This window comes from Anabrus simplex, chromosome 5 (assembly GCF_040414725.1).
Source record: "Anabrus simplex isolate iqAnaSimp1 chromosome 5, ASM4041472v1, whole genome shotgun sequence".
NCBI classification, from domain to species: domain Eukaryota; kingdom Metazoa; phylum Arthropoda; class Insecta; order Orthoptera; family Tettigoniidae; genus Anabrus; species Anabrus simplex.
This window is the reverse complement of record NC_090269.1, coordinates 116,663,721-117,610,451: the sequence shown is the minus strand read 5'-3', so window position 1 is coordinate 117,610,451 and position 946,731 is coordinate 116,663,721. Positions and strand designations below refer to the sequence as shown.

The window sequence follows — 946,731 nt, the reverse complement described above, 5'->3', positions numbered from 1 at the left end:
ATGATTAAGAAAAGGATTGTAATTTTCTTAGGAATACCGTACATAAAGAATATATTCTCATACTTTATTATATTTTATTTACCTAAAATTCGTAGCTCATATCCCTAGGATGTTTTCAACATGGAGTTGCTTGCCTGAAGTACTAGAACTGTGGATTTTTCAACATTAATAATGAAAACTGAAACTACGGATTCACGACCAAAACATGGCATTATTAGGATAACTCATATCTTATTTTCTTTATTCATAGCTTGCTGAAGATATTGATTTCATAGTTACACTCCTTATTTCCTATCCAACTAAAAGAAAATATACATCATACCGAAAACTGGGATAAAGTCACAGAGTAAAGATACAGTAAAGTGTTTTGTTCTATCGCGCATGTATCATGTGACTTGTGATTGTCACATCTAGCATGAGAATGGACTTTGAGGGACAGTAGCGGTGACTGGGAATTATAAGTGAGGGGGGGGGGGGCACACAAACATTTGTAGACAACAAAAGGTACCCGGGTTCTTGGGATATAGTTGGGAGGAGGGGGTAAACACCAACATTTAAAAAAAATAGCTACACAGTTGAAGATTTTTATGTTCTCTGTGCGAATTTCTATATAGATGTGACGGTTGACGGTCTACCAACTTAAGTGCGGTAATAATAGTTTTTTGACATATTGATTCAATATTCATTTAGTACTTGACTATGAAAGTAAGAGACTGCCAGACTGACGAATGCGTGCGACAAGCGTGTAAATCATATCTGTGTCCATGACGTTGGCAAAAATATACCCCTACTCCGTGTTGCCAGATCTATAATTAAAAAGTAGGTAGATTGTACATAAAAATTTCGGGAGTTTTAATACAAATTTCGGTAACTTCTTGAGCAATGAAATGTTATTTTATAACTAAATTAAAGAATCCAATAGTCATGTGAAGTTGGTATGAGAAAAATATAAAATTTCACTCACCCGTACTCTCAGGCCACTCAATTCTTCTTCTCTTTCTCCCCACTCTTCCTGTAGATATAGTTACTCATCAGGCGTAGACATTTTGAAGTCGTAGCAGGATACAGATATATATGCAGGTCGGGGATTTCCGTTAAAATGGTGCTGTGAAGCGTGAGTTTTGAGTTCAGTAAAAGGGGAGAGATTACGCAACTCGAGCCAAAAATGAATGTGAGGAAGTACCCAACGAGTGCTGTTATTAATAAAACGTCACGTAGTGAGACGAGGGAAGAGTTTTTCGGCACACGTATATTATGTACCATTAATCATTGTTATTTATTTTCCTTAAATTTGGATTAGAAGATATTTCGGTCCGCCTCTGTGATGTAGTGGTTAGTGTGATTAGTTGCCACCCCCGGAGGCCCGAGTTCGATTCCCGGCTATGCCATGGAATTTGAAAAGTGGTACGAGGGCTGGAACGGGGTCCACTCAGCCTCGGGAGATCAAATGAGTAGAGATGGTTTCGATTCCCACCTCAGCCATCCTGGATATGGTTTTCCGTGGTTTCCCACTTCTCCTCCAGGCAAATGCCGGGATGGTACCTTACTTAAGGCCATGGTCGCTTCCTTCCCTCTTTCTTGTCTATCCCTTCCAATCTTCCCATCCCCCAACACGGCCCCTGTTCAGCGCAGCAGGTGAGGCCGTCTGGGCGAGGTACTGGTCATTCTTCCCAGTTGTATACCCCGACCCAATGTCTTACGCTCCAGGACACTACTTTTGAGGCGGTAGAGGAGGGACCCCTCGCTGAGCCCGAGGGAAAAACCAACCCTGGAGGGTAAACAGATTAAGAAAGAAAGATATTTCAGGAGATTTTTTTGTTTTTTCTGGTTTTCTAGTGTGTTGCGAAAACATCGGGAGATCTGAAATTTCGGGAGACCTGGTAACATTACCCCTGCTACCCTTCGGTGCAACATATGCTATACAACGCTGCGCGGGCCTGCACCACTTGCTGTGGCGCTGTACAAATTGGTTAGCCGTGGCAAACGACATTTTGTGCGTATTTCCTAATAGTATTTTAATAATTAAAGTAATTAAAGGAAAGAATTGGCTGAAAAGATAACAGAGTTTGTAGAAATTGATTTTTTTAAAATACACTGCTGTTTGTAGAAAGTGAAACACTCAGAAGCAATGGTCTGAAACACGCCACAATCAGAGGACGTGTAGAACAGTGGCACCATAATAAGTGTTTTAAATTGCAGAGAAATGGCGTGCACGTAGGCCCAGCAGTGCCCTTCTGTGCGTGACCGGCCAGGGCAGTGTTACGCAACGTTCAGTCAGTGCGGAGCCGTCATACGAGATGGAAACGTGTACCTAAGTGCCACTATGCCTCGCCGACATCACAGGAGGGAATATCAGCATGTGAGTGCGTTCGAACGGGGCAGAATCACAGGGCTCCGGGAGATGGGTCTGTCGTTCCGTGACATTGCGGCTCGTACAGGGTACGCTCTTCAACAGTAAGGCGTATGTGGAACCAGTGGGGAGAAGAGGGCCGTACACAGCGCCGACAGGGTACTGGCCGACACAGTGTGAACACAGCGCGAGATGACCGCCATCTTGTCCGCTTGGCTGTAACGGACAGAACAGCTTCGTCCTCGGTGTTGGCTCGACGTTGGAGCACTGCAGCGGGTGTGGGGATGTCCGCATCGACGGTTCGACGCCGTCTTCTGAGGGCCGGACTGGTGGCACGCATGCCATTGCGCCGCATTCCATTGACCAGCAACCACCAACGCCGTAGACTGCAATGGGCACGTGAACACCGACACTGGCGTGCTGTGTGGCAAAATGTAGTGTTTTCGGACGAGTCCCGCTTCAACTTGTCCTACAATGATGGCCGCATACACGTTAGATGCCGCCGTGGTGAACGCCATCGGGCAGACTGTATTGTTGAGCGGCATAGTGGACAAATGCCAAGTGTGATGGTTTGGGGCGCAATTGCCTATAACATGCGATCTCGCCTCCTACGTTTGAGGACAATTTGAACAGCTACCGCTACATCAAGGAGGTTTTACAGCCCGAGGCACTGCCCCTCCTGCAGGCCGTCCCAGACGCTATATTCCAGCTTCCCTGCCCTACCCGTTTGCCGTATATGTCACCCATTGGACATGTCTGGGATATGGTCGGTCGGCACCTTGTTCGTTCAGGTCCTCCTGCAGCCACTGTTGATTATTTATGGATGCGCCTACAAACCGCGCGGCAGAGTATTCCCCAGTAGCATATTCAGGCGCTCTTTGATTCCATGCCACGACGTCTAGCGGCTCTGATTGCAGCGCGTGGTTGCGCTACGCCGTATTGAATTTCCACGGTCGCCGTGCATGTACAGTTCTGTAATTGTAATAACTTATGTCTTGTTAGTCCCTAATATGTGGAATAAATTGCATTGTGATCACAGCTCTCGGTCGTGGTGCTTCACTTTCTACAAACAGAAGTGTAATTAATACCTTCAGGTGGCTACAATGGAATTAAAATTTACTTTTTCTCCACAAAGTAGACTGCCCCGTCCCCTCCTAATCGCCGACATTGTTGGGGGACAATGAAGGATAATCTTATCACTTGTGGATTTTATTTCCCTTGTAGCTTTGAAGTTTCTATCCGACTTCCCTTGGTCAATTTCTTGTTCTCTCCGACCCTGGTCCCTGAATTTCTTGGTGTTTGGCAGCGAAGTCGGCTTTGTGAGTGGTTTTTTTTTTTTTTTTTTTTTTTTTTTTTTTTTTTTTTTTTTTTTTTTTTTGCGAGCGGTAACACTTTGTTATTTCTCGTCGCTTGTTGGTAAGTTGCTGTGTGGTCTGTGATATATCTGGTTTAAGTACTGTTTGTCGATTACGATGGCTGTTACCCCGCCTCCGGGAGGCGGGGATTCGTCCTCCTCGTGCGCTTCGACCACCTCCTCGGAGGTATCTAGTCTGCCTAATAAGTCTAAGATTACCTTGTTAGCTGATTATGACTCACCCGAGTTTACTCCCGAGATGTTAGCCTTGCTGCTTGTTCAGGGCCAAGTACCCGTTAACTTGGCGGCAAAGTATCTACCGTGGCACCCGTTCAATAAGGGAAAGTCTCCGAAATAATTCTGAAAAAGCGAACGGAGAAAACCACGGAAAAACCCGTCACTACTCAGAATCAGTACGAGGTGCTCTCCATTCTACCTACTTGCGGGTCCACGGACCCTTCTGCATACGTTCCGACCCGGTCGGAAGTCCGTAAAGAGACTGAGGTTCGGCCCTCCGGGAGCGTCACTCCATCTGAAATTTTAGCCCAGGCTGCTTCACAGCCCTTACCATCATCTCCTGAGGCAACTCAGCCTGCAGCTGCGAGTGGCGCCGCCCCCCGGGACCGGGGGGGGAAGCGAGGCCATGGACACTGATACCACTCAGGGTCCGAGTTCGAGTCCCCCGAAGAAGGTCTCCATTCCTCCGATAGTTGTCGCTGATAAATCGAAGTATCAGCGGCACTATAAGTACCTGAGAATAAAGTGCACTGGCGATATAAGGGTCATCAATACCAGGGATGCCCTCAAGTTCCACGCAGCTAACGAACAGGATTACCTTACCATCAAACAATATTTCAGAGTTTCTATACTCACCAGATGCCGAGTCAGAGACTCTTAAAGGTCATCATTCGAAATATTGTTTCTACAGTTGACGTGGAATGGATTAAGGAGGACCTCATGGCTCTGGGTTATGAGCCACAGGATATATTTCAGTTCACACGAACTGACAGTATATCTAAAAAGCGAGTACCTCTGAATGTCATGAGTGTCACCCTCCCGAACAGTGATTTCTCGAAAACTATCTACGACGTAAAATACCTGTGCGGGTCCAGAGTGACAATTGAGGCCTATAGGGGTCGTGAGGGCCCAACTCAGTGCTATCTTTGCCAGAGATGGGGTCACACGGCCAACTATTGCTCCATGCTTTTAAGGTGTGTAAAGTGTGGAGAAAACCACGTAGCCGCTGCTTGTCCACTAGCACCGGCCAAGTGTGTTAATTGTAAGGGCACCCACCCGACCTCCTGGCGAGGATGCGACACATTCCGCAATATTTTGGAGGCCAAGGTGGCCAATGAGTACCTGAAAAATCAGAAAAAGACCAGGACTCTGCCCCCCTCCCGAGAAGTAGACCCCAACTTCTCCTTCGCCCAAGCGATCGGAGGTGCTCCCGCACCCCTCCCAGCATCGAATCCTGAGCCAGTTGGCATGGCATCTCCCACATCCGCTCTGTCGGGTATGAGAGATATCATAGACCTCTTGTCCGACTCGTTGGCTGAACGGTCAGCGTACTGGCCTTCGGTTCAGAGGGTCCCAGGTTCGATTCCCGGCCGGGTCGGGGAATTTAACCTTAATTGGTTAATTCCAATGGCACGGGGGCTGGCTGTATGTGTTGTCTTCATCATCATTTCATCCTCATCACGACGCGCAGGTCACCTATGGGTGTCAAATATAAAGACCTGCACTTGGCGAGCCGAACCCGTCCTGGGATATCCCGGCACTAAAAGCCATACGACATTTCATTTTTTCATAGACCTCTTGAGACAAATTAATTTCTCTAGGCTTCTGCCTATTTTAAAAGAGATCACTGTTCAGCTCCGATAATGTCAGAATACGATTGATAAGGTTGGAGTTCGGATAAATGCTGCTATGCAGTATTTTACAGAACCTTAATCTGTTTCTTTCGGCCTGACAATGGACCTTACCGCCTGTGCGTGGAATTGTCAGGGACTTTCTAGTCAGAAATACGAACTTGAGTCGTTTATTTCTTACTAGAAAATCGATATCCTGCTACTGGGAGAGACGTGGCTTGAACAACATAAGTCCTTCAAAATTAAGAACTTTACGATTTATCGTAAGGATAGAGCCGACAGAGAAGGCGGGGGTGTGGCCGTTCTGATTAAGTCAAAGCTTACTCACCAAGTCATCGACCCCCTCTCTCTAGGCGTTATTGAGTCTCTCGGTATCGAGATTAGACACCAACAATATCATTATCGTCTTCTTGCGGCATATTTACCCCCCAGTGATCCGCTTAATACTACGGAAATTGATATTTTATTAAACAATCCGTCGTCCGTCCCAACCATGTAGCAGGAGACCTCAATTCAAAGCACACTGATTGGAACTCCAATAACATATGAGAGATAATGACCTCGGTGTCTAAGCTCCGACTGAGCCCACCATTTACCCAGTAAATGGTCGACCCGACGTCATAGACATTACGGTATCAAAATTTTATAACAGACCCATTGATTGTAGTTCATAATGAGTAGATAAAAGTGGACAGCTCGGCCGCCGCCGCCTCCACAGGCCCTCCGCAGAGGCCTCCGCCGCATTGACCTCTGGCAAGGTTATGACCACGTGCTCTTGTTTGTAAACAAAGCCATGTGTTTTTTTGACAGCTGTCAAGCTGAGAGTCACGTGCTTTTTTGACAGCTGTCAGCGGCCATCCTTCCTCAACAAAGCATAGTGCGGCCTTCTTTACGGCACTAAACCTCATACCTTAACCACGTGCTCCTCATTGACTGTGCTGGCTAAGTCTGCATGCTTAACCTCACATCCGCCATCTTGGAGGGGCTTTACTTTTTACGCGTAAGAGAGCAAGCCTAACCACACGGAGGGGTCTAACCTCAGTTTTACGGCCAGATGCCCTTCCTGACGCCTAAGAGGGCGAGCTTAACCTCACAGGCGCTATCTTAGACGGGCCTAACCTCAGTTTTACGGCCGGATTCCCTTCCCGATGCCAATTGCACAAATAGCTGCTATACACAGCTCCTTATGAGACGGCTTAAGGGCGCTTGCGTAAAATGGCTGCTGCTCTCATCAGACGGCAAAGGGCGCTTGCGCAAGATGGCAGCTATATATAGGCTCTTATGAGACACCCCAGGGACGGTTGCGCAAGATGGCGACTATTTAATTGTACAAGAAGGCGACTATACATAGCTTAATTTGAGACGGCCTAGGGTTCACGTCACAGGATGTAACTTGCAAAATTATACGTAGAGGTTAATTTTATAGCATACACCTCGGCGGTGTAGCAAAAAATGCTGACGGATAATGAACTTTGACCGATACGCTGGTATATAAGCAGACGAGCAATTCTTTCCTCTCTCTTACTTTCAACTAAGCTGCGTTCATGCGAAGTTAAACAATTTGTGTGTTTAATATCTGCTGTCTACAAAAAGAAATATTGCAGCTTGATTTCCTACATAAATCTGAAAAGGTAAGTTTGATTCTTTAAATGTATATATTATTATTATTATTATTATTATTATTATTATTATTATTATTATTATTATTATTATTATTATTATTATTATATATTTTTCATTTAGTCACAAACATATTCGAGCGTTGCTGCCCGTATCCACAACGCAGGAAGGACTAGGGAGGTGTTTTGCAGAAAGGGAGTTGTTATCTGTCTACTCTATCATCGGTCTGCTAAAAATCTTGCGGCTTGATTTTCAATATTAAAAGTAGGTTTGATTTTAAAAAAAACATTATTACTATGATTATTATTACACTGACTGACAGAGCAAATGCAACACCAAGAAGGAGTGGTCAGAACTTTATGCCAATTGCAGGGTAGACTGACGTCACTGAGGTATGCTCATGATGTGAAATGCGCCGCTGTGCTGCGCACGTAGCGAACGATAAATGGGACACGGCGTTGGCGAATGGCCCACTTCGTACCGTGATTTCTCAGCCGACAGTCATTGTAGAACGTGTTGTCGTGTGCCACAGGACACGTGTATAGCTAAGAATGCCAGGCCGCCGTCAACGGAGGCATTTCCAGCAGACAGACGACTTTACGAGGGGTATGGTGATCGGGCTGAGAAGGGCAGGTTGGTCGCTTCGTCAAATCGCAGCCGATACCCATAGGGATGTGTCCACGGTGCAGCGCCTGTGGCGAAGATGGTTGGCGCAGGGACATGTGGCACGTGCGAGGGGTCCAGGCGCAGCCCGAGTGACGTCAGCACGCGAGGATCAGCGCATCCGCCGCCAAGCGGTGGCAGCCCCGCACGCCACGTCAACCGCCATTCTTCAGCATGTGCAAGACACCCTGGCTGTTCCAATATCGACCAGAACAATTTCCCGTCGATCGGTTGAAGGAGGCCTGCACTCCCGGCGTCCGCTCAGAAGACTACCATTGACTCCACAGCATAGACGTGCACGCCTGGCATGGTGCCGGGCTAGAGCGACTTGGATGAGGGAATGGCGGAACGTCGTGTTCTCCGATGAGTCACGCTTCTGTTCTGTCAGTGATAGTCACCGCAGACGAGTGTGGCGTCGGCGTGGAGAAAGGTCAAATCCGGCAGTAACTCTGGAGCGCCCTACCGCTAGACAACGCGGCATCATGGTTTGGGGCGCTATTGCGTATGATTCCACGTCACCTCTAGTGCGTATTCAAGGCACGTTAAATGCCCACCGCTACGTGCAGCATGTGCTGCGGCCGGTGGCACTCCCGTACCTTCAGGGGCTGCCCAATGCTCTGTTTCAGCAGGATAATGCCCGCCCACACACTGCTCGCATCTCCCAACAGGCTCCACGAGGTGTACAGATGCTTCCGTGGCCAGCGTACTCTCCGGATCTCTCACCAATCGAACACGTGTGGGATCTCATTGGACGCCGTTTGCAAACTCTGCCCCAGCCTCGTACGGACGACCAACTGTGGCAAATGGTTGACAGAGAATGGAGAACCATCCCTCAGGACACCATCCGCACTCTTATTGACTCTGTACCTCGACGTGTTTCTGCGTGCATCGCCGCTCGCGGTGGTCCTACATCCTACTGAGTCGATGCCGTGCGCATTGTGTAACCTGCATATCGGTTTGAAATAAACATCAATTATTCGTCCGTGCCGTCTCTGTTTTTCCCCCAACTTTCATCCCTTTCGAACCACTCCTTCTTGGTGTTGCATTTGCTCTGTCAGTCAGTGTATTATTATTATTATTATAATTATATGATTTTATATTTCTTTTCAGTTATTATCTTCAGCCGTATCCACAACACACTCAGAAAGGACTAGGGAGGTGGTGCTGTGCCCGCAACACACAGAAAGGACTAGGGAGGTGGTCCACATCTCAGAGGGAGTTGTTATTTGCGGGCTAGGGCATTCGGGCTTACATCCGGTATCGACATGCAAGCAGAATGTTCACATTCTTTTACTAAATGCAGTCTAATACTCACGTATTAGAGAATACATGTAAGTATACGATTAAAGTGTATAATTAATATTGTCGGGGATGCTATAACATATCTAAGACCTTGAGCAACGGCCGTTGGTTGCGCGGTGGGTGATGTAGCTATCAGCTTGTATCGGGTTTTCGTGGTTTCTCATTTTCGCACAAGGAAAATGCTGCGGCTGTGCCTTAATAAAGATCTCGATCTCTTCTACCGCGCGTAGCTATCAGCTTGTAGCGGGTTCGAACCGCACTCTGAAGATGCGTTTCCGTGGTTTCTCATTTTCGCATCAGGCAAATGCAGCGGCAGTACCTTAATTATCTCGATCGCTTCTACTGCGCGTAGCTATCACCTTGTAGCGGGTTCGAACCTCACTGTGAAGATGCGTCTCCGTGGTTTCTCATTTTCGCACCAGGCAAATGATGTATGTTGTATCTTACCGTTGCTGTAATCATATTTTTATAATGTAATGCAGCGTTATGTGTTAATGCCAGTGCAACACCGAGCGAATTGGATAAGCGGTTAGGGCATGTGTATTCAAAGGTAAGTGCATATATATATATTGTCTAATATAATCTACGATTTAAAAAATGTGATCTGTGATCATAGTATTATATTTTATGCTGTGTGCCTTTGTTAAAATTCTAGACAGAGTCGGGAATCGAACCCGGGACTTCTGTGACTAAACACCGTCATGCAACCGAATTTTTTTTATTGCACACGACTGTAGTTGTTGTAAACAGCTGGCGGTTGCATGCTGTAATGCTTTTTATCGTGTAGTCAAAAGAGATCCCTTATCTTAGGCACACGACCCTATCATTTTACTATAGTGTTCGATTCTAGTCATGTGAACATTATAGTAGGCAATGAAATATGCTTTTTATTGTGTAGTCAAAAGAGATAGATCCCTTATCTTAGGCACACGACCCTATCTGTTTACTATAGTGTTCGATTCTAGTCATGTAAACATTACAGTAGGCCATGAAATGACTCTAGTATTTAAATCTATATTCATAAAATGTTTCAATAAGACATTTAGTGTTCTAAACACAAAACACCTGTTGTAAGTGTCAACTAAAAGGCATCCAGTCGATACAGTCCTACTATGAGTTAGTTCGTGAGGCTGAGGGTTAGAAGTAAATCCTTCGAGGTTACATCCATCGACTTTTAATAATTAATTTCTTCAAAGGTAAGTGTATGAATATATATTTTTTTCTTCAATGTGTTCTATGATCGTACCTAGCATTTGCATGCCAACATCGCTAATTATTTTTTGAATGGGATTATAACTTTAAACTGTGGGGTTGGCGACGTGTTATTAGTCTCCGGATCGTAAGATATTCGGTTCAAACTGTAATTTTAATGGTAGTAGTGGTGGTGGTGGTGGTAATTGTTGTTTTATGAGAAATGTGACGTTTCATTCTGTATTTTGTAGATCGATTTTAAACATTCAGTGTTCTAAGCACCTGTTGTAAGTGTCCACTAAAAGGCCACCAGTCGGTACCGTCCTACTATGAGGCTGGGGCATATAGCTTGTGCGCGCTAATCATATCGATAGTAGTAGTGGTGATTATTGTTTTGGGAGGAAGTACATCTATGCGCACGCACTTCATGCTGATCTATGCATCCCTCCAACCGCTCAACGTAGGTATAAATACAACTGCAAATTGCAGTTTTACTCACTTGCCTCGTAAGAGGCGCCCGTGCCCTGGCATCTTAGCCGGAGCAATATATTTTGTAGAAGACTCATCGCTACGGTGGTAGAGCTCTAGGGAGAGAGAGAGAGAGAGAGAGCGCACATCTCTCACTCACCCATCCCCTATTTTTGGTAAGGGGAGCTGGTAAAAGAGGACTACCTCTCTACCCTCTCCCCCGAATTCAATAAAGCATAAAAAAATTCTCTGAGGTTAGCCGTGCACTCTTGCGCGTTTCAGCTTGCGGTTAACTCCTGTCTATGGGGTTAGCCTTGCTCACTTTTTCAAATTAAGCGCTGCTAGGTGGCAGCAGTGAGGTTTGGTCATGTTAAGATGGCAACACTGAGGTTAGCGACATTCACATGTTTAAAATCCGCGCCTACGTGGTTAGGATCTGTAAGCTGTCAAAAGCACGTGGATTTTAAATTGCCCGCCACCTCGTGCATAAGGTGGCAGCAGTGAGGTTTAGCCCGGTCAAGATGGTAGCACTGCTCCGTTGTCCTTAAAAGTGAGGTTAGGGTCCGTCAAGATGACAGCTGTCACCTTGACAGCTGTTAAAAGGCACGTGGCTTTGTTTACAAACAATGTAACGTCACAGTCACGTGGTCATGTCGGCATGAGGTCAATGACCTTGACCGGCGTCAATGACCCCGGATGTAACCTGACACCCGTGGGAAAATGCTGACGCAGCTTCCATTGTGTTTGAGTCCCACATATCCTCTACTGATTTCAAATGGACTCCATAGCGATTGACCTGTCTAAAGCATTTAATAGGGTGGATCATGAGAGACAACTGGGAAAAATGAGTGCAAAATTGGACTAGACAAAATAGTGACTGAATGGGTTGCTACATTTCTAGTAAACAGATCTCAGATATCTCAGATAATTAGAGTAGGCGAAGCTTTATCTGTCCCTGTAATAATTAAGAGGAGAATTCCCCAAAGCGGTATTATTAGACCTTTATGTTTTCTTTATCAATGATATGTGTGAAGTAGTGGAATCAGAGATAAGGCTTTTTGCAGGTGATGTTATTCTGTATAGAGTAAAAAATCAGTTATAAGATTGTGAGCAAATGCAAAATAACCTCGATAATGTTGTGAGATGGACAGTAGGCAATGGAATGAGATAAACGGGGTTAAAATTCAGGTTGTGTGTTTCAAAAATAGGAAAAGTTCTCTCAGTTTTAATTACTGCGTTGATGGAGTGGGGGTTCCTTTTGGGAATCATTGTAAGACTCTAGGTGTTAATATAAGGAAAGATCTTCATTGGGGTAAACACGTAAATATGATTGTAAATAAAGGGTACAAATCTCTGCACATGGTTATGAGCGTATTTACGAGTTGTAGTAAGGATGTAAGGGAGAGGGCATATATGATTCTGGTAAGACCCCAACTAAAGTAAGGTTCCAGTATATGGGACGCTCACCAGTATAATTTGATTCAGCAACTGGAAAATATCCAAAGAAAAGCAGCTCGATTTGTTCTGGGTGATTTCCGACAAAAGACTAGCGTTACAAAAATATTGCAAAGTTTGGGCTGGGAAGAATTAGGAGAAAGGAGACAGCTCCTCGACTAAACGGTATGTTCTGAGCTGTCAGTGGAGAGATGGCGTGGGATGACATCAGTAGACGAATTAATTTGAGTGGTGTCTTTAAAAGTAGGAAATATCACAATATGAAGATAAAGCTGGAATTCAAGAGGTTAAATTGGGGCAAATATTCGTTTATATGAAGGGGAATTAGGGACTGGAATTACTTACCAAGGGGGATGTTCAATAAATTTCCATTTTCTTTGAAATAATTTAAGAAAAGTCTAAGAGAACATCAAATCGGAGTTTGCCAGCTGGGTGACTGCCTTAAATGCAGATCAGTAGTGATTGATTGAACCTAATACCGTTGGGGTCGGAGAAGAACAAGAATAGACCAAGGGAGGTCGGACAGAAAAGATGAAAGTGAGGATCTACTACATGTAAGTGGCAGCAATCCCAGACTCACATAGGGAAAGCGTTGTTGCCAACTCACCCTCCCTAGCTGAGAGTCCTTGGTCCTCGTTTTATTCGCCTCTTACGATCGGCAGGGGATACCGTGGATGTATTCTACCACCTCCACAGAAGTTTGCAGACTGAACATTGAATGGCATAACAGTCTATAGACTGGAGATCTGAATAATAATAATAATAATAATAATAATAATAATAATAATAATAATAATAATAATAATAATAATAATCCATTACTAACCGCTTCGTGGCGCTTCTCCTTCTTTTGCCGATTCATTCATTCATTCATTCATTCATTCATTCATTCATTCATTCATCCTTCGAAGAGTCGGATCTCTTGAATATTTCCTATCATCAATATTAAGACAGGATTGTTGCTCAGTTTTGCTTCTTCTTCTTCTTACAACAATATTCACCACTTTCCCTTATATTTCCGGCGCTTTCAGTAAATGATCAGCGTAGTGGCCTTCGGCTCAGAGGACCTCGGAATTGATTCTCAGCTTAGTCGGTGATTTTAGCCGCGTTTAGTTAATTGCTCTAGCTCCGAGGTTGAGTGTTTGTGAATGTCGTAATATACACATTTATGTTACTACCAACCGCCACATGCACTCGCAATAGTGCATGCATCCGTCCACATAGGGTTGGGAAAGTAAGAGCTTCCGGTCGTCAAGTTTGGCTTAATCCGTATTTAGTACCAATTCCAGATAATTGCGAAAGAGTCCCCGAGAGAAGAACACTTGCCTTTAAATCAATTATTATCATCTAATTACCCCTTAGTTATGTGAAGGGCCAATATGCTACGAGGGGGGAGCAAATACAAACGGGATTTTATGTTTTACTTAAATTCATTTATTGAAAAACACAAGGCAATTACAATTTATTTTTCCACATAGTTCCTTACTGTGGAAATGCATTTGTTCCAGCGTATGGGCAGCTTTTCGATGCCCTCATCGTAAAAAGAACAGGGTCGTGTCACCAGCCAGCTGTGTACAAAGTCTTCCACACTCTCGTCGTCTTAAATCGTTGCCTTCCTGGAGCTTCTTTAAGCGGTCCGAACAAATGGAAATCGCAGGGCGTGAAGTCCGGGCTGTGTAGGCCAGTGCATTTCCTGTAGCTTGGAGACAGAGCTGCAGTATGGGAGGATGACCTGTCGAATCGGTTGGTCTCATCTTTTACGGCGATATGCAACCCTCGCCTTGTTCAACACCTCGCAGCAGTAGTAAACAGTATTCACTGTGCGTCGCCCATGCAGAAAAAAAATCAATCAGCAATAATGTCTACAACCGCACGAATGTTTTTGTCTGTAATGCACGTCTCCTTCGTTAACTTTTTATGCCAGGCAAACACACGCATCAGTAGTAGGGCTGGGCAGCTTCTAAAACAACTTGTCAGCATTTTTGTGCTGAGTCAGCACCCGAGGTTATTGACCCTGGACAAGGTCATTGACCCCATGACGTCATGACCACCTGACCGTGACGTCACGAGCACGTGGTCTTATTTGTAAACAAAAGCACGTGGTGGTGACAGCTGTCTTTTTGACAGACCCTAATCTCTTATTTTTGAGCACGTGGGCGTGGCTAACCTCACTGATGTCATCTTGACAGGTCCTAACCTTACTTTTTGTGAAGAAGTGAACGTGGCTAAACTTACTGCTGCCATCTTGACAGGTCCTAACCTCGTACGCTTTTTTGGCGCGGATTTTGAATAAGTGCGCATGGCTAACCTTATTGCTGTCATCTTGACAGGTCCTAACTACGTGCTTTTGGTCAGGTGTGAGGCGCGGATTTTGAATAAGTGAGGGAGGTTATCCTTCCATCCCATTATCTTGACGGACTTAACCGCGTGCTGAGGTGTACAAGAGTGCAAGGCAAACTTCAGAGAGATTTTTTTGCTTTGTTGAATTCGGGGGAGAGGGTAGAGAGGTAGTCCTCTTTTCCCAGCTCCCTTTACCAAAAATAGGGGATGGGTGAGTGAGAGATGTGCTCTCTCTCTCTCTCTCTCTCCCTAGAGGACCACCGCCATGGCGATGAGTCCTCTACCAAAAATATTGCTCCGGCTAAGATGCCAGGAGCAAGGCCGCCTCTGTCGAGGCGACCGAGTGTAACTGCTTTTTTGTGTGAGCGTAGAAATGGAGAGTCCCAGGGCGAAAACTATGCCCTTTTACTCATCTGTGTCCAAGGAATAGCCGATGAGTCGCAAAATCGCAATCATGCACTGGCGGGGGAGAAAGCGATCTGTCTTGTAGGCATTAGGCCTGCAAGTCAGCGGAGAAAACCCCCTCTTCGCTACGTAATTTGGAAACTAATAAATGTTATGTTAGCGGGGGTGAAGAAGAAGCCTTCTTAACAAACGGCGCTTTTCAGGGTGTAATTTCTAGGCATTTAATGAGAGGGTGGTATTATAATTTGGAAAAGGCCGAAATTGTTTCTTTATGGAAGGTCATAAAGAAGCCAAGGGCCACGATACTTGTAGAGAGTATTCGGCTTCTTGGTCCTTATGGCCCGTTTTAATAACGCGATGCCCTGATCTGTAGACTGGGCTTGGAGTATTCTAGTCTTGGTCATCTTGGTGATCTTATTTTTCTGAGTTCTAATAGTCGGAATACGGACTTCTGTGCGTATCTTTCTATTAGATCTCAGAATGGGGCGCTTGTCATTTTTCTCAATACTTTATTTTGGAAAATTTCTAATTTTGAAAGTGGAGTCTTGGGAACATAGCTCCAGGCCTCGCACCCGTAGAGCAGTATGGGCCTGATACATGCTAAATAGAGCTTTCTCTTGATGGAATTTGAGATGTATCTATTATAAAGCAGAGGTTTCTGATTTGCCACACGTGCCCACGCTCGTTGCAGGGCCTGTTCTATGTTCCCTCTCCAGATAAGACTTCTGTCCATTGTTAGGCCGAGATAATTGATTTTATTGGTCCAGGTCAGGGGGGTATCGTTTAAATGAAGATGACCAAGACTAGGCCTTCGTCTAGAAAAAATAATTGCTTGGGTCTTGCCGGCATTTTTTTAATTCTTTTCCGAAGGCAGCACTTCCCGAACAGAGAGATCCAAGATTGCAGTGCGGAGATGGTATCTCTGTTTCTCCTTCCAGAGGCATAAACAGCTATATCATCAGCGTACTGCTGGATTTCTACTCCCTGCCACTGTGGTAGATCATTTACATATAGTGCGTAGAGTATGGGGGAGATTTTTCCACCCTGAGGGATTCCGGCTCGGAGCCTCCGAGGGGTGGATTTTTCTCCGTCTACTGTTACATAGAATTTCCTATGTGTTAAATAGGAAGTAATAATTTTGATAAGGTAATTTGGAATTGCATTCAAGTCCAAAAGTTTGGCAATTAAATTTTCGTGCCAGACGGTGTCAAAAGCCTTTTCTACGTCGAAAAATACCGCTGGCACGCTACGCCGTAAGTTAAATGATCTACAGACATACTGTACGAGGCGTAGCGCCGCTAGTGGGGCACTGCGCTTCGACCGGAACCCAAATTGTTCTGGTCTCAGTATGTTGTGGGCGTTCAGGCAAACGTTTAGGCGGTTGAGAATAAGTCTCTCGAGTATCTTGGAGATGTGAGATAATAGGGTTATAGGTCTGTAATTTTGAGGGAACAATCTATCCTTCCCCGGTTTAGGAATAACGACCACACGGCCCGTCTTCCAAACCTTGGGGAAGTATCCCTGTTTTAACCAAGCCGAAAAGGTGGTAGCCAAAAATAAAACTGCTCTAAAAGGCAGCGATTTAATTTCCTTGTTGCTAACCCTATCATCTCCGGGAGACTTTTTCTCATTTAGATCCTTTATGACCCTGCGGACCTCTGCAGGCGTGACGTCAGATATGTCATTGTCAGGCGTCCATTGTTGTATCAAAGATGAGACCTTTCTGTGTACCTCAAGGGTCCGTAGTTCGTTATCGTCGTCGTCATCGTCAGAAAGATCGTGGAGTACACTTTGGCTTTCAATTGTGTCGGCGAAGGCCTCAGCTTTATCGTAAGGGGAGAACGCTAATCCGTGGCGGCCATGAATTGCGCGCCTGGGGGGGGGAATTCAGAGAACGAGTAACCCGCCAAAACTCGTGATCTGATTCATTTTCAGTGAGGTTATGGCAGAATTCCTCCCACCTTTCCACCTTACGTTCGAGCAATCGTTTGCGGACTTCTTGAGCGAGTTCGCGGTATTCCGCTCTGTCCGCTGGGTCCCGAAATCTTTGCCATCTTTTGCGGTATGCATTTTTAATTTTGATTAAATCTTTAATAATTTTAGGAGTTGAGTCTCCTTGGCTGTCCACGCAACCTCGCGCGTTAATATTATTATTATTATTATTATTATTATTATTATTATTATTATTATTATTATTCTTTCTTCGTTATGCCCATTCATAGAGCGCGTTTGAACTTGTTAGTTGGTTTGATGGTTTGTGCCTTCTTATCCTCCCCAAATCTCTTCATGAATGCACTGTGTTGCATCTTGCGTTCTGTCGACCACTTCCTACCAGTTGTCTTTTTTTGTTTCTCCCTAAATTTATGATTGGCTACTTTTATTCTAAAAGCTCCACGTTTTTCCATGATGTTGTCTGTGATATTTATTTCTTGGAGGTCCGCCTTAGTTTCTTCTAGCCATTTTATTTTGACCTTCTTTGAGTTGATTACTTGGAATAATCTTTTAGTTAGTCTGTCGCTGTTCATTCTGTAGATATGTCCTTTTCCGTACGGCATCAGTAAACCTGTCGGTGAAGGAGTAGAGGTCCGCTGTTCTCCTCTTAATCCACATTCCATTTTCTCTCGTATGACCATAAATTTTCCTGAGAATTTTCCGCTCCTACTTTTCAATTTCTGTAATTTTAGAGTGACCACCTAAGCATATGGTTTCTGAGGCATATAAAGCTTCGGGCAACACAACTGTCTTGTAGTGTCGTAATTTTGCATTACGCGATATGACTCTTTTGTTGTAGTAATTCCACGTCAGTCTGTATGCCTTATGTAGTTTGGTGTTTCTTTCTACATTGGCACTACTGTCTAATCCTGATGGTAGTATAATTTCTCCAAGGTATTTGAAGGAGGGCACCTGTGAAATTGTGCCGTTTTCCATCTCTAGCGGAGTTCTTTTGCTATTTTGACATAGATTTTCCATGTACTTGGTTTTCTCGTAGGATATCTGGAGGCCTGCCTTTGATGCTATATTGTGTAGTCTCTGTATGGCATACCTTGTTTCATCCTTGGTCTTAGTAATGATTGCGAGATCATCAGCAAATGCTAAACATTTCACATTGACCTTGCTTCCCAAATTTCCGATGTTCACACCCTTGATATCCTTTTCCCACTCTCTAATAACTTTGTCTAGAACTAAGTTAAACAGAATAGGGGAGATGCTGTCACCTTGACGAACGCCCGTACATATTTCAAAAGGCTCAGAGATTTCTCCAAGGAATTATTATTATTATTATTATTATTATTATTATTATTATTATTATTATTATTATTATTATTATTATTATTATTAATTTGGGGGTTATGGCTTATTGTATTCCCGCCATGTTGTGTGGGCGTACGATTGCCATTGTTGCCCCTAGCGTTATTTACTGAATTTCGAGCAGCATTCAGGATGTATTTACGGGCGTTTTGCATCTTATTAGTAAGATGCTTCACGGCCCGGTCAATATCATCCCGGCTGTTAATGTCGAAAGGTTTTAAATTTTTATTGACATGCCAAGTAAACTTATTGTAATCTAAAGATGAGTTCAACAATGGTGAAGATGGCTCAGATAACCTAACCCAAGTAAGATGAAAAAGAATGGGGTCATGGTCCGAATTTAATTCTCTAGGTACTGTAAAATCAATAGCATAATTATACAATTTTAACACTGCAACATCAATGACCTCAGGGCGCGAACCATTACTGGGATGGATAGTTGGTTCGGTTGGGGCAAAGACCCCGATGTCATTGTCCCTCATGTATTGTTGTAGCGGTCTTCCCTTAAAATTTGTCACTCGTGAATTCCAATCTGGATGCTTGGCATTTAAGTCACCAATGATGAAAGAGGAGACTTTGGACGGGTTATTTAATAATAAATCTAATTCCGCTGTATGTAGCGGAGCCTTGTGAGGTGAATAGGCCGCAAAAATGCGATAGTGATAATTTTCATGTCTAACCTCAATACCGAGGGACTCAATAACACCATGAGGAAGGATGTCAATAACGTTGTGCGTAAGTTTAGACTTAATAAGCACCGCCACGCCCCCGTGCTCATCGTGCAGTCTGTCCTTACGATAGATAGTAACATTTTTAATTTTGAAGGGCGTATGTGGTTTTAACCAAGTCTCTCCTAACAGCATTATATCAATATTGTGGTCAAAAATAAAAGCTTCAAGCTCATATTTCTCACCAACAACACTCTGACAGTTCCAAGCACAGATTGTTAAGTCCATGACAGAACAGAATGAACCTTAAAATTAGGGCTCAGAGAAATACTGCATAGCAGCATTAATCAAAACCATAATCTTGTCCATTGTTGTCGGACATGATCTTAATTTTGTCGCTGTGTCTTTTACAATTGGTATCAATTTAGTAAAATTAATTTGCCTGCAGACGTCTACGATATCTTTTAGTCCAGAAAGGTCGGACATAAAAGATGCCGCCGATTGAGGGGCAGGGTCTACTGAAGGCGCGCTAGATGCGCCGGGGGCGAGGGTGGGGGCTCCTCCTGACGCTTGAGCGTAAGAGAAGTTGGGGTCTACTTGTCTTGTATGAGGGAGAGTCTTGTTTTTCTTGGCTTTCAAGACTTCTCTAGCCGTTTTCTGTTCCATAATGGAGAGATACATGGAACAGCCTCTCCAGGAGGCTGGATGGCTTTCGCCGCAGTTAACACATTTAGCTGGTGCATTGTCCTGAAGAGGACACGCAGCAGCCATGTGATTTTCGCCGCATTTAACGCACCTTACAGGCATCTTGCAATAATTAGCTGTGTGACCCCATCTCTGGCATATATAGCACTGAGATGGGCCCTCACAGCCCTTAAATGCCTCTATCTTAACCTTAGAACCACATAAATAATGGACGGAGTAGATAGTTTTGGAGTACTCCGTGTTCGGGAGGGTAAGGCTCATGACATTAAGTGGGATTAATTTCTTAGTCGTGGCGTCACAACGGGTGTACTGGTGGAGGTCCTAAGGTTCGTACCCCATTTCCATGAGCTCTTCCTGAGCCCAGTCTACTCCTACTGTTATAATAATGTTTCTGATTATTACTTTGAGGAGCCTGTTGCCGGGGAGCTGATGTGTATAGTAGCTAGCGTTAGACTCCTCAAAGTATTGTTTAATAAGATTATAGTCTTCCGTATTTTCCGCATGAAATTTCAGGGCATCGCGGGTGTTAATGACCCTGATTTCACCAGTGCATCGGGAAGGTAATGGGGGGAAAATCACCGCTAGAATGGGGGAGTCGCTAACACATGAAAACGGTTTTCAGTGGTGACATGTTTGTGCGCTACCCTAGTCGTCTTACGGAGACGCATTTTAGGTACTGTTTTTCTCTTGCCTTTCACCAAGGTGTGCCATGGCGGAAGGGAAGGAAAGTTGGCAATGACAGAGGAGATGTTACCCGTGTTAACAAGCTCGGTTAACAGTTTTTGGTTAATATCAGGGAGCACAGTTATTGAACTAGTATCCATGCAAGCGGAAAGGTTATCCGGAGACCCAGGAGAACACTGGGAGGTATCACTAATACATGCAGGGGTGTCCCCGCCTCCCGGCGGGGTGGAAGCCATCTCTACAAGTTTTACAAGGCACTCAAACAGGCAAACCCCAAAACACAGAACAAAAACCCAGTAAGACAAAAAGCATGTACTACACAGCACTAAACATACAATCACTAAGGGCGTAAACGCCGCACACTGAGAAAGGATACCAAAATCTACTACTAAGTTCCCGCTCGTCATGCAACAATGTCACAACACAACAATGGAAGATGGGATGGGATCCAGGCACGTCCTCTCTCTCTGCAGATAAGATAAGGAATGTAGTGTGTAAAAAAAGAGTGTAACTGCGATAGCATCTGTATTTATACCATCGTTGAGTGGGTGGGATTGCGCAGATCCGCGAGCAGTGGGAAGTGTAATGCGCGCGCATCGACAGGCGATTGTTGCGCACTCTGGTAAAAGAAAATATAAAATTACCTCGAAATTTTTCGATTGTCGATGCATGCGTATCGTCAGGCGATTGTTGCGCACTCTGGTAAAAGAAAATATACAATTATCTCGAAATTTTTCGATTGTCGATGCGTGCGTATCGACTGGCGATAGTTGCGCTCACTGGTAAAAGAGAATGTAAGCTCATCTCGTAATTTTTTCGAATAACGATGCGCGTGCACCCTGACGGGACTTAGCCACATACAGGCGCGGAATTTTGAAAAAAAAAAAAAAACGTTCCTAACTTCACTGCTGTCATCTTGTCGGACTTATCCACGTGCAGGCGCAGAATTTTTGGAAAAGAGAACGACTGGAGGCCTAACTACACAGAACCTGGTTTTACGCCTAGATGCCCTTCCCGACACCATCTTAGAGGGGCGTAGGGACCGTAGTTTATGGCTAGCTGCCCTTCTCTACAGCCGCTTGGAGGGGTCTAAGGATCCTAGTTTTAAGGCTGGCTGCCCTTCCCGACCCCAACTTAGAGAGGCCTAACCTCTGAGGATCCTAGTTTTATGGCTAGCATTTTGAAAAGAGAGAGCGACTGGGGGCCTAACCTAGTTTTTCAGTCAGATGGCCTTCCAGACTCTATCATGGAGGGGCATAACTTCAAAGGATCCTAGTGTTATTGCTAGATGCCCTTCCCGACACCATTTTGGAGGCTTTATGTGTCCATCCGACAGACAAATAACTATGATAGTAGTATGCGTTAGGCCGGTTCAGAAACATGGCGTCAGCATTTTTCTGCTGAGTCAGCACCCGATGTCATTGACCCCATGACGTCATGACCACGTGACCGTGATATCACATTGTTTGTAAACAAACCCCCGTGCTTGGCCACGTGCATTTTGACAGCTGTCATCTTGACGGCCCCTAACCTCACTTTTTCGGACAAGTGAACATCGCTACCCTCACTGCTACCGCCTTGACAGGGCCTAACCTCGTTGTTGCCACCTTATGCAAGTAGGGGCGCGGAATTTAAAATTCACTTGTTTTTTATAGCTGTCAAGTTGACAGTTCCTAACCACGTGGGCGTGGAATTTAATCACTTGAACGTTGCTAACCTCACTGCTGGCACCTTGACAGGGCCAAACTTTACTGCTGCCACCTTAAACACGTGGTGGCGCGGTATTTAAAATCCACGTGCTTTTGACAACTGTCAAGATGACTTGTCCTAACCACTTGCATTTGTTGAACAAGTGAACGCAGCTAACCTCACTGCTGCTATCTTGACAGGGCCTAACCTCATTGTTGCCACCTTAAGCACGTGGGGATGCGCAATTTAAAATCCACGTGCTTTTTGACAGGTATTAAGATGACAGGTCCTAAACACGTGCACTTGTTTTGAACGTGGCTAACCTCACTGCTGCCATCTTGACAGGGGCCAAACCTCACTGCTGGAACCTTAACCATCTAGGAGCGCGGAATTTAAATTATCTTGACGGAACTTAGCCACGCTGCGGAATTTTTGAAAAGCTGAACGATCGCTAACGGGACATACCCAGGGGGTCTAACCTTAGAGTTATAAGGCAAGCTGCCTTTCTCGACATGGTCCCTTCCCGACATCACTTTGAAGAGAGGATTATAGTTTAAAGCAAGCTGCCCTTCTCGACAAGGTCCCTTCGCTGACACCATTTTGGATAGAGGATTATAGTTTTAAAGCAAACTGCCCTTCTCGACATGACCCTTCCCGACACTTTTTTGGAGAGAGGATGGAGGGGTATAATATTATTGGGCTATAGTTTTATAGAAAGATGCCCTTCTCGACACTATTTCCCTCCTCCTCTTCTCGACAGAGTAACGCTACGGAGATCAGCTTAATCCCTCCTCCTCCTCCTCCTTACAGAGGTTAGCTCAATCCCTCCTCCTTACAGTTTTACGAACAGATGCCCTTCTCCTCGGAGGAAGCCTAACTACACCGATGCTAAGGGTTTACGTCTCTATCCGACAAGTGACTTTCCTTCCTAAACAAGACAAACATGTTGTTAATCGGAGGAAGCGTTAAACTACACCGTTGCTAAGGCTTTATGTCTCCATCCGACGAGTGACCACCCCTCCTGAACAAGATAAAACATGCTGTTACAGAGGACTGGAAATGATGTGGCCTCTAGTAAGAACATCAATTTTGTGTGTGTTTAGAACGTAGTCTGTTGTTATCTTACAGTAAAGAGTGGAATAATCAGCATACATTACTATCGTGTTCTAAACAGAAAAACGTACCTTGATAGGAGGAGGGCGCGCGGGGAGAAATTGACACGCAGGCAGATGATGGTTGCATGGAATAAAACTACCTCTCTCTCCCATATAACCTCAACTTTTTTAATGATGCAAACAGAATAGATAATTATGATTCAAACTTTTACCTTCCTCTGTTTAGCATTAGAATAATACATGCATTACATGGATTTCGAACCCTGTTCACTCAGTCTATCGTCAGAATAAAAACTCTAATACATGGATTATCACTGGATTAATGCAAGAATAAGAATACCTCACTCCTTATTTTGAATGCTGTCTACACAGTTACCGTAGAAGAATTACATACATAGAATAAAACACCGAAACTCTCTGATGTGTAAGATAACAACAGTCTGTAACAACCGCACTACTTCATTAATGATATACGCACACACCACTCTCTATCGTAAAACTGAACACACACACAAAAGTACGAAATTGATGGTAGGACAAGAAAATGCTGTGAGGTAGGCCCTTACACACATCACTACGCGCAAACTATGAACAGCGTCCTCTCGCCGCGGAGAGGATTTTTACACACACACACACAGAGAGAGAGAGAGAGAGAGAGAGAGAGAGAGAGACAGAATGATGTATACTTACGCCGAATGAGTTCAACGGCGCTGGCTTTCTTGATGATGATACTTAATATCCGCTATCGCAAGACAATACGATCTCTGCTGTCATCATAGTAAATACTAAGCAAGTGTTGCGACTGTATCTTCTGTCGATCTCAATATAACACAACAGCCTATATTTACCATCTTCTAACGAATATTGTTACAAGACAATCCCTGTTCTGACTGGAAATCGAAACGTGAATACTATCTTACTTAGTTGTGCAACCACAACGCTGTAATCATTGACATGAGGGCAACTCCAAGTCTTAAGAGGCAAACGCGTAGTCAGCGGAACGGTAGACTTGCAGTATTAATAGAGGATAGATGTACAGTTGTACTTCCTCTTAAAACAATAATCACCACTACTACCATTGATGCGATAAGCGCGCACAAGCTATATGTCAAGAAATACGATGATTATTTTTACTACTGCAGATAAATTCGAATAATGAACGACAGGCGTGAGGATACAGATCAATTTATTAGATTGTGTCGAATAAGAGTACATGTTTCGCTACTGCAGTGTAATGAATATCTATTATCGCTAAAGTTCAGAGCCCCTTTTAGTCGACTCTTACAACAAGTGTTTAGTGTTTAGAACACTGAATGTTTGATTGCAACATTTAAAAGCTTATATAGTTGAACACTAGAGACATTTAATTGCTTGCTGTAATGTTCACATCACTAAAATTGAACTCTGAAGTAAAGGGAAAAACAACCTCACTCCTTGTTCGTCTCTTCTGTAATGTCTACACCATAAAACGTAAATGAATGTGATTTAACTATATTAAAAGAATGATCGAAACACACACTCTTCTCGTCAGAAATCGAATACTAGGCACATACACAGTACTTTGATGTCAAGCAAATGTACACATTAAATAATACTTTCTCATAATTAATCTGATTTCTGTTATACGTTCCTCGAAATACTAGGCATGAAATAGGAAACTGAATGACACATAAAGCGACACTTACTTACATTGATTGCTTTTATATCGATATGTAATTCCGTTGAGATACAGTCTAATATTCCTTAATTTTACAAGAGACTATACGATTTCAAATAAACACGCTAAAGCTGGCTACACTGCATGGTAGCAGCAGTACAGCACACACGCAAAAAATACGCAGTTGATTGTAGAACAAGCAAATGCTGTGAGCTAACCCCTTACACACGCATTCATCCACTACGCGCACACGTGTTTTAAGTTCTCTGCACACACACTTGATTTACAGATATATCAATTACATTTTTCAATATTTAATTTTGATTACCTGAGATACTTACATGTGCAAAAGAGGGATTAATATATATATTTGATGTGTGATCTCTGCGTAAAGCGTTAGAAAAATGAACGAGGTGACGTGATCGATTCTGCTTGCAGCCCATCACCGGATGTGATTTGTCAGCTTTACTCTGACCTTGACGAGGAACATGCAATGCACACTTGTCATACCTAGAGTATCGATTCCATACAGTGTTACCTCGAATAACAATAATGATAATGATAATAATAAAAACACTATGCACCCTCTGAGCAGCAGTCGCCGGGGAAGGGCCCTGGCCTACTAAGTGACCGCTGCTCTGTACAACAAGGAGGCTGTACCCTCTATATTGTAACCTTCGGAGCCTTCGCCTACCAAGCGACCGCTGCTCAGCCTGAAGGCCTGCTGATTTTTCGGTCGCAGGAGAACTGGTGACAACAAAATATCCACCTCTATATTGTAACCTACAGGGCCTTGGCCTACCAAGCGACCGCTGCTCAATCCGACCGTGCCTACCAAGTGACCACTGCTCAGCGTGTAGGCCTGCACGAACCAGTCCTTTGCCGGGGAAGGGCCTTGGCCTACCAAGTGACCACTGCTCAGCCCGAATGCCTGCACGAACTAGCACTTAGATAAAAAAATCGGTATCCTTACCGGGGGGAATCGAAGCCGGGTTACCGGGGTAAAGAGCGCAGGCATCGAGCCTACCAAAACGATCAATTGTCGAAATCAGGTCGAAAGTTTTAAATTATCCATGAATGCCTAATGCCTAATGTATTAAAACTGGGTGTTCACCTGCTCATGTGCTCCTGTGTGCCCACCGCAAATGCTTGAGTGTAATATACTGTACTTAGGTATTTAAATTATCCGCGGATAACCATCTTGTGGATGCGGAGAACCATTCGCGGATGCGGATGAAGGAAGTGCGGATGCGGATATTATTTTGTATATTCAGGCAGGGCGCTATTGATAGAGCAGCTGAGACTCTTTGCTTGAGGTTGTATCTGCTTCTGCTCTCTGCAATGTGTGAACTAATAGTAGCAGAGAATTGACTCTAAGACTGCTTCGTAATTACGGTTGTTTAGTTTCCATCGTATTTATTAAATTCTCAGTGCTACTTTATCCGGAAAGATTTATGATTCGATGTATACTAAACAAAAACTTACAACATGTACTTTTATTTGAAAATTCGGGTTATCGGATAAACTGGGTGCTCCATCTGAATTGATACTGGATTTATAATGCTTGAGAAAAGCACGTTTTGTAGGAAACACAAATCAAAATTAGGCTATAGGTTTATAGGAATAAATGTACATCTTTAGGTTCACACAAGAACGCAGAAAAAGGGTAAAGATGCATTTTTATTGTTCCGGAGATGTCCGTGGAGCAGAAAGAGGTGAAAGAAGGTGCAGGTGTTGAATGGGTCTAACTACGATACCAGAAATTGAGTTAAAACTTTAAAAGGTTATATTTCTTTTCCAAAAACAAACTTAACAATCTTTTTCACTGAGTGAACATAACATGACAGGTACAAATAGCAATCTTGAAACAAGACTAGGATAATCCAAGATTAGTAAATTTTACAGATTCTGGGCTTCAAGCCTCTAGTTTACAAATTTACGATTTCAAAGTGGCATAATTTAGGCAAGGGCAGAAATCCCTCAATTCAGGAGCACTTTGCTCCAACAAATTTACAGTCTTCCAGAGGCACTCCTCAATATTACAGTACACTTAGAAAAGAGCTTACGGGCTCTCCAACATTCATCCAATTTTAGCCGCCCGATTAAGGCAACATTACAAAACCTTACACTCTCTGGCCTCTCTAGGCACAATTTACAATTGAAATTACTTTTACAGGGGTATTTATTAACCAACCTACTGGGCCTTCATGGAAAAAGAACAGGTTACTGGCCCAAACACAAAATGAATGGAAGCGTACACTTGCACTCCTAGATAATGAAGAACAAAATCATAACGGGTTTCTTGGCCCAGAGATACAGGGGCTAATCCCAAGCTACTGAGGTGACACGAGTAAAGGATACTTTAATGCATTACGGAAAGGTAGAAAAACAGTTACAAAGTCGTAATCACCTCAACCCAAGTCGAAGGGGAACTCGAGAGGGTAACGCACTCTCTATCTCCGATTTACAGTTTTAAGAACTTATGAAATTTTACATGAAAAGAAAGCAGTTTACATAGAACGGTTACATAGTTAGAAATTTGGACCTTCCCCTCGTGTAAGTCGGCGGAGGTGGCTACTGAGAGATAAAACTGATGGCCATTACCTGGGCTGATGAACTGCCTGGCGAAGAATGAGGCGCCCCGTCTCCTGTCTTAACACACACTGATAGAAATTCAGAGATCAAAATGACAAGGTAGCCAGAGCAGCCGCAGTTTTTATAGACGAAGGGAAGGTTCGAGCGGATTCTGGACTAATCCGGACACCCCTCCTCAACATTATTGGTTAATTCAAATATTACACCCAAAAAGGAAGATTAAGCCTGTGATAGGCTGAAAATTAAGTACAGAAAATTAGTGATTGGTCACATTCAAAACTGCGGAGTGAGAGAGAAGTGTTGCAAATCTTAATATATATAAACAAATGAAAGTTGATTTACTTGAGAAAACCTATAAACACAAAATTTATTTCCATACAAACTTCTGTTACCTTGCACCGGAGTGCATAACCATAGTTTTTGGTAGTGACATCTATGGAGAAATGTCTAAACTTCTTGAAGTAAACGAACACAAACCAAATAAATCCAGTCAGTTTAGGCAACTTCACAATAACACAATTATATAATACTTCTGTAGTGACTCTTCTGATTAAAGTTCCAACTTCATGTAGTAGCAGTTTCACATTTTTTGGATAGATAGAGTTCATTAAGGCGCTTCTTTTGAATGCGCGGAGTTGAGGTGTACCTCGCGGTACATTTATATTTGTACATACAAAATGAAGCAGAAATATGTAAAATACTACAAGGGAAAGTTGTGAAAGGTGCTGCTGCAAATAAAACTTATGGACAGTAACATTGATTTTCCCTCAAAAAATATCATAAGCGTACACCGTGATATACAATTAGGATGTTTCAATACATCGTAAAAGTGGTCTAATAATATCAGTCCATACAAAGAAATAAGCCCTTGATATAAAATTTTCCTCAGGCAGATTATACAAAACGTTCCATATACCATATGTTTTATGTTATCTACACCAACTGTGAGAATACAATAAACATGACGATACCTTTTATGAGTAACGGTGACATTGGAAAATGCTTAAGCTTTTCATATGTTATTTTCTCTTCCGCCTAATTATTACCGAATATTTTATCCAACTCGTACGCTCAAATCAAATCAAAATAACTTTATTTGCAAATGAGGTGTCTATCTCGATGGCAAATGATACACAAAAATACATTATTATCAAGCACAAACTTGTAAATTAAAAGAGAAGACTTTTTCCTAAAATACAATATTGTATAACTTACACTAACGATTTTTCTATTAATCACACAGCGCACCCTTAATCAATTTATATTATTTACATAATTCTACTCATAATATCTTCTGTACTTACAAACAGAATCAACTCATATACAGTATGTGCAATTACTTCAAAGAATAGTATACAACTGTTATAAGATTAAAAGTGGCATTGCCTTTTTAAACCCGTTTTTGTATGAAGCAAGATGCCGACCTACTGCGTCTTAACCTGAGCCCCTTTTGCCACCGCTTTTCAGAGTTCCTGAAGGGCCGTCACAGCTTGCCGTAGTGGTCGCAGGGCTATCGAAGTCCCCACTGTACTTCACCCCTACAGGCAATCCCCTACTTCGGCTGTTGAATCTCCATAGACCAGGAGAGGGAATTAATTTATCCACAAAAAATCTTATTTACAATAACCTGCGCAGGTCGAATGCCCTCTAACGTTCTGTTTCATTTCCTTGTTGCTGTTTATTCTTTTCTTGAATATCTGTACAGATTTTGTAAAAATGATCAAACACCCACTCTTTTAAACCGTTCCACTCCTTAACGCCCTTCCCGATGAATGAAAATTTACCCCAGTCGCTTCTGCTAAAATCCCTTCTAATTTTATACTTGTGGTCAGCCCTGCCGTTGTAATCATTTTCGAGCTGAAGCCTGTCACGGATTTCCGCCCATGCTTCCTTTCCTGAATAGGCTCTACATAATCCTGTAAGTCTAATTTTCTCCCTTCTCTTAAAGTTTCCCACCCAAGTTTCTCTAATATTTCTGATACACTACCCCTTCTCTTGAAATCCCCTGTTACAAATCTTGCTGCTTTCCTCCGCACGCCATCTATATCTTTTATTAGGTATTACCGGTGAGGATCCCAAACACTGTTTGCATATTCCAATAATGGACGAACCATACTTACGTAACTTTTTCTTTTAATTCTTAGTTGCATCCTTAAAGTAGCCTCATTATCACATGTAACGATCTGTATGCTTTTCAAACAATGTCATCAACATGACCCTTCCAGTGAAAATTACTTTCAAATCTCACACCTACACTAAGTATTTTCACTTGTCATCTTTTGGGACAATTATTTCATCCCAAGTATAATTAAATTCAGTTTTTAACCTCCTGTTTATAAATGTTGTAACAGTTGAATTGCCTCCATTAACCTTCATATTATTCTTTTCAATCCATTGCTGGATACGGGCAATGTCCCTTTGTAATTCCGAACAGTACTCAATGTTCTTTATTTCCCTATAAACAATTATGTCGTCTGCTTACTATCCTATTTTTGATATATTTTTCCCTAAATCGTTTGCGTATATTAAGAAAAGTAATGGAGCGATTATACTACTTTGCGCAATTCCTTTTAAAACTTCTCTTCGTGTGATGCATGGTTTCCTTTTTGACTTTCTGAACTCTTGAATTTAGAAATGCTCTTATCCAACGTACAGGTACAACCCTTGTATCCAATGCTATTCCCTCCAGTTTCTTTAATAATATTCCATGCTCCACTCTGTCAAATGCTTTGGAAATATCTATGGATATGCAATCCAACTCACCTCTTGAATCGAACTGATCTGATAAGTCCTGCTGAAATCCCACCAGTTGTGCCGCACAAGAAAATTTCTTTCTAAATCCATACTGGCTCCTTATGAACCAATTTTTATCTTCAGATACTACTCTGACGTACTTTGCTATCATACTATCATACTACACTGGTCAGGCTGATTGGACTGTAGTTCTCAGGTTTCCTATTATAACCCTTTCGTTTATAACTTGATATCAATAGATTACTTCCATTCTTTTGATCAAAGAGAATTTTTAAATAAATGAACGACCCGATTGTCTTTAATATCACCCCAGTAATTTGATCACTTCCTACTGTTTATTTTTGCTGATACAGCTGGATTTCTTTGAAAATATCCTCATTTGTAAATGAGAAGCTTCTTGTTTCGTCATTTGTCTCTCCCTCACCAACTTCTGTTTCGGATTCAACTCCTGATAGTCCGACCCGTTGGATGAATGGTCAGCGTACTGGCCTTCGGTTCAGAGGGTCCCGGGTTCGATTCCCGGCCGGGTCGGGGATTTTAACCTCCATTGGTTAATTCCAATGGCCCGGGGCTGGGTGTTTGTGCTGTCCCCAACATCCCTGCAACTCACACACCACACATAACACAATCCTCCACCACAATAACACGCAGTTACCTACACATGGCAGATGCCGTCCACCCTCATCGGAGGGTCTGCCTTACAAGGGCTGCACTCGGCTAGTAATAGCCACAAGAAATTCAATTTTTAACTCCTGATACACTTCTACTGAATCAATGAATTCCTTACTAAATATAATTGCTTTCTTAATATCTGTTAAAGAGTGTTCACACCCTTCTCCCAACATTGTGGGAATATGGATTCCTTTTCCCTTTGGATTCCTAATGTATGAATACAGTTTTGTCCATTTTTCTTTGTGGTTATTACCCTCATGAAGTATGCCATTCATATAATTTTCTTTTGCTTCCTTTTCACTCAATTAAAATCCCTCATTAGATGTTTTCTAGTTTCTCTACTTTCTTTGACTTTCGTATATACTATTCTACATTTTCTTTTTAATTTTCTTATTTCCCTTGTATAACAAATAGGTTCTGATGTCATTTTACCCTTGTTAACAGGAAAAAATCTCTTCTCTCCTTTTCAAATAATTCCTTTAAATTTTTTCCAAAGTATAACCACATTACTCCCTTCACTTATCCAACAACTGAACTATGATTTAAGGCAAGTACCGAATTCATCGCCTTTAATGTTTCTGTACATTTTATGTCTCGTGTGACCATCTTATAAAGCCTTTTTAGTACCAGCCCTACAACCATTATTACAGCCTTATGGTCACCTATTCCTTCACTTACCTCAGTTTTATTAAAAATTACCCATGGTTTAACCAAGAATACATTTAGTAAGTTTTTGAGATGAATTGGTGCTTGTACTACTTGTGTAAATCCTTCGTCCAAAATTAACTTATTTGCCAGTTTCTGTTTATGGGCTTCACTTACAGCTCCATTCCATTCAACTTCAGCAAGATTAGATCTTCCCCAATTATTACTATAACATGATTATTGTTTTAGGAGTATAATCTATTATTTTCTCATATATTTTCATGTTTCGTTCCTCTCTTCCAGGCATATATGTTCCTATAATTCCCACCTCGTTCATATTGCAACAAACTAACGTTATCCCTAGTATTTCATCCCTTTCATCGGTAAACCATTCATGTGAGCAATAAGTCTCCTTCACCAGAATAAGCAACCCCTTCCCATTTTATCTCCTCGGTCTCTACGATGGACTATATACCCTTCTCGAAACACCTCTCTATTACCCACTCCATCTCTCAACCATGACTCCACTCCTATCACCACATCAATTCCATAAGATTCCATCAATGTACCGAATGTTAATTGCTTATGTACTACACTTTGACAGTTTATCAAGAGCAGCCTCAGACCACCCTTCCTCCGTAAAACTTGACTGTTGCAATTGGGTAATTCGGAATTCCCTACTTTCATGAGTTTCATTTCCTAGTTGATTGAGCCAGGTTGAAGTACAGTACAGCTGGCTCCTTCTACTAGTTTTCCTGGTCGGTATTATAACTCTTGTTAATCGATTGTACTGGTAATATGATATACTACTGTATATCTTACAGTATTAAACAGATTGTGTACATAGTACAATTAATATAGGCTACTTGTTGAGTACATTTATAATTATTATATCAGTTGTTATCAATAAAAATTTAGGTGTTGACATGGGAAAAATATTATTGTAAGATCCATGTGCGGTATTAAATCGTGTAGGGTCTGGAAACTGTTGATGTTCCAGGTGATAACTTTAAATAAAAAATGAGTATATGACAATCGCTACGAAGTAGAACGCGGTAAACAAGTTAAATTCGCTAACAAATGGAACGCGATAGAAGTTCACATCGTCGGCTATTGTCGTCATTCCAATAGTTTGGTTGAATGCCATCAGATGGCGCGTACGAACCACACCTTTAGCGCTTACACGGCCTTTTCAGAAATCGTGAGGAGCAGAACCACCGCCCACTTGATGCGTCGCTCACGCTAGATCCTTACAAGATGTGGAGCGAATGATCAACATGGTCGTGAGTTGGACCCGTAGGCGCCACTGCTTTATGCTGGGCCATGACCACGAACATTAAATAGACTGGCAGCGCTATATCTCGTAGTATTGGTGCTAGTGAACCCGGAAACTTGCCGCCGCCGACATCTTACGCCACTACAGATCCACTGTAAACATATGATAATATGTTATGTGCAGTTTTGGTTTATGTTCCTTTTATGCACATTTCCCTTTTATTTTCTGCAAACTATTGTGTGGCAGAATGGTGAATTTCTGCTTAATTTAGTGTTCGGATGTGGTTCTTCCTATTCACCAAGAAAGAAGAACGAAGGAACAGGAGTTTCAATTCACCGGTAAGTGGGTCACATGTGCTCGTGTACACTTGTTGTCTAGTTAATAATTGTATTAAATCTACTATTAAAGATGCTTAATTATGTAGAAGACATAGACAACCTCCTTCCGATGTATTGAGGCTACTCCAACCACTACTCTTATACCTTCATATCTTCCACACAATATAAATAACATTTGTTTGAGCGCCAGTTGCTTTTTTAAGAAAAACAACAAAATTCGGTAGAGCATACCTCTTATATCAATTATCTCAAGGCGTGAGGTGATAAACTCACATATCTGGCAATATACAGGGATATGGATCAGGACAATATTAAATTACTGTTGCATTTCCACAATTGAGGATTGTACATGGAGCTGGAATCACTTATTATAATTAAAATAAAACTGAGTTTATGACTATAATTTACGTCACAATGAACAATCATTGACGTCTTTTAATTTAACAAAAAGTATATATATAGTGAGATTTGCGGTACTAATAAAAGGAAAATTTAATCTAAACAAAAAAAAAGCTATTGGTATGAACTTGAAGTGAGATGTGATATCACCGCTGATTACATTCTTCTTCATGTTATGAATGCATAACATGTCTGATGCTTTAATTACCTGATGTCTGCATACACCGCTGTTGAACTTGAAATTCTTGGGAAAACCTATGAGCTGAAGTCGGGAGCCGTCTGCTGTTATCTTCTTATATAACAAGGAGTTGGCCTACATACCATGTACGCGTATAGGGAGCTCCAATGTAATTACGTCCACTCAATATATTATAAGTAATTGACAATATTATTGAAACATCTTGTGAAGTCCATCCTCACAAGAAGATGATGTTTCTTTATCAGCATAGTACCCGTCTCTGCTCGGATACAACCACCACTTGTAGACCTCCTCGATTATTACAAGACCTCTTGAAAACACAACTCTTAGCTCTGACCATCACTCTAAGACCACTTCTTCCATTTGATACATCTGACTGTTACATATGATCTGAATGATATGATCTGAATACCTCTCACCACCGTTGCATCGACTTTTATAACCTCGCGATGACGACTCATCTCCCTACTCTCTGTTCATCCCTTCCACTTCAACATACAGTAGCTGGCGAATACTGACACTTGGTCGCAATCACGTGCCCACGCACTGATGTCATCAGTCAAGTGTTGTCTAAGCGTGCCCAAGCGGATTGCAGATGACTAAGTTTCATGCGTCACCGGGAATTCTACTTGCACACAACATTCTCAGTTAAACATAGCCTCGATTGCAAAATACTATGCCAGCTCATCTAGCCAGAGTTACAAGCCATAGCATGACTATATGAAACCAACAAATCTCACTTACTACAATACAGAATAATTACAAACAAATTTCACTTAACCTATGATTAAATACAATAATATACGTGATACCTAATTATTACAGTCTAAGTGATGAGAAACAGAATATAAAATCTAATGAATCGGGTTAATAATAATAATAATAATAATAATAAATACTGAATGGAATCTGTAACCCTGTTGTACGGTTACAGTATATTTGTTGTCGTTAGCCACCAAGTGATGGAGTGCGGAATAATAATAATAATAATAATAATAATAATAATAATAATAATAATAATATGAAAACCTACAACCTGTTTTCCAGCCATTGACCGAGTCAGGGATGAAATAAATGAATCATATATAGGCTATTAGTACGATGGGGTCACCATTCCCAAAGTGATTCAGGAATGACTGATAGATGCTATGAAATGAGAATGGAGAGTGTTGCTGGAATGAAAGATGACATGGAAAACCGGAGTACCCGGAGAAAAACCTGTCCCGCCTCCACTTTGTCGAGCACAAAACTCACATGGAGTTCCGGGATTTGAACCACGGTATCTAGTGGGGAGAGCCCGACGCACTGTCGTCTGAGCCACGGAGGCTCTAATAATAATAATAATAATAATAATAATAATAATAATAATAATAATAATAATAATAATAATAATAATAATAATAATAATAATAATAATAATAATAATAATAATAATAATAATAATTGTTACGGAGTTGTCCGTATTAGGTAGAGGTGAAATAAGGTGCTGGGATGAACAGGTCTCAAGCTATGAAATTAAAGTTAATTTAAAATTTAACAAGGTTATATTTTCTTTGCAAAATCAAGAAATAACAAGAATGGCAGGTACAGAGTAGCAAAACAACTATTCGAGAATGTACAATTACAAAGTTACAGGATTTGGGCTCCGAGAGCCAGACACACAATTCTTGAACAATGAGCCCAACTTTCCTTCTATACAAGGTTCAACAAAGGGGCAGAAAACCCCAATCATGCCTAGGAGCACTTGCTCCCCTTTACACAGTAAAGCCTCCTCGAGGCACGCAAAACAAATTTTTATTTTGGAAAGAGCAACCCGCTCTCACAGTTCTAGCCTATCAAAGGCCACACCAAATTCCACCTTCAAGCTGTCCTCCAAGGACATAGACACAGGGGTACAAATACCCAACCTACTGAGGCCTATTAAGTGAAGAAACAGAAATATTACATGGCCTCGACAACACCAACTTGAGGGGAGGCACAACTGCACTCCTAATATATTTTACTAAAACCTACTTGGCACTAGGCCGCTTATGCAAGGGCTAATCCCATACTAAAGAGGTGACTTATATAAGAAAATGATTTACATTACATTAGAAGGGAAGAAACGGTTGTGAAAATAAGTTCACCTCAAAGCAATATGAGTGGGAGCTCGAGAGTGTTAAGCACTCTCTATCCAAATTTGTAGTTTAAAAAGATAGAATAGATACCAAGTGTTTTTACATTTTAGGGGAAAGTTACATGGTAAAACGCTTCGGACCTGCCCCGAGAGTTAAAATGCTGAGCTAGCAAGAAAAGAAGTTATTAAACGGCCATTACCTGGTGGTTGAACTGCTGCCCGAAGAAAGAGGCGCTACCCGCCCCCTGCTACATAATTTACACACTGATAGCTGTTACTGAAGTGGCGCGGAGACCCGAAAATCAGCAGTTTATATACTCTCGCGGAAAGTTCGAGGCGTTTCAAGAATGAGAACACCCTCCCACAAGAATTTTATTGGCTAACCAAGAAAACCCCTATACAAGATGAAGAAGAAACACATTATTGGTGGAAAATTAATTACAGAAATTTATGATTGGCCAGTTTCAAAACTGGCAGAAAGAAAGGGTTAATATTGCCAACTTAAACAATAACTGAAAGAAATTTAACAAAGAACAAACTTATGAATTCAAAATTTATCCAAGAAAACAGTTCTTTCACTTCGTACTAGGGTGCACCATTGTAGTTCGTCAGTAGTGTCCTCTAGAAGAGAATGTTCACACTTCTTACTACACAACAAAAATACATCGAAAATGACACTGTTCAGAACACTTCAAAATTTACAAGTAATGACATCTTCTGAAAAACTTGAGAATTAGCGCTGTAGTTAAAGTTCAGGCTTCCTCCAGTAGGAGAGTTTCAACTGGCGCAAATTTTAAATTAGCGGCGCGGAGGTGTACCGCCCGGTACAATAATAATAATAATAATAATAATAATAATAATAATAATAATAATAATAATAATAATAATAATAATAATAATAATAATAATAATAATAATAATAATAATAATAATAATAATAATAATTGTTACCGTGTTTTAGCGGTAGGTAGAGGTGAAAGAAGGTGCGGGCGTGAACGGGTCTCAAACTACGGAATCAAAGTTAATGTAAAATTTAACAAGGTTATATTTTCTTTTTAAAATGAAGAAATAACAAGCATTGCAGGTACAGAGTAGCAAGTCAACAAAATGTAGGTACAATATTTACTGGATTTGGGCTCAGCGCCCTTACTTCACAATTCGTGGGCAATCAGCCCAACCTTACTTCAAAATAAGTTTTACCAGAGGGGCAGAAAACCCCATTCATGTTCAGGAGCACTAGCTCCAAATTACACTGAAAAGCCTCCACGAGGCATGCAACACACAATTTTCGAAAAAGAGCCACTCGCTCTCAACCTTAAGCCTCTCAAAGGCCACACCAAACTCCACCTTCAAGTTGTCCTCTCAGGACATAGACACAGGGGTAACATACCCAACCTACTGAGGTCAATTAAATGAAAAAGGGTAATTACAATGACCTCTAAAGAAACAATTTGAGAGGAGGCGAACTGCACTCCTAATGTATTTGTTTCAAAACCTAATTTGGCTCTAGGCCACTGATGCAAGGGCTAATCCCATACTACGGAGGAGACTTTAGAAAAGAAACAAATTTACATAACGTTAAGGAAGAATAGGTTGAGAAAATAAGTTCACCTCAAAACAATATGAGTGGGAGCTCGAGAGGGTTAAGCACTCTCTATCCCGATATGTAGTTTAAAAGATAGAATAGATACAAGTTTCTTTACATTTTAAGGAAGGTTACATAATGGAAAAACTTCGGACCCGCCCCGAGAGTTAAACTGCTGAGCAAGCAAGAAAAGAAGTAATTAATCGGCCATTACCTGGTTGTTGACCGCTGCCGGAGAAAGAGGCGCTTCCCGCCCCTTGCTATGTACTTTACACACCGAAAGATGGAACAGAAGTGGCCCGGAGACCCTAAAATCAGCAGTTTATATACTCTCGCGGAAGGTTCGAGGCGTTTTAGGGAAGAAAACACCCGCCCACAATCACTTTATTGGGTAGGATACAGCAACATATTCAAGTTGGGGGAAGATACATCCGATAGGTCAGAAATTAATAAAAGAAATTCGGGATTGGCTAAATACAAAACAAGGGGAAGGAGAGGGGTATACAGCCAACTTAAACAATAACAGAAAGAAATTTAACAAGAAACAAACTTTTGAAATAAAAATTTCTCCAAAAAATAGTTCTTTCACTCCGCACTAGGGTGCACTATTGTTGATCTTCAGTAGTGTCCTCTAGAAGAGAAAGTTCACACTTCTTACTACAAACAAAACAAAAATACGTCGAAAATGACACAGTTCAAAACTCTAAAATTTCCAGGTAGTGACATCTTCTGAGAAACTTGAAAATTAATACCGTCAATAAAGTTCAGGCTTCCTCCAGCAGAGGAGTTTCAACTGGCGCACATTTTAAATTAGCGGCGTGGAGGTGTACCGCCCGGTACAATAATAATAATAATAATAATAATAATAATAATAATAATAATAATAATAATAATAATAATAATAATAATAATAATAATAATAATATGTTGTAAATATTTGTAGATATCTGCATAGTTTCGTAATCCAGAGGGGAACTTCTTGCTTAGGCCGAGTCAGCGCATTATGTTATCGGCACAAGCCGAGCCTTCCTAAATGGATGAGATAATAATAATAATAATAATAATAATAATAATAATAATAATAATAATAATAATAATAGTAATAATAATAACTCCATAGACCGGCAGACACTTTTCAAAGTACTCGAAGAATTTGAAGTATACTGGAAAACAAGAGAATTGATCAAACAAACATTAACTGACACTACTTCCAAAGTTAAATTCTTAGGAAAAATACCTGAGCCTTTTGACGTCAACACAGGGGTTTGACAAGGAGATAGACTGTCACCTCTCTTGTTCAATTTTGTTCTAGAAAAAGTAATCAGAACCTGGGAAAAAGAAGCTAAAGGAATAACTCTTGGTAGACAACTAAAAAAGAATTCACGTGCGATATCTATCTTTGGCAGACGATAGGCATAGAATTTCAAGGATAATTTAATAAATACTACATATTCAATACTTGGAATATTTGAATACTTGCCAAGTATTGAATAGGACTTTCCAAGTATTGAATAGGTGGTTTTTATTAAATTATCCTTGAAAACGTATGTCTAACGTCATCTTCAAATACAGAACAATAATGAGAGTTGTTACTTGTAATTTTGCAGACGACCTGGCAATTCTTTCTAATAATAGATAATAAGCAATTAACTCACTCGAAAACCTACATGAACTTGCAGCCAAAACATGACTTCAAATATCATATGACAAACCCAGTACGTGGAAGGAGCATCTCGGTTTCTAGATGAGCAAGCCATGATGACTAAATTTGGATAAATTTCCCAAGTAAGTAAATTCAAATACCTTGGAGAAATCATTCAACTTTCTGGATTAAATCGTGAAGCAAATAAGGAGAGAATTACTAAATTACAGAAAGCATATCGAATCAGTTGAAACACATATAACAAAAAATCAATATCTCGAAAAAAACTAAGACATTATAATACGGTATTAAGACTTGAAGCATTATACGCATGGAAACATTAATCATTGGGGGTAGATCACTCATAAAAGATATAGAAAGGTAAGAAAGAAAAATTGTGCGGAAAATTTTCGGCCCAGTCTGCACAGAGGTAGCATGGATGAAAAGGAAATCTCACGAAATTTATTACCATCCTGAAAAATATCGGACACTATTAGAAAAAGGAGGTTGACAATCTATGGTCACATTCTCAGAATGAACAATGAGAGACTGGCCCAAAAATTCTAAATCTTATCCTCACACTGAAAGTCAAGGACAAGTTGCTAAATGAAATAGAATCAGATATTCAGGAAATAAACATCAATCAGGAAACTGTGAAGAACCGGTCTGTTTTCAGAACACTGATTAACAACCATTGTTTCGCCGAGCCGAAAGCTAGAAGTAATAAAACCTGGACAGAAGAACTTAAGAAGAATTTCAGTGAGAGGATGAAGAGAATTTGGGAAGAGAAGAAGGTACATTCATCAGCTAAATAAGTTCAAGCGTGCTCCTCAGTTGGGCATAACGCTGTAATAATAATAATAATAATAATAATAATAATAATAATAATAATAATAATAATAATAATAATAATAATAATAATAATAATAATTTCTTGGAAATATTTGTAGACATCTTTATAGTTTTATAATCAAGAGGTGGACTCCTTGCTTAGGCCGAGTCAGCGAATTACAGTATGTTACCGGCAAAAGCCGAGTCTTCCTAAATGGATATGCTAATAATAATAATAATAATAATAATAATAATAATAATAATAATAATAATAATAATAATAATAATAATAATAATAATAATAATAATAATAATAATAATAATAATAATGTTACTGTAACACTTGGTTATAGGTTGAACTTTTGTTTTGGTTATATTAGCAATTAAGTAATAGTGGTCTTGGTCTCTTCTGTTATTTAAGGACATGTTGTAAGGATGTCAAAATTTCTGTTAATATTAGAGTGGAAGGATTAGTTATTATTTATTTATTTAGCGTATGATGCTTCATTTGACAATCGTTTAAAATGTTTTTACATATAAGTTTTATTAGAAAAATATAAACATATTTAAATGCATGGATATAGACTATTTACAGACTAACTAGGAGGTAAACACACACACACATACACACACAACTGCAGGTTCTGAAATTTCATCACAAGCTGATGTCAAGTCCTTCCAGCAAAGTGAGTGCCGTAGGGGTTACTTGATGTAGCTCCTCCATAGGTCCAGTGAATGCTCGAAGAGGACATTCTTTCACGATGTGGCTGATGGTTTGCACTTCAGCAACACAGTTGCAGGCAGGAGACTCCAACCACCGCCATTGGTGTAGTGCAGAAGCAGTTCTTCCAACACCGCAGCGTATCCTATTTAATCTAGTCCAGAAGGTACGTGGGAGGTTGAACCCAGGAGGTTTTGCTGTTGGGTCATCAATGTTGATTAGACCATGTGGGTGTAATCTGGCCCAATCTTGCTTCCATGCTTCGTCAGGTCTAAAATGTATGTCAGTTAGTTCCCTGGCCGTCTTTCAGGCAGGTTTCCGGGATTTCAGTCTCGCAACGACGTTTTCTTCTGCATCCTGGTGGATGGGAGGTGAGCTGTTCATCATCACCTTAGTCCATAATCTGACAAGAGCATTTTGTCGTCTGATGTGGGGAGTTTGAATGTGGCTCAGTACGGGTAACCACTGTACAGGAGTAGAGTGCAGGGTGCCATTATTCTCATTGTATGGCGCAGCTGGACATCGAGCAGACGTGTATGGGAACTATTCAGCCATGCAGCAGAACAGTATACAACTGAAGAATATACTAGTGCTAAAGCAGTTGTTCGTAGTGAATTCGCATCTGTACCCCATGATGTTCCAGCTAGTCTACCCAGAAGGTTTTTACGACTTTTCAGTTTAGCTGCCAGTTTCCGAAGGTGATGGCGGTAGGTTAGGGATCTATCTAAAGTTACACCGAGGCTTTTGGGGGTAGCATTGCACCGCAGTGTGTGATTTCTGAACCTGATTATCGGTTGGTAGTTTGCATTTCTGTTACTGAGGTGAAACGTAGCTACTTCTGTCTTTAGAGGGCTAGGTGTCAATCGCCACTTTGTGAAATAACCGTCCATCTTCTCAAGATCCTGGGTTGCGACTTCTTCAGCTTCACTGAAGTCTGCTCTTTGTATGGTGAGGTTGATGTCACCTGCATAGATGAACTTGCGAGATGTGGTTTCTGGAAGGTCGTGTATGTAAAAGTTGAAAAGAATTGGAGACAGGACTGAACCCTGTGGCAAACCATTGTTGAGTTTGTGGAAACGACTGCGGACATGTTCTGCATGAACCTGGAAAAATCTATTTCCAGCATATTTTTTATTAGAGTGAAGGCATGGTATTGCTCTGCTAAGTTTCAGGAGGAGGCCTTCTTTCCAGACCGTGTCATAGGCGGCGGTAAGATCAAGGAACACAAGAGACACTTTTCTTCTTCCTCTCGAATCCATTTTCTATAAAAGAAGTCAGAGCAAGCAACTGATCGCTGCAGTCACGGCCATGACGAAAACCAGCTTGTTCAATCGGAATGAGGCATTCAATAGTAGGAGCTATCCTGTTAAGAATCAATCTTTCCAGAAGCTTGTAAGTTACGCTTATTAGGGCTATTGGTCCGTAGCTTTGGGGTAATTTGGGATCCTTGCCTGGTTTCAAGATAGCGATAATTTTAGTTTTCTTAAACAACGGAGGCAGTCGCCCAGACTGCATAACATTCCTAAAGAAATAGGCAAGCCAGCGCTTGGTTGCAGGACCACAGTTCTTTAAAAGTTCAGGGAATATGCCATCAAGTCCGGCAGCTTTACCACTACGAAGGGAGTCGAGACCATTTTGTATCTCTTCTGAGGAAAACGGACTTGAATATTGGTCATTTGGTTGGATTTCTTGTTTTCTCTGCCTTAGTTCCGACTTAACTTGCTTTAATTTCTTATTCCCCTGAGCCCGTGATACAGAGACCAGGTGATTTGCTATGGTTTCCACATTAATGGAGGTCTGCATCCTCAGTGGTGTGGAAGTTGGATCTAGTTTACGGATGAGTGACCACGCTTTTCTACTAGAGTGTGTGAAGTTGAGATCTTGTACTGCTGTTATCCATTTCTCTCTTCTAGCATTATCTAGAGATTAGAAGTTCAGTTGCTTTCTCCTGACTGTTTTCTTCTAAGTATTCAGCAAACAAGCGACTTGTTTCCTCGTTCCAACCAGGTATGTAATCCTACCGATAGCCACGAGGAATGGTTCTTTTGCAGCTGATTTTATTAGCCCAACAAACCTCCAGTAATTTTCTGGCGTTGGAGCTATCCACTTAATGTTGGCATCTGTGCGCAAAGCATATCCAGTCAGCTTTCTGGAAGTTCCATCTAGGTATGGGTACAGACGTAATAACAGGGATCTGAAGACCAACACTATAGATGATGGGTCTATGTTGACTCCGAGGGAAATTGTTCAGTACCTGTCTGTGTATTGAGGTAGTTGTCATAAGGTTATGGGAGGCAAAACAGAGATCTGGCGAATAGTCTTTTTTCCAACGACCAGAGTGGAAAGTTCCTGTGTCCTTGGCATCGTACACTATCTTAAGATTGCTTGCATCCATCCATTCAAATAGCCTATCTCCATTTTCATCGCACTCATCGTATCCCCACAGCGTGTGGTGGCTGTTGAAGTATCCAAGAATGATGCTGTTTTCTGGAGATACCAACATTCTGTGCTCTGGGCAGCTGACGCTAGGTGGCTTATATACGTTAGTAATAACGACATTATCTACCTTTATAGATGAGGAGGAGAATGCTTGCATAAATTGATGGGTGTTAGTTTTATTATCACAGAATATTATTCATTCATTTCAATTAATTCCAACGGTCCTACAGGCTCATACATAGGAACTGTACAGGACATTACATACTGGCGGGCACTTTCATATCTCAAATGATAATTTGTGTACATAAGATTATTAGTAAATGGTTAAGCATATGAACACAAAAAATATATAAACTATGTACATCATCAATGTGAGGATTACAGAAAATTATTACTGATTGTATTTACCTTTAATAAAATAAAAAGTTGCAGCGGTAAAAGAATAGGTTACAGAGTATTTACATTTACATAATATAAAAGTTGGAGAGGTACAAGGATAGATTACAGATTATTTACCTTCACATAACATAAGAGTTGCAGAGGTACAAGAATAGATTACAGAGTATTTTCATTTTCATAACATAACAGTTGCTGGGGTACAGGAATAGATTACAGAGTATTTACATTTTCATAACATAAGAGTTATTTCCTCACGATTTGTGGTAAAGATGTTAGTCAATTCTCCACAATGTGGTACTTTTCAATCAATCAATCAATCAATCAATCAATCAATCAATCAATCAATCAATCAATCAATCAATCAATCAATCAATCAATCAATCAATCAATCAATCAATCAATCACTAATGATCTGCATTTAGGCCAGTCGCCCATGTGGCAGATTCCCTATCTGTTGTTTTCCAAGATTTCTTAAATTATTCCAAAGAAATTGGACATTTATTGAACATCTCCCTTGATGTTATTCGAATCCCTAACTCCCCTTCCTATAAAATAATATTTGCCCCAAACTGTCCTCTTGAATTCGAACTTTATCTTCATGTTGTGATCTTTCCTACTTTTAAAGACACCGCTCAAACTTATTCGTCTACTGATGTCCTCCCACGCCATCTCTCAACTGACAGCTCGGAACATACCACTCAATCGAGCAGCTCGCCTCCTTTCTCCCAAGTCTTCCCAGCCCAAATTTTGCAACATTCTTGTAACGCTACTCTTTTGTCGGAAATTACCCATAACAAATCGAGCTGACTTTCTTTGGATATTTTTCAGTACTTGAATCAATTAATCCACGCGAGGGTCCCAAACACTGGAACCATCCTCTATTTGGGATCTTACCAGAGACTTATATGCCCTCTCTTTTACATCCTTACTACAACCCCTAAATACCCTCATAACCATGTGTAATCTGTACCCTTTATTTACAATCATATTTATGTGATTACCCCAATGAAGATCTTTCCTTATATTAACACCTAGATACTTACAATGATCCCCAAAATGAACTTTCACCCCATCAATGCAGTAATTAAAACTGAGAGGACTTTTTCGATTTTTGAAACACACAACCTGACTTTTAACCCCGTTCATCATCATACCATTGCCTACTCTCCATCTCACAACATTATCGAGCTCATTTTGCAGTTGCTCACAATCTTGTAACTTATTTATTACTCTGTACAGAACAACATCATCTGCAAAAATCCTTACCTCTGAATTCACTTTTTTACACTTAAAGGTCCAATAATACTGCCTTGAGGAATTCCCCTCTTAATTGTTATAGGGACAGATAAAGCTTCGCGACTCTAATTTTCCGAGGTCTACTTTCTAGAAACGTAGGCACCCATTCAGTCACTCTTTTGTAAAGTCCAATTGCACTCATTTTTGCCAGTAGTCTACCATGATCTACCCTAACAAATGCCTTAGATAGGTCAATCGCGATACAGCACAATTGACCTCCTGAGTCCAGGATATCTGCTATATCTTGCTGGAATCCTACAAGTTGAGCTTCAGTGGAATAACCTTTCCTAAACCCAAACTGCCTTCTTTCAAACCAGTTACTAATTTCGCAAACATGTCTTATGTAAACAGGAAGAATGCTTACCCAAAGCTTACATGCAATGCATGTCAAACTGACTGGCCTGTAATTTTCAGCTTTATGTCTATCACCCTTTTCTTTATACACAGGGGCTACAATAGCATCTCTACATTCATCTTGTATAGCTCCTTCATGCAAACAATAATCAAATAAGTACTTCAGATATGGTACTATGTCCCAACCCTTTGTCTTTATCTCCGAAACTTAATCAATTCCAGCTGCTTTTATAGTTTTCAACTTTTGTATCTTACTGTAAATATCATTGTTCCCATAGGTAAATTTATTACTTCTTTAGTGTTAGTCACCTCCTCTACCTGGACATTATCCTTGGAACCAACAATCTTTACATACTGCTGACTGAATACTTCTGCCTTTTGAAGATCCTCGCATACACACTCCCCTTGTTCATTAAAGATTCCTGGAACCTGTTTCTGCCTTAAAGTACCTATTCATACTCATCCATTTTCACTAAAAATTTTATGGCCGCCAATTATGCTCGCCAGCCTGTTATCCTTAGCTGACTTCTTTGCTAGAATCAATTTCCTATAAGTTCCTTCAATTTATCCCTACTTCCTCAGCCATTTTTAACTCTATTTCTTTCCAACCTGCACCTCCTTTTAGTCTCTTTACTTCTCTGTTATAATATAGTGGATCTTTACCATTGCTTACCACCTCTAAAGGTACAAACCTATTTTCACATTCCTCTACAACTTTAAGGAAGCAGCTTATCCATTCATTACTTTGATGAATATGGGTAATTCCTACAAAAGATGTTGTTCATGTGTGATAGCTTACTCAGACGTATTTGAGAGAGAATACATGTAATGGTTTAAGCTCAGTCATGAAAGGGAACATACCTAATGAAGCCACAGCTTATTTGTAGGAAGTAAACTTATTTTCAAGTTTAAGTTCACGTGCTTTAGACCTAAGCCCAATGGACGCGCCTGTTTATAGGCTTACTAACATGATTTCATCACTGTTCTTGAAAATACTTGTGAATCATGCTGTTAGAGATTTGAATGGAAACCGATCCGACGATAGACCAGTTTAAGGGGATGGCGGTGTTTAAGCATTTGTAAATTGATATACCGATATTTCCTTTTTTTCAGTAAAATCAAGGAGCTAATAGGTCTAACTAATCAGTTTTATTGTTATTATTTCGATGTGCTTTTAATTATTTTAATTGTCTCCAGTCCAATATTCCCGTTTCGACTGCTATTTTACATTAATGCATCGTGAAAATATAGTGACGTAAGATGGCGGCGGCCGCCCACTTCCGGCTTCAGAATTCTGCTGCTCATTGACAGTCTAAATCTATATTTCTGTGTCCAAGACCAAGTATAATCTATCAAACCTTGATGCAGAATCCAACATGGCGCTGACATTGGGCCCACTGTCTGCTGTGGGATGCAGCTGGGCATTAATTCCAAATAATATAACTAACGGCGATAACATTATAATCTTCGTAAAGAACAATTTGTATATGAAATATAAATCATGTGTCCAGAGTTAGAAAACGCGAAATGGTTTAAAATAATATACCAAAATCGAAACAAATATTCGACCAACTTACGAACCTTACACAAGTACACTTGACAATGACAAAATGTAAGTAATTAATATTCGTTGGTAAAACAACAACTGCACAACGCATTACAAGGAAATTCATCCATAACAATGGCATGACATATCATATTCAGTAAATAAGATATTTAGTAAGCAAAACTACTTTATATATGCACATGATTCTCTAACATAACCCTACAACCCATGCACTTGAAAATGACAAAAAATTAACATAAATATGTTGGTAAAACACAACGACGCACGCACAACACACTACAAGAAAACCACCCTTAAGACTGAAATAGCATACGTACTCAGTAAATAAGAAATTAAACAACCTAGACAACTGTACTTTAAATATGCACATGACACATTAACATAACCTTAAAGCCAGTACACTTGAAAATGATAAAATTAAACCAACATTCGTTCGTAAATCACATCAATGCACAGCATATTGCAGGAAAGACACAAATTACACAGGACAATGTAACAATATAAATCAAAATTAAAAACATTCACCAGCCTAGTCCTCCTTGAAATATAGGCTAGAATAAAATATGTATTTATAAGAAAATCACAATTATTAATAAAATAATTGCTAACACCTTAAACAACTTTTTAATCATCGTTTCCAACTTCCCATTGCACTGACACTCATCATTAAGGTTACATATTGTAACCGCCCCCTACCAAAAAGTGGCTCCGGCGAGAAATTTACAGGGCGTTACTGGGAAAATAAATAGGCGCATATCTTAAATTAATTTAGCGACATACAGGGTAGGAGAAACGGGACATACATAACTATAATTAGAACACATTCGTATAGAATTTTAATTAATGCAAAAAGTTTATTAAATCCTGATAACCTTGGGGATGACGCATAAATACACAAATGAAGTACATTATTTATTGACATTTGTTGTGGATCATTTATGGACTTGTAATCTTGTATGATAGATCCGAGTATTATTTATCGCGAAGCGATATGTTATGACGCAGCGTGAACGGAAACATTTACCATAAATAATGAAGCTATCTCACATTACTGACAAATGACATTGACAATCATGCAACGGGCTGAGTAATCCCTATTTTAAACGTACATAATTATTTCTCAACGAAATACCATAAAAGAAATTATACCATTGCGGGTCAAACACCCGGGTTTGAACCGACCCTCACTGGAATATAATTCGCCATGCCGTTGGGACATGGCCATCGCCGACGCTAATCACAGTCTCAACATATTACTTACAACAACATAAAGAATCACACATTATGTGCAATAAACTCGTGAGGCACACATTCTTCATTCCAGCACTGTGGAATACCAATGGCTACGCAGAGGACTGAACTGAAGACCCCAGAGGTGAACATGTGGCACTGAAAACCCTAGCTAAATTATACTCAAATAATAATAATAATAATAATAATAATAATAATAATAATAATCTAACAAATATTAGTACCAATTTCCGTGTCATTTATTATCGAATACATTATTCTGGCGTGGTGAATATTTCTAGCTCTTAGCCTTTCCATTCAGGCCTGGCTTCACAGCAAAAGCTCCCTCTCTTAGAGGCGAGACACACACAAAAATGAACTCATTTGGCGCACGGTCAAGTGTTTCCACACTCACATCGGGTGGTCATTAGCCTTGGCCTTCACGGGCATAACAAATAAGAAACGTCAATTCAACACATATGTTTCTCATGGCCAACCCATGACTTCAAATATACCTATCTCACATCACGGCACCGATCTTATAATACTAACATTTGCATTATTATTATTATTATTATTATTATTATTATTATTATTATTATTATTATTATTATTATTATTGATTTCGGCTATCCACTGACTTCCTTACGTGATTTACCCGGTAATTAAATTATATTAAACCATCACACGAAAACTTCCTCATAATTAGAACGTAATTAAATAATCAAACGATAATTAACTCATATTCAAACCCTCATTAATTCAAGGTTAACACATAATTAATTTATAATTAAATTGGCACACGGTAATCAACTCACAATTAAATATTCACATGCTAATTAACTCATAATCACACCTTAATTAAAATGTCACACGGTAATCAAATCTTCATTAAATATTCACAAGCTAATTATCTCGTATTTATACCATAATTAAATTGTCACACAGTGCTTAAATCATAATTAAATATTCGCACGCTAATTAAATCATATTTGTACAATAATTAATTTGTCACACGGTACTTAAATCATAATTAAATCGTATATAAACTGATCAAAACAACCCATCTTAAATTGAAACACTCCCTAGCTAAATATTTCATTGGAGGTATGAGGGGTATCAGTCCTATAGATATCTCTCGTAACTCTGGCACCTCACGTAGCTTAATTATATTATTTACCACTCATTAAATTATCAATACTGGGTGAACTACAACCTACCTTAAATTATCAGTTCCTGAATCTACTAAACTACTGGTCACCTGACTCATTAACTGACTACAAATTTCCCAAAATGAAGTAAATAAGTAAATCGTCTATCGAATGCAAATCTCTCAGACTATAGTTTTCCCTATTTACAACTAAATCACTCGGGGCTGTTATTAATTAAATAAAACAAGAAATAAAAACTACGTGCTCATCTCTGGCACTTCTACATTAAAATAAAATTACATCCCTAATATTATAGCCTCAGCTTATGCTAAATAATTCCCGCCCCTTCTAATCATGCCATTTGAATATGAATAATACTCATCTCTATCATCTGACGACATCTTGGTCAGCTAGGGCGGTCCTTGTCGGGATTTACTGCTGACCCATTGGCACCAAGACGATCACTGGTAGCTGAATTGAGCACCTTCATACACCACCGGACTGAGCTAGGATCGAACCTGCCAACTTGGGGTCAGAAGGCCAGCGCCTTAACCATGTGAGCCACTCAGCCCAAGTACACCCGAAATGATTATGTTAGCCCAATGAATGGCCCTGGTTATTCTAACATAATGTTGACATATGGCATAGCTTCACTTCACAATGTTGTAACCTTAGTAATGAAACGTTCAGACACTAAATATATAATAGGTTTTTACCCATTAAAGGACATGAATGCAAAAACTCCATTAACTCTAAACATTGATATTTAACCACATGGACGAGCTTCAGTTCGGTGTAGTCTACTTGACAACAGGTAACCACAGCAAGGTTCGAAAGGTGTTGGTAGTGTAAAACACTGCGTGACAAAACCAGCTAATCTCTCCAAGTCAATATTTCTTCTGTGTAACAGTATACAGATTGCTCCATCTGTCACACTTATAAGTTTTGTTACACTCCAAAATCCAGCCTAACATTTTCGCGGGCAAGCACAAATTATTGTAAAATACACTTGAATCTAAATCACTCGACACTTTGAAGCACATATACACTGACGGAATATCACAATATCTATTATATTCTATCTAAATTCATATTTTTCGAGGAACACGAATAGGTTTAATGTTTGGAATCAAAGAAAAATCTTCCCTAACCTCGGACTTATTCCCAAAATGATATTTGCTCACTACAGTTTTCTCATCGATTTCAAAATACTCACGATGTATATTCCTAATTCATTTCTTTCTTAATGTTTTATTCCGCAGAAAACTTACGAATAGCTGTATGAGAGACGTTGCCATCGTTAGACTTAAACCTGTTTCACAACACGATCAAAACAAACACATTCTCGCTTTGCTGCGTATAATCACAGATACTGTCCGGCTCGTTGGCTGAACGGTCAGCGTACTGGCCTTCGGTTCAGAGGGTCCCGGGTTCGATTCCCAGCTGAGTCGGGTATTTTAACCTTAATTAGTTAATTCCTACGGCACGGGGGCTGGGTGTATGTGTTGTCTTCATCATCATTTCATCCCTATCATGGCGCGCACGCCTACGGGCATCAAATACAGAGACCTGCACCTGGCGAGCGGAACCCGTCTTGGGATATCCCGGCACTAAAAGCCATACGACATTTCATGACAGATACTAAGTGTCCACTAACTTATATAAATACACTCGCACACTTACATTCTACATCAAACCAACATTTATCGACATATTTAATGAAAATACATCGACTACATGCGATAACAACAAACCTAAACAAACCCACATTTCCAACAAGACCGGCTACTCGATTTGCCATTTTGAACGTTCGAGAGTAGCATTAATGTCTGAAGACTGGAGTCGGTCTTGGTCTCTTGTTATTCTTTATAATTTAATGGGCTTCGCTAATAGCGGTTTAATCAGTCACTGGCCATGGAATGGTCACCAAATTTAGGAGGAAGCGAAAACACAAGGGATAAAGTTAGGCATAGAGGATAATAAATTCACCACAAATATACAACGCAGAGGAATTTCACAAGGACACAATGTACAAAGCTTCACGCCGCGCCGGAGCGATCCTTCTCGGCGACTTTCTACCACATGACCGGATCAACATACAAAAGAAATACAAGGGGAAATGATTAAATGAAAGTGTTGGTTTCGGAAAGGAAGTTAGATAGAGCCACCGCCGTACTAGGCGTGGGATTTATTATCCAACATGATAGTAGAGTGGGTAAGGCGAATTGTTGCCTAAAAAGCGGCCGCAACCATTTTGTTCTGCTTGCTTCGAGCAACGGACATTGAAACAAAATATTGTTAATTGTACCGACCGAAGTATGAGGTATACATAGGTTAGACTCTACCAATTTCAAGCGATATAACTGATCAGGATTGCACATGTGATTGAGACGCAACGAATAATACTAGTAATATGACGTCGAGAATAATAATGTTTAAACCACGGAGATTTAGGTATAATCGAAAGGAGCGTAAACAAACTTTGACCCCTCCTACTCGAGGGGTGACTCCAATCATCTTGCCGTAGTTGTCTGATCGTATCTCTACAACTGCTCCAAAAATCAGTAATGGGTAATGCCAAATGGTATGCTACACCCTGTCCTTTAGCCGCCACATTTACCAAGGCATCGGCCTGTTCATTCCCTTTAATATTAGAATTCCAAGAAATCCAAAGTAACGTAAACGTTACCCGTAATTGATGAATATCAAAACACATTTTTCGAAGATTTTGAATGTACCATTTTTTTTCTGAAACTGCGATTGTTTAAAGCTTGGAGGACACTGAGGGAATCAGATGCATTGTAGGCACTGGTGAGTTGAGAATACTTGATGCATGGTAAGGCTTGTCAGATCGCAAAAGCCTCCGCCATAAAAATGGATGTCTCTGACAGGAGTATACATTGTTTAGAAATGTTGAGATCTCGTGAAAAAACAGCAGCCCCTACACCTGGAGGATTATTATGTTTGGACCCATCGGTATACAAGATTGGGGAAAGGTAATGAACATCCTGTAACAGTGCTACTTGTACGTATTTATTAGAACTGGTTCCATATAATTGACCGAAGAATTTAGAACCACCGAATGAGGGAAGGATAATTTGCGGACGTAGTAATTTGCTTGAAAGTTAAGATAATTAGATGTGGAAGGGGTACCTATGATAGAATTTCGAAGTGAAAAATGGAATTATATGCCCAGGCAAGTGCTGTGTAGCGGCATAGGGGAGTATGTCGTTCCTGATAATAGCGTACGAGTAAGGATAATTTTGGAAGGAAGGGGTAGGAGGTAATCGAGAGAGTCCTGAGAATAAATTTGGAAGGATAATTTTGGAAGGAAGGGGTAGGAGGTAATCGAGAGAGTCCTGAGAATAAATTTGGAAGCAAGCAATTTTCTCCTTAAATATAATGGTAGTTCCGCAGCCTCAACCAAAGTCGCGTTATTGGGAGAAGATTTCAGAGCCCCGATACAGAGTTTAATAAATATTACCTGAATCGCGTCCAATTTAGAAAGCTTGTTATTAGCCGCCGTATCACTGAAGCCTGTGCCATAATCAAAAGTCGAACGAATGTTGTTTTGATATAAAAGGATGATTGTACACGGATTGGATGCCCAAGACCACTTCATTAAGACAGAATATAATATTTTTTCGGCAGAGATCTCTCTGGAAGTTATTTAATGTGAGAGTGCCATAATAATTACCTCTATTGGTAAGTACCTAAATATTTAGTTGACGGAACAATCGGTATCAAAGAAACCTTGAAAAGGACAGGCGGATGATCAGTACGATATGACCAATAGAAAATTACCGCCTTACATTTTTCGTAGGCAACTCCTAATCGATGATCTTGAAGTCAAGTAGCCAAATCCAGGAGAGTCGTATGTAAAGAAGTGCAGATTTCTTCAACAGACGAGAGACTTAGATAGATAACCAGGTCATCACCAAATTACAACATACGAGCCCTGCGTGTTGTGACTTTCTCAAGGGACATCGATTTTAGTGTAAATCAAATAGGACTGAGAATATCGTCTTGAGGGAGAACCTGAGACGATTATTTTAATTGAAGTGTTATGTTAGAAATCATGTTCAACAGAAGGTTAACAAATAGGGTCGGGAAGTTATAAAGGAGCAATTTTTGAAGTAACACGTGGATCTCAACGTTGTGGTGGTGGTGATCATTGTTTTAAGAGGAAGTACAACTAGGCAACCATCCTCTATATAACACTAATCAGAGAAAAAGAATGGAAGGGATCCGACACTTCGAAAAATGAAGGCATCGGCCAAAGGAAGACAAGAGCCACGAAGGGCGTGAAAATGAAAGACTCCCTAGGCCTCCATACATAATACAGTCGGGGTCGGAAAAGAACAAGAATTGACCAAGGGAGGTCGGATAGGATAGATGAAAGTGAGGAGCGTGGCACAAGTGGAAGCAATGCCAGGACTCAGCTAAGCGCCCCGTGGTGGTTGCCAATTCACGCTTCAAAGTTCAGTGCTCTTGGGGCCTCTATTAGTCGCCCCTTACGACCGGAAGGTGGGTGTTTTTCTACCGCCCCCATACACAGTGGCATGTCAATTTTGTCATAAGCCCCACACCGTTCAAAAATATAGCCATCAAGGGTTCTTTCCGACAGCTTGCGTGAGTAATATCAGTTAGCATTATGTTAATAGCATCTGTGGAAGCCAGGAGGAATGAAAATTGGTATTTGGGAAGTAAATTGGAAATTTAGAAATATAATATTGTAGTATTGTAAGGACCAGTTTAGTCACTCAATTATAATTTTTTGCAAATTTTTCGTAGGCATTGTCCAAGGTAAATGATATACAGTATCATTCCGACTGGGGGTTGCGGTACATGGCGTCTGGATGGCCAGATTTAATTCATGGATATCAACGGGACTAAAGAGAGAAGAACATTTATTTGAGGCAGGAGGGATATGGGAACTATAATGAGGGGAGATAATATCCGGGGTGAGCTGATGAAAGAAAAGCATTATAACCTCCATATTTTAGTCTACTATAGATGGTGTGCGAAGGAAATATTTTAATAGGCGTGCAATCGCTCTCCATATGTGCTTTGACGGCGATTGTGTATTGAGGGAGGAAATAAAAGATTTCCAAGCCTAGCGGAGTTTGTCGTTAAATTTATTTTCAATTTGGGCGACAAGTACTTTGTAATGTAAATATACTTGGAAAGTTCCCAAATGTCGGAAGGAGCAAAGTGCTGCTTTCCCGTGTGAAATTAAATTGACCCACTCAATATCCCACCAGATAGATTTGGTACTAATTATTGGCGGTTTAGGATGATATAGATCTAAATAATGAGTACCGGTAATTAGGGAAGTAAATGTATTATAGGGCATATGTTGACAGTCAATACCAGATAACGTGTCCACCAAAAACCGTTGAAATTGGATTGTATAAGTGTAGCATTCTCCTACCCACTTTGACCGGATGCATATCTGCTTGATGACAGTCAGTAAGGACAATGAGAATGGGGAAATGATCACTCGAATGAGTGTCCTTTACTACCTCCCATTCAACTCTGTGTGCCATTTCACTGTTACACATTGTTAAATCAACTTCACGGTCACCCGAGTGGTAGAACCGTCATTTAAGATGCGTAAATTATACATTGCTGCTACTTTAGCTATTTTATTTCCTTTAGGACAAGATATTTCGCATCCCCAGCTATGATGGTGACAAATTAAATCGCCTCTGATGATAAAAGGGCGGTAGGTTGTGATAAAAGATGTTCCCAATTAGCATATGAGCCTTGAATTTTCGGTTGAGATTAGAGAGAAATAACATTGATATTTGCAACAGAAATAGCAACCATTTGTTTACCCGGAATTCTGTATTGCAAAGATGTAGAATGGAACAGTAGTTGGCTGGATACTAAAATACAAGCCCCATCATAGCCATAGTTATCATGTCGAATACAAATATAGTTTGGAATATGAAATTGTTTGGCTGGGGCCAGTCAAGATTCGCTGAGCAAAATTATGTGTGGTTTATAGGAATCAATAAGTAAAAATAGTTCCTGTCTTTTACTTTAACCACTATGTGCATTCCAACTGTAGAATGATCGTGATTTTGGAACAAACAGTGCTAAAGAGTAGAGCAGTTGTATGACTTCCTCCTGCATAGTTAGAAGCATTTCGAATCATCCTCCGCTGTCCGAATATAGACAGACAGTTTATTGGAAATAGCGTCAAATGTTGCATTGAAAAGGTGAGATACCGAGAAGCGTTCTCTTAAAGTGCTATCATCTTTATCAACATTGATAGGAAGAACCGGTGTTCGAGTCCTAGATACGTAAGGCATGGGAGTAGGTCCACTCCTGGAGGAAGGCATGTGAAGAATATCACGAATTCTGGTGGAAGATCGTGTTTAGGCGGTGACGATTGTACAACCGCAGTAAGTTTCCCTTTCCTTGGCGTGGGAGAGTGTGGAACTTGAGAAGTAGATCGCGGAAGGGGGGATTGTTATGGGGACATGAGAGGGAAGAATCTATTTTCGACTGGGGCAAAGAAGGACTGTGATGTTGAAGTATTAAATTCCATTAAAAGTTTTTCCTTTAACTGTTGTAATTTATGCTCGAGGCAATGTTGGGACCCCACTTGATGTTTCCCAGAACAGTTTAATAATTTCGTCGGGAATCAGTACACTCTTGTTCTCGTAAAATTGTACGCGATTGGCATATCGAGGGCTTGTTATTCCTCGTATGACTATAACGTTGACATTTTCGGCATATTCTGGATTGAAAAGCAAAGGGTTCAACCTGCGATCGAACCCCGTAGAGAGATACATATTGAGACATTGTCTGACTGCGGAATGTAAACTTAATTACTCCAACCTTATAAATAGAAGCAGAAGGAATAAAAGCTCTAAGTTGCTTTTCCTGTAAAATGCGATTTGACAGGAAAAGATTAGCCTTGGTTTGGGAGTGAAATCCAATTTGAATCCTATTTTTGCCTCTAAGAGAGATTAATACCAACAAATTTCCTTTCATAAAATCTTTTGCCGAGGGCCATTGGATGAATACTACCCAATTTGTTACTGTCGGCAAGGGATTCTACAAAGACGATATTATGAGGGCCGGTATGGTGTGGATCGTATAACTTGGCTTCCGGTTGAAAAGTAGAAGGGCTGTTGTCGTTAGATGGAACAGGATTATGGTCAGATAATAAGGTATCAGGAAGTACCTTAGTTTCCTCCATGGCTCTGTCAACTAAAACCGTCTCCTTCTCCACATTATTACCCCCACTCAGTTCCGTCATTAGGCCAGGAGTGTTGGAGAAAGTCAACACATAAACCAGCTACGTTTCTCTCTCACCACTCCCAAAGGTACAGAGAAAGAAAAATACACAACCCCAATCCAAACACGAATTAAACAACGCGCACAGAAATCCGCTAGCACCTCGGTACACAACGTCCACACTCCACCGGCGGGAACTAGCACGAACCAAGGATCATGTAAGAGAACTGTCTTGGCCTTTTCATAGGCGATTATCAGGGCCTTCTTCTTCTACTTCAAATTTTCTCGCTCGGATAAGGCGTGTAAGGAGCGTAGCGAGGGATCCAGTCGGCCGTGCGTGAAGCACCGCCGTCTCGATTCTCCGATAATGCCTGCTCTAAGGGAGGCTTTTTGCGAATAGGATACGACAAAATATCTCCGCTAGATGGCAGGCATAGACGCACAAAATTCTCAATGCATAATAATAATAATAATAATAATAATAATAATAATAATAATAATAATAATAATAATAATAATAATAATAATAATAATAATAATAATAATAATAATAATAATAATAATAATAATCGTATGGCCTCAGCTACCGTGTGCAGACATTTCAAGTTGACGCCATCTGGCTGTCTGCTCGTCAATTTCGACGTTCCGTTTTACTCTAGGCCCACTAGATTGCAGACGGAGTAAACCGAAACTCTCTTGGGCGTCTATGGCTGAGATTTAATGAATTTTGTCGGGTAAACACCAAGTGTGTCACCAGAGATCTTTTACATGCCGACATCGAACGACATGGAGTGTCGAACGGACTTTTTTCCGCCCTTCAAAAATCCGACTACCTCTGCATTATTATGACGACCGCCTACAAAACACTATGGAGTATAGTATTATGTTCACTGAAGTTCGTAAATTACATCAATAATATTAAATATCGGTAAATTACCTGTATGAAGTCGCAGTTGGTCACTTTATGTCACAATTTAAATATTTTCCTGGACGAAGGCTTGGAGTGATACACCTGGCGGTTAACATTTTGTGTTCTTGCCAAAACAATATTAGTTAATAGTGGTCTTAAGAACTTGGTTTTGATATTCTTTGACTTCACACTGTAACAGAACACATTCTGAAAGGGAAGAAGTAGCAAGTCCTCGTATTACGCTCGTAAGTTTCAAGGACTTCCGACAGTAGGGTCCAGCAGGTGCTACAAACTCCTTTTGATGCTTCACCAGAGCAGGGTCGGTAGATGCAGACTGGGTCTCGGCCCACAAGTGGCTACGGCTGGTCAGTGGTCCAACAGCTCTGCACTCTGATTGGCCAACCAAGCAAAGGAGTGACCACGGCTCTAAAGTGGCTCTACGCATCTGCATTCGGGAGAGGGGACAGCGCTGGACCTCACGGCAGGTCCCAACCGTTGGCTGTTCTGAGAATGGTTTTCCGTGGTTTTCCATTCTCCTATACTAAGGCGAATGCCGAGACAGTTCCTAGTATAGGCCACGGCCGTCAACCCCCTCACCTTCTCCGAGCATCTCCTTCATCGTAACAAATCTCCCGGCCTGGGAAACGGCGTCACCCTCTAAGAGGCCCGCCTCATCGATGTCCTCCTCTGTCCTGATTAATGATCAGTTCCATTTATTGGTGTCGAAGCTCTAGGTAGGGAGATGTTCTTGACGGAAATGTCACACCCCATCCTCTTTTGAACAATACGACCCAAGTACCTGCGAATCAGAGTTTGATTTTCTGTTTCTAGATTTATTGGGGCATTGTCATTTGAATATGTGAGGTTGGCCAAAATGTCTAAACATGAAGGTTTTTTTTGTGATTGTTCATCACAATTCTTATCGCAGGGTATCCACTAACCTCCACGGCTTTAATCACTTTCTGAAATAAGGTGTGGTGTAAAGGTGACAGAGGCGAGAGTAATCCGAAGATATCAAACTACTTCCTTTATTAGGACTTTGCCTAGATATAGCCAAAGGGCGAATTGGCCGCGCGGTTAGGGGCGCGCAGCTGTGAGCTTGCATCCGGGAGATAGTGGGTTCGAACCCCGCTGTCGGCAGCCGTGAAGATGGTTTTCCGTGGTTTCCCATTTTCACACGAGGCAAATGCTGGGGCTCTACCTTAATTAAGGCCACGGCCGATTCCTTCCCATTCCTAAGCCTTTCTTATCCCATCGTCGCCATAATACCTATTTGTATTGGTGCGACGTAAAGCAAATAGCAATAAAAGAAGATATAGCCGACTGCCACTTTTCTCTTCATTCCCCTCTAGACGGTATTTTATGGAATTGTATTTCTTCGGGCTGCGAACCACCTTGACGAGATTTGCAAAATTGTACACAGCATTCCAGGAAAAACATCTGGCGTTTCAGTTCTACAAAAAAAAAAAAAAAAAAAAAAAAAAAAAAAAAAAAAAAAAAAAAAAAACCGACTTGCACACACGAAAGATAACAAGTAGGTACACTTTAAAATAACTTTGAAAATATCTATAAGCGCAATATGTTTAATTTATTTCACAGTTCTATACAAAATATCACTTGTACAAACGGAAGTGGACAGGCACGTTTACTCGTACGAAATAACTGACACTGACCGCGAAGATTGTGCGTCTACTACTGCACTCTTACGATGACTTTGAAAAATATTGGTATTCGCGTCTTCCTGTGTTAAACAAGTGGCATAGAGTACGCACAAATACAGTTGTTTTGGTAGGCAGTACAGGAGGATCGAGACGGCGGTGGCGCGAAGCGATGGAGTTCGTTCCAAATCCGCCAGGCCGTTAGCGACAATGGCGCTAATCACGAGTAGGGTCTTGTTTGTGTTCCTGCAATTTTTTTTGGTTTTTCTCCAATTGCAATTTGTCGTCAGTGTCACGTCGGAAACACCTGCTCAGTATCCCTCTGCTAATGATGGTCGAGGTATTGTAGCCGAAACATACTTGCAATCTTCACCCCGAAACGACGAGTATACTGCACTGCATGTTTATATCACATTGCTTTCCCATTTATTTTCTTAATAAACCAGCTTGGCCAACTGTCCCAGAAGATTTCAGCGTTTCTTTTCACAAGTAGTCTTGATATTTTGTGTGATTAACGGGATTAACGTAATGGTTACCAATGTCAAATGACGATTTTCTGGATACGGTGTAATGTTTGGTTCCACTGCTGTGCTGCATATGCCGTTCTTAAATCTCGGTAACTTGCCCTACTATTCCACCCGCCAGAACCCGCGCGCGGTCTTTTTGACCGCACAGATTTTATGAGCGATGTTAATAAAATTATTGGTGTTCTCGGCATATGAAACGTGAACATGATGCACACCTAGTTTTGGTTTTACGATTCTTTCTGTCACAAAAGGCATAGAGCCCAGTGTCTATTTGATTTATTGGTAGCTGACGTCGGTTCTCTTCTTCAAGACCCAAAATGCTGCGCAAACGGACCTTTATATCACGAGCAGTGAATCGTGTATAGTAATTCCTGCGCAACATCATTGAGAGGTCCTTCACATAGTTCCAGCGAGTTACGCCAATTCCATTTGGTCTAAAAATAATGAAACTGTTGATTGCTCAAAAGCATGTAAGGGGCCATTGATTACTGATTCTAGAAACAGAGTATTCAGATTGCATCTTGTCAGCAACGTCGACGCCCCGTTTTGACGGTTATAAAAAGTAAGCATCTCAGGTTTGTAGGCTTCTCCTGAATCTGGGTCAATCTTATCATCTTCATGCATCATATAAAGGAGAAGTACATTTCTGCCCTTTTTAGGAACGTATGAGAGGAGTGTTTGTTCCCCTCGATATGTAAACAGGCTAGTACCTTCTTTACGAGGCTTGGTTTGGACAGAGACTGTGTAGTTTATTTTTCTTAATTGTCCCAACCATTGTAAGTTTGTGATTATTGAGTAGTGATTCGGCTAGTGGTACTGAGGTATACCAATTGTCCATAGTAATGTTGCATCCAGATCCAGAAACTGGCTGAACTAGGCGCTCAACTACGCTTTTGCCATTGTTAACATCCTTACAAAGCCCTTCGGGTTGTTTACCTTTGTATACTTCAATCTTATATGTGTAAAATGTCGTGGTATCTGGCAAGGAAAATACCTTCATACGGTACCATATATTTCTGGCTTATTTGCAATATATTGCCCGAAGGAACAACGACTGTGAAAGCCTTCTAACATCTCATCAGTTGTATGAGATATTCGCTAAGTGAATAACAATTCATGCATCTACATATAAAATCCTCAAAAAACATCCTTATGTGTCTTAGCTTATCAACTTTAATCCTATCACTTCGATCATTTATATTATCAAATCTGAGTCCACATAAGATAAACTGAAATCTTATTCTGGACATAGTAAGGCGAAAAGCTTCAACACCAATCCCATCTTTAGCCCCACAGGTCCCTCAGATTCAAATGTCTTGATTTATGTACACCTGCCAAATGCAGAAAACCATTCACAGCCTTTTTTTCTACAGTGTTTGTGTTAGCAGCATCACGTGGTCGGTCATAGGCCACCTTTTTTTCAAACCATAAATTGGTGTATATTACAATTTCCTAACATACCTCGTTAGGAAAACAGCTGCCAGGCTTCTAAGGAAGACGGGACATATCCTGCCTCTCTTATAGCACCTGGTGAATGAAGATGGTTTTAATATATTCTGCTTTCTTGTACGATCTGTTTTATGTATTACACGATCATTCCACCTTGTTTTATTGTCCTTACCAATCAGATATGGTGCTGGATCAGACGCTGTGGAAGGCATATCTATTTCATGTTCAGATTCATCAGACTTCTTGGTTTCTGTATTATGTGCACTTTCATTCACTGAATCATTCCCTGATGGAAATGAAATGAAATGGTGTATGGCTTTTCGTGCCGGGAGTGTCCGAGGACATGTTCGGCTCGCCAGATGCAGGTCTTTTGATTTGACTCCCGTAGGTGGCCTGCGCGTTGTGATGAGGATGAAATGATGATGAAGACGACACATACACCCAGTCCCCGTGTCAGCGAAATTAACGATAGATGGTTAAAATTCCCGACCCTGCCGGGAATCGAACCGGGGACCCCTGTGGCCAAAGGCCAGCATGCTAACCATTTAGCCATGGAGCCGGACTCCCTGATGGATACTCATCATCAGAAATCCAGGTATCATCAAATGTCACACAATCAGAATTGTCATCATCAAACAAATAGCGTCTAGCAGTAATATGTTCTCATTGAAGAACGCGGTCCAACTATTCTTCTTTTTCTACACTCCGGAGAAGTTGATCAGTTCTTGTTCCTTAGGATTCATGTCTTCTATAAGGATAAATAACACGATCTTTGGAATTAAGCATTCACACTGATATGCACACAGCACAAACAAAGGAACAAAGCAAAACACATTTACTCGCGCATGGAAGAAAACATCACAACTTCTGTCGAGTTCAAAATTTGCTCATCAAGACAATTTAAATAAATTGTTGCTACAGCAGTGTTACCAACAGTCCAACAAAGGATAAGAGGAGCAAGAGCATAGCCAGATTTAAGCTTGTTGCAAGTTACGGAGAAGAGTCCTCGAGCGTTAAGAAGAAGAAGAATATTATTATTCCGTTTTTATTTCGGCATGAGTTCTGCAATACGTATTAGAAAAGAAGGATGAATGGGAAATGAAATAGCTGAAATTCAGTTTTGCCTACTGTATTCATAATTATAAAATAAGCTTGCTGTAGGCTTAGTTTATAATGAAAGTTTATATGTGTAGACCACTGTCATAGTCTTTTATCAGGACTTACGAATGGCAGTTCAGAACTTGGATGTGGCCATTCTTTACCAGCATTGTCTTAACTCCGTAGCGTAGTTATTAGCACTATTAGCTACCTTCCTACTGGGCAAGAAGGCCGTACAATTAGGAGCGTGCAGCTATCAGCTCGTTCTGGGAGATAATGGGTTCGAATCCCACTGTCGGCAGCCCTGAAGATGGTTTTCTATAGTTTCCCATTTTCACACCAGGCAAATGCTGGGGCTGTACCTTAATTAGGGCTACGGCCACTTCCTTCCCATTCCTAGGCCTTTCCTGTCCCTTCATCGCCATAAGACCTATCTGTGTCGGTGCGATGTAAAGGAAAAAAAAGCTACCGTCCTTAGTGGCGCAGGTTCAATTCCCAGTACTTTCAGATATTTATGTGGCAGGAGGACTAGTACATGGTTAAATAGATGTATGCAACTCATCTCCATTGAGGGTCTATCTGAAAAGAGCCATCACAGAGCACATAGCACAGGGATGAGAACATGAGTTAGCTTCACTTTGTTTTTGCCCTTCAGAGATTTTTCATGATAGGTCTTTCACAAACTTTTCATTGAGTTTTCAGATTTAGTTGGCCTGTGAAGAGAAGAATGATAAGGTCACTATCTCTTGTATCAACAGCTTCTCAGCTTTTCAGTTGTTTTCATGAGGCTTAGTCAATCCCTTTTAAGACACTTGTACAGTGTGAAATTGGGGTTCTTGATGATGATGATGATGATGATGATGATGATGATGATGCAGAAGTTGTTAAATATACCGAACAAAAAGAAACACCTATAAGCAGAAATAATCAGGGAATAACATCTAGGAGTATTTTAAAATCAGAGTCAGCTACTGTGTTACAGCTGCAGTTACACCTGCTTAATTATATTGTAAACATGATGGTACAGTACCTATTTACACATAATTTCAGTGGTTGATTATTTATTTAATTATTATATGTGAAGTATAGAAGATAAACCTGTAATTCTTCAGACCGAATAGAGAAAAAGGAATGAACTCACATGTAAAATAAAGAAAAGTGAGAATGAAAAAAGAAAATAGCAACAAGAGTTATTGAATAGAGATGGGAAATTGAACTTGATGCAATGATTTATAAACATATTAAAAATTATTTAAAATAGTATTATGCTTAAATCTGCCATGTCAGTACACTTTCTGTTAATGCAACTATTTATTCATCAAACATGTTTTGAGAACAATAAACATTTTCTTCATCAGCGATCATCAAGCATAATACTATTTTAACTTAAATAGTTTTTAATTAGTTTAGACAAGTTAATACAGGTATAAATTACAGTGCCTGTTATGGTCAAGTTTATCAACAATGATGTAGGCCTATGTTAAAAATGGAGAGAAGTCTTAAAATACAATCATTTGCAGAAAAAATTGCTTGCCTTGAAGGAGCCATCACAGAGGACAAGTGGGTAGGGTCTACAGGCACAATACATGATAGTAGAAAGAAAACATCAAAATATGGTACCACACCAAGCATTTCAGGGCAACAAATACTTACATGACACACTTAGTACGGTGTTGGACCATGCATAGCATGGAGACAGGCAGCGATGCAGTCGAGCATGGAGTCATGCAGACGTTGGATGTTATCCCACAGCTGGCGATACTGACCCGTACAAATCTGCCGTTGTTGCCATCCAATCAGGTCTTGACTGTATGTGACCTTGCTGGCCAAGGAAGCATGTTGACATCACGATGGCAGGGCAAAGATACCTGTGCTGTGTGACACCAGGCATTATCGTGTTTGAAAATGGGGTTGTCAAGTTACACCAGGAAGGGAAGCACACACAGTTGCAGAATTTTCTGGACATACCGCTGCACCATCAGGTTTCCATTAGTGTGCCACTCTAGAATGAAGCGTGGATCACAGTACTGGCCAGAACGTCTCCAGACATTAATTGTGTGTCCATACAGAACTATGATTTGTTGCTGAACACCACTTGTCAGAAATCCACAAGCTGCCATGCTGCCCATTCCTAACAGAATTTCAAACATGCTTAGTGATGTTCACGTCGCAAGGGATTCTGCGATGACAGATTGTGTTCTGCTACCTGCCTGGATATGGTACTGGTTGACACAAGCATATCCCCAGCTACCAGGGCATGTCTCTGGATGATGCGTGTGAATTGCTTACAGCCTGTCGCTCGATGAAACGATCCTCCCTTCTGATGGTCTGTCAGGATTGACCTGAACCTTCTCAACGAATGTGTGTACTCTCACATTCCCACTGCATCCAACATCAATGCGCAAAGTAGTCAAAATGGTTCAAGAGGCGAGCAATGTGCTGATATGTCCAACCTGCCTCCCTTAGTCTATCTCAAACTCACCTAGTGGTCAGCACCTTGTTGAATGTGCCATCGGGCATGCTGTATGTTCAGTCAAATTAGCTGTATGGCTCATACTGCTCCTAAGGCCTTACTCAGTGTCTTGCATCTGTGAGTGAGGGAGTGACATGTGGATGCCCTCTAGTAGCACGTCCACACAAGCAATCAGCATTAAATGCAAATGGGACACTTGTCAGCCTATGACAATACTGTGAGAGAACCTTTGCATATGGCACACTTGAAAAAAAAAAAAAAAAATTTGCAAATGTAATGTTACTGAAATCCTCATCATATACTTTGGAGTGACTTCTTATGGTTGTAAAAGTTTAAATTTCCACTTTGTACATTTGTACTGTAGTTTAAAATCTCTGCTAGAGCATGAAGTTTACCTTCAGTACCTGTTGTTATTTCATACAATTTCATACATAAGTATCTGTAATTCCATTCCTTTCTTTGCCATACAAAAGCAACATAGAACTGGTCAAACTATATATTTTCTAATATTGATATTGATAACTGGTTGAATAAAGAAGATTTATTTATACACATCAAAGGAGGTGACGGTATGTACTGCTTGTTAGTAGGATGGTTGCCTAGTTGTACTTCGTCTTAAAACAATAATCACCACCACCACCACCTAACTCACAACAAAAAGTTCTCATTTTGATATTTTGGCCAGATGCAAATAATAAACATAGTAAATTTGTTTTTAGTCAAGGAAATTTTATATTAGTTAATAATAATAATAATAATAATAATAATAATAATAATAATAATAATAATAATAATAATAATAATAATAATTTACCTCAAGTTAAATTCATGGGTGAACTCAGACCATTTGAGATAAAAACAGGTCTGAGACAATGGGACTGCCTTTTTCACCACTGGTGTTTAATTGTATCCTGGAAAACGTCATCCGAGATTGGAGATCAAGAATGACCAAAAGGGAACAACAGGATGGGATAAAGATAGGATGTGGAAAAGGTGCAGTCATAGTTGACTGCCTAGCCTTTGCGGATGACGCAGTACTCCTAACTGACAATCTACACTCAAGTAGAGGAATTACAAAATGTGGCCACCAAAACTGGTTTAAGAATATCTTTTGAAAAGACTGCATATATGAAAGGTTTGCTGCAAAAACGGAGTGGTTCCATTTTTGTACAGTTGCAGAAAACAACAAAAAACCTCCCCAAAACTACAAATGTTGACTAAACGTTTTTTTTTTCTACAGCACATAGTACCTATGTAGACCTTTTATTTCAGCAAAATACTAATTTACCACTATATAAATGTATTTGTTATAATAGAAAACAACTTTTGGAGCTGCTCCCATTTTGCACTAAAAAGAGTGAAATCTGTGAAAATATGCACTGAATACAAATGTAGCATACCGGTACTTTATTGTCATAATACAATAAAAGTAATCATTCTATAAACCCCAAGTGGGGGATGATGACCATTATTATTTAGAGTCTAGGCCCCTAAGGCAAAAAACATCATTATCGTCATCACCCCAACTTGCTGGTCTCACATGTTATTTCTTCACTCACACTCACATATTGTCACTTTCGGATGTTGTGTCATTTGTGCTTTCTACCGAAGTAAGCGCCCTGTAGACAGGAAGTTCATCTGGCGATACATATTTGTTCACCAATGTAAGGACATGGTTAAGTTTTGCAGGAACTATTGGCAGAGGTACGTTTAGCAAGTAGTCTGTCTGTCTGATAGGTTTTGTGGACTTCAATTAAAGCACTCCTGTTTACATCTCTGAAAAATGTGGACCCCTACCTCTGTCAGTCAGCCGGTCTTGCATTACTTTCTTCTGGAAGGATTATGGTCGCATTCAACATTGTGGTAAGAGGCATTATCGAGTACAATTACGGAATTGTGATGTAAATTGGGAATTCATGTCTCTTTCAGGTAGTTTTCATAGTTCCTATAGTTCATCTCATCATGGTAATTGGCATTTTTTGTGGTTTAGATTTGAAAGTCAGCAAAGCAATTGGTGTAGGCCCTAAACTCTTCATTGGAACCATCGTATACCACTTTTAATCTTTGTCCTTTTGAGATAAGAGATTTCAGTTCATGTGCCGAGCCATCACTCCACAAGTTTATATTTTTGTGTGTGAGCTGTGCAGATAGGTTTCATCTGTATAGACATTAGGCCTACCCTTGCTTCAGTAACGTCTGACATTCTTTATGTATTGTATACGTAAGAACCTAATGTTATTCTTTGAACTGTGGTGCTTAGTATACTTATTTCACCTTTAAAGTTTATGTCTTCAACCAGTTTTTTGTGGATCTTTTCCATTGTTGATCTCATGGTGTTGGTTGTGTGAAAGTTGTGAATTGTATGCCTAACCACACACTTATCAAAGTCATCTAAGTCACACTTCTTAACTGATTTTGGCCGTCTTTTCCTGTTGTGTGTGTTTTATAATTTTTTAAATCATTTATTAATTACAGTAGAAGTCCTAAGAAACAAAACCGACAAAATCAAGAAACTCACAGACAAACAAACCAGACTGCAAATCAGAATCAACAAACAGACAATAGGAAGGGTGATTTCGGATGAAAAAAGAAGGATAAGATCAGAGAGAATAAAGAAGTACTGGGCTGACAGGAAACTGAAAACTTCTTTGTATAAAGTTGGCTAGAGTGGTTCAATGAAGCCCATAAAATGTAAATAATAATAATAATAATAATAATAATAATAATAATAATAATAATAATAATAATAATAATCCTGGAGCGTTTGGAAGCACAAGTCGAACATCAAATAGGTGAATACCAAAGAGGGTTCAGAAAAGGTCGCTCAACAGCTGAACAGATCCAAAATCTCAAAACGATCATCAGATATTGTACACTATGGTCCAAGCAGTATGTGTCTGTCTTTGTGGACTTTAAGAAAGCGTACGACTCCATTGACCGGGAAGTCCTGCTAAACATCTTAAATGAATTTGGAGTTGATTTGAAACTGCTGGCATTAATTAGAGCCACCCTGACTGATACAAAATCCAAGGTGAAGTTCCACGGATGTCTCTCGCATTCCTTTGACATCAAAATAGGAGTCCGACAAGGTGATGGGCTATCCCCGATACTCTTCAACTGTGTTCTTGAAAAGATCATCAGAACCTGGCGGGTGAGATTACAGGAAACCAACTACAGTCCATTGAGAATAGGAACCAAATCCAAGGGGATCGCAACAGACTGCTTAGCATTTGCCGATAATATTGCTGTTCTCTCAAAGGACATAGAAACCGCTAGAGCTCAAGTTGAAATTTTAAAGGAAATTGCCGAACAAACTGGTTTGCAGATATCGTTTGAGAAAACAGAAGTAATGACTAACATCAAAGAGGCTCCACCAAAACTCCATACAAAATACGGGGACATCAGCCAAGTAGACAAATTCAAATACCTGGGTGAGATCGTCATGAAAAATGGACTGGACAAAAAAGCACTTCAGGAGCGAGTACGTAAACTGGAAATAGCCTACCAAACATCCCGCACAATCTACAACAAAAAATGCCTTTCCCAAAACACCAAGATACGTCACTATGAAACAGTTCTGAAGCCAGTAGTTCTATATGCAGCCGAAACCCTGTCTCTAAATGCCAACAAAGGACTCCCTGAAAAACTGGAGAAAAGAGAACGCAAAAATTGTGAGAGGAATCTTGGGATCAAAGTACAAAAATGGAATCCATCAAAAGAGATCCAACAAGGAAGTCTCCAGCAAAATAGAGAAAATTACCGACACAATCAGAAAAAGACGGGCACAATTTTACGGTCATCTGAAAAGAATGGACGGAAGAAAGTTAACTAAAGAAATCTTTCACTTTTTTGATTCAAACCCCAAAACCACAATTCCCTGGTTTAGAAATACCAAAGAAGACCTGCAAATGCTACATATCTCAGCTGAAGACGCCCTTAACAGAGATCTCTTCCGCAAGAAAATATTGACGAACGGGCTAAACCGAGACGAGCAACCGAAGAGAAGGCACGGTGCCCCTTGGACAGAGGAGCGTAAGCAGGCCCACTCACAAAGAATGAGGGAAATTTGGGCTCTAAAGAAGGCCAAGTTCAGTGTCAAATGCAACAAGACTTAACGTGGTCCTTGATGGCCCCAGCGAATTATATATATATATATATATATATATATATATATATAATAATAATAATAATAATTCATCGCCATAAGACCTATCTGTGTCGGTGCGACGTAAAGCCCCTAGCAAAAAAAAAAAAAAGGAATAAAATAATAATAATAACAACAACAACAATAATAATAATAACAACAACAACAACATGTTCCATTAGAGAAAGTAATATTACATGCTCGTATATACATAATGACAGTACTAATTAATACCTTATATACAATTATTTCCATATGACTTTTGTCAACAATTTGCATGACAATAACTACATGCTTGTATATACATAATGGCAGTACTAATTAATACCTTATATACAATTATTTACATATGACTTTTGTCAATATTATGCTTAACTGCTATCTCGTTGCAAGATATCAAAATTTATTTTGTTTATGAATTTATAAAAATCCTTTAGGTGTTCCTCCACGAGTTCATATTTCTCCACTGACCAGTGGCCCACTGACTTTATAACACTTCTGCAAAATTCATCTCTCTTAAGAGTTGAGTAGTTGAGAGAGAGAATATATATATGTGTGTGTGTGTGAATTATTCTACTTCTCCACTGTCAATGCTCTTTGCTTGTTGTTTTATGACGTTCCTTACAGACTTCTTGGACACACCAGTGACTTCGGCCACTTTCTTTTGAATATCTTTTAGGTAACAAGAGGCCTGTTTCGTATTTCATGGAATTGTACATGTTACAAATAACTTCTCTAGTCTGGCTCCCCAGTGTTTTAGCCGTTCCTAATTTACACTCGGGACATTGATAGGCATATAACTTAAACTACAGAATAATTATGACTTTTGCTTATCAAACACACATTCTATTGTGTTAAACACTTTCACATAACTGTTTTCTGCTTGACACTGTTGTCTACGCACTGGACAAGCCTGTGTGTGGCCGGCTGGCTGGCAGTGTGAGTCAGTAAGAGAGAACAAAATGTAGTTTGTGTATAATCTGTAGAATGGCAAACTCATTTTAAGACTGCTCTACATATATGAAATTTCTTTGTTTCTTACTCAAGTTAAAAATCCTGATCATTATATATAGTTGTATTTTTCAGGGTTTGGTAGACACTTTCAGTGGCTTGATTTAGAAAAGGGACTGGAAGTAGCAAAAACCACTAGAAAGCCATTGATGTTGATAATCCATAAGTCATGGTGTGATTCATGTAAAGGTAAATTAACAGCATTGTCATGGATTAGTAAATACGTGATTCATTTCTGATTTTAATTTCTAATATTTACTCTGTTTTCCCATTCTGTTTAGCTCTCAAACCAAAATTTTCTGCATCCGATGAGATACGCACTTTGAGTACACATTTTATAATGGTAAATGCAGGAGACAAAGAAGACCCGAAAGAGAAGAAATATGCTCCTGATGGGGAATACATTCCAAGGATATTGTTTTTAAGTAAGTTGAATTTAAAATAAGTCTTTGATATATTTGATCATTTTTCATGACTTTTTGGTTCTTACACTCTTGACATACAATCAGATGTTATACAAGGTGTGGTGACATTATTTTTCAAAGAAGCACAATATTATTGAAAAATATTTCCTTTTCTTTGGATTTATCACATCTTAAATTACTTCTCCACATAAACACCATTATTATTAAGGCTCTTGCCATAATTGGGCACCTATTTTTGTATACCTTTGTCATAGAATGATGTTGCTTGTGATGAAAGCCACCCAAAGCAGAGAGAATGATGAAATTGTGTACTATTTGTCCTCACAAACTTTTGCTTCAACCGCACACACCGAATCATCTCTGACAACAGATGGTTGCCTGCTCCGTGGGACGTCATGCACATGTTGACGACCTTCGTTGAACATTCAACCCTATTTTCTTACCTTTCCATCAGTTATTATACTTTCACCATACACCTCACATATTTGATGACGAATATCAGCTGGTTGAATGTTTAATGCTTGAATTGAAATGAAGTACAGACTGTATCTCACAGCTGATGGGGGTGATCTGTTGTCATGAACATTTTAAATACTCTGTAAAAGATGGTCACATTATGTGAATGTCTTCAACATTACATGTGCATGTCAACAAATGAAGGATTCAAAAGCTACAAAATTCTTGTTGGGACCTGTCTAATCATCAGTACATCAGTATGTATAAGACATTTTGAACTTAATCTATACTGCCCAGAAAGCAGCTCAGAAAGTACATCTCCTATGGAGTAAAGGCCATGCTGGTATAACAATGAATGAGATAGCAGACCAGCTAGAAAGGAGCCACAACATGTGAACTCCGCCTTTACAAACAGTTATCATATTCTGATTTCCTACCCACAATCAAATAACAGATGTACATGGAATGGTCTGAGTACTGGAAAATATCTCAGCTTACAAGAGGAAAGTGCTATGCTAAAATTCAGCCCACCATACCAACTTAAATCTGCCCAGAAGACCCTGGAGAAATAGCCGACTTGAACCACATCATACTGTCATGTAAGAAGTACTCCCAAAAACAGAACTATCTGTACTCTTAGTGAAGTTAAATACCCCACTGCCAACTTCAGTTGTCATCCTGTTATCAAACCTAACTCCACAATTATGCGCTGTAATTTGCCAGTATTTATCAGACTGTAGTATTAATTTATAAGTTACTAGCTAAATCCGGCCACGCCCCGCTGTGGCTCAGTCTGATTTAAAATTAATGGGTAAGTGAACATGAGATAAATTGCACTTTTGAAGATCCAAATTAAATTATTGCTGTAATGTAACATTTTTTGCAATGACTCAGTAATATGCCTTCTGATTCCAGTAGAGATTAGGCAGCGTGCATTCAATTGGTCATTTTCATCTCAGATGATGAAATAGATGCTGAGAAATTTATGATTATTCCTGGGAAAAGGAAGCAAAGACTAGTGATCTGTGGTAAATTTGTCCCTGAATTTTAAATGTCGGCATAAAATGCTCTGCTATAACGTTAGTGCCGAAAGAAGTCATCTGAAAACAGGAATTATAATTTCATATGTTTTTGAGGAAATGTTTTGAATCATCAGTAATTCCTTTTAGTAAACTTTTCAGTGGTTCTTTTTGCTGCCCAGGTTGAGGTAGCTTCACTTTCCGCTCGCGCAGCACATTTATGGGGATTCTCCTTTAAATTTCATTGCTGTGCAGTGCGGACAAACTTTGTCCATTTTTCCGATTTGGTCGAATTTACATGAGGTATTGTACTGAATATCTAGTTGGTATTCTACCCCACCTGTGTCCAAGTCGGAGTGAAGATAATCCCGGTAGCATGACAGGAAGAAATTTATTTCAGCAATAATCTATTTATTTATCGTAGGTTCCGAGAAAGATTGCCTTCCAGTCCTCTATGTATCGCTCAATAAATCATATTCCTGTCGATGGACGTCTCCATTCGACATTCAGTAGCAATGAACCTCAACGCAAATGAATATGTAACCTTAACTCTACATATCTTATCCTATCCTATGTAAATAATAAATCCAACTTATCATTTATACTAATTTATTAGCATGCTAATCTGAAGAAAAGTTAAACAAATACTCATAAATACGAGAAAAGAACAATAGGCTTCTATACAAAGTAAAAAAAAAAAAAAAAGAATTTCTAGTGATCACTTGTGATATCATCTTTCTTATTTACACTATTTCTCACTGGCAATGACTCACAATTGAAATGGGATTTTCAGTAAGATATTAACTTATCCATCCAATACTGAACTTCATGACATTCAATTATATCATGTTGTAACATCTAAATCACGATTCAACTCCTCTGTCGGGAAAAATGAAGTTTTAACGATATGAATGAGATGCCCTACTGAAAAAATATAATTCATTTAGTTGGGTTAATTTTCATCTAACCTCATTCATATTTGATCGTCCTGACATCCCTACACAAAACCTTCATCTTTATTATCTTTATTATATGGGAATTTTCACAATTGGAGCCCTATCATGTCCAATTTTATCTCAAGGACCTTTATTATTTCACATATAGTATCTGGGTTTCTTCTAATGACTTTGTTTTACTTGTGAGATTCGAGATATTTGATAAATATCCTTAACATGGCCAAAACTTGTTGCCATACCTTCAAAATGTTGTTAGAAATGAAATAGTCATATATTTCTCCTATATATTAAAATTCATCAGTGATATTAGCAAATATAAACAAGCTAAATCTACCTTTCATTAATCATCAACTAGCATAGTAAACAAATGTATGTGCCAAACAGTCATGTATTATTCCACAGTCAATCATAGTCTAACCTCATTACATATTCCGCCGTGCCATCCATTTGAGTTAGCTCAATATTTCAATCTACAGATCGTTTGGGAAAGAAAGACCCTAAATACGTCGATTACTCTTATTACAGATTCTTACATCTTCACCATTATGTATGCAGAGGTTGATAACTACTAATAATTTGTCACTATGGTTTCAAATTGACATATTTATTTATTTATTTATTTATTTATTTATTTATTTATTTATTTATTTATTTACCAGCTGATGTACCCGTGCTTCGCTACGGGATTCTCAGAAAGACTGACTTCTTGGTGGTTTTCCTAACTGAATTCAACGTAGGTCATCACAAAAATGTCAGTAGGAATGTAGCGATTGAAAGCAACGTTATCATATAAAATACTCGATCAAATGAAAAACCACACACTTTCTCACTTTCAGCGAACAGTACTACGGTGCCGATCTAAGAGTCCAAAGTTCCAGAGCTGGAATAACCAGGTCGCAGACCGCCGTGAATACTCCTCTGTCATTATTCCGTTAAATATGCACACTACTAATTCCAATCAGTGCCTCAAAGTAGCTCGAATACTATGATGAACCAGTGTGTTACATACCAGATATATCAGAAAATGTATGAACCAGAGGAATGGCATGCTAAAGAAGAAAGTTATCTTACTCCCCAGCTACTTCCCGCCAATATACAGGCAGGCTGTTACAGTCGATACGACCAGCCGAGTTGCCCGTGTGGTTAGGGGCGTGCAGCTGTGAGCTTGCGTCCGGGGATAGTGGATTCGAACCCCACTGTCGGCAACCCTGAAGATGGTATTCCGTGGTTTCCCATTTTCACACCAGTCTCACCAGGCTGTACCTTAAAGCCAAGGCCGCTTTCTTCACACCACTATTCATTTCCTATCCCATCGTTGCCATAAGGCCTACATGTGTCGGTGCGACGTCAAGCAAATTAAAAAAACCTCGGTACGCTGCAGTAATCCTATCTATCGGGGATGAAAGGAAGCAGAAGACAAAAAGACATCACAACAAAACAATGGTCAATGTAATGTTATTGTTGGTAAAGTTCATGAGCTTTCTATATTGCAGGCCTTCATATTAGTTTTCTTTCGACTCTATGATATTAGGGTGTCCTACAAAATTATTTATATCGTAGACTGCAGTTTCCTTATTCTCAGATTTTACATATCGATTTTCACTAAATTCTGTTTATCCATTTTCTCGTGACTCGGCGCTGATATGGACTTAGTAACAAAAATCCAAATTCATGAATATCTCTGATTAGATGCGGTGCGGTAACAATGTATAAGATATAAGTGATCGGAAATTGAATAACTTCTTACATAACTATTACTAACTTACGACATAACTAAAATTATGTTAGTTATGTAGTATTTATCGATACAACCACTAATAACATAAATAACTTATTTGAGAATTACATTTCAGGCCTTCCCTTAAACTACCATTTCAGTCAACGTGAATAAAATAATTTGTAGCCTAGATTGCAGTGGTTCGTCACCCGACATTACATACCGATTTTCATTAAATTCTCTTCAGCCGTTTTCTATTGATGCGTGTACAGACATACAGACAGACAGACAGAAATTACGGAAAAGTAAAAAATGCATTTTCTTGTTACTGTGGACATGACAGATACAGAAATATCATTCATTTCAAATTCTGAGCAATGCACAGGCAAAACACTTATTTTATATATAGATTACATTTCAGGCCTTCCCCTAAACTACCATTTCACTCAGTGCGAATAACATTATTGATAGCCTAGATTATAGTGACCTATTCCCCGACTTTGCATAATAATTTTCGTGAAGATACGACCACTCATAAAATAAATATTTGACAATTAAATTTTAGGCCTTCCCCTAAACTACCATTTTTCTCAGCGTGTATAGCCTATATTGTAGCGACTTATTTCCCATCTTTGTCTAGCAATTTTCATTAAGACACGACCACTAATAACATAAATATTTGAGAATTAAATTTCAGGCCTTCCCCTAAACTACCATTTCACTCAGCGTGATTAAAATAATTTATAGCCTAGAATGTAGCGGTTCATCACCCGACTTTACATTCCGATTTTCATTAAATTCTGTTCAGCCGTTTTCTCGTGATGCTGTACGTACAGACAGACAGACAGACAGACAGACAGACAGACAGACAGACAGACAGACAGACAGACAGACAGACAGACAGACAGACAGACAGACAGACAGACAGACAGACAGACAGACAGACAGACAGAAATTACGGAAAAGTAAAAAATACATTTTCTTGTTACTGTGGACATGACCGATACAGAAATACCATTCTTTTCAAATTCTGAGCAATGTACAGACAAAACTCTTTATTTTATATATATAGATTTATTTATTTATTTATTTATTATCCATGAAAACGCCCTACTTTGTCTAGCATATTAGGGCTGTAGGTTATAATCAGCTGGTCTCTTACTAATACACTCTTCTCAACATGAGCCTAACCTTATAATAGTTATTCAATACGATCCTCTATCGATGTATATCACACAACTTCGTAATATCTTCTTCTTACATATAACCTCTCAAAATATTAACATTTAAATCTCAATATTTCCACTAATACATAATTCAAATCTATCTCTTCTCATCATTCTTCTAATTTCATTATTCTTCCTTATAACCTCTCATTTGTTATCATAATAATCTCCGTCGACGATATTACGTCTGCAATACTCGTATGATTCAGGTAGGATCCATCTCTTCGTTTTAATTCTTATAGGCGTGGTCATGTTTGTCAATATAATTGCCTCCTAGAGCTCATCTACGTCTCATATAACATGCATTCTCCCCAATACTTTCTGAATCATAACTGAATAGCCTTTCCAAGTAGATTGATATCATATATCAATATGTAATACACTCACTAAAAGCATTAACATAACCATATCACTTCACATGTCAGTATACATATCAATTAAAATAAATAATATTCATGGTTTTTATGACCAAGATCTGCTATTGATGGTTAGAATTTGGCACATAGAATAAATCTGACTGAGAATTTTGTTGAAATAAAATATTTATACCTAACAATATAAATACCTTTAAACAAGAAACTTATCTCATATCTCGTCACTCCTCTGGAACTGCCGCTTTCTTCTCAGATGTTACATGTGCTCCATGCAGTTACCACCTCTCTGGACGTCATCTCTGGTCCCAGTGCATTGATGCTGCTATGCTTTGTTATGGCATCCTACGTAATCTTCTCCCTCAGCTTAAGCGGACTCCATGGTGTTACAGTTGTTCATGAAAGTAGGAATCAACATTGGATTGGCAGAATACATATTTAAATTGCTCATTTAGCCTCTTAATATCATTATTGATGCTACTTGAAATTGCGTATCTATAACTATCTGGATACAGCTTCTTATTAGTAAATATATCTTTCCAGGCTAATATGGATTTCAATTGCTAATCCAATTTCTCTTCTTTGTACTATATTGCCTGAAGTACGGAATTTTGCCCTCTCGCTTCTTCTCTGCAGCGGTCTAAGTATCTCCTCTCGCCGGTATTTAAACTTGAAAATATTGGATCTTTTTTGTGTTTTAATTTCTGTTCCTATGCTATATAGCCCGCAATTCTTCTTCAATCTTATATTTAAATTGTTCTTTCGATCTGCAGTGATGACAGATTCAGCCTTCCTTCTTCTCTAATGTTTTACGTAATGTAATTTTTTTCTCCCAGTAAAGAATGAATTAGGTTTCAATTATTTTTTAGAACAATATCTGTTCCATCTCAACGTACTTATACATAGCCCTTGCAACTCCATGCCTTCTAAATTTAAGTTGATCTGAGTTTCAGTGACATTTTTCATATATTTATTCTGCCTGAAGTTGCCGTGCACCATTTTTGTCTGTCCCTTTCTCCTTCGTATTTGCATCTGGACTGTAACGTAATTGTACAGCATGAAAAATCAGTTCAGTGATATGAAGCTCGATCATTCAGATATTGCAACTGCATACGTCTTCGCTGTTGATCTAATTGTTCTTTAGATTATATTGCTGCACTACTTCTTCTCGATTCAACTCGTAAGACTTCAAGTTTTTCTTCCCTCTGATCTGTATATTTTTCTGCTCGCCTTTGAGAAGTTCTGACTCTAACACGTTCATTGTCGTCTAAATGTTCTTGATGAGTGCAGTTGGATATCCATTGTCGTTCTTTGATTGTGTGTTCGAACATGGGCCATGTGGGGATCAACACTATATCATCTATTGATATCCGGTACTTAATCTGCTCCAACATCTTCAGTGAAGATGTGTCAGCTACAGATTGAAACAGTTTGCACATTAGTTCCAGTAATGATAGCAGCATACAACATATCTCACATCATTATGACCTTCATTATCAAGAGTTGGAAGGTGTAGTTGCTCACGTGGCACTACCTTTTATACTGCTAAGAGGTTTACATTTCCAAAACATCTCATGTGCTTTGTTCAGTAGAAGAAGAAAGTCTGAAAGATGGACAGTGAAGTTGGGTCTCTTTGTGCTCAAATACAGAGGAACATGCTGTGTTGCTCTAGGAACTCTTTACACTCTGGGATCCTGTTGTATAATCATGCAGTTGTTTCTCTGTAATTGTGGCCATTTCTCCATAGTTCTTGGTCTCTTGAATAAAAAAACCCACCTGAACTACCATATGTCAGACAGATGGCCTGAATTTATTAAACACATAGTATTTGCCCTTCTTCCTTTTTTTTTTTTTACAGTTTGTTTTACATTGCACTGATACAGATAGGTCTTATGGTGATGATGGGATAGGAGTGGGAAGGAAGCGGCCATGACTTTAATTAAGGTAGGGCCTACAGCCCCAAGCATTTGCTTGGTGTGAAAAAGGGAAGTCATGGAAAACCATATTTAGGGCTGCCGACAGTGGGGTTCAAACCCGCTATCTCCCGAATGCAAGCTCACAGGTGCTGCGACCCTAACCACATGGCCAACTCTCTCAGTATTTGCCAATACTAATTTAAAGAAGATATTTACTGCATTATTTATGGAATTCCACCTGCTGCTGAGGAAAAGATACACTCCTGTACTAACACATCTTACAAGAAGCAAATCCCTTGGTGGACCGATGAAAATGCACCAACCATGTAAGGAAGTCAACAAGAATGTTTGTCTATCGAATAGTTGAATGCTTCGGTGAAACTGATAACATGTCTGACTACCCTTGTTTGGCTGTCTGAGGTATGCTAAGACACCATTGCTCATCAGCGCCATAAAATGAAGAATTTTCCAAAATCCTGTGCATATCTGTAGGTATTGGCAAGAGTAATGAACATTTCAATATGGACAACATCCTGGGTGCTAAGAAGTAAGCTTGATCTGAAAACACTTTGTCACAGCACTGACCACTTCCTAGTAACAAAGTTGAAGAAACAGTGACTGGTCAAATGCTGAGCACAACTTAAGTGGTATGTGCAGAATTGTCATTAGAAAATTCTCTTGACTAATGGGAAGGTATAGAGAGCTCAGCATCCGGCATCATTTATGGTTTGATGGGCAGATATTTTATGATGGATGATGGTTTTGACATTCTCTTTTGTGAGATAGGTGTCAAAACATTCATTAATATCAAAACGCAGAGTTATGTTCTATTGTAAAGCCCTTAAATAAAACTTTGTTCATGGGATAGAGTTGGAGTTTTCAACATTACTTAGCTCCAGCACACCAGGCCAAGACCACTCAAGAGTGGTTGCAAACAAACGTTCCTGATCTCATTTCTGTTGCTAATCGGTCATCTGGCAGTCTAGATCTCAATCCTTTGGTCAGTGCTTGAGGAAATGATCTGTAAGAAGAGACAGTGCAAGCCTTAGTCAAGTTGCCGGTTATTCCCTGTGCCGTGTCTGGGCGAGTGGGTGATGCAATAGTCACCTGACCCATGCAGCTCACCCAATGGTGTCATGGTCTTAGCGATAAGCTTCCATATGATTGCTTTTTATACAGCAGTAATTTATTGGTTTATTATGTTTCATGGCTTCTGAATTAAGGGTTAAGCAGTGTATTTTCATGTGCTGTAAATTTTTAAATATAAATTTGCATAAAAATTTTGAAGATTCATAAAGCTTAATTGTAGAGAGTGAACTGGAATTTCAGCATACGCTACAACACTTGTGTACAGGCTGAGGGAAAGCATTTTCAACACGTAACTGTAATGGGGTTTTATTGGTTTTCAATCTGAATCCGTTCATTCATTTCCTTTGAGTGTACGGGAATGGTGTGATAGTGCTCTCATTTACTGATACGTGGCATGTAAGAAAGATAACAACCTTATGGAACTTGCCTTGTACTAATACTGGCAGCCTAAAAGACTGCTGCAGCCAATTTTTTCATCAACATTGTGTGTTATGCAGTTGATGCATGGCGAAGAAGATTATAAAGTCCCATGTTTGAGAAAAGGTGTCATTTTGTAATAGTAAATGTAAAGTTCTTAATATAAATACAGTACCGGTACATGTTCTTATCAAAAAAGCTACTTTTCCTTCCATTTTATACTCTGTATATTATTGTTATAACATGTAACGTAGAGTGACCAGATTTTCGAAACAAACAATCAAGCAAACAAATGGAGGAATTTTAACTTTTTATTGACTCAAGAAAAGGAACAAAAATGGGACACATGTGATTAAATTTCAACAATACTCAATCAGAATGTAGCATATATCTGAATAAGTTACTTCCTACTTGAAATATACAGTAGAACAAAAACAAATTATTTTAACCCTGGAACAGTCATGTTGCAGCATTCTTTGCCACAGTGGTGAATTTCTTGAACTGCAGGGTCTCTATTTGCCGGAAGTGCTGAACACGGCATGTATTCCTAGACAGGCATAACTCCACTGGGACAGACTACTGGCGCCTTGGTTCCTTCTTGTCAGTCAGTTGATACTGTGTCCTGAAGAGGGAAGGTACTCGTCTGCACCACTCCATCGCGTGACTGGCAAAGTAAGTATTCACAAAAGCCGGGCTGAGTGGCTCAGACGGTTAAGGCGCTGGCCTTCTAACCCCAACTTGGCAGGTTCGATCCTGGCTCAGTCCGGTGGTATTTGAAGGTGCTCAAATACGACAGCCTCGTGTCGGTAGATTTACTGGCACGTAAAAGAACTCCTGCGGGACTAAATTCCGGCACCTCGGCGTCTCCAAAGACCTTAAAAAGTAGTTAGTGGGACGTAAAACAAATAACATTATTATTATTAGTATTTACAAAATAAAATTTTCCTTTATTGGAATGGAAAATAGTATTTTGTTCCTATTCAATCTATGTGTGTTAGGTCATCAGCCCAGAGGCTGGTTGGATCCTCAGATAGCACCACCAAAGGCTATGCAGTTATAGGGAAACTGCAAAAACCAATGGCAGAGCCCAGATGAGGCATATCAGGCAAGACGAGGAGTGAGGTAGTTTGCCATTGCTTTCCTCACTGGGCCAGAACATGGCACTGCAGCACGACTGACCCTATGAGCAACACCTTTCATAAAACACAGACACTATTTGTGGTCCGAATGTCATTACTCAGCACCACCCATACCCCAGCAACTTCCATATTATCACAGCCATGGATGAGACTGGGACTTCAGTGGAAGCTACATTTTGCTCTTGTGTCGGTGCGACGTAAAGCCCCTAGCAAAAAAAAACAACATTTTGCTCTGGCCTGTGCCGAGATGGATACAAAAGTACTGCATCCATCAAGAAATGGCAACAGGCAGATTCAATCTATATAAATATAAAAAGGAATGTTTCTTTTTGTTTGTTTGTCTCGAGTAGACTCAAAAACTACTGGAGTGATTTTGCTGAAAATTTCATAATTTGTTCTTTATATTCCTGAGAGGGTTTGAATGAAATCCAATAGATAGGTTTTTTTATGATGAGTAATTTTATATAATTACTGTCATTTAATTACAAAGCTGCATCAAGATTGGATTGATCTTGATGGACAGATTGTTGCTAGTCTACAGCAACTTACTCTGTATCATGATAATCCAGTAAGAAATGCTGTATATAGGAGGATGAGAACTGCTGGCATGTTTTGTGAACTACCTTTCCACATCTCCTCCTCAACCATTGGAGCATTTTCAACCAAACTTGGTACACTTATGATTTATTATCTGGAGACAAAACACTGTAGGGGTAAGCCACCCATAGCATCCCTAGGTGTGGGAGTGGGAAGGGGGTGACATATAAAAATAATCGAAAATAGTGTTGATTCCATAGTTTTTGTGGTTGCTGAGATGAACAGTGACAGTCTGGATTCCGTTTAAGTCCAAGTTCAGCCTCCATTGGCATGGGGGTTGAGAAGGGGTGAACAAGAAAATGTCCAAAGTGACCGATATTTATGTTGAGTCTACAGTTTTTAGGGTCCCTAGCCTAATTGGTGGCAGTCCCAATGACAGTTGGCATGTGGGGTGAGAAGAAAATGTCAAAAAATGACCAAGATTATGGATGTTCCAGCATAGCTCTCAACCAAACGTGGTACAAATATGACTTCTTGTTGTTTGAGTCATTAGTCCATAGACTGGTTTGATGCTGCTCTCCTAGCCACCGTATCCTGTGCTAACCATTTTCATTTCTACATAACTGCTGCATCCTACATCTGCTCTAATCTGCTTGTCATATCCATACCTTGGTGTACCCCCACCGTTCTTACCACCTACACTTCCCTCAAAAACTAACTGCACAAGTTCTTGCATGTCTTAAGATGCGTCCTATCATTCTAGCACTTCTTCTCGTCAAATTTAGCCACAACGATCTCCTTTCACCAATTCAGTTCATTATCCCTTCATTCGTGATTCGATCTATCCATCTCACCCTCAGTATTCTTCTGTATCATCACATTTCAAAAGCTTCTATTCTCTTTCTTTCTGAGCGAGTTATCGTCCATGTTTCACTTCCATACAATGCCATGCCTCAAACGAAAGTCTCCAAATACATTTTTCTAATTCCTATATCAATATTCGAAGTGAGCAAATTTCTTTTCTTAAGAAAGTCCTTCCTTGCATGTGCTAGCCTGCATTTTATGTCCTCCTTACTTCTGCCATCGTTAGTTATTTTACCACCCAAGTAACAATATTCATCTACTTCCTTTAAGACTTCATCTTCTAATCTAATATTTCTTGCATCACCTGACTTCGTACGACTGCACTCCATTACTTTTGTTTTGGACTTATATATTTTCATCTTGTACTCCTCATCCAAGACCCTGTCCATACCATTCAGCAACTTCTCCAGATCTTCTCCAGTCTCAAATAAAATAACAATATCATCGGCAAATCTCAGGGTTTTGATTTCCCCTCCTTGGATTGTGATTCCCTTTCCGAATTCCTCTTTGATTTCCTTTACTGCCTGTTCTTTATAAACATTGAAAACGAGAGGGTAGGGGGGGCAACTGCAGCCTTGCCTCACACCTTTCTGGATTGCTGCTTCTTTTTCATAGCCATCGATTCTTATCACTGCAGACTGATTTCTATATAGATTGTAGATAATTCTTCTTTCTCGGTACCTGATCCCGATCACCTTCAGAATCTCAAATAGCTTGGTCCAATCAACATTATCAAATGCCTTTTCTAGATCTATGAACGCCATGTATGTGGGCTTGACCTTAATTCGATCCTCTAAGATCAGATGTAAAGTCAGGATTGCTTCACGTGTTCCCACATTTCTTCTGAAGCCAAATTGATCTTGTCCCAACTCAGTTTCAACTTATCTTTCCATTCTTCTGTAAATAATACGTGTTAAAAGTTTGCAGGCATGAGATCCTAAACTAATGGTGTGGTAGTTTTCACACTTGTCAACACCGGCTTTTTTGGGAATAGGTATAACAACATTCTGACGAAAATCGGATGGCACTTCTCCTGTCTCATACATCTTTCACACTAAAGGGAATAACTTCACCATGCTGGTTTCTCCTAAAGCAGTCAGCAATTCAGAGGGAATGTCATCAGTGCCAGGTGCTTTGCTCCTATTTAGGTCTCTCAAAGCTCTGTCGAATTCTGACCTCAAAACTGGGTCACCCATTTCATCAGCATCAACAGCCTCTTCTTGTTCCAGAACCATATCATCTACATCCTTACCTTGATACAACTGTTGGATATGTTCCTGCCATCTTTCTGCCTTGTCTTCTTTCCCTCGATGTGGTTTTCCATCTGAGCTCTTAATATTCATACACCTAGTTTCCCTTTCTCCAAAGGTTCCCTTGATTTTCCTGTATGCAGCATCTACCTTTCCTAGGACCATATAACTTTCAAGATCCTTGCACTTCTCCTTCAGCCATTCTTCCTTAGCTACCCTGCACTTCCTATCCACTTCATTCTTTAATTGCCTGTATTCTTTTCTGCCCTCTTCATTTTTTGCATTCTTGTAAGGTCTAGTATCTCTTGAGTTATCCATTGATCCTTAGTTAATCTTTTCTTTTTTCCTAACATCTCTTCAGCAGCCCTACTGACTTCTTCATGACTGTCCATTCTTCCTTTACTGTGTTTCGTTCAGTCTTTCCATTTAGTCCGTATGCAACATGTTCCTTGAAACAATCCTTCACTCTCTTTTCTTCAACTTGTCTAGATCCACCGGGCAAGTTGGCCATGCGGTTAAGGGCGTGCGGTTGTGCGCTTGCATCCAGGAGATAGTGGGTTCGAATCGCACTGTCTTCAGCCCTGAAGATGGTTTTCCGTGGTTTCCCATTTTCACACCAGGCAAATGCTGGGGCTGTACCTTAATTAAGGCCGTGGCCGCTTCCTTCCCACTCCTAGGCCTTTCCTATCCCATCCTTACCATAAGACCTATCTGTGTCTGTGCAACGTAAAGCCACTAGCAAAAAAAAAATGTCTAGATCCCATCTACCTGGATTCCTTCCCTTCCTCAATTTCTTCAACTTCTGATGGCATTTCATGACCAACAAGTTGTGATCAGAGTCTTCGTCTGCTCCTGGGAAAGTTTTGCAATCCAACACCTGGTTTCTGAATCTCTGCCTAATCATAATGAAGTATATTTGATACCTTCCAGTGTCTCCAGGTTTTGTCCATGTGTACAGCTGTCGATTGTGGTGTTTGAACCAAGTATTAGCAAGGACTAAATTGTGATTGATGCAGAATTCAACCAGCGACTTCCTCTTCTGTTCGTTAGTCCCAATCCAAATTCTCCTACTGCATTACCTTCTCTTCCTTTGCCTACCACTGCATTCCAGTCTTCCATCACAATTAGATTCTCGCCACCTTTTATATATTGTATTAAATCTTCTCTCTCTTCATATTGTACCGGTTACGACCTGTACATAAGTATTTTTTGAGCATAAGTTACGTTTATTTACCACGCGTAATGTTTCAAGCGCATCTGGTTTGTTTCCCAGCAGCGAGGACCAGCTAGCGAAGTGTACAACGACTATGAGCTGTGACGTAGCCACAGGGGCTAGCTAGGCCGCCCGCTCGTCTCAACACGTGTTACCAGCTTTGACTGGTATTTTCTGGATTCCACGTCACTTGTTCTAGTGAGTTGGATGGAGAAAATTTGGAAATTTCTATAATAATTGTGCTAGCGAGTCGAGCGATATGTCATCTTGTTTGGGATCACCTAAACGTCCCAATGCTCGAGTTTCAAGCAAATCCATCGAGGGATTCGGGAGATATTCAATCAAACCGTATTATGACGTAGACATCCTGGATTGAATAAAAAGGGGACCTACTGTAGCCTATTCACACAGTCTCAGCTGAGTAGTCAGCGAGTACACTCTTGCTGCTACTATCATCGTGGAACTCTGTCATTATACAAGTGTGGGAAGACGATTCTTCCAAGTTTTATAAAGTGGACTCGTAAGACTTCGAGTGTGGTAGAAATTTTTCTAAGTCTTCGTAATTGAACTTGGAATATTTACAAGTGTTCATTGAAGGGACTTGTATTATTTACGTGTCATCGAAGTTGGAATTTTTCTAAGTGTTAACTAAATGGACTTGTATTATTTCCATGGGTTCGAGACCCGAATTCTTCTAAGTGTTCACTGAACATTATTTATGTGTCTTCGAAGTTGGAATTTTTCTAAGTGTTAACTGAAGGGACTTGTGTTATTTACGCGTCTTCGAAGCTGGAATTTTCTAAGTGTTCACTGAATGGACTTGTGTTATTTACATATCTTCGAAGTTGGAATTTTTCTAAGTGTTCACTGAACGGACTTATATTATTTACACGTAAACGAGATTGGAACTTTTCTAAGTGTTCGTAAAATGGACTTGTGTTTTTTACGTGGAATATTTACAACTGTTGAGGAACTCATTCTTCTAATAGACAGTAATTGATTAACATTGCCAGTGATGAACTTTAACTTTCCAACGGCTTTGAACAAAGTTAGGATTTCACTTGCATTTACTCAAAGACTTGTACATTTGCCAGTGTTGGTTTAAAAGACTTATAAATTTCGTCAGTGAATTTATTTATGTGAATGGACTTGTGTTTTCGTCAGTGGTCACTCAAAGACTTTATGAATTTCACCAGTGAATAACTTTAAATATATTCAGACTTCCAAGTGAATGGACTTGTGTTTTTTCGTTCGAGTTTAGGCAAAGACTTGCACCTTCGCCAGTAATGAACTTTGAGTTTAACTATAATTTCACAAGAAGGGACTTGTATTTTTCGTTGCCAAACGTTATTTAGAGATGAAGATTTTCCTAGTGATGAACTCTAAAATTAGTAATACCGCTCATATAATTTTAGGAGTGTTGGAAGTCTTGATGTACAATTATCAAGATCTCTGCTTATAAGTTGATCATCCAAGGTGTTCATGGACTCAGTGCTACTAGTGACCTTGGGAACATCAATCCTCTCAGTCTCATTGGGCTGAGGTAGAACGTGACTATCTACAACATCGCCTGGATCATCGGGGTTCAACCCGGGCCTCAGAGTTCGAGACATCTCTACTTGCCGTCAATCCAGACAGTCCAGCTGCCTCTGTCTGGAGTATCTGGAGTCCCTGGAATCCCTGGAGTCTTCTGGAACGTGCTTCAACCAGCTTGGCTTGGCGAGCTGGAGAACCCAAGCCATACTATTGGAATACGAGGAAGACAGTCCATTTCTACTTAGAGGTGATGTGCAAACTCATGACTTATTTGAATAAACTCTTATACAATCAGAGTCAAAGTTTTCTGTAGATAGGACCCTACCTCCTGTACCGAGCCCTAGCTACAATTAATCCAGTTTTTCACCCTGAGATTTCTATTTCATGCTCCTATCAAATTTAATCTGAGAGTCGGGCTCTTTTACTGGTACAGAGAGGGGGTAGTATACTTGGCACCCTACACGTAGGGGCTCGATAGCTAGGTCAACAGTGCTATCAATTAAGAGACAATTATAACACCCTGGACGCGGTGTTCTTTCTTTCTTTATTTATTTGCAAAGTGAAATTTATGCCCTGGACGTGGCAAATTATTTGTGTTTTATGTGTTCTGTGTCATATGGTTGATTTCTATGTGCTGATATATGATGAACTCAGTGCTTTTGAACTTTAAAGCCACTGATATTTCAGTTTATATTTGAAATTTTCTAAGTGTCACATATTGAAATATTTTCATTACTCTCAACATGGAAAATATATTAGCAGCAATTGAAGCCCTTAGGCTTAATATGAATGAAGTTAACGCCAATTTAGAGACTAGGCTTACTGCAACATGTGCTAGCTTAGAGCCACGCCTCACTGAAACTAATACTAATCTTTCTAGCTTGGCTGAGGCTAACGTTCAAACTAATGCTAATCTTTCTAATGTAGACCAGCGTTTAAGTAACTTAGCCCAGGCAAATGTTGAATCAAATACCAACCTAGATAGGCGATTAGCTGAATCAAATGCTAAGCTAAATAATCTGGCAGAGTCAAATACCAACCTAGATTGGCGATTAGCTGAAGCAAACACCGAAACTAAAGCCACTCTTGCCAACCTAGATAAGCGAGTGACGGAATCTAACACCGAAACTAAAGCCACTCTTGCCAACCTAGACAGGCGGTTAGTTGAAGCTGTCGCCAGATTAGATAAGCGTCTACATGACGTGGTTCAATCCCAATTTACGGAAATGAACACAAAATTAGAATCTCGTTTTGAGTAGGCAAGTGTTCGAATAGAAGAAAGGTTCACCGAGATTCATTCCCAATTTACTCGCAATATCGAAGACATTAAAACCACTATTAAAGACCAAGACTTAGAAGCTGTTAAGGAAGATTTAAAGAAGGTTGCTCCTTCCGTTCAACAACTTTCACAGGGCATTGAGGAATTCAAGGCCGAATTTCAGGAGTCTCATGGTCAGCTTTCGCAAATGCAGGCCAAAATTGTTTCCGTCCAGGATACCTTAAGGGAGACAGTTAAGAATGACATTTCCAGAGTTGGAAACGAAGTTGCTCTATTAAAATTTAAACAGGGCGAGTTTGACAAACGATTCACTCAGCAAGCAGATAATACGATCACACAAATTAGTCGTATTTGCAAAGATGTGGGCGAACTTAAAACCGAATTGAAGAACGATGTCAAACAAGTCGAAGGAGTAGTCCAACTCCAATTAGGAGATGTCAAAAGTAATCTCGAACAATTAGCTACTAAGGTCGTTAGTCTTGAATCTCGAGATACTTCCAGACCTATCTCTAGTTCGATAGAAGGAGTCGAAGGAACATCGTACCAGACGACTATTGTCAAAATCCAAGTGGAAAAACCTCCTAAATTTTCCGGTAAAGAAGACTTTACTGCTAAGGAATTTCTGATTAATGTAGCAGAATATTTTCAAGAACATAAGACTGGCGAAGATAGAAAGCTAAGGACAGTTGCCCGACTACTAGAAGGCAAAGCCCTTTCTTGGTTATCTGTATTCATGTCCAATTTCAAGGCATATTCTGATTTTGAGAAGGCGTTAATTGATCGCTTTTGGAATGCAGAAACGCAACACCTTATCAAACTTCAACTGTACTCGAGAAGGTATAATACCTCCATCAATACTTCTCGATACGCAGATTTTCTACTATCCCAGTTGAAGAAAATGCAATACTTAGATCCTCCTTTGCCTGAGAAGGAACTTATTCAGGTTATTACTTTGCAATACCCTTCTCACGTCCAAGAAATTTTAGTAGCTGCTAACATCCAAAACTTGGATCAATTCGATGCTGTATTGCGACGTCTGGATACTGCCCATGCACAGGGTACTTTAAAACCGAGCAAGAATAAAGACATAGCTGCTCACCCAGTGCAGGTTAATGCTTCTGAGCAACCACGTCAGAGTCCAGAACGAATGGATAACAAGGAAGAGAGAGATACTCAATCATCACCTCCGCGGTATAGAGGGTATAGAAAACGCCCATACCGTAGCCAGATGCCATACCCAACCAAACCTACTTGGTTGAAACAAGAAAGAAAGCAAGAGAGTAGAGACTCAAATAATCCGGACTTACACAAACGATGGAAGGAAACACAGGACTACCTCCATCAGTTGAAACAAGAGAGTCATCAACCTGGAGCGACTTCTCTTGAATATCAAGAATATAATAAGAGAAACAACACCTTTGGACAAAGTCCAGAATCCACGGGTGCTGTTACCAAAAAAAAAAAACTTAAATTTTTCCAAAACAAGATTGCCTGAAAATGAGGAGGTCGGGTCATTTCACGTCGATATAATAAATTATTGGCACATCGATGATGATTTACTGTTTGAGAACAAGTCACCTATTCGTCAACAAGTCCAACGAGGTTTACCTATAATTAATATTACCATTGGGGGAGTCCAAGTATCATCATTGGTGGACTCGGGAGCGCAAGTGTCCCTGATTGCTGACAAACTGGTAACATTGATTAAGGATAAATGTGATCTTCTGATTTTGCCAGTTGCACAAGTGAAGATCAAGGGCATTATTCCTGACCGGAATATTAAGTGCAAGCAACAAGTTTTCCTTGAGTTTACCATTAATGAGGAAGTGTGTGAACATGTCTTTTTGATAGTTTCGCCTATGAAATTCAACCTTATCTTGGGTTCAGACTTTTTGTCTAAGTATAAGGCTACTATTGACTACTCTGCCAACACCATCTATGTAGGATTGGGTCTGTAGAGTTGCAGCTGGTGGATGGTGAAGACTTTAGGCTTCAAGGGATTGATTTACCCTATACCCAAGTCAATGGTGTGATTGGCGAAACCGCCCCAGTCGACCAGGTATTGAGAAAAGAGGGTGATCCCGAGGAAGAAGAGGGACCCGTGTCAGAAGAAGAAGGAGATCCCGATGAAGAGGGACCCATTGAGGAAATTTTACATGACAAAGGGCCCGATTTTCTCACTTATATCTCCAGTGTAACTGAAGCGCCAGATCACCACCCTGACATAGCAGCGGCAGAGGAAGAAATCTATCAGGCTTATTCGGACGTTTTTGACGAAAAGCCCGGAGAAATTAAGAATTTTCAGCACCACTTCAACGTCAAGGATACTTCGCCTTATAAGCGAAAACCATATCCAGTGCCCGAGAAGTACATGGAAGAAACCAGGACACTGATTCGCCAGATGGAGGCTGATGGAATTATTTCCAAGTGCGTCACGCCTTATATCAATCTGCTCACCATAGTAAGGAAACCCGATTGTAAGCTTCGTTTGTGTTTGGACGCTCGTGCCTTAAATGACCGACTGATCCTTGAGTATGACCACCCTCCTCCGCTTAAAGGTGTCATTAAGCGATTTTTTGGAAAGAAGTATTTTTCAGGCATGGATATGACATCATCCTACTTTCATGTTGTACTGGATGAACATAGCCGGCTCTTCACTGGATTTATCTTCGACAATATTACCTATGTCTTCAACTGGCTGCCCTTTAGCATTAAGAACTCGGGAGCCGTTCTAATAAGAGTATTGGAAAACCAGTTGTCTGATGAAGTGAAAGCCATCGCCACTATTTATGTCGACGATATCTTGATAGCATCTGATACATGGGAGCAGCATTTGGAAGATGTACACACTGTACTTAAGGAGTTAAGGGAAAAGAACTTTAAAATTAATTTGAAGAAGAGTCAATTTTTCAAGACGGAAGTTCTTTTTCTTTTTTTTTTTTTTTTTTGCTAGGGGCTTTACGTCGCTCCGACACAGATAGGTCTTATGGCGACGATGGGATAGGAAATGACTAGGAGTTGGAAGGAAGCGGCCGTGGCCTTAATTAAGGTACAGCCCCAGCATTTGCCTGGTGTGAAAATGGGAAACCACGGAAAACCATTTTCAGGGCTGCCGATAGTGGGATTCGAACCTACTATCTCCCGGATGCAAGCTCACAGCCGCGCGCCTCTACGCGCACGGCCAACTCGCCCGGTAGTTCTTTTTCTTGGGCATGTGATTAGCGGAGAGGGCATCCGCCCAAATCCTGCTAAAATTCAATGTATTACAGATTTTCCTAGACCTTGCAGGATTAAGCAAGTGCGGCAATTCCTGGGACTTTGCCAATTCTTTTCACAACATTGCCCTCAGTACACTGAAACTGTAGCACCTCTCCAGGAATTATTGAAGAAAAACAGTCGCTGGAAGTGGACTACTGAATGTGAGCAGTCTTTCATTGCTACTAAAAGGATGCTCAAAAATTATGTGCAGCTCTGCTATCCTAACTACGAATGGCCCTTCCATATTGAATGTGACGCCAGTAAGATAGGAATTGGAGCCGTTCTCTATCAAGTCGACCCTAATAGGCCCGATGTCAAGTTGTTCATTTCATTTGTGAGTCGTAAGCTTAGGGCTCATGAAAAGGCATACACCATTACGGAGCTAGAAGCCCTAGCGATTGTGTACTCACTTTTGTATTGGAAAAAGGTTGTCTTTGGATTTCCAATCATGGTTTACACTGACCACAAGGCACTTACCTTCATTCTGTCTTCCGACCTTACGAGTGAACGAGTCACCAGATGGGCATTATTCATCCAACAATTCAATGTCTCTATTGTGCATCGATCTGGAAAGAACAACATATTAGCCGACGCTCTCAGTCGGAATCCTTCCGATGCAGCTGTAGCTTGTCGAATTTCAATCACTAATAGTGACGAAGAAGAATTTCTGAGAAAACTTCGATATCTAGCCCAAGCCCAGCGGAGAGACCACAGGCTAAGAGAGATAATTCGCTTCTATGAAGGTTCAATTCCGCAACATGATCCAGACTATGCTCGGATTGAGCAGGCAGCTCAATCTTTTTCTTGGGATAACAACCTACTCTACAAGTCCATTAATACAGCCAAGACTGCTAAAAGGATTTATGCCCCAGCTAAACTTCGGGAAGCCATCATCTGGCATTGCCACATCATCACTGGATATGCTGGAGTAGACAAAGTGGCTAGTGTGATTAAGGAGAGGTTTATCTGGGAATACCTCCGTAATGACATCAGAATGACCATAAAAACCTGTGACTTGTGCCAACGGATTAAACCAAATAATTACCTTATGAGGGAATGTCCAAGGCCTATCATTCTGGAGAAGCCACGGGAGGTGATGGCGCTCGATCTGTACGGCCCACTTCCAAAGGCGACCAGGGGTAACAAGCACGTCTTAGTTATTGTTGATGTATTTTCAAAATTCACCATGTTGTTACCTATCCAGAAGGCTAACACTGGAAACATTTTAAGGAGACTCCGCAGGAATGTCTTTCCTGAGATGGGGAAGCCTACATTTTTGCTAACTGACCATGGAAGCCAGTTCACGTCTGCAGAATTTCAGACGGCGATAGAAGAGTTGGAGATTCACCGTATAATGAATTCCATTCGTCATCCCGAAGCCAACCCTGCTGAGCGATTGATGAGAGAAATTGCCAGATTCTGTCGAGTCTACTGCCAACAGGAACATTGGAGATGGATTGAAGTACTTCCAGTGATGCAGAAAATAGTCAATTCCACCGTCCATGAATCCACTGGGGATATTCCGATGTTGGTGCATCATGGGCATATTCCTCATCGCCCTTGGGATGCTATTCTTCCTGCTCCGCCTGATGCAGCCATCGGTCAAGAAGCAAGAATTGCAAAGGCACTGGGAAAATTGAGATACGCTGCAGATATCAGACAGCGGAGAAATAGAAACCGAAAGTTCAGACCACCCTTGCAAGTGGGAGACAAGGTGTTGATTCGCAAACCTGCGACGTCTCGTCCAGAATTGAGGATCTATGCTAAATTTTGTCCCTTATACTTTGGACCTTTCAGGATTTCTAAATCTTTGGACAACGGTGCTTATGAGATCACAAGATTAGATGGCAACCTTGAAGGCATTTACAATGCTTCTAATCTCAAAAAATACTTTGAATAAGGTTCATTGAAGAAAATCCTCATCGTATTTTCTTTTCCCTGAGAGGGAGGGATATGTACCGGTTACGACCTGTACATAAGTATTTTTTGAGCATAAGTTACGTTTATTTACCACGCGTAATGTTTCGAGCGCATCTGGTTTGTTTCCCAGCAGCGAGGACCAGCTAGTGAAGTGTACGACGACTGTGAGCTGTGACGTAGCCACAGGGGCTAGCTAGGCCGCCCGCTCGTCTCAACACGTGTTACCAGCCTTGACTGGTATTTTCTGGATTCCACGTCACTTGTTCTAGTGAGTTGGATGGAGAAAATTTGGAAATTTCTATAATAATTGTGCTAGCGAGTCGAGCGATATGTCATCTTGTTTGGGATCACCTAAACGTCCCAATGCTCGAGTTTCAAGCAAATCCATCGAGGGATTCGGGAGATATTCAATCGAACCGTATTATGACGTAGACATCCCGGATTGAATAAAAAGGGGACCTACTGTAGCCTATTCACACAGTCTCAGCTGAGTAGTCAGCGAGTACACTCTTGCTGCTACTATCATCGTGGAACTCTGTCATTATACAAGTGTGGGAAGACGATTCTTCCAAGTTTTATAAAGTGGACTCATAAGACTTCGAGTGTGGTAGAAATTTTTCTAAGTCTTCGTAATTGAACTTGGAATATTTACAAGTGTTCATTGAAGGGACTTGTATTATTTACGTGTCATCGAAGTTGGAATTTTTCTAAGTGTTAACTAAATGGACTTGTATTATTTCCATGGGTTCGAGACCCGAATTCTTCTAAGTGTTCACTGAACATTATTTACGTGTCTTCGAAGTTGGAATTTTTCTAAGTGTTAACTGAAGGGACTTGTATTATTTACGCGTCTTCGAAGCTGGAATTTTCTAAGTGTTCACTGAATGGACTTGTGTTATTTACATATCTTCGAAGTTGGAATTTTTCTAAGTGTTCACTGAACGGACTTATATTATTTACACGTAAACGAAATTGGAACTTTTCTAAGTGTTCGTAAAATGGACTTGTGTTTTTTACGTGGAATATTTACAACTGTTGAGGAACTCATTCTTCTAATAGACAGTAATTGATTAACATTGCCAGTGATGAACTTTAACTTTCCAACGGCTTTGAACAAAGTTAGGATTTCACTTGCATTTACTCAAAGACTTGTACATTTGCCAGTGTTGGTTTAAAAGACTTATAAATTTCGTCAGTGAATTTATTTATGTGAATGGACTTGTGTTTTCGTCAGTGGTCACTCAAAGACTTTATGAATTTCACCAGTGAATAACTTTAAATATATTCAGACTTCTAAGTGAATGGACTTGTGTTTTTTCGTTCGAGTTTAGGCAAAGACTTGCACCTTCGCCAGTAATGAACTTTGAGTTTAACTATAATTTCACAAGAAGGGACTTGTATTTTTCGTTGCCAAACGTTATTTAGAGACGAAGATTTTCCTAGTGATGAACTCTAAAATTAGTAATACCGCTCATATAATTTTAGGAGTGTTGGAAGTCTTGATGTACAATTATCAAGATCTCTGCTTATAAGTTGATCATCCAAGGTGTTCATGGACTCAGTGCTACTAGTGACCTTGGGAACATCAATCCTCTCAGTCTCATTGGGCTGAGGTAGAACGTGACTATCTACAACATCGCCTGGATCATCGGGGTTCAACCCGGGCCTCAGAGTTCGAGACATCTCTACTTGCCGTCAATCCAGACAGTCCAGCTGCCTCTGTCTGGAGTATCTGGAGTCCCTGGAATCCCTGGAGTCTTCTGGAACGTGCTTCAACCAGCTTGGCTTGGCGAGCTGGAGAACCCAAGCCATACTATTGGAATACGAGGAAGACAGTCCATTTCTACTTAGAGGTGATGTGCAAACTCATGACTTATTTGAATAAACTCTTATACAATCAGAGTCAAAGTTTTCTGTAGATAGGACCCTACCTCCTGTACCGAGCCCTAGCTACAATTAATCCAGTTTTTCACCCTGAGATTTCTATTTCATGCTCCTATCAAATTTAATCTGAGAGTCGGGCTCTTTTACTGGTACAATATATTGTTTTGATTTCCTCATCATCCGCTGAACTAGTAGGCGTATAGACCTGCACTATTGTAGTGGGCATTGGTTTGGTGTCTATCTTGACAACAATAATCCTAATACCAATATAAATGGTCCATTATTGGACATTATAAATTTTCCAGCTAACTCGTTCCTGGTTGCCAGCGTTTTGCCCCAGTGTGCTAAGTTGGGCTTATTAGTTGGTAAATAGCACACCCACCAAGACGCATGGCTAGTGGATACTGTGGAGGCCACTGCGTAAGCCACCCGATGCCACTGGCAGTGCCAATGCACTATGAGAGACTTTTTCTCATTACCAAAAATTGATGCCTGCCTGGCCATCAGATGATATAGATGTTGATTCCCGCAATGTGCAAAACACTATAGGTCTGTATTCCATGTGCGAATTTCATTACCTGTGTGGAATGCCGCGAGTCTACGCTACTTTTGATTAGTACCACAACATGACAGATACCATGGTTCTACTTTCCTAGTGATTGTGAGGGCCCGATGACTTGGATTTTGGACCCCTTTAGACTAAAGGCATAATCTATTGTTTCACGTCAGTTTCTGTGATTGTGAGACATTGCGGGTCGGATCCACTGATAATTTTAAATTCACCGAGCTCGATAGCTGCAGTCGCTTAAGTGCGGCCAGTATCCAGTATTCGGGAGATAGTAGGTTCGAACCCCACTGTCGGCAGCCCTGAAAATGGTTTTCCGTGGTTTCCCATTTGCACACCAGGCTGTACCTTAATTAAGGCCACGGCCGCTTCCTTCCCACTCCCAGCCCTTCCCTGTCCCATTGTCGCCATAAGACCTATCTGTGTCGGCGCGACGTCAAGCAACTAGCAAAAAAAAAAAAATAAAATTTAAATTCATATCCATCCATTCATTCTTTGTCCTCATGTTTTGAATTCTGGTCAGTGGGGGATTTTGGACTTTTAATTTATCATTCCATTTCATCTCATTTCGTACCGTTAGGGGCCGATGACCTAGATGTTAGGCCCCTTTAAACAACAAGCATCATTATCATCATCTTAAGTTTAGTCCCCATCAGTTACAACACGAAATTTCACTGTGTGGTAAAAACCTGATGCCTTGTACCTCAATAAAATTGCGTGGCATTCACATCTGCAGCAATTTAAAATGGAATAAACATGTTGAGGAAATAAGGTGTAAAGCATACAGAGTCCTGGGATTCATCCGCAGATCTCTACTGGGAGCCAGGAAGAAAGCCGTTCAGACAGCCTATCTGTCATTAGTACGGCCAATACTGTTGTACGGGCTTCCTTCCTGGCACCCTACTACAGTGGAGAACATGACGAAACTAGAGAGAGTTCAACGCCGAGCAGAACGACTAATTACTCAACACGGTCATTTAAATACAGCCAGGTCACTGCCCTCCATAACATCCCTCTGTAAACAAATAGATATTACTTTCCTGAGAAAATCCCTCGCAGGTAACATTCATATAAACCCTTTCAACCGCTTACAGCTGAACTATCGTTCCGCTCAAAGAGGTCGAGGTGTGTCCCTTTTCCCTCCATTTGCAAGAACAGCATCATATCAAAGTGGCTTCTTTAGTCGTTCTGCTCGGTTGTGGAATGAACTCCCACCGCAGATAAAAGAACTACCTGCAGAAAATTTCTGTAAAGACGTAAAACGGATGTATATATAACGAAACCCTCTGTACAAAACATAATTTATCTACTGTGAGAATGTTCAGTATGAGTGGGAGGATGGATGAAAGTTATGGGGTCCCGAGTGATTGAGACGGTAAATGTGTATGAGTGAGCCGGCCTAGCTAAAATATATGTGGGGTTTCTAGAGAGAGAGAGAGAGAGAGAGAGAGAGAGAGAGAGAGAGAGACTCTGTGTGTGTGTGTGTGTGTGTGTGTGTGTGTGTGTGTGTGTGCGCGCGCGCGCGTGTGCGTGTGTGTGTGTGTGTCGAATGACTTGAATGTTGAACAGGTCTTGTGAGTATTACTGTATGTAAATATGCCTATGTAAATATTTTAACTGTATATAAGAACATCATGTAGAATGTAATTGTATATTTGTATATTATAATTTTAAGTGGTGATGGAGGCACTTTTGTGTATATGGGGCTATGCCCTTTCTCCATTCACCATCCCTAAATTGTAACTACAATTAGTGGAAAATAAATAATAATAATAATAATAATAATAGCATGGAGGTTGAGAAAAGATGAAAAAATATTTCTAAAATGGTCAAGATTATGGATGTATGTGTGTATGTTCCAGCATAGCTCTTAACCAAACTTAGTACACACATGAATCACTAAGAGAAATACTGTAGGTATAAGACACCACTAGTGTAGGGGGGCAAAAATATAAAAATAATTGAAAACAACCAATATTAATGCATAATCCATAGTTTTCAGGGTTGCAGAAGTGAACAGTGATACTCTGGTTGTTGTTTAAGTTCAAGTTCGGCATGAAGGGTGATAAGGGGTGAAAAGAGGGAATGTTGAAAGTGACCAAGATTATGGATGTATGTGTGTATGTTCCAGCATAGCTCTCAACCAAACTTAACACACACATGACTTACTTTCTGGAAAAAGGACTGTGGGGATAAGACACCACTAGCACCCCTAGGGGAGGGTTTGATATGTAAAAATTAGCAAAAAACCCCACAAAACAATAATAGTGTTGAATCCATGACTTTTGGGGTTGCTGAGATGAATTGTGATGCCGTTTAAGTCCAAGTTCAGGCATGGGGGTTGAGAAGGAGGGATGAACAAGAAAATGTCCAAAATGACTGATATTTGTGTTGAGACCACAGTTTTCAGGGTCCCTAGCCTAATTGGTGACAGTCTCAGTGACAGTTGGAATTGTGTAAATCATATTTATAGCGCAAGGCGTTAATACATACAGTTATAACTTCCTTTTATCAAGATCAGCTACTTCCCTGACAATCTGGGCTGCCACAATGAAATAGTTTAATGCAAAATTATAATCTCAAACTAAAATGAACAATTAAACACATAACAATAACTCTACATTTACAAAATAGTTTTTAAACTATCAGTCAGTGTCACAGTAAAGAAATCTACAAAAAATCACTCCAAAAGTCAATGCAAATCCTAAAATTAAACATTCAAAGAAAGTGTCCAAATAGAGCCAGGTTCAACAGCTAGCTGAATATAATTTCAATTAAAATTGAATATACAAAAAACAGTACATATTTCAGTCTATAATGTAGACCTCCTTCAGCTATAAGATGATGTTCATGTATGCATGTTACTGTGGTGATTTGCATTAAAAATCTTGAAAAATCCTCATAAAAACTGAGCATAAAAAACATATCTTACATTCTTTATAAACTGAGTGTCAAACTTAAAAAATATGTTAGTATTCTACTTCTGATATGTTCAGTGTTGTTGGATATCTATTAAAAACAATGATGAACATAGAATGTGTGAAAGTAAGGTCTGCTTACATTTTATTACAGTAAAATGATATAGAGAAATTTATATTCTTCATGTGAACTCTTGAGATAAGTTGATAACATACATTACTGAAGGAGCTTAAAATTCTCTATATTAAAATAGTTGCGTTTTTAGTGTTAACAGTATACAAAAAGAAAATGTCAATAAGTGTAAATGCATTGTTTTCCAATGTAAAATCTGTAAAGAAAGAAGAATATGTTTTAGTTGTTGAGGATGAACAAAAGGTAAATTAAAAATGACTACTCACTCCTTTTTAACATGACTTTAATCTAGTTAATGTTGCGTGGCATGTATTGTGTTATGTGTTCTGAAAAGAAAAAAAAAAGTATTTCTGTTTTATTCATTATTTTTTCAGAAAGTTTGTTAGTTCATTCCGAGATTTCATTTAAATTAAGATTAGGATTATATCTTTGGTCTATGTATGTATGAGTATAGTACATCGTACATCCCTTGTTGTTGGATGTCTATTAAAAACATGATGCATGTATTTCTGTCTTCCAATTTGTACTCTGTATATTGTTTTTATATCATGCAACGTTCAACCATATGTTCATTTGTAGTTGACATTTTTTTTTTTTTAGCATTTACATGCTCTTGATAATGCATATGAAAACTTCCCGTTTGACCAATGTAACAGGAGTTGCAATTTGTACATTTTATCTAGTTGACTGGCCCTTTGTATGACCCTTAATAAAGTGCAGGGACAGACTCTTAAATCAACTGTTAAATGTTCATAAAATTATTGAAGAGGGCAGACAAAACAATATGACTATAACAGGCATATAAAGACAAATTATCTGACCTGTTTATAATGAATGCTGCGGAGCAGCACGGGTCCACTAGTAAGAAATAAAAAATCATAATAGACGTAGGCGAGCTTGCTGTTTTAATGATTCTAAATCATGTGATCATAAGCCACGGGACCAAAAGTTTTACCTGGAATCTGAACCAAAAGATGTTAAATGTCCGTTTTGAAAATCTTGCAGGCTCTTTCTTTTGGGAGAAGGTAGGTTCGAGGCTCACATTGGCCCTCCTAAAAATGGTTCCCCATTTTCACAACAGGTACATTAATTAAGGCTATGGCCACTACCGTACAGACCACCTCCCTTCCCTTCGTCGACCAAATCTGCAGTTGTTAGTGCAGTGATAGGCATGTAGAAAATCAGTGGTCACTTTGGTAAGTAGTCAGCATGCCAGGAATAAGCTGTCCGTCCCTAGAAACAACAAATACCATAGGTCTGTCTCAAGGGAAGGGCGAGTAGGGAGATGCTACGATGTGTCATGGGTAGCCCTTCTTATGTAGCTATTATATGATGAGTGGGGCAACGTTTTGAAAATCTGTTGAGGGATTAAGGCAGCCTCACAACAGATATTTTCTAAAACTCAAGTTTATTTGTGATTATAAAATTAAATTGACACTGGTTTAGATACGAATTGGTTGCCTTCTGGTGTAGTGGTCAGGGTTGCAGTAGTGGCTTGATGCCCCATCAGTCACGGTGCTTGCTTTGCTTCAAACCAATTTAGCAGTCTTGGCATAAAAACAGTCCATCATCGGCCATGTGCTTGTAACCACGTATATTCCAGAGTACGTATTTTCTCTCAAACTGCGTAACCAGAATAATGGAGGACAGTTAATTGTGATGTCAGCTTGCTATGTTTCTTAGGTTGGGGTGGTATTTTTTCTGTCGTTCAATGTGCTTACTGCTAGGGTGTGGGGCTAGGATGATTTGCGTGCGCATTCTCTCTTCCTCATCTTTTCAAAGTCAAGTTGTTGGTGTTCTTAACAGAAGGGAGTAACACTTGCCATTTATGGTGAAGCAGTGACAGGCCTACACATTGTAATTTCATTTTGTAATGCCATATTGTGTGTCCTTGTTGCTATGTAAATTGTACATTCATTACAGTTCACAGTGGTTACTTGTATATTATCATATCATCCTAGACACTGATGCTCTCTCTCTCCCTCTCTCTCTGTTTTTTCTTTTACATTTCTGTAAATTTAAATTTTTCATTTTTTCATGAGACCCTTGGTGGGAGGGGAGGGAATATCCCCCATTTCGTCCCTGTGGATCTACCACCCTGGTAATGAACTAAGTACCTCTAGGCCTAGAATAGAGAAAGTGAAATCTGTCTGCAGATGAACAAGGGCAGAGCATCTCCAGCATTAGGAACTTAGACACAAGTATTATCTGCACACTTTTTAGCGATAGATTTGTGTATGGGTTTGGAGAGTAAGGAGGGAGCTCTTCCGGTTCCGTTAGTACTGCCAGCAGAATGGAAATGAAATCTGAATTGAATCGATAATATGATCGATCGATATGAATTTTCTAAATCTTTGTTATTTTAAGCCAACAACTGTGTCACACACACGTTGTATAACATTATATAACATTTCTCGATGCGAATCTTATTCCTACAGTGAATTCTATAGTTTGGCTTTGCTGTGTAAATAACAACAGTACTAGTACGTAAAGTGTATGCCAGACGTCGCACATCGATGCATAGTTTGTGTTTCAAAGATTGCCAGTACGAATCTCGAAGATTGCTGAGGTCGACCGCATCAGCACTAGGGTGTAAATCTATCGCTAAAAAGGGCGCAGATAGTACATGGATATGATTAGTGAAAGGTTCCAAACAATAGGCAGTAGGCAGGTTCAGGATATAGTAAAAAGGTGGCATACAGGGTTAGTGAGTACTGTAGAATATCTTACAATTGGTATTATTGGTTCTAAAGGTTATATTGAAATTCTGTTTTTTAAATGAATTAGTGACGGATTTCATTCTGTTGATCAAGATTTAATAATACTACACAGAGCACAAAAATGCAGTTTAGTCAATATCTATGAGAATATTCATATACTGTATACTTACACCAAAGGTATAATCCTAATCTTAATTTAAATGAAATCTCTGAACAACTAACATAGGTACTTTTTGAGAAATAAAACAGAAATGCTTTTTTTCTCAGATTACAAAACACATTATAGGTGATTTCTCTTTTAACCCTGCCCCTTCCTCCCCTCAATGACAACGGATTCACTAAGCAGTCAGTCAGCCTTTGTCAAAGCAGATACATGCTATGCAACATTAAGTAAAGTCGTGTCAACAATTACAACTACAACAACTAATGTTTAACTAGTTGTACTTCCTCTTAAAATAAAAATCACTACCTCCACCACAATCAACAACCCATTCATTTTCTTTTTTCCTTTATAGATTTTACTTAGGAAAAACAATACATTCACACTAATTTGATTTTTCTTTTTTGTGTTGCTATGACACTAAAAGTGCAACTAATTTAGGACAGAGATTTTTGACCTCCTTCAGTGATTGATGCTATCATTTTTATGTCATTTTAACTGTAATAAAAAAATAAGTGGACCTTGCTTTCACAGATTCCACGTTCATCTTTAAGAGTGTTTTTAATACACAAACAACAACATGGAACATACCAGAATTAGAATATTAACAAAGTTTTTAAGTTTGCCAGTGTTTACAAAGAATTATAAAAATGTTTTTTTAACTTAGGTTTTTATGAGGATTTTTCAAGATTTTTATTGCACATCACCATAGTAACATGCATAGATCTTATAGCTGAAGGAGTCTATATTATAGACCAAAACATGTACTATATTTTATATATCAATTTTAATTAGAGTTGAAATTATCTTGTATTGAATAGGTGGAACAAGATACTATTTTGCAATAAAGGAAAAACTTTTTTGTATGAATTCTAATAAGTCAATATGGAACAAAAACATGAAATTCATAAATTGTAAGGTGAAGTGAATAAAAACTTCAGGAACTTGAATTTTTCAGGCAAACATGAATTATGAAGGAAGAATCAGAGTCAGTGATATTGAAAACTTTGAGTGTATTTTTCAAGACATTTTGGCGGAGTGCTCTGAGAAAGAGGAGCCAGCCGTCTTTGAAGAAGAATCTCTGAAAATGACATCATTACTAAAGAAGTGGAATGGAATGAGACAACACTTCTAGTGATTCCGAGCAGTTCAACGAGAAATGCGATGAATTCTGAATTCAGATTTTTATTTATTGGAAAGGACAATGAAACATCATTTGCTAGCCATCCTATAGCACCAACCAGTAGGACAAGGTCAGGAAAAAAAAAAAAAATCCTGGACCTAGCAGAGCTGTAAGGGATGCTAAAAGTCACCTGGAGGTATTTCATAGGTTCATTTTTCTGGACATGATTATAAAATTGTGTTTTACCGAGGGAGTGGGACTGCAAGGAAACAACTCTAGTGGAAATCAAAGCTGTGTTAGACACATTTTTTTTTTTTACTAGCTATATAGAAAGGCAACTACACAAATGTTCTTAAGTTGTGGAGTGCTCATGGTACAGGGATGAATATTTTGGGGGCTGTATCCATTAACAGTCATTTTTTTATTTTTACTTCGAGCTCTCAGATTTGATTATTTTACTACTAGACCTGAGCTATAAGGGAATTTTATGATGAGTTCATTTTGACCTGTAAAAACAAGCACCACCCAGGAGAATTTGTAACCGTCGATGAAATGCTGCATCCTTTTCGAGGAAGATGCAGCTTTTTCCAATACATACCTCAGAAGCCTGTCAAATATGGCATGAAGTTGTACTATCCACGAAACTTTTAGTGATACTTCGGCTCCCTTGTGCTGAATCGGTAGACCTAGGTTATCTTCGAGATTCGTATTGGCAGCCTCTTGACACCAAAAATATGCATCAATTATGCATCGCCAAGAGACATCTGGCGGTATAATTGCAACACTTTAAATAGGGTTGTTATTTACACAACAAAGTCAAAATATAGGTTAAGCTTGAATATGAGTGATGAAAATCAAAGTACATCACAGGAACAACCTAGAACTCCTACACGGAAATGGCAGTTTAGAAAAATTCATATCAATCGATCATACTATTGATTTAATTCAGATTTCATTTCTATTCAGTTGGCAGTATTACTGGAACCGTTGTAGCTTCCTCCTTAATCCTCACCCCCGTAATATAAAGTGTCACTTAAAAATTCATGGATAGTGTGCATTATGTGACAGCGGCACATTTTACACTCACAATTTTGAAATTTATTGCAGAAAAACTCTTCAGAGACCATTTCACAGATCAGATTCACCCATAAAAGAGCTTTGTACAACCAATAGTTCATTCCTAAAGAGATGTCTCTGTTGATAATTATGTCACCAGTTTTCCCATCATGGAATATCTCGTACAAGTGTGTTTCACACTACTGGGAGTTCTAAAGAGAAATAAAAGAGAAATTCCTCCAGAATTTCTAAGTACATAGGATCATGAGGTGGATCATCACTCTTTGGATGTGGAGAAAATATCACCCTTGTATTCTATGTGGCAAAAAAGAACAAGTCCATTTTCATGGTGTTTAGTATGCATGATATCACTGCTGTGGATCTCAGTAGAGGCAAGCCTGAAATGATTTTAGACTACAGTGGAACAAAGGAAATTAGAAAAGTGCCTTATGTACAACAACCAGTGTAATTAGACATTGGTCAATGTCCCTGTCGTTTTGGAATTTGGATATAGCAGGTGTCAACACGACCGTTATACTCCAATCCAACAATTCTAAACGAGGAGAGAATAGGAGACCATTTCCAAAAACACTGGCATTCAAGCTGATGGAACAACAGCTGAGAAACAGAGCAAGTTGAAGGAAAAAGAAAAAAAAAGAAAAAGGCCCTTCTTTGCCATCGGAGCCGAAGAGAAGATGGGCGAAGAAAAGAAAGATGAATAAGAGTTCCTATGTTTCAAATAAATTTTCAGCATTTCTGTTCTATATTTGTGTTCTTCATTCCTTTATATTATTAGTACATATATACTTTCTGACTTCATTTATTTCTTTGAGTTCTGAATCTCTTTGTTTCATTTTATGTCTGATGTGCAGTGCCCAGATGCCATGTATATTTTACAAATTATACTTGTGATGTTAATGTATGATTCCTTTTTGTAGACATAATTCATATTATCCAACACCTATTGATTTTCCATGTAGGCTATATTATTTCCTTTATAATGGAAGATCTATATTTGTTAATTTAATGAACTAATGAATAAATATTAATTTCTATGTATGTTAAATATTCTTTCTTCAACTGCAAGGGCAGTGCAACAGAATTTTGCTCTGCAGCCCAAAATGCCACACTCAACTCCCCCTGTCCTAGCAAGAGGCATGACTGCTCCAGGGTTAACATTTTTTAACAGTGTTTTAGAAATGATTTCTTTTAAAATATAGGAACAAAGTGTATTACAAACTGTGAACATTGATATATTTTTCTTATATCATGAAGAACACTCTTACTGTCAACTGACTACCCTTGCATAGGCCATTATGGCCATTTTTGGTGTGCTAAAACACCACAGATCATCTGTGCTGTGAAGTAAAGAATTGACCAAAATCCTGTGTGAAAACTTAGGCCCGGTTTCTTCAACGCTATGTTAAATTTTGCTTAACAAATGTTAACTAACAATTGTTATTAATTTAACACTTCGTTTAAAAGTACCCTGTTTCATGAACATATTTCCAACATTTGTTACGAAACAATTGTTAAAGACAAATTAACACATTTCCGTAAGATTTCTGAACGCGTTTGGCAGTGAGCAAATTTTGTTTCTTTACATATAGCGCTCCTAGTGGCGTGTTGAAATAGTATTTTGTCACACAGACACATGGTTGACATTATTATAGGTTATGGTTAGCGGAGACCACTAAGAAGTAAACATGTCAAATAAGAGGCAACAGCAGCGTTAATATGATGAATGCGAGACAAATGTTATAGTTTTAATTTAAAATTATGCGAGTGTGCAAAAAAAAAAATGAAATAACGGACTGTTATATCACAACATTCTATATAGACTATTCTTGTAGGAGTGCAATCTAAGGTTCCTACATCACCGGGAAAATGTGATAATTGATATGTTTTGAATGATTTTCGGGTATTCTTTTATTGCGGGGAAAATAATGTAGTGCCTTGTTAATGTTGCAATGGCAGCAAGAATTCTTTGTAGAATCCTACACACTCTTTTCTTGCCCTCGTGAACATAGTCGTCTACAATTAGGCCTTTTTTTCTTAAAATAAATACTATTTGTTCGGTACGTCGACCTATGAAGATCTTTTGCCCCTACAATTAGGCCTACATGGAAAGTGTCTCGAGGTCAGATGTCATTACAAACCTCCACTTCGGACGAAGGCGAGCAAATTTTACTTAAACATGTCAGGTCCGCAACCTAATAACTTCTGAAAAATTGATGAATCCCCGATTCCAATGCAAGGCGTATATACTTCGGAGTTGTGGCATAGTGGTCATCGTACTTGTCTGCGAGCGTCGTAGACGTGAGTTCGAGTCTCGTTTCAGGGAACGTTATTTAAAATTTGGAACAAAAATATTACGCAAATTGCAGTACCGGTACACTTTGTTTTCTACCTGAAATTAATATAGGTCTAAACGTTCTCACAGTTACTGCTGGATCTCTTTCTCTGTATATATATTAATGTCTTCTTAATCTGTTTATCCTCCAGGGTCGGTTTTTCCTCGGACTCAGCGAGGGATCCCACCTCTACCGCCTCAAGGGCAGTGTCCTGGAACTTCAGACTTTGGGTCGGGGGATACAATTGGGGAGAATGATCAGTACCCCCCTAGGCGGCCTCACCTGCTATACTGAATAGGGGCCTTGTGGAGGGATGGAAAGAAGATTGGTTGGGACAGGGAAGGAAGCGGCCGTGGCCTCAAGTTAGGTACCATCCCGGCATTTGCCTGGAGGAGAAGTGGGAACCCACGGAGAACCACTTCAAGGATGGCTGAGGTGGGAATCGAACCCTCCTCTACTCAGTTGACCTCCCGAGGCTGAGTGGACCCCGTTCCAGCCCTCATACCACATTTCAAATTTTGTGGCAGAGCCAGGAATTGAACACGGACTTCCGGGGGTGGCAGCTAATCACGCTAACCACTACACCACAGAGGTGAACTATATTAATTTGAGGTAGGAAATAAAGTTCCACTGCAATTTGATCATTACTTTTATTCGCATTTTTACCTTCACATTCCCTGAAATAATTAATTACATTTGTATTTTTTTTAAAAAGAAACATAACGCGGGACTCGAAGTCTCTTCGTCGTGGTTCGTAGACAAGTACGATGACCACTCGGCCACTGCTACTCTTGACTAGAGCGCAACTTTTCGAGTATATACGCGGTGCTTTACAATCGGGAATTCGTAATTTTTTTGGAAATTACTAGGTTGCGGACCTAACAAGTTCAAGTTAAATGTTTTTGCATTTTAGTGTTCTATCCCTTCCACATGGTCCGAAGCGGATCCTGCCTCATGACATTTGTCCTCATTTATTTCGAAAACGAAACTGTACGGTATTGACCGAAACCCTTCTACACGAGTTACTGTTGAGTGTCCCCCAACAGGTACATTAAGCTAGTTGAAATCGATTGGACGCAGGGTCTGACCCATCCTTGTAAAATCTATAAGCAACTGCTGCACTGGAGAGATTGGTAAGTTGCAATCTGTTGGAAACTCTAACCTATATCGTCTAGGACCTTGTTCATTATGGCTTCGGTAATTAGAAATCTTTCTTCTGACAACTCTAAAAAGGTCGTTATTTCTTAGTATGGGTCGTCCTTTACCTTCTTCAGTTTATAAATAGTCCTCATACAGCAGTAAAGCTTCGAACTTACGTCTTCTACATGTCTCCATTTTGAAATTTTAGCAACTGTTAAGAGGTTTAACACAGGGGTGCTGCTAGGTTAATTTAACACAAGACACAAGATTTAACAATTGTTAGAGTTAACAATTCTTGATGAGACGACCATTTTGTTAAATTGTGTGTTAAGTCTCCTTAACAGCAGTGTTAACACTTAACATTCGTTGAAGAAACCGGGCCTTAAGGTATTGGCAGTGGACTTGATCACAGAACTGCACTACAATTTATGATTGCAATCATTCACATATTTATCTGAAGAAACTATTTCCTCCAAAAGTTTTTGATCTTTAGTGATACACTCATGAAATTATAGTCATGTAATATTCTGAAATTGGTCTTGATCATTACCCTTGCCTTAACAGTCTCGGTGATAAACGGTTTTCATCTGTCCACAAAAACTTATCAGTGAAAAACTTCTTTCCACTGATGCACTGGTTTCTAGAATTGCCACAACAAGCCCAACAACCAGCATTATGTTTTTGTATTGGATGTCTTTTTCCTGCAGCACTTTAAATACATCACATTTGATTCACTTCATCGTTCGGGTCTTTCCATTCTTTCATCTTGTTATTCACAGTATTATTGGGTCAGTGCATAAGTGTGTGCGGTTCTTATATTTTATTTTACTGTCACTGACATACACTGTAACTCACAATCACTCAGTGATGTATTCACCTTCACTCTCTATGACCTTCTGCCAACATTGAGGTAGCAGTTGAATGCCTTGCCTGTAGAACTGTTTTGGTTTTGACTGGAAGAAATGTGGTAGTTATTGGTTAAGAGAAGCTTCGTCAGGAAACACTTGCCCCTGAATATGGTTAGAAAGAGAGTGGAAAAGATGGAAATCTGAGGGGGCAAAGGTCAGGGCAATATGGAGGATGAGGTTCCCAGCTAAGTTCAGCAATCACACCTTTGGTCAGTTGCGCTCTGTGCGGACAAGCGTTATCATGGAGCAATGAGACTGGTTGTCTTTGTCTTTTGTTGTCAATAGCAACGGCAAGCCGTCTTAGCTGGTCACTATACACAGCAGAGATAATCGTTGCATTTTTCGGAAGAAGTTCATGGTGAAGAATACCATCTTTGTTCTACCAAACACACAACATGATTTTCTGTGGATGGGCACTATCCTTGGCATGGGGAGTTATTCGGAACAAATATTTCAAGTTTCCAGTGGGAATCAACATCTTTATCACCCAGGAAGAAGGAAAAACAAGCCGTGGATGACAGAAGAAATCCTGAAGCTGATGGACCAGAGAAGGTCTTTTAGAAACAAAGTTCCTGTAGAGTACAAAAGTTTGCAGAATTTAATATGACAAAGAATAAGGAATGCAAAAGAACAACAACTCTCTGAGGAAAGCAACGAAATAGAATTAATGAATTCAAAACATGATTTTTGCAACATGTACAAGAAAGTGAAACAAGTAACTGGTGCATATAACAGGAAGGGTAGTGGAGTCCTCCTTAATAAAAATGGTGACATCTTAGCGAGCGTAGAAGAGAAACTGAAGGAATGGATGAAATATGTACAAAATTTCTTCTTGGATCGCAGAAATGTGGATCATGGTGCTTGGGCAGACGATGGTGTGGATATTATATGTGCAGAAGTAGAATATGCCATAAGAACAGCGAAGAATGGGATGTATGCCGAGATACTGAAACTCCTTGAGAAAGAAAAATCCCTTTCATTGTTAGTTGACCTATTCAGTAGTATTTATCGCAGTGGAACCATTCCTCGAGACTGGCTCAAGTCGACTTTTGTAATATTGCCTAAGAGAGGCAATGCAAAATTCTGCAATGAATATAGAACAATTAGTTTGATGAGCCACGTTCTGAAAGTATTCCTAAAAATCTTGCATGCGAGAATTTATCATAAATGTGAGGAGAATATCGGAACCTCGCAGTTTGGCTTCAGAAATGATTTTGGTACTAGAGAGGCATTATTCAGTCTGCAGGTATTAGTCCAACGGTGCCGAGATGTCAATGTCGATGCTTTTGCTTGTTTCATCGATTACGAAAAGGCCTTCGATACAGTTCGCCACGATGAACTTATGAACATTCTTCGAGAATTAGGACTTGATGGACGAGACATTCCTATTATTGGTAATCTCTACTGGAACCAGTGTGCTGGCATAAGAGTTGATGGTCGTGTCGCGGAAGAAGTCTCAATAATGAAAGGAGTTTGCCAAGGCTGTATTCTTTCCCCCATGCTTTTCAGCATCTATTCAGAAAAGATTTTTCGAGATGCTCTTTACGGAAAGACTCAAGGAATTGTGGTTAATGGTTTCATCATAAATAACATCAGATACGCCGATGACACTGTGCTACTTGCAACCAATCTCCAGGATCTACAGGAACTACTTAATGCTGTCACTGAAGTCAGCAGCGCAATGGGCTTGAAGCTTAATGTAAAGAAGACCAAGTGGATGGTTATAAGTAGGAAAGAAGATGGCATTCGAGGTAATCTCACAACAGCGAAGGAACAGATTGCGAGAGTGGCAACATTTAAATACCTGGAATGTCACATCAATGATGACTGGGACCTTACTCACGAGATCCGATGCAGAATTGAGCAGGCCAGAACTTCTTTTCAGAGACTTAGAAAACTTTTGACAAGCCGTGACCTTTCCATTTCACTATGGACACGACTACTCCGGTGCTACGTTTTCAGCATTCTGTTATACGGCATTGAGGCATGGACACTAACTGAGACCATGTGCAAGAGGTTGCAAGCATTTGAAATGTAGACGTACCGAAGGATGCTGAAGATACCTTGGACAGCTAAAATGACCAATATAGACGTTTTGCACCGTATGAACAAAGAACCAGGAATTCTCACTACCATCAAGAGAAGAAAGCTAGAATACTTTGGTCATATGATGCGGAACTCTAAATACCACCTTCTGCAAGTAATACTCCAAGGGAAAATTAATGGAAAACGTGTCCGAGGAGAAGTAGGACATCATGGCTTGGCAACTTGAGCCAGTGGTTTGGGGTGACAAAACTTACAAAACAGCTATGAACAAACAACAGATCATGCTACCGATCACCAACGTTCTGCGAGGACATGGCACATGAAGAAGATCACCCAGGAACATTTTGGTGATCCAAGTGTTATGGTGTGGAGGCATAATGTTGTATTGGCGTACCGACCTTCAAATCTTTGAATGGAGTACACTCACCGGTCAACATTATTGTGACAGTGTACTCTTTCCCCATGTGTGTCTTTTCAGGGGTGCATTCGGCCCTGACTTCATTTTTATGGAAGACAATGAATGACCGCATCGAACAGCACAGGTGGAGGAGCTCTTGGAACGAGAGGATATTCGGCGAATGGACTGGCCTGCCCGTCCCCCCAACTTAAATCCCATCACGCACATGTGGGACATGTTGGGCAGACGTATTGCAGCATGTCCACATATACCAACGACCATCCAGCAGTTGTCAACCACGCTGGTGGAAGAATGAAATGCCCTACCACAAGAGCTCCTTACCAATCTTGTAGCCAGCATTGGAACATGTTGCAGAACATGTATTGCTGTCCGTGGTGACCACACCCCCTTTTAAGAACCATGTCCCTTCGTATGTAATGTCTCTGTATGAAAGTGTCATTTTCCAACAAAAAGGTAGCGTTACAAGAATGTTGGGAAGTTTGAGCTGGGAAGACTTGGGAGAAAGGAGACGATCTGCTCGACTGATTGGTATGTACAGTGTTAAAATTACAAGTATTTATTTATACACCCACCTATTCAATACATAAATTTTTTTATGATTAGGATTTAATCCTTGTTACAAATTCTGTCTTTGGGACATGTTTTGCCTGTTTTTCAGGCATCATCAGCTATCATAGTGCCTCAAGGTTAAATCAGGATCCTGACTGTAATCTTTATATGTTATTTGTAATTTATAAATTGCAGTCTTAGAACTAATTTACAAGTTTTCATTTTGTAATTAAAAACAGTTATATTATACAGTATATAAGGCAAACATTGTGAGTGGGAAATTACACATTCTGAGCACTTTAAACAAAATTATTACAATAATTTTTTTATAACAATATAGTGAAAATATTTTAAATAGAATGTTTAAACATCAAGGATGACGTTCCAACTTGGAGATATTTGAATAAAATAATATTTTAGCATGGAACACATTAAAGCTTCTATTGAGAAAATCTGGTTAAAAGCCTCCTGTTCTAATGAGAATATATAGCCGTAGAGGTCATTTAAGTTGTCTTCATCGCTAAGAAATGCGTAATTTTTATATATTTAAGTGTTTGTAGCTGAAATCCACGAGAGATTTCTTTGATTATAAATTAACATTAATCATCGATACCACACCCGGGAAACTGGAGATGGTTGAGGATGATGATGATGATTAATCATCAACATAATTATTATGTCGTCACTGTTATTATTTTCTCATCAAAGTCGTAGGAATATAAGATGATTGATAGTAAGACTGGTTGACATCCTAGATTTCAAAGCTGAATAAGTTGTCAGATAGTGCGTTGGTCAAAAGGGGACATTCAAATTTTGATGTTAGATGTTGACTAAGTGCAGCAATCAGATGCCAATGCATGTTGATATGTCCCCTTGTCTGTTGTTAGGATGTCTGGCAGTGTTTACTACAACAGAACGACTTATTGCTGCTGCGCTTCTGCTTCTTGAGGCACTATGATGGCTGATGATGCCTGATGTCCCAAAGACAGAATTTGTAACAAGGATTAAATCTTAATCATAAAGAATTTTATGTATTGAATAGGTGGGTGTATAAATAAATACTTGTAATTTTAACATTGTATATTGAATTTCAGTACGGGTTCATAATGAAAATGATTGCTTGCAAAGTGGTATGTTCCGAGCTGTCAGTGGAGAGAGGGCGTGGAATGACATTAGTAGATGAATAAGTTTGAGTGGTGTCGTTAAAATTAGGAAAGATCAAAATATGAAGATAAAAGTTGGAATTCAAGAGAACAGATTGGGGCAAATATTCTTTTATAGGAAGGGGAGTTCGGGATTGGAATAACTTACCAAGGGAGATGTTCAATAAATTCCCAATTTCTTTGAAATCATTTAAGAAAAGGCTAGGAAAACAACAGATGGGAAATAGCCACTTGGGCGACTGCCCTAAATGCAGATCAGCAGTGATTGATTGACTGATCATTTCTGTTCATCTCGTCGCATATTCCTTTCTGTTGCCTACCATAACATACTGTAGCAGTTCTTCCTATGTGTGATTCAAGTTTCATTGAGCTATGTTGCTTGGTAGTGACACACATGCAAAAGTTACTTTTGTCCTTAATCCATTCACGTCATATGACGAGCTGTGGCCGTGCGCGGTATTTTGGTGCATGAATCTAATGATGAGCTCAGCTCACATTGCTGTACTATCAAACATTAGAGAAGGTCCACCTATCCTTCGATACCATTAGCTTAATATAGTGTCCTATATAACTGGTACTAGTTTCAACCCCATATACATTGGGTCATCTTTAGCCATGATCCAATTGGAAAACATATGCTCACATACACCCAATAATAAAGAAAACAATCTGGTATGTCTCAATTTAAAATCCAAGTCTAAAACCTTGATGAAGTCCGACATCACATCCAAAATAGAAACCAAATGACACATCAAAACTGCTGCGGCTGGCGTCGAACTACATCGTCGCTCCTACAGCAACCAAATGTTCCTGAGTTGATCTGGGAGTTGGCATTCCCCGTCTGTATAGTCAAGCCACTTAATTTATAAATTATGTCTTGTTGAATAGTAATAATTATGTAGCTTGAAGGGGAACGTTCATAAGTTGAATAAGTATACCTTTTCATCAGATGTAGTGATCTATTGTTTAATTTGGTTTGAAGTGCTGTAGTGACTCGCTTATCTATGTATATTAGATTCCCTTTTCAATATAAGTTCTCACAATACATCCTGTAATGAACTAGAGACATGTACTGTTGGTAAACAATGCTGTCTGTATTTCTGTGTGACACTGGGCTTGTTGAATAACAGTTTATTTTCATCGGTATTCGTTGTGCAGTAGAACCGGTTTTGCAGTAATGATGATGAGAGATTGAAAGCACTTGTAGACATTGTTTTAGATGGTGATTATGGCAATAATGATGTTTTGGAAAATGAATCTGAGTTGGAGGATAGTGATCACAACATTGAAAGTTGCTGAAGTGAGCAGAATATTAAAGAAAGTGAGAGTGAAAGTGCCACGCCAGGTTCTTCCAAATCCGCGTGGCCGTGACACTAAAGAACTGTAGTGATTGGAAATTGGAGAAAAAAGAGAATAATCCTGGTTATCCATTTTGTGGATACAGTGGTGTTTCAGAAATACTTATGAAAAAATTGCGATTTTTTTTTTTTTGAGTACACAGATCTGCTCTTTTTGAAATTATTTCAAATGAAACATTTGTACCACAGCCAGGAGTCACTCAAGGAGTGAAGAATGGGTAAGTGATAACCTTCAGTAGCATGAATGCGAAATGTGAGTGAATTATCTGCATTAGTTTTTATTTTATGCATGTTTTTGTGACGGGTATGCTCAAACTACAGGCGGGCAAATTAAATCTGATTCCACAGTCAACAATGAGGCCATTTGTTGTGACTTGAATGGGTTGTTTTGCACAGCAGTGTATTTTGTTCAGAGTTACCTATTTCAATGTTAACTGGCTATGAATTAGCACTTGTGTGTACAACATTGTGAGCAGTGATGGGGAAAGTACAAAATAAAAGTAATTGATCTTAATTACAGTTGCCTGAGAAAATATTTACTCAATTACAATTAAGTTACTAATTACTTTTTAAAAAGTGAAAAAAAGAAGAATGAAAATCCACAACCTGTTTCCAGTCATTCGACCAGGTCAGGAATGGAATGAATGAAGCCCCATCTAGCGGCAAGGATAGGAATTGTGCCGGCTGCCGAAGCCTGTCGCACTCCTCTGGGGCAATGATGACAAATGAAATGATCAGGGGCGAAGCGTCAGGGGAGACAGGGTAGACAGCGTGTACCCTTAATATTTTGTGAAAGAAATATTGTCTAGTTAATTCAATTACTTTTTAGAACATTAATTATTTCCTGATTCGTGACATTATTGTATTCCCCGCTTTTCTTATTTTCGTTTCACTTCGGCAATGCTAATGCTCGCGTTAGTTACACGAAGCACGTAGGCGAAAGTAGACACTGTCCATTCTGTGTATTTTCCCTTCGATTTTCAAAGCTTTCAGATAGAGCAACACTAACGCTATCCGTAGGTGCTGACTGTGGAACTATGACTTTCCTATAGTGAGATGTCTCCGCCCAGTAGACAGACTTACCAGCGTCTCTTCTTGCTCTCATTGGCTAGTATTTGGATCTCTCTTATATAGGTGCTCTTATTGGCTACCATCTTAGACATGCTTTTAATGTTATTAATTTGAATTTACTTTATTATAAGACACGTCTAAAAATAAATTAATAATATTTAAATACGAAGTATAGTAAACTTACACCTAATAAATGAATGACAGCATCAAAACCCTTCAAGTACATGCATTTTCTTGCCCGCCAATATTAGTTGCGGTATTATAACCCCAACAACTATTGGCTTCCAGTCTTAATAAGGTACTCCAGAGTACGCATACGGAAAACATTGCTTAACTTGATGCTGTATATTCCGTTAAAGTCAGTTTCTAGTGAACGCGCTATGAGTGCATTGAAACGAATTAAAACGTACCTATTTAAGGAATTGGATGACCAACCAGAGACTGTCTAACTTGGGAACTCTAGCTACTACAGAGAAGAAATATCTGTGGAATCTTAGCAAGACGCCTGACTTCAAGACGAGAGTAATAGACATATTTGCCGAAATGAAGGAAAGGCAGATGAAACTCATTTACAAGAATATTGTTTAAGGTGACTTGTACGAACAACTATTTATTTCTTATTTCTCTTATTAAATCTATATACCGGTAACAATGAAATATATTGCTATTTTTATTCTAAAAGTATGTTGTTATTTGACAACTCCCGCGGCCTATTTCGTCTGTATTTAAAAATGAAGCAAGTGCACGTAGGGTTATAGGTTGTTATAGGGTTTGTCTTATTTTCAGAGTCATTAATATAATACTGAATACAGATGTATGCGTCGAAAACAAAATTCCATATAATAATATGATTAAAACAGTTTAAATAAAAGAAATCTCTGTCTGCCCCCTTACTTAGTTCATGCTTCGCCACTGGAAATGATATTGGAGAGTGTTGCTGGAATGAAAGATGACAGGGAAAACCAGAGTACCCGGAGACATACCTGTCCCACCTCCGCTTTGTCCAGCACAAATCTCACATGGAGTGACCGGGATTTGAGCCACGCAACCCAGACGTGAGAGGCCGGTGAGCTGCCACCTGAGCCACAGAGGCCTTTTTAAAAAGTAATCAATAAAATTACAATTACTTCACAGAACACAAGTCTTTAGGGAATCACTCACATTTTGTCACATGATACCAAAGTTTGCAAGGAAAAATACATCACTCCATTTTGCGTTATTTAGCATAGACATTAAGTAGCTATCTTCACTAGGTGAGATTAATCAGTCTTTCAGAATTATTCCTTCCAAGCAAAATTTGCATGTCATTTTCATGTTTGCATTATTTTCAGGATACTAATTCAGAATATTTATTCAAATAGGGGAATGGAAATTCCTTAACTCCTTCACCGTCACATGTTTATTCTGGCTCCATTCTTGACCACATAACCCTTGTTGGTGGGGGCAGTAGAATAACATCTATGGTATCCCTTGCCTGTCGCTAGAGCCGACTGAAAGGGAGACCAAGGGCTCTCAACTCGGGAGAGTGGGTTGGTGACCATGGTTCCGCTAGGTAAGTCTGGCATTGCTTCCACTTAACTTGTGTCAGTGTCCTCGGTCAACTACTGTTCTCTTCTGTCCCCAATGATATTAGGTTTTCAAGGTCTAGGGAGTCTTTCATTTTCACTCCCTTTGTGGCCCTTTCCTTTCTTTTGCTGATAATTTTACTTTTCGAAGCATCGGACTGCATCCATTTTCCTTCTGATTAGTGTTAGTAGAGGATGGTTGCCCAGTTGTACTTCCTCTTTAAAACAATATTCACCACCACCACCACCACCACCACCACCACCACCACCACCTCGACCATGCAGTACACGATTATCTAAATCGCAACCAGTAACCATCACAACCTATCAGTAAATGAACGAGTGCATGACGTATCCTGAAATTGTACACTTGGCGCGACGCCTTGCAAGTGCTGGGGCTCCAAAGTTGCTAAGCTCTCGATACAATGTATATTAATTACTGGAATATAACGATTACTAAAATGTAACGATTGCAATTTTATTTCAAGAAGTAAATTATGAGCAAAAATTACATTTTGTGAATTTATTTATTTATTTATTTATCATATGATGAATGTATGTACACATATATATAGTTTCAGGATAAATGTGTGTAGTCACAAGTCCGTACAATACTACAACTCTAGGTCTAGTATTTTGACCCAATCAACTACTTCATCCAATGTGCGGTGAATGTCCATTAGCATTCCTTTGAAAGCTCGAATTGGGCAGTCAGCAACAATGTGGTGGATTGACTGAAAAGAGGCACCACAATCATAATCTGCAGAGCTAGTCCAACCCCATTTGCATAATAACAAGTAAAAATTACTAAAAATGTAATCGTTACAAGTAATTCAGTTACTTGTACTCTGATTGTAGGCAATGTGAGCAGCACAGCCAGTACCAATAATGTTGTTCTTAAACACTTTAATGAGTCTTGAAAGCACTTTGTTGGAACCTGCTCTTTTATATCCCCCGAATTTGGTGTTACAGTTATCTTTTCAGTCAACTGGTGTTTGTGCAAAACTATCCAAAATATGATCTGTGAACAGTTTGATGGTTTCTTCTGTTATATTTTAAAATTTAGTTACTTTGATCCAAATGCTTTTATCGTAAATTAAGTACCTAATAAGCACTGGTATCAACTTCAATCCCTATGGTTAGATGTGTCCACTATAACTGACAAGAATTTAGCTTCTTTCAATACGATCAACAAAAGGTCAGAAACAGCTAAAACACCACAGACCAACAGACATGAGTACCTAACCACTTTTCTTTGCTCTGTACCAAAACTTCCGTCATAATAGTGTAGAAAGTTGATATCTAAATTGTATACGGAACCCATTGTACAATCCAAAATTGATTTGTATCACCTGTATGAGAAGCAAGAAAAGAATCCCATTATCACAAAAAATATTTGATGTCACACTAGCAGAAGAGGGCACTAGCATTTACAAGCCAAAGGATGAATGCGATGTTTGCTTTTCTCACATACCCGAGTTTGAATACATGCAACACATCCAGCAGAAAGACCTGGCTTGAGAAGAAAAGTCCAAGGACAAACAGATAGCTACTGAAGGGAAGGCTCATGTACTAAACATGGACTTACAAGTCATTGTGTTCCTCTTTAAATGTCAGTGCTCTATATTTCAAAATCAAATTGACGGTTCATAATTTTACAGTTTATATCCTAGGTACTCACCATGCTACTTACTACTGGTTCAATGAAATTGCAGCAAACTTGAAGGCTTCAGTATTAGCATTATTTATTGTCAGTTATGTAACAGAGGTACTTCAAAAGGACAATGAAAACTTCCTTTAATAATTTTCTCTGATGGATGTTTCTATCAAAATCGGAATACCATTCTGTCCAAAGGACTCCTAAAATTAGCGATGGAGATTTAAGAATGAAATTACGCGTAAGTTTTTCATGGAAAGTCACACACAGAGGAAGAGTGACTCTCTTGATGGTACCATAAAAAAAATTATTCAAAAACAGATCATCTCTCCTTCCAAGTCAGTATGCGATGGCAACAAAAGAACCTCAGATTGAACCTTTCCCTTATTCAGTTAAGGAAGGTGATCATAAATATTTTAAGGACTACACCCACAAAAACCTGCAAGTATATGACTCAGTTCACCCAGGCAGATCACCAAATGACCCTGTAGTTTGCTGATTTACGAACTCTGAAGACCACACCTGATGGACATATTGAGTACAAGCTGTCGTTTGAGGAGGATTTTCGGCCACTTCCACGAAGATCATGTCCTCCTGTCATTGTTGGATTTGAGGCTCTTCAGTTGTTTGAGAAGCCCCTTGAAATAACATTGATGAAATATCAGCACCTTCAGCAACTGATTTGCCATACCTTTAAGTTCCTGGAAAGAATGATTCTGAACATAATTTCTACTAACATTGATGAAAAATGTATTCTTCCTAAAACTAGTCCTTTGATCTCTTTCTAATTATGTATGTCTACTCCTTAGTCCTGTTTTCCTGGTACGGGGTCGGGGATGAAATGAGATAACATCATATAGCATGTAAATGTCATTTACAGGAAGATTAGCATGAGCAACAAGGAAAATATTTCTTATTTTAACCAGTTATTCACCAAGGAAACTTGGAAGATTGTATACAGAAATAATAAACTGATGAGGCTTTCAGTGAGGTTTTAGGTTTGTTGAGCTGCTATCATGAGATGGCAATACCAGTTAAATGGTAAAGAATTATGAAAATGGGTGGGAATTAGAAATTCAAGTAGACAGAAGATTTTTAGACAAATGCATCAATGGGAGTATCACCTCATCTGAATTGAAGGATTATTATAAGAAATATAAGTAAATATACATTTATGCAGTGAAGTTCTGAAGGCTGCAAAAGATTGCATAAGGAGAATTTACTAAAAAGATCTAAAAAACAGTCTAAATGTTTATGGATCATTATAAAAATGGAGAAAGGTATCCTAGAGCTAACAAAAAGGAATATTTCTCTTACCAAAGTGGGAAAGGAAGTCAGTGATACAGAAGTAGTTGTAGAAATCTTCAGTAACTATTTTCAAGAAGCAGTTTTGAGTTTAACAGAAAATTTTCAAACATTATTCATATGAACAAAATGTGAATACAGTTCATAGGAATGTATCACCCATGTGTCTTACTCCTGCAACTGAGCAGGATGTAGAGAAAGTAATAAAACAAATGGGTACCGGTAATAAGAAATCTGGTTAAAATGGTTATTCATATTACCTCATTAAATGTTCTTACATTATATAATCAAGCCTCTGTGTTATTTGATTAACTATCCACCTGCCAGTTTCCTGAGAAATTCAAGATAACTAAAGTTGTTCTGATACATATAAAGGGTACTGAAGAAGATGCTAGGATTATAGACTAGTCTCCCTCCTGTCTGTACTCTCCAAAGTACTGGAAAGAATTATGTTTGATATGTTACTATAGTTCTTAGTGAAACATAATAAATTAGCTGGTTGCCAAAATGGCTTTCGTAAAATTAAATCTCCTACCACAGCATTCATTAACTTTATTGAATGACTATACAATACTCTGGTTGGGAAGGATACATACTTACGTATTTTCTTAGACTTAATGAAAGCTTTATTTATAGTTGATCATTTGTAAGGGATAGAATACAGATCATTGAGATATCGTGTACTGATATGAGCAAAAATGAAATAGAGAATGTGTATAATTTGCAAGGAGTGCAATTAAATTTGACAGATGATATTGCTGTTTTTGTAGCTGATGAATGTGCTGCCGAGGCAGTAAAGGCAGGCAATAGTGAGTTATATACTGAGCTGGTCTGAAGGTAACAAGTTAATCTTAAGTTAGCAAAAATCTTCTGTTACTGGATTTCACCATAAGAGTAATCAAAATATAGAATTTTGTCCAATATCATTTGGAGAGACCATAGTTGAGTACTCATCAGCAATAAAGCTCCTTGGCTTGTGGATTGATGAATCATTAACCTTGGAAAAACGTACAGAGTTGATAGGGAAAAATACTTAGTAGAATTTATTTCATGATAATGTCTTTGAAAAATAGTTTTAATTTGATGATGATGAGGCTTGTTGTTTAAAGGTCATCGGCCCTAGTTTTAATTGTGAGGCTTGTTGAATCATGCATTTTGCTTATGTTCATCCTTGATAGCCTGTTGTATTATTTATTGAGGGAGTTCATGAAGTGAAAAAAGTCATCTTTAAGTTACAAAACAAAATAATTAGAGGAATGGCCAGTGTTAGCAGAAGTACAAGCTGCAAAAAATATTTTAAACTCTTTTCTTTATTTTACCATTGCCTAGCCTTTATATCTTCCAAACACTTGAATATATGAAAGAGAATGTAACCAGTTTCACCATCAACTCAGATGTACATTGGTATAATAATAGAAATAGACACAGTCTGTACATAAAACCACTAAGAATCAAGTTTTATGAATTAACTGGGAGTTATGTAGGAGTGCATTTGTTTAATAAATTGCCAGACATAAAGTGTATAAAACTATTTTCAAAATTTAAGAAAATTATTCAAATTATTCAAAATTGTTTGTAACCATTGTTTTTATTCTATTGAAGAATACTTAGCCCTTGAAAATCACTAGATTGTGTATTTCTGCTTTATTGTTTATCACTGTAAATATGATATGTCCCACATCGCTATACGATCAGTTGGATGAAATACAACATTATGTTTATGCAGCTGGATGCCCTTCATGATATCAATGTAGGTTGAGGAGCTAATGAAGATAAAATGAATGGTGAATTAAATTGGGTAAAGAGGTGGAAGAAATTGGCTGTTACCTATGAAGTAGAACGGGGAAGCCACAGAAAACCAGTCTCAGGACAGCTGACGGTAGGGTTCGAACCCACTCATCTCCTGAATGCAGAGCTTAGCTTCATAGCCGTAGTACGTAAACATGCGCGGCCACTTCACTCTGTCTCTTTTCAGTTAACTTACCCATTAAAATAATCTTTCTAAACATACTAAAGCTATTTTACCAAGCTTAATACGAGGTATATTGATCACGTGCTTGTAATGAAAAATCCGTAATATTACAAATTGCAGAGAGCATGTAACACTTTTTGAAGTACAGGTACATGTGGCAAGCTTGTTTCCATCATACGGTCATGACGTTCACAGTAGATGTTGCTGTATCTTAACTGTCAGACATGGATAAAAACTCTGCTTGAGCATCTTCAACTCGTACAGTATTTTACAACTCTTTCTGAAATCCAATTCTTTCTAATAATAATATATTGGCTTTACGTCCCACTTACTACTTTTACCGATTTCAGAGACTTTGCTTTCTCTATCTTTTTTTTTTTCTTTCTTTTTGCTTTACGTTGCACTGACACAGATAGGTCTTATGGCGACGATGGGACAGGAAAGGGCTAGGAGTGGGAAGGAAGCGGCCGTGGCCTTAATTAAGGTACAGCCCCGGCATTTGCCTGGTGTGAAAATGGGAAACCAAGGAAAACCATCTTCAGGGCTGCCGACAGTGGGGTTCGAACCTACTATCTCCCGAATACTGGATACTGGTCGCACTTAAGCGACTGCAGCTATCGAGCTCGGTAAATTCTCTATCTTAAGTACATGTTCTTGTGATTCCGCTCATGTCTCTCTTTCTCTTTCTTGAATAACGACATCTTAATATTAAAATACAATGTTCGATTTAATATTAAAATACAGTATTTGATTTAATTTAAAATAGTCCACCTATTCAATACATATGTTATATCTTAAGCTTAGGACTTATGCATTCAAATATTTTAATATTATATAGAAATTCAATACGGATCAATAATGAAATTTATTATTTGTAAATTTATGACATCTTGATGATATTTTTCTTCTCTTCTCCACTGTAGGTTAAAAACGGATAAATTTGGGACCAATATGATATTTTCTTCTCTGTGTATAATATTAATTATATCTAATTTGCTGCTCTCCATGTATTTATGAATACCTATGCCGGTTCGATTGGGCCGACAACAGCTGGTTGTTAGGTAATAAGAAATGGAACTCTTATACTAACTGCACACCTTCAAACATGGAAATATTGAACCATATTATCTCAAGAGACTCTTTGGTAAAATGATGATGTAACAATGTCACTTAATTCGGTCGGCAATGCAGCATTGAATACTTACAACATGACGCAATATGTGACATTGCTCATCAGCCCAATCGGGTTGGCGCATGATTTTATGTAGTATTGACTAGGGTGAAATTGAAAATTCAAATGAATTACGTGATATTACAATGTATTTCAGTAGAAAACTATACAAGAATCATTTATGTGTATTTAAATATGAAAATTGAAAATGAACATTCCATTCATTGTTCCAGTATTCTTCTGGTGATAATGAAGTCTTTCTGTATTTACATTATACTCATAAATAACAGCACAGGTGTTTCTAACTTGGAAGGAAATGTGATAAAATCAAGGAAATGTCTTTAGGAAATCACTGACGAAGGATTTTGAAACAAGGTTAAGTAGGGCCTATCAGTACAATGTTCACAATCTGATGGATTCTTCTTTTGTTCTTCCCTTCTACAGTAAAGACGTCAGCTTCATTCAAGTAATGATGTCCTGTCACTTTGACAGGCATAATGACTTCTTCCTGTACCCCCATGAAGTCATGAGCAGTGCTTTCTCTGAAAGTGGTTATGGATATTACATGACCTTTACCTTGACAGTTGTGCGCCCCTGTGTATTGTTGCGGCCACCAAATTAGGCGGGTGACGAAAACTGCGCTGTCGTCAGATATGGGAACGGCGAAGTGACACATGGTCGAGATAATACAGATGTTGATTCCCAAAGGGAATTTAAAATATTTGTCCCGAATGAGTAAATTTATAATAGCAATATAATGGTCCGTTATTGGACATTACAAATTTTCCAGCTAACTCATTCTTGGTTGCCTGCGTTTCGCCCTCGTGTGCTAAGTTTGGCTCATGAGTTGGGACTTAGCACACCACCCAAGACGCAAGGCTAGTGCATACCGTGGAGGCCACTGCATAGGCTACTTGAAGCCACCAGCAGTGCCAATGCACTATGAGAGCTATGTCTCATTTCCAAAATTTGATGCCTGCCTGGCCATCAGATAATACAGATGTTGATTCCCAATGGGAATTTAAAATATTTGTCCCGAATGAGTAAATTTATAATAGCAATATAATGGTCCGTTATTGGACATTACAAATTTTCCAGCTAACTCATTCTTGGTTGCCTGCGTTTCGCCCTCGTGTGCTAAGTTTGGCTCATCAGTTGGGACTTAGCACACCACCCAAGACGCAAGGCTAGTGCATACCGTGGAGGCCACTGCATAGGCTACTTGAAGCCACCAGCAATGCCAATGCACTATGAGAGCTATGTCTCATTTCCAAAATTTGATGCCTGCCTGGCCATCAGATAATACAGATGTTGATTCCCAAAGGGAATTTAAAATATTTGTCCCGAATGAGTAAATTTATAATAGCAATATAATGGTCCGTTATTGGACATTACAAATTTTCCAGCTAACTCATTCTTGGTTGCCTGCGTTTCGCCCTCGTGTGCTAAGTTTGGCTCATCAGTTGGGACTTAGCACACCACCCAAGACGCAAGGCTGGTGCATACCGTGGAGGCCACTGCATAGGCTACTTGAAGCCACCAGCAGTGCCAATGCACTATGAGAGCTATGTCTCATTTCCAAAATTTGATGCCTGCCTGGCCATCAGATAATACAGATGTTGATTCCCAAAGGGAATTTAAAATATTTGTCCCGAATGAGTAAATGTCCAATAACGGACCATTATATTGGTATTATAAATTTACTCGAGTAAATGTCAAATGACAAGATTAAGTATTTTGCACAAGCACACGTCGAATATTAATAGCTCGTCTACACAGTCACACTTAACTTGGTTCTTAAGACGTTTTTATTCCATAGGAATTCACTAATTCTCGCTAAATTCTGGCAAAACGGGCGTTGACTTGAACTGGAAATTACTTCTCCACGTGGTCCGATAACGTAGTGTCCCACACAGCAGCACAGCGAAGAATATTCAGGGTAAGAGAGCGATTTACTCGAAACAAGGCCTTTTTATCTTATCAGCCTGGGAGGTGTGATCTTCAACGAGAACGGTAATTGGCTGATAGTCTCATTTAATTGGCTCAGACTATTCCAGATGTGAGTTGCGCGCGTGCGGCGGTAGTCACGTGGTTTGCTCTGACCTTGGCACAGTCCAGGCCGTGTATCACCCCTCTGAACGACGAAAAAAACTCGTTCTTGGCTCGCCACTACTCCCCAAATGACATGCTGCAGTTCCAAGCAGACAATAAAACTTTTACTTTCCACTTGTTGAAAATATTTACAATATCGCCAATTTTAACGGGGACAATACAGAGAGAGCTGCATGTCCTAAGAAGTTAGTTGCAGCTGTAGTTTCCCGTTGCTTTCAGTCGTGTAGGAGTATCAACACAGCTAAGCCATGTATTATTACAAGGCCATATCAGTCAGTCATCTAGACCCTTGCAACTTTCAAAAGTCTGCTACCCCCCACCTTTCGATGAACCATTCATTAGTCTGATCTTTCGACAGATACCCATCCGATATGGGTGCACGTGCGGCTCGGTTATCTACTTTATTGGGACGCACAAGCCTCCCCACCGTGGCATTGTCAAATGGTTTGCATACATAAGAAAACATAAAAGTCCAATAAAACTACCCTGCGGGACCCCCTAATTTTTGTCAGCATTCTCTCATGGTCTACCATATCTAAAGCATTGTATAAGTCAATAGCGATACAGTCCATTTGACCTCCTGAATCTAAAATATTTGCTATATCTTGTTGGAATTGTACAAGTTGAGCCTTAGTAGAATAAACTTTCCAAAATCTGAACTGCCTTGTATCGAACCAGTTAGTACGAGACATGTTTTTTCTAAGTAAGTACTGTTTTGATGTAGAAAAAAATGTAATGCAATTTTTTAAACGATTCTTTCTTTTTTTACATGTAAGCCTGCACCTTAAACTACTTCTCAATGTAAATTCCAAGCATATGAAGGTACTGGTCATATCGTGAAGCCAACTTCTGAATTCCATCCGCATAGTAATGTGCCACCTGATGTGCCAGACACTGCCGTGCGGTCCTTTTGAGGTCATCTTCGTTGTGGCATTGACTTCCTAAATGCTCTTTCAGGCGCAGGAACAAGTGGTAGTCACTAGACACTAGGTCACGACTATAGGGGGATGATCAATTGTCCCCAATCAAATGTAGCGATGAGGTCTCGGGTTCGATTAGCCGTGTGAGATCGCACATTGTCATGAAGCAAATGAATCCCCCCTTATGAGCATGACAAGCTGTTTGTTTTGGATTGCGTGAGCACAACTTCCAATAATCTAAGCATCCTGACAATTTCATAGAGAACACTCTTTGAAATTTCAGGCAACTCATAACTTAATGATAAAATCTTAAAGCATCTGTTTTCTCGAACATTTGCATCAACTTTTTACACCAAGCTGCCTAGCCTGTCTTTTCAATCCCAGCTTATTTTCTTTTGACTAACGGTCCCCCACTACGCTTCTCGTCGTGGACATTAGTACGGCCTTCTTTAAATGCTCTAACCCATTTTTTTTAGCATTCCTTTGCTCATAGTGTGTTCTCCATATAATTCACCAATCTGCCAATGAATTTCAACAGCTCTCATGCCTTTTCCATTAAAAATGCAATCGCAGCGCATACTTCACACTCGGCAGGACCCTTAATTGTCAGAGGTGTTTTCAATACGCACAAACAAATGTAAATACAAGCAAATGCTTCTGTAATGGCATTTGTGGCTAGCCTACAGATATAAGTACTGAGCGCGCATGCTCTGAACGACGATCGAAGCACTGCAGTGGCCATATTTAAAACCGGTACTTATTTTAAAAACATGCTTAATAACTTCATAAATGTGTCTAATATAATCAGAAAGAATGCTTTCCGTGAGGTTTCATGCAACACATATCAAGCTGCCTGGCCTCTAATTTCAATCCTGACTTATTTTCTAGCTTTTATATCTTTTTGTAAATAACTCTATTATCATAGGTACATTTTTGTTCTTCCCTATTATTTGTAACCTCCTCTACCTGGATATTTTCCTTATATCCAAATATCTTTACATACTGCTCAGTGAATACTTCTGCCTTCTGTAAGTTCTCACATATAGATTCCCCTTGTACATTAATGCTCCCTGGAATGTCCTTCCTGGAACCTGTTTCTGCCTTATAATACCTATACATATCCTTCCATTTTTCCCTGAAATTCATTTGACTGAGAATTATGTTTGCCATCATGTTATTCATAGCTGACTTTTTTCTAAATTCAATTTCCTAGTAAATTCCTTCAATCCCTCTTTATTTTCACACCTGTTCCTTACTCTATTTCTTTCTAACCCGGACATCTTTGTAAATCTCTTTATTTCTCTGTTGTAAGAAATTGGGTCTTTTGAAACTCTTACCACCATTAAAGGTACATACCTGTTTTCACACACAATTGCTTTAAACCACTGATCATAATTACTTTTTAAAAACTCCCCAATCCCTCTCTTATCAACCATATGGTATTACCTAATAGTCCTAGTTGTGCTTCATTTTCTCTATAGAGCTCATCTGGTTTTATTAGCAGCACGTTTAGATTATTTTCCCCTCTACATGATAGTGTCACTTGCTGATTCAGCTATCCTTCCAAAATTAATTTGCCATTTGTTGGTCATTTTTTGTCTTTTGCATTACCTTCCCAGTTAATATTTGGTAAACTGAGATCACTCGCTACAATAATGTTCTTTTGGTGTCATTCCTCACCTAGCTGAGTATCATATCAAATAATTCTGCGTCAGCACCAAAGGAGAAGGAGATTGCAGGCTAAGGGCTCTATTCAGGATCAGAATTCAGGACAGGTGTCTGTGCGAAATCGGTACGAGTCACTCCAGGTAGAACAACAGAGGGAAGATGAGGGACAGGGAACTGTTGCTGAGATGTGTGGAAATAGGAGGAAGGGAAAAGGTAGGAAAGGGAAATGTAGAGTAGAGGATAGGAAAAGACAGGTGGAACAGGGTCTTGGGGAGGAAGAAGTAGCTTCTGCAGCTATCAAGAAAGATAGGGCTGACCAGGAGGGGAGGGGATCAAATGAGGTGGGTAGGGTTGAGGCTCTGGTCATGGGGGATTCCATCGTTAGACACGTGGGGAAAGTGTGTGGAGGAAAGGGAACCAGGGTAGAATGTTATCCAGGAATTAGGTTGAGGCAGATGTTGAGGAAAGTAGAAGAGAGGGAGGAGGGGAAGGAGAAGGTGGTAGTGTTTCACGTTAGTACCAACAACGTAAGGCAAGCTGATACAAGTACCAACATAGTTGGAGATGTGTGGGATCTGGTAAATGCAGCACGGGTGAAGTTTAAGAAAGTGGAGATTGTTATTAGTGGAATATTATGTAGGAGGGATACTGACTGGAGGGTGATTGGGGATTTAAATGAGACTATGGAGTGGGTATGTGGGAAACTGGGAGTGAAATTTCTAGATCCTAATGAGTGGGTAGGAGAAAGGGATCTGCGCTCTGATGGCCTTCACTTAAACCGCAGTGGTACGTATAAGTTAGGAAATTTGTTTGGAAGGGTAATAGGGAGGTACATTCAGGGAAACGGGGTGGCCTAGGGAGCGGTGATAAGGGAACAGGGAACTGGAAATCAAGTAGGGATGACATAAAATTGTTAGTGTTGAACTGTAGAAGTATTGTAAAGAAAGGAATAGAATGAAGTAATTTAATAGATATATATTTACCAGATATTGTAATAGGAGTTGAATCATGGCTGAGAAATGATATAATGGATGCAGAAATTTTCTCATGGCACTGGAGTGTGTATCGTAGAGATAGGATAGGAATGGTAGGAGGGAGAGTATTCATTCTGGTGAAAGAAGAATTTGTAAGCTACGAGAAAGTTAAAGATGAGACACATGAAATTCTAGGTGTAAGGCTCATTTCTAAAGATAATAGGCAACTTGATATATTTGGAGCGTACAGACTGGGAAAGGGTAGCACTGACGCGGATTCGGAATTATTTGATAGGATAGTCGGCTATGTGGGAAATGACATGGAAAGAAATGTGATTGTAGCGGGAGATCTGAATTTGCCAGATGTCAATTGGGAAGGAAATGCGAATGACAGGAAGCATGACCAACAAATGGCAAATAAGTTAATATGGGAAGGACAGCTGATTCAGAAAGTGATGGAACCAACCAGAGGGAAAAATATCCTGGATGTGGTGCTGATAAAACCAGATGAGCTCTATAGGGAAACTGAAGTAATAGATGGTATTAGTGATCATGAAGCTGTTTTTGTCGTAGTTAAAAGTAAATGTGATAGAAGGGAAGGTATTAAAAGTAGGACTATTAGGCAGTACCATATGGCTGATAAAGCAGGCATGAGGCAGTTTCTAAAAAGTAACTATGATCGGTGGAAAATGGTAAATAAAAATGTAAACAGACTCTGGGATGGTTTTAAAGAAATTGTTGAGGAATGCGAAAACAGGTTTGTACCTTTAAGGGTGGTAAGGAATGGTAAAGACCCACCTTATTATAATAGAGAAATAGAGACACTAAGAAGGAGGTGCAGACTGGAAAGAAATAGAGTTAGAAATGGCTGTGGAAGTAAGGAGAAATTGAAGGAACTTACTAGAAAATTGAATCTAGCAAAGAAGGCAGCTAAGGATAACATGATGGCAAGCATTATTGGCAGTCATACACATTTTAGTGAAAAATGGAAGGGTATGTATAGGTATTTTAAGGCAGAAACAGGTTCCAAGAAGGACATTCCAGGAATAATTAATGAACAAGGGGAATGTGTATGTGAGGATCATCAAAAGGCAGAAGTATTCAGTCAGCAGTATGTAAAGATTGTTGGTTACAAGGATAATGTCCAGATAGAGGAGGAGACTAAGGCTAAAGAAGTATTAAAATTTACATATGATAACAATGACATTTACAATATGATACAAAAGTTGAAAACTTTGAAAAGCGGCTGGAATTGATCAGATTTCTGGGGATATACTAAAGACAATGGGTTGGGATATAGTACCATATCTGAAGTACTTATTTGATTATTGTTTGGTCGGAGGAGCTATACCAGATGAATGGAGAGTTGCTATAGTAGCCCCTGTGTATAAAGTAAAGGGTGATAGACATAAAGCTGAAAATTACAAGCCAGTAAGTTTGACGTGCATTGTATGTAAGCTTTGGGAAGGCATTCTTTCTGATTATATTAGACATGTTTGTGAAATTAATAACTGGTTCGATAGAAGGCAATTCGGTTTTAGGAAAGGTTATTCCACTGAAGCTCAACTCGTAGGATTCCAGCAAGATATAGCAGATATCTTGGATTCTGGAGGTCAAATGGACTGTATCGCAATTGACCTGTCTAAAGCATTTGATAGGGTGGATCATGGGAGACTACTGGCAAAAATGAGTGCAATTGGACTAGACAAAAGAGTGACTGAATGGGTTGCTATATTTCTAGAAAATAGATCTCAGAGAATTAGAGTAGGTGAAGCTTTATCTGACCCTGTAATAATTAAGAGGGGAATTCCTCAAGGCAGTATTATCGGACCTTTATGTTTTCTTATATATATAAATGATATGAGTAAAGGAGTGGCATCAGAGGTAAGGCTTTTTGCGGATGATGTTATTCTCTATGGAGTGATAAATAAGTTACAAGATTGTGAGCAACTGCAACGTGACCGCGAAAATGTTGTGAGATGGACAGCAGGCAATGGTATGTTGATAAACGGGGTTGAAAGTCAGGTTGTGAGTTTCACAAATAGGAAAAGTCCTCTCAGTTTTAATTACTGCGTTGATGGGGTGAAAGTTCCTTTTGGGGATCATTGTAAGTATCTAGGTGTTAATTTAAGGAAAGATCTTCATTGGGGTAATCACATAAATGGGATTGTAAAAAAAGGGTACAGATCTCTGCACATGGTTATGAGGGTGTTTAGGGGTTGTAGTAAGGATGTAAAGGAGAGGGCATATAAGTCTCTGGTAAGACCCCAACTAGAGTATGGTTCCAGTGTATGGAACCCTCACCAGGATTACCTGATTCAAGAACTGGAAAAAAAATCCAAAGAAAAGCAGCTCGATTTGTTCTGGGTGATTTCCGACGAAAGAGTAGCGTTACAAAAATGTTGCAAAGTTTGGGTTGGGAAGAATTGGGAGAAAGAAGAAGAGCTGCTCGACTAAGTGGTATGTTCCGAGCTGTCAGCGGAGAGATGGCGTGGAATGACATTAGTAGACGAATAAGTTTGAGTGGCGTTTATAAAAGTAGGGAAGATCACAATATGAAGATAAAGTTGGAATTCAAGAGGACAAACTGGGGCAAATATTCATTTATAGGAAGGGGAGATAGGGATTGGAATAACTTACCATTGGAGATGTTCAATAAATTTCCAATTTCTTTGAAATCATTTAGGAAAAGGCTAGGAAAACTACAGATAGGGAATCTGCCACCTGGGCAAATGCCCTAAATGCAGATCAGTATTGATTGATATTGATATTGATTGAACCACCATTTCCAGGTCTGTATACCCCCAAAACACTGAGTTGCCTATTACCTTTACAGATGAGCTTTACACTTTGAATTTCATGTTTTTCGTCCTTAACATTTTTGTAGCTTACAAATATCTCTTTCACCAGTATGAAGTCTCCCCCTCCTAGTGTACCCACCCATTAAGATCTACAAATCTCACTTCCAATTTCCCCCTTACCCACTCCATAGTCTCAGACAAATCACCAGTCATGCTTTAAATAGTATCCCACTGGTAACAATTTCTGCTCCTGTATTGTCATAAACAGATCCCATACATCTCCAACTGCCTATTCCTATTCTTGCTTGTCTAATGTTGATGGTACCAACATGGAAAATTTTACCTTCTTCTTACCCTCCTCCTTCCCTTCTACTTTCCTCCACACAGTGTCCCTACATGCCTAGCAATAGAGTTGCCCATGACCAGAGCCTCAATTCCACCCACCTCACTACAACTCTTTCTTTCCTGATCTCCCATAATTTCCTTGACAGCTACAGAACCTACTTCCTCCACCCTTCTCTCCCTCTCATCACTTTGTTCTACCACACTCTTCCTATCTTCTCCTCTACATTTCCACTTCCTATCATTCCCTTTTTTCTTGCTTGCCCTTTCCTGTTCCCCCATCTTCCCTGAACATCAAAGCTCTAATCAAATAGCTCCTGCCTTATATTATAGGTTGGTAGCAACAGATCTTACAGACTAATTCAATCAGATTGGTTGCCATTGGCTGTAGTAACTGAAACAAGAATAAAATCTTGATTGGTATCTTAGGGAAATTTTTGAGTCAAGATTCTCCAATGACAGTAAAGAAAATTACACTAGTATTTCCTGTAGTAGGCCACTTCTATATGCCTCCAGACTGGATTTTTGGGCGAATGGAGGCTGATATAAAGAAGCATACAGCATTGCTAAATGACAAAGATTATCTGAAGATTTTTGAATCTTGGGCAACTGTCATTCATTTGGGAGATCAGACATGTCCAGTGCTAGACTGAAAGAGTGCTGTTTCAAAAGTGATTAAAGAACCTGCTCAATGGCATTTTAAGTTGCAGCCTGCAAATATGGTTATCAAGAAAACAAAGCAAGGAAATTGTATTGTTCAGGATGAAATGAATTGCAACAGTGATTTCAGACAGGCAAAAAGTATTTTGAAATGTGGAACATGGTATATAAGTATTGTTCCTAATATCCTGGAGAAATTTATACCCATAAGAATACAAACATTTGCCAATCTAAACACATTATTTTCAAAACATTTTGAAGAAAATTGGAAGCAAAATGACAAACTGGACTTTAAAAAAAACCTGTTTGAATAACAGAAAACCTTATATGAGGCAGATGATGATGTGGAAACTGATGTGGGGGACTTCACTGAAGAACATGAGGGACTGGTATTGTGAGATGTGGAACAATTTTTGTGGAACTCATTGTGACAAAAGTGTAAAACATAGGCTATTTGAAGAAACCTGTTATATTAGTTTTTTCCAGCAATACAGCTAAAAATACAGAATCTTTTTGCAAATGCAAGAACCAAGTGAAATTTAATTTTATGTTCTAATCTGTACAATAATTTGAGTTGACTACTGTAAAAGTATTAATATAATTACATTTTGATTAAAGAATGTGTTGTTTTCCATTTCCTAGTGCTCATAACTTGCTAATGAGAACTATTGCAAAAATCATTATCTCCATGATACTGTTGCAAATCATGTTATGTTCTAACTATTTTATTTAAAGTCTCTGAACGTATGAGCCTGAGATTTGTTAGCATTTGGTGACACACAGGTCTTGGTAATAGATTCATCATCCTAATAGAGGTGCTCACACTGAGATTTTTGTCACGTGGGCACACAGCGTATAAAGTGGGCAAGCGAGTGGGTGAACGATCAGTGTATGTGCTTCAGCGACAGGACCATTGACGTCACCGGCCGTCAAGGCCATTGAACGGTTAACATTCATTTGAGTATCGAGGTAATAGTGTTATTATATTTTTTTATATCTGATGGCCATAAATCCAGGTAATTTTCAATATAGCTTACACTTACTGAGCAAATGTCATGGGATAGCAGAGCACTGATGTGCAGGTGTGTTGTGCCCCGATATGAACCCTATCGAGCATATCTGGGATGTCCTGGACGCAGGTCATGGATCCTGCACCCACGAACAAACCAACATTGGCGGTCGCTCTGCAAATGATTTGGTATCAACTGCGTCTAGAGGACTACCAGGGACTTGTCGTGTATAGGAGACCTTGTGAGCAGTGGCTGTGCATGTGACAGGTGTAACATGGAACGTCGTCGTGAGCTAACACCATTTGAACGGGGTATGGTGTTCGGTGCCCGATGGATGGGATGTGGTGCGGGAATTCGGCTTCACACGATCAACCGTGTCCTGGGTGTATCGTGAATGGTTGAATGCAGGTGTCACCGTCCACAACAGACGAATGACCGGCCGTCCAGCGACCCTCGATAACCGTGACCCGCGATATCTGAGACGGACTGCCAATAGTGACAGACGGACAACCGTGCAACAAATCACGGCTCAATTCAACACAGGCCTTGCTAGATACGTCTCCCAGTAGACAATCCATAGGAACATGGGTTCTATGGGGTATGGGAGCCAGCGCCGCACACGGGTGCCACTGTTAACCCAACGTCATCAGGTACAACGACGCGCATTTGTCTCCAGTCACCAGGGATGGACACTGGAACAATTGCGTAACGTGATATGGTCGGACGAATCACGATTTCAACTGCACCATGCCGATGGGAGGCATCATGTATGGCGCAGACCACATGAAGCAATGGATCCCGCCTGCCTCGAAGGTGTGATCCAGGGCGCTGGTGTCTCTGTTATGGTCTGGGGTGCATTTTCCTGGTATGGAATGGGCTCTAGTTGTTCTGGAAGAGACTTTGAATGGTACGCGGTATGTTGAACTGCTCGAAGACCCTCTTCACCCATTTTTGGCCTTCCAGCGCCCAGCGCTCCCACGTCACCCTGGAATGGTTCCAGGAACATGCAGCGGAGGTCTGACAACTGTCATGGCCACCCAGGAGCCCCGATATGAACCCTATCGAGCATATCTGGGATGTCCTGGAATGCAGGCTCCGTGCCATGGACCCTGCACCCACGAACAGACCAACATTGGCGGTCGCTCTGCAAACTATTTGGTGTCAGCTGTGTCCAGAGGACTACCAAGGACTTGTCGACTCACTTCCACGGCGTCTCACTGCAGTTCGCAGGGCCAGAGGAAGCCCCACACGCTATTAGGTGACTATCCCACGACATTTGCTAAGTCAGTGTATGTTGTTTGAAATTAGTTATTTCTGTTCTGTTTTCATATATTGACCAGATACAATAAAGAGTTTACTGGTACTTCAAAAGTAATTTTGTACTCTACACAATGAATTACATTTTTCAATATTTATTTTAAGAGAGGTACGATGTATGAGATAGGAGAAGTCCCATCCAATTTTCGGCAGAATGTTGTTATACCTATTCCCAAGAAAGCCGGTGCTGACAGGTGTGAAAACTACCGCACTATTAGTTTAGTATCTCATGCCTGCAAAATTTTAACGTGTATTATTTACAGAAGAATGGAAAAACAAGTTGAAGCTGAGTTGGGGGAAGATCAATTTGGCTTCAGAAGAAATGTAGGAACACGTGAAGCAATCCTGACTTTACGTCTGATCTTAGAGGATCGAATCAAGAAGGACAAGCCCACGTACATGGCATTCGTAGATCTAGAAAAGGCATTCGATAATGTTGATTGGACCAGGCTATTTATGATTCTGAAGATGATAGGGATCAGATACCAAGAACGAAGAATTATCTACAACCTGTATAAAAATCAGTCTGCAGTGATAAGAATCGAGGGCTTTGAAAAAGAAGCAGCAATCCAGAAAGGAGTGAGGCAAGGCTGCAGTTTGTCCCCTCTCCTTTTCAATGTTTACATAGAACAGGCAGTAAAGGAAATCAAAGAGAAATTTGGAAAGGGAATCACAGTCCAAGGAGAGGAAATCAAAACCTTGAGATTTGCCGATGATATTGTTATTTTATCTGAGACTACAGAAGATCTCGAGAAGTTGCTGAATGGTATGGATGAAGTCTTAGGTAAGGAGTACAAGATGAAAATAAATAAGTCCAAAACAAAAGTAATGGAGTGCAGTCGAACGAAGGCAGGTGATGTAGGAAATATCAGATTAGGAAACGAAGTCTTAAAGGAAGTAGATGAATATTTTTACTTGGGTAGTAAAATAACCAACGATGGCAGAAGTAAGGAGGACATAAAATGCAGACTAGCACAAGCAAGGAAGAGCTTTCTTAAGAAAAGAAATTTGCTCACTTCAAACATTGATATTGGAATTAGAAAGATGTTTTTGAAGACTTTCGTGTGGAGCGTGGCATTGTATGGAAGTGAAACATGGACGATAACTAGCTCAGAAAGAAAGAGAATAGAAGCTTTTGAAATGTGGTGTTGCAGAAGAATGCTGAAGGTGAGATGGATAGATCGAATCACGAATGAAGAGATACTGAATCGAATTGGTGAGAGGAGATCGATTTGGCTACATTTGACGAGAAGAAGAGATAGAATGATAGGACACATCTTAAGACACCCAGGACTTGTTCAGTTGGTTTTTGAAGGAAGTGTAGGTGGCAAGAACGGTAGGGGTAGACCAAGGTATGAATATGACAAACAGATTAGAGCAGATGTAGGATGCAATAGTTACGTAGAAATGAAAAGGTTAGCACAGGATAGGGTGGCATGGAGGGCTGCATCAAACCAGTCTATGGACTGATGACTCAACAACAACAACACATGCGTTAGAAACATTCCTGATACCATATAATGAGTAGAGTGGCTTCTTGTTGTTTGAGTTTAAATGATTGATAAACTTGCCAACAATCCAATCATGTTTACCGGGAATAAAATGAGTTAGATTATTTATTTGTAGACATACTGTATATCTATTTGTTATTATATTTATAGTGTTGTACTTGGATAGTAAATACCTCTGTCTTTACAAGTGCTGAAACTCACTCGCTATCATCAATAGATGTCTGTTGATAAGGTTTAATAATATATTCAGAAACTCAGTGAACAGGAAAAGTCATGTAATATTACAACACTGTACAAAATCAAGCATTAAACTTGTTGAAGTACAGGTATGTAAATATATTACATTTTACTGAATGAATAACAGGAATTTTACTTTTCTTAGTGGAAATGCTGTCATTTCCATCCAAAAAATAGTAAATCAAAGCTTGCACTCTTCAGCCCCATATATTTGTACATTATAACTTAAAACTTGTAATGTGTTTGTTTTCTATAAATGTGTAAGTATAGGAAAAAAACCATGTGTGTTAGTATTGAAAGCAGTCTAAATTAAATCCGAATATTTTTAAAAGGTAATTTCTTCTTGCGATTATAGTGTATTTTCTAAATACTGTACTCCAGTCAACATTTCGTTGAGTAGTGTGAGGAAAGTTTTGTACTATAAATGGGTAGGGAAGGGTCCATCTATTCAATACCATTGAATAGGTATTGAATTGGTATTGAATAGGTGGACCCTTCTCTACCCTTTGATAGTGATCAGTTGTCAATACAGACCATAATGAAACTCATAACTTACGAGAGCTTTGTAGTAACAGTCAAACGTCACTGCTCCTGTCCTGTGCCGAGTGTGTTTCCTCTCTAGCTTGACTGTGTTGTATGCTTGTTATGTAAGCTACCCACATTTCAGACATGCAAGCTCAGCTGTACTTGGCTAGCCTCAACTGACCGTATAAACCCATATAAACAAATGACAGTTTTTCCTGATTTCTGAAAATTCTGTTGTCATTGACAAAATGAGTTTTGCAACTGGACGCTTCATATGTTACCTGTTAAAAGCATTTAGTTGCCTTCTGTATCAATAAATTTGTATTTGTGATTCAGCTGGCTATAAGACAAAAGTGGTAAATATAAAAGAAAAAGAAAAAAATCCTTTGGCTATATCAGCCCCATGGAGCCATTGTGTATCAGCCCAAAGATCTACAGATTACAAGCTGCCGTATGGTCACTACAATAAATCCTCTTGGCTGTTATTCTTGATGGATTATTATTATTATTATTATTTGTTCTTATTTGTGGATGAGGTTTTTATATGTATTTCTTGTAATTTCTATTTCAGTAGCCAAGACGACAAATTTTTTCTATAGCGAGCTAACCTAATTTTAGGTGAAGAATTCTATGTTGCTGCAATAAATAAGTGATGTGTACCTAGTAACACAATATTAATATTAACACGTTGAGTGCCAAGCGACCCCATTTGGGTACGTGAGAGTAGTCAAGTTTTTGAACTTCACGTCCCCATATGGAATCGTATGTTCGTTCTAAATCGAGAACCCATTTGGGTGCGCAGTTAGTTTGTGTTTTGAAGCTGTATAAAGTCTCTTCCTGCCATTTCCTGGTTGTCTATTTAAGTATGTGCATAGTCCACCTTCCATTCCTCAATTCCTGTTTTGGCGCGACCCCATATGGGTACGTCAAGAGTGTTTTGTAGGGTGACAAAGTCATTGTCTATCTCGCGCATGGATTGTTTATCTATGTGTGCAGTGGTGTGAGTTTCCTTTTCTTTTTTAAGTCGTTACGAGTAATTCGAGCACTAAAAAACTTAGTGTAGATAGTCTGGATGATATATCAAACAAATCGGACAATGAAATGAAAATGAAATGTCGTATGGCTTTTAGTGCCGGGATATCCCAGACGGGTTCGGCCGTGGGCGACCTGCACGTCGTGATGAGGATGAAATGATGATGAAGACAACACATACACCCAGCCCCCGTGCCGTTGGAATTAACCAATTAAGGTTAAAATCCCTGACCCGGCCGGGAATCGAACCCGGGACCCTCTGAACCGAAGGCCAGTACGCTGACCGTTCAGCCAACGAAGTCGGACAATGATGTAGACGAAGTATATAGTTACAGTGATTTTGAACCCAGTACAGAGCAAATAGCGATCTTGCACGTTCATCCACATTGATGAATTACAGTCTTCAGCATACACTTCCCCACTGTACTCTGGGTTTCCAAGCCAGTTGTTGCAACAATTATGACCGTCTTCAACGATGTAGTCACTGGTTTCCCATGTTGCACAATCATCGCTGCTAGTTCTCTTACTCAAATTAAGTTATACAAACAAAAATTACATACTTATTCAATATTCCATAACTACTAATTCTTCTTATAACATTATTCTGTTACATATTAATTGACCAAATTCACATGATTTTCACTACTTTGTATAACTACATTTTATACCTAAAATCGGCGATCATACTTTTTTACGGCTCCAGTATGAACAAGCTAACATATCTCTCATAATCAACAACAGCATATAACACGTCCCTGCAAAGGAAAAGGTAAGTATAACCGAGCGTCGGGACAGTAACTACTGTATAAGCGCGACCCCATATGGGGGCGCGTGTAGGTGTACAATTCGTAATGACCAATACGACGCCATATGGGGTCGCAATATTTTACCTAATATACATAATAAGTTAACCTAATATATCATAAATACATCCTCATTTCAGCGATCATTTGTTTGGTTAAGCCTGTGAAACATTTTGGCACGAGGGAGTAATTCGATGTTATTAGCTCACGGCACTAGACGGCAGTCCTATGAAATTCGGTCTGGCCCTCAACGTGTTAAGACTGTTGCATGTGTGAATCTAAAACGTAACTTGTCTGCAACAGTTCATTATAAAAACTTTATACGTGTATCTTCCTCCTTTTTGTTTAATTGTGACTGATTCAGTTTTAACTAAAAAAGCAATCCTACCTTGCTCCAGATTACTCCAAAACCTTATATTGTATGTTGTGTGGTGGGTGTGATATGATTTAATTTGATGCCAATTATATAATCATGTGGTTATTCTAAATACATTGATCTACTTTGACAGGCCCCGATGGTGATGTTAAGACAGAATTCTACAATGAATCTGGAAATCCATCTTATAAGTACTTCTATTCAGATACTTGGAGTATAATTGCAACCATGAAGAAAGTGGCTGTGTCATATAAACGGAAAATTAGTAAAGAAATTAAAGAAAGTAAAGAAAAATCGGAACTGTGATACCTTCTGTAACAGAGGTGAATTTCTTCTGTTCAGTAATTGCTATTTGTCACATCTAGTCTTCTTCGAAATTGTACAGAGTTATTTAACCTGTGATGTAACTAAACACATTTGAAAAAATAGAGGAAGAGGAATGACAAACTAATAGCCAGTGAGGATGTTTTTAACAGGAAAATTCACTCTTTCATATAATTTTTTAAAAACATTTTGACCTTTATGGCACTTTATTATATTACCAAAAATTGTAACATGCAAAATACAGTACTGTATAACATTCAATAATTGTACAAACAATCATCATATTTAAAATTTTACTGAAATCTCAACAAATATACGGTACACTTCATTTCATGTCTCATACCCAACGTTATTGTATTTATCGATTTATCTAATCACATAAAACTGCAGTCTCACATGTCAGAAAGGTAATGAGACGATTACTTGAGTGACTGAAACTTAGAAGCACGTGGATTGGAAGATTCAGGTTTTATATGTTCTATAATAAAATATTTTGACTGAGAATAAAGCAACAGGTAACAGGATTTCAATATTTTAGTCAATCCAAATTCAATTTTTATACCATGATAATTTTGGCAGTGAATGATTTAGGGTGGTGTGAATGGGAGAAAATATGTATGGATGCTGTTGGAAACAGAATCTATTTTATCGTCTGACTTGGTATATAACACAAAAGAACTGTGGCAATTTTTAATAATTTTTGTTTGTTTGTCTACTTCGGTAAATGAGAACATTTCATAATGATGCAATTATTTTTACTGTATAGTATGTTAAGAAAAAGTGATAGTGTGATCATACTGCTCATTTGCAGTTATACTTTATCCATTAGATCTTTGAAAACGTTATTTTTTGCCTGTTGAGGCACACTGATATTGATTCGGTATACGTCCTGAGAATGTTCTTCAACTTCTACACTCCTCGGAGCTGTGCAGTGTTGGCTGTCCATTAATTATTGTTTATTTATTTGTTTATTTTATTTATTTTTATTATGCTTTGTTTTGGCACCAATGTCATTCTTGTAAACTGAAAGACTTCTTAAATTGCTGGCTTTGAATTCTAATACATATAAGATGTTAACACAGCTTTTCATTTTCATAGAAAATGTGACCTTGTACAAGTGATGTGTCTTCCATAGATTTACCCACAGTTTCTTGTAAGAATGTTTGTTGGAAAATAATTTACAGACAGCCACTCCTGAAGGTTATGGTTTAGCAAGGCACATTGTGCATCTAGACATCGATCTGGAAGGAAGTCTCACTGCTGAGTCTGGCAGACACACCACCACGCCCAGATTTGCGTCCCAGCTTGCTCATATCACACTCTGCTTCACTTAGCTCATGAGAATGTGAATCAGAAAACCGAGAAGGTGGATTGATTCTGTCGTTGAAGCTGAAAGAAAGTACCAGTATTTATTTAGTATATTAAGTTTGTGAAGTATAGAAACAGAAAGATGATTTATGACTACAAATAACCACCATTAGCTTCCCGAGTATATGGGTTGCCAACAGTGGACAAAGGAAGATTTTCTTTTTAATAAATGTTGAAAGCTGTTACAGAACTCAACAAAAATGCAGCAGTATATTTGTTAAATTAATATTATTTATCAGATTCTCATCAGTATGAGGTTCACTGGGAGTACAGCACAATACTGGTTTTAGTGAATTCAGTTGTTCTGAACTTTCAGCTATATTGAAAAAAACTCATTGGTCCCAATCAGTGTACATTAAATTGTACCTAACAGCAAACTTTATGTAGTCTTTGTTGATTACTTGAAGGCTTTTGATTAGTCAACAGAACTATACTTATGAACAAGTTAGAAACACTAACAGGTAGAACAAGAACAACGGCTCTTATATCGAATATATTAGCAGAAAACTACATACAAGTCTACGGCGGAGTTGGAAATTCAAGCTGAATAATGCAAATGAATGGTGTACTTCAAGGTAATCCCCTGAGCCCCACCCTATTTAATGTGCTCACATACAATGTTCATGAGGGAGTTCGAGAAACAGCAAAGGCAAAGCGGATGATATGCCAATAGCTTCAGAGCAGACAAATGACTTGCAAAAGGCAGTAGACATATTGAGTGACTGGGTTCAGAAAAACTAAGTTACAATCTATGAGGACAGGACGGAAATGATAATTTTTCAAAACAATGGAAGGCCAGCAGTTTCCAACCAAGTGAGCTACAACAACAAGGAACTGAAAATAGTCAACAATTTCAAATATCTAGACATTACCCTACAGGTTACAGGAAGAAGCTTTAGGCTACACATAGAAAAGACAAAATCTGGATTTCTCAAAAGAGCCCTTGGTGTATCGAAGGCAACCAGCTTGCAAGAGAAACGTTCCTAATAGAGGATCTATGGATAACTCTACTACTACCGACTACGGAAAGTTACAACAAGGTGCTCCAAGATCTAAAGAATAAAAAGCGGGATATACCATGGAATTCTACATAACAAGTGCGATGCTGGACAGAAGATGGATGCAATCTCTGTGTGAAATGAGGCAAGTCATGACCAGGCTTGCAGTTCATGGTTTCCACCACAAGATTTGCTCCCAAAAAGTGTTTCATGACCCAAATGAAAATTGCGTGTGTGAACCATGTAACATATATGTGGAACTTGCTACATAAACACGTGCTCAAACTGAACCAGGTCAATAGTGGAATATAGCAAGGAGTGACTTGACTGCTCAGTACAAGGAAATATGCTGTATTACTATGTAGGCCAAATTCTAAAAGGAATATGACATATATGTATCATTATGGCCATTCGGCTACAATAAATTCTTTATTAAATTGTACACTAAATTTTTTAAAATAGTGAACCCTTGACTTTTGCTACTTCTAAGGAAGATCATCATTGTAACAGCAACAGTTTTTTTCTTAGCAGATTTCCTTGTATAAATTTGACAACTTGAAGATCTCTTTTTTTATTTTTTTAATATATAGCTCTTCTAAGAATATATGGAGTCAGCAGCGGAATGTCCAAGTTACTAAACTCCTTCGACTGGAAGAGCGAATGTGCTTGCCAACGGCGGCCAAAAGTAAGCTGAAGTTTGTTTTAGCAAGGCACATTAGGCATTTAGATGCTGTGCATCTGGCTGTTAAGTTCAATTAAAATTGAGCATCAAATGTCAGATGTCTTCTTTGAAAGATAAGGCATATATTATCGGTGACATCAAGCATGGACTTTCTCAAGCAAACATGGGTCGGAAGTATAGCTTGAATAATACTGTGAGAAAAGTTGTTAGAAACAGGGACAAAATTCTGAGTGCCTTGGATATAAACAAACCTCAAACAAACAAACAAACAAACAAACAAACAACTGTTTTTTACGGTTGATTGAGACTTACATTGACCAAGCGCTGCTGAAATAGTTCACTATTCAGAGATCTGCTGGGGTTGCTCTAAGCAAGAGAGTGCTGAGGAACAAAGCTGAGCAGCTATCTCAAGTTGCCCAGTGAGGCGCAAGAATTCATGGTTCGAAGAGGTTGCTGGACAGATGAGAGAACAGATACGATATTATGGTTGGGAGGATAAGTGAATAAGTGAAATTGGTGGATCCAGAAATGACAGTGGAATGGTTGACGTCGGAGTGGCCAAAATTTTCCTCCGGCTACTGATCTGATGAGTGATGAAGGTAGACTATTCCATGGACAGAATACATAAGTTCAAAGTGGAAAAAGAATGTGGGTGATAAATTGTCAAATGCTGGATAATGCTGTGGATATGTGCCAACATGACAGGGTCAGAGAGAATGTGGGTGATAAATTGTCAAATGCTGGATAATGCTGTGGATATGTGTCAACATGACAGGGTCAGAGAAAAGAAAACCGCTGATAATTGGGAATTTTAAGAACCCGAGGTGTTTTGAAATCTTAGCCACGCATGATGTGGTTACTCTTCTACCAGTAGTTACATACTATCCACTTCATATCCATATCGACTATAAGATCCAATTAATTGAAGGAACAAGAATCCACCTGATCGATACTTTCACTTTTATTTAGCCTTAGGCTATTTCAATAGACATTGAATTAAAAGTTCAGAACATGTTTCGAATGCCTTGCATTCATTATCAGCTGCTTACATTTGGCAAAAGTAAAATTAGCTAAAAACAGTCTCACAATTTTACTTTTGCCAAATGTAAGCAGCTGATGATGAATGCAACGCATTCGAAACATGTTCTGAACTTTTAATTCAATGTCTATTGAAATAGCCTAAGGCTAAAAAAAAATTAAAAGTATCGATCAGGTGGATTCTTGTTCCTTCAATTAATTGGAGCTTCTACCAGTAGTCGTAACTTGTTTGTGTAATGACAAGTTGAATCATCCAGTGTTCTCAAAAATTATTATTTAATGGGCAGGAAGAGCTAACATGTCCTATTCTATTGTTGAAAGTAGTTCGATGATCGTTTTATAGATATCAGTAGTTTCCAGATTGGTGCCCAATACTGTATGGTAATATTTCTGTTTGTAATGGCTCCATGCTTCAAGGGTTACCATTGTAAAATAGAACCTCATTGAAAATTGTATTTCTGTACTGTAAATTTAAGAATGTTTGCATAACTATATGTACAGCCTGTAGTGCTTTTCTTATTATAAGTGGACAATTTGTCATAAGACATATTGAAATAATGTAAGGATAATGTAGAGTATTACAGGACAATAGCATCATATTATTGTTTCTTAGTGCCAGAATTACTCTAATTGCAATATACAGTAGTTCAAAAAAGTCTAATAAAACAATGAATTATGGTTTCAATCATGAAATATAAATCAAAACGGGCTCGACTAGTTAACCCACTTACCGCAAATGCATACGTGCATATTGGGCAAGATGAGTTACTTTCTCACTTGTATCAAGGTACTGGGCGTGATGAATTAACTCATTTTCAGTCAAAATACTGTTCGGAGCTCATGTGTTCGCTAGCATGAAGTTAAGCAGAGAGTGGGGAAGAATGCTCTTTCCTCCCCACAGATTAGCTGCCATTACCATAGCAACCACCTTACTACTAGGCAGCAGAAAATATCAGCCCGCTCTTCAGACATTGTCTGAGTGGCTTTCTTTGTGTTTATCAGTTCGTATGTGCACTCTTATTAAGTTGTTATTATCACTCAGTCTGGTGGGTTTTTCCATGGAGCTCTCTTTGATGGTGTATACATCTTTATGACTCAGTGGATACATTTTCTGCCTCCATTACGTCTACTGTTTGCAAGAAGTGGAAAATAATTCATAGCGGAGCTAGGCAAATAATAGGGAACATTATTAAGTAGTGTAACCAAGAAACTAGAGAAAATAAAAACAGCATCATTAGCTAAGTCATCCTGTTTGATTTTTAAACCATAATAACATTAATCATAGTCATCATATTCATGATCTATGGACTCAGTAACTTGGTGAAAACCTTTGAATTTTGCGCTATCAATCATCCTTGATAATTGTCCTGTATTTGAAAACATCAGTGACTTGGTTCCAGTTTTCAAATTAGTGTTTTATGCACTCTGAATGTTATGGCACAATATTTTTAGAAAGACATATACCACTAAGCTTCAGTTAAACTTGCTGACACTGCATTTCCAGTGTTCACATTCCTCAGCCTGGCAATAAGTGAGCTCCGAAAAGTATTACCAGTTCAGTACTAAAGCCTGGACGACATCATCCATTTTTTTTAAAGATTTTTGAGAGGGGGATCGAGAGCCAATAACAAAGCAATGAAAAATTCTGCTTCTGGTAGACAGTTGGTGTTCCTCGAATGCTTCTTTCACTGTCAGGACACTTTCTTTAGTCTCTCCATCTTCACTTTTGTTTCTTCCCAAATGTAACTGCCTCTAACAGCTTCAATGATGGCTTTATCTGAAGGGATTTTATTCATTAGAATTTCACTGTCCACATCAATGAAATCATACATTTCAACAAAATTACCACCGATATGCTGGAGAGACAGTGAAAGAAGCTGTTCTAAGATTTCTAGAATGTATAAACAATGCAGAATCTAGTGTAAGTAAAACACAAACTCTAGAGAAAGATCTGCAAGAAAATATTCATCACAACTGTATGCTGCAAGCATCCACCTGTAATTGACTGCTGCATTTTAGTGCCAAGTAAGGTACTGTTCAGTGCCTTGGTGTCCACCTGAGACTTGTTCTCTCATAAAAATGTTGCTTTGGTGACATCAGCCATACGAATGAAATGTAAGGTTTTTTAAAATTGATTCTGTTTGTATTTTGTTTTGTTTGAGTAATAAATAATTGAAAAGACTGATTCTATTTTAGATATTTTATTGTTTCTTCCCCCTGTTCCAATAAAAATTTAGTTAAGAGATGGCATTTTGATTGTTGTAGTGAACTTCAGATATAGTGAATCAAATACAGTATCTGAGTTCTTAGGAGTTCATTATAACTGTAGTTGACTAAGTAAAAATTCCAAATGATGTTTTCTTTTAAAAGGAGGTTTTTCTTGACTTACTGTTCCATTTTTGCTACAATGATTGTGTGGTAAGATCCCATTTTGGATCTTACATTTTTTGAGGAATTTTAAGAACTTATGAAGTTAAAGTGAACCAGTCCTTTAAGAAAACTGTAACTAGGACACATTTACAGTGCTTTAGTCATGTTGGACTAATGGAAGGAGGAAGAATCTTAAAACAATGGTTGCCAACTGATAAAAGATCTACTAGTAAACCTAAGAAGAGATGGCTGGAACTAGTGAGAGAAGGTGTAACTTTTAGAGAGGTCAGTTGGAATACATGGGAAAACTGAAATGGACTGCAGCTGGGAAATTGGGATGAAAGAATAATTATGATGATTTGCAAATATCCTAGTCTTGCAAGCAGAAGAAAATATACCTTCACAAATACATACGGTAATAAAGTGAAAATCTAAATTATGAAGCTGAATTATGTCTAAACACTAAAACAATTTACAATAAAATATTATATAAAATATTTTAAGAGCAACCTTATATGGTGATTCCTATGCAACAGAATGGTACATTTTACTGTAAATTGTTTTAGTGCTTAGACATTATAATTTAACTTCATAATTTAGATTTTCACTTTATTATATATTTGTGAAGGTATACTACTTCTGCTTGCAAGACTAAGATATCTGCAGATCATCTATTCTGGCCAATAACTGTTGAAATAGAGGATGGTCGGATACAACATGAACCGGGTATATGTGCGTAAGAGGTTTGGTCATACTGATAAATAATTTGCGAAAGTCACTTGGTATCATACGTTGTCATAATTTTATCAGCTGCTGAAGTTAGCCAATCAAATCACTCCATAGGTGAATTCAAATGGGATTTGCGAGGCAGTGTTGCTAAATCTGCATGCGGCTGCTTAAGATCGGCTTCAGAGCACCAATCACAGGAAAAACAAATCGCCAGGGCAGGGGTTTGAACACGGACCTCCGAGCTGACAGAATGGCGCCATAGCAAGTACGTTATGGTGACATGACTCAAACCCACAGTGTGTTTCTGTTTGACGCTGATTCCTTGGTATGACTCTCAAGCCGGTCTTAAGCCATGTGCAGATTCAGTAACACCATCTCGCACTGCCCATTTTAATTCGCCCGTGAAGCGATCTGATTGCCTAACTTTAGCAGCTGATAAAATGACAACAGCACGAGATACGGAATTATTTTTTCAAGTTATTTATCAGTATGACCAACCCTCTAATGGTCAGATACATGGTTCACACATGATTCACATTGTTTCTGACCACTCTGTAGGCCTATAAGTTTAGATATCTCGTGCTTTGTCCTATTCTTGCTAGATAGGAAAGGTTTTCATGTTCTTTCACATTCTACTTCTTAAAATAACTCAGCAGAAAACATTTTTCAATATTTACATATTAATGATATATATGCAGCAGTTTTACTGCTTTTTATGAAGAAAAAAAGTTGATTAATAATAGCAGAACTCTTACAAAAACTATGAAGGAAGCATGTGTTACCTATTGTTTACTATGGTTGCAAAGGGTGAAAAAAATTTCTGGTGCATAAGAATTATTAAATTTTTCAATCTTTACAGTCCTTAGTGTGTGAGCTTGATCATTTCATAGTCAACAGAATGATATTACAAAGACAATGCTGAATTACCCATCATATTAGAAAATGTATGTTCTAAGATTTTATGTAAGATACTATGAAAAATATAGTTCAGCAATCTCTTGAATCGTAGAAGATATCCTTTTCTTCTTGTAGTACCATGTCCTCGTTGGATGTCTGTTGTCATGAGGGCAATCTACTTCTTGTTCTCAGCAACTTGGAAAAGAGTGGGGGTGCTGACCCCTTACCATTCTTATAGATTCCATAGCCAAGATATTCTCCTTGTTCCCCTACTTCTCCTTCCTTCAATTTTACCTTGTAAGATAAGCTCAAGTACTCAAGTTTCTTCTTTTTTATATTGTGCATGACCTCTAGCTCTTTGTTCAGAGCGTTGGAGTACTTCAGTGTTACATATTCTGTCAACCCATGATATTCTGAGGAGGCGTCGGTAGCACCACATCTCAAAGGACTGAAGATTTTTGGTGGTGTTCTCTGTTAGGGTCCAAGTCTTGGCATCATAAAGTAAGACAGAAAATACATAACACTAAAATAAACGGAGATGGAGATTGATCTTAAAGCCCCTGTTACAGAGAAGTTAGCTCATTCATTCTCTTGAATGCAGTCCTTACCTGTTCAATCCAAGACCTAATTTCAACAGCATTGTTCCAGCTGTGATCAAATACACTGCTGAGATACTTAAAGCATTAGACTTGCTCCAGTGATGTGCCAGCTATTGTCAAGTTAACAGGTTGAATGACATATTTGCTTATGACCATTACTTTGGTCTTTTTCGTGTTTAAACTCAGAGCTGCTGCAACACTGTGTTCAACCACACAGTTTAGTAATGTCTGCAGATCTTCAGCACTTGTTGCAGGCAGAACAGTATCATCTGCATATCACAGATTATTTATTGCGATAGCTGGTGACTTAAATATAAGGAGGCAATTCTGACTTCCTTCAAATGGAAACATCATGTCTTTAACAAAAATAATTTTAATGTTGATAATGAATATTGAACTTTCACAACCGCATTGTACTCGAGATAGGCTTTCAACATGTTAGGTCATGTTCAGTGCATTTGGTACATACAAATGAGATGTTAACTTCGGAACAAAAATGGCCAACCGGACACTAGTGGGATCCAAACCCACAACCTGTCTGCCAGACACTAGTGGGATCCAAACCCACAACCTGTCTGTCTGACAGATGCAAAATCGGATGGTTGGCCATTTTTGTTTTGTATTTAACATATCTTCGGTATGTACTAAATGTACCAAAGACAACCTAATAAATTGAAAGTCCATTTCAGGTTTAATGTTGATAATTTTCAGTCCATTAGAAATGGTCTTCATTGTTGAACATCCCTTCGTTTGAGGCCATTAACTGTAATGTTTGCTGCAAATGTACATTTTTTCCTTTTTCTTTTTTTGACACTACACATTAATCAACCCTAGAACTGCAGAGTGTCTGCCTGTCAGTACAGTCATCTTTGTGACAGGTGGTCAGGAAATTAGGAATACTGTAGTTCATAAGAAACTCAGTAGATGGTTATGCAGCGTTATTTGCAAAATACGCTCGTTATGGCATATACTTTGAACAATCAACTGTCTACACGACACTTATTAAATTGTGTGAACTATCCACACAAGTGACATTTTGTGGATTAAGCATCTTACTGTTGGACCCCGCTTTATTGCTAATGTGCCGATATTGTCATTGATAATTTTGCCATTATCTATTTGGAACTGGAATTCTACACCATTTGGAATATGGGATGACTAAAACCTTGTATCTGGTAAACTTGGGTTAATTAATGCATGACCGTTCTGAACTGTTAGAATATTGGTCATCTATTCTATCTAAACCTGGCAATTGTGACTTTTCGTCACGTTTTCTGTTTGTGTAGTGCATATACAAGGTATCATTACAAGGTGTACAGATACATGGACCTCCGTGCCATCTATGAGTGTGCTTAGCAACTTCTCTGTGTGTTTCGGCGGTCTCTGCCAGAGCATGTAGCAGTGTTGTGACTGTGTCGTGTCATGTGGCCGAGTGTGAAGTGTATCTTTTGGCTGTTGGACTCGCTTATGACTGGATGCGATGGCCATGTCTAACAGCGGCGCTGCTACTAAAATTATTATGGCTGAACCGCTTGAGATCGGATAATTAAGGAGGGTATACCTCGCCTAGCGAGGAAGACTAATGTGGTGTATAGGATGTTAAGTACCTTTGTGTTTAATATGTTAGTTTTTTTTAATATTCTTATTTGTGAGTGTATTAGTAATTAGGTATAACACGAGTAGGTTACCTGAGCATAATTGATCACCATGTAGGTACGCCGTTGGTTTCATTACTGTGTATATAACTTTCTTGGTGTGATTTACTGTATTCTATAAGTGTTTTTACTGTAAGTGAAATTAGGCCACTGTTTGGTGATGGCATTCATACTTGAAGTATGTAGTGTGTAACTGCGAAGTGCATTGTCTGCTCCAGGTAACCGTCAAAATTCGTTCTTGCTTTTTCTAAATTTTGTGTTTTCCTTTGGTTTATTCTTATGTCTGGTGTATCTGCATGTGTTTTCCCTGAGTTTTTACGTGTGCTGCTTCTATTTGTAAAATTCATATTCATATTGTGGTGCTTATTGTGGTGCACATTATCATCTTTTCTCTGATGTTGTGATTCTCATATTATTGTTTGGTGCTTTGTTTTGTGTGTTTCGGCCTCCTGTTACTCGTGTTTCTGACCTAATTACTACGTTTGTACTGAACTCCACCCCTGTTTTAAACTATATTATTATTATTATTATTATTATTATTATTATTATTATTATTATTATTATTATTATTATTATTTGCATATTTCATAGATTATTATTCAATTGATACATATAATTAGGGAATAGGATTGTATATTTCTGCATTACTGCGGGTGGTTTTATTTGATTATTACCTTATGATATGGGGATACCCACATTTATTTCAAAGATGTAATTTCTTAACAATGTATAGTTTGGAGTTTTAATTGAGGGTTTTGGGCACCCCCAATGTGGAGCGATTGTAGCTTTGGCCTTATCTACTCTTCATATTGTTGTTGCTTATCTTATCTTATCGTCGTGTGGCAGTTACGCAACTGAAATTGGGCATTATTGTTTCGCGGAGATTTGCGTCCACTGGTGTGTGCCTCTGTGAATATTATGAGCAATTGTTTTGCGGTATTGAGGCGAGATCGTGTGTTTGCTTTCTTGTGATGTGTGTCCTGCCTCATTACATTATGTTCGGGTCGTGTTTTTGTTAATTACCACATCTACTATGTGGAGTGATTTAATTCATAAATTATTAGTGTTGATATTATTTTAATTTCTTTGCGATATGTGTTTTCATATTGGTCGGTTGTTGTGTGGAGTTCCTTTATTTTCATGCATTGTTTGATTTACGTTATGTGGATTTTTCGGGGAATGATCCTTCCACTAGGGTGTGTCGGAAGCCTTCTATTAAATAATTTGTTGTTAATTTTATTAAAATTTTAAGTTTGTTTGCGAACACTTAGTAGTAACTTGTTAAGTTTTTTGTCTGGTGCACCAGGATTTTCTTTTAAAAATGAGGAAACTATTTTATTTTAAAGAATAATAATTATATTTATATCTAGATTATTTATTTTACCCAATTTTCATGGATGCCATTTAGATTTTCATTCCTTCTAGTTCATTTTATTTATCGGGGTCTAAAGATTTCTTGTTGGGTAATATGTAAAAATGAAGTTTCTTTCAAGTATATATTTATTTTAAAATTTTAATGTTGGTATCATTTGAGCGATGTCCATCGCAGTTCCTTGTGATCCCCTCCTCTAATCTCATTCAATGGGTAAGGTCCTGCACTCTTCCTTGTTTCCTTGCTTCCTTATTTACATTTTGAGGTGTTATTTATTGTTTTGCTTCCTTTGCTCCTTTGTTTTTATTTTGACCTGGTACGCACTTCTCTATGACGTTCTCTTCAGAACGTCATTCACCCATCATTATTAGGGGGTGTTAAAGTTGTGTATTTTCCATTTTAATGACAGTTTTATATTTCCTTTGAAGATTTGTATAAATCTCTGGTAGCATTTGTTTCAAATACATCACCATCATCATAAGCATCATCATTATCACCATCGGTTCCTTCTGCAGGAAGCACACAGGAAAGCAAGAGCTTCCACCAATAACTCCTGTTCGAAGCAGCATTCTTGTACTGTCCCACCTGATGTTGACTAATCATAGATATTCTTTGAACATTTGGCACCATGTTTTGCATGGTCTGCCCGGCTTCTGCCTACCTCCTGGTGGCTTCCATTGCATAGCATTCTTCAAGTATTGGCTGTCTAGTAAGCAAAGAATATAACCTGCTAGATGCATTTGATATTCTGCCACAATATCTTGTAATTTCCTGAACCCACTCTGTCTCAAAAATGTCCTCATTGGTGACTCTGTCACATCAAGCAACACCCAAAATATTGTGTAAACAATGTTGGTGGTACACACTGAGCTTCTGTGCTCTCCGAGATGTAATTTTCCATGTTTCACTTGTGTAAATTGCTATCGGCATGAAAAGCAAAGCCATCTCCATATAGGCCATGAAGGCCCTTGGAAGGGTGGAAGGTAAAGGCTTTCATTATCCGTAATCTCGGCATTTGGTGAGACAGGGAAGGGCTAGGATTGGGAAGGAAACGGCCGTGGCCTTAATTAAGGACTCCCCCACCCGCCCCGCCCTATGGCACTACAGCCCTGAAGGGCCTTGGCCTACCAAGTGACCGCTGCTCAGCCTGAAGCCCTGCAGATTATGAGGTGTCATGTGGTCAGCACGACGGATCCTCTCGGCCGTTATTCTTGGCTTTCTAGACCGGAGCTGCCATCTCACCATCAGATAGCTCCTCAATTGTAATCAGGTAGGCTGAGTGGACCTCGAACCAGGCCTCAGATGCAGGTAAAACTTCCTGAGACCTGGCCGGGAATCAAACCCGGGGCTTCCGGGTAGGAGGCAGGCACTCTACCCCTACACTGCGGGACCAACAAATAATATAACATAGTGTAATATAATGTAGGACATCATAAAACTACCGGTATATATTGGAAGCAACAAATATATGGAAATAAGCAATATTTAATGCATGTTATTCTCACACATTATGAAGAAAACCAATCCTACCTTTACTGTAAAACATTGTTCATATTTTAGAGATATACTGATTTTTTTTTTTGTGAAATATCTGTTGTGAAATGTAGTCATAAATCTCAGAACAGTTTAAATGTCTCCTAGTTATTTAACTTATGATATTTGAAGCTATTTCTTTTCAGTTTTAACTTAGTTAATTTATAACTGTTAGGTTCTTCAGTTTTTGGAACTGATTTATAAATTACCTGAAAAAAAGAAAACATATGAATGATCGAAAAAAGAAAACATATGAATGATCCGGGGAAGAAACCCAAGTAAATCAACTTTTTGTCGTAATTGAGTTAACGGTGATATACTGCGCATCCGACCAAGCTTAATTCAGTTTACTACATTTTGGACTTCAGTAATTTTGTAACTTTTTATTTGTTTATCTAGTAACATTTTGAAATTAAAATTTTATTTTTCTGAGTTCTGAAGGAAGTTGACTTACCTGTTTTTTCCCCTGAACCTTCATATGATAACAGAATTAAACCTGAAAAAGAAACGACTTAATTATTAATTAATTCAGGTATAATTCTGTTATCATATGGGTTTTTTCTGGAAGTTTATAAATTAGTTTCTACAGACTGAAGAACCTAACAGTTCACGAGCGAGACATCGAGAAGTGCGGACGTGTGAGTGAGCTGAGATGCACAATATGGGAGTAACGCTGCAGCAATACAGGCTAAGAATTGGAAGATGGCATGGTGCAAGGCGGTGTTGGAAGGAAGGTGGAGCTGCGAGAGGAAGAGAAATTAGTGGTTACAAAGGACTGTTGGAAATTATGTTGTGTGCGACGGTTATTGCGACGCTGCTGGTGGTAGGAGGTATAGAAAAGAACCCGGGTCCAAACCAGGGTCCGTTCGGTTGGGAGGAGATTGAAGAGATCAAGAGAGTGGTGAAGGAAGCGAGCAAAGGAGAAGAAATAAAGGAAATGATGCAGGAACACCAGGCAACCCAAATGAAGGAGATGAAGGACTTAAACATTTTTATAAAAGAAGAAATTGGAGGTGTAAATGACAAGTTGTTTTTTTTTTTTTTTTTTTTTTTTTCTTTACGTCGCACTGACACTGATAGGTCTTATGGCGACGATGGGATAGGAAAGGCCTGGGAGTTGGAAGGAAGCGGCCGTGGCCTTAATTATGGTACAGCCCCGGCATTTGCCTGGTGTGAAAATGGGAAACCACGGAAAACCATCTTCAAGGCTGCCGACAGTGGGACTTGAACCCACTATCTCCCGATTACTGTATACTGGCCGCACTTAAGCGACTGCAGCTATCGAGCTCGGTAAATGACAAGTTAGCAGAGATAGAAGATGAGGTAGGGAGCTTGAAAAAGAAGGTGGTGGTACTGGAAGAGGAATTAACAGCAATGAAGAGAGAAGTGAGGTTAGCAAGGAACGAATCAGCAAGGAAAAATGTGTTTGTGTATGGTGTACCTGAGGAAGGAACAGAATCAAAAGTGGAATTAGTATTAACAGTGGTGGACATAGTTTCGAACAAAATGAAGATAAACTTCTCTGAAGTTGATATAGATGATATATATAGAGTGGGAAGGAACAAGGGACATAGGCTGGTGAAGTTAAGATTAATATCAACCCTGATGGCTGATATAATTCTGAGGAATGCTGGAAATTTGAAAGGATCGAACATTTATTTGAAGGCTGAGATAGAGAAAGAAGACAGGATGCGGTTGGATGTCTATAAACGACATATATGGCGTGCTAGAGCGCAGGGATTGCGAGTCAAGATAGTGGGAAGGTGTCTGGTAACTTCAGGCAGAAATTGGTCACGATCGTGGACACAGGAGGAACTGCTGAGAATGGAAAAATGTGAGGAGGAAATGAGTTGCAGAAATCGAGAGCAGGGCGACATCAGCACGGAGAAGGAAGAGAGAAGACGGGACTGCAGTGTCAGCGGGCAGGTAGCGGAGATAGCAGAGACCTTGGTGAGTCAGAACAACCCAGGAAGGAGTGAATCAACAAGTAGGACACTAGACCGAAGTGAAGTGGATATAGGTAGTGAAGAGGTGATGGGAAGGGAAAGGAGTCAGGGTAGTGACTCAACCTCCCCGAATAAGAGAAATGCAGAAAGAAACCTGGAGAGAAAGCAGACGTTGAATAAGGCGAGATCGTTAAGTTTAAAAGATCTATGGGGTGGGAAAAAAGGCTCTGGCACGGAAAAGGGGAAGGACGGGGGGGAGAAGAAAGAGAGGGATGGGGTGGAGCCAAAAGGAAGAATCACGAGAAGTAAGGGGGGAAGTGGCAAAATGCAGAAGTATAGGGAGGGAAGGGAAGGAAATAAATAACTAGATATGGTGATAGGGGTACTGAATATTGAGGGGTTGATGGGGAAGTTAGGGAATAAGGAAATTGTGGATTTAGTGAAAGATTTTGAGATTATTGCTCTAGTAGAGACGTGGTTAGGAAAGGGGGTTAAAATGACATGGGACGGTTGTAGAGTAGTTAACGTGTTAAGGAAAAAAATAGGGAAGAGGGGCCGGAACCCAGGGGGCATAGTAGTTTTAATAAGAAATGAGATAGCTGAATGGGTGGAGACGTTACAGACTAGGGTAGAAGGGGTAGTGTGGTTGAGAGTAAAAATGGGGAAGGGGGCAGCGGAAGCAATTTGTCTGACACTGCTTTATAACCATCCGAGCGATTCAGTTTATGCAAATAAACATTTTTTCGATGAACTGATTGAAGAAATAAACACAATTAAAGGGATGTATGTAGAAGATGGGATGATTTTACTGGGGGTTTGGAATGCGAGAGTGAGCAATAGGGTGCCGGTGTACGGAAAAGAAGTAAAAGTAGACGGGGAACTGCAAAGAAAGAGTAAGGATAGTGTAAATAGTTATGGAGAAAGGTTATTAGAGTTATGTGCTATAGAACATTTATTTATTTTAAATGGGTGGATGAAGGGGGATAGTGTGGGAGATTTGACATATATTACAACAAATGGAGGGAGTGTAGTGGATATAGGAATAAGCTCAGAGATAGCGCTAAGGAGAATAATAAGTTTTGAGGTGTTAGAATGTGGATTAACGGAACATATGCCTATCAAAATAAAAATGAGAACTTTGGTTGCTGACGAGAAGGGAAAGATGGAGGAAAGTAGGGAGAGATATAGGAATGGAGGATGGAAGTATGTATGGGATGATAATGCTAAAGAGAAATTGAGACGCATTTGAAAGAGGAGGGAGATATATTAAGGGTAGGAATTGAAAGGGCGGCAGAAGGGAATGATATGGATAACGTGCTAAAATTAATAGAACACCCTGTATGGAGGGTGGGGAAGAAAGTGAGGAGAAGGGTAGAGGGAAAAAAGAATAAAATGAATGGATGGTTTGATGAAGACTGCAAGAAAAAACGCGAAGTTGTAATGAGAGCCCTACCGGAGTTTAGGAAGGATGGTGTGCAAGAAAAAAGGAAGGAATATTGTAAATTGAGAAGGGAATATAAGGAGGTATTGAATGAGAAGAAAAGAGGATGGCAGGAGGCGGAAGCTGAAAAAATAAATATATATTGTAGAGAGAAGAAATTTGAGAGGATTTGGGAGTCAGTAAACAAGATCAGAAGAACGAAACCGGTAGGGAAGGGGGATAAAATAGGAGAAAATGAGTGGGTTAGGCATTTTAAAAGGCTTTTAGAAGGGGAGAGGAAATTGGGTAGAGAAATAGACAAGTCACATATAGGAAGGGAATTGGAAGTAGTCATTACAATATTGGATGGGGAGATAACAAGGCAAGAGGTAATTACAGTATTAAAAAATGCTAGACCCAAGGCTGCAGGAGGTGTGAATGGTATTTCCAATAGTGTATGGAAGGAGGTTGGGGCAAATTAACCGATGTTGAGAGGGATTGTGAAATTCTTTAATAGGTTGCTGGAAACGGGGAAATTTCCTAGAGAATGGGGGAAGGGGATATTATGCCCTATTTATAAAAAATAAAGGAGCTAGTAGCGATCCTAACAACTATAGAGGAATTACACTCCTAGACTCGTTGTCGAAGGTGTACACAGGGGTTTTGGCGAATAGGATAACAAATTGGGCGGAACAGTACGGCAGGATATCTGAGTTTCAAAATGGATTTCGGAAAGGAAGGAATACAGTCGATAATGTTTGGATTCTGGACACTTTGATTACAAAGTATGTGAGGATAGCAGGGCGTAAATTATTTATAGCAGCGATCGACTTAGAAAAAGCCTTCGATACGATCAGTAGGGAGGCGCTATTTTTGAGATTAAGGGAGGTAGGAATGTCGAAGAAAATGAGGATGGCAATAGAAACGATTTATGAGGAAGTGTTTGTGATGATTAAATTGCAGGATGGAAGGTTGAGTAAGTGTTTTGAATCAAATTGGGGTGAGACAGGGGTGTAAGCTATCCCCAATATTATTTATATTATTTATAAATAATATTTTAGAGGGGCATGGTCGAGACGCATGGCAATGCCCTTGGATAGGGAAAATGGAGGTTCCGGGGTTGCTATTCACGGATGACTTATTGATTTTGGCTTTGACGGCAAGTGGGTTGCAAAAAGGGTTGGACAAGGTAGTTGAGTATACTAGAAAATGGTCTCTCAGAGTAAATGTAAGAAAGACTCAGATAATGGTGTGTAGGAAAAGGGGTGAGAGAAAGAATAAGGAAGTTTGGAGGCTAGATCAGGAAGAAATTAGACCAGGGGGAAAAATTGAGTACCTAGGTGTAATAATTAGTAAGAATGCTTCTTGGAAAAATCAGTGTAAGAGGGCAAAATTTAAAGGAAGAGGAGCGCTTGCGGCAGTAGGGGTATTAGAAAAAAAATTTCCAGACGTTAAATACAAAATTCAGAAAACGGTGTTTAAATGGGCAAAATGCTATTTGGGGTTGAAGTATGAGGAATGGAGGAGGGCAGGGGTGAACTAAACCAGGTGGTGGCAAAATTTAGTAAGATCATGATGGACCTCCCAAATTATACAGCCAATGCAGGTGCCGATTAGTCTGTAAAGAATCGATAGAGGTTGAAATAGCTAAGAGGGTGTTCAAGTACTGGATTCGATTGGAGGAAGGGAAGGGTGGGGCATTAGTACAAGAAATGTTTAGTTTTCAGAAAGGTATGATGAATGAAGCTTACTGGGTGAATAAGTGCAAAAAATGGTTACAAAAGATTGGATTGAGGGTATATGGAGAGGTCTGGGGGGGGGGGGGGTGGTAGGAATAAATGGGTATGGGAAAGGATAAAGGGAAGACTACTAGATATTGAAAGACAGAGATTAATAGGGGAATGTAGAGAGAGAGTCTCTTCATCAGTATTAAATAAATTGGTGGAAGTAATAAACCCGAAAACGGAGTTTGAAGGTAGAAGGGATAGGAGAGGTTTGTATTGGTGGCTATTGGGTGTTCCGAGGAATAGGGGATGGGTAGGGAGTGAGAATAGGGATGGATGTGTGTTATGTGGAGAGAAGTGGGAGGACCTGCATATTTTTAATCAATGCCGAGCTTTGGCGGAGATGCAGATCAAACTACTAAGTAAGAAGGAGCTGGATATGGTAGGGGAAAGCTATAAGATGACATCTTGGTTATGTAGAGAGTGGGAGAAAGGAACGAATATAGCGAAATTCTTAAATGTGGCCAGAGCTATATTTATAAAGAAATTGAGGGAGTAACAGGGGTTGTGCAGATAATGTGGTGCTTGCCGAGGGAGGAAGAGGGTAGGCATTCTGCTCAGAGGAATGGATATCAGCTCTGAGCAGAAGTGGGAAGGGTATCATGGTAACCATGATATCAGAAGAGGGGGCTGTAGTGTTAGGGGAAAGGGGGAGAGCACTTTGCCCTGTGGAAAGGTGATCCGCCTGGGGCAAATTGTTGGAAAGTAGATAGAGAAGTAGTAGGATGGGAGGAGGTGATTGATTAATGACTTGAGGAATATGAGAGTAGATGTGTTCATGAGAAGAGTTGGTAACAAGGGAAAGCCTGAGAAAATTAGGTAAGAGTTGATAAAAGGGGAGGTTGAGTAGGCTTGAGGGTAGTGTAAATTGAAGAAGCTGGTATATAGTTTAAGTTTATCATGGATAGATGAAATGAAGCTTAGGTGCAAGGAAAAAAAAAATATATATATATATATAGTGAGATGACTGAGTGAACTAATGGACTTGGAATGGAGCACTGTCTGTTTGTGTGTAAATGAAGAGTGAAAAGAAAAATGGATTGTTTAAGTGTATATGTGGGAGGAGGGGGTATAAAGGTGTATGTAATAGAATTGAGATAGATTAAGTGGGACTGTAGTTAAGGAGAAAATGTTGGCAGTATGGAAATTATGAAAGTAGGTCATATGAAAAAAAAAAAATTTAAATGGTGTAGATGCCTTGAGGAGGGGTGTAAAACTGAGGGATTCTTGATGTTTAATGTACTAAGTTTAATAGGATGGAAGAAATGAGATAAGTCTAACAGTCTGACATAAGTGTGGTCCTGTAGATTGAGAAGACTGAGTGAACTAATGGACTTGGAATGGAAACTGTTTGTGTGTAAAAAAAAAAAAAAAAAAGTGAAATTGTTTTAAGTGCGATGTTGAGGGATGTAATATGGTTGTTAGTTGATGTTTAAGTCTTAAGCTTAATAAGGTGAGATGTAGTGGACGAGAATAGTGCGAGAAAGGAGAAGGTGACGTATCAAAGGGAGAGGGAGGGGATGGGCCTTGACCCACCCCAAAGAAGTTAGGCTGGAGCACATCTGCACGGGAAGAAAAAGGAGAGGGAAGATAGAGAGCTGACAATGAACATAGTAGGTGTGACGTACATAGCGGAAGTGTGTGCCAAGCCATGTGTTGGGTCTGGTTTCCGCCAAGCTGGCTTGTCACACATGGTAGGGAGGGAATACATTATCAGCAAGTGTAGGTGAGATAGGAGATCAGTTCTCACGTGGCGAGGCTGGTGGCTGCGATCAACAGGTTGGTGGGCATGTATTCCATACCAGGGCTGACGCAGCGACCAGTCTACTAACAATTCTTTTTTTTAGATGGTAGGTGGGAATAGGGGAATAGGGTAGTTTGTAGTCCGGTGCTTCCTGCATGTATGCTGGCTATCCGCGTACGTGTGGGAGGGCACTGAGTAGATGTAGAGGTAGATAATTTAGTTAAGTAGTTTTAAGAGAGATTGTTTGTTTGTTCTGTGTTTCGCTCTGCCTTCATTACCTGTAAGCCGATGGTGTTTACTAGGGTGGGTAATAAAGATATGTATGTATGTATGTATGTATGTATGTATGTATGTATGTATGTAACCTAACAGTTATTAAAATAAAAAGTTGTTTAACGTTGCAGTAACGCATCAAAGGTTTTTGGCAGTGCGAGGATAGGAAAAGATTAAGGTTGAGAAGGTAGCGGCCATGGCCTAAATTAAGGTACAGTACCAGCAGTGTTGTGACATGAAAACGGGAAACCATGGAGAATCTTTAGCGCTGCCACTGGTGGGATTTAAACCCACTTAAATGTTTGAAGTTATATTTAACTACAGCGTCTACCAATAATATGTCCACTGAGTGGAAATTAATGAAAAATTTCCACTCTACATCTGTATTATGTGCAAGAATAGCGAAAAAAATATTCTGCCATTTTCACCAACTCAGAATGGCTAATTTCATACTTGTGAGTACTAAAATCTCACCCACTTATCATTAGATGACACTGTGTCATTGTTTTGATCAAGAAATTCATTTAAATTACACAGCTGGTCACAACATTGACACCTCCAACTACAATAACCACATGGAAATCTTTATTTCGCTTTTAAAAACATTTGTTCATGTGGTCAATCTACTTGAAAATGTAATCTTTCTTTCATGACAGGAAAATAGATTTTTTAAACCACTGAATGTTTTCAAAACTTACCTGAAGGTAGTTCCTTCCGTGTGGCTGGAGTATCCACTGCTACTGCGGACTTGTCTCTTCCCCAAGACTTGACTCTTACTTTTAGACTTTCTAGAAGGGTATGGTTTTCTTGCACCTGATGGTGAAGTTTCTGATGAGGAGCTGGACTCTTCCACACCACTCTTTCCAACTTCTAAAGAATATTACCACATTATAAAAGCATAAAAATCAGGCACTTCATATCAAACAAAATATTAGTATGGCCAAACTAAAATATATATCTTTTCTGAACATTATATTTCATGCTTGTTTCTACCCTATTGGGATCCTCTTCAGTGAAAAAAAAAAAAAAAAGATAAAGGATTTATCAAGCTCTTTTCTATGTTACAGCACTTATTTTAACCTAGCTCATTTTGGTGCAAGTAAGACTTATGAAAAAAGCTTTAATCGATACATACACAATAAGAGTTTTGTCTGTACATTACTCAGAATTTAAAAAAAGAATGGTATTTCTGTATCAGTTGTGTCCACAGTAACAAGAAAAATTCACTTTCTAACTTCCTGTCCTGTCTGTCTGTATGTACAAGCATCATGAGAAAATGGCTGAAGAGAATTTAATGAAAACTGGTATGTAAAGTTGGGGAATGAGGCACTACAATCTAGGCTGTAAATAATTTTATTCACACTGAGTGAAATAGTAGTTTAGGGGAAGATGTATTTTTTTTTTTTTTGCTACTGGCTTTACGTGGCACCGACACAAATAGGTCTTATGGCAACGATGGGAGAGGAAAGGCCTAGGAGTTGGAAGGAAGCAGCTGTGGCCTTAATTAAGGTTAATTAAGCATTTGCCTGATGTGAAAATAGGAAATCACGGGAAACCATTTTCAGGGCTGCCGACAGTGGGATTCGAACCCACTATCTCCTGGATGCAAGCTCACAGCCGTGCGCCCCTAACCGCACGGCCAACTCGCCCGGTGGGTGTAAAATTTAATTCGCAAATATCGATGTTATTAACAGTCTTATCGATAAATACTAGATAACTAGAGTTACACAGAATTACATTTCCGATCATTTATGTCTAGTACATTTTTGCCGTACCGCCTATGATAACAGAGATATTCATGAATTTCGATTTTTGTTGCCGAGTCCATATCAATGCTGAGCCACGAAAAAATGGGTGAATATAATTTAATGAAAATCTGTATGTAAAGTCAGGGAATAAGGCACTACACTCTAAGCTATAAATAATTGTTTTCATGCCAGATAAAATGGTAGTTTAGAGGAAGGCGCCTAAAATTTTGTTTTTAATACCTATGTTATTGGTATTATTGAAAAGTACTACATAACAAAAGTTACGGAGAATGCAACTTCCAATCATTTTTGTCTTGCATAGTTTTACTGTACTGACTATGACAGTAGAATTTATTAATTTAGACTTTTGTTGCTTAGTCCATATTGATTAGGAAAATTGTTAAGATAATTATAAAAAAAAGAGAAAAATCATAAAGGAACAATCATGTGAAGAATAGCCAAGAGGGAGTAATGACAGAAGAAACGACTCCCTTTACATTATATGCCCTAATATCACAGAGTCGGAAGAAAACTAAATGTGAAGGCCTACAACATTGAAAGCTCGTAAAACTGATCAACAACAACATTACATTGACCATTGTTTGTTGTGATTTGTCCCTTCTGCTGCCACTCATCTCCGATAGGCGGGGTTATGCTGTGTTCCGAGTAAAATAGCATGCCTGAATATTGGTGGAAAGCAGCTGGGGAGCTAGATAACTTTGCACATGCTACATGATTGACCCGTCCGCAACAGGTACTACAGCATGTCTGTTGTAAATTTGGTGTATAATCATTGATTATGAATAATAATAGCAATAATAATAATAATAATAATAATAATAATAATAATCGTGATATCTCATAGACTGTATGGTACAATGGTAAAAGTAAGGCCTCCAATTCTTTTCTCAAACATCTTAATTTTATAGCATATTCAACATTTTCCTGTACTTTTCATAAACATTCTATCAATATTCTACATATTCTATGCACTTACAGTTAATTCGTACACCTGTGTTGACGAACAGTGTATAGAATTGAGTCAGCTGCTGTACGATACTTGTTGGGGCTAGAGTAATAGGACTGATGGTATTACAAAACAATACATTCCTTTATTTTTATAATACATCTAAGATTTGAACAGTAGGTGTATACAATCTCTAGTATTAAAGACATAATGTCAAGAAACACTAACAGCTATCGTGTCATAAGTATTCAAACAGACACGAAAGCATTCTGTAAACAGGGTTGTAAGGGCAGTTCCTATATGGCGGAAACTTGTCCGACAAGCTGTTGTTCAGTCTGAGGCCGACTGCAGCTGTGTATGTGTGATTGTAAAGTGGTGACAGTATGAATCGTTATGGAAAAGAAACCAGTCAAGCGGAGTGCAAGCTTGTTATTAGACTCCACAATCAGTGCAAATCTTTAGGCGAGATCTCAGTGCTTGTCGCAAGTCCCCGATGGGCAGTGCCGTCTGTAATAGATCGGTATTGTGCTAACTATGCAAAACATGCCAAGAAGTGGACGTCCAGACAAACTGACTGCCAGAGACAAGCATAAAGTGGTGGGTCTGATTAAGAAATATACAAAATTAAGGGCTCCAATGATAGTGGCAGGGCTATCTAATCAAGGTATTGCAGTATGTGAAAGCACAGTGCGCTGTGCATTTAAACATAAAGGGTACCGTGGTTGAGTTGTTCGCAAGAAGTTTTTTGTTTTTGAAGCGAATCAGAAGAAATGCCTTGCTTTTGCAAAACAGTACATTATGGGGTAGTTATGTTTGCCAATTCTCCTACCTCAACCCTTTGGACTAGCCAATGAACTCTGTCCTTATTCAATTTTAGTGGTCTATCTTGCCACATTTGTATCGACTTGTGTGTATTGAGGTACCGTGTCTGGACGGTGCTACTACCTAGCAACTAGCGCTTGAATTTCTGGTGGCTGTGCACTGCTTTTGTCTCAGCCAATCAACGCACAGCTTGTATGCTGCCTGGAGTTCGCTCCCTAGCTGGCTCCGAGTTGAGCCGCGATGGAGGAGAGACGTTTTGTGTGGATTCTCAGCGCGATGGCTTGGGTCAGACACATAGACCCAGGCAGGCCCCGATTTCAAGTAGTTAGCGCCCTGGGCAAACAATCTTTAGCTGCCCCACCCCCTACCCGCTTGCTTTTCTGTTACTCTAAAAAATAATTGTTTACAAATTAAAGATTACAGTTAAAAGATTATGAGTTTTAAAACAATGTCAAAGGAAACATTATGTAACTAACACTACTTGAGTTAGAATCATGAAACTTCGCACACTGATTTAAACTACATTGTTCTTAGCTATAAACATTAATCAGTTAATTTACATAAAATGATTTGAAAAAAAAATCCATACAGAATACTTTCCAAGTTGACTGTGAATACAATGACCAATCTCTTAAAACAACGTCTCCATTAGGAAGAGTTCTTTTAAACATGTTTTGAGACAATGTTCTTTCACCATCATCGTAAGTTCGCAGATATTACAAAAAATCCACCATTATGTTTTTGTTTTGGACAATGTTTAATAATATTCTCAACAACTGTATTTAACTTGACATTCCAAGTAGCAGGATCATCTATAGAAGATGAATTAGTTAAGGTTACCTCAGGTTGTGATTGTGAAATAGTTCCAAATGGCTGCTGGACAACTTCAGGCTGATCGTTCAATCTAATACTAACATAGGGCTGTTCAGACTGCATACCTAGGCCTTGTAAATCTTTCTTTCTTTCTTTCTTAATCTGCTTACCCTCCAGGGTTGGTTTTCGCTCAGACTCTGCGAGTGATCCCACCTCTACCGCCTCAAGGGCAGTGTCCTGGAGCTTCAGACCCTGGGTCGGGGGATACAACTGGAGAGGATGACCAGTACTTTGCCCAGGCGGCCTCACCTCCTATGCTGAACAGGGGCCTTGCGGGTGTTGGGAAAATTGAAAGGGATGGACAAGGAAGGGGGAAGAAAGCAGCCGTGGCCTTAAATATGTACCATCCCGGCATTTGCCTGGAGGAGAAGTGGGGAAACCACGGAAAACCACTTCCAGGATGGCTGAGGTGGGAATCGAACCCACCTCTACTCAATTGACCTCCCGAGGCTGAGTGGACCCCGTTTCAGCCCTCGTAGCACTTTTCAAATTTCGTGGCAGAGCCGGGAATCGAACCCGGGCCACCAGGGGTGGCAGCTAATCACACTAACCACTACACCACAGAGGCGGAACCTTGTAAATCTTCTTGTGTAAAGTTAAATGGGGCCGATGACAGAGTCGAAGGTTTTCTTCAGTCATCTTGGCATTCCGATTCCGAGGTTGGAGTTGAACGAGTTAAATTAAGGAACTTTTCCATTTTAGGCACTTTCTTAAATAGTTCAAGTTCGTCACTCTGCTCTTTAGCAGCGCGTTTTTTGTATTCAGCACCACTTAACTTTTTACTCTTGGTTAAATACTGAAAAACATGTAAGAATTACACGAGACAATGAGTTGTCTAGGTGAGGTTATTTGGTTTATGGTGAGCGGATGTAAACAACAATACGCATACGAACCGTCACAAGCCAATGACAGACAGGGCTGTCTAGACTAACAGGGTTTCCAAGCCACCAATTACAACTGCCCACCCAGCACCCGTGCGAGTTACATAATTCCTTTCTTATTGTTTGCAGTTATTCATTTTTCTTCATAAAATTGAAAAACATAGATTAAATTCCGGTTTTAAATTTAGAATAGTTTAAATTGTGTATATAGGTTAATAAAATAATTGAAATAATTTGTGGAAAGTAAGAGTAATTTGAGTGTAATGAATTGAAAACATAACAAGTGATAAGCTTTAACAGCTTCATTTCAAGTAATACTAATCCCGTATTGACTATAATCAATTAGTGAATATTCAAGATAAACTTAAATGTTATAACTAAATGGTCTGCCTATTTAATACAATATATAATTTATTATATTTAGTACATGTTTCGTCCCCTAAGGGACATCATTAGCTAATAATAAACTAACATTAATATATCAGAAATACAAAATAGATATTATTAAAATTGGAAAGACACATTAAAATATTGATGTATGTTTACGACATTTAAAATACCAGTACTTGTTTTAAAGCAGATGCACACTTACCTCGGTAGAAGTGATGAGTCCTTCTCCGCACATCGGGGTCAATAATGAGTAAGTAATACGATTTTATTACATTATATTCATTTCATCTTCCATTTCATGTTACTTACACTTAGTTTTTCATTTTATTTCAGATAAAATTATATCCATTACTACAAAGAACTTTACCACTACGGCCCCGAGTTGACTTTAAATTCTGAAGCATTCAATATGTTATACTATCTAAGGAATGCATATCAAAGTTTTAACAAATCTTTCATCAAGAGATACAAATCAAGTGTGCTATTTACAACAATTGATCATTTGATTTTATAAAGCAAAACTGGTATTTTCCAAGAATATCATCATGAATAAAATGGACAATTTAACTGTTTTATCTATCATATGACTTACAATTTTAACAAAATTTCGAAGATCTTATTTTAAATGTCGTAAACATACATCAATATTTTAATGTGTCTTTCCAATTTTAATAATATCTATTTTGTAATTCTGATATATTAATGTTAGTTTATTATTAGCTGATGATGTCCCTTAGGGGATGAAACATGTACTAAATATAATAAATTATATATTGTATTAAATAGGCAGACCACTTAGTTATAATATTTAAGTTTATCTTGAATATTCACGAATTAATTTAAGACGTAATTCACGCAGGCCATAATTACTCGATCCGCCGGCTGTCGCCCCTCAAAAACTAGCACCCTGGGCAAATGCCCAGTCAGCCCATTTGTAAATCGGGGCCTGGACCCAGGTTGAATCTCATCCTTTTACGGACATTGTGGCCCACTACGATCATGGTGTTGTCCTCCCAAGGGCTCTCAACCTGGAAACACGAATTGGTGACCTCGGAGCCTCATAGCTCAGTCTGACTTAGCTTCAACTTGCTTATACTTTCCTGTCTGACCTTCCTTGATCAACTCTTGTTTTCTTCTGACTCTAATGATATGTAGTCTTTCATGACTTTCATGTCCCTTCCCTTTCTCTTGTGGATATGTTCATTCTTCAAAGGGTTTGATCCTCTTCCATTTTCACTTCTGATCAGAGTTGGATGATGGTTGAGTTATACATTACCTTAAAATAAAAATAAAAATCAAAACACATACAGCCCCCCCCCCCTTCTGCATCTACCCTCTTTTTCTCTCTCTGGGATGACTCGGATCAAATGGATGGGGTAGAAATCTAGGCAAATATTTTAGTTACACGTAATAAATTTCATATTAGAGCCCGTATTGTCAAAAAGTATCAACTTGTGAATATTTAAATTTATAATTCCACCTTTACAATACTGTAATTTGTCTTTATTGAAAAGACTACAGTAGACTATATTCATGATACATGTTTCACCCTCTTATGGGACATCTCCAGTCACACATACAAACATTGGAAATAAGGTGAGGACATATTCAAAATGGTTGATGAAAAGTCTTTAAATCGTGTGACGCGCCGCGTTGGCGTCTTGTCAATCTTGAATCTTAAAATGGTGCAGGATAAACATGATATGAACCATGAAGTCTAGTTAAAACACGTTTTAATCAGTAGTCTTTTCAATAAAGACAATTACAGTATTGTAAAGGTGGAGTTAAATTTTCACCACTTTTAAATATTTTAGTTGTATGCTATTTTTGAAATGCCCTTCTTAGGTCAGCCTTCTTGGTCACCAAGTTTGGAATCTGAAAGAACTGAAACTCTTATGTTTAGTTGAATACCACTAGAATGATTCAAAAACAGAAGAAGTCATCTTAATAACCAGAGGAATTTGAAGGTGGGATTGAGTGATATATATAGTTATATGGCGATTAACAGTAGCTTTCTCTCAGCTTTATGATTAAAATTGTTTCTGCAATATAGCTACGCTACAAAGGGCAAAAATTCAAAATGGTAAATGCTCAGTTAAGAAAGCTAACAGGAGTGAAATATATATTGTACAAGTCCAGGAACAGTTGGAGAACAGTGACCTACTGTATATGAACATGTGGAGAGAACACATAAAAGAAAGACATAGGTCCAAAATTTTTGGCTGCACCCTTTGGCAGTGGAGGATAGAATAATTATGGTAGTGATCACTGCTGACAAGTAGATGCCATGTGAGGTAAAGGGATTGGAGAGACAGACAGACAAGAGAAGGGCTGGATGTTTCCCTAGACCTGAGCTCTATGTGATGTCCAACTTTGGAATCTCTAATGGCAAGACATGGGAAGTTGGGGTAAATGTATGAGGACTTTAACTGTGAAACAATGATCAAATATGTTGGTGCTGGGTGTGAATGAGGAAAGGAAGTTCCATATTAGAGGTTTTGCAGTATTATGGTGGCCATGTATTTGTTTGGCTATAGTGTTGTAATTGTAAGGTATGAATTTCATTATGATCTGTATTAACAAACATTCACAATATTGTAAGAGTTGAACAAAATTCATATTTGATGTGAGTTATATTTACATTAAATACATTATGGGATCAGTTTAGACCCTTTAAGGGTCATCCTTAGCTATTAAAACTAAAATTGACAATTTATATAGTTCGAATATAACACCTCTATGCTTAAAATGAACTGTGAGAAGTGGTGACCAGTAGAGAATATTATGAAGATGGCAATAATCATCCTCATGTCACCGACTGGAAAGTTGGAAGAGGTGACTGATTTCATGCAGAAGGAGAATATAGCTATGACGTGATTGAGTGAGGTTAAATGGAGATAGAAAGGAAAGAAGAAGTTGAGAAAAGGAATCCACTCTTTACAGGAGTCAAGGACATAAGGCAAAGAATGGATTGGGGTTAATAACCAACAAGATCTTCTATGAATGCATAGATAAAGTGGACTACATAAGTTATAGAATAATAAAGATACACTTAAGGACAGAGAATGGGGTAAAGGATTTCATCCAAGCATATGCACTCTGGACTGGATACAAAGAAGGAAAATATGGACAAATTCCTGGAGACACTGGAGAGAGAAATAAAGGATGTGGAAGTTACTGTCATGGGAAACTTATATGCAATAGTGGGTTGCAACAGGAAAGGAATTGAAGAAATAAGTAGACTTTATGGATATGGAAAGAAGAATGAAGATGTTGAGAAGTTGGTAGATTTTTGTGTGAGAAATGGGTTAAGTGTGGGCAACACATGGTTCAAGAAGAAGAATAGTAATAAAGATTATAAGATATAGATAGGGAAATGGAAGGACAAAGACAGTAATTGGATGCTTCTTGGTAGAAAGAGTTAACTGTAGACAGTTGTTAGATGTAACAATCTTGTCAGAAGTAGCATTTGATGGATACCACAGAGTAGTAAGCAAAAATGAAAATAGGAAAAATAGTGTGAATGAAACAAATAAGAGAGAAGAAAATAAAAGTATGGAAATTAAAAGATAAGGAATTTAAAGAAAACTTCCAAAATAAATTGAAACAATACATATTCAGAACTGAGGTGGAGAGTGTGGAAATGGAATGGGACATGTTCAAGAAGGCGATGTGCAGAAAGTGCTTCTGGCAGAATAGCTGAAACAGTGAAAGATAAAGAGACCCCTTGGTGGAATAAGAAGGTAAAGGAAGCAGTGAACAGAAGGAAGTATTTCAAGTACAGAATAGAGGTAAAATATAAGTATAAGGAAATGAAAGTATGTTGCAAGAAATTAGTAAGTGAAGAAAAGCTGGGAAGGATATACGAGGTATGTCTTTTAAGTAAGGGCTGATTTTTTAATAACTCTGTAGTTAGCGCACACGCCACAACAAGTATGCATGCTACCTCCCAACATCCTTTGAGAACAGTTGGAGCTGTGTAGCTAACCTGTACACTGAACTGTGTATCTTTAAAGTGCTTAAGATTATTGAATCATCTGCCGCATGTGAGATATGGTCTGTAATAAGTTTTTGAGTGCAAGAAACATGTCAGCTGCAGACATTCATCGTCAGCTTTGTGAGTTATATGGTGATAATGCAATGAGCGAAGGTAAAGTGCGAAAATGGGTAAGAGTTCAAAAGTGGCCATGCAAATATGCATGAATGCTCAGGTTGACCACCTGTGATCACAGAAGATTTGGTGACTGCAATTGACACAAAAATTCATGAGTCCAGAAGATTCACGATAATCACTCTCTCAATGGATTTTCCTCAAACTCCAACGTGCAGTTCAGAACAAAAGACGCGACATGTTGACAAAGGGAATTGTGCTCCTTCACGATAATGCAAGTCCTCGCACTGCTTTCCAGACTTGGGAATTGATTGACTCTTTCAGGTGGGATGTTTTGGATCTTGCTCTGAGCAATTTCCACATTTTTTGGCAGCTGAAACGGCATCTTCGTGGGAAGCTCTTTAATGACGATGAAGAAGTGAAAACAGACGTGAACTCTTGGCTGTCAGAGCAGCCGGCAGACTTCTTTGAAGAGGGATTTCAAAACTTCATTCTAAGGTATGACAAGTGCCTGAGTAAACAAGGCAACTATGTAAAAAAAAAATAAAGAAACCTAAAAATAAATGTGGTTTGAAGATAAAATGTTGGTTATTTTTATAAAAATGGTACTTAATTAAAAAACAGCCTTCGTATACAAGAGTTGGAAGAGGATGTGTATAATGGTAAAAGAATGCTATATAGACTTTCAAGAAGGAAGAGTCTATACAAAGTAGGTGAAAGAGAAAAAATGAATAATGCAACCAGAGGAGATAAGGAAGATCAGAAGGATAACTTTGACAAACTAACAAATGTGAGAAGGGACGTAGATGAAATGATAGAGGTAGAGTGTAAGGAGACAGAATAAGGGAGTGAAATCACAATGGAAAAGGTGGAAACTGTTGTCAAATGAATGACAGTGAGAAAAGCAGCAGGATTGATGAATTGTGTGTGTGTGGAAATGGTAAAAGCAACAGGACCCATTGGTCTACAATGCTGGGAAAGTACAGTATTTGGAAAGAAAAATTGGTACCAAATGACTGGAGTAAAGGAGTAATAATCCTATATTTAAGAAGAGGGACAAGAATATATGTAATGGTTATCAAGTAATCTCGTACATATCTCAGGTAGCAAAAATATTTGAAAGGATACTAGAAAAGAGATTGAGAAGAAAGGTGGAAGGATAATTACAAGAAGAGCAACATGGCTTTCAAAATTGAAGAACCCAGTTAGGCAGTTTATGGAAAAACATTGGGAATACAGAAGATATATGGTGATGGCCTGATAACATTAAAAAAAAAAAAAAAAAAAAGGCATGAGGCCTCCTGACACTCAACCATAGGCATTAACTATTGAAAGTTAAAATCCTTGAACCGAGGACCCCTTGGATCAGAGGCCAGCATGCTAACCATTTAGCCATGGAGCCAGATTATTAATCAGTGATCATGCTTGAACATAACCCATGCTAAATATGCTAAATATTTTGTCTTAAATTTCAGCTTCCAACACGATTCTGTACATTATGGTCTATGTACAGAAGGTACATAAGTTTATAATACTGAGGATAGAATGAGATTAGGTCGTATTCTTAAAATAGTAATCACCACCATCACCAGACACCGTGGACAGTTCATGTCATAATGACTCAAATGGTATGTTCAATTTAAGGTAATAATTTATGATATCATAATCTTGAATTAAATAAAGATTAAAGTGAACAAATTATCTTTAATAAATGCTACTTTTTTCCATGTATTTCTGCAACGAATAAATTTGCATTTCTTTTACTTAATTCCCCATTTAAAACAAATATCATAATGATTTAATCAGTATGAGGGATGATACTTCTAATTTCTTATCATTGTGCCTTACTTTGTAGTAATAATTTGCTTATATCAGTTGGTTTCATGAAATGTTCTTCAAAATTGTGTTTTGGACATTTATCTTCCATAATTACACTTACCAAGTAGTTTACATTTCAGCTGGTTACTTAAAAATAGTTTCTTTCTAATTTCTTTCTCCTGGTTAATTTTAGGCAACACAGATGAAAGTAATCACTAAATAAAATGCAGTTAATAATATTTTGAGTTTAGAAGAGCTTTATGGATGTTTCTGTAATTGAAGGAAGTACATTTATACTAGAGTTTAGTAAGTCTGACTGTCAATATACTCACCACGTGCCATCCTGTGACGGAATGAGACAAGCTCCTGGCTCGCAGCAACTTGTCCTCCTGGGATTTCTCCCTCAGAATCACTGCCCAGTGTATCGTACTCTGAAATAGGCAGGTGCAGAGTTAAAATCTTCTTAACCTCCGAGTCAGTGCTTCCCAGGTTGTCCGACTCTGAAACAGCATCGAGTCGGCATCAGCAATAATTCTGCTCTTTATTATTTTTTAAAGCCATGACGATGCTTTAAAAGAAAATTTTTGAAATATTTTTCTTATAAATTCCAAATTAATTAGTTGAGCCTTTGTACCTGGAGAAGCTTTGATGGCATTTCATTGAAATATATTTTCATCAAGCAGTACAAAAATAATATATAGATTAAGATAATCTGAGACAAGTAAAATTTAGTGCAGTAAAGAAACAAGCTCAGAAATTCATCACATAAATCTATGCTAGAAGCAGTGACTATATTGTGTGCATATGCAAAGGATGCTAATAATTTCTTGCATATTCACACAATGGTGCATTCATTCCAAGATCAAATCAGTGAAAATGTAACAAGCATCCATACAGTATACTGAACATAAAATGAGATAATAATAATAATAATAATAATAATAATAATAATAATAATAATAATAATAATATGAATATGAATATGAATAATACGAATAATAATAATAATTTAACAAAAACAAATAATAAAAACTGTGAACAGACGACTGTTTTTCAAGAATAATTTTAATGTTTATACAGAAACTTTATACATATTTCATTTCTGCTTCTGATCAATTGTGACAAGACCTTTTATTTAAATTGAGAATCTTCCTACTCTAAGTAGAACTCAGGACTTTCAAGATTCCATCTTGACTAAAATAATTAGTTGTTGTTCTAATTGTGACTGTCATATTTACAGAGAAACTCTATATGTGGTTCGACCTCTGTATAATCTTTCTTCTTCTTCTTCTTCTTCTTCTTCTTCTTCTTTTATGACCACATAGGATCACTTTAGTCAGTCCGTCGTTCAGGTCTCTTTGAAGGGATTGTTCGGGCTTTGCAGTCCTCCCAGTACTTCTTCAGACGCTCCGATCTTCGTGCCCTTTCCTCAGTTGAAAATGTGCGTGTTGTTGGTTTGTTTTGTGTAAGGGTAAAGCGGAGGTTTGTATTCTTGAGTTTTGTATTCAATTTTATCTTATTTTTGGTGTCTTCTGTTGTAAGGCCTATTTCCTTCAGATCCTCTCTTACTTCTCTGATCCATTTACATCCTGTTGTGGTATTTTTTGAGACGAGATTGTGTTGTACTAGTTGTTTCAGAAGTCTCGAGTCCTGCATCCTCATGATATGTCCAAAGAATCCCAGTCTCCTCTTACGCATAGTATCTGTAATGGGTTCTAGCTCTTTGTACACGACTTTGTTAGGTATTAACCGCCACTGTCCATCTTTCTGATATTTTTTGTTGATACAGGTTCTTCCAATCCTCCTTTCAATTTTCTGAAGTCTGTCAGTCTTTGATTGTTTATTCAGGTAAAAGAGTGTTTCTGCTGCATATGTAGCTTCCGGTTTTATAACTGTGTTGTAGTGTTTTATTTTTGTATTTATTGATAGACATTTCTTTTTGTAGATATCCCATGTTAATTTTTGTGCTTTAGCTAATCTATTTGTTCTTACTTGGATTGAGATTTTTTCATTTAAGTTATGTGTTATTACTTCTCCAAGATATTTAAACTGAGTTACTATTTTGATTTTATTACCATTTATGGTGACTTCTTTTAGCTGTGTTGGTTTTTGGGGCATAATTTCTGTTTTTTCAAATGATATTTTGAGGCCAATTTTATTTGCAATGTTTTGAAGTTCTGATATCTGGGTTTTTGCTTCTTTTATGTCCACTGCTAGTAATGCTAAATCGTCAGCAAAACCCAGGCAATTTGTTTTGATTTTTCGGCCAATCTTTATTTTGGGGGGACATTTTCTAAACCATTCCCTCATTACCATTTCTAGAGCACAGTTAAATAATAGTGGTGAGAGCCCATCTCCCTGCCGTAGTCCAGTTTTAATTTCAAATGTCTCTGATGTTTCACCCCTAAACTTCACTTTTGACTTGGTATTGGTGAGAGTCAATTTTATCATGTTTATTAATTTGGGGTGTAGTCCAAGGTGTCTTAAAATTTTAAACAGAGATTCTCTATGGATGCAATCATAAGCTTTCTTGAAATCTACAAATGTTATCACCATATCTCTGTTTCTTCTCCTGTTATAGTCCATTATCAACTTAAGACTCATGATCTGATCAGGACAGCTCCTCCAGGGTCTGAAACCTCCTTGATATTCTCCTAGTTCTTTCTCAAGTTGTAAACTTATCCTATTAAGGATGATTATTGAAAATATTTTGTATGTTATGTCTAGGAGAGAGATTCCCCTGTAGTTATTAGGGTCGGTTTTGTCCCCTTTTTTGTGCAGAGGATGAATGAGGGCTGTTGTCCAGTGTTCTGGTAGTTCTTCTTTAATCCAGATAGAGACAAGTTGTTGATGGAGGGCAACTTTTGCTGAGGTTCCTGCATATTTCCAGATTTCCGCAAAGGTCTGATCTTCTCCTGGCGCTTTGTAGTTTTTTAATTTATTCAGAGCTTGGTAGACTTCCTTTATTGTGGGGGGATTGATGTTTTCTGGTGATGTTTTTATCGGGGTGTTTGTGTCCAAATGAAGAAGTTCTGTAGGTTCCTCACAATTTAAAAGCTTGTTGAAATGTTTAGCCAGAATTTCTGCATTGTCTTTATTGTTATGGGCCAGCTTACCATCTTCATCCTTCATCAGTAGGGTCGGGGGTTCATATTTTTGGAGCTGCTTTCTGAAGGTTTTGTAGTAGTCCCTTGATTTAGTTTTACTGAACTGTTCTTCAATTAACTGCAGGGTGTCCTTATGATGTTGTCTTTTTATTCTTCTTAAGACTTGGGTAGTTTCTTTTCTCTGTTTTACTAGCTTTTGATAGGATATTTCTGTCTTTTGGGACTGATGTAATAGCCATGCCTGATGTCTTTTCTCCACTGTTTCATCACATTCACTGTTCCAACATTGGTGTTTTTTACGTGGTTTAATTGGAGCTAGGTCTTCTGCAGTTTGTTTAAGGTTGTGTACTAAGTCTTCAAGTTTGTCTGTGATTTTTATTTTTTCAGTTGCTTTCTGGTAATTTTTGTTGTTGATTAGCTGGGTAGGATCTATTTTTCTTTTAGTTTTAAGGGCTTGCTTTTGTTGTCTCCTCTGGGGAGTGAGTTTAATTTTAATTTTAACTACGTAGTGATCTGAACCTGTGTCTATTCCTCGGAGGACTTTGACGTTATAGATCTCTTTGTGGTGGTATTTGTCCATGCAGACGTGGTCCAGTTGCCATTCTCCTTTAGTGTAGTCAGGGTGTTTCCATGTTTTGAGTTTTTGAGGTTTCCTCTTAAAACATGTAGATTTTGAGATTAAATTATGGTTTCTACACAGGTCAACTAGTCTCTCTCCATTTTTATTTGTTTTCTTGTGTGCTGGCCATTTTCCGATGATGTCACGGTATTTTCTTTCTCTGCCTAGTTGAGCGTTGAAGTCGCCTATTAATAATTTTATATGGTGTTTGGGGATGTTATCTATGGTCTGGTCCAATAGGTCCCAAAATTCTCCTGTTTCCTCCTGGTCTTTTGAGGAGTTGTTTTTATCATTAGTGGGAGCATGGGCATTTATTATAGTATAGATTTTATTAGATGCCTTTAAGGTGAGCGTTGAGAGTCGTGGAGACTGCGATCTGAATTCTTGAACTGAGTTTATTATTTTAAGGCTGACCAAAAATCCTGTTCCAAATTGTGGGACATTCTTCATCACTCTCTTCCCGGGTATACCTTTATAAAGTCTGTACCCTTGAGATTCCAAGGCATCCTGGTCAGTGTTTCTAATTTCCTGTAATCCCATGATAAGAATTTTGTGTTGGTCCATTATGTCAGTGATCACTTTTAGTTTACCGGTTTGCATGAGTGAGTTTATGTTGTGTGTAGAGAAGTATGTTATCAGCTTTGGTTTGATTCTTGATTTTGTCTCATTCGTGTATGTAGTACTGGGGTATTTCCGTGCCTCCGACTTCACGGTATCTTTCAGGTGGCAGCCCACCGTATCCGAATGCTGCCTTCTCTGAACTCTTGGTTCAGCCGGTGGAGTATTCCTTAAAAGACCTTCCATGGTTGACTGTCAAGGTGTCACCTGTGTGGGACTAGGTCCCGAATTACAACTCTGGATGTGATCCAGTGAGGTGATAATGAGGCCGCTCCTCTGGAGTACAGACGCCTTGTGCAGCCGCCCCTAACCTGGAGAACAGACGCTGCATAATGGATTCCAGTGGCATTTCCTCCACTGTGGGGACCATCACCCCACCCAAAGGGGCTCATTCGCCCGAAGCCGTTGGCCCCCTTAGGGAGTCAGGTTATTTCCCGCCGCCCAACACTCGGCGTTGGCAATTTTACAGCTGGGTGCCAGACCAGCAAACCCTCCTCCTTTCTCATTCCGGACTTGGGACCGGACAATCTTTCATTTATGACAAGACTTTTTATTTATTTGAGAATCTTACAGTTCTAAGTCAAACTCAATACTTTCAAAGTTCTAACTTGAGTGAGTAAGTGTCGTTCTAACCGTGACTTCAATATTTTGAAATTGTGATTATTTGAAGTTTTATTCTCCAGATACTTTTAGGGGCATCATAAGTCCCATATTAAGAGTATTTATATGTGCATTAATTTAATGATGATATGTATATGTATGAGTGATCTGAATGCCCAAGTTGGTAAAGAAAGACTAGGCTGTGAACAAATCGTTGGCCCCCATGGCTATGGTAACAGAAACTCTGAAGGAGAGAACTTGATTGATTTCTGTGTGTGAAACAACTTAACCATACAGAACACATGGTATCAAAAGGGGGACAGTCATAAAATAACAAGATACAGCTGGGGTGGAAAGCTCAAGACTATGATCGACTTCATCATCACTGATAGAAAAGCGGGTCAGTATGTTACAGATGTTAAAGTCATAACAGCGAGTGCCTAGATAGCAACCATCGGCTACTAATCGCTGACCTAAAAGATGTCCATGTGACCAAAATTAAACAAAAGAAAATGCCAAAGAGTAAGACATTGCTGTTGAAGGACACAGAGAAGAAAGGAAACGATGAAGCAAGGGTAACAGCCAAATTACCCAAAACTGAGAAAGGGGGAATAGAAGAAGAATGGTCCTTATTCAAAGAAACCCTTGTAAAAGAAGCCACGGAAATTTGTGGAAAAACAAGTGCCACATCAAAAGAGAAGGAAACACCTTGGTGGAATGACTGAGTGAAAACAGCAGTAAAAGATAGAAATAAACTGAAAAGAAAATTAGACCTCGAAAAACAGAAAACAGATGATGGACGAAATTAATTCGAAATCAAACATCTAGCACAGGGATACTGAAAAAAAGAAACTGGCTCTAAAATGACTGATCCAGGAAGAAAAGGAAAAGTGCTGGGATGACTGTACTACAAGGATAGAGGAAGACTGTCAAGGAAGTAGGGAACTACTATACAAAATAGTAAACAGTAAAAGAAATGAATATATAAATATCCTTGCACTGAAAACAGATGATGGTAGCTTAATATGAACAGAGGAAGGGATCAGGGATGAAATGAAGAAGTACTTCAACATGCTGTTAAATGGAGATGGGGGCAACACCACCACCATTTAATCAACTCCATTGGAATGTTGTCTGATCGAGATGACATTCTGGGTTTCAGTTTATGAAGAGCCTCACATCGTCCAACAGTCATCAATATTTCTTGTGGTCTTGGTGATTAGAACGGACCCTCATATGTAATGGACAACAAGGAAATTCTTCAGGCACCCTTCTACAAGGATACTTACCACCTTGAGGTGATCGAGGTTGCTACCATCCTTCTTTGTGATGCTCTGGAAAGGATTCAGTTTACCACAGAAGAGCATCTCAGACATCGTGATGGTTGTCATACGTGGATAGTAATAGTGGGAGTAGTAAGGGCCAACCTTACTCCCAGTGAAGCCGGCTTTGATGTGGGTCTGATAATTATGTTCTGAAGTTGAACGAGATATCTATTGTGAAGTTTATCAATTGCTAAATGTCTGCCACTGTAGTGTAATGGTTAGCACTATTAGCTGCCATCCTCGGTGGCCCAGGTTCGATTCCTGGTACTGCCAGAAATTTAAGACTGGCAGAAGGTCTGGTGTGTGGTTAAAATGGTACATGCAGCTCACCTCCAATGGGTGTGTGCCTGACAAGAGCTGCACCGCTTCGGGTCTAGGACACGAAATGCTAAATTTTTAAAATTATGTAACAGCTTCGAATATTTAAAAAAAAAAAAAGGAGGTTTGTCCATTTTGCTTCTTCAGAAGTTATTTCTAAGGTGTCTCATTTCACACAATAAAACACTGAAATACTGTCTATATAGGTTCTACTTTTGTTCACTGTTTTACATTATCTAACATCTTACAGCCTGTAGTCATTAAAAATCAACAACAACAAAGATTTTTAGTACCGTATTCGGTAAAACAAATGACACTGAAATGCTATAATTGCATTGGTACAATGTGTGTTCAAAATATGTACCATCAAGAGTATAACTATTTTTGAAGATTATTGCACATGTTGATGAACAAAGGTTGTTGTAAGGACACAAAAAATTACATTATCTTCTCACATATTTCAGGAATATTTGTAGGTTGTCATCTGCGTTGAAAACTGATTCTTTCAACATGCCCCAAATGTAGGCATCTGGGGCCATGAGATTTGGGGAGCGGGAAGGGTACGAGAATGGAGTTCCATGAGAAACGAGTCAGTCTCCAAAGTGTTGTTGCAGAAGAGTAAGCGACGCCCCAACGGTGTTGCATTTTCAATGAAAGAAGGGCCCAATATTCCATGACTGGACATGGCGCACCAAATTGTAACACATATACTGTTTAGTGGTTTCTGTATAATGACACCACGACATTCAAACTCTAAAAATAATAGTTGTTTGTTGGTTGATGTAGCTATCAAGATGAATATAGCTTTAATCTGAAAACCATACATTTTAGAAGAAATCTGGATCCTCATGCACCATGGGCAAGGTCTGGCTGTAATACTGTAATCCGGCTTGCCCGTCCTTTCCTCTTACATGCTGAGCAATCAGAATGTGTTATGCTAATCCGCTGAATACACCTATTGCTCAAACCAAGTTTCAGCGATGTTCGTTGTAAACTACAAATTGGGAATTGTAACATGTGTTGAAGAAGTCATTCACGATTCTTGTTTGTGGTGAGAGTTCTTTGGCGCCCTGTTGTGCCCTTTCATTGACATAAGACTGATCCCATATAATGGAACTTGTCAATGACAGTTAACATTGTTCTGTTATTTAGTGTCTCCTTATTATATTGCTCTTCATGCTATTCTTTAATGTGAAGCAAACTCTGCACATTCTGCCGTGCCACTCTGTATAACAGGTTAAAATGTTCCACAATAAACACCTTGTCCTCTGTTGTGAGAACCATATTGCAAAGATCAAAACTCACTGAATTCACAATACGCCAAGCTATTGTGGTTACAGTGTTGCCAGATTGCCACTCTACAACATCCTTTTTCTGCCGGATATACTCGCAGGACGAACTTTTGTGAGAGATTTTTTTTATTGCTGGCATATGAGGAGTCGCGCTGCGACACCCGAGTGTGCGAATTTCTGTTCACCTGTATAATAGAAAATTTAAATATGTTATTATTATCTTATATTCAACAATAATAGTTACCTACAAATAGTTCATTTTAGTAATTGAACATTTACTGCTGTTGGAATTATTATTTACAGAATGTCTCAGCTGTTGATGTAGAGTATACTGTACGTATGTCAAGCTCTTGTTCCGTTTCTCTACAGGGTTGGGTATGAAGTGAAGTGAACCTTTGTAGCAAGTTTTTATGACTGGGTGCCATTCCTGATGTCAACCTCATCAGAGGAGTTAATGAGATGAAATGAATGATGTGAAATGACGTGATATATATGACAGTAGGAAGGGGGAGGGTCCCCCATTTGACGGACGAATCACCATCAACAGCATTATATGCCCTCACTACATATGAGCACTGCAGAGAGGTTTGGAATTTAATCCAGGCTTTTGGCATGCAATCTAGTGATTAGAAATTGTATACCCCCACCTCCCCCTACCCTGCCGCCAACATTCTGATGGTGAAATTTTCTTGACCAACGGGACTCGAACCGGCTGGCCACAGTGTCAGACATTTATAGACTTCATGCCTTAACAATTATGGTCACCAGGCAGGCTGTTAAGGTATACTGTATTTATCTAAACTAGCATTCAAAACCATACCGGCACCACAGTTTATGGGTAGCATGCCTGCCTCTTACTTGGAGGCCCTGGGTTTGATTTCAGGGTAGATCAGACATTTTACATGGATCTGAGGACTTGTTTGAGGTCCACTCAACTAATGTGATTACAATTGAGGAGCTATCTGAAAGTGAGATGGCGGCTCCGGCCTAGTAAGCCAAGAATAACAGTCAAGGGGATTCATCACACTGACCTCGTGTAATCTGAAGGCCCTCAGGCTGAGCACTGGTTGCGTGACAGACTAACACCTGTCAGGGTTATAGTACCATGGGGTTTAGTTTTTTTCCCCATAAAAAGCAGGCCACTATTTTTCAGTCTCAATCAAAACCACTCTGTTAATTTCAGGAAAAACAAAGGCTATATACTAGGACACATTTTAATAAGTTTGACTAAAACTTTATTTGCTGTTCCATATTCCTCTCTAGGCAAATTTGTTATGCATAGCTAAAATAAATATGCAATCTATTATTTAAAAAAAAACCCCTCTTATTTCACATTCTTTTAAAGGTATGTATGATTTTTACGTGTGTATAATATAATGTAATTGTCAGGTATAACATTTCAAATGAGAACAGATAAAGCAAATAAGAGGTACTTGTAGTTTTACATGGTTAATGAAAATGTGATCAGAGCCATGACCTATATTTTTACACGGAATTGGTCACAAATTTTCATTTTGCGTTTGCTGGGATTCAAACTGCAGCCACCTTAGTGAGAAACCTGTGAGGCTATCACGTGGTTATCATGTTAAAGAATAGATTTGCAATGATTTATTCAACATGACAATCATGGTGCTTAGCTAATTAGTAGGAGTGTTTCCAAAGAAATTTTACATCATTACTTATGATATAAATTGTTGCCCCGTAAACTGTTCTACTTTAGGTATATATTAACAGGGGCCTGTAAGATTTTGTGAGGGAATGCTCTATTATTAATATCTCAGATTTCATGTATGTTAACAAATTAAGAGAGACAGTACCTTGGCTTTCAGAGTGAGGATCACGTAACCTCCCTCCTTTTCTTCTTACTTTGGTGTATTCAGGTTCTTTCTGTTGAAACAAGAAAGAATACTCTTAATTTATACATTCAATACACAGGAGTAAATGAATCAAACTCATTCTAATACAGTATTTGATTGACCAAATGGCTTGTACAACACTCTTATCTCTTTCTATGATGGTTCAGAGCTTTAAGGGGATTTGGATGTGAACATCATAGAAAATGATCCAATATTTGCTTAAGTTCATGGTAGTCCTACTACTGAAGTTTAGAATGCACAAGGTTATAATTATTATCATAATTTCACTATACATTTAAAAGTATTTTAAACCCATAAAAGTTGTGCTTTCCCAAAAAAATTATTGTTGTAATTTTTTTTAAAATGAGTTTTTGTAACATTCAATAAATGTTGTCACTTCAAGGGTTGAAGATAGAGAGCTGAAATTTTGTACAAAACCCTTAGGCAGACATTAGATTAATGCAGACTATTTTTATGGTTATAGGTGAAGTACTTCCCATGTTTAATTAGGATCAACCACTGAAAATTTTCAAATTTCTTTTTTGTAAATAAAAAAATTCACACTTTAGAATTCTCACACACTAGAAATACAATAATGGTCTACTTTGAAGACCAGATTATGTTGAACATGTATGAAAAATTTTGTTCCAGTAAAATTACTGGTTTTTGAGATACATGTTCAATAAATTTCCAATTTCTTTGAAATCATTTAGGAAAAGGCTAGGAAAACAACAGATAGGGAATCTGCCACCTGGGCGACTGCCCTAAATGCAGATCAGTATTGATTGATTGATTGATTGATTGATTGATTGATTGATTGAAAAAGTGACAAAATTTATTGAATGTTACAAAAAATCATTAACAAATTTTTAATTAAGGGATTTTTTGGAAAAGCAAAACTTTTATGGGTTTAAAATACTCTTAAAGGTTTTATGGGTTTAAAATACTCTTAAAGGTTTAGTGACATTATCATAATAATTATAACCCTGTGCATTTTAAACCTCAGTAGCAGGAGTACAAGGAAGTGCAGCTGAACCAAACGGAGTGGCTACGCATGTGAACATGCTACAGCTATGGAGCCAAGCTTTGCATCTGGCATCAGGAAATAGGATTTAGGAGTAAACAAACATACAAGGAAGTGCAATTAAAGGGGTTTTCATTAGGAAGAGGTGAAGAATAAGTACCTTCTGTAGTGTAATGTTAGTATTCACCTGTGCTGTTTCACAAACTAGAATAACTTTTAAGGCCTGACAATTGTGAAGGAAGAAAGTGAAAACTCACTCCACTCAGTGGATTCTGAGTGAAGTATAGAAGTTGTAGAGCACAACTGTTATACTCAGGGATCCATATGAAATGTACATTTTTGTCACACCATTGCTCCGATGGTAGATTTTATTTAACATACTCTGATCAGACTTATTTTCGTTTAAGTGAGATGAACAAATGTGAGAAGCATTCCTAGATGTACCGTATAGGGCATCTGAATCGCAATTCCTGTCATCAACTGAACAATTGCCCTTGGCATCTTCTAAGATTTTTTCTGGTGTAACTCTGTGATATGCAAGACAAACGCATTGCTGTATTACTGCCTATTCTCGCCATCAGGGGTGTACACAGAGGGGTATTTGGGGGCAATATCCCTGCTGAAATCTGATTGGTGATCCCCTCCCCATCCCCATCCCCATCCCCATCCCCATCCCCATCCCCATCCCCCTCTCCCCTGTGGGCAGTCCTGGAGCAAGCTGCTACATAAGGCATCCCCCATCCCCCACCAAATTATTTTCTGGGTATGCCCCTGGTTGCGATCATCCTAATTATTATCAGTAAGCAAGGATGGAAACAACACATCACTTGAGAAAAATGACGTGGACGTACCTATCACATACAACACAGATCAGAAGCTAGTCAACGAAACACAACCATACTGCTGATGAGCAATTTATATCACACTCATAAGGAAAAACTAACTAGATATTGATTGTACACAGCACAAGCAACCTTCAACTGGTGCCAGACTGTGACTGTTACAACCTTAGCAGTATGAGCGGAACCTGATGTCGTCACTCCTGTGATACCAGCCGCACAGATGTTTTTCCTGTTGTCAGCCTAATGAGTTCGTGCTGCGTCTTGAACCAATAACATACGCTGACATAGAGGTCAAAGAAAGCATATCTCATACTTGAAGGAGGTGTTGGCATAAAACACCGGAAATATACCATTGTTAGAATTTTTCTAGCAGCGCAAGCGATCACGGGTTAAAAACAGCATATCTTTGGTTATACTGCATGGATTCTGTTGGTGTTTATTTTAGTCAACATTGGAACTATGGAAGTTTAGTTCTATGTAGTATCCAAGTGGTATTGACATATTCCATTTATTAGTTTGACAGATATAATGGCCTTCTACATCGTCCAACTTCACCATATTTTTTTCTTGTGCGGTTATGTTAAATATCAAATTTAACATAATTGGTCAAGAGCAGTGATATTTCCATACTCCATGCATTAATTTCACAGATATTATGGTCTCTTATATCATCCAACCTTCCACTACCAGATTTTTTCTTGTAGGGTTCTGTTAAAAATAAAATTTAATATAATCAGCCTGGAACAGTTAATGATTTGAAGAAGAGTATTGTCGCCAAAATCAATAATATTGACCCAGAGGTACTGCAGCAAACTGCCGAAAGCATGCAATGACAAGTACGTATGTGTCTACTGACATAGGGAAATAATTTTCAGCATCTACTGTGAGGGTAAGCAATTCTCCCACAGGTACTGTATATTTAGAAACTTATTGCATATTTGCAGCGATCACCAAACAGAAATGAGACAATATTAAAAGCCAACTGTTTTATTTGAATCACACTGTATAAACTATATGTTTTTCAGTTCAGAATGGTACTATAAACTATGATATATACAGGGTGTATCAGAATTACACCGACAAAAAAATTAGGGATGCTCTGCCTGTTATGTTAAGAACGATGGTGCAATTGGATTGGCAGAGAAAATTTTTCTTTTCAAGAAAATTAGGTTACTCTGTTACTTCTGGGTGCACGATTCAAATTGACCAACTTGCCATATTTGCTATGCCAGAGCACAAGATGGTGCCGTGCTACAGGGAAGAGAAGGGGAGGGAGGTGAAGTGGTGTGTACGATTGAGACAGAGATAATGCTCCGCGCGTATGCACAAGTTTCCTTGTTCGACTCACACAGGATTGTACTTGTCTCCTACAGATAATATCCAAAGTTTGTTTATTAAACAGAAGTAACTTCACACACAGTACAAGAACATAATGCAATTAAGAGACACTTGTCAGTCAATGAACGCAACAGATCAATTCCCCTCTCGCCTGTTGGTTGCAGTATTTAACATGCTCCAAGATGCAACGCTGCCACCCCACGTTTGTATATTCCTTCACTTACGACATTGTAAATGGAATGAAATGCTGAACGAAGAAAACGATACACCCAATGGTTTGATTACAGTAGAGGTTCAATGTTGCCCTCTCCTAGTTTGATGCACAGCTCACAACAGTGTAGTAGTGACCTTTGGACTCTGTTCAGGATGTGTAGTGTGTTGTGAACAACCTGGAAAGCTGCCTGTGTTCTTGGTACAAGTTCATCTTCTCTTTCTATGGGGTTTGCACAGTAGTCAGTTTGTGCAGAACAAAATGTACACTGCCTATGGGGCTGGGAAATGAATGAATGAATGATAAACTTGTCCATTCACATTGAGCATTATCTCTGTCTTCCTTTTCCCACTTCCCCTCCCTTCCCTTCCCTCCTCTGATGCACAGCAACAGGCAGCGGCTGGCTCTCTGGCATAGCAAACATGGCAAGTCCATCAATTTGAATTACACACCCTGAAGTAACAAAAGTAACCTCATTTTCTCAAAAAGAAAAAAAATTCTCCGCCAATCCAATTGCACCATTATTCTTAACATAACACGAAGAGCATCCCTGACTTTTGTCGGTGTAGTTATGATACATTCTGTATGTTGAGTATTCCTCAACAGCGCTACCATCATCTGTCATAGATCGCCTGGGCACCACTGAAGAAGTGTACAGGATAAATAAAGACTGAGGTAGTTTTCTGTTGCTTTCCTCACTCCACTGGAAGTTTCTATTATGTATCAGTTCACCAAGCCCATTTAAATGTAGGTACCAACTGACCCTATGGTTGACATTTTCACACCCTTTAAAACAGGGACTGGCTGCATAAAGAACAGCATTATTAGCATCATTCATTCCCCTAACACTTTCGTATTGTCAAAGCCAAGAGTGAGATTGAGAAAGGAGAATGAAAGTAACAAATTTGTTCAAGCCCATACCAGAAGATGTAGCACACTATAAACACTAAGTATATGACATATGTACACTGAGTCACCAAAAGCCATGGGAAGACACTGAATGTGATGGTAATAACAAGTTGCTCCTCTGCAAGCCTTTCAAAACGGCAGTAATGTGGCAAAATATTGACTGTAAGGTGTTGGAATCGTTCTTGAGGAACCTGGACCCACGCACTGCTACCCACAATTGGTCTTGTGTAGTTGGTGCAGGGTTCATGGTGTGTACACCAGCATCGATAGCATCCCATAAATGCTCAATTGGATTAAGATCGGGGAATCTGGAGGGCCAATCCATGGTCGTAACTTCACTGGAGTGCTCCTCCAACCACCTGCTTGCCACCACAGAGCGGTGACATGGCACATTGTCCTGTTGATGGTTATGAATTTCATGTTTTTGGTCCGTATTGAACAATATATAAGTAATAATAATAATAACTTAAATGTTTCCACCTTTTCAATACAATATATTCACAAAATTACAAAATTATACGGTACTAGTTTCGACCCATCTAGGGGTCATCATCAGCCGTATTGGAGCAAAGATCATTTGTGGCGAAATCCTAAGACAATATTATTTTATATTATTTTATTATTATTATTATTATTATTATTATTATTTATTATTATTTTATATTATTATCTTAGGATTTCGCCACAAATGATCTTTGCTCCAATACGGCTGATGATGACCCCTAGATGGGTCGAAACTAGTACCGTATAATTTTGTAATTTTGTGAATATATTGTATTGAAAAGGTGGAAACATTTAAGTTATTATTATTATTACATTGTCCTGTTGAAACTTGGCATCTCCGTCAGGGTACTCTAGGGCCAGAAATGGATACAGATGGTCTACAAGAATGTCCACATAATGTGCAACTGTCACCGCTAACTGCAGCCAGACAATGGGGCCTAATTGCGACCATAAGAACTTTGCCCAGACCAGAACAGCCATCTCCTGCCTGGACACAACCTTGATGACACGCTGGATCCATAGCTTCATGGGGCATATGCCACACTCTCAAGTGCCCATCAGTTCGATACAACTAGAACTGGGATTCATCTGACCATACCATATGCTGCCACTGTTCCATGGTCCATTGCCAATGTTCTTGGGCCCATGCACGTTGTTGAGTTCTTTGTTGAGGTGTCAGCAAAGGGACACAAGTTGGTTGTTGGCTGGTGAAGCCTATGCAGTGCAGTTGCTTCCTTACAATCCTGGTGGAATGGGTTCCTGACTCCCAGCATTCAACTGGGCGGTGATCTGACTCACAGCAGCCCATCGAGCACCCAGTATGGTGTTGTGGAGGCGACGTGATGTCTGTTTCTTAACGCCTGTGGTCTTCCCATGCGGCAGTTTACGCGGGTGGTAACATTCTCTCTGCGATATTAAAGATCCACCCTTGACACTGTTGACCTCAGAAACCCAAATTTGCATGTAATCTCCACAATGCTATGATCCATGTGTCGTGCGCCAACGATCATCCCACGTTCAAAATTGGTTAACTCGGGATGTGTTGTCATCTTCACGACACTCATGTCTGTGACAGACTACTCAGTTATGCCGCAGTTTGTCGCAATGCTCAGGGCTCATACACGGCACATTTTCTAATGGGACGCCCCTTCCCGTTACTTTGGCCACTCAGTATATACTGTATATACATAATTTGCTACAAAATAAGGCTCCTACTGTAATTCTCACTTAAAAAATGTATGTAAATATAAACATATAACATACAGCAAAAGTTTTGCAAAAATAAATAATTTAAAGAAATTAAGGTTTTTTTAATATAGGGAACTGTTCTCATGTATAGTCTCCTTAGGTATTCCTTCAATTTTGTGAATAAAATGATACCTACATTTATATGTGTATATATGGCATGTTAATGATTTTTGGCAGAAATTATATTATTGGAATCTGCAATGCCTCTAATATGGCCCTACCACTATAGGATAAATGACCACCAGTTTGAGGGTTAAGACATTAACCGCTCTTGAATCTTTGAATAAAAGTAAAAAATCAGCAAGAATTATAACAACAAAGTTTAGAAATGAAGACTCTTACAGTACTAAAAATCTGTTCTCCTCCTCCAAAATGGAAAACAATTTAAAAGCTTTTCACATTTAGTTTTGTTCTATTTACTTACTACTTACATGTCTAAATTTGTAGCTGTCTGCTGCTCCTGAGAGTTTTGGATCATGATAAACGAAAGATCCTCGAACAGAATGATAAGGTCCACTGTACACATTCCCACTATATGTACTCTCACTGTAAGGAGGTTTAGACAACTGGAACGTTGCATATGGACAGATATCTTCAATATAATCTGAAACAGTCATATGATTGCTAGATAGCAGAAATTTTAATAATTAATGGGTGGAATGGATAATACTGAAGTAAAAGAAAGTGCATAATTTTTGTGTAGTATTAACCTCCAAACATGGTACATTTGGAGAGGAAAAAAAATGATTAAATCCTAAATGCTGTTCTTATGATATAGTAATTTGAAAAATACATGACATTCATTACCAAAATTAACAATCAAATTTAAAGAATATGGTCATAATACTTCCTGCTTATCAATGTTTAAAATTTTTAAAGTGTACAATGATATTTAACAAATATGGTTATGTATTACATAAAATCAAAATTAATTAAGTAGTCTCAAAATATCTCTGTAAACATATAGAAAACATCTCTGGGTTGTTCTTATATGCAAAAATATAGGGGTCTGTTCTCATTTGTATCTCTGTTAAATTTTAGCAGTAGGTCTACTTATTTTAAGCACCTCTATTCAGTAGGCCTACATTTATTATTCGAAAATTTTCAGGTTACATTAGGTTTAGCATATTACTTTGCAATAGTATTTTATGCTAGGCTTAGCTTGTTAAGCCATCAACAACATAGAATGAATAGATGATGAAATAACAGCTACTGGCAAGAAACATGCACTCAGATACCAGTTTCAACTGATGTTACAATGATTTATTTGTAACGCATACATGAAGATTTAAAGACTTCTGTAATGATGTTCATTGTATTGATTGTTAAGTCTTCTGTGTGTGTGTGTGTGTGTGTGTGTGTGTGTGTGTGTGTGTGTGTGTGTGTGTGTGTGTGTGTGTGTGTGTGTGTGTGTGTGTGTGTGTGTGTGTGTGTGTGTGTGTGTGTGTGTGTGTGTGTGTGTGTGTGTGTGTGTGTGTGTGTGTGTGTGTGTGTGTGTGTGTGTGTGTGTGTGTGTGTGTGTGTGTGTGTGTGTGTGTGTGTGTGTGTGTGTGTGTGTGTGTGTGTGTGTGTGTGTGTGTGTGTGTGTGTGTGTGTGTGTGTGTGTGTGTGTGTGTGTGTGTGTGTGTGTGTGTGTGTGTGTGTGTGTGTGTGTGTGTGTGTGTGTGTGTGTGTGTGTGTGTGTGTGTGTGTGTGTGTGTGTGTGTGTGTGTGTGTGTGTGTGTGTGTGTGTGTGTGTGTGTGTGTGTGTGTGTGTTTTTTTCATACTGGTCTTGAGTATTAAAGGTATTAGCCCTGATATGGAGAAATCTCAGACTTGCATTAATGTTTATATTTTATATCTTGTAAGAGACTGGCAAGTGCAAATTTTGTGTTTTGTTAGAGTAATGGTACTCTATGTGCTCCCTGTACCATGTTCTGAAATTTTGGCCAGTTTATTCCATGTCAAATTTAAGGCAAGCATTTAATTTTAGTTTGTAAACTCCAGTTTTATATTTCTAGATGCTGGATGTTGTTTCTGGTTTGAATTCCGCTACGAGTTCTGTTCCTGTTTTATTTGTTTTTTGTTTATTTGTTTGTTCTGAATGCTTCCTAATCTTGAGAATATTTTCTTAGTGCTTATTCATAAAATTTTCGAGGGATAATGCTATGTTCCAACCTGTCCATTGTTTTATGTATTAAAGCATGAATATTAATCTGGTCTTAACAACATTTTTATTAAAAATATACAAGTTTTCTTCATACTTTTATAATCATTATGGAAGATATTGGTTATAATATCATAAAGTACTTTTTAGGAAATTTGACAAGGTTTCTAATGTAAGCTCGAGATTTTGAAGCTATGGACATAACTTAATAACTATGTCTAATTAAGGTGGTTATTGGAAGAGATACAAGTACAGTAATGGTAAATAAGGTACCTTACCTGCAGAGTCTGTTTTGTAGCTGGAGGAGTCAATATCGAGGGACTGCTGTCCACTCCCAACTCGCACAGCCAGGTACTGCTGGTCCCTGTTTTGTTGGTTCTGCATTTGTGCTACAGATGGAGACTCTCCCATTTGCTCACTTTGGTTCTGTAATTCTTGAATAAACAAACAAGTTTGGTTCAAAATATTGAGCAAGCTTGTAATTTTACATGACTGTCAATATTGTGATTATAGCCATCAAAATATTGAGTCAGTATTTTTAATTAAAGTAAAAGAAAGTAATAAGTGAACATATCTGTGTATCGAGTGCTTCAGGTACATAGGCTACTCTGCAGTATGTTGGGTTGCTGTACCTAGCAGGCGAGAAAATCGCAATATACAAGGTGAGTCTAAAAAATTTGGTGATGATACCATAATACACACAAAAAAAGAAAAGAAAAACACAAACAAGGTACCTTTAGTTGCCTTCCATGTCCTCTCCATTGGCCTCAGTACACTTTTGGCAGCATGTATACGGCTGCTGGAAACTGACAGTGAAGGCATCTTTTGGAATCAAGCAAAGCACTGATGTCACATGTCTTTGGGTGTCTGGTATGTCAGCACAATGTGTTCCCTTCAAGAATTCCCTTGAGGCAGGGAAACAAAAAGAAGCCTGCAGGTGCCAGATTCAGAGCGTAAGAGTTTCCTGTCCATCCCAAAAGCATTTGAACCAGTCATAAACACATTTTCTGTTCACAGCTTCTGTTACGTACACTTGCACCAACATCGCATGTGTCTCCTTCACCATCAAGTATGCATTGCTCCATTGTGCTTTGACACAAGTTTTCACATGCACTACATTTGACTGGCAGCAGAAGGTACAGCCCCAGCATTTTGCCTGGTGTGATAATGGGAAACCACGGAAAACCATCTTCAGGTTACCAACAGAGGGATTCAAACCCACTATCTCCCAAATACAAGCTCACAGCTGCGTGCCTCTAGTTGCATGTCCAACTTGCTTGGTGATCTGTACATCTTGGGGCAGTACTTTTGCAAATGGAGATAGCAGTTCAATCTGATTAAAACCGAAGTAATATGCTTCCACCTTAACAGTAAGATGCTCCATTATGAATCAAATATTAATTTTAAATTAAGTGCCTAGCCTACAACAACATCTGAAATACTTAAGAATTACCCTCATTAGAACACTGTCCTTTCGCATTTCCCCCTGTGGGTGGGGGCGGTAGAATAACACTCATGGTATCCCCTGCCTGTCGTATGAGGTGACTAAAAGGGGTCCTATGGGCTCTGAACTTTGGAACGTGGATTGGCGACCACGGGGCCCTTAGCTGAGTCCTGGCATTGCTTCCACTTACTTGTGCCAGGCTCCTCTCTTTTATCTATCCTATCCGACCTCCCTTGGTCAATCCTTGTTCTCTTCTGACCCGACGGTATTACGTATTGAGGCCTAGGGAGTCTTTCATTTTCATGCCCTTCATGGCCCTTGTCTTCCTTTGGCCGATACCTTCATTTTTCGAACTGCTGGACCCCATCCATTTTTTTCTCTCTGATTAGTGTTATATATAGGATGGTTGCCTAATTGTACTTCCTCTTAAAACAATAATCACTACCACCACCACCACCACCACCACCTTTAGCATTCAGAAAATTGCAGCCAAACTGCAATCAGGAATAACATCATTCAAAAGTTGTGTGATACTACTTAGGGTTAAGATGTGGCACATAAAACTCTATCAATAATGACTGAAGTTAAGAAATAGAAATGGAACCATTTCTAAAATTTTAGTTTTGTTTGTCTCATGATTGTCATTCCTTCTGTTATAATATTCTTTATAGCTGGAAATGCAGATTCTAATTATGTGACACTATAATGGTTTTTATATTAATTATAAATATTTCTTTTAATTTATTAGGTTTAATTTTTAAGAAATGAATAAAATTATATATTGAAATATTTGTTCTTTAATAACTTGTTAATGTCAGTATCATATAACAATCAAAGTTCAGAAATAAGGTTTGACCCAGCAACTGACACTAAAATGTAATGAATTAAAAATTATAAAGAAAAATCAGAAAGCAATTACTGAGAGCTACTTTAGCACAGTATTGGATAAAAACTAAATTTTCTATGCCCCAACAAAGAAAAAAAAGAAAATTATTACACAAGCACACAAAAAAGTTATGCATTACCTGCTAAACAAAAGTTCTAAAGCATTCTGTACAATGTTGAAGTGGTACTGTGGGCCGATGACCTTAGATGATGGCCCCTTTAAACAACAAGCATCATCGAAGTGGTACTTAAAAAGTAATGCATCTTCCAGTTTATTGATAACAGACAATAAACAAATCACTTTGACTGTAAGCTGACAGAAACACAAATAACTTTTCTTGAGGTAAGCCCATTGTGTAGCAACCTCATTTAATACAGAGTAACATGTTCCCTTGCATGAATGCAAGCCTGTACCCTATGTGGCATGCTGTGCGTGAGTTCATTTAACCAATGATGGTCTGAGTTATCCCATACTTCAGTGGCAATCCTGCATAACTCCCATCGATTTCGTGGTGGGGCAGGACATGTTCACGCAGCTTTTTTCAATCAATCCCAAGCATGTTCCCCTGGATTCATATTGGGGGAACATGAAGGCCAATCTAGTAGGGCAATACCAGCATGATTGATGAAATCATTGACGATGGATGTGGGATACACTTGAATTCTTCCTTGAAATGCTGATGAAATGATTAAACGATGGGTTGGAGAATTTTATCCCTGTATCAAGGAGCGTTGAGTCTGCCCTGGATGGACAACAATAGCATCCATCAACCCTCCCACACACACACAAACACGATGCCACCTCAGAACATCACTGATCCGTCTCCTTGCTGTACTCGATGGTGTGCAGCATTACCAGGTGCCCTTCACACACATTGTCAATGGTCATCGGGTATCAGACATATGCGGCATTCATTTGTGAAGAGAACTTTGCACCAATTTACCATAGTCCAGTCTTGGTGATTTTATTCCCATCTGTACTGTTCAGCATGGTGTCTGAGTTTAAGGGCTGGGCCTCTCTATGACTGTCTAGAATACAGAGATGCATTGTGAAGTCTGTTTTGTACAGTTTGGTTGGACACGTGCCTCCCAGTGGCCCCCACCAACCGTAATCATGGTGGCAGTGTGATTGGGGTTCCTGCTAGAAGTCGCAGGTACTGGTCATCTACCGCAGTTGTTGCCCTAGGGTGACCAGTACGGGGCAAGTCATGAATACTACCTAAGTTTTGGAAATGATTTCAGGGCCGTACCACATCATCCTGGCTCACTGCTATTCGCCTTGCAACATCTCTTGTTGACAGTCCTTGTTGACATAAAGCAACAATCTGTTCTGTGATCAGACATTGATATCCATCATCTTGCCATCGCAGAACATCCAAACACTGATTACAAAAACCCTACAGTACTCTGTTGTCTGAACGACGGTACACACGTAACTGCCTTACCGATTTTCAATAAAATGGGTATGCTTGTAATAGATGGGGCTATTCGCAAATTTGTTTACATGTTTATATAGTTCAAAGGACAAGGTATTTTGCATCATATCAACGTAGGTCGAGGAGGAATGTGTTCATGACATACACAGTCATGCATAACTTTTTATGATGTGTCTATTTGCTTCTATAAACTTTCAACTTTGCCAGGTATTTGGTATTATTCCTAAACATATGCCTCTTTGTTGCATGTATTCTCTTATGGAATTTTGGATTAAAATTCATTATTACAAACAGTTATTTTGGTTTTCAATTGCAATTACTGAGAAGTGTTCTGGCTAACTACTTACTTTTCTTTCTGATGAAGAGGACTACTCCTGCAAGCCCCAACAGAAATATTAATGATACTACAATTGGGGTGATGACCATGAAATTGGAGTAAAAAGGCACTTCTCGCTGATGAACAACAGGTGGAGCAACTTCAGGAATTACTGTAGCTGCAACAAATAATAGAAAAAAAGAAGTTAGTTTAAGATAAATGACATATGAGATGAAATGTTGATGGTGTTTCATGCTGGAATAATTAGAAAGTGTAAATTTTAACAAATTCAGTGAAAATGTGATTGCTCTTGACTTAACCTAATTCCTCTTTGGTTAGGTCCATTAACCAATAATGGTTGACTTCTGGTTAGTGTTATATAGAGGACAGTTGCCTAGTTGTACTTAAAATATTAATTACCACCACCACTACTACTATTACTACTACTATAATGAGGGTCTGTTTGATGCTCAGTAGCTGTCTACTGAGAGATCTATTGAGCAAGGAATGAATTACTATGAAGTCACTTAGATGATACACCAATTCTCTCAGCCAGAATTTGATAAACCTTCAAAATGGTTTTAAAGGATTCTCACAGTGTTTTTTAATTTTTTTAAATTTTTACAACTTGCTTTATGTCGCACCAACACAGATAGTTCTTATGGTGATGATGGGATAGAAAAGGCCTAGGAGTGGGGAAGAATCAGCCGTAGCCTTAATTAAAGTACAGCCCGGTGTGAAAATGGGAAACCACGGAAAACCATCTTCAAGGCTGCCGACAGTAGGGGTCGAACCCACTATCTCCCGGATACGAGCTCACAGCTATGCGCCCTTAACCACACGGTCAACTCCCCTCATCACAGTGTTTTGGTGCCTGATATGACCAAGCAAGCTTTATTTGTCCAGTTGTTAGTTTGCCTAATAATGAAAGATAAGTAGTCCTCCTCCTCTCTTTCATTTTCAGATAAAAGATTAAAAGTTGACTAGTAAATGACACAGATACAGAACCAATTATACAGTTAGCACTAAATTATGCTTCACAGGAAGTTCAAAATCAGGAAAGGAGATATTGCAAATAGCAGATCTAAGAAACTTAAGCCAGTCTTGATATCTCAGGTCATATTTAACACATTCACTTCCACATCCGACCATGGTTGGATTAGGTTTCATGTGTATAAAATACCATATCTGATCTTGGTCAGATTTTAATTTGTGCCAACTTTTTATGTTCAAATGTATGTTAGATGACACAGTAGGTCAGTGTGCCGGTAGATAGTGGGCAAATGAACATTTTACTACAGCTTGGGATAAGTTGCCGCATTGTGGGATGTATGTTCTAAATAAACACATGCCAGTCCTGAGATGTCTGAAGTGCATGGTTAGAATTCAAGTGGCGCTGAGTGATATAATGAATTCATGGCAAGTAAAACATCGTAGTAGCTACTACTACTACTACTACTACTACCACTACTAATACCACTACTACTACTAAAATGTTTTCATTTCTCTGCTGAAGGGGGAAGCGGGCCTCTTAGATGGTGATGCCATCTCTCAGGCCGGGAGATTTGTTGCAGTGAAGGAGATGTTCGGAGGTGAGGAGGTTGGCAGTCGTGGCCTATACGAGGAACTGTCCTAGCATTCTCCTTAGTGCAGGAGAATGGAAAACTACGGAAAACCATTCTCAGGACAGCCGACGGTGGGGCCCAGCCGTGAGGTCCAGCTCTTTCCCTTCTCCCGAATACAGAAGCGTAGAGCTGTGGCCACCCCTCCTCTGCTTGGTTGGCCGGTTGCAGAACAGAGATGTTGGACCACGGACCAGCTGTGGCCACTTGTGGGCTGAGACCCACTCTGCATTCACCGACTCGTACTAGATTATTCTTTATTCTTTATTCAAATAGTTATTTCATTCCTGCCCGGTAAGGGGCAGGCGGGCCACCAGCTAAACATGTAGCTCTTTGGCCGGTGAGTGAGTACATAAAAGTAGAATTTTGAAACACATACATAGAAGTATGTCTCGTACATACTGAAAACAAAACATAATCAAATACAGATTGAAGCAGAGAAAAAAAAAAAAAAAAACAAAAAAAAACAAGTATATAACAAGGAAATATTATGTGATTTCTTCCATGTCAGTCTATTTTTCATTGATTTCGATTGGCACACAAAGTATAAACGCACAACACATCGTACTGAGAGAGAAATGTCTTCAGTTCATCTTGACGTACGATACGAAAAACACTATGGTGGAAGCAGAAAGAAATGGACGTACACTAGTGGAACAATGAGGACGCGAAAAACACAGAATGATTGAAAATGAACACGGATAGAGATGACACTGGTAGTGTCGTAAAGCACTCAGACACAGATATTGGAGGCCGGTACCACTGCCGCGAGGAGCATCGTAATATCCAGTAAAAGAAAAATTAGAATAAAAAGGCAGTGGGACAGGGGGGGAAGTTACGTGATAGGGGTGGGGAAAAGGTAAGAGATAGCAGGAGAGCGGTCATTATTAAGGATAGCGGTGGCAAGAGGAGAAAGGTTGAGGGCTTCTTTAATCGCAGAGTGATTGATGGCTAGGGCAGATTGTAAGTATTTGAGACGAAGATCATGGACATGAGTAAGGATGGTGGGGAAAGAATAAAGAGGTTGGAAGTCAGCAGAAGGGGTGTCAAAGGGGAGATGGTATGCAATACGCATAGCATGTCTGTCAAGTTTAAGCAAGGTCACGTATTGTTGTCTGTCAGCTGTGAGCCAGGTCAAGGAACTGTATGTTACGACAGGGCGAATAAAAGATTTATAAACTGTGAGGATTTGGGAAGGACGGAGGCCCCACGTTTTACCAGTGAGAATACGAAGGGCTCGGAAGCGTTGAAGGGCACGTTTGTATACTTGTGTTAAATGATGTTTCCAATGAAGGTTGTTCTGGAATTGAATACCAAGGTAAATTAGGGTATTAGTTTCTGTTAGTGGAGTATTATACAACGTTAAAAGAACTCGGTGACGGGGTCTAGTGAGGCGGGATTTTTTCCGAAATACAATAAATTGGGTCTTGGTGGGATTAACAGCAATATGCCAGGCGTCGAACCAGGATTCTAGAACGGAGAGGTAGGTCTGTAAATAACGGGTAAGAGTAACAGTAGTAGGTGTAAGTGCAAGGATAGCCAGATCATCGGCATATTGATAGAGTCTTAAAGGGGGGTCGGGATGTGGGATATCATAAGTATATAAAATATATAAAAGTGGGGAAAGTGGGGAACCTTGGGCTACGCCCGCAGTCATACGAAAGGAATAGGAACGGGTACCACGGATGAGGATCTGTGCTGATCGATGTTGAAGATAGTTGAAAATAAATCGAATGATAGTGATAGGAATGGGAAGATGGCGTAACTTAAAAAGCAACCCAGCATGCCAGACTGAATCAAAAGCCTTATTCACATCGAGGCAAACTAAAGCGGCAGTTTTACGGGGGCGAAGATAGGCATTGAGAGAAGAGGATATGTGAAAGAGGTGATCGTGAGTGGAATGATGGGATCGAAAACCGGCTTGAGAGGATGGAATAAGACCTAGAGAGTCGAGATAGGAGGAAAGTCTCCTACTCAGAATCCCTTCTAGGATCTTGCTGAGGACAGGGAGTAAGGAGATTGGGCGATAAGACCGAATGTCAGATGGGAGTTTATGGGGTTTTAGGAATAGGAGAAGATTGGCGTTACCCCAATGATCGGGGTACGCGCCTGTATAAAGAATGTAGGTGTAAATAATGCTAAGAAGATAAAAAAGAATAGGAGGGGCTTCTTGAATATGACGATATGAGATGGTATCGGAGCCAGGGGAGGTGTTTTTCCGATGTTTCAGGAAAAGCCGGATATCAGTGGGTGTAATGGGAGCATTTAATGGATGAGTATAATCAACATGAGAAAAATGGAGGAATGAAGGTTGAAGTTCAGGGAGGTTAGGATCAGAGTAAGCAATGATGGTAGGTTCATGAGGATGATGGAAATTAGGGGCGTGGGAGGGGGAAAACACAGTTTGATAATAGTCAGCGAAAAGATTAGCCTTGTCTTGGTCAGTTTGTGGATGAGTGGGGGGATGTGTAATAGGGTAGCGAGGAAGAGGGTTGGTAGTTTTGGTTAGTTTTCGAAAAGTCGTCCAAAAACGTCGAGGGTCGTGATAATCAGCTAGCTCAGTACACTTGTCCATCCACATTTTACGTTTAATAGCTTTAATATATGAGCGCGCGTGGCGTAAAGTTCGGCGGTGTTGTTGGAGCGTAGTAGGGTCCTTGGTTCGAGTATATGCAGTAAAGTAGTCATGAGCTAGCTGCAATAAGCGGAGAGCTGTGGGGGGTATAGGAGGTTTAGAGGGGTGGTAGGAGTGACGAGGAATATGAAGAGAATCTGCGGTAAGGATAGCTCGCTCTATTTTAGAAATTAGGGCGAATAGAGTGGGAATATTAGTAGGCGGTACAGCATCACTGAGTAAGTTAGTGAGAGTAGTGCGATAAGTATTCCAATTAGTGTGATTGAAACGACGAGTAGGGGGAGGGCGAGGAGGGGGTAAGGTCTGACGGGGAAGAACACCAGGAAAGGTGAGAAGGGCTGGGGCGTGATCGCTACCTATAGAAACGAGCTGCTGGATGGTGATAGATGTGGCAAGGGAGGGAGAAAGAAGGAGGACATCAGGGGTGGAATTATTGGCGGGGAGGGTGTGGAAAGGAAAATGGAAGCGCATGCCCCGGAGAGACGTACATAAATTAGTGAACTCGGAGATTTGAGTAGGGGTATATGAAGTAACATTAAGGTCTGCAACTATAATATATTCAGAAAATGTAGCGTCTATGTATTTAATAAAATCAGAGGGAATGAAAGGTTTAGACGGTATGTAGATAGTAGCTACCGTAATGGTTTTCTGAGGAGTAATTACTTCGAGTATTAGATATTCAGAGAAATTAGTAGGGAAGTGAAAGTAGTGCTGAATAACAGTAAAATCCCGTCTGACGCCGATAGCCACGCCACCACGGCCTTGAGTCGGACGATCAGCGCGATAGAAAGTAAACCGGGGAAATTGAGGCATTTGAGCCGGCGTCAGAAATGTCTCATTCAGAACAAAAATATCCGGGGCATACAATGAAAGGGAGGTGTCCAGCAGCGGCCGATTGGACTTAAGAGATCTTATGTTGGCATAGTAAAGCTTCAATACGCTAACGCATAAAGTGAACAGTACTTAGGGGAAAAAATGCAAAATGCATTTTATTCCCCGAGTACGCCACGTCGACATGAGTGTTCAAAACCAATCGAGCCGCTAGCTGGATCTGATTGAGGATGTGTGGGCGATGGAAGGGGAGGACGTTCTGTAACACCATCGTAATAAAACGAATGATGTTCTCAGAACTCGGAGGGAGGAGGAAGGAGGAAGAGGCAGGGGTAGGTAGGTCTTGAGATTGAACAGGGACAACGGTTTCAGGATGATCAGGTTCAGGAGCAGGTTTGGAACGACATTTATAACTGAAAGCAGGATGATTTTGATTACAATTAACACATTTTGGATTCGACTTATTGGGACAAGCATGAGTAGGATGCTCCTCACGTGAACAGATGGCACATACCTCCGGATGAACACATGGTGTCCCTGGGGCGTGGTCGAACCTCTGGCACGTCCCGCAGCGGATCTTCTGAGGTGGCGATGTTCTGGAGGGTTCCACCCGATGGCGCCGGGCGTAGATCATGGCGCCGTCACGGAGCAGGGCGTCGAGCGTCGAGACGTCGCGTGATAGAATGCGAACCAAGGAAGTGGGTCCTTGAGCGTTCCGAATACGGATGACTCGGTAGATGTGGTGACCCTCGAGTTGGAGTTGAGCAGCCACCTCATCGTCGGTGTAGTCTCGGTCGACTCCATAAGCAACCACAGATAGAATTGTTGCTGGTCGGGTGGGCGGTGCAGGACGTTGTGTTGGACGCTGTGTGGTGACATTAGTGGCCCGTGCATGTGTCCCCAGTTGATGAGCTCCGATGTTATTCATGAAGTGATGGTAAAATGGTTGGCAGGTTTTAAGATTATAACCATCTCTCGACCGTTGGATTTCAAGTTTATAATCCTGAAGATTGGGCGTAAATTTTGCAATTAGTTGATAGATGCACCTGACGTTGGCCTTGGTGATGTCCAGATTTGTAAGCTTTATCAGATAGAAAGGCGGTTGAACAGTTGGCTGGAGCGTTGGAGTAACAATACTGCGCTGGCGAATATTAGGTGGTATTGCTGGGTTTTGCGCCGCCTGAGCATAACTACGTACATGTGCAGGCATGTACGTTGCAGGTTGGTCCAACAGGTTGGGCAGTTGGTGGGCGGTCGATGGTCCAGGGCCCAGCAAATGAATCCCAAGGTCCGTTCCAGAAGATTCCAGACGAGCATGAGATCCCGGTGAGGTTTCGACAGAGCCTGGAGAACGTTGTATCAGGGATTGTGTCGGACAAATTCTTTTCCTTTCTCCATCAGGACTTCCAGAACCAGATTCCGATAAACGACGAGGTTGTTTGGTTTGAGTAGTTTCCATGTCCTTTGGTGGCGACCTGGGTGAACGTGATCGCGTTGGTGATGGCGGCGGTGAAGGAGTCATCGCGTAACTTCCAGAAACTTCTTGATATGTAGACGTAAGACTGTCGACGTGTAGAGATTCCGGTCCGATCATATACTGTAGACTGAGGTGTCGTACTAGATCATTTTGTGAAGGTATGTATAAATTTTTAGGGTTTATAGTGTAGGAGTGATACTAAGTAAAAGCGTGTGTTACATGTTACATAGTGAGTCAGGGTGGCACCTAAAAATTGTTGGACTGCATGATTAAATACTCACGGAAGGAGCTGAGAATGAATGTGTTAAGTAACTACTCCACAGATGAGCAAGTAATTTCATCTTCTAGCATAGGATTGAAAAGCTGTATCATTCAGGAGTGTGTGGTTTTCATCCTTGCTCTGAAAGTGACCATCCTTGAGTAAGCCAGACTTCCCTCTACCATTCACTCAGCTTCATTTCAAGTTCTGGAACACTTATTCTAACAATAGATCTGATCACAGACACAGACTATCAGGTAGTTACTAAATCTAGCATACCTATATTAGGTTCTTTTAACTGAAAATACACTCAACAAATCAACTAAATGTAGAGTAGAGATTAATTAACTGTTAGAAAAATGCAACCATTGTGAGAATTTCTGCATTCTCTGGTTTTAGCTGTCTCCCATGGTTGCTCACCACCACACTATAATGTGAGATGAAGTGCTCGGCATCCACTTTGGTATAGGGTACCACACAGCTTGTAAAGTAGTCATTGTAAATTTGCAAAAGTCCTCTTTCAAGGAGCACAAAAGACTGCAGATGTTCAATGGAAAGTCATGCGGGCTAATTGAAGCTGCATATAACAATTTTCTTAGTTCCTTCTCTGCATCATCTGTACTTAGGAACTTGTTGCATGATTTTTTAGGGGGTGAACAGGTTTCCAAGGGCTTCAAAAATAGCCTTTGAAGGGTAACCTACCATCAACTGAGTTTCATCAAACACTTCTGCACTATTGTTTTTAAAGTGTTCACAGTTTTGGCTCTGTGAACTGCTGATATTTCATTGAGGTGAGGACTAAGCTCAGGGGAAAAAACTTCCCTAGCCAGCAGATGCAGAATGTTCTGCAATACTCTGAGCTTAGAATACAGAGTATGAGCCATAGGGTAGCTATTACCTTCTAATGACATACTGTAATTACATCCATGATCCAGTTATAGTTGTCTGCCACAAACTGAGCTTGAGCTCTTGTGACAGCTAGCTCTCTGCTACTCATATTATTAAAAAATGCAACACCATTGTTCTCTTCACTCATATTTTCCATAAATTCAACAATGTCATTCAGATGTTCATGCATGTAGAGCGCAGACTCAAACAAAGTGTTCCACCTCATCTGTACAGGCATTGGAAACAATTTGATCTTCCCTGCATTGCTGTTGTATCTCTTGCAAAGAAATTCAAGATACATGTGTTTCTTTCATCTAGTATTAGGAAAGATATGTTGGTTTTTGCAACTGTTGACTTAAGTTCATTGAAATTACATTGCCAGATATGGCCTACAAAATTAACTTAGTAAGCCCGATATTGCACATTTGACCAAGGCTATCACCAACAAGCTCCTTTAAGGTACTTGGCACATGCAGCCATATAATGAGCTGAATCAGTAACTATCCCCAAAACATTGTCATATGGAACTTTTTCAGGGTGTTCACAACACTTCGTAAGCATATGGCACGTCTGGCTTTATCGAGCACCACACTGACAGCCTGGCTGTTCCTTGCTTCCAAAATGTGAAATAACACATTAAAAACACAGTTCCCTGATGTCCATAGTTTTGTCACAAAGAACAAAATGTTATTTTATCTGTACAATAGGAATGTAATGCTCCTGATTGTGGTTGGTGGATGGCAAGTCTCTACTACCTTTTATGTATTTGGATAACCACTCCCACACCTTAGGTTGTCTAACTTCTCAACACAATCCTAACACTCAAGAAAGTCTGAGCAGTGTTGATAATAAATTCATTTTCATATTCGTTTGCCTTTTTCACCTATGTGAGTGATTCTCCCATGGATAACTACCACTTTAATGATTCCTTCTGTTTGCTGCACTTGAAATTATCACTAGCAATGTGTTTCTTTTTTTTTTTTTCTTCTTTCTTTATGTCGCACTGACACAGATAGGTCTTATGGCGATGATGGGATAGGAAAGGCCTAGGAATGGGAAGGAAGCGGCTGTGGCCTTAATTAAAGTAAAGCCCCAGCATTTGCCTGGTGTGAAAATGGGAAACCATGGAAAACCATCTTCAGGGCTGCCAACAGTGGGGCTCGAACCCACTATCTCCCAGATGCAAGCTCACAGCTGCGCACCCCTAACCACACGGCCAACTTGCCTGGTGCCCGGTAGCAATGTGTTTCATTATTATGTCCCATCTTTCAAACTCCAACATTTTGTCACAAAATTTACACATCAATATTCTTATATCATTCATGTAAAACCTCTCTGAACTGAATTCACTTGCCTGTGAATTTACTGTAACACCAGTCTTAAGCATTGCACCTAATCATGGTTTTTCTTTTTGCTTACAATTTAAACACACCAATCACTGAACCTGAGAGTTCTTAAACTTAAAAGAAATACCAGAAAAATGGAGGACAGCAACCATGAAAATTCTTTACAAAGGAAAAGGATCGTTTGACAACCCAAATTCCTACAGAGGAATTGTGCTGGAGGATGTCCTTTTTGTATCATCAACAAAAGGCTTAATATACTAATTGATCCTTATCTACCAGACTCCCAATTTGGTTTTAGGAAACAGAGGAGCACAATACAGGCCGTGAAACTTCTAATGCAGGATATAGAAGAAGCATTGCGACATCCTAAGGGAAAGTACTATGCAGTATTCGTAGATTACAGATAAGCCTTTGACCTAGTGAATAGAAGAAAGCTAATGGAAAAGTTGAGAGATGTTATAGGGGAAAGCCACCCACTCACTCTGATAATACAAAACATCATGAGATACAATTTATGTCGCACTGACACAGTGAAATTTTAAAATGAGTGTTTCTATATCTCAAAACTTTAAAAGTTTACAGATGTAAAAATTAGTAACATCAACAGGGCCGATAACCTGCGATGTTAGGCCCCTTAAAACAACAAGCATCACAAGCAGTAACAACGATATAAGATCAAGGAAAATAAGGCAAACTAATGGTGTCATGCAGGGCGATCCTATCAGTCCTACTTTGTTTAATATACTAACGGTAGATGTCAAATCAATTATAAATGATAATTCGAAGGCTACTTTGATCATGTATGCAGATGACATGATGATTGGATCATCAAACAAAGAAGAAGTGCAAACAGCAATAGCTGAACTAGAGAAATGGTCTGAGGTGAATCATCTTAATATACAGTAAATAGAAAACTGTCCAAATGGTATTCAGAAAAGGAGGGAAACAAGCAGCAAAAGACAATATAATGTTAGAAGGCGTACCGCTTCAAGTTGTTAAGAAATACAAGTACTTAGGAATCACCATGCAACTGACAGGAAGTTCCTTCAGAATATATATTCAGGAAAAATCCACAGCACCATCAGAGTCACTTATAAAATCTATATATATAAAATAACTTGTCCTGACTGACTGACTGACTGACTGACTGATTCATCATCGCTGAGCCAAAACTACTGGACATAAAGAAATGAAATTTTGGGGATATATTCATGTTAAGATGTAGGTGCTCGCTAAGAGAGGGTTTTTAGATGTTCCGTCGCTAAGGGGGTGAAAAAGGGGGTGAAATTTTAAAATGAGTGTTTCTATATCTCAAAACTTTAAAAGTTTACAGATGTAAAAATTAGTATTTAGAATCTTCTTTAAAAATAAGGAAACACATATTCTTTTGTTTTCAGAAAATTCCAATAGGAGGGGTGAAAAAGGGGTCGAATGCCTTTAATCAGGATTCCGGCACTTATATCTCAGAAACTGAAGATATTACAGACCTGAAAATTTGTACTTTTGATCGCTTTTAAAAATAAAGTAACACATATTTTTTTTGTCTTTGGAAAATCCAATTAATGGGAGGGTGAAAAGGGGGGTGAATTTTTAAAATGAGTGCATCTATATCTCAAAACTTTTAAAGTTTACAGATCTAAACATTGGTATTTAGAATCATTAAAAATAAAGGAGCACATTAATTTTTTCTTTTCAGAAAATCCCAATAGGAGGGGTGAAAAGGGGTGAAAAATGGGTTGAATGCCTTTAATGAGGATACTTATATCTCAGAAACTGAAAATATTACAGACCTGAAAATTGATGTTTGGGGTCTCCTTTAAAAATAAAGAAACAAGTATTTTTTTGTTTTTGGAAAATCCAATTAATGGGGGGGGGGGGTGAATTTTTAAAATGAGTGTATCTGTATCTCAAAACCTTTGAAGATTATAGATGTAAAAATTGGAATTTAGAATCTCCTTTTAAAATAAAGAAACACGTATTTTTTTGTTTTCAGAAAATCCCAATAGGAAGGGTGGAAAAGGGTGAAAAAAGGGTTGAATACCTTTAATGAGGCTACTTATATTTCAGAACCTGAAGATATTACAGACCTGAAAATTGGTATTTGGGATCTACTTTAGAAATAAAGAAACAGGTATTTTTTCGTTTTTGGAAAATCCGAATAATGGGGGGTGAAAAGGGGGATGAATTTTTAAAATAAGTGCATCTACATCTTAAAACTTTACAGATGTAAAAATTGGTATTTAGAATCTCCTTTAAAAATAAAAGAACTTTTTTTGTTTTTGTTTTCTGTAAATCCCAATAGGACGTGTGTAAAAGTGTGAATAATGGGTTGAATGCCTTTAGAGGATACATATATCTCAGAAACTGAAGATATTACAGAACTGAAAATTTGTATATGGAATCTCCTTTAAAAAAGAAACACGAATTTTTTGTTTTTGGAAAATCCAATTAATGATGGTTAAACAGGAGTGACAAATTGGGGTGAATTTTTTGAAATACTATATCTGCAGAATATCTGAGAAAGGTAAAATGTTACAGATGTAAAAAGTGGGTATTTGGAATCTCCTGTAAATGTAAAGAAACATAGGTGATTTGTTTTGGGAAACTCCACTTAAGAGGAACTAAAAAGGGGTGAAATTTTAAAATGAGAATTTCTACAGTATCATCATCATCGTCATCGGTTTGCCCTTCCAGCGAGCCGGGTAGGGTGTTTGAAAACGAGCGTCTTCCAAAGTTGCCTATTGAAAAACATTTCGTTGTCCAAGACAGATTCCCAATTCCATCCTCTTCTCTCCACGTCTTCCCTCAGTTGGTCCATCCATCTTCTTCTTGGTCTTCCAGCTGGTCTTCTACCTGTTATTCTCTTTTCCAAATAAGCACATGGTAACCTTGTGCTATTCATTTGTTTAACATGTCCAAACCATTTAAGTCTAGATGACCTAAGTCTTTCCTCCATCGATTCATTTAGACCTAGGTTAGATCGGATCTCATCATTTTTCACATGATCAAGTCGGGTCTTTTGGAGGGCAGTTCTAAGAAATTTCATTTCACAGGCTTGAATCCTACTATAATCCTTTGATGTTAGTGTGCAGGTTTCCAGAGAATATGTAAGGATAGGAATGAAATATGACTTGTACAGGGTCATTTTTGTTCTTTGTGGGACTTTCTGATCCCATAGTAGGTGTCTAACGATGCTGTAAAAGTTAGAGCCTTTGGTTACTCTGTTTGTTATTTCTCTCTCAGCTCTGTTATTACTAGCTATTATGCTTCCTAAATAACTGAATTGGTGTACTACTTCAACTTGGTGGTCCTGTATTTTTATGTTGCATTCTGTATAATGTCTGCTGATTTTTAATGCTACTGTTTTTGATGGGTTCAATTTCATTCCATAGTCATCAAACTTCTTACACCATGCATTCAGATTATTTTGCACTCCCTCCTCTGTTTCATCCCATATTGCCACATCGTCTGCAAACACCAGAGCCTGAAGATCTTTATTACCTTTTCCTTTTAGTTCCTTTAAAATGGTATCCATAACTGCTATGAATAGAAGTGGTGACAAGGCACTTCCCTGTTGTACTCCTTTGGTTGTATTGAACCATTCAGAGTGACCATCTCCAATTCTGACACAACTTTTACAATTACTATATAGCATTTGGATCTTCCTAATAAGGTACTCTGGTACACCAAGTTTTCTAAGACTTTTCCAAATAGTTGATCTAGGAACATTATCATACGCCTTTTCAAGGTCCATAAACACAATAATTAGGTCTTTTCCTCTTTCCCAGTGTTTCTCTGCCAACATCCTCAAAGCAAATATCAGATCTGTTGTGCTTCTTCCAGTCCTAAAACCATGTTGTTCCTCTTCTAAGATAGGCTCTAGTGTATCCCTTACTCTGGCTTCAATGATCTTCTCCATAATTTTAAGGCCGTGTGATAGGAGGGTAATGCCTCTGTAATTTTCACTTTTCCTTCTACTCCCTTTCTTAAAGATAGGAACTATCACCCCTTTTGTCCAATCTTCAGGTATTTCATTATCCTTCCATATTGTTCTGAGAACTCTATACAGCCACTGTATTCCAGGTGGACCAGCAGCTTTAATCATGTCAGCTGTAATTTCATCAGCTCCTGCTGACTTACCACTTCTCATCCTGTGGAGAGCTTGCTCTACTTCTGTCCATGTAATTAGGATATCTTCCTCTATTGTTTTCTGTCCTACATCCTCAACAGAGATCTCTTTAGGGCCATTTAGGAGCTTGTCAAAATACTGCCCCATTGTATCCGTGATATCTTTCATATTGCGAACTATATTCCCATCTGCTGTCTCCAGGGCTGTAATTGCTTCTTTATCTGATCTTTTACTTTTAACTATTCCATATATCATTTTCATATTCCCTTTACTGTCTTCTTCCAGTTTAGTTGTAAATTCTTTCCAACTTTTCTCTTTTTCTTCCCGTACAATTCTCTTGACTTCCAACTTTCTGTATCTATATTCCTTTGCTATCTCTTCCAATTTATTGTTGTCTATTTGGTCACTGTTGATTCTTCTGTCAGACTTAGCCACATCAAGAAGTTTTTTGGCTTTATTCCTTTTCATTATGGCTTCTTTCACTTTATCATTCCACCAAGATGTTCTTTTCTCTCTCACTCTTCTGCTTGTTCTTCCACATATTTTATCTGCACTACCAACCAGACTTTCCTTAAAATCATTCCATTCTTCATTACCTTTCTTTGTGTCTGTTATTGGTATTTTAGCTCTGATTTCCTCTTGAAACTGCTGTTTGACTTCCACATCTTTCAATTTCCAGTCTTTAATTCGAGGTTTTTTCTTCTTGTCTACTTTAATAATAGGTTTGGTGACTTTTAGGTCTGCAATGAGGAGTCTATGGTCACTATCAAGGCTCTCACTAGGTATCACTTTTACATCATGCACCTTTTCTCCACTTGACCTATCTGTGATGATAAGGTCTATCACTGATCTATACTGACCGTCCCAACTGTATCTCGTTATCTTGTGGCTATCCCGTTTCTGAAACCACGAGTTCTTCACCAGAAGTTGGTTTCGTGTACATAGATCAAGCAGAAGTTCACCCTCCTCATTTCTATTACCAAATCCATATGGACCAATAATGCCTTCATAACCTGACCTATCAGTTCCTACCTGGGCATTAAAATCCCCAATTATCATTATGTTCTCTTCATCAATGATGTCCTCTAGTTTTTCTAGGAAGCTTGCTTTTTGGTCATCGCTACAACCCTGCTGGGGAGCATAAACTTGGATTACAGTTTGAGTTTCTCCATTTAGGTATATTTTAGCTTTGATTAATCTCTCATTGATGAAGGAGACATCTGTTACACTATCGATGTCTTTATGGAGTATAAAACCAACTCCATTCCTCGCCACTGCAGGATTACCACTCCAGTATAATTTATATCCGTCCTCTAACATTCTTGTGTTGCAACCTTTCCATTTGGTTTCACTCAGCCCTAGGATGTGAATATGTCTACGGTTCATTAAATCCGTGATTTCGTTGCATTTTCCTGTTAGAGTCATAACGTTTAAGGTTCCAATCCGAAGCTTGTTTCTATGATCGGGTCTTCTCGTGCATCTTGAATGAACATCGGACATGACGTCGTCATTAGTTCCAAGAGTACTTGAAGTATTGTCGACATTCAGAATATGTTTCTTTCCGAGGCTCGTTTTCATTTTGAAAGCAACTGCATTGTACTCCTGTACTGACTTGCTAGGCCTAACGTACTAGAGGATTTTCTTTCAGGGTGGTCTCCCTTAGCCTTTGGCAGTCCCCTGCCTCACTGCAAGGCAGCAGCTGATGAATTTATGTGTTATTTCCCACACAAAGGTCACATCTTATCCAATCTTCTAAGGGAAGACTCCTCTGCTCGCAGCTATTGGTTTTCCCTTAGTTTGCCTGGTTTGGTATCGGCCGCCAGACCCTCGGCCAGACAGTCGCAGGTAGTACCGTCTACTGTCGCATACGATAGCAGAATATATTCTGACCTGACACCAACTATCCCAAAAAGCAAGGATGCCTCTTCCGCCAGTTCCGCCGTACCAATGATCTTCATCTCCGCCTTCACTGCCGTTGAGGTCTTCACCCGTAACCCTGAGCTGGGACCCTTCCAGATGGTACACACCGGGTCAGTGTGCTCTGGGACTCACATAGGCAGGGGCGCCACTCCCTGGGTAGGGCTGCCTCCGCAGAGGGTCCCTACCTGCTACCTTAAGAATTTCTACAGTATATCTCAAAAAACTCAACATTACAGAAGTAAAAAATGGTATTTTTTATCTCTATTAAAAATAAAGGAACGTGTATTTTTAGTTTTTTGAAAATACAACTTGGGTGGAGGGGGGGGGGTAAAAGTGACTAAAAATGGTGTTGAATTCTTTTAATTAGGCTACTGATATCTCAAAAATGAAGATGTTATAGACATGAAATTTGATATTTGGAATCTGCTTTTAAAGTAAAGAAACACGTATTCTCGGAAAATCCTATGAGGACGGGGGTGGGTGAAAGAATTGAAAAATTGACTTAATTGTATGAGAATACATACATCTAATAAAAACTAAAGTTGTTACAGACGTGAAAATTGGTATTTGGATCTCCTTTAAAAACAAAGGAAAACGAGTTTTGGGGGAAACCATCTTGTTGGGCGGGAGTGAAAAGGAGCTGAATTCCTTTCATGAGGACACATAAATCAAAAACTGAAGAAGTTAGATTCATGATAATTGGTATTTAGAAGATCCTTTACTATTAAAAAACACGTTTTTTTCCGGAAAATTCACTTAGGGAGGGTGGGAGGGGGAGGAGTGTGAAAGGAAGTGAAAGAAAGTGAATTATTTTTATGGGGATATATATATCTCAAAACTGGAGGTAACAGACGTGAACATTGGTGTTTGGAATCTCCTTTAAAACATAAAGAAACACGCCTTCTTTTAATTTCTGATGGGGTGGTGTAAATAAACTTAACGGCGGTGGGGTGTAAAAGGAGGTGAGACCAATTGATTTTACTGTTCATAATGTACTTATAAGGAGCCTCCATTGCTCAGGCGGCAGCGCGCCAGCCTCTCACAGCTGGGTTCCATGGTTCAAATCCCGGTCACTCCATGTGACATTCGTGCCGGACAAAATGGAGGCGGGACAGGTTTTTCTCCGTTTACTCCGATTTTCCCAGTCATCATTCATTCCAGCGACACTGTCCAATATTTCATTTGTTAGTCATTCATCGACCATTGCCCCAGAGGAGTGCTTCGGCAGCTGGCACAATTCCTATTGTCGCCACTAGATGGGGCTTTATTCATTCCATTCCTGACCCTGTCGAATGACTGGAAACAGGCTGTAGATTTACGATGTACTTATTCTGATCATAAACAGATCATTTTTAATCTTTCCTGGGTTCGTTTTCAACAGCCATCTTTTCCTTTGGAGAACGTTCTTAGATTACAGTAGATTCTCCTGGCATATAAATAAAAATTTAAACACATTTGAAATAAACGATAGGAATGAGATTGACCATAAAATTGTTCACCTCTATAATAAGGTCAATAATGCACAGAAGTATGTCATTCGTATCGCCAGAAATCTCGCACACTTGCCTACACGCGACAATGATGCTGGTCACATTGTCAACAATGACAATGGCAGCAGATGTAATTTACCGCCAAGTAGCAGTCTTGCATCTTGCTGTGGGGTCCAGAACATCTAATAATAATAATAATAATAATAATAATAATAATAATAATAATAATAATATTAATATTAATAAGAATAATAATAATAATGTTCTGGACCGTTGTCAAATGTGTGGACCACGCTGGAAACGGGTCCTGGACGGGTAATGACTAAGAATGCAGTCTGTCGGCGGGTTCAGTACCGCCAAGGCACCCAAGAAGGCACCACGCCGGATCTCGTCAAGGATTTGATCCATATTAAAAATGCTTATAAGAAAAGATGGCAAAGATTTAGGGACCCAACTGACCGGCTGGAATATCTGGACCTACCCTGGGAAGTACGAAATCGATTGCTGGAAAGAAAGATTGAAAAATGGGAGGAAACTTGCTGTAATCTATTAGAAAATGAATCAGATCGCGAAGTTTGGCGGATTCTTGTAGAAAACGAGTTGGATCGCGAATTTCGGCAGATTATATACCTAAAACAATAAGCATTCAATTATAAATTTCAGTATAATACCATTGCGAAGCACGGGTATCTTGCTAGTATGAAATATAACTCAGCTGTCAACTGATATGGCGATGGAACTCTTTCACAGTGCAATAGAGCCAATAGTCACCTATGGTATTGAAATAATATGGGAAAAGCTGTCATTTAGTGACTTAACAGAAATTGAGAAGGTGAAGGCATATTTCATGAAGAGAGTCATGGGAGTGAGCAAGGCATCCCCTTCTAGGCTAGTTTATGTTCTTATGAGGGAAACCTTCTTCATAGAAGACATACGATTAAAACACTCTTCACCAGCTACTAGATCAAGCTAGAAGCTTCAACGACAGAGAGAGGCGAAGAGAGAAGAGATAGAAGAGGAGTTCTACAGTGCAAGCGCTGTATGTGTCAGAAACTGGACTAAAGAAGGTCAAGAGCAAAGGCATGTTGTTACCAGGCTAGCCATACATGGCTTTCACCATTGTATTTGCAGGAATACCATCTTTCATAAACCAAACAATGAGTGCGTTTGCTCCCTCTGTGATCAAAAGTGCAGTTTATATCATATAATGGAATGTCTGAAAAGGGTGAAATCAATTAGCGAATGTAGTAGGGAATACTCTAAAGTTATAAACTGAGAATATAAAAAATTGCTAATTTGTAAATGTTTTTACTATGTTAAGTAATGCTCTTTCGAGCGCACCTTAATAAATTATTAAAAGAACAATGTTGTCTGAGTAGTAGTGGCGAATGCTGCAGAGTGCATAACTTGGTTCAAGCGCAGGTAGCGTTACCATCGTAAGTATACTAAAAATTGTAACACATCAAAATAAATGTTGTAGATTTATTTAAGTTATTTAAGTTGCTTCGGGGATTTAACCCTTTGGATGCCGACCCATAAAAGGTCATCACATGCATAGAATGCCAAGCATGTTTCAATGGATTTTGCATCACTGTATAACAATATTAATAAACATCTCAATTTAAAAGATATGGAGGTAAAATTTGGTACGTGAGCTTGATATACTCCAAAGAATATAAACATGTGACTTGCATTTCAAAAAACAAAATTTCGTGGAATGCTGTGCACAAAAATATAATTTTTTTTATTGAAGAAAGGAAAAACATAATTTGAAATTAATTAGCACATTTTACACTAAATTCAAAGTGACTAAGTGAAGATATTTAATCTTTACTCTTATCTGGGATAATATATACCAATTTATATTGTTAATGTAGGTGTACCTTCCAATTTATAAACTAATTTCCAAAAACGTTGAACATGTGGAGAGAAAGACACCAGCAGTGTAACCTGTCAACGAGTGGATATTTTATGAATTTTGGGAGAATAATAGTAATCATTTAAGAGAAACGTGTCTAGTAGCAGTATTTGTTACTACAGAACAGTTCAGAAGATAAGAACAACATACAAAATCAACTGATAGTGTCAGGAATGAAAGTGTAAAGAACAGATTAAAAAATTATATGGGTGGAGCATCAGGTTGAGGTAATTGTTTTGGCCCTGGAATTTCATAAAAATGGTGGGGATGAACAACATTACTTTCAGGGAATGTGCCTTCAGTCCAAGAATCATCTAATTCATTGTCATTTTCTTTAGCACTGTCACTGTCATTTTCATTAGCACTGTCACTACGAATCCTTGACATTGCATGAAATGTTGTAAGTCCATTAGCCAATGGCACAGCTCCATCATTCTCTGAAGACCCAGAAACATCATAATCATCACTTTCACTAAAATTAGAGTCACTTACATTTTCAAAGCAACCCAAAAGTTCCTCAATTTCTTCTCCTGAAATAAGCCTATGTGACAACATGCCTTGTTGTGATAAATGTACTATTTACAACTTTACTACGACCTAAGTAAATTGCTAAGTAACTATAACTTCAGTACAAATAATAATAAACTTAATATATTACAATAAATAACTCAAATGCGTCAATTAGAAGGTAAAATTGTTGAAGAAAAATCACAACACATGGACATAAACAAACAAGGAGGCTGCCATATTGGATCATAGACGTCAAGGGCTCACATATCATACACTCACTAGCAAAAATGAAGCTAGGCCTATGTCAGTGACATATAATGACATAAGAAGGAATTACAAACATTCTACTTTCTTTCTACTTGATTTGTGGCACAATCTAGCGCCCTACTGCGTAACTACACCACTTATAATAGGGTGCCAATTGAATCGGCATCCTGGCATTTTTCGTACAGAATGTAAGTGCCGATGCATCAGCATCTTGACACTATAAGAGTTAAAACTCTGCTAAATACCAATGCAAACAAGAAAATATTATAAAGGTTATAGCTGAAAAAATATTTTAACGAGGTTGTATCTGGAGATATAACCGCTATATTGGGAACACTGCTACATTGTACAGTGCAAAGAATGCACACCAAAACATGGTCGGTAGATGCAGAGTAGGTTTCGCCCCTTGGGTTTCGTTCCTTAAGAGGCCATGGCTTGCCTGTGGTCCAACAGCTCTGTACTCTGACCGGCCAATCGAGCAGAGGAAAGTTGGCCACGGTTCTACCGTGACTCTATGCCTCTGCTTTCGGGAGATGGGCCTGGGGCACAGTGCCGGACTTCATGCCTGGCCCCACCTGTCGACTGTCCTGAGAATGGTTTTCCATCATTTTCCATTCTCCTGCACTAAGGCAAATGCTGGGACACATTTCCTTCACCATAACAAATCTCCCGGCCTGAGAGATGGCGTCGCCATCTAAGAGGCCCGCCTCCCCCTTCAGGGCAGGAATGAAAACGTTTGGTAGTAATAGTAGTACCAAAACATACTGGTGCCGTTAAGCAGGCTGCGTTTACAAACTATCACATGTCTGGCAGAGTGTGTTGGTGTGATAGAAATATATTTTTCCTGAGTCAAACACAAAATTGGCATAAAAATCACAATTAAACACTATGAAATGGATAAAATTATACTTGTGTAATATCATGACCAGTGAGAGATTCAGCTGCCTCAGCAACATTCTTCTTCTTTTTGAACCATGGAATATCAGTCCATTATATCCCTTATTATACTAGCAGAAATGTTATAATAAATGTAAACATTAAAAGAACCTCCAATTAATACATGAACAGTAGAGACTACTAAAAACCAATGAAAAACTCTATTCCTTCCACAGCTTTACTGACATTTACACTTACCTCCCTCTGCAGTGAGTGTTGTGAAATTATAATAAGCCACTGTCGATCCAGCATTGTTGTGTGCCGTGACTCTTAAGTGGTATTTAGATGCTGGTGTGAGGTCTACAATGCTATACACTCTTTCTGTTGGCTGCACATTGTTGGAGACTAGCGACCAGTCATATGAGCGCTGGGCATCACGATACTCGATAATAAAATAGAGAATTCCACAGCCGCCATCACCCCATGAGTCCAACCACAGTGTTACTACCGTAGAGTTTACTGTCAGAAACTGGGACTGCTTGGGTTTCACTGGAACTGAACATACATCAGTGGTTACTCATTTGCTGGAGCAATTTTAATTTTATTGTCAATTCAATTTGAAAACCGCAGAGTTTTAAATAATTATAAACATAATGTTGAGAAGGAACAAGCTACCCATTACTGAATTATTTTGTAAAATATTTGTCTACTGAAATAAGATCATAGTGAACATTAAACATCTGTTGATCTAGTCTTTCTGACAATCTAACATGAAAACAAGAAAAGAAAACTTAACTGCCAGAGAAAAATGAGGGCAGGTCATATGGCAAGCTGTGACCTCAATTAGACCTTAACTCTAATGTAACCTGGGAGTCAAGAAGGAGTGTCGACCAGCCCCAAGCAAAATGACAACTGCCATATGGGGAGAAACTAGATGCAGACACCCTAGCACAGAGGGCATAATAGAAAATAGCATAAGATACTGAAGTTATCTGTTAATGATGGGGGCAGGGTAACCATTAATTATAGTTTTAGGAATACAATTCAAAATATTCATCTTTTACTTGAACACAAGACTTTAATCTTCCTGGCCATGCATAGATCATGTCACGCACGATGTTCATGGGGTAATTGGCTACAGCGGTCTTCAAGGCTATTTTTAGGCTGTCAATATTAGAATGTCTTTTCTTGAAGACCATTTCCTCAAGCACTGGCCACAGTTTGTAATCCCAAGGATTGAGATCTGAACTCAATTAAACATCTATTGATCTAGTCTTTCTGATCTGTTCTGACCTTTGGCCTGTTCTGTTGAAAACTTAGATTCCAAACAAGGTATGATTTAAGACCTTTATCACAGAAGCTCCATGTTTTGATTCAGTTTAGTGGATGTTTTGACACCTTTCTCTCAGAAGTGAATGTCCAAAATGCCACTGCAAGGATCTCCCCACCAAACCATTGACTTTTGGAGCTACCTGACGAGCTGTGACTATCTGGGTTACAGACACAACAGTTTTGACGGTTAAAGCACTCTTCAATTGTGAAAACCTTCTCATCAGTAAACAGAACATTCCTATTAGCATGTACCATATCAGTAGGAGTTGGCAGGTAGTCATGAAGCTGACCAACTAGCTAGGGAATACATCATACTGAGTAAAAATGAAAATGATAAACATCTTTAACTGTAAAATGAAGTGTCAAGAAACACCTCAAAGAACAAATCAAAAGTAATAAGGAGACTAGAAAAAGAAAAGGTATAGATTTGTATAAAAATGAGAATATGAGTCCTGTAAATTTTTTTTTTTTTTACAAGTTGTTTTACATCGCACCGACACAGATAGGTCTTATGGCGATGATGGGGCAGGAAAGGGCTAGGAGTGGGAAGGAAGCAGACATGGCCTTAATTAAGGTACAGCCCTTGTCTGCTGTGAAAATGGGAAACCATGGAAAACCATCTTCAGGTCTGCCGACAGTGGGGTTCGAATCCACTTTCTCCCAAATACTGGATACTGGCCGCATTTAAGCGACTGCAGATATCGATCTTGGTACCTGTCAAACAATGGTCATGCCAACCTTGTCACTGATTTATATGTATGCTGTCGTATTACGATAAGGAAAAATTAGTTTCAAATTTACTATAGAAAACTTAGGACAAATAATAAAATTTAGAATAATTTTTAATTTGGCATTGATTTTTAGAAGGATGTTAGTTTCAAATTTTCAGAGGTACAAATGAAAATAATGTCTCATTAAAAGAAGCATTTAACAAAGTGTAGGCAAGAAGATAACATTTTATGTGTGGAGTAACATGGATAATATCTTCAAAATCTGCAAGAATACTAAGTAGGTTAAAAGTGATATCCTAATTTGGTGCACTTACAAGATTCAAAAAATCTTGGAATGCCAGAATATCATATCTGTGTTACATGAGTTTATTTTACCTGTGCCTTTGGTGTAAGCATTGGCAATATCACAGGGCAATCCAGTTCCAATTTTGTTATATGCAGTGATGTACAATTGATATCGGGTACCACACCACAGGTTATGAAGCATATGGGAGTCTGCCTTGGCCTCAATCTGAAGCTCTTCCCAGTCACCATGGTCTCTTTTGTAGTTGATTACATAACCTGTAGAAAGTAATGCATTACATTTTAATTAGGTATCAAACTAATGGTCATATGACAGATGAAATTGTGTATTTATTTATGAATAATAATAATAATAATACATAATTAAAAAGTGCATGCACAAATACAGGGCAAACAATAACTCGGCATTGATTGATTTTCAGTTATTAGAAACAAGCAATCTGCTGGTTGGATGTGCAAAAAAGGTATGTGGTACAACGTCAGGAAATGTGAAAGACACTGGTGGAATGATAAGGTAAAGATTAAAGTGAAGGAAGAGAAAATGGCATGGAAAGCATGGAAAACATCTAACACTGAAGAAAGTAGAAGAAAATATGTGGAGGCAAAGAATTTGACCAAGAAAGTAGTGGAGGAAGAAAAGAGGAAAAGCTGGGCCTTATGCATATAGAAATTGAGAGATGATATGCAGTGCCACAAGAAATTATTGTATGGTATCTTAAGAAACAAAAAGAGAGATCAAGTAAACCCCAGATTATTGAATGATAAAAGCGACATAATATTAAGAAAGCCAGAAGAAATAAGAAATAGATGGAGAGAGTATTTTCAGAAGTTGCTGAACATGAGAACTGATGACAATTATTCAATGGACGACCAGGAAAGGCAATTAGTTGATAAATAAATGGATAAAGAAATTACAATGAATGAAATTGAAATGGCAGTAAGAAAGTAAAGAATGGAAAAACTGCTGGAATAGATGAAATTTCAGTGGAGATGATAAAGGCAGCTGGAGCTGTAGGCCTGCAGTGGACAATATCAAGTTCTCAGGAGTATCTGGGAGAATAAGGAGGTCCCTGAGGATTGGCAAAAAGGGAATAATCATCCCAATTTTCAAGAAAGGCGATAAAAAGTATTGAAGAACTACAGGGAAATTACTCTGATATCCCATGTTGTTAAGATAATGGAGAGGATACTGGAAAGTAGGATAAGGTTGAGAGTTGAAAATCAGATACAGGAAAATCAGTTTGGTTTCAAAAGTGGAAGGTCAACAATAGAGCCCATTTTCATTATGAGACAAGTAATGGAAACGCAATGGGGGTATGGGAATGATATGGTGATGACATTCATTGACATTGAAAAGGCATGACAATGTCCCCAGGACTAAAGTTTGGGACAGTCTGGTCCAAAAAGGAATTGGACAGGGATTAATAAAAATGATCATGGCAATGTACAAGGAATGTTGTAGTTGCATCCAAACACAAGTTGGCAGGACAAGTTGCTGCAAAATCATTAGTGGGCTGAGACAGGGAAGCGTTCTATTGCCAATCCTGTTTACAGTAGTAATGGATGACAGCAAAAGCAACATATGGAGGATGAGAAATAAACATCATGTTATTTGCAGATGATATCGTGATTTAGGGAGAAGAGGACAGTTGGATGTGGTGAATGGGAAGATCGAAGAATGTGGATTGAAAATAAGTGTAGAAAAGAGTAAATTTCTTGTTATGACTAGAGAGGAGAAAAAAGAGAAAGGTCAGATTAGACTTGCAGACAAGCCCCTGGAAGTAGTGGAGATGTTCAAATACCTGGGGAGTGAATTAATGGTGAATGCTCACCTGGATGCTGAGATTAGTAAGAGGATTCAAGCTGGAAGCTGTTTCTATCATAGTGTAAGAAACATGTTACGGGACAAAGATGTGCCATTGGAAGCAAAAGAAACTATGTACAGGATGTATTATGTACCAGAACAACTTACGGAGCAGAAACTTGGACAATGACAAAGAAAGATGAGAGTCGAATACAGGCAGCCGAAATGAAGTTCTTGAGGAGTATGATACAGAAGAGTAGAAGAGACAAAATGAGGAATAAGAAAATTCGGGAAGAAATTGGAGTGGTAAAAATGAATGATAGAATAGCCGACTAAGATGGTTTGGGCACATAAAGCGAATGAGTGATGAAAGAATGCCATGGATGGAAATGTGATGGAAATGAAAATGCAAGGAAGGATAGGCCATGGATAACCACGAATGAGATGTAAGGACACAATCCAACACAATATTATAGAAAGGACTGGGACACAGTGTTGGAGGAGGAGTAGTGGAAAGACCAAAGAAAGTGGAAAGGAAGGATATTTGACACTATCCAGCTACAGCTGGATAAAGGGGAATGATGATGAGAAACAAGGAATCAAACCTGTTTCATGGAAAAATAAAGTGGGCTCTTGGAAAAAATGTTTTTGGTGATTTCTTTAACTGAAATACACAAGTTCTTGTAGGTTTTCTTAATACAGTAAGTGATCCCATTTCAAATGTCTTTATTCCATTCCATCTTTCCATTTTTAAAGTAATTTACATGATTATTTTGATTTTTTGTTGTTTTATCATTTCTTAGATCTTTAAGCTGAAATGCATGCAAATCAAATCCTCCTCTAAGCACATATCAAACCATACTGACTGAAAAATGCTCCTAATACCCCAAGTTATGTCGCAACCATGTGATGTTTCATTCAAAATATGTCACTCAGCATGGTCTTTCTGATGCTCAATTCTGGTGCTAATTGACAACAGAGGGAGTACTTGTAGTAGATTTCTTTAAGTCATCCATTAGGTAGTAAGTATAAAATGCCCTTGACAACACGCGGAGTGACATGTTGGTTGAGGTATTTTTTGTAGTATCAACATGCAGTTGACTCCTCTTCATTTGGATATAAATGCTAGGATGTTCCCTCTAAGTGATATGCACCGTTTTCACGTGAACTATGAAGAAAATGGACGAGGGTTACCAATGCGTGGTTGATGTCAGTTAAGGAAGCTAGACAAAGAACATCAAATCATATCAGACTATGCACTGTCAACATTGGGACAATGACAGGCCAAAGCCTAGAAGTGACCACCTATTTGAAGCAGTGGAATGTAGATGTATTCAAGGAAACAGACAGGTAGGTGCAAAATAAAGAGATATTGGAGAAGCTACAAGCTAATCTATTATGGTAAGGAAAGTGCAAATGGTGTAAGTTTGATAGTAATACGCATCAGCAACTGCCTAATGCTACTAGAGGTCAGTTTGGGGAGCAGTTTAATTCAAGTTGTGACATGCTATGCCCCACAGACGAGCTGTTTTGATGATGAGAAAGATCAATTTTGGAATGACCTCAAATCACACATCCAAGCCGTTGATGATAGTGAAATTCTTTTCATTGTGGCGTTCTTAATGGTCATGTTGGTGACATGGACATAATGGCAAGGGGTGGATTTGAATAAAATCATTGAGGATATGGATATGGTTGCTGAAACAATGATGATATTTGAATCCTATAATTTGCTGAAGCATGGGATCTTCTGTGACAAGCACTTTTTTTTTGTTTTGTTTAGAAAGGCAGAATTCATGCCTTATCACTATATGTATGTTCAGTCTTCAGCCCTAAGGCTGGTTGGATCCTCAACAGCTCAGCCATCAGCTGTCGTAGATGGCCTAGGCACCACTGGAGAGGCGTACTAGGGAAATTAGGAGTGATGTAGTTTCCCGTTGCTTTCCTCACTGAGCCAGAAGTTGCTATTGCATATCAGTCTGCCAAGCCCACTGAAATGCATGCACCAACCAACTCTATGAGCAACATTTTCACACCATTCATAGCAGGGACTGGCTGCACAAGGAATGACATTACTAGCATCGCTCATACCTCAGTCACTTTCATATTGTCTAAGACAGAGACAGATCAATGAAAGTAACAAAATTGCTCTAGCCCATACCAGAAGACATAGTGCACTGTAAACACTAGGTCCTGCTAGCAAAGGCATTAGAGACGGGAATTTGCCTATTTGCCTATTTTATTCCTGTGGTCAGAAACATACGCTTTTGAGCCATAAATCTGTTTTGGTGTCATTTTAGCTATATTTTGTTGGTTTTATTGTGCTTATAAATGCCTATTTCAGGAGTGTGTGCCTATTTGGAGTATAATTGCCTATTTGATGCCTTTTAACTGTATTTTTTAAAAGCCGATTTTCTTCCAGCGCATTATATTATAGCTAGTGCGCTCGACAGAATCATCTTCTCTTTTCTCAATATCTTTTTACTCCACGAACAAAAATGGGAATTCTCAGAAGTCACCAGAAATTGTTCTAGGGAAATTTCCATCAGGAGAAACAAGGAATAATTTGACCTCGAAGCCTTCAACCCCTCCAACCTCCTAAGACATATGCGAGAACCAGTTAGCGTCGAACTGTTGCACAACCCATATGCCCTGTACCTCCCTTTCGATGCGAACTGTTGTACGTGTACGCTTTACTTTCAGAACGTGTTGTGATTTATTGTGAAGTGGAAGAAGAAGAAGAAGAAGAAAAAGAAGAAGTGTGTTTGCGGCAATACCCAAAGAAAAATCGTGGAAGTCCTACTGGCTGAAGCAGTGGATCACAGGGGATCCCAATTTCACTACGGATGGAAGGGTAGTCTGTCAAGAAGCTAGCTGTAAGGAGGTAAGTTCGTTTGTTCCTTATCTTTTTTGTGATTGAGAACTATGATCGCATTTCATTGTAGCATATAATAGGCTTATTAATTTACGTATTGTGGCAAATTGTTTTGTTGCAATGATGTATTAGTCGTGAACTTTCAATAATTTATATTGCTAAAATGTAAATAATCATTAAATTACTGAACGAGGAGTTAGAATGCCGGTGTTCTCTTGTCACAGAATGGATGAAAATTGAATAGGTATTTTGAACTATGATTCATTTCCTGTGAAAGAGATTTACAACTGAAATGCAATTTTTAAAACTCCCTTTAAAAATCGTGAATTCTATTGTACTTCAGCTACAGTAAGCCTTCGCGAAACACAGGTTGCAGATCCAATGTAGCCCAGCTAGGACTATGCCACAGCGTGTTTTACAAGGTTGCCAAGACTATCTTTACACGACCGGGCCAGCGAAAATATCGTTGGTCTGGATTGGTGAGGTCGGGGGGGGAGCAAAGAGAGTCTGAGGGGCGTAAGCTCCCTGGTTAACAAGCCTCTAGAATCCCCTCTAGAGTCTTGTTAAATTGTGACAAAAATAATTTTTTTTTGCTAGTGGGTTTACGTCGCACCAACACAGACAGGTCTTATGGCGACGATGGGATAGGAAAGGGCTAGGAGTGGGAAGGAAGCAGCCGTGGCCTTAATTAAGGTACAGCCCCAGCATTTGCCTGGTGTGAAAATGGGAAACCACGGAAAACCATCTTCATGGCTGCCGACAGTGGGATTCGAACCCACTATCTCCTAGATGCAAGCTTACAGCCGTGCGCCCCTAACCGCATGGCCAACTCACTCGGTAAAATAAGGTTTATCGGGCGAGTTGGCCGTGCGCGTAGAGGCGCGCGGCTGTGAGCTTGCATCCAGGAGATCGTGGGTTCGAGCCCCACTGTCGGCAGCCCTGAAAATGGTTTTCCGTGGTTTCCCATTTTCACACCAGGCAAATGCTGGGGCTGTACCTTAATTAAGGCCACGGCCGCTTCCTTCCAACTCCTAGGCCTTTCCCATCCCATCATCGCCATAAGACCTATCTGTGTCGGTGCGACGTAAAGCAAGTAGCAAAAAAAAAATAAGGTTATGGGCGCATGTTACGACAATTTCAAATTACGCGGTTTTTAATTTTCAACAAGGTGTGGCGGCCTTGTGGGCACACATTATGCAGGATCTATTACAAGCAACAGGAAATAGTCTTCATGACAGCTGACCAGGCTGACCAAAGCCGGCGAATAGAAACAAATAAAATGTTCACAAATCTGAGATTTATAGTGCCTCTGTTTTCATTCTTCTAAAGTAAGATAGGGCCAGCTTGGTGAGTCCTTGGCAAGCATAAAGAATGGATCTCTCTTCTACGCTACTCCAGTATCGCTTCAAGTCTTTTTTATTATATTTTTCACCCGGTGAACTCGACACGATACTGCCAAATTATAACTGAAAATCCTTGAGGACATATTTCCATGTAAATTACTAATTACCTTGTTCCTACTTTAAAGTTCTGTACTTCTAGAAACATCATCTCTAATATTTTTTTAATGAAACAAATGCATTATATGCTAAGCATTATTGTCAATTAGCCCAACTGTAGAAATTTAAGAAATTGGGACAATGCAATTTATGTCAATTTTATTATTTTTCATATCAAATGTGAGAAAAATGCCTCATATTTCAACTTATAAATACTGCGATGCATCTGATACGAGTATAAAAATCTGTATAAACGCAGCCTTTCTACCAGTCCACTTGGGGCAGCGACCAACAACCATTTTCTTCAGACCTAAGCACTGCAGTGTTGGGAGATAATATGCCTCCGCATAAACTGGAGCATCTTCAAATTTCAACAAGCTGCTGGGAGAATTCACCAAGTTGGAGAAGAGTGGCATGCCCCTGGTGGAGTCATTTAGGATTCTGGAAGAAGACAGTGGAAGTTTTGACCGAGCCTCTAGGAAGGCAGCGGCTGTCAGTGAAATAAAACCAGATGAAGGGACTTCATTGAAGTTTTGTCCAATCACTTCATGTGATGTTGAGAGATCTTTCTCTCAGTACAAAAACATTATGCATGAGAGGAGAACAAGATTGTTACCGGAAAACATTGAAACGTTGCTTGTAAATTCCTTTTATAGCAATTGAGTGTGTTATTAAATTATAAGTAATATTTCATGCCTATTTTGTTGCCTATTTTACACGTTAATGCCTATTTAAATGCCTATTTTGTCTAATTTAAGAGCCTATATGCCTGCCTATTTTAACTTTTTAGTGCCTATAATTCTCATCTCTACTTATCACTTACTATAGTGGAAGCAAATGTCCAAAATTGACTACTGGATGATGAGATGAAGAGACCTTGTGATGGTCAAGGATACGAAAGTGGTCCCATATGACAGTGTTGCTCCTCAACATTGACTACTTACACTAAATGCCTCAGTCTGTATAGATTATGTATCTGCGAGGTCCAGCATGAAGACTGAACACATTAAATGGTGGGGACTAGTAGAACATCAGGCTACCATCAAAGCAGCATTGAAATCATCAGTTTCAATTTTTTCAATGTCATCCTTAGACAACAGCTAGAACACACTGTTTGAATCCATCAAGACATGTGCCATATCCACCCTAGGTGTCACCAAACCAAATCCACACCTTAGTGACAAGCAGAACTGGTGGTGGAATGATGATGTGCACCAAGCAACCAGGGAGGAAAAGGCTGCTTATAAGACTTGGCATCAAACATGCAGCATAGACGATTTAGAAAGGATATAGTTGCCGAAACAATGATGACATTTGAATCCTAGAATTTGCTGAAGCATGGGCTCTTCTGTAATAAAGACCTTTTTTTCTGAAAAGCAGAATTCACACCTTATCACTTACTATAGTGGAAGCAAATGTCCAATGGCTCTTAAATCCATGGCAAAATGATCTGTACCAACTGCAAAAGCAGCACAATACAACGTCATCTATGACATGACCAGCTGTATAAGCCTGGTAGTACGAATAGAATCCACTTATTTGCCTGTGCTCATGATCATCCCGGACAAGATCTAGGTCTGTTATCAATGTCAAAGACACAAAAGGGATATGACATACTACGTCACTGGAAGGAGTATTTCGAGGATACATATAACAAGGAGTTTCCTCATTCACCTCTACCTACAGCTGATCCAATTCACGGTCCATTGCTCACTATCACTACAGAAGAAGTGTCCACTGCCATCAACAAAATAAAGTCTGGGAAAGTCCCAAGTGAAGATGATTTCTGGGCCGAAGTATAGAATCTTCTTGAAGAACAAGATGTAGTATGGCTTTCTAACTTCTTTAACAAGATTATTAGGGAAGATACAGTACCCAAAGCCTGACAGACCAGTATCACAATTCCAATTTGGAAAGGAGAAGGAGATATACATGATCTCTCAAATTATAGGCCAATCTGCCTCTTGTTCCATACTATGAAAACATTTTAACGTGTTTTCGTTGCGAGATTACGAACCATCATCACTGTGGCTTTGTTAAAAACAGTGAAACAAAAAAACGCCATCCATGCACTTTTTCTATTGATGAAAATGAAAAATGCCATGGTTAGTTGTTAGTACTGCCTTGTCAATACAACAACTAACTGTGGCAATTTGGATGACCTTAGTCAATTGAAGACCAAAAATGGTCAAATTTATTGATATTGATAGAAAGACACCATGAGAAAAGGAAGGCAGTTCACTTGGCCTTTCTTGATTTGAAAAGGCGTTTGATAGGGTACTACATGATCTCATTTGGCTGGCAATAAGACTACACAATGTACCTGAAGTCTATGTCAACCAGGTGAAACTTCTGTACAGAAAGTCCCAAAGTTCTGTATGGTGTGCAGCAGGAATGTCTGGTACCTTCCAAATCAATGTTGGTGTGAATCAAGGATCAGCCCTGGCTCCATTGCTCTTCTCTTCATACTCTGCATGAATACCATCATAAATGACATCCACACAAGGTATCTGTGGACGTTATTAAATGCTGACTACGTCATGCTAGCTAACAAGACATGTAAGGGCCTCAAACAGCAAGTACAAAGGTGGATGATGCATCTCTAAGAATTTGGGATGAAATTAATTTGGGAGTACCTGGAATGCAGTAACCAAACTGATGGCATGATCTCTATGTGTGAGGTTCAATTTAATAAAGTAACTCAATTCAATACCTAGAGTCATGCATCACCTCAGACTGTTGTACGATTCCTGATATTAAGGCAAGAGTCAGTGTCGCATGGATGAAATGGCACCAGATTACTGGAGTCCTGTGGAATAAGAAAATTCCATTGCATCTAAAATCTACCACACAGTGATCAGATCGGTGGCCCTTTATGGATCTGAATGCTGGCCTACAACATCGAAGCACAAACAGGCACTTCATGCAATGGAAATGAAGATGCTGTGGTGGTCCAATGGCTTGACTCAACTAGACCATATCAGGAATGATGCTGTGCGGAAGAAGTTCACAGTTGCCCAAATCACAGAGAAAATGCATGAATCACGCCTGAAATAGAATGAGCATGTACTCCGTAGCAGTGAAATCTCAGTTGCAAAGACTGTCCTTCAACTGAACGTGGAGGGTTGCCAACCTCGAGGGCGACCTCAAATGTGCTGGCTAGACCGGGTAAGAGATGACATGCAGCTCACCAAACTCAGCCCCTGGGATGCTATAGATCGACTGAAGTGGACAAAGTATTGCAAGATGCAGACCCCACATAAGTGTGAAAATGCAAAGAAGATGAGGATATAACATTTTAGGTGCAGCAAATCTATTTGCTCTTTTTCCTGAAATATAGCCATCCATTTCTGATAATCATACTGAAGGGAACACAAAATTACATGACATAATTGGAAGCACCAATGAAGCCACCAAGGAATCAATTACTAAGATGTTTGCTCTGTCTTGCAGCATTGTCAATCATAACAGGTATGATATGACTAAGAATTTATTAACTTGTGTACTTAAAAACTTTACCGATGCTTGAAGCAATGAAGCACAATAATCAAGGAGAGTATTTAGTTCTTAAGATGACTGTCAAAGAACAACAGTCCTATGCCAAGTAGTTATAGCGTTATCAATGAGGTTGTAAATTCTCCACTTTGCAGAGATTGCTTTATCTGAGAGAAACACATTTTGCTCTTAACTGTCCTTTTTACCTTGCTTCTGTTTCTCATATTTAAACTTAGGGATAAAAAAACCAGCTGTTATATATCTAATAACAGAGACCACCCATGTCTTAACAGATAAACAATGCCGTTAAGATCAGGCTTGAATAGCAATTTACCAAATTTTCCACTTGGACCTGGTCGTATTAAAATTGACATCAGATGTGAAGGGAGACAAATTTTATTTTTTCAAACTATTGCAATTTATAGATTAAATATGTTGTGGATATGTACTGTTTTATAGTTCTTAATAGTTATATAGTTTTAAATCTGTCTGAAAATGTATTAAATCTAAAAGTCTAATGGTCTAATGGTAATTTTATCTATTATATGTATGAATTATTTCAAACTTGAAATATACTGACCAAGAACAGGACTTCAAAATGTTTGTAAATTTATAGTGAAAATATATTCAATATTACACCTTTTATAAAAAGATTCAATATAGAAGAAAGCTTAATAACTTCTGAAAAGCTCATTTTAACTACCTACCAACTTAAATTCTTTAATTTCCCTCAAACCAAAATTTTGTGTTTTTATGGTATTATTATATATTTCTGCAGAACATTAAGTGCTAATGCAAATAAAGTTTTAAATCTGTCTGAAAATGTATTAAATCTAAAAGTCTAGTGGTCTAATGGTAATTTTATCTATTATATGTATGAATTATTTCAAACTTGAAATATACTGACCAAGAATAGGACTTCCTCCATGATGTTTATCTGACCACTGGAGGTGGAGGCTATCTGCATATGAAGCAACAACACTGAGATTTGGAGGATCTGGGGGAACTGAAAAGAAAGCATTAAATACATTTCTTAGGTAAATACCGTTATGTCTGTAAGTTATTACTGTAAAAATTTGACCTACAGCAAGTGCAATTTAGTTTGTGTTCTCTTCCTGTATGTATTCCTGAAATTCCCCCCCATTTTGTACTTCTCTCTCTTCTTTAGTATTCATGCTGATGTTTTCCTATTGTACCCTTTCCTGATCAAGAATAGTGTGGATAACTACCCTCTTGTTATTTCTTTTCTTTTTTTACTACTTGTTTAACATCGCACTAACACATCGAAGGTTTTTGGCGACGGAAGAATGGGAAAGGACTAGGATTGGGAAGTTAGTGGCCATGGTATTAATTAAGGTACAAACCCAGCATTTGGCTGGTGTGAAAATAGTGTAGTTTTGAAAGCAAAAACAAGATTTTAATGGGCAAGAAGAAATAGACTAGAAAGAATTGAGTTTGATGAGGACATAGCCCAAATGTGAAAGAACAGTTATTCTTTTCTCCCTTTCTGTTACTCCCACTACCTGTTAGATTGCCCTGTCCCTTTTATAACTATTTACAACTTTTCCTTCCTTGATGTATAATATATTATTTTACATTACAGTACATTTACATTAAACATTATATTACATTACATTAAACATTATACAAGCCCTGAGTAACCAAGACATATTATCCAAGAGTAAACTGCAGGTAAAATATACTACTTTTCTTGCAATTCATAAAAGCTGTCATAAAAGTGCTATGCTACTCTGAGTGCATAAAAAGAATAAATGGTAAAGTTTTGTTTGATGATTGTGCATGTATTTGCTTGTATGTAATAACAGTGACTGATATGGTGTCACAAATGGCTAATTAAGAAATAATATATATTCATGAATATGTAAGTCACTTCTCAACAATAAACAAAAGAATTTCAAAAGTAAAATTGTGCCATAATAACTGGCAAAATTGTTCATGTCTGCAAATGCTATTCACAGTGACAACATGAATCCATATCATCTGCGTTTTCAGGTATCAAAGACTATGCTGGACTATATTATGTTTCATATTGAGGTTGCATGTTAGGTATTTTATAACTTGCTGATAAGCAGACATAACTTTAATTTATATACCTGGAAAAATACCAAAATAAGGCTATATTTACCTTTGACTTGAACACTGTAAACAATTTCATCTCGACCATGCACATTTTCCACACTACAGGTGTAGTTCCCTTCATCACTGTGTTGTATTTCCCGGATAAGAAGAGATCCATCTTTATTTATCTGAAATTTTGAACATATATTTCTCCACCATATTCAATAAACATGACTATCATTAATAAAGCAATAGTTCCATGATAAATATAAGAAAGGATCAAAATAAATGTCTTAGTAAAGAAGGGAAATAAAATACACTGGAAGAAAATGCAATCCCAGCAGCAAAAAGAAGTTGTGCTAGATAAATGAAATTTGGGAGGCATATCTGCACATCTGAACGGTGGCGACTACTCAAATTTTGTGCTCAGTTGCTGGAGAATGGTGCTAGTTCCGTTACTATGACTTTGCAAAGCAAGTTTGCTTTAAACACACGCTGTACACTTCATGAGTGTAAGTCATTGTCTGGTGTTGACATTGTGAGGTAGGTGCGAGTCGGACATGCCTTTATGGAGACGAGTAAGGCAGTATCAGCAGCTTACCGAGCTTGAACAGGGCTGTGAGAAAGTGGATGTTCTTTCTGAGAAATTACAGGAAAACTTGGCAGGGATGTATCCACAGTACATCGGTGTTGGCAACAATGGTCACAGGAAGGCACTGTCTCAAAAATACCGGGTCCAGCCGTACACGGGCCACTATGGAGAGGGAAGACCCACTGTATTCACCGCACGGCTGTGGTGAATCGTACTGCATCTGTAACTACTAGAGTTTCAATTGGCACCAATGACAGAGTGAACTGTAAAACATCTATTACTTGAGGGGCAGCTTCGAGCCAGATGTCCTGTAGCGTTCATGGCACTAACTCTGAATCACTGTCATCTGCAACTTCATTCGTGTTAAGCTAGACACTGGAGGACAGAGCAGAGATCTGTTGTGTTCTTAGATGAGAGTCATTTCTGTCTTGGTGCCAGTGATGGCCATAGGAGGCCAGGTGACCACTTGGAACCAAGATGTCTGCGGCATCAACACACTGGATCTACACCAGGAGTTATGGTCTGGGGAGTGATTTCCTTTGACAGCAGGAGCACTCTCGTTGTTATCCCAAGAAACCTTGATAGCTGATTGTTGGGACAGTGACTTTCTTATGTGTTTATTTATAAAATTATTCTTGTTGTATTTGTAATAGTATTTGAAGTAGTTCTCAGATGTCCTGCTACAGAGGCACCTGTTGGAACCTTTAACAGTAAGATGGAAAAGTGACATTTGTAATTGGCTTGGCAACAATAATCGATTGTAGCTTTGAACGTGAGCTGTTATGACTCGCTTATGTCACGGGGAGCGACGATCGCCATGCACTATTGTGTTTGGGAAACATGTGATTTAAATATAACTAATAAATTAGTATTAGTTATCTTCCATGTATGTCTTATATCATGAGTTAGCAAAGAGATGTTTTTCTTTCATCAAACAAACATTGGTGATTGAACTGATTGTGCTACCATTCATTCGCATTATTCAAGGGGGCGTTTTCCAACAGGATAACGCTCATCCTCATACCACTGCTGTCACTCAATGTGTTCTACAGATTGTCAACCTGTTGCCTTGGCCTGCAAGATCACCAGATCTTTTGTCCATTGAGCTTGTATAGGACATTATGGTACGATAAATCTAGCATCATTCATTACCAGCATTAACCATTGCTGATTTAACCGACCAAGTGCAACAGGCATGGAACTCCATCCATCAAAATGACATATGGCACCTGTACAACACAATGCATGCACGTTTGCATGCTTATGTTCAAAATCGAGGCAACTACAGTGGTTATTAATATACCACCATATCACATGTCTTCTTACAAATACTTGAATCTGGGCCCTAGAAACTTTATTAAAAAAAAAAAAAATGTTACCTAGACAATTGCTTAGCCTAAAGTAGATTCCTCTAAATTAATATCTTCTTGGTGATGGGATTTCATTTTCTGCCAGTGTAGATTCACTCCATATCAGGTACAATAATATAATACATATACTGTATGCAACATTTACAGGTAGTTCTGTGAAGAACTGAAAAGTCTACCTAAAATTATTGAAGGAAAAAAATATCTGTTCTAATGTATTAGAAAACTCTAAATACAATATTGCATAATGGCAAATTACACATTTAATATAAATTCCTCCAAATTTAGAAAGACTAGAAATGTATATTTAAATGGCAGGTTTAAAGCAAGCTTCCTTTACAGTTTTAAAGATTTTGAAATTAGATATTTACAAAAGTAAATTGTTATTCAGTTAATCAGTGCAAATTTTGCATTGGACAACTGACTAAAATTTCAAATTACAATTTCCAGACTATATAATAGAGCGCTTAAGCAAAATGTAATTTTCAAACTACTCATCAGGCATAGGACACAAACACAAAGACATAAACTCCAACATGGAAATTCTCCAAATTAACGTCAAAGCATATAATTTTGATGATAACTCACCCTCTCTCAATAAAGCACAACATTCTCAATAAACAGCACTATCATTCTCAATAAATAGATACAATTAATATCCAATACAATATATCACTATATACACACATGTCTCTTTAACTAGGGAGGAAGGCAGATAATCCTGTAGTTTTTTACTTTTGCATATAATCACCTCCATCATCTCTCTAAACTAATCACAAAACATGAAGTGTTTTTATCCCAGGAGTCAGTTCCTGATTGTTGGATTATTTACAGCAGAAAGAGCTTCAATGAGAGTAGGGTTATGAAATTGGTGTAAATTTATCATTATTACATAATGGACATGAAATGCCCGCCTGGTGGCCATGATCGTTAAGGCGTTGAAGTCTACATGATCTGACGTTATGGTTAGCTGGTTCAAGTTCCGTTGGTTAAAAGAATTTTCATCATCAGAATGTTGGCTGGCAGGGAGGAGGCCTGGATTAAATTCCCAAGTTCTCTGCAGTGCTCATATGGAGTGAGAGCTTATAATGCTGTTGATGGTGATTCATCTATCGGATGGGGACATTAAGCCTTGAGCAGACCCCTTGGTGCTATTCGACAGGAGTAGGCCATGTAGCAGCACAGAGTTTCAGCCTCTCCCTTCCTGCTATCATACATCACTTCATTCATTTCATCTCATTAACTCCTCTGATAAGATTGACGACAGAAGGGGCATCCGGACATAAAAACCCGCCACGACAAGTTCATCTCATCTCATACCCAACCCCTTAGAGAAATGGGACAAGGGTTGAGCAAACAAACATAAGGGACAAGAACATATAATAAACTGCTATTTTTAAATATATGAACACCATGAAGAAGCTGTGAAAAGTGTCCGAGTTTAAGAAGTCAAGTTCATTTTGAAGTACTGGTGAAATGAATCTATTCTCGTCAGTCCAAAATGTTATCATGTGTCATAACATGAAGGATAATCAGATAAGTACATTGTGGTTTTATTTGAAACTCTCAGTGCTTGTTCATCAATAGTCTGACAAAGATGTTAAGGATGCCACATCAACATGTAAGATAACCATTGAATCAACTTCGTGAGTTAAAAAAGAGGCCACACTGTTTGCATGGGAGAGTGTAAGGTATTGTTTTGGGAAATTATGTGGGTGATGGTGCACAGTATTTCTGATGTACACTGAGTTTGCAAAGACTGGTTTGAAGAGAGAAGGGGCTGCCTGGCCGAGGCAGTAAAGGCGTGCTCGGTTTGCCCGGAAGGATGTGGGTTCGAATCCCCGTCAGGAAGTCGTAAAATTTAAGAAACGAGACTTCCAATTCCGGAGGTGCATATGGCCCTGAGGTTCACTCAGCCTGCACCAAAAATGAGTACCAGGTTAATTCCTGGAGGCAAGGACGGCCGGGCGTAGAGCTAACCACTCTGCCCCATTACATGCTGCAGTTAACAATGGTGGAAGCCTCTACCTTCCACTCCTCCAAGGGCCTTCACAGCCAGTACGGAGGTGTCTTTGTCTTTGTTTTTTGGTTTGAAGAGAGAACATTCTGGATATCTGTTAGGCCTAGTTGCAAGTGCTATAGAAAATTCTCATTTTGTAAGGATGTCTGCGACTGCTTCATCTGCTATGTTAGTACAGTATTTGTAAACAGTAAATGTTATCCCACATCTCCTGCAACTGCCTGTCACCATTTTATTACAGTATCATTTATGTGCTTTTCACAGTGCCAGCAAACCTACCAATACAAGGCCAACATATTTCAGCACTTCAAATACTATTGTACTTGGCTGGGCTTGAATTTGCCAACTTCAGTTCAGAAATTTAAGAAACGAGATTTCCACTTCCGGAGGTGCATGTGGTCCTGAGGTTCTCTCAGCCTACTCATTCTACTGTCGGATCTACTCAGCCGGGCAACCATACTTCTATAGCAGTGAGAAGGCTGGTAGTGGTGACAGTATCAGCTTTCCTCATAGTGATGTTAAGACTTGCTCAGTGTGACTCAGAGCAGCCATTCTTCTGTTGTCTCGTGGCGAGTGAGAACAGCTTGGGGAATGTTTACATGGCATTCTCTGAGACCACTCACCCATTTGGAAGGCATTCTTACCCAATTGGTTTATGAATCCATCCTTGCAGCTCATGTACACCATCTTATCTAGTGTAGATGGGATCTTCCACCAGACAATGCATCAAGTCACAGAGATAAACACGTCTGACAGTGGTTGAAAGAGTAAGTACTTTCTTGAACCCCTAATTCCCCGGACTTGAATCCATTTGAGCATGTGTGGGAATAATTCAGTCATCATATTAATCTATGAATCCACCACCATGCACCCTACAGAAGTCGTTGGATACATTGCAGACAGCATGGCTCCAGATACTAGTGACAACCTGATCGTGTCACTCCCAGTCCTTCTACTGTACATGATGGTTACTCAGGAAATTAGCAGGTGGTGTTAATAATGTGAATTGATTGTGTATTTCTGAAGCAAACTACAAGAACCTTGGTAATCGATACCTGCTGAAGGTGCAGGGAATCAAATCACATCTCTCATTGGTTGGCCAGAGGTGTGCCCAGCTTATCTGCCTCCCAATGGCATATCACTCCCCACTCTGCGGCACAGTAACAAGGACAGAATTTCGCTCACTTTATCAGTGTGACATGAGATAACAATTAAAATGAAGAAAATAAGAATTAAGAAAATAAGCCCATACATTATGACAGGAGATATTGAAAATGTTCTCCTCCTGCATCCCCACATTTTTGGCATCATCTTAGGAAACTCAGATTCACATTCATAAGTTTGTCTTCTGTAATCGAGGCTATTTTAATATTTTCGTAGCCCGCCTTGCTGAGCTTTTTGAAACCCCGGATCCTTGTCCAAGTCGTCTTAGGGATTTCGTAGTCATATGTTCTAATCTTTCTGTGATTTCATTTACTTTTTCCTCATTAAGTACAAGTTTTTTAACACTTCACTTCTTATTGAGTAAAGAACAAGTTCCTCTCAATCTGTTTATGAGTTTCCGCAGTCTCTCTATATGGAGGGCGTACACGTGGAAATTGTATTACAAATCACCTAATGACTTCCTTGCAAGACTTTGTTTCCACATAATTATCATACCTAAATACCCTTTCCTTTGCCATGTACATGTGTGGAGAATTATATCCAGAACTTCACAACTCGAGAACAGTTGGAGCGACAAATCAACAGTTAATACACGTTTTAAGCACGGAGCCAAACTGCGAAGTGCGGGCATTCCTGTGCTGCCGCTGCGCTGTGTAACGGGAAGTGATGAGTCAATGGGAGGCAGATAAGCTGGGTGCCTGCCGGCCAACCGATCAGAGAAACTCACTGTATTTTTGTAAGATTAATTCTTCTTAGCCTCTAGCGACCATGTGTATCATATATGATAGATCAGGTGCTTTATTTTTTTTCTGGCTGAGACAATTAGAGTAACTTGCGTTGACCTGTTGTATCATATTTGATACATTCTGCGTTTATCATTTTCTTGTTGTTTTCTGCCGAAAGGTATATGTGGCAGCACCATGTAAATGTCAAAACTCTGTTTAGTGCTGGATGTATCACATATTATGCATATCAAAAATTACCCCCACCACCAAAAAAAAAAAAATCACAAAATACTGCGTTTGCAGGTATGTCATGTTTTGCTCTTTGAGATCAAACTGAACAAAAAACAAACAATATTACAATAATGTCTAAATCTTGCCCCAAGCAGAAGGCCCCGAAGGCCTCATAGCAAACATTGCTACCCCACAAAAAAGTATGTCTGTAGATTTGTAATATTTTGTTCCCCAAGAGTCCATTAAGCAAAAAAACCTTTTTTAAAACGTCTAAATTTGACCCTGGGTCTCTACAGGATAGAAGCTAAAGCTTTCTCTTAAAATGTATAATCAAATGCATGTCTAGAAATCTGTCATGTGGAATTTAATAATGGAATAATACTCAGTTATTAGAAAAGTTTATTCTTGAAATTTTAAATAAAATAAAAAAACTGAATATCAGCACAATAGAATTTCATCACTATCATGTACAATTCTGGTATGTGCACCATTGCTTTAAATTTGTAGTGTGATGGTACCTGTTTTCTTCCATTTGTCTCCATAATTTTGTCATGAAGTCTCCATGTGGCTTGAGGGGCTGGAACACCAACTCTTCTACAAGGTAGAGTTATGTCTTGTTTCCATGGAGTGATAATTTCACGGCTGAATGATACTATTCTTGCTGGAACTGAAACCAAATATACTACATCTAAATGTTAACAGTTTAATCCTGTCATTATAATAAACATCAATATTAGAATAGTAAGAAACTTAATCTAAAGCAATATGGTAACTTAATTGGTTTACATATTGAATTAGAATATCCCAGACTGAATGGTCAGCACAAAGGCCTTCAGTTCAGAGAGTCTTGGATTCAATCTCCAGCCAGGAGATTTGGTTAACCCTTTCACTTTGGTCCTAGCAGTCGGGAGGGAGCTGTGGCGCGCACCCGGTGGACTGCTGTAGCAGTCAAGCTGGAGCGGTGCCTCATAGTCAGTCGACTGCTGTTTTTTTAACACGAATGCGAGGAGACTAACAGATACTTTTCTCAGAAAGTGGCTGCAGGTCGAGTTCTGCATTAAAAATTAAATACATTTAACTTCTTCCTGTTCTCTCCTCACATCGCGTGCCGTATGCGGACTCGAGAGCGGAGCGAGACAAGTATCCGGTACAGCGGGCTCGGTGAACCACTCGCTGCTCGTGTGTCCAGAAGGTCACGCCACCATACTCACTATGCCAGAGTGAAAGGGTTAATTCTTGATATAAAACTGTATAAGACTAAAATAAGCATTGATATCATTCTGAGGATCTGTTCTTGTATATACAGTAGAAGTCCGCTATAGCGAGAATACATAACAGTGAAGAATTGACTGGCTTTAGCGGACTGTCGTTATATCTGAATTTTTTTAAAAGTCTGGAAAACCCCTATGCACATTAAAATCAGTATGAAACGGCAATCAGTTTGTTCAAAACTTGTGTATTCATGGATGATACCCACACTATGGCTTACTTGTTTGTTATTTTTCAAAATCCGATACTACGTGAAAGTGTATGTTTAATTTCATCCAAGACGACCCTGAATGCAATATGACCCCCACTTTATCTTTAAAAATAAATATTCATAAATTCATATGATTTTACAAAGTACTTTTTAAGCCTAATTTAATAAACTCATATGAATGCCTTTCTTATACAGTACGCATTTTTAGACTATCTTTATCTTCGCACCAACGCCGAACACTGGCTTTAGTTATGCCACAACTTCATAATTATTCTTTATTTCTGCGGGTGCAATAACCATTAACTTAAAACTGGCATCATATTATCGAAGAGAACCCGCTGAAAATTTGCTGGCAATATCTATTCCATGTGTATCTACAATACGATGATCAGTCAGGAAAATATTCTTGCTGTCTATAAAACTGTTACTTTTACTCAGCGTCAGCTACAACCGGCCACTACACGCACGTCTCGCTTGCCGCTTGGCAGCTAGCAATGTTATAGGCCTATTCGTGGGCGTTGTAGGTCAACAAACGAGTTTACTGCACCGTGGTATGGTCATTCCGCCCTTGCGTTTTTCGAGCATATACCTCACAATTTCATCTTCGACTTCGTTAAAGCGTCCTTGTTGTGGGCCACTGAATACATTTTTTGTATAGTACGCATTTTTAGCTATCTTTGTCTTCACACTAACGCAGAATATTGGCTTTAGTTGGGCCTGTATTTTCTTGCGGCTGCACAATTATTCTACATTTCTGAGTGTTTAATAAACATTAACTGAAATTTGGCATCATAATATCAACGAGAACCTGTTGAAAATTTGCCGGCAATACCCGTTCAACGTATCTTTTACAATACGGTGATCCATCACGAAAATATCCCTGCTGCCTATGAAACTTAATTTTACTAAGCGTCAGGTACAGTAGATGCATTATAACTTTACCACTGAGCCGTGGCCTTTCTAAGAATTCAAAAGCTCGCATGTTTTGATGCCATTCTGCAGATTTCAGGAACGTTTTTGTAAAGGCTAATACAGTAGAACGTCATTCTTTTTTCACTATTTCCCAAGATCCAGTGACATTACAGAGAGGCACTGTACAACCGGTTGCCATGGGTAGCGATGTATAATAAAGAGGCAGTCATTTATTTTCAGCAAGTTTTGTGTGTGAGTACGCACGAGGGTGAAAGGAAGCAGTGTGGTTACCGAGGTAGTTGCCTGTAGTGTTCATTACTGTTAGGCTACGAATGCAAGACGACCCTTGATTTTTGTTTTCACATACCAAGCTCGATAGCTGCAGTCGCTTAAGTGTGGCCAGTATCCAGTATTCGGGAGATAGTGGGTTCGAATCCCACTGTCGACAGCCCTGAAGATGGTTTTCTGTGGTTTCCCATTTTCACACCAGGCAAATGCTGGAGCTGTACTTTAATTAAGGCCACGGCCACTTCCTTCCCACTTCTAGCCTTCTCCCGTCCCATCATCGCCATAAGACCTATCTGTGTCGGTGCAACGTAAAAAAAAAAAAAATCACTTGAGATTTTGAGAAATAAATATTGTCTTGGATTTGGAGAAATACGTTATCACTCCAGAGGCTTCTGTGGCAAACACTTCAGTTTTCTTCTTCAAACGACATCAGCTAACATAACCATATATGTATCATGAAAACATTTTGAATGCATGAAGAGAAATGATAACCTCATAACTGTATGAAATTTTCAAGTTCCCAACATACACTACCACTGTTACTGAACTCTTTCATCATTACCTTGAATTTGGTATATTAAAATCCCTGCGTACAGACAACAGGTAGTTCAAGATTTCCTGATGCAATTCAGTTCAACTAAAAGACTTAGATCACAATATCTGGTTTGCTGAAGGTGGAATATAAAGATAACACAAGTGAAAGTGACAACTTCTGTTGGGTTTTATTTTTAGGAGAATTCCTTCAAAGCCTATGTCACTACCCTTAATCTTGAGCTCTGTTCGGGAATGATTCACTGCAACTATAACAACACCTCCCCTTCCCTTGTGATCCTGCCTGTATACTTGATACCTGTTATCGCACAACTCTCTATCGTAAAGTCTGTTATCTATCCATGTCTCAGTAAACATTACGACAGCATAATTATTTGATAGTATGAACAGTGTAAGCAACTTAGTTCTAAGACTGCATACATTCTGATAATCAGCTGTGATAATATTATTGTCGCTAGCCATTGTTTACAACTGATTTATATCCTCAGTATAATATATGACAATTTTCTGTGGTCCCTGGGCATTTCTAAGCTTTATCATACCAGTGGTAACAGACCCACAAGAACTGACACTGTTTTCCTTTTCTTACCACTCATACCTCAGCTAGAAGCTTTCTTTCAGATGCCAGACTCTCGTTCACATAGTTGGTGTCATCTCCAGGTAATCCCAGATGCTTCATAGAGAGATTCCTCTTGATTCTCTACTTATCCATGAATCGTTCCTTATCAAGATGATGAGCGAACTTAACAATGATACCGCTGTGAGACTGATTCATTGACTTCAGCAGTTGGTGACAGGTATCAATCATATCATCAGAAATGCTTAGATCAAGTGCCCTTCGAATCTGTTTAATTGTTGTCAGGACATCTTCATTTGGACTCTGTGGCACTCCAAATACACTGACTGACAGAGCAAATGCAACACCAAGAAGGAGTGGTCAGAACTTTATGCCAATTGCAGGGTAGACTGACGTCACTGAGGTATGCTCATGATGTGAAATGCGCCGCTGTGCTGCGCACGTAGCGAACGATAAATGGGACACGGCGTTGGCGAATGGCCCACTTCGTACCGTGATTTCTCAGCCGACAGTCATTGTAGAACGTGTTGTCGTGTGCCACAGGACACGTGTATAGCTAAGAATGCCAGGCCACCGTCAACGGAGGCATTTCCAGCAGACAGACGACTTTACGAGGGGTATGGTGATCGGGCTGAGAAGGGCAGGTTGGTCGCTTCGTCAAATCGCAGCCGATACCCATAGGGATGTGTCCACGGTGCAGCGCCTGTGGCGAAGATGGTTGGCGCAGGGACATGTGGCACGTGCGAGGGGTCCAGGCGCAGCCCGAGTGACGTCAGCACGCGAGGATCGGTGCATCCGCCGCCAAGCGGTGGCAGCCCCGCACGCCACGTCAACCGCCATTCTTCAGCATGTGCAAGACACCCTGGCTGTTCCAATATCGACGAGAACAATTTCCCGTCGATTGGTTGAAGGAGGCCTGCACTCCCGGCGTCCGCTCAGAAGACTACCATTGACTCCACAGCATAGACGTGCACGCCTGGCATGGTGCCGGGCTAGAGCGACTTGGATGAGGGAATGGCGGAACGTCGTGTTCTCCGATGAGTCACGCTTCTGTTCTGTCAGTGATAGTCACCGCACACGAGTGTGGCGTCGGCGTGGAGAAAGGTCAAATCCGGCAGTAACTGTGGAGCGCCCTACTGCTAGACAGCGCGGCATCATGGTTTGGGGCGCTATTGCGTATGATTCCACGTCACCTCTAGTGCGTATTCAAGGCACGTTAAATGCCCACCGCTACGTGCAGCATGTGCTGCGGCCGGTGGCACTCCCGTGCCTTCAGGGGCTGCCCAATGCTCTGTTTCAGCAGGATAATGCCCGCCCACACACTGCTCGCATCTCCCAACAGGCTCTACGAGGTGTACAGATGCTTCCGTGGCCAGCGTACTCTCCGGATCTCTCACCAATCGAACACGTGTGGGATCTCATTGGACGCCGTTTGCAAACTCTACCCCAGCCTCGTACGGACGACCAACTGTGGCAAATGGTTGACAGAGAATGGAGAACCATCCCTCAGGACACCATCCGCACTCTTATTGACTCTGTACCTCGACGTGTTTCTGCGTGCATCGCCGCTCGCGGTGGTCCTACATCCTACTGAGTCGATGCCGTGCGCATTGTGTAACCTGCATATCGGTTTGAAATAAACATCAATTATTCATCCGTGCTGTCTCTGTTTTTTCCCCAACTTTCATCCCTTTCGAACCACTCCTTCTTGGTGTTGCATTTGCTCTGTCAGTCAGTGTATTTCCAGCGTATTTTGTCCAGAGTATTGTTCTATTTCTGTGGTGCTGTGCTGAGCCATTAAGAAAATGTTTTTCTGCCTCAATGAATCACTGTCATTTGAACAATGCTCGATAATTTCTTGTGATTTAAATAATATAGAAGCATTTACATCAAGCTTATCATGGCAGGTATTTAAAGAATTGATGATTTCATGTTGCTCACATTTTAACTGTTTGATTCCTTTAGTTCAAGTAATAAATATATTGCTTTACATTGCACTGACACAGATAGGTCTTATGGAGATGATGGGATAGGAAAGGGTTAGGAGTGGGAAGGCCTCAATTAAGGTACAGCCCCAGCATTTGCCTGGTGCAAATATGGGAAACCATGGAAAACCATCTTCAGGGTTGCCAACAGTAGGGTTCGAACCCACTATCGCCCGAATTCAAGCTGATAGCTATGTGACCCAAACAACAACGTGGCCACTTGCTTGATGATGATGATGATGATTAGCACTGTCAAATTTGCTCTTACCTTTTGTTGAAGGAGAAATGGTAACAACACGTGTACTTTCGCCCTCTCCTACTGCAGTTGAAGCTGTTACCCAGAACTGGTAAGTAGCACTTTCTTGGAGTCGGACAGTCTCATGAACTTCACTTAGAGGACTCAGGATACGTTTGTGTGTGCCCTCCTGTAAACAGACTCTACTAATATTGAAAAAGTAAATGTTTTGTTGTGTGGTAGTGATTTTGATGACAAATGCATGCTTCTTGAAACATCATTATGTCTTATGAAAAATCACAATGATATAACTCATACTATTTTCACAAATTATAACCAGCTTTATTTTAATCTTTTTGAAACCTGGTATTAACTTTTTAAGAACATTAATACTTACTTCCTTTCCATCTTCAATGATGCCCATGTAGAAAGTGTAACCTGTTATTTGACCGTTCCTATGTTGTGGTGGGAGCCATGAAACCAGAATTTTGTTTGCTGAACTGATGACTGCTTTTATATCAGCAGGAGCTGAAGGCACTGTCAAAATAAAATTCAGTTCAAGGAATTTTTATTACCAGACTGTACAACATAAAATGTTTTATAATATATGTAGTGAGTGTTAGGGATTGAAGTGCAAATATTTTGCAATATGGTAAAGAAAAATCCATTTAACATGTTAACCTTTCCATTTAGAAGTTTTATTCTTTCCAGTTTTTTCATAAACATATCTCATATTTTAAGACTTAACATTTTTTTTAGATGAGTTTAGTTGAACTACCTGTTAGGATAAGGCTACCAGGCATCCCTGTTTCTTGGGAACAGTCTCCAAATTTATACTTTTGTCCCCAGTTACCAAAACGGGAGTAATTTGAAACACAATTTTTTAAAAAATTATTGTCATTCTGATCCAGAGATGATTATTGTGGACAGTATAATAAAGGATTTGTGACAGCAAATGACTGACAAAACTGTTTGTATTTGATGTATGACTTCCTTTGACTGTAAAAGAATTGTACTTATGGAGCTTCTAAAATGTTTGACATTTCTGAAACAGAGGTCAGTGTTGTCAGTGTCTTGTTTTTGTTGTAGCTTGTTAGGTATGGAACCTTGTGCAGCATGAGTGTGTTGGTGTTCTGTACTAAATAAGACAGAGCAGTGTTTGTTCACATTTCAGAGAGAAAATTGTCCCATATATTCAGCTGTAGAAACTTAGTGAGTTCTGTTTCTGTTTTCTAGGGAATAATGCTTTTGTTAAGAGGATTTCCTCAGCTATGTGAACTCCTCAGTGATCAAGCACATCCTAATACGGTCAAATCCATGTTGATTGTTACAACAATCTTTCCAATAACATGCCAGGAATTTGCAATGAAGTTTCAAAACATTTTGTTTCAGTCTTGTAGCACAGTAATGTAAGTTATTATAGCAAAGCCATCTCCATGCAGGCTATGAAGACCCTTGGAGGTGTGTAAGGTAAAGGCTTCCACTATTAATAAGTGGCATATAGCTCTCTGCCCAGCCACTTTTGTCCCCAGCACTTAACTTGGTCCTCATTTTTAGATGCAGGCTGAGTGAACCTCATGGCCATGTGCACTTTCAGAAGTGGAAATTTTGTTTCTTAAAATTTTCAACTTCCTGACAGGAAATCAAACCCTCATCTTTCTGGGTGAATGGACCATGCCTTTACCACCTCAGATAGACAGCCCCTCATTTAAATTATTATAGAAGTAAAATTATAACAATAGTGAATAGTGAAAAAAAAAAATTGTACTGGGAATGTAATGATTATACTGTGTAACTGACATGTGATGCCCAGATTTCAAATGAAAGATCTGGTAACCTTATGTTAGGTGAGACCACTCAAATGTCTTGAAAACACTCAAACTAAATTGCAGCTAGTTGAGTACATTGAGAGGTTACTGACCTATGTTTTGCTCAGCAGTGTGACCTTAACTGCTGGGGAAGGGAAGGGAGGGAATAATTTTATGACAGTGAGGATGCTGCTATGCATAGAGCAAGACATACAAGGCACAATTGTTGGGTAACAGCCAGTGAACATGAAGTTATGATTTGATGTTGTATGTAAGCAGTTGGATAACCTAGTATTGGATGGTTATAGACCTAGAAACAGCACAGTAACAAACTTGACATTTATAGCAGCATTTACAGATATTGGATTAGCTGATACTCATCTCATATATGAAGCATCTGAGGAATCTTCAAACGGGGCAAGAGAAATTAATATGCAAGAATCTTGGTTCAATGCATTTTCAATGGGGGATGTTCACTTCCATACACTAAAGGATCTGAGCTACTGAGTCTTGTCTTCCTTGGCTCAAAAGTCATGGATCACATCATAGTATTACAGAACTGTGGTGACAGGATGAAATTTTATGCCTTGTTGAAGACAAAAATCTTGGCTCAATCTCTGAAATGTAACAGAACATTGCGCAGACATTTATTGTACTCATACCAAATGGTCCAGCATGTTCAGGAAGTAGATTACCTACAAATAGCTTACAAAAATGTAAAAATAATGTAGAATTTCCATATCAGATATTGGTTGAAGATTATGCCACTTTAATTTTCTCAATTTATAAACATGGGTAGAAGTAATAATAAATAATAATGTTATTGGCTTTACGTTCTGCTAACCACTTTTATGGTTTTAGGAGATGCTGAGGTACCAGAATTTAGTCCCACAGGAGTTCTTTTACATGCCAGTGAATCTGCCGACATGAGGCTGATGTATTGGAACACCTTCAAATACCACCGGACCGAGCTAGGATTGAACCTGCCAAGTTGGGGTGGGAAGGCCAGCACCTCAACCATCTGAGCCACTCAGCCTGACTATGTAGAAGCAATCCCTCATGGTACTGCTCATAGTTTTCAACAAGTCTTTGGTACCGATATGGGAACTCTGAACATAAACTGCTAAACCATTGTAGTGTCTCTGTCCCAGCTGTAACATCATCGCATTCTAAACCTAGTATGCAGCAAGACAGGTACTATTATTGTGGCATAGCTGCATGTACCCAAAATAGACTGAACCTGAAAAATGGCTTATTTTTATACCCACCAAAATAACATGCAAAGATTGCAAAAATGTGTGATAATAGTTTATCACAGCATCCTCTTTTAAAATATAATAAATCAGTTATGAAACAAGTGATAAACTTACCATCCTCTTCAGTACGACAGAAAATAGGGGGACTTTTAGCTCCATCTCCACTAGCAGTGAAGGCTAACACTGAGATACTATAATTTGTATACTTGTATAAACCAGGAATGGTGGTTTTAAAGGAAGTGGTTACTTTTGTTTCTTGATCATTTGATTCTGAAATGAAAAATGTATAAATAAACAGCACACGAATTACATATCAAACTGTGAGAAACAAACAAGAAAATCCATTTTAGTCTTATGAATGAAACAAATAAATAACTAATTGACATTTATCTTAAGATCTATGTTTAATATGCTATTATTCATATCTTGATATCGATTGAAAAAGAATGTTTTGGCTTGTTGCTAATTTGAACTAAATGGAACCATAATTAATTATGTACGCTGTATATATTATATATATATATATATATAGAGAGAGAGTGTGTGTGTGTGTGTGTGTGTGTGTGCGTGCGTGCGTGCGCGTGTGCGCGCGTGTGTGTGTGTGTGTGTGTGTGTGTGTGTCAAAGTGTGGTAACATAGTGGGAACCCACCTTCAATAAGTGGAAATCAAAATTCGGATTAGATTAAATCACCTGCCACTGCAGAACTGGTATGTCTAGATGGTGCTGCAAAGAAACTTGTTAGAAAAGAAGAATGAGAAAATTTCTCAGAATCACTGGGAGAAAATTTATGGTCCTACTTCGAAGTAGATACCTGAAAAATGAGTGGAGCAGGGGAGCTTAGTGACCTAGAATGTGGAACGGTTATTGACTGTCACATTAGTAAGCAACCAATCAGAGCCATTTCTGCCCTTCTCCGGTTGCCCAAGTCAACTGTCAGGGATATGATCGTGAAGTGGAAGCCACAAAATAAAATCATGACTGGGTAGGCCATGTGTGTTGACCAACACGGACCGTCTAGCTTTGAAAAAATGTTGTACAGTATGTGAAAATCACATGACATCCACAGTGCCACTAATTGTGCAGCTAACATCATGACTGCTCTAGGAGATGTGAGGACTGGATTTCAACGCTCAGGAATCTGCACACAAATTGCATATTTTGTTGGGGAACATTATGTGTTGCCACTGGTCCGTGGATGGCTACAAATATATTATTTGGAGTTATGAATCAAGCTATGCCATGTATCAGGTCAGATACTTCTTCCTGATTCACATATTGCTCACACTTAACCCATTTCTCACACAAAAATCCACCAGCTTCTCTACGTCTTCATTTTTCTTTTCATATCCAAAAGGTCTTTTTTTTTTGTTTTTTTTGTTGCATTCTGCAATTGCATTTAAGTCTCCCATGACAGTCACTTCCATATCCATTATTTCTCTCTCCAGTGTCTCTTAGGAATTTGTCCATAACTTCCTTTTAGCATCCAGTCTGGGGTGTATACACATGGATGAAATCCTTTACTCAATTCTCTGTCCTTAACTGTATCTTTATTATCCTATTACTTACATACTCATCTAACATCCCCACTCCATTCTTTGCCTAATGTCCTCCACTCCACTCCTTTCCACTTAACCTTACTCAATCCCATCATAGCTATATTCTCTTTGTCCATGAGATCAATCACCTGTTCTGACTTTCCAGTCAGTGACATGAGGTTGATTATTGCCACTTTCATAATGATCTCTATTGGTCACCCACTTTTCATGGCTCCCCAGAATAAGAACTGCGTATTACTTCTGAGGAACACCCTAGACTTTTATGAGGCTAATTTAAAAGTGTCATTTTCATTTTAGGCTATTATTAAAATGGAGTCATCACTCCAAACAACATTTTAGAACTACTGCCAGCAGGTAATCAGCCCGCTCCTAACATGAGATGCCTTTTTCAATTGCCCTAACCTAGGGTCAGATACTACTCAATGGGTTCCAGGGTCATTTCCTAAACTCACTCACATGAAGCTGTTGATCACCTTGGGGGATTGGGTTGTTTACTGCTGCTCAACACTCGGCATAGAGATTTTGGCTGTACATTCTAATCATTACCGGAACTGGCCAGATGAACTTAGATATAAATCAACAACACTGTTCTACAAAGGTTCTGTTTCTAATTCAAAAGGATTTTATATTGCTAAATTCAAATATGAAATCAGAATTGCCCTATAAGGGATAGTTTTCCATTAAAGAGAATATATATATATCATATGTGGTCTCATTTTTTCCAGCAAATATGGTACTTTTATAAAAAGAAAATTAAATAGTTGCCAACATTAACTTTCCTATTTCTGATTCTCCTTCAGATGTTGATGTTATTGTTCAGATAGTGTGGCATGTTTACCTCAAAAGCACAGTGAAAATGCAACGATTTCTACCAATTTAAAATTTACTTATTTGGCTTCTTCTTTTCTATTGTATTTCTATTTTATATGGTTGTATATCTGACAAAGAAAAGCGAGCCTGGGTATGTTTCAAGCAAGTAACACAAAACATCCTTGGAAGTAGAAGGGACCCAACATATAAACACTTTGTGAAAGACATGATCAGAGCTCATGGAGATTTAGGATGCAATATGTCCCTGAAAGTACGTTTCATAGACTCGCATCTAGACTTCTTTCCAGAGAGTTGTAGTGATGTATCAGATGAACATGGGGAAAGATTTCATACAGACATTGCTACCATGAAGAAATGGTATGAAGGGAAATGAATGCCCACAGAGTTAGTTGATTATTGCTAGATTATACACTGACTGACAGAGCAAATGCAACACCAAGAAGGAGTGGTCAGAACTTTATGCCAATTGCAGGGTAGACTGACGTCACTGAGGTATGCTCATGATGTGAAATGCGCCGCTGTGCTGCGCACGTAGCGAACGATAAATGGGACACGGCGTTGGCGAATGGCCCACTTCGTACCGTGATTTCTCAGCCGACAGTCACTGTAGAACATGTTGTCATGTGCCACAGGACACGTGTATAGCTAAGAATGCCAGGCCGCCGTCAACGGAGGCATTTCCAGCAGACAGACGACTTTACGAGGGGTATGGTGATCGGGCTGAGAAGGGCAGGTTGGTCGCTTCGTCAAATCGCAGCCGATACCCATAGGGATGTGTCCACGCTGCAGCGCCTGTGGCGAAGATGGTTGGCGCAGGGACATGTGGCACGTGCGAGGGGTCCAGGCGCAGCCCAAGTGACGTCAGCACGTGAGGATCGGCGCATCCGCCGCCAAGCGGTGGCAGCCCCGCACGCCACGTCAACCGCCATTCTTCAGCGTGTGCAAGACACCCTGGCTGTTCCAATATCGACCAGAACAATTTCCTGTCGATTGGTTGAAGGAGGCCTGCACTCCCGGCGTCCGCTCAGAAGACTACCATTGACTCCACAGCATAGACGTGCACGCCTGGCATGGTGCCGGGCTAGAGCGACTTGGATGAGGGAATGGCGGAACGTCGTGTTCTCCGATGAGTCACGCTTCTGTTCTGTCAGTGATAGTCACCGCACACGAGTGTGGCGTCAGCGTGGAGAAAGGTCAAATCCGGCAGTAACTGTGGAGCGCCCTACCGCTAGACAGCGCGGCATCATGGTTTGGGGCGCTATTGCATATGATTCCACGTCACCTCTAGTGCATATTCAAGGCACATTAAATGCCCACTGCTACGTGCAGCACGTGCTGCGGCCGGTGGCACTCCCGTACCTTCAGGGGGTGCCCAATGCTCTGTTTCAGCAGGATAATGCCCGCCCACACACTGCTCGCATCTCCCAACAGGCTCTACGAGGTGTACAGATGCTTCCGTGGCCAGCGTACTCTCTGGATCTCTCACCAATCGAACACGTGTGGGATCTCATTGGACGCCGTTTGCAAACTCTGCCCCAGCCTCGTACAGACGACCCCCTGTGGCAAATGGTTGACAGAGAATGGAGAACCATCCCTCAGGACACCATCCGCACTCTTATTGACTCTGTACCTCGACGTGTTTCTGCGTGCATCGCCGCTCGCGGTGGTCCTACATCCTACTGAGTCGATGCCGTGCGCATTGTGTAACCTGCATATCGGTTTGAAATAAACATCAATTATTCATCCGTGCCGTCTCTGTTTTTTCCCCAACTTTCATCCCTTTCGAACCACTCCCCCTTGGTGTTGCATTGTCACTGTCAGTCAGTGTAATTCAGGACAAGAAGGATGTTCAATACAAAAGGAAGAAATAAGACATGAAAATTTTTGGTGGCAAATTTCTGTCGCATATTTTCCATTTTTTATAAACATTTATAAACATTCCTGAGATTGACTGTTAAAAAGTGAGAACAATATGTGAGCACTTCAACTATCACCTTCTGTTACTCTCCTAATGTTCATGTTTGTTTGTCCAACCCTTGTCCCGTTTCTCTACGAGGTCGGATATGAGACGAGATGAATTTGTCGTGGTGGGTTTTTAAGACCATTGCCCTTTCTGACATCATCCTCATCAGAGGAGATGAAATGAATGACGTGATATATGATAGTAGGGAGAGGGTTAAACCCAGTGCCAGCACATTGCCTACTCCTGTCGAATAGCACCAAGGGGTCTGTTCAAGGCTTAACGTCCCCATCCGATGGACAAATCACCATCAACAGCATCATATGCCCTCACTCCATATTAGCTCTGCAGAGAGGTTTCTAATCTAGTGATTAGAAATTGTATACCACCACCTCCCCTACCCTGCTGGCCAACATTCTGATGGTAAAATTTTTTTCGACCAGCGGGACTCGAACCAGCTAACCACAGTGTCAGACCATTTAGACTTCAGCACCTTAATGATCACGGCCACCACGCAGGCAACTCTCATAATGTTTATAGGCCCTCTTTTTTTTTTTTTTTTTTTTTGCTATGGGCTTTACGTCGCACCGACACAGATAGGTCTTATGGCGACGATGGGATAGGAAAGGCCTAGGAGTTGGAAGGAAGCGGCCGTGGCCTTAATTAAGGTACAGCCCCAGCATTTGCCTGGTGTGAAAATGGGAAACCACGGAAAACCATTTTCAGGGCTGCCGATAGTGGGATTCGAACCTACTATCTCCCGGATGCAAGCTCTCAGCCGCGCGCCTCTACACGCACGGCCAACTCGCCCGGTTATAGGCCCTCTTAATTGAATTCCTGTCCATATGTCTATGACTAAATTAAAGCTAAGTTATATATATAAGGATATGAAAATATTGAAAGAAATTAAAAATCAGATTACTCCTAAACTATCCTCGATGTTTGAAAACTAAAACCAGATTTGAATTCAGCATTAAAATGTCTATAAGAATCACAGATATCTCCTCCAGAAATAGGGCAATTTTATTTTTTAGAACAGTGTAATTTCTACTTGCAGAATCAAACACAAATTAGAAGGGCATCTCAGCATATCTCATCATCCAAGAGTACAATTTAGATTTAACGGGTAAAGAGCCATAAGAAAGAAATCACATGATGAAACTGAAGTTTTTAATGTGCAGTGAAGAATAAATGAGGAAATCTCACAAATATATTTTACCTATGGTACTGTACTCTCTTTCATTAACTAAGAAGTGTCATAGGCTTATTCAGAAGAATTAGAGATGATTATTTTAGGTAGACGTCTTGAGTGTTAGTATATTAGCTTTTTATATTGAAATTACATAAATAAGAAAGTAGATACAATATAAGAAACATTAGCGGTGGGGGGGCGAGGAGGGCAGTCCCCCCCACTTTGTGGAAAAACATTACGTTTTTATTCCATTTTAGCCGGTTGAAACAAGGAATTATAGGAATTATTAAAAAAAAGCAATTTGCATAAGCCTGTTGTCTATCAGCTAATTCTTTCCTTTATTTTAATTAATTATTAACAAAATTATTAGCGATAATACGCACAAAATGTCGCTCGTCGCGGCTAACCAATTTGTATAGCATCACAGCAAGTAGTGCAGATTTTGTATGTCCTGTGAGGAAGGGTACATCAGTATTTTTTTTTGCCAAGGTCATGGACACACGTCAGTCTGGCAGTCTCTTTAGTGTCTGTTAGTTTCTCAGTGTATAGTTAAATACTATATGATTTTTAATGTTATAATCACGCCGTATTTCTATTTAATTGTAATATCTGTGTAATATTGTTCCTTTGGTGAAATTTATTGTATATTGAATCAAAATCTCAGAAATCTATTATTACAGCACTTAAGTTGGTGAATTGTCAACCTTTGCCTCTCTGTCAAACTTTGCTAAGAGAGCATCAAAAATTTACCATTTTGAAGCTTTTTTTTCTTTCAGTTTTCACGTACACAAACCCGGGTACTTTTTGTTTTCTGTACATTTTTTGCGCCCCCCCCCCACTTCCAATTTCCAATCACCGCCACTGATAAAAAAGAAATAACACTTATCGTATAACCTGGTTATAGATATAGAAAGTACTGTACTTACATTTCACTTAACTTTCATATTAGATTATTATTAGCTTGACAAAAATGAAAATCATTTAACTTATTGGACACATTGAGACTGAGGGAGAAAAGGTAGTTAAAAACATACATGTATCCTAGTACAGGGAGGAAGGGATATAATTTACTTGCAGAAAAAGAGTTATGTAAGATACATATAAACTTACTCCTTTCTATAGAATCTCAAGAATTATTCACACACTTAGTAACTAGACTAAATTATACTGTGCTTCATTTATACATTTTGATAATATAATTTTTATAATAACAATTATAACAGTTCTGAGTGCTGCTTTCATGCCAAAAAGTGGTATTTTGCTCTTATTACAGGATCAAACATCTTTTGTGGTGTATAATGAAAAGCTGAAATATGTTCCTAGTTTCCCTTTGTATACAATTTTCTTTTTAGTGTAATACATACACACACTTATGTTGACATCAAATGTCTGGCCATGTATCCTGCTACAGTAATGGATTAAGAATGTACAGCCGGCAACTCAATGCTGAGTGTCGGGCAGTGGTAAATAATCTGACTCCCTAAAGGGGCCAACAGCTTCAGGTGGATAAGCTATCATACATCAAGCCCTATGGCAAAGTGGGAGGAGGAGGAGGAACTTATTACCATTGTGGTTCCCAACAGACTACTGGTGGCAGTTCATTGTAGTTCTGGTGTTCTAAAATCACATGTCTCATGCTTCATGTGCCATGATGAATGGCTCTAGAATCATAGTGTTTGGGTCACTTCCTGGCAAGCTGCGATCCACCTTAAACAAAATCGTGCTAATGGCAACATCTCCTGACACCTCCTTTAGAAGTCCAATGTTGGTGGGATAAGGATGGTGGCAGCAGGTTTTGGGTGAAAGTGAAAGCTACTAGTCTGGACCTGCAAGCTGGTAGCAGCTATGTCATGGCCGCCTTCTTAAGACCTGTGACTACTCAGGGATCCAGTCCTGTGACTGGGCAGGCCTATTTAGGATAACCACTGTTGAATCATCTCCAGTCAGTCTGAGAAGATAGCTTCTGAATCTCAAAAGTGGGTTTCATTCCTCCAGAGGCACTATTGATATGATCTGTGCAAGACAACTACAAGACAAGTGCAAACAAAAATGCCTCCACTTTTAGTGCCCAGAAAACCAATGGGGATGGTTTTAAGACAGTTTGATTGTCCTGAAGACTTTCTTGGACCAATATAAGCACTCCATGATGATAGATGATCTGCCAGAATGAAACATCAGAAGAATTTCCAATCCCTTATGGGCTTAAACAAGGTTGTGTACTTGTACCAACACTCTTTGTCCTGTACCTGGCAGCCATGATGTATGAAACATCAACTGTAAATAACACAGATATGAGCATACATTCAATAGAGGACTATTTATTCAAACGAGCCTCCGATCAGAAAGTCTCACCCATGTAATTGAACTACAATAAGCAGATAACAGTGCTTCACAAGCTCATACACCTGATGGGCAGCAACTGTAAATGCATATGCATAATTTGGCCTGACCATCAAAATTTCAAAAACAAAGGTACACGCATAGCCAGCTTCTGGGACTGTCTTCCCAAATTTCAATATTTCCATTTTCCATATACCTCTGGAACAAACAGATCACCTCTTCTATCTAGGAAGTATTCATTCAACCAACTGCTCATCAGAGAAAGAACAGAATTCATGCTGCCCTTGTAGCTTTAGGACGTCTCACACATTGGGTCTTTGCGAATAAAGATCTAAGAATATACATCAAATTTATGGTGTTTCGAGTAGTTGTCATCTCCACCTTGCTCTATGGATGTTATATCTGGACTCATCACCGTGATATCAAGAAACCAACAGAAGCTCAGAACCAATATGAACATCAAATGGGATGTCTACATACTGAGCACAACAGTTCTTGAGAGGGCAAAGGTGAACAGTATAGAGGCTATCATTGTTGGTCACTGACTCAGATGGATAGGGCATATTCAGCATGAGGGATGAGAAACTTCCTCGACAAACCCTGAACAGTGAACTTAGCACACATAAGAGACCTTATGGTGTCCCTCTGAAGTGCTATAAGGATCAACTCAAGAAGACCTTGAGGCACACAGACATTGATCTGTGTACTTAGTGTACCTTAGCAGAAGATCATACTCACTGGTGCACAACCACTTCAGCCTCTATTGCACAATTTGAACATGGACATTGAAGACAGGAAGAAGGAAAACATCAGAGGCCAAGCCACATCATCCACCTTCCGTAAAATGGTTGCTTGTTTCATGCCAGGGTTGGTCTGCTAAGCCATCAAAGACATCTGCATAGAGCATACAGATAATGAAAGAATTGCAAGAGAGATATGAATAATCGGATACGAATATCAGCCAGTGATGACATGTTGACTTCATATGTGTGACTCGTTGGATGAACGGTCACCACAGTGGTTTAGAGGGTCCTGGGTTCGATTCCTGGCTGGGTCGCAGATTTTGACTGCATATTTTTAATTCCTCTAGGTTGGGGCTGAGTGTTTCCAGTAGTCTTTGTTTATCCAGCTTTCTCCTAATCCTATACTTCCCACATCAAGACTGAAGATCTGTAAAGGTGGCCCCTCAATGAGTACTGAAGCCCACCCCCCTGATGAAACTGGGAAGCAGATATGAGCTTGTTGGGGGCTGAGAAGAAATGGATATAGAAGAACTGGGACTGATGAGGAGTTAAACATGGCTGTATATTAAGATGTGGAGATTGTCCTTGTTCTTTTGTGGGTTTTTCCCCCCTATTTTTCTTTCCACATTTACCTGTCATTGTGTTTTGTCCCATTGTGTATTCCTTTGAATGTTCCTATCTTTATACAATTTGATTTGCACTTAATATCATTAGTTTAAATTTTGCTACAGAAAGGTAATTTATAATAATTAATTCAAATGGAAAGTAATACCGGTACTTAAAATGTTTAGATATATCTTATTAACACCTCTGCTAAATGTGTATGTTCCCTAAAGTGATGTATCTTGGAGTTCTTGTTGTTCTAACAGAACAGATGTAAAGAATAGTAATTTTACCCACCATACCATTCCTCAGCTGGTTGGTGTGAAACCTTGTAGCCTTGGATTATTCCATTCCGTCCTTCAAGAGGTGGTGGCTCCCATGTCACTTGTAAGCTCTGAGAAGTTAGGGCTGTGCACTGGACATTTTCAGGCGGAAGACTAGGCACTTAAGGAAAGAAGAAAAGTCTCTTAATATGAGCACTGCATAAACAAACAACAGAAGAAATGTTTTTATTTTCTGTATGATATAAGTGCTAAAATACACACCAGAGTTATTAGACATAAAAAATATTGGCACACTATTTATAAATTTTAAAGTAGACTGGTTATGTGAACATTACTTTTCAGAGGTGCATCTTGGAAGTCTTTGAGGGTTCCCCAATTTTAAAGCCTTTACCTCCTCCAAAAGTCCCTTGAAATGATCTTAGTAAGACATCCAATCTTTATACTTACCTGGAATATTATTAACTAGCAAATGTACCCGTGTCTCAGTACGGTATTCTACATTGTATACGGATATCGAAGTTAAGTTCTATACACACAGTGAATAAGATTTTTTAAATTGCATGTCTCTTAGCGTTATCTGAGAAACAGTATGGGGAGGTTGTTTCCTATGTAATGTACGAGTTGCAAAGTTGTAATGATAACGTCAGGCTCACTTGCCTATGGTCATTCACAATCAAGTTGGGAAGTTTCCATTATAATGGCAGGCCCCCTTGCCTACTGCCAGTCACAATCAATTTGGGGAGATTTTGTTACAATGGCAGGCCCCCTTTCCTACTTCCAGACACATTCCAGTTGAGTTTTCATTATAATGGTAGACATCTTCCCTACTGCCAGTCAAAATTGAGTTGTGCTGTAATCATTATAATGAAAGGCCCCTTTTTCTAATGCCAGTCAGCTTACTGCTAACCACACTCAAGTTGGTGAGTTTTGATTATAATAGCAGGCCACTTTTTCTAACGCCAGTCACAATTTAAATGGATAAATTTGTTTATACGGCAGGCTCACTTGCCTACAGACAGACACAATTGGGTAGGTGAGTTTTGAACAAAATTGTATGCTACCTTGCCTTCTGCCAGTCAAATTGAGAAGGGAATTATTTATTACAATGGTAGGCCCTCCTTACTAATGCCAGATACATAGGAGTTGGAGAAGGTCCCCATTCCTACTGCCAGTCAAAGTCGATGTGTGGAGAATTGATTACAACTGCAGACTGATGGTCACAATCGATATGTAAAGGATTATTTATAATGGCAGACACCCCTTTCTAGATCGCTATAAATCGACTTCAGTGAACATATATGAAACTATATGCACATTTACAATACTGCAGAACTTAATCTGTAAATGAAGTGCTGTTTAACGATGTGTCATATCGACAAATGGATTGCAGCGTAAGATGCCACTTTTAGCAATCTACATGGTTAATCCTATGACATTTTCTCGTATCTCATCTATTTATGGGTTAGATTGAGTTAGAAATGTTGAATAGAGCATAATTTGGGTGCAGTTTTCACACACTGCATTACTATTTTGATACTTAAATGACAGCTAGAAACATAGCATTTGGCACACATATTGCTACAGGGCGGTCCAATGTTCATGCCGAATTTGATTATTCTATCTTTACTATAAGTGTGTCAAACTATGAAATATACATGTCAAAAGTACAGAATGTACGTACAATCAAGAAATACAGGCAAATCTAACGTATAAGGGATAGAGATAAGACAAAAAGCCATAGGGCAAAAGTTGAAGACCTCTCAAAATTGAACTGAGATTGTGCCATCTGTTTTGTGATACAACTTACCGTTTAGCCACCAAATACCTGTACCTCGAAATGAAGGTCTGCACTGTCTTTAAAATTACCTCCATATTTAAATATTTTTTGGGGGATAAAAAGTGAAAAATTTGAACAACTTGACATTTTTCCATTGGTTACAGACTAAACGCTACAATTTTGCCAAATTTCAATTTTCTATCTTGTCTGGCAGATTGTGTTGCCATCTTGATTTGGGGAATGGGGGTAAATATGAGGACTTCCGGGAAACTTTTAAGCCCACAATACCTGTATTTTATCACTTTGGATAAATATATCGACTGCATTCTTATGCGGAGCCCAAAATTTGAAACCCCCCAGCGTGCTCCCCTCAGGGAATGTTGAGAAATTTTTATTTTTTTAGGTATCCTGAGGTCATCAGGTTCTCTGCTACCAAGTTTCAAGTTTCTAAGATGCTTGGAACTGTTCCATTAATTCAAGTCTGTTTTCATTTTTATACCTTTATATATATACAAAGTATAGATCGCTCCAGACCGACTTGCATTTATTAATATAGATTATTACTCTTATATTGTTGAACTGTTACAGTATTAATCATTTGACTGTCACGTAAAGTTTACAAACAAAATTAATTTCCTCTTGCCCTTTCTGGCCTAATTGTCAATGTGGAAACTGATTCTTCAACAAGTATGATACAAAATTAATTTTAGAACTATGTTGTTTTTGCCATATAGTTAGAGGCATTATTTTTTCGCATTAATTTTTGAACTATTTCACGAAAAGGATACTAATTTTCGCGTTATTTTGCGAAATAGATATTGCAATATCGCTTTAATTTCACATTAATGGAATTCTAAAATTAATCATTAAAGGTTTCATTACAATCACTGATCGTTGATGGTGGAGGTTTAATTGATAGACTGTACATGCCTGGTACATACTTTTGAAGCCATTTCCGGACTGCAGGGTCCTTCTCCAGCGGGATGTTGGCTTTGAGTAGCATCTCTGTTGTTTTGTGAATAAATTCTATTTTTTCACTCTTAGCTTTCTTTTCCATATCTAATGAGAGTTCTATTGTTGCCTTCTGTTTCACTGTTGGAGTGCTAAATTTACGTTTTGAATGTTCCTTACTTTTAAAACAATGTTTTGAGACAGTATCTTTTTTCTCTCACTCGATACGAACATTACAACATTTACACATTAATATATTGCTTTCCCAAATGTATAAACCTTAACTCGCAAACTGTTTAGCTCTGCTGTGCACCGTTACACTTGTCGAGCGACCCATCTTCGCTACTGTCTGTTATCACCTTCTTAATTTTTACCTGACCACGAAGCCGGATACACCAGTCCCGGTGCAAAAGATGACTTCGCTTGGTTGATCAGAGTGTAGACCCCCACTCCTCGATTTACAGCAATAGCGCTGTCTCTCTCTTTCCCCCTGCCTGTCTCGCTCTCTTCACCTATCTCCCTCTTCGTCACTTGCTCCGTAGTGCTCCAAATCCAAGCCAAGTTGAGCCGAGCTTAGCCGAGCAGCCCAGAGACGAAGCATTCGTCCGAGCCAAGTGGGACCGATGCACTGTGCACAGGAATTCTGCGCCTCAGTTTGCACATGTGAGATTATGGGCATTTGAGAGGCCTTGTACCAGTCAATTGTGCTGCTTGTAGACATCATTAGGGATTCCAGGATTGCACAATGCCGCGAGGAGACAGGCTGGGGTGGGATTACCAGCCACCACAAGAACATTCCAAACATTTTGTTTGGCAAGAAGCCTGGAGCCAACCCCTTTTCTCTGATGCCATGTCTTAAAGATTTTCCAGAACATTAATGATAACATATTTCTTTCCTGTTGATGAATCTTTGTTCACTCTTCCTTTTCTTTTCTTACATCTTGGAATGAAATGTCAAGTTCATTATTCACTACAGATTTCGCTGTAATATCGTGCTTATCGTGAAATAATTTAATTTCGCTTTTAAATGGCCTTATCGCTTTAATTCGCGAACATAATATCCATATTTTCTTAACCAGAAACATATGATTCGTAAAGATATCGCAAAACCGCTTCAACATATTTTTTGTCATGTTTATAGTTAATGCAAAAAATTCATGCCCCTACATATAGTAGATAACAGTTATTATGTTTTACTTGTACTTACCATCCTCTAAGGTTCTGACAGTAATTGGCTCTGAGGAAGGGCCTGCTCCCCGACTGTTGTATGCTTGGACTACCACAGAGTATGTTGTATAACGTGCCAGCCCCTGAAGCGTCGCTTCACCTCCATATTGTGTCCCTACCTCAACCGTCTTGAAGTTGTAATTATCTGTTGGTGTAGATGGTGATGGGGACAATGCATTATGTGACAGCTGTTCCTGATATCCTACATAATAGCCCAGAAGGTTGCCATTCCACTGTTCTCTTGGTGGAGGTTCCCATGTGACAAAAAGTTCAGTAGAGCTTCTAGCTTCAGCCCTTACATCCTGTGGCGCACCACTTGGAACTGAAAGAACAGAGGAGGAATATCTCACACTATTTCAACCCTTACAACTTTTATGGAAAATTCTGTATAAGTTAATAGTTTACAAATAATACAATATAATGGAAATACCTAGTTTTTAAATTGTAATTTATTCCTTATTTATGACTGCATATTCATTGAGTTGAAACTGCTAGATTCACCTTCGACTTGATCCTAAATACAACTGCTAACTATCTAGGCATGTCTCTCCTTTTGCACATTATAGTTAGCTACAAATTTTTAAAATTGTAGAAGTTAATTGCAGCTTGTCTTATTAAGACAAAAGGAAATCACTTAATATGGAAAAGAATGCTTTTTACTTATTAGAAGAATAGATTAACACTTTTCAGTCAATATTTAGGAAAAGGAAACCTGTGGACATTAGTAAAATTTATAATGTTATACTGTATAGGAAACAAACTTCTAACCAGCTGCTATTGGCTCAACATGTCAACATGATTCTGTTTTGACACTGTTGTGCCCTTGCACCATACAGGTTGTAGATAAAATTGATTTCTATTCAAGGAGGTATTCATAGAATAAGATGACAGAAAACTCGTATGAATGAGCTGGCAGGATTATACATAAGTTATAGTTTACTGTATGCTTTGAATCCCAAGTATGGATACCTTGTCAGCGCCATACTTAGTGAGACTTTCTTGTCACTCACTGAAATAAAACAAACTGGAATGCAGAGTTATGGAGTCACTTTACCCTAACCTACTACATCTGTAAGTATTTTAACATCACTGAAAGAAGAGCTGTGATAGCTTGTTGACCAAATGGAGAAAGAAGAGATGTGGAAAGAATCTGAATTCAATGTTTTTGTTGATATAGAAATTCACATAATAGAAAAAATTGAGAAGTATGGCATGAAAATCAGTACAGAGAAAAGCAAGATTATGGTGATGTCAAAAGGCAAGCAAAAGGCACTGTGAATATTGGAAGTCAGAGTCTGGAAATTGTGGACAGCTTTAAATACCTAGGAAGTGAATTAATGCAAAATGCTAGGGTGGACGTGGAGATTACCAGAAGGGTACAGCAGAGTAATGCATTCTAACAAAGTATAAGAACACTTGTTTGGAGCAACAAAGTATCAAGGAAAAGTAAAGAGATGATGTAAAAAGTGTACTATGTACCCATACTGACTTATGCAGCTGAGACTTGGACTTGGACTAGCAGGTAAGAGAGTAGAATTCAATCCAGTGAGATGAAATTCCTAAGAAGTATGATAGGGAAGACAGAGTGAGAAATGAAGATGTTAGGAAGGAAGTTGGGATAGGAAAGCTAAATAAGAGAGTTGAAAAGAATAAAGTAAGGTGGTTTGGACATGTAAAGATGATGGAGGAGAATAGAATTCCAAGACAGATGATGGAGGCAAAGTGCGAGGGCAAGAGAGGAAGAGGAAGACCTAGAACAAGGTGGATTGAATCAGTGAAGAGCAGCATAAGAAGATCAAATTTAGACTGGACACGGAAGAAGAATGGTGGAAGGAAAGACGAAGATGAAGAAGTGTCATAAATACCCAAACCAGCAGGAGCTGGATAAGGGGAAATGATGATGATGATGATGATGATGATATTTCAATTAAATGAATGATGCAGTGCATTACTTACCTTCCTCCTGTGTTGTCACTTGTATGACTTCACTAGGCTCACTCATACCAAGTCTGTTTTCAGCCATAATCCTCAGGTGATATGAATTTGCAGGGCTAAGGTTCTGTACTGTTGCTGTTGTTTGTGTCCCAGGAACTGAGATCTTTGAAGGTTGAACTTGCCATACATCTAGTGGGAGAAGCAATAGCATCAATCATTTGAATGAAGATAACGCATCAGAGAACAGGACACTGAAATGGATGCTTACCTGAAACTAGTTTGTACTGAATTATATAGCCAGTTATGGGACTGTTTCCTGCATATGGCTGTGTCCACGAGATCTGAAGGGAGCGACTTTGCTGGTCATTTACTCGAATGTTCTTGGGTGCTTCAGGAACCTCTAAAACAGAAGTATGTGTCAATCTAAATAAATATCCAACAATTTTCAATGAAACTTGGCTCTAAAGCTGAGTTTTTATGATCAGTAAAATTGTACATACATACATATACTTGGGGACAAAACACGGTGACCTCACCTCACACCAGTACTCTCTCGCAGCAGCCCAGTGCCTGTTAGTAGCTTATAGGATTTACTATGTCTACTGTAACAGGAGTTGCCAAATGGTCTACCTCATGAGCACCAAAAGAGCCACCAGAGACAAAATAAAACATTTTTATGGACTTCATTATTTGTCATTTCGATGTAAACCGAGTTATTTATATAATATTACGGTATTATTATATCACTGTTAATAATGCTAAAATGATCACTACACTGCACTCGACATGAAGAAAGAGAGTGTGGAAGAAAGTGGTTTGGCAACCTCTTCACAGCAAACAACGATTCTTTAGAACTTGTTAAATCAGCAGGGTGCAGGGTGTGACTAACAACTGGCTTCCAGAAACTGAGGCTATCATGTTTTATCCTCTACTTCTCTTACTCTCCATGACAGACTATATTATTCTCCTAGGTAATCTACCCTCTTCCATTAGCCTCATATGACCCCACCACCAAAGCTGGTTTATGTGTAGAGCTTCATCAGTTGAGTTCATTCCTAACTTAGCCTTTATCTCTTCATTCCATGTACCTTTCTGCCAATGTTCCCATCTGTTTGAACCAGCGATCATTCTTGCTACTTTCATGTCTGTTACTTCTAACTTATGAATAAGATATCCTAAGTCCACCTAGCTTTCACTCATGTACAGCAAAGTTAGTCTCAAAACAGACAGGTGTAAAGAGAGTTTCATCCGGGAGCTGACTTCTTTCTTACAGAATACTGTTAAGTGCAACTGTGAGCTCAATGCATTAGCTTTGCTACATCTTGATTCAATCTCACTTACTGCTAAGAATACACATAATCAGTACTTGAAATGACCCACCTATTTCAGTTTTGTACTCCTAATCTGACATTCAGTTCTTAGGTTTCTTCCAATTGATATTATGTTAGTCTTGGAAAGGCTAATACTTACTACTCGTATTTTCAAGTAGGCTTCCAAAATGTTATTGGCTTTCAGCTCTCTGCCATTAGGATCAAGTTGTTGGCATAGACCCAATGGCTTATTACATTTCCACCTAACTGAATCCCTCCCTGCCACTTTGAATCTTTAGATGATCCATGTAAACTATGAACAACAGAGGTTCAACCTTGTCTAAACCCCATACGTACCTCGAACCAAGAACTCATCCTACCATCAATTCTCACTGCAGCAGAATTTTCAAAATAAATGCCTTTGATTGCTTTTAATAATCTACCCTTAATCCCATAATTCCCCAGTATGGTTAACACTTTTTCGCTCGGTACTCCATCATATGTCTTCTCTAGATCTACGAAAGATAAACCTAACTGTTTATTCCTCTCGTAGCATTTTTCAATTACCTGGCACATAATGAAAATCTGATCCTGACAGCCTCTCTGTGGTCTGAAACCACACTGGTTTTCATCCAACTTGCTCTCAACCACTGATTGCACCCTCTGTTTCAAAATGCCAATGAACACCTTTCCTGGTATACTGATCAACCTTGATAGTCGTTGCAATCCTTCCTGTTTCCTTGCATATAGATAGGTGCAATTACTGCTTATATTCAGTCAGAAGCTACCTCACTAACATTCCATGTTAATCTTATTACTCTATGAAGCCATTTCATCCCTGCTTTCCCACTATATTTTAGCATTTCTTGCCTTATTTGATCTATTCCTGCTGTTTCATGACAATGAGTTTATTTACCATCCTTTCCACTTCCACAAGTGTAATTTCACTAACATCATTGCCCTCTTGCCTATGAGCTCAGCTTTTTGTGATGTCAACAAAATAAATTCTTTTTATGTTGAGATTTTCAAAATATTCCTTCCAGCTGACGGTAAGTTCACCTGATTTATCCAAAACACTATTCAATTCCTTTTTTTCCCCTCCATTTCTAAAAAAATCTTTATTTCTGTTCAGAAAGGTTTCTCTGCTGCTTGACCTCTTCCAGGTTATTACCAAAATCTTACTATGGCTGCTTCTTGGATTAAAGAATTAACTGTTTTGCTCTGTTTCTTTCATCTATGTTCAGTTCCCTGTCTGCATCAGTCTAGGTTTGGAGCCATTTCTGATTATGTCCTCCTCTTACGTTTACAAGCTCCCATCACTTCATCGTTCCACTAAGATATTTGCTTTTTCCCCATCTTTACACGCACTTGTTCCTAGGCATTCTCTTGCTGTTTCTACTGCAGCATCCCTGTATGTCACACATGCCCTCCCTATATCCTTAACCTGCTTATTTTCTGTTGTTGGGAACTTTTCACTAATCATATTTGTGTACACCTGTCCATTTTCCTTGTTCTGGATATTCTCTACCCTTATTTGTCTGCAGACAGATTTCACTTTCTCCGTTCTAGATCTGGAGATACTTAGTTCACTACAGATCAGATAGTAGTTTGTATTATTGAAAAATCCATGGAAAACTTGCACATTCCTAACAGATTTTCTGAATTCGAAGTTGGGTATGATATAGTCTGTTATGGATCAGATGCCCCTACCCTCCCACGTGTAGCAGTGAATAGACTTATGCTTGAAGAATATATTCATAACTGCTAATCCCATACTAGCGCAGAAGTCCAGTAAATGCTTCCTATTCTTATTAGCTTCCATATCTTGCCCGCATTTATCCATCACTTTTCCAAATCCTTCAGTTCTAATTCCAACTCTCGCACTGATATCATCTGCACTATTCTATCCTTGCTGTTGACCACAACTATGATTTCATTCATTGCTTCATAAAACTTGTCAACTCCATCTTCACCTGCACCTCATATGGTATATATACTGAGACAATTCTAGTTCTAATTCCTCCAACTATTAAATCTACTCATATGATTTGCTTGTTTATGTGTCTAATAGAAACTATGTTACATTCAATACTATTCCTATACCTACACTGCTCTTCTCTTTTTAACACTTGTTAAGAACACTTTATAGTCTCCTATCTCTTCCTCGTTATCTCCCCTTACCCAAATATCATTAACGCTTAACACATCTAGATGCTTCCTCTTTGTTGTGTAAGCCAGTTCCACTTTCTTTCTTCCATAAGCCCCAATAATATTGATTGCTCCCCACCAAATTTCATTTCTTTCACAGAGTTGTTTCCGAGGAGTTACTTGGCTGTTGATGGGAGTAGGACTCTGTTACTTTCATAGATCTGAGGCTTGCTTAAAATATTCTGTGCGTGCTTGGTATAAGTTCTGCGAATCAGGATACTACCCTACTTACACAGTCCCAGTGAGAATCTCTCCTCTAACAGATTAGCGACTACTGGTGCATTGTCTGAACACAAGGATGGCCATGGCTCATAATATCTCCAAGTTGCCCAATCCTATTCCATAGCAACTGGTATCCCTACTCTCAGGACCACTTACTAGACCACTCAGCTGTTGCTCATGGTTCATTAACTAGAATGTGACTACAATACCCACACCATGAACCATAATAATAGTGAAATGTTGATATATTTATTTTTTCTCTCTATATAATGAATTTTCACATATTTCAATTTGTCTTCCCTGACTGTAGCTAGTGATCAGTTTCAGTCTATTTTACTAAAGAAAATAATTGACAAATTTCCAGCTGGTCATCACCAGAACTGATATAAGACTCCTTGAATTATCACTGAAAAATAATTATTCTTGCGTGTGATTTGTATTCACGTAAATACAGTCAAAATATTACCCTATTCTGATGCTTCTAAAAGTCTGACAGATCAATCATACTATCTTTTAACATTACTGTACTATATATATATATATGTTTAACTCGTGTTGATCTGATTCCGGTCAAGAGCTGGATTAGAGAATGATACTTATTTAGTGCTTGAATGTTCAGCAGCCACAACTTTTGCTCACCACTGGTGCAAGACTGGACTATCTTCTTCAGCAATGCCATAGTTTCTTTTTTTTTTGTTTGCTAGTTGCTTTACGTCGCACCGACACAGATAGGTCTTATGGCGATGATGGGACAGGAAAGGGCTAGGAGTGGGAAGGAAGTGGCCATGGCCTTAATTAAGGTACATTTGCTGGTGTGAAAATGGGAAACCATGGAAAACCATTTTCAGGGCTGCCGACAGTGGGATTCGAACCTACTATCTCCCAAATACTGGATACTGGCTGCACTTAAGCGACTGCAGCTATCGAGCTCAGTGCCATAGTTTCTAAAGACCCTGAAGTCGCACCTGTGACAGCACCCATTGTTACAACAAGATACCACAAAGGGAAAGGCAGACACCTAGCCGATTATGAGGTTGTCATGTTATTGTATGTCAACTTGCAATTGTGCATGAGTTGCTATTTCTATTTCCTTCTTTTGTGCACAGATATTTGTGATTCAGGTGCTTGTAAATTTTTTATGTATAACATAAGTGGGGAAGAGATTCTTATCTTTTAAAACTTCCACTAGGCTATGTAGTTCTACTTGACATACAATGTTCTTTGGAGTACTCTAACAAGTGAAATGAAATAGAGCTCAAGTTCGTGCTTACTGATTTTATAATCCTCCTCCTTATCAAGCTCTTGCCGTGTCGAGGCATTTATGCCACTTCTCCACCTTCCTCTCTCCTTCTGCCATTCCTCTTCCATCATTTTGTCCTAGTCCAAGTTTCTTCTTCTTGCACTCCTCTCTATTGAATCAAACCACCTTTCTCTAGATCTCCCTCTCATTCTCTTTCCCTTGAACTTCATCAATCACTATCAATACTGATCTGCATGTAGGGCAGTCACCCAGGTGGCAGATTCCCTACCTGTTGTTTTCCTAGCCTTTTCTTAAATGATTTCAAAGAAATTGGAAATTTATTGAACATCTCCCTTGGTATGTTATTTCAATCCCTAATGCCCCTTCCTATAAATGAATATTTGCCTCAGTTTGTCCTCTTGAATTCCAACTTTATCTTCATATTGTGATCTTTCCTATTCTTAAAGACACCACTCAAACTTATTCGTCTACTAATATTATAAAATATCTAATTCCCTCCATGGGAATTTAGAATTACCATTTGGAATTGCTAGGCGGGCATTAATTCCATTGTGGAGTGTTATCTCCCGTATGCAGTTATCAGACTGTGCCACATAAGAGGCTTCTGATAAGTTCACCTGTATATTCCCCAGCATAAGTGGGTAGGGTCTGACACATCCCACTCTGACGAGTCTAGTGTCAGGCCTAAGACGAAATGCTGGTTAATAGAGCAAACGCCTGAAAAGCCATACATCTAATTTTTGATATGCTCTATTGGTGAAAAATATCTAATTCCCTCCATGGGAATTTAGAATTACCATTACTAATATTATTCCAAGCCACCTCTCCACTGACAGCTCGGAACATACCCCTCGTCTCCTTTCTCCCAAGTCTTCCCAGCTCAAATTATGTAGTTTTGTAATGCTACTCTTTTGTCGGGAATCACCCAGAACAAATCGAGCTGCTTTTCTTTGGATTTTTTCCAGTTCTTGAATTAAGTAATTCTGGTGAGGGTCCCATACACTGGAACCATACTCCATTTGGGGTCATACCAGGGACTTATGTGCCCTCTCCTTTAAATCCTTACTACAACCCCTAAATACCCTCATAACGATGTGCAGAGATCTGTACCCTTTATTTACAATCATATTTATGTGATCACCCCAGTGAGAACTTTCCTGATATCGAGACCTAGGTACTTCCCCAAAGGGAACTTTCACCCCATCAGTGCAGTAATTAAAACTGAGAGGACTTTTCCTACTTGTAAAATTCAAAACCTGTTGTATTGTCGAGAAGAACCAGTATTCTCTCTACACGTTTCATTGTTGTTTCTCAGTTAAATTTTCTTGTGTAGATCGATCTTTAAGTTATGGAGAAATGTGGGAGTTATAGGGCTGGGTTTAAACTCAAAGTGATAAAATATGTAGAAGAACATGGTAACAGAACTGCTGGTCGAGAATTTAGTGTGACTGAATTTAATGTTCGCTACTGGCGTAAACAGAAAGCTGCACTAGAAACAGTCAATTGAACACATAAGGCATTCAAAGGGCTGAAAACTGGAAAGTTTCCTGTTTACGTCGCACCGATACAGATAGGTCTTATGGAGATGATGGGGCAGGAAAGGTCTAGGAGTGGGAAGGAAGTGGCCGTGGCCTTAATTAAGGTACAGCCCCAGCATTTGCCTGGTGTGAAAATGGGAAACCACGGAAAAACATCTTCAGGGTTGCAGACAGTGGGGTTCGAACCTACTATCTCCCGAATACTGGATACTGGCCGCACTTAAGTGACTGCAGCTATTGAGCTCGGTAGCTGGAAGATAAGTTGTTTCATTATGTTACAGAGTTGTGAAATGATGGCTTTAGTATCTCACGCAAGATGCTACATTTCAAAGTGCGTGAACTAGCGATTAAAGGAGGAATCAGGTGTTCAGATCTGAAAGTGAGATGGGTATCGCAAATGCGTTGGACACAGGTCAGGATGATGCAGTATGGGATGGTGACCAGAATGATGCACATCAGAATAGCCCGGAGATTGAAGGCAGTGACAATGAATAGGGTAAGTATGCCAGTTATCTTGTGTCGAAGGCCTAGTGCAAATTTTATGTTTTTTTCAGGTATACAATCATTTGCACACAAATCCCCGCATATATCACGCACTGAAAATGTTATTTTTGGTCAAAAAAGTGCAAGTTATATGTGAGAAAATACGGTAATTTGTAGCAAACTTTACAGTTATGATCAATCATTTATTGAAAGGAACTGAGTTAGTAGTTTAAATGATCCTTTTATGATTTTGTTTTTAGGCCACTGATAAAGAATGGGAATAAATGTTGGATGTGCTTGAGATATCTTATGCATAAAATGAAGGCAATACATATGAAAATAGTCAATATAAACAAGTACCATAGAGGTATTTGTAATGAAGAGATAAACACTAAATGAACATGTTAGATCAAGTTGGAAACATGAACTTGGTTTTGTGGTGTGGTCATATGAGGCAATTAAAAGAGGATAAGTCAGCTAAGATAGGAGACAAATGGACTTGGTCATAGAGGGTAAAATAAAGGAAGGGAGAGATACATGACTGGTTATAACCTATATTTAAGAATTTTAAAGTGAGTGAGAAGCAGCAGAGACTACAGTTCTAGATGAAAACAAAGGATTATTCTGTTTACTACGGTTTGAATACTAATTATTGAAATATATAATAACCTATAATGTAATGTATGTAATTATGTTAAATACTGTAAGAATATCCATCCCTCTGTCTTCTTGTCTGTTTTACTGAGTTGATTGGTACCATACATGAGATGCACTTACCTTGCACAATGAGCTGGATAGTCATTTCACTTTCTCCAAATGCATTACTTGCAAGACAAGAAAATATCCCTGTATCATGACGATAAGTATGTGAAATTCCTAATTCAGATACCATGCCATCATCTAGAAGTTGTTCTCGAATAGTAAACCTACCGACAAAAATAATCAAAACAGTTTTATTTTTTGAAACATATGTCTTAAGTTGTCTAAAACAATTTGGTAATTGAAATAATGTTTACTGAGCATATTGGAAAGGAGCACATCATAATTTACAAAGGTAAGGTAAGATGATGATGATGATGATGATGATGATAATGATACTCTATTATTCCAAAGATGAATTCTTAGGATGTCAACACAGGGGTTCGACAAGGAGATGGACTGTCACCTCTCTTGTTCAATCGTGTTCTAGAAAAAGTAATCAGAACATGGAAAAAAAATTAAAGGAATAACTCTTGGTAGACAACTGAAAAACAGAATTCATATGCAGTGTCTAGCTTTTGCAGATGACTGGCAATTTTTTCTAATAATAGGCAAGAAGCAATCCACTCCCTCAAAAACCTACATGAAATTGCAGCCAAAACAGGACTTCAAATATCATATTTAAAAACCCAGTACATGGAAGGAGCCTCTTGGTTTCTAGATGGGCAAGCTGTGATGACTAAATTTGGACAAATTGCCCAAGTAAATAAATTCAAACACCTTGGAGAAATCATTCAACTTTCTGGATTAAATCATGAAGCAAATAAGGAGAGAATTACTAAATTACAGAAAGCATATCGAATCACTTGGAGCACATATAACAAAAAAATCATTATCTCGGAAAACAAAACTAAGACATTATAATACAGTAATAAAATCTGAAGCATTATATGCATCAGAAAGCTTAATCATTGGCAGTAGATCACTCATAAAAGATATAGAAAAGCACGAAAGAAATATTTTACGGAAAATTTTTGGCCCAGTCTGCACAAAAGGAGTATGGATGAAAAGGAAACCTCATGAAATTTATTGCCATACTGAAAAATTCTCATACACTATCAGGAAAAGGAGGCCGAAATTCTATGGTCACATTCTCAGAATGAACAATGATAGACTGACCAAAAGAATTCTAAGTCTTGCCCTCACACTGAAAGTCAAGAGCAACTGGCTAAATGAAATAGAATCAGATCTTCAAGAAATCAGCATCAACCAGGAAACTGCAAAGAACCGATCTGCTTTGAGAACACTGATTAATAACCATTGTTTCGTGGAGCCAAAAGCTAGAACTAATAAAATCTGGACAGAAGAACGTAAGAAGAATTTCAGTGAAAGGATGAAGAGATTTCGGGAAGAGAAGAAGGCAAAATCATCAGCTAAATGAGTTCAAGCGTGCTCCTCAGTTGGGCATAACGATGTGGAAAAAAAAAAAAATTAATAATAATAATAATGATACTCTATTAATGGAAAAATCATTTTACAGCACACAAGAAAAAACATGGTGTCAAAATTTCCTTTGGGAATATCAAATGTTCATAAATATGTCTTTTAATGAATGGAACTCAAATTTATAATGAATTTATTTGTATCTAGTGAAAATTTTTTAGAGAGACATCTGTATGGAATATGGAGTTGACAAGTGTAGAATTTAGTGCATCGCATGGGGGAAACTGACTCAGGCTCTATGAAACTACCAAGAACGAAATAATAAGTTGAGTATGATAAGATGAGGCCTCTTTGATAAAAGTGCCTTCCACATGTCTATCAGTCATGGTCATCTTTCAATACTTCACATCACAGCCTGCACAGTTGCTAGGTAACATTGCATCACACATTTTGTATCGCTAGTTTTAGACGACTCCCAGCCATAAGACATAATTACATCATAAACACAAGTTAAGAGAAAAGGAAAGAATCAGTGGAGTATAAGAAAAAGAAAAAATGAACAAATATGAGGTTATAGTACAAGTAAGCATAGGAAAGTAGTAATAGTTTATGGAGATTATGTAAGTAATTTCTCAAATATGACAGCAAGTGGTTAAATACATCAATATCCACTTTTGTTGGGTCCAAATGTTTCAACATGTTCTAAATGAATAAATGAATGAATATATTAGATCTCTTAACCCTAGAAAAGTAGCGCTCGCCTCTGCGACGAATATGTGATACACTTAAGCTCCCCCAATTCTCCCTTTTATTCTATCCCCACTTAGTTTGGCAGTGCCTAGTGCAATGTTTAGCCTCCTTCCTACTAGCTGGCAGACTGGATAGAAAGTTGAGGTAAGTATTGTTTAGGATCAGTTTCTAAGACCGTAGTTGTTGCTGATACGAAGTGCTACATATAAACGTTTACTACTTCTTTTGTTTCCAAGATGAACTGCTACCAATGATCACTGTACAATGTACATTAATGACATAAAGTAGAATAATTCACTTACTAGTTATGTGGAAATATATGCAGGGACTCTGTATCTATATTTTTAGGTTTACCGTGTATGGTCAATGGTCTGAAATGGATGGGGATCTCATGGAAGAAGACATCCAGAATATTCTCGTTGAACCTTCCGATGATGGAGGAGAAATCGACTATGTTGAACAAGATGATGATTTTGAAGAAGATGATAGTGACTTAGATCTGGACTTTATACCTGATGGACAGTAGTTTGGTACAGAGGAAGATGAAAATGAAATGGTGTATGGTTTTATAGTGTCGGGAGTGTTAGAGGACAAGTTCAGATCACCAGATGCAGGTTTTGTGATTTGACGCCCGTAGGCGACCTGCAAGTTTTGATGAGGATGAAATGATGATGAAGACGACACATACACCCAACCCCGCGCCAGCAGAATTAACCAATTGTAGTTAAAATCCCAACCCTACCGAGAATCGAACCTGGGACCCTTGCAACCAAAGGCCAGCCACGGAGCCGGCCACAGAGGAACATGAAGATGACATCAATATTTAAAAATTTTCTTTTTTTGCTATTTGCTTTACATCGCACCGGCACAGATAGGTCTTATGGTGACGGTGGGACAGGAAAGGGCTGGGAGTGAGAAGGAATTGGCCATGACCTTAATTAAGTTACAACCCTGGCATTTGCCTGGTGTGAAAATGGGGAAACCATGGAAAGCCATCTTCAGGGCTGCTGACAGTGGGGTTAGAACCCACTATCTCCTGAATGCTGGATACTGGCCGCACTTAAGCGACTGCAGCTATCGAGCTCGGTCAACATCATTATCACCAACATTAGAACTGAATAGTGTGTCATGTACTATTATTCATTGTCTGTTATAAAATGTTCCGTGTAAATATTATATTGCTCCTCCGCTTCTACTCGTGTGTCTCGCTAAATCTGAGATGTACTTTTAATTATAATTTAGTCATATCAAATGAAAAAATAAAACATATAATTGATATTACCATTACAGTATGGACTTTAACAATTATTTAAACCCTCTTAAATTGACAATGAAAATTAACAATTCATAAAAACTAGCAAAAGTGTATGAGTTGTCGCCCCGATGAAACGCTACCAATAACAACATTGCGAGTAGTGCTACCGTTCTAGAGTTAAGATTAAATCCAAATATTTTTCCTACAGTTTGTGCTATTAATTAAAATTGTTCAACCTTCTAATCATCACTATTCAAAATATTTGAAAACATCCTGTAATGAAAAATACAGGCTATAATAATAAGGTACAGTCAAACTTTCAGGACACATCGCACACAGAAGAAGAAAATATGGGTCCAGAAATGCTTTATTTCCATGTTAAAACTCATTTTCTACAACTCTACATAGTGCATTAATCATGGGAAACATCTCTGAACTACTTTGTATAGAGCTTTGATGCTAATAATTTTAAATAATGCCATGTTATTAAAACAAATACCTTTGGTCCATATCTTCTGCAACTCTCTTGCCAGCAACCTTCCACATGATCTCAATTGGAGTGTCTCCCAGAGCTGTACATTGTAAATGAGCTTGCTCTCCTTTCTGTACTTGCATTTGCTTTGATTTTTGTGGAAAATGAGCAGGAGCTGAAACCAAAGAATTGCTGTATAAATTTTTTTAACACCAAATGCAGTATTCAGGTCAAATCTCTCTTCATTTCATTCAGATTTGAATGCAGTTTTAATGCACAGCATTTATGCATCCATTTCTTACATCTACATGGATGGACAGCAATGGAAAATATATTATTTTATTGTAAATAATTGCAATTTTAAAGAATTCTACAAACGCTTACAATTTTCAGTATAACTGAAAAATGTGGTCGCTCTTGGGACTCAAAATCAAATTCCTTGTTCTCTAGATAGGGGCTTTAACTATTTCTGTTAGGATGGTTAATGCACAGGAGTACTGCATTATGTTGAATTGACTCTCTATACAACATTTTCTGGGCAAGGTCGGAAATACTCTGAACCCATTGCATGATACCAAAACACTAACTGTCATGCTATCCACTGACTAAAATTTCAAAAAATAGACTTGACTTTAGGGTAGCAGTGACTGCCATGATGATAAGAGTACTGCAGGATAATTCCTTTAGGATAATTGACAGGGAATACAAGAGGGTTCCCACTCTGTATTCCTTAAGTTCAGTTAAGTTCTTTAGAATGGTTTGAAAGATTACATAGAAATTACATTATGAAGGAATAATGGACTCAGAATAATTCAGTCCATCTCCATAATACTATTATTTTTGAACTTCAACAAGCTTAAAGAGAACAGTTAACAACACCAATTTAAAGAGCTAGAGATTGGGGTTCAGATGTGAAAGGTGGTTTCATTTCCAGTTCTATTACCACAGACATCCGGCTCCATGGCTAGATGGTTAGCATACTGGGCTTTGGTCCACTGGGTTCACAGTTTGATTCCTGGCCAGGCAGGGGATTTTAACCTTCATTGGTTAATTCCGATGGCTTGGGGCTGAGTGTTTATGCTGTCTTCATCACTGAAAATCATCATAGGTAGGGTCCCATCCTCATAGACATGCAGGTCGCCTACACGGTGTCAACTTGGAAGACCTTCACCAGGCCTCTTCGGAGGCCACACGTCATTCATTCATTCATTCATTCAACTTCACTAATCGGCCAACTAGGGACCACGATAAGCCTCACTTTACAATCTGGCATTTGTTCATTTTTCGCTTGATCCACATCGTCTTCATTAGCTCACTGTGTTTAGCACGACGTTCTTCTGTCCATTTAGCACCAGTTGCCTGTTTCTCATCCCGGAAAGTCCCAAAAGTCTTGATGGCTGCTCTGAAAAGATTTCGGTCTTGTGCATTTTCTGCTTGTAGGCCCAGTTCTTTAAGATCTTTCTTGACATTAACGTCCCATGGCATTGCCGTGTTTGGTTTTGAGTCAAATATACTGAAAATACATTTTGTCCATCGAGAGTCGATCATCCGTCGTATATGACCGTAGAAGCGAACTCTGCCTTTACGCATTGTATCCGTGATCTTCTCTATCTTAAAGTATACTTCTTGCCTGGATTTTCTAAAGTAGATGCCATTTTTGTAGTTTGGGCCAAGTATGGTGTGCAGGATCTTTCTTTCTTTCTTCTCTAAATCCGCAAGCAAACATTTCTCAAATAGGATAAGGCATTCAGATGCATACAGCGATACTGGTTTGATGACAGTGTTGTAGTGACATATTTTTGTGTTCAGGGTAAAGCACTTTTTGTTGTATATGTTGCGGGTGGTTTGGAAAGTGACTTCCATTTTCTTGATTTTGGTGCTATGACCTCTTTGACAAGTCCATTTAGCTGAATCCATTCCCCAAGGTATTTAAATTTACTAACACAGTTTATCATTCCATATTTGGTGTTTAATTGTGCCATATCATCTTTGATATTTGACATTACTTCTGTCTTTTGAAAGGAAATTTGTAAACCTGTTTGTTCTGTTACTTCCTTCAACACATTGATTTGTTCTGTTGCACTTTCAAAATTTTCTGTCATAAGGGCTATATAATCAGCGAACGCTAAGCAATCTATTTCCACTCCATTTTACTTTGCCCCAATCCTTACAGGTTTGTAAAGGTTTCTTTCTTTCAACGTCTTTTGCCACTCTTGTATTACCTGCTCAAGTACGCAGTTGAACAAAAGAGGTGACAGCCCATCTCCCTGTCGAAAGCCTGTCTTGATCTCAAAGGGTTCAGAGAGACATCCTTGGAATTTTACTTTAGATTTGGTATTAGTTAGTGTTGCCCTTATTATCGTCAGCAGTTTCTCATTGACTCCCATTTCTGCAAGGATGTTAAGCAACACATCACGGTCGGTGGAGTCGTATGCTGTTCTGAAGTCTACAAATGTAGATACATAGGTTCGACCTCTCAGCATGTGGTATCTTATTATGGTTTTTAGGTTAAGTATTTGTTCTGCACTTGATCGGCCTTTTCGGAAACCTGCTTGGTATTCCCCGAGTTTGTGTTCAACTTGCTGTTCTAGTCTTTCAAGGATTGATAGTGACAGGATCTTGTAGGCTACTGACAGAAGAGAAATTCCACGGTAATTGTTCACATCTCTTTTATTTCCTTTCTTGTGTAAGGGATGGATCAAGGCTAGCTTCCAGTCCTCTGGTAGTTGTTCTTTTTCCCATATATCTACAATGGTTTGGTGTAGGATGCCAATTGCTTCTTCCGGGGCATGTTTTCACAGTTCCACAATCATGGGGTCTTCACCAGGAGCCTTGTTATTTTTCAGTCTCTTTATGTGGTGTTTGATTTTATCACGATTTGGCACACGTTATTATTATTATTATTATTATTATTATTATTATTATTATTATTATTATTATTATTATTATTATTACTACTTCTACTACCATAGATAAAGGTAAATGTAAGGGTGTATCCTGCCCGAAGGGAGGTTCGAACCTCCGCAGAGGTGTACCTGAGCTGGAGTTTACATATGTTAGGGTGGGCATTTCTTTTCCGCTCCTCCATTCCCTTACACCCCACCAACAGCGCGTGGCAACCCATCCAAATCTTGACCATATTGAATGTTGCTTAACTTCAGAGATCTCACAGGATCTGGTGTTTCAACATGGCTACGGCCTTTGGCACCATAGATAAAGGCTGCATTTAAAGAACCTACCCTCCTAAGCTATTTGATTAGGAACTCATGCTCATAAATACATTATATCATCTCAAGGCTGTATATAAAAATAAACTTTTACTTAACGTAACATCTTTTGCTTGTGTAGGGTTCAGAGAATACAGTATTAGTATTATTTGCCATTCAGATAAAATACAGTTCAAGCTGGCCTGTATGGTAAGTAATCAGAGGAGGAAAGGTCTACAGTAGAAATTCTGGCTGCATATGACGTGCAATGCCCCCTCAGGATTGTATATTTGTAAATATGGACTCATAATCAGAACTTAATCCAGGCTTTCTTCCTATCCCTCTCACACTAATGGCACATAGTGCTGTCCTGTTTCCGGGTTGGTTATATGCAATGGTGCCATTTCTCAACTCATGATACACTTTGACCTTTTCAGAGTCCGGTTCCATGGCTAAATGGTTAGCGTGCTGGCCTTTGGCCTCAGGGGTCCCGGGTTCGATTCCCGGCAGGGTCGGGAATTTTAACCATCATTGGTTAATTTCCCTGGCACGGTGGCTGGGTGTATGAGTTGTCTTCATCATCATTTCATCCGCATCATGATGCGCAGGTCGCCTACGGGAGTCAAATCGAAAGACCTGCACCTGGTGAGCCGAACCCGTCCTGGGATCTCCTGGTACTAAAAAAAAGCCATACACCATTTCATTTTACCTTTTCAGACATACTGCCACCCTTGGCCCAAACACCTATAATCATCTCTTAGTATCTTCAATAATTTGTCCCTTTTGCTCATAACAGCAATGAATTATATGTGTACAGGCAGCCCATTGCGCACTTTATACACCGTATTTATCACGCCAGCTCAGGACACATAACATATTCAGGGGTGATGTGCTTTTGATGTCAAATAGAGGAGGTAGTCTTAATAATGTGACTGAACTGGTTATATGCACTTACACTATATAGGCCAAGGTTGAAAATCGGTTCAAACAGGATTTACAAGAAAAGTAGCAGAAGTAAAGAGTCAGTTGACTGAAAGATACAGAATACAATATGGCAAACCTTAGTCTCATTTTGTGCCTAAAATCATGTTTATCTCTTGCAAAAGTCAAGGTGTAATTCTGTAAGTTTAGTGTTTATATATATATTCTTACAACAAAAGAAACTAAAATAGTTGTTCATGCATTTTTATCTTTTTGATCTTACTGGTCTTTTTTTTTTTAAATTTTTTTTTTTTACATTCAGGGGACTCATGGTTGTACTATAAACTGTTTGCAGATTTGATGGTACTTACCATTTACTTTGAGAAAAACAACTTTGCTGACTCCAGTTCCAACTTCATTCTTTGCCTCACAGAGGTAATATCCTTCACTATCTTTGCTTATGTGTAGGAATGACAGAGAACCATTTCTATAGAAATTAACATTTGGCTCATAAAGAAACTCCTTGTATTCTCCAGGATGTGTTCCTTGTAAACAAAGAGATCAGCCTATTTACTGACAAGTAAATAACATTTCTACTCTAAAATAAAAACAAAATACCCCATGATCAACATTTTCTTGTGAACTTACAAACAGTACTTAAAATCATCATGCTTAACGTTGAATGACTGAATCATAAAGTATAAAGGGGAGAAAATGCACTAAGGATAGCTGCCCTAAAACTAAGGAAACCACAAAGGTTCAGCCTACAGATTAATCTGTAAGGACAATAAGATTAAAATTAATTAATTTTCATTGGAATTTTTAAAATGGTGCAATATTAATTAGTTTTGGGCAGCTACCACCCATTGGATTCTATTTGTTCAAATTACTTTGAGTTATACAGATAACTTTGTATAATTTGGAGTGAATCTCTTATAATTGCAGTTGAGATATCTTGCAGAACATTAATATGGAATAAAAACCTTCTGAAAATGTTCACAGAGAAATTTGTGATTGTTCCACTTCACATATTATGTTTTGTTACTGAGTAGAGTAGAAACTGAATGCTTGGAGTTACAAGTTCAAAGATATGATGAGAAAAATGAGAGTTACTGGTAACTGGCAAGAAACAAGATTATAGATCTTCTTGCTGATGATGATGCTTGTTGTTTTAAGGGGCCTAACATCGAAGGTCATCGGCCCTATAGATCTTCTTGAAGGAAACCAGATTGTAATCCAATTTCAAATATGAAAAGCATTTTATTTTCTAAAACAAATAAGAAACTTTCCATGGTATTGTAAAATTCATCAGAGAACAATATTAACAATACTGACAGGAAGAGAAACATCGGCGTTCTTATTGGTCCAACAATAAGGTTTGAGAGTAACAGTTCACAGGCCAAAGAAGTTGATTCTGAAAAGAAGGGACACTACGAATCCTGCTTTAAGTACTTTGAAGAAAAGTATCACATACCCACCAGTTGCTGAGAAGCGACTGGGTTACTCTTCGGTGCATAAGGATCTGTCACAAAATTTTTAGTTAATTTCTTCCTTTGTGTTGGTATTCCTGTTTCATTTCTGAAAGATATTTGTTTAGATGTTTTATGTGATTCATTGTCAATGGCAAATCATCATTTGTTTAGTATGTGTAAAGAAAAATATTCCCTTATTGGAAATAGCTGTACAACACGGGAATTTCAAATTTCAAAAATATATAAGCTCATTTTATCTTATTTAATAGTGCAAAAATTATTATCTGTTTGATGCTGTTACCATACAGTACCCCTTGTTCTAGGGAAGCTATCCCTTGTGGATTCTCTAATACACATATGCCTAATCTTACCAACAATTTGGAAACATGTAACCTCTTAGACAAGGATTACAGTTAAATTTTAGCAGCAGAAATGAATTACTACTGGTTTTATGTTGCACCGACTTAGATAGGTCTTATGGTGACTATGGGATAGGACAGGGCTAGGAATGGGAAGTAAGTGACTATGACCTTAATTAAGGCATGTGCAAAAAGGGGAAACCATAGAAAACCATCTTCAGAGCTGTTGAAAGTGGGAAAACCCACCCTGTATTGAATACAAGTTCACAGTTACATGACCCAAACTGTACAGCTAACTCTCTCAGTAGAGGAAATTAAAAACAGTGAAACTGAAGAGCAGCAGAAAAAATAAATACAGTATTTGATTTTTGTAGAGAAATACAGACTTTTAGTGCCATGTTTTCTGATATGAATAAATTACACTAGACCAGGGGTCTTCAAATGTTGGACCCTGGTCTGGATCTGGATACTGATGCCTTTCTTCCCAGGCAATTGGTGCAGAGTTGTTAAGGTGAGCAATGAATAGGGATTTATATGAAAATTCTTCTTAATCTGTTTACCCTCCAGGGTTGGCTTTTCCCTCAGACTCAGTGAGGAATCCCACCTCTACACATCAAAGGCAGTGTCCTGCAGCATGAGACATTGGGTCGGGGGATAAAACTGGGGAGGAGGACCGCCCAGACTGCCTCACCTGCTATGCCGAACAGGGGCCTTGTGGGGATGGGAAGATCAGAAGGGATAGACAAGAAAGAAGGAAGGAAGTGGCTGCAGCCTTAATTTAGGTACCATCCCAGCATTTTCCTGGAAACAACAGTAAACCACTTTGAGGATGACTGAGGAAGGAATCAAATCCTCCTCTACTCATTTGACCTCCCGAGGCTGAGTGGACCCCATTCCGGCCCTCATACCACTTTTCAAATTTTGTGGCAGAGCCGGGAATCAAATACAGGCCTCTGGGGGTGGAAGCTAATCACACTAACCACTACACCACAGAGGCAGACTTATATGAAAATTATAAATGAAAAAAAAAGTTTAAAAATGAAATGGCGTATGGCTTTTAGTGCTGGGAGTATCCGAGGACAAGTTTGACTTGCCAGGTGCAGTCTTTTGAACTGACGCTTGTAGATGAGCTGCGTGTGATGATGAGGATGGAATGATGATGAAGATGACACATACACCCAGCCCCTGTGGCAGCAGAATTAACCAATTATGGTTAAAATTCCCTACCCTGCCGGGAATCGAGTCCGGGACCCCTGTGACCAAAAGCCAGCATGCTAACCATTTAGGCATATAGCCGGACAAGATTATAAATGCTATAATGATAGCAATTGTTTGTGGACTTCATTCTAGAAAATGGAGTTAGAAAATCGTAATGATGATGATCATCATCATCATCATGCCACCAAACTGTTCTTCTTTGGTTTTAGCACAAAGTGCACACAAGTAATTGAATGCCACCTTCCTACTGAACCCTCAACCAATTAGTATAAGGATTTCTACTTTTCTATTAATTGTTTGGATATTCCCCAAGTAAGTTTCACTTCCACTTTGCTGTCGTCTCTGCTTTTATTTTTTATATCAGTGTTGGGGTTCTGCATCTTTTATTTCTAACAAAATAAGTTGTCTATCACTATCACCAGGAAACACTTATCCATTTAACCACTGCTAGACTAGTTATTACATCAATAAGTGATTTGGTTGATAGCAATATGCTTATGTTGCCCCTCCTTCCCCCCATACCTTTCTTGGAATGAGCTGATAACTGAATTCAAAGTTATCTGGGAAGACCAGGCTCCAGTCACTAATTATATAAAATATGCAGAAGTTGGCTGGTTGGCCTCAACTGGAGCTCCTAACTATGACAAATTTGTCATTTTTGCTTTGAAGGAGGATTAAGGGTTCTTCAAGGTATTGCATTATTAGGGTAGGTCAAGAGAAGAATATGTGAAAATCATTCTCATGTCCAATGTAGTTTTCACATTTTTGCAAATTACATTGAAAGTTTGTAACTTTTTAGAAGCCTAGTAGCTAAATTTGACAAATTCAACCAAGAGAAGCAAGAGTAGGATCCAAACAACTGAAATGAGATTCCTGAGAAGCATCATACAAAAAACCAGCTGAGACAGGGTGCACAATAAAGTAATGAGACAGAGAGTCAGTGTGGGAGGTTGCACTCTCTCACATTGTCCTTCCAGTCTCTAGCCCTCTTCTCTCTTGTATGTTTGCTTTAGCATTCCTTCTTCTGGCATTTTTGTCATGTGCTCAAACCACTTCAGCTTCTCTGAACCTGTCCTGGTCTGAAATCTCCCAACACCAACTCTTGTCTTTTCACTTCAGTGCATAGTCTGCCTTGTCTGGTTTTCCCTGTGATGTTTTTTGGGGACCTCATTTCAGTTGCTTGGATCCTAATCTTGCTTCTCTCAGTAAATGTTTAGGCTGCTGAAGTATATCAGTGTTAGGATAAAATATTCCCTGTAGGGAACCTCCGTGCATTTCATCAGCACGACTTTGTCCTATACAACTAGTCTCTCACCCTGGTAGAGCTTTCAGATGATATACAAAGGTTGGAACTTAAATAGTGTCACCTATTTATTTACAACAGATACAAAAAGAGTTGCATATTAGCAACTATTACTGTACTTCAATATAGTCACCAGCGTTGTGTATAACCCATTGCCAGTGATGTGGAAATCGTAGTATACCTTTAGCAGAGCTTGTTCTGTTGATGGCGTGAATGGAGCTGTCTACTGCCTCTCAAAGAATCTCTGCAACATTCTGAAGCGAATGTCACAAAGTGGTTCCTTCATCTTCAGAATCAAATTGAAGTATGGTGGATGGTACAATACTTCCCGACCGGGCGAGTTGGCCGTGCCCGTAGAGGCGCGTGGCTGTGAGCTTGCATCCGGGAGATAGTAGGTTCGAATCCCACTATCGGCAGCCCTGAAGATGGTTTTCCGTGGTTTCCCATTTTCACACCGGGCAAATGCTGGGGCTGTACCTTAATTAAGGCCACGGCCGCTTCCTTCCAACTCCTAGGCCTTTCCCATCCCATCGTCGCCATAAGACCTATCTGTGTCGGTGCGACGTAAAGCCCCTAGCAAAAAAAAACAAACAATACTTCCCAGTCCCATCGACCGAACAAATCAACCACAGCTTGCGCTGTATGTGCCCGAGCATTGAAATGCTAAATGATGGGTGGATTCTGCAGAAAGTGTTGCTTCTTCTTTCTCAAAGGTGGTCGCAGGTGGTGCTCCAAAAACGAACAGTAATACTGTGCACTGATGGTCTGCCATGGAGGAATGTAATGCGTTACGATAACACCATCACAGTCGTACACGAGGATCACCATAACTTTACTGTACTGGGCCTCTGCCAAACTTTTGACTTTCGTGGTGACCCATAATGATGCCATTTGTTCAATTGGCATTTCAGTTTTGGCTCGTATGATTTGGTCCATGTCTCATCCAGGGTTATGATACGGCGTAAGAAAGTCTCTCCTTTGCGCTCATAGCACTCCAAGTGCATCTTAGCAGCTTTGTAATGCAACCATTTGTGCATTTCCGTCAAATCATGCAGAACCCATCATGTTGCAATTTTTCGCATGCCCAGGCATTCCTTCAGGATGTGAAGCACAGTCATATGCACTAATCCGGTTTCTTGGGGGAGCTCACAAATCGTCTGGTTTCAATCACTGTTCAGTAACGCGGCAAGAGTATGTACCTCTTCTTCACTGACGCTTGTAGGAGGACCTGCTCGATGAATGTCCGCCACAGTTTGCCGACCATCGTTGAAGGCTTTTACCCAATGTGCCACTGTTCTGTAAGGCAATACAGATTCCCTGCAAGCCTCTTGAAGACCTTGATGACACTGTCGTGCTGTACGACCTCTGGCACATTCGATCTTGATGTGCGCACGCAGGTGATGTGGGAAGGGTGAGTCCATTTGCTCTGTGGTAAGGTAGGTATGTCACCAACGTGTGCTATCAGCGACATATTAGATTCCATTGCATAGCGTCTCCACAGCAGTGTTGCCACTATTTAAGTTCCAACCCTTGTATTTATCCCTTGGCCAAATTTTTCATCTTCAGACAATATTCAATGCTGCTAAGATTAATTAGAAAGAAAAAAGCTATACAGTACCAATTTGTATAATGAATTGATATTTTCTGTTTTCAATCACCTTTGTAAAATTCCTGCACATATTGTATACAGGATGTGTCATAACTATACCGACAAGAAAAATCAGGGATAGTTATGTTAAGAATGATGATGCTATCGGATCGGTGGAGAACATTTTTTTCTCGAGAAAATGAGGTTATTTTGTTACTTCCAGGCGCATGATTGAAGTTGATGAACTTGCCGTAATTGATATGCCAGAGAACCAGCCGTTGCCTGTTGCTGTGCATTAGAGGAGGGAAGGGAAGGGAGGGGAAGTGGGAAGTCTCTGTCTCCATCATACACCCCACTTCCCATCCTTCCCCTTCTCTTTCCTGAAGCACAGCAGCAGCTTGTGCTCTTGCATAGCAAATACAGAGAGTTTGTCAATTTGAATCGCACACCTTGAAGTAACAATGTAACCTCATTTTAAATTAAGAACTAGTGTTAGGTTTAATGGTACACCCAATCAATACACTTTACTAGTGAAAACTAATTAAAAAATATATTAACATACTTTGGAACATGTTTCATCTCATGTGAGACTTTTTCAGCCATAACGTCTCATAGCAGATTACAATGTTCATTGTTGCTGTCTAATGATTTAAAAATGGAAGAACCCATGTCCTTTAATAACTGTTTGAGAATACACTAAATATAAAATATACACATTATTTGCATAAAATTGTCCATCACTTCTTGCAAAAAAAAATTTTTCTTCAATGTTAAAATTTGATTAGCTGCCATGTCATATTTTCAAGAAATATCATTCAAATTTTAACACTGAAGATTAGACATTTTTTTTGCAAGAAGTGATGGAAGATTTTATGTAAATAATGTGTATATTTTATATTTATTGTATTTTCCAACAGTTCTTAAAGGACATGGGTTCTTCCATTTTCAAATCATTAGACAGCAACAATGAGCATTGTAATCTGCTACGAGACGTTATGACTGAAGAAGTCTCAGATGAGGTGAAACATGATCCAAAGTATGATTAATATATTTTTATATTAAATAGTTTTCACTTGTAAAGTGAAGTGTATTGACTGGGTGGACCATTAAACCTAACACTGTATCAATACGGATCTATATGATGAAGTTTGTAAATTGTAACCTCATTTTCTCAGAAAGAAAAATTTTCTCCGCCAATCTGATTGCACCATAGTTCTTAACATAACACGGAAAGCATCCCTGATTTTTTTGTCGGTATTAGTAGTATGCCTCTTCAGTGATGCCTAGGCCATCCATGACAGCTGATGGCAGAGCTATTGAGGATCCAGTCAGCCTTAGGGCTGAAGACTGAACATACATACACGTACACAGTTCTAATACATCTAATACATACCCATTATTACCATGGAGGATGTTCTTTTGCATCAGAAAAAAAGGGCTCATCAGCGTGGAACTTAATGTCATTCTTGGTCATATTTTCTTATAATTATATTATGTCAGAGCTGTGTGAATAACCATTCAACCATACAGAAATAGGTTACTTTTATTATAATAACCATGATCATTATAACTACCAGTACCATTGTTAAATTAATCATTTGGTTATTTGGTTTGTTAATCTTGGATAAGATAAAAGAGAAAAGTAATGTACCAACTGCTTTCCTCCAGGTGATGCTGGGGGCTGGATACCCATCAGCTTGACAATGTAATGTCACGTCCTTTCCAGAAGCTACACTGGCATCAGATGGCTCTACTGTCCACCGTGGAGGTACTGGAAAGTTCAAAATTCCATTAAAAATGTTGATTCACCACTCATGCACACTACTAACATGAATATGCTTTATACCAATAAATTCCAAACATTCTGTTGATGAAATCTACAATTTCCCATTCTAAGAGCCTTATACTAGGGAAAAATACATGATAAAGGTAACTGAGCTGAATTGCAATTACCTGAGAAATATTTTACTCACTTACAATTACAAATTACAGTTTAATAATAATAATAATAATAATAATAATAATAATAATAATAATAATAATAATAATAATAATAATAATGCTTTTTTATTATAATTTGTTGATTTAAATCCCATATGTCATTAATTGGTATGATCATGAAGCTGAGACTAGCATACTTTGGCCACGTTATGCAATCAGATGCATTGGAGAAAGCAATTATGCTAGGAATGATCAGCAGTACAAGAAGACCAGGCCACCAGAGGACTCGTTGGTTAGACACCATTAAAACAGACGCCATCCTCACCCTGGAATAATTAAAAAAGGCAGTGTGGAACAGGACAACTTGGAGAGCACTAATTCATAGAATTGCTGATGATTGGATTTGAGTGAACGGATGGCATCATCATCATCATCATCATCATCATCATGCTTTTGAGTACAGAGTGAGTGTACTATTGATTTTTGTGTTATTTCTACTTTCTACTCTAGGGGTGTTTTCTTAATGTATGATATATATCTAAGCTGGGCTATGAGGTCCAGATGGTAGAATGCTGACCAAGTTGGTGGGTTTTACCTGTCTCAGTCTGGTGGTATTTAAAGGTACTTAAATATGTCGGCCTCAGGTCGGTAGATTTATTAGCACGTAAAGAACTTTTGCAGGACTAAATTTTGATACCTCTGCAATTAATGGGATGGAAAACCAATAGGATTATTATTATATAAAAGTAAGATTGATTTAGGCACCATTTTCTTCCAAGTTCATATTTCTCAGAAAGTAGAAAAATATAAACAGTGTAACTGACAGAATGAAATAGTTTTATGGGATGTATTTGTTCCTACCAGGCTAGACTACTGTACAAGTTGTTAAAGTGATTAAGCATAATACTATTATTTAGGTTTTGATATTGAATAGCACTTGCTAACTCATTATGAGGAGAATTACAAAATATGATTACCTATGATACTTGCCATTGACAGAAAGTGGCACAGTGACACTGTCTGAGCCTGCTACATTCTGGGCCACACAAGTATAGTTTCCACTATGAGTGGACTTGATCCGCTCTATGACGAGAGAAGTTGAATATTCATCTAGTCGCCGTGTTGTGATTCCATAACTTGCAGGTGGTATTGGCTGCCCATTACGTTCCCAACGGAATGTCACTGGCAGGTCACCTTCAATTATCTGACAAGATATCCCAGCTCTCATTCCCTCTTGTAGCAAATTTGTCATAGCTTGAATAGGTAATATTCTGGGTGGAACTGAAAAAAGCACGTGAATTCTTTAGATTAAGACATTTCAAATTAGCTGCTTAGTTTATACAGAAGGAATTATACATAAAGAGCATATATATTGACTAAGCCTATAAGGTTACAGTTTTTCTTCTTTCTTATTCTTTTTGTCAGTTTTTAATATTGGATAAGTAAGGTGGAATTTTGTATAATACTACTACAGTCAATTAAGTTTGTGGACTGGTGCCTTCAGTTAGGCAACACAGTGTACACCTATGTATGTACTATAGTCAATATGTTTGTGGACTGGCGCTAACTGTTCAAGGATCACAGTCTTTTAACTTGCCTTATCACATCATTTTTCCCGTCGTAATGATCCGGGTGATTTTGACTTGATCATCTCAGAGGTTTCGCTAGCGGATTTCCCTAATTTTTGGCAGAACTTGAAATTTGCCCACTGCTCAAACTACCACATTCTCAAGTTCTGACACTGATGTTCAACTACCCTTCACATCAGAGACCACAGTTCTCCTTATACTGTATGCACGCAACTGCCCCTTGCTGAGACTAGCAAAGAACTGTCACCGTAATATCCTGTGGTGCAAACTCTCTGCTATAATGCACCATTGTGACGCTAGATGGCCAGTCCACGAACTTAATGACTCTGCTACTATTCGCGCACCTTTTACTGATAGATGGGCACCCTTGTGCTGAATCGGTCGACCTTGGTTATCTTCGAGATTCGTATTGGCAATCTTTGAAACACAAACTATGAATTGCTTATGCATCGCTGTGCAACATCTGGCATACACTTTATGTACTAGTACTGTTGTTGTTTACACAGCAAAGCCAAACTATAGAATTCATGCTAGGAACAAGATTTGCATCGAGAAATGTTATATAATGTGTGTGTGACAAAGTTGTTGGCTTAAGATAATAAAGGTTTAGAAAATTCATATCGATCGATCATATTATCGATGCAATTCAGATTTCAATTCCACGCAGTCGACAGTATTACCGGAACCGGGAGAGCTCCCTCCTTACTCCTCACCCCCAGACAAAAATCTATCACTAAAAGGTGTGCAAATAGCACATATATTATTAGATCAGCAGACATTGTTTGTGCAGTGAAATGGAATTTTGCATAGATTCATTGTTTGTTGACTGATGTGTTTTAAGCAAGTACACTATAGACAATACTGGAGACTTCCATATTCTCCCATACTAAACTGAGAGTGGCGCAACTGGCAGCCCGACCTTAAACATCTGGCGGCAAGATAGAAAACTACAAAAGTTGCATGTTAAAATTGATAGAAATAATGAAAATAAATAATTATTTTTGCTTTGTTCTACCCTCTTGGAGGCAGCCCTACCGAGGGAGTGGCGCTCCTGCCTATATGAGTCCCAGAACACACTGACCCGGTGTGCAGCATCTGGTAAGGGTCCCTTGCCAGGGTTACGGTGAAGGCCTCAACGGCAGCTACGGTAGAGAAGATAGCCTTCAGTACAACATAGATGGCGGAAGAGGCAACCTAATTGTCCAGGGCTAAATGGACATCTCCTGTTGGAGGGCAGCAGCTCCAACAGTACCATGTAATAGCACATGAAGAACGACTCTGGTACTATATTGGATGTGAGAAGCGCAGCTGTAACAGCCTCCACGGTTCTCACACTGTGGCACAGAAAGGAAACGCAAGTCCTACTGAGCTATCTTCCCAAATCTTCAATATGATTATGGTTAAAGTTACTAAAAAAACAGCCCTCAGTCCGGGACACCCCTTAAGTGGGGAGAGGGTGCTAAGAATCCTCCCGAGATCAAGTAGTGATAAGTTTCTAATTTATAACAAAAGAATAAGAATCGCCACATGGAATGTGCGAAGTCTATATATGGCTGGGAAACTTGCAAACGTTGAATCAGAAATACAACGCTTGGAAATCTAGATTTTGGGCCTTAGTGAAGTTCGATGGCCTGGGTCAGGAACACAACAAACTAATCATGGAGTTCTGTATTACTCTGATGATAACGATCCTCAAGATGAATATGGAGTGACTGTGCTCCTCTCATCTGATCTGGTGAAGTCTGTCATCAATTACATTTCGTTTGGAGAGCGTGTCATGTTTCTTAAACTGCAAACTTCCCATCGTCCCATGAATATTATCCAGGCTTATGCTCCAGCCGGCGATAAGGAAGATGAATTAGTCGCAGAATTCTATTCCATTCTAGAGGAGGCAATGTACCTTACAAAGAAAGGGGATGTAACTCTTGTCCTTGGTGATTTCAATGCTAAGATAGGTCTCGGTGCAGAGGATGAAATTGTTTGACAATATGGCCTTGGTGAGAGAAATACCAGAGGTGATCGTCTAGTTCAGTTTTGTTCAGAACAACAGTTCTCTGTTATTAATACCTTTTTCAAACTACATCCCTGGCACAACTTCATTCTCATCAAAAGTCATCTGAAAAGGTACGTGAAAGATGTCAAAACCTACCCTGGGGCGGATGTTAACAGCAACCATAATTCCGTCATCATGGACTTAACATTTCATCGTTTTGTCAAGAACATGCACTCTGACAGAGCTAAGCGCATCAATACAAAGAGCCTTGACAACCACGTATTTCGAGCTCAAACAACCTTGAAGCTCAAAGAATGTATAAGAACAATAAACAACTTGGAAACAGAGGATATTGAATCACAGTGGACTACACTAAAGAACATACTCACTGATACTCAAGAGAATGACATAGGACATTCAAACAGTAAAAAAGAACAGCAATGGATGACAGAAGATATTCTACAGCTTATGGACCAAAGACAGAAAGTGAAAAATGTAAGAACTAAACAGCACAGTGAGGAGGTAGTTTAGGGAAGCAAAAGAACTATGGCTTGTGGAGAGTTGCAAAGAAATAGAACTTCTCCAAGAGAAACATGACTTGTTTAATCTCCACAAGAAGATCAAGGAACTTGTAGGGAAATATCACAGGCCATGTAAAGCTATACTGAGGGATGCCAATGACACCATTTTGGTAGGAGTTGAAGACAAGTTGAAGTGTTGGAAAAAATATGTTGAAAACCTATTTAGCGATGTAAGGCCAGACAAACCATCTTTAATCGGCAAAGGCAGTGAAACAAGTCCAAATATAACCCAAGAGGAAGTACTGTATGCATTCAAACTCCATAAGAGTGGAAAAGCTGTAGGTCCAGACAAGATTCATGCAGAAACTCTCAAACTCATTGCTGAAGGTCATGGCAGAGGACTAGAGCTGCTAACTACATTATTCAATGCAATATATAAATCTGGTAAAATTCCATCTGACTAGCTAAGATCTACTTTTGTCACCATACCTAAAAAGGCTAGTGCATCACATTGTGATGATTATCATATGATCAGTCTAATGTTCCATGTGCTAAAGGTATTTCTGCGCATCATCCACACTCGAATCTACCTCAAATGCGAATGCCAAGTTGGTCATACTCAGTTTGGCTTTAGGAATGGATTGGGTACTCGCAAGGCTCTTTTTTCCTTGGATGTTTTGACCCAGAGATGCCTAGATATGAATGTAGATGTACACGCTTGCTCCATCAACTACCAAAAAGCTTTCAATTGCGTATCTCATGCAAAACTTGTTGAGATTTTAAAGTCTACTGGTGTAGATGTTGGTGATCTTCATATCATTACCCATTTGTACTGGAATCAAATGGTAGAGGTCAAAATAGAAGGAACTACTATTGAGGACATAGCTATACAAAGAGGTGTCCACCAGGGATGTGTCTTGTCCCCACTCCTTTTCAACATCTACTCTAAAGCTGTGTTCAGAGAGGCTATGGAAGATGTTAATCTAGGTATCAAGATCAATGGCTATGTCATTACAGTAATAACATCCAATTTGCTGATGACACAATTGTGTTAGCCAGCAACCCTAGTGATTTTCAATTTATGATAAATAACATTTTGAGGACCAGTGAAACCTATGGTTTATCCTTGAATATTAACAAGATCAAGCTGATTGTATTCTCGAAAACACCAAAACAGGCCTCCCTTTACATCAACAACAACATCGTCCAATAAGTATCTTCCACCAAAAATCCTGGAACTCTAGTGAACCACCATTGTGATTCAAAATGTGAAATCTTATCCAGGATTGGACAGTGCTTCAAACATCTCTTAGGAATAAGTTAACAGGCCAACAACACTTAAAGATTTTCACATACGTAAGATACCTCAACATTAATTACATCGCACAACATTTTTGACTGTCACCCATTCAACTAATAATACCAACATCCCATACTCCGGCAACTGAAACACCCGTTAAAACTTCAAAATAATAGTCAAATGGGAAGACATTAACGACACTTCAACTGCCCTCATTCAAGCCATTATTTCAACTGTTTCAACATAGGCTCAATGTGAATTAAATATCAACTGTTATTTACATGCATTAGGCACTCCGTCTCGTAGAGAGTGTCTAACGGAATTGAATAGCCCATGGATACTTCAGTGAACTAACTTGTTTGGGTCTAAAATATAATTATGCAACTTAGACATCTAGGTTGAACTACAACGTAAAGCAACGTGTTTCACATGAGCTGAGCAAAAACCATATACAAACTTTCCACATCTTGATGTTAATTTCATTAGACCTCATCATGAACATAATAGTATAATCAAATTTAAGTGAAATTAGCACAAATTTGGAATGCTTTTCCACATCATTTCACATGTAAAATACATGTACAGTATTTTGTAATTGTATTATATTTTGCATTCGTTCTCAATATTTGTATATAAATTTTAAACTGTCTTCGAACTTCGGCATCGAAAGATTTTAGACTATCACTATTGTCATTTATTACACATATGACAGCCTTTGTTTAAGTGAAAATTCACAAGCATGTTCACCAGTGCAATATATTTTTAATCAATTTGATATTTTGTTAATAATAAGATATTGTAAAGTATTTTAATGTATTCACTCATGCAACACGTTTTACAATTTTCCAACCAGACTTCTGGTTGAACTTTGAGGTATTGAAATGACTGATGATGTCCCACAAAAGGGGCAAAACATGTCTCAACTATTTTAATGATGTTTAACTAACAAGTTAACATCTTGCACTGTACTGAATAAGTTGAAGTTTAAATTAATTTCTTACATTTATTATTAAGTGGTATGTTCCGAGCTGTCAGTGGAGAGATGGCATGGAATGACATTAGTAGATGGATAAGTCTGAATGGTGTCTTTAAAAGTAGGAAAGATCACAATATGAAGATAAAGTTGGAATTCAAGAGGACAAATTGGGGCAAATATTCATTTATAGGAAGGGGAGTTAGGAACTGGAACAACTTACCAAGGGAGATGTTCAATAAATATACAATTTTTTTTAAATCATTTAAGAAAAGGCTAAGAAAAGAACAGATAGGGAATTTGCCACCTGAGCGATTGCCCTAAATGCAGATCAGTAGTTATTGATTGATTGATTGTGATCCTATACATAGAACCTCCACTTTTGTGCCACTGTAATTTTATTTAAACCTATTATTAACACAAATTTCAAACCTGGAAATAAAATATCATTGTATCTTCCTGGAGTAAGTTAAGAGAAATCTTCATGGTAATCATGAGGATCCTTAGATTTATGAAGAGTCTAATATTCAAATGAATATTATGATTATTATATTATGATTTAGCATGGTGTCCGGCTCCATAGCTAAATGGTTAGCATGCTGGCCTTTGGTCACAGGGGTCCCAGATCCGAATCGTGGCAGGGTCGGGAATTTTAACCATAATTGGTTTCCCATGGCACGGGGGCTGGGTGTATGTGTCGTCTTCATTATAATTTCATCCTCATCATGAGGCGCAGGTCGCCTAAGGATGTCAAATCAAAAGACCTGCACCCGGCAAGCCGAATTCCTCAGACACATCCCGGCACTAAGAAACCATACACCATTTTATTATTGTTTAACATGGTCTATAAGAAGGTGGTATTATTCAATAGTTACCTTATTGAATAGTTACTATGGTCCATCACCATGGTTTATTTTGTAGCATCCTCAATGGATGAGGTTAAAGTATACATACTTTGTACATAATCAACAAGAGCTGATTGTGCTCAATGCCAAATCTGTGGATGAAGATCTTAATAGCTTTGAAATATAATAAAATAATGCTGCTATAAAGACCTACCACCTAATTCTGGAGTAATTATGAGCAATAATGGAATTCTTGCTAGTGGTTTTCTATTCTATTGTTTTATGTCATCAATGTGGCTTAATTTAGGTATTTTATGTAATGTTTCTAATGTGAATAAATGCCTGATCTGGGTTTAAGTCCTGCTACAGTAACTGAGTAAGATCCGTTCAACCAGTAACTCAATGCTGAGTGGCAGGTGGCTCCCTGCAGGCTTCGCTGACTCTTGCTAAATGAGCCCCTGAAGGAGGGTAATGGGCCTATAGCAGAGGAAATGTTGCTGAAATCCTAATAAAGGTAGCATCTGTACTCCAATGGAGCAGCTATAACAGTGTTTGTTCTCCATGTCAGGAGTGGCCTAATTTTCTCACTGGTAGTAGTTCTAAAATTCTTGGGAACAGGCAGGTGATAAGCTGGCTGTAAAATCAAAGTCATATCCTAGTGGAATGCTGTCTCAGCGAATAGTTCTAAAGGTTAGTGCATCATCCGGAAGGGGCATGTGATGGGTGAGACCGGGTCAATGCGAAAAGTATGCAAGGGTTACCATTGCTAAATGAGCTAGTGCCAATGTTTCATATTGTGTCACTCAACATAGACAGTATTAATAACTAGCAAAATCACTCAGAATGAGGTGCATTGGTATCTACACGTGGAATGACCAATGGTGTGCACTTTATTGTATCAGTGAAGTTTGAAGGCTCTGTTTCCGAAGTACAGTGATATGAGGACCATCTGATGAAGATTGTCTACCTGATTCAAGAAGCATGATTCATATCTAATCACATACTACAGCAGCACAAATGAACCATGCATAGACTACATTCTTGTCGGGCGTTGCAATCTAATAAGACATACTGGATACATGAAATGTGCCTTATGAAACAATTGCAACCCATACCAACCGTTATCTGCAAGCTTTGTATAAAGCCACCAGAAACTATTCAAGTTGGCACAGGACCAGCAAGAATCAGATGGTGGTGCTTTAACTAGAAGAAAACCCCTGTCTGTTTGTTCACATGAAGAGCACACATATCAGATACCATCCATCCCCTTCATCTAAATTCAGTTTCACTATTATTCATTATTGCAGATACACTGAAATTTGGTTGAAGGTCTCCCAGTTTACGATACAAATGGTGATGTGCATAAGAAAGGTTTGAGGAAGGGATTACTTTTTATTACTGCGCTTATGTGATAGTGGACCACAAATTGAAGGTATGGACGGAGAATTGGCAATTGCCAGATAAGAATGCCGTTTGTTGCATACATATGAAAGGAAAGCATGAGACTGATCTAAATTTGTTGGTACAACCTTCAGTGTTTTTCTTTCTGAGGATAAGAATAAGTGTTTTACCAATAGCAACAATTAGTGGGGGTGAGTGGGGGCAGTTGCTCCCGACTTTGTGGAGAAAACACTACTTTTTATTCCATTTTAGCTGGCTGAAACTAGGAATTACACGAACAATTAAAAAAAGCAATTTGTACAAGCTTTGTTGTCTTATCAGCTAATTTTTTTGTTTATTTTCTTTAATTATTAACAAAATGATTAGCAGAAATTGGCACAAAATATTGTTTCTTGTGGCTAACTGATTTGTATAGTGCCACAGCAAGTAATGGAGACTTTGCATGTGCTGTGAGGAAGGGTAGCAGGGGTGTATTTTTTGCCACAGTAATGGACACTGAGGTATAATTCATCCGCTTGCCGTGCACATTTATCAGTCTGGCAGTCTCTTTGGTGTCTGTTAGTTTCTTAGTGTGTAGTAAAATACTTAATGTTTAATTGTATAATCACACCGTACTTCTATTTAATTGTAATACATTTGTAATATTGTTCCTTTGGTGAAACTCTTGTTGTATAGTATGGAATAAAAAATAAAAAACCTATTACTACACTTCAGTTGGTAAACTGTCAACCTTTACCTCACTGTCAAAATTCACTCAAAGAGCACTAAAATCTTACCACTTTGCAGTTTATTTTTTATTTTTTCTTCAGTTCTGATGCATATCCCACAAACCCAGGTACTTTTTGTTATTTTGTACATTTTCCCATATATCTATATATATAAAATAACTTGTCCTGACTGACTGACTGACTGACTGACTGACTGACTGACTGACTGACTGACTGACTGACTGATTCATCATCGCCGAGCCAAAACTACTGGACATAAAGAAATGAAATTTAGGGGATATATTCATATTAAGATGTAGGTGCTCGCTAAGAGAGGATTTTTGGATATTCCATTGCTAAGGGGGTGAAAAGGGGGGTGAAATTTTAAAATGAGTGTATCTATATCTCAAAACTTTAAAAGTTTACGGAAGTAAAAATTGGCATTCAGAATCTTCTTTAAAAATAAGGAAACATATATTTTTTGTTTTCAGAAAATCCCAATAGGAGGGGTGAAAAAGGGTGAAAAGGGGGTTGAATGCCTTTAATCAGGATACCAATACTTATATCTCAGAAAGTGAAGATATTACAGACCTGAAAATTGGTATTTTTGATCTCAATGCACAAATCGGCAGGGAACGAGAATACAGAAGCATCATTGGGTGCTTTTCAGCACACAAGAAGACTAATGCCAATGGACATCACCTAATCAACATATATAGAATGGCTAACCTCCAAATAATGTCCACACACTTTAAGAAACCTCCGTGGAAAATGACCACTTGGAAATCACCAATTAACTACATAGGTGAATACCAGATTGATCATGTAGCCATCACAAGAAAATACTCTCCTAAAATCATGAATGTGCGAGTTTGCAAGGGTTACGTAGAGTCCGACCACCATCTTTCACAAATCAAAGTCCGCTTCAGACCTAACCGGAAAAGTTATCAGAAACCTAAAATACCATGCATTGATCCAGAATACTTAAAAGATCACACACAGGAATTCATGGAATCAATGCAGACTAACACAGAAACATGGGACACCCTTCTTGCAACCATTCAAGACTCAGCGAAGAAACTTGGCCAACCTCCACAAAAACGTAAACACAGGTGGTGGACTGCCGATTGCGATAGAGCTCTGGAATCCCGCATGCAAGCCTGGAAGAATTGGCATAGTCACCAAACACCAGAAAATTGGAGTAACTTCATAGAAATACAGAAGCGAACAGCCAAAACTATTAAACGAGTTAAACGTACCTACCACCTCAATAGATTGTCGGAAATCGATTACGATTTCAAAAGGAACAACACTCGAAATTTCTATAGAACTTTTAGAGAAGAACTGACTAACTACAAACCCACTAGTATTTGTTTTCGTCGCATCGATGGAACACTTGAGCCGAATACAAAAGCCAACTGTGACATTTTAAAGCAGTACTTTGAGGCGTTACATAACTGTGAACCTCCTGCCGAAAAACTGCAATTCAGCATATCCACCCCAAACCATGACTCACCAACACATGACGAGATACAGAATATTGTATTAAATCTGAAAAACAACAAAGCACCAGGGGAAGATGGTGTAACTGCCAAGATGCTCAGGATCGGAGGTGAGGTCATTATTGACCGTTTACCAGCCATCATTGCGGATATATGGGAGAGCGAAATCATACCTGCAGAGTGGACAGCTGCTTTGATTCATCCTCTACACAAAAAGGGTGACAAGACAGATCCGAACAATTACCGAGGTATCTATCTCCTCTCAATTGCTTGCAAAGTATTCTCTCGTGCTCTCCGTACCAGATTAGAACAACAGATAGAATGGAAGATTGGAGAATACCAGGCGGGCTTCAGACCTCACCGATCGTGTGCAGAACAGATCTGGAACCTCAAGATGATTCTCCAACATCGCCAATCAATTCGAACAGTGGCCACTTTTGTTGACTTTAAAGAAGCTTACGACTCGATTGACCGTGACACCCTATTAGATGTACTTCATGAATATGGTGCTGACAACAAAACGAAGTTAATCCAACAGACTTTAACTAACACAACTTCTAAAGTGAAATTCATGGGCGAAATCTCCGAATCATTTGAGATAAGAACAGGCGTGAGGCAGGGTGATGGATTATCTCCACTGCTGTTCAATCTTGTACTAGATAAGATCATTAGAACATGGGAGAAAGAAGTACACGGGATAAATATGGGAACGAGAGATAAGCAAATCCATATTAAGTGTCTTGCCTTTGCTGATGACCTAGCAATAATCACCCGCACTCCCGAGGAAGCCAGAACCGCTCTTGAGAATCTGCATGAGATTGCTATTAAGACTGGCCTCCAAATATCATATGAGAAAACACAATACATGGACTCCAAGAACACCAGTGTGGAATCACTTGGGACCAAATATGGCAATATCACACGAGTTACACATTTCAAGTACTTAGGTGAAATTATCGGAAGCACTGGTAATGACAGGAACCCGTGCCGAAAAATTACGTAAAGCCTACACAGTCACCTGAAATATCTACAATAAGAAATCCCTTTCCATCCAAGCCAAGCTGCGTCACTACCATACAGTAGTTCTTCCTGAAGCACTCTACGCGATTGAAACATCAACACTGACCATCAATATCAATGGCATCGAGAAAATGGAATGGCAAATACTTAGGAAAATATTTGGACCAAAGTTCCAAGATGGAATATGGATGCGAAAAAGCTCGGAAGAACTCTACTCGCTGACCGAACAATCGCCCAGAAAAGACGTATGCAATTCTACGGACATCTAGCACGAATGGACGACTCGCGACTGACCAAGAAAATCTTCCTCATTATCAGCGGAACCCGACAAAATAAAGTACGGTGGCTTGCTGACACCCAAAAAGATCTCGTAGAAGTCGGCGTTGACCCACTGACAACTACACGGGCTACATTTAGACACAAAATTAACGTGCACAGCTTTGCAGCCAGACAATGTACAAGAAACTTGAAACTCCAGGAGGCATGGACTCAAGAAAGACGACAGACTCACAATGCGAGGATGAAGAAGTTTTGGGAGGATAAGAGAAACAAGAAGAAGAATGCTAACTAATGGTTCTACGTGCTCCTTAGAGGGCCTAACGCATGTATATATATATATATATAAAGAATCACGTATATTTTTGTTTTTGGAAAATCCAGTTAATGGAAGGGTGAAAAGGAGGTGAATTTTTAAAATGAGTGCATCTATATCTCAGAACTTTTAAAGTTTACAGATGTAAAAATTGGTATTTAGAATATTCATTAAAAATAAAGAAATACATATTTTTTTGTTTTCGGAAAATCCCAATAGGAGGGGTGAAAAGGGGTGAAAAATAGGTTGAATGCCTTTAATGAGGATACTTATATCTCAGAAACTGAAGATATTACAGACCTGAAAATTGGTATTTGGGATCTACTTTAAAAATAAAGAAACATGTATTTTTTGTTTTTTGAATATCCAGTTAATGGAGGGGTGAAAAGGGGGGTGAATTTTTAAAATGAGTATCTTTATCTCAGAACTTTTAAAGTTTATAGATGTAAAAATTTGTATTTAGAATGTCCTTGAAAAATAAAGAAACACAAATTTTTTTGTTTTCGAAAAATCCCAAGTGGGGTGAATTTTTAAAATGAGTGTGTCTACATCTTAAAACTTTAAAAGTTTACAGATGTAAAAACAGGTATTTAGAATCTCCTTTAAAAATAAAGGAACACGTATTTTTTTGTTTTCTCTAAATCCCAATAGGAAGGGTGTAAAAGGATGAATAATGGGTTGAATGCCTTTAATAAGGTTACAGATATCTCAGAAACTGAAGATATTACAGAACTGAAAATTTGTATATGGGATCTCCTTTAAAAATAAAAAAAACACGTATTTTTTTGTTTTTAGAAAATCCAATTAATGGCGGTTAAGCAGGAGTGACAAATTGGGGTGAATTATTTGAAAGACTATATCTATAGAATATCTGAGAATCGTAAAATGTTATAGACATAAAAAGTGGGTATTTGGAATCTCCTGTAAATATAAAGAAACATAGGTGATTTGTTTTTGAAAACTCCAGTTAGGGGGAAGTAAAAAGGGGTGAAATTTCAAAATGAGAATTTCTACAGTAGGCCTATATCTAAAAAAAACAAAAAAACATAAGTTACAGAAGTGAAAAATGGTATTTTTATCTCTATTAAAAATAAAGAGACGTATATTTTTAGTTTTCGGAAATACCACTTGGGTGGAGGGGTGGGTAAAAGTGACTGAAAATGGTGTTGAATTATTTTAATTAGGCTACTGATATCTCAAAATTGAAGATGTTTCAGACGTGAAATTTGATATTTAGAATCTGCTTTAAAAGTAAAAACAGATGTATTCTCAGATGCGGGGCAGGTTTCTCTCCGGATACTCCGGTTTTCCTTGTCATCATTCATTCCAGCAACACTGTCCAATATTTCATTTCATTTGTCATTCATCGATCATTGCCCCAGAGGAGTACTTCGGCAGCCGGCATAATCCCTAATGTCGCCGCTAGATGGGGTTTTATTCATTCCATTCCTGACCCTGTCGAATGACTGGAAACAATGACAACGGGAGCAGATGTAATTTACCGCCAAGTAGCGGTCTTGCATCTTACTGTGGGGTCCAGAATATCTAATAAATAATAATAATAATAATAATAATAATAATAATAATAATAATAATAATAATAATAATAATAATAATAATATTAATAATAATGTTCTGGACCGTCGTCAAATGTGCGGACCGCACTGGACACGGGTCCTGGACGGGTAATGACTAAGAATTCAGTCCGGCCGCGGGTTCAGTATAGCCAAGGCACCCAAGACGACACCACGCCGGATCTCCTGAAGGATTTGATCCATATTAAAAATGCTTATAGGAAAAGATGACAAAGATTTAGGGACCCAACTGACCGGGTGGAATACCTGGACCTAGCCCGGGAAGTATGAAATCGATTGCTGGAAAGAAAGATTGAAAAATGGGAGGAAACTTGCCGTAATCTATTAGAAAACGAGTCAGATCGCGAATTTTGGCGGATTCTCTCAGAAAACAAGTCACATCACGAATATCGGTGGATTTTATATAAAACAATAAGTATTCAATTATAAATTTCAGAATAATACCGTAGTGAAGCACGGGTATCTTGCTAGTCTCTCTCTCTCTCTCTCTCTCTCGCTCTCTCTCTTAAATTCCTAATCATAGCTGCTGTGTTTTTAATCAGCAACAGCTTGGAAGTAGATCCTATCTGTGAAGTGTGGCTGAAAGGAGGTTGACTAAGCTTAAAATTAAAGTTGTTAGCCAATAGAAATGGTATTTGCAATGATTTTGAGAGTTTGGAATGGAGTGAACCTAACATCAAGTGACAGCACTGGAAAGAGAAGTGGGTTACTCTAGGGCCAACATAGAGGTGGTTAGCCATGGTTTATTCCCTTCAACTCCAGGCAAATGGTTGTCTACTCCAGATCACAGCATATGCCCAAATCATTGAAATGGCCATGTCACATTTTTTCTCAACTGGCGCAATGCAGATGTCAGGTTAATCCTAACATATAAGCCACAGCCACTTCTCTGCCCAATACTGGCTTGAATTCATTATATTAAGGCAGAACTAACACCTACTAGGCATATAGGCTGTTGACCATAATGTCCCAAATTACTCTCCCACCACCACCACCACCAACAACAAGACAATCCTTATCTATGTATATTAAAAAATAATAATTATTGTGATATGGTACTACAGGTACAAGCTCCATTCCATCCTCTTCCCAGGAGGCTCAAACAATAAAAACTATTTGTAATAACCAAGGTGCATGGCTTCCACTCACTCTTGCCAGCCAACTCCTGTCAGTTTTCCAGTGTAACCTCTCCTGGTCAACTCTTTTTGATTTTCAGCTTCAGTTGTACCGTATTAGATTTGAGAGGTTTAATGACTATTTCATTTTCTTCTGTTTCAGTGGACTGTCCCTTTATTGCAAATATATTCATTTCCAAGGGAATGTTGTTGGTTTGGACTTTAGACAACGACAACTACAGAAGATTTCAACCCTACTGAATGATGATGATGACAACCACTGTCTCTAGAATTCTCTTGTCTATATGTACAAAGTTGATCAATTGGAAAGTGAACATGTCCAATATTTCTCACCTAAAACTTGTACTTCAACATCTCTTCTTGCTGTATGTTTCTGCCTATTTTGAGCCTGACAAGTATAAGTTCCAGCATCAGCTTCCCTTTGAGCATGTTCAATGAGAAGCGTGCCATTGGGGTACACACGCTGCCTGCGATTCATGGGAAGAACCATTCCATCTGAAATAGAATACCTAAGTATGAAAATGAAACTTTTCTTATGAAGATAACAAAGAATAACACTTTTCATTGATCACACTCATAAACTGAGATTGATTTACCTCTTTCCCAAATTATAGATTCAATGGGATATCCAGCAACAGGGCACTTGATGACTAGATCACTGCCAGCAACTGCTGTTATTTTTGGCATTATTCGAATATAAGGCAGTCCTGAAATGGCAGGAACAATGAACATGTAAATTAAAGAGCTCACATAAACACAAATAAAATTGGACTCTAATTATAAAATGTAAGTTTGAACAAACTGAACAGAACGTTGAGACTAGAGGACTTATATATCTAAATATTGGTTACTAGGCATAGTGTAAAGTGTAAATGTTCTTATAAAAAAAATTCAGGCTAATTATCTAAAACATAGTACATAAAAGGATTGCTGGGTTATAGAATGTCAACACCAGATACAGCAAAACCTGCCTAAACTGGAACCTCCCATATGCCAGAAACTGGAAACATGTAAAAACAGAAAATACATTTTAGAATGGAAGAATTTCTTGTGTTAAATAATACTTAAAACAGAAGACTACCCAACATGGAAATGGAACTATTTACTGATACCATTTGTGTAAATAACCTGATGAAAACAAAACCATTAAAACGTAACTGCTACTAAAGAGTACCGAATCATTTTTAATTTTGTAACGGAGATAGCAAACAAGCACACTGGGCGTACTTGTACTTATGGGAACAAGTACTGGTAGCCCCTCAGTTACTGCCTTCTTCAAGGACCCTGGAAGATTCCATAGTATTTTTGGTAGAGTATTTTCTCTCTTGTGCTACAGAAGATTATGAAAGGTTTCCACCTCTAGAGGACTGTAAATACTGCTACTGGTAGTGTACCGTTAATCCTTCCATCCCTGGAGATGGCAGTAATGAAGAGGTAAGGAAGAAAACTTGCTAATGATGTGACAATTTCTTGTTATGAGGAAATGACTAATTAGCAGAGGGAAAAAGTAAGGCAAATTGAACATAATTGAATTAGCGAGATAAAAATTTGTCATAAATAATAATTTGTCTTTCGATTTTTCACCTATTTTCTCTATTTACATGAAAGTATTTACCATAGACATTTATTCTTGCGCTGTGGGAAACTTGAGACACAGAGTTCTTGGCAGTACAAGTATATTCTCCTCCATCTTCTTCATTTAGTGAGGAAATATTCACATGGCTGATAACGTCATCATGGATTGTGACATACTGCCCCACTAAAAATCTGAAAATAACAAGAGATAATTGGGTCTTGCTTCTCTGATTGGACTACATTTTACTTGAAGAGTTTGCCTTCTCGTGCAATATTATTATTATTATTATTATTATTATTATTATTATTATTATTATTATTATTATTATTAATCAATAAATTAACAACAACAACAACAACAACAACAACAACAACAATAATAATAATAATAATAATAATAATAATAATAATAATAATAATAATAATAATAACAATAATAATAATAATAACTCCTGGCCTAGGGTGAGTGGCTTGGACAGTTCAGGTACTGGATTTTTGAGCCCAAGTTGGCATATTTGATCCTGGTTCAGTCTGGTGTTATTTGAAAGTGCTCAAATACATCAGCCTCATGTTGGTAGATTTATCAGCACATAATATAACTACTTTGGGGCAAGATTCCAACACTTTGGCATCTCCATAAACCATAAAAGTAGTTAGTGGGATGTAAAAGCAATTACATTCGACTCTCGATTAACCGGGATAATGTAGGTTAAGGCTTCCTGGATAAGTAAAATAGCGGTTAACCCACAAAAAGTTAAAAATAGAACAGGCGTACTGAAATTACAGTTAAAATTATAATAAATGATCCTATTGTGTTGTTTCTATTAACTTACCCAATATGTTGCAGTAAAAATAGCACTTAGTACAATTAATAAACTGCGAAGTAAACAGCACAGGCAAAGAAAAATATTCAGACTACCTAACTTAACTGTTTCTAAAAATAATCGGTCATGGTTTTCTGCTTTTGTACCAAGAAACACTTTTTCTTTATTTTGCTTCTCAAGTTTCTCAAAACAAGTTTTTAGGTGATGTGAGCATCATCCTGGTAATATTATCCCAACCCTTTGTAATTCTGTATTACTGTAACTCCTATCACTTGTGCATTTTTAGTGTTTTTGTTATCGCAGTTAAGCCGTAACGTGGTTGATCCGATTACAGTAAATCGAGAGTTGAGTGTATTAATACAATGTTATTAATATCTTTCTGGCCTTTTTCTCCAGCTACCTTTGTTGCTCAGTTATCATACCCCCATAAGCATAATAAATTATGTTCTTCTAGACTCTTTTCCCATTCCCTTCCTGACCCTATGTGGATGGATGTATTCACTATTGTGTGTTTCTGTTGTGGTTGGTGGTATAGTGTATTGTATGTTGATGAAGAAAAGTCCTCAAGCCAGAGGAATTAACCATATAAGGTAAAAATCCTCAACCCAACTGGGAATTGAATCTGGGGCTCTCTGAACTGAGGGCCAGTATGCTGACCATTCAGCCAAGTAGCGGAATAATAATAATAATAATAATAATAATAATAATAATAATAATAATAATAATAATAATAATAATAATAATAATAATAATTCAGTATGATAAAGTTGCAACAATCCTGCTACAGTGCATTGACATCAAAGTACAGCCCTGTGGTATAGGGCGTTGCATACTGGCACGTGCCTCTTACCCAGATTCTTGGTTCTTCCAAAAAAATTTATCGTGGACTGTCAGCTAGAATATAATTCATTCAGCTTCATGAAATGAACTGAGAAGCTGTCTGATACAAGCAGCAGTGGATCTGGTCAAGAAAGCTGAGCAATACTGGTATGGCTGAAGATGTAGTCGTGTTAAACATGCGACCCTGTGCTATGAGTTATCTCATAGTATAGCAATTGACTAGGAAGGCCAAGGCTTTTATTAGGGCTGCATGTATCTTAGGTAAGGTTTAGTGAAAAACATGTTTTTTAAGCTACACCAGGATTATAAATCATTAGTTGTAAATTTACCAAATAATTTTATCATCTTCAGAGAAGTAGATTTTTAGTCCAAACACCTAACACGCTGGCAACCTCTCTACCTTACCTGTGAAGTGGAATGATGTACTTTAAAGGAGAAAGCCTCAAATAATGGAATGAAAGGAAATTAAATAAATTGTACCATAGTTACTAGAAGTTCAAAGTGCTATAAGATAGAAAATACTTGAATTAGACTTGTATTCCTAGACCTATATGAAGCTGTTGCTCTGAATAATACATATGGAAAACAAACAGAAAATTGATTTTACTTGACATATGCTACTCTTTGGCATGAAAGAAATATCCCTCCTTTCATGAACAATGCTTTAAACCCCATCTAGTCAGTAGTGTAGTGTAGTGTAGTGGCAGCTCGTGGCTCTGAAAATTAGGTGAAGAGCTAGTGGAAAAAAATAAATTTACATGCGCTTGTCTTGAGCTCACCTATTCCAACATTGCTTTTATTGCAAAAAAGAAAAAAAGGCCAACAAAACAATTTCTGCAAAGTTAGAGAGGAGCAGAACCATGGGAATTCCTTAAACCACAACCATTTGGAATTAAGACTGCAGTATTTATCTTGAAAGTTTCACTTTTTTGTACTGCATATTTGTAGAGTTTCAGTACAAAACGAACGAACGAACGAACGAACGAACGAACGAACGAACGAACGAACGAACGAACGAACGAACGAACGAACGAACGAACGAACGAACGAACGAACGAACGAACGAACGAACGAACGAACGAACGAACGAACGAACGAACGAACGAACGAACGAACGAACGAACGAACGAACGAACGAACGAACGAACGAACGAACGAACGAACGAACGAACGAACGAACGAACGAACGAACGAACGAACGAACGAACGAACGAACGAACGAACGAACGAACGAACGAACGAACGAACGAACGAACGAACGAACGAACGAACGAACGAACGAACGAACGAACGAACGAACGAACGAACGAACGAACGAACGAACGAACGAACGAACGAACGAACGAACGAACGAACGAACGAACGAACGAACGAACGAACGAACGAACGAACGAACGAACGAACGAACGAACGAACGAACGAACGAACGAACGAACGAACGAACGAACGAACGAACGAACGAACGAACGAACGAACGAACGAACGAACGAACGAACGAACGAACGAACGAACGAACGAACGAACGAACGAACGAACGAACGAACGAACGAACGAACGAACGAACGAACGAACGAACGAACGAACGAACGAACGAACGAACGAACGAACGAACGAACGAACGAACGAACGAACGAACGAACGAACGAACGAACGAACGAACGAACGAACGAACGAACGAACGAACGAACGAACGAACGAACGAACGAACGAACGAACGAACGAACGAACGAACGAACGAACGAACGAACGAACGAACGAACGAACGAACGAACGAACGAACGAACGAACGAACGAACGAACGAACGAACGAACGAACGAACGAACGAACGAACGAACGAACGAACGAACGAACGAACGAACGAACGAACGAACGAACGAACGAACGAACGAACGAACGAACGAACGAACGAACGAACGAACGAACGAACGAACGAACGAACGAACGAACGAACGAACGAACGAACGAACGAACGAACGAACGAACGAACGAACGAACGAACGAACGAACGAACGAACGAACGAACGAACGAACGAACGAACGAACGAACGAACGAACGAACGAACGAACGAACGAACGAACGAACGAACGAACGAACGAACGAACGAACGAACGAACGAACGAACGAACGAACGAACGAACGAACGAACGAACGAACGAACGAACGAACGAACGATAGGGGGGCAAGGGGGGCGATTTCTCCCCTCCCTGAATTCTAAAACGGTTGATGTTCAATTGTTTTATATCATACCAGATTATTTCATAAACTGAACTTACTGACAGACATCTAGCATTTGTTATAACTGGAAATTTCTGTAAACAATTTAATGTTGCTGACATTAGGCCTATATTGGTTTTTATATTCAAGAAAATTGTTAATGTGCCCATCCTGGAAAAGATCCTGCGGGCGGCCATGGTGACATCGTCCCTAGAGGTTGAGCACCATGAGAGGAAGACTACTTCACTTCTCTGGTTGCAGTGGTCAAAATCACACAGTGCTCATTGCCAGAACAGTAAGAGTCAGGCGCTATCCAAAAATACATTTCTATTAAAACAAACATACTTGATAAGGAAATAAATTTTTAAAATGTTCTACTTCTGGCAAAAATAATTGGTGAAGTGGTGAAGTGCCACATCACCTACTACCCCTTGATAGCTGCCCCTGGTAGAGAGATTTGTCTGCTTTTAAATAAATCTGCAGCATTCACCTTCAGTAAGAGCAGATCATCCTGCTGCACAGATAAAGCGGAAATGTAGTCATCACATCAGGAGTTTGGACTGAAAATTTACTTCTCTGCAACCCGAATTACCAAGTTATATGTATCTGAAGCATTCTGTTCATAACGTAGGGATCATTGTACATTTAAATAAGGTATTGCGACTTCTTGTGTTGTTGGAGACAGAGAATTTTTTTTTTTAAAGAATATAAGCAAAAATAAAATGTTAATAGAAAACAAACAGTTATTAAAATACTGAGGCAAGTTACAAGTATGGCATTAGGCGTCAGGTAATTTTTAAGAAAATTTTCTGTCTCGTGTCAGTTTCCTACCTGGAATTATCAGGTACAGGGAAGCCATCTAGTGTCCATACAAACTGAGGAGGAGGGTTACCAGTAGCTACACATTTGAGAGAAACAGCTGGACCTGGCTGAAGAGTTTGTTCTGTGAACCAATACAGCAACTCAGGACTGGCATCTGCGAAGTCAAGAGAGCAAAACACTCAAATAGAGCAGGCACTCTTAGAGAAAAATTTATGCTACTAGAAAAATCGGAAATGGTCATGCATAACCTATATTAATTCAGTAATAAGTCACAGAGTTTATAGATAGGTTGGATGAAAGGATCAAATATAGTAAGTTAATTAACTAAAAAGTATAAACTTCCTGTAACCATAACATTACTTCCAACATTAACTCTTGTAACACTTTCAGTACAACAGTTTATTAGTATTGAAAGTGTTTTGAGAGACTACAGCTTAATAATAAGAAAGATTAGCAGATTGGAAATTTCAATTATTCTGAGCTTTACCATGGTGCACTACATAACGAGGCTTATAGTTGTGTCTCAACAGCGCACTAACCTCCAGCATCTTGGAAAGGTATGGCATTCTGTCAAGCCCACTGTTACACTGAGGCAAAACACTGGTAATTTCATGATTGAAAAAAGAGTAGAGAGTTTGAAATATTTTAACATTGCAATCAATGAAATTAAATCATGGTTTCCTTCTGGGAACTTAATTTGTGATGCAATATTCATTAAACTTATTTTGTATTATGCTAGTGACTGACAGTATCAAGAGGTTTTATAAGTGTATGCAGAATAGGAAGTTCACTCTCATTCAGGCATGTCTTGTCTGATATCAAAACAAAATATCAAAAAAGACATCTGTACATCAAATGTCTGTGGAAACTCATATTGCTGTTGGTAACAGTAAACCATTTCAAAGGACTTGTTAGCTATGAAATTAATGGTGACAGAACTAGTTTATGTAGTAAATTTTGAATACTGATTCTGTACTACTGTATTTGTAATGGCATGATAGGTTAAGATTTTAATTTTTAATCTGCAATAGTTATTGAGTTAGCTTCAGATAGTAGATACAGTTTACCTGAGTTACTTTCTTATCGCCTGTTCTGACCCTCACACCTTGTGTAGGGTTGCTATATGTGATTACAGTCATGTGCGGCTTTCAGGACCTCTAAAAGTTGTGGATGTTATTAAAATTGAAAATAAATACAAGACATTATAAAAAATCACCACACATTCATGTACATGTCTGTACATGTCTGTTGAATGTGTCCATTTTGTAAACGAGTCCATTGTCAAGCTATTGTATTACTTATAACATCTTAAAACTGATTGCATCATTGTTTGTGATTTAGGTGTTATTTAAATTTGAATTTGATTGAAAACTACTCTTTCTACTGTGACACGTAAAAGTAAGGGTGGTGTGGTGGTTTGGTTTTATAGGAAAGTTTTAACTTTGGTAATAAATAGCTCCTGAATGGAACTGCAAGTTCAGTGATACACTAAAAAATTAATTTCCATACTTAAAAAGCTATAAAGCATAACAACAATACAACAATGAAACCATTATGCATTTTAAGTATAATTCAGTGTTCCGCGTGGCTCATGATATGACGGATTGTCAGGTGGTATTGAAGACCATTTGAAGTCTTAAGAACATAAGCTCTTCAATCTGCTTTGACTTCCGAAAATCTTTCAGACCTTTTATATCCATTAAACCTAGTGGCAACTATTATTATTATTCATTAAAGAATGAAGATATCTTTTCCTTCCAAACCACCAAACACAATCATAGTTTCAATGCAATGACTTTTAAGTCAGAAATTTTATGAGAACTGTTCGGTGAAGGGAAATTCTTGGAATCTTAAAATTACCTATGGGAATAAGTTACGAATCTGTTTCATTTACACACATCATTCACATTATATTTCTTAAGAATATTGTTTGAATGTCCCATATTTTGACTATTTTAATAAAGCATCCCTAATGTTGTGAGATGTGTGGCAATCATGGATACCATGGATACCATCTAAGACTTGCAGTGCTTCTGGTTACTTGTGTAAGACTCCTTCATTCTTAATAAATTCTCATTATTTTCTGATTAGAACTGCATGAGGCATGCAAGATTAAAGGTGTCATTAATTTTCTTTCACATTTTTATTTGTTCAGTCACCTGATATCCTTTTTTATAGATATTTTACAATGAATACAATGGATAATTAGCCCAACATGAAGAATTTTGATGAAGTTGTAACAATGCTACCAACTGATAACTCACTTTAAAGACTCATATTAGCCATAAATCTCTTGGTAGATAATGAGACTTCTTAAACTATTTGAACAGGAGAAATGGGTCATTAGTCTGTTCTACTAAGATACACACCACCAAGCTGAAGTTCCGCAGTAGCTTGTGCCATCTCCCACTCATTACTGACAAAGCATTGGTACATGCCGTGGTCCTCTTTTTGAATTGGGCGGATGGAAAGTTTTTCGGGTGTCGATGTCACTTCGATCCTGGAGCCTCGAACGAGAGGCTTACCATTGTGGAACCATGAAACACGCAGCACAGGATATCCTCCTGGAATACACTGGAACACTGCCTCCTTGCCCACATCCACCACTTGCGATTGTGGCTGGACATGAACTGACAGGGATGCTGAAATCAAACCATATATCTAATGAATAAATTGTGCTGATGTTCAATTACAATATGAAAACTATTTTAATCTGATTTTAGCCTGTACTATACTGAGGTATATGAACATACTGTCTAACAAAGAATGTCACACACCTCAAGGATATCAATGTATTATTATGGGGCATTACTAGAATACAAGTTACAAAGGAAACTGGAGAACTCAAAGCAATGAAACCTGTCATATCTCCACCTAATGAAGGACAAATTTCTCTTCAACATGATATACAGCAGTGAAAGATTGAGTAAACTCTGAAAGTGGACTGTGTATCTCTAAAAACACCCTCTAACATTTTTTTTCAGCCGGGTGGCACCACACATTTTATAATGCACCCAGCCAATGCAACAAAGCAAATAGGCCTGACACTAAGAGTAAGTCGGCCTCCCATATAATGTACACCTGCATTGCCCATGATGTTGACCCAGCGCTCCTGGAAGAAGACATCCTCAAGGAACTCCATCCGACCAGCGCCTTTTGTGCCGTCAGACTCTACGAAGGTGGTGCACCCACAAGGAATATACTCTTATATTACTCATCGCTGGAGGACTATTTCAACATTCTGGATAATGGTGTATATATTCGAAGACAGCTGCATCAAATAGGAGAGACCCCAGCAAAATTACTCGACCAGCTAATGAAGGCACATGCTGCCGCCATTGCCACTGCCACTGCCACCCCCACTATATGCACATCACATCAACAGCAGTCGCCCTCTCCTTACACCTCCCAGACCACCACCACGACAACCACCACCACTACTACCACCTCCACTCGTTCTACCTTCAACACTCCCACTACCACCACAGTTACAACCCACCCCTCTCCCCTCATGGCATATCGCCCCGCACCCTCCTCCACCCAGGGCCAGCAGGAAGAAGCAACAACGCCGCCAAATGAAAAAACTGTCATCCAAGCAGACAATACACGACCACCAACACCAGAGAATGCATGACCGCCAATTCCACCACCACAGCCCAACCAGAGCAACATATACAGCTGTGTTGCCTGCGGCATGGAACCCAACATACTAAGCAGCAATCTTCCAAGAGCTCCAACAAGCAGGACTCCTGGTGAAGAGAGCCATTAGGATCCGCAATGATGATGCACCAATGTACTTAGTACACCTGCACCTACCTACGCCTGAAGACGTCCAGTGCCTCATCGCCCAAGGTGTATATCTTAATGGCCGTCACCACGGGAGAGAACCATCCCATTCCCCTCCCCAAACTCCCAACCTACCTAAATCACCCCGCCACTGAACACGCCTCCAGCCTGCATCCCCTCTTCAACCTCCTAATCCACATTTTCGCTTTCCACCATCTCCACCTAGCAACTATCCACCACCCCCACCTAAAAACCTCCCGCCACCCCCACCTACAATCTTCCCACTACCCCCTCCTCCACCTAACCTCTTAAGTCTCCTACTCACCTCCCTAGTAAACTCCTCAACCCTGTATCACATACTAGCACTCCACCTACTCCCTCAACCTCACGAAACCAGTCACTTCATCACACCACCATATGCAATCTGGTTTTAAAATTGCACATGTATCTTTGCAAATATCCATAAATCTTCGTATATATATATATATATATATATATATATATGCATGTATCTATGTCAATAAAGCACTGAGGAACAGCACTTCCCTTAGCCAAGAGGCCAATCCTCCAACACACCTCCACTTAACACATCACAGTTTTTCCCTCTTCTAACTCCATCAATTCCCCAAACCTGCCAAATCTCCTGGCCAGAGAGACTCTCTCCGCAATAGGGTTGGTGTCAGGAAAGGCATCCGGCTGCAAAACAGGGCCAAATCGACATGTGCAACAGAGTTCGCATCTGTGACCCCACAAGTATGGGAAAAGCAGTAGAAGCAGAATAAAAGAAGAAGAAGATAGTGCTAAATCAATAAACTACTGCATAACTGAAGGCTGATGATGCAAACCACAACTACAAAGCTTGTGCGGTTTCCACTGTTTAGGTTCTGCATTATGTTTACACTTCTAGAATTTAATAGTAAGAATGCATTTGAGACCAAAGCATTAATCTTTAATAATTTAATAACCAAATCTATTTTTACTGAAGCATTCTTCAATGTACTTTTGAAATTCACACTTTTATTTTTCAATAAATTAGGACAAGAGAGAAATTTGTTTCTTTTTAAAGTTCACATTCCTTTCACTGAAGGAGTAAGGTGGGCCTCATAGAGGGTGACGTCTTCTCTCAGGCCAGAAAATGAGTGGTGATTTGCGGTGCAGTGAGCGACAAAGGACTAGGTATAGGCCGTGGCCTATAATAGGAAATGTCCCGGCATTTGCCTGGGGGTGAGAATGGGAAACCACAAAAAAAAAACATTCTCAGGACAGCCGACTTGAACCCATTCGTCTCCCAAAGGTAGAGTTGCACCATAGCAATCTGCTCTGTGTCATTTCCTTGAGGTACAAATAACCGAAAGAATAATGGTCTTTCGTTACTCATCTGCCGGCATGTGTGACGCGAACAATGGGTAGTAAACAGTTCCGTCTATGTGTACAGGGTATCAGGGTATGTAGCAGATGAGCTAACCGAGACTTATCTCAGCCAGTATAAAAAACATGCAGTATTTGACTGAAATAGGATAAAATATTGCATGATCATTGAAGAATATCTTTAATTTTCGATCACATGGCACTTGCAGTTATGTTTGAAAGGGATGTCCTCAAGTGTAACGTTTCCAACATAGGAAGTTACATCAATGTTAAAGTAAAGGTTGAACATTTTTAGAACAGGACTGCATCGTGGCTGAAGCCTCAAGTTTTGACGTAGACTGCAAACCACATGTTAGGTACCTACTGTCAAAATTAAGTATAGAGTCAGTGGGGTTTGTCATTTTAGTCTAAACAAATTTATTAATCTTTAAGACAAAGTCGAAGTAGGTACAATGGTTCTGAGGATAACATAGGGGAGAGAGAGGGGCGGGGGAGGGGCAAGATGGGGACACTAAGGAAAAAGTACCGTACTTGACTTAATTATCCATATTGATAATATATTCTTCCCTAACACTAGGAATGTTGTCAATATCTGTCTATAAAAGTACGTGAAAACACACACACACACACACACTTGGAAAAATGTCGATGTAGGTATTATCTTCCCTCACACCTGGGGGAAAAGATTGGGTACCGGTACTGCTATTTACGCATGTCACACATCTGTACGACGCGACGTCTTCATCCTCCATCCACATGCGCTTTGAATACACCCTTGGCATTTTATACATATCACCAACAAAAGCAATGTCAGTACGTCTTTTGGACGATAAAATGTCTAATTTACACAATGGATAGGTACTGGTAGTTGATCCCCTATCCTTCTCTTTTACTCAGTTCAACATTGGAAGTAGCTTTTAAATATGAAACATAGGCACTTAGGCTAGTACTAAAATAGACGTAAAGTTACACTTTAAGCCGGCAACATGGGAAAGTTTTCCACCTTACAGTACCCCATGTGTAAAGGCGCGTCCAGACTTGTAACAGAACATCGTAACGTAACCGCGTCGCGCTCCTGTCTGGACGGTACTGCGTAACCTCGTCGCGCAACCTTAGCCCGCAACATGAACGATACGGAACGAGGTTCGCTGCGTTCCACTGCTTGTCGGTTTTCCCGCGTCACATCAAAGAGCAGCGCGCGCGGAAGTTACAGCAAGCTTGGACGTACACAGGACCTCGGCGCGTAACACACATTCGCCTCTGTCTACTTGATCAGTAAAAATGTTGTGGACCGAGCAAAACACACTGCATTTTATTGAAATGTACAGAGCTAAGGAAATGTTGTGGCTAACTAGCCATCGCAGGCATTTCAACAAAATTTTAAGGAATGACCACTTTCCCCATCCACTCCATTCTCCGGTTCACTCTACCTATTCCTAATATCCCCACCATGCTGCACAACATAATGTTCATCAGCTGCCGAACCCATCACATTTTCAAGGTTACACCCTGTCAACACCCACTCCTTCAGCTTCCTTATCCTCACCGAATATTACTACTACACCCAATTCTCCTCACTCCAACTCCAATCTGTCCACTGAGTCAAATACAGTAAGCAATTCCCACGATGTGGATATGGATTTTCAGGACTTGATTAGACTTACAAAGTAGTGTTTCTGTGTTGAATAAGCAATTAAAATAGATAATGTTTGATGTATGAAACATAGAATATCCCAGCAATTAATTCCTTACTTACGTTTATATTTTCTTTTAGTGCTTCAATCAGAGCTTATCACATTCCGGTATGATAACACTAATCGACTGTTTGGATATTTTGAAAAGATACTGCAGACTAGTGTTTGAATCACCGGTTGCTAGAAATCGTACTGTCACTGCCAGTCTCTCTTGCACCGAGATAGCCTCTCTGAATGTGGTATCCTTCTTAGCAACTTTAGGCCCTATCAAATTGATGAGGTGGGATCTCTCGCTGAGTCTGAGGGAAAAGCCAACACTGGAGGGTAAACGGATTAAGAAAGAAGGAAAGACATGTATTATTATTATTATTATTATTATTATTTATTATTATTATTATTATTATGGAATTTCTAATATGTTTTCATGTAATAAGATACGTATTTCCGTTTCATTGCTGTCATTTTTATTCAATTAATGTGAGTATAGCTATGCAGTATAACTTAACCTCTACAAATAATGTTATGGCAGTAAATACATTGCAAAAATTATGTTGAAGATAACTACATTAATATTTTGCCCATATAAATTGTGTTTTTTTTTTGGGCGTTTCTCTTCCTTTTAAGACTGTACCCCGCTGCTAGTCCAACAACTACAACAGCTGTTTGCCTTTCCTCTATGTTAAAACGAAATGTTATCAAACCTTGCCAAATCTTTTCAAATCTCATCAAACCTTCAGCAATGTTGAACAGTCTTTGACAAGATTTGGCAAATTTCTTGTGAAATGTTGAACTGACAGGAAAATGTAATGGTGTACAACACGCATAAGACAGTGGTATTTCCTACCCCAGAAGTTCAGGCGTTGTTATAGATTAAATTTATGAATTAAATTTTAGTCCGCACATTCCTCCACACCCTCCCCGAATTATTCAGATCACGAAATGAATGAATGTAATAGAAAGACATGGAGGGGGGGGGGGGGGGAAAGGAGAAGTCTGCAGAGAATTACGACTTTCTTTCAAAGACGAAATGTGTATTACGGTCAGTTCAGTCACTTCACCGTTGTAAAATCTTATATACTGTAATAATATTGTAAAACTAAAGTACAGAAAACCGTCGTCAGGCCTGAAAATCGCTGAGCAGGGTCGGCTACAGTCAATCACTTGTTTATTTTCACTTGATGAAAAACGTGTTTAATAATTGGTTTACTATGCTTTCACTACCCATATTACCGGGCGAGTTGGTCGTGCGGTTAGGGGCGTGCAGCTGTGAGCTTGCATCCGGAAGATAGTGAGTTCGGACCCCACTCTCGGCAGCCCTGAAGATAGTTTTCCGTGGTTTCCCATTTTCACACCAGACAAATGCTGGGTCTGTACCTTAATTAAGGCCACGGGCGCTTCCTCCCCACTCCTAGGCTTTTCCTATACCATCGTCGCCATAAGACCTATCTGTAAAAAAAATCTACCCATACTGAAACATTTAAACCTCCGACTTGATTGCCTAAGCAATAATACTCTTGCGCGGAACTCTAAAACACAAAGCGTTGGAAACGGAAACGACGCCTTGGTCAGGTTTAGCAAGTAAAATGTTTATAATGCCCACTAACTGTCTGAAACTTAATGTCAGCCAGCAAATTTGAACCACCATGTGAAGTTCTACGTGAATATAGCTGAGTTTGCCACCATCGCCTATGTTTCCGTTTAGTTGCATAATGCAAATAAATATAGGCTGCAGCAGCTAAGTCCATCTTTCAAAGCTGCACTGTCTCAACTGGCGGAACGCTGGTAGGTTACGCGTTACGACCTGCGGCGCGGGGTAGAAAAGTTTACCTCGCAACCGCGGTGCGTAACATTGCCCCGTTTAATCTTGGCGCGCGACGTGGTTACGTTACAGAGTTAGGCGCGCATGTCTGTACCCGCCTTTCAAGTACACTAACTGAGTGATTATTCGTTTGTTATTTTCTGAATCTCTTCCTAATCACGAAAATCAATCCCGTAAGATATTCTCCAGTGAGTGATATTCAAGTACCAACAAATTTGAAATTGTAATTTAGCTGTTGATATTTTCAATGCGACAGAAAATACGATCACAACGGAGAGAAATAGGAAAATGGCTATCGCACGCCCAGAAATTGTACAATCTGGTTGAAAGTGCAACCTTAAACTGCTCTCAAGACCGGATAGTTTTTTGGAAGGTAGCAGCACCATGTAGGCAAATACAAACACACCCCGTTCTTCTCACTCGATCCCGTCTTACCTCCTTCTTTCCATACGTATGGTAAGAATTTTAAGTAAGTATTTGTACCACTCAGAGTTGCGGCAGCTTCAATGGGCAGATAATCTAGATTGAAATCCATTTTCATGAAGCTTAGAGTGAGTAAGCTAAGTTCAGTTTGGCATGGTACTGATATCTCCAGCACTTGTGTATTGACTATCATGCTTTCACCAATCTTCTTCATAGTCACAGAATAGTCCATCACTTCTCTGCACAGCAACATTTCCAAATCAGAAGGGGAAAAGTTGGGATGAATGTAACTTATGCACAGCCCAAGAAGAATCAGAGTTTGCTTCGGTAATTTACTGTACGTTCACCAACTGTTGATTTAATCATCATGCATTTTGACTACCGGTAATCTTTCTGTGCAGACTGATATTGCGTGCATGTTTTTAAATGTTTATAAATGGCCATTTCACCGGATCTTCTGAGTTCCAAATCGTTTTCCTCACTTATGCTTCGCTGGAGCTCCACCGTAATTTGAGACGCTCCCGGTAAAACTTTTGATGTTCATGGTTAGTGATTTTGGACGTTCTGTATAAGTATGTCAAACCACTCTATCCTCTCGAATGCATTTTCCATCATTTTGAAGTCATTTGTCAATCTCGCAACAACTGAAGAAAAAAAAAAAGAAATGTTCTCAACTCTTCACACCACAGTTTTTTTTACCAGCACATTTAAATATTTGTATGTAACCTCTATTTCTTTTTGCTAGTTGCTTTACAACGCACCGACACAGATAAGTCTTATGGCGACGTTGGGGGATAGGAAAGGCCTAGGAGTTGGAAGGAAGTAGCCGTGGCCTTAATTAAGGTACAGCTCCAGCATTTGCCTGGTGTGAAAATGGGAAACCACGGAAAACCCTCTTCAGGGCTGCCGACAGTGGGATTCGAACCCACTATCCCCCGGATGCAAGCTCACAGCCGCTTGCCCCTGACTGTAACCTCTATTCAGTACGCAGGTATTTAAGATGTGTATATGAGAACTACTTACAATCAATGTTTCTTTCACTGAATATGAAACTGTACTTTCTTAAACGTAATTGAGAATCGCTCCTCAAGAGGCACAGTCATTCTCCATATTGCGTTTTTTGTATGTAATTGTTGGTCCATTCACCCTTAGAAACTCATCAAAAACAATTTTTAGTCATTTGATAATATTAAAATAATTCACGGGGATTCTCACGCCAGTCTTCATGTAGGCCTACCTTGCGGAATAGTCCTTTCAGTAATCTTTGGCTTGAAATCAGGCGAACCTAGCAACGCATTTTCCGTAGTCATTTACTTCTCACACGGATCAAAAGAATAATCACCCACGGGGTTTCAATGAAATCCATTGTGCAAATGCAAAGACTCTGCGATATAGCAGCATTACAAGAAATTCCTCTAACAGTGACTTTTCTCTCACAGCGATCAGAAATAGCAAGTGCGTGTCTATCCTAATTGTTAGCCGCGTGGCATGGTGATTTTATTACCGCAAAAGGGTGGTGCCATTGCATCACCCGAGGACGTCATACTAAAGTTAGACCCCAGCTGTTAGACAGATTGATCCCTCCGCTTTATAATGAGGTACTGGACATGCACGTGTTGTTTAGATTATAAAACTTTCATGTTTTAATAATAATAATAATAATAATAATAATAATAATAATAATAATAATAATAATAATAATAATAATAATAATAATAATAATAATAATAACTGTACCAGGGGTACACATTCCCCAGTTATTTAAACTGCGCACCTTCTCTACGGCCATCTATACCAACGGGCTCGAACTTTTAATCTCCCAAAAATTACTTCTTCAATGGTGAGATGGATCTGCCATTGATTTAATAATGCTACCTGCTGGAACGAACTAACTGACAGAGTAATATTCATTTTAGGAGTTGGTGAAATTTTTTTGAGGATTTTTTTTAATGTACAGAAGTTGTCAACACTTCAGCTGGTTCTCTTCTATAGTCATCTACCTATCAAATGCTTGTAAATAGGTTCTCTAGCCAATCAAACCCAGGGGTGTGTACGGGAATTCAGCCTATCCGCAAAGTGTAATTCAATTTAATCTGGAAGCTTCCCCTATGGAACTATAAAAGCAAGGCACTTTAGGGCCGTCTTGTCTGAATTGCTCCAGTGCTTGGGAGTGCAACTTGACGGAGGCCTAGGGAGGCAGGGGCGCGGCCTGCTTTAAATCCAGCGATGGCAGAATTTACCTAAACACGTGATAGCGCCTGCGGGTAGTTTGAGGAGAAGGTTTCAGCTGTTTTCTTTTAATGTCATTTTGTAATCTGGTGGTTTAAATGTAGGATTTTCAGTGAAGCCTGAGAACTCTAGTTCTATTCCCTACTGGGAAATATGTAATATAAGGAAACGAGAGTGGTGACCCTCTGCCGTTTCCCATTCAACCTTTCAATTGGATGACTAAAGTTTTAAACCTCTAAATTTTGGAAATCTTGTCTCGGCTTTAAATGTTCCTCCTTTAGCCACCCTTTTTAGTATAGGATTACCCTTTGTATCAATGGATCTTAAGCCTACTAAAGTTTCTATAAATTTCTATGAGGAGTGCTGGTGTTTCGCCTCCTTGCCTTTTGTTGATGGCCGGCTATGTGCAACCTTTTCTTTTTACTCTTAAGACCATCTAGTATGGGCAATTACGCACCTGTTTAATCTATACTATTCATAAGGTAACTGTTTCTTCCTTTTAATTCCCTTTGGGAACAGTGTCTAATATGATTGTTGAGCAATGGATAAGCCTACCATGGGGCAAATGTGTATGAACACATTAAAGTGAGGTCACCCGATAGATTGCCTAGTGTAGTTTTAGTATGTCAAAAGGAACTGATCGCCTCTTAGGGGTTAGATCCTTGTATTTTGAAACTCAGACTCCTGTGAAGTGTATTTGCTCAGAGTGAATCTTGTTCTCAGGTATCCTATTAGATTTTCTATCTCTCAATTTTAAGAAAGGAAACAAAATTTCCAAATTTCTTATGTTAAATGCTGCTCTAAGTAATCCCTTGTCCAGCCATTTAACCCAATCCCTTCCTATACTTCTGTGAACCACGGAAACTCCGTAACAATAATAATAATAAGTCAATAACGCAAGATGCAACACAGTGCATTCACGCAGAGATTTTGGGAGGGTAAGAAGGCGGAAACCATCAAGCTAACGAACAACAAGTTCAAACGCCCTCCTTGATTGGCATAACGAAGAGAATAATAATAATAATAATAATAATAATAATAATAATAATAATAATAATAATAATAATAATAATAATAATAATAATAATAATAATAATAATAATAATAATAATAATAATAATAATGCTATTGTTTTACGTGAACAGTGCACTATTTGCGATTTGTGTTAGTGACAACATCAGAGGAGAAAAGTTGCCTACACACGGCGTATCAAAGATAAGGTGGCAGCGGCTATAATAGTGATGAACAAAGCCTGGATTTTCATGCCGTAACAGGTTAGATTGCAAACTAAATTTGGTTAATTGGAAGTATCGGCCACCCGCTCGTCCCTAATGTAGCAAGAGTAACATAAATTATAGGAGTTCCGATGGGCCGTAACTTTAATGTTTATGCAAACCCCATAGCATAATCGTTATGAAGGTAGACTATACTTGCTGCTCGCTTCAGAAACTTTGCATTCTAACCTATTAATGCATAAAAATCCGGGCTCTAGTGATGAACGGTACCGTACTTCAATTGTAAGTAAACTAATTAGGAGCAAAAGATTCACAAAAAAAGATTCAAAAAACCTCTCAATTGACGTAGCAATGACGTTATTCTATGCCAAAATATCACCGATGGTCACATACGGGTTGAAACTGATATGGGAATGACTTTCTACACGAAATATACAGGACATCAAAAATGTGAAAGCAGTCTACATAAAAAAAAAAAGAAAAAAAGAAAAAAAAGAAAAGTTGCTGCGTCCCTCCAAATTCACTCCATCCAGACCGTGCTACAAACTCACAAGATAGCTTTCCTTTACGAAAAATTGCGCTACAAATTGGTGTTGCTGTCTACAACTTCCTTTAACCAGCTACAGACAGAGCTGCAGGAAAACAAGAAGAGAATATGGGAAAGTTTGTACGCCACAGACGCCAAGACCAATACAGATTGGGTGAAGGCTGACTATAAACTACGGACACATCGTAACTAGGCTTGCAGTTCACGGTTTTCACCATCGGCTGCATTCCAGCAAAGAGTTTCGTCTGCCGAATGCAGAATGTATCTCTATTTGTGAGAGATAGTATGTTGCGAACTGCGCCGAGAGACCACACCAAGGACATTTTGCATTTCATTTTAAGGACTTCCTTCAATTTCTTTTGCCGAGACCTTCACTTTCCGGAGGAGACCCTAGTAAGTTTCTGAACATTACTGTTCAATATCTGTGTCATTATGAGAAGAAACATGTACGGTATGTATTATCTATGTATTTTCACTTTATGGGCATTGGCTATAATACAAATTTATTACAAATTGCCCATAAGAAATGAGAAAATCCACAGTCGGTTTCCAGTCATTTGACCGGGTCAGGAATGGAATGAACGAAGCCCCCATCTAGCGTCGAGGATAGGAATTGTGTCGGCTGCCAAAGCCTGTAGCACTCCTCTGGGGCAATGATTAATGACTGACAGATGAAATGAAATGATATTGACGAGTGTTACTAGAATGAAACGCGACAGGAGAGAAAAGGAGTACATGGAAAAAAACCTTGTCCCACCTCCGCTTTTTCCAGCACAAATCTGACATGGAGTGACCGGGATTTGAACTCTGGAACTCAGTGGTGAGAGGCTGGCGCGCTGCCGCCTGAACCACGGAGGCTTCCCATAAAAATTTACATTATATCAAGTTTAACTGAATGTAAGGGTCCGATAACTATGATCCTGTTTCTTAAAAACAGCAATAATACACTTAAGAAAATGGAAATTGCAACACCATGAAGGCATTGGTCATCTGTGTTGATTGTCAAGATATGGAACGATGCCATGTAGGTATGTGAACGATCAAAGTTTCAGACCCATTGGAATGTTGCTACAGGTCTCCCCACATGCTTGGTCGCGGAGGAATCAACTCCAGTATACGCACTCTGGTATAGCGTAGTTGACTTGCAGTCTGTGCAGTGAAGTATTCCCCGTCAAACATGCCTCGACGACAGAGAAGAGCACGCTATCAACAACTGTCGCCGTTTGAGAGGACTCGGATAATTAGGCTGTGTGAGGCTGGATTATCGCTAAGGACTGTCGCTGTACGTGTTGGCCGACAGGCATCTACGGTACAACCTGTATGGCAGCAGTGGTCAAATGAAGGTACCCACACTCGTAGACCTGGCGCAGGCCCAGCGCGACAGACAACTGTGAGAGAGGATCGCCGCATCATTCGGATGGCCCGGATGGAACCCCATGCAATAGCAGCGCAAATTCGAGCAACTGTGGCACCCCACGTTACACAACAAACAGTTGGTAATCGCCTGCGTGCAGCTGGCTTACGAGCCCGTATCCTTGCAGAAGGTGTTCCATTGATCCCACAACAGAGACGTGTAAGGCTGGCCTGGTGTCGAGAAAGACCGACGTGGGTCGACAATTGGCATAGGGTCGTCTTTAGTGATGAATCGCGCTTCTGTCTTGCCCGCAGTGATCGCCGGAATCGTGTGCGCCGACGTACCGGGGAGAGGGCCGCCCAGATCTTATTGTCGAGAGGCACACAGGGCCATCACCAAACATTATGGTCTGGGGAGCTATTGGCTTTAATGTGAAATCACAATTAGTGCTTGTTGAGGGCACTATGACTGCTCGACAGTACGTTGATAGGGGACTCAATCCAGTGGTTGTCCCTATGACGGCGAACATTGCTAATGGGATGTTTCAGCAGGACAATGCCCGGGTTCACACTGCGCGTATCTCCAGAGAAGCTCTCCACGACAACACAACTTTAGAATGGGCCGCCAGATCTCCGGACCTCAGTCCTATTGAGCATGTGTGGGACATGATGGGTCGACAACTGGCCAACCGTCCTCAGCCACCCACAGCTTTGAACAACTGACCCGTGCAGTGCAGCAAGCATGGGCCACAATTCCTCAGGAAGCGATCCAGGGCCTTATTGACTCCATGCCTCGACGAATTCATCAATGCATTGCAGCTCGTGGTGGGCACATTCTGTATTGATTGTTGTCCAAATTTGCGGTCAGAGGGACCTGAAAGTGTAATAATCGAATCATAACCGAACACTCGTCCTGCATGTTCATTTTCAGCAATGTAGCACCATTTCTGCTGGGTGTTGCAATTTCCATTTTCTTCAGTGTATAACCATTAATAAATCATGCAAAACTCTCTCTCTCTCTCTCTCTCTCTCTCTCTCTCTCTCTCTCTCTGTGCGACAGAGAGGTTAGACAGGGATGTTCACTCATTACTACTGATTTTTTTTTAAAGTTGAAAAAACAAAGCTCAACTCAACTGAAATTTTCTCAATTTATTTTTTGTTCTGCCTGATTATCTCTTACCTATAAATTGTAAGTTACATATGGCTGTGATCGCATGAAGTAGCTGTATCTATTTTCTTTATTCTTTGACATTCTTCTTTCGCCAGTCTCTGTACATAAATATCCATCACTTTCCGCTGCCAGCCGTTCCGCGACAATGATTTGTAACGCAACATCGCTCCTGACTCCACCATTCCCTAGTCATTGTTGGCTGCTTCCCGGTGATGGATTTCTAGCCAATAGCCGCAAAGACCAGCGAACCGTTCGCTCACTCTGGCGCTTTTTGTGCGAGAGAGCGCTGGGGTGACGAATAACCGCCACCGTTTGTAGTCCATACGAAGGCAAGCCTGGAACTAATTCTAATCTGCACTATTCAACTTTTCATTCTCTTTGAAGGCACAGATGTAAGCGCATAAGGGAGCCAGTTAAGGGAATAAAATGTAATACAAATAAGCGCGAAGCATGTGGAGATAGTACATTATACATTAAATTGTTCGTATTCTTGACGCAGCCGAGTAACCATGGTGCAATACTCTTTCTGGGACATGGATAATTGCAGAAAGATCATGCTCAATAGTGAAATAAAATGTTTTTATGCTCTACGATGCCGAAATGTAAATATTATATGCCAGAAAACTGAATCTTAATGAGGCTCCATTATAGTTCAAGTTTCATTATGATACAGGTTCTTCACCAATCAGAGTTCAGATTTTCATTATGATACAGGTTCTTCACCAATCAGAGTTCAGATTTTCATTATGATACAGGTTCTTCACCAATCAGAGTTCAGATTTTCATTATGATACAGGTTCTCCACCAATCAGAGTTAGATTTTCATTATGATACAACTGTTTGACCAATTAGGTAAGGATAGCAGAATTAAACATGTCGGACACAGGTATTAACACCAATGCACCTTCTACTTCCAATGAATGAATGAATGAATTTATTGATGAACAACACAGGCGTTCAGCCCCAATACATGTTCACAATAGAGTTCTACCTAAGCCACCCTACAACTTAAATAAGTAGCTGAATAAATAAACAAATAATACTATTAATAATCCGCTGGCCAACGGTTGATTCCCTCTATGAACCGTTTGCCAATATCAACATATAATATCACCTGCGCGATCTCTGAGCCAGACAACTCCTTCTACCAAGTGTCCTAGTTGACACTGCACATTCCACACCTCCATTGTTTTTCTACATGACCCACTCTGAGTTGCTGTGCTCAGGCAGACCTTGCCTCGCCAGCCATATCCATGTTTACCTCACACCTCACCTGTCGCAACTTTGTCCTTTAGCAATACATATCTCCTACACCCCTCCATCTCCACAATTTCGCCACCAATAGATTCGTATATTACACAATACATCATTGAATCACCATTTGCCAACCAGTATTCACTCTTACGAACTCACCTACATTTTATACATACTTACTCCCATACTCTTCAGTTGTCCTTATTTCACTCAACACTTACATCACTATACAACTAATCAATCATCATTTCAGCACTTGCGTACCAAACACAAAGGCAATAATATCACCTCCAAAAATTTCAGCAATAGATAAAACCATCTCAATTAAATGATCAGATTTACCTACCAAGCTTTCTTCCACTTACGCCACCAAACCAAAATTTCACCTATAAATACCCAACACTCATATCTACCACCTCTCTAACACCACCTTTCACATATTATAACAATACACTCCTTACCTATACCAACACATATCACCATCACCGTCAAGTTCACTATACAGACACATCTATTACAACTTCAACTCCACCTAATAAAAACACCTCAAGACAATTATTCAAACAAAACACCACTTCTCAAATCTCATCCCTTTCCACGCTTAAATTCTGATATCACGTGTACCACCACTCCTCCATCTCCAAATATCAACAATAAATAAACACACTTCATTACCTATATATTCAACTATGTTTAGCCGAGTTACATTACTACATCTCCATACCTTTCCAACACCACATTTCAACATATACCACCTCTACTTCCAACACCACATTTCAGCCCTAACACGCAATTACCTACTGAAAACTCCATCTTCTACCAAACCAAACTTTACAAATAGCCAAGTTACATTACTACATCTCCATACCTTTCCAACACCACATTTCAACATATACCACCTCTACTTCCAACACCACATTTCAGCCCTAACCCACACTCGTCTGCCATCACTCAGCATTTATACCAGACACCAATAATATTATAATAAACTCACCTCTTTCCAGCTCCAAAAATTAAATAGCCATACCAATGTTACCAATAAAGAAGCACGTACTCATGAGTACACCCTCACTCTCCATACCTTTCCAACACCACATTTCAACATATACCACCTCTACTTCCATCACCACATTTCAGCCCTAGCACACACTCGTCTACCATCAAATAAATCTCCATCCACAAATACCATACACTCATACATCATCACAATATTCAAAATATCACTTAACACCACACCTCAGCATACCAGCTCTACTCCTTCCACAAGTGCACTTACCTTCTGCCTTCCCCCATCTTATACCACCACTTCTCCCACATCACATTTCAACCCTATAACATATCATAGCTACATCCCCATACCTTTCCAACACCACATTTCAACATAAACCACATACCACCATTTCTCCAACACCACATTTCAACCCTAAAACAAATCATAACTACATCTCCATACCTTTCCAACACCACATTTCAACATATACCACCTCTACTTCCAACACCTCAATTCAGCCCTAACACACACTCATCTGCCATCACTCATCATTTATACTCGACACCAATGCAATCTCAGTACCTCCATCTCCAGTTCTTCTACAAATATATCTTCTATCTCTCCCTGAGCTCCAACCCAACTTCTGATCGAGGTACTCATATGTTAACACTGGCCTTACTTTTATACCCTGATCTTGTCTAACTACACCACTACGCTCAGCTCTCTCAGCTTCTTGTTGCTCACTCTCCTTTCCCCCATCACCCCTTTGATCTTCAGCCTCTCTCCTGCATTGCCCGTCCACTGCTCTTTCCTTACCGTTGTTCATACTTCCACGTAGCACCTCGTTCTGTCTCTCTTGACACTTTTCAGTACTACTTCCTATAATTACACTTCTACCCTCGTTATCTTTCACTTGCCTATTATCTTCCACTCGTTTGTCATTCCCGTTATTCACTGCACTTCTCTTAGCCTCCTCATCTTGTTTCATCCTTAGCTCTAGGTCCATCAGTCTATTCACCGACCATACTCTCCTCCATCTGTTGCCTATCACCACTAATTCCTGTCCTCTGATGACTGCATTCAACCCTTGCTGCCTAGCTCGTATCATGTGTTTTCTAAGAGTTTTTTCATTCCTCCACTCTTCAGCTCCTATGTCCCTCCTTATCCATATTTTTTCTCCTTGCACGTTACCTGCATTACGCACCACTGTATCAGCCATCAGTGTAGAAAATAATTGCACTTTGATAGGCCTATTACCTCTAAATCTTCCCACTCTTGTCACATCATCAATGTCCACTTCACTAAAATTTATTTTCATTTTACCCTGAATTAAGTCCACTACTTTATAAACTATACTCGTCTTATCTTCCTTCTTACCCTCTTGCACTCCATATATATATAAGCATTTATTTCTGCGACTTCGGGTGTTAACAACTACGTCGGCTTTCAGTTTCGATACCTCCTCTTGCAATCTCCCTATCTCCTCTCTTAATGCTGAAACTTCTTCACCATTTCTTCTCATCTGTGAAGCTGTGTCTTCTATCTTTTCCTGAAACCATCCCTTCATTTTTTCAAACTCCCTCGTTTGTTCCTTGATCATGTTCTTGATTTGTTCGAGGGGACATGTCTCTGCTACCACTTCTGTTACGATTTTTCTGATTGTTTCCATGTCTTCCCTGCTCATATTTCCTCTGTAAGTCGGACCTGGGTTCAGTTCTACTCCCCCAATCCAAAGCAATATCAAAATCACCGCTGCAGAAAGTATACAGTATCCTATTTTATCCAGTTCTATTCTGCATCTTCTTGTCTTCACTTCTTCTTTCTTCTTCCTTCCCTCCCAACCACCTATGCTCGCCCTGTACTGCTCTGTACCAATCATTGCCTGTAAGCGCCTCGCTGACTTCCAACACTCCTCACTTACACTACCTTCTCCCACTCCAGGGACCCTCCACTCCGTACGTCTGCACTCGCCGGTGGCTCTAGGTGAACTGACCTTCTACTTCCAATATTCCACAACCACACGCATCATTCCCGCAAATTCACTTCACCAAGTGTACAATAAACAATTTATATTTGAAATAAAGCTAGGTTATGATAACCTTCTATCAATGTTTTTGTTTCAAAGCTTTGAAAACATATGACATTGTCAAGGTCTTTGATCCACTCAATTAAAATAAATAACCCAACGCATGCGCTCTGCTCTGCGCTCAACTGTCAAGCCACATCTCGACAGAAATTTAGGAATATTTAAAAAATACAGTTAGGCTCTATAATTATCGTCGAGCATAAACAGGCCTATGCAACTCGTCTATAATAGTAATTAAGACACTCGTTTTGTAAACATACTCGTGTCTTAATTATTGCCATTATAGGCTTGTTGCGTAATGTACTATTACTGAATTCTGAAATTTATGTACGACGTTGTTTGCATTGAGTTCATTGCAACTGTTAAGGACACGTAGAGTGTAATCCATCCATTTTCTAGCTCCGAGTAAATAATAATAATAATAATAATAAATTAATTATTTGCGTATGGACCCTGTTGGATCACGCATTACATTTATGATTCGCCTTTCTAACAGACCATATTGCTTTCATTCTTTCGCTGTGTGCCTGTTTTCTTTCTTCTGACCACTTAGTCCCCGATCTTTTAGGGACTTCATTCTCTGGCTTTACTACCCATCTATGTATCTTGTGACGGTAAATGTTTCTGTCCACTATTTCTGATGGTTCTATCTGGGCCTTTTCCAGATCATTTTTGACATCTTGTATCCATGGTACGTTCTTTAGTTTTTCGGTGTATGTCAAAATCTTGTGGGTTAGCCTTGAAGACGATAGTCTGTGAACGTGTCCATAGAATTTCAGTCTTCGTTTCCTGACGTCTGCGGCAAGGTTAGACAGTCTTTCCGTAGCTTTGCGTGATTTGAGCCTATACCCTTCTTCCTTTTTATCTGGACCCAGAATTTTCCTCAAGATCTTCCTTTCCTCCTTCAAGAAGTTTTCCAGATCACCTTTATTATTAAGAACCAAGATTTCACTTGCATACAGCACTTCAGGTTTAATCACCGTATTATAATATTTGATTTTTGTATGTATGGACATGCACTTCTTGTTGTAGATGTCACGGGTTCTCCAATATGCTCTTTTGAGTTTTTGTAATCGAACTTTCTGTGCTTCCTTTTCCAACCCTGTTGGTTCTAGGATCTCACCGAGATATTTAAAGTATGGAACTCGTTTGATGTGTCCATATTTTGTTTGTAATTCCTGAATGTCGAATTTAGTGCAAATAAACTTGGTCTTCTCAAATGAGATTTTAAGTCCAGTTTTCTCAGCGCATTCCTTGAGGATTTCAATCTGTTTGATCGCTGAAATTTCACTGTCTGTTAGTATCGCTAGGTCGTCTGCGAAAGCTAAACAACTGACCTTAATGTCATCGTTCTTTCGGCCAAGTTGAATGGGTTTCCAGTGCTTCTGAACTTTTAATTCCTTCTCCCATTCCCGAATGACTTTGTCTAGAACAAGATTGAAAAGCAGTGGTGACAGTCCGTCACCCTGTCGCACGCCGGTCTTAATGGCAAAGGGCTCCGATACTTCACCCATGAATTTAACTTTTGACTTTGTGTCCGTGAGTGTTTCCTTGACGAGTCTTAATGTCTTTGGGTCAAGCCCTTGTTCTTCTAAGATGTTAAAGAGAGACTGCCGATCGACCGAATCGTACGCTTTCTTAAAGTCGACGAAACTACAAATAATCGGGGAGTTTCGGGTTGCTCTATATTTCAATATCGTCTTCAAGTTAAAAATTTGTTCAACACAGGACCGCCCAGGTCGGAAACCGGCTTGATATTCTCCAATTTTGTGTTCAAGCTGTTCTTGTACTCTTTGAAGAAGACACGCGGAGAGAATCTTGTAGGTGACTTGAACGAGAGAAATCCCTCTGTAGTTATTTACATCGGTTTTGTCACCTTTCTTGTGTACCGGATGGATAAGTGCACATTTCCATTCTTCAGGTAGCTTTTCTTTTTCCCAGACGTCCATGATTATTAGTGTGAGCTCCTCAAGCGTATTTGGGCCTATGTTCTTTAATAGTTCTGCAACTATGCCATCTTCTCCAGGCGCCCTGTTATTTTTGAGTCTGAAGACGTGTCTCTGGATTTCTTCTTTGGTAGGTGGTGGAGATTCAGAGTTTACGTGTACAGGAGTTTCTTTGGGCCATCGTAATGTTGGCTCCTGGCAATTCAGTAATTCAGAGAAATATCGAGCCAACTCCTTACAATTATCCTGGTTAGACAGCGCGAGTTTTCCGTCTTGTTTTCGGAAGCATAAATTCTGTGGGGTGTATCCACGGATTCTTCCTGCGAAAGTCCTGTAGAAGTCTCGCATATTGTGATCTTGGAAATCTTTTTCTATAGATTCCAGTTGGTCCTTCATGTATCTCCTCTTCGTTTGCCTGATTACTTTTGACGTTTCCTTCCTTGTCTGAAGATAGTGTTGTTGAGCCTCGAGTGACTTCTTACAGTTATATTTCTGAAAGGCTCTCTTCCGCTTTTCCAGTGCAATAATAATAATAATAATAATAATAATAATAATAATAATAATAATAATAATAATAATAGTAATAATAATATCATCGTTTACAATAGGTTTTCGTATACAGGTATATGGTGTAGAAGTTCTGTTCTGTTCTACCTCATTCAATCCCCTCCTGGAGAAAAGGCCTCCCCCCAACTTCTTCGAAATTCCTCTGTCACGTGCAGTTCTTTTTTTTTTTTTTTTTCAACTTTCATTTTTTTTTATTCGCCTTTTCAAAAGTACAAAGTTACAAAGTACAAATCACATTGCAAATTAATTTTTTAAAATGACAGTTTAAAGAAAGGGACTGACCTGAAACCCAAAAGCACACCTGTAGAATTGTATACGAGTGTTGAGTCTAATAGAAACACTAAACTGCACGTTATAATTTAAGGAAAGAATCCAAAATTAGAATAACACTCTTTTAAAAAAAAATACAGAGTCATCTCACTGTTATCAGTTCTCAGTACCTCACCGGATAACATAACAGAAAATACATTTAAAAATGAAATAGATGTTTCGCAAATTTCTCTATGTTGCGGTTTTTTACCAGTTCCCAACGAGCAGTCTTGATTGATCTGATAAAGTCCACCAAAGTCCATCCACTCGTATCGTATGCCGTCAAATTCCAATGCACTGCCGCCGCTAGCAACCATGTTACAGCATTCACTGCTGATTTTTCCTGCAGTTGAAATTCGCCAATCATTAACTGCTCAGTCGATAAAGAAGACAGACCTCCGTGTATTTTCCGCACTGTATTGACAGTCCATGTCCACACAAGTCGCGCTTCTCGACAAGATGTAACTCGGTGCACTGTGGTATCAACCTCGCCGCAATGTCCACACTTATTATCTTCAGACAAGTTGTGACGAAATCGTTTTGTTGCTGTTGGAACGATGTCATTAATTAACGAGTAGACTGATGACCTCCACGGGGTGGGTACTTGTTGATTGTTAGCGTTTGACCACACCATTTTCCATTTTCTTTGAGGAAATTTTTGTTCTACCGGTACTGGTCGCTGTGATCCTTTCAGCAGGTAAGTGTAGAAATTCTTTGTCGTGTGAAATTCTTTTCGTTCCTTCCGATCCTGCGGGAGGCTGTCAAGGATACCAACGATGGTTCGGAAAGCAGGATGTATATGCCTATGTCGACCACCTCTGACATCAGGCTCCGGAGGTGTAAGAAATGTCAGTTCTGTTCGAGTGTGCAACCCTGACAGTGATTTAAGTATTGTTCTTCCCAGCAGAGCCTTACATTTCAGGTCTACACAGATTAGGTTGAGTCCGCCATGTGTAACCGGCAAGTACAGCTGATCACGTCTCACCCGATATAGGGAACCTCTCCAAAGATAGTGGCCTAGACAAAGTTCTATACGCTGTGTTATTTGTTTTGTTGCAGGTAGGACTTGCGCAAAGTACCAAATTTTAGATAAAGCAAACACATTAATATGCCATACTTTTTGGATGAAATTCAGAGACCTGGTATGCTGCTGCATTAAGGTGTTTCTAACTTTATTAATTGTCGACGTCCAATTCTCGGTTAACATGTCTTTAAAATTTTGTTGGAAAACAATTCCTAAGATCTTCAACTTAGTTGCAATGGGCAGTGATCTATTAGGCGAAGGTGATGGATGACGGCCAAGAAGCAGCATTCCGGACTTTTTCTTATTTACGTTCGATCCTGAATCTTCTTCAAATTCGTGGATGATATGTAGAGTTCGCTCTTCGTCGGATGGTTCTGTTAGGATAACACACACATCATCAGCATACGCCCGTACTGTCACTTTTTGTGCACCGAGTGACAGGCCAAATATACACTGATTTATTCGGTGGAGAAATGGTTCTAGCGCTACGATGAACAGAAGCATAGAGAGGGGACATCCTTGACGAACTGATTTCCGTATAGGTATTTTCCCAGTTAGATGTCCATTTATAAGGATTCGTGAGGTAGCTATTCTATACAGTTCTTTAATGCACTCAATCAATTTAGGTGGAAAGGCGAAAGTTTGCATTGTGGACCATAGATATGGATGTTTTATTCTGTCGAAGGCCTTGTGGAAATCCAAACTTACGAGTGTCGTGGGAGGAAGGTTCGATGAGGCTTTGTCGTGTAACAGAATGATGTTTCTGAGCACTAACAGATTGGAGATAATATTTTGATCTGATGTCCCACACGATTGCCATGGTCCGATGATCTGTTTCAACTGCAGTTTTATTCGAGATGCTATTATTTTAGTGAAGATCTTGTAATCTGTATTTAGCAAGGTGATCGGTCTGAAGTCTTCCATTTCTAGAGGTCTTGTGGTTTTGGGAATTAAAATAATAATTCCCGACGTGAAATCTTCCATTAAGATGTGTGGCCGCTCTAGTATTTCTTGGTACACTTGCAACAGGTCACCCCCTATTATGTCCCACATTATTTTGTAGAATTCATAAATTATTCCATCTGGGCCTGGAGAGCTATGACGCTGTGCTTGGGAAAGTGCAGAGAGTATTTCCTCCGAGGTAATGTCTGCAATCAAACTTGACTCATACGATTTATTCAGTGTTGGTAGACCGTGCTGTAGGATGCTGTAAGAGGGCTGATTAATGGGTGGGTCGTCATGGAATAGTGTTGTGAAGTAGTCTGCACCAATTTTGAGAATGTCTGTCATCTCCGACTGTATGTGACCATGCTCATCCCGGAGTTTAGTAATTGCTTTCCTCTTCCCTTTACGTCTTTCAGTCAAAATGTGAAATAGTGAAGCACGCTCTTCTTCATATACTGAGGGGACTTTTGCACGGACGAACGCCCCTTTCAGATGATTCTCTTGAATATTAATGATAGTGTGTTTGAGTTCTTTCATTTCATTAAGGACATTCTCTCCACTGGCTTGCTGTCGTTGAAGCAGGTATAAAACTTCATAATAAAAATTCAAGGTATTCCTCTTTTCCTTTGCCCGTTGTTTAGAAATCTTTTGAAAAAATCGTTTAATTTCTGGTTTAACAGTATCCGTCCACCAGGTCACATGGTAATGGTATTTAGATCGTTTACTACGCAATTTCATCCATAGTGCTCGAAAATCATTTTGGACATCTTGGTCGTACAAGAGGGACGCATTAAGTTTCCAGAATCCATGCCCATGTAGAGGTGGTCGTATTGTTGTTGAGTAACGAAAGAGGAGAGCATGATGGTCACTGAAGGACACCGGTATAACCTCAGAACTGTGTAGCCTAGTTTTCATCTCTCGTGATATATACGCCCGATCTATTCTAGAAGCCGACCCAGCCCTGTAGAATGTAAATTGGACATCAGTTCCATGTTTCAGTTCCCAAACGTCATGTAACTGTAATCCCTCAACAAGATTTTGTAGGCTGCGACAGTTATTGAAATGTCCAGTTTGATCACGCGGATTTAATACACAGTTAAAATCACCGGCCAAAATTATGTTGTTAATAGGGCCCTGCACAAAATATCTGATGTCATCTTCAAATAAGCGTTCTCTGTCTAGACGCCCTTGCGAACCGGACGGAGCATAAACATTAATAAAAATGGTGTCCTCACATTGCACAGAAACAATTCTACCATTGGGATGAAACTCCGCGTCAGAAACAGTCAGTCCTGCTCGATATATTATAGCCGTACCTCGAAGTGATGGACCTACGTTTACTTTATATTCGTATCCCGACAGCCAGTCTAAGTTTGGATCATTAACTTCTTGAAGAAATAGGATATCTATGTCATGAACCCTGAGAAAATCCTGAAGGAGAGCTTGCGTGGTTAGACTTTTGACGCCGCCTACATTCAAGGTGGTGACACAACGTAGAAGAGTCATCTGCAGAAACAAGGGAAGAATCAAGGTAATTGTAGTAGAATTCATTCCGGTAGAAGGATGTGATTAAGCTGTTGTGGTCAATACACTGTCACACATACTCTGGTTTAGAGTTTCTATTATTTAAGCTGACTGCGTGAGGTACTACGCCTTTGGGTGTTGTACGGTTTTGATTCGTCACGTGCAACGTATTGTTTGACAACTTTCATCTGTAGGTTGTGAGAGTCCTTGGTACTGCCTGTCGTATTCGGGGTAGTCTTGTCACCTGCTAGCAACGTCACTGCACTTTCACTAACACTCGGTCCTGTAGGTGTGTTAGGATCAATTACAGGGTCAGCAAGGGAAGAATTGTCTAAATCCGGTGTAAGCTCCATGTCTGCACTGCGCAAGGAAGCAGGCTGTGTTTGTTTGTTGTCTGTAATTGGATGGTTTGTAAAATCTGGGTGTGTGTTCTTGTTGGTTAACTGAGTGTCTCCTGTTGGTGTATGAGTGTCGTCCTGAAGTTCCATATCCTCAGACCACAGCTGTCTTTCTAGTGGTGTATTTACTATTTGTTTCATTCCAACTGGGTTCTCGTCAGCTGCCGCCTGATCTACAGTCTCCCGTAGTGTCTGAATATTTTCCCCCTTCTCCAGGTTGTCGCTACAAAGTGTCCTGATTGCTTCTTCCGTACTACGAGGTAAAGATGTGTCTGCTATGCTGTCAGCTAGAAGCGAGGTTTCTTGAAAGTTGTGTTGTTGTTTATGCGGAGTGTGAGTAATACTCTCTAATACGGTTGGGTATTCAGGCGAGAGAACGCCGACTTCTGCATCTGTTGTATTGCTTAGTGTACTGCTCCCATCAGACTCGGCCACTGCGGAGCTGTATGTTTGTTTTCTACTCAGCGCGGAACGCGCTTTCCTATTGGGACAATCTATTTGAAGGTGTGTCGTTTCTTTACAATAGAAACATGATTTTGATTGTCCTTCGTACGATAGTAGAATTCTACAATCATTCAGCATAAGCTGAGACGGGATAGGGTACTTAAGTTCTATTTTTACAATTCGTATGCCATTACTTACATCAGAAAATTCGTAGGCTTCATTCCACCGTTCTTCCTGGATGTCTTTGACTACTCCATATGTAGAGAGCACTCGTGCAAGACGATCGTTGCTTACTTCTGGAGGGAGGTTGAACACACGTACGCGTTTAGTTAACGTGTCCGCTGCCGAAACCGTTACTTTAGTGGTACCACCATTAGCTAATAGAAAAGTTTTCACTCCTTCGTGACGTGCTAGAAGGTTTTCATAAAGAGTCACAGATACTAGTTTTATGTACACAGCATTTTCTCCGTTATTTAACTGTATAGCAATCACTTGGTCTCTGTTAAGTTTTAGTTCGTGACTAATCCAACGATGGATTTCTAAAGGTGAAGGCCTATTAATCCTGTCGTCGAAAACACATTTTATAGTGTTCTTCCTGATACTTGCCATGATTGTACGTACAATTTCCCAAGAACTACACAAAATATGTATTAGGAACACACACTTGCACTACGCGATAACCGCACAGTACCGACACGCCGCTTGCCGTGTTACCTCGGCCGAGGTTACGCACGAACTGTTTTGATTCTAATCTACTCTGAGTTAGTCCCACAATCCTTTTCAGGAGATGAGACCATCTGGTTGAAAGGCGTCCCTGCCTCGCTGACCATATCTGGAGAACCATTCAGTTCTCATTCTTGCACACTTCAGGGTACCCATTTTAACTATATGACATGCTCAAATCCATTTCTGAGCCCAAATTTCTCTTTCAGCGTTTTGTTCTCCGGGCTTATGCATGATTTCAGTGTTTCACAGACGTCTTTCAGGAAAAATCCTAGCAAAGGCCTTTCCATTCTTTTCTAGCCATTAAATAAATAAATAAATAAATAAATAAATAAATAAATAAATAAATAAATAAATAAATAAAGACAGGAAAAAGAAACACAGTGAAACAATGAAAGAATACTGGAAGAAAAGGAAAGAGCAACTAAGGAGGAACAATTGAAATTGTAACGTGGTCCTTAGAAGGCCGGAACGCAAGAAGAAGAAGAAATATATGTAGGTTTATCTACGGATGTATCTATGTATGCTACATGTTTATAATACTATTCTTCTTCTTTTTCAGCCTCTTGGGCGTCGTTTTCGAGTTTTGGGATACGGAAGTTATCAGCCTCGTATAATTTTACGTGTGTGATTTCTTAGTGATGCCCTAATTTTCAGTTCTAACTTGTGAATTTGCATAATTTGAGCGAAGACTGAATTTAAATTGACCACTGCCTAAAAGTAAGCTTCATTCTACGGATGACATTTGCTTGGAGTTGAAATAGAAAGTCTCAGGAAAAGATTTCATGGAGCATTGACGAGTGATTCCAGCGCTCTTGTTTTGCAAGTCCATGATTGTATGCGTCTCACTGTATACAGGAAAGAACAACTCGGGTACTTCGTTAAAATTTTTTGACTCGTATTTGAAAACCGCTCGAATGGATTAATAATAACTAGGCCTAGAGGACCCGTGCTGTTTCGCAGTATTCGTTATAAATAAGTCAGATAACTCGTCTTGATATACCTGTCCCAGTCATATTGTTTGCCTGCCCTTTTCAAATGTTTTATGAACGTTTAATACCGGTACATAACAATTGATTCATTCGTAACGTAGTTTATAACACTTTTCCCGTACAGTATTCATTGTGCTTCGACCATTCGGGCTTATCTGGATCTTTTCAAACGATCTTGCCCGAGCTAGTGCAACATACAATTGACCGTGACTTAATACTGGTTCAGGTAAGTAGACACCCACTTTTTCAAAAGTTTGTCCCTGCTATTTATTACTGGCAATGTCCGACTCGTTGGCTGAACAGTCAGTGTACTGGCCTTCGGTTCAGAGAGTCCCGGGTTCGATTCCCGGCCGGGACGGGGATTTTAACCTTAATTGGTTAATTCCAATGGCACGGGGGCTGGGTGTATGTGTTGTCTTCATCATCATTTCATCCTCATAACGATGCGCAGGTCGCCTACAGGAGTCAAATAGAAAGACCTGCACCTGGCGAGCCGAACCCGTCCTGGGATATCCCGGCACTAAAAGTCATACGACATTTCATTTCATTACTGGCAATGGTCATAGAGAAGCCTAGTCGACTTGATACCTTCCCGTTTGTGCGTACGTATATGTTTTCTATTAGCAGCATGTAAGTTATTAGGAAAATTAGTAATAATAATGTTATTTGCTTTACGTCCCACTAACTACTTTTTAAGGTCATCGGAGACGCCGAGGTGCCGGAATTTAGTCCCGCGGGAGTTCTTTTACGTGCCAGTAAATCTACCGACACGGGGCTGTCGTATTTGAGCACCTTCAAATACCACCGGACTGCGCCAGGATCGAACCTGCCAAGTTGGGGTTAGAAGGCCAGCGCCTTAACCGTCTGAGCCACTCAGTCCGCCCTTAGGAAAATTATACCATCTGTTGTGTATATTTAGAAGTTGGGGAAGGTCAAAGAATCAAAGAGTATTTAGCACAGAATAAAATTCTCCCATGATCAGAAGATGTGTGTACTATCTGGATTGACAGGTAGCAATCAAACATGCCTGCATTCAATGATATTACTACGGATGAACTGGCTGACAAAATTGCAAAGGAGGCTGCAAAATTAAGTGAAATCTGTTTCGATAGAATACCCATCTCTATATTAAAGAAAAATCTCAGAGAAGAATAAATTCATGAATGGCAGCAAAAAATGGGAACAAACTTCAAAAGGCACACTTACAAAGGAATTCAATTCTTTCCAACAGTTGCAGGCAGATTAAAATCCAAAATCAACTTAACACCAAATATGACTACAATACTGACTGGACATGGAAATATTGCTTCGTACTTATGCAGACTTAAAATTATACGTAACTCCGAGTGTTCCTGTAACAGCAGCCCTCAGACAATAGATCATATAATTTTCGAGTGCAGTGAAGTGAAAAATATTAGGCAATTCTTGACAAGTAGTGTTAATAGAGGTGATAATTGCCCAATGCAAAAAATCTGTGCTATTAAAAAAGTAATTAAAGGAATTTTCCAAATTTGTTAATGCTTTGGACTTTCAAGCTCTCAGGAAAAAGGAAGACTGATATTGATTGATATTGGTAAGATTAACAGTTATCTAGAAATTTAATTATTCAAATGTAATTTATGTTTGTGCATTTGTAAGGAAATGTTATGTAAGTGCATGTAACTTAGTACTACTCATGTAGTGGAGCATGCAGAGAGTATGTACAGTAAAAAAAAAAAAAAAAAAAAAAAAAAAAGGATGAAAATCACATAATATCAGAATATTAATGAAAGTGTTAGTCGCTTAGCAACCTGTTAAGTACAGAATGTATTGCGGGTTAAGGCAAGCCTTCGCCTGCAATAAGTTATTGGAGTGATCATTTAATGATTTCATTTTATGATTCCTCAAAGTTGGATGAACTTAGAGACTTGTGAATGTTTCATGATTCACCGACAGGTAATTCTGGAGAGAATAAAACAACAATGAAGCAAATCGGTCCAGTAGAACGGACGGACAGATTTGCCAAATCTATTATTGGTTTTACGTCGCACTACCTACTCTTACGATTTTAGAAGACGCCAAGATGTCGGAATTTTGACCCTCAGTAAGTCTTTTACGTGTCGGTGGGTCTAATGACACAAGGCTGAAGTATTTGCCAACTTGAAAGACCACCCACCGAGCTCGATAGCTGCAGTCGCTTAAACGCGGCCAGTATCCAGTAATCGGGAGATAGTGGGTTCGAGTCCCACTGTCGACAGCCTTGAAGATGGTTTTCCGTGGTTTCCCATTTTCACACCAGGCAAATGCTGGGGCTGTACCATAATTAAGGCCACGGCCGCTTCCTTCCAACTCCTAGGCCTTTCCTATTCCATCGTCGCCATAAGACCTCAGTGCGACGTAAAGAAAAAAAGAACCACCAGACTGAGCCGCCGGAGTTGAACTCTCCAACTTGGTCTTAAGAGTCCAGAGCTCTACCGTTCAAGCCTGTTAGCTCGTGCGATCAAATGAAGAGAGAGAAAGAAGGAATGTGTGTGAGGAGAGAGAGAAAGAGAGGGCATATTAAACCGTTTGACACTCGCGTGAGCTGTAAAGAATATCTCCTAACACTTTAATATATTTTTTAAATTTTCTTTTTGCATTCGTACTGGCTCTACTGGAACTGAAATGTACATGTGTGTGAAAAGGAGAGAGGAAAAGAAATTAAGCATCCTGCGATGAATTTTAGGTATAAAAAAGAGAGACTTGGTGATGTGATCCATTGAAAGCGCCTAGTGATGGCTTCATTTACTTTTCAAAGGCGGCTGTACACAATGGCAATATGTCATCAATCAGGTCCGCAGTGGAGAATGCCACGCTCGAGTGCGGCCGCGCATACAGCCACGCCCATCTCCCCCACCTCCCATCCCTTTACTATGCCTACGATCACATCGTACGAGCCCAACGTAACGTGTGTCATAGGTCCAGGAAAATGAATCGAGAGCGCTGCCAACCTGGACCGTTCAGAACTCGATTGCAACAACCACACAACAGAGTGTAAATGGAGATACTGTTTGTTTCTATCACCTTCCAACATGAAATCTGGTATTAGAAGAATGTGTTCTTCCTTTCATATATACACATGTGCCTGCACAAAGTAATAATTGAAATGCAGAATTGTGAGTGTCTGCAAAAAGACCTCGACAATATTCAATTATATATTCACATAAAGCCTAATGACTTAAACAATTCAATCACTAAGTTGAACAAAGACCTAGCAAATGCTAATGACAGGACTAGCAGACATGGCCTGAAAGTGAACCCATCAAAATCACAGGCCATCATAATTGGTACGTATAAATCTCATGCTAAAATACAAAACACATCTATACCTAGTGTTACGCTCAATGGAATGCTAGTAACATTTAGCGGTCATGTAAAGAACCTTGGAATAGTATTCGATAAATATTTAAGTTGGTCAGAATATGTCACAAAAATTAGTCAAAGAGTATTCTATTCATTACATTCTGCGAAAAGGATGAGGGACTTCCTTCCAAGAAGCACAAGAAAATTATTAGTTCAGAGATGTAGTTTATAATAGTATGAGGAAAACACTTTCATGTCGACTACATCGAGCCTACAATGCTTGTGCTCGATTCGTATTAAATATCCCAATCCAAACTCATATTAGCCCTTTCCTCTCTCAGCTGTCGTGGCTAAGATTGACTGAACGACGTAAATACCACGCTGTTTCCCTTCTCCACAGTATTCTGCAAACAAGCAAACCAGACTATCTTAGAACAGACTTAAAATACCTCTTCCCTTCCGATAGAGCTCCCTCAAGGTCATCCACACGTTCCCCTCTTCTCCATTCCCATTCGCCACAGTAACTCGTACAACAACTCATTCATACCGGCTACCATACGTTCCTGGAACTCAATTCCAGCTGAAATTAGAGGCATAGGCAATCCGAGACTATTTAAAAGGAAATGTTTAATATGAATCCAAATCTTTAAAAAGTACATCTCACTAACGTAAAAAAGTAATATTTAGTTATTAATTATTAATAAGGATACAAAATTATAGAGGTTAAGTAAATAATTTTAGTGATTTTTAGAAATATGTGTAAAAAACGATTTTATGTACATTATTCTATAAATTGTATAATGGCGTTGTATAATATAGTATGGAACAATAGCAGGCTTCATAGCCTGAGCCCCGCCATATAAAAAAGACAATAAACTAAACTAAACTAAACAACGTTGTGAGATGGACAGCGGACAGTGGTATGGTGGTAAACGGGGTAAAATGCCAGGTTATAAGTTTCACCCTCTAGATGATGATTATTGAGTGACGAAAGTGAAAAGTATGCTAGGCAGAATAGGAATGGGAGAATACTGGGATAAAAAGATGCACAGTAAAGAGAAGAGATTCTTGAAAGTTGTTTTACGTCGCACCGACGCAGATAAGTCTTATGCCGACGATGGGACAGGAAAGAGGGAAGGAAGCGGCCGTGGCCTTATTTAAGGTACAGCCTTGTGTGAAAACGGGAAACCACGGGAAACCATATTCAGGGCTGCCGACAGTGGGGCTCGAACCCACTATCTTCCGAATACTGGATACTGGCCACACTTAAGCGACAGCAGCTATCGAGCTCGCTGAGAGAGAGAGAGAGAGAGAGAGAGAGAGAGAGAAAAGAGATTCATCAAAATAGTAACGATAAGAGTGAAGGACACGGAGAAGCAGATGATTAGGGCAGAACTTGAGACTAAAAGAACATTTATCAGAATTTTGTGAAATTATTCAAAATATGTCAATAAGGAAAGAAAGACTCCCAAATAGAGAACTAAAGAGGTATGGTGTGGTGGGTAATGGCGATATATAAAAATAAGGCGGCTGAGAGAGAAACATAATGAAAATCATTGTGTGGAGAAATGATGGAAGAGGCTCATCTATCGAGAGTATGTACGGGGACTGCTGCACTTAGAATATTTTGGTGGCGAATATAAATTAAAAATAGAAAGAGAGAAAGGAATTCTGTACAATAGCTAAATTGTTAAACAAAGAATGGATCACACCAGGACGAATAGCAAAGACATGTTTTGTATTTTAAGAAGTATGTGGCAGAAGGAAATGAATAGAGAATAGCACTGACTAAAAGTACAAACAAATACTTGCGCCAGTTAATAGTAAAGGTAAGATACATGTTGTCCTAGGCAATAAAACGCTGTTAATGCCTAGAACAAAAATACATAGCTTAAATTTTTTAAAACTACAATTTAGAAATTAGGAGGAAATAGTTAATTAAGTGTAAGTGTAATGTTTAAGGTAGTAGTAAATAAATTTAAATGTAATAAGAATATTATGCATGTATCATAATAAGTATCATAATCTGTGGTGTAAGTGGTTAGTGTGATTAGCTGCCACCCCCGGAAGCCCGGGTTCGATAACCGGCTCTGCCACGAAATTTGAAAAGTGGTACGAGGGCTGGAACGGGGTCCACTCAGTTCGGGAGGTCAACTGAGTAGAGGTGGGTTCGATCTCACCTCAGCCATCCTGGATGTGGTTTTCCGTGGTTTCCCACTTCTACTCCAGGCAAATGCCGGGAAGGTACTTAACTTAAGGCCACGGCCGCTTCCTTCCCTCTTCATTGTCTATCCCTTCCAATCTTCTCATCCCCCCACAAGGCCCCTTTTCAGTATAGCAGATGAGGCCGCCTGGGCGAGGTACTAGTCCTCCTCCCCAGTTATATCCCCCGACCCAGAGTCTGAAGCTCCAGGACACTGCCCTTAAGGCGGTAGAGGTGGGATCCCTCGCTGAGTCCGAGGGAAAAAGCGACCCTGGAGGGTAAGCAGATAAAGAAGTAGAACAAGAAGAAGAATAAGTAATGATGAATTGCAATAAAGGAGTGCTCTCTCCGCAATTCCAGGTGATTCGGAACTAGGGGATGGGACTATTCTATAAGTTTCACCAAGAGAAGTGTTGATGGAGTGGAATTGTCTGTAATAGCTAGGTGTTAATACAAGGAAAGTCCGACTCGTTGGCTGAATGGTTAGCGTACTGGCCTTCGGTTGAGAGGGTCCCGGGTCGGGGATTTTAACCTTCATTGGTTATTTCCAATGGCTCGGGGACTGGGTGTTTGTGCTGTCCCCAACATCCCTGCAACTCACACACACCAAACATAACACTATCCTCCACTACAATAACACGCAGTTACCTACACATGGCAGGTGCCGCCCACCCTCTGCCTCATAAGGGCTGCACCCGGCTAGAAATAGCCACACGAAATTAAAATACAAGGACAGATTTTCGTAGGGGTAACAGATCTCTTCATATGGTTATGAGGGTATTAGGGTTTGTAGTACGGATGTGAAGGAGAGGGCGCAGTCTATAAGTCACTGGTAAGACCCCAGTTCGACTATGGTTCCAATGTAAGGAAACCGCACCAGGATTACTTGACATGTGAACTGCAAAAGATCCAAAAAAAAAAAACAAAAAAAAAACAGCACAATTTGTTATGGTTGATTTCCGATAAAAGAGTAGTGTTGCGAAAATGCTGCAAACTTTGTGCTCGGAAAACTTTGGAGTAAGGACACGAGCTGTTCGATGATGATGATGATGTTTGTTGTTTAAAGGGGCCAACATCTAGGTCATCAGCCCCTAATGGTACGAAATGAGACGAAATGCAATGACAATTTAAAAGTCCAAAATCCACTGACTAGAATTCAAAACGTGATGATGAAGAATGAATGGATGAATATGAATTTAAAACAATCAGTGGTTCCGATCCGCAGTGCCTTATCTTCCCAGAAACTATATTAAAACAAGAATATTACTGACCAAGGGACTGCTTCCAAAGCACAATCCTGAATCGATGAAATGAAATGTCGTATGGCTTTTAGTGCCGGGATATCCCAGGACGGGTTCGGCTCGCCAGGTGCAGGTCTTTCTATTTGACACCCGTAGGTGACCTGCGCGTCGTGATGAGGATGAAATGATGATGAAGACAACACATACATCCAGCCCCCGTGCCATTGGAATTAACCAATTAAGGTTAAAATCCCTGTCCCGGCCGGGAATCAAACCCGGGACCCTCTGAACCGAAGGCCAGTACGCTGACCGTTCAGCCAACGAGTCGGACCCTGAATCGATGATGCTTGTTATCAAAAAGGGGTTGAAAATCAAGGTCAGCGGCCCCTCATAGTGGTACTTATCGCTAGTAAAGTAGAACCACGGTATTTCTTAAGTTGCGGTACTAATCAAAAGTAGCGTAGACTCGCGGCGTTCCAAACAGTATGGTACTACTCACAAGTATTGTACGTCGCACAGGTCACGCACACCTATGGTGTTTCTCACATAATGGCGCCACTCATAGGCAACGCAAACCCATGGTGTTCTTCACTTAGGTGTACAAACCATAGGAACCCGTGCTGTTTCTAACATAGTGGTACTAATCACAGGCAACGCCCAGAACCGTGGTGTTTCTCACATAATGGTACAAATCACAGGCAACGTAAGGCCGTGATATTCCGCATATACTGGTACTAATCACAGGTACTGGGAACCTACAGTGAAGCCACTCTCTGCTGCTACTAATCACAAACCTATTGTGTACCTAACATAGTAGTACTACTCGCAAGTAAAGGTGACCTATGGTGTCCCCCGCGTGATGGCACTAATCGTGGTTCTAATTCAATCATCCCTTGGTCGCCCCTTTCAGTCGCCTCTCATGACAGGCAGGGGATACCATGGGTGTATACTTCGTCTGCGTCCCCATCCACAAGGGTTAGAGAGAAAAAAGAAAAAGAGAAGGGAAAAATGAAGTAACGGATGAGAAAGGCAAGGGCCACGAAGGGCGTGAAAATGAAAGACTCCCTAGGCCTCCAGTGCTCTAATACCATCGGGGTCCGAAAAGAACAAGAGTTGACCAAGATAGGTCGGACAGGATAGTGGAAGCAATGCCAGGACTCAGCTAAGGGCCTCGTGGTCCCCGACCCACGCTCACAAATTGAGAGCCCCTGGGGCGCGTTTTAGTCGCCTCTTACGACAGGCAGGGTATACCACGGGTGTATTCTTCATTTGCGTCCTCCACCCACAGGGGGTACGGAGCTGTTCGATTTAGTGGTATGTCCGAGCTACATTGGTTAATAGGACATGTTTCATTCGTCTTAGCGAACATCATCAGCTATAATTATACAAAGCTTAAGTTCAGGGCCCTGAGTTTATTTATAGCTGATGATGTTCGCTAAGACGAATGAAACATGTCCTATTAACCAATGTACCTCATGAATATTTTATAAATAACTGAGTACATTATTTTTGTATTGAATAGGTGGTAATAAAAAGTTTTTAACTTTAATACATTATCTTCAATACGGTCTAATTATGAGATTTATCACATGTAATGTTCCGAGCTGTCAGCGGAAAAATGGCGTGGAATGACATTAGTAGACGAATACGCTTGAATGGGGTTTTTAAAAGCAGGACCTAAGTTATAATACGATAAAGTTGGAATTCTAGAGGACAAATTAGGGCAAATATTCGTTTATAGGAAAAGGAGTTAGGGATTGGAATATTTTTCCAACTTCTCTGATAGAGAATCTGCCACCTGGGTGACAACCCTACAATGCAGAACAGTGGTGACTGATTAACTGATTGATGAGTGTAAGCACTTGGGAGCGCATTCGTACATCGAACCCTTAGAAGAGAATGTCATTTAATTATACACGTTTAGAAGGGCCTAACATCTAGGTCATCAGCCCAGGTCACTAAATAATGTCTAAGATAAGAAATACTCGTCGCCTCTGTGGTGTAGTGGTTAGTGTGATTAGCTGCCACCCCCGTAGTTCCAGGTTCGATTCGCGGCTCTGCCACGAAATTTGAAAAGTGGTACGAGGGCTGGAATGGGGTCCAATCAGCCTCGGAAGATCAACTGATTAGAGGGGCTTTCGGTTCCCTCCTCAGCCATCCTCGAAGTGGTTTTCCGTAATTTCCCACTTCTCCTCCAGGCAAATGCCGCAATGGTACCTAACTTAAGGCCACGGCCGCTTTCTTCCCTCTTCATTGTCTATCCCTCCCAATCTTCCCATCCCCCGACAAGGCTCCTCTTCAGCATAGCAGGTGAGGCCACCTGGGCGAGGTACTGGTCATTCTCCCCAGTTGTATCCCCCGACTCAAAGTCTCACGCTCCTGGACACTGCCCTTGAGGCGGTAGAGGTGGGATCCTTCGCTGAATCCGAGGGAAATACCAATCCTGGAGTGTAAACAGATTAAGAAGAAGAAGAAGAAGTACTCTTGTACATGACATTTCAAAACAGTAAAATACGGAATTAATAATTCAGCTGATATAAGTAATGGAAATGCGATTTTAGCTGCTTCGCTACTGTTTGTACAATATCCTGCAGCATCACTTATCCTACTAGCCGATAATATCCAACTCTTTGGCTGAATGGTCAGCGTTGTGACCTTTGGTTCAGAGGGCCTTAGTTTCGATTCCTGGCCGGCCCGTGGATTTTAGCCACGTTTGCTTAATTCCTCTAGTGCGGAGGATGGACATTTGTGATCGTCTTAAAACATATCTCACAACACATACTAACTACCACAGAAACACAGAATAATGAATACATTCCTCGGCAAAGGGATTGGCATTAGGAAGGGCACCAAGCCGTAAAACTGGACTTGATACTCATTAGTGCTGATCGCAGATAATTGGGAAAAAGGCCAGAAAGAAGAAGAAAAAGAAGACGAATAAGAAGACGTCCTACGATCATGGTTGGAGATTCATTTATGTCAATTAGCGAGCGGGTATCTATATAAAGTAGGCGGTCCGCTGTCTGTATTTTCATCTATTTTACAAATTTTTCAGATATTTATCCGTTTTAGTTCAACTCAATACCGTATCAGTGGTTTTTAGCTTTCGTGTCTGTCTATCCGTTTGTTTGTCCCACCATCACGGTGAAACGACTGGATAGATCTCTACCAAACTACATATTTAGGAGCAGGTTTTCATATACATCACGGAATATACTGAGAGTTTATAGGGTGATACACTATTGATTTCCTGTAAAAATCTGTAGACTACATGGGAAACGTCCATTCATTTTAAATAATTTAAGTTATCTACATAATTTCGTTTATTCTTCAAATGACGGAGAAAATTACTACTTTCTACGGATTTCATGCTCTGCGTCGAGTAACGGACACCCTCCCAGACGGAGAACGAACCTACGGGTTCCCATGGCAACGTCTCTGGCTGTTTGGCAGCAGGGATTTAACATAATGTCATTTTCGTCATTATTCCTGTAAACTCGTGGTTGCTTGTTGGGTAGAGGGCGAGAGAGACGTCAAGCTGTCATTCTGCGGGAAATTTGTGGAATACCGTTCGAAGTTACAATCGTCTTCGAATAGTACTAAGCGTGGCTGTTAATATTTCAACGGTACGGTGGAGTGTAGCAGACGGCCCCGCGGTGTAGTGGTAGCGTGTCTGCCTCTTACCTGGAGGCCCCGGGTTCGATACCCGGACAGGTCAGAAACTTTTACCTGAATTTGAGAGCTGGTTCGAGGTCCACTCAGCCTACGTCATTACAATTGAGGGGACCCGGCCAAGAAAGCCAAGAATAACGGCCGAGAGGATTCGTCGTGCTGACCACACAACACCTCATAGTACGCAGGCCTTCGGGCTGAGCAGCGGTCACTTGGTAGGCCAAGGCCCTTCGGGGCTGTTGCGTTGCGCCACGGGGGGGGGGGAGGTGTTGGAGTGTAGCAAATTATTTCACATCGTAAGGTGTTTTCTGGCATTTGCTATACTTTTGTATTTTTCTTCCACTTACGTTTTCTTTTTTAATTTCTTGCCTCTGTCTTGACTCTTTAGGCTTACGCAATAAAAGTCGTCTTCTTATATGAATATCTAAGAACTCCTGCGCCTAAATTTCTCCTCTCTTACTGATTTTTTAAAAATCCGTTACTCATACAAACAGAATTTATTTATTTATTTATTTATTTGTCTTTAATAGAATTTAGTGAGGGACATTTCATTTTTCCAATACATCCACATGGTATTTACACTTGTCCTATCCGGCTGCCCTCAGTTATTATCATATCTTCAATTAATGTCAATTCTCTTAACTATCTTATTTTTCTCCTTCCCAGTGCCGGATTAAGGTGTTTGGGGGCCCTGGGCTATTTAAAATGTGGGGCCCCTTCTTTGTAATATCACGTAAGACTAGCATACTGAAGTCGTTATAGAACTACTTCCACTTAAATTGATGAATAGGGAGTGTTGAAATAGACTACAATTTTTCTCTATTTTTCATGTTAATATTTCATAATGCCAAAACATATTTTACATTTGTCTCATCATCACTATCAAATTGACATACAAAACAGAACTTACGTTTTTTTGGCACTACTAGGATATTTTCTAACCATTTAACAAGAACATTACAGTTGTAACTTACGAATGGTTCAGTAATCAGAGGTGAACTGGAAGTTCTCTTCCTGATGCATTCCACCGTGCTTCCTCTGTCCCCTCCCGCTCACTTCCTCGACCTCTTCCCCACTTCCCCCCCCCCTGCCCGTACTCGCAAGCTGCCAGATTTAAATTTTCGTCAACAATAACCATTACAATAATTACAGTGCGTAAGTAGCGAGGATTCGTGTCTCCGGACGGTAATTGATTGTAGCAGTGATGAAATACTAACGCGGACAGCTGATAAGAAGGAAGGAAGAGTGTGTGTTCGGTATTTTGCGAGCGTAAATATTCATATACATGCACGGAGGTGAAGCAGCAGGCCTTTTTATACAATTTTAGGTTCGGCCAAGGGCCGGGGCCCCTTGGCACGCGGGGCCCGGGGCTGCAGCTCCTTTAGCCTTCCCCCCTTTAATCCGGCCCTGCTCCTTCCCCAATGTCTCCTTAAGTATGCGAGTGCTAATCCCGAAACCTACACTCTCTTTCCTTTGAGTAATACTATGCACTACTTCTTTCGTCCATTTTTCCTTCGCAGTCTATTATTTCGCCGATTAAGTCGCATGATGTACCGTTAGCTGCAACTTATTTAGAGTCAGTAGGTAGGTTGTGACACTTTTGAGAATTGGTGACTCTTTCTATGGCAACTAAAATAAAAGCTGTCCTTGGAAAATCTTTGTTCGAAGCCTAAAAACACCAGTCCACGTCTAGGGCGTCTGGGAGTGGTTCTGAACATGAGGCCTTTTGAATGTGGTCAGATGTAGGATGACATTTGGGGAACGATGCTGATTGCAGGCCGGGTTGAGCTCGCGGAGAGAATGTCATTGAAAATTTAGGGCGTGTGAGAATTCTTTTAGAAATGTTGCTTTACGTCCCGAGGTTTTCGAAGACATCGAGGAGCCGGACATTTTGTGCCGTAAGAGTTCATTTATGTACAGGTAGATCTACCAACACGAGCTTTGCAGATTTCAAGCTTCCCACGAGCGATACCTCTTCTCATACCATCGAACTGAGACAGAATCGAACCCACTACCGGTTTTGAAATTTGGGGCTCAGCAGAAGAGCGCAAATGTAAGCATTTCTTTTACCTAGTCGGGTATATTTTTCCAAAGTTTTCCTACAGTTTTCATGGGATTAATAGTTTCCTGGAAGTCCTAATTTCCTGCTTCTCCAAATCAAGATGGTGGACACAATCTGCCGTACAGATAGAAAATTGAAATTTGGTAAAATTATAGCTTTTAGCCGGTAACCGACGGAAAAATTCCAAAATGTTCAAATGAGCTACATTTTAGCCCCGAAAAATATCGAAATATAGAGGTAATTTTGATTACGGTGCAGACCTTCGTTTCGAGGTAATTGGTGGCTAAACGGGAAGTCATATCACAAAGTGGATAACACAATGATCTACTACTTTGGTCCTATATGTCGTATCTCGATCCCTTATACGATAGATAGAGCTGCATTTCTCGATTGTAGGCAAAGTTTGTAATTTTTACACGTGTATTTTATAGTTTGCCACACTTATAGAAAATACAGAACCATCAAATACGGCATTCATAATTAGCACAAACAGCAGCCATATGCGAGCCAAATTTTATGATTCTACAGTAGCTGCCACATAAGAATGTGAAAAATAAAGCTTCTTGTGAAAACTGTGCCCAAATTTCATCCTATTCAAAGTTTCTAGCACAATCTAACACATAGAGGAGATACAAGAACATGTCATAGAACCAACTAGGTAGACCATTAAAAATGGTGTCTGTCATTTGTCGATGTGACGCACCGTTTAGCAGCAGTTAATCTCGAAACGAAGGTCTGCAATTATAAATGTGAATATACTTTTGTGTATGTACTGTACATACATATACATTGAAGTCAATTTGTAGCGATCTAGAAATGTAGCCTGCCATCATAATTAAAACTCCCCAAATTTATATTGACTCTTTGTAGAACAGGGGTCTGCAATTGTAATCAAAACTCCCCTCATCAAGTGTGACAGGCAGTAGGAAAACGCTCGTGCCTGGCATTAGTAAATTGTAATGAAAAATCCCCTTCTTGGTTTGATTGGCAGCAGGTATGGGAGCCTGACATTTTGGTCAAAACTCCCCTACCCGATTGTATCTGTCAGTGGGCAGGTGTGTCCACCATTATAAACAAAATTCTCCAACTAGATTGTGACTGGTAGTATTTTCGGGGAGGGGTGTGTGCCGGAAGCCCGCTCCCCCAGCGTGGCAATCGTTGCTATTCTACAGTGCCTCCGACATGCTATTAGTTCTAAGAAGAAATAGATAGCAGGGAGGAGTGGGAGATGATACTACAGGAGTATCGGTATGTTTCCATGTCAGACATGCTACCAGGCAGATGTTTGTGTTGGTAAGGTGGTGTTGAGGCGTAGTATTAAGGTTAAGGAAAAAACCACATAGGCGGAAAAAGAAAGAACCTACATGTAGAAAGCAGATGCAAGGATGTGGGCTGGGAAAATCCAGAGGTTGTGTTAGTTAGGAATATGTGTCATGCAATCGTAACCATTTCCTTGCCATTGTCAATTATTATGGGGATCAGTCCTTCTTGTCACTGCCCGATGTGGCTCGGGTCCACTAGCGTCCGGGCTTTGGGCCATTACAGAACAGATTACAGAAATAATTGTGTAAATAAATTAATTTGGCTAGTATTTGAATCATAAAGAAAGAAAAGTGCAGGCCTCCTTGACTACTGCCATTCAAAATCGAGTTGGAGAGTTTCTTTTATGACAAGGCCCCTTTTCCTATTGCGAGTGACAGTCGATCTGGGGAGTACTCATTATAACGGCAGAACATCTTCAGTCACTGCCAGTTGGCGAATTTCTATTATAAAAGCAAGGCACTTATACTACCAGTCAATCCTAGAAAAGTGCGCATGCATCGTGCCTAGGCTATCCAGGTGCGCAATCATGTCTTAATCAGATGTACAATTGTGACTCTGTGAGGAATGGAACCTGGAGTTACTCAGTCATACATTTAAACACTGACTATGTTCAAACATTGGCATATAATGGAACCAGCAAAGCAAGCAGCTGCCTTCAATTATCTCATCGTTCTTCGTTACTCTCTTATCAGTGAACTCTATACACTGGATTTATCGCTTGGGACGTACTTTGGTGACGACTACTATACGCTAGAATTTACTCATCACTCTTTAAGATAGTGATGTTTTACGAGGAAATAGAGAGTATCAGCTCTTGACTTCACATAAAGTGTTATGCTATAACGGCCACTAACACCGTGGAGCAACTTACCGACAGTTATCGCTGACCATTTGAAACCCAGTCCAGTGCCATCAAGTTTACAGTGTATGTTTTTTTTTTACGGTTCCTATAAACCTCCCTGAACTAGATTATGAAATGTAAAAAATAAAAAATCTGACGTGTGACCTTTTTACTGTTGTATATTTCAGTCGCACAATTTATTTTTTTCGACTTGATCATAGCACTAATACTTTTATGTCTTTAATGTAAGTGCATCTGATTGGAGGTGTGAAAAGGACGTCCGTTCTCGAATAGCCCAGGCTAAAGAAGCTTTCAATAAAAAAAGAAGCCTGTTGACCTCCAAGGCAATATCCCTACCAGTAAGAAAGCATTTCATCAAGAGTTTCATTTGGAGCATTGCGACCTATGGCTCTGAAACCTGGACTGATAAGAAAAGAATAGATGCATTCGAAATGTGGTGCAGGCGTCGAATGTTACGAATACCCTGGAATCACAGGCTAACAAATGAAGAAGTTCTGAGGAGAGCTGACCATGTCTAGAGAAAATGATCACGAAAAGAAGATGTAGTTGGATAGGTCATTTACTCCGGCATTCATCATGGTGCACCACACTGCTTGAAGGGAAACTGGAAGGAAAGACTAGAAGAGGACGACCAAGAGCAGGGTTCCTCGATGGCATTAAAGGGCGACGTCCATATCAACTAAACAAGCAGCTGGCTCAAGATAGAAGGTCGTTGGACGAGGACAGTCATGCTACCCGCCAATCATCAGGTTGAGGAGACCGAGAGAGAGAGAATGTAAGTGCTATTACGCTTTAATACTTAAAGAAGATTTGCAGCACTGTCGCTCAAGTAGCACAGAGACACAGAAAATTTCTCTGTTGGGTTCGTAGCAGATGGTCTGAAAATAAGAAGGAGAGGCAGTTAAAGATACCTTGGTTTTGAATCAGACTGGTGGGTCGAGTCTCACCTGTCAATTCGATTAACAGTATAGTACTAGTACTTGAGCAACAAGTGACTCATACTAACATGACCGACCAGCCTTACCATTCCCAGGCAAAATAGACCTGGTCACCTAAGATTTTATTTCGTGGGACAGACTACTACCATACCCTGGTCTGGTGGCCATGATCGTTAAGGTGTAAAGTCTACAGGGTCTGACACCGTGGTTAACCGGTTCGAGTCCCGTTGGTTGAAAATAATTTCACCATCGGAATGTTGGCCGGCAGGATAGGAAAGGTGGTGGTATACAATTTATACTTACTAGATTGCGTGCTAAAAGCGTGTATTAGTACATGGAGTGAGGGCGTATGACGCTGTTGATGGTGATTCGTCTGTCAGATGGAGATGTAAAGCCTTGAGCAGAACCCTCGGTTCTATTCGACATGAGTAGGCTAAGTGCCGGCACCGGGTTTCACCCTGTCCTTTCTTACTATCACATTTCACGTCCTTCATTTCATCTCGTTAACTCATCTGGTGAGTTTGACGTCAGCAAGGGCATCCTGTCGTAAAACTCGCTACGAAGACTCATCTCACTTCATACCCGATCCCGTACAGAAACGGATCAAGGGTTGGAGATACACCTAAGACTTTAATCAACGAACCATTTTATGAGGATGGTTAGATATTTTGCATTGTAATAGAAATTTTAGTCCGCCTCTGCGATGTAGTGGTTAGTGTGACTAGCTGGCATCCCCGGAGGCCCGGATTCGATTCCCGGCTATACCACGAAATTTGAAAAGTGGTACGAGGGCTGAAACGGGGTCCACTCCGCCTCTGGAGGTCAACTGAGTAGAGGTGGGTTCGAATCCCACCTCAGCCATCCTGGAAGTGGTTTTCCCACTTCTCCTTCGGGCAAATGCTGGGATGGTACCTAACTTAAGGCCACGGCCGCTTCCTTCCCTCTTCCTTGTCTATCCCTTCCACTCTCCCATCCCCCCCGCAAGGCCCCTGTTCCGCATAGCAGGTGAGGCCGCCTGGGCGAGGTACTGGTCATCCTCGCCAGTTGTATCCCCGACCCGATGTCTGAAGCTCCAGGATACTGCCCTTGAGGCGGTAGAGGTGGGATCCCTGGCTGAGTACGAGGGGAAAACCGACCCTGGAGTAAGCAGATTAAGGAAGAAAGAAATATAAATTTTAAATGTAAATATACGAGGGGGGATCAAATATAAACGGGATTTTATTTTTTATTTAAATTAATTTATTGAAAAACACAAGGCAATTACAATTTATTTTTTCACATAATTTCCAGCTTTGGAAATGCACTTGTCCCAGCGTATGGGCAGCTTTATGATGCCCTCATCTTGTCACCAGCCAGTTGCGCATGAAGACTTCCACACCCTCGTCATCTTCAAATCGTTGCTCTCCCAGAGCTTCTTTAAGCGGTCCGAACAAATGGAAATCGCAGGGTGATAAGTCCGGGCTGTAAGGAGGATGATCAATTCTCTGACAGACTTCCAAACGTCTCAACATCAGATTTACGGTGAATATGTGAGGGAATCATCTGGAAGACACTTTACGGAACTGTAGGTTGTTTGTGATGATTGCTTGACAGCTCCCATAATTTATTTCGACTTGTTCTGCAATTTCTGATACTCTCGTCGTAATGTCTTTAACCGCACGAATGGTTTCGTCTGTAATGCTGGTCCGGGGACGGCGATCGTGTTGCTGATTTTCCGCGCGTTCTCGTTCTTCCTTGAACTTCTTATGCCAGACAAAGACACGCGTCCTTGACAACGTTTGATCACCGAACTGTGCAGTCAATCTCTGGCAAATTTCCGCCGCTGTAACTCCTTCACGAGGAAGACAGTGCGCAGTGAAGGGGTTCACCTGTTGCACCGACATCGTGAGCGTTAGCGACGAAACCGCGGGAAATATCTAACAGCACGCTCTCCCTACTCCTAATGATCGAGCCCAAGCATAGCAGAAGCGTGGGGCCAGTCCTACCAACTGTTGATATTCAGGAACAAAAATCCCGTTTATATTTGATCGACCTTCGTATTTTACTGTTGATGGAATTTAATTCCGAAAATAGCTTTTAATAAAAAGTGGTCTGTGCCAACATAGGTCGTGTTATTTATTGTTAATCGAATTGTGAATCATCAGCACTGTTTTTAAATAAATGGCTTTGCTATTTTATACCAAATATGGAACATTCCATTTGTCTGGTAATTGAAATGCCGAATCAGGGAGAGAAGTAGTCAGGTAAGTCCCCTCGTTATAAGCCAGTTCCCACGGATGATGGTGAGGCAGTGACGGTGGTGAAGTCATTTTCCAGAGCGGCCGCTCTGCAAACGATTTGGTGTCAGCTGCGTCTAGAGGACTACCAGGGACATGTCGATTCACTTCCACGGCGTCTCACTGCAGTTCGCAGGGCCAGTGGACATTTGCTAAGTCAGTGTATTTTAAGTATCTCAATATTTTATTTAAGATTCTGATTAGTATGTGGTTAAGTGTACGAGGGGGCCTGGAGCCCTAACTTCGCCACTGAACAGAAGGCACTAATAAATAAACAAACAAATAAATGAATACATAAATATAGAATGTAAAGCGTATGGGTATAGATACGTATTTTGTTAGTTGGTAAAGAAAAATACACGTCACACATATGCTAGAGCTTGCATCTGGGAGATAGTGGATTTGAACGCACTGTCGGCAGCCCTGAAAATGGTTTCCCGTGGTTTCCCATTTTCACACCAAGCCTTGTTTTTGGCTGTACCTTAATTATTAAGGCCATGGCCACTCCTAGGCCTTTCCTGTCCCACCGTCGCCATAGGACCTATCTGTGTCGGTGGGACGTAAACAAATTGTTAATTACTTTTCCTGGCAATCATGGGATTCAAAATATAGTACCGTGGTATAAAGTTACAGTTTTGTGACGCTAATATTCATATCTATAGTTTTTATTAACGTGCCAGAAATCAACGACATGGAGCTGTTGCCATTTCAACAGCGGTTTAAGGACCACCGAGCCAAGCCGGTATTTGAACCTGCAAACTCGGACAGAGCCACATGAAAAGGAGGCTTTGTGATTATTGTTATAAATAGATGCGGTTAATATTTTTACAAAGGTTTTATGAGGAGCATTTAATAAGGCGTACGTTTTCCAACTGTCCTAAATGCACGAGGCCGGACAGAAGAACTAGCTGGAAGCTAAAGAGGCTTGCAGGGTGTCGCTACCTTCTCTGTTCACTTTTCCAAACCAAACTCCATGGCGTAATAGCCCCGAAGGGCCATCGCCTACCAAGCGACCGCTGTTCAGCCCGGAGACCTGCAGATTACGAGGTGTCGTGTGGTCAGCACGACGAATCCTCTCCGCCGTTATTCTTGGCTTTCTAGACCGTGACCGCCATCTCACCGTCAGATAATTATAAACACGTGGGCTGAGAGTACCTCGAACCAGCCCTCAGGTAAAAATCCCTGACATGGCCGGGAATGGAGCCCGGGGCCTCCGGTAAGAGGCAGACACGCTACCCCTACACCGCGAGGCCAGCTGGTTACTTTTAGGTCCCCTTATTTTAGAATTTGACTTAAGGCATCCTGCATTTGATTCCCGGCACTGACAGAGTTAAGAAGGGCATGGGATGGGGAAGGTACAGCCTTGTTTTTGGGTGCATTAGAATTGGCCTTGAGTCTCCCGTTATCAAAATATCTACGAACTAGAATGTAGTCACCTTCACGGGGTGTAGTACCAAAGTGGCTCCTTTTTATAAGAAGACAAATGAAGGTTCTACTTCCTCATAAACGAATAAGTACCAATTTTACGAACAGTTTCAATAATGCAGCCGGTTTATATTAAGAGTACAGAAGCTATGATTGTGCATGGTAACAATCAAAACCATCAATATATACTGATGATCCGTCACCGCCCCCGATAGGACCGCTTTCTTTTCATATCCACCGGGCGAATGGCCCTGCGGTTAGGGCGCACAGCTGTGTGCTTTCATCCGGGAGATACTGGGTTCAAACCCCACTTTCGCCAACCTTAAGACGGTTTTCCGTTATTTCCCATTTTCACACCAGGCGAATCCTGAGTCTGTACCTTAAGTAAGGCCACGGCCGCTTCCTTCCCACTCTTAGCCCTTTCCTTTCCCATCGTCGCCATAAGACCTACGGTGCGACGTAAAGCAAATTCTAAATAAAAATTAAAAAATCTTTTCACAACCCCTTCCAAGGAAAAGTTGTATCTACGCTACTGGCCTGGACTTACACCGCCCACTGAAATTATTTTGTGGGTACGCCACTGCATCCACTCACCATTTAAGGTACAAGGTAAGCCCGAAGAATGGTTTGATACTCAAAACCCACCACCGTAAATGATACGGTTATGGCTCAAAAGTATAAAGAAAGGTAAGGGACGGGATCTAGTGTTTTAATAGAACGTGACTTCCCATTTAAAAAATGTTTCATGCATCGACTGCGATTCAAGCCTAGGCCGTCCTGATGATAAGATTGAACCATTGGAACTGAGTTATCACGCCCGCCAATTACAAAATAGTTACCCACACTTTTGATGGTGCCATTTGAGGTTCCAATCCGTTCCCGGGCATTTGACAAAATATATAGGCCTACCCAGCGAACTTAGGCACGCATCAGCGATTGTCTTGCTACTATTAGAATTTAAAAAAACCCAACTTTTTCATAACTTACCAAGGATGCACATAGTTCTGACTTCTCAGTGCTTATATGGCACAAAATGAGGAACTAAGTGCAGCTCACAATCCTGTCACAGTCTTCCCAACGCTGCATCTTAAACACATCACATCTCTAAACCACGGCACAACCCGAGGATCCCTAGGACATTGTAGTTTTCGGGAACCGATGTGCAAAAGCTGACACGATGTTGTAAGCTTGCAACTGTTTATGGCCGTGGCCCCAGTTATCTCGGTGATCACGTTCTGGCCCCCTACTGAATAATTCCTTGCTAATTGCCGCTTTCCTCATGTCTTGACACTTGTCAACACAAGGTTACATTCCCAATACTGAGGCTTCTGGAGGGAAATATCCCCGCGCATCACAATCCTAAGTATTTTCCTTTCATTCAAGCAGTACAAATTATGTATGGCCCTATTGAGCCTTGCTAGTAGATTCTTTGTCGCTACGTTAATTTAACATTTCGGCGTAAGTTCTTAAGTTGTTCGTACCGAACGTAAAACAACGGCTGATCCTCGCTCTAGTTTCAGGATACATTTGGAGGGGGGGGGGGGGGGTGGCACCCCTGGCTACGCCAGTGCGGCCCACGTAACTGCAAGCTTGCATTCTGGAGATGATGTATCAGCAGCCCTGAAGGTGATTTTCCGTGGTTTTCACACCAGGTAAATGCGGCGGATGTACCCTAACTAAAGCCATGGCCACTTCAGGCAGTCACTACTGATCTGCATTTAAGGCAGTCGCCTTTCCAATCGTAGCCCTTTCCTTTCCCATCGTCCCGAGTCAGTGCGATGTTACACCTATAACTCATTTCATCTTATGGAGCTACAAGGAGAGAACACACCCGCTGTGAGACACCCATAATTCCTCGTGATTAAGAGATAAAGCGGATGAGGCATTTTTGTTTGTGAGTTATTAAAATAACTATATAACATTTTATTTTTCATAAATACATTCGTAGGGAGGAAGCACAATGGCAGAAACAGCCATCGCTTCGTTGCCTTCTTTCAATTTCCTTCTTCTGTCTTGCTCTGGTACAAGCCTCGTGTAGTTCCACACACTGTCAATCGCCGTCAGCTCACTTCTGTAGTGAAGTAATCTACACTATTTGTTGCGTGTGTGTTTTTAGGCTTTAAATCAATGCGTACTTGTCTTGTGTTGAGTGAGTGTGATGTGATTAGCCTACGTGTGTGATTTCTTTCTTTTAACATTAATACAGTGATTTATTTGCATTATGGCTAAGAACGTCACGATACGACAGCACAGTAGTATCTCGCGTTGCCTGGAGACATTTATTAAATTAAATTAAATTAATTTAAATTAAATTAAATTAAATTAAATTAAATTAAATTAAATGCATCTCTCACCCCTCGAGCCCATAAAAATTATTATTTGTCTATTTTCTCCCCCAGTTTGCCTTAAACTTCAGTGCTGAGGTTTTTTATGTCCTTAATTTACCTCTGATTCTGTACGAACTAAAAATAGCCCTTGTAAAGCCCCCGTCCTCTTTAGCTCATGAAAATACAGTAATTTGCAGCTTAGTATCTTCCGCTTTTTATCTTGAACTTAAATACTGAATTTCACAAAATTATGTTCCGACATTTTCCCGTGATGGCGTTGAGCAGAGCCGTTCGATATGGCAACCCTGTTGCTGTAAGAGCAATACTGTTTTCCTAACATGGAATGACCAAACAACACGTTACGTTCTATCCCATTCTTCTTTCTTTCTTTCTTCCTTTCTTTCTTTCTTAATCCATTTACCCTGCGGGGTTGGTTTTTCCCTCGGACTCAGCGAGGGGTCCCAACTCTACCGCCTCTAGGGCAGTGTCCTGGAGCTTCTGACTCTGGGTCTGGGGATACATCTGGGGAGGAGGACCAGTACTACGCCTAGGTGGCCTCACCTGCCATGCTCAACAGAGGCCTTGTAAAGGATGGAAAGATTGGAAGGGATAGATAAGGAAGAGGAAAGGAAGCGGCCGTGGCCTTTAAGTTAGGTACCATACCAGCATTTTCCTAGAGGAGAAGTGGGAAAACATGGAAAACCCCTTCGGGGATGGCTGAGGTAGGAATCGAACTCCCTCTACCCAGTTGACCTCCCGAGGCTGAGTGTACCCCGTTCCACCCCTCGAATCACTTTTCAAATTTCGTGGCAGAGCCGGGAATCGAACCCGGGCCTCCGGGGGTGGCAGCTAATCACGTGAACAAATACACCACAGAGGCAGACTCTATCCCATTCAATTTATATTGTGCCTTGCAGCGTAGACCCGTATTCAGTATTGTATTACCGCATCCTAAGATGTAGAGAACTATTTGGGATGACATAAACAAACAGGGGCGACATAATTCTTCTGAAATACGTAGACCTAGAAAGAGGAGTTTCGAGGAACTAGTTCTGTCAGTTATACAAGAAAAAAATTTCATGTGACCCGTGTTAGGTCAAACTGTTTTCTACGATCAGTATTAATGAGTTTGAAGCAGCTGATGTTAAAAGTTTGACGTATTCAGCCAGTCACGTACCCACGCCTTCTTTACCTCTTACTTTCTTCTCCTTTACCTTCCATCTAAGTTCACCAAATATTAAACGGTAGGTCACAAACTCTTTAATGAGATTTATAATGGTTTCATTTAGTTCATGCAAAGGTAATTTAGGCGCTGTTTAGCAGAGTTGGGAATTAATTGAGTAGAAGTAATCCAGTTACTTGTAATGAGTAATTTTTGAAAGTAATTTTTACCTGTAATCATTACTTTTCACAGAATGTAATTTTCACTCGTAACTTACTTCTTAGTCTGCCTCTGTGGTGTAGTGGTTAATATGATTAGCTGCCACCCTTGGACGTCCGGGTTCGATTCCCGACTCTGCCACGAAATTTGTAAAGTGGTACGAGCACTGGAACAGGGTGCACTCAGCCTCGGGAGGTCAACTTAGTAGAGGGGTTTCGATTCCCACCTCAGCCATCCTCGAAGTGGTTTGCCGTGGTTTCCTACTTCTCCACCTAACTTAAGCCCAGGGCAGCTTCCTTCCCTTCCTTGCCTATCACCTCTAAGCTTCCCACTCCCCCCCACAAGACCCCTGTTCAGCATAGCAGGTGAGGCAGCCTGGAAAAGGTACTGTCCTCCTTCCCAGTTATATCTCCGTCACAAGTCTCACGCTCCAGGACACTGCTCTTGAGGTGGTAAAGGTGGGATCCCTCGCTGAGTGCGAGGAAATAACCAACACTGGAGGGTAAAGAAAGAAAGAAAGAAAGAAAGAAAGAAAGAAAGAAAGAAAGAAAGAAATCTACTTGAAATAAAATTGCAATCGTTACTGAAGAAGAGCTTCAGGTAATAATGGAGAATATTGTCCCTCGTAAATGTGGGTAAAGAATTAGGAATGAAACTGAACATTGGCAAGACCAAAGTGCTGAAAATAGGAAAAGGAGACAACACAATTAATATATCAATAGATGGAATAGTATTAGAACAGGTTCCATCATTCCAGTATTTGCGAAGTTTGATAACTTCCAGCGAAAGTTGTACAGAGGAAATAAGACGCAGAATATCCATGGGAAAGAGGGCTTTCGGGAGAGTGAAAGGTTTGCTGACAGCTAGAAACATACCAATCAACCTTAGTAACAGATTTTCTAAGTGTTTTGTGTGGAGTGTGGTGTATTATGGTTCTGAAACGTGGACCGTCAGGCAGAAAGAACAAAAATATTTAGAAAGTTTTGAAATGTGGTTATGGGGAAGGATGGAGAAAGTGAAATGGACCGATAGAGTGATATATGAGGAGGTGCTGAGCAGGGTAGGAGAGGAGAGGAACTTCATGATGACGATGATACAGAAGAGGAAAACATCTTGGATTGGTATCATATATTGCGTAGAAATTGTCTTCTACAGAGAATCATGGAGGGAAAAGTTGAAGGAAAATGAGGGAGACGACGAAAAGAGTTTGGAATGCTGACAGATATAAAGAGAGGAAGAAGTTACAAGCAAATGAAGGAAGATGCTCAGGACAGAGAGAAATGGAGGACATCAAGTTGATACCAGTCTAAGGACAGATTGACTGAAAGAAGAAGACATTCATGTAAAATATGTATATCGCTTCGAGAGTTCGGTAATTTCGGAGAGCAAGCCAAGTATACTGTACGTCACGGACTCGTTCATTTTCTCACAGCATGTGTTATTGGTTGAAATTTAGATTATCGTGAACTGCGACTTCCTGATTTTGCACGTGGTTGATAATGGAACCAGAAGAAACATGTGACTGCGAAGGGGTTAAGGAAATTCCATTTCCCTGTTTGATTAAATATGTTAAATTAGTTGGCCCTCAAAAAAAAATGACATTTTGAGTTTAAAAGGCAAACTTTGTTTGGAAGCAATTATTTTTGAAAGTTTCAACGTATCATGTTTATTCTTACTAGAAATGAAACACACAAAATGAAGTAATATCTCTTTCTTCAAAATCTTTGGTTTCATGCTAGACCCATGAGAAAAAACAAGTCAATGATTTCCTAAAGAATGACGTTCTATAAAGTAATTTTACTTATTAATTGTCGAAAACGTAATTTTGTAATTGTAATAAAATCAGACAATTCACAGGTAACTGTAATTCAGACCAGTTAATTTTATTTTGGACTTTTCTCATCACTGATGTTTAGTTTCATTTTCGTACCTGCTTCATTTACTGACATAACATGTGAACATGCCACAGGAAATGTACAGGTCCGTCACTGGCGTCTATTCAACTTGCTTATAAAATAAACTCGTATCCTCACCCCGAATTGGTGCAGCTCTTCTGGCGGTATCGGGAATCGAACCTGGGGCCCCGAGGATGGCAGCTAATAGTTACGCTATGGAGGCGGACGGTTATAAAGTGGGCTGATGTAAATACGACTTGAGAGCAGCGGGTGGTATGGTTAGCAAGCTTGTCTCTACCATGCGCCACGCCACTTCCCCTTCGATCGCACGTCAGCTCCAAACTGCCTTCTTGGTTACCCGCCTTGGTTTAGGTTGTTATTAATGCGAGGGGCTAGGCAGACTTCACTCTACAGCCCCACGAGATTAGTGTGAGTGAAGTATGGGGGCATTGGTGTGGATCAGTCCGATTCTTTAATAATAATAATAATAATAATAATAATAATAATAATAATAATAATAATAATAATAATAATAATAATAATAATAATAATAATTGTACCAGAAGGTACACCTCAACTCCGCTCATTTAAAAGAAGCGCCTTAAGGAACGCTATCTCTCTAACAAAACGTGAAACACCTACGGCATGAAGTGGGGACATTGACCTGAAGATGTCACCAGTGAATTATTGAGTAATGTGTTATTTTGAAGCTGCCTAAACTGACTGGACTTATTTGTTTTGTTTTGGTTTACGTCAAGAAGTTTAGACCTTTCGCCATAGAGGTCATTACAAAAACTGAGGTAGTGCACTCTGGTGCAAGGTAAAATATTTAATGAATTCAGGAAGTTTTGTGTTATTATGTTTTCTCAACTAAATTAACTTTCATTTATTTTGTTATTTCAAGGTTTGCAATACTTCTTTCTCATTCTGCCGTTTTTTGAATCTGGCCAATCAGGAATTTTCTGTAATTATTTTTCAACCAATCACACATTTCTTGTACCTTTTGAATTTGCCAATAAAAATGAGAGGGTGTGTCCGGATTTAGTCCAGAACCCTCTCGAACCGTCCCCTCGTGTATATAAGCTGCGGCCTTTCAGGCTACCTTGTCTTTTGATCGCCGAATTTCTGAGAGTGTGTGTGTTAAGACAGGAGGCGGGGTGCCTCATTCTTTACCAGGCAGTTCATCAGCCAAGATAATGGCCACCAGTCATATCTCTCTGTAGCTACCTCCGCAGAGTTACACGAGGGGATGTTTCAAATTTCTAATTATGTAACCACCTGTTTTCTAAAAATGTAAACTTTCTTCCGGCTAATGTAAAATTTCATAAAAACTTTAAATCGGGTATAGAGAGTGCGTTACCCTCTCGAGTTCTCTTTCAACTTAGTTTGAGGTGACTACGATTTTGTAACTGTTTCTCTTTTCTGTCAAGCATTTAATTAACCTTCATTTCATTCACCTCAGTAGCTTGGGATTAGCCGCCCCTGCAACATCGGGCCGAGAGCCCAATTAGGGTTTTATATTTAATTTTCTAGGAGCGCAAGTGTACACCTCCATATATTTTGTGTGCGGGCCAGTAATTTAACCTGTTTTTCTTTTCCACGAAGGCCCAGTAGTTTGGGTACTAGTTACCCCTGTGTACCAATTGAACAATTTTAAGTTGGGCCTAGAGAGGCCAGACATTTGTAAGATTTCTTATGTAATGTTGCCTTGAGTAGGCTGTAAGAAATTAGGAGCGTAGTCTCCGTTCAAGTTGAAGAGGAGGTAAGCTCTTTTCTGAGATTCTTGTAATATTGAGGGGTGCTTTTGGAAGGTCGTATTTGTAACCTTTGGAGCAAGGTGCTCTTGTTTTGGGAGATTCTCCCTGTTCACGTAAACGCTAATTGGCGATATTTTAGAGTTGGAAACTAGGGGAATGAAGCCCAAAATCTGCTAAATCTCCTATTATTGGGTTTTCCAATTCTTGTATCAAGATTGTTATTGTACCTGATCTTTCTTTTCCTCATCTGGTGAAGGAGCTTGTTAAGTTTGTGATTTGAAATATAACCTTCATTTTTAAAGTTTTAAGAATCTTTGATATAGTAGATAGACCCATTCCAACCAGCACCTTCTTTCACCTCTTTCTGCTCCACGGAAACCCCGTAACAACAACAACAACAACAACAACAACAACAATAATAATAATAATAATAATTGTACCGGGCGGTACACCTCCGCGCCGCTAATTCAAACATTGCGCCAGTTGAAACTCCTCTACTGGAGGAAGCTTGAACTTTAACTTCCACATTAATGTTAAGATTTCTCAGAAGATGTCATTACTATAAATTTTGAAGAGTTCTGAACTGTGTCTTTTTCGATTTATTTTTGTCTTCTCTGTAGTAAGAAGTGTGAACATTCTCTTCTAGATGGCACTACTTAAGAACTACAATCGTGCACCCTAGTGCGAAGTGAGGGAACCTTTTTTTGAAGAAATTTAGTATTTATAAGTTTGTTCTTTATTAAATTTCTTTCAGCCATTGTTTAAGTTGGCAATGTTAATCCTTTCTTTCCGCCAGTTTTGAAATTGGCCAATCGCAAATTTCTGTAATTAATTTTCCACCAATCCTGGTTTTCTTCTCCAGTTTTGACATGTAATCTTTTGGTCGTCGAATAAAAAGCTCGCGGGCTGGTGTTATCATTCATGAAAAGTCTCGAATGTTCCACGAGGGTATATAAACTGCTGATTTTCGGGTCTCCGCGCCACTTCAGTAACATCTTTCCTTGTGTAATTATGTAGCAGGGGGGCGGGAAGCGCCTCTTTCTTCGGGCAGCAGTTCAACCACCAGGTAATGGCCGTTTTATAACTTATTTTCTTGCCAGCTCAGCAGTTTAACCTTCGGGGCGGGTTCGAAACTTTCCTCATGTAACCTATATTTAAAATGTAAAAGACACTTGGTATAAATTCTGTCTCTTTAACTACAAATTGGGATAGAGAGTGCCTATCCCTCTTGAGCTCCCATTCATTTTGTTTTGAGGTGACTACGTTTTTATAACAGTTTCCCTTCTACTCGTAATGTCATAACATTTTTCAATCGTGTTACCTCCGTAGTATGGGATTAGCCCTTGCTTAAGCGGCCTAGTGCCAAGTAGGTTTTAAAGAAGTGTATTAGGAGTGCAGTTACGCCTCCTCTCAAGTTGGTATTTTGGGGGCCATGTAATTGCCTTGTTTCTTTATGGAATAGGCCTCAGTAGGCTGGGTATCATTACCCTTGTTCTTGTGTGCCCGTAGGGCAGCTTGAAAGTGGAGTTTGGAGTAGCCGTTGAATTGGCTTGAACTTTGAGAGCGGGTTGCTCTTTCTTTAATGGTATTTTCTGTGTGCCTCAAGTAGGCTTAACTGGGTAATTGGGAGCAAATGCTCCTTGGTATGATTGGGGTTTTCTGCCCCTTTGTTGAACCTGGTGTATAAGTAATGTGGGGCTAAGTGCTCAAGAATTGTGAATCTGGGGCTCGAAGCCCAAAATTCATTAATAAACTGTAATTGTACTTTCTTAACTTGTTGATATACAAATGAGTTCCTGTTATACTTGTTATTTCTTGATCTTGAAAAGAAAATATAACCTTTGTAAAATTTTTAATTAACTTTAATTTCGTAAGTTGAGACCTGTTCATCCCAGCACCTTCTTTCACCTCTGCACATCCACAATACACCGTAACAATAATAATAATAAATATTAATATAATACCCAGCGGAGTGGCTGCCCGTGTTAACGGTTAACGGCTATAGAGCCAAGATCTGCATTCAGAAGACGAGTGGGTTCGAACCCAACCATCGGCTGTTCTGAGAATAGTTTTCTGTGACTTCCCATTTTCTCTTCCAGGCAAATACCGCCACAGCCAATTCCTTTAACCTCCCTACCCATTTTCATTCGCCATCATTCATTTCACCTACATTTGCTCTAAGCTGATGTTGGTGTTAGGAAGGGCATCCAGTTATAAAACCATGCCATACTATTTCATCTCCCCTCATTCCTGACTCCGTACAAGGAAACGAGACTAAGGGTTAGACAAATAATAATAATAATAATAATAATAATAATAATAATAATAATAATAATAATAATAATAAAATGAATTGTCGTATGGCTTTCAGTGCCGGGATATCCCAGGAGGGGTTCGGCTCGCCAGGTGCAGGTCTTTCTATTTGACGTCTGTAGGCGACCTGCGCGTCGTGATGAGGATGACATGATAATAATAATAATAATAATAATAATAATAATAATAATAATAATAATAATAATAATAATAATAAAGGCGCGTGGCCTCCAGAGATGCCTGATGCAGGTCTTTTGAGTTGAAGCCTTATTGGTGACCTGCGCGTCTGTGAGGATGGGGCACTACGCATGATAAATTCTAATGGTGAAGATGGCACATACATCCAACCCCCGATCAATAAGAAATAACCAATGAAGGTTAAAATCTTAGACTCGGCCGGAAATCGAACACGAGACCCCTAAACCAAAGGCAAGTGCGCTAACCATTTAGCCATGGAGCTGGATATTTAATTTAATTAAATAGCTATTAAATACTTGCAAATCTGTTCTTATCCTCTCTTTAAAACTCTATATCCTGAGTGCTTATGACTGGGATAGTGCCATTATAATTATTTCTTGCAGCAGCCTTTGTGGGTCAGTGGTAGTGTGCCGGACTCCAGATCCCGAGATTACTGTTCAAACTTGATAGAGGTAGTCGGGACTCCATGCCGTACGATGTCCACGTGTAAATGATCTCTCATGACCCACTCGGTGTTTACCCGACAAAATTAATTAAAACAGAGATCCAGTGTGTGCAATTTGGAAGAGCAAAAGGGAATGTCCAAATTGACATACAAGCAGCCTAACTAGCGTCAAATTAAAATGCCTGCTCACGGTAGCTGAGGCCATACAATTCTTCTTCTTCTTCTTCTTGTTATTATTTGATAGTGGCTTTACGTCGCACCGACACAGATAGGTCTTATGGCGACGATGGGACAGGAAAGGGCTAGGAGTTGGAAGGAAGCGGCCATGGCCTTAATTAAGGTACAGCCCCAGCATTTGCCTGGTGTGAAAATGGGAAACCACGGAAAACCATCTTCACGGCTGCCAACAGTGAGATTCTAATCCACTATCTCCCGGATGGATGCTCACAGCTGCGTGCACCTTAACGCACGGCCAACTCGTTCGATATTATTATTATTATTATTATTATTATTATTATTATTATTATTATTATTATTATTCCGGTCTCGTGGTGTAGGGGTACCGTGCCTGCCTCTTACCCAGAGGCCCAGGGTTCTATTCCCGGCCAAGTCAAAGATTTTCACGTGGACCTGAGGACTCGTTCGAAGTCCACTCAGCCTACGTGATTGCAATTGAGGAGCTATCTGACGGTGAGATGGCGGCCCCGGTCTAGGAAGCCAAGAATAATGGCCAAGGGGATTCGTTTTGCACTGCACACGACACCTCATAACCTGCAAGCCATCGGGCTGATCAATCAATCAATCAATCAATCAATCAATCAATCAATCAATCAATCAATCAATCAATCAATCAATCAATCAATCAATCAATCAATCAATCAATCAATCAATCAATCAATCAATCAATCTGCATTTAGGACTGTCGCCCAGGTGGCAGGTTCCCTCTCAGTTGTTTGCCTAGCTTTTGTTAAATATTTTCAATGAACTTGGGAATTTATCGAACGTTTCTCTTGATAATTTATTCCAATCTCCTACTCATCGTCCTATAAAGGAATATTCGTCCCAGTTTGTCCTCTTGAATTCCAACCACATAGTCGAATATCTCGTCTCCTTACTTCCAAGTCTTCCCAGTCGAAAGTTTGCCACATTTTAATAACACTACTCCTTTATCGGAAATCACCAGAACAAACCGTACTGTTTTCCTTATATTTTCTTCCAGTTCTCTTATCAAGTAGTCCTGGTGCGGGTCCCATACACTGGACCCATACTCTAACTGCGGTCTTACCAGAGACATATACACCCTCTTTTTTCAATCCTTACTGCAACCCCTAAATACTCTCATAACCATATGAAGAGGTCTTTAACCTTTCTTAACCACCTCGTTAATACGATTACCTCAATGAAGATCACTAAATAATAATAATAATAATAATAATAATAATAATAATAATAATAATAATAATAATAATAATAATAATAATAATAATAATAATAATAATAATATTTTTGTTACAACCCGTGAACTGCTAAATGAAATGTAGCAAAGGATAAATTCGGATAATTATCATGTCTTGTGTGCACATTGGTGGGAATCGCTTTCCTGGACATGAATATTCAAAATTTGGGATATTAAGCTTTGTTATTACTTTTTCTCGGGAGCGATGTACCACAGTCTGATGAACAAACCTCATTATCTCCCGTTAGAAAACATACATGATAGCCTGTACTTGGCACATCGCTCACAATAACCCTATGATAAGTCACTGGCTCACCTGCGGCTCTGACGTAATTACGAAACGAGTAAGGTAAACTTATTACTCTAGTGAATGCTGCGTACAATATTTTATTTCACATTCTGACGTAATTGCCTTCTTTCCGTATTAAAAAAACTACGGTAAGTGACACTATAATTACTTTTCCTAATGATTTGTTGGAAATCGTCTCTGATTGGTTGAACTCCACATCACAGTGACGTAAACACAGATAGTTGAAATGGTCCTCCACCTGATTGGAACACTGTGGTTCTGTACCCATAAAAACATTTTATTTTTTGCTATTTTGCTTTACGTCGCACCGACACAGATATGTCTTATGGCGACGATGGGGGAGGATAGGCCTAGGAAGTGGAAGGAAGCGGCCGTGGCCTTAATTAAGGTACAGCCCCGGCATTTGCCTGGTGTGAAAATGGGAAACCACGGAAAACCATCTTCAGGGCTGCCGACAGTGGGGCTCGAACCCACTATCTCCCGATTACTGGATACTGGCCGCACTTAAGCGACTGCAGCTATCGAGCTTGGTCCCATAAAAACAAACCAAACCCCATGGCGCAACAGCCCCAAAGGGCCCTGGCCTACCAAGCGACCGCTACTCAGCCCGGAGGCCCGCAGATTATGATGTGTCGTGTGGTCAGCACGACGAAACCTCTCGGCCGTTATTCTTGGCTTTCTAGACCGGGGCCGCCATCTCACCGTCAGTTAGCTCCTCGATTGCAATCACGTCGGCTCACTAAATCTCGAACCAGCCCTCTGATACAGGTAAAAAATCTTTGACCTGGCCGGGAATCGACCCCTGGGCCTGCGGGTAAGAGGCAGGCACGCTACCCCTACACCGCAGGGCCAGCCTTCTGTACCCATCTACACAAAAAATGACGTCTCTGCAGTCCCAGCTCAAGTAATCTGCCGCCATATCAATACTGAATAATGTATGGGTTAATACATTTCTTCTTCTTCTTAATCTGTTTACCCTCCAGGGTTGGTTTCTCCCTCGGACTTAGCGAAGGATCCCACCTTTACCGCCTCAAGGGTAGTGTCCTGGAGCGTGAGATACTGGGTCGGGGGATACAACCGGGGAGGACGATCAGTACCTCATCCAGGCCGCCTCACTGCTATGCTAAACAGGGGACTTGTGAAGGGATGTGAAGATTGGAAGGGATAGACAAGGAAGAGGGAAGAAGCGGCCATGGCCTTAAGTTAGGTACCATTCCGGCATTTGCCTGGAGGAGAAGTGGGAAACCACGGAAAACTACTTCCAGGATGGCTGAGGTGGAAATCGAACCCACCTATACTCAGTTGACCTCCCGAGGCTGAGTGGGCCCCGTTCCAGCCCTCGTACCACTTTTCAAATTTCGTGACAGAGCCGGGAATCGAACCCGGGCCTCCGGGGGGTGGCAACTAATCACACTAAACACTACACCACAGAGGCAGACTAATCCATATAAATATAACATACACGACAGTAGGCAGATCATAAAGTTCGTATTACCTTCATTAAGGGGATACGGAGCCCCCTATCTTACCAATGTTAAATTTGTTTAATTAATGTTCCTTTTCCTCAGGATCTAATCAAGTTATGGAAATGAAATTTATGTCGAATTTCATTCAAACTTCACTTGACATATTGACGGAACTTTTTTTGAATTGGACTTAAGGGGACTCAGATACATATATTGTTTCAACAGACAAGAAACTGAATCTATTTTTTTCCTAACAAACAGCCAAATGCCAAACATTTTAACTTAAATAAGGAAATCCCTCCATTAAAATGTTAACCAATATGAGACTAATTCATGATGAATATTACACAGCTCTGTGATAAATAGTCACCTAGAAAAAGGAACATACATTTGAAAAAATTGCAAAATGAGAAAACTGCATTTAAAACTTTCCATATATGTGTTCATATTTCAGTGCATCCCTGCACCATGTGAGGGAGAATGTGGATCTTCCTCTGATTCATACAGGTCTTCTAGCTTCCGTTTAGCCTTGTCTCTGGATTGCCTAGCTTTTTTTCTTCACTTCCTGAGCCGTTCTTTCTGCCTTCCCTAGTCTTTCTCGGTCAACTCCTTCATGGCATTCACACAATTCCTTCCTATTTTCAGTCCTAACTCCTGTAATACCAGACATTAAGCAATGTTTCCTTTATTATAATTTGTCATTGCATCAAAAACTCCAAACCTTAGTGTTTTTGTGCCTACAAAAGTGCCTTTAGGGATGCGAGACCATATAACGTTGTTTACTCATTCCTTGGGATTTTGACTTTTCCCATGAAGATACTTCTCCAACAGTTGGGGGATGGACAGATCTCCAAAAATGTCCTTCATTTCTTCCGTACAGGCAAGAGGAAGGTGTGTGTAGTAGGAATGGTCGTAGGGAATTCCTTCTTCTTTTGCTCCTAGATATGACAATGTAATTCAGCTCGGTTTCGCAGCCATTACTGACGATTTTCTCATTGTTAGCACAAGTTTAAATTAAAATTGTGGAAAATTTTAATGGTTAAAGAGCAGACTTCAGAGATTCATAAAATTAAAAAAAACATGATGTTTTTGACAATTTTAACCGTTCCGTATCTCCTTAATCCAGGACCAGAGAACCTGATTCAGATAACATACATTTTTATGTTTTGTTACAGCATAAGCCTATGTATATACCCCATAACTTTTATAGCAAGTCACGAAGAACAAAACAAAAAAATGTCAATGCATGGATCAAACAGGGACGAGTTGCGTCACGACGAATCACAATTATTTATAAATAAGAGGAGTCATTACTGTAATTTTGCAATTTTTGACCATCATCATAGGTTGTTCTGCCATCCGGCAGGTCCAATCATGGCTGTGATCTCCATATCTCTTGATCTTGTGCCCGTTTCTTCACTTCTGCTTAATCTTCCTTTCTTTTTCTAATGATGTCTAATAACTGATATCGTCTCCTTCCCCTTGCTCATCTTTCCTTTTATCATCCCTTCCATTGCTACTCGTAGTAAAGTATTATGTCTTAGATTATGCTCTATTACGGTCAGCATGATTCTCACTTCTTCCACTCTCTTCAGAACTTTCCCATTTGATATTTTATCTTCCCAGCTTACTCCTTCAATTCTTCTCCAAATCGACATCTCAAATGCCTCTATTATTCTCTGTGTTTTCTTCCTTAATGTCCATGTTTCAGCGCCATATAGAGCTATACTCCATACGTAACACCTTACAAGCCTCTTCCTCAGATCATTCTCTAGTGGGCCACAAAAGAGTTTTTTCTTCTTGTTGAAGCTTTTCTTGGCTAAGGAATTTCGAGGTTTTATGTCTGTTATAAAGGTCTTCAGTCACAATATTTCCAAGATACTAAAGCTTATTCACCTGTTCAATAATTGTCTTGATTGTCGCTTTCTCACCTTTACCTCCAAGTATCATGAATTTGGTTTCCTTTTTGTTTATGCTCATTCCATACTCTTCACACTTTTTGTTTAATTCTCTCAGCATTCTCCAAACATTCGCAAATAATTTCCTTCAAGTAAATATTAAACAAAGTTGGTGATAAGCAGGAACCCTGTCTAGCACCTTTCGCCAGTCTGATTTCATTTTTTTGACAAAAAGGTATGGAATTTTCAATTTTAACCTTAAAAATCCCCCAATTCTTCCTCTATCAAATCCCACTATCACTCTAACGACATTTCCAAGCTCTAAATGCCGGATTTAAGGGATAGTGGCACGGAACTGACTCGCTGAATTAATGGTCAGCGTACTGCCCTTCGGTTCAGAGGGTCTCGGGTTCGATTCCCGGCCGGGTCGGGGATTTTAATTGCGTCCGATTCATTCTCCTAGCTCGGGAACTGAGTGTTTGTGTTTGTCCCAACACTTTAATCATCACATTCAGACAACACAGTACACTACAAACCACCACAGAAACACGCAATAGTGATTACATCCCTACATATAGGGTTGGCGTCAAGAAGGGCAACCGGCCCAAGAACAGGGCCAAGTTCACATGAGCGACCTTACAGTTGTGGGAAAAGCGGCACGGCGTACGCTTTCTCTCACGTTGTCAGACAACATTGGCTTCAAAGTTCTTTCAGAATAACATTTCAATTATCTCGCTGGAATATATTTGCCTTGTAGCAGAACTAGGCTGTGCATAAGAGGATACGGAAGTCTAATGCAAGTGAAAATCCACAGCTTGTTTCCAATCATTTGACCGGGTCAGGAATGGAATGAATGAAGCCTCCATCTAACTGCGAGGATAGGAATTGTGCCGGTTGCCGAAGCCTGCCGCACTCCGCTGAGGCAATGATTAATGAATGACAGATGAAATGAAATGATATTGGATAGTGTTTCTGGAATGAAGGATTACAGGGAAAACCGGATTACCCGGAGAAAAACCTGTCCCGCCTCCGCTTTGTCCAGCACAAATCTCACTTGCAGTGACCGGGATATGAACCACTGTAACTTTATGTTAATAGTAATATATGACAAATAAAATTACTCAAAAACTTAATAAAATACTTGAAATAAATTAAATTAAAAATAATTAATTGAAATGTCCGTAGAATGGGCGCCAGAGTTCACCAGAATGGATCCCTCGAATTTTGACAGAGCATGATAATAATTCTTTCTCTCCCTTGGCGTGTACATAAAGGCTGCGTAGTGGTACATCTGCTTCAGTCCTTACCTAACCTTCTGAAACGACTAAATATATAGGAACTGCACCTAGGTTCGTCAATAACTCCACTGATCCTAAAATAACTAACTATATTCTCAGTAAAATCCGTGCATGAGCACCCCATCAACACACCAAAATATATATATAATACACACACGAAATATTACTGTAATACTCCATATTTACAACAACAACAACAATGAAAACAGTGGGAAAACGAAAGCGAGAACTAAGCCACCATTTGTAGTTAGTCCGTTGAACAATGTACATATATGTACATAAGTACCCTTCACTGTTTCTGTATCGCACGACTTGCCGATTCTCATAATTGGCACTTATGTCACACAGGTATTGTACCTCATAATACTGTGTTCACTGGCTCTAACACTTGTTTTAAAGCTATATTCACTTGAGCAACACACGCTTGTCGTTCCTGAACATAAATTATGGAAAGTCTGAGATAGCTTTCACCAACATATAATACCAAGCCGCCACAAGTGTTACAATACTTAGTGCCTAAGCACTCCACAATTGTAGGTCAGTCACGTTTCACAAACATAAAAATACTATGTTCCACAAACGTTTGAAGTCCAGTCCACTATAGTGCAACAGTGTCACTCCACTACCGTATTCAGTTTCACTCCCGTATTGTGTGTCGTCCTCCCTTGCCGTGTGACACCTGCATATATAGATCTCAGCCTTCCCCTTCCTCTCACATTATTATTATTCTCGTGTCAGATACATCAAAAAAAGAAAACAGTTACAATAATTTCAAGTAACATTTAAATAATCTTGGACCAATACAACGCTACTTCGAGTCCTCTCTTCGTAGCTCGATGCAGGTCATCTTGCGTGCACACAGATGGACACAGCGAACACTGAAGCATATGCTGGATGGTTTGATCTTGTCCGCAGACACACTTGGTGTTGTCGCCATTGATGAAGCCCCATCTTGCCAAATTAACTTTGGACCTTCCCACTCCTGATCTCAACCTATTGAGAGATTTCCAGATTGTCCAGCTCTCATTGCAACCGGGTGGCAAACGTTCCTCAACCGCCATCTGCTCAGAGCCTTGGGGGATCTTCGTCTTCCATAGCTGTATCCTTGCCTTCTCAGCTGGTACTATAAGTTCCTGAGATGTTCGTAGGAAGCTCTTCCTAGATTTCAGTCTCTGTACTGGAAGCTCATGTCCATGAAGTAGATGAGTACTTTCGTGCTTAACCTTAGTCCTTTCCTTATTTGCAGCTACTTCTCTTCGCACACCGGGTGGTGCTATCCCTGCAAGACGATAGAGTTTTTCAGTTGGAGTAGACTTTAGACAACCTGTAACAAGTCTGCAGGTCTCGTTAAGTGCTATGTCTACCTGTCTGGCATGAGATGAATTGTACCAAACAGGGCAGGCATATTCCGCTGCATGATCCGTCAGGATTCATCTTGGCCAGCCAATCATGAGTAGATCCTCTTGTCAAGACCACGCTCTGAATTCGAAACCGGGAGGGTGTGTATTCGGACCCCACTGGTGTCCGTTTGGCCATTTTCGTTCTGTACTTAACATCTCTTCAACACGTACTAAATGTACGTAACACGACCTAATAGGTTGAAAGTCGGTTTCGATTAGGTTCCTGTAACGTTCGCCGGTGAGGGACGTTGTCAGATGGACCATGGGTCCCATTTCATCCCACGCGAACAATGCTCATACGAGGATACCATCACCACCGCCACTGGTCTTAACTGTAACCTGTTGGAAAGAAGGATTCATTGCCTCATGTGGTTGACGACGCACTCGTACCCGGGTATTGGCGTGTACCAGCAGGTACCTCGACTCATCTGACCAGGCGACATTTTTCTAGGCTTCGAGCGTACAATGGCGGTTTTCCTTTGCCCATGTCAGTCGTTGTGTCTTGTGACGGGTAGTTATCTGAGGTACCTCTGGGACGTGTGCTTCTGTACCCCATGGTGAGGAGACGGTTATGGATGGTATGGCTGCTCACACGTCGTGGTTGAGTTGATGAGTGATCTGCCACCCTTTCGATCCGAGCTAGCCGGTGGCGACTCCACGGCAGTTGACCCTAGCGGCGGTGGTTTTGACCCAGTCCACATACTGATGGTATACTGTTGATACGGTGGCTCTTGGAATTTCCAGTGTCTGCACGACGTCAGAGATGGAATGGCCCATACGCCTGGCGCCGATAATCTGGCTAAAATAAAATGCGCTGAGGTCTCATGTCTTACTGATCCGGTAGTAAACTCTTACTCACACAACGCGTCCGAGGTCTGACGTCTTCGCTGTTACATGCCACGCTCTCCTATTACATTCACCGGGTCGAGCATAGCGACATTTCCCTACGGCAGACATTTTTAAGTAATTGCTTGTGAGTGTAATTTACTTTTAGGACAATTGGTACAGTATGTTATAAATTAGACAATGCCATCTTCCAGATCAACTTTTACATGAAGTTCGTAAGTCATAATGTCAAAGAAACTTTGTCTTCCCAATAGGTCATTTTTTTTAGAATTTGTTTTACGACGCATCGACGCAACCTAGAAAAGAGCTAGGAGTGGGAAGGAAGCGGCCGCGGCCTGGCGTGAGAATGGTGAATCACGGAAAACCATTTCAGGTCTGCCGACAACAGGGTTGGAACCCACTATCTTCCGAATACTCGATACTTGCCGCACTTAAGCGGCTGTAGTTATCGAACTCGGTGAAGTCAAATTTCACAATATATGTAGGTATATAAACATTTACTATCCTTGGGAAAAATGCAAGCCTGAAAGGGTTAAGGAAAAAAATGGCGATATTAACAGTCTCAGAGCTGAGAATCGTAACCTGGAACAATCGATCGCAGAATTGCACATTTTAGTTTAGAGAGATTGAAATATGTCAGCTCTGCGTCCCCCTTTCAAAGAAAATGTCTGGAGACGTCCTTGCTTACGCAAGTACATTGTCTGTTGCTAGAAGTAACAATGACATTCACCTCTAAAAAAAAAAAAAAAAAGAAATACGCCTAGCCTACAGCACTTGAGAGTGAACAGCAGAAGGGGGAGGGGGCGGGCAATTATTTTAAAGATTCTCTGAGGAAATAATGTATGAAAGAACCCTATGAGGAAGATCCGTGAACAGTAACATTAGTGACTGCTTTCGAGAAGTGCTCGAAAAGTAATTTACGTTGGCGCTAGGGAGCGTCACACAATAGAGAGGCAGACTTGCCGAGCACAGCCAATGACTTAATTCTCGCATAACATTTAGAAAATGTAAAGAAGACAAATGACGCCTTTTCCTTCGTCGCTCGTGTGGAGATAAGGGAGTTAACCACTCCATGTAATGCGCGTCGTATCTCTAGCAGCGGAACAGCGAGCAGGGAGGAGATAATATTTTAATAGCCTACAACAATAAACATTTAGCAGACACAAATATTTAAGATATTTCTAGGTTTTGGCCTATAAATCATATAAGGTAAATGTTCTAACTCTTCCCCATCGACATAGGAATAAACTATATTACTGTGCCATTCGTTTTTAAAGAAGGAAATTACAGGCTGGAAATAAATGTTTGCCATAAATTTTAGTGCCTGTACTGAAGGAGAATGCTAGAGAACTAAAGGAAATATACCAGTGTTACATAATTATGCCTTTGCTGACGAGATGTAGCGTTGACAGTGCAGTATATCTTCTGCTATGGGCTAGAATAAATCTGTAACTTTCATGACCTGTCTCAGTCTCATTCTTGGCTTTGACAATATGAAAGTGACTAAGGTGTGAGCGATTCTAGTAATTTCATTTCATATGTAGTCAGTCCCTGCTATGAATGGTGTGAAGTTATTGCTCATAGGGCCGGTTTGTGCATGCATTTCAGTGGGCTTGGCAGACTGATATGTAATAGCAACTTTTGGCTCAGTGAGGAAAGCAACGGGGAACTACCTCACTCCTCCTTTCCCTAGTATGCCTCTTCATTGACGCATAGTCTATCTGTGACAGTTGTCGGCAGAGCTGTGGAGGATCAAACCAGTCTTCGGGCTGAATACCCAACAACACAACAACAACAACAACAACAACAATAGCAACAACGACAACATGATATAATGAGAGAAGAAACAGTCTGGCGGGAAAGAACGATGATGTAATTAATAATAATAACAACAATAATGATGATGATGATGATGGTGCTTGTTGTTTAAAGAGGCCTAACATGTAGGTCATCGGCCCCTAATGGAACGAAATGAGACGAAATGTAATGCCAATTTAAAAGTCCAAAATTATCCACTGACTAGAATTCAAAACGTGATGATGAAGAATGAATGTATGAAGATAAATTTAAGAGAATCAATCGATCCGACTCCCGATGCCCCACCTTCCCAGAAACTATCAGAAAAATTATATTACCGACCAAGAGACTGCTTCTAAAACACATTATTGAAACGATGATGCTTGATGTCTAAACGGGTCCAAAATCCAGGCCAACGGTCCCTCATAATGCTATTTATCGCTAGTAAAGTAGAACCATGGTAATCGAAATTGGCTTTCAACCTATTAGGTCGTGTTACGTACATTTAGTACGTGTTGAAGAGATGTTAAGTACAGAACAAAAATGGCCGATCAGACATAAGTGGGATCCGAACCCACATCCTCCCGGTGTCTGGTTGGCCATTTTTGTTCTGTACTTAACATCCCTTCAACACGTACTAAATGTACGTAACAGGACCTAATAGGTTGAAACTCGGTTTCGATTACAATGCGGTCGTGAAAATTCAATATTCATAGAACCATGGTATTTGCCATGTTGCGGTACTAATAAAAAGTACCACACATTATGGTACTACTCACAAGTATCGTACGTCGCACAGGTAACGCAGACCTATGGTGTTTCTCACATAATGGCCCCACTCATAGGCAACGCAAGCCAGTGGTGTTCCTCACACAGTGCGTACTAATCACAGGCAACGCAAACCCACGGTGTCGCTCATATAGTGGTACTAATCACAGGTACTGTAAACCCACAGTGAAGCCACTCTCTGCTGCTACTAATCACAAACCTGTTGTGGACCTAACATAGTGGTACTACTCGGAAGTAAAGGCGACCCATGGTGTTCCCCGCGCGATGGTACTAATCACAAGTAGTTTCATGGTTCTAATACAATCATCCTTGGCCGCCCCTTTTAGTCCATCTTACAACAGTCAGGGGATACTGTGGGTGTATTCTTCGTCTGCGTCTCTCACCCACAGGGGGTAGGGAGAGAGAGAGAGAGAGAGAGAGAGAGAGAGAGAGAGAGAGAGAGAGAGAGAGAGAGAGAGAGAGAGAGAAAGAGAAGGGATCCGTCACTTCAGAAAATGAAGTAACGGGCGAAGAAAGGCATGGTCCACGAAGGGCGTGAAAATGAGTCTCCCTAGGCCTCGAATGCTTTAATACCACCGGGGTCGGAAAAGAACAAGAATTGGCCTAGAGAGGTCGGGCAGGATATATGAAAGTGAGGAGCCTGGCACAAGTAAGTGGAAACAATTCCAGGACTCAGCTAAGGGCCCCGTGGTCGCAACCCATGCTCAGAAGTTGAGAGCCCCTGGGGCTCCTTTTAGTCACCTGTTACGACAGACAGGGGATAACCTGGGTGTATTCTTCATCTGCGTCCCCCATTCCACAGGGGGTTTCATAATAATAATATATATTTAATTTCGTGTGACTATTTCTAGCCGAGTGCAGCCCTTGTAAGGCAGACCCTCCGATGAGGGCGGGCGGCATCTGCCATGTGTAGGAACTGCGTGTTATTGTGGTGGAGGATAGTGTTATGTGTGGTGTGTTAGTTGCAGGGATGTTGGGGACAGCACAAACACCCACCCCCCGGGCCACTGAAATTAACCAATGACGGTTAAAATCCCCGACCCGGCCGGGAATCGAACCCGGGACCCTCTGAATCGAAGGCCAGTACGCTGACCATTCAGCCAACGAGTCGAACATAATAATAATAATAATAATAATAATAATAATAATAATAATAATAATAATAATAATAATAATAATATGCTATTGTCTTTAAATCCCACTATCTACTTTTACGGTTTTCGGAGACGCCGAGGTGCCGGAATTTCGCCCTGCAGAAGTTCCTTTACATGCCAGTAACTCCACTGACATGAGGCTGACGTATTTGAACACCTTCAAATACCAGCGGACTGAGCCAGTATCGAACCTGCCAAGCAGAGGTCAGGAAGACAGCGCTCTACCGTCTGAGCCACTCAGCCCGGGGATGTAATTAGCGTTTAGATACATGTTATACAGAGTGTAACAATAAAGTAGGACAAACTTTCACGACATATTCCTCACATACAGACGAGAAAATTATGTTATATGTACATATGTCTGAAAACCTTTTATTTCCATGTTAGCACTCATTTTCTACAACTCTACGTAGTACATAAATCATGGAAAATAACAATTTTTTGCACTGCCGTAATTTTATACGGCTTTAACTTCATTAACTTTGTACCCGTTCGAACAGAATCATTTCTATTTCCTGAGCAAGTCGTCGAAGTGATTTTGTAGGAGACCTTTCCAGAGCGTTACCAATGTTACCTGCAGTTTCTTGTATAGGTACTGTCTCTTTTACATGAAATGTTCAAAATGCCCTCCGTGAACAACATAAAGCGGAACCGCCCCGCAGCCCGGCAGCGCAGTCTGCACACGGGAGGTGCGTGTGTGACAGGAAGTCCGCAGTAAATACATCGAAGCTGATTAGGCTTTTCAGTACTCCAATAGCAATTATTTTGTGTAGAACAGGCGGTAAAGGAGATCAAAGATGAATTTGGAAAGGGAATCAAAGTACAAGGAGAGTAAATCGAAACCCTGAGATTTGCCGATTATATTGTAATTTTATCGGATTCTGCAAAGGATCTGGAGACATTGCTGAATGGTATGGACAAAGTCAGGTGACGAAGGAAATGAAGTCTTAAAGGAAGTAGATGAATATTGTCACTTGGGTAGTAAAATAACTAATGATGGTAGAAGTAAGGAGGGCATAAAATGCAGACTAGCACAAGCAAAGAAGGCCTTTCTTAAGAAAAGAAATTTGTTTACCTCGAACACTGATATAGGAACTAGACATAAGTTTTTGAAGACTTTCATCTGGAGCGTGGTATTGTACGGAAGTGAAACAAGGACGATAACTAGGTCACAAAGAAAGAGAATAGAAGCTTTTGAAATGTGGTGTTACAGACGAGTGCTGAAGGTGAGACGAATGAAGAGATACTGAATCAAATTGGTGAGAGGAGATCGATCTGGCTAAATTTGATCAGAAGAAGAGAGAGAATGATAGGGCACATTTTAAGACACCCAGGACTTGTGCAGTCGGTTTTTGCGGGAAGTGTAGGTGTAAGAACGGTAGGGGTAGACCAAGATATGAATATTACAAACAGATTAGAGCAGATATAGGATGTAGTTGTTATGTAGAAATGATAAGGTTAGCACAGGCTAGGGTGGCATGGAGAGCTGTTTCAAACCAGTCTATGGATTGATGGCTCAAATAACATTAATATACCCACTTACGTGAAACCACGATTCGTCCGAAAAGAACATTAGATAAGGGTCAATTTCTCCGTCATGTATCGCATTCCAAACCTATTCACAAAATCGCATTCGTAATTCATTGTCAACCGGTTTAAGTTCTTGCACTGCCGTGGGCTTTAACTTCATTAACTTTGTACCCGTTCGAACAGAATCATTTCTATTTCCTGAGCAAGTCGTCGAAGTGATTTTGTAGGAGACCTTTCCACAGCGTTTACCAATGTTACCTGCAGTTTCTTGTGTAGGTACTGTCCGTGGTTTATTACGTTTCTTCTCAAGAAGACTTCCCGACATACGTAATTTATTTACTAATCTATGAATCCAAGTCCGACCTGGAACTGAACATCGGGAAACGTCTCTTGAAATAATCTCCTTAGGTCCCTCGCACTTTCTGTACGGACGTATGAATCGTAAATGGGGAACAGATCACTGATACCCGACTTGAGCCACCTGAGGAATTTCACTGAATTCACACACTGTACTAATGTCATCAACGAAACACGTGCCAAGTTTGTAAACGTTCAACAAAGACTGAAACCTGGCGCGGTACATCCGGCACTGTATTTCGTCACCGGTCTAGTCACTCACTCACTCAGGAATTCCCGCGCACAGGATGGAGCGGTTCCGCTTTATTCTGCTCACCCGGTACATGTATACGCAATACTTTAGGGATGCATCAGCTTATCCCGGATTCAGTGCGATGGTATTGGGGTTGATGCTGATCAGTTTCCACATTCATGAGTTCCAACTCATTTTCCACCAATGGGGCAGTAAATGTGCTCGGCTGGGGTTCTTGCAGGGAAGAACTGGCCCTATTACGCTCGGCTACCGGGCGACTTGGCCGTGCGGTTAGGACTTCACAGCTCTGAGCTTGCATCCGGGAGCTAGTGGGTTCGAGCCCCACTGTCGACAGCCCTGAAGATGGTTTTCCGTGGCTTCCCATTTTCACAACAGGCAAACATGGGGCTGTACTTTAATTAAAGCCACGGCCGATTCCTTCCACTCCTAGGCCTTTCCTATCCCATCGTCGCTGTAGGATCTGTCTGTGTCGGTGCGACGTGAAGCAAGTTGTAGGAAAAAAACCCTTAAGGCGCTCTTGTAAAATTCTTGCATGCAGATCTATCCTCTAGAATGGAAAGCCATTTAATGCTGATACGTCGCGACATTTTGCGAAAGAACGAAACTTTTCGCAGTGTTTCGCACCACATTTTTATGAAATGTTCTCAGTTCCTTTTCCACCGTATACTTGTAGAAATTACTGAGGCAAATCAAGTGACACCTAGCACGTCGTTCTACTACACCGGATCCAGAGATACACTAATGGTTGTACTCTTGGCTCGGCTATTTTAGTACTTTAAGATGGCGGTGTTATTGCAGCATCACCCGATTACGTCATATCAAGGTGAGAGACTCATTGGTGGATGCAATAGTCCTCCTCCTATATAGTCAGATTCTGAACACTGTCGTCGCGAGTGTCATTTGTAACCCTCATCGGCCTAAGTACGGTTCCGAACCTATAAACGTATTCTACGTCAAAACAGAAACAAGATTGACATTTCAGGTGAGGAGCTTGGAATTGTGAGTACGCTTTGTACAAATGTATTGAATTCACACTAAAACAATCATGGAGACAACATTATTTTTTAAATAAAAAAAGAAAACTACATCAGATCCTGAAGTTTACTGCATATACACCAAGATTATGTGCCAGGTTAATTCCTTGCCCTTCTTCAAGGGTTTTGTTGATCTGTAAGGAGATGACTTAGCTTTAGTTGGTATACGAACTCCCAAAATAGAAACAAAATCGAGTATAAAAACAACTCACTTCTGACATAAGTATGTCCTATGACTGGCGGCCATCTGAAAATTTGCGTTACGGAAGTTAGCGTCACAAAATGTGGATGGAAGTGGAACCCTAGCAACGGTGCAGGCTGTGATGTAAGGTACGTATAGATGGCCAGACAATGCTACCTAGCAACCGTACAGGCTATGTCTTACGGCTGGTGGTCATTTGAAATAAGCAGCCGTTGATGTGTGGCCTTGACAGAGATATATAAGGGGTAGTCAGATGAAAACCGAACACCCGCTACAACGTGATCATTGAATGATTTAATTCAAAAGTAATTAACAAAAGTGTTTATACATTTATGTTCGACGGAGGCTCATTATAGTTCAAGTTTCATTATGATACAGGTTCTCCACCAATCAGAGTTCAGATTTTCATTATGATACAACTGTTTGACCAAATAGGTAAGAATAGCATCGCACCTGCGCTCAACGCACTAGTTTCGCACTTGTTTCCAAAATCAAACATGTCGGACACACATATTAACATCAATGCACGTTGTACTTCCAATATTCCATAACCAAACGGAACATTCCCGCAAATTCACTTCACCAACTGTACAGTAAACAATTTGTATTTGAAATAAAGCTAGGTTATGATAACCTTCTATCAAAGCTTTGAAAACATATGACATTGTCAAAGTCTCTGATCCGGTTCTAGGACATTTTGTACCACGGACATTTCGTACCATCGGACATTTAGTACCACTTGACCGGCTGATTAGCTGCGAAGTGTCAGTTAATGACTTTAAAATATTTAGGAGAAGACATTCCGTACCATTGGAAAGTGTGGGAAATATTTCGAAGGAAAAACGATATCCTACTGCATGTATTCATTTGTATATCCATTGTCCACTACCGGTGCAGAAGCCTCCGCACGGTGTGACCACTACTGATGTTAACTTTCCGTCGGGCGCAACTGCGTTAATTTTTATATCGTATTCACCATTCCCAGGGACCTAGCTACTTCCACCTTTCAGTAGTTTCCTGTTTCCGCGTGAACTTCAAGCACTTATCGGCCAGTTCATCAGAATCCTTTATTTTACTTACTTGATAATGAAATTATGCCGTAGTTTATAAATGTTCACAATAATAGTAATATTATCCATCCTTGTGAACGTCAGGCACATTGCGCCCAAACACGATGTGTATTTCTACTGTATTGTTTTGTTTCAGGTTGTATATTAAAAAAAACCCGACTTTCCAATGATAATAATTACGTAAACTTAAGTGATAAATATAGTTTAAAGGGAAATTAGTAAAATAATACACAGTAGAAGTTTTCTTCAACAAATGATGTAATTTTTTTGTTTGTAATTTCTAAAGTGTGCCTGTTAGGCTCATAACGCCCGCTGGCGTGGAAATGAAATTCCAATTTGACATCAAGTGGTACGGAATGTCCGTGGTACGGAATGTCCGGACACCTCTGATCCACTCACGGAAAATCAATAACCCAGCGCATGCGCTCTGCGCTATTTTCAGACATCTCGACAGAAATTTATGAATATTAAAAAAATAGAGTTATATTATTGTCGAGCATAAACAGTCGTATGCATCTCGCCTATAATGGTAATTAAGACACTCGCTTTGCTCGTTTTATAAACATATATAGGCTTGTTGAGTAATGTACTATTATCCAGTTCTGTAGAAAGACGTAGGTCGCTGACGGATCGACAACCGCACCCACTCTTGCACTTCCTCGTCCGAATGAACCCAAAGTCCACGAATGTCTTTTTCTTCTTCCTCCGTGATTCGTCGGTTTACCGGATAAGGTCACCAATCCGCCCTATCACACGAGGACTAATGGCTCGATGGGCCTGTCCTGAGCGCGCATCGTCTTGCATCGATGTGTGCCCTTCTCGATATCCCTTATGCCACTCGTGTACACTCCTCGTGGACATGCAGTGCTCGCCATACACAGCAGACATGCTCCCTTCAGCCACCAGAAAACGAACCACACTTCTCTGTTCTTCTTTGCTTGCCTCCATTTCGACAGCTGGACGAACACACTAGACCAGTCTGCGCACCAACAAAGATATAACCCAACAACTGCATGCAGCTGTGAGTTGTTACAAATACAGTATAGACAATACACGATATTTCCGGATTTAGCCTCGTTAAAATGGGAGACAATTTGCAAGTGGCGCTCCTAGTGGCGTGACCTGGAAATTCGCGCTAAATTCAAATATCATTGGAAATTCATATAAGGAAATGGATGAATAAATTACGTCTAGAAAGAAAGACAGTAATTTCAAAGTTGCTAAAGCAATTCTGGATAAATGAAAGAAGAATTATTTAAAGACTGAAATAGACATATAATCAAGATGTGAAATGCACTGTTGTGAAAGGGCTTTATTTTTAAATATTGGCTTTACGTCGCACCGACACAGATAGGTCTTATGGCGACGATGGGATAGAGAAGGCCTGGGAGTTGGAAGGAAGTGGCCGTGGCCTTCATTAAAGTACAGCCCCAGCATTTACCCGGTATGAACATGGGAAACCAACGGAAAACCATCTTCAGGGTGCCGACAGTGGGATTCGAATCCACTATCTCCCGGATGCAAGTTCACAGTCGCGCGCCTCTAATCGCACGGCCATGTGAAAGGGCTTGACCTTTCATATATCCATTACTTTGTTTGCTTTATCAGTCCTACCTGTACGTTTCCGGTTAGATTTGTCTATTCCCTCATTTAAAAATCATTGTATCATCACATTAAGGCACTTGTCAATAAACAGATCGGCACGTTCCTATCTTTTTCTCTTGGAAGGACTACCCGTTTTGGAAAAGTAGGTAGCATTTGATTTTTCATTTTTTTGGGAGATTCTGAGTTGGTACAGATCACGGCTTTAATCAGAGGAGAGGGATAAAATAAGGAAAATCATGTAAATACCATCAATAGTTATGTTTTGAGGAATATTTATGTACAATTAGAGTAAGAATTTAACATACCCTTCGCTATATAGTCGGGGATTTGTAAAGCCGCTGAAATGAAAATGATCTGAACAGATCGTGCAATTCTTATTCAAGCGTTACGTCCTTCTTTCATATATATCTTATCGAAGTCATTTGTCTGACATTTCTCGACCCACAGTTCACACCTACAAACACACATCGGTATTGAAGGATAACTGCTGCACTGTACAACAAAATAAGCTTATTATAAGCCAGTTAAAATATGGGTCGCGCAAGTCTGAATTTTAGGAAGTACTATAAAAATCTCTTATTCCCTGGAAGAATATAACATTCAAACACAATATTTACTTACATTTTCTCGTCACGAGAGAAACTAAAGAAAGACCGCGAATTCTTCCGCACTTTATAGTTATTGCGACCAAACACGGCACATATCTTTCCACTCATGCTGAGAGGAGATATAAAGGAATGACACACGCTACTATTTACTTATGTTAACTTACTGAAAACATTTAGATAACACCGATAACTTCACAAACAAATAGACGTGCTCTTATGACAGAACCAGTAAATCCAGGTCACTCCACTAGACAGAGCTCTAATCGCTGTCCCTCGATATCTTGCAGACTGTCGTGTATTAACTCTACTGTATTTGGTTGTTACTATGGAGTTCTACCATAGCGACAGCAGTATCGATACGTAACAACAGCGTTACCACCTTTCGAGCGGAATATGTGTTATGGCGGGTGTTCGGTTTTCGTTTGACTGCCATTTATATTTATGATTTTTAGATTGATGCTTTCACGGTTCACGAAATTGTCTGCCAAACGTAAAGAATTTCACCTTGTTTTCTTGACCCGGCAGACGCCCAAAAGCTTATTATCATATTTATGATCATTTGATTTTCGCCAAAGGAAAAGTGTTTCTTTTTGTGCAGCACTGTTTAACATAAAACCTTATAGTGATAGGAAGTACCATGTGTCACAAAATGTGGAAGGAAGTGTAACCCTAGCAACCGTGCAGGCTGTGATGTAAGGTATTGATGGATGGTCAGACCATGTTACCTAGCAACTGTACAGGTTGCAGTTATCCTTAGAGATAGACACTGGGCGAGTTGGCCGTGCGGTCAGGGGCGCGCGGCTGTGAGCTTGCATCCGGGAGACAGTGGGTTCGAATCCCAATGTCGGCAGCCCTGAAGATGGTTTTCCGTGATTTCCCATTTCCACAACAGGCAAATGCTGGGGATGTACCTTAATTAAGGCCACGGCCGCTTCCTTCCAACTCCTCTAGGCCTTTCTATCCCATCGTCGCCATAAGACCTACCTGTGTCGGTACGACGTTAAACCAACTAGCAAAAAAAAAAAAAAAAGACAGACAGCTGAATGAGGTTTACTCTCTAATTACACATTATAGTAGACTACTGTGTAATTTTCAAGTTTTCAGGTGTTAATTTATGCCTCGTTTAAGTCAGAATATTTATAAATTGATAGAATGTCTTCTCAGCATCACAGTATGCGATCGAGCTATGCTCTTTGCCGACCAACGAGATATATCGAATTTAAAAGTTACATTATATCAAATTTAAAGAGCAAACATTATTTCCTCAGAAAAGTTACATTAAATAAAATCAAATTTAAAGGGCGAACAGTGATTCCTCAAGCGAAACGGGTTTGTAATCCCTACATCAGTGCTATACGCTCTGAATACTAAGAAAAATTATTTTCTTCTGAACTCATTATCATTGTTCTCTGAAATGTGCAGGGAGGAAAAAAATGAACATTTTATTTGTTCTTCAGAGAGGAGGTAACGAAACGGTGAAATCGAATCTTTTGAAGTAAAAATACTGTGTACAAAATCTCATTTACTTTCTACCCTTTTTGCATTAACATTTACTAACAGTAGATTGAGTTTTTAATTACAGTTTGCGTTGTAATAGAAAATTTACATGTGTGACGTCAGGATCAATACAAAGGTTTTAATAACGAGTATTTACATTCACAATGCTCAGCTATTAATTTTTTTAAACATATCAGTTCATAATTATCGATGAAAAATAATATATTACAAGTTTGTTCACAACCCACGATAATTTCTGTGACAGAATAATTACTGTGCTGTCTGCTTTGCCAACTTGTTTGCTAAACTACTTCTAGTATTTAGTTTGAAACTATTTTCATGGCTAAAATTTCTGGAAAAACACAGTGAAGCTCTTGTTACAATGGGACGGGACTTTTAAATTATTATTATTATTCTCCAGTCGCAAAAATAATACGTAATTACACCAACCATCTTCTTCTTATTCTCCTTATTCTTCTGATTCCTTTTCCCCCACGCCATGGTGGAATCGCGCCTGCGAACTCTGTAGCACATCTGGACTTGACCCTGTTTTACGGCCGGATGCACTCCCCGACATCAACCCATTCTGACGGGATGTATTCACTTTTGCGTGCTTATGTGGTGATTGAGAACGTGATGTGCGTATGTGAAAAGGAAGGTGTTTGTATAAACACGAATCTCCAGTCCCCGAGTTAGAAGAAAAAACAGACACGGTTAAAATCCCCGATCCAGCCGGAAATCGAACCCGGGAACCTCTGAATCGAAGGCTTCGATACTGCCAGTTCAACTAAGGAACCGGACACAGAGTTACAACAATCTTAACGTTATACTATTTTGGACGTAATCTTAGCCATATCCAGAGCATCTCGCTGACATGAAATAGCTCGCCTTCTGTGCAAGATGGATACAACACTCGAGCAGGTGCCAGAGCCAGGGTTCAGAAACCTACATGTTTCAGAAATCTACTAGAATTTCTGACGTTTTCAAATGATCTACCATTCCAAGAAATGCAACGTATAACATTACATTTCATGACTTTCATGCCAAATAGGACAAGTCAGTTTTAATTACTGAGTTGATGGAGTGAAAGTTCTTTATGGGGATTACTGTAAGTACCCAGGTGTTAATATAAGGAAAAATATTCATTGGGCTAATCACATAAACTGAATTGTAAATAAAGGGGGACAGATCTCTGCACATGGTTATGAGGCTGTTTAGGGTTTGTAGTAAGAATGTAAAGGAGAGGGCATACACGTCTATGGAAAGACCCCAAATAGAGTATGGTTCAAATGTATGGGGCCCTCACCAGGATTACTTGATTCAAGAACTGGAAACAATCCAAAGTAAAGCATCTCGATTTGTTCTGGACGATTTCCGACAAAATATTAGCGTTAAAAAATGTTGCAAAATTTCGGCTGGGAAGACTTGGGAGAAAGGAGACCAGCTGCTCGACTAAGTGGTATGTTCCGAGCTGTCAGTGGAGAGATGGCGTGAAATGACATTAGTAGACGAATAAGTTTGAGTGGTGTCTTTAAAAGTAGGAAAGATCAAAATGTGAAGATAAAGTGGGAATTCAAGAGGACAATTTGGGGGTAAATATTCGTTTATAGGAAGGGGAGTTAGGGATTGTAATAACTTACAAGGGAGACGTTCAATAAATTTCCAATTTCTTTGAATTCATTCAAGAAAAGGCTAGGAAAACAAGATATAGGGAATCTGACATCTGGGCGACAGTCCTAAATGCAGATCAGTAGTGACTGGTTGATTGATCTCCCTTAAAACAACCACTAATTTTTTATACTACTGCGAACCTTGCCTTGTTTCGTATTCATACTTTATTTGGAAATTCGGATAAACATACGTTAATACTAACAATTTGCCAGGCATCGTATTGCGAACACAAGTATACCACGGGATCTCATGTAACACTGTACCACAGATTATACATAGGATACACACAACATCCAAATCAGGAAGATGAGCTTCCCGGGTACATTTGCAATTCAAACACCATCACACTTCCAATATTTCGTCTCCGGTAACTTGACATAATTATGTTTGTGTCCATCAACGAGTCTCATTTACCTGCGGTCACGGGCAGCTAATCACATGATGAGCAATACATATGCTTGTTGAAAAACGTTCCGAGCACTGCCTTAGCCGTACCACACCAAGTTGTTATTAACGCTCTGATGTGCGGGCTGTCTACTATACTAGGCTGCTGGCAGACTGGTAAAATACTCTATAGGTCTGCAGTGTTAGACTTAAAAGTCGGGATGCTTATTATTATTATTACTATTATTATTGTTGTTGTTGTTGTTGTTGTTATTGTTGTTGTTGTTGTTGTTGAGGTTTGTGGAAGTAGAGGAAAATAAGCGGCAGGACCGAGACTCCAGGACAAATTAAATATAGAATGTATTCCCAAAATTATCTCTGCTTTTTCTTTTCAAAGCAACAACAAAAATTTACAATGAGTAACGTACCGGTATTATAAAGGCAAAGCTTTAGAGTTTGATAATTAACAGCGGAGAACGAGCTCCCGTTCTACAACTCTTGTCGGTCTTGGATATATCATAGGTAGATCACCTTTGGCATACATATAGCAAGACTAGTTAGTCTTTGTCCTAATAGTTGGTACAGACAATCTTTAGTATAAGAATTTGGTTCAACCCAAGCAGCTAAGGCTTCCTTACCAGTTCGAGAAGAGAAGGTATAAAGGGCCGAACTCCTAATTTTTATTATCAATTGCTAGACGAACGATAACTATCTAGAACACAGGAGCAGAAGTCCATACTACACGGCCGGAAAATAAACAACAAAAGGTTGAATAGACATGGCCGGAAACAAAATATGCTGGGATGCTGGACCACTCAAGCAATTCCGCGGAATGACATGACTTACCATAAAATCTAATTGGCCAGAAGGCTCGGTGACACAGAGAATAAGCCATACTACGTTAGTGGCAAAGATGAAAGGATTTTACTAGCCAAAATTTCAGAGAAAAATTCAGAAAGATAAATAAAGCTTAGTCACCAAAAACCGAAGTGAATGAGGGAAACGAGGGTACACACTCGTACATCCTAAGTAAACGATACCCATTAGGGTAATTGCACTCCATCCCCAGACAGCCTAGAAACGTACTTATTACAACTTAACTGAAATAAGAAACCCTATAATTAAAACTAAGGTAATCGTCACACACCCTAACTGTTAACTGCTACATGCTAGAGGGGAACGCTGGTATCTTACCGATACCACACGCAGATAAGTTCACATATTAGGTCAAATATAATCACTTACCTTACATGTTGCTCCAGCCAGTCCGTCGTTTCATGAGAAGAGAACCTCACTTATCGCCACACAGTGCAAGACCCAGATAAAAATACCACAGGTTCAAGTTTACATAATTTATGGGATCGAGCTGGGCGCTGATTGGTTGGTTTGAACTAAACTGACGGTAGTGGCAACTTAGCAACAGATTGTAAAATTCCACTGGTGTCACTCCATAAATAAGTATAATACTCTACTAGCGCTTATACCTTCCAAGTCCCTTGAAGGCACTTAAAATAATCAGCAGTGACATCTCTTAATCAAGTAGAAAATTAAGGCATTTCATAGAGTTCTGCTGTCTACGAGAGAATACACTATCTCCAGGCGTTAGAAGTGTTCCTTACCATTAGGGAGATACCGTACTACTGTTACTATTAACTTACTATTATTATTATTATTATTATTATTATTATTATTATTATTGTACCGGGCGGTACACCTCCACACCGTTTATTTAAAAGTTGCGCCAGTTAATACTCCTCTTCTGGAGGAAGTCTGAACTTTATCTACGGTCTTAATTTCCAAATTTCTCAGAAGATGTCACTACCTGGAAAATTTTGAGTTTGTGAACTGTGTCATTTTCGACGTACTTTTGTTTTGCTTGTATTAAGAAGTGTGAACTTTCTCTTCTAGAGGACACTACTGAAGATCAACAATAGTGCGACCTAGTGCGGAGTCAAAGAACTATTTTGTTGGAGAAATTTTTATTTCAAGAGTTTGTTCTTTGTTAAATTTCCTTCTGTCATTGTTTAAGTTGGCTGTATACCCCTCTTTTTCCCCTTAGTTTGGATCTAGCCAATCCCGAATTTCTTTAATTAATTTTCCACCAATAATGTGTTTCTTTTTCCTCTATGTAGGGGTTTCTTTTCCCGAACCAATAAAGATTTTGTGGGAGGGTGTTTTCTTTCCCCTAACGCCTAGAATCTTCCGCGAGAGGATATAAACTGCTGATTTTGGGGTCTCCGGGCCACTTCTGTTCCATCTTTCAGTGTATTAAGTACATAGCAGGAGGCGGGAAGCGCCTCTTTCCTCGGCAGCGATCTACTACCAGGTAATGGCCTATTAATATCTTCTTTTCTTGCTAGGTCGGCAGTTTAACTCTCGCGGCGGGTTCGAAGCGTTTTCCATCATGTAACCTTTTCCTAAAATGTAACTACTCTTTTCTTCTATTCTCTTGTAAAGCTACATATTGGGATAGAGAGTGCTAACCCTCTCGAGCTCCCACTCACATTTGTTTTGAGGTGAACTTATTTTCTCAAACTATTCTTCGTTTATGTAATGTAAAGTGTTCTTCTCTAAGTCACCTCTGTAGTATGGTATTAGCCCCTGCGTTAGTGGCCCAGAGCCAGAATAGGTTTTAAAAACAAAGTGTATTAGGAGTGCAAGTTCGCCTCCTCTCAAGTTGTATTTTAGAGGTCATGTATTAATCTTTTCTCACCTAATAGACCTCAGTAGGTTGGGTATTTTACCCCTGTGTATATGTCCTTTGAGGACAACTTGAAAGTTGAGTTTGGTGTGGCCTGGGAGAGGCTTAACTTTAAGAGCGAGTGGCTCTTTTCTAAAACTGAGAGTTGTATGCCTCGAGCAGGCTTTGCTGTGTAATTTGGAGCAAGGGCTCCAGGGTTTGATTGGGGTCTTCTGCCCCTTTTGTTGAAATTGGTATATCGTAAAGTTGAGCTAGTTGCTCAAGAATTGTGTTTTCAGGGCTCGAAGCCCAAATTCTTTAATCCCTGTAATTGTACATTTCAAGTTGTATTTCGGCTACTAAGTACCTGTTCTATTTGTTGTTACCTAATTTTGAAAAGAAAATATAACCTTGTTAAATTTTAAAATTTAATTTCTCTTTAGTAGCTTGAGACCTATTCACCACCCAGCACCTTCTTTCATGCTTAACTACCACAAAAACTCGGTAACAAGTGGTAGCAGAGCGTGGTTGAATGGGTCTCAATTTAGCCCCTTTTGACGGCTAAACATTGCTTTGATTCGAACTCTAACAATTTTCTCAGTTGCTGGAATTTTTTGAGTTTTTCAAAATTGTTCTGTCATCATGCCCGGCCCTCGCGATGTTCTCCTCCTTAACTACTTGCGCAAAGAGGAGTTGATATATGAGTTAACTATCAGAAACGTTCAGTCTGGAGGCACGGTTGCAATAGACACTAACAAGCTTAGAGAGTCCCTTGATTTGCCCATTTCCGTCCCCAATTTGGGAGAGAAAGAAATTGACGACTCTCTTTCCACGATCACGGAGAATATTACTGGGCTAGCTTCTGTAGTTAGTTTTTTTGATGAAAATGATCCATCTCCTAATCAAATTAAGCGTGTGCAAGGCAGACTGTATCACTTTTCAAATAGAGTTAATGATCTGTTGTCTCTAAAGGTGAATGACGTTCAGAGGAAGGAAGCTAATACGCTCCTTGAAACTATTTCTGAATTGTCTAGTAAAGTCACTCTATTGTTAACGGGGGAGGCTCCTCCCAAATCTGATCAACCCACCATAGTGAATGCAGGCAGTGAGGAAGCGCCTCCCAAGGGAGAAGTTAATAGGATAACCGTTGCTGCTCAAACTATCTCTGCCCCATTGGACAACGAGTCTGAACGCCGTGCATCGTTGGGTAACATCCGTTCTGAATTAACTTCTTTGCCATTGAAACCTTTACCTACTATGTCACCCGGGTTTAGTAGCTTGCCTCATCCATTGGCAATGTTGCTAAGAGGTATCTCTAAGTTTTCTGTCAACACCACCAGTGAAGTAATTTCATTTTTAAGATTTTTAGTGGAATTTCAGGATCACGCTCTTGTGTTTTCTCTTTCCCCTTGTCAGATTTTGCAAATTATCTATCCGTATGCTATTGGTGTTCTCTCAGATAAAATAGTAAGAGCCATTGCTGAACAGTCATCTATTGAAGATTTTCACGCACACTTGCTTGCAAATTTCATTCCTGCCCGCGCGAGGTCATCTCTGATTCAGAAATACTATTATCGAGTACAGAGGTTGGATGAAAACTTGGCTGATTTCATACAGGACATTAAGTTTTATACTAGGGTGTTTGCCCTTCATTTTCCTGAAGATCAGATTGTACAGGCTATTGTAGAGGGAATTTCACCTCCCTATAGGTCATATTTGTGTTTCGCGGCGTGCCCGCAAACTTTCTCTGAACTTGAAGCATTGGCCGTTTCAGCGGAAGGAGTTAGATACGCCGATTCTTTGCATGTCGCGAAAGAACCCCCGCCTTCTTTTAGTAACACTCGGCCTCCACCTCGCCGACCAGTCAATCCTCGTAAATGTTATGCTTGCGGGTCGCCTGACCATCTGCGCGACAAATGTCCTCTGATCAAGTCAAGTGGGACAAGGAATGGAGCCGGGTCATCACAAGGCTGTTTTAAGTGCGGGGCCTTCTCACATATCGCCAAGAATTGCCCAAACTCAAATAGCACCCCCTCCTGCTCAACTTCTGGTGCAAATTCCAGCTATGCCAATAATAAAAAGTGACTAGTGGCGTCGGCTGAGCCGACTAATCCATATTCCCGAGACTCAGCCCCTAGTAAACAGGTTGTAAATGCAGAGAACGACCAGCCTTCAAATTCATCTTTTGAATGCCCTAAAGAGTGTCTTAGGATTGCGGCGGATACCCCCGCACCTGTTCCTTTTCTTAAGATTGAGTTAAATAACGAGCCTATAACAGCTCTCTTAGATTCAGGCAGTGTTTGTTCCATTATTTCGGCTGATTGGTATTCTAAATTGAAATCTGTTTGTAAACTCCCTGACTATGTCTCTTCTCCTGTTCAATACGTTTCGGCTAATTCATCTCCATTAGAAATTCTAGGTTCCTTACTGGTCAAAATTCGTGTTTTTAAGTTTACATGGAAAGTTAAATTGTTTGTGGCCAAGCAATTGTCTTGCCCCATTATATTGGGAGCGGACTTTATTTCTCACACTGGTCTTGTGCTCGATCTCCAGAGTAGGTCGTGCACATTCAAATTTGCGTCCAATTGTAGAATTCCCTTGTTAAAGTGTAATTCTGTATCATGTTCATCTATTTCGCCTACCCAGGATGAGATGTTGTTAGACCTTAGACATCTACCTGAGGAGCAGGCTGATAGTATTCGCAAACTGTGTCAGTCGTTTCCCGAGGTGTTCTCTGATACTCTTGGTGTTACTGACCTTATTGAATACAAAATTGAGGTCACGGACTCGATTCCTGTCCGTTTTCCACCGTATAGGCTATCTCCACCTAAAATGAAGGCTCTGAAAGAAATCATCGATCAGATGTTGAAGGATGGTATTATTAGGCCCTCTAAGTCAGCGTATTCTTCGCCTATTTTTCTAGTCCCGAAACCCCAAGGAGGCTTCAGGCCTGTCATTGATTACAGGGCTCTCAATCGGAAGGTGGTGTTGCAATCAGTGCCCCTTCCCGACCTTCATTCTTGCTTTTCATGGTTTCGTAAGGCCAAGTTCTTCACCATCTTGGACTTGAATCAGGCCTATAATCAAATTCCCCTTGCCGAGGAGTCTAAACATCTTACAGCGTTTGCCACGGACTGGAACTTATACGAATACAACCGCGTGCCTTTCGGGCTCCCCACGGGGGCAGCTGTGCTCACTAGGCTACTAGATAGGGTCTTCTCCGACATCAAATTTGAGTACTTATATCACTACTTGGATGATGTCGTCGTATTTTCCGAGACTTTTGAAGAACATCTAGATCATCTGCGAGAAGTTCTGAATCGCCTTCGTAAGGCTGGGTTAACTGTCAAGTTGTCCAAGGTTGCCTTTGCTAAGCCCTCTATGTCATTCCTAGGGCATATTGTGTCACCCGATGGAGTAGCTGTCGATCATTCTAGAACACAGGCCATCCGTGATTTTAAACCTCCTAAGGACATCAAAGGTATCGCTAGATTCATTGGTATGGTGAATTTCTTCAGAAAGTTCATTCCTAACTTTGCTAATAGAGCGGCGCCCTTAAACCTTCTTCGTAGGAAAGGCATCAAATTCGAGTGGGGACCTTCTCAACAAGCCGCTTTCGAAGATCTTAAATTAGCTCTCTGTAATGCCCCTGTTCTTGCTATGCCTGATTTCTCGAAGAAATTCATCGTCCAAACCGACGCATCGTCGTCAGCAGTAGCTGCAGTTCTTCTTCAAGAGACTGAACTAGGGAGGCGACCCATCGCCTATGCGTCTAGGACATTGTCAGCTCAAGAAGCAAAGTACTCCATATATGAGCTTGAAGGTTTGGCAGTCTTATTCGCCTTAGAAAAGTTCCGTCTCTATCTGGAACACGTCAAATTCGATCTGGAGACAGATAATCAAGCCTTAAGCTGGGTCTTAGGTAGGCCGCGTCGTACAGGTCGTATAGCCCGTTGGGCCATCCGTATTTCTGCCTTCCAATTCGATGTACGGCATATCAGAGGTACTGAAAATGTTGTTGCCGATGGACTCAGCCGTATGTTTCATAACGACGTAGAGACCCACGAACAAGTCGACAGTTCATCACCTTCCGAGTCCATACTATCTGGTGTTAATGCCATCTTAACAGATGCCCCCATGCTCTTTAGGGATATCGAGAAATACCAACGTGAAGATCCGACGCTGGCTCCGATAATGGAAACCCTTTCTTCTGGGGAGCATGTCGTCCCTTATGTTCTGAGGAATGGTGTTTTATGTTGCCCTTCGAGGCATGACAAGATGATGAAAGTTGTCGTTCCAGCTGTTCTCGTGCCTATGATCTTCAAATACTATCATGAGACCCCATTGGGGGGGCATCTTGGAATCTTTAAAACCCGTGAAAAGATTCGTGAAATGTTCATCTGGAAAGGTATGGACGGTGAAATTCGGGAACTCGTAAAAGCTTGTAAATCTTGTTTGATCAGTAAACCCACCATGTCCACTAAAGTAGGCCTTTTGTCTTCTCATCAAGCGTCGCGCCCCATGGAACGCCTGTATATTGATTATGTGGGACCCTTCCCCCAGTCAAAGGGCAATGCCAACAAGTTTATCTTTGTATGTGTAGATGGTTTTACTAGATTTTCCTGGTTATTTCCGACTAAGCTGGCTACCGCTCAGTCCACCATTACCTGCTTAAATTCTATTTTTGCTTCTTTTGGTCCGTGTCAATATATTGTATCTGATAATGCTAAGGCTTTTACATCTAATTTATTTCGTAAATTCTGTTTTGACTTATCAATATCTCATGTAACTACTTCTGCTTATTACCCGCAACCATCTCTGGCTGAACGAGTTAACCGTAATCTCAGGTCCGCTCTCATTGCTTATCATCATGAAGATCCTTCCAGGTGGGACACGTCCCTGCATTGGTTAGCTTTTGCTTTGAATTCGGCGGTTCATGAATCTCACAAGTTTACTCCAGCTTCTTTGATGTTCAAGTTTGTTCCCAACTCGCCGCTCTCTAACCTCTGGTCTCTGAGTGACATTCTGCCCGAGACAATAGATCCGGACAACATCAAAGATCTTTGGAAGAAGGCTAAAGCCAATCTTAAAGTGTCTCATGAAAAGGTTAGGGAAAGGTATGATCGTGGACGGAGACCTACCCCTTTGAAGGTAGGTGACCAGGTTATGGTCAAAAATTTTGTTCCCGCGGGCAAGCTTGCCCCCAGATTTCATGGGCCTTGTATCATTCTCGATTTTCTTACGCCGGTTACCTTATTGCTAAGTAATCCAGCCACCGAGAGGATATTTAGAGTTCACCTGTCCCAGGTGAAACCGGTGTAATTTCTGTGTTAACTTGCTTCATATTATTTTGAAAGGATATGAAGGTTATATTTTTTTTTGAGTTTCACTTTTAAGGCATTCTGCCCCTCCTGTAATATTTTGGTTTTAGATGTAAGCCTTGTGTAAAACCTGCCCCGACCCGTTAAACTGCCATCCTGTTCCTGCCACGGCCATTACCACGCTCCCGTCTCCTGCTTCACCTTACACTGTGGCTTCATAATAGTAAATGCCATGGATATCTACACGCCGCTGGCCCCTCAACCTCTCCACAAGCCTGTACCCTCAAAGAAGATGATAGTCCAACACAATTCTGCCGCCTAGCTTTAATGTTTCAGCGCCCCCGCAGCCGCGCAGCGCCGTGCAGCGACTGGGGAGGGGGATGGGCCCCCTCCTCTCCAGCGAAGACGACATGTGCACGGCGAACCGGAGCTCTCCTCCCGGCCAAGGCTGATGTGCGGCGCACGTCCTGCTACATGCCCGCAGCCTGTATCTGTTCACCGCGGGCGCGGCGTACTTCAACACCTCTGCTCCCCTCATAGTGCGGGCGAGCGGTATCTCAGGGTACTTGAGGGGTCCGAGCGGCCTCCGTTGGACGCAAGCTGCAACGGCCGGTCTGGCCATCCTACTCAATCTACATCAACTACATGGACAGTCACCATAAGCAATAATTACATTTGGGAATTTAACAACAATATTTGGTGGACATTGCAAAGTTTTCCTTCACTTTTAAGTATTAAAAGCTTATCTTCAGAAATTCAACTTCGATAAATATAAAAACCTTACGTTACCAACTACAACAAAAATTTTGGAACTGAATTATGAAATTTCTCAAAAACTTCTGCAAGTTATCTTAATATCAACATCAAAACTTGGAACTTATTTTCAAACAAACGTTTATGTTCTTCTGTGTTACCCCTTGGAGGAACTTTTGGGGGGGGAGGTCTGTACCGGGCGGTACACCTCCACACCGTTTATTTAAAAGTTGCGCCAGTTAATACTCCTCTTCTGGAGGAAGTCTGAACTTTATCTACGGTCTTAATTTCCAAATTTCTCAGAAGATGTCACTACCTGGAAAATTTTGAGTTTGTGAACTGTGTCATTTTCGACGTACTTTTGTTTTGCTTGTATTAAGAAGTGTGAACTTTCTCTTCTAGAGGACACTACTGAAGATCAACAATAGTGCGACCTAGTGCGGAGTCAAAGAACTATTTTGTTGGAGAAATTTTTATTTCAAGAGTTTGTTCTTTGTTAAATTTCCTTCTGTCATTGTTTAAGTTGGCTGTATACCCCTCTTTTTCCCCTTAGTTTGGATCTAGCCAATCCCGAATTTCTTTAATTAATTTTCCACCAATAATGTGTTTCTTTTTCCTCTATGTAGGGGTTTCTTTTCCCGAACCAATAAAGATTTTGTGGGAGGGTGTTTTCTTTCCCCTAACGCCTAGAATCTTCCGCGAGAGGATATAAACTGCTGATTTTGGGGTCTCCGGGCCACTTCTGTTCCATCTTTCAGTGTATTAAGTACATAGCAGGAGGCGGGAAGCGCCTCTTTCCTCGGCAGCGATCTACTACCAGGTAATGGCCTATTAATATCTTCTTTTCTTGCTAGGTCGGCAGTTTAACTCTCGCGGCGGGTTCGAAGCGTTTTCCATCATGTAACCTTTTCCTAAAATGTAACTACTCTTTTCTTCTATTCTCTTGTAAAGCTACATATTGGGATAGAGAGTGCTAACCCTCTCGAGCTCCCACTCACATTTGTTTTGAGGTGAACTTATTTTCTCAAACTATTCTTCGTTTATGTAATGTAAAGTGTTCTTCTCTAAGTCACCTCTGTAGTATGGGATTAGCCCCTGCGTTAGTGGCCCAGAGCCAGAATAGGTTTTAAAAACAAAGTGTATTAGGAGTGCAAGTTCGCCTCCTCTCAAGTTGTATTTTAGAGGTCATGTATTAATCTTTTCTCACCTAATAGACCTCAGTAGGTTGGGTATTTTACCCCTGTGTATATGTCCTTTGAGGACAACTTGAAAGTTGAGTTTGGTGTGGCCTGGGAGAGGCTTAACTTTAAGAGCGAGTGGCTCTTTTCTAAAACTGAGAGTTGTATGCCTCGAGCAGGCTTTGCTGTGTAATTTGGAGCAAGGGCTCCAGGGTTTGATTGGGGTCTTCTGCCCCTTTTGTTGAAATTGGTATATCGTAAAGTTGAGCTAGTTGCTCAAGAATTGTGTTTTCAGGGCTCGAAGCCCAAATTCTTTAATCCCTGTAATTGTACATTTCAAGTTGTATTTCGGCTACTAAGTACCTGTTCTATTTGTTGTTACCTAATTTTGAAAAGAAAATATAACCTTGTTAAATTTTAAAATTTAATTTCTCTTTAGTAGCTTGAGACCTATTCACCACCCAGCACCTTCTTTCATGCTTAACTACCACAAAAACTCGGTAACAATTATTATTATTACTAAGTTGGGAACCGAAGTACCAAGGGATTTCACCCTGTGAATTGAAAGCTTTCAAGGCACTGGTTCAGTCAGTCCCTTTGCTACTAAACGGAGGGAGAGTGTAATATACAGAATGTCCAGCCGTTATTAAGGCTCTCACAAGCGGCCGAAATTAATGTTCCCCTCTACTGCATATCGACACGTGGAGAGTTCGGACCACTGCGCCGTTTTCATGGAAATTGTCGTGCTCCTATATTGTAATATAATTATGACGTATTTTACGGCAATGCAACACATTTTAATGTCGGCTGCTTAAACTGCACGAGAATAAATTGAAGCAGACTTAACGACCGCATTTATCGTACACCAGTGTACATTGCCACGGGAATAGCTGAGGCAATAAAGATTCTTCTTTCACTTATTCTATGTAGCCTCCTCTCCCTGGAAAAAAATAAATTATGTATTGATATAATTAAAGCTCTTGCTGCAAAACACTACATCCATTAAAACTGTCGAGCTAGACACAATTGGCGCGTATGTCGATGAGAGTAGCGATAAATCCTTGTGTTAAAATATTTTATTGGCGCCAAAGAAAAAGTGGCATTGTTACTGAAACACATACTGTAGGCTCTGCTGTAATAATGTTGTCACCAGTGAAGTGCGTGACATTACAATACAAACAAGTTGAAACATTGGTGTAGTGGTGGTAGTGGTTGTTGCTATTGCTGCTTAACCAACAATCCCCTCTTAATCAGAAGGGAAAATGGAAGAGTTTCAAATATTAATGAAAGAGAATGAAAATGAAAGATTCCCTTGATATCGCAAGCTTCTTTTCGTCGTGATCGGCAGAGAACAAGAGTTGACCAGGAGAGGTCTGCTGGAAAGATGAAAGTGAGGAGGCAGGCACGTGGGAGTGGAATCAATGTCAGATTCATCTAAGGGCCTCATGCGGTATTAGGTTAGATTTCACCGAGTCAAAAGCATCTTCTAGTCGTCATGTAAGTTCGGTAGGGAGAGTAATAAGGGTTTAAAAGTGCCCCTAATGGTTATGCAAATCTTTTAACAGGAGCGTTGTGCAGCCCTGAAAACTTTTCTACTCGTTGAAATCTAAGTTATTAGGCTTATTACTTTCAAAACTGCTCCTTAGTAAGAACATTCTTACAATATCAGAGCTAGTGAAAAGGCCACGGAAAAATGCATATTCTAATAGTAGAAGCCTTGGCAAAAATCCACGCTGCTCGTTATGATGAAGGTAATCATAATATTCACACCTTAGGATGATTTTTATTGTATAAGAGATTTTCTTTTTAATTTTTCATGAATAATTTTATACTAATGATCAGCGTATCACTCTAGTGAAATTACCGGGCATGGGTTTCAGAGGATGGCTAGATAGGGCAAACGAAATGGAACTGTTGTTTTGTAAAGAATATATCATCCCAGCAATGGACAAGACCTGAAATACGAAACCACTGCAACGTATTTTAAGATTGTTCGTTGATGGAATTCAGTGCCAACTGTCTCCTCACCTCCATGGAAAATGCTTAAAGATATTCGGTAGTTGTATAAATAATTAGACGACTCATAGCATTCATAATTGCTCGATTCGGCCAGAAGAACGTGTATTTTATTCCTATCAAGGAGCCCAAGTATTTAAATTGAGAGTTCCACCTCTAAAGAGTTTTACTCAGTCTGCTCCAGAAATGAACTCCTGTGTGTGTATGATAGAATACAACATATCCACGGTATCGCTTGCCTGTCGTAAGAGGCGTTGATTCACCTGCTCGTACCAGGCTCTTCTATTTCAACTATTCTAGGTTTAGAACGCCTAGGGAATCTCTCATTCGTGGCCATTCCTTCCTTACGCCGTACAGGTGGGGGTGGTAGAGTACGTTCACGGCATCCCCTGTTTGACGTAATAGGCGACTAAAAGAGGAATCAGAGTTGCTCATCTACTGTGACAGCCTCCTTGCCTTCCTATTTCACCTCTCTTGGTCAACACTCATTCTTGTCCGACTCCAACGGTATTGTCTTTGCGTGGCCTACAGAGTCTTTAATTTTTACGCCCTTCGTAACCCTTCCCCTTTTTTCTTGATACATTCTCTCCTTTAAGCGCCAGACCTCTTCCTCTTTTCCCCTTATGAAATGAAATGTCGAATGGCTCTTAGTGCCGGGATATCCCAGGACGGGTTCGGCTCGCCAGATGCAGGTCTTTCTAATTGACGCCTGTAGGCGACCTGCGCGTCGTGATGAGGATGAAATGATGATGAAGACAACACATACACCAGCCCCCGTGCCATTGAAATTAACCAGTTAAGGTTAAAATCCCCGATTCGGCCGGGAATCGAACCCGGGAACCTCTGAACCGAAGTCCAGTACGCTGACCGTTCAGCCAACGAGTCGGACTTTCCCCTTATGATTAGTGTTAATAGAGTCTGGTTGCCAAGTTGTACTTTCTCTTAAGACCACCACCACCACCACCACCACCACCACCACCACCTTACTTCCTTTCTTTCGTCAATACTTTCAGTGTTTGAAGGATCGCCTCTACTATTTTCCCTTCTACTTAGCGTTTAGAAAGGGTGGATTCCCAGTTGTGGATTTCTTAAAAAAATCACTATCATCACCAGAAATAAGGACCAAGAAAATCAAGGCGGCCCAGAATAGAGCTAAGTCCGGATTAAGTGGGACCGGAACTGATCCGGATTATCGAAAATCCGGATAATCCAAAAAACTAAAAATACAGTACATGTTATATTCTTTATTAACATAAGTTGTAACGGGCGAGTTAGCCATACGGTTAGGGGCACGTGGCTGTGAGCTTGCATCCGGGAGATAGTGGGTTCGAATCCCACTGTCGGTAGCCCTGAAGATGGTTTTCCGTGGTTTCCCATTTTCACACCTGGCAAATGATGGGGCTGTACCTTAATTAAGGCCACGGCCGATTCCTTCCCATTCCTAGCCCTTTCCTATACCATCGTCGCCATAAGACCTATCTGTGTCGGTGCGACGTAAAGCCATTAGCAAAAAAATATTGTACAGTAATATATTTTTAATTGTACCAAAAATATAAGAACACTTTCCTACATTTGCGACTGTTTTATGCATTAAAATAATGTGTAAGTTTTTTCTGTTTTACATTTGTATATCGTTTGCCCGCAGCACGATCACCAAGACGTTTTACTAACAACAGTTCTGCCGGTGTGGTAAATAGGCCATCATATTGTCCGGCTGCATTGTTGCCTCTCCATGAGTCATTGATTCTTTTGATAGAGCGCCGGTTTCATTTTCGAATTCACCACCAGTGAATTAGTAGTGCGTTGCATTCAGAAGAGCCTGGATTCGAACCCCACATCGGCCGTCCTGTGAATGATTTTTCCACGGTTTCCCATTCTCAATTCCAGCTGAATGCCGGGACGGTACCTTTGATAAACAGTGGCCGAATTACTTCCAATTTCTGTCCTTAATTTTCCTTGCCGGAAAAGACATTCAAGAAGAATCGACCCCGTAAAAGAAATACTGTACAAGTAAAAATGAATTATTATTATTATTATTATTATTACTATTATTATTATTATTATTATTATTATTTTCGATACGGATAAAACGGAGATCCGGATTAATGAGGGCCGGATAAACGAGTTTCTTGTGTATATGGAAAGTAGGGCTGAGATTACATTTGGTGGATTCCTTTACCTTCTACTCCCCATTAGGTCTCCATGACCTACATACAGATATCTTTACTTGGGTTTATTAACTCTAATAGCTTGTTATTCTCGTTAGTTCCTCCTGCTCCTCCACTTTTATCATTTCTCTCCGCTCAATACTTCTTGAAATTTTAAATTCAAATGCAGTTCAGAATTTCTAAACATCCACACGAAGCACAAGTACATTTATTCATCCTCACAATGAATAGCGTTTAAAGAAGTATATTCCTGTGAATATTCGAGCCAAGGAAATACTTCAAATAAATGATTACCTCAATCCTTCTTCTTAGTACACACTCTTTCGTTTTTTTCCTTTCAATACACGTTCTGTGGAATCTCTCAATGGTGATGTGCGAAACATGGTGACGTCAGTGCGTCTTATTTAGTTCCATACTATTATGCTATTTTAATGGCAAGCTTTTAAATTTATGAAAAAGGAAAAAAAGAAATTCTTGCACGCCTTTCTCTTCTATAATTACTGTTCCGACCGACTGATTTAAAAGTAATGCAAAGCCGTTCCCAGCTCGCCTCTGTTCAACAGTAAATGTATTCGGCTTTATAAATGCTTCACTTCTGAAGATATAATATCCATTAATGCATGAACAAGATAAATGTTGCAAGTAATTGCTGAAATTACTTAAAAATTTTAAGCATACGCTGCTCAGGCGGCAGTGCTTCGGCCTCTCATCACTGCTGGGATCCGTGGTTCAAATCCTGGTCACTCCATGTGAGATTCGTGCTGGACAAAGTGAAGGCGGGCCAGGCTTTTCTACGGGTACTCCGGTTTGTTTATGGAAGGTGTTCGGCAATAAAACACCACGCTTGCCAGACGTGTTGGTGAGTTGTGATTCAGCCGCCCCTTACATGGGGAACAGACGCTGTCGGGGTACCGCCACTAACATGTGGAGCCGTCGTGCCCTTTTTGTGTTGTACTCATATTAATCCCCAAGTACAGGGCTGCCTCTTCCAACATCTCCGACGTACCGAAAATACTAAGCCCAGACAGTCAACCACTTAAAATGGAAAACCAACATATAGAAGCTGTCGATGAGTACATCTATCTTGGACACAAGTAGTATAATTGGACAGTTCGGCGGCCTCCTCCCGCGGGAAATTTGAATTCTGGCGGGAAATTTGAATTTTGGCGGGAGATTTGAATTTTTGCGCGAGATTTGAATTTGTAAACAAAGCCACGTGCTTTTTGACAGCTGTCATCGACAACAACGCATCGCTAACCTCGCTGCTGCCATCTTGACGGGCCTAAACCTCAGTAGTGCCAACTTAACCTAACTAGCGCGAGGTAAACAAAGCCACGTGTTTTTTGACAGCCACGTGCTTTTTGACAGACAACAACGCATCGCTAACCTCAGTACTGCCATCTTGACGGGCCTAAACCTCAATAGTGCCAACTTAACCTAACTAGCGCGAGGTAAACAAAGCCACGTGTTTTTTGACAGCCACGTGCTTTTTGACAGACAATAACGCATCGCTAACCTCAGTACTGCCATCTTGACGGGCCTAAACCTTAGTGGTACCAACTTAACCTAACAAGCGTGTGGTAAACAAAGCCACGTGCTTTTTTGACAGCTGTCATCCGCCATCTTTAAACCACAGAGCACTGTGCTGCCCTCTTTATCGTAGTAGATGTAAAATTCGTCACCTGTCATCGGCAGTGCTGCCATCTTGGCGGGCCTAAACCTTAGTGCTACCAACTTAACCTCACTAGCGTGAGATAAACAAATCCACGTGCAGCTGTCATCCGCCATCTTTAATCCATAGAGCACAGTGCTGCCCTCTTTAGCTACTTACCTTTGAAATGTGGTACATCACTGCTGTCATATGCCATCTTGCATCCGAAACCTCAGTGCTGCACTCTTTAGTTTGAAATGTGGTGGCGGCAAATTCCACGTGCTCTTGTTTGGAAACAAAGCCACGTGCAGCTGTCATCCGCCATCTTTAATCCAGAGAGCACCGTGCTGCCCTCTTTAGCTACTTACCTTTGAAATGTGGTACGTCACAGCTGTCATCCGCCATCTTGCATCGCAAACCTCAGTGCTGCACTCTTTAGCTTGAAATGTGGTGGCGGCAAATTCCACGTGCTCTTGTTTGGAAACAAAGCCACGTGCAGCTGTCATCCGCCATCTTTAATCTAGAGAGCACCGTGCTGCCCTCTTTAGCTACTTACCTTTGAAATGTGGTACGTCACAGCTGTCATCCGCCATCTTGCATCGCAAACCTCAGTGCTGCACTCTTTAGTTTGAAATGCAGTGGCGGCAAATTCTTTATGCTCCTGTTTGGAAACAAAGCCACGTGCAGCTATCATCCACCATCTTTAATCTAGAGAGCACCGTGCTGCCCTCTATGTGGTGGGGAAAATTCTACACGCTTTACAAACCCATGTGCTTTTCTGACAGCTGTCAACCGCCAGAGAGCACCGTGCTGCCCTCTTTGTGCCGGTGACAAATTCCACGTGCTTTTTGACAGCTGTCATCCGCCATCTTGCATCACAAACCTCAGTGCTGTACTCTTTAGCTAGATACCTTTGAAATGTGGTGGCGGCAAATTCCACGTGCTCTTGTTTAGTAAACAAAGCCACGTGCAGCTGTCGTCCGCCATCTTTAATCAATAGAGCACTGTGCTGCGGGTAATTTCGTCAGCTGTCATCAGCCATCTTTAATCCACAGAGCACCGTGCTGCTCTCTGTAGTAGCGGGTAATTTGAAAAGTTCTGTTAGCTGTCATCCGCCATCTTTAATCAAGAGAGTACCGTGTTGCCATCTTTAGCTAGATACCTTTGAACTGTGGTGGCGGCAAATTCCACGTGCTCTTGTTTAGTAAACAAACTCACGCGCTTTTTGTCAGCTGTCATCCGTCATCTTACATCGCAAACCTCAGTGCTACACTCTTTAGTTGAAAAATGGTGGCGGATAATTTAAAAAGAAAAATTCTACAGCAGCCATCTCTCGACGCTAATTGCACAAGATGGTGGCTATACATGACTCCTTAAAGGTGCTTACGCGAGATGATCGCTATACATAGTTTCTTATGAGACGCTCTTGGGATGCTTGCGCAAGATGGCGGTTATACAAGGCTCCTTATGAGACACCCTAGGGATGCTAGCGCAAGATGGTGGTTGCTCTTATGAGGCGGCTTAAGGATCCTTGCACAAGATGGCTAGAGACGCCCCCCACCCCTAAGGATGCTTGCGCAAGATGGCGGACGCAAGATGGCGGTTATACATAGCTCCTTATGAGACAGCCAGTACTCGATACAACATGTGATCAGAACATTGATTGATGTGTTCAGAACACAAAATAAGTGATCAAGACTAGAATCGAACACTGTACTCGATGTCGTTAACTTCAACATGTGATTAAAACATTGTTTGGTGTGTTCAGAACACTACATAAGTAGAATCGAACGCTGTACAACATGTTAGGGGATACCTTTGTTCTAAGAAGATCAGATTGAAACATAACAAGACTAGAATTGAACACTGCACTCGATGTCGTTAACCTTAACATGTGAACAGAACATTGATTGCTGTGTTCAGATCACTAAACAAGTAGAACCGAACACTGTACAACATGTTAGGGGTTACCTTTGTTCTAAGAAAATTAGATTGAAACATAACAAGACTAGAATCGAACACTGCACTCGATGTCGTTAACCTTAACATGTGATCAGAACATTGATTGATGTGTTCAGATCACTAAACAAGTAGAACCGAACACTGTACAACATGTTAGGGGATACCTTTGTTCTAAGAAGATCAGATTGAAACATAACAAGAATAGAAATGAACACAGCACTCGATGTCGTTAACTTTAACATGTGATCAGAACATTGATTGATGTGTTCAGATCACTAAACAAGTAGAACCGAACACTGTACAACATGTTAGGGGATACCTTTGTTCTAAGAAGATCAGATTGAAACATAACAAGACTAGAATTGAACACTGCACTCGATACAACATGTGATCAGAACATTGATTGATGTGTTCAGATCACTAAACAAGTAGAACCGAACACTGTGCAACATGTTAGGGGATACCTTTGTTCTAAGAAAATTAGATTGAAACATAACAAGACTAGAATCGAACACTGCACTCGATGTCGTTAACCTTAACATGTGATCCGATACAACATGTTAGGGGATACCTTTGTTCTAAGAAAATTAGATTGAAGCATAGCAAGACTTGAATCGAACACTGTAAGAACATTGTTTGATGTGTTCAGTACAACTTCAATGATTTACCTAGTGTAAAACACACACTGTGCACATATCGCATAGCTATCTCACCTATCACTTGCCTAGTATGAAAATCAAAAACACACTGTGCACATATCGCATAGCTAACTCGGCAACACTTCAAATGATTTGCTTAGTACGAAAATAAAAAAATCTATACCGCGTAGCTAACTCGTTCATCGCACTGCTAAGACGCTTAGTAATTGCAAATACACTGATATATGTCATACGAAAATCAAGAAAGCACACTGCGTAGCCAACTCGCTCGGGTCACTCGCTTAGTAATTGCAACACGACTAGAACACTGATACACACACGGATAAGAATGTTGCGAGATACTACATACTTACATGTTTTTTTTAAAAAAAATATTGGGGGTGAAAGATCATAAATTATATGTACACATGTTGTCTCCTCCAAGTTGTAAGACGAAATAGACGCAGTACTGCGAGTTTCCGCTATAGCTGGCGAACGGAAGTAGCATGATATCTCAGCAGAAAAAATACGCGTGAGCTTGCAAGTCAGACACAATGATGGATACCGCGATTCAAATCCTGGCAACTTATGCCGTCAGGAAGGGCATCCGGCGAGCATCTAGCTGTAAATCCCCGATTCTCATGTTAGAAAGAGCAACTTGTTGTAAAACATTCTTAATCCCAGTTCTTTGACGTCAGGAAGGGCAACCGGTCGAAAACAATAGTGTATGAAGTAAGAGGCTAGATACTGCTAGTTTTGCGTCAGGAAGGGCAGTTAGTCTTAAAACAAATTCTTCTGATTTAAAATCTTAGTTTTGCGTCAGGAAGGGCATCCGGCTGTAAAACAATAGTTCATGATACAGCGATTTAAAATCTAAGAAGAGCATCTAGCTGTAAATCCTCGATTCTCGTGTTAGAAGTAGTAAAACAGATTCTTAATCCGAGTTCTTTGACGTCAGGAAGGGCAACCGTTCGAAAACAATAGTGTATGATGTAAGAGGCTAGATACTGCCAGTTTTGCGTCAGGAAGGGCAACTAGTCTTAAAACAAATTCTTGCGATTTAAAATCTTAGTTTTGCGTCAGGAAGGGCATCTGGCTGTAAAACAATAGTTCGTGATACAGCGATTTAAAATCTAAGAAGAGCATCTAGCTGTAAAACAACGATTCTCGTGTTACAAGTTGTAAAACAGATTCTTAATCCGAGTTCTTTGACGTCAGGAAGGGCAACCGTTCGAAAACAATAGTGTATGATGTAAGAGGCTAGATACAGCTAGTTTTGCGTCAGGAAGGGCAACTAGTCTTAAAACAAATTCTTGCGATTTAAAATCTTAGTTTTGCGTCAGGAAGGGCATCCGGCTGTAAAACAATAGTTCACGATACCGTGATTTAAAATCGAAGAAGTGCATCTAGCTGTAAAACCCCGATTCTCGTGTTAGAAGTTGTAAAACAGATTCTTAATCCTAGTTCTTTGACGTCAGGAAGGGCAACCGGCGATTTAAAATCTTAGTTTTGCGTCAGGAAGGGCATCCGGCTGTAAAACAATAGTTCGTGATACAGCGATTTAAAATCTAATAAGTGCATCTAGCTGTAAAACCCGTGTTGAGGGTGATTCATTTGTCCGATGGGGGTGATCCTACTGTTGCATATTACATTCTCAGGTAGTTTCGAGGGCGTGCAAAGAGCCAGCATTAAGTAAGGGCTGTTGATGGGGACGTTAAACCTTGTGCAGACTCCTTCGAAAATGATTGTGAGTACAAGATCTTGATAGTGATTCATCTGTCGGATGGAGGTGATAAGCTGTGTGCAGGCTGAGGGCGTGCAAAAAGCCAGCATTAAGTCAGGGCTGTTGATGGGGGTGTTAAACCTTGTGCAGGCTTCCCCGAAACTGATTGTGAGTACAAGAGTGTTGAGGGTGATTCATTTGTCGGATGGAGGCGTTAAGCTGTGTGCAGGCTTCTTCGGTAGGAGTAGGCTATGTGCTGGCACCGAGTTTTACCCTCTCCCTACGGTAGTATATTACATTCTTAGGCAGTTTCGAGGGTGTGCAAAAAAAAGCTAGTATTACGTAAGGGCTGTTGATAGAGGGGTGTTAAACCTTGTACAGGCTCCTTGAACAGGAGTAGCCTACATGCCGGCGCCGTGCAGGCTCTTTCGATAGAAGGGGGCTATATGCTAGCACTGTGTGTTTTAACCTCTCCGTACAATCATGATAATTTATGTTAGGAGCTTACACGGGCTACGTGAGTTACAAGTCGCTCATCAGCATGCAGTGTCTTCGTTCAAGGTTACTACAGGCGGAAGCCGAGTGTACAATTTCAGCTAACACATGCATTCCATACCTCGCTCTGAATGACTGCGCCGATACAACTTCAAAGATAGTTTTCTATGCAGTAGAACAAAAAATGTAACCCATAACCCGTTCCTAAAGCTTAAAACTTTAAATGTATCTAGCCTCTTACATCATACGCTATTGTTTTCGACCGGTTGCCCTTCCTGACGTCAAAGAACTTGGATTAAGAATCTCTTTTACAACTAGATACTCTTTTTAACACGAGAATCGGGGTTTTACAGCTAGATGCACTTCTTAGATTTTAAATCGCTGTATCACGAACTATTGTTTAACAGCCGGATGCCCTTCCTGACGCAAAAGTAAGATTTTAAATCGCAAGAATTTGTTTTAAGACTAGTTGCCCTTCCTGATGCAAAACTGGCAGTATCTAGCCTCTTACATCATACGCTATTGTTTTCGACCGGTTGCCCTTCCTGACGTCAAAGAACTTGGATTAAGAATCTCTTTTACAACTTCTAACACGAGAATCGGGGTTTTACAGCTAGATGCACTTCTTAGATTTTAAATCGCTGTATCGTGAACTATTGTTTTACAGCCGGATGCCCTTCCTGACGCAAAACTAAGATATTAAATCGCAAGAATTTGTTTTAAGACTAGTTGCCCTTCCTGACGCAAAACTGGCAGTATCTAGCCTCTTACATCATACACTATTGTTTTCGACCGGTTGCCCTTCCTGACGTCAAAGAACTCGGATTAAGAATCTGTTTTACAAATTCTAACACGAGTATCGGTGTTTTACAGCTAGATGCACTTCTTAGATTTTAAATCACTGTATCGTGAACTATTGTTTTACAGCCGGATGCCCTTCCTGACGCAAAACTAAGATTTTAAATCGCAAGAATTTGTTTTAAGACTAGTTGCCCTTCCTGACGCAAAACTAGCAGTATCTAGCCTCTTACATCATACACTATTGTTTTCGAACGGTTGCCCTTCCTGACGTCAAAGAACTCGGATTAAGAATCTGTTTTACAACTTCTAACACGAGAATCGGGGATTTACAGCTAGATGCTCTTCTTAGATTTTAAATCGCTGTATCACGAACTATTGTTTTACAGCCAGATGCCCTTCCTGACGCAAAACTCAGATTTTAAATCGCAAGAATTTGTTTTAAGACTAGTCGCCCTTCCTGACACAAAACTGGCAGTATCTAGCCTCTTACATCATACACTATTGTTTTCGACCGGTTGCCCTTCCTGACGTCAAAGAACTCGGATTAAGAATCTGTTTTACAACTTCTAACTCGAGAATCGAGGATTTACAGCTAGATGCTCTTTTTAGATTTTAAATCGCTGTATCATGAACTATTGTTTTACAGCCGGATGCCCTTCCTGACGCAAAACTAAGATTTTAAATCAGAAGAATTTGTTTTAAGACTAGTTGCCCTTCCTGATGCAAAACTAGCAGTATCTAGCCTCTTAAAACATACACTATTGTTTTCGACCGGTTGCCCTTCCTGACGTCAAAGAACTGGGATTAAGAATGTTTTACAACAAGTTGCTCTTTCTAACATGAGAATCGGGGATTTACAGCTAGATGCTCGCCGGATGCCCTTCCTGACGGCATAAGTTGCCAGGATTTGAATCGCGGTATCCATCATTGTGTCTGACTTGCAAGCTCACGCGTATTTTTTTTTTTGCTGAGATATCATGCTACTTCCGTTCGCCAGCTATAGCGGAAACTCGCAGTACTGCGTCTATTTCGTCTTACAACTTGGAGGAGACAACATGTGTACATATAATTTATGATCTTTCACCCCCAATATTTTTTTTAAAAAAAACATGTAAGTATGTAGTATCTCGCAACATTCTTATCCGTGTGTGTATCAGTGTTCTAGTCGTGTTGCAATTACTAAGCGAGTGACCCGAGCGAGTTGGCTACGCAGTGTGCTTTCTTGATTTTCGTATGACATATATCAGTGTATTTGCAATTACTAAGAGTCTTAGCAGTGCGATGAACGAGTTAGCTACGCGGTATAGATTTTTTATTTTCGTACTAAGCAAATCATTTGAAGTGTTGCCGAGTTAGCTATGCGATATGTGCACAGTGTGTTTTTGATTTTCATACTAGGCAAGTGATAGGTGAGATAGCTATGCGATATGTGCACAGTGTGTGTTTTACACTAGGTAAATCATTGAAGTTGTACTGAACACATCAATGTTCTTACAGTGTTCGATTCAAGTCTTGCTATGCTTCAATCTAATTTTCTTAGAACAAAGGTATCCCCTAACATGTTGTATCGGATCACATGTTAAGGTTAACGACATCGAGTGCAGTGTTCGATTCTAGTCTTGTTATGTTTCAATCTAATTTTCTTAGAACAAAGGTATCCCCTAACATGTTGCACAGTGTTCGGTTCTACTTGTTTAGTGATCTGAACACATCAATCAATGTTCTGATCACATGTTGTATCGAGTGCAGTGTTCAATTCTAGTCTTGTTATGTTTCAATCTGATCTTCTTAGAACAAAGGTATCCCCTAACATGTTGTACAGTGTTCGGTTCTACTTGTTTAGTGATCTGAACACATCAATCAATGTTCTGATCACATGTTAAGGTTAACGACATCGAGTGCTGTGTTCAATTCTATTCTTGTTATGTTTCAATCTGATCTTCTTAGAACAAAGGTATCCCCTAACATGTTGTACAGTGTTTGGTTCTACTTGTTTAGTGATCTGAACACATCAATCAATGTTCTGATCACATGTTAAGGTTAACGACATCGAGTGCAGTGTTCGATTCTAGTCTTGTTATGTTTCAATCTAATTTTCTTAGAACAAAGGTAACCCCTAACATGTTGTACAGTGTTAGGTTCTACTTGTTTAGTGATCTGAACACATCAATCAATGTTCTGTTCACATGTTAAGGTTAACGACATCGAGTGCAGTGTTCAATTCTAGTCTTGTTATGTTTCAATCTGATCTTCTTAGAACAAAGGTATCCCCTAACATGTTGTACAGCGTTCGATTCTACTTATGTAGTGTTCTGAACACACCAAACAATGTTTTAATCACATGTTGAAGTTAACGACATCGAGTACAGTGTTCGATTCTAGTCTTGATCACTTATTTTGTGTTCTGAACACATCAATCAATGTTCTGATCACATGTTGTATCGAGTACTGGCTGTCTCATAAGGAGCTATGTATAACCGCCATCTTGCGTCCGCCATCTTGCGCAAGCATCCTTAGGGGTGGGGGGCGTCTCTAGACATCTTGTGCAAGGATCCTTAAGCCGCCTCATAAGAGCAACCACCATCTTGCGCTAGCATCCCTAGGGTGTCTCATAAGGAGCCTTGTATAACCGCCATCTTGCGCAAGCATCCCAAGAGCGTCTCATAAGAAACTATGTATAGCGATCATCTCGCATAAGCACCTTTAAGGAGTCATGTATAGCCACCATCTTGTGCAATTAGCGTCGAGAGATGGCTGCTGTAGAATTTTTCTTTTTAAATTATCCGCCACCATTTTTCAACTAAAGAGTGTAGCACTGAGGTTTGCGATGTAAGATGACGGATGACAGCTGACAAAAAGCGCGTGAGTTTGTTTACTAAACAAGAGCACGTGGAATTTGCCGCCACCACAGTTCAAAGGTATCTAGCTAAAGATGGCAACACGGTGCTCTCTTGATTAAAGATGGCGGATGACAGCTAACAGAACTTTTCAAATTACCCGCTACTACAGAGAGCAGCACGGTGCTCTGTGGATTAAAGATGGCTGATGACAGCTGACGAAATTACCCGCAGCACAGTGCTCTATTGATTAAAGATGGCGGACAACAGCTGCACGTGGCTTTGTTTACTAAACAAGAGCACGTGGAATTTGCCGCCACCACATTTCAAAGGTATCTAGCTAAAGAGTACAGCACTGAGGTTTGTGATGCAAGATGGCGGATGACAGCTGTCAAAAAGCACGTGGAATTTGTCACCGGCACAAAGAGGGCAGCACGGTGCTCTCTGGCGGTTGACAGCTGTCAGAAAAGCACATGGGTTTGTAAAGCGTGTAGAATTTTCCCCACCACATAGAGGGCAGCACGGTGCTCTCTAGATTAAAGATGGTGGATGACAGCTACACGTGGCTTTGTTTCCAAACAGGAGCATAAAGAATTTGCCGCCACTGCATTTCAAACTAAAGAGTGCAGCACTGAGGTTTGCGATGCAAGATGGCGGATGACAGCTGTGACGTACCACTTTTCAAAGGTAAGTAGCTAAAGAGGGCAGCACGGTGCTCTCTAGATTAAAGATGGCGGATGACAGCTGCACGTGGCTTTGTTTCCAAACAAGAGTACGTGGAATTTGCCGCCACCACATTTCAAGCTAAAGAGTGCAGCACTGAGGTTTGCGATGCAAGATGGCGGATGACAGCTGTGACGTACCACATTTCAAAGGTAAGTAGCTAAAGAGGGCAGCACGGTGCTCTCTGGATTAAAGATGGCGGATGACAGCTGCACGTGGCTTTGTTTCCAAACAAGAGCACGTGGAATTTTCCGCCACCACATTTCAAACTAAAGAGTGCAGCACTGAGGTTTCGGATGCAAGATGGCGGATGACAGCAGTGATGTATCACATTTCAAAGGTAAGTAGCTAAAGAGGGCAGCACTGTGCTCTATGGATTAAAGATGGCGGATGACAGCTGCACGTGGATTTGTTTATCTCACGCTAGTGAGGTTAAGTTGGTAGCACTAAGGTTTAGGCCCGCCAAGATGGCAGCACTGCCGATGACAGGTGACGAATTTTACATCTACTACGATAAAGAGGGCAGCACAGTGCTCTGTGGTTTAAAGATGGCGGATGACAGCTGTCAAAAAAGCACGTGGCTTTGTTTACCACACGCTAGTTAGGTTAAGTTGGTACCACTAAGGTTTAGGCCCGTCAAGATGGCAGTACTGAGGTTAGCGATGCGTTGTTGTCTGTCAAAAAGCGCGTGGCTGTCAAAAAACACGTGGCTTTGTTTACCTCGCGCTAGTTAGGTTAAGTTGGCACTACTGAGGTTTAGGCCCGTCAAGATGGCAGCAGTGAGGTTAGCGATGCGTTGTTGTCGATGACAGCTGTCAAAAAGCACGTGGCTTTGTTTACAAATTCTAATCTCGCGCCAAAATTCAAATCTCCCGCCAAAATTCAAATTTCCCGCCAGAATTCAAATTTCCCGCGGGAGGAGGCCGCCGAACTGTCCAATTATACTACTGACACAAGATAAAACTTGGAAAGACTTCCAACGTGCAGAAATTCGTCGCAGGATAGGTATGAGTTGGATAGCATTCCGAAAACTAAGATTCATCCTCACCAACAAGGATGCTCCAATTAACCTGAAGATCAAGGTTTATAACACGTGCGTGCTGCCAGTTACTACTTACGGTCTGGAAACGATGACTCTGACAAAGGTAAGTGCTAGCAAGCTTCAGCGAACACAACGAGCCATGGAGCGACAGATGCTAGGGATCAGCCTTAGGGATAAGATCCGTTTAGAGGACATCGGGAGAAGAACGAATGTAACAGACATCCTAGAGAGAGTAGATAGACTAAAATGGCAATGGGTAGGACACGAATCTCGACAAGACTACAACAGGTGGAACTCTAGGACTGTTCACTAGAAACCATGGGAACACAAGAGAGGCATTGGAAGACCCCAGAAGAGATGGCTCGATGGCATAATGCTGTTGGCTGGAACACGCTGGTTCCAAGTGGCTCAAGACTGAAGACGACGGGAGAGGGTTATATCTAGCAGTCGATTGAAATAGGCTAGAAAAGAGGAAAGAAGAATGCTCCGGTTTACCCCGTCATCCGTCATTCCGGCAATATACTTTCATTTCATCTGTTAGTGATTAATGAGTGCGACAGGCTTCGGCAGCCGGCATAATTCCCATCCTCGCCGTTAGTTGGGGCTTCATTTATCCCATTCCAGGAGGAATGAAAAGATAACCCGGTCCAAAGTGGTCTGAGGAGAGATGAATAAAACATAGTGCAATGATGGATGAATACTGAGGAAACAACAAGGAAGGATAAAGTGAAATTGACACGTGATCCCTAGCAGGCCTCATCGCAAAGAAAACTAGAATAGAATACTCTCATCCCCCAGTTTCGGAACACCTCAAACCGTGGAGGAAGGAATCATTTATTGTAATTCAAATTGTTTTGATACTTGCACGATTTTCCTTATTACAGTTTGTTTATCTATTACTGCACCAAACATTACAATTAAGCCACAATCTCTAAACTGTAGTTTTTAAAATGTATTAATTAATTAATTAATTTATTTATTTTTGTCCTAGATGTTAACAGTCTAGGATCATTAGGTGAAAGGTCAGCGTTGAGACCTTCTGTCCAAAGGATCCCGGGTTCGATTCCCCGCTGGGTCAGGGGATTTTAATCGCCTTTGATTAATTCTTCTTGCCCGGGGACTGGGTCTTTTTGTTTGTCCCAACACTTTCCTTTTCATAATCAGACAACACACCACACTACCAACCACCGCGGAAACACGCAATAGTGATTGCATCCCTCCATATAGGGTTGGCGTCGGGAAGGGCATCCAGCCGTAAAACAGCGAAAAATCCACATGTGCGACCCAGTTCGCACCTGTGACCCCATACGTGTGGGAAAAGCGGTAGGAAAAAGAAGATGTTAACAGTCTAGGGCAACATGTATCTTACCCTTCATGAGTTGAATTACTGCTTACTATTGTTTCAGAATTCTTTACAGAGTTATTCTACAACTACAACATACATTATGCATGAAGAGAATGAATGAATTGATGAATGACTGCACGGATTGATGAAAGAATTAAATGACTTGAACGAATGATTTCATTTGAAATGTATTCATGCATGCATGAATGAATAAATACTCTTCTCTGCCAGTCACGGATAGACACCAACTGAGGAGAGAGCATTCATTATGAATGAGTGATCGATTGAATGAATGAATGAATGAATGAATGAATGAATGAATGAATGAATGAATGAATGAATGAATGAATGAAATGACTTGAACGAATGATCTCAGCCTGCCGATACGGAACCCGAGCAGCTAGGGAGAGAACGTTTCATTATGGATGAATGAATTAATGTCTGACTGATGAATGAATGAATGAATGAATGAATGAATGAATGAATGAATGAATTGACTGAATTCCTGCATGCATGAAAAGAAAGAAAAATCATCTCTCCCAGTCACGGATAACCACCAATTGGTTATGTAATAGTACTGCTACTCCCGCGTCACCTTCATGTTGTGATATGCGAGAGTCTACAACAAACAGCATTACTATCAACCGACCGGTGTGACAATGCTGTCGCCTATGGTCATTATACATATAAACCCGCTATTTCAAGTATTTGAGATTCAGGAAGCAACTGGAAAAAGCTAGTCTGTCTTTCTTGACCAACTCCTGTATATTAATTGCAGAAAACATATATTTTTATGGAGGAGAAAATTTAACATTACTCCACCAAGAACTGTATTTACACATAAGAAATGAAGATTATTATTATTATTATTATTATTATTATTATTATTATTATTATTATTATTATTATTATTATTATCATTATTATTACACCGTGTACCTCCAAATGTTAGCGATCCAAGTGCTTATTATTATCACCTGTCGAACAGCGGCTCTGAAGAATTCGGCTAAGTAGGTGATCAGTAAAACATTCAAACCGAAAGAATCATGCTTTGCTGTTAATTTTTGAAAGCATCGTAGATTTACAAGCAACATGTATTGCACGTCAGCCTTGCAGTAATATTAGTCCCATACTACCGGAGTATGTGTTGCGGGTCAGTATTTTCCTGCATCCTACTAGAATTCAAGAACCGTGTTCTGCGGGTCAGTATTTTACAACATCCTTGAGCAGCATGTCTGGCAAGTTAGTATTTCTCAGCATCATAGACAGCTGGCTATTTAATTTATTTCAGTGGTAATAGTCTAAACCAGTGATATCACTTCAGTAGTAACGATATTTCTTGGAATAATATAAATGATATTAAATTACTTAGAAGAATAACAGATCGTTTTAGAAACTTTTCTTTGGTTGTAAAGTAGTTTGATCAACAGCCTATTAATACAGTAATTAGAAGCAACTTTAATAAATTTACTATACCATTTTTAGTAGCAAATGTGAAATGTTAATATAAAATGAGTCAGCCATAAGCTTAAAAACTAATAGATAGGAAATAGAGTGTATCAGTCTAAAAATAATATTTACATCATGTTTAGTAAAAAAAACAGAAAGATATGTCATGCATACTGAGGATAATTGGATAAAATTGAGTACTATTCGATTACATTTCATAGAATGATTACCACGGAAAATTATTGTTGGAATTATTTACTGTGTATGTGTGAATAACTTTCAAATTCAATAAGCAATAGAGGTGTCACAGTTTTCATTAAAGAAATTTGTGGAAACTTTCGAGCTAGTTGGTTTTTAATTTTTTTTTCTAATGGCAGGTACAGTGATAAGCATAACGTTTACCCATGCATCATATTTGCTTCCCAATAGTGGTCTTAACCGTTCTTAGTTGTAAAAGCCACGCAGATTCCTACATTACTTCTGTCCATCCTCTCCTGTTGGTTGTAAAATTTGCACTAGGGCTCAAGAAGAATGCCGAAGCGATGGATGTGTTTCCCTAGGCAGTTATGTCTGACACTTGGACGAAACCCAGCAACTGCCTCTCTTCGTGGCCAGTAGGGAATGTTGGAGATTCAGTCCTTCTACGGCCTTCGAGATGTTATGTCTCCTAGATCATGATGACGATATTCATTAAATAACATGTTGACGGTCAGTTTGGAAGATTGGTAAGATACTTCGTTATTCACAATTGATGAAATCTTGGTACCATTCTTGACAAGTGCGGGTTGTTTTAAAGTTAATAACCCTTCTTCTGATACCATTTTCCTATGATGAGAAATCGTCGAGTGGAGACTGATTTGTTTCACCATTTAGCAGTAGCCTTAATCGGTGATGTTTGCAACTCCTCTGCAAATACAAAAATTATAGAGAGAGTGTTTTTGTTGAAGTGGTTAAACGCCGCCGTAAAACATTGAAGGTTCTGGCGGTTAAAGGATGGGAAAGGGCTAGTATTGGGAAGGAAGCGGCTGTGATGTTAATTAAGGTATAGCCCCGGCAGTAAATTTGAGAGTTTTGTTTGTAAACCACTCAACTGATTTCTTATAGTTCTTATAGATTGTTATAGGTTACTAGCTAAAGTACCCATTCTTTGTACGGATTTATGATCAAGCATTAATGTGGTTAATGATACAAAATGAAATGCGAATTATGAACTCACAAAATAGGAAATCTATGTACACAAATGGCAACAGTCCACAGGAGTTTTCAAATATGGATAAGTACGCTTAGCACTCTCAACAATGCAACTGTAGATTCTAAAAGCTTTCCACAGAATGGCGGGCTCAATCTTCAGCAGGCCTGTTAACAAATGAACAACGACTTCATACAAATGATGACGAGCATGGTTTCACGTGACCTCTACTTACACGCGAAATGAGTAGTCCATTCATTAGTGTAGGCGACCACAGCCAAGAACACAACAAAACTGAAATTTCTCGAAAACCATTAGTTACAAAGAAAATGCATATGACCTTTCTTTCAGAAAATATTTTTTCAAGGCCACGTGGTGTACTTAATTTTCTGATAGTTCTAACCGTTTACTCATTTTTTAGTTAATGTAGGGCAAATACTTCCCAAATTTGGGACATACCGCAGTAAAATTCCCCATTAGTTTGAAACGGTGAAATGTATCAAAATGTAAATTATCCCTTGCGTAACTCGGTATTTCAAGCTTACAAAATTTCAGCTGAATGAGTCTGGTAATTTTCGAGCCTATCCGGAACAAACAAACAAACAAACAAACAAACAAACAAACAAACAAACAAACAAACAAACAAACAAACAAACAAACAAACAAACAAACAAACAAACAAACAAACAAACAAACAAACAAACAAACAAACAAACAAACAAACAAACAAACAAACAAACAAACAAACAAACAAACAAACAAACAAACAAACAAACAAACAAACAAACAAACAAACAAACAAACAAACAAACAAACAAACAAACAAACAAACAAACAAACAAACAAACAAACAAACAAACAAACAAACAAACAAACAAACAAACAAACAAACAAACAAACAAACAAACAAACAAACAAACAAACAAACAAACAAACAAACAAACAAACAAACAAACAAACAAACAAACAAACAAACAAACAAACAAACAAACAAACAAACAAACAAACAAACAAACAAACAAACAAACAAACAAACAAACAAACAAACAAACAAACAAACAAACAAACAAACAAACAAACAAACAAACAAACAAACAAACAAACAAACAAACAAACAAACAAACAAACAAACAAACAAACAAACAAACAAACAAACAAACAAACAAACAAACAAACAAACAAACAAACAAACAAACAAACAAACAAACAAACAAACAAACAAACAAACAAACAAACAAACAAACAAACAAACAAACAAACAAACAAACAAACAAACAAACAAACAAACAAACAAACAAACAAACAAACAAACAAACAAACAAACAAACAAACAAACAAACAAACAAACAAACAAACAAACAAACAAACAAACAAACAAACAAACAAACAAACAAACAAACAAACAAACAAACAAACAAACAAACAAACAAACAAACAAACAAACAAACAAACAAACAAACAAACAAACAAACAAACGCACATCATCTCATATATATTTTTTACAAGCTGCTTTACGTCACAACGACCTAGATAGGTTTTATGGCGACGATGGGACAGGAAAGGGCTCGGAGTGGGAAAGAACCGACCGTGGCCTTAATTATGGTAATTATGGCATTTTCCCGGTGTGATATTGGGGAAAGCCACGGAAAACCATCTTCAGGGCTGCCAAGAGTGGGGTTCGAACCCACTATCTCCTGAATGCTGGACACTGGCCGCACTTAAGCGACTACAGCTATCGAGCTCGGTCCATCTCATTTTTATTAATAGTATAAGTATATCTGAGTAGCAGAGAGTTTTTCGAAAGTAAAGTCGGAAAAATGCGCGTCTGATGCCCTTAAAAGTGAATACACTCTCTGAAAATTAGTACAGTTAATTAAAAAGGAGTACTTAAAATCCAGGTGTCCTACAAAAAATGGTCGTATATAGATTATTCTCAGCTCTTCACAGTTTTCCTCGAAAACTTCTCTTCTGTGTTATAGCACATACTTTATCCGATAAATATACATAAACATGGGTAAACTGTTAGTCATATCTAAAAGGATTTAACATTAAATTCCTCATAAAATATGCCTTCGTAACTACAACGATTTGCCATAAAATAATATTTTTACCAGTTTAAAGGAGCATTTCTTTCATGAAACAAAGGATGCTCGCACGTTTGATGGGGTTCACCTGGATGGTTTAGGGCAAAACTCATTATTTGTATCCATTAGTGGTGCAAGTCCAGCAATCGTTACACTTTTCACTCTGTGCGAGAAAGTTTGAGGCGCAAGGAAGGGAAACAGTGGAAAGTGTGGGGGAAGCCAAACGAAATATGTGTCTGGGGCCCTGTAAAGAATTGCCGAATGTATTATAGAACAGGTTCTGGAACATCTATTGTTGGCCAATTACTGCCTTGAAGATTCTAATTGATGTAGAGGCCGAGTGGCGAGATGTTGACAGGGAAGTTGAACAGAGTTACTCATTATTGCACTGTTTACTACTGTTACCAGCAGAGCCTAAATCAAATGTTTATGCCTGACTTCTAGCCCCCAACATCGGTGGAGCTTCAGAAACTGCTAGTTCTATTATTTAAAAAAAATCTACAAAAGAAAATGTCACAGTAGAGCGCACGGAATAGTGCCTATATAGGAACTGTGATTTTTGTTGGTAATGAAACTCTGTCCCACACACTGTAATCCTCTTATCTGGTTCTAGAAATTTCCTTGACGATAGGCAGCCTAACTTACCCTTGGTTCGCAGCGTCTAATGAAACTGAACGAACAAGTTGTAAGGCAGTCCATTTCAATCACCAAAGTTCACTGTTTCTTTACGCCTACCCTTTCACTTCTCACTTAGAGTTAACTTTGTTCGTAGGTTCATAGAAACTAGCTCATCAAGGGGTTGGTGTGACCAACAAATATTAAAAGGACGTTCTGAGTACATTAGATAAAACATTATTGGAAAGTAGATGAACTGGCACTATTTCGTGCGCTCGATTGTACATTATTGTTCCATTTCTAGTTCAAGTGTGACATTTTTGATCCGAATGAATGATAATCGACCATATTTGTCTGTAGTTCAAACCTCAGCAACACACGTTCGAGGCAGTTCACAGGTAAAATGCGCTCAGAGTACCAGTCTGTGAGTTCTCTCGCGGTAACTTTGTTCGATACTAGTTGCCGCGCTTAAACGGATACACTGTTTCCGACCCGTTATACCAAGTTTTCTGAGTTCAATCCAGACTGAAGTACTTGATATTTTTAGGCGGAAAAAGTCCTTGGCAATCCATAAATGTTGGCAACTTTAAATGTCTAGTGGGGCATTTAAAGTCCAACACAGATGCTCTTGCAGCAGGATGGTACAGCAGTTATTCAGGACTTTGAAATCGTTATGCCGGCCATTTATATGGCATCACGTCACAAGGTGTCTAACCTTATAGCTGAGACTGTATGATTGTTGTTATTATTTACTTTTTATTTTGCAATTTGCTTTAAGTCGCACCGACACAAGTAAGTCTAATGGTGACGATGGGATAGGAAAGGGTTAGGACAGGGAAGGAATCGACCGTGACCTTGGTGAAGGTAAAGCTCCAGCATTTACCTGGCGTGAAAACAGGAAACCACGGAAACCATGTTCAGAACTGCCTCATTGGAGTGCGAACCCAATAGCTCTCGAATGCATGTTAACAGCTACGTGTCCTAAAGTGCGGAATCGCTCGCTCGGCATATTATTATTATTATTATTATTATTATTATTATTATTATTATTATTATTATTATTATTAGTAGTAGTAGTAGTATTAGTAGTAGAAGTAGTGATGTCAAATGCAATCATCCCGAATTCAAAATTTCTCTTGTTATACCAAAATATTTCCTAATCTAGACATATCTAGCAAATTTTAAACTAAATGTATCTACATATCCAATATATCGGCAAATAGTATGGATCAACGACTATATTTCATTTTTTATTTTAAATTCCCTTATTTGGACAAGTAATGACTTCAACCTTAATTAACACAGTTGATACACAGTGATGAACAAAATAAACAACATCTAACGTTTACGGAAATAATTGAATGATTAAAACATTGGCCTGTTTCGGCCCTTAGGCTCTCTAATATATATATTAAGCTCACAATTTCACTTGTATTCCATATGAAAATTCCATGTTGATTTTTCGATATTAATTCATTATGATCATCTGCCTCTAGCAAAAGGCATTGTGTAAAATACTGCAAATATGTTTTGGATTCGTGGTCGTACAGTATTTGATGGAAATGAAAGAGCAGATTCTTTAGCAAAAATAGCCGCCACATCAAACATCGGAATTAAATATGATGAAACTCCAGTGTGCTGTGTTAAGCGACAAAACAAGAAATATACTGTACATCAGTAGAACAATAGCTGGACATCTAGCTTGAAAGGATCTGTTACAAGAGAATTATTCTTCCCCGAAGTTAAAGATCGACTTCGGAGTAGAGCATTAGTGCCTAACTTTGTCCTAACGCAATTTGTATCGGGACATAGAAGATTTAAATCTTACCTTGAGCGATTTAAAATCCAAATTACAGATGGATATTTATGCTTTTGTGGTTCTGCTCAGACAGTGGATCATCTATTTTTCTCCTGCCCCGTGTTTGGAATGAAAACACTTATATTTGAGTACCACCTAAACAGTTGTGATCTTATATTATCTAAACCATTGCGTGATATTTTCAAGAAGCCTTGTTGTTATAAGCAATTATTGACATTCATTCAGCATATCTATAACAAAGTGATCTCTTAATCTTTCGTTTTAAAATGTTTTAAGATTTTAAACCACAGCCCTAATGTACTATTCTGAAATAGGGCTCCATGCTGTACTAGATATTCAGTAATAATAATAATAATAATAATAATAATAATAATAATAATAATAATAATAATAATAATAATAATAATAATAATAATAATAATAATAATAAATTCTGCAAATACTGAAAGGAGAAAATGAACTGACTTGTACAAGTTAATCTCTAAACCTCATCCCCCCACCTGAATTTATATAAGCTTCTCCTCCCTTTTACTCTGCTTACAATGAAGTGGCGTATGGCTTTTAGTGCCGGGAGTGTCCGAGGACGAGTTCGGCTCGCCAGGTGCAGATATTTTGATTTGACTCCCATAGGCGACCTGCGCATCGTGATGAGGATGACAGGATGATAAAGACGACACATACACCCATCCCCCGTGCCAGCGAAATTAATCAATGATGGTTAACATCCCGACCCTGCCCGGAATCGAACCCGGGACCCGTCGGACCAAAGGTCAGCACGCTAACCATTTAGCCATGGAGCCGGACTCTGTTTACAATGATTGACTAATGAACGTGTTAGGAGAGTGGACAAGCGCCACGCAAATATGATTTAATTCAGACGAGCCATCAAAATTTGATATACTCTCTTGTACGTCTAAAACACAAGGTGTCAGAGACGTATGGGAAGAGGCTAGCAGGTATCTGTGAAGCAGTTACATCAAAATTGTTCCGTTGTATGGCATTAAATGACGGGGCATGTTACCTAACACTCTTACACCATTCATTGATAATCCTATGGCATAAACACGAGATTACGTAGTTGTAATGGGTTTTCAGATATAGCTAAGGCCACAGATGATGATGGTAATAATAAACATCATCATACTGTAATATCGAAATGAACTTCATCATACCAGGTTGTGTTCCGTGCATATAGAAAGTGTTGAAGATATATTAAGTACAGAGCAAAAAGGGCCAAAGGGACACCAGTGGGATCCAAACCCACAACCTCCCAATTTTTGTTCTGTACCGAACACGACCTAAAAGGTTGGAAGTTGATTTCGATTGTAATGCAGTCGTGAAAATTCATTAAGCATCATAATAATATAATAATTTCGTATGGCTATTGCTAGCCGGGTGCAGCCCTTGAAAGGCAGACCCTCCGATGAGGGTGGGCGGCATCTGCCATGTGTAGGAAACTGCGTGTTATTGTGGTGGAGGGTAGTGGTATGCGCGGTGTGTGAGTTTTAGGGATGTTGGGGAGAGCGCAAGCACGCAGTCCCCGAACCAAGGGTGTTGGGAATTGATAGACACTACTCGAGATCATTCTTTGGACTGTGCTATGTTTTATATCTTTATTTAATATCATTGTGTCGAAAGTGTTATATCTTAGATTTTTAGATTTTTTGATAACAACAATAACAAGAAAAGAAACGAGACTAGTATGTTTAATTGACTGTTCTTCCAATATCACGATATAATTTTGGTGCCGGAAACACGGGAAGAACTACACTCCAGCGCGAAGGCAATATACTAGAGACTAAATAGGTAATCATTGGTTTACTACACGTTCCGTAAGGAGACTACGGAAAAATTGCTGCCGTGGAAATAAAACCTATCACGCCAAGCCATCAACGTACGGTAACATTTCTCAGATGTAATTTTGTTCCTGTTAATATCTGAAATACTTAAGGAACTTCCAAATAGCGCATAAAGTATAGTACGATAAAAAAGGGGTATAAATAGTATTTGTAGTGCAAACGCATATATAGTTTATTGGTTAAGCTGGAAGGGTAGCCATATTGTTTATTTACGTCACTTGGAGAAGACGTCACGCACGACTAAGTGACCAGTGCTGCCATCTGCTGGCTTTCCTTGAACTACGTCGCAATACATCGGAGTACGATTAATAATAGATCAAGTAACGAAATATTTCCCACGCTATTACGAAGTCCCTATCAAATACACTATTTTACTATAGCAAATTCACGTCTAGAGGTCCAGTATGGAAGGCGGTAACGCGAACACACGACTACACCAATTGAAAAGAAGACGTGCTAGGGAAAGGGCAAACATCACACGTCTCGTGGAGAAAGCACAAGAGTTTACTGAGTCTACCTCTCCCGAGGATTACGAGTACTGTAAGGATAGGTTACAAGAGACTTTGGATAAATTAAGAGCCCTGGACGATGAGGTTCACGACCTCCTGGATGACGCCGCGTACGCTGATGACATAAGTACATGTGAGGAATATATAGAGAACGCCAAGCGCGCTATCATTCGCATTTCACATGGGATGGAGAAAAAAATTAAAAGTGCGATGCCGAATCTTAGACTCACGAACACACAGACGGTACCAACACTTGCCTCAGCTGTTCCCTCAACCACGTTAAGACTCCCCCCAATAAGACTAGAACCCTTCTCAGGCAATATAGAAACATGGGTAAAGGATGGTGGGAGAGAATGGTAGGCACAGTTAAGCGATGCCTAAGAAAGGTGCTGGGACTATCAAGACTTACAGAAGAACAGCTTAACACCACTCTAGTCAATATTGAAGCTGCGATAAATTCAAGACCGATCTCCCATGGAGATGACGCTGAACCCCTGACGCCGGCACACTTTCTTGTTGGTGAAGGACTCATGACCGTGCCAACAGGACCGGAACCGACTACCAGACTTGCCTTGACAAGATAATTCAGACTGAGACAAAAACTTTCAGACGACTTTTGGAGAAGATGGGCCAAGGAGTACCTCTTAGAACTCAAGAGTTTTCATGAAGCTCGAGGTGTGTCTGGGAGATCCATCGAGTTTCGACCCGGAGATCTGGCGTTGATTCAAGAAGATGGACGACCACGCCAATTGTGGAAAAGGGCAAGAATAGAGAGGTTACTAGAAGGAAGGGACCAGAAGATAAGGACTGTGATTCTTCGAACCCCACAGGGACATAAAATAGCCCGACCAATTCAGCTGGTCATCCCCCTAGAGGTTGACCAGGGTGGGGAGGATGTTGGGAATTGATAGACACTACTCGAGATCATTCTTTGGACTGTGCTATGTTTTATATCTTTATTTAATATCATTGTGTCGAAAGTGTTATATCTTAGATTTTTAGATTTTTTGATAACAACAATAACAAGAAAAGAAACGAGACTAGTATGTTTAATTGATTGTTCTTCCAATATCACGATAAAGGGTATTAACCATTTAAGGTTAAAATCTCCGACCCGTCCGGGAATCGAAATCCGGGCCTTCTGAACCGAAGAGCACTGCGCTGACCATTTAGCCGGACATTAAGCATCATAATATATGGCTTTTTCGGCCATGTGCAGATATTTTGATCCGATTCCACTTATTCTGCCTGCGTGTAAATTTCGATGTTTCATTTAATCCTTATCAGATGGCAGAGAAACCGGGAATTACATTAGAGGACGTATTTCTAAGTTTTAATTAATTTTGTCCATTAATACTAAACGGCCGGCCCCCGTGGTGTAGGGGAAGCGTGCCTGCCTCTTACCCGGAGGCCCCGGGTTCGATTCCCGGCCAGGTCAGGGATTTTTACCTGGACCTGAGGGCTGGTTCGAGGTCTAATCAGCCTACGTGATTAGAATTGAGGAGCTATCTGACGGTGAGATAGCGGCCCCGGTCTAGAAAGCCAAGAATAACGGCCGAGAGGATTCGTCGTGTTGACCACACGACACCTCGTAATCTGCAGGCTTTCGGGCTGAGCAGCGGTCGCTTGGTAGGCCAAGGCCCTTCAAGGGCTGTAGTGCCATGGGGTTTGGTTTGGTTTTAATACTAAACGTGTCTCCAGAGATCTTTCACATGCCGACATCCCGTAAGTAGTATAATGGGAGAGTTCTGCGGCACCTCCGCCGCCGCACGCCTCCGCCCGCCTCCTCATCCGCCGCCGCCGCCCGCGGGAAATTTGAATTTTGGCGCGAGATTTGAATTTGTAAACAAAGCCACGTGCTTTTTGACAGCTGTCATCGACAACAACGCATCGCTAACCTCACTGCTGCCATCTTGACGGGCCTAAACCTCACTAGTACCAACTTAACCTAACTAGCGTGAGGTAAACAAAGCCACGTGTTTTTTGACAGCCACGTGCTTTTTGACAGACAACAACGCATCGCTAACCTCAGTACTGCCATCTTGACGGGCCTAAACCTCAGTAGTGCCAACTTAACCTAACTAGCGCGAGGTAAACAAAGCCACGTGCTTTTTGACAGCCACGTGCTTTTTGACAGATTTGTAAACAAAGCCACGTGCTTTTTGACAGACAACAACGCATCGCTAACCTCAGTACTGCCATCTTGACGGGCCTAAACGTTAGTGGTACCAACTTAACCTAACTAGCATGAGGTAAACAAAGCCACGTCCTTTTTTTGACAGCTGTCATCCGCCATCTTTAATCCAGAGAGCATAGTGCTGCCCTCTTTAGCTACTTACCTTTGACAGCTGTCATCCGCCATCTTTAAACTACAAAGCACTGTGCTGCCCTCTATATCGCAGTAGCTGCAAAATTCGTCACCTGTCATCGGCAGTGCTGCCATCTTGACGGGTCTAAACCTTAGTGCTACCAACTTAACCTAACTAGCGCGAGGTAAACAAAGCCACGTGCAGCTGTCATTCGCCATCTTTAATCTATAGAGCACAGTGCTGCCCTCTTTGTGGTGGCGGATAATTTGAAAAATGCTTTTTTGACAGCAGCCATCTTGCATCGCAAACCTCAGTGCTGCCCTCTTTAGCTAGATACCTGTAGTGGCAGACAATTCCACGTGACAGCAGCCATCTTTAATCAAGAGAGCACCGTGCTGCCCTCTATGTGGTGGCGGCAAATTCGACGTGCTCTTGTTTGGAAACAAACTCACGTGCTTTTCTGACAGCTACTACCCACCATCTTTAATCAACAGAGTATAGTGCTGCCCTCTATGTGGTGGCGGTAAATTCCACGTGCTCTTGTTTGGTAAACATAGCCACGTGCTTTTTTGACAGCTGTCATCCGCCATCTTTGAGCACCGTGCTGCGGGCAATTTCATCACCTATCACCCGCCTTTTTGACAGCCGTCATCCACCATCTTTAATCAACAGAGCACAGTGCTGCACTCTATGTGGTGGCGGCAATTTGAAAAAATCTATGTGCTCTTGTTGGGAAACAAAGCCACGTGCTTTTTTGACAGCTGTCATTCGCCATCTTTGAGCACTGTGCTGCGGGCAATTTCGTCAGCTGTCATCCGCCATCTTTGAGAACAGTGCTGCACTCTATGTGGTGGTGGTAAATTCCACGTGCTTTACAAACCTATGCGCTTTTCTGACAGCTGTCATCCGCCATCTTTGAGAACAGTGCTGCCCTCTATGTAGCGGTGGCAAATTCCAAGTGCTTTACAAACCTATGCGCTTTTCTGACAGCCGTCATCCGCCATCTTTGAGAACAGTGCTGCCCTCTATGTGGTGGTGGTAAATTCCACGTGCTTTACAAACCTATGCGCTTTTCTGACAGCTGTCATCCGCCATCTTTGAGAACAGTGCTGCCCTCTATGTAGCGGTGGCAAATTCCAAGTGCTTTACAAACCTATGTGCTTTTCTGACAGCTGTCATCCGCCATCTTTGAGAACAGTGCTGCCCTCTATGTAGCGGTGGCAAATTCCAAGTGCTTTACAAACCTATGTGCTTTTCTGACAGCTGTCATCCGCCATCTTTAATCACCGTGCTGCCGGGTGACGGCAAATTCCACGTGCTCTTGTTTGGAAACAAAGCCATGTGCTTTTTTGACAGCTGTCATCCGCCATCTTTAATCACCGTGCTGCCCTCTATGTGGTGACGGCAAATTCTACGTGCTCTTGTTTGGAAACAAAGCCATGTGCTTTTTTGACAGCTGTCATCCGCCATCTTTAATCACCGTGCTGCCCTCTATGTGGTGACGGCAAATTCCACGTGCTTTACAAACCTATGTGCTTTTCTGACAGCCGTCATCCGCCATCTTTAAGCTGTAAATCCCTGATTCTCGTGTTAGAAGTTGTAAAACAGATTCTTAATCCGAGTTGTCAGGAAGGGCAACCGGTCGAAAACAATAGTGTATGACGTGAGAGGCTAGATACTGCTAGTTTTGCGTCAGGAAGGGTAACCCAACAAATTCATGCGATTTAAAAATCTTAGTCAGGAAGGGCATCCGGCGAGCATCTAGCTGTAAATCCTCTCCGATTCTCGACAGATTCTTAATCCGAGTTCTTTGACGTCAGGAAGGGCAACAGGTCGAAAACCATTGTGTATGAGGCTAGATACTGCCAGTTTTGCATCAGGAAGGGCGACTAGTCTTAAAACAAATTCTTGCGATTTAAAAATCTTAGTCAGGAAGGGCATCCGGCCGTAAAACAATAGTTCGTGATTTAAAATCTAAGAAGTGCATCTAGCTGTAAATCCCCGATTCCCGTGTTAGACGTTGTAAAACAGATTCTTAATCCGAGTTGTCAGGAAGGGCAACCGGTTGAAAACTATAGTGTATGAGGTTAGATACTGCTAGTTTTGCATCAGGAAGGACAACTCAACACATTCATGTGATTTAAACACATTTTTATTCCCAAGAGAATCGAACCCGAGACTACCGGGTGAGAGGCATGCATGCTTAAGGCTATAGATTTGTTCTACAGTCCTTGAAAGTATCGGCACAGTCATTCTGAGCGAGTTGTGTAGAATGCATGTGTTAGCTGAAATTGTACACGTATCTTCCGGCTCGACCTTGAACGAGGACACGGCGTTCTTGTAACTCGCGAACGTCTTCTTAGCTGAGTAGCATGTAAGCTCTTAAAACACGGTACTAATTAAGGTTGTAAAATATTCTGAAATAGTCCTCCTCTGTAGTGCAGTAGTTAGTGTAATTAGCTGCTACCCTCGGAGGTCCGAGTTCGATTCCTGGCTCTGCCACGGAATGTGTAGCATTTAGCCTATGTAAGTTCCTAACGTAAAATATCATGATTGTACGGAGAGGTTAAAACACACACAGTGCCTACTCCTATCGAAAGAACCTGCACGGTACCGGCATGTAGGCTTCTCCTGGTGAAGGAGCCTGCACATGGTTTAACGCCTCCTATCAACAGCCCTTACTTAATGCTGGCTTTTTTTGCACACCCCGCCTCACACCATAGTTTTACGACCGGCTGCCCTTCCTGACTAGGATTTTAAATCGCAGTATACGCGATAAATTTGTTGTAGCGGGTTTTATAACTAGATATCCCGGTACCGACACATAGCCTACTTCCACTGAAAAAGCCTGCACAAGGCTTATTGCCTCCATCCGACAAATGAATCACCGTCAAGTCTTGTACTCAAAAAATCATTTTCGAAGGAGTCTGCGCAAGGTTTAACGTCCTCACACCATAGTTTTATACGACCGGTTGCCCCTCCTGACTAGGATTTTAAATCGATATCCCGACATAGCCTACTCCTACTGAAGAAGCTAGCTTAACACCTCCATCCAACAAATGAATCACCCTCAAACACTCTTCAATCATTCTCGCTACTTCGGAAGATAGCGGGTTCGAACTGGAAGCCGTAAATGTTAGGCGAGGGACCTGTGCGATCGTCATAACATGATCTAGCTAGATGCCCTTCCCGACGGTATAAGTTGCCAGGATTTGAATCGCGTACCCCGACTAGAAGAAGCCTGCACATAGCTTAACGCCTCCATCCGACGAATGAATCACCCTCAACACTCTTCAATCATTCTCGCTACTTCGGAAGATAGCGGGTTCGAACTGGAAGCCGTAAATGTTAGGCGAGGGACCTGCGCGATCGTCATTGCATGATCTAGCCAGATGCCCTTCCCGACGGTATAAGTTGCCAGGATTTGAATCGCGTACCCCGACTAGAAGAAGCCTGCACATAGCTTAACGCCTCCATCCGACGAATGAATCACCCTCAACACTCTCCAATCATTCTCGCTACTTCGGGGATAGCGGGTTCGAACTAGAAGCCGTAAATGCTAGGCGAGGGGGCCTGCGCGATCGTCATTACATGATCTAGCTTTAGCTCAATACCTACAGGTAAGGAATACCGCGTATGTACCCTCGAGAAGTCGAGGATCACACGCTAACTTTCCAAGGCTCGAACTCTTAAATTCTGACACCTCGGCATCAACAGGAGGTTCGAATACGTCAGCCTGCGGGACTATAGGTGGGAGCTCTTGTTGCATTCGTTCCGACTGTACCCGCAGTTTGTCAGCGATTTTTTCACATCCGGTTGGTAACAAGCAGAATATTTAGCCGCTGCAGTCTGCGCGAAGTGCTCACAGTTCTCTGTATGCGTTTATTACGTACACACACACACATCTCCCGTCTGCAGTGAATATTATTCTTCAGCCTTTATCTTAAGGTAAGGTAGAACTGTTAGTTACTTTTTTTATTTGCAAAGCAACTTCTACGCTAGACATCTACATTCATATATGTTTGTTCTTTTTTAGGTACCGTTCGAAAGTACACAATTTTATTCATCCGAGTAACAGTCTGCAGCACGTGCATTTTTTTTAAAAAGGTATGTTTTCGAACTTTGAGTTGTAAAGATAACTAGGTTAGATGATGCATCCTACACTACATTCATATATGTTTCTTCTTTTTTTTTTTAGGTACGAGCAGAATATTATTATTCGAGTTTCAGGCTTGAACGCACGCATTTTATACATCCGAGTAACAGTTTGCAGCGCGAAGATTTTAAGGTATGTCTGACTTCTATTCGTTGAAACTTGGTTTCTTCTAAAACATCGTAACTTTAGTCTATTGATAAATAGTTGTTCTCTTTAATCCTCACGCGGGGTACGTACATAGCTATGTCTGCCCTCAACAGGTTGGAACTTGGTTTCTTCTAAAACATCATAACTTTAAGCAATTGATAAATAGTTGTTCTCTTCAACCCGCATACTATAGACGTGGTATAATTTCAAACACGTACACATAGCTATGTCTGACCTCAACGGGTTGAAACTTGGTTTCTTCTAAAACATCATAACTTTAGTCTATTGATAAATAGTTGTTCTCTTTAATCCTCGCGCTATAGACGTGGTATAATTTCAAACACGTACACATAGCTATGTCTGACCTCAACGGGTTGATACTTGGTTTCTTCTAAAACATCATAACTTTAGTCTATTGATAAATAGTTGTTCTCTTTAATCCTCGTGCTATAGACGTGGTATAATTTCAAACACGCGCACACATAGCTATGTCTATCCTCAACAGGCTGAAACTTGGTTTCTTCTAAAACATCGTAACTTTAGTCGTTCTCTTCAACCCGCATACTGTAGACGTGGTATAATTTCAAACAGGCGCACATAGCTATGTCTGCCCTCAACAGGCTGAAAATTGGTTTCTTCTAAAACATTGTAACTTTAGTTTATTGATAAATAGTTGTTCTTGCATACTATAGACGAGGTATAGCTATGTCTGACCTCAACGGGTTGGAAGCTGGTTTCTTCCGAACATCGTAACTTTAGTCTATTGATAAATAGTTGTTCTCTTCAATCATCATGCTATAGACGTGGTATAATTTCAAACACGTACACATAGCTATGTCTGACCTCAACGGGTTGATACTTGGTTTCTTCTAAAACATCATAACTTTAGTCTATTGATAAATAGTTGTTCTCTTTAATCCTCGTGCTATAGACGTGGTATAATTTCAAACACGCGCACACATAGCTATGTCTGCCCTCAACAGGCTGAAACTTGGTTTCTTCCGTAACTTTAGAGTATTGATAAATAGTTGTTCTCTTTAATCCTCACGCTATAGACGTGGTATAATTTCAAACACGTGTACATAGCTATGTCTACCCTCAACGGGCTGAAACTTGGTTTCTTCCGAACATCGTAACTTTAGTCTATTGATAAATAGTTGTTCTTGCATACTATAGACGAGGTATAGCTATGTCTGCCCTCAACGGGCTGAAACTTGGTTTCTTCCGTAACTTTAGAGTATTGATAAATAGTTGTTCTTGCATACTATAGACGAGGTATAGCTATGTCTGCCCTCAACGGGCTGAAACTTGGTTTCTTCCGTAACTTTAGAGTATTGATAAATAGTTGTTCTCCTCAATCCTCATACTATAGACGTGGTATAATTTCAAACACGTACACTTAGCTATGTCTATCCTCAACGGGCTGAAACTTGGTTTCTTCCGAACATCGTAACTTTAGTCGTTCTCTTCAATCCTCATGCTATAGACCTAACTCACAGCCATGTCCAACCTCTATACGCTGAAACTTGGTTTCTTCCGTAACTTTCACCTAATCTCTATCGGTCGTTCTCTTTTCAGATGTTCCCCTGCTGCGAGGAATGTAATGTAACGTTTGCAAGGCGTGATAACTTCATGCGCCATATGAAATCAAAACACCCTAGCATAACATCTGCTTTATGTAAAGTTTGTAGTGTGTATTTCGCTAACGTAGAGCGATATGAGGATCACTTAGCAGAGGTACATCAAATATCTACTCGCCCTCAGGTAGTAGTAGGGAAAAAGCGTGCAGCTACTGATGTAGCTGTAGAAAGTACTAGTAGTAAAAAACCTAGAAAAAATCATGAACAGATGCCCCCCCCTGCTGCGAGGAATGTAATGTAACGTTTGCAAGGCGTGATAACTTCATGCGCCATATGAAATCAAAACACCCTAGCATAACATCTGCTTTATGTAAAGTTTGTAGTGTGTATTTCGCTAACGTAGAGCGATATGAAGATCACTTAGCAGAGGTACATCAAATATCTACTTGCCCTCAGGTAGTAGTAGGGGAAAAGCGTGCAGCTACTGATGTAGCTGTAGAAAGTACTAGTAGTAAAAAACCTAGAAAAAATCATGAACTTCAAACTATTCACTGCGAGCACTGTAACACTGATGTACCATCTTCGCATTTTCAGGGGCACTTACGGAGTAATGCGCATAAAAATAATGCGTGTAGAAGTGGTAGTAACGCAAACATCGAGGAAATTAATACAGCATTTAAAAGTAGGATTGCTAGTTACCGAATTCGCACCAGTCAAAAGTTTCAGAGCACTTCAAACTTTTTAAATTGCGTTCAACCGGATGTACAACAGCTTCTTGCTAAATCTTTGTCCAATCATAGTTTATTTAAAGTTAATTTTGAACTTTTCGCCTTGTACATTAAAAGCACGGATGAATCCGAAATAACGGACATTAAATCATTTAATACGAAGAATTTTGTCATAAGTCAGTCGACTAATTTTGGTGATGTACTTAGGGATGTCTCTAACATTCTTTCAACTAAGAGCGAGGAATTTCAGGAAAAGGAATCAGGGTGGGCTTTAGTTGAAATAATGTATCTAGAAGTTAACATCAATAAGTACAATCCTATGCGTGGATCTTCGCACATTGAGCTGCCGACATGGATTCAGCAAAGAAAAGCTGTCGTAAACATCCGAAACAATGACGAAGCATGTTTTGCATGGGCGGTGATGTCAGCTTTAAATCCCGCGAAATCAGACGTAGCTAAGAGAACATCATCGTATCCACACTATTCAACGCAGCTAAATTTCGATAGTATAGAATTTCCTGTACAGTTAAAAGATATTAAGCGCTTTGAGGAACTAAATAACATTAGTATTAATGTATATGGTGTAGAGAAAAAGTCTGTAGTAGGTCCTCTGTATTATACATGTCATAAGAAGAGTACTCACGTTAATTTACTCTATATTGAAAACAGTGAGAATAGCCACTTTTGCTGGATTAAAAATCTGAGTAGACTTGTTGGCAGTCAGTTGTCAAAACGTAATGGTAAAAAGTGGCTATGTGATGGATGCTTGCAGTATTTTAAAACTGAAGATCAGTTAACGAAGCACTCCAAGAATGACTGCAATCATGTACGTACAGAGATACCTACTACAGGCAATAATGTTTTAAAATTTACAAATTTTCACAAGCAGATGTGGGTACCGTTCGTGATTTATGCAGACTTTGAAGCCATCCTCACGCCATGCAACACATGCTCACCTAATCCTGACAACTCTTTCACTAATACTACGCACATGCATGTCCCGTATAGCTTCGCGTATTACATCAAGTGTAGTTACGATAGTACGCTTAACAAGTTAGAGCTGTATCGAGGACATGATGCTGCTAAAGTATTTTTAGAAAGACTTGAAAGTGATGCAGTTCGTCTCGGTCGTATTCTGAATAGTAATATTCCTATGAAGCCACTCACCGACATTCAGTTAAATGATCATGAACGTGCTACAAAGTGTAGCATTTGTGATGGGGAATTTTCCGAAAATGACCCTAAAGTTTTTGATCATGATCATTTAACTGGTTTCTACAGATGTGCCGCTCATTATAGCTGTAATCTTAAGTATAGAGTTCCTAAATTCATCCCTGTAATTTTTCATAACTTATCTGGTTACGACTCTCATTTCATCATTTCACAATTTGGAGCTTCAGATGAAAAAGTAGATATAATCCCTCAGAATAAAGAGCGGTACATTGCGTTTGCAAAGTCTGTAAAAGTAGATGCTGAGCATTCTATAAAACTGAGATTCCTTGACTCGTTTCGCTTTATGGCGAGTAGCCTCGATAAACTTTCTAGTCATTTACAGCCTGACCAATTTACGGAAATTCGACGCGTTTTCCCCGAAGAAGCGCAGTTTAATTTACTTCGGCGTAAGGGTGTTTTTTGTTACGAATATATCGACTGCTTAGACCGCCTCGAAGAACGTGCCTTACCATCGAAACAATCCTTTTACAGCTCGCTGAATTCAGCAGATATTAGTGATGATGACTATTTACATGCACAACATATCTGGGAGCAGTTCCACATTCAAACGCTGGGTGAATACTCCGATTTATATTTAAAGACAGATGTACTTTTGTTAGCTGATGTTTTTGAAAATTTTCGCTGTGTTTGCATGAACACCTACAGCCTTGACCCATGTCAGTATTTTACTGCACCTGGGTTAAGTTGGGACGCGATGTTAAAATACACGCGTGTGAATTTGGAACTGCTAACCGATATCGATATGGTGCACTTTATAAAAGCATCCATTCGAGGCGGTCTGAGTCAGTGCAGCGGACGATATTCGAGGGCTAATAATAAGTACATGCCGAGTTTCGATTCTAGTCAGGAATCTCAGTATATCGTTTATCTGGATGCTAATAATCAGTATGGGTGGGCGATGAGTCAGCATCTACCGGTGAGTGGTTTCCGCTGGCTGACGCAGTGCGAAATTGATGCTTTACAGCTACACGCCCTAGGCGATGAAGCTGATAAAGGTTATTTCCTCGAAGTTGACTTACAGTATCCTAAAGAGTTACACACTTCTCATAATGACCTACCGTTCTGCCCTGAAAATATGAAGTCCCCGTACATTGCATCAACGACGAAAATGCTCATTGCTAATTTATGCGATAAATCTAAGTATATCATTCATTACCGAAATTTAAAACAGTGTTTGCAGCATGGTTTGAAGTTATCCAAAATTCATCGTGTACTAGAATTTAATCAGTCACCGTGGCTAAAGCCATATATCGATCTGAACAATAATTTAAGAACGAATGCGGTTAACGAGTTTGAAAAAGATTTCTACAAGCTCATGAATAACAGTGTGTTTGGTAAGACTATGGAGAATGTTGACAAACGCGTTGATGTAAAATTGATTACAAACTGGGATAATATTAAGAAAAGGTATGGTGCTAACTATTTAATAAGTAAACCAAATTTCCACAGCTGCACCATCATACATGAGAATTTAGTTATTATACAGATGAATCGTGTCAAGGTTAAGTATGACAAACCTACCTACGTCGGCTTTGCAGTACTTGAATTGGCTAAAACACTCATGTATGAATTCCATTACGATTATATGATGAAGAAGTACGCGCATAATGCGCAATTGCTCTACACAGATACCGATTCGTTTATTTATCAAATCAAAACTGATGACTATTACAATGATATAAAGCCTGACTTGGGTAGGTTTGATACAAGTAACTATCATGCAGATAATCAATATCATCTACCGCTAGTGAACAAAAAGGTTCTAGGTAAAATGAAAGATGAATGTGCTGGGAATATTATCGATTCATTTGTAGGTACTAAATCCAAGTCATATTGCATAAAACTCTTAAATGAATTACAAATAAAGAGATTGAAGGGGGTTAAAAAGAATGTCGTTCAGAATCAGCTAAGTTTTGAAAACTATAACAATTGCATTAAAAGTAATCCACCTGTTTTGCATAAGCAAATGTCTGTCATTAGAAGCAAGAAGCACCAGTTGTACACACATTTAATTAGTAAGGTAGCCCTTAATAGCGATGATTGTAAGCGGTTTGTCATTCCAAATTCTACCAACACGCTAGCCTGGGGGCATAGTAGTATTGATAAGTACTACTTTACATAAACATTATGCTAGAGGTGTGTGTACTTACGTTACGCTGTCTTACATCACAAAGAGGTACGCTGAGAGTGTAGTACGGCAAGTTTAAACTTGTACATTCAAGAATTGCATCGAGAAGTACGCAAACATCACTAGGGTAAAATGATTCGAGATAAAACTTGTACATACAAGATGTAAATAAATAATGTAGAATTGGCATATTCTTTTATTTTAGGTTAGGTATTACCTTCCTCCCACTCCTTATTTGCAAGATAGAGTTTTTGTTTATTACTCATAGAAGAAGAAAGAAGGTGATGAGCAGTTTCGTAAGTATAGTATCGTCTTGTTCGGTAAGTATCTCGAGAGCAGAATTTTTTTTGTCAAAAAAGCACATAGGTTTGTAAAGCACTTGGAATTTGCCACCGCTACATAGAGGGCACCACTGTTCTCAAAGATGGCGGATGACAGCTGTCAGAAAAGCGCATAGGTTTGTAAAGCACGTGGAATTTACCACCACCACATAGAGGGCAGCACTGTTCTCAAAGATGGCGGATGACGGCTGTCAGAAAAGCGCATAGGTTTGTAAAGCACTTGGAATTTGCCACCGCTACATAGAGGGCAGCACTGTTCTCAAAGATGGCGGATGACAGCTGTCAGAAAAGCGCATAGGTTTGTAAAGCACGTGGAATTTACCACCACCACATAGAGTGCAGCACTGTTCTCAAAGATGGCGGATGACAGCTGACGAAATTGCCCGCAGCACAGTGCTCAAAGATGGCGAATGACAGCTGTCAAAAAAGCACGTGGCTTTGTTTCCCAACAAGAGCACATAGATTTTTTCAAATTGCCGCCACCACATAGAGTGCAGCACTGTGCTCTGTTGATTAAAGATGGTGGATGACGGCTGTCAAAAAGGCGGGTGATAGGTGATGAAATTGCCCGCAGCACGGTGCTCAAAGATGGCGGATGACAGCTGTCAAAAAAGCACGTGGCTATGTTTACCAAACAAGAGCACGTGGAATTTACCGCCACCACATAGAGGGCAGCACTATACTCTGTTGATTAAAGATGGTGGGTAGTAGCTGTCAGAAAAGCACGTGAGTTTGTTTCCAAACAAGAGCACGTCGAATTTGCCGCCACCACATAGAGGGCAGCACGGTGCTCTCTTGATTAAAGATGGCTGCTGTCACGTGGAATTGTCTGCCACCACAGGTATCTAGCTAAAGAGGGCAGCACTGAGGTTTGCGATGCAAGATGGCTACTGTCAAAAAAGCATTTTTCAAATTATCCGCCACCACAAAGAGGGCAGCACTGTGCTCTATAGATTAAAGATGGCGGATGACAGCTGCACGTGGCTTTGTTTACCTCGCGCTAGTTAGGTTAAGTTGGTAGCACTAAGGTTTAGACCCGTCAAGATGGCAGCACTGCCGATGACAGGTGACGAATTTTGCAGCTACTGCGATATAGAGGGCAGCACAGTGCTTTGTAGTTTAAAGATGGCGGATGACAGCTGTCAAAGGTAAGTAGCTAAAGAGGGCAGCACTATGCTCTCTGGATTAAAGATGGCGGATGACAGCTGTCAAAAAAAGCACGTGGCTTTGTTTACCTCATGCTAGTTAGGTTAAGTTGGTACCACTAAGGTTTAGGCCCGTCAAGATGGCAGTACTGAGGTTAGCGATGCGTTGTTGTCTGTCAAAAAGCACGTGGCTTTGTTTACAAATCTGTCAAAAAGCACGTGGCTGTCAAAAAGCACGTGGCTTTGTTTACCTCGCGCTAGTTAGGTTAAGTTGGCACTACTGAGGTTTAGGCCCGTCAAGATGGCAGTACTGAGGTTAGCGATGCGTTGTTGTCTGTCAAAAAGCACGTGGCTGTCAAAAAACACGTGGCTTTGTTTACCTCACGCTAGTTAGGTTAAGTTGGTACTAGTGAGGTTTAGGCCCGTCAAGATGGCAGCAGTGAGGTTAGCGATGCGTTGTTGTCGATGACAGCTGTCAAAAAGCACGTGGCTTTGTTTACAAATTCAAATCTCGCGCCAAAATTCAAATTTCCCGCCAAAATTCTAATTTCCCGCGGGCGGCGGCGGCGGAGGCGGCGGCGGAGGAGGAGGCGGGCGGAGGCGTGCGGCGGCGGAGGTGCCGCAGAACTCTCCCATTATACTACTCCCGTACGACATGGAGAGCCGAATAGCCTTTCTTTTATCCTCTCGAAATGGTACACTAATAAGAACTGAACGAAATGAAATTACAATGTCAGTTAGCACTCGCTTCTGGAAAGTCAATATTGAATGTTTGGAGAGCATACGTTGGAAACGAACGGGTTTAAACGTCAAACCCAGAAGGCAATTCTTTGTTTTATTTCTTTGTGAATGTGTATTTGTTTTAGCTATGGGACTCTAATTGCTGTAGGAAGTAGTAGTAAGTTTTTGTTACAATTTGTTTTATGTCACAGCGACACAGATAGGTCTTATGGCGACGATGGGATAGGAAAGGCCTAGGAGTGGGAAGGAAGCGGCCGTTATCTTAATTAAGGTATAGCCCCAGCATCTTCCTGGTGTGAAAATGTTAAACCACGGAAAACCATCTTCAGGGATGCTGACAGTGGGGTTTGAACCCGAATGTAAGATCAAAGCTGCGCGCCCCTAACCGCACGGCCAACCCGTTCGGTCATTCAAGATTTACTAGCATACTAAGAAATACGCTTTTAGGGCAATATCCTGTACTCCACATTAAAGGGACGTTAAAGGGCCGCTTCCGTCCTACTCCTAGCCCTTTCGTATCCCATCATCGCCATAAGACCTATCTGTGTCGTTCTCATAGGTACAAACTCCATTTCGGCAAGGTGTACAGTATGTGACAAAACAAACAGTAATTAAATAATTATATGAAAATTTTTTAAATATTGGTTTTACGTCCCTCGAAAAACTTTTACGATTTTCGGGCAGCGCCGAGGTGCCGGAATATTGACGGAGTACAAGTTGAAAATAAAAAAATCCAAAACAAAAGTGATGGAGTGCAGTTGAATGAAGTCGGGAAACATTTGCAGTTGAGTGAAGTCAGGAAACATTAGACCAGGGCCTCTCAGGGTGCATGCACCAGTGCATTGCACTGTGCACGGTGCAAAAGACGACTTCGCTTGGTTGACCAGAGTGCAGACCCCCACTCCTCGATTTGGAGCAATAGCACTGTCTCTCTCTTTCCCCACGCGTGTCTTGCTCGCTCCGCCTGTCTCCCTCTTCCTCACTTGCTCCGTAGCGCTCCAAATCCGAGCCGAGTTGAGCCGAGCTTAGCCGAGTAGCCCAGCGACGAAGCGTTGGTCCGAGCCGAGCCGAGTGAGACCTATGCACCGTGCACAGGAACTCTGCGCCTCAGTTTGCACGCGTGAGATTTTGGGCGTTTGAGATGCCCTGCATTAGACTAAGAAATGAAGTCTTAAAGGAAGTAGATGCATATTAATACTTGGGTAGTAGAATAACTAACAATGGATGAAGTAAGGAGGACATAAAATGCAGCCTAGCACAAGCAAGGAATGCCTTTCTTAGGAATAGAAATCTGCTCACTTCGAACATTGATATGGGATTAAGAAAGATGTCTTTGAACACTTTTGTCTGGAGCGTTGCATTGTACGGAAATGAAACATGGGCAATAACTAGCTCAGAAAGAAAGAGAATAGAAGCTCTTGAAATGTGGTGTTACAGCAGAACGTTGATGGTGAGATGGTATATCGAATCACGAGTGGAGAGAAAGAGAATGAAATTGGTGAGAGGATAAAGATTTGGCGAAATTCGACCAGAAGATGAGATAGAATGATAGGACACTTATTAAGACACACAGGACTTGTTCACTTAGTTTTTGAAAGGAGTTTTGGCGGTAAAAACGGCAGTAGATGTAGGAGTTACGTAGATATGAAAAAGGTTAGCACATGATAGGGTGGCATGGAGAGCTGCGTAAAAACCAATCTATTGACTGATGACTCAAACAACTACAATAAATCTACCAACAAAATGCTCGCGTATTTGAGCATCTTCAAATATCACCGGGCTGAGCCAGAATCGAAACTGCTAACTTGGGTTGAGAAGGCCGTAGTAACTACTCATCCTGACCGTGCTGAAATAACAAACATGCTCAGCCTTAGGGTACGTCATTATAAGATGTGAAGTGACGACAGCAACACGTATCTAACTGCGTCGGTACAGCACGTGTTTAGAATGTGCACCCTCAAGTTTCAAGGAGTGTTCATACCGGTCCTGTAGATTGTTGAACATGTTGATGAACACAGCTTGGCGCAAGGTTTCCAAAGTAACTGTATCTTTTATCTTAATTTTCGAACACTTCTATAGACCAAGTAGTTAGTAAACGTCCTTCTGAGTGATCCGCGGGGCGTAGTCATGTAGGTAGTGTGGGAAGTCTGCTTAGCGCGCTCTCTCTTCCCGGTTCGTTACCTCTTAACTCGCTTGTTGATACGTTGTGTGTAGACGCAGACTGGGCAGCGAGAGGAGTGGGAGACGAGACAGCCCTCTTAGATTGCCCCTCCCCACATGCGTGGCCGATTCCCACGCAGAACGTTTACAAAGTATTTGGGCTATAAGTGAATCGTCTGACTGAAAAAAAAAAAAAAAGAGATTCTTTCAGCATATGTGGGCATCTGGGGGTGTGAAATCTCCGAAGTGGGAAGGCTGCGGGTATTCCGTTCCACGGGAAACTAAGCGATTTCCAAAGTGTTGTTGCAGAAGGAGAAGTGACCTCCTCGCGATGTGAGCTGTAGTTCTATCTTTCTGCATCCATTGTCGTTGCAGTGGCAAGTTTCTGGCTACATTCAGTATTGTTTGCTGTTCACAACATGGTTGTAATTTTAATACTCTTTATTTTCCCCCATACTGTGTTTTATTATGAAAAGGAGACAACACAATATTTTCGCAAAGTTTGTCGAAAAGACGTAAGGGTAGATAGGACGTGATTATTTACAAAAGAAAAATATAAAAAAGGATGGAAACTTGTTTAAATCACAGCGCCATTTGTACCTACCACCCCCTGCGGGTGGGGGACGCACATTTAGAATAAACCCGCGGTATCCCCTGCCTGTCGTAAGAGGCGACTAAAAGGGGCCCAAGGGGCTCTCAACTTGGGGGAGTGTGGATTGGCGACCACGGGGCCATTAGCTGAGTCTTGGCATTGCTTCCGCTTACTTGTGCCAGGCTCCTCACTTTCGTCTATCCTGTCCGACCTCCCTTGGTCAACTCTTGCTCTTTTCCGACCCCGACGGTATTAGAGCATTCGAGGCCTAGGGAGTCTTTCATTTTCACGCCCCTCGTGGCCCTTGCCTTTCATCGTCCGTTACTTCATTTCTCGAAGTGACGGATCCCTTCTTCCTTCTTTTTTTCTCTCTCTCTACCCCCTGTGGGTGGGGGACGCAGACGAAAAATACACCCACGGTATCCCCTGCCTGTCGTGAGAGGCGACTAAAAGGGGCGACCAAGGGATGATTGAATTAGAACCATGAAACAACTTTTGATTCGTACCATCACGCGGGGAACACCATGGGTTTCCTGAACTTGCGAGTAGTACCACTATATTAGGTACGGAATAGGTTTGTGATTTGTAGCAGCAGAGAGTGGTTCACTGTGGGTTTCCAGTATCCGTGAGTCGTACCCACGTGAGCAACACACGGGTCTGGGCGTTGCCTGCGCTTAGTACGCACTATGTGAGGAACACCACGGGATTACCCTCGCCCGTGATTAGTACACCGAAGTGAGGAACACCATCGGTTTGTGTTGCCTATGTGGTGCGCCATTATGTGAGAAAGACCATAGGTCTGCGTTACCTGTACGATGTCCAACACTTGTGAGTAGTACCATCATATGTGGAACACCGTGAGTCTACGCTACTTTTGATTAGTACCGCAACATGACAAATACCATGGTTCTACTTTACTAGCGATAAGTATTATTATGAGAGGCCGTTGACCTGGATTTTGGACCCCTTTAGACAACAAGCATCATCATCATCAGGATTGTGTTTTAGAAGTGGTCCCTTGGTTGGTAATGCTGTTTCTTTATGGTAGTTTTTGGGTAGGATCCACTGATTGTTTTTGGGTTCATGTCCATCCCTTCATTCTTCATGCTCTTTTTTTTATTTTGGTCAGTGGATGATTTAAAACTTTTGTTTTGTCATTTCATTTCGTACCATCAGAGGCCAATGACCTAGATGTTAGGCCCCTTAAAACAACAAGCATCATAATAGAAAGCGACTTTCAACCTATTAAGGTCGTGTTACGTACATTTAGTACGTGTTGAAGAGATGTTAAGTACAGAACAAAAATGGCCTACCAGACACCAGTGGGATCCGAACCCACAACCTCCCGATTTCGCGTCGGTTGCTCTACCAATTGAGCTATGGTGGTCTAGGCCTTCTTTGTTCTGTTGGAAATGATCTAAGCTACAGGTCTGGTACTACTACCATCACACTGTAGAGTGCGTTTAAGTTGTGGGTTGTGGGTTCGGATCCCACTGGTGTCTGGTTGGCCATTTTTGTTCTGTACTTAACATCTCTTCAACACGTACTAAATGTACGTAACACGACCTAATAGGTTGAAAGTCGCTTTCGATTACAATGTGGTCGTGAAAATTCAACAAGCATCATCATCAGCAGCATGTACCTACTGTATATACAAGGCAGAGTTCTGGCACACGGTAATAGAGCAAGGAAGGTGATGACAAAGATTTGTTGCCTGGACACCACGGTGTCTGTTTCCGTTCGCTCGACCGGATCAGGAATGGCATGAAGACCCATCTAGCGGCGAAGATAGGCATTTTGCCGCCTGCGGAAGCCTGTCGCACTCCTCTAACCGAATGATTAAGACAGTTGAAATGAAATGATATTGGAGAGTGTTGCTGAAATGACAGATGACATGGAAACTCGGAGTACTCGGAGAAAAACCTGTCCCGCCTCCGCTTTACCCAGCACAAATCTCACATGGAGTGACCGAGATTTGGACCACGGAACCCAGCGGTGAGAGGCCGGCGCGCTGTCGCCTGAGCCACGGAGGTTCTAGCCCAAACACAAATGCTTAAGAAATGCATTTGAAATATTAAATCACGCCAAGCGGGACCCTCAACATCAAATTCAGATTGAAAAAAGAAATTTTGTCCAAGGTGGTGTACGATGTTGGTTTAACATAAATATGCGAGAGATTTTCTTGAAAAAATGCACGGTTAAGAAAGTTCTTATATAGTCCACTCTAAGACATTTCCTTGCTATCATAATGCTTCGAACCAGATAAGAGACGCAGTACAAAACCAAAACATATGAAAACGAAACGACAGATGTTTGTGGTAGAATCGTAATAAATGTTACTGTGGAGTTTTTGATGCGTGATCGTGCTTGTAAGAGAACGTTATTGACAAGTGCAGTAGGAGAAAAAGTATCTACCTTTACATTCTTTTTCATGGCCGTGTAGTATGGGCTTCGGCTCCTGTAAACTTTCTGGATATTTCGATCCTTCCTTTCGAATGTGGCTTCCCTATCTTATAAGGATAGTGATGTTAATAGCTTCTTAAGCATTTGAAAGTAGGCAGTATATCCTGCTTCAAGTATTAGAGGTGTGTAATACTAAACTGAATGTAATTCCCTGGTCCGTAAAAGGGCGTTTGCAATGTATAAATTGTAACTTGTCATACGGATTCAAGACCCTTCTTGTTGTAAAATTTACTGTATTTTAAATTGAGGATTCGATTCCCCTCGTTCGAACTTTGTACTAGAAACTACGACTTCTTCCTTTCTTTTATGTAAGGTTCTGCATTACCCTCTGTCGAAGGACTAAATTTATAAAGACTAGTGCCTCTCTATCCTCATTAATGTTAAGGAGTTGTACATTTGTGAGACTAAGTCTCGTGTGAAAATGGTAGTCCTATTCCCCGATTGTAAATGACTAACCTGTACTTCTTGTTCATGTTTACATCCTGTTACATCTTTGTAGGTCTACTTGTTTTTTGAAAATATCACCCTATTAAAAATAAAGACATTTTCAGCAGATGTTGCTATCAAATCTTAAACATTGGTTCATGCTTTGTCCAGCCATTCAACCCTCAAGCTTCGTTCTCTCTGTAGTGTACTAAAAACACGGTAACACTATGATTGAAATCTTGTCTGAAAATGCCATGCATCTCTATTTTGTGTTCTGCTGTGCTTGAAATGATTATAATCGAAAGCACGCCCTTCCTCTTTCCTTTCTGCAAACCAGTATAACTGAGTGTCCGACTCCATGGCTAAATGGTTAGCGTGCTGGCCTTTGGTCACAGGGGTCTTGGGTTCGATTCCAGACAGGGTCGGGAATTTTAATCATAATTGATTAATTTCGCTGACACGGGGCCTGGGTGTATGTGTCGTCTTCATCATAATTTCATATTCATCACGACGCGCAGGTCACCTACGGGAGTCAAATCAAAAGACCTGATCTGGCGAGCCGAACTTGTCCTCGGACACTCCCGGCACTAAAATCCATACAACATTTCATTTATTTCAGCATAGCTGAGGGGCCTGTATGCTCCTAACTTCATGTGTTTTGGCTACCAATATATTTTTCTTTACGTCGCACTGACAAAGATCGGTTTTATGACGACGATGAGACAGAAAAGGGCTAGGAGTGGGAAGGAAGCGACCGTGGCCTTGATTAAGGTACAACCCAAGTAGTTTTACCAGATCGTAAAAGAACTCATACGGGACAATATTTCCGGAAAGTCAATGTTTCCAAAAACCGTAAAAGTGTTCCGTTTAACTTAAGAATATAACATTTTTGTAAATAGGTAGACAAAAAAATATTTATATAGATTTAGGGATCCAAGTCGTCCCTCACACCTAATTAATTTACAATATACATGTTTAACATATAATAATAATAATAATAATAATAATAATAATAATAATAATAATAATAATAATAATAATAATAATAATAATAATAATAATAATAATAGATTCCATCATGCCAGTAACAAAAAAAATTATGGAGATTTAGGGATCCAAGTCGCCACTCACACTTAATTAATTTACAATATAAATGATTGCCATCTAATAATAATAATAATAATAATAATAATAATAATAATAATAATAATAATAATAATAATAATAAATTCCATCATGCCAGTAAGCTGAAGACAGGGGAGAGATCGATTTTAATCTCAGTAGTACAACTAAGGTATTTAGCCTTTGAGGTTGCTTCAACATATTTTCTGGCTTCTCTTTTACCCTCTTTCTTTATCCGGGATTGGGACCGGCAGCAGCAAATGTTGAGCTACTTAAACCACGCAACAGCTACTGCAGGCTTTGGTGAACAAGCATCATTTTGCTGCAAAACCCAAGATGAAAACCACCTCTGCATGAACGGAAGAAGAAACACGGCGAGAGTATGAAGAGTTTCTGGGACGAGAAGAAAGCAAATTCATCTTCTAAATAGGTCCAGTCGCGATTCTTAGTTGGGCACAAAGTTGTGAAATAATAATAATAATAATAATAATAATAATAATAATAATAATAATAATAATAATAATAATAATAATAATAATAATAATAATAATAATAATTGTCTAACACCCCTTCAAATGCTTTCAATTTCAAGAGACGCCAGGCAGAGGATTTTTTCCCCGAAGTTTTCTAACGTGCTGGAAGCTACTGGCACCTTGCTGCCTACTTTAAATACCAGATTATAGAAAATATTGTGGATTTTAATATTAACAGTAAAATATTACTGTACAGCTAGAACAAATGTAAACCATATTATCTATATACGTCCATGTAGGCTACTTTCAAAAATTAAATTCTTTATGATGGTCAGAGTCCTCACCTGTTACGGTGAGAGTCACCTGGACGGTCTCTTCGCCGGCAGAGTTATTGACCCAGCAGAGGTACTTGCCGCGATCCTCCAGTCGTACCTTCGATATCCTCAGCAACCCGGCCGCTATTACACTAACCCGCTCACCGACCGTCACGGCTAGCAGCTGCTCCCGATCCTCTCGGAACCACCTGAGAAATGTAAATACACAACATCAGTTTATATTAATAGGTAGTGATAATGAGAACTTCCTCTTCTCCGAGAACTGAAAGAAAGAAGAATTAACACGCACAGATCTCTGCACATGGTTATAAGGATTTTTAGGGGTTGTAGTAAGGATGTAAAGAAGAGGGCATATAAGTCTCTGGTAAGACCCCAACTACAGTATGGTTCCAGTGTATGGGACCCTCACCAGGATTACCTGATTCAAGAACTGGAAAAAATCCAAAGAAAAGCAGCTCGATTTGTTCTGGGTGATTTCCGACAAAAGAGTAACGTTACCAAAATATTGCAAAGTTTGGGCTGGGAAGAATTGGGAGAAAGAAGAAGAGCTGCTCGACTAAGTGGTATGTTCCGAGCTGTCAGCGGAGAGATGGCGTGGAATGACATTAGTAGACGAATAAGTTTGAGTGGCGTTTATAAAAGTAGGAAAGATCACAATATGAAGATAAAGTTGGAATTCAAGAGGACAAACTGGGCAAATATTCATTTATAGGAAGGGGAGTTAGGGATTGGAATAACTTACCAAGGGAGTTGTTCAATAAATTTCCAATTTCTTTGAAATCATTTAGGAAAAGGCTAGGAAAACAATAGATAGTTAATCAGCCACCTGGGCGACTGCCCTAAATGCAGATCAATATTGATTGATTGATGAACATTTTTTTACTTGCTTTACGTCGCACAGAAACAGATAGGTCTTATGGCGATGATGGGATAGGAAAAGCTTAGGAGTGGGAAGAAAGCGGTCGTGGCCTTAATTAAAGTACAGGCCCAACATTTTCCTGGTGTGAAAATGGGAAACCAAGGAAACCCATCTTCAGGGCTGCGGGCAGCGGGGCTCGAACCCACTATCTCCTGGGTGCAAGCTCACAGCTGCGCGCCCCCAACCACACGGCCAACTTTCCCGGTAATAATTGTATTGGCCACGGTTTTTACAACATAAAAAATGAGAAATGGCACGTGCATACTTATAATCTGAGAAAATACACCCTATCATATGAATTGTTAGATATTTTCCTCAGTACATAGTTGAGTTTCTGGAGATTTATTTTCTAGACAGACAAGAAGTTATTATGGACTTGGAGTTCTTTGTTTAAAATGCACTATCTTAATCAATTACACGACAAGATTGTTAATTTACTGAGGATTAATCCACATAATTATAGCGACAAGGTTTGTGTCAACTGCTACTCGACCTAAGCTGCTGATACATTCTACAGAAACTTTCGTTACTGCGTGTACCTTAAAACTCATGTTGACACTGAGTTCGAATGGAAATCGAAATGAAAACAGACTTTAAAATATTTTATATAAATCTTCACATCTTCTCTTTCAGTTTACGGGTGGGAAATGTTTAAATCTATTTCTACAGGGCTAGTAACTCTGTTTGCTTTCACTTCCGATACCATCTTTATAAAAACGCAGAGACACTCAACGAGCACAGAAACGCACTTTTATGTTCCTATATATACGAAAAGAGAGAAAAGTTTTTCTCAAAAACTTCAGGCTAGAAGCTACTCCATGCATTTAGCCCCTTGTGAAATGATTTCCACCTCTGGATTTGTGCACATTGCTCTTGTTTACCAAACCATTAACAGCTCAGAAACTAGAATCTGTTCAAAAGTGAAATAGATCTTTTATTGAAGAGGAAAAATGTTCTGAGTTCATAGCCTAACCCTTAGCCGATGGCATAGAAATTACAATAGTAATAACATGTAGAAATCTCGAACGGCCGAGTTGAACATTTGGAGGATGCACTAACAAGAATTAACCATGTGATAATTTCTGATGTAGGCTCAGTGAATTGCAGGGTGATATGCATCTACAAGTCCAGTTTCTAAATTTTTCGACTTTCTAACTTCCCATGTCCTTACAGGTGAGCCGAACACGTAGTACTGGTTTACTAAATAGGCAGAGTAGGCACCGGTACCAGCCCCATGCCTTTTAGGGGCCTCGCGACACGGAACAAGTTAACACTGACTTGATTTTAATAGAATATTACAATCAGTTTTCTTAAATTACTTCCGAAAGATAGAAGAATGAATCAACTCAAAGAAACGAGTAAGATTATATCACAGACTTATAGAGTAAATTCTGTATCAATGCTACTTGTTTACGCGCTTTGAGTCATGTAGCTATGACCTTGCATTCGGGAGATAACTGGTTCGAATACTCCTGTCTGCAGCCCTGAGATGTCTTTCCGTGGTTTCTTATTTTCACACCAGGCACATGCGGGACCTGTGTTATTATTACGGCCACAGTCACTTCCTTCCCAGCCCCATCATCGCCGTAAGATTTGTTTGAGTTGGTGCGATGTAAAACAAGTATAAAAAAGTACCGATGCTGTCTTTTTACTGACAATCCTTTTACGGACGAATCGCGATTCCACACCAGTGGAACCGTTAATCGCCACAACATGCACTGTGGATGGAAGTAAGCGGCCGTGGCCGTAAATTAGGTACCATCCCGGCATTTAGGCCTACCTGGAGGAGGTAGGAAACCACGGAAAACCACTTCTAGGATGGCTGAGGTGGGAATCGAACCCCCTCTACTCAGTTGATCTCCCGAGGCTAAGTGAACCCCATTCCAGTCTTCGTAATACCTTTCAAATTTCGTGGCACAACCGAGAATTGATCCCGGGCCTCCAGGACTTGCAGCTAAGCACACTAACCACTACACCACAGAGGCGGACTTGGTCGGTTTATTAAACTTCATATTTTTATTTTTTAAAGAGTATTTATAACTTACATTTATATTTTTACACTAGAAGATAGGAGCCTCCGTGGCTCAGGTGGCAGTTAGCCGGCCTCTCACTGCTGGGTTCCGTGGTTCAAATCCCGGTCGCTCCATGTGAGATTTGTTTCTGGACAAAGCGGAGGCGGGACAGGTTTTTCTCCGGGTACTCCGATTTTCGCTGTCATCTTTCATTCCAGCAGCACTCTCCAATATCATTTCATCTGTCATTCATTAATCATTGCCCCAGAGGAGTGCGACAGCCTTCGGCAGCCGGTACAATTCCTATCTTCGCCGCTAGATGGGCTTTCACTCATTCCAGTCGAATTACTGGAAACAGGCTGTGGATTATCATTTTCACACTAGGAGATAAAAATTACGCGAGGGCCCGAGATTTTGTTTGCATAGGATCTTCTACAGGGCATGGGGAGCGGCGAGTACGTCTATACCACCTCAATTCCCAATTGTATCCATGAGTCCGACTCGTTGGCTGAACGGTCAGCGTACTGGCCTTCGGTTCAGAGGGTCCTGGGTTCGATTCCCGGCCGGGTCGGGGATTTTAACCTTAATTGGTTAATGCCAATGGCACGGGGGCTGGGTGTATGTGTTGTCTTCATCATCATTTCATCCTCATCACGACTCGCAGGTCGCCTACGGGAGTCAGATAGAAAGACCTGCACCTGGCCAGCCGAACCCGTCCTGGGATATCCCGGCACTAAAAGCCATACGCCATTTCATGTATCCATGAGAAATCCTCAAATTATTCTTAAATAGAAAACTTACAAATCATATGTTTACTGGTTAATAAAGTATATTGGTGTAACTATTAGCCTCTTGAATTTAGGTTACTACAACATTGCTAGAACTAGAGCAGCGGACGGTCTATTGTTTGCCGAGTGGACGTTCAATATAACGAGATCGCGTGACATTCCAGCCTGGTTTCTAGAGTTAGAGGCTAATTTTGTCTGCGTCGGCCGTAGTCTTATTCCAATTATCGGGCCTTGATTATGTTGGTATAGCCATGTAATTACTTCCTTTTAAGGAGTAAATTGCTGTGAGTGATTATGCAGCATACTTAAATCTGGAATTACTTTTATTTTCATGTATTAAATTGGATTGCTCAGAAAGTCTAAAAGCGACCGGCAGGTTTTCCACGGACGGGTAAAGAGAGATTGAAGCTTGTAGTAATAAATCTCGGAGAATGGTACGCACAAAAGGCCCTAGAGGGCACTTCGGCACTACTGACATCGGAGACGTCACGAGCATTCACGAAGCAACAGTCGGCATGCAGCGGAGTTCAGTGAGTAGAGTTGAGCATCAGTGAGGTAAAATCTACCGTTTATCCAACGACAACCTGAATATTCTTGGACTAAAATGTACACAGAATATGAGGAATGGCTTTCTTCCAAAACGCAGCAATGGATGAGCTATGTTCGACGTAGCATCTTTGATACAAAATTCTCTCAATAACAATAAACTTGCATCAGGTCTTTTCATTGACATAACGTCCGACTCGTTGGCTGAACGGTCAGCGTACTGGCCTTCGGTTCAGAGGGTCCCGGGTTCGATTCCCGGCCGGGTCGGGGATTTTAACCTTAATTGGTTAATTCCATTGGCACGGGGGCTGGGTGTATGAGTTGTCTTCATCATCATTTCATCCTCATCACGACGCGCAGGTCGCCTACGGGAGTCAAATAGAAAGACCTGCACCTGGCGAGCCGAACCCGTTCTGGGATATCCCGGCACTAAAAGCCATACGACATTTCATTTCATTGACATAACGAAAGCGTTTGATAAGTTAATCATCCGCTCTTGCAAAATAAGTTAACAGCTGCAGGAATATGAAGAACGACACATCGGTGGTTCCAAAGTTACTTAGTAGCTTAGAAGCATTTATTTCTCACTAATTCACTAGCATCTGCTTACATGAATGTAATTTAAAATAAATTATCTTGAAATACTGAAGAAAAGGAACTTAAAGTTCATTTACAAAGACAACTTTTTGGAACGCTCCACTGAGATATACCAAGACGCAAACATCTTACCTGTCAGAATGCATAAGATGTACTATGAAGCCCTGCTCATGTACAAACTTATAAATAGTATAATCTCCTTAAGTAAAGAAATTAAGTAGAAGAAAGACATTCATAACTATCATACTACGTCAGTAGATCAAAAGGGGCTGCCTTGTCGAGGAGGAAAAGGCGTGCTCGGTTCGCCTGGAAGGACGTGGGTTCGAATCCCCGTCAGGAAGTCGTAAAATTTAAGAAATAAGATTTCCACTTTCGGAGGTGCATATGGCCCTGAGGTTCACTTAGCCTACACCAAAAATGAGTACCAGGTTAATTCCTGGGGGCAAAGGCGGCCGGGCGTAGAGCCAACCACTCTACACCATCAAGTGCCGAGGTTACGGATAGTGGAAGCCTTTACCTCCCACCACTCCAAGGGCCTTCATGGCCTGTACGGAGATGACTTTACTTGCTTGCTTTTGCAGTAGATCAGATATACACTGGTCATGTGTCTTTTTCAAGAACATGGAATAAAAATACAGCATATTCTGCCTCAGCATCATACAACAAATTGCCGACTGCGTTAAAGAATAGTCTATTTTGAAAATCAGTACTTCAGAAGTGTGTTTTTCGATATTTATTACAAAAATATATAGAAAGGTATTATTATTATTATTATTATTATTATTATTATTATTATTATTATTATTATTATTATTATTATTATTATTATTATTATTATTATTATTATTATTATTGTACCGGGCGGTACACCTCGACGCCGCGAATTCAAATATTGCGCCAGTTGAAACCTCTCTACAGGAGAAACTCTGAACTTTATAATCTGTATTAAATCAAAGGTTTCTTGGAAGATGTCACTACTGTAAATTTTGAAGTGTTCTGAACCATGTCTATTTCGATTTGTATTTGTTTGCTCTGTAGCAAGAAGTGTGGACATTGTCTTCTAGATGTTACTACTTAAAAACTATAACTGTGCACCCTGGTGCGAAGTGAACTAACTGTTTTTGAAGAAATTTTGTATCTGTAAGTTTGTTCTTTGTTAAATTTCTTTCTTTCATTCTTTGGGTTGGCAATATTGATCTCTGTTTCCGCCAGTTTTAAATTCAGCCAATCCTCAATTTTCTAAATTAATTTTCCACCAATCCTAGATTTCTTCTTCAGTTTTTACTTGTAATCTTTAGCCGACCAATAAAAGTTTGTGGGCGGGTTGTTATCATTCATGAAAGGTCTCGAATGTTCCACGAGGGTATATAAACTGCTGATTTTCTTGTCTCGGGGCCACTTCTGTAACATCTGTATGGATATGTAGCAGGGGGCGGGAAGCGCCTCTTTCTCCAAGCAGCAGTTCATCTACAAGATAATGGCCTGTTAACATCTTCATTTCTTGCTAGCTCAGCAGTTTAACTCTCGGGGAGGGTTCGAAACCTTTAGTATGTAACCTACCCTTTTAAAATGTAAATTCTTTTCTGTCTATCTACAAATTACAAATCTGTAAAGCGGGGATAGAGTGTGCTTCACCCTCTCGAACTCCCCTTCATTTTGAATTTGAAGTGTCTATGTTTTCGTAACCGTTTTTCTTTTCCTTCTTAAAGTCTTAAAGTTAATTGCCGACTAGTCACCTCCATAGATTGGGATTAGCCCTGTATCATCGGCCTAGCGCCACATAGGTTTCTTTTGACAAAAACTTTGTGTAGGAGTGCAAGTTATCGCCTCCATTCAATCTTGTATTATGGGCCAGTAATTTAATCTGTTGTTTTGTTTTTCCTCATGTAAAGGCCCTGTAGGTTGGGTATCAAATACCCCTGTTTCTTAGTATGCCTTGAGGGCAGTCTGAAGGGAAGGTTGTAGCCTTTGATAGGCTTGTAATCTCGAGAGCGGTTCTGCTCTTTTCTTTAACATTGTAATTAGGAGCAAGTGCTCCTAGTACTTAGGGGTTTTCTGCCCTGTAGCTTTTGTGATTGTGAGCTGAGAGCTCAAGAGTTAATGAATTCGGGCGGTAGCCCAATATATAAAACAATCACTTAACTGGTTTTCGGTACAGCGGCTGTATACCTGATCGTCTTTGTTATTTCCCCTAGTGGGAACCGGTTAAATATTCTCTAAATTGTGTACCTGATTTAACTTGTTGTTATTTGTTGTATGCTCAAAATTCTATGCTACCATTGTTAAGTTTTGAAAATATAACCTTGTTAAAATTTTAATTCATCTTTCGTGCTTCTGTAGTTGAGACCTATTCCAGCCCGCACCTTCTTTCACCTCTGCAAAACCACAAAACTCCGTAACAATTATTATTATTATTACAACATCTAAATATACTTGTTAATTATCTTCAGTGTAATACCAACATTGTTGTGCCCATTATATTTCATTTTAACTATAACTAGCATGTGCCCGCGGCTTTTCCCGCGTTTAGTAATTCAACCGTTAGATGTTTCTAAACTCTTTATTTAAAAGCAAATTAAAGCATTATATTTATTTACTCATGTATGAGACCATGTTATACAACATAAAATATATTGTTTCCTTAGAACCTCGGAATAAAATATAATACTGTCCTTCCATTTGGAGGTGAGATGTATACTGTATTGTGTTTGCCTTTCGAATTCTTGAACAATCCACGTACAGTTGACAATGGCAAAAGCACCGTTTTCGAAGATGGAGTCCTACAACTTTAAGCGATTGTCCTATGTCAACATTTCAGATCTCAGTGTGCAGTAGATTGGACTGGGCTTCGCACACATACACACAAACACTTCCGAATATTACGGGCTGGTGGCTCCTCGTGTCGCGGGCCGAAAATGGCTTTCTACTCAATGGACTTACAGTCCGTGGAATACTACTTCGCCCGCGGCATGCTCAGTCATGATGGTGGCTTCAATAATATTCGTCATCAGTTTCAGAGCCGTGTTCATTGCAGAGGGAAGGATTCATATTTCTGAGAAGGATAATCGGTGCCACAATCGTCCACCCCAAGATGTTCGAGGGTACTCCAGGTGACTCCAAATTGTTCAAAATCTCTGTCGTGTAGTTGACAGCCTCATCTATATAACATGTCGTGTCGATAGACTTTTCAATTTATAGGAAACCGGATAATTCTTGAGCTTCATGTCTTGGAGCAAGAATTGCTTTCAGACACAGCCATGCGTCAGGTGAAAACCTGTGCTCACCTATGACAAACATTTTAGATGTTTGTTTGCCATGGATTTGGCTGGGCATCGCACACATGAACACAGACAGACAGACAGACAGACAGACAGACAGACAGACAGACAGACAGACAGACAGACAGACAGACAGACAGACAGACAGACAGACAGACAGACAGACAGACAGACAGACAGACAGACAGACAGACAGACAGACAGACAGACAGACAGACAGACAGACAGACAGACAGACAGACAGACAGACAGACAGACAGACAGACAGACAGACAGACAGACAGACAGACAGACAGACAGACATCATGGATTTAAGGAAAATGGCTTCCTATTCCACGGACTTACAATGGCATCCTGACAGATTTATGTATTATTCCTTGTTTATTATTATCGTCTATCTTGTGTCATATATGTTTCCTCTAAATATATAAGTGTCCAACCCTTGTCCCCTTTCTCTACGGGGTTTGGGTATGAAGTGAGATGAATCTTCGTAGCGAATTTTTACGACCGGATGACTTTCATGACGTCAACCTAATCAGATGAGTTAATGAGATGAAATGAATGACATTATATATGATAGTACTGTAAGAATGAAGAGGATGAAACCCGGCGCCGGCACATAGCCCACTCCTCTCGAATAGCTCAAGACTTTACGTCCCGATTCGACGGACGAATCACCATCAACAGTGTCATATGCCCTCATACCATATAAGACCAAAAACAGTTTCCTACGCCCTGGACTTAAAATGGCTCCTTGAATATTGTGTTATCTACCTATCTTATGTACGTTGCCTAGCGACAGCGACTCTATGCATTCAATCATGGTGACAGCACGTTGGATTGTCATATCCCAATGCACGTTTTCCGATGGTTTTTCGTTCATAACTCACCAACGAAAGCGAAAATGAAAATTCCGGCTTCGAGGTGCATTCGGACCCTTTTCCATCTACCTATGATCAAAACTTCAGATCTCTGCGTGCTGCAGATTTTGCTAGCCATCGCGCACAGACACACGGACACACAGCCAGACAAACACTTCCTTTTATAATTATAGATATGCATACTTACATTTTTATCATTAATTGGAAAAGCCGTCGCTGCAAAGTGCAGTTCCTCCCTCGAACTTATAGCTCATTGGGACAATGCTCAGACCGACCGACCGACCGACCAACCAACCAAAATAAAGCTCAGTGACTTCTCAGAAAAAACATGAAATACAATAGAATCTCGATTATTCGAGTTGCAATGGGCCAAGACTACCTCGGAAAAACAAAACTAGGATACGACGAATGGTTACGGAAAAACGGTGTTTTAATTAGAAATTAACCAGAATAGAATGAAGAAATTAGGTTAAAGTGGACTCTAAAGTGTTCAAAAATATAATACGTATACATTAAAAACACGCAGTACCGTACATTGAAAACTCATAATTTTGTAAAATAGTCTTTAACAGTCTTCAGTTCGATTAAGCTGTCTCGCTTTTTCGCTGCCATGTTGCACAGATGTCACGTCGCAACATTATATGTCGTCTTGCCGTTCTGCGTACAATAGTATCTTTTCGGTCGCATTCAAACCATCAATACGATGGATTTTGATTTCTTGAACTCACTTGTTGTTTGTCATGTCTTGGTGGGCGCAACAACTCCAACATTTGTCCTTTGGCATAGGTCAGAGAAAATCGTAATTTTTGAACTCAAGGAAGCTTGGAGTTTTTACCCGAATGTTGATATCGTAATACTAGCCACGAGACCTGTAGTTATACGGTACTTGAACTTCGAGCCCGAATGATATGATTAATTTTAGACAATTCCACACTTATTGGTGAAATTGTTATTTTGCTTTACGTTATGTAAATAATTTTGTGATTTTCGGAGACGCCGAAGTGTCGGAATTTAGTCCCACAGGAGTTCTTTTACGTGACAGTAAATCTGCCGAAACGAGGCTGACGTATTTGAACACCTTCAAATACCACGGGGATGAGCCAGAATCGAACCTGCCAAGTTGGGTTCCGAAAGCCTCAACCGCCTGAGTAACACAGCCCGGCATTGGTTAAATTGTAGCTAAAATTGGTGTAGCTAATAATGAAGCTAATTAAGCAGAGACGGTCTTAAATAATGGCATTCCTGACATTGATCAGTGATAATGTTAGGACAAACAACCTCACCGCTTTCTCAGGTATCTTGTAATTTCTTTTTAGCAATTTGTTTTTTGTCGCACCGATACAGATAGTTCTTATGGCGACGATGGGATAGGAAAGGACTAGGAGTGTGAAATAAGCGGCCATGGCCTTAATTAAGGTACAGCCTCATCATTAGCCTGGTGTGAAAATGGGAAACCCCGGAAAACCATATTCAGACCTGCCGACTGTGGGGTTCGAACCCACTATCTCCCGAATGCAAACTCACAGCTGCGCGACCCTGACCGCACGGCCACCTCCTTCGGTACACCGCATTTTAACACTAGCTTGAGTTTTCTCTATAACCGGCTAACACATGGTAGTGCCGGTTGATCCAACCACCTTCACGGTATGCGATTTAAAAATAAATAAATAAATAAATAAATAAATAAATAAATAAATAAATAAATAAATAAATAAATAAATAAATAAATAAATAAATAAATAAATAAATAAATAAATAAATAAATAAATAAAATAAATTCTTCCTCCTTCTTCCTCTTCTTCCTCCTCCAGGTCCTGGATATGTCCTAGTTTTACGGCTGGATAACCTTCCCGACGCCAACCCTGTGCCGAGGGGAATTTTTATTTTATATTAAATATTTGGCTTTCGATTTCATCGCCCATGCAGCCAGCTACGATTTTGAATGTTTCTTATTCTTAATAATGAATTGACTTGATGAATTGACCTTACACATTTAAGACGAACACAAACTCCCAGCCCCGAAAGATTAACCAGACGAATTTAAAATACCCAACCCGGCCGGAATTCGGACCCGAGCCTTCCCAAGGCGAAGGATACTACGCTTCCCATTCAGCCAAGGAACCGGACATTGTTGAGGGGATCTTTTCAATATTGCGTGTTTGCACGGTGGTGTGTTCTACGTAGACGAACAGAAATGTATTAAGATGAACTTCTTCTTCTTAATCTGTCTACCCTCCAGGGTTGATTTTTCCTTCAGACTCAGCGACGACCAGTACCTCGCCCAGGCGGCCTCACCTGCTATTCTGAACAGGGGCCTTGCGGGAGATGGGAGATTGGAAGGGATAGACAAAGAAGAGGGAAGGAAGCGGTCGTGACTTTAAGTTAGGTACCATCCCGGCATTTGCCCGGAGGAGAAGTAGGAAACCACGGAAAACCACTTCCAGGATGGCTGAGGTGGGAATTGAACACCCCCTCTACTCATTTGACCTCCCGAGGCTGAGTGCACTCCGTTTCAGCACTCGTACCACCGTTCAAATTTCGTAGTAGAGCCGGGAATCGAACTAGGGCCTCCGGGGGTGGCAGCTAATCACACTAACCACTACACCATAGAGGCGGACATTAATTTTAATACGATTACAAATTCCCCGGGCCTGAGGACGTAACCATAAGCAGTTAAAATCCTTAGGCCAGCTGGTAATCGAGTACGGGGCTCTATGAACCGAAGGGCCAGTACGCTGACGATTCCCCTAAGCAGGCGGACAAAGAAAGAAAGAAAGAAAGAAAGAAAGAAAGAAAGAAAGAAAGAAAGAAAGAAAGAAAGAAAGAAAGAAAGAATCAGTCAAAAAGTAAACCAATAAAACCAAATAAACAAGATTGGCGTCCAGACTTCGCAGAAAAAATTAAATTTGCTAACTAGAAACTTTAAAAAGTCTGCTATACTGTGCAGTGCTCATCTCCCTGAGGATAGCAGGGCTCTTTGATATTAATGAGTTCTGCGATACCAGCTCAATTTATCGACGCTGAAACTCGATATGCGGACAGAGTTGTCGATTAGGAATGGAAATGAGCCATACACAAACATTTCCATAAGGGTATTGGGAAAATCTGCAAGCTCTTAGCTTAAAAGCTTCGCTTACGGCTTTTTGGTTTATCGTTAAGTGAACACCAGTAGTGCATTTCGCCGAGTTCCAAACGGTTTCAGTTTTAATGGTATCATCTAACATTGTGAGAGACGATAAAATAAGTGACCTAAATATACGTCTACCGCTTAGTCTCGTTTCCAGATACGAGATCGGGGATGATGTGAGATGAAATTACATGGCATGCTTTACGACCGGATGCCCTTCCTGACGCCAAGCTCAGTTGAGGAGCCAATGAAAAGAATGTTGGATTAAACTGGATAAGGAGGTGGAAGGAATCAGCTGTGGCCTATGAATTGAAACTGTCCCAGCATTTGTCTGGAAGTGCAAATGAGAAACCAGAGAAAATCATTCTCAGAAGAGGTGACGGTGGGATTCGAACCCACTCGTCTCCCGAATGCAGAGCTTGGCTCCATGGCCATAGCGCGGCCAATTCGCTAAAAATAAGTGGCCTGAATAAACAGCTTTCAGTCTTCTTCTTCTTCTTCTTCTTCTTCTTCTTCCACTTTCCCTCACCTGGGGGGTCGCGAACTGTGTCACGCATGGATGTGGATTTGGCCCTGTTTTACGGCCGAAGGCCCTTCCTGACGCCAACTTTTTGTGGAGAGATGTAATCACTGTTGCGTGTTTCTGTGGTGATTGGTGGTGTGGTGTGGGACAAAGACTCAGTCTCCGAGCCAGAATAATTAATCAGATGCAAATAAATTCCCGAACCCGCCTGGGAATCCAACCCGAGACCCTCTGAACCGAAGATCTCAATGCTTACCATTCAGTTAAGGAATGGGACTAAATAAATCGCTTTCTTTGGTATTTATAATACTACCATGTATCCGCGGCTTCGCCCGCGTGTATTAATTTAACTTTTAAACCAGTTATTTAATAGCAAAATAAAACAGAAACATATTTATTAACCTACATAGTCTTTTACGTAAATTGCATGAATTACATTTCTTTTAAATTATATTCTTACTTTCAATGCTTCATATATCGAGTTGGTGGATGGTAAAAGTGCCGGCTCCGCGGTGTAGGGGTAGCGTGCCTGTCTCTTACCCGGAGGCACCGGGTTCGATTCCCGGCCAGGTCAGGGATTTTTGCCTGGAACTGAGGGCTGGTTCGAGGTCCACTCAGCCTACGTGATTAGAATTGAGGAGCTATCTGACGGTGAGATGGCGGCCCCGGTCTAGAAAGCCAAGAATAACGGCCGAGAGGATTCGTCGTGCTGACCACATGACACCTCGTAATCTGCAGGCCTTCGGGCTAAGCAGCGGTCGCTTGGTAGGCCAAGGCCCTTCAAGGGCTGTAGTGCCATGGGGTTTGGTTTGGTTTGGATGGTAAAAGTAATATTAAATGGTCAGCATGAATAAAAGTTTTATCATGATGCTCTAGATATCGGAGTAGTGATGCCTTGTGGCTTACGAGACAAGACATCCTAATAAAACTTTATGTAATGCAGTACAATGACGCACTTTGGATATCTGCCTTTTTTTGTTGTTTTTCTTTGCATAACGTACTTGCTTCGCTGTGAGAAGAATTTTTCTCCCCGACACAAATCTGTGTAATTCCTTAATATAAAGAAACTGACATTATCCCTTTTGACTCTTTGACATATTTCATGATCTTTTTCTTCCGTAAAGTCAAAATAAGTCCACCTCTGTGGTGTAGTGGTTAGTGTGATTACCTGCCACCCCCGAAGGCTCGGGTTCGATTCCCAGCTCTGCCACGAAATTTGAAAAGTGCTACGAGGGCTGGAACGGGGTTCACTCAGCCTCGGGAGGTCAACTGAGTGGAGGTGGGTTCGATTTCCACTTCAGCCATCCTGGAAGTGGTTTTCCGTGGTTTCTCACTTCTTCTCCAGGCAAATACCGGGATGATACCTAACTTAAGGCCAGGGCCGCTTCCTTCTCTCCTCCTTGTCTATCCCTTCCAATCTTCCTATCTCCCGCAAGGCCCCTGTTTAGAATAGCAGATGAGGCCGCCTGCGCGAGGTACTGGTCGTCCTCTCCAGTTGTATCCCCCGACCCGATGTCTGAAGCTCCAGGACATTGCCCTTGAGGGGGTAGAGGTGGGATCCCTCGCTGAGTCCGAGGGATAAACCGATCCTGGAGGATAAATAGAGAGAGAGAGAGAGAGAGAGAGAGAATTTGAATTGAATTGAATTTATTGATAATGATGATATACATGCCACTGAGGCTGAAAAGCCCCTTTATGTAGCGTCTACTTATAACACAATACAAGTTTATGAATATACTAACTACATTTTATAATATTAAAATATCAAATTAAACATTAAACTTAAAATTAAAATACAGATACCAATTCCAATAAAGTTAAAACATAAATCATATAAGAAGTAATAAAGCATATCATTCGATTTTTTTAATATTTTAGGCTACAAGAATCTCAGGAATATAGAAAACAGAAACAATTTTCTTAGAGAGAGTCTAAATAAATAAATAAATTAAATAAATAAATATATAAATAAATTAAATGATAATAATATATTGTATTTAATAATATATAATAGGCCCTACTGTATATAATAATGTATAATATATTATAATTATATTGACAGTAAAAATAAATAAAATGAAGTCCAGAGGTAAAGCTTTGAAGTAATAGACATTCCAATGTCTTGTTTTATACACAGGTTTAGAGTGGTTAAGTTACACTGTTCAGTATTCTTTGTCTCTGAAAACAAACTACACTGCCGAAAAAAAACATACATCACCCTCAAGGACTGTGTTCAGTGGCACCAGAGTATAATATGTGCTAACTGAGTGGTTGTTGTGGTAGTGATTCACTTGTCACGAACATCGGCGATAAGATGGCGCTCAGGAGGCCTGTCCATGCGCACTGTGCTGAGGTTAGATGTGAACAGTGTTTGCAACATTCATTCTACGGTACGAGTACGTGCTCCTGTTGAACAACTGCAACCATTTGAACGGGGTCGCATTGCGGGCCTGCGGGAAGCTGGATGGATGTATCGACGAACGGCTGCACATGTTGGGCACAATGTATCAGTGGTGTGTCGCTGCTTTCAGCAGTGGTCTGTGGAACGTTCCCACACCCGTAGATCAGGCCTCAGACGTCCACGTAGTACAGACGCACGTCAGGATCGACGCATTGTGCGAGCAGCTGTGGCCGAGCGATTATCAGCATCATCATCATCCAGGATAGGAATCCGGTCACATGTTGCACCTGCTGTGTCACCAAGGACCATTGGGAACCGTCTGTTTGCACCAGGATTAGGATCACGTGTGCCTCTGGTCAGGCTGCCACTGACACCTCAATACTGCCAAGTATGGCTACTCTGTTGTCTTCAGTGACGAGAGTAGTTTCTGTCCGTATGCAAGCGATGGACGTACACGCGTACGGCGTAGACCCTGGGAGCGGCCTATTCCAGAGTGCATTAACCCATGACACCCAGATCTCACCCCAGGCTTCAAGGTGTGGGGCCATCGGTTACAATTCGCAGTCACGTCTGGTGTTTCTGAAGGGTAACGTAACGAATGCCCAGTTTTTTGTCCCAGTGCTAATACCATTCCTTCGACAGGAAGGTGATGTGCTTTTCCAGCAGGACAGTATACGTCCGCATACAGCTGATGCAACGCAAGGTGCTCTAAGGGGTGTACAACAACTGCCCTGGCCAGCAAGATCACCGGATCTTTCGCCAACTGAACACGTATGGGACATGATGAAGCGGGAACGTACGCGTTCTCCGGAGCCTGCAAGAACCATTGCCGAACTGCATCAAAAGGTGCAAGGTACTTAGGACAATCTATCGCAGGATGCCATTCAGCACCTTTATGAGCGTTTGCATTCGCGAATACACACCTGCATTGCCGTCAGAGGTGTGTATTGATGCGACAGTTTGGGCACCGTTTAGTGTGACTGTGTTTTGGTCTGAATTTGTAATCATATACTCGTGGAATGATGGACTACCTGTCACATCGATTGTGAATAAAATGACCTTGTCCTTGAGGATGTTGCATATCGGTGGCACATGTACGGAACGACGATTGCCTCAACTGCTCAATGCGGTTCATACGTTTGCAAACTTATGGAATGAACGAGTTTTCAGTCTCAATTTAAGGATTCAGTGACAAATTCAAATGTGTATTTCACAGTTATAGGTCTAGTTTTGAAAATTATTTACTGCAACATGTAAATGGACGTGCCTTTCTAGAGCAAGTTGCTGCCCTCAAATAAAGATAGTCGGATTGTGTGATGATATTTAATGACTTGGGTACATTTCTTAATCGTAGATACGAATTACTATCATGAAAATACTCAAGTACTGTTTTCCCTTTGGCAATTTTATAAAATCACAAATAGTGCACCTCAAGTAGTTGGTAAAAAGTGTTTTTTTCAAATACGCTTCCAAATAGTAGCTAAAAAGAGACTTATAGGACGTTTTTATCTTCTTATTGGAAGAGGAAAACTTTTTAACAGTATTTCAATTAAGGACAAGTTATTAATCACTTTTTAAGCATTATTCGCCCCCCTACAACACCCCCACTTCACTACCACCGTCCTCCCTAATAGACAGAAATCTTACATATGTAGCTGATGATGACTGCGAAGCAGTCGAAACATGTACGTCTTATTCTTCTTCTACTGCAGTTTTTCCCACACCTGTGGGGTCACTGATGCAAACTGTGTCCCAACATGAAGATTTGCCCTGTTTTACGGCTGGTTGCTCTTCTTGACGTCAACCTTATATGGAACGATATAATCACTATTGCGTGTTTCTGTGGTCGTTGGTAGTGTAGTGTGTTGTCTGAATATGAAGATGAAAGTGTTGACACAAACACAAACACCCAGTCCCCGAGCCAGAAGAATTAATCAAACACGATTAAAATCCCCGACCCGGACGGGAATCGAACCCGGGATCCTCAGAACCGAAGGCCTCAACGCTGACCATTCAGCCAATGAGTGGGACAGTCGAAACATGCACTATTAATGATTTTATGTCCGACTCGTTGGCTGAATGGTCAGCGTACTGGCCTTCGGTTCAGAGGGTCCCGGGTTCGATTGCCAACCGGGTCGGGGATTTTAACCTTCATTGGTTAATTCCAATGGCCCGGGCGCTGGGTGTTTGTGCTGTTCCCAACATCCCTGCAACTCACACATAACACTATCCTCCACCACAATAACACGCAGTTACCTACACATGGCAGATGCCGCCCACCCTCATCGGAGGGTCTGCCTTACAAGGGCTGCACTCGGCTAGAAATAGCCACACGAAATTATTATAATGATTTTATAAAATTACCAAAGACAAATAAAGGTACCGTATCGATTAGGTGGCTAAATATTTCTTTTATTCTCAGCACTTAAGGGTTAAAGTATGTGGGATATGAGAATTGAAATCTGAGGTCTGAAAAATTCTGCCTCGAAATTCTAGAGGAGAAAGTTACATATTGGATCGGATTTCACCCTCGCCCCACTCGAATCCTCTCTGGGATTTAGAGCAAGCGCTTTTCTCTTTCTACCCACCTCCCTGTCTCCGTCTTACTTGAACCAGTGCAGTAAATACTCCCAGAGGATCTAACAAACCGGTCTATTGACAAGATGGAAGGAGTTTCAAATGAGCAATACTTTACTTCGCATATAGCTAAATTATTAAGGGAACTGTTTGGGGACCAGGCAGATCTCAATGAAACTTGAGAGAACGAATTTAATGGTAACCAGTGGACCCCTACTGCTCCGCAGCATGCACATATCTTATCTTGGTATGTCTGTCGTAGTCATATTTCTTTTGCCTGCCCTTTTCAATAGTTTTATGAACATTCAATTCCGGTACATAATAATGAATTCATTCGTAAGGTAGATTATTACTAGGGCCCAGATGTTTATGCAGTAATAGGATATAATGCAAACTTACTGAAGCGAGTAGTAAGTAGAGTCTACCCGCACGACGGTAATGCTATGAGGATTGCGTAAACATTAGGGGTTCGGCACATTAGAACCCTTAGAATTTATGTTACTCCCACTACATTACGTTAGAGCGGGCTAGTCGACATTTCCTACTAACAAAATTATTTAGTAACAAAATTACTTAGTAGGAAACGTCGACGAATTTGACGCTTTACAAACCTATTTTACTAACATGAACAGTACATGGGTATCTCGAAGTATTCGAGTTTATGTCTTTCTCTATAGTTCATTATGAAAGCTAAAATATAAAGTAATATGGAATCTAGGTCATCTTTATAAACAACCCCCCAAAAGTTTGCAATATCAAGGATGCAATGCAATAATAAAGTTATAGAATGTTGTTTACAGACACATTGTAACCGTCCAGGCTTCTCCAGCCCTACTAACATAATATAATATCATTTTACGCGATATCATTTGATATCATGTTTATCCACCATAGGCAATTATTTGTAATAACATTTTTATTCAACGTCAATCATTTGTAATCAAGGCTTTTTGGAATCATATTGTATATATGATAACATAGTTTTATTATTTAAATTATTATATTATGTAGGATAAGAATTCATTATGTTGTAAATACGGTCAATATGTTGAGACATAATTGTTTTCATTTCATCTCATGTTTGTGTATACGGAGGGTTATTCTTGAAGCTTGGGATTTTGCGTGAGTCATGGGTTTATTTTATGACCAAGGCTAGTAAACAGCGACCCGTGCGCGAGGCTTGCAAGCTGGTCAGCTATATCATCGCCACTCCTTCTGGACTTGTCGAGGAAGAAGAGAAAGGGAGTTGATGCTTCGATCTATCGAATCAGATACTTCGTTGTATATGAGTTTTGAGATTGAACTGTTACCAAGAGTGGGGGTGAGCCCGGATATATACTGATTCTCAACACGAGAACGGGACCTTACGACCTTACACCCTTACAACCTAACTACGTGAACTCCATCACTAGTACTTCTACTGTGAACATCTACTTTGTACGACGTGTTTTGATTTTTGAAACAGTGTGTGGTCGCTCTGCGACATAGTTATTTTTGTACAATGTGTTATCGTTTCGATACAGTACTTAGTTGCGGTAATGTTATCGGATCTGCGTGAGACGAAACAAGCTTACGGCTTGTGTTATATTCAGTAAATATTGTGGACGAAGAACTATGTTTGGTTCAAGTCCATGGAATTTTGGTACAAGTCTGTACCGTTTAAATAGTATAGCTCAGTTGGTTTGAGATTTCTACTAATATGGAAAAATTCATATCTCTGAATTTTCTCCTCAAACGATCAACGCTGATCAGTTTTCACAAGTATAGGGCCAATGTCTAATTTAAAGACTAGGCATGTAGGGAGTGCTAGTCCAGAGAGCCCGTACCATATCAGAGAAGGAAGGAAGGATGTCCATGGAGCAAAGTCTACATCGAGAAGAAGAGAACGAGTAACCACGGAAACCAGATGACTTCAACGGAAGCTGCAATTGGTGAGCTTCAATTAGATAAAGCAAGCAAATAGTAAATTCAGTAAATTATAAATTCCTCCACGCTTTAAGGAAACTTTTCCGATTCATCTCATTTTTTTTGTATAATAAATTCATTTGTATTTTATATTGCGTTAATTTTCTTTCTTAAGCGATACTTAATGGTTAATTATTTAAAATCCTACCCATGTGATTTAAGTATAAGTCTCTATGCTAGTAAATATAAATTTTGGTTTATGTAATCCTGGCGCCCAAACATTACATAGAGAAATGGGGAACCATGGAATGTTAATTGTTTCTATTTGCGTGGCAATTTGCGGGCAAGCCACAAATAGTTTATTTAATATTCATGTGTCCCAAGATTATAACTTTCGTCTCCCCAAGTGTTTTGACGAGAGGGAACAGTTACAACATTACATGTAAAACAGGGCCATTACAGACACACCCAAAAGGAAATGTAAATCTTTACAAACTCAAATGTTTTTCTTCCAATATCTAAAGCAAGTAAATAGTAATAATGAAAAGGTTACAATATGTGTTTTCTTGGTTAAGGTTGTCCTTTTTCACTCTGATTTAGTACTGTGTATGGCCTGCTCTGGCGTTGTTCAGGTCTCCGACACGCTGTGGCGTGCTTGAGATTAGTGCATTGACGTCTTGTGAAATAAGATTCCAGTCCATCAGGGCAACTCCAATGAGGTCTTTGAGTGCCTATGGAGATTGTGAACGATCGATCAAAATCAGCAGTTTTTAACCTGTCCCGTGCATACTCGATGCAGTTCATGTCCGGTGAATTAGCCGGCCAGGTCATATGGTTGACAACCACCTCTCTCATGAAGTTCCTCACTGATGCACCTCGATGAGGGCGAGCACTATCGTCAAAGAAAATGAATTCAGCACCATATTCATCCCTATAGGGTTGTACAAATGGTATCTCCTGAGTCATCCATTCATTCTTACTCGACATTGTCTCTCTTCATAACTTTTATTCAGCAGCTCTACTAATCTAATTCTTCAGGACGGTCAAATTTTCATCTGTTATGTTTCCTTCGGCCTGTTATTTAGTCCTTGTGCAACGTGTTCCTTGAAAAACTCCCTCATTCTCTTTTCCTTCAACTTATCTACACCCCATCTCCTTACATTTCTTCCATTCTTTCTGCAATTTATTCAACTTCAGATGGTAATACATGACCATCAAGTTACGGTCAGATTCTACATCTCCTCCTGGGAAGGTTTTGCAATCCAACACCTGTTTTAAAATTTCTGTCTAATCATAATGCAGTTTGTTTCATACCTTCCAGCGTGTCCAGGTCTTGTCCACTTATACATCCGTCGTTTGTGGAGTTCGAACCAAATATTTAGCAAGGACTAAACTACGATCGATGCAGAATTCTACCAGTCGACTCCATCTTTCATTCCTTTGTCCCTATTCATACTATCTTACTACATAATCCTTCCTTGGACTACCACTGCATTCCAGTCTTTCGACACAATTAGATTCTTATCTCCTTTTACATACTATAACATCTTCAATCTCTTCGTAAATTCTTTCTATTTCATTATCATCATTATAGAATTGACTAGTCATCATATAGACCTGCACTATTGTGGTGGGCATTAGCTTGGTGTTTATCTTGATACAATCCGTTCACTATGTTGGTCACTGTAACTTACGAGCTGTCCTCCTTTCTTATTCACTATTAGACCAATTCATGCATTTCCCTTTTTTGATTTTGTGTTGATAATCCTGCAGTGCCTCACCAAACATTCTGCTCTTCCTACCAACTTAGCCTACATAAACTACATCTAACATTATTCTATGCATTTCCCTTTACAGATTATCTTCTTCTTCTTAAGCCGTCGTCTCCAAACGGAGGTAGACGATCCACACGGCCAGCTCCGATCTTGACGTTGCAGCCATGCCATGTGGATTTATAGGAATATCTCTCAGGATCTTTAATGCAGTGGTTTCCGTTGCCTTCTGCATCCTAATGCCGTTGACCAAACTGGTTCCTCCGCCTATGGGAACAATTTCTTGTCCCCAGGACAATAGAGTGCCCTTAACCATACCCGCTCATCCACTCTCAAAGAGACTGTTGGCACTTGGTATAGGGGATCTCCTTATACCGGGAGATAATCGGTCCCTTCATTCGTTAGTCGCCTGCATATAAAATATTATTTTTATATGCAGTCGTTGCCCCCTCTCTACCGCGGGGAGGTGAATGTCAGGATTTATCTAACCTACCACAATAATTCAAACTTCTAACATTCCACGCTGCGAGTCACAGAATGTCCGTATTCATCTTCCTGATGATCGGCCCCTCTCGTGTAGTCCCTACCTGGTGATCCAAATGGGAGACTATTTTACACGTGGAATATTTTAACTGGGAAGAAGCTATCGTCAGTACACCACGCTGCATGTCTCTGGGAGTTAGTAGTTTCCCCGTTGCTTTCAGCCGTGCAGCAGTATCAACATAGCTAAGGCATGTTAAATATTACTAGAGGACGCGCGCTGCTCCACAGCAATTGTTATACATAGGTCAGATAACTCGTCTTTATACGCCTGTCCTAGTCATATTGTTTTGTCTGCCTTTTTGAATGGTTTTATGGACATTTAATAAGAAGCGCGTTGTGGTCTGCCGCAGGTCGTAGTCAGAATTCATCCATTCTGACGCCATCATGCCGTCTGTTTGGTAATTTTTTAATCTATATACACTGACTGACAGAGCAAATGCAACACCAAGAAGGAGTGGTCAGAACTTTATGCCAATTGCAGGGTAGACTGACGTCACTGAGGTATGCTCATGATGTGAAATGCGCCGCTGTGCTGCGCACGTAGCGAACGATAAATGGGACACGGCGTTGGCGAATGGCCCACTTCGTACCGTGATTTCTGAGCCGACAGTCATTGTAGAACGTGTTGTCGTGTGCCACAGGACACGTGTATAGCTAAGAATGCCAAGCCGCCGTCAACGGAGGCATTTCCAGCAGACAGACGACTTTACGAGGGGTATGGTGATCGGGCTGAGAAGGGCAGGTTGGTCGCTTCGTCAAATCGCAGCCGATACCCATAGGGATGTGTCCACGGTGCACCGCCTGTGGCGAAGATGGTTGACGCAGGGACATGTGGCACGTGCGAGGGGTCCAGGCGCAGCCCGAGTGACGTCAGCACGCGAGGATCGGCGCATCCGCCGCCAACCGGTGGCAGCCCCGCACGCCACATCAACCGCCATTCTTCAGCATGTGTAAGACACCCTGGCTGTTCCAATATCGACCAGAACAATTTCCCGTCGATTGGTTGAAGGAGGCCTGCACTCCCGGCGTCCGCTCAGAAGACTACCATTGACTCCACAGCATAGACGTGCACGCCTGGCATGGTGCCGGGCTAGAGCGACTTGGATGAGGGAATGGCGGAACGTCGTGTTCTCCGATGAGTCACGCTTCTGTTCTGTCAGTGATAGTCACCGCAGACGAGTGTGGCGTCGGCGTGGAGAAAGGTCAAATTCGGCAGTAACTGTGGAGCGCCCTACCGCTAGACAACGCGGTATCATGGTTTGGGGCGCTGTTGCGTATGATTCCACGTCACCTCTAGTGCGTATTCAAGGCACGTTAAATGCCCACCGCTACGTGCAGCATGTGCTGCGGCCAGTGGCACTCCCGTACCTTCAGGGGCTGCCCAATGCTCTGTTTCAGCAGGATAATGCCCGCCCACACACTGCTCGAATCTCCCAACAGGCTCTACGAGGTGTACAGATGCTTCCGTGGCCAGCGTACTCTCCGGATCTCTCACCAATCGAACACGTGTGGGATCTCATTGGACGCCGTTTGCAAACTCTGCCCCAGCCTCGTACGGACGACCAACTGTGGCAAATGGTTGACAGAGAATAGAGAATCATCCCTCAGGACACCATCCGCACTCTTATTGTCTCTGTACCTCGACGTGTTTCTGCGTGCATCACCGCTTGCGGTGGTCCTACATCCTACTGAGTCGATGCCGTGCGCATTGTGTAACCTGCATATCGGTTTGAAATAAACATCAATTATTCGTCCGTGCCGTCTCTGTTTTTTCCCCAACTTTCATCCCTTTCGAACCACTCCTTCTTGGTGTTGCATTTGCTCTGTCAGTCAGTGTATTTGCTGTCTTATCCCGCATTTCTTCATGTAAAGCTTGGCATTGTGTCGTAGAAGGCAGTGGTATTTTTAATCACAGTTCTTCTATATAGAGCTCATAGGTTAGTTTCGAAAACGTGTTTTTTGCCAGGCAGAGAAATGTTTTAACATACATGGCCTTCACTCTTTCTAGTGTAGCTAGGTTATCCTTCGATAGGTATTCCCAGATAATGATGGGATCTGTAAATACGTAGCCTTTTTCTTTCTCTTAGCAGCATGTAAGTTATTAGGAACGCTCTGCCATCTGTTGAATATATATGGAAGCTGGGAAAGGTTAGTGAATCAAAGAGCATCTAGCAGGGAATAGTATTCTTCCGTGATCAAGGAAGTGTATACTCTCAGGCTTGACAGGTAGTAATCAAACATGGCCTCATGCAATAACATTACTAAGGATGAAAATCACAAAAATCAGAGTATTAATGAAAATGTTAGTCGCTTAGCAACCTGCTAAGTACAGAATGTATTGCGGGTTAGGGTAAGCCTTCGCCTGCAATTGTTGGAGTGATCATTTAATGATTTGATTTTATGTTTACTCAAAGGTGGCTGAACTTAGAGACCTATCAATGTCTCATAATTCACTGGCAGGTAATTCCGGAGAGAGTAAAACACAAATGAAGCAAATGGGTCCAGTTGAACGGACGGATGGATTTGCCAAAGCTGTTTTAGTAAACTTTTTTAATATATAGATTACATGGCCATATCAGTCAATCATACCTACTGCCGCCCTTGCGACTTTGCAGAGGCTGACACCCCCTCTTCCACAAACCGTTCGTTAGTCTTGTCTCTCGACAGATACGCCATCCGATATGAATGTACCTATGGCTCGACTATCTTCTTACTAAGGCGATCGAGATTCGAATTCCAGTCAATGTACGTGGGATTTCTGACATCCGTGAGCTTTGTATTCTACGTAGGACTCGAGGTTACGTGGTTATGATACTATTATCAACAGTCATGTACAAGTTTTCTTGCTATTTCAAATAATAATAATAATAATGATAAAAATAATAATTACTCGCAATATGTGAAGTAGTGTCCTCTTCTTTTTTCTTTTTTAAAAGTTTGTTTTACGTCCAACCGGCATAGAGGGGAAAGAGGTAAAAGTGGTAAGGAAGAAACCATGGTTTTGTCTAGCGTGAAAATGGGAAACCATTTAATACCATCTTCAGGGCTGCCGACAGTGGGGCTCGAACACACTATCTTCCGAACGCAAGCTGACAGCTACAGTACGTGTCGCAGCCACTCGCTCGGTAAATAATGTCTCGATTGCGAAGTACTGTACGTCGAAGTGTTATCTTGTGGATCTCTAGGAGTAAAACAAAAGGCAATTTGGAGATAAAAGTGACAGATTGCTCACAGGATTCAACTGGAGCTGTGTGGTTTTTGGTTGCAAGCCAGTGGCACACTTACGACTACAAGTAGATAACCTTCCAGTAAAAAGATTGACCTTTAGTTCTGTTAAATGCATCCGGTGAAGTTCAGACCTCTCTGCCAACTAACAGATCTTGAACCGAGTATTGACAGAAAATACAGTTGCAGCTTCATAAGTCAACAACCAATTTCTCCATAGTTCAAATGATGAACAGTTCTCATACGTTTATTTCTTTTCAATCCCATCTTCGCTCGCCCCTGAGGGGTCGGTGGAGTTCCCAGACTCAGTTTAGGGATTGGCAGGGTTTAAGACCGGGTTTGTATCTGCCCTCACGCGTTGGTCAAATTAAAAATCCTACAACAAGTCACTGGAATTTGAACTCCAAGTCCAAGGACTTCCAGGGTTTGTACGAAGATGACTTGGCTATTATGCTTCAAAAAAATAAATAAATAAATAAATAAATAAATAAATAAATAAATAAATAAATAAATAAATAAATAAATAAATAAATAAATAAATAAATAAATAAATAAATAAATAAATAAATAAATAAATAAATAAATAAATAAATAAATAAATAAATAAATAAATAAATAAATAAATAAATAAATAAATAAATAAATAAATAAATAAATAAATAAATAAATAAATAAATAAATAAATAAATAAATAAATAAATAAATAAATAAATAAATAAATAAATAAATAAATAAATAAATAAATAAATAAATAAATAAATAAATAAATAAATAAATAAATAAATAAATAAATAAATAAATAAATAAATAAATAAATAAATAAATAAATAAATAAATAAATAAATAAATAAATAAATAAATAAATAAATAAATAAATAAATAAATAAATAAATAAATAAATAAATAAATAAATAAATAAATAAATAAATAAATACATACATACATACATACATACATACATACATACATACATACATACATACATACATACATACATACATACATACATAAATAAATAAATAAATAAATAAATAAATAAATAAACCCGTGTGGGGATTTACCAGTTACCCCCATCGGGCCCGTCCCATTGGAATTGGGGAAGCTCGCTGGGTCTGCCGCCTGCAGAGTCAGAGGGTAGTAGGGAAATAAAATACCACCGTGAAAAAGAACTGGTCCCTTGCCTGGGTTACGGCGAAGACTGGTAAATGACCAGAAGCCAGAAAACACCTTGAGGCAACCTCTAGGGCTAACAACCCTAGTTGTAAAAGGATGGGTACCCGTCCAAAGCAAAGCAAAGTCAAGTCAAAAAGCATGATGGCACAACATTTCAAGAAACATACCCCAGGGGGTAAATCTTCGGATAAATCCCTCGTCGTGAACGCCACGGCGCACGAGTCTCATTCGGATTCTGGGGGAGACTCGACATCATGCAAGAGACGAGTCGGAGCGTCTCGGTGTACCCCGAAGAGTCAAAAACTCAGGCCAAAATCTAAAACCTTTCTAGCTACTTTCAACATAAATTCACTTACACAAACTGGCAAGCTGAAAACACTTACCAAAGCTCTTCACGAAAATCAGATATCCATAATGGCCCTACAGGAAACAAGGTACCCAGATGAAGAGATTTTTGAATCCGAAGGCTACCGATTTTTCAAGAGCAAAGCGCAAAGAGGAATCCTCAATGGAGCTGTGATGCTTGGAACCGCGTTTGCTGTTAGAACCAAAATCCTTAAATCGGTTGCAAATTTCGAACCTGTGAATGACAGATTGTCTATACTCACAATTAAATGCGCGAACAAAACCTACGCCCTAGTTAACGCACATGCTCCTACAAACGATAAGAACAAGTCTGATCCAGACGAAGTTGATAATTTCTGGGACCTACTGGATGAATAATTAAACGAAATCCCCAAACACCATGTCAAGCTTCTTTTGGGTGACTTCAATGCCCAACTATGTCGTGAACAGAAGTACAAGAAAGTTATAGGAAATTACCCTGCTCACAAAAGAACCAATCCCAATGGCAAAAGACTGGTGTCCATTTGCGAAAAGCACAACCTGCAGGTCATGTCGACCCACTTTCGCCATCTACCCAGAAAGCAAATGACTTGGCGTTCTCCAGTCCAAACTCTCGGAGAGTTCCAAATTGATCATGTTGCAATCTCCAGGAGAAACAGCCCTGAGATTATGAATGTTAAGGTAAAGAAAGGCATCAATGTGGCCTCAGATCACTATATGTCTCTTATCAAATTCAAACCAATTCCCGCAGACACAAGGAAGACAACTAAACAGATCACACGCTTCGACAATGATAAACTTTGGCAAAGGGTCGAGGAGTTCCAGGAGAAGGCTAGACCAAATGACTGTGACTTTAACAACGCCAAAAGTCTCCTTGTTGAGGCCGCCAAAGACGTTGCAGAAATCAAGAGAAACATAAAGCATGCTTGGTGGAATGGTACCTGCGAATCAGTCCTCCAAGAAAGACTCAATGCGTGGAAACAGTACTACTCTACGAAATCAGAAAATGATTGGGAAACCTACAAAACCCAACGTGCCCAAGCAGCTAGGGTGTTCAGAACTGAGAAACGTAAATACGAAAAATCTCTAATTGAAAAGATAGAACAAAACTTTAGGAAGAATGAAAGCAGAGAGTACTACAGGGCCTTCAAACGCAAACTCATTGGCTATAAACCACCATATCTATGCTTTGAGCGAAAGGACGGCACACTGGTGACGTCAAATGAAGAAAATTGCAGTATTCTGGCAGACCACTTCAAGAATTTACTTAATTGCTCTAAACCGCAAAGCCCCATTGAGACCAAGGAACCCTTACTCAGGTACCCAGATTCCAGACCACCCGACAGAGATGAAATCAAGCGCCACATTGCCCGTCTCAAAAATAACAAAGCGCCGGGGGAAGACTCAGTAGTAGCAGAACTATGGAAATATGCCCCAGAGGAATCACTTGATATCTTGCAAAAGCAAATAGAAGAAATTTGGAACAAGGAGACCCTACCAGAAGATTGGAAAATAGCTTTGATCCATCCATTACACAAAAAAGGCAGCATGAAGAACATCAACAACTACAGAGGAATATCTTTGCTACCCGTGACTTACAAAATTCTATCACTTGCCATCCTGGAGCGTTTGGAAGCACAAGTCGAACATCAAATATGTGAATACCAACGAGGGTTCAGAAAAGGTCTCTCAACAGCCGAACAGATCCAAATTGTCAAAACGATCATCAGATATTGTACACTAAGGTCCAAGCAGTATGTGTCTGTCTTTGTGGACTTTAAGAAAGCGTACGACTCCATTGACCGGGAAGTCCTCCTAAACATCTTAAATGAATTTGGAGTTGATTTGAAACTGCTGGCATTAATTAGAGCCACCCTGACCGATACAAAATCCAAGGTGAAGTTCCACGGATGTCTCTCGCATTCCTTTGACATCAAAACAGGAGTCCGACAAGGTGATGGGCTATCCCCGATACTCTTCAACTGTGTTCTTGAAAAGATTATCAGAACCTGGCGGGTGAGATTACAGGAAACCAACTACAGTGCGTTGAGAATAGGAACCAAATGCAAGGGGATCGCAACAGACTGTTTAGCATTTGCCGATGATATTGCTGTTCTCTCAAACGACATAGAAACCGCTAGAGCTCAAGTTGAAATTTAAAAGGAAATTGCCGAACAAACTGGTTTGCAGATATCATTTGAGAAAACGGAAGTAATGACTAACATCAAAGAGGCTCCACCAAAACTCCATACGAAATACGGGGACATCACCCGAGTAGACAAATTCAAATACCTAGGTGAGATAATCATGAAAAATGGACTGGACAAAGAAGCACTTCAGGAGCGAGTACGCAAACTGGAAATAGCCTACCAAACATCCCGCACAATCTACAACAAAAAATGCCTTTCCCAAAACACCAAGATACGTCACTATGAAACAGTTCTGAAGCCAGTATTTCTATATGCAGCCGAAACCCTATCTCTAAATGCCAACAAAGGACTCCTTGAGGAACTGGAGAAAAAAGAACGCAAAATTGTGAGAGGAATCTTGGGATCAAAGTACAGAAATGGAATCCATCAAAAGAGATCCAACGAGGAAGTCTACAGCAAAATAGAGAAAATTACCGACACAATCAGAAAAAGACGGGCACGATTTTACGGTCATCTGAAAAGAATGGACGGAAGAAAGTTAACTAAAGAAATCTTTCACTTTTTTGATTCAAACCCCAAAACCACAATTCCCTGGTTTAGAAATACCAAAGAAGACCTGCAAATGCTACATATCTCAGCTGAAGACGCCCTTAACAGAGATCTCTTCCGCAAGAAAATATTGACGAACGGGCTAAACCGAGACGAGCAACCGAAGAGAAGACACGGTGCCCCTTGGACAGAGGGGCGCAAGCAGGCCCACTCACAAAGAATGAGGGAAATTTGGGCTCTAAAGAAGGCCAAGTTCAGTGTCAAATGCAACAAGACTTAACGTGGTCCTTGATGGCCCCAGCGATTTATAAATAAATAAATAAATAAATAAATAAATAAATAAATAAATAAATAAATAAATAAATAAATAAATAAATAAATAAATAAATAAATAAATATGGGGAGGTAATTCGATGCAAAATTCATAAATGGCAAGCTGACAAAAAGGACGATCTGAAGAAAATGACCGGAACTTGAAAAAAAAAAAAAAAAGGAAACAAAACGAATCGAAAACAATGGAGGGGGTAAGAAGCCCAGAGCAAAATAATGTAATATGTAAGGGCACAACTGAAGACGATCAAACGCTTGTGAGTACTCATAGGCTTATTCGCTACTAGTAAAACGAATAAATGAATAAAGTAAATAAACATGTTAATAGGACGTTATTTGATTGTTTTTAAAGAGAAGTATAGATTTGCCGAAGGAGTTGGCTACGCGGTTCCGGCTTTGTTCCTATGAGCTTGCTTGCAGGAGATAGTGGAGTCGTACCTCACAATAGGCAGCCTTGAATATGGTTTTCCGTGGTTCCCCATTTTCGACCGCGATCACTTTCTACGCAGTACTATCATATGATCAACATGATAACTTAATGGGAGCAGAATATTGGGGTCCACCTATTCAATACAATACAATGTTATAAGATGAACTGTAACATTTTATTATAAATGGGACCGGTTTCGATGCTGGTGTGCATCATCATCAGGCACGAAATTAAAAAAATACATACAATGACAACTTAAGGTTACAAAAACAATGCATAAAAGTGTACACTAATCTTATAAATGATAGGAGGAATGACTTGATTAAAACCATGAGCTATGAGCATTAACTAGTAACATTAATCTAAAAGTCCTCTTTTCTAAAAATATGGCACCAATTATCTTAAAGTTTTGTGTAAACGCATGGCCGTGACAGTGGAGATCCGACAACGTCGCTTGGAGTCAAGCCTGTGACTTCTGTGTTCGTATTTGTAAACAAGTCTAACCCGGTGCATCATTATATTTTGTGTTGTGCGTGAATTAACTTAATGGCATTGTTGAAATTCAGAGTACATGGAAGATATTTATGTGTATAGTTTAAAACATTAACCTACAAGCTATTTGGTATCCTGGAACGACATTAATTTACGGCAAAGGTGAGCTTTCTCAGGTTGCAATGTGTATAATAGTGACAATCCGCATCGTTTTTAAAGCCATTACGTGTTTGTATTTTTCAAATTGCAGTAGTTTAAAAGTGCAGCATGATTGTGTTATTTATTTTACGCTGCACAATTATGTCAACCACAACTAAATCTAGGCTTAATTGCAGATGCCAAGGCATTGCTGTGTTCCTTCGTGCACCAGTAACTATGATTCTAATCAAGAAGAATACATTTCACTGTTCAGATTTCCTAAGGATGTTGCAATGAAAGCTTCGTGGGTAGGAAAGTTTCAGCAAGAACGTGTGTCAACCAGTGATGAGCAACGTTCGGGACGACATGTCAGTGTTGCGGACCGACGTGGCACGTGCCGTCATCGAGCAGCTCTTGGATGAAGACAGACGATGAACGCTACTGGAGTTAGAGAGGGCAAGTGGCATCGAGAAACGCACCGTCCACAGAATATTGCGTAATGAGCTGCAACTGCGCAAAATCGCATCGCGGTGGGTACCGCATGTACTGAAGGAAGTTCAAATGTGGGTGCGCTATGCAATATGCTCCGACCACCTTGCACGCTGGCAAAAGGATGGCGAATCAATTCTTGTCACGAATAATCGCCATCGATGAATTTTTGGCCAGGACATACGAACCAGAACTGAAACGTCAGTCCGCGGAGTGGCGACATAATGGAACACCAAGGAGGCAGAAGGTCCGTCAGAATCCTTCCCCAATCAAATTGATGGTGATCGTCGCCTATGGCGTTAGGGGTGTCATTGTTTGCCATTTGTTCCACATGGCAGAACAGTGACTGATGCAACAGGTACGACGTGGCGTTCGGGAGAAACGTCCGGATCTTGTGGACAGTTCAATAATCCTGCACAACAATGCAAAACGACATAAAGCAGAGTGTGTAGGGCAGCTACTGCGACGTTGGGGATGGGAAGAATTGGAGCACCTACCGTACTCTCCCGACATTTCGCCGTGTGGCTTTGATCTCATTCGAAATTTTAAGGAACCACTATGTGGTAGACGGTTTGCAGCACGACAGGACATTGCTAATGCTGTGCGCCAACAGGTGACCCGATTCACACAGGTGCGGCAAATGCTGAGGCAGATGGTATTTAGCGCCTCCCACATTGTTGACAGCGTGTGTTGTCAGTAGCATGGGACTACTTTGAAGGTCTTTAGGCCCAGGTTTGTCATGTCAACTTTATGTGTACTGTATTGTCATTATTTTGCACCGGGAAGACCATATTGCCCTGTATACTACCGTAATAAATTAGTGTATTACGATATTTAAGTGCTATTCATTGTCCACACACGTAGTTAACACCTTGTCCTTTCGTCTGTATATGTCGCATTTTCCAACCGGACTGGTATCTTCAAGAAAAAAATAGTTGCCATGACTTTTGCCCCTACCCTCGTAGTGTAGTCTGTGTGAAACACTTTGCTCCTGAAGATGTGGACATGTTTGAGACTTACCTTGATCACAATGCTGAAAGGAAAACAAGTAAAAAGAAAGGTCTATATTAAAGTCTGGTGTTCTCCCTAGAATTTTCTCTAACCTTCCCTATTATTTAACCAAACCCAGTCCATCTACAATAAAAATTCCAGATGACAGGCTTAAAAAAATTGAGAAAAGAGAGGAGGAAGAATTTTAAAAACTTGTTGAACAAGACAAAATTGTAGATTTTGTAGCCCTAAAAGATTGTAAAACCCTTCTTGCTGACTGTTTAGGAAAGAGATGGTTAACAGAAAGTAGTGACACTGAATTTGTATTTTACACTCTGTCAATCAATGAAGTACCAAAAGCTGAGGGAGCAATAAAAGTGTCAGTGTTGTTGGAGCTATCTGTGTTTGTGAAAGGGGAAAATGTAGGTAAGGATGATCCCTTATTAAAGGGATACAAATATTTCATACAAATATTTTCATGAAAAAGATATATGGTGTTAGACTTGTAAGATAGTGATATTGTCCTCGACTCATTGTTAATCAAGTCGCATATCATTCAAAGTTTTTAAGATTCGGTGAACTCTTGTTAAGAGGACGTTTACACAAAACTTAAAGATAATTGATGCTAAATTTTTAGAAAAGGGAACTTTTAGGTTAATGTTACAAGTTAATGTTCACGTCTTATGTTTTTAATCAAGTCATTCCTCGTATCATTTATAAGATTAGTGTACACTTTTATGTATTGTTTTTGTAACCTTAAGTTGTCATTGTATGATTTTTAATTTTGTGGCTGAAGATGATGTACACCAGAATCGAAACTGGTCCCATTAATAATAAAATGTTATAATTCATCTTATAAAATTGTATTGTATTGCATAGGTGGACTCCAATATTTTGTTCCAATTAGATTCTCGGTTCAATGCGGATTTAATATGAAGTTTTTAAACTTGAACATGAGAACTGTTTGTATTTTGTTGTGATGAAAAACAAAGAGCAAAAGGAAAGATGTATAGATTTACAGCATTTTACGCAGAGCTTATCAATGCATTTCTGATTCTGAGCAAGTTGGTTACTGGGTACAAGCTGCGTGCGTGGTACATTTGGGAGAAAGTGGGCTCAAATTCTACCGTCGTCAACCCTGAAAACATTTGTCACGGTTTCCCATTTTCACATCCGGAAATGTGGGGGCTGTGCGTTAATTAAGACCAGGACGTGACTTTAGATATCCTGTGCCTATCCCTTCCTAACGTCCCCGCAAAGCCGTAAGTGCTGGTGTATCGTAACGTTAAACCACTCCCAAAAAACGCAAATAAACATACTGTATGATCTGAACTCTGTTCTGTATGACCTTCAGAGTTTAGGAATAGAAATATATACCCGATTTCTGAATATCAGGAAAATGGACTAAATAGTAGACATGCATATGTATTGTACAGATAATGTTATGTAGCTTTTATTTAACAATTACGTACATTGTATACAAACTATTCTGTAATATATCGTTCCTAATTATAGATTCAGGAAACTATTTTAGAAAACAGTTCTGTAATTCGGACCAGATCTCACCCCAGTTAGTCTGAAATATTGAGACTTCACTGTATTAGGAAAATAAATCCTAAATACAAGTAGATACTCATAAGAGGCTTCGTTAATCTTGGATCTTCTGTATTAGGGGTAAGGAAAAGGAGAGGTTCTCAAGGGGACTAAATAAAACTCAATTTCAGCATTTATTTTTTACAATTGGTTTTAAGTCATATCAGATAGGTCATACGGCGACGACGGGACAGGAAAGGGCTAGGAGTGGGAAGAAAGCGACCGTGGCCTTAGTTCAGGTAACACCCCAGCAATTACATGGTGTGAAAATCGGAAACCACGGAGATTATCTTCAGGGCTTCCGACAGTGGAGTTTGAACCCACTACCTCCCGAACTCATAGTCATAGCTGCGCGCCCCTAGTCGCAAGGTCAACTCACTCGGTAATTTCAGCATTTGTTCTCATGTCGATGCATTTAAGCAACTTCAAACATCACCATACTGAGATGGGATCGATGGACTGTATCGCTATCGATCTATCCAAGGCTTTTGATAAGGTAGATCATGGGAGACTTCTATCGAAAGTGAGCGCTATTGGCCTAGACAAAAGAGTGCTGGATGGCTGCCTACATTTCTAGATAAAATGTTACTTACATTTCACTTTCGGATAATCAATTGATCACAAATACGTCTTTCAATAACATGTGTGACGTCATATTACCTGCAAGCGTGCAGGCTATGATGTGAAGTACTGATGGATGGCCATGACAGAGATCCATGGCCTGTGCAACTCCCTTTATACAGATCCATGGCCTGAGCAGCTCTCAAAATACTGTTGCTAGGAAACATTGCGTCACATTCCGACTTGTTGGCTGAATGGTCAGCATTCTGGCCTTCGGTTCAGAGGGTCCGAGCCAGATGAATTAATCACACACGATTAAAATCCCCGACCCAGCCCGGAATCGAACACGGAACACTGTGAACCGAAGGCCTCAACGCTGTCCACTCAGCCAAACTGTGGGGCAGTTTTTAAAATGAGTATATATGCAGTATACCTCATAACTTAACAGTTACAGACGTGAAAATTGGTATTTGTAATGACCTTTAAAAATTAAGAAACACATACTTATTTTTTCGGAAAATCAACTTAAGCTGGAGATCGAAAATAAGTGAAGAAGGGGTTGAATTCTCTTTATGAGAATACTTATATCTAAAAAACTAAGATGTTACAGACGTGAACATTTGTATTTGGAATCTCCTTTAGAAATAAAGAAATCCTTTCTTTTTTTCGACTTAAAAGAGGACTGTTTCTAACATGTAAGAGTTCCATGACGCATGTTCCAGATTTAGCCCTGCCAGTAGCCTGGTCATCTTAGCCCCAAAAGGCAATGCCACAAACGTGGTTTACAAAAAGGTTCTGGGGTAAATGAAGTGCAATTTTTCGGTAAGTTTTTATACTGTAGGCAATTTCAGATAATGCCTTTGAGCGGTGCCGAGGAACAATGAATTTTTATCAACTTACCAAGTCCTCGCGAATGAAGCCGTGGGTAAGGGCTAGTAAATTATAAAATTCATGATTATATCTTCTTCTCCAGACATCGTTTTCCTCCACTGGCCCAAAAATTTGCCTTCAAAACCTTCTTTCAAATATAGCAAGCTGTCTTTTATCAGATTTTGAGGGTGTCCAGGTCACAGCACCGTATGTTAATACAGATTCAGATAACTATTTTAGAAAACATTCCTGCCAAACATATGGGAAAATTTGAACCCGAGTCCCGAGTTCGATTCCCGGCTGGATCGGGGATTTTAATCACGTCTAATTAATTCTTATCGCTGGGGGGCTGGGTATTTGTGCTTGTCCCAGCACTGTCCTCTTCATATTCAGACAACGCACTACATTACCAACCACCACAGAAACACGCAATAGTGATTATATCCCTCCATATAGGGTTGGCGTCAGGAAGGGCATCCGGCTGTAAAACAGAGTCAAATCAACCTGTGCGACTCCCCAGATGTCGGAATACCGGTAGAAGGAGGAGAATATAAAAGTGAAGGACTGGAATCACATTTAAGGCCTTTTTTCCTCGACGGTGCTGCACTGTATAAAGTAATAAGAAGAACAGTATGTTATAGGAAAATGTGGTACTGCGAAAAGACCTCGACAGTGTTGTGAAATGCCAGCAGAAATAGTATGACGGTAGACGGGGTGAAAGGTTAGGTTGTAAATTTCACACCAAGAGGAAAAGTTCTTTCAGTTTAAATTACACAAGAACCTTGTTTATTCGGATTAATTGGGACCGGAACTGGTCCGGATTATCGAAAATCCGGATAATCCAGAAAAACTAAAAAAACAAGTACAGTACATGTTATATAATCTATTAACATAAGTTGTGCAATAATACCTTTTTTCAATTGTATTCAAAATATAAGAACACTTTTCGTACATTTACGACTCTATTTTATGCACTAAAATAATGTAGGAGTTTTTTTTTTCTGTTTTACATTTGAATATCTTTATCGCGCAGCACGATCACGAAGATGTTTTACTGACCATAGTTCTGCCGGTGTGGTTTCAGTCAAGCATTCTAAATAGGCCATCAGTTTGTTGACTCTTCATGAGCCATTGTTTCTTCTGATGGAGCGCGGGTTTCATTTTAGAATTCACCATCAGTGAATTAATAGTCCGTTGCATTCAGAAGAGCGTGGGTTCGAATCCCACCTCAGCCGTCCTGAGAATGGTGTTCGACGGTTCCCCATTCTAAATTCCAGGCGAACGCCGGGACGCTACCTTTGATAGACGATGGCCGAATTACTCGACTATCCTTGGCGGAAAAAGAACATTCGTGAAGATTCGACGCAGGAAAAGAAATACTGTACAAGTAAAAATACATTTTTATTATTTTCGTTCCGGATAAACCGGAGATCCGTATTAATGAGGGCCGGATGAACGAGGTTCTTATGCAGTCTTGATGGGATGACAGTACCTCACGGGGTCCACTGTAGGGGAGAGTGTCATTGTGGTGCAGGCAGCAACATTATCATCATGCATTGCAGTAATTATGACTTTCAACCTAGCGTGAGTTTTATATTTTCCGTAAGATACATTAACTTGTTCATTTCCAATTTTTTCCCAGACAGGTTTAGGTACTAGTAGATTATAAAATCGACCTGCACGCCTCTGAAGGGAATTTCAGGAACAAGCGTGTTTTTCAAGATACCGCAAGGTTTATGGCGTGGAACTGGGCCTTTTGCTGGGCAGTACGTCCCGCCACGCGCATCCACTTTCCTGCGCGCCAATATTATCTGGCACATTCCGCCCACTCGATTCATCAAAATTCTCTCGTATCTTTCTAAAAGAGTTTACAATAGTATCTGATCAATTTAGATCAAATATATGGATGCATTTTGCCAATTTAGCACATTATTAGCATTTCAACTTGTTTTATTATGAAGTTATGGGAGCTACGGTAACCCATGGTAACTGGTATGATAGAATTCTAAGAGACAAATGCAACGAGATCACTATTAACACTTCAGCATCACGGAGCCGCAACCTATACTAATTATACTGTATCGCTACAATTTTGATTTCAGCATAAAATGGCAGACGCCCCCACCACTCGCCATGACGTCACCAATTATAGAAACTAATTTAAAAGAATATTGTCTTCGTTCATTTTTATAACGGCATATCAACCATTCAGATATAATTTATGGTTGTAATGTTATGGAACCGAACGTACTGTGCCATATCATATATGCCCCAAATAGTAAAGTAGGTAATACGGTGTAACAGTGTGCATTTAATACACGAAGGGAGTCCTGGTGCAGTAAGGAAGTTGCGTAATGCAAGATCTCGGCAGCGCATGGCATCAAAAATAACTTGTTAGCTTCCATAGTAACAGCGAGCAGCTCGGGTATTTTATAAGAGTCAATCGGGGAATTTACGAGTGTGTTTGAGAGCGGCAGTTTCAAAAGAGACCAATCGCAGCCTTGGAAGCGAAACTGCGGAATGAAGGGATATCCAGTACGAACGAAGTCAGACCTACCAACTTCGATATTTACAGTGCTGCACTATTGATTTAATTAGGCAATCTGTTATAAAGCCATACTCCACGTTTTTGATATGAAAGAGAAGTAAGTTATAGATTAAAAACTACCTGTAGACAGTCACAGCACTTAATTCTGAACTAATAAAGTAATACATATACTTCTGTTGAGTCAGCGTTTTTACCGAGCAAGCGGCTGAGCCATGGCGTCATCACATCAGTGAAACCCCCGATGGTATTACTAATACCGGAAGTCTGGTGAACGCAGCAGCTTCAGGAGATGGGACGCTCACTCTGCTTTAACGTTGCAAACCGCGCGGGTCGGTATTTCTTATATTAAGGCAGTGTTATATGGTAGTAACATTAACAATGACGATTTTTAATCAACCAAGTAGACATACTTATTGTGAAAGCTGAAACGTTCTTTTATGAGAATATGCATTAACTAAATGGAAGTGATATAATGTAATTACGAAGGTGTATTGTACAGTTAACCAAGCAATTACCTTTGCTGTATATAAGATCACGTATAATGTTGCAGTATGCCAGAGTGCGGTTCTGGCACGGGATTGTCAATAACTAACGAGTAAGACGATATTTAGTATCGATATCTCCAAACCCGTGTATGTAATTTGCATCCGTATAGTGCAAATACTGTGATCGGTACGCGTCCGGTTCTTGGATGTTGGATGAAATAATGAGTGACGCGTGTGATATGAATGTTAATGACAGTGACATTGACAGACTTCCTGGAAAGCTGGAACGTTTATGCGTAATCTGTGGACCAACAAAAAAGGGAAAGGACCCGGTATTTGTGCCCTGGTTGTAACTATGCAGTTCACAGGGGGTGTTACCACAATTTACAGCACTTTTGGAGGCCTGAAAAGAGAGGAAGAAAAAGGAGAGAGCAGTCTAGTTCTGGTAGCTCCTCAGAGTGACTTTGCGGGGGCGTTCTAGTGCTTGTGTATATATGTATCCTTATTTGTGTATATAACATCTAAAGTGTTTATATTTTTTTGAAGTGCATAAAATTGTGTACAACATTGTGATTTGACTTTCTCGGGTAAGTCGAGTACTTTAGTGTCTGGTATGGGAGCAAACATTTTGATAATATCATTTTGGAACACTTTTTTGGAAACTCAGGATGGCTGTAAAGATATAATGAAAGGTACAAAACAAAAATATATTTATTTCAATAGCCTATGATATTATGATTTAATAAAATGTATTATACTGCATGATTTCCTTTTAAAACCTATTTTTAAGAATTTTTAGTGAAAGTATACAAAAATCCTGAAAATCGTGTGACCGTAACAGTCGTTTAGATAGACCATTTGAGGGTTAAAAATATGGGCATACTTGGATAGAAGAATTAGGCTAATTCGATCCTATAGTATTTGAAATGTAAATGTCAGTCCTTTTGTGGCTGAGCTATTTTTTCTTTTTGTAGAGTAATGTCATGTTTCGGGAAGATGCATGTTTGAACCCTGATGTTTGTTTATTATTTTATTTCCTTTTTATTAGATGGGAAGGAGGGAAATGAGTAGGTATAGATGAGGATATATGTATGTCAAAAGGTAACTGAATATTCCAATTTATGTAACAAGAAGTAGACTCTTTCATTAATAAGGCTGCACAGCCTAAAGCTTGTTTGGGAATAAATTTCAGTAGGGAACAGTTTTTTTAAAGCATGTAGCATGTTTACAGGAGTGCATGGCAGATGTAACCAGCGTGAAAGTACACCGTTGAACTAGTGTCTTTTAGATCGGCAAAGAGGACTAGCTAATTGGTAATGTGTTGTGAAATTACGAGAAGAAGGCAAGATTAGCCTGATAATGAGATTATACAATGTGTGTTAATACAGGACGGAGGTGCCTGGTACTGAATAAAGGGGAAAATATTATGGTGTTAGCTGCGTGATGAGAGAGAGGCTTGATTTGCCTTGAGTGTTCATTAATGCTATGAGAGTCGAACTCTTGGACTCCGAGGTGTTAGGCCAGATGTGTCGTGTTTCATATGTAATAGCCGTGTTGAACTGAAATGTGTATTTAAGGCCATATGAAATTGTATTGTGAAGCATTAAGTTGAGTTCGAGGCCTATTGTTAGTTTAATGGACAGAGAAGTTATTTGCAGCGTGAATATGTGTTTCCCGATATATTAGAATATCTCAGACAGGAATTACAAATCCAATTAGTTAGTGTCTTCTCTTGCGAGGTGGGATGTCTTATAACTGGAGCATTAGAAGTGTCAGTAGATTTATGATACGACGTGTTAGGTGAACGACCAACATGTGTAGCTGAGCCAGGAGTTCCGTGCTTTTTAATATGAAGGAGTTTAGCATCTTATAACTTGTATTTCAGATAATGGATACACAGATGTTTTGTTTATTTTATTTGCATGAATTTTACAGGTTTCTTTGAAGTGTTTTATTTATATTCATTTGTGTTACATGTTTTATTGCTGATTATGTCACTGTCATCGTTGATAAAGACTTGTTCTTAAATATGAGTCCGGAGCTCACTTTATTGGGAAGTAGGCTTTCGAGCCATCCAATTTGTAACAGAACGGTCTGTTAGTAAACTCAGTGTAGATAAAAGTTAGGGACCCTGGAACATTGATTTGTTGATAAGTGTTGTACATATAATTTTTATTATGGATCGGATTTAGCATAATTTTATTCTGTCGCGGTATGTCCTATAACCGTAAATTGAATGATATCCGTCAGGATTCGATAAGATAAATTTAACTGAGTTGACTCGATGCGAAGTGTGTAATTCTTCCCCCAGGTTTTATTTTGTAAGTATTTTTATTTAACACGGGACATTGCCCGTCTTTTGAGACACGTATTACTTTTGTGTTAACTATGTGCACGGCACATATTGGAATTTTTTGGCATTTGTCTGGGCCATATTTTTAATCGTTTTATATACCGGTATTAATTTGTTTATTTTTCGAGTTTCAATAATGTTTTCTTAGATAATAAATCTATCTTACCCCCTATTTTTTATTTTTATTTCGGAATTATGTTACTGTATCCCGTTCACATACTCATGGTATAATTTATCCTGAGATATTTGATTTATTTTAGCCCTGATCATATTTTTACGAACCGAATACGCAGCTCTGCGACGGTGCCGGTAGCCTATTTTAAGACGGGAACGGTACAGTACTATACACTCCCACATAAAAAAGACAAGACACCTCCATACAGGCCAGGAAGGGCCTTGGAGGAGTGGAAGTTAAAGGCTTCCACCATTGTTAACCGCGGCACGTGATGGGGTAGAGTGGTTAGCGCTACGGCCGGCCGCCATTGCCTTTCTGGTGTAGGCTGAGTGAACCGCAGGGCCATATGCACCTCCGAAAGTGGAAATCTCGTTTCTTAAATTTTAAGACTTCCTGATGGGGATTCGAACCCACATCCTTCCCGGCGAACCGAGCACGCCTTTACCGCCTCGGCCAGGCAGCCCCTATACACTCGCACATAACAGACAAAATTCTACGCGACGCATAGTTTAGTTTAGTAATGTTTTATTTTACCTGGCAAGATTAAGGCCTTCAGGCCTTCTCTTCCATCTAACCAGGAACTGACATATACATATATTGCATTGTATTACTTACAATATCATCATCATCATCATCCGTTTACCCTCCAGGGTCGGTTTTTCCCTCGGACTTAGCGAGGGATACCACCTCTACCGCCTCAAGGGCAGTGTCCTGGAGCTTCAGACTCTTGGTCGGGGGATACAACTGGGGAGTATGACCAGTACCTCGCCCAGGCGGCCTCACCTGCTATGCTGAACAGGGGCCTTGTGGAGGGATGGGAAGATTGGAAGGGATAGGCAAGGAAGAGGGAAGGAAGCAGCCGTGGCCTTAAGTTAGGTACCATCCCGGCATTCGCCTGGAGGAGAAGTGGGAAACCACGGAAAACCACTTCCAGGATGGCTGAGGTGGGAATCGAACCCACATCTACTCAGTTGACCTCCCGAGGCTGAGTGGACCCCGTTCCAGCCCTCGTACCACTTTTCAAATTTCGTGGCAGAGCCGGGAATCGAACCCGGGCCTCCGGGGGTGGCAGCTAATCACTCTAACCACTACACCACATTACTTACAATAACTAGATCTAATACAAATTAAATTAATAATAATACAAGAATGGCGAGATTACATTAAAATGAAATAAATTAAGATTAAATTAAGATGAAATAAATCAGATATAAAAAGGGATAAATTCTTAAAACTAATATCCTACATGTAAAAAAAAAAGGCAGTACATAAAATTTGATTTTGAAGGCAAATCGGATTAGAATTTTAGACTCTCTACCAGGACATCCATAACAATAGAATGGTTGTAAGTAGCAGCATCAAGTTTACAGATGATCCTTACTGGTGCATAAAATGACTCCAAAGTGCTTTGTTGAAAGTGCGAATAGCGCTTAACCCCTGATATTTTCGAGAAGGAGGTTCCACTCACGGCAGGCAATTACTGTGAATGATTTATAATAGATGGCAGTTCTATGGGTAGGTAAAGCAAGGATGGAATTATTAGTGGATCTGGTGTTAAGACTGTGATAAGAGGATAAGTATTTGAAATATGAAGTAAGGTAAAATGGTTGTGAAGAATGAAGGATTTTATGGAGATGGCATAGGGAATGCACAGTCCGACGGATTTCTAGTCGGGGCCAAGATAGATGGTTATATGAAGGAGTTACGTGGTCATAGTACCGTAGGTTACAGACGTATCTCACACAAGCATTTTGACCACGTTGTAATCTGCTCAATAACTTGCCTCGAGCGTCTCTATAAATCGCGTCACAATAGTCGAAATGAGGGAAAACCAGACTTTCTACCAGCATTTTTTTGAGTTCTTCAGGAAATAAGTATTTATACCCGCGCAGCATGTGCAATGCAGAGAATGTTTTCTGGGTGATGTTCGTGATATGCGTTTTCCATGACATGTCATCATCGAAAGTACACAAAGGAAACGAAAGACGTATTCTACGTCAAAATCGCATAGATTAAAGAGCTGATTATTAGCCTATATCTGTAAAAGTACAAATTTCTTTAATATGTTATATTCCTAATCTGATACATTTGGACCTAACTTATATTTCAAAACTTAGATGATAATTTTTCGAGAAATCAGGACACTTATTTATTGCTTTCCTGTAACTCCTAATCACATTACACTTAAGAGCTGTGCGGCTCCATGGCTAGATGGTTAGCGTGCTGGCCTATAGTCGCAGGGGTCCCGGATTTGATTCCCGGCAGGGTCGGGAATTTTAATCATCGTTGGTTAATTTCGCTGGCACCAGGGCTGGGTGTATGTGTCGTATTTCTCATTTCATCTCAACACGACGCGCAGGCCGCCTTCGGGAGTTAGATCAAAAGACGTGCACCTAGCGAGCCGAACATGTCTGCAGATACTCCCAGCATTAAAAGCCATACGGCATTTCATTTCACTACTGACTTTATTCTACTGTTTTTCCCACATCTGTGGGTTCTTGGGTGCGAACTATGTCGCACATGCGGATTTGGCCCTGTTTTTCGGCCGAATGCCCTTCCTGACGCTAACCCTTTATTGAATGATGTAATCACTACTGTGTGTTTCTGTGGCGGTTGGTAATGTGGTGTGGTGTTTGAATTTGAAGAAGAGGGTGTTGGGACAAATACAATACACAGTCCCCGATACAAAGGAGTTAATCACACGCGAATTTAAATCTCCGACCCGTTTGGGAATTGATCCTGGAGATCTCAGAACCGAAGGGCTCAACGCTGATCATTCAGCCAAGGAGTCGCACCACGTCATCACTAGGGGCTAATAACCACAATGTTGATACCGAACCCATGACCTTACCATAAAGGGTTCAATACAACAATACTACAAGTAGAGTCATCTTTCATTTCCGAAACCCTTCAAATTTCTCCGTGAGTATCATCTTCCTCTTCTTCTTCTACCGTTTTACCGACACCTGTGGGGCCGCGGGTGCGAACTGTGTCACGCATGTGGATTTGGCCCTGTTTTAAGGCCGGATGCCCTTCCTGACGCCAACCATATATGGAGGGATGTAATCACCATTGCGTGTTTCTGTGTGATGTGCGTTGTCTGAATATGAAGATGAAAGTGTTGGGTCAAACACAAACACCCAGTCCCAGAACCAGACGAATTAATCACACGCGATTAAAATCCTCGACCCGACCGGGGATCGAACCCGGGACCCTGTGAACCGAAGGCTTCAATGCTGGCCACTCAGCCAGTGTGTCTCTGCAAGTATCATCGTTCAGACTAATTCACTATTCGCGTCAAAGTTTGACTTCTATACTAAAATAAAAGGAAGTTTCCAATTCATTTCATAGGGGTTTAATTAAAAAGGGATTTGGAAATGTTCCGATAAAATCGAGTTCCAGTAAGTTCGCCTGTTCGTGCTTTGCTCCTCTAGTGTGCGGATTATCTTCGGGGCGATGTGGTGGGAAGCGTATTGAATATCACCTGCAGCACAACTATTCTGCCCTAAGGAAGTAAGTGTCGTAAATTCTTAAACTCAGAAGTGACTTTCAGACTACAGTGGTTATAGTCAGTGCGCTCTGCGAAATATTGCGGGGAAACTGCACCTCGTAGTTTTGAAAATGGTTGATTGCAGGGAACATTTAACTTATCCTCTTGCCACTTTGAAAGGATTTCATCCGTCCTAAATATCTCTTTCTTTGTGCGTTTACCATCCAAGGTTGGTTTTTCCTTCGTACTCAGCGCAGGATCCCACCTCTACTGCCTCAAGGGCATTGTCCTGGAGCGTGAGGCATTTGGTCAACTGGGGAGGAGGACCAGTACCTCGCCCAGATGGCCTCACCTACTATGTTGAACAGGGGCCTTGTGGGAGAAGGGAAGACAGGAAGGGATAGGCAAGGAAGATAGAAGGATGCGGCCGTAGCCGTAAGTTAGATACCATCCCGGCATTTGCCTGGACAAGAAGTGGGCTTCGAGGAGGGCTTAGGTGGGAATCAAACCCCCTCTACTCAGATGATCTCCCGAGGCTGAGCGGATCCCCTTCCAGTCCTCGGAACACTTTTCAAATTTCGTGGCAGAACCGGGAATCGAGCTCGGGCCTCCAGGGGTGGCAGCTAATCACACTAGCCACTACACCCCGAGGCGGACTCAAAATATTTCATTATATATATATTTATAATCATCCAGGTGTATGCTCTATGGGTGAAGGTGAGATTTTAATCCATTTATCCACTGAGTTATACTAAATTATGCTGAGCACACCCCGATCCAGCGACTCGACGCCTCTTAAAGACGCAGGGAAATACTGTAGTATTATTATCACTCACAGCTACAAACTCCGAGTTGCCGTTGTTGGTATCTTCCACTTTATTAAGGCTAAAACATAGACTACTCTCGTATTTTTATTGATGTACGAGCCTTATGTTCAGAAATATTGTGAAATGAATTACAGCTAACATTTAATGATATTGATCTCTTTATTACACGAATAAATTTCCCAGTTAAATTGCGCTGAAAATTGCGGTGAAGTTAGTTAGATAGAGAATAAAGCGGATCATTTCCATTTTCTCTCCCTTCGCCATTCGTTTTCCCTTATTTTCATTGGATCTTTGCCAATTAATGGCGTTGCAGCATGGTGGAGAGGGACTACAATTTTTTGTGTTAAAGGAGGATATAAATTACGTATTGAATGTTCGAGAACGGTGGAATACATTTAAAAAAGGGAGCCTAGGACAATAGCTATCCGTAAGCCAGATCAGTAAAGTACATTAGGGCCTACTGCTGCATTTACCTTGCTGTATGCACCGGAGTTTTGGATTAAACACGATACAGAGATGTACACAGTTATTACAATACTACTACTACTACTACTACTACTACTACTACTACTAATCATAATCATAATAATAATAACAACAACAGCAACAAAGAAGTTGACCAGAGTGTGGAAAAGAATCTCAGAGACCATGAAGAAGAGAAGGCTGGCATTTCTTGGATATCTGTACAGAATGAACGCAAACAGACTTACCAAAAAGATATTTGATTACTTCTGGATAAAAGAGACCACTACAGCATGGATTAAGGAAACGAACAAGGATATGGGAACGTTAAGCATCTTGGAAGACCAGATGTTAGAAAGGAATACGTTTAGAAACACAATGAAGAATTTGGAAAGTGTTCAAGCCGCAGGAAGAACTAAGACGACCGGAAGAGCCTGGGCAAATGAACAAAGGAAGCAGGACAGCGAACGCATGGAGGAGTATTGGACACAGAGGAAACTCCGCGCGAAGAGAAAGAAATGAAGTTGTAGCGTGATCCTTAGTGGTCCATTCGTTTGTTAAAAAAAAAAAAAAAAAAAAAAAAAAAAAAAAAAAAAAAAAAAAAAAAAAAAAAAAAAAAAAAAAAATTAAGGACGGATCGAAAGGGTCAAGAAGTTCAAGTACCTTGGTGGGACCATACAGGAGACTGGAAAAATGGAGAGAGGATATTGATTTACGAAAGTCGTCTACAATAAGAAGCGCATATTTTGGCATTCCATGATAAAACACTACAATATCTTGGTTAAAACATAATGCTTGCATGTCAATGTATGCCTGTCCATGAACCAGAAGCTGGAAAAACTATAGCTTAGAAGAATCCTCAGAGAAAATATGGGCGCTGTAGAGACTGAAGGCGGATGGAAACTTCGGAGCAACAAAGTTTACCAGAAGGTGGAGAGATGATGATGATGCTTGTTGTTTAAAGGGGCATCTTACCCTAATGGTACGTAATGAGACGAATTGTAATGACAATTTAAAATCCCACATTCATCCACTGAGCAAAATTCAAAACTCTACGAGGCTTGGTGTGGGTTACTGTAGTCACGTCCTAGTTCGTGAACCATGGGCAACGGCTGAGTAGCCTAATAAGTGGTCCTGAGAGTCGGGATACCAGTTGCTATGGAATGGGAGTGGGCATCTCGGACATATTCTGAGTCATGGCCCTCCTTGTGCTCAGGCGGCTAGGACTATAAAATTCACCGGTGGTCCACAACCCGTTAGAGGAGATATCCTCACTTGGACTATGTGCAAGTAGGGTAGCATCCTCCTTCATGAATTTACCGAGCTCAGAACATTTTAAGCAAGCCTCGGACCTATGGGAGTAACGGAGTCCCACTCCCATTTGACAGGCGAGGGTCTCCTTGGAAACAACTTGGCGAACGAAATGGAATTCGATAGGGAGCTATCAATATTAATGGGGATTATGAAAGAAAGTACAACTGGCTGAGTCAGCAAAGGGGATGCATCTGGATGTGCTAGGTGTAAGTGATATTCAGGTAAGGGGAGATAATGAGGAAGAGAAAGGAGGTTATAAAGTGTGCTTGACGGGTGTTAAAATGGGAAGGGCAGAGTGTGGGGTAGGGCTGTTCATCAGGAATACTATTGCACGCTACATAGTTTCTGTTAGGCACATAAATGAGCGAATGTGGTGGGTAGATGTGGCAGTTGGAGGAACTAGGACGAGAACTGTCTCAGTGTAAGGGTGCATATGAGGATGACATCGACAAGTTTTATGCACCGTTGAGTGACATTGTGGTCAGGATCAACAGCAAGGATAGGATAGTGCTAATGGGCGATTTCAATGCGAGAGTTGGAAATCGAACTGAAGGATACGAAAGGGTGATTGGTAAATGTGGGGAATATATCGATGCTAACAGGAATAGGAAGCGTTTGCTGGACTTCTGTGCTAGAATAGGTTTAGCACTTAAGAATGCATTCTTCAAGCATAAGGCTATTCAACGCTACATATGGGAGAGTAGGGGTATCAAATCCATAACAGACTATATCTTAAGCGACTTCAAATTCAGGAAATCTGTTAGGAATGTACGAGTTTTCCGGGGATTTTTCGATGATAGAGACCACTATGTGATCTGCAAACGAATAAGGGTAGAAAATCTCAAGGATAAGGAAATTAGAAGGAAATTAGACGTAAGTACATGGATATGATTAGTGAGAAGTTCCGAACAGTGGGCAGTAAGCAGGTTCAGGATATAAAAAGATAAAGGGTGGCATCCACGGATGCTGTAGTAAAACAGCAAGGGAATGCTTCGGAATAACAGTGTGTAAAGATGGAAAAACGCGAACATGTTGGTGGAATTATGAAGTGAGAGCAGCTTGTGAACGTAAAAAGAAGACTTATCAGAAATGGTTCCAAAAAAGGGCTGATGCAGATAGGGAACTGTATGTAGGTGAAAGAAACAGAGCGAAACAAATTATTGTTGAATCCAAAAATAATTCGTGGAAGATTTGGTAATAACTTGGATAGGCTAGGTCAATCAGCAGGGAAACCTTTCTGAACAGTAATAAATAATCTTAGGAAGGGAGGGAAAAAGGTAATGAACGGTGTTTTGGGTAATTCAGGTGAACTCATAATAGATCTCAGGGAATCACTGGACAGGTGGAGGGAAAATTTTGAAAATCATCCCAATGTAAAAAGAAATCTACCTGGTGGTGTCGCGAACAACCGAGCTCATGTGGAGGAGGAAAATGATGTTGGTGAAATTACGCTTGTGGAAGTGGAAAGGATGGTAAATAAACGCCATTGTCATAAAGCAGCAAGAATAGATGAAATTAGACCTGAAATGGTGAAATATAGTGGGGAGGCAGGGATGAAATGGCTTCATAGAGTAGTAAGATTAGCATGGAGTGTTGGTAAGGTACCTTCAGATTGGACAAAAGCAGTAATTGCACCTATTTATAAGCAAGGGAACAGGAAGGATTGCAACAACTATCGAGGTATCTCATTGATTAGTATATCAGGCAAAGTATTCACTGGCATCTTGGAAAGGAGGATGCGATCAGTGATTGATAGGAAGTTGGATGAAAACCAATATGGTTTCAGACCACAGAGGCGCTGTCAGGATCAGATTTTCAGAATGCGGCAGGTAATTGAAAAATGCTACGAGAGGAATATAAATTTGTGTTTATGTTTCGTAGATCTAGAGAAAGCATGTGACAGAGTACCGAGGGAAAAGGTGTTCGCCATACTGGGGGACTATGGGATTGAGGGTAGATTATTAAAATCAATCAAAGGAAATGTTGGTAATTGGGCTGCAGTGAGAATTGATGGTAGAATGAGTTCTTGGTTCAGGTACTTACAGGGGTTATACAAGGCTGTAATATTTCACCTCTGTTCGTAGTTTATATGGATCATCTGCTGAAAGGTATAAAGTGGCAGGGAGTTATTCAGTTACGTGGAAATGTAAGCAGTCTGGCCTATGCTGACGATTTGGTCTTAATGGCATATTGTGCCGAAAGCCTGGTGTCTAATATCTTGGATTCTGAAAATAAGTGCAGTGAGTATGGTATGCAAATTAATCTTTCAAAGACTAAATTGCTGTCGCTAGGTAAGAAATTCAACGGAAATGAATGTCAGATTGGTGATGCAAAGCTGGAGCATGTAAAATAATTTGAAGTATTTAGGTTGTGTGTTCTCCCAGGATGGTAATATAGTAGTGAGATTGAATCAAGGTGTAGCAAACCTAATGCAGTGAGCTCGCAGTTGTGATCAACAGTATTCTGTAAGAAGGTACTCAGCTCCCGGACGAAAGTATCTTTACATCGGCCTGTTTTCAGACCAACTTTGCTTTACGGTAACTAAAGGTTGGTGGACTCAGGATATCTTACTCGTAAGTTAGAAGTAACAGACATAAAATTAGCGAGAATGATTGCTGGTACAAACAGGTGGGAACAATGGCAGGCGGGTATTCGGAATGAGGAGATAAAGGCTAATTTAGGAATGAACTCGATGGATGAATCTATGTGCATAAACCGGCTTCGGTGGTGGGTGTCTTATGATTTGATCACTGATTACTTATAATTTCTGACGGTGGAGGAGAGCTAGGCTATCACACGAAGTTTTTAACTTATCTGTCAACACCCTAACTTCATTTACGTGTGCATTATAAGCCATCATTAACGCTATACAGACATTACAGTGCTGCAGGATGGCTTCCCATGCAGCTCAAAAAAATCAACGAAGTTTGAAAACAAATCAAAGCAGAACGTGTGAATGGACACAAACACATTAAAAGGGAATGCAAGTTCCCGGAATAACAGAACACGTGAAATTTATATTTGATTTGTCCATTTTATTTCCCGTCATTGGCCAGTATGAGTTTGAGTGCTTCCTGCAGACCGAGGTTCCGTATTAGGTCAGAGAGATCGACGCACTCTGTGAGGAAGTGGTCCACGGTGAAATCGAAACCCGATGAACACACTGGATGATCTTCCTTCTTCAGGAGGTTAGAGTGCGCATATCATCACTATCTTCAGACTGCACAAAACTACAGCCTCTCTTCGCAAATACCTGAAAGAGGGCCACCATACGGCAGTTGTATTTTTAATTCTTCGCAGCTTTTTTGTAAGTTGGGTAGCTAGCCACTCCGATTCCCAGGACGTCAAGATGGTTCGCCGTAACTGAGAACAAATATCCCTAGCAGGTACGTTCATGAGTTTGATCCGCCAGTTCATTGCCCGCAATCTTCACGTGGCTTGGAAGCCACGCACAGGTGATTTTCGTGCTAGCTCACACAACCGGGCTAGAAAGTCAAGCATCTGCTGCACCAGTGGGTGTGCGAGAAACATGAATCAATCAAATTCAGGGAGCGTAAAGAATCGTTACATGAGAAAGTAGCCACGTTCGTGCTTCAGCGCAAAGTGCAGAGCTGCTCAGATGGGGAATAACTGTGCAGTATGCACGTACATACACTAGGTAGCGAGATCTCTGTGCTTCTTGTTATTGCCCGTAGCCTTCGGAGATGCGTGGTCCAGGTCTTACTACTACCGGGCGAGTTGGTCACTCGGTTAGGGGCGCGCAGCTGTGAGCTCACATCCGGAAGATAGTGGGTTCGAACCCCACTGTCGGCAGCTCTGAAGAGGGTTTTCCGTGGTTTCCCATTTTCACACCAGGCAAATGCTGGGGCTGTACCTTAATTAAGGCCACGGTCGCTTCCTTCCTATCCCTAGGCCTTTCCCGTTCCATCGTCGCCATAAGACCTATCTGTGTCGGTGCGACGTAAAGCAAATAGCAAAAAAGGTCTTATTGACACCCATGAGTGTCCTGCACATCTGGATGTGTGGTGGTGGTGATGATGATGATGATGATGATGATAATGCCGTAGGGAGAGCATGAAATCCAGGTTCGCCACATAGCCTACCCCTGTCGAATAACACGAAGGGGTCTGCTCAAGGGTACCTCGCTAGGGATCTGCAAAATATAAGTGCCCATAACTCAACTCACGACACAAGATATCAATGTGAACCCCAGCCGGTAGTGTGGCTCCCGGCTTGGATGTTGTGGAATTTTGACAGTGGTGAGGAGTACCAACTGCCATCGAATTTTGACAGGTTACGTGAGAATTACTTGTTGCCACCTCTTTCGTAAAGGTGGAACTACCGATTCAGCGAGTAGGCTAGTCCGGAAAGCTTCGGTTGACAGTCTAACTCCACTGTGGTGTATACTATCGTAATGATTCAGCGTAGATATCTGCTGAGCCATACACCGCACTACCATAGTCGGTACGGGAAATAACCTTTGACGTCTGGGATCAAGTGCAGTTGCCCAAGAAGTACCGTTGAGAAACTTAAGCATGTTCAGTCTCTTGATGAAGGGAACTTTCACCTTATGGTCCCATAAAGGTACCCGTAACGTGTGGCAAACCATCTAGTACGTTACTGCCAACGTCGTCAGGGAAGGGGAATTCCCAGCTAGGGCTGGAAAGAGTTCAAGCCCACCTTCCTACGCCCAGAGCAAGGAGTAAGAGCAGGAGAAGGTTCAGCTCTCCCCTATTCGTTTGAAGACGGAGGCTTCTCCAGCCAGATCGGGGATCACCGCATACTGATAGAAGCCTGGCAAACCACCAATCAGCTCTCCTCCTAAGAGTACGAATACGATGGGGAAGGGCAAGAGGCCTCGACATCCACTTGCTCGCTTCCTTTCTAGGGAACCTAGCGCTACTAGGAAGAAGGTCCATCATTTTGGATCAGTGAGCTCATCATTTGTGGATATGGGACTGCCACCTCAATCTCTCATTAAAATGGAATCCTTTGTTGCACTGGTTAGTGAGAGTGACGAATTGGAATAAATCTCTTACCTTAGAACATTTATTTCTTTCCAAAATATCGCTACGCATGGACAAAAAGTGGCTTCAAAACGACAGAAAATGCATCGGAAAGGAAAGAGCAGTTTCCAAAAATTCCAGGAAGTTTCAACATCTTCAATGTGGATTGTCAAAATGCTTATCGGAAGTGTGAAAGGTGGAATGTATGGTGTTACAGTTATAAGGTACATTGTGACTTAGACTTTTTCGGGCAGTGACTGGGCGTCGAAGGTCAATATGAGAGCTCCCGTATCGAACAGCTTATCATCGACACGCCTTCTTAACCCTTCTCACGTCGGGAACGCCCCGACACCCAAGGTTGCTAATCGGGTCGCCATCGGAAGCCTTAACTAAAACGTGTGGAAAATAACTCCTTTGCAGGACTTAAGGGTTTTGTGCTTCTCGATCTTTACCGCAACCTTCCCGAGAAACTTGTCCTCAACTATGCTCAGCCGTCCATGTCTTTAAAGTACGGATCCATCGCATAGTTTACACATTTCGTCAACACCGCCAGCAACGTCCTCATCCGAATTACTTATTATTAAATTGCTTCCTGGCAAGAAAAGAAAACCAACAACACTGACTATCGATCTTAGTAGTGATAAGAAATCGAACCAGCATGCGTCACTCCGTTGGCATTAATAATAATAATAATAATAATAATAATAATAATAATAATAATAATAATAATAATAATACTGGTTTAATCCGGCCCCTTTGTTGAATGGTCAGCGTAATGGATTTCGGTTCAGAGCACACCGAGGTGGGGATTTTAACGTGTTCAAGCTCAGAGGATGGGTGTTTGTGATTTTTTGATACACATCTTCATGTATATACAACACATCACACCAAAGAGAGACACAATAGTGTATACATCCCTTCCTGTAAGGTTGGTGTTAGGAAATGCATCTGATCGTAAAACTCGGCTAAATCCATACAAAGTGCCGATCCCACATAATTGGGAAAAACCCAGGAAGAAGAATTAGAACAAAGAGACAGTTATCAGTTTGAAATATTACTAACAGCTTTTACGGTTTTAGAGACTCCGAGGTGCCGAAATTTTGTCCCGCAGGAGTTCTTTTATGTGCTGTTGAATCTACCGAAGCGAGGCTGGCATATTTGAGCACTTTGAAATACCACCACCCACCTACTTAGGATCAGAGAGCCAGTGCTCTCCTATCTCAGCCACTCACGCAGCTGACATTGAAATTTAACAAGATTATAATACGAAAGAACGGATTTAATTTTCACGTCATGTGAATTCCCCCAAAGTTCATCTGTGTGAAAGGAATGAATACCGAGCAAGTTGGTTGTGTGGTTAAGGTTGCATTGCTGTAAACTTACATTCGGGAGATAGTGGTCTCGAATCCCACCTTCGGCAGCCCTGAATATGGTTTTCCGTGGTTTCTCATTTTCACACCAGTCAAATGCCATGGCCTCTACCTTCCCGGTCGTAGCCCTTTCACACCCTTCCGCCGCCGAAACGAAACATTTGATGAGTTGCGAAACAAACAGAAAAAAGAAGACTGAGACGCAGATAATAGTCCTATTTGAGTAAGTCAATAAAATTTAATTTTCATATGTTTTTACATTAGGCAATTTCATACATTTCATAGTGTAATCTTAGTAGTGTCCGACTCGTTGGCTGTATGGTCAGCGTACTGGCCTTCGGTTCAGAGGGTCCCGGGTTCGATTCCAGGCCGGGTCGGGGATTTTAACCTTCATTGGTTAATTCCAATGGCCCGGGGGCTGGGTGTTTGTGCGGTCCCCAACATTCCTGCAACTCACACACCACACATAACACTATCCTCCACCACAATAACACGCAGTTACCTAAACATGGCAGATGCCGCCCACCCTCATCGGAGGGTCTGCCTTACAAGGGCTACACTCGGCTACAAATAGCCACACGAAATTATTATTATTATTGTTATTATCTTAGTAGTGTCATTCAATCTCCTGAGCACAAGCGTAGAGCCTGCCATAATCTTGTTTTAATATGACACCTGTCATTTAAAATATTTGCGTCGTATTGTCCTTTTTGAAAGGATGAAAGTGCTACGAGAAGATATTAACTCTTGTGACATTTGAACTTTAATAAAGGGGGAAGATTACTCTCCATTGTTATGTAATTGTGTTATTGAAAGTTAGTCACAAGAGGATTACAGTCAGTGATTAAGTTGATTGACATTAGGACACTCGACTCGCTTGGTATGAATAGCTATAAAAGTACAGAGTTAATCATTTCAGCTTATACCTGACGTTTCTGTCGCGGGCACCTCAGACAATTGCTTTGAAATGTGACTGCTGCTTCTCTCCGAGTATTATTTCGAAATTTAATTTCGTTCACGGCTTTTGCACTCTACTGGAAGTTTCAAGAGATAAATTGAACAGCTCTATGTATTTAAATTACTTTTTCAGAAACCCGATTATTATTATTATTATTATTATTATTATTATTATTATTATTATTATTATTATTATTAGATGCGAGAAAGACCAGAAAATTGATCACGCAAAGCTCACTTAGAAGTTGTGCATTTCCTTCTTTGTCAGGCAGCCTTCAGTTTTTCTCTCATCGTGGTTCTTCGTTGTTCTGTCCACTTGGCTCCTGTCTTCTTCTTGTGGTTTCTCTCTGACTCTACTTCCCACTTGTTGATTTTCGTTCTGCAGCAGGTTCGGTCTGCGATGTCGGCCACTTTGATTCCTGAATTTTCCAGGTCTTGCCGGATTTCCGTTGTCCACCTATTTGTTTTGATGTTCTCTGTTGCCTCAAGTAAGATTCTTGTCAGTCTGTTTTCTGGAAGGCGTTTGATGTGTCCGTAGAATTTTAGACGTCTTTTTCTGATGTCGGCCGCAAGGTTTGAGAGATCCTCGGTTTTTGTACGATATTGCAGTTGGTATCCTTCGTCAGTCAGTTTTGGGCCGAGAATTTTTCTGATGATTTTACGTTCCTCTTTCAGGATGTCTTCGAGAACTGTTTTTCTGTGGAGATCCAATGTTTCACTTGCGTATAGTGTTTTAGGTTTGATCACGGTGCTATAATGCCGAATTATTATTATTATTATTATTATTATTATTATTATTATTAGAGGACCGGTGCTGCTCAGCAGTATTCATTGTAAATATAAGTAGGTTAGATAACTCGTCTTCTTGATATGCCTCTCGTAGCCATATCGTTTTTCCTGCCGTTTTCAATAGTGTTATGAACATCTAATAAGCGTATTATGGTATGCCACAGTTCGTAGTCAGAACTCATCCATCCATTCTAACATCAGCATGCCGTCTGTTTGGTAAAAATCTATCCATATATTCGCATTTTTATCCTGCAGTCCTTGATGTAAGGCTGGAACTTATGTTGTAGAAGGCAATGGGATTTTTAATCATAGTTCTATATAGAACAGTTATCTTTTGAGCTCAAATATTAGCCTCGAAGGAGCGGTTTTTTCTGCCAGATAGAGACATTTTTAAAGATACATGGCCTTGAAACTTTCTATACTAGACTTAACTAAAGTTGGCGTCTGACAGGTAAGGTTGGAGGGAGGAGCACTGCACGTGCCATTTCACGATGTTGGCACATTCCAGCATTCCTTTCTACATACTCTTACCCCTCGCTTCCGGCTCACTTGTTCCCTCCATCATTCTGACCGCTGTGATCTGTTGTAGACTACCTGGCCAGGCGGTGTCGTCCCATTTGCGATCACTTTTATACAAACAATCAGGTTCTTATCAGTGACAGTGACAGGTTTGGCAACTCCCAGCAAGACGAGCTGCCCTGAAGTTTTATCCCCATGGCAACCGCAGTCGCCCCACCCTCGTTTCCATGGCAACCACACAGCCACTCCCTTTATCCCGCCTCGGCAGGCAGTAAGCGGACCTCCCTCTAAGAAACGTCAGACACCAACTCTTATTATTAGCAGTATAGTGTACGTAGGTTATCCTTCGATAGATGTTCCCAGAAAATGTCTGTTTGTACGTAGACTTTTTTCTCTTAGCAGCATGTAAATTATGCAAGATAGGAATCTGCCACCTGGGCCACTGCCCTAAATGCAGACGAGTGGTGATTGATTGTTATTAGGAACGCTCTGCCATCTGTTGTGTATATTTGGGAGCTGGGAAAGGTTAGAGAATCAAAGAGAATCTAGTAGGGAATAGTATTCTTCCGTGATCAGAAGTGTTTACTCTCTGGTTTGAGAGATAGTAATCAAACATGGCTGCATGCAATGCCATTAATAAGGATGAAAATCATACATACTAGAATAGCAATGGAAGTGTTAGCCACTTAGCAACCTGCTAAGTACAGGATGTATTGCAGGTCTGAGTATGCCTTCGCCTGCAATTATTAGAGTGATCATTTAATGACTTGATTTCATGATTACTCAAAGTTGACTGAACGTGGAGACCTATGAATGTCTCATGATTCACCGACAGGTAGTTCCGGAGAGAATAAAAGAATATGAGGCAAGTAGAATGGGCGGACAGATTTGCCAAAGCTGTTTTTAGTAAACTCTTTTAATATATACATTATTATTATTCTTATTGTTATTATCATCATCATCGTCATCATCATCTCACACCCAGACGCGTAGCTTGCCCAGGGGAGAACATGTGAGAAGAAGATGATGATGATGATGATGCTTATTGTTTAAAGGGGCCTAACATTTAGGTCATAGACCCATAATGGTACGAGATGCGACGAAATGTAATGACAATTAAAATTTCAAAATTCATCCACTGACCAGAATTCAGAACATGATGATGATGAATGAATATGAATGTAGAATAATCAGCGGATCCAACTCACAATATTGAAAGTTAAAATAATTTTCCGAAATACATCCACTGATTATTCAAAAAGACGACGACGAACAATGATTATGAACTTAAAACAATAAGTGGCTCCGCTCCGCAATGCCTCCCTCACCTTCCCATAAAATTACTTAAAACAACGGCATAAATTGAACAAGGGACTGCTTCCAAGGCAAACAGTAAATCGATAATGCTTGTTGTCTAAAGGGGTTCAAAATCCAGGCCACCAGCCCCTCATAATGGTACTAATCACAGGTAATGTTCTAGTCACAGGTAACGCAGACCTATGGTGTTCCTCACGCAATGATACCACTCATAGGCAACGCAGACCCATGGTGTTCCCATATAGTGGTACTAATCACAGGTAACGGAACCTATGGTGTCCCGCGTATAATAATAATAATAATAATAATAATAATAATAATAATAATAATAATAATAATAATAATAATAATAATAATAATAATAATAATAATAATAATAATAATAATAATTGTACCAGGAGGTACACTCCAACGCCGCGCATTTAAATCTAGCGCCTAAAAGAACTCCTCTAGTGAAGAAACAGTGAAATTGAAACTAGACCAACTTATAAATTTACTCAGAAGATGTCACCACAGAAATCTAATGTAATGTTGTTATTGTGAATTTTCGTGAACCGACTGTATTTCTACTTGTTTGCCATTCATCAAGAAGTTTGGACTTTCTTCCATAGATGTCACTACAAAAAATCTATGATCATGCACCCTGGTGTGAAGTGAAAGAACTTTTGATTTAAAGAAGTTTTGTATTCATACGTTTTTTTTACTTATTGATGTTCATTTATTCTTGGGTTGGCAATATTTAACTTTTCTTTCCGCCAGTTTTGAATCCAGCCAATCCCTAATTTCTGTAATTAATTTTCTACCAATCACAGTCTTCTTCTTCTTCGGTTTTCAGTGTAACTTTAAAATGAACCAATAAAATTGAGAGGGTGTTGCTAGTTAATCTTGAATGGTCTCGAACTTTCCCCGAGGGTTTATAAACTGCGGATTTTCTCGTCTCTTGGCCAATTGATCGTCATCTTAGTGAGTGTGTATGTCAAGGAGGAGGCAGGAGGCATCTTCGTCAGCTGCTAGAACTTCTACCAGGTAATGACCGCTAAACATCTTTATTTCTTGCTAGCTCCACAGTTTAACCCGAGGGAAAGGTCCGAAACTTTAACTATGTAACCAACTTCTCTAAAATGTAAATCTCCTTTCGGCTAATGTAAATATTTCATAAAACTTTAACGGTAAATCGGGGATAGAGAGTGATATACCCTCTCGAGCTCCCCTTCATCTTGGTTTGAGGGGCCACATTTGTTTATGCAATGTATTAAAATTATTTCCATCCGTGCGACCTCAGTAGTTTGGGATTAGCCCCTGTTTCGTCGGCAAAGTGCCCTATAGGTCTTTAAATTTTTTGGAGCTCAATCTTCGACTCCATTCAAATTGTACTCGGGCCGTTTATTTAACTTGTTCTGTTTCACTAAGGCCCTGTAGGTTGGGTACTAGATACCTCTGTGTAAAAAGATTTCTATTTTTAAATAGTGCCTTGTAAGGCCAGAGATTATTAGAGTGTCTTGCTATGTTGCCTCGAGTACGCTTGGAAAACTGAGAGCACTTTAGCTCTTTTTCAAGTGTTGTAAAAGTGCCTCTGGGAGGCCTGATATTGTAGTTCAAGGAGCAAGTGCTCCATGCATCAGGGGATTTCTGCCCTTGTGTAAATTCATGAGCTTTATAAATTTGAGCGGGTAGCTCAGGAAATGTAAAGCTAGGGGCTTAAACCCCAAGGTGTTAAAATTCTGAATCCTGGATATTTTACCAATCTTATTTAACGTTTGCTACTTGTAAAAATTGTCAATTTTGGTGTCTGAAAATATAACCTTCACTTTAAATTTTAAATTCCATTCTTGACATTGCAGTTAGACCCATTCATCCCGGCACCTTCTTTCACCCGTTCCACGTGTAACCCCGTAATAATAATAATAATAATAATCTATATATTAAAAGAGTTTACTACAAACAGCTTTGGCATATCCGTCCGCCTGTTCTGCTGGACCGATTTGCTTCGTTTTTATTTTGTTCTCTCCGGAATTACCTGCCGGTGAATCATGAGACATTGGTAGATCTCTAAGTTGAGTCAACTTTGAGTAATCATAAAATCAAATAATTAAATTAATACTCCAATAATTGTAGCGAAGACTTACTCTGACCTGCAACACATTCTGTACTTAGCACGTTGCTAAGCGACTAACACTTCCATTAATATTCTGATATATGTGATTTTCATCCTTAGTAATGTCATTGCAAACAGCCATGCTTGATTACTACCTGTTAAGCCAGAGAGTACACACTTCCTCTGATCACGGAGGAATACTATTCCCTGCTAGACGGAAAACCATCTTCAGGGCTGCCGACAGTGGGTCTCAGATCCACTAATCCAATGGGCTGTTTCATAAATATTTCTGTTGAAATGGCGAACACACGACTTAAGGTATGTAGTTACATTCAGAGTTGGACGCGGTTGTCCTTCATTTATAATTATGATTTTCTCCAAAAGTATAATAAATGGTTCTCTTAATAATCGTTCGATTACATATGGTTAGAATTCAGTTTGGATTGCGCGGTAGAAATATGTGATCCTGGCGCTCCTACATCCTTGCCTGCTGAACTACTGTCTGATCGGTGTGATGTCATTTAAAAATAGCATCGTACAGGCATTTTCTTTGTTTCATATTTACACTACAAGCACACGAAACTGAATCATTTATACAGGGCAATTCAAAATGTTGGACCCGATTTCATAAATTTATTCTATGAAATCTAATGAACATACACTGTGAGATATGCGCAAAGAAAGGCAAACTCTCAAAGTTTAGTTGAGTTTAGATTTCATCCCACGTGGTTTCATTTTCAGCCGTTATGAGCGCGCAGGAAGCGAGGAAAGAAAATGGCTGCGGCTGGAGAGCAGAAGTCGTTCTGTGTACTTGATTACCATGTAAACAAGTCTGTGATTAGTGTTCAACGGCATTTCTGTACCAGCTATGGAAGAGACCCACCTACTGGAAAAGCCATTCGTGCGTGATATGTAAAATGCATCTGTAAGCGAAAGTCGACTGGCCGTCCTTCGAGCGTGGAAGAGACAGTGGAACGTGTTCGCGCTAGTTTCTTGCGCAGTCCGCAGAAGTTCACCTACCGGGTAGCGAGGCAACTTGAACTTCCACAGGCAACTGTTTGGCGCATTCTGGGGAAACGTTTACGAATGAAACCCTACCGCTTGCAACTGGTGCAGGCCTTAAAAGACACTGATTATGCTGCTCGAGCGTCCTTCTGTGCTGATTTTCTCGCATAATGGCAGAGGATGGGTTCTCAGAAAGGGTAATTTTCAGAGATGAAGCGACTTTTCACCTTTCCGGGACTGTGAATAGACACAACGTAAGGATCTGGGGAACTTCTAATCCCCATCAAATTGTGGAACACCAACGCTATTCTCCCAAGGCGAATGTGTTTTGTGCCATTTCCCGTGATAAGGTTTACGGACCCTTTTTCTTCACTGAACCTACTGTGACAGGAAATGTTTGCCTTGATATGCTGCAACAATGGCTCCTGCCACGGCTCGAAGAGGATAGTGCAGATTTCATCCTTCAGCTGGATGGTGCCCCTCCGCATTACCATGGCAACATTCGGAGCCATCTCAACGGGACATTTCCACAACGCTGGATAGGTCGTGCATCTCAGGAGGATCGAAATCTCAATCGTTGGCCACCGCGTTCCCCCGACTCAACCCCATGTGATTTCTTCTTGTGGGGTTTCGTAAACGATCATGTTTACGTACCACCTCTTCCACTAACATTGGACGACCTTCATGCCCGCATCACAGCAGCCATCACAGAGATTGGCCGCGACACACTACACAAGGTTTGGCAGGAGATAGACTATCGGCTTGATGTATGTCGTGTTACGCGAGGTTGTCACATAGAACACTTGTGATATTACTGAAAAGAACTTTGAGAGTTTACTGTTCTTAGCACATGTCTCACATTACGATATGTTCATTAGATTTCACAGAATAAATTTATGAATTCGGGTCCATCATTTTGAATTGCCCTGTATTACTACAACACACAATTGTCACATATAATCATTTATAACACAATAAAACACTCAGAAGCAAGAACTCCAGCATTTCACGAAATAGCAATAAATCCCAGCCACATGCGGTAACTTACAGGATTCCACCTTGCACCGCCCTCTTGACGGATGTGGTTGTTCGTTCCGCATCCCAAGCCCACGAAAGACATCAACAACCAACAAATGTACAATGTTCGTGCTACCATCTCTGGAGTAGTTTGGCAATTAGTACGAGTCACTACCCAGCCAAGCTCGTTTCATCCCTCTCTGAGTATCGATAACTGTGCGTTTGAATTTTATATAAATAACTTACAATAAAATAAGAACAACTAGGGGTCAACGACCTCGGGTGCTGACGCTGCAGAAAAAGGCAGACCCTCCGTGGTTGTGGGACCCGCTTTGCTTTGCTACTCGTCGGCAAGATATAATGAAAATGTATACGTTTGAGGTATTTTACGTAGGCCACAGTGGATGTTTCCTACGTGAATCTTTTCGCTTTCTCTGGATGCATTTGAATTTTCTTAATATATGACAGCAAATCATTAATTAAACAACTTAGGCGTTCATCTATAATTCTGAAAAATGCCATTTTTTTCTCATTCTTGGAATATGTCCCATGTGATGTGTTGCAGAACGTCATGCGCATCGAACCATTTTATCTGATGCTTTAATCTTTTCAACTGTGTCTGCCTTTAATGCTCTCGCTACAAACCACCTGTACACATCAGAAACCAGCGATTGTTTCAGAGGAAAGTACAATTTTAGCTCTTGCTACATTCATTTCTTCCTTCTCATCTCCATGCCGATGGGGCTGAACATGGACTTCAACGGCGTCCGGAGTGTCGCCATTCTTCTCGGCGACCAGGAAAACTATGCCCCTCAATAAATTATGCTGGTGTGAGTTATGGATATAAGAAAGCGATAACAGAGGAGCAATTTAGGCGCACAGATTCTTAGGTAAACAGAGAAGAAGATGACTAATGGTGTTATTACTTAAGCTATTCGAGGACGGATATACCCTCCAACGATATTCCGCCAATATCCCGCAGAATGGCCGATTGACGCCTGTCTTGCCTTGTACCCAAGGAACAACCACGAATTTAAGGGCATGATGAGGAAAATGGCAATACGTTACTTCCCTGCTGGCATGCAGTCAGAGACGTTGTCATGGTAACGTGTAGGTTCGTTGTCGGTCTGTCGGTCACTCAATGCACAGCATGATACGCGCAGAAAATAGTAAATTTCTGCGTCATTTGAAGAGTAAGGTAAATTATGAACATAACGAAAGTTGTTTATAATGAAGATGCGTTTCACATACGGTCCACGGAGTTTACAGAAAATCAATAGTAGAAGAGAAAATGGAGGAAGACCGTTCTGGTTTTCCTATAAACCCCCCGTTTATTCAAAGGTTTTAAAATGATATGCATATCGAAACCTTTCTCGGGATGAGTATAATCTAAATATGAAATTTGTTACGAGCTCCCGATCTCAACATTTTTCTTACCTTCAGCATACTTCTCCGCTCCGTTCTGCTACACATTATACTGCTCTGCCTGCTTGCTAGTCTGCCTCACTACTGCTTGCGCTGTCGCTTCTCCCCACGCCACCACCTGACGTCATCTCTCTCCAGCATTTTCTAGACTTGCCTTCCCTGGCGTATATATACTCGCCGCTTTCCTTCGACCAGCGATCAGGTGTGCTTCGTGTTTTGTAATAGGCAGTGGGAGCTCCTGCATTCCGCACGGCTGGACCGTGTGCTGTTAACCTTCTTCTTCTTCCTCTTCAGACCGGGTGAGCAGACTAGTATTTTACATTATGTTTTCAATACTTGCCTTTTCCTTGCCTTGAGAGGCTTTACTACTATTTGATTCTGAACTCTAGTCCCTTCAGGACTCTACGTCAAATACAATTATGGTGCACAAATTTTCATTCTGAGACTTCTTCTCCGAGTGTGTAAGAAGGGAGTGGTGGACTGCCAACCTTATCAGTGGCTTTGAACTTTGCGTGTGGTGTAATCAGCGTCATTATTCCAACTGGGACTTTGCAGCCTGATCCCTACTAATTTTCATCCTCCTTGTTTCGCTTCCTAACATATTTTTCTCTTTCTCGTGTTTTCCCTTGTCCTTTCCCCTTTCCTTTCTTTCTACCTTTAATTATGACGATTTAAAAAAAACTAATCACTGTGAAACTGTGGTCTGCGAATCGAATAGTGTATTTTCTCTGGTCTTTGAAATGTTCTGTCATCTTTCTTATTTGAAGCAAGCCTGGTTGACCTTGGGGGATTAGACATTGTTTTTACTTGCACTTATATTAATTTCCGGAATGTTCCATTCTATTTGTGAAAGATTGAGTATGCCTTTTCAAAGTTTTGGTACTTTAGTGTGAATGATTCGAATTCATGTAAAAACCTGTCCAAATCTAGTTCTTGGAAATTTAACTGGATAACTATTATTATAACTTATATTATTCCGGTTATGTCAGTACCTGTGTAAGCCGAAGATATCTATTTTTACTAGTTGTTGTATGATGCTTCTTGTTTCCATTCTGTTGTCGTTACAATATATCTGTTATTGAAACCTGTTATTTTGGGAGATCTCATTTTTTCATTCCCTCTCATTATACTACGTGTACCTACTACGGAAATCCTCTGGGAAAATAGGGCCCAAAAATTATTTGTACGCTACTCAGTTGAGGTCTTCCTATCTTACCTTTACTGCTCATGATTGTTCGGTCTCGATAATTCGACGCCACAAATATCTTATACCAAGCTTCCCTGCGCTCTGCTTGTGTGGCACTATTAACACGCTTTAGTGTATGTCATCCTTTCCCTTTTTAGTAGGAATAGCTATCTATTTCCGACTTAATAAACTCAAAGGTCGCCACAAGTTTGGTTGAGATCTATTCAGTCGTTTCACCGTGATGGTGGAACAAACAAACAAACAAACAGACACGAAAAATAAAAACCACCGATTCGGTCTTGAGTTGACCTAAAACGGATAAGTATCTGAAAAATTGGCAAAACAAACGAAATTATAGACAGCGGAGCCCCTGCAACTTTATTTATATAGATGAATATTTATTTTTCGTTGAAAATAGTAGGGATATAACACGTCAATCGCATGCATGGGAAATTCGCCACTGCTACTCGGATATTATCGTTGATGCTTGTTCATTCAAGCGTATTGCTTAACACGGAAATTAGACACATTGCTAAAACAAAACTCTTATAATGCTTTTATTTAGTTACGGAGTTCGAAAAAATTCTTCTCTCCTACCGAAATATATATTATGTGATAAAGGACTCGATGAAGTTATTAAAGAAACAAAAATACTACCATCATCTTGTTTATATGCGGATTTCTAAGATATTCGTTTCTCATGTAAAATGCGAGATTGGTGCTACTCTCCTCTTTCCGGCTACGATCTTACTTCTTTTTCACAAAGTACTCTTCGTATTGCGAGCGTTTCTTAAATAATACCAGTTTCCTCTGTTTTGTTAAAACTGTTTATATTTACTACGGTATTTATTGTATTCAGTAATGTATAGCAGTTATGTTGTCCAAACTCAGTGAAATGCATTCTCTACTCTCTTGAGTAGTTCACACGGAATTTTATAATTATTTAATGGGAGAAATGTGTTGCGGCAGATGCCAATCACCTGCCACTCCGGAAGCCAATTTAAATGCCTCAGCGACCTGTTTAATGCTCTGTGAGACATGAACTATGCGGCAGCCTTCTCACTGAATGTTTGTGCTCGACGACACAGAGCACGCAGAAAATGAAACGAAGCTCCTACTACCAATTTTTTTGCATTCGTTTCTCGACCTATGAGATAAACCCTTATCGGTTTCAAGATATGTATTTGTACTACCGTTCTGCTTTCTGATCCTCTTTGCCCTGGATCATGAGAGGAAGAAGAGTGTTCTGTACATCCTCGCTGTGCTAGCGAAACAGACTTTTTTTTTTAAATGTTCGGATGTGATTCCGTGTTCATAACGCGATATATATGGTACAGTTTATACACTTTTACGACATGTATCCTAAAGTTCTATAATCAAGAAAACTTTTTCATCATATCCCTAGAGAATAAACCTAGACAGACCAGCACTTCCGACCACTATCTAGTGTCGCATCTGGTACTTATGTATTCGGGAGAAAAGTGGGGTTGAATTACAAAATTAGCAACAGTGTGGACGGTTTTCAGTGACGTTTGTTCCATTTTTCACGCTATTTTAGGCGTATCATGGTCTTTTACTTCTAACCGTTGAACTTTATTTTATGGTTATTTTCCAAACGAAGACGTAATCTGTTTTTCGAAAAGAATGGCTTTTTTATAATGAGCCTGGTATTTTTTTTGCAATTTATATAACATTTAAAAATGTTAATATGATCTTGAGTCTTCTTTTTCTTTCTTTCTTTCTTTCTTTCTTTCTTTCTTTCTTTCTTAATCCGTTTACCCTCCAGGGTTGGTTTTTCCCTCGGACTCAGAGAGGGATTCCACCTATACCGCCTCAAGTGCAGTATTCTAGAGCGTCAGACTTTTGGGTTGGGGGATAAAACTGGGGAGGAGGACCAGTACCTTGTCCAGGTGGCCTCACCTGCTATGCTGAACAGAGGCCTTGTGGAAGATGGGAATAGGAAGGTATAGAGAAGGAGCAGGGAAGGAAGCGGCCGTGGCCTTAAGTTAGGCACCATCCCGACATTTGCCTGGAGGAGAAGTGGGAAATCATGGAAAACCACTTCGAGGATGGCTGAGATGGGAATCAAATCCTCTCTACTCAGTTGACCTTCCGAACCTGAGTGGACCCCGTTCCAGCCCTCGTACCACTTTTCGTGGCAGAGCCGGGTATCGAACCGGGGCCTTCGGGGATGGCAGCTAATCAAACTAACCACTACACTACAGAGGCGGACATGACCTTCAGTCAATTAGGAAAATTTAAGAGAGAATGTAGTAAACGATGAAAGTGCCACAAACAAAAACCGTGACAAGCTAACCAGTATTTTTTCAAAATTATGGGGCTTCCATCATTTACTATTTAAAATATCTATCAAGTCAACAGTAGCTACTTCAACTTGTAACCCTTTCGAAGATCGTAACATGGATCACACAGTAAGATATAAAGTAACTACCTGGTGCATCAAACTACAATATTTTGCTCAGAAGAGGTACATTCATTGTTCTCCCAAGCCACCAGCTGCGACTAGATAAACATTAAGACAAATACTATCACTTAACCCGATTACTCTGACACTTCGTACGTTTATCATGGGACACTAACATTCGTTAGATAAAAACGAAAATTCAGATTTGTGGCACTTTCATCATTTTCCATATCCAGTCCTCAATTACGCTGAAACACTCAACCAAATTGTAAGAGGGAAGCGAACTGCACTAAATATTTTAAAATGTAAAATATGAAACAATATTCGTTTAATGTTAAGTGGATGGTTTAAAGCAGATCAAAATCAAATGATTTTCTTATTTTACTGATGATGTTTATAAAATTTTCTGAAGTTCTACATTATTAATATATTCGATCTGGAAATGGTAGCATGAAGTAGTTCTTCTCCTTTCTGGTCTTCACCCAATTACCAGGGGTTGGCACTTTGTATGGATTTAGCCCAATTTTATGACTGGATGCCGTATTTTGCCCCTATGTAGAGGGATGTATTTACTATTACGTATTTCTTTCTTTCTTTCTTTCTTTCTTTCTTTTTCGCACCGACACAGTTAGGTCTTATGGCGACAATGGGATACGAAAGAGCTTGGAGTGGGGAGGAAGCGGCTGTCGGATAAAGTTAGGCACATCCCGGCATTTGCCTAGAGGAAAAGTAGGAAACCACGAAAAACCACTTTGAGGATGGTTGAGGTGGGAATCTAACCCCCCTATACTCAGTTACCTCCCGTTCCAGCCCTCGTACCACTTTTCAAATTTCGTGGCTGAGCCGTGAATCGAGGCCGGGCCTCTAGGGGTGGCAACTAATCACATGAAGTACTACAGCATAGAAGCGGACCTATTATTAGAATATGTAACGAAATACTACATGTTCATTTGCTCGACTTCTTTTAGTTTCATTAATATTTCTTCCATCCAATCTTATCACTAGGGCGCGGATGTTCATGACATGTCATATTTTATTTCTTTATATTGTTTCCATGGAAAATAAGTGTGATTTTATCTATGGTGACTAAAATTATGCAAATTTCACCGGTCACATAAAGTCATATTTTGGCTCTTTTAACTTTTTTGTCATCTTCCGGTAATTTTTCATATTATGGTCATATTTTCCCGTGAATGTTCGTGTTTTTGTCATGTTATTATCTTTTTATTCCATTTTCCCGTGCCAGATGCAGCTTGTACAGGGGAGGAGTTCTGAACTGAGTAAGGGCTTTTCTGTACTCTGTGGAAGACGGATGTGGATGGGGAAGTCTTCAACCCCGACACGGCGCGTCCCAATGGCTGATAGGGGCTCTCGTGAGAGAGTGCTGTTCGCACCCGCGGATCAACTGAGGACATGATATAGTGGCAGCAGCTATATCATTAATGCTGATAAGAAGATCGATACGTCGACCTTGTATCAGCATCCTTAGATGTGACGTGGTTACGGCGCATTGAGGTAGGCAACGGGAAACCACCTCAATTAATTTTTCCTAGTAATCACCATGGCTATGCTTGCAGCTAAATTAGTATCCGGAGTAAACTCCTCAATCGGATCTCCGGGAGGAGCAGATACAAGCACAGCAATAGAAAGACTGAAATATCAAGATAGAGTCATAATTGGAACTTGGAATGTGAAGACGATGAGCCAGGCGGGAAAGATCCACAGTGCAATAAAGGAGATGACAAGAATGAAAATAGATATTCTAGGAGTAAGCGAAATGCGATGGCCAGGATCTGGAACCAACAACATAGACGAGCATCGAGTCTGCTACTCGGGTACAGACAATGGCATGCATGAACATGGGATAGGAATAATACTGAATAAAAGAATAGCCAAGTGTGTTGACAACGTTATTCTAGTCTCATCACGTGTTATGCTAGTTCAAATCAAAGCAAGGCCAGTTGACTTAAATATTATTCAAGTCTACGCTCCTACGGCAGGCAAACCGGATGAGGAAGTCGAAAATTTCTGCAACAGCATAAACCATACCCTGAATAAGCTGAAAAGAGAAGACCTCAACATAGTCATGGGCGACTTTAATGCAAAACTTGGGGCAGGGAGAACATCAGACGCCGTCGCACCCTTTGGTCTAGTAGACAGGAACGCTCGAGGAGATGACTTGGAACTATTTGCAGAAACAAATCACCTAGTGGTAATGAATACATGGTGTAAACTACCACCACGCAAGTTATACACATGAAAATCACCCATGGACAAACCAGGACACATTGTGAGGAATCAGATGGATTACATGATGGTGAACAAGAGATACAGAAATGGTTGTACATCTGTCAGAACATATCCAGAAGCAGACATACAATCAGACCATGTCCCAGTGGTTGGAAATTTTAAGATCAGAATGAAATATGTTGTCCCCAAAACAGCACGGAAATACGACTTGAGGAAATTGAAAGATGCTACCATACAGCAGACAGTCAAGACAGCTCTAAACAATAAATTGATTGACAATGGTGACGATGTTAATGAAAAACTCGCACACCTACAAGAAGTGATAAAAGGAGTGAAAGAAGAGCATTTGAGACCGGACCTTAGAAAAAGGAAAACATGGATGACGAATGAGATTCTGGACCTAATGGAAGAACGAAGAAAGAGAAGAGGTAATTTGATGGAATACACAGCGGTTCGAAATACAATCAGAAGGAAAATTAGAGAAGCCAAAGAGAAAGAGAAAACTGAGTTATGTGCAGAAGTAGAGTTTTATCAGAGTAGACATGACGATTTTAATGTGCACCGGAAAGTCATGATGGTGATGATGATGGTGATGCTTGTTGTTTAAAGGGACCTAACTTCGAGGTCATCGGCCCACCGGAAAGTCAGAGAGGCAACAAAATATATCGCAAATCAAACTTTGCAAAGCTAGTAGATAGTAGTGGTAACCTCATAATCGATAAGGAAGAAGAAAAAGTAAAAATGGGAGAAATATCTGGAACAGTTATTCCAAGATGACATGAGGAGACAGGAACCAGAGATATCGGATACAACGGGACCAGATATCCTAGTAAGTGAAGTAAAAGCGGGCATACAACAAATGAAGGAAGGGAAAACAGCTGGGCCAGATGGCATACAAGCAGAATTTCTCAATCTGCTCAGTGAGGAAAAAATAAAAATGACCACAAAAATATCAACGACATTTACTCATCACGTAAAATCCCTACAGCATGGTTAAAATTAGAATTTATTGTTTTACCTAAGAAATCAAACGCCAAAGAATATGGGGACTACCATACCATCAGTTTAATGATCCATCTGCTAAAATTGTTAAAGTGGTACACAAGCGGATATACAGTATTTGTGAAGAACAGATAGCGTCCAACCAGTTCGGGTTTTTGAAGGCAGTTGGCACTAGAGAAGCAATATTTAGCCTACAGGTACTGTTTCAAAGAGGTAGGGATATCAACGGTAATGTACTTGGATGCCTCATTGATTATAAAAAGGCGTTTGATCGTGTGAATCATGAACACCTGATAAACGTACTCAAGAAAACAGGAATTGATGGGAAAGATCTAAGAATAATAGCAAATTTATACTGGAACCAATCTGCAGTCATGAAAATAGATCAAGACCAATCTGAGCAAGTGAGAATACGCCGAGGGGTCAGGCAAGGATGTATAATATCACCGATACTCTTCAACCTGTATTCTGAGCACGTATTCAAAGAAGCCCTATTTGATGTGGAAGAAGGAATTTCAGTGAATGGTGTCAAACTCAACAATTTGCGGTACGCAGATGACACAATTGTCTTTGCAGATACGATTGAAGGGATACAGAAGTTGATGAACAAAATTTCTGAAACAAGCAAGAGATATGGTCTGGACATCAACACTAATAAAACAAAATTGATTATCATCAGCAAGAAGAATATCCGAGGCGTGAATATGTTCCTTAATGGAGTAAGTATAGACAGAGTTTCACAGTATCCATACCTGGGTACCATCATTAACGAAGCATGGGACAATTCACAAGATAAAGTGTCGCATTGGAAAAGCGAGAAGTGTTTTCAACTCAATGAGCTCAACCTTCAAGAATCACGACCTTACCATGGATACCAAAATGCGGCTCATTAGGTGCTATGTGTTTTCAGTTCTCTTTTACGGTGTGGAAACATGGACCCTTACAAAAGCCACCACTGCTAGACTGGAAGCATTTGAACTCTGGCTATACAGAAGAATTTTGAGAATATCATGGACTCAGAAAGTTACAAACGTTGAGAATCTGCGCCAAGCTAACAGGAGACCAGAGTTGATCAACACCATCAAGTGTCGTAAACTACAGTATTTTGGACACACCATGAGGAATCAGAAAATATATGAGCTGCTTCAACTTACCTTGCAAGGAAAAAGATCTCCTGGGCGAAGAAGAATGTCCTGGGTCGACAACCTTAAAACCTAGTTCAACAAAACATCTGTAGAACTGTTCCGAATTGCAATGGATAAAGCAAGAATAGCCATGTTGATCGCCAACGTCCGAGGAGGACAGGAACGCTAACAAGAAGATTCCATTTTCGTATATCTGCTTTCAGTCGTCTCAAATACGGATTTTCACATCTTCTAATTGTTGTCAGTAATTTCTAACATTATCTTTCTTAGAAAAAAAAATATATATGCATGTGAATTAGGAGGGTAAGCTGTATAGAAAGAGACCGATGTGTATAAAGCGGCAGAACAGTGAGCCTCAGCTGAACTCTAATCATTTGACGTATTTCAGATATGGCCCTATAACATCCTGCGATGTTGAGCGGTCCTTTTCCCGTTACAAGTCAATGTTGCGTGAAAATAGAAGGTCGTTCATATTTGAAAACTTTAAAATATATGTACTGTAATTTGCTATTGTAATTCTTCCTGATCACCCATCAAAATGTGGCATTTTTTTCATTCTGTTCAGAGTCGAGAGTTACCTCTGGAATGAGTAATTAAATAAATTCAAAATATAATAATAAAATTAATATTATTAATTATTTATTAGTGTTGAATGTTCGAGATTTTAGAAGTATATTTTCAATTTAATGTTAATTTAAACAGCGGCAAAATTTTGAAGATTTCGAAAATGTGACCAAAAAGTTTTAAGTCATATTTATTGTCATTTTTTAATATGTTTTTAGGTCATAAACATCCGGGCTTTACTTATCACTGTAGAACTGCTTGTTTTCTTCAAGCCAGTATTCCAGCAGCATTCCTTCCTTTCTTCTCAGAAGACAACCTTTCCATACCAGCGAGTAGACTGGTATTGCTGCCGCGATAACTGACCAGCAGAAATTGGTATAGAAACCCATTTTATCCGACGTCTGTCTCTAGTGACTTAAATATTTGCAATTGTTTTCACGTTTTCCTAAAAAGCTTTGTATTTCAAAATTATGTAAACTTAATTCTGATTCTTCATTTATATTTCTTTCTTTATGCTTAGTCCATTTCCACCGCACTAGAAATGCAGTTGAGAGGGACTGACTGGTGTCGTCTTGAATTTGAATCATTCCTTCACTTAACAATATGCAGGGTGGTCGGAAACAACGTGAACCGGGGATATAAGCGTTAGAGCTTTGGTCTTTCTTTCTTTCTTTCTTTCTTTCTTCCTTTCTTTCTTTCTTTCTTTCTTTCTTAATTTGTTTACCCTCCAGGGTTGGTTTTCCCTCGGACTCAACGAGGGATCCCACCTCTACCGCCTCAAGAGCAGTGTCCTGGAGCGTGAGACAATGGGTCGGGCGGTACAACTGGGTAAGAGAATCAGTACCTCCCCCAGGCAGCCTCACCTGCTGTTCTGAACAGGAGCCTTGTTGGGGGGAGGGGGGTTGGAAAGATTGGAAGGGATAGGTCAGGAAAAGGGAAGGAAGCAGCCGTGGCCTTAAGTTTGGTACCATCCCAGCATTTGCCTGGAGTATAACTGGGAAACCACGGAAAACCCCTTCGAGGATGGCTGAGGTGGGAATCGAACCCCCCTCCTCTACTCAGTATATCTCCCGAGGCTGAGTGGACCCCGTTCCAGCTCTTGCACCACTTTCCAAATTTCGTGGCTGTGCTGTGAATCGAACCCTGGACTCTGGGGGTGGCAGATAATCACGCTAACCATTATACCACAGAGCTTTGGCCATACACATGAATAATTTGAAAAAATCGATGTCTTGCACCGTTGAGATTTTATCAGCATCTGAAATCAGCCAATCAGACCGCTTCACAGGTGAATTTAAATGGGCTTTGCGAGGAGGTGTTGCTAAGTCAGCAGGTGACTTAAGAACGGCTTGAAAGCCATGCTGAAAAGTCAGCATCAAGATGGCAGCAGTGAGGTTAGTGATGTTCTCTTGTCCGAAAAAATGAGGTCAGGACCTGTCAAGATGGCCAAGCACGTGGCTTTGCTTACAAACAATGTAACGTTACGGTCACGCGGTCACGACGTTATGGGGTCAATGACCTTTGGCCGGGGTCAATGACCTCGTGGGAAAATGCTGACGCAACACCCAAATTGTTTCAGTACCACCACAGCTCATACTACTCGAGAAATCAGCATCAAACACAAACACACCGTGATTTGCAGCCAGTGACACCGTAGCGTATTTGGTAAGGCGCGATCTTGTCAGCTTGAAGGCCCGTGTTCAAATCACTCCCCTGGCAAAGTTTTTGTTTCTTCAATTGGTACTCTCACACCGGTCTTAAGCCACGTACAGATTTAGTAACACCACCTCGCAAAGCCCATTTGAATTCGCCCGCGAAAGCGATCTGACCGGCGAAATTCAACAGCTGATAAAAAGACAATAGCGTCGGATATCAAATGATCTTTTTTTTCAGATTATTTATCAGTATGATCAACTCTCTAACGCTCATCCAATTCACTTTAGGAAGTAAGTTATTACTCTGAATAATACAGTGGAATACTAAGCGTTTCTTATATTAGAATTCTTTAATAATCCGTTTACCCACCAGGTTTGTTTTTTCCCTCGGAATCAGCGAAGGATCCTGCCTCTAACGCCTCAAGGGCAGTGTCCTGGAGCGTGAGACTTTGTGTCGGGGATAAAACTGGGGAGGAGGACCAGTACCTCGCCCAGGCCGCCTCACCTGCTGTGCTGAACCGGGGCCTGGTGGGGGATTGCTTTTCAACACCCTGCATACCATTATGTTTACAGCCTAATGAGGAAATTTGTGATGATTTCGGGGTACAATAGGGAGCGACGCTGAAAATTGATACTAGGCCTACTGCGCTCAGATTGGAATCTTCGACGTTATGACACCCAGTATTTGCCACGGAAGATAGAGTTCAGACAATAGGACTTAGGCCCATACGCAGTTATTGTACAATGCAGTGGTTTCAGTATAATTTACCTTTCGAAACTTTGTATCGTCTCATGTAATGATTCAATTTCCTTTGTACCCTGTGTTTATTATCATCATCACCATCATGTCCTACTCGTTGGCTGAATGGTCAGCGAACTGGCCTTCAATTCAGAGCGTCCTTCATTGGTTAATTCCAGTGGCTCAGGGGCTGGGTGTTTGTACTGTCCCCAACATCCCTGCAAGTCACACACCACACACAACACTATACTCCACCACAATAACACGCAGTTACCTACACATGGCATATGCCGCCCACTCTCATCGGAGGGTCTATCCGGCTAGAAATAGCCACACGAAATGACATTTATCACCATCATCATATTATCCTGCACTGGGCCAACTGACCGGTTACGATCTTGTATTCTCTCTCCATCGTTTCATCGGACGTTCTATGGATCTTCTTCCTCTCGGCTTGTCGCGAAGAATTTATTGTTGTGGTCCTCCATCTTCCATCTTTCGAACATGGCGTTTCCAATTTTCCTGACAACTGTAGACGAAGTCAATTATCGGCTGTACTTTCAAATCTTTCAGCACGTTCGCGATTCTTTTGTGGTTCCATTTTTTTGTAGCTCGCTGTTTGGTGTAGTAAATCATTTCTCATGCTGTAATTCTGGAGATGTCTCTGGTTCTTACAACTCATGTCTCACTACGATAGCATAAGGTTAGTCTGGCCAAGATACAGTTTTATGTAGGCGCAAATGAATGTGCTTTTGCACAAGAAGTGGCTTCATTATGCTGTTCATTATTGCTGTAGCTCTTGTATGTATTGTATTTTATTTCTGTAGATAAGACAGATCATACTCCAGATAATTTAATTCATTAACCCTCTCTGCCGGACCCGCGGTGTAGATGTAACGCGCCTGCCTCTTTCTAGGAAGCTTCGGGTTCGATTCCCGGCTAACCGGGCGACTTGGCCGTGCGGTTAGGAGCACGAGGCTGTGAGCTTGCATACCGGAGATTGTGGGTTCGAATCCCACTGTCGGCAGCCCTGAGGATGGTTTTCCGTGGTTTCCATTCACACACCAGGCAAGTGCTAGTGCGGCTGTACCTTAATTAAGGGCACGGCCGCTTCCTTCCCACTCCTAGGCCTTTCCTATCATATCATCACCATAAGACCTACCTGTGTAGGTGCAACGTAAAGCCACTAGCAAAAGAGGATTCCCGGCTAGGTCAGGGATTTTTACCTGGATCTGAGCGCTGGTTCGAGGTCCACTCGGCCTACATGATTAGAACTGAGAAGTTAATTGACGGTCAGATAGCGGCCCCGGTCTAGAAAACCAACAATTACGGGAGAGCGGATTCGTTGTGCTGACCACATGACATCTCGTAATCTGCAGGCCTTTGTGCTGAGCAGCGGTCGCTTGGCAGGTCATGGTCCTTCAGGGATGTTGCAGCACGGCTTTGGTTTAGTTTTATCTAAACCTCTATAAAATTTTGTTTGATATACGTATTTTACTTTGAATTGGATCTTTCTCTTGGTAGGCCATCATTTTGCTCTTTTTCGTAAGCTGATACACCACAATTTTGTTTTGTTTTGTTTTAAAGATTGAACATAGATCTTTGCAGATCACTTTCTGATGTTGCTGACAGCGTTATGTATACCAACCCCAGGTGTCGAAATTGAGACGATCACACAGCAGTTTGAGTTCTAAATATTCTTATTCTCTCAGGTAATATAAAGAAAGCTTTGTTTCTTCACGTTCAGTTCATAATTGACTCAACTATATGTAAACGAACAATAAGGTAAGAGGCTAGTTTCCAGTAACAACTTACCACCAAAGGGGATTATGATGTGCTACACAGTATTTCACCACTATGACACAATGAGTCTGTATACAAGTCTAACTTGTTTTTGTAAGATATAGACGCCATATGTCGCCCTTGTCGAAAACATATTTTGCAAGATGTTGAAAAGTGAAACCAGTCCGATAATACTTTATAAGACAGCGAAGATGAACTGGAAGGCAACTAGTCGTTAACCACGATTTGTTCACTGAACATCCTCTGGCTTCACGTCTCTACATCACGGTCTAAACTCTGGACTCTGACATTCGAACTGCCATGCAGTTCAGATGATTGCATTTCAGTGGACAACTGTCAAATCTTATTAAATTACTGATATCAACTGGACTTCTCATTTTTTCGACTGAATACCACGCAGTGCGATACTGAATATTTGAAATCGTATACGGAATAAATATACATACTGTTAAGCTACAAAAGCTGAAGTATTAGTACTAAGTCATTGGATAAAAGTATGGAAACCATTTGTCTAATATTTCTGTTCATTTGTATGGAACCGAGTCCTTTCTGTCTCAAGTTTCATTGCGTTTATTATCATTTACTTAAAGTGTTAGTTAATGCTAAATTGAGAAAAAGAACGGAAGAGAGAGTGAGAAATTTAATTTAATTTAATTATCACTTCTTTGTTACGCAGCTGGCCATAATTTACCCGAGGAAAATAGAGGAGTATTTTCAGGGTTTAGTTTCCACAAAATGAATTTTCCGCGTGAAGAGGGCTTAACCACTAAGCTTTTGGAGTGCCATACCCATTAATTTTCCTTATGAATAATAAATTTCCATTTTTACCATTAATATGATGCCATGCAAGTACATAAGGGATGTAGTAATGACTTATGAATCACTCACCTGTAAGTTGGCACGGGGAAACCCTGCGCTACGCAAGGTAGAGTGACATCATCTCCAACTTTCACTTGTCTGGTGACGTGTTTCTCCACTGTGATACGGGGCTGCACGCTGCCCTTGGGCTCTGTAAGCGAAACAGAACACACAACATGTTATGAATATGCAATGAGAATCTAGAGAGCTGTGGTGATTCAAGATATGGCTCCCAGCATCCCACAGAGAGAGCAAGTGTTAATTGCAACCTTAGCGTTTAGCACTTTCGGGAACTCTTCCAAGATTAATTGAGGTACTACAGGTGTTGGTTTATATTGCTTTGGGCTGAGGTTTCATAACAGCGGCCACGACATTTCAATTGCAGGTTTGTTTTCAATAAGGGAGGTGCTAAGTGCTTTATGGCCTGTGACGGGAAGAGTACAACAAAACAAGTAATTGGGCTAACAGGGGCGGCGATAAGGACTCCGCAGACCCCGCGGGGGGGGGGGGGAGGGTGCATGGCTTGTGAGGGGCTCATGACTTTCTTAATTCAGTAGCTGAAGAATGATTTTACATATTGATAAAGCTACAGCACACAACACAGTATTATTTGTATTACAGAGGGTTATTCCAAACTTAGGCCGTCGTAGTGCAGAGCTTCTTTCATCAATAAGAGTACGGTAGTTATTTCTGAAAGAATGTGGGTTTCCCAACCTGTTCCAATAATAACCATCTCTTGCTGCCACTCACAACAATCAACAAGGCTTTTGAAGTGATTAGCCAGTTCTGAGAAATCCAGTAGTCAGCGAAGATGTGACAACAAAAATATTCTCCTTATCTAAACTCTAAATACTGAAGTTTCCAGCCAGTTTATAACTCTCGGCAGTCAGTTTAGCTAAGTAGGCCTACAATAGACGGTTGAGTTGTAAATTGTTGTAAATTACGAAGGGTGGAACTTAAATAGTGAGAACTATTTATTTACAAGAGATACAAAAGAGTTACATGTTAGCAACCTTTACTGTCCTTCAATGTGGTCAACAGCGTTGTGTATAATCCGTTGCCAGCGATGTGGAAGTCATAGTATACTTTTAAGCAGAGCCTGTTCTGTTGATAGTGCGAATGGAGCGGTCTACTGCCTGTCGAATCTCTGCAACAGTTCTGAAATCACGAATCGTCTGGTTTCGATCACTGTCCAGTAACGCGGCCAGAGCATGCACTTCTTCTCCACTGACACTCGTAGGACGACCTGCCCGATGAATGTCCGCCACAGTTTGCCGATCATCGTTGAAGGCTTTTACCCAACGAGCCACTGTTCTGTAAGGTAATGCAGATTCCCCGCAAGCCTCTTGAAGACCTTGATGACACTGTAGTGCTGTACGACTCCTGGCACATTCAATCTTGATCCAACTCCGTTGTTCCTGTTTGGAAAACATAGTGACAACGTTACGTTAGACCGCTAGCTCACACGTGACTCTGTTTCTCTCGCCTGTGCGCCCGCAGGTGATGTGGGAAGGGCGAGTCCATTTGCTCTGTGGTAAGGTAGGTATGTAACCAACGTGTACTATCAGCAACAATATTAGATTCCGTTGTATAGCGTCTCCACAGCAGTGTTGCCACTATTTAAGTTCCAGCCCTCGTATTTGGTCCTAGGAACGAGATTATTTGTTAATATTGTGACGGTCAGCGTGTTTTGGTTACTATAATTAGAATATGCATTTCCTTTTGTGTGTCTGTGTGTGTTAGTACCATATACGGGTATTATTTAAAATCTTTCGAGTTTGAAAACGAAATTGTGTAACTTATTATTATTATTATCGACGTAACTGTTCATTGTAATATTATACAACCTTGTTCTACGAAATAAACTTGTAACCTTCCTTATCAAGAAACGAGGGGCCCATTTTCAATTATTGCGGCGGCGGCGGCGGCGGCGTGGGGGGGTGGGGTGGAGGCGAGCTTCTTAGCGCCGCTACTGTGGGCTAAATTACAGTTACCTGAGAAATACTTTAGAGAATTACAACTTAAAAAAATATTTTTCAACAATTAATCAATAAATTAGAAATACTTTACAGGACGCTAGTCCTAAGAAAATCACTGACATTTTGAAGCTCAAACTACTAGACGATGTAAGTGAGTGGAGGAAGTGTGCTCTTGTAAAACAGTGTACCTTCAGAGCAATATTGCTCATCACTTGCATATTATTGTGTCGATAATTTTCTATATGGTACCTGATTTTTGGACTTATAGTCACTCTTGTTATCCAAGCTGACGAGCACTTTTGTTATTTGTTGTTGCATATTCAGACTGTCTATCAAATTCCAAACTCAGAAAAAAAGAAAAGAAATAAAATGTCAAAGTTTAGTGCTTTAACTTAAGCTCTGTCCATTTCCCTGTCCATCCATTCACAGCGGCACCTTGTTATACCTCTCTGATCCACAAAATTTCGGTAATAATAATATCGTAATAAATACTAAACCACATACTATGAAACTGTTCTAAAGCCAGTAGTTATAGGATGTATGCAGCCGAAACCCTATCCCTAAATGAAAAAAGGGACTCCTCGAAGAACTGGAGGAAAACGAGCGCAAAATCATCAGAAGTATCATTGGATCCAATTAAAAGAACGGTAGTCATCATAAAAAAATCCAACAAAGAAGTGTACAGCAAACTAGAGAAAATTACAGAAACAATCCTTAAGAGACGGGCGCGATATTATGGTCACCTCAAACGAATGGACGGAAACAGGATGACTAAACAGATCTTTCACTTTTTTGACTCCAAACCCAAAACCACAATGTCCCGGTTTATGAACACCAAAGAAGACCTCCAAATGCTGCATATAAAACCCGAAGACGCCTACAATAGAGATCTCTTCCGCTAAAAGATGCTGACAAATGGGCTACACCGAGACAAGCAGCCGAAAAGAAGACAAGGTATCACCTGGACAGAGGAACGTAAGCTGGCCCACTCTCAGAGAATGAAGAAATGATATCATAATAATGGCATATGGCCTCCGGAGAGGCCTGGTGCAGGTCTTTCTCTCGTAGACGGCCTATTAGGCGACCTGCATATCTGTGAAAATCAGGGACCTACCTAGGATGATTTCTAATGTTGAATACGCCACACACACCCAGCCTCTGAGCCATTGGAATTAACCAATTAAGGTAAAAATCCCCAACCCGGCCGGGAATCGAACCCGGGACCCTCTGAACCGAAGGCCAGTACTATGACCATTCAGCCAACGAGTCGGAATAATATACGGTATAATAATATCGTACGAAAAACTCAGTTCACGGAAAATCTACATCAACGTTAAAAAAAACCTTCGCTAGAGATTGAGAACGGCACTATTTCACGGGTGTCCTCCTTCAAATACCTTGGAGAAATCATACAACCATCGGGACTAGACAGTAGGGCCAACATAGAATGAGCCACTAAACTCCCTAAGGCGTACAGACTAACGTGGAATTACTACAACAAGAGAGTCCTAACGCGTAATACAAAATTACGACATTACAAGGCAGTTGTTTTGCCGCAAGCTTTATACTCCTCAGAAACTATATTCCTTGGAGGTCACTCTAAAATTATAGAATTTGAAAAGGAAGAAAGGAATATTCTCCACTAGAGATGGAAAACTGCACAATTTCACAGGTGTCCTCCTTCAAATACTTTGGAGAAAATGGAATGTAGATTAAGAGGAAAACAGCGGAGCTGTACTCATCAACTGACAGGTTCACTGATGCCGTACACAAGAGACGCCATGTCTATTGTCTATATCTATCAGTGGCGGGTGGTGGTATCTGAAGCTGGGTGTTGCACCCACATTTTCAGTGTCACATTTTTATAGCTTATAGAAATAACAAGAAACTCTGTTATCATTAAGTAATGAACTACATTCCTACTAAAACTGAAATATATCTTGCAATTTCAACCCAGGAAATAAGAGGCTAATTATACACTGTACCTACAGTTACTCTTAATAATGCTTTACGCCCCACTAACGACTTTTTATGGCTTTCGGAGGCGCTGAGGTGCCGGAATTTAGTCCCACAGAAATTCTTTTAAATGCCAGTATATCTACTGGCACGACGCTGACGTATTTGGGCACCTTCAAATACCACCGGACTGAGCCAGGATGGAACCTGCCACGTTGGGTGCCACTCAGCCTGGCACAGTTACACTTGAATTGAAAATTTCCTCTCCTGCTTTTCACTGAAGCAAGATGTTGGTAATTTTGTGGGTGGTCTGGTATGGCGTGGGAAATAAATTACCCAGCAAGTTCGCCGCGCCGTTAGAGTCGCGTAGCTGTGAGCTTGCACTCGGTGGATAGTGTGTTCGAACACCACTGTCGGAAGCCCTGAAGATGGTTTTCTCGCTGTTTCCCATTTCCACACCAGGCAAATGCTGTGGCTGTGCCTTAATTAAAGCCACGGTCGCTTCCTTCCCACTCCTAGCCCTTTTCTATCCCATCGTCACCGTAAGACCTATCTGCGCCGACGCGACGTAAAGAAAAAATAGTAAATTAAAACAAATGGAAGTGAAATTACTTTTGCGAGAGGAGAGAAAGTAGGAATGAAGTAATCTCTGCAGAGTGGCGCAAGCTAACGGAGGCATTTAGAACTATTTCTCAATAGGGGACTTGCAGGTCTCGTGCAACTCCCTGAGACGGATACTGGCGAGCATGCTACCTAATGCTATGCAGGCTTAGTAGGCTCGTCCCTGCTGAGGTTCACTGCGCCGCGCTGTCCGCCAGGGAGTTGCCGTAGGAAAGTAAACCCCCAGCAGAGTTTATTGGTCCGTTACGAAGTATTACTACAGCGAATGACCGAAGGTGGTTGATTTTAACATGTTTTCGAATATATGTTAGGTTTATTAAACTAGTTAGGTTTATTAACCTAAGACATTAGAAGAAAAGACGACAAATGAAGTGTAAAATTATTGGGAATTGTACAACCTTGCAACAATACCTCGCACCGCCCCTGATATCTATGGCCATATCTATAGATTGGACAGCGACAGACTCATCAAAAGATTATTTAAAGTAATCAAATCAAAGAAGGTCAAAATTAACTGGATAGATGAAACTAAGGTCGACTTCCAAGAAATTAACACCACGGACGACAGCATAGAAGATCGAGGAGCTTTTAGTACTATAAGTTAGTAGCCAAGCACAAATTCATGAAGAAATCTAAAAAGAAAACTTGTAGGAAACGGTGCACAGAACGCAAGATGCAGCACAATGCATTCATGAAGAGATTTGGGGAGGATAAGATGGCAAAAACCATCAGGCCAACGAATAAGTTCAAACGCACTCTCTGAATGGGTATAACAAGTGAATAAATAAATAAATAAATAAATAAATAAATAAATAAATAAATAAATAAATAAATAAATAAATAAATAAATAAATAAATAAATAAATAAATAAATAAATAAATAAATAAATAAATAAATAAATAAATATAAAAATAAATAAAAAATAAATAAATAAATAAATAAATAAATAAAAAAATAAAAAATATAAAATAAATAAATAAATAAATAAATAAATAAATAAATAAATAAATAAATAAATAAATAAATAAATAAATAAATAAATAAATAAATATAAAAATAAATAAAAAATATATAAATAAATAAATAAATAAATAAATAAAAAATATAAAATAAATAAATAAATAAATAAATAAATAAATAAATAAATAAATAAATAAATAAATATAAAATAAATAAATAAATAAATAAAAATATAAAAATAAATAAATAAATAAATAAATAAATAAATAAATAAATAAATAATATGACAATTATTATTGCTGATTTAAGGGTATAAATACTTAAGGTCATAAGCCTCATTTTTTAAACAAAAGCACGGTAGTGTTTTATAGTATTGTACTACGCGATAGAATGTTACCGCAAATGATTGCGAATTCCAAATTAGTGGTTACTAAACTTTAAAGTGGCTAACACTCACAAGCGAGCGAGTTAAATCATAGCTCGCTGAATGAATGGAATGTCAAAGTTCAGTGACTTGATTGTGGTCATTAGGATTTTCGGTTAATTCAGTTTTATCCATCTCTTTCTCCACTTCCAAAGAAAGTTCTAGTATACAATAAGCATTAAAAAGATCTACGTACAGGTCATTGAGTTTTCGGGAGAAGTTAAAGCAGGGGTTTTTGTTGTGTGTGTCCTTCGCATCGCAAGCTCTGCGCCTACAAGCTCCACAACCCGCCGCAGCCCCGAAGTTTCTAGCAGCTACGAGGTGTCCTCACTGCGCCTGGAACGCTCACCGATGACGTCAGCCAGCGATATATAAGGAGCTTCGTTCCGAGCCTCTCCAGGACTATCCCAATGTTCGACGACCAGAACACACCGCAAGTCAGACACGGAGGCATTCCTCTTGAAAACGTGTTTTGAACAGGTGGACAAATTGCTGGCCATGAGGTTTCACCTCTGAAGATTGCCTCATTATCCTGATCCCCGTAGTCACGTCGAGCCCCGAGTATAGCATTCTGCTACTCCCTTTAGTCTTCACCAGTGCTCCGACGCCCACCTTAGCATTCTGCTATTTGAATAAATTAATGTAAGTTCCTTGCAAGTATAGACCCAGTACCAGCATTCTGCCTCTCTCTACAAGTTACGCTTGTAATTTCACAGAAGATAGTTTTCGATTATCAGGACAATTTATTAGTGAAACAGACTATCTCCTCAAGATAGAAGTAAGTGTATATAGAACCCTCGTATTGTATATTTATACATATTTAACAGACATTCAATTTAAGATTCAATTTAAGTTTCAAGAAGAATTCAGTTTTATCTATATATATAAAAGCAAGTCGGGCTGGAGCGATGTATATATAAATATTTAAAAATGAAAAAAGACGTGAATTAATGAGGCACTTCCAGAAATCTCAGAAGTTTGAAACTTGGTACGGGGGAAACTGATGTACCCAGAATCGCTAGAAAAATCGGAAATTCTCAAAATTCCCTGAAGGGCGCACGCTGGGGGGGGGGCTCAAATTTTGGGCTCAGCATAAGAACACTGTCGTATAGTATATCCAAAACTATAACCTATAGGTTTCGTGGGCTTAAAAATTTTCGGGAATTTCCTCATTTTTATCCCCTATCCCCCCAAATCAAGATGGCGGTACAACCTGCCAGACGAGGTAGACAATTGAAATTTGGTGAAATTATAGCTTTTGGTCCCTAACCGACGGGAAAATTCCAAGATGTTCAAATTTTTCACTTTTTACCCCCAAAGATATCGAAATATGGTGGCAATTTTAATGACTGTGCAGACATTCCTTTTGAGCTATTTTTTGGCTAAACGGTAAGTCGTATCACAAAACGGATGGCACAATGTCTCTTCAATTCGGAGTGATCTACAACTTTGGTCCTGTGACATTTTGTCGTATCTCTCTCCCTTATACGTTAACTTTGGCCGTAATTCTGGATTGTTCGTAAATTTGGTGATTTTTACAAGTATATTTCATTGTTTGACACACTTATAAGAATGATAGGATCATCGCGTTAGGTGCGCACATTGGCACGATTAAGGGACATATGTGTACCAAATTTCATGATTCTAGCTTATACATAAGTAGGCAAAAAGTAATCTAAAATGTTAAAAATGCATCCAAATTTCACCCTACTCAAAACTTGAACTCAATTTACCCCCTTAATATTGGAGATACTAGGATATGGTTTAGAAACAAACATGTAGAGCGATAAATGAGGCGTCTGATGGCGCAAACCGTTTCTTAATATCATAAACCGTTTAGGAGGTATGAATCTCGAAGTGGAAGTCTGCAGTTTTCAACGTGCTCATGCTTATCCGTCATCTATATAAATAAAATCGTAACGACCGTGTGTCTGTACATTGATTATTTTTGGCGAAATTTCTGTGCAGTTATCCGTTTCAGGTGTAATAATGACCATCTGCATCATTTTTAGCTTAGGTGTCTGTTTGTCTGTTTGTTTGTCTGTTTGTCTGTTTGTCTGTTTGTCTGTCCTTCTATAACTTGAAAACTACTAAATATATATTTCCACCAAACTTCATATTTAGAATCCGCCTCTCCTTGGGTAGGTTTTAGCGCAAATATCGTTTCTAAATCCCTGAACTGAGTGGGGATTTTTACGAAACCGAAACCGTGATTTTGCACTCCCTCAAAGTATACACAACCGAACTTAATGGAAATCAACCTGCCTTAATGAAAATTAATTTCTAAACCTTTTTTTTCTCATGTGCATCATTTCGATAACAGCATTTAGTAAGGGAGATATCATTAACGGACCGTTTTTCGGTACAAATCCCAGCGGACTTTACGCAAGAGCGGGTGCGTGTAAAGCGTACTTCTTACAACTTGAAAACTAACAAGATATTTGAACCAAATTTCATATATAGCATCCATCTGTCCAAGGGTAGGTTTCCTTGGTGTCTGTTAGTTAGTTAGTTAGTTAGTTTGTTTGTTTGTTTCTTTGTTTGTTTGTTTGTTGGTCTGTTTGTCTTTCTCTAACTTGAAAACTACTGGATATATTTCCACCAAACTTCATATTTAGAATCCACCTGTCCTTTGGGGAGGTTTTAGGGCAAATATTGTTTCTAAATCCCTGAACTAATTGCGGGTTTATACGAAACCGAAACCGTGATTTTGCACTCCCTCAAAATACACACAACCAAACTTAATGGAAATCAACCTGCCTTAATGAAAATTAATTTCTAAACCTTTTCTTCTCACGTGCATCATTTGAATCACTTACAGGAAAGATAGTATGATCAAACTCTACACGAACATTGGCCCACCCAGTACCCATATGTGAGCCAAATGCTATGTCACATAATTATCCGAAAAGTAATGCAATGCAAGATATTCTTACACAAATTTCAACCTATTCAACGTTTCTGATTCAATCTGACCCATGAATAGATTAGATGCGAGAAAATATCATAGGACCAGCCATTTAGATCGCTAAATACTGCGCCTTACGGTACAATCCTTTGTCGATATGACGTACCGTTTAGCAGCAGTTAATCTGTAAATGAAGGTCTGCAATATTGTAAACATTCATATACTTTCGTATGTCCATCTGTATATATTCATTGATGTCGATTTGTAGCGATCGAGAAAGGATGTGTCTGCTATTGTAATCAGTACTCCCTACACCGACTTTGACTGCTGGCAGTAGGAATGGGGTCCTTCTCCAACTCCTGTGTAACTGGTATTAGTAAGGAGGGCCTACCATTTTAATGAATAATTCACTTTTTGATTTGTCTTACAGAAGGCAAGGGATCATGCAGTTTTGTTCGAAAGTCCCCTACTCTATTGTGTTTGGCTCTAGGCCAGGGTGCCCGCCATTATAAACAAATGTTCCAATCTAAAATTTGACTAGCATTAGGCATAGTGGCCTGCTATTTTCATGGAAACTCAGTAATTCTGTGTGACTGGCAGTAAGCTGGCTAACAGCAGTAAAAAGGGACTGTCATTATAATGATAACTGCACAACTCAATTTTGACTGGTGGTAGGGAAGTTGCCTGCTATTATAATAAAAACTCCTCAACTGTAACCTGTCTGAAAGTAGGAAATGGGTCTGCCATTGTAACTAAAACTCCCCAAATCGATTGTGACCACGCAGTAGGCATTGGGGCCTGCAATTATAATGTAAACTTGCCAACTCGATTGTGAATGGCAGTAGGCAAGTGAACCTGGCGTTATCATCACAACTCCGCAACCCACACTTTACATTGGAAACAACGTATGTGGACCTCCCCATGCTATTTCTCGGATAAGGCTAAGAGACATGCAATTTTAAAACAATCTCATTTGCTGCACGCACAGTATTTACGTCGATATCCGTATACAATGTAGAATACCGTAGCGAAGCACGGGTACATTTGCTAGTTTCTTATATATATATGTTGTATCAAGTCATTGAAACAATAAACTTTATGTTGTGTCACTGTATACCAAGTTCCTTGTATACAACACAACAAAATTGGCGACGAGGTACAAGTAGACGGCCATATCGTCAATTCACCAAAATTGGCAACGAGGTAAATTTCAGTGTAAATCTCGACAATTTAACGAAATTAGCAACGAGGAAAAGTTACGTTCAGGTCCCGCCAATTCAACAAACTTGACAACGAGGAACACTTTATTCGTGGTTTCGCCATATCACCAGTCTCGCTACGGGAAACAAGTTCGCTACGCCAGCATTTCGCATTTATGCAGTGCAATTCTTCCCAGTGTTCGCCCCGTTCGAACTACGGACAGCAGGCTATCATTTCACGCCTCACACACGAGCACCTGTCCCTACAGTGCATTCTCGCTGTTCCAAGCTCTCTTTCTCTCTCACTCACAGGCGAGCGATTGAAGGTCAAGCTCCCAGCTGGTCTACTTACACGCTGTCTCCCAAGTTGTGCTCCCTATCTCATCTGTCATCATGGCTACTACAGAACAGTTAGCGGCTATACTGCAGGCTTTGCAACAGCAACAGCAACAATTCATGTAGCAACAGCAGACAACACTGCTTACAGCAATCCAAGCCCTCTCTGTATCTACACAGCCCACCGCCTTTCCTCAATTTTCTACGTTCGACCCGGAAAAAGAAGAATGGGCAGTGTACTTAGCCAGACTTCAACAACACTTCATCTGCCACTCCATAACGGACGACAAGCGCCAACGAGCTCTTTTTCTCAGTTCTGTGGAAACACTACCTGCGAACTACTCCAGAAATTAAGCCCAGAAGAGCAGGTATCAGAAGTTCCCTTTACACAGCTCCTCGCTCATATCACTGAGCATTATGTTAAGATCCTCATATTGTAGCAGCTCTCTACAAGTTTTTTCAATGCAGGATGACACCGCAACAGACTCACACTGAATGGATTGCGGAATTACGAGGTCTAGCCAAGAGTTGTAAATTTACCTGTTCCAAGGATGGTTGTAACACGCCTTACACAGACTCACTCATTAGGGACATGGTTATTCTACATACTCCCCACGATAAGGTCCGTTTCGACGCTGTTAAGAGTAGTAACCCTTCTTTGGAAGAAGTACAGCGTATTGCCACAGTCTATGAGATGACTACCAAGACTGCAGCTGAAATAGCTACGAAACATGAAGTCTCTCACGTATCTCATACGGCCAGGGCGCCTTCTGCTCCTTCGAACCGCAAAGTCAGCTCGCTCCCTTCCAAGCGTGCCCGACAGGTTCATTCTCGCTCTTCTACGAAGAAGCACCATTCTCACAACACTCCTCAGCTCCTGCCTTCCTGCAGAGGATGTTTTAAGCATCACGAACGTCGTGACTGCCGCTTCTTCAAAGCCACATGTGATCGATGTCACAAAGTAGGACACATCAAGACTTTCTGTAAAAGTACGTCCCGCCCTGCCAGTACTCTACCGGCAAAGAAACCTAGTACGAAGACACGACAAGACATGGAAGTGGATCAGATTAATCTTATTCTTCCTACTAGAAATTCTAGCAAGATCATTATTCCGATCTCTTTCCCCGATCACACTACTAATTTTCAATTAGATACTGGATCACCTGTCTCAATCATCAACCTTGCTACGTACCACAACTTGGGATCGCCGTCTTTTTCTCCTGCTGACGTTCAACTTGTTACGTTTAACAAGAAGAAAATTGACATTAAGGGCCAAATCACTATTCCTGCCAGCTATAAGGATATTCATAAGGTCGTTACCTTGCTCGTAGTCAATAACTACACTGCCTCTAATATTCTAGGCATGGATCTATTCAATTTATTCGGTTTCCAAATTCATGACAACGTCAATGTAGTCTCAAGCCTTACAGCCTACCTCTGATGTCACCGATCTCCTAGAACAATTTCCAAAGTCTTCGACTCTACATTAGGCACAGCCAACGACTACACAGCTCATATCCAGCTGAAATCAGGAGCCAAGCTTCGCTTTTTCAAAGCGCATCCATTTCCACTTGCACTTCAGGATCACGTTACTCAAGAGTTACAGAGATGGATTGCAGACGGTATAGTATTTCCCGTCAATTCCAGTAAATGGGCTACTTCACTCGTCGTAGTTAAGAAACCTAATGGCAAAATTCGCATTTTTGGTGATTTTCGCTCCACTATCAACGCTCAAGTTGAAACCGACGTTTTTCCAATTCCCCGTCCTGAGGACTTACTTCGCCGTTTAGCCGGTGGACAGTTCTTCTCCAAAGTTGATCTCAAAGAAGCCTATCTGCAGCTACTTTTAGATGAAGAATCCAAGCAGTGTCTCACGCTGAATACCCCTCTTGGACTTCTCCAGCTACAGCGCCTACCTTTCGCAGTCTCTTCCTCCGCTGCGATTTTCCAGCGCTATTTAGTACAGCTTACTGCCTCTATTCCCTGTTGTGCTAACTACCTTGATGACATTCTTGTGACTGGCAAAGATCATCAAGAGCACCTGCATAATATGCGCCTACTCTTCACCGAATTGAAGGAAAATGGCCTCCGAGCGAATCTCGCTAAATGTACGTTCTTCCAACCTCAAGTTCACTACCAAGGTCATATCCTTGATAAAACTGGCATTCGACCTAGCGAACGGAACGACTCTGCCATTGTCAACATGCCCGCACCGCAGAACATTAAGCAGCTTCAATCATTCATAGGCAAAGCGAACTATTTTAGCAAGTTCATTCCACGCTTCGCTTCAGTAGCAGCTCCTCTGAACACCTTACACAAGAAAGGTGCTAAATTTCATTGGTCTCAGCAATGTCAATAAGCCTGGCAGACCATCAACAAGGTTCTTATCCACGCTGTCAAGCTGACTCATTTTCAGCCCGGTAAGCTCCTCACTCTCGCCACGGACGCGTCTGATTATGGACTCGGCGCTGTTCTCTCCCAGAAGGATCATCACGGACAAGAATATCCTATAGCCTTCGCTTCGAAGACACTCAACGATCATCAACGTCACTACTCTCAAATCGAGAAAGAAGCTTTAGCTATTATACTTGGTATTCGCCGTTTCAACGAGTATCTCTATGGCAACAATTTCCTCATCATTACTGATTACAAGCCTCTTGTTCACTTATTCCACCCTGGTAATAAGATCTTGAATATTCTCTAAGGAAACTGCAAAGATGGTCCATACTTCTGTCTGACTACTCCTATCAGATAGTCTATCGTAGCACATCCCAGCATTGTAGTGCTGATGCTCTCTCTCGCTTACCTGTAGGTCCTGATACTACTTTCGATTCTCAAGAATCTGCATGTCTTCAGTTAGACATAGATATTGAATACGCAGTCTCCACTTCTCCCATTGACGCTACTTGCATCGCCAAAGCGACTGATAAGAATAGTACACTAGCTACAGTACGTACTTATATCCGCAACGGTTGGCCTCTTCAAACCAAGCTTCCTACCAGCCTTGCACCTTATCATCGCCTACAACATCGTCTCACGACTCGAGCCGGAGTAATACTATAGGAAACAGGCACCCTCTTCCGAGTGGTTATCCCACTTAGTCTACGCAGACAAGTTCTCAACTTATTACATGAAGGTCATTGGGGAATATCCCGCACCAAACAACTCGCCCGTCAACACTGCTATTGGCCCGGCATTGACGCCGACATTGAGCGACTCATCTGCAACTGTGACCCATGTCAGATACATCAGAACGCACCGTCATCTGACCTAGCTCCATGGCCTCCTGCTACTTCTCCATGGGAACGAGTACACATAGACTTCGCTGGACCTTTTATCAACTCTATGTGGCTCATAGTGATAGATTCTCTACCCAACTTTCCTTACGTTGTAGAAATGCATTCTACTACTACAGAAGTTACCATTCGTGCACTTCGGAAGATTTTCACTACTGAAGGTTTACCTCAAGTGCTTATTTCAGATAATGGACCCCAATTTACTGCCACTAACTTCCAGAACTTCTGTACACATAATGGCATTCGGCATATTCTGGCACCGCCTTTTCACCCACAGTCTAATGGTGAAGCTGAACGTTTTGTACAAACATTCAAGAAAAACATGAAGAAAGCTGTATCTTCAGGTTTAAGTAAAGATCAAGCATTACTCCAACTCCTAGGACGATATAGGACTATGCCTGGTTCTGACAACCTCACTCCAGCCCACAAGCTTCATGGACGCCCTCATCGCACTTTGCTTTCTTTGTTGCAACCTCTTCCTGCCCAGCCGCAGCGCTCACAGCCTAAGTTCAACGTTCACGACAAGGTCTATGTCTGGACTTTCAAGTCCAATCCTCCCTGGATACCTGGTATCATCTGCCTACCTTGGGCCATCGTTTCTACGACATCCAGACCGCAGAGAAACCAATCTGCCGCCACCGACAAGGTCTATGTCCGGACTTTCAAGTCCAATCCTCCCTGGATACCTGGTATCATCTGCCTACCTTGGGCCATCGTCTCTACGACATCCAGACCGCAGAGAAACGCATCTGGCGCCACCAAGACCAGATTCGCCTCCGCTATCGTCCATCTCCTTCTGTTAATTCACTTGTCCTGCCTAACAAATCTATTGCAGAACGAGCTGTGGACCATTTAATCACCATGGGTTCTTTTCAGGACAATTCTACGCTCCTTCGCGCAGCCCAGGCTCCGGACAACACAACTGACCCGGCCGATTCTCCAGCCCAGCATCGCTGCCGCCGCCAGCGCCGTCGCCGCTTCGCACCGTACCGGCGTAATTAGGAGGGGAGGGTGTTGTGTGTGTCCTCCGCATCGCAAGCTCTGCGCCTACAAGCTCCGCAACCCGCCGCAGCCCCGAAGTTTCTAGCAGCTACGAGGTGTCCTCACTGCGCCTGGCACGCTCACCGATGACGTCAGCCAGCGATATATAAGGAGCTTCGTTCCGAGCCTCTCCAGGACTATCCCAATGTTCGACGACCAGAACACACCGCAAGTCAGACACGGAGGCATTCCTCTTGAAAACGTGTTTTGAACAGGTGGACAAATTGCTGGCCATGAGGTTTCACCTCTGAGCATTACCTCATTATCCTGATCCCCGTAGCCACGTCGAGCCCCGAGTATAGCATTCTGCTACTCCCTTTAGTCCTCACCAGTGCTCCGACGCCCACCTTAGCATTCTGCTATTTGAATAAATTAATGTAAGTTCCTTGCAAGTATAGACCCAGTACCAGCATTCTGCCTCTCTCTACAAGTTACGCTTGTAATTTCACAGAAGATAGTTTTCGATTATCAGGACAATTTATTAGTGAAACAGACTATCTCCTCAAGATAGAAGTAAGTGTATATAGAACCCTCGTATTGTATATTTATACATATTTAACAGACATTCAATTTAAGATTTAATTTCAACATTAACTGCGTGCATTCAAACAAGTTTCAAGAAGAATTCAGTTTTATTTCTTATATATATATGTTGTATCAAGTCATTGAAACAATAAACTTTATGTTGTGTCACTGTATACCAAGTTCCTTGTATACAACAGTTTTCATCTCGCGGACGGTTGTATCACTTTGCCGCGGCCCGCCGGCTATTTTGAGAACTACTTAAATTCCAATTGTAATTATATATTTTTTAAATTCAATGAAGCTCGTGAGACACTAAGCTATATTGCAATGTTCAGAATTTTAAGATGCTTTCCAGATTCATAAGGAATGCCATGCATTTGTTACTTCACTTAAACTCCTAGAAACATTTTATAATTAAATTTAACATATATACCTCTTTATGTCCGACTTATTGGCTGAAAGATCAGCATTGAGGCCTTCGGTTCAGAGGGTGCCGGGTTCGATTCCCGGCCACGTCTGATTAATTCTTTTGACAGGGGACTGGGTGTTTGTGTTTGTCCCAACACTTTCCTCTTCATATTCAGACAACACACTACAATACCAACCAGTACAGAAACACGAACTAGTGATTACATCCCACCAAATAGAGTTGGCGTCAGGAAGGGCATACGGCTGTAAAACAGGGCCAAATCCACATATGTGAAGCAGTTCGCACGCGCGACCCAACAGATATAGGAAAAGTGGTAGAAGATGAAAAACAAGAAGAAGATGATATACTTCTTTAGCCATCTACCAGCATCAGGTAATGTTTGATACTAGTACTAACATTGCAGGTGGAAGGATGAGCAGTAGTTCGTCCCAAGGTACCGTGTAGAGCCTTTCATATACGTCTCGAAGTTTCTTTTTGCTAGTACGTCGAGCTAACACATCGAAAGTTTTCGGCGTCGCAAGACGTATTCAAGTGACCCAAGTACACCTTCATTAAACACTCCCCCCTCCACCGCGCAGTGAATTACTACAAATCTCTGTAAAACGAAACTATATCTTGATCTAATTCCTTACACACATTACTGGCCAGCGAACAAGTTATTTGACTGTTCAGGGAAGCGAGGAAAAGCGGGTGACATAACAGCGACATAATTATACTCCCAGCATTTAAGATCTCAGGTGAACTAGAAACGTAAGCATAGAGATAAATTCTGCACTCAGTCTCAATGGGTGGAAACTGAAACATTTTCTTTCTGATAAAGTGATGTGTGAAACTCTTGAAACTCGTCTCTTTCTAAAGTCAGGAATATTTTAATATGTTAACTTCACCCTCCTCTATGAGGATGTTGAAGGATCGCGTGGGGTTGGGATGGGGGAGGTTAAAATAAACTCCAAACCCCAAATTAAATTTTGTTGTGAGTTGATCCTCTTTTCCGAGGAGGAAAGTGCTAGAAGGGTTTAAAATAAATTTCGAAGCTTATTAACTTGCAGTGGTGGGTGAAAATATTTTCTTACTAAGGGGGCCACATTCTACCAGTCCCTTCAATTTAGAGAAGAGTTTTGTGGCTTCTGTGTTAGTATATTACGCTAAGATTAAACAGGAGAATTTAGTTCGGCTATAACACTTCGAGGAAGGAAGAGTGCCGCTTACGTCAGCAGTTTCCAAGAATTCTCTCTGGTAAGGACGCCAATATTATTTTCATAGCACCGTGTTGCTTCAGGTGTCTCTCTCATATATTTACTTTGGGGAAGCTAAAATCACACAAAATTCTCAGAAACTTATTAGTATATTGTGATATACACACGGTGGCATATTAAAACCACCTATGGATTACAGACATCGTTATGGATTGTTACTGTGTCTTATTTTACTTGGTGATACACGTGTAAGCCATGACCAATGAGTCTGAAAGGACGGATCCTAAAGCACAAGTGGGTCCACAGACGACCTCGCCCAACGAAATAAATTCTATAATTTCAAAATGATTTCATTTAAGCCTCCAATCAATCCTCCTCATAAAAAATAAACAATTCTACAACGGGAGAAAATTAATTCTGAATCACGTTCTCTCAGATACCGGGGCTGCCTGGTACAGGCGGTAAAGGCGTGCTCGGTTCGCCCGGAAAGATGGGTTCGAATCCCCGTCAGGAAGTCGTAAAATTTAAGAAACGAGATTTCCACTTCCGGAGGTGCATATGGCCCTGAGGCTCACTCAGCCTACACCAAAAATGAGTACCAGGTTAATTCCTGGGGGACCGGGCGAGTTGGCCGTGCGCGTAGAGGCGCGCGGCTGTGAGCTTGCATCCGGGAGATAGTAGGTTCGAATCCCACTATCGGCAGCCCTGAAGATGGTTTTCCGTGGTTTCCCATTTTCACACCAGGCAAATGCTGGGGCTGTACCTTAATTAAGGCCACGGCCGCTTCCTTCCAACTCCTAGGCCTTTCCTATCCCATCGTCGCCATAAGACCTATCTGTGTCGGTGCGACGTAAAGCCCCTAGCAAAAAAAAAAAAAAAAAAAATTCCTGGGGGCAAAGGCGGCCGGGCGTAGAGCTAACCACTCTACCGCATCAAGTGCCGAGGTTAACAATGGTGGAAGCCTTTACCTTCCACTCCTCCAAGGGCCTTCGTGGCCTGTACGGAGGTGACTTTGCTTTGCTTCTCTCAGATACAAACGCCGAACAGGGAGATCATCAACAAGACAGACAAATTCCCCCCGACGCTCCTGCGAGGTTTCACCGAAGAAGTCCCTTCGTAGCTCAGGCGGCAGCACGCCGGGTTCCGTGGTTCAAATCCCGGTTATTCCATGTGAGACTTGTGCTGGACAAAGTGGAGGCGGGACAGTTTTTTCTCCGGGTACTCCGGTTTTCCCTGTCATCCTTCATTCCAGCAACACTCTCCATCAACATTTCATTTCATCTGTCATTCATTAACCATTGCCCCAGAGGAGTGCGACAGGCTTCGGCAGCCGGCACAATTCCTATCCCCGCCGCTAGATGGGGGCTTCATTCATTCCGTTCCTGATCCGCTCGAATGACTGGAAACAGGCTGTGGATTTTCATTTCACGAGTGATCTTACGCAACAGGAGTTCCATCAATCTGTACATTTTTAGGAGAGGGAGAATGCCTGCATAGAATGATTTTAAAATAAACCGGCGTAATTTTATGAAATGCAAATATATACAGAAATACAAACCGCAAAATGATTCAATCTTCCTACCAATTTGTTTCAGAGATGAAGAATAAACCTCACTCTCATTACGTTATTCAGAATGTCTGCCTCCAGAATCGTAGTACTGTTACCATGGACGCTTTTTCAAGTCACGAATCGCTCCCAGTTGGCATATAAAACTCCGATTACGTCAGATTCTGGCTGAATGCACGACACGAAATCTTCAACTAGTTGTAATAGATTTTCGTGAATTAATGAATTACGACGGTTAAACAGAGAGAAATAAAATGGATTTATTGTGAGGAACGCGATGGTCACAATTACACACTGAAAAACGTTACCGTAGCGAATCTCTAGGATCACTTTTGAATATACACATTTCTCTTTCTTTCTTTCTTTCTTTCTTTCTTTCTTTCTTTCTTTCTTTCTTAATCTGCTTACCCTCCAGGGTATGGTTTTTCCCCGGACTCAGCGAGAGATACCACCTCTACCGCCACAAGGGCAGTGTCCTGGAGCGTGAGTCATTGGGTCGGGGGATACAACTGGGGAGGATGACCAGTACCTCGCCCAGGCGGCCTCACCTCCTATGCGGAACAGGGGCCTTGTTGAGGGATGGGGATATTGGAAGAGATAGACAAGGAAGAGGGATGGAAGCGGTCGTGGCCTTAAGTTAGGTACCATCCCGGCATTTTCCTGGAGGAGAAGTGGGAAACCACGGAAAACCACTTCCAAGATGGCTGAGGTGGGAATCGAACCCAACTCTACTCAGTTGACCTCACGAGGCTGAGTGGACCCCGTTCCAGCCCTCGTACCACTTTTCAAATTTCGTGGCAGAGCCGGGAATCGAACCCGGGCTCCGGGGGCGGCAGCTATTCACACTAACCATTACACCACATTTATCAGATTAATTTAGGGAATATACTTGCACGGAAAAGAACTCCTGCGGGACTAAATTCCGGCACCTTGCTGTCTCCGAAAACCGTACAAAGTAGTTAGTGGGGCGTAAAGCAAATAACATTATTATTATTATTATTATTATTATTATTATTATTATTATTATTATTATTATTATTGATATTGCCCAATTCTGCTAGATTTTAGTGAGTTTAACCTTTGCAGCACGACCTAGAACAATTCGTATTTTGATCTCTATTTCACAGCTTCCCGTGTCATTGATGACTGACCCAAGGTATACAAATTCCTATACTATCTCCGGGTCCTTTACACATCCTGTAAGTTCGAGTTGACCTTGCCGATCAACTACCATTAGTTTTGTCTTTTTCATGTTTATCTCTAGACCATAGTGTAGGCTAATATTCTTTACTCTTGTAAACAGGTCAGTGACTTCCTCTTCACTTCCAGCTACGAGAGGACTGTCGTCTGCAAATCACAGGTTGCTTCGAGATTCCACCATTCCAGCCATCGGGAAGGAAAGCCTGGAACGAAGTCCGACGAAATCTCAACACCTTTTATCCGTGCAAGTGGGAATTAAGACATCGTCTTGTCGAAACATCATCAAAAAGGACCTGTATCTGCATTCTTACAAATTTACTGTCGTGCATGCGTTTAAGCATTCACGTGTTGAGTACTACCGATGGTTTCTGAGTGAAGTGGAGTCAGAACTTCTGGATCCTCAGTTCTTTATTTTCTCGGACGAGGCTATTTCCATAATCTTCTGTGATGTTCATTAACAAGGGACAATCCCGCGTCAGTCCTATTGTAATATTTTCCGAGCAAGTTTTATGTTACCCACCCGGTTCAGTTCCAGTCGATGAACATAGAGCAGGCACTAAGGTCCTGAAATTTTTGCTACACATTGTAACGGGCGCCAGGAAATATTCTCCGCAGTGCCTACATGCTGCTGCGTAAGGGAGCATCAGCAGTTTAGTTGGCAGCACGGTGTTTCTGTCCCGCTCACTCGCCGACAGGCCAAGGTCAACATGATAGCAGTGTAGGGAAGGCCACCACAGCTGTGGCTGTCGAAATCGTCAGCGTGCATTGCATTAAGCGAGCGTTCTGATAGATTATTGGAATAATGCAACAGGATACAAGCGGTAATGTTTACTACTGAAGAGAGAGCCTTTTAGGTGGACTACGTGTTTCGTGAAGGCGATCGGTTTACAGAAAATGTAAAACTAAAATTTCAATCGCGGTTTCCTTATTCAAAGTGTCCAAACCGGGATACCGTTCAGGATTTGATAAGTAAATTTCGTGTGACCGGCTCAGTTTACGATGTGCCGAGAACAGGCAGGCCTACGCTTTTAACGGACGAAAAAGTTGATGAACTTAAAGTGAATATCATTAAGTACGTGCAGTCCGCTATGCAAGGAACTTTAGTGAAAGTCTTCGACAATATGTGTAGGACAACACTTCCAGCATCTGTTATGAATTGCTGTGGTGACTACAAAGGTTACTGTTTGTTGTTTGTTTTGTTTTGATACAATCGTCAGCAGCCCTGCTGCCAACTCATCTGCTGATGCCACCTCGCGCAGCAGTACGTAGGTGCTGCGGATAACATTTCCTGGCGCCCTGTATATACTCGCATTTCTATCAGAAATCGATTTACATTCTACTCTGTTTTACTTAAAAGAGTGGTATAATTAGCAGTATCAGTATGTTATCAGAGGAAGCAAAGCACAGTTCCTAATTCAGAGTCTCTATCATGTTATCAATTTCAGGCGCCAATACTAAAACACCAATGAAATATAAGGCATTGTATTCAAGCAAACCTGCAGGCGGAGCAACAGAGAGCACGTATTGTGTTCAGTACATAATATACTGTAATATAGCTGTGTAATTATGTATCGGATTTCCAAACTATTCCTAATGGCTGCATATGGAATAATGAGCCACATGACACTATGGTGGATTACTGCGTGGATATACACACCCAGTAATATTTTGTTCCCATTTTGGAAGTTATTAGTATTCTCTGACTGTACGAGATTATGTGAATACCGTAACATAAGCAACGAAAACTTATGTACCAGATCACATTTAGGATGATTCAGAACACGGATTCGCTCCTTCGAGCGAGTTGGCTGTTGATTCGAGCTGTGTGTAGCTGTTAACTTGTATTCGGGAGATAATTGATTCGAACCCCACTGTCGGAGAAAATAAAGTAAAGTCATCTACGCACAGGTTATGGAGGCATTAAGTGGGGTGCAATGTGAAGGCTTCCACTACCGGTAATCTTGGCACTTGGTGGAGTATAGTGGTTAGCTCTAAATCCGTCCACCTTTGCCCCCAGAATTTAACCTACTACTCAATTTTGGTGTAGACTGAGTGAACCTCAGGGTCATGTGTACCTCTGGAAGTGCCCCTGTCGGCAGACCTGAAGATAATGTTATGTGCTTTCCCAATTTCACACCAGGTTTTACCTTAATTAAGGCCAAATCTATTTGATATATACACTACTTAATGAAAAGTATCCGGGCAATCGTGAGCAAAAGTAAACTGACGTAAAATAGTCGCCAAAGTCACACTGAACAGTATAAAAGAACGCAGAGTGCAATGTGCGTTGTTCGTTTATAAGAAGAACTATCGGGAGAATGGATAGGTCAGGAGAGCTCTGTGAGTTCGAATATAGAAGAGTCATTGGTTGCCTCATCAATATGTCCGCCCCTCAATTCCATCTCTTGATATGGGATCGGGGATGAGGTGAGATGGGTTTATACGCCATGTTTTTTACGGCTGGATGCCTTTTCTGACGCCAGCCACGGTTGAGGGGCTAATGAAGATGAGGTGAAATGAAATGGCGTATGGCTTTTAGTGCCGGGAATGTCCGAGGACATGTTCGGCTCGCCAGATGCAGGTATTTTGACTCCCTTAGGCGACCTGCACGTCGTGATGAGGATGAGTGACAGCGAAATTAACCAATTATGGTTAAAATCCGGACCCTTTCGGAAATCGAACCCGACACCCCTGTTACCAAAGATGATGATGCTTGTTGTTTAAAGAGGCCTAACATCGAAAGTCATCGGCCCCTGTTACCAAAGGCCAGCACGCTAATAATTTGCCCACGGAGAAGATGAGGTGAATGATGGGGAAATAAATTGTATAAGGAGTTGGGAGAAATCAGCTGTGGCCTATGAATAGGAACTGTCCAGGCATATTCCTGGAAGTGGAAATAGGAAACCACACAGAAAGATTCTCTGGACAGGCAACGGTGAGGGTTCGAACCCACGCATCTCCACGATATAGACCTTGGCTCCATAGTCGTAGCGCGTCATACTAACTACGTTTATGATTTTCGGAGACGCCTCTGTGTCAGAGGTTTGTCCTGTGGGAGTTCTTTTAGGTGCCAGTAAGTATTCCCACATGAGGCGGATGTATTCGAGCACCTTCAAATATCACTGGACTGATGCGGGAACGAACCAGACAATTTGAGATCAGAAGGTCAGCGTTCGACCATCTGAGTATTTTGTTCATCAGTAAAGAAATCTGTCAGGGACATTCAGTTTTCTCAAGTTCCTCATGTCGACTGTTGATGAGACTAGGACGAGGAAGCCTGAAGGTAAATCCACTACAATACCTTCGCCGAAAAGGCGGACAGGGACTGCAGAGCATTGATGAAATTTTGAAGATCGTCAGCTCATGGAATGAAAATTATCCATGGATTCCTCAGTGCTATTAATTGTCCTGTAAAAGTTAATTACGCCCAATATGATGTAAAGACCAACGATGCAATTTTTAACATTGACTTTACATCGCACCGACACAGATGGGTGCTTTGGCGACGATGGAATAAGAATGGTCTATGAGTGGGGAGGAAGGGCTGTGGTCTTAATTAAGGCACAGCCAGTGATATTTGAAGGTTCTCGAATACGTCCGCCTTGTGTGGGAAGACTTACTGGCACCTAAAAAAACTCCCAAAGGACAAACCTCCGACACACAGGCATCTCCGAAAACCATAAACGTAGTTTGCTTGGTGTGAAAATGGGAAAAAATGGAAAACCATCTTCAGGGCTGCCTCCGACACACAGGCATCTCCGAAAACCATAAACGTAGTTTGGTAGGCGTGAAAATGGGAAAACATAGGAAACCATCTTCAGGGCTACCGAAAGTGGGTTTCGAACCCAATCTCTCCCGAGTGTAAGGCCACAGCTGCGCGACCCTAACAGCACGGCCTGCTCGTTCGGTATCAGAAGATGATTTCAGAAATAATAAAGTTTATTGTTGTATTAGTACGACAGTCCTTCCCGCTGTGATGCAAAGTTGGTGCCGCAATGGTTTCTTGGACAGAAAGGTTCAGGAATATCATATATCGTCTTGAGGATGAATTAGAACGCCGACTTCACTCTTGATCTCATTACAACTTTGGCTACAGCTCTTCGGCAGGCGGCATAATTCCTATCCTCGCCGCAAGATGGGGGTTTCATTCATTCCATTCTTGTCCCGGTCACTGACTGGAAAACAGGTTGTAGGTTTTCTTCTTCTTCTTCTTCTTCTTTCTCTCCAAATTTCCTTACTCTTTCGTAATCTGGAAAGTTACCAGTTTGTTCTATGCCCAGCCTTCTTTGCTCCCAGATTTACTGGCACGTTAAATAACTCCTGCGGGACTAAATTCCGGCACCTCGGCGTCTCCGAAGACCTTAAAAAGTAGTTAGTGGGACGTAAAACAAATAACATTACTATTAGTATTCTTTGCTGCCAGGAATTAACCCGGTGCTCATCTGTTCTAGTACTCTACGGTGAGATGCCTCTCTCGGAGTGCAACAATCATCTTTAAATTTCGCTACTTCCTGGTATAAAACCGAACCCAAGTCTTCACAATATCGACTCGGCATCAATTATTAAGGCAGCTGTTCGTGTTTTCGCACGAAAATATTGGAAGTTTATTTTTACAAGCCTAGGTTATGTTTTTGACCGATTCTACAAACGTTTTTACTCTTTAGATTGACTAAAAATTGAATAAAATTATATCATGGTACCTTTCGATGTATGGCTGAAATTCTTAATATTACTTTGTCTGTATTTTTGTGCTACGCCTTCCTTGAGCTTTTCTAGTTCATTTTGCCTTATTAATTCCTAGATAACATATTATAAATCATCTGTAGACGCATGCAGTCATGTCCGCGGTTTACTGTTTAGTGTCGTACAGTGTACTTAACAAATGTGTCTTCCTTCTTTGTCTTAAAAAAACCTGTAATTTTTTCATTGGTTGCTATATAACGCGTCGTACTGTTCACGTCAACGGCAACTTCGTCCACAGTTGGTACCGGATGAGGTTTTCCTTGGTTTCGCGTTTTTCACACCAGGCAAATGCTGGGGATGTACCTTATTAAGGTCACGATCGCTTTTTTTTCCACTCCTAGTCCTTTCCTGTCCCTTCGTCGCCATATGCATATTTGTGTCGGTACGACGTAAAGCAGACTGAAGAAAAAAAGTAGCGGGTGACGTAATGTATCCCTCCGCGGTTTTCCTCTGCATTTTTGCTTTCTGATTGGCTATGTAGTTTAATTTTATTTATGTTCTTCCTCATGATTATTTAAATTTTCATATTGATATCTTTTAGGGTCTTTAATTTTTAAAAATTTTGTAAATTCATTCCTACTTCCGTCGTGTAATTTGAGGTTTTAGATGCTTTCAGCCCTGCTGAATTTTTTGTGCACTCCACCCCGACTTCTCCACATAGAAGGACTCGCCTTCTCTCCAGAACCCAGCAGTTGCAGTTGCAGTTTTCGCTCCAGTTTTTGCTGCAAGAAAGGACCTGCGCCGGCTCATCATGCAGCACACCTCAAAACCTTTCGCCGAAGCTTTGGTCTCTTCAGACTTGTCACGAATTTAACATGAAGATATTTCAATTGGTGGCCTACCCATGAAGTGGACGTTTTTAGACTTATAATTTAATTTCTGAGAAGCATCCTTATGGAACGCTGTATTCAGGAAGACAAGAAGAACATAGAGGGGGTGTTGGATTACTGATCACTCAAAAGACAAGGAAGAGTTTGATAGAATGGTACCCAGTCTCAGAAAGGATTGTAGTAGCTCGATTTGCATCAAGAGTTAGACCAATTACAGTGATGCAGTGTTATGCACCAACAGAGGCAGGAAAAGAAGAAGAAAAAGAGCTATTTTATGGTCAGCTACATCGAACTCTGTTAAAGGCAAAGAAAAGGGATATTATGGTCGTGATGGTAGACCTGAATGCGAAAGCTGGCAATGATAACCAAGGAGTAGAAAATATAATGGGAAAACATGGTATAGGTAATATAAATGAGAATGGTGAAAGACTTATTGAATTTTGTAGTAATCACAGGTTGGTGATAGGAGGCACTATCTTCCCTCATAAGAATTGCCATAAAGTGACGTGGGTTTCCCCTGACCATAGAACGGAGAATCAGATCGACCATTTCACTATCAGCAAGACATGGCGAACCTCCCTTTTGGATGTGAGGAACAAGAGGGGGGCAGTTGTGGGAAGTGACCATCACTTTGTAGTAGCTATGCTCCGACTGAAGATTGCAAGTACTAGGTATATACATCAGAAGAGGAGGATAAAGTATAACTGGGATAAACTGACGGATAAGTAGTTGCAACAATATTTTTCACTAGAATTGAGTAACCGATTCCAACAGCTAAGAGAGGAAGAAGGTCAGGATATCGAACATAATTGGAAGAGCATGAAAAGGTCTTAGGCAAAAGGGAAAGAGGAAGAGAGGAATGGATTACTTCTGAGACATGGGAAGCCGTGAATCAAAGGAAAGAATGTAAGAAAAGACTCAATACCGCAAGAACACAAGAAGAGAAAGCACAAGCTAGAACTGACTTTAATGAACTCAACAAAATAGTGAAGAGGATATTTCGACGTGACAAACGAGCATTTATCAATAATCTTGCAACACAAGCTGAGACGGCAGCACAAAACAATGATAGTAAGACCCTTTACCACATTACCAAGAGACTAACAGGGAAGTTTTCTAGATCTGACAAGCCAATGAAAGCCAAAGATTATTGTCCACACAAAAAGAACAGCTAGAAAGATGGAGAGAACACTTTCTGGAGATCTTGAATCGTGAAACAATCGAGGAAGAAGAGACAGAGGTGATAACCGTAGAAGAGCAGGAAGATGTTGCTATCAGTACAGAACCGCCATCAAGAACAGAGATCCAAAGGGCCATTAAACAACTAAAGAATGGCAAAGCGGCAGGTATGGACAATATCTTTGAAAGTGGATGTGGGTACTTCAGTCGAGATTCTGTTCCCACTTTTCAAGAAGATTTGGGAAGAAGAGAAGATCCCCACAGATTGGAAAAAAGGACTGTCGATTAAGCTTCCGAAGAAAGGAGATTTATTAGAATGCGATAACTGGAGAGGGATTACCCTCCTTTCGATACCAAGTAAGTTACTCTCACGAGTAATTTTAAAAAGGATCAAAAAGTGAGTTAACTCAATGTTGAGGAAAGTACAAGCAGGATTTAGAGAAGGTTACTCCTGTACAGACCATATCAACATACTGCGCATAATTATAGAACAATCCACGGAGCTGCAGTCGTCACTATATCTGCTATTTGTATACTTTGAAAAGGCATTTGATAGTGTAATGAAGAAGAATATTTGGAAAGCCATGAAAGAGTTTGGGATTCCAAAGAAAATTATAAAGATAACCCAAGAAATGTATGAGAATTACACATGCCAAGTTTTACATCAGGGGATGTTGTCTGAGCCCATCCCAGTAAACACAGGAGTTAAGCAAGATGTTTGCTGTTACCTATACTATTTCTGATGGTGCTGGATCTTATGATGAAGAAGGCAATGAATCGCCGAAGAGGAATTCAATGGGGACTGACAGGCAGGTTGGAGGACTTGGACTTTGCGGATGACTTGTGTTTGCTATCCAACAGTTTTAAGGATATGGAAGCGAAGCTGAATGATTTAAAAACCGAAGCATCAAACGTGGGATTGAAGATAAATGGAAAGAAAACCAAGGAGATGCGTTATAATAACCGAAACAAGGCACTATTATTTTTAGGAAACCAAGAGATCGAGCAAGTCAATCAGTTTTGCTACCTGGGAAGTATAGTCACTGCTGAGGGAGGAACTATAGAGGATATAGGAAATAGAATAAATAAGGCTAAAGGAGAATTTGCAATGCTGAGACCAATCTGGAAATCAAGGGAACTTAACACCTATACCAAACTACGCATCTTCAATACAAATGTCAAGTCAGTACTGCTCTATGGGTGTGAAACATGGAAGACTAACAAACAACTGATTAGCAGACTTCAAACATTTGTGAACAGAAGTTTGAGGAATATCCTGAGGATATGGTGGCCACAAGTAATCTCCAATGAAGAACTATGGAAAAACCCCATCAAACACCCATTGATATTGAGATGCGTCGTAGGAAATAGAAGTGGATTGGGCATACATTACGGTGACATAAAGACAACATAGCAAGGCAAGCCCTGGAATGGAACCCACAAGGTAGCAGGAGAAGAGGCAGACCAAGGAACACATGGAGGAGGAGTGTAATAGCAGAATGGATGGAGAAAGGAGGGAAGACCTGGACAGAGATCAGGACGATGGCGCAGAACATAGTCCGGTGGCGGAAGTTCATTGATGCCGTATGCTCCACTTAAGAGATACAGGAAATAAGTGTCATGCTTATGGAACAGCCGTTGAGAATTTAAGCTCTCCCCCTTTGTTATCGGAAATTATGCATTTCATACATATTTAATGTAAAGCCTTTATCTATAGAAGCTTCACTTGTTATTAGTTAGGATTGATATTGTTGTCAAATTTACATTCTAGATCACAGTCATGGCACTTAGCCATTTTTACAGCGTTTTGGAACAGATGTCACCGAAAAGGTGGCTGTGCGGTTTGGGTCACGTAGCTATCAGCTTGCATTCGGGAGATTGTGGGCTCGAACCCCACTGTCGGCAGCCCTGAAGATCGTTTTACGTGATTTCCCATTTTCACATCAGGAAAATGCTGGGGGCCATACCTTGATTAAAGTCACGGTTGCTTCCTTTCAACTCCTAGCAATTTCCTATCCCATCGTCGCCATTAGACCTATTTGTGTAGATTGTAAAAAGCAAAAAACAAACAAAAACTCACATGTCCTCTTTTTTCGTAGTAAATTTAGCAAAGTCCGCCTGTGTAGTGTAGTGGTTAGTGTGATTAGCTGCCACCCCCGGAGGCCCAGTTTCGATTTCCGGCTCTCCCACGAAATTTGAAGAGTGGTACGAGGACTGGAACGGGGTCCACTCAGCCTCGGGAAGTCAGATGAGTAGACCTCAGCCATCCTCGAAGTGGTTTTCCGTAGTTTCCTACTTCTCCTCCAGGCAAATGCTGGGATGGTACCAAACTTAAGGCCACGGCCGCCTCCTTCCCTCGTCCTTGTCTATCCCTTTCAATATCCTCATTCCCCCTCCCCCACAAGGCCCCTGTTCAGCATAGTAGGTGAGGTCACCTGGGCTAGGTACTAGTCATTCTCCCCAGTTGTATCCCCCGACTCAATGTCTCACGCTCCAGGACACTGCCCTTGAGGTGGTAGAGTTGGGATCCCTCGTTGAGTCCGAGGAAAAACAAACTCTGGAAGGTAAACAGATTATGAAAGAAAGAAAGAAAGAAAGAAAGAAAGAAAGAAAGAAAGAAAGAAAGAAATTTAGCAACATATCAAGGCTGTGTCTTTATCTCAAGTTAACTCAGCCTATGTGTTCGTCATATGTAACATATCCTTTTACAACTTTAAGTTGCTTCCTATCTTCATTAGACTTCGGTCTTACCCTTCTTTAAAATTCCTTTGTGATAATCGGTGGCTCCTGGAGTTCAAACTAGGTACCTCTGTTAATATTTTGTACCTTTGTCAGTTCAACAACTTTAATTATTTCTTGTAATCTCTTAAAGCAAATTATGCACGATTTTGTAGATTCTCTTTTAACACTTATCAGATTCTTCTTTGGCATTTCGTCATTAATTTTTATTTAAGAAATTTTAATTATTTTGAAATATCTATGGTTTTCTGCCTCTTTCTTTATTCCCTTACTTTTGTTCCGAATCCTAAAATATTGGTTACCCTATCCCAATATTTTGTCCGACTGCCGACCAGAAGTGCAGCGACTAAAGGCTCAGTGTCGCGGTTTGACTGCGCTTCAAGACGAGGGGCCACAGTCGTCTGAGACAACAACACAGTTTCCCTATTGTGAGTCCAGAGGCACATTACGGGACTAATACGATACAGATAACACTGCTGCTGTACACTGTTAATATGGATGCAAGGTACCTTGGCTGTCTCTAAGGACTAGTCCCGACATAACTTGATAAGACGTATCTAGGAATGGGATGAAAACTAACTCATTTGTACACAAGCGCCCAGCAATTTTATGTCCCGGGTGTTTGTAATTAAACTGTCCCTACTTAATTAACTCTCCCTACGTGGAAATCCAGTGGTTGCGTGAACACGAAAATTAATCAGCATCTTGCCAAGGACATGTGGAAGAGAAATAATGCGTAATCAAGTCTTATATATATTTTAAAGATTTGTTTTACGTCGCACCGACACAGGTCTAAAGGGTTGCGATGAGGAAAAATGGCTAGGAGTAGGAAGGAAGCGACAGTGGCCTTAAGTCCAATGAAAAACTGTGTTACCATATCATGCAATATGACTGGTTGTTATGGACAACAAAGTGTGCTCGAAATGACGTCTGCCACTGTCCAGGACAGTCTCGACTCCTTGCCTGAATGATGAGCGTTGAGGCCTTGAGTTCAGAGTGCCCTGGGTTCGTCTCCCGGTCAGGTCGGAGATTTTAATCGCATCTGATTAATTCTTCTTGGTCGGGGACTGAGTGTATGTGTTTAACCCAACACTCTCCTCTTTAGATTCAGACAACACACCACACTACCAACCACCACAGAAGCACGCAATAGTAATTACCCATCGCTCCACATAGGGTTCGCGCCAGGAAGGGCACCCGGCCGTAAAACAGGGCCAAATCCACATGTGTGACACAGTTCGCACCCGAAACCCTACAGGTGTGGGAAAAGCGGTGGAAGAAGAAGAACAAGGAGGAGGAGTAGACTGTCCATGGCAGTGTGAAAGCACAGAACAGCTTGCTGCATGGCTGCCCGAAGGATCTCCATGGATATGTCTGCTACCCTTCTTGATATGCTTCTCTTCAGATCGGCATACATGTGAACGTTCCCTTGATAAACGCTGCCTTTCACGGACGGTGAACCATACAAACGCTGCAGCCCATAATGTAGACATTATTCCAGCCAAATATGGTGCGCGTACTATGAATACTTTCCTGTATAGAGTGGGTTAAGAACGGAAAGTTACAGACTACAGCAGAAGCTACATAATGCTGTATCTGTGCTAAAATGCTGCATGCATCAAGACACAGTGACACACTGAACTGCCGGGTATAATAAAGGGTATCTTACCTGTTATAATGATACGGCCGGGGTATGTACTGGCGTGTACCTCCCCGGTCAGTCTGTGAACTGTGCGGCACGCGTAGCTCTTGTAGCCGTCGCTTGGACCAGCGTTGTAGATGTAGAGGTCGCCGCTGGTGAGCACCGCATATTTACCACCTGAAAACAGAAATTTGGTTTCTTTACTTGTGGTGTGGAAGTTGTTAATGATGAGCACTCTCAAGTGATTTAAGTATATAACCGGTTATAATGACTCCGAAGAGACCCCCCAATTAATGGTCGTTATAGACGACAGTCGCACAAACTGGTCTTTTTATTTATTTCGTGCTAGAAACGACATACTGTAACTTATAGGCTACACGCTAATATGGTTATTTAACAGATTAAAACTTCAAAAACCATAAGCGAAGTAAGCACTGTGTTAGAAAGCGACAGGAATTTTCTTCTAATGTCTACACAATGCGTTCAGAAATTATGTGTCAGGAAAATAAATAATAACAATACATTTAGTCTTTTAGTTTTGTTGTGAAGAAACACAGATATCTGTAGAATATTTATAATTGTTACAGATCAACAGAATGCGCTTCCATTAAAAAAATCCCCGTTTTATAACTCGCAATACTGTGGAACCACAGAAGGAGGTCATAAAGCAAATATTCTCTGATCTTGGCTGGACAGGAAATCCCTTAAAACATTTGTGTGTTACGTTATAGTGGGATATTCAAACTACACCATGACACACAAAATATCGCGGTAGTTTGACGGGGTCCGCCTCTGTGGTGTAGTGGTTAGTGAGATTAGCTGCCACCCGCAGAGGCCCGTGTTTGATTCCCGGCTCTGCCGCGAAATTTGAATAGTGGTACGAGGGCTGGAACGGGGTCCACTCAGCCTCGGGAGGAACTGAGTAGAGGTGAGTTCCATTCCCACCTCAGCCATCCTGGAAGTGGTTTTCCGTGGTTTCCCACTTTTGCTCCAGGCAAAGGCCACGGCCGTTTCATTTCCTCTTCCTTGCCTATCCTTTCCAATCTTCCCATCCGCCACCAGGCCCCTGTTCAGCATAACAAGTGAGGCCGCCTGGGCGAGGTGCTGGTCATTCTCCCCAGTTGTATCTCCCGACCCAATGGCTCACACTCCAGGATGCTGTCCTCGAAGCGGTAGAGGTGGGATCCCTCGCTGAGTCCGAGTGAAAAACCGACCCTGGAGTGTAAACACATAAAGAAGGAGAAGAAGTATTTGTCTACACAGTAACAAAGTAACAGACATTAGATATAACTACACAGACACCTTTACTAATTGACACTTCCAGACTGACATATGCATGCGGTAAGCGGGTGAATCGTACCTCACTGTCCATGGTCTTGGCAAAATTATACCCCTGCTACCCTTAATCACATTACATACTGCACGCTGCTGTGCGAGTCTCCACTATTATCTGCGTACCTTTTCTGGATAGATTTACACCCTAGTGCTGAATTGGTCGACCTCGGAAATCTTCGAGATTCGTACTGGCAACCTTTGAAACACAAACTATGATATCGCTGTGTGATATCTGGCGTACCCTTTACGTACTAGTACTGTTGTTATTTACGCAGCAAAGCCAAACTATAGAATTCACTCTAGGAATAAGATTCGCATCGAGAAATGTTATATAATTTTATATAATGTGTGTGTGACACAGTTGTTGGCTTAAGATAACAAAGGTTTAGCAAAATTCATATCGATCGATCATATTATCGATTCAATTCTGATTTCATTTCCATTCAGTTGGCAGTACTACTGGAACCGGAATTGCTCCCTCCTTACTCCTCAAACCAGTACACAAATCTATCGATAAAAAGTGCGCAGAAAATACTTGCAGTGGCGCTGTACGAGTCGGTTAGTCGCAACGAACGACATTTTGTGCGTATTTCCGCGGAGTATTTTTCTTAATAATTAAGGAAATAAAAGGAAGGAATTAGCTCAAAGACAATAGGGACTCCATGCAATTACTTAAAAAAAAAAAATCCTAGTTGCAGGCGATTTTTAAATAACTTAGGTTTTTCAGTTCTGCCGAAAGTTAAAAAATCAAGGGCTGTAATGCAATGTCTTTTTCTCCACAAAGTAGGCATTCTTAAGTGATTTAAATACAGGGTGTCTTTGAAATAGGTAGGTTAGGCCTATAATATTTATAGCGGAGACAACACGCAACAAACGATGAAAGAAAGGTCCTATAAACATTCGTCGTAAACTCAATATCTTCGGAGTTATGGTCCGTTACCACTACTATCAATCATCAATAATTTTCGGAGGATCGTATGCAACAAAAGACGGAAATACTATTCTACCTAAACGTTGGTCGTAAATCTACTAACGTGTTGTATCATGGTGTTATTATGATGGAGCACCGGCTCATTTTCATCGTAGGGTTAAGCGACACCTGACATGAGCGATGGATTGATCGGGGTGGGGCAATACCTTGGCCCGCATGTTCTCCTGGCCTTAACCCTTCAGATTTTTGGCTTTGGGGATGTGTATGGACCACGGCGTATGCTTCCCCATAAATGATGCTGATACACTACGAGAACGCGTGTTCAGTGTCTGTGTCCGGGAACAGGCCGAGTTGTTCCACTGAATGCATGATTCAATGTGATGTAGTGTGAAAGGCTGCATAGCAATGGTTGGCGCATGTTGTGAAGAACAGATCATAGACATGGTGATCACTGATAGTAGGGGTAGAGGATCATAACTCTGGATATTGCGTTTACGACCAATGTTTATGGAAACGTTTTATCCTTCATTTGTTGAGTGCCGGCTCCTCTGTAAATACTGGAACCTTTTTCCCTTCATTTATTGTGTGCTGCCTCCTCTGTAAATATTGGAACCTTCTTTACTTCATTTGTTACGTGTTGCCGCCTCTGTAAACATTGGAACCTTTTTTCCTTCACTTGTTGCGTGCCGCCTTCTCTGTAAATATTGGAACCTTTTTCCTTCATTTGTTGAGTGCTGCCGCTTCTGTAAATATTGGAACCTGTTCCCGTTCATTTGTTGCGTCATGCCGCCTCTGTGAATATTGGAACATTTTTCAAGGATACCATGTATATTGTCTTATAAACAAGTGCAATATCACACGCGTGCTGGTTATCTGTCCGAAGGGAGCGCTTCAGAGACAAAACCGACACTATTACGTCAGTTCATGTAGAGGGAAGTTAATGAAAAACTCCATTGCATATCTTTCACCGGATCTAGAAGGAGACCTGTCGTTGTTGCCTTCAACCGCCGCACACGCACAGCTGTCGGCTAAACCCACTGTCTCCCGGATGCAAGCTCACCGGTGCGCGACCCTAACCGCACGGCCAACTCACCCGGTACCTCGCCCAGGCGGCCTCACCTGCTATGCTGAACAGGGGCCTTGCGGTGGGATGGGATGATTGGAAAGGATAGCTTCTAAACTAACCCTAACAATAAGCGCTAAGCGATTCTTACAACACATCGAAATACTGAATTTTTCACCAGAACTGTATTTCTTTGCGTCCTTTTAAATGTAAAATGAGTACTTCAGCTATGTTTCCACAACTCATCATCAACTATGCTAATGCTAATGTCGTAAGTTAAGTGTCCCGTCAATTGCTACAGATTTTAAGAGACGCTGAAATATCGGTAGTTTGGTGTAAGGAGTGCTTCCCTAAGCCCTATTAACATCGATCCAGCTTCTTCTTCTTCTTCTGTTTACCTTCCAGGGTCGGTTTTTCCCTCGGACTCAGCGAGGGATCCCGCCTCTAACCGCCTCAAGGGCAGTGTCCTGGAGCTTCAGACTCTGGGTTGGGGATACAACTGGGAGGATGACCAGTAGCTCGCCAAGGCGGCCTCACCTGCTATGCTGAACAGGGGCCTTGCGGTGGGATGGGATGATTGGAAGGGATAGACAAGGAAGAGGGAAGGAAGCGGCCGTAGCCTTAAGTTAGGTACCATTTTGGCATTTGCCTGGAGGAGAAGTGAGTAACCACTTCCAGGATGGCTGAGGTGGGAATCGAACCCACCTCTATTCAGTTGACCTCCCGAGACTGAGTGGACCCCGTTCCAGTCCTCGTACCACTTTTCAAACTTCGTGGCAGAGCCGGGAATCGAACCCGGGCCTGCAGGCGTGGCAGCTAATGACACTAGCCACTACACCACAGAGGCGGACCGATTCAGCTTCCTTGGACATAAAAAGTGAGCTCGTCTAGAACATGTAGGGGACGGATATCGACTTTCTTTTCTTCTTCGTTTTGCCTCATGACTGAGGCGTCGTGACTATCATAATATTCAGACCTCTAGCCGATGAACCCTACTTCGACTTTCTAGGCAAGTGTTTTAGATGCTAGCGATGGGTGTAAGTTAATACAATTAAAACAATATTGTGTACTTTATGCACAATCTAGGGGCGATGTATTACATTACATTTTAATAAAACTCTACAACATTGCAGAGCTCATGCCAGTGGGTTGGAACTTCGCCAGCAAACTGGGGATACATTACGAGGAATCTGCCTATCAGCCAAGTTTCTGTTTCAGATCAAATATAAACCGAACGCTACACGAACACAGCATTAACATAAAAAGGGTGAACGTGACTTTCTCGTACAGAAAGTTCCACAAGTGAAAGGAATACTAAATTCACATGCAGGGAGCGATTTCTTATTCCACTCTGTAAGACGAGGGAACTTGGTGCTAGGAAGGGAACTCTTCTATCTTAATAGATGCTGTATCTATGAAACATATTGTACATGTATATTGTGAAGTGCAGTGGGAAATTTTCCCTGTCCTGCACCTTAAATGGATGGTCAGAGTTCTGGCCTTCAGTTCAGAGGACCCTGTGTTCGATTCGTGGTCTGGACAGGGATTTTAAGTGCGTATGGTGAATTCCACTACTAGGGGATTGGGTACTTTTCTTGGCCTTAATATACATTTCTTCATCGACACAAACATTACACCAATACTACCAACCACTACAGAAACACGCAACAGTAAAATGTCCCTCCACGTAGGGTTTGCGTCAGGAAGGGCATCCAGCCGTAAAACTGGACCAAATACGCATGAAATGCCGATCCCAAGAAACTGAAAAAAAAGGCCAAGTTGAAGAAGAAGAGTGTGGAGTATATCCTCTTGTAGGTTACCTTTGATCAGTAGATTTACGTATTATTGGCTTCGAATCGTACGAACTGGCCTCCAAGAGCTAAAAGTCTGACCCAGAACCGGAGTCAAGTCGGTGGCACCCAATAAATTTTTTAACTGAAAGAAAGCGAGTTACGATCGAAACCACGAAACTATGACGTGATCAAGAAATTTCTGTTAATATCACTGTTTTAAAATGATAGAGAAGACTTAGAAACATAATATAGTGGCTGTCAGTCAATTGGAATATTCCAATTTACACAGAGATAAAACCCAAATCATACAAGAGGCTAATGATCCGGTATAATTTACATGTTTTTACAGATAGAATCATGTTAACAACTAGCTGAAGTACCCGTGCTTCGCTACGGAATTCTCAGAAAGACTGACTTTGTGGTTTTCCCAACTGAAATCAACAATGACGTCAGTAGGAATGTCGTGATTAAAAGCAATGTTATCATATAAAATAGGCTACTCGATCAAATGAAAAACTGCACATTTTCTCGCTTTTAACGAACCGTACTACGCTGCCGATATAAGAGTCCAAAGTTCCAAAGCTTGAATGACCAGGCCGTGAACACTCCTCTGCCATTATTCCGTTAATTGTGCACACTGCTGATTCCAATCAGTGCCTCGGAGTAGGGAGTGAATAGCTGGAATGCTGTGATGAACCAGTGTGTTACGTACCAGTAGTATCAGAAAATGTATGTACCAGAGGAATGGCATGCTAAAGAAGAGAGAGATCTAACTCCCCAGCTACTTCCCGCCAATATTCAGGCAGGCTGTTATACTCTGTACACGGCAGTAATCCCATCTATCGAAGATGAGTGGCAGCAGAAAACACAAAGCACATCACAACAACGGTCAATGTAATGTTATTTTTGATCAGTTTTATAAGCTTTCTATATCGCAGGCCTTCACATTTAGTTTTCTTCCGACTCTGTGATATTAGGGTATCTTACGTAAAGTGATTCCTCCTTTCTTTCATGATTCCCTCATAGTATTCAAGTGATCGTTCTTTCATGATTTTTTTCTCATTTTTTCATCTTCATAATTTCCCTTCTTATTGCTTTACGTCCCACCAACTACTTTTGATGGTTTTCAGAGAATTTCTCTTGTCGATATGGGCCGATGACCACGCAGTTTTATACCTTTATGACAATCATGACAAAATGCATCGCCAGTTAACATTCCATGTCAGCAATGCTCGGCGTTGATATGGACTAAGTAACAAAAGTTTAAATTAATCTAAGTTCATGAATTCCCTTACTATAGTCGCCCCCTGTGGGTGGGGTTGGTAAAATAACATCCACGGTAACCCTTGCCTGTTGTAAGAGGCTACTAAATGTGGTCCCACAGGCTCTGAACTTGGGACGGTGGGTTGGCAAACACGAGGCCCTTAGCTAAGTCCTGGCATTGATTCCACTTGCTTATACCAGGCTCCTCACTTTCATCTATCCTATCCGTACTCCCTTGGTCAACTCTTGTCCTTTCCTGAACCCGACAGTATTAGATACCGAGGCCTGGGGAGTTTTTCAATTTCACGCCTTCGTGACCTTCGATACCTTCATTTATCGATGTCTCGGACCCCTTCCATTTTTTCTCTGTGATTAGTGTTGTATAGAGGATGGTTGTCTAGTTGTACTTCCTCTTAAAACGATAATCCCCATCACCACCAATTTTATCATAGGTGGTAGGTAAAACTGTATAAGACATAAATTATCGGAAATTGTATTCTGTATGACTTTTTATGTAGTAAGGTATGATAGGAAAAATAAAATAGGTAATTCAAAATTACATTTTGGGAACCTTCCCCTAAACTGCAATTTCAACCAGGGTGAATAAAATTATTTATAGCGTAGACTCTATTTCCTGATTCCCCGACTTTATATACCCATTTTCATTAAATTCTGTTCACCTATTTTCTCGTGACTTGGCGCTGATGTGGACTTAGCAACAAAAATCCAAATTCATAAATATCTCTGTTAATGTAGGCGCTACAGTAAAAATATATATGAGACATAAATGATCGGAAATTTAATACTATATAATTTTAGTTATGCGGTATTTATCGATAGGATCACTAATAAATATTTGAGAATTACATTTTATGCCTTCTCCTAAACTACCATTTCTATCAGCGTGAATAAAATTATTTATGGCCTAGATTGTAGCGACTTATTCCCCGACTTTACATACCGATTTTCATTAAATTCTCTTCAGCCGCTTTCTCGTGATACGTGTACAGACAGACAGACAGACAGACAGACAGACAGACAGACAGACAGACAGACAGACAGACAGACAGACAGACAGACAGACAGACAGACAGACAGACAGACAGACAGACAGACAGACAGACAGACAGACAGACAGACAGACATTACGGAAAATTAAAAAGTACATTTCCTTGTTAGAGCCTCCCTGGCTCAGGCGGCAGCGCGCCGGCTGTCACCTGTGGGTCCCGTGGTTCAAATCCCGGTCAATCCATGAGAGATTTGTGCTGGACAAAGCGGAGGCGGGACAGGTTTTCCTCCAGATACTCCGATTTTCCCTGTCATCTTTCATTCCAGTAACACTCTCTAATATCATTTCATTTCATCTGCCAGCCATTAGTCATTGCCCCACAGGATTGCGACAGGCTTCGGCAGCCGGCACAGTTCCTATCTTCGCCGCTAGATTGGGGCTTTATTCATTAAACGACTGGAAACAGGCTGTGAACTTACATTTCCTTGTTATTGTGGACACGACTGATACAGAAATACCATCCTTTTAAAATTCTGAGCAATGTACAAAAAGAAACCTCTTATTTTATATATATAGATAGAAGTTTTCCTATCTTGTACGGTATAGTAGGTGGTAAAGATTAAGTTCAGTTTTTCAAGGGTATAATATTGTCCAGTGTCAGTAGTGGACTGAAGCCTGCCTACCGCCAGTATACATAACATGAGTGGCATGTTCTCTTCGAAGTTAGAAACTTGGTGACAAGGATCAGAGCAGCGCTGTTTGGCTCGACATGATGAGAAGCTACCGCTCATTAACTCTAGGGCCTCCTCGTCTCTCCCGGATACTGTGTACTCCAAGCATCAGAGTTCACGAGTGTAGGATCTATACTCCCGTACTACTGTAATACTTCCACTTGTCATGGGACAATTTTTCCAGAAAATGTCAATGGTTTCTATTTTTCAGTGCAACGTTGGCCTTTCCAAATCCCACATTCTACATCAGAACATTCTCCTGAATTAAACTTAATACACGTATTTATTTGGAAAATGAAAATCCACAGCCTGTTTTCAGTCATTCGACCGGGTCAGGAATGGAATGAATGAAGCCCCAATCTAGCGGCGAGGATAGGAACTGTGCCGGCTGCTGAAGCCTGTCGCTATCCTCTAGGGCAATGATTAATGAATGACAGGTGAAATGAACTGATACTGGAGAGTGTTGCTGGAATGAAAGATGACAGGGAAAACCGGAGTACCTGGAGAAAAACCTGTCCCGCCTCCGCTTTATCCAGCATAAATCCCGCATGGAGTGAACGGGATTTGAACCACGGAACCCAGCGGTGAGAGGCCGGCGCGCTGCCGCCTGAGCCACGGAGGCTCTCTTTATTTATTTACCACTATTTTATTAATTTCTGAACCAAGAAAGTGGCTGTGATGTTTGAGTCACGTAGCTGTCAGCTTGCATTCGAGAGATAGTGGGCTCGAGTCCTGCTGTCGGCAAACCTGAAAATGGTTTTCTATGGTTTCCCCTTTTCATACCATCCAAATGCTGGGGCTGTGCCTTAATTAAAGTCACGGTCGCTTCCTTCCCTTTCCCATCGTCGCCATAAGACCTAACTCTGACGGTGCGTCGTATAGCAAACTGTAAAAAAATAAACAATAAATAATCTGACATTTCAGATGATTTTTTAGAGTTGATCGTCGTCTCTACGATGGCTGAAGGAAGTAATCCTGGCTTGGGATCAAATTGTTACATTGAGTTTCTAACACCTTCATGAAATCTATGACAGAATTTTAACATCATTATTACAAAATTGCGAAAAGAAAGGTAAAATGAGTAGTTCAGGATTTGATCTTGCAACACGCCATCAACCATGCTAATCCTAATGTCATGGGTTAATTGCTGAAGATTTTAAGATACACTGAAATATCGGTATATTAGTGTACGTAACGCCCTATTAAACAATCGTCTGTCCCGGGATTCGATCCCGCTTCTTTTTACATAGAAGGTGAGCTCCTCTAGAGCCAGTCATTTAGTACCATTGTTGTAAGTTTTCAAGCTGAAAGTAGACTTTCTGTAATTAACTATCTAATCTATGTGCGACTGAGTACATTTACGTTCTATATAGTTGACATAATATTTCAGGAATTTACAATATAATGTTATTTATTTATTTGTTTAATGTTCCACGAACTACTTTTGCGGTTTTCGAAGACATCGAGATGCCGGAATTTTGTCCCGGAGGAGTTCTTTTACGTGCAGATAAGTATACTGACACGAGGTGGTGGTGGTGATCATTGTTTTAAAGAGAAGTGCAACTAGGTAACCACCCTCAAACCGACACGAAGGTGGCGTATTTGAGCACCTTCAAATACCACCGGACTGAGCCAAGATCGAACCTGCCAGCCTGGACTCAGAAGTCCAACGCTCTGTCGTCTGAGCTACTCAGCCTGGCTTTCGGGATTATAAATGGGTAAGAAAACTGGCAATAATCATCTGCTACGGGATGGAGGATGTCGTACAGCCAACGACTCAACGCCGAGTGTTGGGCAGCGGTAAATAACCCAATGGCTTCGGACGGAGGATTTCCTTTAGTTGGGTGCTCATCCCCCAGTGGATGAAATGCCACTGGAATCCAGCAGGCAGCGCCTGTTATTCAGGGAGGGGTGGGGAGGCTGCAACCGGCGTCTGTTTTCCAGGTTAGAAACAGCCTCATTGAACCTGGCTGTTGAGTGCGACGAACCCACCATAATAATAGCCTGTATGAAACATTACAGTATACCAGGACAAAGAGCTAGGGAGCAACGGGGTTAGAAGTCAGGTTGTGAGTTTCACAAATAAAGAAAATTCCTCTCAGTTTTAATTACTGCGTTGATGGGGTGAAAGTTCCTTGTGGGGATCATTGTAAGTACCTAGGTGTTAATGTAAGGAAATATCTCATTGGGGTTATCACATAAATATGATTATAAATAAAGGGTACATATCTCTGTACATGGTTTTGAGGGTATTTAGGGGTTGTAGTAAGGTTGTAAAGGCGAGGGCATACAGGTCTTTGGTAAGACCCCCAACTAGAGTACGGTTCCAATGTTTGGAACCCTCACCAGGATTACTTGATTCAAGAGCGGGAAAAACTCCAAAGAAAAGCAGCTCGATTTCTTCTGGGTGGTTTCCGACAAAAGAGTAGCGATACAAACATGTTGCAAAATTTGTACTGCGAAGACTTGGGAGAAAGGAGACAAGCTGCTCGACTAAGTGGTATGTTCCGAGCTGTCAGCGGAGAGATGGCGTGGAATGACATTAGTAGACGAATAAGTTAACATTTTAGGGTTAAAGTGATGTAACGATGCAGAAAGATTTTGTCATGTCATTATTCCATATTTGATAAATTGCAGAGAATCTACATCCGTTCAGTGGAGAGATTACTAGTGCATTATTCATTCAATTTAGATATTTTGTCCACTCTGCAACGATCAGTACTCACATTAATTTTCATTGTTAATCATTAGTCAAGTTAGATGGTCAGCTCAGTCTGCAATGATCAGTACTCACATTAATTTTCATTGTTAATCATTAGTCAAGTTAGATGGTCAGCTCAGTCTGCAATGATCAGTACTCACATTAATTTTCATTGTTAATCATTAGTCAAGTTAGATGGTCAGCTCAGTCTGCAATTGTCAGTACTTTATTTTCTGTGTTAATCTTAGTCAAGTTAGATGGTCAGCTCAGTTTGCAATTATCAGTACTTTATTTTCTTTGTTAATCATTAGCTCAGTCTGCAATGATCAGTACTCACGTTTATTTTCAGTGTTAATCATTAGTCAAGTTTATAAGGAGATGCCACTTGTCACACCAGGTTAGGAAGTAGTCAAGGTAAGGTTCTATGAGGTTTTTCATGCTAGTGACGGAGGGATATGGTGCTAAGATTGGAGTATCGTCCGGGAATTGAAATAACTTAATGGGGGTGGGTGGTTGAGGAATATCTGCTACGAACAAGATGAAGAGTTTGGGAGGACAGGCAGCTCAGTCTGCAATGATCAGTACTCAGTTTATTTTCACTGTTAATCATTATTAAAGTTAGATGGTCAGCTCAGTCTGCAATGATCAGTACTGAGTTTATGTTCAGTGTTAATCATTAGTCAAATTAGATGATCAGCTCAGTTTGCAATGATCAGTACTGAGTTTATATTCAGTGTTAATCATTAGTCAAGTTAGATGGTCAGCTCAGTTTGCAATGATCAGTACTGAGTTTATATTCAGTGTTAATCATTAGTCAAGTTAGATGGTCAGATCAGTCTGCAATAATCAATGTTTAGATGGTATAGTGACAGTCATGAGTTCAGTTAGACGGTTGGCTCAGTCTGCAAGGACCAGCGGTTAGTTTACTCAAGTGATAGTTAACATTTTGTGGATGACTATCAAACACATACAGAATATATTGCATCACCTCTGACCAAAGAGTCCTCGACTCAAAAAACAAATAGATAAATAAATAAAGAAAACGGGACACGTACAGAGTTACCATGTAAATCTTATTTACTGGCCTTCAAAATAACAAATGACAGCCTCTACACCAATACAGTTTTCCATTCTCAAATTGAGTTACTGTATACATCACATATAAATGCCTTTAATACCAAGTAACACGCCCCTTTGTATTGATTCATGCCTGAATTCGTCTTGGCTCGCTGGCCACTAATTTATCAATGTAATGTTAGAGTAAATTGTCCTACTCCTGAATGAGATTCGGCGTAGATCTGGCAGAGTGGTCCATAAACATACTTCTATAATTTATCCTAGTCAAGTTCGATAGGGTTCATGCTAGGGAAACATATCGGCCACTCTAGTCGGGCGATATCGTGATCACTGAGGGTCATTAACGAGAACCGCACGATTGATGCGCACATTATAGTCCATTAATACAAATTCTTCTCCACAGTTCTGGTGATACGGTGTCACTATGGGTCGGAGGATATCATCTTTGTATCGTACAGCCGTGAGATTGCCCTGTATGACTGGGAGTGGCGTACGGTGGCCCCACTAAATACCACCCTAATACATCAGGGAACCACCATCTTACTGCACGTGCTAGGCAGTGTGTCTGAGAGTGAAGCCTCATCAGATTGGCTCCTAACATGTTGCCTACAATCGTCAGGAATAAGGCTTATGCGACATTCATCGGAGGAACGGACTTTATGACGATTCTAAAGAGACCTTTCAGCATAATGTTGGGCCCATCTGCCCCACGATGTCTAGGTTTAAGATCAGGGCCTCACCATGGGCGTTGAGAGTGAAGTCGTGCCTAGTGCGACCTGTTCCTCATAGTTTAAGTGCGACGATCTGTGACGTATGGCTGTCCGAAGATCATTGTTCACCATGGAGGCATTGCGTTCAGGGTTCTTCCTCCGAGCTGAAATTCGATGGTAACGGTCATCGACAGCAGTCTTAGCCCTTGGGCGACCTGTGCGAGGCAGGTCATCAACAGTTCCTGTCTCTCCGTACCGCTTCCATGTTCAAACCACATCACTGCCACGTTTCGAGCAAGTGCAGTTGTTGACCACCCTTCTTACAATAACATGTTAATGCGTATACGTTCACATGTCGACAATGCACGTCGTGCCATCCTAGATGCTCACTACACTGCTCTAATGCTTCGACACTAGTGCTACAACTTCAACTGAAATACTGCCTTCAAATTGAGCGTGGCGTTTTGCCTATGGATTGGGGTACGTGCAGTTGTGAGTACATTTTACAAACAACCTAACGGTCGTCTTTACGGTCTACATAGGACAGGCCAAGTGACACTCAGAGGTGATGCAGAACTTTTTTATGTGTGTATTTTGGCATTCTGGGCCAAGTGGCGCAGACGGTAGAGCACAGGACTTCCGAGATGAATTTGGTGGGTTTGATCCTGGCTCAGTCCGGTGGTATTTGAAGGGGCTCAAATACGTCACGTTTGTGTTGGTAGACTTTCATGTACTTAAAAGAGCACCTGCAGGACATAGCACCGGTAGCTCGTTGTCTCTCAATACCATACCGCTAGTTATAGGGACGTTGAAGCGATATTATTATTATTATTATTATTATTCTCTTTTGGCACCACTCTTAATTGTGTGCCAGTTGTTGGTCTTTTGTCTTCTCTCCCCAAGTAGGCGGGTGTGTTCCGTCAGAGGTCATTTAAAAGTATTTGAAAACGATAGGTCGCCGTCCGTCGGGAATGTTAAGAAACTTCTTAGACACCACAATATCTGTCAAAACCATAGGAAATTAGAATTGACTTCTGAAAAATAGCTTTATGTTTCTAAAACGAAGTTCTCAAACGCTACCCATAATTTAATATCCAGTTTCTGGGAGAGGTGTGGCTATCCAACTGATGAGTCCAATGTCACAGTGGGGCGAAATGTTGGTAATATCAGGATTGAAAAAGCCTAAGAGCATATCCATACGTACTTTGAAAACAATTGTGTGATAATTATGATAAAGGGAGCAAAATGACTTATTAACAGATACAGAATCTCCCTAAATTTATTACGCACCGAACGGGTGACCGATATGTGCACCCTTGGTGATATATAAGACATCGATCATGTATTACAGTCCTACCACACACTTTCCAATATCCCACAATTTCAGTTCTGAAAAGCAAGTGGCAGAGGGGCATGTAGACATGATATTTGATGTAACGGCATACCTAAAATCAGAAGGTTTAAGTCAGATGACCATGGAGGCCATAGAAGGATGTGGGAGTCATCTCGTATAACACGTCCAATCCAAAGACCGACAAATTCAGCATTGAGATGATCAAGGAAAACATGATGGAAATGTGTTGGAGCCCCGCACTACTTCAAAGTGAAATACTCACTGTCTTCTTGTAATTGTGTCGTTATCCACTCTGCCAGATTTTCTAGATTTACCGTACGAGTAACGGTTCCTTCGGCAAGGGGAAATGGTTCATAGACATTTAACGAAGAAACCACACAAAATACATTCACCTTAGTGGAATTACGGACGGTATCCAACACTAGGTCAGTATTTGATATGCCACATATGCGTGTATTGTGACGGTTCACTGCGCGATACACATGGATAGTGGCCCCGCATTAAAAATCAGGTTCTTCGGAAAACCGTCATCCTCTAGCCTCTGTTGAAAATACACTCAGAACTGCAAACGAGGATCGATATCTCGAGATTTCAGCGCCTGCAACTGCTGCAGCCGGTATGGTTTCACTCACAAATGTTCTCTGTGAATACAACAGGCAATTGAATGAGACATATGTAATTTCCGACTTGCATGATTTATTGACTTCTTAAGGCTTCTGGTGTACGCTTCTCCCACATGCTCGACAATGTCAGCCAGTGGTCCTGGCCACTTTACTGGTTTAACAATTTCGAGAATTATTCTTTCTGTGAAAGGTGCAGTATGGTATTTTGCACGAAATCACCACTGTACCATCAAAATGGATTCACATGTAGAGAATTCTAAAAGCAGTAAGCTTTCTTGTCACCAATAAATGTCCACATGTTTGTTGATTTCACTGTTGACTGCTATCCATGGGATGATCTCCAAGCACTCCATGGCACTTATTATGCAAGCACATTTGGAGAAATTTTGTATCGGTTGATACGGATCATTTTGCTGTGTCTATCATAGTTATTGCGCTATCAATGTTTCTGCAAACCCTGGGGGTACTTATGCATCACCATGTATTTATATTTCTCTTCTATTTGATTGTGAACCTAATAATATTGTTTTCGAGTCCCTTCATGGAGTATTACTTAATGCTAAAATAGATATATGGTATACCAGGAACAAACATATTAGAACGAGTATATTGGAGGCAGTGAGTACATCAAAGGCTCATATGGTAACTAAAACAAAAAGGGATCTAGAAACGACCCTTGTGGAGCCTCATTATTAACTACTAAAATCCACACGAGTCCCAGCCAACACCATTCAAAAGTTTTTCATAACTCTATTGTGAGTATGATTGAACTGGTCGAACAATACTAACAGACAAACCAATAAAGAGCACCCTCAGATAGAAGCTGATCATGATGAATACAATGAAATCCTCTGCGGGAGTGGAGCGAGAACAAAGGAACTAATTCTCTTTGATGCATAGCTAAATGAATAGCATGTGAAGCTCTTAAATCATGCAGTGGCTGTGGTGTGATAGCATTTAAATGAAAGCTAGTAAGCACACATATCTAATGTGGAAACTATTTAAGAGAAATTTTTAGTCATTGAAAACAAGCTCTTGATACGTGCACCTTAACAACAGATGGTCAATGTCGACTGTTGTCGGTGGTATGAACGATAAATAGGCACGAGTTACGCATGACACCTCATACAACGACTCTTGCAAGCTCTACACCCGACTGCTATCCTTTACAGAATACCATTTTGATATTAGAATGGCAGTTAATTTTGCCACTCTTCTTCAGAAAGTCCATGGATTTGGGTGATCTACATAGTACATTTCTTTGGGGAGCGGCCAAGTGATGAGACAATTTGGTAGCTGCTATGCGTCCATTTGTCGAAAACATCCATACCATCTAAGTGTTCATCTCTTCCCCGCACAATGTTTTCCTCGGCGTTACTTAAGGAAAGAAGTGTAGTTATTACTGAAGTATAGTTTCCATATCGAAACGTTTGCCGGAACGATGAATAAAGAAATCTTATGCGAAAACAAAGATGTAATGCCAACACAGACGAACGTTTCGAGGAAAACGGTTGCTACCTCGGTCTGAAAGCACTTCATCCCAGCACTGGGTACTTCCTAGCAACACAAGTGAAGGAGAAGAGGCTGGTCAAATACCAAGCCTTACTGAAATGGTGCATACAAACGGTCATTAGAAAAGTCTCTTTACTTACCGAGAAAATTTCCACAGTTGAAGAGCACTTTAGCCATCAAAGTGATCATGTCTATTTCCAAGATGCAAACAGGCTCGTCAGGCTGTTCCGAAAATTCTAGAGCGCTGATCATCTGGCAACACGTATGGTGAGAAAGGCGTCAAAGCATCTATCACATTATATCAAAATACAGTGCTATATTCTGCTTTAAAGCCCTTACATCAAACTTTGTTCAAGGGACGGAATTGGAGTTTTCAGCAGGACTCTGCTAAAGCACACATGGAAACCATCACTCAAGAATGCTTGCAAGCAAATGTTCCTAACAACGTATTTATTGCTGATTAGCAAATGTACCCGTGCTTCGCTACGGTATTCTACATTGTATACGCATATCGAAGTAAATAATGTGCGTGCAGTAAATGAGATTGTTTTAAAATTGCATGTCTCTTAGCCTTATCCGAGAAAGAGCACGGGGAGGACCCCATACGTTGTTTCCAATGTAAAGTGTGGGTTGCGGAGTTGTGATGATAACGGCAGTCTCACTTGCCTACTGCCATTCACAATAATCGAGTTGGCAAGTTTACATTATCATTGCAGTCCCCATTTCATACTGCGTGGTCAGAATCGATTTGGGGAGTTTTAGTTACAATGGCAGGCCCTTTCATATTTTCAGACAGATTACATTTGAAGAGTTTTTATTATAATGGCAGGCAACTTCCCTACTACCAGTCAAAGTTGAGTTGTGCAGTTATCATTATAATGACAGGCCCTTTTTTCTGCTGCCAGCCAGCTTACTGCCAGTCACACAGAATTAGTGAGTTTCCATGAAAATAGCAGGCCACTATGCCTAACGCTAGTCACATTTTAGATTGGAACATTTATTTATAATGGCGGGCACCCTGGCCTAAAGCCAAACACAATAGGGTAGGGGACTTTTGAACAAAACTGCATGCTCCCTTGCCTTCTGCAAGACAAATCGAGAGGTGAATCATTCATTACAATGTTAGGCCCTCCTTACTCATGCCAGTTACACAGGAGTTGGAGAAGGACCCCATTCCTACCGCTAGTCAAATCGGTGTGGGGAGTACTGATTACAATAGCAGACACGCCCTTTTTCGATCGCTGCAAATCGACATCAATTAATATATATAGATCGACATACGAAAGTATATGCTTGTTTACACTATTGCAGACCTTCATTTTGGGTGAGGGGGTAAAAATTATCACTTTCAGGAAATTAAACCAAGAAATATGCAGATGATCATTATTACCCTACAAACGGGTAGCTGTACGAAAATTTCACCAAAATAGTCAATGTACAGGCACACACAGTCGTTACGATTTTATATATATAGATAAATAAGGAATCTGCCCCACGTAAAACACCTTTTGGCTTCGTCTGCTGGACTGCAAAACAAATCGTTCATGATATCTCACTTATTAATCCTCCTGTCAAAAAATTCACACGAGAAAAATGATTTAGAAATGGATTTCCATTAAGGACTGTAGATTTTAAATTAATTTTGGATGTACATATTTTGAGGAAGTGCAAAAACATGGTTCCGGTTTCGGATAAACCCCCCAGTAAATTTAGGTATTCAGAAATAATATTGACCTTAGAACCTACACAAGGACAGGTGGACTCTAAATATCAAGTTTGGTAGAAATATATTCAATAGTTTTCAAGTTATAAAAACTCATACAATCAACCCGACAAACGGACACCAAAGCTAAGAAATATGCAGATGGTCATTATTACAACTGAAACGGATAACTGTACGGAAATTCCGCCAAAATAGTCAATGTACAGACAGACGTTCGTTACGATTATATTTATATAGACGACAGATAAGCATGGGCACGTTTGTAAGTGCAAACCTCCATTTCGAGATTTACTGCTCCTAAACGGTACATCATACCAACAAACGGTTTGCAGCCTCAGACGTCCCATTTATGTTTGGTTTTAAAACATTTTCTCGTATCTCACATATTTATGAGTTCGATTGAGTTACGATATTTGAGTAGCGTGAAATTTTGGGTAGATTTCTATCATTTTACATTATTTTTCACATACTTATGTGGAAGCTAGAATCATGAAATTTGGTTTGCATATAGCCATTGGTCGTGTCAATGGGCGTGCCAAATTCGATGGCTCCATCTTTCTTGTATGTGTGTCAATCTAAGTAACAAACGTGTAAAAAGCACAAAATTTAAGAACAATCGAAATATACAGCCAAATCTACCCTATAAGGGAGAGAGAGAAATGGCAATGTATCACAGGACCAAAGTTGTAGATCACTCGAAATTGAACGGAGATTGTGCCATCCGTTTTGTGATAGGACTTACTGTTTAGCCGCGAAATACCTCGAAACGAAGGTCTGCACCGTGAATTAAATTGCCTATATTTCGATATTCTTCGGCATAAAAAGTGAAATATTCAAAGATCTTGGAAGTTTTCCGTAGGTTACCGGCTAAAACGTATAATTTTGCTTAATTTCAATTTTTCAGCTTGTTTAGCAGATTGTGAGGTAATCTTGATTTTGGGCGAGGGGTTTAACATTTAGGACTTCCAGGAAACTATAGCTAAAAAATCTGCAGATGGTCATTATTACCCCTTAAACGGAAAGCTGTACTAAAATTTCGCCAAAATGGTCAATTTACAGACACAAGGTCGTTACGATATGATTTATGTAGATAGATAAGGAACCTGTTCCACGTATAACGCCTTTAGGGCTATGTCCGCTAGACTTAGCCTAGAAACCGACCTTTCATGTTATCTCCCTTATTAATCCTCCTGTTGAAAAATGCGCATGAGAAGAAGAAATTAGAATTGTATTTCCAAAACGTTTGATCGATTTCCAGTCAGGTTGGTCTTGTACTTTATATATTGTGGGAGAGTAAAATCACCATTTTGGTCCCCTATAAAACCCCAGTCTTTTCCGGGAATTTGAAATGGTATTGATCTTAAAACCTACCCTTGGACAAGTGGATGTTAAATATAAAGTTTGGTTCAAATATCTTCAGCAGTTTTCAAGTTGTAAGAAATATGCTTTACGCGCACCCGCTCTTGCGTTAAGTCCGCTGGGACTTGTACCGAAAAACGATCCGTTAATAATATCTCCGTTACTAATCCTGGTTTCTAAATGATGCACATGAGAAAAAAAGCTTTAGAAATTAATTTACATTAAGGCAGGTAGATTTCCATTAAGTTTGGTTTGTATATTTTGAGGGAGTGCAAAATCACGGCTTTGGTTTCGTATAAACCCCCAATCCCTGTAGGGATTTAGAAACAATATTTTCCCTAAAACCTACCCAAGGGCAGGTGGATTCTAAATATGAAGTTTGGTGGAAATATAACCAGTAGTTTTCAAGTTATAGACAGACAGACAGACAGACAGACAGACAGACAGACAGACAGACAGACAGACAGACAGACAGACAGACAGACAGACAGACAGACAGACAGACAGACAGACAGACAGACAGACACCAGAGAAACCTACCCTTGGACAGATGGATGCTATATATAAAGTTTGGTTCAAATATCTTCAGTAGTTTTCAAGTTGTAAGAAATACAGTACGCTTTACACGCACCCGCTCTTGCGTTAAGTCCGCTGGGACTTGTACCGAAAAACGGACCGTTAATGATATCTCCCTTATTAAGCCTGTTATCGAAATGATACACATGAGAAAAAAAGGTTTAGAAATTAATTTTCATTAAGGCAGGTAGATTTCCATTAAATTCGGCTGTGTATACTTTGAGGGAGTGCAAAATCACAGTTTCGGTTTCGTGAAAATCCCCACTCAGTTCAGGGATTTAGAAACAATATTTGCTCTAAAACCTACTCAAGGATAGGTGGATTCTACAGATGAAGTTTAGTAGAAATATATCCAGTAGTTTTCAAGTTATATAAGGACAGACAAACAGACAAACAGACAAACAGACAGCAAAGCTAAAAATTATGCAGATGGTCATTATTACACCTGAAACGGATAACTGTACGGAAATTTCACCAAAATAGTCAATGTACAGACACACGGTCGTTACGATTTTATGTATATAGAAGGAGATAGAAGAATGGTCATCTGGTAGTCGAAGTCTCAATCCCTTGAATCAGAAATGGAAGTCCAATGCTTGAGGAAAAGATCTGCAAGAAGAGGCTTTCAATTAATGAGAGTCTAAAGCAGTCTTAAAGAATGCTGCAGCTAATTTTCTCATTAACATTGTATGTGATGCAGTCGATGTGTGACCAGGAGGATTTAAAGTCCGCCGTACGAGAAAATGACGGACATTTTCCATTTTATACAAATACATGTTCTTTCATACCAAAAATTGTTTTCCTTCTTCCAGTATGTATTCTTCCTCCTTCTCTTCCCTCTTATTAAAAAGAATTGCTTTACGTCGCCCCAACTCAGATATGTCTTATTGTGATGATGGGATAGGAAATGACTAGGAGATGGAAGGAATTGGCCGTGGCCTTATTTAAGGTACAGCCCCAGCATTTGCCTGGTGCGAAAATGGGAAACTACGGAAAACCATCTTCAGGGCTGCCGATGGTGGGGTCTGAACCCACTACATCCCGAATAAAAGCTTACAGCTGTGCGATCCTAACCGCACGGCCAACTCACTCAAATTTGTTTGGGATGCACTTGATATGGCTTTGGCCCTGTTTTAGGACCAAATACCCTTTCCGACCCTATGTGGTGCGATGCATTCACTATCGCGTGTTCCTATGGTGGTTGGTAGAGTGCCGTGTTGTGTTTGTAAATGAAGGAAAGTGTGTTATGACGAGCACAAACTTCCAGTATTCAAGCCAAAGAAATCAACCAAACGCAGTTAAATCTTCCACTTGACCGGGAATCAAATTTAGGCCCCTGTGAGCCGAAGATCAGTACGCTGACCTATCAGCCGAGAAGCCAGACAGGACTGAGTACTCACTATGTTATTATTATTATTGTACCGGGCGGTACACCTCCATGCCGCTCATTCAAATATTGCGCCAATTTAAACTCCTCTACAGCAGAAGTTTGGAACCTTGCAAACTGAACTAATTCTACTATTTCTTAAAAGATGTCACTAAATTTGGTAATCTTGTAATGTTCTGAACTGTGTCTATTTTGATTTGTGTTTGTTTATTCCGTATCAAGAAGTGTGGACATTCTCTTCTAGATGTCTCTACAGAGAAAAAACTAGGATTACGCACTCTGTTGCAAAGGAATGAACCTTCTTGAAGAAGTTTTGTGTTCATAAGTTTTTGACCTTACTAAATTTTGTTCTGTGGTTTGTGGGTTGGCAACATTAATCATTTCTACCCGCTTGTTTTGAATTTAGCCAACCCCGAATTTCTCTAATTAATTTTTGACCAATAACGTATGTCTTCTCCGATATGGAGATGTTGCTTTAAGCTATCCAATAAAGTTGAGGGGGGTGTGTGTACTCATTATTGAAAGGTCTCGAATGTTCCACGAGGGTATATAAACCGCTGATTTTCTTGTCTCGGGGCCACTTCATCGACATCTTGCTTAGTGTGTGATTATATAGCAGGGGGCGGGAGTGCCTCTTTCTTCGGGCAGCAGTTCATCCACAAGGTAATGGCCGTTTAATAACTTTATTTCTTGCTAGCTCAGCAGTTTAACCCTCGGGGCAGGTTCGAAGCTTTTCTCATGTAACCTATCTTTAAAATGTAATAGACATTTGGTAAAAATTCCGTCTCTTTAACTACAAATTGCGATAGAGAGTGCCTAAACCTCTCGAGCTCCCACTCAGATTGTTTTGAGGTGACTACGTTTTCATAACCGTTTTTCTTCTCTTCGTAATGTAATAAAGTTTTCTTATCGTGTCACCTCCGTAGTATGGGATTAGCCCTTGCGTAAGCAGCCTAGTGCCAAGTAGGTTTTTAAAAGTGTATTAGGAGTGCAAACTTCGCCTCCATTCTATTTTGTATTATGGGCCAGTAACTTAACCTGATGTTTTATTTTCCTCATGTAAAGGCCCTGTAGGTTGGGTATCAAATACCCCTGTTTCTTGGTATGCCTTAAGGGCAGATAGAAATGAAGTTTGTTGTAGCCTTTGATAGGCTTGTCAAATTGAGAGCGGGTCTGCTCTTTTTCTTAACACTGTAATTAGGAGCAAGTGCTCCTTGTACTTAGGGGTTTTATGCCCTTCAGCAATGGTAGTTGTGAGCTGAGAGCTCAGGAATTATACTTGGGGCTTGTAGCCCAGATTTTGATAATAACCCCTGAAATCTTGTAATTTCTTTGTACCTGATTTTGGCTTATTGTTGACTTGTTATTTGTTGAGTTTTGAAAGTCTATATGAAAATTGTTAAACCTTGTTGTCTGTTGAAAATATAACCTTTGTCAAAGTTTTAAATTAACTTTAATTCTGTAGTTGGGACCTATTCCAACCAGCACCTTCTTTCACCTCTGCAAATCCACAAAACATCGTAACAATTATTATTATTATTATTATTATTATTATTATTATTATTATTATTATTATTATTATTATTATTATTATTATTATCCGACTTCTTGGCTGAATGGTCAGCGTTGAGACCTCTGGTTCAGAGGGTCCCGGATTCGATTCCCGGCCGAGTCGGTGATTTTAGTCGCGTCTGATTAATTCTTCTGGCTTGGGGGCTGAGCGTTTGTGTTTGTCACAACACTCTCCTCTTCATATTTGGACAATACAACGTAAAACACGGCTAAATCCACATGTGCGACACAGTCGCACCCGTGACCCCACAGCTGTTGGAGAAGCGGTAGGAGAAGGGTATTATTATTATTATTATTATTATTATTATTATTATTATTATTATTATTATTATTATTATTATTATTCGTTGAGGCCATCTAGGACCACGTTAAGTCTTGTTACATTTGGCAGTTTGTTTCTCTTTCTTTTCAGCCCAGAATTCTCTCATTCTCATTCTCATTATTATTATTATTATTATTATTATTATTATTATTATTATTATTATTATTATTATTATTTGATAGCTGTTTCTAAACTACCGTATAAATGGTCACGACACGACTTTAGAAGGCCGGGCTGTTGAAAGTTGCACACAAGACATCAAATTCTCTACGGAGTTAGAAACCATTAGAAAGAAATACGTTGTAACGATTTACGAGACTATTTCGGTTTAATAGATCTATAGATCTACAAGGTACGACTCATCGGACAGAGGGCACCGATAAAGCTCGAAAGATACTAGTGCTCTTATTTGAGCGACAATTACGACATTCAGTAAAATGCCATAAAATATTGGAACGGCCGATTTTGATGTGTTTTCCCCAGTATATTGCCGTTTTCTATAGAAGGTTTTAAGCTATGTAACGTAGCCGTGCATCAGAACGATATGTTCAGTGGGAAGATATGTAACACGTGAAGAAGGAAATGTATCAACACGAGTTACGTTCGATTTCGGCGTTGAAGAAACAAAAACTCGTATGTCACAGTGCCCTTCCTACCCGTTATAAAATCGTAACGACCGTGTGTCTGTACATTGACTATTTTGGCGAAATTTTCATTCAGTTATCCGTTTCAGAACTAATAATGACCATTTGCATATTTTTTAGCTTTGGTGTTTGTTTGCTTGTTTATTTCTTTGTTTGTTCGTTTGTCTGTTTGTTTGTCTAGGTTCTTATTACTTGAAAACTACTGGATACGTTTATACCAAACTTCATATTTAGAATCCACCTGTCCTTGGGTAGGTTTTAGGGCCGATATTGTCTGTAAATCTCTGAAGTGATTGCGGGTTTATATGAAACCGAAAACGTGATTTTGCACTCTCACAAAATATATACTACATAACCAAAATGGAAATCTTCCTGCCTTAATGAAAATCAATTTCTAAACTTTTTTCTCATGTGCATCCTTCTGATACGGGGATTAATAAGGGAGATATCATTAACGGGCCCTTTTTCAGTCTAACTTCGTGCGGACTTTTTAAAAACTTTTTTTTGTCGATTTTTCTGTTCGTTTCTTGAGTTCTTATAACTGGGAAACTACTCTATATATTTCTACGAAACTTTATGTCTGTCCTCGGGTAGGTACTTATAAATCCCAGATTGGTTTGGGGCTATATAGTAAGTCTGAACAGTGATTTTACCCTGCCACAAAATATACATGACCAACCTTAATGGAAAACTACCAGCCTTAATGGAAAAAAAGCAGTCACCTCCGTACAGGCCATGAAGGCCCTTGGAGGAGCGGGAGGTAAAGGCTTCCACCATTGTTAACCTCTGCATGTGATGGGGTAAAGTGGTTAGCTCTACTCCCGGCCGCCTTTGCCCCCAGGAATTAACCTGGTACTCATTTTTGGTGTAGGCTCAGGGCCATATGGACCTCCGAAAGGGGAAATCTCGTTTCTTAAATTTTACGACTTCCTGACGGGGATTCGAACCCACGTTCTTCCGGGAGAACCGAGCACGCCTTTACCGCCTCGGCCAGGCAGCCCCTGCCTGAATAGAAATCAATTTATAAAATGTTTATTCTCATGTGCACCTTTTCGATAGGAGGATAACAGGGGAGTTATCATTAATAGACTGTTTTACCGGCTGTCATATCATTTGAAGTTGGGTTGAATGGTTTTACTAAAGAGCCATTTTACTCTTTTCGAGAAGAACGGATAATAAGGGAGGTTCTCGTCAACGATTGGTTTCATGAGTCTTCAGCCACAGTATCACTCTCGGTTTCAGATGAACAACGATATGTAACCGAGAAATAGGGAGAATGTTGCAAAGTTTGGGCTGGGAGGACTTACGAGAAATGAGACGAGCTGCTTGACTGACAAGGGGGCATTCCCTACTCATCAGCACCGATTTCGCTCAAATTTATACAACATGCAGGGCTTGGCTAGAAATGAAAGTACCCGAAGTGGGAACTCCAGATGGCCAAGCGTATAGAAAATAAAAATAATAAATGTTGACGCGGCTCTCGCACCGTATAATCCACTTACATTAGTTCGCACGCCGAGCAGTAGTAGGCCGCACCGACACAGATAGGTCTTATGGGGATGACGAGATAGGAAAGGCCTAGGAGTGGGATGGAAGCGGCCGTGGTCTTAGTTCAGGTACAGCCGCAGCATTTGCCTGATGTGAAAATGGGAAACTACGGAAAACCCTCTTTAGGGCGACCGACAGTGTGGTTCGAACCCACTATTTCTCGGATGCAAGCTCACAACTGTGCCACACTAACCGCACGGCCAACTCACCCGATCCTAACATAGTTTTTGCTAAGCTGTCATAGCTCAACAGGGCTTGACATTGCTCAGCATAGTCTATTTTATCTTACCTTTCTGTGTGTCGTGGCGTTTAGCCGTGCTTATAACCTCATTATTTTATAACCTCATTATTGCGTCACCCGATGACGTCATATCGAGGACGAGCCTTTGTTTCCAAATACAATGATCCTTCTCCTTCAGAGTGATTTATTGAATCGCAGGTGTTGTATAGAGATTTTGATTCCAATGCTTTTGTAACGGTCACCGGCCCAAATATGGTTCCGAAATGATAGACGCTTTCTACATTAAACGACGCCTTCGTGGTTCAGGCGGCAGCGTGCCGGCCTCTCATTGCTGGATTCCGTGGTTCAAACTGCTGTCACTCCATGTTATACTTGTGCTGGAGAAAGCGGAGGCGGGACAGGATTTTCTCTGGTACTCCGGTTTTTCCATGTCATTTATCATTCCAGCAACACTCTCCAATATCATTTCATCTGTCAGTCATTAATCATTGCCCCAGAGCAGTGCGATAAGCTTGGCACAATTCCTATCCCCGACGCTAGATGGGGGTGCCATTCCTTCCATTCCTGACCCAGTCGAATGACTGGAAACAGGCTGTGGATTCTCATTTTTCTACACCATAAGAAGCTGAAAAGTGTAGTTTTTTGATCCGTAAGGCCACTTCTTGCCCCGTTTAGGACCTACCTGATCAAAAATATGTATATCATAGTATGACGGAAAAGAAGGCAATGTAAAATGTATACAGTATATTTGTATTTAATAGTACGTTAAAAATGCACGCTTTTACTTTTCGTGGTATCGTAAATCTTTATGGTCGAACGCCAAAAGCGTAGTCATCTTCCCGTTCCCTTTAAATATGGCTAAAGCCGCTCAAAGAAACATTCGACTGTTAAGTTCTTACTATAGAAATGAGGAGTGAGGTACACTTTTAACTGGATTTTAACAATCTCCACACCAAGCATTTTAAATTTTTCGATCCGTAACTCTAATCACTTATCCCTTGTAATCCCTTTAGAATGCTGCTAACAGTGTAAAATCTGGCACGAGCTGAAAACTTATTTTGAATCGCCATAAAGAATCTCGGAATACGGTGCTACCTTAAGTTCTCATTGTGACCTCACTAATGACGAGCGGGGTTGCAATCAACGGCCATGTCTATAAACGGATCTCTTGAAAGAAATGCCCGCCTTTTACAGCTCAGGCGAGAATAGTAATGAGGGGGAGAACTCTCAAGCCTTCGATCAAGCACCCTGGCTTCACACGAACAGCACCGAGAACCTAACACACTATATTGTTTCTGTTTTGAGATTGAAGCCTGTTGAAATCGAGCAAGATTTGTCAAATTCAAGACTTTAGACTTCACACAAGAATTTTCAGTACCGGTACTTCGCAAGTTTATTTGAGAAATCACCTGCAATACTTGAGAAGTCTTCAAAAGTCTTGAAAGTGAATTAGAACATGCTCTAATCCATCAAAGAATTGGGAACAATGGAATTTCAGTTATTAGCGGTAGCTGCTAGGCATGCTGGGATTGTCGTGAATCAAAACAACAAAATGGCTTCGCCTTTGTGACCAAGGTAAACTGTGTGCGTACAAAGTGCTAAGTCTGAGACACATCTATGCCTATATTCAGTGGACTGCGTATTTAGGTGCCGGCCCCGGAGGTCCGGGTTCGATTCCCGGCCAGATCAGGGATTTCTACCTGGACCTGAGGGCTGGTTCGAGATCCACTGATTTGAGGAGGTATTTGACGGTGAGATATCCGAGAATAACGGCCGAGAAGATTCGTCATGCTGACCACACGACACCTCGTAATCTGGGCTGAGCAGCGGTCGCTTGGTAGGCCAAGGCCCTTCAAGGGCTGTAGTGCCATGGGGTTTGGTTTCTGTATTAGGTAGCTAGTAACACTGGTATTTTAGTGTACAGCTCACACTGTTGTTTCTCATAATTAATTTTAGGTTGTTAACTTATTATTATATTTTATTGCCTTGTTGAAACACCGGATCCCGTGAGATCTCCGAAGTTAAGCAATATATGGATGGGTTGCCACGCGCTGTTGGTGGGGGTAAGGGAATGGGGGACCGTACGTAAACTCCGGCTCAGGCACACCTCTGCGGAGGAGCTTTCAACTTATGTATATAGATCATTGTTTTACGACCATACTTGTATTCTTTCTTAATCTGTTTATTGTCCAGGGTTGGCTTTTCCCTCGGACACAGTGAGGGATCCCACCTCTACCGCCTCAAGGGCAGTGTCCTGGAGCTTCAGACATCGGATTGGGGATACAACTGGGGAGAATGATCAGTACCTCGCCCAGGCGGCCTCACCTGCTATGCTGAACAGGGGCGTTGGTGGGGGATGGGAAGATTGGAAGGGATAGACAAGGAAGAGGAAAGGAATCGGCCGTGGGCTTAAGTTAGGTACCATCCCGGCATTTGCCTGGAGGAGAAGTGGGAAACCATGGAAAACCACTTCCAGGATGGCTGAGGTGGGAATCGAACCCACCTCTACTCAGTTGACCTCCCGAGGCTGAGTGGACGCCGTTCCAGCCCTCGTACCACTTTTTAAATTTCGTGGCAGAGCCGGGAATCGAACCCGGGCCTCCGGGGGTGGCAGCTAATCACACTAACCACTACACCACAGAGGCGGACCCATACTTGTATTTCCGTTACTTTATTATGTATTGTGTTTTGTTTATGCAGTGATTATATTTTTCAGTTTTTATGTAACTTCTCTCCTTTGCCGGGCTGAGTGGCTCAGACTGTTGAGGCACTGGCTTTCTGCCCCAACTTAGCAGGTTCGATCCAGGCTCAGTCCAGTGGTATTTGAAGGTGCTCAAATAGGTCAGCCTCGTGTCCGTAGATTAACTGTCACGTAAAAGAACTCCTGCGGGGCAAAATTCCGGCACCTCGGTGTCTCCAAAAACAGTAAAAGAGTAGTTAGTGGGACGTAAAGCCATTATTATTATTATTATTATTATTATTATTATTATTATTATCATTATATTTCTTTTTCAGTTTTATGCTCCGGATTTCTTTTATTTTATTTTCGTTTGTTGAGCTTTGCTTTCATCATCATCATCATCCGTTTACCCTCCAGGTTCGGTTTTTCCCTTGGACTCAGCGAGGGATCCCACCTCTACCGCCTCAAGGGCAATGCCCTGTAGCTTCAGACTCTTGGTCGGGGATACAATTGGGGAGAATGACCAGTACCTCGCCCAGGCGGCCTCACCTGCTATGCTGAACAGGGGCCTTGTGGAGGGATGGGATGATCGGATGGGATAGGCAAGGAAGAGGGAAGGAAGCGGCCGTGGCCATACTCCATATCAGTAATTAAATTCAGTTATCTTTGATTTAATCATAGAATAGTACATCTCTCTTATACAGAGTGAAGCGTAATTCGCGCACTCGAGCGTCGCAGCGCGACTCCTCACATGCCAGCAATAAAAAAAAAATGTCTCTTACAAATTTTCGTCTTGCGAGTATATCCGGCAGAAAAACGACGTTGAAGAGTAGCAATCTGGCAACACTGTAACCATATGTAGGGCATAGAAGAGTTATGTATATATAAAACAGAGTCCTGTAAATATGTAAACGACATGATGAATGAATAAATACTACTACTACTACTAATTACCGCTGTCAGCATGTACCCGTCGTGCTGTACAGTTGGTGCAGTGGGTAGAGTTTTTGGTTGGCATGCAGAAGGTCGAGGATTCGATCCTGGGTTGAGGCGCATTTTTTATTTGCTAATTTCTATCTGACATTACCTACGGTAATACAGTAAGACACCCTCACGAGTGAATGCTGCTTCATCCGACCATAGTACGGTGTTCACGAAGTCATCGTTGGCTTCCTGTTATTGTTGGAACCATTCACAGAATTGCACCCGCTGACGGCGATCTGCAGGATGCAGGTGGTGCGTGCAAGAATAATGATAGGGGTGCAGCCCTTGCTCGTGCAACACGTTAACGACCATGCGTTGCGAGACACGCAGCTGCCTTCCTACGCTACGTGTACTTCGCTGAGGTTCTTGGTGTATGACCTCCAGAATAGCTTCCTCAGTAGCTGGAGTACTGCGAGTCCGTGGACGACTTCTGTCACGTGTTGGTGGAAGGGGTGAAACTGACTCCCGAAGGCGCACCTCCAGATGGCGAAACACATTTTTATCTGGATGGCGTCGACGAGGATATCTAGTAGCATATTCACGAGTGGCAACACCAGCCCGGTTATCAGATGTACCAAGAACCAGAAGCATATCCACATCTTCATCGTTTGTGTATGCCATACGTCTGCCACAGTGGTTTAGGAGTTTATAAGACGGACATTCGATACGTGTACGCATGTACATTGGAGTCTGTCATGGGCGCGTTACTCCACCCGCCACTAGTCCCTGTCTGGTGGACAGCGCATACACTACGTACTAAACACGCCGTCAGTCCTGCGCGGTTCCACCTAACGCGTATTACCCCTCTGACAGATATTGTTCTGCATGATTCACCCCGTCCGCCTCTGTGCTGTAGTGGTTAGCGTGATTAGCTGCCACCCCCGGAGGCCCGGGTTCGATTTCCGGCTCTGCCACGAAATTTGAAAAGTATGAGGGCTGGAACGGGGTCCACTCAGCCTCGGGAGGTCAACTGAGTAGAGGTGGGTTCGATTCCCACCTCAGCCATCCTGGAAGTTTCCCACTTCTCCTCCAGGCGAATGCCGGGATGGTACCTAACATAAGGCCACGGCCGCTTCCTTCCCTCTTCGTTGCCTATCCCTTCCAATCTTCCCATCCCTCCACAAGGCCCCTGTTCAGCATAGCAGGTGAGGCCGCCTGGGCGAGGTACTGGTCATTCTCCCCAGTTGTATCCCCGACCAAGAGTCTGAACCTCCAGGACACTGCCCTTGAGGCGGTAGAGGTGGAATCCCTCGCTGTGTCCGAGGGAAAAGCCGACCCTGGAGAGTAAACAGATGATGATGATGATGATGATGATTCATCCCGAAATGGTGAAATGGTCGGTTTCGAATTACACTTGTTTCCCTAACAGTAATAGACATGATGTTTCCACAATCCCATCGATATAATAATAATAATAATAATAATAATAATAATAATAATAATAATAATAATAATACATTGAGATACGTACTAAGCAGCATGCGGTTACCAAACGCAATGTTGAAAGGCAGAATTATTGGGACCATGGTGATAGTACATACAAATTGTAACCGACTTTGGACATTATTCGCAGAGCACGTTGCTAGGCCTGCTGGTAACGTAAGGCCCTAACGAAATGTAATGGACCTGAACGAGGCAAGAATAATAGTTCGTACTAATCTCTGGGACCATTGGATGAGGGTACAAAGAAAACAGGTTTCACATCTATTAGATGAAGTATTGCGAATAAATTCACGCTCACGACGTGGAAAGGGCGCCTTTCAAAGCTGACCAATGAAAACGATTGTTCGTCCATTTCTAGGATCGTAGTATGTAAGTGCAAATGGTTTCTAGAGGGCCCACTGCAATCGCTGTTGACGATTAAGATGCCAGATACCATACCACCTGGACTACATTTACGAAATAAAAAACATACGCCTCAACCCAGGATCGACCACTCGACCTCCTGCATGCTAACCCAAAACTCTATCCACTGCACCACGTGTACAGTACGACTAACTTATGCTGACAGAGGTAGTTACCCTACATGTGGTTACAGTGTTGCCAGATTGCTACTCTTCAACGTCGTTTTTCTGCCGAATATATACTCGCAAGACGAAAATTTGTAAGAGACATTTTTTTATTGCTGGCATGTGAGGAGTCGCGCTGCGACGCCACAGTGCGCGAATTACGCTTCACCCTGTATATGTATTATTTGGTAATCTACGTGTTTAAGTGTAAGAGAGTCCAGCTCCATGGCCAAATGGTTAGTGACCTGGCCTTCGGTCACGGGGATCCCGGGTTCGATTCCCAATAGGGTGGGGAATTTTAACCATCATTGGTCCATTTCGCTGGCACGAGTTATGGGTGTATGTGTCGTCTTCATAATCATTTCATCCTCATCACGACGCGCAGGTCACCTATGGGGGTCAAATCAAAAGACCTGCACCTGGCGAGCCGAAGATGTCCTCGGACACTCCCGGCACTAAAAGCCATACGCCATTTAATTTTTCTTCTTCTTTATATGTTTATCCTCCAGGGTCGATTTTTCCCTCGGACTCAGCGAGGGATCCCACGTCTATCGCCTCATGGGCAGTGTTCTGGAGCTTCAGACTTTGGGTCGGGGGATACAACTGGGGAGGATGATCAGTACGTCTCCCAGGCGGTTTCACCTGCTATGCTGAACAGGGGTCTTGTGGGGGTGATGGGAAGATTGGAAGGGATATACAAGGAAAAGGGATGGAAGCAACCGTGGCCTTATGTTAGGTACCATCCCGGCATTTACCTGGAGGAGAAGTGGGAAACCACGGAAAACCACTTCCAGAATGGCTGAGGTGAGAATCGAACCCACCTCTACTCAGTTGACCTCCCAAGGCTGAGTGGACCCCGTTCCAGCCCTCATACCACTTTTCAAATTTCGTGGCAGAGCCGGGAATCGAACTCGGGCCTCCGGGGGTGGTAGCTAATGACACTAATCACTACCCCACAGAGGCGGACTATTTCATTTTTCGTACTATTAATAACTTATTATTATTATAATTTATTATATATAATTCACAATTTTACAATTTGGCACAATGTACATTATTATTATTATTATTATTATTATTATTATTATTATTATTATTATTATTATTATTATTATTCATCGTTGCAGTAGTACTCAGCTGCGACTCTCAAGGTAACTAATTCTTATCCCAAGGTTTTCAACACTGATATAGTACAATTATCAAGGCACTTCTTGTGCTTCTTCTTCTGCTTCTTCTTCTGCTTCTTCTTCTTTAGTTTCGGCCGATTACGGGCCACGTTAATTCGAATTCAGCTTCATCAGTTCCTGGGCTTTCATCCTCGTCCAGTACTCCGCCATCCTTTCACTCTGCAAACTCCTTCTCTCTTCTGTCCAAGGTGCTTGGGTACGGGATTTAACTTTTTCTTGAAAACTCCTGATAGTCTTGACCCTCAACTTGTAAACATCCCTATTGATGATTTCTTTTCCCTGTATTCCCATTTTCTCGAGGTCCTTCTTCCCCTCCCGACGCCAGCGCACCGTAGTTTTCCTGGTCACTAAACAGAAACCGTATTATCCGATTGGTCAGTCTTCCCGGGTTCATTTTGTAGATATGTCCGAAGAACATGGCTCTCCTCTTCCGGATGGTATCTCACATCTTTGCCATCTTGAGGAATATATCCTGGTTTGCTTTGTTTCTTTATGATCCATTCTATGTTCTTTAGATCTCAGTAACTTCCTCAAAATCTTACTCTCCACCAGTTCTAACTTCTTGACCAATTCTTTTTTTATGAGGTTCAAACATTAGCTGCATGTAGCATATAGAACCTCCGGCAGAATCACTGTCTGCTTGTGTCTAAGTTTTGTACTGACCGAGATCTTGTTGTAAGTGTTCATAGTTCGTTTTATTGATTCTGTTAATAATAATAATAATAATAATAATAATAATAATAATAATAATAATAATAATAATAATAATAATAATAATAATAATAATAATTGTTCCGAGGTATCTGTGGAACAGCAGAGGTGAAAGAAGGTGCGGGGGTGAACAGGTCTCAGGCTACGAAATTAAAGTTAATTTAAAAATTAACAAGGTTATATTTTCTTTTCAAAATTCAGAAATAACAAGAATGGCAGGTACAGAGTAGCAAGGCAACAAAAGTACAATTACAGTATTTACAGGATTTGGGCTTCGGGCCCCGAACTCACAATTCTTGGGCAACTAGCCCAACTTTACCCCAAAACAAGATTTAACAGAGGGGCAGAAAACCCCATTCATGCCCAGGAGCACTTGCTCTAAATTACACAGAAAAGCCTCCTCGAGGCATACATACTCAATTTTCAAGAAAGAGCCACTCGCTCTCAACTTTAAGCCTATCAAAGGCCACACCAAACTCCACCTTCAAGTTGTCCTCTAAGGACATAGACACGGGGGTAAAATACCCAACCTATTGAGGTCTATTAAGTGAAAAAAAAGGTTAATTACATGACCTCCAAAATAACAATTTGAGAGGAGGCGATCTGCACTCCTAATACCTTTTGTTTAAAACCTAATCTGGCTCTAGGCCGCTAATGCAAGGGCTAATCCCATACTAAAGAGGTGACTTTAGAAGGAAACAATTTACATTACGTTAAGGAAGAATCGGTTATGAAAAATAAGTTCACCTCAAAACAATATGAGTGGGAGCTCGAGAGGGTTAAGCACTCTCTATCCCAATATGTAGCTTTAAAAGAGAATCGAGACTAAGAGTCTTTACATTTTAGGGAAAGTTACATGGTGGAAACGCTTTGGACCCGCCCCGAGAGTTAAACTGCTGAGCTAGCAAGAAAATAAGTTATTAAAAGGCCATTACCTTGTTGTTGAACTGCTGCCCGAAGAAAGAGGCGCTTCCCGCCCCCTGCTACGTACTTTACACTTTGAAAGATGGTACTGAAGTGGCGCAGAGACCCGAAAATCAGCAGTTTATATACTCTCGTGGAAAGTTCGAGGCGTTTCGGAAATGAGAACACCCGCCCACAAAACTTTATTGGCTAGGGTTAAGCAAGATATTCAAGTTGGAGAAGATACATCGGATTGGTCAGAAATTAATTAAAGAAATTCGGGATTGGCTAAATTCAAAACAAGGGGAAGGAAAGGGTTATACAGCCAACTTAAACAATAACAGAAAGAAATTTAACAAGGAACAAACTTTTGAAATAAAAATTTCTCCAAAAAAACAGTTATTTCACTTCGCACTAGGGTGCACCATTGTAGTTCTTCAGTAGTGTCCTCTAGAAGAGAAAGTTCACACTTCTTACTATAGGTAAAACAAAAATACATCGAAAACGACCCAGTTCAGAAACTCCAAAATTTCCAAGTAGTGACATCTTCTGAGAAACTTGAAAATTAACACAGTAGATAAAGTTCAGACTTCCTCCAGCAGAGGAGTTTCAACTGGCGCAAAGTTTGAATTAGCGGCGTGGAGGTGTACCGCCCGGTGCAGACCTCCCCCCCCCCCAAAAGTCCCTCCAGGGGTGACACATGAAATTTGTTTGAAAACCAGGTTCAAGTTATGATGTTGATATGGAGATTAATTGCAGAAGCATTTACAAAAATTTACTAAATTTGGTTTGATCCAGTTTCAAAATTCTTTATAGATATTGCAGATGTAATGTCTTTATGTTTGTAGAAGTTGAATTCAGAAGGAAAAACCTTTAAATTCTTGAAAGAGAAGAAAATTTTCTAAGTCCACCAGATATTGCAGTAAAATCCAAAAAAGTAATAATTGTTGATGTGAAACTTCCATGTAACTGACTAAATATATCAGTTGCCGATGACTTTGACGGCCAGGCCAGCCGCCGCTGCTTGAGTCCAGAGGAGGCCGCTCGGACCCCTCAAGTACCCTGAGATACCGCTCGCCCGCACTATGAGAGGAGTAGAGATGTTGAAGCACGCCGCGCCCGCGGCGAACATATACAGGCTGCGGGCAAGTAGCAGGTTGTGCGCCGCACATCAGCCTTGGCCGGGAGGAGGGCTCCGGCTCGCCGTGCACAGGTCGACCACGCTGGAGTAGAGGGGGCCCTTCCTCTATCCCAGTCGCGGCACGGCGCCGCGCGGCTGCGGGGGCACTGAAACATTAAAGCTCGACGGCAGAATTTTTGTTGAACCAGAATGATAGGAGGGTACATTCATTGTGGTGAGGTTGAGGGGCCAGCGGCGTGGAGAAATTCTTTTCATAAGCAAGCCACTGTGTGTTGTGGAGCAGGAGACGCGAGCGTGGTAATGGCCGTGGCAAGGACAGGATGGCAGTTTAACTGTGCGGGGAGGGTTTACAATAAATGCTTAAATATAAAAAAATATTATAGAAAGGGCAGAAGGCCTTAAAAGTGAAACCCCTCAAAAATATAACCTTCATATTTCTTTCAAAATCATATGAAACAAATTAGTACAGGAATTATACCGGTTTCACCTGCGACAGGTGAACCCTAAATATCATCTCGGTGGCTGGATTACTTAAAAACAACGTAACCGGCGTAAGGAAATCGAGAATGATACACGGCCCATGAAATCTGGGGGCAAGCTTGCCCGCGGGAACAAAATTCTTGACCATCACCTGGTCACCTACCTTCAAATGGGTGGGTCTCCGTCCACGATCATATCTTTCCCTAACCTTTTCGTGAGACACTTTAAGATTGGCTTTAGCCTTCTTCCAAAGACCTTTAATGTTGTCCGGGTCTATTGTCTCAGGTAGAATGTCACTCAGAGACCAGAGGTTAGAGAGCGGCGTGTTGGGAACAAACTTGAACATCAAAGAAGTTGGAGTAAACTTGTGAGATTCATGAACCGCCGAATTCAAAGCAAAAGCTAACCAATGCAAGGACGTGTCCCACCTGGAATGATCTTCATGATGATAGGCAATAAGCGCGGACCTGAGATTACGATTAACCCGTTCAGCCAAAGATGGTTGAGGGTAATAAGCAGAAGTCGTCACATGAGAGATGGACAGGTCAAGCAGAATTTACGAAATAGATTAGATGTAAAAGCCTTAGCATTATCAGATACAATATATTGACACGGACCAAAAGAAGCAAAGATAGAATTTAGACAAGTAATGGTGGACTGAACGGTAGCCAGCTTAGTCGGAAATAACCAGGAAAATCTTGTAAAACCATCTACATATACAAGAATGAACTTGTTGGCATTTCCCTTTGACTGGGGGAAGGGTCCTACATAATCAATATACAGGCGTTCCATGGGGCGCGACGCTTGATGAGAAGACAACAGGCCTACCTTGGTGGACATGGTTGGTTTACTAAGCAAACAGGATTTACAAGCCTTTACTAGTTCACGGATTTCACCGTCCATACCCTTCCAGATGAATCTTTCACGAATCTTTTCACGAGTTTTAAAGATACCAAGATGCCCGCCTAATGGGGTCTCATGATAGTACTTGAAAATCATAGGTACAAGAACAGCTGGAACGACAATCTTCATCATCTTATCATGCCTCGATGGGCAACATAAAACACCATTCCTCAGAACATAAGGGACGACATGTTCCCCAGAAGAAAGGGTTTCCATTATCGGAGCCAGCGTCGGATCTTCACGTTGGTATTTCTCAATATCCCTAAAGAGCATGGGAGCATCTGTTAAGATGGCATTAACATCAAATAGTATGGACTCGGGAGGTGATGAACTGTCGACCGGTTCATGGGTCTCAACGTCGCTGGAAAACATACGGCTGAGTCCATCAGCAACAACATTTTCGGTACCTCTGATATGCCTGACATCGAATTGGAAGGCAGAAATACGGATGGCCCAACGGGCTTTACGACCAGTACGACGCGGCCTACCTAAGACCCAGCTTAAGGCTTGATTATCTGTCTCCAGGTCGAATTTGACATGTTCCAGATAGAGACGGAACTTCTCTAAGGCGAATAAGACTGCCAAACCTTCGAGCTCATATATGGAGTATTTTGCTTCTTGAGCCGATAGAGTCCTAGATGCATAGGCGATGGGTCGCCTCCCTAATTCAGTCTCTTGAAGAAGGACTGCAGCTACCGCCGACGACGACGCGTCGGTATGGACGATGAATTTCTTTGAGAAATCAGGCATAGCAAGGACAGGGGCATTACAGAGAGCTAATTTAAGATCTTCAAAAGCGGCTTGTTGAGAAGGTCCCCACTCAAATTTGATGCCTTTCCTACGAATAAGGTTTAAGGGCGCCGCTCTATTAGCAAAGTTAGGAATAAACTTCCTGAGGAAATTCACCATACCAATGAACCTGGCGATACCTTTGATGTCCTTGGGAGGTTTAAAATCACGGATGGCCTGTGTTCTAGAATGATCGACTGCAACACCATCAGGTGAGACAATATGCCCTAGGAATGACATGGAGGGCTTAGCAAAGGCAACCTTGGACAACTTCACAGTTAACCCAGCCTTACGAAGGCGATTGAGAACTTCTCGCAGATGATCTAGATGTTCTTCAAAGGTTTTCGAAAATACGACGACATCATCCAGGTAGTGATACAAGTACTCAAATTTGATGTCGGAGAAGACCCTATCTAGCAATCTAGTGAGTACAGCTGCTCCCGTGGGGAGCCCGAAAGGCACGCGGTTGTATTCATACAAATTCCAATCCGTGGCAAACGCTGTAAGATGTTTAGACTCTTCGGCAAGGGGAATTTGATTATAGGCCTGATTCAAGTCCAAGATAGTAAAGAACTTGGCCTTACGAAACCATGAAAAACAAGAATGAAGGTCAGGAAGGGGCACAGATTGCAACACCACCTTCCGATTGAGAGCCGTATAATCAATGACAGGCCTGAAGCCACCTTGGGGTTTCGGGACTAGAAAAATAGGCGAAGAATACGCCGACTTAGAGGGCCTAATAATACCATCCTTCAACATCTGATCGATGATTTCTTTCAGAGCCTTCATTTTAGGTGGAGATAGCCTATATGGTGGAAAACGGACAGGAATCGAATCCGTGACCTCAATTTTGTATTCAATAAGGTCAGTAACACCAAGAGTATCAGAGAACACCTCTGGAAACGACTGACACAGCTTACGAATACTATCAGCCTGCTCCTCAGGTAGATGTCTAAGGTCTAACAACATCTCATCCTGGGTAGGCGAAATAGATGAACATGATGCAGAATTACATTTCAATAATGGAATTTTACAATTAGACGCAAATTTGAAAGTGCACGACCTACTCTGAAGATCGAGCACAAGACCAGTGTGAGAAATGAAGTCAGCTCCCAATATAATGGGGCAAGACAAGTGCTTGGCCACAAACAGTTTAATTTTCCATGTAAATTTAAAAATGCGGATTTTGACATTTACAGAACCTAGAATTTCTAATGGAGATGAATTAGCCGAAACATATTGAACAGGAGATGAGCCATAGTCAGGTAGTTTACAAACAGATTTCAATTTTGAATACCATTCAGCCGAAATAATAGAACAAACGCTGCCTGAATCTAATAGAGCAGTTACAGATTCATTATTTGGTTCAATTTTAAGAAAAGGAACAGGTGCGGGGGTATCCGCCGCAATCCTAAGACATTCTTTGGGGCATTCAAAAGATGAATTTGAAGGCTGACCTTTCCCTGAATTTTCGACCTGTTTACCAGGGGCTGAGCCTCGGAAAGATGGATTAGTCGACTCAGCCGAAGCCACTAGTCACTTTTTATTATTGGAATTGGTGGAATTTGCACCAGAAGTTGAGCAGGAGGGGGTGCTATTTGAATTTGGGCAATTCTTGGCGATATGCGAGAAAGCCCCACATTTAAAACAGCCTTGTGATGAACCAGCTCCATTATTTGCCCTACTAGATTTGATCAATGGACACTTATTGCGAAGATGGTCAGGTGACCCGCAAGCATAGCATTTACGAGGTGTGACAGGTCGGCGGGGTGGAGGCCGAGGATTACCAAAAGAAGGAGGAGGTTCTTTCGCTACACGCAAGGAATCGGCGTATCTAACTCCTTCCGCTGAGACAGCCAATGCTTCAAGTTCAGAAAAAGTTTGCGGGCACGCCGCGAAACATAAATATGACCTATAGGATGGTGAGATACCTTCCACAATAGCTTGTACAATCTGATCCTCAGGAAAGTGAAGAGCAAACACCCTCGTATAAAACTTAATATCTTGGATGAAGTCTGCCAAGTTTTCATCCAAGCGCTGTACATGATAATAGTACTTCTGAATAAGGGATGACCTTGCCCTAGCCGGGATGAAGTTAGCTAGCAAGTGGGCGTGGAAGTCTTCAATAGATGATTGCTCGGCAATGGCTCTCACTATTTTGTCTGAGAGAATACCAATTGCATAGGGATAAATGATTTGCAAAATCTGACAAGGAGAAAGAGAAAAAACAAGAGCATGGTCCTGGAACTCAACTAACAACCTTAAATAGGAAATAACTTCACTGGTAGTGTTAACAGAAAATTTCGAGATACCTCTGAGCAACATTGCCAATGGATGAGGCAAGCTGCTGAACCCAGGTGACATAGTAGGTAAAGGTTTAAGTGGCAAAGACGTTAATTCAGAACGTACATTATTCAACGAGGTTCGGCGTTCAGACTCGTTGTCCGATGGGGCAGAGGTTGTTTGAGCTGCAACGGTTTTCCTATTGACATCTCCCTTAGGAGGCTCTTCCTCGCTACCTACATTCACCGTGGTGGGTTGATCGATTTTGGGAGGAACTTCCCCAGTTAACAATTGGGTAACCTTACTAGATAATTCAGAAAGATTGTCAAGAACCATACTAGCTTCCTTCCTCTGAACGTCATTCAACTTTAGAGACAACAGATCGTTAACTCTATTTGAAAGATGAAATAGCCTGGCTTGCACACGCTTAATTTGATTAGGCGAAGGATCATTTTCTTCAAAAAAAACTAACTACAGATGCTAGCTCAGTAGTATTATCAGCGATCGTGGAAAGAGAGTCGTCAATTTCTTTCTCTCCCAAAGTGGGGATGGAAATGGGCAAATCAAGGGACTCTCTAAGCTTATTTGTGTCTACCGCAACCGTGCCTCCAGATTGCACATTTCTGATAGTTAACTCATAGATCAACTCCTCCTTGCGCAAATAGTTAAGATGGAGAACATCGCGAGGGCCGGGCATGATGACAGAATAATTTTGAAAAAGGAAAAAGCAAAAGTTCCAGCAAGTGAGAAAATAGTTAGAGTTGAAATCAAAGCAATGTTTAGCCATCAAAAGGGGCTAAATTGAGACCCATTAAACCACGCTCTGCTACCATTTGTTCCGAGGTATCTGTGGAACAGCAGAGGTGAAAGAAGGTGCGGGGGTGAACAGGTCTCAGGCTACGAAATTAAAGTTAATTTAAAAATTAACAAGGTTATATTTTCTTTTCAAAATTCAGAAATAACAAGAATGGCAGGTACAGAGTAGCAAGGCAACAAAAGTACAATTACAGTATTTACAGGATTTGCGCTTCGAGCCCCGAACTCACAATTCTTGGGTAACTAGCCCAACTTTACCCCAAAACAAGATTTAACAGAGGGGCAGAAAACCCCATTCATGCCCAGGAGCACTTGCTCTAAATTACACAGAAAAGCCTCCTCGAGGCATATATACTCAATTTTCAAGAAAGAGCCACTCGCTCTCAACTTTAAGCCTATCAAAGGCCACACCAAACTCCACCTTCAAGTTGTCCTCTAAGGACATAGACACGGGGGTAAAATACCCAACCTATTGAGGTCTATTAAGTGAAAAAAAAGGTTAATTACATGACCTCCAAAATAACAATTTGAGAGGAGGCGATCTGCACTCCTAATACCTTTTGTTTAAAACCTAATCTGGCTCTAGGCCGCTAATGCAAGGGCTAATCCCATACTAAAGAGGTGACTTTAGAAGGAAACAATTTACATTACGTTAAGGAAGAATCGGTTATGAAAAATAAGTTCACCTCAAAACAATATGAGTGGGAGCTCGAGAGGGTTAAGCACTCTCTATCCCAATATGTAGCTTTAAAAGAGAATCGAGACTAAGAGTCTTTACATTTTAGGGAAAGTTACATGGTGGAAACGCTTCGGACCCGCCCCGAGAGTTAAACTGCTGAGCTAGCAAGAAAATAAGTTATTAAACGGCCATTACCTTGTTGTTGAACTGCTGCCCGAAGAAAGAGGCGCTTCCCGCCCCCTGCTACGTACGTTACACTTTGAAAGATGGTACTGAAGTGGCGCAGAGACCCGAAAATCAGCAGTTTATATACTCTCGTGGAAAGTTCGAGGCGTTTCGGAAATGAGAACACCCGCCCACAAAAACTTTATTGGCTAGGGTTAAGCAAGATATTCAAGTTGGAGAAGATACATCGGATTGGTCAGAAATTAATTAAAGAAATTCGGGATTGGCTAAATTCAAAACAAGGGGAAGGAAAGGGTTATACAGCCAACTTAAACAATAACAGAAAGAAATTTAACAAGGAACAAACTTTTGAAATAAAAATTTCTCCAAAAAAAAAAAACAGTTATTTCACTTCGCACTAGGGTGCACCATTGTAGTTCTTCAGTAGTGTCCTCTAGTAGAGAAAGTTCACACTTTTTACTATAGGTAAAACAAAAATACATCGAAAACAACCCAGTTCAGAAACTTCAAAATTTCCAAGTAGTGACATCTTCTGAGAAACTTGAAAATTAACACAGTAGATAAAGTTCAGACTTCCTCCAGCAGAGGAGTTTCAACTGGCGCAAAGTTTGAATCAGCGGCGTGGAGGTGTACCGCCCAGTACAATAATAATAATAATAATAATAATAATAATAATAATAATAATAATAATAATAATAATAATAATAATAATAATAATAATAATAATAATAATAATAATAATAATAATAATAATAATGATGTTATTATTTCTGTTCATTTCCATATGTATTTACGAAGCAATATGCCGTTTTATTTTTTTGTGCATTATGGAGTATAGTAGATATTTTATGTGTATGCCAATTAGTTCAGCATAGTAGTGTAGAAATTAGGTTCAGATTTTATATTACTGGTAGTATGGTAGTACTGGTTAAGTGTAAGACATGGACAAGTGTCCCTAACTTTGCCAAGTATAATACATGATCTATCTATCTATCTATCTATCTATCTATCTATCTATCTATCTATCTATCTATCTATAAGCCTTTGGGCCTCAATATTGATGATTTTAGACTTTCTGAAATTCTGATAATCCTCTCTGTCCTCTAGAATGTGTTTTCGATCATTTTTGAAGCTATTTATTGTTCGTTCGTCGGAAAGACAGACACTTCTCTCACTTCTTCACACTTCATTTTTATCAAATATTCACTATATGATTTTGCTTTATTGTAATACTTGCAGAGAGCTACACTAACTGTTAGCAATGATTCACGGAAATTTTATTACCTCAAGACTGTTGATTCACTCGATTACATCATACTGAGGTCAGGCACTTGTTGCTAGATACACTGGTCTTTTCTCTTTAAAATGAGATATTGAGCACTGTCGTCACGCGTGTTGTCTAGGAAATATTTCGATTCTACAGTTTTCAAGTTGTTGTAATCCTCATTGGTTCTTCTCCCTCCTGTTTCTACCACCTCCATTCTCAAACGTAGTCTTGGTGGTTAGCTACGTCCAGTGATTCATTCTCATTTTCTGATTATTTGTCAGATGAATCACTTGTCTCATTAGGTGTTCCTTTCGAACGCAAAGCTGCTGGGCTGCGAGTATTTTGAGTGTATGTTGCATGAATGGTGCTTGTTATTACTGTGCGTACGATGTGTCTGGGCTCGTAGCCAAGTATGCCCTTTACGCTCTATGCATTTCCAATATGTTTTTTTTTGTAAGAAAATAGGGTATACGTTCGACAGAATATTAACTTTGTGTTGAAGAGTATGTTCAATAGAATTAACTTTCTAGACGAGTACGCACCCGTTGAAGAATTTTCTTTTAGAAATTTATAAAACCTTTCATATGTATGAGACATACTTATCTACCGAACTCAATGGAGCTTTATTTTTTACTGTCGTTTTGAGTTTCAGCAGTTTAATTTGCTTTTGTGACTACGTTTGCTCTTTGTAACGTTTTGTTGCTGGATTTATGTAAATATCCCTGTTTAATCACATATGAATTTTTAAAAGTATAATTTTTCTACGTAGCACCGTCTAATGGCGAGGATGGGATAGGCAAGGGCTTGGAGTGGAAAGGAAGTGGCCGTGCCCTTAAGGGGAACCAACACATTTGACCGACCAAAATTGCATTTTTTAATTTATTTTTAATTTTAAATTGAAATTTTCTCTTTTTAACAGTGCAAAATGTTTGTTAATATCTCCAGTACTTTAGGAGTTATGACCAAAAACGTGAAGATCTGTGCCCAAGCAAGCCCTTTATCTGTGAGTTTGTTGCTCGTGTTCCGGAACTTCTGTTTATCAGCACCGTTTTGCTGATGACTCTGAAAGTTTTTAAGATATTAAGATGAAATTTTGCATGCATGTATATTTCATAGAGAAGAAGAAGAAGGTGTACTAGAATTATTGAGCTAGATTCATTGGTTAAGTTTAAAAAAATATTTTCAAATGTTATTTACTAAAAAAAAATGACTACCTGAAAATAACTTCATGAAAAGATATTTGTACTTGATGGGCTTGACTGATTTTAGTACAGGTTGTAGCTGTAACATTACTAATCATATATACACTGACTGACAGAGCAAATGCAACACCAAGAAGGAGTGGTTCGAAAGGGATGCAAGTTGGGGAAAAAACAGAGACGGCACGGACGAATAATTGATGTTTATTTTAAACCGATATGCAGGTTACACAATGCGCACGGCATCGACTCAGTAGGATGTAGGACCACCGCGAGCGGCGATGCACGCAGAAACACGTCGAGGTACAGAGTCAATAAGAGTGCGGATGGTGTCCTGAGGGATGGTTCTCCATTCTCTGTCAACCATTTGCCACAGTTGGTCGTCCGTACGAGGCTGGGGCAGAGTTTGCAAACGGCGTCCAATGAGATCCCACACGTGTTCGATTGGTGAGAGATCCGGAGAGTACGCTGGCCACGGAAGCATCTGTACACCTCGTAGAGCCTGTTGGGAGATGCGAGCAGTGTGTGGGCGGGCATTATCCTGCTGAAACAGAGCATTGGGCAGCCCCTGAAGGTACGGGAGTGCCCCCCGGCCGCAGCACATGCTGCACGTAGCGGTGGGCATTTAACGTGCCTTGAATACGCACTAGATGTGACGTGGAATCATACGCAATAGCGCCCCAAACCATGATGCCGCGTTGTCTAGCGGTAGGGCGCTCCACAGTTACTGCCGGATTTGACCTTTCTCCACGCCGACGCCACACTCGTCTGCGGTGACTATCACTGACAGAACAGAAGCGTGACTCATCGGAGAACACGACGTTCCGCCATTCCCTCATCCAAGTCGCTCTAGCCCGGCACCATGCCAGGCGTGCACGTCTATGCTGTGGAGTCAATGGTAGTCTTCTGAGCGGACGCCGGGAGTGCAGGCCTCCTTCAACCAATCGACGGGAAATTGTTCTGGTCGATATTGGAACAGCCAGGGTGTCTTGCACATGCTGAAGAATGGCGGTTGACGTGGCGTGCGGGGCTGCCACCGCTTGGCGGCGGATGCGCCGATCCTCGCGAGCTGACGTCACTCGGGCTGCGCCTGGACCCCTCGCACGTGCCACATGTCCCTGCGCCAACCATCTTCGCGACAGGCGCTGCACCGTGGACACATCCCTATGGGTATCGGCTGCGATTTGACGAAGCGACCAACCTGCCCTTCTCAGCCCGATCACCATACCCCTCGTAAAGTCGTCTGTCTGCTGGAAATGCCTCCGTTGACGGCGGCCTGGCATTCTTAGCTATACACGTGTCCTGTGGCACACGACAACACGTTCTACAATGACTGTCGGCTGAGAAATCACGGTACGAAGTGGGCCATTCGCCAACGCCGTGTCCCATTTATTGTTCGCTACGTGCGCAGCACAGCGGCGCATTTCACATCATGAGCATACCTCAGTGACGTCAGTCTACCCTGCAATTGGCATAAAGTTCTGACCACTCCTTCTTGGTGTTGCATTTGCTCTGTCAGTCAGTGTATTTATTGAACAAATCAACGAAATCAACGACTTCCCGCAATTACGGGTTGCCACAATGGACAAAGTAAAGCATATCACGATAGATAATGTTTTATCTGTGGATCAGTGTCGACCTCCGGATCCCAAGATAGCGGGTCCAAACCCGGCAGAGGTAGTCGGATTTTTGAAGGGCGGAAAAGAGTCCATTCGACACTCCATGTCGTACTATGTCGGCATGTACAAGATCTCTGGTGACACATTTGGTGTTTACTCGACAAAATTCATTAAATCTCAGCCATAGACGCCCAAGAGAGTTTCGGTTTACTCGGACTGCCATTTAGTGGGCCTAGAGTAAAACGGAACGTCGAAATTGACAAGCAGACAGCCAGATGGCATCAAATTGAAATGTCTGCACACGGTAGCTGAGGCCATACGATTATTATTATTATTATTTACTAGCAAATGTACCCATGCTTCGCTACGGTATTCTACAATGTATACGGATATCGAAGTAAATTGCTGTACATGAAGTGAATAAAACTTCTTAACTTCTTTAATTGCACGTCTCTTGGCGTTATCCGAGAAAATGCATAGGGAGGACCGCAGACGTTGTTTCCAATGTAAAGTGCGAGTTGCAGAGTTGTGATGATAACGACAGGTCCAATTGTCTGCCGCAATTCACTATGCGTAACGTCAGTCACATTTTGATGGGTAAATTTGTATATAATCGAGGGCACCTACACCTAATGATAGAGAGAATCAGGTAAAATTGTTTTAAAAAAAATCCACGCTCCCTTGCCTTCTGCTAGTCAAATCAAGAAGGGAATTATACATTACAGTGGTACACAGGCGTTGGAGAACTACCCTTCCCTATTCCTATTGCTAGTTAAAGTCGATGTGGGGAGTACTGATTACAACAGCAGACGCCCTCCTGCTGAGAGTTATTATTGATTTGTAAAGTATTAATTACAATGTAAGACACACCCCTTTCTAGAACGCTACAAATCGACTTAAATTAATAAATGTAGATCGACATACGGAAGTATATGCATGTTAACCTTCATTTACAGAATAACTGCTACTAAACGGTGCATTCATATTGAAAAAACGGATGGTATAAAAAGACGATTCTGGCCTCATTTAGCTATCTAAATGGCTGGCTCTATTATATTTCCTCGTATCTCATCTATTTAAAGTCAAGATTACTTTAGAAACGTTGAATAGGGTGCAATTTGTGTAAGGTTTTCACACAGTAAATTACTTTTCAGATACTTATGCGACAACTTCAAATATAGAATTTGGCTGGATGGGCCAATATTCATGTAGAATTTGATGATCCTATCTTTCCTATAAGTGAATCAAACCATCAATTTATACGTGTACAAAGTGCAAAATTTAGGTAAATCCAGAAATAGAGTCAAATTTAACATAAGGGGTAGAGATACGACACAAAGTCGTAGAACCAAAGTTGTATATCACTTCAAATTGAACGGAGATTGTGCCATCCGTTTTGTGATACGACCTACCGTTTAGCCACCAAATACCTCGAAATGAAGGTCTGCACCGTCCTTAAAATTGCCTCATATTTCGATATGTTTTGGGGGTAAAAAAATTATTTTTTAAACATCTCGTAAATTTTCCATCGGTTACAGACAAAAAAGCTATAATTTTGCCAAATGTCTATTTTCTAACTCGTCTGGGAGATTGTGCTGCCATCTTGATATGGGGGAGGGGGTTAGTAATTAGGACTTTCAGGAAACTTTTAAGCCAATTAAAACCTATAGGTTATCGTTCAGGATAAATATCACCGACTGTGTTCTTATGCAGATTTGAAACTCCCAACGTGTCCTTCTCAGAGAATTTTGAGAATTTTGGATTTTTCTAGGGATTCTGAAGTCATCAGGTTGTCTGGTACCAAGTTTTAAGGTTCTAGGATGCCTAGAATGGTCTCATTAATTCACGTCTGTTATCATTTTTATGCCTTAATTTATATATATACTACAGTATACTGACTTCTATTTATTAATATGGATTATATATTTCACCCGCTTCCGAAGTGGTTCTAGGGGCGTCTTACTCCCACAGTATATTTTCCAGGCAGTATGTCATACTTGAAAGTCATACTGGAACATACACACGTCTATTACCTTGGGCATTTTTGACAATTTATTTTTTCACCATTTCTCACCCTCCGGGGTCTCACAATTCATCTCAGCGAACCCGACAACTATGGATTCAACATTATTTTCGTTTGTTTTTGTATATCACTCTCCCATTGCCACCCACTACGAAGGAGACTGAACTTTAAAAAATTCCGGAGTGCCATTATTCATCTCAGCGACCCCCAAAAATATGAATTCGACACTACATTCGATGATTTGTACATCTCAGCCCCTCGCACCCCGCCCCAAAGGTTTCCTGGGCTGTCTTACCCCCATGTGGTTTGTCTCCTGATACTAAAAATCCGGAGTGTAGAATTCATCTCAGCGACCCCGAAGACTACGTATTCGACAGTATTTTCTATTATTTCTATATATCAATCCCCCCCCCCCGTCCCCAACGAAGAGGGCCAAACTTGGACATTAAAAACTTCCGGATTGTTGCTATTCATTTCAGCGAGCCCGAAAGTTACTGATTCGGCACTACTTTCGAAGATATATATGTCTCACCCCCTCGCCCACCCCGGCCCCTAAGCATTCCTGAGGTGTCCTACCCCCACGTGGTTTGTCTCCTGATACTAAAAATCCGAAGCGTACAATTCACCTCGCCGACCCCGAAAACTATGTGTTCGACACTATTTTCGATTAATTTTATATATCACTCCCTCCTCGCCTCCCACCCCAAAGGAGGATGAACTTAGACTTATAAAATATCCGGATTCTCACTATTCATCGCAGCGGCCCCGACAACTATGGATTCGACACTCATTTCGATTATTTTTATATATCACTCTCCCATCGCCCCTTACCACGAAGGGGGCTGACTTTGGACGTAAAAAAATTCCGGAGTGTGACTATTCATCCTAGCGACCACGAAAAGTATAGGTTCAACACTACTTTTGATGATTTTTGTATCTGTGCCCCCTTGTCCTCCGCCCCTAAGGTTTCCTGGGCTATCTTACCCCCACGTGGTTTGTCTCCTGATATTAAAAATCCGGACTGTACAATTCACCTCGGCGACCCCGAAAACTATGTATTCGACACTATTTTCCTTTAATTTTATATATTACTCCCCGCTCGCCCCCACCCGAAAGGGGACTGAACTTGGACTTAAAAAAAGTCCAGAGTGTCACTATTCATCCCAGCGACCCCGAAAAGTATGGATTCGACACTATTTTTGTTAATTTGTATATCTGACCCCACGCACACACCGCCCGTAAGGGTTCCTGTGCTGTCTTACCCCCACGTGATTTATCTCCTGATACTAAAAATCCGTAGTGTACAATTCACCTCGGCGACCCCGAAAACTATGTATTCGATACTATTTTCGTTTATTTTTATACATCCCCCCTCACCCCCACCCCAAAAGGGGATGAACTTGGACTTTAAAAAACCCGGAGTGTCACTATTCATCTCAGCGACCCCGAAAAGTATGGATTCGACACTATTTTCGTTAATTTCTATATCTGACCCCCTTGTCCCCCCAGCCCTAAGGTTTCCTGGGCTGTCTTATCCCCACGTGGTTTGTCTCCTGATACTAAAAATCTTGAGTGTACAATTCACCTCGACATTATTTTCGTTTAATTTTATATATCAATTCCCCCTCGCCCCCCACCCAAATGGGAACAGAAATTTGACTTTTAAAAAATCGGGAGTGCCACTAATCACGTAAGCGACCCGAAAAACTATGGATTCGACACTATTTTCGATTATTTTTTTACCTGACCCCTCACCCCCACCCGTAAGGGGCTATTGGGACTTACCCCCACAGTGCTCGTCTCGAGATAGCAAAGAATAAGTTTCAAAATTTGATTGAAATTTTTCCAGTGGTTTAGGAGGTGTGTCATTTTGCACACATACGTCCATCATCAGTCCCCCGCTGGCCCCCCATCCAAATGCGATTAGAAATTTGACTTTTAAAAAATCGGGAGTGTCACTATTCACCTCAGTGACCCCAAAAACTATGGATTCGACTCTATTTTCGATTATGTTTTACCTGAACCCCCTAACCCCCACCCCTAAGGGGGGTGGTTGTGGCTTACCCCCACAGTGCTCGTCTCCAGATAGAAAATAATATGTGTTCAAAACGTGATTGAAATTGCTCCAGTGGTTTAGGAGGAGATGTGTCATTTACACACATACATTCATCATCAGTCCCCCCTTGCCCTCCACCCAAATGGGAGCAGAATTTTGACTTTTCAAAAATCGGAAGTGTCACTATTCACCTCAGCGACCTCAAAAACTATGGATTCGACACTATTTTCGATTATGTTTTTACCTGACCCCCCTAACCCCCCACCCCTAAGGGGGGTAGTGGTGGTTTACCCCCACAGTGCTCGTCTCCAGATAGCAAATAATATGTGTTCAAATTTTGATGAAATTGCTCCAGTGGTTTAGGAAGAGATGTGTCATTTTCACACATACATTCATCATCAGTTCCCCCTCGCCCCCACCCAAACGGGAGCAGGATTGTGACTTTTAAAAAATCGGGAGTGTCACTATTCACCTCAACGACCCCAAAAACTATGGATTCGACACTATTTTCAATTATTTTTTTACCTAACCCCCTATCCCCCCACCCCTAAGGGGGCTAGAGGTGGCTTACCCCCACAGTGCTCGTCTCCGGATAGCAAATAATATGTGTTCAAAATTTGATTGAAATTGCTCCAGTGGTTTAGGAGGAGATGTGTCATTTACACACATACATCCATTTTTATATATAGTAAGATTATCGTATAGAAATATAGCGGTAATACGGATTTTTTATATTATGGAGGTCCGAACAGGTGAGATTTCAGGATGTGTAGAGATCCACGTATAGTGGTGGTAACTATTCTTTCAATGCTGTTCATAGGCAGGTCGAATTTGTTCCAGAATTCTACGAACAAAGCAGGTATTGTGCCACGAGTACCAATCATAGAAAAATATTCATGTATTTAGAAATTATCAGAGAAATGGCAAAATAGAGGCCATGATACACCGCCATTTTGAATAATTAATTATATAATTTACAAATATGTAGGCATATTATTAAGGAATAATATATTTGTCGTAGTAAGTTTCCTTTTAGTATTCGTTTTCATTGCTGCAGACTTTTTTAATATACCTCATTTTTTCTGTTCAAATGTGTAGGTCCCCCTTAATTAAGGTACAACCCTAGCATTTGACTGGTATGAAAGTTGGAAACCACGAAAAAACATCTTAAAGGCTGCCGACAGTGGGGTTCAAACCCACTGTCTCACAAATGAAAACTCACAGCTGGGCGACCCTAACCGCACGGCCAAGTCATTCAGTCTGGTTATTTCCTTCGTATGGGCCTTATGCTAGTACCTTCTCCGTATGGTTATAGAATGATATTCAACAATTCGTAAATACTAGGGAGTGAATTGTGTAGCTTTCTTTTCTTCCACAGAATTACCTGCTACCGTTCTTGGTCACGGTTAGCATGTGACCGAGGGTCTCTAGTTACATCACGTCTCTTCTCCAAGAAGCATAGCCAACGGCAACATTTTGAGACGGTGTATAGTACTTTAAGTTTGCTCTATGGTCACATGGGGGGGTTGTGCCCGGGAGCTGATATATGCGATTTTACGCTCTATCCTGAAGCCAGATTTTGCAGTTTACAAGTACTAATCACATTCTTTATGGAATTAAAAAGCTGTTTCCTGTCCATAATATATTAAGAAATCAAAATTAAAATATACTGATGTTTATTAGGGGGACACGTGACCCTGTGACCTTACGGGCTGACCTCCACTACTCTATCCTGTGCGAAGGGACATTGATGTTATATGCTTCACGTCCCACTTACTACTTTTAAGGTTCTCGGAGACGCCGAGGTGCCAGAATTTAATCCCGTAGGAGTTCTTTTACGTGCCAGTAAATCTACCGACACGAGGCTGACGTACTTCAGCACCTTCAAATACCACCGGACTGAGCCAGGATCGAAACTGCCAGCGCCTCAAACGTCTGAGCCACTCAACCCGGCTGTGCGAAGAGACAGGTGCAAAGGTACCATCAAGAACTACTAAAAGTCTACTCAGAAGACATATTGCACTCTAAACAATATGCCGGCTCCCCATACGTAGAATTGGGCCTCATAAAAGATAAATATATAAATCTGATATGGTACAAAATGAAAGGCTATCGTTAGATATTTAATGCATAAAACAATACAACATTTTACGTGCCGTTACACCATTTTTCCAATATCTGACGAAGACATCGCTTTCCATAAGTGAAGGCAAACTACACCGGGGACAGTTGCCAAAATCGCAGGATCAGGTCACGAACTGTCCTCCTCACAGTCTTAGTGTATGGGTCCACGGGAGAATATGTTATAACACCATAGAGAAGTTTGCTACTTACTGGTATCCGTGTTAGGGTAAATGTTGACGGTGCCATCCTGGATCCACGACGTCACCATGACGTATTCGGCGACGTAACTGGGAACTTGACAGCGGAGGACGGCTGTGTTTCCACTGATGACGTATTCATCGTACACCTGGATTTCGTACTTCTGCTTCACAACTGTGAACACACAACATGCCGAGGAGTTAAAATATATATCGGTACACAGTCATGTTGCTACTCTACAGAGATATTCAACATTAATCTGTTCTCCCAAACATCACTTGCTACATTTTGTAATATTCTCACTAAACTGTAAACATATTTTATTTTAAACGGTGCTTTCTCAATTTACTTAGTTGGATTAATGGGGTAGACTTGGTACTTGGTTTCTGTGGTAAATATTGTGATATCGAAACCTCTCAAAAGCGATTGATATTAAACCAAGTTGTTAAATGTGACATAGCTGATTCAGAAACATAATCTGTAATTAAGGAGTTAAGATCACTAAACATTACAATTTATTTAGTTTAACAAGTGACCTAAAATCTTATCACATGCCGATTAGTATATTCTTTTCTCCAAAACACTTTCCCATGTTTGTAAGGGGTCGTGGAACACCCGGTTCAACTTCGGTCGTGGCCTAAGGTTTGAAGCCGGATACACTACGCGTGAGTTCTGGTCAAAATTCTCTCCCAAAGTCACAGGTATTCAAACTAGAAATTCTTAGACTGGAAGTCGATGAGCTAGACTATTGCATCAGCGCATGGATAATCGTTCCAGCCTCACAAATTATACTATGATAAGTGTCAGATGTAGCTTTTACCACAAATTAATCGAATTCAGGTATTTAAGTTTCAACTTTTTTCAAAGTCGTACTCAGCCTACGAAGCCTGTAAATGTACCAGCCGTCAACTAGACAAACTACTTCAGTTACTAAATTCCTTTTACTCCTTCTTAAAGTTTACACTTGAAACTGAAAGCAATTTGAAGTTAAATTGTCTTGATTTAACTATTGACCACTCTCATAATGAACAACGGCTACAAGATGAATTTTAATGACAAATCTGCGGCTCAAAACAGGAGACATTAAATATTATTTCAGTGTACTCATCACTCAACCATGAGAATGAAAAGCGGACAGTTCTACAATACTACCGTTATGGATATAAGTCCATAGAGTCGAAGTTCTCCTAACACATTAAAATAAACAATGTAGGGCCTAGTATTTTTCTAAATCATCACCGAAAATCTCTGTGTGGAAGATCATGAAACTTGATAATTAATTTAAGGGTTACTGTAATTACAACCTTAGTTAATCATTTTGAAATTCATATTCAAGGGGAGTGAGTTAGTGAGGAAGGCCTGGACACAAAGAGAACAATAAATTGCCAATATCGTCTTCAAACCAAAAAGATGTGAATTACGGTATTTCCCATATTTTCTGTTTATATTTTCATCCGGTAAATAGCGAAACGTCGTGTCTTAGTGCTAGACGGCGTGTTCTGGGGAGGTCAGGAAGAAATTGGAATCGGCAGATACGTCTTCCTGTGGGTCCGATTTAACTGTTTGTCGTTCTAATGTTCAACCCATACGGTGGCATCTAGCTGAGCATACCTGATGAAATAATTACGGCCATTTTGCGTTATTGGATATTTTTGCTTATTAAGTTGATTCATATATTTACTGGCCGCCTCCTTTTGCTTAATGCTACTTCTAATAGCTCTTCCGTTATTTTTCTGAGTGGTATTGGAAGTTTGCCGCTATCTGTTCAGTTTAGTCACACTTCATGCAAAAGTTAACCTACATTTCCAAGAATTTGTCATAGTGTTGCTATTGAAATCTCTGTATTCTGATATTATATACACACTCTCAATCAGTAAATGGTCAACAAAAGTGTAATTAGACACAGTTGAAATTATAACGACGGTTATAATTGCTAGCATTAAATAAGAGTTTCTTCGATACTAAATTTCTAGCAGGTTCTTATGTTCAAAATACATTCAAGTAAACTCAATGTGAAAGTACAGATCTTCTGTCCTGAAAATGGGTTCCTTAACGTGCCAGTAAATCCAGTGACAAGGGTCTCTGGTATTTAGGCACCATTAAATAACAAACCAACCGACCCCGCGGTGTAGGGGTAGCATGCCTGTCTCAATCTCGGGCCAGGTCAGGAATTTTTGCCTGCATATGGTGGCTGGTTCGAGGTCCACTCAGCATACGTGATTACAATTGAGGAGCTATCTGACGGTGAGATGGCGGCCCTGGTCTAGAAAGCCAAGAATAACGGCCGATGGGATCTGTCTTGCTGACCACACGACACCTCGTAATCTGCAGGCATTGGGGCTGAGCAGCGGTCGCTTTGTAGGCCGTGGCCCTTCGGGGCTGTTGCGCCATGGTTTTTTTTTAAATACCAACCAACTGTACACCGATTCAATCCGTCGACCTTGAGTACATGGGGCAAGTGTCTAACCAACTACAATATGCATCCGTTTCTCCAATCTTCTATTAGCCTAGATTTCAAAGAGCCTAATGGTATATTCGTATTCTAAGAACTGCAAATCTGTAATTCCGAACAAAATTGACGAGTAAATATTCTATATAAAGTATCAGAATTCTAATTACATAAACAAGTGATCGAAATAATGCAACATGTATAGTATTTTTTCCGTCGCATTTCAAGTGGTATATTGCCTTAAAAAGAAAAAGCTAATTCCCAAATATAAGGTAGGTATTTCTCGTCTCACCGTTCTGGAAATTCTCAGGAAATGAAGGTTAATGTACTGAACGAATGCTCTGAAACGTCGGTCGAGTGCTTAAGACCCCTAGCAGCGTCACAAAGTCTATTATAAACTTTCAGCTGCATTATCCTGTTTATGAGTACAGAAAGTATTTTGAGTATATAACTCTAAACGTGTGTTTATAAAATTTACGGTTATTTGAGAATAGCCATCGCCTTACATAGTGTTCTGACATTAACTTCAAAAGGACTACGTAGTTTTCCAAGTGTTCAAATAGTAAGAATAGAACTGCTTAAAGTGAGTGCAGTGTCTTCTAACAAAAGTGCCTCCTTTCAGGTTTGAAAGGAGAGATAAACTTATGTGTTCGATTTCCGGACAAAGTATTCGTGATACAAAGGCATGCAAGTCGCTATTGTGAAAACTGTCACTCAAGTAAGTACCAAAGAAAATCAATAGGAAATAGAATACGGACTTTTAAGGTCTGAACTTGGTAAACAACAATCTGTTCATGAATGTAAAATGAGAACTTGAGTGTTAATAGTACTTTAAGCAACAAGCCTATAACGTCAATAATTGAGACATTCGTATGGAAATTATAAAACTTAATTACCATTATAGGCGAGTTGCATACGACTGTTATGCTCGACGATAATTATAACTCTATTTTTTAAATATTCATAAATTTCTGTCAAGATGTGGCTTGACAGTTGAGTTTACTGATCAGAGCGCAGAGCACATGCGCTGGGTTATTCATTTTCCGTGAGTGGATCAGAGACCTTGACAATGTCATATACTTTCAAAGCTAGCTTTATTTCAAATACCAATTGTTTATTGTATAGTTGGTGAAATGAATTTGCGGGAATGTGTGGTTTGGTTTGGAATATTGGAAGTAGAAAGTGCATTGTTGTTAATATGTGTGTCCGACATGTTTGATTTTGCAAAGAAGTGCGAAGCTAGTGCGTTGAGCGCAGGTCAGATATTATCCTTACCTAACTGGTCAAACAGTTGTAACATAATGAAAATCTGAACTCTGATTGATGGAGAATCTGTATTATAATGAAAATCTGAACTCTGATTGGTGGAGAACCTGTATCATAATGAAACTTGAACTATAATGAACCTCATTAAGATTCGATGATGATGATGATGATGATGCTTGTTGCTTAAAAGGGCCTAACATCGAAGGTCATCGGCCCTCATTAAGATTCAGTTTTCCGGCATATAATATTCATATTTCGGCATCGTCGAGCATAAGTTAATATATATATGGAACAAAATCTTTTACACAACAAGAAATTGTGAATGTTTTAGTGGGAATGTGTTCGTGAATTTCTCAGAAGTTATGTGTTTGGGTAGAGTCGAAACCAACCCCCATGTTGTAGAGGTAGCGTGCTTGCCTCTTACCAGGAGCTTCGGGGCCATTGCAAGGATATTATTTCTGGACCGAGGGCTGAAACGGGACCCACTCAGCTTCGTGAGACCAAGTGAGGAGCTGGCTCATATTAATTTCGTGTGGCTATTTCTAGCCGAGTGCAGCCCTTGTAAGGCAGACCCTCCGATGAGGGTGGGCGGCATCTGCCATGTGTAGGTAACTGCGTGTTATTGTGGTGGAGGTTAGTGTTATGTGTGGTGTGTGAGTTGCAGGGATGTTGGGGACAGCACAAACACCCAGCCTCCGGGTCATTGAAATTAACCAATGAAGGTTAAAATCCCCGACCCAGCCGGGAATCGAACCCGGGCTGGCTCATATAACAGGCAGTGAAACCGGTCACGGAAATGGCGCCCCAGTATCTTCAAACCATGTGGCTGGACAGCAGCCGGTTTGTCAAGCTAAGGCCCTTAGTGGGCTTCAAGCCACAATCCCTAATGAGATTCTGAGCCACGAGTTCGTTTGTTCCTGATAACATTTGTACCGGGAGATACATCTCAACACGCTCATTTAAAATAAGCGCCTTAATGAACTCCTCACTCGGTCAAAAGGTGAAACTGGAACTACTTGGAACTTCAATCAGAAGATGTCACCACTGAAATATTAAGTAATTGTTTTGTTGTGAAGTTTCCTAAACTAACTGAATTTCTCCTTGTTTTGTTTTGCTATACATCAAGAAGTTTCGATATTTTTTCACAGATGACACTACCAAAAAACTATGATCATTCACCCTGGTGCAAGGTGAAAGAACTTAAAACTTAAAGAAGTTTCACATTCCTAGGTCTATGTTCCTATGATCTATGTTAATTTATTTTTGGGTTGGCAATACTTCCTTTTCTTTCCGCCAGTTTTGAATCTAGCCAATCACGAATTATTGTAATTAATTTTTAACCAATCCCGCATTTCTTGTTCACTTTGAATCTGCCAATAAAAATTAAGTGGCTGCGTACTGATTAGTCTTGAATGCTCTCGAACCTTCCCTGAGGGTTTATAAACTGCGGATTTTCACGTTTCCTTGCCAATTGATCACCGTCTTGATAAGTGTGCGCGTGTTAGGCAGGAGGTGAGGCCGCCTCTTTCTTCGCTCTGCAGAACATCTATAAGGTAATGGCCACATAACTTCATTCTTTCCTGCTACCTCCGCAGCTTTATTCGAGGGGAAGATCCGACTCTTTAATTATGTAACCATACTTTTCTAAAATGTAACTTTCTTTCAGCTAATGTAAACATTTCATAAAATCTTTAATTGTAAGTCGGGGATAGAGAGTAATTTACCCTCTCGAGCTCCCCTTCATCTTGGTTTGAGGTGACTTCGTTTCCGTAACTGTTCTCTTCCTGCAGTGTGTTAAAGTAATTTCCATTCGAGCCACCTCAGTAGTGTGGGAATAGCCCCAGTTTCACTGGCCAAGAGCCCTGTAGGATTTTATATTTCATTATCTGGAGCGCAATGTTCGCCTCCATTCAGTTTGTGTTTCGGGCCGTTTACTTAACCTGTTCTTTTTCACAAAGGCCCTGTAGGTTGGGTACTAGATACCCCTGTTTCAATTTGTAAGTTGGGCCATGGAAGGGCAGAGAGTGTAAGATTTTGATGTTGCCTCGAGTAGGCTGGAAGAAACGGAGAGCCTGTTAGCTCTTTCAAAGTTTTGTAATTGTGAAGGGTGCCTCTGGAAGGCTTGACATTGAATTGTGGGAGCAAGTGCTCTTGAATTAGGGAATTTCTGCCCTTGAGTAAATGATTCTTTGTTTGAATTAAAGTTGTAAACTGGATCCGGTATCTCTGGAATTGTAACCTAGGAGCTTTTAGCCCAGAATTGTCAAGGTCTGAATCTTGAATTTTCCAATTTCTGCAATTGTCATTGTACCTGATGTTTCATTGTTATGAAAAATTGTTAAGTTGAAGTTCTAAAAGAAATATAGCCTTCAGTTCAAGTTTTAAATTCTTTGTGATATTGTAGATAGACCCATTCACCCCGGCACCTTCTTTAACCTCTTTCTGTTCCATGGGTAACCCCGTAACAACTTTAAAAATGATAAGAAATACTTGGTTGTACGAAACTGAAGTACCGAGAGAACTGATAATGTTGCAAAATAATATGCGCTTATTTTAGTGCAGTAGATGAAAGTGCGGATGTTAGTAACGTGTCCATTCAACTGTGTTAATGCCCATCGGTAGCAGACACACTTATGTTACTGAGAAGGTAATAAACATAATATACGCCATACTGACCAAGAAGGCCCTTGCAGGAGATGAAAGTAAAGGCTTCCACCTCTTGTAACCTGGACACCGAGTGGGATAAAGTGGTTAATTTTATGCTTTGCCATCTATGTCAACAGGAATGAACTAGGTTCTCATTTCTGTTTCAGACTGAGTGAGCCTCAGTTCTATGTGGCTCTTTAGACGTGTAATTCTCGTTTCTAAATTTCTCGCTTATTTAATATAACCCATGTTCTATGTAATAAAGAGCCTCCGTGGCTCAAGTGGCAGCTCGTCGTCCTCTCACCACTAGGTTCCGTGGTTCAAATTCCGGTCACTCCATGCGGGATTTGTGCTGGACAAAGCGGAAGGGGGACAAGTTTTTCTCCGGGTACTCCGATTTTCCCTGCCATCTTTCATTCCAACAACACTCTCCAATATCATTTAATCTGTCAGTCATTAATCATTGCCCCAGAGGAGTGCGACAGGCCTCGGCATCCGGCACAATTCCTACCCTCGCCGCAAGATGGGGGCTTCATTCATTCCATTTCTGACCCGGTCGCTGACTGGAAACCAGGTTGTAGGTTTTCATTTCTATGTGATAAGCACTTGCCAGTCAAACTGAAGGGCAAAGTGTAAAAAGCACTATCTGGCCTGCCCGTATGTACGGCTCTGAATGTAGGGCAAAACTTAGTATTATTATTATTATTATTATTATTATTATTATTATTATTATTATTATTATTATTATTATTATTATTATTATTTGATACTTGTTTAACGTTGCACTAACAAATCGAGGGTTTTCGGCGATGGAAGGATGGAAAAGAGCTAGTGCTGGGAGGGTAGTGGCCGTGGTCTTGATTAATGTACTGTATAACGCCAGCATTTGCTGGTGAGAAAATGGGAAACCATGGAGAGCCATTTTAAGTGTGCCGATAGTAGAGTTCGAACCCAACATCTCCCGAATGCACGCTCACAGCTACGCGACACGAACCATTCAGACAACTTCCTCGGTAAAAGAAAAAAAATGGCGTATGGCTTTTAGTGCCGGCAGTGTCCGAGGACATGTTCGGCTCGCCAGATGCAGGTCTTTTGATCTGACGCCTGTAAGCGACGTGCGGGTCATGATGGGGATGAAATGATGAAGATGACACATACACCCAGCCCCCGTGCCAGCGAAATTAACAAATTATGGTTAAAATTTCCGACCCTGCCGGGAATCGAACTCGGGACGCCTGTAACCAAAGACCAGCACGCTAACCATTTAGCCATGGTGCCGGACAACTTCCTCGATAATCCTCAATTATTGGCCATGATATATCTTATAGAGTGCTCTAATTTTATGAGGAAATCTCCGCATTATTCAGCCGCCAGACGATGTCCCTCCGTTCTCCCGACCCTCCGATGTATTGCACCCGTCCACCTCCCGAGTCCCAGACTAGCATTTATCTCAGGGGTGTCGGTTCATTATTTAAATCATCAAATATAAATATAACGGCATAATAGAACACGGGGATGAACGGAGCAACTTAAAATTAAAAGGGGGAAGGCTCGATTGTAACTTGAATTTAAGGACTCCATGATAGGACTAGGAAGTGACTGTTACTTTAAAAAGGGCATCATCTAACTACAATAAAAAGATTATGAGAGTGGTTTCCTTTGAAATAATTTGCCAGAAGGAGCGGTTTATTACGCCATTTGACGTATAAAACTTTGATACACGTGGCAACAATATTTGAATTTACACACATGTTACATATATAAATCACTTGCCATACCGCAAGTGGTATCAATATCTTGCTGCGTTGCTTCTGAAATAAAATGACATTTTGGAGGTATAATTTACGGATCGATTCCATTTGAATCGAACCGTTACTCAAGGATATAGCTTCCTTCTATCGGGAGCCCGAGCATAACCCATGTTACGGTCGGCTTCCCGATTTAACTAAGATGATGTACTCCGGCTATATACATTTTTCCGAGACCGGTACTCGGACTGGGTAATGCTCCTCGTGAATTGAGAAAACTGGATTCCACGGACAGTTCCTATCCTACGATATCCAGCTGATGCCATACCAATGAATTAGCATTTACATTTTATTTACATGTGATCTGAATTGTCACCAGTTAGCCTCAGTAGACTACTGACACATATGAGATAACGAGAAGCGGTGGGAAATACCGTGGCCAGTGACCCCCCTCGCATCGCGAGCGAAGTAAACAAACACGCAAGTATGACTGTCACATCGTCCCATATGAAACCGTACAAAAAAAAGATACCAAAAGACTCTAATATTATCATTCTCATTGTTCAAACATACGAATAGAGGGATATCGTCACCAAATAATTTAATTCACGATATTATCATCCTCGAAATTATTATTATTATTATTATTATTATTATTATTATTATTATTATTATTATTATTATTATTATTATTATTATTATTCAACGGTTCCTGGCACTGTCACGTTTGATTAATATCATCATTATTATGCGGGATGCAAACACAAATGGTTATTACTGTTATTATTATTATATCCCCTCGTGATTATTATTATTATTAATGAATAGGTGACTCAAGATATTATTACTATTCACGTCACTTAAGAGGTTATTATTATTAATGAACCGGTCAATTACGCCAAAACATATATATTAAGATATCGGTGCAATTACAAACATTTACTGATCAACCAACGACATCATTACAGTTATTATTATGACAATTATTATTAATCCGACCGCGGTGATTTAACATCGTCCTTACATTGTCATTATTATCGGTTGCATATTATCATTTAGATTCCCGTTTAACATCCTTATCAACGCTCAATTAATTAAGGCGGTCCAATCCTTTATCTGCAATATTTATTATTATTATTATCACGACATCATGATTGTTCACACTCGTTATTACAATGAATACAATATACGACCATTTCTGTGGAATCTGAACTCTCATTATCCTTAGATCCGTTGTATCTCAACAAATAACTGTGCAGTCTATTTATTTCGTACATGCTGTCACGGGTTCGAATTCTACCCGCTGCGTAACTCAGTATTTCTCTGTGACACTGCCCGTACATTTTACACTCATATCAATATCCTAAGTGTCTCTCGTACGGAATTTATTTTCCTCTCTATCTCAATATTCCTCGATTCATTTATTTATTCCTCACAGAATTATCAACTGACTTATTTATTCATTTCGGACATCGTACGACCTTTTATTATCTGACTGCAAATTCTTTCACATATTCTATTTCATTTGGATCTATGCCTTAGTTCATTCTCCACAAATAATCGTAACATCTTGAAATTATATTTACCAAATTTTGACAATCATGGTCTCGTAATATTAGCACTACATGTTCCGGCTAATGAATCGCAACTTTAAAACGCGACATTTATACGTAAAAAATATTGGACCGTAATTTAAACCACACGTTCATTAACATGTACGGATTATTAACACCGATCTACATTTGAATATTATTAATCGATCAAATTAAGTTATCACGCACTTTAATTCCAAATTAAAACGACCTCCCGTCATTAAATGATTCCCAAACTCAACACTTGATCACATAAATTATTATTATCTCCAAATCATATTAAAAAAAATATCTTCACAAAAAAAAGTAGTTATATTATTTATTTATTATTATTTAAAAAAATAATTATTTCGCCTGTAATACGGTAGTCCACTCTTATTATGTTTAACGCATAACCCATTGTACAAAGTCGATTTATTCTGGCACTAAACACTCCAGATATGATTTACTTGGAAATATTATATTAATCGCATCTCACAAATTTAACAACTTCACTTTGAAAATATGACCATATTAATTTCAACAAAACACACTTGGTATGGCGAAGCTGGATTTTCCTTCCACGTCATTAAATGGCTCGTTAAAATAACAAAAACATAAAAGCACATATCGGGTCTTATTTAACTAGCATAATCAAAATCAAATGTAAAGAAAATTATCGACTACAAAGAAAATATGAATGCATGCATGACTTAACGTACTACACTATATATACAAATTTACATCTCCAACAAATTGAATACATAAAAGACCCGATTATTTACATTATTATGATTTACTACTGTCCGTGCTACAAATTTAGGATGGGGTCGTTAAGCGACCCATCTTGTTACAGAAGGTAACCAAGTATAATCAAATTATTCCCATTTTTCCCATCACGATAACATTTCCCAAATATATTTTACAGTTTAGTACTCATCTTAGTTATCGGTATTCCATTGCAGCTTTGCAGACGAGAGGCTTCATCCAGCCCCTCTCTGCGTTTTACTCCTCCATCCTTGATGGCGTAGTTTCACAAAAGATTTCCTGGCACATTATTATTATTTTACACTCATATCTTGACTGCCACAAACCTTCACCATTTACAACGTTAACACAACAAATTTCTATCCTAGACCCAAGAATTTAATATATTTACACTATTTAATCTTCGTCCACCTACCGCACAATGGACCTGGACACGTACGACGAGGTGTCAACTATTTCGCCCGTCGCGATACGCCCGATTTATACGGCATTCTTGACGTGTTCATTACATCGGTTCGGTATAGCTAAGTACAGGCTACTACTTCCTTAAAGTACTGTTCGTCACACAGTCTATTATGTACGTACTTATGGTGATATATTTTATACTACTCTCTTGCAGGGTAATTACTTTACGTCACTGATTATTCATAAAGGACAAACACTGTCCTACGTTAACATTTTCCAGATTTAACATGTTGCTTGAGCGCGATCACACTTTACAAACACTGGCGGATGCTCGCGCCATTAAATGACTGTACGTCCGTAGAATTCTAAGTTACCGGCGACCAACAGTTCAACTCCCGATATTCAATTCACGTGTGCTGGCGACCGTCAATTCAGCTCCAACGATTCAAGACAAGTGGCTGGCGACCGTCAATTCAGCTCCGTATATATGGATGAAGCCTTTTTCCCGCGGATTTGTTGACGTCATGCCCCTTAGGGAGGGGGTGGATTTTTAATATCGGTACTTGCACTCCGAATTGGAAGTTAAAATTTACATCAAATTAATCCACTCCGCTAGCATATCTGCTGGATAAAATATGAACTCCTGGTGATCACAGATTTAGGAGATATGGATGGATTTCGCTCCTCACATTTCGCGCCTTCGTAAGCGTCTCTGACAACGTGGTCTTCTTTAAGCCAATGAGATTCAAGCTGTCCGGTTTCCAAGAAATCCAGCCTTCAATTTATTTAATTTGCCATTAAGTATTGATTATTTTTCCATGCGTGACATCTAATAAATTCATTACATCCATCCACGTACTCATATTAAATTATTACTGAATACTTCTGTAGTTACGAAAATATCTCATCCATCATTCCTTAAGATGGTATCACTGAGTCTCCCATCAAATTTTTACTATTGGCCGGCAAGCGGTCACGTGATTTAAATCTCCACCTGCTCGAACTTAGGCTAGCGAACGTACACTCAGCCGCTGTAATTTTCCATGAGGTCATGGAATTTCCGTCCTACCAAAAATATCCCAAGGTCTTACTCATGTGGTGAGTTTTCTTTGTATGATTCTCCCCCTTCCTCTTTCTGACCAAGACTTATTTGTGGACTCTGTATTTCCTTGTACGCCAACTAATGATATTCCCTGCTGTGAAGTAGCTAAAAGTTGTCGGGTTGAGCTAATCCGTCAGGCTCCAGTCTGTCGTCCTTCCTTCGCTCCGATTTCGACATTACCTAAACGAAATATTTTCAAATACACTCCTCTGTATTTCAATAAATGTATCATATTATTTTACCGATCAAATCATGATTGATTATGGGCCTAAGTCACTCGGGTTCATCTTCCTCTTGCCCAGGTAAAAAAAAATCTAGTGAGCATCATGAGATTTTTTTTTTTATGATGTGTCCATATCATCACTATCATGATTTGACATTGGATCCTCTGTTCTGCGACGGCTATTGATTTCGTCTCTCAACATCTGGTTCCTGAACCTTAACTCCTCGTTCTGTCTTTCGATTTGATGGATCGCATTGACAAATTCCTGCACGTCGCTGTCTATCTCTCCACACTCTGGACATGGCCTTGCTTCAATTGGTGTATGGATTACTTGGACTTCTTCTTCCCTTCCGTCATCTTCTTCATCCTCTTCTTCGACATCATCTTCTTCCGGCTCGTCATCTGCTTCCTCTCGTTCATCCTCTGCTTCCCTGTGGTCTGCTGGCGTGTGGTACAGCTTTAAATTTGCAGCGTTATAGATGTTCTCTGAACTTCCATCCAAGCTCTGAACTTTGTAAGCATTGTTGTCATAAGTTTGTATAATCTTGAAAGGTCCCACGAACAATTTGCAAAACTTGTGGTACACCTTCTGCTCTGGGTTAGATACACTAGGCTTCTTTACTAGAACGAGCTCGCCAACCCTCAACGGACGGTGGAATCGCTTATTCCTCAGCCTTCTCAATCGTCGTTCTGCTTGCGCCTCCAAATGTTCCCGTGTCTTTCTGATACAAATTTCGCTGGATACGCGTGGATCTACAGGACATGCTACCGCATCGTGCCATGGCCTGGCCGGATATCTGTTAAAGTGGACCACTTCCGGTATCTGTCCTGTTGCTTCGTGGATCGTGGTGTTAATACATTTAGTTATAATGGGCACCACGTCAATCCACCGCCAATGTGCCTCGGAACAATAGATCCTGCAAAATTTTGCAATCTCTCGCATGATCCTCTCTGATGGATTCGATTCGGGATGGCGAATCGAACTAAGTACATGCTGAATGTCTAGTTGTCGTAATTGATTTGCAAACGCAGCAGATGTGAACTGACTACCATGATCAGTAAGGATCTTCTTAGGCTTCCCCATCTGTGGAATGATATGTGAAGTAATTCCTCGTAGTACAGTTTTAGAATTTGCCTTTTGCAGCGGATACAAGGCTACCAATTTAGAGAATACATCTAAACTAACAAGGATGAATTGATTTCCCCTACGGGCCTTGGGGAGTGGTCCGTACAGGTCCATTGCGAATATCTCGCGGGGTTCAGTAGGTAACAGTGGGCGCGGAGATTGCTTAAGTAAGTACGGATTAGGTTTAATCCTTTGGCAGACGTCACATGATCGTAGTACATTTCGGACTGTTTGGTTCATCTTGGCCCACACGAATGTCTCTTGGATAGTTGCCAAAACCTTCCCTATACCTCCGTGTCCAATGACCCGGTGTACATGGTTGACTACCGGTACTTGCATTTCAGATGGTATGACTATGCGAAGTTTCGTGTGTTCCTCATCCAAAAACTTATGAAGAACCCCATTCAAATAATGGTAGCTCGCTGATAATTTCCTAGCTCTGTCATACTGTGGATTGTCTGGCTGCAATGTTTTGTTAAAGAACTCTATCATCAAGTTAGTGAACCCATCTCTCTTCTGTATTGCTCCTATGTCCTTCAAATTCCTTAAGACCTCCTGATCCTCTTCTATTAACTCAATTTGGTGGATTACGACTTCCTCCGGGTTTGGATGTCGACTCAATGTGTCTGCCAAAATATTCAGTTTCCCGGGGCAATGTTCGACTGTTAGATCAAATTGCTGGATAAATAATGCCCAACGGCTAACCCTCTCGCTTGCCATATTGGTTTTCATAATGAACGTCAGCGCTTTGTGATCGGTACGGATAACAATCTGAAAACCATACACGATCTTCTTCCAATATTGCAAAGCGCTCACGATAGACAGCATTTCCAATTCTGTGATAGTGTACTTTATCTCATGTTTCCGCAATTTCCGGCTCATGAAGGCAATATAGGTTTTTATGCTTGGATCATTGGGGTTTTCCTGCAGTAATACGGCTCCTATACCTATGGTTGAGGCGTCTGTTTGAATTATGAATTTGAGGCTGAAATCAGGGTATCCGAGCTTAACATTATGCAGTAACCGTTGCTTGGTCTGAGCGAACGCCTCATCACAATTATGGTCCCACTTCCATCGATTATTTTTCTTAAGCAGGTCCTGCAATGGTGCTACTACGGTTGTGTAATCAGGGCAATGATCAGCGAAGAATTGACACATTCCAAGGAACTGCCGAACATGTTTTACTTTAGTAGGCTTAGGAAACATCCTAATGGCCTCAATTTTGACTGGGTTTGGTCGCACACCATCTCCATCTACAAGGTGACCCAAAAATAACACCTCCTTCTGACAAAAATGTGATTTCGATAGGTTGACCTTGAAGTTATGCCTTCCTAAATCGGTGAGGACTTCATTAATATTTTCCAAGTGTTCCGAAAGTGTTCTTGTAGCTACCAAGATATCATCCACATACATGATAGTCGCCTCTTTGACCTTTGGACTTAGATTGCGGTCAAGAGCTCGAATGAGAACCGAACCCGCATTCTTAATACCAAACGGGAGCCGGTTAAAGACATAAGTCTGTTGATCGAATAAGAATCCCGTCAACAACTTAGATTTAGCTTCCAACAGTATATGATGAAACGATGACGTCAGGTCAAAAGTGGTAAAATATTCCATATCTTTAAATCTCTTCAAGATCTCTTTAATAGGCGGGGCCTGCTCATACTCTGGGACTAATCTCTCGTTGATAGCACGTGCATCAAGGCAAATGCGCACTGATCCGTCCGGTTTCCTTACTATCACTAAAGGATTCAAAAATGGCGTCGGTGATTTCGATATCAATCCACTTGCTTCCATTTCTCTAATAGCTTCGCGGACTTGGGGATAGAATTTCTCGGCAATTGGATATAATTTCTTCTTATACGGGGACCAATCATTCACGTTTAATTCGTATTCAAAATTTTCAATTTTTCCAGGTTTTGAGCCAAACGTGTCGCTATGCTTTGTTAAAATTTTGAATAAATCTTCCTTCCCCTCGGGACCTATTACAGCTGCATTAACTTTATCTGCTATAACCTTCCCACAGTTGATTTCACCTTCCTGCAATTCTGCCGCAAACAGTTTATAATCATCAGAGGTCATATGATCATCCGTCTCGCTCATGACACTTTCGTCCGTCCTAAGCGGATTCACGACTTCGGTGTTCCAAATTTCTTCATGCTCTCCTATCTCCGACTGAGGGTTCATGGTTGTATCCTCAATACCTTCCCTGTGCTTAAATCTGACAGAGTTATCCCCCATATCAATCACAGCCTGGTATTCAGTCATAAAATCGGCCCCTAGGATCAAGTTATAGTTGATTTTATTCATGATGATAAATGTATGAGCAAATTTTGAATTTCCAATTTCGATGTCCAATAATGCCTGGTTCTTACATATGACGGATTTATCCGGGATAATTCCACGAATCTTCAAATTTGAAACTGGGATAATCGGGATGTTTACTTTGGATTGTAGTTCATTTAACAGAACTTGGGATACTACTGATACGCTGGCGCCTGTATCAATGAGTGATCGAACCCTCACGTGGTTGATCCTAGTGTATATCACTGGTAGTCTCTTAATTTCCTTTGAAATTTGGATTTCGGGATCGTCAATTAATTCGTCAGAGGTCACAACCCATGTATCGACCTCTGCGATGATCCATTCTTCAGTTAAAATTCGGCGTTTTTTTTTTCGCCCCGAGCCGTTCTTCAGATTCGAACGTCGGTGCATTTGGGTTTAGGTCGCTGCCCCCTTTCCTTGCTCTTTGGAATTGCAAGCTCTCCGCTCCTGTCGCTTCCTCATCACGGCCTCGATCATGGATCGCCTCCTTCCATTTTCTCTTGTTCAGCTCTTCTATGTACCGCCTAGACTCTTGATATCTGTCATCCTTCTCCTGACGAGATCCTCCCTGGTAATATCTCGGGTTCCCTTGATTCCTAGCTGGATACGGCCTGTAATTACTTCTCTGGCATCCACGGTATCCCCTGTCGGCTCGAAAATTCCCTTGGTTTGTTTGCCGGTTGCCTTCCGCAAAATTCCTTGGTCTCGTCCATTGTCGCGGCTTCCACTCCGTATTATATGCTCGACGAGGTTCTGGATCAGTACTAGTTCCCTGGTTCTTCGTACTAGTGGTCTTCGGTTCGATTGTCCGTTCGATATTATTCACCTGTTGGTCCCTGCTCCTAATTTGTCTTGGGTTCGAATGATGCGTTGTGAGGTCTAATTGACGTAATAAAGCCTCCGCATCGACAGCTGTCTGGACATTTGACGCTATCATCATTCGTTGGACCTCGAATGGCAATTGCTTTCCAATGGCGCTAATCAATTCTGTTTCGCTCATTGGATTATCAAGCTCCCGTAGCTTGTGAAATTGTGCCACAAAGTAATCAGAGAATTTCGTTGGTGAAGATGTTGCATATCGTCTGGAGTATACTTCCAGCCTTAACTCCTGCTGTTCCTGAATACTCCAGAACTTTTGGAGAAAAGCCCGCCGAAATCCTTCAAAATCTTCAAAAGTATACAAGAAAGCCCTGAACCATACAGCTGGTGCTCCGTCTAGGAATTTCTCGACCGTTCGCAGTTGTCGCTCTACTGGTATTTTATTCTCATTTATATAACCGGCGATTTCCCGGATGAAACCTTTCGGGGTGACATGCCCACGGGCATCGAACTTTGGTGGCTTGTCATCAGACATCTTAATGACGTGTACCACCGATGTCGGGATAGCACTTGATGACGTAGACGACCCATCTCTGTTTTCAAACTTGAAACCGTGTGTATCAGCATGGGATAGGCCTCCTTTCTTATGAATCCCCTGGTTATCATGGGGTTCGTATTCGCGATATTGGAGGTTAAAATCTTGGCTAGACGCTGATGGTTCCAACCTAGCCTTCAACATCTCCAAGTCTTTTCGCATGTCATCCATTCCGTCGGGATTACGACTGGCTATTTCTTTTGTGCCGGAATTTTGCCCATCATACGCCTTGCATTGTTCTAATAGGCGAACTTCCGTGTCGGCAAATGATTGGCCCTGTTCGATTAGATCTTCCGTCCGCTGGAATAACGCTAAGTTTGCGTCTTCGCACTTAGTTATTCTCTGGCTACGGTCTTCTAAATTTATAGTTAGTTCTTCGACTTTGTTTTTCAGTCCTGCTACGATGACAAGTGTACGTGCGGCTTCCCCACGTAACTCGTTCATGCCCTTGTCATGCTTGTCCAAGGTGCCAGCTATCTGCGCGCATTTTTCTTCGACTTGTCCCCGGACGATGTCATTCTCCTTCCGACATTCATCCCGAATTTCCTCTATGTGTGATTCTATGTCTTTTTTATCCGTTAATCGCAGAGCGGCGAGTTCCTTGACACTAGCGTTCAATTTTTCCTTAATTTCTGCGCGTTCCATTTGAGCCTCATCTCTAACGCGGTCAACCTTTTCATTAACGATGGTAATGTACGCATCCATGTGCACTTTTAATTCATCTTTCGCGAAGTGACATGCTTCCTGGACTTGAGTTAATTTGTCCCTAAGTTCCTGTCCCATCGCTACGCTCGCGGCCTGAACTGCATCTATTTGTGCTTTCAGTTCTGTTTTATTAACTTCGCACGCAGCCTGTACTTGGTCTATTTTGTTCTCTAACGAAACACTATTAACCTTCATTTGTTCAATAATTTCCTGTTTATCTGAAATCCTATCAGCCTTCATTTGTTGAACAATTTCCGAAACACTATCGGCCCGCATTTGATCTAGCCTACGTTCCATCGCAACATTATTCAAAGCCAACGCTTGCATTAATTTCTCTAACGTTGTGTCTTTCATCTCTCCTTGTCCTTCTACCACTATGTCCTGGGATTGCTCCCCACCGTCGTCAGACATTATAACTTTTCTTGAGAAAGCAAAAGGGCCGATCGGCCTCTCGCCTTGCTGCACACGAAGGAATACGCTATTGGGTCTAGGCCCTATCCTCTGACATTATACCCCTACACTAACTTTCATTTAACAAAAAAATTTTGACTATAAAACTTGTTTACATTTGCCGGTCATTCAACTTGAATGCTGGCTTGCGCCTAAGATTTCACAATAAACCGCTCCAATATAACAACAACAACAACATAAAAAACAACAACGATGAAGTGGGAAATCTCCTGCCCTGAAATACGTTAATTTTAATTTATACCATCTCAACCTCTTTTTAAATAATAACTTGAACTGGTGCTCAGTAATATTTTTACCATTTCAAGCCTTCCTAAACAACTGTTTATAATATTCATCTCATGTCCAATGACATTTAAATGGAGTCCTGAATTACCAAAATAATATTAAATTTCATATGGGAAAAGAGAAACATCAAATCTTCGAGCTTATTGAATTTTGAATCATTGCCAAACTTGAAGAGGTTAGCAATGGATTATAATAATACACTAGTCAAATCTAGCTCCGTTCGAAACTAACCTTACTCTAGCATGATATTACGTTACAAGTGAACACACACTTGACCGTGATGCGGTCATCAATTAATAAAAATCAAAATTTTAAAAATATAAAATTTGAAAAAAAAGTATAAAAATATAAAAATTGATTAGCAATGATATTGGCCTCTCTGCCGTTCTTAAAGCAACACTTTGCCGTTCTTAAAGCCCCACGTTGGGCGCCATTTTGCACCCGTCCACCTCCCGAGTCCCAGACTAGCATTTATCTCAGGGGTGTCGGTTCATTATTTAAATCATCAAATATAAATATAACGGCATAATAGAACACGGGGATGAACGGAGCAACTTAAAATTAAAAGGGGGAAGGCTCGATTGTAACTTGAATTTAAGGACTCCATGATAGGACTAGGAAGTGACTGTTACTTTAAAAAGGGCATCATCTAACTACAATAAAAAGATTATGAGAGTGGTTTCCTTTGAAATAATTTGCCAGAAGGAGCGGTTTATTACGCCATTTGACGTATAAAACTTTGATACACGTGGCAACAATATTTGAATTTACACACATGTTACATATATAAATCACTTGCCATACCGCAAGTGGTATCAATATCTTGCTGCGTTGCTTCTGAAATAAAATGACATTTTGGAGGTATAATTTACGGATCGATTCCATTTGAATCGAACCGTTACTCAAGGATATAGCTTCCTTCTATCGGGAGCCCGAGCATAACCCATGTTACGGTCGGCTTCCCGATTTAACTAAGATGATGTACTCCGGCTATATACATTTTTCCGAGACCGGTACTCGGACTGGGTAATGCTCCTCGTGAATTGAGAAAACTGGATTCCACGGACAGTTCCTATCCTACGATATCCAGCTGATGCCATACCAATGAATTAGCATTTACATTTTATTTACATGTGATCTGAATTGTCACCAGTTAGCCTCAGTAGACTACTGACACATATGAGATAACGAGAAGCGGTGGGAAATACCGTGGCCAGTGACCCCCCTCGCATCGCGAGCGAAGTAAACAAACACGCAAGTATGACTGTCACATCGTCCCATATGAAACCGTACAAAAAAAAGATACCAAAAGACTCTAATATTATCATTCTCATTGTTCAAACATACGAATAGAGGGATATCGTCACCAAATAATTTAATTCACGATATTATCATCCTCGAAATTATTATTATTATTATTATTATTATTATTATTATTATTATTATTATTATTATTATTCAACGGTTCCTGGCACTGTCACGTTTGATTAATATCATCATTATTATGCGGGATGCAAACACAAATGGTTATTACTGTTATTATTATTATATCCCCTCGTGATTATTATTATTATTAATGAATAGGTGACTCAAGATATTATTACTATTCACGTCACTTAAGAGGTTATTATTATTAATGAACCGGTCAATTACGCCAAAACATATATATTAAGATATCGGTGCAATTACAAACATTTACTGATCAACCAACGACATCATTACAGTTATTATTATGACAATTATTATTAATCCGACCGCGGTGATTTAACATCGTCCTTACATTGTCATTATTATCGGTTGCATATTATCATTTAGATTCCCGTTTAACATCCTTATCAACGCTCAATTAATTAAGGCGGTCCAATCCTTTATCTGCAATATTTATTATTATTATTATCACGACATCATGATTGTTCACACTCGTTATTACAATGAATACAATATACGACCATTTCTGTGGAATCTGAACTCTCATTATCCTTAGATCCGTTGTATCTCAACAAATAACTGTGCAGTCTATTTATTTCGTACATGCTGTCACGGGTTCGAATTCTACCCGCTGCGTAACTCAGTATTTCTCTGTGACACTGCCCGTACATTTTACACTCATATCAATATCCTAAGTGTCTCTCGTACGGAATTTATTTTCCTCTCTATCTCAATATTCCTCGATTCATTTATTTATTCCTCACAGAATTATCAACTGACTTATTTATTCATTTCGGACATCGTACGACCTTTTATTATCTGACTGCAAATTCTTTCACATATTCTATTTCATTTGGATCTATGCCTTAGTTCATTCTCCACAAATAATCGTAACATCTTGAAATTATATTTACCAAATTTTGACAATCATGGTCTCGTAATATTAGCACTACATGTTCCGGCTAATGAATCGCAACTTTAAAACGCGACATTTATACGTAAAAAATATTGGACCGTAATTTAAACCACACGTTCATTAACATGTACGGATTATTAACACCGATCTACATTTGAATATTATTAATCGATCAAATTAAGTTATCACGCACTTTAATTCCAAATTAAAACGACCTCCCGTCATTAAATGATTCCCAAACTCAACACTTGATCACATAAATTATTATTATCTCCAAATCATATTAAAAAAAAATATCTTCACAAAAAAAGTAGTTATATTATTTATTTATTATTATTTAAAAAAAATAATTATTTCGCCTGTAATACGGTAGTCCACTCTTATTATGTTTAACGCATAACCCATTGTACAAAGTCGATTTATTCTGGCACTAAACACTCCAGATATGATTTACTTGGAAATATTATATTAATCGCATCTCACAAATTTAACAACTTCACTTTGAAAATATGACCATATTAATTTCAACAAAACACACTTGGTATGGCGAAGCTGGATTTTCCTTCCACGTCATTAAATGGCTCGTTAAAATGACAAAAACATAAAAGCACATATCGGGTCTTATTTAACTAGCATAATCAAAATCAAATGTAAAGAAAATTATCGACTACAAAGAAAATATGAATGCATGCATGACTTAACGTACTACACTATATATACAAATTTACATCTCCAACAAATTGAATACATAAAAGACCCGATTATTTACATTATTATGATTTACTACTGTCCGTGCTACAAATTTAGGATGGGGTCGTTAAGCGACCCATCTTGTTACAGAAGGTAACCAAGTATAATCAAATTATTCCCATTTTTCCCATCACGATAACATTTCCCAAATATATTTTACAGTTTAGTACTCATCTTAGTTATCGGTATTCCATTGCAGCTTTGCAGACGAGAGGCTTCATCCAGCCCCTCTCTGCGTTTTACTCCTCCATCCTTGATGGCGTAGTTTCACAAAAGATTTCCTGGCACATTATTATTATTTTACACTCATATCTTGACTGCCACAAACCTTCACCATTTACAACGTTAACACAACAAATTTCTATCCTAGACCCAAGAATTTAATATATTTACACTATTTAATCTTCGTCCACCTACCGCACAATGGACCTGGACACGTACGACGAGGTGTCAACTATTTCGCCCGTCGCGATACGCCCGATTTATACGGCATTCTTGACGTGTTCATTACATCGGTTCGGTATAGCTAAGTACAGGCTACTACTTCCTTAAAGTACTGTTCGTCACACAGTCTATTATGTACGTACTTATGGTGATATATTTTATACTACTCTCTTGCAGGGTAATTACTTTACGTCACTGATTATTCATAAAGGACAAACACTGTCCTACGTTAACATTTTCCAGATTTAACATGTTGCTTGAGCGCGATCACACTTTACAAACACTGGCGGATGCTCGCGCCATTAAATGACTGTACGTCCGTAGAATTCTAAGTTACCGGCGACCAACAGTTCAACTCCCGATATTCAATTCACGTGTGCTGGCGACCGTCAATTCAGCTCCAACGATTCAAGACAAGTGGCTGGCGACCGTCAATTCAGCTCCGTATATATGGATGAAGCCTTTTTCCCGCGGATTTGTTGACGTCATGCCCCTTAGGGAGGGGGTGGATTTTTAATATCGGTACTTGCACTCCGAATTGGAAGTTAAAATTTACATCAAATTAATCCACTCCGCTAGCATATCTGCTGGATAAAATATGAACTCCTGGTGATCACAGATTTAGGAGATATGGATGGATTTCGCTCCTCACATTTCGCGCCTTCGTAAGCGTCTCTGACAACGTGGTCTTCTTTAAGCCAATGAGATTCAAGCTGTCCGGTTTCCAAGAAATCCAGCCTTCAATTTATTTAATTTGCCATTAAGTATTGATTATTTTTCCATGCGTGACATCTAATAAATTCATTACATCCATCCGCGTACTCATATTAAATTATTACTGAATACTTCTGTAGTTACGAAAATATCTCATCCATCATTCCTTAAGATGGTATCACTGAGTCTCCCATCAAATTTTTACTATTGGCCGGCAAGCGGTCACGTGATTTAAATCTCCACCTGCTCGAACTTAGGCTAGCGAACGTACACTCAGCCGCTGTAATTTTCCATGAGGTCATGGAATTTCCGTCCTACCAAAAATATCCCAAGGTCTTACTCATGTGGTGAGTTTTCTTTGTATGATTCTCCCCCTTCCTCTTTCTGACCAAGACTTATTTGTGGACTCTGTATTTCCTTGTACGCCAACTAATGATATTCCCTGCTGTGAAGTAGCTAAAAGTTGTCGGGTTGAGCTAATCCGTCAGGCTCCAGTCTGTCGTCCTTCCTTCGCTCCGATTTCGACATTACCTAAACGAAATATTTTCAAATACACTCCTCTGTATTTCAATAAATGTATCATATTATTTTACCGATCAAATCATGATTGATTATGGGCCTAAGTCACTCGGGTTCAGTATACCGCAGTTAGTTGCTTCTGAGAATTGTACCGAAACGTGTGTGTGCGACAGTTACTCGTGTATATTGATTGTGTACCAGGTAATCGACTGGAAAATGAAGTATTCGGTTGAACAGCGAATTTATTTGGTGGAATGTTACGTGGATTCGTTGGACATTTTCTCGCAAACATCGTGACTCTCGTATTCCTACAAAATCTTGTGTTTTGAAGTTGATGACAAAATGGCGTAAAAGAGGTTCGTTGTGTGATGAACAGAGGAAGCGGAAAGGAAACGTTTTAAACTCGAGAATATTCAGGCGCGGTTAGAACCAAGTTTGCCTGGCTGAGTGGCTCAGACGGTTGAGGCGCTGGCCTTCTAACCCTAACTTGGCAGGTTCGATCCTGGCTCAGTCCGGTGTTATTTGAAGGTGCTCAAATACATCAGCCCCGTATCGGTAGATTTCCTGGCATCTAAAAGAACTCCTACGGGACTAAATTCCAGCACCTCGGCGTCTCCGAAAACCGTAAAGGTAGTTTATTGGGGGCGTAAAGCAAATACCATTATTATTAGAAGCAAGTTTCAGAAAAATAATTTGATCGTCTAGTACAGGAAACGAACTTATCCTTGGGATTCAGGCCACAAAGCGACCAGGCTTCTGAAATTTTGACTATATCAAATAAGGTTTAGAGGAACCTCGCCAAACATACACTGACTGACAGAGCAAATGCAACACTAAGAAGGAGTGGTCAGAACTTTATGCCAATTGCAGGGTAGACTGACGTCACTGAGGTATGCTCATGATGTGAAATGCGCCGCTGTGCTGCGCACGTAGCGAACGATAAATGGGACACGGCGTTGGCGAATGGCCCACTTTGTACCGTGATTTCTCAGCCGACAGTCATTGTAGAACGTGTTGTCGTGTGCCACAGGACACGTGTATAGCTAAGAATGCCAGGCCGCCGTCAACGGAGGCATTTCCAGCAGACAGACGACTTTACGAGGGGTATGGTGATCGGGCTGAGAAGGGCAGGTTGGTCGCTTCGTCAAATCGCAGCCGATACCCATAGGGATGTGTCCACGGTGCAGCGCCTGTCGCGAAGATGGTTGGCGCAGGGACATGTGGCACGTGCGAGGGGTCCAGGCGCAGCCCGAGTGACGTCAGCACGCGAGGATCGGCGCATCCGCCGCCAAGCGGTGGCAGCCCCGCACGCCACGTCAACCGCCATTCTTCAGCATGTGCAAGACACCCTGGCTGTTCCAATATCGACCAGAACAATTTCCCGTCGATTGGTTGAAGGAGGCCTGCACTCCCGGCGTCCGCTCAGAAGACTACCATTGACCCCACAGCATAGACGTGCACGCCTGGCATGGTGCCGGGCTAGAGCGACTTGGATGAGGGAATGGCGGAACGTCGTGTTCTCCGATGAGTCACGCTTCTGTTCTGTCAGTGATAGTCACCGCAGACGAATGTGGCGTCGGCGTGGAGAAAGGTCAAATCCGGCAGTAACTGTGGAGCGCCCTACCGCTAGACAACGCGGCGTCATAGTTTGGGGCGCTATTGCGTATGATTCCACGTCACCTCTAGTGCGTATTCAAGGCACGTTAAATGCCCACCGCTACGTGCAGCATGTGCTGCGGCCGGTGGCACTCCCGTGCCTTCAGGGGCTGCCCAATGCTCTGTTTCAGCAGGATAATGCCCGCCCACACACTGCTCGCATCTCCCAACAGGCTCTACGAGGTGTTAAGATGCTTCCGTGGCCAGTGTACTCTCCGGATCTCTCACCAATCGAACACGTGTGGGATCTCATTGGACGCCGTTTGCAAACTCTGCCCCAGCCTCGTACGGACGACCAACTGTGGCAAATGGTTGACAGAGAATGGAGAACCATCCCTCAGGACACCATCCGCACTCTTATTGACTCTGTATCTCGACGTATTTCTGCGTGCATCGCCGCTCGCGGTGGTCCTACATCCTACTGAGTCGATGCCGTGCGCATTGTGTAACCTGCATATCGGTTTGAAATAAACATCAATTATTCGTCCGTGCCGTCTCTGTTTTTTCCCCAACTTTCATCCCTTTCGAACCACTCCTCCTTGGTGTTGCATTTGCTCTGTCAGTCAGTGTATTTCGCCCCACAAGAATAAGGTCCTGCAATGTTTTCCTGGTCCGCCTTTGTGGTGTAGTGGTTAGTGTGTTTAGCTGCCACCCCTAGAGGTCCGGGTTCGATTCCCGGCTCTGTCATGAAATTTGAAAAGTGATACGAGGGCTGGAACGGGGTCCACTCAGCCTCGGGAGGTCAACTGAGTAGAGGTGGGTTCGATTCCCCCTCAGCCATCCTGGGAGTTGTTTTCCGTGGTTTCCCACTTCTCCTCCAGGCAAATGCCGGGATGGTACCTAACTTAAGGCCACGGCCGCATCCTTCCGATCTTTCCATCCCCCGTCAAGGCCCCTGTTCAGCATAGCAGGTGAGGCCACCTGGGCGAGGTACTGGTCATTCTCCCCAGTTGTATCCCCAGACCCAATGTCTCACACTCCAGGACATTATCCTTGGGGCGGTAGAGGTGGGATCCCTCGCTGAGTCCGAGGGAAAAAACCAACCCGGGAGGGTATGCAGATTACGAAGAAGAAGATGATGAAGAATGTTTTCCTGAAAGTGGAAATGAAAATTTGGATGCACAGTTTATGTTTATCTTCTCTTTCATCTTTCTGGATGTGTAAATTATCTAAATATGCAATTCTGGACTATGGTAAGCGTGTGGGTCATAATTGAGCCTAATGTTTCGATGATCACGTGAATTCAAATGCGTTTGTGAGAACAATGTTACGTCCATTTTTTAAGTAACTTACACAGGAAGACATATTTTTTTTTACAATTTGCTTTACGTCGCACCGACGCAGATAGGTCTTATGGCAACGATGGGACAGGGAGGGGCTAGGAGTGGAAAAGAAGCGGCCGTGGTGTGAAAATGGGAAACCATCTTCAGGGCTGCCAACAGTGGGGTTCGAACCCACTATCTCCCGAATACTAGATACTGATCGCACTTAAGCGACTGCAGCTATCGAGCTCTGTGACACAGGAAGAAATAGATTATGTATATTTTCTACAGGATGGTGTCGCAGTCCATACTGCTCTTCATTTTATATACACGTAACATCCAGTTATTGATGACCGGATAATTAGTAGGCCTACAGGGTTTTGGCCACCTAGATCAGCCGACCTAACTTACTTACTTACTCCTTGACGCTACGGTCCTTGCAGAACCTTGGTCTCCGCAACAATCTTCTTCCAAAGCTCTCTGTCGATTGCCTTGGTCCTCCATCTCCGGACTCCCATGATACGTAGATCAGCCTCCACCTCTTCTATCCATCGCTTTCTTGGTCTACCTCTACATCGTCTTCCACCTGGATGCCCCTCCAGCACTTTCTTAGGTTCTCTTGTAGTCTCCATTCGATGGACATGTCCTAGCCAACGCACTCTAGCAGTCTTCATGAAAGATACTATATACTGCTCTTGGTACAGGTCTCTAAGCTCCTGATTAGATCTAATACACCATCCCAGTGCAGTTTTAACTGGCCCAAAAATCTTCCTCAATACCTTTCTTTCCCATGTCATTAACCTATATTCTTCTGTTTTATTTAATACCCAGGTCTCAGCTCCATATGTAACCACGGGTCTAATGACAGTCTTATAAATGGTCAACTTAGCTTTCCTGGATATTTGTTTATTTCTTAATGTTGGAATTAAGGCAGCATAGCATCGATTTCCTGCAGCCAGTCTAGAATTTATTTCCTTTTTTTGTTTCATTTTGTGAAGTAATCAGAGAGCCTAGATATCTAAATTCCTGTACCCTTTCAAAACACTTTTCTCCACACCTAAGTGCATTTGGAGGTTGACTAGATCTGGAACTCACTAGGAACTTAGTTTTGTTGTTATTCACTACCAGGCCAATTTGCTGTGCTCCCCTCTCCAATTCTTCATAGGTTTCGAGAAGTGCATTCTTTGTACGAGAAATAATGGCCACATCATCTGCATATGCCAATATTTGAATTAGTCTATGATATATGTTCCTTTCACGATTTGCAGTGATGGTACGCACAGCTGTTTCTAAAGCAATATTGAAGAAGACAGCAGACATTGGATCTCCTTGCCTCAAACCCACTTTTACGTCGAAGGTTCGCGATACTTTCCCTTGTACGCATACCTTAGATTTACTTCCACTCAAAGCTGTTTTTACCAACCTAATCAGCTTCCCAGGATAACCAAGGGCTTTCATTTCGATGAGTAGTTTTCCTCTTTGCACTGAATCGTACGCTTGTTTAAAATCAACGTACAGTTGATACAGTGGTATGTTATATTCATAGCACCTCTCCAGGATGATCCTCATTGTAAAGATATGATCTATTGTTGAACGGTTTGCACGAAATCCACACTGATATTCTCCAAGATCCTGCTCTGCTTTGTGTGTTAGACGCTTAGCTATTATTATGCTAAAGATCTTGTAGCCTATGCAAAGCAGAGATATCCCTCTGTAATTTTCACATTTCAATTTATTTCCCTTCTTAAGAACTGGGTACACCAAAGCTGTTTCCCATTCTTCTGGCAATTTCTCTGTTCGCCAGATTTCCAGTATCAACTTATACAATGCTTGTATCAATACCGTTCCACCATATTTTAACAACTCAGCTGTTATTCCATCTTCTCCTGGTGACTTATTATTCTTCATCGATAAGAGGACACCTTTTACTTCCTCCAAAGTGGGTGGTTCACTATTGCATTCCTCAGATTCATCTTCATTAGATTCACTATTTGGCAATTCTAATTCATATTCTTCATTTTGTATTTTAACTGGATTCAAAACCTCCTCAAAATATTCCGCCCATCTATCTAATATTTCCTGGGTATTTCCAAGTAGTTGCCCATCCTCATTTTGTATGCAGCTTACTCTTGGTTGAAATCCACTTTTTCTCTGCTTTACGTTTCTATAAAACTTTCTACTTCTCTTATGCTCATAATCTTGTTGCATCTCTTTTATCAGATCTTTTTCCATTTCTCTTTTCTTTTTTCTACAAAGATTCTTGGCTTCCCTTCTACATTCCACATACGTTTGGTGAGTAGCTCTTGTTGCCCGTTGCATATATATCATCCTTGCTCTATTTCTTTTCTCCAAGGCTATCTTTACTTCCTCATCATACCAATCCTTCTTTGGCTGTTTCTTTCTTTCTCCTAGTACCTCCTGGGCTGCATTTGTGATGGCTTCTTTAATCATCCGCCATGATTCATCCACTGTTACTGCATTTTTATGGTTTTTCAAACCTTCTTCAACCTGTCTTTCATACTCCTTTCTCCTTGCATCATCATTAAGTTGTTCTTGGTTAAATCCTTTCCTCCTTTCTGCTTTACCTCTGACTCTTACCGCAAGCTTTTGTTTCAATTTAGCTTTCACCAAATAGTGGTCTGAATCTATATCTGCACCTCTATAAGTACGCACATCTTGTACATCAGACGCATGTCTTTTGTCAATCAGTATGTGGTCGATTTGATTCTTGGTGTTCCCATCTGGTGCCTCCCAAGTTTCTTTATGAATTCTCTTGTGCTCAAATGTAGTGCTACTGATTACCATATCCTTTGCTGTAGCGAAGTCAATAAGCCGTAACCCATTGTTGTTACTTTCCAAATGTAAACTCTGTGCTCCTATTGTGGGTCTAAATTCTTCCTCTTGTCCCACTTTTGCATTGAAGTCCCCAATTACTATTTTAATGTCATGTCTAGGTGCCTCATCGTACTGTTTCTCTAGTTCTTCATAAAACTTATCCTTTAGTTCATCCTCCTTTTCTTCCGTAGGTGCATGTACGCTTATAAGTGTATAATTGAAGAAGCGGCCCCTGATTCTCATGATACAGATTCTTTCATTTACTGCCTTGTAAGACATTAAGGTATGCTTCAGTTGTTTAGATATCATAAAGCCTGTTCCACAGATGTTATCGCCATTCCCACTGTTGATTAAAGTATAATCCTGTAAATCGAACATCTCAATTTCCCGCCATCTAATTTCTTGTAGAGCAGCGATTTCAACATTGTACTTTCTTAGTTCCTCTTCTAGTTTTCTGCTTTTCCCAGGCTGGAGTAGGCTTCTCGCATTCCAAGTCGCTAATACCAATCCATAACCATTTCCTCGCCTAGGTCGTTTGTCAATTTTATCCGTCCGGTTTGTTCTTACTCTTTGCGGCTTCTCAACAGTTTATTTTTTTAATGGGATAGAGTTGTCAACCCTATGCCCAACCCCCAACCTGGAGGACCAGGGTATCCCTTTTAGTCTGGATCATCACCTTCGACCTGTCCGGCAAGGGAGGCCCTACCAGTAGCTAAGCTACCGCCGGCATAGCTCTCAGGATCTTTTGACCACACAAGCCCCACCACCACGACAAGGTAAAGATACCATCGATGGGGCCGACCTAACTTACTGTAATTATTATCTTAGGGGAATCCTGAAGGGCAAAGCGTACCAAAATAATTCCCATACTAAAGAAGAACTTACTCGAAGGTCGAAATAACACCTTCAATACAGTCCATTACAGGAACGGAATTACAGAAAGTTGTATATTATTTGTTTAAACGATGGGAAGCATGTCTTTCTGCGGAAGGAGGGAATTTTCTACAGTATTTGAAATAAATGGCGAATAATAAACCTGTGTAGATTTATAGTGTGTTAACAATAATATTTAAATTTATGGGCTTATTTTATTCTGTAGTTGCTAAATGTCTTGATCTGCTGACAATAATAGAATGCACTTCCCGCCGCTAGTACGACACGTGATCAGGGTAACGGAAATCGGCCGGCGTTTGAATGATGTGGGAGTTTTCTCGTAAAATGAGAGCAATGTACATACTTAAACATGCGGGTAAAACTTTGAAGATGATATATAACTAAAGCACATAAACAAAGAGAAAAACAGCTAATTTAATCGTGTTCATTATATTATTAATTATGATGTATACTATTAGATAAAAGCGGTATAAAATGGATCCGAGTTTCTTAATTTTTCATTATTTATTTTTCTTGCTGTCTGCTGAAAGTCGCATTGACATAGTCTTCTGCAACACAGAGATAGGGAGATCTGGGTGCAAGCCTTTTCGTGGAAATAAATAAATATATCTGGAATCGAAATGTGAACTGGCTAGTCAATTTTGTGGACTCGCGATTTGGCATTTACCGGTGACAGTATAGGATGCAGAAATAACTTAAACTTTAAGTTAAAATTGAAATGCCAAGTTATAAATGAGCTATTATGCTGAAAATAGCTGCCTCTGTGGATCCGTGGTAGAGTTCGGCCTCCTGATCCCAAGATAGCGGGTTCAAACCCGGCAGAGGTAGTCGGATTTTTAAAGGGCGGAAAAAAGTCCACTCGACAATCCATGTCGTACGATGTCGGCATGTAAAAGATCTCTGGTGATACATTTGGTATTTACCCGACAAAATTAATTAAATCTCAGCCATAGACGCCCAAGAGAGATCCGGTTTACTCTGTCTGCCATCTAGTGGGCCTAGAGTAAAACGGAATGTCGAAATTGACGAGCAAACAGCCAGATGGCGTCAAATCGAAATGTCTGCACACGGTAGCTGAGGCCATACGATTATTATTATTATTATTATTATTGTTATTATTATTATTATTATCATTATGCTGAAAATGAAGTTTAAATGAATATCGGCAGCTTAATTCACTCTCCGACCTTACAGGATAGTCCCACAGTGGTTCGAATTTTAATAATTTTTCCAACAGAAAATAACTAATTAACAAATTTGAAACAGGGTTGAGGATTTTTTAAAATCGTCTGTGCATGATTTCTCTTTGCTTAGCGCCGGGCTGAGTGACTCAGATGGTACAGTGCTGTCATTTTGAATCCAAGTTGGCGCGTTTGACCCCAGATCATTCCGGTGGTATTAAGGTGTTCAAATACGCCAGCCTCGGGACAAAAGATTCACGGCATATAAAAGACTCCTGCGGGACAAGATTTCTGGTGACTCTTCATCCATAAAAATCGTAAAAAGGTAGTTAACTGGACATACTGTAAAGCCAAAACATTATGATTATTCTCTTTACATAATCCTCCTTTAACCGTCGGAGATACGAGATAAAATTCACACCACGTGGAACTGATCGACGTTCGATTTGATACTGTGTTGGAGAAAATGGTTAAAGAAATGGTACCCCAAGATTTTGCCGGACCATTATTATGAAACCTGGCACTTACTATGAGAACGTTGCCAATGTTTGGCCGCATAGGCCTCTGTGAACATGTTCAAAAAACCAAGCGACTAACACTAACATTCTAGACTCACAAGAAATAAATCAAATCTTAAACAGAACAGAAAATGTATTTATGTTTCCCGAAACATAGTTTCATTTTCATATTCGTCAGCTTATTTCAAATAATTCGATGGCCACTGGAGCTTGAGCTATTTGAGCTTTTATTTAAAGATAAGAATTTCATAACGTTTCGTACCGAATTGAGTTCACAATTAAATAGAAATAAGTTATATACTGGTTCAACCTTTTCAATACATTTAGAATTAGAGAAGTTATGTTACATTACTATCTGATTATAAGCGGTACCGGTTTCGACCACTGTTCCGGGTCATCATCAGCCGATCACCTAAAATATTAAAAAAATGCACAGGAAAATGATAGGCGATGTATAAATTTTCCATCAGTTGTAGTTCATGGAGTATTATAACACTTTTGGCAGTAGATTTGCTAGTGGCTGTACGTCACACTGATATAGAGAGGTCTTATGGCGACGATGGGAAGAAAGGCCTAGGAGTTGGAAGGAAGCGGCCGTGACCTTAATTAAGGTACAGCACCAGCATTTGCCTGGTATGAAGATGGGAAACCACGGAAAACCATCTTCAGGGCTGTCAACAGTGGGATTCGAACTCACTATTTCCCGGATGCAAGATCACAGCCGCGCGCCCCTAACCGCACGGCCAATTCGTCCGGTTTTGGCAGTAGCAATGAGTGTTGAAAGTTCTTAAAATCTTGAAGAGGTCGAGGATCAATCATATAAATGAAGCCAGACGTAGGTTCTTGGAGAGCAGTAAAACATAGTGCTAATGGCACTGTGTTTATAAATGTTTATGAAACTCGATGAAAAATTAAATAGCTCTAGGATAAAGTTTGTAAACGTTGCTAGGCGTGAAATCGTATATACAGTGTAATATAGTTGACAACACTAAGGTTTATAAAATCTCATATGTAAGATTCTTGAAGTTGTCATGTTTCAGATGGAACTTACACGTCTGAGATCGACCGGGATTGGAACCTCGGCCATCCAGGTGGAAAGCCTGCAGCTAAGCCGTTGTCTAATCAAGACCCTCTCCCTCACCTCATTCTCCATATACCTGTTATGAACACAACATACTGTAGGAGTTTAGTGATGGTGCTGTAATAGTACGCAATTTGTTCTATAGGTTGTTAAATATGAATATTAATGTGTCTTAGTAAAGGATACACATGTGGAAACAGGTCCAAATGTTAGAATGATGAAACCACTATTTCGTATTCTTGAAGTGCTACTTTGTGATTTGAGTCTTTTTATTCGATTCAAATTACCTACAGTATAGAAAAGCTAGGCTATTTCTGTCTGTTATGCATTTTAACATCTTGTGAATTTCATCGCGACAGTTTTCGACAGTGCGACAGAAATTGTTCCTCGGATAGATTTTCGAAATAGTTCCTCCTAATAGGTCCATTTCTGTTAGGAACACCATTTAACATATCTAAATAAAGCAACTCTGTATTCAACGCATGATTTATAACAGCCATTTTGCATTAAGCCTCGGGTTAACAGTTTAACCCAGGTGAAAGTAAGGGATAACTTAACTCCGACTTTAACCTAGAGTTAAAACTAACCTTCCTTGATGAAACAGAACGAATAATCAAATTCAGAGTTAAAAATGTGTGAAAGGAGGTAAAAGTTTAACCCACGTTGATAAAATCGGGCCTTAGTTATGTGGGAGCCTGTACTTTTATTTCATTGATAATATTTTAGATCCATTCTGCATGTTATGGGTATGGCTGGAGGAAGATCTTCCATTACAAGATCGATGACGGCAGAAATGTATAAGAATAGAAAAGGTGTAAAATCACAACCTTATTTTTATATAAGGAAAATTAATACCTTCTTAAGAGACGTTCCTCCCATTATATTTGGTATACCACGAAGTCTGTCTTTATTCTTTTCATGACTCTCATCTTTAGTGAATACGACAGGATGCGGACGGTTGGTGCTTGAAAAGAGTGAAAGTCTTCGACTAGAAATAATTTGAATGTATTCATTTTCGTAGTCACGCAGCTAATTAGGACTCCTCTCAGTATAATTTTTCGGTACGTTGCTCCCACCATCGTTCAAAGGAGCGTCCTTTAAATATAAATGCAACTTTCTGAGTTGCTGTTTGTCGCTCAGTTTTTTGTTTGTTACGGAAAACATAATATTCTTCATATCCTCTATGTTTGCTTGACAAGATATTAATATTAAAGAATTCAATCAATGATGTAAGCTAAGGTGCCACTGATACCGAAACCGTCCTATGTTTCACTATTATGTAATGTTTCTTTCGTCAAAGAGGATATAAGGAAGTATCTGTATTTTGTAGAAAGCACGGAAAGTCTCGGGTATGTTAGAATGGTGCTTGTTGCTCGTAAGTTCAAGGAAGTTCACAGAGAAAGATCCTGAACCCTTCTTGAATAATAGCGGCGCATTTTTATTGTCTAGTTGCGAAATAAATGCATTATGTAAGTCTGAGCTCATGCGTGCGTAATATAAATCACAACAACTTGTGGACTATGACATAAGATATATTTTTAAAGAATAGTGACTCGGATAGTGCGAGTCATTGGCTGAATGGTCAGCTTTGAGACCTTCGGTTCAGAGGGTCTTGGGTTCGATTCCTGCCAGGATCAGGATTCTCATTGCGTCTGATTAATTCTTCCGGCTCAGAGCCCGGCTGTTTTTTTTCTTTTTCTATTTTCTTTACGGCACACTGACACAGAAAGGTCTTATAATGACGATCGGATAGGAATGGGCTAGGAGTGGGAAGGAAGTGGCCGCACCCATGACCCCACAGGGGTGGTAAAAGCCGTAGAAGAATAAGAAGAACGACTCGGTAATGAGCTTTTTTGCGACAAGGGTAATAATATTCAAGAACAAAACTGTATTCGCTTTACGTCTCTCCATGTGTGTGTGTGTGTGTGTAAGTGTGTGTGTGTGTGTGTGTGTGTGTGTGTATTTGTTTGTTTGTTTGTTTGGTCTGGTTATATTCACATTATATGTGTCATGGATATGTCGTAGGGCTATGAATTGGTTCTACGAATATTGCACAATCTTTATGAAAGTTTCGCATGATCGTTGATATTTACTTAGTTTGTCTCAATACAGTGGATCGTCGATATCTCGAATCACCTCGGGAGTTAAATTTTATTTCACGTTATCGAAATTTCGAGATACAGAGAATACCGTTTTAGAGCATGTATAGCACATACTTGAATCATACGTATCTACAAGTATATACTGAATACATTATTTTTAACAATATTTCAAAATATACAAACAAACTCTATTTTACGGCATCACTTTAATTATAACCCTTATTAGAGTAACGTTTTAGAAGACAGGATACAGTACATACAATAGTGAAACAAGAAACATACCTCGGTTAACATCTTAGAAAAATTCCAATAGTCTCTTCTGTTTGTTACTGTTAATCTTTCCTCCCTTCACGTTGAAAGTTCTCGTCAGTACCACGCAGCCGAGATTCGTAAATGGAGCTTGTCACCCGCCACTTCGGGGGTTGCTTTCGTACGTGACCGGTAATTAACTCACGCCCGAGTAACAGCGAGGTTTGTCGATTTTCCGATCATTACAAATTTTAGTTTTTCGGCTCCCGTCATATTATCTCCCAGCATCACTGTAAATCTTTCTTTACTTGCTAACTGTTCCTTACAAACCATAAATGCTGTATTGCACAGTTAATGTTGCAATTTCCACTTCCGGGGGTGCATATGGCCCTGAGGTTCACTCAGCCTACACCAAAAATGAGTACCAGGTTAATTCCTGGGGGCAATTCGAATTACAGAGTATTTTTTGCTTCAAGGAAGGAAATGATTGCTTCGAGAAATCTAGAAATTCGTGTAACCGAATTCCGAGTACCGGTAATAGAGAAATAAATACACGTGAAGGATAAACACAAACGCCCGGGAAATTTAAGTTACTTCGAGATACTGAAAATTCGAGTAATGGAGGCTCGATATATCGACGTTCGACTGTATTTAAGTTACTATAAATCCAAAGTCACCTCCGTACAGACCGTGAAGGCCCTTGGAGGAGTGGAAGGTAAAGGCTCCCACCATTGTTAACCGCGGCACGTGATGGGGTAGAGTGGTTGGCTCTACGCTCGGCCGCCTTTGCCCCCAGGAATTAACCTGGTACTCATTTTTGGTGTAGGCTGAGTGAACCTCAGGGCCATATGCACCCCCGGAAGTGGAAATCTCGTTTCTTAAATTTTACGTCTTCCTGACGGGGATTCGAACCCACGTCCTTCCGGGCGAACCGAGCACGCCTTTACCGCCTCGGCCAGGCAGCCCCTAGTTACTATAAATAGCAGATCATAAACTCAGTGATCAACAGTTTCACATGGAATCTAAATTACTATAACTTGACTATTGATTTCGAAAAATTACTTAATTGACCGAGAAACGAATCATGTCCACTTGGGTATCAAACGAGGAACCCGCTAAACGATACTATCTTCCTCCTGGTCTTGTTCCCAATTACTTACAATCAGCACTTCACGTGGATTTGGTACAATTTGAATAATGTTAACGGCTTTACGTCCCGGAAACTACTTTTACGGTTTTCGGAGACGCCGAAGTGCCAAAATTTAGTCCCGAAGGAGTTCTTTAGCCTGCCAGTAAATCTACCGACACGAGGCTGACGTATTTCAGCAACTTCAAATACCACCTGACTGGGCCAGGATCGAACCTGCCAAGTTGGGGTCAGAAGACCAGCGCCTTAACCGTCTGAGCCACTCAGCAGGGCGGCACAGTTTTACGGCTGGATTCTCTTCCTAACGCCAACCCTGTGCTGGTTGATAGTGTAGTGTGCTGTGTGTAGATGAAGATATGTCTATTAAGACGCGAACACAAACACATAGTCCCCGAGTCAGAATAATTAACCATACGCAAAATCAGCAACTCGGCCGGAAATCGAACCCGGAGCCCTCTGAACAGAAGTCCAAGGAGCCGAACAAACATTTTCTGAGTAAGAAATATGCATTAAATGTTTTACAAGTAGTTTTCAACCTTACTGGCGACGAAATCTTGAACCTCAGGCATTATACAAAGAGCCTATCATTCATAACTCTGTATGTTATCCATATTACAGAGTTGCTCGCCTCGTATTATGGGAATAAAAATAATAACGGCTTTGCTGGGGACAATGGGAAATACCTCTCTCTGCATCCATTTGCAAGCACGAGCATCTTGTATACAACATCTTGTCGCGAGAGAGAAAAAGTGGAAAACGTAATCAGTTTTGCAGCACTTTACATGTAACATGAGAGAAGCATCGTCTTTTTTTTTACCTTATAATGTTTGAATAAACAAACGCCGGCTAAGAAAGGTAATTCCTAGAACACCTGAGACCTGCCACAGGGAGTAACATCCAGGAATTCTTTAGCATCTTCCAGGATGATAGTCCCTCCGCGTACAGCCAAGTGAGACTTGGCACAAGTGAACTCAGGTGTCTTGTATGTCTGCTTGTTATGAAGAAGCTTGTTGTACTATACAATGGATTCAGTACTATCAAGTTTTTCATTCACACTATCTCCAGATATTAATCTCTCAATATCAATCTTATGAGAAATGTGAGTGTGTTAATCTTTTAGAAATAAAAATATCGACTAAAGAAAAGTATGCTCAAGACGCCAAATAACAGATATCATAGTTACAGGAAACTTAATGTTGTTGAGATTACAACGGAAGTTGACCAGGCGGGATCATATAATAAAGATGAAAGAGGGAAGCCTGCTCAAAATAACCAATGCCAGACTCAGTTAGGCCTCCCATGGTTGTTATACCACGTCTCACACGTTGTGAGCCCTTGTAGGAATCGGCTATCTGATCTTTCTTCGTGCGTGGAATCTGAATAATAATATTATTATTAATAAGAAAAAACAGCGAGCGAGTTGGCCGTATGGTTAGAGTCGCCTAGCTTTGACCTTGCATTCGGGAGATGGTGGGTTTAAATGCCACCGTCAACAGCCCTGAAGACGATTTTCCGTGGGTTCTCATTTTCACAGCAGACAATTGCTGGGGCTGTGCCTTAATTAAGGCCATGGCCGTTACCTTCCCAGTTCTATTTTCCATTCTTACGTCACTAAAAAACCTTCGATGTGTTGGTGCCACGTTTACACTAGCATAATAATAATAATAATAATAATAATAATAATAATAATAATAATAATAATAATAATAATAATAATTGTACCGGGTGGTACACCTCAGCTCCGCGCATTTAAAAGAAGTGCCTTAAAGAACTTTATCACTCCTACTAAACGTGAAAGAGCTACTGCATGAAGTTGGGACATTGACCATTGAATTATTGAGTAATGTGTTATTTTGAAGTTGCCCTAACTGACAGGATTTATTTGTTTTGTGTTTGTTTACTTCAAGAAGTTTAAACTTTTCTCCCTAGTTGTCATTACAAAAAACTGAGGTAACGCACTCTGGTGCAAGGTAAAAGAATTAGTGATTTAAAGTTGTGTTCTTATGTTTTCTCAAGTAAATTAATGTTCATTTATTTTGTTATTTCAAGTTTTGCAACACTTCTTTCTCATTCCGTCAGTTTTTGAATCTGGCCAATCATGAATTTCCTGTAATTATTTTTCAGCCAATAATAGGTTTCTTGTACCTTTTGAATTTGGCCAATAAAAATGAGAGGGTGTGTCCGGATTTAGTCCAGAGCCCTCTCGAACCAGATCCTCGGGTATATAAGCTGCGGCTTTCAGGCTAGCTTGTCTTACTGATCATCGTCTTACTGAGTGTTTGTTTTAAGACAGGAAGCGAGGCGCTTCATTCTTCGCCTGGCAGTTCAACAGTCAAGGTAATGGCCACCAGTCGAATTTTTCTGTAGCTACCTCCGCAGACTTATATGAGGGGAAGGTTTTAATTTCTAACTATGTAACCTCCTGTTTTCTAAAATGTAAACCCACTTTCGGCTAATGTAAAATTTCATAAGGACTTAAATTTAAATCGGGGATTGAGAGTGCGTTACCCTCTCGAGTTCCCCTTCAAATTATCTTGAGGTGACTACGATTTTGTAACTGTTTCTCTTTTCTGTAAAGCATTAATTTAACCACCATTCTAGTCACCTCAGTAGGTTGGGACTAGCCTCTGCATCATCGGGCCGCAAGTCCAATTAGGGTTTTATACTCAATTTTCTAGGAGTGCAAGTGTACGCCTCCATTCACTTTGTGTTCGGGCCAGTAATTTAACCTGTTCTTCTCTCCACGAAGGCCCAGTAGTTTGGGTAATAGATACCCCTGTGTAAAAGTTGTAACTTGTAGGTTGGGAATTTCATGTTTTTGGTCCGTATTGAACTGAGAATAATATATAAGTAATAATAATAACAACGTAAACGTTTCCACCTTTTCAATACTAAAATATATTCACAAAATTATAAATTACACGGTATTAGATGGGTCGAAACTAGTACCGTGTAATTTATAATTTTGTGAATATATTTTAGTATTGAAAAGGTGGAAACGTTTACGTTGTTATTATTATTACTTATGTATTGTAGGTTGGGCCTAGAGAGGCCGGAAATTGTAAGATTTTTGCGTAAGAAATTGGGAGCTAGTCTCCTTTGTGGAATTCGGAAGGAGTGTAAACTCTTGCTGGTTTTGTGTAAAATTGAGTGGAGCCTTGGAAGACCCTATTTGTAACCTTTGGAGCAAAGTGCTCTTGAATTGGAAGATTTCTCTCCATGACTAACTAAACGCAACATTTGCGATGTAGTAAACTTGTAAATTTGGATCTGGAAGCTCAGCACTTGTTATTTCCAAACTGCAATTTGTACCTCTAACCATGTTATTTCACTCAGTGAAAAGTTTGTTAAGTTTGTGATTTGAAAAGAAATATAACCTTTATTTTAAAGTTTTAAGTTAATCTTTGATATAGTAGATAGACCCATCCCCACCAGCACCTTCTTTAACCACTTTCTGCTCCAGGAAAGCACGCTAATAATAATAATAATAATAATAATAATAATAATAATAATAATAATAATAATAATAATAATAATAATAATAATAATAATAATAATTGTACCGGGAGGTACACCTCTACGCCGCACATTTAAATCTTGCGCCTAAAAGAACTCCTCTACAGGAGAAACACTGAATTTGAAACTAGACCTATTTAAACCTTTACTCAGAAGATGTCACTACCATAATTTTGTTATTGTGAAGTTTCCAGTACTGTGTGAATTTCAACTTGTTTTTGTTTTCCTTTCATCAAGAAGTTTGGACACTCTCTCATAGATGTCACGGCTAGAAAACTATAATCATGCACCCTGGTGTGAAGTGAAATAACTTTTTTGAAGAAATTTTGTATTCATAAGTTATTTTTTTAACTAAATTATGTTCATTCATTTTTGGGTTGGCAATATTGATCTTTCTTTCCGCCAGTTTTGAATTTAGCCAATCACGAATTTCTGTAATTAATTTTCAGCCTATCACAGGCTTCTTCTTCGATTTTGTGTGTAACTTCTATATCTACCAATAAAACCCAGTGGGTGTGTCTTGATTATTCATGAAAGGTCTCGAACCTTCCCCGGGGGTTTATAAACTGCCGATTTTCACGTCTCTTGGCCACTTGATCAACATCTAACTAAGTGTGTGTGTGTGTCAAGCAGGAGGCGGGAGGTGCCTCTTTCATCAGGCAGCGGTTCTTCAGCAAGATAATGGCCAGTTAATATCTTTATTTCTTGCTAGCTCCGCAGTTTAACCTGAGGGAAAGGTCCGAAACTTTAACCATGTAACCTACTTTTCTACAAATGTAATTTTATGTCGGCTTATGTAAAAACTTCATAAAATCTTTAACTGTTAATCGGGGATAGAGAGTGATGCACCCTCTCGAGCTCCCCTTCATTTTGGTTTGAGGTGACAACGTTTTGTAACTGGTTTTTTTTCCTTTCCGTAATATCTTAAATTTCTTTCTTATACGAGTCATCTCCATAGTTTGGGAATAGCCCCTGTTTCATCGGCCTAGTGCCTTTTAGGTTTTAAGAGTGCATATTTAGGAGTGCAAGTTCACGCCTCCGTTCAATTTGTGTTTTGGGTCATTTACTTAACCTGTTCTTTTCCGCTACGGCTCAATAGGTTGGGTACTAGATACCCCTGTTTCAATTTGTAAGTTGTGCCTTGATGGCAAATGATTGTAATTTTCTGATATCGCCTTGAATAGGCTGGGTAAACGGAGAGCACGTTAGTTCTTTTTTAAGTACTGCTAAAGTGCCTCTAGAAGGCTTTATATTGTAAATTACGGAGCAAGTGCTCCAGGTAGTAGGGGATTTCTGCCCCTTTTTAAATTTATGCTTTTCGGTAAAGTTGGAGCTGGAAGCTCAGAAATTGTAAAACTAGGGGCTTATAGCCCAAGTGTGTTAAAGTGTTGAAATCTTGAATTTTTTCTAAGTCTTGTTCCCAAATTGCTATGTCATCGTTATCTCAGTAAGTGAAAAGTTGTTAATGTTTTGTTGTTGATTGTTAAAATTCAAAAAATATAACCTTTGTTAAAGTTTTAAATTAACTTTGATTTTGTAGTTAGACCCATTCAGCCCGGCACCTTCTTTCACCTCTGCTGGTCCACGTGTAACCCCATAATAATAATAATAATAATAATAATAATAATAATAATAATAATAATAATAATAATAATAATACTAATAATAATAATAATAATCGTTGGTTAATGGTTTTACGTCCCGTCAAATAATGTAGCGATTTTTGTGGACGCCGACGTGCAGAAATGTTGTCCCAAAAGAGTTATTTTACGTGTCAGTATGTGAGCACCTTCAAATATCATCAAGCTGAGTCGGGATCGACTCCCCCCCCCCCTTGATCATAGAAGGCCAGCGCTCCATCGTCTGAACTACTCAGCCCAACTCATTATATCTCGTATCTTAGATATTCACTTGACATCGGATGCCTGTACACCTTTTATACACTGTATATTAAAGACAGCGAAGTGCTTTGTGCGGTTATCTATGGGAAATTTATTTATATACAACACGTAATTTGAAGATATCTTACCACATCACAGCAATTTTTGATGATCTACACGCTGCCCTAAGTGGAGGAATGTACACTGACTGACAGAGCAAATGCAACACCAAGAAGGAGTGGTCAGAACTTTATGCTAATTGCAGGGTAGACTGACGTCACTGAGGTATGCTCATGATGTGAAATGCGCCGCTGTGCTGCTCACGTAGCGAACGATAAATGGGACACGGCGTTGGCGAATGGCCCACTTCGTACCGTGATTTCTCAGCCGACAGTCATTGTAGAACGTGTTGTCGTGTGCCACAGGACACGTGTATAGCTAAGAATGCCAGGCCGCCGTCAATGGAGGCATTTCCAGCAGACAGACGACTTTACGAGGGGTATGGTGATCGGGCTGAGAAGGGCAGGTTGGTCGCTTCGTCAAATCGCAGCCGATACCCATAGGGATGTGTCCACGGTGCAGCGCCTGTGGCGAAGATGGTTGGCGCAGGGACATGTGGCACGTGCGAGGGGTCCAGGCGCAGCCCGAGTGACGTCAGCACGCGAGGATCGGCGCATCCGCCGCCAAGCGGTGGCAGCCCCGCACGCCACGGCAACCGCCATTCTTCAGCATGTGCAAGACACCCTGGCTGTTCCAATATCGACCAGAACAATTTCCCGTCGATTGGTTGAAGGAGGACTGCACTCCCGGCGTCCGCTCAGAAGACTACCATTGACTCCACAGCATAGACGTGCACGCCTGGCATGGTGCCGCGCTAGAGCGACTTGGATGAGGGAATGGCGGAACGTCGTGTTCTCCGATGAGTCACGCTTCTGTTCTGTCAGTGATAGTCACCGCAGACGAGTGTGGCGTCGGCGTGGAGAAAGGTCAAATCCGGCAGTAACTGTGGAGCGCCCTACCGCTAGACAACGCGGCATCATGGTATGGTATGATTCCACGTCACCTCTAGTGCGTATTCAAGGCACGTTAAATGCCCACCGCTACGTGCAGCATGTGCTGCGGCCGGTGGCACTCCCGTACCTTCAGGGGCTGCCCAATGCTCTGTTTCAGCAGGATAATGCCCGCCCACACACTGCTCGCATCTCCCAACAGGCTCTACGAGGTGTACAGATGCTTCCGTGGCCAGCGTACTCTCCGGATCTCTCACCAATCGAACACGTGTGGGATCTCATTGGACGCCGTTTGCAAACTCTGCCCCAGCCTCGTACGGACGACCAACTGTGGCAAATGGTTGACAGAGAATGGAGAACCATCCCTCAGGACACCATCCGCACTCTTATTGACTCTGTACCACGACGTGTTTCTGCGTGCATCGCCGCTCGCGGTGGTCCTACATCCTACTGAGTCGATGCCGTGCGCATTGTGTAACCTGCATATCGGTTTGAAATAAACATCAATTATTCGTCCGTGCCGTCTCTGTTTTTTCCCCAACTTTCATCCCTTGCGAACCACTCCTTCTTGGTGTTGCATTTGCTCTGTCAGTCAGTGTATTCATTGTTACGTGTTTCTGTGGTGGTTGGTAGTGTTGTGTGCTGTATAGCCGCTCGAACATGAATGAGCGTATTGTTGGTAAGTTCCTCGCATTGAATTTTTTATCATAATTAATTTTAATTATTCTAAAACGTATAATTCACCTCGCATGTAGACACGAACCCTACGAAGACCCACAACAGACATTATATCTGTAGGTTTAAGAGCTGAGAAAAAGTGTACGTGCGAAACTTCATCATCTGCAGCCTTTTTTCAGCGCAGCAGAGATATAGGCGCGATTTCACTGTCGTTTATGTCTTTCTCGAGGAGTTCTCGCTGTCAACGTGATCGAGCGGTGCACAAGGCTGCCAACTTTTGAACTTATGAACTAGTGGATTGATTAGGTCCGGCTAGTGACAAAAGCATTGGTCTAATTGGTCAGGTTCGGCTAGCGACGAAAACATTGTCTGGGTTGGTTAGGTCCGGCTAGTGACAAAAGGACTGCTCTGCATTGGTTAGGTCCGGCTAGCGACGAAAGCATTGGTCTCGATTTGTTAAGTCCAGTTAGTGACAAAACATTGGTCTGGATTGGTTACGTCCGGTTAGTGACGAAAACATTGTCTGGGTTGGTTAGATCCGGTTAGTGACAAAAGCATTGGTCTGTGTTGGTCAGGCCCAGTTAGCGACAAAAGCATTGGTCTGGATTGGTTAGGTCCGGCTAGCAACAAAAACATTGGTCTGGATTGGTTAGGTCCGGCTAGTGACAAAAGCATTGGTCTGGATTGGTCAGGGCCGGCTAGCGACAAAAACATTGTCTGGGTTGGTTAGGTCCAGCTAGCGACAAAAGCATTGGTCTGGATTGGTTAGGTCCGGCTAGTGGCCAAAGCATTAATCTGGACTGATTATGTCCGGCTAGTGACAAAAGCATTTGTCTGGATTGGTCAGGGCCGGTTAGCGACAAAAACATTGTCTGGGTTGGCTAGGTCCAGCTAGCGACAAAAGCATTGGTCTGGATTGGTTAGGTCCGGCTAGTGACAAAAACATTGGTCTGGGTTGGTTAGGTCCGGCTAGTGACAAAAGCATTGGTCTGGATTGGTTAGGTCCGGCTAGTGACAAAATCATTGTCTGGGTTGGTTAGGTCCGGCTAGTGACAAAAGCATTGGTCTGGATTGGTTAGGTCTGGTTAGTGACAAAAGCATTGGTCTAGATTCGTTAGGTCCGGCTAGTGACAAAAGCATTGGTCTGGATTGGTTAGGTCCGGTTAGTGACAAAAGCATTGGTCTAGATTCGTTAGGTCCGGCTAGTGACAAAACCATTGGTCTGGATTGGTTAGGTCCGGCTAGTGACAAAAACATTGTCTGGGTTGGTTAGGTCCGGCTAGTGACAAAAGCATTGGTCTGGATTGGTTAGGTCCGGTTAGTGACAAAAGCATTGGTCTAGATTCGTTAGGTCCGGCTAGTGACAAAACCATTGGACTGTGATCAAGCAAAGAGGGTCTGGGTGCGTAAGCCCCAGGTTAGGGCCGCGAAGCGGCTTTTCATCTGTAGTATTCCGTAGGGCGATTTACGAGTTGCATTTAGTTGTGTTTTAACTGTGTGCGGGTTGGTAACGGAATGTAGGCTATTTGTCTTTATTGCTGGGAATGACGTCATATCCGATTATATCACAGCCAACGAAAATGCTAGCGCTTGCTTCAGCAATGGTGCGTGCTAAATAAAATAAAATAATAATGTTATAGATTTTACGTCCCACTAACTACTTTTTAAGGTTTCCGGAGACGCCAAGGTGCCGGAATTTAGTCCCGCAGAAGTTCTTTAACGTGCCAGTAAATCTACCGACACTAGGCTGACGTATTTGAGCACCTTCAAATAGCACCGGACTGAGCCAGGATCGAACCTGCCAAGTTGGTCTCAGAAGGCCAGCGCTCTACCGTCCGAGCTATTCAGCCCGGCTCTGAATTAAATTAGGTTATGAAAGTAATCTTACTTCTGGGGGCTGGCGGGTGGATCCCTGGCTGTCGCAGTGAATACCTGTCTCCCATACAAGGTATTCCACATAAGATTTATACTATTTCAAATCCATTATAATGCTATAACACTTAGGCTGTACCTGCAAGGAAATGAAAAGATACCTTAGGCCCATTCGTTTGTTGAGCGACTGTACGTAAATAAAGATGCATATTATGACGAACACAAACATCCAGCCCCCGGGCAGAGGATTCAACCATATACAGTTAAAATCCTCACCTTGGCCATGAATCAAACACATGCCCTCTGAAGTATTCTGACCATTCAGCCAAAGAGCCGCACGGATATGTATTGATGGTACGGCAAGAAATATTTTATTACGAAAGGCTTGAGAAAGGATCGAGATATTCAAAGTTTGATGCTGGTTATTCCGTACAAATGTCTTTATCATATTTTGTATTTTACGCACTGAGCGAGAGAGAGAGAGAGAGAGAGAGAGAGAGAGAGAGAGAGAAAGATAGAGAGAGACAGAGAGAGGGAGAGGAGGTAGATCTTGTTACCTTCTTTATAGCAATGACTTTGTGGTCCTTATAGGAATCCCCGTACTCACATAGTTTGGAAACAAACAAATTTCGGACTCAGCACTGCTGGAGCAGGATGTGGAGAATGTTATTATGCACTAGAATACATTTTGCTTGTTCACTGTAATTTTAAAATTCTTATAACGAAATTGTCGGAATGAAATGTTGTAATATTGCAGACATGACAAGTGGTTTTGAAAACAACAGATCTTCTCACCATTCGCATTGTAAATTTAATAATAACCTGGCTGTAATTAAAAGTGTATTTAACACTGTCGTTACAGAAGAGGACTGTGAATAGAAGCTCAAACAATGGGAAGCAATTATGGTGATGTTTGAGAGTAGAACGAAGCGCCATTGCGAACACTGTTTGATAACCACTCGGTTGATACAGCTCCCTTGTCTCCCAACACCATTACTCAAATGGGCTTCGTGTTATAAAAGACTGACATTTCTCTTGCCTTTAGAGAGTTTATTTATATAAGACTGACGTCAGCCTAAAACACGACCTATAAGCTCATCGCGAAATTCAGTGTAAGAATCTCCTTACTGGCGCTGTTTTACTTTTGATACACTAAACAATACGGTCCAAAGCTCTATGCGTTTACATCTGTGGGAGAAATTTCAGAGAGATCGTAATTGTGATGCGTATTCTTTTTTTTTTTTTTGCTATTTGCTTTACGTCGCACCGACACAGATAGGTCTTATGGCGACGATGGGATAGGAAAGGCCTAGGAAGTGGAAGGAAGCGGCCGTGGCCTTAATTAAGGTACAGCCCCGGCATTTGCTTGGTGTGAAAATGGGAAACCACGGAAAACCATCTTCAGGGCTGCCGACAGTGGGGCTCGAACCCACTATCTCCCGATTACTGGATACTGGCCGCACTTAAGCGACTGCAGCTATCGAGCTCGGTCGTATTCTTTTTCGTATTCATTGGGGAAGAGCCTGGTTTCTGCGTAGTTGAGACTGTAAAAGAGCACTTTGTTTATCCATAAAACTGCGTGTTCGATTCCTACTAGGATTGTGTGTTTATTACTTCATAAATAAACTATTTCTTTCAATCTTAGTAAAATGTATCCGCGATTAAGTCTCTCCGACACCCATTATTTTGAATGCAACGGGCATACCATATATTATACGGCGAATGATCTGCTAAGGAGCTGGAGTCAGATGCAGGAAAACGTAATTTACTCCACCTGTGCAATATATTAGCACAGCGAATTTGACATTAGGCACGTATGAAGAGGATATACATAAGCAAAATGCTGAATTTTTACGTAATAATTTGATTTCGTGTGGCTATTTCTAGCCGAGTGCAGCCCTTGAAAGGCAGACCCTCCGATGAGGGTGGGCGGCATCTGCCATGTGTAGGTAACTGCGTGTTATTGTGGTGGAGGATAGCGTTATGTGTGGTGTGTGAGTTGCAGGGATGTTGGGGACAGCACAAACACCCAGCCCCCGGGCCATTGGAATTAACCACTGAAGGTTAAAATCCCCGACCCGTTCGGGAATCGAACCCGGGACCCTCTGAACGCTGACCATTCACCCAACGAGTCGGACAATTTTTACGTTATAGATCTAAACTGCAAAAAAAAAAAAAAAAAAAAAAAAAAGCAAAGTCATCTCCGTACAGGCCCTTGGAGGGGTGGAAGGTAAAGGCTTCCACTATCCGTAACCTTGGCACTTGATGGGGTAGAGTGGTTAGCTGTACGCCCGGTCGCCTTTGCCCCCAGGAATTAACCTCGTACTCATCTTTGGTGTAGGCTGAGTGAACCTCAGGGTCATGTGCACCTCCAGAAGTGGAAATCTCGTTTCTTTAATTTTACGACTTCCTGACGGGGATTCGAACCCACGTCCTTCCGGGCGAGCCGAGCACTCCTTTACCGCCTCGGCCAGGCAGCCCCTAAGTATAAACTGCACATTTATTTATTATCCAACATGTTAAAAAATTATCAGCAGTATTTTGTGATGGTGTGGTATTTCTGGAGTGCAGTCCAGGGTTCCCTGGGGATGTCTCACAATAAAATTGTCTCATTTTGCCTCCTTTTCAATCTCCTGTCGGAACACCAGCACAGTCCTTTTTTTGGGACTCACAAGTATCTATGATATGAAGCTTCCCATTCAAATTCTTCATCGCAGCTGCTACGTCAGCTACGCTTATGGGTATTTTATTTCGCACCGCCTCCAATAAGCTCCATGATAATTTGACCTCTGAAACACTTGTGACTCACTAGGCATTTTTCTGCATATAATGCAGTTGAAAACTTGTCACTGAAGGTACCGGCTTCTGCTTTGATAATATTTTGAAATATCGTGGTCACCTTCTTCATTCCTCACCCTCCACATCACCGTCTTCGCCACTGTTTTCCACTTCAATTTTCTGCTGCTCACATGAAAAATTGGTCTCATTGCAGCTCACCTTTATTGAGGGTGTGCCTTACAAGAGCTTCACCACCACGGGATGGGGACACGAGTTTACTTTTTATTGGTCTGATATTCGGGAATACTAATTTCTCTTTCAGAATCGCTCAAAAAATCAATGTCAGTATCGCCACTGTCAAACAACTGTCCGTAAATATAATGAGGTTACATGCTGCGACTGGTGAACGCCGTTTTGATAACAAATATAAACATAACAGCGACGAACTATCTCCACAAAATAAGTAACTCAGTTAAATTAATTGTAGATGGCAGCACGGAATAGAGAAACAGGTCATTTTCGGTGCAACATACGAAATATATAACCTTAAAATTGTGTCAGACTAAGTCCGACATTGGACCCCAAAAGGTTAAGTACAGTATATGCATACACTGGCTTTTGAACTGACCAAGAATCACGGAAGTCCTCCTTATGTATAGATAGAACTTGTAATGTTTCATCCTTCAACGCTACACGATGGACTGAAGGTGGACTTGGTTTAAAACCTGTTTAGTTCGCTTGAAACATGGATGTAATTATTTATAGAAATTTCCGAGATAGTTGGTTACGTGGTACGGGTGGCGCAATTGTGAGCTCGCATTTGGGAGATGGTCGGTTCGAATCCCAACATCGGAAGTCCTAAAGATGGTGTTCATTGGTTTCCCATTTTAACACCGAGAAAATACTGGCACTACCCTCTGTGTTAGTGCGGCATATTCCTGTCGTAAAATAATATTAACACTTGTGTTCTTCATCTCCATTTTTTGCTATTTACTTTACGTCGCACTGACACAGATAGGTCCTATAGCGACGATGGGATAAGAAAGGGAGAGAAGTGGGAAAGAAGCAGTCGTGGCCTTAATTAAGGTACAGCCTGGTATGATAATGGAAAACCATGGAACACCATCTTCAAGGGTGCCTACAGTGGGGTTCTAACCCACTATCTCCCGGATGCAGGCCCCCAGCTCGCCTGTACTTCATATCTTGATGAACGGAGAATATTTTTAATTTTTGCTATTCGTTTTACGTTATACAGAGTCTTATATCAACGATAGGATAAGACAGGGTTAGGAATGGGAAGAAAGCGACCGAGGGATAGCTCCAACATTTATCTAGTGAGGAAATGGGAACCCACGGGAGAAACCATCTCCAGGAATGTCGATAGTAGGGTTGAAATCCACCATCACCTGTATACAAACTCACAACTATGTGACCAAAGCTGCGCAGCGAAACAGGCTCGGCGACGGATTTTTGCATATCGCTTGACGAACTTTTGAGCTAAATGAAGACTTCCTCTTATATTGTAGGCTCGGTGGTGAAGCCCATGAAGTCAGAATTTGCTTACTGTGGGAAAATGATACTTAAGTTTGGAGAAAATGTAAAGTTTGCTTTTTTGTGCATTTTAATTAGAAAGTAAAGGTCATTTTTCACAAAAGTAGTTCTAAATTGGGTGAATATCATTGAAACATGTTACTTGCTTAATTTTTCATGTCATTTTTAATTAAATTCTAACTTGTTTTGACTTAGAGAATTGTTCACTAGAAACTCAATTAACAATATATCTATTGAATTTCAGATATTATTCTTCATTACAACAGTAGTAGACCTATGTGGATACATAAAACAATTTTCATATAGAATTTCATTTATCAACACTACTATAATAAACTGATTGAAACTGACATTGCCACTTGCTTCGCACCAGGGCGGCCGCAGCATGAATCCCGCCCAATGCACATGAGAATTCTGAATTGAAAATTCACGTCCCTATAGATAAGCTTTCACGTGGCTATAATCAGTCATGTAAAACGACAAGTTTTACTGCAGACTGACTGAAATTCTATTACTAAATAGAACTAGTGAGTGGAAAGTAAAAGTTATGTATTGCACAGTCAGGATCCTCTGCTGAATGATTCTTTTCACTTTTAAAATTTAACGTTGTAGGTTCTAGAATTTTATCAGTGCTCTTTCAATATGAGATGGAGCTGTAACAGTAACAAGCATTTGTGGAATAATAACCCACTGGCACAGAATCAACCGGCCATTCCTCATTTGTTTACTGATTGGAACCAGCCTGTTTTTTGTGAAGTAGACCTATTTGCAAACCGTATCTCTCTTGTTTTCTGATGCTTTTAAGCACATTCAGTCATTGAAATTTACCAAAGTAATCACATGTATAATTAGTTCGACTCATTGGATGAATGATCAGCGTTGATGCCTTCGGTACGAAGGGTCCCGGGTTCGATTCCCGGCCAGGTCGGGGATTTTAATCGGCTTTGATTAATTCTTCTGGCGCGGGAACTGGGTGTTTGTGCCAACACTTTACTTTTTATATTCAGGCAACATACTACACTACCAACCACCATAAAAGTACGAAATAGTGATTACGGTATTTTGGGCATTGCCTCATAACCACATAAGCTACGTATATAATTTAATGAGTATCCACCGAGCCTTCTCGTCCAAGATTTACCTAAAATACGTTAAAATCTTTGTACATCCTAGGTCTACTATTTTCTTCTTTTTTCGTTATGTCCATTCAAAGAGTGCGTTTGAACTTGTCTGTTAGCCTGATGGTTGCCACCTTCTTTATCCTTCCAACATCTCTTCATGAATGCACTGTGTGGCATTTTGCGTTCTGAGGACCACTTCCTACCAGTTTTCTTTTTAGGTTTCAGCACGAATTTATGCTTGGCTACTAACTTATTGTACCAAAGACTCCACGATCTTCTCCGATGTCGTCCGTGATATTCATTTCTTCGAGGTCTGCTTTAGTTCCTTCTAGCCCTGTCTATTTTGTCATTCTTTGAGTTGATGACTTTAAATAATCTTTTGGTGATTCTGTCGCTGTCCATTCTATAGATATGACCATAGAATTTCAGGCGTCTTTTGCGTATAGTATCAGTGAACCTGTCAGTTAATGAGTAGAGGTCTGCTGTTCTCCTTTTAATCCATATTCCAATTTATCACGTGGGATCATACATTTTCCCGATAATTTTAATTTATTGCTTTTCAATTTGTATAATTTTAGAGTGACTTCCAAGGGGTATGGTCTCTGAGGCGTACTATTTTATTTAATCTTTTTTTTACAAATTGCTTTACGTCACGCCGATACAGATAGGTCTTCTGGTGGCGATGGGATAGGAAATGTCTAGGAGTAGGAAGAAAGCGACTGTTGCCTTGATTAAGGTACACCCTCAGCATTTGCTTAGCGTGAAAATGGGAAACCACAGAAAACCATCTTCAGGGCTGCCGACAGGTGGGGGGGGGGGGGCGGGGGGGATAGAACCCACCATCTAGCGAATGCAGCCTGACAGTTACGCCACCCAAACCGCGGAGCCATTCGCTCTGTAGGTCTACTATTAAAGTGCCCTGTGATTTCCTTCAGAGTTAAGGGAAGTTTTTACTCGTATCCTAACTTTAACAGTTCGTATACGAACGCTAACTTACACCATCTCTCTACCAATCATTTCTCAGAAGTATCTGAGTAATCGGCATGTTACTTTGTATGTCCCGCTGATGTGGAGACAAAGGAATTGGTTATTAAGGGATATCCTGTTGTTTATTTGTACGAGATCTCCCCATAGTGACAGATCGTGCAATGATTTGTAATCACCACGGGAATTACATACATTCCGCCTCGTGATCACACATATTTATATGCCATTTTCCAGACTCTCTCATGGATTACACAGATATTAATTCCGAGCTCGCACAAACAAGACCAGCGTAACTGGGAAATTATTCACCCAAATGAGAAAATTAATCCGTCAAAAAACTCGCCTTCAGTATTATGGCAATTTTAAATAGGAAACCATGCCATGTATTGGTATTCAAATCTTCCAACGTTTCACTCTCTTCTTTAGAAGTAACTTAAGCGATTTTCAGGCTGTCTAACACACAGGTTAAATATGAAAATTACACTATAACATACCTGTAAAAACACATTATTAAACAAAGAATACAAATACAAAATATCTACTTGTTTAGTAATGTGTTTTTACAGGTATGTTTTAACTTGTGTGTTCGACAGACTGGAAAGCTTTTAAGTTACATTTAACGGAGGTGAAGTCAACGGCCGTAGCCGTGTTGAAACACCGGATCCCGTGAGATCTCCGAAGTTAAGCAACATTGGGCGTGGTCAGGAGTTGGATGGGTTGCCACGCGCTTTTGGTGGGGGGTAACGAAATGGAGGAGCGGAAAGGAACTGGCCACCCTACCGCACGTAAACTCCGGCTCAGGAGCACCTCTGCGGAGGTTCGGACCTGCCTTCGGGCAGAATAACCATTACTTTAACGGAGGTGACACTGGGAAGAATGGCTTCCTTCTTAAGAAAACTCTTCCTCAGAGAACATTTTCAGTGGGGAAGAATCGGCTGTGGTCTTAATTAAGGTACAGCCCCGGCATTAGCCCGGTGAGAAAATGTGAAACCATCTTAGGGGCTGCGAACAGTGGGGTTCGAACCCACTATCTCCCGAATGCAAGCTCACAGCTGAGCGACCCTCATCGCACGGTCAACTTGCTCGGTCAAAGTCAATATTGTCATCTGTTTTAGGAATTTTCAGCACGATACTTCGTCGAGGAATTCATTTCTTTGGGCTCCGAACACACGGTTGACGGATACGTTCGACATTTTCCTCTCATGTTCTTGATCGGCCTGTCCGACCTTTATCCGCCACGTTCCCTATTCCTCTAAACTCATTAAATCATTAAGCCATAGCTTTGTTATCAGGTGCAGTTTCACCTGGATTTCTCCGAAAGAGCCGCTGTATACTCACAGCTGACTTTCACTTCACGAACCAAATAACGCACTGCGCTTTCTGTTAAACTGTCAACATCGTATTGGGGTGGTGGTCGTTGGCTGGCTTTCGCATGGCGGACCTTGACGACTGCGCAACTAGTCCGCGCATACTAATGCATTAAACAAAAATTGCACTAACGAGTTACTACACAGTGAAAGAATCACTCATTTAACATACAAGGTTTAAATGTTATACTTTTTTTAAATCAAGGCATTATTTTTCGATGTCCCTGTATTTTGACGGCAAACATTCACGCAAGAAATCTATTGATTTTAAGACTTCAGACCATTCAAGCCAATACGAAGAGACTACTAAAGCAAGCAATCAACAGATCAGTCTTATACAGATGTTATGAGGATCTTAGCTACGGGTCCTCCAGGTTTATATTGAATCCGAACCAAAAGTACGGGGATTTTCAGTCTCAATAGTCCACCATATATAGAACAAGATTTGAACCTCGGCTGCCCAGATGAGTAGCCCGTAACGGTGAGATCACGACTTACAGAACGTTTCTCCCAAGTTATAAATATTTAGTAAGACTATCAGAACGAAAATGCATGGCATTCACAGGGATGTTAACATATCATTGACCGGGAGAGTTGGCCGTGCGCGTAGAGGCGCGCGGCTGTGAGCTTGCATCCGGGAGATAGTAGGTTCGAATCCCACTATCGGCAGCCCTGAAAATGGTTTTCCGTGGTTTCCCATTTTCACACCAGGCAAATGCTGGGACAGTACCTTAATTAAGGCCACGGCCGCTTCCTTCCAACTCCTAGGCCTTTCCTATCCCATCGTCGCCATAAGACCTATCTGCGTCGGTGCGACGTAAAGCCCCTAGCAAAAAAAAAAAACAAAAAAAAACCAAACAAAACAAAACATATCTTTGATAAAGTGAGCAAATCGTTAGATTAGATTCAAATATATTTCTTGAGATTTTGAACAACTATAATTTGTAAAGGGATGAATAACACGAGAACAGATGAATACGACAATCAGAGACTAGCTGTAACACAGATAAACTCTCTCTAATATTTGTGTTTGGAGGTAGAAAGGAAATGTATCAAAGAAACCTGTATTTGGATCTGTATAAAACAGACGGAAGTCAGATGGAGTACATGACCAAAAGGAAAACAGAAATACCACGCTTTGTACATAAAGATAGGTTTCTCTGAATAAAAAGAGGCAAGTCCTTGGCTGATCCAATCTTTATGTCAGTCTGCAGTGCTACTTTACCCCCACCTCACGACAATATTCAAAGTGACGTGCTGTGTTCTGTCTGACTGTATGCTGCTGCGTTTGATAGATTCGACAAGAAAACTGATTCACCATTCATATACAGCGAGCAACTTGAAGAGTATAGGGTGATTTTTAAGTATAACTGAGCGATATTTTAGTGAAGTGTATCTCCAGCCGTTAGGCCTAAATGTGACTACATTTCTTAACTGTGTGCTTACGGCAGTGACGCTAGTTCTGTAACCAATCAGGATTAAATTACAGGGGCTGCCTGGCGGAGGTGGTAAGGGCGTGGTTGGTTCACCCGAAAGGACGTGGGTTCGATTCCCCATCAGAAACTCGAAAAATTTAAGAAACCAGATTTCCACTTCCGGAGGTGCGCATGGTGCTGAGGTTCACCCAGCCTGCACCAAAAGTTACTACCAGATTAATTCTTGGGGATGAAGGCGGCTGGGCGTAGAGCTGACCACTCTACCCCTCTAAGTGCCGACGTTACGGATGGTGGAGGCTTTTACCTTCCATCTCTCCAAGAGCCTTCATGGATTGTACGAAGAAGACTTTGCTACTGTTACACTGGGGTTACAGAAATTGGAATTAGGAAGCCTTACCCGAGTTGGTTTTGCAGTACAGTAGAGTCTCGTTAATCCGAACTAATTGGGATCGGAGTCTGTTCGGAGTAACCGGAAACATTTTCTAATAATAATGTTATTGTTTTTATGTCCCACTAACTAGTTTTACGGTTTCGGGAGACGCGTAGGTGCCGGGATTTTCTCCCGCAGGAGTTCTTTTACGGCCAGTAAATCTATTTACGCGAGGCTGACATACTTGAGTAGGGGAGACTGGGGCTAGTTGTTACAGGGGCAGGTTGTTACAAACATCTTTTTGATAAAACCAATAGGAGCAGCGCACCCCCCTCCATATAATGTGTTGACCTTGCCGTCCCTCACAATCCAAGGGAGTCTCAGGCTGCGTGTGGATCTGTGAAAGTTTTAAAATGGAAAAGTTTATTTTCGCTGTGTGTTTAGGCAGCGTCTTGCACCTTTCCGATCTTTAACCACGTGATCAAATACACATGTAAACAGATTTTTTCTGTTTGTGATTTAAACCCTCAGACATAAGCCTTAGTTTTCTAATGTAACATAATTCTATCTTTCCTCTGTGATTAACTGTAACACAAAATATAAGATGGCGGCTACTGGGGCTAGTTGTTACTTACCACGCGGGGCACGTTGATACATGTAACAACGTGCCCCATGCAGTTCTTATTTCGATTCTCTCGTTTCTTAGAGTGAACATGGTTCGTTCCCCTAAGAAGACAACTGAAAGGGGTAACACAGACATGGAGACATTCGAAGCAGCCGCTTTAGAAGTAAGATCAAATAAATCTTCCATTAGGAAAGCTACTATAGCGTTCGGAATTCAATTAATACGTTGCAGCATTTCACAGTACCTAGAAAGAATTTCCTCGGGAAAATGAACATGTGAGGAACAGAATTACCAGCTGCCCTAACTGCGCACTAAATTTCCCCTTTCCCCTGATGTTACTGCACCAACTTGCTTTACGCCTTTTACTGCCAAAATTTTGCTGGGACGCTGCACTATTGTGATAGCTGTTTCATCGCAGTTCCAAAGATCTAACGCAGACGATTCTTCGTGGAACAAGCCTGGCTCAAGTAAATCCACAGTTACCATTAGCACAGATAGTCTCCAATTACCAGAAACGTTAGAAGATAGAAATTCAGCATTACGGCATGTTTGAGATATAAATAATTTTAGAGAGGCATTTTTTCATATTTTTTGTCTTCACTGTAGGCTACGTGAATAAGTTTCAGCTCAGACCATTATAAACTTAGTAGAGCATTGGTTTAAAATGATGTTAATTAGGTCATAGGGGCAGGTGATAACCTATTATATTAAATTGTGTATGTACGGTCAATCCTAAGCCATAAGCCTGGTTGGATCCTCAACAACTCCGCCATCAGCTGTCATGGATGGCCTAGGCATCACTGAAGAGGCGTACAAGAGAAATGAGTGATGTAGTTTCCCGTTGCTTTCCTCACCGAGCCAGGAGTCACAATTACATATCAGTCTGCCAAGCCCATTGAAATGCATGCACCAACTGACCTGATGAGCAACATTTTTACACAGTTCATAGCAGAGACTGGCTGCATAAGCAATGACATTACTAGCATCGCTCATACCTAAGTCACTTTCATATTGTCAAAGCCAAGGATAAGACTGAACAGATAATTATGTTATATTTAATGAATGGGCTAAACATATTTTGAATTTAAAATGAAAATTATAAATATTTATCATATTTTCAGTGACACTTTACTCTATGTAACAAAGTGCCCCTCGCATGTAACAACCTGCCCCGCTGTGGGGCATGTTGTTACAGAATACCTAAGCTGATAATAATGTATCTTATTGACAAATGTGTGCATGTTCTAGAATTTTTCAACTGCTATTCTTATGATTAAAGTCTGTTCCTTCTATTAACAAAATTGAAATTTCATTTACTGTTCACCTTAAAATTTAAAAAAATGAAAACCAAAAATCGTAACAACATGCCCCACTCTCCCCTACCTTCAAATACCACCGGACTGAGCCACGATCGAACCTGCCAAGTTGATGTCAGAAGGTTAGCGCCTCAACCGTCTCAACAGTCTCGGGCATTGCTCTTAACTGACAATGCTCCATCGCACCCAGTAGTCAGTGAATTAACTTGCGGTGAAATAAGAGCAATTTTCTTGCCTCCTAATGTTACGTCAATATTGAAGCCAATGGACCAGGTCGTTCTGCAAAATGTAAAACTTGTGCATAAACGGAAACTTCTCAGTTACGTGATTGAGAATGACAGTTCACTTACTATTCTTAAAAAACTGAAGAACACGAATGTAAAGGACGTGGTTTACTGGGCAGCAGAGGCATGGGAGGGCATCAGTGAACAGTTCATGAGGAAAACATGGAAGAAATAGTGGCCGAGTCTCGCATTCATGGAGATTCCAGCGGAAGCGTCTGCAAATGTCAATCTCCTTGAAATCGTTCAACAACTTCCTGGGTGTGAGGAAGCCAGTGAAAATGACATTAGCGAGTGGGTGGAAGCTGACTGTCATCAATTACAAACAGACCAAGAACTTGTAGCTATGATGGAGAAATAATCTGGAGTTGATGAGGAACAGTGACGACGAAGAAGACCACAAGGAACAACTAGTGTCACATTCAGATGCCGCGGCCGCCTTAAACTTGCCGTCGAGCAACACTCCGCTGCTAAGCTCACTGATGTGATGTTTGAGACACTGGTTTAACAATGCATCTTCTAGTAGGTTCTAATCACTACGGCAAAACAAACTAACAGACTTTGTAAAGATAAAGACCTGTGATTGATGGTTTATGATGTGAAATTATGTTTACATTAAGTTATTCTAGTAAAATATGACTATTAAAATGCAAGTAAATCTATAATATGTTCTTTCATTTCAATAAGGAGATTTCTTTTAAATTTAATATTTCAGTTCAGATTAACGGGGTTCGGATTAACGGGACTCTAGTGTATATCACAATAATCATCTCCAGGATCGTCGGTTTTCAGACAGCATGTTGTGAAACATCGAGAAAATTCTTTCCACATCAATGGATGTTAAGGGTTCATGCCTGAAGCAAGCGAGATCTTCCTCTTCAAAAACACCTACATCAAAATTTTCTCTCTTAACTATTTCACTTATCCTTTCACACAATTTGATAGCCCTCTTTTTTCAAACATTAGTTTCAATTTTTCATTTCACTTTATTTTAATTTTATTTTCTCTCTTGCTTCAAAGATGTTTAAGAGGTGGTAGATGAACTAATGATGAATCGAACTGAGAACGGGCAGTCAAATATAGTCGAAGAAGGTGGAGTTGCAAAGGAAGCCGCTAAAACGTTAAAAAGACTAAAAAGTACCTTGAAGCCAAAAATCGCCAAAAAGGCATAAAAAGGACAAATAAAACCCACCATTTTGTGGCCTAAAATGACTCAGAATGAACGTAAATTATTGTGGGCCTGGTCTTCAGACACTCGAAATAAAAAGGATTTTTCTTCACCTTCCGAGCCCTACTTATCACTGTTGAATCCGGGAGATGGTTGGTTCGAACCCCACTGAAGATGGTTTCCCTTGGTTTCCCATTTTCACACCAGGCAAATGCTGGGGCTGTACCTTAATTAAGCCCACGGCCGCTTCCTTCCTACTTCAATAGCCTTTTTATATCCCATCGTCGCCATAAGACCTATCTGTGTCGGTGCGACGTAAAATAAATTTTAAAAGAAAGCTTTTCAATGTTGAATCCTCAGTCCGAAGTCTGGTTAGATCCTAACAGTTCGTCCATGATTATCGTAGATAGCTTAACCGTCATTGAATATACACGCTAACAGAAATCAGCCGTGATGTAGTTTCTCGCAGCTACCCTCATCGATCCTGAAAGAACTACAAGAAGCTGATAAGCCAATTAAAACGAACCAAACCAAGCGGCCTTGTGAGCGACACCTTCGCACCATTATGTTAACCCCCTGGCTGTATACATATCACGAAGTTCACTCATAATTCTGAAACTTTAATATTATCAAAGCGATAGAGAGTCGGACGATTGGGCATCTCCCAGCCAAACTGTGGGGTTATAATAATTTCGTGTTGCTATCTCTAGCCGAGTGCAGCCCTCGTAAGGCAGACCCCCCGCAGTGAAGGATAGTGTTATGTGTGGTGTACAAGTTGCAGGGATGTTGGGGACAGCACAAACACTCAGCTCCGAGCCACTGGAATTAACCAATGTAGGTTAAAATCCCCGACCCGGCCGGAAATCGAACACGGGACCCTATGAACTGAAGACCAGTACGGTGACCATTCAGCCAACGAGTCGGACACCTGTCGGGATGGGGAGGCCTTTCCGTGTATTGTTCTCATTGGCTGGTTTACCTGTTGGTTTCTGGGAGATGCACTGACTCGCGGCGGTCCTCAGTCCACAGAAGCACACACACACACATTACTTTCAGGCAGTATACAGTTTCCTGTAGAGTGTCAGACGTATTGATCGTAGCTTTTGTATCCATAGAAAGGTCTAAAACTTTTTTTTTCAAGAGCGTGTTACAAACTTCACAGAAAAAGAAACCGCTTTCCCCTTTGCAAAAATACAAATGATAAATACAACATATCTCTCGATAATATATCTCTCGATCATGGCCATCCATCCATACCTTACATCACAGCCAACACGGTAGCTATGTAACACTGTCTCGCCATCCATTCATACTTGACATCACAGCCTGCACGGTAGCTAGGTAACACTGTCTTGCCATCCATCCATACCTTACATCACAGCTTGCACGGTTACTAGGTAACACAGTCTCGCTATCCATCCATACCTTACATCACAGCTTGCACGGTTACTAGGTAACACTGTCTCGCTATCCATCCATACCTTACATCACAGCTTGCACGGTTACTAGGTAACACTGTCTCGCTATCCATCCATACCTTACATCACAGCTTGCACGGTTACTAGGTAACACTGTCTCGCTATCCACCAATGCCTTACATCACAGCTTGCACGGTTACTAGGTAACACTGTCTCGCTATCCATCCATACCTTACATCATTTGATCTGGTGTTTACTGTAGATGTGTCACGCCTAACTTGGTGATACATCCTTGTGACTGCTTCTTCTCCATATCATCTGACTTCTTTGTAAGTCAATATGGTATTACCTCTTGGTAGGTCCAGGGTTGCCCTCTCTGACTTCATGGTAAGCCCTTGCGTCCGTGTCTTCCACTAAGTGACGGACCAACCATTTGGTCTCACTCTCTCAATGACCAATAATTAATGGCTCACTGAGTCTTCACCATCTCTCGTTCACACTCGTTGGCTGACCAACTAAGGCCTCTTGATCTAGTAGACTTGTTCACTGTACTGCTTCCGTTTAAGTAATGACTGACGCTACAATATGGAGCTACCTTATATAGACGTTGGTTGACACAGCTACGTAATCTCCAGAAATAACAATGACATACTCCCACCTACGCGACAGATATTACATACAGTGGTGAAATAGCGGGGGCGGCTGACTCTCTGAGCGAATATTCTAAATAAATACGATGACGTAGCCATGGCGTGGCAATGACTTGGCAGAATCGCCAGTAGTATAACAATATAACGACGTCACATCCAATCTGTGATATATACAACAATTCTCACTGTACAGGTATTGAGTGTTATTCTACACATACGTATATATGCATACATCTAAGTGCAATCTTGCAAGCAACAGGCATTGCAAAGTCGAATTAAATAAGACTGATAATTACAATAATAGTAACAATATCACAGATAACATAATAATACTAATACTGACATAATAATAATAATAATAATAATAATAATAATAATAATAATAATAAATATAGATAAAATCATACAATAATAAAATTAGAGATATCATCTTGTAACGGGATTTGAACCGTTACACTAGGTAACACTGTCTCGCTATCCATCCATACCTTACATCACAGCCTGCACGTTTGCTAGGGTTACACTTCCGTCACACTAACTTCCGACAGGCAAATTTGCAGATGATCCCAGCGATGAGGCATATCTATGTCGAAAATTACATAAACAACACAAATAAAGTAATATAAAAGTACAAACGTTACAATGAAAAGGAAACTGATGCAAAGCAATCTCCGTACAGGCCATGAAGGCCCTTGGAGGGATGGAAAAGAAAGACTTTCACTATCTGTAACCTCGGTAGTTGATGGGGTAGAGTGCTTAGCTCTACGCCCGGCCGCCTTTGCTCCCAGGAATTAACCTGGTATTCATTTTTGGTTTAAACTGAGTGAAACTCATGGCGATTGAAAAAAAAAAAACGGAGAACAACAAATATTGAGAAACGAAGTACGATCACCTCCACCTAGTGTTTCTAGGTTATATAAAAAACAATGCATATAATAATTAATCATAATATTATTAGTGAAATTACTTACATTCATTTTCACAACCCTTGCGAATTATATACTGCATAAATACAATTAGAAATCTAACTTAATAATAACAAGTGGACCCATGCTGTTCTGCAGAACTCCTTATAAATAGGTCAGAGAACACGCCTTGATAAGCCTGTCGCAGCCATACTGCTTTGCCTGCCCTTTTCAATAGTTTTATGAACATTTAACACTGGTACATAATAACTGATTCATTCGTAATTCAGTTTATAACACTTCTTTCCATACAGTATTCTCTGTGCTTTGACCATTCGGCCGTATCTGGATCTTAACATTTTCAAACGATCTTGCCCGACATAGTGAAACATACAATTGGGAGTACTGGTTCCGGTACGTAAACTACCCACTTTATCAACATTTTTCCCTGCGCTGTATTATTGTTTATACAGATGGCTAGTCGTGATATCTTCCACTCTGTACGTACGTAGACTGCTTCCTCTTAGCAGCATGTAAGTTATTAGGAACGTTCTGCCATCTGTTGAGTATATTCAGAAGCTGGGGAAGGTCAGAGTATCAAAGAGTATCTAGCAGGGAATAGTATTCTTCCATCATCAGAGGAACTGTATACTCTCTGGCTTGACAGGTAGTGATCGAACATGGCTGCATGCATTGACATGATTAAGGATGAAAATCACATATATCACAATATTAATGAAAGTGTTGGTCGCTTAGCAACCTGCTAAGTACAGAATGTATTGCGGGTTAGGGTAAGCTGCAATTATTGGAGTGATCATTTAATGACTCGATTTTATGATCACTCAAAGTTGGCTGAACTTAGAGATCTATCAATGTCTCATAATTCACTGGCATGTAATTCCGGAAAGAAAAAAACAGAAATGAAGCAAATTGGTCGAGTAGAACGGACGGACGGATTCGCCAAAGCTGTTTTTAATAAACTCTTTTAATATATAAATAGTTTAAAGATAAACTCACCATATGCTAATTTATTTTGTACCAAGGGATTGTTTCCACGGTTTGGGTCACGTAGCTGTCCACTTTCATTTGGGAGATAATGGGTTCGAACCTTATTATCGGCAGCCCTGACGATGGTTTTTATGGTTTCCCATTTTCGCACCAGGCAAATGCTGGGGCTGTACCTTAATTAAGGGCACGGCCGGTTCCTTACCACTCCCAGCCCTTTCCTATCCCCACGTCGCTTTGTACAAAAAAAATTGGAAACAAAAAAAAATGTTGTTGTGACAATAAATTTAAATGTAACTGCAATATTTTTAATTAAACTCAATTATCCTAGATAATTCCAACAATTAAGGTTGATTTTCATCTAGATTGCCGTTACTGTCTTTAAACGGCTTTCAAGATGAAAAGGATAAATATAGATGTTGTTTAACTGAAAGTACGGGAGAAAGTAATTTCCAATGTTACAAAATCCATAGGGAATATCCCACTGCTTTCTGCTCTACAAGGACGTTTGATAGATGTGAGAAACTCTCGTCTGTCGGCTCTAGTTTTTACGTAATCAAGGAACCTTTTAATATCTCATGACACGGAGTTCAAATCTTAGAAGCGTGATGATTAGGAAACGGTACAACAAAGTAAGACTCATACGACGTATTTTTGAAATTCAAGAAAAAGTAATCCTCTTTAAGCGTTAAATTTAAGATGTGCTATAAATGGAAATGAGGGATTATAACTAGATGGAATGGAACACAGACTGGATTCCTGTCCCGTTTGGATATCCAAGAACCAAGATCTAGTTTGATAGTAACTACATTGAGTACGGTTTATCCCTGGAATTCTTAACCCCCACCCAGAAGCTAGCCTCCCCCCCCCCCACCGCAATAATTAAAAATGTGCTCCTCGTTTCCCGATAAGGAATGTTACACGTTTATTTCGTAGTTCACCGGACGAGTTGGCCGTGCGGCTGTGAGCTTGCACCCGGGATATAGTGGGTTCGAATCCCACTGTCGGCAGCCCTGAAGATGGTTTAATTACGGCCACGGCCACTTCCTTCCAACTCCTAGGACTCTCCTATCTCATCGTCACCATAAGACCTACCTGTGTCGGTGCGACGTAAAGCGACTAGCAAAAAAAAATTGTAGTTCAAAGTTGTATATTATTGCAATGAACAATAACGATGACGATAACGATAATAATAATAATAATGATAATGGTAATGATAATGATAATAAGAGGCTAATAAGTTACACAATTTAATTTCCAAATCCGAAGGAATTAAAAGAATACACTTATATGGAACGAGCACACACACACACACACACACACACACACACACACACACACACACACACACACACACACACACACACACACACACGCACGCACACGCACGCGCTCACAAGAAATGCTTATTCCAGTTATAGTAACCAAAACTGACCGTCACAATATTAACAAACCATCTCGTTTCTAGGACCGAATAATTTGCAACTCAACCATACATCGTAGGCCCTGCTTAGCCACACTGACTGCCGAGAGTTTTAAACCGGCTCGAAATTTCAGTATTTAGACTTTAGATTAGGATGACTTTGTTATCGCATCTTCGCTGACCACTGGATTCTCAGAACTGTCTAATTACTTCAAAGGCCTTGTTGATTGTTGTGAGGGGCAGCAAGGGATGGTTATTATTAGATCAGGTTGGGAAACCCATATTCACCGTACTTCTATTGATGAAAGAATCTCTGCGCTACGACGGCAAAAGTTTGGAATAACCCTACGTAATACAAATGATACTGTTTTGTGTGCTGTAGCTTCATCAATGTGTAAAATCAATCTTCAGCTACTGAAATAGGAAACAGTCATGGGCCTCTCACAAGCCATGGGCCTCCCGCCCCGCGGGGTCTTTATCGCCACCACTGCCCCCACCCTATTTTATCGAAGAGAATATTGAGTTGGATTCTAATTTCTAGACAGTCTTCAGTCAACCCCGGTAACAAAGGAATTACATTAATACCAACCAAAGGAAAGTTGTAGTTTGGTGTGTCTATTCATATTGTGATCATAACCATGCGGCTTAGAGTGATATTGTGTAATCCGAACAACAGAGAGGGTGACATTTTATTTCTAAAATCCGGTATGGATTGATTGGGATTCGAACCGCGACTGCATTGGTGAGAAGTCAATGATAATGCCACTCAGCTTTCACGTTCCGAGTACTAAAAGACTGCAGTACATTCGCATAAACTAATAATTAGAGATGATGACTACGTGATTCCTAGGCAGTTCGACTGGCCAGAGAAGTTGTACCCCCGTGCAGACCTCCACCCCCTAAGGTTTTACCACGGTATGAACAGCTTTGAAATATTGAATCTTGCAATACATAAATTTTGAAAAGAAACATATATAAGTTGGAGTATATCTTGATAGAGAGTCCGATCTAATTTGTTTTTTGAAGAAAAGTAATCTTGATGGTTTTTGCGAAGTAGTAGAGGTCCGGGCCGTTGCTCCCAATGATGACAGTCCCAAAGGTTTATTTATTTTGAATTATTTATTTTCAATTACCAATATGAGAAAATAACATTCATCAGCTGCATATACTTTGTATATAGTTGGGCACAGGGAAATATTCCCAGATATTTCCTACCTTATTGGACGCTGCAGGGAGTGGGAGAAATATGCAGTAGTTTATTTCACACATTGAAGAAAACATACACAATTCGTATTTAATGGTCAATCTTACGATTTTAACTACCGCGTATGCCTGCGTACAGGTATTATTTAGTTCTTTTTCCTGGTTGAACCGTGTTGTTGTTTTCTGTACATTACGTATAGTTTGCCGACGTTTAGAATACATTGCAGTATTCTTTGTCAATGCGACTTCAAGGTGATGGAAAAGGAATCTGTTAGCAGCAAATACTGAGAAACGAAGTACGATTACCTCCACCCAGTGTTTCTGGGTTATATTAAAAACAATACGTATAATAATTGTCCGCCTCTGTGCTGTAGTGGTTAGTGTGATTAGCTGCCACCTCCGGAGGCTCGGGTTCGATTCCCGGCTCTGCCACGAAATTTGAAAAGTGGTACGAGGGCTGGAACGGGGTCCACTCAGCCTCGGGATGTCAACTGAGTAGAGGTGGGTTCGATTCCCATCTCAGCCATCCTGGAATTGGTTTTCCGTGGTTTCCCACTTCTCCTCCAGGTAAATGCCGTGATGATACCTAACTTAAGACCACGGCCGCTTCCTTCCCAATTCCTTGTCGATCCCTTCCAATCTTCCCACCCCCCACAAGACCCCTGTTCAGCATAGCAAGTGAGGCCGCCTAGGCGAGGTACTGGACATCTTCCTCAGTTGTATCTCCCGACCTAGAGTCTGAAGCTCCAGGACACTGCCATTGAGGCGGTAGAGGTGGGATTCCTCGCTGAGTCCCGAGGGAACGGGGAACTCAACCTGTGCGAATGATATACGGCATGTATGTTATTAGTAATCTAACTTAATATACCATATAATAGTTTAAAGATAAGCTCATCTTTCGTTGTTTGTCCAACACTTGTCCCGTTTCTTTACGGGGTCGGGTATGAGGTGAGATGAATCTGTCGTGGCGGGTTTTCATGACCGGATGCCCTTCCTGACGTCAACCTCATCAGAGGAGTTAATGAAATGAAATGAATGACGTGATATATGATAGTAGGGAGGGGGTGAAACCCGGTGCCGGCACATAGCCTACTCTTGTCGAATATCACCAAGGGGTCTCCTCAAGGCTTAAAGTCTCCATTCGATGGACGAATTACCGTCAACAGAGTCATGTACCCTCACTCCATATGAGCACTGCGGAGAGGTTTGGAATTTAATCCCACTTTCGGCACGCAATCTAGTGATTAGAAATTGTATACCACCACCTCCCCTACCCTGCCGGGCAACATTCTGATGGTGAACAATTTTTCGACCAACGGGACTCGAACCGGCTAACCACAGTGTCAGACCGTTTAGACTTCAGCGCCTTAACGATCACGGTCACCTTGGGGGGCAAGCTCATCGTACGTTAACTTGACAAAAATACTGCAATGTATTCGAAACATCAGCAAAATAAAGGGAAATTGTTTAATATTGAAGAAAAATACTAGAAGCAACGTATGCAAGTGAAACATTATTCAAACTTAATACCCAAGCGACAATAAACAAACTGCAGAAAATGGATAGAAGAATTCTCCGGACAATTATTAATAAAAATCATCAGGTTGCCAGTGGAGACTTTTACCCAATTCAGTAATTTACAAGGAAAGTGAATCAATTATTGACACGATGAGAAAACGTAGGATTTCACTTTTTGGACACATATACTATTGCCAAATTTTAAGCTCCTAAAACAGTTTTTTGATTTGAAATCTACACTTTACCGAAAATAAGAGTTTGGAAACAAGATTTACATTGTTGTCAGCAATTTCCAAAAAACTAACAAACAAAAATCATTATAGCCGATACATCTCTTCGAATGTGTGATAAAAATACCGCGTTTTATACGATACGTCGTAACAAGCGATAGAAGCGATGTCCCGATAAATGGTTTCCAATGTACAAGGGCAAATCAAAAAGTAAGTTACACTTCCAAGTTATGGTCATTTATGAAACTACCTCCGCATAGGCAACACGACTATGACAACATACAATGTAAGTTCACTTTTCCGCATAGTCCCCTAGGGACTGTTAACATTCCTCCGGAAGATCAACCACGTTTTCAATTCCGGATACGTAGAAATAGCCTCCAGCGCTATGTAACCACCTGGTGACGGCTGCTTTTACCTCCTCATTGTCGGAATATCGTCCATCAAGATCCTTTTTCAGCTTACTGAACACATAATAATCGCATGGTGCTAAGTCTGGACTGTATGGAGGATGTTGCTATACCTCCTACTTGAATCGCTGCAGCAGTTCGGATGTTTGGCGGGCAGTGTGAGGTGTTGCGTTATCAGGCACTCAATTTCTCTGGTCGCTTTCCTTTAATTGCCTTACGCAACCAATTAAACTTTTGACAATACGAAGCCGAGTTCATTGTCGTGCTTTTCGGGATAAATTTCACGTGAACCACATCTTCCATGTCAAAGAACACTGTCGCCATTACCTTTCCTGCTGAAGGTTGGACCTTGGTCTCCTTTCGTGTTGGTGATGTGGTGTGCACCCATTCCATCGATATTCTCTTTGTTTCGGGGGTGAAGTGGTGGACCCACGTTTCATCCCCTGTGATGTTTCGCCGCAGAAACTCGTTGCCCTCCACAGAATACCGTTGAAAACATGCCAGTGACGATTGGAAACGTTGTCCCTTGCGAACATCGGTGAGCAGATATGGGACCTATCCTTGGCACAGTTTACGAAATACAAAGTGCTGGTGAACAATGGAGAGCACACTGCCATACGAAATGCTCAACATGCTGGAAATTTCCTGCAGTGTTATGCTCCGATTCTCTCTAACCATCCCATCCACACGATTAACATTTGCCAACGGTACTGGACGTTGCGGGCCTGCCTTCGCGATATTCGTCCATGAGATCCGTGCGTCCGGCTTCAAATTGCTTACACCACTTTACAATATCTGGGCGAGAAATTGTACGCTCACCATATACAGCAGTGATTTCACAATGAATGTCGTGCAACTGAGCCGTTTAGCCCATAGAAATCTGATCGTTGCACGCATCTCCAATATGTGGAGTGAACATCCAGTTAACGCGCCATTGAGCCTAGCCCGCTCTGCACAAATAACACGAGGGGATACCACACCATCCCTCCTATCGGACATGTCAGCAGTTACTGAAGCTTGCTCCACATTGGCCACGGTCACGACACACAGCGTGCTCTCGCGGCGAGCTAATGTAACATACTTTTTGATTCGCCCTCGTATGTGGGATTATCTCTTTTGTAGTGGGACTTCCATACTTTTGTTCCAGAATAGTGGTAAATATACTGGGTAAATCCCCTGAAACTACCACTGCGAATATTTCTGATACGAAATGTGTAATTGATCCACTAGAAGTTCAGGCAGCGGCTCGCAAATGTCATTGATAAGCCCCCAATTACAGTATTGTTCGAGGGTATGGCGACCCACACGAAGGTTACTTGAATCGAGAACTCGAGAAGATCCAGAGTAAAGCAGCACGATTTTTCTGGGTGATTTTCAAGAAAAGAGTAGTGTGAAGAAAATGTTACAAATTTTGGGCTGGGAGAATTTCGGAGTAAGGAGACGCGCTGCTCAACTAAGCGGTATGTTCCAAGCTGTCAGTGGAGAGATGGCATGGAATGACATTAGTAGGTGGAAGAGCTTGAAAGTAGGAAATATCATAACATGAAGATAAAGTTAGTATTCAAGGAGAAATTGGGGAAAATATTCGTTTATAGGGAGAGGTATTAGGGATTGGAATAATTTACCAAGGGAGATGTTCGATAAATTTCAAACTTCTTATGTTTTTTTTTGCTATTTGTTTTACGTCGCACCGACACAGATATGTCTTACGGCGACGATGGGATAGGAAAGGCCTAGGAATTGGAAGGAAGCGGCCGTGGCCTTAAGTAAGGTACAGCCCCGGCATTTGCCTGGTGTGAAAATGGGAAACCACGGAAAACCATCTTCAGGGCTGCCGACAGTGGGGCTCGAACCCACAATCTCCCGATTACTGGATACTGGCCGCACTTAAGCGACTGCAGCTATCGAACTCCGTAACTTATCATGTGCTCATTGTACAAATGTTTATTGTTATCACAAAGCTGGTCCCTGATTTACACAATTATCAATTTGAACTCGACAGCCTCTGTGGTGTAGTGGTTAGTGTGATTAGCTGTCACCCCCGGAGGCCGGGTTCGATTCCCTGCTCTGCCATGAAATTTGAAATGTGGTACGAGGGCTGGTCCACTCAGCCTTGGGAGGTCATCTGAGTGGAAGGGGGTTCGATTCCCTCCTTAGCCATCCTCTAAGTGGCTTTCCGTGGTTTCCCACTTCTCCTCCAGACAAATATCGGGATTGTACCTAACTTAAAGCCACGGTCGCTTGCTTCCCTCTTCCTTGTCTATCCCTTCCGATCTTCCCATCCCCTACCAAAGCCCAATTTCAGCATACGCAGTTGCGGCCGCCTGGGCAAGGTACTGGCCCTCCTTCACAGTTGTATACCCCGACCCAAAGACTCACGCTCCAGGACACTGCCTTTGAGGTGGTAGAGGTGGAATACCTCGCTAAGTCCGAGAGAAAAACCAACCCTGGAGGGTAAAGTGATTAAGAAAGAAAGAAAGAAAGAAAGAGAGAAAGAAAGAAAGTATAGTTGAACTCTCAGTTGAAGACATGCAAAATGCATTATAAAGTTCACATCCATAGTTCTTTAATGACTGGCTGAGTTGGCCGTGCGCTTAGAGGCACGCAACTGTGAGTTTGCATCCGGTAGGTGAGTTCGAAACCCACTGTCGGCAGCCTTGAAGATGGTTTTCCGTTGTTTCCCATTTTCACACCAAATGAATGCTGGGACTGTACTTTAATTAAGGCAACGACCGCTTCCTCCCCACTCCTAGGCCTTTCCTATCCCATAGTCGCCATAAGACCTATCTGTGTCGATGCGACGTGAAACAAATCGTAAAAAAATTAAAAATGAAATAACATTTAATGTGTTGGTGCATGACCTACGAAGTGTCATATCTCTTTGCATAAATGTCAGCCGTAATGGACTTCACTTTAAAGCTAATTTATGTGCCTGCTTTCTACAAGGCGGGTTACATTAAGCCGTTCAACTTACACTTCCCTTGTGTGAGAGAGAAGAGATGTTGTTGAAACCTGACCGAGTATATAAGTATATATATTGTACTGAATAGGTGATAAAATAATAAATATTTTCTTATATACATTACATGATACTTCCAATACGAATCAAAAATGATTTTCATTACTTGTAACCTGACGGAGTATCTTACTGTCACTTCGTATGAGTGCCTCTGGATATCATGGTCAACAACATGAAATACGCTTGTAGATGAAAGAGAGCAAAGGTAGAAAAGCAACCTTCTCACATGGAAACACTGCAGCAGGATGCCTGCCCACTTATTGCAGTTGGCTTCGTTGTGTGTATCATTCGATCAGTAGCAGTTGAAGAGATTTAAAACTGTTCATCACCAGGTAATTCATTGTTGACTATATAAGGGAATGTGTGAGATATTTCTTCCGGTGATTAATCTTATTTTGAGATAAAGGTAGGTAGAAATGTCAACAGTCCTATATGCTTATAAGTAATGATACTAATTGATTACTAGTCTTTATGGCGCACTATCTTTTGGTGTGGGGTAGAACAGGTTTGTTCTTTTCTTCGCCCCGTTTCAGTCCCATTCCTGACAGTAGAAGAGTGACTGATGCATGAGAGTGATGTTCATAACATAATTCCTTACGCACCCAGACCCTGTGAGAATACAAAGATAGCATGGATTGTGAAAAATCTACTGGTGCATACATTTAAGTGTACTTCGTATACATTGAGTCACATTGCTATCAGCTTGCATTCGGGAGATGGTGGGCTCGAGTCCGTGGTTTTCGATGTTCACACCAGACAAATGGTTCGGATGTACCTTAATAAAGACCCGGTCACTTCTTTCCTAGTACTAGCCCTTTCCTATCCCATCGTGGCTATAAGACCTACACTGTGTCGGTGCGACGTAAGAAAAAGAAAACAACAACAACAACAACAAATTCATATTATGATATATAAGAGCTCTTTCTGGCTCACCTCAGTAAGCAAAGTAACACAAAACTACCGCATTCCTCATTTACCTTCAGTGACATCTGATGCTACAACTGTTGTGATTCAGTTGGCCTTCCGGTTGAGGACTCAATATACACATATAATCACTCCTTGTAGCCAATGCATGGAAGACAAAATATTCGCCTAGTAGTCGTGGATACTTTATCGCAGTACTAGGTGAAGCGATGCATTAATGCATTATTAAATGTATAATTTCCCACCCAAGGCCGGATTAAGGACGAGGCTAAAGGGGCTGCAGTCCCGGGCCCCGCGTGCCAAGGGGCCCCGGCCCTTGGCCGAACCTAAAATTGTAAAGAAAGGCCTGCTGCTCCGCCTCCGTGAATGTACTGTATATGGATATTTATACTCGCAAAATATCGAACACGCACTCTTCCTTCCTTCTTATCAGCTGTCCGCGTTAATATTTCATCACTGCTAGAATCAATTACCGTCCGGGGACACGAATCCTCGCTACTTACGTACTGTAATTATTGTAAAGGTTATTGTTGACGAAAATTTAAATCTGGTAGCTTGCGAGTACGGGCAGAGGGGGAAAGGGGGAAGAGGTCTAGGAAGTGAGCGGGAGGGAACAGGGGAAGCACGGTGGAATGCACATGCTATACTATATCTTTGCATCAGGAAGAGAACTTCCAGTTCACCTCTGATTATTGAACCATCGTAAGTTACAACTGTAATGTTCTTGTAAAATGGTTAGAAAATATCCTAGTGGTGTCAAAAAACGTAAGTTCTGTTTTGTATGTCGATTGGATAGTGATGATGAGACAAATGTAAAATATGTTTTGACATTATGAAATATTAGCATGAAAAATTGTAGTCTGTTTCAACACTTCCCCATTCATCAATTTAAGTGAAAGTAGTTCTATAACGACTTCAGTTATACTAGTCTGACGTGATGTTACGAAGAAGGGGCCCCACATTTTTAAATAACCCAGGGCCCCCAAACACCTTAATACGGCACTGCCCCCACCGCACACAAAGGGTGGGTATTTAAGAGTGCTTAAATAATACGATAACCCTCTTCTTGGGACAAAATTCCAGCGCTCGGTTATTGCTGAAATCTATAGCAAATGAGGTACTTTCAAAGCATATTATTATTATTATTATTATTATTATTATTATTATTATTATTATTATTATTATTATTATTGTTCCGGGGTTACCCGGGGAATGCAGAGTGAAAAGAAGGTGCCGGGGTGAATGGGTCTAACTACAATGTCAAGAAAAATATAAAACTCAAACTGAAGGTTATATTTTCTTAAATAACAAAATTTTCATAACAATAAAATGTTAGGTACACTGACGAATTCTAGACAAGACGGGAAATCCAAAATTTAGTGACTGTTTTAAAGAAACTGGGCTTCAAGCCCCTCACTTTACAATTCTTGAGCTCCTAACTCAAATTTACCAAAAGCACAAATTTACGCAAGGGCAGAAATCCCTCAATACATGGAGCGCTTGCTCCCAACTCACAATATCAAGCCTCCCAGAGGCACTTTTACAACACTAGAAAAGAGCTGACGTGCTCTCAGTTTTCCAAGCCTATTCAAGGCAATATCAGAAAATTATCATCACTCGCCACCAAGGCACAACTTACAAAATTTGAAACAGGGGTATCTAGTACCCAACCTATTGGGCCTTAGCGGAAAAGAACAGATTAAGTAAATGGCCCGAAACACAAATTGAATGGAGGCGTGTACTTGCACTCCTAGATATGAATTCTTAAAACCTAAAGGGCACTAGGCCGATGAACCAGGGGCTATTCCCAAACTATGGAGGTGACTCGTATAAATTAAGACATTACGGAAAGGAAGAAAACCAGTTACAAAGCGTAGTCACCTCAAAACAATATGAAGGGGACCTCGAGAGGGTACATCACTCTCTATCCCCGATTTATAGTTAAAGATTTATCCGACTCGTTGGCTGAATGGTCAGAGTACTGGCCTTCGGTTTAGAGGGTCCCGGGTTCGATTCCCGGCCGGGTCGGGGATTTTAACCTTCATTGGTTAATTCTAATGGCTCGGGGGCTGGGTGTTTGTGCTGTCCCGAACATCCCTGCAACTGACACACCACATATAACACTATCCTCCACCACAATAACACGCAGTTACCTACAAATGGCAGATGCCGCCCACCCTCATCGGAGGGTCTGCCTTACAAGGGCTGCACCCGGCTAGAAATAGCCACACGAAATTATTATTATTATAGTTAAAGATTTTATGATGTTATTACATAAGCCGGCGGTAGTTACATTTTCAGAAAGGTAGGTTACATAGTTAAAGTTTCGGACCTCTCCCTCGGGTTAAACTGCAGAGATAGCAAGAAATAAAGATGTTAAGTGGCCATTACCATGTCGGTGTACTGCTGCCTGATGAAAGAGGCGCCTCCTGCTTGACACACACACACACACACACACACACACACACACACACACACACACACACACACACACACACACACACACACACACACACACACTGGGATAGATGACGACCAATTGGCCAAGAGACGAGAAAATACGCAGTTTATAAACCCTCAGGGAAAGTTCGAGACCTTTCGCGAATAAACCAGCCACACCCTCTCAAGGTTACACTCCAAATCGAAGAAGAAAGCTGCGATAGGTTGAAAATTAATTACGGAAATATGGGATTGGCTGGATTCAAAACTGGTGGAAAGAAAAGAAAAATATTGCCAACCCCAAAATAAATGAACATCAATTAGTAAAACAAAACTTATGAATACAAAACTTCTTCAAATTAAAGGTTCTTTCACTTCGCACCAGGGTGCATGATCATAGTTTTTCACCAGTGACATCTATGCAAGAATGTCCAAACTTCTTGAAAGGCAAACAAAGCATGTAGAAATTCACACAGTACAGGAAACTTCACAATAACAAAATTACATCAAATTTCTGTGGTGACATCTTCTGAGAAACTTGTTGTATTATTGGTTTCACATTTGGTAGATAGAGGAGTTCTTTTAGGCGCGCATTTTGAACGCGCGGCGTAGAGGTGTACCTCGCGGTACAATTATTATTATTATTATTATTATTATTATTATTATTATTATTAATATATATATATAAGTAGAAAAAGCTGATTACTGCAGAGACCTCATCCCGCACTCTCCTAAATGGGTCAACGAAAACCAGCAGAAATGCAATTGTCGGGAGAGAATGGTCAAGCGAAGAACACGCAGGGCAGCAAACTGCGGCGGGATTGAATAATAGAGGGAGTCTAAATGGACGGAAGCACTTCTATCGGGCAGAATGTTCCAATGTGCACGTGGCCTTAAAAGGGAAGTGATGTGCACAGGGAGGGAAATATGTTTCATTATCATTTATTTATACGTCACGTAAAATCGTATCAGACATTCTGTCTCTTGTAAATGAGAACATGCTACATTTAATTTTGATAAAAGAATTAATGAAGTCTTAGATTATCATCTTCACACGTCATCGTTGAGAAACGTTTCAGATGATTAAACATGTCCACAACACATCAAGTGTAGGACAAATTTACTTAATGGAGAACTTGACTTGGAACTTACGTGGTTCAAGGAACACTTTGCATGTTCACATCTAAGAAGCTGTTCGGTTTAATACTAACAGACGTTGCTCACCTTTCAATATCAAGTAGGATAAAGTACATTCATCAACTATCTGACTTCCTTAGTTCATTAATAAGGATAGAAACAGCTACAAATCACATGTTAAACTCAAATTTTTGCCACACATTTTCACGGAAGGTATTTCTATATGAGTCATAGTTCTTCTTAAGCAATAGCACTAATACCCACAATAAACTGTATAAAAAAATTACTATATTAAAATGGGCTCTTCTTCTTTATCTGTTTACCCTCCAGGGTCGGTTTCTCCCTCGACTCAGCGAGGGATTCCCCCACATCTATCGCCTCAAGGACAGTGTCCTGGAGCTTCAAACTCTGGGTCGGGGATACAACTGGTGAAGATGACCAGTACCTCGCCCAGGCGGACTCACCTGCTATGCTGAACATCGGCCTGGCGTGGGGATGGGAAGACTGGAAGGGATAGACAAGTAAGAGGGAAGTAAGCCGCCGTGACCTTTAGGTACCATCTCGGCATTTGCCTGGAGGAGAAGTGGAAAACCACGGAAAACCACTAATAATAATAATAATGTTATTTGTTTTACGTCCCACTAACTACTCTTTTACGGTTTTCGGAGACGCCGAGGTGCCGGAATTTAGTCCCGCAGGAGTTCTTTTACGTGCCAGTAAATCTACCGACACGAGGCTGACGTATTTGAGCACCTTCAAATACCACCGGACTGAGCCAGGATCGAACCTGCCAAGTTGGGGTCAGAAGGCCAGCGCCTTAACCGTCTGAGCCACTCAGCCCGGCGGGAAAACCACTTCGAGGATGGCTGAGGTGGGAATGGAACCCACCTCTACTCAGTTGACCTCCCGAGGCTGAATGGACCCCGTTCCAGCATTCGAATCACTTTCCAAATTTCGTGGCAGAACCGGGAATCGAACCTGGGCCTCCGGGGATTAAAATGGGCTGTCAGGGAAAAAATGAAAAGGGAAGTGAGACAGGGATGTTCTCTATCACCTTATTTATTTGTATATTTATATATTTACTAGCAAGATACCCGTGCTTCGCTACGGTATTATACTGAAATTTAGAATTGAATGCTTATTGTTTTATATATAATCCGCCAAAATTCGCCATCTGACTCGTTTTTTGAGAGAATCCGCCAAAATTCGTGATCTAACTCGTTTTCTAATAGATTATGGGAAGTTTCCTCCCATTTTTCAATCTTTCTTTCCAGCAATCGATTTCGTACTTCCGTGCTAAGTCCAGGTATTCCACCCGGTCAGTTGGGTCCATAATCTTTGCCATCTTTTCCTATAAACATTTTTAATATGGGACAAATCCTTCAGGAGATCCAGCGTGGTGTCGTCTTGGGTGCCTTGGCGATACTGAACCCGCGGCCGGACTGCATTCTTGGTCATTACCCGTCCAGGAACCGTTTCAGCGCGGTCCGCACATTTGACGACGGTCCAGAACATTATTATTATTATTATTATTATTATTATTATTATTATTATTATAGATGTTCTGGACCCCACAGCAAGATACAAGACCGCTACTTGACGGTAAATTACGTCTGCTGCCATTGTCATTGTTGAAAATGTGACCAACACCATTGTCGCGCGTAGGCAAGTGTGCTGGATTTCTGGCCATACGAATGACATACTTCCGTGCATTATTGACCTTATTATGGAGATGAAAAATTGGACGGTCAATCTCATTCCTATCGTTTATTTCAAATGTGTTTAAATTTTTATATATATGCCAGGAGAATCTACTGCAATCTAAGAACGTTCTCCGAAGGAAAAGATGGCTCTTGAAAACGAACCCAGAAAAGATTAACAATGATCGGTTTATGATCAGAATAAGTACATCGAAAATCTACAGCCTGTTTCCAGTCATTCGATAGGGTCAGGAATGGAATGAATAAAGCCCCCATACAGCGGCGAAAATAGGAATTGTGCCGGCAGCCAAAACCTGTCGCACTCCTCTGGGGCAGTGATTAATGGATGACAAATGAAATGAAATTATATTGGACAGTGTTGTTGGAGTGAATGATGACAGGGAAAAACGGAGTATCCGGAGAAAAATCTGTCCCGCCTTTGTTTTGTCCAGCACGAATGTCACATGGAGGACCGGGATTTGAACCACGGAACCCAGCTGTGAGAGGCCGGCGCGCTGCCGCCTGAGCAACGGAGGCTCCTTATAAATACATTATGAACAGTAAAATCAATTGGTCTCACCTCCTTTTACACCCCACCGCCGTTAAGTTTATTTAGCCAACCCCCCCCCCCCCCCCAAAAGACTAAAAGATGGCGTGTTTCTTTATGTTAAAGGAGATTCCAAACACTAATGTTCACGTCTATTACCTTCAGTTTTGAGATTAACACAATTCACTTTATTTAACTTCCTTTCACACTCCTCCACCCCCCCCCCCCCCATAAGAGAATTTTCCGGCAAAAAAATACTTGTTTCTTTAATAGTAAAGAATCATCTAAATACCAATTATCACGACTCTAACTTCTTCAGTTTTTGATTTATGTGTCCTCATGAAAGAAATTCAACTCCTTTTCACTCCCGCCCCCCAAGATGGTTTCCCCCCCAAAACGCGTTTTTCTTTGTTTTTAAAGGAGATCCAAATACCAATTTTCATGTCTGTAGGCCCTTACAACTTTAGTTTTTAATAGATGTAAGTATTCTCATACAATTAAGTCAATTAATTTTTTAATTCTTTCACCTTTCATTGGATTTTCCGAGAAAATGTGTTTCTTTACTTTTAAAGAAGATTCCAAATATCAAATTTCACGTCTGTAACATATTCATTTTTGAGATAACAGTAGCCTAATTAAAAGAATTCTACACCCATTTCAGTCGCTTTACCCCCCCCCCCTCCACCCAAGGGGTATTTCTGAAAACTAAAAATACACGTTCCTTTATTTGTAATAGAGATAAAAAATACCATTTTTCACTTCTGTTACTTGTTCAGTTTTTTTTAGATATACTGTATAAATTCTCATTTTAAAATTTCACCCCCTTTTTAGTTCCCCTTAAGAGGAGTTCCCAAAAACAAATCACCTATGTTTCTTTACATTTACAGGAGATTCCAAATACCACTTTTTACGTCTGTATCATTCTATGTTTCTCAGATATTCTGTAGATATAGTCTTTCAAAAAATTCACCCCAATATGTCACTCCTGATTAACCGCCATTAATTGGAATTTCCAAAAAAAATACGTGTTTCTTTATTTTCAAAGGAGACCCCATATACAAATTTTCAGTTCTGTAATATCTTCAGTTTCTGAGATATATGTATCCTCATTAAAGGCATTCAACCCCTTTTTCACCCTTTTAAACCCGTCCTATTGGGATTTTCTGAAAACAAAAAAATACGTGTTTCTTTATTTTTAATGATGATTCTAAATACCAATTTTTACATTGGTAAACTTTCAAAGTTTTGAGATATAGATACACTCATTTGAAAAATTCACACCCTTTTCACCCCCCGATTAATTGGATTTTCCAAAAACAAAAAAACACGTGTTTCTTCGTTTTTAAATGAGATCCAAAACTCCAATTTTAAGGGTTATAATATCTTCAGTTTCTGAGATATAAGTATCCTCATTAAATGCGTTCAACCCCTTTTTCACCCCTTTCCACTCCTCCTATTGGGATTTTCCGAAAACAAAAAGTACGTGTTTGTTTATTCTCAATGAAGATTCTAAATACCAATTTTTACATCTGTAAACTTTCAAAGTTTTGAGATATAGAAACACTCATTTTAAAAATTCACCCCCCCTTTCCCCCTCCCATTAATTGGATTTTCCAAAAAAAAATACGTGTTTCTTTATTTTTAAAAGAGATCAAAAGTACCAATTTTCAGGTCTGTAATATCTACAGTTTCTGAGATATAAGTATCGGTATCCTGATTAAAGGCATTCAACCCCTTTTTCACCCTTTTTCACCCTTTTTCACCCGTCCTATTGGGATTTTCTGAAAACCAAAAAATACATGTTTCCTCATTTTCAAAGAAGACTCTAAATACCAATTTTACATTTGTAAACTTTTAAAGATTTGAGATATAGATACACTCATTTTAAAATTTCATCCCCCTTTTCACCCCCTTAGCAACGGAATATCCAAATATCCTCTCTTAGCGAGCACCTACATCTTAATATGAATGTATCCCCAAAATTTCATTTCATTATGTCCAGTAGTTTTGGCTCGGCGATGATGAATCAGTCAGTCAGTCAGTCAGCCAGTCAGGACAAGCTATTTTATATTTATTTATTTATTTATTTATTTATTTAATATGCTCATCGAGGAGACATTAACCACAATGAAATAAAAAGTGACTGGAATTATCATTAATGGAATACGTAAAGAAAATTCAATTAAAACTCAGTCGTAAAAAATGATCAGTGTTTCGCCGCAGTATGGCATGAGCTCATCAGTTGGATACCGCACCTTCCCAAGACAATGGCCGGCTAGCACGCCAGTAGCGACACCTCTGCGAGCTATACATGTGATATGCACAATGCAGTGCCGACGTACTGTGGTCGTAATACCCAAAGAAGTATCCTGACAGTTCTTAGTAGGAGGTCCGTTTACTGCCAGCCTGGGTGGGAAGAAGGGAGTAAGGCGTATGGTTGCCATGGAAATGTGGGCGTGCCTACTGCTATTGCCATGGAGATAAACCTGCTGGGTGGATCTTGTTGTTTGGAGTTGCCAAACTTCTCGCTTCTGAGCGACCTGAGCGAACGAACAAGTGAGCCGAAAGCGAAGGGAAGGAGATAGGAATCCAGGAATGTTGCAACACCGTGTAAAGGCACGTGCAATTCTCCTCCCTCCACCCTAACTATCAGAATGCTTCTTTCAATATTACGACTATAGGGGAGAAATGTATATCCACTTGTTATACTGTATATGCCCTCCTGGCTAGCATCACCAAAATATGGCTTTATATTTACCTATCTCAATCGGAAGCCATATATATTTTGGTAATGAAATACATATTCACTGCATCAGATTTACCGATGATATTGCAATAATGGTACCTGGGAGATGGTGGTGGTGGTGATAATTATTGTTTTAAAAGAAAGTACAACTGGGCAACCATCCTCTATTAACACTAATCCGAGATAAAACTGCTAATAAGGGAACAGGGAACTGGAAATCAAGTAGGGATGACATAAAATTGTTAGTGTTGAACTGTAGAAGTATTGTAAGGAAAGGAATAGAATTAAGTAATTTAATAGATATATATTTACCAGATATTGTAATAGGAGTTGAATCATGGCTGAGAAATGATATAATGGATGCAGAAATTTTCTTACGGCACTGGAGTGTGTATCGCAGAGATAGGATAGGAAGGGTGGGAGGGGGAGTGTTAATTCTGGTGAAAGAAGAATTTGTAAGCTACGAAAAAGTTAAAGATGAGACACATGAAATTCTAGGTGTAAGGCTCATTTCTAAAGATAATAGGCAACTTGATATATTTGGAGTGTACAGATCGGGAAAGGGTTGCGCTGACGCGGATTCGGAATTATTTGATAGGATAGTCAGCTATGTGGGAAACGACATGGAAAGAAATGTGATTGTAGCGGGAGATCTGAATTTGCCAGATGTCAATTGGGAAGGAATTACGAACGACAGGAAGCATGACCAACAAATGGCAAATAAGTTAATATGGGAAGGACAGCTGATTCAGAAAGTGATGGAACCAACCAGAGGGAAAAATATCCTGGATGTCGTGCTGATAAAACTAGATGAGCTCTATAGAGAAACTGAAGTAATATATGGTATTAGTGATCATGAAGCTGTTTCTATGGTAGTTAAAAATAAATGTGATAGAAAGGAAGGTCTTAAAAGTAGGACTATTAGGCAGTAGCATATGGCTGATAAAGCAGGCAGGAGGCAGTTTCTAAAAAGTAATTATGATCAGTGGAAAACGGTAAATAAAAATGTAAACAGACTCTGGGATGGGTTTAAAGAAATTGTTGAGGAATGCGAAAACAGGTTTGTACCATTAAGGGTGGTAAGGAATGGTAAAGACCCACCTTATTATAATAGAGAAATAAAGAGACTAAGAAGGAGGTGCAGACTGGAAAGAAATAGTTAGAAATGGCTGTGGAAGTAAGGAGAAATTGAAGGAACTTACTAGAAAATAGAATCTAGCAAAGAAGGCAGCTAAGGATAACATGATGGCAAGCATAATTGGCAGTCATAAAAATTTTAGTGAAAAATGGAAGGGCATGTATAGGTATTTTAAGGCAGAAACAGGTTTCAAGAAGGACATTCCAAGAATAATTAATGAACAAAGGGAGTGTGTATGTGAGGATCTTCAAAAGGCAGAAGTATTCAGTCAGCAGTATGTAAAGATTGTTGGTTACAAGAATAATGTCGAGATAGAGGAGAAGACTAAGGCCAAAGAAGTAATAAAATTTACATATGATAACAATGACATTTACAATAAGATACAACAGTTGAAAACTAGAAAAGCGGCTGGAATTGATCAGATTTCTGGGGATATACTAAAGACAATGGGTTGGGATATAGTACCATATCTGAAGTACTTATTTGATTATTGTTTGGTCGGAGGAGCTATACCAGATGAATGGAGAGTTGCTATAGTAGCCCCTGTGTATAAAGGAAAGGGTGATAGACATAAATCTGAAAATTACAGGCCAGTAAGTTTGACATGCATTGTATGTAAGCTTTGGGAAGGCATTCTTTCTGATTATATTAGACATGTTTGTGAAATTAATAACTGGTTCGATAGAAGGCAATTCGGTTTAGGAAAGGTTATTCCACTGAAGCTCAACTTGTAGGATTCCAGCAAGATATAGCAGATATCTTGGATTCTGGAGGTCAAATGGACTGTATCGCGATTGACCGGTCTTAAAGCATTTGATAGGGTGGATCATGGGAGACTACTGGCAAAAATGAGTGCAATTGGACTAGATAAAAGAGTGACTGAATGGGTTGCTATATTTCTAGAAAATAGATCTCAGAGAATTAGAGTAGGTGAAGCTTTATCTGACCCTGTAATAATTAAGAGGGGAATTCCTCAAGGCAGTATTATCGGACCTTTATGTTTTCTTATACTGTATATATATATAAATGATATGAGTAAAGGAGTGGAATCGGAGGTAAGGCTTTTTGCGGATGATGTTATTCTCTATAGAGTGATTAATAAGTTACAAGATTGTGAGCAACTGCAACGTGACCTCGAAAATGTTGTGAGATGGACAGCAGGCAATGGTATGTTGATAAACGGGGTTCAAAGTCAGGTTGTGAGTTTCACAAATAGGAAAAGTCCTCTCAGTTTTAATTACTGCGTTGATGGGGTGAAAGTTCCTTTTGGGGATCATTGTAAGTATCTAGGTGTTAATATAAGGAAAGATCTTCATTGGGGTAATCACATAAATGCGATTGTAAATAAAGGGTACAGATCTCTGCACATGGTTATGAGGGTGTTTAGGGGTTGTAGTAACGATGTAAAGGAGAGGGCATATAAGTCTCTGGTAAGACCCCAACTAGAGTATGGTTCCAGTGTATGGGACCCTCACCAGGACTACCTGATTCAAGAGCTGGAAAAAATAAAAAAAGCAGCTCGATTTGTTCTGGGTGATTTCCGACAAAAGAGTAGCGTTACAAAAATGTTGCAATGTTTGGGTTGGGAAGAATTGAGAGGAAGAAGAAGAGCTGCTCGACTAAGTGGTATGTTCCGAGCTGTCAGCGGAGAGATGGCGTGGAATGACATTAGTAGACGAATAAGTTTGAATGGCGTTTATAAAAGTAGGAAAGATCACAATATGAAGATTCAAGAGGACAAACTGTGGCAAATATTCATTTATAGGAAGGGGCGTTAGGGATTGGAATAACTTACCAAGGGAGATGTTCAATAAATTTCCAATTTCTTTGAAATCATTTAGGAAAAGGCTAGAAAAACAGATTGGGAATCTGCCTCCTGGGTGACTGCCTTAAATGCAGATCAGGATTGATTGATTGATTGATTGATTGAAGATGTCCAACACTTCGAAAATGAAAGTATCGGCAAAACAAAAGGGAAGGCAAGGGCCACGGAGGGAGTGAAAATGAAATATTCCCTAGGCCTCGTAAACCTAATACTGTCTGGGTCGGAATAGAACAAGAGTTGGCCAAGGGAATTCAGACAGAAAAGATCAAAGTGAGGAGCTTTTTACAAGTAAATGGTAGCAAAGCCAGCCTGAGTTATGGGAATCGTGGCCGCCAACCCACGCTCGATGGTTCCTCTTTCAGTCGCTTCTTACGACAGGCAGGGGTTACCCTGGGGGTATTCTACTTTACAAACCCACATGGGGAAGACTGAGAGAATGAGCTAAGAAGCTAAAGAATATGCTTTCCACACCAAGCAAATGCTGGGGTTGTACCTTAATTAATGCTACGGCCACTACCTACCCAATCCTAGCCCTTTATTAACGAGGCTCAAGCTAAAAATAAACACGATAAATACAAATACAAAATACAAAATCAATAATTTGTAAAATAAATACAAATAAGACAAAAGTCATGAATATAGATAAGAAGGGAGGTTGAGGAAGGAGTGACTTACGTATAGGCAGAAAGAGAATCTAGAAAGTAGACAAGGTAGGGCTCGCCTCTGTAGTGTAATGGCTGGTGTGATTAGCTTCCACCCCCGGAGGCCAGGGTTCAATCCCCGGCTCTGCCACGAAATTGAAAAGTGGTACGAGGGCTGGAATGGGGCCTACATGGCCTCAGGATGTTAACTGAGTAGAGGTAGGTTCGATTCACACCTCAGCCATCCTGGAAGTGGTTTTGTGTGGTTTCCCATTTCTCCTCCAGGCAAATGCCGGGATGGCACCTAACTTAAGGCCACGGCCGCTTCCTTCCCTCTTCCTTGTCAATCCCTTCCAATCTTCCCATCCTCTCGCAAGGCACCTTTTCAGCATAAGAGATGAGGCCGCCTGGGCGCGGTACTGGTCAACCTCCCAAGTTGTATCCCCCGACCCAGAGTCTAAAGCTCCTGGACGCTGCCGTTGAGGTGGTAGCGGTAGGATCCCTCGCTAAATCCTAGGGAAAAATCAACCTTGGAGGGTAAACAGATGAAGAAGAAGAAGAAGAAGACGACGACGTTGTAGACGTCTCAAAGAAACTAAAAGAAGAATAGCACTGCCAAAAACGCTTTCCAAAATAAAAAAGATTTTTTTTTTACAATTGTCTTTACTGTACGTCGCACCGACACAGATAGGTCTTATGACGATACTGGGATAGGAAAAGGCTAGGAGTAGGAAGGAATCGACCATGCTCTTGATTAAGGTACAGCCCCAGATTTTGCCTGGTGTGAAAATGGGAAACCACGGAAACTCAAAGCTGTGTGTCCTTAACCACATGGCCAAATATTTGTTGAGAAGGAAGCCATATTTTCCAGTGTCGAACCATTTAATGTAACTATAAAACTTTTCACTCTGTCGAAAATACTAGTTATGGTTATGATAATTATTTGCTATTATTTGTTCATAATAAGCAGGGCTGAGTGACTCAGACGTTTGAGGCGCTGGCCTTCTGACTCCAACGTGGCAGATTCGATCCTCGCTGAATCCGGTGGAATTTGAAAGTGCTTAAATACGTCATCCTCGTGTCGGCAGATTTACTGGCAGGTAAACGAACTCCTGAGGGACTATATTCCGGCACCTCGGCGTCTCCGAAAACCGTAAAAGTTGTTAGTGATATGTAAAGCCAGTAACATTATTATTACTGCATTATTAACGTCAACAATTCTCAATCATTGACAAGTCAGCGCAACGTAAACAGTGTTGTACCTATATGCGCATGGTTTAAAGTGATTTGATAAAATCTGAGGATGTTCTTATAGAACGAAACATGCCATTCTTTGAATAAAGGTGTGTATTTTTTTACAAGTATGGTATAGTGTTATGTGTGTTATAATTAGTGTACACAGACTAAAAACTTTTAATGTTTCATAAAATAAAAAAAGAACCTTCTGCTGAGCAAGCACATCAAAGTTCACACGAAGAAGAGATTTGTAAAAACCTTAGTATGGAGTGTCTTGACAATGGGTTTGAAACCTGGACGTTAGCAAAATAGGAGAAAGCTCGTCTCGAGGCAGTGGAAATGTAGTTTTTGGGGAGAATTACCGGAACTAACTGAGCTGACAGGAAGAGTTATGAGATGGTTCTGCAAGAAATAGCAGAGGAAAGACTACTTAAAACAATAGGGGAAACTTAAAGCAAAACTGGACACGTACTGGCATGATACTCTTTTACAATACATTTTCCAAGCGCAAGATCATAAGAAAAAAGTCCGCTTCTGTGGTGTAGTGGTTAGTGTGATTAACTGCCACCACCGGAGGACCAGGTTCGATTCCCGGCTCTGCCACGAAATTTGAAAAATGGTACGAAAGTTAACTGAGTAGAGGTGGGTTCGATTCCCATCTCAGCCATCCTGGAAGCGTTTTATCGTGGTTTCCCACTTCTTCTCCAGGCAAATGCCGGGATGGTACCTAACTTAAAGCCACGACCCATTCCTTCCCTCTTCCTTGTCTATCCCTTCCAATTTTCCCATCCCCCGCAAGGCTCCTGTTCATCATAGCAGGTGAGGCCGCCAGGGCAAGGTACCGGTCATCCTCCCCAGTTGTATCCCCTGACCCAGAGTTTGAAGCTCAAGGACATTGCCCTTGAGGCGGTAGAGGTGGGATCCCTCGCTGAGTCCGAGGGGAAAACCGACCTTGGAGGGTAAACAAATAAAGAAGAAAAGAAGATCATAAGGAAAAGACAAGGGGACAACCACGAGAACATCTTACTAAAAGTGCTCAGGAGATGAAAAAGACTGCTGAGGAAAGGAAACTATGACTGCAAAGACAATAAGAATAAGAATAATCAGGCGAGTTGGCTGTGTGGTTAGGAGCGCGCAGCTGTGAGCTTGCATCCGGGAGATAGTGTGTTCGAGTGCGACTGTCGGCAACCCTGAAGATGGTCTTCCGTGGTTTCCCATTTTCACACCAAGCGAATGCTGGGTCTGTTCCTTAATTAAGGCCACGGCCCATTCCTTCCCACTCCTAGGTCTTTCCTATCCCATCGTCGCCATTTGACCTATCTGTATCGGTGCGACGTTTAGCAAATTCCAAGAAGAATAAGAATAAGAATAAGAATAAGAATAAGAATAAGAATAAGAATAAGAATAAGAATAAGAATAAGAATAAGAATAAGAATAAGAATAAGAATAAGAATAAGAATAAGGAGCGTGATTAGCTCAGTAGTTTAGCTACTGACTTCCCACCCGAAAGGCTGGGGGCTTCGAAACCCTGTTGAACCTAACTTGAGATCTAAGTTACATCTCAAAAATGGCGTGACGTCAGGAAGACATCCTTGAATCAAAATCGAAATGAGCGCATGTGGCTCCAGTGTCTCGAGAAATACTTGAGATATGATGAACAAAGTTATTTTTTTAATAATCGGCTTTACGTTGCACCGAGACAGATAGGTCTTATGGCGACGATGGGGCAGGAAAGGGCTAGGACTGGGAAGTAATTGACCGTGATCTTGATTAAGGTACACCCTAGCATTTACCTGGTGTGAAAATAGGAGACCACGGAAGACATTTTCAGGGCTGCCGACAGCGGGGTTCGACTCACGATCACTGACAGTCCATGTAGAGTACTTCAAGAGCGTGCCGGTCCTGAAGCCTGATCGTCTATCAGGTCTCCAGTGACGCACAACTGCACGCAGTTCTGTCCAGTCTCTTAGTCGCTATATAGTTAACATTTAATAGCTGACACCGCTGTGTTTCGAGTTGGGGAAATCCTGGCACACCGCCGACAAGAAATGTAAACACAGCCGGTCAGCTAGGCTCCAAGAGCGTGCCAGTCGTTAACGAGGACAGTGCAAGAACTATATATATGATCTTGCGTGCGAAATTGCCGCGAAAGAATTCGATATACAAACAATAAGCACAAAAGCTATATTGAAAATCAACTGTGCTACTCAACTGTACACAAACTTCACATTTGCTTTAGTTAAGGGGCAGAGAAGTCCATGAGAAAGTAAGTTACTGTGAGTGTTCGTATTTGAGCCCCAGACTTGCAGACAGAGCAGTTTTCAGTTTGACAGTCTCACTCTAAGAGCTGTGCCAGGAGTAATTGTTCACATACTTTATGGCTTGTAAAATTTGAACCAAGTACGGTACGCTCTGCTTGAGAGATTAAGTATTAAATATTTACGGCGATTTCATGCAGCTCCGAACGAACGCACTTTGAAGTGGAAATAGTTTTAACTTCATGCGAAAGAGGGTGAATCCATTTGTGTTCCATTAGACACATTTTAATTTCTAATTTTATATGAAAGCAAACTTTAGACAGTATGCTGTCCGTGGTTTGAGGCTGGAATGAACGTAACATGTGGGAGAAATGGGGAAGCAGTTGGTAATGGACTAGAGACCGTGGTAGAACATCGGAAAAACAATTTGAGAGATAATGTGGCGTCATATCGAGCTCTACCACGCGCCAAGTTGGGACGATAGCAGGGGACCATTTCCATTTCATTACGATCTCAATATCACAAGCTTGAATTTTAAATCACTCGAGTAACAATTTACCACACGCGATATACGTGCTCATTAGAACGGCACGAGGCAGATGTTCCGTCTTTTAGACTATTCTATACTTGGATTTTACTTCACCACTTCTTGCCTAAATTATCTAAAACTATTTTCCACTCATAATAATACAATTCTTCATTCCAGATATAATATTTCCAGTAATTATTTCTCTTCGAACTTCTTCTTCTTAATCTGTTTACCCTCCAGGGTTGGCTTTTTCCCTCGGACTCAGCGAGGGATCCCACATCTACTACCTCAAGGGCAGTGTGCTGGAGCGTGAGACATTGGGTAGGGGTTTACAACTGGGGAGAATGACCAGTACCTCGCCAAGGCGGCCTCACTTGCCATGCTGAACAGGGGCTTTAGTGGGGGATGGGAAGATTGGAAGGGATAGACAAGGAAGAGGGAAGGAAGCGGTCGTGCCCTTAAGTTAGGTACCATCCCGGCATTTGCCTGGAGAAGTGGGAAACCACGGAAAACCGCTTCGAGGATGGCTGAAGTGGGAATTGAACCCACCTCTACTCAGTTGACCTCCCGAGGTTGAGTGGACGCCGTTCCAGACCTCGTACCACTTTTCAAATTTGGTGGCAGAGCGAGGAATCGAACCCGGGCCTTCGGGCGTGGCAGCTAATCACGCTAACCACTCCACCACAAAGGCGTACTAAGCATGCAACAATGCTGCAAAAAGTGATGAAATATGCATTAAAGTATGCACTTACTTTCGTGCTATTAAACACTTGTATGATGTGCAAACGTAAGATTCCTTTACTAGACTCACGCGATTCACCCACACCAATAGATAAAAGCATAGTCAAGAATAAACAGCTGACTGAAAAACAAAATATCACATTACTTACAGCTGAGGCTGTTCCACTAGTAAAAAAATCCGTGCACTGTTTGTGAGACGTATGAATCTATCAATGTTCACTTTTACAACAACATGCACATAACTCCTACATAAGACACACTGTCTTAATTAATACACATGATAAATCAATTAGTCTGGCTCCATGGCTAAATTGTTAGCGTGCTGGCCTTTGCAGATCACTTACAAAAATACACTACCGTATGATAATCAGTATCGTAATTGTCAGTATCATCTACGCCACTGGTGCATTAATCTAATATTGCTAACACATCTTCTTCAAAAGAAGAACTGCCAATACACAATCTTGACGGTCCGGATTTAGCCATAGTTATAACTACAAAACGAATTTTGTACAGCAGTACTAAAAGTCGCACCAGAATATACATTTTACATAACCAGCGTTGTGAGATCCAGGGGACCCTTCGAGTTATGCTGTTAGTACAAAAGAGCATATTCCGATGTTATCACAAGAGATGCCGGAAGCTAACTGACTAGCTCTAAGGTACTGGGACTGCCAAAATCCTTGCAAATACACTATAGAAAATACGAGCCTCTTTCCGAGATATCGCAAGACATTGACTGCAGTGCACCTAGCGGGACGGCCTTGAAGCTGAGTGTAATGATATACTGTACACTATGAATTATGCTGAAAGTATCAGCTTCAAAATCATCTTTGATTAAGAAGTGGTCACATGAGTTTCCCCATTTCACATCGGATGGTAAAATTATATTCTGTGCCGTTTGCAGCGAAGAGGTGAAGGAAAATGGTTTTCTATTTTCCCTTAACGAGCTGTTATGAATTTAGAAAACTAAACATGGTATTTTAATTGATGCCTATGAAAACACGTAAAATTGAAGCTGCCTAGTAATATTTTAGAACCTATTTGAGAGTCTATTTTAGGCAGCTAAAATAATATTTAACACCTAAAAATTCGAGGTCTGGTAATCACTATTGCATGTTCTGTGGTGGTTGGAAGTGTAGTGTGATGTCTGAATATCAAGTGATAGGTGTTGGAACAAACACAAACACCAATTCTAGAGACAGAAGAATTAATTAGATGTGATTAAAATCCCCGATTTGGCCGGGAATCTAATCTGGGACCTTGTGAAGCGAAGGCCTCAACGCTGACCATTCAGCCAAGGATTCGGACAGAACGATATCATTATTGAGTTTTATTATTTCTATCAGTATTAACATAAAACTTACGTAGTAGAACAAAGAAAAAATCATTATTTAGTTAAAATATTTCTATCAATTTTAACGTGCGAATTTTGTGGTTTCAATCTTGCCACCAGATGTTTAAGGTCGGGCCGCCGGGTGCGCCACTGTCTCAGTTTAGTACGGGAGAATACGGAAGTGTCCAGTATGGTACATTATTTTGGTCCTTGCTCAAAAGGAATGGCTAAAGCAAACAAATGAAACTGCATGAGGTCCCAGGGATCTCTCGACGCTTGCTGGAGGGCAATAGGCCAGACTGCTTACTACATTTCCATCCAACTGAATACCCCAGCCATTTCACACTTCTGCAGTTTTAAAGACGAGAGCTCAGAAGAATATGACGTTTAAGATCATGGAGCATTTAGGTCTGTGTATTATATCCCGTACTGTATCCAACTATTGCATCAATCGGAAAGTGATGAGACCGCAGGCTTGAAGCCTGCTGTTGAACGTGCGTGTAGGGGGGCTGGATTCGCAATGATTGCACAACCGGACCTGGAGGCATATCGCAGTCCTACCATGTTAAGTGCATGCGCTGTTATTTCAATCACATCCGTAGCTTCATGTTGTTTACAGCTCGCGGCTATGACATGTGAGAACGGTGACATGAATGCACAGCAGAGGATAATAACGAGCGTGGCGAGCCTCAGACTGCATCGCCCCTAAATGAAGAACATATCCCTTACAGCAAGGGTCGGTGGACGGGTGCTGCTTCATTCGATTCTCTTCTGTGTAATGCATAGCAAATGGTTCATATTTGTCGCGGCGTATATAATCAAATAGTACAATACATGACTGTGTTCGAATTATTGTATGAATCAAGAATTCTATATAATTTTATTTCAGTAACGGAGCTAGTTAATATTACATATTCGATCCCGGCTGGACAATTCCAAATAACACAGATGCCTGAAAGTGTTTAAATGGACAACACTCGTAGTTTTAGTGTGTGTATAGTGTAGCATATACTTATTATTATTATTATTATTATTATTATTATTATTATTATTATTATTATTATTATTATTACAGTACCGGTCCAAATTTAGGACCACATTAACAAATCATGAAGTTCCATCTAGGACCTACAATTTTGCTACTAGACCTCTGTATTTTGTTTCCTGAGCTCTTGCATCTAATATGATACACATCGCTTGATTTCAGTGATTTACGCCAAGTTTTCTATAAATTATACAATTTTAACTGTTGGAAGGTCAAATCACAAAGTTAAAATTTTTGGAAATATTATGTACTGTATCCTCTAATTGGTTTCAAGTATCACCACCAAGATTCTTGTAGAGACATAGCAGTAGTTAGGGGTCATTTTAGTATAAATATAAAAATTCCGAAAAAATGCGGCACCCATTTTTGTGCCTTTATTTTCTTTTCAAACCAGCGCTAAAATAGTCAATTTTTCTTTGTTCTTGTCGTAGGTCTCAGTGTGAGCTATAGGCATCAGAAATGTGTTCTTGGATGCCATCCGCATAGTGCAAATGGAAATATCAGGGCAGATAAGTCTGACGCCGATAGCTCGCCCTGAGACCTTAGGCCTTACATGAAAAAGGCAAAGAAAAATCAACAATTTTGGCCCTGGTTCAAAAAAAAAGTAAAACACGAAAAAAACCGGTGCCGCATATTTTCTGAATTTTTATATTTATACTAAAATGGCCCACACCCAGCCCTAAGTCTTTAGAAAAATCTTGTTGGTGTTACTTGCAACCAATTAGAGTGTACAGTACATTATATTACCAAAATTTTTGATCTTTTTGTGTGACCTTCCAAGAGTTAAAAATTCATAACTCCCACAGTATTTGGTGTAACTCAATGAAATCAAGCGACATATGTCCTATTAGATGTGAGAGCTCAGAAAGAAAATTACAGAGGTCTAGTGGCACAATTTTAGGTTCTAGATGGCATTTCGTGATTTCCTTATGTGGTCCTAAATTTTTGACCGGTACTGTATTATTATTATTATTATTATTATTATTATTATTATTATTATTATTATTATTACTTACATCGTTATGCCCTACTTAGGAGCTCGACTGAACCAGCTTAGCTGATGTGTTGGCCTTCTTCTGCTCCCAAAATCTCTTCATCCTCTCGCTGAGCTTCTTCCTTCGTTCTTCTGTCCAAGTTATAGTGGCTCTGGTGTTGGGTTTGTCTTCAAACTAGTGATTCTCGATTTTGGTTCTGAACTTACATCTGTCCTGTGTAATGTCTTCCGAGGTGTTAATTTCCTGGAGATCTGTTTCAATTTCACGAAGACAGCTGTCCTTTGCTTTAGATGAAAGGGCCAAGTTGAGAATTCTTTTATAGTTAGTCTGTTACTGTTCATTCTGAATGTGTCCATAAAATTTCAGTCGTCTTTTCCGAAAAGTGTGAGATATTTTTTCAGGATGACAATATATTTCCTGGGATTATATTTCCCTCCATATTCTCTCTATACAAACTGAGCCAAACATTTTTCTTAAAATTTTCCTTTCTTGTTTCTCTATGTCTTTGGTTAGAGACCAGCCACCAATGATTAAGGTTTCTGACGCATATAACGCTTCAGGTTTGATTACTGTATTATAGTGTCGTAAGTTTTGCTTTCCGAGATATTAATTTTTTGTTGTACCTGTTCCAAGTGATCCTGTAAGCTTTCTGTAACTTGGAAGTTCTTTCTTTATTTACTTTGCGGTTTAAACCAGAGGGATGAATAATTTCTCCTAAATATCTGAATTGGTTCATCTGAAAGATTTTTCCCAATTTAGTTATCATAGGTTGTCCACCTAAATATCGTGTATTGAGTTTTCTCATCCTAGATTTGAAGTCCCATTTTGATGGAAATTTCGCGCAATTTTTAAATGGAATGAATTGATTCATGCCTGTTATTGGAAAGGAGTGCTATGTCATCCGCAAATGCCAGACAGTGCAAGTGAATTCTATCTTTAAGTAGTCTGCCAAGGGTTATTCCTTTAATTTCCTCTTCTCAGGTCCTGACTACTTTCTCAAGTACGCGATTGAATAGTAGCGGAGATATTCCGTCTCCTTGACGGATCCCGGTGTTAATAGTAAAAGGCTCGGCTATTTCGCCTAGGAATTTAACTTTGGATTGATGCCCTTGATTTTTTATCCACTTGAAATTCCTCTAGAGTTTTGAAAAGTGTTTGACGGTCTATAGAGTCACATAGCAGAGCAAAGACAACTCCGTACAGGCCATGAAGGCCCCTGGAAGGCTGGAAGGTAAAGGCTTCCACTATCCGTAACCTCGGCACTTGAAGGGGTACAGTAGTTAGATCTATGCCCGGCCGCCTTTGCCACCAGGAATTAACCTGGTACTCATTTTAGGTGTAGGTTGAGTGAACCTCAGGGCCATGTGATCCTCCGGAAGCGGAAATCTCGTTTCTTAAATTTTACGACTTCCTGACGGGGATTCGAACCCACGTCTTTCCGGGCAAACGGAGCACGCCTTTACCGTCTCGGCCAGGCAGCCCTATAGAGTCATGTGTTATTTTTCTTAAATCTTCAAATGTAATGACAGTTTGTCTAGTTTTGCGTATGTGTAGGATAGTTTTAAGACCAAGGACTTGTTCTGTATTATTATTATTATTATTATTATTATTATTATTATTATTATTATTATTATTATCATTAAGCTATTGTTGTTAAGCGTTCTTTTGGACCTTGCAAAGGTCGACTGCTATTTCTGCTTATCAGAATTTTCCTTGCCACTTGAGGAAATAAATTTTCTCTCACATCACAGACTCAAGCGGCATATCAAATCCTCTTCAAAACCCTCTGGCTTCGATCCGACTTCCTCTTCACGGACACATCTATGAACGAATCTTCCAATATAGCCAATGAAATGCTAGGACGCGCATTCACTGAAGGGAAACGAAGGAAATTTAAGTAAGGCGGAAGATTTCTCCAAGCACTGTACGCAATCAAGTTAGTGTTTACCGTAACTCCTATCTCTTTGTGGCCGAGCGAGTTGGCCGTGATGTTAGGGTCGCGTAGCTGTGAGCTTGCATTCGGGAGACGGTGGGTTCAAATCCCACCGTCAGCAACCCTGAAAAGGGTTTTCCATGGTTTCCTATTTTCAGATCAGGCAAATGCTGGGGTTGTACCTTAAATTAGGCCATGGCCACTATCTTCCTATTCATGGCCTTTTCCTATCCTTGTGTCACCGAAAACCTCAATGTGTTAGAGCGACGTCAAACCACTAGCAAAAAAAAATGACTGATGGGAAGAAATTTTTGAGAATTGGCTTTACGGCTGGTGTGGAAATGGGAAACCACGGGAAATCATCTTCAGGCTGCCGATAGTGGGCTCGAACCCACTACCTCCCGGATAAGCTCACAGCTGCGCGCCCCTAACCGCACAACCAACTCACCCGTAGGGAGAAATTTAATGTAACAATATTATTATTATCAGAAATGAAGTACCCATAAGGAAACCATAATTTAATTTCGATCGCAATGTTAAAAACATTTAAACTCTTTAGATCTTTTCAATCGTGAATTTATCAGCGTTTCATCCTAGTGTAGCAACGGGCTCATCAGTTGGATTGCTACACCTTTCCCGCAACTGATGAGCCCATTGCTACACTGGGGCAAAACGCTGGTAATTTCACGATTGATAAGGTCTAACGATATTTAATGTTTTTAATATTATTAAATATTTTGCGCCCTACTAACTAATTTTATGGTTTTCGGAGACACCGAGGTCCCAGAATTTTGTCGCGCAGGAGTTCTACAACGTGCAAGTTCAACCCTGGTTCCATCCGGTGGTATTTGAAGGTACTCAAATACGTCAGCCCGGTGTCGGTAGATTTACTGGCACGTAAAAGAACCTGCGGGACAACATTCAAGTACCTCGGCGCCTCCGAAAACCGTACAAGTAGTTAGTGGGGCATAAAAAGAATACCATTGTTATTATTATTATATTGTATTTGGGGCAAAACGCTGGTAATTTCACGACTGAAAAGGTCTGACGAGGATTTAACGTCACGTTAAACTGCTTTAACGGGATTGTTAACAGAATGATTCTTTCATCAACTTTCGTTAACGCTAACGAGCCGTTAAACTCTCTGTTAATTTAACGTAGCACTCTCGTCCCGTTAGGCTGTATACGTCGTGTTAAAATAAAAATGGCTGTAAAGATTTTGTGTTTGGTGCTCAGGTGTTCTATAGATTTCCTTCAAAATGCCGAGAGACAGAATGTTTCGCTGAGAAGAAATGACATACTTGAACTAAGAGAGATGCAGTTTCTGGAGCGATATAAGTTATCTAAACCTCTCGCGAGAAAAGTACGCAAAGAGACAGAAGAGTGGTTAGAATACCATAGGTCTACAGGACGAAATCACCCCTGTTTCCAATGCAGCAATTGCGGATTATACTGAGATAGTATGCAAAGTGGTCATTGAGATCGTTACGGGAGATATAAGTATTGTAAATTGTGGATGAGTGATAGACTTACTTAAACTAGTATTCCATTAGCGTACTCATATGTAAGAAACACTGAGATGAAATATAAATTCAAAGGAAGGGGGATCATAATTGGTAGGTAGATGCAGAGTGGGTCTCGGCGCACAAGTGGCCACGGCTGGTCCGTGGTCCAACAGTTCTACACTGCCGACAGAGCAGAGGAGGGGTGGCCACGGCTCTACCGTGGCTCTACGCTTCTGCATTCGGGAGACGGGACAGGGCTGGACTTCACGGCTGGCCCCAACCGTCGCCTGTCCTGAGAATGGTTTTCCGTGGTTTTCCATCTCCTGCACTAAGGCGAATGCCGGGACAGTTCCTAGTGTAGGCCACGGCCGACAACCCCCTCACCTTCTACGAACATCTCCTTCACGGAACAAATCTCTCGGCCTGAGAGACGGCGTCACCGTCTAAGAGGCACGCCTCCCCCTTCAGGGGAGGAATGAAAACGTTTTTAGTAGTAGATCATAATTAAATGTCAAGGATCATATACGAGAAATAAAATGTAGCCTACACCATGTATAACCTGGTAGGCCTTTCTAATGTGATTGTCCAGTTAATAAGATACAGCTTAGAACCTCTTAATGGTAATACAAAAGAGTTATCTCACACAATATCAAGAAAGCTTTCCAACCAAATCATTTCATAGAAGAGAGATAGGTTTTTATACTGATATCCCATGAAATTATTAACATGTAACAAACAGTTCATTTTGTATTGAAATATAAATTCAAAGGAAGGGGGATCATAATCACATGTAGGCTACATCATATATAACCTGGTAGGTCTAGTTTCTAATACGATTGTGCTACTGTAATTGTTAATGATGTGTCCTGTCAATAATATTCAGTTGGAAAATCTCTGAATGGTAATACAAAAGACATATCTCACACAATAACAAGAATGCTTTGAAACCAAAGCATCATTTCATAGGAGAAGGAGATAAATATTATACTGATGTTCCATTAAGTTACTAACATGTAACAAACATTAAATTTGGTACTGAAATATAAATTCATAGGAAGGGGTAGTCTGCACCATGTATAACCTGATAGGTGTAATTTCTAACATGATTGTGCTACTGTAATTATAAATGTTCTGTCCAGTTAAAAAAAATTCTCATATTGTGATATTCTGCATCACAAGTCGTCACTACGAAGAGGCTCAACTTCATCGCCGATTAATGCAATAATATTCGAAGTCATCTATTTCAATACTGGAATAAATATACCACATCCAGTCTTGGACCGCTCCAACTCGTTCTTCGAATATTCTTTTTTAATTTTTGCCCTTTTTTTCTTAAGTTGTTGTATAGATATTTCAAATGGAACCCCTTATTCCGCGAAAAAAGAGTACAGGAGAAAGGTGACAAATGAATAACATTATGCCCGGCATCGTTCAGAAGAGCGGAATAATGTTAACGCTACACACTGCTCACTTATCCGGCTCCTTGGCTACATGGTTAGCGTGCTGGCATTTGGTCACAGGGGACCCGGGTTTGATTCCAAGCAGGGTCGGGAATTTTAACCATAATTGGTTAATTTCGTTGACACGGGGGCTGGGTGTATGTGTCGTCCTCGTCATCATTTTATCCTCGTCACGACGCGCAGGTCACCCACGGGGGTCAAATCAAAAGACCTGCATTTGGCGAGCCGAACTTGTCCTTGGACACACCCGGCACTAAAAAGCCATATGCCATTTCATTTTTACTGCTCACTTGATCTTTAACGTTAACGCCACGATAAAATCTTAACAAGGTGTTAACTAACGCTCCGTTATCGGATTTTTAACAGTGCTTGATGAAACTGGCCTTTAAGAAGTAAATTAGAAGTAAATATTACATTCAGTTAAAAGTAACGATTATAAGTAAACATTACTAAAAAGAGTAAATTATTTTTTATCGATTTCTTTATTGTGACGTTGATCTATATTTTAAGAACTATTTTTTAAGTTTTAGATGATTGTGTTTCCTGTTAAATTTATCCTTATGGCAGTCCTTATAGTCGGAAAGGAGCTGATACTTGAAAATAAATAATACAAATAAGTGAGAACTGCATGGATTTACGCATCGCGCTGTACATTTGATGTACTGATTCCAACTGTCATTGACATTGTTGCCAATCAGCCTTGCGATCCCGAAAATTGTGGATTGAACACTGATCTCGGTCAGTTTGGGCACTTTCTTTTTCACCCCTTCTCCCCGCCAACCGCCTCCGATGCCGATGGAATCTGAACTAGGAATTCAACGGTATCCAGAGTGTCACAGTTCATCTCAGTGACTCTCAAAATAAGGGATTCGACTCTAAAATTGGCCATTTTGATTAATTTTACATGTTACCCCTCCCCACCCCCCACTTCTAGGGATGCCTTACCCCTTGCCAGACAATGGGCGTAAGTAATAATGTTATTTGCTTTACGTCCTACTAACTACGTTTACGGTTTTCGGAGACGCCGAGGTGCCGGAATTTAGTCCCGCGGCGGTTCTTATACGTGTCAACAAATCTACCGACACGAGGCTGAATTATTTGAGCACCTTCAAATACCACCGAACTGAGCCAGGATCGAACCTGCCGCGTAGCGGTCAGATGGCCAGTGCCTCAACCGTCTGAGCCACTCAGCCCGGCCAGATACTGTAGGTCATATGGGTACCAAGTTTGGTTGAGAACTCTGCCGGAACATACACACATACAGTACATTCAGAATCTCTGTCATTTTCTTGTTCAAGCCTTCTGATTCACTTGCCGATGAGGGCTGGACTTGGACATAAAAACGGCATCCGGAATTTCATCTCAGCGATCCAGAAATCTATAGATTCTACACTAATATTAGTCTTCTTTGATTTTTAGATACCACTCTACACCCCTAGGAGTGCTTGACACCCACAGTACGTTTTCGAAATAGTAAATCGTATGTGTACTGTTTTGAGCTACGCTGGAATATAACCACATACACTCATAATCTCGGTCAATTTTGACATTTTCTTTTCAACACCTTCTTATCCCTTGCCCATGCCGAGGGGGCTGAACTGTGACTTAAGCGGCACCCATAGTATCATTATTCATCTCAGCGACCCCGCAACCTATGGATTAGACAATAACAGTGGTTGTTTTCGATAATTTTTCCTTGTCATTCCTTCCCCCACCCCACCCCTTAGGGTTGCTAGGAGTATGTTTTCCCCACATTATCTTTTCCCAAGTAGTAAGTCAGCTGTGTAGCAAGTTTGTTCGGTGCGTTCCAGAGCTTTGTTGGAAACCCTCTCCCTCCCAATCTCTCTCTTTAGTACATTTTTCAAATGTATAGGTTTTTACAGTTAATTTGCGTATATTATTTTCAGATTTGCGGAAGACATGATTGAAAGCTGATACAACTCTGAACTATACATAATTCGTCCTCGTCTACAAGGGCACAGTATGTATGCATATTCGTACGCAACAAAGTGACGTAGCAGCAGAAACGTGGGATGTATTTTATTCAGGCCTAAATTTGAAGGGATTAAATCTTTAGATAATCAAACCCAATCAAATAATTTTAGTCACGGTTGCCTCTAAGGTTACGCTCTTCATTTAACACCACCTTGGAGGCAAATGCACGCTAACACCATAGCCCCTCATCGGCGTCCAGATATAAAGAGAGTTTCCGTTATTGCTGCCTTCCCTCCTTCTAATTGCCTGAAGCGTGCGGATGTTTCAAATAACAGTGATTTAGAATACCTGCTGAGGCGATAAGTTTGAATGCAAATGCCGTTCTTGCTTGGGTGGTTCCCACGAATCATAGCTTCCCCTTTACTCTCGTCTCACTCACACACTTCTAGCTGTCATGTTCCCGTCGTTGACGGCTGAGTTTTGATGTGGAATACATCTATCGTTTCGGAACCGGTGAGCGTTACAAAGACATGGAAGTTTGAACATGTAAATAATTTTTAGACCACATGTAATGATGACGAAATGTTCAATATCTCGCTGTAAAGCGGAAGGACTAGTGTGCGTAGCAACGAGAGTCTGACTTCGGTATCTCCGCAGTTAAGCAACATTGGGCGTGTTCAGAACTTGGATGGGTGACCACTTGGGAACACCACGTGTCGTTGTCTCAAATCACGTTCCTCCCTGTGGATGGCGGTGGTAGAACAACACCCGCGCTATCTGCTAGCTGCCATAGGAGACGACTGAAAGGGTCACTAGGGGTTCTTAATTTGGGGAGTGTGGATTGGCGATCACGAGGTCCTTAGCTGAGTCTTGGCATTGCTTCCACTTACATGTGCCAGGCTCCTTACTTTCATCTGTCCTGTCCGACCTACCTTGATCAACTCTTGTTCTTTTCCGAACCCGACGCTATTAGAACATTCGAGGCCTACGGAGTCTTTCGTTATCACGCCTTTCATGGCCCTTGTCTTTCTTTGGCCAAGATCTTCATTCTTCAAAGTGTTGGACCTTCCATTCTTTTTTCTCTTTGATTGGTGTTAATAGAGGATGGTTGCCTAGTTGTCCTTCCTCTTAAAATAGTAATCATCATCATCATCATCACCTATTACCTCAGTATGACGTCATCAGGCGATGTAATAACACCGCCGTCTTGAGATACTAAATACCATGCCATCGGCTAACAATATTACTGTAGTTCTGGACTCCGGTGTGATAGCGGATCGTGTGAACTTTCACCTCAGTAATTTCTACAAGTAGGCTATTTGACAAAATCAAATCAAAACGTGAACACGGGAGAAAATTGTGGTCTAAAGAATTGTGAACAAAGTCTTACTTTCACAAATAATCGTAACATATGTGCTATAAATTAATTTGAAATGATTGAAACGATAGGGAGGCTTCTCAGAATTCCAAAAAGTACATATTCACCAGTGCCGAGCGTCATTAGACTTCTAGGGTGCGTCTTGAATTTATGGCGACCAAGCGTTGTGAGCGTTACTTCTCATATCATGGACTCACTATACATCGACTTTGTCTTGAATGTGTGTAAATTTGTCTAGAAGTCTCTTTCTTTCTTAATTCGTTTACCCTCCAGAGCTGGCTTTTCCTCGGAACCAGCGAGGAACCCCACCTTTAACGCCTCAAGGGCAGTGTCCTACAGCATGATATTTTGGGTCGGTTAATAACACTGGGGAGGAGGACCAGTACGTCACTCAGGCGGCCTCACCTGCTATGCTGAACAGGGGCCTTGTGGGGGGATGGGAAGATTGGGAGTTATAGACAAGGAAGTGGGAAGTAAGTGACCGTGGCCTTAAGTTGGATACTATCCTGGTATTTGCCTGGACGAGAAGTGGGAAACCACGGAAAACCACTTCGAGGATGGCTGAAGTGGGAATAGAACCCCTCTCTACTCGCTTGACCTTCCGAGGCTGAGTTGACTAAGTTCCAGCCCTAGTAACAGTTTTCAAATTTCATGACAGAGCCGAGAATGGAACCCGGGGGTGGCAGCTATTGTTTAGAAGTAAGAAATAAAATGTCAACAGTAAAATTTCAAACCCATACTAACAAAATATCGACAATACCTAGCGTCTGAGGAATTAATTAATGAAAGTTACAATCCTCGACTCGCAGGGAATCGAATCCCGGATCCCTTTGACCAAGGCCAGCTTGCTAACCACTCAACAATGAAGCCGGACAATAAGTAAACTATTATCTTTGTTCCGAGGTGTTGCATCTCTTTTCAGTCAAACCACGAATGAAGGTGAGCTGTATGTGCCATTTTAACCACGTACCAGCCCTCCTCCCATTCGTAACTTTCTAGTACAGTAGTAGCGGGAATCGAACTCAGACCACCGGGAGAGTTGGCCTGCGGTCACAAGACATCTGGTTAACTTGAAGTCCTACGCCTCAGCAAGTAATAGTTAAACAAGTACACTGACAGTGATTAAACGGTCCGTCAATAACATTCTAAATGTTGAGCATATTACGGCTGATAAAATATATTACGGTTTTGAAAGTCGCTATCAATATTGTCGAGTATAATTCGCTCACAAAAGCCGTTTGGAAAAACTTCTATTGACAAGAAAAAATGTTTATATATAAAGGTTCAACATTCGAAGTTCTACCACGTGGAATGGTTGTCATCTTAGAGTGTTTAACCAGAGTTGTAAATAATAATAATAATAATAATAATAATAATAATAATAATAATAATAATAATAATAATAATAATAATAATAATAATAATAATAATAATAATAATATACTTACGTCAAAGCTAAAGCTATTTTGTTTAACGTCGCACCGACACAGATATGTCTTATGGCGACGATGGGACAGGAAAGGTCTAGGAAGTGGACGGAAGCGGCCGTGGCCTTAATTAAGGTACAGCCCCGGCATTTGCCTGGTGTGAAAATGGGAAACCACGGAAAACCATCTTTAGGGCTGCCGACAGTGGGGCTCGAACCCACTATCTCCCGATTACTGGATACTGGCCGCACTTAAGCGACTGCAGCTATCGAGCTCGGTATATTCTTACGTCAATCCGGCTCCTTGGCAAAATGGCCAGCAAAGTGCCTTTAGTTCAGAAGGCCCTGGGTTCGCTTCTCGATTCGGCCGGGGATTTTAGCCACGTATACTTAATTCATCTAGCTCGAGGGCTCAGTGCACATCGTCATTTGAAAACTATCACACTTCCAACCTCCACAGAAACAACAACTAGGGAATACATCCCTCAACATAGGGTGTCTGGAAAGGGATCCGACCGTCAAACAGGACTTAATCCACTCTAGTGCAAATCTCAATTAATAGGGGAAAGGCCAGTAATAATAATAATAATAATAATAATAATAATAATAATAATAATAATAATAATAATAATAATAATAATTGTACCAGGCGGTACACCTCCACGCCGTTAATTTAAAATGTGCGCCAATTGAAACTCCTCTGCTGGAGGAAGTCTGAACTTTATTGACGGTATTAATTTTCTACTTTGTCAGAAGATGTCACCACGTGGAAAAGTTTGAGTTTTTGAACTGTGTCATTTTTGATGTGTTTTTGTTTCACTTGTAGTTAGAAGTGTGAACTTTCTCTTCTAGAGGACACTACTGAAGATCAACAACGGTGCACTCTAGTGCGAAGTGAAAGAACTGTTTTTTGGAGAAAATTTAATTTCAAGAGTTTGTTCTTTGTTAAATTTCTTTCAGTCATTGTTTAAGTTGGCAATATTCACCCCTTCTTTCCCCTTGTGTTGAACCTAACCAATCCCGAATTTCTTAAATTAATTTCTATCCAATCAGATGTATCTTCCCCCAACTTGAATATGTTGCTGTATCCTACCCAATAAAGTGTTTGTGGGAGGGTGTTTTCATTCCCCTAACGCCTAGAAACTTCCGCGAGAGTATTTAAACTGCTGATTTTTGGGTCTCTCGGCCACTTCTGTTCCATCTTTCAGTGTATTAAGTACATAGCAGGAGGCGGGAAGCGCCTCTTTCCTCGGCAGCGGTCAGCAACAAGGTAATGGCCGATTAATAAATTCTTTCTTTGCTAGCTCAGCAGTTTAACTTTCGGGGCGGGTTCTAAGCGTTCCACTATGTAACCTTTTCCAAAAATGTAACTTCTCTTTTCATCTATTCTCTTGTAAAGCTACATACTGGGATAGAGAGTGCTAACCCTCTCGAGCTCCCACTCACATTGTCTTGAGGTGAACTTATTTTCTCAACCAATTCTTCCGTAATGTAATGTAAATTGTTATTTTCTTAAGTCACCTCTGTAGTATGGGATTAGCCCTTGCACTAACGGCCTAAGGCCAAGTAGGTCTTAAGCAAAGTGTATTAGGAGTGCAAGTTCGCCTCCTCTCAAATTGTATTTTAGAGGTCATGTATTAACCTTCTTGTCATTTAACAGACCTCAGTAGGTTGGGTATTTTACCCCTGTGTATATGTCCTTTGAGGACAGCTTAAAGGTGGAGTTTGGTGTGGCCTGGGAGAGGCTTAAAATTGAGAGCGAGTGGCTCTTTTGAAAATTGTATATTGTATGCCTCGAGGAGGCTTTTCAGTGTAATTTGGAGCAAGGGCTCCTAGGTATGAATGGGGTTTTCTGCCCCTCTGTTAAAATTGTGTTTGGGGTAAAACTGAGCTGATTGCCCAAGAATTATGTTTCTGACTTTTGAAGCCCCAAATGGGGTACCTATGTAAATGTATTTTTTTAAATCGTGTTTCGGCTACTAAGTACCTGTTCTATTTGTTGTTACCTAATTTTGCAAAGAAAATATAACCTTGTTATATTTTAAAATTAATTTCACTTTAGTAGCTTGAGACCTATTCACCACCCAGCACCTTCTTTCATGCATAACTACCACCAAAACACGGTAACAAGTGATAGCAGAGCGTGGTTGAATGGGTCTCAATTTAGCCCCTTTTGACGGCTAGACATTGTTTAGATCCGAACTCTAACCATTTTCTCAGTTGCTGGAATTTTTTTTTTTGACTTTTCAAAATTGTTCGGTCATCATGCCCGGCCCTCGCGATGTTCTCCTTCTTAACTACTTGCGCAAGGAGGAGTTGATCTATGAATTAACTATCAGAAATGTGCAATCTGGAGGCACGGTTGCAGTAGATACTAACAAGCTTAGAGAGTCCCTTGATTTGCCCATTTCCATCCCCAATTTGGGAGAGAAAGAAATTGACGATTCTCTTTCCACGATCACGGAGAATATTACTGGGCTAGCTTCTGTAGTTAGTTTTTTTGATGAAAATGATCCGTCTCCTAATCAAATTAAGCGTGTGCAAGGCAGGCTATATCATTTTTCGAATAGGGTTAACGATGTGTTGTCTCTAAAACTGAATGATGTTCAGAGGAAGGAAGCTAGTACGCTCCTGGAAAATATTTCCGAATTATCTAGTAAGGTCACTCAATTGTTAACTGGGGAAGTTCCTCCCAAATCTGATCAACCCACCATAGTAAATGCAGGTAGTGAGGAAGCGCCTCCCAAGGGAGAAGTTAATCGAATAACCGTTGCTGCTCAAACTATCCCTGCCCCATTGGACAACGAATCTGAACGTCGTGCATCATTGAGTAACATCCGTTCTGAATTAACTTCCTTACCATTGAAACCTTTACCTACTATGTCACCCGGGTTTAGCAGCTTGCCTCATCCATTGGCAATGTTGCTCAGAGGTATCTCTAAGTTTTCCGTTAATACCACCAGTGATGTAATTTCATTTTTAAGATTTCTAGTGGAATTTCAGGATCATGCCCTGGTGTTTTCTCTGTCTCCATGTCAAATTTTGCAAATTATCTATCCGTATGCTATTGGTATTCTCTCTGATAAAATCGTAAGAGCCATTGCCGAGCAATCATCTATTGAGGATTTCCATGCCCACTTGCTAGCTAACTTCATCCCTGCTAGGGCCAGGTCCTCCCTTATTCAGAAGTACTATTATCGTGTACAGCGCTTGGATGAAAACTTGGCTGATTTCATACAGGACATTAAGTTTTATACTAGGGTGTTTGCTCTTCACTTCCCTGAGGATCAGATTGTACAAGCCATTGTGGAAGGTATTTCACCATCTTATAGATCATATTTGTGTTTCGCGGCGTGCCCGCAAACCTTCTCTGAACTTGAAGCATTGGCCGTCTCAGCGGAAGGAGTTAGATACGCCGATTCATTGCGTGTAGCGAAAGAACCCCCGCCTTCTTTTAGTAATACTCGGCCTCCACCTCGCCGACCAGTCACACCCCGTAAATGCTATGCTTGCGGGTCGCCCGACCACCTTCGGAACAAGTGCCCATTGCTCAAATCTAGTGTGACAAGGAATGGAGCTGGTTCATCACAAGGCTGTTTTAAATGTGGGGCTTTCTCACATATTGCCAAGAATTGTCCCAATTCGAATAGCACCCCCTCCTGCTCAACTTCTGGTGTAACTTCCAACAACAATCAAAAGTGACTAGTGGCTGCGGCTGAGTCAACTAATTCTGCTTCCCAAGGCTCAGCCCCTGGCAAAAAGGTCGAGAATTCAGGGAACGATAAGTCTTCGAATACATCTTTTGAATGCCCCAAAGAGTGTCTTAGGATTGCGGCGGATACCCCCGCACCTGTTCCTTTTCTTAAGATTGAGTTAAATAACGAGCCTATAACAGCTCTCTTAGATTCAGGCAGTGTTTGTTCGATTATTTCGGCTGAATGGTATTCTAAATTGAAAGCTGTTTGTAAACTACCTGACTACGTCTCATCTCCTATTCAATATGTTTCGGCTAATTCATCTCCATTAGAAATTCTAGGTTCCGTACTGGTCAAAATTCGTATTTTTAAGTTTACATGGAAAATTAAATTGTTTGTGGCTAAGCACTTGTCTTGCCCCATCATACTGGGAGCGGGCTTTATTTCTCACACTGGTCTTGTGCTCGATCTTCAGAGTAAGTCGTGCACATTCAAATTTGCGTCCAATTGTAAAATTCCCTTGTTAAAGTGTAATTCTGTGTCATGTTCATCTATTTCGCCTACCCAGGATGAGATGTTGTTAGACCTTAGACATCTACGTGAGGAGCAGGCTGATAGTATTCGTAAATTATGTCAGTCATTTCCAGAGGTGTTCTCTGATACTCTTGGTGTTACTGACCTTATTGAATACAAAATTGAGGTCACGGATTCGATTCCTGTCCGTTTTCCACCTTATAGGCTATCTCCACCTAAAATGAAGGCTCTGAAAGAAATTATCGATCAGATGTTAAAGGATGGTATTATTAGGCCCTCTAAGTCGGCGTATTCATCTCCTATTTTTCTAGTCCCGAAACCCCAAGGAGGCTTCAGGCCTGTCATTGATTACAGGGCTCTCAATCGGAAGGTGGTGTTGCAATCTGTGCCCCTTCCTGACCTTCATTCTTGTTTTTCATGGTTTCGTAAGGCCAAGTTCTTCACTATCTTGGACTTGAATCAGGCCTATAATCAAATTCCCCTTGCCGAAGAGTCTAAACACCTTACAGCGTTTGCCACGGACTGGAATTTATACGAATACAACCGCGTGCCTTTCGGGCTCCCCACGGGGGCAGCTGTACTCACTAGGCTACTAGATAGGGTCTTCTCCGACATCAAATTTGAGTACTTATATCACTACTTGGATGATGTCGTCGTATTTTCAGAGACTTTTGAAGAACATCTAGATCATCTGCGAGAAGTTCTCGATCGCCTTCGTAAGGCTGGGTTAACTGTTAAGTTGTCCAAGGTTGCCTTTGCTAAGCCCTCTATGTCATTCCTAGGGCATATTGTGTCACCCGATGGTGTAGCAGTCGATCATTCTAGAACACAGGCCATCCGTGATTTTAAACCTGCCAAGGACATTAAAGGCATCGCCAGGTTTATTGGTATGGTGAATTTCTTCAGAAAGTTCATTCCTAACTTTGCTAATAGAGCGGCGCCCTTAAACCTCCTTCGTAGGAAAGGCATCAAATTCGGGTGGGGACCTTCTCAACAAGCCGCTTTTGAAGATCTTAAATTAGCGCTTTGTAATGCCCCTGTCCTTGTTATGCCTGATTTCTCAAAGAAATTCATCGTCCAAACGGACGCGTCATCGTCAGCTGTAGCTGCAGTCCTTCTTCAAGAGACTGAACTAGGGAGGCGACCCATCGCCTATGCATCTAGGGCTCTATCGGCTCAAGAAGCCAAGTATTCCATCTATGAGCTCGAAGGGTTGGCAGTCTTATTTGCCTTAGAAAAGTTCCGTCTCTATCTGGAACATGTCAAATTCGACCTGGAGACAGATAATCAAGCCTTAAGCTGGGTCTTAGGTAGGCCGCGTCGTACTGGTCGTATAGCCCGCTGGGCTATTCGTATTTCCGCCTTCCAGTTTGATGTTAGACATATCAGAGGTACCGAAAATGTTGTTGCTGATGGACTCAGCCGTATGTTTCATAACGACGTCGAGACCCACGAACCGGTCGACAGTTCATCACCTTCCGAGTCCATACTATCTGGTGTTAATGCCATCTTAACAGATGCTCCCATGCTTTTTAGGGATATTGAGAAATACCAACGTGAAGATCCGACGCTGGCTCCGATAATGGAAACCCTTTCTTCTGGGGAACATGTTGTCCCTTATGTTCTGAGGAATGGTGTTTTATGTTGCCCTTCGAGGCATGACAATATGATGAAAGTTGTCGTTCCAGCTGTTCTGGTACCTATGATCTTCAAGTATTATCATGAGACCCCACTAGGAGGGCATCTGGGTATCTTTAAAACTCGTGAAAAGATTCGTGAAATGTTCATCTGGAAAGGTATGGACGGTGAAATCCGTGAACTTGTAAAAGCTTGTAAATCTTGTTTGCTCAGTAAACCCACCATGTCCACCAAGGTAGGCCTTTTGTCTTCGCATCAAGCGTCGCGCCCCATGGAACGCCTGTATATCGATTATGTAGGACCCTTCCCCCAGTCAAAGGGTAATGCTAACAAGTTCATCTTTGTGTGCGTAGATGGTTTTACCAGATTTTCTTGGTTATTTCCGACTAAGCTGGCTACCGCTCAGTCTACCATTACCTGCTTAAATTCTATTTTTGCTTCTTTTGGTCCGTGTCAATATATTGTATCTGATAATGCTAAGGCTTTTACATCTAATTTATTTCGTAAATTCTGTTTTGACTTATCAATCTCTCATGTAACTACTTCTGCTTATTACCCTCAACCATCTCTGGCTGAACGGGTTAACCGTAATCTCAGGTCCGCACTTATTGCCTATCATCATGAAGATCATTCCAGGTGGGACACGTCCCTGCATTGGATAGCTTTTGCTTTGAATTCGGCGGTTCATGAATCTCACAAGTTTACTCCAGCTTCTTTGATGTTCAAGTTTGTTCCCAACTCGCCGCTCTCTAACCTCTGGTCTCTGAATGACATTCTACCCGAGACAATAGATCCGGATAACATTAAAGATCTTTGGAAGAAGGCTAAAGCCAATCTTAAAGTGTCTCATGAAAAGGTTAGGGAAAGGTATGATCGTGGACGGAGACCCACCCCTTTGAAGGTAGGTGACCAGGTTATGGTCAAAAATTTTGTTCCCGCGGGCAAGCTTGCCCCCAGATTTCATGGGCCATGCATCATTCTCGATTTTCTCACCCCGGTTACATTGTTAGTAAGTAATCCAGCCACCGAGAGGATATTTAGGGTTCACCTGTCCCAGGTGAAACAGGTGTAAATTTTGTGTTAACTTGCTTCATATAATTTGATAGGAATATGATGGTTATATTTTTTTTTTTGAGTTCCACACTTAAGGCATTCTGCTCCTTCTATAATATTTTGTTTTATATGTAAGCATTTCTTGTAAACCTCCCCCGACTGTTAAACTGCCATCCTGTCCTTGCCACGGCCATTACCACGCTCCCGTCTCCTGCTCCAATACACACTGTGGCTTCATAATATTAAATGCCATGGATATCTACACGGCGCTGGCCCCTCAACCTCTCCATAATGCCTGTGCCCTCAAAAAAGATGATGGTCCAACACAATTCTGCCGCCTAGTTTTATGTTTCAGTGCCCCCGCAGCCGCGCGGCGCTGTGCCGCGGCTGGGTTCGAGGACGGGCCCCCTCGGCCCCAGCGAGGACGACATGTGCACGGCGAGCCGGAGCTCTCCTCCCGGCCAAGGCTGATGTGCGGCGCACAACCTGCTACTTGCCCGCAGCCTGTATATGTTCACCGCGGGCGCGGCGTGCTTCAACACCCTTGCTCCCCTCATAGTGCGGGCGAGCGGTATCTCAGGGTACTTGAGGGGTCCGAGCGGCCTCATTTGGACGCAAGCTGCAACGGCCGGTCTGGCCATCCAACTTCATTAACCTCAACTACATGAACAGTTACTATAAGCAATGACTACACTTGGGAAACCAACAAGCAATATTTGGTGGACATTGCAAAATTCTTCATCACTTTTAAGTATTAAAAGTTTATCTTCAGAATTCAACTTCTACAACTTAAAGACTATACTTCACCTGCAACAAGAAAATTTTGAAACCGATACAAACCAAATTAAGAAAATCTTATAAATTTTTTTTGGGCAATCAATCTCCATATCTACATCAAACCTGGAACCTGGTTTCATATATCACCCCTGGTGGAACTTTTGGGGGGGAGGTCTGTACCAGGCGGTACACCTCCACGCCGTTAATTTAAAATGTGCGCCAATTGAAACTCCTCTGCTGGAGGAAGTCTGAACTTTATTGACGGTATTAATTTTCTACTTTGTCAGAAGATGTCACCACGTGGAAAAGTTTGAGTTTTTGAACTGTGTCATTTTTGATGTGTTTTTGTTTCACTTGTAGTTAGAAGTGTGAACTTTCTCTTCTAGAGGACACTACTGAAGATCAACAACGTTGCACTCTAGTGCGAAGTGAAAGAACTGTTTTTTGGAGAAAATTTAATTTCAAGAGTTTGTTCTTTGTTAAATTTCTTTCAGTCATTGTTTAAGTTGGCAATATTCACCCCTTCTTTCCCCTTGTGTTGAACCTAACCAATCCCGAATTTCTTAAATTAATTTCTATCCAATCAGATGTATCTTCCCAAAACTTGAATATGTTGCTGTGTCCTACCCAATAAAGTGTTTGTGGGAGGGTGTTTTCATTCCCCTAACGCCTAGAAACTTCCGCGAGAGTATTTAAACTGCTGATTTTTGGGTCTCTCGGCCACTTCTGTTCCATCTTTCAGTGTATTAAGTACATAGCAGGAGGCGGGAAGCGCCTCTTTCCTCGGCAGCGGTCAGCAACAAGGTAATGGCCGATTAATAAATTCTTTCTTTGCTAGCTCAGCAGTTTAACTTTCGGGGCGGGTTCTAAGCGTTCCACTATGTAACCTTTTCCAAAAATGTAACTTCTCTTTTCATCTATTCTCTTGTAAAGCTACATACTGGGATAGAGAGTGCTAACCCTCTCGAGCTCCCACTCACATTGTCTTGAGGTGAACTTATTTTCTCAACCAATTCTTCCGTAATGTAATGTAAATTGTTATTTTCTTAAGTCACCTCTGTAGTATGGGATTAGCCCTTGCACTAACGGCCTAAGGCCAAGTAGGTCTTAAGCAAAGTGTATTAGGAGTGCAAGTTCGCCTCCTCTCAAATTGTATTTTAGAGGTCATGTATTAACCTTCTTGTCATTTAACAGACCTCAGTAGGTTGGGTATTTTACCCCTGTGTATATGTCCTTTGAGGACAGCTTAAAGGTGGAGTTTGGTGTGGCCTGGGAGAGGCTTAAAATTGAGAGCGAGTGGCTCTTTTGAAAATTGTATATTGTATGCCTCGAGGAGGCTTTTCAGTGTAATTTGGAGCAAGGGCTCCTAGGTATGAATGGGGTTTTCTGCCCCTCTGTTAAAATTGTGTTTGGGGTAAAACTGAGCTGATTGCCCAAGAATTATGTTTCTGACTTTTGAAGCCCCAAATGGGGTACCTATGTAAATGTATTTTTTTAAATCGTGTTTCGGCTACTAAGTACCTGTTCTATTTGTTGTTACCTAATTTTGCAAAGAAAATATAACCTTGTTATATTTTAAAATTAATTTCACTTTAGTAGCTTGAGACCTATTCACCACCCAGCACCTTCTTTCATGCATAACTACCACCAAAACACGGTAACAATAATAATAATAATAATAATAATAATAATAATAATAATAATAATAATAATAATAATAATAATAATAATAATAATAATAATAATAATAATAATAATAATAATAATAATAATAATAATAATAATAATAATAATAATTCGAAGAAGAAATTACTTATACATCAACGATTTTCGGAGACGTAGAAGTACCGGAATTTATCGTACTGCAGTTCCTTTACCCTCCCGCTATATCTACCGATGAGGCTTGCCTATTGGGTACCTTCAGACACAATTGGTTTATGGCGAGATCGAACTCGCCAACCAGGGATCAGAAGTCCAGCATTCTATCGACAGAGCCACTGAGCCAGGCGAGTCACAAATATAGTTTGTTGATGGAGTGAAAATGAATCAAGAACCGCGGAGCATTTCATTTGAATATAATTAATCGTTCGTCCAGTGTGCTCACTATCGCGTACGCTTCGCGACATAAAACGTGATCTCTGATACTTACAGGGATTTTTAGCCTGTAATATTTTTTTTGGGTAACTGATATTTGTTCGTGAAGTCGACCTCTACTTGCACCGTCAAAGACGACATAAACGCCCAGTCCCCAGGGCAGGGATATTAATAATTTACAATGAAAAACCCCTGACCCGGCCGGGAATCGAACCCGGGGCCGCCGGGTGACAGGCAGGCGCGTTGCCCACTACACCGCGGCCCCGACCTATAATTAGTGCGCAAACTGATTTGGTTATTAGGAAGTGTCGTTTAGCCCGTTCTCCCGCTATGTGGCGAGTCGTCATCATCATAGGTTGTTCTGCCATCCGGCAGGTCCAATCATGGCTGTGACCTCCATATCTCTCGATCTTGTTCCCTTTTCACTTCTGCATAATCTTCCTCTATTTTTCTAATGCTGTCTAATAACTGATATCGTCTCCTTCCCCTTCCTCGATTTCCTTTTATCATCCCTTCAATTGCTACTCTAGTAAAGAGTGATGGTCCGTACCCCTAATGTTTATGCAAAGCCCGTAGCATAACCGTTGTGCAGGTCGTTGTGTATACTGGGTATTCGCTTCAGTATGTTTGCATTATATTATACTACTGCCTTAAGTCCGACTCGTTGGCTGAATGGTCAGCGTATTGGCCTTCGGTTCAGTTGGTTCCGGATTCGATTCTCTGCCTGGTCGGGGATTTTAACCTTCATTGGTTAATTCCAATAGCTCGGGGGCTGGGTGTTTGTGCTGTCCCCAACATCCCTGCAATTCATTAACCACACATAACACTATCCTCCACCACAGTAACACGCAGTTACCTACAGTATATATGGCAGATGCACCCGTCTAGAGAGAGCCACACGAAATTATTATTATTATTTATTCCAAACCAAACCCCATGGCACTACAGCCCTTGAAGGGCCATGGCCTACCAAGCGACCGCTGCTCAGCCCGAAGGCCTGCAGATTACGAGGTGTCGTGGGGTCAGCACGACGAATCCTCTCGGCCGTTATTCTTGGTTTTCTAGACCGGGGCCGCTATCTCACCGTCAGATAGCTCCTCAATTCTAATCACGTAGGCTGAGTGGACCTCGAACCAGCCCTCAGGTCCAGGTAAAAATCCCTGACCTGGCCGGGAATTGAACCCGGGGCCTCCGGGTGAGAGGCAGGCACGCTACCCCTACACCACGGGGCCGGCTATTATTATTTATTACTGCCTAAAATTCCCAAATCCACTGATATAATTAGTAAACTAATAATGTTGTTGGTTTTATATCACATCAGCTAGTAAGGAGACAAGCTGCTCAACTAAGCAGTACGTTGCGAACTGTCATTGGGGAGATGGCGTTGAGTGACATTAATAGATACAGTTTTTAAAAGTAGTAAAAATCATTAAATGAATTCAAGAGGAAAAGTTTATAGGAATAGGAATTAGGGATTGGAGAAATTTACCAAGGGAGATGTTCGATAAGTTTCAACTACTTTGAATTAATTTAAGGAAATATTAGGTAAGCAACCAGAGGAGTGTGACAGGCTTCGGCTGCCGGCACAATTGCTATCCTCGTCGCTAGATGGGGCTTCATTCATTCCATTCCTGACCCGGTCGAAGGACTGGAAACAGGGTGTGGATTTTCACTAGGCAGCCCGAAGACCTGCAGATTACGAGGTGTCGTGTGGTCAGCGTGACGGATCCTCTCGCCCGTTATTCTTGGCTTTTTAGACCGGGGCCGCCATCTCACCGTCAAGATAGCTCCACAATTGTATTCACGTAGGCTGAGTGGACCCCGAAACAGCCCTTAGATCCAGGTAAAAATCCCTGACCTGGCCGGGACGCACGCTACCCCTACACCGTGGGGCCGGATTGGTGTATTTGAGCTGCTTCAAATACCAGCGAACTGAGTCGGGATCAAACCTGCCTAGTTGCGTTTACAAAGTCAGCGCTTTTTCCTTCTGAGCCACTCACCCCGGTGTCTGAAAAGTACGTACCTAAGGAGGAAGGGAGGGGACACTTTATCTCAGAAATTTCTTGCCTAGTTAATATACTGAGGTACAGTATCTACACTTTGCCAATCAACAGACTCACTTTTATACTTTTAGAACGAGTTTAAATTATAACGTGCTGCACAAATTGCCCTGAAACGTTGCTTGTGACTTCCCTAACGTGATAATACGACGCAAGTATACTGGATAAGTGTACTGTACATTAGAGAGTAAGACTAGACATCTTTTATTACGAAAAGTCATGGGAGGAGATGTGGTTTACGAATGTTTGCGCTAATTATTCCATTCAAAACTCTACTTAGTTTCCTTATCAGAACGTTTGCATTTATACTTAACAAGATTTCCTAATCAAAACTCGTAAAAATGAGTTATTACGTATAGACAGTCATGTATTCGGTTTAATGGCGTGTGGCCTCCCAAGAGGCCTCGTGCTGGTCTTTCGAGTTGACGCAGTATGGGCGACTTGCGCGTCTGTGAGAATGAGGTTATGTCTATGACACACACACACACACACACACACACACACACACACACACACACACACACACACACACACACACACACACACACACACACACACACACACACACACACACACACACAGGGCCAGCCTCTGAACCATCGGAATTAACCAATGAAATTTAAAATCCCATGGAGCCGGCATAGAGCCGGACATATATTCGGTAACGTGCCTGGAAATATTAACACATATGGGGATGAGGCTGTGTGCCAGTTGATCTGTGTGAATGTTTTTCGTTTTTGTCGTAATATTTTGTTAAAGAAGTAGGCTAAATGTTATTTAGATCAAAACAATGTAGCCATACTTACAACATTTAATACTTCCTTTTTTAAATTTGCCTGCCTTTGGAGTCAATGAAATCCGTCTTCAGGGCACCAGTATTTTATGGCTTTCTGCTCCTACCCATTGTGCACTTTATGAGTATGAAAACGCTAAGGGAGTATTATTGCATGAATTTTTACAGTGAAAGGTAACAAACTTCTATATTTCTGCCCGTGCCGTGTAAAAGAAAGAAATCTCAGTGTTTAGAGCCGTCCTTCCGCCCAGCAACTCAATGTTTAATCAAATGTGGACGCATTGTTAACATGTAGGTCATGTCCCCGAGGATTTAAGTGCTACAAAGCGTTTGAATGCGCACGGCGCACGGCAGTGCCAAGCTTTACGCTGTAGTAATCCTATCCGTGGTCTGCTGATGTATGTGAAATGCGTCTGTGTTGGAGCTAATCAGTTTGTGGCCGCCCTTATAAGCGAACCTAACGAAATAATAGGATTACGTCGAGTCCGTACCGTCATCAGTTTTGTTATGATGTATGAGTGTAAAATGCGATATTCAAATATTTGATGAACAGTTATGAGAATTTTATCTATTGGATAATAGCCGTTATTGTCAAATAATGACATTCCTCTTTGCTTTAGGTCAGCAGTACATGGCTGTCGTTAGATAACGGCACGCAGTCCTTGATACATATAGTAATACTTTGTGTCCGACAGCTCTTAAACACTATCATCGATCTCAGATGACCAGAATCTTTCCCCACAAAGGGAGTATTCGATAATCCAGTAAATGTATTGATGTTATTGATGTGAGTGTTTCTTGTTTGAGGAAATATCATATGGTTGATAAGAGACGCATGGGGAAAATTTTAAAAATCAGTTATGATTAATGGAAAATGGTAAATAAAAACGTAAACAGCCTATGGGGTAGGTTTGATGAAGATGATGCTTGTTGCTTAAAGGGGCCTAACATTGAAGGTCATCGGCCCTCGGGTGGGTTTAAAGCAATTATTGAGGAGTGTAAAAACACATACTGCATGTACCTTCAAAAGTGGTAAGGAATGGTAATTACCCATTATATTATAACAGGGAAACAAAGATATTAAGAAGCAGGTGCATAGGAATGGTTGCGGGAGTAAGAAGAGATTGAAGGAGCTTACTGGGAAATTGAATTCAGAAAAAAAATCAGCTAAGGATTACATGATGATAAACATAATTGGCTGTCATATGAATTTCAGGGAGCAAGGCAGAAACAGGTTCAGGAAGGATATACCAGGGATCATTAGTGAACAAGGGGAGTGCATATGTGAGTATTTATAAAAGGCAGAAGTATTCGGTCTGCAGTATGTAAAGGTAGTTGGATAAAAGATAATGCCCAGGTAGACGAGGTGATTAATACCGGCAAATTACTGAAATTTACCTATGATAATAAAGACATTTACAACAGGATACAAAATTTGAAAGCAAGAAAATCAGCTGGAATTGATAAGATTTCAGGGGATATATTAAACGCTACAGGTTGGGATATAGTGCCATCTGAAATACCTAACTTACCTGATTACCGTTTGCTTGAAGGAGCAATACCTAATGAATGTAGATTTGCAATAGTAGCCACAGTGCACAAGAGAAATGGTGACAAACATAAAGCACGTAGTTACAGGCCAGTCAGCTTGACGTGTTTGTTAGCTCTGGGAAAGCATTCTGTATGATTATATTAGACGCGTTTTCAAAATTACTAACTGGTTTCATAGAAGGCATTTCGGGTTTAGGAAAGATTATTCAAGTGAAGTTCGACTTGTCTGATTCCATTAAGTTATAGCAGATTCTTTTAGATTCAGGAGGTCAAATAGACCGTATCGCTATTGACCTCTCCAAGGCTTATGATAGGGTAGGTTATGGGAGATTACTGATGAAAATGGGGGCTATTGGAGCAGACAAAAGACTGGTTGAATGGATCGCTAAATGTCTATAAAATATAACTCAGAGAATTAGAGTAGGTTAAGTGTTATCTGATCCTGTAATGATTAAGAGGGGGACCAGCATTACTGGACCTTTATATTTTCTTATATATATAAATGATATGAATACGGTACTAGAATACCTGGCGAGTTGGTAGTGCGATTAGGGACCTGCGGCTCTGAGCTTGCAAGCCGGAGATAGTGGGTTAGGATCCCACTGTCGGCAGCCCTGAAGATGGTTTTCCGTGGTGTCTCATTTTCACACCAGGCAAATGCTTGGGCTGTGTCTTAATTAAGGCCACGGTCGCTTCCTTCCAACTCCCATGCCTTTCCTATCCCCTCGTCGCCAAAAGACCTATCCGTGTCGGTGCGACTTAAAACCACTAGAAAAAAGCTAGAATCACAGATAAGGCTATTTGTGGATGATGATATACTGTATGGAGTAGTAAATGTGCTGCAGGATTGCGTCCGACTGCAGGGGGAACAAGAAAGTGTTGTGAGATGGACAGAGGATAATTGTACGATGGTAACTGCGACTTTTTTTTTTTGCTAGGGGCTTTACGTCGCACCGACACAGATAGGTCTTTTGGCGACGATGGGATAGGAAAGGCCTAGGAGTTGGAAGGAAGCGGCCGTGGCCTTAATTAAGGTACAGCCCCAGCATTTGCCTGGTGTGAAAATGGGAAACCACGGAAAACCATTTTCGGGGCTGCCGATAGTGGGATTCGAACCTACTATCCCCCGGATGCAAGCTCACAGTCGCACGCCTCTACGCGCACGGCCAACTCGCCCGGTGGTAACTGTGACTGAAAGTCAAGTTGTAAGTTCCAACAAGAGGAAAGTCCTCTCAGTTTCAATTACTGTGTTGATGGGGTACAAGTACCTCATGGTGAAAACTGTGAGTACATAGTGCAGGTGTTGATGAAAAAATATGTTAATTGGGGTAATGACATTAACGAGGTTGTTAAGAAGGGTTATAGATCTCTTCACATTGTTATGGGAGTATTTTACAATTTGTTTTACCTCGCAAATCAATCAATCAATCAATCAATCAATCAATCAATCAATCAATCAATCAATCAATCAATCAATCAATCAATCAATCAATCAATCAATCAATCAATCAATCAATCAATCAATCAATCAATCAATCAATCAATCAATCAATCAATCGCAATCAATCAATCAATCAATCAATCAATCAATCAATCAATCAATCAATCAATCAATCAATCAATCAATCAATCAATCAATCAATCAATCAATCAATCAATCAATCAATCAATCAATCAATCAATCAATCAATCAATCAATCAATCAATCAATCAATCAATCAATCCTGATCTGCATTTAAGGAAGTCGCCCAGGAGGCAGATTCCCAATCTGTTTTTCTAGCCTTTTCTTAAATGAGCGTAAAGAAATTGGAAATTTATTGAACATCTCTCTTGGTATGTTCTTCCAATCCCTAACTGCCCTTCCTATAAACGAATATTTGCTCCAATTTGTCCTCTTGAATTCCAACTTTGTCTTCATATTGTGATCTTTCCTACTTTTAAATATATCACTGAAACATATTCGTCTACTGATGTCATTCCACGCCACCTCTCCACTGACAGCCCCGAACATACCACTTAGTCTAGCAGCTCGTCTCCTTTCTCCCAAGTATTCCCAGCCCAAACTTTGCAACATTTTTGTAACGCTACTCCTTTGTCGGAGTTCACCCAGAACAAATCGGGTTGCTTTTCTTTGGATTTTTTCCAGTTCTTGAATCAAGTAATCCTGATGAGGGTCCCATACACTCGAACGTTACGCTAGTTGGGATCTTACCAGAGACTTATAATATGTTCTCTCCTTTACATCCTTACTATAACTCCTAAATACCCTCATAACCACCGACACAGATAAGTTCTATGGGGACGATGGGATAGGGTAGGCATTTGCCTGGTGTGAAAATGGGAAACCACGGAAAACGATCTTCAGAGCTGCCGACAGTCGGATTCGAACCCACTATCTTCTGAATGCAAGCTCACAGCTGCACGCTCCTAACCACACGGCCAACTGGCCCGGTGGGGTAGCATTTTTGGGGGGTAAGGGTATAAAGGATAGGGAGTATAAGTGTCTGTTAATATTTCAACTAGTGTATGGTTCCAGTGTATGAGACTCACAACAGGACTACTTGATAGTGGAGCTGGGAAAGATTCAAATGAAAGCAGCACCATTTGTTCTGGGTGATTAACGACAAAGAAGTAGTGTTGCGAAAATTTTGCAAACTCTGGGCTGGGAAGACTTGGGAGTAAGGAGATGAGATGCTCGACTATGTGGTATGTTTTGAGCTGTCAGTGGAGAGATGACATGAAATGACATTATCTTTTTATAGGAATAAGCTTCAGCGGAGCTTGGAGGAAAGATAATAATATGAAAACAAATTTGGAATTCAAGAGGACAAATTGGGGAAAATATACATTTGTAGGATGAGGAGTTAGGGATTGGAATACATTATTAAGGGAAATTTTGGATGAATTTCAAAGTTGTTCAAAAACATTTAATCTAGATAAACAATTGACAAGGAATCTTCTGCCTGGGCGATAGCCCTAAATGCAGATTATTGGTGACTGACTTATTTGTTTATTTATTTTAGTAGGGGACTGGATTAACGTAGGGACATAGCTGCTCGCTTTCCACCGGGACGGTAGAAGTTCGAATCCGCGTTGGCATTGGCTTGGAATTTTCACCTGAAGAAACACATAGCGTCAGAAAGGGCACCTATCTTTCCACCCGAAATGAGCCAGGTAGCATCGATCCTAGAAACACCTGAGTATTTGTTTAAATTTTGCTTATCTTAATTAATTAATTCGTTCACTTACTTTGCCGGTCGGTCGGTCGGTCGGTCGGTCGGTCGGTCGGTCGGTCGGTCGGTCGGTCGGTCGGTCGGTCGGTCGGTCGGTCGGTCGGTCGGTCGGTCGGTCGGTCGGTCGGTCGGTCGGTCGGTCGGTCGGTCGGTCGGTCGGTCGGTCGGTCGGTCGGTCGGTCGGTCGGTCGGTCGGTCGGTCGGTCGGTCGGTCGGTCGGTCGGTCGGTCGGTCGGTCGGTCGGTCGGTCGGTCGGTCGGTCGGTCGGTCGGTCGGTCGGTCGGTCGGTCGGTCGGTCGGTCGGTCGGTCGGTCGGTCGGTCGGTCGGTCGGTCGGTCGGTCGGTCGGTCGGTCGGTCGGTCGGTCGGTCGGTCGGTCGGTCGGTCGGTCGGTCGGTCGGTCGGTCGGTCGGTCGGTCGGTCGGTCGGTCGGTCGGTCGGTCGGTCGGTCGGTCGGTCGGTCGGTCGGTCGGTCGGTCGGTCGGTCGGTCGGTCGGTCGGTCGGTCGGTCGGTCGGTCGGTCGGTCGGTCGGTCGGTCGGTCGGTCGGTCGGTCGGTCGGTCGGTCGGTCGGTCGGTCGGTCGGTCGGTCGGTCGGTCGGTCGGTCGGTCGGTCGGTCGGTCGGTCGGTCGGTCGGTCGGTCGGTCGGTCGGTCGGTCGGTCGGTCGGTCGGTCGGTCGGTCGGTCGGTCGGTCGGTCGGTCGGTCGGTCGGTCGGTCGGTCGGTCGGTCGGTCGGTCGGTCGGTCGGTCGGTCGGTCGGTCGGTCGGTCGGTCGGTCGGTCGGTCGGTCAGTCGGTCGGTCGGTCAGTCAGTCAGTCAGTCAGTCAGTCAGTCAGTCAGTCAGTCAGTCAGTCAGTCAGTCAGTCAGTCAGTCAGTCAGTCAGTCAGTCAGTCAGTCAGTCAGTCCTTAAGGAATGGCGATTGCAGTTACGAGGTAAAGATATACTGTAAATATTGGTCAAATTATTTAGCGGATAGTCAATAATAATGTTATTGATTTTATTACATCCCACTAAGTACTTTTACTGTTTTCCAAGATGGAGAGGTGCTGGAATTATGTCTCGCAGGAGTTCCTTTGCGTGCAAGTAAATCTAGCGACACGAGGTTGGCGTATTTAAGTACTTTCAAATACCACCGAACTGAGGCAGGATAGAGCGTACGAACTTGGAATCAGCTCTCTACCGTCTGAGCTGCTCAGCGTGGCAGAGAATAGTTATTAGTTGCAAGTTGCCAAATGGTTCTCTAGTGTGGCCCAGTTCTATTTGGACTAACACACTACGAGTGTGTGGTAAATTCACTAGCCTGTCAGTCGGTGAATGGCTGAGCGACAGTTGTCACTCAATTATTCACGAAGTCAATCAATAACGAAAAGTAGTGAGGAGTGAATGTGGCGCTAGTTAATAGTCATACCGTTCCTCATCACGGACCACGCTTGTTGGTTTCTGACTTTGTGCCAAATACTAGGTTATTGTGAAAATCGATCTCCGACGTGTGAAGTTTGCTATTGTATTGAATAATACGTATTTATACCGGACTCATGTAACTGTGCTGTTTTACCCGTGGTTGATGGCTTAGTTTTCGAACAATTGGAACAGTACTGTCACCTAGCGGAAATGAATGGCGATTTTTAGAATCTTAGGGCATTATAGGTTAGTGAGTTGGCTATGAGGTACGGGACGTCTAGATCTGAGCTTGCATTCGGAGATGGCGGGTTTGAACCTCACCGTTGACAATCCTCAACATAGTTCCCCGTTGTTTCACACTTCACACCGTAGTTAAGGTCACGGTCGCTTCCTTCCCAGGTCTAACCTTTCAGTATCCCATCGTTAGAGTCCTGCACGGATAACCGCGAAGTTAGTGTCTTGGCGGATACAAACTGTATTGCAGTGCGGATAGTTTTGCTGATCATTTCTGAATAATGACGTTTATTGATTTTCAATCAGGTATACTCTTGTTTTGGGCTGTGCTTAGGCGACCCTTGACATTGGTATGGGAGAACAGTGATATATAAAAATCTTTGAACCATAAAGCAGTAAATCTGGTCTAAGCCTAACTATCTCCTGCCTGCAATTAACGGAGGGAAGGAACAAAGGACAATACGTGGTTTCCCACGGCCGCTTCCTTCCCTCTTCCTTCCCTGTCCCTTCTAATCTTCCCATCTCCCCACAAGGCCCCTATTCAGCGTAGCATGTGAGGCCACCTGGGCAAGGTACTGGTCATTCTCCCCAGTTGTATCCCCGACACAGAGTCTGAAGCTCCAGGACACTGCCCTTGAGGCAGTACAGGTGGGATCCCTTACTGAGTCCGAGGGAAAACCGACCCTGGAGGGTAAACAGATGAAGAAGAAGAAGAAGATAAAGAAGATAATGGGAACCAGAGTAAAATCATTTTCAGGGTGGCTGATAGTGGAGCTCGAACCCACTATCTCTCGAATGCAAGGTAACAGCTACACGACTTCTAACCGAGTAGCAAGCTGGCTCGGTATAAACCAGTTTATTCAGGCCTCTACATTACCCAGCTAACGACCTAGGACTAACGTGTATTGTTCACATAGTACCCTGCTAGCTTCAGAGTGTCTGTTACACAAATTCTCTCTCGTGAGTGTCATGTGACCCAGGTATAAAATGAAATGCGTATTTTTGTATAAGTGACTGAAAACCACTGACGTCCTCACCACATCACGGGGCCTAACAAAGAGAAATATTACACTGTTTTTGCCATAGCTCACATCCAATGTCATGAACAGTAATCTGAAACGCTTGGCATGCAACAGCTCCAGTAACTTCACCTCATGTTGTACACGTAACAAGTCTGGCAGTAAATAATACACATAATTGCAGTAGTATCATCCATGCACTACAGATAAGGTTACACGAACAAATTTATATTAAAAAAAGCTTCTGCCAACGACTTCCCACGACTGGAAATTAGTTTTGTTGCCATTTATAACAGATGAACCCTAGAAATTTATCAATATGCATTAGATATTTTTGAGTAATGTTGGAATATGTTGGCTTCTGTCAATTTGTTGAGGGAAGCTGATTATTTTCGGAAAGAATGGAATAGGGGTTTAATGAAACATAATATACTTCCAGATAACGTTCTTACTCTTTCTGTAACTACTCGCTATTATTGGTTTGTCCGACTCGTTGGCTGAATAGTCAGCGTACTGGACTTCGGTTCAGAGGGTCCCGGGTTCTATTCCCGGCCGGGTCGGGGATTTTAACCTTAATTGGTTAATTCCAACGGCTCGGGGGCTGCGTGTGTGTGGCGTATTCAACATTAGAAATTATCCTAGGTAGGGCCCCATCCTTATAGACCCGCTTGGGCCATCCTGCCCACTTGTCCCTGTGCCAGCTCCCCAGACTTAGTCCCATATGAGCCCGAGTATAGCCACCATCTTGCCCATTTGCCCCTGTGCCAGCTCCGGCTCTATTTCCCTACTAACGTGGTGTATCGAATACATCGATTGCAATTTAACTTTATATGGTGATCAATTAAGACATCAAAACATCGCTGAAAGCCTGTCATTGTTTATAGGCTGTCCACTGTATGATTAAGATTTCATGATGTGTAATATTTAGAGCTACCATTGTAAATGATACATACGTAACTTCAAAACCCAAGCACTTAGATATATTCATATACCGTACGTGTTAGTACACTAGATTTATTGAATGTGAAATTCTGTTCATATTGCCAGCATCTCATTTAAATAGAACTGCCGATATTTTTCTACCATATACATGCAGGATCATTCTACAGTACGTTATAATCAACTGAACTTAGTCCCACAGTTGCTGAGTGATCGGTAGAGTCCAGACTTTCATGCATTAATAGGTTAGAATGCAAAGTTACTGAAGCGAGCATTAGGGGTACGGCCCATCAGAACCCCTGTAATTTATGTTACTCTTGCTACATTATGAAAGAGCGGGTGGCTGACACTTTCCATTAACCGAATTAACTTTGCAGTCTAACCCGTTACTGCATAAAAATTCGGGCTTTAGCACTGATACGAAATAGCTGCAGAATTCGAGGAGAAAAGGAACTTAGTGAACTCTTATATGGAATAGTTATTGGTTATCACATCAGTAAGTAATCAGTGAGGGCCATTTCCGTTTTTCTCAAGTTGCGGAAGTTTATTGTTGGGGACCTGAATTTGAAAAAGAAACGGGAAGACACAACCACGACAAAGGCATGGCCGGGCAGGCCACGTGTGTTGACCGACAGGGACTGTCGAGTACTGAAGATGATGGCGCGGGAACATTTGCATGACATCGTGTGACATTGTCACCCAAGAATTCCACAGTGCCACTAATTATTGGGCAGCATAAAATCTTGGTTACTGATTTAAGACTTCACCTCCGACTACCATTTCGACTCGTCGCCACTACTGAATGCATCTAGCGGTGGGATATCTGTCAACAGAACTCTCCAGTATGCCGACCTCAGTGGTAGAGAGGGATCATTATCTCGTGATATTTCCCCGTACCTGCTGTTTCCAAGAGATCCATGATAACTACGAGTAAAATATTATTTCCGCAGCCTATGACTCTGTCAGTGAAACCTTCGTCTTAGGTTCTTAAGATAATGGGTCTCGACAGAGGTTATTAAACGTAAGAAACATTTCCAACATTTAATCATTTTAAAAACATAAATGGATATTATAACATCTTCTATCTGGCCTTTTCGCAATTAGTTGTGGAGGGTCTTGATGGAGCTTTAGCCCAGTTTTATATGATGCCCTTCCAGACGCGAACCCTAAATGGGGAGATGTATTCGCTATTGCACGTTCCTATGATGGGTGATCGTGTAGATATGTGACGTACCCACTTGGCCCACAGATGTTTGACAAAATTATAACGTGGCGGGTCACTTTAATATTAAAACAAATGAATGATATCTCATTGTTTCTCCATAAACAATATTCCATGGTGGTTTTGCATTTAAAATTAGGGCTCATTACGTCTTTATGTAAGGAGTAAAGTAGGAAGTGTTAAAGGCAGGAAAAGCATAAGTAGGACTGGAATCCAACAACAGATGAGACAGCCGGTACGAGAGATCCACCCATCATCAGCTTCAAGATAACAGAGTCTACATACGGTGAGCTAAAGGCATAAGTTACTGCAACTCTTCGCGCAACTGTTCATTTCATTCAATTTTTATTTTGCTTTCGTAAGTTCAGATTTCGTTAATACGCCGTTACGTCAAGTTTCTCATCCTAATAAATATCTGTTTTAATTTGTATGTTCTGAAATTATTATTAATGATCCTTAAATTCCAAGTTAGTGTACTTAATAATTTATGTCCCGTCACCCTACCCCTGGGAGTTTTTTGAGTCCCATTACGTATTATTATTATTAATAATTATCAACTTTCGTTTTCAAGCCATAAGCTTGAAGGCTGGCGCCCATGGGATATTGTTTATGGAGAAACAATGAGATATCATTTATTTATTTTAATATTAAACTGACCCGCCACGTTATAATTTTGTCAAACATCTGTGGGCCGAGTGGGTACGTCACAGATGTAATCTATGCAGAAGAAGAGAAGCGTTTTAAGACGATCATAAAACCCAATCTACGAGCTAGAGGAATTAGCTATACTCAGTTAAAATCCCTGACCCTGCCGGGAGCCAAACCCGGGGTCATATGAACAGCAGATCAGCACACTGATAATAAAGTGAAGAGTGAAGGGACTGGGCGAGTTGGTCGTGCGGTTAGGGGCGCGCGGCTGTGAGCTTGATGCCGGGAGATATTGGGTCGGCAGCCCTGAAGATGGTTTTCCGTGCTTTCCCATTTTAACACCAAGCAAGTGCTGGGGCTGTACCTTAATTAAGGCCACGGCCACTTCCTTCCAACTCCTAGGCCTTTCCTATCACATCGTCCCAAAAGACCTATCTATGTCGGTGCGACGTAAAGTCCATAGCAAGGAGAAGAGTCAGGGAAGCGGAATGAATGGATATTACAACAAATTACATTAATAATAATAATAATAATAATAATAATAATAATAATAATAATAATAATAATAATAATAATAATAATCATAATCATAATCATAATAATACTGTATACTCATTACGACTCATTGTCTGAATGTTCAGCGTTGAGGCCTTCGGTTCAGAGGGTCTCGAGTTCGAATCCCGACCGGGTGGGTTTTTTAATCGTGTTTGATTAATTCTTCTGATCCACGGACTGGGTGTTTGTGTTTGTCCCAACTCTTTCCTCTTCGCATTCAGACAACACACTACACTACCAACCACCACAGAAACACGAAATAGTAACTACAGCCATTCACATAGGTTTTGCGTTCAGGAAAGGCATCCGGCCGTAAAACAGGGACAAATCCGTATGTGCGACATGGTTCGCACCCGCGACCCCACCGACGTGGGAAAAGCAGCAGCAGTAGTAGTAGTAGAGGAAGAAGAAGAAGTATGTTTACTCAGATTAGTTTTATAGCTTTAGGTTGTGCATTATACTGAAAAACTCTACTGTAAACCACCTTCAGGTCTGCCTACAGTAGGGCTCAAGTCCATCATCTTCCGAATGCAAGTTCACAGATACGTGACCTGAACCATGCACTAGCTTGGTCGGTACAGTACATGTCCTACATGTCGTGCACATATTCAATACGGAACTAAAATTACACACGAACAGGAATAGAATCAGACGTCTTTCAGTGTCACCGTTTTAACAAGCATCTTGAACAAAAGAGTAGAATATTTGTGGGATACTGTTATATTCCGGATAACTCCGTGTTGTTTTAGCTCGTTACTAAACGAAATCACTACACACTACTCCATCAACCTGATAGAAGTAAATTATTTTGATTACAGAATTTAAATCTTAACATAAACACTCGTAGTACCATTCGACACAGACCGTAGATTTAAGAAACATTTTTCAATAAAGTCACTCAAGAATCTACTCAGCAGCCAGATCGCTTGAGAGTTACTTTAGGTCTTCCACCATCTGACCTCAAATGGTTGAGAGATTCCGCGCGCTGCCCAAATCTCCTTATAGCCAGTCTGTGAATTTTATATGCTCTCGGCTTCCACAGCATCAGTTTAGCTTCCTGTGGCGGTTTATCCGGCGCAGTAGATCTCTGAAGAGAACTTTTATTTGATTCTAGTCGAGAGTTTGGCAGTCGATACTCACATGGTCTTATATTAGAAGACTAGTTTTAGTAAACACACTGATGGACCTAAAATGTTACCTACTCAAGAAGAAGCATAGAGAAGAAATGAAATGAAACGAAATAAACTTCTTTCGTCGAATGGCAAAGTGTACATGAGTAAATTATTTACGTTCTCGGTCAAGTGTTTAATGAATGTGAGCGTGACAGCACTTCACAGTGTCCAGAATTACACTACAGCACCTCCTTTGTTATAAATACAGGCGGTCATCATCATTTAACAAGGCTATGCCTTGGCTGCAACCAGCTTTCCCTTTTCATTGCCAGCATCTTCATTTCTTCATAGTAGATGAAGTTCAATTTACGATACAAGATTCTTCATGTGTGAAGGTCTTGGTCACTTACCTTTCCTTCAAGAACTTTTCTTTGCATGATATAGAAAAATATGAAACCGTTGTGTCTCATCAAGTGTCCAAACACTTTCACCTTTTTTATTCCATTTCTCTGAAGAGACTTCTTTTTTTTTTTACTTTTCTTAACACTACTGTGTTACTTTTCTTTCAATCCAGCTTATTCGGTTTAATCTTCTTTCAGCTGCTTCCCGCCTGTATTTTTCGTGTTTTCCGAGGGTCCTTGTTTGTCGCGGATGACATCGCTTTAGTGTTGAAACATGAAGAGTCTGCTGTTATTATGGAAAGAATCTAATCAGTGCTTAGATGAAGTTATTATGACATTAAATGCAGCTAAATCAAAGGTCACAGCAGCAGAACATGGCAAATTTAAAAAAATCGGTTATCAGGACCACAAGCGGGATTCAGTTATACTTAATCGTTGAGTGAGTGTGTGTGTGTGTGTGTGTGAGAGAGAGAGAGAGAGAGAGAGAGAGAGAGAAAGAGGGAGAGAATGAGACAGAATCAAATGCCTGTTTTTGATGGAAAATATAATATCGAAAATAAATTGTAGCATCTCTCATCTTGTGGAAACAAACCAGCTTAAAACTGACCATAAATTTACATATATTTGGCCCAGCCTGGTGTATCCCTACACTGTGCTTTCTCTTGAAACTTAAACGCTAATTTTAAACTGATATTGATTATTTAATTAAAAACACTGTCAAAGAAATTATAGGTCTGCAACAGCTAGTACAGAGTCTATGTTCTACTTTTCCGTATTAGGCTTAGTTCCATTGGTGAACCACTGCTGCGTTGAACAAGGAACTTCCAGGAAGAAATTCGGATAAACTTGATAAGTATTGGCATACCATGAGACGAATAATCGAATGTGCGAATACTTAAGAAGATATTAAGAGATCAACAGTCTGAGACACGTGGAGAACCTTACCACACCGTGGATGAAGAGTGTCATATTTATTATTTACTAGATGTCCTGTGCAGTTTTCTCACGATTTATGTACAGTAAGTGATAGTAAGGAGTAGTTGGTAAGGGAGAGAAGGACATACCCGTAAGAAGATGAAGTAGGGCGGGTCTACCCCATATAAATAAAAGAGTGATATATGCTGAACGAGGAGGAGAGAGGCGGGGTACAGAAGGAGAGCGGTTTCAGCCTCACAAGGTCGGCCGCTAATGGAATGGTGAGCAAGCTGCGCTGTCATCTTGTAGGGGTGGTTGAAGGGGGTCTTTTTCTCACCAGGGATGATGACATGGCCGGACAACAGTAGTAGTAGAATGGTAGTTTATTTATAATTTTTTTGTTACTTGATTATTTATTTTACTTATTTTAATATCCAACGGGATCGATGGACGTGGCATGTAGTGACTGAGGTTGACTGCTGTGGTGATCCTCCCTAGGGGGTGTCACGTTTCCGGAGTATCTGATGGACCTCATGGCATGCCCAAGGAGTCTCGTGTTTTTTCCTTTTTCCTCTTTCTTGTAAGTTGTTTTCAATGTGAACATATGTTTGGGCTGAACGCCTGTTAAGTTCAAGAATAAACACTAATACAAATACTCGATGTCCGACCCGTCTTCACTCGGTCTAACGATTACAAAAGCTCCAGATTTGCTAAGTCCCTAGCCTTATAATATAGCACATATGTCAAATTATATCGTCCAGACTTGAAAATTATATTTCACAGGACCATATGAAAATAATTAAAGTATGAATGATCTAGCATAGAGAAGAATATCAGAATAGGCTGAGAGAATGAAATGCGACAACACATAATAAATTTCCTATTCATACATTAATGTGTATCACGAATGTAAATTAGTTAAAAGAGTAGTATGAAGCTGTGATAGAACATAGAAACATAGAAACACGTATTGTTGCACGCAGAAGCACGTCTGAACGTATTGCTATCAAGCTCGATACTGCAGTCGCTTAAGTGCGGCCAGTATCCAATATTCGAGAGATAGTGGGTTCGAACTCCACTGTACGCAGCCCTAAAGATAGTTTTCCGTGGTTTCCCATTTTCACACTACCTTAATTAAGACCACGGCCACTTCCTTCCCACTCCTAACCCTTTCCAGTCCCATCGTCGCCGTGAGACCTATCTGTATCTCGCGACGTAAATGCAGCTTGTTGAAGCTGTAAGCGAGACAACTGCCGGCTTCTTCTACAACGGCAATGAATTGCAACATTGCGAAATAATACTCCTGGTATGTTAATGTGCATTCGTTTTATAGAAGGAATTTAACAATTTTACTGAAGTTTCTTTGAGTCCGACTCGTTGGCTAAATGGTCAGCGTACTGGCGTTCAGTTCAGAGGGTCCCGGGCTCGATTTCCGGGCGGGTCGGGGATTTTAATCGCTTCCGATTAATTCTTCTGGCTCGGAGACTGGCGTCCCAACAATAGTGATTACATCCCTCCATATAGGGTTGGCGTCAGGAAGGGCATCCGGCCGTAAAACAGGGCCAAATCCACTAGTGCGACGCAGTTAGCGCCCACGATCCCACAGGTGTGAGAAAAGCGGTAGGAAAAAAAGAGACTGAAAGTTGTTTGACTGTGATGATTTTTGATACAGCATGCTATTGGATATTTCATGAAGTGGGCCATAACCTAGGCTAAGATCAGATTTTGTTGAGGATATTCCTTCTGTTTATCGACCTGTAAATAGCGAAAGCAACACATTGATGCTATTCACAATAATTATACTAATAAGAGTACAGAAATATGGACCCAGAAATAATAAGTATCTCGGCAGATTAACGCTGTTTAAGAGTTTAAAATATTACGGCTTAAACATCATCTCTTGAAAGTAGGGAATGCTTCACTTTAGTGCTGTTCACAATCGTGAACAGAGTATGGAAATGTGGATGCAGTAACCATAAAGGTATCTCGCAGGTCAACGCTAGCTATAAGTTTAAAATTAAACAGAATCTCTCCTTGGCTTCGTCTGCTCTCAGGCACGTGCCTGCTTCGAACACCAGACCTGTATTCTAGAACCATTGAGCTCACGTTGCCGTGGTTACGGCCTGCAATTTCTTTATCCGAGTCATACAGGTGGGGGAGTGGCGTCAATATCTCGAAAACGGTCGGTTTAGGGCCTTGAAACGTGGTGTTGGTGTCCCGTATGAACTTACCGAGGTTTGTTCTTCACGTCGGGAGGCTTAAAATGAATTCTATCTCATCTTTGTACGACAAATTTGATATTTCGCTCATATTAGCGTATTCAGTTCAGCTTAAGCCACGGTCGAGTGCGGACGTATAGTGTGGTGGGTCCCGAGAGTGGGAGTAGGGAGAGAGAGTGCTGAGTGCTGGAAGGTTGTGTGGAGTTGCATCGACAATGATTGGTGTGGAACAATATAGAGCTACTGTAGGAAGATGGCAGGGGAGAAAGAAAAAAGAAGAAGTGAAATCAGGTGGGTGTAAAATGGAAATGGAGATTAAAGGAGAATTATTGCTTTCAGCGGCGGTGGTTATTATGTTGCTATGGATTTGGGGGGGGGGTCAAGCTGAACCCAGGTCCGACATCTAGTAGAAACGAGGAATGGGTAGACTTTGAAGAATTCAGAAGCCTAGTAAAAGAAGTGGTTGAAGAAGCCTGCCCCTTTGAGCAACTGAAAAATATAATTCAAGAACAAACTAGGGAGTTTGAGAAAATGAAGGTATGGTTACGGGAAAGGACTGACGATATAACATCTCAAGTGAGGAGTAACGCCGAAGAAGTGGCAACATTGAGAGAAAAAATAGGACGATTAGAAGAGGAGACGCAGAAACTGAAAGCAGAAGTGGAGGCTAACACTTTAAACCGAAGGAAGAAGTGGCTATTTATATATGGTGTGCCGGAGGAGCGGAGAGAAGACAGAGTCCTTACAACCTATAAAGTAGTGGACTTAATACAGGGGAAATTAAAAGTTAATTTTAGTGAAGTGGACATAGACGATGTGCAGAGAGTGGGAAGAATTAGGGGCAACAGGCCGATCAAAGTTCAACTATTTTCTACGCTGATGGCTGATGCTGTGATAGGCAATGCGGGTAATGTGCAGAGGGAAAAAATATGGATTAAGAGAGACGTGGGAAGGGAGGCGATTGGGAATAAAATAATACTTAGAAAGCACAGGATTCTAGGTATAAATCAGGGGCTGAGAGCAACTATCAAAGGACAAGAACTGGTGGTGTCAGGCAGCAACTGGAAGAGAATCTGGACTGTGAATAGTTTGATGGACTTAGAAAGGAAAATAAAACAAGACGAAGAAAAAGAGAGAAGTGCTGCGATCAGTGGGGAAGAGAGGCAAAATACCAAAAGTAACAGTGTACTGTGTGAACAGAGTCAGGGAGAGGTACCAAGTGAAAATGTGACCAGAAACAGTGAAGAGGAAAGGCAGGAAAGTGAAGGCAGTGTAGCAAGGGAAGCGCAGGGGAAAAAGGCAAGGTCAGAGACAACTTGGGGGAGTCTTGACCTGAGTAGGATAAGAGGGAGGAGCAGAAGCTTAAAGGACTTGAAGGGAGCTAAAGTTGGTGGCAAAGGAAGTCAACAGAGTGAAGATAGTGATGAAATGGCGGACAAGAGAGGTGGTAGAGAAGCAGGAAGGAATAAACAATTGACAGACATGTGGGGTACACGTGGAAATGAAGGGGGTGTTATTACGCGAAGTAAAAATCATTAGAGTTTTGAATAGTGCTGTCAGAAGTTGAAATTGGTTGTATAATGTGTAGTTTGTTGAGGGCTATTTATTGATGAAATATGTGAGTGTTGAGAGTGAGTAGAGTTGGGATTGTAGAGGTTGAAATGTGGTGATGGAGAAGTGATGTTGTAATTGGATGTATAATGAGGAGTGTGGAGAGGGAGCAGAGTCATGATTGTGGAGGTTGAAATGTGATGATGGAGAAGTGATGGTATAAGAGAGCTTGGTAGGAGTGAGTGAAGATGGGAGTGTGAGAGTGATGAGTTAACGATGTGTGGGTGTTGAATTACGAGTAAATTGTTAGTAAGGAATGATGTCATAAGTGGATGTTGGTAGAGTGATGGTAGATGTGTTGGTATGGAATTTAAGAGCAAGAGGTGGTATATGTATTGTTGTTGTAGGATTTATTGATGTGTAGATATTGGGAATAGGGGTAAGATGTTAATTTGTGTCGGAATTGTGGAGATGGAGTGGTGTGTAGTGTATTTATTGCCATAAGGTGGAGATCGTGATGTCAGAAGCTGAAATTGGTTGTATAATGTGTAGTTTGTGGAGGGATATTTATTGATGAAATATGTGAGTGTTGAGAGTGAGTAGAGTTTGGATTGTGGAGGTTGAAATGTGGTGATGGAGAAGTGATGTTGTAATTGGATGTATAATGAGGAGAGTGGAGAGGGATCAGAGTCATGATTGTGTAGGTTGAAATGTGATGATGGAGTTTGATGTGTAGGTATTGGAAATAGGGGTAAGATGTTAATTTGTGGCGGAATTGTGGAGATGGAGTCGTGTGTGGTGTATTTATTGCCATAAGGTGGAGATCGAGAATAGATGGTAGAGGTATATCTTTTAACTATATGGTATTTTAGAGAAGTAGTACATAGGGGTCTATATGTATTTGTGAGAGTTGGGAAATTGTGGTTTTGTGAACGAGATGGCAAATTTAATGTTGAGTATGGATTGGTATTTGAAATAGATCAAGCATGGTTAAGCAAGGATGAAGCAAGGATGAAGTTGCAACAGGAGAGGAAAAATGTAAACACAGACACGGCGGGTGAGGTAAGGTTGTCTGGGCTCAGCAATCCGGAGTAGGTCAAGCAGAAGAACAATGGCGGTGATGGAATGTGCCGTGTCGACAAGGACAGTTGGGTAGAAGGTGTAGTCTTGCTCCGGGATTGCATATGTGGTATTCTATGTTTATTTTTAAGTATGCGCTGGCCTTTCTTTTTGTCTTTTTTTCTTCTTTCTAGGGCTAACGGTTCCTCGAGGGAATTGACCGTGGGCCATTTGTTTGTTTATATGATGTAAGGGTGGTCGTAATGGTAAGGGCTGGGTATTTTTGAAGTGATTATTTAAGGCTGAATTTTATGCTGGAAGGTGGTGCAGGAGAAGTATAGAGAAATGATGGTGTAGATGGCAAGGAAAGAGGGACAAGGGTGAGGAGGACTCACCCGTGTAGGGAAGGGCCCAAAACAAATATACTTCGGCGGGACATGACATGAAAACACTGAGGATGACTACTGGGTGACCCTATCAGAGGGAGTCACATATCCGGAGTATCCGACGGACTTCATGGCATGTCCAAGGGGTACGTTTAGAAATGGAATGGTGAGAGGGAAAACATTGTCATCTGGTTAGATCTTGGGGCCTTCAGGAGGTCTCCACGGGCAGGTCCGGTCGGGTCATCATCGGGAGGGCGACCTTCTTCTCACCAGGGGTGATGACTTGGCCGGACAGTAGGTTTTTATGTGGTGTTCTTTTCTTTTTGTCGTTGCCTATAATCTGTGGTGTTCTTTTCTTTCTTTGTATGTATATTAACTATGTCTGTTTGTATTAAAGTTGTGTGTGTGGCTAAAGTTGAACGCTGTTATTTTTCTCATTCAGCGGATCAATTTGGTATTTGTTTACTGTGATCTAGAGAGAAATAATAATAAAGAAAGAAATTAGCATATTCGTCCGCCTCTGTGGTGCAGTGATTAGCGTGATTAGCTGCCACCACCGGAGGCCCGAGTTCGATTCCCGGCTCTGCCACGAAATTCGGAAAGTGGTACGAGGGCTGGAACGGGGTCCACTCAGCCTCGGGACGTCAACTGAGTAGAGGTGATTTCGATTCCCATTTCTCCTCGAGACAAATGCCGGGATGGTACCTAACTTAAGGCCACGGCCGCTTCCTGCCCTCTTCCTTGTCTATCCCTTCCAATCTTACCATCCTCCGCAAGGCCCCTGTTCAGCATAGCAGGTGAGGCCACCTGGGCGAGGTACTGGTCATCCTCCTTAGTTGTATCCCCGACCCAGAGTCTGAAGCTCCAGGACACTGCCCTTGAGGCATTAGAGATGGGAACCCTCGCTGAGTCTGAGGGAAAAACAGACCCTGGAGGGTAAACAGATGAAGAAAAAGCAGCAGCAGCAGCAGAAGAAGAAGATTAGCATATGCTAATGTGCCAAAGGGCCCAAATCACGGTTCTCACAGGAACGCTTTGATATTCCGAGATGATGCATACCCTATGTTACCCGGAATGGTATCATCGCCAGTTAGCTCGTTATCATATCTAAACTATATTTCCACCTAAGCGGTACTCACCATCGATGGAATTTACAGTACGGATCCTAATTAATGATAATTTCAATTGTCATATCTCACTAAGAGAACGAAGGCGATAGTTTGTCATGTCACAGACTTCTGTTTGCATTTGCTGTCCTAATATTTTATGTGATTATACTGATAGAAACATGAAATAATAAACAAGTACATTTATTTTCATGTAGTATTCCTCCTTTAACACTGTCCGACTCATTGGCTGAATGATCAGTGTTGATGCTTTCGGTTCAGAGAGTCCCGCGTTCGATTCCCGGCCGGGTCGTAGACTTTAATCTCCTCTGATTAATTCTTCTGGCCCGTGGAGTGGGTGTTTGTTTTTGCCCCAAGACTTTCTTCTTCTTATTCACACAACATACTACACTACCAACCACCACAGAAACACGGAATAGTGATTACATTCTTCCAAATACGTTTGCGTCAGGAAGGGCATCCGGCTGTAAAACAGGGCCAAATCCTCATGTGTGACACAGTGTGGGAAAAGGGGTAGAACAAGAAGAAAGGAAGAAGATTTCTCATTCAACACTGTATCCGCACCATCCAGCAACGCCTGCAGATCTTCTTAAGAATAGCGGTCATGACTGTTGTTTTGAATGGGCCAAACCGTGAAGTTATCAGGTCCTTTTGCAGACTGAGATATCATCACAATTTATCAGGAAAAATCACAATTTACCATGTGTGGCTCTTATTCCTAATTTCTTTGCGATTACTGGATTTCCTAATTAAGTAACAGCAGTAAAGGGACTCTTTAGCTCATGGTATCAGTGACCAATCCGGTAAATGGATATCAGGAACTTCAACCAATTAACAGCTGCCTATCGCCACAATGTTGTAGTTTTCGTACTATCGCACCTACGTGCACTTCTTTATATTTAAAATTATTCAGAATTAGCAGAAATACTCGTTTTTCGTACGGGTCATCAGAAACTGGCTTTAGTTACTCATACTGTCGGTGTGACTGACTTCATTAGATATTTATATCATTGGTGTATTTACTTAAGTACGTAGAAATTATTTGTCATGTTTGGAATTATAGTGTATCATCTTCTTTTTTTCTTCATGGGGACCTCTAAATATTAGTTTCTATCTAGCGTCGACCTCTAAGATCTTTTGCTACTATGTTTTTCCTTCATTCCCACCTAGATATACCTGCTCCCTTCACAAAGCTGCAGCTTTAGTGTAAGTATACTTCCGCTAGATGGTACCACAAATATAAATATTCTTGACTGTATTTGTTTGATCCGACATTTCGTAACTGTTACAAATGATCAAGGAAATACGCGATGCATAAAAGAAACTACTATTATTATCGAGAATTATGATTCCCAGGGCTTGTCACTCATGTCGCACATCATATAATGAATCTGAGTATAAATGTTGAGACATGTTTTCAAGTCATGACAATTGTGTACAGTATATAGGCTGTTTTCATGATTACAATTATCGTAAAAGTGGACCAAAATATCGGCACTAATAACATCAGTGATCCTACTACTCCATCATTTGATAGAAAATATTTTAAACTATAGGTAACAGACTCCGCAAAATGCTGAAACCTAAGCCAGTACGTAAAAACGGAGGCCCGTCGGGAACTGCTGGTCGCTGTACTACCTGAGATCTCCAGGGCTATTATTTTTATACTACACTCGCTTTCCATCCTCGCCCAAAGGAGTGCTATGAGCGTCTTACACAACTTTATTTTTTCCAGGTAATAAGTCATATGTGTATCAATTTTGGTTGGCAGCTATGCCAAACGTACATGCATAATCTAGCTGCTGTAGAATCCTGGAGCTGACGTTGCCATGGTTATGGCAATTCAATACTTTATCCGATTCCTAGAGCAGGGGTAGTGTGGTGCCAATATCTCCGTAACGGGTAGTTTTAGGCTCTTAAAACATGGTTTTCGGGCCCGTAGGGCTTACCGAGTTTTGTTCTTTGCGTCAAGATGATTAAATTGAGCTTTGTCTCGTCCTTATACAACAAAGTCGATATTTTGCCTATATTAGCCTATTATTTTTATATCTCCTCCCCCCGTGCCCCTCCTCCTCGAATTGTTTTGAAAATAAAACGCAGCCCGTGTTACTCACTGGAAATGTAGATTTCTAAAGGTGAAGTAATTTTTGAAATCGGTTCAGTAGTTTTTGAGTCTATTCGTTACAAACAAACAAATTTTTCCTGTTTATAATATTAGTATAGATAGCACAATGAAACCTTCTCAGACCACAGCACAGACCGCAGAATCAACAGGACGTAACTCTGTTATTCTGATGAAGAAAATGTTTAAATGCAAAGTATATTTCTATTCTGAAAGTTCTGTCCTCTGTATACGCTATGAATACTTATGTTTCTCATTTATTTTATATTCATGCTCTTTTGTTATTATTTATTTCGGGGCGTGATAAGATCAGTGACCTTGGCCGAGATTTGAATCTTGGTCGATCCTGGGTCGATATTTTTATCTCAAGAATCACGTGGCGTGAGGATGGACACCCTGTCTTAAACCCGTGGTAGCTCGAGAGGCTCCAGCTACTCTAGAAGTTACTGGGACAAATACAAGCAGTATAGCCTAGATCTATGCTGAAAGTCCTATTCTCTGTATAGGCTGTGAATACTTATGTAACTCACTTGATTTATATTTATGCTCTTTTAAAGCTACTTATTTAATTTTGTAATTATTCACTAAAAATGGTTCATGTTTGTGGGTTACTGTAGTCATGTCCTAGTTCGTGAACCATGAGCAACGGCTGAGTGGCCTAGTAAGTGGTCCTGAGAGTCGGGATACCAGTTGCTATGGAATGGGAGTGGGCATCTCGGACATATTCTGAGTCATGGCCCTCCTTGTGCTCAGGCGGCTAGGACTATACAATTCACCGGTGGTCAATAACCCGTTAGAGGAGATATCCTCACTTGGACTATGTGCAAGTAGGGTAGCATCCTGCTTCATGAATTTATCGAGCTCAGAACATTTTAAGCAAGCCTCGGACCTATGGGAGTAATGGAGTCCCACTCCCATTTGACAGGCGAGGGACTCCTTGTAAACAACTTGGCGAACGAAATGGAATTCGATGGGGAGCTATCAGTATTAATGGGGCTTATGGAAGAAAGAAGGCAGAACTGGCTGAGTCAGCAAAGAGGATGCATCTGGATGTGCTAGGAGTAAGTGATATTCGTGTAAGGGGAGATGATGAGGAAGAGATAGGAGATTATGAAGTGTACTTGACGGGTGTTGGAGAGGGAAGGGCAAAGTCTGGGGTAGGGCTCTATATCAGGAATAACATTGCACGCAACATAGTTTCTGTTAGGCACGTAAATGAGCGAATGATGTGGGTAGATTAGTCAGTTGGAGGTATTAGGACAAGAATTGAGTCCGTGTATTCACCATGTGAGGGTGCAGATGAGGATGAAGTTGACAAGATTTATGAAGCATTGAGTGACATCATGGTCAGGGTCAACAGCAAGGATAGAATAGTGTTAATGGGCTATTTCAATGCGAGAGTTGGGAATAGATCTGAAGGATACGAAAGGGTGATTGGTAAATGCGGGGAAGATACGGAAGCTAATGGGAATGGGAAGCGTTTGCTGGACTTCTGTGCTAGTATGAGTTTAGCTGTTACGAATACATTCTTCAAGAATAAGGATATTCACCGCTACACATGGGAGGCTAGGGGTACCAGATCCATAATAGAATATATCTTAACAGACTGTGAATTCAGGAAATCTGTTAGGAATGTACGAGTTTTTCGCGGATTTTTCGATGCTACAGACCACTATCTGATCTGTAGTGAACTAAGTACCTCTAGGCCTAGGGTAGAGAAAATGAAATCTGTCTGCAAACGAATAAGGGTAGAAAATTTCCAGGACGAGGAAATTATACAGAAGTACATGGATATGATTAGTGAGAAGTTTCGAACAGTAGACAGTGTACCGGGCGGTACACCTCTACTCTGTTTATTTAAAAGTTGCGCCAGTTGAAACTCCTCTTCTGGAGGAAGGTTGAACTTTATCTATTCTATTAATTCTCTACTTTCTCAGAAGATGTCACCACGTGGAAAATTTTGAGTTTTTGAACTGTGTCACTTTTGATGTGTTTTTGTTTCGCTTGAAGTAAGAAGTGTGAACTTTCTCTTCTAGAGGACACTACTGAAGAATTACAATAGTGCAACCTAGTGCGAAATCAAAGAACTATTTTGTTGGAGAAATTTTTATTTCAAAAGTTTGTTTCTTGTTAAATTTCTTTCTGTTATTGTTTAAGTTGGCTGTATACCCCTCTTTTTCCCCTTAGTTTGGATCTAGCCAATCCCGAATTTCTTTAATTAATTTTCCACCAATAATGTGTTTCTTTTTCCTCTATGTAGGGGTTTCTTTTCCCGAACCAATAAAGATTTTGTGGGAGGGTGTTTTATTTCCCCTAACGCCTAGAATCTTCCGCGAGAGGATATAAACTGCTGATTTTGGGGTCTCCGGGCCACTTCTGTTCCATCTTTCAGTGTATTAAGTACATAGCAGGAGGCGGGAAGCGCCTCTTTCCTCGGCAGCGATCTACTACCAGGTAATGGCCTATTAATATCTTCTTTTCTTGCTAGGTCGGCAGTTTAACTCTCGCGGCGGGTTCGAAGCGTTTTCCATCATGTAACCTTTTCCTAAAATGTAACTACTCTTTTCTTCTTTTCTTGTAAAGTTACATATTGGGATAGAGAGTGCTAACCCTCTCGAGCTCCCACTCACATTTGTTTTGAGGTGAACTTATTTTCTCAAACTTTTCTTCGTTTATGTAATGTAAAGTGTTCTTCTCTAAGTCACCTCTGTAGTATGGGATTAGCCCTTGCGTTAGTGGCCCAGAGCCAGATTAGGTTTTAAAAGCAAAGTGTATTAGGAGTGCAAGTTCGCCTCCTCTCAAGTTGTATTTTAGAGGTCATGTATTAATCTTTTCTCACCTAATAGACCTCAGTAGGTTGGGTATTTTACCCCTGTGTATATGTCCTTTGAGGACAACTTGAAAGTTGAGTTTGGTGTGGCCTGGGAGAGGCTTAACTTTAAGAGCGAGTGGCTCTTTTCTAAAACTGAGAGTTGTATGCCTCGAGGAGGCTTTGCTGTGTAATTTGGAGCAAGGGCTCCAAGGTTTGAGTGGGGTCTTCTGCCCCTTTTGTTGAAATTGGTATATCGTAAAGTTGAGCTAGTTGCTCAAGAATTGTGTTTTCAGGGCTCGAAGCCCAAATTCTTTAATCCCTGTAATTGTACATTTCAAGTTGTATTTCGGCTACTAAGTACCTGTTCTATTTGTTGTTACCTAATTTTGAAAAGAAAATATAACCTTGTTAAATTTTAAAATTTAATTTCTCTTTAGTAGCTTGAGACCTATTCACCACCCAGCACCTTCTTTCATGCTTAACTACCACAAAAACTCGGTAACAAGTGGTAGCAGAGCGTGGTTGAATGGGTCTCAATTTAGCCCCTTTTGACGGCTAAACATTGCTTTGATTCGAACTCTAACAATTTTCTCAGTTGCTGGAATTTTTTGAGTTTTTCAAAATTGTTCTGTCATCATGCCCGGCCCTCGCGATGTTCTCCTCCTTAACTACTTGCGCAAAGAGGAGTTGATATATGAGTTAACTATCAGAAACGTTCAATCTGGAGGCACGGTTGCAATAGACACTAACAAGCTTAGAGAGTCCCTTGATTTGCCCATTTCCATCCCCAATTTGGGAGAGAAAGAAATTGACGACTCTCTTTCCACGATTGTCGAGAATATTACTGGGCTAGCATCGGTAGTCAGCTTTTTTGATGAAAACGATCCATCTCCTAATCAAATTAAGCGTGTGCAAGGCAGGCTGTATCACTTTGCAAATAGAGTTAATGATCTATTGTCTCTAAAGGTGAATGACGTTCAGAGGAAGCAAGCTAATACGCTCCTTGAAACTATTTCTGAATTGTCTAATAAGGTCACTCAATTGCTAACCGGCGAAGCTCCTCCCAAAACTGATCAACCCGCCACGGTGAATGTAGGTAACGAGGAAGAGCCTCCTCAGGGAGAAGTCAATAGGATAACCGTTGCTGCTCAAACTATCTCTGCCCCATCGAACAACGAATCTGAACGCCGTGCGTCATTGAGTAACATCCGCTCTGAATTAACTTCCTTGCCCTTGAAACCTTTAACGACTATGACACCTGGGTTCAGCAGCTTGCCTCATCCATTGGCAATGTTGCTTAGAGGTATCTCTAAGTTTTCCGTCAACACCACCAGTGACGTAATTTCATTTTTAAGATTTCTAGTGGAATTTCAGGATCATGCCCTTGTGTTTTCTCTTTCCCCATGTCAAATTTTGCAAATTATCTATCCTTATGCTATTGGTGTTCTATCTGACAAAATAGTTAGAGCCATTGCCGAGCAATCTTCTATTGAGGATTTCCACGCCCATTTGCTAGCTAACTTCATCCCGGCTAGGGCCAGGTCCTCCCTTATTCAGAAATACTATTATCGGGTACAGCGCTTGGATGAAAACCTGGCAGACTTCATCCAAGATATTAAGTTTTATACTAGGGTGTTTGCTCTCCACTTCCCTGAGGATCAGATCGTGCAAGCTATTGTTGAAGGGATTTCACCACCCTACAGGTCATATTTGTGTTTCGCGGCGTGCCCGCAAACCTTCTCTGAACTGGAAGCATTAGCCGTCTCTGCGGAAGGAGTTAGGTATGCCGATTCCTTGCGTGTGGCGAAAGAACCCCCGCCTTCCTTTAGTAACACTCGGCCTCCACCTCGCCGACCAGTCAATCCCCGTAAATGTTATGCTTGTGGGTCGCCTGACCATCTGCGGAATAAGTGTCCTCTGATCAAGTCAAGTGGGACAAGGAATGGAGTAGGGTCATCACAAGGCTGTTTTAAGTGTGGGGCCTTCTCACATATCGCCAAGAATTGCCCAAACTCAAATAGCACCCCCTCCTGCTCAACTTCTGGTGCAAATTCCAGCTATTCCAATAATAAAAAGTGACTAGTGGCGTCGGCTGAGCCGACTAATCCATCTTCCCGAGACTTAGCCCCTAGTAAACAGGTTGTAAATGCAGAGAACGACCAGCCTTCAAATTCATCTTTTGAATGCCCTAAAGAGTGTCTTAGGATTGCGGCGGATACCCCCGCACCTGTTCCTTTTCTTAAGATTGAGTTAAATAACGAGCCTATAACAGCTCTCTTAGATTCAGGCAGTGTTTGTTCCATTATTTCAGCTGATTGGTATTCTAAATTGAAATCTGTTTGTAAACTCCCTGACTATGTCTCTTCTCCTGTTCAATATGTTTCGGCTAATTCATCTCCATTAGAAATTCTAGGTTCCATACATGTCAAAATTCGGGTTTTTAAGTTTACATGGAAGATCAAATTGTTTGTGGCCAAGCGTTTGTCTTGCCCCATCATATTGGGAGCGGACTTCATTTCTCACACTGGTCTTGTGCTCGATCTCCAGTGTAGGTCGTGCATATTCAAATTTGCGTCCAATTGTAGAATTCCCTTGTTAAAGTGTAATTCTGTATCATGTTCATCTATTTCGCCTACCCAGGATGAGATGTTGTTAGACCTTAGACATCTACCTGAGGAGCAGGCTGATAGTATTCGGAAACTGTGTCAGTCGTTTCCCGAGGTGTTCTCTGATACTCTTGGTGTTACTGACCTTATTGAATACAAAATTGAGGTCACGGATTCAATTCCTGTCCGTTTTCCACCGTATAGGCTATCTCCACCTAAAATGAAGGCTCTGAAAGAAATCATCGATCAGATGTTGAAGGATGGTATTATTAGGCCCTCTAAGTCAGCGTATTCTTCGCCTATTTTTCTAGTCCCGAAACCCCAAGGAGGCTTCAGGCCTGTCATTGATTACAGGGCTCTCAATCGGAAGGTGGTGTTGCAATCTGTGCCCCTTCCCGACCTTCATTCTTGCTTTTCATGGTTTCGTAAGGCCAAGTTCTTCACCATCTTGGACTTGAATCAGGCCTATAATCAAATTCCCCTTGCCGAAGAGTCTAAACATCTTACAGCGTTTGCCACGGACTGGAATTTATATGAATACAACCGCGTGCCTTTCGGGCTCCCCACGGGGGCAGCTGTGCTCACTAGGCTACTAGATAGGGTCTTTTCCGACATCAAATTTGAGTACTTATATCACTACTTGGATGATGTCGTCGTATTTTCCGAAACCTTTGAAGAACATCTAGATCATTTGCGAGAAGTTCTCAATCGCCTTCGTAAGGCTGGGTTAACTGTTAAGTTGTCCAAGGTTGCCTTTGCTAAGCCCTCTATGTCATTCCTAGGGCATATTGTGTCACCTGATGGTGTAGCAGTCGATCATTCTAGAACACAGGCCATCCGTGATTTTAAACCTCCTAAGGACATCAAAGGTATCGCTAGATTCATTGGTATGGTGAATTTCTTCAGGAAGTTTATTCCTAACTTCGCTAATAGAGCGGCGCCCTTAAACCTTCTTCGTAGGAAAGGCATCAAATTCGAGTGGGGACCTTCTCAACAAGCCGCTTTCGAAGATCTTAAATTAGCTCTCTGTAATGCCCCTGTACTTGCTATGCCTGATTTCTCGAAGAAATTCATCGTCCAAACGGACGCGTCGTCGTCAGCTGTAGCTGCAGTCCTTCTTCAAGAGACTGAACTAGGGAGGCGTCCCATCGCCTATGCATCTAGGACTCTATCGGTTCAAGAAGCCAAGTATTCCATCTATGAGCTCGAAGGGTTGGCAGTCTTATTCGCCTTAGAAAAGTTCCGTCTCTATCTGGAACATGTCAAATTCGACCTGGAGACAGATAATCAAGCCTTAAGCTGGGTCTTAGGTAGGCCGCGTCGTACTGGTCGTATAGCCCGTTGGGCCATCCGTATTTCTGCCTTCCAATTTGATGTACGACATATCAGAGGTACCGAAAATGTTGTTGCTGATGGACTCAGCCGTATGTTTCATAACGACGTCGAGACCCACGAACCGGTCGATAGTTCATCACCTTCCGAGTCCATACTATCTGGTGTTAATGCCATCTTAACAGGTGCTCCCATGCTTTTTAGGGATATTGAGAAATACCAACGTGAAGATCCGACGCTGGCTCCTATAATGGAAACCCTTTCTTCTGGGGAACATGTTGTCCCTTATGTTCTGAGGAATGGTGTTCTATGTTGCCCTTCGAGGCATGATAAGTTGATGAAAGTTGTTGTTCCAGCGGTTCTTGTACCTATGATCTTCAAATACTATCATGAGACCCCATTGGGGGGCATCTTGGAATCTTTAAAACTCGTGAAAAGATTCGTGAAATGTTCATATGGAAAGGTATGGACGGTGAAATTCGAGAACTTGTAAAAGCTTGTAAATCTTGTTTGATCAGTAAACCCACCATGTCCACTAAAGTAGGCCTTTTGTCTTCTCATCAAGCGTCGCGCCCCATGGAACGCCTGTATATCGATTATGTGGGACCCTTCCCCCAGTCAAAGGGTAATGCCAACAAGTTCATCTTTGTGTGTGTAGATGGTTTTACAAGATTTTCCTGGTTATTTCCGACTAAGCTGGCTACCGCTCAGTCCACCATTACTTGCCTAAATTCTATTTTTGCTTCTTTTGGTCCGTGCCAATACATTGTATCTGATAATGCTAAAGCTTTTACATCAAATCTGTTTCGTAAATTCTGTTTTGACTTGTCCATCTCTCATGTAACTACATCTGCTTATTACCCTCAACCATCTCTGGCTGAACGGGTTAACCGCAATCTCAGGTCCGCACTTATTGCCTATCATCATGAAGATCATTCTAGGTGGGACACGTCCCTGCATTGGTTAGCTTTTGCTTTGAATTCGGCGGTTCATGAATCTCACAAATTTACTCCAGCTTCTTTGATGTTTAAGTTCGTTCCCAACACGCCGCTCTCTAACCTCTGGTCTCTGAATGACATTCTGCCCGAGACAATAGATCCGGACAACATTAAAGATCTTTGGAAGAAGGCTAAAGCTAATCTTAAAGTGTCTCATGAAAAGGTTAGGGAAAGGTATGATCGTGGACGGAGACCCACCACTTTGAAGGTAGGTGACCAGGTTATGGTCAAAAATTTTGTTCCCGCGGGCAAGCTTGACCCCAGATTTCATGGGCCTTGTATCATTCTCGATTTTCTTACGCCGGTTACCTTATTGCTAAGTAATCCAGCCACCGAGAGGATATTTAGAGTTCACCTGTCCCAGGTGAAACCGGTGTAATTTCTGTGTTAACTTGCTCCATATTATTTTGAAAGGATATGAAGGTTATATTTTTTTTGAGTTTCACTTTTAAGGCATTCTGCCCCTTCTGTAATATTTTGGTTTTAGATGTAAGCCTTATGTAAAACCTGCCCCGACCCGTTAAACTGCCATCCTGTTCTTGCCACGGCCATTACCACGCTCCCGTCTCCTGCTCCACTCTACACAGTGGCTTAATGAATACCATGAATATCTGCACGCCGCTGGCCCCTCACTCTCTCTACAAGCCTGTACCCTCAAAGAAAATAATTGTCCAACACAATTCTGCCGCCTAGCTTTAATGTTTCAGCGCCCCCGCAGCCGCGCAGCGCCGTGCAGCGACTGGGGAGGGGGATGGGCCCCCTCCTCTCCAGCGAGGACGACATGTGCACGGCGAGCCGGAGCTCACCTCCCGGCCAAGGCTGATGTGCGGCGCACGACCTGCTACATGCCCGCAGCCTGTATCTGTTCACCGCGGGCGCGGCGTACTTCAACACCTCTGCTCCCCTCATAGTGCGGGCGAGCGGTATCTCAGGGTACTTGAGGGGTCCGAGCGGCCTCCGTTGGACGCAAGCTGCAACGGCCGGTCTGGCCATCCGACTCAATCTACATCAACTACATGGACAGTCACCATAAGCAATAATTACATTTGGGAATTTAACAACAATATTTGGTGGACATTGCAAAACTTTTCTTCACCTTTTAAGCATTAAAGGTTTATCTTCAGAAATTCAACTTCTACAAACATAAAAACTTTACTGCACCGGCAACAACAAAATTTTGAAATTGCAACCAACCAAATTACTAAAATCTTATAAATGCTTCCGCAATTAATCTTAATATCAACATCAAAACTTGGACCTTATTTTGGAAACAAAGCTTATGTTCTTCTGTGTTACCCCTTGGAGGAACTTTTGGGGGGGGAGGTCTGTACCGGGCGGTACACCTCTACTCTGTTTATTTAAAAGTTGCGCCAGTTGAAACTCCTCTTCTGGAGGAAGGTTGAACTTTATCTATTCTATTAATTCTCTACTTTCTCAGAAGATGTCACCACGTGGAAAATTTTGAGTTTTTTAACTGTGTCACTTTTGATGTGTTTTTGTTTCGCTTGAAGTAAGAAGTGTGAACTTTCTCTTCTAGAGGACACTACTGAAGAATTACAATAGTGCAACCTAGTGCGAAATCAAAGAACTATTTTGTTGGAGAAATTTTTATTTCAAAAGTTTGTTTCTTGTTAAATTTCTTTCTGTTATTGTTTAAGTTGGCTGTATACCCCTCTTTTTCCCCTTAGTTTGGATCTAGCCAATCCCGAATTTCTTTAATTAATTTTCCACCAATAATGTGTTTCTTTTTCCTCTATGTAGGGGTTTCTTTTCCCGAACCAATAAAGATTTTGTGGGAGGGTGTTTTATTTCCCCTAACGCCTAGAATCTTCCGCGAGAGGATATAAACTGCTGATTTTGGGGTCTCCGGGCCACTTCTGTTCCATCTTTCAGTGTATTAAGTACATAGCAGGAGGCGGGAAGCGCCTCTTTCCTCGGCAGTGATCTACTACCAGGTAATGGCCTATTAATATCTTCTTTTCTTGCTAGGTCGGCAGTTTAACTCTCGCGGCGGGTTCGAAGCGTTTTCCATCATGTAACCTTTTCCTAAAATGTAACTACTCTTTTCTTCTTTTCTTGTAAAGTTACATATTGGGATAGAGAGTGCTAACCCTCTCGAGCTCCCACTCACATTTGTTTTGAGGTGAACTTATTTTCTCAAACTTTTCTTCGTTTATGTAATGTAAAGTGTTCTTCTCTAAGTCACCTCTGTAGTATGGGATTAGCCCTTGCGTTAGTGGCCCAGAGCCAGATTAGGTTTTAAAAGCAAAGTGTATTAGGAGTGCAAGTTCGCCTCCTCTCAAGTTGTATTTTAGAGGTCATGTATTAATCTTTTCTCACCTAATAGACCTCAGTAGGTTGGGTATTTTACCCCTGTGTATATGTCCTTTGAGGACAACTTGAAAGTTGAGTTTGGTGTGGCCTGGGAGAGGCTTAACTTTAAGAGCGAGTGGCTCTTTTCTAAAACTGAGAGTTGTATGCCTCGAGGAGGCTTTGCTGTGTAATTTGGAGCAAGGGCTCCAAGGTTTGAGTGGGGTCTTCTGCCCCTTTTGTTGAAATTGGTATATCGTAAAGTTGAGCTAGTTGCTCAAGAATTGTGTTTTCAGGGCTCGAAGCCCAAATTCTTTAATCCCTGTAATTGTACATTTCAAGTTGTATTTCGGCTACTAAGTACCTGTTCTATTTGTTGTTACCTAATTTTGAAAAGAAAATATAACCTTGTTAAATTTTAAAATTTAATTTCTCTTTAGTAGCTTGAGACCTATTCACCACCCAGCACCTTCTTTCATGCTTAACTACCACAAAAACTCGGTAACAGACAGTAAGCAGGTTCAGGATATAGAAAGTGAATGGATGGCATACAGGGATGCTGTAGTAGAAACATCAAGGGAATGCCTAGCAACAACTGCGTGTAAAGATGGGAAAAGGCGAACATCTTGGTGGAATGATGAAGCGAGAGCAGCCTGCAAACGTAAAAAGAAGGCTTATCAGAAATAGCTCCAAACAAGGGCCGAGGCAGACAGGGATTTATACGTAGATGAAAGAAACAGAGCGAAACAGATAGTTGTTGAATCCAAAAAGAAGTCATGGGAAGATTTTGGTTATAACCTGGAAAGGCTAGGTCAAGCAGCAGGGAAACTTTTCTGGACAGTAATAAAGAATCTTAGGAAGGGGGGGGGGGAAGGAAGTAAACAGTGTTTTCAGTAATTCAGGTGAACTCATAATAGATCCCAGGGAATCACTGGAAAGGTGGAGGGAATATTTTGAACATCTTCTCAATGTAAAAGGAAATCATCCTGGTGGTGTTGCAAACATCCAAGCTCATGGGGAGGAGGAAAATGATGTTGGTGAAATTATGCTTGAGGAAGTGGAAAGGATGGTAAATAAACTCCATTGTCATAAGGCAGCAGGAATAGATGAAATTAGACCTGAAATGGTGAAGTATAGTGGGAAGGCAGGGATGAAATGGCTTCATAGAGTAGTAAAATTAGCGTGGAGTGTTGGTAAGGTACCTCAGATTGGACAAAAGCAGTAATTGCACCTATCTATAAACAAGGTAACAGGAAGGATTGCAACAACTATCAAGGCATCTCATTGATTAGTATACCAGGCAAAGTATTCACTGGCATCTTGGAAGGGAGGGTGCGATCAGTCGTTGAGAGGGAGTTGGATGAAAACCAGTGTGGTTTTAGACCACAGAGAGGCTGTCAGGTTCAGATTTTCAGTATGCGCCAGGTAATTGAAAAATGCTACGGGAGGAATAGGCAGTTGTGTTTATGCTTCGTTGATCTAGAGAAAGCATATGATAGGGTACCGAGGGAAAAGATGTTCACTATACTGGAGGACTATGAAATTAAGGGTAGATTATTAAAATCAATCAAAGGCGTTTATGTTGACAATTGGGCTTCAGTGAGAATTGATGGTAGAATGAGTTCTTGGTTCAAGGTACTTAGAGGGGTTAGACAAGGCTGTAATTTTTCACCTTTGCTGTTCGTAGTTCACATGGATCATAAGCTGAAAGGTATAAAATGCCAGGGAGGGATTCAGTTAGGTGGACATGTAGTTACCAGTTTGGCCTATGCTGACGACTTGGTCTTAATGGCAGACTGTACCGAAAGCCTGCAGTCTAATATCTTGGAACTTAAAAATAGGTGCAATGAGTATGGTATGAAAATTAGCCTCTCGAAGACTAAATTGATGTCAGTAGGTAAGACATTCAACAGAATTGAACGTCAGATTGGTGATACAAAGCTGGAACAGGTCGATAATTTCAAGTATTTAGGTTGTGTGTTCTGCCAGGATGGTAATATAGTAAGTGAGATTGAATCAAGGTGTTGTAAAGCTAATGCAGTGAGCTCGCAGTTGCGATCAGCAGTATTCTGTAAGAAGGAAGTCAGCTCCCAGACGAAACTATCTTTACATCGGTCTGTTTTCAGACCAACTTTGCTTTACGGGAGCGACAGCTGGGTGGACTCAGGATATCTTCTTCATAAGTTAGAAGTAACAGACATGAAACTAGCAAGAATGATTGCTGGTACAAACGGGTGGGAACAATGGCAGGAGGGTACTCGGAATGAGGAGATAAAGGCTAATTTAGGAATGAAATCGATGGATGAAGCTGTACGCATAAACCGGCTTCGGTGGTGGGGTCATGTGATGCGAATGGAGGAGGATAGGTTACGTAGAAGAATAATGGACTCTGCTATGGAGGGTAAGAGAAGTAGAGGGAGACCAAGACGACGATGGTTAGACTCGATTTCTAAAGAGGTATAGAACTAAATGAGGCCACAACACTAGTTGCAAATCGAGGATTGTGGCGACGTTTAGTAAATTCTCAGAGGCTTGCAGACTGAACGCTGAAAGGCATAACAGTCTATAATGATAATGTATGTATGTATGTATGTATGTATGTATGTATGTATGTATGTATGTATGTATGTATGTATGTATGTATGTATGTATGTATGTATGTATGTATGTATGTATGTATTATTCACTAATTAGTCAAAATGAATACAACTCCAGCTCCAGATTCCCTCTAAATAAATTCTGGAGTTCTTTTTATACGCAAATCTCTAATGTTGAGAATGGGCAACCTTTGACGGATCAGACTGTGCTGAAGACAAAGTACTCTGAGCAGGCAGGTTACAAATTATAGTAAACTGGCCTTTAGTGCGTAATTGGTAATTCCTACCAGCTCCCTGTTCTTCTCGCTTCGTCCAGCAAAGTGTGGCAGAGTTTAGACATTCTGGTTTCCCACTCTGCTGCTTTAATTACAATTTACTGACCAGTCCCTGCCAAGCAGTTTACGAACAAAAGGTGCTTGAATTATAAATGACAGAGTTAAAGAAGCACTCCTGTTTTAAGTTGTAGAACATGACTAATGTAAGGATTAACGCAAATTTACTCAGATTTAGGACCGCATTAGAGGTAGTGGTACGGCGATTCTAGGGCTGTATCCGACAGAATTATAAGAGACCTTGTTAATATTAAATGCATGGAGACATCATGCAATTTACGGCCAGAGAAGAGAATACAAGGTTAGAATGCTTCGGTTTCATCATTCGTCCCGTTAAACCTTCGAATCTGTCATTTTTAATATAAAGTTAATAATGTACATATTTAGAGTTACTGCTGTCGAAAGCTTGCCTCTAAAGAAATCAAGACCATTTATATATTGTTTTAGGATCAACATTCCACTTCTCACCTGTGGATTCGAAACATGTATCCTACATAACAAGAAAAACTAACTAACCCCATGGCACTACAGCCCTAAAGGGCCTTGGCCTACGAAGCGACCGCTGCTCAGCCTGAAGGCCTGCAGATTACGAGCCTACATAACAATGCTAATAGCAAAATTAAGTCAACAAAAATGAAATTCGTCAAAACAATGAACTAAAAGGCCAGGAAAGTCAAGATGAAGCAAATAGGAAGGAGGCTGGCATCAAAATACCTGTTACCAAGCTGTTACGAAGACACATGTTACAATGGTTTGGACATGGTTTGAGAATGGAAAGAACGACAACAGCAAGGAATTACTTTGATAGAGAAGTAAAAGAGGAGAGACCAGTAGAGAGGCCAAGGAATCGATGGTAGAGATAGTGAAATCAGAAGTCAGCAAGAGGAATGTCAAGAGGAAGGACATAGAGGAACAGAAACTATTATTTGACAAAATTGCAAAGAAAGTAACAAAGCTGAAGACCTTAATTTTGTCAGGTAAAATAAACCATTACTAAATTAAAGTAAAGCTATCTTCGTACAGAGCATGTAGGTCTTACCTAGGGAGAATGGAAGGTAAGGTTTTCACCTGCCTATCTGGAGTGTTAAAGGACAACGAGCAACTGACTTCGTGGATGAAATATGAAAGTGTATCATTAGTAAAGCAGATTGGTGAGAAAGGTGAAGACAACAATTAATTACTAACCTTACAAACATACTGTGTATAAAGCGCTAACGCGTATGTTTCACAAAACTCAAGCTCTTAAACTAGCGGGAGTAAAAACGTGCGGTTTATACCAAAATCTTCCAAATCGTCTCAATATTGTATTTCTTGAAAAGTCAACGGAAATATATTCATCTATATATTAAAGAGTTTATTAAAAACAGTTTTGGCAAATCCGTCCCTCCGTTCTACTGGACCGATTTACTTCATTTCTGGTTTATTCCCTCCGAAATTACCTGCCGGTGAAGCATAAGACTTTGATAGGTCTTTAATGTTATGCAACTTTGAGTAATCATAAAATCAAATCTTTGAATGATCACTCCAATAATTGCAGGTGAAGGCGTACCTAAACCTCAATACATTTTGTACTTAGCAGGTTGCTAAGCGACTAACATTTTCATTAATATTCTGATATATATGATTTTCATCCTTAGTAATGTTATTGCATGCAGCTTTCCTTGATTACTACCTGTCAAGCCAGAGAGTATAGACTTTCTCTGATCACTGAAGAATACTATTCCCCGCTGCATACTCTAAAGTTTCCCAGCTTCCAAATATATTCAACAGATGGCAGAGCGTTCATAATAAGTTACATACTGCTAAGAGAAAGATATTTACTTATAAGCAGACTCCATCGTGACTTAGACATTTTCTGGCAACTCCGATCGAAGGATTAACTACCTACGCTACGAAGAGTGAAGTACATGTAACGTGAAAAAGTTATCTACCTGGCAAAAACACTCCTTCGAGACTAACCTTTGAGCTCACAAGACAACCGTTCCATTCGGAAGAAATGCGATTAAGTCCATCTGTGTGGTGTAGTGGTTAGTGTGAGTAGCTGCCATCCCCGGAGGCCCGGGTTCGATTACCGGCTCTGCCATGAAATTTGAAAAGTGGTACGAGGGCTGGAATGGGCTCCACTCAGCCTCGGCAGGTCAACTGAAATTGAGTAGAGGTGGGTTCGATTCCCACCTCAGCCATCCTGGAAGTGGTTTCCCGTGGTTTCCCACTTCTCCTCCACGCAAATGCCGGGATGGTATCTAACTTAAGGCCACGGCCGCTTCCTTCCCTCTTCCTTGTCTATCCCTTCCAATCTTCCCATCCCCACGCAAGGCCCCTGTTCAGCATAGCAGGTGAGGGTGCCTGGGCGAGGTACTGGTCATCCTCCCCAGTTGTATCCCCGACCCAATGTCTCACGCTCCAGGACACTGCCCTTGAGGCGGCAGAGGTGGGATCCTTCGCTGAGTCCGAGGGAAAAACCGCCCTGGAGGGTAAACTGGAATAATAATACGGTTACCCAGTTTGTTTTGCCATCACTAGCATGGAAACCATGAAGATGATGTGCACTCTACTTTCTGTTCGCGGCGTTGCCTATGTTACAGAGCCTGCCCTTACTGTCAGCCATTTTAAGACGGGAAATGGGCTATTGTTGCATGGCGTTGCCTATAAGACTGAAAGGTACGGTTTATCCCAAGCAAGCTAGCCGTATAGTTTAGAATTCCACCGCTGGCGCTGCGTATAAGACGAGATCGCACCATATGAGTTTTGTATCTTGCAGTGAATGGCTTCGATGAGTAATATAATGTAGATTGTGATAACGTCGTTGGTTTTGTTTCCGGTTACGTGAACGAATCGTACCCACGAAATTTCATTATATTTTTGGTCCTAAATGGAGGATAATAATTGCTTTCACACAAATCAACAGTAAGATTTTCGGTAAATAAATAAATACCGTTATTACTAGAGAAACATAGATACGTAAGTACGACGACTATTTCGCTGAAGACACGACTCTCTTCTGTGGCATTCCGCTTCATCGTGCCGTCTTTTGTTTCCTTCTCGAGGTCCAGGACTAGCACCGACGAATGGAAGTGCCATGTCTGCGAATTCTCAATATCTTTGTCCATCATGACTAGCGCGGACGGGAAAATGCAGGTGAAAAGTGTATTGTGAATAACACAAAAATTATTTTTGTTGAAAGAAAAATAGCATGATCTCTTGATCAATAATTATATTAATTAATGAGTTAAGGGCAAAAGTCAACAAGTAGCCCCACCATGTAACATGAAGCAAAGCGAAGGAGTTCAAAAAGTTAAGTGAGCAAAGACTGAACACACAAAAGTGTTACATGAACAAAAGACATACAGTAGCGCAGTGATGTACAGTAGTAGAATTCATAGTCGTAATGTAGCGAAGTATGTATTTATATAATTCCTCTAGTAATAATGGTATTTATTAATTTACCGCTAATGTTAATCTTAATTTGCTTGAAAGCAATTATTATCTTCCAATTACGACAAAAATTATAATGAAATTTCACGGATACGATCCGTTCACGTACCCCGAGTTATGCCAGGTAAGTCTTACAGTTTTGTCTCTTACATTGAATGGCCGAACTGAGCAATAATATAGATAGAGTGTGATAAAGTCCTTGGTTGTGTTTCCATTGCGATTTAATTACGCCCTGACGACATTCTAATATGGGATACAACACGGAAAATATTAAAAGACTTCCCGTACTACGCAATAATGAAAGTTATTATGTGAGAGAAGACCGTTTAGAGACTAAAAGACCAGGCGAGTTGGCCGTGCGCGTAGAGGCGCGCGGCTGTGAGCTTGCATCCGGGAGATAGTAGGTTTGAATCCAACTATCGGCAGCCCTGAAGATGGTTTTCCGTGGTTTTCCATTTTCACACCAGGCAAATGCTGGGGCTGTACCTTAATTAAGGCCACGGCCGCTTCCTTCCAACTCCTAGGCCTTTCCTATCCCATCGTCGCCATAAGACCTATCTGTGTCGGTGCGACGTAAAGCCACTAGCAAAAAAAGAGACTAAAAGGCAAATCAGTCTTTGCGGATAGATAGGGGAATTTCCCTGGAATGAAACGATTCTCTGAAGATTGTGAAAGATATAGGTCAAAAAGAGAGAAACGTCCGTTGATGGAGAACAGCGTGTACTCAGAGATTGCACCAGGCATGCACAACAATATCTATATAAATAAAGTTGTAGGGGATCCGCTGTCTGTAATTTCTTTTGTTTTGCCATTTTTTCAGATATTTATCTTTTTTTAGGTCAACTCAAGACCGAATCGGTGGTTTTTACTTTTCGTGTCTGTCTGTCTGTTTCTTTGTTTGTTTGTTTGTCTGTTCCACTATCACGTTGAAACGGCTGGATAGATCTCAACCAAACTTCATATTTAGAGTATACTCATTCCGGGAAAGGTTCCGATATGCATATCATTTTAAAATCTTTGATTAGACGGGGGTTTATAGGAAAACCAGAACGGTTTTCCTCCATTTTTCTTATACTATTGATTTTCTGTAAACTCCGTGGATCATACGTGAAACGTCTCTTCATTATAAACAACTTTAGTTATGTTCATAATTTACCTTACTCTTCGCATGACGGAGAAATTTACTATTTTCTGCGGGTATCATGCTCTGCATTGAGTGATCGACAGACCGACAACGAACCTACAGGTTACCATTGAAACGTCTCTGACTGCTTGCCAGAAGGAAAGTAACGTATTGCCATTTTCCTCATCATGCTTTTAAATTCATGGTTGTTCCTTGGGTAGAAGGCAAGAGAGGCGTCAATCGGCCTATCTGGGGGATATTGGCGGAATATCGTTGGAAGTTATAACCGCCCTCGAATAGATTAAGTAATAACACCATTAGTCATCTTCTTATCTGTTTACCTAAGAATCACTGCGCCTAAATTTCTCCTCTGTTACCGCTTTATTATATCCATAACTCACACCAGCATAATTTATTGAGGGGCATTTGATTTTCCAATACATTCACTTGACATTTACATATTTGTCGTTATCCGGCTGTCCTCAGTTACAATTCATTTTCTATTAATTTCAACTTTCTTAACTGTATTATTTTCTCCCTTAATTACTCCGTATGCACGCGAGTGCTAGAATCTACTGGATATATTTCCACCAAACTTCATATTTAGAATCCACCTGTCCTTGGGTAGGTTTTAGGGCAAATATTGTTTCTAAATCCATGAACTGACTGGGGGTTTAAACGAAACCGAAACAGTTTAATGGAAATCTACCTGCCTTAATGGAAAATCATTCCTAAACCTTTTTTCTCATGTGCATCATTTCGATACGAGGATTAATAAGGGAGATATCATTAACGGACCGTTTTTCGGTACAAGTCCCATCGGACTTAACTCAAGAGCGGGTGCGTGTAAAGCGTATTTCTTACAACTTGAAAACTACTGAAGATATTCGAACCAAACTTTATATTTAGCATCCACCTGCCCAAAGGTAGGTTTTAAAGGTCAATAACATTTCACATTCCCGGAATGGACTGGTGGTTTATAGGGAACAGAAATGGTGATTTTACTCTTCCACAGTATATACAGCACAAGACCAACCTGACTGGAAATCGACCAGACGTGATGGAATTCCATTTCTAAAACTTTTTTTTCATGTGCACTTTTTCGTCAGGAGGATTAATAAGGGAGATATCATGAATGGTCAATTTTGCAGGCTAAGTCCAGCGGACATAGCCCAAAAGGTGTTGTACGTGGAGCAGATTCCTTATCTATCCATATAAATAAAATCGTAACGATCGTGTGCCTCTACATGGACTATTTTGGCGAAATTTTCGCACAGCTACCCGTTGAAGGGGTAAAAATGACCATCTGCATATTTTTTTAAAAGTTTAGTTTCCTGAAAGTCCTAATTTTTACCCTCCTCGTCCAAAATCCAGATTGCGGCATAATCTACCAGACGAAAAATAAAATTTAAATTTGACAAAATTATACGTTTTAGCCTGTAATGGACCGAAAACTTCCAAGATCTTTAAATTCTTCACTTTTTATCACCGAAGAATATCGAAATATGGAGGCAATTTTAATAATGGTGCAGACCTTCGGGAAGTCCTATCACATAACGGATTGCACAATCTCCGTTCAATTTCGTCTTATGACTTTTTGTTGTATCTGTATCCCTTTTATGTTTGATTTTTCTCTGTCAATCGATGTTAATTCGGACTTTTCACATGCATAATTCATACTTTCAATCACTTATAGGAAATATAGAATCATCAAACTCTTCAAGAAAATTGGCTCACCCAGTAGCCATATGTGAGCCAAATGCTATGTATGTAGCTGTCACATAATTATCCGAAAAGTAATGCAAAGTGAGATAATATTACAAAAACTTTACCCTGTTAAACGTTTCTAACTCAATCTGACCCAAAAATAAGTTTAGATGAGATATCATAGGACCAGCTATTTAGGCCACTAAATCCGGCGTCTTATGGTACAATCCTTTGTCGATATGACGTACGTTTAGCACCAGTTAATCTGTAAATGAAGGTCTGCAATATTGTAAACACGCATATACTTTCGTATATCGATCTATATATATTCACTGACGTCGATTTGTAGCGATCGAGAAAGGGTGTGTCTGCTATTGTAATCAGTACTCCCCACACCGACTTTGACTGGCAGTAGGAATGGGGTCCTTCTCCAACTCCTGTGTAACTGGCAGTAGTAAGGGAGGCCTACCACAGTAATGAATAATTCACTTCTCGATTTGACTTGCAGAAGGAAAGGGAGCATGCAGTTTTGTTTAAAACTCCCCTACCCGATTGTGTTTGCCTGTAGGCCAGAGTGCCCGCCATTATAAACAAATGTACTCATCTAAAATGTGACTGGCATTAGGCATAGTGGCCAGCTATTTTGATGGAAATTCACCAACTTGGTGTGACTGGCAGTAAGCTGGCTGGCAGTAGGAAAAGGGGCCTAACATTATAATGGTAACTGCACAACTCAATTTCGACTGATAGTAGGGTAGTTGCCTGCCATTATAATAGAAAGTCCTCAACTGTTATCTGTCTGGAAGTAGGAAAGGGGGGCTGCCATTGTTACGAAAAGTCCCCAAATCGATTGTGACCGCGCAGTAGGCAATGGGGCCTGCAATGATAATGTGTAAACTTCCCAACTAGATTGTGATTGGCAGTAGGCAAGTGAGCCTGCCGTTACCATCACAAATACGTAACACACACTTTACCTTGGAAACAACGTATGGGGACCTCCCCATGCTGTTTCTCGGATAACGCTAACAGACATGCTATTTTAGAACAATCTTATTTACTGCATGTACAGTATTTACTTCGATATTCGAATATAATGTAAAATACCGTAGCGAAGCACGGGTACATTTGCTAGTATCATAATATGATTAAAAGACGTAATTCTAATAATTTTGTAATCTTTGGTAGAATCGTAATTCATTGCCGAACATTCTAATCGTTCAGCTGATACTGTCCTGGATATAGAGGAGGCGGCACATTATCCAAACAAATTGTTAAATTCTTTGTTTTTTCCTGTAACTACTCTCCAAAAACTGATTTTAACGGTAGGTACAACCATGGTATTGCCCCACAACCTATAGCAAACACACCAAAATTATGCAATTGCACAAGATTGCTAATCAAATCGTTAAAAAAAAAACTACTTGAGTGCACGATCCTCACTGGGTGTACATTCGGTGAAGCTGTTTTGATCCCTCCAGTACCAATGATAACCACCGGTGTACCATTTTAGTCTAAAAGGCTCCAGTTTACAGTAAAAGTATGTTTTGGTATGACCATTAATAAAGCACAGGACCAAATTCTAAACGCTAAAGTTCTAGACCTGAGCGTTGAATGATTTTCTCATGGTAAACTGTGTGGTCCTGCCACGTATTACTTCCAAAGAAACTGTATTTGGGTTGGGCCCAGAGTGTCACGTAACGTAGTTTAAACGGGAGATATTTAATATGTAAGGCCATCCGTGCGAAGCCGGGGACGGTCAGCTAGTTCTTAATAATGAAATACCTGCTAACTGACACATAAAATATTTTGTTTGAGGCCTCGTTAAGAGAAGAACGAAAGAAATAAAGAGAAAGAAAATAAACGAAGTGCGCCTCTGTGGTGTAGTGATTAATGTGATTAGTTGCCACCCCCGGAGGCCCGGAGTAGTATAATTGGACAGTTCGGCCGCCACCGCCACCTCCGGCTCTCGGGAGAGGCCTCCACCTCCCGCGGGAAATTTGAATTTTGGCGGGAAATTTGAATTTTGGCGGGAGATTTGAATTTGTAAACAAAGCCACGTGCTTTTTGACAGCTGTCATCGACAACAACGCAACGCTAACCTCACTGCTGCCATCTTGACGGGCCTAAACCTCACTAGTGCCAACTTAACCTAACTAGCATGAGGTAAACAAAGCCACGTGTTTTTTGACAGCCACGTGCTTTTTGACAGACAACAACGCATCGCAAACCTCAGTACTGCCATCTTGACGGACCTAAACCTTAGTGGTACCAACTTAACCTCACTAGCGCGAGGTAAACAAAGCCACGTGCTTTTTGACAGCCACGTGCTTTTTGACAGATTGGTAAACAAAGCCACGTGCTTTTTGACAGACAACAACGCATCGCTAATCTCAGTACTGCCATCTTGACGGGCCTAAACCTTAGTGGTACCAACTTAACCTAACTAGCGCGAGGTAAACAAAGCCACGTGCTTTTTGACAGCCACGTGCTTTTTTGACAGCTGTCATCCGCCATCTTTGAGCACTGTGCTGCCCTCTATATCGCAGTAGCTGCAAAATTCGTCACCTGTCATCGACAGTGCTGCCATCTTGACGGGTCTAAACCTTAGTGCTACCAACTTAACCTAACTAGCGCGAGGTAAACAAAGCCACGTGCAGCTGTCATCCGCCATCTTTGAGCACAGTGCTGCCCTCTTTAGCTACTTACCTTTGAAATGTGGTGGCGGATAATTTGAAAAATGCTTTTTTGACAGCAGCCATCTTGCATCGCAAACCTCAGTGCTGCCCTCTTTAGCTAGTTACCTTTGAAATGTGGTGGCAGGCAATTCCACGTGACAGCAGCCATCTTTAATCAAGAGAGCACCGTGCTGCCCTCTATGTGGTGGCGGCAAATTGAAAAATTCCACGTGCTCTTGTTTGAAAACAAACTCACGTGCTTTTTTTTTTGACAGCTGTCATCTGCCATCTTTAATCAACAGAGCACAGTGCTGCCCTCTTTAGCGATTCCACATGACAGCAGCCATCTTTAATCAAGAGAGCACTGTGCTGCCATCTTTAGCTAGATACCTTTGAAATGTGGTGGCGGCAAATTGAAAAATTCCACGTGCTCTTGTTTGAAAACAAACTCACGTGCTTTTTTGACAGCTGTCGTGCAGCTGTCATCCGCCATCTTTGAGCATAGTGCTGCCCTCTTTAGCTACTTACCTTTGAAATGTGGTACGTCATCCGCCATCTTGCATCGCAAACCTCAGTGCCGCCCTCTATGTGGTGGCAGACAATTCTACGTGACAGCAGCCATCTTTGAGCACAGCGCTACCCCTCTTTGTGGCGGCGGGAAATTCCACGTGCTTTACAAACCTATATGCTTTTCTGACAGCTGTCATCCGCCATCTTTAATCCAGAGAGAACAGTGCTGCCCTCTATGTGGTGGCGGTAAATTCCACGTGCTTTACAAACCTATATGCTTTTCTGACAGCTGTCATCCGCCATCTTTAATCCAGAGAGAAGAGTGCTGCCCTCTATGTGGTGACGGTAAATTCCACGTGCTCTTGTTTGGAAACAAAGCCATGTGCAGCTGTCATCCGCCATCTTTAATAACCGCGCTGCCCTCTATGTGGTGACGGCAAATTCCACGTGCTCTTGTTTGGAAACAAAGCTATGTGCTTTTTTGACAGCTGTCATCCGCCATCTTTAATCACCGCGCTGCCCTCTATGTGGTGACGGCAAATTCCACGTGCTTTACAAACCCATGTGCTTTTTTGACAGCTGTCATCCGCCATCTTTAATCCAGAGAGAACAGTGCTGCCCTCTATGTGGTGACGGCAAATTCCACGTGCTCTTGTTTGGAAACAAAGCTATGTGCTTTTTTGACAGCTGTCATCCGCCATCTTTAATCACCGTGCTGCCCTCTATGTGGTGACGGCAAATTCCACGTGCTTTACAAACCTATGCGCTTTTCTGACAGCCGTCATCCGCCATCTTTGAGAACAGTGCTGCCCTCTATGTGGTGGTGGTAAATTCCACGTGCTTTACAAACCTATGCGCTTTTCTGACAGCTGTCATCCGCCATCTTTAATCACCGTGCTGCCGGGTGACGGCAAATTCCACGTGCTCTTGTTGGGAACTTGCGTCAGGAAGGGCATCCGGCCGTAAAACAATAGTTCGTGATTTAAAATCTAAGAAGTGGATCTAGCTGTAAATCCCCGATTCCCGTGTTAGACGTTGTAAAACAGATTCTTAATCCGAGTTGTCAGGAAGGGCAACCGGTCGTAAAACTATAGTGTATGAGGTTAGATACTGCTAGTTTTGCATCAGGAAGGACAACTCAACACATTCATGTGATTTAAACACATTTTTATTCCCAAGAGAATCGAACCCGAGACTACCGGGTGAGAGGCATGCATACTGTAGGCTATAGATTTGTTCTACAGTCCTCGAAGTATCGGCACAGTCATTCTGAGCGAGTTGTGTGGAATGCGCGTGTTAGCTGAAATTGTACACGTATCTTCCGGCTCGACCTTGAGCGAGGACACTACATGCTGACAAGCGGCTTGTAACTCGCGAACGTCTTCTTGGCTGAGTACCATTCAAGCTCTTAAAACACAGTACTAATTAAGGTTGTAAAATATTCTGAAATAGTCCTCCTCTGTAGTGCAGTAGTTAGCTGCTACCCTCGGAGGTCCGAGTTCGATTCCTGGCTCTGCCACGGAATGTGTAGCATTTAGCCTATGTAAGTTCCTAACGTAAAATATCATGATTGTACGGAGAGGTTAAAACACACACAGTGCCTACTCATATCGAAAGAACCTGCACGGTACCGGCATGTAGGCTTCTCCTGGTGAAGGAGCTTGCACATGGTTTAACGCCTCCTATCAACAGCCCTTACTTAATGCTGGCTTTTTTGCACACCCCGCCCCACACCATAGTTTTACGACCGGCGGCCCTTCCTGACTAGGATTTTAAATCGCAGTATACGTGATAAATTTGTTGTAGCGGGTTTTATAACTAGATATCCCGGTACTGATACATAGCCTACTCCACTGAAGAAGCCTGTACAAGGCTTATTGCCTCCATCCGACAAATGAATCAGCATCAACACTCTTGTACTCAAAAAATCATTTTCGAAGGAGTCTGCACAAGGTTTAACGTCCCCATCAACAGCCCTTACTTATTGCTAGCTTTTTTTTTGCACGCCCCGCCTCACACCATAGTTTTATACGACCGGCTGCCCTTCCTGACTAGGATTTTAAATCGATATCCCGACATAGCCTACTCCTACCGAAGAAGGCAGCTTAACGCCTCCATCCAAGAAATGAATCACACTCAAACACTCTTCAATCATTCTCGCTACTTCGGAAGTTAGCGGGTTCGAACTGGAAGCCGTAAATGCTAGGTGAGGGACCTGCGCGATCGTCATAACATGATCTAGCTAGATGCCCTTCCAGACGGCATAAGTTACCAGGATTTGAATCGCGTACCCCGAATAGAAGAAGCCTGCGCATAGCTTAACGCCTCCATCCGACGAATGAATCACCCTCAACACTCTCCAATCATTCTCGCTACTTCAGAAGATAGCGGGTTCGAACTAGAAGCCGTAAATGCTAGGCGAGGGGTCTGCGCGATCGTCATTACATGATCTAACTTTAGCTCAATACCTACAGGTAAGGAATACCGCGTATGTACCCTCGAGAAGTCGAGGATCACACGCTAACTTTCCAAGGCTCGAACTCATAAATTCTGACACCTCGGCATCAACAGGAGGTTCGAATACGTCAGCCTGCAGGTAGGAGCTCTTGTTTGCATTCGTCCCGACTGTACCCGCAGTTTGTCAGCGATTTTTTCACATCCGGTTGGTAACAAGCAGAATATTTAGCCGCTGCAGTCTGCGCGAAGTGCTCACAGTTCTCTGTATGCGTTTATTACGTGCACACACATCTCCCGTCTGCTGTGAATATTATTCTTCAGCCTTTATCTTAAGGTAAGCTAGAACTGTTAGTTACTTTTTTTATTTGCAAAACAACTTCTACGCTAGACATCTACATTCATATATGTTTGTTCTTTTTTAGGTACCGTTCGAAAGTACGCAATTTTATTCATCCGAGTAACAGTCTGCAGCACGTGCATTTTTAAGGTATGTTTTCGAACTTTGAGTTGTAAAGATAATTAGGTTAGATGATGCACCCTACACTACATTCATATATGTTTCTTCTTTTTTTTTAGGTACGACCAGAATATTATCATTCGAGTTTCAGGCTTGAACGCACGCATTTTATACATCCGAGTAACAGTTTGCAGCGCGAAGATTTTAAGGTATGTCTGACCTCTATTCGTTGAAACTTGGTTTCTTCTAAAACATCGTAACTTTAGTCTATTGATAAATAGTTGTTCTCTTTAATCTACATACTATAGACGAGGTGCGTACATAGCTATGTCTGCCCTCAACAGGCTTAAACTTGGTTTCTTCTATAACTTTAAGCTATTCATAAATAATTGTTCTCTTCAACCTACATACTATAGACGTGGTATAATTTCAAACACGCACACATAGCTATGTCCGTCCTCAACAGGCTTAAACTTGGTTTCTTCCGAACATCGTAACTTTAAGCTAATCATAAATAGTTGTTCTCTTTAATCAACATACTATAGACGTGGTATGATTTCAAACACGTACACATAGCTATGTCTGCCCTCAACGGGCTGATAGTTGGTTTCTTCTGTAACTTTAAGCTAATCATAAATAGTTGTTCTCTTTAATCTACATACTATAGACGTGGTATAATTTCAAACACGTACACATAGCTATGTCCGTCCTCAACAGGCTTAAACTTGGTTTCTTCTGTAACTTTAAGCTAATCATAAATAGTTGTTCTCTTTAATCTACATACTATAGACGTAGTATAATTTCAAACACGCACACATAGCTATATCCGTCCTCAACAGGCTTAAACTTGGTTTCTTCCGTAACTTTAAGCTATTCATAAATAATTGTTCTCTTCAACCTACATACTATAGACGAGGTGCGTACATAGCTATGTCCGTCCTCAACAGCCTTAAACTTGGTTTCTTCCGAACATCGTAACTTTAGTCTATTGATAAATAGTTGTTCTCTTTAATCTACATACTATAGACGTGGTATAATTTCAAACACGTACACATAGCTATGTCTGCCCTCAACAGGTTGAAAGTTGGTTTCTTCCGTAACTTTAAGCTATTCATAAATAATTGTTCTCTTCAACCTACATACTATAGACGTGGTATAATTTCAAACACGCACACATAGCTATGTCCGTCCTCAACAGGCTTAAACTTGGTTTCTTCCGTAACTTTAAGCTATTCATAAATAATTGTTCTCTTCAACCTACATACTATAGACGAGGTGCGTACATAGCTATGTCCGTCCTCAACAGGCTTAAACTTGGTTTCTTCCGAACATCGTAACTTTAGTCTATTGATAAATAGTTGTTCTCTTTAATCTACATACTATAGACGTAGTATAATTTCAAACACGCACACATAGCTATGTCCGCCCTCAACAGGTTGAAAGTTGGTTTCTTCCGAACATCGTAACTTTAAGCTAATCATAAATAGTTGTTCTCTTTAATCAACATACTATAGACGTGGTATGATTTCAAACACGTACACATAGCTATGTCTGCCCTCAACAGGCTGAAACTTGGTTTCTTCTGTAACTTTAAGCTATTCATAAATAATTGTTCTCTTCAACCTACATACTATAGACGTGGTATAATTTCAAACACGCACACATAGCTATGTCCGTCCTCAACAGGCTTAAACTTGGTTTCTTCCGAACATCGTAACTTTAAGCTAATCATAAATAGTTGTTCTCTTTAATCAACATACTATAGACGTGGTATGATTTCAAACACGTACACATAGCTATGTCTGCCCTCAACGGGCTGAAAGTTGGTTTCTTCTGTAACTTTAAGCTAATCATAAATAGTTGTTCTCTTTAATCTACATACTATAGACGTGGTATAATTTCAAACACGTACACATAGCTATGTCCGTCCTCAACGGGCTTAAACTTGGTTTCTTCTGTAACTTTAAGCTAATCATAAATAGTTGTTCTCTTTAATCTACATACTATAGACGTAGTATAATTTCAAACACGCACACATAGCTATGTCCGTCCTCAACAGGCTTAAACTTGGTTTCTTCCATAACTTTAAGCTATTCATAAATAATTGTTCTCTTCAACCTACATACTATAGACGAGGTGCGTACATAGCTATGTCCGTCCTCAACAGGCTTAAACTTGGTTTCTTCCGAACATCGTAACTTTAGTCTATTGATAAATAGTTGTTCTCTTTAATCTACATACTATAGACGTGGTATAATTTCAAACACGTACACATAGCTATGTCTGCCCTCAACAGGTTGAAAGTTGGTTTCTTCCGAACATCGTAACTTTAAGCTAATCATAAATAGTTGTTCTCTTTAATCAACATACTATAGACGTGGTATGATTTCAAACACGTACACATAGCTATGTCTGCCCTCAACGGGCTGAAAGTTGGTTTCTTCCGAACATCGTAACTTTAAGCTAATCATAAATAGTTGTTCTCTTAATTCTACATACTATAGACGACGTGCGTACATAGCTATGTCCGTCCTCAACAGGCTGAAACTTGGTTTCTTCTGTAACTTTAAGCTAATCATAAATAGTTGTTCTCTTTAATCTACATACTATAGACGTGGTATAATTTCAAACACACACACACATAGCTATGTCCGTCCTCAACAGGCTTAAACTTGGTTTCTTCTGTAACTTTAAGCTAATCATAAATAGTTGTTCTCTTTAATCTACATACTATAGACGTAGTATAATTTCAAACACGCACACATAGCTATGTCTGCCCTCAACAGGTTGAAAGTTGGTTTCTTCCGAACATCGTAACTTTAAGCTAATCATAAATAGTTGTTCTCTTCAATCCTCATACTATAGACGTGGTATAATTTCAAACACGCACACGTAGCTATGTCTATTCTCAACAGGCTTAAACTTGGTTTCTTCCGAACATCGTAACTTTAGTCTATTGATAAATAGTTGTTCTCTTTAATCCTCGCGCTATAGACGTGGTATAATTTCAAACACATGCACATAGCTATGTCTGCCCTCAACAGGCTGAAACTTGGTTTCTTCTAAAACATCGTAACTTTAAGCAATTGATAAATAGTTGTTCTCTTTAATCCACATACTATAGACGTGGTATAATTTCAAACACATGCACATAGCTATGTCTGCCCTCAACGGGTTGAAACTTGGTTTCTTCCGAACATCATAACTTTAAGCAATTGATAAATAGTTGTTCTCTTTAATCAACATACTATAGACGGGGTATAATTTCAAACACGTACACATAGCTATGTCTATCCTCAACGGGCTGAAACTTGGTTTCTTCTGTAACTTTAAGCTAATCATAAATAGTTGTTCTCTTTAATCTACATACTATAGACGTGGTATAATTTCAAACACGCGCACATAGCTATGCCTGCCCTCAACAGGTTGAAACTTGGTTTCTTCCGAACATCGTAACTTTAGTCTATTGATAAATAGTTGTTCTCTTTAATCTACATACTATAGACGTAGTATAATTTCAAACACGCACACATAGCTATGTCTGCCCTCAACAGGTTGAAAGTTGGTTTCTTCCGAACATCGTAACTTTAGTCTATTGATAAATAGTTGTTCTCTTTAATCCTCGCGCTATAGACGTGGTATAACTTCAAACACATGCACATAGCTATGTCTACCCTCAACAGGCTGAAACTTGGTTTCTTCTAAAACATCGTAACTTTAAGCAAATCATAAATAATTTTTCTCTTTAATCCACATACTATAGACGTGGTATAATTTCAAACACGCACACGTAGCTATGTCTATCCTCAACAGGCTTAAACTTGGTTTCTTCCGAACATCGTAACTTTAAGCAATTGATAAATAGTTGTTCTCTTTAATCCACATACTATAGACGAGGTATAATTTCAAACACGCGCACATAGCTATGTCTGTCCTCAACAGGCTGAAACTTGGTTTCATCTAAAACATCGTAACTTTAAGCTAATCATAAATAGTTGTTCTCTTTAATCCACATACTATAGACGGGGTATAATTTCAAACACGCACACGTAGCTATGTCTATCCTCAACAGGTTGAAACTTGGTTTCTTCCGAACATCGTAACTTTAGAGTATTGATAAATAGTTGTTCTCATTCAATCTTTCATGCTGTAGATGAGGTTAATCTTATAATTTCAAACTCACAGCAATGTCTGACCTGTACAGGTTCAAACTTGGTTTCTTCCGAACATAGCAACTTTAGTCTATAGATAAATAGTTATTCTCTTCAATCTTTCACGCTGTAGAAGAGGTTAATCTTATAATTTCAAACTCACAGCCATGTCTGACCTCTATAGGTTGAAACTTGCTTTCTTCCGAACATAGCAACTTTAGTCTATAGATAAATAGTTATTCTCTTCAATCTTTCATGCTGTAGAAGAGGTTAATCTTATAATTTCAAACTCACAGCCATGTCTGACCTCTATAGGTTGAAACTTGCTTTCTTCCGAACATCGTAACTCTAGGCTAGCACACTTACCCTTTTATATCCTATTATTACTATGTGTGATGCAAGTGCTAACGCTACATTTATTCTTTTTAGAAAAACCATGGAGAAGATTAACCAGCTAGGTCATATTTCAACTCCAACTACCAAGCCGTTAACAAGTCTACCGCTAAATGAGCAATTTAAAGTAATTTCACTACGAAGATTAAAAACGAAATTTGGAGAAAGGATTTTATGTGTCTGCGAAGACTTTCAAGTTTTTTTACCTAATAGATTTAGCATGCTAACTGATTTAGAAATATAAGAACTAAATCAACGTTCTATTTTCATTATATATCACGGCATAGAGAACAAATCTTGTGTTATTAGTTTTACTGATGCGTAAAAGCATGTGCATACAAGAATTACATCGAGAAAGCAAAAGTATGCAAACATCACTACAAGTAAAATCATTCATGATAAAACTAGTACATACAAGATGTGAATAAATACTGTAGAATTGGCATATTCTTTTATTTTAGATTAGGTATTACCTTCTCCTCCTACTCCTTCCTCTCGAAGAAGAATAAGAGCAAGAAAGAAGATGTTGATTAAATTCGTAAGTATGTTATCGTCTAGCACAGTAAGTATGTTGAGAAGAGATTTTTTTCCTAAACTGTGCTTGATTCTAGTCTTGTAATATAGTGTACTACAACATAGCACTATAGTATGTGTATATATGTTTTTTTGAACAGTGGTATGTATTCAAGTCTAAACTTGCACACTCTCGCTTTGCGATGCATGTTCGATAAAGATGTACCTTGACAGAGTAAGTAAAGGTAAAGGAAGTTATACACTTCAATTAATGTTCTGATCACATGTTAAGGTTAACGACATCGAGTGCAGTGTTCGATTCTAGTCTTGATCACTTATCTAGTGTTTTGAGCACATCAATTAATGTTCTGATTACATGTTAAGGTTAACAACATCGAGTGCAATGTTCGATTCTAGTCTTGCTATGTTTTAATCTCATTTCATATTCTAATCACATGTTGAAGTTAACAACATCGAGTGCAGTGTTTGATTCTAGTCTTGTTATGTTTTACAATCTTGTTTCTTTTTTGCAATGCATGTTCGATAGAGGTGTACCTTGAAAGAGTAGGAAGAGTTCGATTCTAGTCCTGCTATGTTTGAACCTGATTTAATGTTCTAATCACGTGTTGAAGTTAACATCAAGTGCAGTGTTCGATTCTAGTCTTGTTATGTTTTACAATCTTGCTTTTGCAATGCACGTTCGATAGAGATGTACCTTCACTGAGCAGGAAGAGCAGCTCAGTAAGTATGTTGAGAAGAGAATTTTTTGTTTTTCTAAACAGTGCTTGATTCTAGTCTCGCAATGCTGTGTTCTGCAACATCGAGCACTAGTATGCAGTTCAAGTTGTAATAAGTTTTGAACAGTAGTATGTGTGTGTTCAAGTCTAAACATGTGTCACTGCGGGTATGTGAGCGGATAACAGCTGACGAAATTGCCCCGCATAGGGCAGCACGGTGCTCTGTTCATTAAAAGATAGCAGATGACAGCTAACGAAATTGCCTGCATGATAGCAGCATAGTGCTCTGTTGGTTAAAGATGGCGGATGACAGCTGTCAAAAAAGCACATGGGTTTGTAAAGCACGTGTAATTTGCCGTCACTACATAGAGGGCAGCACGGTGATTAAAGATGGCGGATGACAGCTGTCAAAAAAGCACATAGCTTTGTTTCCAAACAAGAGCACGTGGAATTTGCCGTCACCACATAGAGGGCAGCGCGGTGATTAAAGATGGCGGATGACAGCTGCACATGGCTTTGTTTCCAAACAAGAGCACGTGGAATTTACCGTCACCACATAGAGGGCAGCACTCTTCTCTCTGGATTAAAGATGGTGGATGACAGCTGTCAGAAAAGCATATAGGTTTGTAAAGCACGTGGAATTTACCGCCACCACATAGAGGGCAGCACTGTTCTCTCTGGATTAAAGATGGCGGATGACAGCTGTCAGAAAAGCATATAGGTTTGTAAAGCACGTGGAATTTCCCGCCGCCACAAAGAGGGGTAGCGCTGTGCTCAAAGATGGCTGCTGTCACGTGGAATTGTCTGCCACCACATAGAGGGCGGCACTGAGGTTTGCGATGCAAGATGGCGGATGACGTACCACATTTCAAAGGTAAGTAGCTAAAGAGGGCAGCACTATGCTCAAAGATGGCGGATGACAGCTGCACGACAGCTGTCAAAAAAGCACGTGAGTTTGTTTTCAAACAAGAGCACGTGGAATTTTTCAATTTGCCGCCACCACATTTCAAAGGTATCTAGCTAAAGATGGCAGCACAGTGCTCTCCTGATTAAAGATGGCTGCTGTCATGTGGAATCGCTAAAGAGGGCAGCACTGTGCTCTGTTGATTAAAGATGGCAGATGACAGCTGTCAAAAAAAAGCACGTGAGTTTGTTTTCAAACAAGAGCACGTGGAATTTTTCAATTTGCCGCCACCACATAGAGGGCAGCACGGTGCTCTCTTGATTAAAGATGGCTGCTGTCACGTGGAATTGCCTGCCACCACATTTCAAAGGTAACTAGCTAAAGAGGGCAGCACTGAGGTTTGCGATGCAAGATGGCTGCTGTCAAAAAAGCATTTTTCAAATTATCCGCCACCACATTTCAAAGGTAAGTAGCTAAAGAGGGCAGCACTGTGCTCAAAGATGGCGGATGACAGCTGCACGTGGCTTTGTTTACCTCGCGCTAGTTAGGTTAAGTTGGTAGCACTAAGGTTTAGACCCGTCAAGATGGCAGCACTGTCGATGACAGGTGACGAATTTTGCAGCTACTGCGATATAGAGGGCAGCACAGTGCTCAAAGATGGCGGATGACAGCTGTCAAAAAAGCACGTGGCTGTCAAAAAGCACGTGGCTTTGTTTACCTCGCGCTAGTTAGGTTAAGTTGGTACCACTAAGGTTTAGGCCCGTCAAGATGGCAGTACTGAGATTAGCGATGCGTTGTTGTCTGTCAAAAAGCACGTGGCTTTGTTTACCAATCTGTCAAAAAGCACGTGGCTGTCAAAAAGCACGTGGCTTTGTTTACCTCGCGCTAGTGAGGTTAGGTTGGTACCACTAAGGTTTAGGTCCGTCAAGATGGCAGTACTGAGGTTTGCGATGCGTTATTGTCTGTCAAAAAGCACGTGGCTGTCAAAAAACACGTGGGTTTGTTTACCTCACGCTAGTTAGGTTAAGTTGGCACTAGTGAGGTTTAGGCCCGTCAAGATGGCAGCAGTGAGGTTAGCGTTGCGTTGTTGTCGATGACAGCTGTCAAAAAGCACGTGGCTTTGTTTACAAATTCAAATCTCCCGCCAAAATTCAAATTTCCCGCCAAAATTCAAATTTCCCGCGGGAGGTGGAGGCCTCTCCCGAGAGCCGGAGGTGGCGGTGGCGGCCGAACTGTCCAATTATACTACTGCCCGGGTTCGACTCCCAGCTCCACCAAAATATTTGAAAAGTGGTATGAGGATTGGAACAGGGTCCACTCAGCCTCGGAAGGTCAGCTGAGTAGAAGGGGGTTCGATTCCCACCTCAGCCATCTTCGAAATTGTTTTCCGAGGTTTTCAACTTCTTCTCCAGGCAAATGCCGGGATGGTACCCAGCTTACGCCCAGTTCGCTCCCTTGCCTATTCTTTCCAGTCCTACAATTCCCTCCCCCTACATAAGACCTGTGTTCAGCATAGCAAGTGAGGTCGCCTGGGCAAAGTACTGGTCCTCCTCCTAAGTTGTATTCCCGACCCGAAGTCTCACGCTCCAGGACACTTCCCTTGAGGCGGCAGAGATGGGATCCCTCGTTGAATCCGAGGGAAAAACCAACCCTGCAGGGTAAACGGATTAATAAGGAAAGAAAGAAAGAAAAGAAGGAAGGAAGGAAGGAAGGAAGGAAGGAAGGAAGGAAGGAAGGAAGGAAGGAAGGACGGAAGAAAGGAAAACGACAAAGTAAATTAATTAAGACCATCTATACTTGAGGATAATAATGCAAATTATGCTTTTTTTCTTCCAAATTCTCCCTCAATAATGTGTCATCTGACGTATGCCGTTCTATTCCTCCACAGTATCCTACACGGTCTTCTAAATTGCTCGATATTATTGCCCGAAATATTTACTTTACTGAAGTATATCACACAGGATCAATAAGGAATTTGTTTTATCTGCTCGAGAATCTATATCGGAATTAATATTTCACAGTATAGAGAATTACTGCACAATGGGGACTAATATGGGATTACGCCTGCACGTACGCCGGCTGACAAGGAAGTACATGTCATGATAATGAACACATGGAGCGCTATTATTACAATAACGACCACATAACATGTATCAGACAGAACTGATCATCACGTGGAGGACTCTTAACAGCTTCCAGCTTCATTTGTAAAGTAGTTGTTATTTTTATAAAGACACTTCTTTTTTCTTCTTCTTCGTTTTGCCTCATGACTGAGGCGTCGTGACTATCATAATATTCAGCCCTTTAGCCGATGAACCATTCTCCGCCATTCTTCCCTATCTAAGGCTTTCAATGTGGTTGCTCTGAGAGAACTCTGTAGGGGGCCGTTTACCGTGTCAATCCATTGCGTTGGTATTCGTCCTCGTTGTTTGGTTCCCTGGACTTTGCCCTCAACAATCAGCTTCTGAAGACTACCATCTCGGCGCATTATATGTCCAAAGTAGCGTACAATCCGCTGAGAGACCTTACACGATAGACGAACTTTTAGCTGAAGTTGGTTCAGGATTGATGTGTTCATAAAGACACTACCATGGTTTAAAGATAATCAAAGTAGCTTCCCATCAGGTTGTTCGGGGTTCGAATTTAGGGCTGGTTTGATGGTTTCCTACTCAGTTTAAGGTAACACATTGGAGAACAGTAATATGTAAAAAATGCACTCACTACTATTCTAAGAACGGATTTTCGTGGTTCATCCCCCACAGAAATTTCTAACAGTCAAATGCTGGGATTGTCTATAGTACCACTAATTTTACGGTGTATTTGCTTCAAAACTGAATTTACATTTATTTTTATGGTTATTTAATCATTTAATTGCTTTTTTCTTGACAGTTTGCTTTACCTCACACCGGCATAGATAGGTCTTACGGTGACGATGGGATAGGAGAGGGAAGGAAGCAACCATGGCTGATGGATGTTCACCGGTGTTTGTCCTCCGGCAGCCAAGAACAGAATAACAGCACATTGGTCCTGTTTGGACGCATTTGGTAATAACGTCACCATAGTTTACATGACCGCATTTAACGCACGCATCTTGGAAAAACACGACTGCCAGTCTAATCCCTTTGTCTACATGTCCGTGCTTATATACCCCCAACGCAGTTGTGCCACGTTGCATGTCCGCTGCAGCAACGCCCTCAAACGGAAATTCTTTGATCACGACTTACATCTATCTGTCTACAAACAGTGTGGTCGGAAACAGCGTATATCGGTGTATAGGGTCCGAATGTTTATGACATGTCGTATTTTATTTCCTTATATTATTTCCATGGAAAATACAAGTTAATCATGATTTTATCTATGGTGGCTAAAATTATGCAAATTTCGCGGGTCATATAAAGTCATATTTTGGGCTTTTTTAACGTCTTTTGTCATTTACCGGTAATTTTTCATATTATGGTCATATTTGCCCATGAATTTTCGTGTTTTTTGTCGTATTTTTTCTTTTTATTCCATTTTCCCATACCTGCTTTCAGTCGTCTCAAAGACGGATTTTTCACATCTGCTAATTGTTGTCTGTAATTTCTAACCTTATCTTTCTTAGAAATATGTATTTATGTGAATCAGGAGAGTGAGCTGTATAGAAAGAGAAGGAATAGTGAGGCTCAGTGAACTAATGATTTGGCGTATTTCAGATATTGCCCAGTAATTTCCTGCGATGTTCAGAGGTCTTTTTCCCGTTACAAGCCAATGTTGCGTGAAAATAAAAGATCATTCCTATTTGAAACCTTTAAAATATGTGTAAGGTGGTATTTTAATTCTTTCTGATCACCCATCAGAATGTGACATTTATTTCATTCTGTGCAGAGTCGAGAGTTACCTCTGGATTGAGTAATTAAATAAATACATTCAAAATATAATAATAAAATTAACATTATTACTTATTCATTGTCACTGAATGTCATACATTTTAAAAGCATATTTTCAACATGATTTAAACAGCGGCAAAATTTTGAAGATTTCAAAAATGAGATCAAAAAATATTTAAGCCATATTTATTGACATATTTTAATATATTTTTAGCTCATAAATGCTTGCATATGTCTAACACTTTTGGGTCGTGAACATCCGGGCCCTACCAGTATATTAGGGTTGGAGGGTTGGTCGATATTTCGCTGCTGAAGTTAGCCAATCAGATCGCTTTGCGAGGCGCTATTGGTAAATCTGCACGTGGCTTAACATCGGTTTGAGAGCCCAAATCGAGGAAAGAAACTTCCCCAATGCAGGGATTCGACCAGGGATCTCCGAGCTGACAGGATCGCCACCTAGCACGCTGTGATGATACTGGCTAAATCCCACCTGTGTTTGTGTTTGATGCTGATTTGAATTCGCTCGCAAAGCGATCTGATTGGCTAGCTTCAGCAGGTGATAAAATGACAATGGCACGAGATATAGAATTATTTTTTCCAAATTATTTTCCAAATACACGATCAAGCAATTTGCGCAACACTGTCTGCTTGACAAGCGGTTTGAGCGTCTATGGCAGTGTCTGACGACAGCTGGCCGTGTGAAGAAGCTTTCCTGTATCTACCTGAGTCCTGTTTAGTATGGCGTCAACAAAAAACGTTAATAAAGATTTCTGGCGAGTGGACTCTCAAGTTATCGCGAGTTGCCTGAACTGTAGAAAGTTAAGAGTGAGGTGTATAAAAAATACGAAAGTACGGTATCTCAAAGTGGCTAATAATCTCTCTTCTGCTGATGTTGTTTCCGTCGTGACTGTACTTCATTTTTCAATGAAAGGTGTGATCATTTCTAGCAGCTCATCAAAAGTATCTACACCAATTCGAAGATGGATTTGGAGTCTACTGCAAAACTTATTTTTACGTCTGCTACTAAACGGTCATGGCTAATGTCATTCCTCTTTTTCAATCATTCCCTCATCCTTATTCTACGCTTTGTTGCTTTCTTTTCCACCAAACAAGCAATAACTTATCGCGGTGAAAGCAGCCTCTGTGTCGGACATCATCTCCTCTTCAAACATGAACTGACGTTTGCACAAACCATTGCAAGGTGTATGTACCAAACAGGGCGTTGCACAAACCCTTTGTTGCGCGAATGGTTTGATCGTTTATGGGGCCTTAACGCTCGTATACTCTGTTCGCATTCTTTCTGACCACCCTGTATGTGCTATTACTAGTTTTCATAAAAATAGAAGCCATCGAAGAAAATAAAGAGAACATTAACATGATCATGTGATAAAAAATTAAAAACGAGTGAGTGGCTCCGTGGTTTGGGTCACGTAGCTGTCAGCTTGCATTCGGAAGATAGTGGGTTCGAACCCTACTATCGGAAGCCCTGAAGATGGTTTTCCGTAGTTTCCCATTTTCACACCAGGCAAATGTCGATAACCACAGCTGTGGAATAGTGTACTAAGTTCCGTGCGGGTCGCGTTTCGACACAAGACGCCGGTCGATGTGGGAGGCCATCCCCATCCATTACGGACAACAACAGCTGCCTCTGTGGGTCCGTGGTAGAGTGTCGGCCTCCGGATCCCAAGATAGCGGGTTCAAACCCGGCAGAGGTAGTCGGATTTTTGAAGGGCGGAAAAAAGACCATTCGACACTCCATGTCGTACGATGTCGGCATGTAAAAGATCTCTGGTGATACATTTGGTATTTACCCGACAAAATTAATTAAATCTCAGCCATAGACGCCCAAGAGGGATCCGGTTTACTCTAGGTCCGCTAGATGGCAGAGTAAACCGGAACGTCGAAATTGACGAGCAGACAGCCAGATGGCGTCAAATCGAAATGTCTGCAAACGGTAGCTGAGGCCATACGATTATTATTATTATTATTTACGGACAACAACAAGAGGGCGGTGGATGAGGCGATGAGGCCGTATAAAGCTGATCTCGTCCCATGTGATGATCACGCCTTCGGTCCCCTTAAAATGGTCTTGACGGGTCGACGCTCCCTGTCGGACGGTTACGGACTTCTTCACGCAGCAGGACACTGTGTTTTATCACACGGGGATCTTCAACCTAGTACGTCGGTGGGATGAGTTCCTCAATACTCATGGCGATCTTACCTGATTGGCATCCCGATTCAGGACTGTACGGCCGTCGAACGTAAAATTTTGATCCCCCCTTATAGATAGATAAATGTCTTATTCTGGTCAACCCATTAGCACTCGGTTAGTTCTGGTACTGTTATTCTGAATATTCGTGTTCGAAATTGTGACAAGTTGGTGGATTTGACGGTATTGAAGTGAGAACATGCGCGGCTGCCAACTTGCATCCGGGAGATAGTGGGTTCGAATGCCACTTTCGGCAGTCCTGAAAATGGTTTTCCGTGTTTTCCCATTTTTACACAAGGCAAAATGCTGGGGCTGTACCTTAATTAAGGTCATGGCCGCTTCCTTCCTACTCCTAGGACTTTCCTGTCCCACCGTCGCCATAAGACCTATCTGTGTCTTTGCGACGTAAAGCCAATTCTAAAAGGAAACATGAATAAACAAAAAAAACCTCCTGTGAGGCAACATTTAGTCAATGTTCGCTTTGAATTTAACAGGTGATACTCACGCAGCTGGTACTGTATTTAAAATATTTAGCAACTAGAGGGATAATAATAATAATAATAATAATAATAATAATAATAATAATAATAATAATAAAAATAATAATAATCTTTGTAAGAACATATACAAGTCTAAATCCCTCTCCGTGAATCTTAAACTTAGACACTGCAATACCGTAGTAAGACCGTCTGTACTGTACGCCTCAGAATGCCTAAACATGACCCGGAAAAGACAACTCAGAAAACTCGAACTGAAAGAGCGAAAGATCCTCAGAAGGATTATGGGTCCCATTAACGATGGAGATGGCTACAGAATCAGGCACAACAAGGAACTGTACAGTAAAATAGAGAGCATTATAACAGCTATGAGGAAGAGAAGACTAATCTTCTATGGTCACGTAGTCAGAATGGACAGCCAGAGACTCACTTCAAGAATCTTCAACACTGTATCTAGAGGGAAAGCAACAAATGCCAAATGGACGAATTTAGTGCGGAAAGACCTACAATACCTAAACATTGATCACATCGACATTTACAACCGAGATAAATTCAGAAAGTTAGTCAAGACATCTGACTCTCTCCAGTCACTAACAACTAAATCACTGCGTCCAGGAGTAGAAGTGAAATGGACTCAAGAAAGAAAACACATCCATAGCGCTAGAATGAAGGAATACTGGGCTAAGAGGAAGAAAAGAGCTCACCAGAGTTAAGAACCACATGGTCCATCGTAGGCCTAAACGAATAATAATAATAATAATAATAATAATAATAATAATAATAATAATAATAATAATAATAATAATAATAATAATTTAATATTTTTCTGTATAAAAATTGTATCAGTCTCCTGTCTAGAATGATGAGCAAATAAGAAATAAATGTAGTTTTCCGCCGAAATTTGTGAGATAAAGTTATAATGTGATTTGTTATCTCATGTTAATTCAGAGCGAATTTAGTAATTTCACGCTTAGGTCGAGCGTGCGAATACACACTGTTCCTAGCAGGGACTGTACTTTTCTCGTATTAATGGAGCCAAGTGTAACAATCGTGATAATTACATTTAGGAGTCCGGGAGGGCTGTCACTTTGGTGGCAAGGGGCAATCTATTCCCGGGTTCCGCCAGTGTATCGCATTCATTATCGTGTAAGACACTGTCACAAGGAGAGGATTACGTGTGGCCCCGAGTACTTGGAAGACATCGGGGCGGAATCTCGATAAGATGAGGTGATTCGTCTCCAAGGTTGAATTTCCAAATGTTTTACGAGAAACATGGGTTACGTACGTAACAATTTATCAGCCGTATAATATACGAATATCTAGGAAGGGATCAGTGCTGTAGTTGGATATTTTGTTTTTTGGTGGGGAGGGTACTTATTACTGGGGAGCTTGTAAGATGTATTCCCACCATCTTAAATTTATAAAGGTCATGTTCCTTATACTCAAAACGTATTTGATATATACAGTAGAAACAAACTTTGCAGATTTTTAGATCTGTGCTTTCTGCTAAAATGTTGGTTTTTTGAAAACAGTACGTTTGTAAATTATGTTTTAATAGTTTTCTTTGCGTAAGTTAAAATGTAAATTTTTACTTCGATTTTTTTTAAAATTTACGATTTGCTCTACATCACACTGACACAGATGGGTTTTATGGCGACAATGGGATCGGAAATGAATAGGAGTGGGAAGGAAGCAGCCATGCCCTTAATTAAGGTACATCCCCAGCCAACATTTGCTTGGTGTGAAAATGGGAAACCATGGAAAACCATCTTCAGGGCTGCCATTACTGCGGTTCGCACCCACTATCTCCCGAATGCAAGTTCACAGCTGCGCGACCCTAACCGCACAGCCACTTGCTCGGTAAATTCATAAAAAGTAATATTCCTTTCATTGTCCGACTCGTTGGCTGAATGGTCAGCGTTGAGGCCTTCGGTTCAGAGGGTTCCGGGTCCGATTCCCGGCCGGGTCGGGGATTTTAATCGCGTCTGACTAATTCTTCTGATCCGGGGACTGGGTGTTTGTGTTTCTCCAAACACTTTCCTCCACACTACAACACCAACCTTCGCAGAAACACGCAATAGTGATTACATTTCTCCACATAGGGTTGGCGTCAGGAAGGGCATCGGGTAGTAAAACAGGGACAAATGCACATGTGCGACACAATTCTCACCCCCGACTCCAGAAATGTGGGAAAAGTGGTAGAGGAAGAAGAATATTCCTTTTATTATTTATGGCAAACTCATAAGACAAACATCAGTACTTTGTTATTACGACTCGAATTTTTTAATTTTTTTTTTCTATTTGCTTTACGTCGCACCGACACAGATATGTCTTATGGCGACGATGGGAGAGGAAATGCCTAGGAAGTAGAAGGAAGCGGCCGTGGCCTTAATTAAGGTACAGCCCCGGCATTTGCCTGGTATGAACATGGGAAACCACGGAAAACCATCTTCAGGGCTGCCGACAGTGGGGCTTGAACCCACTATCTCCCGATTACTGGAAACTTCAATTCACCGGGCGAGTTGGCTATGTGCAGCTGTGAGCTTTCGTCCGGTCTGAGTGGCTCAAGCGCTTGAGGCGTTGGCCTTCTGACCCCAAGTTGGCAGGTTCGATCCTGGCCCAGTCCGGTGGTTATTGAAGGTGCTCAAATACGTCAGCCTCGTGTCTCCGAAAACGGAAAAAATTAGTTAGTGGGACGTAAAGCAAATAACTTCATTATTATTATTAGTAAAATCTCGAAGGCTTCGTGCTGTTAGGTTGTTAGACGAGGAATGAACGTATCGCTATTACCAATGCAACAGCTAGTCGCTAAAGTTAGCCCTCCTAAAGAATATTGAGCCACAGAATTCCTTTATTTTTGGATGGAAAATATAGGCCTATTGCTTAGCCATACTCAGAAGTTCATTAAGTCACTAAAATAAAAGATTTTAATCATTTTTAACCCTTTCACTCCGGTTGACTGCTGTAGCAGTCGTGCTGGAGCTGTGCCTCAAAGCCGGTCGACTGCTGTAGAAGTCATGTGCCTTTCGGCTGTTTTCCGTTTCACTACGATAGACTGCTGCGGATGTTCGGCCATGGAGGTCTTTCGTGCTTGTTTTGGGAGTGTATAGTTACAGTTATGATCACCAGATGACAGGAGTAACCAGTTCGAAGTAGTTCGAAAATGAAAGCAATGTATCCGGTATGCTACTTACTTCGCGTGTAGTTGCTCCCCTGTACTGATATGCTTGTGTTTCTTGACTTAACTTTCAATCGCTTTTAAATTGTGAAAGTCCTGATGACGGAGGAAAGATATACTGCGGTGGAAGCTCTTGCCCTCATACTGGGTAGTAACTTTGAAGAAGATAACGATAATTTTATTTGTCATCTGATTCTGGTGACGGAACGACTTAAATTAAACCTTATACTTCAGGCACGTTTACTATTTCAGTTACCCTCTTCTTCGTCTAAAAGGTCGGCCTACTTCGATGATTCGACTGAAGATGAAGATAGTGAGGATGAAAGATCGGGTGCCTGAACCACTGATCAGAAAACTAAATTGAAAATGTAGAACCTGAATCCGAAGAAACATAAGTTCGACGCAGCTAATTCCGGATTGAAAAGTTTAGTGGACAATGCCAACATGTTAAGTTCCTTTCAGCTGTTTTTAACACGAGTTTCATAACTCTTCTGTGCGATGAGGATGAAAAGTGTTAAAATTGTAGTCGTAATCATTTCACCGAATACGCATTACAAATAAAATAGTTTTAAGCTCTGCCTGTACCGGGCGAGTTGGCCGTGCGGTTAGGAGCGCGCAGCTGTGAGCTTGCATCCGGGAGATAGTGGGTTCAAATCCCCCTGTCGGCAGCCTTGAAGATGGTTTTCGTGGTTTCCCATTTTCACACCAGGCAAATGCTGGGGCTGTACTTTAATTAAGGCTACGGCCGCTTCCTTCCTATTCCTAGGCATTTCCTTCCCATAGTCGCCATAAGACCTATCTGTGTCGGTGCGACGTAAAGCAAAGTAGCAAAAATCTCTGCCTGTTCTCTCCTCATGTCACGAGATGCGAGAGGGGAGCAACACGAGAATCCCGCACAGCGGGCTCCGTGAACCACCCGTTGCTTGCGGCCAGAGGGTCACACCACCATAACTTGCTACACCGGAGTGAAAGTGTAAAGGAATTCGGCGGTTTTAAATTAAATGGTGGGATTTTTAGTTTGAAAATGTTGGCTTATTCGCACCAGTATACTAAGTGCAACAAACACCCCTAAAGAAGTGCAGTAGACTCCAGTCGGAGCATCCTTTGACATAATTGTCAGCTTCTTTGGGATGAACCGAAATTTACGTTTGATAGCCAAAGGTCCTCGTTATATTTTTTCTGAAAGTATTTCCCAAACGGCATTCATTGGTCATTTGAATTCAATGTGACTTACTAGAGTCACGTTTCCCTTTAATATGTGTTCCTTCTGGCCCGATAACTGGAATATTTTGCTTTCTGGGTTACTTACTTTGCCCTTGAGAGGTTTATGTGTTCTAGGGGAGTCTTTTGTATTGGCCAGCCTGATAAACAGACGTTCTGCAACATTAATTGCTTGCTTGGTGGTTTCACGTTTTTACATTAAATGTGTTGTTTTCTTTGTGCGAAGAAGTTTCGTTTCCATGTGCTAAAACAATACCTAGATCTCAGAAAATACCCACACAAAAAATGAAAGGACATGCAAGCCCAGGAATAGGAAATACTGCAAACAACAGTGTACAAAGTGAAGGTAGTATAAATAACATACGAATTGTGAATAACAGGAAACAACGCCTGTTACTTCATGCAGTACGTTGTGTGATCGGTGCGTGCTCTGGAATTTGTGTATGAGAAAATCTGATACAAAAATTTTTTGTTTTGTTTTTGCTCTTTGCTTTTCGTCGCACCGACACAGATAGGTCTTATGGCGACGATGGGATAGGAAAGGCCTTGGAGTTGGAAGGTATTGGCCGTGGCCTTAATTAAGGTACAGCCCCAGCATTTGCCTGGTGTGAAAATGGGAAACCACGGAAAACCATCTTCAGGTCTGCCAACAGTGGGGCTCGAACCCACGATCTCCTGGATGCAAGCTCACAGCCGCGCGCCAGATACAACATTTGAAGTCAGTTCAGAGGGAGCCAAGAAGTTAAAAGGAAACCAGAAATGTGGAAGAAAAGAGTGAGGCAACTCGGATGATCCAGAATATGGGTCTCGGTCACACTTGATTATATTTCTTTCTAAGTGTACCTTTCTCCATTTTGTAGTTTCTTAGTTTCTTTTGATCAGGGGTATTAAGAACAGAGAATTGAATTTGTTTGCTAGTGGCTTTTCGTCGCACCGACGGTGTCACTGGAGCCACCCAGACTCATTTTTGTTTTGGCCAGTGATTCCCTTCCTGACGCCACTTGATTTTTCAGCTGAAAATGTCAATCCAGGATCGATCGGGTGGAAAACGAGGAGCTGAGCCATTAAGTTAATAAGGCCTCTTGTAAATTCAATAACATTGACTTTAGTTATTCTCATAAATATGTTGTAAGATGTCTTACTCATTAGAATTAACTTATCTATGGACTGGAACGTTCCCTGGAGTTATTTAACTGAAAGCTATGCAGATAACGTTATGTTTCTTCAAAATTTGTCAATCTAATTCTAAATTTCACTGAGGACAACTGTAATTTGTATTGAGAGTCTGTGTAATGTGTTCTCAATTTATGTCTGTTTTAACTGGACCTCTTTACAAGGGCATAACAAGATTGCGGGTCTGCTGAGCCTGTGTCAATAGTGGCCTCAGTAACGTCCATCCAGAGAACTCTAGAACGATTTACCAGCAGAACTTTATTCAGTGCGATATAACAAGGACTTAATGAGTGGGAACCGTGCAAGTAAGGGAACACAAAGTACAGAACTACCGCAATATTTGAGGAACCGAGATACTTTTCTTCGGTGAGAATTTAGGTCACATGTTCTAGAATTATTTGATGAAATGGATGAAAAACACCGTGCCCCGTATCTCATGTAAAACTGGACTCTGACATTTTCCTTTCAAGGGTGATCGGGTCAATATTCATTAATATGAATGTATTTACAGCTTAAATGGACATTTAAATTCCTTATCTCGTCAACAAATTAATCAAACACACCTTCCGTAATCAAGTGGTTGAATTAGTTCCACAACAGGCGTAAAAAGCTGACTTTCGTGGTCTGAATTCGAGCACTAGCAAAAGTTATCTTTACTTTACTTATTCTACGAGTTTATTTATAATTTCACTAAGAGAATGGCAGAATAATACCAACTCAACGACAAGGATATTGACTCCAATCTTTGAGTAGAATTATCACAGTTACACTGTCCTATTTGAGCACCTCCAAATACCACCGGATTGAACCAGGATCGAACCTGCCAAAATGTGGACAGAAGGCCAGCTCCTCAACCGTCTGAGCCATTCAGCCCGGCCTAGCAGAAACGCAGCAGGCCACCTTTACGGCGTCAACTCCCCAGAGGCCAAACGCCATTGTTATTGCTGGACATAAATAACAGCAAATGCATTGTCAGGGTCTATGTTATGGGAGAAGATAAAAGCTGCTTCCATACATACTATTACAGTCCTTGCAGAAGTGAAAGGTGTCTTTGCCCCCGGTCACTTACTCGCTTATTTCAAAAATCACGAAGCCGGCGTCACTAATGGCACGTAAGAGAACTCCTGTGGGACTAAATTCCGGCACATCGGCGTCTCCGAAAACCATAAAAGTAGTTAGTGGGACGTAAAGCAAATAACTCACCGCTTCGGATAGGATAGGGCCCTTTATATGTTAAATTTTGATGTGGAAGGTGGCACACACGTCCAGCCCCCGGACCATTGGAATTAACCAATGAAGGTTAGAATACCCGACCCGGTAGGGAATCAAACCCGAGATCCGTTGAACCAAAGATCAGCACCCTAACCATTTACCCGTTGAGCCAGATTTCAAACAGTGCGACACATTAATGGAACAAAACAGAATACGTAAGTTTGAAAGTATGGTCACTTTTTATAGTTTCCTTACCGAGCGTATTGGCCTTGGGTCGCGTAATTGTAAGCTTGCATTCGGGAGATGGTGGGTTTGAATCCCGTCATCGGCAGCCCTAAAATGTTTTCGATGTTCCTATTTTCTCACCAGGAAAATGCTGTGACTGTACCTTAATTGAGGACACAGCCGCTTCCTTCCCAATCCTAGGCCTTCCCCATTCTTTTCTTTACGTCGCACCGAAACAGATAGGTGTTGTGGCGGCGATGGGATAGGAAAGGGCTAGGAGTGTCAAGGAAGCGTCCGTGGCCTTAATTAAAACCCACTATCTCCCGAATACAAGCTCACAACTGTGCGGCCCTAACCTGACGGTCAATTCACTCGGTTTTTCCCATTCTTTCGTCGCCGAAAACCTTCGATGTGTTAGTGCTACGTTAAACCACTAGCATATTGGCAGCCCTGGTTCCCCATTTTCACACCAGGCAAATGCCGTGGCCTTAATTAAGGTACAGCCGCAGCATTTGCCTGGTGTGAAAATGGGAAACTACGGAAATCCATCTTCAGGCCTGGCGACAGTGGGATTCGAACCCACTATCTCCCGAATGCAAGCTCACAGCCGCGTGCACCTGACCGCTCGGCGAACTCGCCCGGTGATCAGCTTTTAATTTTATGAATGCGAAATAGTGAATAGGGTTAGTCAGAAAAGAGCAGTACGATCATACTTGTCTGGCTGGGTGTATGAGTGTATCATGGAGGCTTAGTTTCTTCTTCTTATTATCATTAGAGAGTAATACATAGAGTAGTGCCTCTACTTTAAGGTTACCAGATTTCTTTAATAATTTCCGGGGAATTATAAACTCTAGAATAATTTACTTTTACATTGTGTTGTATGTTAGTTTGCCATTCGATTACACTGTTGCATACACATTTTAAAGGATAAAAATATACAGTGCATTCTACTTACATGCTAAAAGTATTCAATATCCTCATTTATTCACTTCATGTTACCGCTTTCATTATTCTACAACAGAGCATTTCCTGCTATTTAGCATAAAGAACAAACGGCAGCAGATTCATTTCCATCTCGATGAAGGAAAGGAAACTTTCCTTTCTTTTAGACATTTTGAAACTCTATAAACTATTCTAATAACGTTCATCACTATACAGGTGTTCCATGTACTAACAGATACCGCGAACTGCTGCAGAACTGACATTCACTTGTATCCAACAAGTACATTGCACATGATTTCATGCAACGAGTAGACCAAAGGGATCGCAACCAGAGAAGACACCAGTGGCGGCTGGTGCATGAGGTCGCAGGATCACGTGCCCTCCCGTAAACATGAATTTTCTAGTTTTTACTTCTCAGCACATTATACAAAGGAGGATACAGGTTTTAAGCTTTTGAGGAAGGAGACTATTACTTCTAAACTGTGAAAGCCGGCTTCCGGATAGAGCGCAAAATCGTATACACTGACTGACAGAGCAAATGCAACACCAAGAAGGAGTGGTCAGAACTTTATGCCAATTGCAGGGTAGACTGACGTCACTGAGGTATGCTCATGATGTGAAATGCGCCGCTGTGCTGCGCACGTAGCGAACGATAAATGGGACACGGCGTTGGCGAATGGCCCACTTCGTACCGTGATTTCTCAGCCGACAGTCATTGTAGAACGTGTTGTCGTGTGCCACAGGACACGTGTATAGCTAAGAATGCCAGGCCGCCGTCAACGGAGGCATTTCCAGCAGACAGACGACTTTACGAGGGGTATGGTGATCGGGCTGAGAAGGGCAGGTTGGTCGCTTCGTCAAATCGCAGCCGATACCCATAGGGATGTGTCCACGGTGCAACGCCTGTGGCGAAGATGGTTGGCGCAGGGACATGTGGCACGTGCGAGGGGTCCAGGCGCAGCCCGAGTGACGTCAGCACGCGAGGATCGGCGCATCCGCCGCCAAGCGGTGGCAGCCCCGCACGCCACGTCAACCGCCATTCTTCAGCATGTGCAAGACACCCTGGCTGTTCCAATATCGACCGGAACAATTTCCCATCGATTGGTTGAAGGAGGCCTGCACTCCCGGCGTCCGCTCAGAAGACTACCATTGACTCCACAGCATAGACGTGCACGCCTGGCATGGTGCCGGGCTAGAGCGACTTGGATGAGGGAATGGCGGAACGTCGTGTTCTCCGATGAGTCACGCTTCTGTTCTGTCAGTGATAGTCACCGCAGACGAGTGTGTCGTCGGCGTGGAGAAAGGTCAAATCCGGCAGTAACTGTGGAGCGCCCTACCGCTAGACAACGCGGCATCATGGTTTGGGGCGCTATTGCGTATGATTCCACGTCACCTCTAGTGCGTATTCAAGGCACGTTGAATGCCCACCGCTACGTGCAGCATGTGCTGCGGCCGGTGGCACTCCCGTACCTTCAGGGGCAGCCCAATGCTCTGTTTCAGCAGGATACTGCCCGCCCACACACTGCTCGCATCTCCCAACAGGCTCTACGAGGTGTACAGATGCTTCCGTGGCCAGCGTACTCTCCGGATCTCTCACCAATCGAACACGTGTGGGATCTCATTGGACACCGTTTGCAAACTCTGCCCCAGCCTCGTACGGACGACCAACTGTGGCAAATGGTTGACAGAGAATGGAGAACCATCCCTCAGGACACCATCCGCACTCTTATTGACTCTGTACCTCGACGTGTTTCTGCGTGCATCGCCGCTCGTGGTGGTCCTACATCCTACTGAGTCGATGCCGTGCGCATTGTGTAACCTGCATATCGGTTTGAAATAAACATCAATTATTCGTCTGTGCCGACTCTGTTTTTTCCCCAACTTTCATCCCTTTCGAACCACTCCTCCTTGGTGTTGCATTTGCTCTGTCAGTCAGTGTATATGGTCTCAAAACATTGCAGCTGGCTACATTTCTTGGGGAAGAGGCTTCTTGTGATGAGAGAAGCTCGGTCACAAGCAAACAGTGACCGAGAAGGGTGGTAGTTAGTTCTTTGAAAAAGAAAACTACACAGTTCATTGACGTTTATTTCATAATGTGCTTTTGTTGAAAATAGTACCACAATCGTACAGATAACATTAGGTAGAATATTCCTGAGAAGTACAATGATAATTGAGATGTACTGCGTATGATGGAGAGATTTGCTACAGCTAATGTAAGAAGGGTGTATCTGACATACGAATTAATGACAAGGTAAACTTACGCGTGGAGCCTCCATGGATCAGGCGGTAGTGCACCGGCCTCTCAGCGCTGGGCTCCGTGGTTCAAATCCCGGTCACTCCATGTGAGATTTGTGCTGGACCAAGCGGAGGCAGGACAGATCCTTCTCCGAGTACTCCGGTTTTCCCTGTCATCTTTCATTCCAGCAACACTCTTCAATATCATTCCATCTGTCAGTCATTAATCATTCCGCCAGAGGAATGCGACAGGCGTCTGCAGCCGGCACAATTCTTATCCTTGCTGCTAGATTCATTCCATTGACTGGAAACAGGCTGTGGATTATTCACTCTAGTTATTTTATGTCTCTTTATTTTCCCTAGCCACTAATATTTTACTACCCACAGCAATGCCGTTGTCTTTCCCGATGCGATCAACTTTTTTTTAATAGTTTGACAATAGTATTGAAATCTGTTTTAACTTAAGATTCACTGCAAAGATATTTGAATTGAAGACTTCCTGTGAATTCTCAATAGATTTACCTCTTTCATTGTTTCTTCACAAAAGAACCAACGATTCTAGTCATCTTCCTCTCTCTGACTTTCATTCTTGTAGATTCGCATTAATAATCGCATCATATCTCTTAATTCTCCATTTGTTTTAAGTTTTATTGTCAACTTTGTGCTAATTCTTCACAGTTCTGGTAATATTATAATGGTCTATATTTAGTTTATATACAAATTAATATTTAGATCCTGGCTCATTTACGATTGAAAGAAACATTATTTCGCATTCCTTGGAAATGTTATATTTCTAAAGTTAGCTCCTCAAATGTTTGAAATCCAGAGATTGTGTTAAAGTTCACATAATTAATTAATTAATTACTCAAGAAACAATCTGCATGGGATAGAAACGTTATCTTGTTTCGAAAGCAAAATCCCGAGAGCAATTACTTAGATTGAATCATTAGGTAAATTGAAACACGACTTTAAAATTAAACAGTGCACTTTTATTCCTTTCACGCAGTCGGAATTAAACCGAGATATATAAAGCCTTCTTTTCTCTGATATAATGCCGGATTAAATCCGCTGTAAGCAGAAAAATACGTAAATCGGACTCATTTTTAATCTACTTATGACATCACAAGCGCAGGAAGGAAATCATTTCACAATTTATATCGTCTGGATTTATTACTACTATATACGGATATAGGTCATTGAAGGAATACTACCCTCAATTTTTAAAAGGAAAATCAAGCAGGAGACTTGACAGGGGTGGGAAGACAGTGAAGAATTCATGTGTGCCGAACAGGTAATATTGCCTTACTGACTTATTTATGAGCTGATTTCTCCTGATGTTACAGCTCGCAGATTCGATGCAAGCCCTCGGAAATAACTTGTAATAATAATAATAATAATAATAATAATAATAATAATAATAATAATAATAATAATAATAATAATAATAATAATAATAATAATAATTACAGGGCCCGTGCTGCTCCGTAACTCTCCTTGATGCGTCTGTCGTAGTCATAATGTTTTGCCTGCCCTTTTAAATGGTTTTATGAACATTTAATAAGAAACGCGTTATCGTATGCCGCAAATCGTAGCCAGAATACATCCATTCTGACATCATCATACAGCCTATTTAGTAAAAATCTATCCATATATTCGCTTTTTCTAATCCTGCAGTTCTTGATGTAAAGATTGGTTTTGCGTCGCAGAAGTCAATGGTATTTTTAATCGCAGTTCTTCTATAGAACAGTAGTTTTGTGAGCTCATAGGTTAGCGTCGAAGCAGTGTTATTTTCCAAGTAAGAACATGGCCTTTACTCCTTCTAGCGTAAATAGGTTATCCTTCGATAGGTGTTCCCACGTATTGTCTAAGGCATATTTCGTTATGAGGTCTGTTTGTACGTAGACTTTTTTCTCTTAGCAGCAAATACTTTATTAGGAACTCTATGACATCTGTTGAGTATATTTGGCTGCTGGGAAAGGTTAGAGAATCAGAGTATCTAGCAGGGAATAGTATTCTTCCGTAATCAAAGGAAGTTAATACTCTCTGGCTTGGCAGGTAGTAGTAATTGCATGCAATGAGTTTACTTAGGATGAAAGTCACGTATCAGAATATTAAAGTGTTAGTCGCCTAGCAACCTGTTAAATACAGAATGTATTGCGGGTTAGGGTATGCCTTCGCCTGTAATTGTTGGAGTGATAATTTAATGATTTGATTTTATGATTACTCAAATTTGGCTGAACTTAGAGACCTATCAATGTCTCATGATTCACCGGCAGGTAATTCCTGAGAGATTAAAACAAAAATGAAGCTTATTGGTCCATTAGAACGGACGGATTTGCCAAATCTGTTTTTAGAAAACTCTTTTAATTTATAGATAATAAGAACGCTATTTTTTGTCCCAATAAGTACTTTTTACGGCTTTTGAAGACGCCGAGGTGACGAAATGTTGTCATGCGGGAGTTCTTTTACATCTCAGTAAATGTACGGACACAATGCTGGTGAATTTGAGCACCTTCAAATATCACCGAACTGAGCTGGGATTGAACCTGCCAACTTGAGCTCACAAGGCCAGCGCTCTACTGACTGAGCTACTTAGCCCGAAAAACATCCCTTGCCCTGTCCAGGTTAATATCAGGGCCATTTCCTTCTTGCTGCCTCTACGGCTATGTTATTGCCTGTCACAGCAGACACAGCCTAATCCACAACTACTGTGGTTGTCTAATAGTGTCTTGTTTCACTGTTGAGCGCATCCCTGTCTTCTTAGTAATATGTACCATGTCGGCGGAATAAGAAAGTATGCCAATTTTTGAATTGCGTGCCGTTTTGCGTTTTATTAATTCTTTTGGCTTGCAACAGATTCATCAAACGTGTTTAATGTTCATCAGTTTTTATAATGTTGAATGTATTAATTAAACATTCCTTTCGTTAATTTTTACATTCCAGTGAGCACAAGAATCCGGTATTCTCATTTATAAGCATGACTTCCCTAGTTTTGCCATAAATATATCTTATGGCTGAGGGTTACGGAAGTTAGCTTGACAAAGTGTATGACGGAAATGTAACCCTAACAACCGTGCAGGCTATGTCTCATGGTCATCCGAAATAAGCAGCCGTTAAGGGAAGTTAGGACTGAATTTATAAAAAATAGTAATTATCGACAGAATTGAATGAAATTTGGTTTATGGTCTCCTAATGGTGAATTAAGGCCATATACCAATTTTCAGAAAAATAGCAACATAACGTTCTGAGAAATTAACACTTACAATTTAAATTTTTTAAAAATGGATAAGCATAAAAAATGCTCCAGCTGAACAGTTCTTTCCAATATCACATTGAAAACTGGTGTACAGGGACTTCAATGTATGGAAAGGATTTTAACAGAGAGAAAGTATGCATATGTAGTCCATGAATGTGAGGAGAAAATGTGTTTTATGTGTTTATGTTTTTCTCAAATTATGCTAAAAGAAATATCCCTTTGAAGGCTACTGTCTTTTAAAGTATCAACATTATAAAAAATTCCTTCTGTTAATATCAAGACAATACAGGTGTTAACAACCCATGAAATTCTCATGGAATTTGAAACCAAATTGGTTCAGCTGGAACATTTTAAATACCTGAAAATGTATATATGAAAAAAAAAAAAAAACATTTCGTAAGTAAAAGCTAGTGGATGGGGACTCAACCGGACATTTAAATATCACGATAGTACTTTAAAAATGGCGGAACCCGGAAAATACCACCGCCAAATGATCCGCAGGAGTCCGGCGTACAATAATATGCACAAATTGAAAAATCGATAATTTTTACTTTTTTCACCAAAAAATCAGTCCCAGCCTCCCTGACAAAGTGTATGACGGAATTGTAACCCTAGCAACCGTGCAGGCTATGTCTCATGGTCATCCGAAATAAGCAGACGTTAATGGACTGCCATGACCGAGAGACGTATTTATGATCACTTGATTATCGCAAAGTGAAAAGTGATTTCTTATCCTTTTCCTTTCTTCTATTATGTATGCCTAGGAAACATTTTCGCGACATGCACAGTAAAGAGATAGTTGCTCGACTGTACCGCCTCCTGGGGAAGGCTGTGTCCTATGTTTTCCTGTGCTCTTAGCATATGCTAACCGACGCGGCATGGCCGTCACGACAGATGCCCACAGCTGTTGCCCGGGGGCAGTCATATGGCACAGACCTAATTCAGATGGTCTGTAGATATTCAAGTGTCACATTTGTCGGCATTCTCAGTCGGATTAATTGACTTTCACGACCAAAACATCAATAGCTCCCCCATTGAATTTAAAAGGCTGAGTAAACCCCGTTCTAGCCTTGAGTCAAGGATTATAATCATCGGACGTGTCAGGAATTGAATCCTCGGCCTCCAGGCAGATATGGTATTACTCCTCCAGAGCTGTCGCTTACTGAAGCTTAAAATATGTTCCCTGATTCATGCAAGGGGCTGGGGACATTGCGGCTAACTCGTGTACTTAGAAGCATTTGTCTTATTACTTGTGTCAATGCTGAGTCTATACTGGTGTTTGTATATCTGTAACTAATTTGGCTAGGGTTGCTAAGGAGGCGTTCGTAGACTACATGGGAGGCGCCACTCCATTACTCGCCTGGAGTTAAATGAGAAACCACGGAAATCCACAACTTGCGAGATGGGTGAGAACGGAATTTAACCCACTTCTCTTTCCAGTTGCGTTATTTGTGATTGTGACAGTGCATACCAAATTCATGTGAGAAAATTCACAGAAAATCCCACTCGAGACACTGTGATTATAGAGACAAACAATTTAATTTTTTTGAGAGACAGCCTTTGAAGATTAGGTCGACAGTCTAATGCTCGGCCAGAAATAGCGAACATTTGCTATTTGGCGGTTCATCGTTGTATATATCGAAGAAGTGTAGCCGGCTATTTGGCTGAATGGTCAGGGGGTACTGGCCTTCGGTTAAGAGGACCCCGGGCTCAATTCCCGGCCTGGCCATGTTTTTTGAGTTGCGTTAGTTCCTCCATTTCGGGAGCTGAGTGTTTTGGGTGCTCGCCTTAACACACATCTTGGTTTGATTACAATACATCACACTACAAACCACTATAGAAACATGCAATAGTGAACACATTCCTCCAAATAGCGTTGGCGTTAACCAAAGCATTCGACTGTAAAATAGACATTAATCCACATTACTGCCGACCCGATGTACTTGGGGAAAAAAAGTTGGGAAGAAGATTATCTATCGGAGAAGTGAAACATAGGTTGTACAGCATGTTGCGTGTTGCACAGAAAATAATTTCTATCAACAATTCTCAGTTCCATGTAAGGTTATTTTTTGTAGATTTAAAATTGGTCCCATTTCCTCACCCTTGTGGCTTTTCAATTGTTATTTTCGGTAGTACTATACTTATTGCAGTACTTTTATCGTGCTTAGCACTTCAAATACCAAGACGAAGTAAGTGAATAGTTGAATCTGAACTAATTCTGAAATGATACTTTGAATAAGTTGTATGATCAACTATCATTGCAGTTATTTTCGAAGTGATATTAATAATAATACCTCTTCTTCTTCTTTATCTGTTTACCCTCCTGGGGAGGTTTTCCCCTCGGATTCAGCGAGGGATCCTACCTCTACCGCCTCAAGGGCAGTGTCCTGGAGTTTCAGACTCTGTGTCGAGATACAACTTGGGAGGATGATCAGTACCTCTCCAGGCGGCCTCACCTGCTATGTTGAACAGGGACCTTGTGGGGGGGATGGGAAGATTGGAAGGGATAAACAAGGAAAAGTGAACGAAGCGACCGTGGCCTTAAGTTAGGCACCATCCCGGCATTTGCCTGGAGGAGAAGTGGGAAACGACGGAAAACCACTTTGAGGATGGCTGAGGTGGGAATCGAACCCACCTCTACTCAGTTGACCTCCCGAGGCTGAGTGGACACCGTTCCAGCCCTCGTACCACTTTTCAACTTTCGTGGCAGTGCCGGGAATCGAACCCGGGCCTCCGGTGGGGGCAACTAATCACACTGATCACTACACCACAGAGGCGAACCAATACTACTACTACTACTACTAATACTAATACTACTACTACTACTACTACTACTAATAATAATAATAATAATAATAATAATCTTCAAATACCACCGGATTGAACCATGATCGAACCTACCAAGTTGAGATCAGAGGGTCAGAGGGTCAGCGCCTCAACCGTCTGAGCCACTCAGCCCGCCTTCGAGGTGATAGGTGGATATAATTCTTCCCAGTATATCTACAGTATAAACTCTCAACAAGGTTTTGTCTAACATCTTCACAGACGTATTGTGGCTACAGTGTTATAGTGATGGCACGTTGGCACGTAGCGCATCTCGTAGTGCTCCTTGCATTGGCTACGTTGTCTAGCCAGTTTGCTACAGGTAGATTTTAAGCGGAATTTCTTCGAGGCCAGTCCTGCGAATCTGTGGCCTAGCCCGTCGTCCTCTCCTGTTGAACTTCCCCTGGATCACTAAATAAGTATGTCCAAAGAACGTAAGTATCCTCTTATAAATAATAGTAGACGATCTTTGTTGCAGTCGGACTTCAGCGGGAATGGATGCGTTAGTTCTAAGTGCTGCCCACCACATTTCAAATTCTCCACGTGGCGGTAGTCAGCGGTGCATAAAGTCCATGACTCTGATTAATAGGACGTAACAGGTGACCCCAGGGTGATGACAAGATATATTTTGTCGTATTGCTTATTGAAATGTCATGGTGAGCTGCATCATGGCATTACTCCACACTTGTATGTGTCTACGCACTTCAGGTTTACAGATATAGTCATTGCTCACGATGGTCTAGATATAACCGGTTCACCATCTCACGTCTGTCAATCCTGTTGACATTTGGCCGATTGAGATTATTATGTGGTAAAATACTCGGCACTTTCTGTCACTGGTTATTTTCATAATGTAATAATCTTCCTATATGTTATTAATTTTTTGTACTTGTATTACTAGTTTAATAATAATAATAATAATAATAATAATAATAATAATAATAATAATAATACTGTAATATTTGACACGAGTTAAATACAACCTGTGACGATAAAGTTCGGTGAATGAGGTCAGAACGGTCTATCCGGCAACACTGGCGACACGCAACGCTGCGCCTGCGTAGCAGCAGGTTTTGACCACCTGCTCCCAACGCTGTTCAGTTGAGCATCGTGTGTGTGCCGCGTAAGACCTGTTTGATACAGTGCGTATTTAGTGCGTTGGTTCTGAACTGCGAACAGGATCATGAACGACCACAAGGCCAATGTACACTTTTGTTTTAAGGTTAGCAAGACACCGAAAGAAACGCATGCGATGCTGGTACGTGTTTATGAAAATCAAGCACTGTCCTTGAAGTGTGTGTACGAGTGGTTCGCCCGTTTTCGAGGAGGCCGCGAAAGTGTTTCTGACAACCCCCATAGCGGAAGACCGGCGACCGCCGTCAGTAACGAAAACATTGAGAAGGTGAGGACATTAATCACGAACGATCGGCGATTAACTGTGAGCATAATAGCGGATGAACTGCAGATTAATCGTGAATCAGTGAATTCGTGCGTGCAACGAAACGTGACGAGGATTTCGAACACCATCCAAAGGAAGCCTTCTTGCAAAGTTTCCAGGCCATGTATCGCCGATCTCCGCAGTGCATAGTTATGGGAGAGGACTGTTTCGTAGGACAGTATGTTGATAGTACAGGATTATTCACCGAACTTTATTTTTACAGGTTGTATGTAAAGTACGTTTAGGTAAAAGGCAGTGCAAACAGCTCTTTTTACATAAATCTGCAACACTCAGCATGTTATCTAAGGACAATAGGAAAACGAGTTCATTCGATGTTCGGATCATGACTCCTGCAGTTCCTATCAAACCTCTTTCCATCCATTTTTGTATTCCACTGTCTGTCAGATTTATGTCTGCTAAACCGTGTAACCTACTGAATTACCCTTTCTATATGTTTCTATGTTTCACACGGACAGTTAAAGCACAAATTTGAAGAGTGGTAGGGAGGGAGAAGGGCGAAATTACCAATAACTCGTAACTGTTTCATAACGAATTTATGTTTGTATGAATGGCCTAATATAGTCGTATTTCACTATTTTAATGAGTTTAAATTTTAAGCTACAGAAAATGATAGGTTAGATAATAATTCGAGGAATCCTTCTGTTATTTTCGTGACTGTTGACATTAAAAAATGATTACTTCTCTTTACTCGGAGGATGTTTAAGGAAAATATTTATGTGAACCCTCCAGTATCTCAAAAGTTCATGTTAAAATTACAGTACATGTTCTCTATTTAAGAACTGTTTGAAAGTTGTGTCCACTCTTCATTATTTCGGCGGATATGGATGCATAGAGTAAGTTCTATCTTCAATTTTAATGGGATATATATTTAAAATATGTGTGCCTTCCTCTATTTTGATTGCTAATCGAAGTTGAATTTTGGATTCCTCTCCCTTACTCAGAAATTGCTATATTAAATATTATGAAAAGTGTTCAAGTAAATATGAGTGTGATCTATCCACTGTTTTGTCAGATGACGAAGCAAACATTTATTATTGCTTTCGAGATGAGTTTCGATAGACTACGTGGTAACATTCAACCTTATGTTCTGTGTCTAGATCTCGTTCGTCTGCCGGTTTTGAAATCCTGCCTGTATCTCTCAAGCCTACCAATCAGCATCTTATTTCTCTTACGATAGAGGTCCCCTCCATCTTCTGGAGTCAGATTCCATTTTAAACACCTAACAGCTTTTGAACGTTTGTCTAAATTCACCCCTGTCATTAATTTAATTTTCACGGATACCGACTTTTTTCGCATATTTTTGAACCAAATCTTTGCAGCCTTTAGTCCTGTGAAATTTCAGATCTTTCGAGTCAGTCAGCCACTATTCATACGAAATGTATGCCAGAATTATTATTATTATTATTATTATTATTATTATAATTATTATTATTATTATTATTATTATTATTATTATTATTATTATTATCTTAGTTCATTTGGGCCGCCTGAGGACCGCGGGGCTTGTGCATTAACTGAGTTGTCATTGTTGTTGTTTTCTTGATTGTTGCCGCTTCCTGTGTTCTTAATGGTAGGTTTGGCTGTTGCTTTATTCTTGGATTATTATTATTATTATTATTATTATTATTATTATTATTATTATTATTATTATTATAAGATTTATAATTAGAAGAAATCTGAAAAGTACGACGCATACGAGGTATTAAATACTTTTTTCTCCTCTAAACTTTCCCCATCGCCACAATATTCTACGGGTCTATCTTCAGGCACGTGGATTTATAGTGTGAGGATGGATACATTTCGGTTTGCGAGTGTTTCAGTCTTCGTCTGGCTTGTCGTTAGTTCAGCAATCGATTGTTCCCACGTGATGGTTCTCATGCGGTCCTACCCACTGACACTCAATACTCACCCGCCATGTCATGAGGAAGAAATAGAAAACTTTCCGCTTCATTTGTACAGCAGTTGTAACTTCATCCGTCGTAATAAAGCACAATACAGGGAGGTCTCTCTCCCTCTCTCTCTCGGAAAGAAATGTGGATATACACTTCTCACAGGACTGCAGAGAGCAGGAAAAGCTGGTGAACTGCTGCCTTTATGAGAAAACACAGCTGTGGGGATTTATAATTTTAGGTTCACTGGTAAATTATTTATTATTTGAAAGGTTGAAGTTGAAGTTGGAATCTAGTCCTGTTCAAAAGAACTGAAATGTTAGTGAACGATTAAAACGGAGGTGTCAAGTAAGAAGAAATAGATGATTTCATAGCTCAAATTAGGAAATAAGGGATTTCTAGTAATATATTATGATTGAGCTAATAGCTACATCAAGCAGATAAGAGAAGCTCTTAGCGTGCATAATGATATACTGCTAGGTCTTAAAGCTGAAGCACTATGGGGGATGTATTCGGTCGACCCAGTAGGTCCAGATCTTGCGAGAACAGAGCGGTGCAAAAAGAGATGGGGATGAATAGATTTTACGAAAAGGATGTATGTTTTTATTGCTGGTCGTGTGCAGAGATGGACTAAGTATGACTCGTTAAGAGTACGTTGGCCACGCGATCAGATTTCCTTCTTCGATCGTTGGAGAACTATGGTACATCGACATTGTGTAGGACAGAATACAGTCCCACCGATAGGGCCTACTAAGGGTCCAAATGACCACATCGCATGCTCGAAGGAGAAGGTGGACATCTTGTTCGCATGATTATTACGGATTATGCATGTACACCACAGACACTTACTTAAAGAATGCGGGTTGTTCTCAGCGATCTCATCACGTACGGTTCGTTGTTGTCTGAAGCGTCAGCGAGCACATTCATTATCCTTCTTACAGCTGTGCAACTAAAAGGATACTTAGAGGGTCACGTATAGAGGGGCGAACAACATGGGATCGTATATAGCAATATTTTTTTCCTTTCTATCACAGCAACATAACGATCAAATATATGTCTGGGGGTACGATGGAGATAGACTGGGTGCGTCTTGCGTTACGACTTGTCGTACGCGTCTAGTAGCAGGAATTATGGATGGGACGATGACCCATTACCGTTGGATTTTTGAGGTGTTGGAGCCCGTAGTTATCATCTATATTCTGGACCTGGCTGTGCATTCTTATTAGCCAGATAAACTCCAGGCGAACAACGTACACAGCGCATCCTTTAATATATAAAATCAGAGCTGCAACAACAACAACAACAATTTAACCTCTCACAACATTCCAAAATTACAGAGAAACAACCTGAAGTCAAAATGGCAGTCCAACAATCGTGGACTAGCCATACTGTTTCAATAATTCATTCGGATACAATGATTGTAGAAAGAATACTCTTTCACGGAAAAAATATTTTAAATTTGCGGTAATATAATTTCGAATTGAATTCTCAGCCTTGGACAATACGGTATTAGATATACAATGCAGAACGTCCAAACACAATGTGGATGGAAATAAAGGTTTGTGCCGATACCGCAACGTGCTAACTGCCGTAACATTCATGGCCAATTGAACATACCATATCCAGTGCTTTCGAAGCTGCCTAGAGAATGGAATACTGAATTGTCCCCTCGCCGGTGAAGTATCATTCAAAAGTTTTGAAGCGACCAGATAAAATAATAGCCAAGGGTTGAGAGCGTTCCCATTGTGATACAACTTTGTACATTTTCATTTTTTAACTGGTTCTATCAGCATTTGCTGCTGCTTGTCTCGTAGTTCCATATGAGGTCACAGCTCCACATTTCATGATTTCACCATAAATAGCTTCCATTTTGGCCAGTGCATTTATGTGTGTTAATCCTTCACTAAAAGCACCACCTTAATCTTGCAGTTAACTAAAATGTGAACGAAAGAAAAATGCAACCAAATGGGATTTCCAAAATATTTGCATTATATCTCTCGGGATGAGTAGCTCACAAGGTTGAGGCGCTGGTATTCTGACCCCAACTTGGGAGGTTCCTGGCTCAGTCCTGTGGTATTTGAAGGTGCCTAGTGTCAGTAGATTTAATGGTACGGTAAAAGGACACCTGCGGCACTTCGGCGTCTCCAGAAATCGCAAAAATAGTTAGTTGGACGTCAAGCTAAATAACATTGTAATTATTATCACATTATATTTCGAATATATTTCAATATTCTCTGCACGTCTTGAATACTAATTCTATTAGATCTCTTCTTTTATCAATACTGAGTTATTTCGTAAATCGAGTGTAGAACTGATTACTTTCGTTGGAATAGTTTGAGAGCTAATATCTTTGATTCCAAAACTCTGAGATTGAGCCGATGACCTTCGATTTTAGGCCCCTTAAAACAAGAAGCAAAACTCTGATATTAATAATAATTTATTAAGGTGCGCTCGAAAGAGCATTACTTAACCTAGTACATTTACAAATTAGCGATTTTTATATTCTCAGTTCAAAACTTTAGAGTTTTCCCTACTGTATTCGCTAATTGATTTCACCCTTTTCGAACATTCCGTTATGTGATATAAACTGCACTTCTGATCACAGAGGGTGCAAACGCACTCATTGTTTGGTTTATGAAAGATGGTATTCCTGCAAATCAGTGTAAGTGCGGAGTGTTGGAAGTCAGCGAGGTGCTTACAGGCAATGATTGGTACAGAGCAGTACAGGGCGAGCATAGGTGGTTGGGAGGGAAGGAAGAAGAAAGAAGAAGTGAAGACAAGAAGATGCAGAATAGAACTGGATAAAATAGGATACTTTATACTTTCTGCAGCGGTGATTTTGATATTGCTTTGGATTGGGGGAGTAGAACTGAACCCAGGTCCGACTTCCAGAGGAAATATGAGCTGGGAGGACATGGAAACAATTAGAAAAATCGTAAAAGAGGTGGTAGCAGAGACATGTCCCTTCGAACAAATCAAGAACATGATCAAGGAACAAACGAGGGAGTTTGAAAAAATGAAGGGGTGGTTTCAGGAAAAGATAGAAGACACAGCTTCACAGATGAGAAGAAATGGTGAAGAAGTTTCAGCATTAAGAGAGGTGATAGGGAGATTGGAAGAGGAGATATCGAAACTGAAAGCCGACGTGGTTGTTAACACCCGAAGTCGCAGAAATAAATGCTTATTTATATATGGAGTGCAAGAGGGTAAGAAGGAAGATAAGACGAGTATAGTTTATAAAGTAGTGGACATAATTCAGGGTAAAATGAAAATAAATTTCAGTGAAGTGGACATTGATGATGTGACAAGAGTGGGAAGATTTAGAGGTAATAGGCCTATCAAAGTGCAATTATTTTCTACACTGATGGCTGATATAGTGGTGCGTAATGCAGGTAACGTGCAAGGAGAAAAAATATGGATAAGGAGGGACATAGGAGCTGAAGAGTGGAGGAATGGAAAAACTCTTAAAAAACACATGATACGAGCTAGGCAGCAAGGGTTGAATGCAGTCATCAGAGGACAGGAATTAGTGGTGACAGGTAACAGATGGAGGAGAGTATGGTCGGTGAATAGACTGATGGACCTAGAACGGAGGATGAAACAAGATGAGGAGGCTAAGAGAAGTGTAGTGAATAACGGGGAGGACAAACGAGTGGAAGATAATAGGCAAGTGAAAGATAACGAGGGTAGAAGTGTAATTATAGGAAGTAGTACTGAAAAGTGTCAAGAGAGTCAGAGCGAGGTGCTAAGTGGAAGTATGAACAACGGTAAGGAAAGAGCAGTGGACGGGCAATGCAGGAGAGAGGCTGAAGATCAAAGGGGTGATGGGGGAAAGGAGAGTGAGCAACAAGAAGCTGGGAGAGCTGAGTGTAGTGGTGTAGTTAGACAAGATCAGGGTATAAAAGTAAGGCCAGTGTTGAAATGTGGAGTTGGAAAGTTATGGAGATGTAGTTATGATATGTTATAGGGTTGAAATGTGGTGTTGGAGAAGTGGTGGTATAAGATGGTGGATGGCAGAAGGTAAGTGTATTTGTGGAAGGAGTAGAGCTGGTATGCTGAAGTGTGGTGTTGGAAGTATTAAATTATGATATGTTATAGGGTTGAAATGTGGTGTTGGAGAAGTGGTGGTATAAGATGGTGGATGGCAGAAGGTGAGTGTATTTGTAGAAGAAGTAGAGATGGTATATGAGGTAGGGTTGGTGTGGTGAGTATTGCTGGCCAAAATGTTTGGAGGCGTGATTTGTATTTGTTATTCATTGCCGAAATTTCTGGAGATGAGAGGTAATTTTATTATGGAGTGTTATGACGGAATGAAATGAAATGAAGCAATGTTAACGCAGATTGGTAAAAGTTGCGGTATGGTTGATTGGAACGTAATGACGGAATAAGATGGCCGGTTTGGTATGCAATCATGTAATGGCTGGTTTGGAATGCAACCTGGTAATGCTGCTGTTGCAGCTCATGCTGGAGTAGGTCAGGGAACAATAGAGGTGATGAAAATGCTGAAGTAAGAAGGTTGCGTACGTGAGAGTGATAAGCAAGCATGGAGTTGTAACACCAGCAGTAGAATGTAAACATTGACCAGGCTGTTGTGAATTGATGTAGATGGAGTTGGTTCTGGTATAAAACCGGGACGGTATTGTTTATTTCATTTTATGTTATTTAGTATATAGTGGAGAGGGGTGGCTCAGGTTGGACTATTCTTATTAATCTTATTTGTTATTTATTATTATTATTGTGAACATGTATTCGGGGCTGAACGCCTGTTTTGTTCACTAATAAATACAATACAGTATTCCTGCAAATACAATGGTGAAAGCCATGTACGGCTAGCCTGGTAACAACATGCCTTTGCTCTTGATCTTCTTTAGTCCAGTTTTTGTCACATACAGCACCTGCGCTGTAGAACTCCTCTTCTATCTCTTCTCCTTTCGCCTCTCTCTGTCGTTGAAGCTTCTGGCTTGATCTAGTAGCTGGTAAAGAGTGTTTTAATCGTATGTCTTCTATGAAGAAGGTTTCCCTCATAAGAACATAAACTAGCCTAGAAGGGGATGCCTTGCTCACTCCCATGACTCTCTTCATGAAATACGCCTTCACCTTCTCAATTTCCGTTAAGTCACTAAATGACAGCTTTTCCCATATTATTTCAATACCATAGGTGACTATTGGCTCTATTGCACTGTGAAAGGGTTTTATCGTCGTATCAGTTGACAGCCGAGTTATATTTCTTATTTTATAAGTGGCTCTGATGGCCGCTGCGGGTTTTTCCTGAATATGTATCTTGAAGGAACTTCCTGTCGGTTGCATGATGATTCCTAAGTACTTGTATTTCTTAACAACTTGAAGCGGTACACCTTCTAACATTATATTGTCTTTTGCTGCTTGTTTCCCTCCTTTTCTGAATACCATTTGGACAGTTTTCTCCTTATTTATATTAAGATGATTCACCTCAGACCATTTCTCTAGTACAGTTATTGCTGTTTGCACTTCTTCTTTGTTTGATGATCCAATCATCATGTCATCTGCATACATGCTCGAATTAGTCTTCGAATTATCGTTTATAATTTAATTGACATTTGCCGTTAGTATATTAAACAGAGTAGGACTGATAGGATAACCCTGCATGACACCGTTGGTTTGCCTTATTTTCCTTGATCTTATATCGTTGTTACTAATTTCAATGTAATTGTATCTCATGATGTTTTGTATTATCAAGGTGAGTGGGTGGCTTTCCCCTATAAGGTCTCTCAACTTTTCCATTAGCGTTCTTCTGTTCACTAGGTCAAAGGATTTTCTGTAGTCTATGAATACTGCATAGTACTTTCCTTGGGATGTCGCAGTGCTTCTTCTATATCCTGCATTAGAAGTTTCACGGCCTGTGTTGTGCTCCTCTGTTTCCTAAAACCAAACTGGGAGTCTGGTAGATAAGGATCAATTAGTATATTAAGCCTTTCGTTGATGATACATGTGAATACCTTAAAAAGGATATCCTCCAGCACAATTCCTCGGTAGGAATCTGGTTTGTCAAACGATCCTTTTCCTTTGTAAATAATTTTAATGATTGCTGTCCTCCATTTTTCTGGTATTTCCCTTGTTTGAAAACATTTGTTTAATAGAGACACCCATAGGTCTATCAGGATATCTGCAGATTCTTTCAGATGTTCCGGAAAAATTCCATCCGGTCCTGCCGCTTTTTTAATCTTGGTTTGTTGTATTACCCTCATTATTTCCTCTTTAGTAATGGCTGTGTGAATTAACTCATCTCTTTTGGGCTCAATAATGTATACCTCTTCTGAGTTCTTTTGATTTAAAATTGCAATGAAATGTGTCTCCCATTCTTCGATAGAAATTTCACAAGACGTATTTGCAGTTTTCTTATTTAATGCCAGGTAAGGATTTATTAAAGCCTCTTGTACTTGCTTTTTTGCCTCTTTTTCTAGATACTTCTTTCTCTTCGTTTCCAGTAGAATTTTATATCGTCTTCTCTGCGCATATTGTGCCAGACTTTCCTTGTTATTGGATGTTTTGGCTATGTGTAGAGCCTCCAAACCTACTTTTCTTTCTCTGTAGCATTCGTTATCGAAACATAACTGTGCATATCTCTCCGTACGTTCCACGCAAGCTGATTGTAGCAGGCTTGTAGCAATGTTTGCGGCTTCATTTAATGTGCTGTTTTGCCTCTTCAACCTTGTTGTAATTTTCTTTTCATTTCTCTACATCCAATTTTCTGGTGTAACTGTGTGGGATTTCTGTCTTCCTGTTCCTTGCCGGCTCCCTCCATATGGTTGTTGTCAACGGTACATGCTTCCTTATTGGTGCAGCTGTCGACGTCCATAGTCCTACCTGTTCAATTATGTTTACTTCATATCCTCTGTAGAAAATCAGGTCTATTGCGCTAGACCCGTTCGATGCTATATACAGTGAGTTACGAGCTCTGGTTTGTTTATAACAGTGAATCCTTCCTCATTCATAATATCCAGTATGATTTCTGTTTTCTGATCTGGTTTATCTATCCTCGCGTTGAAATCTCCAGAAAATATTACGTTTCCTTTCGGTTATATACCTGTATTATTGCCTTCATAATTAATTCCACCGGCATCCCCTATAGAGGTGTCTGGTTTTAAGTAGATTTCAATAATAGCCAGGCTTTCCGGTTTCACCATTACTATGTTGTATTTCTTTCCTTATTTCTCTAATCTTCCCTACTGTTGGCGTTATTTATTCCGCCGTGTAACTGTTCGCCTATCCTCTCAAAATTTTGCGCCATGATTTAGGGAAAACTGTAGCGTCATTCTAAAGATGTCCTCCATACTCTGACAGGGAAACAGAAGGAAACCAGAAGAACGAGAGTTGCTGAACTATTGGTGTTCTGAATTATGAATGAATGAATAGATGAATACACTTCTCTCCAATCATAGGTGACCACCGACTGAGGGGAGTAAGATTTGAACGTACAATAAATAAATAAATAAATAAATAAATAAATAAATAAATAAATAAATAAATAAATAAATAAATAAATAAATAAATAAATAAATAAATAAATAAATAAATAAATAAATAAATAAATAAATAAATAAATAAATAAATAAATAAATAAATAAATAAATAAATAAATAAATAAATAAATAAATAAATAAATAAATAAATAAATAAATAAATAAATAAATAAATAAATAAATAAATAAATAAATAAATAAATAAATAAATAAATAAATAAATAAATAAATAAATAAATAAATAAATAAATAAATAAATAAATAAATAAATAAATAAATAAAATAAATAAATAAATAAATAAATAAATAAATAAATAAATAAATAAATAAATAAATAAATAAATAAATAAATAAATAAATAAATAAATAAATAAATAAATAAATAAATAAATAAATAAATAAATAAATAAATAAATAAATAAATAAATAAATAAATAAATAAATAAATAAATAAATAAATAAATAAATAAATAAATAAATAAATAAATAAATAAATAAATAAATAAATAAATAAATAAATAAATAAATAAATAAATAAATAAATAAATAAATAAATAAATAAATAAATAAATAAATAAATAAATAAATAAATAAATAAATAAATAAATAAATAAATAAATAAATAAATAAATAAATAAATAAATAAATAAATAAATAAATAAATAAATAAATAAATAAATAAATAAATAAATAAATAAATAAATAAATAAATAAATAAATAAATAAATAAATAAATAAATAAATAAATAAATAAATAAATAAATAAATAAATAAATAAATAAATAAATAAATAAATAAATAAATAAATAAATAAATAAATAAATAAATAAATAAATAAATAAATAAATAAATAAATAAATAAATAAATAAATAAATAAATAAATAAATAAATAAATAAATAAATAAATAAATAAATAAATAAATAAATAAATAAATAAATAAATAAATAAATAAATAAATAAATAAATAAATAAATAAATAAATAAATAAATAAATAAATAAATAAATAAATAAATAAATAAATAAATAAATAAATAAATAAATAAATAAATAAATAAATAAATAAATAAATAAATAAATAAATAAATAAATAAATAAATAAATAAATAAATAAATAAATAAATAAATAAATAAATAAATAAATAAATAAATAAATAAATAAATAAATAAATAAATAAATAAATAAATAAATAAATAAATAAATAAATAAATAAATAAATAAATAAATAAATAAATAAATAAATAAATAAATAAATAAATAAATAAATAAATAAATAAATAAATAATCCAAAGATATTCCAATTCCTTGAATGTTACAATAATGTTAGTATATGCTGCATACCCAACTAGTATTATACAGCCTTATTTACTCTACATATGAATGGATGTGGACAATGGTGTTCAGCATTATTGACAATGATGAAAGTTGGTGCTACAAATCCACTTCGTTGCCTGAATTGTCAGCACAGTAGCCTTTCCTTCAGAGGGTTATAGGTTCGATACCCATATTTCGCAAATTCCTGTGGCTCGGGGGCTGGATGTTTCTGGTCTTAATATACGATCTCTGAAGCCCTCTATTTTCACTTTCGATTCATTTTTTTAATTTTACAATTTGCTTTACGTCGCACCGTGACAGGTAGATGTTATGGTGACGGTGGGACAGGAAAGGATTAGGAGTGGGAAGGATCTGGATACAGTGGGGTTAACAATTAATTTATAATTGTTGGATTCTTAATGTTTAAGCTGTTTCTTTTTCAGGTATAATTCTGTTACCATACTTTTTTATTCTTCAGATAGTTTATAAAATTATTTATTCAAAATTAGTTTCAGCAGAATAAAGGACCTAACAGTTTCGTAATACACAGAATTTATATTACCAACCTCCACGGCGACACGAAATGGAAAATACATTTCTGCAGGTCAGGAAGGACATTCGGCTTTGAAACTGGACCAGACTTACAGGCAGTGTCAAACCCAAATACCTGGGAGAAGGCCGGGAAGAAAAAATAAGAATAAGAAGGTTGGGGATTGAAACATGACACTCCAGAAAGGAACAAAATGCCATCTGCCGAGAGCATGGCCCAAGAGCATCTTCAACTATCAGAAACAAAGACAATGTTAATCGCTCTCTTGTACGCAACAAGTTTGGTGTAGGACTGATAAAAAACTTCTACGCTGAGGTATCGGTGTAGGTTTCCATTACATGATAATTCAAGACCCAATACTGCTATGACGGGCAGGAATATCTGGCTAAACATGGTATCCCTGCCTTATTTGATGGTATATGCCGTACATGAATTGATAACGGTACGCTCGGTGTAAGACCGGTGTGTTCGCTTTGGTATTATTCCTAACTAGCGAATGTACCCGTGCTTCGCTACGGTATTCTACGTTGTATTCAATATCGAAGTAAATAGTGTACATGCAGTAAATAAGATTGTTTTAAAATTACATGTCTCTTAGCGTTATCCGAGAAAGAGCATGCGGAGGTCCCCGTACGTAGTTTCCAATGTAATGTGTTTGTTACGGATTTGTGATATAACGGCAGGCTCACTTGCCTACTGCCATTCAAAATCGAGTTGGGAAGTTTACATTATAATTGCAGGCCCCATTGCCTACTACGCGGACAGAATCGATTTGGGGAGTTTTCGTTAAAATGGCAGCCCCCCTTTCCTACTTCCAGACAGATTACAGTTGAGGAGTTTCTATTATAATGGTAGGCAATTACCCTATTATCACTCGAAATTGAGTTGTGCAGTTATCATTATAATGCCAGGCCCATTTTCCTACTGCCAGTAACACCAAGTTGGTGAATTTCCATCAAAATAGCAGGCCACTATGCCTAATGCCAGTCACATTTTAGATCAGGACATTTCTTTATAATGGCGGGCACCCTTGCCTACTGCCAAACACAATCGGGTAGGGGAGTTTTAAACAAAGCTGCATGCTCACTTGCCTTCTGCAAGTCAAATCGAGAAGGGAACTATTCATTACAATTGTCGGCCTTCCTTACTAATGACATTTACACAGGAGTTGGAGAAGGAACCCTTTCCTACTGCCAGTCAAAGTCGGTGTGGGGAGTACTGATTACAATAGCAGACCCACCCTTTCTCGATCGCTACAAATCGACATCAGTGAATATATATAGATCGACATACGGAATTATATGCGTGTTTACAATATTGAAGACCTTCATTTACAGATTAACTGCTACTAAATGTACGTCATATCGACAAAGGATTATACAATAAGACACGCCGGATTTAGTGGCCTAAATGACTGGTCCTATGATATGTCATCTATTCTTGGGTCAGATTGAGTTAGAAACGTGGAACAGGGAGAAGGTTTTGTAAGATTATCTCACATTACATTACTTTTCGGATAATTATGTGACAGCTACATACTTAGCATTTGGCTCACATACGGCTACTGGGTGGGCCAATTTTCGTGAAGAGTTTAGTGATTCTGTATTTCATATAAGTAATTGAAAGTATGAATTATTCATGTGAAAATTCCAAATTGACTTAGCATCGATTAATAGAGAAAAATCAAACGTAAAAGGGATACAAATATGGCAAAAAGTCATAAGACCAAGGTTGTAGATCATTCCAAATTGAACGGAGATTGTGCAATCCGTTATGTGATAGGAATTTCCGAAGGTCTGCACCATCATTGAAATCGCCTGCATATTTCGACATTCTTCGGGGATAAAAAGTGAAAAATTTAATGATCTTCGATGTTTTCCGTTCGTTACAGGCTAAAACGTATAATTTTGTCAAATTTCAATGATCTTCTTTTTTCTTCTGGCAGATTATGCCGCAATCTTGATTTTGGGCGAGGCGGGTAAAAATTAGGACTTTCAGGAAACTAAACCAAAAATTATGGAGATGGTCATTATTACCCCTTAAACGGAAAGCTGTACGAAAATTTCGCCAAAATAGTCAGTGTAGAGGCACACAGTCGTTACGATTTGATTTATATAGATAAGGAATGTGCTCCATGTAAAACACCTTTTGGGCTATTTCCGCTGGACTTAACCTGTAAAACTGACCATTCATGATATCTCCCTTATCCTGACGGAAAAATGCACATGAAAAAAAGGTTTAGAGGTGGAATTCCATCACGTTTGGTCGATTTCCAGCCAGGTTGGTCTTGTTCTGTATATATTGTGGAAGAGTAAAATCACCATTTCGGTTCCCTATAAACCGCCAGTCCATTCCGGAACATGAAATGTTATTTACGTTTAAAAGCTACCTTTGGACAGGTGTATGCTAAATATAAATTTTGGTTCGAATGTCTTCAGTAGTTTTCAAGCTGTAAGGAATACGCTTTACACGCACCCGCTCGTGAGTTAAGTCCGATGGGACTTGTACAGAAAAACGGCCCGTTAATGATATCTCCCTTATTAATCCTCGTATCGAAATGATGCACATGAGAAAAAAGGTTTAGTAATTAATTTTTACCAAGGTAGGTAGATTTCCATTAAGTTTGGTTGTGTATATTTTGTGGAAGTGCAAAATCACTGTTTCGGTTTCGTATAAACCCCCAGTCAGTTCAGGGATATGAAACAATATTTGCCCTAAAACCTATTAAGGACAGGTGTATTCTAAATATGAGTCTTGGTGAAAACACATCCAGTAGTTTCTAGCACTCGCGTACATACGGCGTAATTAAGGAAGAAAATAATACAGTTAAGAAAGTTGAAAGTAATAGAAAATGGATTATAACTGAGGACAGCCGGATAACGACAAATATGTAAATGCCAAGTGAATGTATTGGAAAATCAAATGCCCCTCAATAAATTAAGCTGGTGTGAGTAATGGATATAATAAAGCGGTAACAGAGGAGAAATTTAGGCGCAGTGATTCTTAGGTAAACAGATAAGGAGATGACTAATGGTGTTATTACTTAATCTATTCGAGGTCGGTTGTAAACTCCAACGATATTCCGCCAATATCCCGCAGATAGGCCGATTGACGCCTCTCTTGCCTTCTACGCAAGGAACAACCACGAATTTAAAAGCATGATGAGGAAAATGGCAATACGTTACTTCCCTGCTGGCATGCAGTCAGAGACGTTGCCATGGTAACCTGTAGGTTCGTTGTCGGTCTGTCGGTCATTCAATGCAGAGCATGATACCAGCGGAAATTTGTAAATTTATCCGTCATGTGAAGAGTAAGGTAAATTATGAACATAACAAAAGTTGTTTATAATGAAGAGACGTTTCTCGTACGGTAAACTAAGTTTACAGAAAATAAATAGTATAAGAGAATATGGAGGAAAACCTTTCTGGTTTTCCTATAAACCCCCCGTCTATTCAAATATTTTAAAATAATATGCATATCGAAAACTTCCTCGGGATGAATATACTTTAAATATGAAGTTTGGTTGAGATCTATCCAGCCGTTTCGACGTGATGGTGGGGAAACCATTCAGCTGTTCCTATAACCCCCCCGTCTATTCAAAGATTTTAAAATGATATGCATATCGAAACCTTTCCTGGGATGAGTGTACTCTAAATATGAAATTTGGCTGTGATCTATCCAGCCGTTTCGACGTGATGGTGGAAAAACCATTCTGGTTTTCCTATAAACCCCCCGTGTATTCAAGGATTTTAAAATGATATGTATATCGAAACCTTCCCCTGGATGAGTATACTCCAAATATGAAGTTTGGTTGAGATCTATCCAGCCGTTTCGACGTGATGGTGGAAAAACCATTCTGGTTTTCCTATAAACCCCCCGTGTATTCAAAGATTTTAAAACGATGTGCATATCAAAACCTTCTCCGAGATGAGTATACTCTTAATATGAAGTTTGGTTGAGATCTATCCAGCCGTTTCGACGTGATGGTGGAACAGACAAACAGACAAACAGACAAACAGACAGACACGAAACGTAAAAACCACCGATTCGGCCTTGAGTTGACCTAAAACGGATAAATATCTGAAAAATTGGCAAAACAAAAGAAATTACAGACAGCGGACCCCCTACAATTTTATTTATATAGATGAATACACTGAGCGCACAGACCTGAAATACTTCATCCTTGTTACCTCTTTTTTAAATACCACATATATACTAAAACTAGTAATCAGTTCTCGAAATTAATTCAATGTCTTGCTCGTCGCCCAGGCTCAGTTATACAGACCCGCATAACATACAGTTGTGATTGTCATTACAAGGAAATGTAGGCTAACCCGCAATACACAGTGTGTCACTTTGTCACTTTGTGAGTTTATTCTGTACGTGAATGCTGTTTTATAATCGTATTCTAAGCTAAAAGGGGTAAACCTATACAGGCAGGATTAGAAATGTTCCCCAAAATTTATTGCGACATTTATTTGTACCGATTCACTTTGGATTCCGATATTCCAGACAATATTCACGAATTTGGTGGTCTATTTTACTTGTCACATGTGTAGAGCTTTAGTTGCTGCGTGTATTCTTGCGATAAGGTTCTCCTTTGATGATACAGGAGTTCCGCACTCTCCAAGCAATAACGTCTTCGACCACGTGCCCCAATCTCCACACCGATGGTGTAGCCTCTGTGATCACGTTGGAGGTCGACAATATGAACTTCTCTTGTAACTTATTACACGTTGGGACGATGTGGTTCCCTTGATGGGCGTTTTTTCACAAAGTGTGGAACGCACGCCCACCACCATATCCGAAGGTGTTTCAAACTGGCGCTCCACAGCGCCAATACAATGCGTTTCCGAACATAGGTGCCTGTTTGAAAAAATATCTATTTGTCTACTCGCACAGTGTGTTAAGTGTTGTCGCAGTCATTCTGAATCACCCTATAGCTCCTGTCACGTGCAGCGTACTGTGGTCTCCTCTATGGTTTGAAATTTGTAAACATGTTCCAGCATCCATACTGGGGTCTAGCTGGGGTCTAGGGCCTAGCTGTCAGACAACATGGACACGTATACTGTCTCATTATGATCACTGAATGACGTCATACCCTCGCCAGATATTAAACACTATTGTCGTAACTGTTTTTTAGAAATTATTTCAGTTTCAAATCTTTAATGGTTTTCAAACGCTCACCAGCACTAGTGCGGTTCCGTGTCGGTAGATTTAACGGCACGTAAAATAAGTCTTGCGGGACAAAATTCTGGCAACGCGGCGTCTCCAGAAACCACAAAAATATAGTTAGTGTGACTTAAAACAAGTAATATTGTTACTATTATTAACATTATCATTTCTAAAAGTGAGTGGGAATAGAAGTTTTCTCTGCCACTTGGTTTTGGAAATGAGTATTATTGAAGAGAAGCATGTGAGAAAGTGAGTAATCTTAACTACCTACTACTACTACTACTACCGCTTAGTAGACACAAAAGAAAATCGAACAGGGCAGTGTCGGGGTCACGTCCTCAAGTTTTGGCGTAGAATACGTGATAGGTACAGTATCGTTTTGTAATTTTACTGTAGACATTTTACTTCTTAATTCTAAAATATCGACACCTCCTTACGATTATGATTTTCAGATCATTTTCCTCCACCGGGGCGGTAGATATGCTCTGATAATGCTCCAGCAGCGGGAAACTCTATTCATGACGCTGGACCACCTTGAATTTCATACGCTTTCTGTCTACTTGACGGTGATTTTGGATTTTTTTGGGGGAATACGCAAAGTCATTCTATTCTATGGTATGTGTTTTCGATCATTTCTAAGCTAGTTATTGTCCACATGATACGACATTTTACAAAAAGAAGAACTCTCCCCTCCCATTTCTTTAGGCCTATACCATGATTTTCTGCAGTGTTCTCTATATGATTTCTTCGTTCCTTAAACGTATATAAACGACTGAGACAAATCATACAACACCTCACCCGGTGCACTCCACGCCCGATTTCAAGTTACACTAATTGTTAGCCGCGCGGCATGGCAATTTTAGTACCTGAAAATTGCAACACTGTTGCATCGCTGAATGACGTCATTTTTGCCAGTAATTTGTTAATAGATACTACAGACCTTCTTCTTTAATAATAATAATAATAATAATAATAATAATAAAATTCTAGAAGGACACATTTTCAGACAGAACAGATTGGATGAAATTACCTTAGAGTATGTTATAGTTAAGAAGTACTGATATAAAGGTGGAAGGATACTTGTTCCTGTCTGTTTCCTGTAAGTCACCCAAACAACTATCTGCTATATTCCGGTGAGACAGGAAGAGGAGATATGGTCTGGAGCCTGAGATGCTGCATTGTTCTCGGATATGACACCTAGGGAGAGAAGTTAGAGTTATCTAGCAACTACGTACAACGCTTTAAATGGCGGTGAAAGAAAGTTCTTGTTTGTTGAAAAAAAAAGAGAAGAAATCTCCTTGCTGAAATGGAAGAGGACGCGGAGATATATCCTCCCTTGATCTCTGAACTAGAACTGGACTAAATAATGGTGTTATCTCATAACGCATCTCGACGCGCTTGTAATCAGACCTGTTGCTTCTAAAAGTAATTTTCCGGTGCAAGAGACGTAGATTGTTTTACTCTGGCGAGAAAGAGTGAAATTAGTTTTTGAAACTTCCAGAATGGTACAAGTTTAACGAGCACAGATCTCGTGCAATTATCTCTGACGAAGAATCACTGCCTTCTGGTTTACGTGCTGAGGAATATTGTCCTGCAGTGACCGTCTGACTCCCAATAAATATGTCCTTTCTCATGGTATTGTTCTCATTCACAAAATGAAATGGGGATGTTATCAGTAAGGTCCGGATATTTAGGTACTGATAGGTTAAAATTCAGACTTACTGAAGCGAGTAACTAGTATACACCACCCTGTACAACTGTTATGCTCTGATACTAGCATACACATCAGGGGCACGACCTATAGAACTAGAATATACGAAGGTCGATCAAATATAAACTGAATTTTTGTTACTGAACACCAGCAGCTGGTAGGACTAGCCCCACGCTTCTGCCATACTTAGGTGGGACCGTTAGGAATGGGGAGAGCGTGCTGTTAAATATTTCCTGCCGTTTAGTCAGTAACGCTCACGATGTCGGAGCAACAGGCCTCCACTGCGCAACGCATAATTATAAAATATCTTGCTCGTGAAGGAGTTACAACGGCGGAAATTTGCCAGAGATCGACTGCCCAGTTCGGTGATCAAACATTGTCAATGATGCGTGTGTTTGCCCGGGATAAACAGTTCAAAGAAGGGCGAGACGTGTGGAAAATCAGCAACACGATCGCAGTCATCGGACCAACATTACATTCGTGCTGTTAAAAATATTATTAACAACGATCGGTGGGCGACAGTATGAGAATTGCAGAACAAGTTGGAATCAGTTATGGGAGCTGTCAAGCTATCATCACAATGCGACAATGCACGGCCCCACACTGCAGCTGGAACTGTCTCCGAGCTACACGAAATGCACTGTACTACACTTCATCATCCTCCTTACAACCCGAACTTATCGCCCTGCGATTTACATTTGTTCGGGCCGCTGAAAGAAGCTCTAGGAGGGCAGCGATTTGAAGGTGAGGAGAGTGTGGAAGACTTCGTGTGCAACTGCCTGGTAACATGACCCTGTTCTTTTTACGACGAGGGCATCAAAAAGATGCCCATACGCTGGGACGAATGCATTTATAAAGCAGGAAACTATGTGGAAAAATAAACTGTAATTGCCTTGTGCTTTTCAATAAATGAATTTAAATAGAAAATAAAATTCCCCTTACATTTGATACCACCCCCCTCCCCTCTCATGTTACTCTTGCTACATTATGGAACAACGAATTGCAGAACACTTCCTACTAACCAAATCAGATTGCATTTAACCCATTACTACTTAAAAATCCGATGTATAGTTATCAGTTACTTAGCTGACTCAAGTAATGTTGTATAAGGGACAGGCCAATGAAAACTGGTCTCCTGCCAAAGAGCATAATAGAGAGCATTTCGTATCTCAAAAGTAATCATCAGAATTGTTAATACATTTACCCCACTGGGATATGAGACGGCCAGTCCCATTCTTGTAAAAGCTTCCGGGTTGTCAACCTGTACCCGGGCACACGCATAGTCGTCCGATGCAAAATGATTCCAACTCTCCAATGATGTGAGGAGAGAGAGATTTACATTAAAAGCCGCTTTGAAGGCAAATTTGGACATTCATTTGAAGGTGTGAAAATAATGCATAGAAGGAAGTTATTAACGAAAGATGCCGTGTGAAGAACTGGTAATTCTACATGTGCATATTCTACTGTCAATAACTTCTTGGACTGGCGCTTACAGTGTAGGCAACACAGTGTACACTTAAGTACGTACTACAGCTATGTTCGTGAACTGGCGCTAACAATTCAAGGTTCATGTAGTCTTTTGACCTGCATTTTCGTTTTTTTTCTGTGGTGGAGATCCGGGTAATTTCGAGAGGAGAGATCAGGGTTGTCGCGAAGTTGTTAATGAGTTCCCCACCAAAATCTCTGAAGCGTATTTCTTACAGAATTGGCAAAAGTTTGTCAAGAAGAACAATAATGCCGTTCGAGAGCATGCCCGGGCCTTTTGACTTTATTGCGTGCCTCAGTTTCTGAAAAGTGTCTTCCTAGCAGTGTGCATTGATTGATGCCCCATGTTCGAGCTGAAGAAGGACATCGGTTTGCATCGGACGACGACGAGTGCAGATGTGGTTCCGCCGACAGTCCGCCAGCTTCTTCGAGAATGGGAATGACCGCTCAATAAAAGCCTTCGAGATTTCGAGATTTGACTTCTTCGTATAACTGTCATACTATGTATATGTAGTAGAGTCATTTGGTTCATGGACTTGCCGGCTAGTGTCGCTGTGGTGCACTACAGCGGAGATTTTGCATCACAGGATATTGCCGTGGTATTTCTTCGCTAGTCCCAGCAATGAGTAATTGCGTGCATACAGTATAAGTAGAACTACGTTCCCTGTTGTGAAGGGTAGATGAATGTCGGCAGCGGAACTTGATAATGTCGTAGTACGAGCAACGGAAAAATTTCAAGATCTGCTAAACATTAGGCAAATCCACTAGCGAAACGTTTGAGATGATAAAGTCGAAATTGCCCGGATCACCACGACGAGATAAAGACGCGAAAAGAATATGCGATCCTTGAACTGTTAGCGCCAGTTCGGAAAGATATTGACTGTATTGCGTACATAGGTGGACAGTCAGTTGCCTACACTGTAGGTGCCAGTCCAAGAAGTTACTGACTGTATGCCGTACTGCCTGTACTGTAGGCGCCATCCCACGAATTTAGTGACTGTAGTGGTATTTCAAGCGTAATTACCAGTTCTTCACAAGGCATCTTTCGTTAATAACTTTCTTCTTCACGTTATTTTCAGACCTTCAACAACTTTTCCAAATTTGGTTTCAAAGGTATGTTAATGTAAACCGTAAACTCAAAAGGGAACAACTCGCTGCCTGCGATCGGTTCTCAAGTTGTACCGAATATGTTAGACTTAAGGTATCCCAGCCAAGTACTGGACCTTACTCTTCTAGGAATAACTAGTTGATGTTGAAGAATACAGTTCGAATGTGTACCAGTTGTAAGGTACATAGTTCCCTACACTCACTCTAACCTGTGCCGTGTATTGAATGAGAAAGCGAGGAGGATAGACAACTAGTTCCTCCTATGAGAGCACATAGTGAGGTCCGCCTCCGTAGCGAAACGGTTGGTGTTATTAGCTGCTGTCCTCGGGGGCCCGAGTTCGATTCCCGGTACTAACAGAAATTTAATAATGGCAGGAGGGCTGGTATGTCGTTGAAATGGAACATGCAACTCACCTCCATTGGAGGTGTCCCTGAAAAGAGCTTCACCACCTCGGGATGAGGCCACGAGCTGCATTGCACAAACAGTTACTCCGTAAATAAATACTATTTCACGAGAATAATTAGTAATTGTAACTTTTTGCGACACTGAAGTTATACAGTAATTCACTTCCTACTAATACAAAGAAAAAAGAATAAACAGAGTTGCCAACTGCTCCAGCTACCTGCCGCAACGTGGCATCAACATTAACTATATCAGAAGCCTGCAAGCAATCACTCAGAAACATTGCCAGCTTTTCGTGTCTTTGTTCCCTAAATGTTATCCCTAAGGGGTCATAATTTATAAACGTTTTACTAACTACTACGTATGATCTAAGGGTAAACTCTATCCCAGATTTCACTCTGATCCGTTCGGCAGTTCCTGAATTGTCGTGATGAGTGAGAAAGTATTTCGCGAATTATATAAATACACTAGTATATAATACTGTCTTCGACAGTTGGAATTACTGCATGGAAAGTAATTAGAAATTTTAAACGAACTTGTCCCCCCTATAAACGATCACTGGATGCTAACTCAAGCTTTAAAATGTGATTTGTATACAAACAATATTAGAGGCGATGTCTACTAATAACTAACTACAATGAGGCTTTAACGATCGTTCTTTGTTAGATGTCACACATTAAGACGAAGTTTCATGTTATGCCAGCAGATGATATTCATGTTGATATTGTAACAAAATGACAACCTCATCTCGCTGAACGAGAAGCATTTTTTCGAAAAAAAAAAACGAAAATCCACATCGCCAAAATCATTGAAATATTTACAACGAAACATACAGGATCAAAGTTTGGTAGCTATTGGTTGGAAACTCAAAGGTAACAGTTTTATCTTATTCTTATAGATAGAGGTAATGTCGTTGCATTTGCCAGATAGTGCGGATGGTCCATTCATTTCGCTAAGGTAAGATATTTTTCACTGAACACCCCAAATATGGTCGTTATTATTGTGATACTAATACAATTTATATCCAGTGACAATTACATTCTTCCAAACATTAACGTTTTCTCAGTACCACTGTGGAAGGCGGTAGAACTCAGCGATTGACTCATTTAGAACTCTTGCCGTTGGATGGAGCTGTGTGTAACAACATTGCGAATATGACATATCAATTCACTGAAAGAAGTGCATTCTTTAAAAAGGAAAAAAAAAAGAATCATAGTATTGAGAGTTCAGTTGTATTTTTTTGTAAAGTTAAAATAACAATCTATATACGGTTCCAATGTCAGATCTTGAAACCCCCTTTTCTTTATATCGCTGTGAAGGATAGGTGGACATGGAGATTTTATACATTGATATTATTTTTATTTAAGTGTGATTATATGGTTACTTAAGGGGTTTGTTAGCCGAGGCGGTAAATGCGTGCACAGTTCATCTGGAAGGACGCGGATTTGATTCTCCATCAGTAAGTCGAAAAATGTTAGAAATGAGATTTCTACATCTGGAGCGAAAAATGGTCTTGAGGTTTACTCATAAAACACCGAAAATGAGTAACATATTAATTTTTGTGTGGACGGCCGGGCATGGGGCTAACAACTCTATTCCACTTAGTACCGAGGTTACGAAGAATGCATGCCTTTACCTCGCACTCCTCCAAAGGTGTTCATGGCCTGTACGTAGATGGATAATAGTGTTACTTGTAGGCGTCAAGGGAACTCTGTCCCACAAGAGTTCATTAATATTCTGAGAGCCAAAAACATGGAGCTGTCGCCTTTAAATACGTTTTAGACGCCACCGACCTCAGGCGAGATCTTATGAACCACAATAACATAAGACGAGGTACGGTCTGACTGACAGTGTTTCAGAGGACCTTTATGCAGGTGGGAGCACCTTAGTTTGGAGCGGTATCAAACCGATCTAAAGTACACCCCTCCATGTGCTTGATCATGGATGTGAAACAGGTTCTGTGAACGTGTGAGTGCTATCGTCGTATATACGGCATGCTTTTTAGTGATGCTGGGTGCACAGTTCCCTGATAACGACACAATACCCGTCCTTCATTTCTCATTGTTCTTATGTTTCTATGAATCATTTAAGAACTTCATGTGGTTTGGTGCACAAGTGGAGCTCCAACCCATAGAAATTTTAAGCAGCGTTGTTCTCAACGTAGGTGTACATTGGACTACATGCGTTGCTCTTCGCGAGGTGAACGCGCAGTGTATTGACACTCTACCACGTCGATCCTAAGACATAAATAGTTTCGAACTGATTCATTTTATAATGGATATTCCATTGCATATAAATTTTGAGGAGAACGATGTTACGAGTGAGGGAGGCTGAGGAGATGAGTTTAAGGTTTTGGGACAGATTTCAGGGCATTCACTTGGAACATTTTAGTTCGTAAGTGGCTATTCACTAAAACACCTGAGGAAAAAGCATCCGGTGATGTTAGAAACTAAAAAAAAGTGGTTCTCGCGAGGTAGGATTCTATATGATCACACCATTACAATAGCTCCCCTTCCCCCAAACCCTTTCCGGATTATTTTACATCTGAATTATGGTAAAGCAAACACACCGGGGGGGGGGGGGGTGACGGGAAATAAACCCTAACAAAAGGTATCAAAAATTAGCAAATACTATTTCCATAAGTTTTCAGATTGTATCGAGGACCGCATTATAATATTACATGGTCGCCATACGACCTATCTCTGTCGGTGCGACCTTAAACAAATAGCAAAAAAAATTACAATATTACATTATTTCAACTCATATGGCACGCAGTATAGAGGCGTATGAGGGAATCCTTTCTTCATAGTTTTCATTCTTTAACTAGCACAAACTTAATTCAGCCTTCTTCTTCTACCCTTAAGTATAAGTTTGATGACCTAAATGTTAACATAAAAATCAGTCATCGGTTATTCATATCAGGCGTTCTTCCAATAAAAATGATCGCCTCATGACGTTAACACAATTAAACTAGGATATGTGGAAATGAAATGAGGTATTGCTTTTAGTGCCGGGAGTGCCCGTGGACATATTCTGCTCGCCAGGTGCAGGTTTTTGGTTTGACTCCCGTAGGTGACCAGCGCGTCGTGATGAGGATGAAATGATGATGAAGACGACACATACATCCAACCCCCGTGCCAGCGAAATTAACCAATGATGGTTAAAATTCCCGACCCTGCCGGGAATCGAACCCGCGGCCCCTGTGATCAAAGGCCAGCACGCTAAACATTTAGCCATGGAGCCGGACGGAATATATGGAGATCTGTTATAAGTAGTTGATACAGATGTTCTTAAGCTCTTCAGAACCAAGTGACATTCGAGAAAAGCTGAGAAAAGTTTCGCATATTCCTACAAAATATTTATTTAGAGTATGTATTCACTGTCCGACTCCTTGGATGAATGGTCAGCGTCGATTTCGTCGGGTATTTTAATCGCATGTGGGTGTTTGTATTTGTCCCAACAGTTCCCTATTCATATTCAGACTACACACCACACTACCAGCCACCCACGCAATAGTGTTTTCATCCCTCCATATAGGGTTGGGGTCAGTACCAAATCCACATGTGTGATACACTTCCCACCTGTGATTTCACAAGTGTGGGAAAAATGGTAGAAGAAGGAGGAGGAGAAGATGATGAAGAAGAGGGATAAGAAGAAGAACAATGAATCCACTGCATGTCTGTAAGTTTAGAAGAAAAATTTGCTTACCTACTTACATACAATATTATTTGTGGAGCACTTTCGTAACAATACGAATGTAGTGTTTGATTTAGTTATTTTATGACTGATGTATTAATAAGGAAATCATTTTTGTTTTCATTATTTTATTTTTAAAATATCTTGAAATGCATAATAAATTATGTAATCGGTAACATAAACTGTACAACACTTTAAAGTTCTTAATATGTAAAAAAAATGTTCAGATACAGTCGAGCCTCGATATCTCGAACCTCCGTTACTCGTATTTTCAGTATCTCGAAGTAACTTAAATTTCTCGGCCGTTTATTCTATTCTCTATTACTCGAAATTCGGTTATACGAATTTCTCGATTTCCCGAAGCAAACATTTTCTCACTTGAAGCAAAAAACACTGTGTAACTCGAATTTTGTGCAAAAGTAACTGTGCAATACCGCATAGGTGGTTTGTGAGGAACAGTTAACAAGTAAAGAAAGATTTGTAGTGATGCTGGGAACCAAGAAACTAAAACTTCTAATGATTCGAAAATCGGCGAAGCCTCGCTGTTCCTCGGGTGTGAATTAATTACCGGTCAGGTACGAAAGCAACCCCGGAAGTCGCGGATGACAATCTCCATTTACGAATCTCGGATTTGTGGTATTGACGAGAAGTTTCAACGTGAATGGGGGAAAGAGTAACAGTAACAAACAGAAGAGACTGACGAACTTTTTCCAAAGGTGTTGACGGAGGTTTGTTTCTTGTTTCACTGCTGTATTCTGTCTTCTATAAAGTTAATAATAAGGGTTAAAATTAAAGTGATGTCGTAAAATATAGTTTGTTTGTATATTTTCAAATGCTGTTAAAATCTCTCTCTCTCTGTCTCTCTCTGTCTGTCTATATATATATATCGAAATTTCAATAATTCGAAATAAAATTTAGCTCCCGAGGTGATTTGAGATATCGAGGCTCCACTGTACACTGTTATGATAAAAGTTACGTGTTGATACTGTGCATCTGTCATAGCAAAGAATGAAAAATGCTATCACTGAGCAAACAACGCAAAAATGAAACAATCTATGCAATTAATTATGTTCTGTTATGTCACTGAACCTTAGGTTAATCTGTATTACTGTGGTCATAATCACCCGTTTATATTTCACTTCAGACGTTTATTTCAGTCTGTCATAAGTGGGGGCTGCACTGATGAAAATAATTTTAGTAGACCTTTAAGATCTTTCAGCTTTTCTGGGTTGATACTTAGCCCGATAGGATACAAGATATGGAAATAGAGTAAAGAAAAAGCATGGGAAAGAGTATGGTTTTACCGTTCATTCGATGTCATTAACCCCGTTTGATAAACGTCACTTGGCTCAGTTTAGCATATGATGACCCATATAGATTTAATTATATTTATTAAACGAAGCGTCTGAGTCGGTAAATCAATTTGCTATCAGCTGCAATAATTGGCTTTGTGTATGTTTGGTAGGGTCCGATAACGGCTAATACCTTGTAGGGTAACAATCTCAGTGGAAACAAGCGCGGATTATGGGCCAAATCGATCGGTTTGCCATCAATTGTAGCGAGCAGATTATCTCGGTACGAGTAGAGCACTTCTTGGGCCGCCCTTTAAAAGTAATTAGCTAAGTCATTACGTACGGGAGTTCTGGATCTGAAAGTAATGACCGTTCTCTTACCCCTATCAAAATCTCATTGGAATATCGACAAGAATGAAATTAGGTTTCAAACTAAGGCAAAGAAAGCCTTCTGTTAGAATTGCTCTTCTTTGTGAGATCACGTAGATACGCCAAACAGGAATCAATGGCCCTCGCAGTGGTCTACTGGTTAATATAGACACGTCTCGGTGGTTTTTATCTGGATTCTTAACAATGTTCTGCGGTAGATGAATTAAATTAAAAGTAGATGTACTTAGCCTTAGAAGAGAAGTCACCTCTCTCTGTCTGTATATGTGTGTATGAGAGAGAGTACAGTTGTACAGTTTATCAGATCTACTTACCAGGATACTTAAACTGTAATGCGGAAACAACAGAATATCAACCTGTCTGATGCACTTGTGTGTCTAGTCCACTTTGCTATTAAAACTTCAACCTATTGAAATCTTCAGTAATACTTACTTGAGAGACCTTGTGAGTTGCTGCGCAGTTTTGGTCATGTAACTGTCAGTTTCCATTCGGGAGATAGTGGGTTCGAACCGTAACTCAGAAGACGATTTTCCATTGTTTCTTATTTTCATGCCAAGAAAAATATGGGAATGTACCTTAATTAAGGCCATGGTCGTTTTCTTCCTGCTCCTAACCCTTTCCTCTCCCGTCGTCACCATAAAAGCAATCTGTGTCGGTGGAATGTTCAACAAATAGCGGTAGTGAAAGAAGAGTTTAAGAGGAAATACACCATCTGATTAAAAGTATTCAGAAAAACTTCTTCTTTAAAAGGTGTCTGAAGGCATGATATTGCTCCGTGCTACGAGATAACTGACAAGAGAGGTCAGCGACTAAACACATTCACGACCATCATCTGGGCGGGCTATTAAATGGCTGGCCCAGATATTCCAGCTGTTAGTGGCACAGCAAACAATAACGAATTATTTTCACTATAAGTTCTAAACTAAACAAGATATGGAAACATTTTTTTTCAAATACCTTAAAGAAGTCCTGTCGTATCCCTGGAAGGTGTGGTAGCTAATGTTACACTTTCAGGTACTGTGCTTTCTGTCACGTGCCCAGGAGAATCTTCTTCACTGTCATCACTATCACTTTCACTTAGTTCAGGAATTAGTTCATCGCCTGAGTCTTTAGGATTTAGGCAATTTCGTCAACACTTATATTGTCCCTAAGCGCCTTCGTTACACTTCAGAACGTGACTATACACACACGTGTGCAATCACAAACCAACTACCCAGGTAGCTTGGCCAGCACTAGCCTTCGTTCAGAAACGGAATAAAAAATGCATTGGAAGGGAATATCTCCAAGGGCATGTGATTTCTGGTGAGTAGAAACAGGTAGAAGCAGGTAGAAGCAGGTAGAAGCAGGTAGAAGCTGGTAGAAGCAGGTAGAGCTCAACTCTGTCACACATATTTGTGACAAAAATAGACCACAGCTGGGTAGGAACGGCTACAATTCAAGGTTGCGCTTATCCGGGCTAACTCGGATACGGTCCAGAGCATGGACACGCGCTATAGGCAATAACTCGGATACGGGCGTGAATGTGGAATGGTTATTGGTTCCCACACAGACTACCATAACGCGGAATCTATTCATAAGTGGGTTGTGGCCAATAAGAGTGCAGGAAAGGACTTTTCAGCCTAGAACCCCTCTGAAATGAACTAGAACGGCAACTTCGCTCCAGATAGAGCGGCCCACATCACCAGCTACGCTTGAAACGTCACTGCAGGTGGAATGGTTCCACTACTGGGCAATATATTGTACGAGCAACACTTAGAAGACAGTTTCGAGAAAGTGTCTGGACACACTCTGCTCAGATACCGATAATGTTCGTTTCGATTCCATCTCACAGTTGGACGTAGCCTAATACGCGTTGAAGTTGTGCATACGAATGTGACAAGAAACAGAAGAAGAGAGACTATAAGCATTAGCATAGGATAGTGTAGTGATTTATCCAAACTTGACGTTGGTGACGCCCAAGCCGGAGGGCTCATTTGCAGCAGGGTGGCTAGTGGAACCGTGCAATGAGCGAGTCTAAGCTCATTCCGTCTCCACTTCTACTACCCAGCTAGTTAATTACTTTGACTCAGGGACTGGATGTTTATTTTATAAGTTAATTATCCAGACGCGGCTAAATCCTCATTTTGAAAGGGAATCGATCTCCGGAACCTCTGAAACGAAAGCTTCAACAATGACCTTTCATCCGAGGATCCGGACATATCGATAGCCGTCTACTGTGCAAAAATTGCTAATATTAACCATAACATCCATAGGGTGAGCCTCCCCTCAATGCAACGGTAGAATGAAAAGAGATGACTGGGGCAATGCTAAGGAGCATAGTAGGGAAAAGCAAAGAATACACTACTATCGTTAGTAACAGTTCATCAGGGTCGATGACCTTAGATGTTAGGCCCGTTTAAACAAGAAGCAACAGTTCATCAAATTTGGAGGAGACCGCGCATTGTGGCCCGTTGCCTCTAGTAAGCGAAACAGGTCTACTAGAGCTGGGAGCGGAGCGAGTAGTACCGATGAGTAATCCGGTTGTAGGTGTAGAGCGCACCACAGATCCTCTCCGCTTACAACTACAAGTAGTCGCGGAGGACCAGGGCGCACCACACGACACGAGAGTACTGTATCTGTATTTTATCTGTGCTTACCAAATTTCCGTCTATATTTCCTCCGTTAGTTGTTTTTTTTTAGATAATTTAAAGCATATTAGATAATAATTGGGGTGTTCGTTTGATATTTAATCCAATTTTTCGAAGATATTTATGTTTTTAGAATATTTAAGGGGATTTAAAGACATTTTTACAGAAATTTATATCACAAATGCCACGAAACCGTCTGGTGAAAGGCAGTTCTTTGAAATTATTAATGATAAATTCGAATTTTGCGGCCGCATTTACGCGACGGGTGGTGACACATCAAATTTGTGGGATCATGTCAAAAACCATCACAAGGATGAAACGAGCAGTCCGGCTTCTCAACATTGATGTATTCAGCAAAACAATTATGTTGTGAGTAAAGGGGATTGAATATACGGATGACATACTTGTACATTGCCATACTAAAAACTGTTTAAACGTGTTGCTACAGTACATTCACTCAATATTTTATTTATTTGGCGTACGGCTAACGCATCACATTACATATAAATACAGTAGTAATACATAATATTTCCAGTCTGAAGTATTTACAGGTTCAAGTTATTTACATAGTCAACACACAAAGGTGTGTCTAGATAACAGTCTCTAGGGGTTCCCTGGTAGGCAGTGAGAGGACACTGCTCCACAATGTGCCGAACTGTTTGCTTCTCAGCACCACAACTGCACGCTGCCGAGTTAAGTATTCCCCATTTATGGAGGGAGTCGCCACGTCTGCCATGGCCAGTGCGAATCCTGTTGATGGTTGTCCAGGTCTTCTTTGGAAGATCAACACTCTCTGGTTTGTGTTTAGGCCATGGTAGATTGTGATATTCTGATGGAGCACTGGATATCCAGGCCTGAAGCAGATTAAAGTTAGAGTCTGCTAGGTTTCTGGCTGTTCTAACAGGTGGGCGTCTAGATTGTAGCCTCTTGATAAAAGCATCATTCATGTCACCATGGATTGGCAACTGAGTGTTGTTAGTTATTTTCTTATAATCACATTACATTACATACATACATACATACATTACATTACATTATCATTATAGACTGTTATGCCTTTCAGCGTTCAGTCTGCAAGCCTCTGAGAATTTACTAATCGTCGCCACAATCCTCGATTTGCAACTAGTGTTGTGGCCTCATTTAGTTCTATACCTCTTATCTTTAAATTGTTAGAAACCGAGTCTAACCATCGTCGTCTTGGTCTCCCTCTACTTCTCTTACCCTCCATAGCAGAGTCCATTATTCTCCTAGGTAACCTATCCTCCTCCATTCGCCTCACATGACCCCACCACCGAAGCCGGTTTATGCGTACAGCTTCATCCATCGAGTTCATTCCTAAATTAGCCTTTATCTCCTCATTCCGAGTACCTTCCTGCCATTGTTCCCACCTGTTTGTACCAGCAATCATTCTTGCTACTTTCATGTCTGTAACTTCTAACTTATGAATAAGATATCCTGAGTCCACCCAGATTTCGCTCCCGTAAAGCAAAGTTGGTCTGAAAACAGACCGATGTAAAGATAATTTCGTCTGGGAGCCGACTTCCTTCTTACAGAATACTGCTGATCGCAACTGCGAGCTCAGTGCATTAGCTTTACTACACCTTGATTCAATCTCACTTACTATATTACCATCCTGGGAGAACACATAACCTAAATACTTGAAATTATCGACCTGTTCTAGCTTTGTATCACCAATCTGACATTCAATTCTGTTGAATTTCTTACCTACTGATATCAATTTAGTCTTCGAGAGGCTAATTTTCATAGCATACTCATTGCACCTATTTTCAAGTTCCAACATATTAGACTGCAGGCTTTCGGCACAGTCTGCCATTAAGACCAAGTCGTCAGCATAGGCCAAACTGCTTACTACATTTCCACCTAACTGAATCCCTCCCTGCCATTTTATACCTTTCAGCAGATGATCCATGTAAACTACGAACAGCAAAGGTGAAATATTACAGCCTTGTCTAACTCCTGTAAGTACCCTGAACCAAGAACTCATTCTACCATCAATTCTCACTGAAGCCCAATTGTCAACATAAATGCCTTTGATTGATTTTAATAATCTACCTTTAATTCCATAGTCCCCCAGTATAGTGAACATTTTTCCCTCGGTACCCTGTCATATGCTTTCTCTAGATCTACGAAACACAACTGCCTATTCCTCTCGTAGCATTTTTCAATTACCTGCCGCATACTGAAAATCTGATCCTGACAGCCTCTCCGTGGTCTAAAACCACACTGGTTTTCATCCAACTTCCCCTCAACAACTGATCGCACCCTCCCTTCCAAGATGCCAGTGAATACTTTGCCTGGTATACTAATCAATGAGATACCTCGATAGTTGTTGCAATCCTTCCTGTTCCCTTGCTTATAGATAGGTGCAATTACTGCTTTTGTCCAATCTGAAGGTACCTTACCAACACTCCACGCTAATTTGACTACTCTATGAAGCCATTTCATCCCTGCCTTCCCACTGTACTTCACCATTTCAGGTCTAATTTCATCTATTCCTGCTGCCTTATGACAATGGAGTTTATTTACTATCCTTTCCACTTCCTCAAGCATAATTGATTTTCCTCCTCCCCATGAGATTGGCTGTCCACAACACCACCAGGATGATTTCCTTTTACATTGAGAAGATGTTCAAAATATTCCCTCCACCTCTCCAGTGATTCCCTGGGATCTATTATGAGTTCACCTGAATTACTCAAAACACTGTTCATTTCCTTTTTCCCTCCCTTCCTAAGATTCTTTATTACTGTCCAGAAAGGTTTCCCTGCTGCTTGACTTAGCCTTTCCAGGTTATTACCAAAATCTTCCCATGACTTCTTTTTGGATTCAACAACTATTTGTTTTGCTCTGTTTCTTTCATCTACGTAAAAATCCCTGCCTGCCTCGGCCCTTGTTTGGAGCCATTTCTGATAAGCCTTCTTTTTTACGTTTACAGGCTGCTCTCACTTCATCATTCCACCAAGATGTTCGCCTTTTCCCATCTTTACACACAGTTGTTCCTAGGCATTCCCTTGCTGTTTCTACTACAGCACCCCTGTATGCCTCACATTCACTTTCTATATCCTGAACCTGCTTACTGTCTACTGTTCGAAACTTTTCACTAATCATATCCATGTACTTCTGTCTAATTTCCTCGTCCTGGAGATTTTCTACCCTTATTCGTTTGCAGACAGATTTCACTTTCTCTACCCTAGGCCTAGAGATACTTAGTTCACTACAGATCAGATAGTGGTCTGTATCATCGAAAAATCCGCGAAAAACTCGTACATTCCTAACAGATTTCCTGAATTCAAAGTATGTTAAGATATAGTCTATTATGGATCTTTACCCCTAGCCTCCCATGTGTAGCGGTGAATAGCCTTATGTTTGAAGAATGTATTCGTAACTGCTAAACCCATACTAGCACAGAAGTCCAGCAGCTTCCATATCTTCCCCACATTTACCAATCACCCTTTCGTATCCTTCAGTTCTATTCCCAACCCTCGCATTGAAATCACCCATTAGCACTATTCCATCCTTGCTGTTGACCCTGACCACGATGTCACTCAATGCTTCATAAAACTTGTCAACTTCATCCTCATCTGCACCCTCACATGGTGAATACACGGACACAATTCTTGTCCTAATTCCTCCAACTGACAAATCTACCCACAACATTCGTTCATTTACGTGCCTAACAGAAACTATGTTGCGTGCAATGGTATTCCTGATAAAGAGCCCTACCCCAGACTCTGCCCTTCCCTTTCTAACACCCGTCAAGTACACTTTATAATCTCCTATCTCTTCCTCATTATCTCCTCTTACCCGAATATCACTTACTCCTAGCACATCCAGATGCATCCTCTTTGCTGACTCAGCCAGTTCTACCTTCTTTCTTCCATAAGCCCCATTAATATTGATAGCTCCCCTTCGAATTTCATTTCGTTCGCCAAGTTGTTTCCAAGGAGTCCCTCGCCTGTGAAATGGGAGTGGGACTCCATTACTCCCATAGGTCCGAGGCTTGCTTAAAGTGTTCTGAGCTCGGTAAATTCATGAAGCAGGATGCTGCCCTACTTGCACATAGTTCAAGTGAGGATCTCTCCTCTAACGGGTTATGGACCACCGGTGAATTGTATTGTCCTAGCCGCCTGAGCACAAGGAGGGCCACGACTCAGAATATGTCCGAGATGCCCACTCCCATTCCATAGCAACTTGTATCCTGAATCTCAGGACCACTTACTAGGCCACTCAGCCGTTGCCCATGGTTCACGAACCAGGACGTGACTACAGTAACCCACAAACATGAACCACATAGGAGAGCATTTTCGGACGAAAATGAGGTGGTGGAATATGGAATGGATCAGGTAGCCAGAAAGTGGGCGATGACGTCACAACTGCTCCGTACCGCACCGCTCCGTCCCCACCATTAAGACCTACTACTCAATGTTCACTACTGCGAAAGGAAGCTGCCGCCACGCTCCTCGATCTACGCTCATTGCAGAGCGCACGTACCGCCAGAAAACGCGCTAGTTGAAGACATGAACATGACAACTCCGCTGTGCTGTGCATCAGTCAGATCTACGTCACACACACGCCTCAGTGCAACAGAGTTCCTTCTCTCCTTTCCTACATTGTGCTCTGTGCCAAACAATTCGAAGTTTCTCACCTGGAACGCAGAGTACGATGGCGAAGTTCACAATCGCGAACTTGAACACTAGGATGACCGCAAGAGAAACACATTATCGAAGAGATTTCCCCCAGTTAATTTACAGAGATGTATTTACTCTGCAACAATAAACAGGTGAGCATTTATGCTTTGGGAACAAGTTCAAATTAAAACATTCGCTACGAACACGCTATGCACTGCCTTTTACTTTTCTAACATAATGACTATGCAGGTTTACTGTGAAAGTATGTACTGAAAAAATGTATATCAAAGGGTAAGTCAAGAAATATTTTTAGACAAGACAATCTTGTTTTAATTTTTTAGAGTTTTGCCATGTCAGTGAAATGAAATGAAATGAAATGAAATGAAATGAAATGAAATGAAATGAAATGAAATGGAGTATGGCTTTTAGTGCCGGGAGTGTCCGAGGACATGTTCGACTCGCCAGGTGCAGGTCTTTTGATTTGACCCCGTAGGCGACCTGCACGTCGTGATGAGGATGAAATGATGATGAAGACGACACATACACCCAGCCCCCATGCCAGCGGAATTAACCAATGATGGTTACAATTCCCGACCCTGCCGGGAATCAAACCCGGGGCCCTTGTGACCAGAGGCCAGCACGCTAACCATTTAGCCATGGAGGCGGACATGGCAAAGAAATATACTCTATGAGTTTTTTTACCTTTCGCCGTGTCTTTACTCCGAATCCTCTCTCTCAGGTGTGATGGAAATGACTTGCATCCGCAAGGGATTATTGGCATTTATTTCCGAACAGACATGTGTTTGGGACAGTGCACGACACATACGAGAAAGCGGTAGAATACGGGGGCTGGGCACGAAGCACGCTATTTTGAAGCAGAAGACGACATTCTCCACTTAGTGCTTGCGAATTCCTCGATCAGCATTCATCAAGCCGCAGCTCGAATCGACATATCGTCGTTGCGCCTGCGAAATCCGGTATGTGATATTATTGAGGGACAAATACTGGCCCGCAGCACATCATGAAGAGCGACAATAATTATTTGAAATTACTCGCACAATATTGAAGTTTAGATAACAGAACCTTACTGGGAAGAGTTCTGAGACGAAATACACTTAGTGGCCGAAAGTCACGGGAAAGGGTGTACAATTGGACTCCTGAGCGTTGCGGTGTAGCTGAGCGTTCTGTCACAGACTCCAGTGTCGTGAAGATGGCAGCACGTCGCGAGTTAACCGACTTTGAACGTGGGATGAATAACGGGGCACGGTCATGGGTCAAAGCATTGCGAAGATTACACGCGAATTCGGGTTTCCGAGGTCAACACGTCGAGGGTGGATCCTCGATATCGCAGAGAGAATGTTAACACCAGCGTGAACCGCAGCACGGGTAGACCACAAGTGTTTGACGAACGGACATCACGTCGCCTCCGCAGAAACATACTGGGCGCTCGATGGGTTACTGAGAGTCAGATGACAGCCCGGTTGAATGGTGGGAGTCAGGAACCCATTTCTACCAGGACTGTAAGGAGGCAACTGCACCGCATAGGCTTCAGCAGCCGACGGCCAATTCGCGTTCGTTTGCTGACACCTCGACACAGAGCTCAACGGCGTGCATGGGCCCGGGAACATTGGCAGTGGACCATGCAACAGTGGCGGAGTGTGGTATGGTCCGATGAATCCCGGTTCTAGTTGTATCGAGCTGATTGGCGCGTGATAATGTGGTGTATTCCCCATAAAGAAATGGATTCTGCGTGTCAAGAAGATTGTGTCCAGGTGAGAGGTGACTCAATTCTGGTCTGAACGGCGTTCCCATGGTCGCAATTAGGCCCCATTGTCCGGATGGAAGGAGCGCTGACAGGTGCACGTTATGTGGACATTCTTTCAGACCACCTGCATCCCTTTCAGGTCCTAGAGTACCCTGATGGAAATGCCATGTCACCGCTCTGTGGTCCCACGCAGGTGGTTCGAGGAGCACTCCAGTGAAGTTACGACCATGGTTTGGCCCTCAAGATGCCCCGATCTCAATCCAATGGAGCATTTATGGGAAGCTGTCGATGCGATGCTGGTGTACGCCCCATGAATCCCGCACCAACTACACAAGACCAGCTGTGGGTAGCAATGCAAGATGCGTGAGTCCAGATCCCTCCAGAACGATTCCAACACCTTGTAGAGTCGATGGCCGTATTGCTGCTCGCGGAGGAGCAACTCGTTATTAACATCACATTCAATGTCTTCCCAAGACTTTTGGACACTCAGTGTATTTCACATAGCGGTTTTTACAGGTGCAACGATGATATCATAAAGAAGAGCATGGCGTATTTTACATGAATACCTATTTTACTTACAACCTGAGCAGGCATTCTAGCCTAGTGATGAAAAGCGGCTCCATTTCTCTCAGTTACTGCTTCATAGACTTTGCTGATGTCTCAGTATCCCTAGTGCAGTGGATAAAAAATTAGATATCCATGTATTTTTGTTCCCTACTTACCAGGTATTCTTTGCAGGGTTTTCTTTTGTAAAATGTTGTATATATTTGTCCATTTTGTAAATTCCATACGCTTAATAATAGACTTCGTGATGAGCCTGACATTCTTAGCCTCGTACTGGGGTCAGATGAGGCATAATTAACGAGGGATGGCATAATAAAGTTCCGAATCAAACACGTATGGGTGTCGAGAACCTTCAATAAGCAAAGATTTTTGGTTAACGTGTCAGTTGTCGACAACTGAAAATAATTATTTTTTAATGTCCGACTAACTACTTTTCACGGTTTCCGTCCCACAGGAGTTCTTTTACGTGCCATTAAATCTATCGACACGAGGCTGACGTATTTGAGCACCTTCAAATACCACCGGACTGGGCCAGGATCGAACCTGCCCAGTTGGGTTCAGAAGACCAGGGCCTCAACCATCTGGGCCACTCAGCCCGACAATACCTAATAATAAAGAGCACAGTGTTACTTAAACATTTTATAACAAAGTAGTAATGTTGAATGTTTCATCAGATATTTTTAGAGAATTTAAGGGCGTGAACATCGTAGAACTGAAATGCGATGGTGTTGAGTGGGAAAAGTGGAAAAAATGTCACGAACTAGTTTTGAAGTTCTTCTGAGGGGATTAAAATCTCCAGAACTGTGGCATGTTAGGAAAGGAAAGGAGATACAGTCTGCTTGTAAGCCTCTGGGAATTGAGGACACCTGGTCAGTAAAATGCACTGGCCTTAAATGAAAGAACGCACAAATCTTGCCAAAAACTGTTGAAAGCCGTGTATGTCATTTAGAAAATAGAAAAGCAGACAATAGAAGTTTAAAATACATTCATTTTCAGCTCTTTGTGGTCGAGTCATTCTCTAGTTCACAGTTCACTTCAGAAGCCCGGGACAATGTTAGTCGTCAGTGCCATGTACGCTTTGAAGTGTGAAATCGATCTGTCAAGCTGTGGGTCTGTGATGTTTGTGCTAGTAAATGTACTCGTATTTACAGTAAGTAGTTACAAGAATCGGAAAAATATGCGGAGACGACCTTCAAACAAAATTTTCATCCGATTATTTTCCTGCTGCGAAAATGGGTTAATAGTATTTCAGGAGTAGGCCTATAGCCAACAGTTATTTTATTCCAAAATATCTTTCACATGATGAGATATCCCTCCATTTGGTTAATAATAATAATAATAATAATAATAATAATAATAATAATAATAATAATAATAATAATACAAATTCAGCGTCCTTTCTCTTGGTTGATCTCAACTTAGTGGATTCGTTGCCGGATATGTCCAGTGCTATTTGAAGGGGCTCATGCATGCCGCCCTTATGTTGACTGATTTAGCAGTACATCAAATAACTCCTACGGTAAAATATTCCGGCATCTCGCCGTCTCCGGAAAGCATAAACCTAGTTAGTGAGTCGTGAAACATTATTAACGCCTCATAACTTACTATTACTGTATTTTTTGAGGTTTAGGAGTGTCAGAATTTAGGAACTTTCTTCAGATACCCCCAGTTATTTGTTATTGTTTTTTGGTTTGCAAGTTGTTTTGCGTCGCACCGACACAGATAGGTCTTACGGCGACGATGGGATAAGAAGGGGGTAGGAGTGGTAAGGAAGCGTCCAGGCATTTGCCTGGTGTATAAATGGGAAACCACGACAAATCATCTTCAGGGCTGCCAACAGTGGGATTCGAACCCACTATCTCCCGATTACTGGATAATGGTCGCACTGAAGCGACTGCAGCTATCGAGGTTTGTAGAGCCACGCATGCTCAACTCGGATTTGGCTCGGGGTTAAAGGACGGATACCCTTCCTGACGACCTGGGATTTTTGATACGAAAATCCCAACCTAGGATTGGCCGGGATCCGAGCCTTAGCTTTTCAAGTGGGAAGCCAGCAGCTAAGCCACTGAGCTAATTAAGGCTCCTTCCTCCCCCTAGAATTTAGGCAGAAAATAGTTCCTGAAAGAGTAATTAAATCTACAAACAAAGATACATCCTATTTAAAATACTGCTTGCTTGTTGTTTTAAGGGGCCTAACAGCGAAGGTCATCGGCCCCTATTTAAAATACACTGAAACCCCGGCTAATTACGCAGGCGTTGGGTCTGGAAACTTCAGCTTAGGAGGCGAGTCTCTTAACCAACAGCGTTACACAAAGACAATCTACATTTCGATATCTAGTTTGAATACAGTGTGTTTCATGCGTCAGATCAGTCTTAAGTTCGTGGCAAAGACTTTAATCGAACTTGGACCGACTGGATGAGTAACGACAATGCTACACTTTTGCACCGTTAGAGACTACCCTGTGAAAAATCAGAAGCATTAGCTGTCATACAAACAACCTTAGTATCCTCGTCAGTCGTCTGGAATGTTCATGCTGTCCTCGTGCCTCACAGTTTTAAATTTTGCATGAGAAACGTCATTATGGCAGAGGAGAGGATATTACCGTCCTACATGCGCTTCCCTCTAACGTTGAATAATGGCGTGACGACGTGAACATCGCTTCTGTGATTAAATTCAAAGTTTATAACCTGGTGAAATATTGCCCACATAGATTCTTGATTGCAATATCATTGTTCCGACAGGAGTCAGAAGAGTTACTCCACAGGTATGATCCAAACTTTGACAGACCACACGGGAGACCGCTAAATGGTCAATACCCTAATACTAAACATACAGGAGAAGAAGAAAATCATTATACACTCATACGGGACCATATTAACTGGTTGCCATTGTACACGGTATTGCCTTACAGCAATGGACTCCAACCTGTGGTACGACTAGTCCTGATAAAGGCAAACTACCACTAAAATATTTCCATGGAGTAAGACCGTAAAGCCAGGGAAAATCCTTATTCGTAATAGCCATCAAACATCTATGTACCTCGAGATTTCAAAACTCAACTTTTACTCACCGCAAAATGGTAACCGTTGTTAATTTTAGGATCTTGGAGGACTGTTATCAACAGTGTTGTATATTACTATCCAGAACTCCCCTAATTGTAACATTGAACATTAAAAATGGACATTTATCAAGTTATGTATATCGATGAGCTTTACAATCTGGTCTGTTTCCTTATGGCCCTAGTAAGCAATGAAAACATTTACACAATCTAAACACAACCTTAATATTATTGTCTTAAAAGATTACTGAGGTGATGAAAGTATGAACTGGTACGAGGGACTAATACGACACTGTATAAAAGTGAAGAGATACGTACTGCTCAATCGATTCATCGAGTACATATTGAAGGAAATGAGACAAATTCTCGCAGCCACTGTACATTCAGGCTCCTGCCAGGTATTCTTCATTTCACGACAAGATAAACCCTATCTGACAAGAAGCTATAAATATGATAGGTGCGCGACACCAATTAGCGAAGGGATAAAAAATGAAACCGCAAAAATCACCGTTGCCAGTTCTCAGCCCTGTGGACAATGATTCTGTTACAAAGGTCTTCAGTTATTCTCCTGAAATGTGCATTGTAACAGTAACTGTCACTATACAGTAGTAATGAAAGATCTAAGTTTCTGATGAGTGAATCCGATTTTTCATACCAATAAAGCATATAAAATTAGCTATAAAGTTTTCCAGGTCTTAGACCTGACGCTAGACTAATCAGATTGGGATATTTCAGGCCCTACCCACTGACGCTTGGGCGTAATCCACTAATAATAAGCTCCTGCTAAATTCACCTTTATACATCACTTAAACATCCGAACTCTGATGAGTATAGTGTGAAGCCTAAGACGAAACACTTCTTTTAGGGATTTTAACGAAGCTCAGTGGTATACAAGAGGAACTGCACTAGTCAAAATACATTGGATATCATCCAATAGAAGTTCAAGCATCGCTCTCAAGGTTGGATCACAAGAAGAAGGCGATGGTATCCATTGTTGATCAAAATACTGGACCCGTGGGACGTACAGAAAATTTAATACAAATTGGTAGAAACTCAGATACCTTAATTCAAATATAACCATCCTGAGTGGTCAAACAAAGAGTTAATCTTGCAGGTATTCTATTGTACAAATACTGAATGTCTATCTGGGTTACATTATCCGATACTCACCGAACATATTGGCATAGTTGGCCCATGGTCGTAGCGGGGCCTGGACTGAATATCACATGTGGTAGAGGCTCGGACAAGAAGCAGGGCAAGATAGAAGTCGTACACCCTATCGAGCACGCTGTTGCCCATTGTGGTACAGGAGCACGTGCTATCCTTCTGAAAATTTGGTTCCTCCAAAGTGCCCAGATATGGTCCGAGGTCAGGCCTGACAACGTCATGGATGTATCAAGCACTCTTCTTTGTACCCGTGATAAATACCAAGTTTTTCGGAATGTGTAGTGTGTCTTACATTCCAGGTGAGTATCTTGAATGATGGTTACGAACACCTGCATGTTTTCGGACGTGAACACGGTCGCCACTTTGTCTAAGTCATAAAAAGCTCTTATCGCTGAACACCTCTTCAATGCACACTCTACGCCATCCGCCATGCTCTCAAGGTTCAGCATGTATCAGAGCAACACGGGAACGTAGGTTAACCTCCAAAAATCGATGCTTATTGTTTACGGGGACACCTGAAGGTGACGGTGGGTTTGATTGCACCAGCGGTCGCTATCCTGCCATTCAGAGTGATCCTAACCATCATTCAGCACATACGCTAGTTAGTGCTTGTGCGTGACACTGGTGGGGTCTATTTGCAGTAGCAACATTCTGTACTCCACTGTCTTCACCACTCACACATCACAACCTACGCGAGTTGCAGTTCCGTAGAATGTTCAGCCAACATCATGAAGCTTCGCGATATGTGTAAGAGCAAAGTCACTTAATTGTAAAAAAGGTGTTTTCTGTCATTTTTCGCCATTGCAGGTACACATTGTGATCGATGAACAACGGGATCATACATCCAGCTACACTATTCATGTTGAATTTACACTATTACACTATTCGATAACAGGTTCAATCACGTGGCTATAGACTCCAATCAGTGTGTCCTTACCCCACATGTATACATGAAAGTGCTAAGGAACCCATTTGAATTGGACAATGTATAGTCAGTGTTCTTCAGTTCATTTCAACCAAAGTATTTAAAAAAAACCTGTTACTCAGTTACTTTCATAATAGTAAATGATGACTGTACAAAACTTGATAGTACGTTCCCATTTGTTAAATATCTTATTGTTTTTATGGCAATAGTATTGAATAAATGCGCTGAATAATTAATATAGAGAATATAAGTGATTCAAAATCATTTTTGAGATGTTCTTATATTTGTTGAGTAACGAAGGCAAATAAGATGTCATGCTGTTAAAATAGTTACAATCTTATGCTGTTTGGCTGATGAGTCTTGAAAGGATTTATGAAGACATTTTAGTAGGATTCATAATCTCATCGTTTGGCCATAAACGGTCATTATATTTCCTTCAATGTGTTGATTTTATTTGGTATGCAAATGCTATACTGTCACAAGTAGTTTTCTTTAAGTAATAAACCAGTTCTTCAAGTTCCGTAATGAGTGTCAAGTCATGTGATAGTGGTACTTTAAAGGTTTTTTTTTGCTAGGGGCTTTACGTCGCACCGACGCAGATAGGTCTTATGGCGACGATGGGATAGGAAAGGCCTAGGAGTTGGAAGGAAGCGGCCGTGGCCTTAATTAAGGTACAGCCCCAGCATTTGCCTGGTGTGAAAATGGGAAACCACGGAAAACCATCTTCAGGGCTGCCGATGGTGGGATTCGAACCTATTATCTCCCAGATGCAAGCTCACAGCCACGCGCCTCTACGCGCACGGCCAACTCGCCCGGTGTACTATAAAGGAGGATCATGGTGTCATTATTTAAAGAGTAAACTGGGTGAATGTTTTTTATAACTGTGTGCGAAGATGAAAAGAGAACTGATTGAAATTATTACGTGGATATTTAATTGTTCTATACGATATACTAATCTAGATATTCTGGTTTGTAAATTCAACGTGCTAAGGTGTATCAGCAATAATATTCGTCAGACATATAGTCTAATAGAAGCTACCTGGATGCTGTAACGACGTGTTGTATTGATATGGAAGGACGTGTGATGAATTTCTTTTCTGGAAGTTCCTCTCAAAAAGTGTTAGAAACGAGTTTTCAATTCTGGAAAGCCACATGGCCCTGAGATTCAGTCAGCCTACTCCAAAAACGAGTACTAGCACAATTCTTTGGGTGAATTAGGGTCAATTAATCTATTCTCCTTAGTGCCGAGATTACAGGGCCTCATGACCTGTGCGAAGATGTCTTTAATTTCCTTATTTAATCAACCCATGTTTTCATATTCTCTATGAGTCAAATATATTAAATTGTTTTATTGTCGTCGAAACATGAGGACATTGTTTTCAAAAAAGTCTGATGTGAATTACTACTTGTGACTGTGGTGTCTGCGCTGTACGTAATTAGACCTTCAGTTCGGTACTTGAATAACCAACAAATCACTTTCAGGAGGTAATGGGAACAAGATTCTATTAATGTTAAATTGCAGAATTTCCAATACGGTTAAGTTCTAAACCAGGGCCTCTGAAACGCCCAAAATCTCACGCGTGCAAACAGCGGTGCAGAGTTCCTGTGCACAGTGCATCGGTCCCGCTCAGCTCGGACCAACGCTTCGTCTCTGGGGTACTCGGCTAAGATCGGCTCAACTCTGCTCGCATTTGGAGCGCTACGGAGAAGTGAGGAAGAGGGAGACAGGGGGGAGCGAGCGAGACAGGCGTGGGGAAAGAGAGAGACAGCGCTATTGCTCCAAATCGAGGAGTGGGGGTCTGTACTCTGGTCAACCAAGTGAAGTCGTCTTTTGCACCGCGCACAGTGCATGCACCAGGCGCATGCAGCCTGAGAGGCCCTGCTCTAAACCATTGTAGCCACATGAATGTAGGCTTACGTTCCTTGACAACGGGAGCACGGAAAGAAAAATTGTCTTCTTCTTCCTCTTCCTATTTGCTTTACGTCACACCGACACAGGTAGGACATATGGCGACGATGTGATAGGAAAGGGTTAGGAGTGGGAAGGAAGCGACCGTGGCCTTAATTAAGGTATAGCCCCAACATTTTCCTGGTGTGAAATTGGGAAACCACGGAGAACCATCTTCAGGGCTGCCAACAGTGGGGTTCGAACTCACTATCTCCCGGATGCAAGCCCACAGCAGCGCGCTCCTAACCGCAAGGCCAACTCGCCCGGTAAGACAAATTTTAAGACGCTTTTAGTGTCTGGTAGAACGCGTACATGGTTAATGTCTCAACTGACAGATACAATATGAGGCTACCTGTTACAAAACGAACTGGAACCTAGTTTTCATGAAATTGCGCTTCAGAGTAAGGCAAAAGTTATGTTAAATCTGTGACGTCACACGCATACTCTTGTTATAAAGTGGCGCTATGTTGACTCGAGCGCCCAGGTTTACTCTAGAACTCTCAAATTACATATGTATATTATTTCTCATATCACACCGAGTTATTGCCCACATTCCAATTGTACCACGTTCTGTTGAATAAAACTTATTATCCACATGATATTTGTATTATGTTTCTAATAAGTAATTCTTCGAAACCCTCTAAACCCTGCGGCCGTTGCAGTAGTGACACCCTATTGTTGTTTTTGTGAGTCACGTACATGTTACACGTAATGTGAAACACAGGAGATGATAGAATGCTTGTAGAATTTCTTCTGCAGTCCTAGAAATCATTTTTAAATTTTCTGAACATTTTTCTTATTTACTAAGAAAACATAAACCAAAAGTTCATAAATTATGACATAAATATGTCTTAGCCCTAGGGGTCAACCGAAAATTTCTGTAACAAAATAGCGTCATATAACGAAATATGTCACAAAGTTACCTAGCAACAGTACCTTGAGAGATGAACAGGCCATGGATCAATACTTCACATCACAGCCTGCACGATTGCCAGGTAACATCGCGTCACAGATTTTATTGAAAGACAACTTTCTCAGATGCCCCCCCCCCAGCTATAAGACATATTAATGCCTAAGCTAGAAAATTACTCATACATCGTATTTTACTGCACACGAGCAACATATATTGGTATATAGATAATTAAATATAGAAGCTGAATCCTCCAATACTTTCTCAGCTGAGAGATCCAAATTTCTGAAAATCACAAACTGAGAAAGTAACTTTAAATTTCAGAGACACAAAACGCATGTTACAGGAATCCTCGTACGGATTAGATTAAATTTTCATTTACGAGCTGTGATTTTTTCGGCAGTGTAGCCAACAGGAAGAATGAAAAATCCTATTTCATATAAACCATGTTAAGAAACTCTGACGGATGAATTTCAATAGTTACAATCTACAAAGCTAACACACTACGAGAAAGGAAAGGGGTGTAACGTTGTGTCCACTAACAAACACACTTATTATACGTTCCATGGGGTAAAAGTTCGCAATATGATTTGTAACATAAGAAGGCATCCAAAACCACAAAAATACTTCGAAAATGTTGTTCTTTATTTCTGGATTGGTCTCTTAATTTTTTCGTAAAATGTTCGCTGTATAGTTGACACAATGGGTGATGTGGCAGGTTGTACACTAGCAACCAACAGGCGTGGCCCTACCGAGCTATCAGTGTGAGGCGTACACGAGGCTCCCGTATTACGTTGAAGCGTCCGTGACATGCCGTGTCAGCAACATGAAATATGTTGTTGAAGGTACATAACAGATTAAAACATATTATCAACAGTAGTAAACGATACTAACATTTGTCACTGTAGACATTTTGCAGTCTCTCGCAGTAAAAGCAATTTTTGTATTATTTGAATGATTAACATTAGATTACATTTCGGAATAATCGTAGAGATTTTTCACTTGTTTAGTTGTATAATTTAACATGTTTGAGAATATCAGACTGAGACACATTATCTTTTATTTTTTTTACGAGTTGCTTTACGTCGCACCGACACAGATAGGTTTTATGGCGACGATGGGATAGGAAGGGGCTAGGAGTGGGAAGGAAATGGCCGTGGCCTTAAGGTACAGCGCAGCATTTTCCTGGTGTGAAAATGGAAAACCACGGAAAACCATCTTCAGGGCTGCTGACAGTGGGGTTCGAACCCACTATTTCCCGATTAATGGATACTGGTCGCACTTAAGCGACTGGAGCTATCGAGCTCGGCGAGACACATTATCTCATGTTCAGAGGATTAATATAGCGGATGTTCTAGAAAGCAATATACTCGTTTTTCCGAGTCATTTTATAGATTAATGCTTACTCATCATTCTTCTCGTATTCACACATGCACTTGGAGTCATATTTCTGGTATTCAGTCTAAAAACAGCTTCCATATTGTCATCACATAAACACTTGATTTGCCAATAATTGTGCAACTCTGGCCTATTAGACTACGTTGCACTATTCTTCAATCAATCAATCAATCAATCAATCAATCAATCAATCAATCAATCAATCAATCAATCAATCAATCAATCAATCAATCAATCAATCAATCAATCAATCAATCAATCAATCAATCAATCAATCAATCAATCAATCAATCAATCAATCAATCAATCAATCAATCAATCAATCAATCAATCAATCAATCAATCAATCAATCAATCAATCAATCAATCAATCAATCAATCAATCAATCAATCAATCAATCAATCAATCAATCAATCAATCAATCAATCAATCAATCAATCAATCAATCAATCAATCAATCAATCAATCAATCAATCAATCAATCAATCAATCAATCAATCAATCAATCAATCAATCAATCAATCAATCAATCAATCAATCAATCAAGATGCATATGAATGAAAAGATTTCCTTAGATGAAACCAGAAATACGTAGATGCAGTTGGAGGACATTTTTAACATCTTATGTGACAAGGTGAGAAATTATTTTACTTTGATCATGCGTTTTTATGTGTGCTTGTTATTTACCAAGGTAGTTAGAGTAAGAGGTAGGGATCACGCGCAGGTCTCCCCACCAAGCTTGGCTGTCGATGACGTCACTTGAACCCTCAGCGCCTTGTCCTCTATATGAGGTTTTTAGCCACAAGTTAGAGATAACTTCATTGATATTTTAACATCACCTAAGAAAATGCATTCCACTTCACTATTACAGTAGAGTAATAATAGGAGATAATAATAGGAGATCAAATACAGTGTGAATCCAGCAGCGTTTCTGAAGTATTTCGATCTATATAAAAGGATGTACCAATGCTAAGACTGTGATAGCAGTGGAGCCATTCCATATGTTCATGTTCTCAACACCTATGATAACAATAACAATAACAATAACAAGGGGTTCTAATTGTTACAGACTCGAACATAAAGCTTGATGACTGCAAGAAATATGTCCGTTGTTACAAGCAGTATTGGGAAACTATATACACCGTCAACAACACAAACAGCAAATGTTAGGAAACTGTCCACAATACAAACAGTACAGTAAATGTTTTCCTGCAAGTGCCAAGAAATGACAAATTCCACGTTAACATTAGATAGGCCATATTCATGAGCCTGTATATCAACATTCTTAGCACTGGTTTCATATACAACATAATAAATTGCCTTTCATAAAAAAATATAACGGGTATGTTATACACAAAGAATAATGCTGATATTAAAAATATATATAACAAAACACACTTATCCATAGCATCAGTGGAATTTCTTTGCTTTTCTTCTTTCTTCTTTCTTTATCGGTGTTGTATTAACAGAAACCCGGTCTCTTCAGTGTCTTACTTTTGTTTAAAGCGTCCATTAGAATAAAAGAACGGCTTCTCACGAAGCAACATGCAAGCTCATAAATTTCGGAGAATTTCTTTTTCAGGATATCCGTAAGGTTTGTGATTATGTTAGAACCCTCTTTCAGTTCTTTCCCGTGGTAAAATTGAAACTACCGAGCTCGATAGCTGTACTCGCTTAAGTGCGGCCAGTATCCGGTATTCGGAAAATTGGGTTCGAACCCCACTGTCGGCAGCCCTAAAGATGGTTTTCCGTGGTTTCCCATTTTCACACCAAGCAAATGCTGGGGCTGTAACTTAATTAAGGCCACGGGCGCTTCCTTCCCACTTCTAGCCCTTTTCTGTCCCATCGTCGCCGTGATTATGGTGTGTGTTGGTGCGACGTAAAGCAAGTTAAAAAAAAAGAATCTTTTTGAAATTTAATTTCCACCCCTTGTAGTTTGACCTGTTTTCTCTCCGTAATTACTTTCTATATCGAGGTTCTTCTTTATCCTAAAAGCTATATAGCCAGTGAAGTCTTCAAGCAGCTCCTTGGTTTCACGACTCCCCTCGAGCTGTTTTACTAGATCTTCAAGGGCTTTAACGAACCCTTGCTCATCCTCCGATAAAAAATAGGATGTTGTGGGCTCAACGCTGGCCTTAGACTGGCACACGATATCCGAGTTTTGATCGAGTTCATCAGTACATATTTGAGCGTAATATTTCATAATCTTCCGGAGAACAGTTGGAATTTCTTATCGCCTTGGAAGCATTGAGGCTAGAAGCAATGATTTCACCTTTCGCGTCACAGCTGTCGGAAGAGGATCGTCATAAAGCCTTCCGAACCCTCGAAGCTGAGAAAGATAGCTTTCGATAATGGCTTGATTACTTCTGTCACCATTTATTTACGTCAGTGGTTTTAGGGAATTCATGAAAGTGTATGTTTCGTTCCTTCGCGTGCCTGCTATGATTTGTGCAGCCTGCAATGGCATGACAAAGCATACTGAAAAGTGTACATTATTACTGCTTTTTACGTTTTATCTCATAAAATAAACACATACGGTTTCTTATACACCACAGATATGTTACTATCGTGTATTATTAGCACCTAGCTTCTGCGTGCACAGCGATTCTTACTCGAACTACCTATACCTCACTCAGAGCAGATTCAACGCGAGGGTCCTGCGTGACGTCACAGCTCTGCTTTGCCACTGCGCACCTCTCTCGTGATCCCTACCTTGTATTCTACGTACCTTGGTTATTTACGTGCAATTCATATGGGTGGTCTACCAGCCCCAAGGTCAGCGAGTTGCCTTGTGTTCGTCTGACCAGCTCACCCCTCTACCCGCTGCGTTGCGCCGGCCGACCGGCCCCACTTTGAGTGAAAGACCCCGTATTAAGGGTTAAAGCGAACGGCTAATCATATTTAGATTTGGGAGCAAATGAACCTCCATCCAAAATTCCCTCGGATGGGATCCAGCATAAAATTAACTGCAATACGAAACTGAGAAACGTCTCCTCCAGATTTCTTCACGGCAAGTCAATTATAATTTCAGTGGAATGATTTTGCTATGTTCCAATTAATGATATAACCTTGAAATCTATTGATACTACTACTCTGATTGATTTTACGTAACCGGGCGGAGTGACTATGGAACCAAACTCTGCACTCTGGAGGCGAGTGAGTTCGAACCCCACAATCGACTATCCCGAGAATGGTTTCCAGTGGTTTCCCATTTTCACTTCCACGCAAATCCCGTAACAGTTCCTATTCATAGGCCATAGCCGATTGCATCCATCTCCTTACCATCGTTCATTTCATATTCAGTAACTTCTCTACCGAGGCTGGTGTCCAGCCGTAAAACATGGCAAAGAATCTTATCTCACGTCTTCTCATCCCCGACTCCATATCAGGAAAATGGGACTAAGGGGTAGATACAATGAACATTGCCTTTACGTCTCATTACCTACTTAAACGGTTTTCGGGGACGCGGAGGCGCGGAATTTTGTCCCGCAGGAGTTCTTTTACCTCCAGATAAATACCGTCTTGACTGAGCCAGAATCGAACCAGACAACTTGGGCTCAGAAAGTAAATGCTCTACCATTTGAGCTCAGCCCTGAAACATGAACTAGACTAGAACTAGGTCACTGTCCTGATAACACTCCCAGCGATTTGCCGCGATTGAACACTAAGCTAGCTGCATTGTCTATTCAAACGAGCTTTCAGCGGGAATCGCATTTGCTGCGACAAAGTTAAGCGAAACTCGGTAGATGCTGACTGTTTTAATTATGTTACCATTGGTTTCTGCCTTTGATCCATTTCAATTACTATTTAAATCACGTTTCAACATTTTATGGGAGGAAATATATTCTGTACATCGCTGAAATAAAGTTAGTCTTCAGATCTGCACGGCTGAGCATCGTAAACAAATTTTAACAAAGTTTTATCTCTCTTTGCTTTACCGAACTATTATATTTTCAAGTCCATATTCAGTGATTGCGAAGTATATCATTGCTCAAATAATAATAATAATAATAATAATAATAATAATAATAATAATAATAATAATAATAATAATAATAATAATAATAATAATAATAATAATAATCTGTGAGCTTGCATCCGGGAGATAGTAGGTTCGAATCCCACTATCGGCAGCCCTGAAAATGGTTTTCCGTGGTTTCCCATTTTCACACCAGGCAAATGCTGGGGCTGTACCTTAATTAAGGCCACGGCCGCTTCCTTCCAACTCCTAGGCCTTTCCTATCCCATCGTCGCCATAAGACCTATCTGTGTCGGCGCGACGTAAAGCCCTTAGCAAAATAATAATAATAATAATAATAATAATAATAATAATAATAATAATAATAATAATAATATTTTCGGTCATCTGTACAGAACGGACGCAAACAGACATTTGATTACTTCTGGAAAAAAATACCAGTACAGCATGGATTAAGGAAACGAAGAAGGATATGGAAAGGTTAAACATCTTGGAAGTCCAGCTGTTAGAAAGGAATACGTTTAGGAACACACTGAAGAATTTAGAAGGGGTTCAAGCCGCAGGGAGAACTAAGAAGACCGGAAGAGCCTGGACAGATGAACAACAGAAGCAGGCCAGCGAACGCATCAAGGAGTATTGGACACAGAAAACTCTGCATGAAGAGAAATAAATGAAGTTGTAGCATGATCCTTAGTGCTACATTTGCTTGAATAAATAAATAAATAAATAAATAAATAAATAAATAAATAAATAAATAAATAAATAAATAAATAAATAAACAAATAAGTAATACTAGATTACACCAGTGTCAGATTTAGATAATCGTTAGATACCTGTTCGCAAGATGGTGGATTCAGCACGGCTAAGTTTGGTGGCATTTGAGTACCGGTATGTTTGAATGTGACAGCTCCATGAGGTTGACAATCTAAATCAATTTAAAAAGTTAAAACATAAATTATTATACCGGGGGTACACGTTCCCCGGCTACTTTAATTGTGCGCCTTCTCTATGGCGATCTGTGAACACGAAATTTTAAAAACTTTCAAAAACATTCTTCTTCGACGGTTAGATGGCTCTATCATCTATTTGCTAGCGACATCTAATGGCTAAACACGAACTAATTGCTGAAAAATTGCCTTTGTTGTTAGTAAACATTTTCTGTCAGGATTATTTTTAATGTACCGAAGTTGTCAAAACTTCACCTGTTTCCTCCTCTCTTGTAATCTGCGTATCACATGCTTGTAACTATGTTCTGTAGCCAATCAAACCCGGGAGTGTGTACGGAAATCAGCCTATCAGCGAATTGTATTTTAATTTAGTCTGAAATTTTCCCCTAAGGAACTATTTAAGCAGAGCGCTTTAGTGCCGTCTTGTTTGAATTGCTCCAGTTCTTAAGAGTGCGACTTGACGGAAGCCAGAGAGGGCTATGGGACAGGGCGCGGACGGCTTGAAGAAGATCCAGTGCTACAAGGTAATGGCAGAATCTACCTAAACATGTGATCGTGCCTGTGGGTAGTTCGAGAGGAAGGTGTCAGCGGTTTTCTGAATATCTAACATGTGATCTTTACTTTTTGGGTTGAAATACATGACCTACTGCGCAGTCTTCGGACTGTATTTATATTCCCTACCGGGAAAATATTTAATGCAGGGGAGTATGAGTGGTGACCCCCAGTTCAACTTTTGAGCTCGGTGACTTAAAGTTTTCATTCTCTAAATTTTGGAAATCTTGTCTCAGTTTTTACATTTTCTCCCCCTTTAGTCACCATTTTCAGTACGGGATTAGCCTCTGTGTCATTGGACCTTAAGCCCACGTAGGTTCTCGTTTCTTCCACAATGTTCGTTAGGGAGTGCTGGTGTTTCGCCTTCTTGCCTTTTGTTAATAGCCTGTTGTGTGTAGCCAATCCTTTCTATTCCGAAGGCCTTGTAGTATGGGTAATTATGCCCCTGTTTATTGTTTATTGTTCTTAGGGTCACCGTGTCTATGTTTTGGCTTCCTTTGAGAACAGAACTTATTGTGGACCTTGGTAACAGATAAGCCCACCATGACGCACCCAGTGTATGAACACTCTGAAGTGGGATCATCGTACGGGTGCCGAGTGTAATTAACAGTGCAAAAGGCAACTGGCTGCCCATTTGAGGCTAGCCTCTTGTATGTTGGAGATGAGACTCCTATAAATTGTACCTGCCAGGAGCAATTATGCTCTTTTGTATGAAAGTTATGACTAGGAATTTCTCCCAATTAATTTTGTACCTGATTTAGGATTTCTAAGTTGAATCGATTGTTGGAGCTGACGAGCTCGTTAATATTTTCAACTCTTCTTTGTTTAAGAAAGGAAAGAAATAACATTTCCAAATTTGTTAAAGTTGCTCTACGTAATTTCCTGTCCAGCCATTCAACACTGGCGCTTCCTATTCCTCTGCGAACCACGGAAACATCCGTAACAATTATTATTACCGAGATAGATAGCTGCAGTATCTTAAGTGCGGCCAGTATCCAGTATTTGGAGGATAGTGGGCTCAAACCCCACTGTCGGCAAGCCTGAAGATGGTTTCCCGTTTTCACGCCAGGCAAATGGTGGGGATGTACCTTAATTAAGCGCACGGACGCTTGCTCTTCACTCCTAGCTCTTTCATGTCCCAATGTCGCCATAAACCTTCTGTGTCGGTGTGACGTAAAAGCAAGTTGTTACAGGGACACCGTGGTGGACAGAGGCGAGAGAAGGTGCGGGCATGAATGGGTCAAACTAGGGCAATCAGAATATTAATTTAAAACTTTAAAATTAGAGTTATATTTCCTTCTCCTCTCTTGTTTCTTTTCGAAGTTAGACTTTTCAATTTCAGGTACCAAAATTTGCTTACGAATTAGGTGACAACGCGTAGAAAATCAGAACAATCCACAAATGACAAATTAGCAAACTAGAGCTTACAGATCCATAATTACCAACATTGCACGAGCACAACTGCTCCCATTAAAAAACAGCGAAGGAGACGGATCTCCCAATTTCTTTTACACTAAGGTAAGAGCCTTCTTGCTCTACAAGTTTGTCTAGGAGGCTTCTCTCTAAACCTTATAGGACCGGGCGAGTTAGCCGTGCGCGTAGAGGCGCGCGGCTGTGAGCTTGCATCCGGGAGATAGTAGGTTCGAATCCCACTATCGGCAGCCCTGAAAATGGTTTTCCGTGGTTTCCCATTTTCACACCAGGGAAATGCTGGGGCTGTACCTTAATTAAGGCCACGGCCGCTTCCTTCCAACTCCTAGGCCTTTCCTATCCCATCGTCGCCATAAGACCTATCTGTGTCGGTGCGACGTAAAGCCCCCTAGCAAAAAAAAAAACAAAAAAAAACCTTATAGCCTTCCAAAGACACCATTCAACTTTTACATTAATACATAGAGCGCCCTTGCTCTATAAAACGTACATTTCCAAAAAAATGTCCAGGCCTATCAAGGCCACAACCTACATTTTACAATTCAGTCTAAAATCTTAACTTTAAGGGAATGAAAATGTTTAACAGGGATATCGAATACCCATCCTACCAGGCCCTTGTGGAAAACAAGAGGTTCAGTTACTGGCCCAAAACTCAATATGGTAACGAGGCAGACACTTGCCCTGCTTGAAAATCGAAAAGAAAGTTTAACACCCTATTTGGGCTTATAGCCCCAAGTTACAGAGGCTAATCCTATACTGCCGAGGTGACTAGATGGAAAGAATATTGAAATTACAAGGATTTCAAACCGAAAAAGGTTACAAAATCATAGTAACCTCAAAATCAAGTTGACAGGGAACGCGAGAGGAGGTCTCACTCTCTATTCCTTGATCATCTAAGTTCTTTTGGATTGTTTGAGATTTACATGAGAAGAATTAAATTTAGAAGTTTTTACATTTCGATGGCCTAGAATGAATACCTCGTATCTCGCAAAGTTCTTCCTATCCATTATTTCCCTTAAGACTGGCCACGCCTTCCAGCCACATGTGGATATGCAGTCCATCAGAACAATGTTCGTTAGGTAGATTTTCCTATGCTGTTTAGTAAAGGAAAATGTACCTTATAAAAGTTATACTCTAGGAGCTTGTAAACACGTCATGCAAACATACTTTCCTATAGTACTGTACAGTAAGGTTCATTTTCCTTCACACATTCGGCATAGGAAAAAGAACACAACGAACAATGTTCTGATAGACTACATATCCATATGTGGCTGGGAGGCGTAACCAGTCATAAGGGAAATACTGGAGAGCAAGAACTTTGGGAGATACGAGGTATTCATTCTAGGCCATCGATTTACATCTGAACTTGGAATTTACATTTCAGAAAATTAAAGTTACATAGTAATGATCGGAAACTTTCCCATCGAGCTAGCTTTCAAAGACTATCACTTAATAACATCCGGACTGACACACACACACACACACACACACACACACACACACACACACACACACACACACACACACACACACACACACACACACACACACACACACACACACACACACACACACACACACACACACACACACACACACACACACACACACACACACACACACACACACACACACACACACACTAGACTAGAGCGATGAATAAGACCCGCTGGTCGAAAATATGCCAGCTTTTATACCCGAGAGGATGGTTTTAGAGAGCTCTAGGCTAAAGCCCGACACACCCCTAATTCTTATTGGGTAATGTAATAAATTCTAGAAATCGTTTGATTGGCTGAAAAATAAATATACAAAATTTTCTGTTGGCCAACGTCTTAAGTTGGCGGGAACAAATCGAAATGTTGTCAACTTTAACACACCAAAAGCAAAGAATAATCAACTCACTGTAGTAAACCTTAAAATAAAAGTATATTTAACAATTTTAATAATTCCTCTTCACACCAGAGGGCATAACAACTGTTTCTTAGTAGAGACATCTGTTGAAAAAAGTTCAAACTTCTTGAGCTAGTTGTTGTAAGTTTTAGATTTAAGATGATATTTTCCAAGGCGCTTCGTTTGAATGAACGGGCGGGTGTACCTACCGGTGATATGATAATAATTAGTATTATTGGCATTTTACCTCACAGGAGTGAATATACATTTTTAATATGGAGTATTATTTTTGCTATAGCAGGCTAGCAATCCTTATTTGATAATTCGGTGAGATTGTTAGACTATCTTCCACTGCTAAGTAGCGTTTAGGAAAGGCGTGGCAGTCCAACTAACGAGGGAGTGGCACGACCGGGGCGAAACACTGCACATACACGACCTAATAACATACAATATACTCTTAGTTGCTGGGATTTTGGTCACGCGGAAAGGTAAACAGCTGATGGCGAGCACATCGCTATTCTGTAGTGACAGCGTGGCATTACTCAAACGGAAAGCATAGTGAGTGTTCACGTGTAATACACTGAACACCTGACCGCATTTCTACACGATGACTTCAGAACCGAGCTGTTATGCTGACATTAGCAGCTAGACTGCCCTCTCTCTCCGCAGGCGATAGTATGATTCTCCTAACACGGCTAAAGAAAGCAGGAACTGGCAGTAGTATTATTCGTAGTAGCTGTAGTACTTCTATTGAGAGCACATGATCCTGTTCTGTGAATGTAATATCGTTGAAAAATAAATTTATAAATTATACTACTCCAAATTAATAAGACAGTCATCTTCACACTTGTAGACAAAATCTGTCTGAATACTTGTTAATATATAGATAACTTGGCCTTAATGCAGTACGTCACTGATACTTCCTCGACACATACTTATGGGAATAAAATATGGTAGTGGTACTCACCTGCACGTACGTGGACGTCCCTGCTAAGAATGAGGCCGACCTGGTTACGCGCTCGACATCTGTACATTGCGGTGTGTACGTCGTGACGATAGCGTTCCGCAGGGAACGGCAGGAACTCGAGTGAGCCATTGGGGTAGACACGGCGGAGATCGGGTATGGCGGACACCGGCGATCCGTCAGCCAGGAGCCACTCGAGTTGCGGGGGTGGGCTGCCGTGAGCAGAACAGTCTATCCGTCCCCCAGAACTGTTGGAGAACTCGGCGCGATGTGGAGGCTCAAGCAGGAACAGTGGGCCTTGGAGATCGAGAGCCACGCTCCACACTGGAACAGACAAACAAACATATCATAAGACAATTTACCGGGAGAAATCCACTCGAAATGTAACAGTGGGCCTCGAAAGTCGAGAGCTGCTATCGACCTTGCAACACCCAGAAAAACATACCATCATGGTGGGTCGAGGAATTCTTCGAGATTCAAAGCTACATTTCAAACTAGAAGTAACGGATAAACACGGACGTAGACTTTCACAGCCGGTGTCAACTGGCAAGTTTTAGTAATTTTCCGGGATACTAGATGATGATGGATGTTGTTGTTTAAAGGGGCACACCAAATAGATCATCGGCCTCTAATAACAAAAGATGAAACGAATTGAAATGACATACTAAAATGTAAAATTTACCCACTGAACGGAAACCCTATGGCACAACAGATCCGAAGGGCCTTGGCCCACCAAGCGATCGCTGCTCATCCCAAAGACCTGCAGATTACTAGGTGTCGTGTGGTAAGCACGATGAACCCTTACGGCCGTTCTTCTTGGCTCTCTAGACCTGGGCTGCCATCTAACTATCACATAGCTCCTCAATTGCAATCGCGTTGGTTGAGAGGACCTCGAACCAGCCCTCAGATCCAGGTAAAAATCCTTGACCTGGGCGGTAATCGAATTCGGGGCCTCCGGGTAAGAGGCAGGCACGCTATCCCTACACCGCGGGACCGCTCTTACACTTTTACTAGGATTTTAAAAAATGATAACGATGACGAGAATGTTTATGAATTAAAAACCAGTCCGTAGATCTATCTCGCAATGTCTTATATAAAATGATTGAAACATGCATAAAAATGTAATAATATTATGCACTGATTTCAAAGTAAGGTCATATATACAGTATTATGCAACTTAAAAGCAAAAAAAACTTGTTAAATGCATAGTTAAAGTAATAAAAGCGTAGTTTACGACACAAGAAACATTAAAGACAAATAAAAATAGAAACATAAAAAAGATAAAACAGGCCATTATTCCTCCATAAAACGGAAGATGAGGTCTACTGACTGCTCGTAGAAACAGTGAAGTAGTACTCGGCTAGGTCTGCACACTCCGCATTGTACCGGAAGAATCACTACGAGAAAGCAAGTTCAAAGTTTGAAAGTTAAACTTCGATCGAGTTGAAGGGTAGGCAAGCCCGCCGAACTCCGCTGACGTACACAGCAGTGACCTGGCCTCCTCGGGCCGGCTTCACACAGAGAGCATGACTGTATCTGGTAATGTTCCGATCCGTCTGTAAAAAGTCTATTGGAGTTGAGATACAGTTATATGTGCACAGCCAAAGTTGATGCTATAATAACAGCTATCAAATTCTTGAGCAAATCTACCAAGTACTTTAGGAATTATAGAGGTGGATAAAATCAACGTTTCGAGATGCTTCACCGGATGCAGGTATAAAAACAAGGCCGTGACTCGGTATTTCGGTGAGACGACACTCTGGCTATCTAATGCTCGGTTCCAGTGGAACATAGTATTTTTCTTCAAGTGCCATATTAGGACTCGTGTTCTATTTACCAACAGAGGCGTTCCAAAGGAACATAGTATTTTTCCAAGTGTTACAATATCTCCAAGTGTTGTAATTTTTCCAAGTGTCATATTGAACTGGTATTGTCGTAACAAACTGTGGGAACATAGAATAATGTCATATTTGAACTTGTGTTTTCTTCTCGAGAAGTTCCGAGAGAACATAGAATTTTTCAGTGCCGCATTTAAGCTTATAGTTCCTACTTCGTAATAATTATTCACAGACAGTGTTAAACATTTTTCAAGTGCAGTTGAACTTTAATAATTATTTATAGACAGTGTGGAACAGTCTTTGAGTGCACGTAATTTCAATAATTATTTACAGACAATGTTGAACATTCTCCGAGTGCTATTAAACTTGTTTAATTTATAAGAAACATGCTATTATGTCCCGAACTTGCATGAACTGTAAATATTACGTTCAGGGTTGTGTTACAATCATAAAAATGACGAAGCCAGTCAATTAGGGACAGTGATAATACAAGTTACCGATCTAATAGAATATTACAGATTGTCGTGCCAATATGAGCGGACTAACGTCGCGAACTTGACATTTGTACATAATTTTCCCAAGTATCAATTTGGCTGACATGGAACGTGTGATCAGTTCCTCAGTTCAATTGTTTCCTTTTCGAGTGTCAATTTCATGAACCTTTGACATGTGTGATTCAACGAGGCGTTTGAGTGAAAGATCCAAGTGTCAATTTCATTAACATTTGACGTATCCCAATTATAATAAATCAATGCAGCATTTAAAGCAAAAAATAATTTATTCGACAGTGATACAAGTGAGTTGAATACTTGTGTGCTCGTACCGCCTCACCTCTGAGTATTCTCGAGGGAGATTCAACTCCGCAACCTGTGTATCTGGAAATTCGAGAAATTCCAGATCTCCAGAAATTCGAGAATTTCTAGAACGTCGAGAACTTCGCATCAAGGACGAGCGTGGTCCCTATCCAGACTGAGCCCAGTAATCGTCCCGGAGTCCGGAGGTTCCATCCTGCTACAGCGCATCAATACAACTTGTGTAAAAGGTGATATGAATTTGTTTCAAGTGAACAATAAAACCAGATTTTCAAAACAATATAAATTCAGTGAACTAATGCCCGCCTCTCCACCAACTCCAATGCATACAAACCACACCTTAGAAACATTCTATGCTCTTCAAGCTAGTATCTGCGGCTAAATGCATTTTTCCCGGTACAGTATGGATCTGCACCACGGTCAGATGGCGGCCGCAAGCACACAACCGGGGCTTTTCTCCCTTCAGTAAGGAGCAATGCGTTGCTATACCAAGGATGATAGTTAGACGACACAATACCACTGATTCTCTCCGGGAGACTTGAAGGGATGCTTTAATACCGGTACCTTTTTTGTTCCTTTCACCGTTCTGAGGGATATCCTGCCATTCCTCCTCCCAGCGCAGCGGAACATTAACAGACGTCTCATCTGAGAACGAGTGTCCTTGGCAGGAACGTTGTAAGACGACGGGGTGCCTTACGGTTTATTGTTTACGATTTACGGACTTTTCAGTTTTGTACGAGAAGTACTGGTTGTGACCTTAGCACATTCCTGTAGCTACGTTGGTGTACACACATGCACAGAAATGGCGTCCTGACATAAACAATCAACACTGCCCAATCCCGTACTGAAGAGGAGAGGAGGGAGTAAACGAGTAGTGTTGAACGACACACCAGTACAGAAAAGTAAGGAAAGGAGTGAACGGGTAGTGCTGAAGGCACAGTGTGTGTGTATTGCTATATATCCGCCACTGTGCCCATATCAATCAGAACAGTCTAGTAGCGGGCTGTCTACCTGCAGCAATGCCTTAAGCGAGGAGGTAGGGGAACGCCATGCTTTGCTTATATCGGAGCACCATTTCTGTGCATGCGTGTACCAGCAGGTACACTGCATCTTTCTCCTTCTTCTGTTCGATTTTGGCCACTATGACCATGGAGTAAAAACTACGGTATCCTGGAACAACTTTTCCCTCCCATGACTTTGATCTGCCAACATAGCTTCATTCGTTGGCTTATCTGCTTCCTTCTTTCTTTTGAAAAAACACTTTTGAAGATTTCCTTTCTCCTACTTCTCGGAAGCCTCTGAAGTCTGAAACTAATTGTCGAAAGTGGTTCCTGTTTTGGATGTCTTCATAAATAACGCCCATTGTCTCCGTATCAGCATGTATCTCCATAAACCACTTGGGAACATTTTTTCCCCTTCGAAATGTGTAAAGAGTTCTCAAGGCAGCCTTTCTTGATTTATACCTAGAAGATGTCCATAAAATTGTATTCGTTTCCTCTTCATAGACTCTATAATTCCCTCAGTCACGTCGTATAACTCTTTGTTAGGTCTTAATCTTCGTTGTCCACCAACATATATAAGTCCCAGAATCTTCCTAATTCTAATACAAGAAGACCTCAAAATATCCACCATAAACTTGAATGCACGTCTGTACACGCCACCTCATTGATTGTCGGACAATTTCGAACACACCAGGCATTGTACGCTTACTATGTTAACCTTGTCCTACACGTTGGCAAAATACTACATTGTCCGTAAGGGTATGCCTGACTCCAGACTTAATGGGAATTACAAACCCCTCCTCTACCCCTATTCTAGTTAATAACTAGAACAGCCTAAACTTGTGAACGATGAACCTCAGGGCACATGTTCATCAGGTTCTTTTTGTGTTGTTACTTACCAGATGTTTTGGAACACCCTGTAGGTGTGCCTAGAATGATGATTCCACTACCACCACCTTGTGTGTCAGCATTCCGTGAACTTTCACAGCACAAAGAATGAAGGCAGAATAGAGATAAATAAGAATAACATTTCCGCTATCTCTCGTGGTTTAATGAGCTGTTTTAGGGAGAACCAAGTGCTTATGTCAGTAAAGGCATAAACATTTGAGAGATAACGGAAATTATATTCCGTATTAATGAGAAGAGAACGGGAATGAACAACAACAGAGTTAAAAGTCCGGAAAGCCTAAAATTCTGCAAATGAAACACGTTTTTTGTGCGTTATACTGTAGTAGAACTTTGGAACTCAAAACTTTATTTATCCTACCTATATTTAACCTATTTCCGGATTAAAACGAGGTGAGATATGCAAACTAATGGCAAAAGTTCTTTCACGTGGAAAGTTCCGATATAGAAAGAACAGAGGGATACTGTATGGTATGCGTGTTTATATTATAGCCATTACAGTCGTATTATTGTATTTTACGACGTGAAAGTTCGCTTCTTTTCAGGTTATATTAAGATTACTTTTAATGTAAGCTGTTATTTTTAGATAATAAATGTGTTATTCTTTCGTGAATACATAAATTCCTGTAGTTCTTGTCTTCCTTATTCGCTAGTGACACAAGAGTCAGGAAACAAGCTTCTAAACTTGGCAGATTCGATACTGGCTCAGTCCGGTTGCATTTGAAGGTGCTTAAATATGTCAGCCTATTGTCGGTAGATTTACTGGCACGTGAAAGAACTCCTGCAGGACAAAATACTTGCACGTCACTGCCTCCGAAAACCGTCAAATGTAGTTTTTTGCTACTTTGCTTTACATCGCACCGATACAGATACCGGTAGGTCTTTTGGCGACGATGGGATAGGAAAGGCCTAGGAATGGGAAGGAATCGGCCGTGGCCTTAATTAAGGTATAGCCCCAACGTTTGCCTGGTGTGAAAATGGGAAACCACGGAAAACCATCTTCAGGGCTGCCGATAGTGGGATTCGAACCCACTATCTCCCGGATGCAAGCTCACAGCTGCGCGCTCCTAACCGCACGGCCAACTCGCCCGGTCAAAAAGTTGTTAATGGAACGTATAAACAATAACATTAATTATCAAAAAAGGCTTTCACGGCCGCAGATCTTAAAATCACAGGAATAGAACCAGCTTTTGGGTGATTTTAATAACATTAATTATTATGAAGCTTCTGTCCACCTCGGTGGTGTAGTGGTTAGAGTGATTAACTGCCATCCCCGGAGGCCCGGATTCGATTCCCAGCTCTGCCACGAAATTTGAAACGAGGGCTGGAACGAGGTCCACTCAGCCTCGGGAGGTCAAATGAGCAAAGTGGGTTCGATTCCCACTTCAGCCATCCTGGAAGGGGTTTTCCGTGGTTTCCCAATTCTCTTCCACGTAAACGCCGAGATGGTACCTAACTTAAGGCCACGGCCGCTTCCTTCCTTCTTCCTTGTCTATCCCTTCCAATCTTCCCATCCCCTCGCAAGGCTCCTGTTCAGCATAGCAGGTGAGGCCGCCTGGGCGAGGTACTGGTCATCGTCCTCAGTTGTATCTCCCTACCCAATTTCTCACGCGCCAGGACACTGCCCTTGAGGTGGCAGAATTGGGATCACTCGCAGAGTCGGAGAGAAAAGCTAACCCTGGAGCGTAAACAGATTAAGAAAGAAAGAATTATGAAGCTTCTATCCGATTCGTCGTAACAGTAATATCTGACTGCTTGATTGAATGGTCAACATTCTGGCGCCTGGTTAAGAGGACCTGGGTTCGATTCCAGGTCGGGTCGGGGAATTTAACTGAGTGTGATTAATTTCTCTGGCTCGGAGTCTGGGTCTTTGTGCTTGTCTTAATCTACCATAACTACCAACCACAAACAAAACACGCAATAGCGGATACATTCCTTCCGGTAGGGCTCGCATCAGAGAGGGCATTCGTCAGTAAAACTGAGCCAAGTCCACAACAAGTGCTGACCCCAATAAATTAGGTAAAATTCCAGGAATAATAAGAATAGAAGAAACAGTAATGTCAAACATTCAGCGATTCAGTGATGTAATATTATGTTGTTTGGATTACCAGACCATGGACTGGTTTGATGTGGCCCTGAATGCCACCCTGTCCTCTGCTCACCTATTCTTCTCTACTATTCGATTACGTCGGACATCTACAGTAAGCTGTATCGATTACTCATATTTGTTTCTTGGTGTCCTCTACAGTTATTATACGTACACCTCAAAGACCTACTGAACAACGCCTTGGTGTCTAAGAAGTGTGATGGTGCAACAACCAATCAGAATGCAGAATTCACCTTCGACTTTCACATTCACCAATTAACTTTACTCTTATTTTCTACAATCAAATTTCTCTCCTTTCTTGCTGACACAGTGATAATAAATGTTCGAGAAAATTCTTCGTTTATGCAAGAGGAAATGTGCTTCCAGAACTGCGCAGGTAGTATAGTACGTTTCACAAGTTTCGACTAAAATGAAAATATTAATATTCACAGACACAATTATAATTTTGATACAACCAATAAATAAGAGCTTTAAAGCAGAATTTAAAATGATCTGTGTAGGTCCAGGTTTATGAGATCGAAAAACTTCCAAGTCCTAAAGTCCAAACAGAATAAAATCTTATACAACAAACAATAAATTTTAGTACGATAAAATAATACTGCGACAGGTTGAATGTTCAGCTTAGTGATCTTTGGTTCAGAAGGCCCCGATTCGATTCCGAGCAGGGTCGGAGATTTAAACCGTAAATGGTTAATTTATAAAAATAATGCCACTTGCTTTACGTCCCACTAACTACTTTTACGGTTTTCGGAGACGCCTAGGTGCCGGAATTTTGTCCCACATGAGTTCTTTTACGTGCCAGTAAATCTACCGACACGAGGCTGACATATTTGAGCACCTTCAAATATCACCGAACTGAACCAGGATCGAACCTGCCAAGTTGGGGTCAGAAGGCCAGCGCCTCGACCGTCTGAGCCACTCAGCTCGGCAAATGGTTAATTTCATTGGCCCGGAGACTGGGTGTTTGTGCTATCTCCTACATCCCTGCAACTCACACACCACATAAAACACAATTCTTCACTACAAATAACACGCTGTACTTTACACACGGCAGATGCCGTCCACCCTCATCGGAGAGTCTGCTTTACAAGAGATGCATCAGGCTAGAAATAGCCACACGAAATTATATGATACCTTTGTTGCTGTTGCCATTAAAGTTCCCCACACACACTTCCTCCCTGACAAAATGTATGACATTTACTACTTACATTAAGATATATGCATAAAAACGACATATAAGTTCAAATATGTGGCTCAATATTTGTCCGACTCATTAGCTGAACGGTCAGCGTTGAGGTCTTCGGTTTAAAGGGTCCCGGTTTCGATTCCCGGCCAGGTCGGGGATTTTAATCGCGTGTGATTGATTCTTCTGACCAGGGAACTAGGTGTTTGTGTTTGTCACAACACTTTCCTCTTCATATTCAGACAACGCACTACATTACCAACCACCACAGAAACACGCAATATTAATTACATCCCACCATATAGGGTTGGCGTCAGGAAGGGCATCCGGCCGTAAAACAGGGCCAAATCAACCTGTGCGACACAGTTCGCACCCGCAACCCCACAGGTGTGGGAAAAGCGGTGGAAGAGGAGGGGGAGAAGAAGAAGAAGGAGTGACTCAATATTTCTACCTTCTGCTAGCGCAACATTGTGCACGTGCTGAGTCCATCTGTCTACTGCAGCTACAACGGGCTTCACAGAAAACTGATTCCAGGAAACAAGTATTCCTTGTTGGTGTTGTTCACCATCCAGGATAGTAATGGTAAGGCAGAAGGTCGATTAAATCACAAGTTTACACTATATAACTACAGGGTTGCTATATGGTATATCGGTACAATAGTTGGCCCAGATGTATTGTTTTCTTTTTTTTTTTTTTTTTTTGCTAGTTGCTTTACGTCGCACCGACACAGATATGTCTTATGGCGACGATGGGATAGGGAAGGCCTGGGAAGTGGAAGGAAGCGGCCGTGGCCTTAATTAAGGTACAGCCCCGACATTTGCCTGGTGTGAAAATGGGAAACCACGGAAAACCATCTTCAGGGCTGGCGACTGTGGGGCTCGAACCCACTATCTCCCGATTACTGGATACTGGCCGCATTTAAGCGACTGCAGCTATCGAGCTCGGTCAGATGTATTGTAGATGATGATGTATCATTTCTTACAAAATAATAATCCAGCATTTAATGTCAAGTCTTTAATGTCAAGAATAGTCTTTCGAACTACCTCCCTATAGGAAACTGAGAACTATTTCTTCCTTTCAGTATACGTTCTTTTTTTGTGATTTTAAAATTTCTTTCACTCATTTAGCATGCAGTAATTATGCTGAAAGTGTAACATAAGTCGTATAAATACAGAGCATTATTTTAGGCAGTTTGAGAGTTTAACACAGAGATCTAGCAAATCTAATCATCGTGGTTTCCAGTCTCATACAAAGCAGTAAACCGGTTATTTTGAATGGGATTTGCGGTGGAACTGGTGAGTGACGTCAAGGATTGCAACAGCTTCAAACTACTGGTCATTAGAGATGAAAGAAAAACTTATTGGTATTCATTCGACCGTATCGTCGGGCGAGTACAACGAGCTTGTACCCACCACGCCGGTCAAAAAGTAAGCAAGTTCCGTTCTCAAATTCGACTTCCGCGGCGCGTACAATGAGTTTGTACCAGCAAATAGCTTGGTACCAGGCAGTCTCCACAAAGGCGGGTCCCTTCCTCACAGCCAACGCGCACGGATCTTACGTGCGGACGTCGAGTATTGTCGCTCGCATACTGGATTACAGCCGACAAATACTGGAATAACTGGAGAGGGGAAAGTGGAACATATTATGAGTATAGTCCAGGATAAATGTATATAAAGTATTAAAGAAATAGTTTAAAAAGTTAAAAACAAGCAGTGGCAAATGTATATTCTGTAAGGTGTTTATTATTTTTTAGTGTTTCCTGAAACATTGAATATGGCAGTATCATCTTACAGGACTATATCACTAATCATTTAAAGAATATTTGAATATTTAAATTTGATTTATTATTAAGTCTTTCATTTTATAAAATTTGAAAATGTACGTATGTTTTGAATAACAAAAACACAGACGATGAATTTTAGGTTATGATATTAAAGTAAAGCAAATCAAAGCAAAGTCATCTCCGTACAGGTCATGAAGGCCCTTGGAGGGGTGGAAGGTAAAGGCTTCCACTATCCGCAACCTCGGCACTTGATGGGGTAGAGTGGTTAGCTCTAAGCCCGGCCGCCTTTTCCCCCAGGAAATAGCCTGGTACTCATTTTTGGTGTAGGCTGAGTGAACCTCAGGGCCATGTACACCTCCGGAAGTGGAAATCTCCTTTCTTAAATTTTACGACTTCCTGACGGGGATTCGAATCTACGTCCTTCCGGGCGAACCGAGCACCTCTTTACCGCCTCGGGCATGCAGTTCCTATGATATTAAATAATAATAATAATAATAATAATAATAATAATAATTTTGTCAAAGTATGTACAGAGTTTTCCTCCACATTCAACAGACACTATGCATGAATTGAATAAATGAATGGCTGCATGAGTGAATGACTACGCGAGTGAATTGTATTCACGAATGAATGAATGAATGAATGAATGAATGAATGAATGAATGAATGAATGAATGAATGAATGAATGAATGAATGAACTCTTCCCTCTCAGTCACGGATAACCACAAACTGGGGAGAGAGCATGTCTAAATGAATGAATGAATGAATGAAATAATTAATAATTAATTGGAAGCTCTCGGCCTATAGCTACGGAGAGAGAATTCCCTTTTGACCGAATGAATGAGTGAATGAATGCATTAATTGAAAGCTCTCGGCCTATAGCTATGGAACACTAGCAGCTACGGAGAGAGTATTCCCTTTTGAATGAATGAATTAATCGGAAGCTCTCGCCCTATAGCTATGGAACCCAAGCAGCTACGGAGAGAGTATTTCCGTTTGAATGAATGAATGAATGAATGAATGAATGAATGAATGAATGAATGAATGAATGAATGAATGCATTAATTAAATGGAAGCTCTCGGCCTATAGCAATGAAACCCCAGCAGCTACGGAGAGAATATTCCCTTTTTTAATGAATGAATTATTTAATTGGAAGCTCTCGGCCTATAGCTATGGAATCCCAGCAGCTACGGAGAAAGTATTCCCTTTTTAACGAATGAATGAACAGAATTCATGCCTGCATGAAAAGAAAGGGAAACTTTTCAATCCCAGTCACGGATAACTAATAACTGAGGGCAGAGCCCTCATTACTGAATAATAATAACTTAATACTAATAGTAATAATAATAATAATAATAATAATAATAATAATAATAATAATCTTGTATGGTGTCAGCTACTGTGTGCAAGCACTTTAACTTCACGCAATTCAGGCTGCATGTGTGCCAATTTCGATGTTATATTTTTATTCTGCCAGATGACAATAAACCGGATCTCTACTAGGCGACCTGGGTTGCATTTTCATTAATATTTTTCCGAGTAAACACTAAATTTGCCATCGGATATGCTTTCATACCGACATCGTACTGATCATATTACTCTACTCGCTACTTGTCAGCCCTGTTAGGTGACTTTGGCGCTCAAGATAATTATAATATCGCTATCGCCTTCTTTTTCCGTATTCTTACCATTTTTTTCTATCCAGATTTCTTCAATAAATTATTCTTTTCTCCTAACCTCGATGGTATTAAGCTATGCAGTAAATGCGGTATCATATTTTTCATCTTTGCCTATGGATTTATTTATTGTGTGCAGTCCTTCGTACCCGAAAAAGACAGCGAAGTAAAGTTGCTCTCTTCACAGAGACGAGATGATGAGGTCGGTGTTTATAGAATCATTTCTCCGTATGGTTTTCTGTTGGGTTCTTGACTTTATAATCACTTCTGTCGAATACTGACATTGAATGTCCTTGGACACTTTCCCAAGTTCTAGATCTAAATGACTACAGTTACACAACTACAGAGTCAAAACCGCAACAAATAACCAGTAATTTTTCATGTCATTAAATTCAATGAACAACAAAAGCAGTCAATGTTTGTAGCAGGTTAAGGTGTCAATTTTTTATTATTTTATTCGGTGTGTCTTGGAATGCTTCATTTTACGTTCATAACCATATCATCGATCCAGCACTAAAATTATAAAAAGATCTGAGTGCAATTACGACCATTTCTATATCAATTAGCGGCGCGACGTATGATAACATTTGATTATTAATCTTCATATCATCATAGGCAATGGATTTGGCAGAAGAATGTTCAGTACTACTGTTACACAGTCTGACATAGAATATTATAATGCCCTCTTTGTACCAAGCTATGTAAATCAACTTCTGGTGCTCACATTCACGTCGGTAAAGCTCACACGGAGTCCGACTCGTTGGCTGAATGGTCAGCGTACTGGCCTTCGGTTCAGAGGGTCCCGGGTTCGATTCCCGGCCGGGTCGGGGATTTTAACCTTAATTGGTTCATTCCAATGGCCCGGGGGGTGGGTGTTTGTGCTGTCCCCAACATTCCTGCAACTCACACACCACACTTAACACTATCCTCCATCACAATAACACGCAGCTACCTACACATGGCAGATGCCGCCCACCCTCATCGGAGGGTCTGCCTTACAAGGGCTGCACTCGGCTAGAAATAGCCACACGAAATTATTATTATTATTAGCTCACACGGAAAGCAGGAGAAATAAAGCAGCTATGAAGTGTGCCGTCGGCAACACAACCCCTTGTGATTCTAATTTCATTATACATACATACATACATACATACATATAAACATACATTATCATTATAGACTGTTATGCCTTTCAGCGTTCGGTCTGCAAGCCTCTGTAAATTTACTAAACGACACCACAATCCTCGATTTGCAACTAGTGTTGTGGTCTCATTTAGTTCTATACCATTTTAAATCGTTAGAAACCGAGTCTAACCATCGTCGTCTTGGTCTCCCTCTATTTCTCTTACCCCCCATAGCAGAGTCCATTATTCTCCTAGGTAACCTATCCTCCTCCATTCGCCTCACATGACCCCACCACCGAAGCCGGTTTATGCGTACAGCTTCATCCATCGAGTTCATTCCTAAATTAGCCTTGATCTCCTCATTCCGAGTATCCTCCTGCCATTGTTCCCCCTGTTTGTACCACCAATCACTCTTGCTACTTTCATGTCTCTTACCTCTAACTTATGAATAAGATATCCTGAGTCCACCGGGCGAGTTGGCCGTGCGTGTAGAGGCGCGCGGCTGTGAGCTTGCATCCGGGAGATAGTAGGTTCGAATCCAACTATCGGCAGCCCTGAAAATGGTTTTCCGTGGTTTCCCATTTTCACACCAGGCAAATGCTGGGGCAGTACCTTAGTTAAGGCCACGGCCGCTTCCTTCCAACTCCTAGGCCTTTCCTATCCCATCGTCGCCATAAGACCTATCTGTGTCGGTGCGACGTAAAGCCCCTAGCAAAAAAATATCCTGAGTCCACCCAGCTTTCGCCCCCGTAAAGCAAAGTTGGTCTGAAAACAGACCGATGTAAAGATAGTTTCGTCTGTGAGCTGACTTCCTTCTTACAGAATACTGTTGATCGCAACTGCGAGCTCACTGCATTAGCTTTACTACACCTTGATTCAATCTCACTTACTATATTACCATCCTGGGAGAACACAACCTAAATACTTGAAATTATCGACCTGTTCTAGCTTTGTGTCACCAATCTCACATTCAATTCTGTTGAATTTCCTACCTACTGACATAAATTTCGTCTTCGAGAGGCTAATTTTCATAGCATACTCATTGCACCTATTTTCAAGTTCCAAGATATTAGACTACAGGCTTTAGGCACAGTCTGCCATTAAGACCAAGTCGTCAGCATAGGCCAAACTGCTTACTACATTTCCACCTACATTATACAAGTTGCTAAAAATATCAACGATGCCAAACGATTAGAATCAATACAGAGGACTCCACTAGTCAATATCCGAAACGAAACTGAAGGGGTGGCAAAACAACATCTGTAATATTATGCAGAATGGGAATGTTGATCAGTTACAATTCTTCGCTTTTAACGTTATAGAGCTTTTCACCGACCAAGTAAATGTACTAGCTGGTCCTCAGCACTCCGCAGTGTGAGGTAGATGATAATAAAATATATAACAATCCAAAACGAAGGTGTACGAGACAACGTGAAGGAAACCGGGAAAGTTATGACCAAGTTGCCTGTAAAATAATGGAAAAAGGTGCAAAAGGGTCAACCAGTGACAAGAGTAACAGAGAATTTCGAAAACACATTGGGCGTCGAAAACAGCAAAACCCTCTCCCAGATACAGAAATGAATATTGACTTGCCCACTGATATTACGATTAGTGAAGGTGACGTCTGCCTGCTGTCATTTGTTGATGGATACAGTACTTTTGCATCCATGTCTTGGCACAGGCCAGAGCAAAGTGTAGCTTCCACTGAAGTCCCAGTCTCGTCCATGGCTGTGACAATATGGAAGCTGCTGGGGTATGGGTGGTGCTGATTAATGACATTCAGAGCACAACCATTATGTCTGAGTGTCGTGAAAGGTGTTGCTCATAGGGTTAGCTGTGCTACAATAGCACTGTCTGGCCCAGTGAGGAAAGCAATGGAAGACTATCTCACTCCTCACCTTGCCTAGTACGCCTCATCTTGGTACTGCCATTGGTTTCTGTGGTTTCCCTATAACTGCATAGCCTTTGGTGATGCTATCTGAGGATCCAACCAGCCTCTCGGCTGATTACCCAACAGACAGACAGACAGACAGACAGACAGACAGACAGACAGACAGACAGACAGACAGACAGACAGACAGACAGACAGACAGACAGACAGACAGACAGACAGACAGACAGACAGACAGACAGACAGACAGACAGACAGACAAGGTGGCGTATATAAGGCGCTTCATAGCGTAGACATTGGCAAGCCATCAGATCCCGTTCGTACAACAGTTCGAGTTTTCTCTTTCTCTCTCTCTCTCTCCAGCTGTTCCACTGATGACCCAAGGACTTTGTTGTTTCTTTTATAAGCTGATAGCATTCTGTACGTACTTGCATTTTCCGGACAGTAACTCTCCATGGTAAGCCCATGATCTCTCTTACTTGATGAACCCATCTTTTTGCGACCCGTCCTCGTGTCCTTGTGCCAGAAACGTTTCCTCGGACAATTAATTTTTCCAGGTTGTCATCCTCTCTTCTCATAATGTGACCGAAGAATTTCAGGATTCTCTGGTACACAACTTGGCATAAACTTTCTTGTATTCCAATTTCCCGGATGTCAGAATCATTTGTTCGCCTGGCTGTCCACGGTATTCACAACATCCTTCTCCAACACCACATTTCAAAGGCGTTGATTCGGTTCGAGTTTTAAGACATCTTAAAGTCAGCAGACTTCTCATGTTGCTCATTAAATCAATGCTGCAGTTCTCTCATGTACCTTTAAATTTAAAGGGGGCGAACGATATTAATATAAAAAAAGAGGAGACATAAACGACATGAATGAGAGGGGAGCTATTTTCGTATGTTCCGTGTTCAGAAAATTAGAGAACGTGCATTAGACTCTGAGTTTCCTGCACACATGACTGTAAATCCATATCCATGTGCCACTGTCTGGAATCCATATTAACACATCTCTTGTCAATGGTTGCCTTCAATATACAGAATCCTAGAGGAAGGTTTGTTGCGTCGTTTTCCGGACATATTGAAAGTGTTTGATTCTATTGGACATTAGCACATCAGGCGGGCTCATTGGCAGTCTATACTTCCAGAAAATTTAGGCCTACGTAAACTAACCATAGCTTTCCTTTCACAGAACAGTATTCAAATAGGAGCATATTTGAAGAAATCAAAACTTTCAGAAATGAAATGCGGAGTAGCACAAGGTTCTCATACTTCACCATTCCTCTTTAATTTGGCAATTAATATAATATTACACATTTTTACTGACCATGACGTCAGCGATAAGTACGACTACATAATATCCACTGCCTGCTTTCGCACTCGCTTGTGATACAGCAATAATCAGCAGAACCGAACAGGTGCAGCAATTTTACGTAAGTTAGATTTACAGAAATAGATCTAAATTTACAATTTGCTTAACGTCGCACCGACACAGGTAAGTCTTATGGCGACGATGGGATAGGAAAGGGCTAGAAAAAGTCATGCAGCAACCGTGGCCTCAATTAAGACACAACCCCAGCCAGCACTTGCCTGCTGTGAAAATAGGAAACCACGTAAAACTATTTTTGGCTGCTAATAGTGGGATTACCGAGCTTGATAGCTGCAGTCGCTTAAGTGCGGCCAGTATCCAGTAATCGGGAGATAGTGGGTTCGAGTCCCACTGTCGGCAGCCCTGAAAATGGTTTTCCGTGGTTTCCCATTTTCACGCCAGGCAAATGCCGGGGTTGTACCTTAATTAAGGCCACGGCCGCTTCCTTCCACTTCCTAGGCCTTTCCTATTCCATCGTCGTCATAAGACATATCTATGTCGGTGCGACGTAAAGCAAATAGCAAAAAATATAGTGGGATTCGAATGCACTATCTCCCGAATGAAAGACGACAGCTACGTGACACAATCCGCGCAGCCAGTATGTACTGGAAACTTGGTTCAGGGGCAAACCACCATTCTTCAAAGATCAGTGATATAAAATAACGAAATAATCAAGTATCTAGCAATTGATTTCAATAACGAAATACCTGTCGATCGAACTAAAGTAATTAACATCCTAAATTTTGATTTAAACAATGTAGTTAAAACTACACTTTTCAAATCAGAACAAAAAATAAAAATTATGAATAAATTTATTTGGCCAGAATTGATATATCCTCTACAGTGCACAACATTAACTCAGTTATCCAGCACTTTTCTTCAAGATTTTGGCATAATTATAAGAAGGAAATAATGATGTTGCCTTATGATACACGGAACTCTATGTTCTATAGTCCAAAGAAATTCAATGCTATGGGAATACGCTGTGCTGCATTGTGAGGACGGGGTGTCTAATTTTCAGCAATCGCTTACTCCAAGTTAAGGGCGTACAGCTGCATCATATACGATGATTTTTCCGACGTGCAGAACATCGCACTCCATAAACTGAACGTTCCCCCTTAAAACCAATGAAAGAAAGCTGCGAGATATTGAAAGATCCATCGTTTCATGTGTGGTGTCAGTTGAGGAAGGGTATGTTTAGGTACTTTAAAGCAGAAACAGGTTTCAAGAAGGACATTCCAGGAATAATTAATGGACAAGGGGAGTGTGTACTGTATGTGAGGACCTTCAAAAGGCAGAAGTATTCAGTCAGCAATATATATTGTTGGTTACAAGGATAATTCAGTCAGCAATATATATTGTTGGTTACAAGGATAATGTCCAGATAGAGGAGGAGACTAAGGCTAAAGAAGTATGAAAATTTACATATGATAACAATGATATTTACAATAAGATACAAAAGTTGAAAACTAGAAAGGCAGCTGGAATTGATAAGATTTCTAGGGATATATTAAAGACAATGGGTTGGGATATAGTACCATATCTGAAGTACTTATTGGTTATTGTTTGGTTGAAGGAGTTATACCAAATGAGTGGAGAATTGCTATAGTAGCCCCTGTGTATAAAGGAAAGGGTGATAGACATAAAGCTGAAAATTACAGGCCAGTAAGTTTGACATGTGTTGCATGTAAGCTTTGGGAAAGCATTCTTTCTGATTACATTAGACATGTTTGCGAATTTAATAACTGGTTCTATAGAAGACAATTCGGTTTTAGGAAATATTATTCCACTGAAGCTCAACTTGTAGGATTCCAGCAAGATATAGCAGGTCAAATGGACTGTCTCTCTGCACTCACAGCAGTAGACTGGTAACAACTTATCAACCACCAGGACAGTGCCATCACGAATGCACTCTGGTGGGCGTTCTACACATTACATGTCCGACTCGTTTTCTGAATGGTCAACGTACTGGCCTTCGGTTCAGAGGGTCCCGGGTTCGATTCCCGGCCGGGTCGAGGATTTTCACCTTCATTGGTTAATTGCAGTGGCTCGGGGGTTGGGTGTTTGTACTGTTCCCAACATCCCTGCAACTCACACATCTCACGTAACACTATCCTCCACTACAATAACACGCAGTTACCTACACATGGCAGATGCCACCCACCCTTATCGGAGGGTCTGCCTCACAAGGGCTGCACTCGGCTATAAATCGCCATACGAAATTATTATTATTACACATTACGTATATTTGTAGATCTGATCATTTACTCACACATCAATGTTATACATGTATATCGAATGCGATAATACCGGACTAGTCCTTCTGCGTGCTTAACTTTTTTTTCGTCAGGCAGTTAACAATATATTAATCCCATACTGCCTGGATACTGTCAAAATTTGTGGCTGTGACCCCAGCCCCGTTGGAATTATTTTTACAATAATTTCCCATATTCTTACGAGGATTAAAATTGTGCTCTTCATAATTACATTTCTATTATAATAATGTTATTGGTTTTACGTCCCACTAACTAGTTTAACGGTTTCCGGAGACGCCGAGGTGCCAGAGTTTTGCCCCATTGGAGCTCATTTACGTGCTGGCAAAACCACCGACGCGGGGCTGACGTATTTGATCACCTTGAAATACCACCGGACTGGACCAGGACCCAACCTGTCAACGTAGGCTCAGAAAGCTAGCTCCTTAACCGCCTGAACCACCACTCAGTCCGTCAATTAAATTACTACTACCGGGCGAGCTGGCCGTGCGGTTAGAGGCGCGCAGCTGTGAGCTTGCATCCGGGAAATAGTGGGTCGAACCCCAATGTAGGCAGATCTGAAGATGGGTTTTTGTTGTTTCCCATTTTCACACCAGGCAAATGCTGGGAGTGTACCTTAATTAAGACCACGGTCGCCTCCTTACCCTCCCAGTCCTTTGCTATCTCATCGTCGCCATAAGACCTATCTGTGTCGGTGCGACGTAAAGCAACTTGTAAAAAGCGAGGTTTTTAAACCAGAAAATGATCATAGTAATAATGTCTTAAATATATACACGTGTTTAATGAGGTGAGTATTTACTCATAGTGCTGTTACTGATTGCTGTTAAATAGCTCCCATGTGTTGAAGTTCTCCTGGTTTATCTACAACTTGGAGAATGTAATTACACAGCGGAACATGGAACTAAGGAACAGATTCCACTTGTTGCATGAGGTAGTGGTGGAAGAAGTTAGCTGTCGATACGAGCTCTTACCGATGTTCTCGAAGAGAGATCGTTTCTTGCTGATTACCTACAGAACACGCTGCATACAATAGAATAGAGAGAGAGAGATATCACACTTATTTCATGGCAGTAAATACGATCATTCTCGGATGTTTAATGGAAGATCATTTTTGCCGTAGACGGATCCGAAATGTTTCCGTGCAATTCCTCTTCCTTCGTAGTCCGTTAGACTGAATATTTTTAGGCGTCAAAAAGGATATATACAAGAGTTTACGGTCCAGCAATGCTAAATTTACGTTCGATGAAATATACCTGCCTTTGATATTGCCGATGATATTGTTATTTTAACTGATATTGCAGAAGATCTGGTGAAATTTCAGAATGGTATGGATGGAATCTTGGGGAAGGAGTACAATATGAAAATAAATAAGTCCAAAACAAAAGTAATGGAGTTTAGTCGTACGAAGTCAGATTATGCAGGTAATATTAAATAAGGAAATGAAGTCTTAAAGGAAGTAGATGAATATTGTTACTTGGGAGTAAAATAACTAACGTCAGAATAAGTATGTATATAAAATGCAGGCTAGCACAAGCAAAGAAGGCCTTTCTTCAGAAAAGAAATTCGCTCACTTCAAACATTTACGTAGGATTTAGAAAGATTTTTTGATGATTTTCATCTGGAGTGTTCCATTGTATGGAAGTGAAATATGGACGATAAGTGGTTCAGAAAGAAAGAGATTTGAAGGTTTTGAACTGCGGCGTTACAGAAGAATTCTGAAGGTGAGATAGATAGATCGAATCACGAATGAAGAGATAATGGATCGAATCGGTAAGAAGAGATCACTGTGGCTAAATTTGAAGAGAAGAACAGATATAATGATAGGACACATCATTAGACACCGAGGTCTTGTTCAGTTAGTTTTTGAGGCAAGTGTAGGGGGTAAGAACGGTAGGAGTAGACCAATGTATGAATATGACAAACAGATTAGACCAGATATAGGATGCAGCAGTTATGTAGGAATGAAAAGGTTGCATCAAACCAGGCTGTGGACTGATGATTCAAACACACATCTGTCTATGTGTTGACCAATTCATTTTGAAATTTACAAAGAAAGGTTCAAATATGTATATAGTGTCCTTGAAAATGGTTCCAATATTTACAGTGGAGGTAGCACGCAACGAAGGAAGGAAAATAGGTCATATAATCATTGATCGAAAACCGAATATCTTCGGAGTTATGGTCTGCTACTACCATCTATGATAACCATGATGTGCTCTTCACAACATGTGACCGCCGTCCATTGCAATACAGCCTACCACCTTACGTCGCATGGAATTTGTTGGAACACCTCTGGCTGTTGCAGGGTTGCATAACATGTTGTAAACACGCGTTCTCGTTGTGTAGCCACATCATTTATGGGGAGCGCATCCACCATGACCTTTACATGCACCCGAAGCCAAACATCTGAAGGATTTAGCCTCCCACACACGAGAGCGATCGCGGTGGCGGTGGGCTTTCGGACAGGCAGCGATCTTGCGGGCAGTGTTCCCAACAGTGGAGCGTTGTGCTGCTTGTCGAGTTTGCCCGCTGCCAGCGTCACTGTGTGTTGGCATCAACAATGAGCACAATGAGTACGAAAACAGAGCAACTTATTAAGTAAGGTAAGGGTTATTCTGCCCGAATATTCTGCTTAACTTCGGAGATCTCACGGGATCCGGTGTTTCAACACGGCTACGGCCGTTGGCTGGCAACTTATTGAAGAAGTATTATTTGATTTGTCGCATCCTGATTGTAAACAACATAAGAAAGAAGGATGAAGTCCGGGAACAAATAGCCCCTCAATTCTTTTTCATTGAATTGTGGCGCACGATAAGTCACCTGATTTGTTTCATGAATAACACATTTGTTATTGAAAAGACTTGTAATTTATTGATGTAGATGTAAAGAATACAGCTTGCAAATACAACCTAATGAATCACATGTTCAATATGACTGCTGTTTTGGTTTACAACTTCTTCAAGTCGCACACGTGCATTTTTGACGACTCGCCGACACAAATCTTCTGGAATGGTGCGGCATAACTCAACAATGGTGACCCTAAGTTGCACTGCATTTTCGGGTTTCCTGTGGTACACCTTCTCTTTAATGAACCCCCAAAGGAAGAAGTCACATGGGTTAATGTCCGGGCTGTGAAGCGGCCACATTCCTCTTCCTTCATAACGTTTTGGAAATCTGTTTGACAGTATCCTAAGGCGAAGTCTTTCGTGTAGGAAATCAAGCACAACTTTGGCGTTATGGGAGCGTGCTCCATCCTGCATTAACCATTGTGTCTGCAATGGAAGACCTGAGGCTATGAGTTGAGGAAAGAACTGGTTTCGCAGCATGTCTAAATAGCGTTCACCGGTTACTGTAGCATCGAAGAAAAACGGACCGATGATTGCATGGCTTGACATCGCGTCCCACACGCACACTTTCTTCCCGTAGGTGTCTTTCATGTGGATAATTCGCGGAGGTTCACGTGCCCAAAGTCGAACGTTCTGTTTGTTCAGGACACCGTTCACGTAAAAATAAGCTTCGTCCGAAGCACTGCCTCTTGGTCTTGCTCGATTGCCCACTTTGCAAACTGTAGTCTCCGCTCCTTATCTCTCACAGTACGCTTATGCGCCACAGTCATCTTGTATGGATACAAGCGAAGCTGGGATTGAATAATTCTTTGTACAGATCGGCGTGAAATTCCCAACTCCGCACTGCCCCTTCTTGTTGATTTACTCTGACTACGAGTCAAAGCCACTCGAACTGTTTCAATGTTTTTGCGGCGAACGTACAGTATGTGCAAGAGGCCGCTTACATTCCAAAACAGATCCAGTACCTGCAATTTTGTGATGTAATATGCGTATTGTCTATGGGCTGGGAGCCCACCGTGTGCCGAAATGAAACCTTCTCTGTGTCAACATAACACTGTTCGTTGCCGCGAACAGTACGGTAACACAATCTTCGTCTTTTTTGCGACAGACAACCGTCCATTGTCCGCCATCGCGGCAAACTCAAACAGCGGACTCAGAACGGAAGCGATGAACTCGCAATGACATCTGGGGTAATTTCCAAGAACTGCACGAAGTTGAGTGCACAATTTGAAAGCTATTGCCCCAACAGTATACTTGTAGGATCAAAATTCAATCGGGTGACTTATCGTGTGCCACCCTGTATGTAATGCGTAGTTATATGCAAACTGTCCGGCTCCATGTGTAAATGGTTAGCGTGCTGGCGTTTGGTTACAGGGTTCCTGTGTTCGATTCCCGGCAGGGTCGGGAATTTTAACCATCATTGGTTAATTTTTCTGGCATAGGGGCTGGGTGTATGTGTTGTCTTCATCACCATTTCATCCTCATCACGACGCACAGGTCGCCTACGGGTGTCAAATCGAAAGACCTGCACCTGGCGAGCCGAACATGTCCTCAAAAACTCCCCGCACTGAAAAACGCCACACGCCATTTCATTTCATTTCATTTCATTTCATTTCATTTCATTTCATTTCATTTCATATGCAAAATCACTTTAACGGAACAATTACACTGCAATAGATTTTTCTTAATATACACGTATTGGTCGTGTAAATATGTTATGTTCATAAAGGAAGACTACAATAAATACATATTGAGCCGGCCCCGTGGTGTAGGAGTAGCGAGCCTGCCTCTTACCCGAAGGCCCAGGGTTCGATTCCAGGCCAGGTCAGAGATTTTCACGTGGACCTGAGGGCTGGTTCGAGGTCTACGCAGACTATGTGATTAGAATTGAGAAGCTATCTGACGGTGAGATAGCGGCCCCACTCTAGAAAGCCAAGAATAACGGCCGAGGTGATTCGTCGTGCTGACTACAGGACACCTCGTAATCTGCAGGCCTTTGGGATGAGCAGCGGTCGCTTGGTAGGCCAAGGCCCTTCAAGGGCTGTAGAGCCATCACGCAACTGGGGAGATAAATTACTGGTCTCCTTCCTTCTAGTTGTAGGTTTCCAAGAGTATTTAGTACTGCTTCTTCACGTTCTAGTACAGGCTCGAGCCTCATTCCAGAGTTTGTTGAACTCAAATAATTATGTAGAATGCGTGTGGCCTTTAGAATAGATGTAGCTGTTTCCACTTTTACCGGGATTGACCTAAGAAATATCCTCAAAATCAACTACCGCCAACAGTAACGCTTCTTCCAGATGCTGTCCTTACACCATTTTTCAAACTTATCGCTACCACCACATTGTTTGGTGTGAAAAAGACCTTATCGCCACCGCGATCGCTCTGGTGTGCGGGAGTCTTTAAAGTTAGGCGAACAGCCTTTCCGGACTAATCCATCGCTCATGGAAAAACCGTATTAGGTGTTGCAAGCTGCTTCAAGCTGCTTTACGTCGCACCGACACAGATAGATCTTATGGCGATGATGAGGTAGGAAACGGCTAGGAGTGGGAAGGAAGTAGCCGTGGCCTTAATTAAGGTACAACCCCAGCATTTGCCTGGTGTGAACATAGGAAAGCACGGAAAACCATCTTCAGGGCTTCGACAGTGGGGTTCGAACCGACTATCTCCAGAATACTGGATACTGGCCGCACTTAAGCGACTGCAGCTATCGAGCTCGGTAGGTGTTGCCTAATCCTGAGTTGAAAATGGGCCGATGTCCCATCATAATAAGATAATAGCTATAGATGGGAATAGTGGACACGAATGGGTGAGGATGCAAACGTATTTGAACAAGGTGCAAGTTCAGATAGTTCAGATCGCTAATATTTATGCAAATCTCACTGCAGAACTGTTGTGCGGGTAGAAAACACTTGCGCCTTGGTTAAATACCTTTTAATTCTAACTTATTGGTGTCTCTAAGTCCCATCTCTACTCATAACAACACGCGAATACGATCAACATTTAGGTAGGAATATGTTTCCGTCTTTTGTTACATAAAACTAGTGATGGGATAATCGAATACTTTTAATAATTGAATAACCTACATCCGATTATTTAAATAATCGAATCAATAATCGAATAAAATTATCGAATGAGATTCGAATCCAGTTCTGAACGAATAATCGAAAAATAATGGAATGGAAAATTCATTAGTCGATAGTCTCATTGATTCGAATGGAGTTTCGAATAAATAATCGAAAAAATAATCGGATGGAAAAATGTTCACTATTCGATTGCCTCATTCTTTTGAAAGATTAATCGAAAAATAATCGAAAGGGAAATATAATCGAATAATCGAATAAAATGAAATAATAGAATAAGCGATTATTTTGTATTTGATTATCCCATCACAAACCTCCGGAAATTATTGGAACATCGTGATCATTGATGGCAGTGGTAGCGGACCATAACTCCGAATATACTGATTTTGTGACCAATGTTTAAACATTGGAATCTTTTTCAAGGACACTCTGTATAGAATTGAAAATAAGACTCAGATTTATATCAAATAATGTAGATACGTGTCAACGCTGACAAATAAAGTGTGGCCAAATCACAGTGAACGTACCTTTGAAGAAATCCTCGTACGGCTGTTCACAAGGATTTTTCGTATTTAGAGGTAAGTCATGCCGAAAGTTTCAATTTACTGATAAAATTACAGAAAAAGTACATTTTATATAGTTTTAAAATTTCACTCTTTGTGGTCTCTGCGGCTTATGGGTGCGATATAGAGCTTGTCGTTTATAAGGGATATCATCTTGATAAGTGAGACACTTCATTGCTCCATATAAGGAGCTTGTGAAATCGTGGTCAACAATCCCATGAAATTAGTGTGAGAAGACTCTCTGATTACCTGTGTCCATAATGTGCCATTTTTAGAAAGGCGACGGTGGGAATTCAATTCTAAATCATCCCACAGCAGGACCCCTTTAACTTTATAGCACAGATTGGAAATGAACTAAGACCAGCCAGGAAAAGTTTGATTTGAAAGCACTGTCTCATAGTGGCGAATTTGTTGACAAGTAAAACAGTCGGGAATTAAATCTGTTAAATTTAATCAATAGACGGTCATTAATATATATATCGATCAGTATATGCCTCATTCGCCTCTGTTTTTCACCAACCTCAAAGCCATATTACCTCCAACTGAGCTGGAAGTCTTCGAAATACCTGGATTGTCCCCTTATCAGCTCTTTTAAAGGGTCAATTGTGCATTCTTCACCATTCCTTCCCTTCTGCTTACTTCTCGTTACTCCTTGTCCTCATCCCTTTTAGCTTTCTTTCCCCATATCTCCATAAAACCTTTACTGACTCCTGCCATGATCGCATCTCTTAAATTTCGCTCTGTGGCCTGCCTTCCAGCATTTCTTGTCTTAAATTTGTCTTTAGTATGCATTCGACCACTGCAAACTATACTTGCTATTTCTTGAGATTTTCTTTCCACCAGCTCCCCCTGGACCCTTGTTTCTGATCTTGCACTTCACTGTCCACTGAGCCCCGCACTGAGTACGTCTCTTAACTCTCTCCGTCCCATCGCTCTCTCTACGACCTGCCTTCCATTCTGTCTTGTCGCCATGTTCTATTCCTTCTTAAGTCCATCTTCCATTAATTGCAGTTTCGTTACTGACCAGACTCGTAACCACCTGCCGTTGGATACCACCAACTGTTGGCCCCTTATGTGCTCCCTCAGTCCTTGCTTTCTGGCTCTCACTAAATGTCTCTTTAAAATTTTCAGATTTTCACTCCCTTCCGTTCCCATGTCTGTCCTAATCCAATTTTTTCACCTTGTAAATTTCCCGCGTTTCTTATTACTATGACCACCATCAAGGTAGTTAATAACTTCACTTTTATTGGCATGTGTCCTCTCAATTTGCCTACCCTTTTCGCATAATCTATGTCCACTTCACTAAAATTAATTTTCATTTTATTCTAGATAACCTCCAACACTTTGTATACTACGTTCACTTTGTTTTCTCTCTTTATTTCCTGTACACAACATACAAATATGCATTTCTTCATACGTTGCTGACTGCTGATTTCTGCTTCCTTCTTCAATTTCAAACCTTCTCTTCCAGATTTTTTACTTTATCTCTTAGTCTCACCGTTTCTTTCTCATTATTTCCCACTTTGGTCATTGTTTCTTCCGCGTTTTCTTGTATCCATTTCCTCATGTTTTCGAACTCCTTGGATTGTTCCCTATCAACTCTTTTATCTGGTCAAATGGGCATTCTTCTCTCACTATTTCATTTACCGCCTTCTTGAAAACTTCGATGACCTCCCAACTCATATTGCCACCTGTGTTCGGGCCAATAACTAGTAGCATAGTAATCTAATCACCGCTGCCACCAACACCACCTCTCCCATATTTCCCAGAACCTCTTTACATTCCTTTCCTTTGGTTGTTTTCTTTTTCATTCTCCCTTGCCATCTTCCGATCACGACCCGATATTGCATTCTTCCGATACTATTACACGGCACTTCTCAACTCAGGTTACAAAATTTACTCTAATATTGTCAAAGAAAAAATATTCATGTATTTTGAAAATGTGATTGGAAATGAACAACATGGATTTCGAAAGGGACGCTCATGTGCTGATGCTTACTTTACCTTGAAAATCTTAGTAGAAAAACTCAGGGAACTTGAAAATTCACATAGCATTTGTTGATTTTAAGAAAGCCTATGACCTAATTAACAGGAACAGACTTCTTAATATCTTAGCAGAAGATAATGTCCCACAACAGTTAATAGATAACATATACAACATGTACAGTGACGACCTTATTGCAATAAAGTTAGGTAATCATCAGATTGAATTCGAACCGATCAGCAGAGATGTGAGACAAGGTTGTAGACTTTCTCCTTTGTTGTTCATAATCTATATGAACAACATAATACAGGAATGGAGGCATGAAAGGCATGGATCAATACCAGTCAGCAGATATCTCACACATCTAGGTGCCATACTCTGTGCTGATGATGCTGCATTGGTAGCATCATCAGAAGATGATCTTCAGTGGTCAGTATTTAATCTCCAGAAAGTGTCTTCAAAATTCGACATGGTCATTTCACCACAAAGGAGAAAAATAATGGCCCTTAAGGAGAAGGACCCTATCTCCAGTAAAATCTGTTTAGATAATACAGTTTTGGAAAGAGTCAACGAATTCAATTTTCTGGGATACAATTTATCTTATCAAGGGGAAATTAATATCTCTGCAAAATAACCAAATTTACCAGAACAACAGGAATCATAAATCATATCTTGAAGCCATCTATTTCCAAAAACACACTCGCTTACCTCTTTATAACACTTTAGCCAGACCAACCATTTGCTACGGCAGTGAGGCGTAGACAATAAGAACTCAATACATTTCCAGAATTACAGCACGTGAAATGACGTTCATGCGCAGAACAGCAGGCTATACGAAATGGGATCATATAAGAAATGAAGATGTGTTCAAGGGACTGAATGTGAAACCAGTAATTAATTACACCTATGATTACCAAGAAAACTGGAAACGTCACGTTCAAAGGATGGGATCTGGAAGACTACCAAAGGAGGTCCTACGCTATCAACCAAGAGGACAGAGATCTATGGGACGTCCAATGAAGTGATGGAAAGAAAATACAAGACCGTAACGGGTCACATGGCCGAATACTTGGAAGGATGATGATGATGATGACATAACCTCTCCTAACCAAATTCCAACCTCACCTTCCTGGGATGAACAATCCTGTTCCCACAGACGAGGCCCTGTCGACCGAGTCACGGCGGTATAACCGTTACATCAATTAGCGACGAAATGCTGTAATTTCAGTTAGTCCATTAGCTGGGAGGTGGCAGCCCCACCAATGGTCTTACTTCCTTCAGGCTAGCAACCCGTCGGAAGGACATTTGATTGCTTTCAAGTCTTGCAAAAAGAAAAATGCAAGACCGTAACGGGACACATGGCCCAATACTTAGAAGGAAGATGATGATGATTTTGGTGCAGTACCGAGGAACGAATCCTTTGATCAAATCACGAAATCCATGCGAGCGAAGCTGCGGGTGATAGCTAGACTCCTAGATAACATCACCAAAGCCAAGAAACGTGCAGACCCTTGACGTCGTGAGAATACTTAATCAACAAAGACTTTAGAAAGACACGTTCTACTTCACAAATGGCAGAGAATTGTACGCTTCGGCAATTGTTCTCCGGGAGAGCCGACCAAAAATAACATGGACAAGGACGAGGATAAGGAAGAAGAAGAAAATTATGGATCTCGATAGTTCGTAGACCTCTCCTGTCATACGTAATATAGCTCAGGTCAATAAAAATAAACACACAAAAAGGTCACGCCGGTAGGGATCTTTTGACTACCCAGTCCCGTTTCGAATTTTGTGTGTCACTCCGTTATTTTACAGCCGATCGTATTATTCAGAGAGTACAGATGTTTTATTGAACTGCTGTGTTCTGGAGACGTATGACAGGAGTTTTATGCGCATCATAAGACAAGCGAAAGACTGCGAAACGAGTCCGATTGGTAGGCAACGAATGAGACTGTATATGGGGACAGTAGGTCATGCTTTATGACTTATTTACGTATGACTATTCAGATGTCTCTTTTGATTCAGAGCACCTACGAAGTCCTGCTTCGAATTTGGAAGAATGTTAGTGTCTTATTTCCTTTGTCACATCGACTGTGTAATAAATGTAACTATTATACGTTTACAGTGAGTGTGAATGCTGACTGAATCAATTACACGGGTTATTTATACAATGCGAGTGATGAAGTGTGACGTGACATTCAGATTCTATCTGAAGTAATTTGAAGACAAAATAAAATAAAATAAAATAATTTATAGAATTAACCAATTTCAAATGTGTTTGCGAAAGACCAAGTGAGGTTATGTTCCTGTACGCCTGCCTTCAGGAGATTGTGGGCTCGAACGCCATCATCGACAGCCCTTATGATCGTTTCCCATATTCACACTAGGCCAGTGCTCTGGCTGCACCTTAACTTAGGCAACATTTTCCTATCCAAGCCCTATCCAATCCCAGTGCTATCAAAAACTTATGATAGAGTGACCTCAGTCAAAAAATGTAACTTCAAGAGAAAAATAGTAGTAGATAATGTACACTATATTTAATTGCCCTCTAAGTTATACGTTGTGAACTGCTTCCTACAGATTGGCTGGCGTATAACCATATAAAGCAGACAAAGCGAATTATTTTTGGTATCAAGGCAAATAAAAAATTAATATTCTTTAGCGGGACGCCGCATTTTATAAATATTTCTTTTATTGATCCCATGCATTTTAGCCCTGTTGACCATACAGCACACTACGTACAATATTTCAACCGACCTAATTAGCTCACAAAGATCTCCTGCTAAACAAGATTTGGGCACCTCGGCTTCACCGACAACTGTAAAAGCAGTTAGTGAGACTTAAAACCATTATTATTATTATTATTATTATTATATGCGAATTATGCCTTTGCTGGCGGGACCTAGTGTTTACAGTGCACTGTGTCTTCTAGTGTGGGTTAGAACAATTTTGTTACTTTCATTGATTTGTCTGTCTTATCCTTGGCTTTGACAATATGAACGTGACTGAGGTATGAACGATGCTAGTAATGCCAATCATTATGCAGCCAGTTCCTGCTATGAATGGTGTGAAAATGTTACACATGGTTTCGGTTGTTCCGTGCATTTCAGGGGGCTTGACAGACTGATATGTAATAGTAACTTCTGGCTTGGTGAGGAAAGCAACGGGAAACTACCTCACTCCTCATTTCCCTAGTACACCTCTTCAGTGATGCCTAGGCCATCTATGACATCTGATGGCGGAGCTGTTGAGGATCAAACCACTCTTAGGGCTAAGGACTGAACATACATATGCGAATAAGTCCATTAGGACTACGCAAAGTACTGAGAGGTGTGCATTTGCCCTCCTTGTGTCCATATCTCTTTAATTCTTTTACTGTGGGCTTCCTTTCTTTCTACAGTTAAGGTTGTTTTAATCTTCTTCTTTGGTCTTTCCTCTTTTGGACATCTGTTGGTATAAGTCCTGCCTGTTTCAAATCGGTTTTGATTTCGCCGATCCATTTGATTGTGTCTGTTTAGGATTTACTCCTGTTTTCACAGAATACGACTATTTGTTTTGTAAGTTTGTCTGGATAGATTCTTTTAATATGGCCATATATAATAAACAAATAATATAAATAAAACGCTCTTTGTTCGGGGTGTCAGCCTATAGAGACCTTTTGCCCCTACTTTCACCATGTGATATGAACCTGCGTGTAACTGGAATGGAGGAAGTGTAGAGTATTGAATGTGAGGACAGGAACGTTAAGGACTACAAAAACACCCAGTCCCCAGGCCAGGGATATTAATAATTTAATATTAAAACCCGTGACCCAGCAAGGAATCGAGCCCGGGGCCACCGGTTGACAGGCGGACGCGTTGCCTCCTACAGCGCGGGGCCGGATCATAATATGTCCATAGAATCTTAACTTGTATTATTATTATTATTGTTATTATTATTATTATTATTATTATTATTATTATTATTATTATTATTATTATTATTATTATTATTATTATTGTTACGGAGTTATCCGTGGATTGCAGAGGTGAAAGAAGGTACCCACACACGAAAGAACAACATTTAGTAAAGAACATACTTATGAATACAAAATATCTTCAAGAAAAGTTCCTTCACTTCGCACCAGGGTGCATGATCATAGTTTTTGGTACAGACATCTGTGAAAGAATGTCCACACTTCTTGATAATTAGTAAACAAAAACAATTCGGAATTAACACAGTGACATCTTCTGATAAACGATTGAATTCATTCAGTTTTAAAGTTCAGAGTTTCAGCTGTAGAGGAGTACTTTAAGGCGGAAAATTCAAATGTGCGACGTATAGGTGTACCAACCTGTACAGTTATTATTGAAATAACTTTCTTCAGTTTATCCTAGTTATTTCTGGAATCGCTAGAGCCACCCAGTCTTATTTTGGTTTTGGCTAGTGGTTTAAGGCCGGATGCCCCTCCTGTCGCCACATGATTTACGAGAGGGAAACCTCATACCAGAAATTATGGGATTCGAACCTCAGTTTATCTGATGGGAAGACAGCAGGCAAGCCACTGAGCTAATCACGTCTCTATATTTATTTATTTATTTATTTAATTAATTACATACATACATGCATTATCATTATAGACTGTTATGCCTTTCAGCGTTCAGTCTGCAAGCCTCTGTGAATTTACTAAACGTCGCCACAATCCTCTATTTGCAACTAGTGCTATGGCCTCATTTAGTTCTATACCTCTTATCTTTAAATGGTTAGAAACTGAGTCTAACCATCGTCGTCTTGGTCTACCTCTACTTCTCCGACCCTCCATAACAGAGTCCATAATTATCCTAGGTAACCTATCCTCCTCCATTCGCCTCACATGACACCACCACCGAAGTCGGTTTATGCGTACAGCTTCATTCATCGAGTTCATTCCTAACTTAGCCTTTATCTCCTCGTTCCGAGTACCCACCTGCTATTGTTCCCACCTGTTTGTACCAATCATTCTCACTACTTTCATGTGTGTGGTTCTAACTTATGAATAAGATATCCTGAGTCACCCAGATTTCTCTCCTGTAAAGCGAAGTTGGTCTGAAAACAGGCCGGTGTAAAGATAGTTTCGTTCAGGAGTTGACTTCCTTCTTACAGAATACTGTTGATCACAACTGCGAGCTCACTGCATTAGCTTTACTACACCTTGATTCCATCTCATTTACCATATTACCACCCTGGGAGAACACACAACCAAAATAGTTAAAATTTTCTACCTGTTGCAGCTTTGTGTCATCAATCTGACATTCAATTCTGTTGAATTTATTACCTACTGACATCAATTTCGTCTTCGAGAGGCTAATTTTCATACCATACCCATTGCACCTATTTTCAAGTTTTCGGCACAATCTGTCATTAAGACCAAGTCGTCAGTATAGGCGAGGCTGCTTACTACATTTCCACCTAACTGAATTCCTCCCTTTCACCTTATACCTTTCAGCACATGATCCATATAAACTACGAACAGCAAAGGTGAAAGATTACAGCCTTGTATAACACCTGTAAGTATTCTGAACCAAGAACTCATTCTACCATCAATTTTCACTGCAGCCCAGTTGTCAACATAGATGATTTTAATTGATTTTAACAATCAACCCTTAATTCCATAGTCCTCCAGTATACTGAACACCTTTTCCTTCGGTACCCTCTCATATGCTCTCTCTAGATCTACGAAACTTAAACACAACTGTCTATTCCCTTCGTAACATTTTTCAATTACCTGCCGCATACTGAAAATCTGATCCTCTGTATTCTGAAACCACACTGGTTTTCACCCAAATTTCTCTCAACCACTGATTGCACTCTCCCTTCCAAGATGCCAGTGAATACTTTGCCTGGTATACTAATCAATGAGATACCTCGATAATTGTTGCAATCCTTCCTGTTCCCTTGCTTATAGATAGGTGCAATTACTGACTTTGTCCAATCTGAAGGCACCTTACCAACACTCCATGCTAATATTACTACTGTATTTTACCATTTGAGGTCTAATTTCAACTATTCCTGCTGCTTTATGACACTTCTTCCTCCGCATGCGCTTGGTTGTTCGCGACACCACCAGAAAGATTTCCTTTTACGTTGAGAAGATGTTCAAAGTATTCCCTGCACCTGTCCAGTGATTCCCTGGGATCTATTATGAGTTCACTTGAATTACTCAAAACACCGTTCATTTTCTTCTTCCCTCCCTTCCTAATATTCTTTATTACTGTCCAGAAAAGTTTCCCTGCTGCTCGACCTAGCCTTTCCAGGTTATTACCAAAATCTACCCCCAACTTCTTTTTGGATTCAACAACTATTTGTTTCGCTCTGTTTCTTTCATCTACGTACAATTCCCTATCTGCGTCGGCCCTTGTTTGGAGCCATTTGTGACAAGTCTTCTTTTTAAGTTTATAAGCTGCTCTCGGTTCATCATTCCACCAAGATGTTCGCTTTTTACCGTCTTTACACACAGTCGTTCCTAGGTATTCCCTTGCTCTTTCTACTGCAGCATCCCTATTTGCCACCCATTCTTACTTTATAACTTGTCTAAAATACATTTGCACACGTCTAGTAGGATATTATACATTATCTTTGCAATTATTTACACCTGCAAAGCACTTAAAGTGCTTATCTGCCGGTGAAGTTGTTTCACATTTCTATACATTGTTACAATCCTAACTGTTAACAGCATTAATAAGGTTTGTCCATTTATATCGGCATAATTAGCATGGCCATTTCGTCCTCTGGTGTGGGTTTTTATCAATCCCTAAATGTATCATTCAAATTAGGTAAGTCTGTGAGACATTTTTCATTCATGAGGAAATATTTGACCTGGAATTTTATTTTCTATGATCCATGCTTTCACATGTTTGATTCGTTGGCAGTTTGTTCTCAAATGTGTCATATTTTAGGGAAACTTGGTTCAAAAATGTAGGAACTCAACTTTTAGTGTTCTGTATCCACATTTGTTGTAGTAACTGATGATCTGAAAATAACTTCTATGCCTCATAGGTATGTTCATTTACAATTCCAGTAATATTAAGCTGTGAAACTCTCAAGAACCTTTCCTTCTGCTACATCCCTGTCAACATATTCTCACTTAAGCTAAGTATTCCTCTGTTTTTGTATCATAATAATAATAATAATAATAATGAAAATGAAATGTCGTATGGCTTTTAGTGCCGGGATATCCCAGGACGGGTTCGGCTCGCCAGGTGCAGGTCTTTCTATTTGACAACCGTAGGTGACCTGCGCGTTTTGATGAGGTTGAAATGATGATAAAGACAGCACACACACCCAGCCCCCGTGCCATTGGAATTAACCAATTGAGGTTAAAATTCCCGACCCGGCCGGGAATCGAACCCGGGACCCTCTGAACCGAAGGCCAGTACGCTGACCGTTCAGCCAACGAGTCGGACATAATAATAATAATTGTACCGGAGGTACACCCGCCCAGCGCATATAAAATAAGCGCCTTTTAGAAGGCCATCTCTATCATAAACTTTGAAACTCATTTCGGAAATAGTTTGAACACTCATCGACAGATGTCTCTACTATCAACTTACGTGCGCCCTCTGGGGCGAAGATGAACAATTAATTTTTGAAGTAATTTTGTGTATCAAGGTTTCCTAAACTGAATTGTTTGTGAATTGCTTTTGGTGTTCTAAAGTTATCAACACTTCTATCTCTTCCCGCCAATTTAATATTCCAGCCAATAAGAAATTTTTTATATTTATTAAATGAACCAATAGAAATTGTGGGTGTGTCAGGTCCTCGGCTCAGAGAAATCTGGAACCTTCCTCTCCGCTACAAAAGCTGCGGTCTGGTGGGCCATGTTGTTTTTGTGATCGCTCCAGTCAAGAAGTTTATAGTGCATTCTTTGTGAAGGCAGGGGCAGCTGCCTCGTCCTCTCCGGAAGGCCCACCAGCTCAAAGTAATGGCAGACTTTCCTAAAGCATGTAATATTCTCAGAAAGATAGTTTGAGGGGAAGGTTACAAAATTCTTCGCTCATGTAAATTTCAAACTCTAAATGTAAATTTCAAATAAGTCTGAGGAATCTAGTCTAAGTAAGGGAATAAAGAGTGGTACCCTCTTGCATTCCACTTAAACTTCGTATTGAGGTGACTACATTTTCTTTAAACTTAAACTGACATCGTAATTTTGTAATTTAACAATTTCTCTTCATCTAGTTACCTCCGTAGCATAGGTTTAGCCTCTCTAAAATCGGGCCGTAAGCCCACATAGGATTTTAATGATGTTCTGGTGAATTCCAAAGGAATTGAAGAGTTCGCCTCCTAACATTTTGATTTTCGGCCAGTAAATTTAACCTTTTCTTTTTTAACTAAGGCCACGTAGAATGGGAACTTATTGCCCCTGTTAAAGTTCACTATTCTCATGTAGTTTCGATTGTTGAGGAGATAAGACAGTGTCTACTATTCTTGTTGTTAAATGTAGAGCGTGCCTTTAAGAGGCCTAAACCTGTAAATTATGGGAGAATAGTCTCCTAGAGAGTAATTGTGTGGAGCAGAGACGTTCCTTTTCTACTATTGTAAATTCTGAAACTCGCTCCCCTTGAGTGCTGGTTGAAAGGAGCAGTAGTTCTCTTGTTAAATTTGTAGGTAGGGATCATCAAGCTCATATTGTTAATTTGTAGTTATCTGATTATTCTAGACTTTTCTAAAATTGTTACTCAATCTTACGAGCTAAACTCTTGTACCTGATTATTTGTTATTGTCTAAACATGTTTAAAATGTGGACAGAAAAAAAAGATATAAGGAAGGATTACAATCCAAAATTTTAAGTTTTAAATTTATCTTCCACCTTTTATATATCCACCCATTCATTCCCGCACTTTCTTTCACCTCCGCGTTCCACAGAATCCCCGTGATAGTAATAATAATAATAAATAATAATCTTAATAAATAGTAATATCAACACATCGTTTGATCGTTTGAGCCTCTTAGGACCACGGTTTTGTCAGCCTTTCTGGATTTCCAGCATTTGCTCTTCGGGCTTCTTTACACTATGTCTTCTACTCACTTTCTTCCAGAAGAACCTTTACCCCTTGTACCAAGATCCTGAACTTATTTCTCTCTTGAACCAGTATCTCACCGTCCAGATGCGACTGCACAACAGCTACCCATGGGGTGACACATTTGAAAATTATGAAAACAAGAAAATGCTGTGGGAAATACTGTGCCAGCGATTCCAGAGAAAGAAAGAAATGGCCATGAAACGTGAGAGAGCGTTTCCTTTTATTTTTACTTTGATGATAATGATGGTATTATTATTACGTCAACAGCGACAGGGGTGGGAATGAAACGGCAGGGCCTAGGCTACTTGACAAATAATGATCACGCAAGACTTCACATTTTTGAATGTATTTAAAAAAATGTACTTCTTTTCTTCCTTTTCAGTTTCTTGTACAAAAGCGACAACAATAATTACAACTTAATAGCCAAACTTAACGGTGGAGTAAACATTAGAATGTAAGAACATTTAATAGTCCAAGCCTTTGTAGCTCAATACATATCGAGGAGCAGAAAATCCCTATTCACGAGATTGATTAGCCTGGGTACAGCAATCTTTGGTACGTAACACAAAAAGCTGTAGCTTTCAGTATTACTTGCACACTTTTTAGTGATAGATGGATACCCTAGTGCTGAATAGGTCGACCTCGGCAATCTTCGAGATTCGTATTAGCAACCTCTGAAACACAAACTTTGAATCCCTTATGCGGCATCTGGCGTACACATTACGTACTAGTACTACTGTCGTTTACACAGCAAAGCCAAACTATAGAATTCATGCTAGGAACAAGATTCGCATCGAGAAATGTTATTATGTGTGTGTGACACAGTTATTGGCTTAAGATAATATTGGTTTAGAAAATTCATATCGATCGATCACATTATCGATTCAATTGAGATTTCATTTGTATTCAGTTGGCAGTATTACCGGAACCGGAAGAGCTTCCTCGTTACTCTTCAACCCCGTAGACAAATCTATCACTAAAAAGTGTGCGAGTAATAGTTAAGCTATGCAGTACAAGGGATATAAAATTCCCAAACCAGAATATCAGTTGCCGAACGGGCTAGAACTCACCTCAATGTACCTTTTAAAACTCTTTAAAGCTTATCAGCTTGTACCCTTTTTGACACTCAACAGGGAAGCAACAACACAACATATGGATCAGAAGGATCCAGAAGAAGCAGTAAAAGTAGCTCATATTACACGGCTCAGAATGATACAGTTTTTTTTAAAATTTCGTGTGGCTATTTCTAGCCGAGTGCAGCCCTTTTAAGGCAGACCCACCGGTGAGGATGGGCGGCAGCTGCCATGTGTAGGTAACTGCGTGTTATTGTGGTGGAGGATAGTGTTATGTGTGGTGTGTGAGTTGCAGGGATGTTGGGGACAGCAGAAACACCCAGCCCCCGTGCCAATGGAATTAACCATACGAGAGTGCATCGTACCGTTATCTGTTAAGTGAATATATGAGGGCAATTAAAAAAGAAATGAGCTGGAAGTTATTTCAAAAGTATTGCCCAGCACTACGACGCAAGGCGGTGAATGGCCGTCTGGAGCTGCGTTGTGAACGAGTTCCGAATGTACTGTTTGACGTTGTCGTCCGAGGTAAATTGTTTGCCTTTCAGAGCCTTCTTTAGTTCACTGTTCATTTTTGAGTGACGGCGACTCTGCATGCTTCCACTGAAGACTTTGTCATTTTCACTCAGGTTCGAAGTGATGACACCCAGTCTCGTCTCCAGCGACCCGGCTGGGAATTGAACTCGGGACCCTCTGAACCGAAGGCCAGTACGCTGGCCATTCAGCCAACGAGACAGACATATAGTTAAATAGAAAATGCCAAAAAGAAAATTGAATGGGATGCTGAAGTCATTCAAGCATTCCTGTGACATGACTTGTAATAAAACCTAATGGGGCAGAAGGCCCAATTACACACAGGATAAGACGGGAAAGAAAATTACTAGCTGTAAATCAAGAAGAAAAACTGAAAAATGTTAAAAAGTTTAGTCATCAAAAATGCATGCCAAGTGAACAAGGGAAATGAGGTTCCACAGACGTACATCCATAATACATTACTAGACAACCGCTTGGGTATATTAAAATTGAGTAATTGCGGCTCGATCCTAATTGTTACATTATAGAGGGGAACGCTGGTATCTTCCGTCATCATAAGTTCACATGATAGAGTTAACTTTTACCGGACGAGTTGGCCGTGCGCGTAGAGGCGCGCGGCTGTGAGCTTGCATCCGGGAGATAGTAGGTTCGAATCCCACTATCGGCAGCCCTGAAGATGGTTTTCCGTGGTTTTTCATTTTCACACCAGGCAAATACTGGGGCTGTACCTTAATTAAGGCCACGGCCACTTCCTTCCAACTCCTAGGCCTTTCCTATCCCATCGTCGCCATAAGACCTATCTGTGTCGGTGCGACGTAAAGCCCCTAGAAAAAAAAAAAAGTAAATTCTTAGCTTAGAAGCTGCCCCAGCACGCTTGTAGCCTTGTGTGAGAACCTCACTCTGCGTGGCACTGATCAAGATAGATCCATAAGGTCTTTTTTAAAAGTCGTTTTACATGGCATTTAAACAGTTAAATGCTGATCGAATATTCTGGAATTCAATTCTGAAGTCTCGGACACAATACAACATTTAATTAACTGAGCTTCTCATTTCGAAGAAATGTGCAATATTCTCTGAATTGTTTGACATAGTTTGTAGTCGATATCGTAATTAAAGCGAACTTTTCAAACAATGTTTTACTTGAAGTTGCTAGTTAAAACTCTCTCTAGCTATTTTATACATGTAATTTTAAGCAAAGGACAAAGAAAAATTCTGTCAGCTGAGAATGTACCGTTAACATTCCCCATGTCTAATGTTATTCATCTACAAAGAGACTACGGGACAAATTAAACGTCTGCTTTGTGACCGCGCACTTCATAAGACATGAAACAAAGACACTTGACAACTTTCATTATGACTGCAATGTAATGTCTATGCTCTATCTCGACCATTCCCATTAAAACTGTATCACAAACTCCTGAAACATCCTATCTACGTACGGACTGGGTGTATAACTACACATCATTTGTTAATTTTAGTGTGTTCTCTCCTTCTTCATACATGCTATAGTACTTGGCTCGTAAGTCTATACGCTGAAAAGCAAATATCTCCACTCTATTTTCTTCTTTAATGGCTCATCACTGCTACGAAATTGACTATCTTACATATTGAAATCACGAGACATAACAATCAACAACCCAACCTCAATATAAGCAAAAATAATGGAGGTTCCCTTACCCAAGTAAATGATAAATCAAGATATTCAAAATTAAGTCTGTTTTCTAGCTCAATGTGGAAAACAGGTTGTAGGTTTTAATTTTTTCTCACCCTCACTCAATTTAATGTTATATATTTCTGCCTATACGCGTTACTATAACCGTTTTCTTCAGTGTTTGCCTGGTGTAAATAATTCAGCTGACTTCTTGAAATTTGCTCTTACTTGTCGGGCTGAAGTGAAACCACGCTAAAATAATACACAGAAGCAAATATATCACTTGTACATATGCCGCAAGTCGATAAGAGTACACAAAGGCTAAGCCTGCAAACCATACAAAAAGTCGCGACGAGACAAGGTTAATTTAGGTTAGCTTGATAACGACATTTTCTTCCATTTCAACTGGATTGATTTTTATAGAGGAGGTCACATTGATTTCCTTTTCGGAGGAGGTTTTTGAAGATTTTTTGCTTCTATCCTAATTAAATTGAATTAATTCTAAACTAAAATGGGCCTAGCGCATCAGAGATCACTAGAAAATAGCTGCCAGAGCCATCTAACCATCGGAGAAGAAAGTTTAGAAAGTCTTAAAAGTTCTATACATACGATTTGGAATATTTATCCTTCTAGTTTTGAGTTGGGTGTTTTTCAACCTCTAAAATTTTAGAAATTTGTCTCGGCCTTTAAAAGTTCCACTTTAGTCACCCTTTTTAGCATGGGGTTAGTCTCTGTGTCATTAAGCCTTAAGCCCATTTAGGTTCTTGTTGTTCACGAATGTTCTTTTAAGGAGTGATGGTGTTTCGCGTCCTTTCCTTTTGTTAATTACCTACCTTCGCTGTAACCTTTTCTTTCTTAAGGCCAAGTAGGATGGGCAATATGCCCCTGTATATTCATTGTGGTTTTGCGGGTAACCGTGTCTACATTTAGTTTCCCTTATGGAACAGTACTTCACCTGTTTGTGAAATTTGTGATTGATATGCCCACCTTGGGGCAACATGTGTGTGAACACTATGAACTGGGGTCACCCAATTGGTTAATGGTGTAATAAAGAATGTAACAAGCGATATATCGCTTTATGGAGGATGTGCTCTTTCACAAAATTGTACCTCTCAGGAGAAAATATGCTCTTGCGTATGTAATTTAAGGACTAGGAGTGTCTCCCAAGTTATTTTGTACTTGATTTAGGACTTCTAAGTCCAAGGCATTGTTAGAGCTGACGACCTCATTGTTAATGTTTTCGACTGTTCTTTGTTACACTGTTAAATTCTTTACTCTCAATTTTCAGAAAGAAAAGAAATAAATATTCCAAATTTGTTAAAGTAAAATTTGTTCTACGAGGATCCAGTCATAAGTCATGACAGCAATTTTTTTTTTGGCGAACAGGAGATAACACGGAAAATCTAAGATATGCATTTGGAAATATAGGGCATGTACTTATGCATAGTGCTTGAAGACAATTTATGACTTCAGGAGATTCTCGTAGGAAAGTGATTGAACACAGGCCATTGGTAAACATTGTTTTACAGTATTATGGTGTAGACAGCAAATACACAAGACTACGTACAAAGGACAGGTCTCCACTGGTTACAGACCTTCGAAATAATCACCCAAGGTTTCCACTGTGCGTTGCCAGCGGTGGGGCAGGCGCTGAATACCATTCGCTGTACGTATATCGCTAACGTGTGACACCTCTCTCCGAAATGCTGTTACGATGTCCCCTTTGTTAGCAAACCGTTGTCTGCATAATGGCTTCTTTACTTCGGTGATTAGATCATAGTCACATGGGCTGCTATTTTAATACACGATCGTTGCTCCTGCTTGTTTACTTCCATTTTGTGACGCTCTCACTCACACACTGAACTTGGGGGAATGCTTACATCCACACTGTTGTTTACATACACCATTTAGTGGCATGATACACAAGTACATACGATACGTTTCTAAATGCATATCTTAGATTTTCATGTTGTCTCCTGTTCGCGGGAAGAAAAATAGTTGGCATGACTTATGATTCGACCTACGTAAGTAATACCCTTCCAAACTTCAACTCAGGCACTTCCTATTCCTCTGTGAGCCACGGAAACTCCGAAATAATAATAATAATAATAATAATAATAATAATAATAATAATAATAATAATAATAACAAAACGCTGCGTTTGTCACTTAGTATCTACTACGTTATCATATAGCCTACATTGTTCGAACATGCCACAATTCTATAAACCTGGTATTATCCAAATAATAATTCACAATCATACAGAAAAAGAAAATATTATCTACTTATTCCCTCAAATGTGACACTAGTAATTTTCACAATACGGCTGTGGCAGTATAGTTTAATTATGACTGCGTTGTGCTAACCTGCAAGATTAACAGAAACTGTAAGACGTCGTATCGGCAAGTAAGGTCCCTAAACTGTATGGTTAGCGACACTGAATCTTTGATATTTAGTGAAGAACATTACAGGCTTTCGGCCCAAATACATGTTTCCGTTACACGGATTTAAAAAAATGCACTCAATCTACCATGTGGACGCAAAATAAGCTAAATCTACTATGTGAACGCTCACATGGGCGGGAAATCTATCCACATGTGAGCGCCATTCTTATAACTACCTTACTGACCGGCCGTGCGTCCGCACCTGGTGAGGAAAAAAAAGGATCCGCCCTCCATGGAACGACACGTCCGGCCCTCACCATTCCGTTGGATTAGAGGCCACCCGCGTGCTGGAATCCAGCACCCCATGCACCCCGTCTCCCTCTCTTCCACTCGACCTTCATCTATTCACCTTTGGCGACACTGAATCGAACCCTACAGTTAGAAAATAACTGTAAATCACTACCTTCAGTATTAACAGGGGAGAAGGAATAAGGTTGTACTCTCAGTTTATAAGCTTACACGGCATTTGCCTATACATTGGGTTTTTCAATTATGTCCACGATTAAGTTTATTTTTTTAATATACAATTGGCTTTTCGTACCGACACAGACAGGTCTTATGGCGACGATGGAATAGGAAAGGGCTAGGAGTAGGAAGGAAAGGCCGTGGTCTTAATTAATGTACATCCCCAGCATTTGCCCGGTGTGAAAATAGGAAACCACGGAAAACCATCTTCAGGGCTCCGACAGTAGGGTTCGAACCACTATCTCCCGAATACTGGATACTGGCCGCGACTGCAGCTATCGGGCTCAGTAACGAAAGAAGAAAGCAAATTTGTAGTTTTATTAGATTGTTGATATCGTAAACATAGTCACACCCGAAAAAAATAGAATAGAATAAAATAGTTTTAATCGGTCATTAAGTTTGTCACGTACAACAGACATTGATAAAGCGAATCTATATGAACCGAAGGAGTTGGCCGTGCGGTTAGAGTCACGTAGCTGTGAGCTTGCATTCATGAGATAGAGGGTTCGAATCCCACCGTCGATAGCTCTGAAAGTGGTGATCAGTCGCTTCCCATTTTCACACCAGCCAAATGCTGGGGTTGTACCTTAACTAAGGCCACAGTCGCTACTATTCCATTCCTAGCTCATTCCTATCCTTCCGAAGCCGAGTACCTTCAGTGTGTTAGTGCGACTTTACACCATTAGCAAAACAAAAAAATTAAAAAATATTGTCATAAATAAAACAAGAGTTTGTTCTGCACCTTCAGTCACATTTTAAAAGAGAATGCGATGACATGCAATTTTTAAATTTTCGTCTTGTCTGTCAGTCTGTATGCATAAGCGTATCACCAGAAAACGTTTGAACAGAAGTGAGCAAAAACTGGTATTTAAGAAAGAACTAAAACGCAATCCCTGAACCAGAGATATAAATCAAACTCAGCTAAATACCCAACCTGGCCGGGAATCGGAACCTTCTGAACCAAAGATCATGCCAGCTGATTATTTAGCTAAGGAAATAGACTACAGTTACAATATTATAACTATACTGTTTAAGTAAAAAGAATATCTGGCTCCTCCGCTGGGAGGTCAGCGTAAAGCAAAGCAAAGCAAAGCAAAGCAAAGTCATCTCCCTACAGGCCATGAAGGCCCTTGGAGGGGTGGAAGGTAAAGGCTTCCACTATCCGTAACCTCGGCACTTGATGGGGTGGAGTGGTTAGCTCTACGCCCGGCCGCCTTTGCCCCCAGGAATTACGCTGGTACTCATTTTTGGTGTAGGCTGAGTGAACCTCAGGGCCATATGCACCTCCGGAAGTGGAAATCTCATTTCTTAAATTTTACGACTTCCTGACGGGGATTCGAACGGGAGGTCAGCGTACTGCTCTTTATTTCAGAGAGCCAGGGGTCGATTCCCGGTCAGGCCGAGGATTTTAACTACGTACGATTAATTGCTCTGATTCGGGTTCTGAGTGTTTACGTCCGTCTGATTACACTTCTCTTCATATAAATACAACACAAAACTACAACACAACATATTTCTAAGTACCACATGATAATGAAAACCCACATCTTTTTTCCAGTCATTCCACCGGGTGAGGGATGGAATGCAGTTGGTTTTACGTCGCACCGACACAGATAGGTCTTATGGTGACGAAGGGATAGGAAAGGCCTAGGATTGGGAAGAAAGCAGCCGTGGCCTTAATTAACGTACAGGCCCAGCATTTGCCTGGTGTGAAAATGGGAAACCATGGAAAACCATCTTCAGGGGATGGAATGAAGCCTCCATAAAGGGGTGAGAGTAGGAATTGCGCCAGCTGACGAAGCCTGTCGCACTCTCTGGGGCAATGATTAATGACTGTCAGATGAAGTGAAACAAAACTGGAGAGCGTTGCTGGATCGAATGATGGAAAGGAAAAGCGGAGCACCCGGAGAAAAATTTGTCCCGCCTCCGCTTTGTCCAGCACAAATCTCACATGGAGTGACTGGAATTTGAACGCAGCACTGAGAGTTCGGTGCGCTGCCACCTGAGCCACGGAAGCTACACCACAGGAGTATATCCCTTCAAATAGTATCGGCGTGAGGAAGGGAATCTGGTCGTAAATCTGTGCCAAATACATATCAGGCGCCGACCCCAATCAATTGAGAAAAAGGCAATTAAAAAGAAACATTAAAGGGGATACTGAGTCTAGACTCAGGATGGTTTCTAAATTCACGATAACGAATATGAAGTTTCAAACAGCAGAACTATCATAAAAATCACTTCATCTATGAAGAATTCCAGAAAAGAATCGCATATCTATTGTTCGGAAGTTGAATGTTTGTGGAAGCTAGGAAATCGGTTCACTGATTGCAACATTACGGACATGTGACATGGTGGTAGGAACTGTACACTGCTAGTATCTGTAATACGGCTCGCTGTAAATCTGCTCGTCCGTGACATATCTACATACAGACAGAATGTGAGGCTATAAAAGTCGCAGTGAGTGGGCTTGCTGCACGGACATGTGCCGCTACATAGCTTTCAGGCCAAGCGTGGAGCCTCACAGCCGACTGACTTAACAGCTAAAACCGCAGACAGCAGAAACATGTCTTGCCTCACATCGTGAAATATTGTTACAGCCCATGATACCATATCAGCATTATATCGTGGAGTTACGTGTTTCAAATTTTATTGTCGCTATGATATAAATGTTTTTTCTAAAGAGAAAGGAATGATAGAATGGTACTATGGTGACGGTGATGGTGAAATTTAAAAGACCTACTGCTCGTATTATTTGACCCAAGGTTCTAAGCTTGAACCATGGTCGATTGCTGTTAAGGAATATTTCATCTGAGAGATGTATGTTAAAAGATATACTGCAATGTGGACAATTCCTGTGACGCTTCATTAATAACAATTTTCAACCTGGTCAAATATCCTGTATAACCCTTCCACACTGAGCTCGATAGCTGCAGTCGCTTAAGTGCGGCCAGTATCCAGTAATCGGGAGATAGTGGGTTCGAGCCCCAATGTCGGCAGCCCTGAAGATGGTTTTCCGTGGTTTCCCATTTTCACACCAGGCAAATGCCGGGGCTGTACCTTAATTAAGGCCACGGCCGCTTCCTTCCACTTCCTAGGCCTTTCCTGTCCCATCGTCGCAATAAGACATATCTGTGTCTGTGCGACGTAAAACAAGTAGCAACAAAAAGAAAAAAACACTATACATCTTTAGTCTCTTGTTATGGCTAATATCGGGATGTCAATTCGCTGAATTTCCACACACATGAGAACACTTGCAACCTCATGACGAGTTCTGCTTCGAGATTCAATACGAGAATTCCTAGGATTTATACAAAGTAGGAGATGCTCAGTGTAAAATCATGCCTCATCGTGAGACATCAGTTTATTATTAAGATGTACTATATTCGATGAGAATCATATCTAAGATACGTCGAAATAATCATATGGAAGGAAAATACCAAGCAGATCTCAAAAATGTATTGTGAACCAATAGAATGACCGGGTTCAAACAGTTTGGACAGACAACTGGTTTTATTGCATGCTAGAATGCAAGGAGAGATTGGAAATCTTTTCAGATGTACTACCATTAACCTCTTGGCAGCCTGTTATTATTATTATTATTATTATTATTATTATTATTATTATTATTATTATTATTATTCTTATTATACGTGAATGGTCCCTTTGCGGAGGATCCAGGATACTTTCATCTGTTGACTAAAGATCCTTTTCCGTTCTTCCGTCCACTTGGTACTTGCTCTTTTTGGTACTTCATTCTCTGGAGTAACTTCCCACTTGTCAATTTTCTTTCTATATATATTTCGATTCAAAATGTCTTCAGGTAGAATTTGTGCGTTCTTCATGTCCACTTTTGTTTGTTGTATCCAAGGGAAATTCTTCAGTTTATCAACTCTTTCAAGAACTTGGTGGGTTAGTCTATTTTCTGGAAGCCTCTTAACATGTCCATAAAATTTCAGCGTTCTTTTCCTGAGGTCTGCCGCAATATTAGATAATTTTTCTGTGGATTTCCGGGTTTGGAGGCGGTACCCTTCCCCCGTGTGTCTTGGCCCTAAAATTTTCCTCATGATTTTTCGCTCTTCTTTTAGGATATTTTTCAGCTTGTCCTTGCCCTTTCTATGAAGCGTTAGAGTTTCCCCTGCATATAAAGCCTCAGGTTTGATTACAGTATTGTAATGTTGAATCTTAACGTGGAGAGACATACATTTTTTGTTGTAGATTTCTCTTGTTCTCCCGTAAGCTCTTCTGAGTTTTTGGCTATTTTCTCTTGTCCAGTTGGTTCGAGAATTTCGCCCAGGTATTTGAAGTGAGGGACTCTGTTGATTTTTCCGTATTTTGTATTTAGACTACTTTTGCACAGAAAAATTCAGTTTTCTGGAAGGAGATATGAAGTCCGACCTTTCTGGCACATTCTTGGAGAATTTAAACTTGCTTTATTGCTGTGACTTCATCGCTGGACAAAAGGGCCAAGTCATCCGCGAAGGCTAAGCATGTAATTTCAAGCTTGTTTTTTCGTGTCCCGATGTTTACTGGGTTCCAGCTATTTTGTGCTTTCAGTTCTTTTTCCCATTCCCTCATCACCTTATCTAGGACGAGGTTGAAGAGGAGGGGTGATAGTCCATCTCCTTGCCGGACACCAGTTTTTATCAGGAATTCGTCTGAGATTTCTCCCATGAATTTTACTCTTGACTTCGTGTCAGTGAGGGTCTGTTTGGTCAAGTTTTGCGTTTTGGAGTCTAGTCCCTGTTCTTTCAGGATGTTGAACAGAGATTGACGATCAATTGAATCATAAGCCTTCTTGAAATATACGAAGGTACAGATGATTGGAATGTTTCTGAGGGCCCTGAATTTTAGAGCGGTTTTGAGGTTGAAGATCTGTTCAGTGCATGATCTGTGATATTGATATTATTGATATGTCTGTCATAGTCATATTATTTGCCTGCCGTTTTCAATCGTTTTATGAACGTTTAACACCGGTACGTAATATCGGATTCATTCGTATTGTAGTTTATAACACTTTTTTCCATACAGTATTCACCGCACTTCCACCTTTCGGGCGTATCTGGCTGGATCTTACCATTTTCAAACGATCTTGCCCGAGATAGTGCAACATACAGTTGACCGTGGCTGAATACTGGTTCGGGTAAGCAGACTACCCACTTTTTAAAGAGGTTGTCCCTGCACTTCATTACTGGTAATGGTCATACAAAAGACTAGTCGACTTTACCTCCCCGTCTATGCGTACGTCGATGTTTTCTATTAGCAGCATGTAAGTTATTAGGAAAGTTCTGCCATCTGTTGAGTAGCCTATTTTAAGAAGCTGGGGAAGGTCAGAGTATCAATATGTAGCACAGAATAATATTCTTCCATGATCACAGAAATTGTATACACCCTGGCTTGACAGATAGTAATCAAACATGGCTGCATGTAATGACATTACTAAGGATGAAAATCACATAAATCAGAACATTAATGAAAGTATTAGTCGCTTAGCAACCTGCTAAGTACAGAATGTATTGCGGCTTAGGGTAAGCCTTCACCTGCAATTATTATTGGAGTGATCATTTAATGATTTAATTTCATGTTTAATCAAAGTTGGCTGAACTTAGAGACCTATCAATGTCTCACGATTCACCGACAGGTAATTCTGGAGGGAATAATACAAAAATGAAGCAAATTGGTCCAGAAGACCAAACAGACGGATTTGCCAAAGCTGTTCTTAGTAAACTCTTTTAATATATAGGTAATAATAATAATAATAATAATAATAATAATAATAATAATAATAATAATAATAATAATAATAAAAGTATGGCCTATACACCGTATCCAGGCTGCTTGCCCTTCAAATTAGGCGTTCCGTCTTAATTTACCTGATGACTGAGTAAACCGGATCTCTCTTGGGCGTCAACGGCTGAGTTTTAATGTATTTTACCAGGTAAACACCACATTTGACACCAGATATCATTCATGTTCCAATATCGCATGACATGGAGCGTCGAATGGACTCTGCTACGCCCTTAAAAATTTCATTACCACTGCTGGATTTGAACCATGAGATCCAGAGGCCAACATTCTACCACGGATTAGCAGACGCGAGTTCAGGTTGCCCGGTTCGATCCAAGCTCAGTCCGGTGATATTTAAAGTTGCTCAAGTACACCAAGTTATGACGGTAGATTTGCCGGGACCTAAAGGATCTTCAGGACAAAATTTTCACATCTCAACGTCTCCTGAAACCGTAAGAGTAGTTATCATCATCATCATCATCATTTAACCTCGGCTACTAGGTTGCCATTTAGTCATCTGTGTACAAACTCATCTCAAAGTTCCAATTATGCTACCATCCTGACTGTCAAGCAGAACTCTACTGGACAGCTCCTGACTAACTTTCGTACGGGTCAATCCAAAGTGCGCTACCAAATAATAATTATACTCTAACATATCAAAAATGATGACATGGGGTGCCAAAAGGTTTGACTTTTCTTTTTTTACTTTGCTTTACGTCGCACTGACAGAGATAGGTCTTATGGCGATGACGGGATAGGAAAAGGCTAGGAGTGGGAAGGAAGCGACCGTAAACGTAATTAAAATACAGCCCTGGTAGTTGCCTGGTGAAAACGGGAAATCACGGAAAATCATCGTTGGGGCTGTCGACAGTGGGTTTCTAATCCATTTTCTCACAAATGCAATTGCCAGCCCTTTGAACATAGACGCGAGTCAGTCCTTCTTCAGACCCACTGATTCGTTTCAAACATGATTTTTTCACTAAATCACGTGACAATTATTAAAGAATAGGATGGATTTTTTTGCTACTTGCTTTACGTCGCACCGACACAGATAGGTCTTATTGCGACGATGGGACAAGGAAGGGCTAGGAGTGGGAAGGAAGCGGCCGTGGCCTTAATTAAGGTACAGCCCCAGCATTTGCCTGGTGTGAAAATGGGAAACCACGGAAAACCATTTTCAGGGCTGCCGATAGTGGGGTTCGAACCTACTATCTCCCGAATACTGGATACTGGCCGCACTTCAGCGACTGCAGCTATCGAACTCGGTAAGGATGGATCTAATATTAAGCCTGACCACATACTTAAATCAGTCTGCAAAAACAAGAATAATAAAATACACACTAACTCGTCGACTTTATATTTTGTAATTGATTAGTAGAGCCCTTTTCAGGACCACAATAAATAATCCAGTGTCGGTGGTTGCAGGAGCACTCCTTACGGAGTGCATTAAAGGGACGTTCACCATACATGTCCTCATATATATTCCAATTTTCAAGATTACAGACTACCGGGCGAGTTGGCCGTGCGGTCAGGGGCATGCGACTGTGAGCTTGCATCCGGGAGACAGTGGGTTTGAATCCCACTGTCGGCACCCTGAAGATGGTTTTCCTCGGTTTCCCATTTTCACACCAGGAAAATGCTAGGGCTGTACATTAATTAAGGCCACGGCCGATTCCTTCCAACTCCTAGGCCTTTCCTTTCCCATCGTCGCCATAAGACCTATCTGTGTCGGTGCGACGTAAGGCAACTAGCAAAAAGAAAAAAATAAATACAGACTACAACTCTGAGTGAGGAGACTTGAAAAAAAGGAAATCCACAGCGTGTTTCCAGTCGTTTGACCGGGTCGGGAGTGGAATGAATGAAGTTCCAATCTAGCGGTGAGGAAAGGAATTGTGCCGGCTGCCGAAGCCTGTTGCACTCCTCTGGGGCAATGATTAATCACTGACAAATGAAATGAAATGATATTGGAGAGTGTTGCTGGAATAAAAGATGACAGGAAAAACCGGAGAACCCGGAGAAATCCTATCCCGCCTCCGCTTTGTCCAGCAAATATCTCACATTGAGTGACCGAGATTTGAACCACGGAGCCCAGAGGTGAGACTCTGGCGTGCTGCCGCCTGAGACACGGCGGCTCACTAGTGAGGATACTTAATTTATTATTATTATTATTGTTATTGTTATTATTAAAAGACGCAGTTTGCTCGCTTCCTTGCGTACTTAACTTTTGAGTTGCAAATTCGTTCAGCACTAGTCGTGTTAATATTAACGAAATTTTATCGAAGACTTTGCCCAGCTCATATTTTCCGGACCTGAGAGAGTTTAAGCGTAGATAATCTGCGAGGATGTAGGATGAGTGAAGGAGGAGTGGGGGAGAGAAGAAGCTCCTTACAACCCAATAAAACCGTAATTGCTGCCGCGAAACTTTTCGCTAACTTCTCGTTTGGAATTGTATTGCCAGATCTTCATTGACGGGTCACTGAATCTGATAACAAGCAGAAAGCAGCCCACGTTTCTTCCTTCTCCTGCACACGTGTGTAAGAACGACACAGATAAGAAACAAGTGGTTCAGAGTCTATCTTAATTAATCTTTTGACTTGGCTTGTAGTTTATCGCTTTGTACTCAGCTCAAGTTTAAGTAAGATCAATTACTTATTGAAAGCAACCTTTTTGCTGTTCTTTAGAGTCTTTTGAGGTGGACCGTTATCTTATTAACTCTAGCTGTAATTAATAGGTTCTGACATACAGTAGATTGACAGAACTCTCTGATAAAGTTAAGGAAATAGCGGAATTTCTTCTCGACTCCACGTTCACTTCTCTGCTTAGGTTATTGCTTACGTCTTGAAATCTGGATGTTTCAGGTTTTGAAAATATTAATAGACATAGTGCTTACAAATGGAGTGCTGAAGAATGCAATGGGACAGGAAAAGAATAACTTATCTCTAATTTCAACAAGTCTAGAATTTGTTGATAGCTGTTTCAGGGAATATTACGTACGATGGCCTTATTTAAACCACTCGGTTACATCTAAATTAGGATTTTTAGGAGGGTTATAAGGAAGTATATCAGAGAGAAAGGGTGGACTAGGTAGCGGTGATGAAAGTACAGGGAGCTTGAAACCAATTACGGATAGCATGAAATCGTTGGTGTTAAAATGTAGAAGTATTGTAATATTTTGATATATATGTGTGTATGCCAGAGACTGTAATAAGAGTGGTGGGGTGAGTGGCTCGGACCGTTGAGTCGCTGGCCTTCTGATCCCAACTTGGCAGGTTCGATCCTGGCTCAGTCCGGTGGTATTTGAAGGTGCTGAAATACGTCAGCCTCGTGTCCATAGATTTACTGGTACATAAAGGAACTCCTGCGGGACAAAATTTCGGCACCTCGGCGTCTCCGAAAACCGTAAATAGTATTTAGCGGGACGCAAAAAATAACATTATTATTATTATGTAATACGAGTTGAATTATGGCTGAGAAGTGGTATTATGGACGCGGACATTCTTACAATTGCTTTAAGTCGCACCGACATAGATAATTTTATGGCGGCGATGTGATAGGGAAGGGCTACGACTGGGAAGGAAGCGATCTTGGCTTTAATTAACGTACTTTCCCAGCCTTTGCTTGGTGTGAAAATGGGAAACCACGTAAAACAATCTCCAGTGAAGTTCAACCCACTATCTCCCGAAAGCTTAAAGCTGCGCGCTCCTAACCGCACGGCCAACTCACTCTGTGTTCCTTTACCTGTTATCTACGATGATGGTGAAGGTGTTAAAATATACAGTTTTCTTCTTCCTCTTCTTTATCTACTTACCTCCCAGGGAAGGTTTGTCGTGGAGCTTCAGACACTGGGCCTGGAGATACAACTGGTGAGGATGACCAGTACCTCGCCCAGGCGGCCTCACCTGCTATGCTGAACAGGGGACTTGCGGGGGGGGGGGGGTTATAGAAAGATTGGAAGGGATAGACAAGGAAGAGGGAAGGAAGCTGCCGTGGCCTTCAGATAGGTACCATCCCGGCATTTGCCTAGAGGAGAATTGGGAAATCACGAAAATCCACTTCCAGGATGCCTGAGGTGGGAATCGAACCCACCTCTACTCAGTTGACCTCACAAAGCTGAGTGGACCCCGTTCCAATCCTCGTATCATTTTTAAAATTTCGTGGCAGTGCCGGGAATCGAACCCGGGCCCTCCTGGGGGTGGCAGCTAATCACACTAACCAATACACCACAGAGGTGTACTACAGTTTTTTACAGTGCATTTATGTGTACAATAGGTCGAATACTTAGCTGTCAGAAGGTGTAAGAACTCTACCCGTCAACCGTTCATATTTCATACGTAGCGTCTATTTTAGTCGCCTGGTTTGTGATTCAGTCGAACAGGGCGGTCCACAGCTGGTAAATGAAGCACGCTTGAAAACATTCCGATTTCTTGAGAAGTACTTGTCCGATTTTCATTGAATTTTCAATGTCCGTTAGTATAAGGATAGGTGTAGCACCGTTCCATTTTGGAATACAAAGTTAGTACTGAAGATATTGGCACCTTGGGGAAGTACTGGAACTCGATTATGAACTTCTTGGTACCTTTACTGAAAGGGGAGTCCGACTCGTTGGCTGAATGGTCAGCGTACTGGCCTTCGGTCCAGAGGGTCCCGGGTTCGATTCCCGGTCGGGTCGGGAATTTTAACCTTAATTGGTTAATTCCAATGGCCCGGGGGCTGGGTGTTTGTGCTGTTCCCAACATCTCTGCAACTCACACACCACACACAACACTATCCTCCACCACAATAACACGCAGTTACCTACACATGGTAGATGCCGCCCACCCTCATCGGATTGTCTGCCTTACAAGGGCTGCACTCGGCTAGAAATAGCCACACGAAATTATATATACTGAAAGGGGAAAAGATTGTCGATATCTTTAATGGTTGAGGGTTATTTGGGGTGTAATGTTAGTAATTATAGGGCCCGGATATTTATGACCTAAAAATGTTAGAAAATATGACAATGAATATGACTTCAACTTTTTGGTCACATTTTCGAAATCTTAAAAACTTTTCCCTTGTTTAAATTAACATTAAATTGAAAGCATACTTTTAAAATCTAGAACATTCAATAATAATACATAAGTAATAATATTATTTTTATTATTATATTCTGAATTTATTTAATTACTCATTCGAGTGGTAACTCTCGATTCTGCACAGAATGAAACAAGTGTCATAGTTTGATGGGCGATCAGAATGAATTACAATAGCAAATTACATAGATTTTAAAGTTTTCAAATAGTAAAGATCTTCTATTGTCACGCAACATTGTCTTGTAACGGGAAAAAGACCGCTAAACATTGCAGGATAATATTGGACCATATCTGAAATACGGGGAGCCTCCGTGGCTCAGACGGCAGCGCGTCGGCCTCTCACCGCTGGATACCGTGGTTCAAATCCCGGTCGTTCCATGTGAGATTTGTGCTGGACAAAGCGGAGGCGGGACAGGTTTTTCTCCGGGTACTCCGGTTTTCCCTGTCATCTTTCATTCCAGCAACACTCTCCATTCTCATTTCGTAGCATCTATCATTCATTAATAAATCACTTTGGGAGTGGCGACCCCATCGTACTAATAGCCTATATCTGCTTCATTCATTCCATCCCTGACCCGGTCAAAGACTGGAAAACAGGTTGTAGGTTTTCATCTGAAATACGTCAAATCATTTAAGAGTTCAATTGAGGCTGAATATTCTGTCGCTTTGTACGCATCTGCCTCTTTCTATACAGCTTACTCTCCCAATTATTAGAAATATATATTTCTAAGAAAGAGAGTGTTGAAAAATAGAGACGACAATCAGATGTGAAAAATCCGTCATTGAGACCACTGAAAGCTGATATGCGAAAATGGAATAAAAAGATTCAAAATATGAAAGAAAACACGAAATTTCACAGGGAAATATGACCATAATATGAAAAATTACCGGAAAATGACAAGAAAAAACGTTAAGAGAGCCAAAATATGACTATATGACACGTGAAAATTGAATAATTTTACTTACCGTAGATTTAACAAGCAGAGAATTAGTGGAATAACTGGAGAAGAAAGAAAGGAAGATTCTGAGACCTATATATGTTGGTGGACAACGAAGATTAAGACCTAATAAAGAGTTATACAAAGAGACTGAGGGAATTATGGAGTCGATGAAGCAGAGACGAATACAATTTTGTGGACATCTCCTACGCATGAATCAAGAAAGGCTGACTCGAAAACTCGTTACACATTTCGAAGGAAAAATAAAATGTACCCAGGTTGTCTATGGTGATACATGCTAATAATAATAATAATAATAATAATAATAATAATAATAATAATAATAATAATAATAATAATAATAATAATAATAATAATAATAATAATAATAATAATAATAATAATAATAATCGTATGGCCTCAGCTGCCGTGTGCAGACATTTCAATTTGACGCCATCTGGCTGTCTGTTCGTCAATTTCGACGTTCCGTTTTACTCTAGGCCCACTAGATGGCGGACCGAGTAAACCGAAACTCTCCTGGGCGTCTATGGCTGAGATTTAATGAATTTTCTCGGGTAAACACCAAATGTGTCACATGCTGATATGGAGAAAATTGGCATTAGTCACCGCCTGTAGCCATTTCTTGAAAGATGCAGTATTTTTGTATCCGTCTTTTGGCACACCCCACAGCAAAGTGTTGCTTCCACCGAAGTCCCAGTCTTATCCATGGCTGTGACAATATGGAACCTGCTGGGGTATATGTGGTATGGGTTTGGAGCATAACTAGTGTCTGAGTGCTATGAAAGGTGTTGCTCATAGAGTCAGTCGTGCTGCAGTAGCACCTTCTGGCCCAGTGCTCACTCCTCATCTTGTCTAGTACCCCTCATCTGGGCTCTACCATTGGTTGTTGCGGATTCCCTATAACTGCATAGCCTTTGGTGGTGCTATTTAGGATCCAAGCAGCCTCTGGGCTGATGACCTAACAGACAACACACAGACAGGGAATTAGCCATGAAGACATCCAAAACAGGAACCACTTTCGACCAGCAGTTTCAGACTTGAAAGGCTTCCGAGAAGGAGAAAAGACATCTTCAGAAGCGATTTTTTTCAGAAGATAGAACGAAGCAGATAAGCCAAAGAATTAAGCTATATTGGCAGAAGATCAAAGCCAGGGGAGGAAAAAGGTGATCCAGGATACCGTGTTTGTTACTGTGTAGTTCATAGGAGCCAAAATCGAAAAGAAGAAAATCATGTTCAACTTGTATTTTCCATGGAAATAATGTTAGGAAAAATATATCATGTCATAAACATCCGGGCCCTATTAACAAAGAACTGGAATCACGGTTAAGGTTTTTGTGAATGTTGTTATACTGTATAGAGTAGTAAAGTTACAGGATTATCAACGACTGCAAAAACACCTCGACAATGCTCTGAGATGGAAACAGATAAAAAGTCAGGTTACAAGATTCTCTAGCATTTTTTTGGATATACTGTAAATAAAGGAGAACGTTGTTGTTGATAAAATCCATTCATCTAAAGAAAAATGTAGAACTGTTCCCCTTATTGGCTCTCGTATACGGGAATTCCAATCCACCTTCATCATCATGTGGCCTATCGACTGGGTAAACAAGCCATAAATTTTATTGCCTGTATGTGAGAAATGGGAAAGCGCTGAAAACTAACGCGAGTTGTGTCCCACGGGAGTGGGGAGCAGGTGCTAAAGATTTATGAAGAACATCCGACAAATAAGAATCTAAACACATATGGTTGAGATACATGGGCGAGGCAAGACACCAAAGTTGCTGGCCATGCATCATATAACGAGTGTGGGTTTTTAAATCTCCACCCGTAACAAATACATTTTTCTGTAGCTAGTACCTGGCTTAGTTTACCTACAGCTAGAAATAGATGAGGGGCTATATGAGGATACTTATGGATGCGGGTATAGTGCGCATTCGTATATCTGAAATATCACTATAAAATTTGTCACAAATGGAACATAATAATTGCTTTTACACATATCAAGTGAAAAATCTGCGGCAAATTAAGAAATATTTGATTTTTGGAGAATATTATGTATACGTACTTTACCACTTTACAAGTGCATTTGGTGTTACGCTCACAGAGACACACGTATGTCTTTTGTCTTACACTTTCAACAATTTCGTGTGTGATGTCTGTGTTTACTGAAGTTCTTTGCTTTCGTTTCATTGCTTCAGTTGTCAATGACATCATTTCCTGAATTGTATCGCGATATGCAATATTTAATAGGTGACAAAATGGTATGGCCAATGTACATAAGAATAATTCTGTGGACTAGTGATTTATTGGTCCAGGGATCATGCTATTTTTCTGTTGACCTCCATTTTGCTGTTTGAACTGGCCGCTCTAGTCATATGGACAAAGATAATGAGAATCCACAGACATAGCCCTCCCATTCCACGGTGCTGAAGAAAGTAACAAAAGACGGCACCAGCAGCGGAGTACGACATAAACCAGTCCTGTCTACAAATAAAGACGGTATTTCTTAATTTGCCGCAGATTTTTCACTTGATATGTGCAAAAGCAATTATTATGTTCCATTTGTGACAAATTTTATAGTGATATTTCAGGGATACGAATGCGCATCGTACCCATGGATGGACATTTTAACAGAAAAAAGAAAATAAAGGATAAGCACTTAAAGAAAATTAAAGCCACCATCATTCGAAGACAGAGGACCAGTGGACTTGTAGAAAAGTAGACGCAGATGAGATTGAGAGAGATTGGAGGTTTGATAGAATGTACTTGAATACATAGAGAACTGTTAACTCAGAATGTATGTCTGTGTAGTTATCAGTCTGGAGGCTGGTTGGATCCTCCTATAGCACAACGAACGTTAAGCACGACTGGTCCTATGAGTTGTACCTTTCATAACATCTGGACGCACTGTTTCTGCTCCGAACGTTGTAACTAAACAACTTCCATATTATCATAGACGGAAATGAGACTGAAACTTCATTGGAAGCTACAGTCTGCTCTGGCCTGCGCTAATAGGTAGAAGCACCTCAGAATATTAATTACTGAAAGAATCAGAACCTGAGAACTGGAACTTGTGTTAGCTGTCCCGTCTAGAGAGCCAAGAATTTCTTTTTTTTGCTATTTGCTTTACGTCGCACCGACACAGATAGGTCTTATGGCGACGATGGGATAGGAAAGGCCTAGGAATTGGAAGGAAGCGGCCGTGGCCTTACTGTAATTAAGGTACAGCTCCAGCATTTGCCTGGTGTGAAAATGGAAAACCACGGAAAACCATCTTCAGGGCTAACGACAGTGGGCCAATAATTTTTCTTGCTATTTGTTTTACGTCGTACCGACACAGACAGGTCTTATGGCGACGATTAAAAGCAAAGAATAATGGCCGAGATGTTTCATCGTCCCGACTACACAACACCTCGTAATCTGCAGGCCTTAGGGCTGAGCAGCGGTCGCTTGGTAGGCCATGGCCCTTCGGGGCTGTTATGCCATGGGATTTGGTTTGGTTTGTGAGCTGTAAGCACTATAACCATTTCGTCATTTTCTAAGATAGGCAGCAGGTATAGTGTTTACAATGTACCACACCCATTCATTCCTAGAGGATCTCTGCAACTCATACATCATACACGGTACAGAACTATCCTCTACCACAATAACACGCTGTTTTCCATACACAGATGGTGTTTACCACCGTCGTCGGAGGGTCTGACTTACAAGGGCTGCACTAGGCTAGCAATGCCACGCGAAATTAAAATTAAAACTAATGAAAACTTTTAGTTTGTAAGGTTTGGCTGGCCACTCGTTAAATCTTAGATCGCTGGCTCCCTTAGTTGTACGTATAATTCAGACTTGGGTTGTGTCCTACGATGTTAATCACGTGGTCATTGGCTGTCGTTTCTTAAACGGTTAAGGATGTTAGCAATTGTTTCAGACGCGTTTCGCCGCAAGGCGCTCTCATCCTGTCGTATTGAAAAATTTCGTTTACAGATTCAGAATCGCAGCCGGCCTCGCAATGTAGGGTTAGCGAGCCTGCCTCTTATCCGGACACAGCGAGCTCGACTCCCGGCCAGGTTAGGAATTTTTACCTGGACCTGAAGACTAGTTCGAGGTCCACCCAGCGTACGTGACTACAATTGAGGAGCTATCTGACGTTGAGATGGCGGAGCCGGTATGGAAGGCAAAGAAGGCTGACCATACGTCACCTCGTGATTTACAGGCCTTCGGGCTGAGCAGCGGTCGCTTGGTAGGCCATGGCCCTTCGGGGCTGTTGCGCCATGTGGTTTACTTTGGTTTGGATTTATAATCACAACGCGCTGTGAAAATTTTACGCGGACTCTTATGCTTCAGTTGGAAATCAGGAGAGTATGTAACTTTTCTTCTTTCTTGTTACTTGTTTTACGGCACACCGACTTACTATGATCTTACGGCAACGATGGGAAAGGGCTGGGCTATAACTGGGGAGGAAGCGAATGCGTACAACCATGGCATTTGCCTGGTGTGAAAATGGGAAAACATGAACAGCTATGTTCAGGGCTGCCGTCAGTGAGGCTCTAAACCGCTATGTCCCGAATACAAACTACCAGTTATACGCTGCATACCGCGTAGCCAATTCGACCGGAAGTATAAATCCATCAGAACAATATCCCTCTGGACCTTTGTTTTATGACATTGTAACTGAACACTTTACGCTAAAGATTTGTCACAGTCATATGTTGAACTACAGCTGACGATGATGATTAAGGAGTAGTTATGGCATTCGGTGTTCTTTGGCTGTTTACGATTTTGAGGGAGAAATTTTGAGACACGTAAGTTTTCTCTCAAAGGGTGTACCAAGTTTATTTAACAAGTTAACTAAATGTCAACTATTCTGCATTCACCCTTCACACGTAACAGTAATCATAACATATTTAATCTGATTTAGATGACACAAGACATACAGTCATATATATGGAAAACTACAACCTGTTTTCCAGTCATTGATCGGGTCAGGGATATAATGAATGAATCACATATAGGCTATTAGTACGATGGAGTCGCCACTCCCAAAGTGATTTATTAATGAGTGATAGATGCTATGAAATGAGAATGGAGAGTGTTGCTGGAATGAAAGATGACAGGAGAGAAACCTGTCCCGCCTCCGCTTTGTCCAGCACAAATCTCACATGGAGACCGGGATTCGAACCACGGTATCCAGCGTTGAGAGGCCGACGCGCTGCCGTCTGAGCCATGGAGGCTCCGCAACCATATACATATATCTTTAAGAAATATAGGAAAACCAAGAGGAGGCACCATGAATCAGAAAACGTTTCTCCAAAGCAACTGCTTCTCTTTCAACATACCTTCCAGTATAATACATATGTACTCTAATCATTTATAAAATACAATGCCTATGCGTTGCACATATACTGTCTTATTCTTCTTCTTTTCCTACCCATTTTCCCACACCTGTGAGGTCGTGGGTATGAACTGCATCGCACATGTGGATTTGGCCCTGTTTGACGGCCGGATGCCCTTCCTGAGGCCAACCCCATATGGAAGAATGTAGTCACTATTGCGTGTTTCTGTGGTGGTTGGTAGTGTATTGTGTTGTGGGAATATGAAGAGGAGAGTGTTGGGACGGTCACAAGCATCCAGTCTCCGAGCTAGAAGAATTAATCAGAAGCGATTTAAATCCCTGACCCGGGTGGGAATCGAACCCGGGACCCTCTGAACCGAAGGCCAGTACGCTGACCGTTCAGCGAACGAGTCGGACCGTCGCACATTATGCTGTATTTTAACATATTACTGAGCAAGCATTTTAACAATACCACTAACATAGAAAAATGTCAGTGTTAAGTCTTTATATGGCAAGGCTAATAATTCAGTGCGCTCTTCTTGATACTCTCCGTTTATACTTCCTCAGTATACATATGGAATCTTCTTCTTTTTCTTCTTCCGCCTTTCCCACATCTGTGGGGTCGCGGGTGTGAACTGTGTAGCACATGTGGATTTGTCCCTGTTTTACGGCTGGATGCCCTTCCTGACTCCAACCCTATATGGAGGTATGTAATCAGTATTGCGTGTTTGTATGGTGGTTGGTAGTGTGCTATGTTGATTGAATATGAAGAGGAAAGTGTTGGAACAAACACAAAAATCCAATTCCCGGGTCATAATATTCGATCAGACGCGATTAAAATCCCCGACCCGGCCGGAAATCGAACGCGGAACCATCTGAACCGAAGGCCTCAACTCTAACCATTCAGCTAACGATTCGGGCACTTATGATATATTACTCTTAAGAAATAAAGCCTGTTGTTATAAATAATACTCTTTAAATGCGCATGAAAATCCGTTAATTCTAGAGGACAACACGTAACTTACATACGCAAGTAGTAAACCTAGGACGCATCTTCCGGTCCCCGGATGATTTACCCTCACTTTCTGCCGAACCCCTGTTGATGCGCGTGTAGATTACTTGGCAATCATAGCTGTTCGGCAGGTTGCAGATACCTAAAGCGGACACGTAGCACTCCGACCTGCAATGTCCAACACAGTAACTTTTCATCTCAGTATTTGATAATGTCATAGACCGGAACCTGATTACCAAAATCAGCAAACGATATGGTGAAGATTATGAATGTGTGCAGTTGTTTCATTTTTGGGCGATAGTAAAATCAGTCCTGTTTCTAGGTATCTAAATGTAAAAGTTACACGGTAATTATTTCTGAGCCCTTGGTAGAGGGTTCTGCAAAAATATTGAGATTTAACTTTAACAGGATATGTACTTGAATTAATATCTAACCTGGTATTAGCAAGTAAGCACTAGCCTCTCGTGATAGCCACTAGCAATTTTCAATATTAGAACCGCGTATCTCTCAATAGAACAGTTTTCAAGTTGTATGGTGACTTGAGCTTGGTTGGCGGATTATGAAAATAAAATTTACGAAAGGTGATAAGTTTGCATTATGTAAGAGCCTGATGACTTTATGTTAAGCGGAAAGTATTTTTAAAATTTTCTTTTCTCTCTTCCTATAGATCTATGACTGAAGTTATTCTGTATCTAGAACTCTGGGAGGTCTCTTCGTTCAAAATAACTTTTTGCTCTGTAAGTGCAGGCTTTCTTGTACAGGGCAGAAGCAAGGTGTTTGAATATTGTTGGTAACTATACCCCATGCTAATATATGCTGATCATACCTCATGCGGCCATTACGCCTTATCCGATCTGTCTGTCTAGAAGCAAGGGCTGTAATTTATCGCAGTCTATAGATCATAATTATTGGGCGCATTTCCATCACTGCTCTAAATCTACAACACACTGTTGCTCGACTTTTAGATCAGCATAATGACTAAATTAGTTGCGGTTCTTGAGCTAGGAGGCTACAGAAAACAATAACATTAGACAGTTTTTGCAAAGGGGCTATTTTGTGATGAGACATTGGCAGTCGTTAGAATTTCATTTTAATGTTTTAAACTTTTCTTTTCTTTTTTTCTTTGCTAGTGGCTTTACGTCGCACCGACGCAGATAGGTCTTACGGCGACCATGGGATAGGAAAGGTATAAGAGTGGGAAGGAAGCGACCGTGGCCTTAATTAAGGTATGGCCCCAGCGTTTGCCTGGTGTGAAAATGGAAAACCACGGAAAACCATCTTGAGGGCTGCTGACAGTGGAGTTCAAACCCATTATCTCCCGGATGCAAGCTCACAGCTGCGCGCCCCTAACCGCACGGCCAACTCGCCCGGTAAAAATTGTTCTTGGCAGACAAAGTAAAATTAAGCAATTTCCTCAATTGTGCCGGATGTTGAAGAGCCAAAAGCTCCGGAAATGTTTCTCTCAAACTAGAAAAACAAATTTCAAAAAATCACTTCCGGTCTAATTGCAGTTCCAGAAAAACCGCCTAAAAGAGCTTGTTTCTTTACTCGTTTTCTCTTTGATTCAAATCCTAGCCAATTTAACCTATTTACATAATTCTTTCAGTAATGTATTCCTTGGTTCAATACCCTCACGAGGTTTTTGATTTTTTGAAAAATTTTCACACATTAGCGCTCGTAGTGATAGAAAAAGGGAACTGTTAATCTAATCGACCGAATAACGATGATTAAGGAAAAAGGATTGTAATTTTTAGGAACAAATGAAGAGTATATTATCATAATTTGTTATATTTTATTTACTTAAAATTCGTAGCTCATATCCCTGGAATGTTCTCAACTCAAAGGCTAGAACTGTGGTTTTTCCGCATACTTAAGTGTGCTTTGATTACCAAGAAAATGCGATGTGCGTTCTTTTTAGTAGGTATCGTTTCCGTATTTTCCCTTATTTGTCCGTGTAAGAGCAGTTTTACTGTAATTCATTGTAAATATTCAGGCTCACGTTTGTGAAACATTCATCCTGTGAAATGAATAGAGTAAATATAATTTCTAACTCTAAATTTGAGCTATTTAGGCTAATTAATGTTTATACAGAAAGTAAAGGAATCTTTGTCTCAGTTCACTTGGTCATTGCTCTGAGGAGGTTAATATTGGATGAACCAAATTAGCACTAAGTTTAAGAGTAGTTTGAAAAGACTTGGCACATATTTTACTACCTAGCACTGTAGAGGTATTATAATCAGAGTCCGGACTTTCATGCATTAATAGGTTAGAATGCAAAGTTACTGAAGAGAGCAACAAGTATAATGTACCTTCACAACGATTATGCTATGTGGATTACATAAACGGTAGGGGTACGGCCTATCCGAAACCCTATAGTTTATGTTACCCTTGCTACATTATGAAAGAGCGGGTGGCCGACACTTTCTACTAACCAAATTAGTTTGCAATCTAACCTGTTACTGCATAAAAATCCCGGCTTTAATTATAATATATATACCCTTGGATGAAGGGACATTAATTTAGCCTTGTCATTCATCTTACTGTAGGTATTTGAAACAACACAACATTTAGCGAACTGTCCATAGTTATTTATGTTTGAGAATTGATACTAAGTGATGGAGGACATTTCAGGTCAAGCTCCTTTACTAAACTGTATCTGTGAAACACGTAATAGTGAATCCAACCCTTCACTTAGGGTAGGCGTCAGGAAGGGAATCCGAATATAAAACTGAGCCAAATATAAATTCAATGCTGACCCCAATAATGGAAAGGAAAACAGATCGGAAGTTTTAAGACCATTTCAACCATTATCAATTTTGAGATACGCCAGAGGAAATGACTTAAATACCACTGAAAGGTACGGGATTCTATCCAACAACTCTGAGCACAAGGAGTGAATGTATGCTCAGCAGTGATACACAGCCAATCGTTAGCTATTTCCTCGGGTGCTGTAACTCCTATTTGACACACAACTTACGCAGCAGCCTGTACCAGAAGAAGCGAGTGGTGGACGAAGAAGGGGGAGGGGCGGGCGCTAAACCTGCACACCCCAGCACAGTATCCTATTATCACTACACAATATATTGCAGGGTTAGCTTGTATGTACAAGGCTGCAGTTTGAACGTCTTGGGACGGAGATTCCTGAGAATAATGTGTATACTTAAGGCACGAAAACATGTTGCAATTTCATTTTATATCGCAGAAAAATTTATGTCGGTCATATTTTCTAAAGGTACATTTTTCAATTAAAGTGGATTCTGGAATAAGTTGTAAATACTAAGAAAAATGTGTTCATAAATATTAGGATAAATCTTATTTGTGTCGCTAAGGGTAAACTGAAGTATTCCACAGTCTTAGAACGAAATTAAGTCCACTTTTGTTGAATAAATACCTAATACAGTTGTATCCTGTATTCCATTACCATGTTTTATCATAGTGGAGGTCATTTATTTTCAGTTTCGAGTGAGGTAATTTGTTGCTGTTAGGTTGTTCAGTATGCCGATACTAATTTTTGAATAAACATTAAAAAATACCTAAACAAGAAAAACACACCTAAACGGACCCATTCGCATTCGAGCGAGTTGGCGAGCCGGTCTACGTAAAATACTTGCCTCAAACCCAACTTGCTTTAAAAAATTAATTTTAGACTTATTTACTGATATATTTTTCTCATTTTTCTAATTCTCTCTTTGTTTTTCTTGTATTTTCTGTTTAAGGATGACACACACACACACACACACACACACACACACACACACACACACACCGTCCCCGGTCCAGTGGAAATAACCAATTAGGGTTAAAATCCCCGACCCGGCCGGGAATCGAACTCGGGACTCCATGAACCAAACGCCAGCACGCTAACCACTTAGTCATGGACCCGGACAGTTTGACTGTTACCATATACTAGCACACCTGTTGGCGCAGCTGTCCGTCAGTCTGCAATTTACCCCAATCTGGGAAGCTCGCTATGAATTTAAATAGAATGTGCACTGCCTATGGTCGTAATACTGAAAGGTGCATTCTGACAGTTCTTAGAGGGAGCTTGTTTACTGCTTATCTGGGTGGGGAGAAAAGAGTAGGCGATATGGTTGTCATGGAAACGTGGGCGTACCCACTGTGGTTGTCATGGGGACAAGCCTGCTGGCCGGCTCGTGTTGATTGGAGTTGCCAAACCTCTCACTTCTGAGCGGTCTGAACGAACGAACAAGTGATCTGGAAGCGAATTGAACGAGAAAGGAATACAGGAATGTTACAATACCGTGAAATTGCACGTGACATGCTCCTCTCTCCAGCCCCGTCTGTCAAAACTCTTCTTTTAATATTACGGCCCAAGGAAAACATTCTAAAGTGGTTGTACCTTTTGCAGTATATTTGTGCGTTGATGAAGTAAAGAAGAAACGCGTATGGATGAGGGAATGGTTGGGAGTTAATCCGCGATTTTCTCATATTAATAAACAACAAGTTTTCCGAATTGTTGGAGAAACAAGAGACTCGCTTGAGAGACACCATTAGTGTTGAAGAAAGGTTAATTGTAATATTGTGATTTCTAGTGATAGGCAGAAGTTATGAATTCAGCAGTGTAATATCTCCTCAACTATTCGGAAACAAGGACTCACCCGATATATTTCAATAAATTCTTCCCAGACTGCTTATTCTCCTCAAAAGTCGTGTTGTTGAAAATCCACAGCCTGTTTTCAGTCATTCGACCGGGTCAGGAATGGAATGAATGAAACCCCATCTAGCGGCAAGGATAGGAACTATGCCAGCTGCCGAAGCCTGTCGCACTCCTCTGTGGCAATTATTAATGGATGGCAGATGAAATGAAATGATATTGGAGAGTGTTGCTGGAATGAAAGATGACAGGGAAGACCGGAGTACCCGGAGAAAACCCTGTCCAGTCTCCGCTTTGTCCAGCACAAATCTCATATGAAGTGACCGGGATTTGAACCGCGCAACCCAGCGGTGAGGGGCCGGCGCACTGCCGTCTGAGCCATGGAGGCTCAGTCATGTTGTTATTGGCGGTAATTAACTTTACAAATTAACTCACTCAGAAATACTTGAAAGCTACAGACAAAAGCACAGCGAGCCGGTCGGGTAGTTGACCATACACACATTGACGTGTTGGCGGAGCGATCGGGTTCGGAGGTTTATCTGTCGAACCTCCAACACTGACCCAACCTCGATCCCAACCACCGAACCCCCACCCTCAAACCCCGGGACATTCGGCCCCGTCAGTGCGACCAAGATCACGGAATGTGAATGGGTACCTTAATAACATATTATAATACCTACAAAATAAATCTAGTTCGCTATTTCAGGTATAACATGCTCTTAATTGTGTTTTTATTTCTTTTTTATTTATTTAATTTTATTTATTTTTATTTGTTTTTCAGATAATATTTAAATATAATTTATTCGTTAATTAGTATCAACAGACTGAAAACCTAACAATTTTAACATTTCCGTTACTGTGTTATGTGCATGTGCTGGGTCTATGCCCTTGCATCTTACCGGAAGTCCTTGAAATTGATGTTTGGACAGCCAACTGCTCAACTATTCATATTACTTTTTGTTTTGTTCCTCACATTATAGTTATTCACAAATTGTATTTGTAATCGCTACTACTACTGGCGTGTGGCCTCCGTAGAGCCCTGGTGCAGGTATTTTGATTTGACGCCCGTAGGCGTCGTGATGGTGATGGAATGATAATGAAGACGACACATACACCCGGTCTCCGTGCCAGGGGAATTAACCAATTATGGTTAAAATTCCCGACCCTGCCGGGACCCCTGTAACCAAAGGCCAGCACGCTAACCATTTAGCCATGGAGCAGGACTTTGTGATCGCTATAATCTTCCAACGTATCAAACTAGGATGGCAAGCCTAGGGAAGAAATACTTCAGTCTTCAAATCCAACATGCCAACCCACCTAAAGAAGATAGTCTCTGAACCTGGACATTGAGCGGGTTTGTTAAGCAAAAACTCAGAAAACCCAAAGAGCTATGGAACGGTTTATGCTAGGCTTCACGAAGATCAGTCACAAAGGTAAGTGATGTTTTAAAAAGGGTGTTTACCCAAAAATGGCAGTTGGTAGGCCATGTTGCTCGGAGAACTGATGGTAGGTGGACAAAGATTGTGCTTGAGTGGAGTCCGAAGGATCATCTGAGACCTAAGGGAAGACCAGTGGATAGATGGGACGAAGACATCCGGAAGATTACTGGGATCAATTGGCAGAACATCGCTCAAGACCGTCGCAGATGGAGAGAGCTCATGAAAACCTACCTTGCTTCGGACTTAAAGAGGCCACATAGTAAAAACGATTGAATATGGCTGATAGTGGTAGTGATAGTGATAATGCTACTTATATATATATATATTTTTTTTTTTGCTAGTTGCTTTACGTCGCACCGACACAGATAGGTCTTATGGCGACGATGGGACAAGAAAGGGCTAGGAGTGAGAAGGAAGCGGCCGTGGCCTTAATTAAGGTACAGCCCCAGCATTTGCCTGGTGTGAAAATGGGAAACCACGGAAAACCATTTTCAGGGCTGCCGACAGTGGGGTTCGAACCTACTATCTCCCGAATACTGGATACTGGCCGCACTTAAACGACTGCAGCTATCGAGCTCGGTCTACTTATATTTATTAGCATGTCTACTTGTAAACAAACCGAGTCCAGAACCTTTTAAACCAGCAGACTTGTGCACTCGTTACGGCAGTGGTCAGAGCAGTAAGCCGGTCAAGAAGTTCTTCCACTCGTATTAAAAAAACTAACATCGTTGGTGAAGAAATCCAAACTTCGTATCTCACAATGCTCGTCCTATCCATTATGTTCCTTAAGACTGGTCACACCTCCAAGCCACATATGGATAAGCAGTCCATCAGAACAATGTTAAATGAGTTCATTTTCTTATGCGAAGAGTAAAGGAAAATTAACCACAAATACAGAATATTGTAGGCGGTAGCGGCGAATAGTGGGGGGGGGGGGGGTTGTGTGTCGTAATTACCCCCACTTCATGGAGAAAAACATGCATTTTTAATCCATTTGTCCGACTCATTGGCTGAATGGTCAGCGTACTGGCCTTCGGTTTAGAGGGTCCCGGGTTCGATTCCCGGCCGGGATGGGGATTTTAACCTTCATTGGTTAATTCCAATGGCCCGGGGGCTGGGTGTTTGTACTGTCTCCAACATCCCTGCAACTCACACACCACACATAACACTCTACTCCACCACAATAACACGCAGTTACCTACACATGGCAGATGCCGCCCACCCTCATCGGAGGGTCTGCCTTACAAGGGCTGCACTCGGCTAGAAATAGCCACACGAAATTAAAAAAAAAATTATTAAAATCCAATTTAGCCGCCTGAATTTAGGAATTATATTTTTAAAATATACAAACCCTGTTTCTGTTTACGCTAATTTTTTGCTTTAATTTCTTTAAGAATTAAGAAATAAACTATCGGAAACACGCACACAATGTTGTTCGTCGCGTAAACGAATTGTACAGTGCCACAGCAAGTAGTGGTGACTCGCGGAGCAATGTGTAGTAGGGGTATATTTTTGCCGAGGTCACCCGCTTGCCGTATACATTCGTCATTCTGGCAATCTCGCTCCGTCAATGTCTGTTCAGTTCTATCTGGTGTCTGCAATTTTGTTACTGTGTAGTTAAATACTAAATGAATTTCTAATTGTATAATAACGCCATACTTCTATTTAATAGTAATACATGCGTAATTATTTTTCCTTTGGTGAAAGTTTTATTGGCGCGGTGGATGCAGAGTAGGGGCTGCCTGGCCGAGGCGATAAAGGCGTGCTCTGTTCGCTCGGAAGGACGTGGGTTCGAATCCCCGTCAGGAAGTCGTAAAATTTAAGAAACGAGATTTCCTCTTCCAGCGGTGCATATGGCCCTGAGGTTCACTCAGCCTACACCAAAATGAATACCAGGTTAATTCCTGGGCGCTAAGGCGGCCGGGCATAGAGCTAACCACTCTACCCCATCGCGTGCTGCGGTTAACAATCATGGTGGAAGCCTTTACATTCCACTCCTCCAAGGGCCTTCATGGCCTGTACGGAGATGACTTTGTCTTTTGGTGGATGCAGAGTAGACGGCTAGTCTGTGGTCCAACAGCTCTGCACTCCGACCGGCCAACGGAGCAGAGGAGGGCTGGCCACGGCTCTACGCCACTGTATCGGGAAACAGGACAGGGCTGGACCTCACTACTGGCCCCAACCGTCGGTTGTCCTGAGAATGGCTTTCCATTCTCCTGCACTAAGGCGAATGCCCAGTACTTAATATAGGCCACGGCCGCCAACACCCTCACCTTCTCCGTGAATTTCCTTCACCTTAACAAATCTCCCGGCGTGAGAGACGGCGTTACCATCTGAGAGGCCCGCCTCCCACTTCAGGGGAGGAATGAAAACAGTTTAGTAGTACTTTTATTGTACAGTGCTATTATTACCGCATATAATATGGTACATTGCCAACCTTTACGTCCCTATCGAAATTCGCTCACAATTTTACGACTATTTTTTCAATTTTGATGCCGCCACCCGTTATATCCCACAGACACGGGTACTTTTGTTGTCTATACATTTTTGTGTCCCCCCCCCAACTTATTATTCCCAATCGCCACTACTGATTGTAGGAGTGAATAAATTCGTCGTGCAAACCTCATTCCTACAGGACTGTATGGTACGGTAAGGTTAATTTTCCTTCGCACATAACCATAGGAAAATGAACCCAACGTAAATTGTACTGATGGACTGCATAACCATATGAGGCTGGCAGCGTGACCAATGGATAAGAAGACCAGTGTGTGACATACGAGGTTTGGTTCCTTCAACGACGATAAACTTTCACGTAAACGCACTACTTTCTTTAGAACTGAACAAGTGCAGACCAGAAAGGTTGGCAATTAGAACCTACCTGTAGGATCACAGCGATTACCCCAGTGCTCTTTCAGATTGAAACCTATCAACCGTGGCGTCAAATTCCACCCATATCATTACGCCAAGAGCCTCCATGGCTCAGGCGGCAGCGCGTCGGCCCCTCACAGCTGGATACCGTGGTTCAAATCCCGATCACTCCATGTGAGATTTGTGCTGGACAAAGCGGAGGCGGGACAGGTTTTTCTCCGGGTACTCCGGTTTTCCCTGTCATTTTTCATTCCAGCAACACTCTCCATTCTAATTTCATATAATCTATCAGTCATTAATAAATCACTATGGGAGTGGCGACCCCATCGTACTAATAGCCTATATCTGCTTCATTCAGTCCATCCCTGACCCGGTCAATGACTGGAGAACTGGTTGTAGGTTTTCATTTTTCATCATTACGCCACTTAACAAAATTACCGCCACTACCTCGCCAAGCTACGATAAGAGATTCTTCTTTCTCAGACGGAAACTCGTTTTTAGCCATTTCAAACACTATGAATACGTGGATGATTCACACTCGTAAAAAGGAATACCATAAAAAGTATTTCATCGAGTGCTTGTTCTCCCACAAAAATACCGAATAAATGAAAGGTTGGGAATTTAGTTGAATGTTCATCTTCTACATCTGCTTCAGCTCTCACTACTAAGGTCAATTATGCAACAAGAACTGGAGTGCGAAAATATGAAGAAGATTATAAAAAACTAAGTTTCACAAACATTCGTGTGGATAACCGGGAAGGGTCACAGAGAGTTATTTGCTTGGATACTTTAGCCAACGTTACTTTGAAACCTTACAGGTAAAACATCCAAAGCATGTGAGTAAACCTTCGACATTTTAAACGTCATGAGAAACAATTGAAGTTAAATGTAAAATTTCTTTAAAAAAAAAAGCATGCTATAGTTCCTAAGAGAGGTCTAAGAATCTCCTTAGAGGTTTTAACCAGCGTAATTTGCTGTCACAGGCCACTGATTATTATTATTATTATTATTATTATTATTATTATTATTATTATATATCTGGGCTAATTGGCTCAGACGATTGAAGCGCTGGCCTTCTGACTCCAACTTGGAAGGTTCGATCCTAGCTCAGTCCGGTGGTATTTGAAGGTGCTCAAATAGGTTAGCATCGTGTCGTGGCACGTAAAATAATTCCTGCGGGACTAAATTTCGGCACCTTGGCGTCTCTGAAAAAGTAAAATTAGCTCATGGGACGTAAATCCAATTTTTAAAATTAATATTTTTAATAACAGAAGTTCTCGTGAGCCGGATATTTGTGCAAGTTGATGAGATGAGGGAAGGAAGGAAGGAAGAAAGGAAGGAAGGAAGGAAGGAAGGAAGGAAGGAAGGAAGGAAGGGACGAATAGTACAAGTAGGCGCAAGAAATTTTACCCTTCAGGTGACGGTGACATAAATAGTTTGCGAAGGACTGCGTCACGGTGTTCTGAAATGTACTTACTGCGCGTAATCGACCACTCAAAACACGAGGCCTCAGTGGGGAAAGGCTACATCAGACTGAATTTTTTATTGTGTACTTTTGCTAACTACTGGGTTAACTTGAGATATCGAAATTTCGAATGTAACTTTTATAAATTCATTAGCAACAAATATCTAGGCTTGCTAGACGTCCACTAGACAGGCTACATTTTGTAACGCCGACCTCCCGTGCATGCAGGCCTGTTAAATGAGACGCTGTCACGCCAAAATTTCGAACGTAAAATTCATAACATTATTATGAAATTTTATTTGTTCTTCTTAATCTGCTTACACTCCAGGGTTGGCTTTTCCCTCGGACTCAGCGAGGGATCCCACCTCTACCGCCTCAAGGGCAGTGACCTGGAGCTTCAGACTCTGGGTCGGGGATACAACTGGGGAGGATGACCAGTCCCTCGCCCAGGCGGCCTCACCTGCTCTGATGAACAGGGGCCTTGGTGTGGGAGGGGAGGATTGGAAGGGGTAGACAACGAAGAAGGAAGAAAGCGGCCGTGGCCTTAAGTTAGGTACCATCCCGGCATTTGCCTGGAGGAGAAGTGGGAAACCATGGAAAACCACTTCCAGGATGCCTGAGGTGGTAATCGAACCCACCTCTACTCAGTTGACCTCCCGAAGCTGAGTGAACGCCGTTCCAGCCCTCGTACCACTTTTCAAATTTCGTGGCAGAGCCGGGAATCGAACCTGGACCTCCGAGGGTGGCAAATAATCACTTTAACCACTACACCACAGAGGCGGACATTATGAAATTTTCAGTGCGAAATTCCTACACATTAGTGACTAATAGAACCGAAAGTATTCGAAAGAATTTATAATAACGTAGTGAATGATCTCCATTTTAACTCTTATCAGTCGCATATCTCATTTCTGAATATCGTGATCTAATGCTGACTATTCAACGGAGTCCCCACTGTCTACGGCTTTCCACTTTCCGGATTGTCACTCGAAGAAGTCCGTGAGTTGCGTTTTTGGTCTGGTCTATCCGTTTTCTAGGAGCTATTCCATGCGGCCTGATACGCTTCACCTTTCCTTGAAAAACTAAGCACAACGGACAAAAAATTAGTCACCCCTGGAGAAATCATTACACGTATAATTTAATACCGTGTAAATCCGCCTACCTGGACTTGAGAACCGCCTGGATTCGCTTAGGAAGTGAGTCCACAAGGTTGTGCAAGTACGTCACACCAAGCTTATGCTCTTCGCTGAAGATTTCATCGGGCAATTCCACCAAATTTTGGGGATGATGCCGACGTTTTACCCGCTGTTCCAATATGTCCCAGAGATCTACAATGGGGTTCAAGTCAGGTGATTGTATAGGCCAGTTGATACGTAATAGGATGGGGAAGTGTTTATAAAACCAGTCACACATGCGTCCACCCGACGAACTGTTGTCATCTTGAAAATTACGTGTATCAACAGCATTCCCATCATGCAGATGTTGACTGAAAGGCAATCCATGATGACTCCAGTCCATGATGCAAAAAACCACACCCAAAACATCACAGACCCACCTTCGGCTTGAATATAAACCTTGCACACATCCAGGATGAAATGCTTCATTTGGCCTTCGGTGCACTCGATGACGTGAGTCATTAGTACACAGGCAAAAACGTGATTCGTCGGACCACATTACGTTCCTTCAGTCAGCTACTGTCCATGTTCTATGATTTCTAGCCCATGAAAGTCGCGCAGCTTTATGTACCTGTGTAAGAAATGGCTTCTTGCGAGGTGTCCGACTCCAAATGTTCATTACATGCAGTTCCCGTCGCAATGTTCTCTCGCTTACAGGTTGGGATGGGTCTTCGTTCATCAACTGCAGCAATTTCTGTCGGGTTTGGAAGCGATTTTGATTCACAGGCCGTGAAACGCGTTTCTAGTCCCTCCCAGTCAAGATCCTTTTCCGAACACAATTAGGGCGTCGTGTTTCGTGGCCACGTGTAGTACACCACAGCTTGTAGACACGTTGAACAGTCCGCTGCTAAACATCAACAAATCCAGCAACTTCAAGCACAGTACGGTCATGGGCACGGCCTAACACGATTGCCACTTTGTCACATCCTTGTATCTACCCACGTGAGCTTACTTTTTCAAGGCTATTTTCATCCTTATTACAAGTCCAATGAAATCCACGGTTTCTCTCTAACAAGAGTTGAAATTCCATTCGGAATACCAAGCTCTTCGATTATGGAGGAGTTAACATACGTTCTTCGTCCAAGATATTCGTAGCATCCTCCGCCAACACCACATTTCAAGTGCATCGATGCTATTTGTCATTGGCATTTCAAGTCATACAAGAAGATTGAAAATGTCGAGACTCAAACCAGATATTTCTTTACATTTTTTACTGATTGCTTCGTCGCGCCAGGTCGTTCGGAACTTACCCATGACAACTTTTCCAAGAGCAGTTCTTCTGGTATCTTTCTGGCAGCTGCCACTATTGTTACGTAAGGAACGAAGGTAACCAAATTCATGAACGACATCTAGGTCTACCAGACGTCCACTGAATTGGAGCTTCTTTCTCATATTAACACCATCACCGTGATTTTGCTGTGATTCACTTCCCATCAAAGCTGAAGACCAATCTAAAAATGACATTACACTATTAGCTACTTGGTGTCACCCAGTTCAATAAAGAATTACATATTTATGCTAAGCCATTGTTACTTTAACTGCGTTTTAGTTACGCCTGGATCTTCACTCCATGTCTTTCAAGCCAGATAGAATGAACTGCGATCAATCGATTTATCTCGTTCGATTGTTCCGCACGACCTGGTATTAAAATGGTTTGACTGTTCCAAAGTTTCTTTGTGCACGCCTCGACTCCAAATGAGAGAGACTGTGTAGCACAAGTTAGTGGTTTTGCTATCTCAGTCGCAGACAAAGCTGGAAGAAGACCGGTCTTTACATGAACTCGTTAGAGGACGGACGACATAGCTGACTGCTTTCACCACCACTGTCACTTCGGAAATCTCGTGTCATTACGTTTAAGAGCTATAAAAGTGCACAGTTCAAAAATATACCAATAAAGTACTTGTCTAAATATAGGATTCCGCCAACAACTTACTCTCATTTCACCGAGTTAATATTTTTTTAAAATTTTTTTTGCTATTTGCTTTACGTTGCACCGACACAGATATGTCTTACGGCGACGATGAGATAGGAAAGGCCTAGGAATTGGAATGAAGCGGCCGTGGCCTCAAGTAAGGTACAGCCCCGGCATTTGCCTGGTGTGAAAACGGGAAACCACGGAAAGCCATCTTCAGGGCTGCCGACAGTGGGGCTCGAACCCACAATCTCCCGATTACTGGATACTGGCCGCACTTAGGCGACTGCAGCTATCGAGCTCGGTGAGTTAATAATAATAATAATAATAATAATAATGATAATAATAATAAATAAGTCCGCCTCTGTGATTTAGTGGTTAGCATGATTAGCTGCTAACCCCAGAGGCCTGACTTCGATTCAGGGCTCTGCTACGAAATTTGAAAAGTTGTACGAAGGCTCGAACTGGGTTCACTCAGCCTCGGGAGGCCAAGTGAGTAGAGGTGTGTTCGATTCCCACCTTAGCCATGCTGGAAGTGATTTTCCGTGGTTTCCCACTTCTCCTCCAGGGAAATGCCGGGATGGTACCTAACGTAAGGTCAAGGCCGCTTCCTTTCCTCTCCCTTGTGTAACTTTTCCAAACTCCCCCCCCCACAAGGCCACTGCTTAGCATAGCAGGTGAGGCCGCCTGGACGAGGTACTGATTCTCCTTTACCGTTGTATCCCCTGAGCGAAAGTCTTATGCTCCAGGACACTGCCCTTGAGGCGGTAGAGGTGGGATCCCTCGCTGAGTCCGACAGAGAAACCAACCCTGGAGGGTAAACGGATTAATTTTAATAATAATAATATTAATAATAGTAATATTAGCTGTATGTCTCACTAACTAATTTTACGGTTTACGGAGACATCGAGGTGCCAGAATTTTGTCTCGCAGGAATTCTTTTAGGTGACAGTAAATATATCAACGCGAAGCTGGCGTATTTGAGCACATTAAGATATCACCAGGGTGAGGAGGGATCGAACCCGCTAACTTGTGCCTTCAGTGTTTCAGTTGCTGCTTGGACTCTTGAGATGGGATCCTCCTAGGTTGGTACAGGAGACTCGTACACCATACCTTTGATAGTGACCCAAACGACAACGCCTTTGAGTATGTGTGCAAATTTACGCACTAACGATGTAGACTCTGTAATGAAACTGGAGCTCGATAATTCGAATATATATCTTAGTTTAACGTAGCACTAACACACTGGAGGTTTTCGGCGACGCAAGGATGGAAAGGAGCTAGAACTGAGAAAATCGTGGTACAGCCCCAGAATTTTCATGATGTGGAAATGGAAAACCACGGAAAACAATCTTCGGGATTAGAACCCACAATTTTCCTCAGTGCCAGCTAACAGCTTCGCGACTCTAACCGCCAATTGCGTCGGTTAATCCAAATCTCTTTTGTTTATTGATGCACTTTGTGATGCTCTGGGTAGGTGCAGGTTTCTTGACAAACAGAAAACACACACACACACACAAACACACACACTGAGTGGTCAAAAGTCATGGGAAGACACTGAATGTGATGTTAATTACAAGCTACTCCTCCACGATCCCTCAAAACGGCAGCAATACTGCGAGGCATCTACTCTACAAGGTTTTGGAATCGTTCGGGAGGGATCTGGACCCACGTATATTGCACTGCTACTCACAATTGGTCTTGCGTATTTGGTGCGGTGTTCATGGAGCGTACACAAGCATCGATAGCATCTTATAAATGTCCGATTGGGGCCTAATTGCGCCCATGAGAACGCTGTCCAGGCCAGAACTTAGCCACCTCCCGTCTAGACACAACCTTGTTGACACGAAGGATCCATAGCTTCATGGGGCATACGTCACACTCAGCTCGATACAACTGGAACTGGGATTCATCGAGCAATACCACACGCCGCCACTGTTCCATGGTCCATGCACGTCGCTGAGTTGTGTGTTGAGGTGTCAGCAAAGGGACACGAGTTGGTCGTCGGGTCGGCTGGTCAAGCTTATGCGGTACAGTTGCCTCCCTACACTCCTGGCAGAAATAGTTTCCTGACTTCCAATATTCAACTGGGCGGTGATCTGTCTCACAGTAGCCCATCGCGTGCCCAGTGTGGTACTGAAGGTGCAACGTGGTATCCGTTCGTTAAATACTTGTGGTATTCCCGTGCGCTGGTTTACGCGGGTGGTAACATTCTCTGAGCGATTTTCAAGATCCACGCTCGACACTGCTGACCTCGGAAATCCGAATTCGCGTGTAATTTTCGCAATGCTATGACCCATGCGCCATGCGTCATGATCATCCCACGTTCAAAACCGGTTAACTCGCGACCTGCTGCCATGTTCACGACACTGGTGTCTGTACAGACTGCTCAGCTATGGCGCAACTAGCCGCAACGCTCAGGAGTCATACACAGCACATTTTCAAATGGAATACCCCTTCCCGTGACTTTTGGCTACAAAGTGTATATGTAAGAAGTGTTTTCGAGCCATGACGGCCAAAAGTGCCATTGTCGTTCATTTCCGGATGTGGAGTACCTCTTAGTCGTCCAGCACTAGCGTTGTCGTTTTCATTCAGAATCACCCTGCATAGAAAATTATATTCCAATTGACCTGGAATATATAATTAAAATCTACTCGATATAGTATGGATAAAATATATTTCCATGACATTTTTGCATAGAAAAATACAGTATATTTCAGTCAACCTAATGCATAAAGGAAGAAATATAGCGTCTGAAAAGTATAGTTCTCGTGTTGGCAAATTTACTGGCACCTTGAAGAGCTTCTACAGGACAAAATTCCGGCACCTCAGCTTCTCCGAAAACCGTAAACGTATTTAGATGGACATAAAACCAAAATTATTATTATTATTATTATTATTATTATTATTATTATTATTATTATTATTATTATTATTATTATTATTATTATTATTATTATTATTATTATTGTACCGGGCGGTACACCTCCACGCCGCTTATTTAAACTTTGCGCCAGTTGAAACTCCCCTACTGGGAAAAGTCTGAACTTTGTCTTATGTGTTAATTTTCAAGTTACCCTGAAGATGCCACTACTTGGAAATTTTGAAGTTTGTGAACTGTGTTGTTTTCGATGTATTTTTGTTTTGCTTGTAGTAAGAAGTGTGAACATTCTCTTCTAGAGGACACTACTGAAGAACTACAACGGTGCACCCTAGTGCGAAGTGAAAGAACTGTTTGTTGAGAAAATTTAATTTCAAAAGTTTGTTCTTTGCTAAATTTCTTTCAGTCATTGTTTAAGTTGGCAATATTAACCCTTTCTTTCCCCTTTGTTTTGAATTTAGCCAATCCCGAATTTCTCGAATTAATTTTCAACCAATAATATGTTTCTTCCTCGTATTGTGTAGGGGGTTTCTTGGTGAACCAATAAAATCCTTGTGGGAGGGTGTTCTCATTCCAAAAACGCCTCGAACGTTCCGCGAGAGTATATAAACTGCTGATTTTCGGGTCTCGGTGCCACTTCAGTACCATCTTTCAGTGTGTAAAGTACATAGCAGGGGGCGGGAAGCGCCTCTTTCTTCGGGGAGCAGTTCAACACCAAGGTAATGGCCTTTTAATAACTTCTTTTCTTGCTAGCTCAGCAGTTTAACTCTCGGGGCGGGTCCGAAGCGTCTCTACCATGTAACTTTCCCTAAAATGTAAAGACTCTTAGCCTCTATTCTCTTTCAAAACTACATATTGGGATAGAGAGTGCTTAACCCTCTCGATCTCCCACTCATATTGTTCTGAGGTGAACTTATTTTTCTCAACCGATTCTTCCGTAACAGTAATGTAAATTGTTTCTTTCTTAAGTCACCTCTTTAGTATGGGATTAGCCCTTGCATTTGCGGCCTAGTGCCAGATTAGGGTTTTAAACAAGTGTATTAGGAGTGCAGATCGCCTCCTCTCAATTGTTATTTTAGAGGTCAAGTAATTAACTTTTTTCTCACTTTATAGACCTCAGTAGGTTGGGTATGTTACCCCTGTGTATATGTCCTTAGAGGACAACTTGAAGGTGGAGTTTGGTGTGGCCTTTGATAGGCTTAAAGTTGAGAGCTCTTTTTCGAAAACTGAGTGTTGTATGCCTCGAGGAGGCTTTACTGTGTAATTTGGAGCAAGTGCTCCTGGGCTTGATGGGGGTCTTCTGCCCCTTTGTTGAATTTTGTATATCGTAAAATTGGGCTAATTGCTCAGAATTGTGTGTCTGGCTCTCGGAGCCCAAATCCTGTAATTGTACATTCTCGATTAGTGGTTTTGCTACTCTGTACCTGCCATTATTGTTATTTCTTGTTTTTTGCCAAGAACATATAACCTTGTTAAATTTTACATTAACTTTAATTTCGTAGTTTGAGACCCGTTCACACCCGCACCTTCTTTCACCTCTAACTACCACGGAAAACTCCGTAACAATTATTACTATTATTATTATTATTATTATTATTATTATTATTATTATTATTATTAACACTTCGCCACTATTTATCTCGACCACATTTAGTTAGAAGCAAGTTATATTTGGATGTAATAATACAAGTGATTATATCAAGTATTGCCAAACATTAAGACTGGTTACAGAGCTGTAGAATGTGTACCTGCTCAAGGGTTTCTGAACTTCCCGGATAACAAGGCATTATGCATAACTGTTATTTGACCCATTTGCTACAGAAATGATTTCAATTCCAGTTCACATCCACATCACATACAATGGGAGAATCCTGTGATAGAAAGCTCTTTTGTTTTGCTTATTTCCTCTAGAATGGTTGATAAAGGTCATAGAAGGTTTTTTCTAGTAGCCTTACGTCGCATCGACACAGATTGGTCTTATGGCGACGATGGGATAGGAAAGGCATGGGAATTGGAAGGAAGCGGCCATGGCCTTAATTAAGGTACACTCCCAGCATTTGCCTGATGTGATAAATGGGAAACCATGGAAAATCATCTTCAGGGCTGCCGACAGTGGGGTTCGAACCCACTCTCTCCCGGGTGCAAGCTCACAGCCGCACGCCTCTAACCGCACGGCCAACTCGCCCGGTCATAGAAGGTTTTAAAATACATGCAGTAGTTTTACAGCTAGGCTTTTTAAATATTTTTGCTACTCAACATACGGAATTTATATACAACAGCGTGTTACAAAGCCAACACTTTCATAATTTTTATTAATTGCTAAAATAGTTTTGCCTTGCAACTCACCAGCACATAAAACCCTTCCTGATGAATGTTAAAAGGTGCGAAGTTATATATTACTATCACAAGTAGATTATATCATGCAGAAAATGCCTGCTAGCAGCCTGTTAACTCAGACTAAACGTCTCTGAATATAACAGTAGTCAGAAAAAATGCTATCGTCTGGAACATTTCAGGAGTGTAGTTAGTGTTACAGGTCGAATCACTTCAAACAATTACGTACATTGTACATTATTTAAATAAAATCAATTAAATTATGATAATCAACCAATATAATTATTAGTAATAAATTTAGATCCAAACTTGAACAGGAATGCTCACATAGAATTTATTTCAAGTGAAGCATCAAGAGGGCGAACCTTATGAGAGCAAGCCGATATATAGGTGCTAGTAAATATCCTTTAAATGCCTATTGTTCATTATTTCACGGACATAGGTTTAATATTCATTGATACTTTGAATAATAAGTTTTAGGAAGGAAAGAGGTCATTGAAATTCACCGAGTACACCGTTATTATCTAAATATTATTCCATTAATGTTTTTTTGCTAGTTGCTTTACGTCGCACCGACACAGACAGGTCTTATGGCGACGACGGGAGAGGAACGACCTAGGAATTGGAAGGAAGCGGCCGTGGCCTTAATTACCATTAACTTTTTATCTCAGAAATCCTAGTATTGTTTTTCTACTCAATTGTGTTGCAATGATAAATAAAATTCGTTAGTGTGCCACAAAATATAACCAAATTGAAAGTAACTGAGTAATGAATGTAGATACTTATGCAGTTAATGACTGTAGAATGCTTGTATTTTGTTATTGGGCAGATAAAGAGAGCCAGTTTAGGACGTGCTGTAGCGGAAAGGACCTGAAAGTTTAATTGCGATAATAAATATCGACTAAATACCAAATTATTGAATAGTTCGAAAGCAAAAATGAGGGATGTACTTTTACGTCATGGACACAATGATTTACAACATAGCAAATTTAGTAATTTGTCACAGCTGTCAAATTTTGGACATTGGTAGGTAAACTGTTGAAGACTGATGAATTCATTTTGTACCATTTCGAGTATAGAACCATATTTTGAGAACCAGGAATTCCAAATTATGGGTGCATATTCTAACCGGCTTCGGACATGTTATATAAATTAGCCACACGTTTGGGATTTACAATATATGGGGAAATTCCGCTGAAAAATCCTAACATTTTATAAGCTTCTGCAACATTTTCAATTATACGCCTTGAGAATGTTAATCTGTAGTCAAGCTTGATACCAAGTTATTTATACGATTTTATGACAGTTATTTCTGTGTCAAAACTGATATTTACATAGCACCGCCTGTTGGTTCCTCCTATACTTCAGGACGTAACATTTATTTACGTTAAAATCCAAGTGATTGACTAAGTAATGTGTAATATTATTTAGATCATCTTGCAATAATCTGCAATCGTCTTTCTCTCGGATAATTCATATTTTTACATCATCAGATAATAATAAGACATTTGATTTTTTAAATAGATTTTGGTCGGTCATTGATTAGCAGGAGGAATAAAAGTGGTCCGAGGTTAGAACATTGAGGTACACCGTAACGAGTAACGAACGGAACACTCATGTGGCCTTGTACGGACACAAACTGATGTCTATCACAGAGATATGAAGCAAATAATTTGAACAAATTAAAGGAAAATCCAAAATTGTCCAGTTTATGTTAAAGCACGTCATGATTAGCATTTTCAAATGTTTTGGAAAAGTCTGTGTAAATAACACCCACCTAATTGCCATTATCCATACCCTTGGAAACCTTTTGACTGAATTCCATTAGGTTTGTAACTGAGGATGTTCGAAGCATGAAGCCGTGTTGGACATCACTTATGGCAGGTTGTACCGAGATCTTTATACGATGTTACGTCAAAATATTCAATATTCTGAAATATTCTCTCGTGTAATATTTGCTCAAAATTTTTACGTTCTTCTTCTACGAGTGAGGAATGTGACCTGAAATTTTGGACATGCCTTTTTTATACCCTGTGTGGGAAACGTAACTTAAATGTAAATTTAGAATTTTCCAGTCTGTCAAACACACACTTTCAATATAAATTATAACACTATAATATACCTTTAATAATACACACTTTAAACAAAGAATGGCACGTTTCGTTCTACAAGAACATCCTGAGGTTCTACGAAATCACTTAAATCATGCATATTGTTTACGTAGCGTAAACTTGTCAATGATTGAGATTTTCGTGAAAGTATGAACAAGTAATAAAAAATAATGATTGTATTAGTATTCAACCGTCACCGTATTAACTGATTGAAGTACGTCTTTGCTTATCTAATCTGCGGAAGCGTTGTCCGTTGTTTACAAACGCTGTTTCCGGACTTCCTTCTTAACAAAAGGAAATAAAAATAAATCTTTGCGGGAACCTGCAAATTATTGTAAAACAATCCCTCATTCTAGATGCAGTATATTCCGAGGATCTGGGTCTGCCCTAAAAGATGGTTAAAGACGAACAGTCTACCGGAGGAAAATATACGCACATAACTTTGCTTAATAATACACTAAAAAAGCAAATACCGGCATAAATGAAGCTTGGAATGAGGTCAACTGAAGCTAAATTTCTCTCAGCCACCTATGTTACAGCTTCCAGTATTAAAATGAAGACAGAAACAACTACGGCACGTTCTCTTCATATGCTGTTCTTGCATAAAGAATCTTATAAGGTGAGGCATGACGCCTGTACATCTTACTTTGGCTCATCTTTATTCTGTAACAACATGTAGGACGGTTATTACCTGCAAGGCAGATCGAGCTTCAGCGTTCTCTATTACCAGCGTCTTGGAGCGCGGCCAAGGATTTAGTCAGGTTGAAGACACTAGTTTGTGTAGAACATGGAACGCCGAGTACAGTGACACGCAAAGTACAGTCAGTCTAGCTTGAAATGTTCTGTCACACTGCTGCTATGGTAGGTAACGACGATGGCTATTAATTTAAAGGGGGATACAATGACCGCCTCTTAACACAAATCAGATATGGAAAAGGAAAAAAATGTATGATCCCTCGAAGAATTAAAGTGAATCGGCAAAAAAGAGGGAGGGGCCACCAAGAAGAGTGTGAAAGTGGAAGACTCTCTAGATCTGTCAGACACTCCCGGGGTAGATTACAAAGAAAACTGGAGATCTCTCAAATTAGTTCTGTAAAAGTTTTGTAAAAGTTTTACGGAAGTTCACAGAGATTTTAACCCGGGACACAGTACTGAATAGTACAAATCGTAAGACATACTATGTCCCACAAGACCTTCGCTATTTCCAGTGCAGTGTATTGGACCACCAAAACAGAAACCCTATTGCTGGATCACTATGATATACCGGGTGGTACAGCTGCCCCTATTTTTTCCCGAATATATGCAACCAGCTAGGACGTAAATGCCTCTTAGTCCCATCTTGCGCAACACCTTACAGCAATGTTATGTGCAGTTAACCCGATGTAGACTTCTCCGCACAATGGAAAAATGGTACAAGAGGCAGTAAGTGAGGTCCATCTCAAAAACACTGTACCATTTTATGTAGAGCGGTGTCCAATACTCTACTAATTTTTACGAAATGTTACTATACTGTACAAACCACAAACACGCCTATAGCTGTAGGTAGAGAATTGTGCACCTGATTGGTCCAAGATAGAAAGGGCGGTCATGGTATCATAGAAAACGTGATAGGGTAAGGCCAATTAAAGAAATGTCAATGCACCACCATTTTGTACAGTCTCATCACATCGAAATTGATAGAAACGTGTTTTGCACTGTAGTTTATAATCTGTGGCACGCAAATGCTGTACAGCAGATGTGATAGCTTACGCCATGTAATTACTACCGTTAGAGCGATCAAAAAAGGCATAAAACAGGACCATAAGGCTGTAACTCATCAGTAACTTGTCGAAGCGGGAACTTCCGCTCTCCTCGTGAATACAGAGTTACAAGGATGGCGCTTGTACGTTGCAAGTAGCTGCGCGGAATTACGTATGGAAGACGTACCTCGATAGGTTACTTGAAGCAGGAAGGGTTCCAACCATTCTTGAGCATTGCATTTTTTAATGTCATTTCGTATTCGCCTAGGCATCGTTTACGAAAACCTTTCTGAAGTCTCCGATATTCTTCTACGGAAGTTATAATAAACAGGTATCATAAATACCGCCACATACGCACCGATTGTGAATACCACCTGAAACATAACGCTGGACTCATTCAACCAAGTAACGCGTAGAAAATGGTTGCAACTATCTGGACGTAAGAGAGACGCGATTCTTTAGTTCACTGTGGTGTTTGCACATTCGAGTTCAGAAATTTTAACATCAACGATCAGTATCGAAGCGATAGCCTAGATAATTCCATTAGTACAGAGCTACGAGACCAATTCTTCGTCGCCTGCAGTGGCTACATGGCACCAATCGCAGCGAGCATACGATATGTTAGCAGGCATTTAGTGTTCGAATCTAGTTAGGAGCTTTTCAATTTTATTTTTATATTATACTTGTAAGGCCATTCGTAATAAATATTTAACGTTCTTAAGTCTCAAATGTAATTTGCCACCTTTACAAAGAAAGCATACATACGGAAGGAATAATAACATGCGACTTCCATATGGCAAACGACTACAGGGAATGAAGCGCAGTGCACGTGTTGTCAACATTCTGACCCACCCATTCAACCAAGCAACTGCGCACGTTCGACTCGAAGACCAACTAACAGCGGTCTACAGTTCATACGTAGGGCACATGAAACAGCATATCGTAATCCTAGCACCAACGTGTGAGCACGTACTGTACGGTTAGCACGAAAGCAAACATTATGTATTCACGGGATGATTATGTGAATATGGTACTACTTTATGGAGAAGCAAGGCAAAATGCACGGGAAGCCAGACGCTTGTATCAAGAACGATTTCCTGGATGAAGGCTGCCAACTGCAGATACATTTCGACGTGTTGAAAGACGGTTGCGTGCAACTGGGTCATTTCATACATTACCCCCCGTTCGGGATGCTCCAGTGATGTCTGGAAATAACGACGAAGCTGTTCAAAATGCAATTGCATACAACCCGCACACAAGCTCACGGGCCATAGGAAATGAACTGAACATCAGTCATGTATCTGTACTGCGAATATTGCACCGCCATTAATTCCACCCTTTCCATCAACAGCTGCACCAGGAACTTCACGGAGATGACTTTCCAAAACGGATAGAATTTTCGCAATGGATATTACAAAGAGTTGAAGCTGATGCGAATTTCTTAATGGACATTCTCTTTAGTGATGATTCCATATTTCATAACAACGGAACTGTTAATCGTCACAACTTCCATTACTGGAGCGTTGAAAATCCTCACTGGATCAGGGGAGTTCGATTTCAGGTACAATGGGGCGTCAACGTGTGGTGCGGGATACTAGGTGACAAGATAATTGGACCATATTTCTTCGAAGGAAACCTCACGGGACGACGCTATCTAGAGTTTATTCGTGAGTACCTCCCACTCTTATTGGAGGATGTGCCCCTTATGACACGGTTACGGATGTGGTTCCAGCAAGATGGAGCTCCCCCACACCGGTCGTTGGCAGTACGGAACCACTTGCATAGGACATATCCTGGACGATGGATTGGACGAGGGGGTCCGGCCACATGGCCGGCTAGATCACCTGACCTTACTCCACTCGACTTTTTCCTCTGGGGTTATTGAAAGGATAGAGTCTATGACCAGGAGCCTGAGAGCCCGAATCATTTACGGCGGCTCATCACGGAAGCCTGCAGGCAGATTCCACCACATATGTTGCAGCAAGCAAGAATGTCTCTCCTCCACCGTGCTCAGATGTGCATTAACGAAGCAGGTGGTAATTTTGAACATTTGCTTCATTAATCGAATGGCCATGCATAAGCCCATCGCACCGCTGTCGGTACAATCTCACTTTATTGCAAATAGCTCTTTTAAGAGCTCCTTAAAAAACAAACATAGCTGAGTACCTGCAATATGAGAACTGATCATGATTTAGATTTGTCGTCAACAACACGACTCTCACGAACATCAACAACGCAATGAAAATATTCGTCGTACACAGGACTCGAACCGCCTACTAACGAACACCGGTACTCTCCTCTAACTTTTAGCAAGCTCGGCTATCACGGGTTGGGTTTTAGCGCTGTTGTGTTGCTGCTACTTCTAGTCATTCACCAATAATATTCTCTGTACAGGACGTTTCTGCGACACATAATTTTCACGATTCTTTACCATCAATCGGTATTTTATCATTAATGCTGATTTATTTGACACGAATAAACGAATTATGGAAAGCGTTGTAAGAGCAGACATTGTAGTGAGTAGTCAAGGTGAATATTTTTAGGTTCGACTATAATCTGCGGGTTGCATAAAACTGCGTGAATAGGGGCAGCTGTACCACCCGGTATAACAACGGTATTCCCTGCCTGTCATAAGAGGTGACCAAAGGGAGATCTCAGGGGCTCTCAGTCGGCTCTATGGCTAAATGGTTAGCATACTGGCCTTTTGTCACAGGGGTCCCGGGTTCGATTCCCGGCAGTGCTGCAATTTTAGGCTTAACCATAATTGGCTAATTCCCCTGGCACCGGGACTGGGTATATGTGCCGTCTTCATCATCATTTCATCCCCACGACGTGCAGGTTGCCTACGGGCAACAAATCAAAAGACCTGCCGGAGGCCACACGCCATTTATTTAGGAGTTCTCAATACCGGGTTATGGTAGGTAAGTCAAGGACAAAATACATGTACCTCAGCTCAAGTGGAGACTTCATTATCCGACTCAGAATTTAGCTGAAAACGGGTTAATAGGTACCTTCTTTTCCATCTCTGAGACTCTGTGGAATTGAACATTTTTCTCGTATAATTTTATAATGTACCGCATGAAAGGGATATTTATTTATTTATTTATTTATTTATTTATTTATTTATTTATTTATTTATTTATTTATTTATTTATTTATTTATTTATTTATTTATTTATTTATTTATTTGTTGAATATATTAATAGTTGGAATATGATTTTAGTGAAGTGCATTAGGGTTATCGTTTACATTCTATACTACTAATAAAATGAGATTGTGTCATATGTCTGTCTGTCTGTCTGTCTTTCTGTTTGTTTGTTTATTCGTTCCAGATAGGCTCGAGAACCGACTGGGCTGAAATTTGGAAAGGATGTAGCTTGAATCACGAATCATGCAAGGGGAGCTTTTGATTTTGATATATTTCACCGTTTAGAATTTTTGGGGGATTTTGCAACGGTATGTTTCAAATTTGGGCAATTTTCGCCGCACATAGACTAAAATAACTGATAAATGTTTGGCCCTATCGAAAAACGAAGTGCACCTTCTGTCTTTAAATTTTCTACAAGAAGCGTCATAATATGTGCATTTTCTTTGTACCTCTAACGGTTTTCAAGAAAGTTCAGCTTTCTTGTGCGTTTGGTTGTGGTCACCTGCACTAATGAATAGGCAACCGGTACACTTTTCGCGATTGAAAAGCGGTTACGTAAAGCCATGCTCGTCAACATTCGACTAAACTCGTTGTTTGTTTGTTAACAGAGCAGCTGAAGTATGAGCGCGCCATTCTGCAAAAGCGTTTTGAGGCTACAGTTGTACTGTTGAGAGTGCTTAGCGTGTTTATCCATATTTGAGAATTACTGGGATCTAATTGTATTGTTGAGAGTGCTAAGCGTGCTTATCCACATTTGAGAACTACCGTGTGCTAATGTATTGTTGAGAGTGCTAAGCGTGCTTATCGACATTTGAGAACTACTGGGGGCTAATTGTATTGTTGAGAGTGCAAAGCGTGCTTATCCACATTTGAGAAATACTGAGGGTTAATTGTATTGTTGAGAGTGCTAAGTGTGCTTATCCACATTTGAGAACTACCGTGTGCTAATGTATTGTTGAGAGTGCTAAGCGTGCTTATCGACATTTGAGAACTACTGGGGGCTAATTGTATTGTTGAAAGTGCTAAGCCATTTGAGAACTACCGTGTGCTAATGTATTGTTGAGAGTGCTAAGCGTGCTTATCGACATTTGAGAACTACTGGGGGGCTAATTGTATTGTTGAGAGTGCTAAGCGTGCTTATCCACATTTGAGAAATGCTGAGGGTTAATTGTATTGTTGAGAGTGCTAAGTGTGCTTATCGACATTTGAGAACTACTGGGGGCTAATTGTATTGTTGAGAGTGCTAAGCGTGCTTATCCACATTTGAGAACTACCGTGTGCTAATGTATTGTTGAGAGTGCTAAGCGTGCTTATCGACATTTGAGAACTACTGGGGGCTAATTGTATTGTTGAAAGTGCTAAGCCATTTGAGAACTACCGTGTGCTAATGTATTGTTGAGAGTGCTAAGCGTGCTTATCGACATTTGAGAACTACTGGGGGCTAATTGTATTGTTGAAAGTGCTAAGCGTGCTTATCCACATTTGAGAACTACCGTGTGCTAATGTATTGTTGAGAGTGCTAAGCGTGCTTATCCACATTTGAGAACTACTGGGGGCTAATTGTATTGTTGAGAGTGCTAAGCGTGCTTATCGACATTTGAGAACTACTGGGGGCTAATTGTATTGTTGAGAGTGCTAAGCGTGCTTATCGACATTTGAGAACTACTGGGGGCTAATTGTATTGTTGAGAGTGCTAAGCGTGCTTATCCACATTTGAGAAATGCTGAGGGTTAATTGTATTGTTGAGAGTGCTAAGTGTGCTTATCGACATTTGAGAACTACTGGGGGCTAATTGTATTGTTGAGAGTGCTTAGCGTGTTTATCCACATTTGAGAACTACCGTGTGCTAATGTATTGTTGAGAGTGCTAAGCGTTCTTATCCACATTTGAGAACTACTGGGGGGTAATTGTATTGTTGAGAGTGCTTACCGTGCTTATCCACTTTTGAGAAATACTGAGGGCTAATTGTATTGTTGAGAGTGCTAAGCGTGCTTATCCACATTTGAGAACTACCGTGTGCTAATGTATTGTTGAGAGTGCTAAGCGTGCTTATCCACATGTAAGAACTACGGGGGGGGGGGGCTAGCTGTATTGTTGAGAGTGCTAAGCGTTCTTATCCACATGTAAGAACTACGGGGGGGGGGGGGCTAGCTGTATTGTTGAGAGTGCTAAGCGTGCTTATCCACTTTTGAGAACTACTGGGGGCTAATTTTATTGCTGAGAGTGCTAAGCGTGCTTATCCACATGTAAGAACTACTATGCGCTGTAGTTTATTTACTGACTCACTTGCCACTGAGTTAACAATTCATTTTTTCGTTTTGCGTCGTTAATCACTTTAATCCATGCTCATAAATCCATTCGAAGGTTGGGTATTTTAACTAGTAAGTTATTAAACTTTTTTTACACAAAGTTCGGAAACCGAATTACTGGAAATATGATGAATGAATTTTAGGAGCTTTTTGTAACAATATGATTTTTTGGAATAGATGATATAGCAGCTTTGCGAGTTCCACATTACAACTGCCCAGGAAATAGAGTCGCCGCGTTTAAAAATTAACCAAATTCAGCCCCTAAAATTTAAGAATCATTGCACTCATATGCATTTCAAAGACTTTTTCTGCTACAAGGTAAAATATTACTGATTTTTGTTAACTATAGTGCTATATCTGTGTTCAGGTTTTCTGTATCACGTCAGTTAATATTTTCATTTTGGAAAGAATATCGAAAAAATATCAAAATTGATCAATAAAAATATACATACAATTTAATAAGACAATATTTCCGAAGTTACTTCTTACGTATTGAGGGATGTAGAATCTAAGTCTGTATTCATATTATTTGCCAGGCTGAGTGGTTCAGACGGTAGAGCGCTGGTCTTCTGACCCCTGCTTGGCAGTTTCGATCCTGGATCAGTGCAGTGGTATTGGAAGGTAGTCAAATACGTCAGTCTCGTGTCGACAGATTTACTGCCACGTAAAAGAACTCCTGCGTGACTAAATTTAGGCACCCCGGCGTCTCCGGAAACCGTTACAAAGTACTTAGTGGGACGTAAAAACAGTAACATTATTATTATTATTATTATTATTATTATTATTATTATTATTATTATTATCATCATCATCATCTGTTTACCCTCCAGGGTCGGCTTTTCCCTCGGACACACAGCGAGGGATCCCAACTCTACCGCCTCAAGGGCAGTGTCCTGGAGCTTCAGACTCTTGGTCGGGGGATACAACTGGGGAGTATGACCAGTACCTCGCCCAGGTGGCCTCACCTGCTATGCTGAACAGGGGCCTTGTGGAGGGATGGGAAGATTGGAAGGGATAGGCAAGGAAGAGGGAAGGAATCGGCCGTGGCCTTAAGTTAGGTACCATCCCGGCATTCGCCTGGAGGAGAAGTGGGAAACCACGGAAAACTACTTCCAGGATGGCTGAGGTGGGAATCGAACCCACCTCTACTCAGTTGACCTCCCGAGGCTGAGTGGACCCCGTTCCAGCCCTCGTACCACTTTTCAAATTTCGTGGTAGAGCCGGGAATCGAACCCGGGCCTCCGGGGGTGGCAGATAATCACGCTAACCACTACACCACAGAGGCGGATTATTATTATTATTATTATTATTATTATTATTATTATTATTATTATTATTATTATTATTATTATTATTATTATTATTATGTATTCATATTTTCTCTATCGTGACCCGTTTAAAGTAATTTGTAGAAATAAGAACGAGAAACTTCAAAATTTGAACAAGAATTTCAGTAACGTGAAATTAGGTATATTCTTTTTAAAACATGTCTTAACACCGCAATATAAAATTTGAGTTTATCCCTAGGACAGGGATATTAATCATTTGCAATTAAAAACCCCTGACTCGGCCGGGAATCGAACCCGGGGCCGCCAGGTGGCAGGCGGACGCGTTGCCCCCTACACCGTGGGGCCGGACTTTATACATATATAACGTGTTTACTGCCATTCAGATGTGTCGGTCGAAATGTTGCGCCGTTTTGATGCCATGCTGTGTGTATGTGTCCTCTTTAAGCACCAGCAGTAATCCGCCAACATTGCTTCATTCCACTTGCCCTGGTATCTTATGTCCATCGTTGTCATATCTTATTGTCCGGTCCCATGGCTAAATAGTTAGCGTACCGGGCGAGTTGGCCGTGCGGTTAGGGTCGCGCAGCTGTAAGCTTGCATCCGGGAGATAGTGGGTTCAAGCCCCGCTGTCGGCATCCCTGAAGATGATTTTCCGTGGTTTCCCATTTTCACACCAGGGAAATGCTGGTGCTGTAGCTTAATTAAGACCACGACCACTTCCTTCCAACTCCTAGGCCTTTCGCTCCCATCGTCGCCATAAAACCTGTCTGTGTCGGTGCGACGTAAAGAACAAAAAAGAAATAGCGTGCTGGCCTTTGGTCACAGGGGTTCCGGGTTCGATTGCCGCCAGGGTCGGGTATTTTAACCGTCATTGGTTAATTCCTCTGGCATGGGAACTTGGTGTAGGTGTCGTCTTCATCATCATTTTATCCTTATCCCGACGCGCAGGTTACTTAGGGGAGTCAAATCAAAAGACCGGCACATGGCGAGCCGAAGATGCCCTCGGACACTCCCGGCACTAAAAGCCATACGCCACTTCATTTCTTTATCTGAATGAAATCTTTCAAGGAATGGCTTTCATAGAAATGTAGAAATGAATTGAGTTTTTTCAAGTGTCCCTGAAATATTAAGCAAAAGAGTAATAATTATAGGATACTTCGTTCATAAATTTTAAATTCAGCTGTTTGACGAGATTTCAGTGATTTCATTATGTTGAAATTACCAGCTTTAACGCAATAACAATAGTATAATTAATGTAAAGATATATATATTCATTTCATTATTTAGACATTTTCGTGAATTTAAAAAGTTTCTTTAAAAAAAAATATACTCCATGAAACGAAACTTTGTAACTACCAATAGGGGGCGGGGAAGCTAAAAAATATAAACAGTTTCTCTGTAGCAAAATGGTTGCATACCAGTGTTATCGATTTGTAGCATATTATCAGGTGTGATGTTTATGTGGTAACTAAAATGTGGGGAAACATGTATCGATATTTGCACATTATTATATCTTTGGGAAGTTTTGTTGTGATCAGTGTTGTAAATTACCGCATTTTTAAATCTTACCTTGCAGTATTGTCTGTACTGATGTATTTAATATTATCTTGATCTAAGCTCTGCAAAAGAGGCGATCATTACTTTGTGAAAGGCTCCATCACAGCATTAAGTAAGACTATAAACCAATAGTAAATTAAGGATGTACATATTTAGGAATAACAACCAGTGGAATAGAAGTCAACCCATAACCAGGGCGCGGACACTTATGTGATTACTGGAGTCCGGATTATTAGGTGCTGATAGGTTAGAATGCAAACTTACTTAAGCCAGTAACAAGTATACCCTACACTGTACAACGGTTATGCCATGAGATTTGCATAGATATTAGGGGTACAGCCTATAGAACTCCTTGAATTTCTGCTACTCTTCCTACATTATGGTATAACGGGTTGCATGACACATCCTACAAAGCAAATTACTTTGCATTCTAACCTATTACCACCTACAAATCCGAGGTATAGTGATTACCCATTCCCTTACTTGTAGAAACCGGAAAATGACAAATGTCTGTGAATTGTGGTTCTGATATGGTTATACCTGTGTTTCACTTTACATATTCTCAGTAATATTACAGATTTTTACACATTATGTGAATAATGTAATTTTTTTTACATATCTAGGTCATTAATTTAGAGGTGTGGCAAACTGTTATTTTTGTGTAACTGCTACATCTGTCACTGCTACAATCAAGTAACAGTGAAAAGAAACAGTTAAAAATAACGTCCAACGTTACCACCTTTTATTGGTCACAGGCTGGTCACGGCTTCAAGCTTGTCACCTTACAGCTGTGTTGCGAAGTCCCATTCATTCACTCGCACATGCGCGCACGCATCACTACAATGCTGAAAGTCGGTGCAGCAAAACACGCATGACTATTTGCTATAAAGTTAACGAGAGGCAGACAGCGGATGAAATGAGAAGACAACATAGCGTCTTTTCTGAAATCTAGAGGAGTGAGTTTGACAATGCCCCGGTCAAGGATAGAAGATAAGGAAACATGATGATCTGTCTGCCAAACCTCGACACAAACCGGTACAAGAGGATCGATTAAGTGAAATGAAGTAATTTTATGTTATCTATGTTATCTATAATAACAATATGGAAAGTTAGCATACTAACTTATTTATGGTACAAGGAAAATTATACAGTGAAACTTATAATAATATTTTAATCTAGGTAGCCCTGCGCGATTTCTGAGTCAACGATTACCCTTGAGCAGTTGACTATGTCATAACAGTTTACACTTTAGTTACCGGATGACAGCAGCAACTTAAACAAATACACTACAGAGTATATTACACACTATAGTGTATTTGAATTAAAAAGCAATCTCCTGCGAAAGCGCTCTCACTTGGAAGACATGCGTACTATCTGAACTCTCAAGGTCTCATTCTGTGTCTGAAATCTGCTACTAGTGACGGTTGCCACTTCCCAGTTACCTGTTTTCATTAGTACGTTATTCTATTGTCGTTACTCGGTAACCTGTTATTTTTTGTCCTCGTTACATTTGTAACAGTGACAGGTATCTAACTGTGACAAAGTAACTGCTACGTTATTTTTCAGCCATCTCTAGTAATTATTAAAAAGTCAGATATTATGTTAGATCGTTTAACTTTTAGACTACAGTATCATAAATGGCGAATTTCATCACATAGACAATATATTTTAATTGCTAAAGTGGGATTTAAATTTGGGATTTCTAACCCTTTATCTGTGAAATACAGTACGTCCGAGTGCCTCAACTGCATACAATAGCACTAATTCTTCCTCAGAATCTGGTATGGTTAGGTGCTTTTCATTGGTCAGAGTTTATAACAAACTCTATGCAGTCTTGTAACTAAATCCAGGATATTCAAGTTCTCTATCTGTTTGAAAGATCATTCATGGTGAACAAGAATAAACCCCAGAAGTAATATCACCCAGATGGTTCTATCTTTTAAAATATGCACGGGTGACTTCTTGCGATGTTGAACGGTCCTTTCCAGCCTACAAGAGAATTTTATCGGAGCAGCACCAAAACACCACAATGGAAAAGTGGAATAATAATGTTGTTGGATTTACGTCCCACTAACTACTACGGTTTTTGGAGATGCTGAAGTGCCGGAATTTATTCCCGCAGGAGTTCTTTTACGTGTCAGTAAATCTACCGACACGAGGCTGACGTAGTATTTGAGCACCTTCAAATACCACCGGAATGTGCCAGGATCGAACCTACCAAGTTGGGATCAGAAGGCCGGCGCCTCAAATGTCTAAGCCAGTCAGTACGACTAGAAAATAGGAGGAGTACCTGGTGACATACTGCGCATCACTATAAAATGAATTATTTGTGTTAATAGTGGTTAAAAGACAGATTCTATATTAAATCTATTTAGTAACATTTATGTGTTTCATTGTCGGGGCTTGAGGGCAACAGGGAATTAGCTACAACAATAAAAAGTGTAATATACTCCGCGACTTACAGTACATAATAAATAATTTTGTAATGTTTGATGTATTTCGATTATGATTTTAATACTGTCAAAATTAGAAAACAACAGACTGTTTAAATTATCTAAAGCCATAACGATATAGAGGTATTCAAAACAATTTTATTTCTCCTATCATAACCATAAGTCACAATAAAAGGAATACACGAACATTTTTGGTGTAGTGGCATCATGTGACAAGCGTTTTGATGATTTGCCTTCAGGAGTCTCTGTTTTGGGCATATGACTTGCTTGCTGTAATCTCATCCTGGTCAAGCTCTTGATCTGGTCCATCCATCGTAATGATGCACTTCCTCTAGGTCTTCGGCCGTCGACTTTTCATTCTATGATAAGTACTTCCATTGCTTCTTGTCTTCTGGAAATTTGACCAAAATATCTGAGTGGTGTTTGGTTGATAAGGGTCGACAGTCTTGTTCTGATGCCGAGCTGTTGCAGGATCGATTCCTTAGTACGGTGTGCTGTCCATGGCATTCGCAGTAATCTCCTATAGCACTGTATTTCTAGAGCATCAATTTTGCAGCAATCCGTCATCTTCATCGCCCAAGTTTCTGCTACATACGTCACGATAGGGAAGATCAGAGTTCAAATGAGGGTGAGCTTTGTCTTGGAAGTAATGGAGGTGTCCTTCCAGATGCGATTAAGTTCTGCTGTTGAAGTTCTCGCAATCGCAGTCTCCGGTATTGGTGTCAATAGATCCCAGATACTCGAAGCGACTGACAACCTCATAATTGTAAATTCTTGTTAAGGCAGGTCTGTTGTTATTAAAACGATCAACAATCATCACTCTGGTCATTTTATTGTTGATTTCAAGACCATATTCTCTGTTTCGCTCGTATTAATATTACATATTTAATTATATATTATATATATTTTACTAAATTTGTATGCACATATTTCGCATTTTGTTATTCCATAATACCAGGTGAGTTAGCCGTGCGGTTAGAGGCGCGCGGCTGTGAGCTTGCATCCGGGAGATAGCGGATTCGAATCCTACTGTCGGCATCCCTGAAGATGGTTTTCCGTTGTTTCCCATTTTCACACCAGGGAAATGCTGAGGCTGTCCCGTAATTAAGGCCACGGCCGCTTCCTTCCAACTCATAGGCCTTTCCTATCCCATCGTCGCCATAAGACCTATCTGTGTCGGTGCGACGTAAAGGCACTACCAACAAAAAATATTCCATTACATTTCGGGCTCCACCCGTCACCAAGTTTATAGGCAGTTTTATAGACTGGTCACACACTGGTTAATTTTGATCGGAGGAAATAGGGGGGTATATTTTTCAGGTTATTGCCAAATATTTATGTGCAACGGTGGTACTAGCCTTGAAATTGCGATTGGTTCCACAGCTTCACGGCAGAATTGCTCCCTCACTCCCTGCTTCTTATCTCTGTGCACAGTGCGCAGTGATGAGACTAGATCCCGCTTTATCCCAAAGCGCAGAATAAGAAGAACCGCTCCCTCGCTGCTTCAAGCTCCAGCAGGCTCACTCTCTAGCCGCCCTGCTCCCTATTAAATATACACTTGAGCAGCATGCAAAGCGAGAACCTCCGTCACAGTTTAAATTTGGGCTGTCTAATAACATTGAGACAAGAAGAAGACTCTGTCACAGTGAGATTTATCATTATTCTCCACAACCAGCACCAGGACCTGGAGTCCAATGAAGTACAGTAGATATTTTTACTTAATTAATTTCTAACGTACGCCTCTGTGGTGTAGTGGTTAGTGTGATTAGCTGCCACCCCCGGAGGCCCGGGTTCGATTCCCGGCTCTGCCACGAAATTTGAAAAAGTGGTACGAGGGCTGGAACGGGGTCCACTCAGTCTCGGGCGGTCAACTGAGTAGAGGTGGGTTCGATTCCCACCTCAGGCATCCTGGAAGTGGTTTTCAGTGGTTTCCCACTTCTCCTCCAGGCAAATGCCGGAATGGTACCTAACTTAAGGCCAAGGCCGCTTCCTTCCCTCTTCCTTGTCTATCCATTCCAATCTTCCCATCCCCCCGCAAGGACCCTGTTCAGCATTGCAGGTGAGGCCACTTGGGCGAGGTACTGGTCATCCTACCCAGTTGTATCCCCCGATTCAGAGTCTGGAGCTCCAGGACACTGCCCTTGAGGCGTTAGAGGTGGGATCCCTCGATGAGTCCGAGGGAAAAACCGACCATAGAGGGTAAACAGATTGAGAAAGAAAGAAAGAAAGAAAGAAAGAAAGAAACACTGTACATGTTTTGTAATTTGTGTGGTTGTTTGACTAGCCATCCTTTAATTTAAACGACAAGACAAATTAGGACACGAGTGCAATCGATTATTATTAGGACAAACTGCTTCACATACGAGTTGTATACACTGTTCTATGTACTACTATCATTAATCCCAATTATGCTCGTATTTATGTAATTATAATAGTTACTCTGTAGCAGGCCTACTGGTAAATACATTCTCTGTCTTCCCGGTGATATGCCTGATAACATGGTATATTCAGATTCCTTGCTTCTGTGACCCCCAATGATTACCCCATGTTGGAACTACTACTAAATTATTTTCATTCCTCCCCTGAAGGGAGAGGCGGGCCTCTTAGATGGTGACGCCGTCTCTCAGGCCAGGAGATTTGTTAAGCTGAAGGATATGTTAGGAGAATGTGTAAGGGTTGGCGGCCGTGGCCTATACTGTGGACTGTCCCGGCATTTGTCGTAGTGCAGGAGAATGGAAAACCATAGAAAATCAATCTCAGGACAGCCGACGGTAGACACCAGTACCTCTCCGTTTCCCGAATACAGAGGCGTAGAACCACGGTAGAGCCGTGGCTGCTCGTTTGGTCGCTCGGACTGCAGAGTTGTAGAACCAGGCCACATGCAGGCGGACATCTACTATGCAACCGCCGACATGTTGAAAGCCGACTCACCTGCTGTTCCGTAGTCACATTGGCACTGAGGCAAAGCTCCCTGCCTCCGTTTATACCGGAACGATGCGTCATTCGTTGTTTTTCACTAGTGTACAAGAGTGCCCAGATACTTTTGATCACATAGTATAAATATGTAATTTATGATCAAAATACTTTACAGGCAGTTAGAAGTATGGTGGGAATAACTAAGTCCACTTGTCCTCAGTACTAAAAGCCATACGCCATTTAAGCTAAGTCTACTGTTTATTGTCCCTAGCAGACGGGCTCGTGTCTGGTTGGCAATCTCTGAAACGAAAAAATCTAAACACTTCCAAGATTGAAATGGTGATGCACAGAGATTGCACCCATTCGGATCAAGGCCAGTGTTAATAATGTAATGAAGGCAAAAATAATCTGAGGAACTTTTATAGAATGAGCACTTCTGCACTTTTGCACCATGAAAGGAAGGTTTGCGTTCCGTAATCCGTTTATTGTGATTTGAGGTTGTACTAGGAGCGGAAATTCATAGAAGACTTTCAGTGCAATACGGGGACAATGTTTTGCCACAGCAAAGTGCTTTCCAGTGGATTGAACTGCTCAAAGGGGGTTCGCACGAGCGTGAAGGATGAGGAATGATACGAGCGTTCATCTGCAGCTGTAAGTGATGCCAATATTGAACAAGTGCGTGATATGATCCTGATTGAAAGACGAGTGAATGCTCTATGAATTTTCGCTCGTGGTACACCCTCAGGGCACAGAAAACAGATTACGGAACGCTGTTCTTCCTTGGTAAAAAGCGGAGAGTAGCGCGGTCATCTTTACGTCGCAACAGCGCAAGCTGTTCTGATCTGATAACGCTGAAATCTACCGCAGACGTAGACAATGGTGCCACCTAGCGGCTGGTGGGCACACAACGCCATAGAACTATAGAGCAAAATTGCAGATACTTATTGACTTGACCTCGTATATACAAGTTCGATACTAATTCTTTCACACAATAATGTGTTCAGGTTTAGTGCCAGAAGTGTACAAGAGTGGACAACGTTTAGACTGCTTGTTAGTGAAGTCGAAGAAAATCTGACTTTGGTACTGTTATAATTAAATCCAAACAAATTCCGCTCTGTACAGTGCATCAGCTGTAGAATATACAAATGAGGCGTTGTAACACATACTGAAAATTTTCTGTTTCATCTTCGCTAGTTACGGAGTATGGCTTCATTGATACATCGAACACAGCCACGAAAGCTTTCCCTTATCCCTGCACCAGTTGAGAACCGTAATTGGGCCAATCGATGCAGAAACGAAACATGTCTCTAGATCTGTGAAACGGGCTTAACCAATACAGATTTTGTTTTTTCCTTTCATTTGTTGGTAATTGTTTTACGTCCTCCAACACACAGGACTTATGATAACGAAGGGATAGGACAGGGCCAGGACTGGAAAAGAAGCAGCCGTGGCCCTAATTAAGGTACAGCCCCAGTATTTGCCTGTTTTGAAAATACGAAACTTGCATTCGGGAGATAGTGGGTTCGAACCGCACTGTCGCTAGTCTTGAAGATGGTTTACCGTGCATTCCCATTTTAACACCAGGCATATGGTGGGGCTGTACCTTAATTAAGACCACAAACGCTTCCTTTCCATTCCTAGCTTATTCCTACCACACCGTCACCATTAGACCTATCTGTGTCGGAGCAACGTGAAGGAAACTGTAAAAATAAATTTAAGAAATAAACGGGAAACCATAGAAACCCATCTTCAGGGCTGCTGACAAGGGATTTTGAACCCACTATCTCCCGAAAGTGAGCTCACAGCTACGAGACCCATCGTTCGGTAGGACACAGTATCGTTCCTACACTATTATTGTCCGGCTCCAACGCTAAATGGCTAGCGTGATGACCTTTGGTCACAGGGGTCCCTGGTTGGATTCCCGGCAGGGTCGGGAATTTTAACCGTAATTGGTTCAATACCCTGGCACAGGGACTGGGTGTATGTGCCGTACTCATCTTCATTTCACCCTCATCACGACGCGCAGGTTGCCTACGAAAGTCAAATCAAAAGATCTGCACCAGACCTCTCCGTAGGCCACATGCCATTATTATTACAATATTATTCATTATTCCACCAATAAATATTACCAGCCCATTCCTAGGTTTGAGTATTATAGATAAAGGAATAAGAAAAATGCTAATAGGGAATAGTACTTCTCTATTTACGCAGACATTTCAAGAGGCAAACCTTTCTCACATTGAATCTGCACTAAAAGATACCGTTGGTTTTATTTGCCCAAATATTACATTTCAGTTATTAAAATCATTTTCAAGTGATTCGATTTGCATAGTTTTACTAGAAACAATGGTAACAAACACAAAAGTAGTTGTCAAGAAGGAAAAGTCTCCACACAATCCATGAAAGAAATTATTCAACGTACCCACTGCTGTATTCAATAACCCATACCTCATACAAAACTCGCGGCCATATAATGTACTTACTTCTTGACACGGAATGTTACGTTTATAATCAGATTTGAAGCTCCTATGGTCTTTTTAGTTCCCGTTTAGTTCCATTTCATGTTACTGTTCCACATGTACCTTCTGTAAAGGTCGCCGATGTGTCAAATACATTGCCGTAAGCGACCCTACATCAACTCTGTCTCGCTCCCGTCTCACAACCCCCCCCCCCCCCCCGCCCTCCTTCGCTACCACCAACCGCGGAGGGAGTCTTCAAACATCTGAGATATGCCTGTCCCTCAACAGTCACCTGGGAGTTACCAGTGCTGTTACGTAACTTGAGAATGAGTCATGAATTTTCACGGACTGAGCGGTTAATAGGTAATCTGTCGGAATTGTTGATTTTTATAGCCTACCCCTAAATTCATATTGTTCGGGTGTCTATTAATTTCTCAAAGTCAGCTCTTTGAAATCAGAAGCAGTCATCATGGGATTCAAAAGTAATCATTCGAAACTGAAAAGAGTTAAAAATTTCTCCGATCCTCTTCTACGAAACACAAATAACAATAAAGGATAGTAATAATTTCGTGTGGCTATTTCTAGCCGAGTGCAGTCCTTGTAAGGCAGATACTCTGATAAGGGTGGGCGGCAGCTGTCATGTGTAGGTTATTGTGGTGGAGGATAGTGTTATGTGAGGTGTATGAGTTGTAGGAATGTTAGGGACGGCACAAACACCCAGCCCCCGGGCCACTGGAATTAACCAATGAAGGTTAAAATCTCCGACCCGGCCGGGAATCGAACTCGGGACCCTCTGAACCGATGGCCAGTACGCTGACCATTCAGCCAACGAGTCGGACATAAAGGGTAGTGTAAGCAAAGGTATCGTTTTTGATAAACATTTAACCTGGAAAGACCACATCAGGAACATTTTTTCAGCGAGTCTTCTTTCCCATGAATTCCCTCAACTT

The 946,731-nt window shown here is 40.6% G+C and overlaps 2 protein-coding genes across 2 annotated transcripts; one reads left to right on the top strand and one right to left on the bottom strand.

The window, feature by feature from the left end:
- The first annotated feature begins 59,084 nt into the window (after positions 1 to 59,084).
- On the top strand, positions 59,085 to 139,198 carry LOC136873832 (thioredoxin domain-containing protein 12). Its single transcript, XM_067147096.2, has 4 exons — positions 59,085 to 59,214; positions 69,652 to 69,765; positions 69,858 to 70,001; positions 137,822 to 139,198. Exons 1-4 carry the CDS (start codon positions 59,085 to 59,087, stop codon positions 137,992 to 137,994), a joined length of 561 nt encoding a protein of 186 aa, XP_067003197.2. The 3' UTR covers positions 137,995 to 139,198.
- Positions 139,199 to 139,239: 41 nt separating this feature from the next.
- Dscam4 (Down syndrome cell adhesion molecule 4) lies at positions 139,240 to 919,016 on the bottom strand. The gene is made up of 36 exons (XM_068227782.1): positions 918,661 to 919,016; positions 907,176 to 907,279; positions 847,323 to 847,643; positions 600,557 to 600,718; positions 548,861 to 549,010; positions 518,092 to 518,212; positions 442,086 to 442,264; positions 304,418 to 304,690; positions 302,058 to 302,202; positions 297,387 to 297,538; positions 296,368 to 296,478; positions 296,105 to 296,266; positions 281,588 to 281,878; positions 280,308 to 280,427; positions 273,088 to 273,261; positions 268,617 to 268,764; positions 264,748 to 264,896; positions 257,217 to 257,348; positions 256,970 to 257,137; positions 254,994 to 255,335; positions 251,072 to 251,218; positions 241,662 to 241,817; positions 238,881 to 239,020; positions 238,517 to 238,673; positions 232,973 to 233,121; positions 226,423 to 226,543; positions 225,184 to 225,282; positions 214,676 to 214,861; positions 212,496 to 212,792; positions 192,101 to 192,247; positions 188,267 to 188,422; positions 186,273 to 186,445; positions 179,727 to 179,796; positions 170,363 to 170,530; positions 159,119 to 159,290; positions 139,240 to 139,401 (listed from the first exon to the last, which is right to left on the bottom strand). Exons 1-36 carry the CDS (start codon positions 919,014 to 919,016, stop codon positions 139,242 to 139,244), a joined length of 6,258 nt encoding a protein of 2,085 aa, XP_068083883.1. The 3' UTR covers positions 139,240 to 139,241.
- Between the last annotated feature and the right edge of the window lie 27,715 nt (positions 919,017 to 946,731).

Excerpts from the sequence above, each read along its gene's own strand:
- LOC136873832 (XM_067147096.2), top strand. The coding sequence starts at position 59,085 with ATGGCGCTAATCACGAGTAGGGTCTTGTTTGTGTTCCTGCAATTTTTT. Across the intron at positions 59,215-69,651 it reads CTCTGCTAATGATGGTCGAG|GGTTTGGTAGACACTTTCAG; the intron begins GTATTGTAGCCG and ends TGTATTTTTCAG. Across the intron at positions 69,766-69,857 it reads ATGGTGTGATTCATGTAAAG|CTCTCAAACCAAAATTTTCT; the intron begins GTAAATTAACAG and ends CATTCTGTTTAG.
- Dscam4 (XM_068227782.1), bottom strand. The coding sequence starts at position 919,016 with ATGGACTGGAGTCATCATGGATTGCCTTTCAGTCAACATCTGCATGAT. Across the intron at positions 304,691-442,085 it reads GGTGACTCTCACCGTAACAG|CATCCCTGTCAGTTCATGTC; the intron begins GTGAGGACTCTG and ends GTTTGATTTCAG. Across the intron at positions 281,879-296,104 it reads TGTTGAAGTACAAGTTTTAG|TTCCACCCAGAATATTACCT; the intron begins GTGAGAAATATT and ends TGCTTTTTTCAG.